The 1,153,433-nt window shown below is 45.5% G+C and overlaps 4 protein-coding genes and 3 pseudogenes across 9 annotated transcripts; 3 read left to right on the plus strand and 4 right to left on the minus strand.

The window, feature by feature from the left end:
• Nucleotides 1-97,704: 97,704 nt before the first annotated feature.
• NPS (neuropeptide S) lies at nt 97,705-101,209 on the minus strand. Its single transcript, XM_060286735.1, is given in 4 exon segments — nt 97,705-97,857; nt 97,860-97,886; nt 100,880-100,960; nt 101,072-101,209. Coding segments are annotated over 4 exon segments (399 nt in total).
• A 78,043-nt stretch (nt 101,210-179,252) lies between these two features.
• On the minus strand, nt 179,253-702,885 carry DOCK1 (dedicator of cytokinesis 1). 3 transcript variants are annotated; one of them, XM_030832075.2, is made up of 52 exons: nt 702,737-702,885; nt 651,857-651,940; nt 644,428-644,468; nt 640,410-640,465; nt 636,803-636,899; nt 633,812-633,960; nt 629,222-629,357; nt 627,850-628,007; nt 626,406-626,487; nt 625,847-625,982; nt 622,039-622,111; nt 618,660-618,739; nt 611,906-612,031; nt 607,072-607,196; nt 605,481-605,579; nt 604,472-604,544; nt 598,969-599,072; nt 598,236-598,419; nt 593,662-593,759; nt 588,108-588,197; nt 587,676-587,776; nt 583,236-583,370; nt 578,092-578,200; nt 527,057-527,127; nt 524,326-524,432; nt 504,817-504,944; nt 502,708-502,803; nt 384,545-384,646; nt 377,259-377,353; nt 296,338-296,416; nt 288,034-288,134; nt 277,638-277,696; nt 266,298-266,446; nt 256,453-256,538; nt 256,110-256,266; nt 249,897-249,937; nt 248,336-248,426; nt 244,652-244,771; nt 229,358-229,447; nt 228,383-228,487; nt 218,681-218,822; nt 218,468-218,546; nt 216,636-216,720; nt 213,505-213,591; nt 210,457-210,633; nt 209,375-209,458; nt 203,779-203,916; nt 195,737-195,882; nt 191,842-192,040; nt 187,856-188,009; nt 184,348-184,499; nt 179,253-180,434 (listed from the first exon to the last, which is right to left on the minus strand). In XM_030832075.2, exons 1-52 carry the CDS (start codon nt 702,780-702,782, stop codon nt 180,339-180,341), a joined length of 5,598 nt encoding a protein of 1,865 aa, XP_030687935.1. In that variant the 5' UTR covers nt 702,783-702,885; the 3' UTR covers nt 179,253-180,338. The 3 variants fall into 3 exon arrangements, with proteins under 3 accessions (XP_030687935.1, XP_030687934.1, XP_060142236.1); XM_030832074.2 differs by having other exon boundaries at nt 618,660-618,802; XM_060286253.1 differs by lacking the exons at nt 618,660-618,739; nt 622,039-622,111.
• On the plus strand, nt 400,719-401,674 carry LOC115839839 (acidic leucine-rich nuclear phosphoprotein 32 family member B-like; annotated as a pseudogene).
• INSYN2A (inhibitory synaptic factor 2A) lies at nt 435,349-495,791 on the plus strand. Of its 2 annotated transcripts, XM_030832077.2 has the most exons (4): nt 435,349-435,531; nt 456,814-457,993; nt 477,948-478,019; nt 493,286-495,791. In XM_030832077.2, exons 2-4 carry the CDS (start codon nt 456,819-456,821, stop codon nt 493,464-493,466), a joined length of 1,428 nt encoding a protein of 475 aa, XP_030687937.1. In that variant the 5' UTR covers nt 435,349-435,531; nt 456,814-456,818; the 3' UTR covers nt 493,467-495,791. The 2 variants fall into 2 exon arrangements, with proteins under 2 accessions (XP_030687937.1, XP_030687936.1); XM_030832076.2 differs by lacking the exons at nt 477,948-478,019; nt 493,286-495,791 and having other exon boundaries at nt 456,814-458,252.
• Nucleotides 633,131-633,286, minus strand: LOC132593657 (large ribosomal subunit protein eL39-like; annotated as a pseudogene).
• Nucleotides 702,886-873,516: 170,631 nt separating the features above from the next.
• On the minus strand, nt 873,517-877,009 carry LOC115839789 (zinc finger matrin-type protein 2 pseudogene; annotated as a pseudogene).
• A 15,583-nt stretch (nt 877,010-892,592) lies between these two features.
• Nucleotides 892,593-1,124,624, plus strand: C16H10orf90 (chromosome 16 C10orf90 homolog). 3 transcript variants are annotated; one of them, XM_060286505.1, is made up of 8 exons: nt 893,244-893,376; nt 1,040,068-1,040,159; nt 1,048,812-1,049,934; nt 1,092,259-1,092,443; nt 1,094,557-1,094,734; nt 1,117,111-1,117,174; nt 1,121,172-1,121,271; nt 1,121,360-1,124,624. In XM_060286505.1, exons 3-8 carry the CDS (start codon nt 1,048,839-1,048,841, stop codon nt 1,121,396-1,121,398), a joined length of 1,662 nt encoding a protein of 553 aa, XP_060142488.1. In that variant the 5' UTR covers nt 893,244-893,376; nt 1,040,068-1,040,159; nt 1,048,812-1,048,838; the 3' UTR covers nt 1,121,399-1,124,624. The 3 variants fall into 3 exon arrangements, with proteins under 3 accessions (XP_060142487.1, XP_060142488.1, XP_030687933.1); XM_060286504.1 differs by lacking the exon at nt 1,040,068-1,040,159 and having other exon boundaries at nt 892,593-893,376; XM_030832073.2 differs by lacking the exons at nt 893,244-893,376; nt 1,040,068-1,040,159 and adding an exon at nt 1,047,587-1,047,718.
• The last annotated feature ends 28,809 nt before the right edge of the window (nt 1,124,625-1,153,433 follow it).

Raw genomic sequence — 1,153,433 nt, forward strand, 5'->3', positions numbered from 1 at the left:
TTCTGCAGCTCCTGACGTCATTGTAACGCTGCCTTTATGCAATTACTTTATCACTTAATTCCCTGTGTTAAATCCTCTCTGTTTGTAATACCTGGAGTAGTGTCTGTTTCCCAATTAGACACTGATACTTGGAGAGTCAATTTGGTGGTTGTTGCTGAATTATTTTGCTGTTGCAGTGTTACTTTTGGTGGTTTGATTCTGAATCAGGGCTACCAGCAAAAATGATAACTCTTCACAGGTACACGTGCTTTGGAATACACTAACACCCTTAGAGACGTTGTCTCATTTGAGATTTTCTGGTAGTCCACAAGACAAGAAAAGTAGATCGCTAGTATCACCTTTATACAGGCAAGGAAACAGAAACCAGGGCTGGTTCAGTAACGTTTCTTAACTGTAAACCTTCTGTTTCAGGTTTAGTTCACCTGTCAGAGGCTGATGTGTGGTACCCAGCACGTATACTCACCGGAAAGCACTCCCAGGAGGAGAAGGTGACTTCTCCACTTTAAACTTCATACGTCTCCTCCACTTTGATTGCACAATACCGTCTGGATGATTTCTTTTTCCTCAAGGCTTGTTCATGGTCATCACTTTAACAAGGTGGCACCTGCATGAAACCTGCAAGGTTATGCCAGTTTCTGTGATTTTTTTTCCTTGGCCACACATCTTAGTTCTCATGAATTACCACAAGGATGTGTGTTAATTCTCAATCAACAAGAATTTACTCAACACCTACTATAGGCCAAGATCTGTGTTAAGTCCTGGAAGGCGTGACACTGTTTAGAAGCCAGCAAGCCAGTGAAGAAGGTCTGAGACAAGTGTCTAACTGCAGTGCAGGGCAGCAAAGGACCAGGCAATGCAAGGGCACATAGTGGTTCACTGTAGAGCCGTGATGTTATCAGGATCAGGAGGTCAAGAACGAGGAAGAGGGGATGGAAAGGGCAAAGGCGCTAAGGGAGAAAAACCTGGGACAAAAATTTGGAGCAGGCGAGGATAGCTAAGCTTGCTATGATAAGATATATATGCACTATTTTCTTCTCTAAGCCAGGAATTTTATAAGGTGCTCAAGGTGAGCTGGAGGCGAACAGACCCAAGAATATATCAAGACTTCTTCCCTGGTTCAGTTCATGGTTTTTTTGTATATGTTATTGCTATTTCTACAGATGAGTCTACAAATCAGGTGCACAGCTTGGCAAACTTTCACAGAGTCAATTCATCTCTGCCACCAGCACCCGGAAGTTTACAGCACTTTAGAGAAGTCCAGAAGGCCCTCCTGCTCCCAGGCGTGGACGCCCCTCTTGAGGAGTAACCTCTGTGCTGACTTTTAACTTGGATGAGTTGTACCTGGTTTTGAACTTCATATAAATGCTAACATTAGTATGTGCTGTTTTGTCTAGTTCCTTCATTCAACATGTTTTGGTGACATTCAGCCATATTGTTGCAAGTACTTACAGTTGATTCTTTGTTGTTGTTCCGTAATATATTCCATTGTGTGACCATATCAAAATTCATTTACCCGTCTCTCCTGCTGGTGGTTATTTGTATTGTTTCCAGTATTTTGGCTACTAGATATAGTGCTCCTATGAACATCTTATACGAATCTTCTGGCGAAGATATATGTGTGAATTTCTAGCGTAGAATTACATACTCAATGAGGTATGAATACGCTCAGATTTATTAGATGTTGACATCTTTCCAAAGTGGTTGTACAAATTTACACACCAGCCCCGTCTGTCTGAAATTTCTAATTGCTCTGGTCCTCAACAACTTTTGATATGTCCGACTTTTCATCGTATTGACTCAATACCATTTGGGTGGATGGTAAAGGTAGGGTTTTGCCTTCAGGATTTGTAATGGTTAAGGTCCATAAATGCCGTATCTTGTCCTGAGCCCTGGTAGTTAGATTGGCAGTGGGCTATGTTTCGCTGGATCACGTCATTGAATTTTCAAACCTCTGACACTTTCTTCCCTGAGAGCTCATATTTCTGAAATGAGAGCTTCTTGTTATAGCCTAACATGGCTAAACACTCTAACATAGACACCAAATCCAGGTTCTGGGGGAATACTGTTTTCAGCATACATGCTTTTGATGTGAACAAGAACTTTAGCAAAAGTGAAATGTAAGACTTGACAATCTAGTCGTAAATGTCTTCAGAACATAATTCGTCGCTGCTGCCATTTTGACAAAGAAAGACTATGAGTCTTTTTTTTTTACAGCTGTCTACCTGCAGGGGAGTAATGCAGTAGAGTGAAAAAAGGCATACGTTTTGAGCTTGGGACCACTTAATTTTGAATTCTCCTCCACCATGACTTGTAACTGAACAAGTTACCTAACCTAAACTTTAATTTCCTTATGAGTTAACTTGGGGTAAATCAGCAGTGACCATCCCATAGCATTTTATTTAAACACCAAACATGGTGGCTCACGTTAGAGCATTTAGTTCAGTAACTGGCACTCAGTAAACACTCAATATTTGTTAGCTAGAACGTTTTCCTTTTGGTGGGTTGCTAGTTATTTTGATATCTATTTTGTAAATTGCTGTAGTAAACTTAAATATGTTCATTTTTAATCCTGTAGTGATTTTGTTTTTATTTGTTATTAGAGTAATATGTACATAATGCTAAAGGTTTAAGGTGAAATATTAAAGTCTCCTTCTCCATCACCAACCCTATTCCCGGAGGTAACCACTTTTAATTCTTTCCGTGTTAGATATTTTGAAGTTTCCTCTCTAACTTTAAATTACATGCTTGTACCTGTTTTCTTTTCTTTTTTTTTTTTTAGTGGTACGAGAGCCTCTCACTGCTGTGGCCTCTCCCGCTGCAGAGCACAGGCTCCGGACACGCAGGCTCAGCGGCCATGGCTCACGGGCGCAGCCGCTCCGCGGCATGTGGGATCCTCCCGGACCGGGGCACGAACCCGTGTCCCCTGCATCGGCAGGCGGACTCCCAACCACTGCGCCACCAGGGAAGCCCTGTTTTCTTTTTTTAATTAACTTTTTAATCAAAGTAATGGAAAATTATAGCAAAAACTTATTTTCTTTCCCTCCCATGTACCCCATTCTTCTCCATAGAAATAATAACTTTTAAGCTCTTTTACTTGATTTTTAAAAGATTTACCTCCACATTTCAAATAATATGCAGATATTGTTATTGCCCGATTCACTAATTTTTCGCTTTACTTATTGGCTTTACTTTAAGGGAGATGAAATTTTGGTTCCCTTATACCTAATCCTCCAACTCATTGTCCCAGTTTAGTATCATAATTTTTATTTAAATACATTTTCAGTGTTTTAGCTATTATAATTATGTAAATATCATTCACTGCTGACCAAGCCAAATATGATTACATTTTCTTTTATGTAAATTTTTTATTTTTCCAAGGGTTAACAATTGCTTCAAGTTTTGAAAGTTACACTGTTTCTCTTGAACAGCTGACTGAGTCTTTCTATACCTCCAATACTCTCTCCAAGGCTTATCAGTACAATTCTTCACATAGCCTAACTTGTGAGATAATAAATTACCTAGCTTTGTGTACGTGTCTGAGAAGTAGTCTTTCTGGAGTCCTTCTTTTAATTTTTCTAAACCAGGCTGCCTACTATTTTCATGGAGACATTTCTCCACCATTATCCAGGGGATTTCTTTTTCCTCTTTCCTTCTTGAACCCCCTGCTTTCTGGGTCTCATACCTTTTCCCTTTCTTGGATTATTCAGTTCTTTTAATGGAGGGCACTTCTTGTTGCTTCTCAAGAAAGGGCGCTTGGGAAGTATTTGTTCTTCAGATTTCATACTTTGAAATTTCTACCTTCATTTTGATTAGTAGTCTGTCTGAGTATAGATTTATATGTTGGAAATTATTTGTACATAGAGTTTTGAAGATGTTTTTCCATTATAGTCCAGCTTCAAAAACTTCTGAGAAGTACACAGTTATTTAAAATTCTTGATCCTTGGGTTGTGGTGTATTTTTCCCCTTGGAAATGTTCAAGGTCTTCCCTTTGTTCTTGGGATTCTGAAGATTCATGATTACGGACTTCTATTTCTCTGATTATTCTGAACACACTTTCTATCCAGAGGCTCATGTCCTTTGATTATAAAAATATTCATATTGACATTGTTTTTAGATCATTTTACCCCATTCTTCTCTCCTCTCTCTTTCTGTAATGCCTACTAGTCAGGTGTTAGACACCCTAGATTGACCAACTATTTTCTTTTCATTTCTGTCCTATTAATTCTCCCTTTTCTTATTATTGTTCTACTTCCTGGGAGAATCCCTTGACTTTATGTTCCAATTCTTTTATTATTTTCTTAAAATTTTCATGGATACTTTTAATAATTTTTTTTTAACCAGAGTACTTTCTTATTTTTTGACTTCCTTTTCACAGCTTCTTGTTCTTGTTTCATGGATGCAAAACTCTCTCTTACCTCTTTTAAGATATTAACTGTAATTGTTTTGAAATTATCTTCTTCATCCTGTGTTTCCTCTGCTTCCTTTGAGTTCATTTAAACTTTTTAATATTTTATTCATTTCCATCTGTATCTTTCATATTGGAGCCTGTCATTAAAAGTCTAGTGATGCTTGGCCGACCAATCATATTTAGGAGTGAGGCAATAAAAAAGTTGGTTGGTAGCTCTGTGTGTATGTGTGTGTGTATGTGTGTGTGTGCACGCACACAGAAATCAGGGCATCTTTTGAGTTGAACCCTGAATGTCAGCTCAGAAAAAAATATGTTGTGGAGCTGGGAAGGGGAAGAAGACCTATGTCTCACTGTTCATTCTGTAGACCCCTACTTAATCTCCGCAATGTGAGTAAGATATTTTACTCCCATTTTCCTTTGTGCGTGGTGCTCTGACTTAAGTCTGAGACCCTCTGGTTTAGTGTTCTTTCTTTTTTTTCTTCTTTTTTTTTTTTTTTACCTTAAATTACATTTATTTAATTAAGCCTTTAAATGCAAATACTAGTGTTGTTTCTTTTATGGGTATAGGGTACTCACAAACATTGGATGGGGGTCTAATTGCTCTATTTTATGGACTTTCAACAAACCATCCCTTTGTCTTTAGTCGTTTACCCATCCCTGCCTTTTTCTGTTCTTAACATGTATTAGCTTGCTCCCACCTACGTGTTGAATCTAAAGTTTTCTAAGGCTTAGCATTTGGGGACCCTATTCTCAGCATTTCCTGCATCCCCACCCCTGCCTTAATCACCAACCCCTCTATCTCCGTTTATCTAAACTTCAAAACCTTTGAGAAGTTAGAGAATTTCTAAAGCAATTGTTGAAACCAGAGCTTCTGACCTATTTCTGTAAAATAGCTGGTCTCTAGGCATTAGACTGAGACCTCCCTGAGTTAAGACTTAAAGATTATTTTACCATGTCAAGTAACAGGAGAATAATTTTGTGTGGGAACCAGAAGTGTATTGAGTTGAGTGTCTGTAACCTTCTATTGGGGGAAGTGTAATTCCCAGACATTGAGTGTCACAGAGGAGGAAATGAATAGAAAGAGAATCCCCCCCTGGTGCTTTAGGGAAGGATTCTTCATCTGATTCTATGCAGGGAACAGCAGGGGTGTAGGTGAAACAACACCCTCTTGTTTCAAGGAAGCAGCTGACACCGACTCCCAAGCACTTAATAGCCCAGCTGGATACTTTTGGGGAGTCATTACAGCATTTGTCCCTAATGGGGAGCCCCCTCAGCAAGGATGAGCCAGCTCAGCTGGTAACTTACTCCTCACGACACCTTCACTGATGACACAGAAGACCTGAGAATGGGAGGCTTGACCACGAACACAGTTTAATTGCTCATAATAAGAACGACTCTTGGCTGGTGAGCTGACATCCCAGGCGGCAGGACTCCTCTAGTCAACAATTAATCACTCAAGGGGGAAAATAATCAAAAGTCCCATCATGTCAAAGCAGGATGGATACACAAATTCTTTCAAGAAGTTACCTGGGGTCTAGAATCTGCCTTGAAGGAATCATGGTTTTAGTTTTCCAAGTACCTTCCTTTAAGTGCAGAGGTGATCAAATTACTGATTGCAAAGGACAGCCCCAAATCACCTTTGAACCTTTGCAGCGTGAACTTCCTATCACGTGCGTGAGGGTAATTTTGCCAGGAGCTACAGCAGATTGACCCTCCCAAAGGGTTCTCCAGCTCTGAAACAAGCACTGACAATGCTTCAGTGGATAACAGGGTCTTTCTAAAAGAGAAGGTCACGGGCTTAGTCTTTGCTTAAGCAAGGCGGATGTGCATTATTCAGCTGTTTACAAAACTGCTGCTTTCTGGAAAAAATCAACAGCCATATCACGTGTCCTGTACAGTAACTGGTTAAATAGCTGTGATTTTATCTGAGGCATAACTGAAAAGCACATATGTTGCCAGGCTTAGTATAGCAGCCCTGAAGCTCGGGGCAGTGTCCCTGCCCTTGAAGAGGACTGGTCCTTCCTGTCCCCCCTGCCTTGTAGGAGACGTGGCAAAACAAAGGGACTTTTTCAAAAGCTCTTTCTTTATTTACCGAGTGTCATTTCTGCACCTGCATTTCAAAGGAGGCTTCATAAATATTGTATAATCCCTTTAAACACAGAAATTTTTTAAACAGAAAAGAAGATTTAAAAAGTGTATCTTATAGTAATTTTCCTGGTGAGTAAATGTACGTGAAATTATTGTGAAGGATGATGTCAGAATGCGCTTTACGGGTTTAAAGACGAGTGTTAAAATATGTTTTATCATGGATTAGTCATATCTTTCGTGTAAGAGATTGTTGCTATTTTTTCTTAGACTAAGGTCATTGGAGGGGAATTTAAATTGAGTTGGTAAAAATTTACTTGTCCCTAAAACTGTGTTTTAAAAAGGGTCCTGTAGGGCTTCCCTGGTGGCGCAGTGGTTGGGAGTCCGCCTGGGGAGTCCGCCTGCCGATGCAGGGGACAAGGGTTCGTGCTCCGGACCGGGAAGATCCCACATGCCGCGGAGCGGCTGGGCCCGTGAGCCATGGCCGATGAGCCTGTGCGTCCGGAGCCTGTGCTCCGTGGCAGGAGAGGCCACAGCGGGGAGAGGCCCGCGTACCGCAAAAAAAAAAAAAAAAAAAAAAGCGTCCTGTAAACTTTCTAAGGCGGAGTGGCTTTTCATTGCTGGTTGATTTAAGTGCCGTTAATGATTCCTTTTGGAAAAAAAAATATTTTTTTTAAGAAATAAAATGTCCCAAACTGTTAATATACACTTTATTCTCTTCACTGAAGGTTCAGAGAGAAATAGGAAGGTGAGACATCTACATGCGTGTGTACATTCAGAATGAACAGACAAGCCTATTTTAGGCCTATCAATCTTGACAGCTCCTTTTTAATCCTTTGGATTTGCACAGATATGCAAACAGAGGAATCAGAAGTGAAGAACTCACAATTTAGAAGTCACATCAGGGCTACAATTGCTTGAGAGCGGCGATGGTTTGTAATTCGTTCATTTCACTCTGAATCCAGAAATCTATGGTTCTATTCAAAACGGAAACCAGAAACCATCGATAACGTACAAATCCATGTGAATGACATGCTTATGTGTAAATGTCAAATCTGAGGAGCCACAGATATGCTCTACACAGAAATGCCTCGACTTGTCTGCGAGTGGGGTGTCTACCCACTGCCCCCCTGGCACTGGGAAAATGAAGGCTGATAAATAAATGAAACCATTAGCATCCTCCTTCACACGTTCTACAGGGGGATACGATGGGTCTTTTAAACACGCTGTAACAGAGCCTTTTAAACTTGAACTTCTCCCAGTCATCTTGTTCCCAAGTCAAAATTGGTCATGTACTTTATACTAGTTGAATATTATAGTTTGACCTCAATGCAGATGGAGGACATAAGAATCCAAAATGTATTTCTTCTAGGGACTGAATGAACCTCAGGATTCTACAGTCGTGTATAACGTGAAAGTAGAAAGCACTTAGCCAGGTGAGCTCTGTGTTTTATCTTCTAGATGGAGCAGGACACTGCATGGCTGGCTGTCGTCCAGAAGCACTTTCATTAAATCACGGGCTCTCTTTGAGCTCTTGGTGCTCGGGGTACGGCGCCACCATAAGTCATCCGTCTTCTGGGCTAGTAAACCACCGTATGATCAATTCCTCTGCAAAGGATGATCATAAAATTTTTCAGAGGTAACCGCGGAATTCTCATTTCATGAAACATCATGAAGTGATGCATTATGATCAACGTTTAGTCAAAGACAGGGATTAAAATATACAGCCAAGGCATGCCATGGTGGAGGAGGTGCTTCTGAAATGTTGATGCTAAGCAGACACAAAGCAGGTCCAGCTGGGTTGCTAATGGGTCTGGCCATGTTCATCCTGTGGCTTCTGGGAAATGACTTTGGGCTTCATCTGACACATCTTCCCCCTCACTACTCCCACCCCACTCCACCCAGCTGGCCCTTGTCCTGTGAAAACTTCACATCAGCACTAACTTATATCTCTGCTGGAATTCTCTGCAATCGGGTTTGAACTCACCAGGCAGGAAGACTAAGCCACCCACACAGGAGCAGAACAGAAAGGATGCTGGATGCTTCAGAGACAGCTGTCCAACAGGATGCTCTGCGCTGGCCCCAAGTTCAGGGCCAAGTAGTGGCATTTCTTTCTCTGTGACCTTTGAACGTAGAAGAGGTGTAGGAGTGGACACTCCATAAGCCCCTTCAAGTTCTACAGTGTTGACATCTCATTGCTACTCAGCTTCGTCATAGAGAACCCTGGAGAGAACGAGAATAGTTTATTACATACGTGGCCCCATAGCAGTGGCACGCGTATCACTCTGTTGGGTGCCAGTTTCTCTTCATGCTTTATGAATAATCCTATAATATGTGGAAAGAAAGAAACAATGGGGCGCAGCAAAGCACTCTGACTTTGGAGGGAATTCAGGGGGAAGGGAGTCTTGCTTTAAAGGCCGGAACTGAAAAATATACAGGGAGCTGACGCACGTTGCAGGGTTCAGAATTCCGAGCTCCTGTGGTGTGAACGGCTCTCTCTGCTCCCACTTCCCAAACTCAGCCAATGGAAGTGATCATTTCTTGATGGGATCATTTCTGGCAGCCAGGAGGCTCCCAAGTCACCTCTCACTGTCAGCTAACACTCATTTTCTCTTTTTCTTTTCCTATTCTTTCTTCTTCCCTCCGAGTGGTGCGCACACGTAGCTGTCCTTGTGACGGGGGCCCTCTTGTGCGACGTATTCTTTTTAGCGTACAATCCACGAGCTTCGCCTACTGTTCCTCCACAGGTAATTCTCAGCATCTTCAGCGTCGTATTTTATGTGGGTGAGCGGGCTGCCGCTGCTACCTGACACCTTTCAGGGACGTTGACTTCCTTTTGTGAACTTGTACAGACACTTGTCTAAATTACTATTTATGGAAGATTTGTGGCCTATTGTTTCAGAAAAGCACTCAAAGCATTTTCTACCCGTATTAGTATCTCAAAGTTGACGAGTCAATAATTTGAATTCCATTCTTGAGGTAAGCTTTTTTAAAAAGGTAAAGAAAACCTATACGTAAGCATTATCTACCAGTGTTAAGTATTTTTTGTGTCTTTAAGTTGTATTCTGGTAGCATCAGCATGCTGATAAAATTATGATAAGTGGTATTTTAAGAAGCTAGGTAATATACCTTTTAGTGAAAACATAAAGTGTGAAGGCTGTTTTTAAAAGTAATTGTAGGTAAAACTAAAAATATATGCACAAACACATCTCTTTATAAACACACATATGTGTATATAAACGCAGACATATGCATAGACACACATTTGCATATACATAAATGTATGCGTGCACATATAGTTTTTTAAAAATTATGTGTATTGCTTGGCATTTTAGTTCCTTAATTTCATAGCATCTCAGTTATCTATCTCCTTTGTACGCCTGCATTGGTTTCTTAATATCCTCTTATGGGTTTATTACATTTTATTTGCTACTATTGAAACCCTGACTCATTTTCTCTTGGGGCTGGGTCGGAGTGTAAATGAAAAATATTAAATATCAACAGGAAAAATGACTCCTCCTCAGATTTCAATATGTGCTTTTATTTACTTTTTTAAATTTTTATTCTGTTTAATCTCTAATTCCCTTTAACTTTCATGTTTTCACTCATCCCACCAAGAAGTAGATTTCATATAAAAATAAAATTCCTGTTGATAACTAATTGAGCTGTGTCTTTCCCACCCTCTCAGTTGTACTCTGTAGCAGGAATGCTTTTGCATCTGAGTAAATGTCAGCAAACAGACATCTTGTGTTGAAATGAAATAAAGGCTCCTAAGTGCATACAAAACTCAGTATTGTTTTTAAGTCTCTAATCTTTAAAAAATGTTTTTCACTCTATGATTCCAATTTTCAGCACATTTTAGTTTGGTTTATAGGTTTGTAGAACATCTGCATATTCATTTACTCAGTGAATGAATTTATTATTGTAACATTAAATTATTTTCAATTGAACTTTGATAAGGATCACTTATTACAACTGAAATATATCTCATAGATCGTATTTTTATAATATATGAATTTATTTTGATATACTTTAAGAAGTGGACTTGGGAGATGTAATTGATGTTATTTATAGGGAAAGGCAATTGCCCGAATACGCCAAAACAGCGCTTTTCTCTCTGAAAAGGCCTCCATCGTTCACCGGGCACAAAGCTCTGGGAGGAATGTCTTCAGCCCATGGCCTGAGAGACGATGGGGCAAACGGAGCTGCCATACGAGCGTTGTCAGCAGGGAGCTGGCACTGGCTGCAACCAGAACACCGTCATGGCCATAATTAAAGTAGGTAAACGGACAATCGTTCACAGAAGTGGACTATTAAAACAGCGGACATTTAGGCCTCCCCGGGCCTCTTTCGCCGCCGCCGCCGCCCGAGACTCGCGCAGAGCAGTCAGGGCGGATCCTGCAGCGCCCGCGCCCGCAGTCCCGGCTCCCGCCCGGATCCCGGACACGCCCCGGCCTCGGCCTCGGCCTCCGGGCCCGAAGCCGGCTCGCAGCGGCCGCGGTTCTCTCCCGACCTGGGTCGGGCCCTCAACGCGGCTCGGTGCACCGCCGGCTGAGGCGCCTCGTCCACGGCGAGGACTCGGCCTCGGCCTCGGAGGGCGAGGAGGAAGCCGCGGGCGCTCGGGCTGCCCCCAGGCGGGGCGCGGGCCAGGAGGAGGGCCGGGCCGCCCGCTGCGCCGCCGCTACGTGCGAGTCCGGTGGTACCCGAGGGCGACCAACAAATGAAGGGATGAACAAATGCATGAATGAAGAACAAATGAATTAATGAACAAATGAATGAATGAAGAACAAATGGATGAATGAACAAATGAATGAACGAACGAATGGATGAATGAACAAATGGATGAATGAATGCATGAGGCAGAGGTAGACCTCTTAGAAAAATTGAAAACCAAGACATCTAGGTTTTAAGAATGGACCAAGACTCAGTGGCACAAAACGGTAGTTTGAGTGTAGACAGAAGCGGGTCTCTCGGCATCACTCTCCCTGCGGATTCCAAACATTCAGCCCCGTTCTCTTATCAATTTAGTGGTTTCTGGTGCTTGATTCCAAGCAAGGTAACACAATTCATGTCACGGCCTTGATGTGTCCTTTCTGAGAGCGCTAGCAATCAGTTTGTCTCCTGATTACCTTTATCCACCATGAATAATTATTAATGTTATTATTAAACTTAAAATGTGACTAACAAACAGCCCTCTTGAAAGGCCTCTTACATTATTATATAAATATCCTCAAGGTGCTGTTGACATTAGGTGAACGAGGCTGGGAGCTCTCCCTAGACTTTCTTTCAGGATCGGATTTAAAGGGGGTTGCTAAGACCTTGCTCCTGCAAGGTTAGTTAGTGATAAACCCTGAAATTCTGCTCAGTACGTGCAGAGCACCATGCCAAGCAGTTTACAGGTGATTCCTCACTGAATCTGTACAGGAACCCAACAGGAGGTAAGGGATACTGTCACGGCCATTTTGTGGGTGAAGGAACAAGCCGAGTGGCATGAGATGACTTGCTCCAGGGCACCCAGAGACTCAGTGGCTGCGCTGGCTGGTCAAGCACAGTCCAGGACTCACCTTCTCAAAAGCAATCTTACTTGTTGGACTTGAGGGGGAATTCTATTCCCTGATACTATGAAAATCCATAAAAAAATCCGGGCATGATCTTAAGACGGCACAGCAAGGCCATGTGCATGACGTTTCTTTAATCACAGTTCACAGTGCGGGTCACTGAAGAAGAGTCTGGACCACACTGACATTTCCCGTCATAGAGACCGCCACGTTTTCCCAGGAGATTCACACACAAGACTCTCACTTTTGGCCCAACAGGGTAAGCGATCGTTTTCATCTTTACTACTCTTCACAAAGTGGTTAAGTTAAATATTTAATACAATTCTTCTTCTAGATTTCTGTAGTTTTATAATCTACTCTTATGGGAAACCATGAAACCTCAGACAAAATAGGTCATGGCTTAAAAGGGAAGAAATGTGAAAATCAAGGATATTAATAAGATTTCTTAATTCAGAGAAGCACAAATAGTGGGGATGGGGCAATTAGTGAAATGCTCAGGAAACGAATTTCAGTATCAGGGAAGGTAGATGAACTCTTTTCAGATTGTGAGGACATGAGGGAAATAACCAGAGTCCAGGAACCTCCAAGCTTGAGTTGACATTGGAGACAATCTCACCCAATATGTTCATTTCACCGACGAAGATCCAAGTGGCATCATTTCCCACTTGCGCACCTGATTGTCTCTTTAACTCAGAGCTCTTCTGCTGAGAGACGATTCTAATTTTTACCAAGTAGCAATGGAATAAAATTGGCAAAACAGGAGAGAATTTCTTGGATTCAGTGTCAGTCAGCTCCTGGCCTGTGTTCAGTTTGGCTTTCCCTTAAAGCCAAAGGACGCCGGGATAGCTATTGGTTTATGATGCGACTCAGGTGTCAGGCTAGATTTTTGTACTGTTTTTGGAGGCAATTTTTTTCCAGAAGCAACCGTGCATCCGTTATCCTGACGATCCAGCGATTTGTTGAAGGCAGATATACAAAGAGAAGCCCAAGCAAGCAGATCTGAAGAGGCACAAAAGGAATAAAACATTTTTAGCTCACATGGTACCGATAACTTCAATAGATAACATTTATACTGCAAGCACTTTTATTTGCAAGGGAGTCACAAAGTAGTTTATATTTTCTTTTCCCAGAAAAAATAACTTCAGGGAAAAAGTTGATCTAATATATTCCATGAGTTGAAGTCAGTATTTAGAAACTTTTAATTTTCTGTACTTGATAACAATTGCCTCACCTACTTTTTATTTAGAGTGATTCTTGGATACAGAAAACAGTTTTTGTTTTGGGTTTTTTGGTATATTATAGTGATCATCACTGTAAAATACAACACTAGGTATATAGAAGTTCAAAAGCTAGATTTCCACCCTTCTCATTAGACTTTTCTTTTTTTTACTGCTGAAAATAAACATGTTCTCATTTGATGCCACATTTAATTGGATGCATTTTTGGCTTCATTTTCAATTCCCTTGTCAGAACCATGAGTTATTTAAAACAGACTTGAGCTGGGCAATGACCAAATAAATCCATTCCAATGGAAGGAGACCTATTCTGCTGTGCGTTTTGGAAATCCAGCTTTTAGCGCATGTGTTACCACATGCTACATAGCTGGTAGCAAGCTGCGAGATGCATTGTACTCTTGGGCATTTTTGGAAGGGAAAGAAGTCGAGGACGTTACTTGCCAGAAAAATGTTTTTACATGAGGCAGAACACATTTGTGAAGTTCCATGGAAACGTCTTTCTTTCTAGCAGCCTCCCCAAAAGCACTGTGCAAGAACGGTGACGTGACCTTCTTTCTGCCTCCCCAAGTGTCTTGAATGAGAGCCAGGGCCATGGGTTCCATGTCAGAGCTCTGGGTGGACTGACTGCCTTACTGAAGGACAGAAGTTACAGGAACTCACACACAAGGGCTTTCAGACTCCATTTCTCCCATGTCAAGCTTCCCCAAACCTGAACACAGAAAATGAATTCCAGTGGAGAGAAGGAAGCTCTATTTGCAGGCCCGTTAAATCCCTGCCCTCTTTATAAGACCCACTGGTCCTTCAGGAGAGCTTCTTGGCGGGCTGGGGACTTTTTTGTGCATACGACAGCCTCCTGTCCAGTGGACAGTGAGTTGGTTCCAGAAGCGTTCCTGGTTGTCTACATGAGCAGTGTTCTGTCACTGACAACTTGGGCCCTCTTTCAAGAAATTAAAAGATTTCAACAAATGCAGGAGAAAGGAGAAGAAATGCAAAGTTAACACTCTTGAATTTTAACAGCGTTGATGTATAAGAACAAGGGGAACTGTGAAGTCGTTGAGTCCATAGACGCTGGAATCAGAAAGGGCTTCAGAAAGTGTCTAGAGCTTCTACCCCACTTCACGGATGAGAAAATTGAGTGTCTGCAAGGGAAGAACTTCAAGGTTACATGGCAAGTTTGCCCTTTTGATCATATATTTTGTTCAACACGGAATATAAAGACTGGATCTTGCTACTAGATGTAGCAAGGAATTCTGGAGGTTGCAAACTCCAAGGCCTAATGGAATCTGGCACATAAAGTAAAGGAATGGGGCTTCTGGCACATAAAGTAAACGAATGGGGCTTCTCTGGTGGCGCTGGATGGGAAGGAGTAGGTTCTACCAATGATCCGGGAGCACCATTTGCCTGATACCACCGTTCTGTTCAACTAGGGAGCCCCTCGCAGACACACTGAAGCATGAAAGGGTAGACCCATGGTTACTTAAGTCAACTCACGTAGACCATTCTTTGTGGTCACCAAGCTAAAGCACCATCCATAGGTCAGACATTCTGGCTTGTTTTCCTTAGATCCCAGCGCACAGCTCAGGGTTCCTCTGGACTCAAGTGTGGTCAAGGGCACTTGTTTCATGTGCACTTGGGAAGCAGAGACTGAGGCTTGAAGAGAAACAGTGAGACCAGCCCCATGTGTGGACGCATTCTGAGACCCACCAGACTGCCAGACTGCTCTCCTCTGCTGCCTGACCTTTTGTGCTGTGTTCCCTTTATGACAGTTACATGCCTAATTCAATGCCAGAAGGAGATGAGCGCCTCCGCCGTTATAAATGTAGCCTAAAGAACTCACCTCTGCCGCGAGAGCAATTATGCCCAGAGCGCACAGTTAGTAGGATGGACATTTTTCCTTACTGTGATGCTTCTATTATTTTTTTACCAAGTGCAGTTATTATCATGTAAATGCTATGTTGTAATTAGTTTTTATACATCTGTTAATCCAATTAGCAGCATTTTTTCCATGAGCAAGACGAGCGGAGCTAAGCTAATGAAGTGTGCATGCGCACACGGGGCGGGGAAAGATGATTGATGGCCCCAGACACGTGGCAAATAAAACATTTGACAAGCAATCTTCTGTTTTTAATAACATGAAACATTTTGAGGGAAGAGAAACCAGGAGGAAAATAAATCTATGTTTACAGAGCAGAAGAAGCAATGAAACATCATATGAGAAGGCCAAGTATGTGTTCAATAAGATTATCATTGTAGGTAATTTCAATTATTCCAAACTAATTGAAAAATCTCTAAGGTATTCTGCACCACAGCCGCCGTAAGGAAGAGACATGCAGCAGAGAGCTTGGCAGAGAGCCTGGCTATCTTCTGATTCCGAAACTGCCCAGAGCAAAATGCCACATTCCTCACCGCGGACCAAGATAGTGCCTGCAAATTAGAATTAGCCAAAGACGCCAAGGTCAAATCGGGCTGCAGACTTATTACAAAGACCACAGGACACTTAATTTAAAAACAGTTATTTCTCTCTGCTCCTTGGAAAGTGCCTTCCATTGTGTGGTGCTTGCTGAGTGATTGCAGACTGGGTGGAAGCCTTCCAATTGCCTTCCAGGGTACCCAGGCTCTTCCTGGAGCCTCACTTCCATAAGTAGGGCCATCTTTTGAGTAATACATCATCGGTGTGTCCTGTGCAGATTATTACACTAATATATCATTAGGCCAACAACTTGCTTTGGTGATGGATGGCATAATTGCACCCTGGGAGGTGCAGTTCACTCCGTGATGGAATGCCCCCTCATTCTGATATATACTCACAATACTGCCCTACGGGTCCTCTGTGAGGGAGAGAGGACAGATTTCAGAGTGGGTTTTGTTTAAAGAAGCACAAATGAAGCTCTTTACAAAGGAGTGTTCCTTGTAGATCAAACCAGAATATGATTTGTATTCTGATCACCAGGTGATAAAATGACAAAAGCATTTGCAGCATTCAGCTAGATTCTAAAAAGCCCATATCTTGGGTAAAAGCCATATTGAAAGTTTCAAAGGGAGTGGCCGCTTTAGGACATGTGTGTCTCAACTACTGGGGCAACAATGCATTCTTTTTGATTTTCAATGAATGTGTTACTCTCGGTGTCCTGTATGTCAGTTTTGAAAGGAGAGCTATAGCAGCCCTATTTTCTGATAGATTGGGTCTACTCTTAGGTAAGTGGGACAGTCCTAAAAGTTAAACTCTATCAGTTATAAGAAGGGTTTGATTTCTGCCTTGCTTAGCTACGGATTACAAGTGGACCCACTTGAGTGCAGGAAGAGGAGAACCATATTCATATATAGGCGTCATTCACACCCCGTCAAGTCTTCTGCTACTTATAATCCTCAGGCTTGTCATTTAGCAAATCAACTAATAAGAGTTCCCAAGTCTCTGGATGATTCTTTTAAAAGAAGCTAATAGCACAGGGGCCAAACCTGGGGAATCTTTTTTTTTTTTTTCTGGGGAATCTTTTAACCAGCTTTGGTTTTTGCTCTAGTTTAAGATTATTTCAGTGAATAGGTGTAATGAAATATAGTAATATATTGATCTGGACAGTTTGTATCACCATGGGAATGATTAAGAACAACAGTAACCTCATATTATTAGAGTCTTTTAAATACTAGAAAGCGTAGCCACATCGCTATCCAATTTCAAGGCTCTCCACACATCAACCCATCATATAGGTTGGGCAAGTATTAAGGCCCCCCTTTACAAAAAGGAAATTGATATGCGAGGGGTTAATGGTTTTACCCAAGGCCATCATGCCCCTTTGGGTCAGAGCCAATGTTGGACACATGCCTAGGCACTGGCAAGTCCCACTTGTTTCCCTTATGTCAGGCATCTGCCATCTTTATCCCATGAATCATTTCAGAATCCCTGAAGTCCTGACCACTCCTTCAAGTTGAAATACCTGGGAAAATCAGTAACAACATTGTAAACTAAAGTCGTGTGTAGAGGTATTTTGCTGGAGTCATCAGAGTTATTTCAGCTGCAACTAACATTTCAAAAGTGAAGTGAACAGGAACCTCAATGGACCTGAAGGACCCCAACGTCCCTGAAACCCCAATTAGCCGGTTTAAAATCATGTCTCCAACTGGAAAGATAATTCTTTTTCACTTCAAAAGAGTCTTGGAACTGGACAGGCTATCATAATCCTATTCTCTGCCCCTTGTGGATAAATAGTGCCCAGCTCTCTGACTTCGACAGGCTCTGCTTCTGTTTAATTAAGGGTGTGTTATGGGCTGACTGTTCTTTCTGTTGGTTGTCTTCCGGGGACAAGATCCTGCCTTGGGTGATCCGCCCCTGCTGGGGGCCACTGCTCATGCTGGCTCAGCACTCAGCTTTCTCAGTTTGTCTGGGACCTTCTACCCACTGGAGGTGAGAATTTTCCCCCCAAGCATGACTGCTTAATGTCACTCCAGCTACCACCTGGTTCCCTCTTCGATGGCAGAGGGCAGACTAGCCACTGTCCTGGAACACGACGCTTCCTCAACACTGACTGTGGAATCCAAATTTTGGTTCAGGTGGTCCTTTAACCAACAATCCAACTCCAGTCCTTTGAACAAAATTAATTTTATACTTTTATCAAAGCATTACACACACACGCATATACATTTATATAGTCCAGAGTTACAGCGTATTCACGAACTTCAAGAAGAAAACCAGCAGTCTCCCCACCTCCTCCACCCCAGTCTCATATCCCAGAGTGAGCTCTTGTGATGGTTTCTGTTCTAGTTCTTTCCAGATTTACCTTCATTACCTGCCTAATACGCATAGACCTTCATTTCTTGACACATCAACTTTAAATATTTTGTCCTCTATTAGGTTTTTAGTTATAAACTCTTCTGTTATTTTATAATGGTTACACTAGAGATCACAATATGTATCATTGGTTTATTACAACCCACCATAATTCAATACTTTTAACACTTTCTGGACAATCAATAACTGTGCAGCATTTGACTTCTACTTCCTCTTGCCCCACATTTGTGTGTTCCTTGTAATCTCTGTTCCTTCTACCTAGGCTCTAAATGCCACGAGACATTGCAGTGAATGCACCTTTAAACAGGTGATGTTAATGGACATTTACCTCACGTTTACCCTTTTGGAAGCTCTCACTTCCTTCCTGCAGTTCGTTGTTTCCATCAACGTCACTTTCCTTCAGCCCGGAGAACTCTCTACAGCATTATTTGTAGTGAAGCTCTACTGGTGATAAAGTCTCTCAGTTTTTTCTTGTCTGAAATGTCTTTATCTTGCCCTCACGTTTTTAATCCATAAAACTTCTTTTGTCTTTTTAAAAATTGAGCATTACAACACACAGTCATGTGCACAGATCTTAAGTGTATAGCAACTAAGATCTAGAAGAAAATATAGAATATTTATACTACCCAAAATTGCCCCCTCAAGCCCCCTTCCAGTTGCTACTCCTCAAAGGAAACTACTATCCTATTATCTCCCTAGACGAGTTTTGCCCGGTTTTGAACTTCATAGAGAAGGAATTTTAGAATATACACTCTTTTACGACTGGTTACTTTCTCTCAAAATTGTATCTGTGAGAGTCTATCCATGTTGTTGCCTGAATCTGTAAATCATCTTTTTCGTTACCGTGTGGTATTCCGTTATGCGGATTTACCACAATTTACCTATTTTACTTTTGATGGACGTTTAGGTTGTTTGTTCCAGTTTTTAGCTATTATGAATAGTGGGGCTATAAACATTTTTATACATGCCTTTTGTTGGACATTTGCACTGATTCTTCTAGCAAAGCAATTGCCAGGTCACAGGGCTTATGTGTCTTTACCTTTAGTAGATACTTGGTATCTCTTCTTGTAGCAACACTAATTGTTTCAGATTAGGGCCCCAACCCTAGGACTTCATATAACCTTAATTACATTCATAAAAGTGTCCAAGGGCAGTCACATTAGTGGTAGGGCTTCAACATAGGAATTTGGGAGAGAAACAGACATTCAGCCTATAACACAAATAATCCCTATGCACTTGAGAAGGAGTATTCCCTATTTTTATGTATAAAGTTAGATATATTTCCACAGGATACACCATTTTATAGCTTTATGTATTTTATCTTCTTGATCTGACTTCTACTGAGAGTACTATTTTATTTTATTATTTATTTATTTATTTATTTTGTGGTATGCGGGCCTCTCACTGTTGCGGCCTCTCCCATTGTGGAGCACAGGCTCCAGACACGCAGGCTCAGTGGCCATGGCTCACGGGCCTAGCCATTCCGCGGCATGTGGGATCTTCCCGGACCAGAGTATGAACCTGTGTCCCCTGCATCGGCAGGCGGACTCTCAACCACTGCGCCACCAGGGAAGCCCTGAGAGTACTATTTTAAAGTCTCTTATTATTAGTGTGTTTCTTTCTATATCTCCTTACATATAGTATATGCTTTATAAAAGTAATTGCTCCATTTTTTTGGGTGTTCATGCATTCATCATTCTATAACTCCATTATTAATTGTGGTTTTTAACACTTGTGAGTATACTTCTTTGTCACATTTAATTTTTTTTATCTTGAATTCTACTCTGTTTTTCTAACATAAGGAATGCAAACCCTATTTCTTATTTCTTCCTTTGCCTAGAATTCTTTTGCCCATTCCTTCATGTTAGCTTCCTGAATCACAGGGCTCCAGGTGTCCTTTTAGCTGGGTTCTTTATATTCCTCATTAGGTTGGGTCTTGCTTTATGAGTGAAATTAAAAATCTGTTCTTTGATAGGTGAATTTCGTCTATTTGTATTTACTGATATGACTGATAAGCTTGATCTCAACTTTGTCATATTATATATTCTAATTTCTGCGGTTACTGTGTAATATTTGCTGTGTTTTCATCTCTATAGAATGTTTTAGTTGCTCTTTTCTTCTGTTATTTAGGAGAGTCTGTATTTTTGTTTGAGTGCTTGCTTTAATGTACTTAGTTCCCTGCTTTTTTTAAATTTAGGTGTTTGCTATCTGGTTGCTCTGTTTTTAATAGTATCTTTTGATTCCCATATAGTGCATATGAAGTTTAAAATGAGCTCATTTTATTTTCTCTTTCCGTCTTCCCTATGCCTTCACTTTTAGTTGCATGATTTTTACTTCATCAAAACATGTAATATCTGAATATTATTTTCCCGCCTTTGTTTTAGTCTTACATCTGTAGTTAAACGTTCACAATCAGTTCTTTTGCTTCTGTTTCCCCAATCTTCTCTTGATAGAATAAAATCCATTCTGTAGGTCAAATCTGTGGCTCATAATTTCTTTCCTTGAGTTTTTTTTTTTTGAAAATTGTGCTTTGCTTTGCATATTACTTTTTAGAAACCTGGTGCTAGTTGAATTTTTTGCCTTTGTAAATAGTTTGATCTTTTTGTTTGGAGAGATTTTGAATATTTTTCTTTACCTTTAAAATCTAATCATTTTACTTAGATATGTCTCAGAGCTCGTCATTCTGGGTCAATCTCCTAGGTACCCATGGAGCTCTTTCATTATGTAGAACCAGGCCTTTTTTCTTTTCAGAAAGTTTAACTGAATTGTAGTTTTAAATATTAGTTCTGTTTCATTATCTGCCATCCATCTTTAGGGGCACCAGTTACACATATGTTAGGTCTTCTTTGCCTGTCTTTCATTTCAACCACTTTCCCTCTAAACATTTCTCCTTCTCCTTCTCTTCTTTTTTTTAACTTCATTTTTTCTTCTGTATTTTCTACTTTTCTTTTCCTGTAAGCCCATTGTTAAATTTTTATTCAAATATATTGTCTTTGGGACACGATGAAACACTGTTGTCATTTGGGGTATGCCAATTGTCTTTGCCTTATATTTATTTTCTAAATTCAGTCTACTCTCGGCTTATGTCTTCCTTTTATAAATTAAAAAAAAATTTTTTTCTGTTTCACAATGGTTTTTCATATCCCTAAATGCTTGTTTAATCATACTTAAGTAATTTAGTATTTTTCTTACCTCTTTCTTCTGCTTTTTGGTTATTTGAAACAGAGAGGAGAAGTGTTATCAGCTAAAATGTTTTGATTTTAATTTTTTGTTTCCTTCTTAGAGGATTTTATAAATGAAGACTTCTTATGTTTCTATCATCCATGCACACAGCAGCTTGGGATGATTACAAGAGCATGCTCTTCTTATGTGTAATACAGCTTCATCAATGGATGGCTTCTTTTCAAAGAGGGTGTGCACAGTTTGATTTTATTTTTATTTATTCTGTCTCACAGAACTCTGAATTTCCTCCATTGCTTCTTTTTCTGTTCATCACCCAATCTCCAGAGTGTCTTCCTTATTATTGTTTTCCTTCAGAAACATAACTTTTCAAATTCTCTCTATGGGTCCCATCCTCACCTTTACATTTATTTCTGTTAGTCAGTGCTCTTATCCACAAGGACTGTTTCTCAGTATTTTCACACTTACAATGAAATGTCTATTTCTGAAGGTAATTTATCTTAGCCCCTTTTATCCTTTCCTTTGTAGCTTTTTCAGAACCTCTACCAGTTCTCCTAGCAAAGGTTTGTGGTAGATGTTTGAAAAACAAGAAGTTCCGCTGGATCTTGATGTTTGTTTTTTACATTAATTAGCAATATTTAGTGTTCTCTGTTTTTTATTTTTGCAGAAAGCTTGGGATTTATATGGTTTTATTTGCTCTGCTTGTTGATTGGTAAAGTTTGTGGTAGATGTGTGGAGATATTTGTATTTAAGTGTGTAGTCTCCATTGCTTTGGCTACCAGGAAATCCCCTTGATGCAGTTTTTTTTAAATTAATTTTTATTGGTATAGTTGCTTTACGATGTGTTAGTTTCTGCTGTATAGCAAAGTGAATCAGCTATACATATACATATATCCCCTCTTTTTTGGATTTCCTTCCCATTTAGGTCACCACAGAGCACTGAGTAGAGTTTCCTGTGCTATGGAGTAGGTTCTCATTAGTTGTCTATTTTATACATAGTAGTGTATATATATCAATCCCAATCTCCCAATTCATCCCACACCCCCTTTCCCCCTTGGTATCCATACTTTTGTTCTCTACATCTGGGTCTCTATTTCTGCTTTGCAAATAAGTTCATCTATCCCATTTTTCTAGATTCCACATATAAGCAATATTATATAATATTTGTTTTTCTCCTTCTGACTTACTTCACTCTGTATGACAGTCTCTAAGTCAATCCATGTCTTTGCAAATAGCACAATTTCATTCTTTTTTATGTCTGAGTAATATTCCATTATATATATCTACCACATCTTCTTTATCCATTCCTCTGTTGATGGACATTTAAATTGCTTCCATGTCCTGGCTATTGTAAGTAATGCCTCAGTGAATATTGGGGTGCATGTATCTTTTTGAATTATTGTTTTCTCTGGGTATATGCCCAGGAATGGGATTGCTGGGTCATATGGTAGTTCTATTTTTAGTTTTTTAAGGAATCTCCATCTGTTCTCCATAGTGGCTGTACCAATTTACATTCCCACCAACAGTGTAGGAGGGTTCCCTTTTCTCCACACCCTCTCCAGCATTTATTGTTTGTAGATTTTTTGATGATGGCCATTCTGACCAGTGTGAGGTGATACCTCATTGTAGTTTTTTTTTTTAATAAATAAATAAACTAATCAATTAATTTATTTTTGGCTACGTTGGGTGTTTGTTGCTGCACGGGCTTCCTCTAGTTGCAGCGAGTGGGGGCTATCTTCGTTGCTGCGCATGGGCTTCTTATTGCAGTGGCTTCTCCAGTTTCAGAGCACGGGCTCTAGGCATGTGGGCTTCAGTACTTGTGGTGCACGTGCTCGTTAGTTGTGGTTTGCGGGCTCTAGAGTGCAGGCTCAGCAGTTGTGGCTCACGGGCCCAGTTTCTCCATGGCATGTGGGCTCTTCCATGACCAGGGCTCAAACCCGTGTCCCCTGCATTGGCAGGCAGATTTTTAACCACTCTTCCACCAGGGAAGTCCTTCGTTGTAGTTTTGATTTATATTTCTCTAAGAATTAGTGATGTTGAGCATCTTTTCTTGTGTCTGTTGGCCATTTGTATGTCTTCTTTGGAGAAATGTCTATTTAGACCTTCCTAAATAATTTAATTTATTCTTTATGCACGCCATTATAGAAGGGAAAAAAGATACTTACAGAATAAGTGGAAACACTTTTCTTTAAAATTTATTTTGTGTAAAACAATTAAATACTTGATAGTAAGACACATTTGTTTGGTAAACCTTCATTAACATACAATATAAATTCAATTGTTAATACAATTGGAATATTAGTCAATATTGTGTATCCTATTGAAAAACTCATAATAACACATTTAGTTTATTTAAAATTTCTGTATTTCATGACATTTGAAATTCTGGACCATGTATGAATCCTCTATGAAGTACTGATAGCTTAACTATGTCTCAACACAAGCTTCTTAAATATAATATTCATCATGCTATCTAGAGATGGGTAACAGCAATGGAACCAAAGATAATTAAATAGGATTAAACTGTACAATCCAGCGGAGTTATCCTTGTTGAAAATTTCTTAGTGTTACCTGTTAATAAATAATTTCTTAACAGTGATTAGAAGTTTGTTTATACATTATAATTGTATTATATAATGAGTCTTCCTGTTATGCAGATAATAAAGACAACTGGGATGTACTTTGGAGAAAATGCTAAAGTTTATTAAAATATAAATTATGGATTCAACAAATGCAAAATAATAAGTTTGAACCATATTGTTTATATACTCAAGTAATCATTCTCTTATTTTCTTCTAATATCCTGTTGTTATTAGAAATTTTATACCCTATTAATCTTCCTTGACTTTTTCCCAGAAGTAACATTACTATTAAACACACATACATTTATATACATACACACAGACATTCACATACAAACAGGCACCTTATGAGTATAATTACTAACATTGATAGTGAGTAGTAGTACCACTGAAATACAGAAGAGGTAACAGACATATCTTCCCAAGAACATAATGGACTATTTTCTAGCTTTATCCTAAAATGTGTGAATTAGGAAAATTTGAACTCAGAGGAAAATATATGACTAGAAGTTGGAGTGATATTTTTTGTGTGAGTCTTTGTTTTTGTTTTGCGGTATGCGGGCCTCTCACTGTTGTGGCCTCTCCCGCTGTGGAGCACAGGCTCCGGACGTGCAGGCTCAGCGGCCATGGCTCACGGGCCCAGCCGCTCTGTGGCATGTGGGATCTTCCCGGACCGGGGCACGAACCTGTGTCCCCTGCATCGGCAGGTGGACTCTCAACCACTGCGCCACCAGGGAAGCCCGTGTGAGTCTTTGAATTTGAGGAATTCAGGTTAAAGTGATTTTGAAAACCATCTGGCAGCCCAAAGGTTTCTGAGGTGTTTCTTTCAAAACCACAGAGGAATCCTGATTAAATCCTCTGTAATTCCTTGTGAGAGACATGATCCAAATTAATTTGATGTCACCTGAGGAAAAAGATTAAACTTATTGACTAAAAGTCCCTATCTATGTGTAACATTTATTCTCTAAGCATGAATAATCAAGTGTTGACTACAGGAGCAGTTCACCTTATATTAAATCACACCTGTTTCTGAAATATTCAGAGTATATATAACAAAGGGGGATGGAGATGGAAAGAGAATGTTTAATTGAAAAAACATTCTGTGATGCTTTAAATTCTTTAAAGTGCATTTATGTGCACTCGAACTAACTATTCAGAGTATATATAACAAAGGGGGATGGAGATGGAAAGAGAATGTTTAATTGAAAAAACATTCTGTGATGCTTTAAATTCTTTAAAGTGCATTTATGTGCACTCGAACTAAATGAGCCACCTAGAACCTGTGGATTATGTAGAATAGGTATTGTCATCCCCCATTTGATACATGGGGAAACGACAGCTACAGTAAGTTGCTAAAATCACTTGGCCAGACTAAGATAACTGGGATTTGGGCAGAAGTCTTCTGTCTCCTCATTCAGTGTTCTCTCAACTATATCCTTCAGCTTAATTGCTTGCAAATTGATCCAATATTCTCTAGTTAGACTGTATTTTGGAAGCCAGCACTAAAGCTTTACTCACAACCAAGGCATCTTTATTGACTCAGCTCCTGAATTGTTTCTACTTCATAGAGAGGTTTAGAGAATGGATGTCGAGAGGGAAACAGGGAGTGGAGGAATGAAAACTGTTATTGATCACTCAATTATGGATGGGATATTTGATCTTCAGCAAACTCAGAATGGCAGGTTAGTGTCCCCTTTTTCTGTTGACTTAGATACTCCATCAAAGAAGCAAAAGTCCTTGATACACTGGGCCTCTAAAACCATGCAGCCGAACCATTTTTCAGTCAGTAGAGGGACTGCAATTTCTGATGAAGCCTTCAGAGTCCGAAGTCTTTGGGTGAATTTCCTTCCAAACTGTTCTCTGGGCCAGATTTCACCTCTGCTCATAAGTCTTGATCAGATCAGTATGAACCCAATGCTCACAATTTCTGACACATCCATCTAAATCATTTTTTTTCTTTTCCCACTATGGAAAATCCGTCCTTAAGACAGGGGTGAAACATATTTTTCCACATCAAAATAGTGCACACAGAAGGTCATATTATTTTTTTGTCATATGTAATACACATATTATTTTCACCCATGGAAGAGTCAGATTTGATTCCTGTAAAGGAAGGGTCAGTAATAAGAACTTGAGGAGTTTCAAGTCCTTACTCTGACTTCTTTAGGAAAGGTCAATGCTCAAATATCTGGTCCTGTGGTCTGAAACCCAGCGTTTGAAAGCACAGACACACACAGGCACACACACAGACACAAGTTAATGAGGATTCTCAGCATAAGATAGAATCAGTATTACTCATCACATTTTTATATTGATTTACACTATAATTTGGGATGTAAAGTCAGTATTTCAGGGAAAGTATTCAGGGAGGTGAAGTTATATGGTATGATTCCTTTTGCACAGTACGAGAAGCTGTGCACTGGAAGTTAAGATCCAATTTCTAGGTTCGTAGCTTACCCATAGGAATATATCTCAGACTGGTCTTTGACACACGATATAACCCTTGATTTACTAGAATACACTTTATGCATTTTGGGGGGATAGCAATTTGGTATTTGAAAATTCAGGGCCAAATATGTTAGGTCACATTCTTCCTTGCTGTGTTATAATGGCAGCTATAATTAATATTTTTAATTGGGCCTCTCCAGGGTGTTTTTAAACAATATTTTGATCTCAGTCTGTAAGTATGAAAATCCTGTTTTTCCCCTGATCTAGAAGTGAGGATAATTCAGGTGCAGAAGTGCGTCTTCTTTCTGTGCAACATGTTCATCACACGAAAGATGTATATGCTTCTTGATATGAATTAAATTTACTTTTCTGGAATAGGAGAACTTTCAGTTTATACATAGGTCATAAAATAGCTTTGCCAGCATTCTAAGTAGTTATTCAGGCTAAAACTGAATCACTGAAAGTTTGGAATTCTGGCTGAAATTCTTCTAATCAAGAAAATTCATTTCCTGGGTGTTGGACCTTGGCATTCTGATGTATGTGATAAACTGCAAATGGTTAGAAAAAAGGAAGTGGATAGAAATATACGCTTGTGTTTCAATAGGTGGGAGAATTTAGACATTTTTTGATGTCCTTTTCTACAACTTGAGGAAACTCTGTATGTGTGTGCTTAATTTTGATAAATATGATACTTTGTTATTTTAATTCTCTTTTCTTAGATGTAAGGTCTAGATATGCCTTTTTCTTCATCTTCCTTTAAATATTATTATAAATTCTGTTGGAATATTTCTAACTTTATTTTTTTATTATTATTAATTTTTCCCCGGTACGCGGGCCTCTCACTGTGGTGGCCTCTCCCGTTGCGGAGCACAGGCTCCGGACGCGCAGGCTCAGCGGCCATGGCTCACGGGCCCAGCCGCTCCGCGGCATGTGGGATCTTCCCGGACCGGGGCACGAACCCGCGTCCCCTGCATCGGCAGGCGGACTCTCAACCACTGTGCCACCAGGGAAGCCCCCTAACTTTATATTTGATATAACTCGATTTATATCACTGCTCTCAAGTTAGGAATTTCAAACTTTCATTATTCTAAAATCATTTTTCATCTTTCCTGAATTCATCATCCAGCTGAATTTATATACCTGGACTCCAGGGTAGATCCGTCTTCTCAAGACAGAAGGACCTGCCTTCAGGTCTCCTGGGTACGTTTCACGCCTCCCACGTGTATTTCCCATACTCCATCCCTAGGTATTCACTGTTATTTCAGCGATTTGAGTTCCACAAGCTGGGAATGCTTAGTGCTCTAAGGCAGTGCTCACCAACTGATTTGGTTTAGTCACCCCAAAAGAAGAACTTGGAGAAACGGCCCACCCCCTAAGATAGTTTAAATTTCACGTCCAAATGCTTTCATCATATGAGTGAAATATGCAAACAGGCATCATTTCCAGAATATCATATGTATTTACATTTAAAAATAAAACAGTCTGTCATTCTTTTTAATGATCTAAAGGAATCTGATACCCTAGTGACTCAATATCTGCTATCATCCATTTAAGAAATACACAAACTATCCTTTAAGAGTTAGAAATTATATATATATATATATATATATATTTTTTTTTTTTCCTATTTGAACTTGCATTTTCATTCCACTTCTGGAACAGAATTTTCTCTGCGTCTAGGATATTTTATGATTGAATGTCTTCTGTTGAGCAGCCTTTAATGCTTCTTTGTAAAAAAAAAAATGATACATACTTAAATCTAAAATTTTTAAACATTTATTGTGATCATAAGGCTTGTTAAAAAATTTACTCTGGCTGAGGTTACTATTAAAAGTACTATTAATATGCAATTGATCAGCATATAGTATAAATTTCAATAAGTAATTATTAAACATATCAAATGTTATTGGAAATACATCTTTTGGTAAAATGGATGGAGAGTTTTATAGTCGATTTGAAATGCATAATGAATATGGCTGAATATGACCTTGTTGGAAATGTGGCAGTCTGCATCTATTTTAAAATAGATGTAAATGCTGAGAGAACTTGTCGACATCAACGAATAGGTAAAAGGAGTTTCATGATAGAAATTCTCTGAAATACTTCTGAGTTATATGTCAAAACTCTTAGTGACCTAAAATTTCAAGAAATGAATTATCTGTCAGCTGCCAGCTCTATTAATTCCTCCTTTAGTTTTGCTAAAAGCAAAGGTTTGGGAAATACCTGAATTGAAAATTGAAAAAGGAGTGGGTACCTATTCATTAGCGTAATTCACATTCTCAGAGTGACCTGGGTATTTCCAGTTACGCTTTGGGCAGGGCTGGGCTTCATACCCCAGAGCAATATGCCAAAGTAAGATATACGTCTTTTTTTTTTTCTGTTAAAGGGAGAAGGTGATTGTGATAGAAAAGGAAAGAAAGGAGAACCTGCATTCTCAGGGTCATTTTTAGGAAAAAGTACATATGGGATGGAGATTCCTTTAAAACAATGGTTGGTTGCATATCCCTTGAAAAGCCCAGAGACCTGAGTCCCCACCTGAAGGTGGTTGAGCTCAGGCAACATGATGGCATATTGTAGTCCATGAACTTCAGTGTGTAAGCAGAAGTCCTGGCTATGGGGTGAGGAGAGGCTGTTAGACAAGTCTGTGGCCAGTCTCTTTCTCCTCGTATTCCTCATTCCCTATTAAAATTCAGTATGCCTGGGAGGTAGCCCAGGGACCTGCATTTTAGACTAGACTCCCTGAAGATTTTGTTGCAAGTCACAGACAAGTCATCCTTTGAGAAACACCGGCTCGCAGGAAAGAGGATGGACCATGACCTTAGCCAAGAATCTTCACCCTCTTACCTACTACCTATGCAGATCCTGGGCCAATAGGTGAACCTCTCTAGGTCTCAGTGTCTTCAGGTAGCTTTTTGGGGAAGTGACCCTATGAAGCAGGAGTAAGGGACGGGGGAGAGGGAGGGCATAAGGATGCTTTATTGAGTTGGCCACTGTGGATGACCAGTGTTGCATTCTACTGGGACTTTCTGAGGAGCCCTATGAGAGGTGTTTCATGACCACCCACCTGAGATCAAAACACAGAAGCATTCTGTCCCCCTTGAGTGTTCACTGCCCACACTTGCAGGGTGTACAGGTGAGAGCACCTGGCAGGCTCCCAGCAGTGATCCACATCATGGGGAAGGATGGAGGAGCCCCAGAGGCAAAAGTAAGTATGATTGCTCAGTAACTTCCCTCCACCCAACATCCCCGTATGTAAATGGTCTGGGGAGGAGATTTGGCATCTTTTAGAGTACTTTAGTGTTCTCACTCTTTTTTTTTTTTTTTTTTTGGCAGTATGCGGGCCTCTCACTGTTGCGGCCTCTCCCGTTGCGGAGCACAGGCTCCGGACGCGCAGACTCAGCGGCCATGGCTCATGGGCCCAGCCGCTCCGCGGCATGTGGGATCTTCCTGGACCGGGACACGAACCCGTGTCCCCTGCATCAGCAGGCGGACTCTCAACCACTGCGCCACCAGGGAAGCCCTAGTGTTCTCTTTATAAAAATAATGTCTATTCCCATCTTGACTTTCAGTTCCCTCTGGCAAATTTTCATTCTACTCTTTACAATCAGAAGATCTTTCTCCCTACAAGAGAAGAGCAATATGGCACCTAAATGGTCCCCATCACACCACGAGCACTGAAGGCTGGTCACTTTACTTCTTGCTTATCTTCTTGTTTTCTTTGTAATTCTAAAAGCTCTTAGTTGACCTTAACATTGATTAGGATCCAGTGCTTCCTTCAATTCTTTGCTGCTCCTTCTAGCCTCAGCTCAGGTATCACCTTCTTATTTTGAACAGCCCTGTCCATTTAAAATTGCAAATCACACCCTCCCTCACTCGTGATTCTCCTTCCTCTCTTCTACTTAAAGAAATAGCACTTAGCGTCTCATAACACGCTGAGATTTGCTTACTATTTATGGTTATATTTAAGTTCCACAGGACAGAGGACTTTAACTTTTGGGTTCACTAATGTATCTCCAGTAACTAGAACAGTGTCTGACACTTAGTAGGTGCTCAATAAACATGTGTTGATTGAATGAATACATTGTGAATAGTTCTGGCACATTCCTTAGTAAATAAAAGCAGGGTTTGACTTTCGACAAGCATGTTGGAATTTTCTATGGATTGAAGCTCAATGAATGTGGTCACTGTAATCAATGCCGAGGCCTTAGTTGAACTGATAACTCGCCTTGAGAAGAAAGGTTTAAAGAGATGCACAGTGAGTATTATTTTTGACTGCTCACCATCAGGAAGAGATAGAGAGCTAACATAGGCAGCTGGCTCCCTTCCCAGTCCAAACTTGAAGATGCCAAAAAGGGAAGAGGAAACTGTACAGTTTTGGAGAAGGAAGATAAATCCCACGAGGACCCCTGGGGACTCAGATGGAGTGGTGACTTGTTTTCGGGAGAAAATAGCAGTAAAGCAGTGAAGGAGCAGATGGTGGGCTGGGCTGGGGGAGGAATAGGTCGGGCAAGAGATATTAATTGCACTCTCGTCCTCGTGGCGCAGCCCTGGGCTGGCCATTGCTCTCCCCGTCACCAACGTGGCACAGAACAACAGCAGTAACACCCCAGCACCCTGGGGGTGAGGGTGGGAGACTGACAGCGGAAGAGCAAAGAGCCCTCCTGTGACCGGTGTGGGCATTCTGCCTCGCCCCTTCACCCTCTGCAGGCTGGGTGATTGAGATAAAGGGGGAAGTCTCTCTGAAGACAGTGAGCATGGGATTTTTGTTTAGGCTATATCGAATCTGAACACGTGGACCACACTGAATTTGGCTGAGATGAGAGAAATATGATTTCCCCTCTGATGTGCTCTGTGAACTCAGCTAATGAGAGCTATCATTTATTGAGCACCTACTCTGTACCTCCTACTTGCTATTCACCACCCAATTTAATCCCACCAAAAGCTTTGCAAAATAGGTGGCAATCTCCCACTTTTCCATGGGCAATCCTGAGGCTTCGAATGGTTGACGACATCGTGAGTGTACCCAGAGGCGCTTAAAAACGGCTAAAAGGGTAAATTTTATGTTGTGTATAATTTTACCACAACTTAAAAACTCATACCTCACATGAAATTAGCCATTTAACTACATTAAAAGAAAATGGTGGTAGGTGTCAGAAAAAGGGCTTGATCCCAGGCCAGTGAGAAAGACCTTGCTTTTCCTCCTGCAAGTAGTTTGCATTTTCCCCTGCCCGACACAGGTTAACTTCTACAGTGCAAAAAAAAAAATCACCTCAAAACTCAATGGCTTATTATCTTTCCATGGAATGCAGGAGCGGGTCAGTGGGTTGCTCTGGCCTGAGGTCTCTTGTGTGGCTCATTTGGATGTTAGCCAGGGCCGCAGTCATCTCAAGGCTTGCCTGGGCTGGAGCATCTATTTCCAGGATGGTACATTCTCCTGGCCAGCAAGTTGGTGTTGGCTGTTGGTGGGACGCCTCCGTTCCTCTCTCTACGGGCCCCTCCGCAGGGCTGCTGAGGACTTTAAACAGCATAATCTCTGTCCCTCAGAAAAAGAGAGCCAGGCAGGGGGTGTACTCTCTTAAAGACTTACCCGTGGAAATGACAGAGCATCACGTTTGCCATGTTAGATGCTAGGCACTACTTTTGGTCCACATTCAAAGGAGGAAGAATTAGTCTCCAGCGTTAGAAGAGAGGAGTGCCAAAGAATTTGTACATTTTTAAAAAATTCAATATGGCTTTCCAGTATTTTTTAAATTGTAGCAAAAAAAGCAGATCTAGCTTCAGACATAAGATGCTGTAGGTCATGACCCTATGTAGAAGCTTAGTATACAACACAGTATTTTTTTGCCATGTTCTATATATTTGCCCCTAAACAAAATGTATATTCAAAGCTGCCGTTTTAAACAACAGCTATATTTTTAAGTGATCAAAACATGAAGCAGATGTCAGTATATATAAATTATTTATATATAATATATATAAATTATATATATATAATATATATAAATTATATATATAATATATATATTATATCTATATAATATATATATATAAATTATATATATATATATATATATATATGTCATGGAGCCTTCGCCTTTTTCTATTTGCTGTGTCCTGTCCTGCTGGGCTCGTTTCCAATTGTCTCTCTGCACATGGAGCAGATGGCTTCTGGCCGGGCCTACCCACCCGCCTCAGCCTTTCCCTCCCGGAGGGCTCTGACTGGCCTGGTCGAGTCACGTGGTCATCTCCCAACCAATCACTGTGGCTCAGAGGGCTTTGGTTTGCCAGCTGGGGTCATGTGCTCACTCCTGGGATCAAGGAGGTGAGTTCAGACTCTTCCAAATCAAAGGGATTAAATGGGATTACAGTGAGATGGGGAGCTCGACTCCCCAGGGAGGGTATGCAGGTCAGATAAAACTGTGCACCCCAAGGTTCTGACTTCTCTCGTATGTGCCCGCCAGCACCTCCTAGAAGAGGAAGAGAGGAGAGAGGACAGTCAGCTTGGCTGCATCTCTCTCAATGAGTTTTTGTCTTTGCTTTGGGGAAAGGGTGACGTCACAGGCTACTAGGTCTCATAAGGGTCCCTTACAAGAGCTCCCAAGGCCTCTTCCCCAGGGCGGTTTTCACCCCATCAGAGGATGAAACACTAAGGACACATTGCCACTCAAAGGCGATCGTTCTTTCAGGTTGCAGATGTTATCAGCTCCCTTTCTTACTAAGCGCTCTTCAAGGACGGAACCGATTGTTTTTATTTTTAAAAAACAAAACCCACAGCTGCCCAGCTGTACTGAATGGGGTCATCTCGGAGGGTTTTGACAGGGGAAACCAGCAGGCTGGCATTCACTTCTCCCGCATTACCCACCAGAGAGGTTGTGTTTGCAGGCATGCTGACCCTAAATCCACACGCGGCAGCTGCTCATCACACAGCTGCCACATCACCAGGGCGGGAAGAACGTCCTTGATGAATTTGCTAACCGCCTCGCCAGACCTTCGGAGAGCAGATTAGACCCTGCAAAGTGCGGCATAATCCAGAGCTGTGATCTGAGCCAGGATCTTGTCACAGTCACATGCAGCTGTTGCATTCAGAAATACATTATGTTTTTCCCTTCTAAACAGGCTCTGTTCATTTCGACTGCTTCATTTACAGCCTTTTTCTACCACTTTGGCGGTTGGGTATAATAACGTAACTGTTGAACTATCTGCTGTTAACAACCTTTTTTTGTGACATTCTTTGGATGTTACAGGCACTTTTGAAGAAATAAATGTTTCCCCTTTCTGTAGTTTTGTCAATCATGATTTTCTTTTTCATAGCATCTCATGTTTCCTCGCGTGGTTTAAAATCCCCAGTATAAACAGAATGAAACTACCTGCTGATACGAAAACCCCTAGATGACTTTATAACATGGCCAGCTCTTTTCGTTATGATGGTGTTTAAAAGAAAAAGGACTTCTGTCTTGAAGTGCTACTGTCTGAGATACTGAGACCACCCTAGCACTGGTGGGGGCTTTTTGTGTTTGTAGCTATGAATTAATTCAATTTTTTTTTCTTGTAATAAAAATAGAGAAGATTTCCAGCGTCTGAACTCTAGAGTGATTGCGATGTTCCATTTATCTTTAGCAAGTTTATCCACACAATGCAGTGAGTGTCTATTAAGCACCTACTGTGTCTAAGTCTTTGTGTCCCATTCAAGGGGGAATTCAAGGATGAATTGCTCACCTTCTGCCCTCTGGGAGCTTGCTACCCAATGAGAGAGTCAGACAGGGTAACAGCTGTCTCTACAGAAGAGCACAACATGAATATATTATACAACACGTTATTAATGGTAACTTTAAATAGGGTATAATCTATAAAAATATTGAATCACTGTGTTGTACACCTGGAACTAATATAATATTATAAATCAACTATATTTTAATTAAAAAGAATAAAGGAAAACAGAACACTTGGAGGGTGATCGAGTAGAGAGATGCCCGCTGCCCCACAGACCAGGACACTGGGGGGGGGCCCACGGAGGGGTAGCATCCCCTGGGCCTTAGAGAGTGAGCGGATTAGATGTCAACGCATGAAATGGGTGGTCAGAGGCCCAGCCACAGCATCAGGCTGTGGGTGTTTTCAGGTAATGATGAGTGGTCAGGAATATGCAGCCAACAGTGGTAGCGAGAAGGCTTGATCGCTGGGGCCAGACTTTGGGAGAACCTGATGCACCAGCCCAGGAGGATGAAGAGTTTTCCGAAGGCGGGGGATTGCCCGGGCTCACCTGAGCTTCGATTTTCTTTTTGGAAAAATCTGATCTAGGATATCCTTCACTTGATGTCCTCCTTCTTAGGAGGTGCACGCCAAGGAATTTGGGAGTGAGTCTCGTGATGTCTGCAATTTATTCTCAAATAGTCCAGCAGAAAAGGTCACACGCGTACACACGCACACAGAGAAAGAAGAAACACATGAACAAATGTCAGGTCTAGAGGAAGAATACATGGGTGTTCACTGCACTGTTCTTTTAACTTTTCTGACAATTTGTAAGTTCTCACAATACAGATTGTGAATAACAAAGAATGGCTCTGTTCTACCAGAGGATGTAGACCAGTTAGTAATACCTGGGTTTTGGAATTTAGTTCTGGTAGCCAACATTCTGCTCTAATAAACAGTCCCAGCTTCACCATCTGCGAGCCACGGGGCCACAGACAAGACACTAAAGCCCCTTGAGCATCAGCTTTGGAGTCTATGCAAAGGTTGCAAGGACAGGACCTGCTGGCCCCCAGGGCTGAGGGAAGATTAAGGGAGAGACTGCAAATCTGAAGTATGGAGCGTGCGGCCTGACGCAGACTGCATGCAGCTCAGGAAACGGAGCTGATTTTTATTATTATTACAACTACTGCTATTAAACATTATGCTGACATCTTCCAAGTCCTATTTCTGCCCAGCATCCATGATTGGTGTTATGGGCTCAGAGCAGCATCCCAACGACTCTGCTGATACCACATCCTCCAGTAAGTGCTGAGTTATAACACTCACCACATCCTGCACTGGAAAAAATGGTCTGTCTGTCCAACCTGATGTACGGAAAGGACCTCCCAAATTGCACTGGTGAGCAGATTGCGAACATTCAGATCAAATGTCAATGTCGTCAGTGGGGTAGTCATTTGGTTTAAATTAAAAAAATATTCAAATAAGGTGAGAAAATGGTACTATTCTTTCAACTGCATCTGCAGCCCCACTGTCCTTTTTACTATTTATTGTTTCTAAACAAATCAAACATTTCGGTGTGACAATAAATCATCATAAACGTGACATGATTGATTTGAAGATGGCCAGAAAAATCTCAAGGATCATCTTTGCCCTGGTGCATTCTGGTCTTTTCCTCGTCCCTCTTGTCCCTATAAAATGGCTTTACTCTGATCCAGGAGGCATTCTGCATTTAAAATAGAACATTTAAGGACTTCCCTGGTGGCGCAGTGGTTGAGAGTCCGCCTGCCGATGCAGGGGACACGGGTTCGTGCCCCAGTCCGGGAAGATCCCACATGCCGCGGAGCGGCTGGTCCCGTGAGCCATGGCCGCTGAGCCTGCGCATCCGGAGCCTGTGCTCTGCAACGGGAGAAGCCATAACAGTGAGAGGCCTACGTACCACAAAAAAAAAAAAAAGAACATTTAAGAGCGCTCGCTCAGCTAATCAAAAATAAGCTCAAGGGACTTTCCTGGTGGCACAGTGGCTAAGAATCTGCCTGCCAATGCAGGGGACACGGGTTTGATCCCTAGTCTGGGAAGATCCCACATGCTGCAGAGCAACTAAGCCCATGCACCACAGCTACTGAGCCTGTGCTCTAGAGCCCACAAGCTACAACTACTGAGCCTGTGAACCTCAACTACTGAAGCTGGCACGCCTAGAGCCTGTGCTCCGCAACAAGAGTAGCCTCCGCTCGCCGCAACTAGAGAAAGCCCGCGTGCAGCAACAAAGATCCAACGCAGCCAAAAAAAATAAATAAAATAAATAAAATAAATTTTTTTAAAAAGTTAAGCTCAAAAATTCTGCATTGAAGCCGTGTGTGTCTTTGTTTTATGTTTGCAAGTGTTCGCAAACATACATGTGTACAGATACCCAAAATACTAAGCAAAATAAAATAAGAGTGACTTAGAGCATATGTTAATACCTGTGTGACTGCAATGCTCCACTAAAATGCAATTTAAGCTATGAAGGTAACGAAATAATATAACTAGCCAAGTAAAACCACTTCAGCACAGCTATACGTGAATTCTAGGCCACCACAAGTCCTTCTCCATTATCTCTACTTTTAAGTAGATTTTATTTTTTAGAGCACTTTCACATTTATAGAAAAATTGGGGGGATGGGATAGACAGTTACCTGGTGCCTCACACCAACTTCCTCTATTATTACATCTTTACATTATTATGTACATTTGTTAGAGTTCACAAACCAATATTGATATGTTATCAACTAAAGCCCGTACTTTATTCAGATCTCCTTTGTTTTTACCTAATGTCCTTTTTCGGCTCCAGAATCCCAACCAGAGTCCTACTTACACTTAGTTGTCATGTCCTCTTAGGTTCCTCTTGGCCGTGGCAGTTTCTCAGATGTCCCTTGTTTTTGGTGACCTCGAGCTTTGAGGTCTCCTCATCTTGCCATTGGCTTCATTTCTCAGCCTTCCTATTTCCAGCCACTTTGCCTTGTAAAACTAGAAGCCTTCAACGTTGCTCACATGCTTTGGACGGCCTTGTATTATCATGTCAGAGCAATTGTGATTGGCTCGTAGTTATACTTTAAAAATGTGCTCATGTTTAATAATAGGTTAGGGCATTTGCATTCAAAATTGTTTTCTGGTAATTAGATAATTTTGAGATGTGTCAGAGACCCCCAATTTTCATTTTATATGAAATTACAGTTTACTGCAATTATAAACATAATCCGTTCCCATTGGCTCAGTCTGGTACTGATTATGCATTATGGGCATAATTACAGCTATCCTGTACTCATGCCCCACCTCACTCTGTAAAAACAGAACAATCGCCAGAAAACTAGAGTTGGAGGGAAATTGTTAGAGGGAGGAGCTGATGGACGGCATCCCATCCTTCCGTCTCCTTGCTTCCAGGTCATAAAATCCTAAATCACAAAAGCCTCTGTCAAGAGCCTTTTGCCCTAAACACAGCTGCCGGGTCTTTGAGAGTCCATGGACCTGCTTCTTCCCTGACTTAAAAAGATACCCAAGCTCTCTGTACCAAGCACTTGGCATGAACAGCGCAAGCACTCATCCTTGCCTCATGGACCAGTCTGTCTAGGGACACAGAGTGGATAAACCACTCAAGGCTTGTTCTACCCTGTGTGTGTGTATAACTACATCACTGTGCTCTACACCTGAAACCAACCCAACACTGTAAATCAGCTATACTCCGATATAAAATCAACGTTAAAAAAAAGACATGGTGTCCCCTTAAGTAGGGAGAGTCCCAAGTCTTGCCGTGTTCCCACTCTTTTTTCGCCTTCTCCAGTCTCTCTGATGCTAACCTGCCATCCATGTGGAGTCTGTCTGTGCGGCTGCATTACTCGGAACCCTGCTTGTGACTCACCCCAGCCTGCCTGGTCACGGGCCAGCCCCCTTCCGTCCATCTCGATGCCCGGTTTGGACTTGCCTGAGATTTCTTAGCTCTGACAGCTGCCCACTTTGTTAGCCAGGCCCTGCTGCCTGGCCTGTGAGACCCTGGATAGTATTCATGGCAGGTTAGACAATGTAGAAGAAAAGAGAGGTTGAACGCATAGTAAACACAACTGCCCCAAATAAAACATAGAGAGAAAAAGACCTAAAATAATTAATAGAAAATTAGTGAGCTGTAGGAAAAATTCAAGTGACCTACTGTATGTGTAATTGAAGTCTGCAAAAGAATAGAAGGAAGGGGAAGACAGAAAAAAATATCTGAAAAAAATAATAGAATTTTCTAAATTTTCATACAAAGTTGATTCCACAGCCAAGAATATTACCAGAGATAAAGAAAGGCATTTCCTAATGCTGTAAGGGTCAATTCATCAAGGATGCATAACAATCCTAATACGACAGTTTCAAAATATATGAAGCAAAAACCTGGTAGAACTGAAAAGAGAAATAGACAAGTTCAAAGCTGTCAGAGACTTCAACCCTCCTTTTCAATAACTGACAGAATGAGTCCACAAAAAACTGGTAAGGAAATCTGAAACTTACTTTGATACTAACGTCGCCAACGCAGATACAGTTTTCTTTTGATCAGTGTAAACATATCTTTTACCATCTTATTAGTTTTAACCTATTTCTGTCTTTATGTTTAAAATGCATATGTTATATGCAGCATAGAGTTAAGTAGAGTCTTCTATAGTCTAATCAAACACATTGACATAATCCACGATTTTTGGATACTCCACCAAACATAAGAGAATACACATTTTTTTAAGTACACACAGAATGTTTACCCAGATTAACCAAATTCTGAGCTTTAAAATATGTCTTAATACTTTTAAAGGGACTTGATTTGTTCAAAGTATGTTATTTGGCTACAGTGGAATTAAATTAGAAATCTAAAACAGAGAGAGTGCAGGTAATTCCCAATTATTTGGAAACTAAATAATATACTTTATAATAATCAGTGGAGTAAAGAAGAAATCAAAAGGGAAAGAGGAAGTATTTTTAAACGGTAGTTCAAAACAGAAACACAGTATTTTGAACATGTATTAATATATCTGAAAACATAATGTGCCAGAGATTGTGTGATGCAACTAGTATAATACTTGAGGGGAATTTATGGCACTAAATATCTACACAAGAAAAGAAGAAAGATTACAGTTTATGACCTCAGATTCCCCCTTAAGAATTTAAGTTTAAGAAGTAGAGCTACTCACACCCAAAGTAAGCAGAAGGAAGTAGATAATAAAAATCAGAGTGGAAAACAATGAAATGTAAAACAGGAAATCAGAAGGGAAAATCAATGAAACCTAAAACTGTTTATTTGAGAAAATCAAAAAAGTTGATAAGCTTCTAGCCAGGCTGAAAGAAAAAAAGAGAGCAGATACAAATTATCTATATCAGGATTGAAATAGATGACAACACAACAGATTTTACAGATATTTAAAAACAAGGGAATATTGGGAATTCCCCGGTGGTCCAGTGTTAGGACTCCGCGTTTCCACGGCAGGGAGCAGAGGTTCAGTCCTTGGTTAGGAAATTAAGATCCCGCATGCCGCGCGGTGAAGCCAAAAAGGAAAAAAAAAATTTAGGGAATATTATGAACAACTTCATGCCAATAAATTCAATAACTTGGATAAAATGGACAAATATCTTGAAAGGCACAAAAACTACCAAAGCTCACTCAAAAAAGAAGTCAAATTTGTAGTTAAAAATCCTTCCAGAGAGAAAACTCCAAATGACATCACTGATGATTTCAGGAAGAAATAATACTAATTATACTAAAACTCTCCCAGAAAATTATATAGGAAAGAATATTCCTCAATTCATTCCATGAAGCTAGCTGTACCCCGATACCAAAACTATACTAAGATATCACAAGAATAGAAATCTACATACCAGTATCCCTCATAAAACTATATGCCAGAAATAATGCATTATGAGGAAATGGGTTTTTTATCCCAGAAATGCAATGTTGATTTAACACTGGAAAATCTGTCAATGTAATTCAACACATTATCAGACTATGAAAGAAAAAATAATACCATATGATCATCTCAACAGATGCAGAAAAAGCATATGACAAAAATGTAACATCTGTTCCTTTTTTTTTTTTTTAATTCTCAGTAATCTAGGAAAAGAAGGAAGTTTATAATCTAGGAAGTTTATCTTCCTCAATCTGCTAAACACTACTTAATATTGAAAGACTGAATTCTTTCTGCCTACGAAGAAAGAACTCAGCACTTTTATTCAACATTTCTCTGGAATGTTGAATAAAACATGTGCGCTAAAGCAAAAATAAATAAAAGTTATCCGGATTGAAAATGAAAGTGTGAAAACTACCTTGATTCATGGACAATATGAGCATCTATGCTATATTATCTACAAAAATCTACTGGAACTAACAAGTGAGTATCAAGTTTCAGGATACAAGATTAATATACAGAAATCAATTGTAATTCTAATCAGTAGCCATGAAAACTTGAAGGTAAAAATAATACCATTTACAATAGCATCAAAAACATGTAACATACTTAGGGGTAAATCTGTCAAAGGGAGTTCAAGACACTGAAAACTGTAAAAGTGAGAGACGTTAAAAGGACCCAAATAGTGGAGAGATAGGCCATGTTCGTGGACTGGAGGACTCAATGTTGTTATGTTGTAACTCACCCCGAATAGATCTATAGATTCAACACAATTCCAGTCAAAATTCAAGCAGGAATTTTTTTTTTGGTATAAATTAACAAGTTTATTCTACAATTCATATGGAAATGCGAAGGTTCTAGAATAGCTATAACAACATTGATGTGAATGTACAAAATTTTCATAGCTGCTTTCTTTATAATACTCCAAAACTTCAAATAACCCAAATGTTCCTCAACAGGTGAATGGATAAGCAAATCAATGGAACTCAGCAATCAAAAGGAATGGAACGCTTACAGCAAAATAGATGAGTCCCAACTTAATTATGCTGAGTGAGGCACACAAAAAAGAAAAGTGCATGCAGTCTGATGTCATTCATACAAAATTCTAGAAAATGCAAACATTCTCTCATGACAGGAAGGAGATCAGAAGTGGCCTGAGGACAAGAGTAGGAGACAAAGGAAGGGGTGGAGGGGCAGAATTACAAGACACTAGAAAACTTGGGGGGTGATGGGTGTGTTCTATTTTGATTGTGTTAATGGCTTCATGGTTGTGCAAGACACATCAAGTTTTATACTTCAAATAGGTACAGTTTATGGTATATAAATTATACTTCAATAAAGCCATTAAAAATATACTACCTACACTTCTACCCAGGAATCCCACTCCTGGGAATCTATGCTTTCAAAACCGTGTCACCTCTGGGTAAGGATCATGTAAAGGGATGTCTCTGCAATGCTTATCCTTAATAAGTAAGTGATTGAATACGTCTGGTACGTATTTGCCTTGGAATACTATGAAGCTCTTTGAAAAGATCGAGCTGGATCTCTAGCAGCTGGTAGCTCATCTACCAGATGCGTTAAGTGAGAAAACGGATACAGAAGAGTGCATGTAAGTTAACTCCCCTTTTGTAAAATGATGAACACATTTCTGTCCCATGAGTGTGTGCGTGTATGGAGTATTGTTAATACTGGTTTAAAGTCAGAGAAAGAGGGAAAGGAAGGGAAGAGAAGAGGTAAAGGAAAAATAAAATTTCATTTTAAAAAGGATGCTCAACGTAGCTTGGATTCTAATTCAAATAAATTTTAAAATATGAGGTGATCAGAAAAATCTGAATGACAATGTTTGATGATATTAGGCAATGACTAGAGGGGTTTTTTTAGCTGTGAAAATGGTATTGGAGATTTTTTCAATGTTCCTTATATTTTATTTTATTTTTCTTAACATCCTTATATTTTAGAAACACTAACAGAAATGTACATTCACGAAATGATATAATTCTGGAATATAATTCTAGGATTTGGAAACAGTGGGAGGGCGTATAGATGAAACAAGCTTGGGTAAGATTTGATGATTACTGAAGCTGGAGTATGGGTTTGGGGGCTTCTCTAGGACTGTATATGTTAAATTTTTTTCACAATAACATGATTGAAAACTGTAGTCTCTGGTCTGATATATAAAGATATTGGAAATTGCCACTGGGGTCCTCACAGCAAGAAAAAAGCTGAACAAACACTTCTTAGATCTGTCAGAGCACTGAGCTCACGGGGATAACAGCTGCCCCCAAACTGGAGAGAAAGACATGTGAATACAGAACATCCCAGCTTCTAGAGCAGACGCCCAGGAGCCGAAGAGGCCACCGGAGCCAGGGCTGGGGTAAGAGACCCTGAGCTGTGGCTGCCGAATTGCTGCAGGCTGCATGTGGACCTTCTAGAAAGTGAAGAACCCCAGGGGGACCCAGTCGCAGTGCCTCCCACATTTGCAAGAGTTTGCCTCCAGGAATCCCCCTAGATTCTCAGGGTGCAGAGAGGAATGGCGCTTCTGGCAGGGATAAGGGCAAAGCACTCTTTTTTTTTTTTAAAACGTCTTTATTGGAGTATAATTGCTCTCCAGTGTTGTGTTAGTTGCTGCTGTATAACAAAGTGAATCAGCTATACATATACATACATCCCCATATCCCCTCCCTCTTGCGTCTCCCTCCCACCCTCCCTATCCCACCCCTCTAGGTGGTCACAGAGCACCGAGCTGATCTCCCTGTGCTATGTGCTAAAGCACTCATTTTGAAATACATCCAGAGTTTTCTGTTCTCCTTCACAGAAGCCTGCCCTTTTGTGAAACTGTTCACTAACCACCTTGGGTTTTATCGCAGGGTAACCTACCTAGGGGGAGGGAAATGTCCAGATCCAGCCCCTTATAGCCTTCCTGTCCCACCTAAGGCGGAAAACAAAACAAACAAAATTGAGCAGCATTTGTGAAGGTCACACGCTGGAGACACAGGGTCCCTGAAAGATGGAGCCCCAATCCTAGGACCATGGAGACTTCTTATCGCCACACCTCACCACTGCCTCTAGAGCTCCTGTGTGACGACAGGGGATTACAATAGAAAGAACCAGGCATCCCAGACCTTACTGAGGAAGAAACGTCTAGAGGATCCCAATGACAAAGAGGGGGGCGACAAAAACAGACACCAAAGTAGCCTCTGACACCAGAGCTACAGCCCACTGTGAGTATAGCCTAGCAGCTAGCGAGATAAACACAAATCCCGCACTGAAGACCTTTTCCCTCGCCTCCTTTCACTCACTACATCGCACCTGTCTTTCAGTAAAAAGATTGAACGGTAACTAAACAACAAACAAAAGCAAAAAGAAGTACGTGGGAAAAAAAAATACACACACGTCATCGGAACCTCACGTGTTACCATCTTCATGGCTCCTACTCTGGTCCCTGGTCCCTGGTCCCAGCCACTATCATCTCTCTCTTCTTTTGGTCATCTTCAAATTCAGTCTCAGCTCTCCTTTACAATTTAGTGTCTCCTCTTTCTTTCCTTGGCCCGGAGGTTAGGACATCCAAACTCGACTTTTATCTCCTGAATACTCTCCCCTAAACCTGGCTTGTGGGGTGAGCAACAAAGGCTGGGCTCACACGACTCTATTTTCTTGTGGCGGGGGCGGGGGGATCTCTGCATCCACCCTTGAAGATTCAGCTTCCTCTCCGACCTGTACATCTTTTCCTATCTCCTCCGTTCTGAGCCATCCCAAGGGGTGAGGCCAGCACGAGGGTGACTTGAGCGAGGGTATCCCGGCTCCCGGCTGTGCCACACCCACACCTGATGTGACCTTGAGCAAAAGCCGTGTGTGAGTTTTAAGTCCCACTTAATTCAGAATGAAAGGAATATCTCCCCTGTATCATTACCTCAGGATTGCTGGATGAGATCTTCTGTGAAGGATTTATGAACTCATATAGTATGGTTATTGAGAAATCGTGGACTGTTACTTTATTTTCCATGCATTTGTCTTTTCTCCCAAGGAATTTGCAAGCTCTCTCCGGCCAGGGTTTCTGCACTCGCCTTCTTTGTATGCACTGAGCAATTTGCCTTGTGCACGTAGCAAGTGCACAGTGAATGCTTTTCTGAACCAACCATGGCTTTGTTGGCTCAAAGGTGATCTTTCTGGCATGCTATACCATCCCCATCTTCAGCAGCAATATTTGACATTGCCAGATACAGAAATCTCTGCAAACACACAAAATCCAACTCAGTAATTGAGTTAACATTTCTTTATTTTCTACAGTGTTTTGTTTTACTTTACAAGCAAAGTAACACCAAGTGGCTTCTTAATTTTTTTAAGCAAAATACGAGTTGAGTAGTCTTTTCTGGTCAGTAATGGCATCACATTTTCCTTATTTATCACTTTATAGCAGGCGTATTTCTGCCAAAATGGTAGTGATCGTGTGGTCGATTCTGAAGCATGATTTCACACAGACCCCTAGCTACAAACCAATCAGAATTTCAAAAGTTACGGATATCCATGGGCGCCTAATAGGATTTTCCTAAAATTACTATATTTGAGGAGGAAAGTCAACTGTACATTTCATATTAACCTGTTACAAAATATATGAAACAGCTATGATTTTTCTTTTCAATCTTAACCTTTATAACCTATGTCTCAGTGGCCTTAACAGCCCAAATTTCATCTCCAACTCCACAGCTTGTTGGCATCAAATCGCCCTTTAACACAAACTTTAAAAAGGATAAATTAACTGTAGTATATCTATATAATGAACCGCTATTCAGCAGTAAAAAGTGAGAGTTTTTGATACACGGAACAATATGGGTGAATCTCAAAAATATTATGTTGCAGAATAAAAAAAAACAAGGAAGAAAATAATTCGTAGGACTTTTTTATATGAATTTCAAAAATAGGCAAAACTAATCTATGGTAGTAAAAGTCAAACTAGTGGTTACCTGAAAGGTTATGAATTGGAAATGTTCAGTATCTTGAAAGGGTGGAGTCACCATGAGTGTATACAAGTATAAAACATTAACTAGCTGCTCACTGAAAATGTGGGGATTTTTCTGTATGTAAACTATATATCAGTAAGTCCTATTAAAAAAGAATTAAGGGGCTTCCCTGGTGGCGCAGTGGTTGAGAGTCCGCCTGCCGATGCAGGGGACGTGGGTTCGTGCCCCGGTCCGGGAAGATACCACATGCCGCGGAGCGGCTGGGCCCGTGAGCCATGGCCGCTGAGCCTGCGCGTCCGGAGCCTGTGCTCCGCAACGGGTGAGGCCACAACAGTGAGAGGCCCGTGTACAGCAAAAAAAAAAAAAAAAAAGAATTAAGTGTAGACTTCCTTCCACTTCTGGAAAGATGAAGTAGACATACTTTCTCCTATTCCTCCAACTAAGTACAGCTAAATACGCTCGACATTGTGTATACAAAACAAATATAAGGAAACCCTAAGATGCGGGAAGAAGAGGGCAAACTAATTAGGGACCTCAGGACCCAGGAACAACAGAGTGCACGTTCTTTGGGTTTTCTTTTTGCCTCATATATCCCAAGCCTTGAGTGAAAGCAGCCCAAACTGGCTCATGCGTTCATCGCTGGTAAGAATACGAAATGGTACAGTCACCATGGAAAACAGCTTGGCACATTCTTCTTCTTTTTCTTTTTTTAATAAATTTATTTATTTATTTTTAGCTGCATTGGGTCTTCATTGCTGCACACGGGCTTTCTCTAGTTGCGGTGAGCGGGGGGCTTCTCACTGTGATGGCTTCTGTTGTTGCAGAGCACGGGCTCTAGGCGTGGCTTCAGTAGTTGTGGCACGTGGGCTCAGTAGCTGTGGCTCTCGGGCTCTAGAGCTCAGGCTCAGTAGTTGTGGTGCACGGGCTTAGTTGCTCCACGGCATGTGGGATCTTCCCGGACCGGGGCTCGAACCTATGTCCCCTACACTGGCAGGCGGATTCTTAACCACCGCGCCACCAGGGAAGTCTGGCAGTTTCTTAAAAAAAAAAGAAACCTCCACATACCACTTGACCCAGCAATGCACAGAGAAATGAAACCTACTGTTCACCTGTACACAACCATTTATAGCAGCTCCATTTACAATAACCAGAACGGGAAGCCACCCAGATGTCCTTCAACAACTGAGTGATTAAAGAGGCTGATGCAACAAACAAACAAACAAACAAACAGACGGGCGTATCCATACTATGGAAGACTACTCAGCTCTAAAAAGGAAACTACTGGTTTATGTGCAACCTGGATTAATCTGCAGAGAATTACACTGGGCTGGGCAAGGAGGAGAGCCAATCCAAAAAGCCTACATATTGTATCATGTTATTTATAGAATATTCTTGAAATGACCAAATTACAGAAATGGAGAACCGATAAGTTGTTACCAAGGGTTACGGACGGTGTGAGGGGGGAGAAGGACGGCTCTACAAGGGCAACGCGAGGGTTCCCTGTGGAGACGGAGATTTCTGTGTCTTGACTGCATCAGTGTCAGTATTCTGGTTGTGAAACTGTGCTGCAGTTTTAAAAGATGCTTCCTTTGGGGAAAACGGTGGAAAAGTTACACGGAATCTCTCTGTGTTGTTTCTTGCAACTGCATGTGAATCTACAATTATCTCAAAATAAAAAGTTTAATGAAAAAATTTAAAACATCGTAACAGAGCATGGTTTGACTGGGGAAGGGCGTGAGGGAACTTTCTGAAGTGATGGTAATGCTTTACACATTGACAGAGATTTGGGTTATACACATGTATGCACTTGTCAAAACTCCGCAAATGGTAAGATTCGTGCATTTATGTGTACATACGTTTTACATTTAAAAAAAGAATTAAGTAAAAGTGTCTGGTCCCCACGTCTCTGCTCTAGGGATGCCGGGAAAGCCACCGATCTTTCAACGCTCTGGGGAAGCTAGTGGAAGAGCTGGGGCTGTGTTTCTCCTGGTTCCTCTGGTTCTAAAATTGTACTTGCATTGATCCTCTGTCCTGACTCCGCTGCTCTCGTCTTCCTTCTGTGTGTTTCTTTCTCCACTGCATTGCTTAGCTGGGGCCCCTACCCTTTCACTCAGCTCTATGGGTGACTGACTCAAAACCAATCAACTTAAAATCAGGTATTAGGCATCCCTGTGCTTAGAAGTCCTTCAGCCATTTCTGACCCTGGGAACCTCCACTGGTGGCTTCCGCTCAGGCTCTGGCCACTTGTCAATTTCTGGATCACACCTGTTCCCTTCTTTTTATCCTCCCCCCTGACTCCCTGACCCTCCCTGCCAGCTCGTTCTTATGAAAAGCTTCCCCACAGCCCAGTCTGACCCCTAGAGAGTTGTATAGGAGATGGCAGCTTGCCAAGAGGTTGTCTTCCTGGAGTGCCCAGATTTTCAGTCAACTGTCTTGCTCCTGGGAGTGTCGAGACAGCACTGGAAGGTCTCTGCTCTGCTCCTTTCCCTGGTGAATCAAGCCAGCCTTGAATTGGGGTGCACAGATGCTCTAAGGACCATCTGGAGGTTCTCTTTCCAGAATCTCAGACCTACGTGACCAGGGGGAATTAAGATTGCAGATGGGATAGAGGTTCGTATTCAGCTGACCTCAAAATGGAGAGACTTCCCTGAATTATCTAGGTTGGTCCAACATCATCAGAAAATTCCTTAAAAGTGGAAGAATGAGGCATAAAAGGAGGATAGGAGGTGGGTGTGTGATAGGGAAGCGGGAGCAGGGAGTGACAAAGCTGCTGGCTTTGAAGACAGAGGAACGGGTCACAAGACAAGGAATACGGTGACCTCTAGAAGCCAGAAAGAGCCCAGGAATTGAACCTTTGGAAGGAACACACCCGTGCCAACCCCTTGATTTTAGTCCAGTGAGACCCATGTCAAATATCCATCCAACAGAACCGTAAAATAAGAAATTTGTGTTGTTTAAGCAGCTAAGATGTGCTGATTAGTTACAGCCACCATGGAGGAGGAACCACGTAGGAATATAGGTCCTGTGATGGGGGAGTGCCCAAAGGCTCTGCAATGGAGCGGTTTACTTTAACACCCTTGTGATAATGTTCAATAGTCATTGCCAGGCTATCTCTGTGAAGCAGATCAACCTCACCAGGGTTTCAATGATTTTTTTAAAAAAGAGTCACATCATTCTAGGGGAGTGAGCTCTACCCTGACCAGGCTTTTCTATTTGAAGGGCCCTGTGAATGAACATATTCACACGGTCATAAAATTTACCAGAGTAAAGTATTTCAACTCCAATCAGCTTAGACTACTGCCCATTTCTGCTGCAATATCTCCTCATTTTGGGTGGAGTGGAATGGCCGTAAGCATTGTGGGGGTTGGCTCAGGAAAGCCGATTGAGGATGCATTTCTTTACATTTGGCGGGAGATGTGATTTCAGTTACTTTCATGTGTATCGTTAGTACAGCCAGTTTCAAGCCCGCAAAACACAGAGTTGGAGCCACACTCAGGTTCAGAGGTCTCGAATTCTAATGGTCTTAACTCTGCACTTACGGCCTTTCATATGCTCCCAAGGTGTCAGGAATTGCTAAGGGTCCAGGATTCTATCCCCCTTGCACATCGACAAGTGAGCCTGCCACAGTTTCACGGATGCTGGCAGAAGACTCGAGAGCCCTGGGTCAGAGACAAACGAGGCTAGTACTCACATACATCAGACCTTTACCTCCACAGGGAGACTATCTTTATTATCTTGGTCAGGAAACAAATCGGCCCTTTGCTGCGAGGTACTCTCTCTGTCTTCCAAGGTCACGTGCAAACATCCTTGGAAAGCTAGCCCTGGGAAAAAGTCATCAGTCACTCTACTGAGAAGATATGCAGAAATCCTAGAGACTGTGGGGGACTGTCTCCAAAACAGAGATTCACGTACAGGACTTGAACCATGACCCCAAGGCAGGGGGGCCACTCCCAACCTCTCGGCAGCAGTAGACAGCTTTTCACCTCCCTCCTTGAATCTCACCCGTGTTCCCCATCTTATCCCCCTCTCCTCCCCTTCGCTACACACCATCCGTCTATAGGAACCTGCCCAAGCACATTTATATAGGTTCTTTTTCAATTTCTTGCTGATTTGTCATGAAATTCTGACATAAAAGGTAAGAAAAAACAATAAGCCGCTGCAATGTGAAAACGGACAGCAAACTGGTTAGTGAGGGTCCTCATTTAGAAGAGTAGTTAAGATTAATTCCTTCAGAAGAAAACTTGAAACGCCCTGAAACTTTACAGCTCACATTTGAGAAACTTGATAGTTTTTCTAAACATGACAATAATTCTAAGTAACTCATAATATTACCGATAATGACTTTGGGAAGCTTAAAATAAAACTTTCTAAGCCATCAGTAACAAAAAAATAAATGTTGGTCCTCCATGACAGAAGAAAGACTGGATTATCTTTCTAGCTTTGATAGAGCTGCCCAGTCCCTATGGTAGCCACTAGCCATGTAGCTACAGAACTCTTCCTGTGTGGCTAATATGATTGACAAAGTGATGTATGTGTAAAACACACACCAGATTTTGAAGACTAAGGAAAAAAATGTAAAGTATGTCATTAATAGTTTTATTAATAATCTATTGATATCATAATATTTGGGCTATATTGGGATAATGAAACATAATTAAAATGACTCTCACTTCTTCCTTTTTAAATGGGACCACTACTAAATTGAAGACCACGCATGTGACACGTTGAAGGGTTTGCATGGTATTTCTATTGGATAGCATTGCTTTCTAGAAAATGATGGCCAGATTGTTTTTGTATGAAGAGATCATCAGAGTATGCAGCCAAATACATAGGAAAATATACTACTTTTTTCTGGATTTTTTAGTGTTTGTGGATTTTTCAGGCCTTCTAAAATTTGTAATGTGTTGTCATTTATCATGTTAAATAAATATTTACTTTCACACCTATTTATGTCTTTATAATTCTGCATTCTTCTTCTTAAAGAAGTACCCCCAAGTTGTATAAGCTTCATGCCCCACCAAACCTGGATCTGCCCTGGGTGTCAGGCTCCATGCTCTGCAGTGGGGCTGGAGTACATTAGTCAGTCCAAGGGTGGGGTCCTGGAAGTTGATGAAGCGATCTTTTAATGTGTTGTTTCCAGTTTGCTTCTCACGTGGTTCAAAGTAGCTGTGAGATGAGAGGACAGGTGAGAGAAGATTGCGGCGGGGTGGACGGATGGATGGATGGATGGATGGAGAGGAGGCAGGGGGAAGAAGAACGGAAAGGTGGACAAACTTCCCACGGAGGGAAATTCCTACTCTTTATTCTGAGGTCATCCCCTGTGGTATAAAGTCCTTCCTTTTCATTAGCACTGATATTAAAGAACAGGAAGGAATGAGTTAATGGAATTCAGTTTATATAAACAGGGCAAGAACAGAGTGCCTCTGGAAGGAAAGGAAAATGTTATCATAAAATAGACCAAGCAAATTTGCAGGTAGGTGTAGTGATGAGGGAAGTCAGGCAGCTCATTGATGAGCCTGCTTTTACACTGCGGAGGGACAGAATTGGAAGTTTTTAGTAATTGAATTTAAGGACAATGCAGAAAGCAGGAATTAAAAGACAGCCAGGTAACCCTGGATCAGAGACTTCCTCAGAATTCACATCTGAGCCCCCTGGAGTCGGAGCTGTGCTTTAGCCCACTGCAGTAGCAGAAAGTGAGAAAATAGCAAAAAGATGTGCAAAAAGGGAGATCAGGCATTCCTGGGATATTAGTTAATCCAGTAAGGTAGTATATAGTATATAGGACTTGGCATCCAAGCCCTTCCTGCTGCCCGTTCCCCTCTTCTCCTGCAGGGCTCTTCCCCTTTCTCTCCAGCAGTCCATCGTGCATGTGCTCACCTCTTCAGACAGCCGCTGGGTTCATCCTCCTCCAATCAGTCGTCACTAGTCCCTGCACCCGCATGGACCTCTGCCTTTGGACATTCCCGTGGCTCCTGCTTTTGGAATCATTCCTATTCTAGCCACCCGGTAGTCCTTGCTACTTCTGGTTCATATCTTACTTTCCCAGCTCTGTAGTGGTGACTCTGGCTTCCCCTTCTTTTTCCTCTCTGGCTGGGAGAGATGCACACTTGGCATACTTTAAAAACATTGGTGGAGTAGGTCTTGATGTATGTTCTAAATCATCAAAGAGGAATTCAATTCAATATATTAAACTGCTTAATATTTTTTATGTTTGTGTTTTCAAAAGTGGGAACCCATGTGAGCTATTTCACGCCATAACACAATCAGTTTCAGTGTTTGAAGTCAGTCCTGGAGGTGTACTCTCTCCATCCATCATTCTGAAGTCTGCTCTCATAAGTCAATAGGGGTCTTGGTTAATAAATGTATTGAACCAATGGATAGACCCCCACTCAGGAAGAGACAGAAATAAGCTGAACCATGGCAAATATGCCTACGAAAATTACAATTCATGATAATCCAAAGTTCCAATTCAGATCAGGTTAAACAATAAATGGGGCAAATTTGCCAACATAATTGGGAAGGACAGGGCGGGAGGGAAGGGTTCAGACGTCACTGCGTCAGTTCAGATAAGGCCTTTAGGATTTTCGATTTCTGTCCATCTTTCCTTGTGGCCTCTGTCCCTTTGTTGCCCTCATCTCTCAGGATCCTCCAGGTAATGGGGATGTAGATTCCGCAGCTATGGTCCCATTCACGCAGCTGGCCAACTTCTCCCCCCAGTGCCCTTATGTAATTGGCCTGACTTGGCAATGTGCTCATCCCTGGACAAATCTCTTTGCCAGCACTTGGAAACCTGCATTGGTCAGGCTAGATCCCATGTCCACCAGTATGGCCAGACAGAGAGAAGGAAAGCAAGCTGTGTGGATGAGGGGCAGTCAGCACAGTTACCATAGGAAGGGGCATGCAAAACACACAGCAAGCAAATAAAAGCAAACGTGCCCCCTGCATTTAAACACTTAACCGGCCCAATGTATTTGTTGGTCATAAACAAAGACATGCCAGAGGGAGCAACAGGAAGAACCCCTCGATGATAACGTGTCGGTTAAATTCTCTCGGATCTTCCTATTATCATTTCATTTGACTTTGGTTTCCTGAATTTTGACCTACAGAGATGTCTTTGTTTTCTTCCTTGTTCACGTGGGATAACAAAAGTCCTGCTCTCACACCATCCGCCCACCTGCCACAGCTCTCGGAACTGCTGCTGCTTCTCCTTTACAGTAAAAGTGCTTTGCTGCGCATCATAATTGCTCAGATTCCCTTCTTTTCAGCTCGAACACAGAAGCTAATGAAGGAACAGAGTAGGTGAACCTGGCTGAAGGCCCTTGGAGGACCTCTGATCATTCCTTCCAAGTAGGATGAGATTCACACCAGAACTTTCTCCTTGTTCAGCATCACGATGCTGTCTTTGCTAAGCCGCTCTCCAGTTTTACCAGCTAAATTTCTTAAAGGAACGATGTTGGTATTTTAAAAATCTCCTTTCTTTGAGCTATTTGAAACTGACTTTGAACCTAAGAGTGGTTTCAAAGCAGTGTTTACACAATGAATATCTTCAACCACACAACTTAACAACTAACAAGAGCCTATTTCCCGACTCCCATTGAAACAGGACATGGTGTTGTAGCCAGATTCTCTCTCTCTCTTATCTTTTGCATTTTTCTTTGTATAAAAAAAGTATCTGAATCACAGAATTTTATCCCTTTGTAAAGAGGGAGTTTTCTCACCAGCGGGTTAGGGAAACACATGGATAAGATCATTTAAATTCACACCTTAATTCATCTCAAGATTACCTGTGGAAAGCACATAACGAGTTGGCAGCCTCAGAGCCAATTTCTGGTCTTGGCTTACAGTTGAGGCCCAGGAAACCTCTTTATAACTTTGCTTTCTGTAACTTGCACACTCTCTGATTGCTTGAATATTTTTATCAGTAGAATTAACCACCATTTATTTAATGCTTGCTCTGGGACTGGCTCCGTACTAAGCAATTTCATTTAAACATTACTGCAGCCCCTAAGTTAGGTGTGAGCTGCTCCCTTTGATAAATGAGGAAAGTGTGGCGTACAGAGGTGAAGTACCTTGCCCCAGGTCAGCCAGCTGGCAGTGGGGCCCTAGGACCAGAACCCACATGCCCCTAACAGCTACTCTGTCCAGTGAAAGATGGTCTGGGTACAGGCAGAGCCTTATTTAGAAAAGTTTTGTTTCTAATCCTCTTCCATTCATTTCAAACTTATCCTTCAGTCTCCAAAATTTCAGTCAGTCTTCACTTTACTGATAACATAGGCTCTTCAACTAGAGGGAAAAAGGTTCCTTAAAAAAATCCCTACATAGCATTCTAATTCTGAAATCATTATTGGAACAAAAGCTTCTTTTCTGATACTGTGGTTCAGCGTGGTCTACAGGAATGTAAGTCAGCTTGCGTACCCTTCTAGGAGATGCAGATTTTGTATGGAGTTTGGTGGAGAAAGTCCCATGGTACCTTGGACCAAAGACCTCAGTGCTTTCCAGTGTTGTGGCTAAACATCACACACACACACACACACACACACACACACACAATAGTAATAACTCCTTTTAACTGTTTATATATATTTATAGCCAGCTGTGTGATGAAGTTACATTTAGAAAATTCACCTTCTATTCTACACAGCAGTGAAAGGAAAACCTTTGATATTTTAAAAATTGTTAATGATGAGTTATAAACAGAAGCACAAGTGAAGTTATTCTGCAAGTCCTGTATAAACAGGACTTTGTTGCCTATGAAACGACAAAAGAGTAATGAATGGATATTGGACTCATTTGTCACCACTAAGGAGATCATACATTTAAAGCAGTTTATCAACTTTGGGCTATTTCCCCTCACACGACTGGAAGTGTCACAAAGCAGGGGTAGGTGGTTTTCATGAACAGCAGTCCCAAGGCAACAGATACCATTATTTATCTGGCATAATAAAAACAACACTTAGTACACAGGAGGGCTCATAAAATGCTACAGAAAGTGAAGTGAGTTCACTCTCCTTGAAGTAAGTAAAGAGATTGACTAGCAGTATGCATTTTTTAAACCTAGTTTAAATGATAAACCTTTTATCTTTCCCAAAGTTATGTTTGTAAGAGCATCTACATTGGAAGTGTCCTTGGTTATAGAGTGTATGATATCTTTCATCAATAAACGGCACATCTGTGTCTTGATGAGCAGACTGGGGTGGGGACGGTAGAGGGGACGGCAGAGAGAAGAGTGGAATAGAGGAGGCTTGGATGGGGCTGGACTGGAGAAAACCCTCGACCTGACATGCTGCCGCCCTGGGGAGTTGTATTCTCACCAGTTTTCACTCACTGATTTCATTCTCAAGAATACATAATCTCTACACCTGAAACTAACATAACATTGTTAATCAACTATACTCCAATATAAAATACAAAGTTAAAAAAAGAAGTGTTTTGCTGAAACCCTTCGAGGAGTTTGGGGGGTTTGGGGCATGAGCCACCTGTCTCTGTGCATAGCCCTGCAATAAACCTTTCTCTGCTCCAAAACAAAAAAGAATATATAATCTCTTGAAACCCCTGTAATCCTGTAATGGGTTCTTGTAAGTATATTACTTTAAAAATATATTTCACGTGTAGAACTTTCATTTCTGATCAGTGTACTAATAATGATTTTATTCAAATTAATTTTTTTATAATCTTGAATGTTATTTATAAATATGTCTGGCTTTCTTTCCGTTTAAAAAAAAAAGATGCAGCAGGGCTTCCCTGGTGGCGCAGTGGTTGAGAGTCCGCCTGCCGATGCAGGGGACGCAGGTTCGTGCCCCGGTCTGGGAAGATCCCACATGCTGCGAAGCGGCTGGGCCCGTGAGCCATGGCCGCTGAGCCTGCGCGCCTGGAACCTGTGCTCCGCACCGGGAGAGGCCACAGCAGTGAGAGGCCCGCGTACGGCAAAACCAAAAATAAATTAAAAACTTAAAATTAAAAAAAAAAGAATGCATACTTTCAATTAATTTTAAAAAGCAAAAGCATAATTTGACAAACATAAAAATTTAAATGGCATATGGTGTCACCACTGGGTTGGGGACCAAAAATGTATCAGTACATTGAAACATGGGCTGATTGCTAAATACATGTGGCAGCCGTACTCCTTGGAGATGCCAGCTGTTCTGACCTTCCCACCTGGAGGGGAAGACTGGGAGCCCCTCCCTCCATCTTTTGCCACAGAAGCTCTCCTCCCAGACCCAGATTCCAACCCCACCTAAAACCTTGACACTAGACATTCCCAACCTCACCCTACTGACAATTTGGCCTGGGTGATCCTTCATTGTGTAGTGCTGTCCTGTGCTCTATAGGATGTTTCAGGGCACCTCTGGTCTTTACCCACAAGATTCCAGGAGCACTTATGACAGCCAGGTTGTCACAACCATAAATGTCTGCAGGCATTGCCAGTGCCCCATGGAGGGCAAGCTCTCCCCAGGTTGACACTGTTTAATAACATCACCTCATCTGCTCTCCAGTTGGCCTCCAAACTGTGGCCCACGTTTATCCCTAGTGTGGGAGAGGAAATTTCATTTTATATAAGCACAAACATGCTAAAATTTTGTTTTAAAAATCCTTTGCTTAAAAGGTTCCCCCCCAAAATATTTTCAAATCTAACAAGTGTTTACTAAATACTCACCTTTTGCAAAGCATTGTGTTGGTCCATTTTTCTCCTTTATTGGTTTTCCAAGCTCTTTTCATGTCTCTTTAGCAAACAATTTCCAAATCCAGAGACAGCCTATGAGAAAAATACCTTATTTTGCCTTTAACACGTCAAGTTTTCCTTTGCAAAAACCATTCTTTTTGTACGAGGAGGGAAGGAACTGAAGCTGCCGATTTATGTTAACTCATGTCTTTGTATTCGCACCGACATCATTACAAAGATTTGATTTTGCAAAATTTGGAGAGATTTTGCTCCAGAAATTTCCACTGAAGGTGAAGAGTCATAAATCTCAGAGAAGAGAGACGTATACAGGAATCTCTCACAGATCCTTCATTTGTTCCCTGTGGTGTCACCGTAGACTGTGAATAAAGGACACGTGCCTTGTGATGCAGAAAATCTCTCCAAACCGCCCTTAGACCAAATTTGCCACATGCAGATAGAACACTAGATGTATTATCTAGCTAATAAGACCAAGAGGGAAATGTCATTTGCTTAAAAGCACGTACACATTCACCTTGCCTTCCTTTATAAAACCATAAGAATTAAAATAAAAGCCTTTACTAACATTTTTCTGAAAATAAGTTAGGAATCTGGGAAGTCAAAACAAAATCTTTTTGTTTTATCCAGTTATTTAAAAATAAGGAAGCATACCTTCATAATTAGATCTGCAGAGTCAGGAAAGAACCAGTTCATAGAAATGCTGCCAATGCCAGTGGGGAAAAAAAAGCTTGAGTTTGTCCAATAAACAAATGGCTCTGTGAATGTCTTCTTTTAACAGGTTACTTATCCAGGCTTTTCTCCTGAGCACACATCCTCTAAGACGTCTCTGGAGTCAGGTTTTTCCTTGGGCTATTTAGAACCAACTTTGCTGTGTAGTGAAAACTCAGTTTTGTTTTTCGTTGGTATGGTTTTTTGTCCATCCACCCACATACCTCGTCCATCCATCTATCCCTCTATTCGCTTATTTATCAGACATTAGTTGAATGATTCTCCTGGCCTTTGTGTGGTTTCTCTATGCCAGGGACCGTAGTAGGCGTAGAGATTCAGAGATGAAATAGATCGTCTGGTTATCACAGACCTTACGGTCCTAGAGGGGAGCTGTGTCTGCATACTCTGGGCTTTTCAAGACTACCAGAGCCACACCTCCATTAGAAGAATTAGGTATGTACCTAGTAAACGTGATTTATGTAGAACTGGGTAATTCAGAATCTTTTTTGATGTTGTATTTGGCAGGGGGCTGTCTATATTTAACAATCATTAACCACCCATCATCCTCTTGACCTAAATAGCAGCAGAGACAGCAACAGGAAGCGATTTCTTCCAGACTTAAACTCTAACCCTCATTTGTTTCTGCAGTCACTTGCCAAGCCCTTTTGACCAACTGTGTGAAGTTCAAGAATCTCTCACTTCAGGATTGCAATAGACGATATCAACCCCAGCACTTTTCTTGACATAGAATTTCTCTGACATCCCAATGGCTTATTCGGTGGAATCAAATTTGGCAAAGGGAAGAAAGTATTAGTATTTAGTTTCAAAATTCAATTTAACTTTCTAGTCTAGAAGTAGCCTGCATCTAACAGAGCAACTAATTGAAAAAAAAATCTTCCTTCTCAAAAAGTTAGCTCACCAGAATTCAGTAAAACCTAACCTAGCAACCCAAATCAATGTGTAGACAATTCATCCCATGAGATTTTGCAAATATTAACCAGCTTCCAAAGCATTTCCTGGATCTCTACCAATTAAAATTTCCTTTAATAGTCCATGAAATTGCCCAGTTAACCACATCTTCACTTGATATTATCATTTAGGCCAATCTGCTTGGAACAGAAATGCATGCCCATTCATGTTTTATAAATATTTTCCTGATGATGAGGGTACTTTTTTTTGGTGTATTGCTCATTTACATTTCGTTTTCAATTAACTGCCTGTTAGAATTCTTTTCCTACTTTTATTTTGAGTTGTTTGGCCTTTCTTGGAATGTGGAGGGCTGTGGGGGTCGTTTTAGATTTTCTAAATTTAAATGAACAGAATTTAAACTTAGAATTTCAATGCTAATCCCCCAACTGGATTCCTGGTCTTCCCCCTCCCTCCAAACGTGTTTACCCATAGTCTGCCCTACCCGGGGGATGACAACTCCATCCTTCCCATTACTTATCGAAAAGCACCCATTTTCCATCCCCTGAAATGTTCCTAGTAGCTTTCGTAAATTTACCCTAATGACAACTTTTACTCATCATAAATAAAAAACAAAAGCAAAGTTGTATCCAAGTTACAGTGCCTCTCTGCCTTCCTCTACACTTTCAAATCAAATATGGGAGACCCTTTGCTCCTCGTTAGAACCCACAAGGTAGAAATTAGAATGACAACCAAACATTGGTGGTTTGAGATCAGGAAGAAATGTGGTGTTCACCAAGACGCAGAAGAACCAGCTGCTGTGTTGTTGTTTAAATTCCACATCTGAACGCACTGTGGAGGAACATTCACTGGGCCTTCCTTCGTGTTACCACAGAGGAACCATCTGTATCCTCATCTGAAGCGGACCTTCCCGCCCCCGCTCAAGAGGGTGCCCCAGCGAGATCATCCTCTCTCTGTTCATCAGTGGCTCTGCCCACTCCTGGGATCACCCCATAAATACACAGACACCAGACACACTGGACTTTCTCCATTAAGAAAACTGACAAACAAAACAACCCAAAGAAAAAGAAAACCCTTTCCTTTTCTAGCACCATCGGACCCATTCCTTGGGCTCTAGAACGCTATCAGCCCTCAAGATGCTAAGAACCCTGGAGTATAAAAAGAAGGACAAGACACAGACCATCTTGAAACCAACCCCCGTGAGGGAGGTTAAGACGCAGGGGAATCTCCTTGGGAATTGGGCCATGGGGGATACGGGCAACCAAGTTTTTTTATTTGTCATAGTTTTAGCAATGGGAATTTTATTGTCTCCTTCACATAAAAAAAAAACATCGCTAAGAAGGCATAGCTCTTTTTTCAGTCTGGATTTGTCCTGAGACACCCAAACTCATTTCAGAGGCCCTCTGAGACCAAGTGGACTGGGGGCTGCGGCTCAGCGGCTGGGAAACACAGGACTGCCCAGTGAGCTCCGAGTGAGGACCATGGAACAGAACAGCAGGCTGCGGCATGAGGAATTCCAAATGTGAAACATTAATTAAAGTGGATTCTAATGGTGTGATTACCTGTAAGGTCCTGATCCGTCATTATTCGTGTCATGGGATGGTTTAGGTTCCCCTAAAACAGATGGGGGAGCACAGACTTCTTTTTCAAGAGTCCTTCAGTTTTCTAAAGTGAGCTCTTCAGTGGCTGGCGTGACCCAGTAGTCCTTTGCCGCGTGTAAATTTGGACAGAGAGCGTCTTGGCGCGTTGACAGTAGTTAAAAGTGTACCCGGCAGATGGCCCGATTGGTTCACGTTAGAAATAGACAGTGTTTGGAGAAGTTCTCACTGTGCATCAGAGGCTTGAAGTCCTGGGGGGGGGGGGGAGAGGTGACACCAAGTTGCTAAATCTGCCCCACCTGCTCTGCAGGGAGCCCTGGAAGGAACCACCTTCTCCTGTCTGCTGGGGCTTAGCATGTGGTTGACACAGAGTAGGTGCTCAGTCAATGTTTAAAACCAGGCTTCTGCTCTGCTGATGACCCAGTTTCATTAAGGTGGAGAGTCTTAGTCTTGCGCCCTGGGGGATATGCGCGTGGCTCATGGGGGAAGCGGGGTCAGCTCCATGCGCGGAGTGTCCTCAGCTAAGCCCCGCACATTTGTACCCCTACTCCTACTCACTCCAGTAATTTCCACCAGTGACCTAGGTGCTGTCCAATGGGAAATAGTGTAGCTGCTTGATTCCAGCTCTCTGGGTGCGTGTTCGAAGGTAGGAACCCTCTAGCTTGGGTCATCCAGGCGGTCTTCAGTCTTTGACCCACCGAATATTTCTGATGGACGTACCCCCGCCAGTAGTCCTCTCCCATGAGCTGAGTGCTTTCCGCTCCGGAGTGGAGGTAAATGTGTTCGGCTCAGGGCTCACCTTCAACCAAGCGCTGAGGTTGGGGAGCAATGGGATTGTCACCAGATGAACCGGTGTTGAATTCAAAGACTGCTCTTGGTTCCTGCCAATCAGGTGAAGAAGTTGTGCTCCATAAACACTTTGTTTACAAAAACTATGACTAAGCTAATGGTCAGGCACAGAGAGTTTCCTGATGGCATAGACACACTAAAAAGTGGAGGGTTTTATGAGTTCCTGTCTTTCTTCATTTGCCATTTTAAGGTGTAATTATTTTTTTTTACAAATTGATTCCCTTCTGTGTTTTTTTAAAAACTGTCATTGGAAGTTTATTTGGAGGAAGTAAAAACGTGTCCTCGGTGCAAAATCTTGAACTGGAAGCCATTTTTCAAGGGAATGTGTCACTTCCTGAGCCAGTGTTTGATTACAGAAAATAAAATTGGCCCACACAAGCCAGTTTAACTTCCTGCCATTGTTGAGTTGGCGCAAACGTTTTGTTTATCAAAATGCAACTATTCCTGGTTCCAGCTGCAATGAATCTTCATGACAAAAAACGACTACAAAGTTAGCTCTTGCTGAGTTAGTGCCATTCTTCATTTCCTCTGTAAACGCATTATAATTTAAGAATTATATTTTAGATTGGGAGCTTGAAACGGATTGTTTTTAAAAAGGGAAGTTAGAAGTCTTAGCTTGAAACAAATGAAAATATATCGGGTAATGAAGACATTCAGAGCCTTCTGGAGTCACTGAGGATTGAGGCAGACTTGCCTTTGACCCTGAAGCTTCAGACATTGAACTTGATGTACCAGAAGGTGCTTCAAGCACAGCCAACACACCAGAAGCCAGCAGTGTCAGCCAATCGAGAAGGCATGGATGTTCTTAGAAAGTTATTTGAAAGATGAATTTTGTAATTGTGGCAAAGCAAATATGCTTAAATCTTATTGTCTCCTGTTTAACAAAACTGAATAATAAATTATACCAAACAAGATCATGATGGGATATTTGAAAACAAACCTGCAAGCTTTAAAGAAAATCTGAGAATTTTTTTTTTTTTTTTTTTTTTTTTTTTTTTTTTTTTTGCGGTACGCGGGCCTCTCACTGTCGCGGCCTCTCCCGTTGCGGAGCACAGGCTCCGGACGCGCAGGCTCAGCGGCCATGGCGTCATGTGGGATCTTCCCGGACTGGGTCACGAACCCGTGTCCCCTGCATCGGCAGGCGGACTCTCAACCACTGCGCCACCAGGGAAGCCCTGAGAATATTTTTGTAGCTAGAAAGGGTAGTCTTTTGCCTAGAAACAATGAATGAAAAGTAAAAGCAATAAAACTTAAGAAGTTGCTTGTCTCTATCATCAAGCTTGGTTTCAGAAATCACTTGAACAGTGAAATTCACCTTACAGGAGAAAAGCTGGTGTAGCCCTACCCAGTCAGTATGACTGATTCTAGTTTGGAACCAAATACAGGCAGCCTTGCTAGAAACATAGCCTTCTCAAATGGCATGATAAGAATGCATTTTATTCTGATTAAAAGTCACACTTTGCTCAAATAAATGGATAAGAGACTGAGTTTAACTCAATTCTTTCCCTTGCAGTTGGTTGACCCCATTACATAGATCAGTATTCACAATGCTTATGATGATGATACCTATAAACATTAATTATGCTGCAAAACACCTGATGGTTAGATGTGGCACAGAAATTTTCAACAATGGGTGAGCATTTTTTTTTTAGTAATTGCAGAATTGACTGGGGGGGAATGACGTATATTTAGATGCACTGATTAGGCTACAGTGATGACAGTTGATGTTTTAGTTTGGGTTCCCGAGAAGCATTCCTGTAGGTGAAGATGTCTGTGAAAGTAGTTTATTAAGAAGTGATCCCAGGGCGCTTCCGCGGTGGCTCAGTTGTTGAGAGTCCACCTGCTGATGCAAGGGACATGGGTTCGTGCCCCGGACCGGGAAGATCCCACATGCCGTGGAGCGGCTGGGTCCGTGAGCCATGGCCGCTGAGCCTGCGCGTCCGGAGACTGTGCTCCGCAACGGGAGAGGCCGCGACAGTGAGAGGCCCAGGTATCGCAAAAAAAAAAAAAAAAAAAAAGAAGTGATCCCAGGAAAATTGATATAGGAATGAGGAGGCAGAACCAGGAAGGCAAGGATGACAAGTGAGGTGAGCATCAGACGAGGCCCCAGAAGTGCAACTTGGCTCAATCCCTGGGGAAAACCGTGGAGATAAGTACAGTTGACCCTTGAAGATGCAGGGGTTAGGGGTGCCCACCCTCGATGTAGTTAAAAATCTGAGTATAACTTATAGTCGGTCCTCCATGCAAGTGGTTCCTCTGTATCCCCGGTTTTGCATCCTCACATTCCACCAACCCACAGGTCCTGTAGTCCTGTAGTACTTACTATTGAAAAGATCTGCATATAAGTGGCCCTGTGAAGTTCAAATCCCTGATGTTCAAGGGTCAACTGTTCACATCTCAGAATCATTCCTATTAGTGTAAAGAGAGATGAAGCACTTATACTATCGTTTAAGGGCTGATCCTGGTGTGGGGGAGGTGTAAATTCTCAAGCACTTCCCTTCCTTTTCTGTATATAAGTAAAGTATGCTTCAGCAGCCTGAGGCAACCCTCCAACGAAGAGACATAGATGCTGCCTATTAGGAGTGAAAGCAGGTGTGCGTGAAAATGATAAAGAATCAGAGGATGCGAGCATTGTTGATACATCTGCTAAGGTCCATTGCACAATCTAAGTATATCAAGCACATCTCCCCTCAAATAGCCTGTCCCCTGATTTCTGTGTTTTATGGCAGAGTTTCTCCTAGTTGCCTGGTCAATATCCAGTCCCCCCTTTTTCCTCATTAACAGGACCTTGGTTTTGTTTCAGGCACCAGGTCCCCAGCTAAACTATGCCCCTTTCCAGACTCCCTTGCAGCTAGAAGTGGCTGAGGCGATGCTTCTTCGCCTCTCTTCCGTCCTTTTCACCTTCCTTGTTGAGGCCGGCCTGCAGGGACGTCTTGTGACAGCAGATGGCAAGCATGCTGATCAGGAGGATTGCCACAAAGGCAGTGCAGTGCAAAGATGGAAACGTGGAATGGCCTCGATCCTGGAGGCACCTGTACCGGCCTTATTTGGTCACCTCCTAAATTTTTATGTTGTGGATGAAATAAATTCCAAGCTAAGCTATTGCTGGTTATTATTTTCAGTGTTATTTGCAACTGGAATTATTCTTGGTAAAAACAATATATTGAATAAAATAAACAGTGCTTTTTTGTTTATTTTTGGTCACATTTTAATAAAATGGGAGGTGGCCTTGAATTTTTGTCCTGATCCGTGAATATTAGCTGACTTGATTGGAAAAAGGCACTGGTCAATATTTTCCTATTCATGGTCAAATTGTTTTCCTTCAAGGAGGAAAAATAACAGACATCACTTGGACAAGGGGAATGAATTCATTATTCATCCAAATGCTAAAGAGTAGCTCACAGAGATGGTTTATTTTAGCAGATGTTTAACACATTTAATCAACAATTTCAAGGGAAAATGGAATACATTTATTGCCGATGACAAGACTGTTGAAATGAAGTTGAGCTTGGGGATTGGATGAAGACAATTGATCATGAAGATGATTCATTGTTGGAGACTGTTGGGTCATTTACATGTGATGAGATTTACTGCATTTGCAGCAAAATAAAGTACATCATCAATCGTCTTTCCTTACTGAGAGATGGTTGTGATGACCACGTGAAAGACTGACCAGGGTGCACTCCCTGGGCTCAGTCCCCAAGCCCCCCATTGTGTGACTTGTAGCGGGTGAAATTGCCAACCTTCCCTACCAGGCTCTGAGCTCCAGGAAAGTAGGATGTGTCCCTTGTTCCTTGTTTTGTCTCTTTCCTTGGCCACATGATGGTCTTGCAAATGTGGAATGAATAATCACAGAGAGGGTCAGAGAACCTTTTAGTCTGCCATATGCACAATTGGCCTCCAATCAGAGTATGTGTTTCCTGAGATCCCCACCAGTGGGAGCCTAGACTCTGCACAGTACAATAACCTGGGCAGCGTTGGGGGCATCTCTCATCAGAATTACTCTGGCTCCAGTGGTGGAAAAGTGTTAAAAACACTGATGCCATTGATATTCATGCATTTATGCTAGCCTGGATTCTCGAGATACTGAGCTAACAAGTCAGAAGGAAAAAGGACCTGGATATAGAACCTGATATGCAGAGACAGCTTTTTTTGCAATTCAGTCCAGGTTTGGGGAAGTTGGCAGAATCACTGCACCAGCATTTCTTCTGTTAAGCAACAAAGCAGAAAGAAAATCTTTTGTTCCTTTATGATATACTTAAACTATTATTTTTCATGGTAAAGCATGCATAAATACCGAACTGGAATACAGGATTTACTTGTGATTGAGTGGCAGCAAGAAATTCCCAATTGGAAAAAAACCCAAAAGGAGTCAAAAATTTTTTCCATCTAATTATCTTTTAAAGGGAATGAACTGGTATGCCCAGGGGTGTATGGTGAAGGGCAAAGAGGCTCTATTGATATAAAATTTTCCTGAAATTCTAATAGTTCTGAAAAATTAACATTTTATGTATTAAATTTCTTTTAATCTATATAAACCAGCATAGTAGCACAAATGTTTTGAAGGAATAAAAGTTATATAAAGGCTTTAAATTTTTTGTTATATAACATTACATTCTAGTACTGAAGGATTGGCAGTTACATGCCTTTTTTATCCTTTCATTTATAAAGGAGAGTAATATAATGGAGAAATAATACTTTTCAAAAACCATGCTGGAATAACTGGACATGTATACCCAAAACAATAAACACTGACTTACATTATGCTATATTCAAAAATTAACTCTGGGTCAATGGTTGTAAATGTAAAACCTAAAATTATAAAACCACGAAAAGAAAACATTTGAGGAAAGCTTTACGACCTTGAGTCAGGCAAAGATTTTGGATACAAGAAAAAAATATTCATTATAGAAAACAAAAAGATATTTGGACTGCTCTTTGAAAATATCATTAAGACAAAAAATGAGAAGACAAGCCATGGACGGGAAAGACATATTTACAAAACACATATCTGATAAAGTACTTGTACCCAGACTATGTGAAAAACTCTCAAAACTCAAAAGTACTGAGAAAAGAAACAACCCCCAAGGGCGAAGGTTTTGACCAGATACTCAGGCATTTTGCCAAAAAAGATAGATGGACAGAAAATAAGAACATGACAAGATGGCCAACGTCATCAGTCATTAGGAAAATGCCAATTAAAACTGCAGTAAGGTCCAGGGCATACATTTCACAGCAGTTTTAAAAACAGAAAACAGAAAATATCAATGCTGGCTGAGATACAGAGCAAGGGAAACTCTCATATACTACTGAGGGGAATTCAAAGTGATACAACACTTTGAAAAGCAGCTTAGTAGTCTTTTATAAAATTCAACATATACTTAGTTTTCGTCCCAGCAATCCCAAGCCTATATATTTACCTAAAAGAAACTAAGTGCACAAAAACCTGCACACAAATGTTTGTAGCAGCTTTGTTACTCATTCCCTGAAACTGGAAAAAACTTAAATGTCCATCAACTGGTAAGTGGATGAACAAATTGTGTTCCATCCATATGATGGAATGCTACTCAGTGATAAAAAGGAACAAACTATTGATATATATAAGGATGTGGATGACTCCCAGAGGCATATGCTAATTTTAAGAAGTCAAACTCAACAGGCTACCTACGGTATTATTTGATTTATATGACATTCTGGAAAAGACAAAATCTTAGAAATTAGATCAGTAGTTTCCAAGGGTGAGAAGAGGCAAGGGACTGGTTATCCAAGGGCTACAGGGAATTTGTGGCATGATGGAAATATCCTGTATCTTGAAACTACCACCAAGGTAGTTTCTTTACTATATAAGTTGTCAACATTTATAGTCATACACTTAAACAGAGTGACTTTTACTCCAGGTAAATTCTCCCACAATAAATCTGTGGGGGTGGGGGAGGAAAGAGACATGATAACCAAGTGCAATGTGTAATTTCAGTTGCATCCTGGGCCAAAAAGAGAAGCATATAAACAAAACAACATTTTAAAAAACCCAACAGCTATAATGACATTATTGGGACTGTTGGGGGGAAAAAAATCAGTGAACTGTATATTGGTTAATATTATTGTACAAATGGTGAATTTCTTGGACATGATAAAGGTAGCATGATTGTATAGGAGAATGTCTTTTCTTTAGAGTTGCAGGCTGCAGTGTTGAGGGGTGAGAAAATATTATGATGTCTGCAAGTTACTTTCCAAAGTCTTAAATTGTTCAGGGAAAAGACTGTGTGTGTGCTGGGGGGAGGGAGGCGGTGGAGAAAAAAATGAGCAAAATGTTTACAGTTGGTCAAACTAAGTGAAATCTTCATTATACTATTCTTTCTATTTTTTTCTGTAGGTTTGAAATTTTTTCAAATAAAAACTTGGCAAAAAAAAAATCTGTTAATCCTTTATAATCCAACAGGGACCTTTGAAAAAGTTTATCCTAATAAAAGAATTAAAGTTGTACACAAAGATGCATGAAAAAAATATACTCAACGCTACAAGGTTCATAAAGCTAAAAATTAAAATGTCGGAGATGTCCAACAACACATGGCCCCTGACACCAAGTGGCACTCGATACCTTTTCACTGAAAAAAATGAGATTGCATTAAAAAATAATGGGTAAGTAAATTATAGCATAATAACACAATGGAATATTATGCAAACATTAACCATGTCTTGCTAAATATTTAAGGAAGTGGGAAATGCTTATGCTATGTTAAATGAGAAAGAAATCAGGACGCAAAACCTGTATTTATGCAGCTATTTTTTCAAAACACACTTAAAAAAACCATGGAGTGAAAAACCCGGGAAGGTTGGCTCTGGTGATAGGGGTTTAGTTTTTGTTTGTAGTTTGCTCTATTTCCAATTTCCTACACTGAGTCTATTACTTTATTTTATTTTATATTTTATTTTTGCAACCTCTGAAAAAGTGTTTGAATTTAGCAATGCAGTGTATTGGAAAGGAAACAAAATGTATCCAGAAGAATCTCTTAAAACAAGCTTTGCAGGTAATGTGATAACGGGGATGAGATGTTAGAAACTTTGTATATGTTCAACACATGCATGGTGGATTAATTGCTTCACAATAATCTACCTCATTGTAGCAAAGCTTCTGGACTTAAATTGCTACCTTCACTGAGAAAACATTTTCAAATACGCTTTAATAAAATGACAGCACTTTCTAATTGTGTATTACTCTTACCATGTAAAAACAGCATGAAATAAAACCTTCCATCGGATGAAGCAGGAAAAATCCAGTTCTATTTTTCCAGAGTTTTCTTGGCAAAGACGCATGACCTTTCAGAAAAGGTCCATTTGTGCAGCTGAGGTTATTGCATCTCCTGGATGGGGAGGGCTGTGCGGGGGCCCCAGGCAGCGTGGGGGGAGAAACCTGGCAGACCTGAAGCACAGTAAGTTGTGCTCAAGCTTTGAGCCTGGAAGCCAAGGTCCTCGGGTGATGAAGCGGAGGTCAAGAGCGTATAATGTGGGGAAACTGGCCTTCAGGGAAGTGTTGGGGATGCGTTGGCTTTGGGGATTTGATCACTAGAGTGGAGGAGAAGCTCCAGCAGCCCAGCCTCAGGCCGAGCAGAACCAGGAAAGCCAAACACATCCTTCTGCAACCGGGAGAATTCACTGTGAGGACTAGAGGCCCGTGGCAGTGAGGACCTGGGATGCGTGTAGAAGAACTGGAACCATTCAATAATCGACCACCATCTCTTGCTAAAACGAATACAGTGAATTCCTTTAGGTCTTGATATTATTACAGTGTCAGGTTGATTGGGTGTTAAGAGAAAAGTTTGGCAGTACCCCAGCAAAGATTTTTCAAGCAAATTATCCTTTAGAAAAATTTCAAGAGTCAATTTTTTGAGAGAAAAATTTTTGAATCAAAAATATTTTTAATGTTTTTTCTGGGGAGCACTATGAAGGCCTGAGGGAAACTCAAAATAGTTGCTTTGCACCTCATTTTAACATTAACTCTACCATGAAATTCAAGTGCTGTCAGTCATTTATAATATCCTGAAATGGACACTTGCACTTAAATAATGTAACAGTAATGCAAAAATACTTTCATGCCTGTGAACTCAATTAAGTATTAAGTGTAAAGAGTTCTATAAATCCATGCAATTAATAAATGATGTTACAGCTTAATGTAGGTGCTTTGGAATCTTTGAGAGTTTTTATCTTCGTATTTTAAATTCGTAATGATTCCTCTCCGTTTCTTATTAAAGCCTTTTGGAGAAATGAATCTTTTTATTCAGGAAATCCTTAATATTTTCCTCATTAGTTGGAAGGAAAGGGATCCCAGTGAATGCCGTCTCCCTCCCTGTCTCTCTCTCTCTCTCTCTCTCTCTCTCTCCGGCTTCTATCTGAGTTCAACTGAAACAACTGGAATTAAGTTTTAGTGTGAAAATTCAGTTGCTATGATTGCGGTGTACGGGTGGGGCATCTACATGCTTTCCCATACTAAACTCTCACTGTAGTGAGAGCCCTATGTGCATGGATGAACACACACGCACACACACACACACACACACACGCACAATCATGGTTGTGGGAAACATTCAAATATGAGTACCACTGAAGTACGCCAGCAATCATCTGAGTCCAACTCTTTCATTTTACACATCAGAAAACTGAGGTTCAGAGAGGGAAAGTAAAGTGCTCGAGTTCACCAATGGGTTTTAGGTGGCCTGAGGTCACTGCCCAGTCTACTTGTCCTTCTGTCCGGCTGTGTGGCGTGGAGAGGGCAGGAACTCACACGTCTGAATATCAGCCCTCCGCTTTGCCCGCTCTGTGGGCTTCTGCACACCACTCATCTTCTCTGAGCTTGTTTCCCACCCCAAAGTGGGGCAGGTGTCCCCTACCTCACAGGCTGGGAGGTGAGAAGGGGTCGTGCATCTCAGAGCTTTTTAGGGGGCTTCACTGGAAGCAGCTTCCTAGAAACGTTCACCGGTCACGTGGCCCTGCTTTTAGCCCCATCGCGCTGACGCTGTGCTGCGTGGATGTGAAGGGGACGCAGCCGGCACAGCCAGCCTCCCCGTGGACATTCCTGGGGCACAAGTCTTGCCCCAGCTCGGTAAAAAGGGGCTTTGCAATGAGATAAATGGGGGGGGGGGCAGCACGTGTTATTCAGCTTTGGTTAATTCAGCAGTTCCCGAAATGACTGGACCCCATTCACCAACATCCTACTGAATTACGGTGGTCAGGAACACACCAGGCTTTGTGACTCCAGCTCGAGGTAGATAAAATCAAACCAAACCTCAAGAAAACAAAGCAAGAACCAGTTCCAGGGCTGAGATTCTCCAAAATGGCCAGCCCTTGGTCACCCCTCTCCCAGTCTAGGGTTGCTGTGGCTGAAGGGCTCCTGCCTCCTGGTCACACTTCCTCTGGTCCCACGAGTGACCCCTACCCACCTTCAGTGCTCACTTGAACTTGGCTTCGGTGGGGCCTCCAGTGCGCTGTTTCTTACTCCCTTGCCTGGAGCCCAGCATTTCCTGCCGTCTCTGAGGAAGAGCCCAGAATGTTCCTGGTGCATGGAACGTGTTCAGCACGAGCTCCACGAGACATGAGCTCCCTCGAGGGCTCCCTGCCCTCCTTGGCAAAGGACATTTCTGAACAAAGTGATGGGCTTCTGCTCCTGGTGTCACGTTTGACCTGGATGAATGCGTGTAAGTATTAAGATGGTGACTCCAATTTTATAAAATTTCATCAGGTCTTGAGTTCTGTTTCATGCTTGTCAGATGTAGCTCTTTGGGTTTTTTCTTCTTCTTCTTCTTTTTCTGTTGTTCTGTGTCTTCATACATAAAAAAATCTCAGGTCACTTAAACATGTTCGAAAGCCAAAATAACTTTTTTGGAGTGTGTCATGTACCAATGCAGAGATAAAGCTGGATCCCATTTCAGTGGGCAAGGAAGGACCACCCTCCAAGTCCTAAGGTATGTAGATGCTGCCGCAGGACATTACTGTGGTAGTCAGGCCCCTAGCCTGGGCTCTCCTTCCTTTTATGGAAGTGAGGGCCACTGTCCCATGAACTGGAGGATGGGCCCTGCGCACAATTCACGAGACTGAAATCATGAAGTTCAAAGATTCCCACTGTGAACCATCACTGCCCTTGAACACATTTGACACTTTGGCCCAGGGGTGGCCAACACAGGCCTTCTTCAGATCGTTTTACTCTTCAAAGGACTGAAGAGCAACTGGCATTACGAGACGCTGGAAATTTTTATGAAAAGAAGAAAAATTACTTTAAACTAGAAATTGTGCTCCTTTTTAAATGAAGGGGAAATGACTAGCTTATGTCACTAAAAAAAAAAAAAAAGTAGTCAAAACCATTTATTAACCAGCTGGTGGCAGTGTTTTCACGAAGAAAAGATAAAGTGATATTATGCACAATTTACTTCTGATCCATTTTTCAAATGTTCAAGAGGAATGATTTTAGGTCTTTCTCGTTAAAATGCTTAAACGCCAACTAAACAATGGGAATCAGAGTTTCTGACAGTTCTCGAGCAGTTTCTACCACCAGGCAATAATATAAATTGTATGAGGCAAGATTAAAATATTTGGCGTCTTTTCTATTGCTAGCCCCTTTGTTAAGGTTTATATAGATGGACAGCAGTACTGATTGGCTAGGGTTATACTTCCACTGAATGGCTTACCAGTTGACTAGAGCTGTATGACTGAGATGCTTTTTTAAAAATTGAAGTATAGTTAATTTACAATGTTGTGTTAGTTTCAAGTGTACAGCAAAGAGATTCATTTATATATGTGTATATAAGTATATACCTTTTCTTTTTCAGATTCTTTTCCATTCAGGTTATTACAAGATACTGAGTACAGTTCCCTGTGCTACATAGTAGGTTAAGATGAATTTTTGATGGCTTAAATGTTCCTCTTCCTATCTTCTGTCAAAAAAGAGAATAGAGTTGTATTCAGCTTTCTTCTCTAAAATTATCCAACGAATCCTTTTCTCACACATCTTCTGCAGACGGCACCACTGAGTCATACGTCACAGACAAGCAAATCACCCTAAGTTTTATTTCTGTAACACAATCAAGTGACAAACAAGCTAGCATCCTTGCCAGTGTTTAAGTTCCATTATGCCAGAAAGGACTGCCAATCAGGTCTGGGAATAACGTTGTCCTCCTACTGAAAGGCACCAAAACTATCCACAGCCTTGACCTCTCCATCTGGAAATAGGATTTTACTCCTTCTCCAAGGGACTGAATCCTCCCACCTGTATGTGCTACTGGTACCTTCTGCCCTGTCTCCATCTGGGAATTGGATCCTAAACCCACGCAGGTACTCAAAGCCAGGGCCTCTACCCAGCAGACAGCCTGACCCCTGGGCCCAGCAGGAAACACTGAGCAGCACAGAGCAACTTGTCTGTCTGTATCTCATCCCTCCTCAACTAGAATCTATGTCTTCCTACTCTCCCTGGGATCAGAATTGGGTTATTTTGTGTTCAGAGTTTGATTTCCAAGGGTATGTTGATCCAGTTGGCGTTGCATTTAGGACCATCTTTATTCATTGTCATTGCAAATCTCCCTTGTTCTCCCTTGCTCCCTATAAGATGCAAAGCCCTCCATATGGATGGAGGATTGCGGTCACCTGCCCAGGATTGCACAGCAAATTACAGGAAGGTGAAACTGACAGACTTGGATTTGCAGTTTTCAGTCCATGAAAACTATTGTGTGTGAGTGAAGGGCACTTTGTTGATTTAAATTCGCAGAAGTATAAAACCTGCTCCAGGAACGGAAGTGGCCTGACCAAGAGCAGATGGGCCTTGAACACTTTTCTGCGGTTACTCCAATCTTCACACTCTTCAATCTCACATAAGCTTGCAAAGTTACTAAGCATAATGCTTGCAACAAAAGCTGTCGTGAAGAGCTTCCAGCAAGGCCACCTGAGGACCTGAGAATCCAGTATCCTGTGGGATTCGCAAAATGGCCATCAGAGAGGAGAAAGCTTCCAAATGCCCTTGAAGGAGACCTTGGCCAATAGTCCAGGACACTTATGTCCTCGCGAGTGCTGGTGCCTGGAAGACACTCAGCATTGACGCAGAAGTGGTCGTAATTTGGTCTTAGCTTCAAACCATTGAGTGGGAGCCCAAGAAGGCATGGGGGCAGAGTAGCTGTCTTCTAATGTTCCTAAGGGTCATCGATCAAAGAAAGGAGTTGACTTAAATAAGTGGCTGATTCCAGCTGAGTGTTTGGAAGGGCTTTCTAACAATTCAAACCACCCTCTAGATAGTACACAAGTGAGAACATTCCTACATGAGGCATTAGAATGATTTGAGTGCCTGGGTTCAACTCTTTACCAGCTGAACGATCTGTTGAAGGTTATTTAACTCCTCTGATCCTCTGTGTTACCTGCTCATCCTACTTTTTAGGACTGCTATGCTGGCCAAATAAGAATACGTGTGATGAGTCCAAATTTGAATTGTAAATGGTATGGCTGGAAGCGGTCATCTTTTCTAAAGGGTGGAGCCAGGGGCTACCAAGGTTATAGATGAGGCAATTCATTGGATAATAATAGTTTCATTCACTGAACCACTAAAATATACCAGACATTGTGCTGTGCTTGTTTACACGCTCTCAGATAATCCTCTCAGGAATCTTTGAAAGAATGTTGGAATCCTCATCTCATAGATAAGGCAATTGGGGCTTAGAGATATGACATCCATTGCCCAAATGAATAGTCACACTGAAATCTGAACCCAGATCCAGGGAAGCATTTAGGTTACCTCCCACTCAGCTTCTCTCAGTCTCTTGACTAAACCCCTTTTAATCAAGAAAGAGGGCTGATATTCAGTGATTCTGACAGGGTCACTTGCAACGCAAAGTAGAAGGAGGATGGTACAAAGGTGTGTACACCTTATTACAAGTCTCCTCCTACTGAAGTCAAATAACATGCAGGAGGAGACCAGCATCAGTTTAAAGGTTGCTTGCCTGTTACTATTCCACAGAGCTGCTCTGTTCCTCTCTCCCACATGGCAGCCAAACCTGCAAGTGTTTAAGGCTTGAGAAGATCAAAAGGCTGTCTTCAAAAATCTGTTCTAAATAGCTGTAAAGTACTCCTTTAATCTGAATTGTAAATTCTGCAAACATAGCCGTGATCTCCCAAGTGTACCACAAATGTGTGAACAGCTGGGCAAAAGCAACACTGGTGTTAATTGACTCACCTCAGACATGTCCGTCTTAGCCCAGCCTAAATTGGGAGAATTTTCCTGTGATATTCATTTGGTTTTTTAATGAATGATTATAGTCAGTTCAAGAGTGAGCTAAAGCTTACAATTACTGCCATGAGGAAAGGAGGGAAAACATGCCAATGCACACATGGTAGACCAAATCGTGCATTCTGAAAACTCTGCAGCCTGAGTTCCAGAGCCTTGGATCCATCAACCAAAGGGTGGTCTGCCGAGAAGCAAACAATCTACGTGGCCTTTCCCTTCATGCCTCATCCTTTCCTTTCATTCCTCATCCTTCTCTTTCATTCTTTTCCTACTCCCTCCTCCCTTCCTCCCTCCCTCCTTCTCTCTCTCTCTCCTCTCTGTCAATCTCTCTCTCTCTGTTAGTTTTTAGTTTTATCAAACTTACACATGTGCATAAAGAGTCAACCAAACAAGCTTCCTTATAAAAACAGCTGAAAATCCTTCATAAAAACCCCCACTTCACACCCACTTTTCCCCTTTCCAGAGGCAACAACTCCCATCACCGACAGCTGATTATTTTGGAGTTCAGCTCCATATCTCCAAGGATAGGCTTGTATTTCTTCGCAATTTTTCAATTTTAGGCATTATACAGTTAAATCATAATTTTGGTGAGATCGGTATGTATTGTTTATGTATTGTGACTTTGTAACACTAGGCACAAGTAAGCCGTATAGAAAGTTAAGGTTACTTTTCTTTTCCTGAACAACTTTCATTTTCCCTTGAGGTCATATTTTATCTCTCTAATTTGCCTCATTTTCTATGCACTTATCATTAATCCAACCACGAAAACATCATTAGTGGCATAGTCTCCTTCCAAGACATTCAGACACATGAGCATTTTTATCAATCAAAACTTCCTGGTGCAGCATCTCCCAGAGTCTTCTGACCAGCTCCAATCTGGAACAATTGCCCTTTATGCTTGGGCACTGCTGTTCCCTGGATCTCCCTTCACCGTCTCTCCCAGGGTTCCCTTCATTTATCTTCCGCCTGGATCACCTGCTCTTTTATCCCTGTGTTCCTATATTTCTTGGTCTATTCTCTATTTGGTGTGAAGCACATTCTTCTATAGTGTCCTGAGAATAAGTGCATTGGAAGAACGTTTCCTAGACTGTACTTCTCTGAAAATATCTTCATTTCACTCTCACAATCTATTAATAACTTGGTTGGGTATACAATTCTCTATTGGAAACCATTTTCTTTGGAATTACAAAGATCTTATTCCACTGGCTCTCAGCTGTTCATTAGTGTTATTGAGAAATCTTTCTGATTCTAGATCCTTTGCATGTGACCTTTTTTCCTTTCTTTCTAGAAGCTTGTAGGAGCTTCCTTTTTTGTCCTAGATATTCTGAAATTTCATGATGTGTGCCTTAGTGAGGTCTAGTTTCAACTATTGTGCTATATGTCTAGTGTAGCCTTAACTGGAAACTTACGTCCTTTAGGTATGGGAAATTTTCTTGAATTATTTCATTGATGGTATCTTTCTCGGTGTGTTCTCTTTTGGGGACACCATTGTTTAAATACTGAACCCATTGAAGTGGTCCTCTAATTATGTTCTTCTATGTTACATTTCCTCATCTTTTTGTTCTGCTTTCAGGGACACTTTCTTAACTTATATTCAAAATTTTCCATTGACTGTGTTTTTTATTCCCAATAATGTTCTTTTTGTTCCTTGAATGTTCTTTTTCTATAACATCCAGTTCTTGTTTTGTGGTTTCATGATATTATCTTATCTCTGTAAGGATATTACTGATGGTTTGTTGTCATTGTTCCTTGGCTTTGCTTTGGTTTTTTTCATGTTTTCCTTTTCTTGCCTAGCTCTATTTTCTCCAAGCTGCTTTTTTTCTATCTGTAAGTGTTGGTATCTATCTTCCCTGCTAGAGGCTTTCTTCAGACTTCTCTCAATCCTTGTTTGTCTGCTTCTTCTAAGTCAAGGGCATTGCAGAGTCAACTGAGTCCTCTAAATGTATATGGAGGTTGTCATCTGTGAGTGCTGCTGCTATGAGAACTGGCTGATTGCTTAGTCGGGGAACTTTCAATGTTAGCAACATTAGGTCTTTCCTTTTAGCCAAATAACCAAGAGAAGAGTCTCCCAGTGTCCCAACTGGAAGATGAAGTTCATCCTTGCAGAAGCTGATGAGAGCAGAGGGTTGAGGTGGGTTCCCAGCATCCAGGACACCCACCTCCACCTGACCCCTAAGTTCTCAGTAGAGTACCCCTGTATTTAATCATGCCTAGTTCCTTTGATCCAGAGACCCCCTTTCATATCCTTGCTGAAGAATAAAATTCCAGTTTTGGACCATGAAAAGGGGGCAAGTTGAGACGTGGTCACAGAGAATGGGAGATGGAATCTGGAGGTCTAATTGCTTCTTAAACAGACTTCTAAAATTCCTCCTTGTTTTAGTCACCCCACTTTAACCTGCTTCCAGAGGCATCCAGTGCCACTAATTACTGGGCCTTCTAAGGATTAGGTAGTATAAATAGACTCAATTCTAAAATTTTCCTGCTGCCAGTTTAGGATTAAGTTTTCTGGGGTCCACTAGGTCATTTATCCTTTTCTATCTTCTTTCTAACTTCCCAAATTTGCTTGCTGTTATTTCCTCTCTCATTCTCCTTAGTCTTGTGGGTTTATGCCTGTTTTTAAAATTCCTTTGTTATGATTTTAGTGTAGTTGCTGGTGGATAGAAACAGACATGTGTTCCTTCTTCCATTTTGAACTGAAAGGCTAACCAGCGTTTTTCTGAAAAAGGTATTAAAAATCAATGTCATCAGCACAAATCAACATATCTATGAAGCAAAAACAAACTCACAGATATAGAGAACAGACTTATGGTTGCCAAGGGCGAGGGAAAGGGTGAGGGAGAGAAGGATTGCGAGTTTGGGATTAGCAGAGGCAAACTATTATATATAGGATGGATAAGCGACAAGGTCCTACTGTGTAGCACAGGGAACTATATTCAATATCCTGTGATAAATCATAGTGGAAAAGAATGTGCATCATTTTGCTGTACAGCAGAAATTAACACAACATTGTAAACCACCAGTACTTCAATAAAATTAAAATTTAAAAAATAAACTAAAATACAAAAGTTAATTAAATAATAAAAAATCAATGTCATCAGAAATCATTTTATGTCTGCTTCAAATATCACATATTAATTTTTAACTCATTTTCTCTTGTCCCATTTTCCATGAAGATGAAAGACAGCTAATCAATATCTTCCATGTTCACATTGTCGAGTATACTATTAGACCACTATGAAATGTGAATGGAAGTGACTCCTCTCTTTCATTAATAATCATCTTAATTTATGCTTACGTGCAGTTTATTATCCATTGTGTTTCCTTAAGTCTTTTTTAGCTCTACTTATTCCTAGCTAGTTATTTCTTAAAAATAAAGCAAGGTATAAGTAAGTAAATAATTTATTCATTTAGTCAGTAAGCATTTATTATTTTCCAGTCACCGTGTTAAGTACAGGGATTGCAAGAGTAAATAAGAAAAATATACTCTGTCCACAAGGGCTTTACACCCTGTTCTAGTGGAGCACAGACTCTATGTTCATTTTCTAAACTGATCATTGAAATTTGGCATGACCTGTGTTCTCCCGACTGGCTATTTCTCAAGAGTTTGTAGTCACTTTGAATTCTCTTCAGAGGTTCTCTCCTGCAGTGTGATGATACCGCTAATGTCTCAAACAAATTCACAAAAAATGGAATAATCATTTTAGAAGCCATTTTGGTGGGGGAAGAACTCAGTTTCCATCAGTTTGCAACAGGAACATCACTGCTCTTCTTGGAACATTAGTTATCTTTTACATGTAACACGGAAGTGCCACTTCACAAATCTTCTTTCCCAAGTTCCAATGATGTATAATGAAAGAAAGAAACATCTTATATTCTTCTGTGATACATAATGACAATTTTAAACATCTTACATAATACATTTAGATTTGCCTTCCATTAAAAACTTTAAAAGTCTTTAAGTGTTTATAAGAACCATGTTTGGAAAGCAATTATACCACAATAAAAAAATATATGTTCAAAAAAAACATGTTCGGGACATGGTTATTCTTAAGGACATAAAATAAAAATTGAGAGTATAGTGTATGAAGCAAATCAATTGCAACTGCTGTGTTTTTGCGTCAGGCTGGAAAACTGGCAAGAAATAAGAGAACCATACTGACTAGGAAATAAGGGTGTACCTATGCGGACTCTGTGGGTATACCTAGTTGTGAAATCCCCTGAGGATTTTCTAATCACCCAATGGAAGTGGCTACTCAGGCCAAATGTGCCCACAGCTATACATGGCCAGGAATCCAGGGCAAGTCATAGTCTCTGAGGCAAGCACCCCTGGGGGCTTCCTCTCCCACGAGGCTTTGGCTCCCATGGTTGTGCAGGCTGGGAAGACTTACAACGTGCTGTCTACAAGCTGGGGACCCAGGAAAGCCAGTGGTATGAGTCAGCCTGAGTCAGAAAGCCTGAGAGCCAGGAGCTCTGCTGTCAGAAGGCCGGAAAGATGGGGGTCCCAGCTCAAGAAGAGAGAAAGAATTTGCCCTTCCTTCACCCTGGGCCCTCAATGGACTGGAAGATGGCCGCCCACATTAGCGAGGACAGAGCTCTACTCAGTCTCCTGACTCAGATGCTAATTTCTCAAGAACCCCTCTCATAGACATGCCCAGAAATATGGTTTTACCAGTTACCTGGGCAACCCTCAGCCCGGTTATGTTGACACATAAAATTAACCATCACACATCCTTTTTCCAATGAAGTGCCCAAGGAAGAGCTATGAAAGGAAGCTGGCCTGGAGGATTATGGAGGTGACACTATCATCCCTTATTGCTCAGGTCACCTGTCCTATTCCAAAAAGCTGAGGGGAGGTGCTTAGATATCAAGAATGACCAACCCTGCTGACCAAGTCCAGTCCATAGCACATCAAAGCAGCTGGCTGCTTAATTGTTTTTCCTAACTGATTCATCCTGGCATTCTCTCTCTGGGAGATTCGGTGAAGGGCTGTTTTGGAATGAAAGACCAATGGACAACCCATCTTCTAGGGCATGTCCGTGAAATTGTCTGTCCTGAGTGGCTCCCTTCTGAGAATGACCCTGCACATCATGGTTTCATGGTTGTAACCCATAAATGAGATTTGTTCATACGTATGTGTGGTTCATACATGAGATTCAATGTGTTACACACCATGTTCGTACAGAAGGGTCTTCACTCCTGGCCCCAGCCAACTGATCCAGAGGAGGGCACCTCTTTCTCAGTGGCTGAAACCGTTAGATGAGCTCAAGGTGGCCCCGTATCTAACTACATGTGGGAAGCTCTTGTATAGAATTTAAAAAGAGTGAAACCAACACAGAGAGAGAATGGAGGACAGCTATCCAGACAGAGAGAACCTGGCAGAGACTGAGCCCTGATCCAGAGGTTCAGCCAGTCTTTACTCCATATCTCTGTAACACACTTATTTATCCTAAAACCTGTTTGAGTTGAGTTCTTGTTACCTGCCAGAAATGGAGTCTTAACCAATGCTCTCCCTGCCCCAGCGAGCACACTTTCGTTTTCCTCAGGAGCAGCTGTTCTGATTTCCTGTGGTTCTTCTGCCTCCAGCACATGAAGCCAAAGCCTCTCGAGAGGCTGGTGTGCCTCTTCCATTGGTGTTGCTCTCTTCCCAGAGCTCACCTGGAGCAGTGTTTCAAATTAAAGTGGAGAAGGGGAGAAAACAGGCAAGGAGAGTCTGCTGGGATCAAAGTTGTATTAAAATACACAGGACCTATCTCTCTGAGCCAGCAGTGATGGGGGAAACCAACCACCATGAGAGGTCCCTCAGAGGGGAAGCTTATTCCTCTGCTTATGAGAAAGTTCCTTTATGGAGCATGGAGCCAACCAAGGGTGATTCATCGCATCTCTTTCTGCACTGATTTACCTGCTCATGCAATATATCAACAAGCCTCCTACTCAAGGGCAGCTGCTTGAGGAACAGGAAGCATCTTCTCTCTCCCCTTCTCCCTCTCCTTCTTCCTTGGATCCTATGATAGATAGTAGAAGAAGGTCACGACAGATCCTAGTATATTAATAGCTTATCAAGTGTCTTCCTTTGACAAGGATCTGATTATCATGCAATAAGACAAATGTTTTTCTTGTGCCCAATAATACAAAACACTTGTCATATGATTATGCTTATATCCCCAAAAACCAGAATTATTATGTTTCAATGTTTGTATTAGTGGCTTCTCCTGTTTCAAATCCCAAAACCAATTATATTACGACCAAAAACAAAAGACCACCACATCGCTCAGAGGGCTGTGTTTGCAGTTTCACAAGGGTTAGAATTTTGGATTTTATTCTCACAAATAATTGCTGTAAGTTAACAGGATTTTGGATTAATAATCATGTAATACACACTCAGTTTTCTATGTGTACATATTTTCTGCAAACTTGAGTGCCATCCTAAAAGTAAATGTGGAAAAAGAAACTTGTGCCCATAATTTAAGCAAAGAAAATTTAGCCCAAATAAATAGACATCTCATACAACCACACTACTATAAGAATTCTAAAACCTTATGATTTTTAAAAGTATGTCATCTAAATTTTATAATTACTTTTCTTCTTTCTAGCAATTTACTATGGAGAAGAGGAGGGAGAGAAGAAGAAAATAGATTTTTTAAATCTATGTTTCTTAATCTTTAGCCTACTTTGTTCCAACATCTGTCTCAGATCATTTCACCAACAGGGCAAGGCTTTCTTTTCTTTCACTAAGTCAGATATTTTGGAGGTTGGAAAGCTTTCAGCAGCACTTTGCACCAGTATTTTCTTAGTGAAAATACCCAGTTGGAGGAGGTCTCCTAATAGCAAGTGATTTTTCCAAGCCATAGCTGTTTTTTGTTTTTGTTCTTTTTAATATATTTGATCATAACGAGGAGGTATGAATCAGCAGGACTGGGGCAAAAGGAAGACGTCAGATTCAGCTCCAAGCAAAATGCAGAGTCCGGAATTTCCTCTTGGGCTGTGCAGTATCAGAGCCCTGTGAGAAGCAGAGTGAAAGAAAAGCAGAGTCATCACTTCAGACAGCCACAGAGGCTGATTTCAAGCCACTTAGGATTAAGGCTATAAAATGGAAAACACCCACATGACCCACTAATTTGCAAGTCCAGGGCTTGTAGAACAACTGAGTCATTTGGCTTGAACGACGAGACAAAAACATTAGTGTAAAAAAATTACGTCTCTTGTCATATTTTATGCCGACTCCTGTGTGCTAGGCTTGAGGTATGGTATGCAAAGTGCACTTCTCCATCGTGGGCAGACAAGCAAGAACATGGACCGCTCGAGTCAGGACACTAAGTTACGGTAGATCACGGGCAGAGAGCCATAGCTAGATTTCCCAAAAGAGAGACCCAGCTTAGTCTGATGACCAGGACCACGATGATGATGTTGATGATGTTGGTGGTGCTGTGCTGGGATGATGCCAAAAGTAACGGCGACACTTGCTGAGCCCTTCTGGTATCAGGCCTCGCACTGAGCTTTTATATGTCTTGCCTCGGTGGGAGGTTGGGGTCAGCAGATGTAAACTTTTTGTACGGAGTGGATAAACAGCAAGGTCCTACTGTAGAGCACAGGGAACTATAGTCACTATCCTGTGATAAACCATCATGGAAAAGAATATGAAATAAGAACTTACATACATATAACTGAGTCACTGTGTTGTACGGCAGAAATTAACACAACCTTGTAAATCAACTAGACTCCAGTAAATGGCCAAGAGGCACATGAAAGGACGCTCAACGTCACTAACTATTAGAGAAACGCAAATCAAAACGACAGTGAAGTATCACCTCATCCTGGTCAGCATGGCCATCACCAAAAGAATTCTACAGGGCTTCCCTGGTGTCGCAGTGGTTGAGGGTCCGCCTGCCGATGCAGAGGACACGGGTTTGTGCCCCGGTCCGGGAGGGTCCCGCATGCCGCAGAGCGGCTGGGCCCGTGACCATGGCCACTGGGCCTGCGCGTCTGGAGCCTGTGCTCCACAATGGAAGAGGCCACAGAGGTGAGAGGCCCGTGTACTGCAAAAAAAAAAAAAAATTCTACAAACAATAAATGCTGGAGAGGGTGTGGAGAAGAGGGAACCCTCCTGCACTGTTGGTGGGAATGTAAATGGATACAGCCACTATGGAGAACAGTATGGAGGTTCCTTAAAAAACTAAAAATAGAGCTACCATGTGATCCAGCAATCTCACTCCTGGGCAAATATCTGGAGGAAACCATAATTTGAAAAGATACATGTACCTCAATGTTCATTGCAGCACTATTTACAATAGGCAGGTCATGGAAGCAACCTAAATGCCCATCAACAGGGGAATGGATAAAGAAGATGTGATACATATGTACAATGGAATATTACTCAGCCATAAAAAAGAATGGAATAATGTCAACTGCAGTGACAGGGATGGACCTAGAGATACTAGTCATACTGAGTGAAGTAAGTCAGACAAAGACAAATATCATATCACATCACTTATATGTGGAATCTAAAAAAATATTACAAATAAAGCTATTTACAAAACAGAAATAGAGTCACAGATGTAGAAAACAAACTTATGGTTACCAAGGCAGAAAGAGGGAGAGGAATAAATTGGGAGATTGGGATTGACATATACACACTATTATATATAAAATAGATAACTGAGAAGAACATACTGTGTAGCACAGGGAACTCTACTCAATGCTCTGTAATGACCTATATGGGAATAGAGTCTAAAAAAAGAGTGGATATACCTATATGTATCAACTATACTCCAATAACAATTATTAAAAAAAACTATACTTCAATGAAATAGACATTGGAAAAAAAACCCCTGAAAAATAGTTATGACATGAGATTGCCCCTGGATCTATGACACAGAGCCCATGATCCTGAGAGAGACTGGATGAATCCAGGGCACCTCAATCCCAATCCCACCTCATTTTGCTCATTGATCTGAGGACAGGAGCCCAGGAGCCCAGGAAGACCTGCCTACGCACATTCTATTCGCAATGACATTGCTGTTTCTATCCCACAATTAAAGTAGAGTTGTACTTCATCTGTCATCTTGCAAATGTCTGTCCCTCCTACCTGATCCAATTTGCTGCCTCTGAAATGATAGCCTTAAAGAGATATGAAATTGGATAATGATTTAAACCTTCCAAAAGTTCTTCTAAAATATTGAATGTAGTCTTTAAAATTAGTTAATTTTAGGAGTTACTAATGAAAGCATAATGGCAGCTATAATGCTGGCCCTTTGCAAAGTCCTTATATCAATGAGAAACTTCTGGGCTCTTGAATAAGAGATTTCGCGTTCTCAGTGGCAAGTTCCTGCACGCTCCCCTTGAATTATAATGTGTTCATATCATCTGAAAGTCTGAAAACAGAGACAGCGCTTATCATGAGAACCCACAGCGTTGGCTACCCAAAAATCATAGATTTGTAATTAGTTATATGTCCTCATCTTGTTCCTATGGACCTCAGTTTCGTCAGCTGTAAAATGGAAATGATAATATCTTTTCTACCTATGTCAGTTTAGATACAGGATGTGAACTCTCTTCGAGAAATAAAAAGATAAATGTTTTATCCAAATGGAAGACATTATTTTTTGTGATTATATCCACAAAATAAAACCAAAAAATGTAAAAGTCTCATCCACCCCTTCCTTCTGCTGCTCCGTTCTGTCACCGCGTTTCATGCTCTCTGGCAGGAGTTTGTAACGGAAGATGCCACCACCTTTATTATTCCTCTCTGCTCCCAATTTATACGAGGCAGACGTTGAGTGCACATTTGAGATGGAGGGTAATTCAGAGCCTTCTCCGACCCACTCTCGTCCTGGGAGTACATTAACGTTCACTTTGAAGCCAAGGGAAGGAAGTCTCCCACTTAAGAAGAGGATAACTTTATATTAATTTTGCGTGTTGAAACCTTTATGTAATACTTCTAGTGAAACAATACCCTAAGGCAGGTCCCCTGGGCAAGTGAAATGCTATGGCCAAGTTATTAGAGAACATCAAAGTTATTTAGTAGAACCCGAGACCTTGGAGGAAGGGCTGACATCTGACTTCAGCAGAAATAGAGAACATCTTGCTCAGGTCCAAGCCACAGAGGTGCCCAGGGTGCGGTAGAAAGTTTGCAAGCGGCAGGAAGCTCAGCTCAAAGCTGTTGAAGTAAAAGGAGATCTTACTGGCTCACATCAAGGGAAGGGTTAGGTGGATATAGCTTTAGGCATCACAGACTCCAGGACCCCTTTTCTTTGGGGCCTGGTAGATCCCCATGTCCCTGTATCATTCACCACCAGTTAAAGACTCCTCCCATCATGGAAGAATGGTTGCCAATAGCACCTCTCCTCATAGCTCCAAGGCCATGGGAGAAAAGGAATTTTCCTTCCAGGCAAGTTTAGCAGAAGTCTGGGCTTCACGTGCTAATCCCTACATCCCGTCCTGTGAAGCGGGACTAAGTATGCAGATCAGAACAGGAGCAGAGCTCCAGGGGGACCATTGGTAGTGAGGGAGTGTGTGTCCAAAGCGAAATCTCTCTATGCAATTACCAGAAGAAGGGGGTGGGGACAAACAACCAAAGAGTTCTCTGGGTCACTATGCGAACCGGAGAAAATGTAAGGACATCGTGACCAAGTCACTTCGTAACACCCCCTTGATTTCTGGAAACGAAGTCCAAATACTGGACATTGTGGTTAAAAGTCAGGCATCTTTCTGTCGCTAGTGGAGAGCCCATTTCACCAGCTCTGTCCCCACCCACGTCCCCAGCATCCTCAAATGTCATCTCTGGAAAACTGGAGGAAACCGCCAATAAAAAGAATTTTAAAGTTTTTATTTTACTCTGCAGGAATGTGCACACCTGCTCCCCCTCCCAGCCCCTGAGACAGGACAGCATCTTATGTTATCCAGAGAGCACTCCACACCCTGGTCTGAAGAGTTTGGATTGGAATTGGCATTTAGCCGGGGTCTGGTGCTGCACTGAGGACACAGAGTAAGTACTTGACCTACACATGGTGGTCAGGAGGGGTCCCTGATGTGGCCCTTCCTAGAACAAAGAAACTGTCTACACCAAAGATTTGTTCCATCCTTCGAATTCTAAGAGGCAAAATTCTGCTTTTTTCCTGCTTCTAGTAATTGGTGGTTCATTGCACTCTGCTACCCAATCAAGAAAAAGTTGTGGGGAAAATGTGGGGCATTTTTGTCTGGTTTTCAAAATTTCTTTTTAGCAGATGCAGAGTTAAGACTGCAGCCTCACTATCTCATCCTGAACAAGTAGCCACCCAAACTGAAAGTCCAGGTTAAGTCTCCAAAACCAGTGCAGTGCAGAGTATGGAGAAAAATAGAGCCAGGATGCTCAGAGCTGGAGAGAATACAACTTAAACTGTGTCACAGGTGAGGAAACTGAGCATGCGTAGTGCAATTGCCCAGGAAAGGTTCTGCAGCTAATTTGATGAATAAAACAAGGTTAAAAAGGCAGAGAGAATGGACTTGAGGACACTGGGAGTGGGAAGCATAAGCTGGGATGAAGTGAGAGAGTAGCATTGACATATATACACTACCAAATGTAAAATAGGGACTTCCCTGGTGGAGTAGTGGTTAAGAATCCGCCTGCCAATGCAGGGGACACTGGTTCGAGCCCTGGTCCGGGAAGATCCCACATGCCGCGGAACAACTAAGCCTGTGTGCCACAACTGCTGAGCCTGCGCTCTAGAGCCTGCGAACCACAACTACTGAGCCCGTGCGCCACAACTACTGAAGCCTGCGCACTTAGAGCCCGTGCTCTGCAACAAGAGAAAGCCCGCAAGCAGCAACGAAGACCCAACCCAGCCAAAAATAAATAAATTTATTTTTAAAAAATGTAAAATAGCTAGCTAGTGGGAAGCAGCTGCATAGCACAGGGAGATCAGCTCGGTGCTTTGTGACCACCTAGAGGTGGGATAGGGAGGGTGGGAGGGAGACACAAGAGGGTGGAGATATGGGGATATAAGTGTATGTATAGCTGATTCACTTTGTTATACAGAAGAAACTAACACAACATTGTAAAGCAATTATATTCCAATAAAGATGTTAAAAAAAAAAAGGCAACACATGGTCTCTTTGAGGAGGCATAGCAAGGACTCACACGTAGAAAGCACTCAGTAAATGAAAACAGGGTTTGGAGTCGGGTACAGCCGATTTAAGCCTTGACTCCTCTATGTTTTAGCTCTGCAACCTTGGACAATTGAACTAATCTCTCTATGCCTCATTGAGATAATACTACGGATGTCACCCTGTGGTTGTAACGGTTAAGAGGTAACTTATGCTAAGTGCTTAACAAAATAGTTGCTGTGGTAAGCGCTCAAAATGCATGATTATTTTATTTAAAATATTATTTAAATATTTTATATTTAAAATATTATTTACATTTTATTTTTGAAAAGAAAAAAGAAAGAGAGAGAGAGTTAATATCCCAAAGCAGCCGTTTTTCGAAATCAAATAAATCAGGGAATTTTCTTCACCTTCTTCAGAGAGTAAAAAGGACAAAAGATGAAAAGTGAAAGAAGATTAAAGAAGGAGATTAACATAGATCTGTTGGCCTAAAGATAAAGACAGTATCATTGCAGAAATTAAAAATATTTTAGAAGCTGCAATTATCAGAATTGACACTACAGAAACCAAGTTAATAACATTCAGGACAGGAATGAAAAGTCCCAGGTAACATAGAGGCAAAGACAAAGAAACAAAAGAAGGACAGAGAAAATGGTTGTCCCGGACCCAACAGATGAGCCTCCCAGTTTCTGGGCTACACGCATCGGGGCCACTTGGGGAGCCCCTGCCAGGGATGCTGCCCTTGCCGGGAGCAGACTGCCCTGATCAGGGGCTGCAGTGGCACCACCGGCTCGGCTCTCAGCTGTGCGGCCAGCACTCGCACCTGGTCCCAGACCCACGCTCGGCCATTTCCCCTGATGTCACCGGCGGTCTGCATCTGCATCCAACTCCACAGGGCCGGGGGCTCCTGCTTTCCCCACTTCCAAGCTTAGGTGAACCTTCACATGCTGGGACCGGGACCTGGTTTCCCTGGCAGCTGCCTGGGGCCGGGATTTGGGGTGGGACCCGGGCAACACAGCCCAGGAGTATGGAGAAGGGAGTACCCCAGGGGAAAAACTTTGATGGAAAGGAGCAAGCGGACCAATTTGACCAAAATCTCGGCAGATAAACGATTTACACCTCCACTCCCTTCTCCAGTGAACTGTCTTAAGACCAGTGGTCCATGTAGTCCCAGAATACCAACTATGATTTTGATGATGGTATGACCAGCTCGTAATGCACAACCTTGTATTTGCTATTCCTCCCTCTTCGTTTCACTTCCATTCTTCTTTCATCCTTGCTGTCCTGGAATTGCACTCCAAACAGAGGGTGGCCACGAGGTGTTGCCCACATTCTGTGTTCTGGGGAATTCAGACTAAGGTAGTGATCAAAATGTGATAGACATTGGATATTGGATATGGATATTGGGTTCCATGAATTAGAAAATAAAAGAGTAGAATTACATGATAATAAAATGTAAGAGAAGAGAGCTTTCAAGGAAGTACCATGACCTGGACAATTAATTAATAGAGAATGATAAATATCCTGATAAGATTTATCCTGATAAGATTACTGAAGTTTAAACTTTTAAACTGAACTTTTAAAAAAACTGAAATAATCTTACAAATATGCAAAAAGAAGAAACAGGTTACTCACAAGCAAAAAAAAAAAAATATTAAAGACAAGCTAGAACTTCTCAGCAGCACAAGATTCCAAAACACAATGAAGCAATCAGATATCTACAAAATTTTGACAGAAAAAAAAATCCCAACCTCAAAATGCTGTAAGCTGTTATTTACATTAGAAGTGTAAAGCAATTATACTCCAATAAAGATGTTAAAAAAAAAAAGAAAATCATTGTCTAAGATGGGGTAAAGGATGAACAGATAAAATCAGGATGGACCTGGAGATTATCATACTGAGTGAAATAAGTCAGCCTGAGAAAGACAAATATCATCTGATATCACTTATATGCAGAATCTAAAAAAAACAAAATGATACAAATGAACTTATTTACAAAACAGAAACAGACTCACAGACTTAGAGAATGAACTTATGGTCACCAGTGGGGAAGGGTAAGAGGGAGGGACAGACTGGAAGTTTGGGATTGACATGTACGCACTGCTATGTTTAAAATAGATAACCAACAAGGACCTACGGTAAAAACAATAAAAATTTTTAAAAAGTCAGCAAGTGCATGCACACACACACACACACACACACACACACACACACACAAAGCGGAGGTTGGGAGAGAGAAAGCTGAGCGATGTGGGACATGGAGATTGTTCAAGGTTCTCAGGGTCTGAGTGTCTGAGTTGAAGGCCATGAGCACAATGAACTCTCCCCCTCACCACCACCATGTCCCTAGTCAGCTCTGAGGCCCTGAGGTGTGGCTCAGCTGGGGTTTTTTTTTTTTTTTTTTTTTGTGGTACACGGGCCTCTCACTGTTGTGGCCTCTCCCGTTGCGGAGCACAGGCTCCGGACGCGCAGGCTCAGCGGCCATGGCTCACGGGCCCAGCCGCTCCGCGGCATGTGGGATCTTCCCGGACCGGGGCACGAACCCGCGTCCCCTGCATCGGCAGGCGGACTCTCAACCACCCGCGCCACCAGGGAAGCCCTCAGCTGGGTTTTTAATGAGCACATTCTCTATCCAACACTTAATTGTTTGAAAGCCCCCATGTAGTTAGAATGTGCTTTGTAAATATTTTTTGTTGCTGCTCTGTCTTATTGTATATGCGCTGAGTATTGACCTACATGTTTTGTTACCTAAATATTAAAGATACTGTTATCTCACAAAAAAAAGAAGTCAACTGAAGGGCATTCTAAACATGCAAAGAGGGCTGATGCACGCTTATGTAAATACACTTGAGGATATAATCTAACTCAGCAAGAGATGATGTCCTGGATCAAAGACGTCAATAAAATCTTAAAACCTTTTATTTTCTTGGAATGGGAGCATTTTCTTTCCCATGACCCAATAGCCAGAAAATGTGAGGGAGAAAAATAAAAGATATTTGCAAGTTAAATACAAATAAAACAAAAATCTAATTACAAAATATGACAAAAATGCTCAATAGCCTATTACATAAGGAAGTTTTAAAATTGATAAGAAAAGATATCTAACTGAAAAATGGGCCAAGTACGTGAGAAGGCAATTCATAAAGGAATTCCAAATGTGTGTGTGTGTGTTGGTGTGTGTGTAGGTATGTAGATAGACAGATAAACAGACAGCTGGATGGATAATAAATGTTTAACCCTACCAGTAATGAAAAAATGAAAAAGTATAAATTTAAATATGTGATACTGCTTTTTACCAACCAAATTGGCCAATTTGAAAAAGACAGGCAATGTCCCGCGTGACCGTTCCACAGGACACTGTAGCAGCATATGATGAAATTTTAAATGTGTATAACCTGTTGACCAGGTTTCCCAGTTCTAGCATTTTACTATTACAAAGCAACTGGCCAAAGGTGCAGAAGTATGAGTTGTAGCATTTTTCCTATTAACACAATATTGAACGATCGAAATGTCCATTGACAGAGGAAGATTTAACTAGTGATACATGCACACAGCTGAATCCTCTGCAGACCTTAAACACGATGGTATATTTCAGCATCGACAGACATAGAAAGCTATCTATGCATATTGTGAATTCATAAAACTGATTTCAGAATTTGAATTGTGTAACCACATTTATATAAAAATGTGCGTGCGTGTGTGCACGTCTCTGCTCCCACGTCACACAGATGGCTGAAGACACTGAGAGAGGTTACCGATGGGTAGTGAGATTAGGGTTACATTTTTCAATTTTTGGGGTTTTTTTGCCTTTTGGGGGTTTTTTTGCCTAGGTTTTCTAAATGTCTGGTTATTAAATTTACAGTAAGATAAGTGAATAAAATGTCTTTATTTAAAGAAAAAAACACTGAAAAAAGTTCAAGCCAACAGATATTGACTTTCAACCAATATTGTAGATTTCCTGGGAAGTTTTTCTTGATGTATGTCACCTTGGTTGTATCTATTCATAGAAACAAATAGACCACCCCAATTGGAACAAACAGGCTATTCGTCCACAGCTTGCCATAGCAAGGGAGTCGGCCACCATCACTTGCGTTTGACAGAGACTCAAAGACAGAGGAGCACAGAAACTTTATAGTGGAGAAACAGGGAGGTTTCAGGTTTGCCCTGACTGGAGACTGTTGGCCTAGAGAAGGTGGAGGCGGGCTGACCAGAAGTGGGGCATCTTATGTGATTGGTTTAAGAGCATATTTGACTTTCTCTGTTGGTTATGAGTTGGATGTGGGGTAAAGAAAATAGAGAAATTGGCAGTCATTGACCAAGTCCTGACCGTTCTGTGCCAGTTGCTGCGGAAATTGGCTTCCTGGCCTGGTGGCTGCAGAGGGGTGGGTCTGCATCGTCCAGTTTGTTCTGGTCCTTGCTGGTCTGTACATTGAATCTCTCAATGTACTTCCATTAATCTACATTATTGGCCACACTGTTTCTAGAGGGCATAGAACATTTCCCTCACAACCAGCCATACGGGCATCTATAATAGCTTAGCAACATACTCAGGATAGCATCCAATCCATAATTCCATCACCAACAAACCGTATCTGCCTCCAGATCTTCACCCACTTAATTTGTAAGTATGAGTGATACACCCCGTTTTCTATGCAATGTTCAACTGGGATGTTCGGCATATTCTTCTGCAGCTGGTCACCATCGACAGAGCACTCAGAGATGGAGCATTGTGTTAGGTGCATAACATGTATTACTTCACTTACTTCTCACTACAACTTTATTGTCGTGTCACCCTGGGTTCCATTTGACAGATGAGGCAACTGAGGCTTCAGTTTCCCGAGAAGCCCAGGATCATGTCCAGCCACCAAGCTTATCAAGTGGAAGGCTGTTGAAGCTCCCGCAGGTCTAAATCAAACCTACGCTTCTAAACCTCAAGCAACACGAGACCCCTCGGAACTGATTGGCCACGCACGGCCTGGGTCACCAAAGCCCAGAGGATCGCGGGCAGAGAATACAGTGCGCTGATTCTGAGCTGCAGAGTTTGTTTCTTAAAGGCTATAAAAGTACCTTAGGGGCTTCCCTGGCGGCGCAGTGGTTGAGAGTCCGCCTGCCGATGCAGGGGACATAGGTTCGTGCCCCGGTCCGGGAGGATCCCACATGCCGCAGAGCGGCTGGGCCCGTGAGCCATGGCCGCTGAGCCTGTGCATCTGGACCCGCGTACCACAAAAAAAAAAAAAAAAAAAAAGCACCTTAACCCGTAGTTCTTCGATATACCTGGAGGGTTTCCACCATGGTGGCAGGAAGCAGGATTTTAGCTAATGTCATCCTTTGGCAGTGACCATAATTCACTTTGATAATTACTAACCTGCTTGCCCAAGGATATGAGAAGGCCCATTATGGACAGGAGAACAAGAGTTACACACCTCCTGGAGGCTGTCTTCTCCAGTATAACTTTTAGCAATTTTACTGCTATAGAAGGAAATACTCTCTCTCTCTGTTATTTATAGAACAGTTACTTCACCATAGCACATTGCTATTTATCAAGTGCAGAGGCAGCTCCTTCATAATTTCCAAATTTTCTAATTGAACTGGATCCAGTCATTTTCTAATTGCTTCTTTGCTCTCTCCCACAAGAACACATTTCACCATGGGGAACATGTCTTGGAAATTTCAAATACACCATTTCCTTTCACTGTGTCCTTTCTGCCTTTTTGTCTTACTCCTAGCCTGTCTTTCCTATACTCCAGCTGCAGCCAGCTTTTCTTCACCAGCCTGTGCCATTCAAATGCCTGAACACTCCCAGGAGACGGCAGCTTTCTTCGTCTAAGGGTTTTAGACGCTGAGTAGGGGGAAAATCCTCCATCTCTGGAGTTAGACCACCTGGGTCCCCATCTTGGCTCTACTGCTCACAAGCTGTGTGACCCTAGGCAGGTTACTTAACCTCTCTGCCTCTGATGCCGTATCCTTAAGATAGTAAGAGCACCTACCTTAGAGATATTTGGCTTCTTGAAGAAGTTATGGGAATTGAATGAGCTCATATATGAAACTCTTTAACCAGTGCCTGGCATTAGTAGGACTTAATTTTCACTCTGCATTTAAGCCTTAAAATCAATCTAAGTCTGACTAACAGACCGCCAGTCTGCCAGACCACCTGTGGTGTGTATCCTACTCCTTCTCAGAGCTCCGGTCTAGAGACAAATGGTTCTCTCCCACAGCCAAGGCCAGTCACCCATAACTCCTCTGTCGACTCTGAAGTGGCGCCCATGACCCTCACTTCCCGGTGTTCACACCCTTGTGTAAACCCTCCCCTTGAGTGTGGGCAGGACCTCTGACTTGCTTTCAGTCCGTAGAATATGGCAAAGGTGGTAGATGTCACTTTCATGACGATGTTACAGAAAATTGCAATGTCCATTTACTGCAAGATTCTCTGTCTCGCTGGCTTTGATGAAGCTGGCAGCCATGGTGGGAGCCCACATGGCAATAACTGATGGCAGACTCTAGAAACTCAGGACGGTCTCCGGCCAACAGCCAGAATGAGGCTGAGACTCTCAGGCCTCCAGCCACAAAGGACTGAATTCTGCCAACAATTACGTGAGCTTGGAAGTGGATCCTTCCCCTGTTGAGCCTTAGGTGTGACTGCAGCGTTGATGACACCTGCACTGCAGTCTTGTGAGTCGCTGAGTTAGAGGACCCAGCCGTGTCTGGACTCCTGACCATCAGAAGCTAACAAATGTGTGTTGTTTAACCCCCTAAGTTTCTGGTAATTTTTAAATGTAGCAACAGAAAACTAATACACTGTGTTAGTCAGGGTTCTCCAGAGAAACAGAATGTATAGGACATATGAAGAGAGAGGGGGAGAAGGGGGGCGGGGGGAAAAGAAGGAGAGATAATACGCAATTGGCTCGTGTAATTATGAAGGTTGAGAAGTCCAGACCCCAGAAAGCCAATAGTATATTTTCAGTCTGAGTCTGAGTCGAGAGCAGAGAAGACCAACGTCCCAGCTCAAACACGGTGAGGCAGGGCTTCCCTGGTGGCGCAGGGGTTGGGAGTCCGCCTGCCGATGCAGGGGACGCGGGTTTGTGCCCCGGTCTGGGAGGATCCTGCGTGCCGCAGAGTGGCTGGGCCCATGGGCCGTGGTCGCTGGGCCTGAGTGTCTGGAGCCTGTGCTCCGCAGTGGGAGAGGCCACAGCAGTGAAAGGCCCGCGTACCGGGAAAAAAAAAACAAAAAAAAAGGTGAGGCAGAGACAGTGAGTTCTTTCCTACTCAGCCTTTCATTCTACTCAGGCCTTCAGGGGACTGGCTAAGTCCCACCCACACCTGGGAGGGCAACCTGCTTTACTGAGTCTGCAAATTCAAATGCTAATCTCATCCAGAAACTCGGACACACTTAGAATAATGTTTAACCAAATATCAAGTCACCCCATGGGCCAGTCAAGTTGACACATCAAATTGACCGTCTTGTACACTTTCTCTGATTTCTCATTTCCTTCTCTTCTCTCCACTGCCTGACACCATACCTGTGGGCAACTGGACATCACAGGTCACAGGGCACCTTCTCTGCAGTCAGGCAGACCTGCCCTTTTCTGGGTATTTCACCTAGATCCTCTAAGAGAAAACCACTGGATCCCCGAGCTTCAGATTCCTTATCTGTCCATGGAGAAAAGAGCATCCCAGGGCCCTCTCCCAGGGCCGGGGCTGTGGAGGGTATAGATGGGATGGAGTATGGAAGGCACTTCAAGCAAAGCCCCCAACCTGGTAAGTGGGAGTTTGGGTGTCACTGCAGAGGAGACAGTTTGCGACCACACCGAGTCCCGCTTAGCAAAGATCTCTTTAGGTTTGATTTTTTTTTTTTTTTTTTTTGCAGGTTTTCTCCATCTAGGGCGTTAGCCTTGATGGGCAGGGGTCAGCCAAGAAGGTGTCAGCCAAAGGCCCGGGTTTAGCCTCAACACCACACCATGGAGGGCAGAGGTCAGGGCAGAAGGCCCAGCAGCTGGGCAATGACTGCAGGGCCTGGTCTGGGTCCCACAGAGAGGGGTGCCTGCACCTGCATGGCTGGACTCACCACGGTTTGTGCTCCAGGAGAGAGGGCTTGCCGGCCATCTCACTTTTTGTAGGTCGAGCAGGGGAATGGATTTGTTAGCTGGAAGAAACAATCTGAGCTGGACTGTCAGCTGCTCGGAAAGTTGCATATCCCAGCCTGGGGGAGTTGAGGGGGGCTCAGCGCTCATGAAGTGGAGGAGGGCTGACGACAGTCACCCCAGGCGGTCCAGCGCCCAGAAGACAATCATCCCTCCATAGAAGAGAATTAAAGCCACAGCCTTCCATCAACAGAGGAACCTGCCTCTACACTTAGCATGTGAGTCCACATGAATATTAGCAGAAAGAAACACCTATGGAGGGAAGGGGCAGAGCAGAGCCTCTTGGTGTTTCCTTTCTGCTGTTATTGTCTGAGGGTCAGAAGGAGATGAGAATATTGAGTGTAGACATGGGACTCTGATGTCAAACTGCTATATTCTGGGTCTTACTATATGAGAGAAATGAAATTCAATTGTTTTTAGATTTTCCTTCCCTAAATTGTTGCTCCTTCTGTGACGGCTCAAAAATGAATGAGGCTGAGTGTTTGGAGTGGAAATTTTGTAGCAGGCATCCTTGTTTGTTTGTTCATGTTTCTGCATTAGAAATAAATCACCACCAGAAGGAAAATGAGAAGAGCGCCTCAAAATTTCAAGTGTGTGAGCTGAAAGCTTAATTCCTGTATTTGTTTGCTCGAGCTTTCTACCCACAGATTTACACACTCATGCATCCCTCTCTCAAAATTTGGGATGTTTCTATGGGAATCTCAGTAAATCTTTGAGAACAAAATGTTCCACATTTGTACGTGAAAGAGAATCCAGCGAAATAGAATTTCACCTTTAAGGTGAGTTTTAATTGATGGGACAGGAATCTGACTCTCAGTCATGTTCTCTCAGCACCTTGGAGAGTGACAGCTCTCCCTTCCCGTGTACTTGCCCAATCAAGGGTTCCCGCTCAGTTTAATTACTTCCCAGGGCAGAACTATGAAACAGGCTAGGAAGAAAAGCAATACGAGTTCCTGGGTGTCAACCGTAGAATTAATTACTGCTACTATTATTGGGATCTACTATGTCTGCACTTTATTTCTCATTCTTACAAATCAATGAAAGCTGAAAGATATATTTAATAATGTCATTTCTCTGCTCAAAACTCTCCAGTGCCATCCCATGTCATTCAGAGGAAAAGCAAAATTTCTGACAAGACCATACAGAAGCCCCCTACCTGTCTGGTCCTGAAACGGAGCAGGACCCTATGGTCCTGGCCCCCATGTCCTCAGCCTGCCTTTTGTCTGTGGAGAAACTTTAGCTGAAGAATAAGTTTAATCAGAGAAGTGAGAAAATGCAGAAGCAAAGAAAAGCAGTCCAACAAGACTAAATAATAATACTTTAGTCATTAAGCAAAGTCAAGGACCTTTAGTTCCTCCTCAAGGGCTGTAGATCGTATTCTGAGCCGTATCCTGCGAGCTGTCTTGTAGACACTGAAACCCTCACCAGGTGGAAGAAGTTAACTCCATGATGACCAGAGTGTAGCCATGACATAAGCTGCCACAGTTCCGAGAACTGGCCTCAAGGCAACGGGAACAAACCAATCCAGGAACTGAAGAACAATCTAGATGATGCTGGTCAGGCCACCACAAGAGCAATTTCAAGATGACTGTCCGAGCTGAATGTGCTGTTTCTGCACGCAGCCCCCTTCCTCTGTCTGCAAAAGCTCTTGCCCCCTGACTGTTGGGGGCTGGCGGGGAGATGGCCTTTGGGCAGGAGTCTGCCCTCCAGCCCCCCCTGGTGGCCAGCCTCCAAAATAAAGCAAACTTTCCTTTCCACCAATTGGCTTTTGAGCAGCGAGCAGCCGGAGCCCACTTTCGGTTACAGCACCATGTCCTCCCACCATGTTCATTCCATTCCTGGAATTTGGGGAGGTTTACTAATCATTCTCAACAACGCCTTCCCTTATGACGGTATCTGAAATTATGCCTCCACGCCTAGACCCTCCGCCCTCCCTCTCCCCCTTCATTGCTGGTTCTCCTTATCACTTACCCCTTATCACCATCTAACATGTATAATCTTCTTTTCTCCAACCCCCCTCCCACTCCACCGAAAGATCAATGAGAGCAGGAATTTGGTCTGTTTTCTTAACTACTGTACTGTATTCCCACTGCCTAGAACACTGTCCCTGGAATACAGTAGGTGTTCAATAAATATTTGTCAAGTAAATGAACTGGCAAATGAATGGACAGTCCTGTAAGGTAAGTAAGTATTAGTCCCATTTCATAGGTGATGACACTTGGGCTCAAAAAATTCTAGAAGCTTGAGCAAGGTCATGCAGCTGCGTAGACACTGGCCCTGGGATCCAAGCGCGGTGTGTGTGGCCAGGGGGTCTTTGGCATCCTGCCTCCCCAGGTCCTGCTTTGTGGTCTCTTTCTCCACACAGCATATTCTCTCTCCCAGGCGCTCATGGCCCTCAGGGCTTTTTTCCTTCCTCTCCAATTATACCTCTCCAGGTAAGAAATGAAACTTAAGTGAGTGAATGTAGAGTTGATCAGAATGAACACACAAAGCTACTCCTCCCTGGGGATGCTTCCATTCTGAGGGCTTCTAACCCCAAGCCTGAGGCAACTGGCTCTAAAGGTGAAACTCAGGCCTCCACTAATATCCCCTGGTGACAAAGGGGCGTCACCAGAGTCGCTAACCTCTGGTGACCCTCTCATCACCATGCCCTCTGACCCCAGGCCATTCTTCAGGCACCCTTGGGAGTAGACAGCCTTGCTCAGGACCCTGCAGAAACTGGTGCCAATGACTGAATATGACCCACTGGCCACTCAGGTGCTACACTGTCTTAGGGTTCACTTTCTCCAAAGGTTTCCATGGTCATCCTTCGGTCACCTCTCTAATGACACTGTCTAAACACGACTTGGAAGTCCTCTTTATCTTAAACACTTTATTCCTAAAACCTTATCAAGAGGTACAATTTTTCCTCAGAGAGCAAATTTCCCTGCCTGCTAGTTTTTCTCTGCTACAATTTTTAGAGTGCAAATACTTTCTCATAGGCCATTTTCCCCCCTGAGGTTAGAATGATAGTTCAGATGCAGAAATGGGAAGAGAATTTTTCCAATTACGTTTTTGATGTTTTATTATTCCAACCAATCCATATAAATGCAAATAGAAAATTAAGAAGATTCCTCTGCAATGAAAACCTTCCCTCTTCCCTACGCAAGATGCCTGATGGACAGCATGCTTGCCATGAGCTTATTAATGCAGCAACCGGTTTTCAGCTTTGCAGGAGTAAATAACGTCTAGTGGGCTATCCAATTAGCTGCCCCACCAACGATGCTAGGCAGATAAAAAAATACCAATTTCCCTGACAATCATCTGAAAGGTTTTCCACAGTTTCTTGGGGGCAATCTACACCTCACCCGTTAAGCCTCCTGGTGCCGCAGAGCCTGTCCACAGGCAGGGTGTAGGTGGATCCCTTCCCGCCACTTCCAGGTGCTCCGAGGGGAGTCCAGGCTTGCGGTGGAGGGTAAGGAGAATGGAGCTGCCAGGGGCCAGCTGGTTAGATTTCTAAAGCTACCCTAATAGGAACAAAGGCCAGGACAGCAGGGACAGAAAGCAGAGGGACATAAAAGGTCCCGAGTCCTAAAATGCATTAGAACTTTTCCGCCTCATCTGTGTCTACACCGATAGAGTGAAATGGAAAACATAATAATTTTATTGGCTAGAATGCCCTTAGTGTGTTGCAGAATTAAACACGCACATACACATTATGAAGAGTATGCTTTTGAAATAATAACACATCAATCAATGTTGCATTATCCTTTTTAAAAAAAAGTAACGTCAGGGGATTTCCCTGGTGGTCTAGTGGTAAGGATTCCGGGCTTTCACTGCTGTGACCCGGGTTCAATCCCTGGTTGACCTGCGGCTAAAAAAAAAAATGTAATATCAGGAGTTTCAGTGGAAGGGGTTTGAGGTCTTTCCTGAAGGGGGAGGGAGTGGGGCTTGAATCAGCACAGTTTTGGGGAGCTGACTCACAAAGGACTCCCTCCACCCCCATACCACTCCTGGGCTACCAGCCATCTCTCTGCTGTCTTTATTGTTACTGGCGATATATCTGTGTTTTAAGATTTAAAAAGAAGACAAATTCCCGAGACAAAACAATAATCCATGTCTAAGTATGTCTGGTGGAAAAGGGTAGCAAGAGTTACATCCAGAGGGCCCTGGTCATGTTTGTTTCTGGTATCAATCGATTGAGGAAATTACACTCGTGTCATGAATCTTAGCTTTGGTTAATTTCACAAGACTCTCTTAGAAGCTGAAATAACACATCCCCAAAGCATTGGCCTTGCTAAAGTCATTCCAGAAAACCATATTTAAAAGAAAAAAATTCAGTATTATGATACGATAGGCAGGGGAAAAACTCATACCACTGTCGTCACAGTAAAAATTCTCATACTTTCTGACCAATTTAAGATCAAACAAATGTGTCCATGCCTATTCCGGAAAGTTACTAACTGATCACATCAATATTTTATTCTCTCACAGTGGAAGTTTGACACGGGTTTACATTTTTTTAAACTTAATTTATTTCGTACCAGCTAGGAGAGGGAAGATATTTGAGAACTGAGAGCATAGCAATACTAAATGATAAAGATATAAGTGACTTTTAACACATTAGCCACACTATACAAAGTCTGAGATTAATTCCCAGAGTCCTTTGCACACTTAGTCATGATTTTGCTCTTTGAAAGGAAGTGTTTCTCATTCCTGTGCCAACTCCATTGCGAAAGGACCTTTTCATAAGTGTCTTCTCCAAAACTGGCTTTAGAAAATCCAGTCCCTCTCTCCTGTCCATCCTCATGGGGCAGCTGTTCAGTAGGATATGACAAAGCAGTCAGATTTTCCAGACACCTGGCAGTTGAGATGGGGCAAGAGGGAGAGAATACAGCTTTAGCGTTCAAAGCTTATCTCAATAGTAACAATTTTCAAAATCTTATGGCAATAAATCCAATATTTAAAAAGGGTTTTGCGAAAACACTTTTTTTTTTTTTTTTTTGCGATACGCGGGCCTCTCACTGCTGTGGCCTCTCCCGTTGCGGAGCACAGGCTCCGGACGCGCAGGCTCAGCGGCCACGGCTCACGGGCCCAGCCGCTCCGCGGCATGTGGGATCCTCCCGGACCGGGGCACGAACCCGTGTCCCCTGCATCGGCAGGCGGACTCTCAACCACTGCGCCACCAGGGAAGCCCTAAAACACCTTTTAAAATATATACTTTATCAAAATACAAAACATTATCTGGAGCTGTGTACCCTCTTTTCTAAATTTACACTACTCATGGGATTGTAGCTCTTCAGTGTTTGCATCCTACACCGTACAGTTATCTTGTTGCTATTACTTTATAAAGAATCTTTCAAGTGGCTCTAATTAGTCTTGGGACTGGTTTTTTAAATTCACTGAGAAAAACAACCCATGATAACCAAGTTTCAGCTGGAACCACTTTCCTTCTGGGGTCTATCCTGGGCCATTTGCCAGGGTTCTCCACGAGGATGTGTGTGAACTTGAGAGTTGACATCTCTGTCTTTTGACTTTGGTTCAGTTCCTCCTCAGGGCCTCAAAGGCCTGGATGATGTAGGATAGTGTAGGGAGTGCTTCATTGTGGAAGAAATAAGTCTGGAATCTTAGACCTCAGATTGGCCGTTGAGAACTTGCAGTTCTTACTAACCCCATACTTTGTAGATGAAGAAACTAAGTACAGGAGCAAAGGGGCATGATCAGTGATCATGTGTGCTACATGTTTTATGCGTATCATCTCACTTTATCCCCTCAAAAAGCTTTATGAAATCGGTACTATTATTTCCTGGTTATAATTTCCTTTAAATGAGGAAATTAATTAAATGGCTTGTAGGTGAAGCGGGATTTGAGCTGAGACATCTGACTCCAAGCCCATGTTTTTCAACTGTATTAGAACTATAAGAGGACAGGGGGGCTGAATGTCCCCTTTACAAATAAAGAAACATACTTCAGTGTCAAAAGCACACATTTTCCTATCCTGATGCAGGAAAACAAGTTTGGTTTGGGGTTACTTTGGAAGTTGAAATGGGGCCAGTGCATAAAATGTTCCCTGGGATTCTTCACCCATCAGTGGGTGGCTCCCTGGAGGGTCCAGCTGTCAGAGCTCCGAGGAAAACCATTCCCACTGTTCTCTGGAAAAAAAGATGGGCATTTCTGAATTTTGGATCTGGGAATTGTCAGAGAATTTCGGAAGTATTGGTCATGGGAAAACCAATCAAAAATTCTTACACTGTGTTTTACCCTGTGTTAGCAGAGGAGATGTAAGTGCGATACAATGCCATCTATTTGAAATTCCCAGCAAGGAGGGGCCTATGAGTCATTTCAGGAAGGGAAGCATTCCAGTTCTTTCCAGAAATTCTCATGATGCACCTTTATATTGCAAAAACAAAACAAAACAAAATGCTTCATTTCTAGTTATGAGATCCCCAAAACATCACTAAACATCCCTAAAAAGATACTGATGAACTTTGCTGATCCATGAAGGGAACCCTTATCAGGCAGACTCGTTAACTGAATAATACGGTAGATTTGCCTGGTTGATAAACTTTATGAAGTTCATAACAAATATTATAAAAGCTTATATGTCCTCTGCATAAACACTCACCCTAAACAGTCGAATTGGCACCATTATTATGTGATTCAGTTATAATGAGAACAAAATTATCACATGAAAAGGTAGAAATACAGAAAATGCAGTGAAGGAAGAAACATTTCATTTATGGACAAGGATATCTCATAAGAACAACAGAAGAAAGAACATTCTTAATTTAAAAAAAACCCTACACACAAGTGCCTATTGCTCAAGAGAAATGTCATGAACAAACCTTCAGGGAAAGAATAGAAAGTAATTAGCAACACACTTGAGAAACTATACCAATTTATGGATTGAGAGTCGTCTCCTTGATCAATGTGGTGTCTTATAGAATCAATGACTAAATTAATGCAGAATGCTCATAGGAGTGTAAACCAGGAAAAAAGAAGCTAGATTAAGTAAACAAGAAATAGAAAAATGACAGATGCAAAGATTAGTGAGAAGACGCATAATATAAATAGCTAGATCATTATGTCTGGACATATATTTATTATTCAGGATTCATGTGGCATCTCATTATCCCAAAAGTGGTTTCATAATTACATCAATTTCAGTAATTACAGTATGCTTTTAGTGAAGCAAAGTTAAAGTACAAAACACTATCAGTGACAAAAGATATTTAAAATTTTTAGACCAAGTATTGACATAAAACCCCTGAAATGTCATGTAGCAATAGCATTAAAAATTCTGAAGAAAGACATTCATTTTCTGAATGTGTGGAACAGATCAATAAATATAGTTAGGAGTTCAATCAATAGGCTTGAATAAATATATGAAGTAATATTTTATATGATATTCATTAAGAACTGGCATATCATCTATATTCTATATCAGAAGAAGTTACCATTTTTGTAAAACTAAGAAAGATGCTGTTTTTGAAAACTAATCCATTGTATTTTTAATACAGTTTCAATGGTTAAATGTTCACTTTGATTATGAGTGGATGCATGTGGAACAAATAAATTGTCATGGGCAAAATAATTTACATTTTACAGTGACATGAATGCAGGGGCCAACTTCTAAATAATTCAACGCAAATTTTAGTATAGTCTGTATCATCTATTGTAAAAATGTTTCTTTTTACCTAATTTTATGACTCTACTTATATTTCTTTCATTGTAAACTCTAGTAACAGGGAAGTACCTTTTCTTTCAGATATTCCCAGAGATTATTTTGAATTTCCATACTCTGCAATTCTAGTCATTTAGTCAAGCATCAAAAATAGAGGCAAATCTCTTACCTTAGAAGATGGAATCGGATGACAGCAAAACACATGCATTGTAGAAATCAACAGAAATAGAATAAGACTGGATTTAATGAGCTGCAGAGTAGGAAAAAAAAAAAACTCAGAAAAGTCTTACTCAGGCAAATATAAATTAAAAAGCATATACAAATTCAACATTTTTCTTTGTGGAAAAATACAATCTTTTACCTGATTATTTTGGACTTCCTGAAATCTCTGTAGGTCAGTGATTTTATTGCCAAATTCCTCACCCTTACTGTCAGATCCTCCGTTGGTGATCCTTTTATACCAGGAAAGTTCAGGAGTAAAAATAGCAACATGTCCCATCATATGTGACTAACTGATCTGGCCATGGCCTTTTGTTCCTGTTAAGTTGGAAAAGGACAGTAACATATAGGCGTTGTCATTGACCTGCCAACCATTGACTTCATTTAAAGTTTGCTGTTAAAAATGTCCTTCAAAAGTGCTGTCTTCTAAACTGTGTCTCTGTGACATAGATGGCCAGAGGTCTCAAAAGGAACCAAAAGTTTGTTTAGCTCAGAGTTTAAACACTCAAGAAGTATGATATTATTTCCTTGAATATCAGACGTCTCTTTTCAGAGAATAACGCACAAGGAGTCCTTGCAGGAATGAAGAGCATCAACCCAAAACACGTGCACACACTGAGTTTTCTATAACAGATTTCCTTCGTTTAGGACTTCTGAGGTTAAAACATGGAAACAAATGTCATCCCCCCACTTTGCCACTAATCATCCAAATAACGGAAGGACGCTGTCTCTACCCCCCTTTCCATGAACATCCCCAAAGTTCTGGGGCCAGAGTTGTAGGCGAGCCTACCTGCAGTGGCCTCGTTTTCTCTACAGGACATGGAATTTCCCCTGGAAGCCTGTTCTGTCCTTGCACACCAATGGGCATCCACATCAATAATGGATTCAGAAGCGCTACGTGTGAATGAACAGATGTTGCCAAGGCTTACGATGGAGGGAAACACCGAGCGAGGTGCTTTCTGCTTGTATAGATAGTATTTCTGAGATGGAGCCAATATTTCTGGAATACAAAGTAGTGGAGGAAAATCGTTGCCTTCTCAAGATCAGCACTTTTGGAGGACAAGGCTGTCCTGTGTCTGGGACCTCCACTACTCATTTGTCAGCACTGCATCCCTTCCTTTCGTAAATTGCCCCTCGGTATGATTCTCATGTAGTTGTCAATCAGTCAATCATATAGTCACACTTAGCCTTCCACAAGGAAAAGCAGGTGACCTGACTTTCAAGAGAATCCAGATCACAGAAATTAGTGCCAAGCTGGGAGCTGGGGCATGTGATCCAATACCTTTGATCACAGTCCTTTAGGAGACACCGGATGGAGTTTGGGAGAAGAGGCTTAAGGGCACCAAGGAACTGAACACACACATATGCTTTTAGTATCTCCTTAAACCCAGCAAAAATACACACATAAGAACAAAAGGAAGGGAGAGAAGATGTGACAACAGCAGCATCTTGCAGAGTGAGAAGCAATTGATGAAGCAGGTCAGAGGAAGGTGCCCATCAAAATGGTGGTTTCGCAACAAACCCCTCAACGGACTCAAGTATTCATGGAACCGGTTACTTTCAGATGTGGTGGAGGTGGCACTAAAACACGGAGGATCAGCTGGAAGTTTAAGGGTCTGTTCAATCCCATATCCCCGCCCCCCTTCCCATGGCCGGACAGCTTCTGCTTTGTCAGAAGCCATAGATTTATTCTAAAAAGAGGGTAAAGCAGGAGGCCTCCTGAGGGAGGGAGTCGGGCACGATGGCATTAGGGAGTCTTCTCCTGAAAACAGAGGGTGAACAAGCGTTTTGCTCAGACTTGAGACCCATGGGATCTCTTCCTTGACACAGGTCCCAGCACACTGTCAGCTCTTTCCCCTCAAGACAGGTGAAAGGAAGACCCGTCTTGGGGGTTCACCCTAACCTGTAAATGTCCGATGCAAGGTTTTTCTTTCAATCAGGATTTGATTGTGAGGAGAAGATAGAAAGCCGATTACTGGATGCCTAAAATGTGGGGTGGATTCCGGGCACATTGTGGAGGGGGAATGGGATGGAGTCAGGAGCCTCCAGAGAACTCTGCCCGACAGTGGCTCACGGTCCTGGGATTGACCATCGCCTTTGGTGACTGTGCCTGTCATGTGATGTCTGTGACAGGTGTTTATGGTGCAATTGGAACCTGCAGAGACTCACCGTCAACACCTAAAGGGCAGGTGAGCGCTCAGCTTGGAATTTAATGGACTTTTCATCGAAAGTTTACCCTCTTATTCGTCACAGTGTAACCGTCTTAGAGTCCCCCAAGCCCTTTTCACATGTTTCCTCATGACATCAGTGTGAAAGCCAGAGGGAGAAGGACTTCTGCTTCTCATTGGTCGACACTGAAGTTGACAGACATGTCCTGAATCACGCCTCAGAAGTTCAAGCACATCAAGTCAGATGTGTTTTGTACCGAAAAGATCAATGAAAGCCTTTTCTTTTCTAATTTCCAGAGCTTCCTGTTACAACACCAAGAAACTTCCCCCAAACGCCAACTCCATCGCTACTGTGTTTGGCTCCTTGCTAAAAACAGGACTTGGAGATGTGTTAAAATGATTTTAACACATGATTTTGCAGGGACAAGCTGGAAAAGGTCATCAGCTCAGAATAATTTAGAATTTTGGTGTCCTAAAAATAATTCTACAATTGATTCCATTGTCCCTAATGATAACACACATTAAACCCTGCATCTTTCAGCATATATGGAAAAATCAATTTAATTTTACTGCTTCTTAATTCATACCACTGTTATATCCTCTGAAAGTTTAAATAAAAGGTAAACTGTGGCTAAGTGCGTTTTCTGGTTTTATACTAGAGTAGGGGAAATAGAGGCTTGAGCAGAGCTTAGGTTAATTTATTGAAATAAATCATCTCTCCAGTTCCTGGTTGCTCCTGAAATGCTCTATTACAGTTTTCACGTGGGCATTCAGAACAGGCTCAGTGTTGAATATCAAGGTTCTATGGAATAAAAGGCAAAGAAAATGCAGAAGGCGAGGGTGGGATGTAAAAAGTGCAAGGAAGTCTCCTTGTTTTAGAGCATCACGTCTCAGTGTTGGCACGGTTGACATTTGAGGCTGATGGCTGTTTGTGATTGGGAGCTGCCCTGTGTGGTGCTGCTTCCCTGGCCTCTACTCAGTAGATTTCAGTAGCTCCACCATCCCAGCTGGGACAACTGAAAATGTCTCTTGACACTATCAAATGTCCCCCGGGTAGGGGCACGAAATCTCCTCCACTGAGAGCTACTGTTTGTAGGTAAACAAGCTCTCTGCTCTCTCTCTCTCCTGTTGGACGTGGAGAGTTAGCACGGACATACAGTTCACAACCATGGCATCACTGTTCATAGGCAGCATGTTTTTGTTTCTTGACCATGCATAAAGTAGTGGTGTAACTTCTAATGGATAAAGTCTTAGGTTCAATGAAGTAATACATACTTTTATAAACCATCAAAGGCAGTATTTGAGGTATAATACATATTACTTATGTATTACATGTTAATTTAAATAATTAGTAATAAAACATGCTCTTAATTTTGTTTTCACTGACATAAGTTCTCAGTTACAAACGTCTGCATATTGTTCTATTTTTCATACACTTTGGTTTTATTTTAACAATACTCTGAATTGTTTTTAAGAAAGCAAATGTTATATTGGACATAGTGTCATCATATCATGAATGGCATTTTGTTTAATAAATTCCATTAATCATTGATGTGATAGGTACAGTATACTACCTATATACCTGGTGAATAGCAGCCTGAAATGGCCTTCCTAAGGAATCAACATGAGAAGAGAAAAACCTGTCATAAAGCACCTTGTTCTGCCAGAGACTGGGCAGAAAGCATTTTCGGGAATGATCTTGGTAGGAGCCAACATTTACTTCATTTATGAATTCATCAAAGAATCAATGAAGGCCCACTCTGTGCCAGGAGCTGTGTGATTTTCTGGGGATGCAGCCATAAAGAAACCCCACAAAGGGTAAACACAGGGGGAAATGACAACTCCAAGGTCAGGGCTGGGGTGGGAACAACACCTAAAAGGACTTGGCCTTGACTATGAGGAAGGGCAGAGCAGCGTGTGCCCCACAGGGATGGGGAAGAAACCCACTGGTCATCTGAGGACACGAAGGTGGCTCAGTCTGGTAACTGCAAAGACTCACTTGGGAGGGCACAGGGGGTCCCCATCGTGCAGGGTGTGCACATCCTGGACTTGATTCTGAGGCCCTCAAACCTCATCACATGCCTTAAGAAGAACGGTCTGGCCGCTAGGAGCAGGCGAAAGGGGAGGGCTGGGGACCAGGACAGAGAGGACCCCCTGTGGGCTGTGGCGTGAGTGTCCAGATGGGACGATGGGGCTGTGCGCCAGGGTGGTGGCCCTGGAGCCGGAGAAAAGGAGATGAAACTGAGACATTTGGGAGACAGAAATTGACACAGTTACTAATGGGAGATGAGGTGATTCAGTGGTTTTTTCACCAGCGCATCGTAGCCACTCAAAAAGGCAGCTCCTCCAAAGGTCAATGGTGACCAAGCTGACCGCATTGTCCCATCCTCCCACCCGCTCCCCCATCCCACTCCTTCTTCTCCAGAGCCTCTGACGCACAAGTGTCCCGCCTCTGTTCCTGCCTCATCCTCAACACCCATCACACTCAGAGGGGTCCCTCCTCCCCCATCACCCAGCTCAGAGCCCGCAGCCCATCGCTATAATGATGCTCCCCGAAAGCACCCCCTCTCTCACAACTGGCCAAACTCCAACCTTGAGTGACCCCATGTGACCCCATCGCTGAACCTCACTCAAGTTATGACCATAAAGAGCCTTACAACAGTGTTTCCTAGTCTCATGTAAAAATTCATGACCATACATCTCCAATGAGCTCCAACCCTGCCCAACGAGTATGACGTACCTGGTAAGGAGGTCCATCCTCTTAGTATGTAAAAGGGGGATTTCATACCTTCTCTCCTCTAATGTTCGTATGGCCCACGGTCCTCCTCCATGCCACCACACTCCCCCCCCACAACTCTGAGTTGATGGCTTTGCCTCTTTCTTTGTTGAGAAAGCAGAAGCAAGGAGTTAGGGACTCTTTCGTCTTCTCACCATAAAAACCATCAACCTACTCATGTCTGTACCCATGCCCTGATTCCGCGGCTATGGATAAAAATCCTTGCTCCTATTGGGGGCCAAATGCCCTGATTTCCCAAGGACTTGTGCCCACAGCTATCTCCTCTCACTCCCCTGCATTTTCTCTCTTTCATATTTTACCACCATCAGCTTCCAAACATGTTGGTATAGTTTGTATCGGACAAAACATCTGGATGTTTTTAAATAGAGCCTACGTGAGCTTCCCCACCAATTCCACCAAGACCCTTCCTGTTAAGGTGACCAAAGATCTTAGCAAACATGAGGCCACCTCTCTGTTCCTGTGTCACTTGATCCTTCAGCTGCTTAGGACCCAGATTGCCAACCTCCTTCCTTCTTGAAACACGTTCTCCTCCAGCCGTCCAGTTTTGGTACCCTGTCTTAATTAACATACAAAGAACAGTAAGGATTCAATCATTACTTGTTTTTTGTGTTTTATGTATGTATGTATGTATGTTTGGCTGCATTGGGTCTTTGTTGCTGCATGCAGGCTTTCTCTAGTTGTGTTGAGCGGGGGCTACTCTTCATTGCAGTGTGCAGGCTTCTCATTGTGGTGGCTTCTGTTGTTGTGGAGCATGAGCTCTAGGCATGCTGGCTTCAGTAGTTGCAGCACACGGGCTCAGTAGTTGTGGCTTGTGGGCTCTAGAGCGCAGGCTCAGTAGTTGTGGTGCACAGGCTTAGTTGCTCCACAGATCTTCTCAGACCAGGGATCAAACCCATGTCCCCTGCATTGGCAGGCAGATTCTTAAGCACTGTGCCACCAGGGAAGTCCAATCATTACTTGTTGAATGAACAAACAAACATAGGAAGTAAGAAATCAAGAGAATGAATGCCTTCTAAGTAACAGATGGATTATAGCAAAGTTTTGTTGTATGAGAAGAATAAACTGTTCAGTTTTACTCTAGAGGAAGATTGTGTTTATACAACAAGTATTTTTTGAGCTCCTGCAGTCACATCCTATTCTATCAATCACAGAGTGGGCTGCAAGGGGAATACAAACTATGAAGTGCCCAGGGGTTGTCTTCTTCCTGCCTTTCCTGCCTGAGGTGCCACTAGCCACCCACCCCCACGGCCCCTTCCAGCCATGATGGGGGAGGGGCGAGGCATGTCCAGTGCTGATGGGGCTGCCGATCAGCTTGGGTGAGACAGGTATGAGATGGGTGTGCAACAATGCAGGACAGTCACAGCACCCAGGTTACATTCTTTCTCCAGCAAAGGGGGGCGCTGGGAGAGCACCATAGATACCACAGGGACCTGGGCTCCTGCCTCTGGGAATTGGCAATGGGTGTCTGAGGGTCTTGAGACATCATCTAGGTGACCCATGAGGATGCCCCTGGGATGGTTGACCAGATGTTGCGGTGCAGGGCATCATGCCAAGTGAAGCCAGGAGGGGTTGACTGATTAAGTGTGACACTGGGTTTGAAGGAGAGGAGTACACCATGCTCTGAAAGAGCAGGGGTGAGCAGGAAGCAGGGAAGGAGGGAAAGGAGACGAGGTCAGAGGAAGAAACTGGAGCTGCCTTGGCCCGCTTGGGTATGGAGACACTGGAGAAACCAAGCAGAGAGCAAATCTGGAGGCTGAGAAGGAGAAGTCAGGTTAACAGATGACTGTGTCTTCTTTTTGAGCACCTCTCTCTTCCCCACCTTCTCCCTTAGGAGACCAGACTGAGGCGGGCTGGGGAATCAAGGACAGTGTGTCCCAGGCATTGAGCTCAGCATTTTACGGGCACCGTCTCCTTTCATCCTCACCACGGCCTCGAAAGGCAGGGGCTCTTCTGGTTCCCATTAACAGGTGTAGACCCAGAGACACCATGTGGGCTCTGGTTTAGACATCCTGAGTCACTCTCCTGAGGCTCCAGCCAGGGCGTGACCCCACACAGCCATGACCAGGGAGAGTCTGCAGAGAGATGTCCATCAGCGCCTGGGGCTCAGCCCTGACTCTCCTTCCTGCTCCCCTCCTTCACCCTTCAGAGGCTGTTTCCCAGATGATCTGAGTACCGTAAGAGGAAAGCAGATGCGAGGAAAGGGAACAGCCCTTGCCCGGCCACTGACACTCCAGCAGCCCCCATCGTGGGACTGGGGCAGAGGAACACAGCCCTGACAGAACTCTGCCTGGGATCCCCAGCTTAAAGGCTCAGAGTGGAAAAATACCCCTCAGAGCCTTAGGACTGCTGAGGGGAGAACCCAGCTGCTAGATTTGCTGAGTGAAGGCTCTTCCCTGCAGGCAGCCGCCCGGGGCTCGGCAATTCCCGTAAACTTTGTCTCTCGGGATGACCCTGCTGAATACAATCTTGCTTTTAACCTCTTTCCTCATCCTTTCCCCCAAGGTTTAGACATCACATCCATAGATTCTGCCATCTAGTTTTTACGAGCACCGTAGTTATTTTCCAATGATGTACCCATTTAAACTTTACAGTATTTTGTTAGGTTTGTATTCATGGACAAATAAATACAAGGCACTTGAAACTTTATCTACTGGAGGCTTCCGTCTCTGCCTACAAGACGATCCTGATCTCCCAACTAATTTCATGAGATTATCTCTGAAAGAGAGAGCTTTCTGAACTTTAGGTGTCTAAACAGGGTGAAGATAAATCTCTATCTAACTGACAATCTTGTTATTTTGTGGATTTTTTTTACTGTTTTGAAAATGATTGTATTAATATTTAGAATTCTGAAGCTATCAATGAATATGAAGTACGTATAATTTCCTGCAAAAAGGAACATTAAGTTGATTACAAGTATGAAATGTACACTACATGCCTTTGAGTTTGACACGGATGGTTGACGGCCGTGTGCCGCAGCTGTTGCACTGCCACATCACATCTTTAGGCTGGTTATTTACGTACAGTTACCCGTGAACATTTCAAAGGCATCCAACTAATACTTTAGCCATACAATTAGCAACAGACACTATAATTCACTCTTGAACAAATGAAAGGTTTCGGAGCCCAGTGGAAGCATCTCATTTGCTTTAAATATGTGTGTCATTTCTCCTGACCTTGACTGATGTTTAGTTGAGAAAGATTTGTAATGCAGGTCAGATGCTGGCCAGAAGGAAAAACGAAAAACCTGAGAAGCGTGGGTGTGGGGGAGGAAGGAAGAGAGAACAGAAAGTTTCAGGCAAGGAGCTGCTTCATCGGGAAAATTAATGCAGCTGGGCAGCAAAGCCAGAGTGCACGCTCACTCCACCCAGGACAGAAGTGCCCCAGCCCCGTGCGCATGGCAAGAAGATTAGGATGGTTGGAATTGGGGGGGCTACTTGTCTTCATTCCCTGCGCTTTCCTTCTGCTGGCTGAGGACTTGTCACTGTGATCGACAGATTCTACACAGCCTCTCTCTTCCCTGAAAGAAGGTGGGAATGATCTGAAGGTGGCATTTCAGGCTGCAAGATGAGCAAGGCGATACATGGCCACGTTGCCTTTGGGGCTCCAGCCCGAAAAGCACTAACAACAGCATGTGTTCGATCTTGCTTTTGGACACTACATTCATTTTTTTCAAATGTACTTTGAAGCATTTGACCCTTAAAACAACTTTGTAGATTTAGGAATGTTTATTTTTATTTTACAAACAGGGTGGCCGAGACACAGAGGTAAATGGAAAAGAATCACTGCCTCTATTTTTGCTTTTTGGTGATTTCTTTCTCTGCAAGATCTATACCAGGATTCTTGGGAGAGGGGAGGGCGAGAAGGGTGTCTGGAAATACACTACACTTGCCACTTAAAGGTCTCTCAGTTGCCAGTAAGGGTCTCCTTCTCTTGAAACAGCTGCCTTCATGTCCACCGGGAGTGTTGGGGTAAGGACTCCATCCCTGGCATTTCCCCTCCTGCTTCTGTCCCAGAGCATCCTGGGAAGTACCTGGTAGGGATTCCTGTTTATGGACTAGTGCTTCCTGGAGCGGGGGTATCCCTAAACATCCAAGACTGGTCTGACTCTCAGCTAGCCTGCCCTGACCACCCCGTCTGCCCTGGCCTGCTCACCCCACAGCCTCGCTAAGGGGCCCGTCCTTCCCATGCCCTGACCTCTCCACGCTGGAATCATGGCTCTTCACCCTCAGTTGTTCTGTACATCTTCCATTAGGAGAGGCAGGAACTTCTGGATGCCTCCCTCTCCACCTGATGGCTGATGGAGCCCTAGGGGGTTATCTTTGCCTTCTTTCTGGCTCAGAAAACAGTCAGCAGCATGGTAGCTCTATTCTTAATTTTCTGAGGCACCTCCATATGATTTTCCAGAGTAGCTGCACCAATTTACACTCCCACCAACAGTGCACAAGGGTTCCGTCTTCTCTACATGCTCACCGACACTCGTTATTTGCGGTCTTTTTGATGACAGCCGTTCTGACAGGTGTGAGGTGAGATCTCACTGTGGTTTGGGTTTGCACTTATCTGATGATTAGTGATGTTGAGCATCTTTTCACGTGACTGTTGGCCATCTCTATGTCTTCTTTGGGAAAATGTCTGTTGAGGACTTCTGTCCATTTTTTAACCTTACCTCTTGCCTCCTTTTTTTTTCCTTAGGGAACACGAAAGGCTTCCTTTTACCTCCATTTTCTGAATTGCAAGGAATTCCCAGAACTATTCTGTGGTTCTTCTTAAGACAGCCGTCTCGCTCCCATGCCCCAGTGGAAGGGCAAAAGAAAACCATGACTGGTAAGTTATACAGGTTACAGTTTCGTTTTCCCTTATTTAACATCCTCCAAATATATACCAGTCGTACGAGGTTGGAAGACCAAGGAACGCCCTCTGAGTGGGGACCTCGCACTATTTCACGTGCACGTGAAGAAACGATGACCACAGGAAAATGTACCGAAGTGGGTTAAACTGGCCAAGTTCTTTACAACTGGCTTCCATTGCTGGGACATCTAGTTTAGGTGGGGAAAAAATATTAGGAAGTATTAGGGCTCTTTGCTGTTGGCAGCAATGAATCCTGGAACTTCTGCTTGATCGAGTCGGCCTCAGAGATTGAATGATTGTAAGAAAACTCCTAGCGGTCAGAGACGATTTGGTTTAGGATTCCTGACTGTGGCCTGGGAAGTCTTCTGCCCGTGTTCTGTCCCAGAGCCCCATCCACCTCTTTCTGGAGCCCTGTTTCTCCTTATTGCCCAGCAGGACCCAGAGGGGACTTGTTGCAGATCAATTGCTGAGCTTCCATTAACTCTTAAACGTCCCTGGGACAGAAACATGCATGCCACCCGCTTCCTCTGAAAGAACTCTTCAGGCCTTGCGCTGGACTCTGCTTCGCCAAGTCACTTTGTCTCCCAGTAGCTGTCGCAGCAGCTCCTGGAGCACGCCGTGGGTGGGAGGGGCCAACTTTCCCTACTGGAGGTCACTGCCCTCCACAGTAGGCTTGCCAATCACTCCTTTCTTTCAATGGAGAGAGCTCTGCTGGCCCACCTCAGAGGCTGCTGGCTCAAGAAATTGTCAATAAAAACCACTGTGGAGACATTGCCAGTGAGAGGGATGAGGTTCAAGCCTGGAGAAGGGAACACCTCAGGGGCCCACTGCTCTGCAGATCCCTCCGGGCGCTGCAGCCGTGAGGCAACGGAGGAGCCTCCTTGGTCCCACCACGTCCCCTCTGCGCCGCGCCCATCCTTGCAGGACTCCCCTCACATTGCAGGAAGCTTTCCTGGCTTCCCGGCACTGCTCCCACCTTTTCTGACTGTATGTGCTGCCCAGGAGATCTACCGGCTCTGAAGTCCTATTAGTAGCTGCATCATTTTTCCTTCTTTTAAATACAGATTCCTGAGTGAATCCCCAAGGATGAGCAGGGCGGAGCAGGGAGGACTATACTCTTGGGATTTCCAACCACGAGATTGAGGCCCCTCCTCCAGGAAGGGGCCCAGCGACGCAGACGCTCCTGCATAGGTCCTGCTCCTTTCCCAGGCTGCCCTGCTCCAGCAGTGGGACCGGCCCTCACTGGTCAGCGAGAGCTGGCAGAACCTTCGAGCAGACAACTTCAACCCCAGATGTGAATAGCACGAATAATCTGGTTTGGAAAGATTTGTGAGGACTTTGCAATGCTACTCCTTTGGGAATTATTTTACTTATTTTCCATGAATGCCCGTTAAGGCTCGCCCCATTCAGCCTAAAGCATCAACACGCATCTACACGGCAGATCCTTCGTTTCCTCTACATCCATATATGTGCTCCCGGAGAAGGGCGGAGGGGATGCAGGCAGAAAATAGGACAACCTTACAAGGTTCGGAATGTGATGTCGGACGCCCAGGCTGCACCACCTCTTCCTGGCAGCAGCTAGAGAACCTGAGGGGCTGTGTCTGTCTGCCAACGTGGATTATGACTGCACAGGCTGTTCAGAGAGATTCTAAAGGAAGTTGCTGCTCGAGAAAGATGTCAGCATTACGAAATAAACCCACCTGTCAAAGATGAAACCTCATTTCACTTTGAATAAAGAGCTCCTTTGGATTCTCAGCTGAGCGTATGATAAACATGTAATTTCTCAGTGCAACCGCAAGAACGGATTTCCAGTCACGCTGTGAAAAAGCAAAGCTGCAGGAATGTGAAGATCATATTATTTAACTTTTAACTTGAATGGCAAACGCCCCCTTTTTCTGAATACCCTCTGTGTGTCAGGTCTGTACCAGGCAGGATGCAAGCATCATTCTGTCACCACACCCCAGTGTGACAGTCAATGTCACCGTGGTACAGAGAAGCACCTGAGGCCCGGTACACTTAGAGTTCTGCGATCGTAAGAGACAGATGTGGGCCCCGGCTAATTCGAACCTGGAGACTGTGGGAGGCTCACAGAATTAAAGGAGGATTTGAACATCTGTGCCTGGGACAGGGCCTGGGCCAACCCAGTATCTCAGGAGCAGGAACTACCAGACCAGCTAAAGTGGGATAACACTTATCAATGCTGCCCTGATGAACAATTCCCAGGAGGGAAAGTCAGATTAACCTGGATGGGTCATGAGACCTCACGGAGTGGGTTCAGAGAAAGCAAGAACCATCGCACCAGAATCATCCAGAAAAGGGGTGGGGCCTTCCCAGGAGGCCAAGCAGAGCGCTGCTACCACAGGAAGCCCAGGGACACTGGGCTGCCAAAGGCACAGACGGACTCAGGGAGAGCGAGCTCCTGCCTGAGAAGCAGCAGAGTGTAGGGCTGTGAGAACACTCTGGACCACGGTCCTCCCATGTCCTATAGCTCAGTGACCTTCGACATGTGGCTTAACCTCTCTGTGCCTCAATGTCCTCATCTGTAAATGCAGCCAATATAAACCCCAACAACTACCTCGTAAGCTCGTGGGGAGATGCTTTAATACAAGCAGGATGCTTAGAACAGGGCCTGGCGCCGCCCGACGGGGTGCCTGCTGTCTCCATGTTCTAGCCCAAGATCCAGGAACTGCTACACCACTTGTGGAGCCCAGTGCAAAATGAAAAGGTGGGCGTCCTTTGTTCAAAAACAGGGGGACTTTCTAGACAGCAACAGCCGATGGTTACACCAGCCCAGGCCCTAGGGAGCGCGGGGTCCCGAGGGTCTGCATGGACCACCGCCCCACACATGTGAAACCAGCCCTGCCTGGATCACACGGTGGGCAGAGGTGGAATTTCAATGTTAGACTGTCTCCTACAAAACCCAAGCATCTTCTGCTTCCCCACATCACCTCCCTATACAACTTACCTTTTTCTAAAGAACCACCTCGGGGAAAGAGCTGGGTTCTCTTGGGGGCTCGGGAATTCGGGAACATGAGAGGCAGAGTATGGTGCTGACGACAGGCCTCTGCTCTCTGGAAGGAGGTGAGCAGTCCGACCCTGAAAGCTGCGGACAGACCGCGAGGCGGGCTTATGACCACCTTGAAATCTCTTAGGCTTGTGGTTCTGCGGGGCAGAGTTAGGTATGAAGTGAAGGAAAGAATGTCGGGTGGAAAGGAGAAAGGCCAGAAGGAGTTCAGCCCCGCACCCTCTCAAGGTGACACGCTTTATTAAGAAGAGACTGGCAACAGAAAAGGGCCGCCGAGACTGTAAATGTCAGCTGGCGCCCAGAGTTGATGCCTATCGTCGTCTGCAAGAAGGTCCCTCTTAGAGAAAGCAGCGGTGTCACAGCCGCGCACTCCCAGCCCGCGTGATGAGCCTTGTCTGGGTCTGAGCCCCTGGCCCGGCTTCCACTCATCCAAGGTTATCAGATGCTCTTGGGGAGGGAGCGTTCCAGTCTTGCCCCCTTTGCACCAAGCCTGAGGCCTCTGCCTTGCAGGCATCGTTTTCTGGATGCTCGATGGCCAGGCCACAGTTTGTATGTGTTAGTGATTTGGGACTACCTGTTGGAAGGCTGGGAAGAACAAATGCATTTCTTTCTTCTCCTAAGCCCCTAAGTTCACCATTTTTTAAGACAAGAATGCAAGTGGCCCCTTCTGAGCCTCAGGGCTGGCGGTCACTGGCTAAGGTCCCTAGTGACCACATCGTCCCTTTTTCTTGCTGTCTTCCGTGCTCCCCACCTAACTTTTCAGGGCTTGTCTTTCTTTCAACCACAAACAAAGATTCAGTGCCCTGCTCAGCAGCTCTCCTGTCCCCGTGGGTGGATCCTGTGCCCCGGCCCTGGGATGGGCTTTTCCACAGCCAGCACCCAGGGCTCCGGGAGCAGAGGGCAGAGCGCGGGGAGCTGACATCCCCTGACAGTCCTTAACCAGGAGCTGTTCCTGCCCAGGGGGGAAGCCTGGTTGTCGCGACCCCATTCAGGACTTATGCTGAGACATCACTTAAGAGGCTCAATCTGGAGCAGGGCCACGTGACGCTTTTCATGGGCCTCTTCCTCCAAAAAGAAATATAAAAATTCCTTTGAAAGAAATAATTAAACTTATATTTTATGATGGCATTAGTAGAAAGACAAATAAAATCCAGGCTGGCTCGTAGTCTTCTGATTTTAAAAGAAATTGAAACATTTTGGGAGGCCCTGAAAATAGCGTGGGTCCCTGCTGTGCCTTGTGGAGAGGCCAGGTGGGCTGGAGGGACTCTGGGCGGGTTGCCAGAGCTCACATCCTTCCTTCTTCCCCGCCGCTGCTCCCCCAAGCCCGTCCTGGACTCTCCCTGGGGCTGGTCCAGCCCCACCCCCTCCGCCGCTGGCCGCCATGCCCGCTGCATACTTCCCACCTTGCTTGTCCACGTGGGGGGAGGGGGTCTCTCTCCCCAAGTCTCAGAACCACAGCTTCCCCAATAACACCTGGCCCGTTTGGGACCCATGATAAAAGGCACACAACAAACGCCAGCCAAGTATTGTTGAATTCATCCATTCATTCCTGAACAATCCTTCATGATAAATTGAAGTCGGCAGACACTTTTTTTTTTTTAACCCAAAAACCATTATGTGGGAAAAAAACGAAACTTAATTCCAAATTTGAGAGAATAAGGAAGACTATTCCTTTGCATTTTCTCACTGCTGCCAACAATTTTAGCCTTGGATGGAGCTGACTTTCAAAAAGAGGAAAAAGTCTTTCAGAACCAGGGCTGAGAATTCAGTGGGGGATGAAACCAAGCACTATTAGGATAAAAAATGAGTCATGGCTGGAAAGCCACGAGAATGATTTTCTGGAGTTTCACATAATGTGGCTCTGAAGAGCAGACCAAACAATCGTTTGAGCAATCACAGAAACACTGGAAAACGTAAGTCGACTCAAAAAGTGATGATTTTGAAAGAGAGTTGTACTCTCCTGTATGCGTTGGTTCAGGATTATATTAAAAAGCATATTCTCATCCCATGGTAATCATAGCTCATTACATCTCTGAAATGTGGCATGTGTTGATAATCCAATAGCTCTTTAAAAATGTCATGTACTTTTCAGAGTTAAATAACCAACAGAATTGCAACTTATCCAAGCACATTGGTAATCACCAATAATGACCTGGGGCCTCTCTAACTCCTTATGTCTGCGATAAAGTGGAAATTGGATCACACACACACTTCATAATGCTTCATTATCACAACACTGATAATGCTGGAAGGCAGGGAATTCTTCTGGTGATGTGGTATCAGGCCATTTTTGATCCAGCAAAGACTAAATGTTCCAATTTGTCAACGACCAAGAGTTTTCAGTCTTTCCTCTGTTGTAGGTCTCTGATATTCTCAAGTCTGATTTTCACGTCGGAGTGCTAGTTTGTGGATTCAGATAACTGCTGTATTATTTTCTTCTTTTAGTAACACTTCACCGCTCAGAGTCAGGACCACATTTTCAGAGCATCTTCATAGCTTAGGTGTGTTTGGCTTCCTTAAGTGGTGCTACCCTGGTGGCTCTGCCCACAAGGGGGTCCCCTCTCCAGACAGCCTGGCCACCTGGGGACACCTAGGCTCCTGCCTCATGGCCACACCTAACTTCCTCTCATGAACACGAGGACGGCTTAAGACAGGAAGCGGCTTTCCAAAATACTCCAAAAAGACAAAAAGAAAGAAGATACCTTCCACACATTTTATCTGGCTTTTTCCTACTGACGTGGATTCTCTTACAGCCATTTCATCTGACACAGGTGAACCAGGAGAAGATATTAAGGACGCTTTGTCCTGTCAGTGGGACCCATCGCCTGATACAGAAACTCTCTGCCTAGCTGCCTCCGGGAGCTCCTTTCTCTTCTGCCCAAGGAAGAGGTGCTTTATTCCACCCCGAGGAAACTTCAGCATTAGCGTTCTTTTGCTCATTTGATGGGACAGTGTTTCTCACTCCTGGATTCTGGCTGTTTCTTTCCTCTCCCTGGGGAACGTTCTGCATTGCCAACCCGTGCTTTTAGGTTTTTGCATCAGGTTGCAGAGCTGGAAAGAGGTGGGGCGGGTCCACAGAGCGGGTGTGGAGATGCATCTAAGGAGAGAGATGCCAGGTTCCCTGGAGCACGTGAGACAGGCAGGTAGAAGAGGAGGGAAAGTCCCCAGGCACTGTGTAAGCCACTCACATGAGTGAAAATGCAAGTAAGGACTTTGGGTTGGTTTGAAATTACTTTCTGTTGGCTGAGCTGATACTTGGTCTTCTGAGCTAGGGCTCTGAGGGTTATGGCTTCAGTAGTGACCCATCTCCAACCCAGTCATCCTTCCCTCCTTCAGTCTTAATTAACTCCAAGCTCTGTCTGAAGCCAAGTTCCGCTGAATCTCTGCACCCATCTTGGCCTCATCTTCTTGGACACATCCCACTGCTAATGGCTGCCATCTTCCATCCGGATGATGAGAGTGGCCTTCTCATTGTTGCCTCTGCTGCCACGCTCTAGGCCAGTGGGTACCACGGATCAAACACAACAGATCTTACTCAGGCATCGTCCACAGGCTGTTCCTGGTCAGTGGGTGGCTCTCCTCCATGTGGTGATCAAGGACCAAAGCTCCTTCCACGTCAGGACTCCAACGTCATCTGGGGCCTGTCGCTGCTCTGAAGTCTTGGTCTTGAGATGGCAGCCATTATGCATTCACTAGAACTCAGTCAGATGGCGGCAAGGGAGGCTGGAAAGGAGACCAGGAGAGGAGGTGGGTGTGGATGAAGAACAGCCTTCTCTGCCACGGAGTAAACAGTGACGTTCCCAAGTCTAGGAGAAGGGCCCACAGGGCAACCTCAGCGTGGCCACTACCCACCTGAAAGGCCCACTCACTTCACTTTGAGGATTTAGTTTATCAGTCATAGGGGAGGGTTTGATGAGGCAATACCTAGGCTCTAAGAAACCCCGGTCAGTGTTCAGTGTGCTTCAGAACCATCCAGAAGTGTTCAGGCAGCTCTTCTTTAAAGTAGAGGCCTTTTGACTCTCCTGTCATGAACTTCCTCTCTCTGGTTGTCTCTTTTTAAAAAATCTGTGATTGAAATTGTTAACGAGTAGCATTAATTATAAAGTTCTTCTGCTGCTAAATACTGCAGTGCTCACTTGATATTGCTTCCCTTATTTTTATACCCATACAGCCATTTCCGGTTAGAATTTTAAATATGGGTAATTGAAAGTGTATCTCGTAGCTGGGTCATAAGTGGAGGGCCTGCCCATCTGCTGGCAAAGAGGCGGGCACAGTTTGCCTCTCCCTTGAACCCGCCTTCTGTAATTTGGGTTGCAGACAGCACCATCTGTTTACAAAGTCCACTTACCAGCAGTCGAGCGAGAGGGCAATAACTTTCCTGGGCTGGATTCAATCCACCCCTCACTTCTGACCAGCCGCCGTCCTCCTGTCCCATCTGTGAGAAAGATTGACAATGGACAGCTGGGATCCCAGGCCAGCTCGGCCAGGACAGCCTGCTTTCCTCCAACAAAGGGGATGCATGATGTTCCCCACAAAACCCTTCAGTCCAGGAGGAAAGAAGCTGGGAAAGCGCCCTGAACTGGTGAATACGAACACATTGCTGTTTCCCGGGAAACGACTCCCTTTGTGTCCTGGGATCCGCACAGAAACATTCTATATATGTTCCTCTCAATGACATCCTCATCTTGCTGCTGTGCAGCATATTGAGAGAACCCTGACATTTAATCAAACTTGGATGGCAATCCACTAAATCCGATTAACCCTTTTTAGCATTAACCGTCACTTCCTGACACCCACAGCGATGCTGAAAGCTTTAAGCATGAATACAACTCAGTTCAAGTGATAATACAACATCTCGGTTACAGGAGAGACTCCCTCACTTTCCAACTTGTAAAGGGGGGAGGTGGCGGGAATAGGGTTTAAGCCATCTGGTATATTCTTAGCAAACCAGAAAGAACTTTGTAAGATAAGACAGCTGGTTTGGTTACTAGTCATGCCAAAGGAAGGTTTGGGGAGAATTAAACTCGGATTCATTTAGCTGAGTCATCTGTGAACAACGGTTAAATATGGGAAGTTCATTAAGAAGAGAATTTCTTCATTGAAATTTGTACGATAGTCAATTCATTCTTAACCACACATGGTTAAAATCTGGAGTCACAGTTGCCACCTTATCAGCATTCTAGTCTACATGCTTATTTCAAAAAAAAATCGGTAATAAAAAAGGGCTATTAGTGTATACAGAAATTTTCAGTGGTTGTTTCCCCAAATTGCTGACTATCTACGTCTCTACCCAACTTAGAGATATTATCCTAGAAAAGTAACCTGTGCAAATACTGCTTTAGTGCCAGAATTAGATCACTGTTATTTGTACCTGTCTTCAACCCTAATAGGAGAGGCTTCAAGCTTCTGGAGGGAAGAATAAAAAGAGTTCACATGGGGCTTCCCTGGTGGCGCAGTGGTTGGGAGCCCGCCTATCGATGCTAGGGGACACGGGTTCGTGCCCGGGTCTGGGAAGATCCCACATGCCGCGCGGAGCGGCTGGGCCCGTGAGCCATGGCCGCTGAGCCTGCGCGTCCGGAGCCTGTGCTCCGCAACGGGAGAGGCCACAGCAGTGAGAGGCCCGCGTACCGCAAAAAAAAAAAAAAAAAAAAGAGCTCACATGGAACTGGGAAAAACTGGCAAAAGGACATAAACGATGGTGACCAAGGCAGGTTCACTGATGGCCCTGGGGCTCCCTGCTGTGAAAGGAGGACAAAAACCAGACAAGACTGCTCTCCAAGGGGGTTGACAACGTGCGTAAGAAATTCTGGTTCTACTTAAGCCAGTATTTCTATTGTAATACTCTGAGAGCAATAAAACAATACTCATCTATAAAAGCCCTACTATGTGCCAAGCACTGTGCCAGGTTCCAGAGACTCAAAGAAGTCTACGTCCTGCTTTCCGTCCTTTTCAAAAGATTTCTAATAGAGCTGGAGAGAGGTATACACAAAGAAAGTGGGCGGTTCAAAGCTGCACGAAGATGCCAGCAGGAAGGCACAGGAATGGGAAATTCCTGATGTCATTTCTCCCTCTCATGTCCCTGCAGGCAGCACTAATCGATCATGACACTCGTTTTGTCTGAACTGAGTTGTAGTTGCTGTATTTTTTTTTCGTAGCATCTATCATTTATTTAAAAATACATGTCTCCTTGGAAGGAACACTGGTAAACGAATCAATGTCATGCTTACATTGCATCTTTGCTATTCTTCCCTGGGAGGGCTGGAAGGTTGAGCGTCATTCAAACTACGTCACTTACTTAACATCAGAGAAATCCACACTCCCTGCTCACCGCCTCCTCAGCAGAGTCGTAAGTGGCCGCCGCTTTACCCCTCTTTGCCTTCAAACCAGGGTCTTGCTCAGGTAAAGCTTCTGCCCTTTCTTTACCCAAATTCTGGGCCCCGAACTTTACAGTTAGCCTCGTCATGCTGGTAGAAGAAAGTTTAACAGATTTCCTAAATTTTGCTGGTAGTGCCCAAAGCATGTTCAACACGTGTTGTTTGCACTGGTCATAACACAGCGGGCTAGGAGTTTTGCCTACGTGGTCCTCCACCCAGGCAGCCACTGATCAGTTGCAGTTGTCACGTACAAGGACACCCACAGGCCATCCCTGGCCTGTACGGTCTGTGCTGGGAGGAGAAGGAGATGCCTCCGTGGGATCATATGCACTGATATTTCAAAGGCCAGTCTGTCTACCTCTTCAGAGCTGAACCAGAAGTGACAGAGAAAGGTTCAAGCTCTTGGGAGCAAAGCACCTGAGCGTGGAAGAGTCACCACGACTCCTCTGGGCAAGCTCAGATTCCTGGTGTTTGGCTGTGGAGGTCTGGGGTGTGATTCCATCCTGGTGAGAGAGGAGGCTACCTGTTCTAAGCCATTTGAGAGGGGGTAGGATGAGGGGGTATGAAGTGAGTCCCCATACACCGTTTCAAAGATGAGCGGAGGGTGTAGTCTTGCCTGGACGGGGCATTGTCAATGTCTTGTCAAGCGTCCCAGTCCTATCATTTGGCTGGGATAAAGCATGTTCCTCGGGACAGAAATGAGACCTGCAGGGGAGGGCTGAGATGGGTGTGTTTTGACCTTAAAAAACAAATAACGTAGCAGGAAGTAAGAGCCTCACATTTTGCAGAGACCAGAGACCAGGAAGTACCAGACTAACACGATAATATGTCCCTGAGATTGACATACATGGTTATCTCAGGAACAGAAGCCGTCTTCAAGAAATGTCCTCAAAAACTTCATTCATTCAACAAATATCTCCTGATCGCCTACCACAGGCAGACCACAACGGCAAGCAAAATACACCTGGATTCCATACTCGTGGGTTAGAGTCCACTAGGAGAGATAGCATTCTTCACCCGAGCCCACAAATGGCGATGCGCCACTGGGTGGTATCTTGATATATTCCTGTACTACTGATCTCAGAGAGGCAGCAGTGAGTGGTGGCGTGAAACGAGATCTTAATTCCCTGCCCAGGAACTGAACCTGGGGAGCCTGGATGGAAACCAGGAATCCCAGCCACCACACCCCCTGGCTCTTGCCCCCGTTGAAAAATGCATTTCTCATGGAGGCAAAACTGTAAAAACAGGTACCAAGTTTATTATTAGAGACATAGCACAACAACAAGTGGGAGAGCACACAGAGAAACAGTTTGTTTAGTTAAGACAGAAGCAGGGCAGAGATGCACACCCAGAGAGCAAGGGTGTGGGCGTCCCCCCAATGAGGGGTGAAGAGGCGGGTAAGTCACTTATATAGGGCAGTTCTTCCGGGTCTCTGTTTACCTCTGGCCAATTGTCTGGTTTATTTTTCCACCTGACCTGCCCTGGGACCCTCCCCAGCATGCGTGTGCAACGTTTTTCCAAGATGGATTACAGCCCAGAGGCCTATGGGACGGCCTTAGCATCATCTATTATGGGGTGGTGCCCCCTCCTTTATGACCCCCGAGGAGCCTTTCTGCGCATGTGCAATGTCTCCCTTGCCCCGAGGATGGGAAATGTATGACCTCTTGATCTTTTAACGGGGTTTAGTCCCACTCTGTCCCTGCCATAAAAATGCCCAATGTCTGGTTATTTACCCTATTTTTGTTGCTGGCTTTTATGTCGAGGTGCAGATCTTGAAATACAGACAGGAGTCCGGTCATAAATATGTAGTCCTGGAGCCCGTTTGTCTCTTGCTTCAGGAAATGTAAACAGGAAGCTGGTAATGAATGTCCGGCCTGGAGCCCATCTTCCTCTCACCCCAGGAAGTGTGAACAGCTGACCAGTTGTAAATGTCTGTCCTGGAGCCCATCTACCTCCTGCTTCACTACTTTCCTATTGCTGCTGTAACAGATTACCACAACTGTAGCGTCTTAAAAGCAATTCAAATCAATTTTCTTAGCGATCAGAAGTCCAGAATGAGACGTACGGGACTAAACTCAAGATGTCAGCAGGATGAGAACGAAGGCGATGCTGCCATTCACCACAGCATGGATGGGCCCCGAGGGCATTACGCTAATAGGTGAGGTAAGTCAGACAACACAAATATCGTATATCACTTATATGTAAAATCTAAAAAGCTGAACTCATTAAAACAGAGTAGACTGGAAGCTACCAGGGTCTGGGGGAATGCAGGTATTGGGGAGACGTTATTTAAGGGTAAAAAGCTTGCAACTGATAGATACATAAGTTTTGGAGATCTAATGCACACACGGTGATTACAGACAACAATACAAAGTTGCTAAGAGACTGGGTCTTGATTGTTTTCGCCACAAAAGAAAAATGATAATTATGGGATGTGATACAGGTGTTAGCTAACTCTAGGGTGGCAATCATAGTGCAATATACAAAGTATCAGATCAATACCTTGTACAGCTGAAACTAACACAATGTTGTATGTCAATTCTATCTCAATAAAAAAATAGTTTTAAAACACATTTGATTCAAAAAAGATGTCAGCAGGGCTGTATTCCTTCTGGAGGGTCCTGGAGAGGATCTGTTTCCTTGCTTTTTCCAGCTTCTAGACGCTGCCCCCAATTTCTTGGCTTGTGGCCCCTTATTCCATCTTCAAACCTCATCTCTCCAAACACAGGTTCTGTTGTCGCATCTCCCTTTTCTGATTCTGACTCTCCTGTCTTACTTTTATAAGGACACTTGTGATTACATTGGGCCCACCTGGATAATCCAGGAAACTCAACCATCTCAAGATACTTACCTTAATCACATCTGCAAAGTCCCTTTTGCCATTTAGGTAACATCAGTGGTTGCAGAGATTAGGTTACAGAGATGGTCATCTTTGGGCGGCCATTTTTCAGCCTATAATAGTAACGATTTGTTTTTCCTTTTAATTCCTTTCACTTCTTCCCTCCTCTCCACCATTCAAGCAGGGAGAAGGGCTTTCTCTATGACACCCTGCCCCCCTGCCTCAAAAAGTAGCAATAAGAAGATAGGAAGAGACCAGAGCATATGATGATCTTGAAAGCTACCGTGTTCAATTCCAAGAGCCAGGCCCTTGAGAGAGGAAAGCTGATGTGAATTCCAAAAACCTTTGTTTGGAAAATCAAAAGCTCAGGTCTGAAGAATGAGGGCATAGCAGTTACTCCATATATAACAGATGAGAAAGAGAACTCGCTTGTTTCTGTTTAAAAGGGGATAAAGCTTTGCCCAGCTGGCCACAGGAGAGAGACTAGAAGCGACTGGCATGAATTTAGGAACAGTGGGTCCCTAAGAAGTTCACAGCCCTGACCCCTGCTAAGGTCAAACCCCAGAAGATGGGTGGGGTTTGTGTGAACCATCAGTCGCCATGTCCCTGGAGCTGCCCTTGGGCCTCTCCGATGCTCAGAGCGGCCAGGCGTGGACACCTCTCCAGGCTCTTATCCTGTGCACCCCACACTTCTGTGCACCCACAGTGGAGCACGAGGGCACTTGAGACATTGTTTCCCTCCAGACGGGAGTGGAAGGACCTAGAAAGGAAATAATGGGTCCCACAGTTTAGGAAGAAGTGGGGCTCAGCCTTCAGGAGCATCTGTTCACACATAAGGATGGGACAGGATGGATAAGCCTCATCCCAGGAGAGGCCAGCAAGGACCGAGGCAGCCCAGACCCCAGGGCCACCCCCAGCTCCAGGGGACACAGGAGCTGTTCCTGCCTGATGGCATCTGGACCACCACCCGAGAGTGAGCGCAGGGATGAAGGGAGGGGAACCTGAGTACTTAAGCCCAGGCCCCACTTTGACCACATTTAAAGCAGAAAGTGACTGGGTTACCTTTAATGGGACTAAGGGGCTATAGAGAACCCCTAAAACTTAGACCTTAAAAACAGGAGACCCTGGTCTAGACGGGTTCAGAGAGGGTTGCGCATGAGGAATGCGTGAGAGGGGTTCGCTCACCGGGAATGATGTTTGAGAAGCTGAGACCAGCAGCTTTTGTGTCATTTGGTCATCACCAGCTCTCTGATCCCCCTGAATACTTTTCGAAGGCGTCAACCCAGTGTCTCGTCGGTGCAATAGTAACCGTAACTCACTGATGGAGAATTGGCTGTGGGACAGTTACCCAGCCAAGCACTCTGTGTTCGTCAGCTCACGGGCTATCACCTTAGGTTTAAGAAGTAGATCCTATTGTTGTGTCTGTTCTGCAGATGAGGAAACTGAGGCTCAGAGAAGTTGTCGCTTACCCGAGGTCCCACAAAGAAAAATTCTCTATCTGGCCAGAGTTTGTGCCCGGAGCCAGTAACAAAAGAGGTCTGTCTTCACACGCTTCTGAAGGGGGCAGCTGGCCAGGACCATGTGGAGAGCCCACGAGGAGGAGGGTTTAATTCCTTCAGTCCCATCTGGATCTCAGCATCTTGCCAACCGTCCCCTGCTTCTGACATTGGTGTGTCAGCCTTGGTGTAGGAAGGCAGTTCTTAAAGTTTCTGAATAAACTTTGAACAATGCCCTACAGCGCCAATATTCCTTCAAGATTTAGGAGAGAGCAATGAGGTATTTAATCAGAAAACAATTTCAATGTTTTCTTAAGAATATAATCAAGCATATAAAAAGTTTGAGCATAATTAACATACAGACAGGTTGAAAGAAGAGTAGCCTGTACTAGTCACCATATAAATCCACACTTGTCAAAATCAATTGACAAAATGGTAAATGGTAAAAATAATCAATTTACCTGTCCAGGTCAGTTGGTGTTGAACCATTAAAAAGTGAGTTGCACGCATCCTGACACTTTGCTACTAAATATTTCAACTTGTATCTCTTAAAAATACGAACGTTGAAAATAGGGCTTGTTATCACAGCTGAGAGTATGAATGATAATTTCCCAATCTTGTCTAATGTCTAGTTCATGTTCATATTTAATCTGTGGTCCCCAAATGTCTTTTATAGCTAGCCTGGTTTCTCACCAGGAGTCCATCAAATTCCATGCACTGCATTTACTTTAGTTGGGTCTCCAAATTCAGATAGTCTGCCACTTATTTTTGACAGCATTGGCTCTTTGAAAAGACAAGCCCCGTTGCCTTGAAGAATGTCCCATATTCTAGGTTCGTTTGATTGTTCCCTTGAAGTGTGGCTTAATTTGTCCTTAATTCACAGACTGCCAAGCTTCTATAATTCATATTTTTAGTATTTATATATTTATAATTTCAATAATTTATAGCTAATTACAAGAGGATAAAAATTTGCTTTGAGCCAAGTAACTGTGTGTTACATGCGTTGTCTCATGGAATCCTCACGGCAACTTACAAGAAAGACATCCTGACACTTTCATGATGTCCAGTTTGCAGTGACAGGTCTTTGAAGTGTTCATTCACTTTCTCAAGGCTACAGAGTGAGTGGTTACACTCGAATTTTAACACTTTTCTGTCTTCAAAGCCCAAGCACCCTCAGCCTCATGCCTGGGGCCCCCACTGGAACACAGTCCCCTTGAGGATGAGGCCACGTTTTAACCTCTCTAGACTCCTGACACGTGGCACAATGCCTCTGCCTTAATACAGACTCAGAACCAGGAACACTGAGTGAAGTTAGTCCTCTGCCATAGTCCATAATGATGAGTGGCACATAAGACACGCCTTTCTTGAATGAATGAATGACCACCATTTTGGGTTTTTAACTCAGCCTTAGATATTTAATGTTAATTAAAATCCTAGACTGGGGAGAGAGTAATGAATGGGACTGGTTTTCACACCTGGCCAGTCCAGGTTGTCCTTAAAGGGGGCTTGTGTACTTCATGAAGGACAGCACTGACCTTACTGTGGTCGTGTAAACCTTTCACAAATATCACAAGTTTTCAAACGGTGTATATTATAAGGAACGAGTAGCTTTGATGCTTAACACCTTGTCACAGTTTCCCATTTACTAAAACATTTTCTCTAAAGGCAGATTTGCCTCCCACGGTCCTTTGCAATCTTGGCACCTAAAAAGCCAACTGGGGAGAATGAGAAGTCAGCCTTTTACACCGCTGGAGCATCTGCAGAACAAGCGTTGATGAGACAACATTCATCTGTAATTCTCAGGAGGCCAGATGTAGGTGGCACCCACACAGAAATCATGAACTTCTTGCTTTCCTGAGGGGATGACCGGAAGCGGGTGCTTTGGAATCCAGCAGGGTGGACGCCCTGCTCATCCTGGTTTAGAGCACTGACTCCACACTGCTCAGAATTAGAGACGTATATATGCATCAAACAGTGTGCATTTTCAGGATGTATTAAAATATTTTACGTGCTTATTTTCTCCTGGGAATACCAAGAAGGAAAGGATTGCAGTAAATGCTCTCCCTGTTCTGTGATCACCGTTTCCCCAGCAGGATGCTAGGAGGAAAAGGCCATGTCCGATTCATTGAGGTTTCCAGAAAGAACCTGCAAGGCGTCTGCCCAGCATAGGTCTCATATGCTTGATAAAGCCATGTTGAATAAGTGAAGTTTCTTGGGAGAAATTGAGACATAAAAGAATGATTTCTCATGGACTCAAATGGCACACTTCATTTCCTCTGCCTTGTTTGGTTTTTCAAAGGAGAAATCTAGACCCGTGTTCAATTTTTTTCCTGATAGGCGATCCCTCCATGAGGAACTAAAGAAGCCTGCTGGCATTCAGATAACCATTTAGGGCTGGGGAGCTTATAAAAGAGACTCTGATTTCTGGTCTTTTCTCCTACAGCTTCCGATTCAGTAGACCTGGGATTTTGCTCAGAAATCTCCACTTTTAAATACCTATTGGGATGAGTCTGAGCAGGCCCTCGTGGGAACCACAAATTTATTACTATTCAAAGCCAGCTGCAAGGTCAGCATACTTTGAAGGATTCATTCATTGAAAGATGAAAGTTAGATCATCTCAGATGGCAGCTGAGCAGCTAAAGCATCTCAGTCCTGGGTGCACATCTCAGTTACTCGGAAGAGTCTTTTTAAAAACAGGATGCTTGGGCTTCCCTGGTGGCGCAGTGGTTGAGAGTCCGCCTGCCGATGCAGGGGACACGGGTTCGTGCCCCGGACCGGGAAGACCCCACATGCCGCGGAGCAGCTAGGCCCATGAGCCGTGGCCGCTGAGCCTGCGCGTCTGGAGCCTGTGCTCCACAACGGGAGAGGCCACAACAGTGAGAGGCCCGCGTACCGCAAAAATAAAAAAATTAAAAAATTAAAAAAATTAAAACAGGATGCTTTGCTCTCTTTGCAAACCACTTGAGTCAGAATCCCTGTGGCAGGGTCTGGGTGTTGTTTATTTTTTTAGAGCTTCCCAAGAAGATTCTAGAACAGCCAAGATTGAGGACACAATTGAGTTAAACAAGCCTGTTCAAATGCACATCAATTCGGTTGCCTTGTGCTGACCTTCCAGGTTATTCAGTCAAAAAAAAAAAAAAGAGTCCTTCTTGCTTGCCGTTTATCTCAATAATGGTCTATACTTTACAAAGTACAGTCTGTAACACTCTGAATTAGGTAGGGCTAATTTTCCCACCTCCATTTTTTACAGACAAAGAAAGTGATGCTAAGAAAGGTAAAAGTGGTACACGAGTCAGCACAGCTCCAAGTGATGGAATTCGCATGAATGGCTACAGCTCCAACCTGCAAGTTACTAAAGGCTTACTGCTGACTTTGATCTCCCTCCAGTTAGAGGTTATGTGATAATTGCTTTTTAAAGGTCCATGTGATTCGTTAAGGTTGCCTTTGAGTGGTGGGTAAATGTCCAGGGCAGAGGGAGAATCCACACGATCATACACCCTCATAGAAGACAGCTGGACAAGGATGGACTGAATTTTCTGTGATGTCCATAACATATGTCTTATTTAGTATGATCCAAAAAGAAAATATCCTCAAAGACAAGCAGCTATAAGTGGATCAAAAGTTTGCAAGGAAAGGAATAAATCACTCAGGCAAAGAGAGAGAAAAAACAAGATAACAGAATGTATATATTTAGGATCAAATTTCTAATTTACTGCTATCTGTAGTACTCTGAATCTGACTACATTGGGTATACTTATTTCTGTCTAAATAACTTTGCAAACTTGCAGCATGATAACTCAGTCTCACAAATAAGAATCAACTCTGCTATGTTCACAACACAGCAATAATGATGTCCTTGAGTTGGTACACCTCCTCACAGCTCGGTGCAAAGTAATTATGTTTTCTTCTTTATGCAAAGCATATTAACCTGTGGAAATTACAAACCATAAAGTCTAAAAAAAAAAAAAAGTCTATTTCTAATGGGAAAATACCAAATTTGGCCTCTACAAAAATTCCCATCTAAGTGAATTAGGTGGCGCTGTGAGACCTTCCTGAAGAAAATTAGTGGTCAGTTTGTCAGCTTCCCACTTGGAAAGAGAACACTTCTCAGTGGAAGAGATGTGAAAACAGCTACCTCCATGCCCAATAAAGATAAAAATGTGCATTTTGTTGTGGAAAGGGCACTGGAGTGTTTCAGATCTATCCAGGTTGATACCTGTGGTTTTAATCATTCATTTGCATGGCTGTATATTCTGTTCTATGAATATACTATAACTTGTTTATCCATTAGTGGTTGCCTCTGGGGTGTGATGAGGGGTGGTGTGGAGTTGAGTGAAATGTGATTAAAGAGAAGTACTCAGTGGGTTTCTGCTATAGTTAGGATGCTTTACTTCTTAAGCTGGGTGGTGATTATGCAATATTCATTGTATTATTTTCCATATTTTTGGTTCATCTGAAATAATTTATAATTTCTATGATGGTTAATTTCATGTGTCAATTTGACTGGGCTAAAGGATACCCAGATAGCGGGTGAAACATTATTTACAGATGTTTCTGGAAAAGATTAGCATTTAATTAATGAACTGAGTAAAGCAACCAGGCCTCCTCAATGGGATGGGCATCATCCAATCTGCTGAGTACTAAAATAGGACAAAAAGGAGGGGCGAGACATCTATCTTCTCCTGTCCTCTGTGCCCCTGGTTCTTGGGCTTTCGGGCTCAGAGCACAACTTACATCATCCGCCCCCCAGTTCTCAGGCCTTTGGACTCAGATGGAATTAAACTACCAGCTTTCCTGCTTCTTCAGCCTGCAGATGGCAGACAGTGGGACTTATTGGCCTCCATAAACACATGAGTCGATTCCTATAATAAACTCCATTTCTCTGAAGAACCCTGACCAATACTATTTCTTCTTACAAAAGAAAAAATGCAATTCAGGGAAGATGGCAGGGGGTATATTTTGGGAATTTTCCAGAATATCTACATAAGAACAGAGAGAGCAACTACATTGCAGGTCAAAACTCATGGACAAAATTTACAACAAAACTAGGCAGTGAGATATTCCTGCAGACTCCACAATACAAGCAAGTAGAGAAAAATCTCCAAAAGCCACTAGACTTTTGGTGTCAGTATGGGAGAAAGTAGAAGAAAGACCTTAGAAAAGAAAGACCTCAAAATAGTTAACAAATATTTACTGGTGAGCATAGCCTGCCAATCTGAGAGCAGCAGCTGAAACAGGGAGACGGTTTTGCCTGTTCCAGTAATGAGAGAGGGCCAGGGACCTAAGTTAAGAAGGTTTGAAAGGTCTGAAGCTGTCCAGCCTGTGAACTCTTGAAACTGACCCTCAGGACTCTCATCTAGCAGAGTTCCAAATTGAGAAGATACGGTTAGAAGTGCTATCAAAATTGAGCAAGAAAGGGATAATAGAAATGAAAAGTAATGTAACAGCATAGGGGCAGAGGAAACAGAGCCAAGAAATAGAAAACAAGCAGCCCTGTTTTGAACATCACATTTAGGTAGCAGGTGAAGGAGCTCTATGAAGTTAGGAAAGCTATATTTGAAAGGAGCCTCCTTCTAAAAGTTAAGAAAAACTAATTTCACTTAAAAAAAAAACCTAGAATACAATCAAATCCCATACAAAGTTACATAAGAAAAAATAGATTATGGAACAGAATAACATCCCTAGAAACAATGAAAGCACTCCCAAAATTCATACTAAAAAGGAAAGAAACCTATTTCAAAATGAGCTGAAAGACATGAAGAAAACAACATGAGACACAAAAGAACAACATATATCAGAATTAGAAAAACTCAGAATGGGGTAACAGAACTCAAGAAACGCTTGGAAATAAAAATTTTTGAATATAATTGGAAATGAGGGTTAAACTAGAAGGAACGCAAGCACAAATAAGCAAACAATTTCTTAGTACAGATAGTAGTGAAAATGAAAAAGAAAGGAAAAAATTTAAAGATTCAAGATAATCTTTAAAATTTGAAGATAGGCAAAGAAAATCCAACATACAGATAATAGTACCTAAAGAAAAAATGAAAGGAAGGATACAGAATAGATTATACAAACTCTAATGAAAGGAAACATTTTTTTTTTTTTTTTTTTTTTTTTTTGTTGCGTTATGTGGGCCTCTCACTGTCGTGGCCTCTCTCGTTGCGGAGCACAGGCTCCGGACATGCTGGCTCAGCGGCCATGGCTTATGGGCCTAGCTGCTCTGCGGCATGTGGGATCTTCCTGGACCAGGGCACGAACCCGTGTCCCCTGCATCGGCAGGTGGACTCTCAACCAGTGCGCCACCAGGGAAGCCCAGGAAACATTCTTGAAATAAAGAAAAAGATATGAAACTATATATTGAAACAGCACACTATTTATGTGAGAACACTGACACAGAACCAATAAGAAGATATTTTCTAGTAAAATTATGAGACTTACTAAAAGAAAAACTGTAAGAAAAAATCCTTTTGATATATAGATAAACATAAAATGTGAGTCATAAGGAAAATAAAATTATATTATTATTAGATGATTTTTCCAGTGTTGTTTTCATGCCAGAAGAAAATGAAGTAGCATATCTAAGATATTTAAGGAAATAAAACGTTAGTCAAGATTTTATATCTGGCAAAGCTGATCTTCAAGCAGAAAGAGCTCATACAAATGGTTACCAAGGTAAAATAACTCAGGGATTACTGTTCGTGTGAGATTTTCCCAAGGACTCAACAAATGTTTTCAACAATCACAGTTGGTAGTAGTGTAAGAATTGTCCTCAGGAAACTCTACTGTGTATAAGTGGAATGAAGGTAATGAGTCACTTTGGAATATTCTACTTTTATCATCCCCTGTGTTCTTTAGAATCAAGACTCAGTGTAAAAGAAAAGAAACTCAGATGTAATATAGTCAAGGTCAAATTAAAACCTTGTAACCTTGAATATAATTTGGAAACATCAATATGAACTCACATGTTATTATATCTGTATTTGGAGGAGAAATACATATATCTCCTAATTCTGTACACTGTAGCTATGCACACCCAGTAGCAACGCTCATTCCAAGAACCCAAATTGTGGTCTTGAAATATCATTTCCCAGTAAAGGAAACTAGGGCTTAGAGAAATCATTGATTCCAGGCCTGGAGCAGGAGATGTATAAGGTGAATTTGGAACATCTTGTAACAAGCAGATAACAAGGAAACTACTACAACTACTTCCACTGATCAAATATGGGATAATTAAAGTGAGCTTCAATAAGAAAAAAAAAATTGCAGTGGATTGAACTCTAACAAATATATTTAAATCCAGGAACGAATGACAGGAATCAAGTCACCATCTTGGAAGCTGGAGAAATAGAGAAAAGAATCAAGCATTTACCTTGCCTCTCCTATGCGAACTATGCCACCGGATGACCAAATAGCAGGTGAAGGAAATATCTCCTTAGAAAATTATTCCAGTGAATCCATGCAAATTAAATCATAGAATCGGAACATCACTATTCTACAACCTCCAGTAAATTAATGGATCAAGGCATCGAGCACCATGGCTCTAACCTTTAAAAGAGCGTAAACCGGATCCTCTTTCCACCCAATGAAAGAACACAACTGTGGCCTTGCCAAAGGGGTCCAGCTGAGTCTCATTCAGCCTCCAGATCCAACTGTCAAATTCTAGGAAATACCAAGGGCCGGGGCATATTGAACCACACCACGATCACGCACTCAGCAAAGTCCAATCTATGGGAGACCAGGGGTCCAAAGGCTACACAGATTGTATGGAAAAGAAAAGGATGTTGCTGACACAAAACTTAAGAAAACGTATTGTTTCACAATATGGGCAAGATTAAACTATCCTGTCTAAAGATGACTTGAGGGACAAAAACATAAAGACTCCCAAGGATGTGGTTACCATAAAAGTCAAGTAGTAGTGACTTTTGGGAAGAGAGAGGTCTATGATTGGAATGGGGCACATGGAGGAATTTATAAGGTGACTGGCAAAATTCTATTTCTTGATTAACTGTTGCAAGATTACTTGCCTTATAATAATTCGCTAAGCTATTTAAGAAATAAGCAAATGAATAGATGGTACAAAGAAGGAAAGATTACTAAATTTGGGATGAGACGCCCCTGGGATTTAAAGTATATCCCCTCTTTTACTAGCTATTTCACTTGGGCAAGTCACTTAGCTTTGCTGAGACTTAGTTTTTCTCCTCATCAAAACTGAGTTGAGCTTGCAGAGTACTGGTAAAAAAAAATGCTCCTACCTCCAAATTTTTGTGAAGATGGAATAAAATATGATAATGTAAGTAAATTTCTCGGAGCCTCGCTAGCACTAAAAAGATCTTGGGAAATGATCTTGGGATAAGAATATGGATCCTAGAGGCAGCTTTGATTTGGAAATAGGAGCTCTGGATTGGCCAGCCCTAGTGACAGGGAAAATCACTCAGAAAATGGGAATGCAAATTATACCTGCGTCCCTGGGTGACTGTGACAATGGAGGGGAAGGATGGGCACGTATACCTGGTGAACTGTCCATTCCTTACAGAGAGCTAGCTACCGTCATTACCCTGCAGCACCTGGCAGGGATGCTCTGTCTAATAACTGGTGGGATGATCAGCTGTGTCCCAGTGATCGCTCCAGTCCACGCAACATTTTCAAGTTCACCTTTTTTTTTTTTAACATAACAGGAAACCTTTTCTGAGTGATTGCTATGATTCAGGTATCAGGCGATTTGCATGGATTAAAGCCTAAGCAACAGTATTATCATTCCCACCTATCAATAGAGAGCTGGACACAGAGTGGCCTTAAGTCACAAGTTCGAGACGCAACTAGAGGAGCAGGGTTCCGTGGGTGGCAACACAGCTCAGCTCATCATCGCTCCAAATACCCTGTGAAGGAGTGCAGATGAAAAAGAAAAAGCATCAAAACCCTCCACAGTGCTTTCCCACCCCGTCCCTCAAGCCACCCTTGCTCCTGGGTCTGAGCACACCTCTCAGAGGTGGAACTTGCTCAGGGAAGCCCCAGACTCAGCTGGACCCCTTGGTCTCATGGCTCCCTGTCATCCCTACCACAGGGTCACTTTGGAACCATAGACTTGTCTCAACTCTCAAGGGGCTTTGCTCACCTTTGAGCCATGTTTCCGGCTCCCCTGGGGCAGGGCCCCTTTGTCATCTATTTTATTATCACTCTCTGCCTTGTTGCTTCAACAAGGCCGCTGCTGTGTTAGAACAGATCGACTCTGCGAATGTTCTTGTTGGAACGTGGACATTCTAATGCACTATTTCCCTTTAAAAGTGGGAGGCAAATAGCCCAGAGGGTAAGGGTTTAGACTTGGGGTTTCAATTAACTTATACTGGTAAGATATATGGTTCAAATTCTGTCTCCTTCTCACACTAGCTAGATGGCCTTGGGCCTATCCCCTAACTTCTCCATGTGCCTCAGTTTCCTCCTTGGCAAAAAGGGAATCATATGGACGACTCCATAGAGTAGGTGCTTAGCACAGCCCTAGGCTCAGAGTAAGCGCTCAGTGACAAAACGTAGCTTTCATCATTATTATTTTATTATTGCAGTGAGGCCCAAGTTGGGAGGGCATGACCTGCCCCGCCTCTCAAACACCCTCTGAAATATTGCAGAGGAAGGTGTGTTCCTTAGCATTGACCCTAAGAGAGAAAGCTTTTATTTCATTTTTTAATTAATTAATTAATTAATTTATGGCTGCGGTGGGTCTTCGTTGTGGTGCACGGGCTGCTCATTGCGGTGGCCTCTCCTGTTGCGGCGCACGGGGCTTAGCTGCTCCGCGGCACGTGGGATCTTCCCGAACCAGGGCTCGAACCCTCTTTTAGTAATTGTAGATCATTGGAACCAATCCAAATGTCATTAACAAGAGACTAGTTGAATAAACAATGGAAAGTCCATACAATAGAGTACTCTGCAGCCATGAAACAGGCAGGAAGATCTCTATGTATTGATTTGGGGTGATCTCAAGCACATGTTGTTACATGAAAAGAAGCAAAGTGCAGAACAGTATATATTGAATGCTGCTTTGGGGGTAAGAAGGTAGGGGAAATACAAAGAAATGTACTATTTGCCTATTTTTGAAAAATAAAAAGAAACCCTGCAAGGATAGCTGGAAGTGAATGAAATGATTGCCCAGAAGAGGCAGGGGAGGGGGAATAAAGTGAGAGCAGAGATTGATGAAAATGTGATTTCTCAGAGATCCTTTTTTATATAATTTTGACTGTTGAATCCTGAAAATTTTTTAGATATTCAAAAAGGAAAATTAAATATAAAAGAACAAAACAAAAAAAAAACCCTGAAAACTAAAAATCAAATGGAATCTATCAAACTAACGACACACCAAGTTGGTGAAGTAATCACACAGAAATGAGTTCTTCCAAGTGACGTTTGAACACAATACGGCAGTCCACACCCAGTGAGATCTGTCACTATCAAATGAACAACAAATAAATGTAAACTTCACTTAGTCTTTTTACTGATAGAAAATATACTGTATAGTCATTTTAAAACATTTTAATGTATCTTTTAGGGTAAAGCAAATAAGTTAATATATTAATATATTGTATTATTAGGAACTCAGATATTTAGTGTAAGAGAAAAGAGGAGGTACAACTGTAAAATCTAAAATACTTTTTCAACGTTAAATTTGAATTTAAATAGCAACATCAAGTCATATTTTTTTTAAAAAAAAACCTAACTTTGCCTACTGAGAGGGCCTAGAGGCAATGAACCTACCTAGCACCCAGATCTTGGTCTGTGCATACGATTTTTCCCTATAAGGAAATAAGATTTCTTAAGGTAGGAAATAATGATTCCAGATACGAGAAAAGATGGTGATCCTGGGACATAATTTTGAGCCAGAAGACACAAAAATACTCAAAGACTAAATAGACTTTGTCAAAATGCACCAGGGGGCTTCCCCGGTGGCGCAGTGGTTGAGAGTCCGCCTGCCGATGCAGGGGACGCGGGTTCGTGTCCCGGTCCGGGAGGATCCCACGTGCCGCGGAGCGGCTGGGCCCGCGAGCCATGGCCGCTGAGCCTGCGCGTCCGGAGCCTGTGCTCCGCAACGGGAGAGGCCACAACAGTGAGAGGCCCGCGTACCGCAAAAAAAAAATTAGCGCCAGGAGTCATTTTGGAGCCCCATTGGCTAAATGAGGGATGGGTGGCAATCTGAACTTCAAAACACATGACGAATTCATAGAGTAACAAAAATCCATGAGTCCATAGTGATACGCTGGGGGGGGGGGGCAGGGATCATTTCCCAGTGTTGGAGGTGAGTTTGTACCAACTTCTTACTCTGAAACTTGGTAAATGAAAGGGGTAAATAACCATAAATTCTGTATTATCTGAGAAACTATAGTTTCATCTCCACTTTATACTGGCAAGCTCTCCTTTCATAAGATTACTGCTACCAAATGTATAAATAATGAGGAAATGAGAAAAATCACCATTCTGCAGTCCTCCAGGAAACAACTGATACAGGCAAGGAGAATCAAATGATGCTAAAACCATTCTGAAGCATTCAGAACAAAATATATTGCCTGGTGCTGGAGTAGCCCCTCCCAGATTTCTGACTTCTCACAAGGGGAAAACCTACCTTCACACGGAGAGATCCCATGGTCGACCCTTAACAAAGGGGTCAGTCTTAGGATCACTAACAGAGACACAGGCCAGCCTCAGAGTCCCCCTGATGTGATGCGTTAAGACCTGCACAGCATCATCTAGAAAACATTCTTTCCAAAAACGTTTAACCTGAATCTAAACAAGCCATAGAACAAACTGTCAGTTTACAGTAAATTGGGGGGATAAGGGAACATATCGAAGAGTTGTCACAGGAGAGAACCATACAAAGCCAACACTGTAGGACTTAGAAGACATTATTCCCTCAGTATGCATGTTTCTGAGTCTGTTCTGAGGTTAAAACATGGGCTCATCCCCAAAGGGCCTGTGTCCTGGTGGAAGATACAAGCCCGCACCTTAGAGTGTTCACGGGCTTCGGAGACAAAGGGGCTAAAATCCTGGTGCGACCACTTCCTCTGCAGGCTTGAGAAAGTGACTGAACTCTTCAAAGACCATGTCCTTATTGTAAAATGGACCTGAAGAAAGCGTCAGGATGTTTTCCCCATAAAGCTTCTGTGAGGACCATGCACGAGGTACACTTAGCACAATTATCTGGCTCAAGGCACATGTTCAATACATTTAGCTTCCTGCTTCTGAGATCCATTCTTCTTTTTATAAAAGCTTGAAAGCCATGAAGTGCTGGAGAATGGCCCGTATCCCCTGGTGATCACAGCTGGGGGACAAGTCTCATCACACTTGCCAACTCCACTAATTGAAGGGTGAGTCCAGGAGTACCGTGTAGGGAAAATTTTTTCTTTTGAGAAAAACACTGGATCTCTCAGAAAAGAAATTTCTTAAGCTGAGTCTGGTGGACCAGAAGGGTTGTTTCCCGAAGTTTCTTCAGAAACTTTCAGATTTTCAAAGTAGATTGTGACAGAAACATATGTCAACCTCTAGAAACTTCCTGCATCAAGGGAAAAATGCTACTTCTCTTTCCTCCCAATTGTAATTCTCCCTTCCTATGGGCTTGATTTGATGGAGACCATGTTAGAGAAGTAGAAACAATAACAAGTTATGTGTATTGAGATCTCCTGTGTCTGAGGTGAAGGATGACTGCACATGCTGAGCTGGTGCAGGAACCACACGGCACCAAAAATCCCGTCCCCGCCCCATCCTCCAGTGGAGCCTTCCTTGACACGGTGGTGGGCACAGGTGATGGGAGCGGCTAGGGAGGTGAGTTTAGCCTTCCAAGACCTGCCTGTGCTTCTCTCTTTGAATCACCCTGAACTGGAATCCATGAAGGGAAGACTCAGAGGAAGCACCTTGGAGTACCAAGTACCTCCTCCCAGTACCCCACTGCCAAATTAAGCAAACACAGGCTGCTCTGTGACCAACGTTCACACACTTCTTTAGCTGGTTCGCTACGTCAGTGACGGCAAAGCATTCAAAGTCAGAGGATCCAAAGTTACACATTTTAAGGGTGTGTTCAAAAGATTCGACTGTGCAAAAAATACTCAATAACAGCTTCCTCCTACCCCAGGCTGCCAGTCCTAGAAGAAGCCATTGTTAACAATTCCTTTTGTATACTTTCAGATATTGTCTATTACATATATATATATATGTATAAAATAAACTTACACTGAGCATCTTTATCTATTGGAAATATTGCTAGTGTTTCCTCCGCTAGCTTTTGGTCTCACACTGTAGAAAGACTTCTATCATTTCCTAGTTCATTAAGAGAAAGTTTTTACAGTGTCAAGATTGGATGTTAACTTTTTTAACATATATATTTTGCCACCCATGGAGAAGGTCATTTGATCATTGCTTTTTGATCAATTAACATCTTGAATTATATTAACGGTTTGCCTAATGTCAAAACATCCATGCATTCCCAGGGTGGGTGGGGGGGAACATATTTGGTAGTATTAGATTCAGGTTTTTGTGATACATTGCTAGAATCTATTGCTAAAATTTTATTTCAAATTATTGCATCAGTACTCATGGCCTTAGTCTTTTTTGTTGTTTTATGCTGTTTGTCAAGTTTTATTTTCTATGTGGTTCTGGTTTCAATAAATAATTTAGATTATGTGTATTTTAAAGTTTTGTCCAAATTTGTCTCTGAAACTTACTGACAATTCTTTTTCTTTCACAGAAGTTTGTACACTTCGATGCTCTGTATTTTGTATTCGCTTTCTGTTGCCGCTGTAACAAATACCCACAAATGTAGCCTCTGAAAAGAGCATCCATTCATTAGCTCACAGTTCTGTAGGTCAAAATTCCATGCAGCCTCAGCCATCCCTTCCATTGAGGGTTGTGTAAAGCGGAAATCAAGGCATCGGCTGGTCTGGGCTCTTAACTGGACGCTCTAGAGGAGAATCTGCTTCCAGGCACATTCAGGTTGTCAGAAGAATCCAATCTCTTGTGGTTGTAGGACTGATGCTCACATTTCCTTGCTGGCTGTCAGTGCAGGACCACTCTGTTCCTAGAGGTCACCTGCATCCCTTGTCATGTGGCCCCTCCATCTCTGCTCCAGCAGTGGAACCATGAGTCCTGCTTACACTTCGAATCTTTCGGTCTTTCTTTTCTACTATCAGCTCGAGAAAGTGCTCTGCTTTAAGGGCTCGTGTGACAAGAAAAAAGTCCATCTACATAATTTCCCTACTTTAAGGTTAGCTGTGCCGAGTCACAGAACACAGTCATGGGAGTGACATTTTACCATATTCACAGATTCCAGGGATCGGAGTGGAATACCTTTGGGAGACGATTTTAGGTATTCTACAACAATCTTATAGGGCCAAAGGCTGATTATTAATGTTCTTCTATAAAGCATCCATTCCATCCAGGGTATTTATGCATAGTATTAATGAAGTATATTCTTATTATAACAATTATTTTAATTACATTTATATTTGCTCTAATTTTTCAATCTCTTTTGTGATTTTTGATATTTATGCTTCTCTCCTTTTCTCTTAATTATGTTAGCTAGAGGTTATCTCCCCCACTGCAAAGAACCACCTCTTGAAGTAATGAATTAGTTCTACTGGGTTTCTATGTCTTATACATTAATTTCTACTTTTATCTTTATTATTTAATTCTAGTTTTATTTGTCTTAAATATTGTTTGTTTTATACTCCTTATTTAAATGACAATTCATTAATCTTCAGTCTTTCTTGTTTCATAACATAGGTATTTAAAGTTAGAAAAAAATTTTAATCCTTTAGCTAGTCATAAGTTTTGATATATAGTTCTTATGTTTTCTAGGTAATTTTGGTTGTTATCTCCTTTTCAACTTGTGTTTGAGAGTTTTTAAATATCCAGGTAATAAGAAATGTTTAGCTATTAATGGATAGTTTTATTTCATTTTGGTCAGAGTATATACTCTGTATAATTTCCACTCTGGGGGAATTTTAATTAGTTATATTGCTTTTCAAATTCTTTTCGGAGTTATATTTACCCTTAACATATTTAAACCTTTAGTTCAGTTATTGTCTTTACTTCACTTATCATCTTTGAAAACATCTATTAAAAAATGAAGAATCCATGCATTTACACTTTTCCCACTTCCTTGACACTCCCTACCTCCTGATATTTACCCTTAGATTATTCTACATTTCAAGGTTTGCAATATTTATTCTGATCTGTACACAATTATCATATTGAAGTAAATTCAGTGCTCACCAGCAATCCTTTCACCCTGATTTTATTTTCATTTTGCTGGATTTTGTTGTCATGTAATATGTTAAAGAAGGGCTCAAATATTCTCTATATACTTACTTTACTGAATAAGTGATTTGAATTTTATTCCTTTTTGTCTGATACCCATACAACTCATTCTTCATCTTTAAATTCCAGACCATCTCTCCAGTTTTCATTCTGTACCAGTTCTTCTTGTTGCTCTTTCCAAGTTCATATTCAGTCATTCCCTTATCACAGGAGTTGTCTTCTGTTATATTTTTGAATATGCTTTCAGTTCCATTTCATCTTTTCTTTTTTCCAAGAACACCAGTTTTCTACACTGTATATGTCCTTTGGCTGCCTTCCATACATAACATTTTCCCTCTAATCTTTTAAACTCCACTTTTTTTCCATTTTATTTCCCCAAATTTCTTCATATCTCTGACTGCAATTTTAGCAGCACCAGTCTCCTTTTTTACTGACTCTAGTTTGGACTTTATTTCTGAAGTTTTTCTGATTTGTCTCGTCCATTTATTTCTTAAACTCTTTCAGTTCTCTTGTCACTACCTTCTGTTGTCTTATCATCTGCTTTGGGGCTTTTATAGCTCAGATATGTGTGCTTATTTCAGGGTGACCATGCTGTCTTTTATTTGTTTGCTAACATAGAGAAGTGCTTATCCACAAATAGCTGCTATCTCATGGCATAATTCTTCTTCAGTTGTGTAATTTGGATCTGCGTTTGATTTAGTATATTCTTTTTATTTTGCAGGATCATTTTATTCTGCAGTTTTACTTCTGAGACCCATGTAGATTCCTTTTTGTTTGCTACTCATCTATAAATGAGTTCTTTCAAAGCCAGCCATTTGCTCAAGAACAGCATGGAGGATGGACCAGGAGAGTGAATTGGGAGAGGACTTAAGAACATTGTCCTACCCACCAGGCAACCTGCCAAGACAGATCTCTGCCTTGGGCAAGTGGGAGCTTTGACTGGCTCACAGAAAAGTATTTACCAGGTTCTTCTGGTGGTAACTTAAAGTTTACATCTTTTCTGTTGACTGAGATCAACAGCTGCACATCTGCTCACCACCAACTGTCTTTCTTACAACACAACATTCAGACAATCATCTTGCAAACACGCTGTGTCGGCACAAGTCCTGCTTCAGCACTGCCTTAACCAGAACTCTGCAATGTCACGACAGGCTCAGGGATGCTCCACCAGAACCCACGATTCCAAGTGGTTTGGCCCCTTGGTCCTACAGAACTTGGTTTACTGCCCAGCATCTGCAGAGCCTGTTCCCTTTCTTGGCACACACACTACATCTTCCTGCTGCTAAACTAGCAGGCACACAGGTGTGCATCCTCCATAAGCAAGGTTTGCATCCTGGCAAAAAGAGAGCCTTCTCACGGGAAGCCCACTCATTTTACAATAAGCCAAGACAACATTTCCAAAAATGTTTCTTGGACGCCCAGAATTAACAGGTGCGGCTCTACGTACTGAGACATAAAATGGCGTCTGCATGTTTGCTGACGTTTATCACTGATGATAAATTGAGTTGGAGTATCAGCATTTTATGTTCTTCCTGAGATTTTCCATTTCTTTTATTTTCTGCTAGCCAGAAAAATTGGGCCATACTATGGAATAAAACATCTGCCGTCTGCCTGTTTTCCTGGGTTGTTACATTGAAACAGGAGTGCCTTGGTGGGACAACTCAGCTGTGATGACAATATGTCTGATTTCAACCTTCCTAGTGTTAATTGGGGAACTTTCCTGACACACCGAATAATAAAGGTGGAAGTGATGGATGTAGTAAATGATTACATGTCAGAGGCATTATCAGGGAGGCTTAATGTCCGGATCCATTTCCAACTAATGACCAAGATGGTATTAGGAAGTCAGTGAGAGCTAGACACCGGGGTCAGGACACGGCACAGTGATGAAATTGGTGTAGTGTGGAAATTAAAAAAAAAGCTATTGGCAAAAATTGAAGTGTCACTCCAGTAGGCAGGAAGGATGCTGGTGGAGCACATACAAGTCAGAAGAGCTCAGATCCTGTGAAGCACTTTCATCTACAGAAATAGAACAAACACAGAAGCCATGGCTTCTCTGAGAGGCCGTGATTTGTTTATTGAAACGGCAATGGAAACACAGTTGTATGAAAATGAAAGGCTGATTACAGAAAAGATTTTGCAAGAAATCAGATAAATACGGTGCAACGTTAAGAAATGGTCGTCTTCACTCTGAAATAGAACCGGGCTTCTGGAGTAAAAGGAAAACCACTTCAGTTTGGGGATATGATTGGAGTGGACTGGATTCCTGACCCCACTCCTTCACTCCTGTTACAGGATTATATACAAACACAGCCATCGCCATGTTACTTTGCATCCCCCTCCCACTGTCGGAAGAACAGTCTTCCCCTGTCCGTTGTTTTCGTCTTGACCATATGGCTTGCTTTGGTCAATGGAATGTTAGTGGATGTGACATGAGCCAGGCCTTAACTGCTAGCACAGTTGGCTTTGGTCCCTTGTGCTCCTGCCGTTGGCTATGAGAAACTCATGCCCCAGGGAGTTGCTGGCTCAAGGGAAAACCCATGAAGAAGACCCAAACCGCCCCCCCCACCACCCGCTCACAGCTTGGAGCCCCAGGCAGCCCACCCGCCACCGACAGAGCTGTTCAACCCAGCCCACTGCTTATTTCAAAAATTTTTTTAATGAAACTCAATAAAACTCAAGCCTCTGACCTCTAGCCTAATGTGGTTTGTCTTTTTCAGTGGCTTTATGTTTTGTGAAAAATCGAATTCCAGTTACATGAAAAAGTTTAGAACTTTTCGTAAGTTATATCCATATTCATAGCACTTTTTCAAAATTGTGGTTAAATATACACAACATAAAATTTACCATTTTAAGCATTTTTAAGTTTGCAGCTCAGTGGCATTACGTATATTCACATTGTTGTGCAACTATCCCCACCATCCAACTCCAGGGCTCTTTTCATTGTGCAGAACTGGAGCTCTCCGCTCATTAGTCATCAGCATCGCAGTCCCTGCTCCCCCAGTTCCTGACAACCACCCACCTGCTTTCTGTCTCTGTAAATTTGACTACTTTGGGTGCCTCGCATAAGTGGAATCACACAGTGATTTTGTAACTGGCTTATTTCACTTAGCACAGTACCCTCAAGGTTCATTCATGTGTTGTAGCATGTGTCAGAATGTTCTTCCTTTTCAAGCGTGAATAATATTCCCAAGTATGGCTATAACTGCATTTTGCTTATCCATTCATCTACAGATGGACACTTGCATTGTTGCCATCTTTTGGCTGCTGTGAGTAATGCAGGTACGAGCGTGAGTGCACAGATATCTCTTGGAGACCCTGCTGTTAATTCTTTGGGGTATAGAACCAGAAGTGGAATTGCTGAATATATGTTAACTCTACCTTTAATTTTTTGAAGAACCACCATACTGTTTTTCACATTTCAAAGGTTTTGAAAACTATCGTCTTTTGGAGGCAGAAACACCCACATAGACCACAGACCAGGCCCTGCATATTTTAAATGAAGAAACTCAGTCTTCAGAGAGTGGGAATTCATACCTGCTCACGCAGCAAATATCTACATTACTGATAGGTAGCTTTGTCAATTCCAGTTTTTGCTAGAAAGCTTTAAAAGTTCAGCTCAAGAGACACTTCCCCTGGGATGTCTCTCTTGATTCCCCCAGAGGGTACCGTCTGCCGTGCCCTCTGGGCCCTCTGCACCCTGTGTGCTCCTCTGTCTTCCTTTCTAAGTCTGTCCCCCACTCCTAACTGTAAGCTCTTGGCAGGCAGGGCCAGCACCTTTTTATCTCCTTTCTTGAATCTGCAATGATTTGCATAATTCCCAAGTGCTTAATTGGCCCTCACTGGAGGCCTCATGCAATACTCACCTCTGAATCCCTGTCTCCCCCTTGGTCCTCAGGCCACCAGGATTTGGACCCCATCATGGCTACTGTGCTCTCACAGCCCCTTGTGAGCTGGTTTCCTGACCCACCGAGGCGCAGGGTATGGTTGGCCCCTCCCTCCAGGGCAGGCTCCCTGGTCTGGCCTCTCCTCCCCAGCTCTGTCCCACTCTCTGGTCATTGCTCCCCTCCTCAGGGTCCTTCATGACTGTGCTCTCACCCATGGCCTTTGCTTGCTAGTCAACAGTCCCTGAGAGGGTCCCACGCCCTCCCACAGTTTCAGTGTGAACTCCATCCCCTCCCCCTTGCACCTGCGTATTGGCCCCTGACATCTGTTCTGAGCTCAGGACCACTTTCCCAAGTGGCCTGGGAGATGTTCCTACATGGAGAGCCTTCAATCCTTCACACCCCTCCTCTCATCCTGAGCAGCTTATTTTTGGTAATGGCCTTGCCATCTTCCCCATTAAACCCAGAAGCCACTCCCACCCCTCTCCCTGACATCTGCTAGTTGACTAGAGTGCTCGGCCTGCCCCCCCACCCCACCCCACCCCATCCCATGGCTCTCAGGGTACTTGTTCCCTCTGCTGGTACCACCACTGTATCACTGAGGCATTTGCCCCTCTGTCTTACTGCCTCCAATTTATCCTGCCCACTACTACCACGGTGGAATTTCTTGTACACCAAACCCTTCCTCCAATGTACCTGATGGCCTTTGACCCTTAGAGCGCTGGCAGGCACCCGGGCACCTGCTGGCCTGGCCCCATCACTCTCTTCTTTGCCTCTTCAGCCCTCGGCCAGGCGCTGCAGGGAACATGAAATGTGTAAGTCCTGGTTCCAGCCCTCACTTAAAATGTCACTGGGGAGAGAGCATAGACACACCCAAGTCACAGCTCCATCTTTGAAACGTGTCACTATTTTCTGGTTTAAAGAGAGAGAGATCTCAGAACACTCCACCTCTGCCCAGACTTGTGTCCTCACCCCTCCTCCTGCAGAGTCCTGTAGAGGCTGCCTCTTGCCTCCTGTATCTCCCTGACAAGCTACTTCTGGCCTGGGTTTGGCACAAAATTTCATCCTAGGAGTGATGAGATGGCAAACCTCCCACTCTTGGACTCCCCTTTTCCTTGCCGCAAATGTGTCCACCTGCGCTTGGGGTGCAGACACGGGCCAGGTCAGGGTCTTCATCGTGGAACGCCTGTCCCCTGACTGTTGGACCTGCTGCTAAACAGCATTCGGAGGCTGCCCCAGCCCCACGGGCATGACGGAGGGACCACAGGAAGAAGATGCTGCTCGGGGCCACGTGGATTAGCGAACGGACAGATGGTCTCCTCTCTGACAGTATGCTCGGGCTCAGCTGGGGCTGATGCCCAGGACTCAGCTAAGTCCGCTCCCCACCTAGCAGCCTGGGTGCTACCAGCCAAGGCCTGCAAAGAGGTCAGGAGCACGCGTTACGTAATTGTGATCCCTGCGTCTGCGCAGGGAAACCGAGCCGCGCTCTGAACCCACCAATTCGCAGGTGCTACAAGGTGGGTGGGGCTAACAATCGTCTTTGATCAGACGAGATGAATTTTCAAGAGGCAAAGACCACTAGGGAAAAGAGGACACATTCCAGGGATGGTGGAGCTCAGAAGAGCTGATCCATTACAGACACAAATCCTTACAAGTGCCAGGACCACTTCCAGGGTTCCCAGTCTGGACCCACAGGTCCAGAGCTGTAGCAGGATGGATTTAAGCTCCACCAGCTGGGAATCAGCTGGCTAAGGGGAACCACAACCAGACATGGCCCGAGTGTGCACTTCAAGAATAAATTCAGGCCCAGCCACTTCCCCGCATCATGAAAAAAAAAAAATTAACCCCCCTCTGCTCTAGAGAGTAGGAGATTGTGTACATCCTTCGACTGCCCGGAAGGGCACGCACGGTTGGCTTGGGAAGCTGAACTAATGTCCTTGAATCTCTGAAGTGGCCTTAAAACACTGTCAGTGACGGCGCATACGAAATCAGCGATTTGCATTCTTCAGAGGAGACACTGATGGACTTCCTCGTGGCAGGCTCCTGAGAAGGAAGTGAGCCCCGGGGGACAGCCAGGGATGTGAAAGTAGAGAAAGTGCCGGTTCATTACATAAAGCAGATGTTACTTCCCCATGCAGGAGCCAAAGGGAGGCTTTGCCACGGCCGTGGACGGAAACCCTGGTAAGGCACAAGCAAGGAATCCAGTGACAGCTCGCAGGCTGTCAGGATGAGCCATCTAGAGCAAGCTATACCCAGAGGAGACTGGTGGGGGTACAGAGGTGCAGGCAGAGGACAAAAGGAATCAGGGTCCTCCCAGAGAAGGAAAGTGTGTCTCTGAGGAATTTAGGGGCCAGTATGTACCATAGCGGGGCACACAAGTGCCCCAAGAGGGACTGGAATGAAGACAGAGCCATTAAGATATTGAGAAAACAAAGAATCTGAGATGGGCAGTCCTTAGAGGACTAGACAGAACTCATAGGGACTCCAGGATCCTAAAAAGCATAGCCCACATGGGATTTTTAGGGCAGTGAAACTGTCCTGTGGTCAATTAATTTGCTAGAGTAGCTCACAGAACTCAAGTAAACAGTGTACCTAACAGATTGTCTGTTTATTAGTAAAGGAGATAACTCAACAACGGCCGGAGGGAAGAGGTGCATAGGGCAAGGGAAGGGGTGTGCAGCTGCCATGCTCTCTCTAGGCTGCGGCTCTCTCAGGACCTCCACGTGTTCACCAGCCTGGAAACCTGTACTTTGGGATTTTCATAAAGGCTTCATCACATAGCCATGATTGATCACTGACTCAATCTCCAGCCCCCTCCCATTTGTGGAGATGCGAGGGGGAATGAAAGTTCCAAGCGTCTAACCAGAGCTTGGTCTTTCTGGTGACCAGCCCTCATCCTGAAGCTATCCACCCAGAGTCACCACATTAGAACAAAGTCACTCCCATGGCCCAGGAAATTCCAAGGGACCTAAGAGCTCTGCATTAGGAACTGGGGTCAAAGACCAAATATTAGAACAAAAGATGCTCCTAGTGCCCTGATTACGTAGGAAATTACAAAGGTTGTAGCAGCTCTGTGCCAGGAGCAGCGGCCGGAGACCGATATATGTATTTCCTACTATTTCACAGACACACAGGAGGTGATCAGAGAAGTTCTCTGTGACAAGAGCTTGACCTGCTGTGGCTGGTTTTGAAGAAAGAGGAAGGGGCCACACATCAAGGAAAGCAGGCACCTGTAGAAGTTGGAAAAGACCAAGAAATGGATTGTCCTCTAGAGTTTCCAGGAGGAACCAGTCCTGCCCACACCTTCACTTTACTCCAGTGAAACCTGTATCATCCGTCTAACCTACCAGGCTATTAGCTAATACATTTGTGTTGCTTTAAGCCAGTAAGTTTGCGGAAACTTGTTACTTCCACAGGAGAAAACTAACCTATAAAAAATGACATTGACTCAACCAACGTTTATGAAGCACTGTCCGTGTGCCAAGTACTTAGCTGTTTTCTTGTTCTATCCTGATGACAATTCAAGAAGGAGAACGCCTTTATTTACCCCCATTTTAGAGCTGAAGGAACTGAGTCATAAGAAGATTATTGTTTAAAGAATAAAAGGTGTCAGGACCAGAATTTGAATGTGGGAAGTCCACCTGCTTCCCACGGAGGGTTTGCAGTTAGAAAGGGAAGGAGGCGGGAAGGCCCACAGGCCATCCCAGAGGGTCTGATGCCTCTCGGCAGAGTTCCTAACAGGTGGGAAAAGAAGCGGGCTGAGAATGAACAGCCCTTGTAGATATAAATCACGCACTTTTAAAAATAGACACCACCTGTTGTTGGATAATGAGGAAGACGAGACATAGTTCTGTGTTTGCAGGACAGTAAGTTAGCACTGCGGGGAAGGGAACCCAGGAGGGGTCGGGGAGAAGACGGGAGGGTTGTAGCAGCAGAGATGATGCTCATGAGGTGGCTGGGAATACGCTTTGCTGAAAACTGGGAAAGGTCATGTCGCCTCCAGTGCGTCATCTGATTTACCTGAGAGAACATGCCCTTGAATTTAGATGAAAATCTATACAACCTATTGCAACAGATCTTAATTGTGAGTCTGCCGTGTGCCAGTACACACATACAGAGGGGTCCACACCCTCAGGGAGCTCATACCTTGCTGGCGACATAAGATGAACTTTCTACAAACAGAAGGAGAACGTCAGCAATCCCATCACTGTAATTTCTCATATTAAGAGGTTAACTGGGAAAACCATATGGCCATTTATATGGTTGCCAAAAAGACATTTACCAAGACTGCACATCTGCTTCTGAGAAAAATTCTAAGTCTCTGGGGAGTAAAAATACATTTTCAAAAATTCAGAGCATCTATTAGAAACATCAGGCCGGCGCCATACTTACCAATCAATCGTCACACGTCCCCATTAGAGTTAGAGTGGCTAACTGCCCAAAATGGCCACGCACCCACCCGCCTGTGGGTGTGCCCTCCTTCGCAGTGCTGCGTTGCCACTCGTCCCGTAAGTGGCAGAGTCTCCAAGGTGGAGTCCCCACTTCATGAATATGGGCTGGTCTCATGACACGCTTTTAGCAATGGGACATAGCGGGAGTGACATCGTGTGAGTCCAGGCCAAGGACCCCGGAGGCCTTGAGTTCCTGCTCGTGCGCCTGGGGAGTACTGCTCTGCGAGCACCCTGGGAGCAAGCCCAGTCTCGCCCACAGGGGATGCAAGGCCACGTGGAGCCGAGAAGGGCTGTCTCAGCTGATGTCCAGCACCAGCTGCTAGACTTGTGAGTGAGGCTGCTCTGGGCCACTCTGCCCTGGTCAAGCTGCAGATGACCGCAGCTGTATGAGGGATCCCAGGGGAGACCAGTGAAGGACAGTCCAGCTACGCCCAGACCAAACTGCTGACCTACCATGTGATGGACAAATGAAACAGTGACTTCTAAGCCACTAAGTGTGGGGTGATTTGTTATAGCATTAGTTTGCTAGGGCTGCCAGAGCTAAGTACCCAAGCTGAGTGGCTTCGACGTAAATAACAGAAATACATTCTCTCACAGTTCTGGAGGCCGAATGTCTGAAATCAAGGTGTCGACAGTTCTGAGGACTGAGAGGGAAGGATTTGTTCCAGGCCTGTCTCCTTGGCTTGGAGATGGCTGTCTTCAGTGTTCACGTAACATTCTCCCTGTGTGCGTGTCTGTGTGACCAGTCTTCCCCTTTTTATAAGGACACTAGTCATATTGGATTACTGTCCACCCTAATGACCTCATTCTAATTTGACTACCTGTGTAAAGATTCTATCTCCAAATGAGGTCACATTCAGGAGGTTAGGACATCAACATATAAATTGGGTGGGGGGCATATAATTCGTGCCTTAACATTATACAACAATATATGACTTATATAGTCAGGAGCAAGAATAATTGCTGTTATTCAACTTTTGGCCTGAAACTTTAACTAAGGTAATAAGGCAAGAGCAAGAGGCAAAACGTTTAAATATTGGAAAGGAAAAGACAAGATTAGAATTCCTGGAAGATTATCCTACTGTCCACACGAAAAATCAAAGAGCATTAACTGAAAAAAGTATTGAAATTAAAAAGAGCATTTCCTAAGATTCTTACATTTAACATTAAAATATATTTCAAAACACTTTCCTTTATATCAGTAATAACCAATTTGAATATATCATTTTAAAGACTATATATACGAAGAGTTGTATCTAAATGTTCATATCAGCTTTATTATTTTTTTTTATTATTTTTTTTTGGCGGTACGCGGGCCTCTCACTGTTGCGGCCTCTCCCGTTGCGGAGCACAGGCTCCGGACGCGCAGGCTCAGCGGCCATGGCTCACGGGCCCAGCCGCTCCGCGGCATGTGGGAACTTCCCGGACCGGGGCACGAACCCACGTCCCCTGCATTGGCAGGCGGACTCTCAACCACTGCGCCACCAGGGAAGCCCCATATCAGCTTTATTAATAATAGCTCCCAAATAGAAAAAAAATCAAACATCCGTCAGCTGTTGGATGCCTACATTGCAGTGTATTCATACAATGATTGTTACTTCTGATAATGTATACATATGTGGTATACACATTTTTAATCAAAAATGTATTCATTGGGAGTATAAAACTCACCAAACGTGTACTTAATATGCATACATTCATTTTATGGTACGTAAATTATACCTCAATAATGTAACTTTTTCGGATTCTAATTTTATTAACGGGATAAATCTAAAAATATTAGAAGACATTAAAATGCCAAAAGAAAATTTAGAAGGATATTTTTTATAACCATATGGTAAAAAATAATTTAATTATCATGCCAGTAAAGCAAAAGCCATAAATTAAAAGATTAAAACTTGATGTTATATCAAACATTTTACACGATTTGTATGTCAAAAGGCATCATCAAAAATGTTTAAAAATAAGCCACAAACTTGGAAGAATTGCAACATAATAGGCAAACGGTGGAGCCTCATGAAAAACCCTGGTCTAGGGTGTGAAGTGAGAAAAGAAAACAACTATTGGAATTTAGGAGATCCAGGAAATGAGAAGATGGGGATTTTAGATCCAGGTGGACCGTCCAGGAAGGAAAACAGGAGGAAGAGCTGGCAGATAGGTCCTGCATGAGGTGTCCACCACAGGGTGGGTGGGAGCAGTAGGGCCACCCTCTCCTTATGTGTTTAGCTCGATGTATAGTGACCTGGCTTAGCAGTTAATGTGATACAATCAATAACCTATGAGATTACCACCTCCCCTCCTTGGATAAGAGTGAGGAATGATGAGACACAGTTCTATGCCAGCAGTTCTCAAACCTTTTGGTCTCAGAAACTCTTTACACTCTAAAAAACTAATGAGGATCCCCCAAAGCATTGTTTATCTATCAATATTTACTGTATTAGAAATTAAAACTAAGAATGCTTCTAAATGTTTATTAATACATTTTAGAAAAGGAATAATGTCATTATGCATTAACATAAATTATTTTATAAAAAGCAGCTAAATTTTTCAAAACAAAAACAAATGATGAGAAGAGTAGCATTTCTGCAAACCTCTTTCATGTCTGGCTTAAGAGAAGACAACTGGATCGCCACATCTGCTTCTACGCGCAATGATTGACGTGTATGATCATCAGACCTCACACAGATGTGTAGCTGGAAGAGACAGCAATGTTTTAATAGCCTCTCAGATCATTGTGAATATTCTTCTTGCATGCTACAAGTTATAGGTTCTAAATGTTCAGTTGCAACGTGGAACCCAAAACCCCATCAATGAACTTTCTCTACTCCAATCCATTAAACACCATTGATCCATCTTGTACTCTGAATGGATTGTTTTCTCACACACAATTCTGTACCATCATGCATTGGTCATTTGGAAAAATGTTGGTTCACTGAGTCTGCAGGTCTTCCAAATGTTGACACATTTCATTATACAATATTAAAAAAAAAATCGTACTTGTTAAAATCACCGCCCATCCTATAAGTAAAGTTCAGAAGTACTGGGAAGCTGTCAAACTCATGGTGGCTGATACAAGGTTACCAAAATTCCAATTTTCACTTGAAATCTCAAATTTTATCACCGGCAAAAATACTGTCAGTTGCTTTCCTTGAAGTGACAGGTTGATTTCGTTCCTTTTTGAGAAAATGTCTAGCAAATACCTCGGTCTGAAGAGCCCCAGCATGTCTGTCAGTCATTCTTTGAAGGCAAAGTGGCGTTTCCAGGAAGAAGCAGCTTGTTCAACTCAAAACAGAAACTACTGCATCAGTGCTTTTCCTCGAGACAATGCACATCCCAGGGTAGATAGCAGAAATGCTTTATGCACAGGTCCCAGGATAGGAAAGAGATGTATACACAGGGTCAAAATTTTTAAAAAGTAATCGTTTTTACTATTTCATCAAGGGCATTTTGGAGCGAACCTATAGCTGTTTTTAACTGTAAGCACATGAAATGGCCATGGGGGCAGTTTGCTGCCCCTGCTTTGATTCCTGCTAAGGCATTGGCTGCTTTACCCACCACTGCTTTTGCACCGTAGTTGCAAAAGTCAACACAGTTATAGAGAGAAATGACATTTTAGTATTATTACTATTAATATTAATAAATAAATCATATAATATAATTATATATAATTATTATTAAATATATATTATTAAATTAATATTATATTATAAATTATTAAATATTATTTATATTATATATAATATTAATTATATATAATATATTATATATAATATATAAATATATATTATATAAAATTTTATATAATATATATAATTATATATTATATATATTTATATATATAATATATATAATATTTTATATTATATATATTATATATATATATATAGTTTTGAGTTTTGACTTCACAGACTCCCTATAAGAGTCTCGGGGACTCTCAGGGTCTACGTTTTCAGACACACTATGTTATGCTACTCCAAGGAAATAATCAGAAGTTTGTTCAAAGACGTATGGTCAAGCAATTCCACTCCCGGCTATTTATCTGAAAAAAAAAATGAAAACACTAATTCGAAAAGATACGTGCGCCCCAATGTTCATAGCAGTATTATTTACGAGGTAGGGATGCAGACTAAGTGTCCATTAACAGATGGATGGATAAAGAAGATGTGATGTACATATATACAAGGGGATGCTACTCAGTCATAAAAAAGAATGAAATAATGCCATCTGCAGCAACGTGGATGGAACTGGAGGGTATCATGCTTAGTGAAATAAGTCAGAGAAAGACAATACCACATGGTCTCACGTATGTGTGGAATCTAAAAAAACAAACTAGTGAATATAACAAAAAGAAACTAGTGAACAAACTAGTTTTATAGAGAACAGATATAGAGAACAAACTAGTGGTTACCAGTGGGGAGAGGGAAGGGGGGAGGGGTAAGAGATTAAGAGGTACAAACTACTATGTATAACATAAATAAGCTACAAGGGTATATTAAACAGCATAGGGAATATAGCCGATATTTTATAGTAACTATAAATGAGCTATAACCTTTAAAAATTGTGAATCACTATGTTGTACACCTGAAGCTTGTATGATATTGTACATCAACAATAAATTTTTTTTAAAGATGTATGGTTAGGGGGCTTCCCTGGTGGCGCAGTGGTTGAGAGTCCGCCTGCCGATGCAGGGGACACAGGTTCGTGCCCTGGTCCGGGAAGACCCCACATGCCGCGGAGCGGCTGGGCCTGTGTGCCATGGCCGCTGAGCCTGCGCATCCGGAGCCTGTGCTCCGCAAAGGGAGAGGCCACAACAGTGAGAGGCCCGTGTAACACACACACACACACAAAAAGATGTATGGTTAAGGATGTCAGTTTCAACATTGCTTGAAACAGTGAAAAATTGAAAAGCATCTGAACGCTCCTAGGTGAACACTGTTTAGCTAAACGTTGGTACATCCATGCAATGAGAAAAGCAGGTTGGATGTCAAGGGAATCAGACAAAGGCAGATTTTTGCACAATGAAGGTTTGTTGGGAAGCACCTGGGAACACCTCTAAGGACTGGCAGGGGGAAGGGTTGAGCTGATGCTCTTCAGAAAGAGGCCTCAGCTCATCACACTTTCCAGAGGTGCCCAAAGCGTAAGACCCTCACATGGGCCAGTCGTCAGAGCGGCTGGGACAGTCACAGGCAGCTCTCCTCCTCCGTGTCAGCGCCCCTCGGATTCTGCTGTGAGCCATGAGTGAAGCGCTCTGTCTGGCGGCTGCCAAGGGAACGAGCGCCCTCTTCCTGAAGGGGGCTCTGGGCAGCATTGTACAGAATCCACTGCAAGCTATTGAAAGAGACAAGGCACTCCTGCAGCTTTTAATGTGAAAAGAAGTTTTCAAGTAAAGTAGAAGTTTCTAGTATAAGTCCATGCTCTGTGCTGAAAAATAAGATCTCAAGAGTTTGCAATACTGATATGGGAAAGGAATCTGGAAAAGAATAGGTATACGACGATGTATAACTGAATCACTCTGCTGTACACCTCATACTAAAACAACATTGTAAATCAATGAGAAGAGTAGAGTCCAATATAAGATAAAAATTAAAAAATAAATAGGGACTTCCCTGGCGGTACAGTGGTTAAGACTCTGCGTTTCCACTGCAGGGGGCACGGGTTCGATCCCTGGTCAGGGAACTAAGATCCCACATGCCACGCGGCACAGCCAAAAATAAAAAAATAAAAAAAAATCTAGAAAAACATTAAAAAAATAGTTTGTAATAGAAAGGCCTTGAAAAATAAACAACAAACTGTTCACATAATTATCTCTGGTGGTAGCAATTAAGGGAAATTTCTTCTTTGAAACCTGGATTCTTCTAAATTTTTAATTGCATCTATACTACTTTTATAACCATAAAGATATTTGCAGTTTAAATAAAAGCATGATGAAAGAAGCATGATGAAAGAATCAGGAGTACAGGTGAAACCCTGCACAGGGTCTGTCCAAACCAGTTCCTTCATATGTAAGCGAACCTCACCCAGAGAGGCAAAGGGACTCATCCACATCGTGCAGAAAGCGTCTGAGCCCCCTCGGTCTAGGACCCTGTCCTCCTGAGGCCCTGTTCAGTTCCCAAAGTGACATAAGGAGCTGAGGAAGAAAGAGCAGAGGTGCTCCGTGGAGGATCTGAATATCAAAAGTGATGGAGACAGTGGAAAGGGGCTTCTAAGCAAGAGGATGAGCCCACACAGAGACTCAGAGGCAGTGAACAGGGAGAAGGTCCCGGGGATGAGACATCCATCCATTTGGCCGTGCCGAAGACTGAGGAGAAAGGCCGGCTTGGTGGCCTGGATGAAACCGCGGGGCCTCCGGGACCCGTCGCAGGGGACCGGCCAAGCAGCGAGGCAGAGGGGCCATCAGAAATGTTTGAGCGGGTGGTCCTTCGATTCTGGGATGGAAGCTGCTCTCCAGGAAAATGAATCTGGCAGCTCAGTGGTCCAAAGAAACATAAGAGAATCAGGAATACCAGTATAGGAAACAAGTGGGAAAACTGGTTGATGGATTTTGAGAAGGAGAATAGAACCCTTAGAAATGAAGGCTCTTGGAACACTTTAAGGGACCTTGGTGTGTCTTTCTGTGTCCCATCACGGCCATAGTGCCAGGGGCCAGCGTCAGATAGCATCCATTCCATCATCAGCTGGTTGCCTTACTCACCCCACCCCTATTTCGTGAGGCTTTCCTCCGAGCCAGCAGGCGTTAGACTGTGTGTGAAATGGGACGAAGTTTCACATTTCAAGTGCGTCTAACCTGCCCACAGCAGTGATCCGAGAAATTTCGAGCAGCATTTGAGGAGACTGAAAAGCACAGTCATGAACTGTGAGAAGCTGCCGTAATTGTGTTATTTAATCCTGGGAACACAGAGGAGTCACCTTTGCAAAATTATTTCGCCAAAAGATTCACTCTAGGAAGTTTAGGACTTAAGTTTATGATTCAGCGAGAACAAGAGCTGCGGTGGTGATGGAGCCATGTGGAGGCCGTGGACTTGGGGGACATAAACAGCGTGGCTCATCACCGAGACCAGCCAGCAGGACACCCGGGGGGCCAAGCCAAGCCAAGCCGGGGACCCTGGACGCAGAGGCACAAGTGCTGGCAGAGGGACGGGCCTGAGCTGCTCCCAGGAGGAGACACAGAGGCAGCTCGCAGGCAGCCTTCTGCGGGTGGTGCCAAGTGAAACGCCGCGGAGGCTTCTCATCCCTGGCTGCAGAGCTCGTGCAGGTCCATAACTATGCGCGGGACCCCACCCTGGGCCGGGCAGGCGTCAGGGACTGAGTGAGAGCAATCTCCACCCTGGAGGAACGCAGAGGGCTTGATCCAGAAGCCTCGCACCTAACAAGCTCCAGCCCAGGTCAGGTGCTGACAGGTGTGTGACGGGAGAGGCTGAGAAGGAAAGTGAAGTCTGATGGCGACGGTGGGTTCCTCGGAAGCCTTGGCATTTCTGCTGCTGAGGGTAATTTTAAGTCAAGGGAGGTGTTGCCATGGGGCTCTCTGAAATATGAGGTGACTTTCCCTATTTCCAAGCGTGCAGTTGTTTGAACGCCGCTCCCTTGCATTTAGATAGTGCCTCTGCCTCCCTTTCTGCTGGAAACGATCCCTCCCAAATTCCAGAGCTGGCTGGAAGAATGTTCCTGATTTGCCATGTCACTCCACACCCCACATCAAAATCCTGCCGTAAGTCTGTAGAATTTTTAAAAATCTACGGAGTTGAGAAACATTCTGAGTAAAACACGGGTGAGCCCTGCTTTAGAAGCAGCTCTCCTAAGAGAGGGCTGGGAATTGAAGAGACTGACTCCATTAGAACCTGGGAGGTGGCCCGTTAGAGGCCAGGCGAGGACTCTTAGAGCCCAGAGCCCGGAGGAGGCGGGACTCCATGAGTTGGGTGTTGCCCAGACCATAGCACCCCATGAGCCTGGAGGGTTTGGTTTCCCTCCACAGAGAGAGAGAGAGAGCCATTTAAGGGGGACATTGGCAAATGGGGAGCCTTGGGGGGGCAGAGAGGATGAAGGAGCGTCTGATCACCATGGAGATGGGAGACGATGAGAAGGGGAGAGGTTTAACCTGGAGAAGAGCCTGTGGGAGCTGGAGCCCTAGAGGTTTCCCACTGGAAGGGAGTTGCGTCTTCTGTCTGCGCCTCCTGAGCAGCGGGAGGACCAGCAGTTAAGAGTCTTATGGTACCATGTGGGCTTGGGCTCAGCGAGGGGGGATTTCTGGGTGCATCAGGCAAACTGAGCCGAGAACGCTGCTTGCTCAGCAGTCACAGATGCCTGGTTCTTTCTCATCATTTGTCCTCCCCCAAACCTCTCCCTGGAGACAGTGGTAAAGCATCACTGTGTGCTGGTCCCCAAGCTGGAGGCGCGCTGGTGAACAGCAGAGACACAGTCCCTGTCTTCATGAGCCACATAGTCTAGTCTAGAGCAGGGCTCAGCAAATGACAGCCTTTGGGTCAAATTCAGCCCGCCACCAGCTTTGTGAAGTGTTTTATTGACACACAGCCAGGCTCATTGATTTTAAGCGTGATTAAGGCTACAGTAGCAGAGTTGAGTAGTTGCAACAGTAGCAGAGTTGAGTAGTTGCAGCAGAGATCGTATGGCCCACAAAGCCTACGATATTTACATTTAGGAAAAGTTTGCCAAGCCCTGCTCTAGATGAGTGAATAGGCTGTTACAGTTTATCGTATAGGTACCACACCACCTCTCAGGGATTCTGTGTGTATTAAGGAAAATAATTCATGTCGAGTGCTCAACACAACTCTTGTTATGTAGTAAGTGTCCAATAAACCATAGCTATTGATGATGAGGATATCCAGGATGCTGTGGAGCAGACATAGCAGCAGTAGGGGACATCACGGAAGGCATCCTGGAAGAAGCAATGTCTGAGATGATATCTGAAGTATTCATTGGAAATACCAGGTGAATTACTACAGTTCCCAGACCCTGGAAACACATGTAAGAGCCAGAGGTGAAAATCATGGTACATTTGAAACAAATTCAGCTTGGCTGGAGCGGCGGGCATGAAAGATGTTGCTGGGTGAGTCTGAGCTGGAAAAGCCAAGGCACACGTGAGGTTTATCTTGAGGCCCATGGGAATCCAATAAAGGCTTAATGGGGGTTGATGTCACCAGGCTTGTATTTTAGAAAGAATTGTTCTGACTGCAACGTGGAGAATGCATTAAAGGGGCAAACGTGGAGGCTGGGAGACCACGTAGCATGTGTTTAGGGTGTCCAGGTGGGAGCTGGTGGTGGTCAACACAAGAGCTGTGGCAGTGGGGATCGAGAGCGGAAGGACTCGGAGTCTAGAGGAGCTTGAATGGAATGGATGTGGGGATGAGGGACAGGAAGAAGCCAAGGAGGTGTCCCAGTGTCCCAGTTGGGCAACCTGAGTGGTGATGAGCCATTCACTGAACTAGGGGATGGGAATGCAGGTTGGTGGACAAGGGCAAGGCTGGCAAGGAAAGGTACAGAGCCAGTGGGGACATCGTATGGGTCAGCAGGGAACAAAAGGCACACCCATCAGGCTAACCAAGGGGAGGATAGCAAAAGCACCAGTGATAAAGGTGTGGGCAGGATTTAAGGGGCAGAGGGATGTGAAGCTGCCAGAAAATGGGGTGGGGAGGCCAGCACCACCTCAACGCCAGAAGGTGAGGGGGAGCATGAATGACCTGAGTCATAAAGAGTAGTTATGTGGAAAGGGCCAGAGTGTCAATCTCTAGCCCCATAGGGAGGGGTCTGGGGAGAAAACCCCTGACCTCAGTCTCTCGAGCCCTGACAGCCTCCTGCAGAAGCAGAGGGTGAGGGAGCCAGCTGGTACCTCCTGGGCACCAAGCAGGGTGGAAGGTGGTGGAGAGGCAGATGGAGAAGAGCCGGCACAAGCACAGTGACTCTGTAGGGCCTACAGGGCGTTCAGGTGAAGCTGTACCCAGATGGTTGAGCACATACACCTGAAGCCCAGGTGATCTGAGCTGAAGACACAGAGTGATAGGAGCCATCAGCCTGCGTCTGGAGCCAGCAGAGGACGATCCCATGGAGGTTCCTGAGGGGGGCCATCAGGGAGGTGGGAAGAGAATCAGGAGATGTTCCTCAAAGGGTGCTGTGTGGAAGGCTGCTCACAGAGGAGCCGAGAAGGGCTAAGTGTTGCCCACCAGTGTAACAGAAGTGGCATTGGTGGTGACCTTAGCCATAGGGATTTTACTGGACTAAGCAGGGAAAATCTTATTTGCACTCAGTTGCTGGGGGAGGTAAGGGAGTGGAGGTGTCAGGGGTGGTTTGGCTGTGAAGGGGGAAAGGGAAGAGCTAAAGGATGATGGTGATGATGATGGTGATGATGGTGATGGTGGTGATGATGATGGTGATGGTGGTGATGATGATGGTGATGGTGGTGATGATGATGATGATGGTGATGATGTTGATGATGTTGATGATGATGATGGTGATGATGGTGGTGATGACGGTGATGATGGTGATGGTGATCATGATGATGATGGTGATGATGGTGATGATGTTGATGATGATGGTGATGATGGTGGTGATGATGGTGATGGTGGTGATGATGATGATGGTGGTGATGGTGATGATGGTGATGTTGATGATGATGATGGTGATGATGGTGGTGATGATGGTGATCATGGTGATCATGATGATGGTGATGGTGATCATGATGATGATGATGATGGTGATGGTGATGGTGATGATGATGATGGTGGTGATGATGATGATGATGGTGATGCTGATGGTGGTGATGGTGATGATGATTATGGTGGTGGTGATGATGATGATGGTGATGGTGATGGTGATGATGATGATGGTGGTGGTGATGGTGATGATGGTGGTGTGATGATGGTGATGATGATGATGATGGTGGTGGTGATGATGATGACGATGGGAGGTTCTGTCTGGTGCTGGAGGATCCAGGGGTGAGTGAGTGCAGAGCCAGGAATAAGGCTCCTTACAGACTCTACTTCCCTAGCCCAGATAATGCCATATTTTCTGTGGATTTGGATCCAGATAGACCACTGGAACCTTAAGTAAAAGATATTGGAACATCTCTTTGTCTGGCCAGTTCCTTTTTTCCATATTGAGGGGAAGTGGGGGTGACAAGAGAATTCCCTTCCTGGACCACAGAAGGAGTGAAAGTGAAGGGGCGATGTAGTGGGCACAGCCTTGTAGAAAACAGTAGAACACTGACTCTGTAAACACCCAAGATTTTCCAGGAGGTGTTGAAAGCCAACTGATGCTAGCCACGGGCAAGGAATATGACCTTGAGAAAATTCCTTGGCCGCTCTGTCCCCCACTGACTTCATCCACTAACTGAAGGTCATAATGTCCCCTCCATAGTGTTATGGTGACAAATGGGAGGATGATTGTCAAGTGCCGGAGAGGGACTGGCACGTAGTAGGTGTACAATCGGTTAATTCTCCAAACTCTCTGAATATTTCTGGAAATGGTAATCTTGCCTCTTCCATCAACAAAGAAGACTTAAAACATATAAAGTCAAAGGAAATAACTTGAGCACCACAATAGGGGGACCAAGGCAGGTGATAACCCAGCCTTCTTCTAAAATAATAACTCACCCTTCTTCTAAGATAATAACTCACCCTTCTTCTAAGACACTTGAGTGTCTCTTTTGGAGGAAGGTTTTAACCTGCAGACATTCTGACGATGGAAATCCTTAATATATTAATGACTTAGGGCAACCAAAGAAAAATGTTTTTCAGATAGCATTTCACCTGGTATTTCAAATACAAACCTTTTTGTCAGGTTGTTCAATCCTTATTTAATGTTGGTTTTAATTAGTTCAAGCTGTAGCTACCTAAATTATCAGAGGAAAAAATTAAACCTAGCCTGCTAAAAAAAAAAAAAAAAAAAGAAAGAAAATATTCCGCTACTAGCAAACAATTGAAGAGGACAGGAAGAGGGCATTCTATTCTTTTCAGCATCTCTTAACTGTTCTTGTTTGACAAGAATTATTTTATTGTCAACAGATTTGTTACAAATTTATGAACCACTTTAACCTTTTTCTATTGCACGGGGAACATTTTCTGGTGAAAGAATTTGAAGAAATTGTTCAAAGCAGACTCTTGGGTGGCAGTTTCTCCCACCCTCCCTGGAGGGTTCCTGGGAGGGTGATGGACTCTGTAGAACAATCACTCGAGTCTGTCGATGGGAGCATAATATTTAGGACGTTTAGAAGTCATCTTTGTAATACAATAAGGAGAATGCAGCGCCAAGAGATTATTCATGCCCATTGACTTATGACATGAAAGAAATGATGTGACCACATTAAAAAAAAAAAGAGGAGGAAATGAAGTTCCCTTTATGGAAACATTTTATAAACACGTTACTTTTCATCATTGGTCAAAATACCCCCAAATCATTATTGGTCAATCTACTTTTCTTAACCAAGACTCACCTCTGATATTCAGGTAGAGGGCATAGCTACATCCATGATAAACTGCTAGAAGGAGAAATATGAATGTCCGATGAGTTGATTACATTGTACCCTTCAGACAGTAATCTTTGTCACAGAGCTCTAAAACAAGAGAAAGGGATTAAAAGTCTCACTATCGCTTTTATTGCACAACGAGGTAAACTTTGTGTAGAAATGTCATCATCTCACTAATGAGCTTTGAGGATGAGCATTAGGATATGACCATTTAGCCAAAGTGCTGCCCTTTCCTTCTGCAGAATGAAAGCTCTCGAGTCAAGTTTTCAAGCAGTGATGAGACTCTTGCTGTGTGCCATTATGCCTTTCAATTAGTGACAGAATCCAACGAGCATTCAGGGAGTCAACAGAATGGCAGCAGCCTTTCAATGTTTTGACCCACGGACCCTATTGCAAATTAAAACAATCTCCAAAGAAAAATCTGCATTTTAAAAATCCTTGAAAATGAGTATCATAAAGAAGAAAGGGAGGCTTCCCTGGTGTTTCAGTGGTTAAGAATCCGCCTGCCAACTCAGGGGACACGGGTTCGAGCCCTGGTCCAGGAAGATCCCACATGCTGCAGAGCAACTAAGCCCCGCGTGCCACAACTATTGAAGCCCGCGCACCTAGAGCCCGTGCTCCGCAACAAGAGAAGCCACCGCAATGAGAAGCCTGTGCACCGCAACAGAGTAGCCCCCGCTCGCCGCAACTAAAGAAAGCCCACACGCAGCAATGAAGCCAAAAATAAATTAAATTAATTAAAAAAAGAAAAAATATTCTCTAAAAGAGGAAAGAGTTACAACCTAAGCTCCTGATAATAAAATAAAATAATATGAAAAGAATTGTGCTCATATAACATTCAAGGTAGTGGTAAACATTCTTTCTTAAAAATATCTTCATAAACCATATGGTATCTTGCATGTGCCACATAGAACAGCCATTAATGCAACTAAGTAAGCATTGGATAAATAGTTAGAAACTGAACATTCCAAGAATCTTAAATCTACCGTGTACATTAGACCTTCACAGGCAGTAGCAATTCACCTAGTTGGCTACCTGTAGGAACCAGGTAATTTGATCAAGGCAGGGGATGTATTTTTAACCTCCAACTGTCAGACTGGATTGAGAATAATGAAGCTTGACGAGACTCAAGTTGAAAAAGGGTTCATCACAATAGATCTGCTACAAGGTCTGAATCTTAACACAAAGGTAATATTGTGCTGTGATTGACGAGTTAGCTAATCTGTGTGTTTTTCTATAAAACACGACACTACACAGAGAAAATGTGCACCCAGCCGACACTAGAGTTATTGGCTTTGGAAATACATTATTCAGTAAACATTTACAGATGTATATATTTGAATAACATTATTTTAAAGAACATTTACTATTCTGTATCAAGTATAGTGCTAACCCCTGAGCATGCAAAGAGGGAGCCCTAGCCTGTCCTCAGAGAGGAAGGAAGGAAGCCATTGACTCAAACTGGCTGGGATCACTCCAGTCACAGTAATATAACTAAGTGCTGTGAGAACCCAGAGGGGATTTGGGGAAATTCTCTCTTGTGCCTGAGGGTCAGGGAAAGCTTTGTAGAGGAGATGATGTTTGCTTTTACCTCTGAAGGAAGACTGAGAGTACGACAGAGTGGGGAGGAGAAATATTTGAGGCAGAAGGGACAAAGTGATCATATATATTTTTAATTGTATTAATATCTTTTATATTTATGCACGCTTACATATATCTGAATATATAATATAATATATAAACATATAAAACTTTATCCACCCTATATCTAGGGTACGCATTATTCCAAAATATACACACATGGGCCATGTATAAAAATTTAAAATATTCTAAAAAGAGAAGAATGTTTAGGTCACCTTCTCAGATCACAATGCAATAAAATTATAAAGGTATGATTTTTTAAAAAAAATTCAACCATTTTGGAAGTAAAACATTTCAGTCCTGTAGTTAATACTTGAGAGAAGAGGAAATCAGAATTGCAATTACAGAATGTTTATATAATAATGACAATGGGAACTTTAAAGGTAAAATCCTTAGTTATCCTCTCATATGCTCTTTATTATTAAATTTTAAAAAATTAAATATGCTTATCATTCAACTAAAGAAGTGAAAGAGAAAAAAACCTGAGAAAAACATGATGAAGAAATTAATCAAGATAAAAAGATAAAATAATGAAACTGGAGTATATTTTTAAAAATGCAAAACATTGGCAGGTCCAAGCAATGTTTCTATAAAAAAACAATAAAATAGACAAGCCTCTTGAAAATCTAATCAAGAAAAATGGTTGACAACAAAAGCACGCTGTTATGAGTGAGGAAACGATATAAGCACAATACAATCATTTCAAAGATAAAGAATAAGTAACTCTATGACAAGACATTTTAAAGTTTGAATGAAATGGATGATTTTTTAGGAAAACATAACTAAACCAACATCACTTTTAAAAGAAGTTGAGGACTTCCCTGGTGGTGCAGTGGTTAAGAATCCGCCTGCCAATGCAGGGGACATGGGTTCGAGCCCTGGTCCGGGAAGATCCCACATGCCGCAGAGCAGCTGAGCCCGTGCACCACAACTACTGAGCCTGCGCTCTAGAGCCCGAGAGCCACAACTACTGAGCCCACGTGCCTAGAGCTCGTGCTCTGCAACAAAGAGAAGCCGCCGCAATGAGAAGCCACGCACTGCAATGAAGAGTAGCCCCCGCTCGCTGCAACTAGAGAAAGCCCGTGCGCAGCAACGAAGACCCAACGCAGCCAAAAATAAATAAAAATTGTTTTTAAAAGTTGAAAACAAATAAGCCAAAAGTAATTTTAAAATCTACCAAGAAGTTATCACAAAATCAAAAACCCAAGTTCTGATGCAATTGAGCAGGTCTGTCCGTCACATTTAAATCCACTGCGTTCTACCATGAATACTGGTGTCCCCCACTTACATAGCCACCCCACCTCTCTCTCTGTCTGTCTCCCTCTCTCTCTGTCTCTGTCTCTGCCTCTCTCTCTCCATCTTTTTCTCTCTTTCCTATGTCTATCTCCATCCCAGCATCCCCACTCCCCTATAATTCTTCTCTCCTACAGTCTTCTCACAGCCCTGTGGGTCCAGTCCCACATACTTAGACAAATGAATGACACTGTACATGTGCATCTTTGTTTCTTATTTGATAGAAATTAGTCTGCGTCCTTCTTTTTTAGATTCTAACTCTTGGTTTATTTTGCAACGAAAGAATCACGGTATGGAAAAGAGATAGGAAAATGTATGCAGTCATGTACATATGTGAGTGTGAGGGATGCCCTCATAATGCTTCATTTACTATTATTTCTTAGGACAAGATTTGCTTTGATTCATCCAGATGCGCTTTATATGCAGATTCCCAGAAACACGTTTGCAGCTGAAAGCTGCTCCTATCTAAAGCCAGTTGCTCCCTGAGGACTCACTATCCTCCAGCCAAACTTGCTGTGCTTTGATGACCTCTTCTCCCTGGCATGTCAGGGGCAGGTGAGACCGGCAGGGAGCACCGCTGGGGCATCCAGTGGTCCATGGACGTGGGGATGGAGTCCCTGAGGCGAGGAGCTGCCTGGGTTGTTTGCATGTGGAGACTGAGGGCAAGAGCTGTGAGTCCAGGTTGGATTAATTCCCAGGACAGAGACAGGCAGCAGGCAGCTCTGCCAGGTGGTCTTCCATGTGGTACTGTAAATGAAGGCTGTACTTCTACCCTGCTTGTTATTTCTATTTCCTGGGGAAGAATTCCTCATCTCCAGCATATACTCCACTTTGGAGGATGCTGTTCAAGCCATTCATCCACTCACCTGCCCATCCATCATCCTGACCAAGCAACCATTAAGGGCAGAAGTCCAGGTGCTGAGGGGCTGGAAAGGCAGACCAGCCCGTGGCCCTGATGATAGGTGGACCACGCCCTGCAGGCTAAAAGCAGGCAACCTCGGGCACTCTCTCTTCTCATAACAGGGCGATACACACTCTGGAGTAACCAAACCCCTTTTTCACTCAGAAATACTATCCTTAGTATCATGTTCAGCTTTCCTGGAGATGAGGTCTATTGATACCATCTGAGGACACAGCTTGCAGACTTGCTAGGAGTGTTGCTTTCATGATGGGTGGACAGTGCACTTCACGATCAGGCAAGTCTCGGGGCTGTGAGGGACGGGGCCAGGCTGAGCTCAGAGACCAGGGATGCTGGGGAGCTCCTCCGCCTGTGGTGTGGTCCAGCTGGTGGATCAGTGTCAGTGTACCCAGGTTATGGAGTGAGTTCTTCCTCTGTGCTGAGCCCACCTGGGGACGGCCTTCCCTGCAGGATTCCAAACCACCTCCAAGGAGCAGGGACCACACCTCACAAAAGCTCGCCGTGTAATCAGAGAAAGGTGGGCCTGCCAGGGGCCCTGCAGAGGACCTTCAAAGGGCAAGCAGTAGTCAGTGCACACAGCTCAACAGTGATGATGTGAATGGACCTGGCTGGCGTTGACCAGGTCGGCTGTCATCATAACAGCCAGGGAGGCACTCCACCCATGGCTCTATTCAGCCTGCTCTGGGTATCCAGTTGTCATTTGGAAACAAGACCCCCTCCAGTAAGCAAGTTCTAGGATGAGCAGAGAGAAGGAACTAGAGGCTGGACCTTGAGTTAATTCATAAGATGAAAGGCTCTAGACCATGAAGCCCAGAGTGTTTCCCTGGACTCATGGAGCAGACCATGGACATGAAAAATCTGAAACAGAAGACTCTCTGTCCAATGAATACTCCTCGGTAAGGCTCACATTGACTCTCATGGCCAGGCAGGGCTCCATCCAGACATATTTTAGATTCTGAAATTCATTACTGAGGAGCTTAACATTTTAATATAAAAAGAAGTTCAGCCAGATAGGCACTTGGATGTTTCCAAAGTTGATATGCTCAGGAGAGAGCCATAGATTAAAGATTATGTGTTTCAGAGGTTTTTTTGTTGTTGTTATTATTGCTTCTGCCATTGGTTTCTGCCGACTTCTTTTATCATTTCCATAAGTTTCTCATCACTTAGTGTGACGGTTTAACTCATTCAGCAACTATTAGTTGTGTATTTAATGTAGAAAGAGCCAGGAATGAGTAGCTAATGGGAGCCTAAGAAAGTTGAAGTAACTGAAAACCAAGCCAACTTTCTATGGGGTGAGCCACGTGGCCAGGGGCAGGTTGGACAGAGGGCCAGGCTCAGTTTGAACTGGGTTTAGAAGGAAGTGATGGGCATGGCCTGATGGACACAAGAGAGGAAGGTGTGCCAGGTGAGGGGGGAGAGTATGAGTCAAGGTGTGAAGGAGGGCTGTGCAGACATGCAGACGATAGAGGGATGGGTGAGGCCCTGAGCCGGGATCCCGTCTTCCCATCCAGCCGTGACCGCCAGGGCCCTCTGCTGGCGGACTGTGTGCACTGCAGTTTGTCATGTGCGACACCTTGCAGGTTTCAGAGGCAGGCTGGCTCCGCCCCTTATAGAATCCGACGGTCTTGCCGCAAGCGGGTCCAGCACGGGGCTGGAGGGGCTCCAGCCTTTTCTTTAGGTCGTCAGTCTGCATGCTGTTATGTCCTGGTCACTGAAGCCTCCGGCCCCGACACTGGCTTGGCCCGCCTTGTTTTCCAGTACTCTGCTCCCTCCTGGTTGGGCAGGGGTTTCCCCCCTGAGGCCTCCCCCAACATCTACTCCCCGATTCATTAGGCCCAGAGCCTCTGTCGTATGTAGCCCACGTTTTCCCAAAGTGTGGAACCTGAGACAGTTTATTTGGGGACGTGAAACGTGCACACATAGGGGATGATGGAGCCGAACTCACCTGCCCACCTCAGGGCCGAGCCTCCGTAAGGCACAGTACACACACGGCGGAGCTTGACCACCTCTTCGCGCGGTTCCTGGGCGCTATCACACACCATGAGGACGCTGGGTCTCTTCTGCACTGGGAGCTGCTGCTGAGAGAAGGCCTCCTCCCGTGCCCCTGTGGCCGGGGTGGGTGGGATGGGGGCAGGCCTTGGGAGGCGGGGGAGGGAGGTTGGAACCCGCACTGGGCCCCAGGTGGGTTTAGCACGTCTGCCTCACCTCCTGCAAACAGCCGGGGGTGGGGTGGAGTGGGGAGTCCAGCTTGAAGCCAGTTCGATCCGGCCTGAAGTGCTGGGTCTCTGGTCAGCTTCCTCTCCTGTCAAGCGGATACAACCCTGTCTAACAAGGCAGAGGAAGTGTCTGGGGCAGCCAGAAGTATACAACAGATGACCTTTCTGTTTCAACAACTATCTGTTAGCAGCAGTTTCTACAGCACCTTGCGTGTGATCGTGTGCACACACGTGCATGCGCGTGCGCGCGCACACACACACACACACGCTCTCAAACACTTCAGGTCACGGGAGATGAGCCACTGCAGCGTTTCCCAGGAGCTAAGCAGGGGTCTACTGAGTCTTCAGCTATTGCTCAAAGAACCTGCCTCTCCCCATCATCTTCACCTACAAAGGGAGAGGAGTGGAGACGGCCGAACGTTCCAGAACCACTCTCCTTACTCTATGCAGGGGGCACAAGCCCCCACGGGCTGCTCCCCAGGGCAGAGGTGTGCTAGGAGGAGCTGGGGCAGTGGGTCTCTCTGGAGCTCAGAAACATTAGCTCATGCCACATTCCTTGTGCTCTTATTTAAAAGAATTCATCTTCTTGAAGTACAGTTGATTTACCATGTTGTGCTAAATTCTGCTGTACAGCAAAGTGACTCGGTTACACATACGTACACATTCTTTTTCATATTCTTTTCCATTATGGTTCATCACAGGACATTGAATAGAGTTCCCGGTGCTCTACAGTAGGACCTTGTTGTTTATCCATTCTATATACGATAGTTTGCATCTGCTAATCCCAAACTCCCGATCCATCCCTCCCCCACCCTCCCTCTTCCGTGTGCTCTCCTGAGGCAGCACGGGGAACGTGTGCGCTGAGCAAAACACTACCTGGCATGTTGGCGTGGAAATGGGGACCTTCCTTTGATGGGAAGGACTTGGCCACAGCCTAAGGGATAATTATGATCAACTGAGAGTCAGAAAAGCCCCCAGTGGTTCCCCACTATTTCATTAATGTGCAATACCAATGCGGTGGGGTGGAGTTATCAAGACCCTTTGGGAAATTCACTGATAGGAGACTCAGTGCTTTTGGGACGCATGGGGCTGGGCTCCATCAGCCCCCAGAGAATGCCGTTATTTACCAGCCTGGGTCAAGCACAGGGTAACGGATGGTCCTGTAAGAGCCTCAGGCCATCCCAGACAACAGAAGACCTGCAGCCCACCCCCAGCATCCTCAAAGACAAGAGTGTTTCCTTGTATCCAAGTGTCTTCTTCCTCAAGAAAGAACACCACACACACACGGCTGCGTGATGACAAGCCACTTTCAGTTACGCTGCCCCACTGCTTAATGCTCTATGTCAGGCAGAAATGAGAGCAGTGGAGGCAAGGCAGTTCTAAGAGGAAAATTGTTTCTTTAGTGCTACTGTGACCTGAAGAACAAGCGACCGCTCCCAGGGAAGCAAAATAATGATGAGTTAGCAGGCACTGTAAGCCGCTCAGCAGCAGTGGGCACTGCCCTTCCATCAGCCTCCTATCCATGCCCATCCACAGTGAAGGCTGTCATCAGCTCGGGGACACTCCTGCCCTGACAAAGGCCAGTGAGGCGTGGGAACAGAGTCTCTGCCCGGATGGCCTAACTTAGGAATTCGATCCAGGTTGGAATCCCAGCTTCTCCCCAGTGAACTCTGAGACGTTGGCAAAGAATCCTCTCAGACACAGCTGCCTCCACCGTAAAATGGAGTTAATCGTGGTGCCTACTCCCCTAGGTGATGATTTCCAAAGTGAGAGAGTCAAGGACAGCTGCTATTCGCTGTGCCCAGCACTGCCTGTACGTCATGTCACTTCACCCTCTCAGCCACACAGGAGGTAGGTGACCAGGGAGCATGCTTGCAGCTGGAAGTAACAAACGCCTGAGAGAGGAGCAGGCTAAACGCAAAGCAAGCAGAATGAAAGGAGTAATGAAGATGAGAGCAGAAATAAATGAAATATAGAGAGAAAACCAATAGAGACAATCACCAAAACTACAAGTTGGTTCTTTGAAAAGAGATCAGCAAAACTGACAAAGCTTTAGTGAGATGGACCACGAATAAAAGAGAGATGACTCAAAGTACAAAAATCAGAAGGGAAAGGGGAGACATTGCTGGACCAACCTTGCAGAAACAAATATGCCGCTCAAAGAAGAAGCAAAAGCATCATTTCACATAGTTGCAGGTCCAGAGGCAGGGCCAGGCATGGGGGGGTGACGGCTTAGCAATGCCATCAGGGACCCAGTTCTCTCTGCTTCTCCACTCTGTTCACCAAACATTTCTATGTCCCCTGCCTTCCCAGGACATGGTAGGATTACACTACCCACGCCTCACCCGCTCTTGACTTGCTTTGGTGAATGAAACGTAAACAGAACGGCCTGGACCACTTCTGGGAGATGGGGTTGAGGCATGTTCTTTCCCCTGTGCAAGCCAGTGCTGAAATGGAGCCTCCGTCTGCCTGGACGACTGCGGGACTACAGTAAGCAGGAACCCCTTCTGCTGTGGGCAGGTCACGTAGCATGAGTGAGAATGACGTGTGTGTTGCTTTAAGCCACTTAGGTTTCAGGACTGTCAGCGCATATGGCTGATACACCGTCTCCTGCACCAGCGCCACGCCGAGGTTGGTTTCCTTCATGATCACTAGAGAGCTATGCAATGGGGCCAAGGCGTCGTCATCATGGACAGCGAAAGCTTTCCCTTTCACATCCATCAGGAGTGAGAGAACCTCCTCCCCAAGCATGAAAAATAAATCTCTTGCTATGGTCTGATTGGGTCAATGTAGGTTTCATGTCCAGCTCTGGATCAATAAAGGTTGCCAGGGGGATGTCCATGCGGACTGGCTGGCGCGATAGTCAGCTGAGGCATCCACCCCAGTCTCCGGTACGTGGATTCATATTATTATTCACATGACTAAGCATGACTGATGATCATGACACGAGGCTTAGGTTATTAACTTGCTCAAGGTCAACAGCAAGCACGCAGCAGAGCTAGAATCGTGCTCTGCTGTCAGGTTCCAGAGCCCCCCGAGGGGAAGGAAGAACTTTACCTGCTCCTTCATTGCTTTATCCCCAGCAACTAGAAAACCAGACGTGTGTTGAATGAATGAATAAGCTACACTCCGTCTACCCCATGGGGTGTTGAGAGGACTGAACGGGACGTTTGTGCTCTAGGGTCCACCGGATGCCTGGCTGGGCTTGGAACAGGCCTGTGGGGAGTCACGGCCACATGTCACTCAACCATCTCACGTGTCAATTCCTCCTCCCTAAAATGGGAAGAGAAATCTGTTACTCCTCTTACCTACTTACAAGGCAGTTTTGAGGATCTGATGAACTAATAAAATGAAAGTACATGAAAGTACTTTGGAGAACAAAGAAGCTAATAACAAAAATTATTATTATTATTTTATCTTCTATCCAATAACAATTCATCAACGTGATCATTTCTTGACCCACTACTAACTGTCCCCAGGAAGCTGACAGCAGGAATTAAAGTTTGGTGAAGATTTTTCTACTTGCCATTTCCCCAAACTCAGGATGGCATTTCCCATCCCGCCAGAGATGTCTGGAGCAAGTGACGGGAAAGGGTGAGTTTTAACCTTGCCGGAGAGGGGCGAGCCGGGGCACCTCGTGGGCGTTGACTGAGACTTGCTGGGGTTTTTTTTTCTTTCTTTGGCTGCTCATTCTATGAGCCTGTGAAATTAATGGCAGGTTCCCCAGTGAGTACACATTAGGTAGCGGGGCAGTTAACCCCCTGAGGCCACCCTAAACCAGCGGGAACCCGAGTCTAAATGCCCCCACGAACTCACTCTTAGGTCAGGTGTGCCTAAGGGCTGGGGCGTGAGGATAAGGCAAATCGTTGGCCACCAAGGGGGCAAGATGACTGTGAATGCTGGTCTTACACAGAGCAGAACGAGGTCAAGGAGGGTTCACCGATTGGGCGAATTTCTACAGTTGACCTGAGCTCCGGCTCTAGAGCATGTGGGAGGCTCCTCCCTGCATCCAATCTGCCCCTTCCCCTGCGGAAAAAGCAAATGGCTTTTGAAGGAATGGTACAAGGGACAAAGGCACACAATGGAAACTGGGTAGCCAGCCATTCTCCATCTGCAGCAGGAGCTGAGGATTTGGAGTGGGTCCCGTGGGTGCTGCCCCGAGTGGAGAGGAGGGATATCCAGGGGGAGAAGGGGTGGTGGCTGGCAGGAAGGAAGCAATGATCCTGGAAGCAGGAGGGATGCCCAAGTCCTTCCTCAGAGGCATCACCCCTTCTCTGTCTTCACATGTGCCTTAATCACACAGCGGGAACTAGTGGGGAGAGCACAGCCTTCTGAGCTCCTCCATCCCCACCGGGAAGAGTCTCTGATAGCCAGATGGCCTCTGTGGCCTTCAGGGAGGCTGACAGAACCCTGGGAACAAAGAGCTGAGACCTAGAAGGAGGAAAGACTTCCAAAAATGGGGAGAAAGACACCTAGAAATGCATGGACACACAAACATTTGGGGATAGGAAGGAGTGAGCTCTCCCAGAGGGTTCTAGAGGGAACTGGGAATATGGGAGAAGAGAGTGCAGGGGCACAGGTGCATTTGTGTTGAGGATAAAGGGTGACAGAGATGGGGAGAGGGTATTTTGAAGCTGCTTTGTGGGGCTTTTCAAAAACATGCCTGCTGGGCTTCCCTGGTGGCGCAGTGGTTGAGAGTCCGCCTGCCAACGCAGGGGACACGGGTTCGTGCCCCGGTCCGGGAAGATCCCACATGCCGCGGAGCGGCTGGGCCCGTGAGCCATGGCCGCTGAGCCTGCGCGTCCGGAGCCTGTGCTCCGCAGCGGGAGAGGCCACGACAGTGAGAGGCCCGCATACCGCGATGAAGAGTGGCCCCCGCTCGCCACAACTAGAGAAAGCCCTCGTGCAGAAACGAAGACCCAACACAGCCATAAATAAATAAATTAAAAAAAAAAAAAAACCCAAAAAACAACATGCCTGCCGCTCCTCCCCTTCCATGAAACTCAGTGGATTTCTGCAAGACCATTGGCTTCAATTCTATTTTTCTATCCAAATGATGTTTCTTTGAATTGACTTTTCCCAACGACTGAGTCACCCAAGGTCCTGGCCACAGTGTGAAGACCAGCCCTGGACGGGGCCCCTTCTGCAGCAAAGGTAAGCACTGTCCAGCCTGATGAAGAATGGTCCACACCTGCACTTAGCCGTCGTCTCTTTCTTTCAATGTGGTTATCTGTGACAGGTGATGTGAAATGACTGCTACCCAAATTATTGGCAGGATAATAACTTTGAGTAATTAACACACACACAATTTGGTAAAGTACTGTAGCATGAAGAGTCATCGGGAACTGCAGGTCTGGCTCGTAATAGCATCCTTGTTAGAAAACTAACCGCAGCCCCATGGGCTACTTTGTCATACTTGTAGAGAGAAAAACAAAGTGCTCAATAAAGCAGCCCGATCTGCTGCTGGCTTTTAGTACTGAGTTATGCTTAACACCAGTTGGGGGAGGCTTGGAGCCTCAAAAAAAATAAAAGACTCGCCAATGAAACTGCCCATTTCTAATCCAAAGTGAGTTCTAAAAATGTCACCATATAGAAGACCAGCTGTGTGACGCTGGTGAATCGTATGACCATTCTGCGCCTTAGACCAGTGCCTTGTGCTTACTGGCTTCACATTACACGTTCTGATGAGTGCGGAATCTTAAAACTGAGGATTCTGAGCCGTATAAGCTCTAAGGGTCTCTCCTAACAACATTCTGGGACTTGTTTTCTCCATTTCTAAAATGTAAGTCTGTGCCAGTCGAGGACGCCCCATGCAGCCAGAAGGATGACTGTGGTGAATTCGTCCTCCCTGGCACCACGGGTTCTGAAAATTCGAGGCTGCCTTGCAGAGAAGGCAGGGGCTCTGGATGCCCCGTTTCCTCTCTGCTGGCACATCGCTGACCCCGAACTGCTGGGAGCTGGGCCTGGAATGATTCCCATATCACTGAACCTTCTCCCTGATTTATTTCATTAGGCTTGTCTCAGCAAGGGGGAACCAAGGCACCCGGGACTGTACAGTTCCGTTCTTCAATCTTTGCATTTAATTCCCAGCATTCCTGCCTTTGGGGAGGCATTATCCAAGGGATGATCAAAGGAAGAAAGGCTGCAGCCACAGGCCCCATCTTCTGCCCACCTTGCCTTCAAGCTGCCAACGGAGCCTCCTTTGAAGGCCATCAAACCAGAGGAAGCAGCCGGCTCTTTACCCCAAGGCTAAAATATCAACAATATGGTCTTTCTTTCTATCGAAGAACCCTCATGTCACTAATGTTTCTGAAAAACTGAGAGATGAGTCTGATGTTGCTTTTCTGTTGTGATGGCTTTGCCCTCCAAAGTTTACTTTTCATGTGAAAACACTTCAGCAAGGCAGTGAAAGCCCACGACGCTGTCTGTGTTCCCTGCAGAGAAATCAAAAATAGGTAGCTTAAAAATAACCCTGCCTTTTCCAGGTAGCTCCTCACTCCATATTAAGTGCCCTTCTCTCCAACGCAAGTGTTCGTGATGCTAAATTAACTGTTACCAAGGACTTTAAAATAGTATAATGTATGCTAATTCAGAAATATTCCCGTTCCCAAAGTGATTATTTTTACCTCCCAAATTGCTGCACTTTTGCATCAGCAGCTGAGGAGTCAGGGCGCTGTGATCAAGCATCTTTCTGAGTGGCTTCTGGGTCCCTGGTCATTTCAAATGTGTGGTTTCCACGGAGGCACACAGCTTGTGTACAGTGTGCTCTGGATATGATCTGTCATGATCATGGAGGAAGGAGGGTGCCCCCAGCACTGCCTGGCGCTGAGTGTCATCCCGCAAGGCAAGGGCAGCACAGGAAAAGCCATTTGCTCCTGCCCAGGCCAGCATCGTGGGAATGGAAGGTCTCAGGCTTGCTTGTTGGCCCCTCCTGGGGGTGCCCATTTCTCCCTGCTCACCCCCGAAAAAGACCATCATGGACTCTGATGGTGAGGACACAAGCGCAAAGCCCACTGCTACTTTGGGGGGGTGGGCTTTTTGCTTTCACTGAGATGTGGCCATGGTGAGGATTCGTCTGATGGAGTAAAGTTTAGGAGACCCCGTGGCCATACCTTCCATTCCCCTCCAGTCCTTTGAGGGAGAGTCCCACCTGCCCCCTACCTGGGCGGACACTGCTCATCTCTCCCTTCTATGGCATTTGGCTGTGACAACCATGGTTCCCCCATCCTCTTCCCCAGCGCCGATGCCTACCCTGCTTTGTCCCAATAATGGCCAAAGACTGAACTGTTCAGGAAAGAAGGGAAGGGGAAAGAAAAGAAGCTTTATTGTGTGAAGCGTGAAATCCCTGAGAAAGTCCTAATGGCAGCAATCAGATGCCCCTGGAATCACCTGTGATGAGACGCAAGCCCACTGGTGAGCTACGGAGGGAACGGGGGAGTCCCCCAGGAAGCAAGATGGTGCGTCCGCTGGTGAGCTATGGAGGGAACGGGGGAGTCCCCCAGGAAGCAAGATGGTGCTGCTGCCTCGTTCGTGACTCCACCACAAGGCTTATCAAAGCCAAAGAGGACGGGGGAGGGATAAATTAGGAGGTGGGGATTAACAGATACACAGTACTATATATAAAATAGATAACCAGCAAGGACCTACTACATAGCACAGGGAACTCTGCTCAATATCTTATAATAACCTATAATGGAAGAGAATGTTAAAAAAGAACATATATATTTATATGTCTGTATAACTGAATCACTTCGCTGTACACCTGAAACTCACACAACATTATAAATCAACTATCCTCCAACAGAAAACTTTTTAAAAAGTCAAGGATAAACGGACTCCATGCTCCACATCCTCCATCATGTTCCATCCTGATCTATTATGGTCCATGATGTTCTATCCTGGTCCATCATGCTCCATCCTGGTCTATCATGGTCCATCATGCTCCATCCTGGTCCATCATGTTCCATCCTGGTCTATCATGTTCCATCATGTTCCATCCTGATCTATCATGGTCCATGAAGTTCCATCCTGGTCTATCATGTTCCATCCTGGTCTATCATGGTCCATCATGCTCCATCCTGGTCCATCATGGTCCATCCTGGTCCATCATGTTCCACCATGCTCCACCATGCTCCAATACGGTTTCTGTGGCTTCATTTAGCAGAGGACATGACATGGAGCCTGTGTGGATCCTCCCACCCTCAACACGGGCCCTGGGGTACACAGGACAAAGCCCAGGGCGCTCACAATAGCTTGGGAGCATAGGAAGCCCCCATCTGGATGCTGCCCAGTTCCTTGGCCTTCCTCAGCCTGCTCCTTCACACTGGACCCGCTCTGCTGGCTTTCTGGAAGTTCTTTCACAGTGTGGGGCTCCCCCTCATGTCTGGGAGGTAGCACACACTGCTTCTTCCCGTCCCTGACCCTCCTCCAAGTCTGCCCAATTCTGCTCATTCTCCAGACGTCCCCGAAAGTTTGTGTGAAAGGCCCCTCTGCTCTGCTCTGCCCTGCCCAGCGCTCACCACGTGTCCTTCAGCAAACCAAATCCTACTTGGCTGTTGGCTCATTCATTCCCTCACCAGATTCTGAGATCCATGAGGACAGGACTGGGTGTCTCTCCTTCCCCGTTGTGCAGTGTACCTGGCATGTAGCTGTAGACACACTCCCAAGATTTTATAAAATGGCACAACCAGTTAAGAGAAAGAACAAAGAACAGATGAAATTCAGCACCCACCAATAGTGAAAATAAACGGGAATTATAAGCAACAGCTGAACAGGTGGCAATAGGTGTACAAAACTAAAGGAGACCAGGGAGGCAAGGAAATGATGCTGTGAAGCTAGAAGAAGGAATGGGATTACTTCCCAGTGGTGGGAAAGGCACCACAATTGCTAGAGGATTGTAGGACAAATTTTGGAATCTTCAAATCTTACAAAGGTCGACAAGAGAAGAAAAGAGCAAGGGAGCACGGCTGCTGCGTGAGGCCATTTCCAGAGCCAATATTAGAGCAGGAGGTGCTGGTGCGACCGGCCGCCCAGGGAGAGGATGCAACTTGACTCGGAGGGGAGCCCAGGCCGAGACTGGATGGACTGAGATGAAGGGCAGCCCACACCCCTGCTGGGTCACGTGGGAGGGTCGCAGCCACAGCCTCACCATAGCTTAGCAGAGAAAATAATTCTGTTCTGAGTTTAAACAGAGAAATTCTTGGCCATGCAAAGTAGCCTCTTACACATGAAACAGTAACGGAGGATGGAAGACAGCCAAAGGGGGAGAGAGGGAGACAGACAGACAGACAGAGACAGGGAGATAAAGACAGAGAGAGAGGGAGACAGAGATAGGGAGACAGAGATAGAGACAGAGACAGACAGACAGACACAGAGAGAAACAAAGACAGAGAGAGGCAGACAGAGACATACACAGAGAGGTAGAAAGAGAAAGACAGACACGAAAAACAGGGACAGAGAGGGAAGGAGACAGAGAGAGATAGAGAAAGACAGAGAAGAAAGATACACAGAGATGGAGACAGAGAGAGTCAGAGAGACAGGACGCTCAGCCAGCCCCAGCGCCAGACCCATGGAGGAAACCATTTGGACATTCCAGCTCCAGGAAAACAAATACCAGCATGGGCAGTTCGTACTGTCAGCATGTGACCGAGGAAGAAACCCGTGCACGGCAGGGCCGAGTGGCTGTCTGGGGGCTCCGGATTCTGGACTTCTACCCGGTAGCTTTCCTCTGAAGCCTCTACCACTTCACTGAAGGAGGTTTGCTGCCCCTTGTCTTCTGCATGAATTATCTTGTTTTGAACCTCTTGTGACACTCTTGGATCGTGGTTCTCCACAGAAACAGAGCCAATAGGAGATACACATACATAAGGAGAGAGACGTATTTTAAGGAATTGGCTCACGTGCTTGTGGGGTCTGGCACGTCCAAAAATTTGTAGGGAAGGATGGAAATGCAGGCGGGGTTGAGGCTGCCCTCTTGAGGCAGAATTTCTTCTTCTCTGGGAATCCTCAGGTCTTGCTCTGAAGGACTTCGACGGATTAGACGAGGCCCACCCGTTACAGAGGGTCACCTCCTCTACTTTAAGTCAGCTGATGGTCGATGTTCACCACACCTACCAGCAACACCTAGATTGACGTTTGACTTACCGGGCGCTAGAGCCTAGCTGAGTTGACCCATAAGACGAACTAACCATTGTAGGCCTTTTGTCCAGGGCTGACACAGTATCATCAACTCAGTTATAACAAATGAGTTGTTATTATAACAACTCAGTATTATCAAAATGAACTCTGCTGTGCCCCCCGTCCCACACAGCTCTTTTTCGCCTCCCCTCACAAGCTTGGGCCACTCACTGCATGCAGGTCTTCACAGGACCTGTGAAGGGTTATTGGCTCACTACGTTTCCTGTTACCATCATCACCAACTAAACAGTAGAGTTTAAATAATTCAGAAAAGGCAGATTGGAAAAAAAAAAAAAAAAAGTAAAAGTCCCCAAATAGACTTTAACAAGTAAGTAAAATACTAAAAAGTAATTAGAACTAAAAAGCAAAAGCCCAAATCCATTACACCAACAAAGACTTTGGTGAACATAAAACATAAAGTCCAATGCCATAAAAAAAAAAAATCCAGAGCTGAAGATAACAAAATCTGCAAAATCTGTAAGGAATTGAAAGAGATCAAATCTTTACGTGAAAGACTAATCTTAACATTGATTAAAAAATAATTTTTTAAAATATAATACTAGGAAGCAATCTTCAAGCACCAAGGGTTGTTTTTCAATAAGAAAAAATTTTTACACTTATAAGACATAGTTTATATACTATCTTCTTTTAATAAAGATTTGGGGAAAGCACATGTTAAACTGAATAGTTAAAGATGGATTTGTAATACACGAGGAAGTATTGTGAAAGACGAAAGAATAAAACCAAATTTAACTGAATGCGTGAGAGCTAAATTTGGCTTTGAGCTTCCTGGCCATCAAAGCAAAAAGAGACAATAAGACCCTCACCATTCCTGTTTTAAAGCAAGTATTCTCAACGAGGCAATATCACCCGAAGGTGATGAAAACTGGTTCTTGGGGAACAAAACAATAATCTTACTTTGTCAGTGTAAAAAGCAGAGATAGTCATAAAGTATGTAAACAGATGTATGGTATATCCCTACTGTTAAAACTTCTGGAGAGAATGATTAGAAAAAAAAATGTCTAAAAAGACCCCTGGGACGCAATTATGAAAAAAGGTTGAGAAACACTGTTTCTGAGTAAAAGGAATACATTAGTGCAGCTAGAGAGGTAAGCTGTCCTCTCGAACCTCCTTCTAGAAGGAATGTCTCCAGAAGACACTTGATGACACAGACGTCAGTTTCCCCTTGACTATAGTTTTGTAGCCCATGTTGATTTAAAAGGTAAAAAAAAAAAAAAAAAATTGTGTCTGCCTAGCTTGAGAAGTTCACTTTTTGTAAATATACTTTCATATTTATATTAGGAGATTTCTGTAACACCTGTAAAAAGTGTCCACTTTTCCTTTCCTAACTGTTGTGTTTGCCACGTACCTGGCAGCTCTGGAGGCCAGCGTGGAATTTCCGGCGGCTGGGGGGATGGGGACATGGTGTGGGGGGGCAGGGGGCGGGGGGGACCCGGACGGAGTGTGCAGTCCAGAGATCATCCCGTGAGACTTCCTGGCGGATGTGGCGGTGCAGGGCGAGAACTAGAACCCAGATGCTGTTCTAGAATAAAAACAACCGTTGCCATAGGGCCAGGAACTATTTTTATAAATTTCGGCTAGAGCTTCCTCGAGAAGTGAAATACTGACTCTCCAAATATCACCCGCGGCCAAAGGCTGGCCCCTCCCAGGTGGGTGTGCCCCTGCAATTATCTTAGGATGGTGGATAATATCTGGTTTCTAACATACTCAATGGAGCATGAATATTCATGTTGGTCAAAGAGTAAAAATTCAAGAAGAAAACCATTCCATATTCACGTGTGTCTAAAATTCCCTGCGGGGGAGGGGGAACCGGATATTTACAAGTTCGAATAAACTGGGGACCAGCCATGGAGCCAGCGAAGGATCCCCCAAGCCTCCTGGGGATTCCGCAGCAGCCTCCTTCGAGGCCTGGTTAGAAGGGGCAGAGGCACACCCTTGTGTTTAACCAGGGACACATTTGGATGGAAAGCAGGACCCCAGCGCCTTCTTTGTTTCTTGCCGCCTAAGATTTAGAGAAAGCTGGGAAGTCTGATGCCCCTCAAGTGCAGTGACACACCCCAGTAAACAAAGCCCTCTCTCAAATTAGCAGCTGAAAAGGCTAAAAGGGGATGTAAGTAAAGTGCAGCCAGAGGGCCCCGGGGTTGGGCTGAGGGGAGAGAGCTCCAGCCTTCCCTGGGCTCAGGTCTGCTCTGTCTGTAAGGACGGGCAGAGACGCATGCAGAGGCGTGTGGGTGCTGTCTATCTGGCCTCCAAGTCAGAGATAATTAAACACAGATGATTAAGACCGGCGTTTGAGGAGGATGTACATAACAGATAAACAGGCATCACAAAGCTCTTTAAGAAAGCAAAATGGAAAACAGCAGCTTTTAGATTTTACATCAAGGGATAAAAACATAGTATGTCAGACACTGCGAGTCGTTTTAAATGACATTTTATTTTTCGTTGTCATGGATTAACTTTCGAGCCTACTAGAAGAATATCATGATTATAGTGAATAAAAAAATATAGATGGTAGAATAAAAATATTAGGTTATACTAAGTTAGTTTTTTTTTTTTAAAACATCCTCCACAATGATTTTTAGGACTTGAGCTTTGGGGAAAAAAACCAAGAAAACTTAATTTGGGTTTTTTTTACACTTCCCTCAGTTAAACGTTAAGAACACATATCGGGAACCATTTGCGGACACGTATTACAATAAACAGAAGGACCACAAAAATTAAAACAAGTTCTAAAGACCCTCATATATACAAACTTCTGTACAGAATGAGCACAAGAAGAATTCACCCAGTTAAAACCATCTCCTGTGGTCTACGTATTGTTTTTCGAAAAAGAGAGAAAATTGATCTGCCTATACTCATTTATTTTTCCACTTGATCCCAGTATTTTAAATGGTGTCTCCACTCCATAAATTAGTAACTGTTCAGTAGCGGAGAAATATCCTATTTTAAAGTATACCAAAGGAAATCAGGGACTTCCCTGAAAGGGCTGACCTTAGTTGCCTGATGTAAGTTGAAGGGACACTCAACCAACAAAAAGTCACATCACCAGGTGCAGCCAGGAGGGTCTGAGAAAACATCCTGCAAGAGTCAGCCGGCGTTTGGCCTCGAGAGATGAGGGTTCCTAAGCTGTTATTACACAGTTCTGCAGTGAAGGCCTAAGCTCTCTTACTGCGCTCCACTCAGGTCAACCGGCCTCTCTGCTAATGTGTCATTTGGCACAAAAAGAAAGGACTTCTGGGCAAGACTTAGGCTTTCTCAAGACGGACACACTCAGAAGCCTCCGACTTTGATAAACATAAAAGCACGTCCCAGGCCCGTATCCACCTCGCTCCCCAGTGCTAAAGCCCTCTCACTCAGTGGCTGGAGACGAACTCCTGTTAAGGAAAAGCAATTGCACTAAACATCAGACATCACAGGCCCAATGAGGTAAACGCCAGACGTGGGAGAAGATGCGGAGGGAGAGGAAGGATACCAGCTGGCTCTCTGGCGGGCGCTGCGCGTTCACTGCACGATCCCCGAGTCCACTGAGGTCTGCTTGCGCGTCGTCTTGGGAGGCGGCGGCGGCGGGGTCTTGCTGGGCAGCGGAGGGGGGAGATGCTGGAAGACAGAAAACGGGGGAGACTCCAGGGGGGTCTGAGCCGGCAGGGGGGGCGCGGTGAGGGAAAGTCGACCTGCAGCCCTGGGCGGGAACTGCCCTCTCCTCGTGACTCGGGGCAGGCAGGTCGGCCACGCTCAGGACTGCGTGGCTGTGGCCCCGGCCACTATTTCACACGTAGTACGTCACACGTCTGACCAGCCCCTGAGACGCGTAACCGCTGCTCTTTGGGTGGTGGTTTTAAATCCACGTGCTGTTGACCTAAGGGCCCCTGGAAATGGACCGGGTTCATAAGTGAGCAGCTGAAATGGTTAAGGACAAGTGAATGTGGGCAAAGCAGGACCCAGGGCCAGCCAGGCAGCCTGTGGCCATGTCACAGCTGAGCCTCCTGGGGTGAGGACCACCCAGAGGCCCCTCCTCATGACCCCTGAAGATGCCCCGAAATGGTTCAGGGACGAAGTCCTTGGAGATGCTCTCCATGGGTGGGTGGCTGCGAGGCCTGCTTTGCTCTCAGAAATGGCAAGACCACACGAGAGAGGGTCAGCAGGTGGGCCATGGTGGCACCTGCGGCCACCATCCAGGTGACCCGTTGACAAGGTAGTTTCTCATCCACAGTCGCTTCCCAAACTGTAAACAGAGGAGGATGAACAAGGCTAGGGGGGTGTTTAAATTCTTCACGAGGGGAGCCCAGTTTATCAAGAAACGGGTGCAGTTGTGCTCTAATAAAAGTTTATTTACGAAGACAGGCGGCGGGCTGGACGTGGCTTATGGGACACTGGTGGCCTTAGGTTCTCAAGAATGGATTTACGGGCTTCCCTGGTGGCGCAGTGGTTGGGAGTCCGCCTGCCGATGCAGGGGACACGGGTTCGTGCCCCGGTCCGGGAAGATCCCACATGCCGCAGAGCGGCTGGGCCCGTGAGCCATGGCCGCTGAGCCTGCGCGTCCAGAGCCTGTGCTCCGCAACGGGAGAGGCCACGACAGTGAGAGGCCCGTATGCCGCAAAAAAAAATGGATTTATAACCGTAACGGCAATAAGAGAAACGGAATGTACCTGTCAGGGTGTGAATGATGAAGGGCAGTTGGTGGCCTTGCTCTTGGTGGGCACGTGACACGCACAAGAGGTCAACGTGTGTTGACCACATGAATAAAGAAATGAGTGAACAAATGAACGAATGAGTGAATGAATGAGCAGAGGAACAAATAAACAGACCAGGATAAGTGGGCACATGCCACAGGTAGAACAAACCAGAAAAAGATCACAAAGCACTGGCCTCTAGCTAAGGCTGAGAGTGCACTGTTAACAGCCTCTCAGGGGAGGTTCACATTCAGCTCAATGTGAGAAAAGAAGTTTCAAGGACAGAACAGTGACGAAGCCGTGTCTTAACTCATTGCCCAGATTTCCTCCTGATTCTGAGACACACAAATACTAAAGTGATCTAGGGCTTAAGAGAGAGAAGAGAAGCAATGTGGAAACACAGAACTGATGTAATGATATTTAGACACTGTAACCAGGCAAGTGAAAGAACAGACTTGTAAATCTTTTTAAGTTGGTAGGAACGGTCAAAAGAAATACCGATTTCTGGCTCTGATGAGGCGTTTGCTTGTTGACACATGGAAGTAAACAGTGCGGGCCGGTGTGAGCGGCGCAGGGCCAGGCCACAGTCGCAACTGCCCTCTGTGCCAAAGACGTGCATGGTGGGCTCATCACCACTGAGCGGCTTGAGAGCTCGGACTACCGGTCGTAACAGGCCTTTCAAAAGAAATGACAGCTTAAAGTGGCAACAACTAGAAAGAGAGTTGACTACAAGCCCGAGGCTGGTCAATGAGAGTGACAGGAGGACATGTATCAGCCCCCAAGGAGGGCGAACCGATCGTTATCCCACAACAGCTCTTGGGGCCTGCAAGGGAGGCACCCCTGGAAACCCAGCTGCTTCCAGAGATGACACCCTAACCCACAGGCATGCCTCCTGAAGGGGTACTCACACTGCAGGTACGTCAAACAAGACACCGGCAGCAAGGCGACTTGGGTAATTAATCTCATGGAACTCACACCCCTTTATAAATGGAGCCGAAGCTTGTGCATGTCTGTCCTTCCTCCAACAGCAGTGGCAGCAGTAACTCAGAGGATGTGTCCCAGAAACCGAGACCATCAAATGTTGCCCCCGAATTGATTTGTAACAAAAATGGACTTGCTTCACACTTCCAAGTTCAGAATTTTCAGTGTAGGGAGACCTGGGGGACATTCTTGCTTTTCCGATAAAATAAAGATATGAAAATCAAGATGGAATCGGTTAACTACGCTGTTAGGAAAACAACACCCCAACCAATCAACGATCTCTCTCAACTCCCTCCGTCTCTTTTTATTCTAACCTGTCGTGAAAATCGCGGGAAGGGTCAGACTTACATTTCCTTAGTTGCTACGAACTGTTCCAGCTTCCTAAAAAGCCATCATGGGGCACCGGGTCCCTTCTCCGGCCGGTCCCCCATCATGGAATCTCGAGGGACAGAGGGCTGACCCGAAAGGCACTGCTGCCTTGGAAGCAGGAACCACCCCTTCAGCACCAAAGAGGAAGCCCCACCGCTTGTCTGGTTTTCTTGCGCAAGAGGAATAATCGAATAAATATACTGTCAATAAATCCCCTCTTTCTTCTGCTCCTCTCACAAGAAGATAATAAACTTGCAGAAAGCTCAGTGAAAAAGTCTCCATTAAAAAAAAAGAAAGAAAGAAAGAAGAAAGAATGCAGGATTTATATTGTTTTAGAAGGGGAAAAACACAGCTTGCTGTTATGGAAAGAATCGTGGCCACATGACTACCTCATGTCTTCGATGTTCTTCTACAGGAGTTCTGTTGCCGTATAATTACGTTAGAGAGGCTGACCAGCTGCACGTGTGATCGGGGATATTCTACTCCTCAGCCTGCATGGCTTTAATTTCATTAGGCTGTGAATAGCGTGGCTGGGGGAGGATGAACCTGGATGCGATCACCCGGCGCTGCTGGGTCATTTCACGTGGGCACGCGGACCTCTGCACGCAGCCGGGCCAGTGAACAAAGGAGAGGCCTGTGTGACAGCAGCCTTAAGAAGCAGGAGAGAATGCGGGGGGATCTCAAAAGAATGTTTCTAGAGCCGTGAGCCGGTAACAGAGGCATGGGTTTAGGTGTTTTTTTCAGGCTTTTAGCTGACGTTTGCATAAGTAGGCAGGCCCAGAGGCCAGAGCAGTGAGCACATCAGACACGATTAATGACGGTCTCCGAGGGGGGACTAGCCTGGGCACCAGTGTTGACGAGGGTTCGAGTTGGCAGACCATGCTTGCGGCAGCCAGCACCCCGAATCTAAACGGGGTGGGGTAGGTTTCAGGGCTAGAGGTGTGGCTAGGGATGGGGGGCCTCGGGGAACAGAGTTTGCCCAACCTTGCTTCTCCTTTGCAGATTCTCTGTGCGGCAAGTGCCCGTCCCCACCCGGGAGTGGCCGGTGCGAGGGCGGCTGCCTGGAGGAACTGCCGGGACCTGGGCTTCTCAAGGGCGAGGCTGGTGTCCAGGAGCACCGGCCCCCGACCATGTGTGGCACTGGCCAGCTTCTTAAAAAGTCAGACAAACCTTTTCATACAAAAGCTACTTCTCAACACCACACTTTCCTAAGAAGTGCAGTGACCTCCAAGGTCACGAGAGTGGCCCTTCGATCCACTGGCTGGAGTTCTTCCCCCTTTGCCTTGTCCTGAGGGCCCCATGGGAAAGTGCGTCCCTGCAGCGAGGACACAGAATGACAGACCACACGCGCCGGCGTTCCAACCACTGTGACCTCTGCTCGGAATCACATCTCGGCTTGCCCAGAGTCAACACGCTAACACGAGGAAGGAGGGGTTTGTACCTGGTGCGGAGAAGGATGTGAGCCACCCACTCCCCGAGTCCTGACTTACCCTCTGCTGAGGAGGAGGGGGCGGGGGGCTCGGCAGGCCTGTCAGGTCCAGGTTCTCGGCCAAGGCCCCATAGTCTGCGCTGGTGCCTTTAAGAGGCAGAGGGGGCGGAACCTCAGCCGCGTCCAGTCCAGTCATGCCATTCAGCTCCAAACCTGGGAAACAGGGTGCATCAGAGTCAAACCCACATCCCCAGCAGGCGTGGACGCACACACAGCGGCTCTGTGCTCTCTCAGGAGTGGCAGGGAAGCGGGAACCCCTTCTCCTCCCAGAAATGCTTGTCAACAGGGCACAGAAGAGAGCAGAGATGGGCAGAGGAGGCCAGGGGTGGCATTGCCTCCGAAGGGCATGCTCTAGAAAGAGAATACCAACTATCACGAGATGCCTAAAACCTGAGCTTAAAGGACAGACCAGACCACTGGAAAAACAGCCGTGTCGACCTGGGACCCTTATTTATTTTATTTACTGTTCATTTATGTACTTACTATTTATCTATTTATTGATTTATTTCTGCATGCTGCACCCTGAGGCCTGCAGTATCCTAGTTCCCCGACCAGGGACCGAACCCGGACCCTCAGCAGTGAAAGCACAGAGTCCCAACCACTGGACCGCCAGGGAATTCCCAACCTGGGACCATTCTGATCCCTCCTAGGCCCCTCTGCCCTGGTGGCATCTACACAGCTTGGGGTCACAAGGACTGTCTACGCCTGCGGTTTTCAGAGCCCAGCCGGGACGCTGCACCAGGCGTCCTGCAGTTATGAGCCGGGGAGCTTCACTAAAGCCAAGTCTAATAACACAGCTTCCAAGCAGCCACCTGCCTTTCAAAACTCTCACACCAGGAAAAGCCAATTGTACGAAACGCAGTTATTAGCAGGAGCAGCCTCTGCGGCGGGTGCTTTAAGTAAGCCGAGGGGAAGTACCGTTTTTAAAGCGAAGCAAAAAGGAGCTGTTTTCAGACAGAGGAGTGATCATTAAGGCAATATACTTTCTCAGCCTTTGTTGAGACTCTTAGAAATAATGTGTCATTTATGTTAAAGAGAGAAAAACTGACATTTTTGCTGTTGGGTCTCTTTCAAAGTTTTCCCCGATGATGCGTCTGACGAAAAACCCTTCACTAGGAAAGTGCCTCCTAGGAAGAGTTGTGTCAATTTATGAGGAAGTCTTGCAGTTGAATCCAGGGGCAAGAAGGCGGTCTCTGATTGAATGACTGCCCTCGTGACTGGTTGTTTTTCTTACGGTATTTATTTCAAAGTTACCATTTTAACCATTTTTAAGTGTACAAATCAGTGGCATCGACCACATTCACACTGTTGCACAACCATCAGCACTATCAATTGTATCACCCCAAACACAAAGGCTCTACCCTGAAAGTGATAATTCCCCCTCCGCTCTCCCCCCGACCCCTGATAACCTCGAATCGACTTTCTGTCTGCATGAACTTGACTATTTCAGCTATTTCATGTAACTGGAATCGTATTTCTGTCCTGGCTTATCTCGCTTAGTGTTCTCCAGTTCATGCGTGTTGCAGCACGTACCAGAACTTGCTTTGTAACGGATGAATCGTATTCTACCGCATGGGGATTTCTCCGGATGTACATTTCAGTTTAACTATTCATCAACTGATGGACCCTTGGGCTGTTTCCACCCGTTGGCTGTTGTGAATGACGCAGCTATGAACATTCACGTGCAAGAATTTGCTTGAGTCCTTGTGTCCAATTCTCTGGGGTAAACGTCTAGGAGTGGGCTTGCTGGAGGTTATGGTGATTCTATGTTTAATCTCAAGGAACCCCTAAAGCGTTCTCCACAGCAGCTGCAATGGTGCCTGTTTTTAGCTATTTATAAAAAAAATTAAAATATTTTTGAAGAAGATCACTGGTTATAGTGCAAGGATGTGAAACTAGGACATACCAGGAGACCATCTCCCTTCCAGAGCCCAGAAACTCGTGGCTCTCTCAGGCTCATTACCGTGGCAGCCCTGACTCCTGACCAGATGGACCACCTCCAGATTCTGCTACTCCCCTTTCAGCAAGAAGAAACCAGATGTTGAGGACAACTGTTTGCTGCCCTGCACAAGCCACTCCTCAGGCTGGTACTCCCCGTCCCCCCGCTTTTTTTTTTAAAGATTTTTTTGATGTGGACCATTTTTAAAGTCTTTATTGAATTTGTTTCAATATTGCTTCTCCTTTTTTTTCTTTTTTGCGGTACGCGGGCCTCTCACTGCTGTGGCCTCTCCCGCTGAGGAGCACAGGCTCCAGACGCGCAGGCTCAGCGGCCATGGCTCACAGGCCCAGCCGCTCCACGGCATGTGGGATCTTCCCGGACCGGGGCACGAACCCGTGTCCCCTGCATCGGCAGGCGGACTCTCAACCACTGCGCCACCAGGGAAGCCCTTGCTTCTTTTTTAAATGCGTTTTGGTTTTTTGGTCACGAGGCATGTGGGATCTCAGCTCCCCAACCAGGGATGGAACCCACACCCCCTGAACTGGAAGGTGAAATCTTAACCACTGGACCACCAGGGAAGTCCCCCCCATCCTCTTTCTCCGGCCGCCCTCATTCTGCTGCTGCCCTAACTCCCTGCCACTTTCTTCCTGCCAGGATGCTGCCTCTCTGGCCGGCCTGATTTGAGTGGTGAAAAGCCGGGTACCACTTGCAGTGGGTTCCACAGCATCTGTCCACAATTCACACCCACCCGGAACCTCAGAATATGACCTTCTTTGGAAATAGTGTCTTTACAGATGTATTAGTTAAGGATCTCGAGAGGAGATCATCCTGGATTTACGATGGGCCCTAAGCCCAATCTCCAGTCTCCTGTACGAAGAGGACAGAGCACAGAAACACGGAGAACAAGGCCTGGGAAGAGAGGGGAGGGATTGGAGTGATGCGTGGACAAGCCAAGGAACGCCAAGGACTGCCGGAATCCACCAGAAGCCGGAAGAGGCACGGGCAGATTCTCCCTGAGACTCTACACGGCGGCAAGGCTGTTGATACCTCGGTTTCAGACTTCGGGCCTCCAGACTGTGAGAGAGTAACTTTCTGATCCTTTAGGCCACCATGTCTGTGGCGATATATCGAGCGGCCCTAGAAATCGGGCAAAACTGCAAAGTAAGTTCTACCCTTAGCCCCTCAGCACAGCCTGGCAGGGCTTCTTTCCTTCCCATTCCTCCTGGACGCAAAAAGGCTCACAACTCCCCCACCCCGCCCCCATGGGCTGCATTATCTGGTGACACGAAATGGAGGACATTCCACATGCGTCTCGAGTTACCCCCAGCACACAGGAGGTCTGCACATCTGAACGGGCCCCATGCTTTCCTCCCAGGGAGCGCAGGAGCCCAGGACTGGGCTTTGGCCTGATTTGCTTTAGTCCCAGGGGACATTCCCAGGAAGTCAGGCGCTTGTCAAAACTCTCACCATCTGCTGGACAGAGAGGGTGGGTCTAACTTTAGAGACTTCGATCAAGGGGGAGGTCACAGAGCAGCGTCAGGAATTCAAATGTGGACAGTGTCCCACTTACTGGACTGCAGGCTGAAGCTGAGCTTGGCCCTCGGTGTGACCGGAGGAGGCGTGTGCTGGGAGGACGGGGAGGACGGTGACACCGAGAAGCGCCTTTCACTGCCCATGACGTTGATCACCTGGCTCTTCGGTCTCTGGGGCCGCAGGGGACTTATCTACATCAGAGGGACGGAAAGAGCACAGTTAGGATCTGTCATGGGCTGAGTTGTCTCACTGCAAAAATCCCTATGTTGAAGCCCTAATCCCTCAGCACCTGCGAATATGACCTTATCTGGAAATAGGGTCTCTGCAGATGGTCAAGTTAAGATGAGGTCGTTACAGTGGCTCCTAATCCAATATGACCGGTGTCCTTATAAAAGGGGGAAATTTGGACCCTGACCCGTGCACACAGGGACAGCGCCACGCGAACACAAAGGCAGAGATCAGGGTGATGCTTGCACAAGCCAAGCGAGGCCAAAGACTGCTGGTCGCCCGCCAGACGCTGGGGAAGAGGCCAGGAGCAGATGCCCCTCACAGCCTCAGAGGGAACCAGCCTGGCTGACACCTTGATCTTGGACGTCCAGCCTCCAGACCGTGAGACGATCAACCTCTGTCGTTTCAACTGCCCAGCCTGTGGTACTTTGTTACGGCAGCCCTGGCAAACTGATACAGCTTCACAATAATCTCCTCACCCACTCTGGGGCTGATGTCACATCACAGGTTTCCTGGACATAAGTGTAATGTGGGCCATTCAGTGGGGGTGAGAGCACACAAGGAGAGCTCCAAAGGGTCACGAGTGGACTCAACGACCAGCTCAGTGACCGGAACGCCTCAGGCACCTAATTTCTTGGTCTTTCTTGGCAGGTACGTGAAAATCTAGAAACTCGCCGAAGGATTTTTTTTATTCATCTCCTGTTTCTTCTCTCATGCTACGCTATTACTGAGTAGGAATTCTTTCCACTTTTCATTGCATTTATCCTCCCCATCTCTGACTTTCGGATGCCCTTGACTTTTCCCACCTAAGCCTTTTCCTGCAACTGTAACATCGGGGTGTTTTATTTATCTATTTCTTACAACCTGCTCTCAGATCATTAGGCCTGGGGGAACACAAGCGGTTCAAAATACTCCCAAGGTAGGAGTCATTAGCAAAGTTATTAACCCAGCTGAGAAGGAGGAATGAAGATTTCTGCTCCGGGACAGGCAGGGCGGGAGGGCAGGGCTCTGGGCCTGGTTCCGGGGGCTTCATTCCTGGGCCTGCTGGTGAGGGTCAGCTGCAGAGCCGGTGGGCGGCAGCGTGTGCCTCTCAGTGGTCTGCAAAGGCAGGGCCTCCCCGGAGGTACTGAGGCTGGAAGGAGGGGGGGAAGGCTTAAGCCCTTTGGTAAACGGGGGACTGAGGGGACACTGGCCAACAGGCCGACCTCCAGAACTATACTACGCCAACGAAGGAGATACCGGAGACCAGGTGTCATCCCTCATCTGCAGAAACTGATGAGTTCCCTGCAGCTCAACTGCTGCGGGAGGTCTGGGACAGCCTGCTGAGCTTGGGCTCCTCCTCGGGTGCGTGTGTATAGGGACTGGAGACGGAGATTCAGGGATTGCATAGGTGCCCCTCCCATCCTTCCCACCCCATCCCATAAGTGCACATTCTGACAATTCGGGGAGCAGAGGACATTTTACTGGTGAGATGCAAACTGCACGTGGAGGCTGCCCCTCTTGCTCCAGGCAGACTCTGAGAGGCTTAGCTAGAGGTCATGAAATTGTCGATGATGCAAATTCAGGCAGGAAGCCTAATCCAGCCCCGTGGAGGGAACAGAGAAAACCTCTGCAGAAGCATGAGGAGGCCAGGTGGACGCACAGAGCAGTGCAAGCCCAGCGCCGCCCCAGGGAATGGGGCTACTGCCGCCACTCAGTAACCCTGCCTCTCACGGACCCCACCAGCCCACCTGCTCTGTCCCGCAGCACCTGGCTGGTTATAGGCACACGGAGGCTTGAATAGGAAACTCCAGGTGCCTAACTGGACTCACAGACCTTGCCAGCAGCTGTAACCCGGAGGACAGACTGCTACCGGGGCTGGACAAGAATAGCCAATCTGCCTCCAGCGAGAAGTCAGGAGGCCCCTGCAGCTACAGCCGTGGTTATTCTGGGACTCCTCAGAGGCCGACAGCAGGGTCAAGGTTCTGTGCTCTGACCTTGGTGGGTTCTTGTGCATTGGCTGAGGGTACCCCAGGACAGCCACGGGGGGCGGGGTGCACTTTGTGCCGGAACTCAGCCCATCTTCACTAGCATCCTCGCGGGAAAGCAGGGCCACATGGGGAGGGACAGGCTTATACCGTGACGATGGCTGAGCCTGGCACGTCCTTTCCCTTCTCTGCACGCAACTTAATTCTGTTCAACTCTGCCACGTGGCTCAAATTCTCTGAGGCCCTCAGTTTTAACATCTTAAAGTGGAGCTTAAATGAAAATGTACGGAAGACTTGCACAGGCTCTGCACTTAGTAAATATTCAAAAAATGTTGCTGTTCGTTCCCCCACCCAGTGATGGTGTCTGGACTCTAGAGAGAGGGGGGTGCCAGCCAGTCCCAGCGGGGTCGCTGGTCTCCCAACTTTCCAGAAGAGCGGACAGAGCACAGGGGGCGGGGGCGGGCTCGTCAGAAACCTCTGGATCCCACTGCACGAGGCTGCATCTGGGCGTTTAGTGCTAAGCCTGTGGCCAGTCCCGCCCCGGGCCCTGCACCCTGGGCCCCTGCACTCTGCAGTGAAGCACCGAAGCCCAGCTGCAGTCCGAGCTGTGTGCAAAGGCCTCGCGAGGGCGTCTGCCTTCATGAGGACCGCGTTGTGGCTCTGGGGTCTCCCTTCCACCTCTAAACACCCAAGCGGCACGTGGCAGCTGGTCTCCACGGCGTGCGGCCTGGATGGAACATAGCCTCTGGTATTCAAGATATAAACAAGCAGTGAAGTATGTCTTATTAAACGGTGGTCCCACCTGAGCCCTTTGATAAGCAACCCTTCAGTAACAGCTGGGACAGGTCATGGACTCCCTGCCCAGGGCAGGCACATTCTTGGTCACCATACAGGCAAACGTCCATCCATTTTGACAGGGAGGCAGCTCTAAGCCTGACTTGACCTTTGACGCTGATGGCCTCGGAGAGCCTCTTCTTTATTTTGTCTCCGGTCTACAAATAGTACGTCCTGAATACAGCTCACCCCAGAAGCTGTCCGTGCCTAATTTTTGCCCCCAGACTCCAAACGCTGCTATGCGCTGCTGGGAGCAGAGGCAGTTCCCATCCCCCCAGGCCCAGCCCTGGGAGGAGAGCACGTGCTGCTTGGGTTTCACTGCCATCACACAACCCCAGACTCTGGAATGAACGAGATTCCCAGGGATCCATCTTTAATGTCAACTCACCAGCACGTGACACGTTAAGTCCCTGAAAATCCTTCTGAAAGACGGCCAAGGGATTTAGGCATGGAGCACACGAGGCTGGGAGGATGACATAGGCCTGTGTACAGCTGCCACAGCCCAGCGGGAAGGGGCTCTGGGACACTAGCGGAGCAGATTATAACATTCGGGCAGAAACGGTGGCTTAGTGATTTCTGGTCAGGAAGGGGCAAGGGAACAGCGTTAGCTGGCCCGGAGTACTGCTCTCTGACAACAACAGCAACCTGTTCATCTCCAGAGACGTCCGGATGTCTAATGGAAGCAAGTCCAACTTTGCTGTGGAGCCTAGAACCATGTGGGGCCTGCTGATGGCTGGGGCCCCTGTGGGATGGAGGATGGACCACGGGGGCAAAGATGAGCATCCTCTGGAGAGATGCAGCTCTCCTCTGTGCCTCTGGATGCCCTACGGCATCAGTTATACAAGGGGAGGGCTGCGAGAGAACCCCGATTTTCAAATGACTATTTCACAGCCAATGCAGTGAAATCCAATTGACAGCCCCCTCGGCTAAATGTGCCGCATAGACAGGTCCCGGCAGCTACCGCGGAGCGAGGGAAAGCTCCCTGGGAAATTACCGTTTCTGAAAGGATCACAGCCTCAGATTGCTGCAGGGGAATGTCGGTGGGTTTAAATTCTTTATCAAATATCTCTTGATGTTTGCTGTTCCTTTTTTCCTTCTTCTTGTCCTTCTTCTCTTTATCTGGGTCGTCCTTGTCTAGCTTGTCCTGGGACCGGGAGTGCATTTTCTTTGGCAGGAGGGGTTCCAGAGCAAACCTAAAGGAAACGGTTCTTTAAATCAATGACGTCTTACTAGGACAGCCACTGCTTTTCGCCCTGCAGCTCCATGTAAAGTCACTCAGAATGAATCAGGTGCTCCCTGGGAAATGCCCACTTTTACAAGGAAAGAAAGGATTTTAAAAGGAAGGTCAAGGGAGACTTAAGATACATATTGCCGACTGCAATGGTTATAGTTTTGAATCTCGATAAAAACGAATTGGAAAAAAAATAGAACACTTACAGGATGATGAGGGAAATGTAAAGTCTTACTGGATATGGGATGACTGTACTCAGGGATTATTGTTGATTTACGACGGGAGGATGGTATTTGGCGTCTATTTCAGAAGGGAAGCCCTCACCTTTGACAGAGTCATACTGAAATATTCACGAATGCAATGAGGAGAAACAGGCAGATGCTAACGCGAAGATATGTCCGTATTGGTACACAGGTGGCTTCCATTTGACAGCCCTTTGATGGCTCAGTGAGAAACAAGCCAATTCCAGCTTGCAAGGATGTGGAGACGCCCTCAGATTTTTAGCTGAGAACTGAGCTTGAGACAGAGATTCTGGGTCTCAGCTCTGCCACCTTCTGGTGAGTCTCCACAACCTCTAAGCACCATGGGCTGGATGTCCCCCTTCACTAAATGAAATGGAATGAAAATGGTATTTAAGAAGACATATGATCTCTTAAAAGAAGCTAGAGTCATACAGTCATATAGGAGAAATAGCCTATATTGTGATTTCTGATAAATGTGTTTTTTAAACTGGTCTACCCATCATTCTCATATGGTTAAGAGAAGCAAAGGGGTCAGCTGAGAGGGTTCACGGAAGCTCCCTGCCCTTGAGCTGCCCAATGTCAGGCAGCCCCTGAGCCCTGTGGGAGGGCAAATCCCACCCCCGTAACGCGGGCTGTCAGGATAAGGGGCCAGGTCCCGAGCCTGCCCCTGGGAGCCCCCAGTTCTCACTGAGACCTTCCAAGCCTGACTTCCTGGGACACCTGGAGACTGAAGTGTCTTCTTCAAGGGGACACTGATTGTAAGAGAAGGAAATCTAGAAAGCCTGTCACATTGCCATCCTAGCTGTGGTTTCTTTCAAACTTTTTTGTGAACGGGACATTGAGAACAAAACCACTGCTCTGAATAAGACCATTCCAGCACCTTGGCTCCCCAACATGGGAGAGGTAACATGGAAGTCAACACGTATTAGATGGGTCATTCACAAAACCACATTTCAAATCCACAGAAGACGCCGACTGCTGAGAGCAAGAATCACATCTGCTACGTTTTGTAAAAAAAAAAAAAGAAAAAACTGGATGGTCAGCAGGTATTGAATGTAGGCATTGATTATCAATAGCTGCTAACATCACTGCAAGGGAGAGAGACACGAATGTCCTTCTGAATGGAAGAACCAATTGAAGTCATCCTGTCTCCAACTCATGCCTGAACGTGCACAAGCCTCTAGATGTGACTACTAATCTGCAGGATATATGAAAGACAGAGAAACACAGTCAGTGACACTGTAGGGGATGCAGTAAGCAAAACCCAGACGACACCAGAAGCAACCTGGAGTTTTCAACAGATAAATTACAAGGAAAAGAAATGAAAAGAAAAAAGTAGAAGGGGAAATCTATTGATCAAAAGAGAACTAAAGAGATACAGCAGCCCAGCTGCAAAGTGGGGCTCTTATCTGGATCAGTTTCAAACGAACTAAAAAGAAAAAAAAAAAAGCCATTTATGCCCCAATTGGAAATTAAAACCAATATCTGACGATAGTATGGAATTACTGTTCACTTTTTACACGTGCTAAAGGTAGTATGATTGTGTTTTTGGTAAATTCTTACCTTTTAGAAATTCACATTGAAATGTTTACGGATGAAATGATATGATGCCTGAGATCTGCTTCGGAATAATATGGAAGAGGGAGAGTGTGGGCTAGGAGTTGATCATTGTTGAGGCTGGCTCATGGCTGGTACAGGGCCTCATTATGCTATTTTGTCTCCTTCGTATATGTCTGAAATTTTTGCATAATAAAAACTTGAAAATGATTAATGAAATACACCAGTGTTGACTTTGATTATTACGGCATTTCTGGGCATCTGGACTTTTGCAGTTGGATACACAATAACTACTAAATCAACAGCCATTAGGTGTTAAATATTATATCTCTTCTACTATAAACAAAAGTTTAAAAATCTTCAGGATTTTATTCTAGGTTTGGCAGAACTTGGGATAATTCATGTAGGGAAACAAAGGATTAGTGGACATCTTACAGCTCCGGGGAGAACCTGTGCTGTGAAATCCAGACGCACATACAAGGAACCAAGAGAAAGGCTGAGCTTTACATTTTTCACATTATGAGAACCAACTGCCGACAGGACGAACTTTATTCTGCACGTAACTGATGCCACTTGAGACCAAAGCCTCATTTTCTCCACATCCCTTAGGTGGTGAAGGGTGGCAACCCCGAGAATGAACAAAAATCTGGACTCTAATAAAGATGCCTTCTAGTTCAAGGTTAAACAAATACGGCTCCAGGGCTGGAGACAACGATTCCCACTCATGTATTCACATGTGCAGGACAGCACTACTCCATCTAAAACCTCTAGATCACTTTCTGCCCTCACCCCTACGTTCCTGGAAATATAAAAACCTTTTCATAACTAGCCTGGGGATTTACCTGCGGAGAAGCTGAATTAAGTTTCTTTAGCAATCTTGCTCTCAGCGACAAGCACACTTGATTTAAATACCGCTAAATTGAGGTTTTCCATATGGACTTGGCCTTAGAAGTAACAGACACTGATAAAAATTACTGTTAGGAAAAAAACGTGGGAGCAGTTTGCCATCCTTCATTGGGTACATTGGTCGTCAGCAACAAAGGGCACTTGGGTTGGAGCTGTCCCTTGGGGCGCTCTGGAAGTCTGTGTCTGCGTGTCACAGGGGTCAGGAGCCTGTGGGTTTGATAGGATGGGATGATGGATTGTAAACCAAATGGGCTTGGACAAACACACAACTGTGCAAACTCGACAGCAAACCAATTAGCAGTTCTTCTCTACTGTTTAAATTGCATGTGACATTTTTTCTTTCTGTATAATCAGAACAAACTTTTCATATATGCTAGTCACAAAACACACAAAAATGTCAGTAACGAGGTTCTCTTTGCAGGAGACACAGTGGGAGCTCAATGAAGTGTTCCCCCGTCCGTTCCGTTCTTGATCCCTTCTTAGTTGCCTTGTGCCATCCGGTGCTCAAGGGCAAAACTGGGTCTCCAAAGAGATCTTGTAGAAAGAAGGTGGCCCTGCCAGCAACCAAGGAAGCCTGCCTGTGTGTGACAGTCCTGCCCTAGCGTGACACCTCGGAAGTGAGCAAGAGATGGAAAGTACAAGCACGCAGCTGGCAAGGAACGCATCACACCGCTTCCGGGACTTGCTGAAAAGCACTGAACACTCACCTGGAGGTTCTACAATTTGATGACAACCTCATCCAAAGTGGTACCCAAAGCGAGAAATTTTTCCTCAAAAATTCACAAGACTCTACAAGTCTTAGCGGCACCATGATTGTAAAAGTCTTGGATGGTCTCCATCTCAAAGAGGATTTTGATTTTTAAAAATCCTCTCAGGTGATGAAACAAACCCAGGGCCCCGGGTGGCTCCTTGAATCCCCTCCCAAACCTCCCCGGCTGCTGAGCCAGACTCACCCGTCGGAGCCCGGCCTGGAAGGGGTGCTGTCTGATGACAGGGACGAGACAGAGGCCACAGACAGAGGCCGGGACGAGGAAGGCATTGTGAAGGATCGGACCATGGACCGGGGACGGCTGCCTCTTCTGTCGTCCAGACTTGAGGGCTGGGTTGGGCAGAGGGGAGAGAAACAGACAGAGAGAGACTCGTTTGATGCTGTGGCAAAAGGCGCCCAGCCTGGCACGGGCAGACACCTCGGACCAGGTGGTCTTAGCAGCCCGGAATCTAGGTCAAAACTGTCCACGCTTTCATGAACAATGCATGTGCTTGTTCAAAGTTGAAGACAAAAACGATGATTATTTGGAGGCTTTTTGAAATCTGATTTGATATCGTGAAAAATACCAGGAGGAACTTTGTTTTTTAAAAAAATTAAAAAGCAGTTTTCTCTACCAAGACCACAAGGCATCAACTTGTTCCAGAGTCACGGTACAATGTACTGATCAGAAAATTTATCTTGTAGAAAAATATCTAGAATGTGGAAGAATTTTACAAGATCTTTAGATGAACTTTGTTTCTCTGAGTGGTGACAAACCAAGAAGATCACTAAAATATATGGATGCATAATGACGGAACTTCTCTAGACTAAAATAAGATGCACCTGCTGCTTAATTAAAGGTGGATTTCCTCCCCTGCCAGCGACTGGATTAGATGGCTCCATGGCTGGCGTTGCTAAAACTCCTCCTCACCAGAAAGTGGACTAGCAATGCATTCTAGAGAAGAACGGTCTCTGGACAGAGTTTTCCATCGTCTCTTTGTCATGTCATACTATTGTACATTAACAAAATAAGTGTCACTGAAATACAGCACATGTCAACACCTAATTAGTTACAAAATGCTAGTGTATCTGCACCCCGAGCCAGATGTTGGTACATCTGGGATGGAGCTGCAGCAGAAGCTCCTTTCTTTAACCTGAGGATGTGGAAACCAAATTTCTGCAGGGCATTCCCTCTCTGTGTGGCTTCAACCTCCCTAAAGCCCATCCCCACTCCACCAAAGCTGGTGTTTCATTCAGCCCCATCACCTATAGAAGACCTGCCCGGGACTACGGGTGGTTACAGATTGTACAACACCATTGAAAAGATGGTCTGTTTCTTAAATATTTGTTTTGCCCATGAAATACTATTTGATCTGTACACTATCTCTTCAATAGTAAAAGGTTCAACAGACTTGTGGTTGCCAAGGGGAAAAGGAGGGATGGACTGTGAGTCTGTGATTAGCAGATGCAATCTATTACATACGGAATGGATAAACAACACGGTCCTACTGTAGAGCACAGGGAACTATATTCAATATCCTGTGATAAGCTATAATGGAAAAGAATATGAAAAAAATGTATTTATATATACATATGTATGACTGAATCATCTTGCTGTACAGCAGAAATTAAGACAACGTTGTAAATCAACTATACTTCAATAAAATAAAATTTTAAAAAACAGTAAAAGGTTCAAAATTGCTGAAGAACAGTGTAAAGCAGAAGCTGGTAACTGTTTTCTGCAAAGGGTCAGATAATAAGTATTTTAGGCTTGTGGGCCATAAGGTCTCTGTCCCAAGCACGAAAAGAGTCATAAACAGTACAGAAATAAGTGAGCACAGCTGTGTTCCAGTAAAACTTTATTTACAAGAACAGGTGTCAGGCCATAGTTTACTGATCACTGGCTCAATATGCAGCTGAAATCTGCCAGCACAGAGGGTCTGGTCGGTCTTGGGTTTAGCACCAATGATGGTGCCATGGCCCATCTCCAGGGAGACAGCCATTGCCATTAATTGGCTTTTATAAGGAAAACTTAAAAGGAAGTGGTGACTTGCAGACAAACCCAAATTGTAAAAATGTTTCTAGAAACTCAGTCTACAATATCCTCTTCTCAGCCATTTCTGTGACAAAGTGAGAGAGTGGCATGGACATATATACACTACCAAATGTAAAATAGCTAGCTAGTGGGAAGCAGCCACATAGCACAGGGAGATCAGCTCAGTGCCTTGTGACCACCTAGAGGGGTGGGATAGGGAGGGTGGGAGGGAGGGAGACGCAAGAGGGAAGAGATATGGGGATATAGGGATACGTATAGCTGATTCACTTTGTTATAAAGCAGAAACTAATACCCCATTGTAAAGCAATTATACTCCAATAAAGATGTTAAAAAAAGGTTATATTCCATTTATAGTTATTATAAAATACTGGCTATATTGCCTGTGTTGTACAATATATCTCTGTAGCTTATTTTATACCTAACAGTTTGTACTTCTTAATCCCCTACCCCTATAGTGTCCCTCCCCTCTCCCTCTCCCCACTGGTAACCACTAGTTTGTTCTCTGTATCTGTAAGTCTGCTTCTTCTCTGTTATATTCATTAGTTTGTTGTATTTTTTAGATTTCACATATACGTGATGTCATACAGTGTTTATCTTTCTCTGACTTATTTCACTGAGCATAATGCCCTCCAAGTCCATCCATTTTGCTGCAAATTGGTAACACTTTATTCTTTTTTTATGTCTGAGTGGTATTCATATATACATATATATCATATCTCCTTAGATTGCTTCCACATCTTGGCAAGTGTAAATAATGCTGCTATGAACACTGGGGTATGAACACTGTGTCTTTTTGAATTACTGTTTTTGGTTTTTCCAGATATATATCCATGAGTGGGACTGCTGGGTCATAGGGTAGTTCTACTTTTAGTTTTTTGAGAAACCTCCATACTGTTTTCCACACTGGCTGCACCGATTTACATTCCCATGAACAGTGCACAAGGCTTCCCTTTTCTCCACACCCTCACCAACATTTGTCATTTGTGTTCGTTGTGATGACAGCCGTGCTGACAGGTGTGAGGTGATATCTCACTGTGGTTTTGATTTGCATTGCCCTGGTGATTAGCGATGTTGAGCATCTTTTTATGTGCCTCTTGGCCATCTGCATGTCCTCTTTGAAAAAATGTCTACTGAGGTCTTCTGGCCATTTTTCTAACCGTGTGGTTTGTTTTTATGATGTGGAGTCACATAGGCTGTTTATATATGTTGGATATTAACCCCTTGGCAGTCCTATCATTTGCAGATACTTTCTCCCATTCAGTAGTTTCCCTTTCTTCAACACGTTCAGACGGCAGTCCAAACCTCTCACCCAGCCTTGCAGCTGAGCCCTGGGAGCCTGTTCTGGGTCCTTCCATTCCTGACCCTCCCAAGGAAGAGTCCTGCCTGCTACTCTAGGTGCGTCCTGACCACCCCATCTGCTACCCCTGGTACCACCGTGCCCAGCTCGGCTACCGCTACTCTCTCTGGCATCTCTGTGGGACTCTGACCCTCTTGATGCTCTGAGTGAGACCTGTTCACGGCCGCTGCCTTTCAAAACCCAGGCTCTCCCCTGCCAGTTCTTCCACAGCAGCAGCTTCTGAGGACGGCTCAGAGGTGGGGATCAGCGTTCTGGAAGCTGGGGACTGTCTTTCTGAGCACCCACCTGCTCAAACCACCTCCTGCCCCGTGAGGGGCTGCCTTCCCACTTCTCCCCGGCAACCTCCTCAGCTTGACTTCAACCCCGTCCTCTCTGGATCCAGGTGACGGGCAGAGAAGACAGCCGTCAACCTCGTGCTCGGCTGATTCTTCTGGCTCGGCAGATGCTGCCTCCGTTGTCCATCATCTTCTGGGTACGTGGAGACGCAGCCTTCCAGGAAATGCAGCTCTGCTTACGGTGGAGAAGAAACACGACCCATCTGATATCTGGGTGCCATGAGCCCCCATTCCTAAGAGCGCCCAGCATGACAATTTCCATTTCTCTGATGAAATGATCTTCATGGCGGCCAGCGCTGAGGGAGGGGGTGCACAGGAGGGAGCCGGCCAGGGACCAAGAGGTGCAAGTGGCCACAGGATGACCTCATCCAGCTCGTGGGAAGGCCCAGGAAGCAGCCGTGAGCGTCCAACCCCCAACCACAGAGGGCTGGTGATTTGCCCTGAGAGGCAGGCTTGCGTCTTGGTCGGGATGCACAAGCACGGATTGGGAAGTACAAAGGAAGGGAGACGGCAGGAGCCGGCTCTGGCAGACGAGGGACAGAAGCCAGTCTGGGTCCCACATCAGCAGGGCAGCCACTGGGTGTGGCCCTGGGTCCTCCCGGGCCATTCACCTCCCAATTCCTTCTTGACCAAGCAGAGCCTCTAGAAATGGAGGATCCAGGGCTTTTGTTTTTTCATCTGAAGCAGCTGGTCTCTCCCAGCCCTGATGGGGTAGCTTCAGCGCTAGGACACTTGGAGAGAGGGGACGTCTCTCTCCCTGCAGCGGGGCGGGCAGTGGCGGGGGAGGGGGGTTAGAGTTAGGCGGGAATGTTGGCTCTGGCATGGACTAGGTGACCTGGCATAAAACACGGAACTGCTCTGGGCCTCAGCTTCCTCCTGAGCATGTAGGGAATAATCATGCCACCTTGAGAGGCCGGCAAGGATGAGCTGAAATGACGCAGGTGACGCGCGTAGGGCGGGCCACGTTCTGAACCGCAGCCTCCGTTGCCCTTGCCGTTGTTACCACGGCCTGAAGCACAGACTCACTCCAGCCCTCTCCCCAGGAGCTGGGGGCCAGTGCTGAACGTGGCTGTGCTCGTGGCCTCTTCTCTGGGGACCCCGGGTCTGCACTCCTCACTATCTAAGTATACGGAGGAGGCTAGGCTCCTGTGCTTTCATCCGGGGAGCGGTGGCACCTTAGAGCCCAGGACTGTCTGAATGAAGGCCAAAGCTGAGCGGGCCGGGGGTGTCCCATGGAGCCGCCGGTGGATTAGGAGTCAGAGGGTGTCCAAGTCTTCCCTTTCTATGGCTTAGGCTGACCCAGAAAAATGGACAAAATGGTTTATGTCCTTTCTATGGGTTTTTATTTTATTTTTTAAAATTTTGTTTATTTTTTGGCTGCGTTGGGTCTTCGTTGCCGTGCGCGGGCTTTCTCTAGTTGTGGCGAGCGGGGGCTGCTCTTCGTTGCGGTGCATGGGCTTCTCACTGCGGTGGCTTCTCTTGTCGTGGAGCACGGGCTCTAGGCGTCCAGGCTTCAGTAGTTGTGGCACGCGGACTCAGCAGTTGTGGTTCGTGGGCTCTAGAGCGCAGGCTCAGTAGCTGTGGTGACGGGCTTAGCTGCTCCGTGGCATGTGGGATCTTCCTGGACCAGGGCTCCAACCCGTGTCCCCCACGTGGGCAGGCGGATTCCCAACCACTGCGCCACCAGGGAAGCCCTGGGGATTTTACTTTTAAATCCATCTTTTTTAAAACGGGATGATACTGTATTGCTTTTGAAAGTATTCTGAGGAGCTTGAAAGTTCTCCAAGTAGGTAAGACGGGAAAGCCTCATTCCAGACGGCATTTTATCACCACATTTTTCAGAGGATGACAGGGTATCTGCCTGACCTTTTGTCTGCTCAAGGGAGGCTGGCCGCAGAGCCTGCCTTCGGGGTCCCAGGATGGAGGTAGACTCAGGGAAGCAGCTCCAGGGGACAAAGCATCCACGGGTGGAAAACACATCCTTAATTCTGTCCCCAACTTCATTCCCAATAAGCCTGGTCAACCCCTGGCTGGGGGGTGGTGGTGGAGATGCCTTGGCTGCCCCTGCCTCGGGGTGGGACCTCGGTGGAGAAGATGCCGTTTCAGACTGCGGTGCAAATGGCTCATCACCGGCCTAGGACGTCCCACTGCCTACACAACCGCCCTGCCCTTCTTCCCTCCTCCCCCGTGTGCAAGCACAGCCGGCAGAGAACTCATGAATCACAGCAGAGAAAGGGATATGAAGGACATCTGGCGAGCCAGACAGATTTCTGTCCTCCTGAAGTATACATGAAATGATTGATCAAAGAGGAAGCTTTTCACTTAGTAAGAAAACCTGGAGATTTCACAAGTGTTTATTTCTCAGAAAGAATTAAAAGTGGCATCAGCCTTTGAAAGAGGTGCACCGTGATGTACTTTGAAACTCTTCTGGCCACTTGACGCTGATTGTAATGAGACGCAGCTCGAGGATTCTGACTTGCAACGAAGGCTCCTCCAGCGTGGTCCTGATTTCTAAGCCTGCTCACCTGTAGCAGCTCCTGCTGGGCTGACGGTCCCAGATTCCTGCCTGCGGAGTCTTCAGACCACAGCCCGGCGGTTGTGTTACTCTTGGCTTGGTCAGGCTCATGCTCTGCTGTGGTCAAGGCCAAAGGCACCTCATTTGATGAGCACCAGGGTCCTGGGCTTGGAGGCTCTGAGGCCCAGGCATGGCCGGCAGGGCTGGGGAGGGTGGGAGAGCATAGAGCATAACCCCTCTCAGGGGTGGTCTGGCTCTCCTACATGTCTCCAACCACAAAGGCAAGAGAAGAGCTCTGCCACTTACTCGTGTAAGCTCGGGCTAGTGAACCTTCCCATGTTCCTGTTGCCCCATGTATAAAATGGGGATGTGCACAGTGTCTCCTTCCTCGTGTTGCAGGAACCTAAGAAGTTCATAATTGTTAAAAACCTCAGAAAGGTCCCTGGCACATGGTAAGCACTAAATTAGTGTTTGCTAAGTGAGATAAATGGGTGAACAAAAAGAAGCCAGCTCAACAGGGAACAGCAGAGAACTTTAGAGAACGGCAGGAAGATGGAGCTGGGTCAGAAAAGAAACCAAAATGGTGCACCTGGTTGGACACCTGATTCTTTAGGAGGTAGAGCGTCTTGTGTTAGGAGAGGTGGAGTAACTCCTGCAGCTGCCTCCCCTTTGCAGGATAACAGAAGACCTGCTCGCATACACCCCCTCCACGCCAGCAGGCATGGGATTCCAGCAGACCTGAAGAGGTCTCGCGGCCTCTTTTTGCGACACTGATGCTCACCCCCGGACAATGGAGAAAGGGGGCCTCAAGCCATCTGCTAGGCCAGATGTTTCCTGAGTCCACAAGCCGTCAAGGCTAGGACTCACCAAGGCTCCCAAAGACCCTGAGTAAGGGTGGAAGTGATGCTCTGAACTGCACCACAGGGGTGCTCTGATGTGAGGTGCCTGGCCCTGCCCCCGGAGCTGCTAAGGCATGGCTCATGAAGACTGCCTCAAGCCCACCGTAAGGCTTGTCAGGTATTTTGCATCCATAAGAATGCCTAGCCACTTTTTTTATCATGCTCCTGATCTCAGCCCTGGCTAGGAGACCTTCCACCAACTCTCGGCAAAAGCCCAGGTCTGATCTCCCTGTGCTATGCGGCTGCTTCCCACTAGCTATCTATTTTACATTTGGTAGTGTATATATGTCCATACCACTCTCACTTCGTCCCAGCTTAAAGTAATTATGCTCCAATAAGGATGTTAAAAAAAAAAAAAAAGCTCAGGTCTGTCCTTCACCCCGGAACATCCTGGCATTCCAGGCTCTGGGGGGCTGGTCACCTTCCCAGCTCCTTCTTACAATCTGTCTTCTGCCCAAGGCATGGCTGTGTCTGCGCCGGCCCCTGGCCTCTGCCATTCAAATCCCTGCCTTCAGCCTTTGTTAAGTGAGTCCTCCCTCCAGCCAGTGTCCCGCCCGCCTCCTGCAACCTACCCTTGGCCTAGATCAGTGACCCCTTCCTCCAACAGGTAACAGCTTCAGACCTCAGCAGTCCACTGCACCCCTCAGTGACTCTGACCTTGGCCTGGGCACAGGCTCTACCTCGGCTCTGGGACATCGTGAGTGCTGTTTCCGTGTGTGTTATTTAACCCTTCGTGCGTGTCGTGTTTCTGGAGGTGTGGTCTCTGTGAACCAGCCTGAGTCGCACGGATCTATGAGATCTTTCTGTCGCTCCACACACGATGGGGAGCTTGTGTTCACAGCCACAAGCGGGGTATCTGGTGATCAAGCAAATTCAGGAACGTTTACACCCTGACATTTCCAGTTGGCAAGAGGTGGTTCCTAGTGTGCTGGCACATGAAATGATGAAGGGGCGGAGGTTCCTTATCTCACTTCCTAAGCAGGTGTCACGTACACAACTCAAGTACAAGGCCCTGTGAGCCTGCCACAGTCGGACAGTGTGACAAAGAGACACGCTCCCTCCCCTCTGCCGCGCCAGCCACTTACCATGGTCCGGACCCCGTACTGCTTCTCCACTTTTTCCTTTAACTGTTTGAAACAGGCTTCCATTCTCTCATGAAACGGCCGTAGTGCTTCTGTGACTTTGTCTCCATGAATCCTGATCCCTTCGGCCAAAAATGGAATCTGAAAGACATACAGGTTGACGTTCCTTATTTCTTGCTTAGTGGTCCAGGGAGAGAAGTGCACACCAGGCAGGAAGTGGCAATGTGCAAAATGCATCTGCTTTGGTTTCCCAGTCAAACCGGCTGATTAAATTCATCCTCAGGCAGGTCACTCCCCCAGACCAAAATGTGTACATGACAAGCATTTGTGTTTTAAGTCGGACACGTCTAGTGCGGGATGCAGCACACCGGCTACTCCGTGACTTTGCCTGACTCCCATTTGACCATCAACCCCAGAATAGACTTCTCTGTGCTTTCCACTTGAATTTGGGAAGGGCTGCGTTTTGGATTTGTTTAGCTGTGACTTGATCTGTTAGCAAAGGGCCAAGTCACGGTACAAAGATTTTTTTCGCTAAGAATATTGCCTCTACAGGCAAGTGAGAACCCTATTCCAAAATGTAAAAATCTAATAATACGTGATCTATAGTCCTGAAGGATGTTCTTACTTGGAAAGGAAAACCAAATTTATTCTTCCTTAAAACTAAAAAGAGTCATGTCTCTGCCAACACTGCTGTCACAAATATCCGTGCCAAGACTTCACATTGGAGCGCGGAGATACAGCTGACCTTTAAAAGCGTCGTAGAGACATTTTTATTCCCCAGCCCCAGAGACCCTCCGGAGCCACAGCCGCTGGGGGTGGGTGTGAGAAAGCCTCCTTTCTTCCCCTGGCTTCTGCCTCCCCTGAGGCTCAGACTGGGAGGTAGATGCTCTTCAACGCAATCAAGCTAAGAGGCTTCCTCTTAATACTTTACAATTAAATCAAAATACTGATTAAAAACAGATTTTCTTAATATGACAGAACACCAATCTAAATGAGCAGATTTATTAGTAAGAAGGATAATAAGTGCACAATTGAATTTCATGTGAACAAATTCAAGAAATCTTATCAAGATGAATCAAGGCATAAAACGTATTTGGTTGCCGTTTATAGCACGCAGCTGGTGCCTCTTGTGGTGCTCCAGGAAAGGACGGAATAAGTGAGCGCTCCCCCGTGTTTACACCACCCAGCCTGCTCTCGAGCTGCCCTGGCACAAAGTGTGTTCGGCTGACAGTTGGGCTTATACCCAAGGTACACGCCAGGCACCCCTTTCCGAACAGCTATCACCGACAGGACAGCATGCGGCTAAGGTTTCAAGCTAGATGGGACGTTTTACTATCCCACACGAATTACTCTTGCCGATGGCAGCCTTCAGGGGCTAGCTGCAGCTTGTTCAGGTTCAACAGAAGAAGATGCTCACAGAAATCCTTTTGCTTCCTGGGGGTCGGCAAAGGCAGGCTGCAGACAACCTTTGGTGGGATGGTAAACGTACTGTGGCTCTCTGGGGGTGAAGACAACGTCGGGGTGCTGTCTCAAGGTTAAAGCACAGCCACTCTAGATCCTGAAAGCATCTTGGAAAACGGCCCTCTCTCAAATGTATAAAAGTGTGGTCCAATCATTTCTGCTTTTTTCTGTTGTTGTTGGTTTGATAAAACTCTTAATTGGCCAGATTCTTGACATCAAAGAAGCTACTTGCTGGACTAAAGTTAAGACCCTTTGGTTCAGGTCTTGGGACTGAAAGAACGGTGACCTGGCAGGTGAAATTTATGGGGTATGAAATGTATCCCCTCAACAGGTCCCTGACATTGGTCAGATATAACCTTCTAAAAGACGGGTGGGACCTGGCCCTTGTTCTATGTCTGCTCGGGGCTGAACTTAAGCTAGGAATAAAAAGATGCTCTGTGCAAACACTCCAACATATGAGGTGCCTAGTACACAAACAGAAGCCATGGACTGAGGCCTGGAACGGTCTTTGGATTCCAACCAAGCTGAGCGCCAAAATCTCTCAGGCAGAGTCCTGAATCCCACCCCCAGAGCCTTGATTTGGTCTAGAGTGGGTCCCAGGAGGCCGCACATCTAAAGAGTTTCCCAGAGCCCAGAGAGGGGGGAGGACGTCCCCAAAGTCACACCTCTAGCTGTTCAAAGACAGCATGCAGCCTGCTCTCAAAAGACACCCTTCTAAATGGCGGTGCTGTATTTGAAGTCTGCTCCTGTGTGTCTCTACATGGATTCATGGCCTGCCGGCGGCAAAGAACGTTTGGAAGCACTGCTAAGTGTTCCAGGAGCGCCACCACTGGCGACATCGGTACGACTGTCATCGGCTGGGGATGATGAATGGGTTTGGTCTTTCATCTCTGTGCATTTCAAAAGAGAAATATGGGGCTTCCCTGGTGGCGCAGTGGTTGAGAATCCGCCTGCCAATGCAGGGGACACGGGTTCGAGCCCTGGTCTGGGAAGATCCCACATGCCGCGAAGCAACTGAGCCCGTGCGCCGCAACTACTGGGCCACCGTGCCACAACTACCGGAGCCCGTGTTCTGCAATTACTGAAGCCCGTATGCCTAGAGACCGTGCTTTGCAACAAGAGACGCCACTGCGATGAGAAGCCAGTGCACCACAACTAAGAGTAGCCCCCGCTTGCCGCAACTAGAGAACGCCCATGTGCAGCAACAAAGGCCCAACATAGCTAGAAATAATAAATAAAATAAATTTAAAAAAAAAAGAAATATGCATGCACCACAGTGGTTTCATATGAGTCTATATGCATTCATCTTGGGACACACAGCAGGGATGCCCAACAAGAGAGCTGCGTGTAAGGAAAGATGGAGCTGTGCCTTTGAGGAAGGGGCTGGCGCTCGCTGCTGACCTGGTGTCAGCCGCCAACCTAGAAGAGGCCCCAGGCAGCCTGCACCCGACCCCAGCTCCTGCCCGCGAGGGGGTCAGCACCCTCTGTTTCAGCAACGGCAACGGCAGAGCCGGGAGCTGCCTGGGACTTAATAACCAGCCTTCACAAATGATTTTAGGCATCAGTGATGGAAACCCTGCCAATGAACCCTTGGGATTCCCAGGAGGAAAACCTCACTTTGCCCTGATGGAGTTTTCAGGAAAAAAACCAAACCAAATAAATTAACACAAAACCAGAAGAAAGCATTCCGATAACCCCAAACTTCTTATTTTTAATGAGCGTATGACTCAATTACTGATATTAAAAGATGAGTCTTCAAAACATTTGCAAATGAAAGCAAGATCACAGGTAATGTTTTGAATATGTATTTTCATCACTCTTTGACTTAATGAAGTGGTTAGAAACCAGATTTTTTTTCCCGACTTTCCTGTGAGGTACTTTAAAATTCATCCTTTAATATACTTATTAGGGGTGATGACATAGTGCTGACATAAAGTTCTCTCTGGGGAACAAATTATTTTCCTCTGTAGGGCTTGAAACTCTTAAAATCCAATTTTCTGTAACAGCTTACAGTAAAAAAAAAAAAAAAAAAAAAAAATCAATAGAACTTTTGCAGACCAAACTAGTTTTTGTGTAGCAATGGTTTTATATAGCCTTCAGTGGAGTTTTGAATTCTGTACCCTTTGGTTTTTACAACATCTAAAATGGAATCATTCAGACCTTTAAGTTCTCTCCCTCTTTTTTAGTAACAGAGGGAGACTGCCTACCTGAGGCTTACATCTTGTGCAAAGAAACCATCATGGCCTAAAAGTTCCCTTAAATTCAGCTCCCAGGGTGTCTTATCACAGAAGAATTCCAAGGCAAATTGATATCAAATGCCTACGGATTTGTGGAAAAGTCACACCCATTAGGATGGCGGCTATAAAACAAACAAACAAAAAGAAAACCAAAAAATAACAAATGTTGACAAGAATGAGGCAAAATTGGAACCATCGTGCATGACTATTGGTGGGAATGGAAAATAGTGCAGCTGCTGTGGAAAACAATATAGTGCTTCCTCAAAAAATTAAAAATAGACTTATATGATCCAACAATCCACTTCTGGGTATATACCCAAAAGAAGTGAAAGCAGGAAAGAGAACAGATATTTGTACACCCACGTTCATTATAACATCATTTACAATAGCAAAAGTGGACGCAACCCAAGTGTCCATCAGCGAATGAACAGATAAGTAAAAAGCGGTCTATGCAGACGATGGAATACTATTCAGTCTTAAAAAGGAATGAAATTCTGACACATGTTACAACACAGATGAACCTTAAAAACATTACGCTACGTGGAATAAGCCTGTCACAAAAGGACAATGTATTATTCCACTTATATGAGGTCCCTAGAATAATCAAATTCATAGAGACAGAAAGTAGGATGGTGGTTTCCAGGGGTGGGGAGGATGGAGAGTTACTGTCTATTGGGCACACAGCGGTTTTGCAAGATGAAAACTGGAGATGGATGGTGGTGATGTGGCTGCACAACGACGGGAACATACTTGATGCCACTGGACTGTGCATGTAAAAATGACTAAGGTGGTAAACTTTATGTTACATAAATTTTATCACAGCAATATCCATATATATTTTATAGATATAAAATAAATACTTGTAATTAGGCTTGAAACCAAAACTCAGCCCCACTCCACCCTAACAGGTCACACAGCCCGTGAGCTGATGACGAAGCCAGGACGGTGAGGCTCCAAGGGAGGCTGGTGAGGCTCCAGGGAGGCCGGGAGCAAAGCGGCCACAGAGCACTGGTCACAGCCTGGGACCCCGGGCTAGGGTGGGATGCCGCCCAGGCACAGGGAGACCCTGGCCTCTGCCTTCCTCAGCCCTCTTCCGCCAGCCTGGCATGTGGGGTGTAGATAGGCAGCATCCTCCTTGCCTCCCATGTGAGAAAAGGAAGCTTAACGAAGCTGTCCAAAGTCCAGAGCAAGCAGGCAGAGCTCCCACGGGAACTGGGTCTGGACGTCCCCTCCACCTCCAGGCTCATGAAAGCTCCAGGAGCCCAGACACATGAAAAGGGAACTTCCAGTGGAGCCCAGGACACCCTCCAGGGCTGCCCAGCCTCTCCAGACCATGTCCCGCTAAGGAAAGACTCAGACGGCCTCAGGAGCACAAGCAGAAAAGCCAAATATGCAGAACTACAGCTGGGGAAACGGAAATGAGGACCCCTTCCCCCAACCCTGACCACCGGCACGGGGAACAGGAGGGTGGGCGCTCGGCGGTTTCCCATCCCCCCACCTCTCACACCGATGGCGTCGGCTCGAGTGCCCTCCCAGGACAGGCTGCAGCCACGCTCTCTAGGGCATCACCGTTTCCTGACCTTGCCTGTGCCGTTCCGTTCTGTCGATACCAGGCAAAGATTTCCCAGCAGGCACTGCACTGACCGAGGGGAGGGAACAGACCAGGCTCATTTGCAAGACAGAACTTTCTAGGTGTTCAAAGGCATGACTACAGCCAGGGGTCGAGTTAATCACGGCAGTGGTGAATGGGTTTATCCGGGACAGACATGGTCACGGGTGCTCTGCCTGAAGTCCAGGGTCCTCCGTGGTGGCTGGCAGGTGTGCCAAGGTGGCCCTGGTGGATCTGGTCCCAGACTCCACTTTCCCCACCTCGGGCCCTGCAGCTGCGGCTGGACATTTACCTGCCATGCAATCAGGTCCTTGAGCTTCTCGATCTTTTCGTGGGCCTCGGGGTGCTCCTGCAGGTACCGCTCTGTAAAGAAGGCCTGGTGGAGACAGGGAGAGACACTTAGTACACCAACACACGTTTTTGTACACCAGGGCTGGGGAGAGAGCTGTGTGTGAAACAGACGCACACCCCGGCCATCACCCAGCTCATTCCCCCCAGGGTTGGATCCTACCCCAGCAAAACATCCAGTAAGGTCAGCACAACAAATGGACTTTGTTCACGCACTGTGGCGGCCCCGTCCATGGAGCCCAGCAAAGCCACAGCTGACCCGGGTCACTCACTTCGCTGGGAGGCAGCTCCCCAGCTGCTCTCGTGTCCCTGACCCCCATCCCGGGTCCGCCCTACAGCTGAAGGGAGCTGGAACAGAGCATCACCTCTCCAAAGTGTCCAGGGCAGTTTCGCCTCACAGCCCACTTTCAGGCAGAGCCCCTTCTGCTTCAGTTTCCGTTTTGTCTAGACCAGGGGGCAGCAAACCTTTTCCGTGAAGGGCCTCAACTCTGTCACTGTTGTATCAGGAAAACAGCCACAGACACCAAGTAAGAGAATGGCCGTGGCCACGTCCCAGACTTGATTTACAAAATCCGGCGGCGGCTGTCGTGCAGACCCCTTGTCTAGAGCACATCCCACGATCTTCAGCTTCTGCCTGATCTCACTGAGATATTTTCCAGGGAGACCAGCTGGTTGTCCCCACTGCACCAGACTCCCATCTATTTTAAATATTCTAAGCCTTTTGTCTTTCACTGAAACTGTCTTTTGGCCTTTAATGATCCCAGGCCTCTGGACTGTCACGAGGGTCACTCTCTAGGGCTCCGTTAGCACAGCCCGCTGCAGGGTGAAGATGAGGGGACAACGCCCAGGCCGGTCGGGCCCGGGGTGGGGCTTTGACCATCGGGAGGCCGCAGAGGCTGCCTCTGGGCGGACCGGCCTGGGCTCGGTCACTGCGGAGCTCGCTCAGTGAGACCACGGTGGTTTCCGGGCTTGGAGACAGTCCGTCCCAGGACAGGGCTGGAAAGAGGAAGCTGGCGTGTCACTTGCCTTTTCGTAATTTGCAAAGCCTCCCATGACGGCGGGGTCCACGATGCCGTTCAGGAGCATGGAGAGGGGGCTGACGGGGAGGCTGGGGTCGTCCAGGTGCTGCTGCACCATGCTGTTTATCTTGTCGTTCGTCAGCTGCATGGTCTCAATGGCGTTCTCCAGGGGGCTGATCTCCACCTGTGGAAGGGGGAGGATGGAACGGCATCGGGCCAGCTGCCGCGGCCCCTGTCCTGCCAGGGCCTCTGCTGATGCCTCTGGCTCCTCGCCAGAGGACACACACTCCGAGTGGGGCAGGCTTCCTACTCTCCATGCACTGTTCTTCCCAGTGGCTTCTTGGGGCAAAGGTCCCTCATCACCCAGCCGAGAGAAGCCGGGCATTTTAGGATCTTTATGTGTTTCCATAGACCTGTCCCCACATGCAAACTCCAAAGGCACAACGCAAGGTCACCTAGTCCTGGGGAATGTGTGTGCACATGCACGTGTGTATGCGTGTGTGTGCGCGCGTGCGTGCGTATGCACACGTACGGTCATCCCAGGAAAACACAGCCCTGAGTGGCACTTGCGCACAGTCTACGTGCCTCACAGAGCAGCCTTTGAACTGTGGCCTTGTTCATTGCTTGTCTTAAGGAATTTTGAGCAATCTCTCCCTGTCCCTGAGGCAGGAGGTCTGGGCGCTTTGTCCCTGGACTTGCTTGGTTAGGGAAGCAGGGGAGGGGCAGAGGGGTCCTGCCGTGGTCTCCGCAGGAGGCCACACACCCTCCTATAGGAAGGAAGAGCCCCCCCTGCCCGGTGGTCACCACTTCAGCTGGACCTCACGGGCCTCCCTTGCAAACCTGCCACTGGTCAGCAGGACCCTCAGAGCAGGAGGCAGGGCGAGCCAGCATGGGCCCACCTCGCCACCGCTCCTGCAGCTCTGCCCACACCCAGTGCCCTTCTTCCTCTGGGGGCCCCTGCAGGGCCTGGCGAGGCCCCGCCCCGCGATCCTCTCTGGCTCAGCCCGCAGGTGCCAGGAGGATGCGTCTGCGTTTAAAACAATAACACCACCTTCCCACCAGGCCTGGCTCTAACAGACCCTAGGCTGGGCCCCGGAGCCACGTCCAAGGGTGACCACAACACATGATAACCTGATCCTTCCCTTCCCCAAGGGAAGTGGGACGGGTCCCCACCTGTGCCGGGGACCCTAGGGTGTCTTTAGCAAATGGCAAAGCAGAGCAGCCTGTTTTCTCCTTCTACAGCTCCTGGGGATTGTCTGAGAGGTAGAGAGATGGGGGTTGGAGGTGCAGAGATGTTGAGAGAACGGAGAGACCCTAGAACGACACCCTCAGTCGTCACCGGCGAGCACCTGCCGGAGAGGTGACCTGATGGAGAGGAGGTAACACGCAAAGAGGTGGCCGACCATGTGCTGGTCGCTGAGGGTGCCCCCTGGTTGCAAGTGCACCCCAAACAACACATACCCTAGGGCCTTTGTTTTCACCCCACACCTGGCTTTATCAGACCCTGGAATGCACCACCCCAGACACAGAACTTCGCCAAATGGACTCTCCAGGGCAGAATTCCATTTTGACTGATGGCTAACTCCCTGTCGCTGATCCCGTTTGCCGCAAGAAAGAGCAGTGTCCTAGCTTCATCAAACCAAGAGGGTCAGCTGCTGGTCTGTTCCAGCGATGGCGGGGCCAGGAGTGCGGGCAGCAGGATTATTACAGTCCTGCCATCCTGGGATTATTCAGCCCCCAGCTTTCTTCGTTCATTAAAAAGGGCAAGCATAGCCCGTGGCAGAGCCACATCCTTACAGAAAATCAGGGCTCAGCCTTCGCCACCTCGAGCTGTTCAGCACCGTCCTCACGCATCCGGGCTGGTTCACGGAGTCCCCGATTACAAACGGCTTATGGGAAGAGGCTCATAGGAGGATAGGAGTGGTGCCTGTTTAGGGAAGGGTCTCCTGTCCTGTGGTCTCCCGCATGTACATCACCAGCTCCGAATGGTGCCAGTGAAGGCTTGCATTTCTGCCACCTGCCACGTCTCCTGAGCCTTCCAGAGGTCAGGGCCTGCCTGGGTGCTAGAGGGGGACAGAGTGGGGTCTCTGGGGACACAGGAAGTAGAGGCGCCCTCCTGGGGTGGGGAGGGGGGCCCAGAGCCCTAGGGCTTCAGAGTAGGAGGAGGGTGCGCTGGAGATGGGGATGGGATGCAGCTGACCACACGCATGCTCAGGGAGAGGTCAACTGAGCTTAGAGGTCAGGGAGAGGTCAGCCAGAGCTCAACTGGCGCGGACGAGGGTCAGGAGTGGAAACAAGGCTGGGAAGACAGGCGCCAGCCACGTCCTAGGGCAGAAGCAGGAGTTTCCAAGGGGACTCATGGTAAACTCAACAGTGGGTACCACCCCTCTGGTTAAGATCCTGCCAGGTGAAAACCAAAGGCATTGAGACACATGACAAAGCACACATATTCCAATCAGACCTCGTTATACTGGCAACTGTCACGCTGCTGCTGCTATACACTCAGTAAGAACCTTCTGCCCAACTCTGGTTCCTGTGACTGGAACTGTCCGATAGCTCATCACCCAGGCAAAGTCTAGCTAATGAGATGCGGGTCATTATTTCTTTAAAAAGGGTGGGTGAGGGGTATATTCTCAAGCTATTTCTACTTGAAAAGGAGCAAGTACTATTAATCAAGTTGTTTGTCATGTAAATGGCAATAAAACCATCAGGAAGAAAGATCTTCAAAAGCGTATGTAAATTGGAATTTGTCAAACTTGTCATTTCGGTAACAGAAAGAACTGTCAAAACAGCACAGTGAAGACTAGATTTAAATATTTTGTAAAAAGAAATGAAATCTTAGCTCTGGTTTCTTTCTACGCTAGAGGAGGTTGTGATTACACGGCATTTCCACCGCAGTATTCGTGGACGGGGAGAGTGATTCTGGGTTAAGCCTGATGTGGGGTCTGAAGCATGCCTGCCGGCCACGGTGACCAGATGACAGGCCCGGGGAAGAGGCTGTGTCAGACCGTAGAAGAGGGGGTGATGGGCAGTTCCTCCTGTGGGGTGTGCTTACCATGAAAACAGATTTGACCTCAAACCACCTTAAAATGCCAGGCAATTTATACGCAGTTGTGTATATGGTCCTTTCAATCCACATATTCTGCAAAGGGAACACACACAGAACACTTGTTAGGAGAAGGACGTTGCAGGTAGATGACAGCTTCTGCCCTCGCGGGGATTTGCAAGGGTCTGGGAGGCAAGGTCACCAGCCGCCCAGGGAACACCTCCCAGGCCACGCTCTGCTGAACTGCCAGACTGTTACACAGGACACCGTGGCCCCCTGTTCCCCGGCCAATGGTGCCCATTTCCCTGGCATTTGGCCAAGAAAATACAGTAGAAGGGGAGAATTACATACATCCACACGAGGGAGGTTCCCTCTGAGCAAACAGGTTTTTGGAAAGGCTCCAACGAGCTTTCCGTTAGCCTTACTTAGTGTTCAAAAGAAACTTGAAGATGCAACTCCACTGAGGAAGACTGCGCTTCATAAAAGTGACCTCTCAACATTCTAATAAAATCAGTCAGTATTTTAATGATGAAGTTTTTTTCTTTTTTTGGCGTAACATATATACTTACATCAGAAAATGAAGATATGGAAATAGAAGGCAGAAAAATCACTCCGTACCTAAAGACGACAGCCTAACCTTTTACTATCTGGGGTTCAAGGCTTCCTGCTAAGCGTTAACAAGTGTGTATATGTGTATTTTCAATGAAAATGTATTCTCCCGAAAATGGTATAGTACATATTGCGGGAAGTTGTTTAAAGCCAGGAAACGTAACTCCACCCCTCTTTAATGGCTGCACGGAACTCCGCTGCAGGGGTGAACCGTACCCCCTTCCTCCCACCTCCTACTGCGGGGTGTCCGGCTGGTAGCAGCCTTTGCCCGGTACACCTCCCAGTAACAGAGGATCACTGAGTGGTCTGAGTCTGTCCATAGCGATCCAGATATAAAAAGATGGCGTAATGGACTGTCAACATTTCCAGAAAACTGGCTGGCATGTAGAAAGCATTTTCTCCAAACCTCAGATTCCAGGCTGGGAGAGGGGAAGGACCTGGCCGAGGCCCCAGGGACACAGGTCAAGGCTCCTGCTGCCCCCGGGGGCTACTGGCTCAGGCACCGGCCTGGAAACAGCAGGCTGCGCTGCTCCCTACCAACCCCAGCATCTCCGGGGGGCGGGGCCTGCGGGTTCCACGTTGACCCTGTCTCTGGCTCCCTCCTCCTTGCCGGCTCTGGGTTTCAGAACTTCACGCGTGGCCAGGTTTGGAGGCACCAAGCTGCTCTGAGCTCCCGGGCTGGCCTGGCAGGGCAGCTTTCCCAGCACCCAGGCCCTGGGAGCCAGGCTCCCTGCAGCAGGCCCCAGCCTGGCCTCCCATTACCACCAAACCCCCTGCGCTTATCTGAAAGCCTGGGGCTTTGTCAAGCACGTGAAGGACTAAATCCCGTGGCTTCTGAAAGCCTCATCTGTGTGTGAGAACCTAACGGGGCCATTAGGGGATTTCTGGGCCATTTAGAAAGAGCCCAGCCTCTAAGGCTTAGCTCCGGAGTTCGGGAGCCATGGTTATTCTTAGCTCTGCCTCGAATGGCTGCGCAACTGTTGGCAATTTGCTCGACCTCCTTGTGTCTCTTCCTACACCGTATAAGAACGTACATCGCCACGAGACGTGAGAGGCCTGAGGGAGATTCCCGCCCATACATCCTGCAGCCAGGGTGCTACAGAAATGACAGAGTTATTGCTGTGATGACCAGAACAGAGACGGCTCAGGAAGCCCAGCCCCGGTGTGGGTGTCTAGGTGGGGCCTTGCCTCTCTCACCACTGCAGACGGTGCCACAGCGAAACGAGTCACCAAACAGGTTCAGGATGCCCCACTAACCAAGAAACAGGGTTTTGGTTTTGAAAGAGCCAGTGATGAAACTGGGGACAGCCTTAGAATTTCCCAACTCCAAGGTCCTAGTTGACACACAGGAAACTGGGCTCGGGAAGGGAAGGGAAGGGCCTTTCAGGGGCTGCGACTGGAGACTCACAGGCATCGCCGTGGGGATCAAAAGATGACAGGAAACAGGGCTTCAAAGGGAGGGTGGGTGGAAGGCAACTTTGCTGAAAGTGCTCTGAGCTTCCCTTTGGGTCAGCAGCATGGTGCTAATTCAACTTTGACCCCCTGCACCCCCAGATACCTGCAGACAAGGTCCCCGCCAGGGGTCCTTGGGACTAACGCCACCTTGAAATATGGGCCTATCTAGGGATTTCCAGAGGTGGTTTTTCAGGGCGGGAGGAGAGAGAAACGTTAACATTAAAAATAAATAAATAAATAAAACTATGCTTTCAACATACAGTTTTGAGGGCATTAGCCCCCTGTGGCCCCCTTTGCCTGGTAAAGCAACAAAGCTATTCTTTTCTACTTCAAAAAAGTTAATTAATTAAAAAATAAAAACGCTCTGCTTTATTTCATGCCTTTGCAAAATGGAATCCATTAAAGCAGTTGTATGTATATCTTTTAAAAGGTTGCAAGAATCTGTGCTAACATTTCTATGACTCTAATGCAGTGTCTTCAACAAGGCACAGATATTTAGCAATGTGTGGAAACACGTGATTCGCTGTTGCCGCCGGGGAGGCTCTAGCTGGCCCCTAGTGGGTAGAGGCCCGGGATGCTTCTCAACATCCAACGAGGCCTGTTATTCAGCTGTGCCCGCGGGGACCCTGTTCCGGCGTATTGTGCCACAGTGAAGTTCAGGTGCGGGCGCTGGGTAGTGAGCCCAGCTCACCTCCTGACTGCTTGTCCCCTGCAGAGAGCCGTGTAAGCACTCGGCACCTCCGAGAGCTTATTTATAGCTGAGACACCAGCACCTGCTCCAGGACCCAGGGCACAGAGGAAGACTCAGATACACGCAGGATGGAAGCAAGTGTGCTCCGAGCACAGAAACACTCCAAAGCACTAGTTACCTTCTTACAGTAACACAAGCACCTTAGTGATACTATCTGTGAAATGGTCGTCATGTCACTAAATCTGAATGGGTAATATGCTAGGATCTCTGCACATAACACACAAAGGCATTCAATCCTGCACTGCGGGAGCCTTCGAGAACACGCTCTTCCACGCGCAGTTTTGTTAGTCGTGGCATGAGTTTGGGGGTGGGTTTTTTTTTTTACCGCAAATTCGTTGTCTGGGTTTTTCTCTCCCTTGCGGATCGGACGAGAATATTCAAATCGCTGGACCTCGTTTACTCTGTAAAAACTGTACAGAGATAGAGGAATCATTAGACATTTAACCAGAAAAGCAGCCGATTTGCTTTTAGACACAGGATCCGGTCTCCCTATAGGTCAGTGCATCCCTTAAAACATCTCCAGCCTTGACCTGGAGCGACAGCTGGGCTTTCTTTCCCCGCCAGCCTCAGAAGAGAGACGTTGGCAGGTGGAAAAATTACCTTGAATTTTTGCCTCTTCTCTGTCCCTGACAATGCTCAAGGGAGAAGAGATGCTGAGTAAGAGTGAAACCAGCAAAAACAGAAAAGGTGAAGCAAAGGAGAGGGGGAAAAGGCCTTCATTCTCCATTTATGCGTTTATTATTTAAAACTTGAATTCATAGTTCAACAATTAAATAATTTAATCTAATAAGTTATTAAAAATTTAAAAATATGTCTTATTTTTTAAAAGGTCTTGTATACTTTAATTTCAGATCTACAAAAGGCAGATTTGGCAACCACCAAGGGTGGCATACATAAGATGGAGACTGTGCCTTCCTCCCCTGGGGAGGGGGTGGGTTTCACGCACATCCCAGAGGCAGGCTGGGAGGCTCACTCACCCCCCTGCGCTGAAACGCAGGTGGGCGCCCCACATCAAAGGGAAATATCTGAGCACACACTACAGTCCACTAGTGTTTACTGCCTCTCTGAGAAAAAAATGTTGCAAAACTTGAAGTCTAAGCCTTATGAAAGCGAGCATCCGTCAATAAACCGAGTCCTGGTTTATTTCCCACGTTTGCTGATGAAAGGTTAAAGAAATGGTAGTGAATTTTGCAGAAGAATCCAATCCACCAAACTTCAGGATATAAAATAAGCAGATCCTGAGCATTATTAGGCCATCAAAGAGGTTAACTGTTTTTCACCAGTACATGGATCAAATAGAAAACTCTTCATATCTAAGAGACATCTAGTGTAGGTGTTTCTACACCACTGCTAAGTCAGGGGCAATTCAATGTAGATGCAGAAAATCTCACTCAAATTTGGACAGTTGGCCTGTGAGTTTTAAAATCCACCTCCAGGGGCTTCCCTGGTGGCGCAGTGGTTGAGAGTCCACCTGCCGATGTAGGGGACACGGGTTCGTGCCCCGGACCGGGAAGATACCACATGCCGTGGAGTGGCTGAGCCCGTGAGCCATGGCCGCTGAGCCTGCGCGTCCGGAGCCTGTGCTCCGCAACGGGAGAGGCCACAACAGTGAGAGGCCCACGTACTGCAAAAAAAAAAAAAAAAAATCCACCTCCAAATCCCATATTATGTAATCACCCTGTTGTACAGGTGAAGGCTTCTTCTCATCCCCCACCTGGTTCTCCATCACGAGCACATGTCTGAATCCCTATTCCTGGCTTCTGGGATCCAAATGCTCTGGCCACACCACAGGCACACAGACAGATCTGTGGGGGTGGGGGGCAGGGCCTGAGCCCTGGAGAAAAGGTCTACAGGGGGGTCTCTCACCTGGTGGCTCAAATGGAGCCCAGAGCACCCCTTTCTCCCCCTGACTTTCCCTGTCTCCCAATCTCGGGTATAAGGAACAGCCTTGCACCCTCCCGGCCACACATATTCACATCTTCCTTCCCCCTTCTTTGATGCTGAACATGACTAATTTCCCTTGCTTTTTGAAGTAAACAGAAAGAGCATCTGAAAAGTTAATCAAAGGCTGACATCCACCCTCTGAGACGTGAAATTATGAAGAAGCGATCTGTGTACGCCTCTCACCACCCTCATGTTGGGTAAGGAAAATGTTACCTTACAATCTGCTCTGACACGGGCCTGTGGAACTTAGGGGGCAAATCGAGTTTGGGCTTTACTGTGAAGCACTGAATATCTGAAGGTCAAGGGGGTTAAGGATCATAAGGCAGCGTGGTCATTAGCCAGGAGCAAGGTCCCACGTACACCCAACCATCCAAACAAACGACATCGCCATTGTTTTATATCCGACATGGCTGTCTGAAAGGATACATTGGCCAGCAGAGTTTTTAATATCGTCGCCTGGTGGAGATGTTGTCTTCATTTTCTCAGCATTTGGAAACTGAGTTAATAGCCGAGCTTCAAAATCTTCCCGGCGTTCATACTCCTTCCCACGGTAAATGAAAACTTTCCCCTGGAAACAATGACATTCATTAAATAACACCCCAGGGGAAGGGCCAGGAAAAGTTCACACATAAAGGCATTGGTCTTCAAGATGGGCTTGACAGTTTTTTTTAAAATGTCACTGAATTGAAGAACAGCTTGTAATTGTGGTGATCTTACTAATCAAGAACACAGGAACAGAAGCCAGGTAAGTTAATACTGTTTAAGAAGCACTAAAGATGATGTTATTGAAAGTACATTTCAGTCTTAACAGTAGCAATCAATTTACAAAACCATGAGAAACCAAGCGAGTGATTGAAGCCCACACACTAGTGGGCATGAAATGGTCAGACAGGGTAAAGGCACCAAGGCAAGTGGAGGAGAATGGTGTCCATATCATCTCCCCCCTAATTAAGTAGTTTCCATCCTACCAGAAAGAATTCAAGGGAGAGATAGCCTCATCCACCAGAGGGCAGACAGCAGAAGCAAGAAGAACTACCATCCTGCAGCCTGTGGAACAAAAACCACATTCACAGAAAGATAGACAAGATGAAAAGGCAGAGGGCTATGTACCAGATGAAGGAGTAAGATAAAACCCCAGAAAAACAACTAAATGAAGTGGAGATAGGCAACCTTCCAGAAAAAGAATTCAGAATACTGATAGTGAAGATGATCCAGGACCTCGGAAAAAGAATGGAGGCGAAGATTGAGAAGATGCAAGAAATGTTTAACAAAGACCTAGAAGAATTACAAACGAGATGAACAATACAATAACTGAAATGAAAAATACATGAGAAGGAATCAATAGCAGAATAACTGAGGCAGAAGAACGGATAAGTGACCTGAAAGACAGAATGGTGGAATTCACTGCTGCGGAACAGAATAAAGAAAAAAGAATGAAAAGAAATAAAGACACCCTAAGAGACCTCTGGGACAACATTAAACACAACAACATTCGCATCATAGGGGTCCCAGAAGGAGAAGAGAGAAAGGACCCGAGAAAATATCTGAAGAGATAATAGTTGAAAACTTCCCTAACATGGGAAAGGAAATAGCCATCCAAGTCCAGGAAGTGCAGAGAGTCCCAGACAGGATAAACCCAAGGAGAAACATGCCGAGACACACAGTAATCAAATTGGCAAAAATTAAAGACAAGGAAAAATTATTGAAAGCAGCAAGGGAAAAATGACAAATAACATACAAGGGAACTCCCAAAAGGTTAACAGCTGATTTCTCAGCAGAAACTCTACAAGTCAGAAGGGAATGCCATGATATACTTAAAGTGATGAAAGGGAAGAACCCACAACCAATATTACTCTACCTGGCAAGGATCTCCTTCAGATTCGATGAAGAAATCGAAAGCTTTACAGACAAGCAAAAGCTAAGAGAATTCAGCACCACTAAACCAGCTCTACAACAAATGCTAAAGGAACTTCTCTAAGTGGGAAACACAAGAGAAGAAAAGAACCTATAAAAACAAACCCAAAACAATTAAGAAAATGGTAACAGGAACATACATATTGATAATTACCTTAAACGTCAATGGATTAAATGCTCCAACCAAAAGACACAGGCTTGCTGAATGGATACAAAAACAAGACCCATATATACGCTGTCTACAAGAGACCCACTTCAGACCTAGGGATATATACAGGCTGAAAGTGAGGGGATGGAAAAAGATATTCCATGCAAATGGAAATCAAAAGAAAGCTGGAGTATTAATACTCATATCAGATAAAATAGACTTTAAAATAAAGAATGTTACAAGAGACAAGGAAGGACACTATGTAATGATCAAGGCATAAATCCAAGAAGAAGATACAACAATTATAAATATATATGCACCCAACATAGCAGCACCTCAATGCATAAGGCAACTGCTAACAGCTCTAACAAGAGGAAATTGACAGTAACATAATAGGAAATCGACAGTAACACAGTAACACAATAATCGACAGTAACACCTCACTTACACCAATGGACAGATCATCCAAACAGAAAATTAATAAGGAAACACAAACTTTAAATGACACAACAGACCAGATAGATTTAATTGATATTTATAGGACATTCCATCCAAAAACAGCAGACTACACTTTCTTCTCAAGTGCGCATGGAACATTCTCCAGGATAGATCACATCTTGGGTCACAAATCAAGCCTCAGTAAATTTAAGAAAATTGAAATCACATCAAGCATCTTTTCTGACCACAACGCTATGAGATTAGAAATCAATTACAGGGAAAAAAACGTAAAAAACACAAACACATGGAGGCTAAACAATACGTTACTAAATAATCAAGAGATCACTGAAAAAATCAAAGAGGAAATCAAAAAATACCTAGAGACAAATGACAATGAAAACACGACGATCCAAAACCTATGGGATGGAGCAAAAGCATTACTAATAGGGAAGTTTATAGCTATACAAGCCTACCTCAAGAAACAAGAAAAATCTTAAATAAACAATCTAACCTTACACCTAAAGGAACTAGAGAAAGAAGGACAAACAAAACCCAAAGTTAGCAAAACAAATATCGTATATTAATGCACGTATGTGGAACCTAGAAAAATGGTACAGATGAACCGGTATGCAGGGCAGAAGGAAAGAAATCATCAAGATCAGCACAGAAATAAATGAAATAGAAACAAAGAAAACAGCAGCAAAGATCAATAAAACTAAAAGCTGGTTCTTTGAGAAGATAAACAAAATTGATAAACGATTAGTCAGACTCAAGAAAAAGAGGGAGAGGACTCAAATCAATAAAATTAGAAATGGAAATGGAGAAGTTACAACAGACACCACAGAAATACAAAGCATCCTAAGAGACTACTACAAGCAACTCTATGCCAATAAAATGGACAACCTGGAAGAAATGGACAAATTCTTAGAAAGGTATTACCTTCCAAGACTGAACCAGGAAGAAATAGAAAATATGAACAGACCAATCACAAGTCATGAAATTGAAACTGTGATTAAAAACCTTCCAACAAACAAAAGTCCAGGACCAGATGGCTTTACAGGTAAATTCTATCAAACATTTAGAGAAGAACTAACACCCATCCTTCTCAAACTCTTCCAAAATATTGCAGAGAAAACTCCCAAACTCATTCTATGAGGCCACCATCACCCTGATACCAAAACCAGACAAAGATACCACAAAAACAGAAACTTACAGACCAATATCACTGATGAATATAGATGCAAAAATCCTCAACAAAACGCTAGCAAACAGAATCCAACAATACAGTAAAAGGATCATACACCATGATCAAATGGGATTTATCCCAGGGATGCAACGTTTCTTCAATATACGCAAATCAATCATTGTGATACACCATGTTAACAAACTGAAGAATAAAAACCATATGATCATGTCAATAGATGCAGAAAAAGCTTTCAACAAAATTCAACACCCATTTATGATAAAAACTCTCCAGAAAGTGGGCATAGAGAGAACCTACCTCAACATAATAAAGGCCATATACGACAAACCCACAGCAAACATCGTTCTCAATGGTGAAAAACTGAAAGCATTTCCTCTAAGATCGGGAATAAGACAAGGATGTCCACTCTCACCATTATTATTCAACATAGTTTTGGAAGTCCTAGCCACAGCAATCAGAGAAGAAAAAGAAATAAAAGGAATCCAAATAGGAAAAGAAGAAGTAAAACTGTCACTGTTTGCAGACGACATGATACTATACATAGAGAATCCTAAAGATGCCACCAGAAAACTACTAGAGCTAATCAATGAATCTGGTAAAGTTGCAGGATACAAAATTAATGCATAGAAATCTCTTGCATTTCTATACACTAATGATGAAAAATCTGAAAGAGAAATTAAGGAAACACTCCCATTTACCCGTGCAACAAAAAGAATAAAATACCTAGGAATAAACCTACCTAGGGAGACTAAAGACCTGTATGCAGAAAATGATAAGACACTGATGAAAGAAATTAAAGATGATACCAACAGATGGAGAGATATACCATGCTCTTGGATTGGAAGTATCAATATTGTGAAAATGACTATACTACCCAAAGCAATCTACAGATACAATGCAACCCCTATCAAATGACCAATGGCATTTTTTACAGAACTAGAACAAAAAAATCTTAAAATTTGTATGCAGACACAAAAGACCCAGAATAGTCAAGGCAGTCTTGAGGGAAAAAAGCGGAGCTGGAGGAATCAGACTCCCTGACTTCAGACTATACTACAAAGCTACAGTAATCAAGACAGTATGGTACTGGCACAAAAACAGAAATATAGATCAATGGAACAAGATAGAAAGCCCAGAGATAAACCCACGCACCTATGGTCAACTGATCTATGACAAAGGAGGGAAGGATATACAATGGAGAAAAGACAGTCTCTTCAATAAGTGGTGCTGGGAAAACTGGACAGCTACATGTAAAAGAATGAAATTAGAACACTCCCTAAGAGCATACACAAAAATAAACTGAAAATGAATTAGAGACCTAAATGTAAGACCAGACACTATAAAACTCTTAGAGGAAAACATAGGAAGAACACTCTGACATAAATCACAGCAAGACCTTTTTTGATCGGGCTTCCCTGGTGGTGCAGTGGTTGAGAGTCCGCCTGCCGATGCAGGGGACATGGGTTCGTGCCCCGGTCCGGGAAGACCCCACATGCCGCGGAGCGGCTGGGCCCGTGACCCATGGCCGCTGAGCCTGTGCATCCGGAGCCTGTGCTCCACAATGGGAGAGGCCACAACAGTGAGAGGCCCGTGTATTGCAAAAAAAAGAAAAGAAAAAAAAAAAGACCTTTTTTGATCCACCTCCTAGAGTAATGGATATAAAAACAAAAATAAACAAATGAGACCTAAAGAAATTTCAATGCTTTTGCACAGCAAAGGAAACCATAAACAAGACAAAAAGACAACCCTCATAATGGGAGGAAATATTTGCAAATGAATCAACAGACAAAGGATTAATCTCCAAAATATATAAACAGCTCATGCAGCTCAGTATTAGAAAAACAAACAACCCAATCCAAAAATGGGCAGAAGAACTAAATAGACATTTCTCCAAAGAAGACATACAGATGGCCAAGAAGCACATGAAAAGCTGCTCAGCATCACTAATTATTAGAGAAATGCAAATCAAAACTAAAATGAGGTATCACCTCACACCAGTTAGAATGGGCATCATCAGAAAATCTACAAACAACAAATGCTGGAGAGGGTGTGGAGAAAAGGGAATCCTCTTGCACTGTTGGTGGGAATGTAAATGGATACAGCCACTATGGAGAACAGTATGGAGGTTCCTTAAAAAACTAAAAATAGAACTACCATACAACCCAGCAATCCCACTACTGGGCATATACCCAGAGAAAACCATAATTCAAAAAGACACATGCACCCCAATGTTCACTGTAGCACTATTTACAATAGGCAGGTCATGGAAGCAACCTAAATGCCCATCAACAGACAAATGGATAAAGAAGATGTGGTACATATATACAATGGAATATTACTCAGCCATAAAGAGAACGAAATTGGGTCATTTTTAGAGACGTGGATGGATCTAGAGACTGTCATACAGAGTGAAGTAAGTCAGAAAGAGAAAAACAAATATCGTATATTAATGCACGTATGTGGAACCTAGAAAAATGGTACAGATGAACCGGTATGCAGGGCAGAAAGTGAGACACAGATGTAGAGAACAAACGTATGGACACCAAGGGGGGAAAGTGACGGGGGTGGTGGTGGTGGGATGAATAGGGAGATTGGGATTGACATATATACACTAATATGTATAAAATGGATAACTAATAAGAACCTGCTGTATAAAAAAAAATTAAATTAAATTAAAATTAAAAAAAAAAAAAGAATTCAAGAGAGCCTGAGATTAAGGTGGGGCCTCAGAGCCTGAGCACGACTTTCCAAGCTGGCTCCTACGGGTCACAGCCAAGAGATGAGCAGAACCAGAGGGGAGAGGGTCCAGACCAAAGCAGAGGCACCCAAGGCTCTGGGCCTCCCCTGGTGCTGAGAGGGTGGAGGTGGTGGCTGGACTCCCCCCCTGGAACGTTTGCAGTTGTCGTGTGCACAATGAGCTGTCAACGGATGACAGGGCAGAGCATGCAGAGTGTTCCTCCTAAAGGCTGGAGTCTGTCCCTCTCAAATGCCACTTCTGTCACCTCCACGAAGTCTGGAGAGTGCACCTGGGGGTTGTTTTGGGTGGCTGGGCTGGGCGACCTCGAGGGAGGATGATACGTAGGTAAGCATTCCTCTCTACTCAGGCTGTCTCACTGAGACCTGTCTCGTGACTCTGTAAATGTGTGTCAGGAACGTTCTGATTCCAAGACGGCACTGGTCTCCATACCTTCAGAGATTCAACAAGTGTGTTCTGAGTGGCAACTGAATCACAGAAAGGTGTCAGTGGGTAGTGTGATGCTGCAGCTGGTTCTTGAAGCCCTCCACCTCCCCCCACCCATCTTCTTGCCCCATCTTAGGGCTGTCTCAACATCAATGAAAACTGCCACAAGGTTTTCCTTGTTGCGAGGAGCAGAACCCACAGAACCCGAGAAACAGGAGGCTGGGGGCTCGTGCTTCTCCTCCTTGGACTTGGTTGCTGTTTCATCAGGGACCCTGGGCAAGAGGGTCCAGGCCAGCTGGTCATGAGTTAGGGGCAGCCCTGTTATCTTCCCTGACCCTGGACGGATGCCAGAGTGCAAGGGTGGGGGGGGGGAGAAAGGGGAAGAGAAGATACACAAACAGATGCGTCCTAGAGCCTCAGCTCAAAGCCAAATTAAAATCTGTCTAATTAATGAATTTTCACAAAAACAGAGCCCCTGTGGCATTCCATTTATCCCCTTCCCTAGTCCAAAGTTATTCTGAGTCCTTGTAAATCACTAAAGAAGGAAGAATTTAAAATGTTTTTTCACTTTGTGCTTAGGTATGTCTTAAAGTACCCATTACAGGAGAAAAATGTACTCTTTCTTTAAAAAAATAATCTGAAGCAGAAACCAAAATACTATGTAGTCTTAATTAGAAATATAAATATAAATACACAGCACGGGCACCTGCAGGGCTATAAAAAGCCAAACATTTCAGAAATTCAGGGCGATTTAATGTATAACAGGCTACTGGGAAACCAGCATGCGTTTATTATGCGTTACCCTAGAAGGAAGACATAATACTAAAAATGTATATAAAGGCTTTAACAGAAAAACACTAGTGAGTTACAGATGAACACACTAATCACATTTTCTAGAAATGTCAATTACTTTGCATTTTGAAGTGGTCCTTTCAAGCCTGAAAACAGGAGGGAAACGTACAAATAGTCAAAGATATTTACTCCTTGTAAGAATCATAAATATTCATACAAATGCAAAAAAGCCCATGCGATCAATGCTTAAAGCAAAACAAAGCAGAGGGGGCAGCGAGTCAGTTCTCAGAGGCTGTGCTCCCGGCACTGAATGAAGTACACAAACATCCCACCCACTTTTTTGTAACTGCTAATGTCATTGTCAGATGGAGCCCCGACAGGTAATCTGTGAAGCGTAATGAATGTATTGCTATAGGCCCACAGAATTATTCGGGGGTGGGGGTCAGTCAGTTCCATATTAATCAAGCCCGTTAAACTCGTTATTCGTACTCTGCATTTTGTCCTTGTGACGGGCAGGTGACCCAGCACGGTCCCTGGAGCATGGATCTCATGTGACCTCCCAGGACAACCCTGGCATCAGTTGGCTTGGGGGCTGCAAAATGCTCACCCCGCCCTGCTGCCAGCTCAGGACACCAGGGCAGAGCCGTAGAGGCCTTAAACGACGGCACCGTCCAAGGAGGGCCACACACACTCTACTCCCAGCACAGCACAGGTCAGCTGTGATTTAGGGCCTGCCCCTCCCTCTCAGTCTTTCTTAGAGACACACACACGGAGACATATGTACAGATTCACATACATTAATTAAAGCCTTGAGCAACAGTAGATGACTTCAACTCCAGGCTCATTATCCCCTTTGGATTGGCTTTTTACTTAAAGTTAATTTCAAAATCCTCCCTAACCTCTATCTTAGATGCCACAGCTGCACGATGAAGGTGTCGGTGTTAAGGAGAGACTGACCAGCAGTGACAGGGACAGGCCAGATGCCCCAGGCACCCAGCCAGGACCCTGCATGAGCATATCAACTAACAGGTCACACCTTCTGGAGCTGGTCAGCCCTGCGAGGGCCACTTGCTGAAGTTCCTATACAGAATGACAGGTCCTCACCAAGTAAGTCCTCCCTGCTGGTGCCAGAGGGAAGGGACGTCTTATACTATCAGGGCCTCCTGTGGGATCAGAAACACCAGGGCCAAAGGAACACACCTCTGGGGCTACAGAAATCTCCCAACTGGATCTAACTGCCCCAGACAGGTGCGCCCTAGGCAGAGAGCTCCTGCTTCTCTAAAACCAGAAGGATCACACATGGTCTCCCAGGATAAGAGAAAACCAGGTGACATTAAAAAAAAAAAAAAGGTCATAAGAAATGACAGGAAATCATGGTCAATGGCATCCAAGAATGCGTTTTTGAGAAACTTTAACAATCCTACTAGCAGGCTGGGCAGCATTTATTTACACAGTTTCTGGCCTCCTGATTATTGGGTGACTTGGATGGTGATCACAGTATTTCTTCCATCATGTGTCAAAGAGCACATGCCTGTCTCAGAAATGGAGTATGATTCTGAGTTTCCAGCACTGGGAATCCATTTCCAGTTTCTCATATAATTAAAAATACTCATGTTCATCGCAGTGTTATTCATAATAGGAAAAAAGAGCCCAAAGTCTATCAAAGGACGGATGGATAAACAAAATGTGGTACATCAGTACGATGGAATATGACTCTTCCATAAAAAGGAATGAAGTTCTGATACACGCTACCACATGGGTAAGCCTTGCAGACATGACGCTCAGGGAAGTGAGCCAGACACAAGAGGACAAGTTTATATTCTTCCACTTAAATGAGGTCCCTGGAACAGGCAAATTCTGAGGCAGAAAGTAAAAGCGTGTTTGCCAGGGTCTGGGGGGGAGGGGAGAAGGGGGAATTATTGTTTAATGGGATAGAAGTTCTAGTTCGGGAAGATGAAAAAGATCAGGAGATGGATGGTGGGAATAGTTGCACAACGAACTAAATAAACTTAATGCCATTGAACGATACACCGAAAGAGGGTAAATTTTATGTTATGCATATAGATCTTACAGAATTTTTTTTTTTTTTTTGGCCGTGCCACGCGGCGTGTGGGATCCTAGTTCCCTGACTAGGGATTGGACCTGGGCCCCTGGCAGTGAAAGTGCGGAGTCCTCACCACTGGACCACCAGGGAAGTCTCCAACCATAATTTTAAAAATACAGATAAATGTCTGAACAGGAGTTCTATTTGGGAAAAATGAGATGGAAAGTTTATATGCAATCAAAAAATATGATCAGCCCCTCTCTGGCACCCTAAGTCAAGCACAGAGCTGTTAAAATAATACAAAGAGTCGGACTTCGGATGCGAAGTCCAAATTCTTCCTCGGAAAGGGAAGAGGCTCGCTGCCCAGGGAGCAATCCTGACCCAATCAAAACAGAATCCAAAGTTACCCGAAGGAACGTGGGGAATCCTTGTCCGTAGTAACCGACAGCAAAATAGTCAGGCTTGGGTCTTATCACCTTGACGATGTTTTCATAAAATTGAGCCTGTTTTTTCTGAAAGGAAGAAAGGAAATGCATTTCAGGTTTGAATGGAGTAGTTGAACATCCATGCATCTGGATTCTTCCAGCTTTGGCAGTTCTAGTGGGTGAGAGGGGGAGAAGGTGGGGGAGTGGTGCTGACGCAGGCATTGAATTTAATCTCACCACGAAGCTTTGACAGTACTCCTCACTCACCCTCCAACATTCAGCAGGGGAATTTGACCAAAAAGCCAAATTCAGCAACCAGTTGTGATGTATAGGTGTTTTCATAACCAAAGAGGCACCAGAGAGATGGTTTTTCTTCTGATTAAATGTCTGATCTTTAGGATTTTTTTAAAAAAGGTATCAGTCAGATAATAGGATACATTTCAAGAGAATTTAAAAGGGCAGAATTCTGTTCCACATTCATAATACACATCACAACATCGTAAGTCGATCTGCTGAATACAAAAACGATACAGCAGAGAAAGCAGTAGTTAGAAACCGATAGCTTCTGTGGCAGGAGAAAGGTCTGGGCTAGCCTCCATCCGTCCCCCTCTTGTGGACAGGCTCACAGTTTTAAACGAGTGGAGACTCCTGGAGACCTTTGGGCCATCAAGACCAACGTACACCTAGACTCAGCAGTTGTTCACATATAAATCGTTCAGAGGCGTCTTAGAGTTTGGTTACAAAAGCTCACTGGGGAATAAAAAGTGGATACTCGTGGGCCAGAAAAAGCTCACTGGGGAATAAAAAGTGAATACTCGTGGGCCAGAATCAACCAGCAAATAAATCAAGTGTCCTCCTGGACAAAATGAAGGAGAATCCCAACGTTCAAAGGAAAAGAAAAATTCCAGAAGAACAAGCTGAGATTGCCTGTTCATTTAAAGAGAAAGAAAGACCTACCAGCAATTCGCTAAGTTGTTCATAATCGAATATCTCGTTTTCATACTGTTCAGCCAGTTCCTTGCCCAGGGCGATGGCCTCTTCCCACATCTGTGAGGGAAAAGAAAGCAACAAGGGAAAGAGAAACTCAAACCTGAATCCTGTGGTCAAAGAGTAATATGCCGCAACACAACTGTTCATGATGAAACAAGCTGGAAATACACTCGCTTAATCTGAAAGCACTGGAAAAATACAGATATTTTCTAGAGGCTCATGGCCTTTGGCTCGGGCATCAGTTGACCGAACTGGTCAGCTACTGGCTCATCAATCATGCTGGCCACTGCCCCTGGTCGGAGCAGTCAGCCGGCCAGTCCTGCCTCGCCTGCTGCTGGCCGCTGACATCCATCTGTCGGAGCAGCCGTGGAGCTCAGAAAGGAAACCACAGGGCGAGGTTGAGAGGAGCGTTTGCGTAGAAACCACAGGCCTGATTTTGCTACTTTCCCAAATCATCCCATTTAATAAGCTCTATGTGTCAGTGGTCAGAGAGACAAGGATCTATTTCAAATCTAAATGAAGGCTTGCAAGGAGTTCGTGTTATGTTTGCAGATACCGTCAGGATGTAAAATCTGCCATCGTTTCGAAAGGGAGAATTTTTTACGGTAATGGTTTAAAAGTGGGTTTCCCAATCAGGTAACGTTTATTAAAATGCTGATAAACTTTTGACACATGTGGATTAATTTACTGATACATGTGGTAGGCCTGAATTTCCCTTGTTTTCCTTGGGAAAAATAAATTACAGTGGTTTACTTGAAAAGAACATGGAAAATATGGAGGAACTATCTCTTCCAGAAAGCTTTCCTGGGTGCCACCCACCCTCCTCCTCTGTGCTCCTACAAGACCCAGGATTCCCCTACTAAAAAAACTTTGGGTAATGTACTGAAAGTGGAATGCTCCTTTGTCATTCCTCCTCAGGGACTATAAGCCCCTTGAGGGCAGGCCCTGAGCATTAACAAAACCTCTGGACCGTATGGAGCCCAGGACCTGCTCAACAATGTTTCTCAAACAGAAATGAAGGTTATTCACTTAGAATCAGGAAAGTGTCACACCACCCCACATACTGGGTCCCCAGACATGAATCGCTCACTTCTCCACTGGAACCGTCCCCACAAAGTGGTAGCACTGTTAGGGCAGTGACTGCAAGCTTATTCTACCTCCAGCGAGATGCCACCTGCATTGTCTTGTTAAAGTCCTTCGCCTTGTCAGGTGGGTATCTTTATTACACCTGGTTGGCAGATAAGGAAGTTGGGGATCAGACAGGTAAGTTACCTGCCCAAGGGCACACAGTGCGGTGTACTCGCCCCAGCTTGGTCTTTTTCTGGAGTTCTTGCTCTCGATGACTTAGCTGGAGGTGCTATAACAAAATCCCATACAACAGGTATTTCCTTCTCACAGTTCTGGAGGCTGGGAAGTCCAAGATCAAGGTGTAGGCAGATTCAGTTCTTGGTAAGCGTTCACCTCCTGACTCATAGACAGGCACCTTCTTACTGTGTGCTCACATGGCCTTAGGAGAGATCTTTCTCTTCCTCTTCTTATAAGGGCACTAATCCCATCATGGGGGCCCCCCACCCTAATCATGACCCAATATAAACATAATTACCTTCTCAAAACCTCACTTCCAAATATCATCACATGGTGGTTAGGGTTTTAACATATGAATTTTGGAGGGATGCAAACATTGAGCCCATAACAATGACCATGTGCCAGCACTTCCAGCTGCCCCACACCCCCTCCTCCTGGAATGGGTTTTAAAGGATGGTAAGCTAGTCCCTAACTCCAGGCTCTCACTGAGAACACAGGGAGCCGGGTCCCATAACTGGCATACCCTTGGCACTGAACCCTCACCTGCCTGCCAGTCTTTGCCTTTTCTTAGTAGAACCACACTATCAAGGACCTTACTTATTACTGAATCACCCAATAGACTTAAAATGCTCTTTACATAGCTGCTACTTAAATAAACCATCTGCTATTTTTGATGAGAAAAAGCTATTCTGAAATTGCATTTTAATACTTTGAAAGTATTAAAAATAAGCCCAGAGTAGAAAAAGATTTCAGAGTTAGGACCAGCAGCCAGGGAAGAGAGAAAGTGGCTGAGATGCTCTTCCTAGAACCACACACTTCGCTTCCCAAGAAACCCTACCTGTCTCCTTCATCCTGCTGAAGCTTTGCATCCTTTGAATATCTTCATCTGTTGCTCCAGCTAGCGCATGCCCTTTGCCAGAGCCGAAGCTCATATTTCTAGGAAGAGGGAGCTTCTCCACTTGGAATGTTTCTTTTAAGCTCCAGTGACCAATTCCTCCCTTAGTACATTTCCATTTCAAAGAAATCATTACCTTTAGTTGTAGTTCTCATTCACTGGATTGATTTTTCTTTAGTTTTCTGCAAGCTAATACACCACTCTCTTTGCTGCCCAGAATCTTAGGGCTTCTAATTCACTGCTTAATCTATTTTTATCCTAAATGACAGACGAGATGCTTTAAACTATCAAGAGTAATTGTTTTTAAAAGAAATATGTCTTGAATAAATATTTTATCCAACTCACCCAGAGGTTACACAGCTGTGTTCTTAATCAGATTTTCTATAAACATACATTCCCCTCTCCACCCCCCTCACCCCGGAATGTTTTAAAGGATTCTGCATTAAGGAGATTTTCATCTACTTTTAATTGGCTAGGGCTCTACAGAGTGTGGGTTGCTCATATTTCCCGTGTGAATACCTTGGAAAATATTTCCGTGCCAGAGAGAAAACAGATTCAATACGATCGAGATTTAGACGATCTCGGTGGAAGAATCGCTTTAGCCTGTGTGATTGAATGCCCTACCCTGGCTCCATTCTTAGACAAGCAGTAGGCAGCCCCAAATGAAAAAGCACCCTAGCAACGCTCCGCTTTACTTTCTGATTTGAAATCCTTAGTCCATCTTACAGCATCCTTGGCCTTGTTCGTTTACTTCCAACACAGAGCACACTCTTCCCACCTCCTCTTTTTATCAGATGATCTCAGCTACATTCTCTTGAGATGATCACCTTTTCTTTCTGAACCTTTCGCTTCCAGGAAGTCCCATTTCTGCAAGTGTCATGAACAGAAAACTTTTTTTTTCTGATGAAATTCCTTCGTTAGTTCCAACACTGAAGTGGCTGCAGAGCACGTATCAGCGATTGCTTTCCTACGGAGAACTGTGAGGTTGACGAGTGACCAGTTGGGTAGAATGACAACGTTGATCTAACAGGATTAGGGAGGCAGCGGATGAAAACCAAGATGGCAGCCTGGACAAACACCCTTTACAAATAATTCAGGCCAGTGATGACTCACCGGGATGTTGGTGTGCAACCGCGGTTTAACCCGCTAACTAGCTAAGTCCCTCACCAGTGAAGATGTTTTATGGGATGCTCTTATTGCAGTCATTCTAAAATTCATCTGGCTTTCCAGGCAGCTGTTGGGAAAAGAGTCATATTCAATCACCCTCTAAATTTCCAGTGCCCTGCACAGGAAATGGATGAAGAGCCAATGCTGTGGAAGATTCCAGAGCACTGTTTCAGGGCCCTCAGCACTGGAGGGGACCCATGTGGCCCAGAACTAGCCTTATGCCCTGGCCAGTGAGTGCTTCATTGCAGGAATGACGTGAGTGAGAATCGCTTTCCAGTCCCTTGATGATGATGGGCTGGATTCCCCAGGAAAGATGTGTGTCATAAGTCTGGATGGCGACTCCAAGGGGTGTGGTCCAGCCGAGAGGAGACCCAGCCAGTCCCGGCGCTGCTGCAACCTCTTCTTACAGAATGGAGACTCCTTATGGGCACCTCCACTCTCTCTAGGCCTCCCCATCTCTCCCTGAGCCAAGCTGCATCCTGGGTCCTCCTGCAGTTCTCAGCTGATCTCCACTAATCTGAGCAAAGGCTGGACACTTTCTGAAGACATTTCTGAGAGTGAGTCAGGCCCCACTCTTCCAGCCCCTGCAATGGAGCATTTGCTCTGTGCTCTGCATCAAAGCTGCCCAACCGTGTAGTAACGACGCCACCCTCTCTCTGAGCGCACACATGACAGAGCCAGAGCCTGAGAAAGGGGGTCAGATGGGCTGGCTGCCCTCTGGTAGGGCAGGAAACCCAGTGGGATCTGGGACTTGGGCTGGACTTAGGAAGCCTTGCTGGAAAGGTTCTTACACCGACTCGAAGACAAATCCTGCCTTGTGGTGCAGTCAGGTACTCAAGAATTACTGACCATTGAAATCATGTTCCTTTTTTCCCCCATAGCAATTCTTTATTAGTCCAAATGGAAAATGGTTTGCTCAGTTTTAATGCCCCGGGGAAAAATGGAGAAGGCATAACTTTTTTTTTTTCCTCCTAAAAAAAAGGATTTTTTTCCTTTTTCTTTAAGCCAGGACATCTGTAGTTCTGCAAGCCCTTAGAAAGCCTAAACCAGACAGCAAAAGATACCGCTGCCTTTTCCTTGGTGGTTTGATTGGAAGGAGAAGGGACACATCCTGTCACTCATCCCCTCATTCTGTAGATAATTACTGGGCACCTGTGATGGGGGTGGGTTCAGGGAGAACAGAGAAGGAACAGAAGTGTACACATAGCTCTTGAAGGAGGGCTGGAGAAAGAAGAGAAACAGGCAGTAGCTGGCGAGGGGAGTCAGAACGAGAGAGAATTTTTTTAAAGATGGGAGAAATCATGGCATGGTTGTAGGCGAGTGTGTATTAGCCAGTGGAGAGGAAAACAGTGCTGCTGGTCAGGGAGAGGGCGGACGGGCCAGAGTGATGTCCTGGATGGGGTGGGGGATCCCGGGCTGAGTGGGGGAAGAGAGGCCTTGGACATGATCACGGAGGGCTGTCCCCGGGGCAGGAGGGTGTGACGGGGTCAAAGCTGCCCCACACAGCCTGGCTATCACTAGCTGGAAAATCAATTACTTTGAAAAAGAATTCACACGTGAGGGAACGGAGCCTAATCACTCCGGAGCTGCTCGAACTGCCTGGAAGGAAGTAACACCTCCCTGGACGGATCAGAAGTCACTTCCCTGCCAGCTTTGCAGCCACGTGAGGCTTGTTCTGCTCCCGGTGTCTGAGCCAGCCTGGTACCCGGCCCCTCTGGGCGTTCACACATCTGACATTGACCCCATTTGAGAGACACTGTGTGATCAGCTGACTTCAAGTCTCTGGAGCTGTCACCCGCCTCTCCTCATCCCCGCTGCCACCACCTTTCCCTGGGCCACCACAGGTCAGGCCTGGACCACTGCTCCAGCCCCCTCCACCCCCAGGGCTTCTGTCACCTTGGAGCCAAAATCACTCCCTGAAAAGAGGAAAATAAAGGCACCCTTGCCTATGTTCATAGAATCTCACTGGCTCTTGTGCCTCATGGGGTAAGTCAAATCTTCCGGAGACACACAAGGCCATGGACAGACTGGCTCCCAAGTTCTCTGCATCTGTGTCTCCCAGGACCCCTTCCTCACCGCCCCCGCCCCCCCGAGAGACAGGCTTCTCGGCTTCTCCAGAAAAGCGAGATGTCTTCGGGAGCCCTGGTCTTGACCAGTGTGATTCCCAGTCTTTGGAATCCCTGCCCTCCCAGCCATCATCTGGCAAGCTTTGTCTCATTCTTCAAGACCCAGTTTATATGTCACCTTCTCAGGGACAAGGAAGTCTCCCCTTTATCCTCAGAAGAGGGAATCATTCCCATACCTGTTAGGTAGGTTGACTCAGCGCCTACCAGTGCAACAGACCAGAGGAGGGTTTTGGTACTTACCTGCTCACGCCTCGAGGTGGGCCTTTGCCCTCCCGCCCCCCCTGCACCCCGTAATTCATGGATGCAGGTGGCACCTGGCACCCAGGAGGCTGGGTGGTGGAAACACGTGTGAGGGGTCCTGCAGGGCGGGGCGTGGGGCAGCAGGGCTGTTACCGACTCTAAACCTTGATTTTTTCATGCTCTGATCATAAATCGCTCTTTTTCGGGGGCGAATCATAATTAACACACGATCTCTGAGCACTGCAGCCAAATTCTTGCTAATTGAACAGATTCTGGCAAATGTCAGGATTTTTGAAAATTCTGGAAATGCTGAGAACAGACCAAGAAGAGGGTGATATGATGCTCGCACCTGTAATTCCTCTCAATGACAGCTGTGTTTTTAAAAGGAAACTCAGAGGATGAGAAAATGTCACCCCCAATACTTAGAAAAGAAATCCAACCATTTCATCAGAAGTGGAAACCTGCTTCCAAACCCCTATTTTTAGTTCGTGAGATGATGCAAGATGCCTCCTCTTTTGACTTGGGCACAAGGCAAAGTGCAATCTTCGTCAAGGCGAGGTTATTTTAAGGGAAAAGAAGACAGAGCTCCAGCTGAAAAGCATCCCAGAGCTTCATACATCACATGGGCTGTCGGCTACGTGCCCCCTTTGCTGACGCTACCAGGCTGCTTCCTGGCTTTCGAGGAGGTTAATGCTCATTAATACTGGCTCCCTCCCTCTGACAGCATTTTCCTGAGAGCAGGGCTTCCACTTTAGACACACCCTCCATAGGGAAGCCTGGTAACTTTCAGTGCAGGGCTTGAACTAAGGGCTTTACTGAAAATTGCTAGGCCTCAACCAAACACAATAAGACAATTCAGAGCATCTTCAGGACAGAACGCTCGACTGCCACGATAAAACCCGACAGTGGGCTTCCGGAGACGCAAAAACAGGTGGCAAAAAGAGAAAGGAAAAGGAGCAAGGAGTACTTATTAGCCCAGGAAGGGAGAAGCGCAGGAGAATGGAAGGGGGAACAGATGGAAATGATGTTTTTTGGAGAGAAAGAAACAGATGAAAAGACCAAAAGTTGGGCTGAAAGACATTCAGAACCCTTTTAAACGGTGGAAAAGCAAAAGTAAAAGAATGATTTTTGTGAAGAAGCAATACAGAAAGATAACAGAACATAATTCAAAAACTGGAGTGTCCAATATGAAGGAGAAGAAAATCCATTCAGCATTGCTGCTTTCAGAGTACAAAGGCAGACAGACTTTTAATACAGTCTGACCCCAGTTTCTGGCGGGCGCCCTGGGGTGTCCCCGCAGGTGCTGGCGTCCAAGGGATGGGGTGGGAACCCGCTCCTTTAAGGGCCTGCGCTCACGGTTTCCAGGACACAAATCTGCCTTGGGTTCTGTTGGGAGTCCAGGCAGGAAAAGCCGGCCCGGGTCTTGGGAGAATCTGTCTTTGTTCCATCCACAACTTCTATAATGAAGGCAGCACGTAAGCCAAGTCAAGCCTGCGGAAAAGGCACCCAAGAGCGGCACCTCTGGAATGAGGACAGGGGTCTGCCCCTGGGGCTGCCGGGCAGGAGTGGGGGGCAGGGGGATGCCCTTCAGACGCTTCTGGGGCTCAGAGTCTGCGTCAGGAGGCCAGACCACACACGTGAGACAAATAAGCCCCATGTGGGCTTCCCTGGTGGCGCAGTGGTTGAGAGTCCGCCTGCCGATGCAGGGGACACTGGTTTGTGCCCCGGTCCGGGAAGATCCCACATGCCGCGGAGCGGCTGGGCCCGTGAGCCATGGCCGCTGAGCCTGCGCGTCCGGAGCCTGTGCTCCGCAACGGGAGAGACCACAACAGTGAGAGGTCCGCGTACCGCAAAAAAAAAAAAAAAAAAAAAAGCCCCATGTTAGGAACTCTGTGGAATGTCTGAGTGATGGTGGCCTTTTCCAGCGTTTGCTCAAGCATTGGCCAGAATGTGCTTAATTCAATAAAAATGACACTGTTAACAGTGGGGGAGGCTGCACATGTCGGGGATGGGGCAGGGGTACATGGGAACTCTCCATATCTGCTGTTCAATTTTGCTGTGAACCTAAAAACTGCTATTAAAAAACAGTCTACTTAAAAAAAGTGACTGAATACCCAGTCTGGGTGCAGCACAGGGCTCCCGAAGAGAGACAAACAGAAGTGTCAGACACAGCCTGCCCTGTCCCCAAGGAGCTCCAGTCAAAGCAGGACCTGGTGACCCAGGGGTGGACCCTGGCCCAGTTGCACTGCCATTACTGGGAGCTGCTTAGAAATGCAGAGCCTCAGGCCCCTCCCAAGACCTAGTGAATCAGAATCTGCATTTTTTTTTCTTTGGACGAACCATGCAGCGTGTGGGATCTTAGCTCCCCGACCAGGGATCAGACCTGCACCCCTGTAGTGGAAGCGCAGAGTATTAACCACTGGACCGCCAAGGAAGTTCCCAGAATCTGCATTTTAACAAGATCCCCAGGGGACTCAGGGGACCATTAAAGTGTGAGATACTCAAAGGAGGGGATACAGGATACATAGAAATAGCTCCTGGCCAGGAAAGGGAGAGCCCAGAGACAGGACTCTCTCTGCATGGGGGGCAGGAAAGGCTCCAAGGTGGAGACAGCAAGAAAATATGCGTAGGAGGTGGGAAGGAGTCACCACAAGAGACAGCAGGTGAGAAGGGGCCGTTCCCATCCGGGGGAGACCACAGAAGGTCCCGGGGCTGGGAATCAAAAAGCATGTTCAGAAAGAGGCAAGATGCTGTGGGTGACGAGAGGGTAGATACATGGGCAGAGCCCTGCTGTAAGGGGCCTCACCTGCCAGGTAGAAGCCTGGATCTGCCTGTAGAGGAGGTTGGGGGACCTTGAGGTTTGGGCATCCTTGGAGCGATTCAAGCTATGATGTCATGGCCACTTTGTTAGAGCCCAGAATGGTGGCCCGGGGAGCAGAATGGCAGGGGTGGATGTGGGCGATGCATCTTGGACTGGGAGTCCAGGGAGGCTGAGAGCTCATGAGGAAAACACGCCGGATGAGCTGACTTCTGCTCAGAGACCCACATTGTTCAGCAGTGTCCCAGGTAGAACCTGGCCAAGAAGGTGCAGACCTTAGAGCTAGTCGGTCGGTGACACTCATCCCTGAAGGCACTTGGACACACAAATCACAGTGAGAAAACGTGACTCATCCTTAAGAGTTTGGGAAACTAATAATAAGATTATAATAGACTTTGGTCAAAGCACAGAAGAAAACAACTGAGAGGCATAATTCTAAATTTTGAAAATAAAATAAATAAGTACCAGAAAACTCCATCTTGCTCCAACAAAGCTATGTTGCTTCTTCCTGATTTCTTATGGTTTATCTTCATAACTGCCTCTGTTTCTACTCTTTCCTTCCCTGCCTACCATGCCTTGTCTGTATTTCATTCAGAGGACCTTCTGTTCATAAAAGAGCCCCTCACATGCCCATCCCTCCAAATCCCCTAATGCTAAGAACAACCATACGCTGGACACTTATTTCAAATTACAGAAATGACACTGGGTCACAAGAAAAAAAATCCAATTTTGGTGCTTATGATCATGCTTCCCCTTGTCATTCTGACATACATTCTATTATCTCCTGGCTTTGGTTCCCATTTCCTAATTCTCTTAGATTTATTTCAGTTTTTCAAAATATTCATTTAGTGTAAGGAATATATCCCAACGAGCACGTAAGCAATGCCGCTGCCTGTGATGACTCCAAAGGACATGCAGTAAAGCTTCGATCTACCAGCAGCCTGTGGATGGATGTGCTAGCAGACACCGTTCTCAACAAAAGCAAAGTCTTTGGCTCAGAGCAGCAGTGTCCAATGGAACCATCAGCCAAGATACATGTACAATTTTTCTAGTAGCCACATTTTAAAAAGTGGAATTAGGGACCTGGTGGCACGGTGGTTAAGAATCCGCCTGCCAATGCAGGGGACTCGGGTTCGATCCCTGGTCTGGGAGGATCCCACATACCGCGGAGCAACTAATAAGCCCGCGTGCCACAACTACTGAAGCCCACACACCTAGAGCCCGTGCTCCGCAACAAGAGAAGCCACCGCAATGAGAAGCCCGCGCACCGCAATGAAGAGTAGCCCCCGCTCGCAGCAACTAGAGAAAGCCCGCGCACAGCAACGAAGACCCAACGCAGCCAAAAATAAATAAATTTATTAAAAAAAAGGAAAAAGCTTTAAAAATGAGCAAACTCTTAAAAAAATGGAATTAATTTTAGTAATATTTAATATACCTGAAGTATTCTTTCAAATGGAATCAATAACACAAAATTAATGAGATGTTTGACAGGCTGCCATAACAAAGTTCCAAAGATTGGACGTCTTAAACAAATTTATTTCCTTACAGTTCTGGCGGCGAGAAGCCAAGGCCGAGTTGCCAGAAGGATGCTTTCCTCTGAGGCCTCTCTCCTTGGCTTGTGAGACAAATCCCCACCCTGTGTCCTCACCTAGTCCTTGCTCAGTGTGTGTCTTTGTCCTAATCTCCTCTTCTTATATGGAGTTCAGTCATATTGGATCAGGCCCTACCTCCAGATAGTCACCTTCCGAGGTACTCGGATTAGGGCATCAACATGAATTTCTGGTGGACACAGTTCAGCTCATAACAGGTCTCTTGTTCAGGCGGAGCCTTAGAAATCCAGTGCTGCTGTGCACTGACGGTGCGTCTCAGTCTGGACTGGCCGTGTTTCAGGTGCTCACGGCTGCATGGGTCTTGTGACTCTTGTAGCAGACAGCTCAGGTCGGAGCCGCCCATCATAGGAGGGCTGGCTCCCTGGGCACCTCTACCCAGAGGACCCCACAGTGAGCAGCCTTCCTTCAAATTCCCATGGGCTGAATCACTTGCCAACTATCACCCATTTCAAGATATTTTTTCCCCCAAGAATCGACAGATGAGTATGGATAAAGGAGATGTGGTATATAAACAATGCAATAGCACGCAGCCAAAAAAAGAATGAAATAATGCCATTTGCAGCAACATGGATGGACCTAGAGATTATCATACTAAGTAAAGTCAGCCAGACAGGGAAAGACAGATATCATATGATATCACTTGTATGTGGAATCTATGAAAATGATACAAATAAACTTATTGACAAAACAGAAATAGACTCACAGACATAGAAAACAAATTTATGGTTACCAAAGGGGAAGGGGGGGAATAAATTAGGAGTTTGGGATTAACGTGTACACACTACTATATATAAAATAGATAACCAACAAGGACCCACTGTATAGTACAGGGAACTCTACTCAGTATCTTATAATAACCTGTAATGGAAGAGAATCTGAAAAAGAATACACATATGTACATATATACACACACACACACACACACACATATAAAACTGAATCACTTTGCTGTACACCTGTAACTAATACAACACTGTAAATCAACTATATTTCAATTAAAAAAACCCAAAAAACAAAACTTCAGTCTGGGCACAGAGCACAGAAATGTGTGCGTCTAGTCCTTCCCAAGGTCAAGTTCTGAATCTGCAGCAACGACCTCAGCCATTGTCTTATTCCAGAGAAGGCACGAAGGATGCTCTTTCCCAGAACACCGCATATACCCAACACCTGGCAGGTATAATAAGACCAGGTCTCGGTCTTGTTTCCTTAATGAATGTGATTCTAAATCTGGCATGAAGAAGCAAACTTTCCTTCTGCTGTGACCTCCTGCCACCCTGACTCCCCACCTGCTGAGACTTCGGGCGTCCTGGCCACAGGGAGCTGGAACCAGTTCTCAGGTGCAGCTGCCCCTGCACTGCCCAGCCCAGTCACGTCGTTCCCAACCCCTCCCTAACCCGAGGAAGAAATTCAACTACGGAGGAGCTGGCCCGGCACCAGGTTCTAGAGACAGCGCTATTCTCACATGTCCAGCTGTGGGAAGCTGTGTAATTGGGGGGTTAGAGGGAATAGTACCTTTTTAGGACACACATATACTTAGGCAATTTCCACGTGCCTTGAGAGCCCTAGGTTAGAACCCCGCCTCACTTGTCCGATTCAACGTCCTGGTAGTTTACCTGGTTTACCTGGTAGATGCAGGCGCTACGTACATTGCCTTCCCTTCCGGGCACGTCCCCATCCACTGAAGCTCGTTGTGGCCGCGTGATCTGCTTTAGTCAATGACACGAGCACAAACGCATGTGTCACTTCTGGGCCGAGTGTGTAGGGGCCGGGCAGTGACTCGCTGTCCCTCTGAGGCTGCATTCCTTTGTGTTGGGACCTGCGCTCACCTGGGTCCCCAGCAGTGAGGAGGGACCGGCAGCAGGAGTGAGAAATCAACCTGGGTTGCGTAGCACCACTGAGACGGTGAGAGGTTGGAACCCCAGCAGATTCCAGCCCGTCCCAGCTAATACAGAAGATGGATACTTACTTCCTTCTGTTAATTTTTCCCCAGGAAATTTAATGCTCGTTGATGTTAAAACGACTTTTTTTTTTTTTTTTTTTGCTTCGCGGCTCATCATCCAGGTACTTGAAATTTTGTTTGATGAAATTTTCTCCCTCGCCCTCATGTTAGCCTCAGAAAGATGCGTGAACTTCCGTTTCTTTTTAACGTCCTCGTGGAGAAGTTATGGGCCTTCAAAAACGGCTTTTCAGTCTCTTTTGCCAGTACGCCTCTAATGGCTGCTGTGGAGACGATTCTCCTCAGTTTTGATTAACAAGTTCAATCAAGTTGAACATTCCTGACTCCAGGTGAGCTAAGTGCTCACTTTACTAGAGCCATCCTTCTGTCTCCTCCAAAACACAGAAACACGTGAGAACATTCCTTCAGCCCCTTTCTCTTTCTGCCTGTAGTGCTTTATCACTTGAATTAGCTTTTTTTCGAAACCAGGATTTCTCAGCCTGGCCACTACTGACATTCTGGGCTGGATAGTTCTGTGTGGTGAGGGCTGTCCGCCGTGTAGGATGTTGAGTGGCATCCCTGACCTTGACCCACTTGACGCCAGTCACATCCACACCCCCAGGCATGATGACCTGAAAGGGTCCTGGTTGAGAACCACCGTGCTAAACCGAACACGTTCATTGTTTTCCCTCCGTATGAGGCTACTCTGGCTAAAAACAAAACCAAACCCACTTGGTTCCTCAATTTATTATTTATTGAAGGCCAGCTGTCCTGCTGTCCATGAGCACCTCTCATCTGTCCGAAATCACCCTTAAACGCTGAGTATTCACTCCTTTGTTCCTGCATTCTTTCACTGATTTCTTTGTTCATCTAACAAACGCCCCTGTGTTACATGCCCGGCTCTGAGAGTTACATGTCTTGTGAGGGATTGCACGTGTGTGGCCTCTATCTTCACAGAGCTCATGGCCTATGGGAGACTCGCTAAAGAAACACACGTGCAAATCTACTGCTGCAAATTGTGGTTAAGTGCTATACGGGAAAAAAAGAGGCCACTGTGGGCATCGGAGCAGAGGTGACATTAAGCTGGATGAGGACAAATGAGCCAAGGTTAGGAGCAGCAGAGGCCTGCCAGGAAGAGGCAGGAAGGGCTGGGGTGCATGAGGACCCAGATGGGGTGGTGTGGCCAGAATTTAAGGAGCGAGGGAGGGAGGAGAGCTGAGATGTGGTGGGAGAGATCTCGGGGCCAGCGCTGTCAGAGGACGTGAGAACCCACAATGACTATCAGCGAAGGCACACACTCTTTCAGCTCCAAGGACCTCTGGCCCTCAGGCTTCCTGGGCCGCTCTGGGGTCCCACCTCCTCTGGCCCCAGACTTCCTGGGCCGCTCTGGGGTCCCACCTCCTGTCCCTTCCGTAACACCTGATTACCCTTCTCAAAAACATGATAAGCCAGAAAGCCACTGGGGGAAGGAACGGCTCCACTTTTCTAGCAGTCTGTCGAGAAACAGAATTCCCCTGGCTAAGCTAATAAAATTTTAGCAGTTGGCCTTAATTGTGAAACCATCTCATTTCTATGAAGAAATATATTCTGCTTTGCTATAGGACCAGGTATAATTCACAGACCATTTCCAAGTGGTCTCTGGCCAATCCTCATGCTATTCTGAACATTTTGATTTTTGTCCCATGTCAAGGACCCCAGGGAATAAATAAAACACACATGATCTCCTCAAAAGGGTTTGATTTATGTCGACAACCACAAAAAGGGTCAGCCACCATCCTTTCCCGATGTGGGTGCTGCTGGGAGTAGAACTGGGTCCCCCCACCAAAAGATATGTTGAAGTCCTAACCCTTGGTATCTGTGCATGTGACCTTATTTAGAAACAGGGTCTTTGAGCATAATCAAGTTAAGATGAGGTCACACTAGATGGCGTGGGCCCTAAATCCAATAATCGGTGCTCTTAGAAGAGGAAGATTTGGACACAGTGACACACAGGGAAAAAGCCACACGAATACGGAGGCAGAAACTGGAGTGATGTATCTACAAGCCAAGGACTGCCGGCATCACCAGACACTGAGAGGCAGGAAGCAGATTCTCCCCTTAAATCATTCTCTCTCAGAGAGCACGGCCCTGCCGACACGCTGACTTTGGTTTTATAGCCTCCAGAACTGTGAGAGAACAGATTCCTGCCCAGTGGGTAGGCCTACGTTACCGTAGCCCTAAGAAACGAATACAGGTACCGTCGTGGAATTCTCTGGTAACTTTTCTCAAGGTAAAAAAGTAAAAAAAAAAAAAAAAAAAAAAATGGCTGGTAACTGGGATGAGTTAAGAATCCCGAGGAAGGCACAGAATGAGCTTAGAAGCCACTTTAGTGGCAGATTTTAAAAACTTCTTAACTGAAGAAGCCCCCCCCTTTTTTTTTTTTTGCGGTATGCGGGCCTGTCACTGTTGTCGCCCCTCCCGTTGCAGAGCACAGGCTCCGGACGCGCAGGCTCAGCGGCCATGGCTCACGGGCCCAGCCGCTCCGTGGCATGTGGGATCTTCCAAGACCGGGGCACGAACCCGCGTCCCCTGCATCGGCAGGCGGACTCTCAACCACTGCGCCAACAGGGAAGGCCCCCCTTTTTTATTAATAGTTACTATTTATCTGAATCACATGAACTACAGTGATGAGACCTATTACTGGCTGATTAAAATGATGGCAGGTTTCCTTTTAGTAGAAGTCAACAGATTAAATTATTTTGTTTGAGCCAGTTAATGGAGATGCCACCAAAATGAGTGATATTGGTCTTGCCATGGGATTAATATTTTGGTGACAACAGAAAAACGCAAACTGTCAAAGGAAAGCATTAGCTCTAATGTAGCCAGAAATTCCCCCAAATCAGCGTCCCAGCCTGGGTTCTCTCTGGCAAGGACTGTGAAAATACTTGTGCTTTTCAGTTCTAACTTTCAGCAGAGCATCTACAAAAGGGCGATTGATTTTTATTCTTGGTAGGATTTCTACTTAGAAGCGCCAGCGGGAGGGTCCTGCATAAAACCTTCAGATACGCAATCTGTAACAAATTTCTGGTACCACAAACACCATGTGTTAAAAAATGTGTTTACAACGCTGCAAGAAGGTGCACACAAAGAGGAAAACACCAGAAAATTTGCATTTTTTTTTTTACCTTGCCTTTGTCGAAGTAGTGGATGATTTCCTGGTAGAGCCGCTCTTTCAGCTGTCCCTGTGTTGTCGCCTGGTACCCGTCCCGCTGGGTGAGGTGGGCCGCACACACGTCCTCCGACCACTGAGGCAAAAGCAAAGCGTAAGCGGTGCCAGGTGAGGGCATGGCCAGGGCTACCGTTTCCCTACCGTCAGGTCAGAATGCACACAGTAAGCCCTGAATTCAGTGTGGGTGCTCGGGCCATGATTCCGGGGGTCGCTGGAGCTGCTGCCAGCAGGCTGCCGGGTCTGGAATTGAGGGCAGAACCTCTGTGCAGAGGCCTCAAGACGAGTGAAAGAAAGAAGGCGGCAAAGCTCAGTCTACATTCACACAGAAGAGAAACCCGGCAGGTTCTGGACAGCACAGAACTGTCAGCTTGCCCATGATGCCTCGGAACCTTCCAGAAGAATGAGGAACCGGGTGATCTATGGCTGCCTCAAGTGGGGCATCCCTGGGCGGCGGCCTCAGTCCTGTGCTGCTCAACATTTTAATCAACAGCAGAAGGCACATGGATTCCACTTACAGGTCGTAAAGAAAGCTGCTTACAGACAGGGAGGCATCTTGGGATCTTCAGCTCTAGGCACGTTGCCTGTCGCAAAGGCAGGGCTCGGCCAGCGTTTGTGGACGTGACAGTGGACTTACGAGATGAAGGAAGGATGCATCAAAGTGAAGCCAAGCTCATTTGACACCTAAACTCCTAAACTTATGCTCAAGAAATCAACGGCACTAAATATAGGGTTTAATAAACTTCAATATTTGGTGGGGACCTACTATGTGCAAGGCACCAGGTCAAAGATGAGTCAGAAGATGCCTGCCCCAGAGAGAGTGCTATTACAAATTAGAGCACAGTGGTATATAATAACTCTGCAGAAAAGATTTCATGGGCAATTTAAGGGCGGGAGGCAGGACGAGGGGTTCTGCAGAGGCTCCTCGGAGGAAAGAATCAGGATGGGCTCACTCGTCAGTTGGACTCAGGAGGTGGGTCTTGACCCTGTTTTAAGACAGGACAGCGAGGATGCTACCAAGAAAGCAGCGGACTTGCAGGCTGCCTGGACCACAGTGGAGTGGGGTGGGGGGGTCCCCCACTGGACTCAGGGCTGGCCAGGCCACATCTGGAGCAATGGGACCAGCTGTGGTGCCACATTTTAGGGGGCAAGACAAATGGACAGGAACCACTGGGGCAGAGGGCAAAGGCCCCGAGGGACAGGCCTGCAAAAGTGCAAGGCTCCCTAAGAGGCGGGCTCTCACAGCACACATCCCCTCCCACCTTCCCGAAGCCAGAGGGGTTTGGAGCACTCCGTGCTGGACCGCAGGGCTCCAAAGAACAGGGTGAAAGGGCTATGGGGCCAGATGGGCTCTCCGGCACCTGGAGTGTCAAGTAAGAGTGAGAAACCTTTACGCTGCTGCAAATTCTTTCACCTTCAAAGGAGAAGTGTGTAGCCCAACCATAACTGGAGTTACAAACTCAATTAATTGTGGCATTTTCACCACATGGCCAGGTTTCTACTTTTACGAAGGGTAAAAGTAAAATTTTACATGATTCTGAAACGTAACTACAATAAGATAAATAAGAATAAGAAGGTTTGGATGCCAAATAACTTCCTTGGAGTTTAAAATCACCTAAAAAAATACTGAATGGAGAAGCAAAATTCCTTTACACCTTCCACTTAAACAATGAGATGAGATGACTTGGTTGCTAGGCGAAAGGCTGATGTTTTTATTGCCCTTGTTTTTTTTTGACAAAATAGCCTTAACCAAAAAAAGAAGACCCTATTTGAGGATTTTTACTCAATGAACAAGAATATATCAATCATGGTGAAGAATTTTCATAAAGATACAAGTAACATTCTTTAGTACGCTGATTAACCAGCATGAATTCACATTTTCTGCAATATCAAAACATATTTAGGACAAACTGCAAAATGTAATGATGTAAAAGATATGGAGAGCAATTATTTGGCATCTAACTGGAAAATTCAAAACCCCAGTGGAAATGATAATGCAATTGGGCCGACTGATTTGGGTTGTGAAACATCCTTGTACCATTTGTGATAACCCCGTCTGTGCTCAGTAAGTGCAATGATTAAACAAATGATGCTTCATACCCATATATCTATTTTACATTCACACGCCCGTAGAAAAGTTTATGTACTGTGAGAGAGAGTAAGGGTGACCAAGCAGCTTGTCAAGCCCATTTTAATTTCCCTGGTGTAAAAGATATATCTTCGTAGTTTCAAAATCACCTTGTTACTAAAATTTGGGTTTCTAACAAATGAAAGCCATTAGAATTCAAAGTGGGAGGGCTGGTGTGAGATGTCCCAACTGATAACTCTATCTTCATAAATGACAGTCCTTAGGAGAGCTTTATATGGTGCAAAGCCAAAAGGGTACCATGGATGACTACGGATGAGGCATTCAGATTGAAACGAGTCTCATTGTGTTTTCTTTATAAAGGACTCTTGTTTTCAGGCAAAGGTCAATCTCCACACTCCAGTGTCCCTAAAGCAGCTTATGAGTATGCATATCACACAAGCTACTGGAGAGTTCAGGACTGGGCCAAGGGCTAGAAGATTCTTGCTGGGGATTCACTGCCTAACACGGGAAATTCCCTCATCTATCCACCTACCTACCCACATATCCATGCACCCACACATCCGTCCATCCATCCACACAACCATCTATCCACCCACACATCCATCCACCTACACATTCATCCACACATCCATCCATCCATGAATCCATCCATCCATCCACCCACACATCCATCCATCCATCTATCCACACATCCATCCATCCATCCATCCACACATCCACCCATCCACCCACACATCCATCTTGCCATCCATCAATACAAACAACCACCCAGTTATTTACTGTGGGTCCACTCTGTATGACTAACTGGGCTGAAAATGGACATGGGGAGAGCATGAATATATTATGGCAACACACACACACACACACACACACACACACACACACACACACACACACACACACACACACACACACACACACACACACACACACACACACACACACACACACACACACACACACACCAATGCCCAAAGCTATCTGAATAACAAAAGGACACTGAGAGCTGAAAGCTGTCATGCCAGACCTATGCTGAGGGGTAACATCCCCCAGGAGAATCAGGCAGGAAGCCCAACATGAACTGATGGACCAACAGGAGATCTCAATGCAACCGCTTAGAACGCACGGAGAGAAAAGTCATGATCTGGTCCCTACACTCTTTGATAAAATAATGAGAGGTGGGCTCATCCTCTCTCTTAGCTATTGTACCACAGAAGTTCCTTCTTATTGAGGTCGCCCTCCGGCATTACTGGGTCTTGTTGGCAGGAATAAGGAATCACAGAATCTCTAACTCACTGCTGACAGACCAATCATGGGTGTTTAAGATGCTCAGTGATAACTTGCTCTGACATCTTGTCCAATTTGCATTCAGGAGAGCCAAATCTATACTCAAAGTACTTCTTAACTATCTTTGTTTATGTCACTGCATTAAGTCAACATCCCTAAAATCTTAAGTTCTAGGTTTACTGAAATTTGTCGTGGAAAAATCAAACGTTAAATGATCTTATAATTTATAACGACAGGATCATGAAAGTATATGGTAAGTTTTACTACCTTCAGAAGCTTCGCATGGAGAAGCAAGGTATAGGCTGCTTCAGTGTAGTTATCACATTCCTTGTGCAGGTCACAGAGCTTGTACAAATACCTGAGACGATAAAACACAGGTACATTCTTAAAGCATCACCAAATAATTTGTGTTGAGAATTGCAAGAGCTAAATTCTACCTTCAACAGTAAGTCATCTCTATACTTTCCTTTTACGATCTTCACAATGAATAATGCCTTGGAAGCTTCTGGTACACGAAGCACTAAGAAAAACCAACCAGAGTAATACACAGTAGATATATTTTTAAAATTTAAGTCCTCTCTTTTCAGGACAAAACTGAAGGTGGCACAAGGAGGTGGAATTATACTTCAAGGTCTCTCATTCTTTCTCATCTTTTCCAGAGTTTTCTTTCTTGCAATTGAAATGAGAGCACACAATGTTTGATTGTGATTTCTTACACTTCTATTGAGTCCAAATACACACACACACAAGATCCATAATAATACAAAACCATAAGAATAAAGAGCTCCAACGATCACAGCGAACGTGATCAAAAGAATGCCTCTGCCATAAAGAAATATAAGTTGCTTTTCTAATATAAAGCAACCTACATTTTTTTTTGTATACACTTTTTTTTAACATCTTTATTGGAGTATAATTGCTTTACAATGGTGTGTTAGTTTCTGCTTTATGACGAACTGAATCAGCTATACATATACATATATCCCCATATCTCTTCCCTCTTGCATCTCTCTCCCTCCCACCACAGCCTACATTTTGGATAAAAGAAACTGATTGTTTTCCTCAAGGTTTATTATAGTCACATGGTACTGTTTTTAAAGGACAAAGTTAAAAAGTCTTAGAAATCAAAAGTTAGAAAATCATGTTTTTGTTTACTCTTTATACAAATAAATACACTAGAGACTTAACAAAAAAAGAAAGAAAATAATGCTTAATGTAACTAAGATTCATCATTAAACTCTAATGCCACGTGGATTATATAATTATTCTGGTCTCGTAAGTGGTAATCTTGCTAAAATTTGACACTGGCCCCTAAGAGTGACCAAGAAGAAGAGGGTACCAATCACAGCCCACCACCCTAGAGAAAAAGGCAAGTGAAGGAGAAAAATCCAGAAGAAAGTATGAAACTTGAGAATTTGGTACCCAGGTAAGAAGAGACTGAAAATTTATACTATTGCCTTATTTCTGATAAGTTAAGACTGGACTTCTCATTTGATCACATGGCTTACTGCGAAACAATAAAATTTGTGGCAGTGCCTTTGATCTAAAGGGCCATAAGGGTCAGTCAAAAGGAATAAAAACCCTGTGAAATAATAATTTTCTTCTGAGCTGGCTAAGGATGCCCCCCCACCCCAAATCTCCGCGTCGGCACGGACAGACTGCACCAGGCCTGACGATGCTTCTGGGAGCTCCACCAAATTCAAACTCGAGCCGTCACGATTTCCTACAAGACCAACCCCTGTGGCTATACAACACTCTTTAGCACGGATGTGACAAACAGCCACCATTAAACAGGCCGAGGGTGCAGACGGGCCAGACGCCCACATACCTGATATACATTTCTTCTCTTTCAATCTCTTTGTAGAAATTCTGAAAAATCAAACCACAACACTGTGTTAAGAAACCTGTTCTATAAAAGGTGTCACATACACGTTAAAAATCCACAGTTCTTCAACGTGTGTCAAACACAGCCAGATGGACCCAGATCTTCGGATATGAACCATAAATTCACATGAAATGCAAAAACACCTTACACTGTTCTTCATTTTTTTTTTTTTGGCTGGCGGGGGGTGATTCTAACGAATAAATTTCCTATACTTTAAACAGTGTAGCGTGTATATGTTAATCCCAAACTCCTATTTTATCCCTGCGCCCCCCCTTCCCGTTTGGTAACCATAAGTTTGTTTTCTAAATCTGTGAGTCTATTTCTGTTTTGTAAAAAAGTTCATCTGTATCATTTTTTTAGATTTCACATATAAATGATATCATATATCTTTCTCCATCTGACTTACTTAGTATGATAATAACTAGGTCCACCCATGTTGCTGCAAATGGCATTATTTCATTCTTTTTTATGGCTGAGTAATATTCCGTTGTGTATATATATATCACATCTAAATAGATAACCAACAAGAACCTACTGTATAACACAGGGAACTATACTCAATATCTTGTCATAAGCTATAATGGAAAAGAATCTATATATTCAGATATATATAGACCTGAATCACTTTGCTGTATACCTGAAACTAACACAACATTGTAAATCAACTCTATTTCAGTAAAACAAAAAGGAAACAAAAAACATGCTTGGCAACCAATTTTTAAAAATTAAAAAATAAAATAAACGCTGTGATGGCTTAAATCTACTTCTGTCATTTGAAAGTCACCTGTTTTCAGTTAAAACAAAGGATTACCGAAAGATATGATATCTTCACCATTCTTAACCATTGTAATCTCATTAGAAGCGAACAAAAAATTTTTGGAATAAGCATCATCAACATGATTTAAAGCATGCTGGGTCTAGCCTCACTCACCAAGAGCCACAAGAAGGCAACGTGGCATTGTAGACCTGATGTCCAACACAGTAGCCACGAGCCACATGTATTCAAATAGAAAGTCAATTTAATTCAAATTGCATGAAGTTAAAAATTCACTTCCTCAGTTGCACTTGCCACACACTTTTGAGTGCTCAATATCCGTATGGAGCCAGTGCTACTGTCTTGAATAGTGTAGATACAGAGCACCTCCATTATCAAGAAATTTCTATCGAAAAGCGCTGATCTAGACAGACCTTCCAAAACACAGTGAGAAAACTGGTTGCTGCTTAAAAAACACCTCGTGTACAGCATTGATAAGAGGAAGGTTACTTAGCAGATTATCAACAATAGGCTAATTCTACATATTGTAAACTATTTTCAGGATGTGCATAAATATTTCTATTACAATTACATTTCTTAATGTGAAATCTCTACAAACACTCTAAAATCTTTTATCGTTCACGAGGCACCAGAAAGGTGCAGAACAGTCACCTAACAGGGCCTAAAGTATGGAAACACCATTGCCGCTTTCAATGTGAAATTTAGCACCTGCGCACCATGTCAGAACTCTAGAACGGGGGCCTGAGATAACTAGTGAATAGCACCATCATAAAGGCATGCCATTACCCAAGAAGATGAAACAGCCTGTTTCATTTCATTAGCCAAAGAAAGACACTGCTTCCACAATTGATCTCTCTGAAAAGAAATCATAAACAAACGCAGAGAGTAAGCGGGGGCGCGTTTAGAAAGACGCGCCGAGATTTTCACATTCTGCAGCACCTGAGATTTGCGTGTCCTCTGGTTCGTGTGCTGTGTCTGGGTAATGAGGATATTTTCAGCTGACGGCTCGGAGCGATGTAACAAAGGGAACCTACATCAAAGGCAGAGGATGAGCCCTTCACTTCCAACTCACCAGTATTTACACGCTACGATTTCACACCACCCTCTTCTGCACTCCTATTTTTAATCCTTTCCTAAGCTTTTGATCATTCTCCTCTACAATTTCACAACGGGGATATCATGCGACTTTCCTCCCTCTCTCCGAGATACGGAAGTGTCTTCTATTCCCTGCCTGCTCTGCGTTCTATTCCCTGCCTAGGACTTCAAAGCCTCCCTAGAACTGAAGGACGTTCATCTCAAATCCCAATTTCTTTATAAAACTTTTTCTTTCTTTATGTAAAAGTTCACACTGCTCGGTGCCCCACTTCTGGCCTCTGCGGGCATCCTCCCACCCCCCGTGGGCCTCTCCGCACCAGGGCTGACACCTGTCCAAGCAACCCTATTGGGACTAGGTCTCCAATTCCAGTCCAGTGCTATGCGTTGATCTTTCAGAGCGCAAGCATTTTCACTGTATTTCAATTTTGTACTCCTTCATAACTAAGACACATCCTAAGAGTTTTAGAATTCTAGTTGGAACCACCTTAATTAGCCTGTAAAGGGGCCATGAAGGACCTAACTTATGTCTGTAGAACAATGGTTCTACCATTCTTGGGTATGAATATGTTGATAATTGCATAGAAGAGCCAGGTGACACACAACAAATCGTGAACCAGTAATTAAAGACTGCATGATTATGAGGTGACGATGAAATGCCACTTAATTACAAATACGCATTTTGCCTAGCGGGAACCATGATCCAGTACACATGCAGACTTGCTTGCAGAGGTACGTCTAAAGGACTAGGCCGCTGGGCAGAATCACAGCCCCTGTCTCTCATTTTTTAATTTTAATTTGTTTTTTACGTGATAGGAAGAGTAGGACATTAACGAGCCCACACAACTTAGAATGTTCCACTAACTCTATTTAAAAAAAAAAATAGCACTGGTCTTAAAGGAAATTTTGCAATGAGCTTACATTTATTTATTGATGAATAAATCTTACGTTCTTCATTTTTTAACCTTAGGATTTCAAGGGGATTTCTGCTTAGTGATCAGTTGAGTACATTTTGTATGTTTCTAGATGTATGTTTATGCATCCACACTCATCTAGAGATGGATAGACATATTCACTTCTATGAAACTCTATTTGTTTCACAAGAAAAGTACCAGGAGAAAAGGTAAAAATGGACCCAGAAGTTAGAAATATATTGATATGATGAAATGTTCTTGGCAGTGAATATTAAGAGACAGAACATCTATCTGTAAAAATCCGTTTTTGTTCTCTGTAATCCATAGATCTCTATTTTTTAAATGAAAGAATTGTGATAGTCTGGGATCCATCTTATCCTCCCCAGGAAACAGTTAAGAATAGAACACTTGACTCTTCCCAGAATGATTCAGGATGTTTCAAGCTGAAGGAAGTGAATGATGTCCGATAATCTCAGGATGAGAGAGGAACACACCATAACGTCAGGAACTGTGATCTCAGGTGTCCTCACAGGACCTTATTTTTCTGACCCTGATTCTGATTCTGATTCTGAGTCTGATTCTGATAAAAGGCCCCCATTCAGAGCCTGTCACCATTTCTCCACTAGGTTTTGCATCCTGGTGAGCATGAAAGATCCTGCTTGAAACAAACGGTAGCCAAGCATCAAAGGTGGAAACCTAATCGACATGATAATAATTCTTCCTTCTGGACACAAATGGGCCTTTTGGGTCCCTTAAAGCTCAGAGGTAGCACTAGAAAAGTATGTCCGTGGTAGGGAATGTTTTTGAAAAGGTTTCTGTTTCTCTCCTGCAGAAAGACACTGATTTCTATTTCGTGTTAACCACACTGGCATCATCAAAATAAATTCCTACGGACAGAGGCAAGAATGCAGGAAGACAACAGAGCAAGAGCCAGGCTCGTTCCTGAGCAAAGGATCGAGGCCCTTACCTGGGGCAGAGCTCGCTGCCGCCCTAGCACAGTCAGGCTACAGGTGGATGGCGAGGCAAACATAGCCAGTGGGCCAGATCTCAGGGATGGACGCCAGTAACTCCTACAGTGGCCCCGGACCCTTATGATGCACATGCAAACATATTTAGATGTTTCAAGCTCACTGATTCTTTCCTCAGCCATGTCCAGTCTACTGTTAAGTCCAAAGGCATTCTTCATTCTGCAAGCGTCTAGCATTTTCTCTTTGATACGTTCTTAGAATTCCCATCTTTCAGCTTACATTACCTGTTCTTCCATAATGTCTACTGTTTCTATTAGTGCCCTTAGCTTCTTTATCATGGTCATGTTAAGTGCCCAGTATGATCATTCTAAGACCTCTAAAGCCATGTCCAAGTCCAGCTGTGATGTCCTGTCTCTTCAAACTGTGTCTTTTTTTTCCTTTAAGACACCTTGTTATTTTATGTTGAAAGTGGCCATGATGTACTGGGTAAAAGGAGTCCAGTACCAGCTCCAGTGCTAGTTTCTGCTCCGGGAGGCTGTGATTCTCCGTATCACAGTTTTGGGAGCAGGCGTTTTCCCTGTGGATCGAAGAAGAGTTGTTGATTTTCAGTTTGCCAGCTTTTTTCTTGTGGTGAGGATAGGAGTAACGACTTCCAAGCCCCTTTTACATACTGGACCAGAAACTAGAAGTGCCCCGTGTTTAGATTTTCAAGGAAAAAAAAAAAACAACAAATAAAACCTGCTCTGGAAGTTTCAGCGGCCGGCTCGTCGTGGCAAAGCTCAGATTCGGTGTTGACAATGAAGTAGATGGAAGGTGAAAAATATTCCTTTTTGTTTATCTTTTTAATCCAAACATCTCTCGTGATTTTCAACAATGAATGATGTGGCCTGCTCCTCCTGGCACAAAAGTCCACTCCCATAAGTTCAAACCGCCTACAAGTCCGTACAAATGGGGGAAGTCAGGGCAGGGCAACCACCCGCTATCCAACAACCAGGTGGTGGAGAGGACACCCCAGAGAAGGAAAGAGAAGAAACCAGGCACAGTGTTTCCTTGCATTCCTGCGTTGGGACAGGCGGGGGAAATTGAGGAAAACCCTACCAGGGCCAGGAGTCTGCTTATCTAGCGTCTAGGAAGCAGCAGGGGAGGAAGATGCAGAGAGATGCAGAGAGCTCTGGAGCCAGACGTTGTGGTCACGTGGTTCCTGAGAGCCACGAGGCCAACCAGCCATGCCCTGCAGCTGAGCTTGTCGTAAAGCTTCCTGGAAGTTCATCGCCCTGAAGCATGCCTGACGTACCACAACTACGTCAAAAACCGATGTCCACAGAGCCTGACCATGGCACAGTGACAGCAGCTGTGCAAGACACCAGTGGATGGCAGTGGTCAAGTTCACCCAAGCCATCACGTGGCCACGCATGAGTTTCTTATGGCTGCCATAACAAATTACCACAACCTCGGGGACTTAAAACAATAGCTCTGCGTTCTCTTTCGGTTTTGGAGGCCTGAGTCTGAAACCCAGGGGTCAGCAGGGCCACGTGCCCTCTGAAGGGACTAGGGGAGCTTCCTTCCTGCCCCTCCAGCGTCCAGCGGCTCCAGGCGTTCCTTGGCTTGTGGCCACGTCACTCCCATCTCTGCCCCTCTCTTCACGTGGTCTTCTGCTCTGGGTCTCTGTCTTCTCCTTTTCTGCCTCTTATAAAAATACTTGTCATGGGCTTCCCTGGTGGCGCAGTTATTGAGAGTCTGCCTGCCGATGCAGGGGACACGGGTTCGTGCCCCGGTCCGGGAAGATCCCACATGCCGCGGAGGGGCTGGACCCGTGAGCCATGGTCACTACGCCTGCGCGTCCGGAGCCTGTGCTCCGCGACGGGAGAGGCCACAACAGTGAGGCCCGCGTACCGCAAAAAAAAAAAAGAAAAAAATACTTGTCATCAGATTTAGGGCCCACCTGGGTAATCCAGGACGGTCTCATCTCAAGATCTCTGACTTAATCACATCTGCTAGGAGCCTGTTTTTCCAAACAAGGTCACGTTCACAGGTTCTGAGGATGAGGATGTGTGACCTTTCAGAGACCACCATTTGACCCACTACGGGACATGTTTACAGTCTCCTAGTAATGAAACATTTAGGATCTGTAATCAGTGAGGGTGCTCCCCTGCTTACAAAATAAGATGGCTCATCATTCTGAACCAGGGGAAGAACAGTGTGAAAACACCCAGAAGGAAGATGATTTTGCTGACGTGCTTAAAGCAGATATGCAAACAGTTCTTCCTTCCTCCTTCCCTCCCACAGCCAAGGAAACAGGCTGTGTCCTGCTCTGCAAAGCTCCGTGGCCACAGCTTTCACAAGGCTTTGAACTTCTGGTTCAATCTCCGGCTTCCTGGGAAGACCGGGTATTTAACTTTTCACTCACCAGCACGTTGACAGTGCAGCTCATGCGATTTTCTTTGTTCTCATCATGCATGATGGTCCTGTAATCCAGAAGTCTTTCCATCAGGTGCACGACGAGCTTTACAAAAGTTTCTCCCGTCTTGGCAAGGTACTTGTGCTTCCTGCAGTGCTCTAAGAGACTGAAAAATAATCACACACACCTTGTTAATCACACTCAGCAAAAGAAATTTGACTTAGGTGCAATTTAAAATATCTTCCATTATTAACACTTTTTAATTATTTCTGGGCTACAGAGTTCATTGTCGTCTAATTACAGTCTCTCTGTCTCTATTCTGACATAAATCCCACTGTTGATCAACACTTACATTTTATCAAATAACACTTTGTACTGCTCATCGCCTCTACCTCCTTCCACTTCATGATCCAGCTTGGTGATGATCTCATTTTCAAACTATAATTAAACAGAGAAAGCGTAAATGATCAGCATGGTGGATATTTCATTTCGTGACTTGAGCGTCAATAATACATAAATCGCCGACAGATCATCATCGGAGAGTTGCCCTACACCTTTGAAGCCTGATCTCATTTAAGAGCTGTCCTTCCTGAACTCCTGGCGGTTTCTGATGAGCCCCTGTCACAGAGGGAATCTTTCATTTCCTTCCCTGGTTAATGAAGCCTCGATGCATATTCTGATCACAGGAGAAAGAGCCAGAGAAAGACAGACAAGGAAACTGTAGGGAAGAAAAATCAAGGAGCAACATGAAAACACATCCCAAACGGCATCTTTATGAACAAGTAACGGTTAAAATAGCTCCTTGGTTCTCGGAAAAGAACAGATGCTGTGTCACTTGCCCACAGAGTTCTCTGCAATCTGAAAACAGGGAAAGGGCCACTTCCCTGCCACTCCTTGATGGGTCCCAGCGAAACATCTCACTCTGGGTGAGAAACAGAATAAAAAGCAAGAGGGGCAATGCCTTTCAGACAGACCAGCAGGCACCTCAAAAAGGTCCAGCCCAGGCCTTTCCTCGAATTCCCCAAAGCTTCTGATGAGACTTCCGGAATATCATGGTGGGAAAGGATCCTCACAACTGATGGTCTCTCTGTCTCATGCTTTCAGGAAAACTCTAAATTCTGGAGAAGAGAGACTCTCTAAAATGTTTTCACAGAGGTCATGGACCCCATGGCTGATCAGGCTGGAAATAACTACCGCAATAATGATGGACATGCATCCCCAACCTCGCTGCCCAGTCCCCCATCCCTGGCAAAATTCAGAGCCACCTCGGTACTGGGACTCTGGCCAGGTGAGTGCCCCTGTTGCAAGGGGGTCCTGCAGTTACTCATGGATGTGGGCCTGGTAGGAAGAAGGGGCTGCAAGAGCTTTAGTTCCCTAGAGATGGAGGGACCCACACTGAACCGAAAGAAGATGGGCAAAGGAGGAACTGAAGGAAACAACAGCTGAATTCAGGGTTCACAAAGCAAGCAGACCATGGCATGTATGCAAGGGTCTCTGGGATCCCTTTTTTTAAAAGATTTTATCGATGCATAGTTGATTTACAATGTTGTGTTAATTTCTGCTGTATGGCAAAGTGACTCAGTCATACATATATATATATATTCTTTTTCATATTCTTTTCCATGATGGTTTATCACAGGATATTGAATATAGTTCCCCGTACTATACAGTAGGACCTTTTCGTTTATCCATTCTCTATATAATAGTTTGCGTTTGCTAATCCCACACTCCCAATCCTTCCCTCCCCCACCCCTCTCAAGTCTGTTCTCTATGTCTATGAGTCTGTTTCTGTTTCGTAGATAGGTTCATTTGTGTCATATTTTAGATTCCACATACAAGTGATATTAGATGGTATTTGTCTTTCTCTTTCTGACTTATTTCACTTTGTATGATCATCTCTAGTGGGATCCCTGTGAAATACATGCTCAGACGTTGCTTCCCCAGGCAACTATTACTCGGATCCCTTAAGGATTTAAGCTGCGTGAGAGAAAGAATTTTCTTCTCTCTTGGTCACTGCTGTATACCCAACCCCTAGGACAGCACCTGAGATGGATGCTCTAATGGGATGAATGTGCTATGTGCACATCAATATATTGGATAGAGTTGGTGTTAAACTGAAGCTGGGGAGGACTGAATAGGGCCCCAAAGGAGTAGGCCAGTAGGTTGCTAAGACACAACCTGTTCTCTTGGCCACACAAGCCAAGTGGTGAACACATTCTTCGAAGTGCTTGTAACAGGTCCACCAGGCACCGTCTACTGCACTGGGGACCCAGGGCACAGCTGCTGCAGTGTCAGCTGGTTGTGGACCCTGGGAAGCAGAAGGCAAGGGGGCTGGTGAGACCCAAGGAGGGGCCTCAGAGCGTGACCTTGATTGGGGCACGCTGCCTGAAGCCACAATTTCATCACGCTACAGATGAAACAGAGGCTTAAAGCAGGACTGGAGAGAAGTATTGATTCTTGCTTGACATCAAGGACTCAGCAACATCACAAAAACTAGGACTTCAGTGAATCCCTGCAATTCTCTGCTCCGTTGCCTCCTCCCCCAAATAAACACCCTCTTTGATTCTGTTGGGCTTAAGTTCAGGGACTTTAGGAACAGAGAAAAAATCATAGTTCTATTGAAGAAGAAAGCATGAGTTGCTTTCTTTTTGTTCACCTGAGGTCTCATGATAAGGACTTTTACTATATAATAACAACCTTTGGATACTAACCCGCTATTACTCTGTTCCTTACAGAAAAAAATTCTGCAAAAGGCGGTTCTTCTTGGAAACTAGCACAAGAGAGATGGCTTGCCACTAGACCAAACGTTGGCAGCCCCATCTTCCATGATGGGAATGCCAAATATTAAGTGGTGAGTGCTGATTCTTCAGAAGAAATAATCGAGAGACAAAATAAGACTAAATTTAATTAAAACATATGATTCCATTCCACACACGTTTAAGGAGCATACAACAAAGAAGGCTTAGAGAATGAAGAAAAAAACATACCTTATCCTAACACTGGCGAGCACACACTGGCGTTTCAAACTGCTCATCTCTAGTTAATCAGACGGTATTTGCATTTGGAGGCTCTACTTTCTGGAAATGGCATGTTTTCTCTGCTTCCACACAAACCTCACTGTCACAAACAAGGGCAATAAAGGAAGCTCCAGCTCCTTAAAGTATACGCTGCTTATCAAATTTTGACTGATGAATTTAACGTTTTCTAAAAAGAGCGGATGAATGATAAGTAAATCAGAAGAACACAGCTGATTCTAATTTTACTAACCTCTAGTCTAAACTCTGTAATTTGCACAAACACCTGGCAACTCTACTCCGTTTATCAGCAAGGATTCAATTCCACAGATCTGCAGCCAGCCTCGAATTCTAGGGCCTTCGGTAATTTCTACAGCATACACTAGAATCAGTTTGCTCCTGTGCTGTGAACTGTTATCATAATCAGGATTAAATGATCCTGTCCAAATAAATTGGAGAAAGTAACTGCTGAGAGAGGAGAGCTGGTTTTATAAAAATTATGCTTATTATCTTACTTGCAAATGCATGGTGTCTGGTAATTTGCAAAAGGATTCTCTATGGTTAGGATAAAATTAGCGAGGGTTTACTGTGTTGCTCAAAAGGTAGCAGAGGCTCAGTCATGTGATAAGCAAAATCATTATCTTTTCCTCTCTTTTCTGAAACACTAATATTGCTTCGAAAAGATCCACAGGGTGTCCAACTTAAAATATTGAGCAGAGCGTCTCTAAGCATCTGATACCAGCAGCCCTCTGAGAATATGAAACACAAGAGGCCACGTAGATAGGGCTTTTCAGAAGGTTGCTATTAAGCTGAACACAGCTGAGGATGTCTGGGTCAGGGGTGGAGGGAGCCATGCTCTCAGGGGTAATGTACTAACATCATCGTTAATTCAATTAACTTAGAACCATTGCTTTCACCACTCAGTGCCACTGCGAACCATGGGTTATTGGCTCCAATTTAGGAGATCATGGGGTGAAGGGTCTCAGCAGTGGATAATCCAAAAGCCAGTTCTCCTTGGTTTGGAATGCATCATTTCTGTTGGGGCTTAGATTTACCATTCTTGCTATAATGCATTTATAAGTGTATAAAAACCAGGCTTGCATTCTCCAGGCATCCAGGGACACATTTACAGTAGAGATCTGGGGTTATGTCAGAGCAAGGGAGGCCCAGGATGGAAAGGTTTGCACAAATAACCCACCACGTGGGTAAAGCGCTTAGAGGTTACCAAGAGCTGGGAGAAAGCTGAGCTCTAGGACCGCGGTCAGCTTAGTGCATTAGCGAAAGGGTTTCTTTCGAAACCCTTTATTAATAACCCTAAATAATAACCTAAATAACCCTAAATTATTCGCAACTAATCCTGGGTGCAGGAATGCTTCTTTTTATTGCGCTTTGCATTACTGTGTCTTTTAGAAATTGAAGGTTTGTGCATTGAGCAAGTCTACTGGTGCCCTTTTTCAAACAGCCTTTGCTCACTTTGTGTCTCTATGTCATATTTTGGTAATTCTTGCAATATTTCAAACCCTCCAGCAGCCTTTACAGCTAGCTGAAGGCTCAGATGATGGTTAGCATTTTTCAGCAATAAAGTAGTTTTTAATTTTTAGCAATGAAGTATTTTTAATTAAAGTATTGCTTTTTTAGACATAATACTATTGCACACTTAAGAGACTACAGCATAGCGTAAACAACTTTTATATGCACTGGGAAACCAAAAACTTCATGTGATTCGCTTTATTGAGATTTCCCTTTATTGCAGCGGTCTGGAAACAAACCTACAATATCTCCTGGGTCTGCCTGTATGGGTGCACTTTGCCCTACTCTCTGTTTTTTAAGAAAAGCTTCTCACAAGGTTCTGGAGGTAGGACCATGGTTTTAGACCACCCCGTAGTATTAGAGAGATTGGGAAATTAGATGCTCTTTGGTTCTGCACCCCCCGTTGGAATTGTCCAATCCAACAGCACTGCAGAACCGTGCCCTTCTCTTTAGCATCACTGGAGGGGCTGCGGGGGAGAAAGGCAATGAACTGTGTCTGTGTGGATCACATGGCCAAGAAGAGGGCACTGGCCTGGCAGAGAGCAGCCTGGTTCTCTGACACCTGTGGGGCTCCGGGCTCACATGCTGACACCCGAAATGTAACTGATCCCCCCAAATCTATCACTCAGCCTTTAATCCTTGTGCTCAGACACACTAGTATTTTGATGTATATTGCATTCCTCTTGCTTAACCACTCTGTAAACTTAATTACACACTTAATTAATCTCTGGCACTCCATATCCCATATTCTAAAATCCCCACATCCTTCTACGTCTAACAAGCGGGCAGCTCAGTGACCTTGAAGCTTTTGTGAAATACTCAGGAGCCTAGAGGTCCCAAGCCCTAGACCTGCAGCAGCCTGGCAGGGGAACTGGCTGCTACACCTGGCAACACCTTGGACAGGTGTAGCTGTGCCCCACTGCTATACAACCCAGACCGAGGATTGACTTCAGGGCTGTATTCACTGACAGTGGACTCCAGGAACAAGTCTGCACAGTAAGTCCTGTTGGTTAGAGATTATGGAAGTCTAGGCATCTCTTTGCTGGAGAGCTTTTCTAATAGGATTCAATGTCATCAGAACTCTGAGTCCAGGGTATTATTTTCCATGATCTCTTGGACCACTTTTGGGTCTGGGGTTCAGTGAAATAAAAGTATAATTCTTGGGCCATATTTCCCCTCTAATCATCCAAAATGACAGAATCAAGTATTATCTTTTAAATGAAAGCAAAAACAAACCAATCAACAAAATCCTAATGAACTGAAGAATAAACGAGATAAGATATGGGGATGTATGTATATGTACAGCTGATTCACTTTGTTATGAAGCAGAAACTAACACACCATTGTAAAGCAATTATACTCCAATAAAGATGTTTAAAAAAAAGAATAAACAAGATAAAATCACCACCAAACTTATTCACATTCATGTTACCGTTCAAAATATATTGGCTTTGCCACCAAGTGGCGGAAGCTGTCAGCATCCACTTGGGTTATTCAATTATTTGCTTAAGGTTACCAGCCTGGGTAGTGGGAAGAGATTATTCAAACAGGAGCTCGGGAACATAGCAGAACAAAGATTACTCACATTCTAATATTTTTACAACTAAATAGGAATTTCTGGAAGTTGAGGAGCATTTTGCTGACCCTCACGAAGATGACAGAAAATAGCTCCATGACTGAAAATATTACTTTGCCGTGGAGCCTTTTCCATCCCATTTTCATGAATGGTCTAAGAGCCCAAATAGTCATTTGCTGCAATTCTCAGCTGTTAGTTCTATATTTTCCAAAGACATAACAAATGCATTTCTTTCAAAAGGTGCTAGGAGAGAATTTAAAGGTATGCTTTTCCTCTGAAGGAAAACCCAGAGAGGCTAAGACTCAGAATGGTACTCATCTGGGGGCAGGGATCTCAGTGAGATGGGGGAAGCGTCAGTTAAGGTCCATCTTGGGGCTCCATGTCCACTGGATGATGTAAGAGGCCCTAAGACAAGGATGATCCCAAACCTCTCCGTGCTAGCTGGGCAGATCCTGAAATCTTCACACATAACGTCTCTCCTTTGGAAAAAAACAAAACAAAACAAAACAAACCCCCCCCCCAAGATTTCCCAAGGTCCTCAGTTTCAGGCTAATCACGCTACTCTGGGATCTCTGGGATTGGGGTAGGGTAGGGTGGGGACGGGGGACAGTGGCTGACAGTGAACACACCTGCAGGGATGACTTGAAGATCGGACGCATGCCAAGGACAGTGAGAAGAGTATGCATCCACTGGGACTAACGCACTGGAGGGAAGCAGTGGGAGAAGCATCTGAACAGCCCCACTCTGAAAGATACAGCAAGCTCTAAAAAAGCAAGGCTACGCCACATGTTCAAAACACTAAAGTTCTGTAAAAATGAAAAACCTTAATCTTCCCCTAACTCCATTAGGTTTGCACATCTGCTATGAAGGCAGAGCCAATTTAAGCCTTGTTCACGTGACTAATAAGGTTAGATAATTGAACTGGTGGCGGATTAAACAGCGGCCAGTCAGCTCCATCCTAGGAGCTCCCTGGATGGAGGCGGGGAAGGCTGTGCCCTGCTGGTCTGTGCACGTGCAGCTGCACACGTTCACCAACATCACGGACGAGGAACAGAGGGCGTGCCTTGTGCTTCAGGAGAGCAGCCGCTGGAGGATGAGAGCTGAACCGAGAACAGAAAGGAGTCAGAAAAGATACAGCAAGTCGAGAGACAAATGCTGTGGTCCAGGAGAGCCCTGGGATAGGGGGTGAGGGGAGCAGACGGACACTGGGGATGAGACAGAGGAAGAACCCACAAGTCATTGCAACCCACCATGGAGGCCAAGAGAGCAAGCCAAGGCCAGGCCAGTGGGACTGGACCCGTGAACCAGATGACAAGGAGCCAGGCAGAAATGGGGATGATGGGGAAGCAGCAGAGCTGGGAAGGATGACGTCACGTGGCATCCACGTGGCCTCCCGCGGGAGGCTGAGATAGGTCAGTAGAAAAATTGAGATGTCCCAACGAAAAGGAAAGTGATCATTTCGCAATTCACCAGAACACATTAATGTGGCAGAGAGATTTTTTTCACAAGTTTTCGTTTTTCTGCCTTGCTTTTTACCTTCGAGGTGTCCTACCACCTGTCTGTGAGGGTACGAGCAGATGACAACACAAGGAACGAACGGCCAAGGATTCTTCACCAAAAACTCGAGCAGCTGTTTACACTTAGCCCGAATGCGTTCTCTTTTTCTGTGGACCTTTGTCTTCATGTTTGTGTTTTTATTTACACATGTCCAAGTGAGGCATGTTTTAGGCTAAGGAAGTTGTGATGGTGGAATTAAATGGGTGTAATTACTTCATGGTACGACTTAAACCATTTGGTTTTCTGGAAAGATGTCTCATGATGTTGGGACAGATTCTGAAGCCACTACTGGGCACACAGTGTTGAGAATGGAGGCAAAAATGCCGTGACTCTTGTCTACTTTGGGCCGTTTACTGATAAACCTGAGAACTCTGTGAACTGGAGAAAATGAAGCACATGCGCAGAAGACGGTTATAAGACATTTTAAAACTATGGTGAAACAGGAGTGAGACAATGAATGGGAGGATGAGAACAATTCAGAAACCAAACTCTCAATTCCAACGGCCCTTATTTTGACCCAAAGACTCCTTGAAAGAATCACAAATGACATAATGTTTTAAAGGTTTTTGATCTTATATTCCCGGGCTAGTAACATTTATCTATATAAATACGTTTTTCTCCTTTACCTGATTCTTTAATTTAATAGCATCTTTCCATAAGGTCCTCCTTTGAGGCTTGATTCATACAAAATTCAAAACATCTGATGCATTTGCAGCCTAGGGAAGAGCATTTTAAATTACAGTTCCTAGTTCTGGTGAGTTGGCAGTGAGACGGGGCCATGATTTCGTGCCGGTGGCAGTAGGGATGGGTCACATCTTGTGGCAATAAGATCAATTGGCAGTAATGTCAAAAGTCACACAAAATATTTTGAATCAGCAATTGCATTTTTGAGACTGTACAACAGGAAAACTTCCAAAAGAAATTCAAGCTACATGCACGATTATGTTCACTGCATTGTTTATTCATAGTAGTGAATACAACCTAAATGCCCCACTAAAGGGGATGGATCAGAAAGGATGAGGTCACTCATTCTATGAAACGTTACACCATCCTCGAAATCATGGTAACTACGCTGCGGTCGAGGGAAATGTCCTTGATATATTGACAAACAAGAAGAACAATGTTAACAAAGAGGGGACAGTGTTTACGACGTGACACCTCACGTGTACAAAGGCTGACGGTGAACCAGACAGAACAAACCAAGCCAGCTGCTCTTTCAAAACAGTCTAATTTTACAAATAAATAAATGTAAGGAAACCTTCCTCACCCAAAAGGAAGAAAGAAAAGAAGGAAGGAAGGAAGGCTGGGCTTTATGGGTTTGATTCTATATCTTACAACAGCTCTTTCGAATAGATTCTATTTCATACCAATTTTACAGCTCTGAGCTGGAGACATACAGATGGTCAGTGATTTGCTCAAGACCCAGGTGGTTCCTGACTGAGCAGGGCTTTAGGATCTACCCAGACTTCAGCGTCTGAATGCCATGCTTACAGACGGGGCTTCTTTGGGCTTTGTATCTGTCTCTTGTTCTGGGAAATAGTATAATTGCTCTTCGTGGCTACTAGCTTCATGCAATAATGACAAAGAATGACCAATTAAAGCCTATAAACTATTCAAAGTCTCTGAAACTGGAAAGTACAAAAGTGAGGAAGGAAAACCTACTCTTGAAATATTAGATCTCACTAAAATCATGTTACCTTGATTGACGCAGTTTTGATTTCCATTCACTATAGGAATTTCTCTCTAAATTCCTCAAAAATTTATGTAAAATGCTTAGTACATTAACTCCCCTGAATCACTATAATATTTTAACAGAGGTAGTTTTCAATTTAGAGGACCTCCTATCTCTGGCTTTTTCTCTTGCCTCCTGCAAAGCATCAGTACACAAAGGAGAAATCCATTGTATGTGCATGTGTGTGGGCTTGTGCGTACCCAGCCAGGAATTCATAAACACCATACTTTTCCAGGGAAGGAGATTTTGTTCCTTTTCACATATCAATTATTCAGATTTTGTCCTTCATGTTGATACAGGATGTTTCTAGCACTGCATCTGGGTTACACTTTCTTTATGGAATTTTCATCAGTTCCATTGCACAGGTAAAAAGACCAAGGCACACACTTAAAATAAAGGCAAAGACTTTACACTTAAAAATAATTAACTCAGTAAGAAGCAGCCAGTGTGACAGAACACAGTAACATCTGATCAAAAGCTCCGGTGCACATACAAAGGAGGGCCAAAGAGAGAGTTTTACCCAGATTTAATGTGTCAGTAAATCCACTTAAAAGTAAGTAAAAGCTAAAAATGGAGAACAACGTTCTGTAAAGATGAGAGTGAGATCCTCCCTAAGAATGACAGGCTTCTTCCACAAGGAAAGTCTAGGACTTTTCTCTCTTAAGCTGTAGGGAATTATGTTTTCCATATTCAGCATGTGTAACTGGAGAACCATCTATAAGTCTCAAGGTACTCAGGCTTGTCCCCCTTTTCTCTCCAAGCCACTTACTGCACACCCACGTCCTTACCATCTGGAAGCTTCGGGTGGAATGGAATTCACACTGCATCATGTCAAAGAAGATGGGGATGGTGGCTTTGCGAAGCTCTGTCTCAGGAATCAGTGTCATTTCTAATATCGGGCCGACCATTTCTGGAATGAACTTTATCTTGTGTTGACCTTGAATAAAAAAGTGCATTATTCAGAAGTGTTTTAAATAAAGGATTCTGAAATGAGCTTCAATGGACAGAAACAAAACTACACAGATCATTGTGATTTTGAATGCTAGGATCTTGGGAATATGTACCCATTTCTCACCTACAGGCAACAATTTTGAGTGTGCCCAGTCTTTAGTATAAGAAGTGAACTGTATTCCAAACAGTGTAAGTGAAGCTGTTAAAAAAAAAAATCTACCCAATATAAGGCCTGCAGTCATGATTTGTCTGTTACCGACGACAAATGCCACTTCACAAACAGACAATTACATCACACACATCGGGGCCTGAGCAGCTAACGGGTACCCAGTTTTGGAAAGAGCAGGGCTGGGAGACGGGACCCTTGGCATCTCATTTTATGAACAATGAACAAGAGTTGATAAAGTGAAGAGGTTAGGGCAGGTGGTCTCTTGGGCCCTTTCTGTCTGCAACATCATATGAAAAAGAGTTTACTATTTGGAACCTCTGTAAATAATGTCAAGGGATCTCTATAACGTTCCGAGTGACTGATCAGAGAAATCAAAACCAGACCTCAGGATGTGAAGCTGTGAAAACAGAAAGGATTCTGCCTTTTTCGACTATTTGATTGGATAACGCACCTATCTTGTCCAGATATGATTTTTAAAGCATAAGACTATAATATTCATTATGATTCACAAGGACAATAGTATATGCTTAAAACAACTTTCGAGAAAACTTTTCAAAAGCTGTTTTAAGCACATACTTCTGCCCCTATGATTAATGATGAATATTATAAAATTAGCTAACACTTACTAAGTACGACTACGTGACCAGCCTCATAGAAAGAGTCTCACTGAATTCTCAACATAATTTTGTGAGACGGCTACCATTCCTCTCCTCTTTTTAAAAACCAGACGGTACTTTATTTTTTAATAGACTTTATTTTTTAGAGCAAAAGTGAGCAGAAGGTACAGAGATTTCTCCTACACCCCTGCCCCCATTATAACATCCTCCCCCAGAGGGAGTGCCATTCTGAACTCTGTTTTACAGATGAGGAAACTGTGAATTTCCCCAAACCAGCGTGCTGTTCAGTGGAAATGGTAGAGCAGGATTGGAACCCGGGTCTGTGATTCTGAAGCATCAGGTGTGTCCCCCGTGCCCGGCCTGCCGGTCACGAGATCTTTCCAGGACACTAGTCCTCTCCATCTCGTGGTAACAGAAACGATGCTGGCTGTCCACACCACTCCCTTCTCCGTGTGCTGCCGTAATAACCCAGATGCAGAGGACACTGACCTGTCATTTTATCTAGCGTTACTGGGGTATCACACTTCTAAACTGGGTGTCCCAGAAAGTAGAGACAGGATTCTTACAGGCTCCAAACCTTTTTATTTTTTTCTTTTCTATTTCAATTATTTTGTTGGAAATCTTGGTATCACACCTCTTGAGGCCTCCGCCTTCGACTCGGACACCGCTAACTCAAAATCTCCATTTTTTCGTTTTTTGCTACCATTGTGCCTCACCCCAGCAGTGGCCTCCACACCCTGCTATGTCTAAATTCCTGAGGGCTGGGAGTGATGTGGGTGAACTTCCAGAGAACTTGAAGGGATAAAAGGCCACCAGAGGGAAGGAGCTGCTGGAAAACTCATTTCTGAAAAAAGGGGGGCGTTGACCTTATGTAAGGTGATATGATTAAATTTAGAGGCAGGTCCCATCACGGAAGGGGTCTTTTATAATTCCTGCCTTCTTATCTTTAATTTCAGAAATCCTGATTTATTTTCATTTCACCCCATTACAATTTATATCTTTTTGTTTCCAACATATAATAGAAGAATGCACAAGAATTAAATGCTTGAATGAGTTATTTGTGACATTTTGTTATTAGCACTCGTAATTTATCCAGAGTTAATCAATGTTACTAACATTTTTACACAATCTGGAAATACAATGGATACACTAAATAATTTCGTTTTCTTTATAACTCAGCTAATGCAGATTTCTGTAAAGAGAACCATTAAACAAATTTGGCTATTATAAATAAAGACCCTTAACAAAATCCATAATCCTCATAAGTGGTCTATATTAAAGTATTCAGAAATTTGTATTGGGTGGACACATACATAAAATGCAACCTTCAAAAAGGAATCTGAATATAATTAAAATCTTATTAACCTTTACTAAATAATACTTTGACTAAGGCCCTAATATAACACGATTCTCATCGCTTCCCCAAATGCTTAATGTTTCTGAAAAGCATGTAAGTGATGCAAAGCATTCTCTTAAAAATGCTATTATATCCAGTCTCTCAGGTGACACTTTTCTTGTATTATGCCTAAAAACTGTCAAAGCCAATGTTTCAGAAAACAGATGCTGGTGACAGAGTTCTTCATCAACCACAACTGCAGCGTCACGAAGGCCTCTGTCTCTCACTGACAGCCTTTATTGCTCCAGGCTGGGAGGATTGCATAAGAGAGAAACAAGGGGTCGCCAACGCAGGGATTGGAAAAATATGTTCCAAAAACGAGGGTGTCCTCAGCGTTGATTATTGCCCCTCCCGTTAACACAGGACACGTTGGCTGGGGGCCAGCACTGGACTTCAGCCACAGTGATATCCCCAGGGTTTAACCTCGGAGAACCAATGAGTAAGCATTGGATACAATTCTCCAATATTCATCGTTTTTCTTTCTTTCTTTCTTTTTTTGGCATTTGCATTATGGATTTCCCCTGGAGCATCTGTTGTTCAAATTTAATGATGAACTCAGGTTTGGAATCAAAGGGAATCAAGGTGACTCCTGAAATGCAGGCTTCAAGAAAAAGAGGATTTACTTTCTTTTTTTCCTTTTGAGACAAAGGAAGAACAAACTAATTATCGGATCACAATGGGAATCGAAGGATCACTCTGGTCACCTTGGCCAAACTCCTGGTTACCACTCCTCAATCCTTAAAAACCCACCGACAGTCTTTCTTCTAGTGACAAAACACGGAGCTTCTTCCCTGGGAACCAGACCGCGCTGTCTCAGGGAAGCTGGCTTCTCCCCCATCAACAGCCTCCCCCTGGGTGCCTGGATGATCTCTTGACAATCATGAGTGTTCAGAAATCCGGGACCTTAAACATCGTCTAATCCCAGGAAAATCTCCATATACACAAGAGTAGACAGAGCAAAAATTTCCATCACCCAGTCAAACGGATTAGGCCCCACTGTATGTGGGTTTTAATGAAAAGCACACAATTTCTTCCAAGTCTCCAAAAATACCCATGAAGGGAATCCCTGCGTGACAAATGTCCCAGACCGAACGTGGAAGATAAAGATCTTCCTGCCAGCACATTTGTTCTGGACAGACGGGAGAGACTGCGGCTCCGGGGCGCTGTATGTAACAAACAAAATGTAAATCGAGGTGAGGAAGGCAAAAGAGAGCTCAGGTGCTCTGCAGGCTGCCGCACAGAGTGCGCTTTGATAAATAACTGAAGAGCTGAGTAAATAAGCACGTCCGCTCCCCCCGCCCCCCGCCTTTATTGGGAGAGAGTCTGCCTTTGATTTCTCCTTTCACACTCAAAATATGACAGGTTTGGGAGGAAAAAAAAAAACCCCATGCTGCTCTGTCCCATGGGGCAGCACTGTGTCTGCACTTGCATTAAACTGAGCAACACAGACCCCGGATCCTTGTTCCAGTGCTGTGCAAGGAGGTGGGTTCTGGGCCGCTCACACCACACGTATGACTGGGAAGACTCAAGAAGGAGACGGTCTCACGGCACATTTGGCTCAGGGCCTGATCCAGTGACAGGTGACTAATTGTAAGAGGATAAATAGATCTGACGTCTATTTTTATTTTCTTGGTGGAGACTGCCAATATGATCTCAAACCTGAGCCCATTTGAAAAAAATGGTTTTTTTTGGTTGTTTAAAAGCTGTGTAGAAAATAGGTTGTATACATCTTAGGAAACTGAGTGTGCTCTCGTTAATTTCTAGAGTGGCATCCTCAGCAATGACGCTGGAGGGCAGGATCCAACACCTGAGATTCAGAGCAGCAAAGAAAGGGCCAGGTGGCCGGAGGTGACCCCATGGAGCTAGCCTTAGCCATTTTGAGGGGAAGCCGGGCCAGATCTTGGGAGCAGCCGACATGTTTATTATTTTTTTTTAACTTTCAAACATAATTTAATTATTCTGTAAGCAAGGAACCCAATCACGTGGGTTAATGATTACTTCTTGCTGTTACCAAATCCCTGCCCTTCACTGACCACAGTCACAGTTTACATTTGCCCTCCTGGCGGCTTCTCATGCCAGAGGCAGAGGTCCTGGTAGAATGCTGCCAAACACAGACCTGCTGCATTCATCACTGTATTCCAGTCAGCAACGGACAGACGGGACATTTGCTCTCTTAACTGTATCCTTTATGTTGCAAATCAAAAGCCTCTGTCACTTGACTCAGACTATTTAGAACGTAATGACATAATGTCGAGAGAACCAACCATCGGAACACTGGAGGCTTCACGAGGGCCCAGAGGTGGCTTCACAGAGAAGCTCATGCTTCCCTGGGCCCATCCCACTGTCTTCCATTGAAATCGTAGACACGGAGCAAATGAGGAGGAATCAGTTTCAAACTGTGCTCGATCTCAGGGATTCCAGAGATGACCTTGAGAACACTTAGAAGAAAAAAGAAAAGAAAGAAAAGAAAACCCGAGTGTCTGGGGCGCCCATGTGTCAGGCCAGCCTGGGCTTGAGCTGGCCTTTGGGGGCTCCCTCTGAGCCAGGAAGTGGTCCTTCAGTTGAAGGTCAGAGAGGAGGGGAGGGTCCCGGGTGAGCTGAGCTGAGACAGCAGCTACTAATCAAACAAGAAGGACGCCTTTTAGTGTGTTAAAAACCAGTGTGAATATCTACCAGGGCGGCTGTCTCTACTTATCCTAAATGATGAGAAAAATATTACCGAGGCGTTTCGGAATGAAGCATTTGAAAACACACCTAAAAGGGTCCTTTTAGGAGAAATAGACTAGCTCACAGTTCGTACTTTAGAGGTGACACTGAACAATGCAGAAGGTGTTGTCACTCTCTCTGGAAGGGCCGGGGTGAAAGATGACCGCAGAGGGCCCTCATGCAGAGGTACATCAGGTCCCCGCTGAAGAGCCTGGCCACAGTGGGTGCAGCCCATCACTCACTGGACTCCAGCACCTAGAAGAGCCCTGGGCTCCCACTTGTCCAGCCGAGAATGACTCCCTCCATGCCATTGCCCTGAATGTTCCTGCTCGCCCTCACCTGCCCCTCCCTCGGAATGGGGCTACAGACAGAACCTTCCTGGCAGGAGTCCCACAGTGTCTGACCTGCCAGGAAACGTGAGAGATGAAGCTGTCAGGGTAGGATCAATTTAAATGAATCATGAACGGTTCTAGGAGGCTCAGCATTTCACTACCGAGATCACCATATATATATAAAAAGCATTATTAAGCACCATATATACAAAAAGCATTACTGAGCACCATATATATAAAAAGCATTACTGAGCACCATATATATAAAAAGCGTTACTGAGCACCATATATATAAAAAGCATTACTGAGCACCATATATGTAAAAAGCATTACTGAGCACCATATATGTAAAAAGCATTACTGAGCACCATATAGATAAAAAGCATTACTGAGCACCATATATGTAAAAAGCATTACTGAGCACCATATATGTAAAAAGCATTACTGAGCACCATATATGTAAAAAGCATTACTGAGCACCATATGTATAAAAAGCATTATTGAGCTTCAGAGTTAGAAGGCTCTTGAAAACTTCCGTCCAGCCTCTGCATCTTACAGCCTAGAAAGCTGAGTGAGGGAAGCCCAGACCGACTGCGTCACGCAGCCAGGCAAGAAGTTCCACTCAAGTGGAACTCATATCCAGTCTCTTCCCTCGGAGCCCAGGGTGCCTGCTCTCTCCCCAGGGACGGCAGGAAGACCAAGGACGGGACAGTGCCAGGAAGGTTCTGTGTTGGAGATGCAGCCAGGCACTCTGACACCGAGAGCCAGTACTTTGATGCTGGACGTTTCAGCTGCTGCAGCAAAGTCCCAGTGGAGAGTTTCCTTAAGGGGTCCCCAGTTGACTCCAGGACTGATGCCCACACAGCAAGTGGGGAGTGGATTCTCCTCCCAGTGAGAGCACAGGCAGAGAAGTCATCTCCACCAGCTCCTTCTCTCCACCTGGGAGCTCTCGCACTGGATTTTTATCCTGGAGAACCCAGCAGGCGCCTCATGTTAAACCAAGTTTCTTAATTTCCATGTTCTTAGTATTATCCACAGAGTATCGATTTCCCCCCCAAAGAGTTCTACATTTATTTTTCTGGATGAAGACCCATTTGAAAAAGACTCCATCCTTCATATAAATGGAAAGACAAAGAATATTTGGAAATTCTCCTAACATTCCCTAGAGATGTGACAGGGCCTTCCTTTACACACTTCTGCTGACCTCCGGGCACTCAAGAAGGATTAGGAGTCAAAGGCCTCTGAGGAAACCTGGCTTCAGTTGAAAAGAAGCCGCTGTGAACGTACTGACCGCTAAGCCAAGTAGCAGGGCTGGCCCTCAAAACCCCGGCCCTGTCTGCTCAAAGGGCCATCAGGAAGGCGGTGGAGTCCAATGCCACGGCCTTCATCGAAAGCCGTGTTTAGTTTTGTCACCTCGTTTCGTTCTGCCCAAGGAATGTAGGTACATCAGGGCACCTTTCCAGCCACGAAGAAAGCTATTCCAGGAGCACACAGATTGGGATACAGCTAAGGCGCCCCAGCCCTGGTGGAACAAACAAAACCCTGATGCAATGGGGTGACTAGAGAGCAAAGTGGGCAGTGGCCTGCCTCCTTCTAGAGAAGAAAAGTCACTGGGGGGTGGGGAGAGTGGAAGCCCTCCCACAACAAACCAAGGTAGGATCTGTGTGCCGATCTGAGAGAAGGAAGGAGAGCCTGGGCAATTCAGAGGCAGAAACTTGCACAGGACCAGGAGTGGTGCTGAAGAAAGGTGCCCGGGGCACCTCAGCACAAAACCAGCGGAGGACAGGTGCCAGGAAGAGCTTCGTCTCAACTAGGAGAGGCCAGGTTCACAGAGGACACATAAAGGTGGTGAGGAGACACCAAATTATAAGCAGTTGTTTATTCCTTTATAAGGAACATAACCAACAGAATGACATGTCATAGTGGCTAACATTTTAATAGAAAATTCCTTGTTATATTAATCAATTCACTTATAAATAAAATTGAATTAATTTCTCATCATTTTTACTTTTTTCTTGCTTATTGTAAGAATACACTTAAGATGAGATCTACCTTCTTACATCTTTACATGTACAATACAGGATCATTAACTTGAGGCACCGCGTGTACAGCAGATCCCTAAAATGTATGCATCTTGCAAAACTTCAACGTTTCATCCTTTGACCAACACCTCCCCACTGCTCCCTCGGCACACCCCTGCCCCTGGCAACCACCATTCTGCTCTCTGCTCTAACGAGTTTGACTCCTTCAGAGATCTCATATGTGAGGATTCATGCAGTAACTGTCCATCTGCGACTGGCTTAGTTCACATCCAACAGTGGTCTTCAGGGTCTTCCATCTTTTTTTTCATATGATGGGATTTCTTTTATTTTAAGGCTGAATAATATTTCATTGTACATATATAATACCACATTTTCTTTACCCAGTCATCTGTTGATGGGCATTTAGGTTGTTTCCATATCTCTGTTATTGTGAATAATGCTGCAACGAACATGGGAATGCAGATATCCAGATTCTGATTTTAATTCGTTAGAATATAGAACCTGGAGTGAGAATGCTGGATCATAGGGTAGTTCTATTTTTATTTTATTGAGGAACCTCCATACACATCATTTTACATTCCCACCAGCTGTGTACATGAGTTCAAATTTCTCTACATCCTTGCAAACACATGATTATCTTTTATTTATTTTCTTCATAACAGCCATCCGAACAGGTGTGAGGCCATAGTTCACTGTGGTTTCTGATTTGCATTTCCCTGATGATTAATGATGTTAAACAACTTTTCATGTACTTACTGGCCATTTGTCTGTCTTCTTTGAAGAAATGTCTATTCAAGTCCTTTGACCACTTTTTAATTGGTTTATTTGTTTTTTTGCTATAGAATTGTAGGAGTTCCTTATATATTCTGGATATTACTCCCTCATCAGACATGGGGTTTGCAACTATATTCTCCCATTACTTTTCATTTTATTGTTTCCTTCCTTTATTGTGCAAAAGCTTTTTAGTTTGATGTAGTCTACTTGTCTTTTTGGTGCCATTTCCAAGAAATCATTGTCCAGGCCAAGGTCAAAAAGCTTTTCTCCTATGGTTTCTTCTAGGAATTTTATGGTTTCAGGTCTTACATTTAAGTCTTTAGTGTGTTATGAGTTGCTTTTTGTATATGGCTTAAGAGTCCAATTTCATTCTTTTGCAGGTGGATATCCAGTATTAACAACACTATTTGTTGTTCACAAACCACTTGTTAAAGTCACTTTCCTTTCTTCACTGTGTATTCTTGGTTTCCTGTCGAAGATCAGTTGACTGCATATGTGTGGGCTTATTTCTGAGCTCTCTCTTCTGTTTCATTGGTCTATGTCTGTCTTTATGCCAGTACCACACTGTTTTGATTTCTATAGCTTTGTAACTTATTTTGAAACCAGGAGGTATAATGCCTCCATCTTTGTTCTTCTTTCTCAGGATTGCTTTGGATATTCAGGGTCTTTTGTGTTTCCACATGATTTTTAGAATTGATTTTTCAATGTCTGTAAAACATTCCACTGGAATTTTGAAAGCGATAACAATATCAAGTCTTCCAATCCATGAACATGAGATGTCTTTACATTTATTTGTGTCTCTTTAAATTTCTGTCATCAGTGTTTTGTAATTTTCAGTGTATACGTCTTTCACCTCCTTGGTTAAGTTTATTCCTAAATATTTTATTCATTTTTATGCTACTGAAAATGGGATTGTTTTCTTAATTTATTTTACAGGTAATGTGTATAGAAATGCAACTTTTTTTTTTCTATGTTGATTTTGTATCCTGCAACTTTTCTGAATTTGTTTGTTAGCTCTAACACTTTTTTGGAAGAGTCTTTAGGGTTCCCTACATATAAGATCATGTCATCTGCCAAGAGAGGTAATTTTACTTCTTCCTTTCTGATCTGGATGCCTTTTATTGCTTTTTCTTACTTAATTGGTCTGTCCAGACTTCCAGTACTATGTTGAATAGGAGGGGTGAGAGTGAGCATCCTGTCTTGTTTCCAATCTTAGAGAAAAACTATCAGTTTTTTACCACTGAGTGAGTATGATATTAGTTGACAATATATGCCCTTAACTATGTTAAGTTACATTCCTTCTATACCTAGTTTGTGGAGTTTTTATCATGAAAGGGTTTTGAATTTTGTCCAATGATTTTTCTATATCTATTGAGATAATCTTATTATCCTTCATTCAATTAATGTAGTCTATCACTTTTATTAATTTGCATATGTTGAATCATCTTTGCATCCCAGAGATAAATCCCACTTGTTCCTGGCATATGACCCTTTTAATGTGCTGTTGAATTCAGTTTGCTAGTATTTGGTTGAGGATTTTTGCATCTGTGTTCATCAGAGATGGTGGCCTATAGATTTCTTTCTCTTTTTTTTTTGGTAGTGTGTTTGACTTTGGCATCATGGTAATGCTCATGTCATTAAATGAGTTTAGAAGTGTTGCCTGCTCTTCAGTGTTTTAGAAAAGTGTGAAAAGGATTGATATTAATTCTTCTTTAAATGTTGGGTAGTATTCACCAGTGCAGGCATCTTGACCTGGACTTTTGTTTGTTGTAAGATGATTCAATCTCTTTACTCATTATTGGTCTGTTCAGACTTTCTATTTATTCATAATTCAGTCTCAGTAGGTTGTATGTTTCTAGGAATGTATCCATTTCTTCTAGGTTGCTGGCACGTTAAGTTTTCACAGTAGTCTCTTATGATCCTTTTTATTTCTACGGCATCAGTTGTAATGTTTCCTCTTTCATTTATGATTTTATTTTTTTGAGTCTCCTCTCCTTTTTTCTTAGTAATTGAGCTAAAGGTTTGTCAATTTTGTTTATCTTCTCAAAAACCCAACTCTTAATTTTATTGACGTTTTCTATCCTCTATTTTGTTTATTTCTTCTCTAATCCTTATTATTTCCTTCCTTTTGCCGACTTTAGGCTTAGGCCTAGTTTTTTTTTTTTGGTTGTTGTTGTTCCTTGAGGTGTAAAGCTGGGTTGTTTATTTGAGATCTTTCTTCACCAGTAAGCCAACACTATAGATCAATGGACCTAACAGACATATACAAAACATTTCCCCTAACGGCAGCAGAATACACATTTCTCTCAAGTGCACAAGGAACATTCTCCAGGATATGTCACACATTAGGTCACAAAACAATTGTTAACAAATTTAAGAATATTGAAATCATACCAAGTATCCTTTCCTACCATGATAGAATAAAGCTAGAAATGAATAACAGAAGGAAAATTGGAAAATTCACAAATACTTGAAAGTTTAAAACTGCACTCCTGAACAATCAATGGGTCAAAGAGGAAATCAAAAATTATCTTGAGACAAATGAAAAATGAAAAGACAACATACCAAAACTTTGCGATGCAGCAAAAGCCACACTAAGAGGGAAGTTTATAGTGATAAATGCCTATGTTAATTTCTTCTCTTAAACACACGTATCCCTTATTGTTTTGATTGCACAAGTACTCAGCCTACCACCACCTGGTGGCAGGATACCTAAATACAGGGTCTAGTTTTGAGTTGGAGAATAAACCCTTTGGAAGGTAAATTATGTGAAACTGAATACAATAAGTGATGGACTACATAACAGGAGGATGAGCTACATGCTTTGATTCATGAGAAACGGAGAGAATGGTAGTTCTGCCCAGGAGCAAGAGTTCCAAGGCAGAGCTCTGCTCACCTGACACAAGAGGGCGCTCTATTGACTTTTCTGTTTTCTCCACCAATCAGATTTCCTTCCCTTTACTTTGGTCTCCCATCTCTTACTCACTGAAAGCACTTACTGCAAAGGTAGCAATTGCTCTCGGAAGGACAGAAGCTGTTCAGATTTTTAAGATGCCCCAAAGCTGACAAACAGGGCCAGTGGCATCGCCCACCACCGAGTCATGACGTTCACCGTGATGCCCTGAAGTCCCAGTTACTCACCAAGGTTGTACCACATGTCCCTGATTTCGAAGCCAATCTGTCTCCTCATATCTCCGTACCTGAAAACCAGGGACAGGAAAAACGCTGAGTCACTCTATGGAGCATTTGAAAATCAGACTTGGATTATTTTTAAGTGCAATGAAACTCTCCCGTCCCTGAGACAAATAAAGAGAGTGTCAAAGCATCAACTTCTTTTGCCACCAAAAGGAACTGAAGGAGGAGGAATCCAGCTAGGGATCTCATTTTCCCATCACCACAGGTTACATAAGATCCTCCCCTCTGTGGAAACATGGGGGAGGTGGTGGAGAGAAATGAAAGTATTTTCCTTTCTTCAGTCTCTAATGGCAGGAGAAAGAGAACCTGGCTCCTTGGCTTGAGGGGGAGTTTGTTTTCCACGCATGTTATAAGCATCCAGGAACCAGACACCAAATGACATCCTACAGCCCGGCACACAATAAGCAGTTCTCATATGTTAAATTAAGCCCCGGAGTCTTAGACAATCAGAGCAGGAAAGGCCTCTTTCATACAGCTCCCAGCTCCTGGCTCTTTATCATTTTCAATGTAAGGAAGGGCTTAACACGAAAAGATGTCAACAAACATTCCCCTGTTTTTATGTACCAGCAAAAATAAATGCTAATTTTCTTCCCAGTGGGTCAGCAGAGGGGGTGTGTGTTTCATGAGTAAACAGAATTTGATGTTTCAGAAGATAAACCTTTATTAGTTTGTGAGCAATTTAACATTTTCCTTTATTGCCTAAGGAAAAGGCTGATTCTATTACAAATAATAATTTGCAAAATTATCCTACAGTGTTACAGTGTAGCAGCTGTGTCGTGGCGCCTGCTCTGTGCGTCCTTATGTCAGCTCATGTGGGAAGAAAAGGTCTGATTACAGATGACCGACTTGTGACTCCACAGGTTGAGATCCGGCTGGTAAATCAACAGCCCCAGCTGGCTGCTACCCTTTATCAAAGCCTCGGGTACCCTAAGCACCCGTCTGTCACTTACAGGAGGAAAGGACAGCAGACCCTGTGAGAACCTCAACCAGGAAAGATGAACGCACCCAGCAGCTCCTCTTTGGAGAATTCAACCTTGGGAGCATCACAGCCGGACAGGTGCCAGGGCATTCACTGTACCCGTGGAGAAACTGAAGTGAGAGGGCAGTGTTGTACCCCTTCCTCCGAGGACAAGCTGGTCCTCTGAGGTGAATGTACTGCCTTCCAGTCCAGCCCGACACCAGGTGAGCGCTGGTGCAGGTAAATTCGGTGAGTGAGAGAGAGGGGATCTCTGCCCAGGAATGCTCCCAGCACCAAGCCACAGGGAGCAGGGACCGGGCCACCCTTCTGCGCCTAGCTGGCACCCAGAAGTGCCCCAGGGGCACAAGATCTGAGCGCCAGCGAGGCGTGCACCCTTTTGAGGCTTGCAGAGCTGTTTTCCAATCCCCATTTTGCTCCTGTAGGAATGACAGAGGGGTCCCAGCACCCAGGCCTGGAGAGGATGTGGGTGGCTGCATGATGACTGGGAAGACCGTTCTCTGGGCATTTACCAGGAGAATAGGATCGGGGACAGGAAAACCACGCTCCATCCAGGGCAGATGCTTCCTCCTCAGGCTGGAGGGGTCTGCGCTGTCCAGGGGGATAAGCTGCCTTTCAGGGGAGCAGGTGTCTGGGGAGGTGAGGAGTGTGGCATCGCAGGGAGGACCCCGAGAACGTAAACACCCCAGCCCCTGCTGCCAGGTGTTCAGACCTCAACACAGTGAGGACGCCAGAGGCCCAGAGGAGGCAAGAACCTGTCCCAGGGGTGGGCCTGTCACTAACTCAAGCTTAAAGACTCTTAACTGCCAAGCAACTCCTTCTCAGCCCGGAACAGTATCTCTTGAAAAGTACGAATGGTTAAAGCCAGGCCGACCTCCATCAGTGTCTGCGCCTTGCTGGCCCCTGACTCAACTTCCTCTCCCAGGTCTTACAATAATTCAAATCAAACCCCAAAGTTCAGAAGGATAAAGCGCAGGGCAGCCTTGGCAGCAGCGGACTCACAGGTTGGGTTTGGATCACCAGGAGTGACCCAATGGATGCCTCAGGCCCTACAGTGACTGCTGTCTGTCCAGTGCTGGACTTGACCCGGGGACCCCAGGAGGCATGTGAGGAGAGGGAAGCCGGCCCCGTCCTGTCTCTCCGCCTAGCGCCTCTGTTCCTGGTGCCGGCGGAGCGTGAGGGGCTCACGGATGCCTGGGTTACATTTTTCAGTGACGCTTCACTGTCTTCTACGTGGGGAATGATGTGTCTTCACAGTATTTCAGAACGGGGGGATTAGCAAAGATCTGAGTGCACGTCGCTCAGGAGAGTACAGCCTCTGGCAGAAAGGTGCTAAAAATGCCATTATAATAGTCAAGTAAGACACAGGTGCTCGAGGCTGGTACAAGATGAGTACAGAGCTGGAAGGTAAAGGGCAGGACCGAATCTCTCCAGCAGTAAGATTGATCTTTTCTCTCATTTTAATAAGAAGGCAGCTTTGACAAATCTATACACTTCTCAGCGTAATCCCCAAATGGAGTCACAGCTGTCACCAGAACTTAAGAGGGATTCCTGAACCATTTGTAATCCTTGCCCCAAGGAGGAGAAAAAAGCAGTAATGGAGTGTATCTGGGATCATGCTCCTACCTGGAGAGAGAATTCCAGAGCTGGTGGCAGCCTTAGAGATCGTTACTAAGTCCATGACTAATGATTTATAGTTGAGGGAACTGAACTAGTCCTGCGGGGGAAGCAAAATGACTTGGCCATGGTCACAGGGCAAGGGGAGAAGAGAGGGCACAAGTCTCCAGACTCCCAAAGAATTCCTGTTCTTCACCCCCAGCATGCATCTCGAGGACCAGAGAGGGCAGACTTCCACGATGTCGCAGCACAGCTCTGCGTCTCACCCCTCAAAGTGCATGTGTGGTGTGTTTCATTTGATTTGATTCTCACAGTAAGACCACAAGGTGAGGAAGAAGACGTTCCCGTAGCTATCTTCCCACTGAGGAAGCAGAGATTCCTGGGGGTGAAATGACGTGCCTGTTTCTGCAAAGCCGGAGTCACCTGGTGCTTCCCACCACCCCCAGGTCGCCTGTGCCCACCCACAAAGTGAGTGGACAACTCCAGATGGCCAGCCCGAGGGAGCCCACAGGAGGCATCCTTTAGACAGCCCAGGTAGATCGCAGATCCCACATCCAGGCCTGTAACTCTGACCCAAAATAGCATGACTCTGGTCTCTGAGACCTTACCTTAGCACCTGCTTTCCTGAATCTTTGCCCCCAGAAGCAGAAATCCCATGTCCACCAGAGATAGCCCAAGCCTGGGGGTAAGACCAACCTGAGACCAAATCTAAGCACACTGGGAAAATTACCTGACCACTCTGACCCTTGGTCTCCCCATGTGTAGTACTGGGATAATGACGGCATGATGCTCATCTATCTCCCAGGCCTTTGGGAGAACGAGGACACGGTGCCCTCATCTGTCCTAACAAGCAACGAAGCCACGCTGGTCCTTCCTTTAAAAGTTCAGAGTGGGCCTCATCACAGCATCCCCTTCATGGTTGCAATGGTCTTTTAGATTAATTTGTTCTGTAAGCATTATTCATTGTTTAATGAATTACTAAATGCTTACTGAAGGCCAGGCACAGAGCTAATATGGGGCCACTAATATAATGTGGGAAAGAGACACAATCCACAGACCTGAGGGACTATTAGCATGCAGCAGAAATGGGCATTAAACAATCATACGAGACTCACACATATATGTATATATAGTAGTTTTTTTGGTTATTATTTATGTTTTTTTGGAGGCCATGGTAACAGTTCTTTAGGAAAAACTGGAGGAGTGGGTCCAGGTTGGCTGTGGGAGAAGCTCTCTTAGAGAGTAATATTTACCCAAGATTTGAAGAAGGAGAGGTGTAATCCAGACAGAGAGGGGAAGAGACCAGCAGGTGCAAAGGCCCTGTGGCAGGGGGGTGGGGGTAGGTGAGTATACGGACCAAAGAAGGCAGTGAGACTGGAGGACAGGGAGCTTGCCTGACTCCTTCCCCTCAAGAGGAGGGGTGTGCTGTGAACCAAGGCTGCAGAGGCAGGTTTATAAGTATTTTTTTTTAAGTTTCAAAAACTCTTTTGCAATAAGAAATATACTTTACTAAGCAGCATGCATAAAAATGTACGTATACAAAAGTTCTATGAAATAAGACTTAACTTTACTACCTGCAATCAACTCTGATGCTTCCTTATATTCTATTTCACTGAAAAAAAAAAAAGGGGGGGAAAAGGTATGTTGGTCTTGGGTCGTGTGGGTTGACTTGTGTACTCCATAAAGATCTGTTAAAGCCCTAACCCCTACTACCTGTGAATGTGACCCCCTAAAGAGGCTCTTTACAAGATGTAATCCTGTTAAGATAAGGTCATGCTGGATGGGGCGGGCCTTAAATCCAAGAACTGGCATCATTATAAGGAGAGGGATACATTTAGAGACACAGACAAACAAGGCTGAAGGCCACGTGAAGAGGGAGGCAGAGACGAGAGTTATACAGCCACGGCCACGGAGCACCAAGGATGGGCGCCACCCACCCCCAGAAGATAAGAGAGAGGCACGAACAAGGTCTTCCCTCTGAGCTTCCAGAGGGAACCAACTCTGCTGATGCCTTGGCTTCAACCTCTGGCCTCTGTAACTGTGAGGCAATAAATTTCTGTTGTTTCCCTTAGTTTGTGTTGTTACATTATGGCAGATGACTCTAAGAAATTAATACAATGGCCCATTAAGTTGCTATCCCAGCCCAGTGAAGGGCTGAGATGCACAATTTAAAAACTGCTGTCTTAAGGAAAGAGAACAGAATAAGAAGGCCCAACACCAAGACTTGAGGAGCTGTTGCACTAATGGGTGGAGGGAGGAGTCTGAGCCTGACAAGGGAGCGGCGGAGAGGCCAAAACGCTAGGAGGGAAACCTACAGAGGGGTTCTGGGAGCCCAGGACAGAGCTGGCCCGCAGCCAGCATCGGGAGTGGGTGTGGGTGTGCAGTGAGAGAGGCACGGAGGGAGCTGGAGGGAGATGATGGGTGGGGTGAGACACTGTTATTTTTATGGGAAAGACTGGTAAGTTCTGGGGAGGTGGGAGGAGATGGGACCCCAAATGTGACAGATGGGAATAAGCCTTACTAGACACAGGGGTCTGATGTGTCCTCCACTGCATGAAGTTATCACGTTCAATAAAATTCAGCAGCACTGGGCAGGGGGATGAGGGGGTGGTGGTGGTGGGATGAACTGGGAGATTGGGATTGACATATATGCACTAATATGTACAAAACAGATAACTCAGGAGAAACTGCTGTATAAAAACATAAAATTAAAAAAGTTTTTTTAAGAAAGAAAATAAAGATGTGCACACAAAAACATTCAGCATCACTAAAAGAAGATGTGGTATATAGTTACAATGGACTATTACTCAGCCATAAAAAGGAATGAAATAATGCCATTTGCAGCAACATGGATGGGCCTAGAGATTGTCATACTGAGTGAAGTAAGTCAGACAGAGAAAGACAAATATCATATAGTATCACTTGTATGTGGAATCTAAAGTATAATACAAATGAATTTATTTATAATACAGAAAGAGACTCAGAAAACAAACTTATGGCTACCAAAGGGGAAAGGGATTGGAGGAGGAATAAATTAGGAGTATGGGATTAACAGATACACACTACTTTATATAAAAGAAGTAAGCAATAATGATTTACTGTATAGCACAGGGAACTATATTCACTATCTTGTAACAAACTATAATGGAAAATAATCTGAAAAAATATATAACTGAATCACTTTGCTGTACACCAGAAACTAACACAATGTTATAAATCAACTATACTTCAACTAAAAAAAAAAAAAAAGAATACAGCATCGCTAATGCATGTGGGACACTTAATTAACTCTTCGAAAAGGACCTTAGCACAGGTTACAGCTTGTTGAGTCCATCTCCTTGGGTCCCCTTCTATTTCTTAGTACATAGTGAATTTATCTGGAATAATTTGAGTCTCTTGGGAAAAAAATTAGCACAAACACAAATAATTTCCTTTTATAATTTGGAACGTTCAACTCCAGCTTCAGATTAGGTCGCACTGCAAAGCAAGGCTTGTCCCTGTGTACTTCTTTCCTTTTGGTTTCCCTAAAAAGTAATGTGTACAGTATGAATTAACACACTGATGTTTCAGAACCCAGTGTTTGGAAACACTGTGATATTTTGGTCCAGTAGTGAAACCTGTCCTCTTAGAAGAGGCAGTGACCTGAGGATAGACTTCTATAAGAAAAATGAAACGAACCAGAAAAGGATGGGAAACATCCCGGGACCAACTGGGGAGAGGGTACCATGAAGAACCCACATTAATCTACTAGGTTCAAATCCACTGACCTGGGCTTGGCCATCACGCTTTACCCTCTCGGGCTGGAATTTTTAAATGGGCATTTTATGCTTAGAGCTGCTGGAGGCCCAGTCATGAACCCCTTTCCTCTTCAAGAAGGCAGTCTGGTCGTGAACACAGAAGGCCAGTTGCAGTCACATCGCCCCACTGCCCCAACGCTAGGACACACGATGTCTTACAAACTAAAATGGTCAAGCTGGCAGCTAATCCAGAGGCAGCTCTTTCACATTTGACTCACGCTTCCGGAGCCCCCGTAACGTACAAGGCGTGGGGGATGGAGGATGGGACATTCAGGAAGGTCAGGGTTAGCATTCTGTCACCTTCTCTGTCTTTGTTAGGAGTCACTAGCGCCAAGGATGTCTGAAGGTGAGTCCGTTAAATGTTCTCATTATGGACTTCGCTTCCTAGAGGTTATTTATTTTGTGGATCATTGCCAAATCTTGTATTCAGTTTGGGTTTGACTTAATCAGTGTTCTGCACACTACATGGCCCATTCTTTGATGTTACTCCCATGTGCTTTGGGGAATGCCTTTGGAATAAATATCCTAATTATCTCCCCAGCCTGGGTCACCAGGAGGACGGGAAGCTTAACAAGAGGGAACGAACAGGCAGATCTTCTGATACTGGGATTTTCTGTTGTTCTGAGCCACAGCGCTGTGGACCAGGCCGGCGGGAGGAGGTGCAGGCCGCGGCGGAGAGGAAGGGCCGCGCTGGGGGCAGAGGGGGTTCACGCCGAAGCCCTGGGTTGGATTCACAAACCCTACAGCAGTAGACGAGCCGACGTGGACAGCCAGAGGCTACTAAACAGGGGGGCATCACTCCACTTTCAGACCCCACGGCCTTTCCCTCTAGAAGAAAATAACCCCCTGAATTACGCTCCACTGTGCCGGAAACCAGCAGCCCGCCATTAGCTCAGACGCCTGGGGTTAGTCCCCGTGTCACCTGGTCCCTCGCACCTTTACCCCAAGTTCCGATCACTCCAGGCCCGGCCACTCGCTTAGGCTTCAGCAACACAGAGCATTTCTGCTTACAGAGTGGGCCCTGCCCCTTAGGACGCGATGACCCCTTTTGGAAATGGCTGTTTGCTGACAAGGGGGTCAGTCAATCAGTCTGGTGAACATCTCAGCCACCTTCGCCACCCAGGCCGAGTCCTACATGCCCACCTCCGGGCTGCCAAGGCGCCTGGGGAGCACTTCCGTTCTACTCCAATCATGTAATTTTGCACAGCTACCTGCCCCCTAGACGGTGAACTTTGTATCTCTGGGCGCCAAGCACCAGGACTCTAGTGCCATGAGTACATGGCACAATGTGAAACCAATTAAAACATTTCTAAGGCACTAGAAAATTTAAGCATTTGGGTAGGAATATCTCCTAGTATTTCTCATGCAGGTTTTGCTATTTAGAAATTAAAACTGCACATGGATGATAAAGTGTTTAAGGTGTAGCAAGAGGCAGGGTGAATACAACAAACAGGTGAACCCACGTTTTGTCTTAGCCACGCGGCCTCATAGGCCGGGAGCGCTTAACACAGATGCTGGAAATTCCTTCTCCTCCGCGGCCTGTCATGGCCACACGCTGAACCTGTGCCCCTGGGAGACGGCCCCTCGGACTGCACAGGAGCTGAGACACTCCTGCAAAGACAATTTCTGAAATGTTTGGGGCTTTTTCCCTCGGGGGATCCATGAGACAATTTCAAAGGGAAAATCTGGAGTCTCTCCTTGCCACGGCTGTGAGAGACAGAATTCTAAAAGCCCGATTCAGAGGCCCTCTGGGAGGGGTGACACCAGCTGGCTGTGTTTAATTTTCCTTGGCTTTGAAGCCTCAGAAGGCACAGCACGATGTGGGAAGCAAACGTTTTCTCTGGTGGACAAGGCCCTGTGTGGTGAATGCATGTATTGGTGTCGCTCTAGCTTAGATTTTAACGCTCTCACACCAACAAGGAAAGGGCCCAGGGAGAGAGACGGGCCCCGCCCTGACCGGAGAATGTTCAAATCAAATGGTTTTATTCTCCAAACCGTGAAGGAGACGTCAGCTCTTTTCAGGCAGATTTCCGGTTTAAACGCAATTCTTCTCCGCAGGCATCTCTAAGGGTAGGATGCGCTACAAGCTTGGCAAGGAATGGGCACCAGTGTCGGCTGGAGCTGGGTCTGGACCCCGGCCTCACCCCACGTGAGCACTGCACACAGGGGGGCAGGACAGGATAACCAGGGCTCTGGAGGGCTCTGGTGGGGAGAGGCTAGGGCCGAGTCCTGTGTGTGCTGGTTACTAGTGTTTCCATTACAAACAGCTTTCGCCATGACAGCCTTTCATCAAGGACAAGCTGGGAGCCACCCCTAACTTCCTGGGAGCACTGAGGGAATGTACATTTCACAAAGCGGTAGCATCCCTGTTGAGCCAATCCCCGGAAGGTGCTGCCTAGAAGAGTCTGTCTCCTGAGCCAAGATGAGGGATAAACTCTGCTGGCTCGGAGCAGGGCCCATCTTCCCTGCCATCGCCGCTGGGCACCCACTGGGCCCACGCCGCCCGGGGTGCATTTCCCTTTCTGAAGAAGGAACACTTGTCTCTATCAACGGCCAACAGACCAGTCATTCAACTGCGGAAGCTTGAAGGAAAGACGGCCCGATGTTTTGTTTTGTTTTTGTTTTCTTTTCGGCTGCTACACGTGGCATGAGGGATCTTAGTTCCCCGACCAGGGATCAAACCTGGGAAGCAGGGAGTCTTAACCACTGGGAAGGGAAGCCAGGGAAGTCCCAAGATGACCCGATGAAAGCTGACTTTTAGATGGCTCAGGGAAGGATTTAAGGTTCTAAAAGCAGCCCAGCTAAACGTCTCGGGCTCTGAACTGCCCGAGTTAGAATGACTCAGTGTGAGACACGGGACCCTGGATCACAACCTGCTTCACTTCCTCGTCTGGAAAATAAAGATGATAAGACAACCTATGGAATAGTTTTGGTTTTTGTTCGAATGATTCTATGTGAAAAATGCATAAAACGTTCTTAGAAAGTCACTGACAGGTCACGCGTGCTCTGTAAATATCAGCTGAACTACTTCTTACTCCCCAGGGATAGTGTGCTTTCCATTTGGTCTGCAAGGGAGACACACTCTCCTGGGTTACTAGGAGGGCTGAGTGGCTGTCCCCTTCTGAGAGGCCCTGGAATCTCTAACCTCAGTGATGGTACCAGGCTGGCAATGCCTTGGGACCGTCAACACGGCTCAGAGGGATTAGGAAGTGATGAACAGGGACAGATGACTTAGCAACGTGATGTACTGATGGAAGGGGCCCCCAGAGAACTGAGATGCTGGTGAAACTGAGGTAGAGAGAGAGGTGGCAAGGCCCTCAGAGTGCCCAAGGGTTGCAAAGAAACCCACATAAGGGTTCTTTTGCTGACCCTGGACCAGGAGCTGTTCGGGATGCAGTGCTGAAGGAGCCAGGCAGGGATCCTGGCTTCCCCGGGGCTTCTCAGACGTTTTCAGGATAATCCAAGGGCTAGTTAAGCACTTTCAGATCTCCTGCCTGGAAGAGGACCGGGGTCATCTCTTGCAAAGAAGGAACCCCAGATGACTCATCACTCTGCGATGAGCTGTTCCACAATCCCAAGACGCCAACAGCTTCCGTCAGAAGCTTCCTTGTTTGAACAGCGTTGGAGAATTAAGCGACACAGCAAACCATACGTGGTGTGACATGAGCACGGTGCACAGCAAAAGCAATTATCTCCCGAAACTCCCATTCTGTTTGGTGCTAATAGTCCTGAATGACACTGACTGACCTGCAACCCACCAGAATGAAGCTGTAGTTTTAGATCTGCATTCATGGGTTACAAAAGGCAATACTCAATTCACGGTGTGAAACCACCCTCTCGTTACACCATGATTACACCTCAACTGGTACTCAGTTGGCTTAGAAGACGCAAGAAGACTGTGCTAATAGAACTGCAGGCTCCTGCCCGTGCATTTGGGGCTACGCGGACTTACTTGTTAAGGATTTTCCCTCTCTTTGCACTTGAAAAATTCTCCAGCTGCAAGGACTCTTGAGTGAGGAAAGCGACAGCCAGGTGAAAATAGTTGTTCCACAGCTGAAACCAAAAAGGGGAGATGCTAAGGTGCCGAACCGATTAATACAGGATCTCAGAAACGCTCCGAGACGTTTAGAATAGCATTTGCCCAGCACACACTTCTGAAAGGTTTGGAAGCCGCACTCTCTACATACACATTGCTAACAGCCACCCACGGTGTGGTTCAGGGCTGAGCATGGGCTCTGACAGTGCATGCAGTCAGATCCCAGCCCAGCCACTTACGTAGGCAGGCACTCTAACCTCTCTGTGCCTCGGTTTCCTCAGGTAAAGTGGGAATTTCAACAGTACCTACCTGAGAGGACTGCTAAAGGACGGAGGGAGTAAAGACATGCAGTGCCCATCCAATGGTGCCGGGAGCATGGTAAGCACGTAATAAATATTAGCTGTTATTAATACTGTATGATGGAGCCCCTTACCTCATGGTACACAGCAAGTCCCCTACATATGAAGGAGTTCCGAGAGTGCGTTCGTAAGTCCAACTTGGTCGTAAGTCCAACCAAGTCAGCCTAGGTACCCAACTAACACAACCAGCTACATACCACTGCTTTTACGCTTGCTTCCGGACGTCCTGGGCTTGACATAAAGATACGGTACTACTGTACTCTATACAGTAAAGTACACAAAAGCACAACCGACTGTAGAGGATACACGCAAGGGACAATGTACGCCAGACGCGTGAACTAACGTACGTGATTGGACATGCGAATGCACATTTGCATTTTTGAAAGTTCACAACGTGAAGGTTCGTAGGTAGGGGACTTACTGTGTAGATTTATATAATTTATCATTTTTATGAGACTAAAAATATATACACGCTAGAAAATTGAGGAAAACGTAAAAAGATCCAACATTTCATATTTCAAGGACTTACAGACTGTACGTGGCTTAAATGACAATTTACTATAAAATCATTTTGTCCTCGTGAAGCTCTTCACTGGAAGCTCTGTGTATCTGGACACAGTATCCCATAAAAGTGTTCTTCAGTAAGAAGTGTTACGATGGGTAGATTCCTGAAGTCATGAAACTAAGACCCCCTGATGAGGTCAATGTTTAAGACCAGGTGAAGAAGATTTAAATGAAGGATGAATTCTTGGATAATGAATGGGGACTTTTCGCCTGAACTCAATACATGACACGGGCACACCCCTCATTGCCCAGGGGAGAAACCTGGGACTTATGCTGGGCTTTGTCCCTCACAGCATCCCACCGTTTCAATCAGCAAGTCCTTCTGCTTCCCCTTATAAATCCCTCCCAGGCCCACCCACTTTGTCTCAGGGCTGGGGTATCACCCACCCCAGGTCAGCATCATCCCTCACAGACCAGAACATCCTGCTTCCTGTTTCCTGTCCTCGCCTCGTCCCACAGGGCAGCCAGAGGGAACTGACACTAATCTGAGGGGCCACACCCCAGCTCAAACCTCTTCAGGAACTTCCCACACGTTTCCGGTCAGAACAGAGTTTGAAGGGGAGTCCCGCTGCCTGGTTCCCTCTGCTTCTGCCTTGCAGCAGCCTTTCCATCCATACTCTGCACCCTTGTCTCCCCATCAGATCCTCGAGCTGATGCTCTCCCCACCCCTGGGCCTTTGCAGATGCCGGGTCCACCCCCCTCTCCTCCCTCACTGGGTCTTAGCATACCAGGACCAGGTGTGTTCTGCCCTCTCCGCGCCCTCGAGCACCTTGGTCTGTCCCTACAGTCCTGCCCTAATCGTCCTCCCTTTGCACTCCACGATACACAGGGTGGGGGCAGGATTCCAGTTCTGGGGCAGAGCCTGGCTCAGAGTAAGTGATTCATCAGGAATAATCAATATTTGAGGGATGAACCCCTGGGGATTTCTCAAATGCAAATGAAAACTCTATGGACACTTCCTCCAGATTGCTTCCATCTGCATCCTCTCTCAGAGGGCGGCACCCGAGGGTGGGGGAGCGCAGGTGAGAGATAAGCGGAGAGACCCTCCCCCTCCCCCCCGGGAACTGCAGCAAGGGGCTCGGAGACTGGCCATCACAGATACTCCTCAGCGGACCATTCCTGTACCACAGGATATTCCAGGGGAACTTTCACCTGCTCTCAGTGGGAAAGAGCTGGACAGAGTTGCCATCACATGTCCAAGCTCCAAGGTGCCTTCAATGATCTTAGGAAGAAATTTGTGGGTATTGGTTTTCTTATTTACAAAACAGGGATAATATTCATTGCATCAAATGAGATGGTTACACAGAGTTACGTAAAAACAAGGTGTTAACAGTAATGACTCTATTTTCAGCGACCAGAGAATTAAGAGGAAACTTCCCAGCATGGATGTAGCTAAGAGTGCAGTGGGCTTCATTTATCCGGTGCTCCTCAGGAACTGGTATTTCTTCTGGAACAGAGCAGCTCATTCCCAGGTAAGGGCTGGTCTTCCCATTTCACAGATGAGGTTCAGAGACTTGCTCCAAACCACAAAAAAAAAAACACGTGAAGCAGAACAAGGGTCTCCAGCGGGCCATCCTGGACCTCACAGGCCACACTCTTTCCTGCCCACAAACGCACTTTCTCTTTTAGGCCTTTTTCTGATAAAAGGGGTGACTCAAGTCAATACAGTACAAGTCGCTTCCTTTGTTTTTGGAACTAACACCTCCCTGCTGTCGCCACCCCCCTCCCAGCAGTGCCCTCCTCTCACAGCGCTGGCAGGGGTCCCTGGCCACGTCTGGGTGAGGGGCACCACGAGAGCAGGACCCAGAACGTATTTTAATGTATGCCTGCTGCCCATAAAAACAACATCGGCAAAAATATGAATGTGTCTTTTTAAATGCCAGTTTCACTAACTCTATATTCCTTCTCTTCACTCACACAGCGGCCAGGACGACAGCTGAGCCGCAAGTCTCCTGAAAACCCTGCCCTGGGAGATATTTAGGGCAACTGCGTAGTCCAACGCCCTGAAGAAGGAGGTTCCCTCGTGGCCCACGTGCCTGGCGACTCAGTTTCCACCTGTAAAGCAAGACTGGGACCCACAGGAGATTTTTACATCCTTAGGAATGAGGAGGCTGCCTATCGTGCACCTCAAAAATCCCCTGGCCGTTGTCAGAGCCTGAACAAGACGAGGGGGCCCCCAGGAGTTGGGAGCATCTGGCATGGGGGGCAGGGGTCATGACTTCTGAGATGCTCCTCCCAAGGGTGCAGCCTGGGTCTAAGCACTGGGGAACCTGAGGCAACCCAAGTGCAGGGCCGTCTGCAAACCCAGACCCGGGCTCTGCAAGAGTGCTGAGGACAGAACAGCCAGGAAGGAGTGAGCAACTGTTGTAGCCTGAAGGAGACGAAAGACACACAGAAACTGAACGCATCGGGGGAGGGAGGGATGAACAGGAGGAGGATGAGGATTTTTAGGGCAATGGAACTGGATGCAAGTCATTCTCCATTTGTCCAAACCCACAGAGTGGACAAAACGTCTACAGTGTACTGTAATGTAAAGTAAGGACTCGGTGATTACGATGCGTGAGTGTAGGTCCATCAGTTGTAACAATGTACCATCTGGTGGGGGATGTTGATAGTGGGGTAGCTTCGTGTGCAGGAGGTGGGGGTCTACGGGAAATCTCTTCACCTCTCTCTCAATTTTGCTCTGAACTTGAAACTGTCATTAATAAAGTCTTTAAAAAATCACATAAAAGTACAAACATTAAAAAAAACAAACCCTGTAAGCTATGCATGATTTCAGATGTGACAACTAACGGCATTTGTGATGCTGACCTCTGAAGGATGGGATTGGGACGACTGAACTTGAATGTGGTCTGAGGACTGGTTAGGGGTGATGAGAAAGTAAGTTTCCTTTGGTATTCTTACTCTAGTTAGGCAGGGGACAGTCTCTGTTTGTATGAAATATATACTACAGATCTGGGGAGGTGACAGGGTGTCAGGCTGGCAGCTCACTAGGATAAGGTTAAGAAAAAAAAGTTCTTCGTACCATACTTGCTGGAAATGAGAAGCAGACTGAGGAGGGACAGAGGGAAGCAGTAGCAGCCCACAGGGATGACTAGTTAAAGGAGAAGGAAGTGTCTGGAGAGAGAACTGTGCAGGGAATGTTAGAACATAAAAATGCACCTTGTGGGAGCGGCCGCTGCCTGGACCACACGCTGAAGGTGGCCTCGGCCACATGGCACCCAAGCCTCCCCCTGGGGGTGGGAGGGTGGGAGCCCCCCAAAGTGGAACAATCAAATGCACTTCACACTTGCCAAGGGACGAAGGCCAAAAGGGCTCATTGCAGCCAAGGTGTTGGGCCTGAAGGGAGCGTCCAGAGGACCGTATGCATGAAACAATGCGCAAGCTCAGCGATAACCAGTAAGCCCACACCCACCGCAGTCACACCTGAAACACAGCCATCTCACGTGACAGGCACGGCCTACACGGATAAAAGAAAACCTAATGAAGGACACAGAAAAAGGCCTAAATATTCCTGTGTGGGTGGGAAAAAATAAATACTGCCACGTATTCCCCGAAATGCTGTTACATTTCCCCTACAATTATTTATGAATTCAACAGAATTCTAGTTAAAATGTAGACGGCATTTTTAAGAAGTTTAACAAGGTGATTTTGAATTTCACACAGAAGAGGAAATGAGCAGAAAGAGTCAAGATAATTTTGCAATAACACACTAACGGGGAAGTCCTGGTTATACTAGCTGGGTATAAAACCCATAGGTGATAACACAGAAAACAGAACTGTACCCACATGCATTTGTAATTAAGAGTTTCCTCAGTGGCAGTTCAAATCACTGGGAAAGAAGAAACTATTTATAATATGAAATAAAATTCATATGTTATTTAAACATAAAAATTCTTCTCTGCCCTTTGGACACCTTTCTCCCCTCACTGTGCATTGTATATCTGCATTAGGCATTGACCAAACCTCCCCCATCAGCAGAAACTAGCTGCTCAACCATAAAGAGAAACATTCTCCTCGTATCAACAAGACAACTCCTTAAAAGACAACATCCCTTCTTGACCTTGTAAGGGGTCACATGACCCAAGTGGATGACTTAGATCTGGATTATGTAAACTGTCAATAATATGTCATTTGATGTACCACCCTCTGTCTCAAAAAAACTTATATAAGTGTGTCTTGATTTCTAACTGACAGAACAGTTCTCAGAGCTTTCTGAGATGTTCTTCCTGGGTTATAATCCTCAAATTCAGCTTGAATTAAATTTTCCAATTCTTAGACTGACTAATTTTTTGTCGACAATAAAATAATGTGGGAAAAAGTGAAGTTAAACTCTGACCCCTAACACTAAGTATAGAAAATGCAGATGCATATAAAGAACAAGGACCAACTGTATAGCACAGAGATCTATATTCAATGTCTTGTAATAACCTATAATGGAAAAGAATCTGAAAAAGAATATAGATATATATATTTTATGTATATATATATGTGTGTATCTGAATCACTTTGCTGTACACTTAAAGCAAACACAACTGTAAATCAACTATACTTCAATTTTTCAAAAATCATTAAAAAAAGAAATCACAGATGGATTAATCATTGGAAAGTTAAAAAAAAGCAGAACTATAAAGGTATTATCAGAGACTATCTACATAAAGAATAGTTAAATTTATAATCAAAGATAGATTTGCCAAGCAAAACATAAAACCCCAAAGCCATAAAAGAACTGACACATTTAACTACAGAAAAATCAAATATTTCTATACGATAAACCTAAACCCATGACTAGGCTATATCAAGAATTCCAACTTACAAAAAAGTATGACAGATAGCCCAAGAGAACAGCGAGCAGAGGAGATGATCAGACAGTTCACACTAGAAATCCTCACAGCCAGTTAGTACTCTCAACCCAACTAGCAATCAGAGAAATACCAATAAAAACAAGAGTCAACAATTTTAAAGAAACTGGTTTGGGAGAAGACTCTAGATGATGACTGCTCTCAGAGAAGGCTGGTGAGATTGCAAATTGCTAGAGCGTTTTAGGTCGGTAATTTATTAGTGTCCATGGAGCTTAAAATATCTTACCAGTCAAGCCTGGCAATTATGCTTCCAGGAACCTGTTCTATAGCAATGCAGCACTGAGATGCGTGTGTCACACTGTTCATGGCGGCACTGCTTGGAAATGGGAGAAACTGAAAATAGCCTGCAGGCTATCAGTGCAGGAATGCCTGCACGGATGTTGGTAACGTTTATGTTGTGGAATATGATAGAAGTGAAAACCACGGCTGGCACGACCCAATTCACGTTCAAAACCAAAAGAAAGCAGGTCTATATATACAATGGAATATTACTCAGCCATAAAAAGAAACGAAATTGAGCTATTTGTAATGAGGTGGATAGACCTAGAGTCTGTCATACAGAGTGAAGTAAGTCAGAAAGAGAGAGACAAATACCGTATGCTAACACATATATATGGAATTTAAGAAAAAAAATGTCATGAAAAACCTAGGGGTGAAACAGGAATAAAGACACAGACTTACTAGAGAATGGACTTGAGGCTATGGGGAGGGGGAAGGGTAAATGGTGACAAAGCGAGAGAGAGGCATGGACATATATACACTACCAAACATAAGGTAGATAGCTAGTGGGAAGCAGCCGCATAGCACAGGGAGATCAGCTCGGTGCTTTGTGACCGCCTGGAGGGGTGGGATAGGGAGGGTGGGAGGGAGGGAGACGCAAGAGGGAGGGGATACGGAGACATATGTATATGTATAGCTGATTCACTTTGTTATAAAGCAGAAACTAACACACCATTGTAAAGTAATTATACTCCAATAAAGATGTTAAAATGAAAAAAAAAAAAAAAAGAAAGCAGGTCTAGGTCCAGATACAGCTGACTCTTGAACAACTCGAGTTTGAACTACTCGGGTCCACTCACAGGTGGATATTTTCCAGTAGTAACTCCTACAGTACTACATAGTGGTTGGTCGAATTATACTCAGATTAATCACCTTCCACCCCGCCCTCCCACATTGCTTAAGGGTCAATTGTAAATGCTTAAAGAAGCCTCAAGGAGAACACACAACAATTATTTAAAAAGTTACCCGGCAGAGGGAGAAAAGGGTGAAAGGGTGGTTAGGGGCCTTTCATATTTTATTCGACGTGTGGATTTACACTGCGTAAATATTTTACGTGCATGTATCTGTACATTAGGACGTGTGAAAACAAACATTAAGCAGAGAAAATAATAAAACATTTAAAATTGTGAAAAATAGTAAGTAACATTTCCAAATACACAGTACCTGATGTACTACTAGGTACTTAAATGACGATAGAACATTTTTAATTTAAAAAAATGATACAAGAAATAGGGCCTAGGCATTTAAGAACTTAATCTAATAAACCGAGTAGCACATTAGCTCTACATTTTCTGAAGACCATGCAAAAGGGAAGGTAGATGGTTGTCTAATTTTTGTTCTCTGGTAACTCAGTTTTGAGCCAGCCCACCCTCTGGGTATACATAAATTCTTCAGGTTCCTTCTCAGTGAAAAATCCCACCCAGGAAACTAATGTGTTTGCATTTGGATGCTTTTATTTGCAAACTTTAGTAAATGAAACTACATAATGGCAAAATCATGATTAGCAGAAATATATCCGAAGTCCAGTAGAAATGAGAGTCACAAATAGTAGATGCATAGTAAGAAATCATGCCAGGGAAAAACCAATCCTTTACACACACACACACACACACACACACACGCGCACTCCACAAGCACTGGCGAAGTAGGGCCAACATGGAAGGATCAGCTGAGCACAGCCCAGGGGTGTTGCAGGGCTGGAACCTTTTGCCTGGTAAAGGCCAACTGGGGCAGCACAAAGCCGGAAGAGAATATATCAGGGGAAAACCTACATCTACAAGCAGGCTGGGCTCAGTGATGCAGACCCACTTCTCCTCCTGGGCTGACCCTCATCACATTAGGATGGTCTGAGACTATCTTGGCAGCCTCACCAATCGAGATGTGGTGGCCTTCCTGCTCAGAGTCCCTACTTGTCACTCTGATTCAAGACTTTCACTCTGAAAGGGCTCCATCTCCTTCCTCGCTAAACTGAGCAAATAGCCCAAAGGCATCATTTTCAATCCTCGGGTTCCAGTATCACACACTGTAAATTCCATTTCCACACCTTAAACGGGAAAACTTAAGTTCAAGGATTAGAAATGTAAGATATGGGCTCAGACCAGCAATTTGTTTTAACATTATTTCTCAACAAAGGTCATGTCTACCTCTTCTCTTACCTGCAGCTCAAAGTTGGCTTGATCCAGAAATTTTTTGTTCAGCATATCTGCATACTGATTAATCGCTCGCAGAAAGACTCTGAAAGATTAAGAGAAAATTACATAATTACACACGTCTGCTCTGGCACCTTTGGAGGTTTGGCATTTCAACTAGCTACAATCCAAGACTGTCTGGCACGGGAACTCTCTAAGTCCTGTGAAAAGCTGTGAGGTTTTGCCAGTGAAAAGCCCAGAGAATTATATGCAGATGTTCTCCAAATTAATCAAGGAAACATGCAGAATAAAAGAAACAGACCAAAATAACAGAGCGTGAAAGTAACATATGAAAAATATCACTAAAAACCTTAATTTTTTTTAAAAAGAAAAGGTGCAAATTAAATATTTTTCTCAAGTCACAATGTATCAGTGTTACCAAATTGGTCTTTGCTTAGCTGGCTTTTTAAAGTGAAGCATTTGAAAGCACTGTTACACACTGTCAGGCTTGGAATGGTTTGGCATGTCGACTGGAAAAAAATGCACAACCTAAAAGGTGCGAATTATGTTTTATTCGGCGGACAAAACTGAGGACTTAAGCCTAGGACACAGCATCTCAGATCGCTCTGAGGGACGGCTCCAAAGAGGTGAGGGTGGGGCCAGGATCCACAGGAGTTTCTGCAACAAAGACCAGGTAGTCAGAACTTCAAAAGATTACTAAGAAATGGACAAATTCTTGGAAAGGTACAACTGTCCAAAACAGAACCAGGAAGAATTAGAAAATATAAACAGACCAATCACAAGTAATGAAATTGAAATTGATTAAAAATCTTCCAACAAATAAAAGTCAAGGATCAGTTGGTTTCACAGGTGAATTCTATCAAACATTTAGAGAAGAGCTAACACGCATCCTTCTCAAACTCTTCCAAAAAATTGCAGAGGGAGGAGCACTCCCAAACTCATTCTATGAGGCCACCATCACTCTGATACCAAAAGTAGACAAAGATATCACAAAAAAAGAAAAGTAAAGACCAATATCACTGATGAATATAGATGCAAAAATCCTCAACAAAACGAAAGAACTCAAAGATAACATAAATAGATGGAGAGATATACCATGTTCTTGGATTGGAAGAATCAATATTGTGAAAATGACGACACTACACAAAGCAATCTACAGATTCAATGCAATCCCTGCCAAACTACCAATGGCATTTTTCACAGAATTAGAACAAAAAATTTTGCAATTTGTATGGAAACAACAAAAGATCCCGAATAGCCAAAGCAATCTTGAGAAAGACAAACGGAGCTGGAGGAATCAGGCTCCCAGACTTCAGACTGTACTACAAAGCTACAGTAATCAAGACAGTATGGTCCTGGCACAAAAACAGACATATAGATCAACGGTACAGGATAGAAAGCCCAGAGATAAACCCACACACCTATGGTCACCTTATCTTTGACAAAGGAGGCAAGAATATACAATGGAGAAAAGACAGCCTCTTCCATAAGTGGTGCTGGGAAAACTGGACAGCTACATGTAAAAGAATGAAATTACAACACTCCCTAACACCATACACAAAAATAAAATGGATTAAAGACCTAAATGTAAGACCGGACACTATAAAACTCTTAGAGGAAAACATAGGAAAAACACTCTTTGACATAAATCACAGCAAGATCTTTTTTGAGCCACCTCCCAGAGTAATGAAAATAAAAACAAAAATAAACAAACGGAGATTGACCCTTTGTCAATTGCTTCATTTGCAAATATTTTCTCCCATTCTGAGGGCTGTCTCACTAGGTCCCATATGTTTATTTTTGTTTTTATTTCCATTTCTCTAGGAGGTGGGTCAAAAAGGACCTTGCTAAAGCAGAAACTAACATACCACTGTAAAGCAATTATACTCCAATAAAGATGTTACAAAAAAAGTAAACAAATGGGACACAATGAAACTTAAAAGCTTTTGCACAGAAAAGGAAACCATAAACAAGACTAAAAGACAGCTCTCAGAATGGGAGAATATATTTGCAAATGAAGCAACTGACAAAGGATTAATCTCCAAAATATACAAGCAGCTCAATATCAAGAAAACAAACAACCCAATCAAAGAGTGGGTGGAAGACCTAAACAGACATTTCTCCAAAGAAGACAGGTGGCCAAGAGGCACATGAAAAGATGCTCAACATCACTAATTATTAGAGAAATGCACGTCAATACTACAAGGAGGTATCACCTCACACCAGTCAGAATGGCCAACATCAAAAAATCTACAAACAATAAATACTGGAGAGGGTGTGGAGAAAAGGGAACCCTCTTGCACTGTTGGTGGGAATGTAAATTGATACAGCCACTATGGAGAACAGTATGAAGTTTCCTTACAAAACTAAAAAGAGAACTACCATATGACCCAGCAATCCCACTACTGGGCATATACCCTGAGAAAACCCTAATTCAAAAAGACACGTGTACCCCAGTGTTCACTGCAGCTCTATTTACAATAGTCAGGACATGGAAACAACCTAAATGTCCATCGACAGATGAATGGATAAAGAAGATGTGGTACATATACACAATGGAATATTACTCAGCCATAAAAAGGAATGAAATTGGGTCATTTGTAGAGATGTGGATGGACCTAGAGTCTGTGATACAGAGTGAAGTAAGTCAGAAAGAGAAAAAAAATATCGTATACTAAAGCATATATGTGGAATCTAGAAAAATGGTACAGATGAACCTATTTGCAGGGCAGGAATAGAGATGCAGATCTAGAGAACGGACATGTGGACACGGAGTGGGGGCAAGGGGAGGGTGGGATGAATTGGGAGATTAAGACTGACATATATACACGACCATGTGTAAAATAGCTAGCTAGTGGGAACCTGCGGTATAGCGCAGGGAGCTCAGCTCGGTGCTCTGTGATGACCTAGATGGGTGGGATGGAGGAGGCGGTGGGAGGGAGGTCCAAGAGGGAGGGGATATATGTATACATACAGCTGATTCACTTCCTTGTACAACGGAAACTAACACAACACTGTAAAGCAACTATACTCCAGTTAAAAAAAAAAGAAAGAAAGAAAAAGAAAAGCAGATATCTCAAGTTAAGGAATTTAGTGTTTTTCATATATGGGAAGATAGGAGTCTGGGCTCACTGAAATCGTTCCTTTGATGTGCACCTCAGCTCTCTGGGGCCAGTATCCTGTGCTTTCTCGTCCTGAGTTCACTCTGGGCTCACCACAGGGGTGGCTATAATGTGATGGCTTGCTGGCTGCAATATCCTTTGTTTACTGATATGGCAGGGGGCATTTTTTTTTTTATCGATAGGTGAAATATCATCAAGCTTGGACGTATGGCTTACTTCAGTATCATTTGTCCTATACGCCAAATGCTAATTTTAGTCACTGTTTACTTGTTTAAATAAAATGAAAAAGCTTTAGCAGATATGACAGTAACTTGACAAGAGTTTTAGAAGGAATTTTAATTCACTGATTCATTGATAAGGTACCATGTTAAGACCACAGGACAAAGTATCACAGCCTTCCATACCCTGACCTTTCCTTTCCTGTGATGGAATATGTTATACAACTCAGGGCTGTCACAAATGACTCCAGAGTACTAAGTGTTTCACAAGGTTGTTTGTTCAGTAGATTTGTTTTATTACTCTGCAGAGTGTTTACAACAACAGAGCTCAGTCCTGATGCTTCTTTTCAAATGACCCTTCTCCCTTTGCACAAAGGCAGGACGCCAGAGGGATGAGCATTAGGTCGCAGATAATAAACTTCATTACACTTCCTCTGTTTAGACAGCAGGAAGCAGCCAGAGTGTAAGAGAAATCTAGGTTACTTACTAGGAAGTGGTGCTCTCTGACGACAGGATCTCTTTAGCTATGCATGCCTGGAGAAGCTCCCCAGCCCTGACAGTCCCAGAGCCACTAAAGGCCAGTTAGCCTGGGAGGAGGGAGAGGGGGAAGGTCCACCTGGGGCTTTAAGGAGGTCTCCATCACCACCTCCCACCATCACCTCCTGTCCAACACCCGCTATCATGCAGCTTTCTCTGGCATAGCTCAAAGAAAGAGGATTTGCAGACATCATTTCATTAAGAGACCTATCAGGGATCCAGGACCAAAACGAGTGTGACAAATGACCTGTGCCGGAGTTTGCTGTCTTAGTGGCTGAAGAAAACCATAGCCGGAGTTATCTGAATTCTTCCCTGAGGATGTTAAGACATAACCAGAAAGGAGGAATCGGTGCTGTAAGTGACTATTAAAGGAGGGGCATGGGCGTGCTGGCTTGTCCACTAACCAGGAGCATGGAGTGGGCAGCAGCACATCCATCAGCCATAGGGTGGCCAGATTCTGCCACTATAAGATGTCTAGTTAAACTGGAAAAATAGCTCTTCTGGCTGAGTTTCATAATTTATTGAAAAAAAAAGCTGAATACAGGGCATTGAGGGCATCCTGACAAATTAATCCAGCACCAGGACAAAATCACTAGATCCAGGACACGACTCCTATATACAGGGCACCTGGCAACCCTAATCAGACCTCCAGCCTTGGGCTGAGGTTGCCCGTGTCATGTCTGGTCCTCAGAAGTACGGGATGCATGGCTCAAGAGAAGATGCTCTACCCGGCCCATGTGACCCTTGGCAATTGTGTTCCGCAGCACCTGGGGAGGTGCACTGCGCTGACCCCAGCAACCGGAGGAATGCCCCAAGTGTCAGTGGAGTAAAACAACTTCCTGTCATGGGGCGGAGAGGGGCTGCCAGACAGCACAAAACCACTAGGCTTCCAGCCGGGGACATTTTCGTTTTCCCCTTAACTTTTCCTTCAGCTTCAGGAATTGGCCGTTCACTGGCGCAGCCCAGAGTCCTTATGAGCTTTAAGGAAGCCACTCTCTTCAGCCCTCTATGACAATAACGACAAGTTCACTTGGACATGCATTATTATTACGGGCTAATTATTGTGCCTCAAGATAGCACCCAAACAGCTGCAAGATGCTACTTCTAATTAAGCTCTGGAACAATTTCAGCTAGTTAAATAAAGATATTGCTCAAAATGACTTTTAAAAAAAGATGCCATTCTGAAATAATATGAAGGCTGAGCAAAAACTTTTTAACGAACTGACAACTGAGAAGGGGCAATGCTGAGAGAGAGTCTATAATTTAGAGTCGCTATAAATTTTTTAAAAAGCCAGGACAAAAAAACAAATAACACAGAATACAAGTTGTAGGGGAAAAACCAAAGAGATGATCAAATAAAAACCATCATCAATGCTGCAACAGAGGTGCGCCACTCAGGCTACAGGTATCAAGGGCCACCTCACTTCTGCAGAGCCACCCAGTACACACATACATTCCATCCTACCTTTCACACTTGATAGGATTAAAATCTTAGCAACGTTCCAAGTCCACCTGAACACAAATCAATTAACTAGGCAAAAAGAAACATAACCAGAGGCTAACTTTTAGGTAAGAATATTTAATAGCTGCTGTGATTCATGAGTTATTTCTAATAACCATCAAACTGCGGGACATAAGTAAGAAAATCGCATTAGAAACGTGTGCGTAACCATCTGCTTTCAGTCAAAGATTATGGGAAGCATCAGAGCTAAGTCAAGCGATGGGACAGCAGGGTGCCTTACTAGTCTGAAATGAAGGGTTTCAGCCCAGCTCAGCAGAGGGGAAGAGCAAGTCTTTTCTGTCGGGAAGCAATGAGAGGGAGGATGGGGTGCAAGTGGGCTCTGCTCTGCGTCCCTGGTGACCCTGTCCACGCTGGGCACCGCTGGAGTTGCACTCAAGGACAGAGAAGCCCTCCAGACTGTTCCCAAATGGACCTGTTTATTCACCCGCGTGTCTGCAATGCCAAATTGGCATCCGGCACATCACATATGTTCACTGTGTATTAGCCACAGGCAAGAATGAATGGATGAATATGGATGGAGGGATGGATGGATGGATGGATGACGGATGGATGAGCTGGCCCAGGAGATCAAGCCCTGACCCACATCCGAGGGCTCAGGGAGGCTAGAATATTTGGTAGCCCCCAGCTCTCCCTGGAGTCCTTGCATTCCAAGTAGATTTTCCACTGTGGGGTTCAGCTCTTTCGAGGTTCTTGATAACCACAATTCTCATTAGGCATTTGGCATTTATGGCTGGGTACTGCTCCCCTCCACTTCTGGAGCTAGTTCCTGAATGGAGGGAAGCTCGTCTTTTACACATCAGGATCCCCCAAAGCACATCTTACCACTATGCATAGTTAGAAATGTTCTGATCTAAGGGATCATCAGTTTATAACTGCACTAACAGATGTCTCAGAGCCAGTGGTATGTCCAGGAACTCCTACCACGCAAACACCCCCCCCCACACACACACCCACACACTCAGAGCCTGCTCTAGAGGGGGGGGGGAATCCACCCTCTGGCAATCTGCATTGGTCTTTATTCTCTCCATCCAACATTACTGTACATAAACGTCAGGACCCAGTGAACAGAGGTCATACCTACTGTTCATAATGTTCCCAGCTCCCAAGAACACGAGAACGAGATGCTTGCAGCGAGGGGACCGAGAACACGGTGGGTAGGAGGCAGGGAGCAGTTGGGACAGGTGTTGCTTTGACTCTGCCAGAACAGGGAGGGAGTGGAAGAGACGCGCACCAAGCAAGTCATGCCTCGTTCTGAGCCACGAGCATGAAGTAATTTCTAGAAAACGAAGCTAACGGTGTGAGAACTAAATGCTTTCATGGATGCTGTCCCACACGGTCAAAATGATTAAGAGAAAGGGCAAGCCCATATTTCACAGAGCTCTTTTCAATCATTTTTAATCTATGAAAGGATTTATTTATAATCTAAACATTTTAAAGGTAAAACCGAACACACGAAATAAATAATGTAGAGAGAGCCACAGGCAAATCCCCCGAAGATTCAGAAGCCCTGAGGTCCAGATGTACTGTCTGCAGACATTCCAATTATTCAAGACCAGTGGCTGCACCTTTTCTTGTTAATGGCTCCATGGAAAGAACTCCATCTCACTCTGCTTGGTAACCGACTCCTTCCTGTGTCCAGAGAGTCAGTCATCACCTTCACCCCTCTCGTCACAACGTTCCCCATTTTAAATAATCTGGGGGCCTGGTGACACAGAGATCACTCATTCCCAAAGCTCATACAATTGAAAACAAACAAACAAAAAAGCCCAGGAAATTCTCCTTGACTTCCTTCTCTTCTACATGGACATTTAACTACAGTGAGCTGCCGCTGGAAACAAAACACTGTGCTGTAATTCCTGACGGTGTCAAATACGAGTTTAATTGGCTACACACACAGGCTTATCCAATTACAGTTTTAATCTAATTATTTCTATCAACTATTATCTATCTATCTACCTACCTACCTATCTATCCATCCATCCACGTACCTATCCATCCATCTACCCATCAATCCATCCATCCATCTATCCATCTATCATCTGTCTACCTACCTACCTATCTATCTATCTATCCATCTATCTAACCATCTAGCTATTATCTATCTACCCATCCATATCTCTCTCTTTACATCCATGTAAACATTTGGCTAGAAGACCTTCAAAAGGTGCCCAAGTTTTTGAGATTCTCCTATTTTCAACCAATACATAAAGGTACTAAACTATGGGGCCTCAAACTATCTTGAACTTTAAATCTCAGGGTTTTTTTTTTTCCTTTACCTTTGAGATTAAAGGTAAGGAAGATGTACTGCCACCTAATTCAAAGTCATTTGAACACTATGGCCTCGGCTGACACTTTACAAAATGCTAAGTAGCATCTGGTGAAAAGGGGACACAAGCCCCGTGACTCGACTTCTGCATGTGTTCGAGAGAAGGCTGGGTGAGGGGGAGCGAGGCTCTGAGGAGGCAGCTGCCCGTTTCCAAGTCTCCCAACCACAGGCGTTTTCCAGAAGCCGTCCCCCGGCCTTGCCTCTCACCCACATCCCCACTGTATCCCTGCACAAAAGGGCCAAGGCTGCCTCGTGAGCTCCAGCAGGGGACCGTCCCCCAAAGCTACCTATTGGAAAGCTATGTGTGCTGAGCGACCAAAGGAGCACAGTCCTAAATAATTATGTGTTAACTGAGAAGAAGGGAACTTAGAAAGTGGAACATAATCAGAAACCAGTTTAACTACTAGAAGCTCCTGGCACAATTACAGTCCCTAAAATGACTTTATTATGACAGGGCCACAGGCATTTCTGTATCTCTGTTACCCAGTGTTTGCTGCCAATGGAAGTGGAAGATGAGAGGCCTTATTACTACAGAGAGAAATACATCTATCGAGAGACGCCCTGAGCTTCCAGTGCAAGGCAAAGCCCCATTTCTCAAATGGTGAAGCTGTGGGGCTTCTCCTATTCCTTCTCTAAACTTACTTTAAGCTGTATAATTAGATTGCACAGTGCAATATGAGGGCATTTAAATACCTCTGGCATTCACATAAGAGTCGTTCTGGGGGGAAACAAGAAATCTGCATCTTTTACCAAAATGTTTTGCCCAAAGTGGTTAGACAAAAGGCAACGAATGCAAAGCGACACAGCCTATCCCTGCAGAACAATAAGTCAAGGGATCGTGGCTGGAAATTCGCCTGAAAATGATTCTTCCGCATCATTCAGGAATGCTGGGAAGGAGGGGCAACTGCAGGTGAAGTGATGGAAGAGGTGCAGAGGCTGTCACTTCAATTCCAAGGGACGGATGCTTTCCTCCAGCTGATCGGTCTCCTGGCATCTCCCACAAGCAGCACGGCGTCAAGTCAGTGTCTAAACAGCATCAGCCACTTCCCTTGGTGGGATCTTGGGTGAGGAACGAAGACCACGTGAGCACAGAGAAGTGACTTCTAGGAAAGACCCTGGTGTGTCTCGAGGTGAAGTGATGCACAAAAGGTGGGGGGCTTTGGTGGGACCCGCCCCAGTCTCTGCAACTTGGGAAACAGTGGGAAGGCCAGTGTCATGAGAACTTTCTGGGAATGAGGCTGGAAGAGTTGGCTGGGGCCGTGAGAGGTTGGAGACACCAAGGTGCAGAATTTGCACCTCTGATGGTAGGCAATGGGGGCCCTGAGGACTTGAAAGCAGGGAAGAGGCCAGAAAGACAAAAGGGTCGCGGCCGCCCTTGTTTCCTGAATGCATGAGACTTCCTCACTTCTTTTTCAAATCAATAAGACTTCGACATCCATCAGACTCCTAACTAAAATGCAAATTGCTCTGAACCTTTCTGCTGGCCAGCTCTGGGAGATCCACAGATCTGGGAGAAGTGGGCTCAGTCCGCGAGGCCCAGGAATACAGAGAATCCCCAGGGAGAGTCTGCTCCAGACTAAGAAGGCCTCATCCCTGCTGGGGGTCTCCTGGAGCAGACAGCTGTGGGCCCTGGTCTGCAGCTCTGACTCATGCTCAACACACTGGTGCTCTAGAGGCACAGTCCGTCTCCTGTCTCAGGTTCCGGCCAAAACAGTGCGTGTCGCGCATGAACCACTGTGGGCTGAAGGCGAGACATCCTGAAAGTGGCGGGACCGAACACCTCTCTCTGCCACTTGACCACCCGCCTAACTTTCTGCTGCTTTGCTGGTAAAGCATCTTCTGAGCACCCTGTATGTTCCAGGCAGTGTTGCTACTTCACAGACATCACCGTGTGTGACGCTCACAAGTCTTGGGGGGTATGAATTACCTAATATTTTACAAATGAGGAAACGAAAGCTCAGAGGAGCAAAAGTCCATGTTCCTTACAGTAGGCTTAGATCAAGGTGACAACTGGTCACAATTATGCCACCTTCCTTAGGAGCGTCAGTCAGTGAGGTCAGCATGATACAAGTATAACCCTGCAACCGTGTTCCTTTTACACTGTATGGAGGAAAATTTCCAACATACGCAAAAGTAGACAGCAAAAGAGACCCCCGTACTCCTCACTCAGCTTCAACAATTACCACCTTCTGCTCCTGGTGGCTTCCACTCTCCCCCATCCTGCCCCCCTCCCACATTATTATTATTGTTGTTAGTTTTAAACAGACGGGATTCCTAAGGGCAGCTTCAGGTTCACAGCAAGATCGAATGGAATGTACAGAGCGTTCCCCGCCCCCGCTGGCTCCCCCACGACTGACATGCTGCACCAGGGCGGTACATGCGTTCTAACTGATGGACTTACATCGGCTCGTCATCGTCACCCAAAGTGCAGAGCGCCGTTAGGGCTCCCTCCTGGGGCTGTACGTTCTACGGCTTTGGACAAATACACAAGAACACATTTCCACAGTTACAGTATCATACAGAATAGTGTCACTGTGCTAAAAACCCTCTGCGCTCTGCCTGTCCACCCTCCCCCTCCCACTGGGCCCCTGCGAGCCACTGATCTTTACTGTCTCCATAGATCTGGTTTTTCCAGGATGTCATTTTGTTGAATCCTACAGTGTGTAGCCTTTTCATAGTGGCCCCTATTGTTTTTAGAATGTTTTCTAATTTTTCCCAGGTTTAAGACCCTTAACAGTTAAGGCACTTTACAGCAAAGACTTGAAGCACATTCTCTTGTCAAACTCTTTTCTAACTCATCTGGGCAGCGAGTGCCTGCCGTACACAGAGTTCATGGGTCATCACGGCCTCCAGGCACATCCTGCTCCACAGCCTGGGCTAATGCTCGGGAAGCACCTCTGCCCCGACGGGCCGGAGGGTTTAGGGTGGGTCGCTCTATGGACAATGGCTTATTAGCACAGACCTCACCAGGCTCTTCTGACGTCTCCATGTCTGTGATGCGGCAGTTGTCTCGTGAACGGCATCAATTACTGTTACGACTAATACACACCCACCCCTGGCTTCTTCCCATGCTGCCTGCAACTATTCCTCCCATCCTTCAAGGCAAGGTTCCCCGCAGCCTAATTTTGTAAAAAAAGATTTTTGATTTCTTTTTTAATAAAGACTTTTAAAAATTGTGGTAAAGTACATGTAACACAAAATTGACCATCTTAACCATTTTTAAATGTACGCACGTTCCGGTGGCATTAAACACGTTCACCTTGTGGTGCAACCATCAGCCCCATCCATTTCCAGAGCTCTTTTCATAAAACAGAAACTCTGTCCTGATTAAACAGTAACTCTCTACTCTCTCCAGCCCCTGGCCCCTGGCAACCACCCTTCTCCTTTCTGTCTCTAGGATTTTGATTACTCTAGGGACCTCATAGAAGTGGAATCCTACAATGTCTGTCATTTCGTGTCTGGCTTACTTAACTCAGCATAATGTCCTCAAGGTTCATCCATGTTGTAGCATGTGTCAGAACGTCCTTCCTATTAAAGGCTGAATAATATTCTATTGTATGGATAATACCACGTTTTATTTATCCACTCATCCATGGATGGGCACTTGGGTTGCTTCCACCTTTCGGCTACAGTGAAGAATGCTACTGTAAACATGGGTGAACAAATATCTCTTCAAGTCCCTGCTTTCAATTCTTTTGGGTCTATACCCAGAAGTGGAATTGCTAGGTCAGGTGGTAATTCTATGTTTAGTTTTCTGAGGAACCTCCATACTGTTTTCCGCAGCGGTCGTACCATTTTACATTCTGGCCAACAGTTCAAGGTTCCAATTCCTCCACATCTTTGCCAACACTTGCGTTTTTCTGTTTTGGGTTTTTATGCTTTTGTTTTTGTTTTTGGATAGTAGCCATTCTAATGGGTGTGAGGTGGTATAAATAAAGTTTTCTTAGAACACAACCACGTCTTTTCAATGAGGGATTTTCTATGGCTGTCTTCGCACGACAAAGGCAGTGTTGAACAGTGATGCCTGCAAAGGTACCTGGCCCTTAACAGAAAGTTTTGCCAACCTCTGCAAAGCTGTGCTTCAGTTCGGATCTGTCCTCTACACAGATTTTTGGAGAGTTCTTCACCTATTTCAGGAGGGAGCCAGGGCTCTCATCGGTTTCTTGGCATCAGAAAATAAAGCTTGTTGATCAAACAGATGTTAAAAAGCCCCCTCCAGAGCTTAGAGAAAACAGCTTCCTTATTTGAGCCTAGGAGTGGTGTTACCAAGAGTTGGGAGAGGAACCTCCCTGGCAGTCCAGTGGTTAAGACTCTGCACTTCCACTGCAGGGGGTGAAGGTTCGACCCCTGATTGGGGAAGATCCCATATGCTGCGAGGTGTGGGCAAAAAAAAAGAGTTGGGAGAAAAACAATTTGGAAACCAAAGTCGGCAGGTTCCCTCCATGTGCACCTCCAGGTGCAACTAACTAACTAACAGTTTTATTTCAGGGTCAAGTTTTTTAAATGTATAAAGCCACCCTCTCCCTCTACTCTCTAATACCTTCTTCTTCTACTTTCCTCTCCATCCCCAATCCTGCCTGCCTCACCTAGTTCAACATCACACAACATCACAAAATAAGTGTTGGCTGATTTAGGGACATCCTGGGTAAAGGGGGAAAATCCCCAAGACAGACACATCAGGAAGGCCCAACAGCAAATGCTAAGAAGTGAGATGTCGCCATTGACGGAGGGGCCATGCAAGGGACAGGCATATCTCCATTCTAGAATCATCCACGTCGAATAAGCGAGGGTCCTGGCTGACCCCAGAGACCCCCGCCACCAGCACCCCAGCATCCATCTGGCAAGCCTCCTCCTTCCTCTCCCACGGTCCACCCGTTGTTCCCGTGATTATAACTAGAGGCGTCAGGACAGCCATGGTGGATCTGCCCAAGGACAGCCACGGGTGGGTAGGCTAGGGGGCAGAGGAAGCGGGAGGGAGGCGTGACCACTGACCCATCCCTTAGCCATACTCCCTGACTGCCCTGGAAGACATGCTTTCCAGGGTGTAAGAGCGTGTGTATCTGTCACCGAAGTATTTTCTGAGTTCCAGATTATGTGGGAGTAGGGGGTGGTGGTAGAAATGAGGACTCAAGAGTCGCTTTTTAGTGACGAAACATTTTGGAAATAAATAGTGGTGACGGTTGCACAACAAGGTGGATGGAATGAATGCCACTGAACTGTACCCATACATACGGTTAAAATGGCAAATTTTACCCCAATAAAAAAAAAAAAGAAAGAAAAACATGAGAAGGGAAGAGAACAGAGTATTTCCAGAAACTGCAGCAGGGGGAATCCTGATTTTTCTGTTCATAACCCCACCATCATCAGTATGACGCAGTGCCATGATTTAAAAACAAACAAACAAAAATAAACCAACAAATGAAGAAGAACCAACTTGGGAATAAGAACTTCTGAATTTTCCTCCCCAGAGAGCCAGGTTGTTCAGATTTATTTTGGGAGGAGGTGGGGCATTAAAAAAAGTGTGAATATAAATAAACAGAAAGCTGATAGTGACAACCACCATCCGCCCAGAGGCCTTTAAGATCCTAGAACATCATTTCTCACTTAACGTCACACATGACAGTGGTCACCTAACAGGGCATGTCTCAAATCTACTGCAAGTCCATTGACACTTCATTCCCTATAGCACTCAGCAGTGTATCTTGTATAAAATACAGTACAATTGAATCCGCTTAGTAAGCCCAAGAAAACATGAAGTGGTCAGAGGCTCTGAGCCAACTGCAGGGCCCAGAGCAAAAAACCTTAAGAGAAACTAGCACAGTTACACAGAGGGGATGATTCTTCCCAGCTATTTCACGCTCAGAATATATCAGCTATGCCCAGAATCTATCCCGGTTCATTTTCATGACTTGCTAATGGGCACTGTCATCATTTAGCAAACGAATGTAATTTGCTTTAGGTTCGTTTGCCAAAGGCTAAAAACTGGGACAAGGTTTTCTGCCCATTCGGGGGGCTGGGTGCTTGCACGTGTGCATGGAGCAGGCACCTGGCAGCTGGCGGTGTTTCCACATTTTCCCTCCTCACTGGTGTTCGGCTTCTTCTACTCACTACTCGTTTAGTTTCCCTCCCACTAGGCTGGTGGGCCTCTCCGTGGCGGGGCGGGGGTACCCCTCAGAGAGCTCTGTGCCTAAATCACGTCCCATCACTCAGGCTGTGCAACCTTGGGCTAGTGAATGAACACCTCTGAACTCCAGTTTTCCTTATCGAGGTCTGTGAGTGGGGGAGATAGAGGGGTCAGTGTCTGCAAAGGGCTTGGGTCATTCTAGCTGCTCAGTAATTGGCAGGTGCTATCGGGAGTGTGATAAAGATACAAAAAATGAAGACCTCTGTCCTCTTCCTTGTTATTTGTTTCCAAAGAGGCCTCTGAGGAGCTCTTCAGCTTGTAGTGAGCAAAGGAGACTTTACAAGATCAGCGCTCCTGAAAGCTCAGGTGCTGTTGAAGCTCTTAGAAAACAATGTCTTGTAACTTCAGGTCTTTGATTTTATTGGGGCTTAGAATTCTCATCACTCAATGGTCGAGTGTATGGAACTTTCTTCCACTATCTTCATCCACGGAGAGCAGCTCAGGCAGTGCCAAAGACTTTCATGGAAGGGGTAACTTCTCAAGACGGAAAAGGGTGGCCTGGTGAGGGTCACGCGCGGGTTTGGAGACTAACAGTGCTGCAGAGACAGGTCCCAGCCCAGGGCCGCAGCTCATCCCCAGCTCCCGGCTGGACAGGCATCACGTGAAGGCCGCCTGCCCTGGGCAGTGCCGCCATCTTGGTAGGTTGTCTGCTGGTGTGTAACGAATTACCACAAATGTAGTGGCTTCAGCAACCGTTATGCCACAGTTTCACAGGTCAGAACTCCCTGCAGGCTAAGTGGGGTCCTTGCTCGAGGTCTCAGAAGGCCTTGGTCCAGGCACTGGCCAGGGTGGGTTCTAACAGGAGGCTCTTGACTTCCAGGCTCACAGGCAGAAGCCAGTTCTCTGCAGTTGTAGGTCTGAGGCCCCCATTTCCTTGCTGCCAGCTGGGGTCCCCTCTCTACTCTTACGAGCCACCTGCATATTCCCTCTCATGTGGCCGTCATCACATCAGCATTTGAGTCCTTCTGATGCTTCAAACTCCCACTTCCTTCTGCCATGAGCCAGAGAAAAGACTCTCCTTTTATAGGACTCCTGGGACGACATGAGGCCCACCCAGATAATCTCCCTGTCTTAAGATCAACTAATTATATCTGCAAAAATCCCTTTTTCCAGGCGATGCACAGTCACAGGAACGATAATGTATCCTATTCATACTCCCATCCACGCCCCAGCAGAGGAGATTCTCCAAGGACCCTCACTGACCACTTGGAACAACGAACCTCTATACCAAACTGCTTTTTCTGGGTCCCACTTTCATTCTTCCGCAAGCGAGGGAGAGAGAGAGAGAGAGAGAGAGAGAGAGAGAGAGAGAGAGAGAGAGAGAGAGAGGGCGGGGGGAAGGCTGCCATCTGGAATTCTCTCTTTTGTTGGCTGCCATGCTGTTCTGAGTATCTGAGACAAGATAAAAGACTCAGCTTAGTGAAGGGGAGGTCGGTGGAAGCTAAAACTCGAAATACCAACCTGAACCAGGTCTTGCAAGAATGAAGTGGCTCTTTCAGAAGCTGTTTGTTTGCAATCCACTGAGTGACACTTTCTATTAACAGGCATAACCTTATTCCAAGCCCAGGATGCCGTCTGATTCCAAGCTCATTTACTTGCTGGATTCAGTGTAGCAACCCAGAACACAAGAGCTCAAGAACTGAATAACGATTTTCTTCCCCATACAGTCCATAAAAATCACCTCAACAGCCATTCTTATTTACATAATTCCTCTGATTTATCCTAAAGAAATGAGGCTTTCTTTTTAGCGAGAGTAGCACGGTCCTGCACATTAAGTACAGAACTAGAATGTCCCATGCCCGTGTTATAACCCTAAGCAAGGAAATATAAAATTGGACAGTATCATATCTCAGAGGTCTGCAAACTACAGCCCATGGGCTAAGTCCACTCGTCTGCCTGTGTGTGTAAATAAAGTTTTCCTGGCACAGAGGCATGCCCATTCATTTACATGTTGCAACAGTGAAGGTAGAGCCCACACAAAGCTGAAAATATGGCCTATTTATTTTATTTTTTATTTCTATAAATTTATTTATTTTATTTATTGTATTTTTGGCTGCGTTGGGTCTTCGTTGCTGCGTGCGGGCTTTTCTCTAGTTGCGGCGAGCCAGGGCTACTCTTTCTTGTGGTGAGTGGGCTTCTCATTGCAGTGGCTTCTCCTGTTGCGGAGCACGGGCTCTAGGCGCACAGGCTTCAGTAGTTGTGGCTCGCGGGCTCTAGAGCACAGGCTCAGTAGCTGTGGCCCACGGGCTTAGTTGCTCCGCGCATGTGGGACCTTCCCGGGCCAGGGCTCGAACCCGTGTCTCCTGCATTGGCAGGCGGATTCTTAACAACTGCGCCACTAGGGAAGTCCTGACCTATTATTTAAACAAATGATTTTCAAGCAGAAAAGATGTAATTACCTATTCCGATCTCTAAAAACAGTTTCCACTACCTTCTCTCTCTGTAAACTAATTATTCCTCCCCTACTTGCTTGTTTAAATCTGTTTACTTTTTACAATTAAGACCGTTTGATCTTGTTTATTCTTTCCTGGATAGAACAGTGAGCATCTCCGCATCCTCAACCACAGCCATCAAGCAACCCTGAGCTTCCCCCTCATCAAGAGCCTCGCCACGAGACTGGAAGACTAGAATCAAGCCTTGGTTAGTGTTGAGAGGCAGGTTAGCACAATGGTTAGAGTAGGGACTCCAATGATAAACAGCCTGAGATGAAATCTGGCTTCTACCACTGACCCACTGTGCAAACTTGAGCTGGTTTCCTCCTCCATGAAATGGGTGTCAAGAGTAATCGACCTGCTAGGTGGTGAAGGTTAAATGAGCTAAAACGTGTACAGTGCCTGGAACAGTTGCTGGAACACAATAAGCTCAAGGTGAGTGTTAGGAGGTCTGAAAATTATGCTCAAGTACTTCATCAGAGAGTGCTGGTTTAAGGGATAAATTCTAAGTGCTACTACAGACAGCTGGTCACCAACCTTTAATCAGAAAACCACATTCCAGAAGACTGCGTGGGCAAGTGCTCTGGCTAAGCTTCTTCTTGATCGAAAGCAGAAGCATGAGAAGAATAATTGTTCGAAATTATTTTCTTTTGGGAAATGTGTGCCTTCTTTTTTTTTTTTTTTTTGCGGTACGCGGCCCTCTCACTGTCGTGGCCTCTCCCATTGCGGAGCACAGGCTCTGGACGCGCAGGCTCAGCAGCCATGGCTCACAGGCCCAGCCGCTTCACCCAGCCGCTCCGTGGCATGTGGGATCTTCCTGGACCGGGGCACGAACCCGTGTTCCCTGCATCGGCAGGCAGACTCTCAACCACTGCGCCACCAGGGAAGCCCTGTGTGCCTTCTTAATGAATATAATGGTTAATAGAAGTGGGTCGTCCTAGTGGAAATCAATGCTATGCAAGGGAAGTGGATCAGCTAAAATATTTTAGGGACTCTGTTCGCTCCTGTGTGAAGTGGGTGCTTGGTTCCAAGGAGCCCGGTGTTGACGGACGGGGGGCCCAGAGCTTGACCCTACGCTCTAGTGTCAAGTCACTGGTCTGGAGGGCTCTGGTTGCCTGATGGTGACTATAGGCTTGTATGAACCTTGCCTCCCAAAGATTTTCTCAACACCTAAACTGACAGAGAAATGGGGCATCTTGAAGTCTCAGAACAAACTGTGTGCGTTGATTGTTGGTGAGAAAGCATTTCTTTTTTTTTTTTTTGCGGTACGCGGGCCTCTCACTGTTGTGGCCTCTCCCATTGCGGAGCACAGGCTCCGGACGCGCAGGCTCAGCGGCCATGGCTCACGGGCCCAGCCGCTCCACGGCATGTGGGATCTTCCCGGACTGGGGCACGAACCCGTGTCCCCTGCATCGGCAGGCGGACTCCCAACCACTGTGCCACCAGGGAAGCCCAGAAAGCGTTTCTTAATAGATGTCTCTGTGTGGCAGACTTCGACCTGACACTTTCACTATAACTTGGTAGCAAAGTGGTGAACAGCTACCTTTCACCCATTTTCACTAATGAACAGCTCACAGTATCTATGAAAAAGAACCTAGAACATGCCTTCGGTCAGTTCCCAATAGTACTGCTCTCCCCCAAACAGAGGCATGATGGGCCCTGGACTGGACTTCAGCTGTCACATCTGCAAAACGGGCTTGGAGACAATGCTGCCTGGGAGATGGTGTACATAGGGGTCCCCGATCCTGCCCTGGAAACTCAGTGGGGGCCAATCAGAGCTGTCTTCTTCAGGTGCCCCCCCTCTGAAATCAACTTTCCAGTCGTTTCTAATTTCTAATATCGACACGTTACTTTAACGAATGCCCAATTAATGGCAAGTCTGAGATGACAGGGGACGACGGTGATGTCTGCTTCGTGTCTCCCAGGAGAGGTGGCTGGTGCCAGGTTGTCAACTGAATTTGAGATGGTTTATTTCTGCTCAGCCCCTCGCCGTCATTTCGGGTCCAGGGGTTGAAGGCATCAGAAGCAGATTTCTCTTCCCATAAAGTGTCCTCTGAGTCAACATCTACAGCACACTTTTGAGGGCCTGGAGAATGTCTCTGTGGACCTGCTGCTTCCTGATCCCGTGACAACACACAGCGAAGCTGGGAGAGCCGAAGGACCCCGCCCACCTCAAGATTCAAGAACCAGCATCCTCCCTGAAATACTTCTTTCCACCTCTGCTGCGACCCCTCACCCTGGAGAGACGGCACAAGACTCAGATGCATGGCGGATTACTCCACAGTTGACCTGAACACCACCCATCAGTGAGAGAAACCCTGGACACCGGCTGAGATGCTGAAATGCAGTCGAAGAAAAGTCGCCTCTTGCTCATCCCATGCAAGGACAAGGGAGGTGACACTGATCAAGCAACCCTTACAAGCACCTACTGTGCCAGGACTCGCCTGTACGCTCATGTGCTCTCTACAGTGCACAGGTGGGAACCATGAAATCAGCCCTCGCCCAGGTTGCCCAGACAGTAGGTGCAGAGCCAGGAAGCCCAATGACGGCCCGTCCTTCTCCCTGCCCCACGGCTCACTGGCCACACGGTGTGCAGAAGGCAGAGGCTGACGCCCAGACACAGGCACCCACATGCAGGAGGCACCCCACATGCAGGAGGCACCCACATGCAGGAGGCACCCACACACGTAACGGAGCTGCCTGGCCTTACCATGGAGGTACCCTTTACAGATAACTCAGATTTGGCCTTTACAAGATACATGAGGGAAACTACAGTTTAAACAGCCTGCCTTCCTTTTCCACAACTGGCTGAAAGGAAATGCACGCACTTGGCTCAAGCCCCAGGAGCATGCATGGTCGAGACGGTCCTGATGGAAGGGGCCATCCCGAGAGGCTGGGGAAGGAGGGCGTGGGGCCACAGGGCATGTGGGAGCAGAGCCTTCCACATATAAAACCTGCTTGGCAGACCAGGTTGCAGGGAAGGTCACGTCTCCAGTTTTCCCAGGAGACGTTAGTTTACACGCTGTGGGAAGCAGCAGTCACAGCCCGGTACTGGGGGGCGCCACGGTCAGTGGGGGGTGGGGTAACCTCGCGGGGGTCACAGAGCTCCAGGTTACGGGGAAAGCAGGGGCGGATGTCGTCATTCTCCACTTTACAAGGGAATGTGGAAAAGGCGTGGGAGGGAAGGACGGGTGGAAGAGGTGGGACTCTGTACCCACGGGAAGTGGCTGAAGTCACCCCTATAACGGCACATGTTGGGCCGGATTATTCTTGAGATTCTTGGGGCTCTAACGTGGAGTGACTCGATAACATCTGAGCACCCAGAATTTGTGAAGGACACAGGGGAAGCCCTCATCCGTGGCCAGACCAGGGGCTCTGCCTCGAGGGTCATCTCTGCCCAGCCTTCCGCTCCCCACGTCCCCACCCCAGGGAGCGGGCAGAACACTGTAAAAGGGGAACCCAGGGTGGAGGGGAACTCGGGAAGGTCCCTGGAGAGGAGGGCGGAGCCTTTTGAAGAGCCGAGGGTGCAAAGGAGAATAAACACCTTTCTCTCTGCTCCAGACTGAGTCACCCCACCTGCCCGAAGTGTGAAGCAGCATCACGAATTTACACTGTAATGCGTCTGATTACGTTTTTACGTTGAGATAAAGAACATCTTTATGAAGCTGCCATTTAGACGGAAATCCACAAATGTCAAGTGAAAACAAGAGGAGGGGACAGCCGTGCTCGGGCTGATTTATTCTCAGGGCCACAAGCAGACGTCACCGGGAGTCCCGGACCCCTACCTGGCCCGGGCTGGAAAGAGGCAAGGCCAAGGGGACAGGGGAAGTCGAGCGATGTCCCTGAGTGCACTACTTTCCTAAGACTGCTGTGACAAATTACCACAACTTCGTGGTTTAAAACGACACCAATGTATTATCTCACACTTCTGGAGGTCAGAGTCCAGAACGGATCTTACTGGGCTAAAATTGAAGTATCAGAAGAGCTGCATTCCTTCTGGAGGCTCTAGGGAAGGTTCCATCTTCTTGCCTCTTCCAGCTTTCCACCTTCCGTCTGTAACCTTAAGATGCCCCAGTCATGTAGCCTAAAGTATTCACAGGATCGGGGGGTTGGGGTATGTGCATCTTAGGGGGACTCGTGCTCTGCCCACCATACTGACAGAATCAAATGACCTGGCAACCATAACGCCTGTATTGGTCCAAAGTACCGATATGGTGCATCTCTCCCTGCTCCAGCTACCTGAGCTACTGCCCAAGGGCTGATATTCTTCCCTATTCCTTTCATGGTAACGACCCTGCCTCCTGCAAGGCAGAGTCCACAGGTAGCCATTTCTGTATCCTACAGACCATCAGTTACATAATAGGTTCCCAGTTAACATAAGAATGATTATCGATTATTAATTATTGATGACAGCATGCAAATAACACGTCCATCATTAACATGGCATTTACCATGCTGAATAGTTAGTCCAGGGAGCAGCAAACTTCTTCCGTAAAAGGCCAGATAGGCTCTGCCGGCCATTTGGTCTCTGTTGTAACTACTCAACTCTGCTGCTGTAGCAAAAAACAAACGAGTGCGGGCTTCCCTGGTGGCGCAGTGGTTGAGAGTCCGCTTGCCGATGCAGGGGACGCGGGTTCGTTCCCCGGTCCGGGAAGATCCCACATGCCGCAGAGCGGCTGGGCCCATGAGCCATGGCCGCTGAGCCTGCGCATCCGGAGCCTGTGCTCCGCAACGGGAGAGGCCGCGACAGTGAGAGGCCCGTGTACCGCAAAAACAAACAAACGAGTGGGTGTGCCAATAAAACTTCTTTTACGAACACTGGGATTTGAATTTCATATAATTCTTGTGTGTCATGAAATGTTATTCTTTTGACTTTTTGCTTTCGACCCTTTACAAACGTAAACACTGTTTTTAGCTCGTAGGCCATAAAAACAGACAAACAAAAATGACCAAACCAAATAAAACAAAACAGGTGGCAAGCCAGATGTGGCCCATAGGTTGCAGTTTGCTGACCTCTGGTTTAAGGAGTTAGGTTTGTGCCCATTTCCCACTGCCCCTCGTTCTTGCCCTCTGGTTCTTGAACGAGACTGAGCACCAACTGTGCACTGGGAACTGCGCTGATCAGGGGTGAGTGAGGGGCGGAAGCTGGGGTGCGGGAGGACCACGAGGTTTCAAAGACGCCGGCCTGTGCCCAGCGCACCAGGATGGAAGGTGTCATTTACGGTGATAACCACTGTGATGGGATCAGAGCGCGGAGAAATCTCCCCTGGGGAGTGAGATCTTGGCTTCAGGCTTGGGGTCCCGCTGCTGTCAGTGAGGTCTGGGATCAGGTGGGAGGTCAAGGGTGGGATGTATACATTTGAAACTAGATCTGAGCCCAGGTACAAACAGATCCTTAGGAACGGATGAGAGAACACGGAAAAGAGATTTTAGAATAAGTGGGACAAAAGGAAGGCCAAGAAACTCCAACCTTTCTGGGCAGAGGAAGTAGAACCTGGAGGCGAGCGGAGGGGAAGGGAGGGGAGGGGGAAGGGTTCCCATGGTCTGGGCTGGGCTGACTCCCTTCCACACCAGCTGCATTGACTACTCCATAAATACTTCTAGAGCAAACCAGTGCCCAAAGGAACAATGTGACACCGGATTTTAAGCTTGGGATCTGCCGCCTGTCACCACTGCTGCTCTAGCCCCTTCCCTCCTCTTCCCACGTCCAGGCTCTGGGCTCATCACCCTCCCCGTACACCTGCTGCTCAGCCCGTCTGCCTTGGGCCCATTTCTCAGCTTGTCTCCGGTTTACAGCCCCGTTGCCCAGCTCTGACCTTATTTTGGACCTTCATCAGGTCCATGGTGCTGGATTTAATGCTATCCAACCCGACGTGCTCCCAGCCACGCGGCTGCGCGCGAAGGAGCCCTGGGCTTCCCGTTCTACTTACACAGCTGCTTGCTGGCTGCACTGGCCCCTGTGTGTCAGCAGCCCCAGCCTTCCCAGCCAGCCTTCTGGAAAGGCTCAAAATAGATTAAAAAAAACAAAACAAACAAACAAAAAAAACCGAACTCCACATCTGCCTCTGCTCTCCCTGCAAGATTCCTTCTTCTTCTTCTTTTTTTTTTTTTAATGACCCCTTTATTTCTTTCATGCCCTCACCCTAGTCGGCTATGTCTGTGCTAAAGAGGGGAGGGGGTGAGGCAAAGCTCGAGAGTCTGCAAAGCCAGGCCCCAGACCTTCTGCCCAGTCGACGGCTACTGGAACGAAGAGAGGGAGAAGAATCCTGAGCACAGACCAGGTGCAGAAGCGCTCTGGGTCCTACCTTTTTACCCCTGAGAAAAAGCCCAAGGGGCAGAGGCCACTGCCTGTAAAATATGAAGGATTAGGGCTCCACCTCATGGGTTGATTTAAGATTAAGTGAGACGCGAGATGAGTGGATAAGGGCTAGCATCCCTTTTGTTTCACATTAAAAACTTGTTTTTAAACTGAAGTATAGTTGATTTACAACTGTTGTGTTAGGGCTAGCATCCTACTTCCCCTTTACCTAGGAGTCCATAAGGTTCTCATGCAGGAAGCAAGTCGTGGAGCAAAGACCAAAGTCTGTCTGCTTCAAAGCCCATGCTCCTTAGCCACAGTTAATAAAACAAAGCAGTTCAGACACATGTGGCCATGCTGTGCTCTGCTTCTGGAAAGCCTGGCAGAGATGATCCAAAGGCCACCTTCTCACATGACTATGATTTTTGGGAACCAGACACGGCTTGGGCTGAAGGAGATGGAATCCAGGATCTCCTTGTTCTGCCTAGTCAATTGCATTCACCAAAAAAATAATTCCGTTTTCCGTGTTACTCCACTTTTCACCATCCGAACGTGGCCATGACCGCGGTAGGCAGTGGCTTTGCTATTAACAGGAGGCAGCTGGGTGATCACGGGCTAATGATCATACTTGCTAATGCTAAGTGACTTACTACCCATAAACCCACGCGTAAAGGGCTCCGGGAAGCCCCCGCCAGCTGAACACATGCAACTTAAGCTTCTTAATTGAAAATATAATCTGTATTGCAGAGATTAAAATATATTGGATTCATTTGGGCTCTATTCTTCCCCATTGTCCCACATACATTTTCTTTATGCTACACAATCAAATTAGTTCCCCTGCTACAGGAATTATTTCCGCACAATAAATCAGTTTTACGGTGAGGCTATGTCTGAATGTCTTATTTAAAGGAAAAGCAAACTGGGGATGGAAACAATTTTCTTCCTGATGCGATCAGTGTTCACACCACATGCTTTTGGCAATCTCTGTTGGTTTTCTCTCTTTTGATTTCTTAGTTTTCTTGTCTTCCCCTTTATCGCCCTTGGGAAGGCTTTGGTTCTGTGCAGTGGGGAAAAGGCAGGTAGGAGCAAGCCTGAGAGGAAAAGCCTTGGTACTCCAGCCTCTCGTCCAGGGACGGCCCATTCCCACCCTCCCCGGAAGCCATCCGGACCCCTGCCAGGGACAGCACAGCCGTCCAGGGGCTCTCCAGCCCCTTGCCATATATTTTTTTTTCATAGCACTTATAGTTGCTGACGTTACCTGATCTAGTTATATATTTGGTGATTACTGTCTGAGGCCACACTGGTTAGAAGGCAAACCCCGTGAAGGCAGGGGCCTGATCCGGGCTATGCAGTGTTAGATACCTGGCGTCTACAGCAGGGCCTGGCACAAATCTAGACCAACAGTCAAACACATTACAAAACGAGACGATGCCACCATATTGGGGCCGACGTGTGGTGAGCTTCGTTCCCGCTGAAAGCGGGTAAGGGAGGGAAAGTGTTCACCAAAGGTGTCCTCGGGGCCCTAACACGTTATGGGGATGTGTTAACTTGTAGGATGAGCCCAGGCCTCACTGACCTTTCAGTGCTTCCCACGTGCAGGACCTTTGCAAGTGCTGTCCCCACTCCCTAGAGGGCTCCTCCTTCCTGCCTGGACACACCCGGCTAACTCCTTCCACTTCCTCAGCTCCCAGCCTTCCCAGGCCCACTCATCCCTCATAACACGCTCCTATAGGACCATGTATCTCTTCACCAGGGTGCCTGGGTCACATGTGCCATTAGACATTCACTTGTTTGGCGGTTTGAGCCAAGTCCAGCTTCCTCCTGTGGACCCTCAGCTGCCTGATGGTAGGCTCCACACCTGTCTTTGCTTACATTTATCCCCAGCATCTAGCACTCTATGTGGCCTTAGCAGGCACTCGATGAACACTTGACTAGAGAAAGAATGAACCAATGTTGCCATGAAAATGATCCCCAAGTTCACTCATCATTTCAAATCTGAATGAGGTTGAATTTAGCAAACCTGTGTCCGTTTGTCTCATGTATGTCTCTACATTAAGATGGGACAAGAGAAGGCTGATAACCGCTGGGTGCCGACTCTGGCCCGGAGAGGCTGCAAGACACCCTGCCTGCCTTCAGAATAGGGGCTGATTATGACCCAAAGGCCACTGTCTTCCTGGCCCATCAGTATCACTAAGGCAGAGCCTATGGGCGCTAGAACGGCAGCAAGTTCCACGGGTGGGACTACAGTGCACCTCACAGCACAGCGGCTGTGTGTGTTCAGACACCCTGGGGTGTCCAAGTAAGAACTCGGGTGTCCATCGGTAACTCACGGAGCTGGACAGGCACCAGCATATTAGTGGAGCACCATGTCAGTGGCGTTCAGAACTTTGAAAGATTGAACGTTGTAAGTTGTTCAAAGCCTGCCGTGTTTATTATCTCAACTAACCAAACCCTATGTGGTGGCTCCAGGACATGTCTGTCTTGAACTGCCATCCAGGACGCTGCAGCCCAGGCTGGGGTTTCAGGGAACTACCTTCTCAATGTCACCAATGAATAAACTGGAACCAGAATCCAGAGCGCCGAACCCTGGTCATTGGACATGGTGTACGTGTTCTCACCAGCCGACTGTCACTTCTATGATTATAAATTAACTCAGGGGATCAGAGGCGCAGTGGCCTGCTTGAGTGGCAAGACCCCTGGACTCCAGGTTAGACATTTGAGAATTACCTGTACGAACAGGGCAGGCAAATGAAGAAAAATGTGTACCATTTCAAGCAAAGGATTTCAATATTATATATCAAGTTTGAGAAAAAAACACCATTTCAGTGCTGCTTTGTAAAAGGCTGTAGTGGACTAAGCCTTCCTCTCTGGGTCCAGCCACACTAAGATGCACAGAGTGCACTAACAGAGCAGGGCTGTTTTAAACTCGGGATCCTGGAATCAGAACAGAGTGCGTGTGTCACTGCACCCGGACCCACAGGCTTATACAAAAATACACCCTTAATGAGGTCACAGAGTTAAGACTGAAATGGCTGAAATGCATAGTGTGGGCCCAGAAAAACTGTCAGCAAAGTCTCAAAATAGCTTTACTAAGGTCTGTCAAATTTGGGGAAATAATTCAGGAAAATGATACAAGTGCATACACGGACGCAGCAGCTCATTGGAGCATAAGGCAGCTCAGGGAACAAGGTTTGGGGTGAGACATCTGATTATTTAAGATTTAGGAATTTCTTTGTTCGATGCTGGCAGTTTTCATCCCCTGATGGTGTGTGGGTCTTCATTCTTGGTGGCAGTGTCTATTTCCAAGTTCATGGGCACAGATGCCTGAAAATGCTCTGGGTGATGGGGGTTGGGGAGTGGGGTGGCCCCAGAGGTGCCAGTTGCCTGGGGAATGTGAGGGATCCCTGTCTCGGGCCCTAGTCTGTGGTTTCCCTGTCCTTTTGCTTTAGTTTTTCTGCAGGATAGTGCTGTTTCATAAACCCACACTCAGTTACCTTGTCAACACTATCCTATTGGGTTAAAGTCATACATCTTTGCTAAAATCACCCACGGTCTGAAAAAATAAACCCAAGAAATACAAAAATAACAACCCAAACACAGTACTTTCAAATACAAAAAAGAAAGAAGAAACAAAGCAAAACGTTTGTTTTTAATGCTCTGTTTAAAATGCATCCAAATAAAAGCTAAACAGCATATGGATGGCTTTTTATACTTTCTTCTAAACGTGATTTCTGATTTCTAAGAAAAAAAAATCAATATTCCCTCCTATCTTTTCACCAATGCTGTGGAGTTTTACTATTGGATAAATATAGTCCATCCGTCTCTTTTCCCCAGAAATTCTAAATAAAAGTACTCAAATGCCTGTTCCCCCGTTGGCTGAGAAGGATGCATGAAACCCTGAAATTCAGCTGATGCGCCTCTGGGGGCGGCACTCATAACAGGTAAGGAAACAGGGTTCCGTGTTCATTTGCTAGGTTTGCCGTAATGAAGTACCACAGACGGGCGGTGTACACACAACAGAAATGTACTTCCTCGCGACGCTGGAGGCTGGGAGTCCGAGATCAAGGTGGCGGCAGGGCTGGTTTCTGGTGAGGTCTCTCTCCTTGGCTTGTAGACGGCCGTCTCCTCCCTGTGTCCTCACATGGTCCTCCCTCTGTGTGGGTCTGTGTCCTGATCTCCTCTTCTTACAAGGACACTAGTCAAATTGGATTAGGTTTCACCCTAATGATCTCGTTTTAACTTTAATTAGGCCCTATCTCCAAATACAGTCACAGTCTGAGGTCCTTGGGTTAGGACTTCAACACATGAATTCTGGTGAGGACACAATTCAGCTCAGAATAGGTTCATTCCTGTGGAATCTTTATCATCTCTCTTTTTTTTTTTTTTTGTGGTATGCGGGCCTCTCACTGTCGTGGCCTCTCCCGTCGCAGAGCACAGGCTCCGGATGTGCAGGCTCAGCAGCCATGGCTCACGGGCCTAGTTGCTTCATGGCATGTGGGATCCTCCCGGACCAGGGCACGAACCCGTGTCCCCTGCATCAGCAGACAGACTCTCAACAACTGTGCCACCAGGGAAGCCCTATCATCTCTTTTTAACAGTCCACAGAACGTGGTTCCCATGAGGTACCTATGGATTTGGTGGTACTTTTCCCCTTTGCCAACTTTCCATGCCACCAAATCCCAAACCTTTGTCATGGGGGAGGGGGCAGGTCTGCACTGTGCCGACTGGATAACCCCCTTGGCATAAGGAAGAATGAGCTGGCCTAGTCTAACCCTAAGACCAGGAAGCACCTCTGGCCAGCACCAGCTGGGCTGGAATGGGGGACTTGCCTCTCCCAGGGCTCTCTGCCCTGGTGGTGCTGCTTATATGCTACAGTCATCACCTTATCACTGTCACTACTGTCTTTACGTGTCCATCTGCCCATCTCCTTGAAAGCAGAGCCCAACTCCTTCATCTCTGAATCTCCAACACACAGAGTAAAGACACAACACACTCTCTGAACAGCAACCCCTACAGTGTGTGGACTCATAAAAAGCCTGTGTTGAGCACCTGTGCCAGTCATAGAAGGGGTGAGCCGGGTCACGGTTCACAGACCTGAATGTCCAGGCGAGACAGACAAGGTTCCTTCCCCTACAGCCATTTTCTAGAGGAATCTGGGGAGACTCAGAAACCAGCTTCCCTCAGATGCACTCCCTCAGATGTGACTGATTTGGTCACATCATGATTCCTAGTTTTCAACAGAAACCTAATGTTGCAGACAAGATACATGTGGCTTTGCCTACATATACACATACATTTGAAATCACTCAGAGAAGCAGCCGCTCTGGGGCCAGAAAGCATGCAAGATAACTTACAACTTAAAGAAACCCACTTATGATGGAAGTTGCTGGAGTTGTTTTGGACTTTCCCCAATACCAGCACGGCGCTCAGCTCAGAAATCAGCAGGTGCAGGTTTCCATGGTTCATCCAGAACACAGCCCAGGAGAAGCATCATTCATTTCCAAGCGGCCTTGGCCTTTGTTATTCCTTTTCCCTTCTCCCATCTTACAGTTGAGAAAAAATGGCTCCCAAATCATACACAAGCACACAATCCCGACCAACTCTAAATACTTCCACTCCCAAGGAGAGCATTTCTATGGTCTGCCCTTCCTTGTTTTCAAGATGCACTAAAAATAGACATCATTACGATAACCCAGGTCCCAGGAGGAATTTCATGTCATGGGCAGGCTCAGGAGCCAAAGCGTAAAAGCAGGTGCGTGTGACACGCTCTGAGTCAAGAGGAATATTTCCAGTCTCAATATTCCCGGGCAGGAAAAGTCATTTTCTCTGAAGGGTGCAAAGCTCTAAAAAACAAGGCATAAAATCTGTTCCATACAAAACATCTTAACAGAACAAATCAATTGTGTGCATTAGAGAGCTGCTATACAAAAATAACACACACACACACAGACCCAGCTCAATGGCAAACATGCCCAAACTCAGAGCCGAGCCAGATAGGAGCCCCTGTGAGCCAGGAGTCCCTGGAGTCCCTGGAATCACAGGCCGGGGGCTTTAGTTCTAGATTGGGTCTCTCTGCCCTTGGGCAAATCCATCCCAAGAAAAGGCACTTGACAATACATCTCCAAAGGGAGGTTCCCAGCAGAGCCATGACGATATCAGAAAATGAGAAATGAACGCGTTGATTTGAGGAGGAACTGTTTCCTTTGACAAGGTCTCTGATAATGTGTGGGGACTTTGGAATATCATTGGCTATTTTGTTGACTTCAAAACACTCGAACTTGAGCAGTCAGTGGACTACTGCCTTTCTAGTCCCCTTTGAAGTCTCCTTAAGTTCACGTCTTAGTGGACTTCGGGGAGCAGGACGGCCAGCAGGCTACAGCGAAAGGAGAAAAGGCAAGAGACCTGCGGTCACTCCACTGCCTTCATCCTGACAAGTGCCTTAGCTCCTTGCAGAGAACTTCTATCTACAGAATGAGGATAGATTGGGGAGTTGTGTGAGGATGATAAGGGGAAGCCAATGTATTGTAATAAAAATGAAGCAAAACACGCCTCATATCCATTAGGATGGGTACTATCAGAAAGAAAGGAAGGAAGGAAGAAAGGAAGGGAGAGAGGGAGGAGGGAAGAAAGGAAGGAAGGAAGGAAGAAAGAAAGAAAGACAGAAAGACAGAAAGAAAGAAAGAAAGAAAGGAAAAAAGAAAGAAAGAAAAAGAGAGAGAAAAGAAGTGTTACTAAGGATTTGGAGAAACTGGAGTCTTTGTTCACCACAGTGGGAATTTAAAATGGAGTAATTACTGCAGAAAACTATAATGGAGGTTCCTCAAAAAACAAAAAATAGAATTATTATCTGATCCAGCAATCCCACTCCTGGGTATATACTCAAAAGAATTAAAGGCAGCGTCTCAAACAGATGCTTATACACTCATATTCATAGCAGCATTATTCACAATAACCAAAAGTGGAAGCAACTCAAGTGACCATCAACAGATGAATGGGTGAACAAAATGTAGTCTAACCCATCCAATGGAATACTATTCAGCCTCAAAAAGGAAGGAAATTCGGGCACATGCTACAACATGGATGAGCCTTGAGGACATTACACTCAGTGAAATAAGGACAAATACGGCATCATTCTACTTATGAGGTATCGAGAAGAGTCAAACTCATAGAAATAGAAAGCAGGGTGGGGGGTGTACCAGGGGCTGGGGGAGAAGAAAACGTAATTAGTGTTTAATGGGTGCAGAGATTCAGTTTTGCAAGATGAAAAAAGTTCCAGCACAATCACGTGAATAGACTTAATACTAATGAATTCTGTACTTTAAATAGTTTAAGTTGGTAAATTGTATATTACAGATATTTTGCCGCAATTAAATTTTTAATTAAAAATTAAAAAAAAAACAACACCCACAGTCAGCATGCTTATGACACAGGAAGGGCTCCATACATTGTTCTGTTAATATCAGCCCATGGATTTGAGTGCGGTACCAAAAAGCCCATTACGCTGCTCATCACTGGCTATCCTCCTCTGTGAGTGGCCCGCAGGCTAACCGGTCTCTTTTCATGTTGTAAGATGGGGAAAGCCTTATCTGCTATGCGTGCCAGCAGCACTGTCCAAGATTAAATAAGATTCATGGATCCTCCAGGCTGCAGAATTGGAGCCCATCCCAGGTTATCAGAGAGAACGTCATGGGCCAGTGTCAGGACCAAGGCTTACAATGATTACAACAAGCCCCGGTATCCTGAGGAAAGCAGCAAGGCTGACTCAGGCCAGAGGAAAGCTGGAAAGGAAACAAGAACTTAAGTAGTTTAAGCAAATCCTGGAACCAACACATGAAGGGAGGGGGGACCTGCCTTCTCTTCACTGGGGTTGAAGCGAGAAGGGAATGAGCCTTGGGGGAGAACCAGGGAAGAACCCCTCCTCCGGGAGGAGTAGCAGAACGGGGTGGGGTGGTAAACATCTGGCTGGCTGGGCGCTCACTCCCCCCATCAGCTCTGGACAGAGCGCGCTCTCTATAAAGGGTGACTTGAAGCTAGCTTGCGGTTCTGCCTGCAATCAACAAGGATGGATGAGAACCTTGCTCCTTGCCGTGTGCCCCATGGAAGAGCTGCCTCGGAAGTACCTGGGAACTTGCTAGAAAATGCAGAGTTCCAGGCTCCTTGCCAGATCCTCTGGATTCGAAGCTGCATTTTAATAAAATCTCCAGATTTGTGTGCACAGTAAAATTTGGGAAGGACTGGGGTAGATGGCCCCCTGGTCCATTCTTACGTCTCATCATATCCAAATATCTGTACATGAAAAAAATAAAATAAAATCCACTGAAGGAGCGTTAGGTCCAAACACGACTGGAACTTAAGAACAACACATGGCTGCCTGCATCACACTCATTTCAGATTAATTTTCTGCCATTGGCTTCAGTTGCCCTTTTTTCTTCTCTCCTTCTAATTGTCATCTAGTAAGACATAAGAGGAGATAAATCAGCCTCCTAGTTTGGGGCATTAAGAGATTGTAGTAATGTGTTCTAGCAGCCCACCGGAGTTTATTTCCTTCTATTTCATGACAACCAAGGCATTAAATAGTCTTAAGTCACCAGGCTGTCCCTTGCCTACTCTGTGACCACTCCTGTGGTTTTGAAAATCCAATATGAGAAATCATTCTTTATGGCAACCTCCGTAGCTGCAAGTGAAGCAATTTAGAGAACACTTTTCCAAGACCAGTTTCTACATACTCTGCTTCTGTTACAAATGACTCCCTTGTTTTGACAATACTTATAAAATACGCAGTTTATTTGGCTTATCAAATTTCCATGATGTAAACAGTCAGCAAAGTTGTTTCCTATCAACAAATCCATAATAAGCAGCCACAAAGCTCAACTACTGACTTGCTACCCAGTCTTTCCAGGTAATTGGGCACCAAGCTGTGGGAAGAGACCTTGAGACCCATTTCCTTCACTTGCCAGAGTAAATCCCCAGGGGCGGTGGGGCCTGGGGTACAACATGCGACAGGCTCCCAGCCATAGGAAATGCCAAGTCCTAGCTCAGATTGGGTTATCACCAGAACCTTAATGCAAAATGCAGAACACAGGATTCCCTTGACCTAGAATATAAGATGTGAAGGGATTTTTTTTTAATGCTGTGGGTCATCTCATTGATTAAAAAACATTAACATTGAAAATTAAGAAGGCCCTCCGGGCTCCCCTGGTGGCGCAGTGGTTGAGAGTCCGCCTGCCGATGCAGGGGACGCGGGTTCGTGCCCCGGTCCGGGAAGATCCTACATGCCGCGGAGCGGCTGGGCCCGTGAGCCATGGCCACTAAGCCTGTGCGTCCGGAGCCTGTGCTCCGCAACGGGAGAGGCCACAACAGTGAGAGGCCCGCGTACCGCAAAAAAAAAAGGTCCTCCATAGGCTGGCTCCGATAAGTCTTGGAAATGGTCAGAGAAACGTGGTCCCAGCTGTGTAATTTCCTAATTACAAGATGTAGATAATCCCAAACTGAGATCAGAGAATGGGCCCTGCATCTCTAGTCCCCTCCACCACGAATGAAGAGCAAGGACACAGGTCCTGTACCAGAGGGGCAGCTGACCAGATGTCTAGCACACAGACCATGTCCAGAGCAGGTACTAAAATACTCACCAGGATTAGCCAAAGAAAGGGTAAGCTCAGATGCAGCCATGCCACGAGAGACAGTCCTGTGGCAAAGCAAGTGGTTTCTAAATTTCCACAAACCATGAAACCAACAGGATGGGATTGAGACACAATCTGAGACTCGTTCTATGGTGCTATGAGAAACAGAGTAACCTCGCCCACCACCTAGTAGACAGGACAACACCAGCCACAGATCTCCTCCTGGTTCAAAAGGCAGTCTTCAATGCAACCAGCCCACCAGGGAGCCACTCCATTACCAAGCCAGCCAGATGGCCACCTGCCCACCAGCCCCACACAGAGTCTCACCTTCTGGGCCGTGACAACTCCAGGGAAACATGAGATAAGGAGCTCCCACAAGAAAGCTGTAGGTGGCAAGAGACAGAAGAGGCCTGGACAGGAGGATGTCCCAGAGATGGCGGCCTTGCCTGGAGATGTGTTCAGACACTGGGGGTGGGGGGGTGCGGGGTGGGGCAGGCAAGCTTTCACATGTGAGACCCAGGAAGTGGGCCAGGAGCTCTGCAGTGAAAAGGACCCAAACAGCACCCAGACTCAGAGTCAAGCCTCCCCAGGGAGAGGACGGGGCCGCAGAGGTGTCTGGATGCCACTTCTGTCCAAGCCATAGCAGTGGAAGGGTCACCGCTACGCACGCCACCCCTCCCAGGACCTGAGAAGGATGCAGACAGCAGACTGGGCACTGTTCACTAGGACAGACAGGGCATCGAACAGGAGAATTTCTTTTGAGGATTTGGCGTCCAGTTTTGGAGACCAGGTTGAGATCTACACCATCTCAGAGGAGATGGGGATGGGTGGGAAAGAGTGCATGGTCCCACAGAGAAAGTGCAGATCCTGGAAAGGTAAAATGTCAAAACACGACAATGCTGCGTTATGTTACCACGCCACCCATGCCAAGGACCTCGCTGCCCGAGTGTGCGCAGAAGGAGGACGGATTCTCATTTGTCTTTCTTAGTGACAAGCTGTCAATCAAAGTGATGAAATGCCAGAAAAATAAGAGATGCCCTCAGTATGATTTGCACGGTTCCAGTGGGTTTTCTCCCCCGCTTTCCGCCACTTTACATTTAAGTTATCAAACTAACATTAAAAAACTAAAATGAAAACATTTTCTTATAAATGGATCTTACTTTTAATCCTAAAATGGTTCCCAAATTATTGTCAGTGTATTGCATCTTTTCAATTATGGCTAATTTAATGGTTATACTTTGCACATAATACATGTAAATATTTTTCTCAATTCTTATCCAGAGAGACATTATGGTAAAATTCTTTTTAAGAAATCGAGATGTTGATTCTCAAACTTCAATTTTAATGCCTCCCATGGCTTTGCTTGTGGTTTAATTTCATAAATAGCTGAAAATCTAACACATAGAGATGTAAAAGGCCCCCAAACAGTTATCCAAGCTTCCCGTAATGTAGTCAGTATAAACGAAACGTATTTCCCTGATAAATTCCTAAGACCATAAAATGCCAAGTCAGAGAAAGTAGGCCTAATGGTGACCTTAGAACAAACTTTTACGTGAAAGAAAAAACATTCTCATTCTCAACAACACAACTATGTTTTCAGGTAATCAGTCTCCTAAATGCCACTAAGATCTCCTATGATACCTAAATTTTTGCTTCTACATGCAATTACAGACCAGGCTTTAAGATGAACTCACATATTCACTGCTCCTTAATTTGTGAGCCATAGGCACTGCAATAGCACAAAATGCCAAGAATTCATTTAGATCAAAAAGTAAATATGTCCCTAATAACAATGATTCTAACAACCCACTTTTTAGGTTTTCACATTGATATACCGACTGAAAATCAAATACATATCTGAAATACACTGGAGCTAACCACATACAACATTCAATTTGTGACTACCTTATTTAGATACATAGATCCCACAGTCCTGGGTTCAAGCCATCTGGTCAACCTAGTACAATGAAGGTCAGGGGCCTGATCTACGAAATGAGCAGGTGAAAAGAACCTGACCCGGAAACAACTACCTCTGAAACCAACCAGAAGAAACAAATCAATAAACTTCTATCTCCGTATAGAAATGGTACAACCAATGGAAATCTCAATTCTGTAACAAAAAATACAGTCCCCCTGGATTCTTTTCTGATTGCGAATAGATTGCCAATCTATCATAAGACTTTGTTCTTGAGGATAAATTTTTGAGGTTGGAGAGCATGTTCCAGCTACTTTTGGCCTTATCTCCCCGAGGGCACGTCACTTTTTTTGCACTGTGTTACCAGACTGCCATCCTGTGTCCTAAACCACGTGCCCTTAGGGCAGGGCCGGGTCGTGTGCATCATGGGTATTCCCCTCGAGACCTAGCACAGAGCTAGGCATGTGTTAGGCACTCAAGTACCTGAAAAAGCCTCTGAAATCATTTCTAGGGAAACACATTCCCGAGTTCACCAATGCTCCGCAGAGCCTCAGTGAATTATACTGACGGGTGTCCTGGGCACGATGACCATTGCAGCCACAGGCTTCTGACTTTCTAGACTTCTGGGCTCTTCTGGCCACACTCTTCAGGGCACATAATCCCAGGGTCAGTTGGGTAATTAAATAAGATATGAAGCAATGAATTGTGAGTGCCCGAAAGGAAGAACCATGTTTTGAAAACTAAATTGAATGCTTTAGAAGGATGATAAAGGTAAATAGTTTAAAAAATTCTGCAAAAGTAGGCATGGGTGAGACAACTGGAAAAACTAGAAAATGTGAAGATCTCCTAACTCCACTTTAAAGAAATCTTAGACAGAATTGATTGACTCTGTATTAGGAAAGTGAATCAGTGGAACCACATTCAAAAACAGTCACTGATTCTACATAAAAATATCAGGAAAAAAAAAGTGAAAAAAGGCACACTTCTGTGTTTTATGTAAAAAGAAAATAATTAAGGGGTGTAATAATCAAAAGGATAGCTTCCACTTTTTCAACTAATCACCTAACTTCTGGTTTAACCACACTGCAAAAGATTCCTTCTGCTCTGGAAGGCCTTAAAATTTAACTGAAAGTCACAAGTGCATAGAAGAAACTTCAGGAAAAGGGCTGACATTTTCCTCTTGTGTATGACTCCTGAAAATGCAAAAATACGCCAGAATTTTGGTCATGATAAAAGAGGAAATTATTTTCTGAAGCCCATGAAGGACCCCTAAGATAATCTCACATCACAGCGAGCTGAATAACAAGTTGCTAGGGTAATACCTCAAAGAATAGCATAGTTTTGAACATTTGATAAGTTTCAACTCCTGTCCCTCTGTGCCCATTGGGCCACATGGAACCCTGCATCCTGAGAGGCAAGAAAGCTCTTATGTTCTTTACACTGCTTTGCACATGCTGTTCCTTCGCCCCCAGGCCCTTTCCACTCTCAAATGCTCTCATCCTAGCAAACTGTTGAAACTCTTTTAAGAACAATCCCCAAAACAGCTTCTCCGCTGAACTCCCCCAGCTGCAGGCTGGCCCGGCTGAATCCTTCCCGTTGATGGGCCTGCACTGTGTCTTGTACATGACCCCATCCTAGCCCATCTCAATGCACTGTGATTACATAATACCCTCTCATCCTTCCTCCACTAAAAAAATATTTTTAAACTCCAGTATCGAACCCAGAAGAGGTCAGTAACTGTTGAGTAATAAGACTAAGTCAAGTGCTGACAAAGACTCCCTTTGACGAACTTGAGTCAGGCTCCTCTGAACCCTCTTCTTGATCAGGCTTTGACTTTAGCCCCCATGGTTGCTGGGCCTTAATAGCCTGGTTGTAGCAAGAATCCTGCTAAGTCAGTTTAGATACAACTCCCTCCTCCTCAATTTCTAATTAAATTTTTCATCCCCCATTTCGGATATACAATCAGCCCTCCATATCCACGAGATCCTCACGCATGGATTCAACCAACCATGGATCAAAACACCACTTTACATCAGGTACTTGAGCCTCCTCGGATTTTGGTACCCGCAGAGGATCCGGGAGCCAATCTCCTGTGGACATCAAGAGACAACTGCCTAAGCTTCAGGCTTTAGCAACAATCCCCCAACCCTTGATCCTCTTAGTAATTCTCCACCCACTGACCCTCCCATCTTGTTCCTTGGCTATAAATCTCCACTTGTTCTTATTGTATTTGGAGTTGAACTCGATCCTTCTCTGCTACTGCAAGTCTTGACACCCATCACAGCAGTCCTGAACAAAGTTTTCCTTACCATTTTAACAAGCGTCGTAATGATTTTCTTAACTGTGCACAGTTTTTGTATTTTATTGCAAACTTAAGCATGAGATTTAATTGTGCAACCTCATGGTAAAACAATGTTAAGATCACACTAGTGATCACACTAGTGATTTTAAGAAGCCAGACATTGAAAGAAAAATGCAGCTTTTCTAGTGACCTCACACTTGTGTTTTCATTGCACACAGAGCTGGCATCCATGTGGATGTTCTCACGACAAGACCCATTTAGAAATGTTTCTTTTCCACCTGTTTGAAGACCCACACACCTACCTCCTTCATGTAAGAGCTGAGAAAAAGCTGTACCTGGGTATAAAACAGTACACCTAGGGGCTTCCCTGGTGGCGCAGTGGTTGAGAATCTGCCTGCTAATGCAGGGGACACAGGTTCGAGCCCTGGTCTGGGAGGATCCCACATGCCACGGAGCAACTAGGCCCGTGAGCCACAACTACTGAGCCTGCGCATCTGGAGCCTGTACTCCGCAATAAGACAGGCCGCGATAGTGAGAGGCCCGCGCACCGCGACGAAGAGTGGCCCCCGCTTGCCACAACTAGACAAAGCCCTTGCACAGAAACGAAGACCCAACACAGCAAAAATAAATAAAAAATTAATAAACGCCTACCCCCAACATCTTCTAAAAAAAAAAAAAGAAAGTGGCTCTTGACACTATAAAAAAACAAACAAACAAAAAAACAGTACACCTACAAACTATCAGCATCGACCACAAGGCTTCAACGGAAGTAATAAAGTTAAAAACCCAAACTGTCGGGATTGTTGCCTTGAGCACTCCATTTTTTAAACCACAATTTCCATGCAATGGCCTAGACTTTAGACACGGTGCTAGGTGAGACTGGATTCTGTGGGGAGATATCTTTGCCATCCTCAAAATGCCTCTAACTATGAAAACGGCCATGGCTTTGATTCAGAGACAGGCAGAGCCAGCAGAGAATTAAAAACAGCCTCAGAATTCCCACCGAGAGTAGCTCTGGCCCCGCAGGAATTGTCTCCTGGTGCCCCCTCCCTCCAAGCTCAGGACCCGTCTTGTCTGTTCAGTGATGCCTGCGCACACAGGTCCCCTCAGCACCTCCCTCACCCACCTGCCTTACAGGTGCGTGTGGAAAGGGCAGGCATCTGGGGCTTCAGGTGCATTGTGGGCTCAGGTGGGCCAAGCAGAGAGGTAAAGGTCTGGCTTGAATTCCTCCAGGGCAGACTGAGGGTGGGAAACACAGGCTGTTGAAAAGAGGTGGGCCAGAAAGGGACCTAGGTCAGCATCCTAGACTCTCACCTTTATGCAGAAGGGACCCTGGATTCTGAGACCTGTCATACTAACTAACCCATGGGGCCACTGGAAGGAAAAAGGCCCATGAGACCATCGCCAAATGAAAACACAGAGGTCTGGGGGCAACGGGCTCACTGTGTGCACTCACGGATCCTTAAGTAGCTGACTTGATGTAAACCCTTGCCTACAACACATTCGACATTTTTTTCGAATACTGAAATCTGAATGTACGTATTCACAGGTGACCACAAAGCCTTGAGAAATTATTATTCCACACAACGAAAGCGAAGCTATTTTGCAAACACCTATCATCCCTCTTACCCCTCCCTCTGCAAAAAGAAGCCACTAGTACAGTACTCATTAAAGTTAGTTTGACAGGTTCATATTCGTTACATCAACCAAATATCTGGGTCATTTTGCTAGGGTCAATACACATGCTAGGTGTTTAAAAAAGGATGCAAAATCTACTTTTCAAAGGTTTTGCTGAATCACGTTGGTGTGTAAAACGGGCTCAAGGAAACGCAACCATTAACCCGCTAATCTAGACGAAACCTGGGCTTCAACCCCTGCATCCAAGTGCTTTGGGAGCCATGGCCCAGCGCGCAGCCAGAAATGGACGTCAGCCTCTCAACTGGAAAAAGCTTCTAAAACACTCCTCTTTGTTGATCTTGGCTTCTCTCATAGAGATACGATCACACAGATGCGCACTGACTCTGCTAAGACAGAAACCTCAGCTGCTCTTCCCAGGGGAGGTGTGATTCTAACATCTCAGCTCCAGTGTTTGAATGAGGCTGGAAGGTTGGGAAAAGCTGCTATCTGTTCTGGAGACTGCAGCGGAGGGGTGCACCCAGGCTTCACACAGCCTGGCTGCAGGGGAGGCCGGAAGTGTCTGTCATCGCCTTCCAAATGGCCAGGAAGAAGTTCTGATAGAACAAGTTCCACTACAAACACAAAACAAAGAAAGTCAGGTGGTGCCCCAGGGAGCACAGGAGGGCCAGCTGGAGAGGAAGGAGGGAAAAGGCCTGGTACAGCCATCCCGGGGGTGGCCAGGGTGCAGACCAAAGGCCCCCTCAAATGAACAACCAGAAAGAATCCAACGGCAGATCTACAAGGAATCCCAGGGCCCGCAAAGGAAAAAGAAAACACACTGTAAAAGGGGAGGGGGCAGCCCTTTTCCCTTTCGTGACCTAACAGTTTTCCTGGAGGGCAGTCCTTGATGGGCCATGGTCTATGCATTTGCATAAGTCCCTGCTATTGTCTCTGGGGTCCTTCATTCTAGTACATACTGACCTTTGCTACTTCGGCTGTCTTTGTCCAAGCTGAGTCTCTCAGTGGCTGTTTTCCTGTTAGGCTTTTTCTAAGTAGCTCAGGAAAGAATCAGAATTATCAGGAAAGCACAAGGAAGATGGGATGGGTGATGGAGAAGAAGGAAGAGGGAATCAGACGCAGGAGAGAGGCCTTCCGTTGTTCAATGTCCCCCTTCACATTGTGGTCTCATCTGGCGATTCCCAAGAGCCCAGGTGGGGACACGTGCTCCCAGGCTGCAGCCCACCAGCACCTGTCATCAGGGGAGGACGCCAGCTCAAGCCCAAGGCTGCCACCAGCCTGTGGGATGTCCCTGAGGGGAAAGGCCACTGAGACCACTGGTCACCTTCCTGTCTGCGCTCCTCCCGGCCTTTCTGCCTGAATCACCTCCTCCGAGCACAGAATTAATGTTGGGTGGGTGGGTAGAGGGCGGCTGGCTTTGGAGAAACAGAGTTGGGTCCCAAAGGCAGGGCTGCTGCAAGAAAGGACACAGAGTCTGGGAGAAGTAACACTGCACAGATATTTTTCTCTCTTAAAACTACATCTCCAGAAAGAGGAGCAATGGATGGGGGTGCGAGGTTTGGTTTCACTGGTTGAGGTGAGTATGCGGTACAAGAACTTAGTTGAACGGAGCAAGTCCTGTCTACCTTTGACCACAGCACGGTGACCTTCCAAAGTAGCCACAGTGGGCCTGGGAGGTCCCATCAGGACTCAACCAGACTGGCCGAGGTGACGTCCTAGTGTCCTAGGACTTTGGCAACAAATGACCAAAAAGTGGTGGAGTAAAACAACAGAAATTTATTCTCTCACAGTCCTGAAGACCGGGAAGTTCAAGGTCAAGGTGCCAGAGAGCCATGGTCCCTATGAAGCCAGTCTGGGAGACCCTACTCCATGCCTTTGTCTTAGTTTGTGGTGTCCCTGGCACCCCTCGGAGATATATCACTCCAATCACTGTCTTCACTGTCACATGGCATTCTCCCTGCAAGCTGTGTCTGAGCCTCTGTTTTCTCCCGTCATAGGATTAGGGCCCACCCTACTCCAGTATGACTTCTTAACTTGATTACATCTGCACAGACACTATTTCCAAATAATGTTTTATTCACAGGTACCAGGGGTTAGGAACTCAATGTATCTTTGCAGGGACGTAATTCATCCCCAACAGATGCTGGCTGCGTCCCACCTCTACATCATCTGTTCCTTTATGAATGAAACCATCACTAGGCTCTTTGCCACCCTTGGGTAGATTTCCTCTTGTCTCTCATGAGCAGGGCCTTCATGTTCCTTCCCCAGGCCAAGAAAATCTCAAGAAATTTCTGACAAGTGTGCCCAGCTGATTTTCCAAAGTGATGTTCTGCTCACTGCGGTCTCTGGACATTGTGATATGAACCCAGAGAAGTTTGCGAGGTGTTTCCCTTGTAATCAACCAATAGCAGTTTTTATACATCTTCAGAAGGTTTAACAAGGCCCAGCTCTGAGCAGATCATCAGCTCCCGTGTCTCAGGAGCAGGTGGTAATCTTGGTTGTGAGATAATTTATGTCCCAGTTGGGGAAGAGGGAGATACTGAAGGGAAACGCTTTCTGGCTGACAATGGTCAAAGCAATTGCTTGGTTCACTCAAGGAGAACTGAAGGATATGCCAGTAAATTAAAAAAGAAAGGAAAACTCCCGATTAACTCAACCATAAGAGATAATTTAATGAAAAGATTTCATTTCAGTTAACGAATGACTTATTGAAAATACAAGCAAATTCACCCTCTGCTACAGTTATCACTAGCATTCCAAAAGAGGGAATTCACTCTCTAATTCGTTACAGACTAAAACTAACCCTAAACAAAGGGATTCATCTGTGAAACATCTGATTGGATGACTGGTGAGTTTTTTTTTTTTAATAAATTTATTTATTTATTTTTGGCTGTGTTGCGTCTTCATTACTGCACGCCGGCTTTCTTTTTAGTTTCAGTGAGCGGGGGCTACTCTTCGTTGCGGTGCGCGGGCTTCTCATTGCGGTGGCTTCTCTTGTTGCGGAGCACGGGCTCTAGGCGCGTGGGCTCAGTAGTTGTGGTGCACGAGCTTAGTGGCTCCGCCGCATCTGGGATTTTCCTGGATCAGGGCTCGAACCCATGTCCCCTGCATTGGTAGGCGGATTTGTCCACCACTGCGGCACCAGGGAAGCCCTGACCTGTGATTTTTTGACACTAATTACCATACAGATATTATTTGTATGGGTGTTAGGTTTTAAGGTCACAGAACACGGTATCACAAAGTATATGCATAAGCAAATACCAAAATGATGGTACTCATAACTAGGAACCAATTTGATCTTAATAGCAGTTTCTAAATGCACACTGATTCACACTTAATGGATTATTTTCCCGACAGATAGGTTATTATACGGAGTGGGAATAATCACTTTTCCAATATGATGTTTGGTGAGATTAATTAAGTAGTGTTTGTTTCCCCTCAAGATAAAATAAACAAAACCTTGAAATGAATAATACGCAGACCAGGAAGTGGAGAAGGCATCCTGATAGGTCACAGTGGTGGACTTGGACTCTTGCTCCAAAAGGATGCTTAGAGCTGTCATCACTTTCTTCTGAAAATGCTTCCTGCATTTCCCTTCTCATGGACTGATTTTCACTGCAAGGGCTTCTCAAGCTAATGCTAGGAGTGTTTGGTTTATGTTTTCAATATTCCAAGATGCTAAAACCTAACTACAGAGAGTTACTAAAATTTATTACTGCAAAATTGGAAGAGGGATAGAGCATGATTGAGAGCTGCTTCGCTTTCTGAGGAATATCATTCTGTTGTTTAATTATGAGAACTTGATGAGAACACGTCACACCTGAGGCCTCCTTCCTTGGCATCAGTTAGTTACACAAGCTGGTTCTTCGCTCTCCTTCACTGCTCAGCGGCCCTCTCTCTTTTCTCTACCTGCTTCCATGAGGATGGTCCCCAGGACAGAGTTCCCCACCCCATGTCTTACCCCTCCCCCCACTCTGGAATCGGGGCTGATGGTTCTCGTGCCCCATCGCCTCTCTACCTTCCACCAGGATAAGCTATTCCTCCAGAGGCTACTCGTTTCTCAGCTCCAGGCCTATACTTGCAGGTTCCTACTGGTCTGCCCATCCTTCCTGTAGGCGTCTCAAACTACGCATGTCCCCAATCAAACTTACAACGGCCTTCTTCCCTTCCAAACCGACATCTGTGACGACAGCATCCTGCCTTGTCTTTTCTAGGCCCCTCCTTGCCTTCCGCAGTCAGCTCACTGGCAAAACGACAGATTCTGGCTCCTAACCACCTCCCTCCTTTGTACTCGCCCAGCTGCTGCTGTCCTATGAGCTGTGAATAGCTCCCCACTCTCTCTGCTGCCATCCCTGTCTCCACAGCATCCTCACCTGAGGCCTCAGCAAGTGGACCAGAACCCCTGACCCAGTCTTCTGGTGGACAGGCGAACGACCCCGCCTCCAGCCGCTGACAGGACAGGGTGCACATCTCACGTGGGGGAGGACGCCCTCTAGGATGTATTGACAGATGGCGCCTCTCCTTCACGTGCTGCCTGAGATCCAGGCGCACGGGGCCACCCGCGTCCACCCATCAATCTCCTCCCTCTTTGGGAATGCCCCCTCCTTCCTCATGCCCACAACACGCAAAGGCCACCTCTGCCAGCCTCTCCCTCCTCGCCCTCGTCACCTTGTCCTGAAACTGGCTGTGCACAGGCCGGCCTCTCCCGGGGACCAGGGTTTTGCAGAAGGTCAGCACTGAGGGAGATGAGCAGAAAATACGCTGGGCAGCAGCTACGTTCCAGCCGCAGTGAGCTCAGCGCCGAGACCAAGCGCACGCAGGGGTAAGGGAAGAGACTCCACCTTCCCTCGGCAGGGCCTGGGTGGCTGGTTTTTGGCCTGCTTGCTTGGCGGGCAGGCAAAGAGAGAAGAGCTAACTGAACTGCTGGATAATCCTCTGTTTTGCCAATTAAACCACAACTAGCCTGGCTCACCCGCTGGGCACTGAGGTGTGACGAACAGGTGGGCGCGCTGGGGCCCCAAGAGGAACACAGGACTTTCCGGGAGAGGCAGGGGCCGAGGGCACCGTGCAGGGGACGGGCTGGCTCCAGGCCCCGCCTCGCCCTCCTCTTCCGCCTTCCCTTGTGAGTACCTTGATGTTTTGGTGTTTTATACGGACCTATGTGAAAACTAATTGGCCCGTCTGCTTCGTAATGAAATCTGGTGCCACCTGGCAGGTAATCCGTCAGGTGGAAAGAGGCAGTCCCGCATCGTTAAAAGTACTGAGGCAGACTTTTTGAGTGAGAAGGGACTTCAAAAATCATACATCAACTATAACACCCACTCATTTCATAGATGAGGAAGGGAAATCCCAGAGAGGTTAAGAAACTTGCCCCAAACTGCACAGCATGCTCTAAGAAAGCCAGAGCCTGTCCACCCAGAATTGACCCCTCCTGTACTTAACTCTGCTTAAAAGCGTAATTATCAGTACCCACTGGAGAAGAGTTAAATACCACAGATCTGATTTTAGGGTTTTCACATGTTGTAGAGGCTCCAGTTACACCTATTGTTTTTAGAAACAAAGATAACATAATATATTCTAGCTATCCAAATGGGTCATCTAGGGGTGAGTCAGGAATCCTGACCTCCATCAGAAGCTATGGGCCATGTTTGTTAAAGCGGCCCCTTTCCCTGGCCCCAAGTCCCCGCCATCATGGCTCTGTCGTCTCTATTTAACAGGAAAGTTCACACACAAAGCGATACTCGGCACAAATACACATCTCTTGGGAAAAGGTTCAACTTCAAAATTGTTCCACTCCGAGCCTATCTGAGTGACAGAGGCCTTAAACTAGGCAGGTGATGACCACCCAAAGGAGCGAGAGGATGGGGGCAGGAGGAATGACACGAGCTGAGTTGGGGGGACAGACGGACCGCAGGAGGCAGGCACCCATACCTGCCCTGGAGGTTGGGGGTAGGTGAGTGAGCACACGCTGCTCCTCTGCGCTGTGCACCCACAGCATGGTCCCCGTGGCTCCCCAGAGACGTGAAGAAGCTCCATGCACGTGCATGCAGGGGGCAGACCAGGTGGTCGGAAGGTTCTAAAACCATGCCAGAGGCAGAGTCCGGGAGCTGGGAAGACGCCGGCAGAGGAGGGCTCCTGGCTGTTCTCACCAGCTTTTTAAAAAAATTAAGAGCCCAGGCTCCCTGGTGGCACAGTGGTTGAGAGCCCACCTGCTGATGCAGGGGATACGGGTTCGTGCCCCGGTCTGGGAAGATCCCACATGCCGCGGAGCGGCTGGGCCCGTGAGCCATGGCCGCTGAGCCTGCGCGTCCGGAGCCTGTGCTCCGCAATGGGAGAGGCCACAGCAGTGAGAGGCCCGCGTACCGCAAAGAAAAAAAAAAAAAAAAAAGAAGAGCCCTCCCATTTTTGCTGCTTTCTTTTTGTCTTGTGTAGTCATTCCACAAATATCTTTTGGGCGCCACTTCTATGCTAGGCTCCGGGTGACCTGGCCACAGATCCTGTTGCCCAGGTTCAGAAGGGCTGATCGTCTGGCTCCCTGGGCAGGCACGTACCTCGGTCCTCAGAGACCCACGGTCCCACACTCACCCCCCGGAAAGCTGCCCAGCAGACTGAAGAGCGTGACCTGCCCACAAGGGGAGAGGGGAGGGAGGGCGTGTGCCTCGGTCAAGGACACATGTCACGTCCACCTCGGCTGCAAAGCCACTGCTCTGTCCCTTGAGAACGGACCATGAACCTAGTCTGGGCGGGATACACCACAGGTGGATGCAAGTGACACAGGAAACTTGGTCCTGGCCCTTCAGGGTCCAGACAAGGCAGCAGTGTTCCTCCACAGCCCGAGCCACAGCGAAGGGAGAGTCACAGCCGCCTGCAGGCCACCAGGGCTCTCTCCGCAGAGGCAGGCATTTGCTTCTCTTCCCACCTAGACTATTGTCCCCTCAGAGATAACAGATTAGATGCCAGCCAGCAGTGCCCCATGTCCCCATGAAGGCCATGCCTCCAAGTCCGTGCTTCCTCGGAAGATCCGGGGCGGCAGTTCAGAGCACCAGGAGCCCCACGTCTCTGAAGCTTCCTGACCCCAATACGCTCCCCCCGCCCGGCAGTGCCATATGGAGGGGGCCCTTGTGGGATGCTGCGCCACTCCCACCACTAACAGCCCCGCTTCCTCTCTTCATCTCGCGGGGCTCCTGGCCGGCAGGGCTGGCAGGGCACTGCCGGGCTTCTGGAGTCCTTCTTTCCCACAGGGCCTTTCACGTTACAAATTGAACCTGTCAAGTTGGGACTTCCCGGCCCTGTTTCTAACGTCCCTAACAACTGCAAAGCGGCAAGCGGGTGGCCAGGAGACAGGGCAAGAAATCTGTCTGCCAATATCAACTCTCGGGGGTCGAGTGTCACTTCACATCATCATCAGGTTTCCTTGGCAAGAGGAGAGCATAAAGCCCGTCGCTGCGGGTGAGACGTGAGAACAGCTTTTATTTCTCCTTAAATAAACGTGGTCAACAGCCTGATGAGTCGGCAGGCTGCACCTTTCAGCAGTCAACAGGAAGGCAAAAGTATCCAATGAACTTATTTACAGAACAGAAACAGGGCTTCCCTGGGGGCGCAGTGGTTGGGAGTCCGCCTGCCGATGCAGGGGGCGCGGGTTCGTGCCCCGGTCCGGGAGGATCCCACATGCCGCGGAGCGGCTGGGCCCGTGAGCCATGGCCGCTGAGCCTGCGCGTCCAGAGTCTGTGCTCCGCAGCGGGAGAGGCCACAGCACTGAGAGGCCCGCGTACCGCAAAAAACAAAACAAAACATAACAAAAAAAACAGAAACAGACTCACAGACATAGAAAACAAACTTATGGTTACCAAAGAGGAAGGAGGAGGGGAAAATGAGGAGTTTGGGATTAACAGAGATATGCTACTATATATAAAATAAATAAATGACAAAGACCTACTGTATAGCACAGGAAACTATATTCAGTATCTTTTAATAACCTATAATGGAAAAGAATCTGAAAAAGAATGTATATATGTAAAACTGAATCATTTTGTTGTACACCCTAAACTAACACAACATTGTAACCCAACCGTACTTCAATTAAAACAAAAAAAGGGTACCCAAAGACGCATGCCATGACGCATGTGAAAATAAGCGTCTCACAGGTAGTAACACCACACCTGGGATTTGTCAGTTACCGATGTCCTTTACTTCACAGCATTATACCCATTGTTCCATGGCCTCAGTTCAGTGTTATTTGGGGCATGTGACCCTGAGGCCCTGTGACAAACGTTGGTGGCCTTTATAAAGGCCCAAGAGCACTGTTTCACACTCGTGATCCATGAAACAGCAGAAGAGAACTCTGTAGCGAGGTGGCCAGTGGACATCGGCCACAGGGGATGTCCCAACCAGCGGAGAGCAGCCCAAGTCCCTCTGGTAATGGGGCTGAGAGAGAACCCTCAGCTTCCTTCCCTGGGCTGGCACACGGGCTCTGGAAAGATTGCATCTTGCACAGACATGGAGGCCCGAGCAAACATTTACAGAGGATTTAAAAGGGGGGAAAAAAAACCAACTGGAGAGACTGGGAGTAGTCCTACTGGAAACGCACATAATGAAAACTGTCCAGAATCAGCGTGGTCTGTTAGCAGCGCTGTCAGAGGCCACCTGTGACTCAGCTCAGGCAAGCTGATGAAACAGACGCAGAGGTGCTTTAGACACGCAGTTTCCAGGGAACCGCTGCTGCTTTGTCCTTGTCAAGCCACAGATATTCACTCCAGAGCAGTGCGGGGCACACACAGAGCCTGACGCCGCCAAGGGTTGGTGAGCTTGGCTACATCCTACACCATCCTGCACCATGTAGGACGGAGACAGCCCGGGGGAGCCCAGTGAAACCCCTTTCCTCACACAGGCGCCCTACTGCCAGACCTCTTGTTTAACAGATTACTTATGGCCTGCAGTTCACTTCACTTGGCTTGTGCCTCGAAATGCTGTCTGTTCCTCCGTGTTCTATCTATTGAGGCTTATGATAAACACTACACACCCACCGTAACAGTGGGGCAGGAGGCTGAGCTCTGCCTAACAAGGTGGAGAAAGAAGCAAAGCCACAGGGTAGGAGGCAACTTCCCGGCAGGGGTGGGTCAGCCACTGAGCCACCGGATGGCTGGATCGAGCCCCGTCCCATCAGGTTCTCCCAGCAAACTGACCAACAGGGGCGTCTCTGATCAACAATCCCACCTCTGCTGCCTGCTTGCTACACAGGGCTGTGTACTAGGTATTGAGCCACAGGAGCATTAGAATTCCACTCGAGGGCTTCTAGAACTCACACGAAGGGGCAGGTACACCCATCTGTCTGAGAATGGGAGCTGCGTGTGGCGAGTAGCCCTTATTCCCCATCTGCCACAAGGGAGGGTGGGTGGGGGGACGGTAGCAGGAAGAAATGAAGCTGGCCCACACTGAAAGCATCGAGGAGAGGTACTCAGCAAGCCATTCCGGCAGGTCACCCCCAGAGGCCCATCAAAGCGGTGCCTGACACGTGCTGGCATAGTCCCTGTCGTGCCTAAGCCCTCCTAGCCTGGGTCCTGACCCTTGTAACCAGGAGTCTCGACTAATTCAAAAGATGTGGATACGAGGGCATGTCACACCTTCCCAACCTCAACCCGCCCCATCAGTACTCAGGCTCCACGTATGTGTCCATGGCTGAAGCAGGGGGAACTGCACATGCCCCCTGCACTTAACACCACACCAAGGGGGTGGGCAGACCACCTAAGCCACAGCTCCCACCTGCCCCCTGGACCTGTCCCTACCCTCACCCCATAGAAGGAACCAGCTCGCCTTGCCTTGAGGGAGTGAGCAAGGGAACCTGTTACTTGTTTTCGCTCCCTCCTGCTACAGCAGGGGGCCCAATAAAGCCTTGCCTGAATTTCTTATCTGGCCTCTTATCAATTTCTATTGATTAAGGGGGCCAAGAACCCTGGTTAGTAACCGATTTACTTATATTAAAAGTTAAGTAATAATGTACAGATGAACAACAAAGTAATAAAAATGGTTTCTTACAGAGAAAGGGAGGTGCCAAAATGAAAGCACTTTGAAGACACCTGTTTAGTGTATTCGAAAGACATAACAATATAAGAAAATAAAAGAGTAAGCACTACATTTTTTTTTAAAAAAAGAAACTATTCTAAATATCAAATTGATGACTTTAACCATACCGGAGGAATCTCCTCAAATGTATGCAAAACACACTAATTTGACTTTGTATTTCTTGTAGAATACATCCTGCCAAAAAATAAACTATTTTCAGTAATCATATTGTTAGTAATAATATTAGCACTGTTATTCTGAAACTATTTTACGTATGTGTGTGAGAAATATATAATATATGCTATATATTATGTATTATAAATTATTGTATATTTTATCATCTATATACATATATTTGGACAAAGCAATAAGTAATTATGCTAGTGTCGTTAGAAACCAAGATTTTTGTTTTCGTTTTTGTTTTTTGCGGTACGCGGGCCTCTCACTGTTGTGGCCTCTCCCGTTGCGGAGCACAGGCTCCGGACGTGCAGGCTCAGTGGCCATGGCTCACAGGCCCAGCTGCTCCGCGGCATGTGGGATCCTCCGAGACCGGGACATGAACCTGCGTCCCCTGCATCGGCAGGCAGACTCTCAACCACTGTGCCACCAGGGAAGCCCAGAAACCAAGATTTTTAGTGTAAGAAAAAAAAATTACAAATAAAAAAAATCAAAGAAGATAAGTTAATAACTCCATAACTCTAAACTGGAATTGGGACTATCAGTATGAATTCCTATTATTGCTTTCTCTATTGAAAATGTATTTCCCAGCACTGCCCACTAAGACCTAGAAACAATGACTAATTCAGGTGCAATGAGCACCCTTATTGCCCAGCTATGGTCTCTAAATACCAATTCTCACTAAAAGCAATTAGGCTTCTTCAACGGCTAACTCCAGATTTGGGGCAGGAAATGTACCAAATCAGCCTGGGACAGCCTGTCACATCAAAAAGCCAAGCCATTCTCCAAGAGGACTTGGGCTGTGTGCAAAAGACCCAGGCACCCACATGAAGAGAGTCCGGCCGGCCTAAGATGGCACAATTGAGCAGCAAAAACAGTAATGATGTCAATAGCCTGAGACACATGATGATTCATGATAATATTAAAGGAAAAAGAAAAAAACAACTCATTGGTCATTGTTGGAGGATACTAGTGATCCAATTCACTATTTGGAAGATAAGCAAATAAAAGAGGCAAGCATTTATCCTTTTGCTCCTTTGAAAACTGCTCTTCGGGGTAACCAAATACTTTGTGAAAAAACTTTCTATTTTGTGAAAGAATTCCAGCTAATGAATGCAGATAGAATAACAGAATATAAATAATAAATGCCCCCCCACCTCAAATAATGGACCTAGTCAATGATCATCATTGGTTGCTATAATCATTGGGTGAAAACTACTACATTTTTAATAAATCCTAAAAAAAAGAAAAAGGATAAGTGCTGACAATACTGGAAGATCCTAATTAGTCTCAGCTTTATAAGATGGACGGACATGACGTGCTTCCCAGTATGAGGGAACAGAAAGGACACCAGACCACCTGAGAGGTATTCTTGCCAAACAGCAAGAAACAAACAGAAGATAAATCTCACTGAGTTTGTAGATATATCAGTTTAGGGTAAACATAGTGGACTGGGAGATCCAATCTGAGAAATCCAGAATATGGAAATTCCTACAGGATAAACATGGCAATATTTTCCATAAATAATTTTTTTAAAGTGAGAGGTTAAACCTCAAGATTATAAAGAAACTCATTAGATATAATAACCAAATGCAATGTTTGTACCTTGTTTAATTACTGACTTGAACAAACTATAGAAAATACATTAAGATGATGTTTTTAAGGTATAATAATACGTTGTGGTGGTATTTTTAAAATTCTTATTTTAAGAGCTATAACTAAAGTATTTATGTACGACCTGATATAATGCCTGGAATTTGCTTAAAAATAATGGTGAGAGAGAAGTTCAGGTGATATCTAGAACAAGCTTAGTCACGGTTTATAACAGTTAAAGTTGAATGATGGTTATAACAGAGAGACATTATACTATTCTATTTTTCCATATATGTATACAAACTTCCATAATAAAAAGTTAAAAAAAAAAAAGAAAAATACATTGGCATTAAAATTCCACTGGAGAAAAAGACACATTACCTTCAGGCAAATAATAAGACTCTGTAGCATAAATAAAAGCCAAAAGATACTGGAATCATTACCTTCAAGAAAATAACTTTTTCAAACTGAAGAAAAGTCACTGCCAGCCTAAAATTATTTTCCCGAAATAGTCTTCAGAAATGAAATGAAAAAGACATTACATAGCAAAGAGAGAATTCGAAGTCAGCAGACCCAGGTGTTCCTCAATCAGAAAAAAAAAAAAAAAAAAGATCCCAGATGGAAAGTAAGAGATACATGATGGTCATCATTTAATTATCATGGAAAGGAAACAAGATGGAAGCCTACACAGGAAGTTACCTGGAGGGAAGGCAGGAAAAGCAGAACTGCAGAAAAGCAGGCTGGCAGCTGAATCTAGGGAAGCATGCCAGATGGCACCTGGGGTCCTCAGCATGGAGGCCCTCTCCAACCTCCACACTGAAGGTGAAGCAGGGCTGGGAGCTGAGCTGGGAGGCTACCCCCCACCACTGCCAAAGCCAGGAGAAGAGAACTATGTGCATACACCCAAGGGTCTACATTAAATCCAGGTCAGCAAGGTCATTTGTGGGCGATGGGCCACTTTATTTTTTATCTTCTAATACCTTCCATAATAAACATGGATTTCTTTCATGAAATAAACAAATACATTAAGCATAAAATTCAGCGCCATAAAATGTGCCTGTTTCACACTCAGATCTAATGCAAGTCCAATCAGAACTTGAAAAAATTTATATTTGGTAGGAGATTTAATAAAATAATTTGAAAGTTCATTTGGTAGAATAATAAATTCGAATATTAAAGAAGAATCAGAGAAAGAGTAATAAAGAAACACTGGTGCTGTTTGATATTAAACCATACCATAAAGCAGTAGTAATTGAAACAATGTGGTCGTGACCCAAGAATAGATTATATCATGGAAGCAACAGATTGCCCAGAAATGACCAATAACATTACCTAAAAAGTTAATTGAAAGAATCACTTTTAAATCATACAGGATTATTTAATAAATGATGTTGTAATAAGTAGTTGAAATTTAAAAATCAATTCAGAAATGCTTAGCATAAAAAATCAAAATCAGATAAAACTAAAATCACAAAATAATAAAATAAAAATAAAACCTAGAATTGAATATCACATTTGTGGATGGAGGATGCCATTATGGAGAAATCATAAAGAAAAAGATGGAGAGATCTGATAAGTTAAAAATTTGGATACAAAATAACAAGAGCAAATTCTTTAAAAAAAAAATAAATAACCAAATGAAGTAGCAAACAACACAGGAAAAATAGTTGTAGAAATATCAAATGGGTTAATATGAGCACTGTATAAAAATGCTAATAAAATTCTTAAAAAAACATTAAAAGACAATAGATAAATAGGCAAAGGTTCTGAACAGTTTACAAAACAAAAAATGCAGTTAGAAAGAAAATGAACGCAAACTATTTTCTCTTGCAAATAACTGAAAAAATGGCAATGTAAACAAAACACGGCCACTTTTTGCCTGCTAAATTAACAAAAAAAAATTTTTTAAGATAATACTGAATTCTGGCAAGTGTGCAATAAAATTGGTAAAAATCCTTTTGGAAAAAAATTCAACAATATGTATCAAACTCCAGCAATCCCATTTCTGGGAATGTATCCTAGGAAATAATCCAAAACACAGAAGCCATATGCATGAAGACACTCATCACAATGTTATCTACAACAGATAAAACTTGATAGTAATCTAAATACAAGAAATGAGAGAACATCCTGGCAAGTTACTGGATAGATTCATGCAGCCAAAAAGAACACTGGTGATGGACTTCCCTGGTGGCGCAGTGGTTGAGAGTCCGCCTGCCGATGCAGGGGACGCGGGTTCGTGCCCCGGTCCGGGAAGATCCCACATGCCGCAGAGCGGCTGGGCCCGTGAGCCATGGCCGCTGAGCCTGCTCGTCCGGAGCCTGTGCTCCGCAATGGGAGAGGCCACAACAGTGAGAGGCCCGCGTACCGCAAAAAAAAAAAAAAAAAGAACAGTGGTGATGACAATTCTGTGCTAACATGGAAAATTGTCTATGATAGACTGGTAAGTGAAAAACGTAGCACACAGATGATATTTATATCAGGATTCTAAGAAAGTAAAACATACATGTAAAAACATCTGCCTAAAGCCAATTGGAGAAAAGGGTCATATGTATCTTTCTTACTCCTTTCGGACTAGGTATAGGATGGTTTCCTTCTTCCTATATTTACTGAATATAATGTATTGAAAGGAAACACTATGCAATTCTCCTGTGCCCTGTGAGGGTGGAAGCAGGCAGCATGCCTTCTGGAGGCTTCTGTAACCTCTAGGGTGATAAATCAGGCCAAGACCACAGAACAGGGCTCGGCCCCTGCTCTGCGCTTTGCTCTGACCTCATTGGCCTGTTTGGCTACAAGCACACTCTTTCCGTCCCCACCCTGACCTGTTCCTTCCAACAGTGACTACCCGTGGCAGACAAGGAACACAGCCGCTCCATCCAAGAGCAGGAGTGTGAAAGCACAGGGCAAAGAAAACCGATGATTCATTATTTAGTGCAGCCGAGCAAAACCCCAGTGCGATGCTCTGTGAGCAGAACTTCCAACTGGCATTCAGTGCCTTCGCGGAGCTAAGCCAAGGGCACCACAGCCCAGCACAGCCCCAGCAAGGCGCCATGTCTCAGCCAGACAGGACCCACAGGAGCACGGCGCTTCCAGCACATTTTCAACTCACGGGACACTTGGCCCCTGGGTGGAGAACTTTCCACATTTATCTGTTCTTACCTGGTGGGAAGAGAAAGGGTAGCAAAGTATTTGGTAAACCCATGAATTACCTGGGTCCCCTCTGGCAGATCCCCAACGCACTCCAAAGATACTGTCTTTTTTTTTTTTTTTCAGTCTGCCACTAAAAAATGACAACTGGTTGTCACCAAAACAGAGCTTGCTCTCAGGACTCAGGGTGATGTCGGAAATAGCTGAGGGAAAAAGAATATGTAGCCGAGAGAATCTTGTTGCTGCTGAAGAAGCAAAGAAAGAAATGGGGGTGTGTGTGGAGAGGAGGGTGGGTAGGGGGTAGGGGAGGAGTGCCGGCTGGAGACATGGAGCATAATGAAAAGGGGGAGGTGTGCTGTCGTCTCCCTCAGGTGACTCCTTAGGCTTCCACTGGCTTTTTAAAATTAATCTTTGCAATGGAATTCTGAACGCTATTCATTCCCGGGCGGACCACCATCTGGTGGCTGAAGCCACAAGGTTTCTGAGCAGCAGTCGGCTGGAAGCCAACTGAGCATGCTCACCTGCCCGGCCCCGTGAGGGGGAAATCGGCCCACGTGTTTCAGGTTTGAGGGAGACCAGCCACATCCAGGGACCATGGAGTTCCGTGCAAGTCACATTCGCCTGTGCCTTTGGCCTCTCTTCCAGAAAGAGGAAAAAATACAGCAGAAGGAAAAAGCCCGGAAGTCATCTGTACTCAACTCAAAGGCCCAGAAGCCCAGAGCCTTCCAGAGGACAGGACATCACTAAAGAGGAAATGACAGCTGCCCTTTCAGGCATATGTGATTTTGCCAAGCAAAGGAATCAGAATCACAGTTAATAAAGATGCTTCTCAGGATTATAAACTCCAAACATTTCCACTCCTTCTCCCAATATGATATCAGAATCAAGTAGGTTCTGAAAACCATCTACACACTTAAAATGGGTAAATTTTATTGAGTAGACATTATACCCCAATAATGTTGATTAAATTAAAAAGTCAAAGAGGAACTAGCTCTAACTCCTTTGAAATGTGAAGCTGCTGTAAAGCAAGAGTTGACTATTTCCTGCCTTGGAAGAAGGATAACTGCTTTCCCTTTTGGTTCCTCCAAGTAACTTGTAAACCTCTCCTCCCCCCTAAACTAAACTAAACTAAACTAAACTAAAATTTTAAAAAAGAACATTTAACAGCATCAACACATGAATTACGCCTATTAATATGCATAAAACTTCACGTTGTCTAACCACCTCTCAAGATAACACTGTCTTTGCTGAATAAAAGACTTGTAACAACCAAAGCAATTGAGTCTTTCCTGATATTTTTTTGGGGTGGGATGAATGTCATGATTTGATAAGATTTAATAGGTGTAGGGCTTCCCTGGTGGTGCAGTGGTTAAGAATCTGCCTGCCAGTGCAGGCGACATGGGTTCGAGCCCTGGTCTGGGAGGATCCCACATGCCGCGGAGCAACTAAGCCCGTGCGCGCCACAACTACTGAGCCTGAGCTCAAGAGTCCGCAAGCCACAACTCCTGAAGCCCGGGCACCTAGAGCCCGTGCTCTGCAACAAGAGAAGCCACCGCAGTGAGAAGCCCGTGCACTGCAACGAAGAGTAGCCCCCGCTCACTGCAACTAGAGAAAGCCCGCGTGCAGCAACAAATACCCAACTCAGCCATAAATAAATAAATAAATAAATAAGATTTAATATGTGTAGAACAGCCTAAAGTTGGTTAAGAATTTAGCTGATTAGAGACTGAGTCAGCTGAGCCGAAGGAGACAGCTCACCTTCCCCTGAGCAGGAGGCTCAGAGGAAGGGAGACCACCTCCACAGAGGATGCAACTGGCATGTCATTTGCATGAAAGGGAAAGTTTTGGTCAGTGCCCCCATGAACCTTGTACCAGAACCTCCTAGAATAAAACAGATGTATAGATACATAGATATATCTCCCAGTGGCAGGAAGGAGACAAGAAAGAGGAAAGCAAACATTCGTGGTATACCTACTATGCATTCCAGGATAATTTGTGAGCACCTAGTAAGTGCCCGGCCCTACTCTAGACATTCACATACTGGGACCAACAAGACAAGTCTTGCCTGCTTCAGTAGGCAGAATAATAGCCTTTCCACGCTACCTTCAGAGATGTCTATGTCCTACTCCACAGAAACTGTGAATGTGTGTTAGGTGACACGGCAGGGGAGGAATAAGCTTGCAGAGGAAATTCAGGCTGCCATTCAGCTGACCTCAGGGCCTGAGTTTGTCATTCAGGACTCCTGCTATCTGGCCTGAGAGCACCTCTCCAGGACCCTATCCTGCTCAATCGTGTGGGTCCCTCTGCTCAGCCGTCCTGGGTCACCAACAGATTCCCTAACCCAGGCCCTGCACAGCACTGGGGCTTTGCACACTATGCTCCTTCACAGGAGCATAGCAGGAGAACCTTCCCCCTGCTTCTGCTGACTGAGTTCTATTCTGCCTTTACAGCCCAGCTCCCAGATCTCCCTCTGCTTGGCACTTTTCCTGAACCCCTGTGAGAGGAAGCCTGCACTGGCGCCCACAGTACATGCGTGCCTCCGCTCTGAGACCATTTCCTCCCTCCTCATCCCAGCAGTGTAGCCTTGGTGGTCTGCACATCCTCCCTAGACAGGACTTCTCTCAGAGAGAAGGAGATGAGAGGAAGGAAGGGTGGGCACCAACCAAGCCGGGAGCTGCAATGTTTTCTGCAGTCTTTTCCTAGAAGTGACACAGCACCTCTGACCTGTAGGGCGGTCGGCGTCTACATCCCGGCAACCTCAGCATCAGGGGTGGGGTCAGGGCCCCCGTGGTGCCAAGTCAGCATCTGCTCATCTGAACCAACTTGGGCCATTTGGTTCTCAAAGCATCCTGTTCAAACAGGCACCCAACTCTCAAGATGAGGCTGCATGAGCACGAGATCGGCCCCAGGTGTCTTCAGCAGGCCTTTGACACTCACAGGCCCTCTGGGTCCCGTCCCCAGCAATGCCAGTGAAGCACAGAGTCAGGAGACAGAAGGAACCCAGTCCTACCTGTGCACCTGCCGGGGATGTGACATGCCTGTGTAGCACCTGTGACTCACTCCCAGGAACATCACGGATCCCTGGCATATAGTGAAGACTTACCTCCTAAGCCCTTCTGGAATGATCTGTCCTTTCATGTTGCTCCCATAGGGTTGAGAGCTGTCCTATTGCAAATTCTCCCAGCAAAGGCGATCTTTATGTCACTGCCAGAGAGCTCACGAACTCTTAAGTTCTGTGTCATTCTCTCAACAAGCCACAAAACTACCTGAGACAATTACAGTTTGCTGTGCCACAGCTCAACAAGCTAATCCCTCTTTCTTGCGAACTTTCTACCAATTATGACTTTGGCAACGTCTTTCAGGAAAGCTGCAGCTTTATGAATTTGCTTCTTGAAGTACATTAAACAAATCGACTTTTCGATTTAAAAATAAAACTGTATCCGTGTGGCAAAGCCCGGGGGCCTCCGTTTCCCGCCACATTGGAAACACAGAGACAAAGTCTCCAGCACAAACCAAACAAGGAAGCCAGGGAAGTTATTTAAAACAAACACTCACTAAATGGAAATATATTAAATAAGGCTTTACTGTAAATTCCAACGGAGCAACTTGCTAAACTAAACAGTGTCAGGGATTCACCAACTCAGGGAATAAAATACGGACCATGGGGCTGACCTGATTTTCATTTCCTTTGGACATTTCATAAATGGAAAAGCTGAAAATATTCCTGATTCTTCCTGGCTTGGGGAGAAAAAAAGTAAAAGGGAGGGAAAACAGACAGACACCTTCAGTTTCAAACCAACACGGATTATCAACGGCCTCCTGAAGGCCTCTCAGTAGATGCTGAAGGACCAGGGCATTTTGCATTTCTCCTATAAGCCCCTGACTCACCTCTACATCAATTTGCCCCCGTAGTCACTGACCTACGCCCTGAATTCTCTGATGTCGAAGTGCCTGGCAAGAGGCTAAGTGCCTGTAAGAACAGCGAACAAAATGCCAACTTTGTCCCCAGGAACGGTCAAGGCTGAGCGAATCCCCTGCATTTTGGCCTTCAATTTTCCAAATGCCTGAAAGCTGTCTGAATGCAAGGCGATGGGAAAGGGTGACGATGATGCTGTGGGGAATGCGTGGTATTTTTGTCTGAGTTAAAAAAAAAAATCTTAAAAAGAAAAAAAAGACAAAAACGCTTCACTGCCAGGGCATTTTACTCAAAGAACAAAGGTTTCTCCCTTTTTAAAAAGTAAAACATATAATATGAAGTTTTTCAACCACAAACATATTTCTTAAAAACATGAATGTGCTCTCAAAGTATGACATTTGACTCGACTTTCAGGTCACGCTTCTACAATTTTACTGATACGGAGATATTATGGAAAAGCCACTGATGGGATGAATGAGAAATGATGGAGCGAAATAAGTATTTTCTTTGCGTGTGACAGTCCCTTTCGGGCGGCCGTGCTCACAAGTGCAAGAACGTGAGCTGCGGTCTCCTAATGCAGCTGCAGCCGGGGGCAAGGGCACCAAGCTGACGGGATCTTCCTTCTGTGCTGTTCCTCCAAAGCGCATTGCAGAACGGCTCTGCAGTGAACACTAGCACAGTTCTTTACTTGAATTCCAGCCATATTTCTGCCCCTGACAAAGATCTTCTCCTTCATCAAACTCAGGCTCCCCTGAACTCTCTTCTCAACTAAGCCCTGACCTGTGGGCTTCTGTGGTTGTCTCTGCGTCAACCAGTTTTAGCAAGAATCCGCCACCCTCCATAGCTGATCACCCCGGATATCTGACCTGGTTCCTCCCCCCCACCTCCACCCAGGTGGTGTGTGATCACCCTGGTCTGCCTTCAGCAAGAAACCCGTTAGGCTGGTTTAGCCAGCATCTTCCCTTACCTCTGATGCTTCCTTTTCATGATTTAACATCCACTGATCCCACCCTGCTCCTCGGCTAAAAGTGCCCACCTTTTGCTTCTTAGGTTCTCAGGGAGTTGAGCCCCATTTCTCTCCACCACTGCAAAACCCCACTGCTGTGGTCCCTACAGCCATCAGGATCGTCCTGAATAAGGTCTGCCTTGCCAATCTCTCACAAGTGTCAAGAGTAATTTTTTTTTTTTTTTGCGGTACGTGGACCTCTCACTGCTGTGGCCTCTCCCGTTGCGGAGCACAGGCTCCGGACGCGCAGGCTCAGAGACCATGGCTCACAGGCCCAGCCGCTCCGCAGCATGTGGGATCTTCCCGGACCGGGGCACGAACCCATGTCCCCTGCATCAGCAGGCGGACTCTCAACCACTGCGCCACCAGGGAAGCCCTAGAGTCATTTTTTTTTAATACCCCAAACATTTATTTAACTGACAAAGGGGCTGGAAGTTCTATATCAAAACAGTAGGGGAAAAAATGTTTATCCAAGCAATTGCATTATTGGATAATCTCATGCCTTCTCCCCCATCCACATTCTAAAGGGTAAAGAAGGTACAAAGGAGGTGAAAAATATAACTGGAGATTAAAAAATTAGAAAGTGAACTATGGTGTCAGGCAAACCGGGGTTTGAATTTGGTCCTCTCTGACTTATTAGTCACATGACCTGGCATGAACTGCCGAAATCAGTATCAACTTCAGCTCCCTCACCTGCAAAATAAGGATCATATGATCAGCCTTCTGTGGCTACAGAGAGGATTGTGTCAAAGGATGCAAGGAAAGTGCAGCCCAGACTAAAGGCTTGATAAATATCAAATGCTTTTATTATGATCTTTATTATCCTTGATGATAATTCCTGTAAAATACACCTACAAGCCTAAGAATATAGTTGGGGCTTTTGAAGCTGTTTCAAAGCATCATGAATGCTATTTTATTGTGAAAAAGCCAAGTGTATTGATTTATACTCCTTTGTAGAAGACACTACATTGGAAAAGCATTAATTAAATATAAAGCAGGATCAACAGATTCATCTAATATTTCTCGGGAACCCAGATGTTCAGGGCACTGAGCAGATGTCCTGGGGGCACAGGAGCTACATTAAGTGGTGGGTCTCACGCTGGTGTCTGTTCGTTCAGACCTTAAGAATCCGATTAGGTACTTATTTTTGCACCCATCATCATATAAGCAGCAGATCTAACCACTTGATCTGATCTCCTGTTTGTCACACAGAAGGAAACTTTTTATTTGGTAAACAATGCTAGAGCACCTCATTAGTTTGCTAACATCAGTGATTACATTTTGTTAAGAAGAAGCACATCTTTTGAAAGGGAAACAATGTAAGGTTTTCTCCTCTCCTCTCTTCACCTCCACCTGCCTCGCCCCCTCCCCTGCCAGTCTCACAGCCTGGGCGATGCTTTATCCTGTGATCAGTTAGCACGTGATCAGGTTCCACCTGCTCTCATCTGTTACCACGTGATCAGGTGGTGCTTTACCACATGAGCAGGTTCAATACTCAGGGTTAGGAAAGAACATAAACCTTTTGAGTTTAATCAACCTTCTTTTATAGTTTTTTTAACTTACTTTCCTGGTACTCCCTAAACCTCGTGTAATCTACCCCCAGACTGGATGAGAGATATTTAGGAGAAAAGTGAGAACAAAACCCTCTGGTCCGTTGAATGCCAGTTCTGCTTCATTTACTACTTTTCTCTCAGATCTTAATACTTGGTCTCATTTTCTGAGAATCTGAGAGCTTACCCACCCGCCATCTTTGAGAGGTCCGCGAAGAGCTAATTAGAAACAGTAAAGGCCAGTGGTTGCATAATTGCCAGGAGTGCACTTAATGCTAATTTAAGTATGTTGATGTCTCTTTTCTTGGGAAGGTCCAACACTATCCAGTTAGGTCTTTTTCTTCTAATGCACAGGGATTTAAGAGACATCTATAGGCAAAATCCCTTACACCCAACACCAATCAAGGAGGACCTAATATTCACTTTAACAGAGATTTTTCTTTTTTTAATCTATAGAACAGTGACACTACGGGTAACATTAAATAGCTCTCCTTCGATGTGATCATGTAACCTCTATAGTTAAGAACAAAGCACATACACACGTATGGTTTGTACATACAGTTGTGTGTGTTCCCTACCTGGTTTATATCCAGGAAACCTGTTATCATAACTGCATAAATTACTTAAAAATTATATGAAATGATAAACTACGACTATGAAAAGAAAGTTGACTTTCATGTGAAAATGAAGTCAAAGCTTTGAAAAGACTAGACGGATGACTTGCTTTAAAAACTGCTGTCAGGGCTTCCCTGGTGGCACAGTGGTTGAGAGTCCGCCTGCTAATGCAGGGGACACGGGTTCGTGCCCCGGTCCGGGAAGATCCCACATGCCGCAGAGCGGCTGGGCCCGTGAGCCATGGCCGCTGAGCCTGCGCGTCCGGAGCCTGTGCTCCGCAACGGGAGAGGCCACAGCAGTGAGAGGCCTGCGTACCGCAAAAAAAAAAAAAACTGCTGTCAAATCAGATGCGCGTGAGAACATTCCAGAAATCCAGGAGAGTTCAAACCGCTATGTTACTGGTCTTGAGTTTTCCAGGTTTTAAAGGCATGAAAACTCACGTATTGCAGATGTTTTATGCCAGAAAGACAATGTGGAGTGCTCATCAGTAGACCCAACTTAAATTAAATAAGGAAGGTAGAACAACGTGGCAAACAAACAGACCTTGTGAAACAAATGTACGTTTACATCTTACAAGTTAAAGTGTGCAATGTATATATGTACTATCTTTTTTTTAGTGATCTACCCCTACACCAAATGCTTTGATTAACAACCAATACTGTTCGTGATTGTACTGTATGAAATGCTTCTACAGTAATGAAAATAGAGAATATTTTTATTGAAGTACAGTTGATTTACAACATTGTGTTAGTTTCAGGTGTACAGCAAAGTGATTCCATGCATACATATATATATTCTTTTTTTGTATTCTTTTCCATTATGGGTTATTACAAGATATTGAATATAGTTCCCTGTGCTATACAGTAGTTTCTTGTTTGTTGTTTATTTTATATACAATAGTGTTTATCTGTTAATCCCATACTCCTAATTTATCCCTCTCCCCAGGAAATTTTTTAAAGTCAAAAGGACATTAGAATCTCTGCTGCTCACAAGATATTTCCACATTAACCTTTTCTAAAAGGGAAACTGATTATGTTCCAATTGAGCTCGCTCTCCACTCTCAACATCAAGGCAGCTGAAATGGGAATCCCTTCATCACGGCTGCCCAACTGGCATTAGCATTTCTAGCTAGACGAGAGGCACTTCTACGTGAATGAGATCAGTGAGATGCATGAAGGCCACTAGCTTTCAGGGCTCTATACACCCTGACCTGCTGCTCGCCGGCAGCAGAGACATGCATGTTATGTCACTGAGGAACTAGGAAAGTGAAGTTAGCAACAGAAAATGGCCCATAATGCTCAGCATGTGATTTCTAAAATCCCTTCATGCATTCTGCAACCGAGCAGTTCAAAAAGCAATGGAGACCAAAGAGCAACTAGGATGATGGAAGAATGTGGTTCTTGGGGCTTCCCTGGTGGCGCAGTGGTTGAGAGTCCGCCTGCCGATGCAGGGGACGTGGGTTCGTGCTCAGGTCCAGGAAGATCCCACATGCCGCAGAGCAGCTGGGCCCGTGAGCCATGGCCGCTGAGCCTGTGCTCCGCAACAGGAGAGGCCACAGCAGTGAGAGGCCCGCGTACCGCAAAAAAAAAAAAAAGAATATGGTTCACAAAATTCTTGCTGCGCCCGAGACTTCCTGGGACTGATCAAGAAGCGCTGAGCAGAGCTGTATATTCTGTACCTCTAAACAAAACAGAGAAAGGATGGCAAGCCACCAGCCTGAAGCGTACCATTGCTGGGACTCTGGACCACTGTGCCAGAGTGTCCTGGGCTCCTGCTTTTCCGTCCTTAAGGACTGGGGGGCGGGGGGGACACAAGATCGTAATCACTGACTTTTCTGAAAACCCCTTCTTGCTTCATACTTTAGCGAGAAAAGAGAAAGAAACACGCTGAAATCTTCTCATCATACAACAGTCACCTCTACACCTGTGATGACATCTGTACCCACTCTGTCTTCTGTCCTGTTACAATGGATCCATCGTGTTCGTTCCTATCAAAGGCCAGCCCGTGCCCTTCCATCCCATCTACTATGGACCCCACAGCTCAAACTGAGCTCCTCCACCCAGCCCACCACTACCCCTCATCTGTTTCTCTCTCCACTGGATGATTCCTACGTCAACAACAAATACATATCAAACCCATCTGGCATCACAGTTTCCCCCACACAACAATGCATCACTACATCCTGACAGAGGTGCCCGCTCAGTGTGTCCACTCTCTCCATGACCCCCGCAGGCTGGTTTCCTCCTTGACAATTACAAGGATACCGCTCTGGTCAACAGCAGCAGTGACCCCTGTGTGGCCGATTCCTCTGTTCACTTCTCTGTGATCTTACACATCCTCTCATCAGAATTCAACCTCGTCTTCCCTCTCCTGGCTTTTCTCCTTTGATGCCATCTCTTCTGCTGTTAACCCCTTCCATGCAAGAGTGTCTTGAGGCTTCAGCCTGGTCCGCTTCACTTTTCCAGCCACACTCACTCCCCAGGTGGCTTCAATTTCATCATCTAAATGCTAGGGACATCCAACTGTATCTCCTAACCTCCCCTTTCGTCTGAACTCCAGTCTGCATTTCCAGTGCTAGCCGAGCTTCTCTACCTGGCTGTCTCCTAGGCATCTCATTATTAACCAGGTTGTTCATTCTCCACAGGTTGATATCTCCCCTAAGGGGGTGAAAATTGGTTCTTGGGGAGGATGTAGAACATTTGAGCCATTACCCTGGCCTGCGGCCCTCCAAGCTCACCCTACCTACAAAATTTTACTTCTTAGCACTTAATGTCTCTTCTTAATTAAACTTAAATCTAATTTAATCCTTCTCCTTACGAGGGTGATAATGAAAAAAAAAAAAAAGGTTGAGAAACACTGAACTAGGCCGGAACAGAGCTCCCCAAAAGCCTGATTTTCCATCTCATTAAAATTTCCACCCATCCCTTTTTTGTGTTTTTTTGGTGTGGTTTTTTTTTTTTTTGGTACTACTGTTATACCTCTTTTATTATAGTTGATTTACAATATTATATTAGTTTCAGTTGTACAACATAGTGATTCAGTATTTTATGGCTCATACCCATTTGAAGTTATTTATAGACTATTGGCTATATTCCCTGTGCTGTACAATATGTCCTTGCATCTTATTTTATCCTTAGGGGTAGGGATTTAAGAGGTAAAGACTATTATTTTGCCCCCCCATCCCTTGCCCCATCGGTAACTACTAGTTTGTTCTCTGTATCTGTGCGTCTGCTTCTGTTTTGGTCTATTCTTTCGTTTTACTTTTCAGATTCCACTTATAAGTGATAACATACAGTATTTGTCTTTCTCTGCCGTGTCCGTCCATGTTGTTGCAAATGGCAAGACTGTGGTCTTTTTTATGGCTGAGTAATATTCCACTGTATCTATATCCACCACATCTTTATTCTAAGAAATCTAAGGCTTCTCCTTGATTCTCCATTTTCCTTCCCTCCCTACACACAGTTTGCAAGAGGTCCATTTGACCCCGCCTCCAAAACATGCCCCAAAGCCCCCATTCCTCTTTCTCTCCCCAGAGACTATCTGAGCCCAGGCCACAGCCATCTCTCGCCTAGATTCTTCCAGCGGCTCCTCATTGGCCCTCCAATGACACAGTTCTCTCTTCTTCTCTACTCTCGGCAAAGCAGCGCAAACAGTCTCAGAAAAACAAACGTCAGTGATACCATTTCTCTGATTTAAAGCTTCCAGCAACTTTCCACCTCAAAATAAATCTCTGATAGAACAGCAAGTCCAGCCTTCTTTCTGCTCCTTGTATCTTGCATACATACCCACCAGACAGCCTGTGTCCACCTGCTCTCTGAACAGGACACTCTTCCATCTATTGGGTTGGCCAAAAAGTTGTTCATTTGGGTTTTTCCATAACACCTTACAGAAATCCTAAACAAACTTTTTGGCCAACCCAATACTTTAGTGAGGATTTTTTTTTTTTTTTTTTTGGCTGCTTCACGCAGTTTGTGGGATCTTAGTTCCCTGATCTGGGATTGAGCCCAGGCCCCTGGCAGTGAGAGCTTGGAGTCCTAACCACTGGACCACTAGGGAGTTCCCTCTTCCATCTGCTTTAGGTCCCAACTTCACTGCCACTACCCTGCAGAGCCCTTCACTGAACCCTTGGTCTAAAGTCAGCCACCTAGCCTTGCCTGTCACAGCCTCCCATTCAAATTCTCTGAATGATCCTCATCACCATCTATATTTTCCAACATGCCTCCTTCATTTTTTTTTTTTAAATAAATAAATTTACTTATTTATTTTTGGCTGCGTTGGGTCTTCGTTGCTGTGCGCGGACTTTCTCAAGTTGTGGCGAGCGGGGGCTACTCTTTGTTGTGGTGCGAGGGCTTCTCACTGCGGTGGCTTCTCTTGTTGCAGACCATGGGCTCTAGGTACACGGGCTTCAGTAGTTGTGGCACACGAGCTCTAGAGAGCAGGCTCAGTAGTTGTGGCGCACGGGCTTAGTTGCTCCGCGGCACGCGGGATCTTCCCGGACCAGGGATCAAACCCATGTCCCCTGCACTGGCAGGCGGATTCTCAACCACTGTGCCACCAGGGAAGCCCACCTCCTTGATTTTTAAAAAATTTTAAGTAAATTTAAATCTGGGAATAGGTTTAGATTTACAAAAAACAGTTGCACAGGGAGTTCTGGTATGTGATTGTCACTCCGTTTCCCTGGATGCTAACATCTTACATCACCATAATGTCTTAAATCACCATGGTACCTTTGTCTCCATCATGGAACCAGTGCTGCATCATTGCTCTTCACTAAACCACACATTATTCAGATTTCACTAGTTTCCTCCCCATATCCTTTTACTGCCCCAGGATCTCAGCTAGGTTACCACATCACTTACAGTCCTCCTGTCCTTTGGGTCCCTCTGGCCTGTGACAGTTTCCCAGACTTTTCTTGATTCTTGATGACCTTGACTGGAGCACCTGTCAGATATTTTGTGGAGTATCCCTCAATTGGAGATTGTCTGAAGCTTTCCTCATGGAGAGACTTAGGTGTATTCATGTGCTGCTCCGTTTGTTTCTTGGCCATCTGTTTCCAATGCACTGGACACCAGATGCCTCTGAACTCTGATGACTGAAACGCCTGCAGCTCCTGGAGGCTGAATCGACTCTGTTTTATTTGTTCTGTGTCCCCAGAGCCAGAACAATGCCTGTCCCACAATAAACTATCAGTACACATGCATTGACACAGGAGCAAGAATACAGATACACACCACGATCTAAGCCACATGAAATTTTCTCATTTTATAGGATCATATGCAAAATCACACATCTGTGTCTGAAGATTTCACACTGGGTTAAAGATGCTCACATGCAATTAAGATGAAACCCCATCTTAAGTCTATTTGCAGCATCTTTCCCTCTCCCTATCTCAGTGGGAACACTGTACTTTTTAGAAAAGTCTTCATTCTTAGAGGCACCAAATTCGTTCGCTATTTCCCGGCTTTGTCGTGTTTTTGTTTTTTCTTATATTACGAGATCCCGTGCATCCGCTGCAGGCCAGTTATTTGCTTTACAATATCTTCTGGAATGCCCACTGCAAGCCACTGTGGTCTCCACTTCAGGAATGCGGAAGCTGCAACTCCAGGAATTAATGGAGTCACCAAGGCTGTGTGGCTACTACGTGAAGGAACTCAGGTCTGAACTGAGAGCCTGAGCCTCAGGCTGGTCCCTCCACAGCTTTGTGGACCACCCACTGCCTCCTGGTTTTGCCTCCTGGAGCATCCGTGTGGCTGAAAGGAGATACAACATCTACCCGAACGGATGTCCATCAGCGCGTCAGATGCAGGAGAGCACAGAAGACACCACATGGGAAGCCAGGGAAGGGATGAAGGCGATGAAAGCTGGAATCTCAGCAAGTGTAAGGACTTGAGGAATGTGAAGGAAAATAGGGCAGAAACGGGGTAAGACATGCAAACAATGGCGAGAAAGAAGGCGACATAGGTAAGAGGCAGGGAGACCGAATGCCCATGGTTCATAGAATGAAAAATAAAGACAGCCCACGTTGCTTATAGAAGGTGTCCTTTTTGCAAATACAGATTGCCAAACTATAAAGTCTGGGAAACAGCAAACTTGAAAGCCCTGTGCTAGTTTCATCCCTTTGTTGAGGATTTCCAGAAGACCAGAGGCATCTTTAGCTACCCATCCCTTCATCTCCACATCCATCCAGTAACAATTCTTTAAATCCCAAATTTGTGTGCAGCTCTCGGCTGCAGAGAGGCTGGGCTGACCCTCTGCGAAGCAGAAGAGCCGTCTTCGAATAGCTCAACTTTGAAGCTGAGGTGGGTATTCCAAAAAGATGAGCTTAGAAATTCAAAGGGAATTAGTTGAAAGAAATAAACACCTGAATGAAGTGAAATGTAGCAATGAGGCGGAACAGGACCCACTTGTCTAGAAGAGACACAGTCATGTGCATATCACCCAAAAATAGGACCTAAAGATGGTCTCCTGCTACCTACGGCGCAGCAGCAAGCCCCCATGCGCTCCCCAAAGCATCTTCGCACAATCAAGAGTGGAAATGACTAAACTGATGAACGTTCCCTTTTGGGATCAGCAGAATCACCGAGGAGCTGATCGACAGTGTGGTGCTTCCTCACGGCCCCTTCATCACAGCGATGCCTCGTGACCGTGAGTGCAGAGTCTGCCGTTGCTTCCTAAACCTCACTCCAGCCTCGGGCATTTCCCAGCCCTGGGAGTACATGATCTTGAATTGTCCCTCAGAGAACAAATCAGAAATCCCAGCAAATAAAAAGAGTTTCCCTTGAATCTAAACTCAAGAATTTTCACTGATCTCAAGACGACCACTACAAAATCTGCCTCTAACTTGGTCACCTGCGGTCTCGGCCAGGTGGTCTTTCACAGTCAGTCCCGCATGTAGCTGACCAGAGGCTGATATGAGGCTACCAGATCCTTCTTCCTCTTCCTCAAGCCCAGAGCCTCCCTACCCCAGCTCTGGAGGACTCACTGGGCTTGACCCTGGGCACAGGGTCAAAGGGTGGGTAGTTAGTGGACCTCAGCACCTTGATGTGGAAGATTATAGCTCCTCCAATAAAGGAGCACTTCTGCGGCCCCAGGGGACCCAGTCACTTTCTTCCAGGAAAGATTTTTGGCTCCAACACCCCACAGATCTCTAAAGTGTAAACAGAAGCCAGCCCTGAGGGCGATTTTCTTTTCAAAGCAGTACAGATTACCCTTGGGCAGCCCCCAGGCCCGCAACACAGAGAGCAAACTCTCTTCCAGGGGGCATGGGTTTAGCATCTTTGCAACTTCCGTCATCTGGAGTGGCAGAGGAGATGGGCTTCATCCCACAGGAAGGCCACACACCTCAAGGGATGCAGAGAACAGCTTCCTGGAATCTAAGGGAGGCCGCAGGGCAGGGATGGACCCTGTCCCCATTGCCCTCACTGCCAGGACCAGAGTCAAGGCCAAAGGAAAGGTTGATCCCCTCTGAGGTCGGGGAAGTGGACATGAACTGCACTTAACACGCAAGGTCATCCCAGCCACACAGGCAGGGTGGGATCGGGACTCTCTCAGGGCAGGAACACACTGAATCACAAAACGTTGCCTCCTGCGGTCCCGCTGTGGATTTATCTCCATCCACTAAGCGGTATCACGGGCACTGCAGCGAGCTCGATGCAGACAGCTCCCGTGTTGCCTCACCCCAGGCCAGCTCAATTGACAAGGGAGAGAAAGGGGGCCAGAGCTGTGTTAGCTGCCGGCTTTCCAGGCTCCCAAAGCCCCACCCCTGCATCTCGCTAATTCAAGAATGATCATCCAATAACACCCATCACTAGGATGGTGAGGACACTCCCTCTGGCACTGGTGGAGGGTGGCTCTTTGCTGGCCACTGGCATAACCATCGTGAATCCTTCCAGATGGCTGTTAATTCACAGGTGGCTGGGGAAGGCAAACCACTGCCCCAAGGCTGTCCGACTAGCAGGGGTGTGTTTGAACCAAAGTCTGTCAAACTCTAAGGCAGGTGTGCTTCTCCATCTACAAAGGGAGCTCCTTACCTGATGCAACCTTAGCAACCTTGATAATAACATTACAGAACTGGGATTCACTTCTCTGTCCTGACTTTCACCCAGGTGATCACGAGTAACATAGAAAGAAGGCTTGTGCCAGCTCTTCGAATCTGACGCTGAGGACATATTCTATGATACAAAACAAAACAAAAGCAATTGCAGCCTCGCCTCTAAGGACCAAGATAAGAAACGTCATAGAAATTAACATCAGAGAAACACGGGCTTCCCCTGAAGAAAGCAGTAGCTCCTTTCACATCAGACCCCAAGGATGACGGGACTCACACTGTCCCTCATTTGTCTGGGTGGAGAGACATATTTATGCCTGGGTCCCACAGGGTTCCCTCTAGCCCCTTCTTATCCCAACAGTCCCAGCTCAATACATGTTCTCTTTCAAGTGTTGTGTTACGTATATGGTTTCTTTAAACTGAAAAACCACGAAAATCTACCTTTGGGGCAGATGATCAATAATTAGCAGGATGTCTGCCTTCTCGCCGTTTTTCTCAGTATGAGAAACTCGCTTCATAATGCACTGGATATTGGGGAGCTAAGTTCTAGGACAGAACACCTAACTATGTGACAAACACTGCTCAGAAATGCCAGGCCCCCCAAAATTACATGCAAACCATGTTTACCTCCAAGCATATCTCATAAAAGAGAAACACTCATTCCCTCTAAATCAAGCTTAATTCGTAGGTTTAATATCAAAAATAAAGAAATCTATCCAATATGCAGCGTCTTTTCATATTCCATTTCCAAATCATCTGCAGGTTAATAGCTAATTAAAAACACCTTGGACACAATACACTGCAGGATCAGATGGGAATGAGATAGCCATTTACTTTAGTGGAGCAATAACATTCAGCTTGAAGAATCAAATCAGATTCCTGACCCCTTAATCCCAGGCATGTTGGGGAAAGCAGAGAGGCAGACGGCTCCCACATGGCAGGGAAGGGGGACTTGCAAGGAAGGGCCAAAGCTGCCCCCGTCAATGCCTCCACCGCTGCCTAGCCCTCCCCAGCTATAGGACAAAGGAGGAATCGTGACAAAGGTGTGAAGGATGAAGGTGTGGAAAGGTCCCTGAAGCAAAGCCACCCTGGGAGGTATTAATGGTTCAGCCTCCGTCAAAGGAGCTCAGCCCTATGAAACACCCCCGTCCCCTTTCAACACATACATCCCATCCCACCGAATCACAGGTGAGGAATTCAACCTGATAACTTCAGACTTTCTGGCTCTTGCATGAAACCTCACTAAGGTTTTCCTCTGAACATAAATGAATCAAGAAAGAGAAAGGAGAGATGGAGGGGGCTCCCCTAACCTCCTCTCCCAAACCTCTGCATCCCGAACAGCCCCATGTTAGGGATGCAATGGCAACAGTTCAGAAAAAAAGGGGGAAAAGATATCTCTGCCTATGCAAAATGGATTGAAAGCTGAAAAAAGTGGTAAGTGCTAAAAAGCTACCCACGGGTCAGACAGCTGGAGTGCTCCAGGGGTGATTAATATTTATATTCACAAATATTAACATTTAGCACTTTCTATCCCTTCCTAAGATCCTGTGCACCCAAGACATGGAGTCGGCGGACACTGGGTCTTGAGCAGAGAGAAGGGCTCATGGCATCTCTGACACAGCAATGCGGGAAAAGGCTTTGGCTACGGGGCTTTTGTTTGGAACCATTAGAAGCTAATGAAATGAAAAGAGCAAAAGCTGTCAGAGTTCATTTTCTTCCTAAATCCACCAAACTGTAGAATAACAAAATATTTCACTTTCCAATATAATTTGTATTTTCAATTTACTTGCAGCTCTGGGAATCTGACAGGTATGGTATTAAGTAAAACCCTCCTCTGAAGTCTCATTGGAAAGGTTAAGAAGAAACAGTCAGCAGCCAGCAGCTTACAGACCTGCAGTCAGAGGCTGGCTCGTACATACAAACACGGGTCTCCCTCATACATTTCTGTGGTACATTTAGAACACCTTCAATTAAGGAAATTCATTAGCTAATAGCTAATCACTAGCTAATCATTTGTTTATTGTATACCTACATCTGGAATTATTTCTTTGTGGACCCCAAAATAACAAGGGTAACTGTGTTTCATTCCTGGAAAAGAACCACTACAAGAGTACGTCATGTGTTTTACCAGCCGACTTTGTAACAAGAACATTCCCTATCGACATTCATTCTTTGCAGTCAGGCAATTACTCAGTCACTGTTTGTTCAGCACCTACTATGCGCTGGACAGCGACACCGAACTCCGAGCATCACTGAGGTGATGAGTGATTTCCCACAATGCAGGGTCCAAGGGTCATGCACAAAAGTACAGAATCCCATGAAAATGTACCACATGACACATAAAAAAAAGCATCTTATATGAGCAAAAACGTATAGAAACCATCACGAACCTAACATTCTGAGTCCATGGAGAAATTATATTAACAGTATTATCATTTCTTTATACACCTGCAAATGTACTACATATGTGAATTTTTTTTAAGTATTCCACTGTCAAGCTGAAGATGGAGATAAAATATTACTCAATTTTATTTCCCATCTTGTGTCTAGAGAAGAACAAGAGCTTGATAAATAATGGCGTAATTCCATGTTCAATCTTCAAGATGATTTCATGTCAAAAACTGCATTTCACGGAGCTTCCATATAGAAAATATGTTAAGCCTCGCTATCTGGATGGTCACCATGCTTGTTAGGACCAACTGACCAGCAGGAAGTCCACTCGCCTTCCTTCTGCAAGAGTCCTCAAAGATTTTTTTAAAATAAAATTTTTCAAATAAAAAATTTTAAGGTCAACCCACAAACACCACTCTTAAGAGGGAGTAAAAAAAAAAAAAGGACTCGGTGAGTAAGAAAAGGTATCAGCAACACACATCCCTGAAACAAGGATGCATGGATAAAAAAGATGTGGTGTATATATACAATAGAATGCTAGCCATGAGAAAGAAGAGAATCCTGTCATTTGTGAAAACATGGATGGACCTTGAAGGCATTATGCGAAGTGAAATAAGTCAGACAGAAAAAGACAGACACTGTATGATCTCACTTGTATGAGGGGTCTAAAACAAAACAAAAACAAAAACCGTAGCTCCCCCATAAGAGACACTTGCTAATATCTTCCACCCATGTCCTATGTGCCAGGCACTGGAAGGGCACCCCCGGGATCTAAATTCTCGTCAGTGTGACTTACTCTCACTGTCACCTGAACCCGAGCCACGCCCACAGGGATCTTCTGTGAAGCTGTAGCCCCTGGCAGGGCATCTTGGGGAAAACTGCCTCCAATCCTCCCCCTCTACAGGAAAGCTCAGCCCTGGCATCGTCAGTGGACGGCTGCTATTATCTATGGTAAAGGCTCCTGTCCTTGCTGGGGTCACGCAACAGAGAAGGGTGGCTGAGAAAAGCGGAAACAAAGAAAAGGGGATCACTGAAATGGATGACATATATTTCTATTAGTTACTTAACGTTACCAAGACTCAGTTTTTTCATCCATAAAATGGGGATATAATTGACATGGGGGGGATGATTCTTTGCAGCAGGTGACTCTCGTGTACATGGAAGGATGTTTAGCAGCACCACTGGATTCTCCCCACAAGGTGCCAGTGGTTCACACTGTGATAACAAATGGTGTCTGGACATTGCCGAATGGCCTCTGGGGGGAAAAGCGCCCCAGGTTGAGAACCACAGAGCAGATACCTAAGCAATGCTGGCAACACAGCGAGCACTCAGTTATCATGGGCTTCCTCCTCCACCCATTCTAGACTTAAGAGCATGACACCAGAGGGTCTCACACTACACACGCTTTCTGCTAAGCCCCAGGAGCACTGGAGGTAAAATTTTAGGGTGGAAAGATCTGGAATACGACCTTAATAAATTATATTTCGTCCATTTTGTTTTGCATTGAGAGCAGTCTCATGCAGCAGTAGAGAGGGCACTTGGCTTCATTCCTCCTGAAGTGAAGTACATCCTCTAGCATTAAGTGCCGGCAGGATGGCGTCGTCAACACCAGCCGGGAGCTCACAGCAAGGTGTGCACTGGCTCGGAGAATTCTTACAGAATTTGCCCTTTCAAAACTTTCCTCTAAAGCAAGCTTCCCTAAGTAAGAGTCCTGGCTAAGAGTGCTTCATCACTGCCATTCCTTGGAGAGTACTTTGATTTTTCATCTCGGAATTAAATAAAGAGGCCATTTGAATAAGACCCAACTGCATAAAATATCTATGCCATGTGCAATGAATTAGTGGTTATCAACAGCCAGGTAAAATCTGGAATTATCTGTGTTAGTTTTAGGCCAAAAGCTTAATTATTAAGCAAAGAGCAGAAGTATCCATGCCAGAGAATAACTGTGTGGAAAATGGTAAAATAACTTATGAAAACGCCATAAAGGATCAACAGAGTTCCAACTAATAGCAAAGCACTGCGCACGTGGGCTCCTCTCCCTGCCGTGGGGTCCCTTCCTAGATGCAAATCAAGAGCTGGCTCAGAATCTCAGTGCTTCACGAGGGCCACCTCTGCCTCGGAAGACGACCTCACGTGTTTCTCCCTGAGACTGGCCAGAAATGTGCTGAGCTGCAGCCCCAGTGGGCCCAATCCGGAAGCAGGCCTGGGCCTCAGTGCCTGCAAACTGGGGTCTGAGCTGCAAAACATCTCCTCTTAGCCCAGTTTCCCTGTAGAGGATTGAGGTTCCAAAAGTGATGTTATGAACTGTATGAGCCAAAGAAAGTGCAGGCGTGCTGAGCACTAGGGAAATTTTCATTCCAGAGTGTTTTCATTATCCTGACTTTGAATTCCTGTTTCTTCACTCAAACACTATATATATATATATATATATATATATATATATATATATATATATATATATATATATTTTCCTTTTGGTCCTTAGCTAGTGGGGTTGTGACAGTGTTTACGTCAGCTACTGTATACCGTTTCAAAGGAAAAAATGATACTTAGGTGTGCTTGAAACCGTCAAGTTATTGGATATGCAATACCTCAAAAGGAACCCAGTTATTTTCAAAAATAAATTAAAAACAACATCAACTAAAACCTCACGCTTCAAAGAAAGGAGAAAAGATGTTGAGAAGAAACAATCCAAGAGTCTCTTGAGCCCCAAATGCTTGACACCCATGCTTTTAACTTGCACAGAGATTTCAACTCCACGCCCTTTCACCGGAGCAGCGTTTCCTGGAAAGGAGGTTGAGTTGGAAACAAAACACGCTGTCCTCCCAGACTCGACCATTAGGTGTCTGTTCTGGCTGTGGCTAGTGCCACAGTACTTAAGGCCGGTCCCCGGAAAGTGGGGACCCCTACCTTCCTCTCTCCCGAAAGCAAATGGTACATTTTCTCTGATCTAAGCCCAAGGCACAGAGCTGGCAAGGATGAAAATTCTTCCACAGCAATGAAACCCAATGGCACTATACCTGCAAACAGCCTACCCTGCAAATCCGCCTTCTGAGCAGCTTCACGACGTCTAAGAAACCGGGCATCTCAAAGATGGAATCCCTTTCTAAGTCTTAAGGACCCTTCCTATCATGACTATATGTCAAATTAATTTTGGCAGGAACAGCCGTGAGCTTGCCTTCCTGGATGCTGATACATCTGATGAATAATACTTACCAGTGGGGAAAATGCCATATTTTACAGGAGAAAAATAGCTAAGTTACAAAAATATGCATGGAAAATTGACCCAATGGAAGGAGCCATACGTGGCTGTTAAGTGTGTAAATATGTGTTGTACGCATTAGGTTGGTGGAAACATAATGCACTGTGTTGATGGATTGAGGAAAACACTCCCTGGTCCAAAAATGCCTGAATGACAGGTGAGGGAAGAGGAGTAGCAATCAGCCAACACTGCCATGCAAAGACAATCGAGAACGCAGACTGTGCTCCCATCACCTGGGGCTGTTTGGCCTTCAAACGGCCATGATCAAAAAACGAGTAACACCCAGACATGTGACATCAATAGCAGTATGATCTCATCAATTCCAGGCTGGGAAGAACTGTCAGGGTTTCAAAGTACACATTTAAGATGAAACCTTGACTTCAGGTAAACAAACCAGACAATAGTTTAGATGGGTTGGTCTCCAATATTTGAATGGTCAACAACTAGACAAGACTAAATTGGGCAGCTCAGCAAAATCCACTACATTCGAGAAGCTGGTCTTTAGGACAGGCCCAATGATGACCAACTGCTCATGGTCAACATGCTGACCAGTAACATCTTAAGCATCTCAAAATCGAAATAAAAATAATGTCTTCCGTTTTCTGTGGGCACAATTTTGAGTTCTCAACTTACTCCTTCAATGTGATATTCTTTTGCTCAATGTCATATATAAGGATCTCTACCATAAGTTGCCAATCTCCCCTGACAAACAGCAAGAATATTTTTTATCACCCAGTGAGAATTTTGCAAAATCCATTATATTTTCCTTCGTGCTCCGTCTCCCAGGCAGCTTCAAGTATTTTGGCTTCTAAAAAACTTCCAGTTTTCTCTATGGCTTTACATGGTCTATTTGATGCTCACAGTCTATGAATCCTTACTTGTAAAATATACCAAGTTCTGTTATGAATGTGTGTAGGATATTAAAAAACAAATTATAAATATAACCTCCTTAGGCCCCAGCTTAACATGGACAAAACCAAGGAGAACGAGACACAAAATCTACACCAAAGAGGACACTGGAAAATACCGATAATCAGAGTTGTAAACAATGAGAGCTCTGAGGAAGTAAAAATGATGGTTTATTTTTCATCCTAAGAGAAGAGGACACAAGCAACAAGACCTAGGGAGAAGCTCAATCAGGGTAACTGAATTTTTAAAATTCTTCTGCAAGTCTGAAGGGTGGACAAATGTAAGAAAGGTTTTATCCCATGTTCTGCAGTTCACATGAATAAGAAAGTCTAATTCTAAAAATCTGAAAATTATACTCAATCCTGCCCCTGTTTTTACCCCATGGCACACAGTAGAAATGCCTTTTGCAAGTAAATAAAAGTAGTTAATAACAAATGCTTCCTTCAAGGTGAAAAAGGAACTCAGTCAAACCAACAGACTCATTTCCTACCAAGTCACTCCTATGCCTTAAAATTCTAGTCAGGATTATGACTAGACACTCTACTGGGATGAATTCAGGATTATGACTAGACACTCTACTGGGATTATGACACTCTACTGGGATGAATTCAAGCCCTACGACCGGAAGAAAGACATAGAAATGCAACTAAGTGGTCACGTTTGTGTTAACAACCAGAACTCTAAGACAGCCACAGCATAACTCTTCAACATTAGACTAGGCTACAGATACCACAAACTGTAAACCTGAACGTTTTAGCTGATAGAAGTTCAAGAATGGCGACCAGCACTTATCCGCCAACAAGTGAAGGTCTATGCTTCCAACGCCACCTGAGATCTTAAATGGAAACATAGCATTTGCTTCCCTCTGGGCAGATTAAATAGCACTTCTGGATGCTAACACACAAGCACACATCTACTATACCCGAACTGTGCTTATCTTTAATGTCACCTTGCCGTCTGACACTAGTACATCCTACAGCAGGCCATTGCCTGCTGTCAGGCCATTGCCAATCACTTACTATCTTTAATATAGCAACCAAGTGACTACTGTCCTTTGAGATATTCATTATATCCTATAAATCTGATTCCTGATTTACAAGTTGTTGCCTCCAAACTAATGTAAAATGTAACTAGAGACAGCATCCAAGCCCCACGAACTGAAGAACAGTCCATCTGCAGAGGCAAGGCTGAACAAGCACACGAATATTTACGGGGCCGTAGAGGCTGATTTTGTCAATTTCTAAGCTGTAGGTGGTAAAACTGCATGTCCAGCTGTGCCATTAAAACTTAGATACAGACTAGGGAAACTTCTGGGAATTACTGCTTATCCCAAGCAGGCAAGGAAACATCGTCTGATGCATGCCGGGAGGAGGAACAGACAACTCTGGCAGCACATAAGATATCAAGCTCTTAAGTCATAGGAGTAAAAAGGGGCAAACAGACAACGACAAAGAAACAGTGTTATATGGTATCTATGTAATTTCTATGGGAAATTATTTTATTAAGATATTAGTGAGATTCTGTCCTAAAAGTTCACAGCAGGACTCCATAAAGCTCAGTAATGGATGCGATCCTCTGTAACAGCATATACTTTGAATGGCTCCAAAAAGCTAAGCAGGGGGCTTCCCTGGTGGCGCAGTGGTTGAGAGTCCGCCTGCCGATGCAGGGGACACGGGTTCGTGCCTCCGTCTGGGAAGATCCCACATGCCGCGGAGCGGCTGGGCCCGTGAACCATGGCCGCTGAGCCTGCGCGTCCGGAGCCTGTGCTCCGCAACGGGAGAGGCCGCAACAGTGAGAGGCCCGCGTACCGGAAAAAAAAAAAAAGCTAAGTAGGAACATCTTGACTTCTGTGCTTAAAATTCACTCAGGTAAGTAGTAAATCTTGCAGAAAAGTTGTGTTTTAAAGACATAAGGATTAAAAACAAAACAAAAGACTCTCTTCGGGAAACAGGAGGCATACTCAAGGTAGCAGCGTGGTTTTAGGCTACGGGACTGGCCCTATAACCTCCCAGCTGTGTGTTTTTTGGCAACTTAAGAAACCTTTGTGCCTCAACTTTCCCATCTGTAAAGTGGGCATAAAAACAACAGCTGTCTCAAAGTGCTGCTGAGGGTATTAAGGACATGATGACTTGTAGTCTCCCCCGAGAAGTGCTTGGCACGTGGGAAGCATATGTTTCAGCTCACCCTTAGCCTGAAGATGAAAACACACAACACATCACAAAGAATGCATGTGTTAAATGAAAAAGGAGATAAACTCTGCACTCTGAAACTGGCATTTAAACAAGGATGTTAAAGAAAACTAAAGGGTCACCAACCAGATGTCTTAAGATAGCTTTAAGTGTTACCTAGCTGGCTGCATGGAGGCAGTATCTTCCTCAGCCACCCAACCGATTCAGCTTCTAAAACTCAATATTGTTTATTCAACAGAGGGGGTAGCGTTTTAAGGCAGTAAGATGTAAGAAAGAAAATTACAATGATCACAGCCCCAACTTTTTATTTATTTATTTATTTATTTATTTATTGACTATTTATTTTTGGTTGCGTCGGGTCTTCATTGCTGCGCACGGGTTTTCTCTAGTTGCAGCAAGCGGGGGCTACCCTTCGTTGCAGTGCACGGGCTTCTCATTGCGGTGGCTTCTCTTGTTGCGGAGCACGGGCTCTAGGCATGTGGGCTCAGCAGCTGTGGCACGCGGGCTCTAGAGCGCAGGCTCAGTAGTCATGGCTTGCGGGCTCTAGAACGCAGGCTCAGTAGTTGTGGCTCGTGGCCTCTAGAGCGCAGGCTCAGTAGTTGTGGCGCACGGGCTTAGTTGCTCTGTGGCATGTGGGATCTACCCCGGACCAGGGATCGAACCCGTGTCCCCTGCATTGGCAAGCGGATTCTTAACCACTGCACCACCAGGGAAGTCCCTCACAGCTCCAACTTTGATCAGAGTCTAAAATGCCTCCTTCATGGCCTGCTCTTCTGTTACTCCCTGTGGCTGGGGACCTTGTGCCTGCAAAGTGTGTCAGCTGTGAGAGGAAGGTGGATTGGCTGCAGCTTCTCAGAGTCAAAATCTCTGCAAATATAAGTGTCTTTAGGGAACTCCCTGGTGGTCCAGTGGTTAGGACTCGGTGCTCTCACTGCAAGGGCCTGGGTTCAATCCCTGGTTGGGGAACTAAAATCCCACAAGCTGCAGTGTAGCAAAAAAAAAAAAAAAAAAAAAAACAAGGTCTTTACTTGGTATCAACAAACCCACACACACGTACACAGACACATACACACGTGTGCGTGCACACACAACCACACACATGCACAAACGTCCATATACATGCGCATGCACACATACCACACACACACACACACACACACACACACACACACACACACAGCTCCTCCTTGGGACGTTCTGATGGAAGAAATGCTGTCAGCTGGAAGACTTGGCCTCAGAGTACTAGAATTCTTGATGAGATGGCTCCGTACATTTTATGTACAACATAAAAGAAACCACAGGGATTTTACATTCTGAGCGTTTCCTCCTTTATGGAGATGTCTTTTAGGGCTGCAGCCTACGAGCATACTGCCCAAGATAATAGGATAGACTTCCGGCTCCAGACCCTAATTCCATCATCATTGACACAAGACTTTATCCTCAGAAGTCTCCGGCATCTGCCTTTAAGAGGACACAACAAACCAGGGCTTCTGCCTTGCAGAGCTGCCTTTCCTTACAAACAAAGAGCTCTCCTCCCTGTGGCTGAGATGCAAAGGCTTGGGTTGGTGGAGATGCCACGGCACACCTGCATCTCTGTCACGTGGCTGCACCCTGCAGAGTGGCACGTGAGGAGGAATGCAGGGAACGCACAATTCCAGCGAGCACGGGTCAAGCGACATCCTCACCCCGGGAACTACAGAACATCCTGGGAGAAGCTGGACAGGGTCTCTGGAGAAGGAAACTCTGAGGGCTGCGCTCCATGCTTTGAGTCACAGAGTACGTGGCTTTCGCCCACGTGCAGGTCCGGGGTGACGATCAGATACCTCAGTGCTGGCAGGAGAAGGCAGAGGATGCAGTCGCAGGAAGAGGCTATGATGCAACCGTAAGGGTATAACTGAAAACAGACTCTCCATCACCATCAAAATAGCATCAGGGGCTTCCCTGGTGGCGCAGTGGTTGAGAGTCCGCCTGCCGATGCAGGGGACACGGGTTCGTGCCCCGGTCCGGGAAGATCCCACATGCCGCAGAGCGGCTGGGCCCATGAGCCATGGCCGCTGAGCCTGCGCGTCCGGAGCCTGTGCTCCGCAACGGGAGAGGCCACAATAGTGAGAGGCCTGCGTACCGCAAAAAAAAAAAAAAAAAAAAAAAAAATAGCATCAAAGTAAAGTGTGGCTGCATCCTCCTCAGTGGGGTGACAGTTTACCTCGGTGGGACCCCTGGGACTGGGGTCACCAAGTCACACAACTTCTGAGGACAGATGGCATCTGACATTGCCACTCTGCAGGGGAGATGCAGCACAGGTGGACAACACTTACTTCGGCTCAGTCCTAGCGGAGGCCTGCTCAGAACCCACAGCTTATGGTACACAGGGCCGATTTCATCTCTGCTGTCCTGGAAAGGAGCATCACCCACAAAAGGCAAAGGGAAAGGCCCTTGCTGCTATGAATTTATCCATAGGGTGGACAAATCATTAAAAAGAGGCTCAGGAAAAACGTAAATGAAAACCACGATGAGACATCGTACACATGTATCAGAAGGGCTAAAATGAAAAACGGTGACAACAGCAAATGCTGACAAGGATGCAGAGAAGCTGGATCTCTCTTACATGGCTCACGGGAACGGAGAATGGCAGAGTCTGGCAGTTTCTTACAAAACTAAACATATGATTACCATGCAATCCAGCATTTGCATCCCAGGTCAGTTGTGTCAGAGAAATGAAGACTTAAGTTCATACAAAAACCTGTACAGGAATGTTCACAGCAGATGTATTTGTAATAGCCCCAAACTGGAAATAGTCTAGACGTCCTTAAACAGTAAAAATGGTTAAACCACCTGTGGCACATCCATACTGGGAACACTAACTCAGCAATGAAAAGGAACAAACCACTCATCCGAGAACCTAAATGAGTCTCCAGGCAATTAGGCAGAGTGAAAGAAAAAAAGTCAATCATCCCAAAAGGTTACAGCCTGTATGATTCCATTTATATAACATTTTTGAAATGACAAAATTTTAGAAATGGAGAACAAATGAGTGGTTGCCAGGGATTAGGGAAGGGGGAGGGTCACAAACGGGGAACCACAGGATCCCCTGTGGTGAAGGCAATGTTCAGTGTTTTCACCGTGAGGGTGGATTTGAGAACACATGCATGTGAAAAAAATTGCAAGACACCAAACACAAACACTAATGAGTACCAGTCAAGCTGGGAAGATCTGAAGAAGATGGGTAAATTGTATCAATGTCAGCTCCCTGGTTGTAGTTTGGGGCTAAGGTTTTACAAAATGTTATCATCAAGGAAAACTGGGTAAATGGTACACAAGATCTCCTGTCTTACTTTTTACCGCAGCACTGACTATGAACCTACAATTATCTCCATAAAAACTGCAAAAAGAAAGAAGCAGAAAAAAGAAGTCAACAGAAATTCCTTCTAGAAACCACATGCGATCGAGAACCCCATGATCTTTGTTGGCGCTTACAGAAATTATAAAACCCAAGTGCTAGAAAATTAACCAACAGCCCTCACGAGAAGATGAGCAAGGCACGTGCTTAATAGTTAATACGTGTGATGAAATGCTCATGATGCTTTCCAGCTGAAATACGTGAAATGCAGACACTTTTCAAAAAACTCCCACAGAGCTGAGAATCGCTTTGGGTAACAAACACACACCGTTCAGATTAGACGGCAAACTGATGCCCTTGCCAAAGGTGAAGGGAAGGCGGGTCATGTTCATATCTGTTTTCTCCGGGGGGCAGAGCCCAAGTTCTCAGCCCCAGAGCCTGTGCTGGCATAGGCAAAGCACCCAATCTCCAGGCCCATTTCTCCAAAGAACCATTTGCATCACAGAAGGGGGAGCACCCCGTACATCGTGGGAGACCCCACGGTATCCAAGCAACGCCTCCATTCCCACCAGACATGAATCAGGCACCTCGTCAAGGAGAGCCTTCCCCCGTACTCACTTATTCTGCATCATGTTCATGATCACCCAGTCGAAAGGGTAGACATTCTTCCCAATGAGGTTCTTAAACATGATGAATGTTTCCATCAGAAAATCCTGAAATAAAAAAGAGAACACTGAAACAACCCACCCAGAAAAAGGTGAAAACCAATGCCCCCTGGAATAATTTTACATTATAAATGACTTTTTTTTTTCTTTTAACTGAATGAGAACATACGAAAAAGTAATGAAGATGTATTTCACAGGAGGTATGTATTACACTTCCGCCTTTCTGTTTGCCTGAGCACCACCTCCTGTCCCGGAGAACTTTCCCAAGGACATATTAAAAGATACTCCTTGGGCATATCTAAGAGTCACAAAGAGTCAGTCCCCAAAGGTTACAAATACATAGTCACACTCTTTCTGCTTAAAGAAACCTTTTTAAACAAACGTAACACGCAGGTCATAACTATGTCTTGTATTTACTCTACAGAGATTTTTCATTATGAACAGGGCCCACTGGGTTGAATATGTGGTATTATTATCCTTTCCTTTTTCTTATGTAATTTAACAGCTGAAAGGCTCAAACAGGAACTCCTGACCATCTGCACCTATTCAGCTCCCAGTAAACCATTTGAGCATGTGGTCGCATTCCAGACTCTTTTATGTGGCATCCTCAAATCCACAAGCTCCTCAGTTATACCTCTGTTGTCTCCTAGATGGTCCCTGAATTTCACGAGTGGTGCCCTGCTGCCCCACCTTGCTTCCTGGCCAATCAGACCGCTCCTGGCATCGGGAAGGGGTTCCCTTTTCCTAGTGGGTCCACTCTGTGCCTGCCAGAATTAGGAAAATTTCTTGAATCTGACAGTTTAGTGCTTATTCTGAGCTAACCTGAACAAAACAAGCGGTTATCCTGAAAAGCACACATCCCGGTAGCCCGGGATGCACGCTCCCTCAAGATCTGGGTGGGAAGGGGACAGGCAACTGAGAATTCATGGAGGAAAATGAGGTTACAGTCAGAGATGGCCAAATAGAGTGGATGTTTCTCATTTATTTAATCTACTGATTCATAATTAGGTACAATGGCTGTGAAGACCAAGGTGGTGAACAGAATTTATGGAGCCAAGAAAGCAATTCCCAGCACAGAGTTCTACCCAAGAACTTCTTGCAAAGAGACACCAGTTCCATCTGACAGCAGCAATAAGCCGATGTTCAGAGATGCTTCCTCTGCAACCGAAACAGCAATGCCAGGTTACAGCGAGTCATCTCTGCCTTGGGAGGGGTCTGTCGAGCCTCCTCCCATGAATAAAAACTCAAGGAGCAATCATGATCACCCTTTATACAACAGAGGCCTCCAGTGCAGGAGAGGTTAGGATCCCGGGCAGAGTCAGGAGGGAAAAGTCAGTTCCATGTCCTCCAAACTCTGCCCACAGGAGCCCTGACCAGCAGGGCTTGTGAGCAGGGGTGTTCTAGGTGCCCCCTGACACAAGGAACAGTTTCTCTCCCCAGTTTAATTACTGAAATTCATACTTCACTCCTTAAGTTTCCCCACTTTGTCGAGAGTTTCACATTTTAATGACCAGGTTGCCTACTTTGCCGGCTGAGTGCCGTAATTTAGTCACATCTCTATTTGCATGAAATTGCTGGCTTTCTTGCTGATCACTCCTCAAAGCCTAATAATTGAGATACAGGGTCTGGTTTTTATTATTCTAGAAGAGAAGCATATTTTCCCAATTCCTTTTTTTTTTTTTCCCTCTAGGAAACACAGTCCCGTACTTCATTAGTATGGCTCAGCTGTTAAATGTTGGTACTTTGCTGATCAAACAAAATGCTGCAGATTGTCGGAGATGAGGTTTTGCAAGGCTTCCCTGTCGGTCTGCATAATTTACTAGCCATGGTGGTGGTCCCAACCATGGCATTGGCCTAGAACGGCTGATGAGGCTGAATGGACTATTACAACTGCTATCTCCAAGTCAAAGAGGGGAGTTGGAAGATTCACATGAGATATTTTGTGAAAAGTTCATTTTTTTGTAATCAGTTCATCCCTGCTACATTTTTAGTTAGATTATTCACAAGATGCTCCATATAATAAGTGGACAGCTCTAACAAGAGCCATCAGTGTATTCCACAGGCAAAATCTTCTTGTAAAACCATCTGCTTCTGTCCATCTCTATACCCACCCACTTGGATAACTGATCATCCTTTTTCACCTGGACTACCAGCGGGGCATCCTAGCCCATCTACCTATGGTCATTCTTGTCTCTCTTGGTCCCCACACTTCACCCAGAGTGACGTTTTCAAATTACAAATCTGATCAGGGCACCAACACTTCCCCCAATCTCCCACTGAACCCACGTCCTCAGGGGCTTCCCAGTGTTCCTAGATTAAAGCCAAAGAGTCTTGATTCTCAGAAGTAGGAAGTCACCATTCTCTTAAGTCAGAGAAATAACTGTTTCAGACAAGGACCATCAATACATGCTAAACTTATCAGATGAAAGACTGCTAGAGGAAGACCTTTGCAATTTTCTGCAGATGCCAAAGTATTACCCAAAGATTACATGATAATCTTCAAGGGGCATGTATCTTCACAACAGAGAGATCTGGTAGTGACTCCCTTTTAACCAAGTGATCAAACCCAGCATCATCAGTAGTGGTCAGCCCAGCATTTCCAGACTCCCAACAGACACACCAGGGAATGCTTAACACCAACTTCTATTCCGCTTGCCAAAAGGGGGAACTTGAATTTTAGATCAAGCTTCCAGTTTGCAGGACATAGGAATTTGCAGAAACAAATCTGCACACGAGGCAGCAATCAAAAATTCCAGGATGGGTGAAAGTCTGCAAAGCTAATGACTTTATCCCTTCAAAACAATAAATAAAAATGAAGTAGAATTTTAAAAAGCAATGCCATGAATGGGAAGGAAAAACAAGGTGATGAACGCATTCTAGAAAAAAGAAGAGATGAATGAGAGAGAACCAAATACAACGTGTGAATCCAGACTAGATGCAGATTTGAGAAAGCCTATAACGAAATACAACAAAGACTGGGGAGAACTGAGGAGAAATCTGAATACAGACGGTATGAAGAGGTGATTGTTATGTTCTGGAAGGTCATTAAGGCCGTTGACTGTTGTCTTCAACCTTGAGAGATATTTGCTGAACCACTTACATGTTTCTCACATACTTACGGGATTTGGCTACATAGAAAGAGGTCCATGGAGATACAGGGAAGGCAAATATGGCAAGGTGCTTGCAACTGATGGATTCAGATGACAGGAAGAATGGTTTCCATTGTACTATTCTTTCAGCTTTTCCGTATGTTTGAAATTTTTCAAGATAAATAGAGCAAAGAGCACAAGCAAAATGGAGAGAATCAACGTGAGATCAGTGAACTGTATCACCGTCAACATTCTGATTTCGACATTGTTCTATAGTTTTGCAAGATGCCACTATTGGGAGAAACTGGATAAAGAATACAGGGGCGCTCTGCATTGTTTTTTCCAGCTGCATGTGACTACAATTTTCTCAAAATAAAAAGTTTACTCAAAAAATAAATGCCTTAAAAACAATTTTAAATAATTAAGGGAAAAACAGTAAATAAATGATACAGAAACGGAAACCAAACAAGCAGAAAAACACAAAGCCTCTTAGCATGACCAATGGGGTCCTGTGCAGTTGGATGCCCCAGCACCTGTCCGGCTGCACCTCACCCCCAGGACTCTTGCTGCTCTACCACCTACAGTGAGTGCCCTTTCTTCTATTCCTCGATATTCCACAATCCTCTCCTTTGCAAAGAAGGCTTCCTGACCACCCGACTCAGTCCAGTCTGGCTGCTTCACAGGGATCATTCTTTTGGAGCATGGATAGCCTGGGTTATCTGAAGGACTCCCTGATTACCTGTGATATTCTCCACTAGACTGGGGGCCACGAGAGCAAAACCCATCTGCATTGCCTGCTGTCACCTCCTCCGCCTGTTAACACAAAGTCAGTCTCCAATAAACAGCTATTGAGTGAATTCACTATAAAAGGATTCTGCACCCCCAAACTCATCACCCAGTGGAGACAGTCTTCGATAAAGCTTCGTCTACGAGGAATGGTCACAAGAAATAAAGAAACGGATGCTCAGAGCAAGGCTCCTCCTGCTCCTCATGACATTCCCTACACAAGCTTGTGGATCACCCTTCGGTGGCCATTTCACACAGAAATCAAGGCTCTTTAAGACCAGGCCTGCCCAATAGCAGAATGTTTCCCAGGCAAGGACAGTCACCTGGCAAATATTCTTGCTTTCATAATCCCCGTGAGCATCCTCACCACTTTCCATTTGTGAGAAGTCACGCTGGACCACCCCAGCACAGGCTGCTGGTTGACTGGGATGGACAAGGTACAAGGGAAGGGGCAGTGGGCGATAGCCACCAGGTGAGGTCAAGGCAGGTGTCGGGTAGGGGTTCCCAGAAGGTGTTGGGATGGAAGCTGAATGGAGGCAGGAGGGTAATCCAGGAGGAGGACGCTAAGAGCTCAGAGCTCTGCCTGACCGGGCTTCCCTACATAACCTACAATTGCACAGGACTGGGAGAGGCCACAGAAAGAGGCGGGGATGCACGGTAGCCTGTGGCTGCCCCTGGGTCCTCCTTGGATATGAGAGGGACCCCACAGCCTGGTTCTTTCAACCTTCGCCGTCCTGTATCCTGCATTCACTCAACCTGTAACCAATAAGCGTTACTTCCACCTGCACTGTTCTTGGATACGTCATTATTCACTCAGTCACTCCACAAACATTCCTTTATGGCCACTTAGTGGGAACTTGGGACAAGTGTCAAGAGAACAGGCTCCCCTGGAAGGTCCAGAGTACTCCTCTTCACCTCTGATCTTACTATGGACACTGAGTAAGTTCTCCACCTGTGGTCCTGCTTAAGTAACTGGGACACAAGACAGCTAGCAGCCCCTTCTTCAGGCCAGCATCTCCACCGCAGAAGAACTTAAAGACCCCACATGGCTCACCATCCTAAAGGGACTGTCTCTGTCATGAGAGACTTTTGAGCCAAACGCGTCCACCCTTTTCCTTTCCTGGATTAGCCTTTCAGTTCCATGCTGTGCTCCATCCTTTCACTGTCTTGGGGTCCAAAGGGTCACTTGAGAGACTGTAAAAGTACCAGTTCTGAGGCCTGTGACTTTGGTGTTGATAATAACTGAGATTTTGTATGCGAATGACTCATCCAACCAAACCAGAGCTGAATGTGAAAACCTGAAGAAGCACTTCTTACAAGGAAGTAGTCTTGAGAAAATGGTCTAGGCTCTTCGTACACTGCATTACTAATTAACTTCCAATTATTTAACACAAAACGACCTTTCATTTTTGTGAGCATTTGTCCAAGTAGGAAAATATAGTCAAATACCCTCTACGTATAGTTAATAGATAGGAACACACTTTACAAAGTTCTGACAGATTAACAACAATAAAAAAGGTTTACGATCCTTGCAGTATGAATTCATGATATCCAAACCACAAATGCCATTTTATAATGGAAATCCAATTGTCTGCAAATAATTGCTGTTCTGAACTACGGTGTCTAAGGAAGCAAAATCCCTTGGGATATCAGTACCACAACATGCAACAAGTATCTGATGATCTACTCTGTGAAGGAGAGAGGGTACACACTTGGAATTCGGCAAATTAGTCATTTTTAAACACTATTTTGTATAATCGCTTTTCACAATACATTGAAGCTTCCCTATCCACAGCAACACTGAATAATTCAGATTAAATATATATATATGTATTTTTTTGCGGTACGCGGGCCTCTCACTGTTGTGGCCTCTCCCGTTGCAGCGCACAAGCTACGGACGCGCAGGCTCAGCAGCCATGGCTCACGGGCCCAGCCGCTCCGCGGCACGTGGGATCCTCCCGGACCGGGGCACGAACCCGTGTCCCCTGCATCGGCAGGCAGACTCTCAACCACTGCGCCACCAGGGAAGCCCCAGATTAAATATTTTTAACAGTCTGCATGAATAGTATGATTTTGATCATGTGACTATTCTGATAAAGGGCAAATAATTAAATGGAGTCCTAAGTTTTCAGCACAGGTAATGCTTCTCATTTTGAAAAGTTTATTATTCAGCCTGAAGTGTTGTCTAGGAAATTGTTCATAAAGGTTCAGCTACAACTATCCTTCCCCTGATCAAACATGAGGCATGAAATGTTTCACATGGCAAATCTGATTTCACTGTGCCGTCACTGCTGAAGAATCGCAGGATATAATCACACGTGCTACATGTTACACGCCTGAGTACAGTCCTACATTCAACTGCTCGTTAATATTTTTAAGGAAGACTAAACACAGAGACACGCAAACACATACACATTCTTGCTCCTTGACTTTTATTTAAGGAAAATTGCTATGATTTTAAGGTATAAATCAATTTTTTAGAAATTTAAATACATATATTATTATCATTATATTAAATATTATATATATATAATTTAAATATACATACGCACGCACACACACATACAGCAGCAACAGTTAATAAGGTTGTTTTTTTAATTAGAATTAATCCTTTGGAAAAAAGCCTTAAATGCATTGTCTCTATCCCCTAATAAGATTGATGGAAAGTGCAACCAACCTTGTTCTGGAAACGCTAGTAGAACTTGCTGCAGTCTATAGGAATCTAGGGGCCTCAGAAATGGAGTCTGTGTCCCCAGACAGGAGAGCCGAGGTGGACATACACTCAGAAACTCTGCAGACACATTGGCTGCGGCTTCGCAGAGGACATCTGCTGTATGGCCCTGCGATGTCAGCTTGTTACGGACAGAGCTCCTAAGTTCCCCTCTGTAAGTCTCCTAATTAAGTCGTATCATACTCTCACTGAGGATGACTAGAGAATTATTTCGAGAAATGCTAACGAGCCTCCGTGACTAAAGCTAATTAATAACGGAGCACAATTAGGGCTGACAATGCTTCCTGGCTTCTGCTATTGAAAGTCAATCAATCAATGAACAGCAGGTAATGACAGACTCTCCATGGGTAACATCTCCAAATTCTCCGTGACCACGAAGCATGGGAGAGAAAAGAAAAGGGGCTTTTCTCGGCTGACACCCTGAATCACTCCCCAGGTCAGTAGAAGGAGAGAGTCTGTATCTTGACCCTTATCTTCTTATAAACACGCCTTTAGTTAGACCATCCCTAGTGGCTTCTGAAATCAAGTGGAGGCAAGTCCAAAATCATACTGAAAATGGAAATACTGACATCAGCATTTTGCCTAAAATGCTGGCCTCAAAACACAGTTATAGAAAGTCAAAGTTACACTCACCACCACGTCGGTCCTCATTTTCCCAAAAGTCTTGATCAAATGGGCATAATGATAATCTTCCATTTGTCGTAAAATAGCTGTCATACAGGCCACGAAGTTTCCCTGTAAACAAATCAAAAGATACAATGAGATGAGGAGACCCACAACACTCATGGGAGAAACTGCTGTAAACTAGGCATCTGGGATCAAAGCCCACCAGGGAGAAGCCCTGTGCCAGGCTGGCCAGCTAGGAGAGTGGTCACTCCAGCCTCACCATCTTTCCTTTTGCTACATTTCCTTCTAACTACATTAAATGTGTCCTGAGACATGACTGTCCAGTCTGGAAAAAACAAGCTTGAAATATTCTCGCATTAAATACGTGCAATGAAAGACAGGCTCGAAACCGCCACCACTGTGCGTTGTGTTCCCTGGAAAGTTGCTGCCCGTTATCAGGCGAAGTGTGTGTGCAGCCCCTGCTCCCGGGCTGTGGCAAAGAGAGGACTTCTATTTCTCAAAATCTGCCTCTATCCCCCTTGGCCAATTTGGAGGCAATAACCACCGACTCCACAATGAGTTATGGCTCACTTCTCCTCCACCAGAAGCATGTGAGGAGGAATGCAGCCTCATCAGAATGTAAAGTGGGAGAGACGGGGAATTTCTCATACCAGACAAGAGCTGGCAGGAAAGGAAAAGAAGGGGAAAAAAGAAACCACCAAACAAAATCAAGACATGGAGAAACTGAGGGGCCAGAGCACTTAGCAACAGAAGTGACCAGCATGCAAGTGGCTGTGCGTGTGGACATGTTTGCGTGTGCAGGTCTGTGCACGTGTGTGTGTGTGTGCAGACACACTAAGGGGGATTTGGTCTAGCCGGGGGGCGGGGGTTAAGCAGTCCCATTGCCATTAACTGCAATGTATCACTTCTGGGGTTCATGGCTAACAATTTCCTAAAAGACTTCTTTGCTTTTAAATATTTTCCCCTAAAGTAATGATATTTCAAGAAACAGAGGACATATATTTTCTCCCATTAAACTAGCACAAGTCTGGTAAAATTATAGGATGAGATATACTTTGAGACATGTCCTTAATTTTGCCTTATTAAATGAGTTTACAAATTGCATTCTTTTACTAACTGTTTTACAAGCAATGTATCTGAATGCCTAAGTATCTCTTGTATTCATTTCAAATGCATGCTCTACAGTGAAATGTTAAAGTCCAAAATTTTTTCGGATCCATTTTATACCTATAATAAACATATATGCTTCCAAATGGGTCCTCAGAGGATGCATTACGTAAGTTGAACAAGTAAAATAATGATAATAAGGTATCTTCCATTTGCCCAGAAATGTAAACTATTTACTAATGATGATAATTGCTGAAATTTAGATTTCAAGGTGGTGTTCAGGGAAAGAGCTAAATAATGCTTGTTTTCCTTTGGAGGAATGATTCGTAAAATGGTAAAATGTCTATTTATGAGTATACACTTTTTTTGTTTGTTTGTTTGCTTGTTTTTTACGGTATGTGGGCCTCTCACTGTTGTGGCCTCTCCTGTTGCAGAGCACAGGCTCCGGACGCTCAGGCTCAGCGGCCATGGCTCACAGGCCCAGCTGCTCTGCGGCATGTGGGATCTTCCCAGACTGGGGCACGAACCCGTGTCCCCTGCATCAGCAGACGGACTCTCAACCGCTGCGCCACCAGGGAAGCCCGTATGAGTATACACTTTTGAAATATGTAAATATTTGGCATCCCGTTGAGCTCAAGAGAAGCCGCCTTTGTATCTTCTTTACTCCTGATGAGATGCCACCTTTGGGATATCAGTCTTCATAATTTTATACACGTTGACCAATTGCAATATGTCAGGCGCTGTGCTGAGGCCATTAGAACCATGGCCTCATTCAATCACACCTCAGATTCTCATCTCGTCCCATTTTATAGGCAGTAAAACTGAGGCTGAGTGGTGTTCCCCTCTTGATGAGAATATGGAAAACCAGCTGTGAACCCAGCACACCAGCTACAAGGTAGGTGCTTAGTAGCTGAGCTAATTTTCCTCTTATCCAGATAGGCACTTTAATTATTTTTCTGAGAAATCTGAGGTCACTGACAATGGCCAACATGAAGTAGAGACTTCATGCACTTCTGTGGTCATCAGAGAAAGTTGGGAAGAGGATGAGGAAATGGAAAGGCGGCCATAGACAGTGTCCCAATTTCTACCCTGACCGAGGTAGCTGTGACCTGGACTCCACCCTACTAGACAGGGAGCTTTTCTAGAGCAAGAAAAGGCCTATATCAGTCAAGGTTCACCTAACAGGGGCTCAGATTAATTCTCTGCAGGTCAAAAGAGTTAAAGAATAGGGACTTACAAATTAGAATCATTGAAATCACAAAGGTAGCTACGTATAATTCAGAGCAATAGACATTATGTACTGTACTTAAGATATCAAGTTGAAAGTGGAAAGAAAAGAAGACCCCAGCCCCAGAGCAGTCTTGAAAATGCGAAGGACATGCACACTGAATAACATTAATGGAAAAAAACCTAGAGCATCAGGAGTCTGGCCAGATACTCGAACACGTGACGTGGACATAATGTAGGGAGCAGAGTGCCATGTAATGCTGAAAATTCATGCAAGGCAAAGGCTAGGGGAACTGACACGATTCATGACATGAAAAACCGAAGAGAACGTAGCAATTTCCATAAAGCAAGGCCTGGGAATACTTAAATGGCCGGTCGGGAAGCCGCCTCTCTGGATGAGAACGTCACAGAGAGGGCAACCAAATGGCCTCCTATTTAACTGCAATGGGGACTAAATGGAGTAGCCCAGAGAAAGGGACAGAGGCAGGTCATCGCCATGAGTTAGAGGTCAAAAGGCCAAGGGAGCTTCCCTGGTGGCGCAGTGGTTGAGAGTCCGCCTGCCGATGCAGGGGATGTGGGTTCGTGCCCCAGTCCGGGAGGATCCCACATGCCGCGGAGCGGATGGGCCCGTGAGCCATGGCCGCTGTGCCTGCGCGTCTGGAGCCCGTGCTCCGCAACGGGAGAGGCCACAACAGTGAGAGAACCGCGCGCTGCAAAAAAAAAAAAAAAAAAAAAAAAAGGCCAGCAGGTGCAAATGTGCTCTTTACTTAACTTAAGGAAATGTTCCAGAAGCAATGTGTACTGTTCAGTCTTTCGGAGAGGAAGCAAATCTTGCTATTTCAGCCCTTTTCTAAGCTGAAGCTTTAGACCCCACTAGGAAAGAGGTAATATTCCTGTCAAATTTCACAGAAAGGCTCCCCCTTTCCTTTGGAATGGAGTCCCATCCATGGGGGCCAGTATCTTTAGAGAAGCAGCATAGCAGACGCTATGGAGCATGAATGCCCACGTGAACTCCGCGGAACCCTCTAGAGCAGAGTGGTGGGTTTTTACGGGTAGATTAAAAGCAGGTATTTATGGAAGCTGTATCTGAAACCAATCGTACACCAGAAACAGAAATGGGGGAGAGCTGTCAAAAGAAACTTATTCTGCAGGCTCAGAATAAAATTACTATTCTATGCTTTGTCATTGATTTATTGGAAATGCATTTAGAAGTCCTAGGAAGCTTTCATGTCAGACAGTGGGTGGGCTGGCAGGTAGGCTGGTGGTGATTGTGCAGAATTCTTCCTGGAACCTGAGCCTGGGGACGGGGTTCCAGCCCCAGTGGCTGAGTAAAAATGAGTAAATAAATAAAAATAAGACATATTCCTTGTGACTTCAAAGCAATGCAAAATAGGGACAGAGAAATCAGGAGGCAGTGGAAGAAAACTTAAAAATCAGGTCATGGAAAGAAAGCCTCATAAACAAAAAATGTGAACTTCATTAGTAATCAAAGATGAAAACGGTATATCATCATTTGCCTGCCAAAGTAGCAGAGGAGTATTTAAGTGATGATAATGTTAGCACGGGCGCAGGGGATGAGCACTCTTAGATGCCACTGGTGGGAGCATAAATTGCTGTAACCTTTTTAAAAAGTGATTTGGCAATAGCTTTGAAAAGTCTTGGGAAAAAAGATACTCATCTCCTCAGGGTAATTCTACTTCTAACAAGCCACCTAAGGAAGTAATTCAGAATTAGAAATTTTATGCCCAAAGATGTCCACTGCATCACTGAAAACATCCCAATGTTCAACAGCTAGGAACTGTGTAAGTAATATGAGATTTTGTAAGGTTGCAAGATAAAATACAGGATGCCCAGTTCCATTTGAATCTCAGATAAATAAGTATGTCCCAAATTTTGTATTGGAAATTTCACATCAGACATTCATATACTAAGAAAATGATCTGTTGTTTACCTGAAGTAGATTTTTATTTGCTAAATCACGTAACCACACCATAGTTTTCTGATGAAATATTATGCCACCATCAAATACTAATCATGAAAATATGAACTATTTTAATAACATAAGAAAATGCTCAACGATGAAAATCAGACATAATTATGGTACATATACTTTTCAGCAAAACAAAGAATATAAATATAGCATAGGAAAAAAATAAAAAAGAAGAAACAATTAGAAGAAAAGACACCAGACAGTCGTGGGATGGGAGGAGGAGCCCAGCTTTTTTTTTTTTTTTTTAGTGGTACGCGGGCCTCTCACTGTTGTGGCCTCTCCTGTTGTGGAGCACGGCTCCAGACACGCAGGCTCAGCGGCCATGGCTCATGGGCCCAGCCGCTCCGCGGCATGTAGGATCTTCCCGGACAGGGGCACGAACCCATGTCCCCTGAATCGGCAGGTGGACGCTCAACCACTGTGCTACCAGGGCAGCCCCCAGATTACTTTTATAATGGAAAATATATTAGTATTTTACTTTTTATATAAATTTTTATTGATTGACTGATTTTTGGCTGTGTAGGGTCTTTGTTGCTGCATGTGGGCTTCCTCTAGTTGTGGCGAGTGGGGAGCTTCTCTTGTTGCAGCGAATGGGCTCTAGGCGCACACTTCAGTAGTTGTGACATGTGGGCTCAGTAGTTGTGGCACGCGGGCTCAGTAGTTGTGGCTCTACAGCGCAGGCTCAGTAGTTGTGGTGCACGGGCTTATTTGCTCCGCGGCATGGGGGATCTTCCCGGACTAGGGTTCAAACCTGTGTCCCCTGCATTCGCAGGTGGATTCTTAACCACTGTGCCACCAGGGAAGTCCCTATATTAGTATTTTAAAAGGTAGTCCCGAGAGAGATAGATAAGATCTCCTCTTTCTCCCTCTGCCCGTGAGTCCCCATTTCCTACTCCCTTATCCTCAAAAATCTCTTTCATGGGGCTCCCCCATCCACGAGGACTAGGTCACTGCTGCTCAAGCCCTGGACTGAACTTGCCTCTGAGCCCTCCCTCCTAGAACTACCCTCAATGCCCCAGTTTTAAATCTGTCTGGCACCCCAGTGCTCTAGGCAGGTGGACAGGTAGAATGAAGGACAGATTGGATGGAGGACAGGCAGGAAGGAGGACAGGTAAGACAGAGGACAGGTAGAATGGAGCACTGCTGGTGGAGCAGGGGACACTGAGTGGCAGGCTAGTGAATGCACAAAGTCCCTACAGGATATAGAGACAGAAGGTTTTTAAGAAAGAACAGATTTTGGAGAATGGGAACTTAGGATGAGTTCTTTTCAATGGTATCTTTGTCATCTTTGGCTAGTCTAAGGTCCAAGACTGAGTACATGAACTAGAAGGAAACATCCCAAGGATCTGAACTCACAGGCCTGAGCTGTGAAGGGGTGCTTCCTTTATGTACTAACATCAGGACTGAGTTATGTGGCTTGAACAATAACGTATGAAATTGCTCTTGGTAATTCCATCCGCCAGTCCAGAATGTTTCATATGACCGCGGGGCTCACATTGTGCGTGGGGCACTCGGCACAGGCAGAAAAGTTAACTCTCGTCCAAGTGTTCTGAACGCCAAGGGATTTGGGGGCAGCTCCAAACCACAGAAGCTACTGGAGATGCGAAGAGAGCCCCAGGAGCATGGAGTCTGGAGGACGGGCACCAGGCTTGAATCAGAGGAGAATCTATTATTTGAATCGGGGATTACACTTCTTGGTGGCCAGTGATGAGATGTTAAAAATTTTAAACGTGGGCTTCCCTGGTGGCGCAGTGGTTGAGAGTCCGCCTGCCGATGCAGGGGACACGGGTTCGTGTCCCGGTCCGGGAAGATCCCACACGCCGCAGAGCGGCTGGGCCCGTGAGCCATGGCCGCTGAGCCTGCGCGTCCGGAGCCTGTGCTCCGCTAAGGGAGAGGCCACAGCAGTGAGAGGCCCGCGTACCGCAAAAAAAAAAAAATTTTAAACGTGTTTCACGAAGGCAAGTGCTTTGAAGAGGAATTCTCATTTATATGTTTCATTTCAAATATATCAATGAAAACAAACCTACTTCATCACCATTAAAAATTAAAGAAAAAGTAATCCCCAATGATACTGCTAAATGACACTGGGCAAGAATTGTAGTAAAGACAGGAAGACGGATGACTTGATGGATTCTGGATGACTTTCATATTGGGGAGCATTCCAGCCAAAGAATCAATACTGTAAAGCAACGTTATGAGGACGAGGATTTGGAGAAGGGAATGTAATTGAGAGCTGAGTGCTCTGTTTCAGAGGCAGGGGTGACGTGAAATAAATCCCCGTACGGATAAGTTCTTGGACAGATGAGGAGAAAGCTCTCGAGAACGCAAAGGCTTCCTGTTTTCAAGAGGGAAAGCCAATGGTGAAACATTTACAGGTTCTATTTGTTACAAGGAAATTTAAGAGAGAAAAATAGGGAGTCCAAAAAGATAACACAAATAATATCCCAAAATGTCATTAACTGCCCCAAAGCGTCCTCCAAAGTCTCTGTAGAGATGATGTTTGTGAAAATATACGTAGGGGGCTTCCACATAACAAATTTAAAACAATGAAAACACAAACTCATCTGTCTCTTCACATTAAACTGACAATAAAAAAGTTTTTACAACTCACAAACCAGATAGCTAGTGGGAAGCAGCCGCATAGCCCAGGGAGATCAGCTCGGTGCTTTGTGACCACCTAGAGGGGTAGGATAGGGAGGGTGGGAGGGAGACGAAAGAGGAAGGGGATATGGCGATATATGTATATGTATAGCTGATTTACCTTGTTATACAGCAGAAACTAACACACCATTGTAAAGCAATTATACTCCAATAAAGATGTTTAAAAACAAAAAACCTCACAAACCCACAAAGACCAAGAGAATAAGAAGAGACACAACTACAGACAAGAGAATTCTGGAAGCTGACAAGTCGATGCAGGAATGGTTACCGGCTGCCCTGGAGGCAGGAAGGGAGTGCATATCTATCAGGAATCCTGTTGATTCTGGCAGAGAACCCTAGGAAGGCTCGGAAACTGGAGGTGCCAGGTACTCAGAAAGCGAGGCTGCATGTCAGGTGGAAACCAAAAGCACTGATGTCTTTAAAACGTGGCCAATATGCCCACCCCAGCACATCCACCAAGGGAACCCCGCTCACTCCCGGCAGGGAACCACGTGTTTATCCTCTGGACAAAGCAAAAGAGACAGGAGCAGGAGCCACCTGGCTGAGACTATCCAATGATAAGCCAATCACTGGGGGCTTCCCTGGTGGCGCAGTGGTTGGAAATCCACCAGCCAATGAAGGGGACATGGGTTTGAGCCCTCATCTGGGAGGATCCCACATGCCACGGAGCAACTAAGCCCGCGCGCCACAACTACTGACACTGTGCTCTAGAGCCTGTGAAACACAACTAGTGAGCCCACGTGCCTAGAGCCCATGCTCCACAACAAGCGAAACCACCGCAATGAGAAGCCCATGCACCGCAACGAAGAGGAGCCCCTGCTCGCCACAACTAGAGAAGGCCCATGCGCAGCAACAAAGACCCAACACAGCCAAAAAGAAATAAATTAAATAAAAGAAAAAAGAAGCCAATCACTGTAAACTCCCCACTCTGCTCGGCTCAGCTCCCAGCAAAGCAGCAAGGCTCAGCCCCTCCACCAGGCTTAGCCCCACAGCAAACTGGAACAGGAGACTGGAAGAATCCTCTTTGGAGAAACTGACCAGCACAAGAGCATACCCACTAACTTCCCATGGAGATTCTGACAGCGTGAGAGCCCAGCCCACAGTGGTTTGCCATGCAGTGAAGCCCAGCAGCCTCCAAGCTCTGTGAGAAAAGTCAACCAAGCGTTAATAAAGGAGACCTGAACAAACAAAAACAGAAGCCAGAGGAATGAAAGAAAATTTAGAAAACATAAGAAAATTCAAAGAACGATCATTATTTTCCTCAGGTAGATAGGAGATTATATCCATAAAACAAGAACATGATGTTATAAAAAGAAAAAAAGGAACAAAGACCAAGAAATGATTCTGGAATATTTCAGCTGTATTAGCAAAAATAAACATTTTAATAGAAGCGTCGGGATAAAAAACTAATGAAATCCTCCAAAAGTAGAACAAGAAGACACAGAGAGAGAGAAAAAAAATTCCACTGACAAAAGTATCGAAAAAATACTTAAGAATAAATTTAACTTGGTCCCTGAAAACTAGAAGGTAGTGTTAAAGGAATAAAAGAGGACCTAAATTAATAGAAAGATATCCCACGTTCATGGATGAGAAGACTTAATATTGTTAACATGGCTATACTCTCTAAATTGAGGTACAGATTCAACCCAATCCCTATCAAAATTCCAGCTGGCTGCTTTGCAGAAATTGACAAACCAATCACAGATGATCATATTTTGCATAATTCTATTTCTAGAAAATGTCCAGGATAGGCAAACCTACAAAAGCAGAAAGTTAGACTTGTGATTGCCAAGGGCTGGAGGTTTGGGCGGAAATGGGGAGTGACTGCTATTGCATACAGATTTCCTTTGAGGATGATGACAGTATTCTAAAATTGATCATGGTGATGGTTAAACAACTCTGTGCGTATAGTTAAAACCCCTAAATCGTTCACATTAAATAGATGAATTTTATGGCATATAAATTAGATCTCAATGAAGCTGTCAAAAATTTTAAATAAAACTTAAATTAATTAAGAGATGTAAGATAATTTTTCTAAAGTGTCATACATACACAAAATGAAAGGGCCCACTGTGTGTCAAGCACGATCCAGACTCATACTTGTGAGATTTTGGAACACTACGGATAGAACAATGAATCTCAAACATTCAAGAACAAATGAAAAGCAAAAAGAGTTGCAGGTGTGGATCGGGAATTGCTCATGGAGGGGCCGGTGAAGGGGCAGCTAATTCTCAGGGCAAGTCAAACGATCTGTCCTTGTAAACCAAGTAATATACTATTCTGATTTAAAACAATAATAACCTACTTGGAAAACTCCTTCCAAATTCTATGATCCTTGTGAAATTGTTCTTTCTCTTTAGATTTGTGAAATAGATACAAGACAGTTTTCTTCACCTTTGCTTTGATTTCTTCACTTATGTGTTTTCCCATCATAGGAAATTACTTAACCCTTTTAGGATGGGGGTTACAAGGAAGAAATGATAATGCAGATAGAACAACGGTGTAAAATGAAGGTAAGAAGACAGTGCCCCACGTGAAAAACATCAGAAGGCAAAAGTCACTGCTGTACTTTGCAGAGTATTTCACGTCTTGTTAAGTAAGTATGTGCTTAAGCATAAGATACAACAAAACGGCTGAATCGGGTACTATTGTTAACACTGAGGTTCTTGGAAAAATAAATATTCACTCACATAATTTGAACTTGGTACATCTTTCCCAGAAATACAATCCATGGCGAAATTGAGGGCTGTCTTTTGTTCCCTTTCTCATTTAAAGATAAATTCAGTCCCATGAATCCTTTATCCAAAGTACAGTTAATTTTCACTTATTTAGTTTCCAAAATATTGCGATCCCTTATTTTATCAATATAAAGGACCACGGAGTGAGGGATGATTGTAAAAAGAAGCTATACAAAATTAAAAATAGTAGAGTTGAGAAACTAATGTCATCTATTAGCTCTTTTACAACTACTAGCAACAAAATTAAACCTGAATCTTAAATTTTAATTGAATCCCAGTATTTCATATCATTGCAGACACTATAAAGAAAGAAATCTAATTTTAAAAACAAAATCATTTTCCATTTTACAGTGGCAGTAATTGTAAGAAGATGTTTATAGGACGAATATACCAAAAGGGACTATCTGGATCTTGTATTAATCATAACAACATTTGCTGCTTATTCAATATAATAAATTAAACACATATTCACATTTGTTATAAGGGATGAAAATGAATCACAGTCAAATTTTATGTATACAATTTATACTTTATGTAATAATGAGGAATATATACTTTGTATACAACTTCTTGATAGAATTCATTTGTTGCTAGCGTAAGTCGGAGTATAGCAGAAAATTTTATATTTATTTTCATAAACTCAGAAAATCAGATAATTTAAAATAATCAGATTTTTCAAATGTTCTCCCATGATATATAGTAACTGTAAATACACTGTAACAGAAACAAGAGTAACTGAGTCTTAATAAAATTTTGCCTCTGAAGGAGGATCAATGCTCTCCGTATTTTTTAAATTGACTTCTGTCCATAAAGGACACTCTTACCATCACAGTTACAGATTAAAGTTGAAACTCTTTACTGGATGAAATGAAATTCCTCTATATGAATCATAAATGGATACTGTCCCTCAATACTATTTATATTGGTTACATGAGTCAGTGAGGAGAAAACTACGTCACATACCAAGGGTTAAAAAAATTAATGAATCTTTAAGGAGAATAAAATATATTTGGGAATATGAGATTATTATATAAAAGAAACAGGGATGATCTCGTTTATAAGCTATTATTTCTTAGGAAATAGTGACTTATACATAAATAAATACATCTATTGTGCACAGATACAGGCTCAAACGCCACACATCACATCACCCATAGCTCGTCTGCTTACGACTGCGTAAGCATCCAAAGTGATTCAGGCTCTAAGTGCCTTGAGGTTTATTTTCAAAATTTCCTACTATGGGGAAGTGGGACTCAATCTGGGGGGTACCCAAGAGAAATTTTGCAGAGCAATGTACCTGTCGAGCAGGTGTGTAAGAAAACACTGTAAGTATGAAGCACACCCCACTGGGGCTTCACGCCCATCTCATCTCCCTTCACCACAGTCCTGAGGAAATCGAAGGTCCCCAAGATTCGGAGGAGATGGAGCCACTTGGAATATACATAAGAAAGTGTGGGGATAAGGCCAAAATGATGAAAAGATTCAAAATGTTGCAGGGTATTAACAGGTGCAACGCTCAACTCACAAAGAGTGGGTGCTGTGTTGAAAGCATGGAGTTCGGGGCTTGGTCAGGTGAGTAGACACAGCACCACCCAGAAGGAGCACACACAGGGGGCCTGGGACCAAGGCAGGATGAGGAGGATGCTGGAAGAGGCTATCCTGGCCACACTGGGACACCTGCGACACCCGAGTGTCACAATGAACAAGGAGAGCAATGGATTACAACACATGGAAAGTCCTTGAGTCTATGTTGATACATGAGCAAGGGGATTGGTGAGGCAGGTGGCCAAGAGAGGCAAAGGTAAGGCTCTTTTCTTACAGACCAAACAATGTAGATGGGACAAAAAAATTAAGAAATCACCAGTTTCAGCTCCTAAAGCAATGGTTGATTCCAGCAAGGATCCTCAATGGGGGTTGAAACTATTAGGTCAAAGGTCCTTGGGGATGAAGATACTCAATCTGAAACTCACCCCCCCCCACATTCTTCCTCACTACGGCTGTGCCCCCCAGTTCGATGGAATGTGAAGGACACATTATCACTGAGGTAGTATTTTATGCCAAAAATGTTAAATCATGAGGAATAACTTTTTGAGGAAAACATCCTTACCCTAGCTTTTTTCAGGGGGTGCATAGAGGATATTAACTCCTTTTTACAGATAAGAGTATAGAGAGAGTTTAAGCCACCTGGCCAATACACAATTAGAAGATGAGAAGAGCAAGAAACAGCCCTCGGACCAAAGTTTTAAAAAAAAAAAGGAAGACGGAGGAGGAGGGGGAAGAAAGGGAAGAAGGGGGAGGGGACGGGAGAGGGAGCAGCAGACAGCTCCAGATTATGGGACACTGGCCAAGACCACTGGCCTGGGCCCAGTGTCTGGGTACATACGCAAATGATGGCTATAATGGTGGTAGTGGTGATGATGACAGATAAAACACACAAAAAACACACAAGAACACTTTACAAGTCACGAAATTTGTACGCTAAAGTCACGAAATGTTCAAAACAGAGTCAAAGAATACCTAAAAAAACTGGAGATACATATTATGTTCATGCTTTGGAAGAATCAATATAGTTAGGATGCCAAGTGATCTACAGTCAGCAGGAGGTTATTGTAGAAATTAACAATCTGATTCTAAACTTTAAGTGGAAAAGCAAATAATGTGAAACAGCCAAAGAAATCTTGAATAATGTAAAAGGACACACACTACCTGCTTTTACGATTGACTATAAAACTACAGATATTAAGACTGTGCGGTACTGGTGAAAAAGGCCTATAGATGAGAAAACCTGACCGCACACATATGGTTAACAGATTTTCAACAAAGGTTTCAAGAAAATTCAATGAAAAAGTATAATCTTTTCAACAAGTTGTATTTTCAAATGGTACAATTAGACACATATGAAAAGTCCCAAACAAAAAGGCAGGGGGTGGGGAGAGAGAATTGATCCTCACCCTGCCTCATATACAAAAATCAACACAAAATGTAACATAGACATAAATGCAAAACCCCCAAAACAGCAGAACTTCTAGAAGAAAACACAAGGAAAACCCTTCTGACCTTGGATTTGGCATATACTTCCTGGGATACAAAAAGCATGAAACATAAAAGAAAAAAATGACCAAAAGAACTTCTTCAAAATCAAAAACTTTGCTCTTTGAAAGACATTGAAAAGAAGGTGAAAAGGCAGACTGCAGAACGGGAGAAAATATTTGCAAAACACACCTTAGACAAAGGGCTTGTATCCAGAATATATAAAGAATTCTGAAAACTCAATTAACAACCAACCAAATCGAAAAATTGGCAGAAAAATTTAAAGAGACATTTCACTTAAAAGGAGATACAAATGGCCGAGACAGACAGGAAACCATGTTGTGTCACTAATAATTAGGAAAATGCAAATTAAAACCACAATGAGATACCACTACACACCTATTAGAATGGCTAAAGTTTAAAAAAAAAAAAAAGCAGGAAATTGCAGAGCAGACATTCTCCTATGTTGCTGGTCTGAAGGCAAAAGGATACAGACATTTTGGAAAAGGTTTGGCAGGACCCAACCTTCCTGCTTCTAGGTATTTACCCAAGAGAAATGAAAACATATATCCACACAAAGACCTCTATACAAATATTTATAGACAGTCTTAGTCTTAATTGCCAAACATGGAGACACCTTACATGTCTATTACCTAGTAAGTGGATCAACAGACCGTGGTAAATCCATGTGACGGAATAGTACTGAGCAATACAATGGACCTACTACTGAATAAATAAATGTGCATCGTTCTCAAACACCAAGGGTTTCTTTTGTTTCAAAGAAAAAAAACCTGTGCTAACTGAAAGACGTCAACACAAAAGGCGACACAGTGTATCAATTCATTTATGTGACATTCTAGAAACCCAAAACTACAGTGACAAAGCGGAGACGGTTGACTTCAGAGGGGAATGATGAGGGACTTTTTTAGGCATATCACAATCCTCTAAATTTGTATTTGGTGGTGATTACACAACTGTATATATCCATCAAAATTCAGAACTAAAGAGGGTGAATTTTACTGTGTGATCATATATATATATATATGATCACACAGTAAAAAGAAGAAGATATATATATATATATATATAAAGAAGAAAATTTGAAAATCCCCGTAAGATGATACGCAACTAATATTGGTATTTTGGTGGACTCATCCTTGCGCTCACATATATAGAAAGAGACGACTTTTAATGAACATTGGATCACACCTCAGTTGCTGCAGCTTTAGCTTTCAAATGGTTTGTTATCTGTAGTACAAGTCCTACAATCACTACCCTTGGTTTTCACATTTCCCTAAGTGTCCATGCCAATCTATTCTTTCACATGAACTTTAGAACCACATTACTGAGCGTGAAACAAGTCCCACTGGAATTGAAATTGAGGTGGCACTGAATTTTTAAATTCATTGAGAAGGCTTATGATAGCAGCCTTCTCAATGACACGCACCCAGTGTCTCTCCATTTGTTCAGGTCTCTTTTGATGCCACTCAGGAATATTTTGTGATTTTCATCATATGGATCTTAAACGGCTCTTGTATTATTGTTCCTAGTGGGAGGAGAGCTTTTTCTCCAAAAAGCTTTAAATTTTTCTCTATATTTTTATTTGTATACTTGGGAAAACCATTGACTGTCAACTTGCAGAAATCTGTCATCACTCCCTGTAGTCTTTGTTATGGGGGGGGGTGTGGAGGGGGGCCTGGGGATAGATGTTAAAACAGACCAAGCCAACATCTGTCAACAATTTTGTGTTGTCCTTTCCAATCGCTATAAACTGTATTTCTGTTTCTGGACCTACTACACAGGTCCTCACCACCAAGACGATGGCAAGTTGTAATAAGAGCCAGCATCTTTGGGGTTTTTTTTAGAGATTTTAATGGGCATGCATGCCTTTAGGGTCTAATGTGTTATTTTTATTTTTTTAATTGAGATTTAATTGACATAGTTGAAGGCGTACAATGTGTTGATTTCATACATTTATATATTGCAATACAATCACAACTTATGGTTAGCTAACACATCTATCATGTCCCATAATTGCCATTTTTATGGGTGGTGAGAATATTTAATATCTAGTCTCCTGGATATTGGCTTAAGATAGACCTTAAGATGTTAAGGAAAATTCCTAACCTAGAGATCATCTCTGACAAAATATGTGAAGCTAAACAAAAAGGATTATGGATATTACTAAAATATAAGAGTTTTATATTGAAGGGCAAAAAGATCCAGCAATAGAATTACGCATCAAAAGAGCACACAGGGGGCTCCCCTGGTGGCGCAGTGGTTGAGACTCCACCTGCCGATGCAGGGGACACGGGTTCATGCCCCGGTCCGGGAAGATCCCACATGCCGCGGAGCGGCTGGGCCCGTGAGCCATGGCCGCTGAGCCTGCGCGTCCGGAGCCTGTGCTCCGCAACGGGAGAGGCCACAACAGTGAGAGGCCTGCATACTGCAAAAAGAAAAAAAAAAAAAAAGAGCACATAGGGATGCTGTTAAATTTTACTAAGGGGGCAAGAAAGGTACCACCCCCCAAAATAAATATGTAAGGCCAAGCTATAATAAAACAAAACTTAGAAGAGGGACATTTCTTCATAAATCCCATTTCCTAGGAAGGGCATCGTCTAACAAACATTTACAGAGGCACACTGTGTTAGGCACTATTCCAGAAGCCCTCATGAAACTCACATTCTATTGGCCAGAGTGTGTTGACAGGGAGCTTACTGTCAGCTAAACTTAAACAAGAGCTTCACTCAACCCTGACAAGTGAAGCTCTTGTTTAAAGCTCCTTAGTATCTTAAGGAGACCCTCTGGTACTTGCTCTGAGGTATCATCACACACCTGGCAAGTACACACTGTAGATACTGTCACATCACATTTTGCAAAAACAAGACAAAACCAAAACCCCTTCCAAGATGTTGAGAAAAATATTCAACGAGATATCAATCAAAATATACAGCGAGTACCCAGAGTTATGTACACATTATTCACATCTATCTATTCCTACACAGACTTAATGAAAATACTAGAAGAAGCCATTCCCCTACTCTTCTCAAAATTTAGAGCTGTGTCTTGTAATTACCAATCATAATGGTGACCACCACAGTTTTAATTAGGGAATATAAAACACTGTTTTCTTAAGATTAATCTCTTTAAACAAAATTCACATATTTTGAAGATTAATGTTTTAACATGACAATCACAGACATTTCAGGTACCTGACTCACGCATAAAAATAAAAAGGATGCACCGGCTCCAGCTCCAGGGGCTCCGCCCACCTGCCGGCACGCCGCACACCACCCACCGCCCGGGACCGCTCAGACCCCTTCCGACAGCCCTCCCTGCGCAGGCTAGGACGCCTCTCCCCCGTCCCCCGACCCCGCCGCGGAAAGTTAAGTTTGAAGACCCGGGGTGGGGGGGTGGGGAGAGAAACATGGACATGAAGAGGACGATCCACCTGGAGCTGAGGAGCTGCACCCCGGCAGCTGTTCAAGAACTTGTCCTGGACGATTGCACATCAAATGACGGGAAAATTGAGGGTTTAACGGCTGAATGTGTGAACTTAGAGTTCCTCAGTTTAATTAATGTAGGCTTGATTTCCGTTTCAAATCTCCCCAACTACCTAAATTGAAAAAGCTTGAGCTCGGTGACAATTGAATCTTGGGAGATCTGGATAGGTTAGCAGAAAAACTTCCAAATCTTACACATCTAAACTTCAGTGGAAATAAACTGAAAGGTATCAGCACCCTGGAACCTTTGAAAAAGTTGGAATGTCTGAAGAGCCTGGATCTGTTTAACCGTGAGGTTACTAACCTGACTGACTTCGGAGTTCCCGCCCCAGCTCACGTACCTGGTTGGCTATGACCGAGAAGACAGTGAAGCCCCTGACTCAGATGCTGAGGTGGATGGTGTGGGTGAAGAAGAGGATGAAGACGAAGACGAAGACGTAGAAGGGGAGGATGAAGACGAAGTCAGTGGGGAGGAAGAATTCGGGTATGATGGAGAAGCTGATGAAGATGAAGACGGGGGCTTCCCTGGTGGCGCAGTGGTTGGGAGTCCGCCTGCCGATGCAGGGTACACGGGTTCGTGCTCCGTCCGGTCCGGGAGGATCCCACATGCCGCGGAGCAGCTGGGCCCGTGAGCCATGGCCGCTGAGCCTGCGCTCCGCAACAAGAGAGGCCGAGACAGCGAGAGGCCCGCGCACTGCGATGAAGAGCGGCCCCCGCTCGCCGCAACTAGAGAAAGTCCTCGCACAGAAACAAAGACCCAACACAGCCAAAAATACATAAATAAATTTATTTTAAAAAGATGAAGATGAAGATGAGGAGGAAGAAATCGGGAAAGGTGAAACGAGGAAGAGAGAAACACGATGAAGGCAAAGATGATTAAGACCCCAAATAACCTGCAAAAAAGAACTGTTCAGTATTGGCTGGACTGCTCACAGGGATTTGGTAGCTGTTTAAGAAAAAAAGAAAAAGGTAGCTGTGATCACAAACCCCAGGACACCAACCCACCCAAAGAGCCAAAGAACAGTTTCTGTGACATTCCACCGTCCTCCATTTAGTCCCTCTTAGAAATCCACCACCAAGCTTGGGGACTTCACCTCAACAAAATTATAAGCGTTGTTAGGTTTTTGTGTAAGACTTGCTGTAGCGTGGACAGCTGTGATTTGTGAGTCGACCGTCCGTGGCTGCCAGTTACACTGAGAATGTAACAGCATTTTTACGTTCTGTACAACAAAGAATCTTTGTAAATAAAATCTGAACGTTTAAAAGAAAGACAGAAAGGAAGCGTCACAAATCACATTGGTTTCCCTTCACCTGAACCCAAACCTCTAATCGCAGGTCACACTGAGACGATCTACATTGGCAGCCACTCTTCAACAGATGTTTAGCCAAGATTTTTTTTTTTATTAATCTTGATCAGACAAGATCTTAACAGCATGTAGTGGAAGGTAAATCCACAGAGTCGTACTATAATGACGAATTTTAATTATTCTCCAGAATCACTCCTTGTTTGCAAAATTGAGTATGTTTTTCACAAGCTAGTTCTCTGGCTACACAGTTAAAAGTGCAAAATGTAGTGATCCTAGCTCCTGTCTCAACAAGAAGTACACGGGATAATGAAGCCCACTAGTTTTGAATTTAAATCAGCTGTTTTGGTGTCATGAAGGGACAAAAAGCAGAATTCTAGACTGATCAGTTAAAAAGAAGCATGGTCAACAGGAGGTATTTGTTTGAAAGAATTGGAAACTTCACACAACTACGTGGGAATTCTGGAAAGGAAAGCACCATTATTGGGGATAAAACCATTATCACAAATAATAATTTCTAATGTCGACCAACGAATGGGCCTACAAGGCCATCCAGGAGCTGCCCCCCTCTCCACAAAATACCCCTGACTCCATCTCTGATATGAGCTGAACTTTGTCCCCCCTCCCCTGCAAATTCATATGTTGAAGTCCTAACCCCCCAGAGCCTCAGAATGTAAATGTATTTGAAGATGGGGTCTTTAAAGAGACAATTAAGGTAAAATAAGGTCATTAAGGTGGCCCTCATTCAATATTACTGGTATTCCTTAACGAAGAGAAGATTAGGACACACACAGAAGAAGGGCCACGTGAAGATGCAATAAGAAGACGGCCATCTACTAGCCAAGGAGAGAGACTTCAGAAGAAACCAACTCAGGAGGACACCTTGATAGTGGACTTCTGGCCTCTAGAACGATAAGGAATGAATTTTGGTTGTTTAAGCCACCCACTCTGTGGCTTTTGTTATGGCAGCCCTAGAACCTAATGTAACCTCATGGCTTCAGTCACAGTCTCCATGGGGCCTCAGAACTTGCCCAGCTTCTCCCCTCAAGAGGCTAGGCTGCCCTGCCTGTGTCCTCTGATGAAGGCTCCTCCCCAAGAAGACCACCTTACGCCCAGCCCCTTCCTCCAGCACGTGGCTCCAAGGCCTGCTTCCCCAGCGCTGCTGCTGCTGCATCCCATTTAGAGTGGGACCCCTGCTCAGGCCCCAGCACACCCCATCCTCTCACACCACCTTCTCCTGCAGGAGTTACCTTCACACACATTCACGTAATCTACCTACTTATTAGAATTGTTGTTGATCAACTCTCCCCACTGGAATATAGACTCCAAGAGGGCAGGGATCACCGTTTCACTCGCCAACCAAGCTCTAATGCCAAGAAAAGAGCAATAAATCCTTTGATGAAGCAGACTGAATGCCCATGATGTTGTCATTAAAAAAAAAAAAAAATTAAAGTGAAAAAAGGCCTGATATAAACAAATAAAAGGGAAATTATTCAGTCCAGCAAAGGCCATAATTGGAAATAAGGACAGATTAATAATATCATTAAAAACAATGTACTTCTAATGAAGTTATCAATTTCTTTAGTCTTTTTAAAGATCCCTAAACCTACTGCTAAGTAACACTTTTCTAAAGAAATTCATGTACCAAAGTATTTTTTACAATCAACTGGAAACGTATGTTCTGAGACGCTGACAATACTACCAGAATTTTTTTGTTATCTAATAGTACTGAATTCACGTTAGTTAGCAAAATGTCTCTGTGGTGGGGTTTGCTGTGAGCGCATCTGAATGTAAGAAACTACCTTGGGGATTCGCCATCTACCTTTTCTCTAAAGAGAGCTCTCTCTCTGGGTTATCATATTCAAAGCAAATTTAAACACTGTGTCCTGGAAAAAAAGAATTGACAGGTGAGTCTTAAAGCAAAGCTGGCCTGGTCATTTAACGGGCGTTGCATTGATAACGACAACCTGATATGCTAGAAAATTTGTGCACTTTTGTACATGGAGTAAAAGCCCAGGGCCCTGTTGTAAGACATGGTCTGTGAGTCTGTTTACTGGGCAGTAATAGGTGTGCACAGGTGCAGCCCGTGGCTTCCATCCCACGCAAAGCTTCACCTGAGTCACATCACGTCATTGTAAGCCTCCATCAAAACACAGGGCAAAGGCAAAAACCAAACAAGAGTGCGATGGTAGCCAGCAAGCGATCACAATGCAGCCACGTAATCCAGCAAAAATGAGGAAGCAGAAAACCTCATTTTGCTCACAGGCTTTGTATAGCGTTTGAGAGAACATTCCGCCAAGTGCACCGTGCTGCTCCCCGCCCCACAGATGAGAGAGAAAGAGTCTTCCAACCACCCGGGGACCCGGGCACATTCCCGAGACTCAGGCACACCTTTCTGGAGGGTCTCCTCATCTACAGCCAGATGATTCAACTCCCCTTCCCTCTACAACCTGTGAGCAAAATCCATTCGTACGAAAAACAGGCGAGGACAAATGTGGCTCGTTTTGAAATATTAAAATTATCGTCATAGAACACAGAATGCAGAGGAGAGTGTGTTGAAGCCCAAAGGACATTATTAACCCAGCATGTGTATATCACCATTTAAAAAAAAGTTTACTTTGAAAGAACAGATAAATTCAATAACATACAAAGAAATATGTGTGATCAAGGAGATCGTTATAATCTGACAGAGAAAAGAACATATTTATTTATTATTTTGAGATGCTAATGGCTTCAATAAAATTCCGAGAAAATTTTGATATAATTAGAGTCTTGTTAGGATAATGAGGTATTTATATGGTTCACATTTCTTGTGTATTTGATAAGTCCTTACTTTGGCATAATTGCTATGAAATAAATTTCTATAAAGTCAAAAAAATAAAAAGAATAAAATCACCTTCAAATTTCTAATACTTTCATGATTTTACCAGATGGAAAATCTACTCGGTTACTAACAAGTATCAGTTATAGGGTAGGCAGTAAAATTCAAGCTGAGGGTTATAAAGGTAATGGGGAAGAGACCAGTCAGAGCTCAGGAACGTCCAATACAGCACGTTTATGCAAGTCTCAAAAAGTCCTACCTTGTCGCATGTAACTCGGAGGGAGCTGAGGGGGATTGCTAGGGACCCATGCTCAGCCCAGCCTGAAAGTCACCCCGAGATTTGGCTTCCAGATCTGACTGTGTCTGAGCCGCAATGAAACCTCACCATCAGCGCCCCAATGGGAGAGTCACAAATCAAAGGAGGCTCATCCTGATTCTGCCAGCATGGAAGGAAGCGTGCGATTCTCACTGCCTGGAACGCTGAGAACAGGAGGAAGGCTTGGGCATCACTACGGCCCCGCCCCTTTCTACACACTACCTGCCCTTCATAACTGGCCATGAAGTAAATAAGCCTTTTCCAACCAGAGGGCAGCATTTCCAGCCCAGGAAGAGCAGGGTAATTTCCGGGGGAACCAGGATTGGGGGAAAGTGTCCAGAGCGTCCGCTGCAGCCAGGCGTTTCAGATAAAGGGCTGCTGGCAGACGGCTCAGGATGAAGCCGGTAGAGGACGAGAGAGCCCACCTCACATCCACTTCTCGTCTGCTTTCTGCCCATCAGGTGGGTGCTCAGGGCATGTCTGAGGATACAGAACGGAGGCCTTAGGAACACCGCTTGTAAAATGCGTTGGTTACAAACGGTCGCCAGCCGTGCTGCAGCTGAGGGAGGCCCACACTGGCAGAGAGTTACAAGTCTCAATCACCTTCCCCCTACCCTGGGAAGCTCTTATGATGGCCAGGTGTCTTCACCTAGCAAGTATATTCGTGCTGCCCTGACCCCGAAGAGAGGGTGTCCAGGACAGCAGCTCTGGAGCAACAAGGACAGACTGAGCCAATTGCAGCAGATAAAGGAGAGGACAGGCAGGGCAACTGATTACAGGTGTGTTCAGAGAGCAATCGAGAGCTACCTGGTGAGTGGGAGGGGTCAAGAATGGCCACATGGGAGAGCTGACTGTACACTAGGACCTCGGAATCATCCACTCACTCATCAACACACACATGTATCACTACTTGCTACAGGTCAGGTCCTGTGCTGGGGCTTGGAATATGAATGGAGATAAGCCACAGGTGCCTGTCCCGGTGTCTGGTGAGAAAAGACCCATTAAAGAGCAGTTGTATTAGCGTGGCAGGGTCAAGATGGGGTGACACGGGTGCTGGGGGGGGGAATGGAACAGGGGCACCCAGCCCGGTGGAACTGGGGAGAGAAGTGGGAGAAATTCAGTCCAGGCAGAGATGCTCCCTAATCACAATGGTGAAGGTCCCAGGAGCCTGGGAGCTGGGAGCCCAACAGGCCCCTTTATGGGAACTGGTCAGAGAGGCAGAAAGTAAGATAGAAGCAAAGACAGGGCAGGGACCTCAATGCTCAACTTTATTTGCCTGCAAGTTTCCTGTGTCTTATACATAGTTATTCTCTTTGCCAATTAGATCCTACTCCAGTCCACAAGTACGATCAACATGATGGGGATAGAAAGTTGCCTATTAGGAAAATTTCAAAACATCAACAACTTTGGTGCTCACTTAGAAAGGAGCATTTTGTATTAACTACTTCTTATGTTTGACAGGTTTTATCTGGCTTTCTCTTTGCATACTCTTGTACAGAAATGCAAATCCTTCCCTGGCAATTACAGAGTGAAATAGTGGAAAAGATACTTTTGTAACAACTTGTAATTTTCTAAGCTATGTCTCCAACAGCTAGAACTCAGAAGGCTAACTTCTCTGCATTCTTCCAAAGCAACCCTCACTCCTTGGAGAGAAATCCTTCAATCTAATTGTAGTTAATTAGACAAAACTGATTAAGCCCTGCATTTGGTTGCCAGCAGTCTGGATCAACATGAGATGGTGAACAGAATAAACAAGGAAAAGGACGGGCTTGGCTGCATCCTATGTTGTGCCCTTTCTCTGGGATCTAAAAGGAAAGAATGGTGATGGGAGAAAATGTCAAGATTCACATAGCGGAGGGCGCACCACGGGCTCACCTGTCCTCTTCAGGGAGGTCTCTGACACACCCCTCTCTTGCCTGTAGCATTGATGCAGCAAGTGGGGCAATTGCTTTGCTTGACTAAAACTTGTTCCGTTCCAATAAAACACTCAATTATAAAAGTTTTTTAAAGTCCGTTCAGTACTTAGAAAATTCAGTTACGAGGGGCCTGCAAACAAATTACAATTCTTGTTCCCATCTAGTACTTTGTGTACTTCTGACACATAACAACATATGAATTCCAAACCTCTCTAATTCAGATTTACTGGCAGAGAGAGAATAGAGTTAATCGGTGGAAAATGTGAATTTCAGGATATATTTTGTAAACACTGATTTTATGTACATAAAGGAACTTACTCAAAAATAGATTACAAAAGTATATATAGTAACTTTTCTGATACTTCTAATTTAATGGTTACATATAACTTTTTCTTATTCCAACAGCACAGTTAACGTATTCAAGTTCATTAAAATGTATTTTAACTTTCTACTAGTTCGAGTTTAAGCAAATTTTTTATCATATACACTCCTTTTTGCCCTTCCACAAAACTCCTGCTTTAAATTCTCGCTTATTATCATTTGAAATTCTTTATTACAAATAACTTAAGCCATGGTAAAAGAAAAATGTAAACACATTTTAAAAGTGTTTCTTAATAGTCCTTCTCCATCCTCAAAAAAATAGTCCAAAGTTATCTTTGGATATAATTAAAACAGGATACTTTTTCTTATTAAATAGTTAATGGGACTTCCCTGGTGGCACAGTGGTTAAGAATCCACCTGCCAATGCAGGGGACACGGGTTTCAGCCCTGGTCCGGGAAGATCCCACATGCCGCGGAGCAACTAGAGCACATGAGCCTGCGCTGTAGAGCCTGAGAGCCACAACTACTGAAGACCGCGTGCCACAACTACTGAAGCCCACGTGCCTAGAGCCTGTGCTCCGCAACAAAAGAAGCCACCGCAATGGGAAGCCCGTGCACCGCAACAAAGAGTAGCCCCCTTTCACTGCAACTAGAGAAAGCCCATGCACAGCAACAAAGACCCAACACAGCCAAAAATAAATAAATAAATTGGAAATAATTTTTTTTAAAAAGACTGCTTTGAAAAAATAGTTAATGGGTTATCAAGAAAACCTGGTTTTCCAGGGACAGAAAGTAAACACATAAATTTTTAAGAAGGCGCATATGAGCCCAAAGCATAGCTATAAACATATACCAAGAAAACATCAGTATCTTATTTTTCTTGCGAGTCTCCAAGTCATTTTGATAAGCTAAGGAGCAGAAAGCAAACCTCAGCTGGTCCGTAGTCCCCACTGATAAAAGCTTATGGTGAAAAAAGGCAAACTGCTGATCCGGGAGTGTGTGTACGGAGATACGGAGAGACCAATGACAGAAAGGTGATTTATTAAGCTAATTACACAATTACTTTCAACAAGCCATTTGTAAGCACAAATCTTGATAAAAAATAAATTCTGGAAACATCAGCGTGTATAAAGTGCGACACCTGTACCCCTCTGTGCTGCTCCTGGAAGCTCAGATACAGCGACTTCCCTCCCTACACCCATGGGTAAAGACGACAAAGACAAAAATACTGACTGATGCTATTAGAACAGCATCTCCCTGATCCAATGTCATTGAATTAAAGAGTGTCTGTCAAACACTCTCACCATAACAGTACTTTGTTGTCCAGCAGGCCGGGCTACACACGGTTCAGCTTTCCACTCTCCTCCGAATGAGGCCTCAAAACAGAAAAGCTGGGCTGCCCTGGTGGCGCAGTGGTTGAGAATTTGCCTGCTAATGCAGGGGACACGGGTTCGAGCCCTGGTCTGGGAAGGTCCCACATGCTGCGGAGCAACTGGGTCTGTGAGCCACAATTACTGAGCCTGCGCTCCGCAACAAGAGAGGCCACCATAGTGAGAGGCCCGCGCACCGCGATGAAGAGTGGCCCCCGCTCGCCGCAACTAGAGAAAGCCCTCACACGGAAACAAAGACGCAACACAGCAAAAATAAATAATAAATTAATTAATAAACTCCTACCCCCAACATCTAAAAAGAAAAAAAAACAGAAAAGCTGAGCTTCACAAGATGTAGACCGTCCTCCCAAAGGTTTAGTTCAAGAGTCTTTAATTGAAAAAGCACTGAGCTCTACATCAAATTAAGGAAATAACTGAAGGAAACTCAGTAAAGATAAGCCATAAGGTGCAAGTCCCACACAAGAGATCATCTTTCTAAGACATTGTGACTCCAAGAGCTGCACATTAAACCACTTGCTGGGTATAGCTTCTCATCACTCCCTCTGGACGAACCTTAAACTACTGTACCTTTAAATCAACTGAGAAAGGCAGCTGCTCGTTCACCCAGGAAGATACAATGAAGATCAATCCAGGACACAGGAGTGGAAGGAACTTTAACCAGATGACATCTTTGAACATTTCTGGTTCTGTAACTTATCCCTAATGCTCCTAGCATTCATTCTGAAACCCATACCCTGGGCCGGAGACTGTGGGAGAGGCTGAGGATACAGAAATATGAAGACACAGTCTCAAGGCTTGAGAAGCTCCAACAGTAAAGGAGGGGACAGTGTGAACAATGAACAGGGCTGCATCAGCGACAGTCAAAACGGTAAGAGTTGGTCTACACCTGCCACTGGTGTAGGCTGGGGACATGGTCAGTATCACAGAGCAGGTTGGGCTGGGACAGAGATGGGACAGAAGGTAAGGAAGACAGGGTCTCACTCAGCACTGGAATCAAGTGGGCTGAGAAGGTGACCAGGGGATTCCACACCAAGGAACGCTTTCAAAGCCAGCCCTGATTGTCTAGAGTAGTAAAATCCACAGAGACAGAAAGGAGAAGGGTGCTAGGGTACCAGGGGCTGGAGGAGGGGAGAAGGGAGCGTTAGTGATTAATGGGTATAAGAGTTTCAGTTTGCAAGGATGAAAAGAGTTCTTCAGATGCATGGTGATGATGGTTGCATAACAGTGTGAATGTACTTAATGCCATTGAACTGTACACTTAGAAAGGTTAGATGGTACCTTTTGAGTTATGTATATTTCATCACAATTAAATTTAAAAAAATTAATTAGCTCCAACAAGACCTAGTACTCCCTCCCCTTTATAGACAAAATGGCCAAGATGTGAGTGAGTAGAATGATGGGAGATAAGGAAGTTAGCCAAAAGCTAAGCACATAACCCCCAAAGAGCAGTGAGTTTAACCAAAACCTTTACTTCTTTAGGGCTGCTTCGAACAGATCATGAATCCACATGTTCACACTTGTCAGGACTTGTAGAGTATATTTCAGCAAGTCCAGTCCAACCACAGTGCACTGACAGTTCCTTCTTTACCCCCAATCTTCTTGAACCTAAAAGGAAAACCTTAGGGCAAATCCACAGACCCAACTCTGAATCTGGAGAATTAAATAAACAATATCTAGAAGTTTGAGCTTAATAACTGATTATCCTTTGATTGGGAAATAAAAGCACAAAATAGGAGGAAAAAATAAGGAAAGGACCGTGAATTTCAACGTGACAGAGACAACGGGCATCAACGGTGCAGAGAGTATAGAGACATGTGAACTTTGCAAAAGCCCTGCTTTGTCTCAGTGCAAACGGTAGGGGATCATTGCCAAGAGCAACCTTGGCTGGTGGAGTGAGAAAAGTTTGATAAGCACAGGTGTGGGCAGGAGATTAGACGGGATAGAGGTCAGAAGCTACCTGTCCGAGTCATTGGCAGCAAGCTAAGTAAGTTACCAGTTTTTCTCATTTAAAGAAGATTCCTCCCCCACCCCCAGCCAAAAAGTAAAAAATAAAAAGGTTCCTCCAGTTCAAAATGTTATGACTTGATGATTCCATTTTGAACCAAAGTTATTTACCTGGCTCTACTATTAGTGAACCAAAAAAAAAAAGCAGATTCTACTTTGACACAACAATATTTTCAATTGTGCGTCTCACATGTACTACTGCACATTAAGTCAAATTATGCGCCTATTTCTATAAAGGAAATCCCTATTCAAATATTTTGATGTTCTTTTAGATTAATGAAAGTAATTATATTCTAAAATTTTTAACATCTCATAAAAATATTTTCCATGTGGCATTTTTCCCACTGACACATGGCACCAACATACAAGAAAACTTTGTTCTTCAACATGCAAAGCATATATGAGCACACTCACATTGCCAGTATGTCGGCATTACCTGTCTGAAGCATGGCTTTGCCATTATTTCCATGAGGATCTCCAAACAGATGAGAAATTGGTAAGTGAACTTAATATTTATTAACTGGAAATCTTTTCAAGATATATCTTTGTTTTTTTTTTATATATATAGTAGAATGAGAAATCCCTAGGAGCTCAGAACCTCCTGGCAAAGCACAGTATGCTCAACAGACACACAGTAGGATTCTCATCCTTTTGGCTTCTGGAAAATTAGCATACTATCAGTTTATGAGAACTATGATCCAAACACAGTGTCACTAATGAAATAACACCCAGCGTGAAACTGCTTAAACCGCTTACACTATCCAGTTCCAAGGAAGTAATGTGCAGAATCCAATTAAAAGACCAGTTTTCATCTCCTTAAAGCTGGAAATCAGGGACAAAGGCAAGTTATATTGAAAGGAGAGGGTCTCAGCAGGTGTCCCATGAGCGGGTTCTTGGTACAATGGCACGAGATGCCTGACTTTGCAATGTGTCTTACTTTTCCCCACCCTCACCTTTTCTCTCCTCCTCCCCCCTCCCTCTGTGTTATAATAAAGCTCCTCTGAGGCCAGGGAACAAGGCTGATGGGTGCAGCACTGAATGCCTAGCACTTAGAACGTGGGAATGTGGTAATCACCTAATAAATATGGCGACAAGTGAATGAGTACCTCCTCCAACTGTCCCCTGTACTACCCTCTGGCCAGACAACAGCTGGAGGGAAGAGGAGAAATGATGGTCAGTGATCACTGCTCTTTGGCCTTGACTGGATCAGAGCTATAGGATGAGCTGTGCAAGAACACCAACCCCTGCCCCTGATACAGACTCAACGATGGAAAGGTGATGGCTGCAACCAGCAACTGGGAGGCCACTTCCCCGACCAATGATTCCTCCCCTTAAAATTCTGCTCAAACCTTCGCCTGACTCCAGCCATTATTCCTAGCAGAGCTTGCCCATCTGACAACCGAAGGCTTCTATAAATTCCTCTGTCTGGCTACAGTTGTGAACACGTTGTTCTGAAGGCCAAAAATTTTCCAGCAGCAGGCAAGAGCATTTAGAAAATTAATGAACCAGAATTCTATTACCAGTAAAATCTTGCTTTAGTATGAGGACCAGTCTGGGTGCTCACTGTGGGACTGGGTATCTCAATAGTTGGCAAAATGGAATATGGAATATTGCCAAGAGGAAAAGTGATGAAATTCAAACATACTCGTAGAAATGTAAGCTCCTGACCATTTACTGAGATCCATGATTGGCTTAGAATCAAGACAACATGTTGCTTACAAACATAATGAACAGTAATACATAAATAGACACTTCAATTTTTTCTGATTAGTAGATAGCATTTCATTTTTAGCTTTTAAGCTTGCGCTTTAAATTTGATTTTCTGTTTTGTTCATCCAATCTCCCAAATTGACACGATTAAGTCCTCCTTTAAAATACTTCTGACTCAGCAACATTGCTTGTGGGAGTTGATCCCAAGGAAATAAACCTAAATAGAGAGATGTTTTGGCAGAAAGATGGTCCATGAAGCATTACTTATCCCTAAAAATAACTTAAATATTTCATAGTTATAAAATAGTAAAGAAAAATAAAGAACACTCATTTGGTTGATAAAATTTATAACTAAAAATGGATGTTAGGAAGACAAAGCAATGACATGGGAGAAGTGCCTGTCGTAGGAGATTAACAACCTCTAGCAAATGATGGGACGTGCAGACGCAGAACACAGAAGTTTGCAGCGAGGTCAAGATTTGTGCAGGGACTATTCACAATAGCCAAAACATGGAAACTATCTAACTGTCCATCAACAGATGAACTGATAAAGAAGATGTGCTGTGTGTGTGTATATATATATATATATATAAAATGTAATACTACTCAGTCATTTAAAAAAAAATGAAATAATGCCACTTACAGCAACATGGATACAACTAGAGGTTATCATACTTAGTGAAGTAAGTCAGAAAGAGAAAGACAAATACCGTAATGATATCACTTATATGTGGTAACTAAAATATGATGCAAATGAACCTATCTACGAAACAGAAACAGACTTGTGGACATAGAGAACAGACTTGTGGTTGCCAAGGGGGAGGGGGCTGGTGTAGGGATGGAGTGGGACGTTGGAGTTAGCAGATGTAAGCTATTATTATATGGAGTGGATAAACAACAAGGTCCTACTGTATAGCACAGAGAACTACATTCAGTATCCTATGATAAACCATAATGGAAAAGAATATTTTAAAAAGAATGTATGTATACATATAACTGAATCACTTTGCTGTACAGAAGAAATTAACACAACATTGTAAATCAACTATACCTCAATAAAAAAGAAAGAAAAAAAGAAAGAAAGAAAGAAAAGGAAAAAAGAAAGAAAAAAAGAAAGAAAGAAAAAGAAAACAAGGTTTGTGCAGGGAGATAATAAGAAGAAACAAAAAAAGTTGAAAGAAAAATATTAGGGTGACAACAGTATGAGGACAGCTGCGCTAAAAGATGTCATAAAAAAACAATGATTAGGACTTCCCTGGTGACGCAGTGGTTAAGTATCCACGTGCCCATGCAGGAGACGAGGGTTCGAGCCCTGGTCCAGGAAGATGCCACATGCCGCAGAGCAACTAAGCCCGTGCGCCACCACTACTGAGCCTGCAATCTAGAGCCCATGAGCCACAACTACTGAGCCCGTGTGCCACAACTACTGAGCTTGTGCTCTGCAACAAGAAAAGCTACCACAACGAGAAGCCCACGCACCACAATGAAGACCCAACGCAGCCAAATATAACTAAATAAATTTATTAAAGAAAAAAACAATGATTAAAAGTGCTGAAGGAGGTAAAATAAATTAAAATTAGGGTCATAAGTGAGGGATCACAGTAGATTTAAATTAAAAAAACAACAACCACGTTGTGAAAGAATTCCAATTTTTTCATAAATAATGTAAACCAGGGAGAGTACTTAATCTTTCTGAGTATCAATTTATTCATGTATAAATTTAGGGTGTTTAATTCTACCCTCAAGTGTTGTTCTGAAACTAATAATGGTTAGGCAAGGTATCCTTTTGGTCTATCCATCAGCAGGAAGAAAGAGGTACTCAAATGCCCAGGAAAGCCTCAGGAGGATGAGGGCTGTCTGATCAGCACGGGATGTGGTTATCAGAGGATGTCAGGGACTCCAGGACAGAACAGTTCCAGAAGGGAGGGGAGAGAAGGCGGGGGCATGGGTAGTTAGAAGTGGTGGTGGCAACAGCCAGATATTCTCTAGGAGTTGCCAAATGGTGAAAAGAACAAGACAGAACAGGCACCAATCTCTCTTCTGCTTGTCCTTGCCATTGTGTCTGTATCATTCACTTTCAGATTGGTTCCAAGGACTTTTTAAATTTTTTGACCAAATATTTACTTCTGTGTGGAGTTTGGTAGAAAAGCTCACAGAAGCTACTTCCAAACTTGGTGCTTAAAGAGTCAATACAACAAACAATATCTTGACCAACAGGTTCCAATAGCCCACAAGTGACTCCAAAGGGGGGTTCTTGTGCTTTGTTTTCCCCAATGCAGCCCAAGGATCTGGTAGACCACACACCTTCTAGAGAACAATTTCGTTCATGAATTCCGCAACTGACCCCCAGGTATCAGGGATTCTATTATGCCCAACCCTGTGAATCAATCCTCCTGTCACAGCCTAGATACAACTACTGGGGAGCTATATCTCCATGAGTTTACATTTCAGATGCAAAGGTGCAGTCAGATAACTCAGCAGCAGAAACACATATGAATATTCAGAGCCACATTTGAATAGAAGAGGCGCAGTTCCTGTAGGCTGAAGGTACAGGGTAATAAAGGGGAAATCTTGCTCTACGCTCATGTTATTTAGATGTTTTTGCTATTGTCTTCTGGGTTTTTTGTTTCTTTGTTTGTGTTTGCTACAAAAAAAAAAAAACCACAAAAAACCCCTGGATTTTGACTATTTTGAAAATGTCCGTAAATCATCCCACGTGTAGGTAGGGTTTTTCTGCCTTTATTTTCTTTAGCTCTGTATAATTTACCTTAAAATCAACCTTGTGGAAGCATATTTTAAGCTTCTGAATGAGATCTGGATACAAAAAGTGCCTATCAGTCAAAGAGGATTATCAAAGCCATCTTGTCTATTTCAGGGTCTAAAAACACAAGGCAGAGCTATTTGTTCACAATCCATCATTATCCGTACCTGCTAGCAGGAACTCAAGATAAACAGGGTAGAGAATTGAGCTGAGGCTTCTGTTCTAAATTGTCTTGGTTCAATGCCCTGAGCTCCCAGGGGAGCTGGAAGCTCAAGAGAGATGAAGGGGAGAATACCCAGCTTCAGGCCACCAATATGTTCCCATCACATAGAAGGGGAACGTGTACATTTAAAAATACGACCCCATAGATATTAGTCTGGATTACGAAAAGAGAATAAAGATTAGCCTGAGAAGGAATCACAGTGTCTATGTCTATGTTTCACGATTACTGCACAGACTTTTAGAGCTTAAGAAGGATGGGGGATTCTCTTTGCCTAAGGGTGTATTTGCCTAAAAGAGATGCTCTACCCCCAGGTACATAACCTAGAGAAGCTTTCACACAGGTGTGCCTGGAGCTAGTGAGATGAATTATCTTAATGGCACCGTTCTCAGCACAAGCCCTGATACCACCCCTATATCCAAGCATGAAGAAGCGACAACTCAGTCGTGAACTACTCCTACCACTGGAATAGTACACAGTAAAGAAAATGAACGAACCACAGCTGCAACCATTGACATGGACAGATTACCAAACCACAATGCTGAAAGTAAAAAGCATGTCACAGAAAAATATGTATTGGATGGTTCAAGGACTAAAGCAAGCAAAACATAAGAAAATACTTTGAAGGGATACATAAATATGTGATGAAACTATTCAGAAGAGCAAGGGGATAACCGAAAAACCTAACTAAAGATCATACCAGAAAACGGTAGAGGGATACACTTGAGGGCCAAGGGAGCATCTAAGGATCCTGAGCTGGAAACGGCACAGTAGCCCATTTTACTATTATTTTAAGCTGTACATACTTATTGTATTTACTCGCTTGTATGCATGATATATTTTGATTCAAAAGAAAAAAGAAAAAACGGACGCCGATGAGCACTACCTGTCGGCTGGAATAAGACAGAAACCTCCACAGTGCGAAAGCTCACGACCGTACATGTAATAGCCACTGCAGCATCATTTCCCAAGGTGTGTTCCCTGGAATACTGGCCACGGCATGCTTCACAAAAATAGAGAGCTCCCTAGAAAGGAAAGCTAGGAAAACATTGCAATGCTAAGCCCTATCTCACCTTCAACGAATTCATAGGATACATTCACATATTAAGGTTTCTGAGAATTTCTATAAGGCAACATTTTCATTTGGTTCAACTCCGTGTTATCCAACCTTACGTGACCAATCCATTACATAGATCATCACTATGACAAAAGGAAACGTTTGACAACACCCCAAAATACAACGCTAAATCAAATAACCTCTAACCTAGCCCCAAAGTAGACAAGAGTACGCGATGAAGAATAAATCAGATTTTTCATAGGAACTTTCTAAATATATGATCTTTCCAAAGCACTAGAAAATATTACTGATTGCTCTAATTAAAAAGAAAAATTATCTCCCGTGTTCTTTCTCTATCTAGAATACGACTAGTTGCCTACAATACTAACCCAAAACGTAACTTCCAAGTCGTGTCTTACAATAACTCTTCCACCATGAAGAACACCACAAACGTATTTGCAGCAAAGATAATTACTACCAATAAATTTGTTCTGAAAAATTAGGGAAGACATTATAGCCTTCAGTTTATAGCAGACGAGGAATGCTTGAAGAATATTCTGGTAAAAATAAAGCCAAACACTTAAGATCTGTATCTATGGACTGCAGGAATGCCCATGTTATACTGTCAAATGAAAAAAAAGCAATCTGACAAAACCACGTACTCTTACCTTAAGATCCTTGGGGCAATTTTGCTCCTTGGTATTTACCAAAGGAGTTGAAAACAGATGTCCACATGAAAACCTACACACAGATGTTAATAGGAGCTTTACTCACAACTGCCAAACTTTTGAAGCAACCAAGGTACCCTTCAGTAGGTGAACGGCTAAAAAACTGTGAAACATTCCGGCAATGGAATGTAATTCAGCAGTTTAAAAAAAAAAAAAAAAAAGAGCTATCACACCATGAAAAGACATTGAGGAATCTTGACTGCATATCACTAAGTGAAAGAAGCCACATAATGTATAATTCCAACCTTCTGGAAATGGTATGGGGCCAGCAAAAAGATCAGTGGTTGTCAGGGGTCGGAGTCTCAGGGAGGGATGAACACCCAAGGACCCACAGGATTTTCAGGGCAGTGAAAGGATTCTGTGCGACGCTATAATGGTGGATACGGGTCATTATACATTTGTCCAAACCCACAGAATGGAAAATACCAAGAGTAAACCCTAAGGTGAATGAGGTACATTGGATGAGTATGAAGAGCCATATGGGTTCATTAAATGTAACAAAGGTACCATTCCTGTGGGGGTGTTGATAGTGGAGGTGCTGTGCATGTGTGGGACCAGGGGGTATATTGGAAATCTCTGCGCCTTCCCCTCAGTGTTAATGTGAACCTAAAACTGCTCTTAAAAAACAGTCTCAGGGCTTCCCTGGTGGCGCAGTAGTTGAGAATCTGCCTGCCAATGCAGGGGACACGGGTTCGAGCCCTGGTCTGGGAAGATCCCACATGCCACAGAGCAACTGGGCCCGTGAGCCACAATTACTGAGCCTGCGCGTCTGGAGCCTGTGCTCCGCAACAAGAGAGACCGTGATAGTGAGAGGCCCGCAGATCGCGATGAAGAGTGGCCCCCACTTGCCGCAACTAGAGAAAGCCCTCGCGCAGAAACGAAGACCCAACACAGCCATAAATTAATTAATTAATTAATTTAAAAAAAAAGTCTCAATTAAAAATTTTTTAAAAAAAGCAATGAAGGGTAATAGGAACATATAAATTCTACTCTGTAAAAACACAAACCCCCCTCCCCCTCCCAATAATAATCTGAGCTTATATGTATAAATAAAATATGTACCTATATTTTCAAATTGCATAAGTACTTCTAAACAAGAGGAAAGCTGTGTAAAGAAACAAGGCAAGATGTCAACGTTGTGAGTGACAGGAGAGGGTGGGAAGGGGGACTGGGGAGAGAGGAGACTAGATTTGCCTTTGTACATCCTTCATTGTATTTTTGCTCATTCCTATATGACTGCTAAAAATGAAAAAATAAGGAATTTGGGGTTTTATTTTTCCCACGTGAAAACACTTCTCCAAATTTAAACTTAATAAGCAGGAAATCATCATGGAAGTGGGATGCAGCCAATCAACCTCAAAGCAAGTGTGATACACATTCCCCATCCTTTTGAGGGGACAGCGTGGGGAGTGGGGAATTAACAAGTGCTGACAACCATACGACCCAGCAGTCCCACTCCTGGGCAGACACCCGGAAAAAAACATAATTCAAAAAGATACATGCATCCCAATGTTCACTGCAGCGCTATTTACAGTAGCCAGGTCATGGAAGCAACCTAAATGCCCGTCGACAGAAGAACGGATAAAGAAGATGTGGTGCATGTATACGATGGAATATTACTCAGCATAAAAAGGAACGAAACTGTGCCATTTGCAGAGATGTGGATGGACCTAGAGATTATTATATTAAGTCAGACAGAGAGAGACAAAGTCGTATAATATCGCTTATGTGTGGAATCTAGAAAAATGGTAGAGATGAACTTATTTGCAAAGCAGAAATAGAGACACGGATATAGAGAACAAACGTGTGGATACTAAGGGGGGAAGGGGGAGGGCGGAATGAATAGGGAGATTGCACTGACATATATACACTACTATGTATAAAACAGGTAACTAATTTTTAAAAAAGTAAAAATTTTAAAAATTAGAAGTATGAAAGGTCAAACAAAAAAAGGGCTCACAAAACAAGTCACCTAACTAACAAGGACTCTCAACGTCCTTCAGAGAGAGCATCCTTCACAGAAGGGCACATAACAGATTTGGTAAAGTCATCCTGAGAAAAACATCCACACAAATACTCCAAATACTCATAAATGGAACGAGCGCTTCTGAATGACTGGGCATCCAGGAAAGCCCACGGGGAAAGGCTTAATGCATGTGGGGGGATCTGAAAGCACAAAAAGAAAATGAAGTAAGGACTCTGGAAGCATGAAGCCCAGTCCTCAAAAGCCAGCAAGTGCCTGGCTTATAATATTAAAGGCTTTTTACCTTTTCCAATTCTGTATGGATGATACCACACGCTTACATATTCCCTTCAAGCACACCTATGTACAAAATAACTTATAAAATGAAGTCTCGCTTTTCTTGAAATGCAGCCAGTGTTGTCACATAGCGGCCACGTGTACATCTGCTTCAAAAAACATTTCTTACGAGTGCAAAGACCAAAAGGATTCTTGAAATAACCTCATAGTCTATCTAAAGCAGACAGACACATAATAGGAGGCCAGCAGGTAGACAACTCAGAAATTGGTGAGCCGGGGTTAATAACCCTTCTTTTCAGGATATTATCCTCTGAGTCCTTGAAAAAAAAATAAAAACCGCACATAACCAAAATGATACACTCACTGGTGATGGGTATTTTTTTTAAATATCAAAGAAATAAAATTGCTTTTTACAAATCTTCACGATAAAACCAGTTTTGAATAATTCTGCAATACATGCTTATTCTCCAAATGGATGACTCCTTCAAGGAGGAAAACATTGTATTCTCAAAAGTAAATTGAATTTGGTTTGCAGATTTAAGTCTTTGTAAACGGTGCTGTTTTCAAACTTTGGAATCACGGCGCGCTCGGCAGTGGTTTGGAACACGCGGCAGACTTGCTGACAAGGACAGGAAATGATTTGCAAAATTCACCATGTGGACAAGGCGAAGGGCCGGAGTCAGGGAAGGGTGAGTGTTCACAGGAACAGCCTGCACCTGGGGGCACGTCCCTGGGAAGACTCAGCCCCACCCAGGGGTGGCTGCAGAGCACAGGTGGACCACCGGTGATGCCATCTTCCTTCTTCACCAACTGCATGTATTACTTCCGAATATGCTTTTATAAAAATGATGGTGCCTGAATTTTTCTTATTTGACCAGTCATCTAACCTATCATTTCGACTAGGGAAAAAACCAAAAAATCAGTGTATAAAAACTCAATAAGAAAAGCTGTTAAAAGTTAGAGGTAAATATCACAATCATAAAAAGCACAGGATTTTTAGGGCAGTAAAATTATTCTGCATGACCCTATAATGATGGATACGTGTCATTTCACCTGTGTCCAAACCCACAGAACATACAACGCCAAGCCTGAACTAATGGCATCTATGGACTCTGGGTGATCATGATGTGTCAGTGTAGGTTCACTGATTGTAACAAACGGTCCCCTCCAGTGGGAGATGTTGATAGTGGGCGGCGGAGGGGGGCTGTGCATGCGGGAGAGCAGAGGGCGAGGGAGAAATCTCTGTCTCTGCCCCTCGATTTTAATGTGAACCTAAAACTGCTCTAAAAAAAAATCTGGAAAGAAAAAAAACTCAGTACTGAAAGCTGTTACATGTCAGAGGCAAACATGCCAATAATGAAAAGCACACAGACAGCTATGCTTCTAAGGGGCACCTGATGCTGGTCAGATCATATCTCAAGACCCCAAATTCACAAATGGGGTCAATCCACACTCCCCTATAAAGGCAGAAAACAGGAAACACAGAGGCTGGCTTGGCAAAGGTCAATACGTGAGTTTTGGGGGTAACCTGAGGGGGAGCCTTTCTCCCCTTAAGGTGTCTGATAGCTTAACCCACTGAGTAAATTAAGAGAAATGCCCTTCCCAAAAAGGAGACAGGCAGACCCCATCTGTCCAGCTACCTGCACTTGGCCTTCCCAGCGGCCCTTCCTGCGATTGGTGTGCAGAGCTGGGCAACCCAGCTGGAGCTCTAAAAAGGATGCCAAGAGCCGCTGGTTGTGACGCCTTAAGTCATTAAGCCTTTGTCACATTTAGAAACCAGCCCCAAGAATATTCTGAGCTTTTATTTCACTCTTCTAAAGAAATGTAGTCATGCCGAAGACAATGCAGCAGAGGGAGAGAATTTGCATTACGTGTTCAATTGCATGTGCTGAGGAATCTCTGGGGAAGGAAAACAAAAAGAGAGAGACCAGTAGAGGTCGTCCTGCTCCCAACGTCGACCAGCAGCCCAGCTCCTGCAGGGGGGGGCAGAGTGGAGAGCTAGGCCTGGTACCCACATATTCATGGCCTATGCCAATCGCATCTAGAGGTGCAATGCCGGATGGACAGGAGAATTAAAGGCCAAGAAAGCAGAGGAGGAGGGACAAAGAAACAGCCTGACGTAGCTCCCGCTCAACTTGCATTTCTGGATTCCTGGGCTCAACTTGAGAGAGCTCCTTCCCAGGAATCCCAGCAAGTCCCCTTCTGACTGCATGAGCGTCCAACGGTACTGAGTCCTGCATCCCTCAGAGTAAATTTTCCAACACGGGCTCCTTTATGGCAGCTCTAATGCCTCACACCACCTCCTTGGCCCTCCAAGGCTTCCGTGGGAGTCCTCTGCAGAGACAAGGAGGGGTCCTTCTTCCCGGGATGAGCACGGGGGCCACATTACGAGCACTGATGGTGCCCACAGCACGTGTCGAAGGGAGCGGAATGGAGTCTTTACGGTAGTTTCTATAGGTAATGGGATGATAACCACCAAATTTAAGATTCCATAAAAACTGTTCATTCTCACTGTGAGGGAACCAAGGGACTGAGATATAAATCTTCTCTTTTTTTCCTGATTTGAAAAAAAAGAAATCCTGGCAGAGCATCGTAATGTGTCGAAGTGACTAATAAAGCGGGAATGATGACTTACACCAGCTGCACAGAAGCCAAGCTTAGGATTTCCTTAAGCCAAGCCTCCACGTCCTTGGAAAACAGCACAGAGGACACTGAAACCCTTGCGGCCCTGCTAGGGTGAACGAACATTAAGATGAGAAGCCTTAGGAAATGGGCCCCAGCTGAATTCATGTGCTCCAGGGTCCTGCATATTTAGGTTCACTGCTAACAGGAGGGGGGCACATCCATGTATAACTGGAGTCACGATCGCTAGGTCTCTCTGAACAGAGTTCCTTCAATAAATTCTACGTGTAACACTTACTTGCCCCAGCTGTGGGATGTATTTATTTTTACAACTTATTGGACGGAGCACTTACTGGTGTGAATCATCTTCTTGCACTTTTACTACTTTTCTCTTTTCCAAATCCACCATTTTAAAATGAAAGGCAGCTCCAACCAAGGGAAGAAAGAAGAATGGCTCGGAGGACTCCCTGTAAGCCTCCCCCCTCCAGCATGACATGACGTATCAGATTCTCGGTTCTGACAAAAAGGATGAGAACTACCCTCCCCTCAAGCCCAGGCAAGTCATGAAAAACACCAGGTCACCAAAGACTCCACGGGCTTGACCCCATCCCGAGCCCCTGCTCTCCCTACAGTTCCAACTTGCCCTTGCTCCTTTCTTCAACCTTCAGAAAATCTTGAATGCGATTTTCCCACACAGGTTGACCTCAGATTTTGCTTTCTTTTACAAAAACCCAAATCAAGCCCTAGAACACACGCAACACACACTTGCTTATGCTTTTCTTCTTCAACTCCAAAGGCAGGGTCAACTTTCTCTTAACTTCTATGTGTTAAACATTCTGATTCATCAAGTGAAACCTTAGTATAAGAATGAAAACTGGAGGGCTTCCCTGGTGGCGCAGTGGTTGAGAGTCCACCTGCCGATGCAGGGGACACGGGTTCGTGCCCCGGTCCGGGAAGTATCCCACATGCCGCGGAGCGGCTGGGCCCGTGAGCCATGGCCGCTGAGCCTGAGCGTCCGGAGCCTGTGCTCCGCAACAGGAGAGGCCACAACAGTGAGAGGCCCGCATACCACACACACACACACACACACACACACAAAAGAATGAAAACTGGTTCTCAGAACTGCCACTCGTTGTCAGCTGAAGGAGAGCATAAAACCGAAGAACTGCCTCTGGGTTTTCCAAGGAATCTCAGTACTTCCAAGAGTTATACAGTGAGAAGATAAATTCAAAGACGCTTCCTTCAGTTAAACACACTTGAGAGAAATGCAATGTATGTAGGTTAAGATCCTCACTGCTAGGTAAACACACGGCCATCGCCAAAGAGACATGACGTTAACTGCAACTTGCTAAATTACAGCACAACGCACAACAAACTAATTTTAGTTAATAAAGGTACACCATAGTCCTAATGACAGGCTACAGAAAAAATGTTGTTATATAAAATTAAATTAAGATGCAAGAGAGAGGAAATATGGGGATACATGTATACGTATAGCTGACTTACTTTGTTATACAGCAAGACTAACATACCATTGTAAAGCAACTATCCTCCAATAAAGATGTTAAAAATAAATAAATACATAAATAAAACCATGGTAAAACGCAAGAAGAAAAAAAGTTTATCTAATGTCTTTAGAGATTATCACAAAGTACTAACAGATGATAGGATACTGACAAATTTTTTTTAACATCTTTATTGGAGTATAATTGCTTTACAATGGTGTGTTCCGTCAAATCTTAAAGTGGGATGACAATACACAATGAAGTTTATTGAATTCAATGATCACTAGGTCACATCTTTGGCATGTTTAAAAAAATGATACAGGGACGTGAAATCTCTGCTCCCTGATAATATTCAAACCTGAAGGATTAAGTATAACATTAGTAAGGATATTTGAGTATTTATTCTTATTTCAGTGAGAAATTCATATGACGCTAATACTTAATCATTTTCTATATGGTTACAAAGACCCGTTATAGAAACTTAACTATTTATCTCAACTGTTTGGAAACTACCAAAACAAAATATATTTCATATCAGTCACCATAATAGCTCCAGTATTAAAAGCCTACAGCAAAGATATTCCATTTGGTTTCCTGAAGCACCTAAATAAATCAGGCATAGATGAAAATCCAGTAACAGCTGTCTAGCATCGTCTCGTCTTGACTTTAGTGTTCTCTCCAAGGGTGTGAAAGTTCAAAGGCCCCAAATACACTCACTTTCCCTTTTACTGCCTTTTAGTTCCAATAACTAGAGTATTCCTATAACCAGCAAAGCAAAATCCTCTGGTACACAATGACAAAGATGTTGCCATTCCCAGTTTTGTCTTTTTGGTTTTTGTTTTTTCCAAGAATGTGAATCTTGATGCATGGAATTATTATCTGTTACTCAAATACTGAGAGATGAACTGCTCCATCACCATATCCCTCACCAGAAGTAACCCTTGCTAGGATACACTGATCTAATTCTGCACAAACCTCAGATGAAGCAGTATTACCTAGAATCCAGTGTATGTGAGAAGCAAAAGGAAAAAACACTGTTTCTTGTGATGAGTCAAATGCTTTATTAATTCATCCTTAAAATGTGGGCTTATATATGGCATCAAAATTCTTCAGAACAACTTATGCTACGTATCAGGGGTCAGCAAATCTGGCCCGCTTCCTGGTTTTATAAATAAAGTTTTACTTGAACTCAGCCATGTTTATTTGTTTACCTATTGTCTGTGGCTGCTTTCCTGCTTTAACAGCACAGATGGGTTTTTACAACACAGATTGTATGACCCCCAAAGTCGAAAATGTATTTATTATGTAACTCTAAGAAAAAGTCTGCCTCCCACTGCTATAAATTCTTCTTTCCATTAACAATTAGGTAATAAAGTCAGCTGCCTATTAAGGCAAAAATTCCCAAATTGCCTTATGATAATCGCCCACGTTCTCAACACGTACGAGAACGAATGATGTTCTGTTTTCCTGGGGAAAAAAGGGACAGCACTTCCAGGTCTCCCAAAAGTTTATTGGTTCGTTCATGTACAAGCTGAAAATTAATACTAACATCTATATTTTGCCTCACTGAAAGTTGAATTGTTCTCTGATATTTCTGGAGAAGATTCCTAATCACCCACAACTTCTTGGTAGTGGTTTCTATGTAAGATTCCAGACCTACTCAGTCACATGTGTAGACCTCTCTGTGCTTCTTTTCTTCACCTGACATGGTGCTGATAACCATGACCTCGGTTGATGGAGCTTTTAGGAAGGTTAAGGTCCTAATTCATAAAAGGTCTAGAACCATGACCAGCGTAGAAGAACCAATGGGCGTAAAATGAGTCAGCTCAATGAAGACTAGAGAATGAGGGGGGTGGTGTTTTCTATTTCCCCATGAAGGTCAAGAATGTAATAACCGTTAATGGAGGAAAGATGGTACCCGAAACTGACTGCACTTTATGGAGAACAGAACCTGGGATGCCAAGGCTTGTCATTTACCCAGAAGAAGTTAGCATATATTTAAATGAAATATTTAATAGGCCAATACATCTATTTATATTAGCGAGAAGTGTTGGCTACCGTAAAAACAGGAATAAACTCAACTAGACAAGGCCTGTAAAGTACTTAGAAAAACACCTTAGTAAATTCCAATTTACTATAACTCTGAAAAGTGGTGTAGGCAAAAAAAAAATCTTCCAAGATGCTACACAACCAGCCCTTCGATTTGCATTTCACACGTTACTACTTCATAACGCTGTGGAGGCGATGAAGTAAGAGAAAACATGCAAAGCGTCTAGCACAGTGCCTGGTCCTTTGGGAGGTAAGTCTACCTCTTTATTTTTTTAGCTCTGGTTTGTACTCGGTAAAGGTCATAGAGAGGGTAGAGGGGAACTTTAGCAAACCGAGAACCCTGATAGTCTGCTCTGACGACCCAAACCATGTCTAGACTATCTTACTCGGGGAATGTGTACAGAAACCCACCGCAGGCAATTTCAGGAGTTTCCAGTGTATACGTGTATTCATATGTGTGTATAAACAACATTGTACAGTAGACGATACTTGATGCAAAAGATGTAGTCCTGCAAAGTCACTTATTAAGTAACTTTTGACAACCGGAATCCCTCTAAGTGCGTGAGAGACAGTGGTTATTCGAAGGTAGCCTTCGCCGAAATGAGCATTTGGTAAAGTTATCAGTTTGCCTGTTGCCAGGCCATCCTTTCATATAAGGAGTTTGCTTAAAGTGGGCTGCACCCACGGATGAATAACGTTTAAAATATTGATTCTGTTCTGTATTCAAATGAAGAGATTACGCATGCTTGTCAAGAAATAAAGAAGAAAGAAATCTGTGGGAGATCTCTGCATTTTACATGGTATACAGACATTATTTCTGCTTCACTGGAGCTTATTTAAATTCCATGGTGAACTCAGCCACGTCTCAACACTCGCCACACGCATGCATCACACCTTAAGCTGACTTCACTACAGCGATGTCTTAAAAATGTCTTTTAAGGACTAACAAAGTACGCTTGAAAAGCAAGAATTCAACAAAGAACTCTACATACGCCCAATGTACAACAGGAACACATTTCTCTGGAAAGCCACATGCTCCATGCTGCGGGCATCTGCCTCGGTTCACTTACGCGACCAGGAGGGGAGTGGTTACCAAACTACGACGTGGCTTTAATCTGCTCATTTGCTTATGAGAGGTTGTCTAAAACGTCAGATCGAATTCATGCAATTCACCCACAACCACAGAGCCCGAACATGGAATCCCCGGGGCTGAGACCCAGAGCTTGACATTCAGAACCCTCATTCCTAATTCCGGATGGAGGAGGGAGCAGAGAAAGCTCCAGAGTGAAAATGTTCATTAACACCCAGGGACCAAAAAGGAAAGAGCCAACAGCTGATGAACTGCAGGTGAAGACGCTGGCGCTTTACTATTTCCATGGTGTGACTGAATCACATCTCTTATTTTAAGGGACTCGGAAGTATCATCAGCAATTTCATGTGACAGGATTTACTCTGCTGGAGAGAGGGGGAAGAAAGTACCATTCAAATAAATTTCTTCACGTTCATATTTGGATTCAGTGAAATAAATAAATCATCAATGAATTTCATCTTCTACTAGAACTTTAGGGCACAATGCTCATAGCCCAAGACATCCTCATAAAATGATAATTTTACATGTGCTCATGCTCATCAAATGTAGCAAGGTGATCCACATTCAAATGGGTAAAGAGATTTGAAGCATGAGATGGGCCAAGAGCGGACAAATCATGATTAATGAGGACACGTTGAACTGAGGCCAAAAGAGTCCATGTAGGGGCTCAGCTGTCAGTGTCAAGAACCCTCACTGATTGCTGCAATGCCAAGGCTCGGTGCACATTTTCAATATTTAACAAATTCTGAAACATTACGTGTTGGGGGTCCATAGTGAGGACAGAATAAAAATGAATTAAGGGGCTTCCCTGGTGGCGCGGTGGTTGAGAGTCCGCCTGCCGATGCAGGGGACGTGGGTTCGTGACCCGGTCCGGGAGGATCCCACATGCCGCAGAGCGGCTGGACCCGTGAGCCATGGCCGCTGAGCCTGCGCGTCCGGAGCCTGTGCTCCGCAACGGGAGAGGCCACAGCAGTGAGAGGCCCGCGTACCGGAAAAAAAAAAAAAAAAAATGAATTAAGATTTCCTTGAAACCTGACACTGAGTAACAGATTTCTCTACTAATGCTATTTCATCTTTTTGGTGACTCAATTTCCAAATTCACACCTCAATTTTTTTTTTTTTTAAACAAATTGATTTCCAAGTTGTTTCCTTTAATCTCCTGAAATAGCCAACCAATGAACACCAATGAGAAAAAGCTTTGTATGATTTGCCTCTGTTCCTGGAATGAAATGCATGTTCTGGGATATAAAGACCCCTCCCTTCTGAGCTCAGAAGCCTGGGGGCAGGGAGAGAACCCACCAGGGAACCGTGATCAACTGTACAGGGACTGTGGTCAACCTTGGCCATCTGCACCACATTCTAACTATACGCGTTTTAACCTACCACACTGGGTTTTGTATTTTAAAAAAAAGGAAAAAGAAAAAAAGAACACTAAGCAACATTTAAAAACAAAACGTCTTGCTTTTCTTTGAATCCTATAAGAAGTTAAATTTGTATAAGAAATGTGTTAAAATATGTTTCCGTTTATTGCTTTAACTTTAGTTAAAGGTGCACTAGTATTAACACATGGGAACCCAGAAGTGAGCTTCTAAGGCCAGGTGCACGTCTAGAGTGTAACACTGCTCCAGAATGTGCCCAAACACACATGAGGCAAATTGGAAACAGGGAGCTCTGCAACGTGACAGCGCAGTGGAATTAAAGTAATGGCCTGTTTACTTCTCCAAGGATTCGGTAATACGAGGAAAAAGAAGAAATATTTATGAAAAACACAGAACTGCAAATCTGTGTGTAACCTTAGAGATCACCAAACAGAACTAGAGACTTTTTAAAATTCTGTACTCTTCCCACTTGGAACTTGGCGTTTAAGAACAAGATGCTTGCTTTCCGATGGATGGCAGCTGGCTACCTCATCACCCAGGGTCCACCTTACTAAGCAAATACATCTAGAAGACCACGGTAACAGAGCGTCATGATACCTGGTCTCGGAAGAAACTGAGATGGTCGCCTGTGGTATACACGGAACGTGTATATTATGATGGCTCCTTTTAATAGCAGGTATTCACCTTAGCAGGTATGCTAAGATCACTGAAATTACACTGGAGAAGCAAAAGGTGCTCTCCAAGTTCGAGATGATTATGGCATATTGCTGTTTAAAAGTATAACTGATACAGTGATCAGATGACGTTTAGGGAATAAAGGAGAAACGACGCCTGGCCAAAGCCACGCCCCAGTCAGCCTAGACACGTGACCTGCTTTATGAGGGCTTGGCATTGGCGTTAACATCACTAGTCAGAATCTGTTCCCTGACAGAGCCGAGGTGGCACCACGAGAGCCTGGAGGGGTGAAGTGCACTCTGGACACGGGTAGCTGGTGTGGCCAGGAATGGACCTCGCTGGGTAAGGCCACTCCTCAAGTAGGACCATGATGTCTGACCAGTGCGTGGTACGAACAGGACAACACTCAATCTGTCCCTGAGCGAAGCTCAGATTGATACAGAAAGCATAAACCTGACTGGGGCAGTGTAGCATTGTGGCAGCTGGCAGTATTGGATTGGAATCTAGGCACCATCACTTCCTAGCTGTGTGACCTTGGAGAAATTACTTAACTTTTTTGTTCTTCCTCTGTGCAAAGAGTATATAGTTTTTGTTTTTGTTTTGTTTTTGCGGTACGCGGGCCTCTCACTGTTGTGGCCTCTCCCGTTGCGGAGCACAGGCTCCGGACGCGCAGGCCCAGCGGCCATGGCTCACGGGCCCAGCCGCTCCACGGCATGTGGGATCTTCCCGGACTGGGGCACGTACCCGTGTCCCCTGCATCGGGAGGCGGACTCCCAACCACTACGTCACCAGGGAAGCCCTTGAAAAGAGTATATAGGAGCATCTATTTCACGGTTGTCTTGTGAGGACAACAGGAGATACTGCGCAGTTCACCAGGTACGTGGCATTCTGCAGAAACAGGACCAAGGAGGACCACCATTATCGTCAAATGGGGTTTGTGGAAGGAAAAGAGTGGAAGAACGAGGGCTCCTTGTTTTTCTCCTTTTGCCCTTGTCCCCATCCCTCCTCCATATCTGTGAATCCCCAGGTGGGAATAGAAGGCAAACCAATTAATACCTCTGTCGGATACCCCACAGCAAGTGCTGCTGCGAGACCGCAGGCCTCCTTGATGCCCCGCCCACACTGACCACAGGCTTTGTGTGCCCCAGGGCAGACGGCTCAAGGAAGGGTCACCAATAGTCTGGACGCCAGCAAAGTGGGTTAGCAGAGCAGACACTGAAATTTGAAAGCAATTTTTATCCCTTCTTGACCTAATTCTGGTCAAAGGTATCATTCCTCAGCCGGCGTCAACTGCCTGCTTGACGAGGGGTTGACTTCGCCATGTCAGAGAGGCAGCCAGCATCACCAGCAGGGGTTAAGCAAAGCCCCTTACCTTCGACCTCACCCAGAAGAGATCTGCTCCGCAGCAGATTAGACTTGGATGATGAGAAATCCCCCATGGGCCCCATCACCCAGACTCACAAAATGAAGGTCAGGTAAATGAGGTGCAGGTGTTTATTTCTCGGCACACCCACCTAAAGGAAAGGGGGCGGTAACGGGCTTGGGGGAGGGGAAAGCCTCTGGGTGTGCAGAGCCCTGCACACGAGGGGTCCTGAGCGGGGAGGGGAGAGTCAAAAGCAAATGCCCACTCTTCACCGTTTCTCACATACCATTGCCTCGGCTGCGTGGTGTGTTTAAGAAAACCTACCACCACTTTTGCTCTCTTTACAAATAAAACCATTCCATTTCCTACAGATAAATGAGATTCACAATGATGTGTTATAGAAAACCAGGAATTTCAACTCATCTGCGTGATGTTCAGTTTTTCGGAACCAAATTGTGTTCCAAGGCAATAACATCATCCCTGGTTGCTCACCGTGGAAGGGAAAGAAACTAGGGATGGGGAGAATGCCCAGTACTCGAGAAACACAGCTCTGATTCCCACCAGAAGGAAACACGGCTTTGTTGCCAGGACAATGGAAGAGCCACGGGCAAGGGACTTTACACAGAAGGAGACTCTTATGCGCAGAAAGTCAGTCCTGAAAGCGGGCAGTAAAGGCTTGAGCAGAATACGACAAAAGGAGGGATTCAGAAGGCTTCTCACTAGCCTCTGACGCAAAAGATGAGGTCTGGCTGGAGCCCCTTTGAGTGCTATATCTTGTTCTTGAAAGAGAAAAGAAAAATGCCCTGATGTATCTGATCTCGCCCCTACAGGCTTAGGTCAACCCGAGTTCCCTCCCCTCCGCAGGGGCTGAGCATGGCTGATCTGTACCCACAGCTTCTGAACTGAAGGGTGAAACCTGCCATCACAGACACAGGCTCACCTCACTCGCTGCAGAACATGAAAGGACGGTAGGAAAATCATCTCCAACATGACCTCTACTGTGGTTGTGTATCCTGAGAGTCGAGCAGATGTCTAGGAGCAGCCTCCCAAAGAAGGATGCTCCAACATGCAGGTAATCAGAGCCTCACCCACAGCACCAGTGAGTCTGTCGACAGCTCTCTTTCTCTGGGCTTGGGTTTTGGAGAGAAAGACACTTCGGAAGATACAAGCTAATTTCACTGATGGATAGATAAGCTGGTTCATTTAAATGAATAGATTATTGGGGGAACTTGTGTGCAAACATTGCCAAGACGCAGGGATAATGCCCAGACAGAATGGAAGCATCCTGAAAAAAGAGAATGTCTCAATGAACTTTTCCATAAGTACACAACTGTGCAACCACCTGGTTCAAGATACACAGAAGGCAGTGTGACCCTGTATGACGCGTGTGCTCAAAGATAACCATCCTTCTGACATTTACCACCATCGGTAAATTTTTTACCCTCCTGGACTTTATTTAAATGGAATCATATGACATTGACAGTTGTGTCTGGCTTCTGCCGTCCAAGGTCTGTGAAGGTCACTCATGTTATCATATGCATCAGCAATAACTTCCTTGCTGTGTAGTATTCCACTGTATGAATAACCCCCCCCCCAATTTTTATCCACTCTACTGTCGACAGAAATTTGCATTATTTCCAGTTTGGAAGTCAGATGTACAAAACTAATGAACGTTCTTGTACAGCTCTGACTATATTCTTGTCTTCTTTAACGTGGAAATTGAGACCTCAAAATTTACTAAGCTGTAGGACTGCAAAGCCAGCAATTCTCTGCACAACACCTGCCCACATCCAAGAAGGAGGCAAACAAAGACACTCGGATATTTTCTTAATCATCTCTCTTGTACTTTCTTGTATTTTTATTCTTAGGTGCTTCTGCTTTCGGGAAATTCCACTTTAAAAGTAGCTTTTTTTTTTTTTTTTTGCCTTTGCCAGTCCATCTTTTCCAGCAAAAATCTGAAGCAAAAGGTAAGCACCCAATTTTTACCAAATTGATTCCTAAAATGAATCTACTTTCATACCAACTTTTAACTCCTCTTCCGAAAGAACTAAACATGATCTATTCTACACCTTAAAACTACACACACTTCCATCCATAAAAAATAATGCCATGGGGATCTGGGAGCAGGAAGATGGCTGAATTCCCTGTGTCCCCAGCCAGCCCCCATCACAGCGTTTGCTTTAAAGGTTAGAGCATGATGTCGCATCAACTTCACCCACGTGGAACACCTCTCCACAGCCTAAGGTAAGGTGCGACAGTGTCTCACCATAATTTACCTTCGTGAAGTTGAAGACTTGCCATTAAGTAATACGACAGACAAATAGTTTTTTACTTCAAACAAGAGGAGGGAGGGGCTTCCTTGGTGGCGCAGTGGTTGAGAGTCCGCCTGCCGATGCAGGGGACACGGGTTCGTGCCCCGGTCCGGGAGGATCCCACATGCCGCGGAGCGGCTAAGCCTGTGAGCCATGGCCACTGAGCCTGTGCGTCCGGAGCCTGTGCTCCGCAACGGGAGAGGCCACAACGGTGAGAGGCCCGCGTACCGCAAAAAAAAAAAAAAAAGGGGGGATACCAAAAATTTTAATAGACTCGTGTCTACTAGATCCATGAACAACTAAAAGTAGTCTTGATGATACGAAAAAGGACAATTAAACCCTCCTCTTCATATTAAGTGGGTTTTCTAACCTGCCAATTACAGCTTTCCATTTTCTTCCCAGAATTATACATCATGTGGATCACAAACCCCACTGTCCCTGGAGCTTGCCAGCTTCACGCTGCCACCTGTGGCTCAGCTCTGTTCCCGGCATGCATTTATGCATTTATGTTTATCTGTTTTCACTCATGGTCCCTAAAAATTTAGTTTTCCATTACCACCAGCACAATTTCAGGATGCCCTGGCAGCTTCATTTACAGTGACACGTTTAAGAGATGGAAGACAGATTCCGATGTTATGCATTAGCAATAAAGCAAGATTTACAGAAAGTTGCCCAGACCACTGGGAGAGATTATTGAACCCCCAGTGGCAACAGCTCATCCCCGGAGGATTACGTTGCAGGCATCCATGGCAACGATCCCTCTCACCTGGCATTGAATGTCCCCAAGTCCTACACATCCCCAATATCGTTTCCCTTCCAGGCAGAACAGGGGTTACAGGTTTCCCAGCTGCTCACACATCACCTGGCAAATCTCTCCAGCCAGCCCCACCAGCGCCACTACCAGCCAGAGAAGAAAACAGGCTGAAAATGAGCCTTGAAGAATCTAGGTTAAGAAAGGATAATAAAGAGCACGGTGAGAGAGTTTGGATCCACAGGTTCTGGAATCCCTTCCTGGGCATATCTGGAGGCCAAGGATTGTAGAGTTGTATCCCAAAGGATGAGAGAAAAGGAGATCTCAGGATGCTTTTCTTGTGTAATGTCTGGAAACATCACCCCAAGCATACATGTACAGACAAATAAAGAATTTCGTATAAAGTGAGTTATAAAGAACTGACACTATATAAAGCACGGAGCTAGGCTCAATTCAACTCAGTGAGCAAGGACCCAGCAATGGCTGAGTCCCAGGCACAGGGCTGGTGCGTCAGGGATGAGCAGGCGGGGTGTGTGCACCAGCAACTGTGTCTGAAGACGTGCTTGAGTGAAAGGACGTCACCAACTGTCCTCCCAATTCATTCCCCAGAACCTGGCACTGCCCTCCGGTCTACCATTTCTCTGACCTTTCTTGGGAAATATTAAGTCTAATGAACGTGGCTACTTTCAGGCATGTTCAAAGAGAATGAACTTCAAGCCCCAAGCCTGAGACAATTTAGGGAGCCAGGTGACCCGCAGCTAGCTGGCTGTCTCATCGCAGGCACGGCACCAGGTCCTGCCAGGAATTAGCAAAGCCCCTGGGGGCCAGGTGCTTTGAGCTCAGAGGACCTACTCATAGGTGGATTTGGGGGGCAGCGGGTGTAGCTCCTTGTGCCTCCCCAAGCGAGCTCCACTCTGGCCTGAAACTAACGCAGCAAGCGCTCTGGCCTGGCAGGTGGGTGGTGAGCGTCAGTGGCGGGGGAGGGTCTCGGTTAGGAGCAGCGGTGGCGCCGGCTCTGGAGTGTTCCTAAAGGTCAGCGGGCAACGGACGCCGCAGGCAGCCCCACTTGGGTCCCCAGGCCAGTCGCAACGACCCTGCCGGTCAGTCTCCACTTAAGGGGGGCTGACCCCGGGTTGGGCCCAAGGCAACGCGCCCCTGACCCTGGCCTTCACTGGGCAGCAATCCGCAGGTGAGGGGGCAGGCGCCTACCCCCCGCGCTCCTGGATTTCAAAGCCCCGCTGGGCTGGGTCGGCCGGCACAGCAGGCGGCCATCGCGCGGGGTCCCCCACCGACCCCTCCCGGTAAAAACCTAGGGGACCCCACCCTCCAGCTGCTCCGGAGGCGGCTCCAGCTCCAGGGTAGGCTCAACAAGTTCCCGGGCCGCGCAGCGCCGCCTGCAGCCCAGAAACCCCGAGGACGCGCCGCGGTAGAGCCCGGCGCGCAGGCGGCAGCCGCCGGCGGCTCCTTCCACCTCCTCCCCGGGCTCGGGCGTCGGCGGGCGGGGGCTCCTGCACTCCCCCCCGCTCCGCTCCCTCGGGTCCCCCCACCCCACGCACGCGGCCCGGTCCGGCCCCGCGCCGCCCCGGCTCCCGCCCCGCGGGGCCCCGGGCTCCGCCCGCCTCAGTGCCAGCCGGGCGCACAGGCGGCGGGCGCGCGGCTCCGGCGCCCTGTCCTCCGGCTGCCCGGCTCGGCGGAGTAGCTGGGACCCGGGGGCGGCGGCAAGGACTTCCCTCCCGCTGCCTCCCCGTCTCCGCCCCCGCCTCCCGGCCTCTGCTCCGAGATCTCGCCGGAGACAATCGCAGTAAATGAGGACATTGGAGGAGCACGGAGCCTGGTGGCTGTGGCTGCCTCCGCCGCGCCGCGAGCCAGCGAGCGCGCGGGCATCCCCGGAGCTGGCCAAGCCGCTGCCTCCCCGCGCGCGTCGCTGAGCCGGGCCGGAGGGACGCGAGCTGCGGCGCGGGGGCCGGCCGGGCCGGGCCGGCGGCCGTGGAGGGGGCGGGCGGCGGGCGCGCAGCCGGCCAAATCTCCGGAGCCGAGCCTTCCTCCGCGCGAGCCCGGCGAGCCTCGCCGCGGATGCCCTGCCCTGAGTGCTGCGTGCCGCTCCAGGCTTGCCCGGGTCCGCGGTGAGACATGCCCGAGCCCAGCGCTGCACCGACCTCGACTTATCTGTAAGCAGCCGAAGGTAAGCGGAGCCCCGCGCGCCCTCTTCCCGCGCCCCGGCGCCCGCTGCACTTGGCCGCGGGCAGAGCACCGCCGGGACGGGCGCCGACCCCGGCTCGGGAGCTCGCACTCGCCCCCGAACGGGCTTCGCCGGGGACTCGGCGGCTCCCGGGGCCGGGACGCGCCGGTGCAGCCGGGAGCGAACCCGGCGGCGGGCGGCGGGCGGCGGGCTGCGGGCGGGGGCGGGAGGTTACGCAACTGCATCTGGCATGGCCGGGTCGCCGAGGGGCGTCAGGCAACTTTGGCGACGGCCGGGGAGAAGCGGGGCTGTGTGTCTGCGATGTCCGTTCTAGACAAACGCCACAGCCTCGTGAGCGCCCGACAGCCCGAGCCAGGCAGAACTGGGGGGATCAGGGGGCGGCCGTGGCCCCGGCAGATTTCGATGTTTTTAAGTCTTTTCCAAACTAAAGCGAACTGGCAAGTACGGCTGATTAACTTCGGGGGCAAAAGTCCGAGTGGAGGGGCCCTGGCGCCGGCCGCGATGGAGAGGCGTGGGCAGAGCGAAGGCAGCTGCCCACGTGAAATGCCCGTCTCCTCCCGTGGCGCCAGGGCTCGCTCGGGTTGGCACCTTCCCGGGGCTGCGGGCCGGGGTCGGCGCCCGCGAGCCTTCCAGGGGCTCGGCATCCCGAGTCAGACCGGGACAGGCGTGGGAAACCAACCAAGGCTGCAGACCGGGCTAAGCAGGCTTGCTGGCGAACCAGGGCAGGAGGGAGGAGGGAGCCCGCGGGCCAGCCCGGGGCCGGGCAGCGCCTGGAGCCCGAAGTCAAGAGCAGAGTCTGCGTCTTGCTGGTTCATGCTCAGGGTTCCCGGCCGGCATCTCCGTCGTCAGGATAAAGAGCCTGTCCCCATGACCTCAGCATTCTCCTAGCCCAAAATATGCCACAGGGAGATGGAGCTAGCGATAAGGGGATGCCAGGAGTGGGGGAGGAGAGGCGCATCTGGTGTAAATCGGGGAGGACCGGGTGCGTCTGGCTCATCTACAGAGCGGGGCCCTGAGCCCTCTCCTGCTGCAGGTCTGTGCCGGAGGGCTGGACGCCCGGTCGGGCCGCTGAACCATGAGCGGCAGTGAAGCCGTTGAATTTGACCTTGTCTGCTTCGGCGCGTAAATTCTGCGGAAGCATCCCGAGGTGAAGTGGCCAAGAGAGGGAAGGAACTTTGGGCCAGCCCTGCCTTGGCTGGGAACCCACGCGATCATTTCACAGGACTACAGCTCAGACTAGGAGGGTCCAGGCCGGCGCGTTTGGAGGTTTTCCCTTGGATGAGCACTAACCAGGAAGTTCCCTTTCCATTTGCCGGGGGACGGGGGTGGGGGGGAGGAAATGTCAAGGTTACCGGACTGGGGATTTGATTGAAAACTACCACCCAAATCACCTGACCTGGGCCATTCCTGACGAGTGGTGCACGTATGAAAACGCTTTACCCTCATTAAGCTTATGCTACGGATCCAGCAGAAAGTATAACCATCATTTCACTCTGCAGAGGCGGAAAGTGCTGGGTTTTACGATTCACATTGTGTGCTATTTATTACATTCATATCCTGTTGAATGTTACTTTTCAAAGAAAAGTTCATATTCATCTTTGCCATTTTTTTTTGCCAGAATGGTTAGCAAATGTGCTGTCAGCTCAAAGGGAAAATGGAAGTCCTGCCATCTGCATGCCTCGCCAGATGTTAATAGTTCACTATCTACGTTTACTACTTACATTAGATGGCACTGCTACTCAGGACGGTTTTATTACAGGAGCATTTGGAGGAAAAAATGTCTAGCGCAGCTATCACTAATTGCATGATTTTGCATAAATTACGTTAGCTACAGAGAGTTTGAGCTTTTCTTCACGAAATTCATCATTTCCTTAAAGACAGGACGATTCAGTTTAATTTCTTAGCTAAAGGAGAGGCCTCTACTTAAAGATGGGTACCCTTGAAAAGCAGAGGTTACCTTTAAACTTACTATAGTTTATTATTGTGATTAAGGCATTAGCTTTTACTTAACTCAGGCCCATTATCCTATTGAGACACACAACCACTGGCGATGACATAGGTTAATCGGGCCAAGGCTGGAAAGCTTTTGAAAGTCTAGGGAAAGTTGGGTTCTCTCTTAGTCTCTTGACTTTGGGGGCTTCTCTGTTCTGCCACATTTGTTTTCCCCACATGTAAGGTATTTCTTTTAGTTCTCCCTCTGTAGAGAAAAATAAAATTAAGTAAATAAGTAAATTAATGAAAAGACTTGGGCGTGAAAAGCACTGGTCTACGGGGAAGATTCCTGCACAAGGAAATAAGAAGTCAGAAAATAAAAATGATTCTCAGAATGAAGAGTTGAATCCAGCAGAGCAGTTGGACAGATGTGTTCACTTAGCTCCACATTTGTATTCTCTTGTCTGCTCTCACCCACGGCTGTCTCATTTAGAGCTACAACAACTGAACTCTTGTATGAGAAGCAGATTACTTATGTGGGGGACAGGCTGCTTCTCCATGATAAAGAAATCACAGCTACACTGCAAAGCGGCAGTCTTAAGGGCCAGCATCAATTTAGGGGGGCAGTGACCGGGTCACCAGGACCAGCCCACCGGACCCCTGAGTAGGTGCACAGCAAGGCTGCCGCTTTAACCAATCAGAAGCTCGGGGAGCCACACCAATTACGCCTGCCTATTTAAGGCCAACCATGGTCATTTAGGGGCTATGGGGTCATGATGATGCCCCAGACAAAACTGGCATTGTTATTTTCAACAGTTCCTTCATCACCAACTCCCTTAGCAACCTCTTCCCCTGAGTCCTTCATTCCCCAGCCAACGAAATGAGCTGACATAATTTATGAAGCAGTTTCTTTTTAGTCTCCTCACATATTTGATTTTAATATTTCATTATGGAGTGACTTCAATACTTTAAAGCAAAATTTAGTATGACTGATATGACATGACAACACTCTTATTACCAGGGTATTTGCATACAAACATTTGGATATGTCTTTAATATTTGGGCTAACCTATAACATAAATGTAGAAAAACCTTATAACTTTTAATCAGTGTATATTTAAAGTCTATTTTTCTTATATATTAAGGACAGAACACAGAGATTTAGTGCCACATGGTGGGGACCCTGCTGGGATTCGTAGGAAGAGGCTGCTTAGTATTAAACAGTAAGCCGTACAAATTACAAGTTTGAACCTTTGGACCGTGTATGATAATGTATCTCTTTCAGGTCCAGAGACCCTGAAGTGTCTCCAAGCACCCAAGAATCTGACCTCTCAGATTGACAAAAAACATAACTGGGAGACATTTCCGGGTTCCAAATTCAATTCCTGATATAAACTCTTTCAGACACCCCCTCTACCATAGGGGTAGGTGCACGGCAATATCACCATAAGCCACTGTGACATTCAGTATGGGTATGAGTCATACGTACTTGAGACATCGTTCACACCACAGTGAATGAGTTGAGGGGCTCTAAGGTAGACAAAGATATTAATTATCAAGTGACAAATCGCTGATGTAAATAAAAACAAAACACTTTAACCCGACGGCTCTGTGTCTTTCTGCTGAGTGCATATTCCCAGCTCTAGTTGGGAGAGAAAGAAAATTAACTCGACTACAGAAAAGCAGATATTAAGGACAAGAAAGACTTAAAAGACTTAGGTTTCTAAATTATAAACGTTTTGGCTAACACCATATTTCCAAGGAATCTGGAAAGAACGGTCTTCAAATATATCATTGCGAACATTGCTTCTGTAGAGTATTGAACTGATTATTTAAAGTATTATACATCCACAGACAAGGTCTCTTTACCATGTCATCTTGCTATTAGGAACTGGAGCAAAAAAGGAGGAAAGCGACTCTCGTTTACACACTGAACCTTCACCCGAGTTACTCTATTATGGCCAAGACACGGGTGAAGAAACTTTTTGAAAAATCACAACAGCATAGCAAAAGGCTAGTCGAAGTTTATATCGCAGTTACTATAAAAAATTCCAATTCAATCCTTAATAATCTAGCCTCGGGCATAAAATGAAATAATTACAGCATATGAAAGACATGAGAAGGAGGATTTGGGATGCCAGAAATATTACAAGCAGCCCTGCAAATAAAAGTTACTCTCTCGCCTCACCAAGACTCCAGAGAGAAAAGGGCAGGAAAAGGAGGCTGATGGTCTGGGGGCCTCGTTTCAGCTGCTCAGTTAAGAAATCACCCTGGAGGTTCAGCATCTCCACTGTCCACGATAATGAAACTGACCAATCTTCGTTTGTGTTTCTAGGTCATCCCACCAGTGATGTGGGTCGCTCCATAGTGGTTGTTCCCTAGGAAGTATCCAGTGTTTGTCTATTGCCTATCTCTTTAGTTTTTCTGTGTGTACTTAGTAGTTAGACTCAGAACACCTCATATGATCTGCATTTTGCTCCCTGGAAGCTGCTTGCTTTTGTAGTAAGTGATTTTAGCATCCTTGGAAATGTAATGGAACTATTAAACCTGGACTTGATAATGGGCAAGCACTGGAAAGTAGATTGATACACAGATGGCTTGGTCCAGAAAGGAAGGCTGGTTTGTGGAAATGTACCTAACAGTAGCAACAGTGGCCATGGCAATGTGTGAGGCGTTGCAAGATGAGTGAGAGGTCCTCAAGAAGTTCAAGGGCAGGAGGGTGAGAGGAGGTGGGAGGCAGGCTCAGGAGAGGACCAGCGGTGTGCTGTGAAGGTTCCCAGGCAGGAAAGGGTAATGTCCTGGCTGAGACAAGGGTTGAGACTGGCCCCGTACACACAAATTCTGCAGCTTAAGCACAGCTGCCACGTACTCAGAGCAAGAGACTTGTGTGGGGAGGGTTAGAAGTGACACTGAGGGGCTTCCCTGGTGGCGCAGTGGTTGAGGGTCCGCCTGCCGATGCAGGGGACACGGGTTCGTGCCCCGGTCCGGGGGGATCCCGCATGCCGCGGAGCGGCTGGGCCCATGGGCCGTGGCCGCTGGGCCTGCACGTCCGGAGCCTGTGCTCCGTGGTGAGAGAGGCCGCGGCGGTGAGAGGCCCGCGTACCACACACACAAAAAAAAGAAGTGACACTGGGCAAAGGTCTCGGGGTGAAGATCAGAGTGAAGAAGCAATTTGAAGTCAGTTAACACAGGAACAGGCAGGAAAGAAAGGTCCTGTGTTCACTGGCGATGGGTAACCACTGAATGTTTTGAACAATCACATACACTTCCAGAAGATTAAGTCTTGACAGCTAGAGATCGGCTGAGAGGGTGTGACAGGTGAGAATTAACTGGTAGCAAAGGTGACTGGTGACAGTGGGAATGGTATATAAGGGGGTGGCTGGGACAGAGACATCCCCGGCAGCAAATCTTTATGACATGGCAACGCGAAGAAGGCATTTAAAGATGCTACTAACCCAGGCAGACATGGTGGTTGGGGAATCAATGCAAATAGAGAAGCCAGGGAGCCAGCAGATTTGGGGGGAAAGATATGATTACTATTAGAAATTTGAACTTGAGTTTCCAACTGGAAATATTATTTTAAAAGATAAGTTCTTCATCATTTCTGACTTCTTACAATGTCCATGAGATATACTCTCAGAGAAGAAAACTGGATCAAAGGATCCTCAACACAGAGAAATTCTTAAAGGACTAAGAATAGCCCTATCAAATAACAGGTGCTTCATGAATATTTAACGAGGCTATTAACAATAAACCTAGTCAGTGATCTTGCTAGAAATTCACAGACTCCAGATTGGACAAATTTTTTTTTTTCTTCCATTTCAAGTTGTTTTGAAGTAGGAATTAAAAGGAAGTCTTGTGAGAAGTTGCTAACAATGAAGACAGCTTCTAGAGACGGACAGTCCTTACATCTGGGCCACACAGTGATCAGGAAAGAAAAGAGCATCAAAGGTCTGGGGTTTTCCACCCCCAAACTCAACCTTATAGAGTTTCCTTTGGTAAAAGTTCACATGAGTAGAGGCTGAGTTTTTAAAGAAAGAATGCCCGCTCTCCCTGGTGGCGCAGTGGTTAAGAAGCCACCTGCCAAGGCAGGGGACACAGGTTCGAGCCCTGGTCCAGGAGGATCCCACATGCCGCGGAGCAACTAAGCCTGTGTGCCACAACTACTGAGCCTCCAAGCCACAACTACTGAGCCCATGCACAACAACTACTGAACCTGCACTCTGGAGCCCGCGAGCTACAACTACTGAGCCCGTGCACCACAACTGCTGAGCCTGCGCTCTAGAGCCACGAGCCACAACTACTGAGCCCGTGAGCCACAACTACTGAGCCTGCACTCTAGAGCCACAAGCCACAACTCCTGAGCCCACGTGCCACAGCTACTGAGCCCGCACTCTAGAGCTGCGAGCCACAACTACTGAGCCTGCAAGCCACAACTACTGAGCCTGTGCTCTAGAGCCACAAGCCACAACTACTGAGCCCATGCACCACAACTACTGAGCCTGCACTCTAGAGCCACGAGCCACAACTACTGAGCCCATGAGCCATAACTACTGAGCCTGTGAGCCACAACTACTGAGCCTGCACCCTAGAGCCACAAGCCACAACTACTGAGCCCGTGTGCCACAACTACTGAGCCTGCACTCTAGAGCCACACGCCACAACTACTGAGCCCACGTTCGAGAGCCACGAGCCACAACTACTGAGCCCGTGAGCCACAATGACTGAGCCCGTGCACCACAACTACTGAGCCTGCGCTCCAGAGCCCGCGAGTCACAACTATCGAGCCGCGTGCCACAACGACTGAAGCCCGCACGCCTAGAGTCCGTGCTCCGCAACAAGAAGGCACCGCAATGAGAAGCCCATGCACCGCAATGAAGAGTAGCCCCCGCTCGCCACAACTAGAGAAAGCCCGCATGCAGCAACGAAGACCCAACACAGCCAAAAATATATAGATAAATAAATAAATAAAATGTAAAGAATAAAGCAAGAAAGAATACGTTTAAGTTTAGTGACCTAGTGTTACAGTGAAAGAAACAAGGGAGAAGAACAGGACAGATGATGACTCTATTTCGCCTCAATCCAAGAGATTAAATGCTCTTTTACCCCAAATGCTGACATTTTGGGGTTGAAAGGAATTTTCACTTTACCAAAATACCGGCGAGTTCACTGGGTCAACCCAAGACCACCAGAAGACGTCTGATCTCTTAGCCTTGACCCCACCTCTCAATATGATATCATGACATGTCCACTCCCTTGGTTTTTGTGCCAGACCCATCAACGTAGCTCTTCTGTTCTAATCAATACCAGAGCGGCTCATAAAGACTTGGGTTTTTTTGTTTGTTTGTTTCTTTTTTCCTTGTTGAAACTGCATGGCACAAACAACTAGACAACTAGTTCCCCATTAGTCATGCACTTAAGACTCGCCTAGCTTGTAGAAGTGTGCCGAGGAATCACTCCCAAGAAAAGTTCATACCACGTGCAAGTGTGGAAAGTTTGAAATTTTAAAAATGTTAAAAAAGATAAGTTGCTCACTTTAAAACCATATTTTTCATTTGACTTCTCAGGCCATTGAAAAACCCCATGATAGCTGATTTTCTCAAGTATTTACTGTCTGTTTTCAAAGTAGTTGTTAGTTCAGTGGCTTCATAGAAGTATTTTCCATTCTTGTTTTGTTTTTGCTATTTCTATTTGTCTCCATGTATACTATTTACTCTCCTCTAAGTATGTCTCTGCTTTATTTATTTTCTATCAGATTTTCTAGTGTGGCAAAAATCCCCAAGGGTTAGGCTAAATGATGGAGTTTATCACATGGTTGGCAACACTGGGTCTATGAAAATACCACCTGCTCTTGTTGGGAGGGGAAGCTCAGGGGAGGCATGGCTTCTCGATGGGGCGTGATCAACTGCTGAGTGAGTGGTAGAGAATGGACTGGAATCCAGGGCCCCTGGCTCTCAATTCATTCCTAGTGACCATTTAAATTCTGTTTACATCAAAGCATCACCTCAATTCTAACTCTAGATCTAAAGATTATGTGAAAATGACCACTGGCATGCCCTGTTTTCAAGTAAAAACCTAGGACAACTATATACTTCTTTTGTTTATATTTTTTACTTATTTATTTTTGGCTGCATTGGGTCTTCATTGCTGCGTGCGGGCTTTCTCTAGTTGCGGCGAGTGGGGGCTACTCTTCATTGTAGTGCACGGGCTTCTCACTGAAGTAGCTTCTCTTGTTGCGGAGCATGGGCTCTAGGCATGCGGGCTTCAGTAGTTGTGGCACACGGGCTCAGCAGTTGTGACTCGCGGGCTCTGGAGCGCAGGCTCAGTAGTTGTGGCGCACGGGCTTAGCTGCTCCGCGGCATGTGGGATCTTCCCAGACCAGGGCTCAAACCCGTGTCCCCTGCATTGGCAGGCGGATTCTTAACCACTGCGCCACCAGGGAAGTCCAACTGTATACTTTTTAATCAGCCAAAGTGGAAACCTAACAAGTGGTTCTCAAACCTGTTTCTCTCAAATAACATATCCAGTGTCATCTACACCCATAACGTATTCGTGAGTGCGTTGTCCTTGTCAACAGCACTTCATCACCAGCAGCAGCATCGCCAGGACCACATACTGAGGGCTTCATAGGCACCAGCCTCCTGAGCCCTCATCACAGGATCAGAGCACTGAGAGCATGTCCAGGGGACACTGTCCACACCTGCATCCCCAGTTCTGCCAGTTTCTATCTGGGTGATGTGGACACAGACTCATTTCTCAGTGCTTCAGTTTCTCCACCTTTTAAAATATGGTAACTCCTCCTTCAGAGAGTATTTGGAAAATGCAATGTAAGAACATGGATAAAGTACAAAATGGTACCTAACCCAGGCCAAGCAGGATAGAAACATCAGCGTTGTATTACCTTGACTTGCCCAGGTCATATAACATGCTCAGGATTCTGGGCTAACGTGTGGAAGTGCCAGAACTCAAAGCCAGGCAGTCAGTCTCTAAAGCCCAGTTCTTAAGCGCCGTGTGATACGACATATCCAGGAATGACCAGGACAAGAAAAGACTAGAATGAGTCTAGTCTACAGGGATGACCTTGTGTACCCCCTTGCTAACTTATAAAATCCTACATCTAAATCATTCACTGAAAAGCACTGGCACTAATAACTGATCTCCAACCCCAGATCCCTGGTGAGAAGAGCTGTCCCCACCCACGGAATTCCTAGGAAGGGGCAGAATCCTAGATGTGCTGCACCCCCAACCAGAATCATCCAAAGAAACAAAGATGTGAATGTGTCATATTCCTGCTATGGACCTGCCAGGTGACTGTTTACCTGGAATTCGCCACTTGATAATTAATCCACATTGCAAAAGACCTGTATTTTAAACGATGACAATGACAGGTCACTAATTGTCCCTCTCTGTGGAAAGGGCATCCACGCCCACTGCTGCTCCATGAACAGAGCCATGGAAAGCCCACTCTGCTGGCCTCGACCTGGGCTGTTTGGTGATCGGCAACCCTTGGCTGAGTCCCAGGTTCATTCTAGAAAAACTAGAAGGGGACGGCTCTGCTTGCTCCCCTGAGACATCACTCATTCATCCCTTCATTCGTTAAATATTTATGGGTACCTTTTATGTGTCACATGTAGCTCCAAGCTTCAGGGATACAGCAGGAAATACAAGAAAATGAGGGGAACAAAACAAAACAAAACACGGAGACCAGTGGTTCTTCATCCTGCATGCATTATCAAAATGATCTCGGCCACCCTGTCACCAGTTTCCCCAGAAATTCTGACTACCTGGACTGGGCTGGGGACCAGTATATGTATTCTAGAGAGTCAGGCCCAAGGATGGAGGCCTTGAGGAAGATGCATGTTCTCCTACTTCCTCTGGGATGAGCACAGCCTCCCTTCGGATTCTTTTCCCCTACGTGGCCAGAAAGGCTGTCTTTAAAAACAACAACAACAAAACTTGTAAAAGGTACCAGCTTCTTCAATGCTGTGCTCTCCTCCAAAGTTTCAAGAAAGCCAAGTACAGAGGGGTCGTTTGAGGTTTTAGGAAGACTTATGTTTTCCTTTAAAACGGTATTTTTAGGATTCTGATGGGCGCAGAGAATCATTTCAGGATCAGCAGTACTGCTTACGCACAATGACGCTAACTTCTTGAACCTCCACAGTCTTACCCCTCTGTTCTCTCTCCCTTTACCACAATCCCTGTGAAGGAAGAGAGCATCAGTTCCAGCAAGGTGCCAGAGAGATTAAAAGACAGAAGCAGAACACAGAAACGTCAGCTTAAAATGTGATTATTCGTTCAGTTTAACACTTGTGTTCGTTGTGTGTTGGGTGCTTCATAAAATGTGAAACTGTACGATGGTCCCGCCTCAGTTACCTGTCCTTGGCTTGATTTTTGTTTTGCCCTGGGAGGAACTGTCCAGCTCCATTCTGGACAGGAGGAGAAGGGTTGCTGCAGCTGCCTGAGACAGAGCAGTGGGAAAGCTGACGGTAGTGGCTCTGGTCCATCAGAACGATCTGTACCTCCATCCCCAGTTAATAGCACTCAGGATGTAATGCCCTCTGCCTGGACTGGCTTCCCTGAGCACCTCCCCTTCCTCTCCTGTGTCTGTCTGTGCGGTTCTAGCATTCACTGTTCCCCTCACATTCTCCCTCTCATTTTATTTCCCCATTTCCCTTTTCCTTCCTCCCCATGTTCATCACGAACAGTAGCGTAGAATTATATTTCTAACCACTGATTTTATTTATTGAGTGGAATTTTATACTTTATGTTCTCATTTCAAAGAAAGGAAAAATGAAAAGCTATTTATTTCATTCAACACCTTTGGGCCAAAACACACATGCTGTGAAGTAACTCAATGCAAAGGTGCGATTCCCAACCCTCTACTGAGTCCCACCCCCACCCCCACCCTTAAAGGTCAGGGGTTCCTCCTCTATAGCAAAATCTAGAGTCCAATTAGTAGGCTGAGATTACACCGATTCCACGCTCTCTAACATGTTTATGTTATCCCAAGCTATTGAGATTTTTGAATTAAATTCTTAATTTATTCTGCCATGACCACATCCCACTCCGAAGGAGGAAGCCGGGCAGTGTAAGAACAAGCCTGCTGGTCACATTTACTATACCAAATATGTTGTAAGGGCCCCAGTAAACTTTATGATTAAATAGAAAACATACACCACTTCTGAACCATCTACTCATTTTTGTGAGTGTGTGTGTCATCTCGTTTCCCTCCACCTGCACAGAAAAAAATTAAAAGTAATACCGTGTAACAAACTCAAGATAGTTACGCCAAGGTTCAGAAGATAAAAATCTGTGGACATGGTTTTACTCAAACTAATGAAACTCTGTCCCATTCCCTTTCCACTCATCCGATCCCTACCCAGGTTGCAGAACACAGCCAGGTCTGTTCACCAGATCTGAGGATCCAGGTTATGCAGAAAGACTCCATGAAAGCCAGTAACACTGAGTACCCACTCTACACCTTCTTAAAATGTCATGGGTAAGGCCCCTGCTGTGAGGATCCTGGGATGTGTATCATTATATTCTTAAACTAATTAGCAAGAATCAAAGGCTGATTGAGCTCGAGAGAGAGGAGCTGCTTAGCGGAACCTAGTCTACAAACACTTATATACGTGTAAGAAGAGAGAACTGGCACATCAAGAAGAGTGACTCAGGCTTTAGGCCAGCTTTCCATGTCTCCCAGGGGAGGCCTGCCTTGACCCCCAGGGAACCGTCTCTCCGCACTTTCTGCTTCCTGACGCCAGGGTGGTCCTGAGCACGGTGGGCTGGTGCCATCCACAGAGGAATGTCTTTCCCATGCTGAGCTGCACACTGCCGAGGACTGTTCCCCGATGCCCTGCGTGCCCAGCACACGTCACCCTCCATGTGCAGGTGCCGTTCGCTGAGTCAGTGGAAGCAGCCATGAAGACTGGAGTAGCCAGAGAAGGCAAGGCTCGACCCGGACCATTAAAAAGGAGGGTGGGGCACAGCCCCAGAACATGAACCACCGGAAGCAAAGACACAAAGTAGGGAGTGACCAGGGTGTACTCCAGAGACAGTACAGGAACTGACTTAACTTGAACAGACAGAGTTTTTGAGTACCATGAGAAGTCCAGGGAGATTAGCAGGATGGGAAAGATTATAGAGGACCCTTAAAAAATTGCTTTTTGGAAGCACCAAACTGGGACTCAGGTAGGTACCCACAGAGAGGAGAGATGTTTGCACTTCAAGCCTGGGCTAAGAGGACATGCAGGATGGAGGGGTAGAGAGCTGAGGGCAGGGGATGTAGAAACACCAAGGTCAAGGTGGGAAGGATGGGAACAAAATGGAAGAAATCAATAGGTGAAGCAAGAGGAAGGAAAAACAAAAATCAGTGGGAGCTGGTGATTGCTGGGTTGGGGGCATTAAACTAGGGAGTCAGTCAGGCAAAGCACTGTCAGCAGCTGTTAAGGCACCCTCAGAATAAAAGGACTCAGAGACTCACACGAGCCTATGGTGGATGGGCTGGGATCTCTTGACCCCCCGGTAAGACAAGTTCAGTCCTGCATTTAACACCTTTGCTCCATGCTCGGCTGAGGTGAGCACAGTAGCTTTGTTACTGCGTTGAGTACAGACCACCAGGGTCTCAGGCCATTGCCCTGTGCCAGCCCTCCTCCCGGGAGGGCACAGAGTCCTCCAGGCTGCCCGAGATGCTGCTGAGGTTTTCGTGGGGGGGAGCGGTGGAGCTTCATAGTTTTTAAAAGTAGCTACGTATTGTTACGCACGGAGAAGACAGAAGTTCACAACAGCCGTTAGTCAAGGACAGAGTTAACAAACCAACTGGCCTGGCAGAGGAGAAAATCCCACCAGGATCAATGAGAAGTCGAATTTATGTTAAGGAGTTAAATGTGACAGCTATTTGGATGCTAAAGTATGGGACACACAGACACTTTTTGTTTTCTCTTTTTCATCTCCCACCCCTAACCATGACATTTGGGGTCCTGCACACTGAAAGTTCACCCTTAGTGCACCTGCCGTTGGGAACTATCACTTGCTACTAGTAACGTGCCCTCAGGTTCCCTGTCCTCAATGAAAGTGTACACTCTCTCCCTGCCGAGCCTAAGTTGGTCTACACTGACGACGTCGCTCTTGAGGGTAATGAACTACTTCTGAGGTTCCCCCTCACTGTTCATCAGCTGCGTGGAAGGAAAGGAAAGGGGTCTTAATTCATGTCCTTTCGGTCCTCTCAGATTAAATAATTCCTGCATCATTTTTAGCCCAAGAATCAAAGGAAAGACTCAAGTGTTCAGACCAAGCAACCTTTCCACCCTGGACCCCAGCTGATAAAGCATGAGCCATACGTGGGAAGACCACACACCCTGACTCTGACTGTGGCTTTTTGTTAAGATTCTGACCTGGGCGGTTGTCTCTCTACATTTTGCCATCCACTTATAAACAGAAGCCGATGACAAGAAATGCTCATTTCTCCCTTTCTTTCTTGGCTTGCTACCGCTGCAGTACACCCAAGACCTTGCAGAGTCTACAGTTTGGCCAGACCGTGGAAACACGGGAGACACTACAAATGAAAAGCACACCGGGGATCCGTTTTGATGGTAATAGATGGACACTCCCATGGCCTTGCCAGAGAGATGGATTACATCTTCAACTCTAATTGATTTCAATTGTAGTGAATGGTAACCTCCAAGCAGAAACCCTGCCGGGGTGTTCCAATATGGTATCCTGAGATTCAGCTGGTAGAAGCAGCAGGGAAAACATACTCTTTTGACGGTCATTTCTTGGGGAAATTACTGTTCTAATTTTAGCTTCAGATATATCATGAGTCAAAACGTGCCATTTAGTAAAAAAAAAAAAAAAAAAAAAAGTATGGATTCACCATAGTTCATCAATAAGGCAAAACAAGCCCAAAGCCCATCCCAGTACGCACATGTTCTCAAAGGACTGAGATTCCCATAAACAGTCTAAGAAAGGGAAGCCACCTCATTTGCATCCTACTAATTCCAGCCTCTTGGGGTTGGGCCCCAAACTACCAGCTGATTGTTGCTTAATTACTTGGAACCATCAGGGAATAGAGCAGGTGAGCTATTTGCTACAGTAATCTCAATGCACTCATAAGCTATGCTCAAAACTAAAGCCCTTAGAGTTAACATTTTCTGTAATTGTCATACTGATGGGGGACAGAAGAGGAGCTGGGAAATCAGTTCCTCTGCCTTATCTTACACGTGATTCTGGTGGAGCTATTGGAACCAGGTTTACTGAATTCTTTTTGGACACTGTTAGTTAGCAGAGCTAACTGCGTCACATAAAATTTCTTACAGTGACGTAACATCTCATTTGGAGGAGGTATTTTTTCCAGTTGGTTTTTGCCACCATCATAAACTTTTGCTAATTCATTTCTAGTAATTTAGATTCTGTTTGGACAGAGGATGAACAAAGGTTAATGTCAGTATAAGCTGAACGTCGAAGAACTAAGTAAACGGTGAAACACAAATGAAGAGGAAAGTCTGGTCCAATAGGCATCATCTGGTTCGTCTAAAACCTCAACACCAAACCCAAGCATCCACGTAGAAAATGGATGGTTCACTCCCTCTGTTCCCACTCATTAGAAACAGGCCAGTGAGCATCCATTTATGTTACACGGCTGAAGTAACTGAGTAAAGGTTTTCAGTAGGTTAAAATGGGTTTTCTGAAATCAAAGATATACATGAGCCGGGGCCCCACCTGCCATGCTGTTTCTTCTGCCCAAGGCCTGCCGTGAAGCTCCCTGAGTGCCCTTTGCCCTGCTTCCGACTGGATGGTCCTCACTTCTTAATGATGGAGGCCTCACCGCAACAGTCCACAAATCCAGGGAGTGGGGCGTGACTTGGGCCACCGCATCGGAGGCTGAGACGGGAGCAGCCTCCCCACAGGGCTCAATCCCAGGGGGGTGTCGGCATTCACTCTTTTACCCCATTTCAGCCCTCTTAATCAATGACCTCTGAAGAAGGCAAGAAATGTCTGGGAAAATATCATTTCAGTGTATTAAAGGAAATTAAACTGGATAATGAATCTAACTAAGACACAGTCCAAACTCTATAGCAGTTAGCTTTGCCCTGAGGAGAGGAGGGCTCCCATTTTGGAAGAATCAATCAGTGGCTATAAAACAGGTCTTAATGTTAACTATTTCAGAAGGCAGATGAATTCATTAACAGGTGAGGCTCCGTCTCACTTCCCTTTCCCTCCGGGAAGCAGCGTGTGAAGGCAAAGAATATTCTTTTTCACCACTCCCCCACTCTGAGTAGCCTAATGTTCAGGCATTCCCTCCGCATACAGAAGAAAATGCTGACCCAATTAATCTTGAATCCCAGCCAGCATCTTCAACACCAAGGTGTCTCAACAGTGGGAAAGCAACGAGAACAACCAATAATGTCACGCAGTCCCTTTCCAAACTCATCGGGTTGCTTGCCTTGCTTTTTTGCTGTATCCACTGACGGATGGGACCCTGGGAGGCATCTTAGCAAGGCCGTCCCATTCCCCAGTCCCCACTGTCAGTCAACTGCATTATGCCATTTATATCACAGCTCAGGGCCAGACTGGAAACCTCTCAGGTCCCTTCAGACACTAAGAACAGAACTAACCCAGTGGAGATGCTCTCTCGTGCTGAAATCCCACAGTTTCCTTCAGATGGTAACTGCAGATTATAGGTCAAAACTGCTTGATTCCTAATTAAAACAGATGGCAAATTCCAGCCGACAGTGAGTTTTCACACACATGGATATATCTTCTACTAAACGCTCCCCGGATCTCCCAGCCAGTCCACACACACCTATATACAGAGGCATGTACGCAGATGTCTACACCCTGCAGATACACACACACACACGAACACTGTTAGGATTTTGAAATTCATTTTCTTTCTTTATCCAAGGTTTCCTCAAAACAATAAAAGATGACCTTTGGGAGACTGCTTGTACCCAAATCTAATCATTTCTAGGTTTTTCTTCTTTTGATCCAAGTGTTTCTACTTTCCAGAGGCCTGACCCTGTCATGCTGCCCTAAGGTGTGGACTAACTTTGCCCTGTGTCTTTTTCATTGGCAAACAACATAACAACACTGCAACTCCCCCTACCCAAACTGGAAAACAGAAGGGAAAATACACCTCCCCAAAAGCACTATCTCAACACCACAACGATGACCAGTTTTGTTCATGTTCTTCCAGTACAATTTGGTAGATTGCTTTCTTTCACTTAACATTATCTCATAAGCGTTTTTTTCCGATACTAAATAATACTTTTTAAATTAATTAATTTATTTATTTATTTTTGGCTGTGCTGGGTCTTCGTTGCCGTGCGCAGGCTTTCTCTAGTTGCGGCGAGCGGGGGCTACTCTTTCGTTGAAGTGCGCGGGCTTCTCGTTGCAGTGGCTTCTCTTGTTGTGGAGCACGGGCTCTAGGCGCACGGGCTTCAGTAGTTGTGGCACGTGGGCTCAGTAGTTGTGGCTCGCGGGCTCTAGAGCACAGGCTCAGTAGTTGTGGCACACGGGCTTAGTTGCTCCGCGACACGTGGGATCTTCCCGGACCAGGGCTCGAACCCTTGTCCCCTGCATTGGCAGGCGGATTCTTAACCACTGCGCCATCAGGGAAGTCCTAAATAATCTTTATAATTATCATTTTAATGGCCTCACTGAGTGAATATACACCATAATTTACTTAACCGTTTACCTATTGTTAGGCGTTTAGTTGCTTCCATTTTTTCACTCCTTTAAGCTGGAATGAACATCTTTATATAAGCTATTAATTTAAAGCAGCATGCAGAGATGACTCTCCATCACTAATCTAAAAATACAGGGTTTATATATTTACAACTCACATCTGATTATGAAATTTAATTTGAGGGTAATTAAGACATTTATATTCCAAACAGCTCCTTGACATCAAGCTCTCCCCGAGCTAGCCAGGCGCAACCATGACTTGCCATTTTCACCTCAAGACAGCACAGTCCAGTGAATTCTAAAACACAATTTTCTTATGAAAAATAAACTTTCTGAACTCTTGCTGCTTTAGAGCCAAGAGATTAACTCCAAGAGTCCATGGTTCTCTGCGGTGACACAGCCGAGGCAAGCCATCGCTGAAAATGCCAGTTTGGTGTCATGCTCGATCCAAAATTCAAGGCAGCCCTTGTTGAGTCTGTGCTCTAGGACCAGGTACGTTCCTGGGACCTACCTGGAGGTTCTCTGCATAACCTGCACCCACTCTGCGGCAACAGGCCGAGGAAATGGCTTACGTGAGTTCCAGCTGTTTGATTCTTTATGAGGTTTATCATGGGTCGCTTCCAGTTACAGATTTCCCCAGGCAGGGGTAGTTGCCTAATGCATGGGGCTTAAAGGGACGCACTGGCTGTGTGATTCTGAGCAGGTTTCGAAAAAATCTTGTGCCTCAGTTTCTCGATCTGCAGCTTGAGGATAACAGTAGCACCGCCCCTGTGAGGCTGTCATGAGCGTCAAGGAGAAGGTGCACGTGAAGTGCCTAGGACAGTGCTGGCATTCGGTTAGGACACAGAAACAGGGAACATATGGACTGAATGTTGAGGTTACACTGAAACGTGTACATGAACGAATGCGTGAAGGGACGATGAAAAACGAGTGTGCCAGGCAGTTCCACTTGTCTCAGACTCTCATCTAGAGAATGTCCAATTTTCTTTTGTGACACAATCTTTTTTTATTTGTTTTTTAAATTTTATTGAAGCATAGTTGATTTACAATGTTGTGTTAATTTCTTCTGTCCAGCAAAGTGACTCAGTTATACATATGTATAATTCTTTTCCATTATGGTTTGTCACAGGATACTGAATATAGTTCCCTGTGCTATGCAGTAGGACCCCGTTGTTTATCCATCCTATGTATAATAGTTTGCCTCCGCTACTCCCAAACTTCCATACAAAATCATCTTCTTAATGGTAATCACTTCGAGCCCAACCCCCCCTATAAACAGTGAATGAATACCCTGGAAAGATGTGCCCAACTTAATATAAAAGTGATTCTTAATGTCCAGGAAAATTCCATTGTGAAGCTTTAGAGAATACCATCCAGTCATCAGTAGAGCTCATAAACTCATCTGAAGGCAGAATAAGTCATCTGCAAAACTCCTTGGTGTCTTTACTATCAGTGAAATTAGGACGACATCATTACTATACGCGAATTCAGCAACAGCAAGCTACACTGATAAAAAAATCTTATTTAGCACCATCATTTCTACTAATAAGGAAATGATTTTCATATACTTTGCAACCCCCTGTGAGACAGAGAGGTGCTTAGGAATTGTTTATTATTATTATTTTGCCACTGGCAACTAATTCTTCTGATTTGTTTTATTAGTTTGATGATTGGCTCCAAGACTCAGAATATCTTTCCAAACCAGCAGACTGATGTAAAAAAAATTACTTCAGTTCAGTTTTTGGCAAATCGTGAGGATGAATATAGCATGGTAGGACAAACTTATTCAGACAGTCATTTTTCTGTAGTGGCAGGGAAAAGGCTGAAAAATTACTGTAAATTGCTTTTTGTAAAAATGCTCTCTCTTTCAAATTTTCCCTAGTATGAAGGTCTTCTGTAGAATGATGGCACAATACATTCTGACAAACCTGGACAACAAAGGCATTAAAGAATGAATATGAGATCGAGTGAGGGTTAAGATTTCATTTCCTTATTATCCCAACCGCCCCCCCCATAATCTCCCCAACACAAGGTCCCTTGTGTGCATCTTTTTAACCTCATGGAATAAGTAAGTGTCTCTTAACCATATACATTATCTACCCTTAGCAGGCATGCTCTGTCCCCACCACCCATAATCTAGTTCAGTCTGTACCTCTCCCTTTCCTTCTCTCCAAAACTGCCTAGTTTTTCGAGTTTCAGATGACAAAGGTCTCCAGATATCCTCAGTACCCAGTAGAGCACCAAAGACCAAAGAAGGCTTGTTCTCTGTCTTCTCCAAACTACCCTCGGATTGTGATTGTTCCGGATTAATTCTTTTGTCGGAGGGCACACAGGCGGCAATGGAGTGAGGCCTTGCCTCGGTGCTGGCTCAGCACAGAGCTGGATCCTTCCCAGACTGGAGCGTCAGAGCTGGTACTTTGCAGACACCCTGCCCCCTGGGAGGTGGGACACTGCCATCCCTTCTTGGTCTTTTGCGTGGCTTTCCACCCCAGCCTTACCTTCAGGACACACTCTAGCCACCCAAGGTTACAGGTCTAATGCAGTGGTTCTCAACTGGGAATGGTTAGCCACGCCCCCGCCCCCCCCCCAGGGCCATTTGTCTGGAACCACTTCTTGCTGTCACTTTGGGGTGGAGGTGCTACTGATATCTAGTGGAGAGAAGCCAAGATGCCAATAAACATTCTATACTGTGTAGGAGAGCCCGCCCAACAAAGAATCACCCAGCCTATAATGCCAGGAGTGCCAAGGCTGGGACACCCCGGTGTGATCGAAACCAAGCTCTGCAGGGATTATTTTTGATGTCCTCTAACGTGATTCCCAGCTTACTGTTCAAGGCAGAATTGATGAAGTACCTGCATTTTCTCTAAGCCTTTCGTTCAGTAACACTAGTGAAGTGCTGGACCGCGCCAGTGCCATGCTGGCATGAGATGTCAACTTAACGGAGTCCCCGGACTCCGAGGGGGCGCAGTTCCATTAACTCACTCTCAGACAGGGGCTCCGGCTTCTCCTCTCTTCCCCTTCTCTGAACCACCACCCCCATTAGCCTGCAGTCCTAAGTCAGTAAGGACTCGGGACGTGGGGAAGTGTCCTGCCTCTCTGTTCACTGGACACCTGAGGGACAAGAAACAGCATGGACTCGGGAGTCAGGTAGATCAGCAGCCTGCCAGTATGTCTTACTTGCTGTGTGACGATGACTAAGTATCATAACCTCTCTGAACCCCAGTTTCCTCCTTGAAAAGGGACGTGTGGCACTGAAGGTGCTAGGTGTGGGCCTCCTCTATCAGCAGAGCTCCTGGGGGCCCACACACCCACTGGGTCCCAGAGCAGCAGCCACGCGATCGCAGTGCCTCTAGCATTTCATGGAAGTGCTCTGGAGGGACAGGGTGGCCTGACCCTGTTCTAGTTTCCCTCTCACCGGCTCCTGTCAGTGACCTTGCCTCTCTGGGCACCTTGCTTGGACGCCAGTGCCCTGTACAGCCTAGCTTCCTCCCATCTGACTGTATTCTTCTCGAACACAGGGGGAAAAAAATGAATGCTAACTCACAAACAGCATACTTAACTGTATTTTCTCGCTTTCACTTCAACCCTCAAGAAAGTTCTTCCATGTGCAATACACAGCTGTGAATCTGCCTAATAAAGTGAAGGCATTCTACCCACTGGTATTCCCCCGGAGCAGTCACTGGCCACCTGCATCTTTTTAGTTGCATTTAATAATTCAGCCCAAGATGAATTTGCATGATTAACATAAAGCCTTGTGATTGTATTTTCTTTCAGGATTTAAATCCTGAAACAACCACCATTGTGTTCATTTTCAGAGGTTGTGATCAAAACACAAAACTTGATTTTAGAATGAATCATTTCTTAAAAAAAAAAAAAAAAAAAAAAAAAAAAACAGTATTTTCAAATACCGCTCTCCACAGAATCAAAGAACAGAGTTGCTAACACAGACTTTGTAGATGTAGGGAAACCCAGGTCCTTTCTATGGTTCCTGTTAACCCATTAGAAGCAAGCCATACTGCAGAGATTTTGTTTTCCTTTATGCTTTTCCCATAAAGCAGCACGGCCCCCTATCCCACGGCATCCAGAGTGGCCACCATAAATAGATTTAGCTCAGTTCCTCATCGGAGGGCTCTCCACATTTATCCGATCAGGAGCTAGAATCCCCGAGAAGTCTTTAAGAAAAAATAGCAATTCTCTCGGATTCCAGTAATAGATTAATCACGTCATCTTCGAAAAAGTAATAAAAACCCAAACCAAGTAAGTTGCATTTGGAAAACCATCTGCCTGTGAAGTGGAGATGTGCGTGAAGTGGCAATTTGCAAAGCAGAAGAGGCAGCGCCGTCGGGTTTCTTCATGAATATAGTAAAACAGGTTTGTCTAATAGGGAAACATGCCTTACTATCAAAAGAAAAACGAGGGTATCCCACATGGAGAAGGAAGCAAGCTCTAATATCTGAGAAGCATTTCACACTGTGCCTGCCAGCGATTCTCCGCCTGTCTCATTTTCCTTAACATAAAAGCCGACCTCACCTGTTTAAAAATAATTAGGGAGCAGGCAGCAGTCATTCCGGCCAAAAGTTTGCGCTGCCTGCGTTTGCGTGTGTGTTTCTGTTCCACTGACACGTCTGTTGCTGTCTCCGACTGCAGGAACCATGGTCAGTAAGGAACCCAGCAAATGCGCACTCACGACCTCGGCGAGTGAAGTGGAGCCTGCCGCGTGCCTGGCCCTGGAGATGAAATACGCCCTGGACCCCAACCGGCAGATTAAGAAGCGTAATAAAGCCCTGCAGGTGCGGTTCAAGGATATCTGCGAGGCGCAGAACGAGCAGAGGGACACGCAGCTCTCCTCGGGACAGCTGGGCGACAAGCCGGCGTCCTACAGGGCCACCTACCGCAAATACATGACCGTGCCCGCTCGAAGGTCCATCCCCAACGTCACCAAGAGCACAGGTGTGCAGACCTCACCGGACCTTAAGAAGTGTTACCAAACTTTCCCCCTGGACCGCAAGAAGGGGAATCTCAAAGGCATCCCAGCCGCAGATGCCTTTAAAAGTCAAAACAATGGGTTTGTAATTGATGCGAAAGAGAAGACCGAGGAAGGGCCCGGGGAGGAGTCCCGGCCGTGGGGCGCGGACGGGGTTCAGAAGGCGGCGGCATTGGTTTTCCACTCCGATGAGCACGTGAACGCGCTGGGCCAGCCCGCCGGGGTCAACGGCGCAGAGCCATGCAGAACCCCCGACCTGCACCGCTGCCCAGATGCTCCTCTCCAGAACTCCACTCGTCCTCCCTCCCAAGAGCCCGATTACCAGCTGCACGGGAAAGCAAAGCACGACCGGGCGACCCCAGACGCCGAGGAACCCGCCCCATCAGCCCACGGGACGGTGTTTAAGACGGAGGTGGCCACCGTTTACGCACCTGCCCCCGGCGCTAGGGCCCCCGAGCTGGCCTTGTCGAACTCCGCCCCCTCGAGCGAGTGGTCCCTCTGCCCCGTGGCCGACCAGGAGCAGAGGAAGGCCTCACAGGCCAATGGGCTCCAGGCCCCGCCCGGCGCTGCCCTGGCCTGCTCGCCCCCGACGCAGTGCCTGTCCCCCGAATGTAGTGAAGCGTCCCTGCAGACTCAGGCCCCCCCGGCGCACGAGCACCAGCCTTGTCCGACAGCGCTCGCCGTGGGTGAAGAATGCCAACAAATCGTGCCTCGTGCGGAAGTGGTCGATCTGAAAGCACAGCTTCAGATGATGGAGAACTTAATCAGTTCAAGCCAAGAAACCATCAAAGTGCTCTTGGGGGTCATTCAGGAGTTGGAGAAAGGAGAGGCCCATCGGGAAGGGTATGTATGTTCACGCCTTTTTTATGATGCTCTCTGCAGGCTTATCACCCTCAGGGGCCAGCAGCAGCCCCCAAAGCCCAAATCCTTAATGAGACTAAAGCCTGCGTTTCTGAGAACAGGCTGTAGTCTGAGGACAGAGCAAGGTCAAAGCAGTCCCAGGTTATTTTATGATGCTAGACCTCATTCATCCTCACCTGCAGGACTGACTTGCTGGTTAGCATTCCTGTGCCTGGCCTGGAATTTAATGCCTATTTTTTGAATGAACTGACGGAGCTTTCGTTTTTCTCTCCCAGGGCTAAAGGTTTATGATACTGATGAAGTATAATAGGTATGCCAGTCCAGAATATCTAATCTAAATAAGAAGCTACCTGCCTCTTAGGAAACATATTATGGAAAAGAAATTCGGATGGCATTTTGAAAAGTAAACGCTGACTCACTTATGCTAAATAATTGGAATAACATTGATATTCAGGACTGTAAGAGGTTTTATATTTTATACAACAGACAGTATTTTCTTTTTCTTACTTGGAACGCATAGAGGCAATGCCCATCCTTAGACAGATCCTATGTGTATACCATTAGCAGCAAGATGCCTTTCTCCACGAGTTGCCCTGTGTGCACAGATGGGCAGGAGGGAGAATGAAAACAGCCAGGACTGTCTGCCATTGATAACAGATCGCTGAACTTTGTTTCCCTTCTTTTGTACTTGAAATTGTGCTAGGACAGCCAGGCAGTGTGCTAGGCTGATACGGAACAGCCAGCACTGCTCTGCTTCCGTGTTTCTTGAAACAGTGTCATGGCTCACTGGTTTTGTCTAGACGGCCAGACCCATTCCCTTTCCCATTCCCCCATGAAGCTGTCTGGATTCCACCAGCCCATGTTTTGGAGGTGGCATCTGAGGCAGTGCCCTGCTGCCTCACGTGATTAGCACGCTTCACCCCGTGGGCTCCTACCCCTGGGTTAAGTGAGCTGGCAGCCAGCATGAAGATAAGGCAAGAAATGCACTGTCAGGGCAGCAAACCACCCTTGCACAGGATTGTTGTGGTTGAGTTACATTGTGTTTGCATGTTGCAAACAAAGGCGAGGAAGCAACCTCTATGATCTTAAGCCCTGGCCCCAGAGGCAAGGTGCCTGGTGCAGATGTTGCCCTTGGTGTCTGGCTTCTCCAACTTCGTGTAGGTGGTCCCTCTACAAAAGGAGTTAACCCTCAATAACCCCCACCTCCCACGACCCAGCGTTGTCTGCAGCCTACAGTATTAAGCAAAACAAGTTGCTAGCCAATCGTAAACTAATCTAACAGTAGATTAATAGTAACCTACCATTATCAAATGGTTCTCAAAGGCTTTCTTGAATTTTGGGTTTACATCTCCATTTTCATCCCACTTCAATCATTTAGCCTTGAATAAATACATAACCAAAAGCAACACACTAAGGTGGGTCTGTAAGGGATCTGTGATCAGTAGACCGCTCCCATGGAAACATGAAAAGCCCAAACAGGGACCGATCACTGACTTCGATATAGCTGGTAGTGACTTAAACCAGACAGCAAACTAGAAAGATACCAACATCACCAAATGGGAAATAAAATTCAACAAATGGTATAAAACCAAGTGCATATACTAAGTCGCGTGCATCTCACCGGGGTGTGTCCCAAAATAAACACCTGCGTGGGTTGAACATCAACAAACACCCCATGCAAGGAGAACTGTGTTCTACACAGAGGTTCCTTCTATTAGAACAGGCCGGAAGGTTGTTTTAAATGGGATCCTCTGAGTTCTCTGAGACTACATCAGTCCTCAAAGTGGTTTTGAGTTTGTTAAGACATGTCTAGGTGGGAATTCTGGCTCTGAGGACTTGGGCGAGGGCTGCACCTCTCTGTGCCTCATTGCTTCACCTGTAAGTTGGAGCTCATCCCCCATCCTGCAGACCGAGGGTGAGGAAGACAGGGAGTGACCTTTGAATGCACGGAGCCCAGCACCAGGTGCATCTGAATGGGTTGGTGTCTGCTGGTGGCGTGAGGGTTGCCTTGCTGGTCAGCGGTGTTGGGGTCTGGGGAACACTGAGTGGCCCCATGTCTGAGTCCAGAGTGACGGATGCACCCCACACACTCTCAGTACACAGGCTGCCACCAAGTGCCGTTCCTGCACGCCCTGACCTGCTTTGTCCACATGTGGCTATTGAAATTCAAACTCGAATTAATTACAATTGATAATTCCGTTCTTTAATCACATCGGAAACATCACAGGTGCCCAAGAGCCACCTGTGGAGACTGACTCCTACACAAGACAGAGGACACTGCCATCATCACAAAAAGGCCTTCGCCCCAGTATCCCCAAAACAAGGGACAGTGCCTGGCTCCTAACCATTTGAGGAGTGGGCACCTTCGATCAAGGCAAAGGATGACTTGACTTAGAAATCAATCTCTAGGTCAGTTGTTGTCTGCACAGGCCAAGTTCACGGTAGAAAAGCAGGACCACAGCCAGGTGAACCCCCACATCTGTTCCTAATAATCTGCATTTCCACCTCCCTCCCTGAGCTCTCTGGATTACAGTGAGTCAAGTGGTTTCAAATCCCAAAGCCACCTTGAAGGTGACCTCTCTTGCTTAACTGCCCAGGGTCATTGATTTGCCCAGAATTCAGATTCCCACCACTGTTTTCCACGTCAGAATATGGACAAGGAGACAGCGGCCTCGGAGGCGGGCAGATAAGAAGCAAAGCTCCTTCTCCATCCCTTTCTCAGGGGTCTGGGCCAGCAAGGGGGGAGAGTCTGCTGGTACATTTTTAACAACTGGCTCTCAAAGAAGGGGGAGTAGCATTTGCTGATTTCCACGGTGTAAATACTGCTATTGTGGCCAGTATCAGCCAGCTCATTAAATCCCGAAAATGTAACCTTCGGCTGCTCTGAGCACTGGACCAATCCCCTGAAGGACATGCACCAGGACAGTCACTTTAAAGGAGGAATTCACACGACTTATTTTATGCGCTCAATCTAAGCCAGGAAATGTTATCCTATCGTTGCATCTCATGGTAGAAAATAGGAAAGCTCACTCTACGTTACGTAGATTATTATTAGAGTCATTATGTAACATGACAAGGAATTTCATGACCACATTAAAATATTGGAAAACACTCCACGTCATCACCTGTGAAGAATGCTCAGAACCTGTGTACAATCCACTTCTCTCCTCACCCTTCACCCCCAAATTAGCTTGCAAGGGCCTTTGTACAGAAATTAACCTTCAGTAAGAGGAGTCTCAGTGAGGGAAGGAATTCCGTGTGCACTTGACTTAGAAATCAATCTAAGAGCTCACGACTTTGAAACCAAGTGACACATTTTGGCCCCAGATCCCCACTGCACTGCAGGCTTGAGCCAGGGCTGGCGAGGCCTCAGGCGTGCTCTAGCGCAGACCAAAGGAAGACAATGCTCGTTGAACTTGGCTAGCATGGCCATGGGCAAATTACATTGAATGTACAACTTGAATAGAACTTCTTTTCATTGTTGAGTTTGTTTATGCATTACCAAGTCTGCCAGGCAAGTTCCTGCAATAGTTCTTACTCTGTGCGTAGAAATTTCTGTGTCACCAACCAGGACCATTTTCAGTAGCTTCCAAATTATTTTTCAGAAGAGACTCTTTCTTTACTCTCGTTTGCTTATATAGATTCCCGAAAGGCCTCAGCAGAGAAAGTTTTCAGTTTAGGCAAGTTACTTAAACTCAGCGAGCTTCAGTTTCATCTTCTATTGAACAGGGATGCTAGAAGCTTAACAATGCTGTCCACAAAGGTCTCAGCAATAACCGACACACCGCGGGCACTGAAAAAGGACCTATCCTAATATGAGCATTTCAGCGGGAGGCATTCTTTAAGCGAGTGGATGTGCACAAAGTGTCCAGGAACATGCCTTCTTATTCTTAGTCCCTTGTAAAACGTCTGGGCAATTCACTAAAACCGCTCACTTTAAACAATTCAGGCAGCCTTTGATCCCTCTGTTTGCGTGAATGCCAAGAATGATCCTGCTTATTTCAAAGCTCTCAGCGTTATTCTTGTCTCTTCCCAGGAAGTTCAGGGTGACACAGGATATCTAAACGAGCCACAAATGTAATCGCTGAAGGCTGAGACCGGGCAAACGGGGCACTGAGTTTAGAAACCCAACCAATTCTTGTTAACAGTCGTAATTCCCCAGAGCAGCTGTGGGTTGCTGGGCAGGTGACCCTCCGACCCAAGGCTGTGGGGCTGCAGCACTCAGCTCAGGGGCTGCACCCTTACCGGCCACCTCGGCAGGGAGACGGCTGCTTACTTCTAAGGTGCTGGCAGCCCCACATGTGAGGTGTCTCGAGGGGTTCACTAGCTGATGCCAACCCAGCGACCCTCGGTTCTTCAGAGAAGACCTACAGATGACATGAGAAGCTTTACTCCACCCATTAAGCGAGAGGGCAGTACCTGCCATTGCCCAGGGTGAGAAAGGTTCTTTCACTGGTCGGGTCTCTCCCAGTATCAGCCAAGTGCTACCTGAAGGCTTGGGTGTGTGGGAAGGAGGAAGGAGCAGCTAAACCCAGGCCACTCCTAGCCCTTAAATGTGACCAGCAGGCAGACAGGAGATCATGAAGCTCCGGGGGCTTTGTACTGAGTCAGAGCACGTGTGAGGCCATCACATAAGACACGAAAATCCTAAGTAACCAACCAGCCCGAGGAGCCTGGTAGCTTGCAGTGAGCGTTATAAATCCAGTGATTCAATCTCCCGGCCATGGGGTCCTATTCAACCTCACTGAGAAACGGGTTTCTCCACGGCAGGATGTCCCGTTCTCCCGAGTCCACGTCACACAGCGACAGGAAAGGGAAGAACTAGCCAGGGGGACCGCCCTGAGGTCAGGGGCCCTTTGCGGGCACAGTCTCAGGGGCTCTGCAGGCAAAGGCGATAGGAATCAAGGTCTGGGGACGGCCACGAGCTAAGACAAACCCAGTGTGGAATCCTGTAGTCAGGTTTGCTCAACTTTGTTTTTCCTTTTAATCACTGACAACAGAGGCAGCCACAGAATGGGTGAGGGTGTGTGTGTGGTACGTACAGGTAGAAATAAGGACCTAGGCCTGCAGGATCTATTTTTACTGAAAGACCTCAGGATCAGCTTCCAATGTAGCAGATGTCAGCGAACTTTTTCTGCAAAGGGCCAGACAGTAACTCTTTTAGGCTTTGAGGGCCGTGCAGTCTCTGTTCAAGTGGTTCAGCCACTACATCGTAAACACAGTCGTACACGACACACGTACGAGTGAGTACTGCCATGGTCCTAGGAAACTTCATAAAAACAGGCGCTAGCCAGACTTGGGCCGGTTTGCCAGCTCCTGCGACATGGTCTTGTAAGCGTAGTAACCATAGTTCCTCGACCTGAAACCAGGTCACAATATGGGCGCAGGGCAATCCCAGATGTGACTGCCCCACAGACGAGCGTACCGTTCATTCACAGGTTCAAATGGCTTCTGCCAGGAGTCTCCTAAGTGTTGCGCGCTGTGTCAGGCAAGGTGGAGGGGGGAGGGTACAAGGCAAAGAACTCAGGCCCTCTCTGAAGCGTTCACAGGTCGCTGACACTGTGTCTGTACAAGCCTACGCTTATCTGTTCATCAGCCCGTCAAACCTGCAGGATTCTGCTGGGGAAGTGTGCATGTGCGTGTGTATTATACACAAACCTGTAATTTACATGCATATACATAACATGATGTGGAAAAGGTCTCACTCTCCCACCAGCAGCAGTAAGAGGTCATCACAACACCTATTTATGTGATGTGACTTGCTTTCACCTAGATATTAACGCTGGATGGACAGAAATTACGCACTTGCTTTACCTTCTGCCTTATATTGACAGATCACTGAGCAGCAGGCACTCTTCAGGGGGACCTGTCAGGGGATGAGAAATCTCTCCAAATTTTCTCTAATTATCCGTGCCCAAACAGAATAAATACTGCATCGCAATTACAGAGGAAGCGTAAAGGGACAAGTTAATTTGTTTAAGTCACAGAGCAGAAAGAACCTACAGCAAAATCGAGTATCACTGCAGCAGCCAGGGAGTCGCCCGGAGTCACAGAGGTCCCAGCAGGAGGCGTGCAGCCTCCCACCCACCCGGAGCCCAGGGGGGAACCAGGCACAGTTAGGCAAAGCCATCTCAGGTCGGCTGTACACCCTCCAGAAGGAGACCGGGTTACTCCTGCCCGAACCCACCCAATTAACTGAGATCAAAGGTTTCCACCGGGTTAGCTGGAATGGCCAGATGTCAAGGAGGGGAGGTGGGCGCTTCGGAGGTCTTGACAAGCGTCCTTGCGGATGTCTCTGGAATGTGAGCACTGCCTTCCTGGGTGTCTGGCCCGACAGCGCATCACAGGAAAGAGGCTGTGTGAGCCGAGAAGGGAGAGCAGCACACAGAGTCAAGCTCGGAAACAAAAAGGTTCTCCTCCTGCCAGCCGCACCCCTGTCCTCTCATGCTCCCTATTTGAAAGGGATGGAAATGTCAGCACTTCGTTGTCTAAAGTTCTTGAGAAATCAGTTTTGGTGTCTCTGCCCATTTGTTGCAACCCAAAACATTTTTTAAAACGTGCCAGCCAGCGGACTGAGGTTCCCTCCTGTTCACATGGTTTTTCCGTTTTCCGAGAATGATCGGGGCTCTGCAGCCAACTGGTCCTGAGCTGGCCACGTTGCCCCCGTCCCTCCCTGTCTGTCCTACATGTGCTTGGGAATGGTAATTAACCTCTCCAGTGCCTTTCTCCAGAGGCTTCTGACTCTGTGAAAGAGACCTAAGAACACCCGCCCCTCCTGGGCTTCCCTGGGAGATTAAATAAAATACCGAGGACCAGGCTCTTTTTGCACAGTGTGTGTGCAAAGTTAACTCCTTTCAAGTTACTTTGTTACTGAGAAGCAACCTTCCAGGTGCTAAAATGCACGATGCAAGGGTGCAGGCGTGAACACCTTCAGAGAGACGTTCTTGCTTTACTCAAAAGGCAGGTTTATTTCCAAGGATTAGGAGGGGCTGAGGATTACAGGATGCAGACCTCCAGCTTTGTGCTTGTTCTCAGAGAAGCGTACGGGGCAAGGTTATTTGGTGTTACGGCCAAGGCAGCTGACGTTCAGTCAGGAAACGTGGTTTTGTCGCAAGCTCATCCTAGCTTCACCCCTCTGAGCCCCACGCTCCCACATGAGAGGAGGACAGTCCACACGAGACAAGGGACCTCAAGGGTCCTTTCTGATCTAAGAACCAATCCTCCAGAGATGTCCAAGAACTTCATAATTTCAGCCACTGCTGTAAATACATACAGAAGTCGAGAGAGAGACAGAGAAAGCAACACAGCCCTTTCTACGGATGTCGGTTAATAAACGCACACAGTGGTCCCACTATTAGGTTTTCTTTCTCCTCCTGATGCCTCAGCCACCCCTCATCTCTTCCACTGCTACACATGCTGCAACTGGCCTCTGTCCTTCTAGCTTGCAATCCTTTGAATAGTCTTCAGGGAACCCCCCTTTTTTTCTTTTTCTTTTATAACTAATGGCTTTTATATATTTGATAAAATATTCAAGTTCTAAAGTACAAGTTACCGTGTTTTATGATTTTGAAATAGAAGCATACATGATATTCTCTTCTAGCATCTTCTTCATTTAATACACAGGGCTGCACTGGGTCTTTCCTATAGCTTAAATGTATATAACGTTGTAAATACTATTTTTAAGTTTTTAGGCAATAATAAGCCTTTCCGTCCTTAATATGAAAAATGAGGCACATATATTTATGAGAATATAAAACGGGTTCCAAATTCTTGCTTTGGGCTTCATGTAGGTATCACACATACTTGAAAATGTAATTTAAATAATCTTCCTGTGCAGAATGCCAAAAGAAGATTTCAAATACCTCCCCAGCCTTTTAAGTTGGTAGGTGAATAAAAGCCTCACTACTGAGCCACGAGGCAATTCAGACACCCCATTCGTAGATAAAATGAGCACTTCAAGGCTTGGCATGAACGTTTATGGAGTTTATGGAGTTGTGTCCCAGAACTCGGGTTTAAAAAAAGAGAGAAATGAAATGCAAGCTCTACTTTTCAAATACTTTTTTTTTCTTTTTGAAACCCCATGCAACTTCTGCTAAGCTACGCAAAAACTGGTTTGAGCTCGATTTCCCATTGGCTCTGGGGCAGAGTTCCGGTGAAGTGTGGGTCTCTGGGCGGAGCACCAACAGAGCTCATCCATTCTGAGCACCTACAATATGGTGGCCATCCTGCATTGTCTCATTTAATCCCCAAATAACACTGTAAGGTAGGAATATGCTTCCACCGGGAAACTAAAGCTTAGATATATTAAGTAACATCCCCAAGGTCAAGACTGGTGAGAAATAGTAAAGACAAAACTCACAGCTAGACCCATCAGGCCCCAGCAGTATCCTCTCCCTCCTCTGAAAATGGGAGACCTAGATGTCTGCGCAGGTTTGCAAAGCAGACACTTCTGCTGCTCCTGCCAGTTCTGGGTTCTTCCTTTTACTGGATGGGATCAAGAGGCTCCCGCACCCGGACCTGGTAAAGGTCCACGTGAATTTATGTTCTGGAGAAAGCACCCTTTTAACGCTGGGGGGAGCAGAAAGCACCTTGGAAGGGGTCCCAGTAATAAATTATGTTTTTAAGGATTCCTAATCAGTAAGAGGAATCCCCCCTGTGAGGTAGTTTCAGAGAAATCAAAGCCGCTGATATGGAAGTCCAGGGACCAGCAGCCGTCCATGAGCAACCCTCCCGGGGAAACCACTTCAAAGCTTTCACGTACCGCCTGTCACCTAAGTGGCTCGTCCAGCGACCACCAAGCGCCACCCGGGCTCTACCTTAATCAAATGTATGTCCACATTCATGGGAGCAAACGCTGAAGCAAAGTTTTTAATGCACCATAAAAACAAGCAAACTTGTGTTTTAAAAGCCAGATCTGAACGGACAATTATGAAAAATGAGTTCCTCTATGTAAAGAAGGTGTAAAACTGGGCCTATTTTGACCCAAAATGGAGCCAGATTTTTTTGTCAGTATCTCATTGGTTACAGCACTGGACTGGCTCCCCAGATAAAAGTCTCATAATTGGACATCAAGAATTTTACACTTGCTGACACCAAAATTTGAAGATTTTCATCTTCAGCTGCAAGAGCTCTGAAGCATTTGTTTAAAAAACGAGTGCAATGTCAAGCTTCTGAAACAAAGCACAGAAGCTTCACAGGGAGGAAGTCTGATTTGAAACTGTGAACTAACGTGCTCTATAAAAAATACATCAAAAGAAATTATACATCAAAGGTAAAGGCTCTGTGGTTATTTACCATCGGAACCACTGCCCAACGCACATCACTAATGCTTTCAAATTAAAACCTCTGTGAGATGGTAAGCGGCAACACTACAGCTGAAGGAAGTGGCAGCCCAGAAGAAGATTCGTTTTCGCACAATGTACTCACATTCCTATTTTCCTTCCAGTTTGGCAGCAAGGCCACCAAAACTCATTTTCATTAATTTTCAATAAACTACAGCTTTAGCTTTATGTCTCCTTCAGGAAACAAGTTAATCAACTCAGCTTCAGCTCAGCCCCAAAAAGTTGTTTCCTTTATTAATAGCTACTCCTGGTGCCCTCTGGGGCCAGTGTCTTTTTTGTCATTATCGTCATCATTTTGCAACTTAGCATCTCCTTGATTTCAGGAATATATGAAGGAAACTGGAAGCTCTGCCCTATTTGTAATATAACCGGGCAGTTCTACATGCCAAATAATAATCAATATCTGTCCCTATTTTTACATATGATGGTTTTATATTATGGAAATAGGATTAGAAAACACTAAAGAAAAAGTCCTGCCCTAACAATAGTGTTCATCTCCGTGTCTGTCTCTGTTCAAATCTCCACGTATTTCTGATAGGAGTAATAATGACTGTGCAATAATAAGAAGACAGTCCCTCTTCTTCATCACGCATGGCTCTGTGTAAAGGCAAGGAAGGAGAGAGCCGGGGCAGGGCCCAGGGAGAGGCACAGACGATGAGACACCATTGCTGGAGGAGAGGCAGGTAGCTGCTGCCAGCCCCGGGGGACGAGACGCTGCATGGCCTCGACTCCCCATGCTGGCGGCCATGCTGCACCACTCACCACCATTATAGTTTCCCTTTAATTCTTTGTAATGAAAACAAGCATTAAAAGCTTCCCTAACAGCCAGAGCCTCCCCAGAATAACAGAGTCACTGCATTTGTTGGGGGGCTGGGCTAATAAGAGTTAATTTGTCAACAGCGTCTAAAGAAAGCCACCGAGTTCATTATATATGGTGTTTGCCACTGAAACGTGTTCACCAGGATTCCTTCTGGGATAAAGAAATGACATTTCCTGGGGTGAGGAGGGAGCTGGTTTAGGCGCAGACTAAGCCATTTATTTTAATAACTGGGTGCGGGAAGCAGAGGATGACTGACCCTTCCCACTTGTGTGGGGAGATTTAAGATGGTACCAGGGTAATACTTTCAGACAGATGTTTTCACCTGACCCAGCTGGGAACATCACAGAACTGACCACCCTGTGGGTGGGTATCAGTTAATCCAGCAGAACACTCAGGCAGATTCTTCATTCATTCATTCACTCGTTCACTCACTCGTTCATTATTCAAAACTATTTCTTGAGTACTCGCTACACTTCAGACCCCAATGTGAGCACTAAATGCCCATCAGGGAATAAACAGACAAAATCTCTGCCCTCGGGGTGCTGACATTCTAGCAGAAGAGACAGACTAAAAAGCAAAATCATAACTCAAATTTATGGCATGTTCCACGGTGGTAAGTTTAAAGCAGAGAAGAGAGGCAGGTACTGACTTTCTATCAGTCACGACAGAAGCCCGCGTTTACGAAGCACAGCTCCAGCCCTGCTCTCCAGGAGGTACCAGACCACGTGCTGGGATTGGGGAGATGGCTGAAGCTGTGTCCACAGCCACCAGTGTGCTCTCAGCCACACAGGAGAAAGACACCTCTACTGGACATCATCAGCATTCGCTGTGGAATGATCTGGAAAAGAGCCACAACAGGGTGCTGGGAATTTGCCAGAAGCCATGCTGGGCAGCCTATGAGGGAACAGAGGAGCTGGTCCAGACCAAGGATGCTGGTGTGAATGAGCACAGAAACCGCCCCACGGAAGGAGTGCTACTTTTTGAAGTTACACAACTTACTCCGTTAACTTGGAAGCAATTCCTTCATCTTGGAAACAAATGTCCTCTAGATTTTAAGTGTCATGAGGGCAAGGTCTGTGTTTTATTCATCCAAGCAACTGCTCCCCAGCAAAGGGCCGCGCACAGAGCTGGCGAACAAGAACCATCCCATGGACGGAACACGCGAACGCAGTGAAAGCCAGTTGGTTACTTTGGCTAATCTATAGCAAAGTGCTTGAAAGTCTATAATCAGAGCACTGCACAGAAATAACTAGGATTACTGAAAACCATCCTGATGTGTTTAATCAGCTCACACGGGGTTACATAGAGAGCTCGTTCTTCAAGGGTCCACATCTCAATTCTTGGCTCTGGGAGAATGGTACAGGTACAATTTTGAGAACTTCACCCTCTAGTGGAAAAAATTAAGTAAGGGTAACACTAATGGGAAGAAGAAAGATCCAGCTCAAGCTATGATTGGGCTGTGCTCTAAAACATCACTTCTAAGTAACTTGTTGGACCTCTGCACGATTTCCAACAAGCCAAAATCATAGGTGGTGTTGGAGTTCCCAGGCTAGCCCTCAAGTTTCTTCAGCTGTACTGAGACTCAACAGAGAACGCTGTGAAATCTAACAGTCAAGTTTGTAGAGCGATTATTTCTTCTAACACAGGACTCCAAAAATGGATCTCCCTTAAAGGTTCCAACCAGAACAACTCTTATTTTATGCAAGCGACATCTGGAACATACACATTCAAATTCAGGAGGATCGCATGAGTGTGTGTGGAAAGAAGTCTTTGATGTCCTTCAATCTCAATGAGAGCCCTTTCCTCCAAAAAGAAGTCCAGAAGACGAAACTAAAAACAGAGGAAACCAGTAGTTAATGAGAATGGCCTTACTGCCTGACCTCACATCTACAGGCAAAGGAGCAGGAGAAGAGAGAAACCAGGGTCCTAGAATAAATGCTTGCTGGCTAAAATTCTCTAAATACAAACAATGCAGCGATTATAACCAAGAAACTAGTGCAGGCACTGCTCTACCATATTCAGGGCAATAAACAGAAAACATGGAAGTGAGTCTTTTAAAGCTTTCTTTAAATGTCAGGAGCTGTCAAATTCCACTGAAACAGATCAAACCAACCCTCATGGATCGACTGAGACAACGTTACCTTCCCAAACAACTTTATTTTTCATTTGCTCTTTCATTCATCATTCCATGCATCCAAAGCCTTTCCACCTCTCCTGTGACCAGCAAGCCAGATGTTGGCTGGGCAAACAAAGAAAAAGGCAAAGCACGCCATGACGATACCAAATGCTGGGAGTGCTCGTGGAGGAAAAGTCATTGAGAGCTGGCCAAAGGGCACCTGAAGAGCAAGTGACGGTGCAGAATTCTAAAAGGGCTTCACAACAGCCAGCCCACTTAGACATCCCTAAGGCAGGGGAAAGCAGGGGTGGTGAAAAGATCTGGGGTCAGTGTTGGTCTGTGTTCTTCAAACTGCAACCTCAGTTTTTAAAACAAACACACTGCTTTGTCAGCTTGGGGATTCCAGGCCACTAACGAACAAAGAATTGCCCAGCCTAACATAGCAGGTCTGCCACTGGCTACAAAACGACTTCCCTCAGCTACTGGGAAAAAGGGACCTGGTCAGACCATCACCAGTGAAAGCCAGTACTGCCTTTAATTGACCAATGGATGTTCTTGGCGTTTGTTAAGAAAACTGGCGTCATATTTTTTTAACGAACTTAAATTGGATGTCCCCCAAATCCTGGCATTCAATAGCTCAAGTTAATAAAACAGATACAGTTGAGTTTCCACGGTTATATGGGGAAAGTCTACATTCACTTTAGCCACTAAACAGCTGATATAGTAGGAACTAAACTACAGTTGCAGGGCATAATCTGGCAAATTCCTAGTGAGAAATTAGACTTAGGAACAAGCCAAAACTACTGCCAGAGGTGGGCTTAAAACATAGGAGACGGTCACTGAAAACAGCTGAGTTTGACTAGTTTTGAAATTTAATTTCCCCTAACAAAAGTAGTGGTATCGGGCTTCCCTGGTGGCGCAGTGGTTAAGAGTCCGCCTGCCGATGCAGGGGACGCGGGTTCGTGCCCCGGTCCGGGAAGATCCCACATGCCGTGGAGCGGCTGGGCCCGTGAGCCATGGCCGCTGAGCCTGTGCTCCGCAACGGGAGAGGCCACAGCGGTGAGAGGCCCGCGTACTGCAAAAAAAAAAAAAAAAAAAAAAAAGTAGTGGTATCACTTTATGCCTCTAATTAATGTCATTTTGAGACTATTAAGTAGAAAAGCCCTTTAAGATGCCGCCACAAATGATGGCTCAGTTATCAAGAAGGCACAGCTGGAGCACAAACCTGGCCTAGAACACGGACGGAAAAAAAAAAAAGTGAGAAGATGAAGTGAAAAGGCTGAAAGAACAAGAGAGATCAAAATTAGGAGAATAAATTGAACAATGGCATAGAATGATCACTGGGAGCAGAGACCGTGCCATTTTCTTTGTTGCAGCAAACAACGTCTGAGCAGAGGGCCTAACACATACCTTTGAGTTAATTCAAAGTGACTCAATACCCTATGTAACGAGTGTTCTGAAGACCCCAATTAAAGGATCACGCCCTGATTTGCACATTACCCAAACACGTCTTTTGCTTACATGCTAAGAGCTCTAAACTTGCTGAAAATCACCATGTCATTTAAAAGACCCACAAATTAGCAATGGGGTCACTTGCGCTGTGTGTCCTGTGCCATGCGCCCTGCTCTATGTCCCAAAGTGGAAGTGGAGGAGGGGCCCCTCCAGGTGCATGCTTACACACTGGTGATGCTAGCTGAGAGGAGAATGCTTTTCTGAAATCTAAAACCAAACACTCCATTCACAGTTCCCCAGGGAATGTGAGAAGAGATTTTTCCACGGGCAATTAAAGATCTTCTGGCGAAAACAGTGTTGTGAGATGTGGCAGGAGAAACAGCACATTAAAGCCAATCCAGTAATCTAGTACCAGTGATTACAATTCAATACCATAGAATTATTTCCACTTGCCAACCACTCTTCTCTGAGCTGCTTATAACTTTGTCAGACTTTGCTTTTGAGAGCAGGCACAGTAAGAGACATTTTTTTCCCCTTCCTTACCTTTCCACCAAACAATTTTTCTCTGCTGGGGCTGGACTGGAGACACAGAGCTGTCAGTCTCCACTCTCAGGCCCCATCTTCAAGGTCTCAGAGACACTGAGCCACTTGGACGTGGAGCCAGGAAGAAAGCTTCCGGTGACCTTTCTGTGATATTTTGCAGCGCCCTCTCCTACCACCCAGGGCCCTGCTACCTTAGATCTCCCTGTGATGCGTTCATGAAAAAGCAGATGCCGCCTTGTCCCCCCTGTCCCCGGCTCTCCATCCCTGCCTCCTGGGACACACCTGTGGTCCAGCTCAGGCTGAAGCTGGCAGACATCCTCCTTCGCTGATCATTCCTAAGGCTTTGTGACAAGAACCGCCACACGAGCTCTGCCCTTTGCCTTCCCTTCTTTGTTTCTGTTTTTAAAATCCCATCCCTCATTGCCTCTTTTGTTGCTGATCTGCAACAGGACTAACTGAAGACTTGCAGACCCAAAATTGTCACCAATGCTGTCTATTTTATACAAGTGGACAAAAGTATATTTTTACCTTCAGGATTTTTTGATAATGACAACTAAAGAATTGGAGCAGATGGCCTCAGAAGCCAAAGGTAGCTAGAGAAACTGGTGAACCACATTCTGAGTTAAACTTGAAAATTCTAGGCCACTAAGAAAGGAGGATCTGATGTTTTCTTTGAATGGGGGTGCCCCAACTAGAGTTCCATGCTGTCTTCAACAAAGGACACTCATTCTACTTTCTTTAAAGTACAGCAAGGTCTTCTGAAGAAATCTGTTTCACTACAAAGCGGAAATGGCAATGACTCTCATACTGGACTCCACCAAAACTACCTTGTAAAATTAGCTTGAGCAAAACCTTCTGCTTTAACAAATCAAGAACAACCACCCCTCCATGTGCTTCCCACAAAGTCCATCCTCTTTACATCCCTATTAATTTCATAACTGAAGTCTAGTCTCCTTTACCTTTCAATAAAGCCCACCCTGACCAATGAGTGTCCAAAGGGCATCAAGGAAGGAGAGGGTCAGGATTCCAGAAATGGTCCCTGGGTTAGAACCGTGATCTGGGGGGATGGAAGTCAAGAGGGTCAATGGAACAGGAAAAACACCTTGGCCTCTTGGCGCTGTCCTTGGTGCTGAATGTTATGCTTTCCACTGCCCCACCTCCCCCCACCACAGTAATATACGCTGTTGAGTCCAGAACATTGACAAATGGCAACTCACTGTAGTGAGATGATAAACGGCAAGCGCTGCAAAGATCAGTGCATTAAAAAATCCATGTTTGCAGTGAGCATGCCTGTCGCTGGGATCCAAGGAGGTTCACACTAGAAAGTGAGAATCAGAACTTTTCATAATTTATACTTTTCATATGCTTTTTGCACTCAGAATTTTTTTCATTAGATTTGTCTGTTACTGGACTTCAATATGAGAACACAGAGACTGACTGTATTATTTGGTTAATAAATTAATATTAACCAGACACCCAGCGCGTACCAGGCATCGTGACAGGCGTGGGGTTATAAACCTATATAAGGTATAGGTTCCCCAAAACGAAAGAGAAGAGTGTTTTATAAAGGTAGCAATTCATGTGCAAGACAGAAAATTTATAATTTTGGACCAAGATGTTCTCCTTCTGTGGCTTTGACATCAATAATCTAAGCTCTCTCTTCTCCAAACTTCTAATCACAAAAGACCTCTAGCCCTACTGTCACTGGAGAAGCATCTGCTCCAGCAGTTCAGAGTTTTTGGATTGCTTCTCTTTTTGGCAATGGCAATCCAGAAAGATAATCATTCCAAGTATGGGTTTTATGACTTGTTTCCAAGTGAAGGGAAATTAGGGACATTCCATAATGGCACTTTGTGTGTCCTGTAGAAAGGACTTACCTGTTTTGTCTGTATTTGGAGAACACATTTATTCAGATTCTGCAACACAATTATTAATATGACCATAAAATCATCAGCGAAGCCAAACCCTACATTTTGTAAGCCCCAAGGACAATTAGATGGACTATCAAAGCAATAAGCACAATGGGTTACACAGTTTAAGACCTCTACTAAGAACACCCTCACGCTTAATAAAATTGTAGTGGACATACCTCGATTAACAATAGCTCCTGGAGGCAGCCTGTGACTTAACCATATGACACAAGGACAACACTTTAACTTTTATCCACAAATTAATCTCTCACTGACATCCGTTTTTATGAACTACCTTTCTGGACTCCAAAGATTTGAATCCTTTCAAAAAGAAAGGTCCTTAACAAAACCATGGAAACATCCTGAAGGGTCTTCCCAAGAATAGTTCGTGGCAATGATATCTCGAAAACACTTCTCACACATGGTGGCAATATGCCGGACCACCCAATTTTCATTTAAATTAGCTAAAAAAGTGGGGACCGCACACAGATATGTCACTCTATAAAGCAGATATTACGACTCACTTGATTCTAATCAACAGACATCAGCCAAACCATACTGTATCTCAGGATTGTGTGAGTTAGGTTGGGCTACAAATAAAAGGGAGAAAAAAGAAACTGAATGCAAATGATGTGATAGAAAGGGAGGAGTGAGAGTAAAGGTTAGGAGGAAGTAGGTTCCATGTCATTGTCATCCACGTATAAATAAACCTCTACAGTGGCTTCCCATTAAATTTATAACAATGTCCAGAGAGCTTCCTATTTTATAGGATCTGTTCTCACCTCCCGCCTCTCTCATGTGCCCCAGCTATTCTAGCCACACTGGCCCTTTTATCTGTCCTGCAAACATGCCAACATCATTCCCATTACGACGTTCACAAGTGATGGCCCTTTTGTTTGCAAAACTCATCTCTAGATCTGGAGATGACTAACTGCTCTTTCATTATCATCCAGGTCTCATTCCAAATGCAGGGTCCTCGGGGGGGGGGGGGTTAGCCAAAGCCACCCGTACAACATTTCCTCAACAACGAAACGTATCCAAAGCCATTCATTCATTCGTTCATGTGTTCATGTGTTGCCTGTCTGGCTCTCCCACTCTGCTGTAAGCTTCGAGGACAAGGACACAATCTTATTCCAAAATGTCTCCTCAGTAGCCAAAATGATGTCTGACACCTAATGGCACTTAATCATTATTTGCTTTCTGATTATAACAGGGGGAAAATGCGTGCTTTTTACCAAGTGATAAGAATAGTCTGTTCAGAAAGGGCTTTAAAAAGAGCAGTTTATAACTGAAGAACCCCAAGGTCCTGGAAGAGAGTTCTCTTGTGCGTTTTAGGTGCCTGAAGTCTTTGTCCCGTCAGTGCTGGACTCATTGACTATCCCAAGGTGGCAATTATACAAAGTGCAGAACACAGGTCCCAAGGTTCGAGCAGGGCATCCCGGAGCATCAGAAGCCTGGGGTCTAAGAATAATGAGATCCCAGACCTGAAGTGTTGCTATATTCTCCTCTGTAAAATGAGGTAGCGTAATTAATTCGAAGACTTGAGGCTCTAATGTAAGTAAGACACTTGGGAACTCCATGCTCCTGGGCAAGGAAGGGGTGTTGGTGTCGATGAGAACTGATGCAGATTCTTCCTGAGGTCTCGAGCAGGAAAGTTCTGCAAGCATGGAAGTCGGATTTTCCTTAGAGCCCAGTAAGCGTGCCCCTCAGATAAAGGATAGGAAATGCCCTTGATTTCGTCTGTTTTCTCTTAAAAGCCTAAACTTTAGAATGTGACTAGGGCATACAGAAAACTATTACATATCCCCTTCCCTGGCTGCTGCTTAATACACACCAATGCAACACACAGAGGAGCTGTCCCTCGTCTGCAGCCCAGCCTAACAGCGGGACAGACACGTCCTGCAGCAAACATGTCATTGCCAGGACTTGTGCTCAAGCACCATGCTTATTTTACCCTACAAAATGACCACGGTCAGACATGAGCTTAGGACAGAGCTCCAGTAAAATCAGTGGGATGGAGAAAGGCCTTTTATATATAATAAGGCATGGGAGAATGGAGGTCAATGTCTAACACAGAGGACCCTTGGTATGGGTTCGACAAATCTGGAGCCAGGGAGGAAGGTTCAGGAGGAATGTACCCTTGGGGCTTGTCATCAGGAGGAAAGGGCTAAGGAAAAGAGGAAGGTGTGATGCACAAGCTCTTCCTGACAAAGCTCAGGGGAGAGGAAAAGACCCCAAGTGGGCATCCAAAGGCGTCCGAAATGGGGGACAGAGGTCAACACAAACGCAGCCACAGTGATTCCAACTCTGGCTCGAATATCACGGGCCACAGGCACTGACTGGCGACACTTTAGGACAGAATATTGTCACTTGATTAATAAATGAAATGCACAGAGCTCAAAGGTCAGGTCCGAGTTCACCAAAGCTCACTGCGACAACGTGGCATGGATAGGAAAATCCTTTTGTCAAATGTTTATGCAACACCAAATATAATGAGGAAAACAAAAGTTAATTTCAATTCAAAATCCATGATGCGTGCAAGAGAAGTTTACATAGGGAAGGTGACAAAATATCGACTGTCCATGTTGACAGAAAACCTTCTGAGCACTATTATTATGTTGAGTCACTCTCCAAAGGTAAATCTGCCCCCGAAGTATGTATAAGGCAATTCAGATGGAAGCTCTTCTTCTGCCACTGATTTAACAGATTCTGGTTAGCATGTTTGTCCCTTAGCACAAAGTAATATTCAGAATAAAATACGCCTGCACGTTAAAAATATCAGAGAGGGAAGGCCGGCCAAAGTGGTAGGAAAAACATTATGAAAGCTCCCCAAAACGAGCTTCTTGGGGTGACTGGGCTGAGAAAGATTCAAGAAAATCCTTTCATCAAACCCTTAAGTCTATACAACCTTCCAGAATATACTCCAAAAAATACTCTAAGGTTATTTCTGTTAATGGGAAGAGAATCAGCACCCCTACCTCTCCTCCTAAAAATGTCTAGTCTCATAGGGCTGACAGAACTCACCAGAGAATGTAGCGAGGGACGGTGTCAGAAGGCATTGACAATGCAGCACGACACTCTACCACATAGGTCAGCAAATTTTTTTCTCTAAAGAGCTAGAGAGTGAGTATCCTGGGATTTGCAGACCAAGGGTATTGTAGCTACTAACGTGAAAATGTTCACTATTCTTTATTATCAAAACTTAAAACTTTATTTATGGACACTGAAAATTTAATTTCATTAGTTTTCACGTGTTCCAAATATTATTATTCTTTCAATCTTTTTCAACCATTTATGAATGTGAAATTCACTCTTAGCTTGCTGGCTCACAGTGGGATTCGCCTGAGGGCCCCAGTCTGCAGACCCCTCCTCTCGCAGGCCGAGGGGTGGTGGGGCAGAAACAAGTCAGAAGATCTGGGGTTGGTTTCCCATCGAAGTTTCTTTCAAACACCATAAAGACCAAGCTGCACTGAAACATCCCAAACTCCCTTTGCTTAGAACAAAATCAGGTTATTTACTTCATCCAGTAGTTTATGTTCGCATCCTAGGTTTAATTTAAGTATCAGCTATAGAGGTTGCGTTGGTCGTATACAATAAATGCAGAGACAGGAGCAAAATGGGAAACACACTGATCGATTTCTATTACCATAACGAGCAATGGCGTTGGGAAAGAATCTGATTGGAGCTGTGTGCTCGAGAGAAGCCAGCAGCCAGCAGCCACCACGTGTAATGCTCTCCTGTTCTTATCTTGTAGGCTTTCATATCGGACTGGGCAAGACACAGCTAATTGTGACACATGCAGGAACAGTGCATGTATTATCTATAGGTATGTCAACGTTCTCCTCTTCCCACTTTGTTATTATGAGTGACAAATGATGTTTACCCACGAATGCAAGAATCATCTGGGATCATGCTGGGGTGATTATATCAGACAAAAAGTAAAGAACCTTTCCTGACCAGAATTCTAGGCTGCTTCTGAATACTCAACCTCACGTACAGAATCACGGGATGAGGGAGAGCTTGAACCCATGGGTCTGGCAAATGGATCTCAGCAGTGTTTCCAAAATCGGTGTAAGTTTGATGGCTTGCTCCCTCAGAATCGACAGCCATGAACACTGTACTGTGTGTTCCGTAATGGCTGTGAAATGTAAGACCTTCAGATGGTATAGATCAAAGGCTGCAAACCACACTGTATGTGCTAGGAATACCACAGAAAAACCCAGTGTGCAGTTTATGTCCTGGGGAATCACCAGGGTTGTGGCACTTATGTCCCTTGGGGCATAAGCCCCTGTCTAGAGCCCTATGGCTGGTCTTCCTGTTTTTCAATGTGAAGTGCATTTAGATTACTCACGTTGACAAGAATACAGCAGAAACTTTCAACAAGCAAAAAGCACGTTAGGCTTTTGGCAATAATTTAGGATTTTAAGACATGGTCATGACCTTCAGAGAGGTTACTGTCTTTTTTATTTTTTCTTTTTGGAAATGTAATTTTCGTAAGCAAAAGATGAGAGCAGTAAGAGATGTTATGATTTAGTTCATTTTTTTAAATTAAGCCTGAAGAACAATTTTACTTGATTTGCCAAATTATCAACAACAAGAAAAAGCTGCACAGTTTTATATCTAAAACTGTATAAAGGAACGCCAATCTCAACCAAAAAACACCTTCTAAAGAGATCTTCAAAGTTACCACCCTCTTATCAAGAAGGTAGAGACAGGGAGAGGGTATAAATGTCTTAACAATGGCAAAAAGCTTGAGTCCACACAGTCTTGGGTCCATCCCATCTCCAATCCAGACGGAGCATCCCAGACTGGGCCCCAGGTTCTTTAAAAGTAGAGTTGGGTCACCTGGCGACTGGTGTGGTTGCAGCAGAAGAAACCACAGGGCAGACACGAGCTCCGGTACCACCGTAGCAAAAGTCCGTCCTGCAGAGGTTCTCGACCCAGGGAGATTCTGCCTCCCAGGGCACATCTGGCAAGAATGGAGGGAGGTGCTTTCAGCTGTCACCACTGGAGAGGTGCTACTGCATCTACTAGGTAGAGGCCAGCGATGCTGCTAACATCCTATAATGCCTAGGACAGCCCTCCATGACACAGAGTCAGCCCATCCAAACTGTCAACTGTGCCAAGACTGAGAAAGCCTGCCTTGCAGGAACCATGGCCTGGTTACAATCTACTAAAAGGCACACAAACTGCTAAGGCCTCCTGGCTACCCAGAGGGACCCGGGTCCCCTGCAGCAGCCCTGGCCCAGCAGGCCGAGATGCCCGATTGCTCTCCACTATTAACAAGGAGGTGAAAATCAAACGCCCAGGCAAGAAACGTCAAGCGCTCCAAATACAGACTTAGAGAAGTTTGGTCAGTGGGAATCTTTTTACTACACCCATATTATGCGAAACAATTTTGAATCAACAGTGAAGGGATGTAAGTGACATAAAATAAAATGCTTTCAAAGAAAAAAAATGCTTTCGTTAAACCAGTCAATTAGGAAAAGAAATGAAGAACTGAGAGCTCCTGGCATAAGTATCCTCACCATTTAGCTTCTGCTCCTCTGGGAGCTAAAACGCCTCCAGTCTCCAATGCTATACAGAGTCGAAGTGAACCCAGATTTCCAAAGAAGTTGCGAAGAGTGAGCCTGATGATGTAAACCCACTTAACATTTTGTGGGTGACTGAAAGAAGAATTTATTAGGACACTCTCCAATGTAAATTGAAGTAATTTACATAAATTTAGCTCTAAATCCAGAAGTAACTTACATTAAAAAAAAAAAAGTCATGTTTAAAGTGATTTAACAGTCTGTGAAGGACAGGAATTAGCCTTGAGTGGTTACTGTTTAGACATGGCTCACCCAGCGATCTGTGTGAATCCCAGTACACAGGCCACTGGCCCATTTATCGTAAGAACTGGGAGTTCCAGCACCACAAGAATTTGACAAAATTTCGTAAGACTCACTCACCAGGTAGAGGGATTGAGTCACTGCGACCACTTTGCTCATCTCCCGCAAACTGGGGAAATGCGTCTCTTCACAGAGACCTTGTCATCAAAGATGTGACTGCAGGGACTGTGCATCCTCAGGAACTGTGTACAGTGGGGGCCTCTACAGCCATGCCACCCTACAGTGAGTAAGCCCCCTCTCTAAGCGCACAGAGCATCCCGGGAGAGGGGGTACTAGAGAAGAGGTGGAATTTTAGATAGCTTTTTCGGGAAAGTGTTTTAAAATCCCCCCATGAGAGTGATAACAACAATAAAAATTTCCCAACACTCCAACTTCTGCTGCAAAGAGAAGGAAGGCTTACTAGTAACATTTCAGCCAGACTCCCACTGCCCCAAAAAGCAGTCTTCCTGCTAAGAATTCAAACAGAGGTCTCTATATTACTACCAAGTTGAACAAACATCTTCGTTAAATTCTGTTTCCCAGTTTTCCTGTCACTTTATATAGGATATAATTTAAAATTATAACTGTTTAAATTTAACAGTTACTCTTGACACTGGTTTGGTTCTTGACATTAGCAAGAGTTTTCTGAGCACTACAGATGAGAGGAAAGAAAGCTCACTTCTGGTTCACTAACTGGAACACCAGTCAAAAGAGAAATCCTAAACGTAAACATGTTATTTGAATTTGAATCATATAATTGTCTTACAATGTACGTGATGTTAAGTTATGCCAATCTTTTGAGGTGAAGCCCAGATGTCTTCTGTGCCCGTGGTCACCCCCACTGGACTTCCAAGGTACCTGCCACGAACCACACCCATTTTCCTGAGGTAGAACACCGTCTCGTGACAGAACCTGATTTCAGGGTCCTTCTGGGCGCCGATGTGCCCCTCCCTTTGTCACACTCAGTACTTTGTAGCAAGCTCCTCTGTCCAAAACATCTAACCCACAGAAATAATTCTCTCTTGCCTCCAGTGTATCTCATTGGTTTATGTAACACTCAAATAAATCACATCATTTCAATGGTGAGTACAAACGGCATAAACAGATCCAAACCCAGCATCCCCTTGGTGAGCACACAGCTGGAGAAGTGAGGACAGAGGGTCAGGGAGCAACAACAGAGGAGCCTGTTTGCCAGGAGCATCCAGCCCCGCGTGGGCGGCAGTTCCATCGTGGGGGGCACAGTGGTGGTGACTAACCCAGCACCTCGGTGAAGGGGGCTCTCATGATCCCATCAGGAAACCAAAGACTGGTACAAGAGAGTGGTGGCTGGCAGCTGTTCATACCTCCAGATAGGTGATTTCCCTTGGTGTTCCCTTCTGCCAAAAAAGAATGGGGGGCGTAGAGCAAGGGAGAATTCGCCCAGATGACTTCTCAGTGTACAGCCAGCCCTGTGATTCAATCCTCGAATGTCAAATGCTTCATGAAGGATAGAGGTTTCTCTGATAGAAAAGCATCCAGAACACAACAGGCCTTGGGCAGAAGAAACCACCTGTCCAGGTGACCCTGGAGCAGTGCCAGCGGGCAGCCAGAACATCTCAGAGGTGAGCCAGCGGGAGTGTCCAAATTGCAAAGGCTTTATGATTCAAGTGCATCTCCTTTCACGGAGGACGTTGCAACAAATCCTCCATCAATTCCTGCAAACACACCTCTGTAGAGACGATCCCATCAGGAGGGGATGAGTTCAAGCTCAGAGTCCCTGCAGTTGGTTCTATGCCTGGCTCTGCACCCAGGCTCTCAGGTACCAGGGCCTGCACCCTAGACTTCAGGAATGTTCTAAGAGTCCCTGTACCACCATCTCTGCCACTCTTCTGGGTCTTTCCCAGAGGATGCCCGCAGCACCTCAGAACTGAATAGGTTGAAGGAGTTTCAAAATAAAGACATTTTAAAATGCCAAAGACCTGTGGTTGTCCCAGAGCCTGGGCGAACATGAGGGGCCATCAGAGCTGCCAGTTTCCACATGTTGTCACTTGTCATACCTGTTTGCTGGCAGGCAGAGAGCCCTGGAGGTCAATGAATTTGATCCCGCCCATCTTGCATCTACACACTGCTTTTCACCCAAAACCCAAGTACCCTCTCCGAGCATGTAAGAATCCACCATGTTGCCAGTAACACTGGCCTAGGGACATGCAAAGGGGGCCGTGTGCAAGACACGGCTGCCTGTGGTTCTAGCAACGCAAGCCCTTGAATAAATGTGTGCCTTTGCCTTGGGTGGCATATTTCTCTGTAAAAAAAAAGTCCGTCATGGAAAGAAAATATCAAAGGGACAAACGATCCTGAAGCAATTTCATGGAAAAAGGGCCTCCAGGGCCACAAACGAAAGGTTGTGAGAATCAGCCTGCCTGGGACTGATGCTCAGAGAGGGGCGCCCCAGAGGTCAGGGCTGAGCTGCCATCCTCTGTCTTTGGAGGGGTGTCCATTAGATCTCCAAGTCCTGCATGATTGAAGGAAGGGATCAGGTAGGTCCTTTCTAGCTCTGAAATGCCGTGAGTCAGTGATCTGCAATCATGAGAGGAATGGATCTGAGAACTTCAGAAGAAAGTCTACTTGGAGATGAAAGTTTGGGCATTCACAGGGCATTTCTCAACCAAACAGCATCCATTCCCGTACTGGCAAATCGATTTACAAAGAGCCGAAGCAACCATCCTTGGGCAGTGGATTGCCCTGCTTCCTAGACACTGAAACCCAAGCACCAAAAGTGGTATCGTCCATCAGTGGGAACTTGGAGGTGGTTGACTTGACTACAGTTTTTGTTGCCTAAAATGACATTCTTTCCATTTTGATCTGGACCAATTGTGAAATTCTAATTTAAGACCATCTCAGCATGAAACAAGATAACAAGGGATACAAGTTTTAGTTTTCTGTAGTAAAACTTTTCTGGCTATCATCCATATTTCCTGTCAAAATAGGCTATAATTATTTCAGAAAATATTCGACGGATAAAGTACTAATATAATCTTTGCTCATCAGCAGTTGAAATCCTTTGTATCCACCCCGTCTCAGTAGGTCTCTTGTCAAACTAATCCGATGAGTCACGCTAACTGATGATTCATCCTTTGTTCAGATTTTGTTTCAAAAAGGAACAATGCAACATACCATTTCCCTGCTTTACTGAAGTGGTTAATTCGTAAAATAATACCACAACAAAATGGCTTGAATTCAAATTTGTGCATTTTTATGAGGAGAGCCTGTGCTAACCTCAGTTCAAAGGCTTTGGGGAATGAAAGCGAGCTTTGAAAGATAATGATAATGATGATTCAGACTAATTAAGTAGAATCTTTACCAGAATTTAAATCTTCCTGTAAAGTATTAGAATTCCTACCATTAGTTCCAAGTCCTACAACACCTGTCCCCTTCAGGAGGACACTGCCCGCACCTGCGTCCTTTCTGTATCATCAGGGCCACCCATAGCCAGCCTCAAGTGACACTAATAATTATGCAGTGAATCCATGAGTGGACTTGGCCCCCGAAGGGAAGGGAAACACTGCCCGGCTGCCTATCACTTTGTTGTCAACACCCCAGAGGGAGGGAGTTTGCAGGATGCCCTGTTGTCTACGTTGTATTTCCATCTTTTGATATGATCCATGGATGGTCAAGTAGAGGTGAAATTTCAAACACCTGTTCTGATAAAGCACCCGGGTCCCTTCCATTTGGTGCTTCTGTGCGTTTCCTCAGCATTTTTCATGGAACTCCTAGGAGATGAGGGGCATGATGGCCCCACACACCGGGAGGCGGGAGGAACTGGTGATCTGGCTGAAGACAACCCCGTAGAACCCCTACCGTAAGACCTCGTAACAACACAGTGACAACAACAGGGAACCTTCTGCACCGGAGGTGTGGGGGCCACAGACACAGTGAAGAAAGGCAGAGGACAGGGAGATGAAGGCGACCAGGGTGTTCCGCCCGGGGACAGCTGACGCAGAGGACAGAGGACCATCTTGGAGGGGTAGCATATTGGGGAGGGTTTAGATGTGTTCTGTAGAATACCTCTCCCACCCCCCAGGCTAGAGGGTTGGAAACAACCGGAAGGATTAGGGGGAGAAAGAGCCCGAGGATTTCCAAGGATGAAAGGGGATGCCTTGCTGCTGGCACTCAAGCATGTAGCCTTACAGCAGCTGGGGAACCTTCCAGTGCATCGAAGTCTTTAACTGTTTATCAAGGAAGCTCCCAAATTCTGCAAGGTCCTTTCCAAAATGATTGGAGGGTTTCAGGAAAGACGAGAAATATACCCTAATATTATGAGATGGAAAAGGAATTCACAGAAGTAATGGTTTGCATTTTCTCAAATCATCAATAGAAATTCATTGCATCACCAATAAGAACACAAAACAGAAGGCTGCAAAGATTCCAGACAAAAATGTGCACGGAAATGCCACTGATTCCAGAGTATCGCAAAAAAGGAGCTGCAATCAGGACAGCCAGTACTGGACGCCTAGAAACTAATGAAGTCTTATTGTTAAGAGAGGTAAATTGCATTTGTATGCAGAACCGGGGCCAGGTCTAGCCTGTCCAGAGCCCACTTGGAGTGGAATCTTTGCTGCCTTTGTCATTTAGTGATTATCTCTAAGTGGAAGTGGCCTTTGCAGGCCTGCTTTCGATCACCACCACTTGTGCATATTAAGTTCTTTACCAACATGAACTGATGTGGAGGAAATTAGCTTTTGTCTAATACTTAGTGCTCTGTTCCTAGTATTTATAGTGACTGAGGGGGTGGGAGGAAGAGGACAGAAAGGATTTCCTTGGATAATACTTTAGGCGATGTCATTCTGATGTAAGGAAACATGTTTTAATAAAGTAAACTAAACGTTAGAAAAAAACAAAAAAGAATGACTTAACAGACCTCAAAATTCTCCTTGAGGGGCTTCCCTGGTGGCGCAGTGGTTGAGAATCTGCCTGCTAATGCAGGGGACACGGGTTCGAGCCCTGGTCTGGGAAGATCCCACATGCCACGGAGCAACTAGGCCCGTGAGCCACAACTACTGAGCCTGTGCTCCGCAACAAGGGAGGCCGCCATAGTGAGAGGCCCGCGCACCGCGATGAAGAGTGGTCCTCGCCTGCCACAACTAGAGAAAGTCCTCGCACGGAAACGAAGACCCAACACAGCAAAAATAAATAAATTAATAAACTCCTACCCCCAACATCTTAAAAAAAAAAATTCCCCAAACCAATAACCCAAGTTTTGTCTATTCCGTTAGAATTATAAAAATATATTCTTTCTTTTTCCCCAATATGTAAGGATCAGGTTTTAGTCATCTTCAGTGACCTTTTACTAACCTTTAGTATCAAAAATTCTATGTGCAACTGATTACAGCTGTAAAAGTGAAAACTGATTACTCATTTCAACATATTCCTTGTAAAGCAATTAGTTAAAAATTATTCAGCAGAGAAAGGTTAATTATACTGATAGCCCTCCTCTTAAGACCCTCAAAAGTCAAAATTAATGAGGTAGTCACCTATGTCCAAAACAGTGTGAAGGAGTGACATTGTCAGTGTCACGAGCAAATCAGCGTAATTCACTTTTAGACAACCATGTAGATTTTTCTACGAGCTAGATACAGCATCCAGTCCTCACCTGAGTGCCCTAAGTTAGCATGTAAAATTCCTTGGGGACTCAATGACAAAAGAAACCACCTAGGGTTTGCTGCTGTCACTCATCTGACTCTTCTGCCCCATCAGCCGCCTTGAAGGCACTGATCCCACAGACAACACATCCCTGGAGGTGTGGTAGGGAACCCGGGGGTTTAGACAGGTCACCAGTGACACCATAAGACATGCACAAGAAGCTAATGGTTTTCTGGCCTACGCACTGAGAACTGTCACTGCTCCATATTCTCTCTCTCTCTGCTCATGTCAGAAGAGGGGAAGCTCCTGAGAGCGTCAGCAACTCAGCGTTCTGGGCTGGTGGCTCAGAGGGGCCGGGCTGCTCTGCACTTCAGCTCAAGCACTGTGACTGCAAGTCATTCCTCTCTGGGCAACAGACTGTCCGTCCTCAAGATGAGAACAGAAGACAAGGTCACGGCCAAGATCTCAGCCGACCCGACTCAGGTCACCTGGCTGGGTGTTCCAGCCCTGGCACCTGAAGGACCCACTACAAACAATTTTAGAGAGTCCTGTGTTTTCTCCTTTTAACTGCAGTTACAATGCACTTCCTGCTCAAAGATTAAAAAAAATAATTGTGTGCTCTTTGTTGAGGCCAGGGACAGCAGTGAATTGGCAGTCCACATTTAATAATTATCCATCCCTTCTAAATATAATGTCTGATCTTGATGGCTTGCTAGAAGTGTGACATCAGATATGCTTAATACACATGTGACACTGTTAGTGATCTGGTCCCTTTCTTACTCGAGAAATGATTATGGTTGGAGGTTATAAACAGCGCTTGAGTCTTTCTGCCTCGACCTCTCTGTGGCGCAAAATTATAGGAGGCTCAAACGCAGTTCCTTGATCCCTGTGCATCTGGCCAGCCCTCAAATTTGGGCACTCAGATGAAGCGCGGGTGCCAGACCACTCTTTGCATTCCAGTGGAGTCACAGATAAGAAAGATACCGAGGATGGAGCTTCAGTCAAGCTTAAAAGGAAGGACTGTCCTCCTGCGTGGTCAGGCTATGTACCACGATGTATTCAGAAAGGTCACTGTCTATAACTTTGGATACTTTGGAATATACTTTATAGCTAGGATAACTGGCTAATGTTTTGCTTTTTATAACCATAACCGTAATTTCCTTGCCACAGGCCATCACGAAAAGGGAATAGATCTTATAGTTCAGGTATCAGTACTATTGAATATCCATCTATTTCTAGTATTTTAAATCTTACAGTGACTCTGTAAACTTTGATTAGGCACCTACTGTGTGAAAAAGTGGCGGAAGAAGGATTCAGAGTTATGATGAATCATTTCTATGTTCAAATTATTAATACTGGAAACTACTGGAACAAGCTCCATACATATACACAACAGGTACATAACAAATGGACATATTGTCTGTACATATGTTCATTTTGATGAGTAAGTTATAATTAGAAAACAGAGGCAGCATTCTGCTAAGACTGGAAGTGAGGGGATTCGGGTTCAGTTCATCAGTTTATTTCAATTCAGTAAACAGAGAGGTCACGTGCTGAGTCTGTCACTGTATTAAAGGCATCACAGATGCAGTTGAATTCAACATGGTCTATCCCTCGATGCGTTTCACAGAACTGAGAAAAAGTAGCTATGAGCCAGAACTGCTCTGATAAAAATGTGCAGAGGCCCTGAGCAGTGTGGACCAGAGGAGTTTGGACGGGACGGAGGGGCGGGCACATGTGGTTAGTCTAGAAAATCCACGGAAGGAGGCAGCAACAAGTGCCCTCGGTTTAAAGGACGAGCGGAAGTTTGTCAAGGAGTTTCAGGTTTTCCTAAGGTGACTCTGGTACTTGGAAAACGCGTTAGGGCAAGAGAGAGACGGAGAGAGAAGCACTGAACGGCTGTTTCAGTGGCCGAAGTGAAAACTGCCTAAGTTCTTTGGGGGCAGAGGAAGGCGCTGGAGATTGCTGAGGGTGGCTGCACGGTACCCAGCTGATGGAAGCAGGTGGGAAGGGCGAGTCCAGCTAGACGCCAAGGTGCCTGCATGGCAGCTGAGTTTGGGAAGACCGAGCAGCAGGCTGGGGAAACGCTCTGATTCTGGACATGCCAGATGGATGGGGCCCCTCAGTAGTCACACGGAGATGCGTCCAGGGAAGTATGATGGCTATTTTGGGTCCTGGTTCTCCCACTGCCTAAAGGCACAGCCGGGACCACATATGTAAACTGAGGCTGAGGAGTAAATAAAAAGAGATGTGCCTGGTTCACCAGGCTTGCAAGGGAGACAACCCAGCCTGTGACTTGGAGCCTGACTTTCAGCTTCTTCTGAACAACACTGTGTGATCCAAGGTGCTGACGTGAAGCCAGCCGGACATAAAGCACTGCATTTTGAGGACACTGTGAGAGCCATCACACGCGCCAGCGAGCTGGCTGCCCCCAGTTTGCCTGAGTTTCCGTGTGGGCGTGGTGGCTCCATGGGGCCCCCTGGCGGTGGGCGTGTGCATCTCCACTGTCGTTTCACAGCCCGGGAAGCTCAGGTCCCTGAAGGTGGGATGATGTATCCACGGTGGCAGAGCGTGGGTCAGTCGGAGCCACACCGAGCACCGGGGACTCTGCGATCTGATTCAAAGAAAATTAAAAACGGAGGCCTCCGCTCTGCAGTCCACTGAGCCCCGCCAACACTGTCAAGGTTGGAGAAATCAGAGATTTCGGGTTTTCTTCCAGTCCAGGAAACACACAATGCCTGGGAGCCGAACTCACCTGCTTTTAACTCTTCACTGCTACACCCAGGGGACTGGAGAAAGGAATGTTCTAAATCCATTTCCCCTTCAATGAACTCAAGGAGCTGGCGACATCTTGCTAAGGAAACTGTGGCAGGGCCCGGGTATTTATAGGAGCAGCAGACAAGCACAGCATCCGCTGGAGATGCTGGGACCACGCTCTTCTGCAAAACTGCATGAAGCCGTGGGGAGAAGTGTTACTACAAAGCCCAGCAGAGACGCCGGGAAGCAAATAAAGCTGGTGCCAGCTGACAGAGTAGCCTGAGCTTCAGCGCAGGTTTTTATTTCTTTGGAAATGTAGAGTAATAATTCTGTAAGCCAAGTCCCTACACATAAAACTTCTATTTTCAAGAGAAAAAGACTAACCAAAAAATGCAGTCTGCAGCCCGTGGCTTTAATCCTTCATCACCGCAAGCCACACAGATGTGGCCAGTGGCTTTCGGTGGCACGCCTGGCAGCACGGCTTCAGTTACCACGGAGCTCTCAACGCAAGCATTTTGTTGGATGGACGCAGGCAGGGGAAGGAGAGAGATAAAACGTAAACAATGATAGCTCCCGGGGATTTATATCTTGTAAACAGCCCAGCAGTCCTGGGGCCGTTCTGGATCACCCGGCACAGTCTGCAGTCTGCGCTGTACCTCAGGCACTAAAGGAGAGAACAGCCAGCTTAGCGGAGGCTGGCCTGGCTCCAGTCCCTTCACACTCAGGCTCGGACTCTCTAGAGTCAGGACTTTTTCCAGGCTGCTTCTCCTCAGAGGTGCAAGTGTTCCGCATGATGCGTGTGTCCCCTCGACGGTGCGCTACAGACGCCAGATCTGGCCTGCAGGAGGCGGACGGTACCACCAGCAGCCTCCAGCCTCGTGTGCGGCTGGACGCTGAGACCCTGGGCATTGCAGGAAGCTGTGCCAAGCCCCAGCCGAGCCCTAACAGATGAGGACAAGGTCTAGAGGCCAGACTTGGAACACACACGCTCCTGTCTGCCTGTTCAATGAGGGCTAAGTCTCTGAGCTGGAACTGCTCTGGGAAGGCAGGTCCAAACCGCAGAGGGCAGGTGCACTGCCCTCGACTGAGCTTAGAAGCAGCATCATGCAGAAAACCACAGCAGGGCCTGCAGCCCACAGGAAAAGTGGGAAGGGAATCACAAGACTCCCGGGTTCGAAGAGCACAACTGGCCGCACCCTGCTGACCCCACCCATCTTGCAGACTCTTCCAGAAAAGGGGAAGCCAGGAGTAGAAGCGGGGGAGGCAGGCTGCAAACAGATCCTGGTGTGTGTTTTACGACAAAAGTTTCAGCATCTTCTTCGATTAAGTTCTGAGAGAAGGGAGCCGGGCCACAGACTCCACCGAGAGTGGGTCCCATAGCGCTGCCTGCGGGAGAAGCCCTGTTTACCGGCAGTAAGGAGGGGGCTCGATGGGAGGGAAGAGCAAGGGGGCACAGCCAACATCACCGACCAAGACACAGCAGCCCAGGGCAATGGGGACGAAAGCCAAGACGGGACTTGTCTTTTACGGCTCACGCGTTAATTCTGTAAGTATTACGTAGGCAACTGCCACGACTCAGGCCGTGCTGTAGGTGCTGGGAGCAGAGACGGGACAAGAGTCACCCCGTCACAGCAGCTGCATTCGGGGGACGGAGGCAAAATGACACAGAGACAAATGCAATCATCTGTAGTGAGTGCCAAGAATGGAGAAAGGAGCCGAGTGGGGGAGCTTGCAGAAGGTGCTAGAGAGTAAGGAGGTCATGTGGGCCTGGGGACAGAGGGGCAAGGAGTGGCCAGGACACGTGCTCCAGACAGGGGAGAAAGCGACAGCCCTGAAGACGGTGACGGTGCCCACAGGCACCGTCTGCCGGGCAGCTGCAGCCAACCCCGCCAACACGCCCCCCATGTCCCTCCGATCAGTGTGGAAGCCCAAATCGAGGGCCATCGCTTCTCCACGAGGCAGCACCCACCCCCCATCCCCCGCTCCCAGGCCCTATCTGGACAGCTCGCTGTGTTAAACAGGGAGGGGCTCTGGGCACAGAGTCCAAGTGCCCTAGACTGTCCACCGCTGGCTTCTGTCCAAGTCCTCTGTGCGGACCAGGGCAGCAGGTGCTGCTTTATTCTGGCCATTTGGCTGCTAAGACTGAAGGGACCTTTGCTCTGTGTCAGCTAGAGTCGGCCAGACTATTAACCTTCGGACACTGCCCTCTCCAGCCGGCTGTCTGCTTCACATTGACCCGGTGACTTGGTGTGCTCCGCCCTAAAGGAGAAAAGTCCCCCAGTGGAAAACACTGGACAGAGCCACGTTATTCCTACCTGATAGCAGGGCACAGCATCCCCTGGTACCCGGACATCACCTGACAAGCAGGTGCACTGCAACTTGGGGTTACAGACCGGGAGGGAGGTGCAGGGCTCAAGGTCACCTCACTGCAGGCATCTCCCAGCAGGTGCTCACGGCCACTCACACTCCCTCCACGAAGAAACCAGCTCCTGGTGGCAGCTTCTCAGTCGTGAGGGAGTGCAGATAGGAATCAACAGACAGATGAAGTCGAGTCATTTTGTTAAACAAGAACTCAGATTAGAGTACGCTGTGATTACGGTGGTGGTTCTGCGGTGTGATAAATTGGTTAATAACAGGATTCCCAATGTAGGAGCTTAATGGGAATTCAATAATTACAGGTACCCAGAATTGTACTGTTAGCCCAGGAAATGCTAGCACCCACCCTCTGACCTAATAACACAAAACCTATCTGGGCCTACTGAGATGGTTATGATCTGGAGAACATGCTTTCAATACTAACCAAGCACCTTGACAAAATTACTCTTTTGTACCTAAAATACCATATTGGATGCTATACTATCTTACAGACTCAATGGCAAGGTTCTTATTTTCCTTGTTAAATGTCCAAGTTGAAGAATTCTTGAATAGGTATTTCTTAATCATTGTTAGCTCTTGTCCCCATTATACAATTAGTGATCAACAAATGATAAGGAGAAAATAATATCTGAATTGCATCTTATAGTTTAAGAAACTCTTTCTTTCAGGACAGGGGGAGTGGGGAGGATCCTTACCATTTTTCAGTAAGATACCAGGACAGTAATTATTATACCCCTTCAAGTGAAGGAAACCGAACCTTAAAGAGGTTAAGGGATTTATCTGAGCCCCCACTCACCCCCTCCCCACTCCGCAGCATCAGATGAAAAAGCCAGGAGGGAAATCCCTGTTCTTCCCACTGAAACGATAACTGAGGCTCGTGTTTCACAAAGGCAGCATGTCTTGAGATGTGCACTTTTCGCAACTGTCCCCATGAGGAAGCATGACTACATTATCCCGTTCTAGATTAGCAAGTTATGAGTTCACGGGGTTTTGTTCTATTTCCTATAAACTGCAGCATAACTCAGAGGACCTTTGAAATGAGGGGGGGGAATAGTTTTTGTTTTGGGAACAGGGGGAGAACTAGCCATAAACTTCTCTGACAATATTTTTAATTTTTTCACTAATACAGTCTCTGATGATACGAAAAATGGAACAGTGGCTTTAAAGCATGACACGGTCCATTAGATGGGTCTTGAACTTGTTTTTAAAACTCCAGATAATACAGCTTTGCTGTTTTTGTCTTTTCAAAATGTCAAAATGTAGCTAGGATTAATGGTTCTCTAAATCAATAGGATATCATGTTTGTAAATGGTTTACGGTTCCACCGGACGTAAAATGTTGAGCTCAAGTATTAGCATCACTGCTGAGCCTTTAGTGAAATCTACTGACATTTCGACTGGCACCCAGCGCAGAAATGGAGGCAGCACAGAGTGGACATCTCCGGAGGCCTGGCGTGATGCAGCGCCCAGGTTCAAATCCTAGGGGTACAGGCAAGGGAACCAAAAGGGAGGCGAGGCCCATTGCCCCTGGGCTGATCACAGAAGAGTGACACTGGAGCAGGGGGGTCCTACCCAAAGTTAGGGGGTCAACAATGGTCCCTTCCAAAGCCATGAATGGATGGGAGGACTCTAGGCCAAATGCAGCATTGTCAGGAGAAATTTCATAAGACACAAGAAAACCAGCTTTATCCCAGTCGTTCTAACACAAACCCTATCACTACTGGCAAATGTCCTTCCCCATGGCTGCATGTTTGCATATTATGGCGTCAGCCACGTAACTACAGTTTTGTTATTTTCACCGAACACTATCTATCTTTTTGCCTGGAAAACTATCTTTGAGAACAACTGAGTGATATTCAATGGTGTTGACTTGATAAAACACACTCTCTTCCCCAATGTTGGATATTTGGGCTCTTACCAGTTTTTTAGGCAGATGAGATTTTGCAAAGGAGACCAGAAGCCAAGGTCACTTCACTTTACAACTGTTTCAGGTGAGATAAATGGTTTTCTCTGACCTTGTGAAAAGTTGCACAGAGCTTCCAAATACCTGGTGTATATGCACTAAGACGACCCCTGAACACACATATCTTCGGTTACCTCTCTGTCCCATGAAGCACATGTGTGCAGTCTATGGACAAGCAAAAGGGTTACTCACATGGCACATTTCTCATTTCAACAAACACAGTCTATGCTTTCACACCACCTGTGTACATTAATAAAACTTCAAAAGTTGGCAATGAATGCAAATAAGTTATTTTTCAAAGAAAATGAAACTTTTTGAGATAGTTCACAGTGACCGAGCACTAAAACATATTATAGCCAATTGCTTAATATTGAACCGTCAAACGGCATTAAACACCATCCGAATGATCATTACCCTGCTGGGATGGCACCAAATTCTGCTGTCTCTAAGGGAGCTCTTTACATAGGAAAGACCAAGCACTAAATTCTTCCCTCTCTCTTCTTTCTAGTGTGGAGCTAGATTTTAAGCAGCAAGAAGACAAACTCCAGCCAGTTCTGAGGAAACTCCATCCTTTCGAGGAAACTCAGGTCGCACACTCGCCTTACTCTCAGGAGACTTACTCAACTCCCAAGCAAAAACCCAAAACTGAATCTAAAAAGCACGGACGATGGAAACTCTGGTTCCTTTAAAACTCATGGTGTTTGGAGTCCAAAGGCCGTCTTTAAAACCCACTGGAGTTCAAAGTAAATCCTTTCCCAAAACGAATAGGACGGAGTGAACGGTGGCTGACTCGGACCCCACCTGTTCTCACCCTGCTTACCAAAAAGGCCTTTGTAACAGATCAACTCACAGAAGCGAAGTAGTACATGTCACACCTTGCCTGCTGTTCCTTGCAGTTCGTGGATGTGGGATGTAAAACCGGAAACAAAACTTAACATAGTCAAAGATGATAAGTAAACATTCTATGCCCGCACCCCAGATCAGCAAGGATTACATTATCAACCTGCAGAACGGCAGGCTGTCACTCTGTAACACAGCTAAAACTCATAATTATTTTCAAGCCTTTATTTTTTTTTTAATACTGAGAAGAAAAAGTAGCCCTTACATTTGCAAAGGACTTCATTTTTATGTTTAATTTTGCAAATAAGCGGGGGGCGAGTGCAATTTTCAGCACATCAAATTCCGGAGAAAGCACAATTTTTTTCAAGTGGTCGGAGACCATGAATAATCTCTAAAATGTGACTATATGTATATTTGCCTCATGTGCTGTAGCGCTAAGCCAAGTGACATCTCAGCGTCACGCTGACACCTCAAATTCAGCGTTTGTTTCAACTCCAGACCGGTGACGTGCTTACTGCTCACCCTGCAGATGCCCGGCAGCCAGGAGTCCCCCAAAGTCAGGACATGCCTTTAATCACTGCAAGCTGACAGGGTCAGAGCTATCGGACACTAAGCTTTCGCAGATCTCATTTTTAATCTTTTGGTACCCAAAGGCCAAATGATAAATCCTGGCAAGAATTTGAAAACACACGTAGAGAGATACACAGCAGATAATACAGTCACCAATAAATCACAGGCGTTCTCTGCCACCGGAAAGTGTTTCTGTGGATCAATCTCTGAGACACTGTTCATCACGAAAGCGCAGCCAGACATTTTATACGATTCGTTACGCTTTGTAACAACTGTAGAAGATCTGACCATCTCAAAGAGAAACCGCGTGCTTAGTTTAGCTGCTACCAACAAACCAACTAACGTCACCTACATTTAACCTATTAGTGAGTTGTACTAAATGACATACCTAGGGGAAAGCTGTGAATCAAATGTTTTTAGGTCTTTTTTAAATAAATCGTGACACTTCGAGTTCTCTTTTGATTACACATTGCAATATAAATCTTAGTTCCTTTATTTTTTCACTCATTCCTTTGCACCTTTGCAAGTATCTTTTTATAGAAATCAAAAGCCCCTAGTCTATTAAGGACTCTTGTCTATGAAGTTTTGGCTTTTCACAGTAGGACGTAGGGATCTTCTTTTGACTTTTTTTGGTTCAACTTTAATTTTGAGTCGTTTGTGAATGTACAATGAAACCGAGTCTTCTGGTCTCTGTCCAACCGTTTCTTATCTAATCTCGTGCTCACACGCACACCTCACTGACCAGATGCCAATAAGGTGGTCGGCCTTAGTGAAAGGATCTACCTGCGTTTCTCAGATTGGAGCTATTTCTTGCCACGCATTTTCCTCCTGACTCAATAGCAAATCTATTTTCGTTCTAAGTGTTTTGATTCTAGAAAGACCTTAGTGGACTTGAAAAAAAAGTGACAGGAGTATCTCATGTAAGCATTCTTTGGGGATTACTCAAGCTATATCACAGATGTGTGCTTTAATTAAAAGAAAAACACGCATCTTTTGTGGACATGATACATGAGGATCCAAATCCTTGAATATCAGTTAACAGAATTGAGAAATATTTTTGTGCAAGAGGAAGGCTAAGTTGATCCTGTACCATGAAGGAAGTGCAATTGTTTCATGTAGAGATAAAGTTTAAAAAAATGTGTTTCATGTATTTTCTACTCTTTTTAACTAAAGTTATAAAAAATGTTTGCAACAAGCTATCTCTCCTTGTGTTTTCAAAATCCCGACTATCTCAGTGAATTGAAATAAGGGTGTTAGCAGCTCTCTGCTTAGTACCATAATTCCGTCTAAACAAGAGGACATCTAGTAAACAAAGTAACATCACTGTTTGAAAGCAGTCTAGACAAAAAAAAAAGTTAATATTTTCAGGATCAAAAAGGAAACTGAAGATAAATTCCTATTTAAAAATGAAACTGTCTTCAGAATAGAAAAAAAAATATTTTCAAACTCATTTCACAGTTTAACTGCAATGTGTCCTAACAGATGATGACTCTTCTCTTAGAAAGATTTAAGTAAAATCTTTGATACAAAACCAAGGTAAAAAGTACCGTGTTCCCTCATATGTAGATGTACACATGGCATTACGTATAGAGATTAAATTATTATACTTGTCACTAAGTTCTTTATTAATTTTTAAATAAAAAAAAAATCAAAGGTCATGTTTTGTGTGGCTATTAATCTTATTTCATGGTTTCAATAATTTGGTAAAAAATAAGTAATCTGAGGAAATAATAATAAAGGAAAGATGTTCAGGCTGAAGAGAACTCCATTGGGTCTTTGGGAGAGGAGAAGGGCCGTGGGCACTGCCTACTGGCCTGGTCTGGCTGGGGAGGGGGCAGGGCTGAAATCCAGCTCAGACTCAGTTGACCAGACCACGCACCCTGGCATGGGCTTCAGCTGCCAGGAGAACAGGATGGCTTTTAAGGGCGAAGGGCACAGTACACAGCAGGATCTGGCTGAGGTCTAATTTTTGTTTTTATTTTTTATTTTTATTTTTTTTGCGGCACGCGGGCCTCTCACTGTTGTGGCCTCTCCCGTTGCGGAGCACAGGCTCCGGACGCGCAGGCTCAGCGGCCACGGCTCACGGGCCCAGCCGCTCCGCGGCATGTGGGATCCTCCCGGACTGCGGCACGCCCTGCATCGGCAGGCGGACTCTCAACCACTGCGCCACCAGGGAAGCCCAGGTCTAATTTTTAAAGAACCTCCGGGGGACAACTGAACTCATCAGTGTTTCCAGGGCAAACCCTGCCATGCCCCCCTGGAGACAGATTCTCTCTAGATCATCCATCAGGCAGGTCCGCAGCCCCAGGGGGTCGGCCAACTCCTTCCTTTCTTCTTCCCTCCCCGGGGTAGGGGACCAGTGCCCCAGTGGGACTGAGCACTGGGGTGCTCAGTCTGGGTCTCCCACAGAGACCAGCGCAAACCAACCTCCTCTCCCAAGGGAGAGGGCCCCCTGGAAACTCAGGAGAGGAGAGGTCACCACCCCCTTTCCTGAGCTCTGCAATAGCAGAGTCCACTTGCAAGGTGCGGGAGCAAGGATTCGGCTGAGATGGAAGGCTCCCACTGCCTCACAAGTTCCTCTGGGGCAAGAAGTGGGTGAGTGCAGCTCAAGTATAGGATAGAGAGGAAGACCCAATGCCCGGAGCACTGGGGGAAAAAACTCCAAGTCACATTCTACAATTATCTGTGAGCCGAATACTGGTGCGGCCTCAGGGGTCCTCTCTTATCGATAACTAGATCCAACAAAGGGCATTCTGCCACACAGGTGCCCACCAGTCATTCTGAAAGTGTGCGACTAGCCTCCAAGGAGAGGTCCCAGGCCTCTGCATCTGGTCCTTCCATCTCAGACTCCCCCCCAAAGCAGAGTAAAACTGGGGAGAAAATCAAGGTGTGGGGAAACCTTGCTATCTTGGAAAGGGCACATGAAGTTGGCAGAAGTTTCCCACATCCTATGAGGTTGCCAAGGTGTCCGCTGCCATGGAGACCTGAGGTGTGGCAGAAACGGCATCATCATTCACGGACCCACGCCAGGCCGACTCCAATCTCAAACCGCAACAACGAGCACGCCTTGCAAAGCCATTCTCCTTAGGGTGCCGTCATAGGCGAGGCAGATACACAATCCTCAATTCCAACTCAGAAGACACACCATTAAATTCAAGCGCTTGCTCTGTGCTCTTCTCGAAGAGAGCAAGGACAAAATACAAGAAACGGGCCGTGAACGCCTCCATTCCACCCTGTCTGTGAGGGCACAACACGTTTACAAAGCCCACCACAGCTGGAATGATTCTTTGGGAGCATTTTTATCAGCGAATAAAATTTGACGTGACTAGTAAGGAAGACAAGAGTCACTGGGGCAGCGTCACCTAAAGATAACAGCAGCTGACTCGACATTGATATATCTCCTTTTATCTAGAAAAGCTCTACCACTGGCACATGTGGCATGGGTAAGTGCGCAACCAACTTATTTACAGGAAGAGAAGAACTACATGATTCAGAAACAATGTTCTGATTTGTGAACTAGGGATAACTCATCGTGCTACAACGTGCAGCATACGCTTTGGCAGATGAGAAGGTCATATGCAAGCAGCATAATGCCTTTTAAGGAGCTCAATAATTAAGTTAAGATACGGCTTGGGATGAACATGCAGGAACTGCACAGCGTATTTCACCCAGGTAATGATATGGTTTTCATTTCCTCTGCAGTAAATCCAGTCAGTGACCAACCTTGAAAAAATACTACGGCCACAGACACACGTGAAAGGCAGGAGAAACTGCTATACCGATACGATACGGAAATGAATTTATAAAGTCATCACAACTCACACGTGTACCTGTGATAGGATGATTTTCTGGAAGACAGATGTTTCCTAAGTAGGTTTATTAACAAACATACAAGTTAGAGACACTTTTTGCAACACTCATAGAGAAAAACCAGATACTGTCCGCTTGAAACTTTTATAATGCATTGCTTTCCTTTGCAAGGCAAGATTAAGAATAGCATTTTGTTAAAAGCACATTCATACATAAAGTCCATTAGAATAAATATCGCAAAACAAATGTTCGCGCATGGGGAAATAACATATCTGGTGTAAATATCTGGTGATGAGTCTCGGTAAAAGGGAGTCTTTTGCAGTATCTTTTAAATGAAGAAGTATGTCAGGTCATTATAAATCACGCAGGTTCAAAGAAGTCAGCGGACTTTTCACTAGCAGCATCTCTTCCCCACCAATAGTGCCACTGTCACGATGAAACACACCGCACCCGTCTACGTCCCCTACAGCTGGTGTTCGGAGTAGAAACAAAAGAACTTCCATCACTTGAGTCTAGGGAATCAGGAGGTCTGGTGGTCACAAGAACAAGTGGAGAACGCAGGAAGAATGTTTCCCTTTCCTAAGCCTACTTCTGTGGATTTTCCAAGGGAACCTTTCTTTTGAAGAAGGCCACATTTTCATTTTCGTGAGTTAGTAATTTTCAGTCTTCTTAAAAGTCCTTCTCACTCAATTACATTTTTAAAGGACCCATTAACAGAATGTAAATATTATCTGAAAGAGGCAGCAGAGGCTAACATCACAAGAGAAAGAAGGGTCACGCGTGCTACTCATCCTGTCTGCTCTCAACCCAGCTTTGTTACAGCACTTACTCCAGCAAAGACACAGGCATGTGTGTGTTGGGGGGGGGGGGGTCAAGGGAGGGGGAAACCATGTCACCTGCCCACCAGACAAGAGCACCTAAGCCACCATGGCCCCCTGCTCAGAACCATACACAATGACCAAGAAGGTGCCCAACGCTGATGGCCTAGAAATCTTTTCAAAGAGGAAGAGAAAAATAAAATCTGAAATGAGACCATGTAAAGCTCAGCACCCCACTCAATTATTCTATAGCATTAGACGATCCTGGGATAAAGATAAAATGGCATCTTAATTCTGTGGCAGGGTTACTGCAAGCCTTCTGTGTTAGGGCCTGCTGTAGGCAACCACGGAATCTACAGTCCTACACTTGCCAAATGGAGTTTTATTTGTTAAAAAAACTATAATACTTAGGATCATGGCGTATTTTTATCCTCTGCCTGAGATGCATTCCAATAGCCCATTTCAAATATAAAGTTGAAAGGTATAAAATGAACTAAAACAAATGATATATAACCAACTGCATGGTGTTTATAAGGTACCATGGATACAGTTAAAAGATGACGCTTATACAGTACATCACAGCTTAGCCAATGGCGTGTGAAGCTCCCCACTTCTTAATTCCATATATAAACACATGGGGCAACTGCCAGGCCACAACTCATCCCCAACGAATAACTTGTTTTGATGGAAAGAGACGTCACGCTTCTACTACTGTTGACAATATCATGAAATAAATCATTAAGTGAAGCACAGCTATTCAAAACCTTTTTAATCACTTAAATTGTTAAAGTCCATTTTCAGCGATTCTTTAGAATTTGTGAGCTGATTCACAGTTATACCATTTCCATTCCACTGATGCAAAAAAGAGGAGCAAACACATAAGGGCTGGGATCTCTGTGGTGTAACGGGATGTTACAGCTGAGCCCAAACAGGCCTAAAACGATTTTCTGCTCTCTTTCCACTCTAAAAGGGCCACTGATTACGTTTTTTGGCCACCTTGCCAGGGATATTTTCTTCCCCAGATCTTCCTCTCGTCTAAATTCACGGAGCTGCAACAGTGACGTTAAGAAGCTAATGCATAAATCTGCATGGGAGCCCATGTGGACAGCAAGGCTGAGCTCAGCAGGGCAACATTTCAGTCTCACTGCTCTGTGGACGCCACAGAGGGGACTCGTGGTTCCTTGACGACTGAAAGAGTCTCTGAACATCTCCAATGTGAAATGGAGAATGTCCTTCCTGGAAACATCTTAATGCTGTCATCGTTCATTAAATAATTATAGTTATATTCAGTTGTTTTCTTTGAGATTCCTTCCCTGATGTCGTAGTTCATTTTAGGAAGGAATTTCTGGCCTCCTTGTATACACATTAGAGATGCTGGCACTGGGAGGAGTTAGCTTAGGACCGAAATCCTGTTCCTGCTTCTGGAGACTTCTGCTGGAGAAGGACAGGGCGGTGGGGGGATGCGCCTGGATGCAGGCAGCTTGCTCTAGTGCCCCGTGGCCCCTGACGGTGCCCTGGACCCCGTCACCTATGCAGTAGGAGCAGGGCCACAGCTAGGTAAGACTGAGCCTGGGTCCTCACTTCATGCCGCCTTGGTAAAGGTGCAAGGGCTCTTCCCAGGCACCCCTAAGGGTTCCTTAGGACACATGGCTTCCTCCAAGCCCTTCAGGAAAGGGGCAACCGATCCGTGGTCTGGCCCGTCTTCCTCCAGGACATCCTGACATTTGGTCCACGAAAACGACTGAAGGTGGCAAAGGACAAAAGGTGCTTATTGCCCTGCGCGGCTGCCGCACTAACTACGATGCCGAACCAGGAGGAATTCCGAGCCCTCCTCTGGGCCTCCTGGACCAGCACTGAGATCAGCACCGTGAGTCTCAGTCTCACAGAAGACACCAAGGAAAGCCAGCTCTGGCGCCAGCCCGGGCTCCCCGCAAGCGCCGCCACGCTAGCTGTGGGTCTGGGACCATTTCCCATCTCTCTGCAAGGCATTTCTGCAGCGGCCTATGCACGATGAAGCGGAGGGTTAAGTGAGGACCCTCCGTTCATTACACAGTGCCCAGCACGTCCACAAGTGCTCGGTGAGAGCAGCTATTACTTGCGCCGCTATTATCACTATGTCTGAGATGTGAGAAATTTCCCAAAGGCCTCCAGGACCACGTGGTCTGAGAGAAGTCACCACGCTCCATTCTAGAAACTATGACTGAGCTGCAAGCATGTCTTACAATCTGGCCCCAGGCTAAGGTCCCATCCAAACCGTTATGGGCTTCCTCCCCGCCCTCCTCTCCCCAGTTCAACTGCTGGCCAGGGTGGGCTTATAACCCAAGTGAACACACCGCTAACCAGAGACAGAAACATCTCACCAGTTCACTGGCCTCCACGTCGGCCATGTTCTCCATCTGCCCATCGTGAGTGCCCAACACGCTCACTGTGACTCCGTGACAGCCAGAACGTCACCTCAGCCCCGCTGCTCCAGCCTGTTCCAACAGGGGCTTAGCAGAATGACACCAAACTTGGTTCAACTTGAAGGCACATTCATTCTTTCTACTTAAAGCCCTCTTGAGTTCCACAACGAGAGTGTTCCAGGGGCACCCAGGGCACAACCCCAAGAAGACGGGAACACCGGACCCCGGGGATGCCCCTGGAGTCACCCCAATTCTTCCTCCACAGGGCTCAGTCTCCACCCACGTATACAAAAGCATTTCCAGATTACAGAAAAGAATCGTTATGATGAAGAGCATGATTACAGAATAATGGAAAATCCACTGCAAGCAACGCCAATTTACAAGGAAATATTTTATTTCCTAATTTATACATGTTATAATCCAAACCTAAAAGAGATACACCTTAAAAAGGAAACTCTGCACATAACACATGCTAAAACCCTGAGACATAAACTAGACGATTTGACTGGATGGAAACATACAAAGGCAGCAATTATTCTCCTGTGATTCACCCAAAACCACAGACCGCAGCCTTTACGGTGATGCAGCCACAGAAACCGACACAAGCCCAGTGCTCCAGTCTTGCTTTGCTGCCTGACGGAGACAGACGGGTCACTGTACTTGATCCGTTCCCAGGCTACGCAGACACAACTAAAATCACCCAAGGAAGACCGATGTGCCTAGTCTGACTTCCAGCGAAGACTCCAACTGGATTTTCTGTTCTGTGGTTAGGAAAGCTATTTTTTTGAAATGCGAACCACCAAACTCAGTTACACGGTAACATGTACTAGAAACGAAAGAAATTAAATGGGACCTACGAATGCATCTTTTGCCCACGAAACCATATTTAAGAATAATGATGGTGAGGAGGAGAGTGGCAGACTCTGGAAAATATCACCATAATATGAAAATGCTGCAGTCTTGCTTTAGCAATAAGCTTGCTAAATTATTGTTAAAACTCTGAGAAAAAGAACAGATACCACTCCTTGTCTCGACAATCTGAACAGGACAGACATCTACAATACTTTAGAGTAGACACAAAACAGCGAAGTCGGAGGGCCTCAATTCCTTTTTAAGGCCCTTCATAAAATTTTATTAATGGCATCTTAAATGTAAATACGTCGAAAGAATCTGCCAGAAGAATGAGGACTTAGAAGAACATATACATCCTTTGCTAGAAGTAAGCAATGAGAAAACTAGAACCAAATGTTGGTTTGTTACTCTTCAACTTTGACACTGACTTATGGAGTCGTGGCAATGAGTACCTTTAACCTACTAGACTGTAAATAAATGCATCCCCACTGCTTGCTGTATCGTTGTACAACATGGTTAGTTTCAAAAGGCAGGTGGGAAAGAACCACATGGAATTTCGGGCTTGAGAGTGAATGACTTTCCCGGGAAAGATGCTGTCAGGCACAATGAAACCCACAAGCGTGTCACCGAGCACTTACGATGAGTTCAGAATCCCGTCCCATGGAAATGACGGTTCGGTTCACTGTCCGGAGAAGCTTCTCCATGATAATCTGGACATGCCTCTGAGTTGGTCCCTGCAGGAGGACACACCAGTGTAAATATACCACCACCTAAGACAGTCATTAACATGCCCGTCCCGCGGCTGTCACTGAATTCATTTATCCTGTAAAGAGTAAATCAATTACAACCCTTAACGAGATGAAAAATGGCCCCTGTCAGAGGCAAAAGCCTTCACGAAGAAAACTCAAGGCATTTTATTAATTATAGTCCATTAATGATAATGTGTTATATAATCATAGTAATTTAATTGAAGCAAACCTTAAAAATAAAAGCAACTCTGTTTAAACAATATAATGTTTATGATCCCTGATCAGCTCACCAGTGAGTTTTCTAAAGACACTTGGCCACTTGTAAATGGAAGGCTGACAGATAACAACCATAGATGGCTCTGCATGTCAGGTCCCAATAATGTGGGAACAATCACGTGGAATCGAACGTTTAAATATCGTTTTAGCACACTACTTAAAATTCAGAGTGCCAGAGAACCTTCTATCAGTAAGAATTTGCTCGTTTATTTTGTGTGTGATGGGACTGCCGATTCTTCTTCATGAACTTTGAACGTGTTTAAATGGGCTTTCTAGATGCTTCCGCACAGGCCAGGCAGGCACCACCTCCTCTGTGAGGCTTGGCCACACAACCTCTTTACTCCTAACCTTTCATCTGATAAGAAAAGGAAAAGGCCTGGCATGGGACCCCTGGAGGCTGGCCTTTGGGTTAAGGCTTCCAACACCTTTCAAAGGCAAAGCCCGGGAAGAGCGGATGCAGCCACCATCCCAATGAATTACTTTACCTCATCTCCTTCTTCAAGGGCAACACCCAGGCTCTGAGAGAATGAGCAGGTGCAGCAAGGAAGTGGGCAGGACAGGTGCGTGCATGCGCGTGCACGCGCACGTGTGTGTGTGTGTGTGTGTGTGTGTGTGTGTGTGTGTGTGTGGACTGGGGAGGTGGCAGGAGGTCACGTGGGGAAGAGCTAAGAGCAAGTCCTGCCGACTTAAAATCCTGGCCCATCTGGCCACTGCTAGAGGCAGACACACTGCTAGAGGCAGAGACAGACATGGCCCTGTACACCTGTCCAGACACACCTGGAGAACCAATGTCTTTACATGTTTGTGCACACGTGTGCCCAAATGAATGTGCTGGGTACAATGGGGTCGCGGAAGCATAGGGTCAGATGTTTCCATATGTGCTTGCACCAGCTTTTGATTAAGACAGAAGGTCAGTGGAATAAGCATACAATTGAGAAATGCAAAAGGAAATACCATTTTAAAAAAAAACTGCCAAGAAAGCACAGGAAAAAACTGCCTGTGGGGGGAGGAACCCAGGAAAAGGGGCAGAGAACTGCTCTTCTCAAAACTCTCAGACACACTTAAAACAACCAACAACTACTACGTGCATGTATAAAATAATATTATCTATTTATTAAATATAAAATAATAATTGAAAGAAAGTAGGCAATTAGCCTCCTGTTGTTTATTTCTAATTTTTAATATCAAAGCCTTTGACCTTAAATATCAAATCTAAGTCTTGGGAGTCACTTAGCTGAGAAGTCATAGGAAACAAACATAAAACAGTATCTTCAGTGCTGAAAAGCACACGTGGTAATATAATCATCATGCTTTTTACACATAAACAAAAAATAATTTGAGGATGCAACTCTAGAGAGAGAAAAAGAAAGGATAACCCTTAAAATTCAGGCCATACTTTTTTTTTTTTTTTTGCTGTACGCGGACCTCTCACTGCTGTGGCCTCCCCCGTTGTGGAGCACAGGCTCCGGACACGCAGGCTCAGCGGCCATGGCTCACGGGCCCAGCCGCTCCACGGCACGTGGGATCCTCCCATACCGGGGCACGAACCCGTGTCCCCTGCATCGGCAGGCGGACTCCCAACCACTGCGCCACCAGGGAAGCCCCCGGCCATACGTTTTTAACTGAATCAAATATGACTTGGTCCTGGGAGGCTGGGGCCCCTGGGGATCGCAGGCCCACACTTGCTGCAGGGTCCACAGAGGTAGCCCCGCCATTACTCACCACGTCCTTCCTGTACAGAACCTCCAGGATGTTGCTGAGCAGCTGGCAGCAGGCCTCCAGATCTTCCTGTCTCTCCAGATGGTACTTGAGCTGATCCGTCATCATGGGAAGCAGGATCTCTCTGCAGTCTGCAGGGGACACCGGGTTGCCAGTCAGCAGGAGACCCACCAAGATGCAACTCTGCTTGCTAGAAGCTTGTTCTCCTAGCTTGTGACACTGCATGTTACATTTACATTGCAATGTGAAACTGACATCTGGAGGGGGTCAGACTACTTGACTGGGAGGAAATCACTTGTTTTCTTATAAAATAATTCACTCACGTGTGCACGCATATGTGTGTGTGTCACCATGTAAATATACAACGATAGTTCACAAACAAACATATAAATACATATTCACATATATCCAACAGTACGTACATAGACACAAATGCCAACAAGCATGCTGGGGTTTTAACTAATTTCTGTGCTGAACTGTAAATTTACTGAGTTACAACTTTAGAAGAAATACTTGTTACAACAAAAATGATTTGAATTGCAGCTCTTCTTATTATTTCCTAGGAAGACCAGAGCATGGTTCCTTCCTGCTCCCATATACCTCCCGAAGTTTCCTGAGCTTGGCCGGTTCATAGCTTACTAAATTCCCCACTTAATGTTTACCCACTCAGGGACAACTTTCTGCTGGGCTCACATCTGCAGAGGGACAGTCTGCAGGGGGCTGAGAGCTCAGGCTCTGGAGTGAGGTTGCCTGGGTTTAAATTCCATTGGCTTCCTTGCACGGTTATCTCGGGCAGAGCTAGTTACCTCTCTGAGCCTCGGTTTCCGCATTGCTAACATGGGCACAGTGGCACTAGCTACTCACAGGTTTGAGGTACAATGTACTCCTGCAAGGTGAGGCAAGAAGGCCTGGGCCTGGCACAGGTGAGATGCTCAGGACAGGGTACTTGCTCTTATGATGTGATACAGATAGTGGTGAAGAGCCCCAGCCCCTCTTTGGTCTCCCAGACCCCTGGGCTAATGAGGGAGGGGGCGCTGGGAGCAGGTATTGACCTTGGAGGTGAAAGTTAAGGAGGTAATACGTTCACCTGCTGGGAAGAGGAATCAGAATTTCCCACAAAGTGGGGGCGCCATCCAGGAAAAGGAACCCTATTCACAAAGTCAAGTAGACAGGAGGGTGGGGAGAGGAGAAGCAGAATAAAAGACCAGACGGGCAGCTGGATTTCATCCTGAACGTGATGGATGAGACAGAAAGAGGTGGAGAACTGGAAGATGCTGACAGGGAAGGGACATGATCAGATCAAAAGGCCAGAGACAGCAGCCGTGACAGCGCCAGGTAGGGCAGTGGAGATGGGAGGCTCATTACTGGACAGGTTAGCTAATGCAATAGTCCAGGCAAGACACAGTAAAGGCCTGATCTCCTGCTTCAGTGGCAAGTTTGAAAGAAGAGGCCTTGAACAAAAGCAAACGGGAGGCAGGCTGACCACAGTGGCAGGTGATGAAGTGGAGAGGAGGGTGGGGGCTCAAGGAGAGTCAAACACAGCACCCAGCGTTTGCGTGACAAGTTCATCCAAGGCACCGTGTGATGCCATCCAAGGAGAGGAAACTGGGGACAGAAGGGTGCTTAAGGGCAGAAAAAAGGACCAGGTTCTGGACACGTTGAATCTGAGTTGCTGCTGGACCTCCAAGCGGCCTCATCTAGTAGGCACATGGAGAGAGGGTTCTAGACCTTAGAGATTTCCAGCCTTACAGACTGAAGAAGCAACAGCCCTAGACCATAATAAATGCCAAGTATGTGAATAAGACCATCAAAGAGGAATGTGTAGAATGAGAAGGGAAAACTGTGAACAGCAGTCAGGATGTTGGTATTAGAACAGAAGACGGAGCGAGGAAAGATGTGGGCTGACGCAGAGATGAATGACATCACCCAAACCAAGGGAGGGCAGGTGGCCAGCGTGGCCAAATATGGTGGCAAGAACGGGGAGAAAAGCACAGCCCTGGGATGTGACAATAAAAAGCACACCGAGGAGAATTCCCTGGCGGTCCAGTGGTTAAGAGTCCACGCTGCCAATGCAGGGGCGCAGGTTCGATCTCTGGTCAGGGAACTAACTATTCCACGTGCCGTGCAGTGCAGCCCAAAGATCGAAAAAAAATAAAATTAAAGAAGAAATAAATAAAAGCAGATGGAGTCCTTCTCAAGGCAGCTTCCTGGAGTGGGATGAGAAGACGAAAATAGGAGCACAGACACGGCTCCGGAAAGCACGGCTGTGAAATAAAGGCACACTGGGGTCTAAGGATCAAAGATCACTTGGGTTTTCATTTGTTTTTTAGAATAGACAATAGAAAGAATGTTCAGAAAAATCAAAGAAAAATAATGAACCAGACACAAATAAGATTCGAGATGAAATGCAGTTACTAATTGTCTCTTCCTGTTGGGAAATCCTGTTTAACTCCAGCACCATCCATCCCCCAACGTGAACTGTCTGCTGACAACACCAGTTCTGGATGGTGAAACCAGCCCAGCCGCTGTAGGTCCCTTTAAAATGCAGTGCACGAGAGAAAAGACAGCAGAGCTCGGGAACTTTAAATATCCTGTGCTTGTTTTTAGAATTTTACACTTTAGGACTTCCAAAGTTAATGATACCTAAAAGCAAGTTGTGCATTAATGTTTCCTGAGTTTTCTGAATATAAGGAAAGAATAAGCATGCAACATCGGAATCGTTCCTGAACGTATGCAGAGACTTGCTTAGAAGACTTTCCCAAGAAGTACAAGATAAAGAAGGCATGGGGCTGGAGGCGCGAGGCAGCTCAGGGGGAGGTGCAGAAACCGCACACGCCCTTCCGCTCCTCTGCCCTCCAGGGGACCGCATGTAGGAAGCTCACGCTAAGGCTTTTTCAAGCTCCATCTTGATTTAATCCCTAGAAAAGGAACTGATAGCAACTCCATTTTTCCAGATTGAGTTTTGTCCAATGAATATATGAGTATATGCATTTACTTGTTGATGTCACCATTACAGTAACCAATACATAGGCAGGGGTAACGCAGACATGCTGAAGTGCTGCATATCTTCCGGACAGGGGCCAGCCGGGCTTGGATGACTATGTTGTCAGGGGTTGCCGAAGGTGAGGGAGTGAGAGCACAGCGCAAGGAGGCGGCGCTGTCCCATGGGGACCAGGCAGTCTCTCCACATTGGTGCTCCTGGATGTCACGGGCCATCACATGATTCCCTTATCTTCCCACCCAACCCTTCCTGTGACGCCAAGGGTGAACACAGGACCCCATGGAGAGCATCTCTCTGAATGCCACAGCCCCTTGAACTTGTGATGGAACGATTAAAAGAGTAAACTAGACGGAAGAGGAGGAAAAGTTATCTACTGACTGAGTTGTATCGATGGTATGGGATGGGGGAGCCCAGGCACAAAGAGCCGCCCAGGGACAAAGCCAGTCCAAGGGACATGCCACAGGAAAATGACCACGTGCAGTGAACCCAGCCTGAAAATGCAGTTGCCCAAAATGCTGACCCACTGCATACACGAACTCCACAAGCATCCCAAATCCAATGTCTTTCCTACACAATCCTGACGTTCGCAAGTTACATCCGCCCCAGTAGCTCTGTTGACCTTCCACACCACAGCACAACATCCACAGTAGGGGCTACACTCCCAGCTCCCAGCACCCAAGGGGCAGGAGAGGTCCCCTGGCAGAGCTGGCTGCGTGCAGCCCCGCCTGTGTTCAGCCTCAAGGTCCCAGGCAGGACATCTCCAGGATGAGTCCTCTTTCCCTCCCACCTGAAACACATCACCCAGTGTGACCTCAACGGGGGGTGAGCCCTGGGCCACCCTGTCCGCGCAGTCATGCCTATCACTGCCACCACCGTTCTGGAGATAAGTCTAGTTTCCAAGACATGTCAGTGGGAGAAGTAAGAGCCACGAAGAGCTGAGCAGGTAAAAACAGACCCTGACCACATGACCAAGGAAAACATGACAACGGAGGCTTAGCAAAGCCTTGTCTGAAGCAAGCCTGGGAGGGACCCAACAGCGGCAGAAGGCCAAGTGGGCTTGCTAGGCCAGCGCGGGAGCAGGCGTGTGTCCACAAACAGCCCTAGAGGATCAGGGAACGCAGCTCTGGACTCAGAGCTTGCAGAAATGGCTCTGTAGGCCCTGGCAACCCATATGCCCTGGCCAAAGTCCATTCCATATGGCCTCATTTATCTGTCACGCTGGACAGGCAGGTGTGGACTTCACCGTTCTCAGAAGTAACCGAGTGTGTTGGTGTCATCTGTCAGAATTACTCCAGGGAGAGGGAAGTGATGGCCGCCCTGTCCATCCTCCCCGGGGAGGGATGCTGTCAGCCATCCTCGGCTGCCTGGTGCGAGCGCCCACCCCCCACCCAGCCCAGGGCTCTGCGATCACTCTGTGCATTTGCTACCCAGCCTCCTCTGAGGCTCTGGACACCAAACTTTTGGACACTTCACTACCATTTTGTCACGTTTAGAGACATTTCATTCTCCTAGCCTGAGAACATAAAAAACCCATTTGTTATAATCCTTCAGATGAACCCATAGTATTTACACGTGGGATGTTTTCAACATCCACAGGACAACTGTAGCTCTAACGCCATAACCCACCCCATCTCTGGCTGGTCACGATAAAGGCGGGTCATGGGGATAAGGCTACTTCATCGAGAGGATGAAACAAGACAACACGAGCAGGACTTTGTGAGGGTCCAACGTTCCTGTGTGGAGGACCACACCGCCGGCCCCAGGACAGGGCCCCATCCCCGACCACACGCCCATCATGGGACCAGGTCACCAGGCAGGAGCAGCCTCTTGCCTGGGCTTTTCTTACAGGCACAAGGACCACCCCAGGCATCTCACGCAGGCCTCCAGAGACAGAGGGACACAGAGCAGCAGCACCTTCAGAAATACGTCCCAGGTCCCCACAGGAAGAATGGCAACGCCCCAGAGTCCTGCAGCGGCCGCAGGGACCAAAGCTGGAAGCAGTCCAAGCTGACACACCCACCTTCTTGGTGAGCCGTGATCAGCAGGCCCCAGCTCAGCCCCCCCGACGGACCTGGGGACAGGCAGGCCTCAGGTGCCAGCTCTGGGACTGCTGGAAATTACGACTAGCTCTGTGACCTGTTTCTCCTTCCTGGGACACAGTCTCCGTGAGAGCAGAGGTCTTGTTCTCATCCATGGGAGTAGCCCTCACACATACACTAAGACCTGACAGTGGAAGTGTGTGTGTCCATGCGTGCACACATGTGTGCAGTGACTTCAAGCACGTGTGCAACCGTGTGTGTGTGTGCATGCATGCATGCATGTGCTCGTGTGGAGAAGCGCGCTCTTCCCAGCAGGACAGCTGCTGCATAGGACTTTTGTCCATAGGACTTTCTGTCCTTTTTCATGCGTAAACCTAGCACTTTGCTCCTATCCGTCGAGGAAGGACCTGCAGCCGAGGGCTGCCCCGTCGCACCCTAGGAAGACACCAGAGGGACAAAGCAATCATAGCAAGATCGCTCCTGCCTTTCTGGTGGCTCAGTTTCACTGGATGGTGTCCAAGCCGATCCGGACAGCAGCGTTCAGGCGCACGGGCACACGTGTGTGTGAGCGTGTGTGTGCTCGCACCCACATGTGAGCGGTGGTCTGGGGTCACTGTGATTACAGGTGCGGGTTATCACAAGAGAGTCTGCAGTGAGAAGCAGGTCCACCTCCTGGTGCCGTCCCAGCCACCCAGCAGCCCGCAACCAAAGCAGAACAAACCTCACTCTACAAAGGACGTCCCCACTCTGCATTTCAGCTCCTTCCAGTTTGTTTTTCAAGAGGTAGTGGGACACAAGTTCGGAATAACACTAAAGATCCCAAAATTTTATTGTAAGTCAAGACAAAAAATTAAGAGCACAGAGGAACCTACTACCCCCCCACACTCACACACACACACACACACACACACACACACACACTCTCACACCACACACACTCACACACACCACACACACACACCATACACATTCACACAAACACCACACACTCTCACACACTCACACCACACACACACACACCACACACACCATACACACTCACACCACACACTCACACACACACACTCACGCCTGCAATGAGCTGTTTTAAAGCATCCAAGGAAGAGGAATCTCCTGTCATATTCTGAGTGTCCCAACTCAGCGTCCTGAATACCCTTCTCCATGAACAGAATGTCATTTCTCTAGCATGATTTGTGCCAATTGTCCCATTTTGTTCAAAACAGATGGCCCAGGAACCTGACAATCCCCCCACCCAAGGAAAAAAAAGAGAAAAGAAAAAAAAAGAAAGAAAAACAATCAAACAAACAAACCCTTATATTTTAAAAAGAAAACACATTTCAAATAAACTACCCATAGATAAACACATGGAAAACAGCTGCAACAAATACCTGACTGGAAGTCCAGGAACCTGGGTCTATTCGATTTTGTTTGTTGGCTTTTTAATTGGAGTAGAGCTGATTTACAATGATGTGTTAGTTTCCGGTATACAGCACAGTGATTCAGTTATACACATATCTAACCTTTTTCAGACTGCTTTCCATTATAGGTTATTACAAGATATTGCTTATCACAAGGTCCTTGCTGTTTACCTATTTTATACATAGTAGTGTACTTTTTGTTAATCCCAAGACTCACAGACATAGAAAACAAACTTATGGTTGCCAAAGGGGAGGGAGAGGGGAGGGACAAAGTGGGAGTTTGGGACTAACAGTCTTTTTGATTTTGGAACAGCCTTTTGGCCTCACTAAAGTTCAGTTTACCCGTGCACACAGGAAATCATAAAACCCACCTTGCTCACTCTTTGCCTTGAATCTCAGGCGAGTGACTTAAATTCTCTAAAATCCTTAATTGTCCTTCTTTGCAAAATAGGCCTGATATTGTTAACCCCTCGGGTGTACTGTGAGAATTAGATGATATAATGTGTGTGTCTGGCAAGTAGTAAGCATTCAGTAACTAGCAGCTGTCAGTAACACTATTATGCAAAGTCAGCCTTTTCAACAAAGTACACACAGAAAACTAATGCCTTAGAGTTTGCTATCCAGTAGGGTAGCCAGTGAACCCCTGAAATGTAGCTAGCAGTTGAGGAGTAGAATTTCCCATTTCAGTTAATTTTATGCACTATTTTAACTTAAATGGAAAAAAAAGACATCTGATTCAGTTATTGTTAACCACTGTTTGGAACAACGGGAACAACTTGGGTACGTAGGTCTACTTTTCACTGGTAAATTATATTAAATGTTAAGATCAAGCATCTGTGATGAAAATATAGCATCCAAATTGAGATGGGGATAAATGTGAAAAACACATGGATTTCAGAGACTTCGTATGAATCAAGAATGTAAAACATGCCAGTTGTCCTATTTAGATCAAAGTCATGTTGACATGATATTTCAGATAAAATATATTATTAAAATTAATGTCACCAACTGCTTTGTACTTTTTTTTCTTACTGTGGACTGTATAAAATTATCAATTACATACGTAGCTGGCATTCTAACTCGGTTGGACAGCGCAGTCTCGGAGTATGCTAGGAAGCAGATGTTACAGACCTCTTGTGCGATTTCTCATTTTAATAAACCAGTGTTCATCTCTGGAAGGAGAATCAAGGCCACAGCTTCCTCCTGTCAGATCCTCTTCACACGTACAGGACTGCAGGCCTCATCAGTGCCTGGTAGTCTGAGTCAAGGCACAGGCCTGACCCCACAAGGAAGCGAAAACCAGCCAGCACGGTTGGGTTGTCCTGGTTTTCGCTGCCGTGCACAGAAGGGAATGCTGACAGCCCGGAGCAGGCAGCCCATGGGCTCAGACTCCACGCAAATCAGCCGTGGGGATCAGAGGTCCTGCAACACACCAGCCAGCCTTCCGCACCCCCTTTCCCAGTGTGATCCACTATGATTACAGACAGCAATGATTGCACATCTGTTCATCCTCAGCTGTGCAGGCTGAAGCCATTATGATTAATGCTCTGGTAATGGGCACAGAGTAAAAAATATTAATCTTTATAAAAGGTATTCAACAGGCATTATCAGCTTATACATGTCCAAGCAGAATATCCGTCTATAACTCCATTACAGCTCTACATCAAAGCAAGAATGAATCTGTCCATTTAAAACTTTCATTTTATGAACACTAAATAATGTGCTTCGTAGTTTTTAGTTTGGTTACATTAAACAAATGATCCATAAAGTGCATTTAATAACCTTGAGCCTGTTACACAGAACTGAGACCCAGATGAACGCTTTCAATGCGAGTTAAACAGTACGAGCCCCGCAAATGGGGGAGGTTTGCTATTCGTCTTATACAGTCGTCTTACTTTTCAACGATCTAAGAACTCGGCACCCACATGATTCGATTTGTTCAAATAATTCTCTCCTTCCATGCAAATCTTTAAACACCAGAAATAAAGAAAACAGAGCCAGCAATGGAAGGGATCACGGGAGCAATCTACTCGTGTCCAACTTTTACAGATGTGGGAGCCAGGAGCCAGAATAGGGACCAGGAAGCAGCTGAGACAGAGTCAGATGCCTGATCCTGAAGCCAGAGCTCCTCTGACCCACGCATGTGCACCTGTGTGTCAACATGTATGACTCAGGTATCTTTACAGGTCTAATGCAGATTAAACTTTTCCAAGAATTACTTTCATTCACTTTAAGTAAGCTGTGATCATGAGCAGAACCAGGAGGATCAATTCACATCAAGTAACCCTAAGTATGTCAGTTCTCCTTTCTGAACTTCAGTTTCTTTGTCTGTAAAATGGAGTCAATACAACTGCCCAGCACTGTGTTTCGATTCCTACCTCCAGGTAGTACCTCTGTAAGTATTCTGGTAAGAAGATTCTCAGCACCACTTGGCTCAGTGCTGAAATGATCAGAAATAAGATAATCTGCCTGTCAGCTCTGAGGTACCCAATGTCACAAAATTTTAACTGAGTGACAGAGCAATTAAAAGTTTCCTGGAAATTGGAAGTGAACATGGCAAGATACAGATTGTGGAACAATAGGAAAAAGAAGCTGGTCAAAGACACATCTTCTGGATGAAGCCACCGGGCCTCGTAAAAAGTGTGTCATCTGTTGAAAGAACGGAGTGGGGCAGCAGATAGTTTGTATCCTGTAGTTTGGAGAAGTATAATCATAGAGGTGAACCAGCCACTAGTATCATAATAATAAATACTTTGTCAGAAAAAAGAAATGGAAGAAGAACCAATGGAGAAAAGTTTAAAATGAGTCCCATTTAAAAGCAGATGAAAATATTAGAAAGACTCAAACAAAATGCCAGGGAAGATAGTGTGGAAAGTACTGGTCAGACCAGGAATCTATCCTCTGGATGGAAATGCATTTAAGGAGGTGGCTTGGTACATTTGAGAGGAATTCGACGGGTCTGCCTATCCTTGGGCAGAATCTTACCACGTGGAGGATGAGAAAACAAAGAGAGGAAAACAGAGCTGGGGAGTCGTGTGCATGCTTTTACCCAAGAGCGTGAAGCTAACCAAGAACACAGGTTTTGGCCAGTGTGGCCCAGCACACACTCCTCTACTGCTTGCCCCCATACTGAGCTCTACAGTTTAAAAAACAACGTCAAAATCATATGGTCTGTCCGCTTCACCTTGAGGGAAGGACTGGGCCCTCAGGGAGGGGTTTACGCAACAGAAAAAAGTAGGGTCTAGAAGGAGAACATAGGAGACTGCAGGCTGACCTGGGGCTCCTCCAACTGTCCCAGGCAAGTTTCTGTACGCAACACGGTGCACATACAGAGCTAAGCTTGGGGCCGGGAAGGAACCATGAACTGGGGAGACTCAGAGACCTGCCGTCCCAGTGCCAATGTGAGCATGACTGGGTATGGGACAACCAAGGCAGCCTCTTCTAAGACTGCTCTCATGTCCCCAGTATCAAGCGACAGGGACAGGAGTCCACTCAGAGGTGGGTGCAGAACAGAGGGCCTATGATAAAGGCTAACCTATGATAAAGGTTAGAGCAACTACTCTCATGTCCCCAGTATCAAGCGACAGGGACAGGAGTCCACTCAGAGGTGGGTGCAGAACAGAGGGCCTATGATAAAGGCTAACCTATGATAAAGGTTAGACCAACTACAGCCTGAGGAACTTAGCACTGCCAATATGATCACACAGAAAGAGAAGAGAAGACTATGAAAACTCCATAAGCACATGAACACAACACTACATGGTTTATTTATGTTTAATCTATTTATGTGTTTATTTATTCACATACTTGTACTTTATCGTGTTCCATACGGCACTTGAAGTGAATTCAGTTTTCAGAATGCATAACTCTTATGCTGGATGTGAAACAGCTTATGAAAAGAGTAGGGGGTGGATTTGTAACAAGACAACTCCCTAATCAGCACCACGGTGGTGGTGGACAGCTCCCTGCCTGGGATTTTACTTGCAGACTAGGACCTGCTACTTAACTCCTGGGTCGTTATCTGTAAATTAAGAAAATTACTCTTTTCCAATTATGTATTTTTAAACTGATGGCTCTGAAGCCATTCTCAGAGGAATCAAACTTGCTAACCAACAGTCCTGAGCACATGGTAGGTACTCAACAAATTACAATGGAATTGGAATGGATATAATTAAGAAACTGAAATTGAGTTCACCCTCCTAGATTCATTAGGCCATTTCTAAAAAGGCTGCACTGTTTTAACAAATGATCTTTTCAAAAACACATATAATGAAAGCTACAGAGTGATATACAGAATGAGGGATGAAAAAGGTACAGTACTTTTCAGATAAAGATTAAAATTTTCTCAGGGCACGAAAAAAAGAGGAGAAAATTGTATTCATACTCCATCATTACTTAAAGAATTAAGCAACTTTGGGGTTCACAGCTGGTAACGTTCATTAGAAGTCTTCAGCACAACTCTCTAATTAAAGTATTCCAGAATGCTATACGAGTGGTACATTAAGTAATTACGGCATATGAGGGTCCCAACCCCAATTTTTCTTTCTGTGAAAAGCATCCATCAAGTTAACAAACTACTACAGAGTACGTCTGGGTTTAAGAACCCTTTTAGTAAGAGAAATACCTCTCCATTCTCCACAGTGGAGAAGCTCAGGAGATTTTATTTTGATTTATTCATCGATCCAAAGCATTAAGAAGGTATATTTTACTATAGGTCTGTATTAAACACACAGCTTTTCTTTCTACAATTTAAAGCACAACAGATTGATTGACAGGGTAATTATTTTAGAGATATAAAATCTTGGATCGAATCACAGTGAAAACGGTCTAGAAATCTGACTTTGCTAATTCCTACTAGCTAGCCCCAATAGGCATCTGGGCCTTTGCCCTCAGGTTTTAAAGAGCGGCTGTAACTAATGTTTCCACCATTAAAAAGGAGCATTTTACTCTGCTTGACAACTGGAAGAATCATTCACCTTGAAAATAAGAATGAGGAAAATTATTTGAGCTCTCCAGGCCTACATTTTTAAGGAGCTCTGTATTGTTCAAAAATGGAACACAGGGCTTCCCTGGTGGTGCAGTGGTTGAGAGTCCGCCTGCCGAGGCAGAGGACGCGGGTTCGTGCCCCGGTCCGGGAAGATCCCACATGCCGCGGAGCAGCTGGGCCCGTGAGCCATGGCCGCTTGGTCTGCACGTCCAGAGCCTGTGCTCCGCAACGGGAGAGGCCACAACAGTGAGAGGCCTGCGTACTGCAAAAAAAAAAAAAAATGGAACACAAATGGTTCTCATGAACCTAGGGGTAGGACAGGAATAAAGACACAGATGTAGAGAATGAACTTGAGGACACGGGGAGGGGGAAGGGTAAGCTGGGACAAAGTGAGAGAATGGCACTGACATATATACACTACCAAATGTAAAACAGATAGCTAGTGGGAAGCAGCTGCATAGCACAGGGAGATCAGCTCCATGCTTTGGGACCACCTAGAGGGATGGGATAAGGAGGCTGGGAGGGAACCATAAGAGGGAGGGGATATGGGGATATACATACGCAAATAGCTGATTCACTTTGTTATACAGCAGAAACTAACACAACATTGTAGAGCAGATATATTCCAATAAAGATGTTAAAGGAAAAAAGAAAAAAAATGGAACACAAATGAAGTTTATGAGGTTGATGAACACTGTAAAAGGAGCCTACTTGTTATATTGAAGGAAAGAGCTACAGGAATGGCCCGAGAATGAAGGAATGGCACATTTTCCATTCCTACTCACTGCTAGATTCCAAACACCAGAGAAAAAATAAAAAACAAGGTGGCCCCAATGAACAGTAAGCTTAAACCAAAGTAATCCACCAAGAGTATTAAACTAAACTACTATCAAGACTACAAAGGGATTGTCTTACCACTAAATCTTCAAATCTTTATTCTCCAAATCTTACACTATTCTGCAAAAACAAACTTATGACACAAGGTAAGTAGACAGTAAGCTCTAAAGGAAATCTGTCAATTGCTTTGGTCACTTTGAATATGAGAATACGGAAAGGCTAGATCTTGAAAGGCAAGGGAATTCAGCGTTAACTGGAATGAGCTTTCCCAAGGTCTCAGGTTAAGGACTGCAGCAGAAAGCAGCCCATGTGGGTAAGAGCACAACTCCCATCTCAGCTGAAAGTCTTCTTGCAAGGATGTCCAATGCTCTTGACTAATTTAAAAGTTAATGGTATCTAAGGTTGATTTCTTTTATTCCAATTCCTATAACATTAATGTAAAATATCTGTGTGGGCATAAATCCCAAACCTTGGTGTCCTAGTGCCTATTTTAATTTAATTATATTGAAAATTTTCATTTCTATAATAGGATTTAAGCTTTAATTTTCACAGCTTTTGTTAGATACGTGGGCAACAATATAATCACATGGGAACAAAGCTACAAATGTACAAATTAGGAAGCTCTGACCTTTCTGTCTCTTCGTAACTTGCTTTGAAAATCTGCTCACTCCATGCTGCAGATTACATGCAAGAGTCATCTTTTTTGAGAAGCACATAATCTATTTAACCAGCTTTCAAGTAGTCAAGTCACATCTCCAAACAGTGCTTGGAGCCATTACCGCCCATTCATTGGCTGTCCGCACACAGCATGATAATGAGCCCAAGTCCTTCACCTCAGCTGGAGAGGAGGAGCCAGGACAGCCAAGGTGGGTCCCGGCTCCAACGTGGGGATCCACCCTCTGCACATCCTCCATTTCCTGAAACAATGCCAGTTACTCTGACTACAAACTTACATTTGAAAAGACAACCTCATGAAATGCTGTGAAGGCTGGGATTTGCCTCCAAATATCTGGGGCAGGGGGAGGGATGGACTGGGAGTTTGGGATTAGTGGATGCAAGCTATGATATAAAGCATGGATAAACGACGAGTCCCACCGTGTAGGACAGGGAACTATGCTAAAAATCCTGTGATAAACCATAATAGAAAAGAATATGAAAAAGAATGTAGGGGCTTCCCTGGTGGCACAGTAGTTGAGAATCCGCCTGCCGATGCAGGGGACACGGTTTCGAGCCCTGGTCTGGGAAGACCCCACATGCCGCGGAGCAACTGGGCCCGTGCGCCACAACTACTAAGCCTGCGCGTCTGGAGCCTGTGCTCTGCAACAAGAGAGGCCGCGATAGTGAGAGGCCCGCGCACCGCGATGAAGACGGGCCCCCGCTTGCCACAACTAGAGAAAGCCCTCGCACAGAAATGAAGACCCAACACAGCAAAAATAAATTAATTAATAAACTCCTACCCCCAACATCTTCTTTAAAAAAAAAAAAAAAAATGTATGTGTGTGTGTGTGTGTGTGTGTGTGTTTAAGTGAATCACTTTGCTGTACAGCAGAAACTAACACAACCATGTAAAGCAACTATACTTCAATAAAATAAATTTTAAAAAAATATCCGGGGTGGGGGAGGAATGGACTGGGAGTTTGGAATTAGCAGATGCAAACTATGACATACAGGATGAATAAGCAACAAGGTCCCACTGTGTAGGACAGGGAACTATATTCAATATCCTGTGATAAACCATAATGGAAAAGAATATGAAAAAGAATATATATATGTACACACACACATATATGTGTATGTATAAGTGAATCACTTTGCTGTACAGCAGAAACTAACACAACCGTGTAAAGCAACTATACTTCAATAAAATAAATGTAAAGAAAAGTATCCGGAGGAGGAGCATCGAGATAAAAACAAGACCATGACTTGATAGTTCTGAAGCCCAGCGAGGCGTTCATTACACTCTTCTCCTCATTTTCCTATATGTTTAAAATTTTCCGTAATTTTAACAAAGAGCTATCTTGAGTCCAGAGGTAGAGTTGAGCTGTCCCCTCTGCCACTTCATCTTTCCACAAAACAGAGGAATAATAAAATCAGAGGCAAAAAGAAGACAATCTTAAAAAAAAAAAAAAAAAAAGCCCCATAACATTGTAAAGCAACTATACCCCAATGAAAATTTAACATAGATAGATGAGGGCTTACCATGGCCCCTGGCACACAGTAAGAGCTCAGCACTATTTAACTATCATAATTATCATCTGCATCCAGACCTCAGCACAGTGGATGGGACACCAGAGACCCCAAAGCAGTTGCCTGGGAGGCCAGAGATGGTTTCCTGGGTAGATGCAATCATATAAAAAAAAAAAAAAGAGAAGACGACAATCTTAATTTTATAAAACTGCTCACAGATGACCCTCCGTATCTTAACTCTCTCACTTATCTCTTTCTGTTACTCCTCCTCAAAGACACCTCCTTCCTGCTCCATGATCCATCCATTCAGAGCCCAGACGGAGAGAGACAGCCAGCTTCCCCGTGTGAACACAAGGCCTCTCCTCCCTCAGATCAAGGGAACTACATATGCATGTCACGCTTCCTTCTCTGCACCGCTCCCTGGGGAAAGAAGTGCTGCATTTGAACATGAGATAAATATGCACTGTGAGCCAGGCACTGTTCTAGGCACCAGCGATGGAGGAACAGCAAGATGAACAAGAAGGCCATGCTCCAAGGCCTCTCATTTTAAGGAAGGACCAGAGAAAACAAGCAAGCCAAGAAGTAAAACCAGGCAATGATTGCACGCTGTGGGGAGTGGCAGAAGGAGCCCAGGGGCAGTGTGTCTGGGGACATTTTATTTATGCAGGGTGATCAGAGCACCTCTCGGAGGAAGCTCGCTATGTAATCCCTTCCAGTATTTGGTCCAGGTCTATTTTCTTTTGCCCCATATTTGACATGATAGCCCCGCACCCGCCACGAGGGCAGGGTCTCACCGGCCATTCTTCTAATGAATCCTCAACAAAAATGAAAAGACATGGCTAACGTTTCTTGAATGTTCACGAAACACTCAATGTAAATCTCAGTACCACATACGTATTAATCTTCAAGATACGTAACGGAGGCAAGAAGAAAAGGGCAGCTGGAGAAATTGAAGCCTGGAGGGTAACTTACCCGAGGTCACTGAGTTAGCAGGTAACAGAGGCAGGATCTGAACCCAGGCAATGTGATCACAGAGCCCACACACACTCTCAATCCTCTCGTGAGCTGCCTGCCCTCATCCCAGCAAGGGCTTCAGACATGCGTAGTTCTTTAGTAATGAGGCAGTAAAATCATTTACAGGAGAAATGATGCAAATCAGTCATTCATTTTATTTTTTAAGCAAAGCAAAGGGAGAGAGACATGTCCTCAGAGCAGAGGCTAATGTGACTGGCAACCAACCATGCACTCTGAGTCGCTGGACACCTGCCGAGGGGCTGGACCACTGGCATGGTCAGTAATCTACTGTGGCAGACGTGCAGGAGGGCCAGGTCCACACACATCTTCTGAACAGGCTTCTTAAATTTGGGGGGGGGGCGGGGGTTCTACATTTTGAGCTCTCTTTCCCCAGTACAGAAGCCAGAACTCGAATCCACAGCCACCCTTGCAGCTACAACTGTGTTCCAGGTTCTGCCAAGGAGGCACGACTTCTCAGGATGGCAACTGGAAATGAGCAGCGGGAGGACAGCTCTGTAAAGAACTCTCATTTCCTTCGGACCAGGGTGGAGGCTGCAGAGGCAGCGGGAGTTGCAAGGTCCTGATTCAGAAGGAGCCTTACAGCTGGCACGGCTGGGAACAGATGGCAGTGACAGCAGCTGTGGTGTCCACACTAGCTGGGGCCAAACACAACCCGATTTGCCAAAAGACACATCTCCTGTTGTAGCCTAACAAACCCAGCAGGATGCACCCTCGGTCTTCTGGTCCTTAAAGAGGACAGAAGAGGAGCCAGGCTGAGCCAACCAGGGCCCTGGAAGCCTTGACCTGCTGGGACCCAAACCTGCCACAGGAAGGCTTTCCTGCAGAGGAGCAATGGCAGCTTCAGAATTCACTGCCAGCCTCACTGCACCCAGATCAGCTTCCCACTTCCATCAAAGTAAGACTCTCAAAACGACGCAATAATTTTGATATTGGAGGGAGATAGAAAGAAACATTTCAGAGCAAAGCAACAAAGTGAGTCTCTTCTATGAGTGAAGCAACACACATGCTGATGAGCAAAGACGTGCCCTGGAGCCCAACAGAGGAACCGGAGGAGCCAGACAGGGATGCGCTCTGGCCACATCCCCCAGAGAACACTGACGACGGTCTGGCACACCCAGTAGCTTGTGCAGCTAAACCTAGTTACAGCACGTTCCAAAAATCTAGACACGAAGGGAGTTAGTTTGACTGATTCCACGTGGATATTCCAGAAATCTAGACACGAAGGGAGCTAGCTTGACCGATTCCACTTGGATCAGGAAAGAGGACACGGACAACTGCATTTTTTTACAAGTTAACAAGAAATGGAACGAGGCAAGAAAATCACAGCCATCATATCTCACCAGAAAATGGTTTGGCTTTAAATATTGATACCAAATGTGGCACAGAATATTTTGCACAAGTAATGACATCTTCGTAAGAACAGACCAACTGGATGATTTCCAGTGATAAACCTTTCCTGACAAGGAGGTAAGATGGCTCTGGGTAACTTTGAAGAAGCAGAGAGCCTAAAGATGAGAAAAATCTGGGCTGTCCTTGCTGTCTTCACCCAGAAACATTCTTAAAACTCAAGCCTGTAAGCGCGGCCATTTTCACATTGGACAACGCATCCTGAAATGCTTCCACGCAGCCAGTGAGCGTCCGGAAGTACATTTGCACTGAAGATTATGGCTTAGACAATGTCGACTGATTGGACAATTCTAGAACTGCTTGTAAGACATGAAGCTTCAGGCTAATTTTGGCTCACTTTGCCCGTGATAATTGTGGACTCATATATTTCCTACAATCTCCTTTACTACGTTGGGTGTAACTGACTATTAAGATTAAATTCCTACCTTTGCAGTATCTAGAAAGATACTAAGTTAATAATTCCAAAATGTTACACATCCTGACAAGACCCCGTCAAACAAAGCTAAATATTTATTTGCATGCTGCATTATTTCCAAAACAAGACTTAAGGCAGTCTATGATAAAAGACTTACAGAACAGGAGTGAAAATAGAAATGGAGCACAGTAAAGAGAATCACAACTGCCAAATACAACGGCTGATATAATTTGCAAAAATAAATACTAAGTTTGCCTTCAAGCTATCTACTAGCTAAAGAAATAAAGTGTCCATAGAAGAAAACATTTCCTTGAAATACACTCCTTAAGAAGATCTATTTTAAAGATTTTTGGTTGAACCATTTAAGCCTTAGGTCCTTATGCAAAGGACGTGGAACAAAGTTTTGCAACAGAAATTTTGAAATGTACGTAATATGTCCTCAAGAAGGTCATCCCTGTACCAACACTCAATAAAAGCCAAGCACAGTCAATCCGTGATAACTGTTATTTTTTTGATAACTGTTAGCTCAGTGAAGGCACCGGTGGTGGCAGCGATGGTGATGGTGACGGTGGTGGTCGTGGTGGTGTGTGTTTTTGCGTGTCTTGGGGTTGGATGGTTGGAAGGAGAGATATTAGTAAGCTACCTAATAAGACCCAGATATAAAAGTTTCAGGGGACTTCACCTACTGTGGTATAAAGTTTAGTCAATATGGAAAGAAACAACGAAGCAGCATCTCCACCTATCGCCTCATGCCTCCCTGGAGTCTCACAAAGTCCCAAGCTTTAGAAGACACCTGAAGAATAAGCAATTCAATATCCAGCCTTCCAAGAAGAGCCTGAAATACTGACAGCTGGGATTACTGGCTTAAGGCGATTCATGGGCTTTGAGTCCCAAATAACGGCGACACAGTTGACTTTCTTTTATGCAAGTGAGAAAGAGATGTCTGTTTGGAAGGGCTGCAAAAAGCTACTCCCTTCTTGGTTTGATGTGTTTTCTCCAGAAGAACACTCCCACCCAAATGAAGTCTTAACATTTCCTCTTGACATAAGCCTTAGCTGTAAGTGCAGACTCCAGTGAATTGTATAAAGTTAAATCAAGAAATAAGATTAAAAACATAGGGTCCAGTAGTCTAGATGGTACAAAGGACTAATCCAGACACACACTGAGTTCTCAACCGGGACATCTCAGGACTGAGCTGCTCCAGCCCTGAAACAACACCACACGTGAGGACAAAAGAAGATGAACAGAACAGCCAAACGTCCAGACACAAATGGAATAGAATAAATGTATGCCTCTCCATCAGAATGTCACTCAACAGTCTTCACATTTGTCTCCAGTAAGTGAGGAAGGTTGTGGAATTATGCAAAGGTCTTAAGCTTTCAATAAAACTTCTTGACAAGTGTAAAATATTAATCCAATCTGTCCAAACAGAAAGAAAGTGATTAATTAAAAGGGTAGGGAGATAACGTGTGGAAATGTGAGGTGTTCCTTGGGATAAATGAGTTGAGGAATCATTGAAATTCTTTTTCCTTTGAGCAGGGTTTGAAGAAACCCTGTCACAGAATGCAAAGTTCAGGCTAAGACATAACCATGACTTCTACATTTAAAGAAAATTTGAAATTTTTTGTTGCAATCATCTCAATGGAGGACGGTGATTGCCTCCCCAGGACAGATAATCGCACATCTTACAGGCTACAATGTATGCTGATTACCCTAGGGCTCTGGTGTGCACCTAAATTCCAAACTACAAGGTTTGTGCCTTCATTCTTCAATGATCTATTACCTACAGTATATGCCAATTACCATTCTCTGGTAAGGGCTAAATCTTCCTGTCTTGTAATGGAGCTGTTTTAATTGGCTGCAACCTCCCCACTCCTTTCTTTTTTTTTTTGGGGGGTACGCAGACCTCCCACTGCCGCAGCCTCTCCCATCACGGAGCACAGGCTCCGGACGCACAGGCTCAGCGGCCACGGCTCATGAGCCCAGCCGCTCTGCGGCATGTGGGATCCTCCCGGACCGGGGCACAAACCCGTGTCCCCTGCATCGGCAGGTGGACTCTCAACCACTGCGCCACCAGGGAAGCCCCTCCCCACTCCTTTCGACAAAAAAAGAGAGAATTCAGACGGGGCGAGGTCTACAGACAATGACAAATGTGACAATTTAAGGATTCTCAGGGTTTCACTCACCATGCTGTGTGAAGAGGTCACTGTGAATTATTTCAATCAAGCAATATAGCTTCTGAATGGTCAGCAAACCCACGGGAACATTTAGGATGAAATCAGTAAACATTTTGCTATAAAAGGAAAAACACAAGTGAAAAGAGACGCTGGAAATACTGCAAAATGACCCAGTGGGACACAAGACAGTACCGAGACGCAGGTTCAGTGAACGGTCATTAGATGCCACCAGAACGTTGGAATAGGCCCATTATACAATATGGGCCGAAATCTCTTCCAAAAGAATGATGCTTTAGAATGTTATTTTTCACTTCACACCCACTAAAATGGCTATAATCCGAAAGAGAGCCAGTAACAAGTGTTGACTAGGATGTGAAGAAACTGGTACCCTCATACCATGCTGGTGGGAATGCAAGACGGGGCAGCCACTTTGGAATAATGCTTGGCAGTTCCCGAAAATGTTAAACATAGATACCATACGACCCAGCATTTCAACTTCTAGGTATATACCCAAAAGAAATGAAAATATTTATCCACACAAGACCCTGTGTATGAATCATAGCAACGTTATTCATAACGCTTGAAAAGTGGAAAAACCCAGACGTCCATCAACTGATGACTGGATAAACATAATGCAGCAGATCCACACAATCCACCCATAAAAGGGAATGAAATCCTGACATGAACAGACCTTGAAAACATTATGCTAAGTGAAAAGAAGCTAGTCACAAAAGGTCACGTATATCATACGATTCCATTTATAGGAGATGCCCAGAAAAGGTAAATCTATGCACACAGTAAGTAGGTCAGTAGTTGCCTAGAGCTGGGGTGGGAGTGGGCAATGACTCTTACTGGGCACGAGGAATCTTACTGGGGTGACAAAACTGTTCTAACAGTAGATGATGGTGATGGGGTAGAAGTCTCCTTCCTGATGTGGGAAAACAAGATGTCTTCAGCACAGGGGTCGACTGTAAAATAAAAACTGTAATGCTGAATTCTTTTAGGGGTGTATGGACGTGTGTGTTAGTGTGTGTGCACACACGCTGGCACACGAAAGATAACTAGGAAGATCCAGATCCTCGTGGAATTAACTTTGAGTTATTCTCCTCTGTGATCTCTTCTGTTTCATCAAAACATGACTCAATTTTCTAAACAGGGAAAAATACATCCATGATTTTCAATGTCATTTTTTAAAAAAATCAGTAGGTAAGGTGTTGAAGAGGAACCCACGCACGCAGAGTCAAGGGCCCAAGAGCAGATGGGACCGGTCCTGGGGAAGGGAGTCTTCCCCGGATCTCCAAGCACAAGGCACAAGCGCCCGTTGTGAACATGGACGTCACCCCTCTAGTGAGCAAAGGCCTGGTCCCCATGCCCCAGGAGGACAGGCCCAGAGTATGGCCATGGCCCACCCAACTGCAGCTCCCCCCTCGTCCTCTGTTTCTCCAGACCTGAGGTTCTCAAACAGCAGCATTCATTGAAAGTGTCTGGAGGCATCATTAAAACCAAAGAGCTGGGCCCCGCCCCCAATTCCTAATTCAGAAGATCTGGGAAGGAACCCAAGATGCAGCAAATTCCCAGGGGCTGCGGATATCGCCATTGTCTGGACCACTGCCTGAGAGCCGGGCTGCAGGCACAGAGCACACGGAGACCCGGGAGGGCAGACCTGTTGCCCGTGGGCCCATCTGTGCCTCCTTTTCTCATTTAGAACCTGCTAAACTATAACCAGTATTGCCAGTGCCTGGGAGCAAAAATAAATGTGTCCACGCAGGACACTAAATCCTCAGGCACATCAGACACGTGATGATTCGTGGGGAGAGCAGCTTCCCAAAAGCCCCTCACCCTTCACTTCCAGGGCATGAGTGACCTATGGTGGACATAAAGTACAGAAAGGTGACTGTTTTTCATTCCGCTTAACCACCCGACGGACAGGTGACCCTTTACTAATATTTAGGTGGACTTTTCTGGCTGGTCAAGAGATGCCACCACCTGCAGGTAAGTTTATTGTGTCAAACGTTAAATCAAAACCCAAACAAGGAGCAGACGAGGGTTGTGCTGCGGATGTCTGGGGTCACAGAGGCTGTGCACCCACGTGCTCGTGACACCTCTTTCCCAAATGCAGTGACATCTGCACAGTAGACAACTGAGACCGAGCTTGGATGGGGACGGTGGCAAAATCGGAAGGTGAAACGAAGGATTCGGTCCCCAGCCTGACTCCTCCACCTGAAAGCCAGTGTCCAGCTTGCCCAGAGTTTGTTTTGGTTTGGTTTTCATTTTACTATAACCTGAGCTGACAACTTGCGGCTCCTGTCTGAGGCTCACAGCCCTTGGGCAGGAGCCCCCAGAAAGAAGCTGTATGGTAATGAGGTAGAGGAGGTGAGACACCAATATTAAAGCTCCCGAGTCAAAACGTTTAGGTGCTGAAACCCAAACCCAAACCCAAGAACCACTTATGGAATTTTAAAGTCTAAAGGATGCAAAATGCCCAATTTGTATTATGTATGCATGAGGCCATAAATAATCTTCTAAAGAAAATATTGTGACTGTTGATAGAAGACACCTTTTCCACATAAAGACATAATGAGCAAAGTGTCACAGACACCATCACTAGAACATGTTCCAGAAAGAGTCAGGGCACTGAACTATGTGGACATGAGACAACCCAAGCATCCCGTGAACTAACGCCCTCAAAAGGAGGCCAAGCGTGGCACACGGGAAGCCTTCGCCTTGGGTGCTTCCTTACCTGAGCTCTTTGGGATCAAATACCAATTTCACATCGTTGACAATGGTTGGCAAGTATTTCAGCGCTGCACCCTGCAAACCAAGAACAAAGAAGAACGTTGAGCCTAAGGCAGTTGGCAAATCTTCACACGAAGTTGTAATTACTTTGAAAAACCACACACATACCAAAAAAACAAAGATCACTTTCCTGATGAGAAGCTGATGGTTAAACACAACAAAAATTGAGGGGAAAAAACACAGCCTCTGATCCACAAACAGTGGAGATGTGTTGACATGGATATCCTGACACATAATAGAAGTGATATGAGCAGAAGCCAACATTCAATGCTCGCTCACGAACGCCTATACTGTACCAAGCTTTTATGTGATTTTCCCCTTTACCCAAAGGAAATCCTAGCAAATGAAGACCTGTGCCCCCAGAAGAACCCCCCACCCACAAATTCACTGTAGCTCTGCCACACTCAACAATGAGAATGACTGCCTTTGCTCCATTCCAGAAATGACTGCCTGTATATCTAGGTCCCTGAACTTGGAATCACTTTCTTCTTTAGTAACTTTATCTCCTATATTCACATTCTGTATCTTCTAGAAAACCCACACTTGCAGAAAATAAGAGTGATGGTAATAATGATAGATGCTAATACATGCTCTGCCGCTGTGCTACACCAGTGTATATTTTATCTTTAATTCCAACAGACCTCCTACAGGGAGTTAGCTGTGCAGGAAGGCAAGGAAACTGACAACGGAGATGTTAATTACTTTGCCCCTGATCACACAGGTAGCACTGAACTGAGCTAGAATTAAAATTCAGTTTGGTGGGAAGCCAGGGCCTCAGCCCACCCTCATCTATATGCGATTGGGAAAAGGTCCTGGATTTTAAATGTTCTGACCCTGGCTGGGACGCCCCCCTCTGCCTCTGACTCTAAGTGACTCCTTCTACCAGGGGGGGCTCCCCCTTCCTGAATGAAATGGAGGAAATAATACCCATGTCAAACACCTCCAGGGGCTGCAATAAAGCTCAAAATCTAATTGAAAAGAGAACTGGATAACACTTTGAACACTGGAAAATGCCACACCTATTACCTAAACAGCTGTTAGCATTGTTTTCCAAAAGCAAGTAGGCAGAAACCCACCTTAAACGGATTACCCTGAATATATATGGTCAACCAATTTGCAACAAGGGACAAAGGTGCCCCCTTGGCCAGCACCAAATAAAATTCCTTCCATACCTCACATCCTATATAAAAATTCACTTGAAATGGATCATAGATCTTATATTCTTAAAACTATAAAACGTCTAGAAGAAGATACTTGTGACTTCGGGCTAAGCAAAGATTTCTTTCACATGATACCAAAAGCAAAATCTGTAAAAGAAAAAAACTGGATCCATTGTACATCATCAAAATGAAGAATTCCTGCTCTTCAAAAGAACTTCTGCTGAGACAACAAAGACAAGCCACACACGGGGAGAAAATAATCGCAAAGCGAGTAAAGTCACAAGCGAAGTGAAGCTATTTTGCCAGGATTTGAAGCCAGTCCACCTCCAAGCCCCTCATGCCTTAACGCGCCACAGTCAAGATGATCAAGGACAGGTAAGCCAAGTTTACCTCTAAATCTGCACTACAGAATTAGTGGTGTTTTTCCCCAGGTGTTAACCCTGTCCTTCAATGCCGGCCAGATCAAGGAATTCCAACTCTCTGCTTTGAGATGCAACTTTTTTTTTTTTTTTTAAGCGGTACGAGAGCCTCTCACTGCTGTGGCCTCTCCCGCTGCAGAGCACAGGCTCTGGACGCGCGGGCTCAGCGGCCATGGCTCACAGGCCCAGTCGCTCCGCGGCATGTGGGATCTTCCCGGACCGGGGCACGAACCCGCGTCCCCTGCATCGGCAGGCGGACTCTCAACCACTGCGCCACCAGGGAAGCCCGAGATGCAACTTTTGAAAAGAACCTTAAATAGAAATAATTTCATTCTGGCTTCCAAAGTTCTGCTTCAAATACCTTAGAGTTGCTTTGAAAAAATAAAAAAATATTTACTGTGACGTTTAATAATAAGTGTTTGCACAGCTGAGTGCTCGGACCAGAAAGTGTCTTGTCTAGTTTGTGAGGGTCCCGCAGGCGAGGATGCATCAGCATAATGCGTTTTAGCCTGTACCCCACGAAGCACCATCTGCCTGGAGCAGCGTGATAAATACCATCTTACCAGGACAAACAGCGGCAAACAAGACAGACCTTCGTGGCCCACCCTCTGCTCGCTGCCCGGGGGCCGCCGGGCGCTGAAGGCTCCCCGACCCGAGGTCAGGCGACACCCACAGAGGGAGGGCTGTACCCGCGGAGACTCCCAAATGCTGCTTAACAGGGAACTCTGCCGAACTGAGCCAGAGCCTAGGGACGTCGCGCTTTACAGTTTATGAGGGTCACAGAGAACAGAGAGCAACCGCGAGCCCACGTCAGTCCTGGATAACATAACAAGGACAGACAGACAGAATGAAGCGAAGGCGAGGGCGTGCCCCCACACCCCATTTCCAGCTCTGTTCTCTCTGTACTCCGGCGGTCGTGGGCTCTTTTCCACCTTCTGCCCTCCCCCAGTGACCGTCTCAGCCTCTCTTCGCTCTCCTCCAGCCCAGGATCCCACCCCCTTTTCGCTCAGCTCACCTCCTGCTTCAGGGAAAACCAAAACCATCAAAACAGGCTGGGCAGTTCTGCCCACCACTCAAGCCAAAACGAGCCGGATGCCCGGCCTCTGCCTGTCCCTCCAGGCAGATGGAGGGAGCACCTCCCTCCACGGGGTGGGGGTGGCGGGATCCTGCCCGCTGGGCACGGCCCCTGCCCCACCGTCTGATCGAGCACCTCCTGCATTTTCCTCCACACTCCAGCCCATGCCAGCCTCTCCCCTTGAAGGCACCCAGAGCCCCAGGCTCCCCACCGCCCAGCCCGGCACAGACGGCTCCCAAGCTGTGCACTCACCCCGGTGTCTAGTAACCAACGCACTCCCCAGACCTCTCCAGCCGCCATCAAGTCTCCATTCCTGCCGAGGCCACAGTGACTCCAGGCCTTCGCTTAGGTGACCTTCCCGTGACACTGCTGTGACCCCTCATATTCCGGAGCATCCACAGCCCTCACTGCCAGGGCGATCACCTTCCTCTGTCCCCTGCCCCTCCCTTAAAGGTGGGTGTCCTTGCAGTCCCATTCTAGACTTTTCTCCCCCCTCTCCATACCCCTCAGGAAGCCCCCTTCGGCCAGCTTCAGACGCCTAATGCCTGTCTCCCAGGTCACCTCTCTCCTGAGCTTCACACTCACACACCCGACGGCCACTGGACTCGTGGCTGCCCCACAGATGCTGCAAACTCCCCCTGCCTTAGAGGGGGCCCTACCCTTCATCCCGGTGCTCCAGGCTCAGGGCGCTGCACCCGGGAGCCTCCAGGTCACATGCTCAGGATGCTGTGTCTTTGGCACAGCCCACTTCTGACCAATCACAGAGCCTGGTGGATCCTCACTCTTCCACACGCCCTGCCTCTACGGCCTTCTCCATTTCTATAGTGTCCACCACCTGGCCCCCGCCTCTTGTGTCTCCCTCCGGCAGGAAGGCACGGCCTCCTAAGGGGCCTCCCGCCTCTGCTCTGACCTCCTCAAGGTCACGTCCCACGCGCAGCCAGAGGAGCTTTCCTAAGATGCAAATCTAACTGAGATGCTTGGGTGGCAATGCCCTGCTCCTGGGATACAGGCCTGACCACCCAGCATCCTCAGAGGCCCGGGCCCCACCTCCCCCATGTCCCAGTCAGGGGCCTCCACCTCCACCTGCAGGACCGTTTCCAACAATGTGGAGCCTCTTTCCGTCTCCCCCATGCTACGGACATCTCTGCCAGCTCCGAGGCTGTGCCCATGCTGTTCCCTCCTCCTGGGTCACTGTTCCCCCCACTCCTGCCCCGGTCCTAAACACGCAGAGGTAACCTCGTGACTCCTCAGCCCTTAGCCATTGTTTTCCTCAAGACACACGGATTCCGGGTCAGCCATCGAGGACTATTACCGCGCTGGGCCGTGTGTCTGTAGCCCCCCGACCAGGGTCTCACGGCTGTGGCCCGGCCAAGGACCCTAGACACAGCAGAGCCTCCATGACTCCCGGACCCACAGAGCTTTGCCCAAAAGCACCTCTTTAACCTCCAGAGACTCTGCACCTCTTTGCACCCACTGAAATCGGCCTCGTCAGCTGAGAGACCCAGCTGTATCCCCTCCAGGAAGATGAGCAGCCAGAAGAGGCCGAGGGAACCCTGAGGTCCCCCCAGTGCAGCCCAAGCCTCCTGAGAAAGCGCGTGCCATCCGCCACTCTCGTTAAGGGCGCAGCCCGCTTTGCCCATTTCTAACACTGGCTACTGGACGAGAGACTTGAGTGTTCTGGTTTCTGCTCGTGCTTGCAGGAAAAGACCCCCGTTTCCTCCGTGGAGTCAGGCTGCTTCACTGAATTCAGGTCTCTTTCAAGGGCAGGGCTGCTTCGAGAGCTTCTCAAGGTGTGCGGCACGGGCCAGACAAGGCGGGCTCCGGCTCGGTGAGGGACAGCGATGGGTCGAACCTCATCTGCAGAAGACGCCTCCAGAAACAGAAGGCCCGAACGCAGACGAGGGAGGGTAGATGGCATGACGCCCAGGAGCGGGTGCCCCCCCGGACAAGCACCCGGGCTCCGGGCCAGGCTGCCACCTCCGCCACCTACTATGTGAACTCAGGAAGGGAGCCTTTCCTCTGGGTGCCTCTCAGTGGGAAAAGATGGAGGTTAGTAGCGGTGAATGGGGCGGCCTCCAGCGGCAGTCGGGAGAATGGAAGGGTGCCGTGGAGGCGACGAGACACCCCCAACCCATCACTGCTGCCCACGGACGGTGCTCACCACTCGTTGTGGCGGCAGGAGAGTGTGGATGTGTGCAGATGTGAACACACACACCTTCTTCAACGTGCAAAACTCTCCATTCAGTGAAAACTTCCATTTATCAAGTCCTGATTAAAGTGGTAAGTAGTGAGTAGCATCATTTGCCAAGTCTCAGAAACAGTCGGGTAGCAGGAATGGAGGGCACCGGAGGCGCCTCTTTGTCTGTTGTTGTTTTCTATTACTTTTTGTAAACCAGTTATTTATTTACACAAAATCTTGCTCAGAACATGCCAGCCTCTTTCGAATGGTAGGGGAGAGGCCAGGATGCCCGCATGGCATGTCAGCAGCCACCAGGGTGCCTCCCAGGCCTTGGCTAGGCTCCCGGCAGGCGGGGGGCACGCATCGGTTCACTGGGCGAGTGAGGTGGGCAGGAGGTGAGGCCTGTGGGATGTGCCCCAGAGACAGGGCTCAGCTTGGAGTGGGAGCTCCTCGGCACCCCTCCCGGGGCTGTGAGCCGGCGCCACATAACCTGTGTGAACACACCCACCGGACAGGGTCTAGCCAGGAACAGCGACCAGCACAACAGAGGAACGTAAATGAATTCAACGTTTGAGCTTTGCTTATCCGTCTCCTGTGTCTTAAGTCATAACTGAACTTATCAAATCAGTGTTTGCTTTTTAAGAAAGTTATTCTTTCAGAGTTGACTTTAAATTTACCTGAATTAACAAAACGGCAGCTTAAGTCCAGGCTGCCACTTCTCCTTGAACGTGGAAAAGCTTTTCCCACGTGAGGACGGACGGGTCCAACCCTAAAGGCCTTTGGGCCTCAAATACGTGTGCAATGACCCACTGACATGCTGAGAACACGCACTTCAGTCCCCCACACACTCAGGCACGTGAAGGATTCAGGTACAACTGAAACTACCACCAAAAACAATAGGGCTCCCTGCCATTGAGCACTGATTGAGAGGCAGCAATCCACAGAAAGATACAAGAAACAAAATCAGGAGCCAGTGGTAAAGCTATTTCTACTAATATTAAAAGACAAGTGGGCTTCCCTGGTGGCGCAGTGGTTAAGAATCTGCCTGCCAATGCAGGGGACACGGGTTCGAGCCCTGGTCCAGGAAGATCTCACATGCCGCAGAGCGACTAAGCCCGTGCGCCACAACTACTGAGCCTGCGCGCTACAGCCCACGAGCCACAACTACTGAAGCCCGCGCACCTAGAGCCCAAGCTCCGCAACAAGAGAAGCCACCGCAGTGAGAAGCCCACACACCACAACGAAGAGTAACCCCCGCTCGCCGCAACTAGAGAAGGTCACGTGCAAAAACAAAGACCCAATGCAGCCAAAAATGAATAAATAATTAATTAATTTTAAAAAACAATAAGGACCTACTGTATAGAACAGAGAACTATACTCAATATCTTGTAATAACCTATAACGGAAAAGAATCTGAAAAATATATATATGTGTGTGTATGTGTATAACTGAATCACTTTGCTGTACACTTGAATCTAACACAACATTGTAAATTAATTATACTTCATTTTTTAAAAAGAGAGAAACATCTCTGAAGAGGGCAATAATGAAGTATGATTTAAAGGTTAAAACAAAAAACTCATGGTATCACAACTCTGAGGAAGGAAAGTACGGTCAGAACTGAATCAAATGGACAAAAAACACATTGAAACCAAAATTCTAGAGAGAAAGAAATGAAATGCATAAAAGAATTATGAAATGGCAGAAAATTCCAAAAGTTTTCTAATTGCTCAAACAGTTCAGGTTAAAGAAATTAAATAAATTTTATACTCTTCCCTAAGCAAATTTGTCATGCATCTCATGAGAATGCCAACTTAATCCAAACTGTAGAACAAAACAAAACATGCACTTTCCATCCAGTATCGATTTAACGTTGTAAGTATCTCTCTGGATAAAAATATTACTACTGATGATGATTAATAGACACTATTTTAGGGTAAAGTTCAGGCTACATTTTTCAGCATGATTAGTTTAATTAAATCCATTAGCATATCTTTATATAAGACTACAAGAGCTATCTGTGATACAAAATAAGTTTTTCTTGAATAATGTATGAAGCAATTATTAATTACATATTTCTCCAGAAAACACATATTAAAATGATTCCATTTGGAGGTTTTGAGCTGAAATATATATGGTCCACAAATTCTCCTTTCAGACTTGGCTCAGAAGAACCAGAGCATCCTGATACAGGAAAGCATCCTGATACAGGAACATGTAGCAAGAACAGTTCAGTCAATAGGTACCCCTGGACCAGAGCTTGTGTATTTCATAGGGCACAAATGAAATGGAGCAGATGGCAGGACATAAAGGTTTCATGCAGTTAAAATGGAAACACACGGCACTTTGGAGAGATTCAAGGATGAGCCACACTGTTCTTAGACACAGAAGAATCCAGAACAAAAGAAAGATAATGACAGTGACTGCTTCTGCTCCTTACACCCTATTCAATCAAGACTACCTACATCTTCTGTATCTTAAATCTAAAATCACCTCTCCTCTTTATACCAAGCTCCCTTGAAGCAGATTCTGGTCTTTAACATAACATTCCCCATCTCTACGGCCAACGTTTAGGTTCATTCAATCCTGAGTGACAAGTGAGCAGCTGGAGGAAATCACTCCTCTGAGTAGTTTTATGTATAACTATCACAAAATCCAAAGGAAAAAGGTAGTGAGAAAAGTACAAACAGTATACTAAGATTAAGATTCTTCGGCGAGGACTTCTCTGTTGGCACAGTGGTTAAGAATTCACCTGCCAATGCAGGGGACACAAGTTCGAGCCCTGGTCTGGGAAGATGCCGTGGAGCAACTAAGCCCGTGTGCCACAACTACCGAGCCGGTGCTCTAGAGCCCGCGAGCCACAACTACTGAGCCCGCGAGCCTAGAGCCCGTGCTCCGCAACAAGAAAATCCACTGCAATGAGAAGCCCACACACCGCAACGAAGAGTAGCCCCCGCTCGCCGCAACTAGAGAAAGCCCGCACACAGGAGCGAAGACCCAACGCAGCCAGAAAATTAATAAATTAATAAATAAATTTATTTTTTAAAAAACACACAGAACAACAGAAAATAGCGGGTGTGGGCAAAGACACTGAAACCTCCGTGCACTGTTGATGGGAATGTTAATGGTACAGCCACTGAGGTAAACAGTATGGAGGCTCCTCAAAACATTAAAAATAGAGCGACCATATGACCCAGCAATCCCACTTCCGGGTATTTACTCAAAAGAAATGGAAGCAGGATACAGAAGATACATTTACACACTCCTATTCACTGCAGCATTATAAACAACTGCCAAGAGGTGGAAGCAACGCAAACGTCCATCAACAGATGAATGAATAAAGATGTGGTCGACAGGAGCTTCAAGATGGCGGAAGAGTAGGACGAGGAGATCACCTTCCTCCCCACAGACACATCACAAATACATCTACACATGGAACAACTCCTACAGAACACATACTGAACGCTGGCAGAAGACCTCAGAGCACCCAAAAGGCAAGAAAGTCCCCACGTACCTGGGTAGGGGAAAAAAAAAAGAAAAAACACAGAAAAAAGGATAGGGACGGGCCCTGCACCAGTGGGAGGGAGCCGTAAAGGAGGAAAGGTTTCTACACACTAGAAGCCCCTTCGCGGGCGGAGACTGCGGATGGCGGAGCGGGGAGCTTCGGCGCCGCGGAGGAGAGCACAGCCACAAGGGTGCGGAGGGCAAAGCAGAGAGATTCCCGCACATAGGATCAGGGCCGACCGGCACTCACCAGCCCGAGAGGCTTGTCTGCTCCCCCGCCGGGGCGGGCGGGGCTGCGAGCTGAGGCTCGGGCTTCAGTCGGAACGCAGGGAGAGGCCTGGGGTTGGCGGCGTGAACACAGCCTGAAGGGGGTTAGTGCGCCACGGCTGGCCGGGAGGGAGTGCGGAGAAAAGTTTTCTTGCCTCCTTGTTTCCTGGTGCTCGAGGAGAGGGGATTCAGAGCGCCGCTTAAAGGAGCTCCAGAGACGGGCGCGATCCGCGGCTAACAGTGCGGACCCCAGAGACGGGCAGGAGACGCTAAGGCTGCTGCTGCCGCCACCAAGGAGCCTGTGTGCGAGCACAGGTCACTCTCCACACCCCCCTTCCGGGGAGCCTGTGCAGCCCGCCACTGCCAGGGTCCCGGGATCCAGGGTCAACTCCCCCGGAAGAATGCACGGTGCGCCTCAGGCTGGTGCAACGTCACGCCGGCCTCTGCCGCCGCAGGCCCGCCCCGCACTCCGTGCCCCTCCCTCCCCCGGCCTCAGTGAGCCAGAGCCCCCGAATCAGCGGCTCCTTTAACCCCATCCTGTCTGAGCGAAGAACAGACGCCCTCCGGCGACCTACACGCAGAGGCGGGTCCAAACCCAAAGCTGAACCCCTGGGAGCTGTGCGAACAAAGAAGAGAAAGGGAAATCTCTCCCAGCAGCCTCACAAGCAGCGGTTTAAAGCTCCACAATCAACTTGATGTACCTGCATCTGTGGAATACATGAATAGACAACAAGTCATCCCAAATTGAGGAGGTGGACTTTCGGGGCAAGGATATATTTTTTTTTCCCCTTTTTCTCTTTTTGTGAGTGTGTATGTGTATGCTTCTGTGTGTGATTTTGTCTGTACAGCTTTGCTTTTACCAGTTGTCCTAGGGTTCTGTCTCTCCTTTTTTTTACTTAAAAAAATTATTTTTTCTTAATAATTATTTTTTATTTTGATAATGTTATTCTATTTTATTCTACTTTATTTTATTCTATTTTATCTTCTTTCTTTCTTTTTTCTCTCCCTTTTATTCTAAGCCGTGTGGAGGACAGGCTCTAGGTGCTGCAGCCAGGTGCCAGGGCTGTGCCACTGAGGTGGGAGAGGCAAGTTAAGGACACTGGTCCACGAGAGACCTCCCAGCTACACATAATATCAAATGGCGAAAATCTCCCAGAGGTCTCCATCTCAACGCAAAAACCCAGCTCCACTCAATGACCAGCAAGCTACAGTGCAGGACACCCCATACCAAACAACTAGCAACAGAGGAATACAACCCCATCCATTAGCACAGTTGCTGCCTAAAGTCATAATAAGGCCACAGACACCCCAAAACAAACCACCAGACGTGGACCTGCCCACCAGAAAGACAAGATCCAGCCTCATCCACCAGAACATAGGCACCAGTCCCCTCCACCAGGAAGCCTACACAACCCACTGAACCAACCTTAGCCACTGGAGACAGACACCAAAAACAACGGTAACTACGAACATCCAGCCTCCAAAAAGGAGACCCCAAACACAGTAAGTTAAGCAAAATGAGAAGACAGAGAAACACACAGCAAATGAAGGAGCAAGCCAAAAACCCATGAGACGTAACAAATGAAGAGGAAATAGTCAGTCTACCTGAAAAAGAATTCAGAATAATGACAGTAAACACGATCCAAAATCATGGAAATAGAATGGAGAAAATACAAGAAACGTTTAACAAGGACCTAGAAGAACTAAAGAGCAAACAAACAGTGATGAACAACATAATAAATGAAATTTAAAATTCTCTAGAAGGGATCAATAGCAGAATAACTGAGGCAGAAGAACAGATAAGTGACCTGGAAGATAAAATAGTGGAAATAACTACCACAGAGCAGAATAAGAAAAAAGAATGAAAAGAATTGAGTGAGGACACTCTCAGAGACCTCTGGGACAACATTAAACGCACCAACATTCGAACTATAGGGGTCCCGGGAGAAGAAGAGAAAAAGAAAGGGACTGAGAAAATATTTGAAGAGATTATAGTTGAAAACTTCCCTAATCTGGGAAAGGAAATAGTTAATCAAGTCCAGGAAGAACAGAGAGTCATATACAGGATAAAGCCAAGGAGAAACACGCCAAGACACATATTAATCAAACTATCAAAAATTAAATACAAAGAACAAATATTAAAATCAGCAAGACAAAAACAACAAATAACACGTAAGGGAATCCCCAGAAGGTTAACAGCTGATCTTTCAGCAGAAACTCTGCAGTTTCTGCAGAAGGGAGCGGCAGGACATATTTAAAGTGATGAAGGAGAAAAACCTACAACCAAGATTAAACTACCCAGCAAGGATCTCATTCAGATTTGATGGAGAAATTAAAACCTGTACAGACAAGCAAAAGCTAAGACAATTCAGCACCACCAAACCAGCTTTACAGCAAATGCTAAAGGAACTTCTCTAGGCAGGAAACACAAGAGAAGGAAAAGACCTACAATAATAAACCCAAAACAATTAAGAAAATGGTAATAGGAACATACATATCAATAATTCCCTTCAATGTAAATGGATTAAATGCTCCAACCAAAAGACACAGACTGGCTGAATGGATAAAAAACCAAGACCCGTCTATATGCTGTCTACAAGAGACCCACTTCAGACCTAGGGACACATACAGACTGAAAGTGAGGGGATGGAAAAAGATATTGCATGCAAATGGAAATCAAAAGAAAGCTGGAGTAGCAATTCTCATATCAGACAAAATAGACTTTAAAATAAAAACTCTTACAAGAGACAAAGAAGGAAAGTACCTAATGATCAAGGCAGCAATCCAAGAAGAAGATATAACAATTGTAAATAATTATGCACTCAACATAGGAGCACCTCAGTACGTAAGGCAAATGCTAACAGCCATAAAAGGGGAAATTGACAGTAACACAATCATAGTAGGGGACTTTAACACCCCACTTTCACCAACGGACAGATCATCCAGAATGAAAATAAATAAGGAAACACAAACTTTAAATGACACATTAAACAAGATGGACTGAATTGATATTTATAGGACGTTCCATCCAAAACAACAGAATACACATTCTTCTCAAGTGCTCATGGAACATTCTCCAGGATAGATCATATCTTGGGTCACAAATCAAGCCTTGGTAAATTTAAGAATATTGAAATTGTATCAAGTATCTTTTCTGACCACAATGCTATGAGACTAGATATCCATTACAGGAAAAAATCTGTAAGAAATCCAAACACATGGAGGCTAAACAACACACTACTTAATAACCAAGAGATCACTGAAGAAACCAAAGAGGAAATCAAAAAATACCTAGAAACAAATGACAATGAAAACCCAAAACCTATGGGATGCAGCAAAAGCAGTTCTAAGAGGGAAGTTTATAGCTATACAAGCCTACCTTAAGAAACAAGAAACGTCTCAAATAAACAACCTAACCTTACACCTAAAGCAGTTAGAGAAAGAAGAACAAAAAAGCCCCAAAGTTAGCAGAAGGAAAGAAATCATAAAGATCAGATCAGAAATAAATGAAAAAGAAATGAAGGAAACGATAGCAAAGATCAATAAAACTAAAAGCTGGTTCTTTGAGAACATAAACAAAATTGATAAACCATTAGCCACACTTATCAAGAAAAAAGGGAAGACTCAAATCAATAGAATTAGAAATAAAAAAGAAGTAACAACTGACACTGCAGAAATACAAAGGATCATGAGAGATTACTACAAGCAACTATATGCCAAGAAAATGGACAACCTGGAAGAAATGGACAAATTCTTAGAAATGCACAACCTTCTGAGACTGAAACAGCAAGAAACAGAAAATATGAACACACCAATCACAAGCACTGAAATTGAAACTGTGATTAAAAATCTTCCAACAAGGGCTTCCCTGGTGGCGCAGTGGTTGAGAGTCCGCCTGCCGATGCACGGGACATGGGTTTGTGCCCCAGTCCAGGAAGATCCCACATTCCACAGAGCGGCTAGGCTCCAGGAAGATCCCACCTGCCGTGGAGCAGCTAGGCTCATGAGCCATGGCCGCTGAGCCTGCGTGTCCGGAGCCTGTGCTCCGCAACAGGAGAGGCCACAACAGTGAGAGGCCCGCGTACAGCAAAAAAAAAATCTTCCAACAAACAAAAGCCCAGGACCAGATGGCTTCACAGGTGAATTCTATCAAACATTTAGTGAAGAGCTAACACCTATCCTTCTCAAACTCTTCCAAAATATAGCAGAGGGAGGAACACTCCCAAACTCATTTTACGAGGCCACCCTCACTCTGATACCAAAACCAGACAAAGATGTCACAAAAATAGAAAACTACAGGCCAATATCACTGATGAACATAGATGCAAAACTTCTCCACAAAATGCTAGCAAACAGAATCCAACAGCACATTAAAAGCATCATACACTATGATCAAGTGGGGTCTATCCCAGGAATGCAAGGATTCTTCAATATATGCAAATCAACCAACGTGATACACCACGTTAACATATTGAAGGAGAAAAGCCATATGATTATCTCAATCGATGCAGAGAAAGCTTTCGACAAAATTCAACACCCATTTACGATAAAAACCCTCCAGAAAGTAGGCATAGAGGGAACTTTCCTGAACATAATAAAGGTGTTATATGACAAACCCACAGCCAACATCATCTTCAATGGTGAAAACCTGAAACCATGTCCACTAACATCAGGAACAAGACAAGGTTGCCCACTCTCACCACTATTATTCAACATAGTTTTGGAAGTTTTAGCCACAGCAATCAGAGAAGAAAAAGAAATAAAAGGAATACAAATTGGAAAAGAAGAAGTAAAGCTGTCACTGTTTGCAGATGCCATGATACTATACATAGAGAATCCTAAAGATGCTACCAGAAAACTACTAGAGCTAATCAAGGAATTTGGTAAAGCAGCAGGATACAGAATTAATGCACAGAAATCTCTTGCATTCCTATACATGAGGAAAAATCTGAAAGTGAAATTAAGAAAACATTCACTTTTACCATTGCAACAAAAAGAATAAAATATCTAAGAATAAACCTACCTAAGGATACCAGAGACCTGTATGCAGAAAATTATAAGACACTGATGAAAGAAATTAAGATGATACAAATGGATGGAGGCATATACCATGTCCTTGGATTGGAAGAATCCACATTGTAAAAATGACTCTACTACCCAAAGCAATCTACAGATTCAATGCAATCCCTATGAAACTACCATTGGCATTTTTCACAGAACTAGAACAAAAACTTTCACAATTTGTATGGCAACACAAAAGACCCCGAATAGCCAAAGCAATCTTGAGAAAGAAAAACAGAGCTGGAGGAATCAGGCTCCCTGACTGCAGACTATACTACAAAGCTACAGTAATCAAGACAGTACGGTGCTGGCACAAAAACAGAAATATAGATCAATGGAACAGGATAGACAGCCCAGAGATAAACCCATGCACATATAGTCACCTTATCTTTGATAAAGGAGGCAAGAATATACAATGGAGAAAAGACAGCCTCTTCAATACGTGGTGCTGGGAAAACTGGACAACTACATGTAAAAGGATGAAATTAGAACACACCCTAACACCATACACAAAAATAAACTCAAAATGGATTAAAGACTTAAATGTAAGGCCAGACACTATCAAACTCTTAGAGGAAAACATAGGCAGAACACTCTATGACATAAATCACAGCAAGATCTTTTTTTGACCCACCTCCTAGAATAATGGAAATAAAAACAAAAATAAACAAATGGGACCTAATGAAACTTAAAAGCTTTTGCACAGCAAAGGAAACCGTAAACAAGATGAAAAGACAACCCTCAGAATTGGAGAAAATATTTGCAAATGAAGCAACTGACAAAGGATTAATCTCCAAAACATACAAGCAACTCATGCAGCTCAGTATCAAAAAAACAAACAACCCAATCCAAAAATGGGTAGAAGACCTAGATAGACATTTCTCCAAAGAAGATATACAGATTGCCAACAAACACATGAAGGAATGCTCAACATCATTAATCATTAGAGAAATGCAAATCAAAACTACAATGAGGTAGCACCTCACACCAGTTAGAATGGGCATCATCAGAAAATCTACAAACAACAAATGCTGGAGAGGGTGTGGAGAAAAGGGAACCCTCTTGCACTGTTGGTGGGAATGTAAATTGATACAGCCACTATGGAGAACAGGAATGGAGGTTCCTTAAAACACTAAAAATAGGGGGGTGCAGGGGTTGAGAATCCGCCTGCCAATGCAGGGGACACGGGTTCAAGCCCTCGTTCGGGAAGATCCCACATGCCACGGAGCAACTAAGCCCGTGTGCCACAACTACTGAGCCTGCACTCTAGGGCCCGTGAGCCACAACTACTGAGCCCACGTGCCTAAAGCCCGTGCTCTGCAGCAAGAGAAGCCACGGCAATGAGAAGCCCGCACACTGCAAAGAAAGAGTAGCCCCCACTCGCCACAACTAGAGAAAGCCAACGCACAGCAAAGACCCAATGCAGCCAAAAATAAATATATAAAATACATAAACTTACAGAAAAGAAAAAAAAAACTAAAAACAGAACTACCATATGACCCAGTAATCCCACTACCGGGCATATACCCTGAGAAAACCATAATTCAAAAAGAGTCATGTACCACAATGTTCACTGCAGCTCTATTTACAATAGCCAGGACACGGAAGCAACCTAAGTGTCCACAGACAGATGAATGGATAAAGAAGATGTGGCACATATATACAATGGAATATTACTCAGCCATAAAAAGAAATGAAATTGAGTTATTTGTAATGAGGTGGATGGACCTAGAGTCTGTCATACAGAGTGAAGTAAGTCAGAAAGAGAAAAACAAATACCGTATGCTAACACATATATATGGAATCTAGAAGAAAATCATTCTGATAAACGTAGGGGCAGGACAGGAATAAAGATGCAGACGTATCGAATGGACCTGAGGACATGTGGAGGGAGAAGGGTAAGCTGGGACAAAGTGAGAGAGTGGCATGGACATATACACACTACCAAATGTAAAACAGATAGCTAGTGGGAAGCAGCCGCATAGCACAGGGAGATCAGCTTGGTGCTCTGTGACCACCTAGAGGGGTGGGATAGGGAGGGTGGGAGGGAGATGCAAGAGGGAGGGGATATGGGGATATATGCATATGTATAACTGATTCACTTTGGTATAAAGCAGCAACTAACACAACATTGTAAAGCAATTATACTCCAATAAAGATGCTAAGAAAAAAAGTAGATGAACATTTGTTATGCCTCCCTTGGAGAATATCCACAATGGGGGAAGGTCTCCCTGTTTCTCATGGGAGAGATGTCATTTCCATTGGGCAGGACAGTTTTTACCACCTCTCTGACTCCTGCCCATTAAATGCACGTAACCCCCTGCACATAACACACACACACAGAGTCACTATCACAATCAAATGATGTCCCTGACATTCCCAAACAGCCCCTGGCTAAGAACCACCAGGTTAGACCAGAGCTTCCCCTTCTGTGTCACGAATGGGTCCCCAGCGGGCAGAAGCCCTCAGCCTTTGGGTCAGCCTGGCCAGACCCAGGCCTCTGGATCGATGGGCTAGTCCCCTCTGGCCACGAGTAGCTGTGCTATACAAGGATGTGCCCATGTATGGAAACGGCGGGGACGCGCAGGCTCAGGTGTGGCTCTGCTCTCCCTCGTTTAGCTCCTCTCAGTGGTTAAGACTCACTCTTGGAACTAGCTCCTGCACCTGTTTCATCCTGGTTCCCCGAGGCTGGGCACATGGGACACCAGAAGGGAGTTCGCTCAAGGACGGAATGAACTATAGGACAAGGGGCCAGGGGAACCGCCATGACTCAGGAAATGAGGCCAGGCTGAGATGCTCAGCAGAGCACAGGGGCCCTGCAGGTAGCACCGGGCTCTAGGTAGCAGGACCACGGTGCAAAACGCACAAGGCCAGAGACAGAGAAGGGGACGAATTAGCACATTCAAGAACAAAACCTTCGGGCCTCCCTGGTGGCGCAGTGGTTGAGAGTCCGCCTGCCGATGCAGGGGACGTGGGTTCGTGCCCCAGTCCGGGAAGATCCCACATGCCGCGGAGCGGCTGGGCCCGTGAGCCGTGGCCACTGAGCCTGCGCTCCACAACGGGAGAGGCCACAGCGGGGAGAGGCCCGCGTACCAAAAAAAAAAAAAAAAAAAAAAAAAAAGCACAAAACCTTCTTCTCTGGAGCCACTGTGATCTCCCTAGCCTTCTAAAATCCATTTGCCAAGAATTAAGTCATGCAAAATAGTGGTATTACCGTAATGTCGGCAGGAACAAATTTGAAACAAACTATGAACTTTTCTTTTTTACTTTTTATTGGCACAGCCGTGCAGCAAGGAGGCCCAGTGAGAAGGGGACGATCCTTTAGAACAGGCCTCCACTGCCTCCAAATTGGCGAAAGTTAGTCACCTGTCTAGACAGCTTCCAGGAGGCAAAGCATGCTTCCAATGATGGTGATTTTCTAAAACACACTTGAAACTCCGAAGTCGACAGATAAGAAGATGGTCCATTCAAAGCATGTTAAGGGGCTGCGTTTCAGTGAAGGAGTTTTGAAAACAGCGACTGAAGGAAACAACACGTCACACTTGTGTTTTACTCACGGGCTGAATAATCTCACAGAACGCAGCCTTTGAGGAACAGGAATGGGTGGACGAAGGGGCTCCAGCAGACAAGGGAGGACGGAAGATGCAGGAGGGAGGCTGGTCTCCTCCACCCTCCCAGCACCTCCCGCTGCCCGCTTGCCCCAGCCCACCTGACCCCCCCTCAGGAAAACCATTAGAGATGACGCTCTAGGGTGCGGAGACACTCAACAGGCAGATGTAGCCAAACAGGGTGAATAAAAGGCCCCTCAAGAGAGTAAACAGTGAAAACAAGCAGGGCCCAACACTCGGACCCAGGCTCTCCCTCCCACTCCTACCCCAACCCCAAGTCCTGTGCACACTGGCTGCCCTGCATCCAATGCAAAAAACAGCCCACTGTGGGTGGAACTGTGCCCCGCCCCCCGCAAAATATGTTCCACTTCTAACCCCTGGGACCCATGAAAGTAAACTTATTTGGAAATAGGTACTTTGCAGATGAAATCATATTAAGATGTGGGCACACTAGAAAGGGTGGGCCTTAAATCCAATGCCTGTGTCTCTGCTTTGTTTATTTACTCATTTACTGTGACTTACTTATATTTATTTATTTTCATTGAAGTATAGTTGACTAACAATATCATTAGTTTCAGGTGTATAATATGGTGATTCGATAATTTTATATATTATGAAATGATCACCCTGATAGGTCTGGGTACCGTCTGTCACTACACCAAGTTATTGCAATTGAGAATTGATTATATTCTCTAGGCTGCACATTACATCCCTGTGACTGACTTAATTTACAACTGGAAGTTTGTACCTCTTCATCACCTTCACCTATTCCCATCTCCCTACAGGTCCCTCCACTCTGGTGATCACCAGTATGTTCTCTGTATCTATGAGCTTGTTTCTGTTTTGTTACATCTGTTGATTTGTCTTGTTTTTTAGATTCCACATGTAAGTGAAATCACACTGTATTTGTCTTTCTCTGTCTGACTCATTTCACTTAACACCCGCCAGGCTATCCATATTGTCACAAATGGCAAGATTTCATGTTTTTACGGCTAACGTTCCTGTGCATGCGTGCGTGTGTGTGTGTGTACACACACAATATCTTCTTTATCCACTCATCTATCGATGGGCGTTTAGGTTGCTTCCAAGAGAGGGGGCTGTGCACAGGGGCACAGGCAAGGGAAAAGGCAGAGGCTGGGTGGAAAATGAACACGCAAGCCAAGGAAAGCCAAGGATTGCCAGCAGCCGCCACAAGCTGGAGGAGACAAAGAGAGAAAGATGCTCCCCTAGAGTCTTCAGAGGTAACATGACCCTGCAGACACCTCCAGAACCACGAGAGAACAAACTTCTGTTGCTTTAAGCCATCCAGATCGCGTTCATTTCTCAAAGCAGCCCTGGGAAACTAACGCACTTCCCAACCCAAGACCAGAAGGAAAGGCTTCTCCCACTACCTGTAGTGAAAGAAGACGAAAGTTTACTTTTATTTTCAGTCCGTTTCCAACCAACAGCTTTGTAAAATAAAATTAAAATGATTTTCTAGTAACTGGAAATGCCACTTGGGTGACACAGCTGTGTCAAATTACTGGGTAAGTTCCTAAGCATTTACTGTCAATGCTTGTGCTGATCTCACTAGGGAGAAGTAATAAACACCCGTGCACAGGCAAGGGTCTGAGACCACCCGCTTTCAGTGACACTAAGAGCAGCAGGTCCAAGTTCCCTGGGGGTGGGGATATGCCTTGGTCAGGGATGACGGAGCCGGGATTAGAGTTCCACCTTTCCAGGTTCAAATCCTGACACCTCCTCCCACACCCTCCTCTCCAGCACATCAACATCACTGCTGTGGTCACTCCAGTGTTGTCTCGCCAGCCCTGTCCAGGAGAACGTCCTGCAGTGATGGAAGATATCCTACAGTTGCTCTGTCCAATGTAATAGCCACTAGGTACATGTGTCTATGGAGCACTTGAGATATGCCTAGGGTGACTGAGGAGGAGAAATCCCAGCTTTATTTAATTTGAAAGGATTTAAATTTAAATAGGGCAATGCAGATCCAGGAGACACCCACAGCAGCATTCCTCAGTCTGCTCCTTTTCTCCCAAAGTTGGTCCCTGAACCCTGGGGTAGGTTGGTATCGATTTCTCCCAGAGGACGAATCTTGTGAGAATTACACGGGAACCTGCAGGGAAGACGTCTGATGCACGGTCAGTGCTCAATCATTTCCTTGAGGACAGGATTCGAGTCTTCTTCGCCCTGAGGCTCTTCCATGTCATAGGTTCTAAGGTTTAGGAGGTCGTAAATAATACTGATGTTGCTGTCTCTGATTAGGAATGGTGGGTTTTGACAGGATGTACTCCTGGAAAAATATATCTGTTGTGATTTCTAAATTCTCGAGATCGATTTGCTGTCCCATGACTCTGACCTTACGTCTCCTCCCTCTCTTCTTTCTGGATGCCCCGTCTCCTGCTCAGGGAAAAACACTGCGTGAACTTGAATTCTTTGGGTCTTGAATCTCAGTGAAGATCCTAGATATCTGAAAACATAAAATACAGCCCTGCATTTGCCCTACAGAGAAAGGTTTAATAAAATAAAGAAGGGGGGACTTTTCCATATCGACTTTCATGTGTAATCCAGGAGTTCATACGATACAATACATTAAAGAGAATCACCATATGACCCAGAAGTTCCACTCTTAGGTCTATTCCCAAAGAACAAAAACAGGTCTTGAAAGAAAACCTTGTACAAGAATGTTCACGGTGTCATGATTCACAATAGTCAAAAAAGTGAAAACAACTCAAATGTCCATCAGCTGATGAATGGATACACAAAATGTGGTCTATCCATACAATGGAATTTGATTCTGCCGTGAAACGGAAAGAAGTACTGACACAGGCTACAACACGGATGAACCTTGAAGATATGCTAAGTAGAAGAAGCCAGACACGGAGGCCACATATTTCATTGTTATTTACATGATATATCCAACATAGGCACATTCAGAGAGACAGAAAACATATTAGTGGTTGCCAGGGGCTGAGGGAGGGAGTAACAGGGAGTCACCATGGGAACAGGGTTTCCTTCCGGGGCGGTGAAAATGTTTTCGAACTAGGCAGTGGTGATGGTTTCACAACACTGGGATTGCACTAAGTGGTTGCTTTACAATGGCTAACGTGGTAAATTTTACGTACGTACATTTCACCACCAAAAACGTAATTTAAAAAAAAAGGAATGTGCTGTCCCCCCGACTATAAATGACACCCACAAGACTGCTCTTCATTTAGTCATTCAGAGTCACTCTCTGTCACTCGAGCTGTGACACACAGGACTGACCCTCACGATGGTTTCCAGCAGAGACAGACCAGCACCTTGGAAACAGCAGGGTGCCTCAAACTTCCTCTAAAATGAGACGTGAAATTAGTCATCATCATAACGATTCCAATGTCACTGCCTGGTTCACTGGGAAAGCTACGTCTCCCCCGAAGCCACAATCCACGCTTTAATTAAGCAAAATGTGAGACAATCCAGCAAAGTGGAAATCCAAGGAAACCAGAAGAAGAGCCGCCCGGATGCCCCCAACACCGATCACTGCCCCGAAATACCACCCCTGAGGCCCCCCCTTTCCCACTTGTCTATAGCTGTGTCTCAGCAAACATTTACCATGTAGGTCAAAGGATTCAAACCATGAATATCCAAATTGATAACTTGGTAAAAAGGCACTCAGAGACGTGGAACGGGGAATTTTTATAAATGTTGCCAAAATAATGAAAAGCTTGGGGTTAGGTAATTAAAAATATTTCCGCAGGTCAGTCTCTGCTCCTCCATAGGAAAAGCTGGTTGGGAAGACTAATTATCGCCGTACCAGACACAGCTTGGGGCAACGTCTCTCCTGGAGACCCGAGTGTCAGGCCCTCTGCCGCCCCGCGTGCCCCCCAACCCCTCGGCAGCCCTGGCCTGGTGCCAGGACTCGGGAAGCCTGCTCCCCTGGCTGGGGTTTTCTCTCCTAGAATCTTAGATGCAGAGACCTGAATCCTCAGTTATCCTGAGGTCTCCCAGAGGGGGAAGCACGATGTCACAGGGGGACTGAGATGAGAACAAAGGAGTGGAAGGAAATAAAGTGGGTGCACAGAGGGTGTGAAGGCAGAAAATGAGGAGGGCGGGCTGTGACCCTCCAGCAAGGCAAGGGAAGGCTGCGGTCACCATCTGTCCATCTGTCCTTCTCTCTGAACGGAGCAGGTGGGCCTGCTCGGAATGCAGATGCTAAGAAGGCAAGGGGCCCCAGGTCAGGGCTCCATGGACACAGAGGGGACAGGGGAGGAGAAGGTCACAGAGAGACCAAAATAGGGGGACCGGGGAGGACAAAGGAAACCCCAGCAGGGCTGAGTCACCGGGGAGGCCGAGCGCATGGGCCTGGATCACCCTCTAGCTGCCCTGGCAAGATCCCCTGCCCTGGGCGGCAGGGTGATGACGATGGGGCGCTAGGAAGTCAAACCTAAGTTTAGGCAACTCACTGGGATTCGCTGTTACGGGCTGTGTGGGTCAGCAAGGGGTGTCCTAACACGCACGGATGAGGTGACTCCTAGAAGCCCCAGATCGAGGTGTCGCCAGGCTGGGCTCCTGGTGGGCTTGCAGAGGACCTCCTTCTCCCTGGGTCCAGCCCGGGTCCTCCCTGTGTCTCTCCTCTTTCCTATGTGTCCATGTCGTAACTTCCTCTTCTCATAAGGACTGGAACAGGGCCCACCTTAAGGGGCCTTGCTGTCCCTTAATTATCTCCTAAAAGCTTTGTCTCCAAAGTACAGTCACACTTGGAGGTACTCAGAATACAGCTTAAATGTGCTGGGGACACAATGCAGCCCATAACATATTGTTCCCCTCTTCTCCCTCCTTTGTGCAAACGTATTTATTAATAAAAAAGACTTTTTTCTTCTACCTAATGGCATTCTCATTATTTTACGTTCTTCAACACAGAGCACTGACAAAGGCTCTTTTGAAGGAAAGGCAGCCCCAAGCGGGGAAAGTTCAAAGTCTGCCAACAAACATGTTCTCTCAAAAGTACCCTTCTGCAAACGGCCCCACCTCCAGCCATGCAGGCACGAGCTCCCGTCGGGACCACAGGCCGACGACTCCTGCTGCCCTGGCCGCAGACAGCTGCTCCTCTGCAGGTCCCTGGGGCACTAGCGCCAGGGATTAGAGCCCACGGGTTAAGAAATGCCAGACGGTCAGCGTCCTGAGGCCAGAGACTAGCACCTGGCACCCAGGAAAGGTCAAGGCACATTTTTGGAAAGAACTGTAACAGATGATCATGTGGGGTGTTTTGTCTAGCTCCCAGTGGCTGCTGGAGAAGAGAGAGAACGAAGCCCAGAACGTGCTGCCGGCAAGCTAAGGCTCACGGGAGCAACGCCAGCCCCACGCGTGAGCAGCAGCTCAGGTCAGCTGGATGCGAGGAGTTACAGAAATGGCTCTGATCCTGTAACAGCACACACCGCAGGCACACAGGGGTGCTCTGTGCAGAACCACAGGGTGACCAGAAAAGACGGCGTCTACACACACAGGGACTCTCCCAAGCGCCGCTCAGCCCACTGGGTCTGCCCTCCATGACGGCTCATGAGTCCCCAAGAGCTAGGACTGGCTGTGCGCAGAGCCCACGTCCTCTTGTGCCCAGGCCGCCTCCCAACACGTGGGCACGACTTCCAGCTGGAAGGGCCCTCCCCCTCCGCCATCTCCACCCACTTTCCAGCTGGAAGGTCCTCCCCCCTCCGCCATCTCCACCCCCTTTCCAGCTGGAAGGTCCTCCCCCCTCCGCCATCTCCACCCGCTTTGCTCAGTGCTTCCTCCACTGGGACGGGTCACCATGGCCCCGCACCGCTCCTCAAGGATGCCGAGGTGGGTGCTTTTCGCGGGAGAGCAGGGAGCTGATGCTCCCCTCCCTCCAGAGCCCCGCAGAGCCTGCAGTGGATCCGGCTTCAACCGCCGCAGAGACATCCAGTGTGCCAGGCTGGCTCAGCATCTTCCTTGCTGAGCACCTGCAGGGATCTGGAGCCCCAAGAGGCCCAGGTCCCAGCTTCTTTCCCTAACACACAAGACAGCCATAGCCTGGCCACTCCCCACTGACTTTTCCATCCCCCAAAGCTAAGCCCCAGTCACCTTTACTTCTTTCCAGATTCCTGAGAAAGCCAGGTGGTCCTGCATCCTCCCCTTTGCCTCTGCCACCCTCTGCCCTCTAACCCATTCACTGAGCCCTTGACCAGGTAGCCGAGATGCCCCGGCACCGGCCATCCATTCATCCCTTCCTCAGATACACATACAGACACGACCCGAGACTAAGACCAGGGCGAACTTGACCATAGCCTGCTGTGAATGCCACCATTTTGTATCAACCTGGCCAGGCTATAGCAGCCATCTGTTCAGTCCAACATTAGCCCAGCTGTCGCGTGAAGGAAATTTGCGGATGTGATTAGTAACTCCAATCAGGTGACTTTAGGTAAAGGAGACCATCCTGGACAAGCTGGGTGAGCCTGAGCCAATCAACTGAAAGATGTTAAGAACAGAACTGGGGTTTCCCAGAGTCTCCAGCCCGCCCTATAGACTTCATTCAGCCTTGCCTAGGCAACCCCACGATCACGTAAGCCAATTCCTTGCAATTAGTAAACACATACCCTACTAATTCTGTTTTCTAGTGGATGCCAGACTGACACACCTCCCACGCACATCTCCATCAGAGCCCTGCGTGAGCTCGCCTAGACCCACTGAACCAAGCACACCTGGAGGGGAAGGGCCTTGCCTAGTTCTGCTAGATCTCCCAACCTCTGCCCCGCCCTGACAAGACACTCAAGAAAGAACTGTAGAACAGGGGAGAATGGTGCTCAGTAATCACACACTAAATTAATAAAAGGGAAAAAACCACAAATGCTCAGCCAATTTACAAAGGCAAGAAACACTGCTCCACGTGATTTAGCCATTTACTCGTTCACTCGTTAAAACAAAATGCACTGATGAGCAAAGATGTGTTAAAATTCCAAAGAGGATGCTCAGCAAAGCTGTTGAACCTCTAGAAAGAAACCTTCCAAGTACAGGGTTTTCCTTTCTTAATAGCTTTGACCCCTGAGGAAGGTGCCGTCTTTGACCGTTCAGCAGACATGCGATCCTCAGTCCCTTTCGGGCCTGAAGGCCTCCGAAGTGGATGCAATTAAACATGAGAGCAATGGAAAAGGCAACATAAATTCATTTAAAGTGACTTCCCCAGAACCTGGCTTCAAATCCATTTTTCCAGGTAATGCTAAAAGAAATAAGATGGACCTCTCGTGTTTTCTTTCCTCGATACAGTTCAAATAAACTGCAAGCACCATGATCATTGTTACTTCCAGATGCAGTAACAGGAAGGATAGATTAATTTGAACCAAAACAAGAGTTCACAGAAAGACATAAAACCAGGGCAAAATCAAAAAACAATGTTGAGGCTTCTACTGCAAAAATAAACACTAGTCAAGTTAATAGCTTTCAATGATTTCTGAAGGGTATTTTTAACACAGACAGGGGAGGAACGTCCCTGTTTGCAATCTGGAAAAAAATGGTATTTTGCTCCAGAAGAAGACAGCGCCGGCTTCCAAAACTGACTGAAGGATAGAAAAAATGTCAGAGAAAATGACAGTAAACAGTGCAATAGTAAGTGAAAAGGACAAAAGCCCCAACTTCCAATTTATAAAAGGTTTGCTATTTGAAGACTCCACAGTGTGTCTGAACATATAATTTAAAAAAAAAAAAAAAATCTGAGGCACTTGATGGCAGCCAACTGGTTATCAAGTTAAATAAAATTTGGAATGAATTTTACAATTACACTCATAATTGCCACCATCAAAACAGAAAACCTGCTGGCGTTCACTTGGCATTTGTAAATGATGATTTACAGTGAACTAGAGAAAACTCTGAAATTAAATACAAAAGCAACTGCAGGAAAAGAATTACATTTATTGGAAAATGAAATGACATGATTATCAGAGAAAATGCAATAATTCAGCTCTCGATCTTGGAAGGTCTAGAATTTGACAAACAACAGAGTATATCAAAATAAAGCTGTGAAGAAGAAAGTTCAGGATGAGATGCCCCGTTATGTCTAAGATTTGTATTTATAAACAAAAGTCATGTATCTCTTTTAATGACCAATGACTACCAAAATTATTCTGGGTCTACTTAACATAGATGGCCCTAAACGATGCAAATCTTTAGCTCCCCAGCGCCACTTACATTTCATCGGACTAATCTCACAAAGGCTTGGTTGCAATCCCAAACCCCACAGAACCCTTGAGGAGGGGAGGGGCAATGTTCCTTGTGAATGAAGTCTGCAAACTAATGTTCCTTCACTGCCCTCACATTCAATAAGCCTCCCCAGCCCACCCCGGTGGGCTTCTGGAAGAGTGAGCACTCATGATTTCTCAGGGACCCCACCCCCCGAACCGTGATCCATCCTTAACAGCTCCTGGGACCAACCCCACTCAGTATTCTCCCCAAGATGGGTCCACGGAGCGGCCCTCTCCCTTCCCCCACCCCCGTGAGCATCACGAACTGAATCCCAGCATGAACTTCTGGGACTTGGTCAACGCCAGGATGAATGTTACAAAGCAGTGATCCATCTTATTGGATGCTCTAAACATCGCAGAGCTTCTCAGGATCCACCCAAGGTGTTCTGTGTGCAGCTGGGAAAATGACAAGCCCATCCTCTGAAAACTCTTCCCACTTTGGCAAGCATCGTGTGAATCTAACACACACATTACATGAACAAAGGCTCTGTTTAATGGCTAGTGCTCTACGGACAAGCTGCAGAGTGGACTTCCTTCCATCCAAACCGGACCATGTTCCTTCACATTCTGGAGCCTTCTGGAGCCCACCGTGAACGTCTCTTGCTATATCCACTCCCACCTACCCAGCTGTATGGAACTTCCTATCAATCAGCTGACCCTGGATGTAAGACAATCCCTCATTTTTCCAGTGAGAGATTTTGGCCACTTCAAATATATATACTTTTATGGATATAGGGAAAAGCCAAGTGTCTAGTTGTAATATTTACACTTCATTAATTTAACTATGTAACATCTTAGTATATGGATATTAATTTAGAAATATTCTTGTCCACTCTCAGATTTCACCAAAACTATTCTATATTAACTTTCTACTTGCACCTTTGATATCTAAGTACATATTCGTGATCTTTCATGATCTCCACAATGTGACCAATTATTCTATTTTATAAATGACCTTTAAAAGGCTTATTATAATGACAACACTTGAGTTCATGCTAGCAGGAAATCGCAAAATGTGTTAACTTTCTTTGCTCCCCTTTTATCCATTCTACCAGGTAACCTGTAAAATCATGGCAAACCAGCATCAAGATTTCAGGCTAATGTGTTTTAGTATTTTTTTAACAAAATAATGAGAAAGATGTTCTAAGACCAGAGAGAATGTTACTTAGCTTCGAGAGCTAGGAGGCAACTGTGGGGTGCACAGACCCAGGCCATGACACTGAGAAGGGCAAGCCGGGCTCCTCCTCCTGCATGTGGGCGCTTCTCCAGATCTGATTTGTAGCAATTTCCTACAACTCCCACACGTCCCAGGACTGAGGGGGCCCTGGTCCCTCTCACTGGGGTCCTCTCGCACCCCATCACTCACTCAGGACCTCCCCAAGAGCTGAGACTCTCTTATCTTTCTGCATCTCCAGCACCTTCCGTAGTATCTGGCCTTGAGTTAGTGCTGGCAAACGTTTGATACATGAACACACGTATGAATAACATCACCAAAATGCTTTAGAAAGTGAAAAAGGAGGGGCACGGGATCCAGAGGTGAGATCTGGGGAACAGAAGGAAGGCCTTTGGTTCAAAGAGTTCTGCCGTCAGAAGTCTTAAGTACCTGTGGGCAACCTAGGGTGACCCGCCACCGTCCCCCCACGGGACTGTGATAAAATAAGAAACACGGACACCAAGAAATAGTTTCATTACGGCCGAAATTTTTTAAAATTTAGACCTGTTTCCTATTATGAGATTGGGGCCCTGCTTCTTTAGGAAGGTTAGGAGGGCCTGTCTTAAATAAAAAGACAGTGATCATAACCAGCAGTTGATTTTTATCGTTGTTTATCCCTAAGTGACAGACGACTCCGCTCTCTGCCACCTCTTTCCCCTGATTAGAATGCAATGCCGGCTTTGTATACAGCCCCTCCGCAAGTCCCAGACCACGGACAGGGCTCCACGCCTAGAATACTGCCTGGCAAATATACAGGGGCTCGGGAACAGCTGGCGAATACGGCTTTTTCGTCGGTGGCCACTTCTCGTTAGCGGCCCATCAAAATCCCGCTAACTGTGCAAAACCACCCAGGAAGCCCACGCCATAAAGAAGGTCAAGGGTAAGAAGGATTCTTAACCTCCCTCTCTTCTACCAAGTCTTCCCCAAATTCCAGGCCCAAGGCTGCTCCGCGCCACAGAGGCCAGAGGTTGATGGGATGGGTCAAGAAGCAGGGCTGGGGTAGACCATGGGCTAAAAGGCAGAGATGGGATCAGAGGATGATGAACAAGCCAGGAATCAAAAGGCAGAGAACTCCTAGCTTCCCTCCCACTTGGGGTGAGACAGTCTCAGTGCCCTGTAGCTGTCCCGGCCTCCCACCTCACCATGTCTTCATGAGGTCAAAGGCCTCCTCCGGCCAACCGTCTTTTGCAGAAGCCACCCCCTACCCTCCTCCTCACTTTTGCAAAATTCTGCGTCCCCCTGGTGGGTACGGCAGGGGTCACCAGGGAGCAGCCTGGGGGCGGATGTACTTTGCAGAGAATCTACTGTTGTTTGAGTTCTATCCCTTGAACAAGGAAATCCTCATGGAAACTCACTGAAAGACAGGGCAAACTAATATTCTGTTGAGATAGTAATTTGTGTTTTGTTCTCACAGACGTATGACACAGGAAACAACAAGTGGTCTCTCTGCATCCCCATCCCAGGAAGACTGTCCTGCTGTGCTGAACAGAACACTGCAGCCACAGGTTCAGCAGCAGCATCTGTATGTTTCCATTTAGGTTCCCAAAGAGAAGCTGCTGCACACTGTGAGGAAAGCCCTGACCCCGTTATGCTCGCTGGCCCCTCTGGGGAGAGGGTCTTTGACACTATGATTAGATTTAACGTTTCGACATGCTGGTGAGAGAGGGGCTTTGAACCAGAAGTCTGCTTAACAAAAATAAACGAGGAGGGCTTCTCTGGTGGCGCAGTGGTTGAGAGTCTGCCTGCCGATGCAGGGGACACGGGTTCGTGCCCCGGTCCGGGAAGATCCCACATGCCGCGGAGCGGCTGGGCCCGTGAGCCATGGCCGCTGGGCCTGCATGTCCGGAGCCTGTGCTCCGCAATGGGAGAGGCCACAGCGGTGAGAGGCCCGCGTACCACAAAATAAATAAATAAATAAATTAAATAAACGAGGAGATCAGTGATTATAAGGAGGTCACCAGATGCCTCCCAAACCCAAGTGCTGTAGCAGAGAACATACAAAGTTAGCTCAAAATGGCTTTAGACATTATCTTCCTAACTGCAGTGTATAACAATCACTCACCAATGAAGAATTAATTAGTTATAAGTGATGAAACACCCACAATAGGCGAGATTACTCGGTGAAGAACTTAGGATAAAGAGGATTAAAGGAGGTTAAAACAATAGCATTATTTAGTCATCAAACAACAGGACAGTATTAAGTACAGTCAGCCCTCTATACCCGCAGGTTCCTCATCCGCAGACTCAACCAACCTCAGAGTGAAAATACGCACCCCCCCCAAAAAAAAAATCCCAACAGTTCCAAAAAGCAGAACTTGAATTTGCAGCACTTTGGCAAATATTTACACAGCGTTTACATTGTATTTACAACTACGTACATGGCATTTACTTTGTACTTATTACTATTTACGTAGCATTTACATTGTATTAGGCATTATCAGTAATCTAAAGATGATTTAAAGTATACAGGAGGATGCGCCTAGGTTTATGTAAATAAGGAACTTGAGCATCCACGGATTCTGATATCCAAGGGGGGATCCTGGAACCAATGTCCTGCAGCTACGGAGGATGGACTATAAAGGGATTTGGAACGATTCAGATTCATTAAGAATACTAATATTTTGGTGGCAATACAGCAAAAGAGGGAAAATATATTTTATGTCTAAAAACTCATGATTCTGCTTATGACAAGCGTCAGAAACCTGATATTGTGATCAGTAAAACATCTAGGAACTTTGTCCCCAGGTTAACAAAGCACAGCGGAATGGACGTCTCTAATTTATTTTCTCTCCTGTGTCACAACATAATAAAGCGACAGATAAATAACTCAGTTCTCAAGCTTTAAACAGCTTCTTAAACATTTTAAGCAACTATTAATGGGCTTATTCTTTTTCTTCTGTGTATCAGAGGAATTTGTTTGGAAGATTAAGAAATCACCTTAGGAAAAACAGAAAAGAGGACTCACTAATCATCTTCCATTTAGCCTTCTATATGAGTAAATAGGGAAATCATTTATAACCATATCCATTATAAAGAATTCAAATTACTCTACTCTGTTTTATTACCTATCAACAGGAAGCAGACTTCCTCACTATGAAGTTCAGTTAGCGTGTTAATCGTATGATGAGCTCCTTCGGTAATAGCCAAAGGGTTTCTCATATCAAAGCAGTCAGGTCAGGAATCGACACCAAAGGAGACAGCAAGAGGTGAGATGCAGGAACAGGGCACACTCCCCAGCCACGCGACAAGGAGGTACCACCGCAGAACCAGGGATGCTCAGCCCGCCTGGAGGTTTCCTGGAAAGCAACGGCACCAGGTGTTTTACAGCTCCTTGGATGCCAACAGCAGGTGTGTTTTCAGAGTAATTTTCTAATCTCCAGTTCATGCGTTTGTAAGGTGCCAGGCCAGGTGCTCAACGGAAGAGAGTCTTGATCTGTGGGAGAAGCAGAATATGCAAGCGACAATCGCCAACACACCTGCTTGCCGTCATTTAATAAAAATGTGGAGTCCTGCAGAGGACGCTGGGAGGCACCTGCTCGAAGCACAGGAGGCCAGGACAAACTGATACCAGCAGCTTCAGCACTGGGTTTCAGAAGCTGACTGGCAGGTCCCAGGGGAGAGATGAGGGGAGCCTGCATTCCAGGGAGAGAGATCTCCGCATGCAAAGACTCAGAGACAGGCAAAAGCACCAGCATGGCCAGGAAGTGAGCAGTCCTGTTTGGGGTCACTAGACGAAGAGGGAGCAGCAAGGAGTAAGGCTGACAAGGGCTTGGAGCCCGTCAGGAGCGGACTGCAGGGGCTGGGGGGGGGACAGATGCCCAGGGCATGTTCCGGCTCCTTCCACACAGCCGCTGTCACCTTTTGTTCTCCCACTTAAGCCTCTATCTGCCCCATCCACTGCACGCCAGACCTGGGCAGACACCAACTCCCTGGGCCTAGAGGGACTGGGCATGGCTTAACATTTCCACGTACCGAAGAAGCAAAAAATGACTGGAAGAAAGAAGACTCTTGTGTCCAAGGTGAGGAAATGATACCTGGTGGGGAAACTTCTCCTCATTACTACAATTATCCTTCATGGCCTGAGGTGTCAGCAGCCTCTCACAGTGACAAAGGGAAAAGAGGAATTAAAATATTTTTAAAAACTGTAGCTTAGAGAAAAATAACAGTAGAAGCCAAAGGAAAAGAGATCAGGGCTCTTCTTCTCAGTCTTTGGGTGCAACTGCTCTCCTGTGAAGAACCAGCATACGTATAAGCGTCGAGGGGCTGGCAAAAGAAGCTCACAGAGGTGATGAAATATTCTATCTCTGGATTGTAACAGGATGAGATGGTGGGTACATTTTCAGAACTCTTCAAGCCATACATTCAAAAGGATTGCATTTGTAAGATGTAAATTATACCTCAATAAAAGTGATTTTAAAAAGAACTCTCAGGACTTCCCAGTGGTTAAGAATCCACCTGCCAATGCAGGGTACACGGGTTAGAGCCCTGGTCCGGGAAGATCCCACATGCCATGGAGCAACTAAGCCTGTGCGCCACAACTTCTAAGCCTGCGCTCTAGAGGCCGCGAGCCACAACTACTGCAGCCCATGCACCGAGAGCCTGTGTCCCGCAACAAAGAGAAGACACCACAATGAGAAGCCCGCGCACCGCATCGAAGAGTAGCTCCCAGTCGCTGCAACTAAAGAAAGCCCGCACGTAGCAACGAAGACCCAGTGCAGCCATAATTGAATAAATAAACTTATAACTGTTTTTTTAAATAAAATAAAATAAAAAGAACTCGCAAGGGTCCACGATTCTGCTTGTCCAGGGCAGGAGAACCACAGAGATGGCCTGAAATTCTGAGCCAGGACACAGGGATTTCCTTCCAGCCTTAGACTCAGGCCACATGGCTATTGGAGGTGCTCTCCCTGGAGAGGTAGCGACCATGGAACAGCACAGAGAGCACCGGAAAAGAGACAGAAGCAGACGAAAGAAGAGTGAAGACAGGAAAGACAAGAACCATGCTGACCCTTGGGTTTGGTCTGTTGTAGGGAGAGCGTTCAGGGGACACATCCCTTCTCAGACCTGGGGCCACAGAAGCAGTGTGAAAGGTCATTAACTGCCCATCAAGGCAGGAAGTCTCAAAATGAACAACAATGCCCACGCTTAGGGTCTGCGCAAGTGCACATCAGTGAGCAGGAACTGTCACATATACAGACTGCAGAATGCCAGCAGCCACTTCTTCCAAGAAGGTGAACATCAGTTGACAGTTACATGACTCATAAGATCATTATATCTCCTAATAAACGGAAATATAAATGGATGGGTTTTAAATTCTCTGCAAGTAGTATTTATTTTGCCAAACTATAGCATCATGGGTTCAGGAACATTTCAAATAGAGATGACATGTATAATTCATAGAGAGAGCAAAATCCCACTTAACTACCTTGGGGGCGGGGGGGTCACAAAGGGTTGAGAGTGAGATCACACCAGACTCCGAGAAGGTTATGAAAACAATTATGAGCTAATGAGTAGACGCTGGGAGGGCGAGAGAGGAGAGTGGCAAATTGCAGGCTGGCTAACTCTATCCTCACTCATGACAAATAAGAGACCAAAGTTGTCATTTTTTAAAATATTAAATTATTGGGTAGGAAAGTCCAAATTCAAACACAGAATAAATAAAACCAATTTGTAATAGCCTAGCATTGAAGACAGGTTGGTAGACACAGACTCAGTGTGAACCATGACACAGAATCTACTCAGGGCTCCTTCCAGCAAAGATACGCATGTTCAACCCTGTGAGACGCATGGGCCAGCGGGCCCAGAAGACCCGGAGGACCGTGACCACCCAACCCCCGGCACGCCAGATGATGCGATTTTCCACATCCAGTGGAATGGAACTGCAGGGAAGGAAACCTCAGGATGGTTAGACATTAACTAGCCCTTACAATACAAAAGCAAATATCAGTCAAACCCTGGACTGGAGGGCAGTGGGGGTAAGGGTGGGAAGCAGGGGGCACAGAGATTAGTAAAAGGTCTGAGGTAAGAAGGATAACTTTTCAAAAAAACGAAATGCTATTACTTTCAAGTTTTCAAAGGAAATTAACAACCCAGGTCAGCATGATATCGGCAAGAACTCAGAATTTCAGAGCTGGAGGGGGACCTGGAATTCATCACTTCTCAGCTCCTTGGTAGAAATCTGGTGGAAAGAAGGGCTGAGGAGTACTGATGCATAATGCGGTACCTAAAAAGATTCCACTCTCTGAGGAGGTATACGCACGCCATCAATGACTTCATCCTGCTCACAGCATGGATTCATCTGGCAAAGCTTCACTTTCCTAGCTGGAAGACGTGAATGGCAGCCCAGCCACTACATTAATTATCCCAAATTATGCATAAGCGGGGTGTGAATGAGACTGTGCTCCACTGAATTTCACATAGGGTCAAAAAGAAAAAAAAATGAGCTGGTAAAAGATTTTAAATATCACACAACTGGCACAGCAATTCGGGGAGTTACGACTTGTTTAAAATATAAAGATGAAGCACTGCTAAAGGACTGACTACTGCATTACACACTCAACCGGCTTCTTTTAAACGTTCCATCTCTGTACACACGTAAAAGAAATGACTTCCCAATGCAAGCCAATGACGGCATTTTGACCTTTTCAGCCTGTGCAAAGTCTTCTTTGATGTTCATTGTTTATTTTAAAGAGGAGTTTATTTTAAAGAGGTGACCGTTTCTAGAGAGAGGATCACAGTGTGTAAATGCAGGGGCAACCTCAGAACACAGTCTAAACCATTTCCTTTATTTTACTGATGGGAACAAGAAAACCCAGTGGAATTAAAAGTTTCATTTTGAAGGAACCAGAGCTGCTGAGGCAACTGGGATTGAGAGGCTCAGATTCCAGAGAGGAAAACAGAAGAAATGCACCCAATATCACCAGTCAATACACCCAATGTACAAAACTGGTGATGGGAATGTTCTTTATTTTGATGGAGGTGTGAGTTACATGATGCAATCATTTCTCAAAACAGAGTATAAGCTGGACATATCACATTTGTGCATTTCAATGTATATGAATTATACCTCAATTTAAAATTCAGTTTTTTGATATAGGTATTGTAGACAAAACCAAAAAAAAAGAATCAGTAGATTAAATATCCCAAATAAAAGACAAAGGTTTCAGGCTGAGGAAAAACAATACCAGTCGCCGTCCTTCAATATAAGAGCAAAGAAAGGTTGAAAATAAAAGGGTAAAAGGAGCTATTTTATGTACACGCTCACACACAGAAAGTGGATGCAGCTGTAATACATGAGAAATAATCTAAATCTTCCTGCCCCAATAACACAGCTTCTGCCCGCTTTCTGGGTGAGATAGTGCCTCTCAGCCCCTAACGCAGTGTTCTTTCAGCCCCACAGAGGAAAAGGCTTGCTGGCGTGGAAGCTGCTGGCACAGGAGGTGACCGAAAAGCCCACAGGGCAGCCTGAAAAGCTTCAAGGGTTCCAGACGTGAAGGAGAGCCATGAAGCACAGAAGGCGGGGCCCGGGGCCACCGTCACGTCAGATGACGACTCAGGACACGTCCCATCCTCTAGCAAATATGACTGACACACTTGCAAAATGGTCATGATTTTCTATAAATATATTCCACATACGCAAGACATCACCTCTCCAGCTGAGCGAAGCTCGAGGAGGACAGACAGGGGCCACTCCCCCATACCCCCAGCGGCTTCCCTGGATGGAAGGTCACCATCCCTGGGAGAGCTCCCAATGGCAGCCACAAAGCTCGGAGAGGGGACTTGCAAGATTCCAGGAAAACTTTTTTTCCACTAAAAACATGTTTTACTTAAAAATACAAATGAGAAAAGGTATCCCGTGACACAAATAAAAGAACTAACAAAGAATTCTCTAATGTAATTTTCGTACTGAGAGACCCCTGGGGGGAAAGTCCATTTTTTACTCCCTTGGGAGATCCTGTCCTTTTCTAAAAATGTAATTTTAGATCAAAAACCAAACGTATATGCCAATTTTCAGGGGGTCAGTTCAGAATCTCAGAGATTACTACTACCTGATGAACAGAACAGGACCGCATTCCTCTTCTCAGCTCTGAGGCCCTGGGGTCGGACCAAGGCTGCCTGCCTCCCTGTTCCTGACGCATCTGGCCACTCCAGCCCCTGAGATGCAGTCTTCTCACAAAACCAACCCATTCCCGCCATCTCCACTCTCTCCTTCTTTTCCTTCTCCGTCCCATCCCCAACCTTCTGCCCCTTCCCTGGAATGTTTGCTTATCTCTACTCCCACCAACCCTTAAAGCTCAGAGCCAGCCCTATCTGCTCCCACCATGCCTTATCTGGTGATCTCTGCCCACCTCCACTTTCTCTGGGTCCTTGTTTGGCCTGCAGTCTCCCATCTGGATGCCCAACGATGCAATAATGCACCACCTCATCTGTTACCTATTTTGCGGACTAAATACCTGCTTTCCTCTCCTGCAGACAGAAGGCTGCGCCTTCCTCTGTGTATTCCTCATGTCCTTGGGCCAGGACGAGTCCACAGCTGGCACCCAATGAGCATTTAACAAGCTATAAGGCCAAGTGATCGCATCCACACCACCTCTGCATACGTGTTAAAAGTGCATATATCTTAAACTACTGAACCTGACAGTAACATCATGAAGATCCCAACATCTAAAGCAGACCTGGAGACGCGCTTAAGGTTGTTTCCTCAGTAAGAATTTAATAAACGTCAGGCAAACACCACACAGATGTTTAAGTTACCGCAACATTTTTTCCCCCAAGAATAATCCACCTGGCCACTCGCACAGAGGCACCAGGTCCCTCCTCACTGTGGACACACAGGCTACTGGCACCTACCCTCCTCCACCCGTGGAAGCCTGCAAAACGCGGCGAAACTCCAGGCAAGGTGGGGAGGAAGATGTCGGAGTCACTGAAGAAGTCCCGTGCCCACAGAGAAACAAGCAGGCGCGATCCCAACATGGACATGGCCCCCGGGAAGAACGAAGGAAGGGGCGGGCCCTGGAGGAAGGCTGCTCAGGGGCAGTGGGCGGCGCGGCGTGGCTGTGGGCAGGGCCGAGGCCCACCGGGATAGGCCAGCGCAGGTGGAACAGGCACAAGAGGCAGGCCCGTCCCTCGCAGCAAGAAGAGAACCAGGAGGAACGGAAAGGACGTCAGAGGCCTCAGGTGCATTATGGAGAACCAGGGCTGCCCCAGGGCCACAGAAGCACACCTGCAGACCCTCCCCAGACCATCAGCACTGACGCTGCCTGAGGCCTTGAACTCCAAGGTTCCCACTGAGGTTTACACTGAGACCCCTGCTTTCTGGTTCTTTGCTTTTCCTTAATTATGACTGCTACTCTTTTTCTCTTTTTTTTTTTTTTTTTTTTTGCGGTACTTGGGCCTCTCGCTGTTGCGGCCTCTCCCATTGCGGAGCACAGGCTCCGGACACGCAGGCTCAGCGGCCATGGCTCACGGGCCCAGCCGCTCCGCGGCATGTGGGATCTTCCCGGACCGGGGCACGAACCCGTGTCCCCTGCATCGGCAGGCGGACCCTCAACCGCTGCGCCACCAGGGAAGCCCTCTGACTGCTGATCATTTTGACTGAGCTTTTTTGGCTCATGTACTGTCAAGTAGTTCTGAATTTATCAGCATTTCATTGGATCCTGATTTGTTCCAAGCAGCAAGTCTCTCTGTGTCAACAGGAAGGTATCTATTCTGTAGAAAGAAGTTCATACATGCTTTGCGGGAAAACAAAGCAGGGGACAGCGCTGGCCAAATATTTATCACCGGCTTATTGGAAATCACATGTATAATCCATACAGAAACAGAAAGAATTCAGACACAATCGTGACCAAAGGGCTGACAGTGAGTACTCTCTCAGTGGTAGATTGAGGTGCTATTTTATGGTACTTTACTCTTTTTTGTTACCGTCTTTGAGAAGCAATCAAAACAAAGAAATGAAAATTTCATTTAAAAATAGTCCTATAGCTTCTGTTAGCTCAAGATTCTGCGCTAGACAAAGTTTTAATAATGAAGCACAAAGAACACTCAGCTCCCACCCCAGCTCGCTGCCACACAGAGCTGCCCGCTGCCCCAGGGGTACCTCTGGCTGCAGAGGAAATTGTAGGAAGCTGGGAAACTAGAAGGGGTAAGTGCCTGACACACATCCGAAACACACCCAGAGGGCAAATTACAGTCAATAAATCATATAACTGGGGCCCTCCGACATACTGCAACCAGTGGTTCATCTTCAGGTCCAGGAAAAATAAGGCAGGAGAAGGGGCCAACTGGTAGACCACGCAAACCAGCAAGGTGATTGCCAAGGGTAATGGATCCACGAAGCTGCTCCCCTTAAGGATGCATTGATGGGAACCCATCAGCAGAGTCATGACCTACCAGGAACTAACAAGATGATCAGCCTGACAAATGGCAGCAGGAATAGTACTTTTTTTCCATCTTAAAATGAATCGTTTAAAAGAAAAACAAAGGACAGACTTGGCGGTCACCTAATTTCTCAGTCATATCACCTTTGTACTTAATCTTGAGTGGTGACCATATAAAATGTGTAACGTCACAACGTGTATTTCCTGAGATTTTCTATGAAAATCTCGTTTTCAAAAATTAATTACACTTTAGTTACGTTTATTTAAACCAGACAGTGAGGGCTGTTGTTCTTCCCTAATCATTAAACTAGAGAGGAGACAATTTACGTTTCAAAAACAATATGAGTAACTCTAAGAATCAATCACTGTGTCTAAAGATTACACAGGCAAGAATAAAAGCTGCTTTATTTTAACAAGATATGCCTTTTATGGCCTTTTCTTTCCATTACCTTTCCCCTAATTCAATGTACCATATTGAATGCATAGGATTTCCCAAGGGGAAAATAATTCTACTTGAATTATAAAAGTGTCACATTCACAGCTCATGGAGAATAATGCTGCTCAGATTCTCATCAAAACTCTTCTGCCTGGCCCAGGATTCTCAGGTTTTCAGTGTAAGGTATAAGCTTAACGTCTGATTCGGGATATCGTGGGGAAAGCAAGGGCTGACCCTCCCTCACAGAACCATTCTGTCCCCTCATAAAGTCCTGGAAAAACTCAGGTATGACTTTTTCACTCCCCAGTTCCCTGATTTCCCGTGTCAACTACGTGAGCACTTTTAAAATTCAACGTAAAGTCCAAGATTGCGTCCACACACACACAAAAGTAATTTATTCCATCATGAAGTTCTGAAAAATAGCTTTCATGAAATTTTGTAATTATTTGATGTAAGTATAATGGAGCTGATGATTTTTTAAGCTCAAGTATGATTTTTTTTTTTCACACTTGCTAATGCTCTGGCACTAGCCAACTCGTTTCTCAATAAAATTCTTCCTGGGCATTTTTAAGGGTATATTCTCCTCTCGGGCCTCAGCTTGGGCTACTCGGTATGCCAGCCAGGACACCAAGCCTAAATGAAGGCTTTAACTACCCTTTCCATCAGCCCAGCAGACAGTCCGGAAAATAGCTACAGAAGCCATTTCACAAGGTCACTAATTTGCACTGGCTTCAGCTACACTCACAAATGTCATGTCAGCCCCCCTACCGGCCGCCTTTAACCCTCTCTCTCTCCTCTGCAGCAGGAAGCCCCCATTGCTCTTTTCAACTTCCTTGTCTTTTCCTTTCAGGGATGGTCCCTTCCTTTACAGGAGGAAGGTTAATGAGGGCTCTTTCTGCGGATGGTTTTGGCCTTGAAAAGCTAGACAGTCATTCTGGGTCCTCTAGGATTACAAATAGTAAGAAAACTACAGGCCTCTGACTAGTGGTGGCCATTCTTCCCTCAAGCAGAGAGAAGAAAGTACTGAGCCGAGAGCAAGGATCTCTTTCAACCCCTGGGCACAGTCATGACTAACGCCTTGGCCTCCCCAGTGACAAGAATCAGTTACTTTCCTTCTTTCGGAAGTGAATGTGCGTTGGGTTTATGCATTTAGATTACTGGAGCTTTGCAGAGAGCCCAGAAGTCGAGGAGTGTCGGTCCTCTGATGCTGTTCTCCTTCAGTATGGGGTGGAATATTCTGGGTCTTCTGCCCTCTTCATGTCACTTTTGTCAACAGTGACACAGTAACTTGCTAGGACTTTGACTTGGGATGGCATTGCACCTATAGATCAAGTTGGAAAGATCTGACATCTTAACAGTAGTGAGTATTCTTACCCATACACTGGAATATCTTGCCATTTGTTTAGCTCTTGTTTGAGGTTTACGTCACTTGCAATCAAAAGAAGCCTCAATCCACAGAAACTCACAATACAAAAAGAACCTACAGGCACATGCGCTTATAAGGAGCATTCCACAAGCAAAGTGCACATGACCTTTGCAGACCCTGTGCCTTCAGTTCACCTGGGAGACCCTGCATTAGATGGGTCAGACTGCTTTAGACTCTGTTCTAAACCCCCTCATCTTTCCTAGAACAAAATCTTGGAAGGTGCTCCAAGGGGCAGCTGCAATTTGAAGATTGCAGAGAAGAGCCAGTGGATGTGGGTTCTAAATGTCTCCATCGATGACTCTGCTATTAAACTCACCGACTTTACATGATCGTGTTTCCTGCCCCTCCCTTCTGCATGCTTTCTCATTAGTACTTTGAACGGGGTGCCGTGGCAGCGCTGGGAGGATCACAGGAAGGTGCACTGAAAGGTTTTGATGAGTGAGAGAGCTGCACAAATAGAAGGCCTTAGGGTGATCTCAGGCTCCCTAATCCACCTGGACAAAAGCAGCGGATAAGCTCTCTCCAAACCATATAGGAGTCTGGGTTGGGTACTTTCCTCCACTGTATTATGTAACGTAACCAAGCATCCAACAGCAACAAGCACTGTATCTGTGTAGACACCTCCAGCCACCCAGCCAGCAGCACCACTGAGTAGACACCAGACAAGGGGTGGAAACTGGACGCTGTCTAAAGGGAACCGGAAAATGAGAGCCCAGTCCTAAACGGTGGTCATGTAGTTAGAAATGTCAGGTAGATACCCAAAATGCATGTAAATAAGGACGTTTTCAGCACACTACAGCTGCACAAGAACATGTTTCCCGTGATGGAGTGAAGCAGAGTTACTAGCACAGCAGTTCTCAGAAAGAGATAACTTTTAATCAGGGTCTCAGGAGAAACCCACCCTCAATGTCCAAATATTCTAGAATCATCAGCCGCTTCTTTATTTTTTTTAATAATTTAATTAATTTATTTATTTTTGGCTGCATTGGGTATTTGTTGCTGCGTGCAGGCTTTCTCTAGTTACGGCGAGCGGGGGCTACTCTTTGTTGCGGTGCGCAGGCTTCTCATTGCGGTGGCTTCTCCTGTTGCTGAGCACGGCCTCTAGGCGTGCGGGCTCAGTAGTTGTGGTACACGGGCTCAGTAGTTGTAGCTCGCGGGCTCTAGAGCGCAGGCTCAGTAGTTGTGGCACATGGGCTTAGTTGCTCTGCCGCATGTGGGATCTTCCCGGACCAGGGACTGAACCCATGTCCTCTGCATTGGCAGGTGGATTCTTAATCACTGCGCCAGCAGGGAAGTCCCTTCACCGGCTTCTTAAGATGTCTCTCCATCATGCAGTGGCTTAAGCCAACGTCTTGGGAGGTGATGAAACCACCCTGCCTCTTCCTCATCTCCCACATGGGAGCCACCACCGCAGTCCGTAAATTATACCAGCAAGTCTCTTCCTCCTTCTCAAAACTCATCACCAATACTGGAGCCCAATGTCTCAACCAGGGGCAATTCTGCCCCCACCTCAATCCCAGGAGACACTGAGCAACATCTGGACACATTATTGGTTGTCACGCTAGGGAATGCATCTAGCGTGTAGAGGCCAGGGATTCTGCTAAACATCTGTAGTGCACAAGACAGCCCCACAACCAAGAAGGATGCGCCCCAAATGTCAGTAGTGCTAAAGGAAAGAAGCCTGCTCTAGCCCCAGCCCCATGGTCTCTTACCTGGGCTTCATGACAGCCTCTCACCCCACCGCATCCTCTCTTAACTGCTCCAGCCCATTGTGCAGACAGCAGCCAGATGACCCTCTGAGAAGCCACGTCTGACGTGACCATGCCCGTTTCAGGGGCGTCCACGGATCCTGAGCAGGACCACAGGGCTCTGCCCCAAGCGCCCCTCCGCCTCTCCATCCTCTCCCCCCAGCCCTCGCTGGCTCACTGCCCACCCCATCCAGCCACAACCACCGATCTTGTGGCCAGTCCTTGAAAGCAGCAAATACCCTCCTGTCTACTGGCCTCTACCTGGAACCTGCCCCGCCTCATGCTTTCTTCACCCAACTCCTCCTTGAAACCTTCCTTGAACCCCCCAACTCTTTCCCATCCCCTGATATCCCTGGTCATCCTATCCCTTACTTTCCTCCAAAGGACCTTTTACAATCTAAAATTAGAGATTTATATCTATGGTTTGCTTGAAATCGTACAACTATACATGTGTGGGTATGGTGATTTGATTAATACCTGTCTCGCTGACTTAAATGTAATCACCATGAGAACAGAGCCCACATCTGTATTATACGTGTGTGACCAGCACCTGCACAGTGCCTGGCTCACAGAATGAACATATTAGTAAATGAATTTTTAAAACAAATGAGCCAATAAATGAACAATGAGGGGCTAGGCATAAAGCCATCCAGGAGACCTGCTCAGTTTCACAGAGCACTGAATAAATCCTGACTGTGATGGAGGAAGGAGAAAAGGGCTGGGGGGCACCTTGCCTGGTGGAAGAGGTGGGCAGAAGGCTTGGATAAGGAAGGGGAGCTGGGGGAGAGACCCCTGAAGGCCAAGGTCAGGGGCCAGGAAAAGGCAATCCCTCCAGGTGCCTGAGAGGAGTGCTTTTCCACTAGAGAGCATCACTGCAGGGGGCAGGACAGGCAAGGTGGCTAGGAAAGGCCTGACATCCTGCAGTCCCAAATTCAAGCCTTGTCCTCCAACACAAACAGGCACATGAGGGTAAAGAACACGGAGGAGGGCCTCCCTGGTGGCGCAGTGGTTGAGAGTCCGCCTGCCGATGCAGGGGACGCGGGTTCGTGCCCCGGTCCGGGAAGATCCCACATGCCGCAGAGCGGCTGGGCCCGTGAGCCATGGCTGCTGGGCCTGCTCGTCCGGAGCCTGTGCTCCGCAACGGGAGAGGCCGCAACAGTGAGAGGCCCGCGTACTGCCAAAAAAAAAAAAGAACATGGAGGAAACCCACCACAAAATTAAAGGAAAGATCAATGCCACCAACTACTTCTCAATGAAATCATTCACTGCAGGCTTAAAATGCTAAAAGCAAAAATCCTAGTACTCAACCATGGAAAAATTAATGATGAAAAATCATTTGATTGAGCAAACGAACGCACATCAATGCAGGCACGTGCTCTGAACTGGCACAGAGCCGTTACAACTACAACTACTCATTAATGTGGAAAGGCACTCATGATATAATGATAAAAAGGGAGCAAAGCGAACCTTATCTAGGTTGTAACTATAAAAATTCTCACGCACGTGCACCATAACTTGGGTAGAAAACCAACACAAACGGTTGGCTTGCTGAAGGAGAGTGGAGAACAGAAATGATTTTGCTTTCCGCTAAGGCTGCATTTCTGCTGCTGTTGCAAAGTCCTGTCCACTACAAATGGGGGCAGGGAGGTGGTCAGGAAACAAGTGTCTCCATCCAGACAGCTCCAGACAAAGTCTGCCCACACGGGTGGTATCTCAAATGTCCTGGGGCTACAGCTGAGAAGACTGTGCAACTCCCCTGCAAGGAACTCTGGCCAGAAGAGAGGTTCCAGAAATCCAACACTGGGCGAATGCTCTCCACATTACACAGTGGGGGAAGCTGGAAGCCCCAGTGTTGGGTGAGTTCAAATTGGAAGCATTTTGAGCCAAAGGTTTACCAAGCAAACGACCTAGAATGTTTTCTTCAACTTTTTTTTTTTTTTTTTTTTGTGGTACGCAGGCCTCTCACTGTTGTGGCCTCTCCCGTTGAGGAGCACAGGCTCCGGAAGCGCAGGCTCAGCGGCCATGGCTCACGGGCCCAGCCGCTCCGCAGCATGTGGGATCTTCCCGGACTGGGGCACGACCCCGTGTCCCCTGCATCGGCAGGCGGACTCTCAACCACTGCACCACCAGGGAAGTCCTGCTTCTTCTTTTTTGATGCGAGTCATGACTTCACTTGCAAGTGTCTTATCATCTACGCATAAGGAAAACTTGTGAAATCAGAATAGTCCAGAACATCGGGCAGCGGAGCGCTGGGGGCGCAGGTGAAGCCAGCCCCGAGGGGAACACCTGCACCTGCCTGGAATCCTAACGTCCCCCACCCTCCAGGGCAGCCAGGACACTCACTGCACAGGTGAGATCCAACCACACCCACCTCAAAGTGTGACCAGGGACCAACATCAGCTGCGCTCACTGGGTGATGACTGGAAATGAAAACCCTCGGCCCCTCCCTGGAATTACCGAGGGGGAATCTGCAGTTCCACAAGACCCCCAGGTGAGTCGCATTAGGTGAGGTCAGAAGGGTAGGGTCCTCATCATGTGATCAGTGCCCTTATAAGGGTCACAAGAGAGCTTGCTTCATGTCTCTGTTATCCACCACGTAAGGATGAAAGAAGTCAGCTGTGGGCAATGCAGAGGAAGGCTCTCACCCGAACTGCCCTGACGGCGCCCTCATCTTGGACTTCCAGGCCCCAGAAACGTGAGGAATAAATTTCTGTTGTTCATAAGCCACCCAGTCTACGATACTCTGTGACAGCAGCCCAAACTAAGACAAGCACCCAGAAGGAAGAAATCTCTGTTTCAAGCTGCCATGTGTGTGGTATTTAGTTGCAGCAGTCCGAGGAGACTGGTGTCACTTCCAAGCACAGCTCGTTCCCCTCGGCCCCTGGAGTCTGGGACCACCCTCTCCTCCCTGTTAGTAGGAGAACTCTCCAGAAGGCCTGGCCCGTTGCTGGTTCTCAATCCAATGTGGCCGTTCCCTTCATGGCTGTCTTCTCCTGAGCTGCCAGCCTTCAGCTGCTGAGTATCCTGGTTCAGAAAGTCTTCCCCCCAAATGGACAAGTGACCTGGAAAGTCACCATCCAAGCCATCTCGGACGAATGATGACAGACTTTGCAAGCAAAGCCCTGACTCGCATCTGCGGCATCCTGGATCAATCAACACAATCAACAACCACCAGCCCCAGCCTCAAAAAAAAGTGAGGAAAATATTTTATTGTTTGCTCTGAGTGTACCTTCCTGGCTCTGATGCTACCCATGTCTTTAAAATACATACAAGTCTATGATGGTTCCCACGTCTCGCTGGCCTGCTTCCTCAGAGCCCAGAATCATCTGAGCTGAAGGAACTGGACTCAGCAGAGCTCTTGTCTCCTTACTTGATTCACCCACTGATCCTGTACCAAGAGACGCCAAGGTTACGTAAGCAGGTGACTTCTGAGGATCAAACAGCTCCCTAGGCGTCCAGCGCTGTGGTCAAGTCGCTCAGTCCCACAAGGAATAGGATGAAGTGGAATCACAGACTGGACCAGGGCTCTAGTGAAAACCAGGCCATCACGTGGGACACAACAGCCCAAATGGGAGGTGCACAGATTCCTCAGGCAGGGAGCAAGTCCTGATAGCTCTGCTCACAACTTCCACAGACCTTCAGAGCATTTGGAAATCTGTATGCACCCAGCTAACCAGACAGAACCAGGTCTTCGCCATAGAGAAAGGGTTGGCCAGGGAGGTTACTGAAGCACTGTTTACGGAAAGGAAAACTACAAACAATCTTGGTGCCCAAACATAGAAAACTGGTTAAATAAGCTACGACACAACCATGAAGCGATATAACCTTAAAAAAGGTGTTCTTCAAGAGTACTGAAGGATGTAGGGAAATGTATGTGGAAAAAAGGAAAGTTGTATAAACAGGTATGTATAAACACACATACATACATATGGAAATATCTGTACGTATATATCATATACATAATCTCATGCATCATCATAGCCTAAGGAGGAAAAGCCTACGATTATAAAGACAAACATACTAACACTGTAATTTATGGGGGGGGAGATGACAAGTGAGACTTATTTTTCTGAAGTTGACTTTTTGGCATTTTCCACTTTTCTAAAAAGATCACATATTACATTTAAACTGAGGGCCAGGACACAATAAATCCCTGCTTTGTTTAAGGGAGCTGATAAGACTTCACATCCTTATGGGAATCTTGAAAGCAGCACATGAAGTGGAGAACACTGGGGCCCAGGATGAAGGGGTCAAGTGGGAGCTGCTATTACTAGAGCCAAGGCCCCGGGCAGGTCAGCAGTCACCTGTGCAACCTGATTTTCTCATCTGCAAGGAAATCATAGTATTTCCGATCCTTGTTTTGTCATCATCCCTAAAACATTCAGAGTTTTTCCAGAGGACAAAAATATTCGAAACTTACAAATTTGTTAGAAGCAGTGAGGACCCTGGAAGCTAGCTGAGAAATGGACAAAAAGCAGCCAAAGCTTCTGATAAGGAAGAATTTTAGATAAAATAGAAGAGAAGTAAGTATAGTTCAAGTCCAGGTATTATTTTCTGTTGTTGTTGTTGTTGTTTTTTAACATCTTTATTGGAGTATCATTGCTTTACCATGGTCTGTTAGTTTCTGCTTTATAACAAAGTGAATCAGCTATACATATACATATGTCCCCATATCCCCTCCCTCTTGCGTCTCCCTCCCTCCCACCCTCCCTATCCCACCCCTCTAGGTGGTCACAAAGCACCGAGCTGATCTCCCTGTGCTATGCGGCTGCTTCCCACTAGCTATCTATTTTACATTTAAGGAAATGAAAACCATGCTTCTTGGAGGGCAAAACTCACCCAACAACTGCATTTACTGTGATTACCATATAGCTTATTTCCAACACAGTTCTCCCCGGGGAAGGCCAGACAGACGTGGCACCACCAGGGGTCAGAAAGGCAAGCAACAGGGAAGCTGGCACCCAAGGGGCAGCCCCCTGGAAGGAAGGCAAAGCCTCACGCATCTGTGTGCCCATCGCAGCTCAGGAGCCTCGAATTCAATTAATCTTCACCCCAGTGCAATCCACATTCTGGTAGAGGAATTCACTGAGCACCAGGGACCTGTGTCTTTACAATGGAAGACACACAGAACACTAATAATATTTCATACTAAACCGAACAAGAGGGTGGAAGAAATAGAAAGAACGGTAAAGAGCAGTGGTTTTCAAATGTGGGTTGAGATACGTTCGCTGTTCAGGAAATAAATTTAGTGCCTGTCAACCAGCAATTTTTTTTTTAGTGAAATACATTAGTTCAGAATAGACCAAAGGATACCAGAATAGAACAGAAAATGCCAGAGTACATCCCATGGAATAAAGGGTTAGAACGTTTTCATGAAAGACTTTTCAGCTTCACACACACACACACACACACACACACACACACACACACACACACACACAGACACGCCCAACAATGCATTTTTTATTGTGGATCAGGGTCAATGTTTCCCTCAACAGAAAGTTCTAGAAATTTCTAGGGAGGTTATGCCTAGTTCACAGGGTAGTCTTTTCCAGGATCATCCCACAGAGTTGTAAGATTTGTGGAACAGAGTGAAAATGTCAACGCCTGTGTTAATTCTGATGGCAAAACCCCACGTGCCCCAAATCTAGCACTACAGTCCACGAGTGGTGAAGAAACAGAAGCCTCTGTGGCCAATGCAGGGGGCCCATCACCGAGACCCGTCCTCCAAGAAGCCTCAGGACCAGCCCCACGGAACCGCCTTTACCTCCTCTAGACACAGCCAATTTCTGCTGGCATAGCGTCAAAGTTTTTTAATTGCTTTATGCCAAAAAACACAGGACATATCCACTCCGATGAAAAGCTCCACAGGGAATGAAGGTGATGTCTTTACAGCCCCAAAGCATCTGATCCAGAGCTGCTGTCCGTCGACGTGGACAACCACTTTAGGCCCTGTTTCTGAGCCATCGGATCGCTGGTGCCCAGTGACCCTCTCTGGGGGGAACTGAATGGAAGGATGTGGCTCTGGATCTGGGCAACGTGGGCTTAAATTATCCCTCTGCCTGGTCCCATGGCCTTGGGCAAGTTCGTTAACAGCTCTAGGTGTCTTCACCTACAATCAACGATCACACCTATGGAACGGGAGTACTGTGAGGGTCACAGAAGATGCTAAATATAAACACTCAGAACGGCAAGTGAGCGATGCATGGCAGCCCCTGGAGCTCATGCTTCTTCCCATCAGCCTTTGGCATTAACCCTCCGGGTGGCTTCCGAGCGTCCAGAGGGGCTCCACTCGTGTCTCTAAGAATCAAAGGCTATAGGAGAGTTGGCTGGATTGACTGAAGATTCTGAACGGCAGAACCTGGAATCTGACCCATTTCTCCAAGGCAGCTGGAGAACGTCACAGCTTCCTGAGAAAAACAAGTCTACTGCCAGATGTGAGTTTTAGGGAACAAGAAGGGCAGGTATAGCACTGAGGGTGTAGCGAGTAAAGAGAGGTTCTGCCATAATCTCATCAAGAGTAACTGCGCACCAGACACACAGTGGCTCGTGATAGGCATGGCCACGGGGAGCAAAGGAAGAGAAGGCAATGGAAGAGGATGATCGCGTCTGGCTTGGAGATGCTGCAGGCGAAGTGCCGCTGGGTCATGCGTGGGGGAGAGGCAGACGGTGACCACACAGGGTAGAGCAGAGAACAGGACCAGACGGCGCTGGCCACAGGTACAAGGACCTGCTCATGGTGGGGCAGGACACGGAGAAGTGTGATGGCCAAGAAGGTTCCCCGAAGCACCTGCTGAATGCTTAGGATGTCTGAGGGTGGCTGTAGGCATGTCAAAGGGGCAGTGGCTGTAGGCATGTCAAAGGGGCAATCTACTGTGCAGACAGAATATTCCAGACTGAGAGGAAAGGGTGAGGGATCCATCAGGACCCCAAAGGAAGGGGCAGGTAGGGGAGAACTCAACACAGGTGGAGGGTTAGTTTCAGGTAGTAGAATGGACTCGTCTTCTTCGGAAGGAAGTGAGAAAGGAAAGGTGATGTTGGACAGGTATTAGAGGATCTTTTCAGTACAGCAGACAAACCGGCATCATTTGCTAAAGGTGGAAGGGGGTGGGTAATGAGTCTCAAGCTTGAGAAGCTGCCAGAAATACTATTAAGATAAATGGAACAAGAAATCTTTTTTCTTTAATTTTTATAAAAAATAAAATGGTATGGGTGCTGTGGAAAATGACATGGTAATTCCTCAAAAAATTACACATACAGTCCAGCAACTCCACATCTGGTACAGACCCAAAAGAAGTGAAAGCAGGGCTTGAACAGCTCGTTACTTGTACTTACTTTCACAGCAGCATCATTCACAAAGGCCAAAAGGTGTAAAGAACCCAAGTGTCCATCAAACGGTGCACGAATAACAAAATTTGTTAGATACATGCAATGGGATACAATTCTGTCTCAGCAAGGAAGGAAATGCTGACACCCGCTACAACATGGATGAACTGTGAGGACCTTATGCTAAGTAAAAGAAGCCAGACACGGGCTTCCCTGGTGGCGCAGTGGCTAAGAGTCCGCCTGCCGATGCAGGGGACATGGGTTCGTGCCCCGGTCCGGGAGGATCCCACATGCCGCCAAGCGGCTGGGCCCGTGAGCCATGGCCGCTGAGCCTGCACGTCCGGAGCCTGTGCTCCTCAATGGGAGAGGCCTGCGTACCGCAAAAAAAAAAAAAAAAAAAAAAAAGAAGGCAGTCACAAAAGGACATGTACGGTATGATTCCACTTACACGAGGAACTTGGAATACTCAAGTTCATAGAGACAGACAGCAGCACGGTGGCTCTCAGGGGCTGGGAGGAGGGGAGGACGGGGCAGCTACGGTGTAACAGGTACCGAGTTTCCGTCTGGGGCGATGAAAAGGGTTCTGGAGACGGATGTGGTGATGGTTTCACACCCACGTGAATGCCTTTCATGTCACAGAACTATACTCTTACAAGTGGTTAAAGTGGTAATTTTTCATGTTCTTTACCATATGAAGAATTTTTTTAAGGACGTGTCAGCAGCTCTGAGGTTGGGGGTCACTAACTGAGGGATCTTGAAGCAGCACAGTGGTGAGTGTGTCTCTAGAACCGCATGGGGGCCCCAGGGCAGGATCTAGAAGTGGAGGAGACCTGAGGCCACCTGGCAGAGCATCGCCCACACATTCACCATGGTTCCCTCTCCCATGTAACAAAGACGTACCCAAGTACGCTCCTGCTTAAGTTAGATGACGCTGCTGCAAACTCCAAGTCCAGTGGAAGGCAGCGCTGCTGAAAATTCTAATTGGATGCCGTGTCTATCCTGCAATTAATGATTATCAGAAACTCCGCTTGCCTCTCCCTTCCTTGAGGCATAAAATGCTGACTTGGATCCACAAGGTGGGTGTAAGTGGTTCTTGCAAGTCTGAGAAGGGTGACGGCGGGGTGCTCAGAACGGCCACTCCCACCCCACAAGTCTATCAGGTCACACTGAACATCACCAAGAACGCATGGAGCGCGCTGACCCCCTGCTCACGAATGACATCATCTCCAAGATCAAAACAGCCAACAAGGGCCACCCTTGGGAAACAACGTTAACCCCTAAGAAATGCCAGTCTTTTTCATATTTCCTCTACGTAAGATGACTCACAATTGTATTTCCATTTCCACAGAGCAAAACGTAAAGAGTTAAAACAACACAAAAACAGGATCCCGTGATGGGAATTCTTAAATTTCAGAAGTCGAGGCAGCACCTATTGTGCAAGAACAAAATACGAAATCAGCAGCAAGGAGGCAACATTTCAAATAAAACTCAGTCATCTGTGCTGCAGATGTAAGGTCTGCACCAATGCACAAACGTCACTGAACTCACCCGTGTCTCATAATAAAACACCCACTGAAGGAAGGACTTTCAAGTCTGCAGTTACTAAATGCCTTGACATCCAGGGAGGTGGGCAGACACAAGTCAAGCCCAATCAAATTTAATAATCTAACAGTATATTTAGAAACCAAAAAGGACTTCTGGGCTCAAAACTTCCTGTCATTTGTATCTATTCTTAGACTCCCTGTGTCTGTTTTCCAGAAATGCCAGAGGATTTCGTAGTAAATGTACCAAACACATTGTTAATTTTAACCTCAAAACAATAAGGCAGCTTTAGGCAATAAGTTGCCAAAATAATTAAGCCCAAACTTGAAAATACATGCCACACAGCTTTCTCCGTGGATCACCAGCTCCACATGAAGACTGAGAAGTGATACTGAGGACGGCACGGCTCTGCCAGACAGCAGCTTCACCTCCGAGATGTAAGGGCCATCATGACTGTTCACGTTTAGTGACACTGCTCCCCTGGTCACAGCAACCGTGACACACATCTGAGCACACGTACATCTCTGTCCCAGACTTAAAAGCTGGGAAATCACTTTCCCACAATATTTTTAATAGCCATAAAGATGTTTCCTGGGAAATGCTACAGTAAAAGAACATTCAAAGAGGAAAGTACAGAGGCTGCTACAAGGAGCAGCAGAGTGAAAGCTGCAAGTTAATCATTTGGAAGATTCTTGTCCTTTGAAGGAATCAGCACGGGCAGCACACACTACTCGCACGGCTTCTTCTCCAGTACGTCGGCCACACTGAAACTGCCAGACAGGGATGCTGGCAAGGGTGCGGGTCCTGGGCCACTCCCTGGGCCCGTCCCCCACGCCCCACCTCCTGGCACCTCCACGCCGGCGTGTCCTGAAGACCACACAGACCCCACCTGAGACGCAGGCATCTGTTCTCCCAAAGGACCACAGGGCGAGAACAGATAATAAGGTGGCGAGAACAGCAGGACCACGGGAAGGTTGGATCCCTCGCTCACTCTTCCAGACTCGCTGGAGGGACCAAGATATATCACTATCAGCACAGCTCAGCCTGAGGTCTGATGGGTGCCTGGGGCACCTACAGCCTCAGCCTCCCACACCTGCTCAGATACTGAGACGCCCTGACAAGTGACGTGAAAACATCCTCCTCATCCACTTCCCCATCCTTCCATGATGGAAACTGAGAACCTCTCCTTGCAGAGAAGCAAAGACCAAGGACAGCATTGAAGAGCCCCTCCAGAGGAAGCAAAAAGAATCCCATTACAGGGACCGCGACCATGGTCACTGCAAAGCCGCTCCTGAACCTTCCGCTCACGTCCAGGCTTCGAAGGACACGCAGACCCTGCTTTTCCCGGCCTGCAGGGAGTCCTGCCTCTAAGAGCGGGGCCCTGAGTGTGGTCGACGCTGCCCCGAGGACCTACCTTCACCCGGACGGTCTGGTCTGACACGCCGCTCATCATGTCGCTGATGGATCGGAACAGCTGCACCAAGGACTCCACGAAGTCGGCCTCTCCTTTGTTTTCGTACAGCCTGCAAAGGAACACACAGACCTGTGGGCCTGGCGCACGGCACATCGCCACTTTGTGCTCCTGCATCTACAGACATTAGAGTTGCTGTGAGGGAACGTCCTCGATATCCAGGGAACATGGGAGCTGACCTGGGTTATAACCTGGACCCTCAGCGAGGGAGACAGGCCTTCACGCTGAGGAAGCTGATTTTAATCATTGTATTCATTGCCTTTTGGCTTGTAACACAACACATTCTACAAATCTGAAAAACGCAGAAATGTATAAAAAGGGAGGGAAGGAGGGAGAGGGTAAGGAAGGGAGAGAGGAAGGAAGGATGGAGAAATCCAGCTTGAATTCTACCCCGCAGAGATCACATCATTAATATTTCAGTGTATATCCTGCCAGTGTTTCTTAAACCCATGTCACATAATTGACAATCACAAAGATAACTAAGTTTAACATGATCTTAGAACCTTTTGAAAATGATACTATACTCATAAACTCAAAATTACTTGATTTCAGAGTAATGACACTATACAAATTCTCCCATCACAGAATTGGTGGTTCCGGGAAAACATTCAAATGTGGATCATATTCAGTAAATGGATAATAAGGAAGTGGCACACTGGTTACATGTACGCAAATACGTGCTGCTAATTGTAAGTAAGTTTCATCTATGAATTATTTATTAGCAGTTACTTCAAGCTGCTGTGTTACTGACAAGCAATACATTTGCATTTTAAAATGATGCAGCGCAGATGTTTTATTAATACAGACTAGTTTTCTGCCTAATTAAAAGTATACCATACCTGAAAACTTGTGTACAATGGAAAATTTTGTAAACTAAGTGATAATTAATTGCCCTAGAAGTAGTCTTAAATGAGTTCCACTGTAAAGCAGCAAATTCTGTCTAAAATGGGACATTGCAACCTAGTGTATCTGTTTTGTAAAGGGTTTTCAAATAGGGGTTTGTATAAACAGTGTGCCAAACAATGACCATTATGCAGTCATGAACTCCTGCTTGCAGGTGAAAAGGAGCAAGGGTGGCAGACTGGTGCAGATACCTGGGGAGGCTTCTAGCATGTACTCATTCATTCTCCCCCATTCCCCCCCACCCCGCTCCCAGTGTATCTGCCAGTTCCTAAGGCTCCACGGCGCAGGGGACTGAAAACCAAAATGAAAACATCTATAAAGCAGAGTGGAGTGTCTGTCTGTCTCCAGCGATAAAGAATAGAGTCTGAAAAATGCCAGGGAGAGGGGCTCCAGGTAACACAGCAGACTCAGCTGAAAACCCTGGGCAACCAGAGGAAAACCATACAAGACTGAGGCTCACGAAGGCTCCTTACAGCCTCTGTCGTGTAAAGGTTCAGTCTCGCTCCCTCTGCCTAGAAAAGAAAAGGATGAATCATCTCTTGAAGAAGATCACATCATCTGGAGCTTTGACAGTTTTATATATTCACAGTCCTGTATTCAAACAAAGTTATTAAACACGGAAGAACACCAGACCACATGTGGCCCAATCAAAACAGAGACGACAGAAACAGACCCACAAGTGATCAAGATACTGTAGCTAGCGAGCAGTTACATTCTGTATCAAGACTGTCAAAATAAATGTATTATATTCTAAAACAAAAAGATGGAAAAAATAGAAAACTGGAAATATGAAAATAGAGAGATGAAGAAAATAGAAGGTAAGATTAAAAAATTCTAGTAGAGAAATGAATGTATAAAAAAAGATGAAAATTCTAAAACAAAAATATAATATCTAAAATTAAGAATTCAGGGACTGCCCTGGTGGCACAGTGGTTAAGAATCCACCTGCCAATGCAGGGGACACGGGTTTGATCCCTGGTCCAGGAAGATCCCACATGCCACGGAGCAACTAAGCCCATGTGCCACAACTAATAAAGCCCACACACCTAGAGCCCATGCTCTGCAACAAGAGAAGCCACCACAACGAGAACCCTGCACACTGCAACAAAGAGGAGCTCCCACTCGCTGCAATTAGAGAAAAGCCCACACGCAGCAACGAAGACCCAACGAAGCCAAAAAAAAAAGTTTTTTTTAAATGATAAAATAAAATTAAGAATTCACTATATGGGTTAACTTGAGATTAAACAGAGTTAAAGACAGAATCAGTGAAATGGAAGACAATCAACAGAAAAATAAACAGAAGAGACAGAAAATATAGAAAAGTGTGCTAGAGATATGTAGGACACAATGAAGAGATCTAACATACATGTAATTGAAGTTACAGAAGAAAATGAGAGCTACAATGTGACAAATGCAACATTAGAATAGATAATGGCCATGAATTTGCTAAAACTAATAAAGAATTAATCCAAAATTCAAGAAGCAGGCTTCCCTGGTGGCGCAATGGTTAAGAATCTGCCTGCCAATGCAGGGGACACGGGTTCAGTCCCTGGTCTGGGAAGATCCCACAGCCAGCGGAGCAACTAAGCCTGTGCGCCACAACTACTGAGCCTGCGCTCTAGAGCCCGAGAGCCACAACTACTGAGCCCACATGCCACAACTACTGAAGCCCGCACACCTAGAGCCTATGCTCCACAACAAGAGAAGCCACCACAATGAGAAGCCCGTGCACCACAACGAAGAACAGCCCCCGCTCGCCACGACTAGAGAAAGCCCGTGCGCAACAACAAAGACCCAAAGCAGCCCAAAATAATTAATTAATTAATTTTGAAAAATTCAAGAAGGTCTCAAAATCCAATGTAGGATAAATAAAAGGCTAACCATTCCTATGTAATCCATAGTAAAACTGCTAATAACCACAGAGAAAGAGAAAAATTGTAAACATAGGTAGAGAAAAAATTTTAAAGACACCTTTACCTTCAAAGATGTAACAGTAAGTCTGAAAGCTGACTTCTCACCAGAAATGATGGAAACCAAAAGAGAAAAGAATAACATCTGGAAGAAGAAAATAACTGCCAATCTGGAATTCTAAATTAAAAGAAAACACCCTTCAAAAACAAAGATGAAGTCAACGATTCTCATACAAACAAAACCTGCAGCAGACTTATACCCAAAGAAATTCTACATAAAGTTCTTTGCACCAAAGGAAGATTATCCTATAGAGAAACATAAAATTAAAAGAAAGATGGAGGGCTTCCCTGGTGGCACAGTGGTTGAGAGTCCGCCTGCCGATGCAGGGGACGCGGGTTCGTGCCCCGGTCCGGGAAGATCCCACAGGCCACGGAGCGGCTGGGTCCATGAGCCATGGCCGCTGAGCCTGCACGTCCGGAGCCTGTGCTCCGCAACGGGAGAGGCCACAGCAGTGAGAGGCCCGTGTACCGCAAAAAAAATAATAATAATAATAAGATAAAACACAGGAAAACAAAACCTCGTTTACTTGGTCATCTTTCATACCGTGACAGTGAGAAAATCATCAACAGCTTTGACCTTGAAGAGAAGAAAAAGATTCGACCCACATCAAGAGTCACCCTTATCCACAATAAGAAAAATAGAAGAGTGTGCCTTTGATATCTCAGTCACGGATAAGAGCACGATGGCCTCAAACCGTGGGTCCTAGATCACGGAATGTCAGAGTGAACAAAGCACAAACAATCCTTGACCAGTAACACAGGGGCCATGACCACTGATTAATGGTGGGTACTACCCCGTCTGTGACTCTTTTTTCTTTTTTTAAAGATTTTTTTTGATGTGGACCATTTTTAAAGGCTTTATTGAATTTGTTACAATATTGCTTCTCTTTTATGTTTTTTGGTTTTTTGGCCTTGAGGCATGTGGGATCTTAGCTCCGCAACCAGGGATCGAACCCGCACCCCCTGCACTGGAAGGCAAAGTCTTAACCACTGGACCGCCAGGGAAGTCCCTCCCATCTGCGACTCTTACAGTTGTACACACAGTCAGTAACTTGCTCCTTTGGCTTACATGTACCATGGTGTGCACAGGCTGGATTTTGAATACCTTCCCTTTCTCCCCAGCCCTTCTGGAGAAGCTGACTTCAGGCCAACAAAGATAAAGAGTCAATAAGGAGGGACCAATCTGGGTCCACACTCGCTCCATCCCGAAGGATTCACTGATACGTTTCAAGACGGCTGTGCTTTTAGAAGTCGCATGTATTCTCTAACTCAGAGGGACACTGATTCTTAAACTCCGTCTCTGTGTTTAGAACTCACCACAAGAACACCAACCTCCAATAACCAACAGCAACCAACACCATCCACTGTAGGTCACCCAGAGCAGCTACAGCTCCAAAAGCAGGAGCAGAGTGAGTCAACTTCAACACCCCATCTACCCACTGCACACCTCTTCATTCATACAGTTAAATACTGTGGACCAACTGAAAGCTCATTTATTTTAGCACGTCTTTCATCTAAAGATATATAGGAAAAAATACTAATGTTCTCTATAAAATAATGAAGTCATTATTTTAAAGTGGATTGGGAATATCCCAATCCACTTTAAAGTTCAAACACAACTCATAAATTCACTTACATAGTGTATGAAACACATCACTAGGTGAAAACACTGAGCGTCCATTTGCACGGCAATCTTGTATGTGGGAATCTCTCTCTAGGAACAAAACATGATTCTAGTTGAAGGAAAGAGGGAGGAAGCCCCCAGTCTTCCCAAGTGAGGTAGTTTAACTTGGTTTTGGCTTTTTGCTGTTGTTGCTTGTTTGTTTTAATTTTGGTTTTCAAGGGCTTTTTTCTCTATAAGATATACTGAAAAGAACTTCAGAACCCTTGGTGTTCAGTCTGCACTACCTCTGAAGAATTATCAGTGCTTTCAGGAGACGACGTTTGACTCACAGGCACACATTTCAGACTCAGGGCTCAAGACTCAAATTCATGCTTGCCTTTCACTACATGTGGGAGCAGATACAGTGAGTGTGGGCAAACCCAGCCCGGGACTGTTATCTGTTACTGCTGTGTCATGCTCGACAGCAGGGAAAGGAAGGAGAAAGACGAGAGGAAGGGGAAGAAGCAAGAGGAAGGGGGATGGAGAAGGAAAAGGAAGGAAGGAAAGGATTTCCTGTAAGTCCACCGGAGAGCCAGCACGGTGATACACACTGATTGAACAGGATCCGGGAGCGCACGATGAACTTGAAGATGTACTCTAAAGCTTTCATGGCTTTATACAGCTGGTCGCTGATTCCTGGCCTCTCGGCATTGTCCACGTAGTTCCTTAAAACTTTCGTCAGCTTCCTGTTCATAATGGAAACACAAGTTAACAAGTCCAGAAGATTACAATATCTCAGTTCTTAACTGGGACAAAAATACACAAGTGGGTTCTTTTTATTTGGGTACACACTTATCAGTATATGCATATTTGTGAAACATATCTCAAGCAGATTAAAAGCAACCCATATAATAACTCTCAGAGGAGCGAGATCTGAGCATTTAACAAGAACTTTCTAAGTTTTAGATGTTTTTGGAAGCATTTAAATGTATTCTACAATTTATTCTTCACAGCAACACTATAAGGCAAGTGATGAGTTTTATCCCTAATTTACAGATGGAGAAGCCCAGGATTAGGTAGGTAAACTAGCTTTCCCAATGCTAAATAACAAAAATCAAAGGGATTTCTACAGACATATCTATTTTCATAATGCTCATTTTTTTCTACTGAGCATATGGTATTTTCAAATGATAGAGGCAGTAATGGTAATAATCAGTTTTTGATTCTGTCCAAACGTCTACATTTTCTACCACTACTGGCCCATAAACTAATAATCACTGTTCACAAGGATGACCCTCAAGCTATGCTTTCTAAATCATAAAAGAAGAATTAAATTAACTGCAGTATACTGTCAGCTTTTAGTGTACTGGGCTACACCGTAACTCTCCAAAAACTAGCAGCATATGTAAAACCTGTATGACAACAACCAACAAGACTACTCCCTAAACCAAACTTCTCCACTCCCCAAGTTTTTATGTAATCAACAGAACTTCCCTGTAGCTTTTAAATATTCATCAGAGTCATAAAAATAACCTGTCAGGGCACTCACAGCATTTCCCATTAAGCTGGGAGCCAGCATGCACTAGCTTGTTATTCGAGATTATTACAAGACACTCATAAGAGCAACGGTAACTTGGATTCTGGATGACCTCGGAACGGTTCTAAGAGTCACAATTCTACTGATAAATCACAATAAAAAGGCTTTGGGGTGACTGAGTGGATACAAAGTCATTTCTAACACTGATCAGGCTGCAGAACTCAAGAAATGAGAGACTACCATAGAAGGCTTCCTGCCAGTATGTCCTAAGGAAGGGAAGCCAGAGAGATCCCCCTCCCACAGGCTCCCCTGGCCCTGACGTCAGAAAGGTATTGTCCCATACATGTTTCCTGATGGTTCCTGAGGCACGGCAGAACATCTCAAGTCCTGGCATAAAACCTGTTTCACTCGGTTTAACTTATTGTCCCAAACTGAGTGGACCACACACACCTTTTACTCTTAGACCTTATTAATATCCCAAGAAATATACATTCCATAGAAATACATTTTGGAAATCCTTCCAATAGATTAATCAAAGAAAAGAATACAAAGAAGGAATGATTTGCAAAGAGAATGACCCAGAACCAGAAAATAAATCTGGAAGTCAAAAGACCCGAGTCCACGCGAGCCACGCCACCTGTAACGGCAGAAAGACCAACCTCCTCGGCACCAGCTCAGAGGGGCGGACCACACGGCACGTCGATTCAGTGGGAGGAAGGTCTGACCCAGCTCTGGGCAAGGCAGCTCTGTGGACAGAAGGAGCCTGTCCTGCTGGTCTTCTGGAAGAACCGTCCCCAAAGCTGGCACCTCCCTCCCTCCTCGCTTGGACCAGAGCCGGTCACTCTGATCCGTTAACTGCCCAGGCAGGGGAGCTCCTGCTTTGCGAGAGTCGGAGGGCTAAGAAGTAATGCCCATCGCCTCCAGTCATCTTTAATTTCTTCTCTTGGAGTTCTTTGCAAAGAAAGGCTACAGATCTCAACGTTTATCAAAGGAAAGACAGAAAGAAACTACCTGGACCAGACTCTAGCCTAACCAAGGCTCCTAGAAGAGGCGGAGGAGAGACTGGCTGTGATGACACTTAGAACCCGAATGTCCCCTGGGCGGGAGAAGGCTGAAAGTACTTCGTTAGTGCAGACACAACCTTCCATGATTGGGTTAGAACTGCGTGAACCACAATTATCTCCTCTGGTATTTCAAGGCAAAAATACTCAGATTCCAATGGCTGAAGAACCACTTGGGGTTGCTAGTTTACCAAAACACGACAAGAATATTTATTTTCCGAAATTAAAATTTCCTTTTTGGCAGAGGACAGACTGAATGAGAGGATACCAATTCTCAACTCCGTCCCATCATAACTTAACAATAAAATGGTACTTTTTGTGTCTCCCACTGAGTAACTTGCCCAAAGCTCCCCAATGTTCGTTTTCCACCTTTGAGAATAAGGGCACCGTTCTCCCCAAAGTCACAGGCAGGGGGACGCCAGCTAGGCGACCTGGAATGCAGCACGGTGACCTTACCACTGTTCCGATTTTCTGAAATGAAAGTGCAAAATCTGATCTGAGCAAAGCTGTTTGGCCCCCTTTCAATAAAGAAGGAGAATGGTGAAAGTGACACATATGGAGGTCACATGGCACCCAGAGCAGCACGGAGGCCACGCCCATAAACCCCGGGCTCCCTCTGGTTGCTATAGAGAGATGGTGTCACATGATCAGCCCTCCCACGGTCTGCAGGGAACTGTCCAAAGTGTGGCAAACTGGGCTTCTCCACTGAGAGAAGAGAATGTTTTAAACAAACGCTTCTTAGTCAGCAAGCACAAAGCTGGTCACAGCTTTTGCCCTGTGTGGTGAGGACACGCTGCTCCCCGCCCTCTGGGGGCTCCACCCACTGCCTGCAAAAAACATGCACTCAAGCCGACACGGAAGAACCTAAGAATCAGGGACAGAGCTGCTGACCTTGAGTCCCACAGCCAAGGACAACAGGTTCTGACCTAAGTATGGTCAAGACACAGATGGGAGCTTTGACTCAACTTCCTGGCCCTGAAAGAGAATCATTTCGAATGATTCGAATGATTCTAAGTTGAATGTTCTTAAAGAAATTAAACCTTTCTTTTTCACTGCAACTCACACAATAAAAAGTCTGAATAAATGCCAATAAATCCCATGGTGAGAGAATGAGGAACTCGCCCTAATAATTCTAATCATAACAAAACCTAACTACTGCTTGGTGCTTTCTGAGTGGCAGGGATTATTCCAAATACTTGACGTGTAATAACTCATTAAAATTCTCAAGAAAACCTACAACCGTGCTGTTGCACAGATGAGAAGGCTGAAGCTCACAGAGTTTAAGCAACTTAAGCTTGAAAGTGGCAGAGTGGTAACATAAGCCCAGGTGGCCGGGTCCCAGGGCTGTGGCACCAGCACCAGGCTTCACACCGTCCCCTTGGTGTCTAGTAGACCCCAAAGGGACCCATGTGGGGATGTAGGGCAGGCGGAGAGCAGCTGGGTGAGCAGTAAGAATCCTAGTTAGTTAGAGCCGAAGCTTCTGGAACAAAAGGAAAGGCACTCTTTAAAAGGCAAAAAGAATCTGGAAACAATATATATGTGCATATATATATTACAAACACACATATTTATATATGTATATCACTTGGCTGTACACCTGAAACTAACACAACGTTGTAAATCAACTAGACTTTAATAAAAAAATTAAATTTAAAGAAAAAATTAAAAAAGAAAGAGATGCAAGAGTATTAAAAGCCAATATCCAGATGAAGTCTAGAAACAATTGTCAAACCCGCAGATGTTTTATCTGCACAACATGAACATTCTGGCTCTCTGAACATCACTAACCAGCCAATTTAAAAGAAAAAATAATTTTTTTTAGATCCTTTTTTTGTTTTTGGCCATGCTGTGTGGCTTGCGGGATCTTAGTTCCCCAACCAGGGATCGAATTCGGGCCATGGCAGTGAAAACACCGAGTCCTAACCACTGGACTTCCAGGGAATTCCCGAAAAAAAACAATTTTATCCAGCTTTGTCCAGCAGAACAAAAATAAACAAATCACCTGCAACCTTAAAAATGGTAATAAATAAATAAAGAGCAAAAAGATAGACTGAAAAGTACAAAATTGAATTTTATTCATACTAAATAACCAATAACCTCAATAGAGGACCACAACCATTTATTCATTCATCAAACAGTCATCAGGAAGCTGCAGTGCGGCGGGCACTCTGCATTCATGTATCCGTTTCATCAACCACAAATTGAACATTTCAAAGACAGACAAAAGGTGTGGAGAAGAACAAGAACTTATTCCGGAATCTTATAATATATCACCTATCTCTTTCAACAAGATTTTTAGGTCTGTTAAGAGAGAAACAATAATAAAAATGATCCCAGTAAATTCACAGTTGGGGAAGGGAAACATAGAATCACAGGCAAAAGTATATGGAAAAGACTCTTACAAAAATATACAAAAAGTAGTACTGGTTTTAAAACAACAAAACAGAACTTACGTGTAGGCTAATGTTGCACTGAAGTGTTTCTTAATGTAGGTTTCCAAAACAGGATTAAAATGCTGAAATTTTCTATCAGCAATTAGTCCAATGATAAATACCTGTTAAATTAATACTTTCATTAGCAAAAGAAATGCAAACCATTTTAGAATCTTCAGCTGAATCACTTGCACTTCTGTGTGAGTCAACGAGCTCTAACACTTTCGGACACAGGCTGGTCAGCTACTTTACTTCTTCCCTTACAATTTACATTTGCCCAACTACAGTGTTACAGTGGGAGAAACTTTCTCCCTCTCAATTCATCTGCTTTGATTGGGTTTACAACTGAAAGCGCTTTCAGGGTTACTGTGATGGATCCCGCCCCAGCTTCAAAGGCTGCAATCTGAAAGCGTCCCGTAATAGCTGAGCAGATGCAAAGTCGAGGCCTCTTACCAGAGCATCAAACACTAATGTATCAAAGGTCTCGCTCTCCGAATTCTCCATCATGATGTTGAAGAGGGCATCCAAGGTGTCCTGGAGGAACTAGAGAGACACAAAAGGTCAGCAGACGAGGTAAATTCACCCCACTCTCCCCAGCTTAGAAGAACTATCATCCTTGGCAATACTGCAAACACCCACCTTTCTCAAATGGCACCTACCAAGCTACAGACTTTGAGGATTTTTATCAGTCATTAGATTCACAAGACAAAAATCTGAGATGAGTGAATTCAGAACAAAGACAGGCCACCCTGAGCCAAGCAGAGGATGGGCAGCGGGGAGATGCCCTATAGCCCACCGCCTACCCACCCATGAGACCTCTCCAACGTTTCTCCTGACTTTCATCAGGACAAAAAGCTCAACAGCAACCCTGGGAAGTCCGAATCTGACTCATTCCGTACACGCTGGAGTGTGGGACCTGAGCTAGCAACTGGGCAGAAGCCACAGGGACAAATTTCTAGTATAATAAAGGATCTTCTACAGACACAGATGGCCAAGGACAGAAGAGGTGTGTGATTCTGAAACTGGGGTACAGAGCAGAGAGCCATGAGCTTAACTTATTCAACAGTAATTGAGAAATTCCTTTTATGCCTACTATAATTCACCAAAGAAATATTACAGCATAGTATGACAAAACACTATGAATTTAATTTAGAAAAAATTAGGAGACTTCAAAGTTATGTCACACTAGAACCTGGCTTTGAACCCTGACCCCATTCTCCCCTGAAAGAAGTATTATAAGATGAACTAAAAAAGACTACATTGGAAGTAATGAGTTCCCTGTTGATGGGGTAGTTCAAGACTAGGCAGAATGACATACAATGGACTACTGACCGTAAAAGGGAATGAAGTATGGCTATATCATCATTAGTCACTGGGATTAGTACATCGAAATCACAGTGAGATATCACTTCACCCAGACTGAGGTGACTGTCATCAAAACGATGTACAATAGTTAAGTGTGGGGAAGGACGGAGAGAAATTAGAGCCCTTATACGGTGCTGGTAGAAATGTAAAATGACGCCATGGCTTTGGAAAACAGACTGACAATCCCTTAATGGGTTAAACGTACATTTACCACGTAACGCAAACATTTCATTCCTGGGTATGTAACCCAAAGAATGGAAAACATACATCCACACAAAAACCTGTATGAAAATACCCATAGCAGCTTTATTCATCATTGCCAAAATGTGTCCATCAGCTGATGAATGGATAAAAAAAACTGTGGCATATGCATACAGTGCAGTATTTATTATTCAGCCATAGAAAGGAATGAAGTTCTGATACATGGCACCACAGGCCTTGAAAGCATTACACTAAGCAAAAGAAAGCCAATCAAAAAAGGTCATATATTGTCTGATTCAATTTACATAAAATATCCGGATAGTCAAATCCATAGAGAAAGCCGGTTGCAGGGAGAGTGGAAGTGATGGCCTACGGGTATGGGGCTTCTTTTTCCAGTGGTGGAACTGTTCTGAAGTGAGATAGTGTGGACAGCTGCACAATTCTGTGAATACACTGAAAACCACTGAACTGTACAAACGGAAAGGTGCTTTCAGGTATGTGAATTACATCTCAATCAAGTGGTTATTAAAAACGAAAGGAGTAAGTGAGACGGGCCCACAGCCGGGACAAAGGTGTAACTGAGTGAGATCCCTAGACCAGATCTTCCTGGGCGGCTCAGCCCATGCACAGAACCTCAGGGGCCTTCATGTCTCCAGCAGAGGACCTCAAACAGTTCGACCCGCAGACACAGAAACTAAACACAGAGACCTGCTCCCCAACCACTGCTCGCTCCCCACCCCCCGTGAGCCGTGGAACCTTGCAAATCCAGCACCCCACAGCTCTTCTTCCTGAGGGAGGACGTGTTCCCAGACCTAGGAAGTGATCTGAGACGCGTCAGGCATAAAATCCTCATTCTATTCCACTGTGCCACCTACCACCTAGTCTGTGCCAAGAATCGTCACATATAAATGACACGGGAATGAAACCAGCCGGACCAGGAGGCATTCTGGCCTGGACATCAAGGGCTCCGTCCACTCCGTAATTGTTTAAGCCTGTACCACCTCTCGTTACTTTTGTATCATTTCCCATCATTTCAGATTGTAAAAGCTTTGCAAAGGTCAAAACTTGACGCTGGGGCTTCCCTGGTGGCGCAGTGGTTGAGAGTCCGCCTGCCGATGCAGGGGACACGGGTTCATGCCCTGGTCTGGGAGGATCCCACATGCCGCGGAGCAGCTGGGCCCGTGAGCCATGGCCGCTGAGCCTGCGCGTCCGGAGCCTGTGCTCCGCAACGGGAGAGGCCACAGCGGTGAGAGGCCCGCGTACCGCAAAAAAAAAAAAAAACTTGACGCTGCCATCTGCTAACAGCCCAATGTTACTGCCAACAGACACACCAGCGTCCAGTGCCAAGCCCTGGCTTGTCACAGTTCAGGGAAAGAGGTCTACCAGCCCCACCCAGACAAATGACACAGAAACAGGACAGCAGACAGCGGGGACCTTGTGTATCTGGCCGTAGAGCCGCAGCAGTGCAGGGACACGAATGTCCTGAAGGCGATCCCTCACACAAGGCCATGAAAGACTTCTTCTGACACCCACCCTCTCTCCAAGACCATCCGCTGGAAGAGCACAATCACCATTTTCATTTCCCACTAAAATGGGAAACTATACTTTTTACTAAATGAGCAAATACTTTTCTCAAGCAATGTCACTTTTACTAAACAAGCAAATACTTTGCTCAGTCTATCAAGCAATGTCATCTCTCCACTAAAAGTTATAAAGACACAGAAGGGAGGTCTCGAATAAATGGAATAAAACCCACAATCTATCAGTGTCCTTCAACAGAACAAAAGCAGCCCCACGCAGGCTGGGATTCCCTCTGCTCCTGGCTCTGTTAACAGCCTGGTGGCCTTAGACGAGTCTATTCCCTGCTCCAGGCCTACAGGGTATTAGGATACACTGTCAATGGGAAGGAATAAACAGGCAAAACAAGTAAGGGCCGGACAGGTCATCCAACCCTGGGGAGTACCACAGTGAACACAGGAAGGAGAGGGAGAGAGGTGAGAAAACCATCTCCAGGGATGCACAACAAGATGTGATAATAGATTAGATAAGAGGAACTGGGGGGGGGCAATAAAACCAGACAGTTCTAGAACTTTCCTGGTCAGTGTGTCAACAGTTCAACATAAATACAATTCCTGATGTGATACAGGGACCGAAAAATGAAAGAGGACACAATTTCATTAACTGTGGGTCTTTTAAAGTGATGTTAACTTAATTCACCCAGTTTTCATCTGAATTAGGGAATTCATAGAACCCAGGGAAGTTTAAAATGCAGTTAACATTGTCCAAGCCAGCAGAAGAAGACAAGGGCCAGGAAAAGGTGATTAAAATTTGAAGATCAGTGAGGATATGTTTGAACGGTTATACAATGAATTTAGGAGAGCGATGCCAGCAAATTAATTTCTCCTGAAGTTAACCACACTGCCGCTTAATTAAGGCCATTTTAAGTAATTAATTTTCACAGAGATAAGGTCGTCTCCCTCCGCAAGCACCTCTCCCGGAGGATAAAGAACTGAGGCGGCGACACGGACCTGGCCGTGGGGACCTTGCTCTCGGGCAGCCACGAGTGGTGGCCCGGCTTGTTGCACACGCCAGCCAAGGTGGAGCCCAGTGGCCACAGAAATGCATTTCCTTACATACAAGGAGAAGTCACTGGGCACAGGAGTGGCAAGGAGAGCCTTTCACTGAAGAAAATATTGGAACCACCAACGATGACCAAATCTGAGCGCTCAAAGGGACCTCCGATCACTCTAGTCTGACTGTCCTATCGCAGATGAAGATTCAAGGGCACTGCTCCAGGGCCTGCTCTGTGTGAGGCTAAGCAATTAATCCAAGACCCCATGGGAGGAAAACGGCCAAGACAGGACTGAGTGCTGTGATCTTTCTGACACACCGCGAAGCTCTCCACATCGATGACAGGGCTCCTAGGTGAGTCGAGAGCCAGGGTTATCGATCACGGCGATCATGACAGCGATACTGATATATCCTGATACTACCCGACCGCCTCCCAGGGGCCAGTACCTCATTTAACCTCCACAGGGACCCTGTGAACAAGGCACTCTGCTTATGTCCATTTTACAGCAGGGGAAAGCAAGGTTTAAAGACGTTATTTAACCTGTGTCAGCCCCACAGTGAGGATCCGCTGGAAGAGGAAGCAGAACCCTAGACCTGGTTGATTCCAAAGCCTGTTTCTACCACAGTGAAGCCAGGCCGCGCTCCCCGGACCAGAGTCCAAGAAGGATTCTGTTGCCTTAGAGGCGTATGTCAACATCCCGGAGACACTAGGTGTTAAAAGGCTTAGGACCAGGCGGACCTCGTTTTACTGCACTTGGCAGACACTGTGGTTCTTACCCATCAAAGATCTGTGGCAACCCTGGGTCCAGCGCGTCCCCTGGAGCCGTTTTTCCAACAGCATTTGCTTACTTTGTGCCTTTGCGTCACATGTGGATAATTCTTGCAGTATCTCCAACCTCATTATCATTACGTTTGTGCTGGTGATCTGCGGTCAGTGATCTTTGATGTGACTGTCGATTATCACTCACTGAAGGCTCAGGTGATGGCTTGGCATTTTTTAGCAATAAAGTTATTTTTTAATTGTTTTTTTAATGGACATGGTTTTTATTTTTGAGGGTTTTTTGTTTCTTTTGTTTAAACTTTTTTCTTCTTTTGTTTTTTTCCACTCACTGTGAGGCATGTGGGACCTTGGTTCCCCAACCAGAACCCGTGTCCCGTGCAATGGAAGCGCAAAGTCCTAATCACTGGGCCGCCAGGGAATTCCCTTGTTGTTTGTTTGTCTGTTTGTTTGTTTGTTTTTAATTGAAGTATAGCTGATTTACAATGTTGTGTTAGTTTCAGGTGTATGGCAAAGTGATTCAGTTGTACATATATATATATATTCTTTTTCAGATTCTTTTCTTTTTAATTGTGAATAATATTTTATTTAGTCATTTTTGTTTACAACTAAAACTCTTGCAAGGAATTTGAGGACATCCTCCTCCGACATTTGCAGGACATGAAGGGCTCTGGACATTGTGAAAGTTTCCCTTTAAGTTACGATGGGAACCCAGAACAATGCGGTAGGGACCCCTGTCAGGGGTCTAGCTCAGAAAGCCAGATCCTTCTCCATTATAGGTTATGGCAAGATATTGAGTATGGTCCCCTGTGCTATGCAGTAGGTCCTTGTTGGCTACCTATTTTATATTGTACTTATTTTTTTTCACGTGATGCTACTGCACACTCAGCAGACTACAGTAGAGTGTAAATGTAACTTTGATACTCACTGGGGAACCAAATAATTCGTGTGACTTGCTTTCCTGTGGTGGTCTGGAACCAAACCCGCAGTGTCTCGGAGGCGTGCCTGTACCATCTTGGGAGGCGGAGCCTACACCTCCTCATATCCATAAGGACAACAAAACAACCAGAACGAGCATGGGAGCCACGTTACCTTCACCACTTCGCCACCATCCACCTTCATCAGCTGCCTCAGGTTCTGCTGCAGCAGGTTGGTGTTGGATCGCCACTTCAGCAGCCCCAGCAGGTCCACTGGAAACAGTAAACGAACATCAGTTCCTCACAGCAAGGACTCTGTCTCCCTCGTTCACCCATCGTGTGAGGTCCTCTAAATCATTTTTTGAACAGATGAACCAAGCCTATTTGGAAACGTGCGCCACGTAAATATTTCATTACTTTCTAGCAACATCCTTGACACCCAGTGTGACTGGATTCATTATTTCCAACTACATTTACCATGAAATGATTTCCACATGGAAGCTTTCAAAAGGCATCTGGGGAGGGCTCCCCTGGTGGCGCAGTGGTTGAGAGTCCGCCTGCCGATGCAGGGGACACAGGTTTGTGCCCCGGTCCGGGAGGATCCCACATGCCGCGGAGCGGCTGGGCCCGTGAGCCATGGCTGCTGAGCCTGCGCGTCCGGAGCCTGTGCTCCGCAACGGGAGAGGCCACAACAGTGAGAGGCCCGCGTACCGCCAGGAAAAAAAAAAAAAAAAGGCATCTGGGGAGCCTACGGAAGAGGGACCGGCCTCTTGAACCCACAAGAAGGCAGATCAGAGCATGGAAGAGGGACCGGCCTTTCCAACCCACAAGTAGGCAGATGAGAAGAGCAGCAGGCCTGCAAGGCTGCTGGCCATTCAGTGCTGTCCTGGCAGCTCCTGCCAAGGGGTTTTCTCCTGTTCAGGAATAAGATTCTTAGGTTTTTAAGATAAAATAAATAACCAACATAAATTCAAGTACTGAGAATGCAAGGGGACAGTCCCCAAAGGAGACAGGAACCCTGGCCCTGGAGACCCCTGCTGCACTGAGCTTGCCACCTTTACCAAGTCCTGGCCCTTCCAAAAGTTTCTGTATGTTTCTTTTCTAATAGAAAAATTGCAAGTTGAACGTATTGGTTTTTGCAGACTAAATGTGGAAGACAATGTTGAGAAATGATTTTGTTTAAGGCATGAAAACAGAATCCAAAACATCTCTGGGAAAGGACGTCTTCATCTGAAGTCATATTAATATCCCACTACGTGAAAAAACACAGTTAGCAAAGCACATCTAATTTACTGTTTATGCTCATCGGGAATGAACTTCTGCTACAGAAACTGTCTCCATAAAAAAAACCCTAGTTAATACTGAAAAAAATATATATAATTTTGGCAATAGGTAGAATTTCAGTGAACACAAGACACCAGTTATAATTCAAGGATCAGACCACACAAAAGGCATACGGGGGATGAGCGCCAAACACACATTCTCATTTACATCACCTCACCCCCAAGTACAGCTGATGAAGGGAAGAGTTACAAACAGGAAAGTGTGAAGGGGACAGCATCCTAGTGTCTTTAGAATGCCAAGAGAGTAGACTCAAACACCAGCCGGGCCACGCCACCAAGATGTGACCTTGGACACGTACCTTCACCTCAGTTTTTCTATCTGAACAATGGGCACAGTGTTACCTGGGTCACAGGGTTGGTGCAAGACTTAAATGGCAAGATGTGGAGAAAGCACTTAGTGTGATGCCAGGCAGGAAGACCAACAGCAGCCACCCATCAAAGAGGTGAACATTTTAGCCATTCATCATGAAGGTTAACGTGTTTTAATTTCTAATTGAAAGTGAAGTCGTGAGAAGGGCTACATCCTGCCCAGACACGCTCTCAGTCCCAGGGTTAATGGAGATCTCCACCTCATAAGAGTTACCAGCGGTTTTTTTTGTGGGTTTTTTTTGTTTTGTTTTATTTTTAAACAGCTTTTGCGAATGCTAGAAGGGACCGCTTATCTTTGGTTTTTTGTTTGTTTGTTTGTTTATTTTTGGCTGCACTGGGTCTTCATTGCTGCACAAGGGCTTTCTCTAGTTGCAGCAAGCAGGGGCTACTCATCGTTGCGGTGCACAGGCTTCTCATTGCAGTGGCTGCTCTTGTTGTGGAGCACGGGCTCTAGGCACGCAGCTTCAGTAGTTGTGGCATGTGGGCTCAGCAGTTGTGGGTCTCGGGCTCTAGAGCACAGGCTCAGTAGTTGTGGCACACGGGCTTAGTTGCTCCGCTGCATGTGGAATCTTCCCGGACCAGGGACTGAACCCGTGTCCCCTGCATTGGCAGATGGATTCTTAACCACTGCACCACTAGGGAAGTCCACCAGCATTTTTTTTAATGGAGGTGAGTTAATACTCTGGATCCCATTCATGCAAAGTTAGTGGCACTTTGGATTAGAGGGAGGCTGAGGTTCACCTCTGTGTTGTACTTTTGAGAAAAGATACAGCTGGGCAAATTAGCAGTGGACAAACACCTTTGAGGAGGGGTAGCTTGCTCAGCCCCACACCCTCTCTGTCCCCTCTCATTCCCAGGGAACCACCACAGTTTGGCTCGTAATAATTCTCTGCCTCATGGCTTCTCTCTCTCTAATTACATAGTAAGCTGATGGAGGAGAGGAACCACGTCCCCTACTTCTTTTTCTATCCCCCAAAGCATCCAGCATAACGCTGAGAACAGAGATGTTTAATACAAACCTCGATGAATAATTCAGCCGCACTTTTCCCTAAGAAATGGAACTTCGCAGTAACAAGTCATGGTTTCAGAAAAATGACTCCCTCAAATGAGAATCTGGGACTCAATGCCAGAGGCCAATTGGGGCAGCCCCATCTTGCACACACCTGACACGCCACCATCCAGAAAAGAGGCATTGTTGGCTGGTGTGAAATGAACAACAAAAGATGTGTCCCCCTCACGCTTAGTGAGCTGCATCACATCGGAATTTCCTAGTTGCCTGGCAACAGCCACTGGAGAGACCAGCATGCTGTGCCCCTCAGTCCCAAAGAGGGGATTACCCTGTGTCTGGTGAGATTCAAAGAGCTTAAGGGCGACAGGAGGTGGGACACATCTCCCCGGGAAATTACTGTGACTTAATACCTTGAGAATGTCCTAGTTCACAGTTGTCTTCCCCAGGGATATGTGGGTTAAGAAGGATTCTGTGTGTGGGCCTCACAACCTAACCGCTATTCAACACACTGTTTTAATGGGGAAAATATATTCAAGTTCCAAATAATAACTTCCGAACGTGCTTTTGGAACATGACCCATTTCTAAGAAGGTGGCTTCCCACACAGCGAAGATGGCAAGACAAAGCAGAAGCTTAAGTGCCCCATTGGACAGGCTGCCCTGAGTTAAATGAAGCCCTAGAAGGAGTAGCCAGCTGTCAGCCTAGTTGACTATCAGGGCCATATCCAGAGGGTAACATCTGACCTACGGGGTCATCATTCCTATAACCCAGTCTCAAGCCAGCACCCGCCTTGCTGAGAGCATGTTCCCTGGGCACTAAACTTGCAAACTCCCTACCCCTCCCCGTGCGTTCACGGAACACAGTGACCCAGGGAAGGGTTTCCGTCTGCTCATGGAGGTTACTAGAGCAGGCAGTGAAAGTCTGATCAGGACCCGCACTCTCCACTACCACGCAGGGCCTTCCAGATGACAGGTTCCTTCTGTCCTGTGATCAGCCTGTTAAAGTCCACACGATGACTGTCCCTTGAGCCCATCCGAGACTACTGCCAAGCTTTACGGACAACCCCCGGGAACACGATTCACGACAGCAACCGACATTAATAATCAAAATCCGTATCAGTGGCTGAGAGGAAAACATATTGGATTTTCAAGCTGACTTTCAAGAGAACGTGAAGCTACTCTGCACGGCTGTGAGACCATCACACTTGGTGAACTCGATTTTTCAATGTAAGATCTGTGCAGAGGACCCTCTGCCTCGACCAGACAGCGTGGTCTGAATCAGGAGTGCCCTGGCCGCACGGCCATGCCTTGCAGAGGCTGCAAGCCCGAGGGAACAATGTCGAGCACCCGGGCCGCAGCGTGGGGACACTGGGCACCATCTGATGCTGCATTAAGGTCGCACTTTGGTGTGAGTGCATCACCAAGGGGTGCCTTATCTCGCTGTCAGGGGGACTGGAAATGTCGTCAACACCAACTTGTAAAACTAAAGGTAACTGGTAATTATCTCAATGAGTAGCTGAGAGAGGGGAAGATCCAAGGAGGGTAGGGGCCTCACCCCCTAGAGCTCCCGTAGCCCTCAGACAGCCCTCTGAGGCAGGCATTATAGCCAGGGTATAGATGAGGAAAATGAGCTCAGAGACTCTAGTTCGAGGTCATTCCCAGGGTTATTAGCACAGGGCCAAGGCTCAAGTTCAGGGCTTTGGTCTGACTCCAAATTGTGTGGATTTCTCCCTTCCCTTGGCCAGAAAGCTTTTTTTTTTTTTAAAGTAAATTCATTGCTTTCTCTCTCTTTGAGGTTCATCCTTAGCATAAAATCAGAACGTGAGTTTCAAAGCAGAACAATGTCACCCTCTCCCTCTCTCCTTGTCCAACAGCATCCACACGGGCCATTACGGAGGGAAGGTGTGAATGACTCGCCGGCAGGCTTCAGGGACCTAAGGAAGCCTCCTCCATTCAGCAGGGAGCACGAGAAAGATGGGGTTGAAGGAGAAAAACTCCAGGGGCGAACCCGTTTCTGGCCCCAAACTCACCATTCTGGGTCAGTTTGGTGGAGCACACGAGAGTTGAGATCTGGAAGGAATCTTTGCTGATGGTGCAGCTCCCAAGACTCTGCATGCTCTTCCCCGTCGCCGAGTGGCCCTTCTCTTCCAACTCGGCTTTGGTGGACGGCAGGCTCAAGTACGTGCCGGCGTCTTCCAGCTTCTTCGCTTCGGCCTGTGGGTTTAATGATGCAACAGGTCAAATACAACTGACAATCCCGTGCAATATTTTCTACCCCTTAGGATCCTTAATCCTTTTAACCATCATGATATTTGCTCTTTATCATTTGCTAAACCACTTATTTTTTTTAACTTTTTATTTTATATTGGAGTATCGTTGATTAACAGTGTTGTGTTAGTTTCAGGTGTACAGCAGAGTGATTCAGTTATACATATACATGTGTCTATTCTTTTTCAAATTCTTTTCCCAACTAGGCTGTTACATAATATTGAGCAGAGTTCCCTGTGCTAAACTGCTTATTTTAATGATTTCCCTTATTCCTGTAGATGGACAGAGGATTTTTTTAAACAGCACTTAATGTGTTATTGTGTATCAGCTTCTCTCCTCAGGGACAGCTGGTCATCTGAAATGTTCATTTACATAATTAAATGTTGCTAGATAGCAGTGTTCTCACAAAGATGGGAAATGTCAGCTCAGGCCAGGAAGCCCAGGAAGACTTGAAACAGTCAATATTAGCAACACTGCACCAACAGAAGAGAGTACCTTATAGACAATAAGATCATGTTCCCCGTCTCTTAGGGTAGTCCCATCGTAACGCATCAGCTTTACAAAAGCGAGTGCGAATATCTTCTCGGATTTATCCTTAGCTGCAACGGAAATTAATAATCATTTTCTACTGCCATCACGACAAAAAAGAACATCATAAAATGCGACAAGGGCTGCCTTTCTGAAAAAAATTACAAAACTGTTCTGACAGATGTTAAAGTAAACATAAACGGAGATATAGACAACGTTCACTTATCATAAAAGGATCAGCTGTGCTCAAACTAATCTGTAAATTCAAAGCAATTACAATCAAAATCTCATGGGAGAGCTTCCTTGTGAAACTTGAAAACTGATTCTACAGTAAAGGACCAACAGTAGGAGGATGGTTTTGAAAAGGAACGTGGAGGAAAGCCTGCAGTACTAAAACCCAACAGGAACTGGAAAGTGGTAACAATGAAGATGGTGGGTTTTTAACACAGGGATTCACAGACCAGTGGGAACAAACAGGGCATGAAAACACAGGCCATTGCAAGTGACCACTGGAAGGGGCAGACCCGTCAGAGTGTCAACAGGGACAAACAAAACAGATGGACGCTCACCTCACACCCTCCACAAATATAAGTCCCAAGTGGACTAAACACCCTACTGTGAAATGTTCTCTTTGGCAACAAAGTCCTTCCCCCAGAATTAGCATGTGAGACTCATTCTCTCACTTCATTCAAGTTTCTGCCAAAGTATCACCTGCTCTGAAGTGACCAGCCTGCCTAGAAGAGCAAATGCCTACCCTGGTCAGTTCTTCATAGTCGCTATGGGCTGAACTGTTATGTTTTGTTTTGTTCAACAAAATTCTTATGCTGAAGCCTAACCGCCCCCACCATGTGGCTGTATTGGAGAAAAGGCCTAGAAGGAGGTTCTTAAGGTTAAAAGGTCATAAGGGTGAGGCTCTGACGCTATACAACGGGTGCCCTTATAAGAAGGGGAACAGACACCAGAGTGGTCCCTCTCCGTGTGAGCTCACAGAGAGAAGGCGGCCGTCTGCAACCTGGGAGAGGGTCCTCACCAGAACCTGACCATGCTGGTACCCTGATCTCGGACTTGCAGCCTCCAGAACTGTGAGAAAGTAAATCTCTGTTGCTTAAGGCACGCAGTCTATGGTATTTTGTTATGGCTGCCCAAGCAGATTAAGACAACAGGTTACCAAGAGATTACTACCAGATTACCAAGAGATTACCCAGCCTGTAGGGTGTCTGTGCATGAGAAAGGGCCAGGGGAGGGGGGAGACGACGTTTATTGTTAGTTTCATCCACTGGGCTTTCCCATGCAAAAGACATTGTGTATTTTTTCACTGCTATTTCCCCAGTGCATGAAATAGTGCCTCTGCTATATAAGTTAGGTACTCAAATATTTGTTCTAGATGGGGAGACGCCAACAAACAAGTCCTTTCAGGGACTTCCGTGGCGGTCCAGTGGGTAAGACTCCGTGCTCCTAATGGGGGGCCCAGGTTCAATCCCTGGTCGGAGAACTAGATCCCGCATGCATGCCGCAACTAAGAGTTTGCATGCCACATCTAAGGAGCTGGTGAGCCACAACTAAGACCTGGTGCAGCCAAAATAAATAAATAATTTTTTATTTTTTTAAAGTCCTTTCGGATAACAAATAAAACAAAAATTGGTGGCTTGTTAAAGCGCGCTGATGGGAACAGGGACCACCCAGCTGGATGGCTGGAAAAGGTCTCTCTGAGAAGACCTTCCTGATGACGTATGAGCCAAGATGTAAACCCTCCAGGAAAAGAGATGGCCAAATACGGAAGCCCTAAAGTGGGACCAGCCTGCCTTGCTTGGGGACTAGAAGCCCGTGTGGCTGGTGAGTGGTAGGCAGTGAGAGCTCCAAGGTGGGCAGGTGCCAGATCAGGTAGAGATAGATGAGGAGTCTGGACTGAAGAAATGGATTTGTGATGAATTTTTCAAGATGTAAGCTGAACACAGCACGGAAACACTGAGTTTCAGGGCTAGAAAAGACCTTTAAAATTATAGATCCCATGGGCTCCCCTGGTGGCGCAGTGGTTGAGAGTCCGCCTGCCAATGCAGGGGACACGGGTTCGTGCCCCGGTCTGGGAAGATTCCCACATGCCGTGGAGCAGCTGGGCCCGTGAGCCACGGCTGCTGGGACGCAAAAAAAAAAAAAAAAAAAAAAAAATTATAGATCCCAGATTCTCTTTTTGGAGATGAAAGGACAGAGGTTGAAGAGCATACATCTGCCCACCTTGAGTCAGGGGCTCAAAATATTTGCTATAGGACATCACTGCCTGAGATACCACGTCTCATTAGTCTTTGCGTTCCTGGTGTCCATCGGGTCTGGCACACATTAGGTGCTCAATAAATGCTAGCTAATTAGCTGGATGAACGACTGACCAACCAAAGCTAAAGGGAGGGATAAAAGCAAAAAATATGTACTTCTAGAAATTGAAAGAACTTTGTGAAAGGGTTCTTAGAAACGTAAAACTCAGTGTTCAGGTGAGAAGGAAGAGATCCTTTTAAGTTTGGGCTGACATGAAAAAAATTAAAAACACATCTCTCTGAAAGCAGCTGCAGTTCAGGACACGTGAGCATATCTGCCAGCAGAAGGCTTCCCCTGGCCCTACTCTTCAGTAGCACACAATTGAAAAGTGCACCTTTTATTAATATTCTGCATCTTCACACAGGGGATGGACTGCATTTGTGACATCCTCATTAGCAGCCATTATGAGGCAGACAAGAAATTTACAAAACGTCAGAGGCCACAGAAGAAGGCCACATGCCCCAGAGGGCGGGCAGCGCTGGCGGACCCAACCAGCCCCCTGCAAACAAGGGAAACTCGGCTCCTGGCAGGCCGGCCCCAGAAGCCACTCATCTGCCCGCATCCACACAGAACACCAGCTGATGCGTTCGGAACGGCTAACAAGCGGCAGCAGAGTGTTAGACGGTCACACCAGCGCCAAATGTCCCAGCCCCAAGGACAGCTCCCGGTAGGAGAAATCCCCTCACTTTCTTCCACTTGGGGTAAAGAGCGCGCATTTTGCCTGGGGCGGCGGGGAGGGCATGCAGCGTGGCCTTCCTCCCATTTCTGACCCAGAGCATCTGCAGACGAGGCCGCGGCACGGGCCCCACTGGCCCCCACCCCGCCGGCAGCGGACAGCTCGGGGCGTCGTCAGCATCCCACTTGCAATGCTCGACACGTTCCCCAAACCCCACCAGCTGTGGCCGGGGAGACTTCATTAATTATGCAAATGTGTCGTGGGAGACCGGGTGATAGCATCTTGTCTATAATGAGTACTTAAAACTGACAAGAAAAACAAGGATTTTGAAAATTAAAATGCTACCAAAGAGATCCCTCTGCCCTGGTGTAATCTATTAATTAGAGAGAATGAGCTTGTTCTAAAGAGGGAGCGTGCTTCTGAGACAAGTCCCCTGTGCATTCTAGAACTCTGTCCTTGCCCTGCAACAGGGCTCCCCACCCTCTCCTCCCCTGCAGCCCATTCCCACCCCCGGCAGCTTCCGCTGTGCAGGGCGCTGGGCCCACCACACCTTCTGGGACTTGGCTGAAGACATACCTGCCCCAATTCCCCCAATCACCACCTGACCCTGCTCACCCTGCACCTCTGCCTAATGCATGCGACGCTCCCAGGCCGCTGCTCCGCACGTGGCTCTCGCGAGCCGATCTCACGCCTCAACCCAACCTAAGTCTGGCAAGAGGAGAACTCTCTGTGTGAGCTGTGTATACAGCAGGTGCTCAACACAGACCAAATGACAGCAGTGGCCTCGGTGCTCCCCAAAGGCAGGGGAGACACAAGGACTGGGGTAGGAACCAGAGGTCTTCCACTGACCATCAGGTGACTCTGGGCCACTGAGGTGGGGTCTCTGAGGCTCAGTTTCCTCATCTGTGATGTAGGAAGCGCCAATGATCTACCACATGGCATCGTGGTGAGGACTCATCTAAATAACGTGGTAAAAATACTTGCGCCAGGAGAGAGTAAAAGCACGATGAACACGTACAAAGAGGTGTCCGCATCCGTCCGAACATCTTATCCATCCACGTTTCAGCCGTCCAGGAGTGCCCACAGTTAGCAGACCCCAGCCCGCTGCCTGGTGGCCTGGATTTGGCCCGAAATGGGGCGGGCCCGGCTTTCCAAGCTGCCCAGACTTCACACCCTGCGCCTCCCACACTGCTTGGGCCCCGACCCCTTCTCAGCTGGCCCCTTAAGCACTGGGACAAGAGGAGGGGTGGAATGATGCTCTATCGCGCTCCCACCCACCCCGGCATCCTCCACACGCCCACTCACCACGAGGGCCCCGTGCTGTTCCAGACCCCTTGGCCCAGCCGCCTACTGGTCTCGCCCCGCGCAGGCACAGCCTCGGGCTGCCAGCCACACTTTCCACGCACCAGCCCTGCAGTCCTCGCGCCTCTTCAACCTCACAGAGCTTCTCACTGGTCCCACACGGGGGTCTACGTACCCCCAACTTCACGCCTCTGCTCACGTGTTCACCCTCCCGGCTGCTCTCCTGCACCCTTGCCTCTGCGGGCTCCACGCTCTGGGGAGGGCACAGGTCAGGCAGGCCCCCAGAAACAGTAAGGAGGGTAGACACACCGTCACAGCAGCGGTGGTCCTGTGGAGCCCTATCCTACGGCCGGCATCCTGCTGAGGGATCGGCAGCCCCCATGCATTCCCCTCCTCAGGCTGAAACATCTGTGAAGATACACAGAGCCAGGGCTGAGGTCCCCCAACCGCAGGGCTCTGGCCCCCACAGGCTGGTGGGTGACAAATGCGCCCACCCAGACCACCGTTCCCTCGATGCCGCTGCACACATGACCAAGCATCACTTATTTTCTCAAACCTTAGCCCACTGCCAGATGGATAGAGACCATGAAGGGCAGGGGGCGTATCTTCCTCTTGTGGTATCTTACTTAGTGTCTAGCACAGGGTGATGTCCTTAACAGACAGCGAATTCAACACAGGTAATGAGACAAACTTCAATCATCGATAATAAATCCTCCTGGAAGCTGACTGATTCAAACTTCTTTCCTCCCAAAGTCTCAGCCTCATGGCCAAGGCTACACCAACGTGGACGAGAAAAGGCAAAGCCAGAGCTCCAGGCACCAGCACCTGCCAGCAAAGCCAGAGGTTTTCAACACCGACGCAAGAGCATCAAGAGTAATTTTTGAAATCTAGGTATTAGATCTCAGTGACTTTTCTGATGGACGGGGCAGTATTACAAGCCAAAGGGGAAAGAGGAAACCCAAGGGGTGAGCAGGAAGGAGCGGCACCTCATCAGACAAATTTGAGAAGAAACTGAAGATCTCCTGGGATCAACTCAATCAGAGTGGACAGCACTCCACGGGAGCAGGTTCGCGTGGGCGCGGAGCTGAAGTGTCAAGACCTCACTGTGTTACAGTAGCCACGTTCTAGAACCATCCAGAGTAAGTGCATGATAAACACGGGATAACGAAGCGTGTGGTTACTCACAGTCCTGGGACGATCTATGTCGGAAGGTAAACCGGAGGTGACTGCGGTTCACGTCCTCAATGGGGATGGCCACCTGCGGAATAGAGAGAGAAGCTGAGCACCTTTAGGAAATCTTCTCGCTCCATCAGCGTTGTTCCCCTGGAGACATCCTGGACCACTCTACGCTCTTCTGCGCTGCAGGGAGAAGACACCATACGCCTCATCCCCGGTATGACTGTCCCAGAAGCAAATGCCCTTTGAAAATTTATACCAGATAATACTGTCCGGGATGCCAGGCACACTGGACAAGGCAGCCGAATTTGTTTTTAAATGTGACCCTCAGTGTGAAGAGTCTATGTTTAAAAGTTACCATTTTCGATTTTGGCCCCGATTCGGAGGTGTCTGTATTCCCTCTACGGTTGTAGGGACCCGCCCTCGGCTGCAGCGAGAAGGCGGTCCCTTTGTGACTTACAGTAAAAGGAAAAAGACTTAATACCTGCTGCCTTTAAGCCGACTGTCCCTAATAGCTAACATCTGTATTCCAAAGCCAGCCGCTGGCCTGGTGTCCCAGTACCCAAGCCCGTGCGTGGTGTGTGGGCTGCGTGCGGGTATCCGCGGGCTGCGTTAGGAGCCGCAGAGCACTGAGGCCAAGGGAACAGGACGCATCTCTCCAGCGATGCCCTCCGTGTATTATCATCTCTATTTTCTTCCATTTGGTGTAAAGACAGCATGCCACACATAAAACAGACCCGAAAGAGAAAGACAATTGCTATCTTTAAAGGACTCTGTATTTGTCTCCAGGAAAGTCCTGGTTTTAGGTCCCAAAGGAGATGAGAGTAGATGTAAATTCCAAGAAACACCAGCATGGTTCCTTAGCAACCCTAAAGGACTTTGTTGAACGTGCCTTGGGGGCTGGCGGAGGGTGTCCACGGTGGGCAGCCCTGGGCTGGGCAGGAGGCGGGAACTTCCTCAGGGTAGAAATGAGCATTTCATAATCAACCCCATGGGAAAAGGACCATGCAAATGATACCTTAACCGTCTCAAACCAGCGCGGCTGTTTCACTTGGTAATAAATCACGGACTTGTATTCTGAAATAGCTTCATCACCAGCGCCCGGGAAAATCACATGCTTTAAAAGAAGAGGCATAAAGAGATCGCATCAGCCCTCACAGAGTCTGAGGCTGCATCCATGTCCCCCAACCCCCCACCCGGTTTGATGATCCAGAAGGAGCGAGGGCCCTCGGGGAACACCAAAAACCCCATGGCCCATGGAACACCTCCCAGCAATGGAAGAACAGATCTGGCTGGAGCCAGCAGCCAGCAGAAAACCTTGCTCACAGATATCTAAGATCTTCATGGTTATGCGGTATATGGGGACGCTACTGTCCTCCATCCTTCGTACCCTTACCCCTAATAACTTTCACCCTGGACCCGCAGCAAGTTGCCTGACTCGGCGGCTGGAGTAAAGGGCTACAGACCAAAAAGGAGGTGGCAGCACTCTGTCCCTTCTTTAGCCACAGACACTGACCACTCGCCTCTACGGAGAGCGAGACCGGTAAAGCCCAGGGGAAAAGGGCAGGGACACTGGACACAGGCCACCCAGAGAGAAAGGATGCCACCCACCTCCTGGCGCAGCTGGGCCTCAGGAGCACCCACAGGGCACTGCTCTCGGCCACGTGGGCCCAGGGGAGCCCAGGCTGCAGCCACGGGCCAGAGAAGCAGCTGGCGGAGGGCCCCAGCTTGGGCTCAGCCTCCAGTCCTCAGAGAAGCCCGCAGCCTCTGAGCACTTCCCAGGGCACCCGCAGGCTGCTGTGACCACGCAGGAGGAGGTCTTGGTAACCACCACCGAGCAAAGCACAAGGCTCAGAGGCCCCGATTCACAACCCAGTTCCACCTCTCATGAGCTCTCTGACCTTGAGCAAGGTGACTGATTTCTCTGGGGCTCAGTTTCCATCTGTCTCAAAAGATGCTAATAACAGTATCTGAACTTCTAACGTGATCATTCGCCCTCTGAGCCGCGGGTTTACACCGGCAAGTGGGACCCCAGGATAGAGTTTGGAAAAGAAGGTGGTCAGTTGGACTTCCCTGGTGGCGCAGTGGTTAAGAATCCGCCTGCCAATGCAGGGGACACAGGTTCAAGCCCTGGTCCAGGAAGATCCCACATGCCGCGGAGCAACTAAGCCCGTGCGCCACAACTACTGAGCCTGCGCTCTAGAGCCCAAGAGCCACAGCTACTGAAGCCCATGCGCCTAGAGCCCGTGCTCCGCAACAAGAGAAGCCACCGCAACGAGAAGCCCGTGCACCACGGCGAAGAGTAGCCCCCGCTCACCGCAACTAGAGAAAGCCCGCGCGCAGCAACGAACACCCAACGCAGCCAAAAATAAACAAATAAATAAAAATAAAAAGAAGGTGGTCAGGGCCCCAGGGTCGTCCTGAGACAGGCCGGCTGCTGGGACCCGGTAGAAACCAGCCCTCTTAGGCAAGGGAAGAAAAGGAAGAAAAAGCAAACGCTCTTCCCCAGAAATGAGATTGTGGCTTTTGGCATCCTGCAGCAGAGCCAAGGCGCACACTTGGGAAGTAAAACTTAAACACTACAGGTTCAACTTTGCAACAATCAATACCTCCAGTCGTTTTCCATCTTCATCGTAAACAGACACTGTAACCTCAACATTCTTTGCCGTCGTTTTGCTTCCTTTATCAAAATCTCCTTGAACTAATGTTACGTAGATATCGTTTCGGACATCACCTGGGGGGAAAAAATTACACCTTTAAAACCAATCCATAGGGCTTCCCTGGTGGCACAGTGGTTGAGAGTCTGCCTGCCGATGCAGGGGACACGGGTTCGTGCCCCGGTCCGGGAAGATCCCACGTGCCGCGGAGCGGCTGGGCCCGTTGAGCCATGGCCGCCGAGCCTGTGCGTCCGGAGCCTGTGCTCCGCAGCGGGAGAGGCCACGACAGTGAGAGGCCCACGTACCGCAAAAATAGAAAAAAAAAAAAAAAAAAACCAATCCATTATTCACAGTGTAACTGTGATTTCTGCCATTCCTAGCAGAGTATCATAAATACTGTATTAGATGATTATGAAATATTTTCTACAAAATAGCGTCCGCATTTAACAGCATGACAAAGGCAATTTTCATCACTATAAGACTTGCAAGAAAGAGGAAAACGTCAGGGCCCCTAATTATCTGCTTGGTGCTTCACGTGGGCAGAGGAGCTCTTACACTTCATGGGCAGCCCATGCCCAGGGCAGCTCGAATGCTGTCAGTGGGTTTGCGCAGACGCTAGCCCCCCCCCAACCCCCAGCATCCGTGGCCCACTGCAACCCACATCGCCACCCCTTGTTAGGGCATGGCTGCAGTCATCTGAGGCTCAGTAGCCAAGGAATATCCCAACACCCACTGGCACACCAAGGATAACCAGCAATACTGGCCTCCTTTTCGTTCCACTGAGGAGTTGAACAAAAACAGTATCTGAACCCCAAGCCAATGTCCTGAGTTGACACTTAGGATCAGGGACTAGGGATGGGTCAAGAGAGAAACTTTCTGCAAAGAATCCTCTCTCTTCCTGGCAGGCAGTTGTCAAGATCCTGAACGGGGACACAGGGAGCAAAGCCTCATACATTTTTTAAGTGAGATGGGCCTTAAACTGTGCCCCCAAAAATACCACCACACACACACGCAACAAGTGAGCTCGAGACGCTTCCCCCTCCTGAGAATACACAAAGCCCCTGGTAATGGTCCGACTGGGAGAACTCTGCAAGCTTCATCAGCAACATGATTTAGAGGAAGCATCGCTACGCTCTGACGGCTGCTCTGCTGTCTGTCTGGCTGCCTCAACAGTGTGGCCAGGAGCAGCAAATGACCTGCTCTGGGCAAAGAACAAGGATCCCCGAAGAGAAAAAATCCCCTTGCTTTCTTGTTTTTCTTTTGCTTTCTAGACTGCTCTATTCTGGCTTTTAATGTATCCAACTATTAGATTAAGCTTTCATTTAAAAGTCATTATTGTAATAATCCCAGCGGGTTGCTACCACTGCCACAGTAGCTGCTGGAAAAGAAGTAGGGCTGTGATCGCCGATAGCGACCACGGAGAAGTTAAGAAGGATGGCGTACAGGGCTGGGGGCAGGAGGCAAGGCTGCCGGTCCAGGACCTGCCGCTAATTAGCTGTGTGACCTCAGACCAGTCACTTAACCCCCAGGCCACTCACCACTAAACGGCCTGATGGATAAGGCAGGGTAGTCTGTACAAGGGCTCCGCCTGAAAATTCTATCAAAGCACCAACGCCATAATCAAAAAGGGCCACAGCAGCGTCACACGGGCCTCGTCAGCCAGAGAGGCAGCATGCGCTGGGCAGGGAGGCGGCCGAACCTCAGGGTCCCCTCCTCCTATGGGCCTAGGGATGCTGACTCCAGCCCAAGAGTAAGACCCAATTTATAGGAGGTCGATACCCCCGATGGGCACTCACTCACAAAGGGGTCTCAGCAAATGCCTCCCGGGCTACAAGGTTCTCATTCTGGGGAGGAAGGAGGCTGGAAGCAGATACAGGTGGCCCATCCAAGCCTCCAGCCGCCTTCCCAGCTCCGGCGACAACTCTGCTTCCCCACCAGGATCCTTCAGAAGGACCTAGGGATTCCCAGCGGGTCATGAGAAGGTGGGAGAACCAGCAACAGTGACACGGCCGGCTCTCCCACCGCGCAAAGGAGATGCACGTCTCCATAAACACGCGTATACGAGAAGGCACAGGTTCTGCGAGGCTGAAGGCGGGGGTCTGAGAGAGCCCCCCCAAAGGGTAAGGTGCGGTGCTCACAGCCTCTCAGTGGTCACTCAGCCACTGAGGATGTGGGGGACTCACTCAAGCCGTGCTTGCTCGCTATGGGAAGCCCAACCCCAGACTCAGGAGATGGAACAAGCCAGCTGCACAGTTTTCCCATGCATCTATCATGAGATTACCTTAGAGGTTTAGACTTACTTTTTAAGTCTATCAATTGTAAGGGAGGCACAGGCAGTGTGAACCAGAAGTTTCCCAGGTTTCCCTTTGCACACGAGGGCCTCCTCAGGTCATCCAAGATAAATGCATGATGTCAATGACGTTATCCTCATCTACAAATTTGCACCTCGAATCCAAATGCAAACAGTATGTCCACTCGGAAGTCCAAGTTAATTAGCTGCATATAGAACAGCCTTGACTCATACAAGCAATAGGTGTTCCATCGTTTCTTAACTTGCCGAGTGTCATGCTTACCTCCTCTACAGGTGAGACTGGCAAACATTCAATCTAGCTGATGTTAGATGTCTTTCCTATCGTTTTAACAGACAGAGTAGACAATGACCCACAACAGCCCTGAAAGGCAGAGGGAGCAGAAAGAACATGTCCCTAAAATGCCCTAAAATCAGCGAAGCAATAATGCTGAGGCACACTGAGTGCCCAGCTCTCCCTGTGAACCTACAGCGAAGCCCTGTACCAGGAGGCTGCAGGGAAGCACCGACCACGGGGTGCTTTGGCCCCGTTTCCACTGCTCGTTACCCGTGTGTCTTCAGGCTGTGGCTTAATCTTGATGGGAATTAGTTCAACACCAATTTGTAGGCTTCCAAGATCCTTATATGGAATCAAGCTAGATTAATGGGAGCAGTATTTGCAAACCAAAAGGTATCCCACGGTTATCAAGGATAAAGATTCATGCTTCCCAAGATCTCGTTGAGAATCAAATCAGATGATTAATATGAATGTCACTTGGAAACTGAAGGCATATGTAAATATCAGAGGTTAACCTTAACATGGGCTCTCATTACCAGTTTAATAAGCGTAAAACCCATGGTTGGGTTGGGGCGATACTAGTGTGATCCCTAAAACACACTGAGCGGGTAACAGGTGTAAACGTTCACAGGCTTCATGCGTGGAACCTGCGCATCCGCCCTGCGGCAGCCTTTGTGTTGGGCCGTCACTTTCTGCTCCCCCTTCCTTCTTTTGATCAGATGTCTATCCAGACATGTGTAGTGTGTCCCTGTCTCCCTCATACAGCCCTGGCAGCTGGGAGGAGCTGACCCCTTCCAGAGGTCCCTGTGGCCGATGTGCATACGTAACCACCATCGCCGTCCGGGGTCCCCAGGGGACCTGAGCAGTCCAGGCCAGATGACGCTCGGCCTGCTTGTTTGGAAACGCTGGGTGGAAAGCATGTCGTCTTCTTCAGGACACTGGGATTTGGGAAGAAGATGGGCGCCAGCAGGACCTGTCCCCAGAGGATAAAGTCAACACGCAAAGGAGACAGCTCAGCAGAGGGGGCTGCAGAGAACCGGAGCCAGTGGTCCAGGCTGACCTGGCAGCAGGCTCTGTCCCTTTTCCTCATTCACATGACCGACAAGTATCCTCAGGGTGTGGCCATTTGAGCTGGCCTTGTGTTTTCTGTTACTTACACCCCAAAGCATCCTAACTCCAACCAGATCTGTAGGTAGGAATTATTATTATTCTTGTTCTTCAGAGGAGGAAACCACAGCTAAGGGAGATCGGCTAACTTGCCCAGGGCCAGGGAGGGGCAGAAATGATATTCATACCAGAGGGTGGGATGCCTGCACTCTCGTTTCTGGGGCCAACGGATGGGGTTCAAGGCTGTGGACCACTGTGGTGAAGAGACATTTAACCCATAACCTACCAAAGAGGGTTATTTTCAAAGCTTGGAACATAAGAGGGTATATTTACCCAAATTGTGCTCCCTTCATTTTGAACACATTCTGGATAATTCAAATGCTCTTATAGGATCGTAAGACGGGCCCAGGACTATCATCGTGAACGTACGTTATTATCGTAAAGGAGTCGCCTTAGTCCTACCCAACCATCATAATCAATCCGTTCCTCAGAGCCTAAAAGTGAATTCTGCACAGCTCTCCAAACGGTCCCCTGTCTGATCACCCCCTATCACATTATTAAGTATCACCCGACCAAACGCATTCAGTCCTTCAGCCAGGGTGAGCGAGACGTCAAACGTCCATTCTTCCGTTCCAGACACTGTGGGCAGAAGACAAATTGCAGGCGTCCTGATTAAGGGCAACAGCAGAGCACGGAACAGCGGTGCGTTTGATTATGATCATGATGGCGTTTTGCCCAGCTGGCGGCAGAAACCCTCTCAAGGTCTCAGGGCTGGGTCTCTGGCCGATGCTGTTTCATTTGCTTATCCCTGTTACTGTATCACCAGGAGTCGCTCCACACCATCCCTCCAGGGTTATTATAACCAAGAGAAACCTCCTCCCCTCGGCCTGACCCCGGGTGCTCGGCTGTCACGCTGGCCGCAGCTCCTGCCTGCAGGAATGACCCAGCGCCACGCAGGGCTTTACACCCTCGACCCTCTGCTTCCCTGAGCTCCTACCTAAATGTTGCTCTTTGCGGCCAGCTACATAAACCCTCCCAATGCCAGCCGCATGCACCCCACGCTCAGAGGGGATAAAGGATTCATCCGTTCTTACCAGGCATGATTATCTCCGGAAACCCCGTTTTCCGAGCCACTGCTGTGGTCCTGTCCACCAAATGAGGAAATTCTTTTCTTATCTGATGGATATCTCCAGGAAGTAATTTCAATGTTACCCACAAACCTAGAAAAGCAATGGATGCATGAGTCGCATTTTATCATGTACATCTTTATATCTTGTACATTTTTAGAAGTTTTCATGAAATCAATATCAATAAATGAGCAGCTTTTAATTCACAACGCAATGCCTTAAGAGGAAGTGTGGGTGGATGAGAAAGACAGGAGCGGGACCAGGGAAAAGGTGCCTGGCACAGATGCCCGCATCTGATTAGCTGGGATGCAAATCCCACACTGGAGGAGCCTAAGGACATAACAGCAGTTACGTGCTACCTCTGCCTGGGACTGATGACTCTTTTGAGTTGATATACATTGAAGACAAATCAGAAGGTAGCATTCTTCTGGAAGGGGATTGAGAAGGCTATCATTTTCCATTCTCCCAAGAAGAATGACAGCGGGAGAGGATTCAGGGGGTAAATTCGCAGCTTCACAAACCCACAAAAGTATCCAGTTGCTCAGCGGCACCCGTGCTCCCGGGAAGGGGAGCCGCAGAACACAGGGCTGGGGACCACCAGCGGGCCAGCCACACGACTGGGACAGCGGCAGTCAGGGCAGCCCCGTCCCTCTGTTTCACAATGTCACAGCAAAGTAGCAACTAATGCTCTGGCCACCACTCAGCTCCTTTCTCCAAGGGGGAAAATGAAGGCTTTCAAACCCTCTAAAAGAGGTGCAAGGATGCCCGAGAGAGAGCACGGTGTACCTGGGAGGCGTGTGTGCCCTGCCCTCTGTCCCCCGCTCCACAAAAGCTGACGCATTTTGTATAAAATGCTCCAGGAGCAGCAATCAAACAATAAGAGGGTAGAAAGCCAACACTTAACAAAGTCAAAGGCAGGACACAAAGCAGTCGCTTGGCTCCGTCAGTGTTTGCAAGGACGTGCTCCCCTAGGGAGGGAGGGGCGTCACTATCAGTCGGCAGGTCGGGGTCTCCATCCTTGAGATTCTGGGGGCCTGGCCTGCTTGCTCTCCTCTCACTCAGCTCTGCGGAACCCCACCTGCCCATCAGAACATAACAGTACCTGTCCTCACTTACGTGACTATTGTGTGTGTGCCCACGTGTGTATGTGTCTGTCTGTCCAGCTGTCCCTCCTCTAGATGCACGCTTCTGGGGACCACTCACCACTGTTTAGCTCAGCACCCTGCACTCAGTAGAAGAAAATGGGAAAACTACAGACCTTGTTCACAAACAACTTTCATTCTAACTGGACCTGGAAGACAGCTGATGTGGACACACAAGGAACACACCTGAGGCTGCTCCTGCTGCGAGCGGCTCTGCTGAATTAAACCTCACGCCTCACTTCCTCCCCCTCCCCCCTCCAGCCCCCTCATCTCCCAGCAGCTGGCCTGTCCTCTGCAAAGACTTACACAACTTGTCGTTGAGAAAGTCCACGGTCACTGATGACATTTTCTTCTTTACCAGCCGGTGAAAGCCCTCTCCTATTGCCAACTAGACTGTCCCTCTGATTTATTCAAAAGTACCTAATGTGCACCCACTGTGTGCCAGACACACACAGGGCACTGCAGACACAGGGCAAAGACTCACCACACCACTGCCAGGGGCTCAATTCTATTCCATGAGCCAAACACCAAGGGTGTCTCTGTGAAATACGTGCCTACAAAGAGCTTTCTAAAGCACACGTGGAGACCGCGCTCCTGGGCGTCACAGAGGCTCCCCTGAGGAAGGAACATTGTGCTGAGATCTGAGGGGTGATGAGATGCTAAATAAGGGGGTTCCAGGCTGCAGCCCCAAGATGCAGACAGAAGAGGCGTGGGATGCGGCTGGGAAAGCAGCACAGACCTGACCCCAGGGCCTGTCGGCCGTGGCAGGAGCTCTGGTCCCCACCAAGGGGCCCGGGGGAGGAGTCCGACCAGAGTCTGACCTGACAGGGCTCAGGTGGCTGCATGGGACTGGGTAGCTGGGAATTTAGAGTGAAGTGAGGACCCCAGTGGAGAGACCACTGCAGGAGCCCAGGCGGACCCTGGCAGGACCTCAGCACCGGGGGCGGGGGTGCTGTGAGCAGCATCGGGGTCATATCAGAAGTGAAGGAAGGAGGGATGGAGGGGGAGTGGCTCTCAGAGATGGCGACAGTCCCGGGCATGACCAAGAGCAGGTGCTGGCACACCCTGCATCCCAGTGGAGACGTCCTGAAGGGTCAGAGCACAGAGGGAGGAGAGCAAGAAGACGCCCGTCCTGTGCCCAGGAGAGCTGCTGACATTGAGAGTCCACACGAGGAAAGAGAAGTAGGCGAGAGTCAGGGGTAGGCAGAGGGCAGAGAAAAAAGAAAACCAGGTGCGGGTGGCATCAATGTGGCCGACGGCACAAAATGCAGCCCGAGGAAAGGGGAGTGTCTGCAGCACGGGGCAACCAGGGTGGGCCTCAGCAGGAGCCCTCCTGGGGGAGGAGAGGGGCAAACGCTGCTGGGAGAAGGACAGAGAAGTTACAGGAGATGAAGGGCGGACAGCAGGCGAAAGATTCCACTGAGAAATCAACAGTGGAGTCAAGAGCTAGTCAGTACAGAGACAGAGGGAGAATTTTTTGTTTGTTTCCTTTTCTTTTCTTTCTTTCTATATTTTTCCCCTTTCTTTTTAAGATATAAAATTCCCGACCATGAGAGGGACAGTTGAAGAATTAGGAGAGAAGCATAACCAATAAAAACAGGTCTCTAAAGAGTCGTCGGGGGTAGCACCCCAGCAGGGACATGTGTATCATTGCTCAGGATGTGCACTGCACAAGGCAACTAGCAAAGAAAGGCAAGTGGGAGCTAAATCCAGCCTGCACTCTGCTCACCAAGCTGTGTATCCTGGCAGCGATACGTCTCCCCACTCACCCAGAGGACAGACCATCTCTTTCTAATTCACACAAAAGCACCACAAGCGGGACTTCCCTGGTGGTGCAGTGGTTAAGAACCCTCCTGCCAATGCAGGGGACATGGGTTCGATCCCTGATCCGGGAAGATCCCACATGCCGCGGAGCAACTAAGCCCGTGCACCACAACTACCGAGCCTGCACTGCAAAGCCTGAGAGTCACAACTACTGAAGCCCGTGCACCTAGAGCCCATGCTCCGCAACAGGAGAAGCCACAGCAATGAGGAGCCCACAACGAAGAATAGCCCCCACTCGCCACAACTAGAGAAAGCCTGCGCGCAGCAACAAAGACCCAACACAGCCATAAACAGATAAATAAATAAATTTACATTAAAAAGAAGCACCACAAGCTGGCACAGCTCCAGGCCTGTAGGATGAGTGAACAGACGGACCCTTGGAGTGCCGGGCACCTAACCCCTGGCTCTGTCCTCCAGTGGAGCAGACCAGGGAAAAGGGACGCTCACAGAAGTACAAGGGGAATTATCACTGCACGTGACACTTGACATGAACCTGTTCCCTGCTGGGGACACCAGGACGCAGCTAAATCTTAGGAGTCTGAGTCCCGAAACCTCCCAAAGGAAGGAATATCTCCAGAATAAATCTAACTCGAAGACACTTTTCAAGGACTTGCAGGACGTGCTGAGATAATTATTTAAGAGCGTAAAAGTAAAGATGTCTTTCCAACACCTTTGCTTTCTCACAAGTACCAGCTTGCTCAACTAGCTGATGAACCAGTAACTTGGTGACACAACTTGTTATAACACAATTTAAACACAGAGATTAAATTTGCCCAGTTACGTTGGGTTTCCAACACTTTCCTCAGAGGAGGAAATGAGGCCAATTTTCAAGGGAAAAGTGTATTTAAGTTGACTTTTGCTAAACCAGAGTAACTAAACACAAAAGGGAGTATTAGCATATGCTATATTTCAAACAACAGGAGCAGACGTCTGGGGGTGGAGGAGGACTCACCGTCCACATAAAATACCCAGCGCCTCTGGGTTCAGAATAATTTGGGCTAAATATAAAAGATGTCCATTGCAACAAGTAAACATGTAGATGTTAACCTAAACTAGGCCAAAGCCTGGAGACCAGTTCAGAAGGGACAGGCCATGTCCCTCCAAGTCCCTTCCACAGCTCTGTGCACTTGACTGTGTGAACTGATGGGTCACCATGGATGGAAACATGGGGCTCCACTGGGCAAAACTCCGCAAACCTAGCAGCTCGCTCCGTGCTGCATTCACTGGGCCCCGGGCCTCTCAGCTCTCCCTGTAATGCACTGAAATAGGCCTGAGAGTGAGCCCTGGCGAAAGGTCACTCCATCACTTCCGGTTCAAGGTCAACCTGAGCCAGTGATGTGGCCCAAGGGCATTTTGGTTCAGGAAGGCACCAACGGTCCCTCTGAAAACAATCAATGTTCTTGTCACTTAGCTCTCACTGTGACCTGAAAGCACCCCTCCTCCCCCCAGAGTTCAAGGAATCGGGGTCCCCTGGCAACAGTCCATCTCTGCGACACAGATTTTGGCCACAATACCAGTGAGACTGACAGAGGAGGGCCACGGGTCCTCTCTGTGAGCAAGTTCCTGCTGGCCGGCCACCAGTCTCCACTTTCCCTGCGTGACTCTGTAATAAAAGTGTATCAAAACTCTGATGACTTTGCAAGAGGAGCCGGGGGCCTGGGGCCTGGGGCCACTGCCTCAGAGCGCTCTCATCAAACAGCTTTAATTGGATCTCCCTGCGGTTTTCAGTTAAAGTGCAAATTGGGAGGGCTGGTAATTTATGGGAAGACGGGTCCTGGGTCAGCTGAAAATTCTGTCTAGAGAGGCCACGATTCATTCACATTTTGGGTTGGGGTTTTTGTTTTGTTGTTTTCCAGGGAAGGGGGGTGGTTCATATCAAAAGAAAGCCAAAAAAGCCCCTGCAGAGGGATGGGGGCTGTTAATTCCTCCAGGACATTCTTTAGGTTTGATTCACGCTCTCCCTTAGAACAGTGGGAAATGAATCAAGATAATTGTTTCTTAAAAGTCTGGTGACATAAGGTAACTAGACAATGAAGCAGGTCTGTTCACCTCAGCTCTACTGAGTTTATGGTTAAGTCTGCATCTAATCAAGGACTGAGGAATGGATATTCCCACGGGTGCTAAAAGCAGCCTCAGGTCGGAGCAACTCAGAAGGTGACTCCCCCAACTTCCCTTCCAGCTGGAAGCGGGGCCTCAGTAAACACTTGTTTTCCGGCAGCCCTCCTGGCCAGCCGAGTGCCAGCTGTCACCAGCCCGTGGTGACTGATTCATCGCCTCTGCCAACAGAGGGTCAGCCGCTGGGAAACTTGTCAGCGTGGGATTAAAAACGATGACTGCAGGCTGGGGAGCAGGGGAGGAGAAATCCCCTCGATTACAAAACTGAAGGGGAGCCAGTCTGCGAAATGGAGCCACTATCTCAGGGGTACGGGGTGCGAGAGCCCCGGAAAACAAGGTGGCAGTGATTAGTTCACAACACGAGTGAGAGAGAAAAAACCAGCGAGAAGAGCACGTGGGGAGGTGGGTGATGTTGAATGTCTCTGTGTCTCTAAACAGCAAGGTGAAATCACAGGCAGTGGACAGTTATTTTCTTCTCTTGTGAAGTCATTCAACTGTTCTGAACAGAGGAGGTGACTGGAGAAGTCTGAGGAAAGCAAACAGAGGAGCTGCTTCCAGTCCTATCAACCCCGGGCTCTTTCCAAACATTTCATCGTATCCTAGTCAGTTTTCTCCTCTCATCCAGGAGCTTGGCTCTCAGCAATGTTTACAAAGATGATCGGCAAGATAGCCCGGAGATGGAAACAACCCAAGTGCCCATCACCGGATGAAGGGATAAAGAAGATGTGGCACATATACACAATGGAATATTACTCAGCCATAAAAAGAAACGAAATTGAGCTATTTGTAATGAGGTGGATAGACCTAGAGTCTGTCATACAGAGTGAAGTAAGTCAGAAAGAAAAAGACAAATACCGTATGCTAACACATATATATGGAATTTAAGAAAAAAAATGTCATGAAGAACCTAGGGGTAAGATAGGAATAAAGACGCAGACCTACTGGAGAACGGACTTGAGGATATGGGGAGGGGGAAGGCTGAGCTGTGACACGGCGAGAGAGAGGCATGGATATATATACACTAACAAACGTAAGGTAGGTAGCTAGTGGGAAGCAGCCGCATGGCACAGGGATATCGGCTCGGTGCTTTGTGACCGCCTGGAGGGGTGGGATAGGGAGGGTGGGAGAAAGGGAGACGCAAGAGGGAACAGATATGGGAACATATGTATATGTATAACTGATTCACTTTGTTATAAAGCAGAAACTAACACACCATTGTAAAGCAATTATACTCCAATAAAGATGTTAAAAAAAAAAAAAAGATGATCGGCAAGAAAACCCTCACAGGCCGTACATCAGGGACAGCGAGTACATCATTACCCAACCCTGCCACCATCATCATCAGCGTCAGCAGCACCACCACCATCAGTATCACTGTTATCATCATCATCATCATCATCGTCATCAACATCATCATCACCATCATTGTCATTATCATCGTATCAATATCACCATCATTATCATCACCATTATCATCATCATGTCATTATCAGCATCAATCACTGTTGTCATTTTCATCATCATCATCAATATCATCGTCATCATCGTCATCATCATCATCAAACTAAAATTCAAACCACAGCACGTTCCCAAGTTCATGCAAATGGACTCTTATAGAAACAAAACCATAGAATACATACCCTGGCCCTTGTGGTTGACTTCTTTGGCAGCAATGACTTTGTTTATAACAGTCTGAAGGAAGTCATTCTCCCCCGCCACCCTGGGTGAAAAACGGGATGACATGTTCAGCGGCTTGTGTCGAATGGCGTCGTCCAACGCGAGCCTGGAGGGCACGGGACGACCAAGACCACAGGAGACAAAGGGGCACAGGGACCCAGAGGTCACGGTAACAAGGGAACACAAGAGATCATCATCACCGAGTGCGAGAGAGAGTCATCACAAGTCAATGCACGACAAAGGACAGGATAGGTGACAAGAGAGACAGGGAAGAGCATTGATCAGGAAAATGCTGAACCGCACAAGAGGAGTAAAGCGAACGAGGTCGGCCCCACCCCCGGGAAATAAAGGTGAACCAGGGCACCACTCCACGTCTATCAGACAACTTACTAAAAGGGAACTTATCTGAAAATAACATGGCCGAACAGCATTTAATCCCAAGGAATGTTTAGGACCATTTCTTCTTTTTCATTAATTCTTGACCATATAGCATAGGTCAAGGGGTGGGTGCTTTGAAGGCAAAAGCAAAACCAAGACAAAAAAAAACAAAAGATCCCTCGGACCTAACTGCTTGGGAAGCTTGGGTAGCAACCACTCTGCTCCATCAGACTGTGTACTCAACGTAGCCTAAAATAATTAAATGTGAAAAGAGTGGCATAATCCTCAGAGAACACAACTACCATGCCTGAAGAGTAAAACTGTGACACAATTATGAATGTAAATCATCAATGTTTTGGGGACTCATGGATCAGGAGCTTTTAATAGAAGCTGCACTAGGACTGAGAAAACAGAAACAAACGGGCGACATGGGCAAAGGGAGATACTGTGTAGCACAGCAAAGCACAATATGCAACAAGCGAGAAAATGTACATCAGGTACATAATGTCTACAAGTATTCCTAGAAACTAGGACAAGCGCTATTCATCACTTGAGCCCACGTTACTCAAGAAAGCTGAGTCCTGTTTTCATTTACTTCACCAAGTTAAGAAAGACAGAGAGAGGGCTTCCCTGGTGGCACAGTGGTTGAGAGTCCGCCTGCCGATGCAGGGGACGTGGGTTCGTGCCCCGGTCCGGGAAGATCCCATATGCCGCGGAGCGGCTGGGCCCGTGAGCCATGGCCGCTGAGCCTGCGCGTCCGGAGCCTGTGCTCCGCAACGGGAGAGGCCACAGCGGTGAGAGGCCCGCGTACCGCAAAAAAAAAAAAAAACAGAGAGAGAGAAATGTACTCTATGCTTCCTTCCCTAAAATGTATCCTGTGGTATAACAGATCAGTTTTAATGGAGCAAAAAATGGGTTTCATTAGCATGGCATTTCCCAAAGAACTACTTCCATTGCTTATTTTGCTATTAAAATCATGCTTCTCTTTTGTTTCTAACACTGACCATATGAATCTGTATATCAGTCTTCCTTTAATGGAGCAGGAAGTGACAAATTACAGTAAGAAGTGAACATGTAATTAAAGTGGACATTTCACTACGAGAGACAAAAAGGTGGCAGCAGGATGCCACCTCAAATAGGTCATAACAAGTCCCGGTGAAACTGAGATTAGTGAGTCTAAAACTAACCCCCCTCACTTTTCAAACCGTAACCCAAGTTTTCTTCTTCCCTTGACTTTTCCCAGAAGACACTAGTAGGCAACAGGTAATTTCAATGCACTGGTGCATTTGGGCATCAAGAAACTCTGAGGTCTAATGAATAAAACGGCATTCAAAACATCACTGGGCTGCATTGTTTTTCTCATGGGCAACTTAATAGTATCGTTTTATAATGGTGTGTTTTAGTTATTACCTCAATATCTGCCCATGTTCCAAGATTATGTTCTCCTTGTTTACTAAAGAAACTTCCAGATTCTGCAGAATGGAGTTCCCTTTGTAACTCTCTTCACCAGGTATGATTCCAAAGTATCACGTTCCAACAGAACGTTCTATGATGACGGGAATGGTCTCTACCTGCACTGACCAATCTGGTAGCCACTGGCCACCTGTGGTACTGAAGACTTTAAATGGAACTAGTGTGATGGACGCACTAAATATTTAATTTTAGTTAATTTTCATGAACTGAAATGGCCACATGTGGCTAGTGGTTACAGTGTTGGACAGAAGAATAAATCTAAAGCAATGAAGCCACAAAAAACCTTCGCCTCCAGTTGTGTGGTGAGATACGTAAAAGCGAACCTCAATTTCAAGCACATTAATGCAATGTTTTCTGTTATTCTAAATGCCTACTGAGCCATGCTTCAAGATGCTGTCTGACAAGATCACCTGCCTGTAAAGGAAAACACTCTGTTCCACCTTGAACAAGTGGGTCTCAAGCCCGGGGCTGAAGGCGCGGTCCGTCGTGCAAAGACAGGGGTGCGAAGGGAGACCACCTCCTGCTCCCCCATCCCCCCAGGACAGGACTCCCCGCACCACCCGCCAACCTCCAAGCCCCCTCAGCCAACACCTGAAAACAACCAGAACTGGCTAAAATAAAATTTCTTTCAAGCCTGGAATCACTTAAGTAGAAAGAGAAATGAGGAGAAAAGACAGAATGCAGGGCACTATGACAGGTCATTCTAACTCAATTTATCCTTTACTCTGTCTTCTAAGATTTCACACCGCCAGGAGGAAGCCCCCTCTTGTAGTTAACCTAAACCCCTCTAATTCCTCCTCCTTTCTCTCTGTCTAAGGTGGAGAAGTGCCCTTGAAGGGACTACAGACCATTATCCAGGCGCCCTCTGGCTTTAATCTCCAGGGAAATAACACCAATTCTTTCAACCTTTTCCACGGGAACTACCTTCAAATCGGAGACTCAATTTAATGAATCTCCTCCAAGTGCTTTCCCAGCACACCTCTCTATAGACTTCAGGCCAGAACTAGACAAACCCTAAAAATGGCAAAGCACAGACAACGTCCACTCGAGGCAGCCCCAGAGACAGAAAAATCACAAGTTACAAAAGAATTCGTTCTTCTTGTGTGCGGTTTTTTTATTTTGAAGACAGCAACTTCCCATGAGGAATATGAAACTACTGTACTTTGAAACTGTGAACAGCTACCAGAATAAATGAATTATGTGAACAAACATGCATGCTCAGACTGGACTGTAATTCTGAGCGTCCCACAGGATAAGGCACGTCAGGGATCACACGTAAAATCTTCTACTCGCAAGACCATAAACTGTAACCCAGGTTTCTTGCGACTACAAAAATGCCCTTCACTAGAGCAGCGACTAAACAGATGTTTCATTATTATTCAATAATCAATTCCTGTTTGTGCTGAATGTATAAACTGAATTATAAAGATAATTATTACAAACATACATTTTCCATATTCTATCTGGTTAAGTACTTTGCCCCATACTTACGGCTGAAAGGGAATGAAATGCTGTTTGTCTTCATCATCTACTTTTCCATTTATTATATCTGTTACATCCATCACTGGGGACAAGAAAAGAACAGAGGCGGTTTTGCTTAAATGCTATCATCATGGAAGACAAACAAACAAAAGAACATCGGAATGTCCTCTGACCAACAACAAGCATAAACTGGTGGAATTTTCTTATATTCAAGTTTAAAGTATTTCCACGTTTGAAAGACCAATCAAGTTATCAGAAAACACCAGCCCAAATGGGGTTGGGGCTTAAACAGCAGAGTTCCACTTAATAAATTCCTTTGTCTATTACCCAACTGGCACCGACTGAGTTGCATTTTCCAATAGAACCTTGTGTGTTGATGAAATGTTCTATCCCAAGGAGCATCTGAAATGTGGCCGGTGGAATGGAGGAACTGAATTTTTACTCTGATTTCATTCTTATGCCAAAATAGCCGCACGTGGCAGGGCGACCACACTGGACAGCACCGCTCTGGAGCCTCACATCAGCCACTGCACGGCCCCAACAAGGAAACAGTACATCAAGTGGCTACGGTTTACCCACCCCACGCTGGCATCCGTGGACACCATTTCAAGAAACACTGGACAGCTAATCCCCTCACTCACCTACTCTATGGTTGAGGAAACTAGGCTCAAAGACCTGAATGAATTTGCCCCAAATCTGGCAGCTGGAACATCACCGATGCCCAGCTCAGACCAACACAGCGAGAAACCCCGAGAAGAGCCCTAGGGGCACCGGACACGTGCTCTGCCTCTGCTCGGCAACAACTGACTGCAGGTAAGTGAGCAACACGCCTCACTTAATTCCTTCTGCACGGTGCCCTCTTTAACAACATACAATCATATATTAAAAATGGGGACCATTTCTACCACCTCCCTCCACCCTAAAAAGGGGCAAGGGATTTGCAGGACCAGAACAGAAGCATCCCTCCTGTTGTTAAGATGCTCATATGGCCAAGACTACATCTTTACCACCAGTTCTGAACCAACAAATAGAGCTCATTTTTCAGCCCAAGTCCAATCAGCCTTCGGTATTTGCAGCAGCAGCTCAGACAACTGGCTCTATATGGGTCAGAACAAGTGAGTCTGAACCCAGGAGACTACCTCCTGCAGCCCAGGCCGCAGTGAGCAGCTCTCCTGTGTCCGCAGACCTCTCTCCTCTGGGACTCATCCCACCAGCTGACTATGAGTCTCTCTGATAATCCAGCTCCCTTGTCAAAGCCCTGTCTCTAGCCCTGGACACATCCAGGAGCCCAGCAACTACTGGCAGGAAGGCAGCATGTGAGCAAGAAACACAACCTAGGTCTGAGCACCAGTAAGTTGAAAGCAGCCTTAGCTCTGCTACTTCCTGGGAGTGACAGCCCCTTTGGGCCCCCAGCCCAGTCTCAGAGGGAAAGGCGTTGAAATCGCCCATCACCATGTCTTTCCCTCACTGGTCTTCAGCACACAGGCCCTGGTGAAGAAAGTTCTCGCTGTGATTGGGACTTTGGGCATCAAAGGGCCCCGTCGCCCAGGGAAGAATGAAGGACTTGGGGGCGTCACCCCCAAAGTAAGAGCCCAAGCGTTTCTATGTTCAGGTATGAGGGTCCATCTTAAGAAAGCCAAGAGTCCACTACTGGGCAGATACCCTGAGAAAACCATAATTCAAAAAAGAGACACGTACCCCAATGTTCACTGCAGCACCGTTTACAACAGCCAGGACGTGGAAGCAACCACAGTGTCCATCGACAGAGGAATGGATAAAGAAGATGTGGCGCATATATACAATGGAATATTACTCAGCCATAAAAGGGAGTTATTTGCAATGAGCTGGATGGACCTAGAGTCTGTCATACAGAGTGAAGTCAGTCAGAAAGACAAAAACAAATACTGTATGCTAACACATATATATGGAATCTAAAAAAAAAAAGGTTCCAAAGAACCTAGGGGCAGGTCAGGAATAAAGACACAGACGTAGAAAATGGACTTGAGGACAGGGCGGGGGGAGCTGGAGCAAAGTGAGAGTAGCGTGGACATATACACACTACCAAATGTAAAACAGATAGCTAGTGGGAAGCAGCCGCATAGCACAGGGAGATGAGCTCGGTGCTCTGTGACCACCTAGAGGGGTGGGATAGCGAGGGTGGGAGGGAGATGCAAGCGAGAGGGGATATGGGGACATATGTATGCATATGGCTGATTCACTTTGTTGTACAACAGAAACTAACACAGTGTTGTGAAGCAATTACACTCCAATAAAGATCTATTAAAAAAAAAAAAGAAAGCCAAGAGTCCAGCTGTATGTAGTCACCAAAGGTGTGTGACAGAGGAGGATCTAAATGGCCCACAAACATGACATCACACGATGCAGGGGGTAGACGGAAGGTGGCGTCAGGATGCTGGTGATGGAGGAGGGACAGCACAGGTAGAAAGCCAGCACAGGCAGGGATGAGAAGCAGGCTCGAGTGACAACCCCCACAGCCTGCTCATAGCCACTGGGCACCACACATCCACGTGGCCAAGATACACAGCATCCGCTTCTAGGCGTTCGTCCTCTCCCAACAGTCAGAAGAGACACAAAGATCCAAGTTCAAGGATGTGCACCGCATACCTGGGCAAGAATATGTTTTAATAGCTCCCCAGGCTGTGTATGTGATTGTATAAGTGCAAATGAGAAATACACTTAGGGCTGAGAATCGTTGCCTTAAAAGATTTACCTTTTGTGCCCAAAGTGTACATGGCCACATCGCACGATGAAATGTCCTCCCTCCGTCTCAGAGCAGACAGGAGTAGGAAGTTGGGAAACACATAAGCAGAAGGCTCAGGTCCTTACGTAGCATCTATAGAAACACACCAGCTCAACAGCTCAGGAAAGCCAGCCCTCTGGGATGAACGTGGACGGTAAGAGATCGCTTGCCTCCTCCCTACCTCACCCCACTGCTCCCTTTTGCTCTGAACCTAAAACTGCTCTAAAAATAAAATCTGTTTAAAATGGGCCAAAACAAAACGAAACGAAACTAAGCCCTGAGTTTCCTGGTAGCCCAGGTAAAGAGTCCTTCCATCTCTGCTCATACAAGAAATCCAGTGATGTATCGGAAAGGAAGAATTTTCTCACATACCTATTGATATAAATCCCAAGAACCACAGAAAGGACAGGAAGAAATAGAGGACTGCGCAATGAAACTCCACTGCAGCCGCCAAATCGCGAGAGAAAATCACTTCCCAAACGGTGAAAACTGAGAGTGACCCTGCAAGAGGTCAACTAATCAGGACGTCCTGGGGACACTTTCCTCTCCCCTCCACAGAGATAACTCATCACTCCCTTTACTTGTGCTGTCACCAAAAACAGAACAAAACCAGAGCACACGTCCGCAGGATAAAAGGCCCCTATTTGAAGAGAACTCTGTCCTCTCCGGGCTTTCTGCTCCTTCTACCTTTTCATCCCTTCGACCATTCTGTGTAAATTCATTCCTAAATCTATCAATCGCCAAGTCCAGAAAGCCTGCAACCCTCCAGTGACCGGTTTCCCTCCAGGATGAGCATGTGGGTCAGGGTCTCCTCCAGGAGACAGGATCCACTTTCAAACCAAATATACAATTTGCACCTGAAGCTTGTGGAGCAAAGACCCTGAGCTGAATGGGGACCTGAACCCATGCAGAGAAGAACGAATACATTTTTTTTTTCTCTCCAACAGAAAAGCTTATAAAGCAAGCAGCCCGCTGTCCAATATTCAACGGCAGCTCGTATTCACGGCAAAGGTGATGATCTTGAAACTCTTAAGAAAAAGGAAAGAAGTGGATTACCGGCCACCCCGAAAGGCCGCCGCAAGCCGGAGGTCAGCTTCCTTGTGTTATTGTCTCTCAGTTCCATGCGACCCACTCGAACAATCTGACACACAAAACTGATTTTCTCCCTTTTCAGGTCTTTGCTTCCGAGATCCTAGAAATATTAATTTCCGTAAGTTATTTTGGAGAACCATTATTCAATGCAGGTTCAATTGAAACAGACAGTAGAAAGATGGATTGCGACTCTTTTCTCCAACCAGTTTTTAGCATTTTAATAAGTCATTCACAAGACAAAAAGGAGCTGAATCACAAAAGTCAACTAGCATTAAATGAACTTAAGATCCAAGTTTAAGAGACATACTCAACGTAATGAAGTACACATCTTTGTCATGGGGATTCTAAGGGTAGCTAGAGACCCAGAAGATCCCTGGGCAGTTATGTTATTATAGTAAATTAACAAGTATTAAAGGCATCCCAAGAACCCATGCTCTAGTGTGGTGAAAAGTCAGACCGCGGTCATTAAAAATAGTCATTAGAATGGTGAGCAATTCAAATGAACATCTTTGGATGCACTTACAGTGAAAACAGCTCTCAAGTTATGTAATCTGTCTATATCTTTAGGCAATCCTGAACTTGACCAGCGAACCAGGTAGTTTTCACTTGAAAAAAAGAAATAAAAGCAAATTAATTTCCCAAATAGAACAGGGTACCAAATGTACATCCACACTGACTTTTAATTAATACCACGGAGGTCCACTACGCAGACAACTAAATGGGTTCAGAAATATCAACCACATCAGATACAGCTGCTCTGCCATTAACATATAAGCAATTTCCATACAGGATAGTATGCAAGGACGGCCTATACAAAATCCTTGAGGTTTTAATTTTGGATGCTCAGGGTTATAATTCCAAAGGAACTATATGCAAATGGCATTTCAAAGTTTTTATTACTTTTTTAACCACTTTTTTAAATTGAAGTATAGTTAATTTACAATGTTGTGTTAGTTTCAGGTGCACAGTACAGTGATTCAGTTATATACATATGTATTCTTCTTCAGATTCTCTTCCATTATAGGTTATTACAAGACACTGAATATAGTTCCCTGTGCTATACAGTAGGTCGCTGTTGTTTATTTTACACAGTTGTGTGTATATGTTAAAAGTTTATTATGAAAAGCATATCTGTTCATTTGGAACAATTATAGTCTCACATTCACCATTCATTCATTTATAGTATAAAGTAAAACTGCCTGATTATTTCAGAGCCTGACACAAACCAAATATGACCTAAAAATACATATTGAATCCTACAACAAGAAGAAATAAAGTCCTTATCAGAAGTGGCAATGAAATTTGTTCTGTTTTCTGTCATATACTAAGTTTTTAAATTTTCAAAAATACGAGTGAAGATTCTAGACTTTTAAAACACACACACACACACACACACACACACACAGTTTAAACCATACTTTTTCCCTCTGGACAAAGAGAAAGTTATACTGAGGAACAAAAACAAGAACTGAGAAAGAGAGCACATGAGAAAGGACAGACATGGCAGAGATGGGATTTACAATATTTTATTGAACATTCTTTGAGAGCCTTTACATAGCAGGCACCGTTCTAGACACTGTATTCCACCAACCATCTCAGAGAAATAACAGTAGGTCAAAGGTCCAGAAATGACATTCACAGAGAACCAAAGCTCGAAAAAGCAAGATTAAGACAAGAGCAATACATTGGGTGGGGCTTGGGGGGGGCGGGGGCAACAAACAAAACATCCTCTAAAGACAACATAGGAAGCATGACTTCAAGCTGCAGTTGCGAGGTCCTTATAACATTACAAGACTCAGCTTTACCGTCAAATATCCACGTACGTGCAGGAAAGCTACCTGGGGGAAGTCTGGCCAGCTGATCACCCCTAGGGCTCCCTGCAAGAGCAAGACTTTGTGGGGGGTCCTGAGGCCATCTTCCCCACAGTAACCAAAGAGGAAAGACAGCAGCCAGGGAATGTCACTGACCTGATGAACTTGGACTCCACGGGGTCATACAGAGACATGAGCACTTCGGCATCTTCTCCGATTTTACACACCACGTTTTTGAGGTTAACAAACAAGGCCAGAGAAGGGGTGGCAGCAAACTTGGCTTGTCTGTTAATGTCTATGTTCTGCTTTTGAGACTGTCAAGTGGAAATAAAACAATACAACAGAAAGTCGACAAGAGCAACACTCTTGGCTACCCCTTGCTTTGTTCATTCCCTACAGAACAGAAAACCATGTGAAACTAGCTGCAGTAACACAGCAAAGCCCTCCATGCAGCGTCTTCCTTGTCTTCACCTGATACTCTCATCACAGGCACGCACCCAACTGAAAATAACAGTGCCCTGTGCAATGGTCCCAGTCGCATAACAGCTTATACTGAGTATTTTCAGATACAAAACACTTAGGGGCCCAGTCAATGAATCAGAACGGAGACTACATGTGGAGTTGCTTGTCTACTTTTTGGTTCTCCCATTAGATCAAACCCTCCGAGGACATCTCTGTTATTCCTCATTATGGCCTCAGTACCTGGCACAGAGTAGGTGCTCAACAGCTGCTGAATGAATGGACGGCTCGATCAGGCAATCGAGTTCTCAGTGTCAACTACATACAAGATACCATTAAAGGCCATGGAAGATGGAAAAGATCAATAAGATACGTGTCCCCGCCCTCACTGAGCTTATTTTGTTTAATTAATTCTTATTGGAGCATAGTTGCTTCACAATGTTGTGTTCGTTTCTACTGTACAGCAAAATGAGTCATTCTTACATATACATATATCCCCACTTTTTTGGATTTCCTTCCCATTTAGGTCACCACAATGCATTGAGTAGAGTTCCCTGTGCTATACAGTATGCCCTCATTAGTTGTCTATTTTATACGTAGCATCAATAGTGTATATGTGTCAATCCCAATCTCCCAGTTCTTCCCACCCCCCATTCCTCCTCGGTATCCATACATTTGTTCTCTACGTCTGTGTCTCTATTTCTGCTTTGCAAATAAGATCGTTGAGCTTAGATATGTCACTCTCCTCCTCCTATCAGAGGAAACACAGAATCGAGTATTGTTTCCCACGAGCTAAGACCACAAAGCCAATGTCATTAAAACCCTGCCCCCTGAGCTGAAGCACACCCCTCTCAAGAGCTGAAATGCTTTCAGGTCATCAGCAGCATGTTTTGATGCTGGGCTCCATTCCACCCCTCGTCGTATGAAATATACTGTGCAGCTGTGCCTTTTCAGGTCCTTTTCAGTGCACGTAATGGGCATCAGTGGTGATGTTTTACTAATGTAGTAAACCGCTGCTGAGAAACTGTGTTCCATGTGTAAATGGCATGTTGCAGAGAGGTGAACTTACCTTCTCTTCTTGTAATCTCTCCTCCACTTGTTTAGAAGCTACTTCGTGAGCTCTGAAAAGACTAATCGTGCTAGTTAGTTCCGGATCCAGAATGTTCCCATCTTCATCTCTCACCACCAAGTCCAAATCAAGGATCCTAGAACAACAAGAATTCAGAACTGCACAACCCAAGGGCTCTGAATTCTCTAACAAACTTCAGTCCCAGCAACTGAGCAGAAAACATCACCGAAAGTCGGGGCACCCACACAATATTAGGAAACACAATTCTGCAAGGTCACCGCCTTTAACTTAAAATGTATACCCTTGGAATTTAAAAAAAAAAAAACTTATTCAGTTTTTACTTCCATTGCCGTAGTGGCTTTGTCTTACAGATCTACAAAGTCCAAATGAAATGTACTTTGCTAATTACCATGTGAACTGTATGGACAATTTTGTTTTGTTTTGTTTTGTTTTTTTGCGGTACGCAGGCCTCTCACTGTTGCGGCCTCTCCTGTTGCAGAGAACAGGCTCCGGACGGGCAGGCTCAGCGGCCGTGGCTCACGGGCCCAGCCGCTCCGCGGCATGTGGGATCTTCCCGGACCGAGGCACGAACCCGCGTCCCCTGCGTCGGCAGGCAGACTCTCAACCGCTGCGCCACCAGGGAAGCCCTGTATGGACAGTTTAAAGTACACACATGCCATGTATATGCCGTGGCACATGTGTGTATATAAATTTGTGTGTATGTGCACGTATATACAGTCACATGCCCACCAATATGCCCAAATATATACAGCTGGTGGTTGGGGAGAGGTGGGCGGAAGGAAAAGCTGGAGCAGAGGCACACCCACCACTCCATTTCCTCACCACGGTCTCTGGCAGCTTCTACTGCACTACTTTCCTTCTACCTAGAGTCAGTTCTAATCCCTTAATTAGCCCAACAGAAGATTTTCGATAAAGGCGTTCCACTGTTTCAACACGGAACATATGGAAGTCATCCACAGTGATGTTAAGCCACTTTCTGGCCAGGTGGCTAAATGTAGTAGCCACCTTACAACACAGGCAGCATCTGACTAATAAACCTGTCCGTCTACATCTGGAAATGTTTTTTGGCAACATTCTCTCCATTTCCCCAAATCCAACGAAATAGGTGATTTTTACCACAATTTTTATTTAAAGAATAAACAAAGGCAATTATATAAAGAAAGAAACCAAGAGCTGTGCTACGGTGTTGTGTTCTGGTTTTCTTTTAGTAAGACGTGAGGATCTTAACCACAGATGCCTTACACTCTGCCTTTCGGATTTTTCTTCCTGCTATCAACAAGTCTACAGAAGTGGGGCGTTTTTAGTTTTTTTAACCATACAACAAAGGAAAACATCTTTTGAAATGAAGATAAATTTCAGTTGGAGAATATCTTTAACAGTTACGAGTTGAAGAGGAAAGTTGACTTGGCAGTAAAACCTCCATTTAGATGAACGAATCTCTGACTTCTCCGAAGGTCACACACCTTAAAGCTATAGGCGAATGAGTCTAATAACGTGTCAAGCAGGTTCAGTTTTGTCAGTTGTGCTGGACCACTGCACTATTTGTGCAAGGAAATCACAAAAACCTCATTTTGTCCTGTTAATATATCTACTGAGCAAATTCGCGGATGGTGAAACAAGACCAACTGGGCCTGTTGGCAGCCCAGGGTAAACGGGCTTTTAAAGGAACAGAGGCTTTTCCCTTTGCATGAAAAGAACCTTAGTGGTTGTAATGATTGTGAGGAATTTCAAGAGGTAATATGCTCTTATTAGCTGTCTTTGTAACAAGATTCACCAATTTGGGAAAGCCCCTCCCTCTTAAATATTACTGCTCGTCCCCTGGGAGGAGCCAGTGCTGGTGTGGGTGGAGCCAATGCTAATGAAGTGGGATCTGTTCTTATGTGGGCAGGGCCAGTGCTGGCGTGGGCAGAGTCAATGCTGTTTAGGGTGGGTAGGGGTTCCTGTTCTGGTGTGGGCAGGGCCAGTGCTGGCGTGGGCAGAACTACAAAGCATCTGGCTTTAGGAAGACTCACCAGAAGGTCCTGCAGGCCACACAGAATCAGGCTGAGAAGCAGAGGTTCTGGCCATGCTCCAGCCTGCTGTGTACACCCTGCCATGTACCTCAGGCCCGCCAGTACAGCTGGTCAGACCCATTTCACAAAGGAGGAAACCTAAGCTCAGAGAAACATCTAAAAGACCCCAGGGCCTGGATTCTGAGCCAGAGCCCTCTCACAGCAGAGCCCATGCTCTTTCCGGAATGCCAGGTGGAAACTGCCACAGGAAGTGGTCTCTCAGGGATCTCCACACCAACCATTCCATGCGCTGTTCTCAGCAGCTGGTGCTCGGGTGGTTCTGAATCCAGACTGAGCCTCCACTGTGAAGGTACACTGCAGCAGAGCAAGGGACTCTAACACCATCAGAAACTAAATCCGTGGACGCCCAAAGCACCTCTGGCGGGGGAGGGGGGAGGGAACGCCCTGAAATTACGTGCAAAATTCTGTGTGTATGTGTTATGTATGTGCATTTTCCTAGAGAGATGGTCCATGACCTTAATCACATTCTCAAAGGTCTCCCAGAAACCATTTTAAAATCCGACTTTGAACACAGTGATTTTATTTTTCACTATTTTGTTTTCTGAAGAAGGAACTAGAAAGATATGCACAGAGTACTGGGCTTTAGAGAAGTTATGGAGTAGATCTGAGTTCCTTGGGCAAAAACCTATCTTGTTAAGGACTGCATTTCCTATCAAAGTAGTAAATTACGTTTGGAAATACTTCCCTTTCTTAACTAGATTGTTCCACGACATAATGTACTTTGGCTTCCCACGGCCAAATGAAGCAGGTGGTTTCTGGACATAAGTTCAAAATATGATACTCCAAGAGAAAATAGAAGCAAAGCTCCAAAAGTTTGGGTTTTTAGGCAGGTGGTCTTGAAGAGGGTTTCACTGCAACAATATCTCATATCCTATACCCAGAAATCTCTGGCTTCCTGGGGGAAAAAAACATTAAAAAGCCTTCTCCTGTAGGCTTTTCTAATCCAAACATTACATCTTACTAATAATGCAGCTTTTAAAACCTTTTCACACTTGAAAGTCTGAATTACCAGAAAACAAAACTGTTATAATTCTGATTTTACAAAACACTTTTTTAGTTTTTCCACGGCTCCCTTCAGCTGAATGGAGCTATTTTCTGAGCTTTACATCCTAATGTGTAAAATGAGGAGGCTGGACTAAACCGGTAGTTTCCCAATCTGCTGTCCGTCACAGTCCAAGTCTATTCTGAAAGACTGGGATTTCTAGCCCGCATTCCAGACGCCAGCAATCAGGATCTTAAGGAGTGGTTCCCAGGATGCTATATTTTGAAAGCTTTCCAAGTGATTCTGATACAGACCAGCATTTGGGGGTCCTGTGACCAGATACTTTTTAAGGCTTCTTGCAGCTCTGACATTATATGAACAGTCAAATAGTTACCCGGTAGAAAAGGCATGGCCTCATTCTGGTTACAGAACCTGGGAGAGCTGGGATGACTGTGCATCAGAAATGCATGCCCACACCAGGACACGCATCTCTGTGGGAGAGTGAGTGCACCATTGTTAAAGGCATTCAAGCAGAGCTGGGCGGCACCCCGCTGTAAATGGGAACTTCTGCATGAGACATACTCCTGTAAAACAATTATGTGTTGTTCATATCGAAAATGCAAATTTAGCTGGCTGTATACTTTTTCCAACAAAAGGTCTCATATATTTATTATTAAGCCAATAATAATAGTTTCTGCACTAGTGCAGAAATACTGACACAAAAATAAAACACATCCGGCTGTTCAGATACTAGTGATGGCCTCAGAGAGATACGGTAACATGCAAGTGACCTTGACACAGCATAAATATGTGTGCCACCTCACGCGAGGCTCCTTACAGACCCAGCCTGGTTCTTCTCCAATGTCTTCTCTTGGAATTGTACCCGATTTTATTACCAGTTTTCTTTCAAATCCGTTGGGGAACAGGACAATTCTCCTCTTGTTCCTTGGCCAGGAATCGCTTGATCCTGAAAGTCTTGTGAGAAGACATGGCAAGGAGCAAATTCAACCGCACATAGGATGACGGAGAAGAGACCAGCTGGCTGTATTTTTGTTCGCCAAATCTGGCGTCCCTACACTGGTGCCAAGTTTTAAGGTGCCCTTCGATGTCCCTTCCAACTTTCAGAACGCAGGACTGCACAGAAAGAAACCTGGTGCTTTTGTTACTACACAAAGTACCCCCATGTCTGGAATCAAGGTCAAATACTGTCAGCAGGAAGGAAAAGTTCCCCATCAGGGGAATCAATGCACGGTCCCCTCTGAAAGAGTGACGATGACAGGTTATCCCAGGCCCATCTTCTTGAAAAGAACACTTTTCAACAGTGACTCAGAAAACCCCTGATCTTCAGGATCCAAGAGAAAACAGCTCATCCTTTTAAAAATGAAACCCGTGCCATTATTTTGATGTTAGAAATTTTGTTTTATCGTAAGATAGGATTCTATTCTCCTCAAGGTTTATGGGGATGCTATTATATTGGATAATGTAAACATGAAATCATCTTTCGAATAAACGAACCTGTTTCCATAATCAATCTTGGCAGTGACTTTCTTCTTCAGTTCTTTGAGCTCATCCTGCGGCAGAGTTCCAGAAAGAATCTGCGATCGCCACTCAATAAGGTCGTAGATCATGTGCCGAACGTTTCGAAACATCTCCCTGTTATCTTGCTAGACGAGGGGGGAAAAGCCAGATGTTAAGTTCTTGATTTAAAAGAGCACTGTGGATTTCTTTTTTTCTCAAATAGACATGTCTGTGCTTTATATGATGGTGTTCAATTAATGTCAAATTAAAGATGTTTTTAGCATGGAACTGAACACATTAGATAGAATTTGGTTCCCATCACACACGAAAAGATGAAAAGAATAAAAGACAATGCGCGATCTTGCATATTCCAGCCAAGCAGAGTAGACCAGGGCACGATCTGGACTTGGAGCCTCAAAGCCAGCACGGGAGCTTCTAGAATCTGGCCTATGAACGGGCAACCCTTGTAGCTCCCTGAGGAAGTGCCCAGCCTACAGATCTTGCCTACTGAGACTTCAGAATACCTTCTCCCCCAATAATTCTCAGCACACAGAGAAACTCAACCCCGAGGCCTGTCGGCTGAGCTACAAGAGAACGTGCCTCTGGGCTCTTCTGGTGACTGTGGTGCATTTGGCACATGCAGAGAGGCTTCTGCAAAAGGCAAAATCTGAGTCTACAAAAGCTCTCGGTGCGTTTAGGCCAAAAGGGAAGCACAAACAAGATACAAAATTCGTACCGCTTATCACTTTCTACATATTCCAAGGGGGTTGATGGCACAAAGAAAAGCAACAGTTTTGCAACAGCAAGAGTACAATTCATCAAGAGGTACTTCCCTGGTAGCGCAGTGGTTAAGAATCCCCCTGCCAAGGCAGCGGACACGGGTTCGAGCCCCGTTCCAGGAAGATCCCACATGCCACTGGGCAACTAAGCCCGTGCGCCACAACTACTGAGCCTACGCTCTGGAGCCAATGAGCCACAACTACTGAGCCTGCGCCCGAGAGCCGGCGAGCCACAACTACTGAAGCCCGCGCACCTGGAGCCCGTGCTCTGCAACAAGAGAAGCCACCGCAACGAGAAGCCCGCGCACCGCAAAGAGTACAATTCATCAAGAAAATGAGGAATCACCCAAAGGAAAAAGAACCCTGTGGTTCTTTCCATGAAAAAAAATCTAGGTGAAACCTAACTTGATAAAATTCTACATGGCATGGTGCCTATAAAAAATTAAAATGTGGTCACTGCTACATGTTAGAATAACTTCTCCTCTACACAGCTGAATCTCTCACCCCCACTATTTCTATATTTGACATCCTTTCTAGGAATTTCTAAGACCCCCACCACTTACCCATCCTATCATGCCCCAACAGATTATCTTCCATCCCATGAGCTTTTTTCCTTAGTATGATCCTAATCTTAATTTCTTTCTTTTTTTTTTTTTTTTTTTTTTTTTGACCACGCCACAAGGTTTGCAGAATCTTAGTTCCCCAACCAGGGATCGGACCTGGGCCCACGGCAGTGAAAGCACTGAGTCCTAACCAACCACTGGACCACCAAGGAATTCCCATAATCTGAATTCCTTAAATGAAAACTAAATAATCAAAATCACTGGTTTATTCTAAAATTAAGTTTGTTTCCATCTTATTAATTCTCCTTGTCCAGTTTTATAAAGCATTACCAAATACCTAAAATCCTCAATATCTTCCTAACTTGTCTACAGCCACAGAGCAGAGGGGGAAAAAATATTTATGAGCAATATATATGTGTGTGTGTATATATATATATATATATATATATATATACACACACACACACAATAAGCACCGTTGTTTAGCTTTGCACTAATCTAGCAATGTAAGTCCTAAGAGGCAAACGTAAATTTTTCAAAAGGAAACCAAGGTGCCAGTTAGGAATGCCCGTTCCGGGACTGTATGGCTAAAACCGTGTCCACTAACATATTTGTCAGCATCGACTCCTGTTTGTTTTGCTGCTGCATTTTTGTTTAAAAATTGCTAACATGAAACACCGACTCTGAAATTGCTCAGATTTACACAAAACATTCACGGCTAACTTTACGCTTTTAGGTTTGGAGAACATTTGATGAACAATTACTGCAACTGCTTATTACTGTGCATTTATAGGAAACCACTGTATAATCAAAAGCAACAAGGCTGCCTGGAGAGCAGCTGTGGGATGCTGGGAAGTTTTCTATGTTCCCGAGAAATCGAAGCACGGCCTTCCCTCCAGAGTCCTAGCTTTGGGCCGACAACATTAGCAGATGAGAAGTCAAGACTCTGAAGAGAAATACAGGCTTAACAAAAGGTATGCTTCCATAAATGTGAATTTATGTGCAAAGAAATGCCCCGGGGAATACGAAATGGAAGATGTCAGGGCTCCAAACTCGCTGCATTAATAAGGCTTCTTCCGAGATGAGGAGAACTGGACACCACACACGAAGCCAGAAAGTAAACTATTTCCGTCCCTCTGCAACAGACACGCTTAGGTCTAGAAGACTATGTCATTTTTCTCAAATGAAAAGAAGCATTACCTACGTGCAAACAATGGCAAAGATAGCCATCCCTCTCTACTGCACCCATAACGAAGCACCTACGACAGTTTCAAAGCAGATTTTCGCTTTCACACTCACATACAAACTTTGAGGGAACCCCAGCGCAGGGTGCCTCAGCCTGTCTTCCAAAGCCTGAAAGCAGCCCATTTCCCTTTTCAACTCAAGGAAAGGTGAAACCCACGGCCCCTTCCTTGACAGCCACTTCACTGCAGTCAGCACGGCTACACCCCAACACAAAGCAGGTGGAAGGGCACATGGTCCCTGAGGGTGGCCAGAGTACTGGGCCAGGCTGCTAAGTATGACCTGCTCCCACAAGTTCTGCTTTTGAGGTTCCCGGAAAAAGGCAAACTACCCTGTTGGTTCAGCGGGGTCCACAAAGACCATTCTCTATTGCTAAGCGCTGATTCAAAATCCCATTTTCTCACCACATAGAGCTGCCTCCAGATGGTGGACCACTCTCTCAGTGTTGTGGTGACTTCCTGTATGAGCGGGAGGTCGCCTGGGATGACCGTTTCATGTTGCCTGGGAAGGATGCAGGAAAGGAGAGAGATGGTCACGGCTTCGTTAAACCAGGGGTACCTTGTAAATTCCAAATCTAGGCCACAGTGTGCAATATTTAAGCAAATGGAGAGACAGTATACAAATAAGACTGTGCCCACAAAGGAATACATACATCTCTACGAATGACAAGTAATTTCTGTACAGAGTCTGAGAACGTTCGTACATCATCCTCCGTGTAAGCCATCTACCTCATATGTCAAGGTAAGATGAAGGAGGCAAGTAATATCCCGTCAGAACATCAAGGTCTGAGAAGTGGAAAGTGTATTCATAATGTGCGTACCCATCTATTTTACAGATGCCATAAATTACCACCAGTCTGTGTGGCATTAAAATGCAGGTTTGGGATAAGATGATTTTTTACGTTTCCATCAGGCCTAAAACTCATTCTATGATAACATACATGAAGCAGTTATCCTTGCGAAATATGAGCGAGGTTACAGCTTTCAAGTGTCCACAGGTGCCCTGATCCCCAAATTCTGCTTATCCTCTTTCCCTTTTCTCTCCACCCCAGAAGGTTAGCCCTTGACTTATTCTTTACTCATGATCTACCAATATTTGTGCGCTGGTTTTTATTAAATCAACCACTGTTTTCTGGTCACGTGCTCTGCGTCCGGCATTGCGCTGAGTAGGACTCATAATATTGGTATCTGGGACTGGGTCAGAGACTGAATTTGGTGGCTTGTGAAGTCAGACCACCTGGGCCTACAGGTCCTGAACAGACAAGACTCCCATCAACATGAAGTGTCCAGGGGGCATTGAAATAGGTCCCACCTACATATCTTCAACTGCCTGGAGCCCAGACCTGTGGGCAGGACCCTGACTGCAGCTCACAATCGGGGTTCAGGGCTGCAATGACTCACTGATGGCGGGGTGCTCCCCAAGGAAGAAACACTGGAGTCCCTGAGAGAGGGCCAGTCCCTCCAGAGAGGTCTGGCCACGTGCACCAGCGGGATAGCAGGGACCAGACGTCCAGGGAGGGCTGCCCGCGGGACCACCCCACACGAAAGTGCTGTTAGGAATTACCCTTTGCTGGGACATCATCAGTGTCCATTACAGGACGTGATGGTTACAGCAGCCCTACCAACTCTGTCACCGAGTTTCCCAGTAGGGATGTTGATGAAAATGTGGTTGACATCATATGACTCTGTGATGTCATCCTTGCAAAGCCTCCAGGGAGAGCTCCTCTACGCACAGTGCGAGGACGCTCGTCAGTGACTGGGCTGCACTCATGTCACAGAGCCTGAGTTTCACGCTGGGTCCACTGGGCTCTTCCCACTGGCTAGGAGACACCTGGAACTCAATGAGACCCCGCTTTCCCCATGGGGGGAGGGCCTCACTGCACACGGTGGACCCCGGTCTCAGCTCTGGATCCTTCTCACCTTCTTTCCTGCATTGGCCTGATCTGTCCCCTGGACTGAGTGCCAGCTGGCTCTAAGGTATCTGACGCGGCTGTGCTGTTACCTCTGTAACCACCCTGCTACCTGCTGGGGGCCAGCAGTAAACACACCCGACAGTGCCTGTCACAGGTGGTGACTCATATGAGCTCCCTGGCTCTGCATGACTGAAGCAGATGTCATGGGACAAGTCAGGGCCGGAGGTCCCCATCCAAGCGTTTCCCACAGAGAGGGGACAGCTGAGATGCAAGAACAGAAGCCACCTCAAGGGGGGAGGGGCAACAGAGAACCAGGAGAAGGTAAGGAGGGCGCCCTGGGAGGGGCAGGCAGGGGTGATGCAGGGCAGGGAAGCACCAGAAGCCACAGGAGCCGAGTGCAGCGGACGCCCGCCAGTGTCAGATGCGACAGACAAGCTCCAGAGAGGAGGGCTAAGAAGACACTGGCGATTAGGAGGTGTGGTAACCATGTCGGTGTCAGGCGAGGGGACAAACGGGAATTGCCTTGGTCACGAGGCTAAAGGCACAGGATCGGTGGCAGCCGCAACACAGCCACGATCTGGGGTGTCTGAGCCTGAAGGAAGGCCGGTGTACAGAGAGGAGAGAGAGCCTGCAGGAGAGACGGGATGATGAACTTGGACAGCAAGGAGACAGGCAGGGGCAGGATGAAGAGTGGCCGGCACTGGAAAGGAGGAAGGACCAGGAGAAGAAAGGGAAGGTGATGCCCACGGTATCCGGAGGAAAAGGACGGAGTGAGACCACCGGTCAAGTCTGAAGGCAGGAGGTTCTCTGCCAGGAGGGAGGCGGGAAGCAGCCAGGTTTGGGTGGGAAGAGCCGAGGGAGGGTCAGGGCAGGTATCAGTAAGAGCAATCACAGGAGCCCTGGAGCATCGGCAGAGAACTTTCTAGACTGCTGGTTTCACCGGTGCCCCGTTCGTTTGCTCACGCTGGGGCATGTGACACTAACCCAGTGACAGGAACAGAAGTGTCTGTCTGCCTGTCCATCTGGCTGCCAGGGGGTGACTCTACTTACGAAGAATCCACACAGTCCCTTGTGCCCTTCACTATTATGCTTCGTAATTACATTTTACATATACTCATTTGTATACATCAAAGTGCTTTTTAAAAAATAATTCCTATACAGTCTGATGTCCAGACTGATCCTGCTACAGACTGATGTAAAATACATGAAAAGCACACTTTATGCAACTATTTCCACAGAAGGATGAAAGTTTCAAAACTTTCCTCTTTTTACTTCCCTTTGAAACTGTACATACAAAACATTTTATCTGTAGAAAAAAGGACCCTATTACAGGTCATCACGTTTATGCCTCTAAATTATTTTCTTCGTTTTAATCGGAACTACAGAGCCCGACCTAGTCCTTTCCGTATGTTAAAAGTACACTGCTTGGAAAGGCAATTTTGTAATCAGCCGCAGAGATGTCATTATGCAGTAATCATATGGTTAGTAATTTTATCATTTACATATTTAACTGAGTGTGAAGATGTAGCAGGGACAAAAAAGGAAAACATTCTAATGCTCCTTCCTCCAAGTTCGCACCTGGCTATTCATTTGCCATTCCCGCCTAATGGGTTCCTGTTCTACAAATGCCCTTTTAAAGATCTTATACATCAGTTTTATGACCTCTAGGAAACATACGTCAGCATTAAGCAACGTGTAAATTCACACACACCCCAATTTAACAACTGTTGCTTCACCCTCAACCCCATTTGCGTCACAGCCTGCAAAGTCTTCCGGAAAAATGGATTCAGAGCTGGGGGCGCCGTGCAGGCTTTGCCTAATAGGTGGCTCACAGAGGAAGAACTACGAAGCTTTCCAAACCCGCATCAGGTTCAAGGAGGTTGGCTGCAGTTCCGACGCTGACTTAACTTAAGACTGTGTGAAGGCTCAAAGCCATGCTGTGGACAGCCCTAGATCAGCAGTTTCCCTTCTCTCCCCAAACTCCTGTCACATCAGGGTCAATGTCACCCATCGTCCAACCCCCAACATCGCCCTGCAAAGAGCCTCAGGCCAAATACAATCACTGCACGACTTCATTTAAATATCAAGACAAGACTCACCCTTTTCCTTCAACTATGGCTTCTTTAAGATGAATATATGAAGCAGGAAATATACCCTTTGGGAGGAAAAAAGACAGTAGGTTTTATTATTAATGTGAGCACTGACTGCAAATCGAACGACTGCCCCCCCAAAACGGAGGTGGGGATGTGGCTGGATCACTATTAAATCTGCAAGCCTAATGCTAAGTAAGTCTCATACACAACACAGCACAGAAAACAAAGAGGTGTAAAAGACGGCAACTCCTTCCGCTTGTGTTTCAAAGAGGCTGTGGATGTCTTAGAAGAAAACAGACGCAATCTGTTTGCAAAGAAAAAATCCCACAGGGACTTAGCTGTGTCTTCTCCACGGGCCACACCTCGTTTTTACTGCTGACCTCAACACAGGAAGACCCGCAGCCAGAGGATGCCTAAGAACAAGTTCTGACAATGGCTTCTGACAGCTCTTCCTTTCGAAATACTAAAATTGTCATCAAAAGTTAGTTTATACCGTTGATCATCACATAGGCACTGACTGCTTACCTGACCCAAGGAGACTTTCTCAACCATCTCCAGAGGGGCCGTCAGATAAAATAGAGAAACTGGGTGCATGTCGCCCAACCTGCCAGACTCCTAGGGGGAGCACACCACGTTACACGGAGACAGGGCTTGGCACCCCCAAGCATACGGCACACAAGGGCCCAACAGACAGTTCCGAGGGAGACAGCTCCTCAAGAGGACGGTCAGTGTCAGGCGCCGTGCGTGAAGCGCCAGGAGCTTTACCAAGAGTCCTGGTCCTGCTTCCTGAGCGAGGACACTACCTCCCTTCCTGGAGGGCAAGCAATGGGGCACCAGGCCCCGGGATCTTGCAACGATGCAACGCTAACAGGTTGCGGCTTCCCACGTGAGATGTCATGCACGCAGCAAAAAGCCAATCAGTGGCCCTGGTGGCTTCGGGCACCTGCCGTGGGAACAGGAGCTTCCGACTAGGTTTCCCTGGCATCTGGCCCCAAAGGATTTCCACAGGAAATCCAGAAACCACCCTACTAATCCTGCTTGGGAAGGGGGCATGGGCACCACTGGTTCAGGTTCCTCCTGCCTGCAAGGGAAGTGGCCGCACTTCATGTGAAGAAGAATTATCACAGAGAGGGAAGGAGTCAGGCAGAAAGACAGAGGCTGAGCACCACAGAGGACTGCGGGGGCCCGATGCTAGGACACCTCCAGATCCCAGGACGGTCTCCAGGTGCACATTTGATGTCAACAGGTGAGCACGGGGCGGGGAGGGACGACGGGACGGACACACATACAAATAGGCCAGTCTCGCCCCCTGCCCATGTCCAGAGATGTCCCTCAGTCTCGGTAAACCTGCTCTCGAGAATCATGGAGCCACAGAAGGGACAGTAAAAGAAATGAGGCTGGACACATCTGGAGGCTTGAAATAAGCGACTTTTTTTTTTTTAATTCATTTTATTTTTGGCTGCATTGGGTCTTCGTTGCTGCGCACGGGCTTTCTCTAGTTGCGGCGAGCGGGGGCTACTCTTTGTAGCGGTGCACGGGCTTCTCATTACAGTGGCTTCTCTTGTTGCTAGCACAGGCTCTAGGCACGTGGGCTTCAGTAGCTGTGGCACGCGGGCTCAGTAGTTGTGACTCACAGGCTCTAGAGCACAGGCTTAGTAGTTGTGGCGCACGGGCTTTGTTGCTCCGCGGCATGTGGGATCTTCCCAGACCAGGGATTGAACCCGTATTCCCTGCATTGGCAGGTGGAATTCTTAACCACTGTGCCACCAGGGAAGGCTGAAATGAGCAACTTCTCCAGCTGGGGCGGCCGGGACCAGCCCAGATCTATTGCTCATTTGTGAATACCAATAAAAGGATGCTTCCGGAACACAGAGTCAGGTTACTAGGAGCCAAGTCCCTTCTCTGCTACTGCCTGGGGCAGGGGTGCTGATGCAAAATCACGACCTTCTTAAGGCTTCAATTTCCTCATCTGCTAATGAAGATTTTAGGTGGAAAAATAAATATGCCCCTACCCAGCTCTGTGAGCTGTAAAGTCAGGGCCCTGTGGTGCAGGGTAGGAAGGGTTAGGGCTCATGGAGGCATGGGGAGTTGGGAGAGATCCCCAACTGGGAAGGTGGTACCAGACACCAAATGCCAAATATCAAAGAAAAGTGAACAGCTTCCCCGGGATGCACATGAAGTTGCAGCTTTGTCACTGGGGAGAGGGGATGGTTCATAACCCTAATCTCTTTATTAATAAAGTCCTCAATTGTGGCTTTCTCACATGAACCTCAGGTTTTCATCTGCAGGAATACATTCTTTTTTTTTTTTTAATTGAAGTATAGCTGATTTACAATGTTGTGTTAATTTCTGCTGTATAGCAAAGTGACTCAGTTAAATACACACACACACACACACACACACACACACACACACACATACATTCTTTTTCATATTCTTTTCCATGATGGTTTAATCACAGGATGAATACAGTTCCCTGTCTTATACAATAGGACCTTGTAGTTTATCCATCTTATATGTAATAGCTTGCATCTGCTAATCCCAAATTATGGAAGAGATAATCAATGTGAAAATAGAACTTTCCCTGGAGAAATCTATTCCAGCAGCCGCCTGGTTGGAATCTACCTTGTTCAAAGCTCAAGGCTCCAGGTCATTGGATGTGTAGAGACTCATAGCCCAGTCTGAGCTCGGCAGGGCGGAGGTGGGAGGTCCTGGCTCCCATTTGCAGATCTGACTCACCAGGTATCCCTCACAGCATCTCTCACATTAGGAAAGACTATGCCAGAGAAAGGCTGCCGTGAAGCTCCGCCTGGAGGCCTCCGAGGTGACTGAGACCAGAGGATGGACAGCTCCCACCTGTCTGGCACAGCCTGAGAGCAGGGCGTCTGGGGAAAGCAGATGAAGAAGGCCCTGTGCTTGCACAGCTGGACTCCAGCAGCCTTAGCTACAGGCTCCGGACCACAAGAGGAGCCCAGCCCAGTAACTAGATAATGAGAGGCCAAGCTAAGAAACAGATAAAATGAACCATCTGTCAAGTATAATGAGATTTTATAAGGTAACGTGGACAGCCAAACCACAGCTTTGAATAGACAGTACTTCAGAATCATAGAATGAAGTGGAAGAGCCATCGTTAGATTTTGTGAAGCTGAGAATGGAAAAGCCACAACAGAACTGTGTACGGGACTGTCCACCGCAATGTAACTGCACATCTTAGCTTCAGAAATTCAAACAACCACGCATGCAAACTGCCCTGGAAGGCAGAACCTCTTTCTTTTGCCAGCGACGTAAGCAGTATAAAAATAGTTATAAGCAAGAGGGGAAAAAGCAAGCGTGAGTGCTGCAAAACTGCTAATTTATCGTCAAGGATAATGCAGGATTGAAGATCGTGAGCAGTGCTTTCTTCCCAAGTCATTATACCCAGACCATTCTCCTACACATCCTGTGCTTAAACAGGATGCAGAATTCTACCAGGAAAAGAAGAGTCCACCTCTCAGGACAACAGGTCAGTATCACGCCACAGCCCAGCCATTCACTCACAGAAATGAAATTGCAATTTCTACGTACATATGTTGTTCAGAAGAAAACAATTCGGGAAGGGAAGTGATAAATTAGAAGTTTGGGGTTAACATATACACACTACTATATATAGAATAGATAACCAGCAAGGACCTGCTGTACAGCACAGGGAACTCTGCTCAGTATTTTGTAACAACCTGTATGGGAGAAGAATCTGAAAAAAAATGGATATATGTGTATGTATAACTGAACCACTTTGCTGTACACCTGAAACTAACACAACACTGATTATCAATTATACTTCAATTAACAAAATAAAATTTTTTTAATTAAAAAAATTTTTTAAAGGAAACAATTCAGGGTAGCCTATATTTCAACCCATGTATTTTTTTAATTCAGAGAAAGAGATATATAAGGACAACTCTTAGGCACCATGAGACAGAATTTATTTCCTCGCCTATTGTGATTTATGAAGGGACACGCACTGTGTTTAATAACAAAGACTTACCTTCTTAGACTTTTTCCTTAAGGTGTAGCCTCTGTACCACCCTAAACAAACACAAAAGCGAAACAGTTAGTACAAGGAGACATCACAGAGTCCTAACAGCACCTTCCCGCTGTCAAGAACTCATTGTTTGCAGAACCAGGGAAGTCAGCCCGTAACAGAACTCAGTAATCCTAAGGCTTTGGAGAGATGCTATGGGGTCTCCTAAACAGCATCTCAAAACCACGCTTGAAGCCTGGCCAGGGGCCTCTTCACACAGACCTCCAGCTCCTTCACCTACACCTGCCGCACGCGGCCTTGAAGGCGCCAATGAGAACTGAAGAAGCACAGTTCCAGGAGGAGGAGTGGTCCTTTTGACCACCCGGCCCTAGGCAGGCTCCTGGAGTGTGCATTTTCGTATCTGTTCCTCCGCCGGATGGAGCGGGGTCACTGCCAAGTGCACATACCAGCATCCTCAGATCATCAAGAGCTGCCGCAGAACAGAAATCCTATTGAGAGCCGACTTCCTCCCTCTAAGGGATGGAGGGGGGCTTTGCCCTGGAGCAGCCACGATCGCACAAAGTGCTTCTGTGGCAAAGGCTGGACCCCCAACAGGAAGCACCGGGCCCAGGAATACGGGCCCGCCTACCCCCTTGGGGTCTGGCCTAGATTCAAGTTCCCATTCCCTCACGTGGGGAGGACAAGCAAACAGAGCAGAAGACAGACGTGCTAGCACTGCTGGCAGGAATTAAATGCCAAATGGAAGAGACATTCAGTGCCGGACTGGACCGGACCACTCCCTTGTCCCCTCCACTTCAACTGAGGGCAGAAATCGCCCCTGCCAGCGCCCAGGGGTCCACGGCAGGTCACTCGCCTCCCAACAACTACGCCGCGGCAGGACGTCGGTGGATGTTTCCCTATCCCAAACACTCTGAAGCTGCTGTAGGCCACCTCACTCCAGAAAAGGAAATCAGAAGCTCGGACAAATTCCAACTCAGCCCCCTAGGAGCAAAAGGACGGAGATACTGGGAAAGCGCCCGTCGAGTCAACTCCCAGAGAACATCCAAGTGTTGGGCTTTTATACAGTGAAACAGTCAAACCTCGGAAACCTGGGATACATGAATGAAGGTGCCCAGAAACTGAAAACGGGCCTATATTGCACCACTGACCACACACCTCTAACAGAGCAATAATTTAACAACCAGAGGTGGAGAGGAACCAGAAAGTGACGGGGTTAAGATCCTCCAGGCACTATGAAGAGATGCTTTCTGAGCATTCAGAACAGAAGCTGGAAATTGCTAGGAGCCTCGCAAAGGGTTTGCTAAGACCTGGATACAAACAACGAACCCATTTCATTTCCTGACAAGGGACCTGCACGATTGATTCGGGGGCACCGCAGACACAAAATGCCTGGATTTTCCTGCACGTTTGGAGGATGACCTCCTGAGAGCCCTGCACTGTCTCCTTCGCGGGTTCTACCTGCCAAGGCCAGAATCAGCATCCACCCGGGACAGCGTTCACAGACAGTGAAAGGGAAAAAGGCTGTATTCAATGTAAAGGACGGTCCACTATCCTGTTATTTTATCCTTCCCGTATTTTCAGTATTACTTGGCCCTTTCTTTTTCTGAAACTGACATGGGATGAATGTCCTAGAACATCTAAGGAAATACTTCAAAGTGACAAGAAGAAGACAGAAACCAAGTCAAAAATAAGCAATGTTTATAAACAATGTATAGAAGAAGGAACCTAAAAGACTTACACATGAATGAAGAGATGCTCACACTAATAATCAGATAAATGAAAATTTTAAACATAATGTTACTGCACGGTTATTATAGGGAGAGAAATCTCAACACTGCAGGATTCCGGCAGCCCCTGGCACTGAGGATGGGAGTGGAGACCACACAACCAGTGTGAGCGTGACCCTACTTATCCAGAGTATATAACCCCACACCCCGTGAGCAGCCGTGCACCCCAAAGACATCCCACATACCCATCCACACGCAGCGGGGCAGACACAGGAGGCCCATGGCAGCGTGATCTAGGGGGGCAGAATGAGTGCCCAGAACTGGAGGGTGGCTAGCAACACGTGCAGGTGCACACAGAGCAGTGAGGGTCACGGACTAAATATATACACACGACAGGACTGCGTCTTGGAGCACAGTGCTGAGTAAAAAGGGAAGAAACAGAATGAGGGTCTTCCCTGGTGGCGCAGCAGTTACGAATCTGCCTGCCAATGCACGGGACATGGGTTCGAGCCCTGGTCCAGGGGGATCTCACATACTGCGGAGCAGCTAAGCCCGTGCGCCACAACTACTCTAGAGCCCGCGAGCCACAAATACTGAGTCCATGTGCCGCAACTACTGAGCCTGCGCTCTAGAGCCCACGAGCCACTACTACTGAGCCCACGTGCCACAACTACCGAAGCCTGTGCACCTAGAGCCTGTGCTCCACAACAAGAGAAGCCACCGCAATGAGAAGCCTGCGCACCGCAACAAAGAGTAGCCCCCACTCGCCACAAGTAGAGAAAGCCCGCACACAGCAACGAAGACCCAACGCAGCCAAAAATAAATAAATAATGTTTTTAAAAAAGGAAACAGAATGAGACCTACAACCACATTTATATACATGACCTAGAGGGGTGGGATAGGGAGGGTGGGAGAGAGGCTCAAGAGGGAGGGGATATGGGGACATGTGTATGCAGATGGCTGATTCGCTCTGTCGTGCAACAGAAACTAACACGGTATTGTGAAGCAATTACACTCCAATAAATATCTATTAAAAATATTTTTATATATATATATATATATATATGTGTGTGTGTGTACCAACCAGTACAGGCCAAGAGAAAAATTCACTTCAAACACAGCAGAAGGGTTTTTCCAGAAGAAGGGAGAGAAGAAAGAGTTGAGCTACTGGGATAAAAAGATAAGAGGTCCTTTGATTTTACTTTATGATAACAGACGGTGGTTTCTTTTTTAATGGCCTCTTCCTAAGCAAAAGGAACACCTAGGCTTTCCCTTCTCAAGAATTTCTGCGTCTGTTATTCCTTCCACCAACTGAGAACCCAGACTATGTGCCCGAGGCCACACTAGACAGAGCAAATGTAGAAATATCAGTAGATTAGACCCAATTTCTGCCCTCCAAGGGCTCACACACCAGAAGATTCCCCTACGACAAGCAGGGCTCAAACCACCAACAAGGGCAGAGATTTGAGCATGAAAGCGAGAGGACATCCCTGCAGAGGTTTCATGCAGGGAAGTGGGGGGACATAGAAGGATGATGAGTGGCTGCTGCTTTGGAGGGGCAGGCCAGTGGGAATGCAGCTATAGGAGCAGGAAGGTGCATGGCTCATTGAATTAACAGGCTGATTCACTCCTCCCAGGCAGGGCTCAACCAACCTGCTCCAAACAAGAGACACCCGCCCCCCAACGGCAAGTATAGGTCAGACGTAGTCCTGAAACACAGGGAGGGCCCCGTCCAGCCCAGGAAAACGGCAGCCAAGTCAGTGGGTACACTGGAGCGTTCCCAACAGGACAGGAGCACACACACTCAAGTCCAGGACTGCAACCAACTGAGGACAGGACCAGGCAGAACAAAGCAGGCGCAAGGGAGTCGGAAAGGAGCTTCTGCCCAGGGAGGTATGCTTAGGCGGAGTCTTCAAGGATGGCTAGTCAGATGGAGGAAGGAGGAGGGAGGCCCGGCAGAGCACAGGTGCAGAGGGGCGCTCACCAAGCATCTGAGAAGCCACCGGCAGCAAAGCTAGGACACGTGTGAGAAGAAGGCTGGGGGGACTTCCCCGGTGGCGCAGCGGGTAAGACTCCACGCTCCCAATGCAGGGGGACCAGGTTCGATCCCTGGTCAGGGAACTAGATCCCACATGCATGCCGCAACTAAGGAGCCGGCGCAACCAAATAAGTAAATAAATTATAAATATTAAAAAATAAAAGGCTGGGGCTCAGGTAGGACAGGAGGAAACTAGATCACTAAGGTCCTGGGTCCTGCCTACCTCACAAGTACCTGCCTGGATGAACAGCACAGTCACCTGTGTCAGGTGTACTGTGTCCTGCTCTGAGTACTGAACTACAAGACAGCCAAAGGCCGGATCTGACCAAACCATGCCCTAATGGACAGCATCTGTGTGCACACTGGGCGTTCTGGAGCTGTCCTGGGTACGATATTTTGCAGGCCAGAGGATGGAGGTTCCGGAAGCAACACAGGATGAGAAGCACAGCTGCGGTGCTCTTCCACTAGGCTGGGGCCAGGTGGCCAGTCACCTGGGACAAGGTGCAAAGGAGGCCTGCTGGGTGGAGGCTGCACTGGAGGGCCTGGTGTTCTTCTGTGAAATGACAGCCTTATCAACATGACTACTTTTTCCAGTTTGTTGTGGGTTGAACTGTGTTCTGCCCACCCCAAACAGATGTTGAAGTCCTAACCCCCTCCACCTGTGGGTGCACCCTCATCTAGAAATAGGGTCTTGGCATATAATCAAGTTAAGATGAGGTCATTACAGTGGACCTAATCCAATACAGTGTCCTTATAAAAAGGAGGAATAGACGGTCAAAGTCAAGCGCAGGGAGGACGCCATGTGATCACACAGGCAGAATCCAGGGCGTTGCATCTACAAGGCAAGGAATGCCAGCGATGTCAGCAAACCACCAGAAGCCTGGGGAGACCCGTGGAGCAGCTTCTGCCCCCTCAGCCCTGAGAAGCGACCAACCCTGCCGACACCTTGATCCTGCACTTATAGCCTCCAGAACTGTGAGGGAACACGTTTCTGTTGTTTAAACTCCCCCCTGTGTGGTACTTGGTTACCGTCGCCCCAGGAAACCCAGAGGCAGTCCTCTCAAGACCTTCAGTTGACAGATGCTGGTGGCAGGAAAAGGGATTAAGGTGCGTTTTGGAAGAAAATAGATCATTATCACTTTGAAAATTTTGAACAAATTAAGTTCCAGTGTTGTGGTTTCATCAAAAGAATGCCTTCCTAATCTGGGTGCAGTGCTGTCCTCTCACACAGGCACAGCATCCAGCCCGTGGAGATCCTTCTGGAAATGAGCAGGTGACAGGATTGGCATCTCCTTGGCTGAAGAGTCACTTAATCAACATCGGTGACCTGGGCTCACCTCTCCTGTCTGGTTGACCCTGGACACTGCTTAAAGGCAGAGGCATACCCCGAATGAGCCCTCAAAGCTCAGTCCACCTCCCTGGTGACCGGAAAAGTTCTTTTCTTTGTTCTGTGCCCCAAGCCTCCATGAGCCTGAGACAGAAAAATGAACCATAACTTGCAGGTAAGTGTGTTCTTTGAACCTTAATATAAGGAATAATCATCTAGAAATTATATTCTCTGGAGCAATCCCAGTAGTACCCTACCCTGAACAGGATCACATAGAAAGGGAAAGTTAAATTTGACAACCATAAATAAATTTTCTTAGGGGAAAAGTGGAAAGGGTGAGGAGAAAAGAAGAAGAGAATGCCAAACGCTAATATAATCCATAAAATTTAAACAGAACAAGAGGAAAGAGCAGAAAAACAATTATTCCATTGTTATTTGATGATAATAAAGTCACCAAGTTTCCCAAAATCAAAACTACTTCCCCAAATGCATTTCTCTGATCGGATTCTGACTAAAACCAAAAAAGACAGCAGTTAAAGAAGGGGAAGTCGTTTTATGTTACAGGGTCTTTACAAAGACTGGAATATTTTTATCAGGACTTAGAAGATTGATGAGCCCAGAAACTAAGTGCTCACTGAAGAATCCTTTATCACGATGCTGGCCAGTCAAATGCCTGCCACCAATTATTTTTTTTAGTTAAATGTACAGGGATCATCGACTCACCTAAGGATTCCCCTGTTTAAAGAGTGCATTCTTCTTACAAAGCAAAAAACAAGAAGTCGCAGCCCCTGCTACCCCGGGCTGCACAGGAAATTGTTATCTATTCAGGAATGACATCATTGCCCAGTGTTTATTAACCAGGATTTCAAATGCAACTGACGGGGGCAGAAATAAAAAAAGATGTAAGAGCACTCTTCCTTCAGATCTGAAAAGTGTCTGAGATGAGAGCTTTGATCCTTAACCTCTAGTTAATTTCTCTATTTCCTCTCAGCCACTGGCCATATATATACTGGGAGCAGATAAGGCAATCCAACTGTCAGCTGTAAAAACTGAAACCAGGCAGAAGGTGCCCATTGCGGCTACTCATTCACATAAAGACCGTTTTTGCAGTATTACATCTGCTTCCAGGCATATGACACAAAAGCCAATTTTTTTCCCCCCAGTAGGACATTTCTTAGGGTAAAAGGTGCAAATGGAATGGAATTCCAAGCCAGCATGAGTCAGATGCGGAAGTGAGGGACGTGGACGTGGACATGGGTATTTTAATGGGTTTGCGCTTCTCCAGGAACACGGGAGCAAGCTGCAGCTTGCCTGGTGCACAGAAGCTGAACGCTGCGTCACTCACGTGCAGAGAGGATTCCAAAGACCGAGTCTGAAGATCAATTTGTGATTACTACGGGATGTGTGCAATTTCCTCTCCCCGTCACCCAACCTCCTACTTGGAAGGGTCTGGCTAACCCCAATCTGAAAGCAATTTTGCTGTTGGAATTATCAATTTTAATCAGTTCTCTTTTTTTCTATGTTATATGGAAGTCACCCCCTTTGAACAAGAAACAAAGCCACCAACACTCCTCTCACACATGTGAGGAGTCTAAAACTCAAGCCCGTCATTGCTCCTTTTCTGTGCAACTATAAACCACAGCATAAAACGAAAGGTGTCCCGTTTTAATGATTTGCAAAACCCTAAATATGAAAACCAATTGTCTGAAAACCCAAGGACATCAGGAAACCACTGTCACGGACAGTATATTTATTGGATGATTACAACAATTGCTTTACTGGACCACATCCCACAAAGCTGTGACAATCTCTGTTCACCATTCAGAAAATGGGGTCATAGATTTTTTAAAAAGGAAATAAGAAATGACAATTTTGGTTCCTCTCAGGAAGTTGTTAACAAATCTACGTGAGAGCATAAAAAGTCTCACCATTCACATAAAACACCTCAAAACAATGAGCCTAATGAGCCTAAAATATCTTCAATGTATTTAAAAATTTTTTTTCAAGGGGTCAGTTATTAACAGTCAAGATGGACATACATGTGCAAAAGAGGAAACAATGGGGGGTTTTTTCTTAACAATAAAACAACTATTTCAACAGAAAACTTGAGAGGTTAAAAGTTTAGGAGTTTAGTTTTAAGTTCACCTTAAATTAAAAAAAGAAAAACTGATTTAAATAACAGATAATCTCACCACTGCCCTTTCCCGACACAGCATCTATCGTGCAAGAAAACCAACCATACACGCTTTCCTAACAGGGTAATGCTTTGCCCATTACGCACTGCAAAATGTACTAACTGCACAAAACTACAAACAGAAAGACGCCAAAATAAATACGCACCTTCATACGTTTCCAGGATGTGCACGGTATCTCCTATTTGTAAAGAAAGTTCATCCGCTCCCCTGGCATCATAGTTATAAAAAGCTGTTCAGAGGAAAAAGAGGTAAGAAGATATTAGTAAAGGTAACTATGCTGGATTGTTTCTGCCATTTTTAAGATTGAAATATTCAGTCTTTGCCTGGATCATCCTCTCTGATACCCACAAAAGGAGGCTTTTTTTTCAAGGGTCCTCAGTTTAAGAAGAAGAAATTCATAACTACTCGTAACGCCAGAAAACCACAAGTGGTTTATTGTGGTAAAATACGTATGATGTGAAATTTGCCTTTTTAACTATTTTTAAGTGTACAATTCAGTGATGTTAGTTACATTCCCAGTGTTGCTCTCCCATCACCACCATCAAGTTCCAGAACTTTTTCATCACTCCAAACAGAAACCCCATAACCATTAAGCCATCACTCCCTATCACTCCCTCCGCCAGCCCCTGATAACCTGTAACTCACTTTCTGTCTCTATGAATTTGACTACTCCAGCCACCCCGTTAATCATACAGTATTATCCTTTTGTGTCTGCTTCTTCCACTTAGCATAATGTTTTCAAGGTGTACGCACATCGTACCATGTATCAGAACCTCATTTCTTTTTATGGTGGAATAATGTTTATAATAGAAAGAAGACTAAAGCTCTTGTCAACAACATTTCGATTATCACTTCATATACTATCTTATATTTCCATTAACAGACTTTTTTCATTAGATGACTTTTTCCTATCTGTAAATCAATGACACATGGACTGAATATTTTTTGAAAATCAAACTGATTCTTTAAATTACTACATAGCCAATGCTGCTATTAAGCAAGGCAAAAAAAAATGTCTAATATTAGGAAGCAATCCTTCCAACTGACAATATGCAACAAACGTCTGAAATCCCTGGGACCTCCCTGGTGGTCCAGTGGGCAAGACTCCACGCTCCCACTGCAGGGGGCCGGGGGCCGATCCCTGGTCGGGGAACTAGATCCTACATGCCGCAACTGAGAGTTTGCATGCCACAACTAAGAAGTCTGCATGCCGCAACAAAGATTCCGCACGCTGCAACTAAGACCCGGCGCAGCCAAAAATAAATAATTAATAAATTAATAAATAATTTTTTTAAAAAAGCAGTTCTGTTCCTCCTAGCTAAGAACGTAAAAGTGATTCCATTAAATTCAGGTCATACTTTTGCTCAAGCATGGAGATAAAGGCAACAATCACACTGCTTATGACTCCCAAATATTCAATTAGCTTACTCTCAATAAAAATAAATAAATACAGTGATGTTTTTCCTTCCTACTGGATTCTCCCTAAAAAGATGTCAGACTTGAGGCAAAATTCATCGTAAACCTTTCATCAATCAGGATCAAACTCTCATCCATCCATCCTGAACACCTTGTTGGACTAGGCTGTCTTTTACAGGCGCCATTACTGTGTCCATTTCTGGAGTTCTCCCTGGTCACATCATGTGCAAACTTCTCCAACAAGCATGGGGGGCCTCCATCATCTGAATGACTGCCTGGCCCTCCTTCCAACCACACACTCCTGGCCCCTGTCACTGCTTCTCCTTGAAAGAAAGAAGTCACACCTGTGTGTCACTCCTTATTCCTCCCCTGCCAAAGGGGTCTTCCCACCCGTGCACCTCTTCCAGAGAGCCAAGTCCAAGCATGTTCAAACCCCTTCTACAAAAATACCCAGCAACACAGCACGCTTCCTGTCGCCAGCTCCATAACCAAGCTACATTTGCGGTCTCTGGAAGCAGACAGAGTGGGCAGGGTACCACCTCTCCCCAGGGAGACCTGGGTGACCTCCAGCAAACACCCTATCCTCCACATCTTCAGCTTCCCCATCTGTATGATGAGGAGACTGATATCTACCTCATAGGATGGTGTGTGTACTCTGTGTCTTAAAGAAAATAATGCTGGGACTTCCCTGGCGGTCCAGTGGTTAAGACTCTGCACTCACAATGCAGGGGGCACCGGTTCGATCCCTGGTCAGGGAACTAGATCCCACATGCCGCAACTAAGATCCCGCATGTTGCAACCAAGACCCGGCGCCGCCAAATTAAAAAAAAAAGAAATGGATCTGTTAACTTGATGCAATGTGTTTGCCTGCAGTGAACGCTTATTAAATTGTAAACGCTCTTACTGTGTTTGAGGGTATTTTGTTTTTACTGCCACAAAGACTTAGCAGACTATCACATGTTCACAAAGGTGCTTTGTGTCCACCTAGAGGGGTGGGATACGGAGGGTGGGAGGGAGACACAAGAGGGAGGAGATATGGGGATATATGTTTATGTATAACTGATTCACTTTGTTACACAGCAGAAACGAACACACCACTGTAAAGCAATTATACTCCAATAAAGATGTTAAAAAAATAAAATAAAATAAAACATCAATAACCATATACACATAGAAAATTCTATTTTCACAGTTATTTTCCTATATTTTCACCCATACTCATAAAATTTAAATGTCCTCAACTGACATAAATGGTTATTAGTAGTTATTAAGTTTATTTAGCATTTTATGGTGAATCTTTAACAAGAAATAACAGCATTAGATAAAGAAAGCTCAAAACATATGCCAGCCTCTCCCAGCCCAGCACAACCGCTTTCAAAGCCTTCAGGAACCATAAATGCATTTATCATCGTTCTTAACAGCATCCTTGCCAGCATGCCTGTTCTATTACAGATGTGGAAAAAATAAACACATCAAAAACAATACAAATAAAATAAAATGGACAAGTCCACTGTAAATACATTCAGGTCCATGCGAATTTGTAAGGCATACACGCAAAAACCTTTAAGTAGTGGCCCCTCCACCTCTGAAGCAGGCAGAGAAAAGCAGTTGTGAAAATCTCATACAAGAATAGAGACATTTCAAATTTAACTATGAAATGAGGCTTTAAAGACCGATGATTTCACAGATGAAGGGAAAGGGAGCCTCGTTTATGCACGTGGCCCGAAATGACACAGCAGAGCCTGGACCACAACAATGGCTGCCCAGCCCCCAGCCTTAAGGATCCCACATTGAAATGCAAATTAAAAGACTCAACTATACAAATTACTGGACAAGGAAGTGGGAGGGAGGAGGAAGTGTGGTAGATAGAAAAATGGCCCACAGAGACGTTCACATCCAAATCCCAGAACCTGTGAGGATGCTCCCTTACACAGCAAAGGGGGCCAGTGCAGATGTGACTAGGTTAAAGATCCTGACATGGGGGTGCTAATCCCGGGTTATCCAGGAGGGTCCAATGTAATCACAAGGTTCCAAAAGAGACAACAGGAGCGTCAGAGTCAGCCAGAGATGTGACCATGGGAGCAAGGAAGGGGCCACAAGCCAAGGAGAACTGGCAGCCTCTAGAAACTGGAAAAGGCAAGGAAAGGACTCTCCCCAGGAGCCTCCAGAAGGAACAGAGCCCTGCCGAAACGCTGACTTTAGGACTTCTGACATCCAGGACTGTAAGATTATAAATTTGTGTTGTTGTAAACCCCTAAGTTTGTAGTTTGTTATGGCAGCAATAGGAAACACGTGCAGGAAGGAATGTGGAAAACAATTTAAAAGTGGTATTTTGTGGTTGATTTATTCACTGCTGAGCAGGGTTGCAAGCATCTGAACAAGTCTGAGGCTGAGGTTCCCCGATTCTTGGGTGATAGAAAAATGAGAACAATGCAGTGAACTTTTCTTAAATAAGCCCAAAAGTATTCAATGTAAAAGGCTATGCCTTATTCTGATTATGTGACCTTTCGAAGCTGCCCCTTTTTGGGGGTGGGGGGGTGAAAAAGCAGAGACGAGAAAGACCAGAGGCATCTTCTCCTTTACGAAGGATGATGATGACAGATGGCATCTGGTTTTTAAAAAGTCTTTACTTGACAGAAGCACAGAGATGGCGGCCTTTCTGCAGTTTGTCTTCTTTATCTCTCTGGTCTGTTAAGATGTGGGAACACCTCTGCAAGAGAACATGGTCATCGCGCCTTCATTCACATCTTTGGAGAGAGCAGCCTTCACCTCCCTCTGGCTGGTGGGTGAACCCTTCATGGATTCCTGCCCCTCAAAGCCATTTACCTTTCTTAATAGCCTGGCTTGAAACGGCGTCACTGGGTATAAATGCACCTGCAACATGAATTTCTCAATCCTGGACCGCAGAGTCCAGCATACAAGCTTGACGTGTTATTCACGTGAAAAGTGAAATGGGAGCTTCTTTCCCAGGATGGCGTGTTGGGGGGAGTGGGGGGGCGGGGGTAGGTTTTTTCTGGCAGAGCCGGCAGCAGCACAGAGGAAGGAAGCACATGGATCGTTTTTTCCCAAAATAAAAAATAAACACTCTGGTCTGTGCTTCACACAGCTTAGATGCATCAGAGATGTTGAAAAGCCAAAGTCATCTCCTCTGCTCAGCCTCCTGATCACCCTAAAAACGGCTGCCCAGGAACGTAAGGAAAGAAGGGTGGCTCGTAAGTCATACAGGAGGGCTTCCATTTATACCAAGATCATTAATAACACTGATGGTGACGATACTACAGACGAAGATGATGATGGTGGTGGTGGTGAGGGTGATGGTGATAGCGATGATGATGAGGGTGATGACGCTGGTAATGACAGTGGCTGACATTTACTGAGTATATTCCCTGGGCTAGCCAGTGGGCTAAAAGCTTCACACGTTCAGCTAATTCAACACTCACGACAGTCCTAGGAGGTGAAGATAAAATTTTTCCCACTGCCCTCATCAGGGTTTATAGCAGCTCAGAGTCGGCTCATACATGAGCAGCCAGTGGAGGGGCTATACAGGGCCAGAGGCCAGCCTGGATGAGAGGCCAGAATGCCACAGCCCTGCAGGGTCTCTTCCTCAAACTCTGCCCTCTCTGGGCCTCACGCTGCCCTCCTGATGGCTCCCACAAATCACAGCGTCCAGCCTGGATCCCTGACAGGCAAACGTGCCTGTGCACTCCTGAAGTCCACCAGGGTCCACAACATCATGGTAATGGATCTCTCATTCCTTACACAGAAGAACCCAAATTGAGGTAATTCCAGAAATGCAAGGTTGGTTTAACATCCAGAAAACAGATTAATGTAATTCACCAGTTTAATGGAGTAAATGATAAAAAAAGCGTATGATCATCCCAATCGGTGCAGAAAAAGAATTCAATGAAATGTAACTCCTATTCAGGGAAAAACAAAAAAACCTACTTGACTACTCTGACATTGGGGGGTGGGGGGGACACTACAGTCCCTCAGCCCATTTAAAAGATGGAAACACAGAGGCCTCCAGAGGAGTCATGGCTTGCTCAAGGAGGCACAGCAAATGACGGCAGCCCTGGGACCCTGGGGTGTCCCTTCCAGACTGTCAACACCACACCACTCTTCCTGACCCAAGCCTTCACCATCTCTCATTGAGATGAAAAATAATACTTCAGCTGGTTTCCTATACAAAATCTTCTCTCCATCACCAAAGTTACCTTCCTTAAATCTTACTCCAAAACACTACGTGGTTTCTCTTGGCTTCAAAGCCCTGTGGGATCTGACTTCGGTCCACCTTTCCGATCTCGTCTCCGCCCCCCACGCCCCCTCTTCAGCTCCCCTTCCCCCCACCCCAGGCCTATCACAAGCTGCTCCTGCCACTAGGAATGCCCCTCCCCCCACTCCCTCTGAAGACCCCACTTGTCTACAAGGGCTGCCTTTAACTTCACATCCTTTTCCAGATCCTTACTGAACTCTGACGTCTTCCCCAGGACCAAAAAATGGTACACGCACACCTGAATTAATTGCTTGCTTCCCAACCTTCCTATGAGCTCTGTGGCACCGCAGGGCCTTGGAGGGTTACTTATCTGTATCTGTCTCTTCCTCCAGACCCAACTCCTTGGGGAAAGTAAACACTTGGTAATCACTGGATTTCCCACAGTGGCTAACACCATGACTTGCAGGCACTCAACAAAAATTCACTGCATTTAACCAGACCACAAAGTATTCCTTCTTGTGAGGTTTGCAACAGCGTGAAAGCAAACACTGTATCATGTGTTCCTTTTCAAAATGATCTTGACCTCCACAGACAGATCCAGGAGCCCGAGACTTATTCAATCAATAAGAAAGAGAGACACAATATTAGCTTTCCCAGCTCTGCTATGGGTTTCTTCCATCTAATGAGATAATCCACCATCAGCGCGCGGGTTCAAAGCCTCCTTAAGGCACCAAAGGCATGGGCTTGACCACACATCACTTCTCAAAATCTGCTCAGCTCCCAGCTTCTCTCCCTATTCCACACACTGTCCCCCTGAAACATGACTTCAGGATTTCAAGTAGCAATTTAAAAGTTAATTAATTCTTTTAGAAAGTCAATTTGTGAAAATTAATGGCTCTGTGATCTCATTCCCTTTGTCTTGCCATCAGTGGGGAAAAAAATGTTCAACAGCAGGCATCTTCGCAGGGCTGGGGAAAATGCAGACCCTGTCCTTAAGGGGACGGAGCATGGACCCTGGCTGTGCCCCCCACAGGGCCTGCTTCTGAGGGGCTGTCTGTCTTGCTCTCCTTGAGTTTCACAAGCCCAACACATGTTTATCTAGTCCATGCCAAGCACAGACATACAGCGTTTCCCAAGCCTCTATCTGGCGTCTGCTCTGGTCCAGCAGTGAGCTGGTGCTGCAGAGAAGAGCTGAGCACAATGCAGCCCCAGGGAGTAAAGTCACCCCGCAGCCTGGTCTCTAAGGAGCAACCTTTTCACATATTGGACCCATTCAGGAAAAACAGTGTAGAAAGAATCAGAAAACACTTATGCACAACCTTTGAACTTGACTCTGGGCAGGGGGCAGCTCCCACCCTACATCAGAGCTAGGGGCTGGGCTTCCTAAATTTTATTGTAAAAAAGAGACTGGCACCCACTCAATTACCAGCTTCTATGACCCACAGCCCAGTCCTTCCACTTCTCTGATTTGGGGGCAGGCGACTCAGGCAGGGTTAGAGCCTCCCAGAGGCCTGAGCCATGGTGACCCTCAGCACTGCTTTCACCATCAGCCTTACTTTTGCCCAGCACCTAACAGTACCTGGCACACAGCAGGAACTCTAACGTGGATGGAAGCAAGGAAAAGGAACAGGATAGGGAAGGGAAAGGAAGGAAGATCCTCAGAGCCTGGTTCTAAGGATGCTGCTACAAGTGTTGTCTCTAATATTTTTTAAAGATAAAACAAATAAAAAGTAAAATACTTAGGAACAAACTTAACTAAGGAGGTCAAAGACTTGCATACTGAAAACAACAGACCAATGCAGAAAGAAATTAAAAGATACAAATACATGGAAAGTCATCTCATGTTCATGGACTGGAAGACTTAATATTGTTAAGATGTCAATGCTACCCAAAGAGATCTACAGATTCAATGCAATTCCTATTAAAATCCCAATGACAGGGACTTCCCTGGTGGTCCAGTGGTTAAGACTCCAAGCTTCCACTAAAGGGAGCATGGGTTCGATCCCTGGTCAGGGAGCTAAGATCCCACAGGCCACATGGTGTGGCCAAAAAATAAATAAATAAAAGAAACCCTTCTCTAGAGCGAGCACTCGCCCATTTAAAAAAAAAAAAAAAAAATCCCAATGACATTTTTGCAGAAATAGAAAAATCCATCCCACAGGAGCCCAAATAGTCAAAACAATATTGAAAATGAACAAAGTTGGAGGCCTCACACTTTCTGATTTCAACACATACTACAAAGCTCTGGTAATCAAAACTGTGTGGCATATACAGACATACAGACTAATGGGATAGAATAAAGAGCCCAGAAATAAACTCTCACATATATGGTTAAATTATTCTGACATGGGTGCCAAGACCTGGAGAAAAGACAATCTTTTCAACAAATGGGGTGTTGGAAAAAACTGGTATCTGTATGCAAAAGAAGGAAGAATCATTCACAAAAAGTAACTCAAAACGGATAGAAGACGTAAACATAAAAGCTAATAAAACTGCAAAGCTCTTAGAAGAAAACACACAAGAAAAACTTCATGGCACTGGATTAGGCAGAAATTTCTTGGCTATGACACCAAAAGCACTGGCAGCAACAACAATGACAAAAAATAGATGTGGACTTCATCAAAATTAAAACCTTTTGTGCATCCAAAGGAAACTATCAAAAGAATGAAAAAGCAACCCACAGAATGGGAGAAAATATTTACAAATCCTGTATCTGATAAAGAATTGATAACCAAAATATATAAGGAATTCCTACAATTCGATAATAAAAAACAACGTAATTCAAAAATGGACAAAGGTCTTGAATAGACGTTTCTCCAAAGAAGATACACAAATGGCCAATAAGCACATGAAAAAATGTGCTTAATTAAAGAAATGGTGCAGGGGCATAGCAAGATACAGGAACCGTCTTTGGTTATTCATTATTTCTTTTTGCCTTTTGTATGGAAACAGGTGTGAGGGATAGCAAAGATAACATCACTAGTCAAATCAAAAACTACGAGATAGCAACGAAGACCCAATGCGGCCAAAAATAAATAAAGTAAATAAATCAATTTTTAAAAACTACGAGATATCACTGCACATTCACTAGGATGGCATTTTTTTTTTAATAGAAAAGAAAAAGTATTGGCCAAGATGTGGAAAAATTGGAAACTTTATAATATTGCTGGTGGGAATGTAAAATGGTACAACCACTGTGGAAAACAGTTTAATATTTCCTCAAAACGTTAAACTTAGAATTACCATATGATCCAGCAATTACACTACTGGGTATATAGCCAAAAGAAGTGAAAGCAAGGACCTGAACAGATATCTGTACGGCCATGCTCACAGCAGCATTATTCACAATGGCTAAAATGTGGAAACAACCCAAGAGTCCACCAACAGATCAAATGTGGTCTATACATACAATGGAATATTATTCAGTCTTAAGAAGGAGGGAAATGCTGACACAGGATACCTTGAAGACACTATGCTAAGTGAAGGAAGCCACACACAGAAGACCAGATATTCTATAATTCTTCTTACATGATGTGCCTAGAATTCTTAACATTCATAGAGACAGAAGGTAGGATGGTGGTTGCCAAGGGCTGAGGAGGAGGGCAATGGGGGTTAGTGTGTAATGGGTGGAGAGTTTCAGTTGCGGAAGATGACAAAGTTCTGAAGATGGAAGGGGGTGATGGATGCAAAACAATGTGAATGTGCTTAATGCCACAGAACCGTACACCCAAAAATGGTAAATTTATGCTATGTCTATTTTACCATAATAATAAAAAAAGACGCAATGAATAAAAAGAAAGATTGCTAAAGTAAATGAGGAAAATTCCCAGTGGACCCAGCATCCCCCATTTCTGTGAGCTGTGCAATATACAAACTCCCCAGTGGGTGTAGCAGCTTCCCTTACCTGGTTCAAAACATCAGGTTCAAACTAGAAGGAGAAATATAGGAAAACTAGAGGTGATGGGCTCAAGGTCAGAAAATGCCTCCAGCTGCATGCATGAGTGGGGGTCTGACAGAATACCCACATTTCTGAAAAGGGCACCACTTTCAAAGTCACAAAGTTACTTCTCTGGGGTTCATCTCTTTCTTTCCTAGGAATGGAGAGATTGCTTTCTCTGCCAATAAAATTCCCTGTGGCAAGATTTCATGCAATGTTGGATATCAGAATCACTGAACTCATGCAAATAATTAAAGAAATGGTGCAGGGGCATAGCAAGATACAGGAACCGTCTTTGGTTATTCATTATTTCTTTTTGCCTTTTGTATGGAAACAGGTGTGAGGGATAGCAAAGATAAGATAGTGAAAAGAAATACATAAAAGAGTCTTCTGTCAAATTCTCACTGAACTGACAGACACAATTCAAAGATATTTTAATACCTTGCTTTAGAATAAAGTATCATTGAAGCCTTATCCACAACGAGGCAGAAACTATCTCATTTCTGTCTGGTCCAAAGGGTCGCAGTGCCCCAAATACGCAGGTTTCTTAGGAAATATACTGGTCGTGGATGAGTCTGGGCTTTATTGCTTTTCCGTGACACGAAAAATGAGTCCACCTTTCCACACTTTTGTCTTTCATAACGTCAGTGCCAGGGGAGAAGACCACTGACTTCATTATTGATGGTCTTTGCAAATCCACCCACAAATCAGAAAAGATTTAGCTGACCTGAATATTATCTCTTTTTGCATTTCATTTTGCTCAGCGGCAAAGAGATGCAGAGGAGAGATGGGGGAGAGATCTAAACTCTTTAATCATCCTTCTTCAGGCAGAAAGGTTACTGCAATTTGGGAAAATATATGCCAGTGAAACAACCCGGCTCTTACCCACCCCATGCCCCCTCCACCACCCACTCCCACCCCAGCCGTGGAGACCTTACAGTGACCTCACCCCACAGGGCTGGGCAAACACCATGAGGCTCCCTGCAGACGGCACTGCAGACCCACCAGCCACGTGGGATGTGAGCCCAGGGCACTGGACAACCAGGGGCTGGTCTAGCGAGGTTCCCGATGGGGAAGACAGGAGCTTGGAGCCCTCCGACGCACGTCTTATTTCTCTGCTACAGACCTGGCCAGGACTTGCAACTTCCTCCCACTGGTCAAACTGGTTCTACCTAAAGGGCACAGTGAAAACACACACAGGCCTGGGGGCCTGGGGAGACAGAAATGAGCCAGGTCCCCTCCACCGGGGACACACCATAAACAAGGAGAGGAGAATCGAGCTTAGTCCTGTTCACCTGTGATTCTCAACGATAAGGTCTCTTTGACACAAGCCCCAATTCCTCTTACTGGGCTTAAGCTTTGATTGGTTTTGCAGAATGAGGCCATGCCTTCTCCTCTCGTTTTTTCAAATCTAATATTAGCAGTGATGAATAAAGGGGAAAGACAAAAGGAACATTCCAGAAGGCTAATTTGTTTTTCTTCATGGCCCAAAATAATAATATCACAAATAAAGCTAGCAGTCAACCTGGGGGAAGCCTTTGTCATTGTGCAAATGTAAGCAGAGGGGTTCCCAGGCCACCGTACCACAGGGTCACCACAGCCCTCACCCCACCCCAGGACTCTGTCCCAAAGCCTACTTCTGTCTGGAACGCCCTTTCTTCCCCCTCTTCACCTGGCTTGGCCCTCCACTTCATCCATCACACGTAAGGAAAGCTTCCCCATCACTTCTCACCCAATGAGGGAGTTACTGGGTGAGAAGCACCCTCACAGGAGCTCAACAGTGCCCTCTGCCCACCCTGACGAAGCGCCCACTTGCCACTCACTGCAGGAAGCACGTATCACTTAACAGGTATCCAATAAAGGCTTGTCACGGGGAGCCTGAAGAAGGGCCCCTCCTCTGGCTTCCCATTCCACGAGGAGTTCTTCTAAAACACCACAGGACGGTTTACCCCTTCACCTCTCCGCTCTCCAACTCCTGCCACACCCGCCCTCCATCAGTTCCATCACTGCATCCTCGCTTCACACTGCCTGGCGCCCAGAGTGACACCAATGTTGATCGAGTGAATCATTTAACAAATCAGCACAGGTTTTCAAGGCGGCAAAACTACTACTTGAATCCCAAATCCGCTGGAAAACACTGCAGCTTCGTTTGCATTTATCTCACATTAGAAACTAAGGACCAGACTGGGGTCTTAGCCGGCAGAGACAGCTTCTAACACCTCCGTTCTAACAGCCTCACCCGGGAGGCGTGTCCTGGAGGTCTGACCACACGCTCAGAATAAGCATAGTTTCACTTGGGCAAATGGCGCCAATGATCCTGCCCAGGGCACCTGCACACTCAGGCCCATTAGCAAACCACACGCCCTGGACGGGCTGTGAGGGGCAGCGAGACTGAGCAGGTCTCTCTTGGCTCTGAGTGTGGAAAAGATGCTGCCCGGCGACCCAGCCCCTCACTGGTCACCCTTGTGCGAACCTCGTCGAGAAGAAGAGGCCTGAGTGGAGAGTGTCCGTCCCAGCACTGCCTTGAAGGAGGGAGCTGAGGGTCCTGACTTGGCCAGACCTGGGCCACCTGCCTCTCGTGTCTGTCTTCTCAGGTGTGTAGATGAATCTGATGCAAAGGCCCTGCTCCAGCCGAAGCCATCAAGTGTGAGGTTCAAGTTCCCTAAGGACACAGGACCAACCGTCCCTTAATCTCTTGACCGATTTGCCCTCCATGGACAGTGCACAGATGGGGAGAAGGCAGCATGTTCACTGAGGGGGTGTTTACAGGTGGGCTGCCTTTCACAAAGCAGACCCCAGCACGTGCTCACAGACCTTATGTGACGTGGACCCGCAGACAGGACTGCAGATCGAAGACGAGGAGTTAAACAAACCAGGGCCCAAGGGGAGGGTCCCCCCTGCCCACCCACTCACTGCTCAGAGCTCTCCTCTGCCCCAGACCCGCCAGCCAGGAGCTGCTCTAGGCCCAGATGGCACGAGCCTCTGTCCTCCCCATCAGGTTGCTAAGCCCACACCTGGCCAGACCTTCATGCTCTTGAACGTGGCTGTAAGTCCACAGAACCCCCAGCAAGGCCGAGGCAGGGTGCCTTCCCAGCAGAACTGACTACATACTTTTCCGAGCCCAATGCAAAGAAAAGCGTGAAGTCCCTTATTCAAAAAGGATTAAAAATTTTAAGACAATTAGGATGGCTATTATCTTTAAAAAAAAAAAAAAAGGCAAGTGTTGGTAAGGAGAGACTGGGCCCCCTGTGCACTGCTGGTGGGAATATAAAATGGTGCAGCTGCCGTGGAAAAGTTTTGTGGTCCCTTGAAAAATGAAACATGTGATTAACACCTGACCCAGCAATTCCACTTCTGGGAATATATGTAGAAGAACTGAAAGCAGGGACTTGAACAGGTATCTGTATAGCCATATTCACAGCAGCAGTATTCACGATAGCCAAGAGGTGAAGAAGCCCAAGTGCCCATCAGTGGGCGAGCAGATACGCAAAACGTGGCCCATCCGTACAATGGCACATGATTCAGCCTCAAAAAGGAAGGGAATTCTGACACATGAGACAGCATGCATGACCCTTGAGGACATTATGCTAAGTGAAGTAAACCAGTCACAAAAGGACAAACATTGTATGATCCCACTTACATGGCGTGTTCCGGAGTAGTCAAACTCACAGAGACAGTAGGTGGTTTCCAGGGGCTGGGGAGCAGGGTACAGTGCTTAATGGGTACAGAGTTTCAATTTGGGAAGATGGAAAAGTTCTGGAGATAGATGGGGATGACGGTTGCACAGCAGTGTGGATGTACTTAATGCCACTAAACTAGACACCTACAAATGGCTAAATTCATCAGTTTTACGGTATGCACCTTTTTACCATAATTTTTTTAAAAAAGAAAGAAAAAGAAGTAAGTGCAAGGTCTTGTGTCACTGCACAGGTTTCGGGCCTATGGGTCTGGCTCTGGCTCCCAAGGAGGGTTCTTTTTCCAGGACGAAGCTGCCCCATTTCGCAAAGGCAGTGCCTCTCCAGCAGAACTCCTGCGACCCTGACTGCGATGTTATATTTTAATAGTCATTTCAATTGACTACAAAAATACTGCCTCACATAACAAAATTGCTTTTGCACCATGGTAGAAATACTTAGCAAGGGATGAGCAATACTTAGCAAGAGGCTATAAAAACCTATTTGCTTGCTTATAGAGTTGCTGGACAAAAGCAGAAGATAAAGGGAAGACAGGAGAGAATCCACCCCAGGATACGCATGCAACAGTGTGTCCGCCACCACGCCCAGCAGACAGGATCCACTCAGTATTTTCTTATAATGCACTGAACAAAAAACTGAACATCTCCCCACCATTTCTACTTGTTTCATTTTTAACTTTTACAGCTCCATCACATCTGACATCAGAAAACACTCATTTCCCTGCAATTCCCTGTTGTTCCCTGTCACTCACCACAGCAGGCTCTAGATAATACCACACCTGACCCCTGAGAAACGACAACACCCACCAACCCCAAAATATTTCCTCCACCAAAGCAGTTTCCCAGGAAAAATCCCAACTGCAAATGAGGTATATCCTAGCACACTGCTCCCATGAGGGCTTTGCTGCAAAGGCTTCCAGTGAGAAAGGTGGGGGCTCACCAGCCCCACGATCATCACCACTAACAATACCGACACCAACACACCAGCACCACCAACAATATCACCAGCACCACCTCCACCACCATCATGGTGACCACCATAGCTAAGTTTCACTCTGCACTTACTAACACCAGACACTCCATTTAAGACTCCACATACTGGACCTCCCTCGTGGTGCAGTGGTTAAGAATCCGCCTGCTGATGCAGGGGACACGGTTCGAACCCTGGTCCGGGAAGATCCCACATGCCGTGGAGCAACTAAGCCCGTGCGCCACAACTACTGAGCCTGTGCTCTAGAGCCCGCGAGCCGCAACTACTGAAGCCCGCGCGCCTAGAGCCCGTGCTCCGCAACAAGAGAAGCCACCGCAATGAGAAGCCCGCGCACCGCAACGAAGACCCAACACAGCCAAAAATAAATTAATTAATTAATTAATTTTAAAAAGACTCCACGTACTTCCTCACTTCACCCCACACTAAGATGTCGGTACTAACTGCGTCCCCATTTCTTCGTATAAAGCTCTGAGCAAAGAACTGGGAAGGAGGGTGTGCTGCGTAACTGACCACCACGGGCATCATGTGACCTCTGGCTGGGAGAACGCCCTCCCTGGCTGTTCAAACAAAGAGCAACTGTGCTGCCGCCTCACAAACAAGGGCTGGGGAGCGCCTGCTCTATCGGTGGCCGCACTGTGCTTCAAAGGGACAGGGACAACCGGGGACGGCATCAAAGGCCCCACATCCCTTACTCCAGAGTGCTTTTGAGACATCATGAAATAACAATGTCATTAATCCCACGAACAGAACCCTAGAGGAGAAACTTCCTCCCCATGTCACACCTGGCTAGGCTCCCCCTGCAAGCAAGCACTCACTGGAACCCCAAAGACTACCAGCCCGTCCAGCAAACGAGGAATGTTTACCGCCCAAGGTACCAGGTGAGCACCACGGGGCAGGTGGAGACCCACAAGGCGAGCAAGACAAGATTCATCCACCCTGAAGAACTCCGCATCTCAAACAATCTCCCTGCAGCCAGAAACAGAGCCGTGACTGATACACACCCTGCCATAGACCTGTGATGGGAAGCCAGGTCTCCAAACGACACAACCAGCAAAAACTGTAATGAGAGCTACAGTTACCTCAAGACTTGACAAGGGAGGTATTACTACTACCATTCCCATTTCACAGGTAAAGAAGCAGAGGCACAGAGGTGTTCAGCTGCCTGCTCAAAGTCACAGAGCTAGAAGGAGGGGAACATCGCGTTTTGGAGCCAGGAGTCAGACGCTGGCGTGTGTGTTGCTACGAAACATCCGGGTGACATTCTAAAGGAGCACCACCCACACGGGCAACCGAACACGGCTCTTCCTCCCTGGCTGCTCTCCCTCTGGTGCTGCCTGAATAGCTCTCATAAAACCAGGCGGAGAGATGTCAAAACAAAAGTCACACAAAGTATCATCTAATATCACACAAAGACTGTCACAAGCAAACCTTGTCACCAAGTCCTTATTAGGTGAAATATTCTCTAGTAATATTTTTCCCTCCAGATCCTTCCCGCATCCGTCAAACTGCTACATTTTCCTAACATGAATTTATGGTCATTGCACAAAAAAGACATTCAATACCCCACGCTCTCATCACACAAAGAGATTCATCCGTGTCCCAGTTCTGCCCTGCTCCTCTGAAGTAAAACAGGGGAGCACCGATGGTCTGGGGAGAGGAGGGGTTTACAAGGATGGATCCCATCCATCATAGGAACATTCCTCACCCACCTACCTATTCAGGACCGCCTTGTGCAGTTGCTAGGTTGTTGACTGCACAAGGGTCAGGGCCGAAGGGCATATGTGGGAGGGAGGCCTGGGTGAGGGTCAGGGGTTCTGGCGAGCACACCCGCTGCGTGTGCTTCCCGCCGGCACCAGCAATGCCTCAGCCGCTCTGACGACCAGGTGCGGAGACACAAGCCACACAGGCACACAGCCTCCACCTCAGGACGGCGGACAGGGGCAAGGGTCCCTTGTGAGGGAGAGGATGGAATATCAAAGGACCAGAAGAGCTGATACACTTGCAGGGCCAGCAAGTTTGGGGTTAATCGTAGCTGAATAGCTGGATGCAGGGATCACGGGTTGCGTAAGAGGCTAAGACTCCGGGGAAACGGGGCCTCTGGTCCAGTGTGCTGGCCCTCAGACCCAGGCACTGGAACCTTCTTGCTCCATCTCTGGTACTGGAGGGCCCTCTCCCAGTCTCCAGGGCATCATCCTTGATCCTGCGGCAGGTAGGAAAGGTTTAACATGTATATATAGTTTATACACACTTTTTAGTTTTTAATACTAGATATAATAAATCTATACTAAAGATAAAATTTATATATTTTTTTTTAGTTTTTACGCTAGGGAAGGTTGGAGACCGTTTCATCTTTAATAAGCAGCAGTGCTACCCTAGATAAATAGACGTACAAGTCTCCTCTTTTTTTAAGAGTTTAATTATGCCAAGGAAGGGAGCATGTCTGTGGCAAACTATTTTCCACTCAAATCCTGAGTTATGCTGGATGCTTTCACTTCTTCCTCCCTTCCAGTATTATAAGAATCTTAGAGTCAACGCTTGCAATCTTTCTTTGGATAGTTATACTTTTCGATAGGCGGCACCCCGTTTTTATTTGAAGTGCTCTTATTTATTTATTTATCTTTTTTTTTTTTTTGGCTGCATCGGGTCTTTGTCGCGGCAGGCGGGATCTTTGGTCGTGGCGCGTGGGCTTCTCTCTAGTTGTGGTGTGGGAGCTCCAGAGTGCGTGGGCTCTGTAGTTGTGGCACGCAGGCTCTCTAGTTGAGGCGCTAGGGCTCAGTAGTTGTGGCCGCGCAGGCTTAGTTGCCCCGTGGCATGTGGGATCTTAGTTCCCCAGCCAGGGATCAAACCGGCGTCCCCTGCATTGCGGGGAGGATTCTTTACCACTGGACCGCCAGGGAAGTCCCAATGGCGCCACCTTTAGGCCGCTGCGTGGGATGGGCGTGTAAATGAACGTCTTGCCTAATGTCCACTGTCACCTTGTGTGCATTTGTCACTCTTCTACATCTAACCCATGCAAAACATGTATGCTTTTTAAAATCTGTAAATAAAAATAACCTTAGCAAATACATAACGTGTGTAGGGACCTGGGCTCCTGCCTCACCTTCTCGTGAAGCACAGTGGGTTCCCCTGCACTATGCGCAAGAGTACAGGGCCATCCCGTGTCCAGGTGGTCCCCACCCTGGAGCCTGGCGGGATGCACACCGGGCAGAGGCACAGGGTCGGGGAGGGGAGGGGAGGGGAGGTTACAGAGACCCAGGTACCTCAGGTACCACATCCCTGGCCACTCAGGTGGGGGCTATCAGTGCTCAGGATGCAGGGCGCCCCTCCCAAAGGCTGCCTGCTCCTCTGCGGGGCACCCTGCCGGAAAACACCTGGGACGTTCCACCCAGGCTGACCGCAACCAGTGACAGGCTGACGCTAGAACACAGTAGGCCAGGCCGGGGGCCTCAGGAGGATCAGGTCCCGGGATTCTTCGCACTGGGAGTTTCTTCACCTGTCCTGTCTGCTTTCCGGTTGACCTTCAGGCCTCTCCTGAGAGCACCCTCACTCAACCACTTGACCAGAATCCTGTCCTCAGGCTCTGCTCCTAAGGTACCAGCTTAGAAACGGGAGTACCCCTGACCAAGAGTCACCAAGGGAATTCTAACTTCTACAGATTCCCAAGGCAAGAGAAAGTCCAAGCATGGGCCAAGAGGAAGTGAGAGAGAAGGAGAGAGGAGAGGAGAGGAGAAGGAGGGAGGGGGAGGAGAGAGAGAGAGAACTGAGCTCAATTTTTTTTTTTTTTTGATGTTGGGGGTAGGAGTTTATTAATTAATTTATTTATTTTGCTGTGTTGGGTCTGCATTTCTGTGCGAGGGCTTTCTCTAGTTATGGCAAGCGGGGGCCACTCTTCATCGCGGTGCACGGGCCTCCCACTATCGTGGCCTCTCCCGCTGCGGGGCACAGGCTCCAGACACGCAGGCTCAGTAGTTGTGGCTCACGGGCCCATTCGCTCCACGGCACGTGGGATCCTCCCAGACCGGGGCCCGAACCCGTGTTCCCTGTATTAAAAGGCAGACTCCCAACCACTGCGCCACCAGGGAAGCCTGAACTGAGCTCAATTTTTAAAACAAACCCAGAGAGGTTAAGTAACTTGTCTGCAGTCCCACAGCTTAGAAACGGCAGTGTCAGGAAAGCAAAGCCCTAACCACCACTCCCCAGAGCCTCTCAAAAGTGTCCATGTGATCTCCACCAACCCGGAGTGCAAATTTTAACAAGGATAATAAAACACAACATAAATCTTGAAATGAGTATTGATAACCAACAGTGAAAAGCACTTGAGGCATTTTATTTCCTCATTCCATAGATCAGGAGTCAGCAACCCTAACCCACAGGCCAGTCTGGCCTGGTGCCTGTTTTTGCAACTCAAGTTTTATTTACTGGCAGTATAATGATAGAGTTGAGTAGAGTTGCCCCAAAGCACCCACACCAGGGTTTGGAGAATATGCTCAAGGACTCCGGGCCCAGGGAACATCTCACCCCGCCATCCTCAGGCGACAAGGACCCAGGAGGCACCGCCCCCCTCCCAGCGCACCCTGCAGGTTCCTTCCCACAGGACAGGACAGCTGACCTGCTCCGATAAAACACACCCAACAGCAAGGACAGCCTTCCCCTGTGCCTCACGAAGACGAGGAGTACCCCTCCCCTGGCTCCAAATATAACCGCACTCGACGTATGGTATCTTATAAAACAATTTTTTTCTACGATGTAGTCTTTTCTGTTTCCAAGGGGGCACCTCCCTTCAACCTTCAGGTCCTCCCTACAAGGACCCCGACAGGGAGCTAACGCTTCCTGCACAGCCATCACCGCGTGTGCAGGGCATGTGCTGGGCACCACGACAGCCTGAGGGGGGCAGGTCGCCAGGACCCACAAAGGGGAGGACACAAACCTCAGAGACTGGGACGAACAGACTTCCGAGATGGCCACCACGATCCCGCCTCCTGCGGGCCCCACCCGCGTGGTCCCCTCCCTGTCAGTGTCATGCTGGACCTAGCGACTGACTTCCAGCCAATAAAACACAGCAGGCGATGGACGTTACTTCTGTGCTTAGGTTACAAAAGGACTCGGGCTTCCGTCTCTCTAGCTGGGTGTGTGTGTGTCTGTCTGTCTGTCTCACTGCTCACTCATTCTGATAAAACCAACTGCCATGTCTGAGCTGCCCTAAGGAGAAGCCCACGTGACAAGGGCCTCCAGCTAAAAGCCGCTGAGAGACCCCGCCCACAACAACTGTGGGCGCCTGGAAGCAGGTCCCACCCCGGCTAAACCCTGAGAGGCCCTGGACCTGACCTGCAGCCTCACGAGACAGCCTGAGCTGGAGGACCCTGCAAAGCCACATTCCTGACCCACAGAAACTGAGATAACAAACAGTATCTAAAGCCACCAAGTTTTGGTATAGTTTGTTATGCAGCTGTTGATACCTAGCACACAGGAGCGCTGGCAGAGCTGGCTCAGTCCTCTGCTGAGGCTCAACAGCCTCCAGCCCCAAAGCTCTCCAGACACGCATACCTCTCTCCAGCCACGTCCTTGGCTCTCGCACCCACTCAGGCTCCAGCCACGGTGCCCCTGGACCTTGCCCGTCAGGGTCACAGACATCCCAGCCACTGACACTCTCCACCTCTGTCTTCCCGCCCACTTCCTCCTGGGCCTCTACTCTCCAGGTACCCCCCCTCTTCAGTCCTTACACCTGATGCTCCTGGGGTCCTGTGACCTGAGCCACTGCTTCTCCTCTTCCTGTGCCTAAGTCACCTCCCGCTTCCGTCACCATCTCACTGTCCATGCGATGACTCCCAACTCCATCAACGGTGCCCGCTGACTCCGGCAGAGTTTGGGTGTCCCAGAGATACTTGGCGCTCAGCCCTTCCAAACTGAGCTGATGCTCACCGTAGGAGTCAGCAGAGACCTCCTGAATGTCCGTCACCGAGTCTGTCCTTCCCCAGGACCACCCACCCAGTCACCAGCAGAGCCACCCATCCTGACCCCGCCCCCAACCAATCAGGCACAACCTCGCATTACTTATCCTCCTCACATTCCTCCAATGCATCCACTTCTCCCAACTTCTGCTGCATCATCGCCCTTGTCCAGGCCACCATCATCTGTCACCCGGTTGGCTGCCTCAGCCTCCTCATTCCCCACCTCCTCTCCTCCCTTTTTCCTGCTCTTCAAACCACTGCTTACAGGATCTTTCTAGAACAAAATCTGATGACATTACCCTCTGGGTTTAAACCCCTTAATAACTACTCACTGATCTGGGGATAAAGTCAATTCCTCAGTGAGGTTTGCAAAGACCCAGCTTAGTTATCCAACCTCAACCTGGACATCAATCCATCCTCCACCCACCCTCAAAAGGTTTCAGACTGAACGTCAACGTCCCATGCACTCTCGTGCCGCTGGGCCTTCAGATATATTGATGCTACTCCTGCCTGCCCTTCTTCATCTCATTAATTCATACCTATTCTTCAAATCACCCACGAAGATGTCACCTCTTTCAGGAAGCCTTCCTTGATAGTCCCTTCTCCCTCCCACCGTTCACCACTCTGTCCCGTGAATGCCGACTTACTTGCCACCCCCCGTGTCTATCTCGGTCCACATTGTATCCCAGGGCCCAGCCCAGTGACTGACATTTTGTAAGCACTTGGTAATTATTTACTGAATATATGAATTTAGCTAACTCATCTGCAGAGAAAAAAACTGAGGCATGCAGAGGTTGACTGGCCTAAGGTCACCCAGCCAGCAGTGGCAGAGCTGGGGTGTGACCCCGGGGAGTCTGGCTCCAGAGTCTGTGCTTCCAACCACAGAAAAACTAGCCCTTTAAAGAAAGTAAGAAGGTCAGGTTCAAAGAAGGTCTTAAACCCTTTGCTTGTCCATTTTTAATGATGATTTCTAGTTGAAAAAGGAAAGGAAGTGAGTATTTTTTAGGATAGTAATTAAAATCACAAGTGCTCACGAAAACTGAAAAAATCCATATTGAGGTTGTAAAACACATAATCTATTTAAGTATTTTCTGGAAAGAAACACCTTGTAAATAAACACCCAGAACTTCCCCAGTGGCGCGGTGGTTAAGAATCCACCTGCCAATGCACGGGACACGGGTTCAGTCCCTGGTCCGGGAAGATCCCACATGCTGTGAAGCAACTAAGCCCGTGCGCCACAACTACTGAGCCTGCGCCCTAGAGCCCGCAAGCCACAACAACTACTGAGCCCGCGCACCCAGAGCCCATGCTCCACAACAAGAGTAGCCACCGCAATGAGCAGCCTGCACACCGCAACGAAGAGTAGCCCCCGCTCGCCGCAACCAGAGAAAGCCCGCGTGCAATAACAAAGACCCAACACAGCCATAAATAAATAAATAAATACATACATACATACATACATATACACCCAGCCAGAGGAATCATCAGCTATCCCTTGCTTTCTATTACAAGCTTCCCCAAAGGACAGATCGTGGTTATCTTTTAATGAATTTTTGTAATGCTGAGTGTATTTACAGGAAGAATAAGCAGGATGTTATGTCTCTGCTTCATCGTAGGTCCCAGGTTCCCAGAGATGGCTGATCCCTGGAGGCCAGCTCATTCCATTAAGGCAACTTCCCGCAAATCAGAAATAAGGTGCAGATTCGTCCATTACTCTCAGATTCCAATGCTTGTAGGTCTTCCAAGATTGATTTCCACTGTAACAGCAAGCAACCCGCGTACCACTTCAACCGGAAATGAAAAGTGAGCTTCACGCCACTGGAAACAAACTAAGGAGAGAGACAGGGCCCACCAATCCTTGTGCCCATTGCTGGGACTCAGGAGGTCCCGGACGATGCGTGAGCTTAGCACTCACGTCTAAACACTCAAACAAAGCAGCTTACAAGACATGCAGAGAAGCACCAGAAGCATCTTCACGCGAGAGTTTGAACTCTTAGCACCCCACCTGCAAAGGCACTGAGAAAGGAGAGAGTTTTCCAGGAAAGGCAATTATACTCAGGTAAAATCCACACATTCTGTTTGACTCTGATTTTGCCAGAGTTCTTTATTGCTGTTGATTTGACTGATTTTGTTTTCTGTTTGTGTTTTAAAGGATGACTAGAGTTCAAACTAGCACCATAAAGTGAAATATGTCATCAGGATTTAGGTATGTGCAATCCATCCACAAAAGGTAATCTCTTTCGTATTCTGTTCAGGGCTTCTTTATACAGTGCAGGCAGCATCCTTTCATAACCACAGTACACACACCATCAAACTTTCTCGTCCTCTCTGGTACCAATAAAAACATGAAGCTCCAAACAGTTTCTAGGAGGTTAAGCTGCTGAAACACCCTCTGGTCAGATCTCAGGGCAGATAAACCATCAAACAACATTATGAAGAATATCCTTTCAGACAAAGATCTAAGAGATGACTCTGGACCAGCAGGTCCTTGAAATATTGTGATGGAAAAATGTAAATGCACAGCTGATAATCACTTTGGTTGTTTATCCATCTGTTTGCTTTCTCATATATATGGTTTCGTGATTACATTTAATCACCCCCAAAAGAATTACCTTGGTGAGTTCACAGAGCAACATAATAGAGTCACTATAATTCAACAGACACTTTTGATTTCCTTGATAAAGAGTCAGCAATTACTGTTTGTTATCACAACTCCAGATCTTGTCAATACGATTCAAATTTTACTTGATAAACTAATTACATAAACCCTGGCCAACTACAAAAGTCCGAACGCTGAGTTACTTGCAGTGAAGCTTGTACAGGTACTTTGAAAAATTACATTGAGTGTAAAATGCCCCAGATTCCCTGTGTTTACCTAACTTGGAAAATCACCCGGCTTTGCAAGAATAAGCCGAATGGTGGCACGGATCTCCCCCTTCCTAGGGCCAGTTTATTGCACATCATTCTCAATCAGCTCCCAACAAATTAATCTACATTATGAAGCAAAATAAGTCCCTGAGTCCTCAAATGCCCCATGGTCTGCCACCATTCCTACCGACCATGCTAATTCACTGGGTCAATTTCTTGTCAGTTAAGGAAACAACAAGGAAATGTCCAAATCAGAGGCAACAACGTCACACATGTAGGACTTTCAAAGGGTTAGAAAGGCATTTGGGAGGAAGCAAAAACTGTGCCCACTTTCTTCTCCTTCTTGCCTCTCCTCCCATCTGTCTTCTCCTAGACCTACTGCCATACTAGCCCTGACCAAAGGCGAGGACCAGCCTCCAGCTCACCCAGGCTGCTGTGAGGGCCAGCCTCTGGGCGGGACCCCCAGAGGACAAAGGGCCCAAATAAGGCAGCCTTCTTCACTCAGGAGCATGTGCTACACTTACAGCCACCAAGAGAGGGACCCAAGTACAGAAGGGACCTCATATTATGACCTGTAGGATTATCAAACACCAAACCAAAGCATCCAGGAAGCATGGACGCAGCTACCCCAAATCCAGATCTCTGAACTCATCTATCAGAGGACACTCACCTGGTAGGTTACGGGTACATGACTACCGAATCAAGCCATTGCCAGTCGGGGGAAAATTAAAAGACAAATACATTTAAATTAAAATAAATAAAAACTCTGACATCCTTTAAACTATCAGCCAAGAAATACACCGAAAGTAAACAGGTACATGCAAGGAATCCCCAAACAAGCTTGAAAACGAACAAAAGCTGCAAGACTCACACTTTCTGATTTCAAAACTTACTACAGAGCTACAGTCACCAAAACAGTGTGGTAGCAGCATAAAGAGCCACACATAGGCCAATGGGATAGAACAGAAAGCCCAGCAATAAACCCTCACGTATGTGAACAAGTGATGTTTAGCAAGGGAGCCAAAACCAGCCAACAGAGAAAGGACAGTCTTCAACAATACTGCTGGGGACACTGACATCCACACACCAAGGAATGCAGCTGGACCTGGATCTAACACCGCACACAAAAACCAACTCAAAAGAGATCAAAAATCCATTGACTGGGGTAAAATACACATAACATGTAAAAAAAAAGGTAAACAGGTAGTACACCAGGGGAATCTACTTCTCCTGACAGGTTCGATCATTTGTCTTTGATTTTACACTAATGTTTTTTATTCTTTTTAAGTGGGAATTCTGCCCTTTTCGGTCACGATTTTGAACACGATCCTAATCAACAGTAACTACTTAGACCAGAAGTCTGCAAACTGTAGCCACCACCCAAATCTGGTCGGCCACCAGTTTTTGTATGGCCGTGAGCTCAAGAATGGTTTTTACATTTTTAAATAGTTGGGGGAAAAGATCAAAATAAGAATATGTCAAGGGCTTCCCTGGTGGCGCAGTGGTTGAGATTCCGCCTGCCAATGCAGGGGACATGGGTTCCAGTCCTGGCCCGGGAAGATCCCACATGCCGCAGAGCAACGAAGCCCGTGCGCCACAACTACTGAGCCTGCGCTCTGGAGCCTGCGAGCCACAACTACGGAGCCCAACACGCCGCAACGACTGAAGACCACGCACCTAGAGCCTGTACTCCGCAACAAGAGAAGCCACCGCGATGAGAAGCCCGCGCACCACAACAAAGAGTAGCCCCTGCTCACCGCACTAGAGAACGCCCACGCCCAGCAACTTAGACCCAACACAGCCAAAAATAAATTAATTAATTAAAAAAAAAATGCTGGAGAAGGTGTGGAGAAAAGGGAACCCCCTCTTACACTGTTGATGGGAATGTAAATGGGTGCAGCCACTATGGAAAACAGTACGGAGGTTCCTCGAAAAACTAAAAATAGAGTTACCATATGATCCAGCAATCCCACTCCTGGGCGTATACCCAGACAAAACTCTAATTCAAAACGATACCTGCACCCCTATGTTCACAGCAGCACTATTCACAATAGCCAAGGCATGGAAACAACCTAAATGTCCATGACAGATGAATGGACAAAGAAGATGTGGTACATATGTACAATGGAATATTACTTAGCCATAAAAAAGAATGAAATAATGCCATTTGCAGCAACACGGATGGCCCTAGAGATTATCATACTAAGTGAAGTCAGACAGAGAAAGACAAGTATCATATGATATCACTTATATGTGGAATCTTTCAAAATGATACAAATGAACTTACTGACAAAACAGAAACAGACTCACAGACACAGAGAACAAACTAGTGGTTACCAAAGGGGAAAGGTGGTGGGGGAAGGGATAAATTAGGAGTTTGGGATGAACAGATACACACTGCTATGTATAAAACAGGTAAACAACAAGGACCTACTGTATAGCACAGGGAACTATATTCAATATCTTGTAACAAACCATAATGGAAAGAATGTGAAAAGAATATATACACATATAACTGAATCACTTTGCCGTACACCAGAACATGACATTGTAAATCAACTATATTTCAGTTAAAAATTTTTTAAAAGAAGAACATGTCATGACATGCGAAAATTATCCAGAATTCAAGTTCCAGTGTCCATAAATAAAGCTGTATTGGAACACAGCACACTTGTGCCTTGACGCCTCTTCTGTGGCTGCTTTGGGGCTACAACAGCAAAAACGAGTAGACGCCAACAGAGGCGTTATAGTGCATAAAGCCTAAAATATTTACTTTCTGGCCTTCAGCAGAAAAAGTTTACCAACTCTTTTCTAGGACGGCCCCAATTTCAAATGTTCTGCAATGCCACTCCCACAGATCATCAAAAGATTTCCGGAACTTTAAGATTTCAGCCTCATTTGTTCAAAGATTGATGAAACACCAGCTGGGCCAAGGTCAGCATCAGACACCAGGGGTACAGAGAAGACAGGCCGGGCAGACGCCACCCCTCCCTCACGGAGCTTCCAGTCTGAGGACCAAGATGGCCGGTAACCAGGCGGTCACAACACAGCCCGTGACCTTGGCCTCTACTATGCCGGACATTGTGGGCCGCATGTAGTAGGGGCACCTTAACCAGCGGAAGGCAAGTGTCCAAGGGGGCTTCCAAACCTGGAAGGAGATCAGAGAGGAGCAAGGCAAACAGCAGAGAGGAGAGGGCAGGGGGAGTAGGAGCGCAGGGCAAGGAACGTGCACTCAGCTAAGAGAAAGGACACCTTCACGGACCAACAGCCGTAAGCACATGGCTCAGCCTGGCTGTCCCTCGAGAGCAGTGGTGAGATGAGCCGGCGCAGCAGCAGAGGCAGGCCAGGCCCGGACGAGCCCTGCTGGCCCTTTAAAGAACCGGCCTCCAGTCCGCATGTCCTGGGCAGAGCCTCTCATCTGCGAGGCAGCCAGGATCCCTCTGGGGGCCACCAGTGAAGTCTGTGGTAGAGCCCTAATGGGCTGCACAAACCCACCACATACGAGGATTTTCTAGATAAAAACCACAAGCTCAGGACTTCCCTAGTGGTCCAGTGGTTAAGACTCCCCGCTTCCCAGCCACATAGCACAGGGAGATGAGCTCGGTGCTCTGTGACCACCTAGAGGGGTGGGATAGGGAGGGTGGGAGGGAGGGAGACACAGAGGGAAGAGATATGGGAACATATGTATATGTGTAACTGATTCACTTTGTTATAAAGCAGAAACTAACACACGATTGTAAAGCAATTATACTCCAATAAAAAAAAAAACATTAATAGACTCACAGTCTATTAATATCACATAGAAAACAAACTTATGGTTACCAAAGGGGTGAGGGAGGGAGGGAAAAATTAGGAGTATGGGATTAACAGATACAAACTACTATATATAAAATAGATAAGCAACAAGTATTTACTGTATAGCACAGAACTATATTCAATATCTTGTAATAAACTATAATGGAAAATAATCTGAAACAACATATATATACAAAAATGAAACACTTCGCTGTATACCTGAAACTAACACAATATTGTAAATGAACTATACTTCAATAAAAATTTTTTTTAATTAAAAAAAAAAAAGACTCCCCGCTTCCACTGCAGGCGGCACAGGTTCAATCCCTGGTTGGGGAACTAAGATCCTGCGCGCCGCAAGGCGCAGCCAGAAAAAAAAAAGCACACACTCAACCATCAGAAACCAATGAAATGTGTTAATATCACGACTACTCTTCAAACATCATGACGTTCTCAACAGAAAATTCTCGATGAAAATCGGTAACGTCCCAGTGAAGGGTTTTCACATAACCACAATGTAAGACTCCACATTTCAGAAGAAAAGTTCCATATACCTTTGCTGAGCCCAATCCTCGTGCCACGGCTGTGAGGGCTCCACCAAGTAGACAAGCCAAAAATAAAAACGAAGACCCCACAAATGCCCAATAGGCTCTGGCTAGCCGTGACACTGCGCCACATCCAAAGTCAACTCACAGCAGGTGGGAAAACAGATAAAGTCGACACCCATCTGTTAAGCAGGAATAAAACCCTAAAGAGCTTCGATGTGGATTTAAAGCACCTGCCCAGTCTTGCTACGATCTCCACGTCAGGTAACTGTGATTGTTTTCAGATAAAGTTAAAACTCATCTTCCAGTATTTGCAGAATTTACCAGGCTTGGATCCTAAACACCGAGCGCTGTGATTAGGAAACACCAGATCACTGATGCACAGCATCTCACAGAAGGTGAGGGTCTGCCACACAGCCACCATAGTAGTGTGCGTGTCACACTCAAGGTCACGACCAAGATCTGTACTGTCACACAAAGGCATCCCTCTGACTTCCAACTTGGACGATGGAAGGGCAAACGGTAAGGCAAGTACCACACTGTTTGGTTTTGAGTTTGGGGGCAATGAGAAACTAAATTTTGGGAGTTCCCTGGTGGCCAAGTGGTTAGGATTCCGGGCTTTCACTACTATGGTTCAATCCCTGGTCAGAGAACTGAGATCCACAAGCCATGCGGTGCGGCCACTAAAAAAACACTACATTTTATTTTGACTAAAAGATCATGGATCGTGCTGTATATACAATCTGGGCTTATATGTAATTAATGCCACAGTGTTAAGAGTAAATAAAATGACTTCAGATTCACGCATCTGAAGACTTCCGGAGAACCCACATCCTGGGTGGGAGTTCAAGTTGCTTCACAAAAAACGTCCGCCCCCTTTGACAGAATATTGACGACCTCCAAGGGAAACACGATGATGAGCACGTCATCATTTATAGCTGGATTAAAATCACCACATTTCCCTGCACGCCTGCCCTGGTCTCCCGGGATGCAAAGCATCCCGGGAGCGAGGGCTGCCTCTTCCATCCCTTTGATCCCCAGCCCTAGGCCAGCGCCAGGATGTGCAGCCCTCAGCTAATGCCAGGGAAGCTAATGCAATCCCAGAAGTTCAAAGATCTTCACAGAATCATCACATATTCTTCAATCACTGAAATATTTCACTTAAAAGAGGCAGGAAGCAACACTGCTCCACAGGGCCCCGAGATACCAGGCGGGTGGTGGCCTGGGCCCCCCACCTTCCCTGCCCGTCCGACAAGGCAAAAGATAAATGTTTAAAGGAGGACACCATCACCCCGGAGGCTTGGCACTCCTTACGGGAACCGCTTCACCCAGCATTATCACATCAGCCATGAGATGCTGCAGGTGCCGGCCTCTATCACATCACAGCACCCACCTGGACCACTTTTATCACCTACATGTTTCCCTCCAAATAAAGTCACATTTCCATCTCAACATACCTGCAAGAGCCACAGATCGCAACACCTGCCCCCTCCCCGACCCAGAATCTGTCCCAACTGTGGGAAGTGGACACCAGCAGACCAGTGCCTCGCACACGGGTAGCCCCGTGGAGGTCGGCCCATCCATCAGTGCCCCTGGCACCTGAGCGGGCCACCACTCCTCCAGCTGTCCAAAGCCAATGTCCTTGCTGTCCTCCACCAGCCACCCCATGCCTGCAGGCTCCCTCGATACCTACCCAATCAACCCATGGCAAATGGTCCGAAGGACAGATGTTAGATACACCAGGGGAGAAAGCGGGCGCCCTCCATGAATCAGCAATGACATTGTGAGTCGACCTCTGTGTGACCTCGCTCTGGGTCACCTGCTGTTAAAAACCCTCCCCCAGGACCAGCAGTAACTGAAGCGAATCTCAGAAGGAAGGGACCCAGGGCTCTTCTAGTTCAATCCCGCTGGGCCTTCCTGAGTCACCAAGGTGTGCACACGCCCATGGGTGGTTCGTGGTCCTCCAGGGGACATTCTGCCCCTTATCCCCGCTCTGGGCCCTTCAACCTGCATCGCCGGGCCTTGCATTTCCCCGGTGCCACCAGACCAGGTCCCACCCACTCCGCTGCAGGACGGGCTTGCATCCACCACACATCCCCACATCTTCCCTCCTACAAACCTCCAGCTGCGCTTGTCCAGGACAGCCTGGAACGCTGTGCGTTTTGCTTTTCTAGCAGTCCTGACATGCTGCTGGCTGAGATGCTTGAACAAGTCTCTGGGTCTCCGCAGGAGGCCGCTTTTGAAGGCCTCACTCTGCCCTCTTGCAGCTCGTCCGCCAATTTGTGTCCCTGAGCCTAAGACTCCACAGTTAGCCTGGCAGAGGCTCCCTTGATGTCCTTGGGCCTGTGATCCGAAACAATCAAGACCTCTCTGAATATGGATTCTGCCGTTCAGCTCTGACTATCTGCAACCTTCTAGAATCCAACGGGCAGGAGCTCCAGAGGATTACCTTCTACCCATCACTACTCTAAAATGATCATTCCAGCCCTAAGAATATGCCCACACTTCCACTCCATCCTGTTAACAAAAGATTTAATGCTGCGACTTCACTGGTGGCGCAGCGGTTAAGAATCCGCCTGCCAATGCAGGGGACACGGGTTCGAGCCCTGGTCCGGAAAGATCCCACATGCCGCGGAGCAACTAAGCCCGTGCGCCACAACCACTGAGCTTGTGCTCTAGAGCCTGTGAGCCACAACTACTGAAGCCCGTGTGCCTAGAGCCCACGCCCCACAACAAAAGAAGCCACCACAATGAGAAGCCCACACACCGCAATGAAGAGTAGCCCCCGCTCGCCGCAACTAGAGGAAGCCTGCGCGCAGCAACGAAGACCCAACACAGCCAAAAATAAATAAAATAATTAGTTTAAAAAAGAAATACCGTTTTAAAAAAAGAAAAGAAAAGACTTAATGCCTTTTTAACATCTGACTATCTCTTGTTGCCTTTCTAATGCCTTCCAGAAAGGCGCCTGGAGCCCACACCAGGCACCACTTAAAGCGCTTTCCATCCTTCTTTCCCTGAATCCCACACCAGGAAAAAGACAGGGTCCAGGTGCACCAACTGCTCATAGATGAAAACACTGCAGCTCTTGCAGATGCGAGCTGTGTCCTACACCAGCCTGGATGCAGGCGCTCTGCGCTGTAGCCCCGCCCCCTCCAGGCTGGCTTCCATAAAGAACCAGAGAAAACCCGGAAAGCTGACCGCCCCATCCAACACGTGAGGTCCTCCGGAGATGGAAGACCCCCTCACCCCCAAGGTCAGGGGCTTGTCCTTCCAGCTCCATCCATGTCTCTCCAAGTCGGAGCCCATGAGAGGCTTCCCATGAAAAAACACTGCTGTCCTTCCCGTCCACGGTCATCTGGGAATAGACTGTCCAGACCGTATTCCTGAGGAGCTCCAATCCTCAGAAAGGGACTGGACATATCAGAGACTTTATCAGTTCATGCCTGGCTCCCCTTGGAAGCTGTAGAAATCCCTTTCCTAGAAGCCCTGGCTGGCTTTTCAAGGGGGTCTGATCTCTGAGATAGAGGGCAATGATCTGCCCACCTCCCCAGGCTGTTTGAAGCTCCCCAGTCTCACCTAAGTGAGATCCAAACAGTGTTCCCCACCATGGGTTCCCCAAACTTCTAGGAGCTGTAACTGTCAGCCCAGCAAGGCAAGAGTTAGAGAAGCTCAGCTTTAGCAGATGGAAGCTTCCAGCAGGTATCCAGATGGAGGAACTCTGTCCACACTCTATCGCCCAGGCCTGTCCCGAGACAGCATTAGGAAAGCGCGGCATGGGCGTGTCCTCCCAGGGCGTCAGCACTCACCCAGGTTTGTGGTCTTCTGTTACCTCCCTAATAACCTTCTGGAAATGGGGTTTCTACTAACCTGGAAACCGATCTGATCAAGGTTATTATATCTGTTTGATCGGTTTATTTTGAAACATTCATAATTAGTAGCTGTGGTGGGTTAAATTTTGTCCCCCCAAAAGTTATATTCAAATATCGAATCCCCAGTCCCTAGGAAAATGACCTTCTTTGGAAATAGGATCTTTGCAGATGTAATTAATTTGAGATGAGGTCAGACTGAATTAGGGTTTTCTACTGTGCTTACAAGAAAAGGGAATTGTGGACAGAGACTCAGGGAAACACAGACAGAGCACCATGTGAAGACAGAGGCAGAGACTGGAGTGACGCTGCCACAGGCCAAGGACACCAAGGACTGCCAGACGCTAGCAGAGAAGCAAAAGGCCGATTCCCCCTCTGCGCCTCCAGAAGGAACCCACCCTGCCAACCCCTTGATTTGAGACTTCTGGCCTCCAGAACTGTGAGAAAATATATTCAGTTATTTTAAGCTACCCAGCTTGTTACAGCACCTTATGATGGCAGCCCTACGGAACCAATACGATAGCTGTCATCCATCACTCATGCTCACCGCCTGGCAGGCACTGTCCGTGTACTTCACACCCCTTAGCTCACAACATCCTCACCATGGCCCTAGGATGCAGATTCCTAACCACACCGTGTGGAGAGATGAAGAAACGGAGGCGTGTAACTCACCCATGGTTACTCAGCTGGAACGCGGTAAAGATGGGCGAGGACCCAAGTCCAACTTCCCTGCACGGGCACTATCCCCTGTCCCTCTGCCAGTCCTCCTCCTAACACCCGGCCCTGCTGTACCTGAGAGACACCTGCTTCTTATCAGAAGTGCACACAGGTCAGTGACACACCCAACCAGTCTAAGCGTGGGTCTGCAGGCTGAGATCCCGTACTGCCCTCGCCCTTCTTCCAAGTAATCTTCCCCCATGAAATGTTGGGAGCCACCTCCAACCCCACCTTGCCCTGGATGTCAGAGCTGCTGCCTCCTGAAGTACCAGACAGAGCAGGGGGTCCCGGGCGACCCTACACATTACGGCTCCAGCAAAACACAGGGACCTCGCTCAGCAGGCTGTGTGTGTGGTTAACACGCCCAAGAGAACCCCTCACTCCAAAGCTGACCCCTGACCCTGTCCAGGACTCCGTGCTGCCGGCATCTTTACTGCTCAGCCAGCGTTTGCCATTATGTCCAAGAATCTTGCAACTAATTTAAACACAGAATTACCATATGGTCCAGCAATTCCACTCGTAGGTCGGTACCGAAAAGAACTGAAAACAGGCGTTCCAACAAATACTCATCCCTGAGTGTTCATGGCATCATTATTCACAATACCCAAAAGGTGGAAATTACCCAGATATCCCTCAACAGATGAGTGGAGAAACAAATCATGGTAATAGATACGTATAATGAGATACTCTTCAGCCACAGAACGCAATGAAGCCTTGACACACGCTACAATGTGGATGACCCTCGAAAGCATTATGTCAAGCCCAAAAAGCCAGACAAACGAGGTCACATGTTGTATGATCCGGAACAGGTAAATCCACAGAGACAGAACACAGATTGAGTGGCTGCCAGGGCCTCAGAGGAGGAGGGAAGCGGGAGAAACAGCTTAATGGGTGCGGGCTTTTTCTCTGGAAAGATGTAAATGTTTTGAACCTAGATGCAGGACGTTGCACAAGGCTGTCAGTGTAGTAATGCCACTGAACTGTTCACCATATCATGCCTAATGGTTCGTTATGTGGATCTCACCCCCAGCACATCACTTTTCTTGTAAATCCTGCCACTGATTCATAACCTGACAACTGTGCCATACGTGCTGCCCTGCCTGCCTCCCCACTCCGCCCGCCCCCGCGGCTTTCAGGACCAAGTTCCCACCCCCTAACCTGGCTTGCAAGCCCTTGGCCCGGCCCCTGTCCTCTCCCCCCCGCACCCCATGCTGCAGCCCAGGCAGAACCTCCCACGGGCTCCCCGCCAGCGGGTGCTCCCTCTGTGCTTCCCTTCCCAAGCTCAGCATCCCCGAGGCGCACCAGGAGTCCTCAGTGAAGCTTCGCAGACAGGGTACCGCCCACAACCAAGCACCAGACCCCTTCAAGGCCAAGGGCAAACACTTTGCATCCCCATCGCTGTAACCGTCACCCTAGACTCTTGAGAGCAACTCCAATAAATAACAGCATGACCTGGGTGTCGACTTTTAATCCATGCCAACACTAGGGTAGCAACTGCTATTACCCCCAGTTTATAGGGGAGCAAATTCACCCTCCACGGCACGGAAGGTAAGGTAAATTCTAAAAATTACCCAATCAGCAAGGCGGATAGCCAGAATTCACCCCCAGCTCGGTCCAACTGCAAAGGGTCCCTTACCCCTCTGGGATTCAGCCCAACAAGCATCCAGCCCATAATAGGACCTGACAACGAGCTGCAGAATCAATTCTGACGCAAATAAACTTGCAAGGATTTTCATCTGTGCCTGACAGACCTACACATGGCTGCAAACCTAGTTCCTTCCGCCTTCCCTGTGGTCCTTCCGGACAGAGACGCCACCCTCAAACGAGACATATGAAAATGCTTCCAGAGATTAAATGCTTACAGCCAAGTTCTGAAGGTGACCTGATTAAATACTTAACCATAACACCAGTCTAGACTCAACAGATCAAACCCTCTGGCTCAGGGCAATCGTGGCTCTGCGGCAACTGTGCAAAATAATGCTTATAAACGGAAGAAAGGAAGCCCGTTTCTCCTGAGTTTCTAGTAAACTGGGGGTTGGAGACTTAATAATGCCAGACAAATTTACAAGTCAGGCAGCAGGTTCTGCGGAGGCCCCTGGGGGCAGAGCCCGGCCATCCGCCCAGGACACAGCTCTGGCAATGGATCACGGCTGAAAGCCAGGGAAAGGGGTCCAATGCTCCCCCTCCCTTCCTTAGCCTCCTTCCTTCCACCTGGGGCTTGGAGACCATCACCTCACTCTGTTTTAAATTCTGAATCCAGGCAATGTCCTCACTCTGTTCATGTTTTATTCTTTCAGCCTCTCCAAGAAGCCACTCAGCCCAACTCCAAAGCTCGGACATGTAGTTCCCTCTGCTGAGACCACGTGTCCCGTCTCTTCCCCTGGGTACCTGCTGGAGGCCCTGGGTCTCTAGAAATGATACTTGCTCCTGCCAGCGTTCCCAGGCTGTCCGGCCCCTGGGTAGGGGTCCCCCACCTGCAGAGTAGGCGCCCTCACCCTTAGAGAGCGCTCACTCCGAGCATTGTAACCACCCGGTCCCATGTCCGCCTTTCCCACTAGTTGGTGGGCAACCCGAGGGTGGGCAACCCGAGGGCACACACTACGTTTGCCTTGTACTTCAATGAGTCCCCAGCACCTAGAAGGGTGTCTTCCATGGAAGCTCTGACTCAGTGTCTACTTATAATGATGAAGCAATGAATGAAGGAATTCAGATGGTCTCTCTGGAGGGAAAGAAAGAGATCACCTCTCAGATGCCAACTAAAGAGCCAGCTGCCAACCAGAAGAAACTTCCATGCACATTTCAGTGCCTTCACCCTTGGGAGGGATGGTAGTTTATTAAGCATTTTCTATCGGCCTCAAGTTCTGCCCAAGAAACTCCACATCACATCCAAATTGAAAGAAAAAAGCAAATGAAAGAGAGAGCAAAAACCTACAAACAGTATCACATATTTGCACATCAGTCACCACCTTAGTCTCCTGACAATCTTCTAAAAAGATGATGCAAAATATACCGGGACACAAGGTCTCTGACCATCAGCTTCCTCACTGAATGGAGACCAGAAACTCCCTTTCACCTGTTTCTCAAATGCATCTCTGCCCTAATCCTCTGTATTAGGGCCACCATAACAAAGTACTGCAAACCTCGTGGCTTATGACAATAGAAATTTATTCTTTCACTGTTTTGGAGTGCAAGAGTCCAAAATCAAGGAATGGGGAGGGCCGTGCTCCCCTCCGAAGCCTTGATGGGAGGGTGCTCCCTTGCAGCCTCTAGCTCCTGGTAGCCCCAGGCGTTCCGTGGTGTCCCTTGGCTACTGGCAGCTTAACTCCAATTTCTGCCTCTGTCCTCACGTCGTCTCTCCCGGGTCTCCCTCTTCTTCTAAGGACCAGTCATCTTGAATAAAAGGCCAACTCTAATCCAGGATGACCTCATCTTACCTAATAAGATAATTGTTTCTCCAACGACCCTATTTCCAAATAAAATCACGGTCTGAGGCAACAGGGGTTGGTGTGGGAGGACACAATTTAACCCACAACATCCTCCACCTTCCATCCTAGAATGTGGATTAAAGGATCCAAGCACGATATTGCAAGTATCAGGAACTGTGTTTTCCTCAAGTTAATATGTAAATATATGCAAATACTTCTGTGAAAATGTTGGTTTTCAAAGTTTAATTTTTTTTCTTTTGTCTACTTTTCCTGGATATCTAAATTCAGACTGAAGCTTGCAAATAGTTTAGAACCGAGAACAAACATCAAGTAATATACGTGGAAATCCGATGCTTCTACTTAATAGCTCTGTAATCTTTAATCTTTTCCTTTTTCTTTTTTTTAAACAGAAGACTAAAGTACACTAAACAGAGGTGGCTTTGTCACCAGGGGTCCATTTTCAGGCTTATGTGGTGCTGAGGATGGTGTTCCCAAGTACTAAGTGATTAGCGGGTGCTAAGCATTTGACACTTAGCCTGTCACTCCTCTCCACAATCATCGGAAGTGGGTACTATTATTATCCCCACTTTATAGATGTGCAAACTGAGGCTCAGAGAGGTTAAGTAACCGGCCCAAACTCAAACAGGAATCCGGGGGTCTGAATACATGCCAAGTGCCTCCCCCATGGGCTCGATTTCGGGGATGGAAGAATCTCATTGTTACCTAGTTCAACCGCCACACACACACACACACACACACACACACACACACACACACACACACACACACACACACACACACACACACACACACACACACACACACACACACACACACACACACACACACACACACACACACACACACACACCTGCCAAGAGAGAGCCCCTCTGGGAGGTTTTCCATTTTCCTAGTCCTGCGTCGTAGGAGTCTAACAGCTACAGGCACAGGGCCTCCCTGACGGCTCCCCCAGAGGGCGCCCAGCCTGGTCAGACACAGAGCAGTCACATCAGCACTGGCCAGGCCCCCAATCCTCGGAAGGCCTTCACGCTCCCAGGGCTGCCACTGGTCACCAATGACTTTTTAACCTTTGACTTAAAATTGCCACAGAGGTGGAGGGGTGCAGGAGGGGGACTGGAGGAAGGCGGTCCAAAGGTACAGACTTCCAGCTATAAGATAAATAAGTACCAGGGATGGAATGTACAACGTGGGGAATATAATTCGCACTGTGTATGTGATACCTGAAAGTGGCTGAGAGTAACTCCTAAGAGTTCTCATCACCAGGAAATTTTATTTTTTATTTTCTTTAATGTTGTATCTATACGACATGTCGGGTGTTCACTAAACTTACTGTGATAATCATTTCATGATGTCTGTAAGTCAGATCATTACGCTGTACACCTGACACTTATACAGCGCTGCATGTCAGCTATATCTTAATAAAGCTTGAAAAATAACTAAATGAATAAACAGATAGACTGATTAATTAAATAACTAATTAAACTGCCACAGTATTGATTCCAGTCACGGAGCTCCCCGCTGATGTCACGGGACAGCTCCTCTGATAAGGCCGGTACTCCAGAGCAAGGTCAGCCATCCCTTCCAGCTCCTGGGCTCTCCACGACTTCTGTGATAAAGATGGTGCTCGTTTCAATCACCAGAAGTGGCAGTTTAAGAAAATCTCATTCCATTGTTAAGACTGATCTGTACTAAGGGGTAGTGTGTGGGAGGCGGGGGGGGGGGGGGGGGGGATAAATTAGGAATTTGGAATTAACAGATACACGATACTACATATAAAATAAATGATAAGGACCTACTGTATAGCACAGGGAACTATACTCAATATCTTGTAATAACCTATAATGGAAAAGAATCTGAAAAAGAATAAATATATTCTTTTATATATTCTTTGTTTTTTAAGAATCAATTTTATTGGGCTTCCCTGGTGGCGCAGTGGTTAAGAATCCGCCCGCCAATGCAGGAGACACGGGTTCGAGCCCTGGTCTGGGAAGATCCCACATGCCGCGGTGCAACTAAGCCCGTGCGCCACAACTACTGAGCCTGTGCTCTAGAGCCCGCGAGCCACAACTACTGAAGCCTGCGCAGCTAGAGCCCGTGCTCTGCAACAAGAGAAGTCACCGCAATGAGAAGCCTGTGCACCACAATGAAGAGTAGCCCCTGCTCACCGCATCCAGAGAAAAGCCCGTGTGCAGCAACGAAGACACAACACAGCCAAAAATAAAATAAATTTTAAAAAAAAGAAAAGCCAAGTGATTCAAAAAAAAAAAGAATCAATTTTATTTACTTATTTATTTTTCGTTGCCTTGGGTCTTCACTGCTGCATGTGGGTTTTCTCTAGTTGCAGCAAGCAGGGGCTACTCTTCGTTGCGGCGCACAGGCTTCTCATCACGGTGGCTTCCCTTGTTGCGGAGCACGGGCTCCAGGAATGCAGGCTCAGTAGTTGTGACTCGCGGGCTCTAGAGCGCAGGCTCAGTAGTTGTGGCGCACAGGCTTAGTTGTTCCATGGCATGTGGGATCTTCCCGGACCAGGGCTCGAACCCGTGTCCCCTGCACTGGCAGGAGGATTCTTAACCACTGCGCCACCAGGGAAGTCCCATGTATATTCTATATATATATTTATATATATTATATATATATACTTTATATATTATATATATATAAACTAAATCACTGTGCTGTACACCTGAAACTAACACAACATTTTAAATCAACTATACTTCAATTAAAAAAAAAGTCATCTCTACTTGAACTTTTGGGTATTCCCTCCACTTGTCATCTCAGAAAAGGAAGAAATTGGAAGCATCCCTGCTCTAGAAGGGTCCCTGAAAGGTTTTCTAATAACATCACTTCGTTTGGTCTCTCCTGCCCTTCGAGGTTTTCGGTTGTCCATATGGGTGCAGCTATGACACACATACTCTGCCACGTGTTTATGTTCAGAAATGTACCCATGAATCCCCTGAGTGGTAAGAAAAGGTAAGAAGAAGAGTAAAGTGGAGAAGCTGGACCAGGTAATGCCAGGATTTCAGCCAGGTTTGTGTGTGTGTGTGTGTGTGTGTGTGTGTGTGTGTGTGTGGTTGTGTGCGCGCACACATAATTAAAAGTATTTTAGAGCATAAGCTGAGGGCAGATGGCCCACTGCCCAGCAAGGTGGGCTGTATGAAACAAGAAGTGTTCATAAAAAAATGAAAACAAGATTCAACAGCACCATTCCATTTCTTCCAGCTGTGATGCAATGCCAGCCACGAGAGGAATCATTATTAAGTCAGTGACAAAGGCGGGAAGCCCAATGAAAATTTTATAAGCTGGTCCAAAACTTGTTGTAGGCTGACACATTTAAAGCACGTTTGCAAAGCCGCTGCACGTATTTGCAGGTAAGCGGCAGACTTTGTTAGGTGAATAAAAATATCGACTTCAAAAATGTAAGTAACTACTGCTATACTATTTATGCCATGATTATTAAAACTCTGTCCTTAAGAAACACTTTTATCCACTACTTTATTCCCAGGCACTTAGATTCTTCACTCTGAAGGCTCATTCCACGTTAATCCCACCTTGAAGTGCCTGCCTATAAATCACAGCGGTCGAAGGGGGAAACTGTACAAATGTTTTCGAGCCCTTGACCACACGTGGTCCCCACTGGTAACTACTGGTCAGGTGAAAACTGTAAAATGGAGGTTTTATTTTCTGTTCAACTGGAGGCAACACACGGTTGAAGAGGCAGGAATCCTACAGAATTGGATTTCTGTTGCATCACTGGTTTTAACCTTTCCCTCAAGGTTCCCTGCCCCTCCCCTACTCCCAGCACTTCCGAGGCCTCTTGTGTTCATTAAAGCTCTAAGGGGGCCTGCCACAGAGGGTCCCAGCCGAGCTCTACCCTCACAGCCCTGGTCCTTCAATTAGAAAACCAAGACAATGTTGCCCTTTTGGCTTTAAGAGTCTAGCAATTACTATATATAACACAGATATAATCAGGACTTCCCTGGCGGTCCAGTGGTTAAGACTCCACGCTCCCACTGCAGGGGGCGCAGGTTCGATCCTGGGTTGGGGAACTAAGATCCCGCGTGCGGGGCAGGGAGGCCAAAATAAATTAATCAATGAATTAACTAATTAAATAAAAATAAAATAGAGAACCAACAAGGACCTAATGCATGGCACAGGGAACTACACTCAATATTTTGTAATAACCTAGATACACACACTCACAGCTTTCAAATTAGCTCCTGATACTTTGCCGAGATGAACTCTAGCTGTCCCTTCACCTTCACTCAACAAGATGTGCGAGGGACCACACAGGTGCAGGGAACAGAGGAAGGAACACAACTCAGCCCTTGTCCCCAGGGGCCCTCTGTCCAGCAGGGGACATGAAGGAGGAATCCACCAACGGCGCCCACAGACAGAAGCATGTTGTGGAACTGCGGAGAGCAGCCTGCAGAAGGGCCCCTCGTGCAGCCCAAGTGAATCAAGGAAGACTGGCCAGTTGACTTCCTACACCGTTGGTGGGGATGTAAATGGAAAAGAGTATGGAGGTTCCTCAAAAAACTGAAAAGAGAGTTGCCATATAATCCAGGAATCCCACTTCCGGGCACGTATCCGAAGAAAATTCTAACTTTAAAAGATCCATGCACCCCAATGTTCACAGCAGCATGATTTACAATAGCCAAGACATGGAAACAACCTAAGTGTCCACTGACAGACGAATGAATAAAGAAGATGTGGTCTGTATATACGATGGAATACTACTCAGCCGTAAAAAGGAATGAAATAGTGCCATTTGCAGCAACACAGATGGAGATTATCATATTAAGGGAAGTCAGTCAGATAGAGAAAGACAGTATCATATGATATCACCTACATGTGGACTCCAAAATATGACGCAAATGAACTTATTGACAAAACAGAAACAGACTCACGGGCACAGAGAACAGGCTTGTGGTTGCCAAGGGGGAGGGGAGGTGGGGAAGGGATGGACTGGCTGTTCGGGATTATCATATATAGAATGGATAAACAACAAGGTCCTACTGTATAGCAGTATACGGTATACTGAACTATATTCAATATCCTAGGATAAACTATAATGGAAAAGAATATGAAGAAGAATGTATATAGGTATAACTGAATCACTTTGATGTACAGCAGAAGTTAACACAACGCTGTAAATCAACTACACTGTGGGACTTGCCTGGCGGTCCACTGCAGGGGGCACGGGTTCGATCCCTGGTCAGGGAACTAAAATCCCACACGCCTCGTGGTGTGGCCAAACCAAAACAAAACAAAACAACTACACTTCAATAAAATAAATAAAAAAAAAAAAAAGAAAGGTTTACAAGTTGAGCTGAGCCTGGAAAAGCTTGACAGATGGAAGATAAACGAAGGGCATTTCCAGGCAGGCAGAAGAGCATGCACAAAGGCACTGTGGCACCGCCAGAACACACAGGGGAGGATGTGCCAGAACTTCAGTATGGAAACACCACCAGACGTCGGTGAGGTCAACCAAAGGAAGCTCTCTTCCCTGTTATACGTGGGAGTCCCCAGTAGGGGTTCCCGTCCCAACCTCTCCCTCGCCCTGGCCTCTCCAGGCTGCCTCAAAGCAATACCCCCCAAGAACCATCTGAAGAAACTTGGCAGCCTGGTCACAGCGCCTGGAGGACCAAAACGCATTCTTGCCTTTGAAAAATGGGCAGTAGAACACACATGATGTTAGAAGGACTTGAAAATTAATCTTGTGAAGTTAATAGAAGCACATCAATTTGGAAGAAAAATAACCACATTTCTCTCCTGCTAAATCATTATTTGCCCCTGGTTAAGCCAATTATGTTCAAGAAAATAAGTTATTATTTGGGGGGGGGCGGGAAATGGAGTCTTGATAAGTGCCTTTATTCCAGCAAATAAAACTCCAAGAGCGAATGCCGGACCTCCCGTATTTATGAAGGTCTGTGGGCAGCCTGAATGATATTTCTTAGACAGAATGTTGGGGATGGACCATAATTCCCCTGGTAATCTGTGCATTTTTCCCAGGACATGACCTCAAAACTGCTGTTTGTCTCTCAGAAAGAAGAAACATAGCTGTCTCCCGAACATCCTTAGACAGCCCAGGTGCCCCGCTAACCCCTCCACCAACCCCCTTAGGCTTCCTCCTCCAAGCCCCCTTGCCCAAAGCACACCCCTCAGGAAACAAGTCCTGCAGGTTTCTAACTTTTCCTCCCAAATATGCGGCAAAGACTTTGCTTCTAACAACACAGCCACAATACTACAGCAAACAACTACAGAGTGCTGACTAGGAGGTGGGGGTGACGCCCAGCACTTTACTGACACCAGTGGGAGCCACCTGGCCCCCAGGGGGACAGGTGGCAATGTCTGGACCTATTTTGGGTTGTCACCGCTGAAGGGAGGGGATTGCTAGTGGGATCTAGTGGATGGAGGGCAGGGACGCTGCCAAGCACCCCGCAGTACACAGGGCTGCCCCCCAAGACCAAAATACATCCAACCCAGAACGCCGCTAGTACACAGGTCGAGAAAACCTGCTTTACATGAATTCGCCCATTTAGCCCTTGAGCAACTCTGTGAGGCAGAAACTACTGTCATCCATGGTCGACAAGTGAGTAAACTGGGGCAGACGGGCTTCAGAGCCCCAGGGGCATCCCGACCCAGCACTATGGTCCTAGACCGGGCAGCCTCCACTCAAAGGACCTTCTTTGCAGGGATGTCGCTGAATATTGGAGGGACGAGGCACTGAGCCTTAGACAGGTTCCCTCCCCCATATTCAGGCCAGCTGCTCCGGACCCCTTGCTGGGCACCACCGCTCTATCAGCCAAATCTGAACGGGACTCTGGCTGGTGAAATTAAGAAGGGAAACCAGAGTGCTGTGAGATCTGGGGGAGGCTGGCCTCTGGTCTCCTCAATTCTGACTCCCTGACCCCGGGGCCCGCTTGCCCCCTCCCCACGCTCTCTCCACCACTCCCCTCCCTTGTCCCTCAAGACTCCCAGGCCCTGGGGACTGAGGACCATTCTCCCTGGGGCCTCAGCCCTCACACAACCCTGTCCCGCAGCCCGAGGTTGGCAACACGGGGACGGTCAATTCCGGAAGGGCTCGGCAGCCCAGCAATGCCGGGGGGGGGGGGGGGGGGAGAATGAGCCGGATGTGGCACAGATCCTATGGAGCTGAGGCAGGAAATTGCAGACCGTGACCTGGGACCAGCCAGTCAGCCGGTGGGACAGGAGTGCAGTAGGAAAGGAGGCCAAGAAGGCCGGGAGGGGCGTTTTCAAGGATGCCCTTGCCAAGGAGGCGGCAGCACCACGGTCTCCGGAGTCTGATCAGAGACCTCGAGCGCTGGGATGGAGGACACACTCTCAGAAGACAAACTGAACGTGAAAAAGGAACCGAACAGATCCACATGCCTGCAAACCCCAAAGTTCCGAATGCCGCAGAGTTCTGAGTAATTCACTGAATGGCAAAAATCCAGCGGAGATGAGACATGGGGTGTCTCTGGATCCTCGAGGTCTAGGAACAAAGCTGTCAAGTAAACAGGAAGGTGGGGGGGCGAGGGAGGGAGGGAGGAAGGGGTTGTCTGAAGGCACCATTTTCTTCTATGGCTAATTCCCTGTGGTTGAGGACCACTGTGCTCATCCCTGAAGCTGGGACACAATTACGCCATCACTCCATCGCTCCTCCTCTCTACCTACACGCAGGTTCAACTGCCCAGGTGAGCAGCTCACTCAGAATGCTCATCTGCCCACGATGCCAGTCCATCACCAGACAACTTGTCTGTAACAAATAAAATACAAATTAGCAAACTTTAGGAAAAGGAAAGCTCACGAGGCCACAATGCCCTCTTCCAATTAAAAGTCAAGAAAACCATCACCAGAAATTGCGTATTTTCTCTATAGGAAGTTAACACCCACACAGTAAGCGAATCCGAGCGGTACTTTTTCTGGCGGCAAGCTCTCCCGCACACGTGATCCCTGTAGCTCCTCGCGGGCAGCTGAGAGGTGAGCACAGGCTCTGGGACTCTCCCAGGGCCCCGTGCAGGTCCTGAGGTTGGGGAGGTCAGTAAGGTGGCACTAAGTGCTGCACCCAGGCCTGGACTCCAGGCCTTCTGACTCCTGGTCCAGCGCTCATTAAAATCCCACACCATCAAATCCCCGCACATCACTTGAAGTTACTGCAGTTCTGACTGATTTACCCTTACAGCCTTTTTCAGTGCCTGCTTGGTCATAAAGACAAGCGCTATTTCAGAAAATGAAGGTTCGTTCATTGCAGCGCTAGCCACAATAGCCAAGACATGGAAGCAACCTAAAGGTCTGTCGACAGATGAATGGATAAAGAAGGGGTGGTACATATATGCAATGGAATACTACTCAGCCATAAAAAAGAATGAAATAATGCCATTTGCAGCAACATGGATGGACCTAGAGATTATCATACTAAGTGAAATAAGTCAGACAGAAAAAGACACATATGTTATCACTTATATATGGAATCCAAAAAATGATACAAATGAACTTCTTTACAAAACAGAAACAGACTCACAGACATAGGAAACAAACTTATGTTTGCCAAAGGGGAAAAGGGGGCAGGGGGTGGATAAACTAGGAGCTTGGGATTAGCAGATTCAAACTATTATATATATATAACAGGTAAGTAGCAAGTACCTACTGTAGAGCACAGGGAACTATATTCAACACCTTGTAATAAACTATAATGGAAAAGAATCTGAAAAAGAATATATCTTTATTTCTATAAATATATTATATATATTAACTGAATCACTTTGCTGTACACCTGAAACTAACACAACATTGTAAATCAACTGTACTTCAATTATTAAAAAGAAAAAGGAAATGAAGACTCCATTCTAACAAAGGCTAACGCTTAGAAGCAGACACAGTTCTCACTAGCAGGCTTTAGTAACCATCTTCTGAGGTCAAAAGAATTCAACAGACCCAGGAACGGGGTCTGGGGTGCTGCACACATTTTAGGGTGGTGAGAATAGGAACTGCCCACAAATATGAAGGTGACCGATTTAGAGAGCTCTCCTTATGCTCAACGGTCCACTCCCCTGACCCCAGCAGCCGTCCGGATTAAGTACACAGCAAAGAACACCCTGAAATCTACGGGACATAAGTAGTGGAATACACCTCAAAGAAAAAGGCGGCATCTGTCCCCATTCACATCTCTTCACATCTCTGTAGGGGTCTGGCCATCTGTTCCGCCAAAGGATTCTCAGGGACTAAAAGGTATGAGATCTTACAACCCCCTTGCTCAATGCCCATGTTGCTAACCGCTCCATCACAGCTCTTGCTGATCAACGGAAAACACTCGGAGGAGCTCCACATCAGCCTCCTGCAGGGCACACAGCAAGACTACATTTCTGGGTCCCACACGCTGGCCAGGGACGGAGCTCTAAACAAAAGAATGCGACCAGAAGGATGGTACCACCTCCAGCCCTGGCAGGGAAGAAATCTCCTGTGAACCAGCCTTCATCTCTTTCTTCCCCCACCCCCAAATTAAAAGGCAAGGAGCCCAAGATCCTGCCAGGGGGCAGAGCCACAGGATAGAAGACACCCTGGTCCCTGAATGACCTGATGGAACAGAGCTCCCGGCCCGCTCCCCACCAGCCACGTGGTCTGCGACGTGAAGGAAAAAGGAACGTTCGTTGTATGAAGCCAGCGAAACGGTGGGCTGTTTGTTTACAGCAGCTAGGCAACCCTAATTCAGGACGGAAATCACAACAGTTACATTTATACCTGAAAGTATACCTAGTAGCCACGTAAGTTAAACAAAATCAGCAAGATGGCATAGAAATTGTGCATCACACTCTTGAGGAAAGGCAGCAGCAACTGTAAACAGCAAACAGGCCAGGATAAAGGCTGAATAGTTTTTGATGAGGGCCTCCCTGGTGGCGCAGTGGCTGGGAGTTCGCCTGCCGATGCAGGGGACAAGAGCAAATGTCGACTAGGATGCGGAGAAACTGGATCTCTCTCTCTCTCTCTCTCTCTCTCTCTCTCTCTCTCTCTCTCACACACACACACACACACACACACACACACACACACACACACACACACACACACACACACACACACACACACACACACACGGCTGGTGGGAACATAAAATGGCACAGCCGCTCGGGAAAAGTTTGGGAGTTTCTTAAAAAGCCAAACTACCTTTCCATTCAACAACCGCATTCCTAGGCAGTTATCCCGGAAGATGAAGACTTCCATTCACACAAAGACCTGTGCGTCAATGTTCACAGCAGCTTTACTAGTAACAGCCAAAACCCAGACATCCTTCAAACCATGGATACGCACAGCAACCTGATGACTCTCCCGAGAATTATGTTCAGCAAGAAAAGGCAATCCAACAAGGTTACATACCGCAAGATCCCATTCATGGAACGTTCTTGAAATTACAAAATGACAGAAACAGAGAACAGATTCATGGTTGCCAGGGAGGATGCGGAAGGGCAGAGGGAGGTGGGTTTGGCAACAAAAGGGCAGGAGGGGTCCTTGGGATGATGGAAATGCTCTGGATCTTCTTCAATGTCAATATCCGGGTTCTGATACCGTGTGTTGCAGTTTTGCAAGATATAACCTTGGGGAAAAATTGTAGTGGGTACACAGGGTCTCTCTGTACTATTTCTTACAACTGTTGGGTCTGTAATTATCTGAAAACCCAAAGTGAATGAAGAAAAAAAGGGAGAGTAAGGAGGGAACGAAGGAAAGAACAAGGGGGAAAGGGAAGAAGGAAGAAGGGAAGAAAGAGAAAAAGAGAGGAGAGACAGAGAGATGGCAGGTGCCCTCGGGCACTGTGGCTCCTCAGCTGTACCCAGCACAGGACTCACAACTGCCTGTTTCTTTCTCCGTGTCTGCACCACCTGCATCCTCAGAGGTCACAAGAGAACAAGAGAAAGAACTATTCACACCCGCTAAGACAATCCTGATAAGACGTCTGATATTCTGGGCCAACACTGGCACTACAATAAATTTAAAATTTTTATAGTGTTTCCAAAGTAAAATCAGGTTTGTAGAAATATAATATGCCTTAATTTCATTTTTCTGCAACTCCAGTGAATGAAAATGTCTGCATTTCTATTTACTTGCAAGCAAATCAAATTTTTCTTCCCCCAAAGTAGCAGCTTGCTTGCTACTCTAAGCAACAAAGAGCATCTCTCAGCAACTCTCACGCTCCCAAATTTACTGGATATTACACCATTCCTAGCAATTATCATCGCGCAGGGCTAATCTGAATACACACGTCACAATCCCTAACACCAAGCAAAATGTCACATCCCCCTAATATGGGGGCAAAACACACCATTAAGACAACAAGTTTGGAAGAGAAGCATCCCTCCAGCCACCATGACTGTCAAATCCAAACAGGAAATCACTTGTCACTACATTTCTAAACTGCACTTTATTAAATAAAAAATTACTAAAAGCACCGCTCCATGGCGTACCTGGCTTATCGCAAACGCTGATCTCAGGGCTTTGCGCTCTGAGGACATTATCTCAGTGAATCCCCACCGGTCTTTGCAGTAGGCAGGCTTGGGTCCACTTTCCAGATGAGGAAACTGAGGCTAAGAAAGCAGGAATAACTTGCTCAAGGACCACATAACAATTAAGAGCCAGAAGTTAAAGATGTCTCGGTGCCAGTGCCCACATCCCCTTTTTGAGGTTTGCCTGGAGTGGAGAGTGAAGGGCACGCTGAAGTCACTGGTGTTCGTTCAATCTGCCTCTAGCAAAGCTAAAGGGTGGAAAGAGAACCGTAGTCTTGCCCAGCTGCTCTCCACACCACCTCCATTCCTGTTCTATTGCTGCCATAACAAATCATCACACCCTTGGCAGTGGAAAACCACCTGCATTCATTATCTTACTGTGCTCCATGTCAGACACCCAGTGGCTATGGGTCTCAAAGTAAAGGTGCTGGCCGGCTGCGCTCCACGGGATAATCTAGGATGAATGTTTCCAGGCTTATTCAGGGGTGCTGGCAGAATCCAGCTATAATTGCAGGATTGAGGTCCCCATTTCCCTGCTGGCTGTCAGCTGGGGCCAACCTCAGCTCCCTGAGGCCTCTGCCTGGTAGCAAGTGGACCTCGACATCTTCCAGCCAGCATCCGGGCATGGAACCCTCCCAGGCTCGGAATCGCTCTGACTCCACTTCTGCCGAATCTCTCTTGTGCGAGCAAACAGAGAAAGTCCGCTGCTTTGGGGGCCCACGTGGCTAACCCGGGACCAGCTCTGCACCTCAGGGTTCACAGCCATGATCTCATCTGTCAAGTCCCTTCTGCCGTGTCACACACCACATTCACGCATCCTGGACACTTGGGGGGCCGTTATTCTGCCTTCCATGCCGTCACTGAGACGTGAGCACGCCAGCCTCGGATGTGACGGCTGCATCTTTTCACCTCATCTGAAGAACAGGAGCCCCATGAACACAGTTTTACTGGTGTTGGGACGTTTTGACTCTGCCTAGTTGGGGGATGATGGGAAAGTTCATCTGGTCCAACCCCTCAGTGTGACAGCTAGGTCAAAGTTCACGTCCATGTTAATAAGCCAGGTCTGTAAAAACTGACCCACCAAACTCAAGCCCAAGGGGAGAAATTAACAGGCTGGTCCCCATGAATGTGGAGGGGGGGGGCCACCAGGGTTTCCTGCCCTTGCTGAGCAAGCAACAGATCAGCTGTTTACTCCTTTCCCGATTCCACAAAGTAAATAAATAACTGAAGTGTCTCATTTACAAACAACGCTTCTAACAGATTCTAAGTACTTGCAAACAATGAGCTGTGATTCATGTTTCCAAATGAGATGGAGTTTTACCATTTTCTCTCCCCTCGTGATTCATTCAGGGGCCAAGTCACTGGCCGGGTGGAAGCCTGGCCGCCCACAGACCCACCAGGGCCCATCTACGGAAACACAGTCCTGTTGTGAGGCTCCCCCCAAAAAACGCTGTGGTTGGTAAAGGGGATTTCCAGTAATTTTCCCTTCGGCAGAAAGAGGAATTAAACTCGTGGAAATGAATCTCTACATCCAACACTTACATCTTCCTAGCCAGCCCACTCCCTGAGAACCAGCGGGATCCTCCCCAGGCAAACTCCCAGACACGAGGGCAGCCTGACTCAAGTGTCCTCGGCCTCCCCTGCCCCAAATCGGGAACTCTAGGAGCTCTATGCCTGCGCGCCCTCCCCGACAGGGGGTCCAGTTATTTAAAGTTCCTCCTGCCGCTGAAAGAGTTGTGCAGTCTCGTCCTCTCCACCTGGTGAAACAAGGCAGGATGACCCCCTCCCATCTCCCCTGCCTGACCGCCACTCACATCCTTCCCAGAACTGGTTCCAAAACCTCCAGGATACTCTTCTTCTCTGGAAACTTTTCAACTTGGAGTTTTCCTAAAACCAAAGTATTAGCCAAAGGTGTGATGTTAGAAGGCACTGCCGTGAGTGCTAGCAAAGCTTCTGGAAGGCATGTGACTTACCGTGGGAAGGACACAACCACGTTCGTCCCCACAGCTGCCTCCCCAGTGGGGAGACCCTGCTTGTGGGTCTCTACTTGTGAATGTTCCCTTTGCTCATGAGACACAAGTCACTTCACAGGTATGGACACCTCCAGGGTTCTCACTGACACCATCCAGGTCACCCTGGGAGCCAAGGGTATCAAAGCGACCTTAAAGAGAGGTCCCTCACCCATCTCCTGGTGAGCACAGAGGGGTGACCATGAACTCTAGAGCCACCACCAGGGTTCACTTTCAGGATGGAGCACTTACTAGTGGCGCTAGTCTGTCCTTTGCCTCTGAGAAGTGGGAGGGACAGCAGTCCCCACCACACAGGACTGAGAGGGCAAGTCCTGAGCAGGAGTCTGGGCTCTGCTGCCCCCGCCTGGCCCCCTCCTCTCCCCAGGGCTCCAGCTTCTCTTCCATCTCTAAGCACTGCGTTCCCTGAGGGCCTGCCCTCAGCCCTCCCCTCACACACAGCATCCCAGCAGGCTCACTGCAGCCCAGACCCCCCCCAATGCTACCCCACACCCGAAGTTGATCCAGCAGGAATCTCCACACCCAAACCTCCCTCATCCAATGTGGATCGATGAGGACCTTTCTATCGGGGCTGAAACCACCTGAATGGGCACAGGACGCTGCTTACAAACTCAGCTGCACTCGGAAGCCCAGCTCTGCTGCTGGCCTTTGTAGATGTGCCTGAGCCCCGGAGGCTGCATCTCTAAAACAGGGGAGGGAAGGGGATTCAGCCACGGTGGTTTTGAAGTAGCGCCACCTGTGCAACAAGCCCCTGCGGGCCCAGAGGGGACCTAGAACCGTCCCAATGTCCAGGCCAGCTCCACTCTATGTCCCTGGCATCTAGCAGAAGCATCACAGAAAGAAAAGAGAGAGCCCTGGGACCAGAACCGCCCAGGCTTCCCCAAAGTGGGAGGGCCGAACCACACCAGCAGCGGGAGTGGGCTGCTCCCCGCAAAGGCTCAGGGTCGGGAGGGGAGGGCGGGGAGGGCGGGACGGGCCGCAGGGTCTGGAACCCCAGGAGGGCACCACCTGGCTTCGGAGGGGAGGCCAAGGCTACAAAAGGCCTTCCAAGTCAGGCAGAGTGCAGCCTGGCTGAAGAGGTGGTCAAGGACGCCTCTGGATCGCAGAGCAGGAGGAAAGAGGGACTGAAGCCAACTGGGAAGCCGTGCGGAGGGGGAGACCAGCCGCGGGCCCAGACAGAGCCTCCGGTGCGCAAGTTAAGAGAAGGCAAGCACCCACAGGCCTCCGCAGTCCAGGCTACCAACCCCCGCCAGGAGGGCGGCAGGGCGCACGGGGCCTGGGGGGCTGCTTGCTTTGCCATTAAGGAGAGCCTCCGACTCTGGAATGTGTACTTGGTCCGAAACGTCAACTTGCAGCCGACCCTCCCTACTCCCCCCAGGAAGCGACAAAGAACAGCGGAGCCAAAACAGGTCCCGCCCTTCGCAACCCGCTCCCGGCCCCGGGGACCCCGGAGCGCTCGGCCGCTGGTCTCCAAGGGTCCCGCGCCGTCCAGGGCAGGACCACCGAGCGGCAGGCGGCGCGATCGCCCAGCCCCGGTCGCACACGCCACCTCCCACCGGGAGAGAGCACAGTTCTTCGCTCTGGCCGCTGCAACTTGAAACTGTCCGCCCGGAGCCGCAGACACTGAGCACAACTTCATCCGAAAAGCAAAAAGGCGCGGCCGAACAATGCCGCCGGGGCCTCCCGGCCCGGCCCGGCCCAGCTGGGGTCGAGGCGTCGGGGGCAGCCCCGGGGGCTGGAAGGCTCCGCCGCCTGGGTGCCCGCCCGAGAGCTGGATGTCGGAGGGGACACCCTCGGGAAGTGACACAAGCCTCCCCCCACCCCCGCGTGTCCCCGGCCCGGCTCGCGCGGGCTCCGGAGCGGGCGCGGGAACAGCGTGCGCCCGGGGTCCGAGTGCGCAGTGCCCGCAGACGGACCCTCAGGCGGGCAGGGCGGGGACGCGGGTTTCCGGCCTCCGCGGCCCCTCCGCGTCCCGCCCGCGCCGCCCGGGCCGCCGGCAACAGGCTCCCGGGCGCCCCCGCCCCGCCCCGCCGGCCCGGAGCGCGGCGCGCGGGAGGTGCTCACCCACGCCGTATTTCTCCTCCCGCTTGGTGGGCACCCAGCGCGTCATGCCGCCGCCCGCGTCCCGGCGCCCAGGCCGCCGCCGCCGCTCCGCCAGGAAACTCCGCGCCTAGGCCGCCATTTTCCATTCCTTTCGAGCCGCGACAGGATGGGGTGGAAAAAGTTTGCGGCGGAGGCGGTGTCATGTGGGGCGGGGCGGGCGGAGCGTCGCGGGCCGGATGGGAAAGGCCGGGAGCGCCGGCGGGAGGCGGGACGGCGGCGGGCCGGGGTCCGTGGCCCACGACCCCACCCCCCGAGGAGCAGCCCCGCAGGGGCGTCGTCTCCCCCTTGTCCACGGAGCCCTCCCGGGGGCTGGATCTCATACACCCCTCTCAGAGGGGTGCGCCCTGGCCGGCAGGTGGGCAGGGGGATTCTTGGCAATTTGTGAGGCTTGTGGCTTGCAACAGCCCCTGGTTAGACTGGCGCGCGGTGATGTGATGTCCCCAACTCAGTTTCCGCCTTGGGGGGAGAGGCCTGGAGCTGAGCAAACCCGCAGGTTCCCTGGGAGGAGCCTTTCCAGAGCACGTGGTTCATTCATTCATTTGACAACCATTAACTGAGCACCTACTCAGTGCCCGGGTGAGCTAGGAGCACCACACTAGCCAAGCCAGGGGTGGGGAGGTGATGAGCAGAATAACAAGAGGTGGGTCGGCTCCCAGTGCTTGAGCAGGGACACCCAAGGCTGGTGGGAGGAGATGGTGCAGTCCTGGGCAGGGAGTGCTTACAGGGGAGGTGACCTCTTGCTGGAGTGTGGAATGAGTGCATTTACCCGGAGAGGCCAGGAAGGAAAGGCAGGCAAGGCCCCGCTGGGGCCCAGAGACCTCAGCCTCTTCGGGCCCCCAGAAACTTCCGCTAGCTGAGTAGGACTCAAGGTCTGTGAAGTGGGGAAAGAGGGGAAGAGATGCTGGCCTGGAGAGGAGCCCCCAGGCCTGGCCTGGAGCAGACACACTGGCCTCTTAGGAACGTGCTCTTCACCCTGTGTTCTCAGACTGTTGTGTTTTCCACAGCAGTAGAAGATGGGGTTTCAGATTTCTCCAAGGAAAAACTTATAACAACACACACACACACAGTTATTTTTACCATAATTTCAGAAAAGAATAGGTCAAAACCAAGAAAAGGAGGAATGAGACAGCTTCAGAATGAAGACAGCCCATAAAATTGAGTAAATTTGGTGTCATGGAATATTAACTGGCTGGTCGCCTCCTCATGACCCCAAGAGCCAGTGACAAGGCAGTAGGCCTGAAAGCCTTCAAGGATTGGACGAAGGAAGGTAGAAAAGATTGGAAAGCCCCATGGGGTAGGGACAGCGCTGGATGGCAGAGCTGGGGAAGGGGCTGGTAGGGCCTAGGAAAGGCCGGGAAGGCCACCATTCTGCTGTAGAGAATGCCCATCGCCTGTCCTTGGGACCACTTTGAGACAGGGAAATCTCAACATTCCACCCAGAATATAAATTAAATAAACACTTGAGAATGCCCTAAGAGCTTGTCAGTTTGGGTGGCTGAGAGGCAACCTCCTACGTACAGAGGATAATATATGACTTGAGAGTTCACGGACATCAACCACTGATTTATAGAAAGTTGCAGGCCCTGTTTTACTGATAAGGAACTTAAGTCCCACAGAAGGAAGGAGACTGAGCTCCAATCACACACAACCTCATGTACACACTTAAAACCTCCTGTAGAAATTAGAAACCTCAGGAGCTCAGGCCCTGAACATGTGGCCTGGTGACTCGGAGCCTTGAAGGAGAAGCACAGTGAAAGTGTTGTACAGGAGAAGTAGGGCACTCTGAGACAAATGACATGTCAGCCTGACCGACTCCAAATCAGGACGGGCTTCCCTGAGAAAACAGAGAAAGCCAAGACTTTAAGGAAAAGCAGAGACTAGCAGAGGGAACAGCATGTGCAAAGGCCCTGGGGTGGGAAGGAGCACAAATCCTTCAATGAACTTCTAGGACACTGTGGCTGAAGCACAGGGAGCCAGGGGAAAAGGGCCAAGAAATGGGCCTGCAGTAGAAGGGCCTTCTAGGTCTTGTTAGGAACTTGGAATTCTGCAAGGAAAACCTGGAAAACATTTTAGTGATACTGATCTCTCTTGTGCCCAATTTTACTTTTGCTTGTGTGGCTACATGTTGGGGAAGATGGCGTATTGTAGCGAAAGACCAGGGGCTTGAGAGCCGCGCACATCTCAGAGTCCTGGCCTTGCCACGGCCAGCTGTGTGACCGTTCTTCCATCTCTAGGCTTTTCTGCTTGTCAGCCTTAGGGTTCTGAGAGCCCTACCTATAAACTAGGGAGAATGATACCAACCTCACGCAGCTCTTCTGAGGATCAAAGGTGAAGATATTGCTGAACAGGTAAGACCTTCTCTAGCTGTGCTTGGTTTCCTCATCTGATGCTGCCCCCAGGTTTTTTGCTTAATAACATCATGGTTAACATTTTCTAGAGCAGTTTCCCCTTTCACCCTGATAAAGGTGACCCACTGAATAGATAAATAAATGTGGAGTAGGATTTGTATACTTTTGTAAGACACTCATAAAAATAAATCTCTAAATCAGAATTTTAAAACTCCAGATGGACCACAGACCATGTGTTGGAGACAATGAAGTTTTGGTCCCATTATTGCGATGTTTGGCCACTGTCCCTGAAGCACTGAGAGGTTTGTCGGCGTTCCCTGGCTGACTCTGACAGTGGTCTCATCTTGCAGCTCTAAATCGAGTCTGGGCCCTGGCTCCTTGCCCTGTGGTTGCTTGAGCTCCAGACTGGCACCATCTCCAATTCCACGAGCCATGGGTGGTTATGGTGAGTTGGCATTTTTAACTCCTGAGTTGACGTGGCTGGGCCACGGAGCTCAGCCATACCTCCCAGGCATCACGCAGGACTTGGATCTCTGCCGTGCTTGCAGGTGTGACCCGCCCAAGAGCACTGTGGCTCTGAGTACCCCAGTCCTAGGCATCAGTGGGAGTTCAGACTAGTGACCCCCTCCCAAGATAAGGCAGAATCTTGCGATGGAGCCATGAAAAAGCATAACTGATATTACAGTTTTAATTTTTGAAAACTAAAATTGGGACTTCCCAGGTGGTCCAGTGGCTAAGACTCTGCTCTCCCAATGCAGGGGGCCCAGGTTCCATCCCTGGTCAGGGAACTAGATCCCACATGCCTCAACTAAAGATCCTGTGCAGAGACTTCCCTGGTGGTGCAATGGTTGGGAATCTGCCTGCCAATTCAGGGGACATGGGGTTCAATCCCTGGTCCGGGAAGATCCCACATGCCGCGGAGCAGCTAAGCCCGTGCGCCACAACTACTGAGCCTGCGCTCTAGAGCTCGCGAGCCTCAACTACTGAAGCGCGCCCGCCTAGAGCCCGTGCTCCACAGCAAGAGATGCCACCGCAGTGAGAAACCTGGGAAGCCACCGCAATGAGAAGACCGCGCTCCTGGTGCAGCCAAATAAATAATAAATATTTTTTAAAAAAGAAAATTTAGGGCTTCCCTGGTGGCGCAGTGGTTGAGAGTCCGCCTGCCGATGCAGGGGACGCGGGTTCGTGCCCCGGTCCGGGAGGATCCCACATGCCGCGGAGCGGCTGGGCCCGTGAGCCATGGCCGCTGAGCCTGCGCATCCAGAGCCTGTGCTCTGCAACAGGAGAGGACACAGCAGTGAGAGGCCCGCGTACAGCAAAAAAAAAAAAAAAAAAGGAAAAGAAAAGAAAGAATATTTAAATTAATTTTTTTAATTTGAAAAAATTTTCCATATTCACAATGCAAACTCAAGAGATAATTCAGCAAAATCTTGCCTGGTGGAGGCACCAGAGGCACAGTGAATGGGGGAGGGGGACACGTTTATCTGGCGAGGAAGGGTGGTGAGCAGATGAGAGTAGGACGGGGTGCAGGGATTTTACACGCTTCATCAAGCGGCTTAACACAGACTGTTTGCCACCTGAAAGGGGAGGTACGGGGTCTGCAGTGAGGCATCTAGTTGCTGCCCCTTTGATCCAGTAGCAGATGTTAGCATCATATTACATGACCAAGCATATGGTCACAGTACATAATGTCACGCAGAACTAAAAAGTATAATCAAAAAAAAAAAGTATATTCGAGACTTTAGACCTAAATTCCAGTTTACAGAAAATAGAGGAGATTGAGCTAAAGGTTAAATGACATCACAAGAACCCCCGACAGTCCTCAACTTAGGATGGTTCGACTTAAGATTTTTCAACTTTAGGATGGTACAAAAGTGATGTGCGTTCAGTATAAAACTTACCTCGAATTCTGAATTTTGATATTTTCCTGGGCTACTGACACACAGTCCAATTCTATCTCTTGATACAGGACAGCAGCTGGGAGCTACAGCTCGCAGTCAGCCCTGCAATCAGGAGGAGAAATGACCAAGACACGTACAATCATTCTGTATCCAGACAACCAAGCATTCTGCTTTTCACTTTCAGTACAGTATCCAATCAATGACGTGAAATATAATACTTTCTTATAAAACAGGCTTTGTGTTAGATGATTTTGCCCCACTGTAGGATAACTTAAGTATTCTAGGCACGTTTAAGGTAGGCTCGGCTAAGCGATGAGTTTTGTTAAGTTAGGTGTGTTAAATACATCTTCAACTTACGATATTTTCAACTTACAATGGATTTATTGGGACCTAACCCCACTGTAAGTTGAGGAATATCTGTACAGTCAGATGAAGATAGAAGGTAGTCTCTTCTGTAGGACACTGGTCTGGTGTCATCAACAAGTCAGTATTATTGGGAAAAAATGGGTGGGTGGGAAAGAACTGTCCTAGATTTTAAAGACAATAAATATAAGAGGACTTCCCTGGTAGAGCCCGTGCTCTACAATGAGAGAAGCTACTGCAGTGAGAAGCCCTCACACTGCAACGAAGTGTAGCCCCTGCTCGCCACAACTAGAGAAAGCCCGTACACAGCAACGAAGACCCAATGCAGCCAAAAATAAATAAACAAACAATAAATAAATTTTAAAAAAGAAAGAAATATAAGAAATTCAGTCCTTGACTGGGTACTGCTTTAACAAACCAACTCTAAAAGTTGTTAAGGACAAGAGAGGATTTTAACTATGAACCAAGAGTAGATAATATTTTAAAATTATTTATTTTGCTAAGTGTAATAATAGAATTATCGTGGTTATATCAAAAAAGTCCTTATATTTTAGAGATACATGCTGCAGTGTTTAGAAGTTTGTCATTTACTTTAAAATACTGCAGCAAAAACAAAGAAAGGTGAAACAAAATTCTTCAGTCTAGGTGAAAGGTTTATGAGTGTTTCATCCCTCTACTTTTTTTATATGTTTGAATTTTTTTTGAGGGGGGGCCATGCCACACAGCATGTGGGATCTTAGTTCCCCAACCACGGATCGAACCCATGCACCCTGCAGTGGAAGTGTGGAGTCTTAACCACTGGACCACCAGGGAAGTCCCTGAAATTTTTTAATAAATAAAGTGAGGGAAGGGAAGTGCTTGAGACTTGAAAAGCCGCTTGTGAAACAGTAGCCTGGGCTGGCCTCACTCCAGTCACTCGGGCTCTACTTCATTTCCCAGGTGCACCGCTCTGCCTTCTCCGTGAAGATCATGAAGGCAGACCCTTGGTGTTAAACTTCAACCAGCTCCATAGAGCAAATAGGTTGTTCAGTAGAGGATGCTGCCTGCTGACCCAATGTGCCTTGTGGGCAGATGTGACTGTGAATATAAATGCAGACCAAACAGTCCTTCCCACACTGAGTACACACAGAAATGAGCTCTGGGGCTGGGGGCCAGGACACCTGCAGGAGGGGGAGTGTCCTGAAGTAGAAGGAGCCTGGATCCAGGTGGCAAGGCCTGAGACGGTCAAGGCCTTGCCCCTGGAAGCTGGATGCCCTCAGGGTCCAGACAGTGCATGGCAGCATTCTCAGAGTCAGGCGGACACGTGACCAACACCTTGGCAGCCGTCTGACTCAGGGAGAATTACCTGGGTGCTCTAAGTTTCCTCGTTTTTATTATTTATTTCGTTTTTAAAAATAAATTTATTTATTTTATGTATTTATTTTTGGCTGCATTGGGTCTTCGTTGCTGTATGCAGGCTTTCCCTGGTTGTGGCGAGCAGGGGCTACTCTTCGTTGCGGTGCACAGGCTCCTCATTGCGGTGACTTCTCTTGTTGCGCAGCACGGGCTCTAGGCGTGCAGGCTTCAGTAGTTGTGGCGTGTAGGCTCAGTAGCTGTGGCTCACAGGAACTAGAGCACCGGCACAGTAGTTGTGGCTAGGGTTTAGTTGTTCCGCAGCATGTGGGATCTTCCCGGACCAGGGCTTGAACCCGTGTCGCCTGCATTAGGACTTCAACGTATGACAAAATTCAGTGCATAACAGTGGGTCCCCAAAGGACAGCCAGAATGGCACTGTCCAAAGATGGAGGAGTAGGGGGGACAGATACTCACCATAATTCCTCACTCCCTCTTCACTCAGGCCCCATGCCGAAAGCAGTGAGCACTTTCAGAACCAGAGACAGGAAGGGTCTCATCTAGATAAGTTTAAAAGGAAGAGGCTGCCTCCCTGCATTGGCAGGCAGATTCTTAACCACTGTGCCACCAGGGAAGCCCCGCCTTGTTTTTAAAATAATCTGACTTCTAGAGTGTCTTGAAGACTTAATGAGATGATGGTAGCAGAGCTTTCACTCGTAGGGCCTCCAGATGAAACACTGGTTTTCAGGTATCAGACTCCAGGTGACACAGGGCTGTGATCCCTGAAGAAGGGAAATGAATGAGGTGAGTTCTATGGCTTCCCAGGTGGCTTCCTGGAGCCAGTTTCTGGGCCACAGCACAGGAAGGGGAGCTAAAGCAAGCCAGGGGTCTCACTCACAGGAGACAGACCTGAGTTCAGGAGACCCTAGGCTGCTAGGAGTCACAGGTCAGAGGACCCAAGAGGAGGGAACTGTCCACACCGAGAGAGAATTCCAGAGATCTGCAGAAGCGCTGCATTGAATCTCTGAGTACTCTGCATGGGTGGATTGAAATGCTAGGAAGCTGGCTGTGGAAAGAACACCAGGAAGTAGCAGGCCCTGAATAATTTCCAGAGCTCACACAGGAGTTAGTATTCCCTCCAGCCAGGGTGGAAAGACCTCATGATATAGAGTGGAGTCGAGTCCTCCAAAGGATCACACCTTCGTAGTGGGACGACATTAGCCCTAAACTAAAGGCTGCTCTAGTAAATAATAAAACCTAGAAGCAAGGTCAAAAGAACGAAACTGAGCCCAAGGAACATAACAGCCAGAGCAAAATCCAGCGCTGTTTAAAAGAATACAGTAAAATCCAGCGCCCAACAATACCAAGCGCACAATGTCTGGCGTCCAACCAAAAATGACCAGACGTGCAAAGATTCAGGAAGACATGACCCGTAACCAGGGAAAAAACACATCAGGAGAAACAAACACAGAAGTGACAGGGATGATGTAATTAGCAGACAAAGACCTTAAAACAGAGTTACCGACATGCTCCAAGTCCCACAAAATGTAGAGGAAAACATAAAAATGGTGTGAAAGGATGGCAACCATAGAGTCGGAGTCAGTGCTCCTAAGTGGGAGCTGTTATTGTCATGGTGGGGTTGGTGGTAGATACTTCTAAGGATAAGAACAAGGTACCTTATTCTTTTTTGGGGGGCTGCACCACATGGCATGCAGGATCTTAGTTCCCCGACCAGGGATTGAACCCATGCCCCCTGCAGTGGAAGCACAGGGTCTTAACCACTGGACCGCCAGGGAAGTCCGTGGGGTATCTTATTCTATCTGGGAAATTCTGGGATTCTCCCAGCCTCTTCCTTTTAAACTTATCTAGATGAGACCCTTTCTGTCTCTGGTTCTCAAAGTGCTCACTGCTTTCGGCATGGGGCCTGAGTGAAGAGGGAGTGAGGAATTATGGTGAGTATCTGTCCCCCCTACTCCTCCATCTTTGGACAGTGCCATTCTGGCTGTCCTTTGGGGACCCATGGTTATGTACTGAATTTTGTCGTGTGTTGAAGTCCTAATCCCAGTACCTCAGAATGTGACTGTATTTGGAAATAGGGCCTTTAAAGAGATGATTAAGTTAAAACGAGGCCATTAGGGTGGGTCCTGATCCAATCTGACTGGTGTCCATATAAAAGGAAGAAATGTGGACACACAAAGAGACATCAGGAGTGCACCCACAGAGAAGAAAGGCCATGTGAGGACACTACCTGAAAGTGACCACGGAGAGAGGCTTCAAGGAGAAACCAACCTGCTGACACCTTGATCTCAGATTGCAACCTCCAGATCTATAAGAAATACATTTCTCCTCCCTGGCTTCTTGCAGTCTCCTGCACAGGAGCTGCCCAGGTTTCCCGCTGTCATACATCCTCACCCAGGCCACGAAAGCCAGGGACAGGATGTGGGCCGCAGCGCGGGAGGCTGGCACGGCTCCAGGGCCTGGCCGTTGCCTTCTGATGGTTCAGACAGCAGAGGCAGCGTTACCTCTCCTGAGTCTCGCAGCCTGACCCTTGGCCAGAGGCTCCTTCTCAGCCACCACAGAGGAGTCCAGGTGAGCGCGAACTTACTAAAGGCCAACGGTGGGCAGGCCCCGGGTCTGTCAGTCACGGGGCCCAGATACACATGCAAACCCACACCCCTGCCTCTGGAGGCTTAGGGGTGTTTGGAGGAAAGAGAAGTTCGTACCACCTGGAGGAATCAGGGAAAGCAGACAATGTGGTGGCCATAATGGGGAGAAGGTGAGACACAAGGTATCATTCCAGGAAGAAGGAGCAGCGTGAGGAATGGCCGAGGTCCGGAAAGCGCTCAGTGCCTGAGATGGAGCGCGTGCGTGGGATGAAGAGTAGTGGTGGGTGCGGTGGGTTTGCGGCCAGAGGAGAAGGGCTGTGACCACCAAGCCAGAGCGACAGCACAAGGCCAATCTGTGCTTTAGGAAGCTCACCCTGGTGGCAGAAGGGAAGATGGACTGAGAAAAGAGAAATGGTTCTAGAAAGTGAGTTAAGGGGAAACGGGGGATGAATTTGGGAAGTCCTTTGTTTAGAGTTTTGACATTCACAAATGAAACAGGTGCACAATACCAGCTAATTTACTGAGAACACACCCACTAATGCACTAGGAGCGTGTCATCCTCACAATAACCTGGGAGTTCGGAGCTATGGTTAGCCCCATCTTACAGATGACGAAACTGAGGCTCCTGAAGGTTCTCTGTAACTTGCTCAGAGTTCACAGCTGAAAAGCAGTAGAATCCAGATTGAACCCAATCGCTGTAACGTCCGACCCCAGACTCTGAACCACCTACGTGAATTTGGTCTTGACGGCAAATCCATAGGGTGGATATGGTGGGGGCTATTCTTATGAAGACTTCTCGTCTTCAGCGACCAATGCTCCTTGGATCTCCCTGTCTCTGGGACTTGGCAGTCCAAAGGCACGTGTCAAAGCTGAATAATTCTCATCATCCAGACCACACAACGGCCACCTTAACCACTAGTGTCCCAAGACCATGACTGGATGGAGATCCAGGCCCAGCAGGGCAGCCAGGTGGCTCCTCCCTAGGTGTGGCCTGAGCCCAGGGCAGCCCTGCCGGGAGCGGCCTCCACACCAAGACTACTCCTCCCAGCCAGTTCACCTCGAGCTCCACAGGCACACACCCAGCCCGCCAACTTAAACTGTGGTGCTTAAGCCCTACTAGCCAGGTGCCCCAGGGGCCTGCGCCCCTCCCCACCAGCCTCCATCCGTACAACTTCCTGCCAGGCCCCGGACATACACCACTTGCTCAGGCCCTGGAGGGCACCTAAGCCAAAGCCTTCCTAGACCGGTACAGTACCTGACCCTCCTCTCTCCCTCTGGCCAAGGCTAATGCTATCCCAGCCTGGGTCAGCCAGGTGAGGTGTTTTCACCCTGCAGACAGTTAGTCCCTCCCTCTGTAGCACTCACAGAAGCCCTTCCCCCTCAGAGGGCATCTAACTGGACTGACTTCTCCGGTCCTGTAATTATCTGTGACCGCTCCACAGGCTGGGAGGGAGGCTTTATGCATCTTATCTGCGGAGCCTGGCGCTTGGGGCTAATAATAGCGAGATGAAAGCAGTAATAATACAAAGAGGCAGGCTTTATTGAGCTCGTGTATTATCTCATTTAATTACAGCCTATCATTTGCAGACAACCACGTGGGAGCATTTCATGCGCTGCCTGGAGCACAGCGAGTGTGTAATACATGTCAGCTACTGCTGTCAGTAGAGTAGGAGCTCAGCAGATGTTTGTTGAGTGAATGAGTGAGTACCTGGGGTGACTCGGGCTCCCTTCTGGGTGCTGCAGGGACCCCACACGGCATGGGCTATCAGTGATACAAGCTCACATCTTTGGCCTGCGGGCCAGCTGATCCACCTGTGCAAGGGTGCAGATGAGTGACAGTGGGGACAGAGCTCACCCCAATTAACCTTTTCTTGAACCTGCACAAAAGAACCTGCTCAGCGTCGTGGAAGGCCCACTCCCAGGCCTTTTCCCCAGAAGAGGACAAGCCTGGCCTCGCCAACACGTTCACCAACAAGCCCTCTCCACTCCTGGGCCCCGAGGCAGGGCCCCAGCCAGATGCAAGCAGGCACACACACCCTGTGCCTGCTTGGCTGTCACCCAAGGACCAGGACCACAGACAATGAGGAAGTGGCTTCTGGCCTGAGCCAGACACACACCCAGGCCCAGCGGAGGAACTCAAGCATGTGGGGCTCAGCTCAGGGCAGGAAGTGTGCACAGCACACCACTGGACGAGGGCACCATGGGGGTCCTGGAGACACAGTGATGACTACCCCCCAGGAGCTCCCAGTCTGGAGGGCCACAAGCTAAGGAACAGCTGAGATGGTTGTAAGTGCAGGTGAGGACTGAAACAGCGAGGGCCACGGGCTCTAAAAACCCATCCCTCTCTTTCCACCCTGAGGACTTTTGCTTGCCCAGCACCACTTGTGCTACGATTTGCTTAATATTTTTCTTAAAAATCATAAAAAGTAAGTTGATTTTAAAAAGGAGAACCAGTATTACTTGCCGTAAATAGAAAGGAACTAAAAATAAAGGCCTGACTGCCTGAAGAAGGAAGTGTTCATTCACCTGCCTACTTCAGACCCTCTCCTGTCCCACCCCCGGGGGCACTCTGCTCTCTCCAGGGCCCCTCACCCCCGAGGGGAGGTGGGGCTGAGGGGCGGAGGGGGGGGGCTGGACAGGGTTTCCAGGAGAGGGTGGTTCTGCAGAAGGGGCCCTGCAGCAGTCATGGGGCTGCGGGGAGGTGGAGGGGAGTAAATGAGGGCAAGAGTGGGTGAGGAAGAAGGGCTCCACCAGCAAGGGCACAGCGCAGAGCCGCTTGGGGCCGGGTGTGTGTGTGTGTGCATCCCTAGAGGGGAAACTGTCTCGGTCTCTCCAGGTGGCTATAACAGAATATGATAGACTAGGGGGCTCACAAGCAACAGACATCTGTTTCTCACAGTTCTGGAGGCTGGAAGCCCAAGATCCAGGCCCCAGCAGACCTGTCGGGTGAGGCCCCACTTCGTGGTTCACAGCACCATCTTGCTGTGTCCTCACAGGGCAGAAGGGACTCAGGAGCTCTGCAGGGTCCCTTTTATAAGGGCACTAATCCCATTTATGAGGCCTCCACCCTCATGACCTAATCACCTCTTCAAGGTTGCACCCCCTAATCCCATCACATTCGGGGTTAGGATTTAACATATGAATTCTGGGGGGACATAAACAATCAGACATGGGGATTCTGTCTTACCAGCATGGAAAGTTTTCTGCAGGGAGCAGCATAGGTGATAAGACATGAGTTAGAAACCCATTCTGCTGGGTTGGAGGGGACAGGACCCTGCAGCTGGAGAAGCAGAGGCTGTGGGGCTGCCAGCTGCTGGGTTGTCTGGGTTGAGCCCTTCAGTACGATTTCAGAACTCTGGATAAAGGAAGGTAAAACCCTGAAGAAATAGGGTGTCTGGGCTTCCTGTCCCCTCTCTTCCCCTCTGACCCAACTGCTGGTGAGAGACCAGGTAAAGGCATGCTCAGCAGGCATTTGGGAAGAATTCTTTCTGCATCTACCACGCTCCACTTTAACTCTGAGACACAAAAGACCCCACCCCCATCCAACCCCAGGTAGACACATGAATGACTTCCAGGGTTGACCCGCATGGTTTTTATCACGTTAGAAAACAAATAAAACTGCAAACATTTTGAGTGTGTCATAATTGCAATATGCATTGAATCACTATTTTAGATGAATGCAGATTTCAAGGAGATCTTTGTTCTCTGAAGTTCAATTTTTTTTTTTTTGGCCACACTGCGTGGCTTGCAGGACCTTAGTTCCCCAACTAGGGATTGAACCCAGGCCACAGCAGTGAAAGCGCTGAGTCCTAACCACTGGACCGCTGGGGAACTCCCACAGTTTTTTTTTAAAATCAGTGAACTAAAACAGTTTTAAGAAACAGGTTCTCCAAATGTATGGACACCAAGGGGGGAAAGTGGCGGGGGGGCTGGGTGGGGGGGTGTGATGAATTGGGAGATTGGGATTGACATGTATACACTAATATGTATAAAATGGATAACTAATAAGAACCTGCTGTATAAACAGATAAATAAAGTTTACAAAAAGAAAGAAAGAAAGAAACAGGTCTTCTTGCTGTATTCTAGGCATCCTTGATTTTCTTCTTTTCTTTCTGCCAGTAAAAATAGTAGTAGAGGAATTCTGCGAGAACAGCATCACTTGAATGGGATTTCCTAAGGCTATAAAATCTATAGCTTGAGGCTCTCCCGCTGCTTGTAAAGGAAATGAGTGACGGAGAGGACTCGGGTCAGGGGAGCTGCAGGGAAAGAGGATCCCCGCCATCGCGCTTTCCCTGCCGCCAGTGGACAAGCCTTCGGAGTCTGCGTGGCTGGCCACCTCGGGAGCTGCAGTGCTCCTCGGGAGGGCAGGAGGGTGGCCAGGCCTCCTTTATTCCCCGCTGCCCCCGGCACACCTGTAGCTGAGAGCTAACATTACTGAGCGCTTGCTTGGATGGCAGGACGTTTGAGATGTGGGTTTGGGTTCCTCTTCCTCTCCTTTTGGGGCAGAGGCCCTGCAGGCTGTGGTCTCTCCCTCCTGCAGGCAGGGCTCTCGCAGGCAGGAAGCTGAGGCTGCCTGAAGTCATGAGTGCCGCCCAGGTAACTTGACCTGCAGAGTCCTGGTGAGGGTGGCTGTCCCCTTGGGAGCATCGCCCCACTGGGCTGGATGAGAGCTCAGGAACCCCACAGTCACCCTGCCTGAGGCCAGTGACTGATTGGCCAGAGGCACAAAACAGGACTTCATACCTCCAAGTGGGACAGCTCCTGCCCTGCCCTCCTGCCCTGCCCCTCACCTCCTGCCTCAGGGCCAGGCTGAAGCTAGTCTTCGGCGGCTGACTGCCTCCCTGTTCTGCTCCCTCTCTTTCCTTTTCCTGAGAGCACTGCCTTAGCAGAGCATCACGGATCAAGACTTCCCATCTTGGGCCTAATTCTAGAGAAACTGCCCTAAAAAGGTTTGTTAAAGAAAGAGGCTGGGACTTCCCTGGTGGCGCAGTGGTTAAGCATCCGCCTGCCAATGCAAGGGACACGGGTTCGAGCCCTGGTCCGGGAAGATGCCACATGCCGCGGAGCAACTAAGCGCGCGCACCACAACTACTGAGCCTGCCCTCAAGCCCGTGAGCCACAACTACTGAGCCCGTGCACCAAAACTACTGGAGCCCGTGTCCCTAGAGCCCAAGCTCCGCAACAAGAGGAGCCACCGCAATGAGCAGCCCGCGCACCACAACGAAGAGTAGCCCCCGCTCGTCGCAACTAGAGAAAAGCCCGCGCGCAGCAGCGAAGACCCAACGCAGCCAAAAATAAATAAATTTATTTTTTTAAAAAAGAAAGAGGCTGGTGTCCTGGATAGGAGGGAGAAAGGAGGACGTTTGTAGAGTCATGGAGAGAAGGGGGGGTCCCCCAGATTGAGAAGGGGACCTAGGGACTCCCAGCGCCTAGGCTGCCTGCTTCAGCACACAGCCCAGGCCCAGGTGAGTTGTGTTGAACTCAACACCTGGTGGGCAGGGATGCTCTTGGTGACAGTGAAGGCCAGGGGCCAGCCCTCGACTTCCAGTCCTCCAGACACGCATGGAGTCTGGGGGTGTCCTAGAGGTTCAGGATACGGAAATGACAAGGATTCCTTCTCTGATGGGGCTTATAGTCCAGCAAGGGTCAGGAAATAAACAGGTAAACAAGTAAATCAGGTAGATAATGGGAGAGGATCACATCTGAGCTGACCTGAATGAAGAGAAGGAGGAGGTTTGCAAAAATCTGGGGGCAGAGTGTTCAGAATTGAGGGAACAGCAAGTGCAATGGTCCTGAGGCAGGAATGCACCTGCTGGATGCTGGGATCAGAAAGGAGACCTCGGAGTCTGAGATGGCGGGGAGAGGGGAGGAGGTGCAGGGGTAAATGGCGGAGGAAAAGCCATGCCTTGGAATTACTCGGCATTAGGTATTTATATTATATTTATTTATATGGGTATATTAGTGAACACTTCTAATACATACATAATATAGTATATGTACTTATTATTATGTGTGTTATTATTATGTGTTATCATTCACAAGACCTCTGCTATGCCAGGCTTGTGCTGCAGGCCGGGAGCTCTGAGACTGCAGGAAGCCTGGGTTCCTCCCACTGTCAGGGAGCTCCTAGGACCTGGAAGCCCAGCCTTTTTTTGAGGTTCATTATAATGGTATCATAATGGTATAGTTCCACTGTTGTTTTGGCCGTACCACGAGGCATGCAGGATCCTAGAATATCCCCAACCTCTCTGTAGGGCCCCGGTGGCTGGGTTTGCTAAATCACTGGTTTTAAGAGCTCAGAAGCGAGGTGCCAATGCAAGGATGCAGTTATGGCGCATGGGATGAAGGTGCAGCAGAGCCAGAGCAAGTCTGCCGTGTGGTCTGCTCCCATCTATTACACTTGGACCCATTCATTAGTCTGAGGCGGGGAGCCCTTGGCTAGCTCACATCCAAACAAGCGTGGGTGACCTTAAGTGACCGCACTGGGCTCTACTTTTCTAAAGAAATCACTAAATCTCAGATTGTCTCTCTGTTCGTCTCAAGCAGATAATAGAGAAGTACATTTTTGTTCTGCTGAAGAAACATGACTTAATCCTGTCCTGAAAGCAGGAGTTGTGTGGGTGAATTTCTCCATTTTTCTGCAGAGCAGAAAAGCCATACGGAGCCTCGTGAAACAAAGCAAGATGACAACTTTTTTATGCATTCTGATTCCTCGAGAGGTTTTAAACGCATCTTTGCTTATAGACATAGTTATTTGATAATGTATAGAAAAGAACAGGAGACAAATGAGGTTCTAGCTTTCAAAAGGAAAATTGTCTTCATGGGACAGACCTTTGTTTTCACTTAAAAAAAAAGTTTTATTACAAAATAAATCAGAAATTCAGAAAACTTCCTAAATCAAATATATGGCTTAGCAAATTCATTCTTTTGCCCCTTTTGGGGCGGGTGGCTGTGCCCTGTGGCATGTGGGACCTTAGTTCCCCGACCAGGGATTGAACCCGTGCCCCCTGCAGTAGAAGTGTGGAACCCTAACCACTGGACCGCTAGGGAATTCCCAGTGAATTCTTTCAAGGCAAACACTGTCAGGTTGAGAAACAGAACTTTGCCAGCCACCCTGATAGCTCCTTCCGATGCCTGTCCCAATCACAACCCCTTCTTTTGCCCCAGATGCAATGTTATCCTGACTTTTAATTTCTTGTGCTTTTTGAAACTGATTGTTTTTGGCCACTCATAACACTTCTGGAAGCAACTGTATGGATTTTCCACAACAAGCAATTCCCCAATTCTCCCACACCACCTGGGCGTCCTAAAGTTTAATTCAATTCTGACACTAACCACAGTAGTTAACGCCGGACCTCACAGGTTAGGGGCTCAGTCCCCCAACCTCAGCCTCCTAACTTCAGATGCCAATTGCCAGTAGTGGGTGCCCAGGTTACCCACACTTCTGTATGACTTGGCTACAATTCAGGGGTTCTTACAACCCCCTTCTCACGTTTAATAATTTGCTATATTGACTCACAGAACTCAGGGACACACTTTACTTTCTATTACCTGTTTATTATAAAGGTTACAAATGAACAGCCAGATGATGAGATACAGAAGCTGAGGTCCAGAGGCATCCCAAGCACAGGAGCTTCTGTCTCCATGGAGTTTGGGGTGCACTACCCCAAACTTCTGTCTCCATGGAGTTTGGGGTGCACTACCCTCCCGGCACGTGGATGTGTTCACCAACCGGGACTCTCTCCAAACCCCTTCATTTGGGGTTTTTATGGACGGTCCATTATGTAGGCACAATTAATTAAATCTTTGGCCACTAGTAATCACCAAGGTTTTGGGGTGGTGCTGAAAGATGCAACCCTCTAATCACAGGGCAGGTTCCTCTGGCCTGGAACCAGCCCAAATCGCCCAGCCCTCCATGCCAGAGGGACCAGCCCAGATCCTGACAACCTACACCCTACCTAGAGACCCCTCAGCTAAGAGCCATCTCATTAGCACTGTGGAGAACAGCATGGAGGTTCCTTAAAAAACAAAAAGTAGAGTTACTATATGATGCAGCAATCCCACTCCTGGGCATATATCCAGAGAAAATCATGATTTGAAAAGATACATGCACACCAATGTTCATAGCAGCACTATTTACAGTAGCCAAGACATGGAAGCAACCTAAGTGTCCACTGACGAATGACTGGATAAAGAAGATGTGGTATATATACACAATGGAGTATTACTCAGCGATAAAAAAGAATGAAATAATGCCATTGGCAGCAACATGGATGGTCCTAGAGATTATCATACTAAGTAAAGTAAGTCAGACAAAGATCATATGATATCAGTTGTATGTGGAATCTAAAACAAATATGATACAAACGAACTTATTTACAAAATAGAAATAGACTCACAGACATAGAAAACAAACTTATGGTTACCAAAGGGGAAAGGCAGGAGAGGCATAAATTAGGAGTTTGGGATTAAAATAAACACACTGCTATATATAAAATAGATAACCAACAAGGACCTACTGTGTAACACAGGGACCTACTCAATATGTTGTAATAAGCTACAATGGAAAAGAATCTAAAAAAGAATATATATATATATATATATATAGTATGTATAACTGAATCACTTTGCTGTACACCTGAAAATAACACAACATTGTAAATCAGCTATATTTCAATAAAAATTTTTAAAAAAGAATCATTTCTTTAGCATGCCAAAGACACTCAGAGCACTTAAGAGATTTCTAGGCTCTGAGAAGCTCTGTGCCAGGAATTGGTGGAGTAAGGGTGTGGGTAGAGCCTGAATATATATTTCTTATTATATGAAAACTATAGTCTTATGTTAAAAAAATTTTTGGTTTATCTTTCAAGTCTCTTTTAACCTCTAGGTTTCTCTTTACTCCCTTTTGTTTCCATACAGTATCTGTTGGAGGACCATTGATCTGTAAAATTTCTCACAGTCTGGGCTTTGCGGATTGCACATTTATGGTACAGGTTTTTGTTTTTTTAAAAAATATTTATTTATTTATTTGGTTTTGCCGGGTCTTAGTTGCGGCATGCATGTGGGATCTAGTTCCCTGACCAGGGATCGAACCCTGGACCCCTGCATTGGGAGATTGGAGTCTTCACCGCTGTGCCACCAGGGAAGTCCCTATGGTACAGTTTAACATGTTCCTCTGTCCCTGTATTTCCTGAAAATTTACAGCTGGATCCAGAAACTGGATCAGATTCAGGTCAGGTCCCTTTGGCCAGACTATAGGATGCACTTAATAACTAGTTGTCTCTCCCTTTGTAATGTTAGCGGGCTTTGGTGCTCAATGCCTTTATCTGTTAAGTTATTAGAGATTGCTAAGTGGTGGTATTCTAATTCCACATTTTTAAAGAGACACTCCTCCTTATCTACTACTTGGTTCCACAGGGGGCTTGTCAGATAATGTTTAATTCTTCTTTAGTTACCAGTTTTCAGGATGATGAACTCTTTTTCTGTAATCTTCCAAATGCAGTCCCCTTTTTTTTGGCCTTAACTTTATGAAGTTATGGATTTAAACATATTGGGTGGGTTTCAATCCATTGCAGTTATTATCGTTATTGAAGGTATGGTCCCACCTTTGGTCTGAAGGTGGCATTTCACATTGGCTCCTGGGTCCTTTTGACATGACCCTAGGAGTTGTTGATAGCTTTTGTGCTATATGGTATTAAAAGATATTTCAGGCCATTTATATGTTTTCTGCCCCAGGACTATATAATCAGTCATTTCTCCAAAAAGTGCTGGTTTCTTTCAGTGAGAAAGAATGCTCTAGAAATGCTCATTGTTACTGGATTAATTATTGTTTCTCAGCCTTTTCAGCAATGTTATATACACATATGAAAAAATACATATATAAAAATCATATGTATATGAAAAAATTTTTCCTGAGTTCATATTGATCTTCCAGTTCAACCTTAAGATTCTAGAGCTGTGACATAAACTCTACAGTTTTCTCCTACTATATCTGTAGCTCCTAGTTTTTTGTTTGTTTGTTTTTATTTAATAAATTTATTTATTTATTTATTTTTGGCTGCATTGGTTCCATTGCTGCACACGGGCTTTCTCTAGTTGCAGCGAGCGGGGGTTACTCTTCGTTGTGGTGCATGAGTTCTCACTGCGGTGGCTTCTCTTGTTGCGGAGCACGGGCTCCAGGCGTGTGGGCTTCAGTAGTTGTGGCTTGCAGGCTCTAGAGCGCAGGCTCAGTAGTTGTGGCACGTGGGCTTAGATGCTCTGTGGCGTGCGAGATCTTCCTGGACCAGGGCTCAAACCTGTGTCCCCTGCATTGGCAGGGAGATTCTTAAGCACTGCGCCACCAGGGAAGCCCATAACTCCTAGTTTTTAAGGACACAGGGGATGATAGAATTAATACGGCCCCAAATTTTGCATTTCCTTTATCCCCTATCAAGCACACAGCGGCCACAGAATAATAGTGCTAATCCTACCACGAATATATTTAAATATTTTTTGAGCATACGTTCTCCACAATCTCTAATCCCCCTTAAAAAAAAACCAGTTGTCTCTACCTACATTGTCAGGGCACATCCTCATGACTTACTATGACCTCTACATTTCAACCCTCACTTACTTTTAGTTCTACAAATAATGGTATATTTAGTGTTCACCATCTGTCCTTATGCCCATGAGTGTCTGATCATTTGGGGATCTGAAAGTCATTCTCTATTAAATTCCTCAGGAATAGCTGATTGGACCAGTATTCCTTGCTTTCTTGAAAGTTCATAGTAATTTGTGTTTATGTTGAAAAGTCAGTTTTGCTGGGTATAAAATCCTGGGCTTAACGGAGTGGCTGGGCCCGTGAGCCGTGGCCACTGAGCCTGCGCTTCCGGAGCCTGCGCTCCGCAGTGGGAGGGGCCACAGCAGTGAGAGGCCAGCGTACCGAAAAAAAAAAAAATCCTTGGCTCACCCTCCCTTTCCTTGAGTTTCTTAAATAGGCGCTCCACTTTCTTCTGGCAGGAAGTATTGCAGTTAAAGAGTCTAAAGATGGTCTAATTATCTTTCCCTTACAATTCCCATGTTCTTTTTTTCTAGATGCCCAAAGTTTTTTGGGCTTTTTTTATTTTTTAAACTTAGTAATTTTACTAGACCATGTCTCGGTGTTGGTTTTCTGGGTCAGTAGTCTCAGGTGTGTACTATGCTCTTCCAATATGTAGTTTCATATCCTTTTTTTATTTCAGGGAATCTTTCTTGAATTATGTTTTTAATATTTGTTTTCTTCCCTTGCCTTGATCACATTCTTAAGGGACTCCTATTATCTGCATGTTTAATCTTCTTTGCCTACTTCAACATTGGCTACTTTTTCTCAAATCTTTTTTTAAATTTCTTTTTTTTTTCCTTTTTTTTGTTGCAGTATGCGGGCCTCTCACTGTTGTGGCCTCTCCCATTGCGGAGCACAGGCTCCGGACGCGCAGGCCCAGCGGCCATGGCTCACAGGCCCAGCCGCCCCGCGGCATGTGGGATCTTCCCAGACCGGGGCACGAACCCGTGTCCCCTGCATCGGCAGGCGGACTCTTAACCACTGCGCCACCAGGGAAGCCCTAAATTTCTTTTTGATTTAAAATGCTTTTTAAAAATTCTGCTATTACTCTTCAGGCATTATTTCTGTCTATTCATCACTGTGTTCCTTCTAAATTAGTCTTCAATTTTTTTTGTCTTTTTGTTTTTTTGGCTGTGCCACGTGGCATGTGGGATCTTAGTTCCCCGACCAGGGATCGAACCCCCACCCTTGAATCGGAAGCATGGAGTCTTAGTCACTGGACCACCAGGTAAGTCCCAAGTCTTCAATTTCTATATAAAGTTTTTTTTGACTTCTTTTGTAAGTTCTGTTATCTCATTCCTGAATTTTCCTAAATGTTGTTTACTCATATATTTTAGCTTATCTTGAAATAATAGGTTACTTTTGATCTGTCTGTTGTCTCATCTCTCTGGCATGCTTTGATCATCTATTGGGATGTTTATTCTGCCTCTTCTGTTCTTTTTCTTATAGTCACTTTGTATGGAATTTAACTTCATTCCTTGTCCATTGCTCATTTTTAAGTGGAATTAGTTCTCCTTAACTTTCCAATTAAGGCAGTGTTCAAGAAGGTTTGTCTAACTCCCCAGAGTTCTTCTAACTCCTCCTCTGTTGCTTTTGTGTCTTGTTAAAAGATCTGGCAACTTGCTTTCCGAGCAAGGTTTCTGGGATCCATTCCCCTTAACCACTGTGACCTGGATCTTACCTTCCTCTCTGTTGTCTCTGTCCTGATCAAAACTATTCCATCCCCTGCAGTTTCTCCTCTGTGTGTGCCCTGTTCTAGAAGAAATCCCTGGCAGGCCCTGAGCTGCCCCCGTCCCTTTGTCTTTCTTCCCACGGGCCTGTGGTAGTCACTTGCTATTGGAAGGGGCAAAACCCCTCTTGGTTTCAACCGTTGTTCTCAGAATCCACCTATATCTTTGCTTTCGGATGGCTTTTAATTATGGTCCCCTCTTTCTATAATTGCACTCCAGCTAGAGGTAGCAGATGCGAGAAACTTTGTCACTGTCATTTGCTGTTGTAGTGGGAGGAAGAACAAAGAATATACTCCAGGAGCTTGAGCTTGGCAACTGAACTATTCCTAAAAATTAATGGTTTATAATGTGGTTGAATGGATACTTTAAATAAATAGTAGGTTGACTGACTTCCTAATTATATCATAGCTGAAAGGAGTGATAAGTGTTTGTTTTAGTCTCACATCTTAATTTGGAAAATTTTGACTTGATTGTCATTTAGGCCCAATTAATAATTTTTAAAGTTTTCATGAATACCAATAATAAACACTTAATTCTAAGATATTAATTGAATAAAAAGATAACATCTTAAATCTTGAGTAGGTCTGTTAATCTCTGTATTAAAATAGAAAGGAACTGCAAGTTTATTTGAAAGATCACTCTACTTTTTAAGGGCCTAATTTAAGCCTAAAATTTAATCTTGAACATGAAATGAAAATTCGTATTTTGTGACAAGTGGGGAAAATCAAGTTATGAATCATTTATAGTCTATAGTGAATAAAAACATTATGAAGAGAAGAATCATCTTTTCATGGAATATCACTTTTATTCTTGGGGTTGAATGCCTTGACTGAGTGGGGTGGGACCATGAAGCCAGGGTGGTGGCTCGAGCAGAGCTTTTTGGAAGGTTACACTTCAAGGGGAAGGAAAAAGGCTTGAGTATCAGCCAATTACCCATTTATGGAGCAGTTTAGCTGACTGTAAATGTATGACCCGTGGGACCTGAGGATAACTAGCTGTAGCATCACCTGTGGGCCCATGTGAATTTTTCTGCACCTGCAGACAACTCCCAGCACCCTGACAACACCCCACCTTGAACTCTGGTTTCTCTCTCTTCCCGTCTGCTTGGAGGGCTTTCTTTGGCACTTGAAGCATGCCTAGAGGCACACAGGTGCAGCTTGGAAGTGAGTGGAGAGTGATTGCCTCCAGGGATAAACTTCAACCAGTAGGAGAGGGATCGGTGGGTAAATGCTCTACTGGGCATTTTCCACCTGGTATCTCAGGTGACCCCCAGGGGCGACCAAGGAGCATCCTGACCATCGACTTTTCTCCCTTCCTTGTTCACTTTCCTCACTTCTTTCCTTGTGTTTCCTGGGATCACCTTCCAAAAAGCTATCTTCATGCAAATCTTTGTCACAGTATTTCCTTTTGGGAGCAACCAAACTGTGACACTTATTTGGGTATTATTTCCAAAAAGTCTTCAACCTAGTCCCCTATATCCAGTCTGAGGAAGGGAGAAGGGCTAGAAAAGGTGCAGACAGAAAGGAAGAATTTGTCAGTTCAAATCCAAGTTTCTGATGGTAGCTTAGAGCCCACCTTACAATAAAGATGGGGCATTGGCCGGCAGAGTCCCTTGGCCTTAGCCTTCAGGTCCTCCAAGCAGCAGCCTTTGCTGGACTCTGTGCTTCCAATGCCCTTCAATTGACGGTGTGACTTCCCTTGAGGTCTCCCTCCAAGAGAGCATGACAGATCCACAGACATGAGTCTTGCAGGCAACTCAGCATTTTATTTTTGGATATCAGTGATCATGTGGCCTGTATTATTATATACATTCACCTCTTGGAAATTTTGTTAACCTGAATTTGTTCCTATGTCTGGTCAACCCCAGATTCGGTTTCGGCTGCTGCAATGTTGATGTCCTGCACCTGGCACACGGGGACATCAACTAGGACACATCTAGCTGGCGCCCCCTGTGAGGCCCAGCGCGCACACTGAGTGGCCTCCTAGGGGACAGTCATTGCCTGCTTTTCCTATTGTAGCAGGAACTCTGAGATGTCAGTTGTTTGTTGATGCCAAGACAGGCACTGAAGCAAACTCGATGGGTGGAGATTCCTGCCGTGGCCCCTCCAGAGGGAAGCCCCAACTCCCAGCTCTCAGGTGGTTGTCTGTGGGTGTCCTCCCATCAGTCCTGTGTTGAATGAGTGGGTTGTTCATATACCTCACGGCCTCTCCTTTATTCAGTTATTATTTTTAAATACCACCTTTCTTTACATCTTCGCTTTCAGATTCCTTTCCCAATCTCTTTCTTCTTTTGTTTCTGTCCATGGCCCCTTCGAGCCAACGTACATAGGTCAGGACCGTTGTCTTCTTCCCTGAAATGCTACTTAGAGCCCCCATGTTTGGCACCACAGAGACAGCTTCTCCCTTCGATTCCTGTGCCACCTCCACGGTGGCCCGACAAGTGAACTTACCTTCCCTCGAAGGCTCTGCCCCAGTGTGGACACTGGCTGCTTGTCTGGCTCCTGTTGGTCCAGACGACAGGAGCTAGCATTTTCTTACAAAAGCTTTTAGCATCACAGTAGTAACAGGCCCATCCATTCAACCTTCATTTGGTTAACCTTTGTGGAGTGTCTGCTCTGTGCCAGAAAGCACCCTGACCCTGCCCTCAAGGAGATCACTGTCCAGTGGGGTAAGTGGACCAGAAGAGTTTATTGGGAACGCGTTGTGTGCACTGGGGATGATGGGCACTCAGGAGAGCGGCCTGGAGCCAGGTCTGAGGACCCAGAAGACTCGCCAGCAGAGGTGAAGCTATGCTTCAGGAGATGAGTAGATGTGAGCTGGGCAGGGAGGTGGGCAGGGGAGAAAAACCCTTCAAGAAGAGACAACAGGGGTGTGAGTAAAGCTGAGAAGACATGAAGTCACCTGTGGTCTAGTAGAGTCCAGACAGAAGGGTGAGGAACAATGAAGGGCAACTGGAAAGGTGGGAAGGGGGAAGGTCAAGGAGGCAAGAATGAAGGTCAGGATGGGAAGGGGGAAGGTCATGGCTGCTCGGGTTCAAAGACTTCTCCCGTAGGCATCCCTCCATGTCGAGTGCGTCTCAACCTGGTGATTGCATTTGTCCTGTAGATCAAATGCAGGGGCTGCATGCCGAAGGCTGGGCTCCAGACATCTGTCCGGAGGGTGAAGCGTCTGGGCAGTGAAACAGTGTTGCCAGGGAGAAGTGATGCGGGCCTGGCCCCGGGTAGAGAGTTAGGATAGGAGTTGATAGAAAAGATGGGAGATAAGATAAGAGACCACAAAGAGCTAAGATCTCAATAGGACTCTGGTTGTTGGTACAATGAATGACCTCATCCTCAATCATTCAGGAGTGGCATGTCCTCAGATAAGATGTCACATGGCAGTAATGGGATGGTGGTTCCATTAAACCCACATCCTTAAGTCACAGAATCCACATCAGGAATACAATGATATTGGGAAGTTGATTATTAGTATTTATTACAACACAGATAACGCTATCTTCATCAGGCTTTAAGACAACACATATTATAAACTGAATTAAGGTTTTAAAATATGAATTTTAAGGAGAAAGTCTCTGGCTCTAGGTCAAATGGGGTCTGAGAGTTCCAACTGTTATCAAAGAGCAAATCCTATCTCTAGGGAGAAGTCCTGCTTAGTTTTCATTTAACAAGCCCAGCCCATCTTGCTTATTCTACTGTGCTCTTTACACATCCAAAGAGTTTCCCTCTTTGAACAATAACAACACTAAGTTTTGACTTTGCACAGCTGTGGGCCAATCTGACCTCTAGATTATTGTATGATAGAGGTTCACAAAACCTTGCTTGTTCGGTGCATTTTTTTTTAATGTCTAAATTTAAGACCTATACTTCTGATTTCAGATAGGTTTTCTTACTGAAATATCATCCTGACATAGAATTATAGAAAAATGATAGAGCAAAATCCGAATCTCAATGAAAGAAAACCTAGGCAGTTGATCAATGACACAATTGTAAAGTTGTCACTCATTGTACGTCATTGAGTGGCCAGCACAAGGGTTAAGGGTTAGAGAGGAAACACACACACATTTCTTTGAAGTTTGAGCCTGAGGAGTGTAAGATGGGCCCACTTATTCTCCGTCGAGATGTCATTGATTTACCATCGGGCTCAGGTTGACTCTGTAATGTGAAAGGAGCTAATTGCAATGATGAGATTGACTTAGAAGAGGAGTCAGAAGGCAATGTCCTTTTTGGTTTTTGTTTGTTTGTTTGGGTTTTTTTTTTCGGTACGCGGGCCTCTCACTGTTGTGGCCTCTCCCTTCGCGGAGCATAGGCTCCGGACGCGCAGGCTCAGCGGCCATGGCTCACGGGCCCAGCCACTCCGCGGCATGTGGGATCTTCCCGGACCGGGGCACGAACCCGTGTCCCCTGCATCGGCAGGCGGACTCTCAACCACTGCGCCACCAGGGAAGCCCCCAGAAGGCAATGTCCTTGACGGGACTTCTGGGCATGCGCTTTCTTTTATCATTGGTCTTTGGGGACAGAAGAATGGTAATCTCACTGTTCTTGTAGGCGGCTTAGTTCTCAGAAGACTCTTGGAGATGCCCGTTTTTGAAAGAGACTTCACAGCTTGATTGCTCTTGGTTTGGGTCAGTTTAAACATTTGTCCATTCTGAGTTCATTCAAGTGCTTCTCGGTGGCAACAATGTTCACCCACTCCTCCAAGCGCTGGTGTGACCATGGTGAGCAAGTCTGGGAAGACAGACAGTAAACCAACAAATCTCTAAACAGGAGAACGAAGGAGGCGGGCTCTGCAGAGAATGAAAGGGGGAGGGGGTCACAGAGGGCGGAGACGGGGAGAGGACCTTTAAGATGGGACTCTGTGATGCTCAGGTGAGGGGTGTACATTTTGAGGAGAGGAACTAGGGGTGGCCAAGGCCCGACGTGAAGGATGAACTTGGCGTGTTTAAGGAACAGACACAGCTGCATGGCTGGCAAAGCATGAACCATGTGAGAGAGGCACAGGTCAGGGTTAAGAAGTGGACAACCTAGAGGCCTGGCAGGCCATGAGAAGGGCTGGGTTTTATTCTAGATGTGGTGGTAACCTTTGGATTTTAGGCTGAGAGAAGGAACACATCTAATGTTTTTAAAGTTCTGACTCTAAGAGTCGAGGCAGGATACCCATTACGAGGTGCTGAAGATCTCTGGAGATCAAGGTGTAGAGGTCCACCCTCACGTGGGGGCTATGACAGGACCCAGTAACGGGCTGCAAGTGGGGAGTGAGGAGAAGAGGGGGTGCCAGAAAGACTCCAAGATTTTTGGTTTGGAAATCTGGGTGAGTGATGGGGTGGTGATTACAGAGATGGAGGGGATGCAGGAAGGATGCAGGCTGCGGGCAAGGGAGGGAAATAAAGAATTCTGTTCGGCCTCTTGAGTCTGAGATCATTCTTAGACATGTGAGGAGCCATGTAAAAAAGCAGTTGGATCTAGAAATCTGGAATTCCAGGAGGAGATGAGAGCAGGAGATATGGATTCAGGGGTCAAATACAAGGCGTTTAGAGCCTGGAGACAGGATGAGATACCCGGGAAGAATGTGCAGAGAGAAAGAGGAGGGGACCCAGAGCAGACCCTGGATATGCCCTCAGTGAGGGTCAGAAGCAGAGGAGGGGCTGGAAAGGAGCATCAGAGACCAGGAGGGAAGCCCAGAAAGCGTGGGGTCCAGCAGGCAGGAGAGGCCCCCTGCGAAGGTCACTGAGATGCTGGGATGAGGACAGAGGAGGGATCACTTGACTGGCCAGGTGGAGCGCATGCATGACCTTGACACGCGTACCTAGAGCCCGTGCTCTGCAACAAGAGAAGCCACCGCAATGAGAAGCCTACGCGCCGCAACGAAGAGTAGCCCCCGCTCGCTGCAACTAGAGAAAGCCCGCACGCAGCAATGAGGACCCAATGCAGCCAAAAATAAATCAATAAATTTATTTTTAAAAGTTCTGAGTTCTTTGGAAATGCTGTGCGGTTCCTTAGTCTAAGTCTCCCTCATTTCTCCTGCTGCCCATTTGCCTCTTAAACCTGCTTCATTGTCGTCTTCCAAAGACCTCTGCTTTTTCTGCTCACTTCCGCCTCTCTGATTCTTGTTTCTGATTCTTGCCTGTTGCCTATCATGACTCATGTCACCCCCTGGCCTGGGCTGAATACTTGAGCAAATCCTTTAAGCCTTGGAGGTGCATGACTCAGCAGCAGCCCGAGGGACTGAAAGAGTTAAGATGGGTTTTGTTTATGAAGTGCTGTCTTCCAGGGCTGTGGAGGGAAAGAAGCAGGGTCTAGGAGTCGGGGCTTTGGAGCCGACAGGTGCCCACACTGCCACTTCCTAGCAGAGGGATGCTTGGCAATGTATCACCCTTTCTCACCTGGGGCCCCCGGACACGGTTGCCCAGGCTTCGCACTGAACAATGCTAGGAGGCTCCATTCATGTAGAAGTCTGCACAGAGTAGCTCCCGCATGGGCGTGCTGTGAGCGACACCCACGGCCCATACGCCCCAGCCCTGACCCTCTGAGTCTGTTTCCTTCTCTATGAAACACGCTTGATGATTTCATAGCACAGAGTCCTTGGGGAGCATGGTTCATGGAACCCTCCCGGTCTGACACTGGGCACAGGGTATTGGTCAAATATGTGGCAATACATGTGACCGGATGCCGGGAGGTGTAGGAGGGGCCTTTGTCCTTGGACGGGTTAATATTCCAATGTGTGAGGCAAGACAAACCCCTTAAAAATAACCACTTGGAGGTGTGTGGCCCTCGGGGGGACACTAGGAGTGTCTTGGCCACGTCCCCTCGCCTTTACCATTCCAGTGCAGATGGGCCAGAGTCCCAGCACCAGCATAGCCTCCCACCCTCCCCTCGAGGGATTCTGCTTGCCCCTGGAGCCGGCTGTCACCTGTGTGGCAGGTCAGAATTAGAGGCTTCTGGAGTAGGCTTAGCTCATGACTGGTGGGAGTTGGTGCATAAATGCCCCCAGCTTCCTCGTCCTCCGGTGGGGTAGCTCAGAGGCAGGTGTCCTACACTGGCTCCCAGCTTCCCCAGCAGGATGAAGCTCCTTCACCCCATGGGGATGCTGGCTCGATAACGCATCCTTTATTGGCTGCTTTCCTCCCTGGTCTTATTCTCCGCCCCCTACTAGCATCGCTGGCACCTGCTGAGTAGCTCCCGGCGTTCCAATTCTCACCTCAAGGTCTGGGTGTCCCCAAACCCAGACAGTGACCCGCCAGTGTGTTCCTGCAGAGTCCACGTCATTCCTGACCCATTACCCCCATATGTGAGCATCTTGAGGGCTGAACCCAGGTCTTCTTTTTTTTTTTTTTTTTTTTTTTTTTTGCCTTACGCGGGCCTCTCACTGTTGTGGCCTCTCCCGTTGCGGAGCAACAGGCTCCGGACGCTCAGGCTCAGCGGCCATGGCTCACAGGCCCAGCCGCTCCGCGGCATGTGGGATCTTCCCGGACCGGGGCACGAACCCGTGTCCCCTGCATCGGCAGGCGGACTCTCAACCACTGCGCCACCAGGGAAGCCCCCCAGGTCTTCTTTGACCTTATAGGCCCAGGACACAGCACAGCCCATGGCACACGGAGGAACCCACTAAACGTGTGCTGAGTGTGAGATGCAGTGTGAGTTTCTGTCATGCAGCACAGCTCCAGGGCTAAGATAATCTGAGTTAGTGTATTTCCCCCAGTATCTGCTGGGGAATGCACTTCATCATTGTCATCGCATGTTCTACTGAGTGATCCTTAAAACTTAAGCCTGTAATTTCAGGCAGACTTCATTACAGATTCTGGAGAAGGGGCAGGTTGAAGGTTCTTGAAATGTAGTGCAGAGTCCCCAGAAGATGTTTGCCAAGGGACTGCCCTCTCCTTTCCCCTGAGGACGTGGGTGTCTGTGAACTGCCAGACCCGGACACACCCTGCCTGTGGCCGAGGTCTTGCTGGAGTATGTGGGAGGAGACACTGGGGTGGCAGCCTGCCTTCCCTTGAGAGCAGCAGCTGCTCTGTGTCCCTCGGCTTCCAGTGTGCAGCCCGCATGGACTCCCTGCCCATAGCTCGCCGTCCCCAGGTAGAAGCGGGCCGTACATCTCACCCCCACTTCCTCTACTGCCCCTTTTATTGAGGTACCAATCTACCCTCTGATTAACGTGAATGCTGAATACCTAGGTGGTATTTTATTCCCAGCTCCGACCCTCTGCCTGTTGGTGATGACTGCAGCTGATGTCACATCTCCAGCGTGTGTTTCCTCGGCGGCCCCGAGGTCGCAGCTCTTTATCTTGATTTATGATGGCTCCCTTCCTGCCTCTCCACATTTGTTCTGACATCACGCAGATCCTTGAGCAGGTCACTTGACTTCTCAGGGCCTCAATTTTCTTGATAGAAACGTGGGGATAATGGCATATCCCCTGTAGAGATCTTGAAGGATGAAATGAGATAGCGCACTTAAAAATGCTGGGCACAGTGCGTGGCCTTGAGCGCGTGTCCAGTCAGTGTAAGTTATCGTTGCTGTTATTAGCCGAGCCATTTAGCTGGGTCCATGCATCGCTGTTTGCTTTCGGATTGTTTGCCCTGAAGGTCTCGTATGCGTCGTGCTAGCCCCCCAGGTGACCTCGGCTCTGAGATAATCATTTACATCACCTGCAACCTCTTCACCCAGCTCCCACTGATGAAGCCTCTCCTCTCACACCTCTGGGTTGACTACTCACCCTCTTTGGGGCACTTGCCCCATCTAGCTGTTTCTTCTTCACCTCTGAAGCCCAGGTCGGAGGCTGACCATAGGAGGATAGGGAGGGGCTCTATGAAAGCACGCGGGGACTTGTGTTAGGACCCAATTAACGACTCATCACTGGGCCCAATGCACAAGCACTGAGAGCAGGAAACAGTTCAGGAGGAAGAGAGGCCCGGGAATGGCTCCTGGCCTCGGGAGCTCTTCGGCCCTGTCCTTCCTTCCACTCTCCAAGGCTGCCTTTGCCCCTGGATCCCAAACCCCAGCCTTGTAATTAACACTTGCATCTCCCGTCTCCAGTCCATCCTTCACTGTGATGTACCCTCAAGCTTCTTCAACAGACACTTTTACCACCTTGGCTGACATCCCTGACACTCCTGGTCCTATGTTACTGTGATATTTATAGGCTTGTAGATTGCAGACCCCCGTAAGGGGAGGCAGGCTGCCAGGTGAATGAGAAGCCAACAAGGCAGAGCTGAGCTGGGCGGGGCTGGGCTCTCGTTAATGTCTCTGTAAATCTTCCCATGCCTTCAGGATGCTCAATATCTTCTTATTCATCTCCATTTTTCAAGGGGAAAGTGTTCAATCTGTCAAGCCTGTTCTTTACAAATGGCTTGTCAGTTGTAGCGGCATCATGGACCTATGATTCTACCAAGGAGCTAGGGAAGGCTTGACGCCTCGTGATAACATCCTACCTAGGGTCCTAACTGAGCAGCAATTATTGTCCAGCATGTACCAGCAACGGCGTAGGGGCTGTGGCTACGGAGACCAACAAGAATCATGCCATTCTCCACTCAAGAGTCCCCTCATTCGTTGAAGGAAGCACCTCGGTTAGTAGTTCCATGGTGGCCGTGGTCAGTGTGTCAATACCAATGTGTCCAGAAGACCTGAAGCAGACCTGGGGGTGTGGAGTCGATCACCCCACGTGGGGACGCAAGAAAGCCTTTGCAGAGGATGGACTTTTTAAAAACGTTTTTTTCCACATTGTGGTAAAATGCACTTGACAAAATTTACCATTTTAACCATTTCTAAGTGGACGATTCAGCAGTGTTAAGTGTATTCACCCTGTTGTGCAATCAGTTTCCAGAAGTTTTTCATCTTCCCGAACTGAAACTTTGTACCCATTACACAATAACTCCCCCCAGCTTCTCTCCTCCCCCCTCCCCGCACCCCCCACCACCACCCCCGCCGGGCAGCCACCATTCTCCCTTCCGTCTCTGTGAAGCTGGCTGCTCTAGGAACCTCATATAAGTGGAATCATACAGTATTTGTTTTCGGGTCTGGCTTATTTCACTTTGCATAATGTCTTCAAGGTTCATCCACGTTGTAGCATGCATCAGACTTTCCTTCCTTTTCAAGGCTGACTAATATTCCATTGTGTGTATATACCAAATGCTGTTTATCCATTCATCCTTTGATGGGCATTTGGGTTGTCTCCACCTCTTGGCTATTGTGAATACTGCTGCTATAAATATAGGTGTAGAATTTTTTTTTTTTTTAAGTTGAGTCTTGAACACATAGGATTTCCCGGGCAGAGCAGAGGAAAGCAGAGGCCAAGAAACACACAGTGCAAAGGCACTGGATCATGACAGCATGGTGGCCTGGGGATGGCTCGGGCTTCCGTGTTGCTGGGGCCCACACAGGTGGTACAGAACAGGGGGAGATGAGCCTGGACAGCTGAGCGATCTGGGATCGTGATGGGCTCATGTGCTATAGAGAGGGCTCCAAGTCACAAGACATCATGATGCGAAGGTTGTAATTTGATGCAACCTGTCACTCAAGAGTGGACCACATTAAGCATTTTCTGGATCTCAATGGAGCGCACTAAAGAAAACAATTTCTACATTTCCCGCTCACCAGTCATGGGGGACCGAGCCAGGGCATGGTCTACTGGGCTGCTTATAAAACTGGTCTAAACCCAAAGGAGGATTCAATTCCAAATCCCACTATGTGGCTGACAGAACTTTCCATAGCTGCTTGGTCCTGAGAATGGGAACCCCGTCTAATTCTAAAGCTCTGTGATCTCGGGTGAGCTACTTAACCCTTCTGAATCTCAGACTTTGGCTTGTTACATGAAGGACTTGGATAACTTCTAAAAATTCGTAAAAAATCCTCTTATGTACTTATGAATTCTATCAATGTCACTGTTAAATATGCTGCTATGTGCCCCTCTTGCCCCGCAGGAATATAAATCTGCAAATGGTTGACCTTAGACAAATTGCTTAACCTCACTGCATGTCTTCGTCTGAATCATCATCTGTGAAAAGGGATGTTAGATATAATGCCTCCCCATTTCTTCCTGCAGGTCACTGCACGTACCCATATGGAACTTATAAAAGAAAGCATTTAGGGTAAGATGTTGCTGTGTCTTTAACAGTTTAACAATTTATCATCAGGTAATTTTCTCCACCTCTCAGACCTCCACACTGAATACACATAATCTTTCCCAGCTCTCTTCTCCAAAGTTCCTGGTTTTCCTCAGGTCCTAACATCCTACTTCACTTACTCGCAGGATAATGTCTGTAGCGGCCTCCCCACTGCCTTTGGGACACCCCAGGCCCTGCCCCCCCACCCCTTCTCGTCTGTGTCAGGCCTGCCCCTTCTGGTACAACGCCCTCCCGCCTGTGGCCAGGAGAAGTCTTTTCTGTTCTTCATGTTTCAGATAAAATCAGCCTGGCCTCCAGAAAACAAGGCCACCCAGGAAGACAGTTTCTCGCTCCTCCTGGTGGGGATCGCTCAGAGTTGTCTTATCATTGTTTATGAATTTGTGTTGCTGTCCCTTTGTCTTAGGTCGAGTTACCCAAGAATCAGATTCTGTGAAGGAGATCTGTGTGCAGGAAGGTACTGGGAAGAATCCTTAAGATCAGCCCCATGGGGAGCAGGGGACGTGGGGTGGGAAAGCAAGATCGGGTGAAGGGAGAAGGTGTGTGTGATGCAGTTTAACTCAGGCCTCGGCTCATCCCCTGGGGGCCCTGGAGCCGGAGCGCCTTCTTGGGGATGACCTCCTTGGCCAGGCCTTTATACCCCATCATGGACAGGTCATTGTGGGCTGCCCCCAGGTGGGATGCATGACCTCAGGCTTGGCGACGGCTTTGTGAGGCTCGGAGGGAGACTCAGCTGAGCGCATCCTCTGCCAGCGCTCCCAGCAGTTGGGAGAAACAGTGGCTCAGTTCTGACGGGGCCCCCGGTGGCACAACCCCACGTCCAGCCTCTGGACTCGAAGCCCAGGGAGGGATGAGAGGAAACAGGTCTTGTGCATGTGTTCTGCCCATCGTATCTCACACTATCCTGACACGTGGTAGGTCCTTAGTAAACAGTCATTAAATGAATGAAGAAATCAACAAATGAGTAGCCCGTAACATTGACAGCTTCAGTCCGATCATTTTTCGTTTTTGTTTCCAAAAAGTTATTTTTAGTCCCATCGATTTTGTTCTCTCTCTCTTTTTTTTACATTCCATTTTAATGTTGACTGTTATTCTAGGCCTTTCCTAGACTCTGCACCTGGGGTTCCCCGGGACACTCCCTGGGGAGGAGTAATAATTCTTTCTTTTTTTGATGGTGGTAAATTATCCACAACATATAATCCTCCTTTAACTATTTTTTTTTCCTCAACTATTTCAAGTGTATCACCCAGTGCTGCTTTAAGCACATTTACGTTGTTGTGCGACCATCACCGCTATACACATCCAGAATTTTTTCATCATCCCAGATTAAAACTGTATCCATTGAACACTAACTCTCCATTCCATCTTTCCCCCAGGCCCTGAGAACCTCTATTCTATTTTCTGTCTCTATAAATTTGCCTATATATTAGGCACCTCATATAAGGGGGATCATACAATATTTGTTCTTCTGTGTCTGGCTTATTTTAAGGTAATGTCAGAACTTCATTCCTTTTTAAGGCTGAACGATACTGTATGGATGGACCACATTCTGTTTGTCCGTTCATCCATCAGTGGACACTTCAGATATTCCCACATTTTGGCGCTCATGAATGATGCTGCTATGAGCATTGCTGTACATATATCTGAGTCCCTGCTTTCAGCTGTTTTGGGTATATACCTAGGTTCATTTTTAAAAATATATTTATATGTTTATTTATTTATTCATTTGGCTGCATCAGGTCTTAGTTGTGGCACGAGGGATCTTCGTTGCGGCACATGGGCTTCTCTGTAGTTGTTGCGCATAGGCTCCAGAGTATGCGGGTTCAGTAGCTGTGGCACGTGGGATCAGTGACTGTGGCTCACGGGCTCTAGAGTGCAGGCTCAGTAGTTGTGGTGCACGGGCTTAGTTGCTCTGCAGCATGTGGGATCCTCCCGGACCAGGGCTCGAACCCGTGTCCCCTGCATTGGCAGGTGGATTCTTAACCACCGCGCCACCAGGGAAGCCCCCTAGGTTTACATTTAAAAGAAATTTTTTTACCTTCTTTTTCTAGAGGTGAAAACTTTGGCCTAAGGGAATAAAAGCCTTTTGTTTGATATTTGAAACTTTTGTTTATGTGACATGTTAGTGGGACAAGAAAGCCTTTTTGAAATAAGCCCTCTGCTCCATGCTGTAAACCAAAAGAAACTGCAGCAAGATTGAGAATGTTCTTGATCATCTCAAATTTTTCCGTGTATATGTTTGTGTTCTTTGGCATCTATAGTTTTCATCAGATTCTCAAAGGATCTGCAACCAGAAAAAATTGGTTAAAAGCTACTGGATTATAAAATTAAATATAAAAATTCAAATCATGAAAAGCTGTAAGAGGATAAAAGGAGTACATATCCCACCTCTACGGAGAGGAGCTCTAGGTATCGTACGAAAAGATAAAAACATAAAGGAAATTATACAAGAGAATTTGCTCGGTAAAAAATGTTAATTTCTTATATAAAAAGTGGCAAAGTTAAAACTGACTGGGGGAGAATGTATAGAAAAAGGTAAAAATTATTTTTTGCTATTATATTAGTTTTCTGTTGCTGCTGTAACAAATTACCGCAAAGTCAGTGGGTTGAAACAATGCAAAGTTACTACCTTCCCGTTCTGGGGTCCGAGGTCCTAAGTGAGTCTCCCTGGGTTAAAACCAAAGTGTCAGTCAGCAAGGTTGTGTTCCTTTCCTGAAGCCCTAGGGAGAGAATTGGTGTTCTTGCCTTTTTCAGCTTCTAGAGGTTGCCCATTTCTTGGCTTGTAGCCTCTTCCTCCATCTTGGAAGTTGGCAATGACCCGCTGAGTCCTGAGTCTTTCCAACATCACATCCCAATATCATATCCCTCGGACACTGAATCTTCCGCCTTCCTCTTCACTTCTAAGGACACTTGTGACTACAATGGGCCCGCCTGTATAATCCAGGAGAAGCTCCCTATTTTAAAGGCAGCTGATTAGCAACCTTAATTCCCCCTTGCCATATAACATATGCACTTATAGGATCTGGGAAGTAGGATGTGAACATCTCTGGGTATGTTAATTTCCTAGGGCTGCTATGGCAAAGTGCCGTAAACCGGGTGGCTTACAACAACAGAATTTTATTCTCTCTCAGTTCTGGAGACTAGAAGTTGTCCTGATGGCTCTGCTCCCTCTGAAGTTTCTAGGGAAGAGTCCTTCTTTGCTTCTTCCAGCTTTTGATGGCTCTGACAATTCTTGTCATTCTTTCCCTTGTAGCTGTGTCATCTCCATCTCTGCCAGTGTCTTTACACGACCTCTTTCTTTCCTGTGTATCTCTACGTGTCCTTTCTTCTTATAAGGACACCAGTCATTGGATTTAGGGACCATCCTAATCCAGTATGATCTCATGTTAACGTAATTCCATCTGCAAAGACCCTACTTCCAAATAAAATCTTATTCTGACTGTTAGGGTGGACATGGATTTGGGGGGACGCCATTCAGCCCATTCCAGGTGGGCATTGTTCTGTCTGCCACGGACACAAAAGAGGTCCCTGAGCTTAGAATGTTCCTACTTGCATAACCCCACTCCCGGGCCTCAGCACTGCCCTCGGAAGAACTTGAGGGAGCTCTTCAGAGGCCCATGTGCCCTGGGAGGACCTCTGTCCCAGCTCCCACCACAAATTGCCCGTCTTATCTCAACAAGATGCCCAGAAGATCAGTCCAGGAAAGCGTCTCCAATCAGAGCTGGATTTCTCTGCTCTGCAGCTCACGGAGGCTTCAGCACCCGCATAAATGACCGTCAGACACCCTGGCCTCTCAGCTGCTTCATCTTCTCATTTTCAGCCTCCTTTTCCTTCTTCTCACCTTATCTCCGTGCTCCCATGTTCATACCCTCCACAGTGGCTTTCAGTCCTCAAAGCAGAATTGTGTGGAGAGCTTTTAAAATGTACTGGTGCTGGGACCTCATGCCCAGAGGTTCTGATTGATGTCATCTGGGGAAGGCCCAGACAGCAATATTGTCAAAATTCTTTTGAGCTGCCTCTAACGCACAGCCAGGCTTCAGAGCTTCTGCCTGGCCCAGTTGTTGGAGCGCTTTGAAATCTTTTTTTTTAATTTTGTTTTTAAATCCCTGGTCAGTTGTAGATTTGCAAACATCTCCCAGTCTGTCACGTTTCTGTTAATTTTACCAATGGGTACACTGCTTATCAGAAATTCTTAATTCTGATGCACAGCTCTTCTAAATCTTGATCGCACCCTTTTGCTACCCATTTTCTAGCTAACTTCCTGCAATACCGCCAACAGTCAACAGGACTTACGATGCCCTGATTCTTCTACCTGTTCATTGGTCATCAGCAAAGTCCTTAATCCTCTTGTTATGTGTCTGAGATCCTTGCGCCATGGTTACCATCCTGATCTTGTATATAGTCTGATTGGAGGATCTGAGCCCAAGAATGACAGGATTTGATGTACATTTTAAGGATTGTGCCAACTTCTGCACTGAAAACAGACTATAAGTCAGGACTAGAAGCAGTGAGACTGGTGATTCAGGGAACTTGGAGGTCCCTGCAGTGACCCAGCAGAGAGGGGACAGTGCACGGGGTATTGCAGGGATGGAGGATCGTCCAAGGATGTGTGGTAAAGGTGGCACCTTCGAGACTTGCTGATGCATCAGATGCTGGTTTTGAGGGAAAGAGCAGAACCAAGATGAATTCATGCTTTTCGTCTGAGTATCTTGGTGCCCTGCGTCATTTGCTGAGATGGGAATACAGGTGGAGGTGGAGGGACCTTGAGTTCAGCCTTGCACATGCCAAGTGGGAGAGGCCTGTGAGAACCCAAGAGGACTGCTCTGGGTCTGGAAGCTCAGAGGAGAGGTTGGCACTGGGAACGTAGATTTGGGTTTCATCAGTACACGTAATGTTTTATGCCATAGGACCAAAGGAGGTCACCCAGGGAGTCAGTGCAGATAAAGAAGTGAGTCCTAGGGTTACACAGTGGTCAAGGGGAGGGGCAGGATTTAATAAGAGATGGAGGGGGAGGAGCCAATGAAATAAGGGGAAAACCAAGAAATTCTGGCGTCCTAAAAGGATGAAGGGAATAGTGATCTCTTGTCAAATGTAGCGAAGACATCAGGGCACCGCAAGGCTGAGACCTGACCACAGATGCGGCGCCGGGGAGATCATGGGGGACTTGGCAGAAGCAGGATGCTAGTGGTACAAAGGTCCAGCTGGAGTGGTTTCTGAGAGAAAAGATGGAAGATGTGGTTGGCAGGATAACCATCTCCTGAAGATGTCCATGGTAGAACCCCCGGAGCCTGTGAGCATGTTAGCTTACTCGACAAGAGGTGCCGTTGAAGATGTGATTAAGGGTTTTGAGATGGGCATAGTACCCTGGATTATCTAGATGGCAGTGTAATCACACGGTCTTTATAAGAGAGAGGCTGGAAAAGGGAAGGAAGTGGATTCTCCCCTAGAGCCTCCAGAAGGAATGCAGCCCTGCTGACGCCTTGATTTTAGCCCAGTAAAACCCATTTTGGACTTCTGACCTCCAGAACTGTAAGATTATACATTTATGTTGCTTGGAGCCACTAAGTTTGCGGTCATTTGTGATAGTAGTCATAGAAAACAAATACAGGAGGTAAATCCATGTGTGTTTGCAAAGTGTTGGGGGTGATGCAGATGCGCTAAAGCTCTCTGAAGATGCAGGAGAGGAAGGGGAGGGGTCTAGGAGCATCATCCTTGAGCCAGCAACAGAGGCTGGGACCCAGGACCCAGGACCCAAGTGGGTGGAGGGGCTGAACTTCATCTGTACAGGAGGGAGGCCGGATACTGTGATGGTCCAGAAGAAGGTAGGTGGCTGGACTTGGTCAAGGGAAGATAAGAAAGTTCTCTTTGATGGCTTCTGTCTTCTCAGTGAAATCAAGAGGGAAGGTTATCAGCTGAGACGAAAAGGCGGAGGGAAAGATGGAAGCAGGAAGGAGAAGTTATGAAATGGTCCTTTAGAGAGTGGATTTGCCGTGCCGTGTAGCGCGGGGGATCTTAGGTCCCTGACCAGAGATTGAACCTGGGCCCATGGCAGTGAAAGCACTGAGTCCTAACCACTGGACTGCCAGGAAATTCTCCCCTGATAACTTTTTTAAAGGGAATAATTGGAGAGATGCACAGTGTTTTATACATAAGAACGTTTCTAGCAATCTTGTTTGAAAAAGTAAAAAATTGGGAACAGCCGAAAGGGCTGACAGAAGGTTATTAGTTGAAATATGTTATACCCATGATGGATCACTCTGCAGCCATTATAAACCGTGTTTTAGAGGACCGTTTAATTAAATATGAAAATGTACTGTCTTGTTAAGTGAGAGCAGTTCCAAACAAACATGCACAGAATGAAACCAATTTTGCAGAGATACTGTATTAAATATATGCATGAAAAAAGATGGTGAGGAAATACTTAAAAATTTAAATAACGATTATCCCTGGGTGAGGGAATTACAAATCATTTACCTTTTACATTTTTCTGCATTTTATATTAAATAGAAATTATTTTTATAGTATAAGGCTCTATGTGTATGGAGAAATGAAAGGAAAATAGTCCAAAAGGGAAGGACTTGGAAAACTACACATCCATTAGCTAAGTACCCAATAGATCTATTATTTCATGATCAAAACAACCCAAGAAGTAAGCATGACAGTCATACGTGACTAGTGAGGAAATTAAGGCTCAAAAAGTAAAGTAACTGGGATTTCCCTGGCGGTCCAGTGGTAAGACTTCGCGCCTTCATTGCTGAGGTTGTGGATTCGATCCCTGGTCAGGGGATTAAGATCCCGCACGCCACGTTGTGCCGCCAAAAAAAAAGTAAAGTAAGTCCTTCTGTGTCACCTGTAATAAGAGGCTTTAGCGTCAAATCCAGCTCCTCTTGTCCTATGGCCTCCCTGCCCCTGTGCCCAGAGTTCTGCCAACCAGCTCAAGGGCCACTGATCTGGGAGAGGCCACATCTCTGCCTCAGGGCCTGCCCTTCCATTAATGAAGGGAAGTTTTTCCTGAATGGCAAGGACCCGGTAAAGGAGGGTACTGGCCAGGCATCACTCCCTTTGCCACGGACAGGACACTCATGTCATGGTAAAAATGCTGAGATGGAAAACACACACACACAGATACATACACACAAATGAAATTAAAGATAAGTCCAAGGTGAAGCTATACTTGGTCTGGAATGCTCTATACTGGGAAAAGGATTCTGTCCCAACAATGACTTTAGGCTTTTATGGGTTGAATTGTGTCCCCTGAAAAGATACATTCAAGTCCTGGTACCCGTGAATATGACCTTTTTTGGGAAATAGGATCTGTGCAGATGTGATTACATTAAGATGAGGTCATACTGAGTTAGGGTGGGCCAAATCCAATTTCTAGTGTCCATATGAGGAGAGGGAAATTTGTGCACAGAGACTCAGAGAGACACAGATGGGAGAATGCTCTGCGAAGGTGGAAGGTGGAGATGGAGATGGGAGTGATGCTACCACAAGCCAAGGCGTGCAAGGACGTCCAGAAGCCCCCAGAAGCTAGAAGGGAGACATAGACTGGATTCTCCCTCTGAGCAGTCAGGAAGACACCGGTCTTGCCAACACCTGGATTTCAGACTTCTGGTCTGCCGGAGAGAATCAATTTCTGCTGTTCTCAGCTACCAGTTTGCTGTACTTTGTTAGGGCAGCCTTAGGAAACTGATAAACAGTCAAAAGGGAAAAAATTGGAGTTGTGTTTGAAAGGGTTTCCATGAGCACGTGAGTTTGAGATTGCTTCTGAGTAAAATGTCTACTGTCAGTGGAACTTACCAAGGCTAAGGCCGTATGTTCAGGTCACCGTGGCTGTTCTGTCAGTCAGGAAAGTCCAGTTACATCATTGGTGATGCCTACACACGTAGGTCTTTTAAAGTGATGGTCTAGAGCTGCACAACCGATATGGTAGCCACGAGCCACATGTAAGCAATTACATCTTTTAAAATTTTATTTTCAATCTGCATGTAATAACTCACTATATATGCATATGCTGTACCACACGGCTTGTGGGATCTTAGTTCCCCGAACAGGAATCAAACCCGTGCCCCTTGCAGTGGAAGCACGAAGTCCTAACCGCCAGGGGATTCCCAATAAATCATTAGTTTTGATGTAGGGTTCCGTGAGCTTTGACAAATGCATAGAGTCAAGTACTGCCACCCCAATCAAAATGCAGAAGAGTTCCATCACTCCAAATGATTCCATCAGGCTGCTCTTTTGTGGTCAACCTTCTCCCAACCCCTAGCCCCTGGTAACCACTGATCTGTTTTTTAACCCCTACAATTCTGCTTTTCCAAATTTAAATTTAAATTAATTAAAATTAAATAAAGTTAAAAATTCAGTTTGTCAGTTGCACTAGCCACATTTCATGCACTCAGGAGCCATGAGTGGCTAATGGCTAACATTTTGGATAATGCAGATATAAAATAGTTCCATCATTCCAGAAAGTTCTATTGGGCCGCACTGGTAAAAGTACATGTATTCAGTGATTCTTAAAAGTCTGGGGGGGTCGTATCCTCTCTATGGATCCTCTTCCTAGAAAAAAGGCACATAATACAGACATGCAGAAAAGTCTGGTACACATTTTCAGGGCATCTGTTGATCCCTCCAAGCCCCACCCTAAGGGTTAAGATTCCCAAATTTCATGTAAACTCGAAAAGTCTAAAAGCTTTTTCCTCAAGTCTATTTTTCCACTTTGTGTCGTCAAGTTAGACAGCAGACCAAAGCATTACCTTGTAACCTTGATGTTTCCCTTTAATATGCCATGCTGACAGGCAATTATACATGCAGATTACTCCATGCACAGCAACAGCCTGCTGGGCTGCCCATTCTGGGTTGCAGGAATGAGAGTTTGGAAATCATCATTATTAGTAAATATGAATCGGGGGTGTTTGAAACGACTGAATGGAAGTTTAGCTTCTCGCCCATTAAATCTTCTTGTTAAAACCTAATGGTAAAGTCACTTCAGAATAAGCTTAGATGGTAAAAAATAAAAGGTAGCTTGTTCCTCAAAACAGTGCTCTCGGCAATTTTTGCCCAGATCAATTTCATTCTGAAAGCTGCTTTTTTCCATTCTGCAATTTAGGGCAATAATTGTGTTGGCTTACTGATGCTGTCCTGTCCACAATTTCTGTTTGATTCTGGGTCCTGCTCGGCTCCCCTGGAGACGTGGGGAAACCTTCCTCTGTTGCTGAGTGTCCTTTGTTTACAAGATGCCCCATGCCAGATGGGAAAGGGCCTGGCTTAACTGTCGTGAATGGATGCTCATGTGTGGGTCCTGGATCACCTGTGCAACGTGATTCCATCAAAGGAGAACATTTTAGTGACTTGCGTACACACACACTTCCTTAGAGCAGAATAAACCATAACACTTAAAGAGGTTACCTGGTCCCCATTTTAATGTCTCCTCTGATAACAAGGCCTGTTCCTTTGTGACCAGGTGTCTTCTGGGATCTCCAGGTCCCATGCCATCTAGGATAACAGTGACTCAACTACCCATTCTGGGCCTCTGGAAATCGAAAAGGCTATCTGTCAGTGACTGCAAACAGCCCATGGCTTAGCTTCCCAGGAGAGGATCAGACCAGGATTCTTGATTTCCTGCTTGAAAGACTCTCCTTCTGTGCTCTGCCTCTTGTGATCATTCCTTATGTCTACATTATGTTGAGCCCAGCTCTGACCCTACACCTCCCTTCCAACTGCCATGAATATAGGCTGCTTCCACGTGGAAGAACTTTTCCTGAAATCGACGGCCATAGGAGTAGTCCCTTTGTGCAGCTAGCGTTCGAAAACCCCACGTTATGTACTGCTGTTCTTAAGGGCACGTCAGAGCCTCCGCAGATACAGCCAGGCTGTGCCCTGCCTTCTGCCGGGTTCCTGGCTCCAATCTTCTGCCCCCTCCCTCTTCCCCTTTCTCTCTTCTCTCCCCTGAGGTGTGACTAGATCTTGCTGAAAGATATTCCGAATTTAGAGCAGCTTGTGCCCTCTCTTCTGTGCCCTATGCTCTTGCTAGCTCCCACGTCCTCGGGACCTCCTGTTTATTCCATATTCACCAGAACGTTTGGGTTGCAAATGACAGAAACTGAACTCAAATTAGCTTATGGGGGGAAAAAAGTATTCTATCGACTCACAAAACCCCAGGGGAAATAGCGGAGTGAGGGCCATCTTCTGGGCTGACTTGAGGGCCTGAAGTGTTTTCTCACTGTCCTTTCAGCCTCTCACAGTTTGGGGGATTTTTTATACAAACAGCTTTCTCCAGGCAGTGGAGACATGGCTTCAGGCTGTCATGGACTCCCATTGGGCCAGCTTGCCTCCAGCAAGGAAACCAAGACCTTTCCCCAGTACCTTCAGGTGAAACACTGAAGGGAAAACACTGAATGGAAAACCTACAGGTAAAACACTGATTGGCCCACCTTGGGTTACACACACCCACCCCTGGACCAATCACAGTGGACAGAGGACAGGGGATTGCCACCTCGGTTGAGTTCCCTCCCCTGCAATTAGGGAAGTAGATTCCAGATCCAGATCCAGGGGACGGGAAGCCAGCAGGATAAAAACAGCAGCAGGTGCACATAGCAAGCCGTTCATCAACATGTTTACCTCCGCGAGAGCAGCTCCAGACGAGGAAACTAGGGCTGGATATCCCAACACGTTGCAGATCTCATGACTCACCGACAGGAGAGGCGAGGCCAGAACTAGGTAACTCACCTTTTCTGCCTCTAGGAAGGGTCTACGTAAGCGAGACAGTAAGAGTATTTTGAAAGCCTAGAAATTATGTATGCTTCTCTAAGAGGTGCTTTTAGAACAACAACTAGGGCAGCAAGGCTTTTCAAAGAGATCATTGCACTCATCCTATGTCCCCCACTCAGACTGCTCCTAAAACAGCCTGGATGGACAGAATTTGTCATACCCTGAATCATTTCCAAAAAGTGATGCTGTGGCCTCTCAGAAGTCAGTATTTAATAAACTTAAGCATCTGGAAACTCCTCCTTATTTTCCAACCTAAATCCTTCCCGATGCAATTGAAAATCATTTCCCTTTCTGTGCTCAGGAAGGGGAAACCAGATGGTCAGTATTCAATCAACTTGCCGGAATTAGTGACCCATCAGACGGTCGTTTTTGCCTCTGGGTTAAAAAGTCCTAATTCCAACAATTTATTTTTCTCTCTTAGGTCTTGTTTTCTACCTCCTAAATTATCTGATTTTCTTTTCTCTAGAAGAGACTTAAGTTCTTGTAATTATTCAATGTGTGTTGATGTGTGTGATGGTGTTAAATACTAGTTAGGCAGGGAAGAATCAGCAAAGAAAATTCCAGCTCCAGAGTGGCGATCCCTTGAGGATGCTTTAACTACGACAAAGGCAGGTAGCCCCGCAATCTATCCATACCAATCTGGACATTTTCAAAAGTCATAACAGATGTCAACTCACTGCTTTTTTGTGTCTATTTTATTTGTGAGATATTTTTTGTCAGCTCTAAATCATTTGTTGGCATGGAATTGTTTTTGCTGGACCTAAAATGAGAGCACGTTTCATGGAGTAGTTGTAGGTCATTAGCATGAGCAGCTTTTGAGAAACCATTTAACGTTCTGCCAGGTAGCATTAGGAACCCATCATGTAAGACAGGAGGATGTAGCTGAGCCTTTTCTCAGATGCAAATCCAAAAATGACAAAAGCAACCATCCCAGTTGTTAGTCAGAAGGCGGCACGCGTTCCAACCCACATACACTGGGGTCAAAGAAAGATGCCCCCAGGAGCAGGAATATGGGAGGAAATGCATCTGGCTTGCTGGTGAGATCATGGATCCCAGGTGAGAGTGCACCCAGCAGTTGAGTTCTCTCCCTGATGTAGGAATCCACTGGCAGCCCCTGTGATGGTTCTAAGGGGGAATTCACAACTTCAAGAGCTGAATGAATGAATGAGTGAATGAATGAATTGAAGGTAGCTATGATTGCTAGGGAAGCTTTTTTTTTTAATACCTGAAAGTTTGTACCTTTTGATTCCCTTTAGCCATTTCACCCCTCCCCCCACCCTCTACTTCTGGCAACCACGAATCTTTTCTCTGTAACTATACTTTTTTTTTTTTGCTGTACGCGGGCCTCTCACCGCTGTGGCCTCTCCTGCCACGGAGCACGGGCTCCGGACGCGCAGGCTCAGCGGCCATGGCTCACGGGCCCAGCCGCTCCGCGGCATGTGGGATCTTCCCGGACCGGGGCACGAACCCGTGTCCCCTGCATCGGCAGGCGGACTCTCAACCACTGCGCCACCAGGGAAGCCCTTTTTTTTTTTTAAAGATTCCACATATAAATGAGATCATATGGTATTTATCTTTGTCTGACTTATTTCACTTAACCTAATGCCTTCAAGGCCCATCTATTTTTTCACAAATGGCAAGATTTTATTCTTTTTTTAGGGTGGAATAATACTTCATTGTGTATATATACCACATTTTCTTTACCCATTCACCCGTTGATGGACACATAGGCTGTTTCTGTGTCTTGGTTATTGAAACTAATGCTGCCATGGCAGACATTTCTTCAAGATAGTAATTTTTTATTCCTTTGGATATGGAGCCAGAAGAGATATTGCTAGATCATGTGGTAGTTCTACTTTTAATTTTTTGAGGAACCTCCATACTGTTTTACATAGTGGCTGCACCAATCTGCCTTCCCATCAACAGTGCACAAGGCTTTAGGTTTTCCTTCTCAGCTGTATTATTTGGGGGATTACAGGTGGATTCTGCTTCCCCATCAAGGTGATGGCTCAAGAAGAACTCCTTACTGCTGTACGGGTCTTGTACTGTGAACTCCAGCAGGGGCCTTTCACATCATTCTCTATGGCAAAGGGGTGCCCTGCAGTTGTTCAGTGCGCAACCTGCATGGCTGTACATGGCCATCCCATCAGTCTCAAACCCCATTAGACCTTCTCATCAAATCACTATACCCATCTGCGAATGGGCTGAGCACCTCCCACTACAGGAACAGTGGATACACGCAGGGGAGCTTCTGAGTGTAACAGACCAAACACAAAATTTTACGCAGTTCTGTTAAATTTCTGTTGATGTTTGTAGACATCTACCGCCTCATAAACTTTGTTTTCAATTATATACGCTCACAAGCTGTTCCTTTTTTGATATATTTAGGAAAAGTTCAGTCACATTTTCAGAATTGTAGTGATTTCCCATAAAATATCTGATTCTGAACTTTTGTATCTATACAGCACAAATAACATAATGGCAAACTAATCATGCTACATATTACCTTCCTTTATGCTGTAGTTAAAGCTATTACAGCTTTCCAAACAGTTTCTCTTCAATATCATAAATAAAGACCCTGGGGTACAGGCTATTGTCAAATATATACGTAGCCTGGAGGCCCAGTATTTACTTATCTTTCTAAAACACATCATATTTCTGCTCAGCCCAGTTTCTTCAATAATATTAGTACAGAGGTGGAATCTTTAAAAATGCTCTCTTGCCCAGGGGTCCAGTACAATTGGAAAAGGTACAGTAGGTAGAACAAAACTCCCCAGGTACTGGATCTGGGGTAGGTCGCGATATGGACATTTAGCTGGAAAAGAACCATGCATCTCGGCAGACCACAGTTTAATCACCTTAAACAAGGAGGGTTTCTATTTTTCTAAAGGAGAGGCCGGGGATGTGCGGTTTGGCATGACCAGGGCGTAACCCTTCTGCTCTAATGATCTTCACAAAGCTAGCAATGAAGAAAGTCTCTATCCTTTAGGAATGTGGTGAGAAGGATGAAGAGGGCGTCCAGGGATCAGTGGGGGTACCCGGAACCTGGATACGTGAGGCAGGGCCGCTTGGTGCCAGGTGACAAGTGAACAGGACTCTGGGAGTCTCCCCCTCATTCAGGCTTTCATGCCCAGAGGTTTCCAGAGGCACTGCCAGCTCTGGGCAGAGTGGGCTGCAGGAGAGGCAGGGGCCTCTGGGACTATGAAAGCTGGCATTCCCTCAAGCACTCATCTGTTCCTTCATTCATCCACACATCCATCTGATTTCTTAATCACCCACAATTGGCCCTAAATCTCTTTCGAAATAAGGCAGGTTTGAAATCAGGCAGCAAGGCAGGCAGCATGGGTGGCCCGGATTCCTGCCACACACGCTGGTCAGGGAGGTACATCAGACACAAACCTGCCTGCAAGATGCTGCCAGGCCAGCGAGAAAGTGAGACACGTGAGGACAGAGAAGCCACATCAAAGGGGAGAAAGAAGTCTTCATGAATAGAAAGAGAATGGAAGGAACGAGGAGGGGTCTCAAACGGGGCGGTCTGACTTCCAGCTGCAGGGTGGGTTGCTTTTATCCAGCTATAATTTTCTTGCAGGACCTTCCAAGACCACATCTCTGATCACCTCACTCCTGTGCTTGGAAACCATCAATGGCTCCCTTTTACCTGCAGAATGAATGACAACAGCACTGGCATTGCATTCAAGGGTGTTCCAAAGTGACCCCCTTCTACGTTTCTGGAACGATCTCACATGCTCTCCCTCCTACCTTTCATGCCCCGACCTGATGATCTCACAGTCTATTTCCGTTGTCCTTCCCTTCCTCTCCTCTTCCCTGAAAGTGGCGTGGGGATGCCTCCTTTCCCCCACCCCCATAGCGCCAGGAGAGGGGTGATGATGTGGTGGGTTTGCCTGGAAGCCTGGGGAGAGCCAGAGAGTTGGGGAAGAGAGAGACCAAGACCTTCAGAGGGCATGGCACCTGACGCCATCTGGGGCCTGAGAGTAGGCACTGTTGGAGTCTCGTGTGCAGGATTGGTGGGAATTAAGGAGACCCTAAATGGGGACCCAGGCTGAGAACACCATTTGCCTGGCTACCTTTCTAAGCAGGTTTAATTGCTGGATTTCAGAAATGCTAACAAGTCAAGGGAAACGCGCACTGGAAGCTCTGGTGGAGATGGAATCCAGTGCTTTCACCGCTAAATGACCCTATCTTTGTGAACTCAAATGACTAACGCTTCAATAAGTGATTTAAAAAGCGACTTTGGTCCCCGTGACAGCAATGTTTTAGACATTGTTAAATAAAACCTTCAAGATTTTTCTTTAGAAATGAAACATTGTAGGAAATATATGAATATAGGTCGGCTTCCTTGGGCATGCCATCCAGAAGGTGTTTGCACGTGGGGGGCATGTTAGCAGTAACAACCACAACCATCGGGGCTTCCTGGCTATCACAGGACTTCCAAGGACCCTTGGAAAATCCTTCCTACACACGCCGGTTACTAGAATCCCTAGAGTGGTTTCACACCATGTACACTGAGAAATTTCCTTGGGGGAACTCAGAATGGTCCCTCCCTTCCAACCACAGTAGCTTTGCTCGGGGGCAGCATTTAGGAGTCCCCGCCCCTCTGCCTTCCTCTGCCCTCTGCACCAGGAGAATCTATAAACCCTCCTTAGCCTCCCACCCTAACCTTCTCATCCCAGGGGCCCCAACCAGAGCTGAATCCCCATGTCAGTCATGGGTGGAGCTCAAGCCGCATTTTAATGAGATGGAAAATGACACCTATTTCTTAGAGGATCATAAATACATTAGTTATTGATTGTAAAACGCCTTGGAAATGTAACGGGGAGGCCGTGCAGTCCACGGGCCTGAATCATTAACAGGAAAAGCAGAGGGAGGGGCTCTGGTCTCATTCTTCCACTGGCCCTGGGTATCTGGACACTAACTCAGTCCTTGATCACTAGAAAGGGGCAGCTGCCACGGGGCTTGGGGCCCGCACCCCTCTGCAGCACACACCCCAAAGCCCTCCGGGTGTGGGAAAACCTCCTGGACACGCAGGTGTCACCAGGACCCCCTCTTCAGGAAAACCAGAAACAGCAATCTCAGCTGGCTGGGGGCAGAGAGGTGACTATAGATCACCTCCTCTTAGAAAACAAAAAAGCTTTATGATTTTTTAATATAGAACCAGTAGTAGATGCTAGCTATAGAAAATCTGGCAAGCACCGAGAAGCACAAAGGAGAATCAAGTAACATAAACTCATCACCCAGAGACAGTTGACATTCTTGCTGCTTTCTTCCGGTCTTGTATTCGAATTCTTTGATTTTTTAAAAATGCCTTTACCGTAATAGTTTTCATATGTCTTTATATGGCGTAGACGATTTTGTTTCCCATTAATATTAGATCATAAGCATTTCTAATGTTATTATAAGTGCTGGACAAACATCATTTTAAATAGCAACTTAGTGCATTGCAATTCTATTATTTCCTCAACCATTTCTTGATTGTCAGACGTTTAAGCTCCAGATCATTTGTTTTCGGCAATGATAAGCTAGTGAATAAATGGAACCTCCAGATGGTGGGCTTAGAAATTAACATATAACCCCACAGCGGGAGGGGCCCTTCTCTTCCCAGCCTCCAGGGGGAGCAGTTATGGGAGCCGCAGTGGTTTCCATGGGGCCTATTAATGCTTGGCTTTGGAGATCAAATGTTAGTCCACATGCCATGTGATGCCACAGAGGAGGGCTCACAAGCACTTGTTAAATTGTCATTCATTCATTCAGTCAGTCATTCAACAATTATTGTGCACATCCGTGCGCCAAGCATCGTACAGCTCCGAGGATACACTGGCTGAGCACACTGATGGAGGCTGGTCACTTAGGGCCATGTGGGTTTCAAGCCGGTGATGGGGAAGAGGCTCCTGGAGCTTCCTGGGGGGCCCGACGTCCTTCCAGCAACAGGCAGTGTCGGGGGGGCAGGTGGTCAGGACACCCCCTCCCATCCTGTGTGTGTGGCTGGTCCATGAGGCTGTAGCAGCAGGTGTAATTAAAGAGATGTATGCTAATTTCCAACTCGGTTAGGGGATATTAACTTAGACAGATGACCCTCTCCTTTCCCAATAATTAGGTATCTAAACAAACACACGCTTTTCTCCCCAGTTAAATGAACGGAAACTTTAAACTCTGGAGCTCGATTTCAACATGCCCTATTTGTTACTGGTCTCCACTTCACTGCTTCCTTTAACTTCACGAAAGCAAACGACACTATAAAGAAGCATAATAAAATCCTAACAGTAGAAATATCCTTCTGATTTTTAGAGGACAGAAAACGCTCATTTACAATGGGGAAAAAAGACCCCATGCTCACCTTACATGTCACATTCTTTCCAAGAGAATATAGTTTAAAGGGCTCAGGGGATGATGGCATCCAGGTGGCACATTTCAAAATTATATTTAACCTAAAGCAGTAATGCCCATGCCTTCTGTATATAACAGATGGACCATATCAAGCAAAATTGTTTTTTATTAAATGACAAAATTAGTGGAAGAAGGAAGTATACTTGATGACTTTATTTATACACTCTTCGGTATAGGCCAGTGATTCCCAAAGCGTGGCACCTGTACTGCATGGACTAAGAGCATGATGCCTTCAGTGCCATGAAGGCAAAGGCCTTTTATTTTCATGTCTGTGGCTGCAGCTGTGTATGCACGCAGCTGGCTGGCCCTGGTGCGGCAGACCGGGAGCGGGTGAGGATGGGGCCCAGGAAACAAGGCTTGGTTGCCTCCCGCATCCACTGGTTTGGACTTGAGGGACATTTCCAAAATGAGGGTCACTGGGCTTGGTACAGACCACCTCTCTGCTGTCCAGGACATGGCATGGTATTGATGGGACTGCAGTGGGCCACGCAGTGTAGACCAGTGAGCCTCCTTAAGCGAACACAAAGCGAGAAGTTAAAAACATAGGTAGGTAGGGCTTCCCTGGTGGCGCAGTGGTTGAGAGTCCGCCTGCCGATGCAGGGGACGCGGGTTCGTGCCCCGGTCCGGGAAGATCCCACATGCCGCGGAGCGGCTGGGCCCGTGAGCCGTGGCCGCTGAGCCTGCGCGTCCGGAGCCTGTGCTCCGAAACGGGAGAGGCCACAGCAGTGAGAGGCCCGCGTACCACAAAAAAAAAAAAAAAGGTAGGTTTACCCTCAGCATATGTGACATTGTAATGGTGTCTACGTATGCAGGTGGGACTCCTGTTCAAAGACAGAATGAGAAACCATGGTCATGGGCAGAACCCCATCTGTAAGCAGACCCCCAGCAGAGAACAAGCCTGGTGACCCTCATGCCTTGGTCTAAAATTCCACTGATAGCTATTGTTTGAATTAAGACTCCAAGTCCTCCTTGCCCCCCAAATCATGGGCGTGCCCCCGGGAGGCTGTCTCAGTAAACGCAGGGCTTCACATAAGCATACTTGGGCTTCAACAGGCCGTGAAGCATTGGCACACACACAGGAAGGACGTGATGGGGATGGTACAGGTCATCTGGCCCGGAGAGAGTGGAGGCCCGCCTGGAGGAGACCTGGATCAAGACGGAGAGTTCCACAGAAGGAGAAACCCCGAGTGGCCCGGGGGGTCGGTGCCGGAACCCCTGATGGGCTCCAGCTCTCTCGACCCCAAGGGCCCCGCCCCATGGTGGGATCACCACAGCCCAGGCAACTCAGGTGGGTCTGATGATGAGTCCCCAGGGGGAGGGGACATCCCCTGGTGTGGGTCACACCGTAGACTCAGAGCCCGGCCCCATGAGGTGGTTACGGCTGTGGTCGGGAGTCAGGGCTTCCTTCCCCGGCGACAACGCAGGTGGGAAACTGCACGGGCTACCGCCCCAACAATGACAACAAAACCCAGCCCAACAGATGCACGGAACGTCTTTGATGGAGGCCTTCCATACTGTCAATCACACAGCCTTTCATGAGGAAACTTTCAAGACAGCAACTGCTATCATTATTCCCATTTCACAGATGAGGAAACTGAGAGGTTAAAAGACAGAAGACATAGCAGATGAAGGTGGGAAACTGGGCTTCAGCCGCATGGTCAGGCTCCAGGTCCACTATCCACTGTGTCCCCAGCATCCCCTCAGCAAACAGTGTGATGAGGAAGGATGGAGAATGTGTGGGACGTGTTCTTTCACACAGCAGCGGTTGTGCTGTCCTTTTCCACTTTTAGGTACGCTTGGGGGACAAGGCACAGTGCCTCTCTTCTCCAGACAGTGTTGGGCTGCGAGAACACATCAACACAACAAAATCACACTTTGTGGGGTCATCAGACAGACCTGGGTAGGATTTGGATGTACTCTTTTCTGTGTGATTTTGGACATATTATCCCATTGTCTGCTCCTTGCTTTCTTTGTGGGTAAATGAGAGTAATCTGTCCCCCGCTCCCAGTGCTGTGAGGTTGTCCATTTCCTCAGCAGCCCCCTTGAGGGGCCAGGCTTTGCCCTCCTCTGTTTAACCTGCCATAGGCTGGGGGACCCTGGCCTTTCAGACTTCAATGGACCCCAGCCTCCTCTTTCACTCCCAGGCTGTTTTTGTGATCCCGAGGGGCTTTACTTCTTGCGGTAGGTCCTGCGGCTCCTGGGGTCCTGCCCTTGCTGGCCACCACCCTCCCACTGCCACCCTGCTCCAGAGGTGGTATTCAGCCCCTCGTCTGTCCCCTCATCTCTCCTGTACCACTCACTGAAGGCAGATAGGCCCGAGTCTGGCCGGGGATGAGGGAGTTGGTGTCACAACAATGCAGTGTTGACGTGAGACATCCTTGTCCTTCAGAGCCCAGTGGGCACAGTGCCCCGGACGCGCGCCATTAGCCTCCCACCCCCGTGTCCCCCACGGTCTGTTCTGCTTTCTGCTTCTCTCCTACAGGGTGAGTTAGCGATTTCTTTGTTTTGCTGCCTCCTTTTCTAAGTCAGAGATCACAAACCGGCAGCCTACGGGCCAATACTTTCAGCTCACGGGTGTGTTTTGTTTGTTCCATAGCCTTTGGGAGTTTTTGAACTAGAGACCAATATTTAACATTGGGTGCACTGCGGAAGTTTGAGTTTCTTTGGAAAATGTGGACAATCTGGCAAAACCAGCACCCCTTCCCGCGTCAGTCTGTCCCTTGAAGGGGGTCCGTGTTGTCCATTTGGCCAGAGTCCTGTCACTCCTGCCACCTGACAGCAGGCAGCTGGGGAATCCTCCTGCGGGCTGACCTGTGGCCTTTGGTCTCGCTGTGCACAACACAAAAGGCTGATCCAATTATTCTCGTAAGCCAAGGCAGGTGCTGATGGCAGCTGTTAATATTTGTCCGTCTATTTATCCATTCATCCATCATCTATCATTTATCTATCGATCCATCATTTGTCTTATTTATTTATTTTCGGCTGCGTTGGGTCTTCGTTGCTGCGTGCGGGCTTTCTCTAGTTGTGGCGAGCGGGGGCTACTCTTCTTTGCGGTGTGCAGGCTTCTCACTGCGGTGGCTTCTCTTGTTGTGGAGCACGGGCTGTAGAGCGCAGGCTCAGTAGTTGTGGCACGTGGGCTCAGTAGTTGTGGTTCACGGGCTCTAAAGCGCAGGCTCGGTAGCTGTGGCGCACCGGCTTAGTTGCTCCGTGGCATGTGGGATCTTCCCGGACCAGGGCTCGAACCCGTGTCCCATGCATTGGTAGGCGGATTCTCAACCACTGTGCCACCAGGGAAGTCCATCATTTGTCTTTTTTGACTCCATTACCCATATGCATCTGCAGCACTTAGCACAGTGCCTGGCACACAGTAGGTATTCAGTAAATACCTGCCAAAGAAATCGACAGGTATGTTGTAGACGATGAAGCCAAGGCTCAAACAGGCTGAATTAGCAGCTTGCCCTGGGGGCCCGCAGACGGGGGAGCCAGACCCTGACTCCAACGTTCTTAGGGAACCCTTGGCGCCCTCTCTTCTCTGGGTCACATTGGTTGGGGCTTGTTCCGGCCACCGTAGCTCCTCTATCTGCAGTTACCTCACCCCGCCTGTCCCGGTGCTGCCTTTGCTCACATAACTGTCAAATGCTTAATTGCATCTTCCTGGTGACCACTGGGTAGGCAGCTCAGTGTCCACAGAGCCTTCCAGGTTGGGGCTCCATGGAGAGACGCCCCCTTTCCTCTAAAGAGTCCATATTTCCACGGAGGTTTATCAAACAAGGCCTAGCCCTGACCGAGGTGTCTTGGTCTTTCCCGCCTGCCTCCACTGGCTTTTTCTGGAGCTCAACCATGACAACAGGCACAACGGCCACTACTCACTGCTCACTCCCTGCAGGCCACAGACCGTGTGTCATCTCATGTCACTGGGACAGCAGCCCTCGGTTGGTTAAGGCCACACATCTAGTCAGACACACTGCCAGGACTTGACCTTAACCTTGCACTTGACCTCTAGATGAGGTCCGACTATGGCCCATGGGCCAAATCCAGCCGCTGCCCATTTCCTGTTTTTTGTGTGGTTCTTGAGATAAGAAATTTTACATTTTTAAGTGGTTAAAAAAAAAAGCAAAAGAGGAATCATATTTTGTAACACATAAAAATTACATGAAATTCAGATGTCAGTGTCCATAAGGTTTTGTCTGAACGTAGCCTATGGCTTAGGTACTGTCTCCGGCTGATTTCAAGCAGCATCAGCTGAGATGAGTGGCTGCCCACCTGAGCTTGTGTGACTCACAGAGTCTAAGGTGTTAACCATCTGGCCCTTGGCGGGAAAAGCTTGTCCGTTCCTGCTCTAGTCTGAGACCCAGCATCCGGGTTCTGGGGGCTGAGGCTCAGAACGCAGGCGTTTCCGGAAAGGAGCTGTGAGCATGGAGAATGCGGGTGAGCGGTGCTGTGGACAGCACGGGCCCTGGGGCTGAGGGGATGTCGAGGTGGGGAGGGGGCTGCGGAGGGCCTCAGGGGTGTGACAGCGCAATCAGGTGCTGTGCGTCTCCCCACTGTCCTCACCCGGCAGCCCTCGGTCAGCCCGCAAACATCTGTTGGCCCAGACCATGCTGTGGCGAGAATGGGGGCTCTCCGGACAGTGCCACCTTGCTCTCAGGGTGACCCTCAAGGATGGGCAGGTCATTACAGTGTTATGATGGGCATAGCCAGTTCAGGGCTAATGTATGTGCTTTGCACGTGTACCGACTGGTTATCCAGGAGGGTAGATGCAAAACCTTACTTTCCTCAGTACGTTTTTGAGGGGAGAGGGAGTGGGAGAAAGTTAGTCAAGGGTTAAAAGCGAACCACACCCTCCTTTCCCACCCCAAACACGCGCGTGCTCGTGCACCCCTATGCCCCCAACAGGCATCCACATTGGAACCATGTGGACACAGAACTAGTTGAATCCCAGGGGCCGAAAGGGCCTTCAATAGCATGCACTATGCTGCTTTTCAGGTTTTAACGTGTGCACGAACCACGTGGAGAATCTCGTTAAGCTGTGGGTTCTGAATCGATAGGTCCGGGGAGGGTCTGAGATTCTGTGTTTCTAACAGGTGCCGGGTGTTGCTCTGGGTCTGGGTAGAGCATGAGACTCTTGCGCTGTGGTTTTCCCCATGCGATTTCTGGACCAGTAAGTAACAGAAGCTGGAGACCTGCTAGCACCGTAGTTACTCAGACCCCATCCCAAGCCCTCAGATAGGAATTTCGGGGTCTAGCCTGGCCCTCTGTGATTAATGTGTCTGGCAATGATTGGGACACTTACTCAGGTCTGAGAACTGCCTCTCTAGTCCCTTCTTCCAGGTCCCCCTCCTCTGCCCTGAATGTCCTCCCATCTGTTCTGAAGCCAGCTGGGCTTCCTGCCATGACTTGAGAGAATCATTAACCAGCCTCTGATACCTAAATCTCGGAGGCCTCTCCCCTGGAGCAGGTGATGCGGCGTTGCCCTTGGGAGAAGCAGCTCAATTATAAGCCAATGCCGGCAATTGTTAGCCTCGGCCTGGGTAATTTTCCATTTGGGGGCTTGTTTTTGAACCTACTGCTTGCTTCCTCTGTCCACAGTGTCTTAGTATGCAGGCACTGTCGGTCTCTTGGAAGGGAGTCACGTGGGGTGGGCAGGGGTGCCAGTCTCAGCTGTTCTGGGATGCCTGCCAGGCTCTGTGAAATGCACCCACCAGGGCCACCCCCCCCAGGCATTTCCTAAGCGGACACCTTATATTTTAAATCACGACATCCCAAACCTACCCTCCCAATGTTGTGTTAATCTGTTCAAGCATTTTTGTGTGATGCAGCAATAAGAGAGAGAACCATAATTTTATCTTTAATAAAAGCATAAATTACACGTTTCAGAGAGTAGAAAATTATTGCAGAGATGAAGCGTTAGTTTCCTAGGAACCTAGCTAAAGCCTCTTTCTAGAGAGTGAGAAAGTTAACCTAAAACCTATTGGAGAGTTTATGTTTGTACTGCTGTTAATTCCTATTATGAAAATATTAAATTTTTATTTTCATGGTAGGTTTTAATCTGTAAAATTGCCCTTGTGTTAGCAGGTGGAGCTCTGGGATTCTGGAGCCCTTATTTTGACTTTTGGTTCTTAAGTAAATGAAGCTTTAAAAAGATGTCGGGCGTAATACTAAAATAGAAGGTAGTTAGATTTCAGAGTGACTATAATTGTGATTACAATTAGATGACTGTAACGATACAAAAGACACATTATCTTTATAATTTATGATCCTCCTGGACCGAACTCAACATCTTAAAAATGCAACATTTCAGTACCATCTGGGAGATTTGCCCAACAAAATTATGTATAAACAAAGTTCTTTATTGACTCGCTGAGATCCAAGTGGAATCAATTACATATTATTGTTGCCTTTGTTGGCGCTGCAAAGTGTAGGCAGCTGAAGACCCGCATTCCGTAAACCATCCAAGCGTAATTTCCCCAGGGGCTAAGTTTGGTGGAAACAAAGCATTGTTGGTATTTTCTGCTTAGATGTTTTGATCCCATTCAGAGAGTGAGTCTATCCATTTTCCTTGAGATCCCCAGTGAAACTTGCCAGGTTCACCAAATTGGGCATCAAGTCTTGCCCTGGAGGCTTCAGATCCCTGGAGTGTGTGGTGGGCGTGTGTGAGGGGGAGGTGGATTCCGGTGATTGCATGTCAGGCTACGGCCTTTCAGTTCCATGATTTTCACTTGTGCACCCACAGCGTCAAAATTCAGAGTATTTTGCCACGTAAGTGAAAGATTGTACTGAGCTCTATGTCACTGAAGGAGAAATCACTTGATTTCAGAAATGTGGCCACAAAACCCCCCTCAGACCCTGTGGACCTAGAATTTATATTCTGTTATTCTGCGGAAGGTTATCTCAGAGCTCACGAGGGAAGATACTCTGAAATAGTCCACCGACAGTTAAAATACGGTGATAGTACTCATCTCGAAGAAAGCGATGGTACCACAGAGGAGACTGACGTTCGTTTCATGCTGACTCGGTCAGAGAGGAACATCACGGTGAGCGGCCCCAAGAGAACTGGCCAGGGCTTTCCCATCTTGCACTGTCACTGAAGCCGTGTCTGTAGTTAGCTGGCCCCCAGGCAGAGGTGACGAACTGGTGGACCTGGGATGGCTCTACACCTGCTCTGGTGTTGGTCTAGCCTGGGTCAGGAGCGGCTTCTTAGGTGGCCCTCTACCTCTCGTCTTTAATATATTCATTCTGCCAACATTCCCGAGCCTCCATTGGGAGCCCACCATGGGGCTGTTATTGTCAACGCCAGCCGGGCAGGGCGTGAGACAGCAGTTGAGAAACGATAGTTAGTGTGGCCAGTTCCTGGTGGGGGAACCCCATAGGGATGGAGCTGCTCCATGAATGCGACCCAGAGGCTAAAGGGATGAGAGGTGAGATGGGTGAAACGGGAGGAGGGGACTGGATGAGGCTCATGCTGGGCCAGGAGGTGAGGGTCCAGAGGGAACCTCTGAGGACTGAGTGGGTCTGAGGGTGATGAGGGAAGCAGAACCTGGGGAGGTTGGTGGGAACAGACTTGTGAAGAGCCCACCTCTATCCTGAGGGCACTGGGGACACACCACGGGTTTATCTCAAGTGGGGGCAGTGACGAGTCAGACTTGCAATCCAGGACGCTCTCTGGCTGCTTGCAGAGCACAAGGGGAGGGGCATCTAGGAAGCAGATGACGATTTGGACCCAGTAGGGGCAGGTCAGTTAGAAGATTCCAGACGTGCAGGTGCATGTTTGCAACAGTTGATTTGAAGGAGAAACACTCAGCTGTGGACTTGCTCTTTGCGAGCACGTGGGGTTGGTACTGGAATCTCCACTTTCCCAGGACGAGTCATCCTCACCTTTCGTTCTCGAATGTCTTCACCTCTCCTGTGGTGGTTTTTGATCTTGCAGACGGGGCCATACTACCCTTTAATAAGAGATGCACTTTCATATCTTCCTAGCCTTCAGTGCTCTCCTGGCTCTCTCCCCAGGAGGGACACCAGGACCCCTGCTCCCTAAATTCTGGTAGGGGGAAGAGGAAAGGCTTCACTTCTCCAGGGCGGTGGCCAAGACTGTATTGTTTTGACCATGAATGTCCAGAATTTTCCCTTGGCTCATGGAAAGCACTCAGTAAATGCCTGCTATTATTTTTATTATATGCTTTTATCAATAATAATATCCTCAGGCCTATAATAGATGCCCAATAAATATTTGCTGAATATTGAGCAACAGATAAATGAGGGTTGTGCTAACTGATAAAAAATTGTGGCTTAATAATTAACTTTGGAACAAGGAAGTATTGGGTCAGCCAAAAAGTTCGTTCAGGTTTTTCCATAACAGCTTACAAAAGCCCGAAGGAACTTTTTGGCCAGCCCAATATTTTTAGTTCAGCATTTTTCTCTTGGTGAGCTACCACACTCTAGTAAAGATTTTCATCTCTTTCTGGCTTGTAAGATGAGACAGTTTGGGGAAATCAAGGATCTGGGATTCTTTGATCTTTGTGTAGGTGAAGCTGATATTTTAAATGTCCTTTCTCTTTCTCTCTTCCTCTCTTGCTTTTTCCCTCTCTCTCTCTCTCTCTCTCTTTCCTGCCTTGTGGAGGGTCTACAGACAATGAAGCCATTTTATCATTTTGAGACCTTCTCAAGCCCCAAAAAAGGGCTTTGCAAGGAGCAGTAAATCTGGCTGCCTGGGAACCTGGGCGACAATCCTGCCTGATGTCCTCAGCTGTCATCAGACCTTCCTGGGATAAATAGTCCCAGGAAGAAGGTCTCTGTTCCTTCCCAAACAGCCCCAAACACATCATTCATTAGGAAATTGCTGGTCTCCTGTGTGTGTCAAGATGCCACATTCCCCTCAGCAGAGCCTTAGAGTTTCTTTTTGAAAGAACTGTTCAGCTTCCTCTTACTAAACATCGAAAAACCATGTAAACTATGGTCATCCCTTGAGACTCGATAGCCAGGAAGCTCAGAGCTATGTTTGGTGAATAGCCCCAGTATCGCATTGTCAGTAATTCTTAGTAACATTGCATTTCTTACCTGTTAGCAAACACGTTTGCATTTTTTTTTCTTTTTTGGCGGTACGCGGGCCCCTCCCCGCTGTGGCCTCTCCCGTTGCGGAGCACAGGCTCCGGACGCGCAGGCTCAGCGGCCATGGCTCACGGGCCCAGCCGCTCCGCGGCACGTGGGATCCTCCCGGACCGGGGCACGAGCCCGTGTCCCCTGCAACGGCAGGCGGACTCTCAACCACTGCGCCACCAGGAAAGCCCTGCATATGGTTTTTAATTGGATTCTTACAACATTGCTTGAGGGCAATGCCCAAATCATCCCCATTTTACAGATGGGATTGTTGGACCCGTCCGTGGCTGGTGAGTGGTAATGGTGACCAAGGATCCTGGAATCACGCTCTTCTCCTTTCTTTACTTGCTTCTATTTGCCGGTGGCTCCAGAGATACCCGGTCAGGGTGATGTATCCTTAATAACTAAGAACAGAATATGAATGATTAAATTCGGTCTCTCCTGAGCAATAATAAGAACTATGCCTGGCAGTGTTGTTTACAATATACACTGAAAGCCTTAAACTCAATAAATATTTATGTAAACATGGCTCTTACTAAAGATTTAGAAGTTCGTTGCAAAGACTGTTTCTGAATGTGGACAACTCTGAATAATTCTTGTTGTATTAAAAATGTATGTTATGAGATCCAGACTGAATAAACGAGGGCGAGGCGACTGTTCTTCCGTGTTCTGGGGGAGATGTGCATTTCATCCAGTTACACAGGCAATTACAGAGGCCCTGATATGTATTGGGCTGAGCAGGAAAGGCATGATGAGTAACCTATGATCTGTCCATGTGTGTCATACAGCTTAACCAGGTAGCAAGAGAAATACCAACTCAGCACCAGACGAGGCAGTTGTAGGAGGGCTGTCCGTGGGGAGGCAGAAGGAAGCAGGGCTCACGGAGCCTCTAGGCTGCTTGGTTCGTCCCACTAAACCCTCACGGGAACCCTTCTGAGTGGGAGGGGCTGCATCTGTTTTACAGATGGGATTCTGAGGCGTTTACTCAACATCACATAGTGAACGAGAAGCAGAGCTGGCTTCCAGCTCTGGTGGGAAAGCCCAGGCATTTTCCAGGACCCCATGAAACCCCATATACCCTTTTGGTTTCCTTAAGAGAGGTGGCAGGTGTATCAGGTGTAGAAAAACAGATGTGGGCACAGTCAGGGAGAACGGGTGGGGGGAGGTGGGATGGGAGTGCAGAAATCTCTGGAGGGGATAAGTAGCCTGTGAGGGTTAGTTTGAAGGAAGAATGGCTTTCAACAGACTTGCTGGGGTAGCGTTGATTTTCTTCCAGTTTATTGAGCTACAGCTGACATAGAGCACTGTATAGGCATAATGATTTGGCTTATATACATCATGAAATGATCATCACAATAAGCTGAGTAAACATCCATCATCCCACTGGAGGGGGGCATTTCTGCAGAGAGAACAACAGAAGCAAAACAAAAGAGGGAGAAAGGTACAGGTGCTTCTGGGGGCTGAGCTGTTGTAATAACAGAAGTGAGACTAAGGGGCAGGTGTAGCTCTGGGGTCTGGGTAAGGACACCCATGTTGGAATCAGACCAGCGTGAGTCTGAATCCTGGCCCCAACGTTAGTTATCACTGCGACTGTGTGATAAGAAACTTGTCAGAGAAGAACTTAGCACAGTGCCTGCCCAGCACAGAGGAGATGCTTCGTGAGTAGGGGCCTTGTGGTACCACACACTTGTCAAGAAATGGGAAGCATTTCAGGGTTTTGAGGACGCAAAAAGATGTGGTCTATGCCATTGGGTTCCTAGGTCTCAGGATCTATTGGTTCTGACCCTTAAGAGAGCTAAACTTTTTTTTTTTAATTATTAATCCATTTTTTTTCCTTACAAGGCTTCATTCTTGCTTATTGTTAATGAGAGCTGGCCAGAGCTACTCAGTGAAAACATGGGAAACGATGTTTAATTCTTTATTATTATTGCCTGTCTCCAAACTGGCACATTTCTCAAACTTTCAAGAAAAAGTGGGCAGCGATTGTTGTTGTTTTAAATGCTTTGTATGTTAACTTACCTAGAGAGGGGTCACCTGTTAGAATCGTGATGATTGTGGACTTGAACCAAATACCTGTATTTCCCCTTAGCTTTCTTTTGGGCACCACAGTGCTTGCTTTTTTTTTTTTTTTTTAATTGAAGTATAGTTGATTTACAGTGTTGTGTTAATTTCTGCTGTACAGCAAAGTGACTCCGTTATACATATATATATATATTCTTTTTCATATTCATTTCCATGATGGTTTATCACAGGATATTGAATATTCCCTGTGCTCTACAGTAGGATCTTGTTGTTTATCCATTCTCTACATAATAGTTTGCACCTGCTAATCCCACACTCCTAATCCATCCCTCCCTCCCCCGACCCTGGGCAACCACAAGTCTGTTCTCTATGTCTGTGAGTCTGTTTCGTAGATAAATTCATTTGTGTCATATTTTAGATTCCACATTTAAGTCATATTGTATGGTATTTGTCTTTCTGACTTACTTCACTTAATATGATAATCTCTAGGTCCATCCATGTTGCTACAAATGGCAGTATTTCATTCCTTGGTATATATGTACCACATCTTCTTTATCCATTCCTCTATCAATGGACATTTAGGCTGCTATGAACATACGGGTGCAGGTATCATTTTGTTTGTTTTTGTTTTTGTTTTTGCGGTACGCGGACCTCTTGCTGTTGTGGCCTCTCCCATTGCGGAGCACAGGCTCCGGACGCGCAGGCTCAGCGGCCATGGCTCACGGGCCCAGCCGCTCCGCGCGGCATGTGGGATATTCCCGGACCGGGGCACGAACCCGTGTCCCCTGCATCGGCAGGCGGACTCTCAACCACTGCGCCACCAAGGAAGCCCCTCATTTTGAATTTTAGTTCTGTCCAGATATATTGGGTGTCACAGTTCTGTCACTGTCTCTGGGGATGCTCCTGCCCCCTCCCAGAATCCCTGTATCTCATTCCACTTACACTGTTTATAACCTGTAACTACAAATGTTTGTTTTTCCTCCAAAGTGTTCATTTATTTAGTTTCATAAAATTAAGGGAAAAGAGAAGGAAAGAGCCATAATTCATTATTCTAAAACTTTTTTTTCATTTTGCAGTCTTCGTGCATCTGCATATTTATTTAGGTACAGTTGTAAACCTCTGCTAGTGTAGAACCTGGTTCAGAACCACAGTTACTACGATTTATTGTGTTTCCCGAGTGCTAGGTGTAGGACAGAGGGCTTTACATCTACAGAAAGTGTAACAAGTCTCTGAGCACTGGTCGTAGGTTCAAATCCCTGCTCTCTCCCGCGCTAACCCTGTGAATAGAGATAAACCTGAAACGACAGCTAGCTTTTACTGATTCCTTTGAGCCAGCCATGGGCTAAATACTCCCATACATTCTTTATTTGTCAAACACCTCTATCAAGTATGTGACATTATTATTCCCATTTTATAGAAGAAATAGAAACTTACAGCAGGTAAGTATATCGCTTGTCCAGGGTCACAGAGCTAAGTTCATAATTAGCGTTTGTCTTGTAGCGTTTTGAATCAATCTCCTGTGAACAGAGCACAGACATTTGAATTAATGAATGAGTGAAGTTTGTCCCAGAAAAATGTATTTTTCTGATTCTTAAGAGTGAAGCCATGTAGACACATTTAAAAGTCATCAGAGATGCTGGATTTCAGAAAGCTCTAAAATGCCTTTCTCCAGTTTGTACTCATCACGGAAAAAGGCCTTGAAGATAGAGTGTTACAATTCATGGAGAGATCCCCAGCTGACTGGTACGTAATGGGAAGGATGTGTATGTGGAAGAAAAAATCAATCTTGGCAAACCTCCAGCGGAGGAGTGGCCCCATCCATTGTGCAACGTATTTGTCATGACTGGGGCTCACACGTGTCACCAGGAAACGATGTCCCTTGCACCTTAAACACACGTAAAGTCATCTCTGGCTCTGCCCTTGCCAAGGATTCAGGCTGCATCTTAGGATTTGGCACTGAGGCCCCAAAGGGGGATGGTGTCTTGTCAGAAGGGAAGATCCAAGTGAAAGCTTAGAGCTGAAAAGAACCAGCTGGAAGAAACCCAGCAACCAACACAGGGCCCGGCACAGGGGCTACTCAACAAATCCTGGAAAGAGGATAAGCCCCGTGGCTGAGTTTCAGAGAATGGAGAGCAAGACAGCATCAGAGAGAAGCAAAGCCCGGGAGAAGCATCGTGGGAAAGAAGGTTCTGGAATGGGGGGGGCTCCTCCGTGCACCTGGACCCTCCTGTGACACAAGCCTCGGCAGGTGGACACTCACAGGGACCCTGGCTGTATGTCCATCTTCTGGCCTGGTCTCGGCTTTGTCCTTTGACCCTGGCAGCTGGAATGCGATGACCTGGACCGTGAGCCCTCCGGTCCAGCTTCCCAGTGCCATTGGGTGGGATGTGGACTTGCCTCTGGGCTGGCCTTTCTGGGGCTTCATTAGAAACCTGGGTGATTACCCAGTGCCTTTAACTTGGTCACTGAAATGCCAAACTGTTTCCTGGTGGGAACAGAAATCCCTGCTCAGCACTCAGCTTTCCTGCTGTCCCCCCTCTACTTGGAGTCGCATTGGTCACATATACAGTTCAGGGCCAGCCAGTGATTTGGAGGTAAGATTATTCAGTCATGGAGCTCCCCTTTCTGTGCCTCCCTCCTTTATTGGATTTCCTCCTTAATTTCTTACATCCTGGCAGCCCCGAATTTCTCCCTATTCCTCTCGCCAGCAGGTTGTGACTTTCTTGAGAGCTAAGGGACCCCCACCATGCGGGGCAGAGTGTTCTGGAAGGAAAAGCAATTAAACGTGGATCACACCCCCTGTGACTCCTTTCTTTCAAGGGTTGAACTACCTCCAGTTTCTGCCTAATTTTGGTTGCTCTCCAGTGCCTCCAAAAGTTATATTTTAAAGATTTTTGTCCAGAGTTTATAATTATTATAACCAACATGAAGCTTAGTCTGTATGACCAAAAGGCAGAACTCTGATAAGTTTATAACTTTATTTTTCGCATTTTGTTTTGCCCCAGCTATATTTCTGAGCACTAATTTTGGTTGTTTCCAATATGATTTAAATTCTTCTTTTTCCCCATGTGGGGGGCTGAATAACCTCTGACCCTATAACACTGGGCTCCCAAACTACTTAAAAACTTCTTTTAATTAAAAACTTTTTTACATTGGAAACTTTTTAGATGTTTTATTTCTGTTATGAGGTTTTGTGAGCATTTTATGAATTGTGAAAGCAATAGTGCCTTCTTTTTTAATTTAGTTTTTATTTTATATTGGGGTAGAATTGATTTACAATGCTGTGTTAGTTTCAGGTGTACAGCAAAGTGAATCAGTTAGACATATACGTATATCCATTCTTTTTCAGATTCTTTTCCCATATAGGTTATTACGGAGGATTGAGTAGAGTTCCCTGTGCTATACAGTAGGTCCTTGTTGATTATCTATTTTATATATAGTCATATGTATATGTTAATCCCAAACTCCTAATTTATCCCTCCCCTCCAAACCACGTATTTTTAAGATTTTTAAAAATTGAAGTATAGTTGATGTACTGATTTGAATTTGTAAATGTTTTTATTTTTCTTAGATCTTCCAACCTGCTTGTCTTCTTCTGGTGCCTTATAGTATCTGTTTGAATCTTCTTTCTTTGATCTCTTATCAGAGAATCAGGTTGCATCTGTCTTAGTCCACTTTGGCTGCTGTAATAAAAATACCATAAACGGGGCAGCTTATAAACAGCAAACATTTATCTCTCGCAATTCTGGAGGCTGGGAATCCAAGGTCACAGTGCCTGCAGATGCGACGTCTGGCAAAAGCCCACCTTCCGGCTCAGAGGTGGCGCTTCTCCCTGTGTCCTCACAGGGTGGAAGAGGCAGGGGATCTTTCATAAGGACACTAATCCCGTTCATGAGGGCTTCACCCTCATGACCTAAACAGTTCCCAAAGACTCCATCACCTAATACCATCACCTTGGGGATGAGATTTCAGCACATGAATTTTGGGGGGACATAAACATTCAGTCCATTGCACCTGTGATCTTTGAGATAAAAGAGAAGTACTCTCAATTTTCAGCAACCATAAAGTCAGTGGACTTTTATAAAGTCCTTAGCTATAGCCTCTCTGTTTCATAATCTGGTCAGACTGCCTCCCCTTCCTCTTTTTCTCAGGCAATCTCTCCCTCAGGTCAGATACCATGTCCTTCATAAATGAAAGTGGTGTCTCTTCGTGGTTTCTCCTTTACATTGACCTCTTCTGACCATCAGTTAATTGGTTTGCTTCTAGCATGATCTACCCTATTCACAGATCTAATCAAAGGCTGATGAAGAGATCAGCCTTTCAGGACCTTGACGAACTTTTATGGGCATTGGTGAGTAGCTTAAAATCTGAAGATGTGCCTTATCTCTCGGCGTCTTCCCCAATTTTGACTGTGTTTTACAGCACCCTGTAGGCATGCATCCTTTTGTGCTTTGGAGTTGTGGCTCTTTCCCTGTCCATTTTAAGAAGAGGCTTTCCCTTCATTTTCAGGTTGTTTGGGGTGACCTTGAAAGGGATGGGAGAAGTAGGTTTACTCCCCTGTCTTTAATCAAAAAGTTCCCTTTGCTACCAATTTTAAGGGATCGTAAATTACTAAGTAAGGGTACGGGCAGTCCTTGATTTTGCATGGTCCCAACGTGCACCACCACGCAAGGTGAGGACCATCTACACTCATACTGTTCCAGGAAGTTTTAAAAAAGGAAATGGTCATGTATTTCATGTTTTTCCTTCATATTTTCATGAATGTTTATATACATATTTTTTGAGGTTTGAAGGGGTGCATGATACAAATGTTTCTTTCTTTCTCTTGGTATGATTTTTGTTGTTTCCTAAAGCTGAGCATAGACTGAAGATGACCCGTGGGGTCAGGGTGTTCTCCAAGCTTGTTTGGAAAGGGTTGATGTGTGAGTCTCTGTTTCAGAAGTGAGCGTGATCAATATTTTATGTTCCAATGTGGAAGATTTCATATTATCAAAATAGAAATGGAGATTTTAAACTGCTTTAACCAAAGCTTAGCTGCTACAGAAAAGAAAAAGGGAGAAACTCTGAGATGGGAAGGCAAGAAGGAGCAGAGGTCAGAGGTGTGTCTTGCTTGCCTCTTGCCATGTGGGTCACTTTTCCTGCTCGTCTCTCCCTCAAACCTGTGCCACGAGGGTGGACACAGACCTGGCTCCTCCCCTCCCTAGCTGGGGTGGGAGTCTTTTACTACAGTGTTAAGGCTAACCTAGGGGTAGACAGGAGATTTCTGTTCCTACTTAACTTCCTATTTTGTGACCTACTCTCTCCGGCCTAGGTTTAGAGAGCCATCTTTGTCTAAGGGAAGAGTTCACCAATGTGTTTGCCAAAACAAAATGGCTGCTTTCTACCCAGAATGTGGAGATTCTGACAATTTTTATAGTTTGTGTCCATTTTTGGAACTATGAGGTTTAATGAAGGAAAGTTAGCCATACTGGACGATAAGTGTTGAATGCCAGGTGAGTGTCATGGAAAGTTCTGGGCAACATCTTCACATGGTGAAGTAGGATGAGTAGGTAGAGAAGTCCTCAGGGGAAGTGGAGTTGAGTGTGACGAGGCGGACTTTCGCCCTTTGGAGAGGAGGAGGAGTTTGGGGGAATGGTATGAATAATCTTACGGATGCTGAGGGCATGTGGTGTGCCTGGAGGGTGGGGAGACCTAAGGAGACAAAGGGAACAGGCAAGGGAGCAGGCTTGTGCCACTGTTCACGCCACATTTGGTTCCTGAGGTTCTACCATCAGAGTCAGCGTGCCTTTGCGTGTGTACAAAGTTTAAAAGTCTTCTGCTAAGGTGCGAACTGTTATATACAGAATGGATAAACAACAAGGCTCTAGGGTATAGCACAGGGAACTATATTCAATATCCTATGATAAACCATAATGGAAAAGAAAAAAATCATCTGCTAAAGGCCATGTATTCTGACCTAAACTTAATTTTTAGCTTTTACTACACAAAATTTCAATCATATACAGAGTAAACAGAATCATACATGTGCACCAATGTACCCATCACCTAGTTTCAACAATTATGAACATTCATCCATAATTTTTTTCATTAGTAATTATACCCATTCTCCTCCACACTTACTTTTCTTTTTTTGGTAAAATGCTCAAACTTTGCAGCACACTTCTTAAATATGTGTTCTGTAAATGTCTATTAGGTCAGAGGTTTTAGAGTGCCCTTCAGATCTTGTGTATCATTGCTGATTTTTCTAATTGTTCTATCAATTACTTAGAGGCATTAAAATCCCCATCTCTGATTATGGCTTTGCCTATTTCTCTTTTTTTAAAAAAAATTTATGTTAACTTATTTTTTTTTATTAAAGTATAGTTGATTTACAATATTATATTAGTTTCAGGTACACAGCATGGTGATTCAGTACTTTTACAGATTATACTCCATTAAAAGTTATTATAAGATTATGGCTATAATTCCCTGTGCTATACAGTATATCCTTGTTGCTTATGTAGTTTATACACAGTTTGTATCTCTTAATCCCATACCCCTAACTTGCCCTTTCCCCCTTCCCTCTCCCCTTTGGTAACCACTAGTTTGTTTTCTACACCTGTGAATCTGTTTCTATGTTGCTATATACATTTGTTTATATTATTTCTTTAGATTCCACATGTAAGTGATGTCATGCATTATTTGTTTTTCTCTGTCTGACTTACTTATTTTACTAAGCATAATATTCTTTAGGTCTATCCATGTTGCTGCAAATGGCAGAATTTCATTATTTTTTATGACTGAGTAATATTCCAACATATATATATATATATATCTCCCATATCTTCTTTATCCATTCATCTGTTGACGGACATCTCCTTTTTTTTATTATCAGCTTTTGCTTCATGTATTTTGAAGCTCCATTATTAGGGATACAGTTATGCCTCTCTGCTATGTTAACATTTTTTATCATTATAAAATGCTCTGCTTTATCTCTGGTAATGCTTCTTGTCGTGAAATCTGTTTTGTTGGATACTAATGTAGCCACTCTAGTTTTGTTAGGATTAGTGTTTGCATGGTATATGCTTTCTTCATGTTTTTACTTTCAACTTATTTGTGTCTTTTAAAAAACTATTAAATAACTCCTTTGTAGACAGCATATACTTGGGTCTTAGGTTTTTTTTTTTTTTTTTTTTTTTGCGGTACGTGAGCCTCTCACTGCTGTGGCCTCTCCCGTTGCGGAGTACAGGCTCCGTGGCATGTGGGATCTTCCCAAACCGGGGCACGAACCCGTGTCCCCTGCATCAGCAGGCGGACTCTCAACCACTGTGCCACCAGGGAAGCCCGGATCTTAGTTTTTTATCCAGCTGGAGAATCTCTATTTTATGATTAGAGTTTTTAGTTCACTTACATTTAATATACTTATTGATACAGGTGGATTTAGGTGAGTTATTTTGCCATTTGTTCTCTATTTGTCTCATTTGCTTTTTGTTTCTCTGTTTCTCCTTTCTTGACATCTTGTGAGTTAATACAATATTTCTTTTGTTTCTTCTTTAGGCATTTTTGCTATTTTAATTTTATTTTTTAATAGTTGCTGTAGGGATTACATTAATTCATCACAATCAACTTAGATTTAACAATTCACTACTTTATATATAATATAGGAACATTGTAACAGTGTCTTAGTTTTACCAAACTACTCCACTAGTACTGGAAGCTGGAACTCACCATTCTTTAAAAAAAATTATTAAAAAATAATTTAAAAATATACACTAAATTAAAAATTGTTTTCTTTTGGTACAGTTCTATGAGTTTTGACACATGTATATCTTCATGTAACCACTACCATAATCAGGATAGAGAACAGTTCCATTACCCTCCCAAAATGTCCTCATGTTTTCCTTCTGTAGTGATACCTTCCCTTTACCTGTCATTCCTGGCAACCACTGATCTGTTTTCCGTAACTATAGTTTTGTCTTTTTGAGAATGTCAAATAAATGGGCTTGTACAATATGTAGACCTTTGAGCCTGCTTCTCTCATGCAGTATGTCTTCGCAGTTCATCCAAGTTGTCCCATGTATCAATAGTTTGTCTCTTTTTTCTTTTTTACTGCTGAGTGATAGTCCATTGTACAGATGTGCCACACTTTATCAATTAGCCTAGTGAACAATATTTGGAATATTTCTAGCTTCTGGCTTTCACGAATAAAGCAGCTGTGAATACAGGTTTTTGTGTGAGCATAAGTTTTCATTTTTTTCTAGGGCAAATACTCAGGGATGGGATTGTTGGGTCAAATGATAAAATTTAACTTCATTATTTGTCTGCCAAGCTGTTTTCCAGGGTGACTGTACATTCTGTATTCCTATCATCGATGTATGAGAGTTGTCATTGCTCCACATCCTTGCCAGCATTTCTTATTGTCATTATTTTTAAACATTTTAGTCCTTCTAGTAGGTGTATAGGTATTTCACTATGGTTTTAATTTGCATTTCTCTAATGGCTAATGATGGTAAACATCTTTTATGTGCTTATTTACCATCTGCAAATAGTCTCTGGTAAAGTGTCTGTTCAGGTCCGTTTCCCATTTTAAAAATTGGGTCGTTTGCTTTCTAATTGTTGAGTTTTCAGGGTTCTTTTATGTTCTGGATATAAGTACTTTGTTGAGCATGTGATCTGTACATATTTTCTTCCAGTCTATAGCTTGTCTCTTTATTCTCTTGACGGTAACTTTGAATAAGGACAAATCTTAGATCTTAATAAAATTCAGTTTATCAATTTTTTAAATGTTTTGTCTGTGGATGCCTGTCAAATTATTATTGATGAGTGGGAATAAAAGCCAAATACCTCCTCTTCCAACACCTGCGGAAGTTCTATCTATTTTTAACGTAATGATTTTGGTGTCATTTCTGTGAACTCTTCATCTTACCCAGGTTTTGATGGTTTCCCTCTAAAAAATTTTTTTTTTTTTAAATCTTTTGGCCACGCCACATGGCTTGTGGGGTCTTATTCCCTGACCAGGGGTCAAACCCACGCCCCCTGCATTAGAAGTGTGGAGTCTTAACCACTAGACCACCGGGGAAGTCCCCTCCTCTAACAAGTTTTATCATTTGTATTTTATATTTAGATCTCTGATTCACTTTGAATTAGTCTTTATATAGGTCAAGTTTTATTTTTTGTGTATGGCTGACAACTGTTCTAACATCATTTGTAGAAATAACCTTTTTTAAAATTGTATCTCTTTCTAGTCATTTGCTGCAAATGGACCTAGAGATTATCACACTAAGTGAAATAAGCCAGACAGAGAAAGACAAATGTCATATGATATGGCTTATATGTGGCATCTAAAAAACATGATACCAAAAAATGTATCTCTCTCTCTCTCTCTTTCTCTCAATTGAATACTAGAGCTCAGTAAAAATAAATGAAATATACAGTAGAAAAGTATATGTCTCTTTCTCCACAGTCCACTAGTTCTCTGGTTACCTCCCCAGAGACAGAAACTGTTATAAATTTCTATTGGATTTTTGCAGTAAAGTTGTGTGTATGGGTAAATATAAGGGTCTATCTCTCCTTTGAAAATACCCCCGCCAATTGTAGCCTACTCTTTCCACTGTTTATGGCCTTGCTTTCTTCATAATATGTTGTATTGGAGAATATCCCATATTAATACAAGAACTGCCTCATTCTTTGCAATTGCTTTATAATACTCCATTGCGTGAGTGCCATCATTCACTTAACCAGCTCGTGCTGATGCACCCTTAGGATGCTTCAATTCACTTGCTATTCAGGTATATCCTTCTAATTATCTTATTCACAGGAATATCAGGTTCCTATGAAAGTCCAAGCAATAGGTAACATCCCTCCTATTTAAAAAAAAATAGCATAATACAACAGGGCTGATTTCCCTTCAACGAAGATAAAATAAACTTTCTACAAGTGCAAAAGAATTATCTTCAAATAAAATTTAGACAGAAATGCATCAAGAATGTCTCTCACAATGAAACTTCCCTCTTCAAGAACAGGAAGGCAGGGATTCTTATAGGCACTTATAGTACTGCTTAACAATGGAGTCAAATGGTCTCATTTCTTTTTTTTTTTTAATAAATTTATTTATTTGCTTTTATTTTTGGCTGTATTGGGTCTTCGTTGTGGTGCATGGGCTTCTTATTGCAGTGGCTTCTCTTGTTGGGGAGCACGGGCTCTAGGCACGTGGGCTCAGTAGTTGTGGCTCATGGGCTCTAGAGTGCAGGCTCAGTAGTTTGGGCGCACGGGCTTAGTTGCTCCACGGCACGTGGGTTCTTCCCAGACCAGGGCTCGTGTTCCCATGTTCCCTGCATTGGCAGGCGCGGATTCTTAACCACTGCACCACTAGGGAAGCCCCAAATGGTCTCATTTCTTTTCACAAAATGCCCTGCTAAAGAAGCTATGTCTGAGAAGGACTTCTGTTTCTGTCTCATAAGTGCTTCTCACGTGTCAAGCAGACCTATAAACCTGGACGCAAAGACCTTCTTACAGACATGGATTTACCTGTTCTGTCAAAGCTGATGCAAAGAGCAGGAAAGGGCAGGATGGTGGTGGTCTGTGAGGTCCCCCTGAGCTGCCGAGACCCCTGTTGCTGTTGACGGGGCTGGGTAGTTAGACTATTTGCCCAAATGTAGGAAATACAATAAAGATGAGAAAATGTGATAAAATGTGGGCACCTTGTCATTATCCCACAGGCCACAGGAATCTGAGACTAGGACTTCCCTGGTGGCGCAGTGGTTAAGAATCCGTCTGCCAATGCAGGCAACACAGGTTCGAGCCCTGGTCCGGGAAGATCCCACATGCCGCGGAGTAACTAAGCCCGTGCGCCAAAACTACTGAGCCCGTGAGTCACAACTACTGAGTCCGAGAGCCACAACTACTGAAGCCCGCACACCTAGAGCCGGTGCTCCGCAACAAGAGAAGCCACCGCAATGAGAAGCCTGTGCGCCGCAACGAAGAGTAGCTCCCTGTCGCTGCATAGAGAAAGCCCATGCACAGCAATGAAGACCCAGCACAGCCAAAAATAAAATTAATTAAATTAATTAATTAATTAAAAAAAGACAGCAGCTCTACTATTAAAAAAAAAGGAATCTGAGACTAACATTTAAAATCAGAGGAAAGAAAGCTTATGTGGAGGGTGGAACGCAAAATCCTCTTTCATCATCTCTGAAATGTGGTTCTAGGGCAGGAAAGGTTAATAATGCCTCATAACTCTTAACACTCCCATTACTTAACTTGAGGAAACATTTCTTCCCTGAATTCAAAGTACTTGGTTCAGTATATTTTAAATCTTCAGAGCTAAGAGCTTCATAAAGGTGAACGAATACTGCCTTGTGTTTGAGCTGTGCCATGATCTTAAGTTTAGATCACGCAGTGTAAGTGACAGAAGCGTCTGGAAAGAAGATTCCTTGCTTTGATTAAACTGGCTGGGTCATTAGGCATCCACTACACTCATAGCAGTCGGCTATGGTAGAACGCAAACCACTGTGTTTATGACCTGAGAACTCTTTCAGCTAAATGGAAACGATGATATTAGTTCAGTGACATAATTACACTATTTGGTCCTGGGAGCACATCTGGAATTGGTCCCTAATGTGTTTTAATTGCTCATGCAACTTTATGGAATTTTTAAGAGTCTGTAGTAGTTATGTTCATTTCTTCCTGCACAGATAGCTTTCCTACCACTTCCCCTCGAGGGGTGCAGTTTCCTTAGTCTATTCTGTATTCTTTGTTCTTCTGATCATTTGAAATGTTCTATTCTGAAGTGTAGTCGCAGACAGTGACAAAGATTCTAGATGCCAAAGGAACTAATAGCAGTTACCATTTATTAGACACTGTATGTCAGGCTTTATTCAAGGCACAATAATAAGAAACTAATAATTCTGTTTTTGGTAACATCTATTGAACACTCGCTATGTGCTAAGCACTGTTCTAAGTGCTTTACGTAACATCATCCGTTTTATCCTCATAGAGTACGTTTGGGCAGAGATAGTTTATTTTCATCCTCATTTGACAGACAAGGAGGGCAGATAAATAAATGCCTAAATAACCCAGCCAGTGAGTGATGGAGAAAGGATGTGAACCCAGGCTCTGAGGCTTATGACCCTAACCACTATGATCACTGACTTCCTAGAGGACAGGTGTAAGTTCACGCACACTGTTCTCTGGGCCCCAGGCCCCGGTGAGCGGGCACATTGCATCATGGAACGTGAAGCCAGATGTGTCCTGCTGTGTCAGCCAACACAGAGCTTGGATTTATTTATTCAACAAATGCTTGCTGACCTCCGTGCCCATCTGGGGAAATTAAACACACACTCAGCTGCTGAAGAAAGCTAAGCATTAAAGAGTGCTAAAAACGGGATGTTACGGGAGTTAAAAGAAGATAACTGGCTTCCAGTGGCTTCGAGGGTGCAAGAAAGACCACAAGGGGGTGGGTGGGTTGAGAAGAGCCTTGTAGGATGCATTGCACCAGGACGTTCTGAAGAGGGGAACGAGGGGCTTTCGACATAGAGGGAGAGATGATCATAAGCCAGCCACCAGAACATTCTGGGTCTTTGTTTCTTTTTATGAAAACACAGCAAAATGAGAAAGTTAAATCTGATGACCTCTAAGGTCACTCCCACCTTTGAAATTCTGTGATTCTCTCAATCTAAGCCTTATGGGCATTGAGTAATGAACCTGACAGCGTACTCAAGACTTCAACAAGAAATGTATTTAATTGTATCTTAGCTATATGCACCCCAGAAAGTCATCTGCCAACTCTTATTTTCTAGGAGAAGGCTCTCCAACTTTTTCTTTCCCTGGATCCTTCCCTGAATCCCTAACTCATTTGTTTCCCTTGCAGCCACAAAACATACCCTAGATTATAGAGTACGTTTGACTGGGCAGATAATTTAATGTCTTAAAATGTCCATTAAATATTTCATGTATTAAACCCTTAGTGTGATTAATTAATTAATGGACATTAAAAATATTTAGTCCTGTTAATGAATTAATCAATTAACAATAAACCTTTGTTGAGTATCTATTTGGTATCAGGAACTGTGCTAATAACAGGGAATATAGAAGTGAGCAAATTAATCTCAGTTCTTGGTGTCTGGGAGTTTATACTCTAGTGAATCACATTATTACCATAGAATCAGAATGCAGATGCCCATCCTGGTTCTACCACTTATGAGCTGTGTGACCCTGGGCAAGTTACCTAACCTCTCTGTGTGTCAGTTTCCTCCTATGTAAATGGAGGTTAATATTAATACTAATCTCATAGGATTGTTAAAAGGATTAAAGAAGTTATTTTAAAAGTTATTTGTAAAGGGTTTGGAACAATATATGACACACAGTGGGTTCTAAGAAGAGATTAAGTAAATTATTTAAATCAATTGATAGTTACATGTTTTCTCTGCATATTGATACACCATAGTTGACTGTCCTTCTAAATATCACTGAAGTTTTATCTTTAACTCAATGTGTAATTTTTGTAGCAATAGGACTGCTTGTCGAGTTAACTCCTGAACTGCTTTTCCAGAAAGAGACTAATATGTAACAGGCATAGATACGAAAGGCTGCCACATTTGATATTTCACTCTGTAATCTCTCCTACACTTCCATTTTCTGGTTAAGAACCATCATTTCTTAGGTGCTTTACTTCCATCACTAGTACGGATTTTCTTTCTGGCATTATTTTGCCCAAAGAAACAATGTTTCAAAGAGAATTCCTTCATGAGAGTTGCGGCCTGAGACATGGCCTTCAAGGAAGAAGAAGGCTTTGTGGGTATAAGAATCTGAGGCTTCGGGAGCAGAACCTCAGTGTGTCCGAGCGTGAGGTGACGTTAGCCAGATGCTCAGGGCAGAGGAAATAGACCACGCAAGGGCCTGGAGGCGAGAGAGAGCAGTGCTTGCAACAGACCAGGATGGAAGGAGAGCATGTGTGGTTGGGAGGGATGCACATGCGTGGAGAGATACGCAGTGGATGGATCTTAAAGGGTCTGCAAAGATCTGACTCTACCATGGAGGCACTGGAGGACCACTGAGCTAAAATTTTACAGGGGATGAGCACCAGAGAATTTATCCCTGCCCAGAACGAGATCTGGCCTTTGCCCTCAGCTTCCGGGAGGTGAGCTCTAAGCCCTTGGAATGTTCTGCCTGGTAAGAGCATTTTTATTTTCCTGGGGCCTTGGGCCAAGCAGGATAGCAACAATGTGATGTAGGGTGGGGACTTCGGGTCAGGGGTCCAGAGGGGCTGTAGACAGACCAGCTCCACAGGCAATCAGTGATGCCTATGTGATGGAACCCCAGTGCAAGTCTGGACACCAAGACTTGGGTGAGCATCCCTGGTTGGCAGTATTCTGTGCGTGTTGTCACATGTTGATGTCGGGAAGTAAGCGCTGTTCCTGACTCCGCAGGGAGACAACAATGGAAGCTCTGCACTAGGGGCTTTTCCTGGACTCTGTCCATGAGCCCCTCCCCTTGGCTGATTTTAATTGAAGTATCGTTGATTTACAATGTCGTGTTAGTTTCAGGTATCCAGCAAAGTGATTCAGTTATACATACATACATACATATATATCTCATCTCCATCTCTGTATCTATCTCTTTATCTATCTATATATTCTTTTTCAGATTCTTTTCTCTTATAGGTTATTACAAGATATCCAGTATAGTTCCCTGTGCTATACAGTAAGTCTTTGTTGGTTATCTGTTTTATATATAGTATTGTGTGTGTGTTAATCCCCCAACTCCTAATTTATCCCTCCGCCCACGCTTGGCTGATTTTAATTTTATCCTTTCCCTGTAATAAACCATAACCACAAGCATAACAGTTTTCAGTGAGTTCTGTGAGTCCTTCTAGCCAGTGATCAAATCTACAGGGGGTTTCGGGGATCCTCCAGACTAGCAATTAGTGTCAGCAGTGACCTTGTGGACTGTGCTTCCTCTAATTTTGCAGTTTTCTAACCTTTACAGGGACGGTTAGAATATTCAGTGGTTGACACTCTCAAAAAAATAAACTTTAAAGATTATAAATGTAATAATAGTCATAATTGAAATGATACAAAAATTTACAATTTAAAAGTGAACATCACCTGAAACCACAGTTCTCTCTCTCTCATACACAGGCTCACATGCATGTGTGTGAACACACACACACACACACACACACACACACGCAGACACACAGAGTATCTTTTAGATTTTTTTTTGTTTTAGCCCAGGTACCTAGCTTATTTGCTAAGGCTTTCCTGGGAGGTGCAATCCCATGGCAACAACAGTGAGGGAAAAGGGGAAGGAGGCAGAAGAGGTAAAAAAAAAAGCAAACTATAATGTGGTACGTTATTGGGCTATCGAGAGCCTCACAAGAAGACGCAGTGGGCTATCTTCCAACAGCCTGTGTGGGACCTCCATGTCTCAGAACACTCTTAGGGGCTGGAAGGGAGAGGTTCTTACCTGAGGGCTCCTTCTAATTCCTTCCCTCTCATTGGTCAAATTTTGCCCCATGGACGTCAAATATCTGGCCTTTCTGTGCTTTCTTGCCGGCCTCTCCAGGCAGCCATTGGAGAAAGCAGGTCCTACCCAGCAGCTCAAGTGCTTCACTTGGATCTGGAAGTGGTGGGAGCCGCCATACATGGGGTTTTTGATTTAGACCTGCCTGTTGGAGGCACGGGCTTGCACCTGAGCCCAGCCCTTGTCTGGGGAGACTGAGGCACCAGGCAGGGTCAGGAGACTAAATAGGTCTTGGTGGCAGCAGTGGGATTCTCACTGAGCAAACAGCCAAGGCTCTAGGGGTGGCGGGATCAGGGGACCAAGCAAACTGGGTTCGCTACAAGAGAAGGCATAATTTTCCCACTTAACTCTCTGCCATGAATATGTTATTAAACAAATATCTGATTATAGCACGTATATCTTACATGGCTGTATAATCTCTCAGTGGGTGTAAATTGTGGATTAGTGCTACATTGCTAAACATTTAAATGATTGCCAATTTTTTAGTATTCAATCAGTGCTCTGATAACTATCATTACACGTATATTTTTGGGATCATACTTCCTGGGGATATGTTTCTAGAAGTAGAAAAGCTAGGTCAGAAAGGAAAATTGTGCTTTCTAGGTTAAATCAATGAGATTTTTGAGTCTCGGACTTTTGTATGTGTCCCTTGAGAACCTAAAGGACTCTCTTGGCCTTTGAGGCTGACTTGGGGTTAAGACTCCTTGAGAAGCAGCTGAAGTTCACAGCTGGCCACAGGACACTATGGAAAAGTCACTGGTCAAGGAGGCAGGAGACCCAACTGAAGTCACAGGACCAAATGTCCATAGTATCCCAGCAGAGGTGACAACTGTGGGATCTGGTGGGAATGGGTCACTGAGTGGTGAGGGCGACAGTGGGAAAATGGAAAGCACACATTTGAATGGGCAGCACCGTGGAACTGAAAATATTCAAATGTATAAGAAAACAAACAAAAGAAAACCAAGATTCACGTGCTGGCCAAGTAAAACTTACTTTAGAAGCAAACCTGCCTATTGTAACCTAAACTCGGCACTCCCAGCTTCGCAGGGCTTTAGCTGTAGGATTAGGGGGTCACCTTTTATGTCATGGGATATTTTACAGAACGTTTCCTCTCTATGGAGCTCACTTTGGGAAAGACCTTGCATACAAAGTGTATTTCTTATTTTTTAAAAAAAATTTGTATTGAAGTATAGTTGAGCTACAATGTTGTTTTAATTTCTGGTGTACAGCAAAGTGATCCAATTATATATATATATATGTGAGTGTGTGTGTGTGTGTGTTCTTTTTCATGTTCTTTTCGATTATGGTTTATTACAGGATATTGAATATAGTTCCCTGTGCTATACAGTAGGACCTTGTTCTTTATCTATTCTATATATAACAGTTAGCATCCCAAACTTCTAATTTATTCCTCTCCCACCCCTTCCCCCATTGGTAACCATAAGTTTGTTTTCCACATCCATGAGTCTGTTTTTGTTTTGTAAATAAGTTCATTTGTATCGTATTTTAGATTCCACATATAAGCAATATCATATGGTATTTTCCTCCTCTGTCTGACTTACTTCACTTAGTATGATAATCACTAGGTCCATCCATGTTGTTGCAAATGGCATTATTTCATTCCTTTCTATGGCTGAGTAATATTCCATTGTGTATATATATATATATATATATATACACACATATACACACATATATGTATATATATATACATGCTACTCAGCTTTTATATATATATAAAATCTGAGTAGTTTTCCTTTATATATTATATAAATATATATTTCATTATATATATATATTTTTTTATATATATATTGGGTGGGCCAAAAAGTTCGTTCAGTTTTTTCCACAAGATGGCTTTAGTAGCTCTTAGTTGTCTTTAACTTCATTCTAATCAATTTTGTTAGATTGTATGTGGCAGCTGTTATATCAGTGTGCATTTAAAAAAGACATCAAAACTGGTGAATTTTTGTGTAGCCATTTTAATATTGAAGATGGAAGGTAAAAAAGCAACATTTTCAGCATACTAGGCTTTATTATTTCAAGAAAGGTAAAAACACAACTGAAAAGCAAAATAGATTTGTGCAGTGTATGGAGAAAGTGCTGTGACTGATCGAACATGTCAAAAGTGGTTTGCGGGGCTTCCCTGGTGGCGCAGTGGTTGAGAGTCCACCTGCCGATGCAGGGGATGCAGGTTCGTGCCCCGGTCCGGGAGGATCCCACATGCTGCAGAGCGGCTGGGCCCGTGAGCCATGGCCGCTGAGCCTGCGCGTCCGGAGCCTGTGCTCCGCAACGGGAGAGGCCACAAAAGTGAGAGGCCCGTGTACCGCAAAAAAAAAAAAAAAGTGGTTTGCGAAGTTCCGTGCTGGAGATTTCTCGCTGGACCATGCTCCACGGTTGGGTAGACCAGTTGAAGTTGATAGCGATCAAATCGAAATGATAATTGAGAACAATCAATATTACACAACGCGGGAGAGAGCTGACATACTCAAAATATCCAAATCAAGTGCTGAAAATCATTTGCACCAGCTTGGTTTACGTGAATCGCTTTGACGTTTGGGTTCCACATAAGTTAAGCAAGAAAAAACCTTCTTGACCGTATTTCCACATGCGATTCTCTACTGAAATGTAATGAAAACGTTCCATTTTTAAAACAAATTGTGACGGGCAATGAAAAGTGGATACTGTACAATAATGTGGAATGGAAGAGACTGTGGGGCAAGTGAAATGAGCCACCACCAACCACTCCAAAGACTGGTCTTCATCCAAAGAAGGTGATGTTGTGTATATGGTGAGTTTAGAAGGGAGTCCTCTATGATGAGCTCCGTCTGGAAAACCAAATGATTAATTCAAACAAGTACTGCTCTCAATTAGACCAACTGAAAGTGGCGCTCGACGAAAAGCATGCAGAATTCGTCAACAGAAAACGCATAATCTTCCACCAGTGTTAACGCAAGACCGCATGTTTCTTTGCTGACCAGGCAAACACTGCTACAGCCCGGCTGGGAACTTCTGACTCATCTGTCATATTTGCCAGACACTGCACCTTCGGATTTCCATTTATTTTGGTCTTTACAAAATTCTATTAATGGAAAAAATGTCAGTTCCCTGGAAGACTGTAAAAGGCACCTGGAACAGTTCTTTGTCAAAAAGATAAAAAGTTTTGGGAAGATGGAATTATGAAGTTCCCTGAAAAATGGCAGGAGGTAGTGGAACAAAAGGGTGAATATGTAGTTCAATAAAGTTCTTGGTGAACATGAAAAATGTGTTTTTTATTTTTACTTAAAAAAACGGAAGGCACTTTTTGCCCCCCCCCCCAATATATACATAACACATCCTTTTCCATTCAGCGGTTGATATTTAGGTTGTTTCCACATCTTGGCTATTGTAGATAGTGCTGCAATGAACATTAGGGTGCATTGATCTTTTTGAATTATGGTTTTCTCTGGATATATGCCCAGGAGTGGGATTGCTGGATCATATATCAGCTCTATTTTTAGTTTTCTGAGGGACCTCCATACTGTTTTTCCATAGTGGCTGTACCAATTTACATTCCCACCAACAGTGTAGGAGGGTTCCCTTTTCTCCATACCCTCTCCAGCATTTATTATTTGTAGACTTTTTAACGATGGTTATTCTGACCACTGTGAGGTGGTACCTCATTGTAGTTTTGATTTGCATTTCTCTAATAATTAGCGACATTGAGCATGTTTTCAGATACCTATTAGCCATCTGTATGCCTTCCTTGGAGAAATGTCTATTTAGGGCTTCTGCCCATTTTTTGATTGGGTTGTTTGTTTTTTTGTTATTGAGTTGTATGAGCTGTTTGTATATTTTGGAAATTAAGCCCTTGTCAGTTGCATCCTTTCAAAGGCGTTTCTTATATAGCCGTTCATAGCCAGTGCTACCACCATGAACTGTTATGATGCCAACTAAGAGCAATTTTGAAAATGGATATTTTAATGAGCTTTTGCAGCCTCAACTCAGATAAGCACATAGGAAACAGAGACAATAAAGCCCCATTATTACCTTGTTTGAACTCCAGCTGTGTGGGAACCACTAGGTGGGAAGGAAGCATTGAGATACCTGAAGGCGTCTGCGCTGTGTTCCGATGCTAGAAACTCAGCTTCTCGGAGCAGCCCTGGCCGGTTTCCTTTCTGTATCAGTTCCTGGGCTCTCCCAGGTGGTTCTGCATCTGTCCTCTCCTTGGCAGGGCAAGAGGGCTGTGCCCGACTGGTGATGTTTGTCTTGGGGGCTGGAGCGGTCTTGGCACGCGTGCTCTGTGTTTGCTGCTGTGGCTTCTGGAGACTTGAGTGCTTTACGTATGCCCACATCCCCTATCTCCCACACCCCGATTTATTCCTCCTGCGAGGAAAGCGTCTTTAATGGCATTGTGCAGAGGAGCAGACTTGGCTCTAAGGGATGAAGGAACTTGTTGAGGTCATGTGCCCATCATAACAACGCAGCGATCTGGAGCCAAGCTGGTCAGACACCATCTGCTTTCCAGTGGGCTAAGCCTCCTGTCAGGTGGTACTTTGTGGAGGAGACAAGTCACAAAAGGTACCTGGGCTTCCAGGTAATCAAGGAGAAAGTGGGGGAGACTGAGAGGGCTTCTGGAGGACTGGAGGTGCTGGTGTCAGATAAAAGGAATCTGGACTGAAGTACAGAGAAACTTTGTTTAAAAGGATTATTGCAGTAGGGGGAGGGGACTACTATTTTAATAAGGACACTTGACCATGAAACTGCAAGCTCTTCAAGGTCAGGCAGAAAAGGCATTTTCTTTCTTTTCTTTTCTTTTTCTTTTTTAAATTGAAGTATAGCTGATTTACACTGTTTTAGGTATAGAGTAAAGTGATTCAGTTATATATGTATATATACATATACATGTGTATATATATATATATTCTTTTCCATTATAGGTTTTACAAGATATTGAATATAGTTCCCTGTGCTCTACAGTAGGTGCTTGTTTATTTTATATATAGTAGTGTGTACCTGTTAATCCCAAATTCCTGATTTACCCCTCCCCATCTTTCCCCTTTGGTAACCATAAATTTGTTTTCTAGTCTGTGAGTCTGTTTCTATTTTGTAAATAAGTTCATTTGTACCACATTTTTAGATTCCACATACAAGTGATATCATAGGAGATTTGTCTTTCTCTGACTTACTCCACTTAGTATGATAATTTCTAGGTCCATCCACGTTGCAAGGGCTTTTCCCTTATAGGGTGGAGTCAGCGGGCTAGAAAGCACCAGGGATGGGGCAGCGGGAGGAGTGCGTGATCAGACAGCGGACGGGGCGTGCTTGGCTCTGAGGTCAGCTGATTCTGTTAGGAAAGTTTCGCTCATTGTTCCAGTGCCCGAGGACCAGTTCAGGGGCTCTGGGGAAGGGGCTCCGAGCCTGATGAAACTTTGGCCAAGTTAGCAGGCATTTTGTCCAGATTGGTCAGTGGACACAGCCAGTTCAGCCAATCATTTATGAGACATAAATGGGAATTGGGGGTCTGTGTCCGGCTTTCTTATGGGTAAACAAGGGCGGGGCGGGGGCACCTGTGATTCTGACCTAAGCCCTATGGCGAAGGGCAGTTCTCTGCAGTTGGCTGTTCGCTGGAACAAAAAAGGCAGGGACAGGGTTTGACCATCGCTGTTTTCCAGAGCAGGGGGCTTGGGCAAGTTCGACATCACCAGCAGAAACAGGAGCAGGCAGCAGAGGGCAGTCGGCGGCAGAGGGGAGGGTCGCTTATGAGCCAGGCCCGGAGGCCAGCAAACCAGGCCCCAGGCCGGGGGCAGGGCGGCGGTGGGTGCAGTGGCCGGGCAGCCGTCCTTGCACGCACACGTGGTGTGGTTGCACGCACGTGGTGTCACCCTTGCACGCACGCGTGGCGTCGTTGGCCGGGCCCCTGACTTTCAGGAGCTCTTCCCTCCAGGACAGTCAGTCCCAGCAGGAGGAAGGACCTTACCAGACAGACTCCTCGCGGGGCCTTTGGCTTGGCGCTAATCCAGGCAAGAAGCTTTGGGCTTTGAAGCTGGATGGCTTTGAGGCACCGACCCTTGAAAGTGAGGACCCAGAAGAAAGCCAGAAAGGTTTGGTGGGTGAGATCACATTCCGGGCCTGCTCAGGATTCTTCACCTCTCTTGTTACCGCACCTGAGGGTGGAGATCAATGTTTGGCACTAACAAGGCAGAAGGTGCTGGGTCTCTTTGCTAAGTTGCATGTTTCAGTTAGAAGCATGTGCGGAACTATAATTTTCTATCACACCGGTTGGTCTTTGCCTTGCAAGATCTATTTAATTATCTTTGCTTAAAACCTACAGGGTGTAAATGGAAGCATCTGTAGAGGAAGACGCCTAAGAATATCACAGGTTTTGAGCAAAAAACCAATTTCCATTGTTTTGGTCGACAAAGATTTCCGGGGCTCCTTTTGAGTGCAAGCTGGCTGGGGACGTGGGTGTGGCGTTCGTGGGGCGCCTTGGTGGTGGGGGGGCCTCCTGCACTGTGGAGCTGCTGGTTTTAGGCGCTCCAGCAAGGAGGCAAAGCCGGAGATCTTCCTGCTTCCAGCCTCATGGGCGTCTGGTCTGGGCAGTGGGGACATCCTGGGACGTGGCAGGGAGGGTCCAACCTCCGGCTTCCCTATTTGTCGAGTCCCAGCTCCATGGATTCTGTGCTGGCCTTGGAATTTGTTTCTTTCACCATTGAACAGTCATTGCATCGAAGACAGAACTTGATTTTAACTGTGATAATTCCATAGGGAGGCACTACTATGATCTGCCATTTGTAGATGCCCCCAAAATGCAGACTCTGTGAGGGCAGGGATTTTTGTCTGTTTTAGTCACTTTTCTATCCCCAGCACCCCTAAAATACCTGGCGCTGTGTAGGTGACGTGTCTAAGCGCAGAGTTTAGACCCGGCGCCGCTTTCTCTTTCTGTCTGTCACGTTGGATGACTCTGTCATGTTCACTCCCACTTTCTGTAAGAGTAGTTGAGCGGCTCTCTGGATCAGATGTGTTTTATGAGCCCCTCCAGGTGGATTCTGTGACTCTGAAGAATCACATCTAAAGTGGGGAGCCCACCGGGAATTATTTTCCTCTGATCTTTGGGTAGAACTTTTTGCACAGTTGGCCTCGGAGGTTGGGCAGGGAACTTCCTAGCTTTCCTCAGAGTGACCAGACAGTTCTGGCCCATCCTGGCTGCCCACACACTCCTCAAAGGCTGCCCAGGGGCCGAGGTCCTCTGTCAGTGGGGAGCGGATGGGTGTTCGCAGCGGTCCTGGCCCTGGCCTTTCCCAGCTTGCCTGATGCTCCTTGGGCGTGGGCAGTGCCCTCTGTGCCCACTCATGCCCTGGGCTGAGACCTGGGCCTCCTCTGATTTCTGCTCGCCACGTTCATTCCCCACATGAAACCCCATTTGCGCGTTGAGCCATGCCTACCTGGAGCCCAGATGCCCTTCAAAACCCAAGTCAAGTCTTGCTGCTTCTTGAAGCCTTCTCCTTGACCTTCTACTGACCTCTTATTTCTTCTTTTTTTCTCTTTACTTATTGCCTGGACCCAATCATTTTCACCTCCTTCCATTGTATCTTATTTTCTCTTATTCCCTATTGTGCTTTAGCTGTGTATTCTAACACCATGTGTAGGTGGACATAAAATCCTCTTGGCTTGGTGAGGTCACTGCCCACTCCCTGGGAGATGCCAAGGCTTCTGCTGTGCAGAGACCCAACTCTTTCTTCTTGGCTTGTGGACATGATGGTGGCCTCCACCAGACTGGTTTCCTTAAAGTGGGCACAGTTTATAATTTTTCCTGATTGCACCAGTGTCAGACAGGTGTCTGGCACGTAACAGATGCTTAAATCAACATTTCTTTTGTTGTTTTTTTTTTTTTTAACGTTACGCGGGCCTCTCACTGTTGTGGCCTCTCCTGTTGCGGAGCACAGGCTCCGGACGCGCAGGCTCAGCGGCCATGGCTCACGGGCCCAGCCTCTCCGCGGCATGTGGGAACCTCCCAGACCGGGGCACGAACCCGCGTCCCCTGCATCGGCAGGCGGACTCTCAACCACTGTGCCACCAGAGAAGCCCCTTAAATCAACATTTCTGGTGTGAAACGAGAAGTTCCCACCTAAAGTGGACACTCTTTAAGCAAGGGGGCTATTCCCAAGACCCCTTTGAGCTTGGACTGATGCCCAGGAGAGATGATTTGAACTGGCCTCTGGCTGGTAGGCGGGGGGTTGGGGGGGAGTGTAAGGCTCAAGGAAAGGGTGGGCCACGTGTTTGGGGCAGAGCCCTGCGGTGTGTTGGGAGTGTCCCCCTGACTGGTGGGGCCCTGAGGCCTTGGCACTGCCCATCTCTATGGAGCAGAAAGAGTTCACAGGGAGGGGACTGCATTATTCACTTGTCAGTGTTGAGATTGACGGGCTAATGGGTGCCAATCCCGTTACCTGCCTGAGTTCAGAAGAGAGAGGGAAAGACAGAGAGGACAGGGAGAGACAGAGACAGGGAGAGACAGGGAGGGAGAGAGACCCTTCATGAGAGGAATCAAGCAAACGGCAATGAACACATCCCATTTCCAGATGAAGAGTCAGTAAGAGGACAGACCCAGGTGTGTGGCCACACAGGGCTCCCCACATCCATAGTATGGACATCCTCTGGCCCTCGCCCCACCCCAGGGCTATAGCTGCCCTGTGAAACTCACTTTCTCAGAAAGCAAAGCATACAAGACAGCAGGTGGCCCAGTGCCTCCTCTGTCTGCAGTGGCTGGGGACTCAGACCTTTCAGCCACTCCAGCAGGACTACCTGGGCTGCTTGCCCAGCAGGGGGCCACCTCTTTGAGGGACTAGGGGCATACACTTGGGCACTGTGAAGCTCTGGTGACCATCCTGGCCTTGCCATCAACTGCCTGGAGGCCTCAGGAAAGTGCCTCAACTTTTCTGGGCCTCACCTTCCTCATCTGTAAAATGGGGATGCAGGTATCCCCCACTTTTGGAAAGTTCACTTAATGCTTTGCTTTTATGAAAGAGCTTTACTAGTACTTGTTTTTGCCAACTGAAAGAAACTGGAAGAAGATTTTCACTTTTACAAAAAAAGGTGAAAAGCAAAAATTGTGAAAGTTGTGTTCAGAGTTTGTTTTGCAGCAGTCACTTTAGGGGCAGTGGACCCGCCAAGTTCCTTCCCCAGGACTACACTCAGCATCTCAGCTTCAGGTCACCAGAGCTTTGAACTGTGTTTGTGAGCACCTGTGCTTTATCTCAGTTTATTTTGTACACCTGTTAGCAAGATGTGTCCTAAGGTAATTGTTTCTTCCCTTTATGCTGCTTCAGTTACAGAAGCTTTCATAGGAATGCTCTGCTGTTGGACAGCGGGGGAAACCTGTAGCTCCATTTCCTCCTTTAGAGGCTGTTGTGAGGATTAGATGAGACAATGCACATAAGATGCTTAGCCCAGGGCTGGCATGAGGTAAGCGCTCAGCAAACACTATTGACTACTTCTATTTTTTGAAAATAATGGTGTTAAGCTTTGTCACCTCTCAGTGATGCCCAAGGCTCCCATTATCATGTTTTTTAGACATTGGATTTCAAAAGTCCTTTCCAATTCTCATATTCTGTGGCTTGCTTTGACTCTGTTCAGCTATGAACACTTAGCAGAAATGAAGAACAACCTTCTCATTTGGCATGAATTTGAAGAGCATGGAATCTCTTAGCTCTCTGCTCTCTGGGACAAGCCAGCTCCACACTCAGCCCTCCCCCAGCTTCCCGGAGGACCAGAGGTCCTTACCCAGGAGAGGTTCACTGGCTTGTTTGTACCATCTCTGAAGCCCACATCCTGTTCCCACCGTGGTTCACTGCCCGCGCCTTACTGCGTACAAACTAACATCTAATCTGCTTTCATTGCTTGATTTCTTTGGCAATTTTAAGCATCTCATTCCCTGTGACTTTATCTGTTTGGGATTATTTTTCCTATAGGTATTAACTGGCATTTATCCAGCAGGAATCTCATTTTCTTATTTTCTAGCTCTGTTTATAATCTCCTTAGGTCCATTCTTATTATTTGTCTTTCTTCTGTGATGTTCCTCAAACTGCCCAATTGAGTTATAAGGATGCCACAAATTAGCAGCACAATGTTTGAGATTCTATTTGCCCACCTCTGTGTGGGTAGCCAGCATGCATGCTTGGATCTTCATGTTCTGATGTAGCATTTTAAGAAACAAACCACTCATTCTATTAAGATATTGTCTCCAGCCCATCTGATTCTTGAAGAGTTCGGTATGTGTCTGCATCTTGCCTATAATTAGATATAATGAAATCAGTTTATTTCAGAATCAAGTTAGATTAACCAATGATGTTATTATGATGGACATGTTGGTAGATTAAAACAAGCTTTTTAATGTTTATTTTTGCAGATGTGTTGCCTGAATTTCAGAGTTCTGTGAGTTTTTTCAATTTTGACCTCTGCTTTCTATCTCTTTGATTTACAAAAAATGAACTTTTAAAAAACAGTTTTAAATTTACAGAATTATTGCCAAAATAGTACAGGGAGTTTTCATGTACCCCACATCAGTTCCCCTGTTATTGACATCTTATGTTAATATATTTGTCACAATTCCTGCAACTAAGTTGATACATTATTACTGATTAAAGACCATAGTTTTTTTTTTAATTTTTTATTTTTTGGCCACGCCTTGCTGCTTGTGGGATCTTAGTTCCCCTACCAGGGATTGAACCCACGTCCTCGGCAGTGAAAGCGTGGAGTCCTAACCACTGGACTGCCAGGGAATTCCCAAGATCATAGTTTATTTAGATTTCCTTACTTTTTACCTAATGCCCTTTTTCTGTTTCTTAATTCCACCCAGGATCCCACATTACACTTGGTCATTTTGTCTCCTAAAAGCCCCCTTGTCTGTGGCAGTTTCTCAGACTTTCCCTGTTGTTTTTTTTTTTTTTTTTTTTTTTTTGCGGTACACGGGGCTCTCACTGTTGTGGCCTCTACCGTTGCGGAGCACAGGCTCTGGATGTGCAGGCCCAGCGGCCATGGCCCACGGGCCCAGCCACTCCACGGCATGTGGGATCTTCCCGGACCGGGGCACAAACCCGCGTCCCCTGCATCGGCAGGCGGACTCTCAACCACTGCACCACCAGGGAAGCCCAGACTTTCCCTGTTTTTGATGACTTAAACAGTTTTGAAGATTACCAGTCAGATATTTTCTAGAATGTCCTTCAATCAGGATTTGTCTGATGTTTTTCTCATGAGTGAATTGGATTCAAGGGGTCCTGGGGAGGAGGACCACAGAGGTAAGGTGCTATTCTCATCACATCATACCAAGGGTACCTCCTATTAATATGACTCATCACTTCCGGTGTTGACCTTGATCACCGGGCTGAGGCTGTGTTTGTCAGATCCCTCCACTATAAAGTTGTACTTCTGTTTCTCCCTTTCCCTACGGGTACTCTTTGGAAGAAAGTCACCAAAGAAAGCCCACACTTAAGGAGCAAGGAGTATGCCCCCCTTCCTTAAAGGTAGAGTGTATACATAAATCATGTGGAATTCTTCTGCATAGAAGATTTGCCTAATCTTTCTTATTTATTTACTTATTTAATCATTTACATCAGCACGGACCCTACATATTCATTATATGCTTTGAGTTATAATCCAATACTACTTTATTTATTTTATTCCACTGCTCAGAATTTTCCAGTTTGGCCATGGGGAGCTCTTTCAGTACTCCTTCAGTACTGCTTCTGTACTCCTTTAAAATATCCTCAGCTTTCTTTTTCTTTTTATACTTCCTTGCATTACAGGATGCTCCAGGCTCATCTTGTGTATTTCTTGTCCCAGTCTATAATCTCACCATTTGTCTAACTAGCCTGGATTTCTTTCACTGGAGAATGTCATTAGAAACCAAGATCTAATGCTTGTTGTGCTTGTTGCTACTAGGGTGTCATTTCTTTTTTAAATTTAAATTTATTTATTTATTTATTTTTGGCTGCGTTGGGTCTTCGTTGCTGCACGCGGGCTTTCTCTAGTTGTGGCGAGCAGGGGCTACTCTTCGTTGTGGTGCTTGGGCCTCTCATTGCGGTGGCTTCTCTTGTTGCGGAGCACGGGCTCTAGGCACGTGGACTTCAATAGTTGCAGCACATGAGCTCAGTAGTTTTGGCTCGCGGGCTCTAGAGTGCAGGCTCAGTAGCTGTGGTGCACGGGCTTAGTTGCTCTGTGGCATGTGGGATCTTCCCCGACCAGGGCTCAAACCTGTGTCCCCTGCATTGGCAGGCAGATTCTTAACCACTGAGCCACCAGGGAAGTCCTAGGCTGTAATTCCTTTTAGGTCCTCTCAGCTGACAGAGCAGTCATATATGCATGTACTAGTCCATGTGTATGTACATATCTATAAATATTGCTACGTGTAGCCATCTGTATCTATAGCAAGCTGAACATGAGTTTAGCATACACCTACCTCTAACTCTAATCCATTCCCATTCTAACAGTGAGAAACCGGACTCCAGCCATTTATTAACTGCTTACTTTCATTATATTTGTATAACGGTTTCAGAATTGCTAATGCATATCCCCACGGGAACAAGTTTATCAACTAAGGTGCTTATGTATAGGTTACGTGTATAGCCGCTACTCATTTCCAAAGTTTCTTAGGTCAGCACCTTATTCCCCATCCTAGTCAGATTGTTGCATATATTTTTACTGCATTTAGAGTCTTCTGTCACATTCTGACTTCCATCCTGGGACCCCCAACATCCTCAGTGATTTTTTATAAATTTGCCTAATTTGCGTACTTTAAGGTTTCCTCTTTGGGCTGTCAAGTTCTACAGGTTTTGGTAAACAGTAAATGTTCCTGTTTTGTATTCATCATTATAGTATCATACAGAATAGGTTTGTTGTCCTAAAAATCCTGTGTGCTTCACCTAATCAACCAGCACACCCTGACTTGGATCTCCTGTCAACCATAGATCTGTTTATTGTCTCTATTGTTGGCCTTTTCCCCAACATCATATAATTGTACAGATATACCATAGTTTGTTTATCCCTTCACCTACTGATGGACTTTTTGGTTGCTTCCCGTTTTGGGCAAATATGAATGAAGCTGCTATAAACGTGTAGGTGCAGTTTTTTGTGTGAACATGAGTTTTCAAATCATTTGGGTAAATACCTATGAAGGTAATTGCTAGATCTTATGGTAAGACTGTGTTTAGTTGTGTAAGAAACTGACAAACTGTCTTCCAAAGGAGCTATACCGTTTTGCATTTCCTACAGCAATGATTGAGAATTCCTGTTTTTCTGCATTCTTTCCAGCAGTTGGTACTGTCAGTCTTTTGGATTCTAACCATTCAAATAGGTGTGCAGTGGTGTCTCATTGTTGCTTTAGCTTGCAATTCCCTAAGGACAAATGTCGAGCACCTTTTCATATACTTATTCGCCATATGTTTATCTTCTTTGTAGAGACGTCATTTCAGATCTTTTGCCCATCTTTAACTTGGGTTTTCTGTTTCCTTATTGTTGAGTTTTAAGAATTCTTTGCCTATTTTGGATACAAATCCTTTATCAAATAAGTATTTTGAAAATATTTCCTCCCCATCTGTGGCTTATCTTTGCATTCTCTTATCAGTGTCTTGTGCAGAGCATGTTTTAACTATAATAAAGTCCAACTTACCAATTTTTTTCTTTCAGGAATCATTCCATTGATGTTGTAGTTAAAAACTCATCCCCAAACCCAAGGTCATATAGATTTTCTTCAAGGTTAATAGTTGGGCATTTTACATTTAGGTCTATGATCCATCTGGAGTTAATTTTTGTGTAAGGTGTAAGGTCTGTGTCTAGGTTATTATTTTTGGATACAGTACTGTTTTTTTTTAAACCATTTTTTAAATACAGTACTGTTTTTGAAAAAACTACCTTTTTCCATTTAATTGTCTTTGCTTCTTTGTCAAAGATCAGTTGACTAGATTTTTGTGGGTGTATTTTTGGACTTTTAATTTTGTCCCATTGATCTATGTGCCTGTTCTTTTACCAATATTGTGCTGTCTTGATTACTGTAGCCTTACAGTAACTCGTGAAATTAGGAGGTGTGAGTCTTCCAATTTAGTTCTTCAGTATTGTGTATGCTATTCTAGGTCTTTTGCCTTTTCCCATAAACTTTAAAATTATTTTGTAAATATCTACAAAATAGCATGCTCATGTTTTGACTGGGATTAAGTTGAATCTTTAGATCGCATTGGGAAGAAGTTACATCTTACCAATATTGAGTCTTCCATTCCATAAACATGGAACATCTCTCTATATAGATTCTCTTGATTTTCGTCAGTGTCTTACAGTTCTCTGCATATAGATCATACACGTTTTTGGTTAGATTTGTACGTAAGCATTTTACTTTTTGGATGCTACTGTCAATTATTTTCTTTATTATTTCAAATGGCAATTGTTCATTGCTGGCAAAAGAGAGCAATTGACTTTTGTCTATTAACTGTGTATCTTATAATCTTGCTATCCTCTTTTATTAGTTCCAGGAGGTTTTTTTCTTTTCTTTTTTTTGGTTGTAGTTTCTTTTTTGGTTGATTGGAATTTTTATACATAACCATGTCATCTTAAAACAAAGAAGTTTTATTTCTTCCTTTCCACTCTGTAGACCGTTTACTTTCTTTTCTTACCTCATTTTACCAACTTGCACTTCCTGTGTGATGTTGAATAGGAGTGGTGAGAGAGAACATCCTTGTCTTATTCCTGGTTTTAGGGAGACAGTGTTCAGTTTCTCACCATTAATTATAATATTAGCTGTTACACTTAATAGTTACCTATAAAAACTAAATAGATTTTTAAATTTTTATTTTTTTGAAGTGTAGTTGATTTGCAATGTTGTGTTAGTTTCAGGTGTACAGTACAGTGATTCAGTTATACATACACACACACACATATATATATACATATATATATATATATCTTAAATAGGTTTTTATAGATGTTCTTTATCAGACTGAGGAAGTTACCCTTCATTCCTAGTTTGCTGGGAATTAAAAAAAAAAATCATGAATGTGTGTAGATTTTGTCAGATGCTTTTTCCGTGCCAATAGATATGACAATATGATTTTTCTTCTTTAGTCTGTTGATATGGTGGATTACATTGGTTGATTTTCAAATGTTCAACCAACCTTGCATTCCTGGAATAATAATCCCACTTGGTTGTAGAATAGAATACATTATACATTGTTGGATCAGATTTTCTAATATTTTTTGAGGATTTTTGAGTATGTGTTCATGTGAGATATTGGTCTGTAATTTTCCTTTCTTTTAATTTTTTTTTAAATTTTGTTTTAGGGTAATGCTGGCTTCATAGAATGAATTAGGAAATGTTCCCTCTGCTTTTATTCTCTTGGAGACATTGTGGAGAATTGGCCTTATGTCTTACTTAAATGTTTGGTAAAATTCACCCATGAAACTATCTGGATCTGGTGCTTCTTTTTTGGAAGGATATTAATTATTAATTCAATTTCTTTAAAAGTCATAAGGCTATTCAGGTTATCTGCATCTCCTTTTTATTAGTTTTATTAGTTTGAGTTTTATTAGTTTGCCTCTTTCAAGGAATTGGTCCATTTCATCTAAAATATTAAATTTGTGGGCATAGAGTTGTTTGTAGACTTTCATTGTTATCTATTTAATGTCCACTGTATCAGTAGTGATGAACCTTCCAGATTTATGATATTGATAATTTGTGCCTTCTCTTTTTGCCTTAGTTAGCTTGGCTAGATCTTTATCAATATTATTAATCTTGCCAAAGAACCAGCTTTGGGTTTTATAGATTTTTCTCACTTATTTTCCTGTTTTCAATTTTATTGATTTTTGCTCTAATTTTCATTGTTTCTTTTCCTTTCTTGCTTTAGGATTCTCTTGATTTTCCTTCTCTAGTTTTCTAAGATGAAAGTTTAGATTATTGATATTCTAGTTTTCTTCTTTTCCAGTGAGTACATTTTAATGCTGTGCATTTTTCTCTAAGCACTGATTTTACTATCTCCCACACATTTTGATAGGTTTGATCTCATTTTAATTTAGTTCATAATATTTTTACATTTCTCTTGATACTTCCTCTTGGAGCCACGTATTATTTAGACATGTGTTGCTCAATTGCCAAATATTTGGGGGCTTCCAGCTATTTCTCTGTTACCGATTACTAGCTTAATCCCTTTGTGGCCCAAGAACACACTTTGCGTGATTTCTATTCCTTTTAAGTTATTCAGATGTATTTCCTGGCCCAGAACATGGTCCATTTTGCTGAATATTCCATGAGAGCTTAGAAGAAGGTATATTCTACTGTTGTTGGATAGAGTATTCCATAAATGGCAATTAGATCAAGTTGATTGATAGTATTATTCAGGTCCATTGTGTCCTTACTTATTTTCTGTCTGCTTGGGCTATCAGTTACTGACAAGAAGGTATTGAATTCCAACTTTAACAGTGGATTTGACTATTTCTTCATTCAGTTGTGTCAAATTTTGCTTCATGTATTTCAATGCCTTCTTCGTAAGTGCATACATCTTTAGAACTGTTACATGTCTTCTTTGAGAAATAGCCCCTGTATCATTATGTAGTGCCCCTGATAATTTTCCTTGTTTTAAAATCTGCATTGAAATTAATATAGCTACTCCAGCTTTCTTTAGAATAGTATTAGCATGGTCTATCTTTTCCAATCTTTTACATTAAACTTTATGTTTATAGTCACTTTCATGTAGATAACATATACTGTGGTCTTTTTTTCTCTGACAGTCTATTTTAATCATATTTAATGTGATTACTGATATATTTGGATTAATGTATCGACCATGGTTGTAACCATTTTCTATATATCGTCAGAGACTTCTTTCCTGCCTTCTCCGATTTTATTTGAGCATTTCATACGATTAAATTTTATCTGCTCTCTTAGCATAGCAAGTATGTTTCTTAAAAAATTGTTGCTCTAGGGGCTTCCCTGGTGGCGCAGTGGTTGAGAATCTGCCTGCTAATGCAGGGGACACGGGTTCGAGCCCTGGTCTGGGAGGATCCCACATGCCGCGGAGCAACTGGGCCCGTGAGCCACAACTACTGAGCCTGCGGGTCTGGAGCCTGTGCTCCTCAACAAGAGAGGCCGCGACAGTGAGAGGCCTGCGCACCGCGATGAAGAGTGGTCCCCGCTCACCGCAACCAGAGAAAGCCCTCGCACAGAAACGAAGACCCAACACAGCCGAAACTAAATAAATAAATAAATTTATAAAAAAAAAAAAATTTAAAAATTGTTGCTCTAAGAGTTTACAAAACTCCCTTTTAAACTAATTTAAGTCTACCTACAAATAACATTATTCTACTTTATATGTAGTGAGGTTATCTTGTAAAAGAGAATTCCCAACTTCTCCCTTCCATCCTTATGACCTTGCTGCCATTCATTTCATTTACTTATTTGCTGTAATCACCTAATACGTTTTTATTATTACTACTTCAAACAAATAGTTATCTCTTAGATCAATTAAGAATAAAACATATTTTCTTTACCTTCATTTATTCCTTCTCCGATGCTCTTCCTTTTTTTTTTTAAATGTAGATACAAGTCTTGGACCTACATCATTTTCCTTCTGCGTGAGAAAATCTTTTAATGTTTCTTGCAGAACAGGTGATGGATTTCCTCAGTTTATGTTTATATGAGTAAATCTTTCTTTTTCTTTCACTTTTGAAGAGTGATTTCTCTGAACATAGAATTCTAGATTGACATTTTTGTTATTTCAGCAGAAAAGCTTTGACTCCATTCTCTCTTGTGTGGTTTATGGTGGAATGGCTGCTAAAATTCTGTTTCATCTGATAAAGTGTCTTTTTTCCCTCCTGCTGCCTTCATTCAATAATTTGTCTTTGTCATTGGTTTTCTGCCGTTTGAATATGTTATGCCTGCATGTAGATATTTTTTGACATTTATTCTGCTTAATGTTCTCTGTTGTTCTGGATCTGGGATTTGGAGCAATTATTAATTTTGGAAAGTTCTTTGCCATTATTATTCAACTATTTCTTCTGTTCCACTCTCTTTCTTCCTTCAGGTATTCCAATTATGCATTTATTATACCTGTTGAAATTGTCCCATCACTCTATTTTTTTTTTTCTTTTTGGCCACACAGCAGGTTATGTGGGATCTCAGTTCCCCAACCAGGGATTGAACCCAGGCCATGGCAGTGAAAGCCCAGAATCCTAACCAGGAAACTCCCCTTTCCCATCACTCTAGAATGTTCTGGGGATTTTGTTTTTCATTCTTTGAATTTTAGTTTGTAAAGCTTCGATTGACCTATTTCCTTCTTTAAGTATAATTGATTTACAATGTTATATTAATTACAGGTGTACATCTATTGACTTTTGTTTTTGAACATCTTTATTGGAGTATAATTGCTTTACAATGTTGTGTTAGTTGCTGCTGTATAACAAAGTGAATCAGCTATACATATACATATATCCCCATATACCCTCCCTCTTGCGTCTCCCTCCCATCCTCCCTATCCCACCGCTCTAGGTGGTCACAAAGCACTGAGCTGATCTCCCTGTGCTATATGGCTGCTTCTCACTAGCTAGCTATTTTACATTTGGTAGTGTATGTATGTCAATGCTACTCTCTCACTTCATCCCAGCTTACCCTTCCCCCTTCCCGTGTCCTCAAGTCTATTGTCTACATCTGTGTCTTTATTCCTGTCCTGCCCCTAGGTTCATCAGAACAATTTTTTTTTTTTAGATTTCATATATATGTGTTTAGCATATGGTATGTGTTTTTCTCTTTCTGACTTACTTCACTCTGTAGGACAGACTCTAGGTCCATCCACCTCACTACAAATAACTCAGTTTTGTTTCTTTTTATGGCTGAGTAATATTCCACTGTATATATGTGCCACATCTCCTCTGTCGACAGAGGAGATGCCACATCTCCTCTGTGCGACATCTTCTCTGTCGATGAACACTTAGGTTGCTTCCATGTCCTGGCTATTGTAAATATTGCTGCAACGAACATTGTGATGATGCATGACTCTTTTTAAATTATGGTTTTCTCAGGGTACATGCCCAGTAGTGGGATTGCTGGGTCATATGGTAATTCTATGTTTAGATTTTTAAGGAACCTCCATACTGTTCCCCATAATGGCTGTATCAATTTACATTCCCTCCAACAGTACAAGAGGGTTCCCTTTTCTCCACACCCTCTCCAGCATTTATTGTTTGCAGATTTTTTTGGTGATGGCCATTCTGACCAGTGTGAGGTGATACCGCATTGTAGTTTTGATTTGCATTTCTCTAATGATTAGTGATGTTGAGAATCCTTTAATGTGTTTGTTGGCAATCTGTATATCTTCTTTGTAGAAATGTCTATTTAGGTCTTCTGCCCATTTTTGGATTGGGTTGTTTGTTTTTTTGATATTGAGCAGCATGTGCTGCTTGTTCATTTTGGAGATTAATCCTTTGTCAGTTGCTTCATTTGCAAATATTTTCTCCCATTCTGAGGGTTGTCTTTTTGTCTTGTTTATGGTTTCCTTTGCTGTGCAAAAGCTTTTAAGTTTCATTAGGTCCCATTTGTTTATTTTTGTTTTTATTTCCATTTCTCTAGGAGGTGGGTCAAAAAGGATCTTGCTGTGATTTATGTCATAGAGTGTTCTGCCTATGTTTTCCTATAAGAGTTTTACAGTGTCTGGCCTTACATTTAGGTCTTTAATCCATTTTGAGTTTATTTTTGTGTATGGTGTTAGGGAGTGTTCTAATTTCATTCTTTTAATGCAGCTGTCCAGTTTTCCTAGCACCACTTATTGAAGAGGCTGTCTTTTCTCCATTGTATATTCTTGCCTCCTTTATCAAAGATAAGGTGATGATCTGTGCATGGGTTTATCTCTGGGCTTTCTATGCTGTTCCATTGATCTATATTTCTGTTTTAGTGCCAGTACCATATTGTCTTGATTACTGTAGTTTTGAAGTATAGTCTGAAGTCAGGGAGTCTGATTCTGCCTGCTCCATTTTTTTCCCTCAAGACTGCTTTGGCTATTCCGGGTCTTTTGTGTCTCCATACAAATTTTAAGATTTTTTGTTCTAGTTCCGTAAAAAATGCCATTGGTAATTTGATAGGGATTGCATTGAATCTGTAGATTCCTTTGGGTAGTATAGTCATATTCACAGTGTTGATTCTTCCAATCCAAGAACATGGTATATCTCTCCATCTGTTGGTATCATCTTTAATTTCTTTCATCAGTGTCTTATAGTTTTCTGCATACAGGTCTTTTGTATCCCTAGGTAGGTTTATTCCTAGGTATTTTATTCTTTTTGTTGCAATGGTAAATGGGAGTGTTTCTTTAATTTCTCTTTCAGATTTTTCATCATTAGTGTATAGGAATGCAAGAGATTTCTGTGCATTAATTTTGTATCCTGCAACTTTACCAGATTCATTGATGAGCTCTAGTAGTTTTCTGGTGGCATCTTTAGGATTCTCTATGTATAGTATCATGTCATCTGCAAACAGTGACAGTTTTACTTCTTCTTTTCCAATTTGTATTCCTTTTATTTCTTTTTATTCTCTGATTGCCGTGGCTAGGACTTCCAAAACTATGTTGAATAATAGTGGTAAGAGTGGACATCCTTGTCTTGTTCCTGATCTTAGAGGAAATGCTTTCAGTTTTTTACCATTGAGAATGCTGTTTGCTGTGGGTTTGTCATATATGACCTTTATTATGTTGAGGTAGGTTCCCTCTATGCCCACTTTCTGGAGAGTTTTTATCATAAATGAGTGTTGAATTTTGTCAAAAGGTTTTTCTGCATCTCTTGAGATGATCCTATGGTTTTTATTCCTCAGTTTGTTAATATAGTGTATCACATTGATTGATTTGCATATATTGAAGAAGCCTTGTGTCCCTGGGATAAATCCCACTTGATTACAATGTATGATCCTTTTAATGTGTTCTTGGATTCTGTTTTCTAGTATTTTGTTGAGGATTTTTGCATCTATATTCATCAGTGATATTGGTCTGTAATTTTCTTTTTTTGTAGTATCTTTGTCTGGTTTTGGTATCAGGGTGATGGTGGCCTCATAGAATGAGTTTGGGAGTGTTCCTTCCTCTGCTATTTTCTGGAAGAGTTTGAGAAGGATGGGTGTTAGCTCGTCTCTAAATGTTTGATAGAGTTCACCTGTGAAGCCATCTGGTCCTGGACTTTTGTTTGTTGGAAGATTTTTCATCACAGTTTCAATTTCATGACTTGGGATTGGTCTGTTCATATTTTCTGTTTCTTCCTGGTTCAATCTCGGAAGGTTATGCCTTTCTAAGAATTTGTCCATTTCTTCCAGGTTGTCCATTTTATTGGCATAGAGTTGCTTGTAGTAGTCTCTTAGGATGCTTTGTATTTCTGCAGTGTCTGTTGTAACTTCTCCTTTTTCATTTCTAATTTTATTGATTTTAGTCCTCTCCCTCTTTTTCTTGATGAGTCTGGCTAATGGTTTATCAATTTTGTTTATCTTCTCAAAGAACCAGCTTTTAGTTTTGTTGATCTTTGCTATTGTTTTCTTTGTTTCTATTTCATTTATTTCTGTTCCGATCTTTATGATTTTTTCCTTCTGCTAACTTTGGGTTTTGTTTGTTTTTCTTTCTCTAGTTCCTTTAGGTGTAAGGTTAGATTGTTTATTTGAGATTTTTCTTGTTTCTTAAGGTAGGCTTGTAAAGCTATAAACTTCCCTCTTAGAACTGCTTTTGCTGCATCCCATAGGTTTTAGATCGTCTTGTTTTCATTGTCATTTGTCTCTAGGTATTTTTTGATTTCTTCAGTGATCTCTTGGTTATTTAGTTATGTATTGTTTAGCCTCCACGTGATTGTGTTTTTTACGTTTTTTTCCCTGTAATTCATTTCTGATCTCATAGCGTTGTGGTCAGAAAAGATGCTTGGTATGATTTCAATTTTCTTAAATTTACTGAGGCTTGATTTGTGACCCAAGATGTGATCTATCTTGGAGAATGTTCTGTGTGCCCTTGAGAAGAAAGTGTAATCTGCTGTTTTTGGATGGAATGTCAATTAAATCTATCTGGTCTACTGTGTCATTTAAAACTTGTGTTTCCTTATTAATTTTCTGTTTGGATGATCTGTCCATTGGTGTAAGTGAGGTCTAATGTCCCACACTATTATTGTGTTACTGCCCATTTCCTCTTTTATAGCTGTTAGTGTTTGCCTTATGTATTGAGGTGCTCCTATGTTGGGTGCATATATATTTATGATTGTTGTACCTTCTTTTTGGATTGATCCCCTGGTCATCATGTAGTGTCCTTCCTTGTCTCTTGTAACATTCTTTATTTTAAAGTCTATTTTATCTGATATGAGTATTGTTACTCCAGCTTTCTTTTTATTTCCATTGGCATGGAATATCTTTTTCCATCCCCTCAGTTTCAGTTTGTATGTGTCCCTAGGTCTGAAGTGGGTCTCTTATAGACAGCATATATATGGGTCTTGTTTTTGTATCCATTCAGCAAGCCTGTGTCTTTTAGTTGGAGCATTTAATCCATTCACGTTTAAGGTAATTTTTTTTTTTTTTTTTTTTTTTTTGCAGTACGCGGACCTCTCACTGTTGTGGCCTCTCCCGTCATGTAGCACAGGCTCTGGATGCGCAGGCTCAGTGGCCATGGCTCACGGGCCCAGCAGCTCCGCGGCATGTGGGATCTTCCCGGACTGGGGCACGAACCCATGTCCCCTGAATCAGCAGGCGGACTCTCAACCACTGCGTCACCAGGGAAGCCCTAAGGTAATTACTGATATGTATGTTCCTATGACTATTTTCTTAATTGTTTTGGGTTTGTTTTTGTAGATCCTTTTCTTCTCTTGTGTTTCCCACTTAGAGAAGTTCCTTTAGCATTTGTTGTAGAGCTGGTTTGGTGGTGCTGAATTCTCTTAGCTTTTGCTTGTCTGTAAAGCTTTTGATTTCTCCATTGAATCTGAATGAAATCCTTGCTGGGTAGAGTAATCTTGGTTGTACGTTCTTCCCTTTCATCACTTTAAGTATATCATGCCACTCCTTTCTGGCTTGTAGAGTTTCCACTGAGAAATCAGCTCTTAATCTTATGGGAGTTCCGTTGTATATTATTTGTCGTTTTTCCCTTTCTGCTTTCAATAATTTTTCTTTGTCTTTAATTTTTGCCAATTTGATTACTATGTGTCTTGGTGTGTCTCTCCTTGGGTTTATCCTGTATGGGACTCTGCACTTCCTCGGCCTGGTTGGCTATTTCCTTTCTCATGTTAGGGAAGTTTTCGACTGTAATGTCTTCAAATATTTTCTCAGGTCCTCTCTCTCTCTGTTCTCCTTCTGGGACCCCTATGATGCGAATGTTGTTGCATTTAATGTTGTCCCAGAGGTCTCTTAGGATGTCTTCATTTCTTTTCATTCTTTTTTCTTTATTCTGTTCCACAGCAGTGAATTCCACCATTCTGTCTTCCAGGTCACTTATCCGTTCTTCTGCCCCAGTTATTCTGCTATTGATTCCTTCTACTGTATTTTTCATTTCAGTTATTGTATTGTTCATCTCCATTTATTTGTTCTTTAATTCTTCTACATCTTTGTTAAACATTTCTTACATCTTCTTGATCTTTGCCTCCATTCTTTTTCCGAGGTCCTGGATCATCTTCACTTGTTCCTTCATCTGGTACATAGCCCTCTGCCTTTTTATCTTGTCTATCTTTCTGTGAATGTGGTTTTTGTTCTACAGGCTGCAGGACTGTAGTTCTTCTTGCTTCTGCTGTCTGCCCTCCAAGGATATACACTCTTTAAAAAGGATGTCAAATCATCCTGGGGCTTTTTCACACTTCTGACTGCTGACGGCTTAGGAGGTCTTCCATGACATAGAAATTTACTTGAGACCCTTTTCAATGCCCAGGCTATGATGCCTTTTGAAGACTCATACCATTTCACATGAGATCTCTGAGAATTTTCTGATGTACAAGAAATATAACTGGTTGTCAACTTTAGCTTGATCATCTTGAAGTCCAAGAAGAACTTTGACAGTCAGTGGCCCAATTATGACTTTCACTGTTTGAGCCACACTCTGTTTATTGTAGGCAGCAGGTGATGTCTTTGCTTTATGAAAATAAAATGCTCAGTTCGATACATTGGTTGGAATGACATTTTTGAAACGTATATTTAGTACCTGGATAAAACTAGCCAAGTTTTAAAAATGCAGAAAACCTAACATTAGAAAAGACAATAAAATTAAGATCAGAGAAATATTAATGTGGAAATAAGAAAGTGTTAAGGGAACCATGACTGTAATTTTTAAAATCAATCAGTACAATGTGTGATGTAATAACACCAGCAAACCTCTCTAATGGCCTCATTGTAGGACACTAGCTCCCTTTAAGTAGTTTCCTTCCAGATGCCTCGGAACTATTTCTGTGAGCTCCTCCAGGGTTTCTGGATTTAGCAAATGAAAATACAGGACAACCAGTTAAATGTGAATGTCAGATAAACACTGAATAATTTTTAGTACAAGTATGTCCTGTGTAATATTTGGGTTTTGTTTATACTAAAACTGATTTGTTGTTAATATGAAATGAAGAGTGTTGAGGACCCGCCCCCTCCCCTGCCGTGGTTTCCCACCTTGGCCTCCTGCACCTTGTGGATCCCCTCTGTGGCCTCTGCCACCAGTGTCTCTTGGGTGGGCTCCTTTGCTGGGTGCATCTGTCAGTGCTCATTTGGGCTGGGGCTAGAAGGCTGTGGAAGGCTAATAATGGCTTCTCAAGGTGTCCAGGTCCCAATCTCTGGAGCCTGTGAACATGTTACTTTACATGGTAAAAGGGATTTTGCAGGATGTGACTAAATTGCGAATGTTGCCATGGGGAGATCCCCTGATTCAACAAGTGGGCCTGATATCTTCACAAGGGTCCTTTTAAGAGGGAGGCAAGATGGTCAGGGTCAGAGAAGCAGGTGCAAGGATGGAAGTGAAGGTTGGAGTGATGCAGCCATGAGCTGAGGAATCCAGGAGCTCTCTAGATGATAGAAAAGGCAAGGGACTGATGCTCCCCTAAAGCCTCCAGAAGAAACACCGGCTTGATTTTAGTTCCTTGAGACCCATTGTAGACTTCTGACCTCCAGGAATGTAGGAATGACTGTGTTATTTTAAGCCACTGAGTTTGTGGTAATTTAGTACAGCAGCAACAGGAAACTAACACAAAGGCTGAGCGTGGCCTTTCCCTTGGCTCCTCTGGGTCCTGCACCGCAGCAAAGAGCAGGTTCCAACTTCCAGAAAAATATTAAAGATGGATCCATGATCACAGGAGACGAGCAGAATCACATACAACCACTGCAGGGCATCTTCTCCCAGCCCGCTCCTTACCTCGGTTCACAGCCCGCTTCTGTCTCCCCACTGGTGCACTCCCAAGATGACCCCAGACCCCAAGCCTCACTGGACACTTTCCCCTTAACTCTAATAAGAAGTCCATCTGGCTTTGATCTCTTTAGAATCATTGGTTTGCCCCACTACTAGCCACAGAACATGAGTACATTTCTCCAAGCTGGATTACCTGATCTTAAATCCCACCTGCAGTGTAGGCTGGGCTGGGCCAAGGGGAGCTGGTGTCCTTTTGAGTCTCTCCTCTTGGCCTATGGGGCTAGATGGGCCTGCATGTCCTTCCTGTCCATCCATGCCACCCAAAACTGCTGAGAACACGCCCACAGCTCTGTAAGGATGCACAAGAAAATAGGCTAAGGGCAGGCTCAGTCCTCACTTAGGAAAGAAGCACTTTTCCATCACTAATACGCTGCAGAGTAGGCAGCTCTGTCCACGAAAATAGCAGCATCTCGGAGGACGACGCAAAGGAGCATGGTTCCCAGCACCATGTTTTCTCAAGGCCCTCCTTTCCAGTAAAGTCCCTTTGCTTTGCAGATACTGAAGGACTTTGGCAGGTTTCCCCAGAACTGAGGAGCAGACAACATCAAATGCAAATCCAAGCATCTCCTGCTCAGGAAAAAAACTGCTCACAAGTATACCTGAATTTTCCCAGTTTCTCTTCATCTGGATTCAAAAAAAACCCCATGACCCATCTCACCTTGGGCTAGCACATTTTATACTTTCTGTGCGAAATGGACTTGGTCACCATCTCCTAGACCCTAGAGTGAGGAAGCATCCAGAAACTTAGAGGAAACAGTTTTAGAATCTACAAGTCAGGGGGTAAATCATGAGTTTACAGAGCAGGGGATCTTAGCCTGAGTTGCCAGTTACAACTGTGTATTACTGGTGGTTAGTTACACAGTATATCTACTCTAGTGGGCGAATTTTCCTAATATTTTCTTCTTCTTTCAACCATTTCTAATTTCTTGCTCAGTAGAAAAATATTCCTTTCTAGCAAGGCTGCCTATATGTTGTATGTTATGCAGAGTTGGTGCTCGGAAAATATATTTTATTTTATTTTTTACTTATTATTATTTTTATTGATGAAATAGTCTGTAATTTTTCTCCTTGCTGCGGTAAACTTGATTTTAATTACTGTAAACAACATAAGAGAATATCTAATTAAATTTTTGTGTATGTTTTCCTCCATATAAAGTATAAAACTGAAAATTAAGTGAAACTGATGTATTCCCATTGTTTAATTGTGTCACGTTTGCATCTTTTTTTTTGAAGTAAGTCAGAAAGAGAAAAACAAATACCATATGCTAACACATATATGTAGATTCTAAAAAAAAACGGTTCTGATGAACGTAGGGGCAGGACAGGAATAAAGACACAGACGTAGAGAATGGACTTGAGGACACGGGGAGGGGGAAGGGTAAGCTGGGACGAAGTGAGTGAGTAGCATTGACATATATACACTACCAAATGTAAAACAGATAGCTAGTGGGAAGCAGCCGCGTGGCTCAGGGAGATCAGCTCGGTGCTTTGTGACCACCTAGAGGGGTGGGATAGGGAGGGTGGGAGGGAGACGCAATAGGGAGGGGATATGGGGATATATGTATATGTATAGCTGATTCACTTTGTTGTACAGCAGGAACTAACACACCATTGTAAAGCAATTATACTTCAATAAAGATGTAAAAAAAAAAAGGGAAAAATATTTTAAATGGATGACAGTTGAGAATGAAAAGGAAGAAGAGGACTTGGTGTGTATATATATATATATATATATATATATAACTTTAAATACATACAATTTTTATTTGTCAATTATATATAAATAAAACTGAATGGATGAATTAATTAATTAATTAGTACAAGCCAGATCACAGGTTTAATAAAACAAACAAAAACACATGTATTACCTTCTTTAAAACTTGTAAAAACTAAGCTAAATAGTAATATTATTATGTCAGTTTTATAGAAGGGTAAATTGAAACAGATACATTGAAAGCATTGTATATGTTCCCACCATTGTTGAGGCAGAGCTGGGAGTTGAAGGTGCCTGACTGCAAAACCCACATTACTAGAGTAACCCGTCCTAGAACCTGAAACTTCTACAATACTGATTCCTTTGAGTTCTGTTGAGGAAGGTCGATATTGATAAACTTATTTTTGCCTTAGAATAGAAGTTTTAGTTCTTCTACCATGCCATGGATTCTGTACAGTTTCAGTTCAGAGTACCTAGTCTGAGCCATTCTGTGAGTGGGTAACTTTAGAGTGTACAAGTTTGACAACAGTAATGTCTTCACTATCAAGGAGTGTACAATCCTCACAGCAAATTTGCTAGTGATGCTTGAGAGAACGGGACACAGATTGGGAGATTTAAATTGTCAGCAAGAGAAATACTATCATTTTATAAGAGATCTGCAAAAATGACAGCTAACTAGCTGCAGTGTCGGTGTAGAATCCTAGGCTTCCAACCTATCAGCTCTTAATACAGTTTTTTTTCTCTAAAATTTTCATTTGCTAGAAAATTTAGTGGTTATGTATTTTGGGTTACCTGCTTCTTTGGAATTTCATTATAAAACAAAACAAATTTATTTCCCTCAAAAGTAGACAAATATGCAAAGTTCTACATATAATATAAGTATGTTTCCTGACCCCAAGTTAAGAGCAAATATTTTAGAAACAGGTATGGCAAGATGAGTAATAAGGATGCATGTGATAATTAAGAAACATTTCTAATGTCCTATAAACTGGAATAATGATAATATACTCACTGCCTATTACATATTATCAGTCAGCATTTTTTTTTAACATCTTTTTTGGAGTATAATTGCTTTACAATGGTGTGTTAGTTTCTGCTTTACAACAAAGTGAATCAGTTATACATATACATACGTTCCCATATCTCTTCCCTCTGGCGTCTCCCTCCCTCCCACCCTCCCTATCCCACCCCTCTAGGTGGTCACAAAGCACCGAGCTGATCTCCCTGTGCTATGCGTCTGCTTCCCACTAGCTATCTACCTTACGTTTGGTAGTGTATATATGTCCATGCCACTCTCTCACTTCGTCACAGCTTACCCTTCCCCCTCCCCTCCCCTTCCCCCTCCCCATATCCTCAAGTCCATTCTCTAGTAGGTCTGTGTCTTTATTCCTGTCTTACCCCTAGGTTCTTCATGACCTTTTTTTTTTTTCTTAGATTCCATATCTATGTGTTAGCATACGGTATTTGTTTTTCTCTTTCTGACGTATATACGTATTTTTAATTTATTTATTTTAGGCTGCGTTGGGTCTTTGTTGTTGCACGTGGGCTTTCTCTAGTTGCAATGAGCGGGGGCTACTGTTCATTGCAGTGCACGCCTTCTCATTGTTGTGGCTTCTCTTGTTGTGGAGCATAGGCTCTAGGCGCACGGGATTCAGTAGTTGTGGCGCACAGGCTTCGTTGCTCTGCAGCATGTGGGATCTTCCTGGACCAGGGCTCGAACCCATGTCCCCTGCATTGGCGGGCGAATTCTTAACCACTGCGCCACCAGGGAAGTCCTGACTTGGTACATTTTAAGACTCCAGTTTGTGGTTGAGGACGAAGGGAGAAGGGGACACAGAGCCTTGAGGATTTTCATCCCCGAGCAAAGATGCCAGAAGTTGCTATCACCTCAGTTTCCTGCAGAGATTTTCCATCAGTTTTGGGCATATAGGAAATCTGACCATCTCTGAGTCCATACTGAGAAAGTGAGAGGAGGAAACACCCAACTGAAGAGTCGTAGGCTACTTCATCCTTAATCCTTTATGTGCTTTGCTGAAGGTATATCTTCTCCTGGTGTGGGGAGGGGAAAGCTCTGTTGCGAGTCACAGATCTCTCGAGTCAGAAAAAAAATATGGAAAAAGACTTCCAGGGGCAAATGTTTTCTTTTCAAAAATTAGCGGTAATATCAAAAAAAGAGACTCGAAGGCAGGGCATCCCCAAGTGCCATGCAGAGGTCCACCCATGTCCCCTCATCCAGGCCCCCCAGATTCAGGTAAATCCCTGGGCGCATTCAGTTTTTGTTTCTGTGGGACCCACAGTCTCTCTGGTCCACGCCATCCTGAGTGCATGACTCTGTCCGTCCGCTTGATTCCACACACAAGGCAGTTGTGCGGGCGGTGGACTTGGAGGAATGTTGGCGATGGTGGAGCGGCTTTGTAACTCACACTTAATAAGCTATTCTGTCCTTTGAAGCCCCTGGGGACCCTCCGCTTCAGCCCTCCCTTCCTCTCCCCCCTCCTCTCTTCTCTCCTTGACCTCTACAAGCAGAGCATCTGAAGCCCATCTTTTATAGACTTGCTTCAAGCCAACTTGAGTGGGGCAGCCACTCAAGTTGAGGAGCCACTTTAAGCCCCGTGAACGGATGACTGAGGTATTTTCCAACATAGTGACTGCACCCTCCCTGAAAGAATGTTGGTCTTTCCATTAAGATGATATTTTTAAACCTTACTCCATAAAGATAGTGTATATGCCCTTTAAAATTACGTACCATAATGTACATTTTTGCAACATATCTGAAAATTCAGCCTTGTGTTAGCTTAATAACAAATTCACATTTTTCCTATCATTAAAATAATGAATGAAAACGATTCCATGAGAAAGTGCAGTCATGCACAGGATTACCTTATTATCTTCATTAAATATTTCCTGAGAAAGTGATAATTATGGTAGTCAAACTGTCAAAGCCAAAATGAGTCACAAGACAAATATTGTAGGTAAACCTTCTAGTCCTCCAGTGTAGGAATTTGCCGACAAAATAGAGTTCTTAGTTCTTCTAATTTCTTAGTTCTTCTAATTAACAGAGGAGAGCTTTCTCAGAGGTGATAGAAATATGATCCCTTACCAAGATATTCCATTTAAGAAAATTTGCAAATTGTGAATATAAACTATTTATGGTCATGTGATGTCATTTTCAAAAAGGGAGCTAGAGACTTACTTCAGGCGGGTCTAGCAGCGTGTAATTTGCAGTCAAGACATGCCACTCGAGAATTTGTAAACATATTTATGAACATATATGCCAGAGCCATTTGCATATTGTAATTTTTAATTGGTCGGTGATTCCGCATGGAAATCTTTAGTTGAAGATCTTCATGGGAGATTCTACTCAACCTTTTTCTAAATAGGAAAAAGTTTCTAAAGAAGCCTTCAGAAGCTGCCTTAACAAAAGAGAAAATAACTTGTATCATCTTTCCTAGCAAATATGCGACTTTTTCCAATAGAGCAAGCGTTCCCCTCACTGCCGAATCCACTTTACTCTCAGTCATCTTCTATTTTGACTTTGGAAATGCAACTGTCTCCTCTCCTGGCCACGGAAAGAGTACGCTCCCAAGCTTTCAGGGAATTGAGAAATCAGAAGGCGTGGCTTTACTTGTACTTTCTTCAGTTTCTTTAGATCACTGTTGATTAAATATTCAAGCAGCATTTCTTTCTTCTTGGGCATTTTGTAGTTTACATACATAAACCCTTATTTAGCATTGTTCTGTTATTCCATAGGAGTTGGATTATTCTTCTTTCATGAAATTTCAAGATTAGTGTTGTAGTTGCCAGCTAAGCGCATCTATCTAGGTGATTCAAAAGGGAAAGCTCAAGTTTAAGGAAAATGTCTGAAAATTTCAAGAGGATGCAAACATCAGAAGGCAACAAGGTTCATTTCAAAGGAGGAATTGAATCCACCCCAGGGGAATTTATTTGAACCAATGGATTTCTCACAGCAAATAAGAATTGCATGCTACAATGAGATATTGCTGTGTGGCATCCACCAGTGAACAAGACCCAGACTGCTCTCTCACGGCATTTATAACCTAGTGAAGAGAACGGGCATGTATGCTCATGGTGCTAATAAAGGCAGCAGAAAAGCAGGGATCCAGGATGTTTTCCTGGCGGGTGGACCAGAGCTGGGCCTCAGATGATTTTGCTAAGTAGGGATGGGAGGTAAGGAAAGGCGCTCCAGGAAGAGGAACCCATGTGAGCAAAGGCCCTGGGCATGCACTTGTGTAGTGTCCATACTCTGGTTACGAGGACGTAAGCAGTGCATGTGAAGAAGGGGCTGGCTGGGGCGAGACCCGAAAGAAACTTGAATGCCAAGCTGAGGGGATTGAATTATACAGAAAGCAGTGTGAGAGGTGGACGTGGGGGCTGAGCGTTTTTAGATTCTGGAACTGTGTGCTGTAACTTAGGAAGATCTTCTGGGCAGTTGTATAGAAAGAAGAGATACTTGGGACCAGGCAGTTGGAAGGCTAGTGTCCAGGAGAAATGCAGTGACTTGAGCAAAGGGTGGCAGCAAAAAGAATGGAGAGAATTGACAGGGCAAGTAGGGAATAAGAGGGAGCATTCAAAGATGACTTTGAGTTTGTTTTCTTAGGTTGGATGATTTGAATCATGTTGGCCCAACTGGGTGAAATAAAAGAGTTTAGCGTAGAAGGCAGTCTGAGAAAGGAGATGAAAATTTAGTTGAGCATGAGATGAGGGTCTGCTGAGACATTCAGGGAAGGATATCCCATAGACAGGTGGCAGTGGGGGCCAGGAGCCCAGGGAGAGTTTGGCTCAAGGGTCCTCAGCGGGTCATTGGCTGCAGCCCAGGTGGGTTGAGAAGGTCCAGGAAAGAGGATGTGAAGAGAGTGGGAGAGAATTGGGCCAAGAGATGGATCCTCACTTAGGAGGCCTGTGGGAGAGAAGAGAATCCTTTATCCTGGAAGGGAGCACAGTAGTAGGAAGTATTTCCTTTTTGGGAAGGTCTACATGTGTTTGCTTGGAGCTAGTAGAAAAGAAAAAAAGGGAGAGCGGGAGAGTCATGAAGGGGCAGAGGGGAAGAGCAGGTGAGCAAAGATGATGGAGAGGAGGGCCACTTCTTTCTAGATGGGGAGAGAAATGGGGAAGCCACAGGACTATTTTGAGAGACACTCTTCTCTTTGTCACATCAAATACCACCAAATAGCACAGACGTGATCTCTTCAAGATGTGAGTTACATTAATGTACGCTGAAGTCATAAGACTTTACATCGTATAGTGCTTCCAACAATCAGACCTTACTGGTCAGCTGTCAGCCCAGGGTCCGGTGGACGGCCAGCATCACCGGAGGGGAAGTCAGGCGCTTCATCCCATTTGGAGCTTGGACCCAATTCCCTTAATCCACTCTACCTTCTTTTTGCTTGGATGCCTCATGTCTCTGTAACTACTGCCTTAACATCTAAATATTGACCATAATTTGTGCGTATTGGGAAGAGCTTTATTTTTATAGTGCTTTCCTGTACATTCGAGCCTCACTATGACTGGATGAAGAAGTTAAGGCAATTTTTACTATATCTACTTGTCTGACCAGTAGCCTGAGACCCTGGGACGAAGGGTGATTTATCAAAGTCATACAGGGGTAATGTTGGGGCCAGGAGTGAGCTCTTTTAAATTGATGGAATTCTCTTCCCATAACGCGAGACATGGGGTTAGATTTCCCAACTGGACACGACATCTTTCTGGTGGTCCCTTTGGAGAGAGGAGTTAGCGTCCATGCGTTCTATGTGAAGTGAGGCTTTGGGGTCAGGCCTGCAGCAGCCAGGCTGAGTATGGTCTCTTACTAAGTACCCCAAGGAGTGGGATTTTTGTTTTCTGAGCCATGATGCTCATGAGGGTGCTGGGCAGGCTTCATGACTGTACGCAGGGTTGCACTCATTTGTAGTGCCGTGTGCAAACTGACAGTCTGGTGCAAGAACTGCCAGCAGGTGAGGGGAAGGCAAAGCAGAGGGAGGTCGGGAGGGAGGCCGCAAGTCTTGCCAAATGTGTGCTTGGCATTATAATAGGAGTGATGCCACGAGCCGAGTAAATCCATTTAAATTTCTGGTAAATAACTGCTGCTGTTGTCATCGTGCAGTGATGTCAGGTTCCCTTCATGCATCCATCCTTTCCACAAAGAATCCATTAGTCTTGCATGAATCTTCGCTTATCTCATTACACGGTCTACAGAAAGCAAAGTTATTTCAGTTGGAAAATCTCCTTTTTATTCTCCTATTTAAACAGGAATCAGACCTTAGAACATTAATAATCTTTCCTTACATCACATAAAATATCAAAGGAAAGGTTCCATGGATTTTCTGCTTTGATGCCTGTGTGTAGGATCCACCCCTGTTCACTCACTCACTCAAAAACTTCTGTAGAGTACCTACTATGTGCCAGAAACTGGGATAAATCCTGGAGACTTTTGCCCGTTTGACAAGGGGCCCATCTACCTTGTTCAGGGGATGTGACACATTACAGCTATTGCAAGTCAACCCCAACAGGAAGAATATTAATAATACTGTTGTGAAGTTGCCTCTACTGATGACGAGCCCATCAGAGAGGTTAGACTTCTTTATGTTTAATTTTTTAAATTTTAAAAGAATTACAAAGTTATAGAAAAGTTGCAATTGGAATATAAAGAATGGTTTTCTGGACCATTTGAGAATAAGTTGCTGAGCTGATGCTTCATCTTCCCTGAACACTTCAAGGAATTCTTTATAGAGAAGGTAGCATTTTACTTAAATCCTAAAAAATTAGAAGAATTTGGATCTATGGGGATAGGCAAAGGGCATCCCAGATAGAAAGAATAGTTTTAACAAAGCCAAGTAGGTGGAAAGTTACGGAGTACACATGGATGACAGTAAAATCAGGAAAAGCAAGATCAGGTCATGTGTCACTTAAGTCTCTTTGGGTTGGAAATGACAAAATCCAATACCAGTCAGCTAAAGAGAAAAGGAATCTATTGTTTCACTTAAGAGAAAAGTCAGGGATAGCCTTAGGAATGACTCAAAAATGTCCCTACCCTGTTTCCCCCCACCTTGTCACCTGGCTTTAGTGATGGGCTTCATCCCAGAGAGGCTTTCTTTTCATGACCACAAAAGAGATGCCATAGCTCCAGTCCTCATATTTCTTAGCAGAAAATAATGTGTATTTCCCAGGACACCTGGGCAAAGTCTTATTGCTTCTCAGTGCCTCTGATTGGTCACGTGCATAACATTGAACTCACCAGTGTGTCAAAGGAAATGTGATTTATTCACTGATTGGCTTAGATCTTGCTGGTGTGCTTCACTTTTGGAGCGTGTCCTCTGGATGAGGCCAGGTTTCCTCCAAGAACCAGGAGTGAGAGTTTTGAAGAGGTGGTTTCTCAGAGGGAAATAAGGATGTGGTTAGAAAGGAAAGTGGAATAGATGCCAGGAGGTCATGAAAAAAAGCCTGAATGTTCATAACAGGCAAAGGGTTTGGGGTCAGATCCCAAAAGGCCTTGAATGCCAGGATATGCTTACTCAGGACATTCAATGCCCAGGGGTCAGCTCTGATGTCTTTTCAGAGTGATGGTGATGATGATGATGATGATATTGATGATGGTGATGGTGATGTTGATGATGATGGTGATGGTGATGTTGAAAATGATGGTGCTGATGATTACTTACTCTGTGCTAGACATTGTCCCCTGGGCTTCACTCACCTGAATTAAAATTTTATATGTACCTAGAACAGTACTGGGTACACATTTGTCACTCAGTAAATATCCACTAACTATTTGAAAATGCCCAAAGACATAGCACTGAGGGCAGTGTGGTCATTAGGGTTATAGAGAATCAGACATTTCTGGAGTGTATTGTGCTTGTTTAAAATGTTTAAACTACGGAAATTGAAATTATTAACTTTGATGACCTTAGAGTAGATAATTCCAAGGATAAGTTTACTGATTACCTCATTTGTGTGAACTGGGAGTAAAATAATATTATTTCAAACTAGATGCTGAGGAGGAGCAGGCAGATGCAAAGAAGAGGCAGCTGGTTAATCTTGACATTTTTTATAGCGGAGGGTCAATAGGTGAAAAGTTAAGTGAGCAGGAAGTAAAGTATTATAAAGAGGTGTTTGTGTAGAGGTGATTACTTGCACAAAAATGCAAACCTCATTAAGACAGAAAGATAAAAAACCGAAATGACTACATACTGAAAGATCATTGTATGTATTTCCATATACATGTATATGTGTGTATAGGTATGTATATATATATATGTCTATATACATAAAATATATAATATTATGAAACTGAGGCAAAATATATTGATTGTGATAAATGCAAATCGGCTTAGACTGTTAAAGGAAGGATTTACAGTTTTGGTTACTTAAGAAAAATCCAACACTATGCCGTATATAAGAGACATTTCTAAAATAAAGAGATCTAGAAAGATTAACAGTTAAAGAATGGACAAACTTATGCTATATGAGATAATGAATAAGTAAAATAAAAAGAAGGATAAAAATGCAAGAAAGAAAACTTGATATCTGGCAAGGTATGTCAGATCAGAAAGCATTATAAAAGACCGGGAAAGCAGTTTATAATGTCAAGGCTACGATCACAGAAGATACTGCAGTTGCTAGCATGTAGGCACCGGTGACGTGGCAACAATTGCAGTGCAGAATCTATAAAAGATTCAAGGAGAATTAGTCAAGCACATAACGTTAGACTTAACCCACTCCTCTCAACTGAAACAATAACACGTGGACAGAAAATTAGTAAGAATATAGAAGACATAATAGCATATTCAATGAGTAAATTTTATAGATATGTATAGAAATCTAAACTATATATGAGAAGACACCTTCTCTTAAAGTACAAATGAAACATTAAGACAATTGACCAAATCTTACCTCACAAAGAAGATCTCAATGAATTTAAAGGAATAGAAATAATACAAGCAGGATTCTCAAACCACAATGAACCAGAAATTGACAACATTAAAAAACAAAAACACCCTTCCACTCTTAAATATAAAACAATGACAGCAAATACAGGCAACAAAAGCTAAAATCAACAAGTGGGAATGCATCAAACTAAAGAACTTCTGCAGAGCAAATTGAAAAATAATCAATAATTTGAAAACAATACACTGAAAAGGCAACATACAGAGTGAGAGGAACTATTTGCAAACCATATATCTGATAAGGGATTAATAAACAAAATATATAAAGAACTAAAACCTAAAACCACTACCACCAGCAAAACAACAACAACAAAACACCCTCTATTAAACAGCTCTTGGTTAAAGGGAAAAGGCAAAATGAAATTGTGGAAGTTCTGAAAAGTAAGTATAGGTTAAAAATATGATCTATCGGAATCTGAGGGATACAGCTAAAAGAGTTATTAGCAGAAAACTTGTAGCACTAAATACATATAGCAATAATGATGAAAAAGAAGGGAAGAGTTAATAAACGTAAAGAAGTTAATATATTAGGCAGCAGAAAAACAGTAGAGATCTTAAAAAAATGCAAAGGTGGATTTCTTTAAGTGAAAAAACAACAAAATAGACAAACCAATAGCTAATCAAATTAAAAATGGAGAAAGCAGAAATTCACAGCATTAAAAGTGACAAAGGGTGAAACAAAAAATAAAAAATCTTAAAAAGTCAAGAGAGTACTTTTCACAACTTTAGGCAAATAAATATGAAAACCTAGATGAAATGGATGGTTTTCTAGAAAAATACAACTTACCAAAATGGAACCTAGTAAAGACATTAAGTCTAAACGGACTTATTACCACAGAAGAAGTAAGAAACTATTAAAGAACTATCCTCCCCAAGAAGCACCAGGCCTAAAATGCATCTTTCAAGTTCATGTAATCTCAATACCTCCCAAACTATTCCAGAGTGTAAAAAAATCAAGGAAAACTTTGCTATAAAGTGAGTATTTTATTAATCTTCAAATTTGAAAAGATTTCATTGGAAAATAAAACTTCTGATTGATCTTACTGATAAATATTTATGGTAATTATTATTTTTGACTGCATTGAGTCTTTGTTGCTGCACGAGGGTTTTCTCTAGTTATGGTGAGCAGGGGTTTCTCTTGTTGCGGAGCATGGGCTCTAGGCGCACAGGCTTCAATAGTTGCAGTGCACGGGCTCAGTAGTTGTGGCACGCAGGCATAGCTGCTCCTCGGCATGTGAGATCTTCACCGGCCAGGGATCGAACCTGTGTCCTCTGCACTGAAGGGCGGATTCTTGACCACTGTGCCACCAGGGAAGTCCCTATGTTCAATTTTTAAATAAAAAGTTATCCAGGGCTTCCCTGGTGGCACAGTGGTTGAGAGTCCGTCTGCCGATGCAGGGGACATGGGTTCGTGCCCCAGTCCGGGAAGATCCCACATGCCGTGGAGCGGCTGGGCCTGTGAGCCGTGGCCGCTGAGCCTGCGCGTCCAGAGCCTGTGCTCCGCAATGGGAGAGGCCACAGCAGTGAGAGGCCTGCGTACCGCAAAAAAAAAAAAAAAAGTTATCCAAAAGAATGCAATAGCACATGAAAAGAAAGCTACATTAAGAGCAAGTGAGATTGAGGAATTCCCTGGCGGTCCAGTGGTTAAGACTGGGCGCCTTCTTAGCTGTGTCCTGGGTTCAATCTCAATCCAGGAGCTAAGATCCCACAAGCTGTTCAGTGCAGCCAAAAACAAAACAAACAAACAAACAAAAAACAGTGAGATTAATTCCAGAATGCAAGGATGGTCCAATATTAGGAAATATATTGATATACCATACTATTAATAGAGCTAAGGGGATGAATCATGATCATCTCCATAGATACAGAAGAGGTACTTGACATAATTCTGTCTATATTAGACTGCTAACAGTGTTATAACAAAGTGCCACAGACTGGGTGGCATGAACAACAGAAATGTATCTTCTCATAGCTCTGGAGGCTGGAAGTCCAAGATCGAGGTATTGGCACGGGTGGTTTCTTCTGAGGCTTCTCTCCTTGGGTTGCACGTGGTCTCCTTCTCGCTGCCTCACCTGGTCTTTCCTATGTGTGCATGTGCTCCTGGTGCCTCTTGGTGTGTCCAAATTCCCTCTTACAAGGACACGAGTCAGAATGGATTAAGGCCCACCCTAATGGCTTCATTTTAACTTAATCACCCCTTTAACAGCCTTTTCCCCAAATACAGTCACATTCTGAGGTACTGGAGTTAGGGCTTCTACATATGAATCTTTTTTTCGAGTGGGGGACACAATTCAGCCCATAACAATACCCATTCATTTTATAAACACTTAGTAATATATGAATTGATGGATACTTTCAAAACATGATAGATATATACGCTTCAGACCAAAGTTAGCTTTTGACTTAATAGGAAAGCACTTGGGGCTTTGCTACGAAGGTCTGGAACAAGAACTAATGCCTGCTGTCTCTACAACTGCTAAACATGGTTATTAGCCAATGTAATCAGACAAAATAAAACATTTACAGAGTATAGATTAGAAAGGAATATAGATGTATTTCTATTTACAGATAATATGATTATGTAGCAACCCAAAGAATCAATGGGAAACTACTATAAAATAGTAAGAAAATTTAGTAAATTAAGTTATAAAATCAACACAGAAATCAATAGTTGTCACATATATAAATAAAAGCCAGTCAGAAAACGTAGTGGAAGAGAAGACTGCACTTATAACAGCAAGAAAGAAAATGAAATCTTTAGGCATAAACTTACATAGAAATGTCCAAAACCTTATGGAAAACTTAAACATCCTGGAAGACACAAGAAGGGCCACGAAGAAGTGGAAAAACATGCTATGTTTTGGATAGAAAAACTCATTTTCACAAATGTATCAATTCTTCACAGGTCGATTTGTAAATTAAAGTTTATTTCGAAGAACAAATAAGGAAGGTTCACAAGGGAAACCTGGAGGAAGCTGAGGCACAGGTGTGGGGAGCACAGGTTAAACATACTATAGAACGTCTAGAATTAGAATATTACAACATGCCAGAAAGGCTCTGTAACTACAGTACTATGGAACTGGTGCTTGCACAGACAGACCGATGGAACAGAAGTGGGAAAATCTGGAAATAGACCCAACCACAGATGGAAATTTAGTACTTCATAAAGATGGGTCTCAGACCCGTGAGGAGACAGCAAGGGCATGCTCATCCTTTGCTCAAAGGAGGTGACAGTTACAGGGTGTCCTGGGCTGGAGACTGTTCCCCCCCAAACTGATGTCCTTCTCAGAACCTCCGAATGTGATGTGATTTGGAAATAGGGTCATTGCAGATGCCATTGGTTCCAATGGGGCCATGCCGGTGTACGGTGGGCCCTTAATCCAACACGACTATGTCCTTATAAGAAGAGACACAGCGACACAGGGGAAGACGAGTGACAATGGAGCCAGAGAGACTTGAGTGTTGTACCTACAAGCCAAAGACAGCCTGGAATAGTGGCAACAGCAGAAGTTAAGAGCAAAGCGTGGGACAGGTTCTCCCCTAGAAGCTTCAAAGGGAACACAGCTCTGTCAACTCTTCAATCTCACATTTACAGTCTCTTGTGAGAGAAGAGCGTCTGTTGTTTTAAGCTATCCAGTTTGCAGTACTTTGTTGCAGCAGCCTTGGGACACTAGTACTTTGGGTGTCGAGACAGAGAGGATGCTTGACAGGAGGTGGGACCCTCCAGCCTGTGAAGACCCCGTGGTGGGGGAGTTAGGGACATAAATACTCCGCTCTTACTCCCTTCCCGCCCTCTGATCTCCCGGTCTGAGCTCTCCAGGGTGGTGGGCGCTCATCAGACGCAGCAATGGTGCCCTTGAAACGTGGCTAATCTGAATCAGCACGTGCTGTAAGTATAACATACACGCTGGATTGCGAAGGCTTGGTGAGAAAAAAGATTGTGAAATATTTCACAAATAAGTATTTTTTTTCATATTGATCACACGTTGACATGGTAGTGTTTCAGATACACTGAGTCAAATAAAATACATTATTAAAACGAACTTCACCTATTTCTTTTTACTTTTAAAATGTGGCTACTGGAAAGTTTTGAATGATACCCGTGGCTCATGCCAGGGGCTTGAATTTTCTTTTTGTTGAACAGCACTGCTGAAAAAGTCAGAGGGCAAGACATCCTGCCGAGATGGTCCATCAGGTCAGCCTCCTGGGCCCAGAACAGGGGCAGAAGGGAGGAGAGTGGATCCAAAGAGGTAAACAAAAGATATCACACAAACACCTACTATGTGCTATGAATGATTCTGCGCAAGCACCTACCATGTGCTACAAATCATTCTAGAGGCTGGGAATAAAGCAGTGAAACATCCAGGTGAGAGATGGCAATGCCTTGGTGTGAAAGCAGAAGGAATGGGGAGAAAAGGAGGGATTCAAGAAGTATCTAGGAGGCAGAGTTAACAGAACTTAGGGACTGGACTGGGAAAGAGAGAGGAACCTCGTTTGTAGATGGAGTGAACATGTGAACAGTGATTTCGTTTCCTGAGATAGGAACAGCTATAAGGTGCAAGTCTGGTGTGGGAGAGGAGAGATGCTTTCCATTTCGGAAATAATGAGTTTATTTGTGAAACCTGGTTGCATATATGGAACCAGAGATGAGGAAAAATCATAGACCAGAGATTATGATTTGGGAATTATCAGCATATGCTACAAATCATTGCCTCTTAAATATTTTCAACATTAATTATTGGAGACGCAGACACTCTGGCCCCAAACTGCCCTGTTCGCCTTCCCAGTTGAAGAAACACTTTCAATAATCACAAAATTTCACTGTCCAAAGACATTCTGAGGGAATGACTTCTATAACAACAAACTAATATATATAATATATTTATCATTATATAGTTATCTAAAATAACACCTCACCACTCTTAGCAACAGGAGTCTGAAGGGTTCATATTTGTACTGTTACACATTGTCCTAAATCTGGGCACTGGAAAATTATGGGCCAAAAATGCAATGGATGCTAATAGGCATCTCATTATACAGCTGACCAAATAACTCACAAGAAATTAAAGTGGTAACGAGGAAGTCAAACTAATAAAGATTTCTAATTGAAATGGAATAATAGTTGCAAGCCCAAACCACGGCAACTCAAGGCAACATTGACGACGCATTAATGACCAAGCATTATCCCTGAAGATTCCAAATGCTTATTTGCACAGGAAGTAGGAGAGAAGTAGTACTGTTTGGCAGAATTCTCAGTAAATTCTTATATGGGGCTGATTTAAGTTTAAGAACTCCAAATTTAGAAACACATTTCACGGGTAACGCGTAGTCCCGTAAAAATAGAAGCCCTTGTCACTGCATGCCATTTGTCTGTTAGAAAAGAAAGCAATTTGTACAAAAGTATTTGCACATAAGTATTTTCAACCTGTCTTATTCCTCTTCCCGGGGGGTCAGGTTTTTTTTTTGGGGGGGGGTTGTTGTGTTGATCTGTATAGAGCATGGAGAAAAGAAGGGAAGAAAGCTAGATAATCATATGAGAAAACGGGAGACGTAGTTGTAGAGAAAAGATGGATCCTGAAAGCCAAGATAGGCTGGAGGGTTTTTTTAGGAGGGGGGAAGTGGGAAGAAGGATGCTCAGGAAGAACTTGACGAGGAGATTTTTGGAGAAGGCGGCTGCCCGGAGTGGGACTTTGACACAATTTGCACCATCTCATGCAGTACCAGGCAATGTCATCCCCTCTTTGGCACTCACGATCTAAACGGCTTTTCGAGTTGTGGGTGTCGGTCTTGTTTTTCTATTGCATTTTTACTGGGGAAGCAGGAGGAGATTTCACAGCCTCTCAGGGACAGGTGGAGAAATCCGGCTGCAGATGGTAGTTGGAAGTCCGTGAGTTGAAGAGGTTGCTCAGGGTGGGGACATAGCACAGGAATCCTCTGGTCAGCAAATCCTCCATTCATTGACCTTTGAGGACTGCTGTCCAAGAGGGCTGCTCTTGAGATCTTTCCTCTTCACAGAGATCATCTCTCTCTCCATGGAATGATCAAAGTCCTTCCATACGTAACGAGTGTCCTGCACTGACTCAGAAAAGCAAAGCCCACTTGTCATGAGATCTGCAGGGCTGGGAATTTGTCTGCAGGGACTCCCGTTCTCCAGGTACCCAGCTTCTTCCTGCTCTCCTTCGCTGTTGGGGAGTGACGTCTAGAACCGTGGGCCTGTAACCTCTGTAAGAGTCAGCATGTGTGCAGATAGGGTGCTGCCGCTGTTGATTAGGTAGCATGTGGCATGGGCAACTCATACGCTCTTTTTTTTTTTTTTTTTGCGGTACGCGGGCCTCTCACTGCCGTGGCCTCTCCCGTTGCGGAGCACAGGCTCCGGACGCACAGGCTCAGCGGCCATGGCTCACGGGCCCAGCCACTCCACGGCACGTGGGATCTTCCCGGACCAGGGCACGAGCCCGTGTCCCCTGCATCGGCAGGCGGACTCTCAACCACTGCGCCACCAGGGAAGCCCCCTTCTCATACACTCTTGAAATGATTGAGAACCCTGGAGAACTCTTGTTCATGTGGGTTTTTATTTAATGAGATTTCCCACATTGGAACTTAACTGAGGCATTAAAAATTATTTATTAATTTAAAAAGAACAATAACAGACCTATTACATGTTAACATAAATAGCGTATTAATTTTTAAATTGAAGTATAGCTGATTTACAATGTTGTGTTAATTTCTGCTGTACAGCAAAGTTATTCATACACACACACACACATACATATACATACATTCTTTTTTATGTTCTTTTCCTTTATGGTTTATCACAGGATATTGAATATAGTTCCCTGTGCTATACAGTAGGACCTTGTTGTTTATCCATTCTCTATATACTAGTTTGCATCTACCAACCCCAAACTCCCACTCCATCCCTACCCCATTCCTCCTCCCCCTTGGCAACCACAAGTCTGTTCTCTATGTCTGTGAGTATGTTTCTGTTCCATAGATAAGTTCATTTGTGTCATATTTTATTTTATTTATTTATTTGTTTATTTATTAATTTTTTTGGCCATGCCGAGTGGCTTGCTGGATCTCAGCTCCCCAACCAGGGATCAGACCCAGGCCCCGGCAGTAAAAGCACTGAGTCCTAACCACTGGGCCACCGGGGAATTCTCTGTGTCATATTTTAGATTTCACGTATAAGTGATATCATGCAGTATTTGTCTTTCTCTGTCTGACTCACTTCACTTAGTATGATAATCTCTAGGTCCATCCATGTTGCTGCAAATGGCATTATTTCATTCTTTTTTATGACTGAGTAGTATTCCATTGTATATACATACCACATCTTCTTTATCCATTCATCTGTTGATGGACAGGTTATTCCATGTCTTGGCTTAAATAACACATTAATTTAAAAAAACCTATATTTTCCAAGGAAAAGACAGTGAGAAGAGTGGTATTGTTTTACATTTTTACATATCTCTTTAATGTCTGGCTTACTAGAAGACAGCTACATTTTCTTATCTACTTCTTTATGTAATGTGATGTGTTTGGTTGAGGTATATAAGAAACACCTGGCCTCTCACAGGTATATAGTTGGAGAAAGGAGGGCGATTCTGATAGTCTTTTCAGGTAATGGTGGCTATTCTGCTTTTATACCATATCAAACCTTGAATGTAGTAGTCCCCAAAGTTAATTGCTACGTGGAATATGGAATGCTATCAATGAACTTTTCATTCTCTGTTATATTAAAATCCATTTTTCTATCACTTTGGATGGATCTTCTACCCATGCATGATTTTGTAACATCATGCACTGGCCACTTGGAAAATACTGGTTCACTAAGTGAGGCAGCTCTTCCAAATGTTGATACATTTCATTAGACACTATCAAAAATTACTTTGGTTAATATCAATCACATCAGAAAAGGGTTTACATATTGGAAGGCTTTCCAGCTCGTGGGGGCATATGTAAGTTTTCCAACATCTAATTTTCACCTGAAAGCTTGAAATTTTATCACTGGCAACAAATAACAGTTGTTTTCCTTGAAGTGACAGACTTACTTCATTCACTCCTGAGAAAACGTCTGTTAGTTATCCAAGTCTGAATAACCATAGTTTGTCAGAGGTTCATTCGAGTAGAAACAGAATTCCGTGAAAAAATACCTAGTTCAGTGCACAACTCAGTAACTGCACAAGAACTTTTCTTCAGGACAGTATCGTCCTGTGGAGTGCAGCGGAAGTATTTTGTGTGTATTTCCCAACTTTGTCACAGGGATATATAGAGACATGTTCTCATAGGTGAAGACAAAATAAAATGAATAATTTTTACTGCTTCATCAAGAACATTCTTGAGTGAAACTAGCTTTTTTTTTCCTTCCAATGAGCACAGGGCAGTAAAGAACATGATGGTTACTGGTGCGATTTAGTGGCACGCCTTCGTTGGTTATTAAGGCACCTGCAGTTTGATCCATCATTGTTTGCACCATCTGTGCAAATGTCCATACAGAGAAAAGGGCGCATATCATCTTGGTGGTATTGTGTAAACTGTTTTACTTTCACAGACTCTCCGAAAGGGCGTTAGCAAACTCCGGGGTCCACGGGCCCTAGTTGGTGAACTGCTGGTATAGTTGATCCTCATTATTCATGGATTCAGTATTTGTGAATTCACCTACTCACTAAGATCTTTTTGTCACCTCCAGTCAATACTCACTGCACACTTGTGGCCAGTTGTGGACAAGCGTGTGCACAGAGTGGCTTGAATTCTGTGGCTCAGTGTGCACGTTCCCAGCTGAGGTCAAACAAGGGGACCCTCTGCCCTCCTTGTCCGGCTCTCAGACCATAAGCCAGGGTCCTTGATGCAGTTTATTTAGTGCCACACTTTTAGCTTTAATTCTGTGCTTTTGTCTGATGATTTTACTGTTTAAAGTGACCCCCACATATCATACAGAAGTGCTATCCAGTGTTTCTGAGCACAAGAAGGCTGGGACGTGCCTCATGGAGAAAATACACGTGTTAGATAAGTTTTATTTTAGCATGAGTTATGGTGTTGTTGGCCCTGAGTTCAATGTTAAAGAGTTAACAGTACATATTACATAAGGTGTCTTTAAACAGAGACACACATAAACGAAGGTTCTATATTGATCAGTAGATGAAAATGTGACCAGAGGCTCATAGGAACCTAACCTTGTATTTCCTTTAGGGGCAACGACTCAGTATTCTCTAGTTCAGTGTTCACGACAACTTTATAGAACATAACTACTGCAAACAATGAAAACTGACTGTATAAGACAGCGTGGCCCACACTGACCATCACACCGTTAGTTAGGATCAGCTAAGTTATGCTGTAGTAACAACATCTCCTACATCTTTGTGGCTTAGGATGATAAAGATTTAGTTTTTACCTCATGCTTCATGTTTATTGTCGGTACCTGGGCTCTTCTGCATACTTCCTTCCTTCCGGGACACAGGCTGACAAAGACCCCAGCAACTAGAACATTCGCGGTCATAGTGGCAGCAAAAGGACATGTGGCTCACAGGCACATAAAGAATTTCTTCTGGAAGGGGCATCATTTCTGCTCACATTTTATTGGCCAAAGTCAATCCCACAGCCGCACCGACTTTTCAGAGGGCAGATAAGCGCAATCCTACCATGTGTCCTGGAGGAGAGCAGGTGATATTCGGTAAATAGCACAAATGACTGTCTTCTTCATGACATTTCATCAACGCTCGGGTGCCAATGGTTGAAAGTGCACCATTATTTTATCTACCAATAAGAAAGAAAAAATGCTGCTAATTAAGCTATGACATGCTATCCATTATAAGACTCATCCTGATCTTAAGGAGGTTAAAATATAAAAACACAGAAACTTAAAATTGAGGAAATTTGGTAGATGCTGGAGGAAAACTAAATATTATACTTGAATATGAAAAAGTAGCGTAAGTGATCATAATTTTTTTTCATGGCCTACTCTTAATGTCTTATTGCCTCGAAGTATAATGCTTACTATGCCTACCAGTAATTGTGGGTTAGAGCAAACTCATTGGTATGTTATTATTTTGACTTTTTATTCTTAAATAATTATAGGTTCAAAGTTAATTGCAAAAAAAGGTACAAGGAAGCCTCACGTACTCTTCGCCCAGTCTCTCCCAAGGGTAACATCTCGTACAACTAGAGTACAATATCACAACCAGGAAATTGATATTAGCGCAACCCACAGAATTAGTCAGACTTCACTCATTTGTGTGTGTAGTTCTATGCATTTATCATTGTGTAGATTCGTATAACTACCACCCAATCAAGATACAGACCATTGGCATGTTTCCTGTGATATTAGCAGAACATTTTATACACATAAGCTCAGTGGTCAGGGGATGACTCAGAACACTTGCCTGTTTGCAACTTAAAGTTAGTGGGCGCATTGTTGATGACCTTGATTCCTTGAAATACTTTCGATCAACTTGAGCAAGAAGGGTTGTCTAACACAGGAATTCTTTGACTTGAGAGTAATTTGTGGGAGGTTTTTAAAAAGGGCTATCGAGGCCTGTTCATTTTAGAGTGAGATCCAACAGCAGTGGAGGAATTGAGAAGGGAAAAGTAAAGAACACGCAAGATGGTTTGTATCAGATTCTTCATATTTTCAGACCTCATCTTTAGAGGAAAGGGGGCTGACTTTATTACACACATGTGTGATTTTAAGATGTCTATTGTCATGTCGGCGAGGAGGTGGAGAGAAGGGAAGCCTCGTGCACTGCTGGTGGGAGTGTAAATTGGTGCAGCCAGTATGGAAAGCAGTACGGATGTTCCTCAGAAAACTAAATATAGAACTACCGTATGACCCAGCAATTCTACTCCTGGGTACATATCTGAAAAAAATGAAAACACTAATTGGAAAAGATACATGCATCCCAATGTTCATAGCAGCATTATGTACAGTTGCCAAGATATGGCAGCATCCTAAGTGTCCATCAACAGATGAATAGGTAAAGAAGATGTGGCACATACTGGAATACTGCTCAGCAATATAAGAATGAAATTTTGCCACTCGTAACAACACGGATGACCTGGAGGGTATTATGCTAAGTGAAACAGGTTAGACAGAGAAAGACAAATACTGTATGATATCACTTACATGTGGAATCTGAAAAATATAACAAACTAGTGAATATAACAAAAAAGAAACGGACTCACAGATATAGAGAACAAACTAGTGGTTACCAGTGGGGAGAGGGAAGTGGGGAGGGGCAAGATAGGGGTAGAGGATTAAGAGGTACAAACTGTTAGGTATAAAATAAGCTGCAGAGATATATTGTACAACACAGGGAATATGGCCGGTATTTTATAATAACTATAAATGGAGTATAACCTTTAAAACTTGTGACTCACTAGTTTGTACACCAAGAATTTACATAATATTACACATCAACTATATGTCAATAACATAAAATTAAAATGTCCATTATCTCCCCTAGTTTCATTAAGTTACGTAAAGAACCTAAAACAAGGTGTGGGGTGGCAACACTTTTGTGACAGTTGCCACCGAGGGACTGCCTACCCTCTACTAAGCCGTCATGCATACTGTCTTGTTTGTTTGGACAGTGACTCAGGGGGTAGGGCTTCTTTCTCCCATTTCACAGATGAACAAACTATGGAAGACAAATGACTTGCCCTGTGTCCCCTAACCAGCACGTGGCTGAACGGGCCCCGCAGTTTCTTTGACAGCCAGGTCTGTGTTCTTCCACCGGGCAGTGCTGCTTTTCTCCACCGCTGGGCATTTCACCCTATTTTTCAGCAGATCTGGAGAGGGTCCACCAGAGCTTCAAAGCACCTTTTGCCTCTTCTGTCAGGTGCCAACTCTCAGCGTGACACCGGGGAACCAGACCTGCACCCAGCAGTCATTCTTCTCATAGTTCTAAGTGTCTCCTTGTTCTAAGTGTCGATTGCTTTCCTTTCAATTTCAGATTCTCTCTTCCTCTGCTCCTCCCATTCCCGCACGCCATCCGCTGATGGCGTCGCCTTGGCCTTCCGTGGGGCAAATCAGAAACATGCAATGGCGCAATGCAGAAGAAAACAACCACCACCAGAGGGCACTGCAACTCTTACGTGGTTGGTACCTCCAGGACAAATGGCCCGTCCACTTTCGCGACAGAGAAACGTGATTTCTCTGAGATTTACTTTCTCTTTTGGCTCAGGCATTGCCTTCATTGCCTTGCGCGCATAAATCACAGTGGTTGCAGCACGTTACAGAATCCTTATGTGCTTCGCTGGCATATCGCCGTTGAAAAAAAACGACCCCCTTTTAAGGCATTTCCCCTTCCATCTAACCTTGATGAATGAGGACGGCTGAGGCTGCTTTCTCCCAAAGATGGATTCGGTTGCACTCTTTAGAGAGCATCATTTAATTGATTCTGACACTAAAATATAAGAAGTGGTGCTGGAGAAAGGTCAGCAGATTGCTTGGGATCTCGAGCAAAATCCTAGGCCCCCCAGCCCTTGTTGATCTCAGTAAAAGGCAGTGTTTTGCTGTCAGTCAGCTCCTAAATCATCTAGAAGGGGAGCTATAGCTCGGGATGGGGAATGCCAAAGATTTCATGTCATGGGAACTACTGTTATCTCTGTATCAAACTGCCCAAATGTGACTGGTTTATGTATTTATTTCTAATTTATTTATTTTTTTAAACTTTTTATTTTATATTGGAGGATAGTTGATTAACAACGTTGTGTTCGTTTAGGGTGTACGGCAAAGTGATTCGGTTATACGTGTATCTATTCCAAATGGGACCGGTTTTAAATTCTTCTGACCAAGTAGAGATGCTGCTATTTAAAGATATAAAGTGATCTGGAACGTTAGGGAAGGGAGAACGTGAGATGGATAACAGGCCAGTCCATTTATAATTTAGTCCGTCGGTCTTCATGTGCACGGGCGGCATCTTTGCGAAAGGAAATCCTGTGGTGGAAACAGTTTGCAGGACTGGAGCTGCCAGTGGGGCGTCATTATCCATCCAGGAAAGGGCAGCGCTCCACAAATCCCTCTTTTGACACATATCTTTGGTCTGTAGATGGGGAATTGCCATGGACAGGGCATCTCCACCATGTGCATTCTGTCTGGGCTCTGACAGCCCCTTTCCTGTGGAAATCCTTGGGCCAGTTCTCAGCAGACTGTAACATAAATGCTCCCTCCCATAACCCACCCAGGTTCCAACCAAGCTACTGGACCTCAGCACGGAACGACCCTTCCAGTAGAGATCTCTATTTTAATAAGGGACTGAGGATTTTTTAAAAAATTACAAAATCAGCCCATTCTAAACAAACAAACAAAAAAAATGAGAATCACCTTCTTTATCACTCCCTCCCTACCCATTACATTCTCCGGGGTAACCATTGTTCTTAGTTTAGTGTGTATCCTTCCAGAACTTTTTCTGTGCACATAGAAACATATACCCATGTATTATATATTGGTAGACATCTTAATTTTTTAACAAAGTTGTGTATATATTCTGTCTTTAGTGGTCTTCCCCTAATAATCCAGCATGGGTGCCTTTCCAAGTAAGTAGAGACAGCAGGTACCTCATTCATTTTAACTGCTGTGCAGAGTTCCATAGCTTGGGGGTATCATAGTTTATTGGCCAATTTTTATTGCGGGACTTTTAGGAGGTCTGCAATTTTTTGCCGTTACAAACAAGACTGTAATGAACACCTTCTCACAAATATCCTTGACTGCGTGGAGTCGCTGTGCATTTTAACTTTTAACTTAGTAGGGATTGCCTCAATAGCCCCAGTTTATTTTCAGTAGAGAGATTTTGAAGAGGAACAATTTTAATGCTGAGAAGGATGGCTATGAAAGAGTGGGTCTGGGGTTGTGGAGCTCCTGGCGAGGGAGGGCTGGTCCTCCTCACAACAGAGGCAGCCAGTAACCTTCCAGCCTGTGTGGTCCTAGAGTTGGGGCATCTGGGCAACCGTGGTGATGGACACAGAAGTGCGCTCCCCGCTTCATGATAACAACGTGACACATCCGGAGACTCATCATCCACCCTCTCGACTGAAAAAGATTCGATCGTAACCAAAGCAGCTTCTAAGATCCCCCTTCCCATGTTTATAGCGCTCAAATTCTAGACAAGGAGTGACAGCAAACGTGGAGAGGCTCGTTCACCCCAGTCCTATTAAAGGAGTCAATTCATCTAGAGAAGGATATGTTTTCTGTCTTTCCTCCTTGATGCAATCTCTTTCTCTTGTACACACACATACACACACTTGTGTTCTATTATTTCAAGTCAACCTCGACACTTTCCAAATCACACTTTGCTCTTGTGAATTTCTGCGGAACATACATTCCACTTCTTTAAAAAGCAACCTGTGTTTTTCTTGTTCTTCCCATAAACACTCAGCCTCAAATATCGTCTCACACCTAATAAAAGACGTAATTAACCTCCCGTTTCTGCATTTTTGTGGCTGCAAGGCCTGTTGATGGCATATTTCCTATGATCTGAAATGGCCTCCCAACAGGGCACCTCTGATGGCATCGAGTCAAGGGGAAAAGCTGAACGGAGAGCAGCCAGTTTAAGTCATATCTGGCGAAGAATAATTAATTAAAGTGTCAGTAAAGCCATTTACAGAGCACTTATGAAGGGCCACACAGTGGCAAGTGCTGCATACAAGAGATGATGAAGACAGTCTGGAGAAAAGACAGTTGCCCTTGGAAGGATAGCTGAGTGCAGACCTGTGGAGGCGCACAGACACTTCAGTAGATGGTGAGACACCGTTTAATAGACGAGGAGACTGAATCACAGAGGGGGGAAGGCATTGGTTCTTCTAGAGCCAACCTACTGGTCTGTGCTTATTCCTTCAGGCCGTGCTGGGGTCCTATAGGAATGTTAGCTGACGACACAGCAGGACTTCTCGGGACAACCTGAGAAGCCTCTCTGGTCCTCAGGTCTGCACGTCCAAAGGGGTGTTGCAGGCACCCGCCAACCCAAGGAGATGGGGCAGCAGCCAGGGTCCCCTGCCACGTGATGCTGAGTCTTCCCTTTGGCAGTCCTTCTCTGCTGCTTCTCCTTTCAATCCCCCTCCCTAGGTCCCAGCCTCTTGGAGGTCCTAAGCCAACTCTGAGCTTCTTTTGTGACCTGATGCATTTGCCTTACATCAGAGAGCACATCTTCCATCTTCCACTTTTCACTGCAGCCCTCTTCTTTTGGAAATGAGAACTCAATGTCATGTTCCCGAGGGAGTGCTCTGTCGAGTGGCACAGCCCATTCCTCTAGCTGTGTGGTCTTCAACAGGACCCCCTTCACATATGCACTGGTCCATGCATTCACCTGCGCAAAGGGAGCCATTGCAAACGGAGTTTACCTTTGCTCCTACCAAAACGTGCTCCCGGGGCAGGGTCAAGCAGAACATCGACTAGACCCCGCTGCCTGCCCCGATGAGATCAGTGCATCTCTGGGCGCTGCCTTACAGATCACAATGCAGGAGAAACACCCAGTGAGGCCAGTGTCAAGTGCACATGCAGTACATACTTGCTGAGTGGCCAGAGACTAGCAGCGACTCACCAGGAGGCCGAGCTGTGCCTCCAGGGAAGCAGACGTGGCTCCCAGTTGGTTCTTCTCGGAGTGGTGTCCATCCGTGTGTGACAAACACCAGGCCACCTGCATCCAAACCTCCCAGGAGCACCTTGTTAAGCATGCAGATTCCTGGGCCCCACCCACAGGGCTTCTGGTTTGGTGGGTCTGAGGTTGGATAGGAATCTGGGGGTTTTTTTATTTTTTATTTTTTTGCGGTACGCCGGCCTCTCACTGTTGTGGCCTCTCCCGTCGTGGAGCACAGGCTCCGGACGCGCAGGCTCAGCAGCCATGGCTCACGGGCCCAGCCGCTCCGCGGCATGTGGGATCTTCCCGGACCGGGGCACGAGCCCGTGTACCCTGCATCGGCAGGCGGACTCTCAACCACTGCGCCACCAGGGAAGCCCAGGAATCTGGGTTTTTAACAACATCGCAGGTCATTCTTATTATACGTGGGCTGAAGTAGGGGTAGCCTAGGTTAACGACTGGCCAAAGGGCTGCTTATAACTCCTGCATGCATCTTTTGCCTCCTAACGTGTCCTAATGAATAGAGTAAAATTGGAATTAGTTACCTTTAAAAGTCAGAATTCTTTCCCCTGGAGTCAGAAGGAGTGGAAACTGACTCCTCGATGCTGGGCAGAAGCAGCTAAAGTGCCTGGCAGGGCCAGGAGACCCCAGGCTGTGAGGACGGCAGGGTGGACAGTGGGACCGATAGAAAGTCTGTACCAGAGCAGCTGGCCTCATATGCATCTAGGAAATTCATTCTCTAAAGAAACTGAGATGGGGAGTATCTGGGCTGCAGAAGGCGGGGGTGAAGTGCAGGGCTAAATATAGAGGATTTCGTGGAAAAAATGCACTGCACGTGGACTTTCTCTAGCTGTGGTGAGCAGGATTTCCTGAGCCTGGACACCCGGCTCTTGCCCCCACCCTGTCTGGAATGCTGCAGCCAGACACTGTCCCCAGGTGGGACTGGAGGATTCCACTCTAGGGATGTGGGCAGAGCTATGGAGAAAAGACCCTGGATCCCATGGGGTGAAGGTCACCAGTCCACAAGCACAACCCACAGGCACAGCCTTTTTAGGTCTCCCTCCTAGGTACGGATGGCCAAGGATGGCCAGAACTTTGAGGAGGAAATCCTGCGCTTGAAAGTGAGAGAACAAAGCAAACACGTGCAAGGGGAAGAAATCCTAGGAAACGCCATCGTGGGACTCAGAAAGCAATTTCAACGTTTACTTATTATTCCCAGAGAGATAAGAAGACACATTGCATCCAGAAACCAAGATCAGAATGCCAACGGGGAAGGAACCATCAGGGACATAGAATGAGCTCTTGGAAACTGACATATGGTAGCCATCAGTAAACTCAACAGAATTGGGCAACAAAGGTCCAGGAAATATCTCAGAAAATAGAATCATAATTAAAAAGAAAGAGAAATGGGAAGTAGGAAAGAATGGGAGCAGGAGAGGATGAGTCTAGGAATCCAATGTCTGACTGATGGGATTTCCAAGACAGAAGACAGAAGATGGAGGGAGGAAATTACCAAGATGCAGTGCAAGTAACATGATGGAAGGACACAAACCACTGCAAGAAAATGCCAAACTAGAAGAAAGAAATGTAGTATCAAGAGTCAAAACCCCCAATATTCAGTGGTTGCTCACTACATGCCAAGAACTGTGGTTTTTGTTTGTTTGTTTGTTTGTTTTTTATTTTTGGCTGTGTTGGGTCTTCGCTGCTGCACGTGGACTTTCTCTAGCTGTGGTGAGCAGGGGCTAATCTTCGTTGCGGTGCACGTGCTTCTCATTGTGGTGGCTTCTCTTGCTGTGGAGCACGGGCTCTAGGTGCGCGGGCTTCAGTAGTTGCAGCACGCAGGCTCCATAGTTGTGGCACGCAGGCCCTAGAGTGCGTGGGCTTCAGTAGTTGTGGTGCTCGGGCTCAGTAGTTGTGGCTCGTGGGCTTAGTCGCTCCACGGCACGTGGGGTCTTCCCAGACCAGGGATCAAACCCATGTCCCCTACATTGGCAGGCGGATTCTTAACCACTGCACCACCAGGGAAGTCCCTGTTTGAAGGGTTTTGATGTATTATCTCATTACTCGGCACATGCACTCTACATGAAGGGCACTCATCCCGGTTTTACAGAGGCACAGTGAGGTCAAGTCACATGTCCAAGATCACCCAGTTTATGAGCGACATTGCAGGGTTTGAGGCCCAGGAGGTCTACCTGACACCTCCGTTTGTTGCCATGAAATGTCCGAACACCATGCATGAAAAGGAGAGCCTAACATCGCGGAGAGAGAAGCAGGACGCAGCCTGCTTCAGAGGAACATGAATCAGAGTGTCAGATTTATCCAGCGCAACTCTGGAAATGGGAAGACATGAAGAGATGCCTTCAAAATCTGAAGGAAAACAGTTTTCCAGGCAGAAATCTATACCAGCCAAATTCCAGTCAGATGTGAGTAGAATAAAGACCTTTCAAATGTGTGAAGTCTCCAAAAATTTACTTCCCAAGCAGCCTTTTTAGGAAACTACCAGAAATATATCTCAACAAAATGACAACTGAGAAAACTATGGAATCCAGAAAACAGGGGTCCCAACTCAGAAGAGGGGCACAGGGACGCCCCAGGGTGAGAGCAGGACTAGGAAGCTGGTGAGACCGAGGTCACTGAACAGGGGCTGTGACTGTGTTGGGAGGGTCGGTGCAGTAAGAGCTAAAAATTATCAGCCTCAGTGAATGCAGGAAATAAATAGGCAATGCTTAGAATAAGCTAACGAAGAGCAGAATAACCATACTTTTTAGTAATAGTGAAGAAATAAAAAGCATTTGAAAGTGGTGACTGAGGATGGTGACTGGACAGAGATGGGGCAGGGGCCACTGGTACTATAAGCCTTTGATTTTTTCCCCCAGTTTTTCTTTGCTCTTTAGCTTGGATCTTTAGAACCCTTAGGTTCACAGCAAAATTGTGAACAAGGGGAAGGTACAGAGATTTCCCATATAGCTCCTGCCCCACATGTGCACAGCCTCCCTCACTATTAACGCCCCCACCAGGTGGTACATTTGTTACAACTGATGAGGCTACACTGACACATTGTTATCACCCAGAGTCCGTAATTTACATTAGGGTTCACTCTTGGTGTTGTGCATTTGGACAAATGTATCATAATGACGTATGTCCCCCATTATAATATCATCCAGAGTATTTTCACTCCCTAAAAATCCTCGGAGGCTATTCATCCCCTCCCCCTCCCTCCAACCCCTGGCAACGAGTCTTTTTACCATCTCCATAGTTTCTAAGCCTTTGATTCTTAAATTACATGCGTTCATGAAGTTAATTAAGAAAAATATTCCGTGGCTTTCACCTAAAAAAACAAATATCTGGCTTCTTTTGAAAAACCAGAAAATCTGGCAGCTCAGGGCTGCCACTGTGCCGGTAGCATTGGATGCAGCTCTCTAGCTGCAGATCCTTCTGGACGAGCTGCCCTTCGGAGTTTGCTACCATCCCAAACAGTCCAGCTTTCTGCATCTCCTTACCCCTTTTCCTTATAACCTTGGAGTGTGTGCCCCGAAACCAAGTGAATCGCCTGTGTATGCTGCGTACCTGTCAACCTGGCTGAGCACAGGTGTGTGGAAGATCCATTAGCTGCAGGAGGAGGCTCTTGGGTGCCAAGGCTGAGGTTGACATCAGTGGTACTGGGGTCACATTCAATACCCAGAACCGTTTCTTGCTAAATCACACTGTCTCTAGAAAGCCTCAAGCAATAGATGATGTAAGTGGGATTAACAGTGGTGTAGTGAAATCCCACTTGGAGAGGTTCAGCTTGCAGGCAAATGCACTCAAGCCCTATGCCTTTCATGGGGGTTGTTTCTGTTGAGCAGATGGCATACGGCCCCTCCGTTATGCTTCCAGGAGCTTCTCATCTAGCCTATCTACCAGGATCGCAGGATAAAATCATCTAGTCAGAGTGTTGTCAGTAGGAATCACGAAAAGTGTATTTCATGCCCCCAGGAGTCGGCACTTTGATTTTAGTGAAGTACTACACAGATGTTTGATCTCTTGGCATGTTCTTTAAAGAATGATTGTCATCCTCATAAGAGGAACAAGAACTCATGGAACCCCAGATCAAGGTGGTCCTGGCATTCAAAAAGAGCAGCAGGGATTCCTTCTTGTTAAGAGAGAAGGAGTGTGTGCATAAAGGAGCAGCTGTAGCAGAAGCCAATTCAGTGTCTGTGTATCTTCATTTGGAGATATAGCTGGTTAAGAGCCAAGATGTTAATTTCTCCTCCTTTTAGATCCTTTGTCAACAATACCAGGGAAGTTTCAGACAAGAGGCAACTCTGATGGGCTTTTCAAAACTGCACAACCTTCCTGTATTGTAACCAACCATCCCACGTGGACACTCACTTCCTTTTAGGAAACGTCAAGAGCAGGAGCCACTTTGGGAAACAAATGTAAAGACTCCTGATTGGAATCCACAGCCTCGGGCATCCCAACAGTGAGTCAGGGACAAAGCAAAGATTTGAGCGCAAGTCCCTCTGGGTTCCTGACAGGAACGTATTCCATTAATATCATGCTCAAGGAACACTAACAAAGGTAAAGCACAGACAACGTTTTGTTAAATTCAATGTATTTCAAGTGACCTTTTCTGCAACGATCAATTGTGTCACTGGTTTAATGTTTGAGTTAGTGGCGATCATATCCACTTGGGAAACTTTCCAGCCCCTAAGCAAGAAGTTTCCCCATTTTTGAGCCATGAACCCTCAGGATTTTAGCAGTGGTTGTTCCCAAAATTCTGCTTCACCTAGACTGCGTTGTGGAGCTGCTGATCATCGCCCTTCCCCAGACTTTCTGAAACAGCCCACAAGTCCCCTAAATTCACCACGAAAAATGTACTAAAATTAGTTCACTTCTGTTCTGAAGTGCTGGCAGGGAATTTGTGTGTGGGTGAAATAAATAGAAGTGTGTGATATTAATCTAATATGTCAAGTCCTATGTAATGAGATATGAGGCAAGGAAGATCACAGTCACGTGTAAGACCTGGAAGGGGCCGATACTATTGAGTTCCCTTTCTGGTGGGTTTGTTTTCTTTACAAATCTATCACAAGTGTGGAGTGTTTCTAAGGCACTGATCACGTCGAAGCCTGCAGGGTGGGTGAAGAGCACCCTAAGTGGAAAATGGCACCCTACTATTAAGTATTTTTAAAGTGTTTTCCATGGGCTACTTGTATCAGCATCACATGTGGAACCTGTTAAATATTTGAATTCAGATGCCTGCCTCCTGTCCCCAGACCTCATGAAGGTCTAATGAAGGAGACTTTCTGAGGGAGCAGCCTGGGAAGGTGCATGTGTCGCAGATAACCCAGATTATTCTCGAGCTGTGAAAGTTTGGGAATTTGTGGATATTTCCAAAGGTCCCACATCCTGGGTTTCTGTATATTCTGGGAATGATGGAAGAAGTAACAGCAGGTCTGAGACATTCAGCTTCCAGTCTGTGGGACAGAGTCCCAGGGACAATGTGTCACCAAATGCTAAGTGATTTGAACGCTTAAGACATTTAAATGGTGAAACACGCGTATTTACTTCTAGTGATGCCTCATGTTTCAGCTTCACCTCGAGTGACATCAAATGAGTTTTTTAATCTACTTCAGACCCAATTTTGTTTTTCTCATTAAAGAAAGCGCTGACAGAAAGAGTTGAATTTTAATCCTGACCTTCATTTAGTATGAAGGCCACGGACAAGAGGGTCACTTTTAAAGACAAATGTTTTGCTAAAGTGTAGGTAATTTAAACACCTTAAAACACAAATGCCCTGCAACCTCTTCAGAAGAGAAACTCGGGTGCAAACTGAGATCTCAGTGGGAAGATGGATGAAATCTGAAAATAACCACAACAATGAAATGGAGATGTCAGAATGATGGGAACAACCCAAGATTCATCAGCACCTGCCCCTCCTCCCCATGGCTTCCTCCATACCAGCCTCCAATTCTTCTCTGAACCACTGGGATGTTGGAGGATAAACATTCTGGAGGGAGGAGAGCAGGAAATGGAAGGAAGGCAAGTGTGGGGGAAATTAATAAGGAAGAAAAAGAAGCCAGTGTTTGTGTGGAGCTCAACGCTCATTCTTTCAAAAAACTGAGTGAGAATTAAGTTACCAGAAGGACCAAAGCCTCACCATCCTTCCGCCATCATCCCCACGTCCCCCAGTACTGATGACATGATATGGCCCAAAGCCTCTTCACTCTACTTTACTGCCTGCTTTACCAGCGTTGGGCTCCTCTGCTTTAAGACAAAACTGGATGAGTGGAACTCTTTGGCACAGGGTGAGAAAAAAACCTGTTTCTGTGGAATCCAAGTTCTTAAACCAGCTTCAATTACTCACCAAGTAACCCATGGAGACGTGGTTCATGAGGAGACTTCTGTGCTTTTGTTTGATAAGTTCTTGCCTTTCTCTTTTATTTATGCAGTCGTTTCCCTAAAGAACACCAAATATCTGAAAATTGACCATACTTGTGGGAAATATGAGGGTCGTGTTAGGGATGTTCCCACAATGGAAGGAGGGACTTTTATATTTGGGGAGCAGAAGTGATCATGAGGGTTAAGGCCATTTGGGAAAATAAATGTGATTTGCATGTTGGATTTTTTTAAAAAGCTGGTTATTTAGCAGGAGTTGCAGGAAAATGTACATAATTAGTAGTTACACAAGCTTAAGACACAATTATTTTTAACAATATGTCTGAACAACTAAAGCTCTTTTACTTAACAAATGAATACAAGTAATAATTGCTCTTGCTGGAATATGTCATAATGATTTTGTAAAGTACATTATTAACCTTCATGACAGCATTGTGAAGTGATTATCATTCTAACCATTTTTACAGATGAGGAAATAAGCAGTAGAGGTCAAATGACCTGCTGAGTTGCAAAAGCAAGCTTGTTATACCAATCTTAAGAATTTTTCTATCGTGCCCATCACATTTCTAGAAAGAAAATCATTAAAAACAGTAGAGGGAAGTTATTTATTTTTATCAAGTAATTATGGCTGAAGCGGTTGGCTTGGGAAAACTTTAAAATGCAGTTATGCATGTGTTTGTTTACCATATACCGTTAACTTTACCTTGATATTCACTACGTGCTATTGAGAAACCCCAGTGAAAATCCAGGTCAGAGGAAAGACCTGTATCTTTTTGAATACTAATCCACTGAGATCTCTGCCTAATCGAGGGAAAACATATAATGAAGTGTGCCTGATCTTTTTTTTTCTTTCCATAACGAGTTATCACAATTCCTTAAAATAGAAGAGAAATGTCTCTTAGATTGAACGTGTAGATAATGGTGTGTATAATAGGGTATCATCACAGATACAGGTCAAGTTGATTTCCGAAGAAGAAAGGCATCATCTTCTAGGTCTAATTCTGTCCATTTCTCATGGCACATTACTAGGCTGGTAAGAGAGGCATTTCCAAGTTAATGGTCTTGCACCCCAAATTGGGATTCAGTATGGTGGTTGGTTTGTCAATGTTAAGTCTAAGCAGTAAGTCCTGGTGAGTAAGGGCCCAAGAGTGGGGAGGTCACCTGAGGCCAAACACATAGAGTCCAGCTCTGAGTGCTGGCTGCCTTCCTGGGTTTGTGGCTTGGGACTTCTTTGCAGGTGCAACACTTCTTCAGGGGGCTCCTTGCTTTCCTTCCCAAGCCCGGTTCTCCTCCCAGGTTCTATGCTTCAGCTCGTGATGCTGAAACACTTAGGGTCTGGTAGACCATGCATTGTTCATCACTTTGTCCCCAGATACAGCATGGTGCCTGGCACGAAGGTGGCACTCAGGCAGTATGTGCGAATAAGTGACCACATCTCTGCCTCTCCCTGTTCCCTGGCTCCCAGAGCTCTATGTGTTCGTTCACATACTCCTGATGCTGCCGGTTTAGACATCACACTGCCCCCCACCCCCATGCTTCTGAGTTCAGGCTTGTGTTAGCTCTCTCTTGAACTCAACGATTCCTTAGCGTTTTCGAGCACCCACTGTTTGCCAGGAAGTTTCTAGACACTAAAGATGTCCAATGAATATGACTCCGATCTCTCCTCATGAAGCTACAACACAGAGACTTTTTGCTCTTCTAGATTTGAAATGTATCAAAAGTGATGCATGCTCACTGTTTTATTTTTTATATTTAAAGTGTTATTGAAGTATAGTTGATTTACAAATACTACTTGTTTAGAAAATCTCAAAGTACATAAAGTGTGGAAGACTTCTACATTCTTTGAGGTATTTTTGTAAGTATATACATATGTTCATACCCATACGTACATTATTTTATAACACGTTTAACAGCTTGCTCTTTAAATTTAAATCTTAGATGTCTTTTTATGTCCGTATAATAGATGCATCTATTTTATTCTTTCTTCTACTGTGTAATATTTCAATGTATTGAATAATTGCTGAGAAGTCCACAGGTGCGTGGAATAATTCATAAAATGAGTTTATTCATTCATTCAATAAATACTTTTTGAGTGCCTTCCACATGCCAGGCACTGTTCTTGGTGCTGGAGATAAAGGACAAACAAAACAAAGTCCTTGTCGTTATAGAGCTGATGTTCTAGAAGAAAAAACAAATTGTTAAATACATAGCATGTCAGATGGAGAACCTAACATAGGGTGTGGAGGAGAGGAGTGAGTGTCTGGGGTTACTCTATCTCCTATAGTGTGGTCAGGGAGGACCCCCTGGAAAGGATGCATTTGAGCACAGACCTGAAGGAAGCAAAGGTTTGAGACAAAGCAGGACAGGTTGTTCTAGGCACAGCAGTGCTGTGCTGTAAGTAACTAACAATCAGCTCTCCGAAATGAGATTTTACTTGCAACAGTGGCTGATTTCCACCGTATAAACATACCCACCATAGCTGATTTTATGTCACCAACATGATGTCACTGGATGTGGAGTCAGCAAGGGATACTCATAATTGTCCCCTGTGAGCCAGATCCAGGGGGCATGAGCTGGCCTCAGCACACCACAGAGGCAGAAGGTGTCCCTGGTGTGGTCCCAGGGCAGCTAGAAGGACCATGTGGTTGGAATGGACTAAGCAAGGGGGAGAGAAGTAGATACAGAGGTGGGCTGGGGCAGGTCACATAGGGCCAATGTAAGGACTCTGGTTTTGCCCCGTGTAAATAGAAAGACTTTGGAAGGTTTTGACTGGAAGGATGACCTGATCTGACTTACAGTTTTGAAGAGTTGCTAAGAGATTACAGGAAGGTCAAGGACAGAAGCAAGTGGGGAGGAGGAAGCTATTACAATAATCCAGGAGGACGATGCTGGTGACTTGGACCCAGATGTGAGCGAGTAGTGATTGGGTCATGGGTGACTTTTGAAGGAAGATCTGATGGGATCTGCTGACTCATTGGACAAGGGTTGGTAGAGAAAGAGAAGAGACAGGAATGACTCCAAAGCTTTGGTTCCAGTAGCAGGAGGCACAGTGTTGCCATTTCCTAGGGTTGGGAACATTTCAGGAAGAAAAGGTTTAGGGGAAGAAATCAGGAGTTCCGTTTTGGCTATTTTGAGTTCAAGAGGCACATGACACAAGCAAGTGGAGAGGATGAACAGGCCGTTGGAAATGCAAATCTGGAGTCCCAGGCAGAAGTCTGGACTAGAGTTATAAGTGTGGGAGCTAACAGCCTATGATGGATGTTCTCATCCAGGGAGTGAATACCGATGGAGAAGAGGTGCCCGAGGACGGAGTGCTCCAAGGTTTAGAGATCAAGAAGATGCAGAGGGGCCAGCAGTGTTCCTCGGAAGGAGCAGCAGTGAGAAAGGAGGAGGAGAAACAGGATGCAGCAGGTAGGTGGGGAAAGCACGCCTGGAGGAGGGATAATCAATCAAGTAAAAAGCTGCTGATGGTCAAACAGGATAAGGACTGAGACAGAGCACGGGATTGAGTGACCTGGAAGTCACTGGTGACCTTGAGGAAAGCCTGGCAGTGAAAGCTCCATTGGAACGAACGGCACAGAAAATGGGAGGTGGAGAGCTGGACCGTGCTGTTCAGACATCTCTGGCCGTGGGTTTCTTGTAAAGTACAATAGTGGGATGGAGCGGAGGGACAGATGCAGAGGTTGTAGGATCAAGGCGGAGCTTGATGACCTAACACTTCTTTATCATCATCACACCACATATATACCAATGTAGAAAGAGGTATCAAGTTCTATGGTGATAGCTCTTCTACAACTCTAAAACCCAACCAAGTGATTCATTAAATAAAAACAAAATTACAATAACATTCAAATCACAAGAGCATTAGGACAATTGACACTGTTTTCTTGAAACTGAATCATTGATGTTAGGTTTCCCAGTAGAAAGGTGCATCTTCATGTTTTTAAAAAATTCATTTGTTGCCTAATTGATCTTTTAAAGTGTTTTCTATTGAGCCCACTGGGCCTCCCCCTACTGCCACCTGCCAAGGTTGGAAATTCTAGTATGTTTGAAAGCTGCTGGGAATGATCTGGTAGACAGAGGAACAACTGATTAGGATTTATTTAACCAGCCCCCCTCTAATCATGCATCCTTGAGCACCCCTGTGAGGCCACACCTGGTCTCCCTGCTTCCAGACTTTTCCTTTCTCACCTGTCCTTCATACTGCTGCCAGATTACCCTTCCTGGAGCCCAGCGCTGGTTACATCACTGCCCTCCTCTGCTGAAATGTGATCAGCAGCCCCGTTTCCCACCAAATCAAGTCCTCAGGTCTTGGTGGGCGTTCATGGTGCTTCCCTCCCTGGTCTCAATCTATCTTTCCATGGAAAGGGGCAGCATCTGTGGACGTGGCCAAAACAGTGCCTGGTCATGTGTCAAAACCATGAATTCCCTTCCACGAATCCCTGTCCCACACCAGAAGTTCTTCCTGCTCCCCAGAAGCCTCCAGTGGGTCTTCTAGGATCTCAGTTCTTGGCGTTTCTTCTCTCCACACTGTGCATGCCTGGCTGCTGAGATTTCCAAATGCCAGTCTACATTCTGAACTCCTTCTCTGCAGACTCTCGTGGTTTTATCGCATTTTACATGTGTCTGGGCCCCAGGGTGTGGGTGCGGGTGTGTCCTCCTTCATCTTGGCACCTCCGCTGGGCTTTGCCCAGACCCTGCACACAGCTCAGAGCGTGAATAGCAGTGCGCGGCATTCGTTGACCCTTCTTTGTGCCTGGCGGTGTGTTCAGTGCTTCTGTGCATTATGTAATTCATCTTTTTTTTCTTGTACTTTGAATATCTGACTTCCTCTTCTTTTTTTTAAGTTGAAGTATAGTTGATTTACAATATTGTGTTAGTAATTAATCTTTAAACAGCATCAGAAGAAGGTGCTTTAAAAAAAATCCCTGTTTTGCTGTAGGTGGAGGAGAGCCTTGTCCAAGGTCAAATATTTGGTGAGCAGCAGTGCTGTGGTTGAACCTGGGTGGAGAGCTCTTCACCCTCCATGCCCTACTATCAACTGTCAGCTAATAGCTCTCCTGAATGAATGAATGGATGGATGGATGCATGATTGCATGGATAAATGAATTGTACAAAGGGTACCTGAGTGTTTCATGAAAATCATCGTTCTTCCTAGGAAACAAGAAAAGATGTGTCTTCTAATTGAAGGAGCAGCCAGCTCCCTGGCACATTTTGTTGGCATGATGGAAATGCTGTAGTGGGGTGAAGGGAGTGCTGCAATGGGACGGCAAGGTCACAAGGCTGGGTTCTAAGATGCTAACATCTCACATTACAAATGTGCATCCTTGCCCACTTGCCTAGATCACCCAGCATTCACTCTAACCCAATTATTCTGTGGAATAAGAAGCTATTCAGAAGTTATTTCTTTATCTCTCAGATAGAGCATCTTCACTGAAAGAATCAATAGCTGAAAAATGAATTTTTAAAGAGATTTCTTTTTTTAAAAAATTAATTAATTTATTTATATATTTTTGGCTGCACTGGGTCTCCATTGCTGCACGCGGGCTTTCTCTAGTTGCAGTGAGCGGGTGCTACTCTTCGTTGCGGTTGCGTTGGGTGGCTTCTCTTGCTGCGGAGCACGGGCTCTATGCGTGTGGAATTCAGTTGTTGTGGCGCACGGGCTTAGTTGCTCTGCGACATGTGGGATCTTCCCGGACCAGGGCTCGAACCGATGTCCCCTGCATTGGCAGGTGGATTCTTAACCACTGTGCCACCGGAGAAGTCCTAAAGAGAATTCTTTAAAAATCAGTGTTATTGCAAGAGGAGAAGGTGTCCTGTATCTTACCTGTAGATAAATAAATACAGTCTACAGCTCTCTCAGTGTTTCATCCTTCCAGACTACAAGTTATCAAACACTCGAATATTTAAAGCCTCAAATTAACTTCAAGATAACACTAAAGTGCACCAGTGTCTTCTACCCTGATAAGAAGAGCAATGGATGGTTTTAAATTAATGCCGAGTGTACATGCTCTGAATATATTAAGGAAGCCGTGCAATTTGTATGCCTGGCAGAGCCGTGCTTGTTCTCTCTGCAATTGAGGAGGTTTGGTGCTCATTAAACAATGCCAGTGACAAACAGCGCCGTGATTTCCAAGAGACAGCAGTGGACCTGGCTCAGACAGCAGTGGACCAGCGGGCTGCCGCTCCTGCCTGCCTGGCTCAGACAGCAGTGGACCAGCTGCCTTTGAAGCACTTGTTGTGTTGTCAACAACATTTGCACATTTCATAGTGTGGACACACACTGGGTCTGATGTGGTCCTCACAGGCGCCCTGGGAGGTAGGCAGAGGACAGATTACTAATTGCCTTTTTACAAGTCAGGAAACTGAGGCATAGGAAGTTTGGCTTATCAGAGCTGGGCACTACTTTGTTCCTTCAGTGCTTTGGGATTTTTGGAGGTCACGCTGACATTGTCTTTTAGAATTAAAATGTGCACAGCTTTTGACCATGCAGTTGCACTTAGAACATAGCGTAGAAAAACTGACATGGGAAGGTCTCCTAGTCATGTTGTCAAGAGGAAAAAAAAAGGCAAGTTGCAGACAAATAATATAGTATTTATGTAAAGAAGAATCCTGTGCATTTCTATGTGTAGAGATATATGTTTGTAAATGCTTCGTAGAAAGATGCACAGCAATTGTTACCAGTGGTCACACCTAGGGCATCACTGCATCGTTAGTGTTTCTACTCTTAGTAGATGTAGCGGCAGCGGTTTTAATGGTAGGAACAGCATTGCAGGAATTCTTGTGTTTTTGATAGATATTTCGCAGCATAAGATACAAAGAATTTAGAATCCGTACTTTTTGCTACTCACCCATGATTCAGAAATGGCTTTAAAGGAAGTACATCGGTGGGGCTGGAGCTCCCCACAGCAGCCTGAGGGCCACCTGATGCCTGGTATTTAACATGAATGTCAGCAAATATCTGAGGTGTCCTCTGTTCACAGCTCTGTGGCATCTTGTACTTTTTTTTTTCTAGTACTCATTACAGTTGAAATTAACTGGACTTCCTAGCATGTCATTATTTCCTAAATGCTTGTTTATCCTCAGGGCAGTAAGCTTCTTGGAAGTAAGGATTGTGACTAACTGAATGAATGAATGAATGAACGAATGAATGAAGCAGACCTTGTGTCTGTGTGGATCTCTTCTGATGGCCTCACACAGCACCGTGGGCAAACCAGTATTGTCAAATGCATTTTAATGAAAATATGATTTGCTTAAAGACTTCATGAATTATAAAAAACCTGGAAAAAAATCCAAATTTTGTTTCTTTCTCTGTCTTCTTCTATACGTGACATGGGAGGTAGTAAGAGCCAGCGCTCCTTGAATAGCGATGAACAGAAATCCATGTCAAAGTAACTTAAGCAAGAGCAAGGAGTTTATTGGGTCGTGTGAAACTGGCCTGGGGACCGGGACCTCAGTAACATTGGCTGGTCTCTTCTGGTCTTTCCCCGTAGCTTCTCCCTGTGCTGTTTCACATTTCATGCCGCTCATGAACTTCCTCGATGGGATCATGGTGCTGTCAGGGTGTGGGGACACAGGGGTGACCAGAGACCTATGGCTTTCCTGATTAGAGACCCCAGGGGACAGAGGGAAAGGACAGCTCCTCTGTCACAGCCTGTGTATAAAATCCCAGGGAAGGAATGGACTGACCCGTGTGTCCATCCCTAGGCCCAGCCCTGCGGCCATGGCATAAGCTTAGGTGACCAGCCAGCCTGGGAGTGATGCTCTCATAGGAGGGGGAGTGGGAATTGTGGGTCCCCAAAGAAAGGTAGCGACATTCTCAGAATAAAGAGACGAAACCCACTGGGGCTGGCACCCCAGTGCCTGTGCAGTGAGTTGAAGAGAACTTCCATTACTAGTTTTTATCTTTGGGGTGACTGTGCAATTACAGCTCAAGCAGGGAGCCCTTTCCCATCACCATCTGACCCAGTGTTGTTGCCCCATCCCAAGGCCCGAGGTCCTCTCTCCTCTCAAGTCCGTATCCATAGACCAGACGCCAGCCTGCAACAACCAATATGTGTATGACATACACACTCCCTGCCCCCCATGAATTCAAATCCCAGCCCAAAATCTACCAAAGGAACTGTGTTTGTTGGGGCTGCCTAACCAATTGCCACAATCTGGGGGGCTTAAAGCAACAGAAATTTATTCTCTCACAGCTCCAGAAGTCGAAAGTGCAAAATCAGGGGCTCTCAGAAAGCTCTATGTAAGAATCCTTCCTTACCTCCTCCGGCTTCTGGGGGTTGCTGGCAACCCTTGGGGTTCCTTGGTTTGTAGACTCATCCCTCCAATTTCTGCCTCCCTCTTCACAGGCCTTCTTACCTGTGTGTTTGTCTCTGTGACTCTTCTCTTCTTATAAGCATGCCAATCACATTGGATTAAGGGCCCACCCTCCTCCATTGTGACCTCACCCTAACTAATTACATCCGCAATGACCCTATTTCCAAATAAGGTCACATTCTGAGGTTCCAGGAAAAACATGAATTTTGGGGAGAACGCTATTCAACCCAGTACAGTAGCTACAAAGAAAAAAAGAAAACAAAATTAGATAACTCAGAGGATGTTGAGGCCAAATATTTCATCTTTGGAAAAGTGGAGAAAATAGAAAGAAGGGCTATAGAGAAAAGTGGGAAGGAAAGGACACGGGCAGGGAGAGGGCAGGTGACATTGCTCTAATGAGAAGCATCCCGTAAAGCAGTTAAAGTCTATGCGGTGCTGAGGGAGCCCTGATTTCTGGCTCAAGCACGTGGGGCCTCACCGTTCTCTCAGCTCTGTTGCCACGTGACACCTTCCTGATGCTGAGACTAAGGGCTAAAGTGTGGCCGGTGACATCACCCTCTCTGCCCCGACTGCTGTGAGAAGCATATAAAAGACTCTTTATAGAGTAAGTTATTGTGCCAAGAAATTGACTTTCCTTACCCCTTTCTTTCACTCTGGAGAGGGCTTCGACTGCATCCGCAGTGAGAGGAGGTCCTCCACTTCACAGGTGAGAAATGAGTGTGAAAATGTTTCCCAGGTGTTCGCTGGCTCTGCGGGTACAGAAGCTGCAAAGCCTTTAAAAGCTCACCACGAGTTCACTGCACCGTATTCTCCAGGGTACTTCTTGATATAGGTCCCTCGGAAAAATAACAGGACCCCAGCTGAGGAGGCAGGACCACCGTGGAAATTGTAATCACTTGGCAAAAGGTCAAATGAATGGTGGGTGTGGAATCCTTTCCTTCAGTCAATGAGCCTGGCATGTGCTTGGTGCTGGTGATACAGGATGTGAAGGACAGAGCTCCTCTTTCTAAAAAGCACAGTCTTTTTCAAGGGTTTGTAAGCTGGGACCCATAGGTCTGGTGATCTGGGCTTCAAGGTCTATGAAACTTCTGAAACTTCTCACAGAAGTTTTTGTGTGTCTATGTGGGTATGTGGCCGTAGTCACTAATACTTACTCAGTGCCCATCACATGCTGAGGATTCCAGTCTGCACGGCATTGATGATAATAAAATCCATGTCTTTCAACTTTTATGCTCCGTTTAGCATCTTTATAGTTTAGCTGAATCTACTGAAATATTTACATAAAAATTTGACTGTTTGACTTTTATCTCGTCACTCAAACTGCCAATCTCTGAGTTGAATGAGCATCTTTATTTCAATTTCCTCCTGAAACATTCTGTTTGCCTGGCAGTGATTCTGCCTGCTTTTCAGGGTGTGTTTAGAACTCGGCAACTCAAAGGCCGAGTTACAATAATGTCCAAGTGAGTCTCAGCTCTAACTGTTCATGAGAACCACCCAGGAAAGCATTTAAACTATACCATGGGTGGCCAGGTCCCATTCCCCAGCGGCTGAGATTCAGGTTCATCCCAGAAATGACCAAGGCATCAGCGTGTTCTAAAAGTTCTCTAGGCGATTCTAACGTAGAGCTGGGAGGGAGGACTCTGAGCTGAGAGGCTGTAGGTGAGACCTCACGCAGGCACACCTGGGTTGCTGGGACATTCTGAGGTGGGAGCAGCAACAGGACCACCTGCACTGGGGACCAGGAACAGGGAGGGTCTCCAGCGGACCCTGCAGAGGGCTGGAAGCCTGGGGGCAAGAGGAAGAGGCCTGAGCTTTGAATTACGAGGCAAAGAAGTCTGCCCCAATATGAAGAGGGACTGGCAAAGGTTGCAGGTACCAGTGGGCGATGCCCTCCAGGGGTGGCCAGAGAGCCTGTCTTCCTGCTCCCTAGGGACCCAAGTGAGAAAGCAACCTTGCCTCAATGGGCAGATGGGTTTGCCAAGCCGCTGGGAGTGGGGTCAGTGGCATGGATAGACCGGGGCTGAGAATGGGGGGCACTGGGAAGGGACTGGAGATTCCCAGCTGCTCTGCCAGCCCAAGAACCTATAGTAAGTTCCCAGCTTGGCTGTAATAAAAAGAAATAATAATTATTATGAACAACAATAATAGCACATTAAGTGTTCATACAGCAGCCATTCTGCTAAGTGCCTTTTGTGCATTATTTTATTTAAATATCAGAAAATGCTGTGGTTCTTCTTCCATTTGCTTAAGTCAAATACGTAATTAAGGCATTCTCTTTTTTTTAATTCAGATATAATCGACATACGACATTGTGTAAGTTTAAGGTGCACAATGTATTGATTTGACACATTTTTTTTTTTTATATGTTGCAATATGATTCCCACGGTAGGGTTAGCTAACGCCTCTGTCACCTCACATAATTATCATGTCTTTTTAGTGGTGAGAATATTTCAGATCCAGTCTCTTAGCACCTTTGAAGTTTATAATACAGTAGTGTCTGCAATCACCAAGCTGTGCTTTAGATCCTCAGAACTTATTTATCTGCGAGTTGTAAGTCTGTACCCTTAAATAACATTCCCCCATGTCCTCACTGCCAGACCCCTGGTAACCACCGTTCTACTCTCTGTTTCTCTGAGTTTGGCTTTTTAAGATTCCGCATATAAATGATCTCATACAATATTTGCCTTTCTCTGTCTGGCTTACCTCAGCACAACGTCCTCAAGATCCAACCATGTTGTCACAAACGGCAGGATTTCCTTCTTTCTCACGGCTGAATAATATTCCATTAGATATATTTATATCATTATATATGATAAATATGTATCACATCTTCTTTATCCATTCATCCATTGATGAACACTCTGGTTGTACTGCAATAAATATTGGGGTACAGTAGCTCTTTGATATTTTCACTTCTTTTGGATATATACCCAGAAGTGGAATTGATAGATTATATGGTGGTTCTATTTTTAATTTTTAGAAGACCCTCCATACTGTTTTCCACAGTGGCAGAACCAATTTACATTCCCACTAACAGTGCATCAGGGTTCCCTTTTTTCCAAATCCTCTCCAACATTTGTTATTTCTTGTCTTCTTGATGATAATCATTCTTACCGGTGGGAGGTGGTATCTTAGTGTGCTTTGAATTTGCATTTCTCTGATGATTAGTGATGCTGAGCACCTTTTCATGTACCTGTTGGCCATTTGGATTCATTCTTTCTTTTCGCTTCAGAATACTCACCTGATCCTTTAGCACAGCCCATCAGCTTTACCTTCAGAATACATTTCCCCTCAGATTTTTTTTTTTTTTGTGGCTGCACCACGTGGCTTGTGGGATTTTAGTTCCCTGACCACGGATTGAACCTGGACCCTCGGCAGTGCAACCCCGGACCAGGGTAATATTTTTATGACCTTAGAGTAGGAAAATATGTTTAAAAGGATACAAAAAACACTAAAAATCAAGGAGGAAATTGGTAAATTGGGTTATATCAAAATGTACAATCCATCTGGAAATGTTTTTTGTTTATGGCGTGAGGCAAGGGTTACAATTTTTTTTTATATACATATCCAATTGACCCTGCACCGTTTATTGAAAAGACTATTTTTTCCTACTGCCCAATAAATTAATAAATTAGGTATCCCCCTTTGTGAACCTGTTTCTAGGCCCTTTGCTTTCCCACTGGCCTATTTGTCTCTCTTTGTGACTATACCACACTGTCTTAATTACTATAACTTTAATACGAGTTGGTATCTGGCAATGTAAATTCTCCCACCACTGTCCGCCTTCCAGATTTGCTTTGGTTATTCTTGACCCTTTGTATTTTCATTTCCATTTTAGATTCAGCATGTCAGTGTTCTCAAAAAGCCTGCTGGGATTTTGACTGAAACTGCATTAAGCACATAAATAAATTTGAGAGAACTGATATCTTTATAATATCGAGTCTTCCAAATTATGAAATTGACATAGCCCTCCATGTATTTAGTTCTCATTCCATGTATTGAAATATGTGTAAATTTTTCAGTGCACAGATTTTCTACATTTCTCTCATATTTATTCATAGCATTTGAAGTTTTGTGATGATATGATAAATGGTAATTAAAAAGTTTTCATTTTCTATTACTTTGTTTCTCATATATGGAAATATAATTGGTGTGTATATATTTACCTCGTATCTAAAAAACTTGCTAAATCTATTAATTAATTGTAATCGTTTTTCTGTAGGTTCATTTATACATTCTCCATAGGCATATTTCTTCATTTCCAATCCTCAAGCAGTTTACTTTTTTCTTGCCTTATTTTACTGGCTAAAAACTGGTTCGAGGTAAATGGAAGTAGCGATAGTAGGTATCTTCTCACTTACAATCTCAAGGGAAATGTTTTAATAATTCAATTTGACAATTCAATTTGATGTTTGTTGTTGTGGGGTTTTTTTGGTAGGAAATATAAGACTAGGAAGGTATCCTCATATTCCTAGTTTGCAATGAATGCCGGAGTGCATGTATCTTTTTGAATTAGTGTTTTGGTTTTCTTTGGATAAATATCCAGAAGTGGAATTGTTGGATCATATGTAGTTCTATTTTTAAGTTTTTAAAGAACCTCCATACTCTTTTCCATAGTGGCTGCACCAATGTACAATTCCACCAACAATGCACAAGGGTTCCTTTTTCTCCACATCCTCACCAACACTTGTTATTTGTTGTCCTTTTGTTGAAAATCATTCTGACAGGTGTGAGGTGGTATTTCATTATGGTTCTGTTTTTCATTTTCCTGATTTTTAGTGGTGTTGAGCTCCTTTTCATACGTCTGTTGGCAATCTGTATGTCTTCTTTGGAAAAATGTCTATTCAGGTCCTCTGCCCATTTTTTAATTGAGTTGTTTGTTTTTTTTGATGTTGAGTTGTATGAATTCTTTGTATATTTTGAAAATTATCCCCTAATCAGATATATCATTTGCTAATATCTTCTTCCATTCAGTAGGCTGCCTTTTAGTTTTGTTGATAGTTTCCTTCATTGTGCAAAAGCTTTTTAGTTTGATGCAGTCCCATTTGTTAATTTTTGCTTTTTTCCCCCTTGCCTGAGGAGACGGATCTAAAAAAATACTGCTAAAACTAATGTTAAGAGTGTACTGCCTATGTTTTTGTCTAGGAATTTTATGGTTTCAGGTTTTACACTTAAGTCTTTAATCCATTTTAAGTTTGTTTTTGTATATGGTGTGAGAAAGTAGTCCAGTTTAATTCTTTTGCATGTAGCTGTCTAGTGTTTCCAACACCATTTATTGAAGAGGCAGTCTTTCTTCATTGTATTATTCTTGCCTCCTCTGTCATGACTGTATAAGTGTGAGTTTATTTCTGGGTACTCTATTGTGTTCCATTGATTTATGTGTCTGTTTTGTGCCAGTACCATACTGTTTTGATTACTATAGCTTTGCAGTATAGTTTGAAATCAAGGCATGTGATATCTTCAGCTTTGTTCTTCTTTCTCTAGTTTTGGCTATTCAGGGTCTGTTGTGTTTCCATACAAATTAAAATTTTTTTTGTTCTAGTTCTGTGAAAGACTTTAATAGGGATTGCATTGAATTTGTACATTGCCTTGGGTAATATGGTCATTTTTTTAAAAATTTAATTTAATTTATTTTTTTATACAGCAGGTTCTTATTAGTTACCCATTTTATACATATGTCAATCCCAATCTCCCAATTCATCACACCACACCCCCTCTGCCACTTCCCCCCTTGGTGTCCATATGTTTGTTCTCTACATCTGTGTTAGTATGGTCATTTTAACAATATTAATTATTCCAATCCATGAGCATGGTATATCTTTCCATTTGTTTGTGTCCACTTCAATTTCTTTTATCAGCATCTTATGGTTTTCCAAGTACAGTTCTTTTACTTCCATGGTTAGATTTATTCCTAGGTATTTCACTCTTTTGATGCAATTGTAAATGGGATTGTTTTCTTAACTTCTCTGACAGTTCATTTTCAGTGTATAGAAATGCAACAGATTTCTGTGTATTAATTTTGTATCCTGCAACTTAACTGAATTCATTTATGTCTAATAGTTTCTTGGTGACATCTTTAGGATTTTCTATATGTAGTTTGTCATCTGGAACCAGTGACAATTTTACTTCTTTTCCAGTTTGGATTCCTTTTATTTCCTTTTCTTGTCTGACTACTGTGGCTAGGACTTCCAAGAAATCTCTTTAATGTTGCTTTAAATGAAGTTTGGCAACAAATTTTCTTGGGTTTTATTTGTCTAAAATGTATTTATTTCACCTTTATCTTTGAAGGATTTTTTTTTTTTTTTGGCTGATATTTAAATTCCATGTTGGCAGTATTTTCTTGAAGAACATTAAAGGTTTTTTCCCCCCTTGGCACTAGAATCCATAGTTTCTGTTGACAGCTCAGCTGTTAGCTTTTCTGTTAGTCCTTTGAAGGCAATTTCTTTCCTCTCAACTGCTTGAATGATTTTCTCTACATTTTTGATTCTTTTTAGTGTTAACATGATAGACCTTATTATGGCTTCCTTTATACTTATGTAGAACATCTTGGATATGTGAGTTGATCTTTCACCAGTTTTAGAAAATTCTGTGCCATCATGAGTTCAAATGTTGCTTCTGTCCCATTCTTTTTCTCTTGTCCTTCCAGACCACCAATTATACACATCTTAGATATTTTGACTGTGACCCACATAAATGTTAATTGTTCTTTTCTGCTTTTATTCCATCCTTTTTTCCTTTCCATGCTTCTGTTGGATATTTACTATTAAACTGTCTTCCAGTAGAGGTCAACAATCTTGTTTTTACTATGTTAAATCCAATTAATGAGTTCCTAATTTCAAGCATTATCTACTTCAGTTGGAGACTGTCTATTTAATTTTTTATAGATAATAGTTCTATGTTAAAATGATCTACCTTATATCTATTATCCATTTTAAAAATGATCAGAAACATGTTAATTATGGTTATTTTATAGTTTGTCAGCTAATTTCAATATTTGGATCCTTGTGGGTATGTTTGTGTTGTTTGGGTTTTTTTCCCCCTCTTGTTATTTGGTCATGTGATTTTGTCTCTTGGTGTACCTAGTAATTTGTTAATTTAGAGGCCCCAAATCGTTTTGTTTTCCTCTAGATAGGACTAAACCCTTTTCTCTGCTGGGATCAGGGAGCAATGGCTGATTACCCCAATGCAATCAGGGTTTGAGCTGCTGCTGGTCTGCAGCCTTAGGAAGGCTCAGGTTACTCTGATCATCTCTGACCCTAGAGGGTTTTTCTGCTGTGATCCGAGTTAAGTCTACAAGGCTTCTCTTCTTGGAAGGTCCTGAATGCAAATCTTTGTCTCCTGAGACTGTGCTTTTCAGAGGTTTACACCTAAATTTTTAGCTTACATTGTGTGTAGCCTCAGAAGTCAGCTAATATTGAGAGGAAACAGGTCATCGTTCTTGAGGACTCCCAAAAGTGTACCAGAATTCTGCTGGGGTTTTTTGTCCCCCTGCAGTGGCCTTCCGCCTAGTTTTTCACTGAGCTTTACGACGTTTTCAGTCTTTCTTCCACACTTAGAATTGGAAAATGTCCTGAGACTAACAGCCGCCAGTGACGGCCAGCTTTCCTCTCTAATATTCTTCCTTCTCTGGAATCTTGGTCCCTCTAATTCTCATCGCTTCAGCAGCTTTCTACTGCTTCTGAACAGTCGCTCCTCACAAACCTCCAGTTATGGGAAGGACAAGTGACCCAGATCTCCAGCTGCTGGGCTCTGAAATCCATCCCTGCCTTTGTACTGAGCCCACACTTTTCATGAGTTGCTCTCAGCTGGTGATTGAAGGTGCCACAGATACTAAGGCAGACCCACTCCTGGGAGACACAGGACTCCTCTACCAGATGACTTTGGCTTGAGGGCCTCCTGTGGGCTTTTCCCAACCTCCTCAGACTGCACCGCAGCCTGGACCATCTCCTTCCCTCCTTTCCTCCTTCACTTGCCATCAGACTTGCATCACGGTCTGATGACTTTTCCCAGCTCCCTCTCAGTTTTTTCTCACAAGGTATTTTTCTTTTTTCCCTTAGAAAGTCACTACACAGTCAATCTCTTCTTGATGTCTTCTTCTTGGAGGACCTGGAGTAACACAGGCTATTTCTGTATTTTATAATGCTGCTGCCGCCATCTTAGGTGGGAGCACTTGTCAGCCATCAGTGACCCCAGCCCATTTGGAAGTGAATGTCTCAATCATATTTTGAACTGTTAATCTATGTTTTCCCCTGGTATTTTCCTATTCCCCCTACACACATTGCCTCTAGGGCAGGGTTGGTAAGGTCAGTTTAGTCAAATTAAAAAAAAAAAATGAAGAGAGGCAATTTTCAGCTTTTATTTCAGAAGTTGAGGTGTAGGTATAAGAAAGTAAGACTTAGAAGAAGACTTAAGGAACCGATTTTCTTGCTCTAGAGAAGAAAAATTTTCTTGGGTTCTTGCTGGGGAGGGTCAGAGGGAGAACCCAGGAGTTAGATGCTAGCATGGGATTCTGAAAAGGGACTTGTTCTGTGCCTCACTCCCTACCCCATGGAGTTTGGTAAATATCCCCAAGGAGGAGAGATAATGAAACCTCTAAAGCAAAGGAGGGCTGAACCTCGCTGCCTGGCTGGGCCCAGGGAAGCAGCGAAGGCTCATCCCCCACCACGTGTAGCGCAGCAGCGGGGGAGGGGGTGGGTAGATGTGGTGGGGCAGGGGATCTAGTCAGAGCGGATCTTAGAGACTCAGGGGCTTATGCAGCCCCAGAGCGTTGGGCAAGGGCATCGGGAATATCCTGTGTCTCAAAGAAACAGTTGCCTGTATTTTTATTTGCTAAACCTGGCAAAGTGGCAGGGGAGATGCAGAAGTAGGCAGAGATGGCTGTTAAACTCAGGGGTCCTGGAGGCTGGGGTGAGAGGGCTTCACATCGACCTTGTTGACTTTGCTGGTAGACCAGCTGGCGCTGAGGCTGTCTCATAGAGGCTAGCAGACGTTGACGCCGACGACCGGTGACTAGAGGGAATGAGGGCTCCCTAGCAGCTGTCGCTTCGACAGATGACACCAAGGCCCCCCTCCCCCTTTCTCTTCTCTGCTTGACACAATATAAACCCCCCTCCCTGAATTTAGAGGCCAATCCAGTAAAAAGGCGGGGAAGAAGAGCCTGAACTGCCTGGGCTTAACCTGAACGATCTAAAGTTACGTTCCTGCCACGGGTGGATGAAATTTAAGATAGAAATTAAGTTCAAGTAAGAAAAAATAAAATTACCTTTGCATATGCCTGAGCTTGTGGCTGGAAAATGTGGGATCTGGGGATTATGTAATTCTTTGTAAAATTGGTTTAGATGATAATTTCTGTCAGGGGGAGGAGGTTGTTATCACTCTTCTATCTCCAGGTCTCCGTACAGCACTTGACACGCAGTCAGTGTTTTGCTCTCTTCCAGAAGCTCTTATATACTTATTTTACTGCCTGTCTGCCTGCTCCCCGCTAAATGCAAACTCCCTGAAGGCAGGATACCTGCTTTACATCCTGTTTAGCTGGACCCACGTGGCTTCATCAGTTTTCCTTCATCCATCAGGTCTGGCCATTCTGCATGGGGTTTTCAAGCCAAACTTTGAAACAGAATCACACATTTATCCTCAGTGTCTGGCTCCCTCACTGCCTCCTTAGGAGCTAGAAGGTCTGTACCCTCTTCTTCAGAAACCCTGGCTTTTTGACTCCAGTGATCTTGGTGGGGGGGCCCTTTCTGCATGCCAGACTGTGCCTTGGCCCGGAAGAAGTGCAGATGAGCTAGCTGGTCTCTATTTCAAAAGGGTTTACTCTCACGGGAAGCCAGAGAGGGAAATGCCAATAAGACAGTTCCATAAGCACCATAATGGGATGTCTTCACCCTTCTGAGGTTGCTCAGGGGAGGAAGCCATGCTTTCAACCAGGGGAAACCCAGGTAGACTTCCTAGAGGAGGGGCCACTTGAGCTGGGCCTTGATGATTGAGTAGAATTTCCCTAGCTGGACATGGGGCAGTGGAGATGGAGGGCTGGATGAGAGAACAGCACGAGGAAGGATACAGAGGCGTGCCTTATTTCAGGAGCAGCAATCAGCGTGGCTGAAGCCTCAGATCCACGGGTGGGGAATCTGCGTTGCCTAATATTGGAGATGCATTTCTGACTTGTGTTTTGAAGTGTTGGATAAAGGTTCTTACCTTTTGTTTTTCCTAATTAAATAATTATTTTATTGCTGCTTTCATTATTTGAGATCTCTGCAGATTCACAATACCCTCGTATTTTATAAAGATAACGTGTCTGCCCTTAGCAGAGAGCATCTCTCTCTGGGAAAGCACAGGAAGTCAGGAAAGACAGAAGTTCTTTGCGCCCTTAGGAAGCTCTGTTAACACTTCGAGGTCATCCGGATGTGAAGGCCGGGAGCAGCTATTCATGCTAAACAGCTAAAACATGCCCTGTTTTCAGGCTCTCAAGAGCAGTGGATGCTTCCAAGCCTGAGTAGTTTGGCTGCTTTTACGTAACCAGATCGTGCCCAGGGCAGCGGGAAATCAGGTGGATGCTGGGAAATTCCTGATCTCAGAAGCAGGGTCCCTTCACTGCAGTGCCCCAGAGGCCCAGTGGGAGAATGAACTCCCTTGACAGGAGTGTACGGGGGACAGATCCGCCAGCAGGTACAGGGGCTGGTGAGCCTGGAGAGGAGCTTGGAGGAGAGTAGCTTTTTAGGGGAAAAGACATCCCTAGGCCCGGGTCCTACAGGAAGCTGAATGTTGGCTGGGCTGGTTGAGGCAGATGGCAGTCGGCAGAGGGGAAGCTGAGACTTGAACTGGTTGGTACAGGAGGGAGGTTCCAGCCACACTGGCACCCAGGGCTGTTTTCTGGAGAGGTGGGATCAAAGCGGGGTATCTATTCCCCTCGCTCCGTGAGCCAGGGGAGGCGGCAGCAGGGACAGACAAGGCACAGAGCGGAACGGAAGAACGTGCAGGGGGCCGGGGCTCCTCTCTGCCCTGGACCCCGTCCTCATTCTGAAGGCTGTCTTCTTGTCTTGCCCCTCCCCCTTCCTCTCTTCCCCCATGGCCTTGGAGTTAGGCACACAGGACCGAGCCCAGGATGTCTGGGTTTGTCCCTGTTCCATCACTCATTACCACTGTAACCCTGAGAAAACATTGTAATATCCCCGAGCCTCAGTTTCCCCATCTGTAAAGTGGAGATGTGGTATCTGATCCTAGAGTCAGCACTCAGTCAAAGTTTGAGTCTTTATCACTTGCTCCTTTGAGAGTTCTCCACTACTCCTGTTTCTACTGTCTGTTCCCTCAGACAAGGGTCCAAACAGGGAGGAGGGGAAGGAATGGGATACGAAGAAGTGCTGGGAGGTTGAGAACCTTCTCCTGGCTTCCGCACACCTTTCTCAGACGGTTTTACTTGGGACGTTGCTGAAGATGGAACCAGCAGACTTCCCCGTCTATTCTCCTCTGCTCCGAGCTCAGCTAGGACTGGAAGGCCAGTGTGAATGGGGAGACCTGCCATCCGGAGGGTATTTGCAGCCAGAGAGCCATGCCCTGCCTGGTTCCTGCACCCCAGACTCATTCCTCACCTTTCCCCACCTCATGTTCCGCTTCTCCAAATCCCCTCAGAGATGCCAAGACTCTTGTGGCCCTGGGCCTCTGCACTGCCAGCTCTCCACATCTTCTCCTCTTCCAACCCCTCTCCACGCCCCCGCCCCTCTTTCCCAGGTGCCAGTCTGGAAACTCTAAGATTTCCTTTCCCAGTTTGGATGGCACTGCCTCCAGGAAGTCTTCCTTTCTGACACCCTCCCCTCATCCAAGTTATAAAGCCCTTTTCTGTGCCCTTAGTATCCCGCCTTTCCCTGTTGATGCCTTTGTCACACAGTCATTGCCAGCTTCTTTTTTGTCTCTCTCTTTAAACTGTAAGCTGTGGCTGGTAGGGCTCTTTTTTTTTTTTTATTGTGATAAACTACACAAAACATTTACTGCTTTAACCATTTTAAGGCATGCACTTAATTGGCATTTAATACCTTCCTAATGTTGTACAACCATCTCTTCTATCTAGTTGCAGAACATTTTCATCACTCCCAAAGGAAAAGATCTGTACACATTAAGCTGTCATCCCTCACTTCTCCCATCCCCCCCAGTCCTTGGCAACCACTGATCTACTTTCTGTCTCATGGACTTGCCTATTCTGGACATTTCGTTTACATGGAATTATACACTATGTGGCCTTTTGTGTCTGGCTTCTTTATTTAGCATGTTATCAAGGTTCATGCATGTTGTAGCATGTGTCAGTACTTTATTCCTTTTTATGACCAAATACTATTCCATTGTATGAATAGACCACGTTTCATTTATCTATTCATCAGTTAATGGGCATCTGGGTTGTTTCCACATTTTGGCTATTGTGACTAGTGCTGCTATGAACCTTCGTGTGTAAGTTTTCGTTTAAACACCCATTTCAGGATGGACCTAGAAATTATCACACTAAGTGAAGTCAGACAGAGAAAGACAAATATCATATGTTACATGTGGAATCTAAAAAATGATACAAGTGAACTTATTTACAAAACAGAAACAGACTCAGAGTCATAGAAAACAAACTTATGGTTACCAAAGGGGAAATGGACAGGGATAAATTAGGAGTTTGAGATTAGCAGATACAAACTACTATATATAATATAGATAATCAAGGACCTACTGCATAGTACAGGGAACCATATTCAACATCTTGTAATAACCTATAGTGGAAAAGAATCTGAAAAAGAATATATATATGCATGAGGATTCCTGCTTCTCCACATCCTCATAAGAAATATATATAAGAAAACAGTCTGGGGGAATCCCTCAGAAAGTTAAACATAGAATCACCCTGTGATCCAGCAGTTTTACTCCTAGGTTTACACCCAAAAGGCCTGAAATAGATGTTTTACTTTTTTTATTGAAGTATAGCTGATTTACAATGTTGTGTTAGTTTCTGGTGTACAGCAAAGTGATTCAGATATATATATATATATACATTCTTTTTTATATTATATTCTTTTCCATTCTGATTTATCACAGGATATTGAATATAGTTCCCTGTGCTACACAGTAGGACTTCGTCGTTTATCCATTCTCTATATAATAGTTTGCATCTGCTAATCCCAAACTCGCAATCCATCCCTTCCTCAAACCCCTCCCCCTTGGCAACCACAGGTCTGTTCTCTATGTCTGTGAGTCTGTTTCTGTTTCATAGATAAGTTCATTTGTGTCCTATTTTAGATGCCACATATATGTGATATCATATGGTATTTGTTTTTCTCTTTCTGACTTCACTTAGTATGATAATCTCTAGGTCCATCCATGTTGCTGCAAATGGCATTATTTCGTTCTTTTTAATGGCTAAGTAACATTCTATTGTATATATGTACCACATCTTCTTTAGCCATTTGTCTGTCGATGGACATTTAGGTTGTTTCCATGTCTTGGCTATTGTGAATAGTGCTGCTATGAACGTAAGGGTGCACGTATCGTTTTGAATTATAGTTTTCCCCAAATATATGCCTTGGAGTAGGATTGGGGGGTTATATGGCAGCTCTATTTTTATCCCACAGAGTCCTTATTCCCCCCCGCCCCCAGCTGCCCAGTTCCCATGGGCGGGGATAACTGCTACTGGGGTCTCCAGCCCTGGATGTCACCTCCGTGTGGGTCCTGTAGTCACCAAGCAAGTATTGACCTGCTGGACACAAAACCTAAAGCCTGGAGAGGTTGCTGGGTCTCCAATATGCCTGCTGCCTATGGGGGACCTGGCCCAAGGCAGCACAGAAAACCACTTCCTGCTTTTCATCTTCCCTACGTTTCTCTCGTTGCCACTCGAGTGGCACGGCACAGTGCTCTCGCCGTCACTCAGGCTCCCTAGCTGCTTTTCATCCCCTTAAAACGCTGCTCACAGGAGGCAGGGCTTTGCCTTCGAGGGCTGCTCTTTCATGTTAAATCACCTGGAAGCAGCTGGAATATTGATAGCTGTTATTGCAGAAACCTAGAGGATGACACAGGTTTTTTTCACTCCTAATTTGGAGGCAGCCCTCACTAGGAAACCCCCTTGGCAAACACCTGTCACATCCCTGCCCGTGGGGCCTCAGCTTGGGACCAGGTTACAGACGGAGCAGGGGTTCAGGTGCTTGTTTGCAAGCAACAGAGACAAATGTCAGCTGGCATGCAACCCAGAGAGGCATTTTCTGGAAGGGTGTGGGGCAGAGCACAGACAGGTGGCAAGCTGAAGACCCCGGCCTCAGAGGGGCTGCTGTGCAGAACTGGGGAGCAGCAGTGAATGGGTGGCCTCTGCCAGGAGCAGCGCCAGCTGGGAGGTGTGATGGGAGAGAAGAGGACCTAAAAAGGGTGGATGCACTTGAGCCAGCAATCAACGGCCCTTCATGGTGGCCAAAGCATTCTTCTCCATTAGTAGCAAAAGCTGAACTCCTGTGTCATTTTTGAACTTGTGTAAAGATGGAGACTTGTTTTTTGTTTTGTTTTGTTTTTTTTTTTTTTTTGCGGTACGCGGGCCTCTCACTGTTGTGGCCTCTCCCATTGCGGAGCACAGGCTCCGGACGCGCAGGCTCAGCGGCCATGGCTCACGGGCCCAGCCGCTCGGCGGCATGTGGGATCTTCCCGGACCGGGGCACGAACCCGCGTCCCCTGCATCGGCAGGAGGACTCTCAACCACTGCGCCACCAGGGAAGCCCTGGAGACTTCTTTTAAAGGGTGATAAATAAATAATGACATAGTGTTTATTGAGGGCTTCATCCTTGCATTTTGTCCTGGCAGCTTTGAACTGTGGAGGCGTTCTACTCTGCTCCTAGTTTTATAGGTCAGGAAAGGGATGCACAGAGACGTCCAGAAACTTGCCCACGGCCATGCGGCGGGTGGCAGCGAGGCCGGGGGGAGACCAGGTGACCTGCTGGCAGGGCAGCCTCCCGACCCCATGCTGCCTCCAACTTGCTGACACAGGGTTTTTACAGATGGTGAAAGATCTGCCCGTGCAGGCAATGCGGTTGTGTCCTTGTGGTTTTGTCCGATTCTATTCTATTAGGATGGCATTTACTAAGAGCCAGGCACCGAGGAAGCAAAGGTGACTGAAGCATTGTCTTTGTCTTCCAAGTGTTGGTTCTGGGCAGGGTTACAGAAAAACAAACCCACAATGCTGATGTAACAGCCTAATGCACGCGTGTTCTCAGCCAGCGGCCCCATCTGTATGGTGTGGAGCAGTGGGTGGGACACAGGCAGAATCAAGGAGGGCTCCAGGGAGAAGGTGACCATTGAGCTGGGCCTTGATGGGTGAATAGGAGTTCAGCAGGTGGACAGGTTGGGAGAAGTGGGAACGGGACAGGGCATGGCCGCGGGGGCGGGCATGTGTGCCAGTGCCTGAAGCATGAGGACTCCAGGCCAAATTGTCCAGGGGGGATTGAATGGGGAGAGGTAGGAGGAAAACGGGGTAGTGAAGGGGTTAGAGATGGAAGAATGGCTGGAATGAGATTGGAAAGTGAACCCAGGTTATAGAGTCCTGGACACATTCCTAGGCATTGTCCATTATCCTGTGTGTTAGTTTTCTATGGCTGCTGTAACATCACCGCACCCTAGCGGCTTAGACAATGCAGTTTTATAGCTTACAGTTCTGGATGTCAGAAGCCTGAAATGGGTTTCCCCAGGCTGAAATCCAAGGTGTAGGCAGGGCCACATTCCTTCTGGGGGCTCTAGGGGAGAATCTGCTTTTTTGCCTTTTCCATCTTCTAGAGGCGCCCACATTCCTCCTGGCCCCTTCCTCCATCTTCAAAGTCAGCGACAGAGGGTAGCAACCTCAACCTGCATCTCTCTGGTTCTCTTTTCTACTTTTAAGGTCTTTTGTGATTATATTGGGCTCATGCAAGCAATCCAGAATGGCTTCCCTATTTTAACATCAGATAATTAGCAACATTATTTCCATCTGCCACCTTAATTCCCTTTGCAATGTAACCTAACATATTCAGAGGTGCTGAGGATCTGGAGGCGACCATCCTTGGGGGCCATCATTCTGTCCAATGCACCTTGTATCACTGAAGGTTCGTAACTTGTGGAGTGACATATCAGAGTTTGAGAATGATGATCTTGGCAGCAAGTTTACAAACAGGATCATAGAATTCCTTTTTCTGCCCCTCATGCTGGACAAGACTTAATTCATTTTCTGTATCCTTATGTTAATGTCACTTTGTGACATTTACAGAAAAAAGGGGAATGGCAAATTTGGAAGTTTACATCGTGATGTTTATTTACCTGTGTTTTCTCCATATTTTATGTATATTTTGCCGCAGACAGCAAAGAATTTGATGTAACTTCCCAAAATGTAAGTAATACACGATGTTGGAATAAGTAGTTGTAAACAGGAAAAAGAAAATTTTAGGTAGGAAAAAATGAAGCCAGAGGGTTAGTTCGTTGCTGACTGAGGTGGTTCACAAACTCAGCTCGAGCTTCCTAGCTCACAAAGCAAAGAGAGAAACAGGGTCAGTGACAAAATTCACACTCGCAGTAAGATAAATACAGGTGAGTTGTTTAGCAGATGCTCAGACACCTGTGGCTGACACTTGAGAATTTCTGCTCTGGGTCCTCACAGCAATAGTGTTGGTTGATGCAAACTTTGTCCTCGGAAGAGCTCTAGTGGAGACAGTAATGACCTTTGTATGAACGCCAGTTTCATACCGAGTCCCTCAATGCAAGCAGATGAGCCAAAACTAAAGTGCATTTCAGTGAAAGATACCACAAAAGGTGTGTGGGTGTGGGAAGTGTTTCAGGTATTTATTGCTGCATTAAAACACCCCAAACTTAGTGACTTGACACAACAACCACAATTTCTCTCGCCTGAGTCTGCCGGTTGATTGGGTTCCGCTGGGCAGTGGTGATGTAGCGTCTGCTGGGGCTGCATCCTCCACGAGCTTGGCTGCGGTGAGCATCCGACAAGACTCCCTCGCACGGCTGCTGGTGGTGCTGGCTGTCAGCTGGGAGCTCAGCTGGGCTGTCAACTGCGATGCCGCGGTTCTCACAGCAAGGCTGCTGGGTGCCAGGAGAACCATTCTAACGGTGACGGGGAAGCTGTGGACATCTTTAGATATGTAGACATTCCAAGGTCCAGCCTTGGAAGTTTCACAGGGCTACTTTCTCCGCATTCTATTGGTCAAACCAGATCACCGGGCTAGCCCAGGTTCAAGGGAATGGGAAATTGACTCCACTGCTTGATGGGAGAAATAGCAAGGAATGGGTAGCCATTTTTAACCCATCACAGTGGCCAAAACAATGACCAGGTGTGCAAGTCCCTGATAAGTTGACTTGATGCAGGGGTGAAGCTTGGAAGAGCTCAAGAGGAATGGATGGGCTGCCTGAACATCTCTTTCTAGCAAATTCCCTTAAACATCAGCTACTTAAAATGGTGTTCTTGATAAAGAGCAAAGTTTACAAAGATTTTTCACCCCTGATATCTCAGTATGTCACAGGCTAAGTGCCCAGAGTATGGACAAGTGATGTGGGTGACCAGGAAGTGGAACTTTCCTGCTCACAGGGTCAATGTGCAGGATTTGGGGAGAGAATGTTAGCATTCACTCGCCCTTGATTACTCACCTGGGCTCGTTCACTGGGTATATCATGTCCAGCGAGTGTTTAATTCCATATTGGATCATCCCAAGCAACTGGCCGTCTGTGGGCACCATGTCCCACCGGTGGAAGTGAGACATGGCTTAGAGGGCGAGACTGGTGGGCTGAAATCATGCTTATGAGGGAAGCTCCTGTTCCCTTCAGTGACAAGTTCTTTTGTAACTTTGTGTTTTGTGTGGTTTCAAACTTAGAGAAAAGTTGCAGAAATTTTTATAAAAAATCCCAATATCTCTCTACCAAGATTCACCCACTGTTTACATTTTGTTCCCATTTGTTTATGGTTATCTTTGTTTTTTTAATGATATATTTTTAATTGAAGTATGGTTGCTTTACAATGCTGTTAGTTTCAGGTGTAGAGCACAGTGATTCAGTTATATATATATATATATACATCTATTCTTTTTCAGATTTTTTTCCCATACAGGTCATTACAAATATTGAGTCGAATTCCCTGTGCCATACGGTAGGTGCTTGTTGGTTATCTGTTTTATGTACACTGTATAGTGGTGTACACTAATCTCATCATAGAGGCTCCATTCTCACGACTTCCTCTAAACCTAGTTACCTCCCAAAGGCCCCACCTCCAAACACCATCACTTTGGGGCGGCTTCGACATCTGAATTTTGGGGGGACACAAGCATTCAGCCCATAACAGCTCTTTCGGCAAGAGGAGAAATCTGAAACCAGTTCCTCTGTCATGACTAGACATGGACGTCTCCATTTAGTTTTGATTTAATACTCCAACACACTGGATTCAAATCGTGTATTTTAACGATCGCATCCACAGCCTGCCAACATGCTGGTAGAATAGATTCAAAACAGCGTAATTTGAGACTTTGGAAAACTGTGGAAAACAAACTCATTTCTTTTAGCATCCTGTTGTGATTTGAGGCATTCGTATTTACACACCTTATCAATTTGTGATACCTTTCAGAGAAGAGTCGCATCAGAAATTCCAAGCCAGCAGTGGTGATTTGCTTTCTATGAGTCTTGAAAACACTGATATTTCTGTATTTGTTTGTGTGTTTGTTTTAGTTCATTTCCCCCTAATTTCTAAAAGCACGACATATCACTTTTTGCAAAACTGGGAAAATAACATGAAATTATAAAGAAGGAACTGAAATCACCAATAAAGTTATTTAAAGACAATTCTGGATGTTCCTTCAAATTTCCCAGTGTTTGACATAGACGTGACTTGCTTTCAAAAAAAAGATGGTTATTCAAAAATCCCTATATACATGTGAATTGTTGAACAGGACAGTGGGACGGGCGTTCAAGCATACCTTGTCTCAGTCCCTCATTTCATAGCTGGGTAAACTGAGGCTGGGTGAGGCCTCAGAAATACATGACTCTTTGCATCCTGTCTGCGTTTCACAAATTGTGCCACTTCTGTATTTCTCCCCCGTATTATCTTAGTCATGTATTGGAGTAATCATTTTTCCTAATAACCAGTACACTAGGACTAAAGTTAAGACATTTGCCCATGTCCTGCCTCAGATTCTATCAGGCACCCTACCTTGTCCTTGTCAACAACAGCCAATGGGAATTGAGTTAGAGAATGGTGGTGTCTCTATAATTATCTGCATCACTTCCGTGGATCTTTTTGGAAATTCCAAATTATGAAAGGAGTTGAGAAAAATCTTACAGTCCCAGGATTCTCACGTTTTAGATTTTTTATCTTAAATAATTTTAAATACACAGAGCGTTGTGAAGATAGCAGGGGGCTCCCTTCACCCTGCTTCGCCTAGTGTTAGTAGCTTATGTAACCACGTGCATTCATCAAAACTGAGGAATCAGCGTTGGTGCAATGCTGTGAATGAAACTACAGACTTATCTGGATTTCTCCAGGGTTTCTACCGATGTCCTCTTTCTGTCCCTGGAGCTAATCCAGGATCCCACGAGGCACTTAGTCCTCAGGGCTTCTTAGCCTCCTCCTGTCTGTGACACTTCCTCAGTCTTTCCTTGACCCTCATACTCTTCACCCTTTTGAAGAGGAATGATCAGTCATGTTGTACAATGTCCCTCAGCTTGAGGTTCTCTGATGTTTTCTCATTATTAGGCTGAAGTTACGGATTTGGGGGATGAACACCGTAGGGGTCACGTGCCCTCCTTGTCACGTCATATTAGGGGGCGCGTGATACAATGTCACTCAGTACCAGTGCTGTTAACCTTGATCTTTGGTTGAGGGCGTGTCTCTCTACGGTTACCATTTTCCCCTTCCCATTCTCTCTTCGTTAAGGGAGTCTCCCTTTCAGCACTGCGCTGACGGGGTAAAGCAGAGAGGCACAAAAGACCCACGTAAGTGTTTCTCCTCCCTGCTTCCCTCCGTGAGGTCGGTCCCTGAGCAGTGATTCTCAACGCTGGCTGCACACCTGGGGATACCTGGGTCCCTTCCTAAGAGCAGTGGTTCTCCAAGTGTGGTCCGCAGGCCAGCAGCTCAGTGTCCCTGGGGAACTTGTTACAAACGCAAATTCCTAGCCTCTATCTCTGACCTACAGATTGAAAGCTCTGGGGGTGGGGCAAGCAAACTGAATTTTTTTTTAACGTCTTTATTGGCGTATAATTGCTTTACAATGGTGTGTTAATTTCTGCTGTATAACAAAGTGAATCAGCTATACATATACATACATCCCCATATCCCCTCCCTCTTGAGTCTCCCTCCCACCCTCCCTATCCCTCCCGGGGAGGCGGAAGGGTAAGCTGGGATGAAGTGAGAGAGTGGCGTGGACATATAAGCAAACTGAATTTTAATGAGCCCTCCAGGTGATTCTGAGGCACAGGTTTGAGAACCATCTCCGAGCTTCTGTTGGCCTGATCACTGGGAGTTCCAAAGCTTCTCAGGTGATTGTAATGCGAGCTGAGGTTGAGAATATGACCCCTGGAGCCGTATGCCAATTTCAGGGCTTGCTTCTCCGGCCAAACTGGCCTCCTGCGGGCTGCTCTTCATCTGAATAATGGCTTTTTCTACTGTTTATGGCAGATTTTTTTCATCTCTCTAATCTGTATTTTAAAAGAGTAGAAATGTAATTTCCTGGTTAGCTTATGTTTTACGTGAAAAATGGCCAGTTTGAATCAGACAAAAGGGAAGACATCCTTCATCAAAGGGTAATGACCCCTGTTTAGTCGAATGGCAGCTTCCCCGTTTCACTGCGAGAGAAGGGAACAATTCAGTTCTCCTAAATTGCTTTTCTTCAGGGCATCTTCCCCCCTACAGAGGAACTCTTCTTAGAAAACCAAGAGTGGGTAAAAGGGAGGCAGCCTTCCAGCCTCAGGACCCTCTGCTTTCGGGTCACTTTGGGGCGGGGTCTGGGATCTGAAGTAGAAACTCTCGGAAGGTGGGGACCTCCCACGCGCGGCACCGCCTTGCATTTGAAACTTGGAGTGTCTTCCACGCTGGTCTGATGGAGGCTTTCTCAGCCTCAGCACTGTGGAGGTTTGGGGCAGGATAACCTCATTCATGGGGGGTGTCCTGTGCACTGTAGGGTGCTTGGCTGTATCCCTGGCCTCTGCCCACCAGCTGCCACAGCACGTCCTCCCCATTTGCGATAAGCACAGATGTCTCAACATACTGCCCTGTTCCCCAGGGCGGGGGCAGGGAGGGCAGCAGGGTCCCCAGTCATGAGCCACCGGTCTTAGGAGGTAGAAGTCACAGGGGTCTTAACCAAATGCCCTCCCAGCGGGTTCAGCAGCCGTGCAGTAAGCTCTCCTGCGTCCCCGGCCTCCTCCCTGCCCGGCGCTGCTGCCGCTGCCCTGGGAGCGGCCCCCAGCTCCCGGTTTCTAAGCCCACCTGGCTCCGACTCTGCATCCCCGCTCGTTTGACTTCATCTATGGTCTCCGAGGCAGCTCCCGGTGCTTTGCCTGGCGATGCACTCCAACCAGGTCACCTCTGGCCGTGAGGGACAGCCAGGTGGCCTCAACAATCTGTGAGCAGACTTCAATCCTCAGGCTTCCAGAACTTAGAGGACACGGGAGACCCAGGCATGGGGGCCTGGAGGAGCCCACCTGCCGTCTGTGTGTCATTCTTGGTTTTGTAGTATGGCTGGCTGAGTGTGGTGCAGTGGCTTTTATGTCTACTTATTGCATTTTCACATGTGTTTAGTGCTGGCTTCCAGAGGGATATATTTTCCCCCTTCATGTAAATATGAGTTGCTTCTTTCTGAAGAGGTTTTCCTTTCATTAGACTTAGCAGGTTAATAGACTCAAATCGTCAGTGCCAAAACGATTCCAAAAAGCATATCCTTCTTTTGGCCCAGTCTTTACCTTTCCGGGTGACTCTGATCCTGTTGGACCAATGGCCTCTGGCCTCTGCCGGTTTATTCGGTACAGACAGCCTGCATCTGTCAGGGGATTGAGAATAGCATTGCACCGATGCCCATCCTGGGAGAAGCACACTTTCTCTTTCAGATGTTTCACATCCAGAAGGAAGTGGGGAATTCCCATTCACTATATAGTCCAGGGCTTCCCCAGATGAAGGAATCCTTACAGGTGTAGGTGGGCAGAACATCAGGTACTGCTGAGACTTTGAAAGTCTCTGGTTTTACCCTCTAGAATAAGTAAGAGCTCCCCGCCCCTATTCCCACCCACATCTGAAGTTTCCCGGGGACCATAACTCTGTAGGATCGGATGTCTGCAAAGGGTAGGATTCTGGCAGGAGCCTCCCCAAAGCTGACCACATTGACCAGTTGATGGGAGTGGCTGGTGGGGCATCCATGCTCTCTTATGAGAGCAGTTCCTCACGTCACGCAGGGAGGAAGTGAGGGAGAAGTGAGGGGCGTGTGGGCCCCTTAAGATCCGTCCACATTCTCTCTTCTTACAAATGTTAGGACTCACGAAGTAGGGCCTTGCCGAGCTCCGTTTGCTTTTGGTGAGAGGGTCCGACTTGTTTTATGTGAGTGATTTGAGAACCTAAAGCAAATTAAGCCCCGAAACTATTCAATCCAGCTCCAGAGGGAGAAACCAGGGGCAATAGGAGGCTGGCCCACCCTCCCTGTCTAGACTCAAAATGGCAACAAATCGACTTACTTCTGATGCCAGTTCTACCCCCCCTGCAGTGTGTGCCTGGGAGGGTGACTGACGACTGCGAGGCCGCATCCGGGGTGAGTAGAAGCTTTGCCTTGATTGACTCAAGAGGTCTCCACGGGTCCTCAGAGGAAGTGGTGGAATGTGGTGGGTGAGACAGAAATAACCACAGGACAAAACTGTAAAATGTGCTTGGAAGAAAACTCGCAGAATATCAGAGGGTTGAGAGACAGAGAGTTTGCATTGAGTTTGGGGAATCATGGAAGACTTCGTTTGAAATAAGACCTTACTTCCTCCTCCTTGTTTTTGTAAGGGTAGCTGGTGACGGCTGTTGGTGCATCCAAGGTCAATGGCAATTTTGAATTCCCCAGCGACACCCGAACAGGCAGTTCCGTATCTATAGGTGTTCGCTTTGAGAAGGTAGAGGATAGAAGCCCCGAGGTAAAGAAAACGTGTGGCTTATTGGGCAGAGGAAGAATGGTCCAGGTCTCAGGCGTTCACATCTGCGTGGTCTATACTGTGTTGTGTAGGACTGTTGAACCAAACGGTCTTCCCTTGGTCAGGTTTCATTTGCTTCCCTGAATCCTCGGTTCTGGGTCTTCTAAGTTCATCTGCTGATATACTTCTGGGCACACGGCAGAACTCTCTAGAGGCATAAAAGTGCGTGTAAATGCAGCACGGCAGGAGAAGCCACCCACCTGGCCGGGGGACCCTTTTCCTGGCAATGTCTTAAAATCTGTGAAGCAAATGTAAGCCCCCTCCTAAAATCCTGGCAGATATTAAATAGCAGTCTCTAAAAGCATTAGAAAGACTTGATATATGATGAGAACGTTCCTCTCTGAGTTGTTTCTTGGATACTTTTGTTTTCCCCCAGGCTGGAAGTACAGGATTGACTAGCACAGCCCTTTGTGCCACATCCCAGCTGTGCAGTGGGAACCATCCCAAGAGTCTCACAGGCTGCTGGCTGGGCCCATCACTCAGATGCCTGATAGGTCCAGCCCCCAGACGTCCATGGACTGCTTGGCCATTAGCTATGATGGTAGTGAAAAAAGATTAGCCAGATGGTCATAACATCATTGGCTCCTGGACTCTTTGTTTCTCAGAGTTTCCAGAGCCTGAAGATTGTGTTTTTGGTTGGATTAGAGTTGAAATGCCAACTGTGTGGGGTTTTTTTTATCAGCTATTAAACACAAATTATTTCTAAGTAATTTTCATAGCCAATGTCTGTAAGGGATAGAGACAAAAAAAAAAGTTATGTAAATTGTTTGTTACAGTTTTCGAACATGCAGGTTACAGAGTATCTTTTTTGATTCTGTGGCTTGACAGACACTTTGTCCTGGACCTAACTTTACCCTCCTCTGAGACATCTTTTCCTCTAGGTCTTGACTTTGGCCCTTGTCCTATCTTTGGTCTGCCCAGCCCATCATAGCAATAACCCCCTACTTTTGATATCTGATCAAACTTCTCATCTCCCATTTTTGATATCTGATCACCTCGGCTTGCCTTTAGCAAGAATCCCTCTGACTCTTTATGTTTGCTATTTTTTTGGCTGTACCACATGGCATGCAGGATCTTAGTTCCCCGACCAGGGATCGAACCCATGCCACCTGCAGTGGAAGCATGGAATCTTAACCACTGGACCACCAAGGAAGTCCCAAGAATCCCCCTGACTCTTGATGTCTCCTGTTAGGAATTTTCCATCCATTGAGCCTCTCACTCTGTTCCTTGGCTATAAATCCTCAACTTGCCCTTGAGCTTGGTCTCTCTCCTATTGCAATAGTCTTGAATAAATCTTCCCTACCATTGTAACAAGTGTCAGAATCATTATTATGTTTTTATTAATTAATTAATTTTATTTTTGGCTGCACGTGGGCTTTCGCTAGTTGTGGGGAGCGGGGGTTACTCTTCGTCGTGGCGCACGGGGTTCTCATTGTGGTGGCTTCTCTTGTTGCAGAACATGGGCTCTAGGCACACAGGCTTCAGTAGTTGTGGCTCACAGGCTCTAGAGCACAGGCTGAGTAATTGTGGCACACGGGCTTCGTTGTTCCGCAGCATGTGGGATTCTCCCAGACCAGGGCTCGAACCCGTGTCCCCTGCATTGGCAGGTGGATTCTTAACCATTAACCAAGTCTCATTATTATTTTTTTGTCCCATTATTTTTTAATAATTATTTTTAATGGGCTACTATCTAAGGTGAGTAAGGCAAACATTGCCTCTGTTTTACTAAAAAAGACACTGAAGTTCCAATTGTTCAGTCCACAGAACAAATGGCCGTGTTGGGACTAGAGCTGCAGGACCCTGACCTCTGGTTGGTGGGTCTGGCTTTGCAGATGACACACTCTGTGCTCATCCCATCAAGCCAGACATCTGAGTTTCTTTATTTGGTTTTACTCCGTGTGGACAGAAAACTCCATTCAAGATGTGCAGCGGGAAGGGACCCACCCCACAAAGGGTGCAGAGGGGAGAGAAGGGAGGAGGAGGGTACCACTTTGACCTCTGGGTCCCCCAGAGACCAGGCTTTCTAAAGCTGCTGGTTTAACCAGTTTTCACCAGTTTCTGCTTCTGCTCCTGGAAATAACCTTCAGGGGAGAGTCTTTTTTTTGCGTTATGTGGGCCTCTCACTGTTGTGGCCTCTCCCGTTGTGGAGCACAGGCTCCGGACGCGCAGGCTCAGCGGCCATGGCTCACGGGCCCAGCCGCTCCGGGGCACGTGGGATCTTCCCAGACCGGGGCACGAACCCGTGTCCCCTGCATCGGCAGGCGGACTCTCAACCACTGCGCCACCAGGGAAGCCCAGGGTAGAGTCTTTAGTTCCTATTTAAGATTATCCCCAAACGGCTTCCATTTTGAATAAATGGGCAGGACACCTCGAGCTGGCTGTGTGGTGTCAAGAGAGTTCTTAACTCCTTTATGCTTTCCTTTTTCTTGTGTTCAACCTAGAAGGCAGCCAGCATGAAAGCTAATTACAGTTACAGAACTCGGCGAGTCTAGTGTGCAAGAGCATTGATTGTGGAAAAGAGGGTGAAAGATACAGGGAGGGGAGAGAATCCAATTAGTGACAGAATTTGGAATCAGGGGTTCGGCTCCCTTTCTCACTGCTCTTTCCTCTCTACCGTCCGAGTCAGCTCACTGTGTGCTGTCGCTAAATCTGACCCAGTGGGTGGAGTGATGGCCGCAGTTGGCCCTTCTGGGATACGGGCTCAGGACTGGGAGTTTAATGTCCCCAGGAAGCTTGGCTCCTGAGCTGGTGCCTCCGCTTAGCATCATACATGATATGTGGCCTGTAGTGCATTTGCTGATGAAAGACGTTCAGATCAATAGGGTGCTAAGCCCATTTCAGGGGAGGATGGCAGGTAAATCAAGGGAGGATGCTTCTCTGGACTCTGTGTTAAGCTGAATCTCTCAGGAGTGCCCCAGTCTGATTCGCGGGCCACAGGCCTCAAATTCAACAGGAGAATCGATGACCATATGCAGACCTGCAACAGACACTAACTGGCTTCTTTCCTTCTTTCCTGGGCCACTAGGGCACCCTCCTGGGTCTTCCATGGAAGATCTTTAATCTCATACCTATCACCGTAACCGTCATGTCGCATGCTGTGATTGTGCGCACACCCACATCCCAGGGGATCTGTGCTCCTTCAGGCACGGATATTGTCTTTGGGGCCCTGGTGATTAGCCCCTGGGAAGTACCTGATAATCCCCTGCTGAATGTGCTACTGCATTTCCTGGGAAAACCCCTGGACCGAGGTGGGCCGAGCAGAGTTGGAATCTCAGCCATGGGATGGGAATCGGGAAGGAAGGACCGCACCTGTGCTCTGCCCCTTCCCAGCTGTGCACCTGTGGTCTGGTTGCTTGACTTCTCTGAGACTTGGTTTCTGCCCCTGCCCCAGGACCCTTATGAGGCTAAATGAGCAACTTCTGTGTTAGTTTTAATGGAGCGTCTTACTAAGCGGGCTGAGCTTTGACGGGGTGACTTTCTCCCCTAGAGGTCTAGAGGGTGGGCTCTGAGTCAGACCCAGCCCACCTCCACGTTGTGTCTTTAACCCAGGGACTCACACGTTTCATGCTTCACCTCACCCTTCACACCCACCCCTTGTGGGGGTGTTGTGAGGATTAGATGAGCACCTTCTCTCCATTAAGCCCCCTGCTTGGCGCCTGGAATACCGATACCCAGTAAGTGTCAGTTATGCACCTAATTTATGCTCCAGGTACTTCTCATCAAATATCTGTTTGATCTCCCAGGTACCACTCTTCAGCAGTAAGAGAAATCATTTTTAAACATTTCCCTAAAATTTTTTTTAATGAAGAGTACTGCAGATTCATTGCTGAAAAGAAATTCAGCAAGAACAAGTGGCACCCCGCACAAGCAGACCACTGGTAAGACTTTATCACGTTCCCTTTGTACCACACAAGCTGACGACTGGTAAGACTTTATCACGCTCCCTTTGTATCGCTTTCTGTGTGTGTACAGTTTTATGTTATATGATTGGTATTGAAATAATTTGCTTTCTTACCTGGAAATTTCAGTTGTTTCTTTTTTATATTATAATCAGCACCTTTGCCATTTAAAAAATATCTTTTTCCTCATTTCTGATTATTTCCTTCGGATCTCTCCTCATCAGGGCACTGGTGACACCTCAGCTAGCGATGGTGAGAGCAGTTTTGTCCTGGGTATTTTAGTCTCCTTGAATTTGTCTATGTCTAATCTGCTAACCAGTATCAGCCCATGGCAGTTGCTCTAAGAATGCTCACTTATTTTTATTTAATTTTATTTTTTAATAAATTTATTTGTATATTTTTGGCTTCATTGGGTCTTCCCTGTTATGCCTGGGCTTTCTCTAGTTGCAGCGAGCGGGAGCTACTCTTCGTTGTGGTGCACGGCTTCTCATTGTGGTGGCTTCTCTTGTTGTGGAGCATGGGCTCCAGTAGTTGTGGTGCGTGGGCTCAGTAGTTGTGGCGTGTGGGCTCAGTATTTGTGGCGCACGGGCTTAGTTGCTCTGTGGCATGTGGGATCCTCCCGGACCAGGGCTCGAACCTGTGTCCCCTGCATTGGCAGGCAGATTCTTAACCACTGAGCCACCAGGGAAGTCCTCACTTATTGTTTTTTGAAATAGGCCCAGTCAATGCCATTTATTATACATGTTGAACAGCCTCTGAGACCCAAGAGCTCTCATATGAGGTTTTCTCCTTTTTCATTTTTGCATCAAACAGGTTCTTCCAAGAGCCTGCTTACAAAGAAGACAAAAACAGAGTGATCCTCAGTCAAATGAAACAAATAGGAAAAGCTGAACAGTTTACATACGAAGAACAAAGGTTAAAAAACTCACCAGACAAAAACCACACCGAACACTCATCCCATTTAATTTCCTGTTACATGCTCTGAGGAAGCTGAGAACACCAGGCCCCAAGGCAGCAATGCTCTTGAGGCTGCAGTTCAGGCTCCCTCTATGTGACAGTTTCATGCACACACACCCACACATACCAATGACCCAGGCAGAAGTACATACGTGTGCACAGGTGGCCAGAGAACCACGGGGCAGGGTTGGGGGAGAATGGGGAAAGGAGGGGCCAGTCAAGGAGATGCTGTCAGCTGGAAACTGGGGACCTAGAGAACCCTTCTGCTGTAGGCTAAGCAAGAGTAAAACTTAAAACAAAGGCAGAACACAGGATACATGTATGATGCTCAGAGGAGATGGACAGATGAAAAGGAAAAGATGCAGGGGGAGTTTCGGGAAAGCAGCCTCAGAAGCAGAAGTTTTTCTTCATTGGGAACTCAGATGATCAGAGGTCCTCTGTCTCCAGTGAAATACTGAGGCTGAAGGAACATGCCACAGCACGTCCCTTTGCATCCTGTGCTCTCTCTGAAGGCAGAGGGAAACCACAAGCACCCATCCTCTAGCCCTCTCCATTGCCACTCTTAAGGACTTTCCCCAGTACCTCCCCAAAAATGACATCCACGTACACAAAGTTAGGCCTGGCAAAAAGCCAAGCATAGAAAGCCTCAGTAACTCTTCTTGGTGGAAGCAAAGCCAGAGAAGCCCATCACAGCTGCCACCTCGCCTTCCTCCTCCAACGTCAAGTCCTCCTCTGCCCTTCTTTTCTTCTTCTGTTTCTCTTTCTCGTAGGCTTTGGCCTTTTCCTCCTCTTCTCTGAGTTCCTTTATCCTTCCCTCCAAATCATAATCCTTCTTCTTCTTTTCCATTTTCTTCTCGTTGACTTCAAAACATTTCTTCACCTGATCCAAAGTGGAATGTTCCACACGCGTAGACATGCCCAGGTTTCACTGATGTTTCTTTCCGCTAATGTGATCCAGGAAGTTGATGGAGTCTTTCAGCACACCGTCACAGACATTGCAGTAGTATCCTCCCGTCTCAGACTGTGGGGTGGTCTTGGTAATGGCAGTTGTCCTCCCGGGTTTGGATTCCAGGTCCACCTTGGAGTCCCTATGCCGGAGAAGCTCTCGCTTCCCTGGCCGCACTGGTTTTCCATCCTTCTTTTCTCTCTCTTCCGTGAGCCTCTTCTCGGCGAGCTGTTCATATTCATCTTTGTCCCACTTTCAGCAAAAATCCAAGTTTTTTGTCCCACTGCCGACGCCATCTTCACTGCCCCTCACTTATTTTTAAATCAATACTTATATCCTAATTTCAGGGTGTTTTCAGTCTCTCTGAGTCCAAGTTCATTCTTGAATCTACAGCGATTTTCTGACTCAGTTCCACAAACGCTGTAAATACATTTCTATTTTTCTAGCTCTAGATGTTCCATTTTACTTATCTGTGCATTATTTAGGAGGGGTGGTTTCTTTTGTGATAAGGCTTTCTTCGAGACAATTTCTGCAACTATCCTGGCAGGCAGAGAGGTTGAATACGCCTCTCTGGTTTTTGTGAGGAGAGGGTATCTCTGTTGGACTCAGAAATGCCTGCAAGATTCTCTCCAGTGACTCCAAAGTTCCGTTATCTCTTCTTTTCCTCCCTTTTCTCCCATTGTCCATTTTCCATGACACCCCACACAAAGCATGTCGGGTAACACATTGTATGTCCTTGGGCTCCATTACCGTGAGACACCTATAAGGGGAAATAGGGAAATTTATCAAGCTCCTACTAGGGGCATCCTCCTAGGCACTTCTCTGAGGTGTTTAAAATTTAAGATTTATTCTAATCCTGTACGTGAGACAATCTCCTCCCACCCATTACTAAGTAAACTAAGCCTCCATGGTAGAGGCAGAGGGAGAGGCCAGATGGAGAATCCAGTTGTTCCTGATTCCCAGTAAGTCCTTGCCCTTCTGGCACTGTGATTCTTTGATCCATCCATGGATTCCTTGAGCCAGTGGGTTCCTCTCTTTGTCCAGCCTGGTGCAGGTGGGTTTCTGTCACTGGCAACCCCCAGAATCCTAACACACTGTATATATTTGACCTTCCACAAGACTTCCACTGTATATGTTTGACCTTCTCAAGAGCTCCTTGAGATTAGCTACTGGGTCCATTCTTATGCTCTGATCCCCAGCAGAAGAAGGAAGAACATCTTCTGAAACCAAAATGATCGATTGATTGAAAATTGAACAGAATCTTTGAAATCAGGATTATTTTGCAAATTTGGTCAAAATTTGGGCCACTTGGTCTTTTAATATAAAGTTCCTTTCAACATGAAAATTCCGTTAGTTATAACCAAGGCGTGAGTGTGTAAAAACTTGGAAATTCCCATCATGAGGACTTGAGCGTCTTCGAAGATCATTGACAGTGTTTCCCTGAAGCCCTCTCCAGAAGCCATTCATGAGTGAGCAGCTGGTGAATTCGAAAGGAAGAAGAAAGGAAGGCAGGGCAAGGGAAGCCGATGGCCTGGGAGAAGCCTCTGGTGTTGAGAAAGGGGGGTAGATGAGAGCCTCCCTGTGCCCATCCTGCAGAACCAAGTGAATCCTAGTCGGTATGACTGCTTGACTGCAAGGTACAAACGTCTGCTCGTGTAGGTGCAAGTAATGTGGGATTTGTGGTCAGAATAAAAGTGTATTCCTTGGATCCCAAATACAGTGAGGACCGGCCAGCCAGACCAGGGTGCCCTGGCAGCTCTCTCTCCCCTTTCATCTTTAGTGCCAGTCTGCTTTTTTTTGCTCTCTGCAGCCCAGCTTCTCTGGTCATCCCCTTGCACACGGTCCTGGCATGGTCAGCCTTAAACAGCAGAGTCCTCAGCTAGTTGGCTCATTCTCTTGTTCCCGATGACAAAGCTTCTCTGAGGAAATTTGATTGGCTAAGCTTGAATCGAGCTTCCACCTCTTAGCCAATCATCTGCAGTCAATGGGGTCATGTGATTTAAGGAGCTCTCTGATGGAGAGAGAAGCTCTCAGTCAGTACAGCCTGCTCAAGAAAACATTGCAGCGACTTAAACTTGGAGCAACATTTGCAAATAATTAATAGTTTAATAAGCATTGTTAACTGTAGAAAATGACTCACCACCAGTTCACTAAAAAAGGAAACAAATCTGGATCCTTTTGTGTATTTCAAGAATGACCCAATTACAGTATTCTTGACATACACTGGGTTTTCCTGGCAGACATCTGCTGTGTGTGGCGAGGTAGCCTTGAACTTCACGTTTAAGCCCTGTCATGTCTACAGTGGCTTGCTTACAAGGCTGTCAGGTGGCAGTATTTTATGCAAATGATAGCTCCCTCTTACAAGGTTGTATATTTTTTTAACTTAACACACGTGCATGTTCACGTAATCCTCGAAAGAAATAAGGTGAAAGAGCCACAGCAAGATAGATGTGGGGGGCTTCCCCGGTGGCGCGGAAGTTGGGAGTCCGCCTGCCGATGCAGGGGACGGGGGTTCGTGCCCCGGTCCGGGAGGATCCCCCATGCCATGGAGCGGCTGGGCCCGTGAGCCATGGCCGTTGAGCCTGCGCGTCTGGACCCTGTGCTCCACAGCGGGAGAGGCCACAACGGTGAGAGGCCCGCGTACCGCAAAAAAAAAAAAAAAAAAGATAAATGTGGGATACATGAATCGGGGGATACATGAATCGGGGGATACATGAATCGGGGAAGAATAGCTACTGTTATGCCACTTTGATTACTTTTTACATTGTGACATGATGGATAGAACAAAAGCAGGACAAGACAAGATAAAATAAAGATGGGACTTAAGCCTATTAATCAGATTAAAAATCACAGTGCAGGAAGCATCCTGTGAACACAATTGGCTGAGATATAAGAAAACATAAACATGTCCCTCTTTCCCCCAGTAGACAGGTAAGATATGAAGAAAATGAGGCAACTATAGGGAATTGAGTGAGAGTAACAGAGATGCTTGAAATCATGGCGCTCGGCCCTCCCCTTTGCTCCAAGTCAATACACAGGGTATAGTCTCTCCCTTCTGTGATTTGTCTTTTGTGGGTGGGCTTGGGTCCATGTGTGGAGAGAAGTGGTGTTGAAGTCAAAAGGATGAACAGAGACCTCAGGATGAAGGGTGGAACTCACTGGCTCCTGAGAGTGCATGGAGCACAGAAGCCATCATCCGTGTCCTACCAGAAATAGCTCCAGGTTGAGTGAAGTCCAAGGAGAATCTCTTGGTCTATCAAAGTCAGCAATAAAAATGAGGTAGGACCACATGAACAGATGAATGGATAAAGATGATGTGATATATGTATATATGCACATTCACACATACATACATACATGCACACAATGGAATATTACTCAGCCATAAAAAAGAATGAAATAATGCCAATTTACAGCAACATGGATGGACCTAGAGATTATCATACTAAGTAAGTCAGACAGAGAAAGATAAATATCATATGATATTGCTTACATGTGTAATCTAAAAAAAGATACAAACGAACTTATTTACAAAAGAGTAATAGGCTCACAGACATAAAAAACAAAATTATGGTTACCAGTTTTCTAATTTAACACAGTGAATGTGTGTGGGGGAGAGATAAATTAGAAATTTGGGATGAACAGATGCACACTACTATATATAAAATAGGTGAACAACAAGGACCTACCGTATAGCACAGGGAACTCTACTCAATATCTTGTAATAAACTATAATGGAAAAGGATCTGAAAAAGAATGTATGTATATGTACAGCTGAATCACTTTGCTCTTCACCTGAAACTAATACAACATTGTGAATTAACTATACTTCATTTAAAAAAATGATTAACTAAAATGAAATAGGACCAAATCAGAGAGCCATTGTATAATTAGGATACATTGGGTCATGAACTCAAACCGAGTTTAAACAGCGTTTGGGATGAATTTGCATGTGCAGCTGGTCAGTCTAGAGCAGGGTGGACTTCAGGGATGCTTCGATTTGGCTACTCCGTGTCATCAGGGGCCTGATGACTTTCTGGGCATCCACTCTGGCTTCCCTGCTGTCAGGCTCTGTCCTCAGGGGAGAGATGGCTGTAGAAATTCCAGACTTCACAGCCCCCTCCTCCTCCAAGGCACAAGGAGCCAGTGTCTCCCAGCCTGCCCAGACCAGGGATGAGCATCTTCCTTGGAAACCTCAGCAAATTCTCCTCCCTCCAGAGTGGAACTGGAATTTACCCAAGACAGAGGGTGGTCAGTGGCGGGGCTGCCGTAGGACACTTCTGAGGACTAGTGGGAAGAAGTCCACCCTGGACAGTGCCATCCACCCAGTCCTGGAGAAGTCTGTCACAAGTTCCTTGAGAGTGGGGCTGTAAGAAGACCAACCACAGTGGGACCTCTAATGGCAGGCTCTTATTCTGTCAGGGAGAGCCCCCCAACCCTCTCATTTTGGGGCAAGTGGGTGAGCTCGGCCCCAAGATCAGAGGTGGAGGTGACGCAGCAATGGTTTTGCAAGGCTCAGCCATTCACAGTTTTGAACAGTGACAGGCAGTTCCCAGAGCAGCAGAAAAAGGTCCCCAAGGAGGGTAACACCTGAGCTCTCCTTGACCCCACTGGAGAAAGGGGAGAGGAACAGGGTCATTGTTTCTGGACCCTCAACTGCCCTTCCCAATACAAGTTTGGTGGCCTGGTGGACACAGGCCACATCCCCACTGCCACTTGTCATCGCCAACGCAACTTGATTTATGATGCTTCCCAACCCGCCGCCACCTCTACCCCACACCGAGGAGGAAATAATTCCAGTTCTGTGAAGTTTCCTCCAGGATGGGGGTTCCAGACGACTTTCCATCATTCATCCCCACTAGGGAAGAATTTTTAGGGCACTCCTAATATAGGACCAATTTTTGCCTCTGAAGTATGACCACGAGCTATTGTATTAACATGTTCTATACAGATATTGAAAACAGATGAGATAAAAGTATGTACAAATAAAAGATGTAATCTTTCCCCACCCCTGTGGACACCAGCATGTGTGTGCAAGTGCCCAGACCAGGTTTGGAGGCCATTGTCCCAGGGCCACCAGACTTCAGGAGCCTTGAGAGCAGGCACCATGCTCGGTTTCTTTCTTAAATTATTTTTAACTGTGGTGAAATATACATAACATAAAAGTTACCATCTTAACCATTTTATGTGTACACTTCAGTGACATTAAGTGCACTAACATTGTTGTGCAGCCATCACCACCATCCATCTGCAGAACGCTTTCATCTTGCACAACTGAAACCCCATGACCATTAACCAATAGCTCCCCGTCCCCCCTCCCCCAGCCCCTGACAACTCTCATTCTACTTTCCACCTCTGTGAATCTGACCACTCCAGGTACTGCGTATAAGTGGAGTCGTAGAGTCGTCCTTTTGTATTTGGCTTATTTCACTTAGCATAATGTCTGCAAGATTCGTCCATGTTGTAGCACGCGTCAGAACATTTTTTTTGTGTGGCTGAGTAATATTCCATCATATAGATAGACCACATTTTGTTTATGTGTTCATCCATTAATGGACACTTGGGTTGCTTCCACTTGGCTGTTGTGAATAAGGCTGCAATGAACATAGGTGTACAAATATCTCTTTGGGACCTTGCTTTCTGTTCTTTTGGGTATGTACCCAGAAGTGGAATTGCTGGGTCACATGATAATCCCACGTTTAATCATTTAAGGATGCGCCATATTGTTTTCCACAGTGTCTGCACCGTTCTGCCTTCCCACCAAGGGTGCGCAGTTCAGGGACCGTGTTTCACTGAACCTTGTGTTCCTCCTGCTTAGAACTGTGCCTGTTCATCAGAAAGTGTCCATGATGGAGTGAACGCCTGAGCAAGAGGCAGCCTAGTTTCACTGAAATTCTGGGAGCGTTGGCGGGGGGAGGTAAGAGCTTCAGCTCCAGCAGGGACCAGGTGGGCTGGCAGCAGGGAAGTCTGGACACCAGGCAACAGAAGGCCCCACCTAGTGGGACCTGCACTTGACTCCGAATTATTCATTTTCTAGCTAAGACGCCAAAGGGGCTGCCACTCCTTTCTTCAGAGGACTCAGGTTGTACCTTTGAAAACTATTTTAGCCTTTGCCATTGGCTGGCAGGGTGTATGCTTCATGTAAAGCTCCCCCTTCCCCAAACCAAACCCTCAGACTTTCTGTTTTCTTCTTTTCGAAAAGGGCACTGGATGGTCTGGCTCTATATTCCTGGTTCATTTCATTTCTCCAAAACAAGGCTGTTTTCTTGTTTATGAAACAGTGAATCTGGTGTTATGGTCAGTAAGCACTTTAGAACTCTCATTGCCCCGTTAACTTAGGCTAGTATCGCATAGTATTATAATTTGTGTCTAAATTCAGATTGGGATAGAAATTACTTAAATCGTGGAGTTGCTTCTTATTTCACATTGTAATAGGAAATGTTTCTATGAATTCAGCTACCTAAGATAAAATGAATAGTTTTCTTTGTTTTTTTTTTTTTCTTTCCCTTTTTTGGTCATTGTTAGTGTACTCAAAATTCTGATCAATGAGTTTGCGTGTGATGCTGAATGACAAGCTGTTTGAACGATCCTGTTGAAAACCAGTCCCTCTTCTTTCTTCAGCCCTTTTTTGGAGAGGTTTTTTTTCCCTTAGTGTCCTGTGTTATACTGACCTAAGGGAAGAACGGGTAACAGGGAGAAATAAATGTCTGTCTAGTGAAAAAAAAATAGGGCCGTCAACCAATTTGAATGTTAACTGTAGGATGAGAAGCACAGAGAAACCTTAGCAAAGGCAGAAGGCAGGAGCAAGGAAACCGAAGATGGGGAGAAGAAAGCATGCAGGAAACCCGAGGAGGCGCCCTTTGTGATCAGCTCCAGGGAGGAGGGATGGAATCCGAGGTCCATCCCCTCGGATGATGGGCTGGCCGGGGACACAGGCTGGGCAATGCGGCCAAGGGTGAAGAGCCCCAAGACTGAGAACCTGGGGACATGAGAAAGGGGAGAGAGCGAATTTGCACCTTGAGGTAGCCTCGCCCCACACCTGGGGCCCGGGCGCAGGAAGTTGGCACGGTGGACAGTGCATGCTGGACATAGACACTGGCCAGACTGGTCCAGCAGGCTTCATCTCCTGTCAGCGAGGATGCTACAGTTTGTTTGTCACCCTTGGCCTGTGGAGGCCTCTCAGACAGGTGCTGAGGAGGGCAGGGGGAGGGGAGTCCACCAGGTGATCAAGATGGAACACACCTGGATAAACAACAAGGTCCTACTGTGTAGCACTGGGAACTATATTCAATATATCTTGTAAACTAGAATGGAAAAGAAAAAATAAAAAGGCTATTAAAGCTGAGTGTTAGAAAAAAAGAAAAAGAGGGAACACACCTGAGGAGATCGGGCAGGTGTGGGCTTCCTAACGGGCGTGAGATCACTTCAAATGCAGCTTAGAAAGGAAATCCTGTTCTAAAGAGGTGTGCAAGGGCTTCCCTGGTGGCGCAGTGGTTGAGAGTCCGCCTGCCGATGTAGGGGACGCGGGTTCGTGCCCCGGTCCGGGAAGATCCCATATGCCGCGGAGCGTCTGGGCCCGTGAGCCATGGCCGCTGAGCCTGCGCGTCCGGAGCCTGTGCTCCGCAACGGGAGAGGCCACAGCAATGAGAGGCCCGCGTACCGCAAAAAGAAAAAAAAAAAAAAAAAAAGAGGTGTGCACTTTGCTGAATTATATTCAAACCTCTTAATAGAAAGCTATTGCCGCAAGAGGGAGACGCCTATAACAGGGTGAGGGAGTTACACATTCACGGACACAGATGGAGTTCGGACAAAGGCTGGAGATACCCATGCTGGCAAACTCTGGAGAAGTGGCGGGAAGAGCAGCTTTGCTGTTACGGAGTCTGTTCCTTTTGCTGGTGCCCTGACAGGGATGCCCCCGTAGGGATGCCCACTGGGGCAAAATCGGCTAGGCCTACACTTCCCTTTACTCGTTCTGAGTCAATAAGAGATAGCCTTATACTCTCTCGGCATGGGTTTCAGAATAACACCTCGGTGATACTTCCTCAGGCTTACACCCCCTTGAACACAGGTTGGAATCAGAGAAAAACCTATAGTGAGGCATTTGGCCTCTCTGTGACCTGCCTGAGTGTTTGACAATCCTTCACCCTGCTTCCTCCAGGAGAAGGTTGCTGACCCTCAAGCAGGACCATGGAAAGAGTTCCTGGGCCTCTGAGTCACACCAGGTACTCTGAATGGTGATTAACTCAGCATTCCGTGAGGAAGGCTGATTCGTGGCCTCTGGCAGTCTCCCTACTCACAGGCTTCATTCCCTATTTGTCTGTGCGGATGCATTTGTGACCACACTATCACACGTAACCAATGGTTACTGGGCTTCTGTTCTGAGCAGGGCACTGAGCTAGCTGGACCTTAGGAGGACCCAGCAGAGATTCTGATACTCATCCCATTGAGAGCAGAATGGGCACCACCAAAGTGCCGGGGAGACGGATTTCAAGGTCAAAGATGAGACAGGAGAGGTCCCTGAGGGACCTAGAGTTTAGGTGTCAAGGGGACACCATAGGCGATTTGGAATTGGGTCCAGCCCGGGTTCTCCTGAGAGCAGAGCCTGCAGAAGCTGACCTGGGATGTGTACCCAGGAGCGGGCATGAGTGAGGAACCAGGGAGGGAAACTGAGAAGATGGGAAGGCCGGGGAGAGGGTCTGTGGGGCAGGCACCCTGGGCAGCTGGTGCCCCGTCACCAGCCCTGTGGATGAGCGTTAGGAAGCACATCTCAGGCCTGGCCCTGGGCATTCGCCAGCCCCTGATCCCACTGACCCAGCTGGCCCTGCTGGTGGCCCTGCACAAAGCCGGCCAGAGCTGCACAGAAAGAGGAAGACGGGGTGGAGGGGACTGGATGGTGCCACAAGAGATGTGCGCTTCAGCGTCCGAGGGCTCCAAGCGTGGCCTCAGGTGCAAGGTCTGCATGTAACTCCAAGCCACGCCTTTCCAGATATTGCTGAGAATGTCTAATCCCTGTAAGTCCTTCTCTTAGGGCAAACCCCCCAACATCCACATTCATAACAGCCTGCATAACCCTATCGTTCATCCGAGCTTCAGGCAGTGGAAAAGGGGGCAGGGAAGGACGCGCATGGAGGAGGGAAGGCAGGGAGGAGGAAGCAACCTTGAGAACCACCGCCAGTGGCACCGCGCCGTGCTCTCCTGGGCTTCACGTTCTTGGGGGTGAGGCAGAGACTATGGAAAACAGTCACAAATATATATGTTGGGATAAGAAGTAACATGAAGAAGAACCGAGTAGGGCAAGGGAGGTGTTTGGCCTGGGAGGGTCCATTCCAAAGTCGGAATCTGAGTTGGGGGCAGAGTAAAGTGAGGAGAAGCTGAGCAGATGTACAGGGACGGGGGACCAGGTGGGAGTGTGATTAGCAAGTCACAGTGGCAAGTAACTCTTCATAGAATCATCTGGGTCAGGCTCCCCTCCCCTCCCCTCTAACTCTTCCAGCACATTCCATGGGGGCAGGGGCTGTGCTGCCTTGTTCTCAGCCGTAGTCTTAGCCACAGTCAAAGCCAGAGTCTTAGGCTGGTCCGAGCCTGGTGCCCAGCACTTGGGACCGTTCACTGCAAGGTGCACACACCTGGCGGGCATACCGCTTTCCTGGGGCGCCCCAAGCCCGAGCATGTACAGCAGCTGGGTTACAGGCTAGAGAAGCGGGTTTGGTCTTTGGGGCTGACTTTCCTGTTTCACTGGGGACTTCCTAGGATTGCGGATCTTAGAGGTCACGGAGAGTGGTCAGGGCCAATGGAAGAGGTTCTGCACTTCATCTCAGTCCTGGCTCTACCACTTACCAGCAGGGGCCTCACCTGCTCATCTGTAAAAGGGGAATCAAGATCATCCTCTCGCACTCACAGTGCCGTGAGAACTAAACAGGGCAATGAGTGGGACGATGCTTGGGAAAGAGCAGAGAGTGATGGAAAATGTCATCATTGGGGGTGCCGGAGAGCTGAGCCCTGTTTCTTGGACCCCCCGCTCCATCCAATTTGAATCCGGAGATTCTGAGCCAGGGGCTGGGCGGGGCCTGAGGGTACATGGTTTCACAAGCACCCAGTGCTTCTGTAGCACAGGGAGGTTCGGTAACCCTGGGCTAGTCTACCTGCCACAGTCAAAGCAGGGGTCTCCTCTCTGGCTCACGGTTACAGAGTGAGCTCACTGCCTCACCAGAAGCTCTCATTTCAGGGGGCTGCAAGCCTTTTCTGTCAAGGGCCAAATAGCAAATCTTTTTGGCTTTGGAGGCCATACAGTCTGTGCTGCATTCACTCAACTCGGCCAATCTGCGAAGAGCAAAGGCACCGCAGATAACACGTACACAAATGGGAGTGGCTAGGTGCCAATAAAACTTTATTTACAAAACAGGCTGTGGGCCACATTTGGCCCACAGGCCATAGTTTACAGGCCTCTGGTCTTATTCACTGATGGACAGCTGAGGTGGCTAGAAAATTCTTATATTTATATGAAATGACCTAAAAGGTAACTTGTACCAGGCCTATTTTATTTTCAGAAAACACACATGGACTATTACACACCTTCTGTGGATGTGTTTGTATGCGTGTTTGTGTGTGTGTGTGTGTGTGCATGCACAAATACAATCATTACACGGAACTGGTTTTTATGATGTCTGGGAAACCAGGAAACTGCCCACACTGGTTGCTGGTCTTACTGTGTGAGGATGACCCAATTGGCCACCTGTGTTTCCTCCATAAAGTGGGAGAGAACCTTGGAGTTACCACTTTGGTACCCAGCAAGGGGATCCTCTGGGGGCTCAAGGAAAGCCCACCCTCTGACCAGGACAGGACAGGGGCCTGACTGCCAGTGGGTGCATGTGGAAGGCCATTCCCTGTCAGTAAGTGTCAGCTGTGGCCTGGGATGAGGCCTCACCCGCACAGGTGCCTGCCACTCTGCACTGAGGGTGGGGTCTGGTTGCCTCCCAAGCAGCTGCCCGCCTGCTGTCCCCATGGGAGGGAAGGTCAGGGTTGGGAGTCCCAGAGGTTGGCAGTGGCCACACTATCTGCTGGTGCTAGGCCTGTGGTTTCCCCTGGGGCTTGGGTGTTTTCCTGATAAATATTGGATTTCAGGAATTTGTTCAACACACTCATTAATTCATACAAGCAAGGAGACATGGCAAAGAGGGACAGTCAGTGTATCTGGGAGAGGAAATCTGGGCAGAGGGGAGTCCTCTCTCGGGGCAAGGCCATAACCCCCCCCCCCCCACGTTGTTCGTTGCCCTCAGCCCGGCCTGGCATCCGTTTCTCGTGGCAGAACAGTGACAAGTGGCTGACACTAAAGGTTTTCCTTTTGGGTAAAATTGACCGTGGATGTAAATACCAAATTGATTTTTTTATTTCCTTAAAGTTTCAACCACAGTCTTCACCACCCCCTCATGCTTGCCAAAATATATACTTAAAAATCAAACACAGTTTCTAACAAAGTCATAGGTTTTCTTTATTCAAAATCTATTCAGGGGCTTCCCTGGTGGCGCAGTGGTTAAGAGTCCGCCTGCCGATGCAGGGGACACGGGTTCGTGCCCCGGTCCGGGAAGATCCCACATGCCGCGGAGCGGCTGGGCCCGTGAGCTATGGCCACTGAGCCTGCGTGTCCGGAGCCTGTGCTCCGCAACGGGAGAGGCCACAACGGTGAGAGGCCCGCGTACCGCCAAAAAAAAAAAAAAAATCTATTCAGACATTGGAGAGAAAATATGAAGATACCATTCGTTGTCTTCAAATAACTCATTCCTCCGATGAGTTTGAAGGAGGGCTGTGTGATCTCTCCCTTGTGGGTTGCTTTGGTTTTTACCAGTATTAGAAGTGGCTTTGAACGGGGAATTGGAGTAGTTGGCCTAGAGCTGAACACCCAGCAGGTGCAAAGTCAATGATTTTTGAAGTCTTGCAAAGGGGGAGAAAATGAATCTGGTGGATGAATATGGCAATGTGGTTGGTGCCCCTGCTCCAGTTTTCTCCTTGGTTTTGCCACTTCCACTTGGAAAGTTAGGAGAAACAGCAAATTATTGTAGTTTCCAAACATTGTACAGTGAAGCGGAAAAAAAGTTTTTTCCATTTACAGAAGAGAAAAAGTATACAGTTTTAGTGAGTAACTCCAGGGACCAATTTGGGGAAATTAAACGGGATCTGATGCTTCATGACAGAATGTGTGCATGGAAAGTGAAAAGTGAAGGTCTTCCGTTGACTTTTGTGCATGTAAGGCCAGCCATGGGAGAAAAAGTATACCATACGAGAAAAGACAGTTGATACCTTTTCATTTTATTCATCCATTGAACAAATAACTATTGAGAACCTGTCACTGATCACTGAAATGATCACCCCTTTTCCATGCATCGATGCTAAAACCCAGCACAGCTGAATGATTTGCAAGGGAATGGGGTTCATCAGGCAAACTTACATTCTCTTCCTACCTTAAAAGGTGCAGGACCCCATAATCAGCCAGATTATTCCCAATTCTTTTGTTTTGTTTTAGAACCCCAGTGGGTAGGGATTAAGAGGAGGAGAAATACATTGCGTCATTTCTAATGCAGCCCTTGTGAATTTCACACTTTTTTTTTTTTTTTTGCGGTACGCGGCCTCTCACTGTTGCGGCCTCTCCCGGTGCGGAGCACAGGCTCCGGACGCGCAGGCTCAGCGGCCATGGCTCACGGGCCCAGCCGCTCCGCGGCATGTGGGATCTTCCCGGACCGAGACACGAACCCGTGTCCCCTGCATCGGCAAGCGGACTCTCAACCACTGCGCCACCAGGGAAGCCCCACACATCTGTTTTAAAAGGATGATTGTTTAGATGCTCTCACAGCAAGCACTGTGCCTCTGAGAGAAAACTTCAGCTCCCACCTGATGAGTAAAGCACCCGTAAATAAAAATGTCATTTTCCCCAAAAGGGAAATCAAATTATGAATTCAGAAATTCATAGTCATCTGTTTTTATTGTCGCCTAATGCTTTTAGCTCTGCACAGGCCCTGCAGAAAATCAGCTCTGAAACTGCATAATTAGGATGTCTTCCATAGTCGTAAATGCTAAGCTTATTGGAGAAGAGATTAAGAATTCATAGGCATAAATTCCTGGCATCAGGTACCTGTAGTTCCTTTTCTTTTTGAATAATTCATTATTTAAATACTTCATTGGATACCCTATACAACCCTACATGTTGTATCAGGGGCAAGGGAGAAAGAAGAGATTAATTTCACATATATTTCAGCACTAAGCTCAAGGCTTATCTATGTTGATTTGGTGTCACTGAATTGCAATTGCTAACACTGGTGCAGCTTTAGTTAGTTGCCTCAGGGACCGATTTGGGGAAATTAAGTAGGATCTTCTGCAGGACATTAATAAGGTCAGGGACCTAACTTTTATAGATGACTGAGTATTGGTTTAAGAAAAAAACAGCAAAAGATTCAGGTAGTTGTTTTCCAGAAAGAGTGATGATTATTTGCAGTAAATATGGCTTCAGTTAAGGCCTCCCCTTCTTGGCTGTGACACTTTATGGCAAAATGTATGCACAGAGAGTGAAAAGTGAAGGCCTACGGTTCACTTTTGTCCATGCAAGTTCAGCCATGGGGGTTTGGCAGTCCATCAGGCATCCTTCAAGACTGCAATGTCCTTTCTTCTTGAGGGTTTCTCAGGGTCTCCATCAGCCGATGCAAACCTCCCTCGTTGGGAGCACTCCCTGTGCTCTTGCTCTGGGGACCTGCTTGTCAGGCGTCTGTCCCACTGCTGGACGGTGAGCCCTTTGTGGAAGCAAAGTGTCCCTTTCATCTGCGTGTCTCTGCTGCCTGTACAGCGCCTGGCACCGAGAAGCACGTCACGTGTGTTTGTTTAATAAAATAATGGATTTTCAAGGACGAGCCCAGACTCTGTTGGTTGCAAGTGACAGAAACTCAAATAGTTTAAGCCAAAGGAGAAAGTAGTAGAAAGATACTAAGAGAAAGTATAATTTTCTAAATATATGGTTTATTTATTCAGGTGCACAGTAAATGGATTCAGGTATACATACACATGTATCCATTCTTTTCCAAATTCTTTTCCCATATAGGTCATTACAGAATACTGAGCAGAGTTCCCTGTGCTACACAGCAGGTCCTTGTTGGTTATCTACTTTAAATATAGTGGCGTGTATATGTCAGTCCCGAAGTTTCACATACACTGACTACCTGACACAATGTTCACACCGAACTGCTCAGCGGGGAGGCTATCTCTGTTTTGCATTTGGGGAAGTCGTCAAGGCTGTCCTGCCCTGGTTCCGGTCACCACTGCATGGTGGAGGGAGTCCTAGAATTGGGCTCTTATGATGTCCCGTTCAGTCCATTTCTCCTTAACCATCTTCCTTACTTATTATTCAAATAATATGTCTGGCAATTTACCACTTTGAAAATCTTTGCCTTTTGAGAGTGACTACAGCTGGGGTCTGTGGAGCACACGCCCAGTGCCAGGCTGCCCCAAGCCCTTTACCCGTGCCAGCCCTCCATCTCTGCAGAAGCACAAGGAGGGAGGCACTACGGTGACCCTATAAAACAGATGGGGAGACCGAGGCAACGGTAGTTTGCAGTTCACCCGAGGTTGCAGGGCCAGTGCTGGGAGCCCCAGAGAGAGCTGAGTCTTCTGACTCAGAGACTGTGCTTCCCGATGGGGCAGTGATGGGGCTGAGATGGTGGCCCCGCTGGGAGTGAGAGTGCTAGTTCCAGGGCTGTTGGAAGGACCTGAGCCCCTTCCTCAGCCGCCCAGCCAGGAGGAGGCTCTCTCTGCAGGGGGCCTGCTGCCTCCCCTGGGGTGGGGGACGGCCCTGGGCGGGAAGCCGCTCTCTGCTGTGTCCACGCACGGCCTGGATAGACCCACTCTTACATTCAGGGGTGTCAGAGCCGCTAGGGGCTTGTTGATAACTGAACTGAAGTGCAGGGGAGGGGCTTGTCTGTAAGTCATCACACGCTACTGTGTTTGGGGCCCCATCCCCTGACTCTGCCCTTTCCATCCCGCTGACTCTCCACCAAGCGTCGCCCCCTCCGGGCCTCTGTCCTCTTCCTATGATGAGGGACCAAGTCCGACAGTCCTGAGGTTTCCGACCAGTCTTACTGACCAAGAATTCCCGAGACCTGCTGAAGGTCACACTGACACCGAGGCCCCCTAGAACGCAGTTCCTCTGCCGGGTTTCCGATTAACCTCTCTACCCAAAACATACCCACGTGTTCTCCTCAAACGTGATGTGTATCCGAGGAAAGCGGGGGGATTGTACTGGGCGGAGCGGGCGCGCAGCTGCCAGCGCTCAGCTGTTACCTGGAGACCCTGAGCTTGGGACCAGAGCCGGGGGTCAGAGGTCGCGCTCCGCCATCAGGGTCGGACAGTGACCGCGGTCTTCGCGGCACAGAGTGAGGCAAGAGGTGGTGGCGGCCTTCTCCCCAGGGCCCTCCAGGCCCTCCGGCCTCGGGCTGGCGGGTGAGCTGGGGGCCCAGGGACTGGCAAGGGGCCGGGCCGAGCCCTTGAGGCGGCCGCGAAACTCTCCCCATCCCCGCCTCCGAGACCTCATGGGGGCGGCCGTGGTCTCCACGGGTCGTGGTTCTTGGGGCCCGGCCCCCTGTTTGGGCGGCCTGAGGGCCGGCGGGGTCCTGGGCGCCTGGCTCCCTCGGTGATGATGGCGGGGCAGGGTCTGGGGACCTGGCCCCGAGGGCGCCGCCAGCTGGGAGCGGCCTCTTCAGCCGGGCCTGGGCATTGGCGGGAGGACCCGGACTGGGTGCTGGACGAGGGCTCCCGGGGAGGAGGGGGTGTAACCGGCCCCCGCAGGCACCCCTTCCCCTTAGCCAGGCCTGGCCCTCAGAGTGTGAAAGTCGAGCCTTGGGACCTTCCCTCTCTTGTCAGGACAGAGAATCACATTTGTTTTGGCGGAGATTTACAGGAGCATCCTGACGGACCTCAAGAACAAAGGATCTGACCCCAAGCAGTTTGCAGCTAACCACGCCCCTCCCTCACCTCTCCTCTAAAAGGACTTTGCTGAAAGCTTTCCAGGAGCTTTGGGTTTTAAAGGCATGAGCCACCCGTCTCCTTCTGGGGCCCTGCAACAAAACTTTCTCTGCTCCACACTCCGACGCTTTGGTATCCTTTGGCTTCACTGTGCATCGGGCACACGGACTTGCATTTGGTAACAACGTGACTGCTTTCTCTGGTGGCCGCAAAGGCTGGTTAAAGCCCAGCCCTGTCTGTGGTCAAGGGAAGAGAAAGTCAGCCGTGACGATCTTAGGAGCCTCCGTAGCCACTGCTGGCTGACACGGCCTATGACAGGCGGCTCTCACCAGCGGCCAGCACCCCTCAGCCAACCTCTCATTGCTAGTCAAAGCAGTTGGATGGGCAGTGCACTGGCCTCTATGTTGCCCAGGGTCCTTTGGTGTGCTGTGGTGACAGGAGAGACTTGGCCTTTTTTTCTTTTCTTTTTTTAACCAGGTTTGCAGGAGCTCCTGGTTGGGAACAGATGGGTACCAGCAAAAGCTTGTTCAGATGGTCACTGTGGGGTCTCAGGAATGGCCTTCACAGCCCCCAAAGAGCCAAGTGGTACCCTCTTCCTTTGCTGTCCTTGTTTAATTTTAATTGTTTATTGATTGAATGTCTTCCCTGGCTTTTTCTGGAAGCTTCCAAATCTAAGATGGCACCCCCATGCAGCTCCCTGGGGCATGTCCAGCCTGCCTCCTGGGCATCAATCTCGGTTGTGCTGTGTTTTCATTGGAAACATGACTGCCATCAGTTGGTCTTGACCTTCTCATTGACCTCCTTGGGAGAACCACAGGCAGATCCGGACAGTATTCTGTTTAAGGAATAGGGAACTCCACTGTGGGGTCTTGGGTTGGCATTTAATCTCTCGGGGTCTGTTGTCTTAACACTCAAATGAGAACGTTGGCCTAAATTACCTCTGAAGTCTTCTCTATCTCCTACTCTGTTTTCGTTCTCGGCTTCAACATTCCCATTGCCTCCAAAGGGGCAAGTTTAACATTCCACCCTCCAAGTCCCAGCACCGCTGAGTGTGATTGGCTGAGCTCCCGCCTGCCGCAGGAAGGGTTCGGTTCTGGGCCAGGGACTGATGCTCTGTTTTCAGGAAAGTCATTTGGAATCATGTCTTCATTCAGTCTACCCCACGGCTTTCCGTGTGGAGAGGGAGAACTCTTCAAGGCGCGTATTTGCCAAAAGCTGAGAGGAGGCTGCCTGCAGAAGAGAGTCCTATGTGGGCTCAGAGCACAGCCCAGGTGCTTGTCACCTGCCCTCTCCTGGCCCAGACCCCTGATCCAAGGCTTGTAATTCCCACTTCTCAATGACCGCGTTAACAGAAATAGTACCAAAACGTGAAATGAAGTGAAAAGGAGTATATCATCGGCATTTCTGAATGATCTGAAATTCAGAATCCAATAATTTTCAGCATCCTTTAAATCTCCACTATAGTAAGTCCTCTACATATGAATGAGTTCCGTTCCGAGAGCACGTTCATAAGTCCAATCTGTTTGTAAGTCCAACACAGTTAGCCTAGGTACCCAACTAACACAATCAGCTATATAGTACTGTATTATAATAGGTTTATAATACTTTTCACACGAATAATACATAAAAAACAAAAAATAAAGAAAACATTTTAAATATTACAGTACAGTACCTTGAAAAGCACAGTACAGTACCAGCTACATCCTTGCTGTTTTACACTTGCTTCCGGACATCCTGAGCTTGAAATAAAGATACTGTACTATTGGACTCTATACAGTACTGTACAGTAAAGTACACAAAAGCACAACCACTTGTTGAGGATGCATGCACGTGACAATGAACGCCAGGCATGTGAACTAACTTACGTGATTGGACATGCGAACGCACGTGTGCATTTTTGAAAGTTTGCAACTTGAAGGGTTGTATGTAGGGGACTTACCGTATATTATATGTGTAGAGAGAATGTTACTGAGTCCAAGCTCCTACTGCTTGCTGCAGGACAGGCTGATAAATTGAGAGAGGAGTTGTTTCAGCAACAAATAGCAACTTTATTCCAAAGAACCACCTTCCTCAAGGTAGAATTCAGGCTTCTTTTATACCAGAAGGGGAGGGGGTGTGGTTGGTTGCTGCAGATTTCTTGGTGTCAGAATCCTTTGTTCTTACAGCTGTCCAGGGAGGTCTGGTCACAATGTTCCTATAAACCTCGAAGACAAACGTTAGTCTCTGTTCTGCAACATTTTGCAACTTTTTATCTCTATATGAATGGAAAAGTGTTACACCCATAAAGGTCAGAGCCTTGAGAATGGGCTCTCTGTATATTTCAGGCTCTAGGCAACATTCTTAACTTGTAGCAAAAACAATAGAATTCAAAGGTTAGTGTAAAAGAAACAGAGCTGATTCAGAGGCGGATTTGTTCTTCCCTATGAGGAGAACTGTGTTCAGCCTAATTTGGGCAGAAAAAAGGAAATGTTCTTTGGAAATGATGCCTTATGCGACTCTATTACATGCTATTTGCTCACCACTTCGCTCACCTGATCCTCCTAACAATGCTGTGAGTGGCAGGCATTATTATTCCAAGTTTCCTCATGGGGAAACTGAGGCTCTGGGTGGTGAGGGGATTCCCAGGGTTGGCTGGGGACCAGAGCCCTCAGCTAAGCCAGGCCACTCCCCCAAGTGGCAACCAGGACATCCTATCCGAGCTCTGTGTCTCTGATGCCAGCTTGTACCCATCACTGCCTCTGTGCTCGACTTTTCTTTTTCACTTGAATGTGTTTCTTATCTTCTCCAGGGCTGAGGTCACCCTTTGTGTCAGTAGCAGTCTGTTCTTGTTCCTTTCAGTCCTGGCAAGAAAAAGCAGGAATTCTAAAAAGCGGCAATTATCACTCCTGGTTCCTTTGTACAGCACCCCGTGAATAATTTATTTGGATTCGAGGGGCTGGAGACTGAAAAACATATTGGACCTCGCGGTAACCAGGTGGATCTTGTGTTCAGAACTTGAATGCAGCGGGAAAGAGAAATGTGCCTTTGAAATCAGAGAAGATTTTGAGCACCTGAGAACACAGGTGGAAGTGCTGGAGCCGGGCAGACAGCAACCAGAAGGAGTATTTTTATAGCACATAAAGGTCACCCTCGAGGTTCCCACGTGCAAATCCTATATTCTTTGCAGCTGGGGTTTGAGAACAACTAGGTCTGGAGCTGGAAAACTCCGGGAGAGGTCGAGCCCAGGCACTTCCCAAGTGCCTCCTGCTGCACTCGATACCTGGATTAAACAAAGAAAATTGTGTTTGCCAGGCGCGCTCGCTGAAGTCACAGGATTCCCGTATCATGCAGCAGTCTGGAATTTCTACAAAAACTCTTCAGAAGGGGTATGCTGCCCGCCACGCGGAAACAGCCGTCCACCGGACTTTTCAGATCAAAACGTTTAGTACAGAGTTGAAAAACCATGTGATGGTCATGGATTTTGTGAAGAGGAACTGGTTTCCCTCCCAGAGAAGAGCCAAAGTTTGTATCATCCATATGTATCAAGGCCTGAAGACAGCTGAGCAGACAGCCAGCAGATACGAGGTAAGGTTGGATTTGGGCACACACCTCACTCAGAGAAACGGAGCGTTGCGTTATCAAACGGACAGGTCAGATGTTCTGTCTGGTCTGATAAATCGTCGGTTTGTAGTTTTTCCTGAGGTGTTTGGAAAAGACTTTCTCATCTCTTAATTTACTTCAGTTTTTGAAATATGAGGGGGCGGGAGCATAGTGGATAACTAATTTACACGTGATACACGTCTGCATCTACAACATTTAATAGTGCGCCAAACAGTTGGATAATTTGTATCCACCTTTAGAAACTGTGGTACATTTCTGGGAGTTAAATATTCTTAGCTCTGTAAATTTGCAGTCATCTCTTTTTAAAAACAAATTCCTGTTTGTTTCCTGATGGGTTTTGCAGGAGAATATCTATGCCTTGCCTCGATGAAGTTAAAGCAGAATGATTTAAGTTACACCAGTAAGAAAGGGCTTTTATTTCCTTGAGGGTGAGCTCTTATTTTCAAGCAGAAATGACTTTTTCTGGGAGAAAAAGGAGAACTTGGGAGATTTAGAATGTCAAAGTGAGATAAACACATTGCTCTGAAACATTCTTGTATTCTGAAACTAGAAGAAGCCACAGGCAGTTATCCTTCAGAAGGTAAACACACATGAAATCTGATCAGTGCTTTATAGTACATGTACTAAATTATGAATGACATTGTAATTGATTCCCATAGAGCTCACTTGCCCATCCCTTTTGATAAATGTAACATGTGAATTGCTAATGTTTTATGGAAAGGCAACCTTTCTGAATACTTATGCTGTTATTAGGAAAGGCTTCCCATGAATATGCTGGCAAAAATTCCAGGTCTTTCGTTCCCCACACTGGGCTTCCTTATTCCAGAGCAATGTCAGAACCTGTTCTGCAGGGTTCAAGGCTGGCTTCTCCCAGTGCCAGCCCTGGGATTGTGAATTTCCACGTTCGCCACAGAGATATAAAGGCCATGGAAATAATGGTGTTAATTAAATTCAGTAATAGTTGTTCATTGGTTCATTGCTTAATCGACCAGAGCAAGAGGTGTGCAATTAGAATATAATTGAAGGAAACCAGAGATGTTATTATTCACAAGGAATTAATCAGATGGGGCAGAATTTTATCATTGTATCATTTTCACTGAGGTTAGTTTTCAGTCCTCCAGAGAGAGAGAAAAACTTGTTGAATTATATCAGCTTGCATTTTTTTTTTTTTTTTTGCGGTTACGCGGGCCTTTCACTGTTGTGGCCTCTCCCGTTGCGGAGCACAGGCTCCAGACGCGCAGGCTCAGCGGCCATGGCTCACGGGCCCAGCCGCTCCGCGGCGTGTGGGATCTTCCCGGACCGGGACACGAACCCGTGTCCCCTGCATCGGCAGGCGGACTCTCAACCGCTGCGCCACCAGGGAAGCCCTCAGCTTGCATTTTAAAAAAAGTGTTCATGGCTCCATTTTATACCCTCAATGGCAAAGAGCGGCTCTTGTGTTCCTTTTTTTTTTTCTTTGGTATGCATAAAGCTTTGTTTATTCCTATAGCAACACTGAAGGTAACAGTGTGGAAAAGTGCACCTTTGTAGGAGATTGTAAAAAACATCTATTATACTGACAGTTGCAGCTACAGCATTTTTTTGTGTGACTCAACTCCCCCCCAAGCCACATTTCCAAATACAGCCAACAATTGAGGCTGTGTGCCTGCTGCTTGAGCGTAACCTGGAGTCTAAAGTCTTATGTTCAGGTGAGTCTGAGACCCACAGCAATCAGGCTGGTCAGCTGGACAGTCCTCACTATGTCTGTGATTTGAAAGGCGGTCCAGGCAGGGCCTGCTTCCTCCACTCAAGGGCAGGCCAAGTTTGAAAGCTCAGATAGGATCTGTGCCTCTGATCCCTCTGAATTCCGAGCTCTGTTCTTTTAGTTAGCAAAAACATTTCACTTTAAAATATTCCACGTCCATTGAATTGTTCATGTTATTCCCACTGGGGCATGTCAGCCATTTAGGTTAGGAAACCCAGCAAGAAGGCAGCTTTCTTGCTCAGTTTCCAAGCTGAACTGACGAGAGCCCAATTAACAGCCTCTGGGTCCTGTTACACTTGGCCCAGTGACCCCTTCTCTCTCTCTCTCGAAGACTCCAAGGCCATTGGTTCATCTGCCAGGGCTTTAACCATAAAGTACCTGATGGGGTGAAAAATGAGCACGGTCACCGGGGTGAACTCTCAACGCACAAAGGTGCTGGATTAAAGGAACTGGCTGGTTCTCCAGGAAGAGTGAGTTTGAGAGATTTTGTTTCTGTAAAAACCTTATGGATTTCAAGTCCTCCTCAGGAAGACATACAGATGTATTTGAGTTGAGTTTAAAGTCTAAAACTGTGACCTGACTCCTGAGCTGTGTTAATGCTTGGAGATGCTGCCTCTCATCTGGGACGGACCTAACTCTGGCCCAGGGATGGTCCAGCCATACTCATTCCCTTGCTTAAACTACCTTGTAATAGGGATGACAAGCGTATGTACTGTCACGTCTGAAAGGCAGCGGGGATTGGAAGCAGGTGGCGGTGAGGGGGCTAAAGGTCATGCTCTGCATGTTTGCAAAGCGTTGATCCCTGCTGACTCCAACATGCCCCAAACTATTAAAGCCACAGTATGTTCAGAGCCTTTCTCCTCCTGCAGACATACCTGATAAATTTCGGACATCAAAATAACCATAACTGGGCAAGGAGATGGATTTTTATTTGAGCTCTGGTCGCTGTCAACATTGCAAGCCTGGCCACCTTCTGAGATTCCCTGTGAAGCAGCATGTGGACAGTTTCCCTGATGTTAGAAGGGAAGCCACGCAGAATTCAGAGACGTGCTCACATCTCCCAGAGTTGGAATGTGAGTGGGCATCTGTTAATTGATCGAGGAGACCATTCTGATGATAGGCGTGGGCTGGGGCACGCCAGCCAAGTCTCACCCATCTGTCTTCATGTAGATGACAGTTTCTAATACATTTAATCATTAGACGGACCAGGGAAAGTTTCTGTATTTGGTGATCACCATTTAGCCATGCTTCTCAACATTTCCCCAAACCTCTATCATTTCCATCTCCCCTTCCTACTCATCCATTTTTTTTTTTTTTTTGGACTTGGCTGTGGTGCTCAATTCTGGCTGAATAGAAGAATCATGGAAAACTTTTGTTTTTTTATATTTATCTATCTTTTTGATAATGTCTACCCTCTGAGGAGTTTAGACATATGCACGCACCCATAGTACCATCACCACAATCAAGGTACTAAACATACCCATCACTGCTAAAAATTTCCTTGTGTTCTTTTGCGTGTTGCTTTTTTGTTTGTTTTTTGGTGGTGAAAACACCATGAGATCTGTCTTCTTAACATATTCTGAAGTAACAGTACCACATTGTTAAGCGTAGGCTCTATGTGGTATAGGAAAGCTCTAGGGCTTATTCCTCTCGCATAACTGAAGACTTACACCCATCGAGTAGCAACTCCACCCTCCCCCTCTCCCTCCCCCAGCCCCTGCAACCACCATTTTATCTTCTGCTTCGATGAATTTGCTTAGTTGTTATACTTCACATAAGTGGAGTCATGTAGGACAAATCATGCCATTTGTCCTTCTGTAACTGGTTAATTTCACTTAGCATAATGTCCTCTAGTTTCATTCGTGTTGTCACAGATGGTAGGGTTTCCTTCTTTTTTAAGGCTGAATGATATTCCAGTATGTGTATATTACATTCTCTTTATCCGTTCATCTGCAGGTGGACATTTGGGTTGTTTTCTCACGGTGACCTTTACAAACTACATATGCCTGTGGCCCAGAGCGGGTGTTTGCTTTTGCTGTGTTCCTTTAAAGAGCATTGAACTTGGTTCTGGCATGAGGTTACGTTCCTTGAAAACACTTCGATCCTTTCGAGCCTGACTTCTCGGCGGATTTTAGTCAAGGGCAGTGCCTCTCAATCATGGGGGATTTCGCCCTCCACCCACACCCCACGGGATGTTTGGTAATGTCTGCGGACATTTTGGGTCGTGACAACTCAGGAAAGATGCTACTGGTACCTACTGGGTAGAGGCCAGGGATGCTTCTAAATATCCGCAGTGCCCGGGACAGTCCCCTGCGCCCAGAACAAAGATCTGCTCAGCCTGAGATGTCCACAGTGTGGAGGCTGAGGAAGCCTGATCTCGTGCTCATTCAGGCCCACTAATTCTAAAAATTTATTTTATTCAATTATAGTTGATCTACAATCTTGTGTTAATTTCTGCTGTACAAAAAAGTGATTCAGTTATACATATATATACATCCTTTTTCATATTCTTTTCCATCATGGTTTATCACAGAATATTGAGTATAGGTGCCTGTGCTCTACAGCAGGACCTTGTTGTTTATCCATTCTACATATAATAGTTTCCATCTGCTAACCCCAAACTCCCCTTCCATCCCTTCCCCAGCCTCCTTCCCCCTTAGCAGCCACAAGTCTGTTCTCTATGTCTGTGAGTCTGTTTCTGTTTCGTAGGTAGGTTCACTTGTCTCATATTTTAGATTCCACATATAAGTGATATCATATGGTATTTGTATTTCTTTTTCTGACTTCCTTCACTTAGTATGGTAATCTCTAGGTCCATCCATGTTGCTGCAGATGGCGTTATTTCATTCTTTTTTTATGGCTGAGTAGTATTCCATTGTATATATGTACCACATATATATATTCATCTGTCGATGGACGTTTAGGTTGCTTCCGTGTCTTGGCTATCGTGAATAGTGCTGCTGTGAACATAGGGCTGCATATATCTTTTCGAATTATAGTTTTGTCTGGATATATGCTCAGGAGTGGAATTGCTGAATCCTATGGTAGCTCTATTTTTAGTTTTTTGAGGAACCTCCATACTGTTTTCCATAGTTCAGCCCCACTATTAAGGCATGATCCTTGTGAGGACTCAACTTAATGTCCCATGTACGTGAGATCTTTCCACCAGGGCCAGTGGAAACACAAACGGTTTCCAGCTCTGGGTGAGGCCCTGGGAGTGTCCAGCTTACTACTGTCTGGCAGTTCTTTTCCTGGATTCAGGCACTTTTCCCTTAAGCTTGTGCAAGTGAGTATTTGCCCGAAGACTGGTGGGCCCCCTGGCAGCTTGCTAGAAACTCTCTTTCCTTGCTGTTCCTTGGTACGTGGCTGCACAAATTCTAGCTACCTCAGCCTCTCTGAATCCGCACCCCTGCCCTGTCCACTCAGTGAGACCCCAGGGTCTCTCGAGCGTCCCCTTCCCAATACACAGCCTGGAAACTGCTTCTAGGTGGGGACGATTGTAGGGCTCACCTCTCTGGTTACCCCTCGTAGCCCCGCATTTCTTGTGCCCAGTGTCTGGAAACAGTTGCTTCACAGCTTTTGTCTGGTTCCTCCATCATGGCCGGAAGTAGGTGTGTCTGCCCGGGTGGTTCTGATGCCCCACTGGAGTTGAGAAATGCCACTCTGGGCTTTGATGGATGTTTTCCGGTGGTTGAAGTGAAGCCTTAGGTAGTATGAAATAAAAGCACTCAAGTTTTAAGTGCTTGGGCTTCAAGATTACTTTATTCAGGGAATAAAGAAGTCACTGAGGCCAAACAGAAGGTGACACAAACATTCCCTTTCTTCTCACAATGATCAGAAGGTGCAAAACAATTTACCTATTTCCCAACCAAGCTGAAGAGACTTAGCGAGATCAGAGTCTTCTGAGTTTCACTTTTCTTTCTGAAGACTTGGCCTCCGAGTGGGATTTTCCCTGGGATATGCTGGTGGCTCTGGCTACACAGAAGGCACGGAGCCCTCCAGAGTCAGGACTGAGAAAACGACATTTCGCAAAGGACAATAAATATTTCAATTAGCTTTGCCACCCAATGACCAGGTCAGAAACCTCTGCCTCGTGTGCAAGACCTGAGAGTGTACTTGGTGATCCTCCTAGAATCTCCTAGAAGCTGCAACACTCATCCATTGACAATGGCTGGTAGCCTCTGTCCAGATGCAGGAGGAGGGAATCCAAGAGGCAAAAGATGGAGCGACCACCCTTGGGAATCAGTGCTGCCCATTTGCCACACCAGCCCCTCCCTGCTCCTGCCAATGGGAGGCTGGCCGTCAGGGGGCAAGGTCCTGAAGAGGCACGAGAGATCAGAGGTCTGAGATGAGTTTTGATGTGTCAGGAAGCACACCTGGTGACTGAGGTCTCCAGATTAACTGCACTGTGAATGTCTGTGAAAGATGAAGTGCAAGTTGATCTGGAATATTTACAGCCAAGCCTCCTAAGACCTATCTGACATCATTTTGGCCAACTTCCATCAGGAAATTGTGCATGGGTGGGGGGACTACATCCACATTTCCGCCAAACCAAGGCAGGAGAGATGGTAGATGAAAGGGGGGTGTGACCAAGACCCAGGGCATTGGATGGAGTCTTTCTGGGGTCTTTTTTTTTTTTTTTTTTTTTTGCAGTACGCAGGCCTCTCCCCGCTGTGGCCTCTCCCGTTGCGGAGCACAGGCTCCGGACGCGCAGGCTCAGCGGCCATGGCTCACGGGCCCAGCCGCTCCGCGGCATGTGGGATCTTCCCGGACCGGGGCACGAACCCGTGTCCCCTGCATCGGCAGTCGGACTCTCAACCACTGCGCCACCAGGGAAGCCCTCTTTCTGGGGTCTTGATAGCTGAGTGACCTTGGCAAGTTTCCTGACCTCTTTGAGCCTTAGTTTCCTCATCTGTGTTCATGGGAACCATGGTGACATCTGCCGTATAGGATTGCTGGGAGGAATAAGGGAGATGCTTATATAAAGGCTGAGCCTTGGGCCTGGCACGGAGGCAGCATTCTGTAAAAGTGAGTCGTTGTTGGCGTTCAAGTTCCAATGTGCCTTTTTCTGCCATCCCCAACTTTGAAGCAAAGCCATGGCATGAAGACATGGCCCCTGGACCCAAGCTAATTGTGACCAGTGCTTTGAGGATGCTGCCCCTGTGCCAGAAGTCCTGTTTCAACTGGGTGAACATCCCCTTCCTAGCTTCTCCTCACTGAAAGTGCCAGGTGACAGGGACTTGTGACCTCCTCTACCCTTGACTCTGTTCCCCGAGCAATTCAGAGATTAGTCACTAATTTGTCCTTGAGCTGAATGCACAGTTTCTACTCAGAACCCACCCAGTCCTGTGGTCAGCTGCAAATTCCATCTGACAACAGATTATTGAGAATGTGTGTTCACACACATCTGATTCCTGCCTGGTAAAGCCAGAGTTAAGTCAGGGCATTTTTTCATGTAAGTTATACCCTCTCTTGAAGACCTACCAGGATCTGAATGGGGTTTGTCACCTCATAAAGCATTGAATTGCCCTCATACTTTAGTGTCCTTCAGAATCCTCAAGAGACCTTTCTAAGAATGTAGACCCCTGGGCTCTGGGAAAGGGTGGGGTCCAGAAATCTCTGGTTCTTTTTTTTTTTCTTTGAAGCTTTTAGATTTTATTTTAAGTACATTGGGAAATCATTGGAGAGTTTTAAGCAGAGGAGTGACATGTTCTCATTTTTAAAATTGAATTATAGTTGATTTACAATGTTGTGTTAGCTTCAGGTATACAGTGAAGTGATTCAGTTATGCATATATATATATACTTTTTTGTATCCTTTTCCATTATAGGTTATTATAAGATATTGAATATGGTTCCCTATATTCAATATATAGCTATGCAGTAAGACCTTATTGTTTATCTATTTTATATATAATAGTTTGTATCTGCTAATCCCAAACTCCTAATTTATCCCTACCCTCCCTTCCCCTTTGATAACCATAAATTTGTTTTCTATGTCTGTGAGTCTGTTTCTGTTTTGCAAATAAGTTCATTTGTATCATTTTTTTAAGATTCAGCATATAAGTGATATCATATGATACTTGTCTTTGTCTGACTTGCTTACTTAGTATGACAATCTCTAAGTCCATCCATATTACTGCAAGTGACATTATGTCATCTTTTTTATGGCTGAGTACAAAAATCTCTGTTTTTAACATAAAAACCAGGTGATTCTGATACAGGTCTGAAACCTTGATCTGGAAGTTTCAGACCGATATTTTCCAACCGCATGAACCAAAGAGAAAATGAAAAAGAAACCTGTGCCAATTGCCTGTGTTGAGAAAGCTGGTGTGAAGGGGCATGGAGGGGGGGGTGGGGGAAGATATGATCAGAGAGCGGAGTGGCTGGACCACTCTGTGCAAGGAGAGTTGAGATGGGGATGGAACAAAGGGGACTGTGTTGGTTGGTCCCTGAATTGCCTCATTGATCCTCACCACAGCTGTGCGAGGCACATGAGCCCTGTTTTTCCAAAGAGAAAATTCTGCGAGGCCCAGATAGATGATGCAGGCTGCACAGAGACACGGTTAGGAGCGGCAGAAGGGAGCTTCTACCTTAGTGACATCCTCCTCTGCGGTTGTGTTTCTTGCAAGGTGTTGGGGGAGAAGAGAGGGAAGCAGCCTTTGTCCTGACAGCAATAGCTGGGGACCTAGGGGACTTCAGAGTTGGTCCTAGAGAAAGTAAACCATGCCAGAATCAGGTGGGAAGAGGCAGTAGAGAGCCCACTGACTCTCTCCTTCTGCTTCAGGCATCTTTCCTTCCTGTGGCTTTTTCATTAAGCACCTTCTTCTGGTTTATAAGTCCCACATGGGTTCTCAGTGCCCTCTGTTTTTGCTGTCCCAGGTTCTCTTCCCTTTCTAGTGGAGCATATGGACAAAAGAGGAAAGATTGGGCTGGATCATTTTTTAAAAAGTATCAAGGACCTACTATGTGCCAGGAACTGAGCTTGGTGCCGGGGACACAGAGTTGCAAAAGGCAGGGTTCCGGCCCCTTCTCATCATCTGGTCAGGGAAGCAGCCAATGAATGCCAAGTCAGGGGGTCTACAGAGAGCTGTAGACCCAGAGGACTCAGCGAGACTGCACAGGGGAGGAGACCTCTGGGCATGTGCTTCGTGGGAGATTGGGAGTTTCCCAGGACCAGCAGGGAGGGTGAGAATGTGGGGTAAGAATGGAGAAGGGGAAGACATTTCAGACAGCTGGAATGGCAACTTCTCGGTGGTGCACAGGCAGGCAGAACCTAAACAGAACTCAGTAATCTCTAGAACTGCGGCTAGAATTCACAGGTTGTAGTTCCTGAGAGGAGGGAGCCAGGCAGAGAAAGAGCTCCAGACATTTCCTTCACGCTCCCTTGAGGCTGCAGATGAAGACCAACCTGTGCCACGAAACTTCACGAGGCCAAAGAACAACTAGCAAGGGAAGAACGGTTACTGGGAAGCTCTCAGATGAACAATTCTCAGTGCTCACTTAGGGCCACGGATCATTGAAGTTCCCCACCATCCAAAATGTAGAGGCCTCATTGAATGTATGGTAACTTCAGTAGAGATTCTAGAAGGGTTCTGCCTTGGGAGTCTGCTAAACCAGCCCTAGATTAAAGGCTGCCTTAGGTCCATCCTATAGCAATTTAAAACACAATTCTTGAAGAACCAGGCCGTTTCACAAGTAGTTTAACTGCCGGACAGAACAAAGTTGAACATTCCTTAAAAGATTACGACAAAATCCATCAAAAGCAATAATAAAAAATTTAAAATATCTGGCATCCAGGTAAAGCTTGCTAGGTATTTGACAAAACAGGAAAGTATGATTTTAACCGGGAGGAATTACGATTAATAGAAGCAGATCCTTAAATAGGAGAGATGATGGAATAGCAAGCAAGGGCTTTTTAAAAAGCTCTTATAAATATTATAAATATATTGCTTTCCCCTTACAGTCGAGGATTTAAGGGAAGATATTACCACAATGGGAAGAGAAGAAATTGATAGAAAAATAAACCAAATAGAACTTATAGAGAAGAAAACAATGATTCTTTAATACTCTCTGAAATGGAGATTTCACTAGATGGGATTAACAGGAAATTGAATGCTATAGAAGAAAAGATCAGTGAAATTTCTAACTGAAGAGAGAAAAAAAGAGAGGGAGCGATCTCAAGACATCCAAGACACATATAGTTAGAATCTCTGAAAGAGTGGGGATGGGGTGAGGGCAGAAAAAATATTTGAAGAAATAATGGCTAAAATTTTTCCTAATTTAGTGGAACTTATGTCAAAGCATTGCTTGTCAAGTATATTTTATAATTTATATACCAAGTATGCTTGGCAGAGGCCAGATCATCAAGATTGGGCCACGTCACATTGAACAGTATATATTTCAGTGTTTCCCAACATGGTGGTCCACAGCATGATCAATCAGCATCCTGCAGTCCAAGGAATATGTTTGTTTCCTTGTGCTCCCTCTGTATAAATTAACTGAGGCAACTTGTTTATTTACTTATGACTGAGATAATATCAGTTTAGTGCAGCATCATACATAGTTTCAGCTCTGATTGGCTATTAGAAAAAAACAAAACAGTCTGGCAGATACTATCTGTGTTATTCTGCTACTGCTGCAAAACAAATGATCATATACTTAGTAGCTTAAAACAAGACCTATTTATTATTTCACAGTTTTGGCCTCTCTGCTTAGGGTCTTTCCAGGCTGAATCAAGGTGTCAGATGTGGCTGTGATCTCATCTGCAGCTCAGAGTCCTCTTCCAAGATCCCGGGTCATCGTCAGCGTTCAGTTCCTCGTGGCTGTAGGACTGAAGTCCCCATTGTCATGGTGGCTCTTGACTGACATGCTCAGCTCCTAGAGGCTGTCCTCAGGTTCTTGTCATGTGGCTCCGGCCGTAGGCAGTTCACAGCATGTTTGTTTGCTTCCTCAAGGCCAGCAGGACAATCTCTGCTGCTTTGAATCCCTCTGATTGCTTTACAAAACACACCTGATTAGGCCAGCCCCCGCTGGTATGATCTACCTTGGATTAACTCCACATCAACTGATTAACAACCTTAACTGAATCTGCAAAACCCTTTGGCGTGTAACACGAGTTAATTGTAGAAGTGATAGCCCATTGTATTCACAGGTTCTGCTCACACTGAAAGGAAAGAGGACATAGGATACATGTGAGTATTCTGCTTACGATACTGTATTTAAAATTCTGTATCTGTGCAAAAAGGGAAATAATAGGAGCCCTTGGAATTGAAGGCACATAAGTGTGAACCTCTGTCTAGCAGCTTCATAAGGAAAGGGGCCCCTAATCTGTTCTAGCTCACGACTGTGTCCCTAGCACCAGGTCAGCCTTCAAGAAACATTGTGGGGTACGTGTATGAATGAACGAATGAACAAAAGGGCGTGAAGTGTGTTTTGGGTGAAAACCTGAGGCCGGAGTGAGTGACGGTTGATGACTTTGGGCATGGAAGAGAGCGTCCTCTGATTTGATACGTTAGGCTCGCTTCCAGATTCACTCATTTCTTAGTGATTGACAGACAGACATCAGCTCTAGATTGCCAAAATGAAGCTCCAAAATAGAGGTCATTCCATTTGCTCCCCTTTTCATTAATCAAATTCCTAATAGAGACATTGTTTAATTTCCTCCCTGTGAGGCTAATTTATATCCTTTCTCCATCCAGAAAAGACTTGGAGACAGCTCCAAAAAGGAGTATCTTGGAAAACATCCAGGATTTAGGAATAATCATGTTTCAGAGAAACAAACAAGGCTGAAGGCAAAATGGGGGCATGATCTTCTTAAAGCACACAGCAACTTGCTTGCCATTTTGTATCGAGAGCAAGAAGCCTCTTCCCAGCAAAGCCACTGCAACCAGGGCCGAGAGGGTGGGCCCTCAAGCGGCTACCCTGTGGAGGGCTCAGAGCCTCTGATCCAGCCCTGCGTTTACAGAAACTTCACAAAACTCATTATTTTAGCTACAAGTGTGCCCAGCTCCTCACTAATGAGTTCTGAACACTACTGGCTTCTCCAGCTTAGCTGCTTTCAGTGGCGCTGGGTTAGGCCAGGTGTGTGAAAGGGACTGGGTCTCGGTTGATGGACATGCAGAGGGCCCCGCGGTGCATGGGAGATGCGGAGGGCTCAGATCCACACTGTTTGCTCCTCGCTGTTGATGTAATATCCAGGGACAAATGCCTGGATATTTGTTCCAAATGCTCCAAATGCCTGTGTGCCGCTGTGTGAGCTCTCAGACACAGGGAGCAAGAATGCGATGACTTTCCATGCAGCAGTTCTGCAGTAAATGGCCACTCACTCAGGCTTGGCTGTGTCATTTGCGGGGACCAGAACAAAATGAACATGTGGTCCCCATGTTAAAAAACACAGGAATAATAGTCATTTAAGGTTCTAACGTATAAGCCTTTTTCCTTTCCTCCATGGTCTTCCTCTTGATTTGTCATGATGGTTTTTATTTGCTATTTAGTTGGTGTAAGTAAAGGAAAACTAAAAATTTAAATTATGACCATGAATTTTACTGTTCATCTTTATATTGTGTGATCTCAGTTTTAACACAAATATTAAAACATTTAACTCATCTGTGGAATTATTGAAATGATACAATTTTTAATCTCATCCATGCATACATTTTCCTTTTTAAAAAATTTTTTTGAAGTAAATTTACAATGTTGTGTTAGTTTCAAGTGTACATCAAAGTGATTCAGTTATATACATATATATATTCTTTTTCAGATTTTTTTCCATTATAGGTTACTACAAGATGTTGAGTAGTTTCCTGTGCTCTACAGTAGGTCCTTTTCATTTACCTATTTTATATATAGTAGTGTGGATATGTTAATCCCAAACTCTTAATTTATCTTACCCCGCTTTGGTAACCATAAATTTGTTTTCTATATTTGTGAGTCCATTTCTGTTTTGTAAATAAGTTCATTTGTATCTTTTCTTTGATTCCACATATAAGCGATATCATATGATATTTGTCTTTCTCTGACTCATTTCACTTGATATGATAATCTCTTGGTCCATCCATGTTGCTGCAAATGGCATTATTTCATTCTTTTTTATGGCTAAGGAATATTCTATTATATATGTATATACCACATCTTCTTTATCCATTCATCTGTTGATGGACATTTAATTTGCTTCCATGTCTTGGCTATTGTAAATAGTGCAGCTATGAACATCAGGCTGTATGTATCTTTTTGAATTAGAGTTTTCTCCGGATATATGCCACGAGTGGTATTGCTGGATCATATGGTAGCTCTATTTTTAGTTTTAATTAATTAATTAATTTATGGCTGCGTTGGGTCTTTGTTGTTGCGCACCGGCTTTCTCTAGTTGTGGCGAGCGGGGCTACTGTTTGTTGCAGTGCGTGGGCTTCTCATTGTGGTGGCTTCTCTTGATGCAGAGCACGGGCTCTAGAGCACAGGCTCAGTAGTTGTGGCGCACGGGCTTAGTTGCTCCGCGGCATGTGGGATCTTCCTGGACTAGGGCTCGAACCCGTGTCCCCTGCATCGGCAGGCGGATTCTTAACCACTGCGGCACCAGGGAAGCCCCTATTTTTAGTTTTTTAAGGAGTCTCCGTACTGTTCTCCATAGTGGCTGCACCAATTTACATTCCCACCCACAGTGTAGGAGGGTTTATTATTTGTAGACTTTTAAATGATGGCCATTCTGACCAGTGTGAGATGATACCTCATCGTAATTTTGGTTTGCATTTCTCTTAGTGATGTTGAGCATCTTTTCATGTGCCTGCTGGCCATCTGTATGTCTTCTTTGGAGAAATGTCTCATATATCTATTCTTATTAGAACAACGGAAACACTGCAAAAACCAATTCAGATTTTAATTTCATTCCTTGGTATAATCATATTTTACCAACACTCTCTACCTTTAGTTTACTGATGAGTAAGGAAGAACCAAAAGGAAAGGGGACTGTGGTTGCCCATCTCTCCTTTCCTTCTATGCTATTATTTTCAGCGTAAGCGGTTGGCTAACACAGGGATGTAAGAGGAGTAAGAACAGATATGATGGGGTTACCAACCAGGGTTCTTAGCCTCCGTAATCAGTTGAAATTGATAAGAGGCCAGACAAGAAATTCAGGCAAGGCTTTATTGGGGCCCCTGCTTCAGCAGGAGGGTAGTGAGAACAAGTAACAGGTTCCCTTGCTCGGTCCCTAAGGGGGGTCGAGCTGGTTCCTTATGTGGAGTGAGGGAAGGGGTGTGTCCAGAGGTCAGGCTGGAGCAGTGGCGTAGGTGGTCTGCCCCCCCCCTTTGGTGGTGTTGAGTGCAGCGGGCATGCGCAGAACCCTGCTTTTGCCCCCAACACCCTGCTTTTGCTCCCGGCTCTTCAGAAATGGCCGTTGGGTTTTTGGTCTTTTTGTATCTTGTCCATAATTTGCCCCAACTGTGCATGCATGCAGTTATTTTTAGTCCCTTATGGTTTCTTTGTATTTTGTTGCTTGAGAAGGTGTCTGTTCAGGTGCAAGCACTGCAGCAAAGGGTCCCAGATCCCAGGCCCCAGTCTGTCTCAGTAGAGTTACTCAGGCATTTGTGTTTTTCAGAAATCTATAGCCTTCTTCCTACATTTGAAGCAAATCTGGTTCCAGTGGAAAGCATGGCCTCTCGGCGCTGTCATCCTTCTGTTTAGTTGATCTTGGGGTAATTTGCTTAACTTTTATTCACTTTGAATCTCTCTAAACTCCCATGCATTGTAGGTTCACCCGAATTCTGTGATCAGGGATCACCAGAGCACCTTCTGTGAACGGGGCAGCAAGGAAATCAACAAACACACACATGGCACACGTCCTTCTGCCCACATGCATGCTCATCCCATGGGTTTATACACAAAACACAAGTTCACAGATAAAATTATTAAAAAATCTAAGATGGCAATACCAAAAGCACAGGCCATGAAAGAAAAGATGGATAAGTTGGGCTGCATCAGCGTGAAAAACTGTGTGTGTCCAAGGACCCTGTCAACAGAGGAAAAGGCAGCCCACCTGCACTGTGGCTGAACCTCGAGGACCTTGTGCTGACTGAGACAAGCCAAGCACAGAAGGACATTATGTTGTTTGACTTCATTCTTCTGAGGTGCCTGGAATAGTTAAATTTCACAGAGACGGAAAGTGGAATGGTGGCTGCCAGGGGCTGGGTGGAGGAGGGGAATGGAGAACCATGGTTTAATGGGGACAGAGTTTCAGTTTGGGAAGATGAAAAAGCTCTGGAGATGGAGAATGGTGATGGCGGCTCAACATGGTGGATGTACGTAATCTCATGGAATTGGACACTTGCAATGGTAAATTTTATTGACTTTGTAACAGGCATATAATTAACATGCCTATTAATATGGTGTTATTTTCCCCCCACCCCTGACGTTGGCATAAAAGTCTCCAGTCAAGTGTTTCGTCATTGCTGCTCCCATTTATGCCTGTAGACAGACAGGGGCTGAAGTCACTGGTGGGGAAATGAAGCGTGAACTCTCCCAAGATCAATCCTCATTAGGCAGCCAGGGGAGGCCTTCCTCTGTGAGTCTCACAAGAGGAGGAATGATTGAAATGATCTATCCTCTTTACATCCTGATTTGTCTCATTTTCAAACCAGAACCCCAGCAGACACCACCCTTGAAAACCAAAGTGACGGAGAAGCAGGGAGAGACACAGAGATTGAACTGTAGCATCTTTTTTCAGATCCTAACAAGGGAACAGTCCCACCATTTGCAGTCAGATAAGGGATATTATCTTGGTAATAAAAGGCAATTGGGAATCTAAATGGAAAATATAATGCTTTTCATGCTGATCTATTTTAGATTAGAAAAAGCTAAATCAGATGTAAACATGAAGAGATGAAGCATGAAGATGGAATTGCGGCAGAGTGATGAATCTCAGCTTTGAATTATTATAGGTGCAGGGCTGCATTAACCAGAAAATGCACTGTTGATCCATAAACTGCTCTGACATGAATTATTGTTGCAGAAGGGAGTTCAGAAGATTGAGTACAAACATGGAACACTGGCAGAGGTCAATCATGCTTCTAGATTAGCCATGGAGAGTGCATTCCAGACCCCAAAGAGGCTGTGTTAACCCATCGGCGGTCCAGTCTGGAACCATCCACACCTTGTGCTTGTTATTTGCCCTTTAGTGGTACCTCTAGCATCCCCAGGAGGAGGCACTGGGATGCTGAGAAAAAATGGCCCTCTTTCCTGTTTTTCTGTTGGCAGACTCCAAGCAGTGTCTGCCATTACCCTAAAAAGAAGACCCTGCCAGCCAAAATCCACTCTTGGTCGTTGACAACTTGGGATATAAGTAGTTTCAGAATCTCTCCTCTGTTTTCTCTGCCAACCAGACAGGTGTCCAGAAGAGGCAAAGTGGAGGTAGGGTTCTATGTAGGCCTGGAAATTCCTGTTTTCTCCTCTCTCTTATTTCCTGGGGTATATGAAGTTTCAGTCTCTGTTTTTTTTGTTTTTTTTTTCTTTGCGGTATGCAGGCCTCTCACTGCTGTGGCCTCTCCTGTTACGGAGCACAGGCTCTGGACGCGCAGGCTCAGCGGCCCAGCCACTCTGCGGCATGTGGGATCTTCGCGGACCGGGGCACAAACCCGTGTCCCCTGCATCATTAGGCGGACTCTCAACCACTGCGCCACCAGGGAAGCCCTCAGTCTCTGTTTTACTTACTTATGCTTTACAAATCCCATAAGCCATCTCTAACTACCTCCCCCTCCCCCCAACACACACACACACACACACACACGCACGCGCGCACACACACACACACACACACTCTAGTATGGGGAATGCTGAGAACATGATGTTCTAGTTGTTCTGGCTCTGGCATTAAGTAGCTCTGTGAGACAGAAGAAATTAGAGAATCTCTCCACGCCCCAGTGTTTGTATCTATAAGCAGAGATAACGTCTGTCTTGTGGGGACTGCATGAGGGGTATTTGGAAAACACTAACCCAGGGGCTGGTAAGTTCATTAAATATCTGTGGTATCCATCCACAGTTCTCCATCCAGAACTCTTGGGGCCAAATGTAATTCAACGGTGACTTTTAAATTTTATTTCAGAAAGGTGATCCTGCGTAACATTCCCAGGGGGGATCTGAGTAGCACCCTGTAATTAATCTCACTGATGTTTTGGCAATAAAATGTATGAATATTCACATTAAATGGAATAAATTAATGTTATAAATAGCCCCAGGTTAGTTCAGGTAAGGTTTTGCTGTCAGATTAGTTTTCTACAAGCTCAGAGAGAAAACTCTCATATTTCAGAGCTTCATGAAGTTTAGAATTGTACATAAGGGATTATGGGTCCATAGCGAGCACTCAGATATCTTGAAGGGAGAGTCAGTAAACAAAAAATCCAGCAAAAGACAATAAGACATTTGCTCATTAGAGCACAGCTGTTATGGCAGGACTTGGGAGGACCGAGTGAGAAAATGTGGAAGTTGTTTTGTAGAGTATTTAGTCTTATACACATGGAAGGTTCCAGTATTATTGTACCCACAGTGTTCAAATTGGCTTCTGGCTCCTGATGGAATTCATAGCTCAACGTGTCAGTGTGATCAATATCCTAGCTGGTGTCATGTTTGACCCCAGAATTTCTGCTGGTAGGTTGCACTCTGTAAGGAGGCAGGAGGTAAGGTGATGTGGAAGAACCCCAGACCAGGCTCAGGAGGGCTGGTGTAGGTGCCAGAGCCACCGTTGTATTGTTCTTGGGCATTTATGTCTCTTACCCTCTGTGGGTCTTGTTTTCTTTGCATAAAAAACCTCTGTGTTTTCTTGGCCACCTCTCAGGGACTTCGGAGAATCCAAATGAGGTGCTGTATAATAAAGAACTCAGCAAACTGGAGCATTTCTTACGATTGTTGGGTGTCATGATTCTTTAAATGTGCTTCATCCTAGTCATAGTGTTTACTCCCAAGGAGTCATCTGAATTGCCTGGGTTCCAGTCTGGGCTACTTCACTTTCTTACTAGGTGTGTGTGACTTTGGGCAATTTACTTACCCTTTCTGTGCCTTCATTTCCACCTCTGTAAAATGGAAATAATAAATATATTTCTCTCCCTGAGCTGTCTTAGGATTCAATGAGGTAATTGCCTGGCATGCGATGAGCCCTCAGTGCTATAGCTCCTGGTGTGGCCCCAGGCTTGAAGCAGGCCCAGGCTCAGCAGCCTCTGGGAACACATGTGGCAAAGAGATCTTGAATCTTTCCTCCTGTTGTGTGGCTTTGGTAAATTACTGTTGCTGTTCACTAAATAACACGCGTCAGAGACCTAAGGGAGATAAAGTCTCGAATGGGCTGAATGAGGAGTCACTTAATGATCACTTTTGTTGGATCCTTATCTGACACCATGTACAAAAATTAACTCAAGGGCTTCCCTGGTGGCGCAGTGGTTGAGAGTCCGCCTGCCGATGCAGGGGACGCGGGTTCGTGCCCCGGTCCGGGAAGATCCCACATGCCGCGGAGCGGCTGGGCCTGTGAGCCATGGCCACTGAGCCTGCACGTCCGGAGCCTGTGCTCCGCAATGGGAGAGGCCGCAACAGTGAGAGGCCCGCGTACCGCAAAAAACAACAACAACAACAACAACAACAAAAATTAACTCAAAATAGATCAAAGACCTAAAACTACAAAACTCTTAGAAGAAAATGTAGCGTAAAACCTTCAAGACATGGGATTTGGCAATGATTTCTCAGACATGACTCAAAAAGCACAGGCAGCAAAAGAGAAAAATAGGCAAATTGGGTTTTATGAAGAGTTTAAAATTTTGTGCATCAAAAGACGATATCAGCAGAGTAAAAGGGCACAGAATGGGAGAAAATATTTGCGAGTCGTATGTCTGATAAGAGAATAATATCCAGAATATGTAGAAAACTCCTAAAACTCAAGAACAAATAAACAAGTCAATTCGAAAACGGGCAAAGGACTTGAATAAACCTTTCTCCGAAGAAGAAATACAAATGGCCAATAAGCACATGAAAAGATGCTCAGCATCACTGATAGTTAGGGAAAATGCAAATGAAAACTACAGTGAGATAACTACCCCACACCTATTAGAATGGTTACTATGAAGAAAAACCACCCCAGAATATAACAAGTGTTGGTGAGGGGGTGGGAAACAGAACACTTGTGCACGGTTGGTGGGAATGCAAATGGTACAGCCTCTGTGAATAACAGTATGTTGGTTCCTCAAAAAATTAAAAATAGAATTGTCGTATGATTCAGCAATTCCACTCCTGGGTACATATCCAAAAAGATTGAAAGCAAGATCTCAAAGAGATGTTTGTACAGCGTTATTCACAATAGGTTAAAACATGGAAGCAACTTAAGCGTGTCTGTAGACAGATGAATGAATAAGCAAAATGTGGTGTATACGTATGATGGCGTATTATTCAGTCTTAAAAAAGGACAAACTTATGGTTACCAAGTGGGAAAGGAGGGGAGGGATAAATTGGGAGCTAGGGATTGACATATACACATTACTATATATAAAATAGATAACTAACAAGAACCTACTGTATAGCACAGGGAACTCTACTCAATACTCTGTAATGACCTATATGGGAAAAGAATGTAAAAAAGAGTGGATATATGTATATGTATAACTGATTCACTTTGCTGTACAGCAGAAACTAACACGACATTGTAAATCAACTATACTCCAATAAAAATTAATTAAAAAAAGGAAATTCTGACATAGGGTACAACGTGGATGAACCTTAAGGACATTATGCTAAGTGAGATGAGTTACCAAAAGACAAACACTGTATGATTCCACTTGTGTGAGGTACTTAGACTAGTCAGAATCACAGAGACAGCAAGTAGAATGGTGGTTGCCACAGGCTGGGGAGTGGGGGAAGGGAGAGCTATTGTTTAATGGGTATAGAGTTTCAGCTTTACAAGATTAAAAGAATTATGGACATGGATGTTGGTGATGGTTGTATAATCATGTGAATGTATTTAACACCAGTGAACCATACACTTAAAAATGGTTACGGTGCTAAATTTTATGTGAAGTATATTTAACCACAATAAAGAGAATTAAAATTTAAAAAGTAAACATATCACACGTTAGGCTTTGTAAAATATAGTTGCAAAACGTTGCATCTTACACAGGCAGCAGCTAATTTCAGCTCATGAGTCAAGGCTCCAGAGACAAGGCTGTGATCTAATGTGTACATAGGACTAAGCTTTAACACATAACTGAACATCAGGCACTGACTTGCCTTGTTCGGAAATCACCAGAGCTTCCCCGTCACTTAGGAAATAATATCACATTGGCGTAGCGTTCAAGGCTGCCGTGGTACGCCGTTATGTCCGCAGATGTGGAGGCTCTCGAGTGGACCATGGGCATTGTTACCATGTTAATGGACGCATAACACATGTGCTCTGACCTACAGAGCCAGTCCCTGCTGCAGGGTATTTTGGACACGTCCAGTGTCTTGTCATAATGAATCAGACTGCAGAAATGTCTTTTGTGCGTATGACTTTAGCGATAGATACATATTTTTAAATTTTTATTGAAATATAGTTGATTTACAATGTTGTGTTAGTTTCAGGTGTACAGCGAAGTGACTCAGTTATACATACACATATAAGTATATATATTCTTTTTTTGTATTCTCTTCCATTATAGGTTATTATAAGATACTGAGTATAGTTGCCTGTGCTGTACAGTAGGTCCTTGTTGGTTTTCTATTTTACATATAGTGGTGTGTATCTGTTAATCCCAAACTCCTTATTTATCCCTCTCCCACCCCCGCTTAACTATATTTTGAATTAGTTAGAAATCCAAGGGTTTTAAGCTGGGGAGGGACACAATCAGATTTGCTTTAGAGAAACATGACTGGTGATGCTGTGGAGGGGGGAGGCTGCTGGAATGTGTGGTCTTGGCAGGAATTCTGAGGCCCTCCATGGAAGCCGTGGGGAGAAGGAGGCGGAGATGCAATGCGGAGATATTTAGGGAACGAAACCCACCGGCGCTGTTGGTACAGCACATCCAATGGAGCCGGCTGGTGGGTGGGGCCGGGAGAGCACAGCCAGAATAGCGAGAAGAATTTCCGCGTCGTAGGTCAGAGTGGCTCAGTCGAGGCTGTGCTAAACTGAGGCCTGGTGGGGCACGAGGCAGAGGGACAGAGAGTGGCCAACAAGGGTTGGGGCCAGTGGGAAGGTGAAAGGTGGAAGGCACCGTGTGTTTGTGGAGGGATTTTTTTGGTTTCGTTTTTAAGCTAAGAAAGATTTTGGTGGCATCTGAAATATGATTCAAATGAACTAATTTACAAAACAGAAACAGACTCCCAGACATAGAAAATGAACTTACGGTCACCAAAGGGGAAGGGAGTGGGGAGGGATAAATTAGGAGTGTGGGATTCGCAGATACACACTACTGTACATAAAAGAGATAAACAACAAGGCCCTACTGTAGAGCACAGGGAACTATATCCAATATCCTGTAATAAACCATAATGCAAAAGAATATGATGAAAGAATATATATACACACACATACCTACACACACACGTATAACTGAATCACTTTGCTGTACACCTGAAACTAACACAACCTTGTAAATCAACTATACTTCAATTAAAAAAAATAAAATAGAAAAGAAAGGTTTGGACACAGAAACATTGAGGAGGGCAAAGTTGAAGACGGAGAGGAGCGGGAGACCCTTGATGGTGCACGGCCTCCGAGGAGATGGGATAGTGGATTCTAAAGGCCCCTGTGCAACTTAACTTGGGGAGGAAGCTTTGCTTTTGTTAATTAATTGCTTGGTTAATTCTTCCATCCTTTTTTAAACAAATATTTATTGAAAGCCTACTATGCATCTAGCCCTATTAGGAGCCAGGATACATTGGCAAGTGAGGCAAACATAATTTTATTCTCAGAGGGGTTAGAGTGTAGGGGAGAAGCAGACATCGGTCGTAGATTCACACAAGTCAATACGTGCTTACAAGTGAGTGCTCTGAAGGGAAAAAGTGCTCCTGTAAGAGCTTATAAATCAGAAACCGAGTTTTGAGAGTGGTGTATGGAGGGACACACGAGCAGGTCATGTGAGCGGGGTCAGAGGAGGACCGGGGAAAGAACACGCTGTGCAGATGAAACAGCAGGTGCAAAGGCCCTGTGGTAGGGGGTGGAATTCGATTCAAGGGGATGAGGGAAGCTCACACAGCACATGTGGCCAAGAGAGGGGTGCCCAGTGATGCACAGAGATCAGCGGGGGCAGACTACACAGGGCTCTTCTGATGCTCTGTCCTAAGGGCAATGGAAAGTATTGTCTTCTGCATGAAGGGATTTCAGTTAGCAACCCACAGAAAGTAGAGCCAAAGCCACGTGTCTCCAGGACATCGCTGGTGGACTGAGATCCGGGGTCAGATGATGTCTGAGGTTCCTGAATCGCCCTGTTGTTGGGAATTCTGGGTTTCTGTAACACCCAGAACCTGTACCAGACGGTTCCAGGCTTCGGAGAAGCCTGGCATTTATAGAGGGCTGCGGGGCTGAGTCAGCTTGTTATCTACTGGGACCCGAGAGAGAGAAAAATTGTCCTCGGTTGGAACCAGTACACTTTAGTGCTTGTAACCTCACACACTCTGGGGCTGGGCTCTCTCTCAGCGTTGTTGCATGTTGCACAGGGGAATTGCTGGGCAGACCTGATTCTGAGTCAGGTCCCAGGTCACCTGACTTGTGAGGCTTGACGGAGTTCCTTTAAAATTCACTGTGAGGTCTCAGAGGCCAGGCTCCTGCTGGGAACAGAAGAATTGTTTGCTTGTAGCTTCCTCTCTGCTACCCCTAAACTGGTTGCCCAGATGCTGGGGATGTGAAGGGGCCAAAAACGAGATGTGAGCAACGAAAAGCTTAACTCCGCCCTGGGACTAAGCAGTTTCCTGGGGTTCAGAGTTAGAGGCTGGCTCCAGCTCCATGGCTGTGTAGCCTCTTCAAATCAGGATAAGATCACTACTAGGGGGTCCAAAGAGTTCTTCTTCAGCTTTGGGGAAAGGTCATGGGATATTCAGAGGGACGATGGGCATGCAGGGAGACCCCATGAGGAATGGGTTCTCCGGAGTCTGATTAGAAGTTGATAAATCAGAACCGAAAGACTCTCCCACAGCGAACTGCTTTTAGAATAAACTTATAAACCTTTGTTGTTTGGCAGAGAAAGTCAGTATCCTGATCACGCTCGCAGACGGCAGAACACGTTTGTATACATCAGTCTCATTTTCATTGGACCTTGAAGGTTAATTTTTGAAATTTGATGGCTCATGATTAATCAATTTATCAATATTTATCGAATGTCCAATTTTAGCTCAACACCCATTCAGCACTTTGCTGGGAGAGAAAAGAAATATGAGATGTGGTTCTTTGATCTACTAGCAAAATTCATGGCAAAATCCATGTTCACTGATTAGTTTTTCTCCCTCCCTGCTTCCTTCTTGTGCATTTTGCAGGCATCAGAAAGAGACCCTTTACAAATGAACTTATTCACAAAACAGAAAGAGACTCACAGACATAGAAAACAAGCTTATGCTTACCAAAGGGGGAAGGGCGGGGAGGGGTAAATGAGGAGGTTGGGATTAACACATACGCACTACTGTATATAAAATAGATAACCAGCAAGGACCTACTGTATAGCACAGGGAATTCTACTCGGTATTTTGTAATAACCTGTAAGGGAAAAGAATCTGAAAAAAGAATAGATATGAGTGTGTGTGTGTGTATATATATATACATATATACACACACACACACACACACACACACACACACACACACACAGCTGAATCACTGTGCTGTGCACCTGAAACTAACACGATATTGTAAATCAACTAGACTTCTATAAAAATAATAATACTTTTCTTCAATACCCAGAAAAGCCACAAGCAGAAAAAAAAAAAAAGAGGAAAAAGATAACCACCTTTTATTCATTGGCAGAGTTAACACAGGAGAAATGGAAATAAATATATTCATTACAATCTGCAGTCCTTTCTCAGGAGAAAGGAGAGATTCTAGGGACATTTCTTGATTTTTTTTTAAAGCCAGTAACACACATTACTGAAGATTATATATCTGGCAAATAAGAATATAAAACTGGGAAGGTTTCTATTTATCTTCCAGATCCACAGTCGCCTTTTCTCATCCCCCAAAGATCACTCTGCCTGGGAAAGAAATGAGGGTCTTTCAAATGCAGGTGAAGAACTCATCGCTGACCGGGTGGCACTCCCTCCAAGCCTTTATTTAGTCTCTCTCTCCTTTATTTTTATTAACAGTGAAAATGTGCTTTGGAGACTAGTCTTCCCCCAAACGTGAAATGAGAGCTCAGTGACTCCGACAAGATTTGAAGCTGATTTGAATTTCCAAACACACAGGCCTTTAGGCTGGTAGTCTCTGAAAAAACAAACAACGCAGAAGAAATATTGGTTGCCTTAGGTAATGCCTGCAGAAGCCAAGATTACCCCAGATCGCCGAGCACGTGGGGGTTAGGCCAGCGTGGAGCAGGGACAAATGTGGAATCTTCTCAGAGCTGGAGCCAGTGCAATTGAAATGTAGGCACGGTATCTGTGCGTTCATAAATCACTTTTTATGAAGCTTCAATTCATAGGCGCTCAACTGTAGAAACGCTAGGTGAAATGGTTCCAGTCCCTAACTTTGTTAAGTTTGTTAACGTAAATGGCGTGAAGCTAAGCTTTTTTACCCCCTTTCATGAGCGAAATCACATGGGTGTAGGTCAGATTTCTGACGGTCTTGTAATAAGATTGCTGGGTTAATAGAATATTTCTATTCAGAGACTGTAGCAAAAATTCTGAAAGAATTGTTTTTCACATAGCAAATTCGATTTTTTAATCTCCATTTGAATTTAAGTGTGTAAATGTGACTGATGCGTTGGTATCAATGTGTGTGTGTATGTGATTACACACACACACACACACACACACATTTGTAGCCTCTCTTTTCATTACCCCTCACCACCTGCCTGCCTATATCAAAGGTATCAGGGATCTGAAATCCTTTCCTTAACTCACACAGTCAACTCAAGACAAAAATATGATTTGAAAGGAGCTTTCCTAGTTAATCCTTTCCTAGTTAATCCTTTCCTAGCTAATCCTTTGTGGGACCACCACAGCATGGTTTATAAGCTTATTCTTTAGTAGTGGCAGCTTTTCAACGTGGATCCTTTAAAAACCTAGCCCAGAAATTGCTTGTAGTAAGAATATGAATCCACAGATAGAAGTTTCTGGTAGTGTGGGCAGCCAGCTCAGGAAGCACACTGGCCACCGGCACCCCACGGGGAGTTTGGGGACATTGGGATGAATGCCACGTTTCCTTGGGGCACTCGGAGGTGCCTGGGAGAACCGTCAGGCCCAGGTGACCTCATGTGGATGTGTCTGTCTTCTTTCCCTGAGGGCTAGGTCAGCTAAGATGGGCCTCCTCCAGCTCTTCCGACAGGGGTGCCTGCTCACGTGGTAGTTAGCAGTTTAATGGTGGCCCTGAGACCAGAGGTTAAAGGTCAGGCTGCCGGGAATGTGTCCAGGCAACCCTGGCTGAACGGGAAGACACATATCCCCTGGATTTCTTTCCTTCCTTTGAGATCTATCTATATTTTCAAAGTTCTCATTCTGGAAGAACACTTTTGAGGCAGTCTTAAAACTTGGGTATTCAGGCTGAAGGCAAGGATTTGCTGAAGAACCATTCACGACACTTGTTACGGAGGGTAAAAGGCAGATTTGATTCAGAGGGACTGCAACGGTGGGGTCTTACAGGAGGGGAGAGAGATTGGACTCAACTCCAAATACAAGGAAAAACGGGAGTTTATAGCCTAGGAGCAGGAGAAGGGGTCAGTGGATGGAAGATTTCTAAGGGGAAACATCAGGGGTAAGGGGAATTTTGGCTAAAGTGACTTGACAGGTGGGGGATGAGGAATTTGATCAGATATCAAGGACGGGGGATTTCCTCTAAATTGACCCAGCAGGATTCTTGCTAAAATCGGGCTAAACGGGCCAGGGACAGAACCCAAGAGCGTGGCCTTGTCGAAAAGCGTTCTCAGAGGAGACTGACTCAGGTCAAGAATGGTCTCTGTTGGAGTCAGTGCGTGCGTGGGCACCATGCTTCCGTGGGGGGCTGACTCCTTGAGGAGACATTTATGGCCTCTGCATCTTCCCACAAGGTCATCCCCACCTGTTAAAGGGAAATTGCACTGGACACTGGTTGAAAGCTGCAAGACAGATTTTATTTGAGCTGCTGCAGTAGGGGAGAGATTCCAGTGCAGCACCGAGCTCAGCTCTGAGTACGGCAGGCATCTGGGGACCTACAGCTGATGGGGGGAGTGAACGACGCAGCGGACGGAGAGTTACTGAGAAGAACCTGATTATATATCACAGGTCAGGGAGATTCTTGTGAAACCAGCTTAGCAGGATTTGAATAAAACTGGACTCAGTGGGATTCTTGGGCCTGACAGGCCAAGGCAGCAGGCCTAGACGAAGTCTGGTCAGGAAGAGAGCTCAGAGGAGTCTGACTAAAGCTTGGTCCAGGAGGGAGACCTGTCACACCTCTTCTATGAAAACTGGCCTGAGCTGTCACCTGTGTCCTTTGAACTCTCTATGGTCCAACTTGCTCCCTCAGGAAAGAACAAGGAAGTTTGGTTCAGGAATTAGACTTCCTGTACCCACACTCCTGAGGAGGGCTCAGTGCAAGAATGAGATCTCTCTCAGCCCCCTGGGCTTTGGGAAACCCAGAGAGCAGAGTTTTAGGTCAGGCTTGGGGTTGCAAGGACCAGAAACACACTATTGACGACAAAAGAAAAACGGTTGTAAGGAAACCAGTGAACTTTGTAGGAGAACAGGCCACCGAGTTGCACAAAGTACAGGAACCATGGAGACTCCGTGGGACCCAGTAGCAAGTGTGGTCCTTCACTTAGAGCCGCGGTAACAGGATCTGTGCCTGACTCTTGCAGCCCATGTCTGTCAGTTAACCTTCTCAGGCTCCATCCTGAGTCAATCATCCCGGGTTAGGAGGCAAGGTCAGAAGTTAGAAACCTGGCTTCTGGGCATCCAACCTTATGGGTGCCTGGCTAACAGGGCAGTTCTCCCAGAAGGAGTCCACAGGCCAAGCTGATGTCCCAAAGGCATAAGTAGGCCCATGGAATCTCAAGTTTGAGAGGGGCCATGGAGGTCGCTTTGTCCAGTTTCTTCCTGATGCCTGACATCTGAAACCCCTCCACCTCCTGCCCTCGCAGGAGTGAGGAAGCCTCTGTAAGCCCCAAGGCCAGGGGACTCACTCCATCTGAAGGCAGCTCATCACTTGCTCACACAGCTGCAGTCGTTAGAAAGCTTTTCTATTGTGTTGAGCTGAAATGAATAACCTTCTTTATTTTTAATCTGTACTGAGTAGGCAGAGAGACCCATTAAATATTTTTAAGTTGCTGGAATATGTGGTCTGATCTATGTTCTAGGAAGACAACTGTATTGTGATTTTCTAGGAAGGCGATGACATAGGGTTTAGCCCAGGGCAGGGGCAGGGGATGCTGGGACCGTTGGAGCACTGGGAAATGGCAAAATTATTTACAAGCGGTTGCATAAGGGAGGAGTTAAAGATGTTTCTGGGCGAATAGCGCTACCATCCATGGGGAAGGAAATTGGGGATTCAAGGGCTGGTGCTGGTGGGGGCATCCTGAATTTGTGGGGTTTGGATGCTCTGCATCTGAGGGACCGTCTGTCCTAGATGTCTGTGAAGCCGCTGGAAATTTGGTGTCGAGATCCAGGGAAAGGTCAGGGTTGTCGATCTCGATGTGAGCATCATTTGCAGGTGGGTGATGTGAGAAACGAGGAGAACAGGTGAGATGAGTGCAGGAGCCAGTGTGTGAAGTGGGAAGAGAGTGGGCTACAAAGCCTAAGGTACCCACGGGCATGGGGTGGGAAGAGCTGTAACTTGAGGTCCGGTGCCAGTGTTGACCTTGCCCTCAGTTTGTCCTTTATTTTTGGAAAAGTCTCTCCACTTCCTCAGGTCTCAGACAACGGTGGTTTAGGCTTCACCCGTGTCCGGGGGCGGCTCTAAAACTCAGTGATGTGGGTGGCAGTCTCTGTTACAGAAGCTACATCGGAGATATTTGGTCCAGTTGGAGTTCCGAGTGCTCATGCAGGGAATCTGAAGTGAACGTCAGCTCTGAATTTTCATTTTTGTTTCCTTCATTTGCCCAATGCAACTATTCACTGCCTCGGTCATTGGAAATTCCAGAACTGGGAAGGGCAGAGAGTTGATTTCTTATGGTAAAATTGTACTCTTGTCCAGACCTTTGAAACCTCTTGGCCAGCGTAAAATTTCAGTTTACTATGATTAATAGGCTCCTAACACTTAGGGAGAAAAAACTGTAGGAAGGATGACTATTTTTTTTTATGTTTATTATTTATTTATTTATTTATTCTTATTAGTCATCCATTTTATACACATCAGTGTATACATGTCAATCCCAATCTCCCAATTCATCACACCCCCGCCCCCACCCCACTGCCGCTTTCCCCACTTGGTGTCCATACATTTTTTTCTCTACTTCTGTGTCTCAATTTCTGCTCTGCAAACCGGTTCATCTGTACCATTTTCTAGGTTCCACATATATGCGTTAATATACGATATTTGTTTTTCTCTTTCTGACTTACTTCACTCTGTATGACAGTCTCTAGATGAATCCACATCTCTACAAATGACCCAATTTCGTTCCTTTTTATGGCTGAGTAATATTCCATTGTATATATGTACCACATCTTCTTTATCCATTCGTCTGTCAGTGGGCATTTAGGTTGCTTCCATGACCTGGCTATTGTAAATAGCGCTGCAATGAACATCGAGGTGCATGTGTCTTTTTGAATTATGGTTTTCTCTGAGTATATGCCCAGTAGTGGGATTGCTGGATCATATGGTAATTCTATTTTTCGTTTTTTAAGGAACCTCCATACTGTTCTCCATAGTGGCTGTATCAATTTACATTCCCACCAACAGTGCAAGAGGGTTCCCTTTTCTCCACACCCTCTCCAGCATTTGTTGTTTGTAGATTTTCTGATGATGCCCATTCTAACTGGTGTGAGGTGATACCTCATTGTAGTTTTGATTTGCATTTATCTAATAATTAGTGATGTTGAGCAGCTTTTCATGTGCTTCTTGGCCATCTGTATGTCTTCTTTGGAGAAATGTCTATTTAGGTCTTCTGCCCATTTTTGGATTGGGTTGTTTGTTTCTTTAATATTGAGCTGCATGAGCTGTTTATATACTTTGGAGATTAATCCTTTCTCCGATGATTCTTTTGCAAATATTTTCTCCCATTCTGATGGTTGTCTTTTTGTCTTGTTTATGGTTTCCTTTGCTGTGCAAAAGCTTTTAAGTTTCATTAGGTCCCATTTGTTTATTTTTGTTTTTATTTCCATTACTCTAGGAGGTGGATCAAAAAAGATCTTGCTGTGATTTATGTCAAAGAGTGTTCTTCCTATGTTTTCCTCTAAGAGTTTTACAGTGCCCGGTCTTATATTTAGGTCTCGAATCCATTTTGAGTTTATTTTTGTGTATGGTGTTAGGGAGTGTTCTAATTTCATTCTTTTACATGTAGCTCTCCGGTTTTCCCAGCACCACTTATTGAAGAGGCTGTCTTTTCTCCATTGTATATCCTTGCCTCCTTTGTCATAGATTAGTTGACCATAGATGCGTGGGTTTATCTCTGGGCTTTCTATCCTGTTCCATTGATCTGTATTTCTGTTTTTGTGCCAGTACCATACTGTCTTGATTACTGTAGCTTTGTAGTATAGTCTGAAGACAGGGAGTCTGATTCCTCCAGCTCCATTTTTTTCCCTCAAGACTGCTTTGGCTATTTGGGGTCTTTTGTGTCTCCATACAAATTTTAAGATTCTTTGTTCTAGTTCTGTAAAAAATGCCATTGGTAATTTGATAGGGATTGCATTGAATCTGTAGATTGCTTTGGGCAGTATAATCATTTTCACAATATTGATTCTTCCAATCCAAGAACATGGTATATCTCTCCATCTGTTGGTATCATCTTTAATTTCTTTCATCAGTGTCTTATAGTTTTCTGCATACAGGTCTTTTGTATCCCTAGGTAGGTTTATTCCTAGGTATTTTATTCTTTTTGTTGCAGTGGTAAATGGGAGTGTTTCTTTAATTTCTCTTTCAGATTTTTCATCATTAGTGTATAGGAATGCAAGAGATTTCTGTGCATTAATTTTGGATCCTGCAACTTTACCAGACTCATTGATTAGCTCTCGTAGTTTTCTGGTGGCATCTTTAGGATTCCCTATGTATAGTATCATGCCATCTGCAAACAGTAACAGTTTTACTTCTTCTTTTCCAGTTTGTATTCCTTTTATTTCTTTTTCTTCTCTGACTGCCATGGCTAGGACTTCCATAGCTATGTTGAATAATAATGGTGAGAGAGGAAATCCTTGTCTTGTTCCTGATCTTAGAGGCAATGCTTTCAGTTTTTCAATGTGAGAATGATGTTTGCTGTGGGTTTGTCGTATATGGCCTTTATTATGTTGAAGTAGGTTCCCTCTATGCCCACTTTTTGGAGAGTTGTTATCATAAATGGGTGTTGAATTTTGTCGAAAGCTTTTTCTGCATCTATTGAGATGATCATTTGGTTTTCATTCTTCAGTTTGTTAATATGGTATATCACATTGATTTATGTATATTGAAGAATCCTTGCATCCCTGGGATAAATCCCACTTGATCATGGTGTATGATCCTTTTAATGTGTTGTTGGATTCTGTTTGCTAGTATTTTATTGAGGATTTTTGCATCTGTATTCATCATTAATATTGGTCTGTAATTTTTTTTTTTGTAGTCTTTTTGTCTGGTTTTGGTATCAGGGTGATGGTGGCCTCATAGAATGAGTTTGGGAGTTTTCTCTGCAATATTTTGTAAGAGTTTGAGAAGGATGGGTGTTAGCTCTTTTCTAAATGTTTGATAGAATTTACCTGTGAAGCCATCTGGTCCTGGACTTTTGTTTGTTGGAAGGTTTTTAATTACAGTTTCAACTTCATTACTTGTGATTGGTCTGTTCATATTTTCTATTTCTTCCTGGTTCTGTCTTGGAAGGTTATACCTTTCTAAGAATCTGTCCATTTCTTCCAGGTTGTCCATTTTATTGGCATAGAGTTGCTTGTAGTAGTCTCTTAGGATGTTTTGTATTTCTGCGGTGTGTGTTGTAACTTCTCCATTTTCATTTCTAATTTTATTGATTTGAGTCCTCTCCCTCTTTTTCTTGATGAGTCTGGCTAATGGTTTATCAATTTTGTTTATCTTCTCAAAGAACCAGCGTTTCATTTTATTGATCTTTGCTATTGTTTTCTTTGTTTCTATTTCATTTATTTCTGCTGTGATCTTTATGATTTCTTTCCTTCTGCTAACTTTGGGTTTTGTTTGTCCTTTCTCTGGTTGCTTTAGGTGTAAGGTTAGATTGTTTATTTGAGATTTTTCTTGTTTCTTGAGATAGGCTGTATGGCTATAAACTTCCCTCTTAGAAATGCTTTTGCTGCATCCCATAGGTTTTAGATCATCTTGTTTTCATTGTCATTTGTCTCTAGGTATTTTTTGATTTCCTCTTTGATTTCTTCAGTGATCTCTTGGTTATTTAGTAACATATTATTTAGCCTCCATGTGTTTTGTATTTTTTACGTTTTTTTCCCTGTAATTGATTTCTAATCTCATAGCGTTGTGGTCAGAAAAGATGCTTGATATGATTTCAATTTTCTTAAATTTACTGAGGCTTGATTTGTGACCCAAGATGTGATCTATCCTGGAGAATGTTCCATGCGCACTTGAGAAGAAAGTGTAGTCTGCTCTTTTTGGATGGAATGTCCTATAAATATCAATTAAATCTATCTGGTCTGTTGTGTCATTTAAAGTTTGTGTTTCATTATTAATTTTCTGTTTGGATGATCTGTCCATTGGTGTAAGTGAGGTGTTAAAGTCCCCCCTATTATTGTGTTACTGTGGATTTCCTCTTTTAGAGCTGTTAGCAGTTGCGTTATATATTGAGGTGCTGCTGTGTTGGGTGCATATATATTTATAATTGTATCTTCTTCTTGGATTGATGCCTTGATCGTTACGTAGTGTCCTTCCTTGTCTCTTGTAACATTCTTTATTTTAAAGTCTATTTTATCTGATATGAGTATTAATACTCCAGCTTTCTTTTGATTTCCATTTGCCTGGAATATCTTTTTCCATCCCCTCACTTTCAGTCTGTATGTATCCCTAGGTCTGAAGTGGGTCTCTTGTAGACAGCATATATATGGGTCTTGTTTTTGTATCCATTTAGGAAGCCTGTGTCTTTTGGTTGGAGCATTTAATCGGTTCACATTTAAGGTAATTATTGATGTGTATGTTCCTATGACCAGTTTCTTAATTGTTTTGGGTTTGTTTTTGTAGGTCCTTTTCTTCTCTTGTGTTTCCCACTTAGAGAAGTTCCTTTAGCATTTGCTATAGAGCTGGTTTGGTGGTGCTGAATTCTCTTAGCTTTTGCTTGTCTGTAAGGGTTTTGATTTCTCCATTGAATCTGAATGAGATCCTTGCTGGGTAGAGTAATCTTGGTTGTACGTTTTTCCCTTTCATCACTTTAAGTATATCATGCCACTCCTTTCTGGCTTGTGGAGTTTCTGCTGAGAAATCAGCTGTTAACCTTATGGGAGTTCCCTTGTATGTTATTTGTTGTTTTTCCCTTGCTGCTTTAAATAGTTTTTCATTGTCATAATTTTTGCCAATTTGATTACTATGTCTCAGCGTGTTTCTCCTTGGGTTTGTCCTGTATAGGACTCTGCGCTTCCTGGACTTGGGTGGCTATTTCCTTTCCCATGTTATGGAAGTTTTTGACTATAATCTCTTCAAATATTTTCTTGGGTCCTTTCTCTGTTCTCCTTCTGGGACCCCTGTGATGCGAATGTTGTTCTGTTTAATGTTGTCCCAGAGGTCTTTTAGGGTGTCTTCATTTCTTTTCATTCTTTTTTCTTAATTCTGTTCCACAGCAGTGAATTCCACCATTCTGTCTTCCAGGTCACTTATCATAAGTTCTTCTGCCTCAGTTATTCTGCTATTGATTCTTTCTAGTGTATTTTTCATTTCAGTTATTGTGTTGTTCATCTCTGTTTGTTTGTTCTTTAATTCTTCTAGGTCTTTGTTAAACATTTCTTGCATCTTCTCTGTCTTTGCCTCCATTCTTTTTCGAGGTCCTGGATCATCTTCACTATCATTGTTCTGAATTCTTTTTTTGTAAGATTGCCAACCTCCATTTCATTTAGTTGTTTTTCTGGGGTTTTATCTTGTTCCTTCATCTGGTACATGGCCCTCTGCCTTTTCATCTTGTCTGTCTTTCTGTGAATGTGGTTTTTGTTCCACAGGCTGCAGGACTGTCGTTCTTCTTGCTTCTGCTGTCTGCCCTTTAGGATGACTATTTCTGCCCAGACTTACATCTGTTTTCAAAATCAGTGAGAAGTAGGAAGTCTCTTTCAAATTTCCATTCTCCGTGTTATAAAACGATTCCGTTTACAGTTTCCCCATCACTGTGCTACCTGTCTGCCTATGCGACTGCTTGCTCTAAGGATTTAGAAAGGATTGGGAGAATCAGGCACACATTTAAGCCATTTCTGGGGAAATCACTTGTAGGAAATGTATGTAAAAGGGATTGACGGAGGTCACTGTTTCAATTAGTAATTCACTTAGGTAAAGAAGAAGGTGGGACAGCATGAAATTGTCTCCCTCCTGATCAATTAAGCCTGACCTTTACAAATGGCAGTTCTTGAAGGGTGGGTCTTTGATTGATGAGTGGGATGAAGTGATTGTATTTCCACTTAAAACTTGAGGATAATTGTGCCTTTATACCAGCTTTTATAAGAACAGTGATTTGCTTCTGTCATAATCATAGTTTCAATTTTATTTCATAGAGTCAGACAGTCAGTTGCCCCAATAAAACACGGACCGTTGACCACACTTTGAGGAAGGGTTGTTCTGTTATATCTTAAAAACCACCCTGGATCTGATGTGAATTGTGTTTCTTTTCTCTTCTGGAAGTTATTTGTAATGCAGTTTCTCTATGAATGAGGTATAGAAGGGACACCAAACTTTTATTTATTTATTTATTTAAATCGAACTATAGTTGATTTACACTGTTGCCTTAGTTTCAGGTGTACAGTAAAGTGATGCAGTTATACATATATATAAATATATATACTCTTTTTTTATATTCTCTTCCATTATAGGTTATTACAAGGTATTGAGTATAGTTCCCTGTGCTATACAGTAGGTTCTTGTTGGTTATCTATTTTTTTTTTAATATAAATTTATTTATTTTTGGCTGTGTTGGGTCTTCGTTTCTGTGCGAGGGCTTTCTCTAGTTGTGGCAAGCGGGGCCCAGTCTTCATCGTGGTGCGCGGGCCTCTGACTATCGCGGCCTCTCTTGTTGGGGAGCACAGGCTCCAGACGCGCAGGCTCAGTAGTTGTGGCTCACGGGCCTAGTTGCTCCGTGGCATGTGGGATCTTCCCAGACCAGGGCTCGAACCCATGTCCCCAGCATTAGCAGGCAGACTCTCAACCACTGCACCACCAGGGAAGCCCCGGTTATCTATTTTATACATAGTAATGTGTATCTGTTAATCCCAAACTCTTAATTTATCCCTCCTCCATCCCCTTTACCCCTTTGGTAACCATAAGTTTGTTTTCTATGTCTGTGAATCTGTTTCTGTTTCATAAATAAGTCTACTTGAGGGACACCAAGTTTATGTTTGTTTTCCCTGAAAAAACTGTTTTTTAAATTAAGGCTCTAATTGTTGGAGTAGAACGATGTGGATACTTTTTGTACAGAGCTGTTTTGATCACACTGTGCTTATCTGCCTTATTATAGATTCCTCCCTGCCCATGGGGAGGATTCCTCTCTTGAGCAATGTTTAAGAGTGTCTTTTTAAAAAATTATTATTATTAGTTAATTAATTAACATATTTACTTTTGGCTGTCTTGGGTTTTCGTTGCTGCACGCAGGCTTTCTCTAGTTGTGGCGAGTGGGGGCTACTCTTCAGTGTGGTGCGTGGGTTTCTCATTGCGGTGGCTTCTCTTGTTGCGGAGCACATGGGCTCTAGGCACGTGGGCTTCAGTAGTTGTGGCACGCAGACTCACTAGTTGTGGCTCGCGGGCTCTAAAGCGCAGGCTCAATAGTTGTGGCGCACAGGCTTAGTTGCTCCACGGCATGTGGGATCTTCCCAGGCCAGGGCTCGAACCCGTGTCCCCTGCATTGGCAGGCGGATTCTTAACCACTGTGCCACCAGGGAAGCCCATTATTATTATATTTTAAGACTGTCTTTAATCAAAACAATTTATTTGGTCAGAAATCACATCAGTCCTCAGAGAGCAAAGTATAAACTCCTTGGCCCAGCATTCCTTTCCCCCCTGACTATAGTCCATTCTTCTAGATTTTTCTCCAGTTGGGTAGCCTTGCAACACCTGTGCTCAACACTTGCTTATGTCTCTCCTTGGCCATGGTGAGACTCTCCTGAAACTGACTTCTATGTATTTCTGTTGAGAAAATCCTTCCTTTTTCAGATTAATTCCCTGAATCAACCTGCCCCACCCCTAGTCTCCCAAGAGCATTTTGTTTTTTCAGCAATCAGTTCTTCCAGTGTTTTCTTGTTTCCTTTGTAGATTTGTCCGTTTTTTCCCCTTAAAGACTGTGGGCTCGGAGAGCAGGGACCTTGTCCCACTCATCTCCATGATCCCAAGTTCAGGGACTGGCCCATGAACTTGGGCCAGTTGTTCACTAGATTGAATGGCATTATTAGTATGAAGGATTGACGTGGAGCCTACTGCATCCAGGAATCCAACCTGCTCCTCCCAGGAAGCCCACAGAGCAGGGTGGGAATTGGATCCTGTGACGGCCGCTGAGACCCTGACAGGGAAAGCATTTGTCTTTGGATTTTTTTTTTTTTTTTGCGGTACGCGGGCCTCTCACTGTTGCGGCCTCTCCCGTTGCGGAGCACAGGCTCCGGATGCACAGGCTCGGTGACCATGGCTCACGGGCCCAGCTGCTCTGCGGCATGTGGGATCTTCCCGGACCGGGGCACGAACTCGCGTCCCCTGCATCGGCAGGCGGACTCGCAACCACTGTGCCACCAGGGAAGTCCTGGATTTTTTTTAAATTAATTAATTTATTTTTGGCTGCATTGGGTCTTTGTTGCTGCACGTGGGCTTTTCTCTAGTTGCATCGAGCGGGAACTACTTTTTGTTGCGGTGTGTGGGCTTCTCATTTTGGTGGTTCTCTTGTTGCGGAGCACAGGCTCTAGGTGCGTGGGCTTCAGTTGTTGTGGCACACGGGCTCAGTAGTTGTGGCTCACGGGCTCTAGAGTGCAGGCTCAGCAGTTGTGGCGCACAGGCTAAGTTGCTCCGCGGCATGTGGAATCTTCCCGGACCAGGGCTTGAACCCATGTCCCCCGCACTGGCGGGCAGATTCTTAACCACTGCTCCACCAGGGATGTCCTCGTCTTTGGATTTTCCCAAGATTCTTTCAAGGGCTTTATATGACAGGCACCTGTCCTCTGACTCAGCTTCCTTTGTTGAGAGGGACAGCCTTCCACTGAGTGTCTCCTTTCTGCTTTATCCACCCAGCCTCCACCCTGTTCTGCAAGAGGGAGGTGGGAAAAAGCAGCCCAACTCCTGGTCCCCGGAGAAGAAAGGACATTTATTCCTGCTTTCTGAGCAAGACATAAAGAGACATGTTTGGGTCAGTTATGCCAACTTGTATAGGACATTATTGGAAAGAAAATAGACCAAGTTGCTTTTGTCACAGGGACATGTGATGGTCCCTGTTTGCTCTCTGATGAATAACCGTTCTGCTCACATCCTCTCCTGAATTCTGCTTAGAGGCTGCCTGGGTCTTGACCCTCAGTGTTGCTGCAATCACCAATCAATAGTGCAATAAGCAATTTTCCCCCTTATACGAGTTTCTGCCTCTAGCTTCATCTTTGCCCATCACCTGGTGCATAATCTAATTTTAAAAATAATTGGTGAAATAATGTACTAAACAAAGAGCTCAGCTGAAGATTACCCAGTTGTGTAGCTTTGTGTTAGAGAGAACTGCATCCAGGCGGATTTAACTGCTTCCTCTCAGAGGCATGGACACTTAGTTACCGCCTCCTGTGTACTGAGGAGCAACACCGCCTCATCCAGATCTGAGGGAGTCGGATGCTGGGGTGGACACGACAGGGACAGTCCCTGAGGGCCACTGTGTCCTATTCTTAGAAAGGGGGAATGAGTTTCAGTTCATTTCTCCCCAGAGGGTATGAGCCCTTCATCCACTGTGCAGTCTCTCTAAGCTCAGGATTGCTGTCCCGTCTCAGAGATGGTGCCACCATCCATCTGGTCGGCCAAGCTGGAACCCAAGGAGTCTTTCTGTGTCTCTCACACTCCCACATCCAATCCCTGACTACATTCTTGTGATTTGCCTCCTAATCATCTCTGAGATCCACCCTCTTCTCTCCATCCCTGCTGCCGTGTTGGTTGGACTCCTGCACTAGTCCATGCTTTCTGCCTAGTCTCCACCTATAGACAGAATGAGCTGTTGAGGCCATGTTGCTCCCCACTTAAAAATCTTTCCATTCCTTTCAGTTGCTCTTAGAATAAAGAAAGTTCTTAGTTTCTTTCATCATCGGCATCTTATAGTTGTCAAAGTACAGGTGTTTTGCCTCCTTAGGTAGGTTCATTCGTAGGTATTTTATTCTTTCTGATGCGATGATAAATGGGATTATTTCCTTAATTTTGCTTTCTGATTGTTCATTGTTAGTGTATAGACATGCAACAGACTTCTGTGTATTAATTTCGTATCCTGTGAATTTACCAAATTCATTGATGAGCTCTAGTAGTTTTCTGATAGCATTTTTAGGATTCTCTATGTATAGTATCACGTCATCTGCGAACAGTGACAGTTTTACTTCTTCTTTTCCAATTTGGATACCTTTTCTTTCTTTTTCTTCTCTTACTGCTGTGGCCAGGACTTCCAATACTATGTTGAATAAAAGTGGCAAGAGTGGGCATCCTTGTTTTTTCCTGATCTTAGAGGAAATGCTTTCAGTCTTTCACCATTGAGTATGATGTTAGCTGTGGGTTTGTCATATATGGCCTTTATAATGTTGAGGTATGTTCCCTCTATGCCCACTTTCTGGAGAGTTTTGATCATAAATGGATGTTGAATTTTATTAAAAAAAAAAAAAAGAAAGTTCTTGCTGTGGTCTGAAAGGCCCTGGGGGCCCTGGCCCCTGAGCTCCACCACCTCCACCTCCCTCTCTCTAATCCACTCGTGCTCTCCATGAGCCTTCTGCTGTGGGATCCTTGTATTAATAATGTACGAGCTGGTCCTCCGGCTTGAGCTCTGCCACTCATTCCCTTCTCACTAAGTGACCTTGACTCATCCTATAGATCCTCGCCCGTGTGTCCTAGGGAAGCCATCCCTGATCTCAAGACCAACCCCACCTCAGGTACCTGGAGTCCACCTTCCTCTCCTTTGCTGCCCTTGTCACAGTCATGTGATGTTTATTTGTATTTGATGAATATCTGTCCCCTCATCCAGACTGTAAGCTGCACAAGAGCTTAGATTTTGCTTGCCAGCCCCCGTGCCAAGCCCAGGTGCTCCGTAAACACCTGTTTGGGGGATGAGCTGGCTGGCTTCAGGAAGGAGAGCCTGGAGAGCTGTGCAGACAGGGAATCAGACACATCACCGTGGCTGACATCGGAAGGACTCTGAGGTGCCATGCTGAGACGTTATGTCTAGTTCCCTTCCTGCTTTCTCTTCTTCCACGCTTTGAATTGATCCCACCCTCTCTCCTGACCCCCATCTTCTCAATCTCCTTCCTCTGACGTCATCACCCTCTCTCCTCCCAGTGTTGCCTGGCCCCAGAGCCACGAACCCCAGCCTGTGCAGACACTTGTATGGGGCTCAGACATTGTTATTGGTGCGACTTCAGGCTGCTTTAAATTAGAAAGGTTTATTGGTTTCTACTTCCTTATTAATTGTTAGTTGTAGATCAAGAGCCCCCCAAGAGAAAAATAACGCTTACGAATAATTGTCGGAAGTCACACACTCCTTCCGAGGGTTGTATATTATTGGGGAAAGACTGCATATAGAAGGCACTTTCCCAAACGCTTGTGGGCCCCGCTGTGCGGAATGCTGCTTGTTTCGGTGAAATATTGTTAATAGGGCGTGGAGAGAATAGACTTGGTCAAAAGCTAAAGTGGTATTTTTTTTTTTTTTGGAGTAGCTTTTGCAATTGAAAGCGACACATGGAATTAAATGTATTTTTGAAGCTTATTGTGTTTTTAATATCATGATGGTGTTAGTGTCGAGCTTTCCAGCACAAAAGGAATTTTTATCTGGCAGCTGTTATGTGATGGAGGCAGAGGGTCCGAGGATCTGACGAAAGCATCTTCCCAACAAAACAGAACTGTCTACCCTCATCGCTTATTTTATGTCTTGGTAAAAATACCAGTGCTGGCCATAAGCTCACTGTTTTTTTTATTTTTATTTTTTTTATTTTTTTTTAGTAATCAACAAAATTTAATTCACATCTATGGAATATTTCATTCAATAACAACAGAATATATTCTTCTCAAGCTCACATGAAACATTCACCAAATTAGACAACATTCTGGGCAATAAAACATACCTTAACATATTAAAAAGAATAGAAATTATACAATGTCTGCTTTCAGACCACAAAGGAATTAAACTAGTAATCAATAACAGAAAGATAGCTGGAAAATCCCCCACTACTTTACTGGAGTGTAATTGCTTTGCAGGGGTGTGTTAGTTTCTGCTTTATAACAAAGTGAATCAGTTATACATATACATATGTTCCCATATCTCTTCCCTCTTGCGTCTCCCTCCCTCCCACCCTCCCTATCCCACCCCTCTAGGTGGTCACAAAGCACCGAGCTGATCTCCCTGTGCTATGCGGCTGCTTCCCACTAGCTATCTGTTTTACGTTTGGTAGTGTATATATGTCCATGCCACTCTCTCACTTCGTCCCAGCTTACCCTTCCCCCTCCCCGTGTCCTCAAGTCGATTCTCTAGTAGGTCTGTGTCTTTATTCCCGTCTTACCCCTAGTTTCTTCATAATTCAAAAAGAGTCATGTTCCAAAATGTTCATTGCAGCTCTATTTACAATAGCAAGGACATGGAAGCAGCCTAAGTGTCCATCATCAGATGAATGGATAAAGAAGATGTGGCACATGTATACAATGGAATATTACTCAGCCATAAAACGAAAAGAAATTGAGATATTTGTAGTGAGGTGGATGGACCTAGAGTCTGTCATACAGAGTGAAGTAAGTCAGAGAGAGAAAAACAAATACCATATGCTAATACATATATATGGAACATAAGCTCATTCTTGTAAAGCGTTGATTTGTGAACAGATGACTGAAACTGCTTCCTTCTCTCTCTCTCTCTGGGTGGGGTCGCTGGCTGACAGCTTGCCCTTAGCTCAGGTGGTGAAATGCAGTAGGCAGGGAGGACCTGCCTGGCTGAGAGAGAGCTCGTTATGAGTGGGCATCATCACCAGGAAAGTAAATTAGGGTCGACACCCCTTTCCAGCTTCAGAGGGAAGGCAGACTCTCATCTCCTGGTGCAAACCATATTCCTGGGTTCAAGCAGGAGGCAGGTGAGATCTGCTCCTCGTTCGAAGGTGCCATTGTTCTTTGAAGGGCCTTGGCTTCATGTCACGAGCCTGCGTTGGCACCGGAGGAGCCCTTCTGTTTATAAAAGTTTCCAGAACATTCTCCCCTTAGGCTGGTATTTGACAACGCTGCTGTCTGACCTCTGTGCCGAGGGCAGAGCTCCTGTATCTTATTTGAAGAGCTTGAGCTGTGAAGTTTCTGTTCTTCACAAACTACCTGGACCACGGGGGGCTGAGTTTCCTTCAAGTGGTGTATGTGTTTTTTTTAAAATGGAACTCTTTCTGAAAATGGAATCTTACGGGAAGCCAGTTTGTCAAACAGAAACACAGGAGCTCTGGCTGAAGGCGGGCAGTGGGCACACATGCCCAGGTGGGCCCTCTCCCCTGAGATGTTCTGGAAGTCTGCTGGTGTGTGGGAGCCTGATTCGAAAGCGATCGTCGGCAGAGGACTGGGAGGAGAGCACAGACCGTTTCTATAAGAAGCGGATTGTTTCCTCTTTGAATGTTGAGACGTCACACAGTTAACCTGCAGCCCTGTGGGATGAGCAGGTTTATCCCTGCGGGCAGTCCGTTTTAACCTGCTTTCCTCATTGATCTGCACTGGAGTTCTTAAATCCCTCTTCACTTAATGGCTCTCATCATGGTGATTATCTTAGTGCCTTAGGGCTGGACCTGATGCTGTAGGTGCTTCCGGGCGGAGGGCTGGCGCTTGTGGCATCCCGGGAAGGGAGAAGAGGTGGAAATGTGCTCTGGGTTTTAACTGGAAGATGGGATGAGCAAGAGTCTATAATAGGACGGTGCTTTTAAAATTCCCTTCCTTTTCCGGTATTAAGTAGCTTCCCTTTAATGACCCTCAGCTCAGAGTTTCTCTTAGATCCTTCATACCAGCCCTGGCAGGCCCCCAGCTACTTACTCAACTCCAAACGGAGCTTTCTCTAAGGCCTGGCGTGTGCTTAAGTTTGATTTGTCCTTTTTATGGGACTGAGGAACCCTGTATGAGGGCGATGGAACATCGAGACAGGCAGCCCGGGGAAGATGGCCAAGCCTGGTTCCTGGGCGGCTTTGAGAGCCAGCCATGCGGTGGGGCGGGACTCCCTTCCAGAAAGCTGTGCACATGCGCGGGTGGGGGAACGTGGATTCTGAGCTGGGGATGGCCTGAGCATGAATTAAAATTGGGGTCAAAGGATAATGTTTCTGCCTTCAGAGATGACAAGCTTGGAATCCAAGTTCTGGGGTGAAACTAAGAGGCTTTGGAAAATGCCAGCTCTTTTACTGTTCATTCTTGGACATGGGATGAGTGAGTGACCTCAGCTTCACAACTGGTAAAGTGGGAATGATAAGACCTCCCTTGGACTGTTGTGCTGAGGAGTAGTTATAATACGTATAAAACACTAATCCTGAAGATTAAAACAATTTTATTGTGGTAAAAACACTTAACATGAGATCTACCCTCCTAACAAATGTTTTAAAGTGTTCAGTGCAGTGTTGTTGACTTTTGATACAATGTTGTTCAGTAGATCTCTAGGGCATATTCATCCTGCTTAACTGAAGTTTTATGCCGTTGATTAGAAATTCCCCAGCTCCCCTCCCTCAGCCCATGGCCATCACCCTTCCAGACTCTGATTCTATGAATTTGACCGTTTTAGAAACTTCATATTAGTGGACTCATGCAGTATTTGTCTTTCTGTGATTGGTTTATTTCACTTAGCATAATGACCTCAAGGTTCTTCCATGTTGTCATATATTGCAGGATTTCTTTCTTTTTTAGGGCTGAATAATATTCCATTGGATGTACAGACCACCTTTTTCTTTATCCATTCATCTGTTGACGGACATGTAGATAGTTTCCCCATATTGGCTCTTATGAATAATGCTGAAATGAACGCAGGAGCACTGATATCTCTTCGGGATCCTGATTTCAGTTCTTTGGATCATACCCAGAAGTGGGATTGCTGGATCATAGGGTAGTTTTAGTTTTAATTTTCCGAGGAACGTGCACATTTTTGCCCATAGCGGCTACACCATTTTGCATTCTCAGTAACAGTTCAAGAGTTTCAGTTTCTCTACATCCTTGCCAATACTTGTTGTCTTTTCCTTTTTTAAAAAAAAAAATAAGAGCCATCCTAACAGATGTGAGGCGATACCCCATTGTGGTTTTGATTTGCGTTTCTCTGATGACTAGTGATTGATCCTAATCATTGATTTAAAAATTAGCTTTCAGGATATCAACCTTCTGTATAGATGCTCACAGGCTATATTTCTTTTGCTGAAGCATCCTGTTTGAGCTGTGTGTTGGGGGAAGGAGAGAGATGGTGAGTTGACGTGGGGCACGTGGACAGAAGGACCGCCTGTGATCTGTGGATTCCACGTCAGCCACACCAGGAAACCATGGGCACATCCAGTGGGTCACCAAGCTCAGCCCATCCCCATGCCTGCCTTCCTTCTTATCCCTGCAGCTTTGTCCCATCCTGTCCCAGGATGGATCAGACCTGTGCCCCTGGCCTGGGCTTCCTAAGCGCTTCAGTGGGTGTCTGGGGACCTCCTTGCCCTGTGTGCTGCCCCATCTCAGGCAGACACTGCCATGCCCTCTCCTGGCCCTGGAACATCCTACATCTCTCTTCACACCACTTCTTGCCTATTGGCAAAATTTCTGCCTTGTGGGTCTCTGGGAAATCAGCAGAGAGATGATGAAAAATGCCCCAGGAGCCTGGACGCTGCAACCTCGCAGGCAGGGTGGTAGCAAGTGGGTGGCGGCAGGCAGGGGCAACGTCTGAATGGTGGCAGCAGACCGCAGAGTCAGATGGGGCTCCACGTAGATCCAGAAGTGCCACTTTGTCAGAGGACTCAGAGGGGGACGAGGGATGAACAACAGTAATGGAATTCATGTATCTGTTGCCATGGTAATGCTGAAAACCTCACCATCCCCAAGACTCAGTGGCTCATAGAATGAGAATTTCTTCATCTCTGGAGCCTCAAGTTGGTGAATTTGGCTGATGGTTCTGGTCTCTTCTGGGCCTGCTTGTGTGTTTGGGGTTGGCAGGCCGTCAGCTGGGGCAACGGTTCCACTCAGGCAGGTCACCTGGGGTGAAGGCTGGGGGCAAGAGCAGAAACAGGAAGCAGAAGTGCAGAAACACATGCTCAGGCTGAAGTAAGTCACGTGGCAGAACTCGGAATCTAGACGTGGAAAAAACAGACCCCACTCCTGACAGAGGGAGCGGCAAAGCCCATTGAAAAGGGTGGGGTCTGAGGGGGTGGAGAACTGGGCAGCTCCTAATGCTGTCCACCTACCAGTCTGCTGGGCGTGAGCAGCGTTTGTGTGGCTTTTCACAACCACTCCAAGAGGAAGGGACACATGTGTCCATTTGATACATAAGAATATTGAGCTTCAGAAACGGTCCCTAACTTATGCGGTTGCTGGGTTGCTCGTCTCTAAGATGAGGGTCATGTTTTCTACCCCGAGTTCTGGGGGTGAACACACTGGGGCCGTATCTTCGGCATCTGTGCCTGGCACACAGTGAATCCTCATAGATGCCAGCTGCCCATGGACCTGAAACCACACACGCCCAGGGACCACATGTGTCCCCGAGTCAATGCAGCCCCAGTGCCTGGCTCAGAGAACAGGACCCGATAAATAACTGTTCAATGGCTGCATGACAACGCAGAGGGTCTTGGAAAGGCAACACCTCAAGGTCAGGCGGATCTGGGTCTGAGTCTGATTAGTCATTCATTAGCTGTGAGGTCTCTGGGTTTTGGAGTCACGGTATCCTTTAAGGTTACTCTTAAAGGCTTCCAATCTCATCTCTTCCGTATGAATGTTGCCAGTTGATATGTCTTGGAATTCTGTTCCCTGGGGCCACTGTTTTCCAGCTCTCCTGGGGCACCCATGGCTCCATAAATGCGGACAGTGTCTCATCCCCCTTTAACGCCTGCCCCGTCTGTTTTTGCCACTTCTGCAGTGGCTTGGTCCTTGACCGGTCAAGTTGGGAAGCTGCACCATGGCTCCTAAGGATGGTTTCTCATCCAAGGATCTGCTCCTTAGGTCTTGCTGTTTACATTGCCAGTCCTCGATTTTGATCATCCACTCTTCAAGTCCCTGCCATCAAGGAAGTTTGGAGATCTCAAAGGCCTGGGAGGTAGAGGTTGTGAATCAGAATGGCAGCCCCCCTTTTACTGAGCACTTACTGTGTGCCAGCAACTGTGATGGGTGCTGAGTATGCAGTGTTGAACTTGACATCAGTGGAACTTGCCCTCCTGAAATTTATATTCTAGAGGTTCAAGATGGACAAAAATCAAGGAAACAGGCAAACAAGCAACATTAGTGAGACCAGGAGATGAGAGATAAAAGGAGGAACACCTACTTCAGGTCAGGACGATTAAAAAGGAGTGTGTGCTATGCCAGGCGCCAGGGTCGGGGATGCTTCAGGAAGAGGAAGCAGGATGTACAAAGGTTCTGAGGAAGGGAAGGGCCTGGTGCATTCAGGGAGCTGAAAGGAGACCCGGTGTGGCTTGATCGTACGGAGGAAGGGAGAAGTGATAGGATGGGTCTTCGGAGGGGTGAACAGGAGGTGGATCAGGCAGTCTGGAGGGCTGTGCTAACAGGGGTGAGCTTTCTGTTTAATGCAGAAGCAACTAAAGCATTTGAAAAGAGGGAGCTTTGGGACTCATTCTGCTTTGTGACAAGACCACTTATGCAAGCTGGAGCAGATTCAGGTGTTTTGTTTGTTTGTGTTTTTTTTTTTTTTTTCTTTCTGTGGTACGCAGGCCTCTCACTGTTGTGGCCTCTCCCACTGCAGAGCACAGGCTCCGGACGCGCAGGCTCAGCGGCCATGGCTTACGGGCCCAGCCACTCCGCGGCATGTGGGATCTTCCTGGACCGGGGCACGAACCCGTGTCCCCTGCATTGGCAGGCGGACTCTCAACCACTGCGCCACCAGGGAAGCCCAGATTCAGGTGTTTTGAGGCCTAAAGCCTATATAATTTGGGCAAACTTGTTTAAGAAATAGCATACAAAATGGCAAGTACAAAAGTGCAGGGCCCTGATAGAGGCTGGGAAAGGCGTCCATGTGGGTGAGGGTCCGGAAGCTCCCTCTGGATCGCACTGGGTCCCCCTTGATGTATGAATGAAGGGGGGCAGGAGTGAATGCAGGAGGATGAGTTCAAAGCATGTAGCAGCCGTCCAGACAAGAGAGAGTGGTGACCAGGGTGCTGGCCTTGGAGAGCTAGATGCACTCAGACAGGTGTTGGGAATAGAATCCAAAGATTTTGCTCCAGGCTTGGATGTGGGCAGCAGGGGAATGGAGGAATTGAAGATGACATCACACGAAGCATCTCCTCTCCTTTAATCCTCTCCGTGCGTGCAGGACGTGCTGGTGATGACATTTTTTTTAAATTATTTTTTATCGCCTTATAGTTGATATGCAATATTATATAAGTTATAGGCATACAATATAGTGACTCACAAGTTTTAAAGGTTATACTCCAAGCGTAGCTCTTGTAAAATCTGGCTGTATTCCCCGTGTTGTACGGTATATCCTCGTAGCTTATTTTACACATAACAATTTGTACCTTTAGTCCCCTCCCCCTATATGGCCCCTCCCCCTTCCCTCTCCCCACTGGGAACCACTAGTTTGTTCTCTATCTGGTGATTGTCTTAAGTCCAGAAGTAAGGAGGCTTCGTAACCTGCACAGGGCTCAGAACTGCCCAGTGTCAGGTTGAACCCTGGCAGGGCTGCCCTGACACAGCTGCCTGTAAGCCCCTGTCACCATGTGCTCGGGGGGGGGGGGTGGACTGCAGAGCTGCGGCGGGTGGTCACTCATGGGGGCACTTGACTTCAGACTAGACGTGCGCAGACCGTGTCAGAAGGACTTGAAAAGACTCCTTTTCCTTCTCCTGTTTGTTCTTGCTCTGCGTTCTTCTCCCACTGCGGACCCTCACCTGACTTCTCAGAGCCCGCCTGGGCCACATCTCATCTAGGTGGTCCCTTCTCCCTCCTCTTCTGCCTCCCACCCCCAACCCCATTAGCTTGTTCACAGAGTGGCCACACTGGGACCACACTGTGGGGACTCCTTCATCCTAGCATTTCTGGGACTCAGCACCCAGTAGGCATCCAGTCAGGTTTTGCCGAGTGAAGGTCTTTGACATAAAGGTGGAGCAGCAAAAGCTCATGCCGTGCAAGGGCTCCAGGGATTAAAGCTCCTCCAGCCTGTTTTCTGCTTATTAAAAATGGGACAGTGGGAGTCCCTGCATTGCGGGGTCATTGAGAGGATTAATCAGAGTCATGCTGGCACCATGCCCAGTGCAGAGTGCACACGTGGGCGATGGCTCTTTTTATTATCTGTATTTTAAGAGGAAAGAAAGATGAACAGTATCATATAGTTAATGCCAGATAAAACTCTAAGGTATATTTGCAAGTTAAAAGAGAGATTGGTGAATGCAAAAATGAGGCTGTCGAGCAGCGAAGTTCACAGACAAGTCTTTGGGGTCTGAGACCCCTCCCCCCACTCACCTTTCCTTGCAGCTGGCATTCATCAAACCCTGCATGGCCTGGCCCCCGCCCTGGACAGAGCTTTGCAGAGCTGGTGGCTCCTGTCCTTACTGAATACAAAGTATGTGGGTTTACTAATGGGAAACGATGTCATATCCACACAGAATGCAAAGCGTGCATAGCCCTATTATTTGTAAGTTCATTTTTCTACAAATGGCCTCTCTTCCCTGGCGAGCATCCGTTTTTCTGATAAGTTGGACTCAAATTTTAAATATGTGGAATTTTAAATGACTTTGAAAACTTTCCCCCTTTCAAGCCATTGTAGAAAGAATAGATCCCTTCAGATGTTTGCATCTGTCGGGCAGCTGGAAGCTGCACCTCCTGCTGTTGTCTTTAACACCTGTCATTTGTCTCCGCACCGGGTTTTCCTGATAATTGAGATGTGCTGTGCGTGAAGCAGGGGTCTGATTTGAGGGTGCCAAAGCTGATCTTCGACCAGATGTTCCCCCTTCATTAGAATGTGTCCGTCAGACGTGGCTCGTCAGAAATCTTGCCGGAGGGTGTCTGCCTCTGTGCTCCTCACGTGGGATAAGCTGGGCTTCTTGTTCCCTCGCCAAAGAGACGGAATTAGCATTTAAGGAGCTATCGTCATAAAAGGTTTCCCCCTTCACAATTAATGCAGGGAGAGGTCAATGATGGAAAATTAGTGCTGCAGAAATCGGCTTTCATCATCCCCGAGCCGTTGGCGCCCTACGTGCCACATCTGAAGGCTGCGTCCGCCTTCCAGTCCCACTGAGGATGTGACTATATGGTACCCTGGCTCGTGGCTGGAATCTTGATTTCTGGACTGGCAGTGTTGCAGGGAGGCCTATTTAGACCCCATCTTCTTACACAAAGGCCATTCAGAGGTCTTCTCAGAGGCCAGGGTATGCCACCCAGTAGAGGAAATGGCAAATGGGGGTGCTGCTATGTGCGGTGGGGGACACACGGCAGCAGCTCGGTGTCTGGAAGGAGCAGGGCAGTCACAGCCCAGGCCCTCTGGAACGAACTGGGATCACCAGTCGCACTCCCACCTGGAAGGAGAACAGAGAGTGAGGGGTAGGTGGGGAGGGCTGGTCTCGGAGAGGCTGCAGGGACCAGATGGTGGACAGGAAGGTGACGTTACATGGCCAAGGAGACACCCGACTGAGGGGCAGTGACTGCCAAGTACTCAGAATGGTCCACTCAGCAAAACCAGCCCCAAATTACTTATTACTGAGCTGTTCTCGATGCTGAGAGGCAGGAGCCAATGAAACTCATCTGGGAGGCTGACCTCTAACATGATCAGCACCCCTCCTTCTGGCTCAGCATTCTCAGAGACACTGGGAGCTCAGGCAGAGGGCTCATCATGAATGCTGGAATTCTCCACAAATAAGGAACCCATGAAATAGTGACAAACACAGCATTCAATCACCCAACTCCATCCTTTCCTTCATTCCTTCCCTCCCTCCTTCCTTCCATCCATCCATCCATCCATCCATCCATCCATCCATCCATCCTTCCTTCCAAACATTCATCCATCCACCCAACATCTAATGGGTGCCAACTTTGAGAAAGGCCCTGAAAATACCTAAATAAATAAGACACAGACCTGGAAAACTTGAATTTATTACAACAAACGGACATTGGGAGACCCCAAGAATGTGGACGCCAAAGACTTCTGTAGAGACCTCCTCGCCCCATTTGACCAATAAGAGAACTGAGTCACAGAACAGACGAGGGACCCAATCCGCTTGGGCTGGAAGCCGGGCCTCCTAACTGGAGGGTGAAGGAGTTTTCATGCAGCCCATCTTCACGATGGGAGCAAATGTGTACGTCATAGCTTGGGTGTAATTCCACGCCTTTTTCCAAGAGACACCTGCTAGTTTCGATAAGGAGAATAAGCAGGCCTCTGATTCAGGGAAACCTGGCCAGGGATGTTCAGAAGTCAACCAGATATATTCACGTTGACATGAAAAGACAGTGTGCCAAGCAGCTGGGGTCCTGGTTTTCTCTTTGCTGGGGGAGCCAAGAGACATGAGAATGTGTCACCTTAGTCCATTAGACCGCCCCTTCTTACCTGTAACTACCGAGATGCAGAAATGAACTACATGTGATATTTCTCTAACAGTGGATCGCCCTCTATCCCATGCCTGGCCTTCTGTTGTTGTTGTTGTTTTTTTAACTTGGAGCGGCCAAACCTCTGGAGTTTCAGGATGGCTTCAGGACCGGAGGCACAAAGCACATAGAGACAAGAGACAAGGGGACCTTGTAGGTTTCCTTCTGGGTGTGCTGCTCCCCTAAATCAGACGCTATTGCGTTGCTATTTCACCAACATGGACCGCACTGAGGTTTTCCTAATCGTCCACGAGGCACGTTAAAGTGGAACCATTCCTTAGAAATGGAAATAAGCAGTTATTCTGCATTATTAAAAAGCAAATCATCTCTCTTACATGCCCTTACCTGGTTTCACTGAGCTCTGTTTCAGTTTAGCAAGATGGCCTTTGTCACAGCAGCCGAGGTAGCTGCTGGATGGAAATGTCCTTGCAAACAGCCAAAGAAGAATCGAGGCATGTTGACAACCCCAAGGACAGTTGCACTTTCACTCAGAAATCAAGGTTCCACGTTCCTGGTGAAGTGGTCTTTATGTCGACCCTGTTCCTTTCGCCGCCAGCGCCAGCCTCCCTGGGCAGCCTGCAGCAGTGGCACCGACAGAGCTCAGTTACTGATCCCCATGATTCGGTGTTTCTGCTCGAGGCGTGTTTTAGCACTTTTAACAGATCAGCACCGTAGTTCAAGGATCAATCGATACTTCTCCCTGCTGATCCATTTGAATTGTGATATCAAAGATGCAGTAATCCTTTCGTCAGTTGGAAGAACATACCTAAAGCCAGGGTAAGATTTTATTATCACAGTAATGAGCCTTTCACAGGCAGGCGGGGTAGGAGACACATCAGTTCCTGAACTGACCCGAAGCACCCACCCCCGTGAACTTGACTGAAGTTGCTGCATCAGCAGTCCAGCCAGCCAGGTGTCCGCTTTCCCTGCCTCCTCAGCCAGGACCGCTGTGGGTTCTGAGGGGCAGAGGGTCTCTGGAGGATGGTGAGATGCAGGATTGGCCTGGCCTAAGGGGGACGGACAGGAAGGAGGAGGTAGTAGCCTACTTTCTGTGATTACCTGTCCTTAGTTCAGAGGAGGGTGGGTGACTGACCAGGAAAACGAAGCGGTCTGAGGCCTTCCCGCATTTTGAGAGGGAATCCAGCATTCTGTGAAAGTCTCTAGTCTCAAAACCATCCACTGTAGGAATTAAAGATGGTGATAGAATTCTGGTGAACAGTGTAAAGAGATGAAGTGATTGAATTTCAGTCCTCAGTTAAATTTCTATGATGCCCACTCTTCACTTCACGTGAGTCTCTGACAGCTTTAGAGAAGGTGAAGAAATCGCCAAAGGGGGTTAGTCAACTCTTTGAAGAACGTGTGCTGGTTTATCCAGCGCCGCTTCCTCCTCACTTCCGTCCTCCCAGCTCCTCTTCTTTCCCAGGATATGTCAGAACCAGTCAGGTGTGAGATGGGGGGGGGGACACACCCTGCAAGAACATTCTCTTCTGGGTCAATTTCCCTGAGGACACTCCACTGAGCGCCAGTTGAGCAGGATGCTAAATTCTTATCGTATTTTATGAAAACATCGCTTGGTCAAGTCGGTTTGGGAAACACTGGGTTAGTGAAGTGAGCTGCCTTCTTCACTGAGAGGCTCTTAGAACCCTCGTTATGCTAATGGACATATTTGTGCACTTTCTGCAGACCTGCCTGGCCTTTGCATGACGAACATCTTGCAGGACAAGTGTCATGAGGAACCCACATTAGGAAGGGCTGTTCTGGCCCAAGGGCTCCGGAGACATTTACTGGATACTTTAGGTGTTTTCCAGTGGGAAAGGACAGACTGCTTAGATATAACCTCCTACTTCCAGTAAGGAAGAGTAGGGGAGGGGATTCTAGGGTCCCACTGGACACCTTGCTCAGAAGCCCTGCAGCTCCCTGCGTTGGCATGGCCATTGGCCCCTAGACCTGATGCATCCTTCACTTGTGATTTAACACTAAACAGCTGACAGCTCCGTGAAGGAAAGGGAAGAGTGGGTATTTGTCTATTGTTGTCTGCCCAGGGTCTCTTTCCATTTCCTACCAGCATGCCAAGGTCTTTCTAGGGGTGACTTGACTCACTGTGGCCAGCCTTGTGGGGATAAATATGGACGCCTGCTCCCACCAGGGGAGGTAATGTGGTCCCCGGGCAGATTTCGTGCCAGACCCTTCCTCTTCCTGTTCTGTACATTTACCATGTATCCCCAGGTGACCCATCGGATGCTCTCTTCTAGAACTTTGACCCTGGAATGAGTATCAAGGAGAAAAGAAATAATCACAGGTCACATGGCTCAATGTTCTTATTCTGACTGTGCAGCAGCTATAAAATCATTCTCTTTTAAATTATTATTTTTTATTTTTAATTAAAAAAAATTGAAGTATAGTTGATAAAACCATTCTTGACTCTCTTGGCCGTTTAGTTCCCAGGAGCCCACTTGGTTCCTGCAGGGTCCACATTCTCAGTCTTCTCAGCAATTCTGTGAGCTCCCCAAGTCTCATTGGCTTAGGTTAGCCAGAGGCAGTTCTCGATGCAGACTCTGAACGGAAAACAAACAAGAAAAGGACCAGGTTTTATATCTTGTCATTATCCTCCAGTGCTAGCACTTGCAAACACCTAGGAAGATTTTAATACCTACTTGCTGAGTTGGCCAATGAAGCTCCTCATCTCTTTGCATCATGGGGGTGGACCCCAAATTGCAGTGGTGGAGTCATTCATTCAACAAATATTTATGAAGTCAACACTGTGTTCTAGAAACCATTCCAAGGGCTGGGACTATAGCCAGGAACAATCAGAGACCCCGCCACATAAGTTCTCCTTCTATCTGGGGAGAATGAGATATAGGTAAAGACATGAAAAAAGAGATATAAATTGTCAAGTGGCGGTAGTCTATGCAAAGAAAAAGAAACAAAGGAGGGTGGTAGAGAGGATTGGGGGTGCCCTGCCTTGTACAGGTGGTCGGAGAAGACCTTGTGGATAAAGGGACACTGGAGACACACGAGTGAAGAAAGTGAGCTATGTAGAAATTTGGGGGAGGACAAAATCCTGAGGCTGGGACAAGCATAAAGTATTTGAGAAGAGCACGAGGCCAGTCTGGAGCTGATGAACAGGGGGTGTGGGGATGACATCACAGATGGGGGGTCCCTGAGGCCATGGTAAGGCTTTTGGCTTTTACTCAAGTTGAAGTCTGGAGCCCAGGGAAGGCTTTGAGCAGGGGAAGACGTGCTCTTACTTGTATTTTAAGAAGATTCCTCTGTGGTCTACAGATCTTATCCAGTAGTTCTCGGAGAGCACTGGTGGGGCAGGGACGGGGCCTGAGGCTGTGGGCTGTGCCGTTTGTTCTAGCTTCCGTGTCTCCTCTGGAGGGCAATTGCATAGAGCATTTTGAAACCAGATTACACAGTTAATATTTCATGTGAGGCTTTCCAGTACTGCTACTTAATTTGTGGCAATGATAGGTATGTAGGAAAATGTGGATTTAAAAATTAAATGATTTTATGTCAAGTAGATATCTGAAGGGTTGTTGAGTTTCTTTGTATAATAGGAGTATGGGCACCTTTCTGACTAAGCTGGGTTGGCCCTGTCAGAGCCAGGGACTGTGGCCGTGTGCAGGGGCATTCTGCATGCTTCTAGTGGTTTCTGGGGAAATGGAGACCGCTGAGTGATGGCAGGGGGGCTTCTGAAGGAATGGGGAAGGATTTTGTAGAGCAGGGTTCCGCAGCACTCCTGACGTTGGGCAGGTAATTCTGCGTGGTGGGGTCCGTCCTGGGCACTGCAGGATGTTAGCAGCATCCCTGGCTTCTACCAACCACCTCCTCCCCTTGGTTATGAAAACCACAAATGTCCCCAGACACCAACAACTATCCCCTAGAAGGTAAAATCGCCCCAGCTGAGAACTACTAACCTAGAGTGTCCAGACTTAAAAACAACACTAAATAGAAAGAAAAATCAGATCTTTTTTCTTATTCACAGGGAGGAGAGGGTAGCACCTGCCAATGGACAGGTGATAAAGAGTGTAAAGTTGGGTCTGGGTCTCCTTTCTAAGCCTGAAAACATTATTCATCGGTTGAGCTAGACAAGGTTGATCTACATGGAGTTTCTTTCTTTTTTTTTTAATTCTATTGAAGTACAGTTGATCTACAATGTTGTGTTAATTTCTGCTGTGCAGCAAGGTGACTCAGTTATGCACATACATACATTCTTTTTCCTATTCTTTGCCATCGTGGCTTATTACAGGGTATTGAATATAGTCCCCTGTGCTCTACAGTAGGACCTTCTTGTTTCTCCATTCTATATATACTAGTTTACATCTACTAACTCCAAGTTCCCTATCTATCCTTCTGCACCCCCCTCCCCCTTGGCAACCACACGTCTGTTTTACATGAATTTTATTTTAATTATTTTCATTCACCCAACAGTAAAGTTTTGATGGCTGCCATGTCCCAGGGCAAAGGGTGGGAGTTAGAACGAGATTGAGCCAGACGCAAGCCCTGCAGACAGTTCTTCTGCTTGCTGCAGAGGGCTGTGGTAAGGGAAAAGTTGGGGTGCTAGGAAGGCAGAGGGGAGGAACACCCCAACCTGCCCAGGAGGATGTTTGCTAAACTGGGCATCAGAAGGCACTGAGTATAAGCCAGTTAGGGGTGGAGATGGGGCAGGGGTGGTAGAAATGGCAGAGGACAGTACATTCAAAGGCCAAGAAGCAAGAGAGAGTGCGGTGCCTTCACATTCAGAGGACTTCAGGTAGTTTAGCATCACTGAAATGCAAAATAATTGTAGAGTATGAAAAATGGGTATTGGGACTTCCCTGGCGGTCCAGTGGTTACGACTTCACCTTCCAATGCAGGGGGTGCCGGTTCGATCGCTGGTCAGGGAGCTAAAACCCCACATGCCTCGCGGCCAAAAAATCAAAGCATAAAACAGAAGCAATATTGTAACAAATTCAATAAAGACTTTAAAAACAGTCCACGTCAAAAAAATCTAAAAAAAAAAAAAAAAGAAAAATGGGTATTGATGTGTTAAGAAAGGCAGCGGAATTCTCTCTAAATTTTCCTATTTATACTAAATTAATCACATAGAGGAATTCTGATTAATATCAAGAATGAGTGGAATGGCTCAGCAAAACAATCTGTAAGATTGTCAGACTGAAATAACTAAATTGGGGACTCTTTTTCATGACAGATGCCACTAAAAATAAATATACCATATGTCATCATAATAAACAATCAACATTTATTAATTCCTTCCATGCACGAAGCACAGATGGCAACAATAGATGGGGAGGAACACTCGAAACAAATATGACTTCGTTCACTCAGCAAAGATTGATTGAGCATATGCTGTGTGCCTGTTGTGTGTCAAGCAGCCACTCAAGACACGTAGATAAATTCACATTGGCCCTGACCTGAAGGAGCACAAGGTCTAACAAAGACAAACAATGACTATTTTTGTCATCTAAAGGTGTGTCATGCAAATTGAAAAGAAACATATTAAGACCTTGCTATATCAATGTGCAAAGGACAAAAAAGATGTAACTAGAAAACACATAGAAAAATATTTAACCTCATCTTAAAAATTTAAATTCACAATATGTATTTTGAAATTGAACGTTACCAGTGGTCATATTAACTAATCAAACCTACTGGGAAGAAATAATTCAACAGGAGGAAAACAACCATATACTTGAAGATGTTCATTGCAGTATTATCTATTAAGAAAAATCAGAAGCAACCTAGAAGCTTAAGAGTAGGGAAAAGATGATGTAAATTTTGGTAATACACTTAATCAAATGTTGTGTTCATGTACAATAGAAGTTATGAATAAGTTGCAGTAATACAAGACATGCTGTAATGCTTATGTCAAATTAAAAAGCAATGACTAATTGAACACATGAAATAAATACCAGGCAGAGATGCATTAAATTTGTAATTGTTGAGTTAGTTTGGAATATAAATTATTCTTCTCCTTCCATTTACTGAAATTTATAAAATGTCTGTATGGCTTCTATAAGTTTAAAACCAAACAAATTTAAACAGGTGATTAACAGTCTCTCTAGCCTTTTCCTCCTCTCTGACCAGTCCGGATTTGCTGAATTTTCCTTCCCTCTGCCCCTTCCACTCTCCAAGGAGGGTCTTGTATTTTTTTTCTGACTTCTGTGATGAAAAACAGGAGAGTGGACTAAATTGGGGTGGAGAAAGATGCTCAGGAAATGATGCTCAAGAAATACAAATAAAGTTGTATTATTTTAAAATTCCTTTAGTTTCAATGGACTATATTCTTTTGCTCAAGACACTGTTCTGCAAGTGAATCACATGGGTGACAATTTGTTAACAAATTTTTATTATGGTTTAATTTTTTGTTAGCATGTTTATTTTTAAATTGAAGTATAGCTGATTTACAGTATTATATTAGTTTCAGGTATACAGCATTGTGATTCAATATTTTTACAGATTATACTCCATTAAAAGTTATTACAAGATAGTGGCTATAATTCCCTGTGCTATGCCATATATCCTTATTGCTTAGCTATTTTATACATAGTAGTTTGTATCTGTTAATCCCATACCCCAAATTTGCCCCTACCCATTCCCTCTCCACTTTGACTAGTTTATTTTCTATATCTGTGAGTCTGTTTCTGTTTCTCATATACCTTCATTTGTAGTATTATTTTTTTACATTCCACATATAAGTGACATCATATAGTATTTGTCTTTCTCTGTCTGACTTATTTCAGTAAGCATACTATTCTCTAGGTCCATCCACATTGCTGCAAATGGCAGAATTTCATTCTTTTTTATGGCTGAGTAATATTCCAATGTGTATACACATACACACACACCACATCTTCTTTATCCATTTGTCTGTTGATGGACACTTTGGTTGCTTCCATATCTTGTAAATAATGCTGCTATGAACATTGGGGTGCATGTATCTTTTCAAATTAGTGGTTTTATATTTTTTTGGATATACCCCCAGGAGTGGAATTGCTGGATCATATGGTAGCTGTATATTTAGTTTTCTGGGAAACCTCCATACTGTTTTCCATAGTGGCTGCACCAGTTTACATTCCCACCAGCTGTGCTCCCTCTTTTCCACATCCTCGCCAACATTTGTTATTTATAGAGACTTTTTGATGATGGCCATTCTGAGGGGTGTGAGGTAATTTTTTCTCATTGTTGTTTTGACTTGTATTTCTCTAATAATTAGCGATGTTGAGCATCTTTTCATGTGCCTATTAGCCATCTGTATGTCTTCTTTGGAAAAATGTTTATTTGGGTCATCTGCCTTTTTTTAAAAAATTAGGTTGTTTTTTATTAATGAAGGCATAAAAGCTAAAGTAGTCAAGATAGTGAGGAATTTGAGCAGGGATAGAATAGAGAGCCCAACTGCCACCCACATTTACAGAATCACCTGATGTGTGACAAAGGGGCACCAGCGATGATGTGGGGAAAAGTCATCCTGAATCAGTTGGAACTATATAAAAAAAAAAAATCAGTTCCAGGGGGATTGTAAAATGTTTTACCTAAATGTAAAAGCTAAAATAACTAGGTTTTAGAAGTTAACATGGGAAAATATTTTCATGATTGTGGGGTCAGTAAAACATAAAACACCAACTGTAAAGGAAAATATTGTTCAACTGAATTATTTTAAAATTAAAATTGAGAACTCTTGAGCATCAAAAGACACCATGTAAGATAATGAAAAGGCAAGCCATCAGGACTTCCCTGGTGGTCCACCAGTTAAGACTCCATGCTTACATTGCAGGGGGCGTGGGTTCAATCCCTGGTTGGGGAACTAAGATCCCACATGCCATGAGGCATGGCCAAAAAATAAAAAAAAAGCAAGTCATAGAGTGGCAGATGATAATGGTGATTGATAAGTAGATAGATCTAACAAAGGATTTGTAACCCGTATTGAATATATAAAGAATTTCTATAAATCAATAAGAAAAAACAACCCAGTTTTTAAAGGGCCAAAGACTTGAACAGGTCCTTCATAAAAGAGGATATCCAATGGCCAACAAATATATGAAAAGGTTCTTAAGACCATTAATCATCAGGAAAATTCAAATTAAAACTGCAGTGAGATATCATGCACTAATGGCTAAAACGAAGTAGACACCATCAAATGTTGGTGAGGATCTGGAGCAGTTGGAATGCTCGTATATTGCTTGTGGGAGTATGAACTAGCACGACGACTTTGGAAAACTCTTGACTGTCGATACTAAAGCTGTACATATGCGTGTCCTATGACCAAGTGATTCAACTATTATGTATATTCCCAGCAGGAATGTATGCCTCTGTGTCCTGGGAGACATTTATGACAATATCCATGACATGATCTTGTCCCTACAGGCATCAGTGGGAAACAACCCAGATGTCCATAAAGAGTGAAATGGATAAGTATATTGTAGAAATAAAAAGGAGCAAACCTCTGGCACACCTTGCAAGATGGTGAGCAAAAGGCTGAGCAAGAGAAACCCGGTGCAAAGGTGTATACACTGTATGCTTCCATCATATACAGTTCAAAACAGGCACAATGAACCTCTGGTTCTGCGTGAGGTCGGAATGATCAACGTGGGGTGGAGAACGAAGCGGGGAAGATGTGAGGGGGTCAGTGTGGTGATTGTCCAGATGTGTTCACTTTGTAAAAGTTATCAAGCTACACACTTGTGATTCGTCCTTTTCTGTGTGAATGTGTCACCCTTCAGTAAAAAGGGATCGACGTCGTTTGACTCTTAGGAGAAAAGACTGGGATGCTTGATGCTTGTCTTTAAGCAAATACAGGGTTTTATTTAAAATAAGGAAAGAGACATCTAGCGTACATCCAGGTAAGTGGAAAGTCAAACAAGTATTCATTAAAGTAATAGAGAATTAGGCCAGGCAGGCAGAAGGACTTTCTGAGAAAAAGGATGATTCAAATACGACAGTGGTTTGTGGGGAGGTGGGAGGCCTCTGTCTTAGAATTTTCAAGAAGGAAACAAATAGTGTCCCAGGACTAAAAAGCTTCCATATCAAAGTCGGGGGCAAAGCTGGATAAAATAACATAATGCATTGATTCTAAGATGCACATCTTGGCACACTTTAACGTTTCTGAAACCTAGATGCATCGTATAGACCATAGCACTTTGCAATTAATTGTAGTGTCTTTCTTCTTAGGTCCAGAAAATAATGGTGCATCAATATGAGATTGTAAGATTGAAAGGCACCTTCAGTTTGATTAAATATGGTGATAAAACCCCTTCTAGCTTCAAGATTCCCTTCTGAGCCTCACAGTGAGGGAGCTTTATTCCCTTAGGAAAGCATTTTCTATCCCTCCTGAGGATTGTTCCACAAGGAAATCGGAAAGCACATCATCCATTATGAACATTCAATAAATATTAAGCATCAACCGTGGCGCACAGCCAGCTCTGAATAAAAGCTGGCATACGTTAACATTTACTGCTCGTGGGTTTTGTGACTGATGCTCTCCCTCCCTCCCTCCCTCCCTCTCACTATATAATCCACATTCTTAATGGCACATCCAAAGTAGGACAGAGAGTCCATGGTAGATGATGCTTTTCTCTGTAGAGAGAAAGAGGAGGATGAGGGGGCAGATCAGCCTGACAGAAAGAGAGGATCCCAGGACACAGACAAGGACAAAGGCCTTGATATCAAGGCTCCTTGCCCTGGCAAAGACCACAGAAGATACTCAAGCAAATGAGACACAGCATTGGGAAATGCTTCTCTTGCAGAGAACGACTCAAGGGGCTTGTGTATCAGTGTGTGTTGACACCCAAAGACTGAATGTTCAACCATGAAATATACGCCTGCTAGGAAGACTGGCCCTGGGCTGGAGGAGTGTCAGAGACTGAGCTATGATGGCTTGACCCAATGGCTTAGAAGAATCCAAACCAGCCGTTATGGGTGGAAGGCATAGAATCTCTGTGTGGGTATTTAGGTCGGTGGTGTTGTTTTGCAGTGGTGCTTGTTCTTGCCAATCTGGAAGTAGAACGTTCTTTTCATCGGCACCCTGGGGAGAGGAGTGGGGATTGAGCGCTTGTCTTGTAACACTCTCTAGTTGGAGATCAAATTGGAAGAAACGCCCCAGATTTTCTCATTTGGGGTGGGTGTAAGTGTATAATTTAGGGAAGTTAAAGAGAAGGCAGCTCAAAGGAAATCAGTCTGGCATATAGAGAGAAATTTGTGCAATTCATTGTGCACAGTGTGTGTTTCACTTTGCCCCTCTTTGGGTCATGAGAATCAGGAGGACGTTTCTCTGGGCAGGAATTAAGTCAGTTTGGTTTTTTGACAGCAGATGGTGCCCAACAGGTTTAGCAGAAACACAGTCCAGGGATTTAAGTCTCCTGTTGTCTTTCAAGTTAGATGAAGTAGCTCTGGTTAGGAGGGGGAGGGGCAGGAAGCAAGAAGCCAGGTCACATATCAATGCTGCGGCCCCACTTTGCGGGGGCACTAAAGGTCCCTGGATCAAGGAGGGAGGACTTGATGTTATTTTTCTTTCTGCCTGAGATTCGGTTAGGAGGAGACAAGCAAAGAGCAAGGATCAAAGGTTTTGTTCTTCAAGTGACATGAATGGCCACAAGCTTGACCTTCATCATGAACGGCTGTTAATTAAGGAGATGGATTGGACAGACCAGAAGGATGAGGTTCAAATAACCCAAAGCCTTGCCCTGCCCTTCAAAGTTAAGTTAGCGGACAAAGAGCCACCAGGTTGCTGAGCAACGGATGCCGGAAGTTGCTAGAAGGTCCATGCTGCAGGACAGCCTTTCTACCTTTGCCCGCGTCTACAAGGCCTTCCTGTCTCTTGAACTCCTCCAAGCCCCAGCTTGTGTTCCACCTCCCGTCTGGACAAATGCCCGCTGGATGCATGGCTCTCTGGGAGACTCAGTGGGATGGATGCAGTCATATCTGAGTGCTTTCTTGGTGTGCCTCACCTGCCACCCAGGTGAGCTCTGCGAACCTTTCCCCTAGGACAGCTAGACGTGGGCCACCTACTGCTTGATGGGGGGAGAAATAGAAGCACAGATGGTGGCAAATGCAAGTTTAACGGCCATTGGTTTAAGTGTGAGGCAGACAGATTTGAATGCATATTTACAGAGCTCGTTTATTCCAGCCCCAGAACAGATAAAACGCTCACAGGCTTGGGAGGAGGATTCAGTCAGACAAGAATGGCAGAGGGTCAAGAGATGAGCGGCTTCAGGCTGACCGCAAGCGCCAGCAGTGCGGGGGCTCGTGTATCAATTATCCAGCAGAAACGTGCTCATTGACGCCCTGAGACATTGCTCAGCCCCACATCTAGCCATCCCGGAGGATAATCCCCTGTCCAATGGTCCGGGTCACTCAGAAGTCCCCTATCACTGATGCTAAGGTCTCAGACACCAATAAAGGCGGTGGTGCCCTGATGGGAGGTGCCAGAAACAGATGAAAACTGGGGATTCCATGAAGCTACAGCAGGACATACATGGGATACACCTAAAGTTCAATCTTGACATTATTTGGACTTCCCTCTGCTTCTCTACTCTCATGATGCCTTTCCCTTCTCTTATGGCAAATACAGTGATCTGAGTAGCGACTGTATCTCTCCCAGTGGGGAGAGATCATATCTTATTCATCTCTGAGTCTTCACAATGCCTTATAATCATAGGTACTGAAAAAAGATGTTTGCTGAATAACTGAAAGAAATCTTAAGGAGATTTCATTAGAGAATAAAATGTAAGGAAATTAAAAGTACGAGTCATATCAGATCATCTTATTTAGACTTATACTTTAATAGTTTTGCTTCAAATGTGTCTTCTTTCAGTAATAGTTACTGAAGTCGTATTATGAAATATTACTAATAAGTATAATAACTTGTCTTAGATATGATTTCAGGTCTACGTTTCATCTAACAGAAGAGATGTACTTTGCTGGTTTAGGGTCCTCCCGTTACATCTAAGGTAATTTGTGATAGATTGCTGCAGAAATTGCCTCCAATGAGTCATGCCTTCTAATAGCCATGCCCTTAGGTAGCTCCTCCCAGCTGACTCTGGGCTGGGCCATGTGACTTGCTTTGGCCGAAGGGGTATCAGGGGCTGCAATGCAAGCAGAAACTAGAAAAGTCCTTGGGAGGCAGGGCTGATACCCTCCAGTTTCTGGGAACCTTTGTGCCTCCATGTGGATAAACTCAGGCTAGCTTCCTGGAGGATGAGAGAGCACACGGAGGGAGCCCCAGGGTCCCAGGTGAGAACCCAGACATGTCAGCGACGCCCTTCTAGACAGTCTAGCCTCAGCCAGCTGGACTGGAACAGAATCAGCATCCAGCCAGTGCACAAAATCATGAGAAATAATAAATACATATTGCTTTAGGCGTTCGTTATGTTCTAAGTGCCAACTGATACACAACTGAGCCCAGAAGCTGGTGTAGAAAAAAGTATTTCCGCTGCTATATTTCACAGATGATCTCAGATATTATCAAAGTACGTAAATCTATTCAACAGAAGCTAATGCCACTCCTCTTTCTGGTCCTATGTTATGTTCTGAGGAATGAGGCCCTTTGGGGCCAACACTCCTCTCTTGACTGCAGGTCCTGAGCCTTCGCTGGTGTTAAAAGGCTGACCTGAGGATAGAAAACCATGGAAGGGTCTTAGCCCTGGCCTGGGACCCACCTTCAGAATGGGATAACTGGCTTTGTCATCTAAATTCCCAGTATCCCACACCCACACGACCCCCTCAGTCCACAGACATGGGAAGGGCAGGGGTTATCTGGAACCGACAGCTCAGTTTAAGGATTGAGCAGAAGGTGTTACAGGCCCTACAGACTTCCGCTGCCTCTCTGTAGCCCTGAGTCCTGTGCTTATTCTTGACCTTGTGATATTCTTTGGAGGTGGTCACCGCATTTTATGAATGTTTTTATTTGCTTTATACATGGTGACCAGACACCTCAATTCTTGTCCTATCCCAATGACCTTGAGTAAGTAGTTCAATTTCTGTGAACTTCTCTGTAAAGTGGGGACAATAAGACCTTACTTCCTCGAATGTGGGCAGGTAGAGTCAGGAGCTCAGAGCAGCGACCTCTATGGTCTTACTCAGCTTTCTCTCTGTCCCTAAAAACTTCAGATTGTACCCACTCTTTTTTTTTTTTTTTTTTTTTTTGGCGGTACGCGGGCCTCTCACTGCTGTGGCCTCTCCCGTTGCAGAGCACAGGCTCCGGATGCGCAGGCTAAGCGGCCATGGCTCACGGGCCCAGCCGCTCCACAGCATGTGGGATCTTCCCAGACCGGGGCACGAACCCGCGTCCCCTGCATCGGCAGGCGGACTCTCAACCACTGCGCCACCAGGGAAGCCCTGTACCCACTCTTGAACCTGCTTCACAACTACGTTGACTTTTCTCCGTATCCTGCTGCTGCTTTGGGGACCCACCACACAAGGAGATTACATGTGTGAAGAGACCACATAATCCGCTCTTACAGCAAACAGAACCTAGGCCTCTAGGGAGGGAGAATGGTGCTAGCTGCAGGAGTTCACGTTGTCTCGACCGCCTTTTGCGGGGGAGCACGGGGCGAGGCTGTTCTTACTGAACAAGTGGTAGATGTCAGGTCATCACAATCAGAAGCTTCTCATGGGGTCTCTCATGCTCTGTTCAGATGTAAGACGCTGAACACCTGGGTTCATGCACAGACTAGAAGTTCATATTCAGGCAGATGCGTTCGCTGGCCGCCCTTCAACCTTTACTTGAAGGTCACGTACTTGTGAATTTGATTTGCCCTGATGGAGAAGTTACTGGTTTCTTCTTTAAAACAAGACCTGGCCAGAGTTAGTTTGTCTACAGTGATTTAAAGCGGGGGAAAGCTCTGTGGGGAACTTGACTTTTAAGTTGCTTTATATAATTTTTCAGATTTGAATTAGTCATTGCAAACTTTTGTATAAGTGGATTGAAATGTCCACCTGTAGCTTTGGCCTTTGGACATCATATAACTTGCGGCAAAGTATAGATAAGGCCGGTACCCACTGATACCTCCTGTACAAATAGTAAGGAGTATTTGCCTCCCTTTCAGGGTATAAAGAATGTACTCTTTGAATGTTAATAACAAAGATACGTGAAGTCCAGTATTTGGTGTTCCCCATCAGATACCAGTCCCAGAATTCAAGGCTAATCTGCTTTACTATGTGATATGCTATTGCTGCTTCAAGGATGACTTTTTTCTCCTAAAAAATGTTGGTTAACATTTCTAGCATGCTGGAAGCTGCAAAGTGTTAATTGACTGCTAATTATGAATAGCACATAAGCAGCACATTCTTTCTTTTGGAAATGCATAAATGTTGGCAATCCTTCATAGAGGAGTTTCCAGAAAGAGATCATTTTATATTTTAAGTATTTCTCATCCCAGACACTGAGGTTTGGGTAGTTGGACCCGAGGAGTGAAAAGAATAGTTTAAATGTTCTTGAATTGATTGGAAAACGTGGTTGTCCACCTGCAAGGTCTTGAGATCTAATTTTTGGCATTTCTACATCAAAATACACACCCATCCAGCTTTTCTCTGGCATCCCTAAGAACTCTGAGCTTTTTTGGATGACTGGAAAAATGGGCTCTGGGCGTGTGTGTCGTGGGGTTCTTAAATGGAGGCGTCTGGAGACAAAGCCCCTCTGATGGGTGTTTCTCACAGGTGGTGATGTGTCTGGCCCTTTGTCTTTCCTCTTCCATGCTGTCCATTGGAACTTTCTACAGTGATGGAAAAGTGTTACATCTGCTCTGTCCAATGTGGTAGCCACTAGTCACAGGTAGCTATTGAGCACTTGAAGTGGGACTGGTGTGACAGATTTCATTTCACTTTAATTAATTTAAACTTGAATAGCCATCTAAGGTTAGTGGTTAACCTATTGGACAGGATGGCTCTGTGCTCTAGAGCTTGTAGAATTCATGCCTTTGTGGAATATAACTGGACTCTTGATTTCCTACATCTGCTCAGCACCCTTGGAGCTTGGACAGAACTCCAGAAATTGTGAGGTACCGGGGAATCAGTTCTAGAATAATCCCTTATATATGTGGTCACTTCAGTGGGGAACCCAGATAGCTGATTGAAGCCACCTTCAACAAACATCCCATCTCCTGGAAATATTTAAGTGTGAGTATAGGGCTACCATAAAAAAGACAGGTAATAATATGTGTTGATGAAGGTGTAGAGGAATTGGAATCCTTGTACATTGGTGGTGGGAATGTAAAATGGTTTAGTTGCTTTAGAAAACAGTCTGGCATTTCCTCCAAAGGTTAAACATAGAGTTACTGTATGACCCAGCAATCCCACCCAAGAGAAATGGAAACGTATGTCCACATAAAGCTTGTACACTAATGTTCACAGCAGCGTTATTCATAATAGCCAGAAAGTGGACACAACACAAATGTCCATCAACTGATGAATGAATCAATAAACTGTGGTGTATCCATACGGTGGAATATTATCTCGCAGTAAAAAGAAATGAAGGACTGAGACAGGCTACAGCCTGGATGAGTCTTGAAAATATTATGCTTAATGAAAGACGCCATCACAAAGTACCACATATTGTATTATTTCATTTATATGAAATTTCCAGAATTGGCAAATTTATAGACAGTGGTTGCCTAGGGCTGGGGTGTTGGAGGGAAAGAGGGAATGACTGCTAATGGGTGTGGAGTTTCTTTTCTTTTTTAAAAATTAATTAATTCTTTTGGCTGCGTTGGGTCTTCATTGCTGCACGGGCTTTATCTAGTTGTGGCGAGCTGGGGCTATTCTTTGTTGCAGTGCACTGCGGTGGCTTCTCTTATTGCGGAGCATGGGCTCTAGGCGCACGGGCTTCGGTAGTTGTGGCGCACGGGCTTAGTTGCTCTGCAGCATGTGGGATCTTCCTGGACCAGGGCTTGAACCTGTGTCCCCTGCACTGGCAGTCGGATTCTTAACCACTGCACCACCAGGGAAGTCCTGGGTATGGAGTTTCTTTCTGGGGTAATGAAAACGTTCTAAAATTGATCATGGATATGGGTGAACAACTCTGTAAATATACTACAGAAACATTGTATACTTTCAGTGGGTAATTTTACTGTATGTGAATTATATTCTTCCGCAAGTTATGTTAAAATAACCGTAAATGAAATTAAAAGGCAAATAGGAAAAAGAAAGACAGAGAAACACCCAGAACAGATACAGAGGATTCCACCCCTTCCCCAGCCACAGGCACATGTGTGGGGCGTGGAGCCCTACGGGAAATTTCCAGATGACGCTTCCTTTGAGCTCTTCTCTCTGCTAACTTGTTATGAGTCTGTTTTTCATTTATTAACTGTGGGTGGGTAGAGGTTTGATTATCGGATTCAAATCATGACTACGAGAGTCAATTAAAGCATTCTAAAGTGTTTTTGTTCGTTGGTTTTGTTTTATACAAGTACTGACATATAGTGGTGTATAGTGAAGAATACAATGGCTGCTAGTAGAGTTTGGTGCCCCTGCTTTGGTTCTTGTTAAGGCGTTAGCTGTTTTACCCATCATTACTTTTGTACCTTCTGTGCAAATGTCAGCTCAGTGGGGAAGGCAAATAATACCTTGGTAATATTATAGAAATAATTTTGACCCAGTGGAGCTCTGAAAGGATCACGGGGGTCCCCATACTTTAAGAATCGCAATTTTAAGAGATGCTCACTTTTAAAAGCTTCCCCTTTAAGCCTTCTAGGTCATTGCCTTGACTATTCCGATGGCTATTGTCCCTGGTCGTTTTCTTCATCGTAAAATTGAACGTGGGGTTTGGCAATGAAATCCGGGAGCTATATTGCTTCCTCCACGTCCAGCAGGTTCATCACGGAAATGCAGGGATATTCTGCATTTGTGCACATCGTCCAGAAATACCCCAACCAAGACAGCTACATGACTGAAATGATCGAAACTGATTCAATCAAGAGCTGAGCAGTTCCTGGTTCTGCTTCCATCCACGTCCTACTCCTGAATCCTAGAAGGATTGTATCCTAACAGCAATCATTAGAACCCCTCAGTGTTTCTTGGAATCAGACTACAGCAGATGGAATGCTAGACCTTCTTTGTTTTTCTGGCTGTAAAGTTCCTGATTTTACTTACCAGGAGAGTTGATATTGGGCAGTTCCCTCCAGAATATCCTTCACAAATAGCGTGGATGACCTGTAGCATCTTCATGTTATTCAAAGAGAAAGAAAGATGGGATGGTCACCAACCAACTTGAGGCAGCCCAGCAGCCACTGGTAGAACCAGACTGACTCATGGTGTCATGGGAATGGGCCAAGCTTGTTTTCTCCCCCAAGTGTTTTAAAACCAAAATCGTTTCTCACACTGATTATAACCTACAAGAGTGAGATTATCCATCTTTTTAATATCATTTCATGTCTCAAAGGACATTCTTTTTTTAAAAAAAATTGAAGTATAGTTGATTTACAATGCTTTGTTAGTTTCAGGTGTACAGAAAGATGATTCAGTTATATGTATATATATATTCTTTTTCAGATTCTTTTCCCTTATGGGTTATTACAAAATACCGAGTATAGTTCTCTATGCTATACAGTAGTCAAAGGACATTCTTTTAATCATAACAGTAATACAATCCCTGATGGGCACTCTCCTGTCTTTAAAGTTGTTTTCCGTACTGCGGGCAGAACTCTTGGGAATCCCTGGGCCCCCAGGGTGTGGTGGGATAGTGTTGATATACTCTAACCCCAAAGTGCATTGCCTCTGAATTGCTGCTCTGTAGTTTGAATTATTTCTTCCATTTAATTTCAAGGCTACTATTCAGGTCTCAACAGTGGCCACCCTCTACTTCAATTCATAGATGGAATTTTAAAATTTAGTTAGAGAAAGTGATTTTAAAAATCCTGTAATTGAATTTCATTATTATTATTAGTAGTAGCAGTAGTAGCAGTAGTAATAGTAGTGCTTTTTAAAGATTTTCCTTTGTTTCCTCTAGTCGTTCTGTTTCATCAGGGGCCACCTTTTCGGGGTTTCTGGTGGTTCTTCCACTGTTGGGCTGTCAGGTCCCCTAATCCCAGGCCCTAGTCCTTTTTAGGCTCTGGGTCCAGTTCCAGAGGCAGCGATGTCACACCTGGCGGGATGCTCAGCCTCCATCTTTAAGAGCAGGTGTAGTCAAGGCATCTGCAGGAAACCAGGAGACCTCGGGGCCTTTCTCCTTGGCTACGAAGGCTCTGGGACCAGGGGTTGGGGAGATACAGCCCATCTTTACCCCCCTCCTGTATGTTCTCCCAGGACCACTTACACAGCCTCTTCCCACCAGGGGCCCAGAGGTCACCTAGGGGTGGCTATTTTGCAGGACCAGTGGGACTTCTCCGGGGTCCTCTACAACCAGCCCCCAGAGGCAAGCAAGTCCCCCACGGAACCCCTCAGGGCCAGCCCTGCCCACTCCCCACTGGCCCAGTGGCTGCGCCTCTCAGAAGAGGGACCTGGGCTGACACTGAGGGTGGGAGAGGAGAGCACAGGAGTCACGGAGCTGCACCCCCACCTCCTCATTGCCTCTGGTTTGGCTGTCGGACGTGCGTGCTCCTTGGAGGCGTTTACAGTCATCCATATTCATGACTTGTTGGCCCGCATCCTGTCTCTACTTAGAATAAATATGAAGCCATTTTTCAGAGTGAAGTTTCATGGTTTTATTTTTCCCCGTCTTAGTTATAAGGTTAAAACTGGCCGTTAAGTGATCAGCGTGACTGAAGACACCAAGTAACATTCATTTGAAGAGCGAGTTCTTTTTAATCTGTGCCATCCATTTTATTATAATACCTTTTCCAGCCAGTTTGCCTTTTTTTCTGTGCTTTACTGGTGTGGCAGCAGATCAGAAGGTACGCTGGGGTGAAATGTCTACATTTTATGCGGGAGCTACGTGACCAAGTCCCAAGATCCGATACTGGGAAAATATGCGTCCCTCTTGTGCCCTATTATGAAAATGAGCCTTATCTCACCTGATGAAGCTGTCAGCTCTTATTAAAATGAATCCATGTAGCTAAAGAAATTCAAGCTTGGTGGACCTTGCAGAGAAGCATAGATAAATTGTTACTGCAGTAAAATCTGTGTCTATTATCAGAACTTCAGCCTTTCCGACCCTTGGGGTGTCGAGCAATGTGGTAAAAAACCAGTGGCCTTACTCTGTGGCTTCTGGGGGAAAAAAAGAGTCCTAAGATGAACGTTGTTAGTTATTTGGGGAGAGGGGAAGATGCCACATCTGCCTTTGCATTTCTGTGTTTTGTAGATTATCTTCCCAGACTTGAATAGTAGAGATGGTGTTCTCCCTGAAGGCAAAAGACTTTTTTGCTTAAGCAATTTTCTCTCTTTTTTAAAAAAATGTATATATATGGGTTTGTACTTTTTTTCCTTCAATCAAAGATCAAGTCTGAGAAAGGAAATGAAGGATCAAGACAGCCAAACAATTCAAGCAAAAATATTGGATAAATTACCTGAAGGCTTTTTATTTCTTTATAAAAATGCGACACAGGCGAGGGCTCCCAGCTGACCCCGGGGTTTGCGTTTTCCCCCGTGGCACAGTTTTACTTAGGAATTGAGGGACAGGCAGGCAGAAGGTCAGGGCCAGCTGGGCTGCCACCGGGGTTGCTGAGAGGGGCCAGAGGGATTCTCCCAATCAGCATTTCAGGAAGGAGCCTAGCTGGCTCTGGGAGGGGTCCTGTCAAGGTGGGACGAAATAAAAGCATCCTCGTGGAACTGAACACCGTGGAGAGCCGGGTTCAGGGAAAATGAACGCAAGGGTCCCTTCTCGAGCTCATCTGATGGAGTTCGTCTCAGCCTTTGTACTGCCGAGCGTGTGTCTTGCCTCGTCTCTGAATCCAGTGGTGAGGGTGGCTACCAGGCAGCCCCTGACGTTGCCTTCCTTGTCTTTCCCTCGCCATCCTGTGCTCACTGTTCTTTTTTTTTTCAAAGATTTGTTTGATGTGGACCATTTTTAAAGTCTTTATTGAATTTGTTACAATATTGCTTCTGTTTTATGTTTTGCTTTTTTGGCCATGAGGCATGTGGGATCTTAGCTCCCGGACCAGCGATCGAACCTGCACCCGCTGCAGTGGAAGGCTAAGTCGTAACCACTGGACCGCCAGGGAAGTGCCGCTTACAGTTCTTTTCATCACTCAGCAGAAGCTTTCCCCAAATCCAAATATCTGTGTGGATTCAACCACGCTTCTGTGACTGCCTTTTGGGCCTGGAAGTGGTATAAGAATCCTTTCATAGGTAAAATGTAGATCTAGAAATAATTACCAGGGGCTGTTTTCAGCACTTTAAAGGTATGAGCAGACCTCCACTTTGCACTAACCTAGCAGCTAGGTGCAACTCTCAGCCCCTTTTACAGATAAGGAAACTGAGGCATGGAGGGCTGCAGCGGCCCTCCCAAGGTCACACAGCTAGCAGGTGGGGCAGCCAGGTGTCAAACCCAGGATGCTGTCTTGTCTAAGACATCAGATGACACGGAGGACGCCCGGATCTGTACCTCCAGGCTGGAGCTCTCCTCTGGTTTCTCAGATGTGATTGATGCAAAGTGTTGTCACCTCCTCCACAGCCTGCCCGTGTTCTAGTGTCTGTCTGTCTCTGCACCTCCTCCCTCCACTTTGTCCGTCTCCCCGGTGGCTACTCTGCAGGATCTGCCTTATCCATTTTACCAATTGTTTGTTATTCTGAAGTTTGAAAACTGCCCATTTGGAATAGATTTCAATAGCGGGCTGGATAAACATCACCGTATTTCATCAAATCCAAGATCCACCGACTGTGAGATTCACCGTTGTTTTATGTGCCCCTAAGGACGACCAAAAGAGAAACCCCCAAACCTGCCAGTTATACTCTGACACACCATCACTTGTGGGCCCTGACTTTGGAGAAGTTAACCTGCTCCCAGCAGCCAGGCTTACAAATCGTATCCCAAGCGCTTGTACTGACGTGGGCTCTGACCAAACTGGGACAGCAGTGCTTGGCGCTGCTCCCACCCGTAAGGGGCTGTGTGCTCCTGGGATCCCACTGTGTGTTGGAGGGAAGCATCTCGGAGCAGGGCATCTGCAGCTGGACTACCCGAGTTGAGATGCAGGCGAGCCCCCTCGTGGCCGGGTGACCTACAGGTCTCTTGCCCTTGCTTCGCCTCCCCATGTGGGTCCAAGATGAGACATTCCAGGTAAAGCACGGGACTGGGGGTGCGGCACCTGCTGACTGAGTATTAGCTTTGTTACTGTTGCCATTATTATTATGCTCACGGTGGGTCTGTTTACCAAAGTGGATGCTCAGGGGTTAAGGGAAGAACATACTGGCACCGTAGCTGTAGCTCTGAGCCTAGGAAACGGTGACGCGCATCACAACTAATGCCTGGGTTTAGTGATGTGATTCATCAAAAGGGCTCATCCTGGAAGGTGAGCAGACAATTCAGGGACCATTCTTCCTGCAGCCAGGTCTGGGGGCCTCACCTGGAGGAGGTGGGAGGAGGCTGGCTGTAGAGAGGACTTTTGCATAGCCACAAGAAGGATGGCTGTCTGCCTAGCCCCACTTTTGCCTAATGCCGGGTACTTGCTTGGTGTTTATTCATCCTACGGGGTACTTTGTGGCATTTAGAATTGAGACTACTTACATGTGACAGAGTTGGTGTGTGAGAGAGTCTTAGGGTGTTTGCCTGCTCCCTGAAAGCACGTGGGCAGGCATAGTGCGGGCCACGCTCCCTGCATGGTGAGAGGTGCACTGCCCTGGTCTCTTGGGACGCTCTTGTGGCTCCTTAGGGGGAGGCTTGCTGGTTATTCTGGTCCCAGAAGAATGTCTGTGTGGTAGGAGCCTTAGAGCATGGAACTTGATCCAGCCTCTGAATTATAGGACATAACTAGGAAAATCACCTTATTCTATTAAAATTTTTTTAAAAAGTCATTTTGATCAAATGAGATAATTGGCTCATAAATACACCAAAATGGCAAGAAACCAGAAAAGCTGGCTGATTGAGGTCAGGCATCATTTACAGTGCTTTGGGAGAAAAAAAAAGAAGACAGACCCTGTCTTCTGTGTCCCTTAATTAAGGGAAGATACTGCAGTTAAACACAGACATTCAGAAACACACACACACAGTCTTTTAGTGTGTAGCTGGGCCTGCAGTACATCTTGTAAACGTTCTGCTTTGAGCAGAAAGGAGAATTTAGATATTTTTTTTTTTTCTGTTTTGAAATTCAGAGCATTAATGAGATGCGTTTTCCCTAGATGGGATGTAGGGGTGTTTCTCACTCTCCCCGGTGCCTCCGGAGTCTACACGTGGTTGGCTTTTACTTATTTGCGTTTGTTTTGCTCTGGTTGCCATGTGGACGCTCGTGAGCTTCTCACTATGTCCATCTTTTGTTCCTGAGTATCCCCTCCTTGCACACAGCGCGGGGTTCTGCACACGCCAGGGCTCAGTGGGTGTTTTTGTTGGACTGGCCGTGAGAGATTTTCCATAGCATCTCTCCAGGGAAGATGGGACCCACTCAGCTCAGAATCCCTGCACTCAGCACACCAGCTTAGTGGGGAACCGGCCACCTGCTGGCCCTCTTGGCCACAAGGAAAGTCACCCACCTGCACCCCACCCCCCATGAAAGCCTGGTTCCCATTAACTGAGCCCTCTGTGTGATTTAATCTAAATAATTTGCTCGCAGTGGCCAGTAAGAAAATTCTTGGGGAAAATGAGAGGCATTATGTCTTAGAACTTAAGAAATGTCTCACCAATGAAATGGTGGAAAGTGAATGGGCTTCTCTTCCTCCTCCTGTGTTTCCCATCCATCACAAAGCTTTGTTCCAAGAATGGAAACAAACACACAATGCTTTCCTGGTTGGAAAAAACAAGCCAAGTGCTACCCTAACCGAATGGCATTCTCCATTTCCTCCTTTAAAAGGAGTAGTTAGTGTTTGTTGCATACGGAAAGGAAACAGCACTTTAATTAATATTAACAATTGGAAGGGGATTAGGGCCCCAATCCCCTATTAGCAGCTTTTCTAATCCGTCGCTAATTGTGCACGCGGCTATGTGTGAAGCACCTAAGACACTACAAAGCAGAGGAGCCGCCAGAGGGTGGCCGTTCTGCCCTGTGTCTCGGGGGAGCGACTTGGGCCCCGTCCAGCCTCCGTCTCCTGGTGTTTCCCATGGGTCTGCCTATCCACCCACCGATGGCTCCGTGAGCTGCTTCCAGCCTAGCTTTCTCATGAGTAGAACTCCAACGGGACCCAGCACCTTACCTCTGTAGTGCACAGAGAGTCCCGCTTCCCGTGCAGGGGAGACCTTACCAGAAAGAGCAGAGACTGGGGAAACGTGAAACAGGCTGAAGCTGAGGCCCACTGACCCCCAACAGTATCGTCTTTGAGTTTCTAAGTTATTGTCAACAAAATAGCAACTAGAAGGTTGCCAGCAGGTCCATGTGCAGGTCTGTTTAGAAGATAGAGCAAGGCTGAGTTGTAGACGATGACAAGCCAGTGAATCAATCCTTCATCATTTAGTGGGGTGGGGGGGGAGAGGGAGAGGGAGGGAGAGAGGGGAGGAGCGAAGGAAGGAAGGAAGGGAGGAAGGAAGGAGGGAAGGAAGGAAGGAAAGATGGAAGGGAGGAGGGAAGGAAGGGAGGAAGGAAGGAAGGAAGGGAGGGAGGAAGGAAGGGAGGGAAAACAGTAGGTCTGTTTTCATTTCTTCTCTCCTTACCCCAGTGCCAGAGATGAGCACACTCCCTTGTAAGCTCATTACCACTTTCACTCAGTTTCGACAGCCTGCTTAAATCAGCTCAGAAGTGCTGCCACTGAATAAGCCCATCCACGAGTTGATGATTGCTTCCCCGCTAAAGACCAGCTCACATGCCAAATGCAAATGAAACGGTACACCAAAAGAGCAGCTTAATTACAGGTCTGGACGAGGAAGACACAGAAAATGTGTAAGACTGAGGAGCCTGCAGGCAAGGGGTGTGAAGCCAGCCATACAGGTGTGATGGATGCTTAAGTCATAACCTGTTGGACGGCACAGCGGGAGGACCAGGCACGCTTTGTTCTAACTATCTGCTTCCAGTGGATTTGCTGTTCAAAGATGTTAATGCCCTGATGGTCAGATTATAGGATGTTCAAAAAAGGAAAGATGTCAAGGTGATATTTGCTGTTTCTTTCTCCCTTCTAAGAAAAGCACATCAGATGCAATTATTCGCCTGGGTGTATAGCACACTGCACAGGAGGGTCAAGGGCTAGCTCTGATAGATCTGTCGTCTCAGTGCTGGAGCTGCTGGAGGAGGGGTCGGGGAGCAAGTGATGCTCGGCATTGTGTGTGTAGGACCATCTCTGCCACTGGTTGCTGAGGATGCAGGAGGGCCATGAGGCCTCCAGGGGGCCAGGACCGTTTACAAAAGAGTGGGTCATGTAACTCTCCTTCTTCTTCTCATGCTGTGTCTGTCCTGCTGTAAAGCACCTGATCTTGTTTTGACATTTGCAGCAGTGACTCAGGTGACACATACAAACGCTGATCAGATTTGCGAGGAGTTGCTTCTGTGCCGGATGACAGAATCCAAAATGAAGGGTAGAAGTTGAGAAGACAACATTTAATAGGGATAAGTAGAATCATTTCCCTAAGTCCAGCCCGTCATTAGGTTCTGTTGATGTAATCACGTGAGGCTCTCCCAACTGCACGCATCTTCCTCCGTCATCACCATCCCGGTCCCAGCCGTGGTCGTCTCGGGTCTCCTTGTCGGTCTCTCGGCCTTTACTCTTTTTGCTCCTTTCCCGTTTACTCTCTTTCCAGCCACCAGCTGTCTTTTAAAAATGCAGATCTGATCAAGTTCGTCAGCTGCACCACTCTTGCTGCCCTCAGAACAAATCCAGGCCGACTGGCATGCTTCCCAAGCCGCGAGGCATCTGGCGCCCTGCCTCCTCCCAGCCTCCGTGTTCCTCCCCACTCTCTCTGCCCCAGCCAGACAGTTCCTCAGACACACTGTGTTCTCTCACCTCCAGGCCCAGGAACATGCTGATCCGCCAGCCTAGAACATCCACTGGTTCCTTTTGATTGCTGAGTAATATCCCATTGCACCGACGCACCACTGGAGTGATGAACGCAGTTATGAGCATTCTCACGCAGATCTTTGTGACGATAGATGGTTTTCTTTCTTTCTGGGTAAATCCCTAGGATTGGAATTGCTGGGTTGTGTAGTAAACCTATGTTTAACCTTATAAGAAATTCCCAAACTCTTTTCCAAAGTGAACGGTACTATTCACGTTCCCCCAGCAATGTAGCCCTGGACATTGTCAGCATTTTTAGCTTAAGCTATTTTTGTAGGTGTCTAATGGTATCTCATTGTGGGTTTAATTTGCATTTTCCTGATGACTAAAGATGTTAAATATCTTTCATGCACTTATTTGTCATTTCTGTATCTTTCTTTATAAAGTATGTGTTTAAACCTTTTGCTCATTTCTTAAAATTGAGTTGTTTGCCTCCTTATTGAGTTATAAAACTCTCTTTATATAATGTGGGCACAAGTTCTTTGCCAGATGACTGTAATGTGCATATTTTCTTCCAATCAGTCCTCGCTTTTTCATTTTCTTAATGGTATTTTCCAAAGAGCAGGAGATTTTAATTTTGATGAAGACCAGTTATCAATTTTTCCTTTATGGTCAGTGTTTTTGGCATTTTTGACGACAAAATATTTGCTACTCCAAGGCACAAAGGTTTTCTCTTATGTTTTATTCTGTAAGTTTTATAGTTTTAGCTTTTACCTTCAGGCCTATGATCCACTTCTAATTAATTTCTGTGTGTGGTGTGAGATAAGGGTTGAGGCTTGCGTTTTTCCTAAATGAATAGTCCAGTAAGCTTGAGGATTTCCGGCGACCAAGATTGGGAGGGATGCTGGGATATGCATGCGTCCATGGAAAGGGGTACTTAGCGAGGGCTGGGGGATCCCGGATCCTTACCTAAACCCAGCCACACACTCCACATTTATCTCTGCCTTCATGGGTCTTCTGCAGAGGGTTTCACTTGAACAAAGGGTCCCACATCTAACAACGTTAGGATTCTGTCTAAACCCTAAGTTACAGGAAAGGCTATAGTTTGCCCAGGCGAATCCTGCTAGAACTGGAGCTGGAGCAGGTGTCCTGCCACCTGTACCGAGCTTTCTCCACGTCTTGCCCCTCCCCCAGCCCCCCATGCTGCTTCTGGTTGACAGCTGCTGGAGATTCCACAAAATCCCTTATTTGCACTTGGCCTTTTCAGCATTTTAAACATTGAAAACGGGCAACCCATACAGCAAGTAATTTAGATACTTTTTTTCTGATGCTGTCACTTGCAAGGGAGATAAAAGATGGCTTTGTCGGGAGTGGTGGCAGTTGTCCAAAAGCTACACAAGCACATTCTGAATCTCAGTGGAAGAGCTCAATCTACCAGCCAATGTGGAGCAGAGGTCAGCTTCCTGGGTATCAATTAGGAAGTTTTTCCCCCACTTCCTGAAATGCAGCCTGACATTCTAATGATCCACTTGGGTTTCCAAAGACTCTGCATTCTTGCCACCTAACTAATAACCGTGAGTGCAGGTGGGGGCACAATAAGGGCTGAATCCCCTAGCTCACAAGGCCAGAGAGTTCCCGAGTCCTTAATGAGGGCTTTTCAATGGCAGATTAGAACATGAACATACTCTTTTTGCAACCCGCTCCATCCAGTTCCTCTCCCTCCTGCCCCTGAAACCAATGATGTCCAGGTCATCAGTGACGGTCGTGTGGTCGTATCTCCGCCCACCGTGCCCCCCACTCAGGAGTGGCTGAGACAGTGGGTCACCTTCCTCTTTTTGAACCTTTTCTGCTCTAGCTTTCAAGCCACTCAGTCACCTGCTGCTCCTTTTCCTTCTCTGTCTTCCTTGATGGCTCCGCCCCCTTCCCCAGACCCTACATCTGGGTGTGGCCCTGAGCGCCATTCTCTCCTCCACCGGCTTATCTCTGGAGTTACATCACCTTTGCCCCGTGGTGTTAAGCACCATCCAGGTGCTGCTGATTTTTCCGTGTCTACACCTGCCCAGAGGGCTGTCCACTTGTATCTCCTCTTGGGTGGCAATGCACACTGTCACCTCTGTTGATTTCCCCTCCAAATATTGCCACACTCCTTCCCCTCCCCAGTCTGACCAATTGTAAGCAGCTCTTTGCAGGAAAGAACTCTTTGCTGGAGCCCTCTTGTCACTTTGGCAAAGCTATATTGTAACTAACCTTAAAGGCCCCCATACCCTACCCATCTCTGGCCTGAGCACACCTTTTAAATCTTTCAATCACACAAAGCCTTGCCTAACCTGTTGGTTCCTTCTGTAGATCAAAGAAGTAGAAATGAAGAATAAGTAATTAACAGATGACCAGACCTCTTTCCTAGCTTCCCCTTCGGTCATCTCACAAACGAACTATCTGTGTGAACAAGACAGCATCTAAAGAAAGGTCACAAGGAGTCAGCAAGCCTGCACACACGCCTGCGTGCAGTGGGGGATGGTGAAAGTCTGCCCCCCATCTCCATGATTAACTGAGATTACTTCCCCTTTTCCCTTTATTTTATTTTATTTTTAAAAAATCTTTTGGCCACGCCACACGGCATGTGGGATCTTAGTTCCCCGACCAGGAATTGAACCCACACCCACTGCATTGGAAGCAGGGAGTCTTAACCACTGGACCACCAGGGAAGTCCCCCCTTTTCCCTTTAAAAGCTTTCATGGCCGAGCAGAATCTTGGGACTTGGTTTTGGGATGCAAGTCTGCCTTCTTCCCAGACTGCCAACTTTCTGATGAAGAGCAACGTTTTCCATTTCTACTAACACTTGCTTCTTGAGTACTGATTTTCTAGCGGCAAGCAACTGGACCCGAGTTCGTAACAGAATTTCAACAGTGAAACCATCTTCCATCAAGTTACTCAGGTCTTCATTCACCCACAGATTGTAGTTGATCCTTCTCTTCCGCCGCATCCCACAATGAATGCGTCTGTAAGTCCTGCCAAATCCTCCTTCAAAAATAGATCTTGAAAACCACCGCTTTATACCATTCCTACTGACACCGCCCTTGTCAAACATGCCCCCCCCCCCCCCCCGCCGCCACTGCCCCACCCTGGCGACTGGAATATTCTCCTCGTGAGCCTGTCGCCCTGCCCTTGCACAGCCAGAGTGGTCTTCCTCGGCACAAAGCTGACGTCTACCCTCCCCACCCACCTTAGAACTCCCCAGGCTTCCCATTTTGTTCTGCATACAATCCAAACCGCTGGCCATGCTCGTGGAGCCCGCCTTCCACCGTCTCTGTTCACTGCTCCCTGGCCCTGTTGGTCTCCTTCCTGCCTCTTGAACTTGGTGAGTTCTTCTTCTCTTGGGACCTTTGCTCCGGATGACCCTCTTCCCTGTGCTCTTACTCTGAACCTGCCGTGTTTTGTCCTCGCTGTCATTCAGCTGCGGCGCCCCAGCCTGCATTCTCTATCACGTACTCCATTCACTCCTCTCCATAGCATGGGTCTGTCCCTGGTTTACCTCTCTCCGTGTTTATTCTCTCCTTCCACCAGAATGTAACCACCTGGTGGCGCCATTCACCCCTGTGTAGCATCAAGAATGGTATCCAGGACAGGTGAGATGTTGATACCTGCTGAGGTCTGTAGAGGAATCCCACAATTCAGGAGGACATTCACCCTCAGCCCTCATCTTCCCCATCCAAACTGCCTCCCCGGAGGTGACCACTGTCCACATTTTCATGTATTTCCTTCCAATCCTTTTCTGGACACTTACATTTCTATATACGTACTTATACTGGACACACAGGTGATGTGTCTGTTTTTGGCTCCTCTTTTGTGTTTTACGTAAAGGAGATCTTTCTGTTCCTACTGTCCTGGGGCTCGCATTTATCACCCAGGAGTGTGCCTGGAGGGAATCTTACCACTTCAGCGCAGAGAGATCTACCTCATTCTTGGCAAAGTCCGCCTGGTCTTCTCCAAATAGGTAACTATCCAACCATCAATGGATGTCCACGTTGTCTCTGCTCCCGTAGTTCTAGAACTCACCGGCCACTCTCTCCCTGGGCTAGTCCTGCTTTACGGAGCTCATCTTATCTTTTCCACATGGCCCTCCCTGCGTCTCCCCCACCCACCCCGTGCAGAATTAAATGCAGAATTAAGGTAGACAGTATCTTGTCCAGAATGCCAAGAAAGCTATTCCTGGAGCACAGATAGTCTAACACTCACCCCCGCCCCCAAACACAATGTTTGAAAACAAACAAACGAGAAAGATTTTTAAAGACTACAAGGTAGCAGAGCACATAATGTGTGACAGGAAATAAATAATTTAAAAATACTATACATCTTAGAAACCATGTTCCTGATGATTCTGAGCTAGGCTCACCCTATGATTTCTCACCATCCTTTCAGCATCTGTAGACAGCAAGCTCAATGCTCTTTCTCTTGTTCCCACTGCCCCCCCCCCCGGAATCCTCTGTAGTTTCCTCTTGGCAACTCATTTTCTGATGTGGATTAAGGACTGGGATGCAGATTACATGCCTCACACTTGCAATTCACAAGGGCTTTTTAACTTTAGTTAAAGTCAGGCCTCAGCCTGACTGCGTTCCAAAGATCTGTGATCTGGTTGGGACCTAAAAAATCAATTTAATGGCTCCAAAATGTGAAAAGAAAAAGTATAAAATTAATAACTGCTTAATTAAATGCCTACAAAATATCACATTATGTCAACTAATCAACCATCTCTCCACTCACCTCTTAAAGTTCTATGGGGGCATTTTAATATGTTTCATAAAATGTGACTCACAAAAGCCTTAAGATGCTCTGGATCCCATCTATGCTTTCAAACGTTAATCATCCAATACAATATAAAAGTGGCCAAGAACAGTGAGGCCTCCTTGATGCCGCTGCTATGACATCACTGGGCTGTGACATCATTGGTGGCCATAGATTGATGGATTCCATTATCCCTAGGCATGAAATCGCATAGCTAACATTTCTTCAACTATTACAGTGGTGTGACTGTAAAAATGGATAATTATGAATCACCTTGGGATCGGTCCCGTTGTCCCGATGCTACTGTAAGCTGGTTGCCTCCTTTGTCGATGGAGAAGAGGCCGTGGAGGGTCCTTTCTGCGCTGGCCTCTGAGAACCTCTTCATCTTGGAATTTGGTCCAGAGTCGGATTCCCGAGGTTTGTGGGTGGGTGCGGGGGAGTGGAGAGTCACCTGGCGCAGAATCTGCGGTGGCAGGACAAAACACGTACTTCAGCGTTGAAGCGCCACCTCATTAAACCGCTGTCTTGATCTCCCTCTGGATATATCCCCCTCTCCACCTTATCCAGGAACTTAGAAACTCTCTGGAGTCTCCCACCCTCCACGTCTGACTCTTCTTTCTCTTAACTCTTAGGGATTAAGGGACCCAATTAAGACAATGTTCCGTAGGCAGATTTCCAGCCGCTGTGGGAAATGTAAGACCTTCAGCACAGAAACAGAAGCAAATGGCCGTTTGAAAGGTGCTGGGGCAGCGATTACTGACCTGGTTTTTTCATCTGTTATTGTTTTGAATACAGTGAGGCAAAAAAAAAAAACCAAAGACATATCCTGGCAGCCACACATACTGTGAATTTACTCACCAGGGGGCGCCATGTTTGCTCAGACTACCTTCCGATGTTCTCATCGACCTCTCGAGTGAACGCTTTGAGGGGCCACCTCCGTCAGGGCTCCACAGATGCTCTTTTGCTTCGTTAAAGCAAAGGTTTTACAGGCTACAGCTGTTGAGGATGCTAAATGCTTTGGTTTCAAGACAGCGTCCTCACATCCCTTTTTCCTTGAACAGATTTCCCGTGGCTCCTGTTCATCACAGCTGGATATTGGTCCAGGAAGGTGTTTCTACGTTGTAAATATTATAGTAGCAAAACCATTCCTCAGATTATTAAGGCTGAATATTAGAAAATGTGCCAAAGGCGAAGATGCGGAATTAGGACATGAAAACAAATTAAACTTTGAGTTTACCATTCCTATTTTGAGAGGTTGGAAAAAATGTTGCTTCAGTTTTAGGACAGAGTTACGTTACTTCTCTGCTTAATAATCTTCAACGATTTCCTTTTGCTTACCGCAGTAGGTTTCAAATTTTAGCAAGCATCCTGGAGGGCTTTCTTTTTTTAAAATTTATCTTATTGAAGTATAGTTGATTTACAATGTTGTGTTAATTTCTGATGTACAGTAAAGTGACTCAGTTATACATATATAAGTTCTTTTACATATTCTTTTCCATTCTGGTTTATCACAGGATATTGAATATAGTTCCCTGTGCTACACAGTAGGACCTTGTTGGTTATCCATCCTATATATAGTAGTTTGCATCTGCTAACTCTAAACTCCCAATCCATCCCTCCCCTCGCCCCACTTGGCAACCACAAGTCTGTTCTCTATGTGTGTGAGTCTGTTTCTGTTTCCTAGATAAGTTCATTTGTGTCATATTTTAGATTCCACATATAAGTGATATCATATGGTATTTGTCTTTCTTTTTCTTTTTCTGACTTACTTCACTTTGTATGATAATCTCTAGGTCCATCCATGTTGCTGCAAATGGCATTATTTCATTCTTTTTCGTGGCTGACTAGTGTTCCACTGTGTGTGTGTGTGTGTGTGTGTGTGTGCCACATCTTCTATATCCATTCATCTGTCAATGGACATTTAGGTTGTTTCCATGTCTTGGCTATTGTAAATAGTGCTGCAGTGAACACAAGTGTGCATGTATCTTTTCAAATTTCAGTTTTCTCTGGATGTACACCCATAAGTGGGATTGCAGGATCATATGGCAACTCTGTTTTTAGGGTTTTTTGAGGAGTTTTTTTGTTTTTTTTTTAAAATAAATTTATTTATTTATTTTTATTTTTATTGTTGGCTGTGTTGGGTCTTCGTTGCTGTGCATGGGCTTTCTCTAGTTGCGGTGAGCGGGGGCTACTCTTCGTTGCACTGCACAGGCTGCTTATTGCAGTGGCTTCTCTTGTTGCTGAGCACGGGCTTCAGTAGTTGTGGCTTGCGGGCTCAGTAGTTGTGGCTTGCGGACTCTAGAGCTCAGGCTCAGTAGTTGTGGCACACGGGCTTAGTTGCTCCGCAGCATGTGGGATCTTCTGGGCCAGGGCTCAAACCCGTGTCCCTTGCATTGGCAGGCAGATTCTTAACCATTGCACCACGAGGAAAGCCCTTGAGGAGTTTTTTTAAAGTTTACTTTTGTTTTGCATAGTGGCTGCCCCAATTTACATTACTACCAACAGTGTTGGAGGGTTCTACCCAGACAGCTTTCTTAAAACTCAAATTGCTGGTCCTCATGGTAAAGGTGTCTGATTCTTTAGGTCTGGGGGAAGGAGGAGGTCACTTGAGAATCTGAGTTTCTGATTAGTTCCTGGGTAATGCTGCTGAAGCTAAGGCTGGTGCTGTGGTCTGGGGACCCCACTCAGAAAACCCCCAGCTTATGGCATAAGGTCGGAGTGCTATAACCTGGCACTGAACATTCTCTGTTATCGAGCCCTGATTTACTTTTCCAATCTGGTTTCCAATTCACACATCCTTTGCTTGAGTCAAATAGAATGCTCTCTGTTCTTTGTATTGATACTTGCCCCATACACGCTGGATCTGACCATTCCTTTCTTCCCTCCTCCCTCCTCCCTCCCTCCTTTCCTCCGTCCCTCCTTCCTTCCCTCCTTCCCTCCCTTTCTTCTTCCAATGCCCAAATCCCATCTTTGAGAATTCAAACATCACCTTAATTCCTACCTTTATTATCTTTTCCCTGAACAGTTGGAGACAAGCATCCCAGAAGGAATCCCGTCTCCAGCCTCGTCCCCCTCCATCCATCCTCCGTTCTGCTGGGAGGCATCTCCCAGATAGAAATCTGATTCCATGTCTGCTCTTCTGCTTGGATTCCTCCCGGGGCTCTGTGTTGGCCACAGCCAAAGCTTGCCAGGCTGGTGTGTGTGTGTGTGTGTGTGTGTGTGTGTGTGTGTATGCACACACATGCATGTACTTGTAGGGGAAGCGAGGGTTTGTTTGACCCACCCATGGAACTCTTCTAAACACACACAAACATCATACAGTGTCTCTCAGGGATTGGGAGTGAAAGGGTATAAGAATTGTGAAAAATTCTTAAAAAAGTAATAATAATCTAAAATTCCAAAATAAATTAAAATTCTAAAAAGTGGTAATATTCCTCAACCCTCACCTCCAGGTTCTATGCTGGAATGAATGAATGTCAGCCACTCTCAAGTCTGCTGGATTCTGGGAGGGAGCAGGGGTGGGAGCTGTCTCTTGGGCTGTTACCACAAGGAGAGGGATAAATTGTGGGGCAAACAAAAATGATGGAGGTCTCCTATGGGTGGGGAGGTCCCAGCTGGCTTTATTGGTGCTGCCCACCCCGCACAGAGCACGCCCACAGCCCGCATGAGGCTGCATGCATGGTCCTAGACCCCTTGTGCCAGATGGAGGTGTCCTTTGGGCGTGTTGGATGGATCTACAGATGAGCTGTTGTTGTTTTGAGGGGGGTTCCCTTCCAGGTCAGAGCCCTGAATTTTTATCCAGTTTTGTTTGTCATTCCCACTGGCCTGTTGGGCACTGGGGAGCTGGGGAGCTGGACATCTTTCCTGAGACAGTGTAGCCGGTGGCCCCAAATGCTGGAAGAGCCAAGAGAGCTGAGTGCGGGAACACTTGGCAGCTGTGGCCGGCTGGGATGCAGGGCCAGCTCCTGTCATCTGTCCTTACAGAGTTCGAGCTTCGACAGGGCACAGCTCCTTCCAAATGCTGAGAGGAACTGCCCACCGTTGCCAGGCTGAAATCTGAGCAGAATAATGCCAAGACATGATTATTTAAAAGAACAGAAACGGTAATGCTCACCCTCATACATACGTAGGAAACAGAGTGAAATTTAAAAATATAAATTCAGCACCTTTAAGCCCAAAATATAAACCTGGATAAGGGATCTTTTAGACAACCTAGGATCTGTTTTCAATATAAAATCTCAAATAGAGGGAAATGACTTTTGAGGATGAGAGATTTTTGAGCTCTTTGTATTAGAATTTGTAATGATTTTCCCTCTCCAAACGTTTCAGAGATAAAAGAAAATAACCTTGAGATTTAATGTACAGTTCTTGAGTGTGTGACTGAAAAGCATTATTCCTTAAGCTAAAACACTTGTGTAAGTGCACGCACAGACACACATGTGAGCACACAAAGTGTTTCCTGCCCTTTGGTTGGACAAAGTGGTCTGCTTTTGACAAAATCACAGATTTTGAGCAATAGTTCTGAACTAGGGGTGATTTTGTCCCTCAGGGATCAGGTGGCAGTGGGAGGCAGCTTTGGTTTTTACAACTGGGGAAAGGGGTTCTACTGGCATCTAATGAGTAGAGGCCAGGGATACTGCTACATGTCCTACAATGCCCAGGACAGATCCCACAACTGACGATTATCCAGCCCCAAATGTCAAAAGTGTCAACCAAGTTTGAGAGACCCTCCTTAGAATGACTTTGGACTTGAGGGAACAGTCTCTTGAGCTGTGATTTGGGGACCCCATCCCCTCTTCCTAAGAGTGATGCATGCTACTTATTTTTAAACTTTTCAGTAGTCCAGTACACCTTTCATCGCAAGACTTTGGCTCACTCCTTGAGATCATTGGAGTGATCACTGGACCACATCTTGTTTAGGATGTTTAGGAAACAGGAAAGAAATATAATCATGAGAAGACAATAAAAAGAACCAAAGAGGAAGATACGAATCTCCTCATTCATTTCCACAATTGTTTTGTTATATACGTACCCTCCACCCCTCTCAAATAAATTGAGGGCCTTCGTCTCACATTTAACTATGGAAATTAATATGGAATCTGGAGATACCAGACCTCTTTCCCTGTTCTGTGGGTTAATACCCTGATCACAGCAGATACGTCCAGAGCGAATGCTGGTGATTTGCAGCAGGGTTCCAACGTGCACATCCACACCCCTGTGTTTTCCACACCTTCCGTCCAGGCTTAATAACTGTCTTAGGTTTCATCTGAATTGTGGAAAAGGAAAAAGGAAATCAAAAGACATAACCAGGGACGCAGAGTAAGGTAGGCAACCCCACACTCTGAATAAAAATTGTAGAAGCTACTGAAGACGGGGAGCAGGGAGAAGAAGCCCTAATCTTTCAAAGTGCTCTTAATACAGGCTCAGCACAGACCTGGGGAATTGGCCTGGGTTCTTAGTTGCAAACCACAAAGTCTCCTGCTGCTGGTTCAGGGGATTTATTTATTTTTTCTTGGAGGGGCCTTGGGAGCAGGCTACAATCAGAAGCTGGTACCACAGCCACCAACCTCAGAATCACATTGCCCTCTGAGACTGGGATGCTGCCACTGTCCCCAGTAAGAGGGTCTTGCAAGTGTCCTTCTGTGACTGTTCTCTGAACCAGTCTGTAATGGGGTGTCTGATCGGTGGCCTCTGAGTCACATGGCTGCATCCTAGCAGCAAAGTATGCTGGGAAATGTAGTTTTTCTGGTTGGTTGTAAGAGTCTACGCTATGAGTGTAGGATTCACAACGTGGGGAATTTGCAAGACATGGGGAAGGTGTTCGCCATATTTTACATGTGAGAGTTGTCCACAAGCCCACATTTAACACTGGCAAATGTGAGCTGGACGACGCTATGGCAGGCTGGCCAGCAAGGAACTCCACACCACTGGGTGGCCCTCTAACAGCCTTCTCCTGGCTGTCCCACCTCAAGGATGTGCTCCTAGGGAAAAGGCTCTGTCCTGCTGCACACCTGCAGGTCAAAGTCTGGGGCTGGAATTCTCCTGATAATGTGATTTTTTTTTCCTTCTAATTCCTGTGAGTTCTTCTGAACAAAATTCCCAGCATGAATATTCCTTAGTCCCATTTGGCCAAAGGGGCTAAGTGAGGCCAAGGAGTGAGAAAGCGTATCTAGCAGAAGGTGCGGCAAGTATTCCCAGGGCTCCCACTCTGCCAGTGCAGCCAGTCTAAGCAGGTTATTTCTCAGCCAAGCTGTGAGTGAGTTCTTTGGTTGGACACCTGCAGTTTTGTCTTGTTAGTGTAAATTAATGCCTCCTGTAACAACTGGAAATGTCAGTCAGGACTGTTGGAAAAATAGGGTAGAGAATGTGAGAGAAAACTGACAATGTGGCTCTGTGACATTGGCAGAAGGACGGTGGAAATCTGTCCAGAAACACACAGGTGTGTGCGCACACACACTTCTTGTTTATGCTGTGGACAAGTAGAGGATTAGCATCTGGTCCTGGTGGTCTTTTTCTTTCTTTCTTTTTTTTTTCATTTCAGTGAGAGAAACCAACTCAAATTAGCTTTTGGAAAAATAGATTTATTAGAAAAGAGACATTTGTGACAACATAGATGGACCTTGATGGTATTATGCTAAGTGAAATAAGTCAGACAGAGAAAATAAAATACTGTATGATCTCACTAACATGTGGAATCTTTAAAAAAAAACCTAACTCATAGAAAAAGAGATCAGACTTGTGGTTAGCAAAAGTGGGGGGTAGGGGAAGGGAAAATTGGAGGAAGGTGGTCAAAAGGTACAGATATCCAGTTATAAGGTACATAAGTACTAGGGATGTAATGTACAACATGATGAATACAGCTAACGCTGCTGTGTTATTTATAGAAATTTGTTAAGAAAGTAAATCCTATGAGTTCTCATCACAGAGAATTTTTTCCATTTTCTTTCTTTCCTTTTTATTGTATTTATATCAGAAAATGGATGGTAACTGAACCTATTATGGTAATCAGTTCACAATATATGTAAATCAAACCATCATGCTTAAACTTATATAGTGATGGATGTCAGTTATTTCTAAATGAAACCAGAAAAATTTAAGTTAAAGAAAGAAGTCAAAAGCTAAAAAGAAAAGAAAAGAGACAGATCTTGCAGGATCCAAAAAGATATTTATAGGACATTCCACCCAAAAGTGGAAGAATACACTTTCTTCTCAAGTGCACACAGAACATTCCCTAGGATAGATCACATCTTGGGTCACAAATCATGCCTTGGAAAATTTAAGAAAATTGAAATCGTATCAAGCATTTTTCTGACCACAACACTATGAGATGGGAAATCAATTACAGGAAACAAACTGTAAAAAAACACAGATACATGGAGGCTAAACAGTGCACTACTAAATTATCAAGAGATCACTGAAGAAATCAAAGAAGAAATAAAAGAATACATAGAAACAAATGACAATGAAAACACGGTGACCCAAAACCTATGGGACACAGCAAAAGCAGTTCTAAGAGGGAAGTTTATAGCAATTCAATCTCACCTCAAGAAACAAGAAAAAGTACAAATAAACAATCTAACCTTACACCTAAAGCAACTAGAGAAAGAAGAACAAAGAAAACCCAAAGTCAGTAGAAGGAAAGAAATCATAAAGATCAGAGCAGAAATAAATGAAATAGAAATGAAGAAAACAATAGCAAAGATCAATAAAACGAAAAGTTGGTTCCTTGAGAAGATAAACAAAATTGATAAACCTTTAGCCAGCCTCATCAAGAAAAAAGGGAGAGGACTCAAATCAATAAAATTAGAAATGAAAAAGGAGAAATCACAACTGACGCTGCAGAAATACAAAAAATTATAAGAGACTATGCCAATAAAATGGACAACCACGAAGAAATGGACAATTCTTGGAAATGTACAATTTAATACTGAACCAGGAAGAATTAGAAAATATAAACAGATCTATCACAAATAATGAAATTTAAACTGTAACTAAAAATCTTCCAACAAACAAAAGTCTAGGACCAGGTGGCTTCACAGGCGAATTCTATCAAACATTTAGAGAAGAGCTAACACCCATCCTTCTCAAACTCTGCCAAAAAACTGCAGAGAGAGGAACACTCCCAAATTTGTTCTATGAAGCCACCATCACCCTGATACCAAAACCAGACAAAAATATCACAAAAAAAGAAAATTACAGACCAATATCACTGATGAACATAGATGCAAAATTCCTAAACAAAATACTAGCAAACAGAATCCAACAACACATTAAAAGGCTCATACACCATGATCAAGTGGGATTTATCCCAGGAATGCAAGGATTCTTCAATATATGCAAATCAATCAATGTGATACACCATATTAATAAATTAAGGAATAAAAGCCATATGATCATCTCAATTGATGCAGAAAAAGCTTTTGACAAAATTCAACACCAATTTATGATAAAAACTCTCCAGAAAATGGGTATAGAGGGAACCTACCTCAATATAATAAAGGCCATATATGACAAACCCATGCAAACATCATACTCAATGATGAAAAACTGAAAGCATTTCCTCTAAAATCAGGAACAAGACAAGGATGTCCACTCTCACCACTATTACTCAACATAGTTTTGGAAGTCCTAGCCATGGCAATCAGAGAAGAAAAAAGAAATAAAAGGAATAAAAATTGGAAAAGAAGAAATAAAACTGTCACTGTTGGCAGATGACATGATACTATACATAGAGAATCCTAAAGATACCTCTAGAAAACTACTAGAACTAATCAGTGAATTTGGTAAGGTTGCAGGGTACAAAATTAATGTACAGAAATCTCTGTCATTCCTATACACTAACAACAAAAAATCAGAAAGAGAAATTAAGGAAACAATCCCATTTACCACTGTAACAAAAAGAATAAAATACCTAGGAATAAACCTACCTAAGGCGATGAAAGACTTGTACTCAGAAAACTATAAAACACTGATAAAAGAAATCAAAGGTGACATGAAAAGATGGAGAAATATACCATGTTCTTGGATTGGAGGAGTCAATATTGTGAAAATGACTCTACTACCCAAAGCTATCTACAGATTCAGTGCAATCCCTATCAAACTACCAATGGCATTCTTCACAGAATTAGAACAAAAAATTTTACAATTCGTATGGAAACACAAAAGACCCCAAATAGCCAAAACAATCTTGAGAAAGAAAAACAGAGCTGGAGGTATCAGGCTCCCTGACTTCAAACTATACTACAAAGCTACCGTAATCAAGACAGTATGGTAGTGGCACAAAAACAGAAATATAGATCAATGGAACAGGATAGAAAGCCCAGAGATAAACCCAGGCACATATGGTCACCTAATTTATGACAAAGGAGGCAAGAACATACAATGGAGAAAAGACAGCCTCTTCAATAAGTGGTGCTGGGAAAACTGGACAGCTACTAGTAAAGGAATGAAATTAGAACACTCCCTAACACCATACACAAAAATAAACTCAAAATGGATTAAAGACCTAAATGTAAGGCTAGACACTATAAAACTCTTAGAGGAAAACATAGGAAAAACACTCTTTGACATAAACCACAGCAAGATCTTTTTTGACTCACCTCCTAGAGTAACGAAAATAAAAACAAAAAATAAACAAATGGGACCTAATTAAACTTAAAAGATTTTACACAGCAAAGGAAATCATAGACGAGATGAAAAGACAACCCTCAGAATGGGAGAAAATATTTACAAATGAAGCAACGGACAAAAGATTAATCTTCAAAATATACAAACAGCTCATGGAGCTCAATATCAAAAAAACAAACAACACAATTAAAACATGAGCAGAAGACCTAAATAGATATTTCACTAAAGAAGACATAGATGGGTGGGAGGCAGGCAGGTGGGAGGGAAGTCCAAGAGGGAGGGGATATAGGTATACATATAGCTGATTCAAGAGACACATGGAAAGGTGCTCAAGATCACTAATTATTAGAGAAATACAAATCAAAACTACAATACAAATTATTAGAGAAATACAGATCAAAACTACAATACAAATCAAAACTACCTCACACGGGTCAGAATGGCCATCAAAAAATCTACAAACAATAAATGCTGGAGACGGTGTGGAGAAAAGGGAACCCTCTTGCACTGTTGGTGGGAATGTAAATTGATACAGCCACTATGGAGAACAGTATGGAGGTTCCTTAAAAAACTAAAAATAGAACTACCATGTGACCCAGCAATCCCACTACTGGTCATATACCTTGAGAAAACCATAATTCAAAAGGACACATGTACCCCAGTGTTCATTGCAGCACTGTTTACAATAGCCAGGACATGGAAAAAACCTAAATGTCCAACTATAGATGAATGGATAAAGAAGATGTGGCACATGTATACAATGGAATATTACTCAGCCATGAAAAGGAATGAAGTTGGGTCATTTGTAGAGATGTGGATAGACCTAGAGTTTGTCATGCAGAGTGGGGTGGGCTGGAGGCAGAAAGATAAGTATCATATATTAATGCATATGTGTGGTGTCTGGAAAGATGGTACAGATGAACCTATTTGTAGGACAGGAATAGAGACGTGGACGTGGAGAATGGACATGTGGACATGGGACAGGGGGAAGGGGAGGGTTGGATGAATTGGGAGATTAGGATTGACATATATGCACTACCACGTGTAAAATAGGTAGCTAGTGGGAACATGCTGCATAGCACAGGGAGCTTAGCTCAGTGCTCTGTGTTGACTTAGATGGGTGGGATGGGGGCGGGTGGGAGGGAAGTCCAAGAGGGAGGGAATATAGGTGTACATATAGCTGATTCACTTCCTTGTACAGCAGAAACTAACACAACATTGTGAAGCAATTTTACTCCAATAAAAAAATAAAGTTAGGTTATTTTACATTTAATAGTCCACTTGCACACTCAACAGACAGGGCAAGAGGAATTCCCAGGTGGAGGAACATCATTCTAATAGAAATTTACGGATAATAGTAACGGTGGTCCTCTTACAATGGGAAAGCTTTGATCCAATGAGAGACATGTGAGTAATGATAAAGACATATTTATAGCCATAAGATATAGGGAGTTAATAAAATCTAATTGCCAATGGAGAAAGAGTCCTGCCCAGGGTGGCTGTCTTCCTTGCCCTTCTTTACCATCTGCTTTTGACAGGTCAGGCAAAAAGATACCATTTGCTCCAGGGAAGGAGTAAAAACTTCTCACTGATGCCAACTGAAGGGCTGATTAGTTTTTCCTTCCCATTTTGTGAAAAGCCATTGAGTAAATTTCAGGCAAGGGATGGAGGAGAGACAGAACGGCCATCTGGGGGGCTCTAAAGTTTAGCTGGGTGAATCAAACATCCAGGTGTTTCCAATTAGCGTTTTAACCTTAGGAGCTTTGAACCGGGAGACTTTCTTTTTTTTCCAATTTACTGTATTGAAGTGCAGTTGATTTACATTGTTGTGTTGGTTTCTGCTGAACTGGAAAGTGATTCAGATATGTATACATATATATATGTATTCTTTTTCATATTCTTTTCCATTATGGTTTGTCATAGGATGTTTAGTACAGTTCCCTGTGCTGTACAGTGGGACCCTGTTTTTTGTCCATTCTGTATATAGTGGTTTGCATCTGCTAACCCCAAACTTCCAATCCTCCCCTCCCCCACCCCCGTCTCCCTTAGCAACCACGGGTCTATTATCCTTGTCTGTGGGTCTGTTTCTGTTTCATAAATGGGTTCCTTTGTGTCATGTTTTAGATTCCACATACAAGTGATATCATGGTATTTGTCTTTGTCTGACTTGCTTTACTTAGTGTGATAGTTTCTAGGTCCATCCATGTTGATGCAAATGGTATTATTTCATTCTTTTAAAACATGTGAACATTTAAAAATTTTATGACATCATACAAAGAAAGACCCCCTCAAAGCTGGGATTAATTTAAAAAAATACTCTTCCATACTCATAGTATTTCAGGGTTTCTTTGTCTTATGCTTAGGTCTTTGTATTGTTTGGAATGGATCCTGATTTGCTATGATGGCTCTGTATGTCTTATCTTCTTCTGTAGCATCATTTCCTAAGACAGTGCCTGAAACGTAGTAGACACTCAATAAATATTTGTTGAATGGATGAAGAAATTAGCACTCAGGTCCACCAACACATCCTCCCCCGAAACCATTATTTTCTGTTGCCTGTGGTGTTTTATTGCATCTCAGGGACGTACGTGCTGCATGCTTCCCTTATTTCTTAAGGGGAAACTCACTCAGAGTATTTCCCTGTAGAGCAACAGGCATTGACACTTCTCAGAGGATGAGGCAACTGCCAGCATCCTCTCTCTTCCGGGAGGAGGCTCTACCAGAGGAGACCACCCTGGCTCTGATTGCAGCTGTCTGCAATACTGGTATCTGTGTGGTGGTTACCTAACTAGTCCTGCTGAATCCTTTTTCATAATGTGGAATGGTAACTAGGTGGTAACTAGAGTATGCCTAGCTCCAGAATGTAGAAAACAGCCTCTTCTATGTTTGGTCCCGAAAACCATTGCAGATGTAAACCAAAATGCCCTGGGAAAATGCTCTTTCCTCTAGTATTTGAGAACCAAAGCAGATCTGTTTTTCTTGGTCTGCAGTGCTTGGTTCTGGTTTACAGAATGTAAATTGAAAATGTAATGCGTGAAGAAAAAAGGAAAGATCGAGGGTAGGAAGGTAAGGAAAACAATTTATGTTGTCACATGATATAAGCAGGTAGATGTGGGACCAGAGACCAGGCGGAAATACACAGTGGCCCCAGCTTTCCCTGTTTTGCTTCAAATTGTTCTTCTTCCAATAAAACTCAGCCCAGAAATCCACTTCTGCCCCTCCTGCCCTCTGGCCTGCTCCAATCAGGAATTCTGCAGTCAGGAACTTCCCTGGTGGTCCAGTGGTTAGGACTCCGAGCTTCCACGGCAGGGGGCACGGGTTCGATCCCTGGTCAGGGAACTAGGATCCCGCATGCTGCATGGCCAAAAAAGAAAAAAAAAAATTCCTCAATCAGGGGGAGTGATAAATTGGGAGGTTGGGATTGGCACATGCACACTGCTGTATATGGGATGGATGATCAACGGGGACCTGCTGTGTGGCGCAGAGAGTGCTATTCAGTGTTCTGTGGCAACCTATGTGGGAAAGGAATCTGAAAAAGAATGGTTATATGTACATATATGTATAGCTGAATCACTTTGCTTACACCTGAAACCTGACACAACATTGTAAATCAACTATACTCCAATATAAAATAAAATTTAAAAAAAAAAAAGAAAAAAGGAAGAGTTGGAAATCCAGGTCTCAGAAAGAGAGAGTCAGGGCATTCGGACGCTCTAGCAATAAGATTTCAGGTGCTCCTGGGTTTCCCTCACCTGTTTATCTTTCATGCACCTCCATCCCACCCCTCTTACTTGGTAGCTTTTAGATCAGATTCTGGATTCCGGTCAGCAGATGGATCAGTTCCCAGCCATCAGGTGTCTACCCCTAAGAAATCCACTGTGGCCCAGGAGAGGCACGCGGATACGGCGCCGAGACCCGTAGGCTCACACTCATGGGCGAAAATCATTCCCAGACAGAATCGCAAGTGCAGGAAACAGGCACCTGGATTTGTGTCCCTTCAGCTTCATATAAGAGATCTGTGATTGTGAAGCAACTGTTTATCCACTCAGCTTCTCCATCTGTAAAATGGAGCTAATAGTAACCCTACACTGTGGGTTGTCCTGCGGATGGCTGTGGGTTAATACATGCCAGTACCTGCATGAACGCCTTCCAAAGGGGTGCCAAGGTAACAATCGGCTCTCTTCTGTTACTTCACCAACATATAAATATGAAATATTATATAATATATTATGAAATACAATAGGAAATATTTTGCGATGAAATGATGGTAGATTTCAATAAGAGATTGCTCCGGGAAAATGTTACTTCTGTTGTTTTTGTCTGAATAGTATACACGCTAACCTTTTTTCCAAGTTTCAAACAGTTCTTGATTTGAACAGAGTTCAATGAAATTTGCTTAGGGTAAAATTGCATCAAGAAATATGGATTTGTGAAACTCTTTCACAATGAAATCTCGCTGAAACACCTGTATGCAAGTGGTTGGTATGTTCGACCTGTTGGCCCTGCTTCCCGAGAGAAGAGGATACGGGCTGTGCCGTTGCTACCTGGGCAGCTGGCACTAAACACCTGCCCGTAAAAGCAGAACTGACTTAAAAAAAAAAACCTTTTAATTGAGGTACACTGTACGTAAACATGTACATATCTTAAGCGTACAGTTCCACGAATTTTCACAAAGCGAACACACCTATGTGACCAGGACCCAGATCAAGACAGAGGACGTGTCTCCCTTACTGTCACTCCCGGGATTGATATACTGGCCACGTGGTTGGCCTGTTTTGCACCTTGTGTCAGTGGAACCTCGCAGTAGGTACTCCTCTTGTCTGGCCTCCTTCAGACGTTGTGAAGATTCATCCGTATTACTGCATGTTGCTGTGGTTGACTGAGTAGAATTTCTTTGTGCCAAAGTACAGTGTGTTCAGCCGTTCCATTGTTGCTGGGCGTTGGAATAACTTCCAGTTTGGGGCTATCATGAAAAGAGCTGCTAGGAACGTTCTTGTATATGTCTTTGGGTAAACATAGGAAGCATTTCTGTTGAGCACATGCCCAGGAGTGACCCAGGTGGGTCATAGGGCGCGCCAGACAATTTTGCAAAGTAATTTTACTCAGACACGCCAGCAGCAGCACGTATGGGAATTCCAGTGGTTCCACACCTTCACCAACACCTGCCACGTTCCAACTGTTTCACTTTGGCCATTCTGATAGTCGTCTAGTGATTTCTCATAGCGGTGGTTTGTTTTTTTCTTTTTTGCTATAAACAAAAATCAGGGCAAAAGTAGTATTTAGCACAGTGCTGGCACAAACCAAGATGTCCCGTAGTGGTTCCAACTTCTCCCTGGTAACTGATGACGTTGAACACACTTCCCTTCGTTCATTAGCCATTAGGGGATTCTCTTTTGTGAAAAGCCTAAGTCCTTTGCTCATTGTAAATTGCATTCATTGTCTTTTTCTTACTAATTTGTAGGAATTCTTTATATTCTCTCGATATGAATTCTTTGTTGGATATGTGTATTATCAATACCTTTTCCCGCCCTGTGGGTTGTATTTTCACTCTCTTAAATGGCGTATTTTCATGAATAGTTCTTAGTTTAATATTCTTACTGTATTATGCATTATGAATGCATTATGAATAATGGAATTATTTTCTGTTTGTGACTTTTTTTTTGCTTATTTTAAGGTTATCAAGAGGTTGTTTAAGTTTTCCTCTAAAATCTTTATTTATTTATTTTTTACCGTTAAGACCCTATCCATCTGGGATTGATTCCTGTGTATTGTGTGAGATAAGGGGTCCAGAAATGTTTTCCCCACCATGGATATCCATGTTACCCAATCCCTTTGATTGAAAGACCATCCTTTCCCCCACTACATTGCTGGACCACATTCATCATACATGAGGTGATGCTCTGTTTCTGGACGCTATTCATTTCCACTGGTTAGTTTGCCCATCCTTTCATGAGTTATCACACTGTCTTAATTTTTTAACTTAGGATGAGTATTGATGTCTGGTAGTGTAATTCCTCCAGCTTTATCCTTTAAGATTGCCTTGAATTTCCGTATGAATTTTAGAATCAACTTGTCAGTTTCCACAAAAAGTCTTCCTGAAGTTTTTCTGGAATACTGATGGGATGGTGATGAATATGTGGGTCAATTTGGGGAGAATTACATCTTTACAATATAAGGTTCTACTCCACGAACATAGTATATCTTTCCATTTATTTGCCTCCACTTTAAAAAAAATTTTTTTTAATATTTTTATTGGACTATAATTGCTTTACAATGTTGTGTTAGTTTCTGCTGTATAACAAACTGAATCAGCTATATGTATACATATATCCCCATATCCCCTCCCTCTTGCTACTTAAAAAAATTTTTTTAAATGTCTTTTTTGGAGTATAATTGCTTTACAATGGTGTGTTAGTTTCTGCTGTATAACAAGGTGAATCAGCTATGTGTATATGTATATCCCCATATCTCCTCCCTCTTGGGCCTCCTCCCACCTTCCCTATCCCACCCCTCTAGGTGGTCACAAAGCACAGAGCTGATCTCCCTGTGCTATGCAGCTGCTTCCCACTAGCTATCTATTTTACATTTGGTAGTGTATATATGTCAATGCTACTCTCTCACTTCGTCCAACTTACCCTTCCACCTCCCCATGTCCTCAAGTCCATTCTCTACATCTGCGTCTTTATTCCTCTTCTGACCCTAGGTTCTTCAGAACCACTTTTTTTAAAAAAAATAATTAATTTACTTTTGGCTGCATTGGGCCTATTGCTGTGCGTGGGCTTTCTCTAGTTGTGGCGAGCGGGGGCTACTCTTTGTTGTGGTGTGTGGGCTTCTCATTGCGGTGGCTACTCTTGTTGTGGAGCACGGGCTCTAGGCACGTGGGCTTCAGTAGTTGCAGCATGCAGGTTCAGTAGCTGTGGCTCATGGGCTCTAGAGCGCAGGCTCAGTAGTTGTGGAGCACGGGCTTAGTTGCTCTGTGGCATGTGGGATCTTCCTGGACCAGGGCTCAAACCAGTGTCTCCTGCGATGGCAAGTGGATTCTTAACCACTGTGCCACCAGGGAAGTCCAGAACCTTTTTTTTTTTTTTTTTAGATTCCATATATATGCGTTAGCATACGGTATTTGTTTTTCTCTTTCTGATTTACTTCACTCTGTATGACAGACTCTAGGTCCATCCACCTCACTACAAATAACTCAATTTCGTTTCTTTTTATGGCTGAGTAATATTCCATTGTATATATGTGCCACATCTTCTTTATCCATTCATCTGTCGATGGACACTTAGGTTGCTTCCATGTCCTGGCTATTGTAAACAGTGCTGCAGTGAGCATTGTGGAGCACGATTCTTTTTGAATTATGGTTTTCTCAGTGCCTCTCCTCTTATTTCAATAATATTAAAGTTTTTAGCCCAGAGGTCTAGCAGGCTTTTGTTAGATTTATTCCTAGGGTTTTTTGGGGGTGCTGTTATAAGTAAACAGAATTTTTAAAATTATTGTTTCCTATTTGTTTGTTGCTAGTAAATAGAAATACAATTAAATGTTGTATCCTGCTCTCTTAACACCCAGACACCTTGCTCTTTCAACTTATTAATTTTAATAGTTGTTAGATTCTTTGGGGTTTTCTATCTACATAATCATGTTACCTCTGTGTAATTAGGGATTTCTGTCTGTTTAATACTTCTGTGTGTTATTTCTTTTCCTCGCCTTCTTTTATTGAGTTGGGCCTCTAGTATCATGTTGGATAAAAGTGAATCAACTTGTGAATCACATTCCCCTCATTCCTGATTCTCAGAGGGAAAGCTTTTACTGTTATACCATTGAGAATGAAATTTGCTCTGGATTTCTTTTATAGCACTTGTCAGATTATTTTTGTATCTTTCAAGATGTTTGTGTTATTTTTTTCTTTTTCCCTGTTAATGTTGTATATTACATAGATTGGTGTACTACATGTTAAACCACCCTTGAATTCCTGCAGTAAACTTCACTTGATCTTGATGTATCATTCTTTTTACATATCAGTGGCTTTAATTTGCTAATATTTTATTTAGGATTTTTGCATATATGTTAAAGAGAGAGACTTGCCTCTAACTTTCCTGTCTTATAATATTCTTTTCAGGTTGTCATAATTTGTGTTTCTTTCTTCATAATGCAGTAAACGTATTTTCATATGTTTAAGAGCCATTGCTAACTTTTTCCATGTGAACTACTCATTTATGTCCCCTATTATTCTCTTCTGTTGTTTTTCCTTTTCTTGAGTATAGAGGCTCTTTATGCATTAAGGAAATTCATCTTTTGTCTAACATATGAGTGTTCAATCTTTCTTCCAGTTTCTCATCTATCTTTGAATTTTGCTTATGGTATATTTTTTTGTCACCATGCAGAACATTCTAATTCTTCCAGTTGTCAAAGTTTTCAGTTTTTCATCACTTCTGGACTTGGGGTCTTGCTTTGAAAAATGTTCTGGCTTAGTTTATTAAAATATTCCCCTTTTCATAATTCTGAGACTTCAGTTTTTACTGTTTAAGTCTTTATTTACTAGAATTTGTTTTGGAACAAGGAACATAATACATTTCTGCTAAATCAAAGTGAACTACAATAAACTTAGACCTATAAGTTTCCCCAGAGCAGGACTGAGCCTATCTTCTTCATGGTCCTATCCACATGCATGCTCTGTGCAGGAGATAGAATTTGAACAGATCTCTCAAATGGCAATCAACATTTATTAAGGGTTAAAAAGGCAAAGTTTATATATCTTTCCTCTGCTTGTGAGATACTTTCTAGCTGCTCCTTGCGCAGATGTCCTGATGGGTGCAGGGGGGAAGCGGCAGAGGTTACTGGGCAGAGCTATGGGCTCTCTTGGGAATTTTGGAGGGTGTGGTGCTCTCCCTGAGGCTTCTCAGAAGTGGGAAGGGGGAGCAGGGGTCTGCACAGCAGGGAAGGGCCATCAAAGCAGGGGCAAAGTAAGATTATGGAGGGCCCTGGTGTGTTCCAGGGTGAGCAATACACGTAGTATAAATATAGGTTGCTATAGTGTTATTTCTGGAGCTGAGGCTACTGAGAACGGAGGCCAGATCAGAGTACTGCTCGGAAGGCCATCTGAAGTTGTCCTGGCCGCCAGCGCCATCGGGATGTCCCTCTGTAGGGGCGCAGATTCACCATGCTGACATCTCATTTTTAACTTTCATGCCTCTTTTGAAAACTCTTTGCCAAGGATACACACTTGGCTTCCGCCCCCTTTGTGGTCCATCTGAGTCTGTGTGGTGACGACCTTCTGGTCAGTTTGCATGAGGCTGTGGAATCCTCTAAGGAATGACCAGCGATCCAAGGAAGGATGTGTCCCCATCCCCCCTGTACTTGATGCAGAGCCTGGCATGGGTGGGGTGAGTGGTCTTTCAGGTTTTAGGGAACAGAGACCCGCTCAAGTTCCTTCCAGTTTATTGTAAGTATTCGTGTTGCCGTCAAGAAGGCGGGAGTCTCCCTGGATCCGGGAAGGGCTGCTGCTTTTGCGTCAAGCGCTGAGAACAGGTTCTCCGGTTACGCCAGAGCCCTCAGGGTTCGTGCACCTGTGCCTGCCCATGGCTTCCCTCTGGCTCGTACCTCCCTGCAGCTGCACTATTGCTGGGAATTATAGGAGGTGTCTTTGGGCCCCTCTTACCCCCACTACTGCTCCCGGAATGTCTTTTCCTGCCTTTTGGCAAAGCCCGGCTGGAGTGAAGCGCTGCCCGCCGACTGCCATGCTCCCCTCTCCCTGGTTGCCGGTGCCCACTCACGCCCCCATCACACACTCCAACTCAGCAGCAACTCCAGCCTCCTCCTTCCGTCCTGGCCTTTCGGTTCCTTCACCTCCTGTCTTCATTCTTCAAGCCTCCCATGCTCTCTCCTCCAACTCTCTCAGCAGATGAACTTGCCTTATCTTGCACTGAGAAATAAACACTGCAAGCTGCAAAATCTCTTGTCTTCCCCGCTCTGCGCCCGCAACGTGCCTCTGCCCTTCTCCATCTTTTCCCTCTTTCCCCGATGGGCAGAATTCCAAGGTTCCTGGCCCTGGTGTACATGCCCTATACAATCCCCTTAAGTGTGGACGAAGCCTGTGGATAGGATGGATGGCACTCCCATGATTAGGCTACTGAGCAGTTGAATTTGAGTCAGTCAAAAGGAAGATTATCTCCATGGGTCTGACCCAATCAGGGGACCCCTTCAAAGGGACAGGTCCTGGCTGAGGTCAGAGACATTCCTACATGAGGGACATTCCTTGTGCTGACTCTGAAGTTAAAGGGGCCATGTGGTGAGTGGCTCTTAGGAGCTGAGAGCAACCCCAGGCCAACAGCCAGTAAGAAAATGGTGACCTCAGTCCTACAACCGCAAGAAACAGTGTCTCCTTTCTCTTCCAACCTGAATGAGTCTGGAAGAGCACATCAAGCTCCCCATGAGAGCACAGCCCTTGCTGACAGCTTGGTCTCAGCCTTGGGAGACCTTGAACAGAGAGCCCAGGTGACTCCTGCCCAATTTCCAGCCTAGAGAACCATGAGATAATGACTTGTGTGGTTTTAAGGGCTTACTTTGTGGCTATCTGTCCACAGCAACAGAAAACTAAGATGTTCTCTCTATGGCCATGAGAGTTGCCCATCTTTTGGTCTGTGGCCTAAGCCTCTACTCCGCTTCTGCTCCCACCCCCTCTGCCTTCTCACGAGCATCTCTCCTAGAATTCCCCATATGACAGCATTCATCTGTTCTCTCCTGGACTATTTCCATCACCGTACAAACCTGTCCCATTTAAAAGATATCCTTTCTCAAGGAACCCTCCTATGCTGTTGGTGGGAATGTAAATTGGTGTAGCTACTATGGAGAACAGTGTGGTAAAATACTTAAAAAACTAAAAAACTAAAAATAGAGTTGCCATATGAAATCCCACTCCTGGGCATATATCTGGAGAAAACTCTAATTCGAAAAGATACGTGCACCCGTTGTTCATAGCAGCACTATTCACAATAGCCAAGACATGGAAGCCACCTAAATGTCCATCGATAGATGAATGGATAAAGAAGATGTGACATATATATATACAATGGAATACTACTCAGCCATAAAAAAGAATGAAATAATGCCATTTGCAGCAATGTGGGTGGACCTAGAGATGATCATACTAAGTGAAGTATGTCACACAGAGACAAACATCATATGATATCATTTGTATGTGGAATCTAAAAAAGTGATACAAATGAACAAAACAGAAACAGACTTACAAACATAGAAAACAAACTAATGGTTACCTAAGAGGAAAGTGGGGGGGAGGGATAAGTTAGGAGTTTGGGATTAACATATATACACTACTATGTATAAAATAGATAATCGGGCTTCCCTGGTGGCGCAGTGGTTGAGAGTCCGCCTGCCGATGCAGGGGACACAGGTTCGTGCCCCGGTCCGGGAAGATCCCACATGCTGCGGAGCGGCTGGGCCTGTGAGCCATGGCCGCTGGGCCTGCATGTCAGGAGCCTGTGCTCCGCAACGGGAGAGGCCACAACAGTGAGAGGCCCGCGTACCGCAGGAAAAAAAAAAAAAAAAAAGATACTCAACAAGGACCTACTGTGTAGCACAGGGAACTGTATTCAATATCTTGTAATAAACCGTAATGGAAAATAAATGAAAAAGAATACATATAATGGAATCATTTTTCTGTACACCTGAAACTAACACAGCATTCTAAATTAACTATACTTCAATTTAAAAAAAAAGCAAAAAAGAAAAGATACCCTTCCTGGAGCGTGCGTCTGTCTCAAGGCACCACTCTAGTTCCCTGCCTCTCTTCAGGGGAGCTTCTCCCAAGCGTCCCCAGTCCTCCTACACCTGCCGCTCTGGCCTTTGTTCTTACCAAGGCCAACGATGGCAACACCCTCTGTCCCAGAATGACTTGACCTTCTAGCAGCAGAAGACAGCGAGCTACCCTCTTCTCTTGACTCGAAGACAGAACCTTCTCCTGGCTGGTCTCCTTCACCTCCCTGGTCATGTCTTCTGGGTCTGCTTTGCCGTTCAGCCTTCTTTACCCAACCCAGCCCTGACCCTGCTCCTCCCCGTCTCTGCTCGGACATCCCTACGGATGTAAATATCTCCTTTATCCCGAGACTCCATGCCACCTTAGGACGGTAATCTGCATCTCAGTCTGGACGCGTCTAAATGAAATGTCCCACTTCCTTCCATCCTGCCCCCCTGCATCTCCTCCCCAGTCTTCCTGCCTCAGTAGGGAAGCTAGGTCATGTTTAATCCCTTCCCATCTTCCCTGTGTGTGCTTCATCACCAGGTTCCGCACATCCTGCCTTGAAGTGTATTCCTACCTGGTCTCCCTGCCTCCACTTTTGCCCTTCTCGGCGCGTTCCCTGCACATCAGCCAAAGTGCTTTTCTGAAAGTGTCGACACCTCTGGCCGTCTACGCCGCTGCCCCTAGCTCACCAGCCCCAGTCCCTGTACTCCCTCAGATCCTCTGTCTGCCCACGGTCCTTCCTGCTTCTACCCAGGTCACGGCTTCCTGCTCGGAAAACCCTTCTCCCTTTCCCTGCCGGCTGCATCCTCCTCGTTCATCTGGCTCTGCAGAGAGGCCAGCCCTGTCCACTCAACCAGCGCGCTGCCCTTTATCTCACCCCTCGTGTTTCCAGCGTAGAACTTCCTGAAACTCAGAAGTAATGCTTCATGTTTTTGCCTGTTTTCCCCCCTTATCTCTTGAAAGGCAAGGGTTCAGTCCAGTTTCTTTGCTGTTCTGTCTCCAGCACTTAACATGATGCCTGACACATGGGGGTCCTCAAATAATATTAGTTGAATCAAAAATAAAAAGAGCGACCTCGGACTTCCCTAGTGGCACAGTGGTTAAGAATCTGCCTGCCAGTGCAGGGGACACGGGTTCAATCCCTAGTCTGGGAAGATCCCACATGCCGCGGAGCAACTAAGCCCGTACACCACAACTCCTGAGCCTGCCCTCTAGAGCCCGCGAGCCATAACTACTGAGCCCGTGAGCCACAACTACTGAAGCCCGTGTGCACCTAGGGCCCGTGCTCTGCAACAAGAGAAGCCACCGCAATGAGAAGCCCGCGCACCGCAATGAAGAGTAGCCCCCGCTCGCCACAGCTAGAGAAGGGCCACGTGCAGCAACAAAGACCCAATGCAGCCAAAAATAAATAAATAAATAAATTTATTTTTTTAAAAAAAGAGCAACCTGAATTGTTGCACGTTATCTTTCGAGCACAGATATTCTATTTGATCCGCTCAATAACCCCATCACCTCAGTACTGGGATCATGAATATTTAAAAGGTAAAGAAACCAAATCAGAATGAAGTGAAATAATCCACCCGAGGTCATCCTTTTACTAGTGCCAGAGCCAGGGCTTGAAGGCAGGCATCCTGGCTCCGGGGCCTGCCTCTCCGTCCCGCACCTGGCTGGGTGACGAGTCCACTCACAGGATCTACTCCTGAGGGGAATGAGTAATAATGACCACAGAGTAGTTTGAAAATACGCAGAGAGGAAACAAGGGAAATGGCCTTCGATGTGGACGTTGAAATGGGACGGAAACATGGAGCAGCAAAAGTGAGTTTAACCATCGTCTGCCTCACGGCCAGCAACATCATATGAGGTGCTGCACTCTGTCTGGAGAGCTGGATTAGCTCAGTTTCAGAACAGCAGCAGGAGGGATGCTGGGACCAGCGTCTGGAGCTTCGAGAGAGGAATGTGGCCACAGGGCCACATCAAAGGCCGACGGGACTTTGGATAGAGGGTGCTTGCACGGACATAGCTTCTTTCTCATCCCTCTGTTTTCTGTTTCCAATTTGTTCAAATGACGGGGAGCTTTGAAGTGCCTGAAACCAGCCCAGTGCAGGGCCCAGGAGCAATGAGTGGTGAGACGTTTCCCTTTTCACTGGAAACAGGCCAATTTCCCAGATGCTAATTCAGAAGGATATTTTTACAGGCAGAGCTTGGGGCTCCTATACATGCCTTGTTTTTACAGAGAGTGGCAGCCAATGGATTGATGTACCAGTCTGAAAGTTATACATAAACATATATTTTAAGCCTCGGGTCAGAGTCTCGTTCCTAAACTTACAATTGAATCAACCCAAAGATGTCTACATTATAATATTTAATTGGATGGGGAGGGAGTAGCTTAGGGAAGGCACTTAGCAGTCACACCACACACGGTGGGAGGCAGGGAAAGGGAGGAACAAAGCCACTCTTCCTGCCAGACTGGACATGAGGCAAGGCTGGCCGCTCCCACGTGAGCGGAGGAGTTTGCTTTGGTTTCAATCAGCCGACTTCTCCGACTGCAACAGGCAGGTCCTTTCTTTCCTGTCGGGGACAAGTGCTCTGAGTGTGTGCCGAGGTCCTTTCAAGCAGAATTGGGGGTGAGGGGTGGCTGGGAAAATACGCCTGATTTGGTGGCTTTCTGTATAATGACCACCCTGCTGTCGGCCCTACCTGTCCATCACCTGTCTCCTTAGGGCGAAGTTATGCCACTTGGGATCAGGAGTGTTGCCTCTGCTTAAGTCTCATTTCCAGATCTGCCCCTTTCTGGCTGTGGGAACTTGACAGTCACTTACACCCTGTAGAATGCTGGGAATAATCCCCTCCCTCACTCACAGAGGGCCTTGGAGACCAGCTACTATCCCATCTTCAGTACCCTTAGCCTGGGCCTTGGTGAGCACTTGGCGGGGCTAGCCATCAGCTGTCATCATTGTTTTTCCTCACTGCTTACCCTAGTTTGCTACTAACATGCTCTGAGGCCTTGGGAAAGTCACTTTGGGACCAGTGTCCTTGCTTGCTAATCAAGAGGGGGTTGGTCCCATAAACACTGCAGGAGCTCAGGCAGTGAGCCAGACGTTGGTGGACGCCTGGGACACAGAACCTGATGGGACCCAGCTCCCCAGCTGCGGGGACAAGCCTGTGTCCCTCTGAGAGCCAGGCCCCTTGCTCACTGATGGTTTTTAGGTTTGATTGTTGGCCTGGAGGGAGAAAGACAGCACCCGTGGCGGGGGGAGGGAACTGCGTCCCTGCTGCTGCCCTGGTGGAGCTGCCCTTGCTGCCTCTTAGACCCTGGCCTTCAGCTCTCAGGTTTGGTCACTGCCTCTAGACCCCCTTCCTAGGCTCACGGCAACTAGGGGCGGGGTTTCACCTTGTTATTCACAAGGATGTTTACAAAGGCCAAACAATACCAAAATTGCTCGCTTTGGAAAGTCACTGCCAACACTTTGGTGATGCATTTCCAGATTCCTCCTGAGCACAGAGATCGGCAGAGCCTGGCAGTTCAGTCTCCCAGCCCTCGCAGCCCCTGGAGCCGACGCCACGGTTCTCAACCAGGACGAGTTTGTCCCCCAAGAGACATTTCAGCACGTCTGGGGACAGTTTTGGTTGTCACAACTGGGCTGAAGGGGGCGCTACTGGCATCTAGGGGGTAGAGGCCAGGGAGGCTTCCCAGGCTGGCCCCCGACACAGAATGCCCTGGCCGGAATGTCCCCAGGGCTAAGGTGGAGAAAGCCTGTCCTCAGCTCTCCTGCTCTGGCCTCTGCGCCTCTTACCCCTGCCCTGGACTGAGTCCCTTGAAGGCGGGGACTGCCTCCGGTTGATGCTTGGTGAGCGCTGGAGGAAGGGAGGGGGGAAGGTGTGCATCTCGGCACACTGGCCACAGCTGCCTCCTTCTCTGGTCTAAGGACCAGGCTGCTTCCCTGGAGGCAGAAAGGCGCGAGCTTTTTAGATGTGGGACGCCAGGGCTGTGTTCCTTCTGCTCTGAGCTCGCGGGTCCCTCAGCTGTGCAGGCCGGCCGGGTGCCTCTCGCACATCTCCCTCTGCCACGCCAGCAGCATGGCCTGGGCGCAGTGCCACGTGGGGGCCTGCATGTTTTCCCGGGAGCGACCTCATCCATTCCTCACAGCAGCTCTCTAAGGAACAGGCCATGATTGTCCCCCTCTCATAAGTGGAGGAATGGGCTCCGGAAGCCAGAGCTCTTCTCGCCCACGTGGTCCATCCGGGGAGCATGGGGGCCTTGCCTTGGGGCCATGTGGCTTCTGGTGCCACCCTGGTAAAGCCAAGGTGGAACTCTACTTGTGCTGCCCTGGATCCATTTCACTGTGCGTTCGGGGCAAAAGCTGGGGCCTCAGGCCGCACTGTGTCACCTGGTACATGGTGGCTGTGGGCTCTGTGGCAGGCGTGCTGTGGGCCAAGGTCCCCTGTGTTTGGCCACACGCAGCTGTGCTGCTGGATGAGCGCTTTCCACCCAGCACACAGCGGTGCCTGGACGCGCCCAGCCATGTGCCGGGCTTGGGGGCGGGGTGGGGGTGGGTGCAGTTGCCCTGAGTTGTAGTATTTGCCACTTTCTGTGACGTGAATCCTGCTCTCCTGGCTGGTTTCAGAGGATCCGTGTGATGCCTGAACACGGAAGCCCTACACAGGCTAGTCCCTCACAGCCGTGCCAGCCGCTCCAGCCGCTGTAGGGATGGAGCTGGATCAAACACCCCACTCCCTGGGAGTCTCAGTTTCAACAGTGTGAGGATGCAGCCTCACATTGGCAGACGTGTAATGTGCATTTGATAAATTATAAAGAAGGGACCCTCCTAACAGCTTGCCTGCCCCGATGGGGGAGCCCTTGCTCCCTAGATGTTACTGACCCTCAGATGGGGTATAGGGCCCTTAGCGGCTGTAGGAGTGTCCGCTATAACCATGCAATTGATGTTCATTACTGAGGTGAGGACGCAGGCACCAGTAGCCGAGCATCTTTGCCTTGGTCCCACATGACAGATGGGGCCAGTCTGCGTATCAGCAAGGTCACCTGGGCCTCCCAGGGTGGGCGAGGTAGCAGTTAACAGAGCCAGACTTCCCCTCTTGTGTCTGGAACTGTTCTGTCCCATGGACTATGCAGAAACTGGAGGATTCAGCTCAGAAGAATGTCTCCCGTGCTCCAGTCCTGGGCCTTTCTGTTGGTCTTGCTGGAGGATGTATGCCTGGAGCATCAGATGTCTGTCCTGCGCAGAGGCCTGGCCTGTGTGCTTGGCGTCCGCCTGCTTGAGGGAGGGGAGGGGTGGGCTGGCAAGTCCACTTGGATCTAAGGACGGTGACGGGCGGGGCCTCCTCCCCCTCCCTCTGCCAGGGCGCCTCTGAGCTCTGCCAACACAGACTCCGGATAAACCAGGACAGGCGGGAAGCTGCTGGGCCTGCAACTCTCCCAGGCAGCCCGTCCTGCTGGGACAGAGGGGAGGGAAGCCAGCCAGCACCTCCGCTGGTGGGCGGGGCCCCTGGCTCTTCAGCTCCATCCCAGGCCCCGGGCTCTGTCAGGGCTCAGTCCTACTTTCATTTTTGTTTTTTTTTGTTAACGTCTTTATTGGAGTACAATTGCTTTACAATGGTGTGTTAGTTTCTGCTGTATAACAAAGTGAATCAGCTATACATATACATATGTCTCCATATCCCCTCCCTCTTGCGTCTGCCTCCCTCCCACTCTCCCTATCCCACCCCTCCAGGCGATCACAAAGCACCGAGCTTATCTCCCTGTGCTATGCGGCTGCTTCCCACTAGCTATCTATTTTACGTTTGGTAGTGTATATATGGTCATGCCACTCTCTCACTTTGTCACAGCTTACCCTTCCCCCTCCCCATATCTTCAGGTCCATGCTCTAGTAGGTCTGTGTCTTTACTCCCGTCTTACCCCTAGGTTCTTCGTGACCTTTTTTTTATTATTATTTATTCCATATATATGTGTTAGCGTACGGTATTTGTTTTTCTCTTTCTGACTTACTTCGCTCTGTATGACGGCTCATTCCTAATTGCGGGGACCTTCCTAGTCACAGCTCTTACCCTCCGCATTCAGCTGCCAGTCGGGGGTTCTCTCTCACTTAGCTTCCAAATGTACACCTCCCCGCTCTCCCTGCAGTCCTATCTGGAGGTGTTGATGGGCGCTGAGCGTCCAGTGGGGACCCAGAGCCCTCTGGGGGGAGGGGCTGCTTCCCACCGCCTCTGGCCCGTGTCTCCTCCGCCTGCCTGCTATCTGCCTGGCCTCTGTCTCTGCCCTTCGTTTGTTTAATTGGCAGCTGCAGTTCCAGGAGGTAACGTGCATCCGTCGCATCCGAGCCTCACTGCAGTGTGGACATCCTGCCGTTGCCCGCGGCACGGAGAAGGAACATTGGCTTTGAATGTTGTCATTAGGACTACCGAAATTCTAGTCCCCCAACCCCATCCTGAGAGCAAATTGTAATGAATTCAGCAGAAGCTTGTGTAGCAGGGGTAACATGTAATTGCCCGCAATCTCACACCCACATTCCCTGTGCTCCTGCAGAATTCCAGCGAGGGCCAGGCTCCCGGGCTGCAATTTCATTACCACGGAGTCGTCGGTTCCTAAGACATTCAAGCCTCACAGATGCTTGAATGCAAGGTGTGCTGAATTTTCATCATGATATCATGAGCAGAAGCAGGCAGCACTGCCATTAAGATTAATTAGGGGGTGAGGGCCCACACTTTAGAACTGGCGGCGGGCTGGGAATGATAATCTCAGTGCACTTTTCAAGGATTCTTTCTTCCAGAACGTCTCCCAATTTTTTGTCCACTGTGAACACGTCTGTGAGAGAAGCCAGGGCAAAAAGCAACGCATCATGCTAGCATCTCAAATCACCCGCTGGAGTTTGGTCTGAGTTTACTCCACAGGCCTTAAGGGATGCACTTTCTACTTGGGCTTTGCAGGACCCGTAGATGCTGTCCTAGAAAATCATGTTGCCTGTTTTGGTAAGATCTCTGGGCTACAAATATATATATCTTTTACCCTCTTAAGTCGTTGGAAAAATAAAAGAAAAATCTTTAGTGACGTGTGAAAATGATATGAAATTCACATGTTAGTGCCCATAAGTATAGTTTGAGTGGAATGCAGCCAGGCCCATCGTTTCGTGTTGTCCACGGCTGCTTCTGTGCTGCGGTGGCAGATGAATAGTTGTGACAGAGACCATGCACCCTGCAAAGTCTAGTATATTTACTCTTTGGCCCTTTGCAGAAATATTTGCTGAGCCCTGGTATGGAGGAGCGGGTGCGTAGATAGGGATGACTTCGGTCCCTCGCTATCACTCGAGGACCTCTGTGCAGGTGTCTCTCTCGCAGTGAAGAGCTGTATTTGGGGCGAGGTCCGTGAGGTCACTCTGGTTTGAGACCTTTGCCCTCCAGTGGCATTGAAGGCCATTGTGAATCAGGGCCAGACCCACAGCCAGACTTCCTCTCAGAGCGGGGACCACGCAACTGTGTCCATTCAGATGAAGTTGAGGGGCCTCCAGCCCTGCGCTGAGAGCACTGGTGGCTTATTATTTGCCATTTATTACCGTGCTGTGAACATTCAACGAAGTAAAAAATAGTTTGCCAATGAAGTAAAGCGGAAAATTAATTTCAGTTTTCCGCTTGTTGCAGAAATTGAAAATGAAGGCTCTAATCACCGATGGGTTTTCATCTCAGACTGAGTCTCACCCACTTAAAAATTGTGGGGAGGCCCTTGCTTACTTTATTCTGAAGATAATTCTTCCTGGCCCATGAGCGCTGTCCAGTGAAAAGGGAAAATCTCTCTCTTACATGTGGCTTTGCGCAAAGAACAAGCTTAAGATTATTGGGGGAAATGTATGGAGTGTTTGTGTCCAAATGTGGCATTTATTATTAGGAACAAATACAGTAAAATCAGCAGTGCAACCGTCAGACAACGTGACATCATAGAAGCTGCTGTTGTGAAGGGAAAATCCAAATATCATGCAGTTCTCTCAGGTGTCTAATTTCACACTGTTGTCAGTAATAGAAAAATAATCTAATGTGTACTTGCTCTGAAACTGTTGACGGTCTAATTTCAGTAGAGTTCCCACCAAATATTTGAGCATGGCCAAGGGCTGTTAATAAACTCCAAGAAAAATATTCCTGACTTGCTTACTCAAGAAAGCCAATTCTAGGTTAAGCTGTTATACAAAATATCCTAACTTTGCCAGCTGGCATCATATAAGAACAAGGTAAGACTGGTTGGCTGTTTGGTTGGTTGGTTTTTTAAGCCACTGGGCTGCTGCTTAGATACAGCAGAGATGATCCAGCTTCTGTGGTACCCATCTTCTGACCAATGACAACCGCACTGACTCAGTTGTGACAGTTGCAGGATACCCTGCCAGGCTCTGGGGCAGAAGGAGGAAGGAGAGAGAGAGGGTCAGGCTAGTGGCCTGGACCCGCCGCTGCACTGAGGTGTGGCTTTTCCTGGCCTCCTTCAGTTTGCTCCCAGTGGCAGCTCTGAAAAGCAGTCAAAGATACCTGATGCAAACACAGGACTCTCCCTTGTTGACTGAGAAGTGACCGATGACAGAGAAGGTCATTGACAGACGGGATATTAGCGATACATATAAAAGCTCAGCCGTGTGGGACCCATGATGTAGGGACCAAGCCTGCTGTGGATTCTGCCACTGAAGGATGAATGCTCATAGTATTGGGGCATGAGATGTTGGAAACATCTCATTGCTTACTTTAAAAATTCGAGAAAGCAAATAATCGAGTGATTTTCAAAATGTTTAACAACTGTAGGGCATAGGCACTGACTATCAATGAGAAATAAATAAATGTGGCTGGAGACAATGGTCCAGGCACACCAGAGAATATTGGCCAAATATCAGTGGCATATACTATTTGTAGAAAAATTTCTCAATAAATTACTAAATAAAGGTATTTCTGGCTCAAAGGGATGAATTTTGTTTATGTAGAAAATCTACCTTTTCAGAGGGCCACATTTCTCAATAATCCCAGTAGTGAGATGATTGCACCTTAGGGTCTCCAAAGGCTTGTGGCCATCACTTTCCCCCCAGACAGACTGATGTAGCTCATCCAACCTTTCCCCCCGCACCTGCCAGGTGTGGGCGCTGACCTGGGTCTTCTCTTATCCAGAGCCTTCACAGAGATAGCCTGGGCCCTATAGCCCTACCCATCCCTCTGAAGGTCAGGGTTTCTGGCTGGTACCCAAGTTCCTTGTCTGGGGTCACACTTGGGGGTGCAGAGATGTGACCCTGGGGTCTAGCCCTCTTGGCTTCTGTGAGGTCTCTCTACGCCCTTCTTTTCAGAGATCACGAAACAGATTGAAGAAGTAGAGTGTCTGAGTTGCCACTATTGATTAAGCATCCAAAATCCATGATTCAACCCACTGGAAATAAACCTGAAGACCGTCTTGCCCTTAAAGGGTTATTTGTTCTCACCCAGAAACCGAGTCCTGCAGCGAACAATACACTGCTGGTGGGGTGCGCTCAGCTGGAGAGTTCCACACGCTGGCTCATAAATTGAATTTCATTTTCAGAACCAGGATGAAATGAAGAAATAATTTCCACATACTGTACATTTATTGAAATTATATCAAAATAAGCAATGAAGGAAAATTTCTCTGGGTAATATAATTTCAAGGATCATTTCATGAGTTTGCAGCTAGAAAAGCATATAGGTGCTCTGTTTTGCGCATGAAAGAAGATGGTGTCGCTTTGGTTCCCTTTTCTGGGTCCACTCTTGTCCCTGCTTCTTACATTTTAGTCTTTCCTTAGTACCTGCTCTTGATGTTTTGCAGTCTTCTGTATCACAGGCCGGGTATCCTTTCTTCATCATGATAGATGATCTGAAATGATTACAGGACATAGCGTTCAACCAATGGTCATTTTGTCCCAGGCATTGGCACTACTTGGCTAAGTGCCTCGCACCAGCTGCTTTTGATATCAGAAAGTAAAGATTCTGAAAACCAGCCTTCTTTGAGTTCAGCAGCCTATGAAGGTGTAGCTGGGTGCCGCCCTTGTGGAGAGAACACCCAGATACGGGACCATCTATCCCATCCTTCCCGATTTGCCAGGAGGATCTCCTTTGACGGAGCATGCCGGGTTCCATTGCAGTTGTGTTTCCTTGAGTTTTGTGGACAGAGGTTCTGGACCAATGTGGAGATGTCAGGGTGGAGGTTTCTGTCCTGGGACTGGATTTAACAAAGACAAAGGCAGACCACATTTCGTGCTACCATCGGTACCCCGAGGCACTTGGGGGTAACAAAGGCGGACCCTTCATCCATTCAACAAGTATTTACTGAGTGCAGACACTTGCAAAATGGCAGTGAACAAAACAGATGGAGACCCCTGCTCTCAAGGAGCTGATAATCAGAGAAGAATCTTGCTATAAAGGTACTTTCAAGCTGGTGAACCTGAAACCTGTTTCATTTAAAGATCAGCTGAACCATAACAACCTCCCTCCCTTCTCCCCCAAGCTTCTCCGCCCTCACTGGCATTTTGACAACCCAGTTCTACTAGGCTGTAACCCTAAATAGTCTCCCAGTTTGTTAACTATTTTCTAGTGATTTCTGCTTTATCTCTAAAGATTGAAAAATGGAAGGAGCACCTTGAAATGCCTTGGAAAGACAGTGGATCCTAGCTTGTTCTAGTGGGTGAATTCAATTGTAGGCATTCCTGTTCGTTGTTGTGCCAACAATACGTGACACATTGCTGTTCTCTTCTTTATTCTGCAGACCTTTTCAAGGTTGCCTTTAGCAAGAGTACAAGGCCTGCCTTATCAATACGGAAGCCATCTTTGGACTTAATCCTGCAAACCACTGGTTTCTCTTCTCCAGGTCCTTTTTCCTTAAGACATTATATAAAATGACCTCAACTGGAGCTTGGGACCTAAGACACGAATTTGGAGAAATTGTGTCCTGTATAGAAATCTTATGCTCCTTGGATCTGCTGAGATACAGCCGGTTTCATTTAACAAGATTGTTTCCACTCTCCTTATTCATCTTTAGTTTGTCTGCCTCAGTTTTTTTCCCCCAGTTCCTCCCTGTATGATACTTTATTCCATGAGTTCAATGCAGTATGCACCTATGAGGTATTTCCCATATGAAAGACTATGATAGGCACCATATAAAAAAGCTAATGAATGGGACCGAATACTTTGTGCAAGGAGTTTCCAGTCTAGTGGGGAGGAACCCATATACCATCAACCACTGTACCAAACAAGTTGACTGAATCCACACAGAGGTGGTAGTAGCAGTGGAAAGAGTTACTAGTTATTGAGTATTTATTATGTGCTGGGCACCCCATGCACACGTTGCAAATGTTCTCTCTAACCTCCGGTCAACCCTTCAAAGTAGCTTTTTTTTTTTCCCCCGGTACATGGGCCTCTCACTGCCGTGGCCTCTCCCGCTGCGGAGCACAGGCTCCGGACGCGCAGGCCCAGCGGCCATGGCTCCCGGGCCCAGCCGCTCCGCGGCACGTGGAATCCTCCCAGACCGGGGCACGAACCCGCGTCCCCTGCATCGGCAGGCGGACTCTCAACCACTGCGCCACCAGGGAAGCCCCAAAGTAGCTTTAATTATCTTTTCACAGCATTGAGGCCTGAAGGAGATGAAAGCCATACTCAAGGTTTTGCAACTTGCATAGGAAGAGCAAAGACTTATGTGCAGGGCCACCTGTGGATCCAAGACTGGCTCTCCCGTCCCACTCCCCACCCTTTACCCCAAGAGGGAGAAAACCCAGAAAGGGCCAGATAAAAAGCAGTGCCATTGGTAATGATTTTTTAAATTGAAGTGTAGTTGATTTACAATGTCTCAGGTGTACAGCAAAGTGATTCAATTCATATATATATACATATGGATCTGAAAAAATATATATATATATATTCCTTTTCAGATTCTTTTCCATTATAAGTTATTACAGGATATTGAGTATAGTTCCCTATGCTGTGCAGTAGGTTCTTGTTGTTTGGAGATGATTTTAATTAAATTGAAAAAAAATTTTGGAAACAATTGTAGGTTCACAGGTTGCCTTAAGAAGTAACACAGAGACATGCCATATACCCTTTACTCTATTCTCCCTTAATGGTAACATCTTACAGAACTTACAGCACAATATCACAACTAGTATATTAACATTGATACCGTCAAAATATTTCCAAAACCACAAGGATCTCTCCTGTTGATCTTTTGTAGCCACACCCACCTCCCTCTTGCTCCCATTCCCTCCTCAACCCATGGCAACCCCTTCCCTGTTCTCCATTTCTACCATCTTGTAATGCCAAGCATGTTATATAAATGGAATTATGCAGCCTGCAGCCTTTTGAGATTGGCTTTGCTCTCAGCACGATTCCTTAGAGATTCATTTTCATGTTGTTGCATGTATAAACAGCCCATTCCTATTCATTGCTGAGCAGTATCCCATGACACGGATGTACCAAGTGTCCTTAACCATGCCCCCAGTGAAGGTCATCTGCGTTTTATTTTCCCCCAGTTTTTGGCTATTATGAATAAAGCTTCTAGAAACATTCATATATAGGGGTTTTTTCTGTGGAACACAAGTCTTCATTTTTGGGGGGAGAAGTGCCCAGGAGTGCATTTGGTGTGTTGTATGGTAGTTGCATGTTTAGCTCTCAAGAAACTGCCCGAGTGTTTTCCGGAGTGGCTGTGTCATTTTACATTCGCACCAGCAACGTCTGAGTGAGGCACTTTTTCGGCTTCCTTGCCAGCATTTGATGTTGTCATTTTTTTAACAACCATTTCTTAATTGGAGTAAAGTTAATTTACAAGGTTGTGTTAGTTTCAGGTGTACAGCAAAATGATTCAGTTATACAGACGTGTGTGTGTGTGTGTGTATGTATGTACCGTTCCATTATATGTTATTACAAGATATTGAATATAGTTCCCTGTGCTATACAGTAGGTCCTTGTTTATCTATTTTATATATAGTAGTGTATGTTTTAATCCTAAACTCCTAATTTATCTCCCGTACCCCCGTCTATCCCCTTTGGTAACTGTAAGTTTGTTTTCTATGTTTGTGAGTCTATTTCTGTTTTGTAAATAAGTTCACTTGTATCATTTTTTAAGATTCCACATGTAAGTGATATATGATATTTGTCTTTCTCTGCTGACTTACTTCACTCACTATGACAAGCTCTAGGTCCATGCATGTTGCTGGCATTATTTCATTCTTTTTTATGCTGAGTAATGTTCCGTTTTATATATATATATGTCGTTATTTTATTTTATCCATTCTGATGCATATGTAATGCTATCTCATTGTGGTTTTAATTTGCATCTCCCTCATGGATAATGATGTTGACATCTTTTCACACACTTACTTGCCACTTGTATATGTTCCTTGGTGAAACGTATCGTCATGCCTTTTGACCATTTTGTAACTGGATTGTTTGTTTTTCTTACTGTTGATTTTTCTTTAATTAATTAATTTATTTGTTTTTTATTTTTGGCTGTGTTGGGTCTTCGTTGTTGTGCGCAGGCTTTCTCTAGTTGTGGCGAGCGGGGGCTACTCTTTGTTGCAATGTGTGGTTTCTCATTGTCGTGGCTTCTCTTGTTGCAGAGCACGGGCTCTAGGCACATGGGCTTTAGTAGTTGTGGCATGTGGGCTCTAGAGCACAGGCTCAGTAGTTGTGGTGTACGGGCTTAGTTGCTCTGTGGCTTGCTGTTGAGTTTTGAGAGTTCTTTATATATGCTAGATAATAGCCCTCTGTTGGATATGTGGTTTGCCAATATTTCCTCTCATTCTGTAGCTTGTCTTTTCATCCTCTGAACAAGCGTTTCACAGATCAAAGTATTTAAATTTTGATGGAGTTCAGTTTATCAATTTTTCCTTTTTATGGCTCATTCTTTTAGTGTCAAGTCTAAGAACACCTTGACTAGCCCTAGACCCTGAAGCTTTTCTCCTATTTTTTCCTAAAATATTTATAGTTTTACATTTCACATTTAAGTTCATCATCCATTTTAAGCTAATTTTTGTATAAGGTGTGAGACTTATGTCAAGGATAATTTTTTGGCCAATGGATGTCCAATTGTTTCAGCACCATTTGTTAAAAAGACCATCTTTCCTCCACTGAATTGTTATTGCACCTATGTCAAAAATCAGTTGAACACATTTGTGTGGATATATCTATGGGCTCTTCATTCTGTTCCATAGGCTTATGTGTCTATCCATCTGCCAATGCCACATAGTCTTGAATGCTAAAGCTCTATAATAAGTCTTGAAATCAGGTAGGCTGGTTTCTACCACTTTATTCTTCTTTTGCAACATTGTTTTAGCTAGTCTAAATTCTTTGTATTTCCATATAAACTTTAGAATCATCTTGTCTCTATCTACAAAAAAAGTTTACTGGGTGGAATTTATGTTAAACCTGTATGTCAATTTGGGGAGAATTGACATCTTTACCATGTTGACTATTTCAATCCATAAACATGGAATGTCTCTTCATTTATTTATATCTTCTTTGATTTCTTTCATCAGTATTGTGTCATTTTTAGCATGCTCTGTATGTGATTTCTTAGAGTTAAACCTAAGAATTTCATTTTTTTAACAATTATACATGGTATTTTAATTGAGCATTTGGTATCCATGTGTTCATTGTTAATATATAAAAATACAATTGATTTTTGTGTGTTTATATTGTATCGTGCAACCTTGTCATGTGCAACCTCACTTAGTTCTAGGAACTTTTTTATAGATTCTTGGGATATTCTATGTAGACAATCATGTCATCTGCACATAGAGACCGTTTTCTTTCTGGTCTGAATGCGTTTTATTTCCTTTTCTTGCCTTATTGCACTGGCTAGAATTTCCAGAATTATGTTGAATAAGAATGGTGAAAGCAGACATACTTGCCTTGTTACTGATCTTAGAGGAAAACATTCAGTCTTTCACCATTAAGTATAATGTTAGTTTTAGGCTTTTTATAGATTTTGAAGATTTTTCTTAAAGTTTTGATCATGAATGGGTGTTGGATTTTGTCAAATGCTTTTTCTCCATTGATGTGAATATGTGCTTTTTCTTTTTAGCCTATTGATATGGTAGATTACATTGATTTTTGAATATTGAACTAGACATATTTCTGAAATAAACCCCATTTGGTCATAATGTGTAATTTTTTTATGTATTGCTTAATTATATTTATTAATATTTTGTTAAGGAATTTTGCATCCATATTCATGTGGGATATTGGTTTTTAGTTTTTTTTTTTTCTTTTTTTGCTGTCCTTGTCTGGTTTTGTAGCAGGGTAGTACTAGCTTCATAAAATAAACTGGGAAGTGTTCTTCTTTCTGAAAGGAATTGTGTAGACTTGGAGTTAATTCTTTAAATGTTTGGTAGAATTCTTGCCTGAAACCATCTGTGCCAGGAAACTTTGTGGGGGAGAGGTTTGACTTTTGAATTCAGTTTCTTTCATAGCTAGCTATAGAGCTACTCAAATTATATATTTCATATTGAGTGAGTTGTGGTAGTTTGTATTTTCAAGAAATTGGTCCCATTTCATCTCAGTTGTCAAATTTATATGTATAGAGGTTTTTGTAGTATTCTTTCATTATCCTTTTTATGTCTATCAAATTTGCAGTGATATCCCCCTGTTTCATTCCTGATGAAATTGATAATCTGGTTTTTTTGGGGGGGGTAATCTGTTGGTAATTACCAGTTTACCAGTTGGTAATCTGTTTTTTTTATTTCCTTGATGGAAGTTTGTCAACTATATTGGTCTTAATCAAAACACCAGCTCTTTGTTTCATTGATTTTCTCTATTGTTTTTCTGAGTTTTTTTTTTTTTCCATTGCTTTCTCTTAAGTTTTATTATTTCCTTCCTCCTGCTTGCTTTGGGATTAATTTGCTCTTCTTTTTCTAGTTTCTTGAAGTGAGAGCTCATATTATTGATTTAAAACTTTTCCTCTTTTCTATTGTATGCATTTAGTGCTATAAATTTTGCTCTCAGCAGTGCTGTAGCTGTGTCCTCCAAATTTTGCTACGTTGTATTTTCATTTTCAAACAGTTCATTTTATTTTTCTTATTTCCCTTGAGACTTCCTCTTTATCTCACTGATTATTTAGAAGTGTGTTGTTTAGTTTCCAAGTGTTCAGAGATTTTCCTGTTGTCGATTTCTAGTTTGATTTTCCTGTAGCCAGAAAACGTACTCGTTATGATTTCAGTTTTTAAAAATTTGTTGATATTTGATTTATGGCCCAGTATATGGTGTATTCTGGTATATATTCCATGGGCACTTGGAAATAATAGGCATTCTGCTGTTGTTGGGCTCAGTATTCTGTAAATGTTGGTTAGATCTTGTTGGTTCTCGGTGATGTTGAGTTCTTCTGTATCCTTACTGATTTTCTGTCTAGTTGTCCTATCAACAGTTGAGAAAAGAATGTTAAAATCTCCAAGTATAATTTCAGATTTGTCTATTAATCCTTTCAGTTCTGTCAGCTTTTGCTTCACATATTTTGCAGCTCTGTTGTTTGAAACACACACATTTATGATTTCTATGTCTTCTTGATAGATTGACTCTTTTATCATGAAATATTGTTCCTCTTATTCTGGTGAATTTCCTTTGCTCTGCAGAGTCTACTTCATCTAATATTAATATAACTTCTCCTGCTTTCCTTCAATTAATATTTGCATGATATATCTGCTTTCATCCTTTTACTTTCAACATGTCTATATATCTCTGTTTGAAGTGAGTTTCCTGTAGATAGCAAATGGTTAGGTCGTGCTTTCTAGTCCACTCCACGAGCTTTTGCTTTTCAATTTGTGTATTTAGACCATTTGCATTTAATGTAATTTAGATTTGTTAGTGCTTAAGTCAGCCGTTTTATTTATTGTTTTCTGCTGCTTTTCCCTGTTTTTCATTTCTGTAGGGGTTTTTTCCCCTGCCTTCCTGTGGCAGGAATTTCATCATGATTTAACTATAGTGTTTTTTCAGCATGTCTTGTATAGTTTTTTTAATGATTAGTCAAAGGTATTAGGTGTGATACTCTAGGTATCATATTTTATATATATACGTATATATATATGATATATATACACATATATATTATAAATATATAATGTATGCATTTAAATTATGTATATGTAATGTATCAATATGTATATAATGCAAATATACACAATCTAAATACACAAGGTAAAAGAGATTTACAGAGTGGATTATAAAACATGACCTAACCATTGGTTATCTACAAGAAACTCATTTCAAATAGAGCAGTATAGGCAGATTAAAAGTAAAAGGATGAAAACAGGTATATCATATAAAAATTAATCAAAGGAAAGCAGGAGTAGCTATATTATATACACACACACAGACATATAAATATATAAAATTACTGTCTCTTAACGTCATCATTTGTCAGTTCAAGTACAGAAATTTTACCTAAAATACTTCCTTTACATATATTTAGAACCACATCGGACCGTGTTATAATTTTTGATTCAGCCATCAAACATAATTTACAAAACCCAAAAGGATAAGAAAGCCTAATTTATTTACCCATCCTTTTGCTCACTGTGTTCTTTCTTCCTGACATTCCAAGTTCCTTTCTCTCATCTTTTTCTTCCTGTTTAGAGAACTACCTTTAGCCATTCTCTTAGGGTAAGTCTGCTGGCCACACATTCTCTTCGTTTTTTTTTTTTTTTTTTCTTCTATCTGAGAATGTCTTGATTTTCCCTTCATTCCTGAATGATATTCTCACTAAGTATAGGATTCTAGGTTGAAAGTTCTTTTTCAGCACTTGAAAAATATTGTCACTTCCTTCTGGATGCTGTGGTTTCAGGAATTCCAGATTCCAGTAAATGGATTTGCCAAAGGGAGAAAAAGGGAGAGAGGAAGGGCTATTTAAATATTATGAGAAATGCTTGCCTCCAGGTTCCTCATCTATTCTGTAATCACAGGAAATGAGTAGAAACAACCCGAAACAGCCATAGCATTTTGGTAAAAACAAAGTGGATAATTTTAAAGGATTCTTAATCACTGAACAACAAAAAAAAAATCAAAGTATTTGTGCCATTAACTTGGCCAGAAATGCAGGACACGATGCTTCCTTAACATAAAGAAAGGGGAAGGACAAGGAACTGATTAAGGCCACAGAGACACCTTGACCAAGAGGGCTTAGGATATTGGAAAACCAACCATGGCTTATACATCTTGTGCCCGGAGAGTAGTTTATGGGGAGATTTTTACTGTGCTCAGTCTCATCCCATGTCCCACGGGTCCCTGGGGACAGGGGACCTGGCTCTGGATGGGAGAGGTCAGAGGAGGGCTGGATGAAGGAGGGTGTTCAGGGTGCAGTCACACCCTCTGTGAGGTGGCGCAGGGGTGGGGGTGGGATGATTATGTATGACATTGGCTGGTGTCTAAGTCACCTTCACTCACAGGATAACACTCACCACATCTTTTAAATAATGGCTCAGCATTTATCTCTTCTAAAAATGACTGTGGTGTTTAAAAATCACTTTGCCTACACCAGGGATGGGAAAACCTAGCCTAGAAATTGGCCTGAACATTAGTCACCCTGCCAGTGCTAATGAGGAGGGAGGAAAAGATAGTAAAAATCACCAGAGGGTCAAAGGTCCTCCACCCTTTGGACAGCACATGTGGTGGGATCGACAGGGCAGGGCAGGCACATCACACCATCTGGGAAAGAGTGGCTTTCAGAGTTTCTCTCCAGGCCATTCATTATGTGATTACTCACTCACCTCACCTAAGAAAAATCAGTTCTGCTTGAGCACTGCCTGGTGGCTGTGTAGTTTCCCCCCCTGATTCCATCATTCTTCTGTGTATTCATTTAAGATAATGTTTCTAAAAGCTCTTCTGACAAAGGGGAAATGCCGAATATCACAAATTCTGTTGACTGTTTAAGTAGAAAGGAAAACAAAACTCTCATGTGCTTTCTCGGTGGGGAAACCATCTTGTGATTTATTTTTGTGCAGTGAGGTGTATGTGGAGCGCTGTACGGAGCTACAGATGTTATTTCAAATGATGATCCCCCAGCAAGGGAGCATGGTGTGGAGGGGAGGATAGAGCCGAGTCCCAGGGGCAGATGATTGACAGGCTGGGGATGGGAAATCAACTCACATGCAAGGATGGGCTTGCTGGACCCGAAGAACGGAGCAGGTTGTTTTCTTGTGACATCCACAGCCATGGTCTGTGACACCTTTGGATGCACGGTTTCCAACCTGTAAGGCCAAACGTGTCACAGAAGTTACCAACTGGGGCCCTGGGGCGGGGTTCATCCCGCAGAATTACTTTGTCAGGCTCTAAGAGTGTTGTTTTATTATTTACTTCGAATTTGTTGACAATATTAAAAAATTGGGAATTTTCAAATGAAAATTCAGGCTTAGAGTTTCTCTTAAAAAACTAGGTCTGGCAACACCAGACCTGTGCTTCCATCAGCTGAACTGAGGACACCCACCCTCCTGGGAGGCTCTCTGCTTCACCCCAGCCCCACCCACCTGCTGCTGCTGCCTGAGCATCACTGTGTGCCCCTGGTGTCCAGCTGGGGCGAGATGACAGCCTTGAAGCTGAGTCAGTAACACATTCAATCCTGCAGGGAAGGTCAGATTGATACCAGCTTTCGAGTGTCCTCTACCACTTTTCCTTGAGAAAGGATTTTCTTGAAAGTAATGGCCTTGAAGCTGAGTCAGTAACACATTCAGTCCTGCAGGGAAGGTCAGATTGATACCAGCTTTCGAGTGTCCTCTACCACTTTTCCTTGAGAAAGGATTTTCTTGAAAGTAATGGCTCTGCTAATGAACATTGATTTTTCTTTCTAACAGTTTATTTTCTAGAGAACAAACACAGAGAATTCTTAAACATATGTGCTGACGGTAGCTAGCACAGGCATGGAAAAATGATATCTGTGACCGTGGAGAGCAGCATATTAGCGTTGGTCTCAGGGAAGGGGTTGATGACCAGCTTCATTTGGCCTGAGGTGATGGGAAGGGTCCTCTGGGTGGTCAGCCTGCCCTCGGTGCTCCTTGTCTGTTCTCCACAGGACCTGTGCCCACAGCCGCCAGAGCCCTCATCATGTCACATCACCTAAAATTATCTGTCAATTATCAACCTCCTCTTCCAGAATGTCAACCCTTTGAATGGCTAGTAATATACCATGTTTACTGGAAGACTTAAGATGCACCCAATAGAGTGCCAGGCCTTCTCTGAATTAACTCACCGTGTCCTCTTTGTGCCCCTTTGGGGCAGGGGTGTTGCCCCAAAGGGGCACAGAGAAGACACGGTGAGTTAATTCAGATGAAGGAACCAAAGTACGGGGACATTTATCCGTCAATGGGCAAAGCTGGCAAGTTTGAATATTTATAAATTTGTTGAAGGGTATCTAAGCAGTATAGCACTGGAGTGATTTAATTTTTATTACAACCACTTTATAGAATTATGTATTATATGTTGTAGTGTAAATTCTATGTTTTTACATTGTTATTGCTGAACCAAGTTGTTTGCACAAATCATATGTACGTAATTTATGGGTGATTTAAGGGATGTTCAAGGGCGGTTAGAGACCAAATGGCCTTTTGGGTTTTCTTTGAGGTGCTCAACAAAATCAACACCAGCCATTGCCAGATATTAATTTTGTTTCTTTTTTTTTTTTAAACAAAGAAAGCACCCGTGAACATATACATCTTGGGGCATGTGTGGAATTGAATCCTGTAATTGAAACTGATGGCTCACAAGACATGTGCATCTTAAATATTGATAGATTTTGCCAAATTTACCTCCCCCAAATGCTCTGCCCATTTATATTTGAGCCAATAGTGTGGAAAGAACCCACCTTCCAACACCCTAACACTGGATTTTTATAGGGGTGCGTGTGTTCGCCAAACTAACAGAAAGATATGGTATCTCATTGTTGATTTTAATTGAAGGGAAATTCACAAGGACCAAAAATCTAACCATTTTAAAGTGTACAATTCAGTGGCATTTTGTACATTCATGATGTTTGCTCCCATCATCTCTATCTAGTCCTGAATATTTTCACTATCCCAAAAGAAAACCCGGTACTCATTAAGCAGCCATGTCCTCTTCTCCCCTCCCCCCAGTCCCTAGCAACCACTAATCTGTGTTCATCTTTGTGGATTTACCTATTACGGATATTTCATATAAAGGGAGTCATACAATATGTGACTTTTAGTGTCTGATGTCGTCAAGGTTCACTCATGTTGCAACAGGTACCAGTACGTCATCCCTCTTTATAGCTGAGTAGTATTCCATCATATAGATGTGCGACAGTTTGTTTATCCATTCATCCCATGAGGGACAATTGGGTTGTTTCCATCTTTTGGCTGTTGTGATTAGTGCTGATATGAATATTGTGTACAAGTATTTGTCTGAGTACCTGTTTTCAATTCTTTTGAGTATGTATGTCAGGTAATAACGGTCACATGGCAATTATATGTTTAACTTTTCAACGAACTGTGAAACTGTTTTCCACAGCAGCTGTACCATTTTACATTCCCACCTGTGCTGTAAGGGAGTGTTCATTTCTCCATATCCTCACCAACACTTGTTATTTTCTGTTTTTTGTTTTGCTTTCTTTTAGATTTAATTATACTCATCCTGGTGGATATGACGTAGTATCTTATTGTGGTTTTGATTTGCATTGCTTTAATGACTGATAATATGACGCATCTTTTCACGTACTTTTTGGCTATTTGTACAGCTTCTTTGGAGAAATGTCTGTTCTAGTTCTTTGCCCGTTTTTAAATTGGGTTGCTCGTCTTTTTGTTGTTGAGTTGTAAGTGTTCTTTATATATTCTGGACTCTAAGTCTTTATCCAATATGATTTGCAAATATTTTCTCCCATTGTGTAGATTTCACTTTCTTGATAATATTCTTTGCTGCCCAAGGTATTAATTTATTTTATTTAAATGTTGTTTTTTTAGTTTATAGTTTCCCCATTGTTAAAGAGCCCTATCATTTTTTCAATGTATGTTATCCTATTGTATTTATTTTTCTATAGAATCCATGTTCAAATCATTTACTCACTTTTCTAAAGTGTTTTCTTCTAATATAATCGTAAGAGTTACTTTTATAGACTGGGTATTAATCCTTTTAATATTTTCTTTCAGTCTATTGCTTGTCTTTTCATTTTGTATGTAATAACATTTGTCATATAAAACTTACGCATTATTTTATAGTTCAATTGTTAATCTTTTATGGCCTCTAGATATTTTGTCTTCTTTAAGAAGACTTCCACTGTTACAAAAAATATTCTTCTATTATTGTTTTTTAATTTCGCTTTTTGATGTTTACACCTGTAATCCATTTTAAATTTAGTTTTGTGTATGGCTTTAAATATGGACCATAACGTTATTAACATTATTTTATCCTCAAATGGATTACTAATTTTATATGCTGTCCTATTCCCTTTGATTTGGAATGTCCTCTTCATAGAGTAAATTCCCAAATGTACGTGGATGTCTTACTCTCTGTTTCATCTAATTGACGTATCTATTTTTTCCTTTCCTGAGACCACACGGTTTTAAGTAATACAGCATTAGAGTGAGTTTTAATAGGTAGTATGACAATATCCCATGCTCACTGTACATTATTAGAGCTGTCTTGGTATTCTTATGCATTCTCTCTCTTCCACATACATTTATGAATCAGATCGTCTATTATTTAGTTATTTATTGCCAGTTTTTAGATAAATGTGGAATTTATAAACTAATTTGGGCAGAATTGACTTTACCCTTTGACCTTTTCATCCAGAAACATGTCATGTCTCCCCATTCACTTAGGTTTTCTTTTATTTCCTCCAGTACAGTTTTACGATTTTCTCGATATGGGTATTTCATATTTCATGTTAGATGTGTTCCTGGCTGTACTAGGGTCTTCTTGCCATTGTTAGTTGTTTTCTCCTGATGTTTTATAATTAATTAGTTCCCCTCTTTATGAAGTTATTGATTCTTGGAGGTTGCTTTTGATTGTGGTTAAATCACTCAGCTCTCCTAGCAGTTGTCAAAGTTTTCAGCTGAAATCCTTGGGTTTACAAGCAGGTAGTGCTATCATCTGAAATAATGAGAGCTTTGTCTCTTCCGTTTCAACATCATGCCTCTTCCTTCTTTATCTTCCGGTGTTGGCAGCACCCCGGTGACCTTGGGAATGTGTGCTTGGTTCCCCAGGTCCTAAAGTTTCATTATTTGCTATTTCATGTTTTGTCACAACGAGTATCATTATTTGTATGATATCCAGAAGTCAAGTAGCGTGTTTAATGACTGCATGCTGGGAAAAAAATTTAGCTTACAAGCTCTTCCAAATACATTGGTCTTAGAAATTTTGCCTGTTTTATAAAAATCACAAAATAAGCATTATATTTATTTTGTTTCATTAAGTGTTTCAATCAGATTTTTATATTTCCTTTATACTATATTTATATAATAGAGTTATTTACACAGCAGTTTGGCTGAAGGTCTGTGTGGATAGAAGAATCACAAAAATGCATTTCTTTATCCGATCTCACCTTTTAAATAATGTAGAAGATGGAGGTAGCTTCCTTGATATGAAACCTTTGCCCCTGTCATAAAATGCTACCACAGAGACTCCCATTAACAATAAAGAATTCTTCCACACCCTCCCCTCTCTGCTTATGTTTCCAAATGCGGTGACCTTGTTTGTAGTATACATTCACCTGCACCTGCTCATGGTAATTTCAGCCTTTTTCCGTTGTGGAGCAGAACCCTAGCGTGGATTTTTGCCTGTGTTCCCAGCAGTTTTGCTTTTCCTGCTAAATGCACGAATCCGAATTCCAGTAGAGTTGCTGAGTATTCCAAATGTGAAAAATATATCCAGAATGCCCTACTCTGCCAGTGGGGTAGAAAGGCCCCTCCAGGCCGCCTTGCGCAGCTCAGGACTGCAGGAGCCACCCCCTGGCTCTTTCTCCCCATGGCCCGAGAGACACAAAGATTTAATAAACTTCAAAGCTAATTGCGCTCCAGGCTCAGCTTTCTGCAGCAGAAATCTCTTGCCCATCAGCCAAGGAGCAGTTCCTGGCCCCCACTCAGCTGGCAATGTGCCTCCTGTCAACATGTTGAATATTTCATAGTGCCTTGGCTTTGTGGGTTTCCCTACCCTGTTAGCAGCTGGCTGTTCTGTTAGCGACTTTGGGAGGAAACCCCTCACTGTGGGATGACGTGGAAAGCTACATCTAGTCAGCAGAGGGGGAACACCATGGCGGTTAAGAGCATGGGTTTCCGTGGGGTTTCAACTTGAATTTGAATTCCAGCTCCTTCACTTAGGAACTGTGGGTTGTTGGACAAGTAAGTTCACTTCCCTAAGCCACAGCTTCCTTACGTGCTAAAGACAGTTCATCCTACGTGGGTCGCTGTGAGAGTTCAATGAGAAAGAAGAATAATACGCCTGTAGCAGTACACAGTCCATGGGAAACATGAGTATCAGTTTCCGAGGGCTGCCAAAACAAAGTGTGGCAAATTGGGTGACTTAAACAATAGAAATTTACTCTCATAGTTCCAGAGGCTGAAAGTCCAAAATCAGTGTGTTGGAAAGGTGGGTTCCTTCTGAGGCCGTGAGGGGGAGTCTGTTCCAGGCCCCTCTCCCAGCTGCTGGTGGTTTCCTGGCACATCTGTGACTTTCCTCGGCTTGTAGAAGCATGACCCCGATCTCTGCCTTCACCTTCCCATGGTACTCTCCCTTGTGTGTCAGTGTGTCTAAATTTTCTCTTTATCAGGACACCAATCATATTGATTAGGGGCCCACCCTAAGGACTTATTTCGACCTGATTACTTCTGCAAAGACCCTGTCTCCAAAGAAGGTCACATTCAGAGGTCCTGGTGGTTAGGACTTCATTATATAAATTGGGGTGGGCAGGGAACATAATTCAACCCGAGACAATATACAGTACATATTATCCATTTCAAAATTTTCCATAATAAATCAAAGCCTGGAGAATTGTCACCAGATGAAAGATGCACTTTCTCCGCTGGGCCGTAGACATTCTTGAGCAGCCAGAGAACGTTTAGACAGAAGAGTCAATTTCTGTTGAGCCGAGTCACAGGGAAAGCTTGAAAGTGGTGAGAAATCCAAGGATCTTCATCTTAAAGGAAAGCAGCCAGTGAAGCTCAGACAGGAGACTTCGGTGCTCACCCGCTGTCACCGGGAAAGCACGAGGGAGGAGAGAAAGGAAGGCTCCCCTGCAAAGCCTTTGCTCAGGCAGCTGCAGGCAATAGCTGTGTCTATTAAAGATGTTCCATTTTAACGAGCCAGGTAACAGGCTGGAGTCTTGTGGGGGGGCTGGGTTGCTAGGCAACAGCTTTATCATTTCCTGGGAAATCCACAAACCATCTCATTCCCCTTGTGAACGTCTCTTCTTTGGTAAAGGTTACGTTTAGAGAATTGCTGATAGTTTAGAACTTTTGCGGGGGAGGGGTGCAGGGCGGGAAGGGAATGTATATATGTAATCAGTTCACAAAACCTAAATATAAGTCCCTCCTGTTGGAAATGACATGGTGACAGGTCCTTTGTTGCTTTTTGGCCCTTTTTTGTATTGGGTTGTGTGAGCACCAGGGCAGTCTGACTATTGGTCCATAGCAGACGTGGAAGTTAAGGATCTATGGGCTGCAAAGTTTAGGTGTGATGTCGAGCCTCTCTCCTTCTTTACTTTCAGATTTCAAGTGCTAGTGATAAAAAAGCAATTACCTGTTATCTTTTGTTGGAAAAGAAGATAAGCACCAAACCCACTTGCATTACCCTTTATTTTTACGTCCCCACGTTTGTTTAATCTCAGGCATTCCTATTCCAGCTTCTGAGGACTTGGCAGTATAATGGACTTGTCAAATCCAGCCCTTGGAAGCTTTCTGTTTTAGGGGAAATACAAAAGCTGCCTGATGGAGGACCCCGAGTCTCCTCACAGGCCAGGCTTCCTGCTGCGGGATCTTCAGGGCTGCCTTTGATTGGCAGATGTTTTATCAGACTCGGGCTCTGAAAGAATTCAAGGGCAATCTCGTCTGGAAGAACACAAATGCAGCTTTACGCATGGTTTGCGGGGGACGGTCTCGGTGTCGAGACCACAGGCTGAAACGATTTTTCTTGAGGCCAGTGTAGCTTGGTGGGGAAGTTTGGTTAGAGTCGAGCCAGGGCTGGGTTTGAATCCCAGCTGCACTCAGGAAAGCGGAGCAACCTTTACTCGTTCCTGAAGTCCAGGACAGAATCGAGACTAGGGATGACTGTTGGCAGAGTGTTTGCTAAGGCAAGGCGTGTTCACTGCCCACCGCCTCTTACTGCCACCGCCCTGACCTCAGCCCTCTCCCAAGTTCAAAGTTGTATCAAGGCCAAGTTCAAAGTTGTATCATGGCCCCACATTGACAGAGAGAGGATGTTCTGTGACAAACACTGGGTCTGGGTGTCCCAGACTGAAGACCTGGTTTCTGATCTCAGTGCCCCCTGATCCCAGTGTAGGACCACCGCAGAGACCCCTTCCAGAACCGGTAACATGCAATTGGGGGCTTGCCTGCTCTCCTGGTCGCCACCCTCTTGTAGGATTCTGCTCTACCTGTCACCTAATCGTGGGCTCTGCAGTGACAGCTCAGATTGTTCTTGGAGATGAGGAACCCCTGGCAGGAATTTTAGCACTCATGCCTAATGTGGGCCTGAGCCAGCAGGCGTTAGAAGTTCAAGGGCAGCCGTGCTTCATATGGGGGTTTTATGGCTCATCACTATTCATCCGGTGTTGCCTAATGGCGGATGCTCAGAAGGGAAAGTCCTGACTGAGGAAGGCGAAGAAGGAGACTGCGTCTCTGTCACCTGCAAAAGAAATAGCCCTATTTTCTCCTCATTTATTTCTGATGGGAAGATGCAAGACAGACTAAAGAAAAATGAATTTTTAGAAAAAACTCTCTATTGAATCAGCATTCCTGTAGCCATGGTTTAAATTGTGAATACTTTCCTCAGTATTTGCTTTCCATCCAGTCAACTCGAACAGTGCACTTGATTGATAGAGGTGTGAGCACAAGTTCGTGTTTTACAGTCTTGTAGCAGGAGTCTGTTAAGATGGTGGGGATCTGTTTACAGATTTCCTGAGACCGAAATGAAAATAGGTAGCTTTTCACGAGCGGGAGCTTGGTTGCCCTGCGCAGGCTACCTGGGTACCATTTTCTTCTCAGTGAGGTGGAAGTGGCCTGTTTCTGCTCCTGGGGGATTGGAGGGGGCATGGGGGGAAGGTGCTAAAGGGGTGGCTGTGACTTCCACATAGACTCACCGAAGGAAACAGCCATGTGCAGACCCCTGGGTATGGAAAGGCAGTGCTCTGTTCCCACTGTGTGGGTGCATGACGAACGGCAGCTTGCTGGAAGTTTCCAAATCCACCAGAGACTCCCCATTTCTGTCCATTAGCGGGGTGGCTGGGAAGCAGAAGGAAAACAACAGCAACAAAGAAACCTGGAGTTCATTCTAGAAATTTCTATATTCTTATGAGAAAAATGAAAGTCATGTGGACCCAATGGCACTATTATCTTTTCTCCCTTTGGGAGTGAAAGAGAGCTGGAGGGAAGCTGTCTCTACGGATGTCATAAAACAGCTGTCTGTGTCTATTGGATCTTGGTTACACCAGCAATACTCCTGTGAAATGAGGGACCGGGTATCCCAAACACAGCAGTAGCCACTGTTTGGCAGAACAGCTTCCAGCCATATCCAAAGAACTGAGAGATTTGGAAGCAGACATGCCCAGTTACAATGTTAAGAGCAGGCGTGGTGGAGAATGGCAGATGTGATGCCAAAGAAAATGAAATGGCAGAGAAGATGCCCAGAAATTCTCAAGGGATAAACCAGAGAAGTAGTTAGGGCACAAGAGGTGGGCGTGCTGAGGCCTATATTGGAAGCACAGAATATGAAACGCCAAACAGACTGGGTTTGCACAAGCAGGTGGCCCCTGATGTCTCAGGGGTCGGGGTGGGGCCTTGGTGGGACGGGACTTGTACCCTGGATGTGAAAAGCCGAGGTCTTCTCCAGGGAGGCTGATCTGGTGAGCAAGGGGGAGGTTCCTCAGCAGGAGGGCGTAGCTGTGTCTGGAGCTCCAAGGAAGGGGAGGGGAGGGAGAGAGAGCAGGGGCCTCCTCGCGCTCACAATAGGTCACTGTATTTCCTCCTTCCTCCGCTTTATATGTAGATAACATCCTGGGGGCTCTGGTCCAGTCTGGCCCCAGCTCTTACCGGGGATCCTGGCCTCAAGAGATGCCAGGTGAACACCGTGGTTTGGGTCCCACCCCTGGAGAAGCAGCACATGTCATTCAGCCCAGTTCAGCAAACATGTCATCAGCTCTTAAATTGACAGGCAGCTGCCACTTCTCAGCTTCTGCCGTGTGCCAGGCGCTTGTGCTGAGAGTTTCCCGTGCAGGAAGCAATTCCGTCAATTCTCATTTCACAGATGGAAAATGGGCTCTGAGAGGTTAAGTTTGCTAAAGTCAGAGTTGGGGTCAGGTCCTCCAATGTCAGAGTCCATTGCTCATTGCTTTATCTCCCCAAGCACAAGATTTGGGGTTGGGGGGGATACAAAGATGGAGGCTCTTGCCCCCAGGAGGTTACGGTACACTGAGGACCACAGCGCAATGTGGAAGAGTGCCCTGGAAACACAGAAGAACAACTGGTTTGTTTTTTTCTGGGGGTGAAAGCTTCTAGAGGGAAATAGTTTGAGCCGAGCCTTAAATGATAAGACAGATTTCCACTGAGTTGAAAGGGACTTACTTCTATGTTTAGAGAACTTAAGAAAGATATTACCACCTTGACATGGGTATGATATGGTTGGGAAGAGATTTAAGCATAAGCATATGTGAGTATTATCTGTGAAGCCGAGAGAGGATCCCAGAACGCCGCTGTCGGGAGTCCTGCTGGCTTTATATGGGGCTTAGCGATATAGTAGCAAGATATATATTTTTTAAGAACACTTGCTTTGTGCTCACTCTGCATATGAGTCCTGACTCCACTTATTGGGGTTGATCTGGGGTGACCCCGCTTTGATCAAGCCCACTAAAGACACCAGGCTCGAGCTCAGAGAGCGTGAGGGAATTGTCTTCTCTGAGTTTCTGGGGCCAAGGAAGCGCTGGGAATGAGAAAAAGTTGCAGTGGTGATGCCAGCCACCGGGAGGGGGCCGCAGAGCTCAGGCTCCATGGCCTCTTGGAAGGTGAAACTGGCAAGGAGGCAGCGGCTCACCCACTGAGCATCACGACCACCCAAGAGAATCATCATAAAGTTACCCACCAAAGGCAGATAGAGCCAGAGGTCAGGTTAGAGACAAGGAGGCTGGGATGGAATGACAACATACAATATATGTGTTTTTAAATATTTTCTTGATTGATTTTGTTGATTTTCCCTTCCCCCCAAAACCAACTTTTGATTTTGTTGTTTTTTTCTGTTATTGTGCTTTTTTCTGTTCTTTCATTGATTTCTACTCTTATTTTAATTTGTTTTTTGTCATCCATATTAATATATGTACCTGTAGTTTATATATTTTCACTGATGGATAGTTAACTATCGCACAATTGATTTATAAATTCTCCTGTCAAAGAACATTTTCGTTGTTTCCAGTTTTTTTTTTTTTGCCATTAAAAACAATGATGCTGGGGCTTCCCTGGTGGCGCAGTAGTTGAGAGTCCGCCTGCCGATGCAGGGGACGCGGGTTTGTGCCCCGGTCCGGGGGGATCCCACGTGCCGCGGAGCGGCTGGGCCTGTGAGCCATGGCCGCTGAGCCACGGGAGAGGCCACAGCGGTGAGAGGCCCGCGTACGGTGGAAAAAAAAAAAAAATGATGCTACGGACAGTCTTATAGACCCCAGTGCAGATGAGGAAGAGTTTCTTTTACTTACATACCATATTTCACTAATTCTAAGATGTATTTTTATATTTTAATATATCTGAAATCAGAATGTGTATTAAAATTAGTGGCATCTTAGGATATAAATTAGCAGTTTTTTTCCGTTTCTTGGTGATGCATAAAGTAATTGTACATCTTATAATCAACGAACTGTTAGATGTTGATGAAATACTGTAAATAAGAGCAAAATTGTTCATCCGCACCTTTACTGGGTTATTTTTCAAGTATCAGTTTATGCTCAGCAGCCGTGCACGGGAATTGCTGTTACCTCACAGCTTTACTGATATCTAATATTGTTGATTTTTGGCCAGTCAGATAGATGTGACATGGTCTCTTGCTGTGATCTTCTCTTCCTTCCTCTATTTGCTAATGAGGTTGAATATCTTTTCAGCTGCCCAGTGACCATTTCTTTTCTGAGAAGTGTCTGTTCTGTCCTGGCCTGTTTCTTCCATTGGGTTACTAGTATTTCTCAAATTAATTTACAGGAGTTTTTAAAATTAGTTTTGATGCTAATAACCCTTTCATTGTCTGTTATCTGGGTTCCCAATACCCTTTTCTGATTTGTCGTCTGTTTTCTCTCTTTATCACATCTATTGATGGTCAGAAATTCTGGAATGACAAAGACTTGAATTTATTTAGTAGTGTTTGCTTTGGGAACATTTTAAAGATGTCCTTTCCTACCCAGGATCATAAGGATATGAACTATTTTATCCCTTAAAGGTCTTTAAGTTTCATCATTCATATTTAGGTTTTTAGATGCTCTGGAGTTGATTTGTGGGTGTGGTAAGAAGTATGGAACTGATTTGGTTTTTGAAGTAATAACTAATTCTCCCAGCATCAGTTTTTATATTTTGTTTTTATCCAAACCACCTCATTATTTTTCACATTTTCATATATGTAAGGGTCTCCTTCTGGGTTCTTTATTATTTTCCATTAGTCTGTTTCTACTTATTCCTATAGCAGTGCACTATCATTTTTCTACATCTTTAAAGTAACTTGATATCTGACAGGGCAAATACCTCTCCCCTGCCTATTTGTGTATCTTTCTCCAAATAGTAGCCTTATTGATTTTCCTCTCTAACTAGGTTTGACATATTGCCTCACACTCACAAAGAGACTGCCGTCATCCGGACGTCTCAGAAAACCCCACAGTAAGCTGGGAATCAACCACTGGGTCATGCTAGAGGCCTTACTTCCCAGGTGGTGGGAATGTTCTTTAGAAGGACTCGAGAGTCTAACCTGCTTGATGAGGTCAGAATTGCTGAACCTGTTTTGCAGATGAGCAAACAAAGAGAAGGTCAGTGACTCGTTAGTTGACACGGCTAGTCCATGGCGGAGCCGGCCTTGAGTGCAGGTCAGCTTCCTGTGTTTCCAACGCAGAACTGCTGACCTGCAAACACAGCAGCGTCTCCCGTGATTCCTCAACCTCATGGGCCGCAGTGGATTTTGCTCCCACTCCCCAGAAGAGTTCTCAAGGCCAGCAGTTTGACTCTTCATTCAATTTCATGTTCAGTCCCACCCAGCCCCACTGGACCGGCTTTTCTAGCTGCAAGAGCGGCTCTGCTCACTCTTTCTTCCCAAGCACACTTCTCATTTGCTTCTTTATCCTATTTTTGGTTTTAATGATCTGTTCCTAGGTTTCTAACTCCCTCCCCCAGATTGGTAAGTGTGTATTATCCCTCCTTTTCCCTGGACACCTGGAAGCGCTACATCTTGGTGTTCGCACCTTTTTTCACCTTCTTGAGCCACTGCCGGTGGCTTCTGCCCTTTCATGTCTCTGTGCAAGTATAGAAGAAAGGCCACGCTGGGGCACTGGCAGAAGAGCTGTAATTACTGAAGCTAATGCCGAGTCTCTCCAAAGTTCAAGTTCATTAGTGAAACTTCTTTTATCTTGTCATTCTAGTTTCTGATGAGCATGCACTTATTTTGCAATCAAGAGTAAAAATGTTGAATTATAATAATAACAGCATCATTAACTTTTGCCAGAATGTTAAGCTGCATATAATCTCCATGAAGGCAGAAATTTTCTCTCTATTTTGCCTGTTGCTGTGACTTTGGGGCCTAGACCAGTGCCTGGCCCATGGTGATGCTATAAAAATATTCGCTGGATACATAAAGAAATGAATTTTATTGGGTATTTTCCACGTGACAAGTCACATGCTGAGGGCTTTCAGTATGTCTCCTCTCTTAGCTCTCACGCCAGTCCAGTGAATTGATATCGTGATCCCTGTTTGGGAGATGGGGAAGCTGAGAAGTTAGGTGGATCGTCTAACTCACAAACTTTGTAAGTGTTCAAGCTAGATTCAAGCCATATCTGTGGAACCCCAAGAACGTTCTCTTAAGCCTTCATGCAGTAATGCTGCTATCATTGAAGGTACATAGAAATGAGATGCTGCCTTAGGGGGGTCTGGGAATCACTGTTGTTCCTTTCACTCATTTGAGGGGAAGGTGAATGGAGACCATGATAGTCTTCCTTTTCCTAGAGCTGCTTTTGTAAAAAGACAAATAACCCAACTTAAAATTTGAGCAAAGGACCTGAATAGACATTTCTCCAAAGAAGATTGCAAATGGGCAGGAAGCACATGAAAAGATGCATAACATTATTAGTTTTCAGGGACATGCAAATCAAACCCACAATGAGATACTACCTCATAGCCACTAGGAGGCTGTAATTAAAAAAATGGATAATAACAAGTGTTGGCAAAGATGGGGAAAATGGAACCCTCATACTTTGCTAGTGGGGATGTAAAATGGTGCAAACAGATTGACATTTCCTCAAAAAGTTAAACATGTAGTTACCATATGACCCAGCAATTCCACCCTTAGGTATATATCCCATGAGAAAGAAAACCTGTGTCCACATAAAACCTTGTACACACATGTTCATGGTAGCATTGTTTATTATAACCAAAAAGTGGAAACAGCCCAAGTGTTCATCAGTTAATAAACAGATGCACAATATGTGCTCTATCCACACAGTATGAATCTTGAAGCAAAATGACTATTATTTGGCCATAGAGAGGAATGAAATTCTGACACATGCTACAACACGGATGAACCTTGAATCCATGTTACTCAGTGAAAGAAGCCAGACACAAAAGCCCACAGACTCATGATTTTATTTATATGAAATGTCCAGAATAGGCAAATCTGGAAAACATGTGTTAGTGGTTTCCAAGGATGGGGAGTAATGGGTATGGGGTTTCTTTTGTGGACGATGAAAATGTCCTGGAATTAGATCGTGGTGATAGTTGCACAACTTTGTGAATATACAGAAACCATTGAATTTTACACTTTAAAGGATAAGTTTTATGGTATGTGAATTATATTTTTTAAAGAATCAACGCCAGGGAGAGAGCAGCTCAGCCCAGCTAGACAGGGTGTGGTTAGAAGGTGACTTGACGGACAGCCAGCAATCCGGGGTCTTTATAGACTCAACTGAGCAAGCCTGACTCTGCCACTTCCCAGCTGAGAGCTTCTCTGGCAAGCCGTGCCCCTCTTTGAGCCTCTGTTTCCTTTTTTTGTAAAGCGGCAGGTGAGGACATGGCTATACATATAAGGGGACAGTTGTTCTTGCCCAAGTTTTGGATCTGTTACAGCAGGAGGGGCTAGTAGGGGACACAGAGTGCTAATAGGATCTTTTCTCCATTAAACAACAACAGCTCAAAACAAAAATCACAGCCAGAGAGAATAACAGCCTTCTTCTAACTGTTCAGCACAGCTGATGAGCTGTTGGCGAATTCAGTAGAGAGGCCACTTTGGCTTTCCAGGTAGGAATACAGGATAATGGCAGTAGGGTGTGAGCATCTCCAAGCACGGGTATTTTCCTTGAATGCTGGGCTCTTGGGTATGGTCCTGTGACAGCATCTCTCTCCCCAGACCCCCGATGTGCAGTGCGTGGCCAATGGCTCCTATAATGGGAGATTTACAACTCGGAGCTTCAGACACCGCACGGACCTCCTTTGTCCAGCTCATGGCAGAACGTGTAATCATCTCTGTGGGCTCCTGCCCCAGGCTCCAGACAGGCTCTGGCCGAGGCAGCTGAAAGCACAAGAAGCAAGAAGCTCTACAACCCCACCAACAAGAGTTACGTCGCCCTCCCGGAGGAGAGGAAATCCATTCTGACACCTTATGAAAATGTTTCGGTGGCTTGTTTATAGAATGAACCCTGAGCTGACAGCTTCTCCTGGTCTGTCTGGAGCATGTGGCTTTGCAGCTGGGCCAGATGTGGCTCCAGGTTCTTCTGCAGGAGGTTCCAACGACGTCCCATTTTTCTTCTTCACGTGTCGCTTGTGATCCAGCGCTGGGCTAAAGGCACACAGTCCGCCCCTGCTCCTCCTGCCGAAAGCTGCCTGTATAACCAGCAGGTGATCGGGACCCCACTGCAGCCTGGATCTCAACTGGGGGGACGGGGCGGCAGAAGCGGTCACCTCTGAAATCAACCCACTCCATGACGTTCAATACAACGTAGTGATGATGCTTGTTCAGTGAGCTCGATGTTCCTTGAAGAAGAGAGGGTGTCACGATGCCATTTTCCAGTTTATGAAAGAAGCAAGCTGAAGTGGAGATGCCGCTCCCACACCCCCTCCCTCAAATGTACCCGGCGCCTCACGGCCCAGCCACCATGGACAAGACTCCTGGCAGAGCCAGGTGGTGTCCTGGAAGCCACGCGTGTGACATGACTCCTCGTGTCACAGATGGGGAAGCTGAGCCCAAGAGGTGCTGAGTGGCTCAAGAACAGTGTCTCAGCTGCTTGTCTGGACTTGTCCTGCTGAATCGTGCTGTGTTAGGACCAAAAGAAAGGAAAAATCCTCCTCTCTCCGCCTCTCCCACTGCTGCCACGTGCTGCCCACACACAGGCTTCTGCTTAGGTGAGGCTGCACGTTCCCAGAACGTTCAGCAGCCCCCTCGCCCCCCCGCGCAGGCCCTGGGCCGCTCTGACCTGGGCTGCCTCCCAGCTCACAGGGTCCTTTCTGGGGGTGGGGGGGTGGGGTGGGGAGGGGGCACCTTCTTTCCTTTTCAGGTTGGAGCCCATGTTGAAGACGTTTGGGTTACATGTCAGAGACAACCTGTGCTTAACTGCTTCCCCCTGTCAAGGGCTTAAAACAAGACCTACTCCTTCTCCCTGTGCATGTGGGTAGAAGGGAGGAAAGGATAGTTTTTTGAAGATGACTACTAAACTTATCTACCCACGTGGCTATCTCTTTGCCATATGTACCCCTCAAAAAAAGACTCTAGTGATTGCTAAGAAAATGTTGGGTTATATGACCAAGGCAGGACCACAGAATGAAGGGCAGAAGACAACCTGTAGGAAGAACTGAAAGCAGGGACTTGAAGTGATATTGGTACAGCCACGTTCACGGCAGCATTATTCATAATAGCCTAAAGGTGCAAGCAACCCAAGTGTCCATCGACAGATGAATGGCTAAACAAAGTATGGCCCATCCATACAATGGAATATTATTTACCTCTTTAAATTTTTATTAAAAAAAATTTTTTTTGGCTGTGCTGTGCAGCATACAGGATCTTAGTTCCCTGACCAGGGATCGAACCCGCATACCCTGCAGTGGAATCATGGAATCTGAACCACTGGGCTGCCAGGGAAGTTCCTATTCACCTTTAAAAGGAAGGAGATTCTGACACATGAAACAACATGGATGAAACTTGAAGACATTAGGCTGAGTAAATTAAGCCAGGCACAACAAGACAGACACTGTATAATTTCACTCATCTGAGGTCCCTATAGTAGTCAGATTCATAGAGACAGAAAGTAGAATGGCCGTGGTCAGGGGCTGGGGGAGGGGGAACCGGTTATGACTTAAGGTGGACAGAGTTCCAGTTTGGGAAAATGAAGAAGTTCTGTGGATGGATGGGGGTGACAGTTGCCCAACACGGTGTAGATGCATGTGCTTAATGCCACAGGACTGGACACTTAAAAATAGCTAAGATGGTAAATTTTGTGTTTTGTGTATTTTACCACAAGTAAGGGGAGGGGGGACGCCCGTAAGAGGAAATAATCAAATCCGTGTTGCATTGAAAAAGGTCTCGTGATGCGTCTCATTCCTTCATCGGACTCTGAGCTCTTTAAAGATGGGAACTCCTGTGCTCTATTCATCTTTGTTAGCCCAGCACCTGACCTAGGTCCTCAAAGACGTCAGATTCCCAGTAACTGTTGGCAGAACTGAGGTTGTGGCGTGACCCCGCCAGTGCCGCGCATGTGAGCGGGGCCTCGCGGTTTAGAGGAGTGACGCATGCGCGCGAGTTGCGCCCGGTGGTCTCACTCGGTCCTCCAGGGGTGACCCTGCTCCTGCCACAGAAAGGCAGACCCCAGAGCCATGCCCGGGCACCAAGGGCAGAGGCACGGTGCCTCCAGTTCCGGGTGTCTCAGAAATCAGCTAGAGCCCAAGTAGACAGAATTAGTGAGCAGGTTTTTATTCGTTATTGGGCAGGTCTTATTATACTCCGTCATTTTCTGGAAGAGATGAAAATTATGTAAAACTGCAGCTAATAACACATTCCGTTCTGGGGGGTCCCGATGTTGACAGGCAGTGTGCTGGGCCCGTGAAAACTTTTCATATTTCTCAGCCCTTCAGCTTGCCCCTTTAACTGAGGAGCAAACAGCGATAGTGAGGGAGCTCCTCTGACACCCAAACCCAGTCTGTTCCGTCCACTTTCTCAAGCTTCATAGGAGAGGTTATCAGATCCTACAGATTCTGCTCCATTTCTACCTTTTCTACCTGTGCAGTGATCATTAATATTGCAAACTCTCAGCTTGAAGCTTATTGGACAGGTGATGATTGGCAGGTTACTTCAGCTAGGCCCAGCTTTCTCATCTGTAAAATGGGGATAATAATTGTGCCCTCCTCCAAAGGTCATTCTGAGTGTTAAAGGAGATAACCTTTGTATCCAATATCTGTCTTGCTGTGATCGCACAATAAATTTTAGCCATGATGGCGTAATAGTGACACTGACCCGACTCAAAGCACCTTGGGGTTGTCCAGTGAAATTTACATTGTCCTGGTGTTTATGAACCAGCTTACAAAGGTGCTGTCCATTTATATAAAGACCCATGCTATCGATGCCTTGTCCCAGGGGATAACGCCACTCTCCCTATGAAACGGTGTATTTCATTTGAAAGGCAATGAGTTACGCAATTTATCACGTCCCCCCCCTTTGCCCTTGGCTGCTGCAAACGCACCCTTAGTTTGTGATTCTTCTGTGCCAGGGTCATCTTTAGCCCAGGCTTTATGGTCCAATGAGTTCTCCAGCTCATTATTTGCTTCTTTTATCACAGTTTGGCTGGTTTTTATCTGTGTTATTAATTATAAGCTACCTCAAACGTGATTGGGTATACATTAGAAAACAATATTCATTCTAATTTAGTGTCAAAGGTGTTCTATTAAATTGTAGGAATTGATCATTCTTTTAATAGCTTGCACGGTAAACAGACTGCTGTGTTGCCCAATTTTCTAGATAAACCGGTTTGCAAACATTGGTAACACATATTACAAGCAGGGTAAACAAATTAACATTGTGGTGTTATCTGAATGTATTTTAATACTAAGGGAACATTTCCACAGTAAAAATGCTGCCTGGCAAGAGAACCAGCATCATCAAAACAAGGTGAAAAATAAAAAAGTAAAAGTGAGAAGTTGAGGGGAAACGTGTATCTGACTGTAGGCAGTAGTTCTTTGTGTATCTGACTGTAGGTAGCAGTTCTTTGTCTCACATCTAACAGTGCTCTGCAGAAAACTTTAATTGTTGTGCAAACGTGTTTTACTTGCTAACAAAGCCTCAGATATAAATGTCAGAGTGATGATTGCTATTCCTGCTCAGGAGAAGTAGCACAGGGTGGACTCCCCACCCCCTTCCCAGTTGCCATGGAAACATTCTGGTGACTTCATCACAGGTAGAGCGTTTGGAGGTTCTTCAGGCCAGCATGGAAGGTGGGAGCCTGACTCATTCTGAGAGGAATTACAGATGTCAACTGTGGCCGACTTTTCTTTCCTTTAGCCGAGCGCATCCTTGTCATTAAAAGACCTTTGAATCTAAGTAAAATGTCTTTGAAACGTCAGTGGAATATGATCAAACTGTCAGAGGAAGGTATGTTCTGATTTTTTCCCATAGATGAAACTCTTATCAAAATATAATTTGGGGCTTCCCTGGTGGCGCAGTGGTTGAGAGTCCGCCTGCCGAGGCAGGGGACGCGGGTTCGTGCCCCGGTCCGGGAGGATCCCACGTGCCGCGGAGCGGCTGGGCCCATGAGCCATGGCCGCTGAGCCTGCGCGTCCGGAGCCTGTGCTCCGCAACGGGAGAGGCCACAACAGTGAGAGGCCCGCGTACCGCCAAATATATATATATATATATATATATATATACACATATATATATATATAAAATTTGTTCGTTCAGTCAACACTCAGCAAATGTCTTCAACTGGCAGGCACGGTACTGAGCACAAGGCGAGGGTGATGATGAGACGTCCTCCAAAGGCCTCTGTCAACTTGGGGGACAGACTCAGAGCAGACAGGACAGTGTAGCAGGGACACACAGTGATGCCAGCCTGTCAGGGAGCACTGTGCTGGGTTGAATTGTGGCCCCCCAGAGACGTGTTCAAGTCCTAACCCCCAGACCTGTGAATGGGACCTTATCTGGAAATGGGGTCTTTGCAGATGAGGTCATACTGGGTTAGGATGGGCCTTCAATCCAGTGACTGGGGTCATTATAAAGACAGAGGGACTTGGAGACACAGAGACACAGGCCGTGTGAGAATGGAGGTAGGCCAGTGAGGCTGCCACAAGCCAAGGAGTGCTAAGCGCGGCCCCAGCCACAGGAGCTAGGAAGAGGCGAGGATGGATTCTCCCCTGGATTCTTCAGAGAGAGCACGGCCCTACCAGCACCTTGGCGTCAGACGTCTCACCTCCAGAACGTGAGACCACAAGTTGCCATTGTTTTAAGCTGCCTTGTTTGTGGTGATTTGTTATGGCAACTCTAGGAAATGAATACAGGTGGCAATACAGGTTGGAAGGCATGTGGGGTGGGGGCAGGCCTAGGATCCCTTCTGAGAGGAGGTGATCTTGAGCTGTGCAGGGGAGTTAGCCCCCTGGGAAAGTTGGGCAGGTGTCATCCAAGGCCAAAGTCACAGAGACGATGAAGCAGCCATATCCAGGAAGGAGAAGGAGGCTTATTTTAAGGATTTCTATCCTGATCTCCTTTTTTAAATTCTTTTTGGAACTTGGGAGAGATTTTATTAGGGAATAATTAGAGAATTCTTTCATGGAAATAATTTTACTTAATAGACTTTTAAACTTCAAAGTCTTTGGATGATTTCTTTTTTTGAATTTATTTATTGAAGTATAGTTGATTTACAATATTGTGTTAATTTCTGCTGTACAGCAAAGTGACTCAGTTATACATAAACATACATTCTTTTCCATTATGGTTTTCCACAGGGTACTGAATATAGTTCCCTGTGCTCTACAGTAGGACCTTGTTGTTTATATATTTTATATACAATAGTCTGCATCCGCCAATCCCAAACCCCCAGTCCATCCGTCCCCTACCACCCTCCCCCTTGGCAACCTTCGCTATGTCTGTGAATCTATTTCTGTTTTGTAGATGAGTTCGTCTGTGTCATATTGTAGATTCCACATATAAGTGATATCGTAAGGTATTTGTCTTTCTCTGTCTGAATTACTTGGTATGATAATCTCTAGGTCCACCCATGTTGATACAAATGGCATTATTTCATTCTTTTTTGTGGCTGAGTAATATTCCACTGTATATATATACCACATCTTCTTCATCCATTCATCTGTGGGTGAACATTTAGGTTGTTTCGATGTCCTGGCTATTGTGAATAGTGCTGCTATGAACATAGGGGTGCATGTATCTTTTTGAATTATAGTTTTGTCCAGATATATGCCTATATCCTGGTCTCCTTGAGCCCCAGCACCCCATGCACATGGGCTCAGATTGTTATGTGTATATACAACGTATACACAATGGGGTCTTCTTACTAGCTTCTCCCTCTTGCCTACTGTGTCTTCCTTTCTTTAGTGGATTCTCTCCACTAAATGTATCCCTTTCATTAGAGTTTTCAAAGGAGCATGTGACCTTCACAAGGCCACAGACTGGCAATGTCAAGGGGATTTGGGAGTACCTGACGGGAGATGAGGCTGGTGGGGTCCCCACTTGATTGTGACCTTGCTGAGACCAGGCAGTTCAGGGAAGATTAAGCTGATGAGATGTAGCACAGCCTTTTTCATGAGATAAATCAGGACTTGGGTGTTAGCTGGACATGGGCAGTGAAGGAAAGGGTGGGTGTGGAGGGGCACCTCAATTTCTATTGTGCGTGATGGGAGGATGCTGGCCACTTGCCAAGAAAATGGATATGGGAGAGGAATGGGAGGGGAAGGAAGGGGAGGGGAAGGAGGAGACTGCAGTGGTAGCAGCTTGAGGGGAGTTGATTGGTTCCTTTTTTGGAAAAGCTGAGTTTGAGGGGCCTTGAAGGCAGCTGGTTCTAAGGGCTGGTGCCCACAGGTGAGGTCTGGGTCCTTCCTTGGCACTGATCTGAGATTTGGTAGGAGGACCCAGAGGGAGTCAAGGAGAGAATCCACTAAAGAAAGGAAGACACAGTAGCCAAGAGGGAGAAGCTAGTAAGAAGACCCCGTTGTTCCAAAAGTCAACCATGAAAAGATGGTCCAGAGGCACCGTGTGGTTAACAGGGTCAGATCTCACAGAGGTGATTAGCTTAATTCAAATCTGAAAAGCGATTGTCTCTGAGAAACATCTACTTAGAATATTAAGAAAGGGGTATCGTTGAGGGCAGGTGAAAATACCGAGGAAACCTTGCCTCCTATCAGACTAGAAATGAGGGAAGCGTTTACAGTCTATGAAGCGGGAATGTGACTGTCCCATCTCTGTCCCTGATACACATGATAGAGATATGAAAACAAGCAAGCTCTGTGTACCAGCGAAAGGCTGGGGCGTTCGTTATTTGCACACGACTTTGATGGGTGTGTTCATTAGTCAACGCGTGATGTGGCCCGTCGGCTATTTTTGTATAGACAGCTCAAGCCATGCTAGGTGCCGCGTGGGAATTGTATGCAATGCCTTCCCCGTATCCCAGGCTTCACGCAACATGCTGCTTGCCATTTCCCAGATTGGCTGGATTTCTCTGCTCTTACACTTTCCCTTAAGCCCTTTCCGCTTTTCTCTTTTGCCTCTGCTTGGGCTGCGCCGCCTTCTCCCACCCCACGTCCACTTTTGTCTAAATCCACCCCATCCCATACCTTTCCTGGGTCCCTTGGCTGGCAGGGCTCTCCCGGTGGCTTACTGGGGCCAGAAGTAGCCAGACTGTGACTTTCTCTTAGAGCTGTGGGAGGGGACAGCCTCTCACTGCCTTTGCCGCTATGTCCAGCCCGGGGCCTCCATCACCCTGAGTGCGGCATAAACTCCCGCTCAGGTGGGTCCCGTCCCTGAAGCACTCTTCCCTCCAGGGAGCACATTGGATGCCAGGAGAACCTGGGTCAGGACCTCATGCTCAGTTCATGTTGTTCTGCGCTTGGCCTCCGGGAAGGCCTCCAGGGCAGGAGTGGCTGTGGAGAAATGTCTCAGGCTGGTGGAGACAGAAGGAGTTCCATCTTTCCAACCATCACGGGAGAGAAACCCTCATCATATGTGCCCGTGCACTGACACTCCCCAGACACAGAGGGCCCTGAACACCGCACACAATCAATTCTTTAACCAGCCATGGGTGGGTGGCTCACCAGGCTGAGTTTTAGTTTGCTTCAAACTAACAGCCTGCTGCCATTCCTGACGGCTTCATTCTAATTGGAAGCGTTGATAAGAAGCCCCATTTTGATCCCCTGGGTGTGGTTTTCTAAAAGCCGTGGGATGATGGTGAATCAGAAGCACTGCCATCACCTTCTAGGGCCTAAAGTCACCATCCGTACAGGAGCTTGTTAGTCTAAGACCAGCAGTGTTCTTGGACTTGAGCTGCATGGAGTGTCCTAGAAGGCTTAGTAAAGCCCAGAAGGCTGAGTCCTGCGCCAGAGTTTCTGAATCAGTAGGTCTGCAGGTCAGTGGGTGGGACCTGAGAATGTGCATTTCTTTCCTTTTTTTTTTTTTTTTTGGCCGCCCCAGGAGGCATTTGGGATCCTAGTTCCGTGACCAGGGCTCGAACCCACGCCCCCTGCAGTGGAAGCACGGTGTCCCAACCACTGGGCTGCCAGGGAAGTCCCTGCATTTCTTTTTATAAACATTTTTATTTTTTAATGTTTTTATTGAAGTATAGTTGATTTGAATGTTTTGGGTATACATTTTATATATATATATATATATAAATATATATATAAAATATATGTTCTTTTTTGGATTCTTTTCCATTGTAGGTTATTACAAGATATTGACTATATTCCCTGTGCTATATAGTAGGACCTTGTTGTTTATTTTATATATAGTAGTGTGTATATGTTAATCCCAAATTCCTAATTTATCCCTTTCCCCCCGTTCCCCTTTGGTAACCATAAGTTTGTTTTCTAGGTCTGTGAGTCTATTTCTGTTTTGTAAATAAGTTCATTTGTGTCATTTTTTAGATTCCACATATACGTGATATCATATATTTGTCTTTCTCTGCCTGACTTATTTTACTTAATATGATAATCTCTAGGTCCATCCATGTTGCTGCAAATAGCATTATTTCAGAGAATGTGCATTTCTAACAAGTCACCCCGTGACGCTGAGGCTGCTGGCATGGGGACCCACGTTGAGAGCCCCCACTACTAGCCAGCACCGTGAGCTGGAACTATGTTGAGCTTCCAAGAAGCAGAGCCTGAGGCAGGGATTAGGGGGCATGAGGGAGGGGGTGCTCTTCAGGACAGAACCATGAGAGAGAGTGAGGGAGGCCTGATGGGGAAGGTGCTGAGGAAGGACGGGTCTCAGGTGCAGTCTGGTTTACGCTCTGGAACAAACAAGAGAGTTACCCTGGCCTTTGTACCCCTCAGAGTCACCACTGGCTGTGGCCAAGGTGCAGAAAAGTATAGCCTTTGTCGAGGACGGTTCTCAGAGACGAGCAAAGCCGTGAGCCTCTGACTTCTACTCTCCCAGCAGCCGGGGGCAGCAAGGCAACGGGGCAGGGCAGGAATAGGGTCAGCTCAGTGTCCTAGATCCATAGCAGGGGAACTGGAGGCCCTGAAGTTACATAAACTACACAGAGGCACACAACTAGTATTTGGACATGGACTGCCCGACACCTGTGACGAAGCCCTGTCTGTCCTACAGGTGCGCAGGGCCCACCCACCCTCTGCCAGTTTCCTTTTAACCGGAACCATTTCCCAATGCAGAGTGAAATTGACCTGCTGGCCCTGGGACAGGCACCTGCCCCTGAGAGCTCTGGGAAAGACCAGCTCGCACTGTGGAGAGAGGGAGCAGACTGACTTGGCCACCTCCTGCCCTCGCAGCAGGATCTCTTCCAGAAACCAAGGCCAGGTGCCATGTGTCCTGGCTTCTGCAAATTTCTGTACTGGGGACACCAATCCCAGGTGCTGGAAAATGCCCAAACTCCTGTCAGTCTTGTTCTCGGTAACCTGCCCCAAATGTCCACTGGCTTTGCCTTACTCAGAGATGCCAGGGTAGGGCCACCCAATAGAGGGGGGCTCTATCAGTAGTGACAGTTATGTGGTCAGGTGGGAAGGGACGGGGAGGCGTTACCACGTGACAGGCACTCTGCTAAGTTCTTGATATTTGTCATCACATGATTCCTTGTAACCCCGCTAGGAGACAGGTCTTGTGTTTCCTCTGACACATGGGAGAATGAGACTCTGACAATTTAAGGAACTTGCCCCAAATGACTTAAACTGCCCAAATGGTTAGTGTCAGAGAAGGACTTGAATCAGGGTCTTTCTTTCCCCAAAGTCTGTACTTTTAACCATTCTGGTAGTCCCCCTCCTGAGGCCTTTGGGGTCATCATTAATTGATCAGGTGCCCGTATGCATGGCTGTAGTCACACCTCAGTTTTACTCAAAAACACGCTCATAACTCTCAGTTACAACTTTGCCATTTGTGTGAATTCCCACACACATTAAAAAAATTTTTGAATGTTGCAATCATGGGGTTCGTAAGCCTTTGACTCCTTTCTTTCAGTTAATGTTGCATTGTAAGTACTTTCCCATAGTGTCATCATTTTAAAGGCCCTACGTTCCAACCAATACATCTACCTCAGGTTCCCCAACCAGGCTGTGATGGGCGTAATAATGGCCCCCCGAAATATGTCCACGTCCTCGTTCCCAGAACCTGTGAATATGTTACCTTGCATGGCAAAAGGGACTCTGCAGGTGGCATTAAGAACCTTGAGATGGGAAGATTATTCTGGATTATCTGGTTGGCCCAATCTAATCACAAGGGATGTGATGATGGAAACAAAGTTTGGAGTGATGAGGGGCCATGAGCCAAGGAACGTGGCAGCCTCTAGAAGGTGGGAAGGCAAGGAAGTAGGGTCTCCCCAGCCCCTCCCACAGGAGTGCAGCCCTGTCGACACCTTGATTTTAGCCCAGGGAGACCCATATTGGACTCTGACCTCCAGAACTGTAACATAATATGTTTGTGTTGTTTAAGCCCCTAAGTTTGTGGCCATTTGTTACAACAGCGATCAGACACTCATACACAGCCCCTGCTTGTCTGATGGTGGCAGTCTCCCTCCTCCCTGCTAGAGATGATTTCACTTCTCCACAGCTAATGCTTGTTGCGTGTTGTTATAATCTGGGCATTGTGCTACGGGCTAGCGATTTAGGTCACTTACCCTTTTTTAAGGAACTCTGTGAAGTAAGCACCACGATCTCCATTTCATAGCAAGGAACCAAGGGATGCTGAGTCACTTGCCCAGAGTCTCACAGGTAGCTAGAGACGCTGGGACTTTGTGGCCTGATTCCAGTGCGCACGGATGCCTTGGTCCTGCTCATTAACAGTCATAACCAGGGTCATTTATCGAGCATAACCCCGCATCCCACCCCAGCCTGAGTACTTTACATACGTTACCCTTAGTGCACAGATGGCAAGGCTGGGCAGGAGGTGTTATTATCTGCACTTTATGGATAAAGAAACTCAGAGAGGGTGAGCAACTCCCCTCCTGCAGGTAAGCCGAGCTGGGATGCAGACCCAGGCCGGTCTGGCCCCAGGCCTGTGCTGACTGTGGAGCTCTTAAACGTGGTGCCACAGGACCAGAGCCAGGAGGTTTCCGTCTTCATCAGCTTTATTGTCAGTTCATCATGATGTATCGACTCTGCACAGAAATCCATGACATCTTTCAGGTCTTATATTTGCGCTTCACAGGAAGTAGTCTGTGCACATCATCTTGGATGACTGTCTCTGTCACTCAGTAACAGGGATAGATGGAGACAAGCCACAAGTCGAGGTCAAGCTGACGGGGGTTCTTTTGTCCCCCAAGGACAAGACGAGACATAGGCTTCGGACGGGTCCGTGGTAGCCCTTGAAATTGCCATGTCCTGACCCCTTTGCAAACTTGAAAATACTATAGCGTATCATTTTTCCCATAAAATGCTTTAAATTCTATCTGAATTCTTTAATAAACCCTTCTCATGAGTTGATAAAGACAATATGCTAATTTAGAGAGGGGCTTTCTCAGATCTCTTCTTTCTCATCACCAGCACCACCCGCTGGGAAAGCATTCTTTGTAGTCTTTTGGAAAATCACTTTCCCCGGAATATCTGCATTTGTGGAAGTGACACTGTGACCCTGGGCTGTGGGGATGGGGCCACACAGACTCTCATCATTACCCCACCTTCTTGTGTTTGACTCACATTACTGCAATAGCAGCGAGACGTCCTCATACCGCTGGTTTGCCTCACAGACTGCTTTGTTCCTCTACCCAGCTTTCCGCGAGGTGTGCGGGGCAGGCTGGCTGGATGAGGAAGTTCCGTAGAGCGATTCCGTAGACTCGTCCATTGTTTTCAAGCTGGTGGATGGTAGCCAGGACCAGAGCCCAGGTTCTACAGTTCTTGGCCCACTGCCTTGTGCTTTTGGATCTGATGATGTTCTCGGCTATCGCTGTGGCCGATATTTATGTGGAGGGTGGTCTGCGGGGTCTCATTTATCCTCACGGATATCATCACAAAATTATCCTCAGATATTCCAAAGCAGTTTCAATACCAGTGTCTGAGTCGCTCAAGACTCCTTCTAAAATGATTGTGTTAAGAGGATGGATGAAAGTCGATCTTGCAAGTTCAGGCTTTCTTAACTCCAGGGCTGTTGGGAAATCCATAGAAGTGATCCTTCTGCTGGGTGTAAACTCAGGACATGGGCGAATGTGTGAGGGCTGAACTTGTTCAATTATTCCTGAGTCTGGGAACATAAACAATGGTATGGAAGAAGGAATCTTGCAGCCTGATAAACTAAGTAATAAGGAACTCAGAGCCTCCATGGAGGGGTGGAGTGAATGAGGGAAACAGACAAGGTTTTATCAAGGGTCAGAGTACACTGGATTCACTATTGGTTCATATAATACTTGAGTAGATGACATTAAATTTTATAGTAAAGTTATATACTCCATTTTATCCTTTTGTATACTAAAAAATAGCAATATTATCTCCCTTTGCCTAGGATTACGGGACAACCAGTACAGTCCCCTCGATCACTTTGCCCTTAGAAATCTCCAGTCTGATGTTCCAGAGAAGAAATCTGACTTCGCTGAGGTAACATATGTTTCTAACTTCTAGAGTGGCCAGCAAAACGCAGCTAATTGTAAAACATGGTCACCGGACTACTTGTTATGTGTTCGCATTTTATTTTGTTTAGTCAAAAAGGGAATCAACGCAGCAGAAAATCTCACCATCAATGACTAAGGCTTTACGTTAAAGTATGCAGTGTGTATTCAATCAGTCCTTTATAATCTTGACCTGTAATTTGTAGATTTGCAGTATCAAAAGAGAGTATGGTGATTGAATCTCAATTTTAAACCAAAACTAATCTGCTGGAGAGAGAGGATGATGCCATTTGGCATTGTGAAGGTGGAGAAGAGGTAATTTGAAATCTAAGTTACCACAGGCCGTTATAACTGCAAAAAGTGTCAGTAGTCTCATTGGGGGAAGAAAATTAGAGATCATATTTACAAAATGAAATGTTTCTGATTCTAGACAATAAAAAACTCTGTACACAGTGGTAGTATTGACAATGTATCACATGCCAGGCTCTGTCTAACTGACTCATTTCGTCCTTCCCATGATCCTGGGAGGGAGGTACCATGGGCTCTCCATATCCACAGGTTCTTCATCTGTGGGTTCACTCAACTGCCGATTGAAATTATTTGGAAAAAAACTTCCAGAAAGTTCCGAAGAGCAAAACTTGAATTTGCCACACGCCAGCAACTATTTGCATAATATTTATATTGTATTTGGTGTTATGAGTAATTTAGAGATGATTTAAAGTATGCAAGAGGATGTGCATAAGTTATATGCAAACACTCTGCCATTTTATATAAAGGATTTGAGCATCCCTGGATCTTGGTATCTGAGGGGGTTCCTGGAACAAATCCCCCTTGGATACCGAGGGACAACTGTACTGTCATTATACCTATTTTGCAGATGAGAAAATTAAAGCTTCAATAGCTCCAGTAGTTGACTTGACCCAAATCTCGCAGCTCACAAGCTGTCTGGCTCCAGAGCTTCTGTTCTCATCCTGCCCTAAAGGGCTGGCATAGACAAAGGCTCACTCCAGTGAACAGAACTGAAAACATGGACTTTCCTGCCTGAAAGAATTGTCTGAAGTGTTACCGTTTACAAGGCATCTCTTGTCTTTCACAAATGAAATTCTGCCTCCAACTTTTGTAATTATAAGAGAGGGTGGAATTGTAAGAATTGATCCTTCATAACATTAAAGTAGCGAGGGTATCTGTAAAAAATAATTTGCCCCCTAAATGCTTATCTTAGGTATTATCCTTTGATTTAGCTTTGCGTTTAAGAAAGTTCAACATTTTCTCAGAGACCCCAGGCCTGAAATCTCACATGATGGAGAAAAGACACTATTCTGGGACCTGAGACTTAGTCATCAATATTTAAAGCCATTTCTATGTGGAACACGGAGCTCCCTGTCTGAAGATGCAGAGATGGGTGGCACTAATTAATGTGTTCCCTGAGAACAGGAGCAGAAAGCCCAGGTTGCAGGGAGGGAATGAGTTGCAGGAGCCGTGGACCATCGAGAACCACCCCTGGCAGGAGATGCCCCGTTAAGAAGGGGAGGATAATGTGAAGGTCAACTGCTCCTTTTTTTTTTTTAAAGAAAGATACCATCTGAAGATCTTTCCCATCTGTTTTTCACATTGAGCTGGTAAAGCTCAGCATTTTCCTGTTGATGTTAAAATTAATCAGTTTGGTCATTAATGATATAGATCTCTGGGGCCATGTGGCTGGGTCTCTGTAACGCGCCCACGCACACATTCACATATTCACACTTGGTTATTATCTATGACTGAGTTAACGCCCAGAAACCATACCTTCTAAGCATCTGCTCTGTAGTGATCTGGCTCGTCTACTCTGATCAAAGCAGCAGTGTGACTTTCACATTTCCCTCCTAACTTTGAGCTTCTAAAGCTTGTCCCTGTGTGTTTGTTATAAGGATGCTGTAAGATGATGAAACACTCCAGCCGGATGCCCTTCCTTTGTAACTGCCGTGAGTCTCTGCCTCTCCTCCAGAGCCTGCACAAGACTGATCGCTTTTCCTTTCAAATTCATCGAAGCCATAGAAGTGGTATTCAGCCACTTCTCCAGCCAAGTGATTACTTAAAAGGAATGAAATATGGAACAGAGTTTTCTTTCTTAAAAAACAATGTTTAAATTTTCCCTATAACAAAAATAATGGCAACTTCATACAGACACTTAGGAAAATACAGGAATATAGAAATAAGAAAATATGTATATATTTCTTTCCCTTATTTTTCCCATGCATTTTTAGACATAAGACTGTAATGTATATCAACATTTATAGCTTTCTTTTATTACATAACATCACTGGCAACTTCCCGTATCATTTAAATTCTTTGTAATCTTTATTTATTTTTCTTTTTCTTTCTTTTTTTTTTTTTTTTGCGGTACGCGGGCCTCTCACTGTTGTGGCCTCTCCCGTTGCGGAGCACAGGCTCCGGACGCGCAGGCTCAGCGGCCATGGCTCACGGGCCCAGCCGCTCCGCGGCATGTGGGATCTTCCTGGACCAGGGCACGAACCCATGTCCCCTGCATTAGCAGGCAGACTCTCAACCACTGCGCCACAAGGGAAGCCCTGTAATCTTTATTTTTAATTTCAACAGAATATGATGCAGTCACGCATGCCATGATTTACTTGCCCAGTCCCCTTTTAAAGTTCATTTAGATTCTTGCCAGGTTTTCACTGTAATACATTACACTGCATTGAATCCTTTGGATTCTAGTAAAGGTGTGGAAAGATAAAAGTTGCAGGATGGAGAGGGGGAAAATCTCCAATTTTTCTTTTTTTAAAAATTTTAATTTATTTGTAAATTTTTATTGGGATATAGTTGATTTACAATGTTGTATTAGTTTCAGGTGCACAGCAAAGTGAATCTGTTATCCATATACATATATCCACTCTTTTTTAGATTCTATTCCTATATAGGTCATTACAGAGTATTGAGTAGACTTCCCCGTATGATACAGTAGGTCCTTATTAGTTATCTATTTTATATGTATTAGTGTGTATGTGTCAATCCCCATCTTCCAATTTCCAATTTTTCCATTTTGTCTTAAAACCATCTTTCCCTATTGTTACATACCAGAGTGAACCCATACATTTGAAAACACTCTAACATTCAGGATGAAATACCACTACGTTGGCAGATTACCTAGTGATGATGATACTAGATCAACCAAGTGGGAGTAAGCATGCTTGCAGCTAATGCAAAGGTAACTTCAGTTTGTATCTGTGGAGAGACAGGACCAAAGGCTCCACTGGCAAATACAGTTGTACGCTGCAGAACAGCTATGGAAAAGGAAAGAACTGTCTCATGGAGAAAAATACAGGTTTCAAAGCTATAGATTGGATTCGGTGCTTATCCTTTAGAGAAATAAATTGCTACAGGAATGAAAGCATCCTAACTCCTGTGGTTCAGGATATGATTTCCCTGATCATCTGCTGTTTATCTCTCTCTTACTTCAATTTATGAAAGGGAGTCCTTCTTAGTAATATGCCTTAAAGCATAAATATAAAGTTAAAAACAGTCAATAAAATGAATAGAGCTATGAAAGCAGTTACCAGCACTACAAAATCATGCTTGAAACATTTAAAAGAAATCAATATCTTAAAGCAACATTTATGAAAGAGAGAGTGTACAAAGGTAGTGTTGTGTGGTGTTGGTCAGGACATGGATGGTTGACTACAAAAGCCAGACACAAACCCCAACTCTTTTCATCTGACCTCTCTCTGACCTTGAATGTTCTAAATACAAGATTATTTATCTAATCTTAAATACAAGAGTATTTTCTTCCTTTCAAATCAAATCTTACATCAATTAATTTTATTTTAGATAAAAGACATCTTTTTTTCAAAGCCATGTTCAGTTATCAAAGGACAGATGGAGTGACACCTTGAAATAGCTTAATTGGGGAAGGTATTTGATATAAAAGATGTGCTTACTTTTTAAGAAAATTTGTCCTCTTTTAAAAGTAGTTGGTGGATAGGAATATCAAGTGGCCCCTCTGCCTCATCTCTTTCTTGGTTTCCCAGCTCCAGAAGAAGGGCAGGACCCAAAGTGATGTCGTATAGTCTGTTACGGACAGAATCGTGGCCCCTCAAATTTATATGTTGGAGTCCTGACTCCAGAACTTCAGAATGCATATTTGGAGTCAGGGTCTTTAAAGAGGTGATTAAGGTTAAGTGAGGTAGTTAGGTAGGATGGGCCATAATCCAATACAACTGGCGTCCTTATAGGAAGAGATTAGGACATAGACACACGCAGAAGGAAGAAAATGTGAAGACCCAGGGAGAAGGCTTGGAGGGAACCAACCCTGCTGACACCTTGATCTTGGACTTCTATCCTCCAGAACTGTGAGAAAATAAAATTTCTGTTGTGTAAGCCACCCAGACCGTGGTACTCTGTTATAGCAGCCCTGGCAAACTGATACTGATTTTTAAGAGGTTAGACCTTATCTTTAGTTATTTAATAGATCTCAACGAGAAAATAAAATTTCGTAAATAGAACTTCCCATACAAGTGTATGATATAGATTGAAGGGCAAAGAGTGCAGTGTTTCCTTTTTAATTTCTCTCAGTTTATTGGTGGGGGCTTTTGTCAAAGCTGAGTCTAAACACCTGAAAAAACTCAGTAGAATTTAACCTAATAATCCCTGGCCTGGCAATCTGATGACCTGCTTGATGTTATGTCCGGTCTGTTAATTCCACGAGTCCAGGAAGTTCCCTCAGCACCCAGCACAGAGCCTGGCACATAGTAGGTGCTCAATAAATATTTGTCTGATGAGTGAATAAATAAATGGTTTGACCATGACTCTATGTTATGAATAACAGAATTTGCATCTAAAATACTTTCATTCTACATTCACATTCACAAAATTTCACTGTATTGGGTATGTAGTGGGTTATGCAACTCAAATAAACACAAATGCATTCATTATAAACTCCTGTGAAATATGTATAATTTTGATATAAATACCCCCTCATTCCTCCATAGGTTTGCTTATATCAGATATCCACTGATTTCTGCTAACTCACAGGACAAGTCATACCCTGGAGTTACATAACATGTTCATATCCTGAGAGGTACTTTCACACCCATCATTGGTTTTGATTTCCACAACTTCCGTATGAGGTAGAGAAGGCAAACAGATATTTCTTTGGAACTGGGCTTCCTTCAGCATTGATCCCCCAGGAACGGTGTCACCCTGACATCCTGAGCAATGACGGAGCTTCAGCAATAAGTTCAGATTCACATCATTCATTATGTCTCTTCCCTTATCTGTTTGCGTTGGATGGGATCAAAGTCACAGTAGCACCTGCCAGCCCTAAGGTAATGAAATGGTGGTTGATTCTCTGCCCATCCTTCTGGGCCTCTAGGACCTCCTACTGTAACGCCCACAGCCCCAGCACAGCCCTGAGGGCGTCTGTCCAGTGTGGGTGGCCCCAGGCTCCAGGTCGTGGCTCCCCGACTCAGCTCAGGTGTGCAGTAAGGTTGATGTAGCCCGAGTCAGCGCCCTGTCTGCCCTTGTTCCAGGCTGAGATGGCCTTAACTCGTTCCCAGACACACACCCCCTGTTTCTGACACTCATTGTTTATATCAAGGCCAAGGCCATGGGATCTTGAGCCTAAAGGGTGGGGTACCCTCTTAATGTTGGAGACCAGAGTACGAGGAAGCCTGGCGTCCCCAAAAGAATTACTGTTTGCTCCTTGCGGTATAGCTGTGGAATCCAAAGCCGCCTCCAAGGTCCTGTGGCCAGTCTGGGAGCCCCAGGCTCAGGAGGGACTCCAGGAGGTCCAGGTTCTGGCCCAGCATCCTTTCTGTCTTATCTGTGCAGAAGAATCACCTGGCAGATCCTTAAACATACGACTTCTGGGCCTTATGCCCCGAGATCCTGATTCACCTTAGGGCTTCAGAGGGGAGGGTTTAGAAATCTGCATAAAATGCTGACTTAAATCCTAGGTGTTTTCTGTGCACGTGATCACTGGCCCAAACTTCGGGAAACAATGCTCTCTAAGACCAGTGCTGCCCAGTTTCCAAGATGGGTATTTGTTTTCAAAGACCAGTGTCAAAGGAGTTCCTTCTGGGTGTGACTACGCACTTTGCAGATTGCGCGGGAACAACTATTATCAGAACGGAATTTAACTAAAACGGGAGCGGTAGTGTTCAAGTCAAACAGCCTGGGGTTGGTACCAGGTGAACTTCAGTTTTCTTGTGGGTAAACAACAGCCATGGAACGTGCTAGGTGGAGGGTGGGGAGAGAGACAGAGGGGGAGGGGAGAGGGAGGTGCCTCAGGCATCCAGGTGGCTCTCAGCATTGCTGGCCTATGCAATCAACTGGAAGCTTTTAAAAGCCCCGATGCCTGGGGCCCCACCCCCAAGGATTCTAGTGTAATTGTTGGCGATGAGGCCTGCGCGTTGGGGTTTTTACAAGCTCGCGGGTGGCTCACGTGTGTAACCTGGGCTGAGAACCGCTGAAGAGGAGGCCCTGTCTTGAAAGAGGAGGTTTCAAGCAGAGCCCGGCTTACATTGGTCATCTGGAAAAAGGTAGCCATGGTGGGGTTTTTTGTTTTCTTTTCTTTTCTTTTTTTTTTTTTTGCGGTACGCGGGCCACTCACCGCTGCGGCCCCTCCCGCTGCAGAGCACAGGCTCCGGACGCGCAGGCCCAGCGGCCATGGCTCACGGGCCCAGCCGCTCCGCGGCACGCGGTATCCTCCCGTACCGGGGCTCGAACCCGCGTCCCCTGCATCGGCAGGCGGACTCCCAACCACTGCGCCACCAGGGAAGCCCCAGCCATGGTGTTTTGACTTTTTAAAAAATGATTTTCAAAATGATGCTCCTATCCATTTCTTCTTCTTCTTCACCTATCTCTCGTCATCTTTTGAATTTGTAACTTACCACGTATCTTTATTATTTATTTTTATTTTATATTGGAGTATAGTTGATGTACAATGTTACCATGTATCTTTCAAATATAACAACGTGTCGGGTGATGAAGAATGCCAGGAAAGCAAGAAAACAAAGCACAAAACAGGAAGGACCAGCTGCCCCTCTTCCCCTGTCTAATAGTAAGGACCACTGAGTAATAGTAAGGACGCAGTGAGTAAGGACTGGTGGGCTAACATCACATGAGTGAGGGTCTTCCCATCAGAAGCCCAGCTGGAGGAGAGCATTCCCCTAGTTGAGTAAATGAATATTCATCCTGCTCTAAAGACAAGGCCACTGTGCTTTCTTATCCCATCTTAGGAAACGATAATAATCTGCTCTCATGAAACGCAGGCCCTCCCCCTTTTTGAAAAGACCGGCAGTCCCATGACTCTGTCAGCATTTCTCAAAGTGTGTTCCCTGGATCCCCTATAGCAGGGTCCCAGGGATGTTGGTTAAAATGCAGATGCCTGGACCCTACCCACAGACCTACAGAATCAAAGTCTCTGCAGCCTGAGGAACCTGCAAGTGTAACATCTCAGGTGCTTCTCAGATACCTTTGAGAACTGCTGCTTACGTGCTAAGCAGTTACGCCTTCGGGCTCCTGAGGTGAAGACTCTGCAGGCAGCGTGCGGTGAGCAGTTCCCAGGGTTCTTTTGGGTGCTGTGCGGTTCACGCGAGGGTTCATTTTAAGCACGTAGATCAATGAATGTCAACATAGAGGCTCAGGATCCTGCATTCACCAGTGCTGGAGGCACTCAGGCTCCCGGGTCGCTTTCTGCGCTGCTTCGTGCACCCACGTAATGAAAACAAAATGAGGGCAGCCTTCCTCCTGGTCTCAGCCTGGTTAGATGCCTTATTAAAAATCACAGCACATTGTTTTGGACACACTAGTGATTTACTGTCAGGGCCATAGGATCTGCTGATTAGGAAGCAGGGTCTGTTGATTAGGAGGCATGCGACACCTTGATCATTATACTGGACAAAAACTCCTGCTTATGCAACTGAGCATTGAAATGCAGGAACATCGCATCTGTCTTGTTCCAAATCCCCACCCCCATCCCATTCTGTTATGAGATGGTCATCAGTGTGTTAGTCTGGGCAGTTGTCAAGCTTGGGCATTTGATTTCCATTGTTTTGAGTTCTGGACTTTGACCCCTGTGATGCCAAGCCTGAGTGAGTGACTGAATTCCAGTCTAGACCAGCAAAGGTGGAAGGTTGTGCTGGGGAGTTGGGGACTGAGGGTTGGGCGGGGCTCCTTGGAATCACAGGTACTGTTTGCATGGAGGAGCATGGACTCATCTCCCATGTACCTGTGCCCCCAAATCCCAGGCCTCCTCCAGAATCCTGTCTTCCCGCCTCTGTGAGGCTGTGAACCTGTATTCAGGTGCTCCTGGGCCTGGTGAAGGTGATTATCGAAATTTGGCGATCCCCATGGACACAAACACCGTTAAATAAACTAAGAACAGACGGCCAGCAGAGAAAAACTAATTCCCCAGTCAGAGGAATTTTCCCAGAATGTTTAATCATTTCACAAACAGATCTGGGTTTCCTGCCCTTCAGATGCTCAGAGGTGTTGGGTGTCAGGTGCGTGTTGAAAGGCCTGAGATGAGAAACACTTGAGTGTTAGGAACAAAGATCTCCAGCATCTTCCTGGCCCTTGAACGAGTTCCCTGCCTGCATTACAATGAACTGCTTGAATAATTGCCGTCTTTTTCCATTTGCAGGGGACTCTGGCATCTCAGAACACAAAAATGATTTCATCCATAGTCATTTCACAGCTGATTGATGAGAATAAATCAAAAGAAAATGGGGCCGAGTTGCCTGTGCCGTGTGCGTATCCCATGAAGCTATCGCTGGCTAATCGCAGCGGAGTCACTATTAACAGGGCCTTCGAGTTCCTTCCCGGTAGACTAGGAATTCAGACGCCGGCGGGGGAGCGAGGACCTGCGACAGAGCCGCCGCGCAAAGAGGAGAAGCCATGCGGTGGCTCCCAGAAGGGATTTGCTTCCATCACCATCACGGCCAGGCGCGTGGGGCCCCCTGCCAGCACCCTGGTGTGGGAGGCTGTCGGGGACCCGCTCTGCATCAAGTGCAGGGCCCAGGATGCTCTGCTTGGGGACCCCTCTGCTCTGGCTGGTGGTGCCGATCCAAGTCGGCACCATGGACCTTTCACCTGTACAGAATTCTCCAGAAACAGCTCTGTGATGGGGCTGAAGGTCCCTGAAGCCCACGCACGGCTGTGTGAGGGACACGAGTACTGGATCACCAATGTGGACAGCAGGGAGGACCATTTTTCTCCAAGCACCCCACGGTCACAGGAGGGAAAGAGCCCGCTGGTGTTCAGCTCCTGTGTCCATCTCAGAGTGTCTCAGCCGTGTCCAAATTCCGTCTACTATCTGGACAGGTCCCTGTCTGTCCCCATTGAGCCACCTCGACTCGCTGGCCCTAAGATGCACAGATCCGTTCTGTCCCTCAACCTAAATTGCAGTTCACACAGACTGACACCAGATGGCGTAGATGGCACAGCTAACGGAGAGCCAATAAGCAGCGCCTTGAAGCTGGAGCTCACGGAGGGAAACCAGAACCTCCTAGGCCCTCGCTGGAACCTAGGTTTGCAAGAAAGTTTCTTGAAGGAAAACCCATCGTTGGGGCGGGTACATTTGGGGACCGCGGGAACCGGCATGTGTCCTTGGAGAGGCTCTCCTTCACTGGAAAATACAGCTGCGGGAAGTAACCAGGTCACTGTGAGAAAAGGGAAGGAGGACCACGCAGCTCGTTGTCACACCGGTGGTCATGGTCACGCCAAGCAACTGTCCATTCACATTCCGGGCTGGAGCTACACGGCAGGTGAGTGACACTCCCATCCTCCCCGCCGCCAAGTGCAGACCCCTCCCCACTTCAGGTAATTGGTGTGATTGCCAAGGTGCGTAGTGAGTGAGTTTCTTCTACGTGACTTATTCCAAGAAGCAGTTCTCAGTAATTGCTTCATCTGCTCCACTCAGAGTTGACCGCTGATAGCTCCGTGTTGATGTCTGGTTTGGATAGATTTTCTTAGATAATGCTTTTGTAGATCGTGAAAGGCCTTCCCTCAAACTTTTGTTTCCATCAGTAGCTCCAGACCATATATAATGAGTAGGGGACTCTACCCCAAGTGAAGTTCATTTAGGCCCTTGTCATTCCAAAACAGGATGAGAAGAGCCAGGGGCCGTCCACTCCCAGATGTTTTGTCCCTCTGGTATGAACGTCTGCACATCTGGAAGTCTCCAGAGTTCTGCACTTTTAACTTTTCAATCGGGTAGTTGATGCTGATGGGTTGGCCTTAGAAACCTAGACCACAAAGCTCAATAATGGAGTGTTTGTGTGTGAGAGTGTGTATAGTAATTATGGGACATCTTCAAAAAGAGGCAAACCTGGGACTCTCCACACCAAACAGCAGAAGCGGTAGTTTTCTGATTCTTGAATTGTGTTTTCTGGGGCAACTCGGCTGGGATTTGATACCTTTCCGCCACGGCCAGGGCCAGGCAGAATTCCCAAGGTCAGCTGTCCTGGGCACCCTTTACCTTTCTTGGGAGATCGGGGGTAGAGGGGGGAACAGGCCTTAGCCAGAGGCCAGACTTCTCTCCTTCCCCGCGTACACTTCCGCAAGAGATTCTGGGTTACGAATCAGTGACTTTCCACTTGGGGGAAATATTCAAATATAATAGTGGCAAAATTGAAAATGTGGCATATGCATAATAATTTTACAGCGCAATTTTTGTCCATTAAAAGCTTTATTAATTAATAAAAATGACTGTAAAACATTTTAAAGCTGTCATGTGCGTAGAAATGTTAAATGATGCAATGAATTTTAACAAGTGTATATATATTGAATGCTCAGAGATTTTTAAGGCAATTTGACACGGCTTTCAGACTGATTAGGCTGTTGAATGCGCCTGAGTCTGGCAGACTTATTGCAAGAGGGGAAGCATAAGCAGCCGTCAGTGCTGCAAAGCTGGGCTTCACTCTGGGTTTTAAAGACATTTCTCAAGCCAACCGTTTCTTCTTCCTCGTTGATGAAGAGTCTGGAAATATACAACCTACACTGTTGTATGCTCCCCCATTGAAGCATACCCTAGTCTTTGTGCTATGAAATGGTAACTTGGATTTATAGCACTTTCACCAAAGGAGCCTTAAAAGTCACCAGCGCCAGATCTCAAACATTCATCTCAGAGGAGGGGAGCGGACGAGCAGAGAAAATCCCTGCGTCTTATTTTTGGCTTTGGTGCAGACAAGATTTTTGATTGTGACTTTGTGAGATGACTACTCCTATAATTGATTTTCTTAGGCAAAGAGTGCACGTTAATTTTTACTTCCCATGGGCCGACTTCCCCCAGAATAGGTCTGATCCCAAAGATTCATCTGTGGAGCATTTGAGTGGCCCTAAAGCACGTGACCTCATTCTACCATTTGAGGAAGGAGGATATGTATGGCAGCCAGGTCACCTTTCTTAGAGCTGCTGATCTATTATTTTGCAGCACGTGGAACGTGGACATGCCACACTAACTCTGATTCTGTTTCCTCATCTGGGTAACTAGAGAAGGGGTTGGATTTGGTGTTCAATTTTTCAAGCTTAAGTTCCCCTTAAGCTTGAAAAAATTTCTGCTCTATTTTTCTGAGATGAAATCTATAAGGAAAAGAGGTTCCAGGTGACTCTGGGTCATGAAGTTCAAAGCTATACAACCTTGGGCTCACTGTTTAGGACACACGTGTCCATGTGTACAAATGCACACTCACACACACACACACACACGCACGCATGCACACACACATCCCTGTACGGTTGTGCTCTCTCATTTAGAAACTAATTTGCGATGGAATGCATTTCTTCCCGGGTGATAAGAAAGCACTTCTTGTCCATGCTGTAGAATTCTTGCCTGAAATTTATAAGCACAACTCACAGATTCTAAGTACCACAGTCTGTCCTAGTATAATCTACACAAAGCTTCAAGGGTGAGCTCTCTGACCTTCAGTCTTGACAAAGCTTTTAAACCTTAATGCGAGTGCTTTTCGACAGTGGCGATGCTCATTAAAACTCCAATGAACTGTTTGTATTTTCTCATCTGAAACTGGAATCTTGTCTGAGACATTCTTGACAGCCTCCTGTGGCTACATGTGCTGTTAGTGGTCATCACACTTTATAGTTCCTGAATCTGATTCTTTGTATCTGAAAGATTCCAAAATGCAGAATGAGCGGTATCCTTGCTAGCCAACTTACATTCAGCTACAAGGTAGGTGCAGCCTGGGAGATTCTACAAATGGAGGCAAAGCAATTTTAGCTCTAGTCATTGGGTCCTCAGGCAGACAGTCCTATAAATTGTGTTGTTGAATGAGCCTCCAGGACACGCACCCAGAAAGATTGCTAAGATTAGGGAAAACGGGATGCCATCGAATGCTTTGTGCAGCGCAGACTGGCCGTGTCTGCTGGGAAGTAACATTTTTAACAGACCCAGGGGTACCTGTTCTCTTTTCAGAGGCTGAGGGCTTGTGAATTGGTTCCCTCTTTGTTCCTTTCCTTGGTCCTTGTAAGTTTGTTACTTACATCTCCACTGTTAGAAGCATCCTGCTAGCACCTGCTAGATGGACATTGTACAAATCCCTGCATCTGTTGTGAGGAAGAATGTCACCATCACCACCATCACCACCACCACCATCATCATCATCATCCTATCAATACCCACAACATTTACTGTGGAAATCCTAGATGCCAAGCCCTGGGCTACTTCCACTGTATTTATTACTTTGAATCACTCAAATCATTCTGTAAAGAGAACGCCATTATTCCTATTTTGCAGACAAGACAAACGGGGCTTGAAGATTAAATAACTTGCCAAGGCCGCCTGGCCATGGAGTGCCAGAGCTGAGAACAGTCGTGTGTGTTTGGCTCGCACTGTGCCACCCTCAGTGACAGCCCAAAGTAGAGCAGGTAGGATGGTGGGGACTCTCTCAGCGGTGGGCCCCATCTCCACTATCACCGTCAAAGGTGATGTTCAGAGACTGCTCACGGGCATATAAATAATATCAGCACTTGGTGCCCAGGTACCGTGGGTAAAATCTATTAGGAGAGTAAGCTACACAGTTAATTTCTAACTAAATGTAACAAGCCATGCCATTTGAGAGTTAAAACGTATTGGCTCAGAAATCCCTCCCAGCCTGAAATCTGTTCTCCTGGTGTTCTATGGGATGTACAGTGTTGATCTGAACGTTTCTCTCCTCACTGGGTGTTCCATGCCTAAACCAGTATTTTTTTTTTAAATAAATTTATTTATTTATTTTTGGCTGCGTTGGGTCTTCGTTGCTGCACAGGCCTTCTCTAGTTGCGGTGAGCGGTGGCTTCTCTTTGTTGCGGAGCACGGGCTCTGGGCATGCAGGCTTCAATAGTTGAGGCACACGGCCTCAGTAGTTGTGGATTGTGGACTCTAGAGTGCAGGCTCAGTAGTTGTGGCGCATGGCCTTAGTTGCTCCGTGGCATGTGGGATCTTCCCGGACCAGGGCTCGAATCAGTGTCCCCTGCATTGGCAGGCAGATTCTTAACCACTGCATCACCAGGGAAGTCCTGCTAAACCAGTATTGACTTCGATACGTTACTTACTGCCAGTTTCATTTCCTATTTGTGGCCAAGATCTGAAGCTTTCCCCTGTTCCTAAGACAACCAAGTAGATAGAGCAAAACCACCTGATTTTGTTAGATGCTTTTGGAGAAGACACTGCTGAATGCACTGTTTGCCCACATCTGCCCCAGACACCAATGTTCTATGTGGACCCTCTGTCTTAGAATTGCTCTGGTGGCGTTGGTCTGGGAAGACCCCAGTGGAGTTTAGTATCGCTAGTGGCCAAAGACGGGAATGACTGGAGAGGAAGATATCTCTGCCAGTTCACGGAAGGAATGCCGTGTTTACTAGTGTTCTGACGCGATAATCTAGCACATTAGTAGTGAGTGAGGTTTAGTTCATGAAGAAAGCACGTACACCGCTCAAGGGAAGCCTACGGGACGCTGCACGTACACAGGCGAAGTCTACCAGAGAAGCGGGCGCTACACTCAGTTCCCCAAGCCCGTGAAGACTTCCTGCTAGAGATGCCAGAAGACATTTGAGGAGGAACCCTTGTTTTACAGCTGTGCTTTTTCTTTAATGATTAAGAACTGGGGTTGGCAAACTTTTTTTTTTGGAAAGGGCCAGGTAGCAATTAAGTTAGGCTTTGCAGGCCGTGTGGTCTGTCTAGCAGCTACTCAGCTCTGCCATTGTAGAAGGAAAGCAGCCAAAGACAATGCATAAATAAATGAACATGGCTCTATTCCAATAAAACTTTATTTACAAAACAGGCAGTGGGCTGTAATTTACCTGCTCCTTGTTGTCTATCCTCCAAGGCAAAGTTTACCCTGTTTGCCTATGTTCCACGTTGGAGTCTCTGGAAGTCCAGCTCTGAGGTGGAGATGAATGGGCATTTATTGTGCAGATGAATGGGCATTTAATGGGCATCTGTTATGCAGTGGGAATGGCACTTGTGGATGGGAAGGGAGGTAGGTATGGGCAGAGAACATGAGTGTTCTGTGATGCAGTCATAATGAAGGGCTTAGAGGGTTCTGAATTTAGGGTGGCCCTTCAGAGTTATTCTGATTGGGGGTGAGGAGGCTGGGCCTTTATAACCCTAGGAAGGGGATCTAAAGGGTGAGCCTTCCGGTTGCCAGAGTTGGGCTGGACTTCTGAGGACCGTCTTCCTGCAGGACTTCAAGCAACTGGGGGCAGGGTGGGGGGGCGGCTACCTCCTTTATTCCCAAGGGGGATCTGCGTGCATCACAGCTCTTCTGCCGTTTAATCTACTCTCTCCACTCTGTGGCCTCAGAGATCTCTAAAACAAGTCAAGGATCTTGCAAGGCTGAACCTGGGGTAGTGGGGTGTGGACCTTAGCGCCTGTGTGCAGAGAATTCTGCTCTCCCACCCCGGGTGATTTTCGGGTTGGTTTGTTGGTGTTTTAACAGGCACTCCACACATCTAAGCTCTTTGGATTCCTCTGGCTTGTGCACTCTTCGCTGCCCCACTCCCCAAAGGCACCCGTTTCTCTTTCTGCCCTCTCCGCCTTCGCGCTGCTGTTCCCTTTGCCTAGGAAAGCCCCCTTCTCTCTTCAGCAGGTGCTGATTCTTCTGAAGCCTTTGATGTTTTCTTGGCCTTCTGGGAAGGCTCTCACACTTCCTGACTGGTCCTACCCTTGATGTTTAATCATTCACTCAACAAATGTCTACTGAGCAATGGCGCAGGAGCAGTGACTTGGAACAGGCTGGCAGTGGTGCTGAGAAGCGGTCAGACTGGAGGGTAAAACCCGCCTGGTTGCCAATGATCATATGGGTTGGCAGTGCCCGTGGTGACCATAAGTGCCCGCAGGGTATATCTAACCCTCTGCAGGTTCCTGAGGCCACTCGCCTCGCAGTGATTCCCAACCAGAGGGGGACGTTTCCATCCCCTGCCAGTGCCTGGCCAGCACTCACACCAGGACTGCGTGCTCTTCTGCTGTGGGGGAGGTTTTGAGGACGAGGCGAACGATCTCAGGACGGTGCCTTCTTATTGGGAGTTTGTTAACAAGAGAATTGGGCAGAATGAGTGTGTGTGTTTTGTTTTATCATTAATAGCAAGAGAGGCTAGGGAGTGTTAGAATCAGCTGACAAATGGACAGTGAAACGGGACCCCTGGCATGCAGCAACAGCTGGAGCAGGGATGAGCAAACCTCAGCCCAGGGATTTACCGCCTGTTCTTGTAAATCCAGCTTCATCGGGACACAGCCGTGCTCGTTCATCCACACGCTGTTCTGTGGCTGCTTTTGCGCTGCGCAGCGAGTTGAGGGGTTGGGACAGAGACCATGTGACCCACAAAGCCTGCAGTATTTACTACCTGAGCCTTTACAGGACAGGTGTGCCAGCCCTGCTCAAGGGCGAGCTCCGGGTGACTTTGGGCAGGTCTCTTCCCCCCATGGTCTCCACTTCTTCCTCTGTGGAACGAGAGATGTAAACCAGATTCTCCCTTGAACTCTCCTCTCATAGTCCATTAGTGTATTCACTTTTCTGCCTCTGGTTTTCTGTCACAATGGCTGTTTAGACAAGTCCAATTTTCAGGTAGGAGAGATGCTCAGAGTCTAGGGGCAAAGCTCTCTCCCCCTCGACCCCCATCACACTGTTTACTCTGGGTTCTCCTCTGCCTTTTCTCACCACTCCCTTCCTGGCTTCCTCTCATTCTTTCTTCCCCCTCCCCAGATGCAGGTGCTCACTAAGGTTCATCCTTGGCACGTGGCTCTCCTGCCTCTTTTCATGTCAGCAGAAAGATCAGGCCTTTCTGCGTCATCCACCATCCTCAGTAAGTGGTTGGGGCATGTGCCAACCCTGGAACCTCCTGCTTGTGTCAGACCAGAGTCCCATCTAGAGAGCCTTCCCTCACTCACGTGACATTCATTGTGGCAGCCATGCTTACCAGACCCTGGGTGAGCCTTTGGTTCCACGGAGCTGAAACGAAACCCAAGTGTGTTCTCCCCGCCATGCAGGTTACAGTCTGGTGGGGACACGGACATCCAACTGAGACCCCTAAAAACGTATGTCATTACAGATCGTGCTCAGTGCTCTAAGGGTCGGAGACGACCGTGAGAGAGCTTAACAAGGGAGGCTTCATTTAGAAGAGGGAGTTTGTCAAGAAAATATTTCTGAGGGAAGAACTTTCATTTTATTTTTAAAATTTTCATTGCAGTATAGTTGATTTACAATGTTGTGTTTCTGGCGTACAGCAAAGTGATTCAGTTATATTAATACATATATTCATGCTTTTTCAGATTCTTTTCCTGTATGGGTTATTACAAAATATTGAGTAGAGTTCCCTGTGCTGTACAACTGGTCCTTGTTGGTTATCTGGTTTATATGTAGGAGTGTGTGTATGTGATTCTCAAAGCATAGAAGCACAGGGACCAGCCTGTGTCAAGGTTTTGAGGCAGAGATGAGCTTGGCATTTTGGAGGAGCTGAGAAGGCCAGTGTGGCTGCAACATAGCAAGTAGTGCCATGGGGCTGAAGCTCGAAGCTGGAGAGATGAGCTCGGGACACGGTTTGCGTTGGGGCTTTGAGACCAGAGTAAGGATTTACAGTTTTCTCCTAACAGCAGTGAGATGCTATGATATAGTGTACGCTTTAAGAAGATCACTCTTACTCATTGGAAGGTGAGGGATGGAAAGGGGGGAGATTATTGCCATGGAGTAGATGAGAACCATATTGGAGGCTTGAGAGGAGGGAAAAAGCCTGATGGTGGAATTCACAAGTCTTGAGTGTCAGCGAGGTCATGGGGGAAGTGGGGGGACGGCAAGGTTGACATCTGACCTTCCGGCTTGGGCACTGGGAGATTGGGGGGCTTCTAAAAAAGACTTCGTGTTTTTAGAGCAGTTTTAGGTTCGCAGCAAAGTTGAGGGGAAGGTGTAGAGGTTTCCCATATACCCCACCTGCACACGTTTACAGCCTCTCCTGCTATCAGCATCCCCAGCAGAGTGGCGTATGTTACAACTGATGAACCTACACTGACACATCATTATCACCCAAAGTCCATAGTTTTCATTAGGGCTCACTCTTGGTGTTGTACCTTCTATGGGTTTAGGAAAATGTATAATGACACGTATCCACAATGACAGTATCACATAGAGTCTCTCGCTGCCTAAAAATCCCCTGTGCTCCCTCTGTTCGTCCCTCCCCACCCAAACCCTGGCAACCACTGATCCGTTCACTGACTCCATAATTTCACCTTTTCCAGAATGTCATATACTTGGAATCATACAATATGTAGACTTTTCAAACGCTTTTTTCACTTACTACTATGCATTTAAATTTAAATTTCACTTACTAATATGCATTTAAATTTCTTCCATGTCTTTCCATTGTGTACCAGCTCATTTCAAGCACTGAATAATATTCCATTGTCTGGATGTACCACATTTTATTAATCCATTGACCTAAACGAGGATGTCTGGATTGCTTCCAAGTTTTGGCAAGTGTCAATAAAGCTGCTATAAACATCCATGTGCAGTTTTTTGTGTGGACATAAGTTTTCAGCTCCTTTGGGTAAATACCAAGGAATGTGATTGCTGGATCATAAGGTAAGAGTGCGTTTGGTTTAGTAAGAACCTGACAAACTGTCTTCCAGAGTGGCTGCACCATTCTGCATTCCCACCAGCAGTGAATGAGAGTTCCTGTTGCTCCACATCCTTGCCAGCATTTGGTAGTGTCCGCGTTCTGGAGTTTGGCTAGTCTAATAGTTCCATAGTGTACCTTGTTGTTTTAACTTGCATTTCCCTGATGACATATGGTGAGAAGCATCTGTTCATTTGCTTACTTGCCATCTGTATGTCTTCTTTGGTGGGATATCTGTCAAGGGCTTTGGTCTATTTTTTATTTGAGTTATTTATTTTCTTACTGTTGAATTTTAAGAGTTCTTCATATATTGTGAATAACAGGGGAGAAGGTTTATATCCAGGTGGGGAAGATGTGAGGAGGGGTGGAGAAGATCCCAGGTGTCATGAGGACAGGTTATGTTTGAAGCGTCAATGGGACAAGCAGGTGCAGATGGCAAGCTGGGAGTTGGACCCATGAATCTGGAGCCCCAAACAAAGCTCTAGGATAGAGTTATGGTTTGGGGAATGTTATTCCTAGAGCTGGTGTTTCATGCCACGGAAGTATTTGAGAACACCTAGGAAATGAGAAGGACAGGAAGCGACAAGGGTCTGGGAATGCTGGCATTTAGAGGTCCGGCAGGAGCAAATGTGTTTCAACTCAATACCAGTGCTGCAACCACCACGGCCCCTGCTCTCGTTCCTAACGTTTTACTGTGTGTCCTGCGCTGTTCCATATACTCCATGGGTTTTAATTCATTTACTCCTCCCTAAAAGTCCATAGCAAATGTACCGTTATTTACGTTCGTCTTCCAGGCATACACAGCTAGTTGGGTGGGGGTGGGGCAGACCCCAGGCTCACTCATCTGGCTGTGTTCCGCGGCCTTCCAATGGTACCTCCCAGGCCACTGTTGTCACTTTTCTGCTCAGCTTTTCTCCTGCTCTTAGTAACGGTTCCCTTACCTCCTGGATCCCAGGCTCCCAAGTTGGAGTCATCTTTGAACGCTTCCTTCCTCTCCCTTGCTGCCTCATCGGATCATTGGCAAGGTGGAAAGTCTCTCATGCCCATCCCTTCTTTCCCATGTCTACAGCCTCTGTCCTCACTCAAGCCTTTATTATCTTCATGAAACTTCAGTGCCCAAGTAGATTTATTTTCCTGACTATAAAATTAATACATTATAGGCAACCGAGAACGACAAAAAAACAAAATAAAAAGTTCAGTCCCTTTCAATAATCACGGTTTATATTTTGGTATATTTTCTTCCATTCCCTTTCTATGCATGTCTATGTTCTTACAAGTAGCTGAGATCCTGCTGCACATGTAAGTTCCCTCTGGGTCTCTGCCACTTAGTGCCATATCATAAATTTTTCCTGATATTAACAGTAATTTACAAAGATAACTTTTGTTGACTATGAAATGGTGTGTTTTATGGATGTATCGTAGTTTAACTGTTTCTTCATTGTTGGTCCTTAAAGTAGTTATTTGTTTTTCACTTTTTGGAATCATATCAATGTGAACACTGGGCATAGGAGGCTTTTCTGTATACTGGATTATTTCCTTCTGAAAAAACAAAAACCCTTGAAATGGAATGTAGCGAAAATGGAATGTATCTAAATCAGAAAGCATCAGCCTTTTTAAAGTTCTTGACACACATGCCAAATTGGACTTCAGGAGAAATCTAGGTGAAGGGCCTTTCTGTATGTGCTTGGCCAAGATTAGGTATTAGTTTGTAAATGTTCCCAAATTTCCGGATGAAAAACACTGCTCTGTTGTAGTTTGAGCTGGCATCTCTTTGGTTGCTAGTAGAAGGGAACATTTTGCCTCATGGTTCCTGCCCCTCACCTTGACCTTGGCCCCCTCGCCCCAGTGTTGCCTTCCCTCTCTAGGTCTTGGCAGGATCGACATTTGGAGCCAGACGATTCTCTGTGTGAGGGCTCTCTCTGCACCATAGGATGTTTAACAGCATCCCTAGCCTCTGCCCATGAGATGCCAATAGCCCTCCCTCCCAGTTGTGACAAACACCGACCTCTCCAGACATTATCCGGATTGGGGGAGAGATGACAAAATCATCTTGGTTGAGAACCACTGGCCTGCACTGTGCCCTAACCTCCCTATAGCCCACTGTTACTGTGGACCACCTGCTTGGCAATTCTCATCACTCACCAGACTGTGACGTACGTAGCCTCAGTGCATCTTCCCAGTTCCATCTCTCAAGCACTTGACTCCCAAGAATATTATTGCCTTTCAATTTGACATACTTGCCATGTCATGGGGGGCATTTTTCTTCTTCTAGACTGCACTGACCTGGAGGTCAGAATCCAAGTCTGAGGCAATGGCAATGAGCTCTCCATGCCCGGCAGTGCGCCATGGAGCACAGCACACTTGCTCAGGACCTGGGTGCTGGGCAGAGGACAGGTCATTCTGATGACCCAACAAAGCCTTGCTGATGTCAGGTCACTTAAAAGGTCACTCCCTTTCCTTCTTCAAACCACCTCTCCCCATGGTCATATCCAAAACCTCTCTGGCCAGGAAAGGGTGGGGAGCCACGTCCAGAGGTAGGTTGTGAAAAGTAAAGTGAAGTCTATAGCACCCCCACTTCTTTTTAAAATGGAGGGAAGAAAGTCTCAAAATATTGTTTCTCTCCAAGAACTTAGTAAGAATAATCAAGTTTTGTCAAGGAAGAATTTTATTATCCTGCAGATGGTCAAATTTAATGTAAAAGACAGAAAATGCATGAACAATGTTACAAAAATATTTTGAAGGGTTTTTTTGGGAGGGGAGATTTTTTTCTAGTCACTAGTTTTCCATGTTAGGTTGGAGCCACGTGAAGGCATTACTGTGGATGAAGTACCACAGTTCACATAAGGGGCATTCTAGCGATCCTGCACTGTTCATGGCTGTTATCAGAGAGTGTGAAAAGGTGTTCTTAACCAGGGGAGGGCGTCAGACACATTAGGGATGCTTTTTCAAACTGTCTCTGTTAGACCCTATTCTGGAATCTGAGTCAGTGCCTCCCTGCTTAAAAGCTCTGTTCTGGAGAGTGTAAGGAAGGGAAAATAATTTTCCCTCCACCCTTCCAGGTTCTCTCTGGGGCACCTATAACAAAAGACAGATTAGCAAGAGAAAAACAAAGAGAAGTTTATTAACATGTATCCCTCATATGTACATGGGAGATAATCAGGAGAAAGTGAGTAACTCAGAGCAGTGGTTTAGAGCTCTGGCTTATATAGCATCTTCAACAAAGAACAGTAGTTTTGTGGAGAAGTGAAAAGACAAAGGAGAGCAGTTTTAGGCTTTCAAGGTTGTCAAAGTGGGAGGGTAGATATATGGGAGGAAACTAATGGTAGATAAAGCCTAGTTAGTAAAGTTTGTTATGTTGATTCCTCTGGTGTCATCTTCCTCAGTTGCCTTCAGCTCAAAATAATCCTTACGCCAAGTGGCATATTTTGGGGGTGGCATGTTCTGCTACTCTTCAAGGATAGCTCTTCCCTGCAGGTCAGCATGTCCTCTTTACTGTGCATCCTAATTCTCGCTGCTTAGGGGTAATGGTCAGGCTGTTCAAAGTTGAAGTCACCAAGAGGTCCTGAGGGCAGGAGCACAGCACAGGTATTCTCTCTGCAGGGAACACAGCCTTTGTCACGCCACTTGCGGTTAGAACCTGCTCCCCCAATTGCCTGCTCTTTCCCACTCTGATTTTTGTGACAAGTGCCCCGAAGGGACACTCAAACACATAGTCTAGGTGAGGAGTGTATAAATTGGCCCAGTAGGTGGTGGTTGTCTGTAGAATCAGAAGTTAAAGACAAACGCTACCCAAATTCAGATTTTTAAAAATCAGTTTCTCAATTAGTTGAAGCATTTGCATACAAGGACTGCGCCATTTTGGTCTTCTGTAGAACTACCCTTGTTTTCATTGTGTTTTGGTCTTGTGTCGTAAGCCTACATTAAGGATGGGGTCATTCGTATTATACAGACCATTGACCTGGGCCCCACAGGGACAAAAATCTCCACTCTCCCTCTTCGAGAGTTGTGCATCTCCTGAGCAACTCTGAGTTTTAACCTCTCAGAGCATTTAACCCTTGCAGCTCCTAATGTTTCTCCTTCTACATTATCTGTTAGACAATTCAGAGACAACTTTGGGGCCCACCTCTTGGAAATACGCAGAATGTTATGGTGATATTTGGTGCTCTGGCCTTGTCTTGTCTTTCCCATGTATAAATTTATAAGTTGGCTGAAATGAAGGGAAAAAGTATAGAGTTTTACTTAAAATCTGCTCCCTCCTTGGGCAGGGGGCTGAAGTGAAGGGCCAGCCTTGCGGTTGAATGAGGTGATATGGAATCTCTGGTGTCTATTCAGCAGAAAAATGGCTCTGGTGTTTTAAGAAGATAGAGGCTTATCCATTTTTGAGTATAGGTGGACAATATTTAGGTGATTTTGTTCAGATGGCCTATGTAGATAGTGAACAAATGACTTTGAGGTCCTGTGGCATCCTGTCTCGCGCCCTTACAAATACACGTGTGTGTGCAAGACCAAGTGACCCACTTCAGTTCAGAAACGGTAGCAAAGGAGCTGTGAAGAATGGAGCATCAGAGCCCAGGCAGCAGACTTTGGGGGGGGGGGTCCATAAAACGCACTGAACATCACAGTGTTGTGCATTTGGGAGACAGAGCTGAGGGAGACATCGGGGAGAATTTGTGATGATGTGATTGGTTGTCGCAAAGCTTGTCGTGATTCTCTCCACCCCAAGGTCTACCTTGGCTGTTGGCACTGCCGGTTGCACTGTGTGGTTTCTCTCCACGTCTAAAATCATACATGAAGATGCTCCTTAGAATAGGGAGTAAATGTAATCAGTTTCTTCTTCAATTCCATTGCTTTTGTAATGTTTTTTCCCTCTCTTATTGGAAAAGTAAAACACGTGCATGGTAAAAATTAAAATGTAGATAAGCAAAAAGAGGAAAGTTAAAACCAACCATAATCCTACTGTCCACAGATAACATCACTGTTAATGTTTCAGGGCATCTTCCCAAGTAGATTCCTTGGATCCTCTCATGTATGAAACACAATTTTATTTTTTAATTTCTCTTTCCTTCTCTTAACAAACAGAGGATCATGTAAAAGCATCATTAGAGGTTGCTTTTTCTTAACAGTAGATTGTCAAGTTCCTTTCATGTCCTACATATTCGCCTATTAATCATTTAACAGCTCTATAGGCTTCTGTTATAAAGATTTACCTAAGCTATGTTTTGAAAATCTTGTTAAATAGATTGTTTCCATTTTTGCATTTTTATAACAACGTGTTGATAAATGTCCTCACAGAGAAATCTCTGTGGGCATTTCATGTGATTTATTTAAGCCACATTCCTAGAATTTCTGGGTCAAAGGAGAGGCACAATTTTAAGGCTTTTTAGTATAGGTTTCCAAATGATACTCTGTAACAGTTGTATCAGGCTAGACTATCAGTACCTAAATAGTGGCTGCCCTAAGCATGCATTGGGTATTGACATGACAAAAACTTCCATGTGATTCTGATACGTGAAAACTATAATATATATGAGATATTAATTTGTATTTTTTTGATGGAGAAGTTGAACTTTCTCATGTGTTTGTTGTACAGCTATACTTCTTCTTTTCTCAGTTTCCTCTATTCTTCTTTTGGCCTTTTTTCTTTAGTCTTTTTCCTTTTGAATTTTTATTTATGTTAAAAATATCCCTTTGTATTTATATTTTAATGTTTATCGTACTTTTTTAAACTTTGGATTTTGAAATAATTTTAGATGAACAGAAGAGTTACAAAGGTGGTACAGAGAGTTCCTGAGTATCCTGTATATATAGCTTCTCCTTGTCGTCGCAGGACTTCTATCTAAGCCAGAGTTTCTCAACCTTGGCACTGCCGACGTTGCGGGCTGGGTGACTCCTGGTTGTGGAGGGCTGTCTTGTGTATTGTAGGATGCTTAGCAGAATCCTTGGCCTCTACCCATGAAATGCTAGTAGCACCTCCCCCTTTCTCCCTTTATAAACAAAAATGTCTCTAGACATTGCCAAACGTTCCCTGGGGAGCAAAATCACTCACATTTTGAGAATCACTGGTCTGAACTAAGCAATTGATACTTTGCTACAGTATTATTAACTAAACTACAGACTTCATTCCCATTTCAACAATTTTTCCACTAATGTCCTTTTTCTGTTCCAGAATCCCATCCAAGGATACCACGTGGCATTTAGTCATCATGTCTGTTTATGGTAATTTTTGACATTCAGATGTTTTTATTACCTTCTTTGTCCTTTTCCTTTTATTTTCACTGACAGGTTTAGAATGGCCTTTTCTAGCCTACCTTCCTCTCTTGCTCCTTTATTTAAATCTGTAATCCCTCTGGATATATTTCCTCAGATGGTGTAAGGTTGGGATCTATTTTACATAAATGGTTTGCCAGTTGTCTGTGGACTATTGATGGGGTAATCCATTATTTCTTTACTGGTCGGAAATGCCAATCATATATAGAAGTTGTGTTTATACAAGGATTTCCTGACTTATGCAGTTGTTTTCTTCTAGAAATTTTCATGCCACTTGAATATTATATGACTTACAAAAGCTATCCTGTTACTCTCTATCGATTTAAAAGATGGGGAATCTTTCAGGTACTCCGAAGTGTAAAATGTTGGCATTTGATATATTGCATTACTGCACGATTCAGGTGGTGAGAGACTCTGGCTACCATTACACATTTTTCAAATTTTAATTTTATATTTCAACAAGGCCTCTCAGTCTGATCCTACACTCTGCTTTTCGGTTTTGATTAGCTATATTGAGGTATAATTTACTCACATTTACTGTATATAAGCCCATGGAACCAATACCACAGTGATATACAGAGTATTTCTATCGCCTCAGAGAAACATTTGACTCCTTTTCCGTCAATTTACTCCCTCCTCCAGCCTCAGGAAATCACTGATTTTTTTTCTGTTGTTATTCTAGAATTTATACATATTAAGGCAACTTGGGCTTTCTTTGTATAAGGTTTCTTTCACTCAGACAAATGCCTTTGAAATTCTTCCATGTCACTGCATCTATCTCTAATTTCCACAATGTTTTGTAGTTTTCATTATAAAGATCTTTCACATGTTTTGTTAAATGTATCCTTATTTATTTCATATTCTGAATGCTGCTGTAAATGCATGACACTGATTTTTGCAAATTTCATTTCCAACTTTTTTTAGTTACACGTAGAAATACAGATAATTGATATCTGTATAGTGACCTTGAATCCTACAACCTTGCTAAAAGCACGTAATTGTAGTAGTGGTTTTTTGTTTGTAGATTCCTTAGGATTTTCTATATACTCGACAATATTATGTACGAACAAAGTTTTACTTATTCTTTTTCCATCTTGATTCCTTTAATTTGTTTTTTTCTTGCCTTATTGCACCAGGTAAGACACAGTAAAATGTTGAATAGAAGTGATGAAAGTGGGCATCTTTGACTTATTCCCTGGTTAGCTCTAAGGACTTAACAGAGATAGATAGACACATACATACATACATAGGTTTCATCTACCAGGTTCCTTCTACTCCTAATTTATTCTCTTTCTTTTTTCATTCTGATAAAACATACATAACATGGCATTTGCCACCTTAATCATCTTTCTGTGCTCAGTTCTGTGGCATTAAGTATATTCACTTTGTTTTGCAACCATCACAACCATTCATCCACAGAAATGTTTTCATCTTGCAAAAATGAAACTCCATACCCGTTAACCATTAATTACATCCCCCTACTCCGCAGTCCTTGGTAACCACCATTCTACTTTGCTTCTATGAATTTGCCTATTCTAGGCACCATATATAAGAATCATACGGTATTTGTCCTTTTATGATGGCTTATTTCACTTAGCATAAAGTCCTCAGGGTTTATCCATGTTGTCTCATGTGTCAGAATTTCTGTCTTTGTTAAGGCTGAATAATATTCTGTTGTACGGATAATGCCACACTGTGTTTATCCCATTCATCTGTTGATGGACACTTGGATTGCTTCCACCTTTTGGCCGTTGTGAATAATGCTGCTATGAACATAGGTGTAAAAATGTTTGTTTCTGATTTTAATTCTTTTGGGTATCTACCCAGAAGTAGAATTGCTGGATAATGTATAATTCTATGCTTAATTTTCTGAGGGACCTCCATACTGTTTTCCACAACAGTTGCACCATTTCACATTCTCACAAGGCTGCCAGTTTCTCCACATCCTTGCCAACACTTGTTATTTTCTGGTTTCTTTTTTCTATAATAGCCATCCTAATGGGTGTAAAGTGGTATCTCATTGTGGTTTTGATTTGCATTTCCCTAATGATTCCCTAATGATGTTGAACATCTTTTTATGTGCATATTGACCATGTGTATATCTTCTTTGGAGAAGTGTCTGTTCAAATCCTTTGCCAATTTATGTTCAGATTCTTTTGTTGTTTGTTTCTATTCCTAACGTGGTGAAAGCTTTTATCATGCACGGATGTTGAATACTGAAATACTTTTAATGCACCTATTGGGATAATAATAGAGTTTTTCTCCTTCATTATATAAGTATGGGGAATTACATGGATTTTCATATGTTAAATTAACTATTTCTAGGTTAAAATCTATTTAGTCATGATGCATTATACTTTTAAAAAATAAACATATTGCTGGATTCTATTTGCTAATCTTTTTAGAGATTTTTTTTTCATCTGTGTTCTTTAGGAATGTTGGCATGTCATTTTCCTTTTGAAATGTTTTTGGTTTTGATATCAGGAAAATACCAGCTTTATATAATAAACTGGGAAGTGTTCTCTTTCTGAAAAAGATTTTGGAAGATTAACATTATTTCTTGAGTGTTTTATAGAAATCACCAGTGAAGTCATGTTGGCTTGAAGTTTTCCTTGAGGGAAAGCTTTAATTATGAATTCAATTTTTTTAAATTGTTATATGACTAGTCAGGGTTGCTACAACTTCTTGAGTCTGGTAATTTGTAAATTTACCTTCTTTCAAGGCATTTCATCACAGTTGTTGAAATTACTGCCGTAAAGTTGTTCATAATATTTTCTTACTATCCTGGGATGTGTAGTGATGTCCCCACTTTTATTCCTGATACTGGTAATTTGTGTTTTCTCTTTTTATCAGTCTAGCTAGAGCTTTATCCATTTTATTGATTTTTTTCCCCAAAGATCTAGGTTTTGTTCCACTGATTTTTCTCTATTGTTTGTTGATTTTCTATTACATTGATTCTGCTTTTAGCTTTATTATTTCCGTGTTTCTATTTACTCTCTCCTAAATTTCCTCCTCTTCTTCTTCTTTTTAATTTTTTTAGCTTAAGGGGGAAGCTTAGACCAAATGCTCATGTCAAATGCTTTTGTATAATCAGTTCAAGATATAAATTTCCTCCTAATTTTGAAATGTACTTTTTCATTTTCATTCAGTTCCAGATATTTTCTGTGTATGCTACAATATCACTTTTTTAAAATTATAGCTTCATAGTAAGCTTTAATATCTGACAGGGAAAGATTAGATTACAACCATTCTTCTTTTTTGGTTTGTTTGTTTTTGCAAAATTTTATTAGCTATCTTATGTATTTATTTTAACTAGGAAATCTAAACCATTTATACTCATTTTTATTATTGATATATATGGATTTACTTCTATCATATTATTTAGGTTCTCTTTTTGTCCTACCTTTCTATCTTTTTAATAGCCTTGTATTCAATTAATTTTTTTCTCCTTCTATTTTTTCCTCTGCTAGTTGGAAGTTATACTATTTATTTTTATCATTTCAGTCACTGCTTGACATGTGAACTTAACAAAGCCCAAAGGTGATCAGTATTTTTAGTCATGTCTCAAACAACTTATTAACTTAGAGCTCTTTAGCTGCGATCACTCAAGATACATTACTGCTATTATATGTTTTGGTTCTATCTTGTTTTGTTTTTCTGATTCCTCCAAATTGACTGTTACTTTTATAAAATCAGTGTTTAGATTTACCTTATGTTTTCCATTTTCGTGCTCTCCATTTCTTTCTGAATGTTAGATCTTCACTGTTGATAGCAGTTTTCGTCTTTCTAAAGTACATGTTTTAGATGTTCCTTTTGGTGATGCGTCAAGTGAAGGGACTTTTGGTGGTGAACTCTCCCAGGTTTGTTTGGGAGTTGGGAAAGGTGGGAATTCTAAAAACACCTTCATTTCACTGTGTTCTTGAAGGAAGACTGCAAGGTATACAATTCTATGTTTACAATTATTTCCCCTCAGTCCTTTGAAAATATTATCCCAGTGCCTTAGGCATCTGCTGTTGCTATAGAGAAGGCAACTATAAGTCTAATCATCACACCTGCCTACCTTTTCTTTGAGCTGTTTTTAAGGTCTCCTTGTGTTTGGTGTTATGCTTCATTATGGTGTTTCTAGATATGGGTTTCTTTTTGGTTATTTTCAGAATTGTGTTTCATGAATCTGATGGTTCTTTCTCATAGTTCTGGAAATTTCCCAGCCATTTCTTTATTTCCTCTCCTTCATTTGTTCTATTATCTCCTTTCAATTCTGATCAGGTGTATTTCCTACTGTCCCATTCCATCCTCCTTTCTCCTTGCCTGTCTTTCACACTTTCTGTCTGACTCTCTGTGACACATTCAGTAAACTTTTTTAGGTTTGTATTCTACTTCACTCATTCTACTTTCAGCTGTACCTACATTCATCAGAGTTTTAAGTCTCAATTGCTGTATTTTTTTAAGTTTATTTTTAGGAGTGTGTTTTATTCTTTTTGAAATCACTCTGGTGAGTTTTGTAGTCTCCTGTTCTTCATAATTTTGGTTAATTCTTTTATTCCTTGAAACATAGCATTATTTTATGTCCTGTAGCTGGTATTTCTGATATCTAGGGTATCTGTGGGTCTGATTCTACAGTCTTGCTTATATGGTGGTTTTCCCTTGGATGAGTTGTGATTTCTGTTTCATACATATGGCTGCTCTAATTCTGAACTCATGCTCATTGGAACTCTATCTGTGGAAATTCTCTGAGTCCTAGATAGAGGACAAGTTCCTTCAGAGACTTCCATGCTCTCAAGTGGGCTCACATGACGCTACCTTTTCAGCTCGTAGTTGCTCACATTAGGCAAGTTGTGTGAATTTGTCCCTGAGCCTGTGATTATGAATTGAGCATCTATGCAGTGGTGTCCAGTCCCACATTCTCAGGGGCCAGGTTTTGTCTCCTTCCCTCTATTTGTCCTCAAATCCAAAGCTCCAGATGACCGTAAATCAGCAGTTGCCTTTAGGGCAACTGGATTTGTTCTCCACTTGAGTTCTTCTTAAGAACTTAAGTTCTGAAGGGTTTCTTTACTTTTCTACAAGCTGAGCTATACAGGTAAAATATATATTTATATTTATGCCCAAGGCTTTTAGTTGTTTTGTAGCATAAGGGTTTTTGGCTATCTATCTAATGTACCATATTACACGAAATAGAAGATCTCATTCATTTATGTTTTTTCTAGTAGAATTTTGTTAAGTTGGCCATCCATAAAAAAAATAATTTTAGGATTTTGGGGGGGGGTTTCAAAAATTAAATCTGTAGATTAATTCAATGGTCATCATTACAATACTAATTTTCCTGTATTGAATGCCTCTTCATTCATACAAGTAGACAAATGATGTCTGTTCTTTAAGTTTTATTGTTGTTGATATTATTAAGCTTTTTCTAACATCATTATAGTTTTTATCAAGGTATGAATTACTAAAATTTCTCTGCAAACGTATGAGATAACTGTCTAACATGTAGATAATGTGGCGATATAAATTTTTAAACCATTGATGTTGGGCATTTAGCTTGTTTCCTAATTTTCACCACTATAAATAATACTTAATGTATATCTCTGTGTGTACAGTTTTGACCACACTCTGATTGTGTTCTTAAGCTGTATTCCTGGAAGGAGAATTGTTGGGTAAATGATTTGAAATTTTTTAAGACCTTTGATTCTATATTGCCAATTGCTTTACAAAAATGTTGCAGCAGTGTGTGCCACCAGCGGCATCGTAGGAGAGTTTCTGTCTCCTTATATTCTCTCTAGAATTGAGTACATATATCTTTACCCTTTGCTAATTTGATAGGTGAAATTATCTTCTTCTTGTTTAATTTCAAATTGCAAGTAAGACAGAATTCCAGTAGACCCTTAAACAACACGGGTCTGAACTGCGCGGGTCCACTTATACGCAGATTTTTTCCATAGTAAATACCACGGTACCACACGGTCTGTAGTTGGTTGAATCTGTGTATGTGGAACGGCATATATGGAGAGCTGACTGTAAAGTTATTTGCAGATTTTTGAAGTCAGTGCTCCTAACCCCCGTATTACAGGGTCAACTGTATTTGTTTGTTTATTGGCCGTGTATATTTCCTGCTTTGGAAATTATCTTCTATCTTCCCTTCAGCTCTTTGAGTGTTAGGGTTTTTCCTAGGAGTCTTTAATGTACTATTTTATGTCACTAGGGACCTCAATGATTAGCCTGCCCCTTTTGGGCCACTTCATCCTGAGCCCTAAGTCATTTTGAGCTTCATCTGACATTCCCACTACCGAGTTCTGACTTCTTTGTCTCTAGAGAATTGGAACTGTTGTGACAACAGAAAATAATGATGGATCTAGAGGGAACTGGCAGGTACGTGGAGAGACCTGGAATGTAACTTTAACACATTTTAAAGTTTTGTTGAAAACAGAACTACTGTGCTCTGCACTACTGGTAACACAGGGAAGAGAAAAAGAACATTCTCTGTCCCAAGTTACACACAGGCTAATGAGAAAGATAGAAATGCACAGTGAGTCAAAGTCAGGCTGATGGGATAAAATCCAAGCTCTATGCTGAGCCTGCAGAGCGAGGGGGACTGGTTTCCAATGAGCGAACGGGTGAATTCCAGGGAGAAGGTGCCATTCGTGCGATGGAGCCCATGGCAGTTACAGACATGCAGGACATCTTGGAGAATGACAAATAGAATGTATATTTGGATCCCTGGAGGCTTGAAGCACTGCAAACAGGATACGGTAATAGAGAGGTTCAGGACCCAGCATGGAGTGTGACGCACAGCAAAGATTTCAGGCCTCCTTCAGGGGCATCGTGGTGCTCTCCAGGGCTCCAAGAAACGAAGTGATTGGTATGAAAGCCATGTTCTTGGAGCTAATGTGAAAACCTCATTCTGAAGATATAGTCCTATATTCTTAGGCTTTCCTTACAGAAAGGCATCTGGTGGTCTCAAATCACAAGCTGAAAGCAGGCATGTATTTTCAGACAACTTGGACTAGACTGAAATATCAACGATCACGGCAGGCTCAGCTCTGTGCTTGCCAATGAGCTTTCTGCTTTTCTCCTGAGCATTGATCCAGTCAGCACACAGGCACCGCGCCCAGGATTAGTAGAGAAAAGATTGGAAAAGGATTTTTAACATGATGTAATTGGATGTGAATCGTTAATTACATTACAGAACTTAAAGCACAAAACCTGGTCTTTACAGCTGAGTTGAATTAGTTACTCAACCAAAAGAGATCAGACTACAAGTCAAAAGACTAGCAAAGACCAGAATGCTAAGTGTTCAAGAGCAGATTTCACTGAGGCTCCACCTGCCAAGCATGAAGTGCTCTTAATTTAATACCGTGCAACTCCCAGCTGTCCTGGCCTTGTGCAAAACCTGCCGGCCACATGCCTATCAACAGGGTGAACGCTCTTGCTTTTTAAAAGATTTACTTAATAACAGCTTCATTGGGGTATAAACCATTTAAGTGTCTTGCATTGTGTTGCTTCGGCCAGCAATGTCTTCCAGATGGTAATCTTAAGATGCATTGAATTTCCGAACGTTGCCTCTCGCCTATTATTCAGCAAGAGTGCCTAATGTCACAGGTGCAGGAAACTTAAAATTAAGGGTCGCCCAAACCAAACTTGTTCCTTAACTCCTTTTCCAGCAGAGAAACTTCCCTTTAAAATTTGGATCCGTTTTTCTTGCGAGGAAATGCACCTCCCGACCTTCTAATCTCAGACAAAGTCTGACCATCTTTGTCTCCCCAGTGACACATCAGGGTTTGCTGTCTGGTCTGCGTGGCCTGGAAAGCTGACCTGCTGCTTCCTTCCTGAAAATTGCCCTCACATGGCTAGTCTGGTGGTCGTGTCGGAAATGAAAAATGTGTAATTTCAAATCCAGGGAAAAGTCATAGCGACAACCAATAGCTGTTTAGGAAGTAAGTGATTTCAGTCAAAGTGTAATTGAGCTCTTTGCTTCTCTATCTCCCCTCTTCTCTCCACCTGGCTTTTGTCTAATTTTCTATCCATCTGTGCTTTTGCTAAGATAGCATGCAAGGAGAGAATGTGAAGTTGGAATTGGTCAGGTTTGCCACTCAATTATGAAAGTTTTGGAAAAGAAAAGGGCATGAACTGATGTCCAGGGTGAAATGGTTATAATGGGATCTGTACCTCTGAATTTTTGCTAATGTCCAGTCTCCATTTGGCGGGGATGCCCACAACCCAACATTCTCCCCTCCCGCCTTGTCCTTTTTGCTAAATGGATGTGCAGGCCCTGACAATATGGTAGCCCAGTTAAGACAAGCAGGGTTTCCAAACCCTCCTGGGCAGTGTGAATGATTTAGAAAAACAAAGGGCCGGAAGAGTACTGAAATGGCTGTGCTATTCAGGAATTAGGCTTGGTCTCAATGTTTCCTTTCCTTGAGGCCATTGAAATTGAGAGAACTCAGCCTCCTCTAAAATAATGTTTTTGTTATAAGAATGAGGATGGAATTATCCCCAAATTTAAGGCATTTATCCTTCTGTCACCAATTCTCCATCTTGCCCACTCTGTGGGCCCCGTAGCCACGTCTCTTTGCTCAGATCATACCCCTAGCTCATAATAGGGTGCCTGACCATAGGAGGTACCTAAGAAAGACTTGTGAATTATCAAGTTCATATTCACCCCTAAGAAACCGTCAAAATGCCCCTGATGATACTTTTGGGTGGGAATTCTGTATCTCTTCATTATCTCCTATTACCTGCTAAAAGCTTGCGAAGACAGGAGCCATCAGTTAAATGATGATGTGTCACCTGAGAAGTGTTTACTGAGTTTGCCAGGTGTCATCTGGGTACTGCGGTAAGCAAAGCAAGGTCCCTGCTCTCATGGAGCTTACTGTTGAGTGGCTAGAGATGGGCCACAAATAGAAGCATTAACGTGAGAAGTTTCAGGTGGGGACACAGCGTTTGCAGAGCATTAGAATCAGGTGATATGATTGAGTTGGCTACTTGCTGGCCTTTTAGGGCGGCCGGGGAAGGCGTCTCTGAGTAAGTGACATTTCAGCCGAGATCTACTTGACGAGGAGTCCACCTTGTGAAGGTAGAGAGGATGAGCATTTTAGACAAGAGGAATGACTGGTGAGAAGCCCTTGATGGGATAAAGAATGGAGATGGTACATTCAAGGGACAAGACGAAAGCCAGTGGGGCTGCGGTGGGGGGGTGGGAAGCAGAGGGCAGAGGGGCCAGGGGAGGAGCCACGTGAGCTCAGGGAGGTGAGCAGATCACTGTGGGGAAGAGTTTGTGATTTATTTTAGGTGTGATGGAAAAGCCATGGAAGGGATTTGAGCAGAGGATTGCCATGGTTTGACTTACAGTTTCTCAAGGTCTCAGGTGGAAGCAGGACAGTCAGCAGAGCAGGAAAGCCAGCCAGGTGAGTGGTGTGAGTGGAGATGGAGAAGTGGGAGTGGTCCAGGTACGTTCTAGGTGGGTAGACTTAGCAGGACTTGCTGATGGATTCCATGCGGAGAGGAAGGAGGGAGGGAATCAAGGTAATGCCTAGATTTGGGCATAAATAAGACACTGAATTAAGGGACAGGGTGCTTAGCTCAGGTCCTCCTTAGTCATTTTCAAATGTATGAGGTGGTGAGTAGACTGCCGTATGTTCACAGGTCCCTGGGAGAAACCTTCATTGCCAGACAGACTGGATGTGTCTATAGGTTCTAAGCGCTGGACCAAATTCTGCACTGAGGGGTGGCCATGCTTAAAGATGCCCATAAATTCAAGTGATGGAAAAAGTAAAACAAACAGTGAAATGCTTCTAGATGGAAATTAGAACTGTTAATGCCAATAGAAGATTGCGAAAATTTACCCAATTTTTAGAAAATACTATGCTTATGTGACACAAGGCGGACCAGAAGTTCATTCTCAGTGTTGCTAAGTTTTGAGTTTGGCCCAGGGTGCTGTTGGTATTTTGAATGCTATTGACATTTTTATCACCACCTTTTCCTTAACCGCGTAACTACAAAAGGATGTTGGTGTTTTTAACTGTGATTTTTTATTTCATATCCAAGAGGTAATTTTAAAATCCTTACTATACATAATTATGAGCAAATCATGAAAGTCATTAGGAAAATAAAATTCCCTTTTTAGTCATTTTCTTTACAGTAAACTTTTCTGGAATACACCTTTTATTTTGAACCATAACATATGACCATTCCATAGTCTACTAAAAAAAACCTTTTGGTATCCTGGTCATCAAAGAAAAGACGGGATGTATTTTTCACGGGATAAAAGAAAAAAAAGCATTACTTAAACTGTGCTCATATAACAAATTGAGCCAGGACTTCAGATCGCCCCACACCTAAACCTACTTAATGATGAGTAACCTTATCTGCTGTGATAATCGAGAAGGATTGGGCCATGAATCTCCCTGGTTCCTTTGGTTTGTGTTTTTACAATCCCAAATAGAAACAATACATATGTTTTCCATCACCACATTTTACTTTTAGAAAATCTGGAAAATGAAATGCCTTCATTTCAGCCACATGACTCCTATTAATCTTAATGGGAGAAAGGCCTCTTCATGGAGGAAAGGAATCATCCCTGAGTGTGTAAAGAACAGCCGGCTGGTGGCCACAGTGAGGACTATCTGTGCTGCCCATCGTCAGCTGTGTCCTTGGGGGAGGGTCCTCCCAAGTCAGACCCCGCCGGGGATGTGTCGGAATTGAACTGCCCAGGGTCTCTTGGGAGCTCAGCACCCAGAGAGTCTCCTCTGGCCCACCTGAAGCCCTCCAGCTCTGGGCAGGGTGGGATCTGCTGTGCTTATTGGGAAACCTATCCGTTGCTGGTTGAACCCCCTTCTCACTACATTCTTCTCCCCGATTCTGGAGCTTACGTATGTGACCCTAGAGCTTAAGACGGGACTTGGCCCAGAAATTCTGTTTCTATGCAGGGTTGACTGTGTTGGTTGCTGTCAGGGGCCTGGGGCTCGGCAGAGGTCTGTCATGAATCTCACTGTGTGTTCCTCTCCACTTCCCCCACCCCGGTGCAGATATTTGCATCCCTTTAAATCTGACTGAAGTGGTCAGGGCATCTTCGGAGGTGAGAAGCGTTAAAGGAAAAATGCGGAAGAGGCCGGGGCTGGTGTTCCCCGCCTCAGGCTCATTTTCGCATTTGAAGTTCACCCGAGGGCCTCTGATCTCCCTGCAGGTGGCTCCACGTCCTTCCCTCTTCCTTGCTCCCCAGCAGAAAAGCCGCTGCATGACACAAGGAGGGGCCCGGGCACAGTCAAGGGACAGACCAAGGCCTCTGGGGCTGGAGAGCAGAGACCCCTCCCCCAGCGCTCCTGCAGGGCCAGGAGGATGGCTCGGTTTGTCCCACTCAAAGGACAGCTGTCATCCCACTATATAAGATGGCCCCAAAGCTAACCCACATTGACCTTCACTGGCCTTCATCCAGTAAGTTGGCAGAATGGGCAGGAAGTAGACTTCGGGCATGGGGGGAGGACATAGGTCAACGACGGAACAGACTGTCTTCCTGCCTATCTATGCCTCCTTGTGTGTATATTGTTCCTAAATTAGAAAGAAAGGATAAAGTCTATCTGTATCCCTTATGGATCATGTTTTTAAGGCTGTGCCTTAGACATGGAGCACCTTAGGGCTGCGTAAACTATGATGAAGGCTCACCTTTGCCCAATGCATTATTCTTTCTGAGTTTTCACATTGTCCTGTGTTCTCACAGAGCAGGATGGTTATTATCCCATTGTATAGATGAGTAACTTGAGGCCAGATGGACGGGCTGACCTGTGCACCATCACTGGTTAGGGGGAGGCAGAACCAGGAGGGAGTAGAGCTCCAGGTTTCTGGTGTGTATTCTGAATTCTTTCCATCATTTGCGTTCCAAATGTCTTCCATCTTTCTGAGATGACATCTCGGTACAAACTTGACATCCTGGGCAGATTGGTGACCCTCCCTTGCTGAGGGATCACGCAGATACCAGGTAAAGGGACCCGACCTTGGTGGGATTCCAGGCAGCTGATGACCCATCTCTGCTCACCAGCAAATTGACGGAAACTGTAAACCCTGCTGAGATGCACCAGGTTGTTTTAATAAGCATGGCGCAGGATTTTACAAACGTGTCTGTGCCGTTTTTGGTGAATCAGCAAATACAGAGATAGCGAGTCATAGGACAGAGTAACTGAGAAGTGACTTTCAACTATCTGAAAACTGTTACTCTGTGAAGTTTTTTTTTTTTTAACGTATCACAAATGACTTTTTTAAAAGTTTAAGTTTGAGGTAATTTTCAACTTACAGTGCAAAGGTAGCACAGAGTTTCCGTGTACCCGTCACCCTGCTTCCCCTAATGCTAAGATGTACGATGTTAACAATGACCATTTAAAAAAACATTTTCTTAAATCAGCAAGATGCAATGCAGCCTAAAGACCAACTGCCTGGAAGGTCACTTTTAAGGGATGCTGTACTTAGCGCACAGCTTGACCCCAAAGAGTCCTTTGAAAAACACCAGGAGAAACAGAGTGGCTCCAAGGACAGGAGGGAACTGGACAGAACCAGAGAGTGTGAAATGCAGTGACCCACCCTCCTAAGAGAAGTTGTGGAGATCTTGTTTGGGGTGTTCAGAAGTTTTAAAGCCCGTGAAAACCAATCCACTACCCTTTTTTCTTACTGCTTTGAGATCAAGAATAAGTTAGGTATTCTGACCAAAAAAAATGGGAGGGAGTTTTGGTATGGGAAAAAAAGTGCACATCCTACCATCATTCTGTATAATTCACTGCCAGAGGTGCCAGTTCATATAAAACAACACTCAGCTGTATTAACTGAACATTTAAAAATGTCACAAGAAGGTGATTTCCTATTCTAGCCAATATGAGACAGCTAGAAAGAATAAAAATACATGGGGCCTCTCTCCGTTCCCCAGGCTCGTGTATTAGATACTGGTTCAGAAGGAGCTTGTAATTTTTTGTGATTTTTGCCTCCTCCACTTTGCTCCAAAATAATGATTTTTCAGTAAGGTGACAAGTTTATTTTTGCAAAGAAATCCCTCCCCTCTTTCGGATGTAAGGGAGATGCTTCTGCCAGACACACATACTCACTGTAGCAATGAGAAACAATTCAATATCTTCCCGTTTCTCCGTACCTAAGTGGCTTCTTGGGACAAGCCCATAAACTAAATATGTTTTGTTCCTTCTGACAAGAAGTAAATAAGTGAGGAAGTCCACGTGAAACCCGAGGGATTGGAGAGTGAGCACTTGTTGGGTGCAACGCCACCTGTTTATTTCATAGGGAGATGATGGCCTTTGGGGGGAGAGGGTGGGGAGTGAAAGAACATGTGCTGTACACGCCTCATAGTCTTGGGAGATGGAGACGGAGAAAACCAGCTGGCCTCAGGGTCTCATCCTCTGCGTATAGACTGCGTCCTGGCAGGCTCTGATTCAGGCTCTCTTGGCTGCTGGATTTATTCTTTGTTACTATTTTCACGTGGCCTGTGCTTCTCTGCAGAGGCCTTGGGGAGTCTCTCCAATTCTGATTTTCAAAAATAGTTCTTCAAAGGGTGCAGCATTCTTAGAAGAAGATGCACACAGGGCCACATGTTTCCAGCTGAGTTTGGGTTGACATGATTGAGGTTTGTAAAAAACATCTGAGAAAACCAGAAGAATGCCGTCAGCCCGGCAAGGAAGTGCTTCCAGCGGGTGGCAATAGCGCTGAGAAGGAGAACCCAGAGCCTTTTCCACGGGAATCCCGCAGCCTTGGAATTCACTTCCTTTTCTGACATGGAACCCTCGGAGGTATTTATATCTTCTCCAAATGGGGTTTCCAGATCCTGGAGTGGAAATGAGGGTCTGGCTGGGGTTGGAGGGAGGAACCCGCCTGACCTGGGAAGGCGGGAAGTGGAAGTATCGTATGTCAGGCGATCGCCTCTCCTCCTGGCCCAGCACCACAAAGCAAAGAAATAGGGGATTCTTTACAGCCAGAGTCCTGAAACCACACGTGGAAATTGACTGTGTACAGGAAAACACTTTTGAGAAAGGGAATTCTGGGATCAGAGCCCTCAAGAGTATTCTAAAATCCCTGATTTTGTAGCTCACTCTCTGGGCCCAGACTTTGATCATTTTAAGCACTTCAAATTGGCTCATTAATTTTGTTCATTTCCTTCACAACTCAGCACGGAATCAACCAGTTTCTGGCTTACGTCCAGTGACCGCTGAGTTAAGGTTAAAGATTTGCTTCTTCTAACACCTGATGATTTCTATCTTCATCTTAATTATATTAAATGAGTCCCAAGCAGATTCATAGGCCCATTTTCTCCTCATTTTTGAAAAGAAGGGGAAACGCAGTGTATATTCAAATGATGGCCGGAGAACAGGCAGTCCAAACAAGGATGACAGCCGTGCCGTTGCTGGGGGCTGCATTGTGATACGGCAACATTTAGCCTCTGAGCGTGGAAGCCGTCGGGGGCTGTTGCTCTAAAACGTGCGAATGTCAGGATGTGCCTGTGTGCGGACCACCCGGGGGCTCACGTCAGATCAGCCCAAGGGGATCACGGCTTTCATCTGGCCGTAAGCTACTGTGGATGAGCCCCCAGCTGCTGGTTTAGCCAGAGGCCTCCCTGAACTGCCTGGAAGTGTTAGTCTCATTACAGATACTAACACATTCTGTGTTTTGCCGCCCTTTGGCTTTCAAATCAGCCTTTTCTACATCACTTTGACATGCTCATGAGCTAGAAGACCCCTCTGGGCTCCATTAGTCAGCTCCCACACAGCGGTTTCATTCATCGTTCGGTCATTTGGACTTCTCAGAACAGGCGACAACACCCTCAGTTCGGTGCGGGAGCCAGAATGAGCTGTTTGGCGGTTCTAGGCCTGGTCTGTCCGAGTGATGTCTGTTGATTCTGTGGTAGGGCCTTTATTCCCCAGGGGACTGAGCCCTCGTCCTTAGATCTGTGCCTTTTGCCCTTGGCTTGTTTGCCGACAGAGGACCAGAGCAAACTGGCCACCAGTGCAGGCCAGGTCTGTGGACCATCTTGGGAGCCCACTAGAGTGGATTCCTAGTGGAGGCATTTCTGGGCTGAAAAGTAAGTTCACATGGGATTCTGCTGGGCATTGCCAAAGTTCCCTGCCCTGCACACTGTAATGAAAGGCTTTTTCTTTTAATAAGCGAGTTAAGTCCATTTGTATTCATGGAAAGACTGATGTCTGGTGCCAACTTTGTCATAAATGCATAATTTGTTTGGTTATATTTGCTATATCTCTTCATCTCTAACATATGTGTTCATTGCTTTTTATTTATAATTTTTTCCTAGTTTTTAAGAAGGTTTGGATCTTCGTTCCAGTCATTACGTTTCCACTGGTACCTTTTTAAAATTGTAGTTAGTTTACAATGTTGTGTTAGTTTCAAGTGTACAGCAAAGCAGTTCAGTTATATATATATTCTTTTCCATGATCGGTTATTACAAGATATTGAGCATAGTTCCCTGTGCTATACAGTAGGTCCCTGTTGTTTACCTATTTTGTATATGGTAGTGTGTATCTATTCATCCCGAACTCCTAATTTCTCTCTCCCTTTGTACTTGTACTTTTTTTTCTTTTTTTTTTTTTTTTTTGCGGTACGCGGGCCTCTCACTGTTGTGGCCTCTCCCGTTGCGGAGCACAGGCTCCGGACGCGCAGGCTCAGCGGCCATGGCTCACGGGCCCAGCCGCTCCGCGGCATGTGGGATCTTCCCGGACCAGGGCACGAACCCGTGTCCCCTGCATCGGCAGGCGGACTCTCAACCACTGCGCCACCAGGGAAGCCCTGTACTTGTACCTTTTTGAATGTCCTTCGTCCCTAGTCTGAGAGCAGCTGAAGGGATGAGAGAGGCTGGGAAGTTGGAGGGCTGGTCTGGAGTCTTTAAGACTGTTCTTCCACATTCGTGCTCTCCTTGTGGTGCGTGGCAGGACTGCACATCCCTCCACTTTGACAGTCTGCTGTGGCCAGTGAAACTGAGCTATCGGTGGACTTGGGAGTAGAAGCCCTGATGGGCCAGTGCAGACAGTCTGTGCCGTTTCTCTCAGGGGTCACAGGAGCAGAGGCCCAGGTGGGGCCTCCATGAGCCTCTGTGATGAGCAGAGCCCCTTGGGCTGGCTCTGGGGGTGTAACTTGTGCTGAGCCCACCTGGGAAGGGGCTCCAGGGAAGATTCTGATTCAGTAGGTCAGAGGTGAGGGCTGAGGCTCTGCGTCTCTAACAAGGTCCCAGGTGTGGTTGGTGGTGACGTTCATAGACCGCATTTTTAGTAGCCAGGTACTGAGCCACAATAATGTGTTTTTGTTCTTTGTTTCTTCACCGCATTGTAACCTAACTTAGCAGTTCTCACAGTGTGGCTCCTGGAATAGCAGCCTCAGGACCACCACCTGGGAACTCAGAAATGCCCATTGCTGGGCTCTACTTCATGTCTACTGAGCTGGAAGCGCTGGAGCTGGGCTGCCCTGGATAGTGGATTTCAGCAAGGCCTCCCTGTGATTCTGATGCGTGCTACCGCTAACCTGGCCGATCCAGACCCGTACCTTGACAGGTGGGGTCAGATCAGTTACGACTTGCATTTCGTTTTGAGTAACAACACATCCAAAAAGCAGTGGCTTGAAAATGTAAGGGTTTATTTTTGTTATAAAAGAAATCCAGGGGTGGGCAAACAAGGACCTGCTATATAGCACAGGGAACTATACTAAATATTTTGTAATAACCTATAAGGGAAAAGACTCTGAAAAAGAGTATATATATATATATATATATATATATATATATATGAATATATATATGTATACATATGTATAACTGAATCACTGTGTTGTACACCTGAAACTAATACAACATTGTAAATCAACTGTACTTCAGTTTTTTTTTTTTTTTTTTTTGGCTGTACGTGGGCCTCTCACTGTTGTGGCCTCTCCCGTTGCGGAGCACAGGCTCTGGATGCGCAGGCTCAGCGGCCATGGCTCACGGGCCCAGCCGCTCCGCGGCATGTGGGATCCTCCCAGACCGGGGCACGAACCCGTGTCCCCTGCATCGGCAGGCGGACTCTCAACCACTGCGCCACCAGGGAAGCCCTGTACTTCAGTTTTTAAAAAAAGATATCTAGGGGTGGGCAATCTGGGGCAGGTATGGCAGGCCCACAGTGTCCTCAGGAGCTCACGCCTCTGCTTTCTGCTCCACTTTCCTTCAGGTGTGACCCTCATCATTATGCTTGTAGAATAGTTGCCAGGACTCCAGCCATCACGTCCACATCCACAGTGAATACCAGCTGAACATCCCCTCTTGAGACCCTCCCGGAAGTTCTCCCAAAGGACTTCTGCTTTTATCTCACTGGTTGGAGCAGTAGCACACCACAGCAAAGTGTGATTTTTTAGCTGGGCCCATTATCATCTTGAACAAAACGAGGATTCTCTAAGTTAAGAAAAAAGATAAGAATGGATATTGAGTAGGCAACCAGCCGAGTCTACCAGAGGTGGTGGGGACTTAAGGTCTTCAGTGATGATGTTAAAGGCATGGAGAGAGCATTCTGTGAGCTGAAAGAGTTGTTGGATCTCGTCAGAGAGTAGGAGGTTTTAATTTACTGGTTCAGGGGAGAGGCAGCTCTGGGTATGGGTATATTTTGGGTATGGAATGTGGCTGTAGGAGTGGGGACTGGAGTGGAGGTGATGGTACTGGTTATAGGAGTGGAGGTGATGTCATTGGTTGGGAGGGGAGTAGGAGTGGAGGTGATGGTCACTGGCCGTAGGAGTGGAGGTGATGTCATTGGTTGGGAGCTGGATGGAAATGATGGTCATTGGCTGTAGGAGGGGCTGGAGCAAGCAGTCCTTGATGTGAGGTCGGGAATTTTACTGTTTTTCCTGCTGCATCCCAAGCATTCTGTATCAGTACCTGGTATATAGTAGGTACTCAGTGGATAGCTGTTGAATTGAAGATAAAGAGGTCAAGCAGTTTCTTTGAAAGAGTAGGTAATACACACACACACACGCACACATGCGCGCGCACACACACACACACACACACACACGATTCTGGGATGAGACCTGGCTCTGAGCGGGCATTTCACTCTGCAGGAGCCTTAACTAAGATTCTTCTCTGCTGCTCCCTTTGACCCCTGGCAGGTCGGTTTGATTTTTTTTATCAGTTTTTACCGTGCAGCATAACCTGCTTGGTTATTCTCAGAGCACCCAGGAAAAGCCAGAGGAGGAGGAGAGATGAAAGCCTGACAGAATTATTAAACAGAATGGAAAGGTGGCCATCAACAGCAATAAATTTCCCAAATAACAGTGTGATAATGAACCCGTGCTTTTGTGCACCACTGGTATGGCACAGGGTGGTCCTGTCTAGTTATCAGCTGTACCCAAAATGGAAACGAAAGGGGGAAACAGCCGTGCATTACTCGACTAGAAATGTGCTATACCTCCCAAAGAAAACCACTGTGAACATTTTTATGAGTGACAGATTGTCAATGATTTTTATTTTTTTAATATTTCAAATTTGACAGTGATAATTAATTGCTTTTATAATTTACAAAATGATTTTTAAAAGGAAATACGCCTTACTGAAAAAAATTATCACCTCAAATAGTCACTTTTGGAAACTTAGCAGCAAGTTTTGAGAAAAGCTTAAAATGTGTTTTCTGTGCTTCAGGAATCTGAGTCATGCTTTGGGATAAAGGATTATGGGACAACTGATACTTTGGGACTGTTTCCTTGGTGTCAGGTAGAAAGGTGTGATCTAATCATTGACTGGGACTTGTGTCTCTCATCACCTGCAAGAAAGTCCAGGTAATTCATTTATTAGAAAACAGGCAGGTTTGTGTGTGTTTTCATGTGTGCATGTGTGTATGTATGTGTGGGTTTTATTTTTGCCTTCCAAATATTTGTTTGTATGTTTTGAGATTTTTGTTCTACAGTCTTAAAACTGTAGGATAATAACATAATTGGAAAAAGAGCTCCGTCCAGTTTCTCAGTGTCCATTCTAGATACTCTCAATGCATGAATGACCCTTTACTGTACATGAAAGCTGTGTGCAAACTCCCCACGTATTATCTTTTTTTTAAGTTGAAGTATAGTTGATTTACAATGCTGTGTTAGTTTCAGGTGTACAGTGCAGTGATTCAGATATAGATATATATATATCTCAGATTCTTTTCCTTTACAGGTTATTACAAAATATCGAGTAGAGTTCCCTGTACTATACAGTAGGTCCTTGTTAGTTATCTGTTTTATGTATAGTAGTGTGTATGTGTTAATCCCAAACTCCTAATTCATACCTTTCCCCCTTTCCCTTTTGGTAACCATAAGTTTGTTTTCTATGTCTGTGGGTCTCTTTCTGTTTTGTCAGTAAGTTCATTTGTATCTTTCTTTTTAGATTCCACATATAAGCAATATTATATAATATTTTTCTTTCTCTGATTCACTTAGTATGATAATCTCCAGGTCCACCCATGTTGCTGCAAATGGCTTTTCCTTCTTTTTTCATGGCTGAGTAGTATTCCATTTTCTGTGTGTGTGTGTGTGTGTGTGTGTGTGTGTGTGTTGCAGGATCATATGGTAACTATTTTTAGTTTTTTAAGGAACCTCCATACAGTTCTCCACAGTGGCTTTAACCCACATGGTATCTTGAAACTTGACCCTAGAACAATAACAATGAACATACTGCATCTTCCCCCTTTTCCCTCTGAATACAGGGTTCTTCCAATGGCAGGGCTTGCCTATTTTGTCCTAACACCGTACTGACATCTTAACAACAGTTGTCGGCACCCCCCACCGCCCCTATCTGCTCCAGGTTCCAAAAAGGGAAGGCTCCTTTTAGAGGTCTGGAGCTACTGCCACCACTTTTCCCAAGTCGGTTTTATTTCTTGGCCGTCGCCCCTCCCCACTTAGGTCTCCTTCTTTAGGGAGAAATATTTACCGCTTACAGCAGAAGAAACCTGTTTACTGTCTAGGAAGGGCTCATATGGACAGGAAGTCTCGTTTCCTGGAAAGGAAAGGACTCGCTCGTGTGTTTCCGCTGGCCCCGCTGCCTTTGGACGCCCCTTCGTCCTTGCTGTCTGATCTTCAAGCTGCTGTCTGTTCCCCTGATTTTCTTCTCTTCCTGAAGGCGCCAGCTCCAGCTCTGCTCCGGCCGAGTGGATGGGCTTTGGGACGTGCAGGTTCCCAAACACAGCTTCTCTTCCCGATCCTCTCCTCTCCTCTCAGGAGCCGTTTATCTCATTTGCTGCTGCCCCCGCTCTTTCCCCCCTTTCTGACTCCCTGCCTGGGCTGCAACATCTCTGTGTAGAAATTTAACAGAAATATGCTGAAACAATTATTGGCTGATTTTAAACAGAAGTCTAGATCGGGTGGGAGGCAGGGTACCAAGTGGACACCTCTTTCCATGAGGAAATCAAGTTTTCATCTGCTGCCAGAAGATGAAGCCTTGACCAGTTAAAAAGCAGAGAAGGTACCCACCAGCCTCGTCCATTGTAAAAGCTTGTCGTTTGCTTTCTCTGTTGGTTATTTCTCTATGGGTCATCAACAGACTCTTTTATGTCATCTTCTGTGTACTGTAATTGCAGGTAGTTTGAGGATTTCTCTCCTGTTAAAAGGGGAGAGAATTTCACCTGCTGAAGAAATTGTGTGTGTTTTGAGTACCCAGGGTTACCGCCTTTTCCTTCCTCTTTAGCGATATCTGTGTCCACGAATTAGCATGTATTGAGCAGAGAATATCTTGCCTTTCCCCTCAGCAGCAGCCTCCCATGTCCCTCCTGTGTCCTCCTGTGTCAAAATTGGGGACAGCAAAATCCTGCCTAAAGTGAGGGGGTCCGCGATTCACCCCCGGGCGCTGTTCAGAGTGGCTTTCCACTTGATGGATACACAGTCCTCTCCAGCTCACTTCTTTGATTTCCAGTGAGATGCACAGTTATGGGGTTTGCTGGAGGAAAGCGCACAGGTGAGGCAGGAAGATCAGGTAGGTAAGCTATACATAAAAGGTAGATGCAGGAGCTTTAAAAAGGTGGTGATGGGTGGAGGGCAGTCTGGGGCCACTCAGGGTAGTGGCAAGTAACATGAGATTTTTAGGAGAGCCTGAGACCCACCGTAGTTGCATTTAGAAACTGGTATTTTTATCGATGACCCAGAAGTATCAACACAAGCTTCAGTTACTGTTATTTCTAAGACAGTCTGTTGTAAGATGGTCTAGCGTTTGAGGGGAGAAAATATAACTTCCCGAAACATTAAAATGTGGGAGAAGATGTGGCCTTGGATTCAAGGAAGCCCACTGGGCTTGGAAACATCTCTTTGGTTGATTGGCTGGTGTTAGAAGGCAGGAAGGTGTACGGAGCTGAGACCCAAACCCTAAGAGAAGATCTTTCTAGAGAGCTGGTTTCAGTTTTGACACCAAAACACCTGTAACAACTCTAAGCTAACTTGGAGATAAATGACTCTAAGATGTGTTGCCTATGTTATCTACCTGCCTTGGGCTGTTCAGGGTCCCCACACAGCTATGCTCTCTGGGACTGTGCGTGGGTTTCATGGTTTTCTCGCTCATCCTCTGCGATTCCACTGACAGAGTCTGGCGACTGTGCTGGTCCGCTGCTTAGCAACCGCCCTCCACTTGCGCGTTTCCTATCGTGAGCCCGAATTGCCACAGTTTTAGAATTGTGTGACAGGGTGGGGCTCGTCTGAGAACACGAAAGATTATGTATCACCTCAGTACTTGGAAAGAAGCAGTAAAGGGTCTTTTTCTATCAAATGGGCTCATTGTGACACTTCTGGCCCGTGGAGGCACCTTGTCTTGAGGCTCGGGCAGCTTTTCCTCATTTTGTGCTAAGGGTCTGCATGTGCTGGGGGTGCCCTTGCCTGGCCCCAGATTCAAGTCTCTTCTTGGCTGGTCTTGATGCTGTGTCGGTGAGGTCTCCATTCTCCCCTCCCTGCCCTGCACTTGGGGCAGCTCAGGGCCCACATTTCAGCGCAGAGAAGCGCCCTGCTGGAACTTCGCCCTGAGGTCTGCAGTTGGACGTGGTGAGGTCAGGAACAGAAAATCCAGCACGGCCCGCTGCCCTGACTGTACTGCTGCCCGCCGGCCCTGCCTGACGCCCTGACTGTGGTCAGCCCCTCATTTTCAGGACTCATTCACGGCTCATCACTACCTTCCCCAGAATCACACCCCATCAAGTCTCAGGGAAGCAATGGCCCTGAGATGCTGAACTCTCTTCTCCTGAAAGCTTTTTTCCTAATGGATACAGTGATGTCTTTACCTTAAAACAGCTGGCTTTGTGCTCGCTATTCAGATTTTTGGTATTGAAAGTATATTGTTTATGGATACTTACATAGGTGGGAACATTATAGACAAAAGCAGTGAGTCAGGCAACACGAAATTTAGGCAAGTGGTTCTGTCTGGGTGAGTATGATCCAGAAGGGGCTCAGATAGGAAAGCTGAAGCCCAGGGAAAGTTCTGCTTCTTAATCTAGGAGGCTCACAGGTGCTCTAATATCTTTAATTACAAATATAATACATTTCACAACAAAAAATGAGCTTTGGAGGAGCACAGAGAAGCACCGTGTAATGGTCCGAGGAGCTCGTCTCTGAGTCAAAGATGAGAGTTTAATAGAGGGAATTCATGGCTGTTGGGCAGATCTTTTGGTTGGTTTTGGTTTACGTCCTAGAGCCTAGCTCAGCTCTGAGTAGGTGAGTTTGCTGGAGCTAGTTGACTAGCTTAGCTAGTGAGTAGTTGAGCTATAGAATATCAACCCAGTGGGTATCGCGTTTTAGAGAAGGGAATGGAGGTTGTGGCTGTTGAAAGGAAACCTGTGGGACCCCAGCCCCTCCAAGCATCAGCCTCACCATGCTCAGCCTATCCTCACTGGCTGGGATGCCAGGACTCAGGGACAGAGAGGCTGGAAGGAATTGCAGACAACTGGCATTTTAAGAGAAGTCACCACTCTCATCAGTGCCTGGTAGTCATGGGCTCGTTTCCTTTTTGTGTACAAGACATCTCAGAAAATATGATGAGAATCTTCCAAGAATCTCGATTATTCCAGTGGTTCCCAGGACCCTTTTTCTGCCCCCCGTACGCAGGAGGTCTGGATGTGTCCCACCCCCACTGGCAGCCGTGCCTGTCTCCCCTTAGGTGGCCTCAGCATAGGGAAGAGATGACACCTGGTCAAGAGTCACTGCCTTGTTTAAAGTGAATAACTTTTAAAACTTTATAGAGTATTCCAAAAGAAAAAGAAAGAAAGCAAAAGCAAAGAGTACCACACAGGCAAAGTGTGAAAAGCAAGTCTCTCTCCCGCCCCCAGTTCCTGGTCCTGAGTTGCCCTCTCCCAAGACAATCCAGTTCCCAGGGTCTTTGGGGTCCTTCCAGAGATGTTCTGAGCAGATAAGCACTGACTGGGGAAGCGGATCTGGCACACTGTCCACACTCTGTTCACTTGATAATGAATCTTAGAGATGATTCCCCCTCTACCCAGGAGCGTGTGTCTTATTCTTTTTCGCTGCTGCGAAGCAGGGAAGTGCTGTAATTTATTTAACGGTCTCCTGCTGATGAGCACAAGGTGGTTTCCAGACCTTTGATATTACAATGTGGCAACAAGCAACACGTTGTACACCTTTTAGACCCACTGCGTTATTAGAGCTGAGCACAGACAGCTGATAAATTACATCCTGCATCTGCACTTGCCATAGGACGTAACCCAGCATCATTGTTTCTGGAATAATAATGATAATGGACATTTATTAAATGTTTACTGTGTATCAGGTACTGTGCTAAACACCTTAGCTGGATCATTATTTTGTTATAGTATTACCTTGATTTTAACATTTAGTACTTATATTAATAATATGCTTACATTGTTTATCATATAAAATACAATTATATACATTCCATAAATATATTACTTATTATTTAAATAGGTAAATTTATTATAAAAATAAATATATTAAAATTAAACATAATATTTAACATTATTACCTTGTTATAGTATTATCTCAATTTTATAGATGAGGCCAGATAGCATATAAGTGGTGGAGGGGGGATTTGAACCCAAGGTATCTTCCTCCAGAGTCAAGGTGCTAAACCACCCAGTCAATTATCTACCGTCTGGAAGGTCTTTTGAGCTCCTAAGGGTACCAGGGAGCACGGTCTCTTCAGAGCCACGTGCATGAGAGCAGTGCATGTAGAGGGGCTCCCGAGTGAACCCCGGGGACATCTGGCCAGAACTGGTGACCACATGTCGTTGCTGGGTGAGCACATGCACGTCGGCATCGATGACGCCTGTCCTCTCGAGGCAGCACTGCAGCCCATCTGCCTGTCTCTGGGAGAGCGTGGCGTGCAGAAGTCAGCACGTTAGACGCGGGCTCATCAGATGTTTTGAGCACAATTCTCATTTTATTTTTAGTAGAACCAAAAGTATTTTCTGGAAGCCGCGAGAAGCAACAAGAGGGAGCACACGTGACTGTGTCTGCTTCCCCAGTGGAACAGAAGCTGGTTAAAGATCCCCTTCCTGATGGGTCTAGCTCTCCAAGCAACAGCTGTCAGTCTAGTGACCTCTCTGAACCCGCAAAGAGTCAACAGCAAAGCGTCCCGAAACTCAGCTTCCCTTTACCTGGGTCCCTTTGCCCCTTCCAAGATTTATGCACATCTCTGCAGGAAGACCGCAGTGTTCAGACAGAAAGAGAGTTCCTGGAAGGTAAGGAGCGAGGGAGGTATAAGGTTGAGATGATTCTTCCTTAATCTTCATAGGGAACATGGTGCAGGGTCTTCCTGGGCCCTGGTTCACTTGAGCTTCCTTTAGGAATCTGCCTTTTCTCCAACTGTACAAGCAGAGAAGAAGCAGGACCAGCAGGTTTAAATAGTGGGCAAGTTCTACCTCCCAAGCAGCGAGAAGACAGCACTGCATGGGTCAGGAAATCCCAGCCCTACTGTGCACGAGGCCAGCATTGCCTGAAGCTGAGAAGAAGGCCACTCCCAGGTGCCCGGCAGGTTCTCGGGCCTCGTTAGGGAAGAGTTGAGACCCGGGGTGGCTGCCCTGAAGGCAGCGGGTGCGCCAGACTGAGGGTGGTCCTCAGTAACTGACTGGCCAGGATAATGGCCGGGGCGTGGAGACCCCACATGTGCCAGGCTCTCAACAAACAGAGTGCACTGACCTCACAGTGCCTTGAAGATAGGTCCCCGTCTCAGCCTCTCACAGAAGTCAAACCAGGCCATCATTTCTCTAAAGGCCAAGTGGCTGACCCCTACGAATATTGCAGCGACCATTGATATATAAAAAAACATAGGAATAAAATAGAAAAAAGATCTGTGGTGCCCAGTTATAACAGAGGAAAATTTAGATTTCCTACCACTCTAAAGATTTTCCCGAAGAGCTGTGGATAAGGACAGAAAGGAAAAGATTATAGAGCTTTGGATTATAAAAGTTAACATATTTATGGTAATTGATAAAAACGTTTTTTCCTGAAACCCAAGTGAATCTCTAGCTCATTATTCATCAGTACATTAAAGGAGTATGTATTGAATACCCACTGTATACCATCAAAGAAGCATTTATTAAACACCTACTGTGTGCCAGGCACTGTGCACAGTGCTTCCTCCCCTCCAGGTGCTCTCAGTCCGGTACCGGAGACATCGGGGTTGTAACTGTGCCTGTGATGAGCCATCAGGAAGCGGAGGACGGCTCCAGATGCTGCAAGGAGGGGCTGGACAGAGACACCTTCCTCAAGGAAATGATTTTGAGAAAGAACTTGAAAGCTGATTAGAGGTTTAAAAATCAGACCGTAAGGTGAAGAGCATTGCAGGCTGAGGGAAAAGCACACACAAAACAAAGAATGGATGGAAAGAGCATGGCTCATTAGGGGTCCAGGGGACCGGAGTGCAGGGGTGGAGGGGGGGCTAGTGTGAATCCAGGGTCCCGTGGGTCGAGTTGGAAAGTCCGTATAAATCCACTAAAAGAGTCTGGACTGAAGCCTGGGCCAAGTCCTTGAAGGGGAAGAGACCTAATTAGATTTGCTCTGAAGGTGATTGTCTCCTGGACAATGTGGAGGCCGGATGGGAGAGGGCCAGGCAGGGAGGCTGAGACTGGCTAGAGATGAGTACAGACCATGCCGCTGGGGAGGACTGGCCACAGTAGTAGAGACTTTGAAGATAATGGACAAAGCTTTGTCATGAGTAATGGAGAAGATGAGTGTGTCCAGGACTGCCCTTGCGTCACTGGATCTGTGGAGGGGAAGGATGGGAGGAAACCGTGGCTTCCCCGAGTATAGGGTGAGCTGGAATAAAGGTTCACAAGAGATGGAAACAGTACCACAGAAAGTGTAATTAGCTCTAGCCGTAGGGGGTTGGTAGACAGATATCTGGGTTAGTGGTTAGGCCTGAAGCAGGGATGGGGGAGCAACAGGGAAATCTCCAGAAAAAAACTGGAGCAAATGCTTAGAAGAACAAGGAGAAGGATTTGCGAACCTGTAAGCAGCATGTTGTTGGTAGAGCATCAAAATTGGTGGCTGGAGGGCAACACCCACCATGAACAAGCCATGCGAAGTCTGCTTTCCTTGTAGGGCTTGTAGGTAGTAGGGAACATTGATGGATTTGGGGTGGAGACAGGACAGCTGGTCCAGACCACAGAGGATCTGGGTGTGAATGGCAGAGGTTATGATGGGGGGGTCAGTTAGGACATTCATGGGACCGTGGAGATGCGTCCTGTGGCCACCTCTCCACGCCCAACAGAACTAGCTGCTTCTGGGCACCTGGGCTGGCAGTGTGGAGAGAGGCATGGTGAGCATGACATGGTCCAGCCCTCAAGGGGTTAAAGCATCCTGTGACGGGCCCACTGATGCCGCTGAGTGTGTGAAGTGTGCTCCACGGCAGGTACACAGAGGAGGCAGGAGGGGGCGTTTTCCTGAAAAACTCAGCCTAGAGGTAGGAGGTCACTGGGTGGGCACCAAAGGGGCTTCGTGGAGATGGGAAGGCATGTGTACGAGGAGTGAGGGCACCACCAGTGAGTCTCAGAACCGGAGAGGGTTGGTAAGGCTGTGATTAGGGCTCGTGTGGTGAGGGGAGTCAGGGAGCCCAGATGGGAAGAGTGGGCTGGGACAGACCCTGTGTTCCAAGTGGAGCAGTGGGTCAGTGAGGGCTAAGTGAATACGTATGAATCGCCCACTTTCACCACCCCAAAGGCAACCCTGCCCGAAATGCTGTGGCATGAACTCATCCTCTGATCTTTTCCACCAAAGGAATGTCAAAATGGCTTCAGGATGGAGCCCAGTCCCGCGCTGAGACAGAGAGAGTTCCAATTATGAATGTAAAGCCAGGGCTAGTCTCTGGTAGATTAAGGGGAGGGATAGATAATTGAACACCGTTCCTCTGTCTTACATCATTAGCGTAGCAAAGATAAGGTAAATTAATACATGGTCCCCAAACAACCCAACTGAAATAATTGTACAGGACACACGTAATAGGAAGCGCAGAATAGAAAAAGTTTCTTTGCATCGGGAGCAAAGGCATTTTGAACGTCAGAAGCCAAGGGAATACCTCCACAGCATCACTAGCCAGTCTCAAGGTCTGGCTGCCTACGAACATGCCTCCCCGTGACCAGGGCAGCTGGGCATCTGTGATGAGGCGTGATCTCGTGGGCTTAACGAGGCCCATTAATAACCCACTGGTGTTTCTATTTTCAAAATTGTCTTCTGTGTCTCATGGCCTTGAGGAACCAGGAGAAAATCACTGGGCGCTCTCTAAATGGAATTCTAATCTTCTCTCCCAGGAGATTACACGTGCTGTGACTTGGTTGTTAAAATAAAGGAATGCAAGAAGAGTGAGCAGCCCACCACGCCCGAGCCCGAGCTAGCACCCACTGAGCCAGAAACCCCCCAGGGACCAGAGACCCACGACCTGCCGGAAGACTGTTCCAAGAGCCTGCAAATGCCCACAAGCTCCTTGACCTTGCAGGTAAGGCCTTCCGTGCATCCCGGCGTGATTCCCGCCCAGGGGAGACTTCTCCCGGGGAGCCTGTGGGCACATGACCTCACTTCTGCTTCTGAGGCTGGAGACCTGACTCAGCTTCCTGGTGGCTGTGTGACTCTGGGCAGGTCCCCTAACCTCTCTGGGCCTCTGTTCCACCATGTGAGTCAGGAGATGATGATGTCTACTCCCCCGGGCTAGGATGGGGATCGCATAACATCAGTAGTGACCGTGATTGGAGCAATGACAGCATTTGTTGAGAACTTTCTGGTACCCAGACACGGAGAGGGTCACTTCATGGGCGTCAGGGCCTTGCATCATCATGGCACCCCCGTGAGGCTGGAGTCCCTACAGCCCTATCTTCAGATAAGAACATAAGCCTTTGAAAGACTAAGGAAGTCCCAGAGTCATGGCCTTGAGTTCAAGGGTATGGAACCTCTCATTTTGTGTCTTTCCCCAATTGTAAAAGTAATATGTACACATTTTTTAAAGTTCAAAAAACACGTAGGTATAAAGATCAGAAGGACAGACCATCCGGAGCAAGCCAGCTACGCCTTCTGGGGGACACACGATGCGTGTCAGCAGCCCTGCTGGTGTGCAGCAGGCCCCACCTGCCGGCCCTGCGCCCCTGTCCCCCAGGTGGTCCCACCGTAAGAGACTCACGTGCTCCCAAAGCAGCTTAAGCCTCCATCCTCAGGGCGGGCAGCCGGCGCAGCAGCCACGCCTGGGCCCACAGGCCGTCCCCAGGGGCCATCTCTCCAGGCCCCAGTGACTCGTGCCTGGGACCTGGGGCTGGCACCTTGGAGGCCAACTGGCCAAGAGACTCCTTTCCGGGCACAGCAGCTAGGGGCGCGAACACGACACGGATGGAGCCCGCGTCGCCCTTTCCCTGGAAACCCTGAGCTCCCCGAGGGCTGGGAGAGGAATGAGGCAGAGGACGTTTACGCTGTGGCAGCACCTCCAGAGGGCCTGTGCCGAGCACCTGCTATTTGCAGAGCTGGGCAGTGGCTGTAAGGGATGCGATGTGGAGGAGACAGGGCACCTGCCATCCGGGAGCTCACAGCCTAGCATGACAATACATGTGCATGAATCACTCGCGCGGGGTGGTCCGTGAAGGACCAGTAAGCTCAGGCTGAACAGGGAGACCTGGAAGTTTACTGGGAGAACCGAGACTTGAGCCGATGGGTGTAGCTGGGGGTGGTACTCCAGGCAGGGGATCAACTTGGACAGCGGTTTGTAAGGAATATAGGTTAAGACAGTGAAAGGCAGGGTGGGAAAAGCATGGGACACCCCCAGCTGAGGGTCGCCAGGCCATCTACCAAATGGTGACGAGCCTCAGGTTTTGCCTCTGTCAAATGGGGATAAATGTATCTGCCTTCCAGAATCAGTGCGGGGATTCTCAGCCAACAAATACACATGAAGCATTGAGCTTAGTGTCTAGCACAGAGCAGAGTGCGTCAGCGGTGGTTATTCCTTTTCAGTAAATCTGTGTTAGGGGCTTCGTCCATGCACGGAGTGGTGGATGCGGTGAGAGCTGAGGCCGAAGAGGAAATACGGGAATTCTGACCTCCCCTATGGAGCTTACAGAACCATTCTGCAAAGGCAGAGCTCTCCTGCCGGCTCTTTCTTCCTGGGAGGAGAAGCTGTTTCCGTTAGCTATGATTACTGTTTCTCCTGAAAAGACACATGCTTCATGCTGGGAGGAGGATCTGGTTCTGTGCTTCTTAAGGCATCTAGCTCCCTGCAGAAGCAGCTGACTCGGAACGCCTCCATTCCTCTCCCACCTGTGTCGCTTTGGAATATGGAATTTAGGGCATTCAGATTTTGGAAATGGATTAATTGACAGGGAGGAGAAGGAACGGGCGGAGGTGTGCCTTTGCACTCACAATTTGCTGCTGGTGACTGTCAGTCGTGCTGCAGTTGGGGCCCCTGGTGCTGACTGAGACCTATGTTACCAGCGTGTCTGTTGCCATCTTTCCATGAGGTGTTGGGAGAAAATTGGGATGTGCTCATGCATCAGCCTCTCGACCCAGTCAGACAGGTGTGTTGCCTTTCTGCGTCATCTCTCTTAAAAAGAAAATGCTTTCCTGGCTCCTCTTAGGAGGCCCTGGAAGTCCGCAAACCTCAGTTCATTTCTCGCTCGCAAGAACGTCTGAAGAAGCTAGAACACATGGTACAGCAGAGAAAAGCCCAGCAGAAGGAGAGCCTGGGCCAGAAGCAGAGTCTCCTTCCTGTCCGCGCCAATAAGAAGCAGTTCACCGTTCCCCACCCTCTTAGCGGTAAGCTACAGGTGGCTCGGGAGGGCTGGCGAGACTGCCGGATCCTGGGGCCGCGACCTTCACCCAGGCCGGTGGTCCAGATGGTGCCCCTGCCCTGTGCAGGACTCATGTTCGCCCAAGTACCCAAACCTCAGGGTCGTACAGCCTGCCCCGGAAGCCAGCCCGTCCTGAGAGATTGTGTACGGGCACTGGACTCAGCAGAGATAACTTGGGACCCAAATTTACCCTTTTAGCTGGGAAAGCAGCAGCCCAGGGCAGCCGGCTCCGGTTCTTGGCTACTTAACAGATATTTGCAAGAGGTGCCCTTTGCCCCTGATAGATTGCAGAACAGGTCTCGGGGTGAGAGGTTGACTCCAGCTTGTCTATATCAACATTCATCATCTTGAAACCCCTTTCCTGCCGTGAGCTCAGAGAAGGGATGGCCAGCTTTCCAAGCGCCAGGGGGCCGGTGTCGCACTGACCCTGCAAGGGCAGCGCTCATTGACTCACTGGAGAAGTCGTGGCCAGACCCCTTCTCTGGGCCGGGCTCCGTGCTGGGAGCTGGAGAGCGTGCAGTAAAAGCAAGGCTGGCCTCCGTCCTTCCTTCGTGGAGCTTATAAACAGACTATTAAACCGGCGAGAATAAGAAGAGACAAGGGCACAGGTGGGGACGTGGGAGCACATTCTGATGGCCTGCCAGCTCAAATCTTAAAATCTGGAGGCCTGGGGAAACCTCCGTTTTATTTCTTTGGAGAGACGAACAAGATCTTTCTTCCTAGGAAAATGTTCCGGCCCCCAGGAGGTGAAATCATGGGTCTAATTCTGAATAAAAGTCCTCTGGGGAAATAACCATATTCAATAAAATGCAGCTTAGCAAATATTACCAAGATCTTACAGGGGGGATGGGGGGGACAGAGGACAGAGGGGTTGGAATAGGATTCCTGTTAACCACGGGCAGGCTAGGTCCCCCTCCGCCCCCCGCAGTTCTGCTGGGGGAGTCGTCCGAGACCCCAGAAAGGGCAAACTTGAATGCATCCTTCTCACGGTGAAGGATTTAGTAGCACACCTGCTCCTCAGCCCCAGTAACACTTCCCAGGATGCTAAGAAAAGGAAATCAACAAAATACACGTGCAAAGACTTTCCCTGCTTGAAAATGTGTCTCTCATCGGCTTTGGAAGCCGATTGGCAGCTATAGACTATTTGGGTGTGTTCTCTGGCGGCTCCTTAGTTTCTGGCTCAACAGAGCGCAATCTGGGTTCGGGTACAGATTTCTCAGGTTGCCGTGAGGCACCAAGCGTCAGTTACAACCGGGCTTCCCCCCAGGGCCTTCAGTGTCCAGGCTTGTTCTGGGGAGGGCTGCCAGGGTGCCCGTGGTGTGTGGGCCACTTGGCCTCCACGTTTTTGAAGATCCTGCTTGATGAAAATGGTTAGATAAACAGATGTGTTGTCAACAAATATAAAACAGTGTCACGTTAGAGCTCAACATACGTATACACAAAAAATGGCGTCTAAGAGTCTTCCTCTTCGGTCAGCTCCCGTCACTTTGTGTAGAAAAAAATGGAGACGCGTGGACATTTGGGAACTTGTTATGCGTGGGGCCATTCCTGCTCGTCCTCTGGGCCAGCTGCCTTCCGGCCGTGCCACACCGTGGGCCTCAGTGTCCTGGAATATCATCATCTCAAATATCAGAGGGAAGCTGCCTCGGTCATCTGTATCCATTTCCTAGGGCTGCTGGAAGAAATGACCCTAGACTGGGTGGGTGGCTAAGGTAACAGAACTTGATTCTCTCGCAGTCTGGAGGCCAGAAATCCAAAATCCAGGTGTCCACAGGACCGATTCCTTCCTGAAGCTCAGAGGGAGAATCCATCCTATGCCCCTCTACTCGCTCCGGTAGCTTCTGGCAGCTTCTAGCATTCCTTGGCATTGGTTGGCTTATAGATGCGTCATTCTAATCCCCGCCTTTGTCTCCCTTGTGTCTGTGTGTCTTTGTGTCCAAATTTCCTCTTATAAGGGCACCAGTCATTGGAGTAGGGTCCACCCTCATCCAGTATGACCTCATTTTAACTTGCATACAACTGCAAAGACCCTATTTCCAAATCAAGTCACAGATACAAGGGAGGGGTCTTGAACATATCTTTTTGGGGAGACAGTTCTATCCACTCCATCAGCCTGTGGTGATGTTTTGCCCCAAACAGATATTATCCTTACATGTTCACATTCCTTTGAATGAAAATCTTAATATCATGTATATAATAAAAGGTGATCAGACCCAGTCTTAAATAACCGAGGCACCTTTTTATTACCCAAATTCCGAGACGGTCCTGATGACTAGAATGCTCTGGGCAGGCTTCAGCGCACGATTTTATGGCCGCTCTTCCGATCCCCGCGGTATTTATGGTTGATGAGAGGTTTACTCTCGTGTTTGTTTGTGTTAGGTCGGCTCAATCAGACAACTTCTGAAACGAGAGCCTTGTGCGAGCTCTGGACAAGCGCAGGGAGTGCTTAAGGCTCCATTAATCGAGTCTGCAGTACACATCTTGTCTTCAGCCTGTCTGCTGGCAAGATGATAAAAGCAAGATGCAGATGTTTTTCTTACACGCTAAATTAGTTAATAAATCATATTCGTGAACGAGCTCCGGCTACAGTGTCAAGACATCTGTTAGAGGGGAGACTCGGATTGCTTTCCGAGCTGAGATAGCTGCCTCTGATCAGGGCCCGCCTGGCACAGACCTGAGAGGTTCGGGTGGGACCTCCGGCAGCTGACAAACACCCACTTGTGGAGGGCCTGCCGGGAAAGTGCGCACCTGATATCCAGGACAATTACAGTGAGGGCCAGAGGGCCGGCTCGGCTTCCTGTTGGCTCATGAATCCTGAGCAGCCTCTAACGCACAGGGGCAGTGACACACGTGTGCGGACATGCGTGTGCATGCTCACGTGTGTGAGTTTTCAGTTGGCTCCCTGTGTGGAGATGGGGGATTTTCAGGACCAGCTGGGACCAGAGCGAGTCTGGGAAGCAGCGTTATAAAGGTCCTGCCTACAGCCCCAGCCTGTCCTAATACCTCATCTTCTGTAGCTTGAGTTCCCAAAGCCAACACATGCCTGGCCTCTTTCCTTGTCCAGGAGCCACCTGGGCCACCTGGGCTTGGCTCCAGCAGTGACACGAGGAACATCTTCACCCATCTCTTAGCAAACCCTTCTTGAGAACCCACTGTGTGCCAGCCACAGTCCCTGGTCTCAGGGACCTCCCCACCTCTTGGGGAAAACACACAGGTAAAGAGGCAATGACCTTGGAATTTGCTAAGTGCCATGAAAGGGGGTTGCCATGGCAAACCACGGGTGGTGGACTCGCTCCCACCTTGGGATACGGTCCTGACGGAGGAGACCTCGTACTGCATTAGGATGAGGAGAGACTATGAGGGTGCGTCGTGGGGCAGGGTGGGGAGGGCAGGATGTGCTGGGGGAGGGTGTGGAAGCACTGTAGGGAGAGGTCGCTGGGTGCTCAGATCAGCTATGGCTGGACCGTACAATGGGGGTGGGGAGCAGAGGGGGAGACAGAAGCGCCGAAGGGGAGTCCAGGGGGCTACCAGGCACTGTATATGCTGCTTCTGGGTTTCTCCTTGTTCTGCCGTCAAAGCTGAGGCTATGTAGCTCCAGGCAAGACGTGAGGAAGGCAGTCTAGGGCAAGGCAGTGGAGTGCCGAAGGGCGACGGACGCAGCGGTTCCTAGGTGATGGGGTCGGTGGGACTGGTGACTGCCGAGTCATGGGGAGAAGATGAGCCTCGAGGAGTCTGGGGGAAGGGCGGGAGGCCGGCCTGTGTTCTCAGCGTCTGAGGTACTGACTCTCTAACCTGTGGGCCTCTCTCTCCTTCCCCAGTCAGGGCTCCACCTGCCCATGTCCCCTGAGTTACCTGGGACATAGGTGGGGCTTCCCCATAGTCTCTGCACAGCTCCTGGGGTCCCGGGGGGAGGGATTGGTCATGTTGAAAGGCTGACCATAACCTGGAATTAGAGAGTTCCAGAGTCAGTCATTGCTTCTGCCCGGCAGGATGCATTTGAGGGAGGATGGGCTGAAAGCCCATCAGCATCAGGTACAGCACCCCCAGGTAGTAGGCAGTTTCGCACCTGCAGTTAGTAGGTGGTACAGCACCCGTAGGTAGGGGCTCAGTCAGTATCTCCTGGTGACCAGTCTGTGGCGTGATCCTGCCCTCACTGCGACTCCCCCAGCCGGGGCCGCACCACCTTCAGCTTTTGAGCCTCCCTGGATTCCATGCTCACCCTGCAGCCCAGACCCCTCCCAGCCTAGCTTGCCCACCTGCCTACCTGTCCCAGTTGGTCTCATTGGCTGTCCTTCTTTATCTCCGGGAACATTCACCATCAGTGCCCCCAAACCACCTGACAGAAGCCCTGTCTGTCCCGCTTCCTCTCTGCCCTGCAACATGCTGCCTAACCCCCCCAGTCCATCTCAAGTCTAGCTTCTGTCTTACTATCTTACCCCCAAGGCTCTTTCCCGTGACTCCTGTAATGCATGACCTGGGCTGTGTGCTGACTTTCACTTCTCAGTTGAGCACTTTGCTCACTGGGAATCACTGCTGCTCGCTGCTCTGTACTCAATGCTGCAGCCACTAGGAAAGCTGGGCAGTGCTCAAACGCAGCTCGGGTTGGCTTGCCTCCATCTCAGTTTATGTCCCCTCTAATGTTTGGCGTGGTCCTCCTGGCTCTTCCAGATTGTCGTCTTAACCTGTGAGTGTGTAGGAAACCCATCAGGAAGATGGCTTCAGGAAAACCTTTCTTCCAGGAAGCCCTCCCTGACTGCTCCCACCCAGTCTCCACCTCCCTACCTCTTCCACGGGAGCACTCCTGTCTCTTGTATCTCTCTACACGGTCTACCTTCTTACCTTTTCACTTTGGATTATAGCCATGTGAGTGTGCCGGAAGAACCTCCCTGGATTCTAAGTGCCAGTGGGCACACACCACACCAGGTCACTCTGGGAAGCTCTGCCGCGTGTAGCAAAGCAGACTAACTTAATCTGAATTGCATTATCCGTACTTCCCAAGGTGAGCCAAGCACAGCCATTTAACTCACAGACCAGCAGAGGAGCGGAATTCTCCTGAAGGCACTGCAGAATTCCTTCTCCGGCTGATCTGCTTTCGCTGATGATTTTTGGCTGGAGCAGGTATTAAAATTAATTTGCATTCTCTGAGCATGTAGCTAGAAAAGTGACCCAGCAGATATGAGATGGCTGGGGAAGTCATTGCAGTAATAAAAATGTGCTGTTCATCACGCAGCTAGCACTGGCCACACCGCCCCTGTTAGTGCTGATCTGATCTCATGAATGTTTTTCCATCAATCTTCTGAATAAATATTTGGGCCTAGTTCTCCCAATATTACTCACAAAGGAATTTTAAATGCGCTTATCAGATAAAAGTCAATTGTTACTTCATCAGTCTGCAAAGAAAACAAGAAGCATGATTTAGCTAAAAGACTGTTTCCCTAATTCAGAGATATTTGCACGTACACTATTACTGGTGTCCTTCTCGGACCAATGATAAAGGTTTCGTGTTGTGTCTTTTTCTAAGAAACGAGGGAAAAAAAGATCACTCTATGTCTGTTGATTAGAAGTAGACCTATTTTATTCTAATTAAAATAATTAAACACAGAATTGTAGAATGTTAAGGGAAAATGTCTTTATGGGAACTCTCCCAATTGCCTGGATTTTATTTTCCAAATGATTTCCCTTTTATCCCACAGTGCAGTTCAGTAATAAACCTTGCAGTGACACTAAGGATATAAATCTACTTGGCAAGCAGAATGAAAGTTTATTCATCATCTATAAATCACGGTATTTTGTGGTTCTCTAAATCAGCGGTCCCCAACCTTTCTGGCACCAGGGACTGGTTTCGTGGAAGGCAATTTTTCCACAGACTGGGGGGTGGGGGGATGGTTTCGGGATGACTCAAGCACATTACATTTATTGTGCACTTTATTTCTATTATTATTACATTGTAATATATAATGAAATAATTATACAATCCACGATAATGCAGAATCAGTGGGAGCCCTGAGCTTGTTTTCCTGCAACTAGGTGGTCCCATCTAGGGGTGATGGGAGACAGTGACACCCGAAGTGTGTTGCTTGTGTCCCGTCTTAATTGTCACTTGCCAATTGTCACTTGTCACTGATGGGTTTGTTTTTTTTTTACATCTTTATTGGAGTATAATTGCTTTACAGTGGTGTGCTATTTTCTGCTTTATATCAAAGTGAATCAGTTATACATATACATATGTTCCCATATCTCTTCCCTCTTGCGTCTCCCTCCCTCCCACCCTCCCTATCCCACTGCTCTAGGTGGTCACAAAGCACCGAGCCGATCTCCCTGTGCTATGCGGCTGCTTCCCACTAGCTATCTGTTTTACTTTTGGTAGTGTATATATGTCCATGCCACTCTCTCGCTTTGTCACAGCTTACCCTTCCCCCTCCCCATATCCTCAAGTCCATTCTCTAGTAGGTCTGCGTCTTTATTCCTGTCTTACCCCGAGGTTCTTCATGATATTTTTTTTTCTTAAATTCCATATATATGTGTTAGCATACGATATTTGTCTTTTTCTTTCTGACTTACTTCACTCTGTATGACAGACTCTAGGTCCATCCACCTCATTACAAATAGCTCAATTTCGTTTCTTTTATGGCTGAGTAATATTCCATTGTATATATGTGCCACATCTTCCCTATCCATTCATCCGATGATGGACACTTAGGTTGTTTCCATCTCCTGGCTATTGTAAATAGCGCCACAATGAACATTTTGGTACATGACTCTTTTTGAATTATGGTTTTCTCAGGGTATATGCCCAGTAGTGGGATTGCTGGGTCAAATGGTAGTTCTATTTGTAGTTTTTTAAGGAACCTCCATACTGTTCTCCATAGTGGCTGTACCAATTCACATTCCCACCAGCAGTGCAAGAGGGTTCCCTTTTCTCCACACCCTCTCCAGCATTTATTGTTGGCAGATTTTTTGATGATGGCCATTCTGACTGGTGTGAGATGATATCTCATTGTAGTTTTGATTTGCATTTCTCTAATGATTAGTGATGTTGAGCATCCTTTCATGTGTTTGCTGGCAATATGTATATCTCCTTTGGAGAAATGTCTATTTAGGTCTTCTGCCCATTTTTGGATTGGGTTGTTTGTTTTTTTGTTACTGAGCTGCATGAGCTGCTTGTAAATTTTGGAGATTAATCCTTTGTCAGTTGCTTCATTTGCAAATATTTTCTCCCATTCTGAGGGTTGTCTTTTGGTCTTGTTTATGGTTTCCTTTGCTGTGCAAAAGCTTTGAAGTTTCATTAGGTCCCATTTGTTTATTTTTATTTCCATTTCTCTGGGAGGTGGGTCAAAAAGGATCTTGCTGTGTCGGGTTTTGATATGAGTCTGCAAGCAATTGATTTATTATGGTCTCTGTGCAGTCAAACCTCTCAGCTAATGATAATCTGTGCCTGCAGCCGCTCCCCAGCGCTAGCATCACTGCCTCAGCTCTACCTCAGATCATCAGACATTAGATTCTCATAAGAAGCGCGCAACCTAGATCTCTCGCACGCGCAGTTCACAGCAGGGTTCGCGCTCCTATGAGAATCTAATGCCGCCGCTGATCTGACAGGAGGCGGAGCTCAGGCCATAATGCGAGCGATGGGGAGCGGCTGTAATTACAGATGAAGCTTTGCTCGCTCGCCCACCACTCACCTCCTGCTGTGCAGCCCGGTTCCTAACAGGCCATGGACCGGTATCAGTCTGTAGCCTGGGGGTTGGGGACCCCTGCTCTAGATAATGCTGGGAAACCCTGAAATTGGAGCAGTGAATCTCACATCAACAGCTAGCCTTTCAGACATGTTCTAGATGTTGCTCTTTTATGGTGAAGTGCGATTTGAGCCATTGTCACGCTTCCTTTATATGGGTAATTTAAACTTGCTGTTCAAACACACACATTCTTAAGAAAATGTGGCGAAAGTGCACCAGGTTTTATATATCCATATATATAAAGTCCTATTCTGTAGCCACAAATACTAACTTTGAAAACTGAGAACGAATCATAACCGTTAACATTCTGCAGTTGTCACTTCTCTCCCCAGCATCCTTAAGCCTAGACTATCCAAAATGCGTTCCCGAGGGAGACCAATCCCTTCAGACTGTTTTGTATGCTGTGTTCTCTGGGAGGTTTACAATGCTCATGTATGTCAAGGGCACTGATAAGTTCTCTAAACTTCTTTGACCTTGGAATGCTTTTACCTGACTCTCGAGACTCCACTTTGGAAATATAGCTCTAGGAATGTCTGCTTATAAAAATATCTACCATGTTTTGCCAAAGAAACCCCAACTGGAGTTTCAATCTGCCATTTCCCACAGGAATCTGGGACTGTGAGAAGGAGGTCTTACTCTCCTTATCTGAATCCCTTTGGTCCAGCAATTCCAGAAGGTGATGACTGAGGACCCTGGGAACCTCTGGGCAGTGGGCTTGTGGTGCCGATTTCACAGTCTGTGGCCAGCTTGCCTCACTGGAAGCTTGTCCATTGACAGGCCCTGGACCTGTCTCCACGTGGGCTCCCCTGGCATCTGTAACAGTGCCATCATGCTGTCACCCAGCACAGAGTCCAACAGAGAAAGAGGAACCAGTCAAAATCCCTTTGGAAAGCACTTCACAAATGTCATAATGTGAAATAACCAGGGAGGGTGGCGTTGTCCATACCAAGAGCTGAGAAAATGGCTAGAGGAAGCTGCCGGAGGGCTAACTGTGCAACTAGGACAGTGACACAGGCAGCTGAATCAGACTATGCCACTGGGGTCTCTGGGGCTGGGGATCTGATTGTCTGTTGCCATGGCAAAGAGAGGTTCTCCATTCCCTCAGAATAGGGTTGCCAGATGCATTGAATGAAAGTATAGGAGGCTCAGTTAAACTTGCATTTCAGAGCATCAAAACACCTTTCAGCCTAAGTATGTCCCAAATATTGCACGGGATACAACTTACGCTAAAAAAAAATGTTTCATTGTTGATCTGAAATGCAAATTTAACTGGGCATCCTTATTTGGCGATCCTTCCTCAAATCCTGGAAACCCACCTAGGGACTTGGCTTTTTTCCTTATCACTCTTACCTTCTCTCAGTGTTCCGCAAACGTGAGCAAGCATCAGAATCACTTAAAGGGCTTGTGAACTCACAGACCACTGGTCCAGCCCCAGAATTTCCGGTCCAGCTAACCTGGGGCGGGGCCAAGGACTTGCATTTGTACCAAGTTCCCAAGTGATGCTGAGGCTGCCGGTTCAGGGGAGGAAAGGGAAGCAGAAGCCACACAGATGTTATTAGCATTTACGTGAAAATATTAGCCTCACTTTGAGAACCACAACCATCTGTCTTGTGCAGAGAATAAACAGTCCATTGATTCCATCAGTGACTCCATTCTCAGGCCTCTTACCTATTTACTCTGAGACCTAGGCTAAGCTACTGAACGGCAAGGCCTCAGTTTGCTCATCTATAAAGACGGAAGACCTGCTTTCACGGAGAGTGGTGCCAGTTACCATTGCTGCTGTCACTGGCATCTCCACGGTTAAAGTGCACTTTCATACGAACCATCCCATGAGACCTGCCAAGGACCTTTAAAGCAGATACTGTCCCCGTACCAAGCAGAGGAGGTACAGAAGGTCAGCGAGCTTGAGTGGCCTGTCCCAGGGCACAGAGCACCGAGCTGAGGCCTAGACTGACCCAGACCTGCAGACTCGGATCCCAAATGGACACTTTTTTCATGGTATGGAGGGTCAGGCGGGCCAAAGGAAGCATCATCAAATGTACATCATAGGGACTTCCCTGGTGGCGCAGTGGTTGAGAATCCGCCTGCCAATGCAGGGGACACAGGTTTGAGCCCTGGTCCGGGAAGATCCCACATGCAACAGAGCAACTAAGCCCATGTGCCACAACTGCTGAGCCTGCGCTCTAGAGCCCGTGAGCCACAACTACTGAGCCTGCGTGCCACAACTACTGAAGCCCCCGTGCTCTAGGGCCCGTGCTCCGCAGCAAGAGAAGCCACCACAATGAGAAGCCCGCGCACCGCAACGAAGGGTAGCCCCCGCAACTAGAGAAAGCCTGCACACAGCAACGAAGACCCAATGCAGCCAAAAAATTAATTAATTTAAAAAAGTACATCATAGAAGCATGATGTTTAATGTACTAATGCTCGTATTATTTTCATGAAGCAGAAACAGTGAATTTCCTGCCGTGTGTAGTGAGGTCACTAAGAACAGGGGTCATTACGTCTTACAGTCTAGGTGGAGTTGTCCAGCTCCTTTGGTTTGCCTTTAAATTCACCAGTGTGCTCATTGTGGGAAATGCTGTGCATCGCTTTGCTGGCCCCAGAAAAATGCACGTTTTAGGCAACTGATGGGAGCCCTTGACGAGGGTTCAGTTTGTGAGTGTCTGGTCTTGAGTAGGGATCTGGGTTAGTTTGTGAATCTCTGATGCTGTAGACAGTGGGGTAAGCTGAATATTCATGCTATCAGCTTGTTCGGTGGCTCCTTGGGAACAGAGTTGGCCAGGCTGACAGCCAAGTAAAGTGAATCTAGAACCATAAAGGAGAAGACCCTGGGGGGCAGGGGGGAAAGCAGCTTGCGATGGAGCTCTTGGGTCCGAGAGAGAGAGTAGGATGGCACCGGGGATTGTATTAAGTCTCCTTTGAAGCAGAGATGTTTCACTTGGGGATCTGGTTCCTCTAGGTGGAGGAGCTGAAGCCACGGTCCCTGGGCCTCATCTGCCTGTGTTGCATCAAGGATTCTATTACGAGGACCTGCAGGGAGGCTCGTGGGCTGCCAGTGCGCTTGGCAGACTGGCAAGCCCGCGATCCTTCTCATCACCGGCCCCGTCAGCCAAGGGCAGACCCTTCCTCAAATCCATCCTTTAGCTCCCAGCGCCCTATCTGTTCATGGAAGCCCTGAAACGGGCTTCAGTCCTGCTCTAGACTCAAGGATAAGTCTGTCTGTGCAGGAGCCAAGCTCTCTGCAGAGAGCACTATTCACTCATCTTAACCAGGAGCCTGTGGTCCATCTCATTTCTTGACCTGAGCATGAAAAGAGGAGTAGATCTCCCCACAGACCTCTGGTTGATTTTTCATTTCTTAATTCTGTATGCCTTTACCTGAAGGATCGGAGAGGCTCGTTGCCTCTCTGAACTGTGACGTTAGTATCTCTCTTTTGTGTCCGAATGGGAATTGAGCATTATCTTTATATAAATGAAACGTGCAGCCTCCGCCGGCCTTCCAGGCCCCTGGAATGGGTTGCTCATCCACAAACTGTCATTCAGGATCCCACAGAAGGATAGAAGGGATTTCAGAAGAACGAGGATGTTTACAAGACTTTATCATCACAAGAGCATTTTGAAGGCAAACAACCTATGAGTCTTCAACTCGCTTTTCTACAGTGTAATGCACACCGTTTAGTTTCTGGAGGGTTAATTGGTCCAAGGCAGGCCACTCGGCTGCTACCCACGTCAGCAAATTGGAGGTCCCAGCGAGGTGAGCTGAATGGAAATGATGTGCAAGTAACTGGATGTAACTCCTGAAGGCCATGATGTAATTATTCCAGAGGCAGGAGGGCCAGCTGCTCCCTGGCTTGGAAACTGACATAATGAACAGCCCCGTGACCTTCGAATACACGTGTATTGGAGCCCCTTTTCAGGAGAAGAATCCTCTAGAGATCTTCTTCCCTAAAACATATCCCATTTCCATTCGTTTTGGGAGGCCCTGTCTTTCCTAGAAGATGCCGGCCAGTGTAGACTTGGCATCTACCCTCCAAACTGGCTTGTTGGCTCCCGGCTGGATTCTCTCCCACAGGCATCTCTTGGGTTTGGTGTTTTTAAGCTAGGGGAAGCAAATTCTAAAAGACGCTTCAAAGTGCTCAGGGTGACTGCAGAACATCAGCTTCTGCGAGGGCACTGCACTAATAAATCCAGTGTGAACCTGATTATCATTTAGATGACTTGTTCAATAGGGAAAATGAAGCTTTGCCATCAGCTGTAGATAAGGACTCTGTGTGGAGGAAAATGAGCTCTGGCCTCATAAACAACCAGTCATGCTGGTGTCTGGGGGATCCCTGCTGCCTCCTGCTGACACTGTCAGCTAGCTGCCTGGATGTTGAGGCCACCTGTCCCCATCTGTGCATGCATGTTTGCACGTGTGTGACGTGAGGGTTGTAATAAACACCCGCGTGTGTTTATAGAGATTAATGGGATGTCAGGACTTGGCTTTGACTCAGCTGCTCCCCAAGAACAGCCTCGGGAGCACCAGACTCTCGGTAGCTCGTTGTTTGCTGACCTGAATCGGGCTCAGTGTGTCTGGCCTTTGCCACGCGAAGTTAGCAACAGGCCAGTAGTTTGGATACGATGATAAGCCAGACACAAGAGATTCAAGTTTAAAAAAAAAAAAAAAAGAAGAAGAAGAGTTTTCCAGGAAGGCAGAAATAGGCAATTTACCTTAGTAATTTGCTTGGGGGGTGGGGAAAACCCCTGCTGTGTTTGAATGATAAAACAGGAGGTAAAAATACAAGGGCCGTTCTTTCCTCTGTGTTAGTGAATTAAAACACGTACAGCTTCAAGGAAAATCCAGAAAAGACCCATAAGCTAGCAGAAAATTGTTCTCACCAGGCACTTTAATTTTATAAAGGTAGAATTTCCATGAAAAGGGAATTGATAGATGAGCTTTCACTGTATTTTTGAGCAAAGTGCGTGCAGGATGGTTTCCATCTTATGAAATGAGGTCCTGCTGTATGATTCCCTGAAGAGCTGTCTCTTGCTGCAGGCTGGTCCCCATGGTCCTGCTGTGTTTCCACCTGGGCCACCCTCCTAGCAGCCTTCCTCCCACTGTTGGGACGCCTCTTTCTTTTTCAAGATTCAGCTCAGCTGTCTCCTGCTGTGAAGTCTCCCCAGTCCCACCCCTTCCTTGGTGGACTGCTCACCCCCCATGAGCCCTCTCCCTGTGTAGACATCAGTCCTGACACCTGAAGGCCTCGTGTATCTGGCTCTCACCCTGGGCTGTGAGCCCTTTGTCTTATTGATCTTTGAGTCTGCCGAGCCCCAAAGAGGTGGAAACTTAACAGTCAAATGAAGGGTTGCTCCAACACAAAGCCTGGTTTTCTTTCTTCCTCCCTCCCTCCCTCCCTCTCTTCCTTCCTCTCTCTCTCTCTCTCTTTCTTTCTCTTTTTAAAATTTATTTTATTCAAGTATAGGTAATTTACAATGTTGTGTTAATTTCTGCTGTACAGCAAAGTGAGAGATATATATGTGTGTGTGTGTATATATATATATATACACACACACACACACATACATACACATTCTTTTTCATATTCTTTTCCATTAAGGATTATCATAGGGTATTGAATATAGTTCCCTGTGCTATACAGTAGGACCTTGTTGTTTATTCATTCTATATATAATAGTCTGCATCTGCTAACCCCAAACTCTCAATCCATCCCTCCCGCGTAAAGCCTGGTTTTCTCTTCCACCTTCATAACTCTCATGGCTCATGTTCGGTGAGTGTAGGTGAGTCCTGAGTCCTCCCACTTCCCAGCTGTGCTGAGCGCTGCTGTCATCTTTTGCTTACCTGGCTGCAATAGTCTGACCTATCTCCCTGCTGCCACGTTTGAATTTTCTCCACCCAGTTGGCGCGTGTTCTGAACAGCTGCTGGAGTCGGCCTTTAAGAATTCAAATCAGATCCCCTGCTTAAAACCCCACGTGGTGACTCCCTCTTGTGAGAGCACTGGAATCACAACTAACTGCGGAACAATTATTGACAGGAAGACGCTGGAACTCACCAAAAAGATACCCCACATGCAAAGACAAAGGAGAAGCCACAGTGAGATGGTAGGAGGGGCGCAATCACAATAAAATCAAATCCCATAACTGCTGGGTGGGTGACTCACAAACTGGAGAACACTTATACCACAGAAGTCCACCTACTAGAGTGAAGGTTCTGAGCCCCACGTCAGGCTTCCCAACCTGGGGGTCTGACAACGGGAGGAGGAATTCCTAGAGAATCAGACTTTGAAGGCTAGTGGGATTTGATTGCAGGACTTCAACAGGACTGGGGGAAACAGAGACTCCACTCTTGGAGGGCACACACAAAGTAGTGTGCGCATCGGGACCCAGGGGAAGGAGCAGTGACCCCATGGGAGACTGAACCAGACCTACCTGCTAGTGTTGGAGAGTCTCCTGCAGAGGCGGGGGGTGGCTCACCGTGAGGACAGGAAACTGGCAGCAGAAGTTCTGGGAAGTACTCCTTGGCATGAGACCTACAAGAGTCCGCCATTAGCCCCACCAAAGAGCCTGGTAGGCTCCAGTGTTGGGTCGCCTCAGGCCAAACAACCAACAGGGAGGGAACCCAGCCCCTCCCACGAGCAGACAAGTAGATTAATGTTTTACTGACCTCTGTCCACCACCAATCCCTCCTATCAGGAAACTTGCACAAGCCTCTTAGATAGCCTTATCCACCAAAGGGCAGACAGCAGAAGCAAGAAGAACTACAATTCTGCAGCCTGTGGAAGGAAGACCACATTCACAGAAACATAGGCAAAATGAAAAGGCAGAGGGCTATGTACCAGATGAAGGAACAAGTTAAACCCCAGACAAACAACTAAATGAAGTGGAGATAGGAAACCTTCCAGAAAAAGATTTCAGAATAATGATAGTGAAGATGATCCAGGACCTCAGAAAAAGAATGGAGGCAAAGATTGAGAAGATGCAAGAAATGTTTAACAAAGACCTAGAAGAATTAAAGAACAAACACCTAGAAGAATTAAACAAACAAACAGAGATGAACAATACAATAACTGAAATGAAAAATACACTAAAAGGAATCAATAGTAGTATAACTGAGGCAGAAGAACAGATAACTGACCTGAAAGACAGAATGGTGGAATTCACTGCTATGGAACAGAATAAAGAAAAAAGAATGAAAAGAAATGAAGACAGCCTAAGAGACCTCTGGGGCAATATTAAACCCAACAACATTCACATTATAGGGGTCCCAGAAGGAGAAGAGAGAAAGAAAGGACCCGAAAAAATATTTGAAGAGATTATAGTCGAAAACTTCGCTAACATGGGAAAGGAAATAGCCACCCAAGTCCAGGAAGCACAGAGAGTCTCAGGCAGGATAAACCCAAGGAGAAACACGCCGAGATACATAGTAATCAAATTGACAAGAATTAAAGGCAAAGAAAAATTATTGAAAGCAACAAGGGGAAAACGACAAATAACGTAGAAGAGAACTCCCATGAGGTTAACAGCTGAATTCTCAGCAGAAACTCTACAAGCCAGAAGGGAGTGGCATGATATATTTAAAGTGATGAAAGGGCAGAACGTACAACCAAGATTACCCAGCAAGGATCTCATTCAGATTTGATGGAGAAATCAAAAGCTTTACAGACAAGCAAAAGCTAAGAGAATTCAGCACCACCAAACCAGCTCTACAACAAATGCTAAAGGAACTTCTCTAAGTGGGAAACACAAGAGAAGAAAAGGACCTACAAAAACAAACCCAAAACAATTAAGAAAATGGTCATAGGGACATACATATCGATAATAACCTTAAACGTGAACACATTAAATGCTCCAACCAAAAGACACAAGCTTGCTGAATGGATACAAAAACAAGACCCATATATATGCCATCTACAAGAGACCCACTTCAGACCTAGGGACACATACAGACTGAAAGTTAGGGGATGGAAAAAGATATTCCATGAAAATGGAAATCAAAAGAAAGCTTGAGAAGATAAACAAAATTGATTAACCATTAGCCAGACTCATCAAGAAAAAGAGGGAGAGGACTCAAATGAATAAAATTAGAAATGAAAAAGGAGAAGTTACCACAGACACCGCAGAAATACAAAGCATCCTAAGCGACTACTACAAGCAACTCTATGCCAAAAAAATGGACAACGTGGAAGAAATGGACAAATCCTTAGAAAGGTATAAACTTCCAAGACTGAACCAGGGAGAAATAGAAAATATGAACAGACCAATCACAAGTAATGAAATTGAAACTGTGGTAAAAAATCTTCCAACAAACAAAAGTTCAGGACCAGATGACTTCACAGCTGAATGCTATCAAACATTAGAGAAGAGCTCACACCCATTCTTCTCAAACTCTTCCCAAAAATTGCAGAGGAAGGAAAACTCCCAGACTCATTCTATGAGGCCGCCATCACCCTGATACCAAAACCAGACAAACATAGTACAAAAAAAGAAAATTATAGACCAGTATTACTGATGAGTATAGATGCAAAAATCCTCAACAAAATACTAGCAAACAGAATCCAACAACACGTTAAAAGGATCATACACCATGATCAAGTGGGATTTATCCCAGGGATGCAAGGATTCTTCAGTATATGCAAATCAATCAATGTGATACACCATATTAACAAATTTTAGAATAAAAACCATATGATCATCTCAATAGATGCAGAAAAAGCTTATGACAAAATTCCACACCCATTTATGATAAAAAACTCTCTGGAAAGTGGGCATAGAGGGGACCTCCCTCAACATAATGAAGGCCATATACAACAACCCACAGCAAACATCGTTCTCAATGGTGAAAACCTGAAACCATTTCCTCTAAGATCAGGAATAAGAAAAGGATGTCCACTCTCACCACTGTTATTCAACACAGTTTTGGTAGTCCTAGCCACGGCAATCAGAGAAGAAAAAGAAATAAAAGGAATACAAATTGGAAAAGAAGAAGTAAAACTGTCCCTGTTTGCAGATGACATGATACTATACATACAGAATCCTAAAGATGCCACCAGAAAACTACTAGAGCTAATCAATGAATTTGGTAAAGTTGCAGGATACAAAATTAATGCACAGAAATCTCTTGCATTCCTGTACACTAATGATGAAAAATCAGAAAGAGAAATTAAAGAAACACTCCCATTTACCATTGCAAGAAAGAGAAAAAAATACCTAGGAATAAACCTACCTAAGGAGAAAAAAGACCTGTATGCAGAAAACTGTAAGACACTGATGAAAGAAATTAAAGATGATATGAACAGATGGAGAGATATACCATGTTCTTAGATTGCAAGAATCAATATTGTGAAAATGACTATACTACCCAAAGCAATCTACAGATTCAGTGCAATCCCTATCAAACTACCAATGGCATTTTTCACAGAACTAGAACAAAAAAATTCACAATTTGTATGGAAACACAAAAGATCCCATAGCCAAAGCAATCTTGAGAAAGACAAACGGAGCTGGAGGAATCAGGCTCCCAGACTTCAGACTGTACTACAAAGCTACAGTAATCAAGACAGTATGGTCCTGGCACAAAAACAGAAATGTAGATAAATGGAACAGGATAGAAAGCCCAGAGATAAACCCACGCACATATGGTCACCTTATTTTTGATAAAGGAGGCAAAAATATACAATGGAGAAAAGACACCCTCTTAAATAAGTGGTGCTGGGAAAACTGGACAGCTACATGTAAAAGAATGAAATTAGAACACTCCCTAACAGCATACACAAAAATAAACTCAAAATGGATTAAAGACCTAAGGATAAGGCCAGACACTATCAAACTCTTAGAGGACAACATAGGCAGAACACTCCATGACATAAATCACATCAAGATCCTTTTCAACCCACCTCCTAGAGAAATGGAAATAAAAACAAAAATAAACAAATGGGACCTAATGAAACTTAAAAGCTTTTGCACAGCAAAGGAAACCATAAACAAGACGAAAAGACAGTCCTCAGAATGGGAGAAAATATTTGCAAATGAAGCAACTGACAAAGGATTAATCTCCAAAATATACAAGCAGCTCATGCAGCTCAATATCAAAAAAACAAACAACCCAATCCAAAAATGGTCAGAAGGCCTAAATAGACATTTCTCCGAAGAAGACATACAGATGGCCAACAAACACATGAAAGAGTGCCCAACATCACTAATCATTAGAGAAATGGAAATCAATACTACAATGAGGTATCACCTCACACCAGTTAGAATGGGCATCATCAGAAAATTTTCAAACACCAAATGCTGGAAAGGGTGTGGACACAAGGGAGCCCTCTTGCACTGTTGGTGGGAATGTAAATTGATACAGCCACTATGGAGAACAGTATGAAGGTTCCGTAAAAAAACTAAAAATAGAGCTACCATACGACCCAGCAATCCCACTACTGGGCATATACCCAGAGAAAACCATAATTCAAAGAGACACATGCACCCCAATGTTCATTGCAGCACTATTTACAATAGCCAGGCCATGGAATCAACCTAAATGCCCATCGACAGACAAACGGATAAAGAAGTGGTACGTATATACAGTGGAATATTACTCAGCCATAAAAAGGAATGAAATTGGGTCACTTGTAGAGACGTGGATGGATCTAGAGACTGTCATACAGAGTGAAGTAAGTCAGAAAGAGAAAAATATCGTATACTAACACATATATGTGGAACCTAGAAAAATGGTACAGATGAACCGGTTTGCAGGGCAGAATTAGAGACACTGATGTAGAGAACAAACGTTTGGACACCAAGGGGGGAAAGTGGCAGTGGGGGGTGGTGGTGGGATGAATTGGGAGATTGGGATTGACATGTATACACTAATATTTATAAAACAGATAACTAATAAGAACGTGCTTATAAAAATAAATAAAATTCCAAAAAAAAAAAAACCCCACCTGGCTCTCCATCTCTTACTCTGGAGGAGAACTCAACAGACTTGCAAATCTCCTTAGTAGGCTTGTAAAACCCAACACTGATGCTTCCTGTCGCCTGCTGTTACAGAATGCAAGTTCGTGTGCCTGACCCACAGGCCAAACAATACCGAAACATAGAGATTCAGTGCAGAGAAAGGTTTATTGCAGGGTTATGCAAGGAGACGGTGGCTCATGCCCCCAAAAAGCCCAGACTCCCCAAAGGGTTTCAGCAAAGCCTTTTTAAAGGCAACCTGAGGGAGGGGTGTGGTTGGTTGTTGCAGATTTCCTGGTGTTGGAATCCTTTGTTCTTGCAGCTGTCGGTGTAGGTCAGGTCACGATGTTCCTGTAAACCTCCAACAAGACAAATGTTAGTCTCTGTTCTGCAACTTTTCATCTCTATATGAACAGAAAAGTAATATACCCTTAAAGGTCAGAGCCTTGAGAATGGGTTTTCGTGTGTATTTCAGGCTATAGGCAACATTCTTAACTCAGAGCAAAAGCAATGGAATACAAAGGTTAAAGTAAAAGAAACATTGCTGATATGGAGTCAGATTCGTTCTTCCCTATTACACGGCGCCCACTAGAATCATCGGAGATTCTGGTTCAGGTTCCAGTGCCCACGTGTGGGAATCGTGGTTAGACTCTGCAGGCGGTGGTAAGGTGTATAACCTGGGTGGAGAACCACAGTGTCTTTGCTTTACCTGTACTCCCGGCCTGCCTTCTCATGCCCTCATGCCCCCTCCCTCACACTGTATGCACTGTGTCCCGGATCCTTCCGCACTCTTCCCTCTACTGGCCCGCATGGCTGGCTCCTGTGGTCATTTGGGTCATGGTTTAAATAACTGCTCCCTGAGGAGCCTTCCTGACCACCCCGGTCCTCCTTGACCATGTGGCCATGATTCTTTTTCATCACAGCACCTACCTGATACTTTGTAGCTGGTTTGTTAATTATCTGACTCCTTCTTCAATAATAAAGTCTCATGGTGGCAGGATCTTATCATTTTTATTTTCTTCTGAGCATTTCCTGGAGGCATAGTAGTTGCTCATTAAATGTAGGAGGCAGGAAGAAGGAAGAAGAGAAAGGGATTTTGGATTGGTCTCCTGGGAAATGGACCAACACGTGTCAGGGCGACCAAAAGATGAAATCTGCAACCACGGGTTGGTGGCCGTGTTCTGAGGTTGAGGGCATGTGTGGACAGGGCTGGACTGATCTGGACTGAAATCCAGCTCTGCCACTCACTCATTCACTGCATAAACCTGAGCAGGAAACCCTTGGCCCTTTGAACTTTGATTTTCCAACCCTAAAATCAAAAGAAATATGAGTATGTCACAGGGTTGGTGTGAAGATCTATGGCGATCCAATAAACACTAGCTGTTTATTATAAGTAGTAATGCTGACCCTCAGGTGTCACCCTGCCCCCTCCCCTCTTCCTGCCGCTTTCCCTCTCAAAGTGCCAAACAGGGTTCTTTTTACTCTAGCGAGGCTGGGAGCCATTAGCGACACACTTGATTATTTCAAACAACTTCCTCCAGGAAGGTAGAGCCTCGCTTTCTTCCTCTCTTCCATCCCATCCAGACAGCATCCCCACTATCTGTCACGTGGGCCTGGTGCTGTTTTGAAAACTCAGAATCAACAGCAACCAGCGAGGTGCGGGGTGGAGCCCACCAGCTGGGGTGGGCCGTCTTGGATACAGACATGCTTGTTTTGCACCTAACATGGGCTGCTGGGCCCAGAATTTAAACTTGTGCTGAGGCAGAGCGGGCGGAGAAGAGTTCAGAAAACAAAACAGTGGAGGTGCCAGATAGCTCACGTTTGCTTTTGTTTCCTCTTGGAAGTAAGACCAGAGCTTCATTGTGGTATCAGGTGCTCAAAAGAAACAAACCGAACCAAAACAAAAACAGAACTAACTTCTGAGGGGAGACCACATACGATTGAACTGAGATTATAGAAATATTGTAAATGCACTTTGTAACGTTTCTGTTCCCTTGGGGTACCGTGCATCTGTTCACGTCACCCTTCCCCTAATCCTGAGTGGCTCCTGAGGAATGCTGGTGCAGACCCAGGGGGGAGTCTCTGTCGGAGGCTCCTTCTCCCTGCCTCAGTGGGGGTCTTCAGGCGGACGCGTGTTTGCTTGTCCAAGACGCTGACTGCCTTAAGGTGACAGCCCATTTCTTTGGAATGCTGCTGGGATTTTCCTGAGGTCCTGGGCTCTGGCCGGGCCCTGTCTGGAGGGTGAGCAGAGGGCGGGCGCTGGGAGGCGTCTCTGCAGATCAGTCTTCATGGAGACATTGACTCTCCTGGTTCACACGGCCCAGTGCCTTTCCAAACACTGGGGACGTTTTCCCTTCCCTGGGAAAACTCTTCTGATTTCTTTCTCTTTTCTTCTATTTTTCCTTTGAATCTTGTCTCTGAAGTTGAATAATGGCGCCACCTTTTTCTTTTATGTTTTTAACCAGACAGAATTCAAGTTCAGCCACTGTGTTGTTTCCATCTTGTAAATCGGTAGCTGTGTTACAGTTCCCCCGAGGGGAAGAGATGTCTTCGCATCCACGCCTCTATCCCACCTTCTTGTATATTCCTGGAAAAGTCGGTATATTCTCAAGCCTGAGAAATCTTCGGTGGCTCCGCTGGAGTATTGAGCGAGGGGGGACAGGCCCAGGTGGGGGAGACTCATAGAAACATGGTGGAGTCTTGGCTGGGGGCCACAGGGGGCCCACTCTGCAACTCCCTGATTGAAGGACATCGAGTCACCTGTCTGCTTGTGCTGAATGAAGGCAGGGGAGCTGGTTACCATCCAGGGGTTCCAGACAGTATGTGTGGCAGCTGCTCAGATGCATCCCCATGCAACAAGCACCCCCATGCAATATTTCTGGGTGCCAGCCTCTTGGCTAACCCGTAGGGCTGAGTCTCATGGGGATTTCCGAGTTATCGCAGAAAGGTATACACTGTTTTTGAAAAAGCACAGACCATTTTCAAGCGTGCCATCTGTAAACATCTTGTGATGAGCAGTATGTACTTTCATTAAAAAAAATTCCAGACTCACAGTCATCTTTAGCCACCGTGTACTTTCTTAAAGGGCACTAGGCAGACATCACTCTTATGTTGTCCATTACATTTTCTGAGCTTGGAAAGGGCTAATCCCTCCATTAGAAAGGATGCAGAGGCCGGGCATCCCTGATGGAGACTACAATTGTGAGTGAAAGTCCCTGCTCTGAAAGTGTTCTAGCAATTGTGGGAGATTTCCTTGTCCTCAGAGGCACCAAACACCTAGTGTGGAGGTATTTTGTGGATGGGATGACCTCACGCCCAGGGCCCTGCACCCAGAGCGACACTGAAACACACTTTCGTGCCGCAGTGGCACTGCCCCAGTAAACTCTGACTATTGCTAAATGCAGCATGCAAAGGAGTCACTGACCATAAGGTCGATTAGATGTTAACCTTGAACTTCATGCCCATGTTTAACTGTTCGTTGATTTCAATACAACTGTGCGTGGTGTGGGTGTCTACTGAGTCCTGCTGTGTTTGTAACAGACTGGGCTTAGATTAAGGATGGATAACAGAGAGTGAACTAAGCCCACCACGATGTTTCTCTAGAAATGTGCAACATCTGTACCTTCCGAAATTAATCCCCTGTCCACTTTTTTTTTTTTTCCAGATAACTTGTTCAAACCGAAAGAAAGGTACATTTCAGAGAAGGAGATGCATATGCGATCTAAAAGGTACTCGATTATATTGTGTGCGGTCAAAAAAAGTGGGGGAGGAGGGAGGAGGGATGGCTTGATGGATCCAGGCACTGTCCAGCTGGGCCACTATTTCTAGGTCCACGTTTAAGCTCTGAGGTCTTCTTGGCCGTGGATTTGAAAAGCTGTGGCTGAAAGAAGTGGAGTTGTTGAATCGCGCCTCTGAATGCTAATGTCGTTCTTGGAAAAACCTTAGGAACGTGGTGGGTCTTGGATTCTGAGCCAGTCCTGTAATTGGTCTCTAAGAGATCCCCAGACTCATAACAGGAATGCTTCTGCACTTTCCCATCGTTGCTCTGGGCAGGTGCTGTTTGTCACTGTGCACCTTTGCAGGTAATTTTATGAGGAGGAGAGAAGCTAGGTCTCCTGAGGGCCTTGACAGTGGCAGAGCCTGGAGAAAAGCATCCAGGCTTGGAGGCCGATGGCGCGTGGGGCCAGCGAAGCCACAGAGGGCCACGAGCCGGCCTTTTTGGCACCGCATCGCCGGCGGGCTTGGCGGCCCTGCTGCCCGCAAACTCTCCCTGTCCTGCTTGGCTGGTTGCTATTCTAGACGCCCACTCGTTCTCACCAACACACAAAGGCTGCCATTCTTTCTGAGACCTGGCCTCCCAACCCAAATGTAATAACTTGACAGAGTTTGCCAAGTTCATCCAAGTAAAATGCCATTAGTTTATAATAAAGTATCTAGCACTGGGAGGACCTATAACAATTTAACCAAATTGATAGCACAGCTTAGAGAAGCCGTTAAAATAGGAAGAATACATTTCTCCCCACTCCAGGCGCAAAATCTCTGCTTTCCCATGATTGTATTGTTTCCATGACGATTAGCCAACTTTGATTATCTGTAGGGAACCTCTTTGTAAATAAAAAAGTAAAAGTGAGGAGAAAGGGGACCATCCCATTAATGACCCACTGCGCAGCTTTCTAACTGGGTTTTTAAAGGGCCACTGGGTTTCAAGACCTGCCGTTGCGGAAGTGCAAAGTTGTGTATACGTCATGCCCAAAGTATTCCTTTTTCCATTTGGTGGAAAATGCAGCCACGTCTTCCCCTCCTGGTCCCTAAGTCCAGAGCTGCTCTTATGGAGACCTGAAATTAAAATGTAGATCTCAAAGCAGCCTTCGTGGACAGAGCATCACCATATCATTCTACTGAGAGGAGACTGAGGCTCTGAGAGGACCGATGGGCAGAGTGATGCTGTTCCCCACATCATGGCTTCCCTGGCTGGAAGCCAGGTCTCCTCAGATGCGGTCAGTAACGGGACTTCCACTCTGCTCTGTGGGCTGTGCCCTGGGTGGGCTCAGACCCCGGTTCTCAGACCTCATGCACCCACAGAATCACACTGGAGCTTCCTTTTCTTTTGTATTCTTTGTTATCAGTTATATTATTAAATTACATTTTCATTAAAAAAAATTCAAACAGAAGAGAGAGAGCTGAAGTCCCTCGTGACTGACTGGCCCCCCTCCTGCCCCACCTCCCAGCCTTGTACTTTCTCCAGGGACACCGCAGTTATCAGCATCCTATATATCATTCCAGGCCTTTCTCTCTGCCTGAAAATAGACGTTTATTTGTACGTCTATTTAGACGTACAAATTAGAGAACTATTTAGTATCTAATTAGATAACTATTACTAGTTATCTAATTCTTAACCATAAATGGGATCATGCTATATGCAATATTATCTTTCTGTAGCTTCTTTTACTTTGTGTCTGTGAGGTCTTTTTCTATGTCAGAAGACATGGGTGATTCTCCTCATTGATGCAGAGTGGTCCATTGTACAGACGTGCCATAATTTATTGAGGATGTTAAGAAAATACTGCAGCAGAAGCTCCAGGGCTGAGGCCTGGGAATTTTTATCCTAAACTCCCCACAAGATCAGATGGTCAAGATCGGGAAGGTGCGTGTCTGTGGATCCAGAAGGAGTTCCACTGTGGGGCTTTGGGATATGTCAGATTTCCTGCTGACCCTGACAGACTTCTCCTGGTCCCCTCTAGCATTGCTCTTCGATGTGGCAATCGTGTGTTCATTTAGATCATGTCGATGCCCTCAGTGTGCCAGGCACTGTGCCATGTGCCAGCAATTCCCAGGTCACTCTACACTACATGATTGGGGAACAGTGTTGCATGAAGTCAGACAGACCGAGGCTGGACTCCCAGCCCCTCATTCACCAGCCGAGGGACGCCACTGGCCTCCTGACCTCGCTGGGGATGGGTTCCTCACTCCCATAACAGCAGGACACTGGACGGTGTCTCTTCCAACTGTCGTGAGGGCTACCCGGGAAATTCATGTCAGATGGTTAGCCTAGTAAGGAACCCTCTTGCACTGTTGGTGGGAATGTAAATTGGTGCAGCCGCTATGGAGAACAGTATGGAGGTTCCTTTAAAAACTAAAAGCAGAACTACCATATGACCCAACAATCCCACTTCTGAGCATATATTGAGAGAACACCATAATTCGAAAAGACACATGTACCCCAGTGTTCACAGCAGCACTATTCACAGTAGCCAGGATATGGAAGCAACCTCAGTGTCCATTGACAGATGAATGGATAAAGAAGACGTGGTCTACATATGCAATGGAATATTACTCGGCCATAAAAAAGAATGAAATAATGCCATTTGCAGCAACATGGATGGACCCAGAGATGATCATACTAAGTGAAGTAGGTCAGACAGAGAAAGACAGATATCATATGATATCAATTATATGTGGAATCTAAAAAATAATGATAGAAATGAACTTATTTGCAAAACAGAAAGACCCACAGACATAGAAATCAAACTTAGGGTTACCAAAGGGGGAAGGACGGGAAGGGTAAATTAGGAGTTTGGGATTAACACATACACACTACTATATATAAAATAGATAACCAACAAGGACCTACTATATAGCACAGGGAACTAGAATCAATACTTTGTAATAATCTATAAAGGAAAAGAATCTGAAAAATAATATATATGTATAACTGAATCACTGCTGTACACCTGAAACTAACATAACATTGTAAATCAGCTATATTTCAATAAAAAATAAATAGATAAAAATTTTTAAAAGGTAAATTCATAAAAAGATTATTAGCCTAGTGCCCTATAACCAAGACAGTGTCACCTGCTAATATTGTCATCATCAATACTTGTATAGTTTGTAATTATTATTTTAAGAGGGCAACATGTTAAACAAATTTTGTCTGGCTTTCAAACATGAGAGAAAATAAAACAAGAGATGTTAATCCAAGTGCCACGTGTACAGCACCCCAAAAGCTCAGGCTACAGTGTCTCCTCTGTGTCTGTGGATTCCAGCAGAAATCTTGTTTGGCATCAGTACATAAACAATTTCTGTAGGGAAGTAAGAAGAAAGGGCCCAGAAGAAGGGTCCCTCAGGCCCTGCTTGTGTCTTGGAAGCTGCTAATTTTACACCAGGACAAGAACATAATATCAATACATATGCCTGAGAGGTATTTGGAAACAGCTTAATTAGGAATGCAGTAGGTAAAGAGGCAGACACACACATATTTTATGTGTGTGTCATTCCAGTACAATTCCTGCTACTTCCATTGATTCGCTGCTCTTTTTCTAAGTCATAGGGAGACAAAAATTGAGTGGCAAAAAGGTATTTGGTAAAAGGTAAGTTTACGCTCAGAGTGGCAAAGCGTAGGTCTAGAATCTCTCATTTTACAAGCAAGTGGTTAATTATCGTAGAAGATGGAGAGACAAGAAAAGTGACTTCTGATTAAACACCCGGCCTCTCCAGCTTTGCCCTGGGTGGGGCTCCATCTGCTGCGTGGCCCCTGCCTGGGCAGTCCCATCTGGAGATGGTCAGGGGAGCCCCGGGTCTTGGGGTCTCACAGATGCGAGGTGGCCCATATGCAGCTGATCGTCCCTTTGAAATGGAAGAGCCTGCTGACAAGAGAGGACACAGATCCACAGCAGACACACGCTATCTCGCTACCATTCAGAATGTTTTCTGAATCTGTTTCAGAATCTATAATAACTTGCCGGAAGTTAGAAAGAAAAAAGAAGAACAAAAGAAAAGGGTGATCTTACAGAGTAACAGACTCCGGGCCGAAGTCTTCAAAAAGGTAATGGCCCGGCCGCCAGCAGGTGTGACGTGTGTGTGGTGCCCAGATGCTGACTCTGAACTTGACTTCTTTGTCTCTAATTCCCTAGCAATTACTGGACCAGCTCCTTCAAAGGAATGCAGTCTAACCACAGGCTGCCCTGCTGACCCTCTACCTGGACCTGGGACGACTTCAAACGCTGGATAAGCCATTAAACTTAGCATTATCTTCATGACGTGAAATACTTATTTTACTTTTGATTTTTTTTTTTTCATAAAGGAAAGCATAGCTTCCCGAATTGCTGACCCAAACCGAGCAGAAACAAAAACCCTTGAGGAAATGGATCATCAGACCGCAGTGGGGTAATCAACTCAACTGAACCCACTCGATACGGTCCCTTCATTTTTTTTTTTACTTCTGAATTTTATCTTTTGCTTCTGGTTTTTCCCCCTACCATTTCCACTCAGGCAGAAAGGTCTTCTGTGCTCAAGCGGGCTTAGATCCCTGGGAGCTGGGGGTTTTTTTTTCATCGAATTTCTAGGACCTAAAATACATCACTTTCAAAATACCAATCTCAACTTCTGCCAGTTCTGCAAACTCCAAATTTGGGAATATCACACAGTATGTTTGCAACCTCTCTGGGTGTGTGTGTCATGTAATACTGAAGGCAAACTTTGGAACTAGGCGGGCGCTCTGCCAGGGGCTGGGGACAAGTGACCTGTTTCTTTGTGACCTGGGGTGATCAGAGCAGCCCTCACTACTCCCACCCTACTCCCAGGACCTGCCTTCGTTTAGCAGAAGAGCCTATTTCCATGGAAGCCATGAGGGCAGAATTGGCTGAAAAAAGTTGTAGGTAACTTCAGTGTTTTCCGTAAACCGTCCAGCCCCCAGAAAGAGCTGTGTTGCTGAAAATGGCCTGATGGCTCCAACTCTAACGTTTGTTCCTCCAAACAATTACAATGTCCATTATTTATAAATGTGCATTTGGGGAGTGAAGAGCAATAGCTTTATCAAAAATGGAAATAAATGCAATTATTACAAAAATTAAAGTATTGCTCTTTTCCGTGTTCTGTGTTATGAACCAAGCAGCCAGTACAGATGGTGCTCAGAGAGAAATGTCACCAAGGTCCAGTGGGGACCTCTGACCTGCGCCTGTGCCACCGCCTTCTGACCATCACAGCCCCCAGGTCAGGGCCCTTGTTCTTCCCGAGGCCTGGGGAGAAGGTTTTCCCCAGAGAGCTGGCCTGAGAGGTGTCGGGATGTTGTTGAGAGCAAGGTTAGGATCCTGAGGTCCCCACATCTCACCAGGAATCTCCCCGGGAATGAGAAGGCGGTTTAGGGGATTAGGCAGGAGCCCTGGTGACACTTCTGTCCCTTTCCCTCCTCCCACGGCTGCATACACCATCCCCTCTTCCTGGAATGCCTTTCCTCTGCGTATCTGCTGGAAAACTATTTGAAAGCTCAGCCTGAGTTCTCTCCTGTCGCGTCTCCTCTGCCCTGCCCTCGGTATGGATGGGCACTTCACTCTGGGTGCACGTGGCATCAGAACCTGTGCCGTGTTGCCCAGCAAGATGATCTGACCACATGCCAACTGTGAGTGGAGACTCCGGATTCATGTCCTGGCTGCACTGCGGCCTGCTCTGTGGCTGTAGGCAAGGGTATCAGTCTGGACCCCTTCAGGAGAGCGGAACCTCACAGCGACATGAACAGGGAAGTTTAATGTACATGGTTATAAACCATAAGAGAGGATTGGAGCGATGCGGGATTGGCTACTGAGCAGTAAAGAGAACAGGTGGGAATAGCAGTTAAAGGAGCAGGGCTGCCCTGAGGACAGGTACTCCCCGGGCTCCTGGGCCAAGATCTAGATATTGTTGGAAACTGTCTCCTCGGAGGCACTCTGCTACAGCACCACCTGAGGGAGGTGCTGGCGTAGGCAGCTGGCCACCGAGTGCCGCCGGTAGCTTGACCTGCAGGAACCGCGTGGGTGGATGGGGGGGTGCACGTTTGCAGGGACCTTGAGCCACTGTCCCTGGTGTGGGAACCGTGCCCTTCTCCTCCTGCAGTGTCTCCCCCGCTCCCTCTACTGGCAAAGCATGGCAGTGTGCCAGCAGGTAGAGGGGAAACATGGCAAGGGCCTGGATCCATTTTAACAGAGAAGGCAAAAAGGCTGCCTTTGGAGGTGTGGGATGATAAACTGACTGGTGTGGCCAGTTATTTAACCTTGCCTCAGTTTGCTTATCTATCAAATGGAGATAGGTTTGTTATAGGAATGGAATAAGTGTGAGCTGAGTGCTTAGAAGGGTACCTGGCCCAAAGCAAATAGCCTGAGTGTGTCCTGTCATAGGTACATAGACGTGGAAGTAGAGTGTCCTGATAAACCCTGAGCACAGAGCCAGCAGTTGTTCATTCTCATAACCCCTCAGCTTGGCACTGAGAAGGTGCACCAAAAAGACCGTTGAATTTGTAGACGTTGCTACAGCAAAAATCAGTCGTACAAACCGGACGCTTTGCAAAGTGTTGTCTCTCAAGCTCTTCTCACTCTTAGAGACAATTTCAACAGCATGGTTAGGCTTGCCCTTAAGCTTAATTCGGCTTTTGTGAAGTTACTAGGCCTCTTCCGGATTTTTTTTTTTCACCGAATCTGATATTAGTTTAGGGCAGTCTTTCTTGGGTAGCTGTCCTGCCACACCTTTTTCTTATTTTTCTTTAATATCTTCAGAGAGTTTCCAAAGCTTTCCCTAACCAATAATTTAAATTCAGGGCCCACCACTTCTAGACAGTTCTGTGACACTTTCTAAAAAGTGGATTTATGTGAGCTAACATCTGAATATCTCAGAATGCCTCAACGGAGCCAGCTTTCAACAGTGTCCACGAAGGGCTTCCCCCTCTTTGCAGACCTGATGCCAAGTGTTTAAATCAAAAAGCCCACCTGAGATTAAATGCCACTGAATAATGTATTTCTTAGGCCGGTCTTAGCTAAGGTGCCTGAAGTAAATAGTGGGTAGGAATCTACGCTGTCTGGCTTGAGCCAGGCTTCCCTCTGGACAGCCAGCTCAGGACAAGGCTGAACATTAAAGTTTTGGTTTCCGCTCGACTGATTTCTTCTCTATTACTGTAGTTGTTGTTTTTTTTGTTTTTGAATGCTGATGAGTGAATTTCAGGTATCCAGCATTTCTTTTCTGTTATAATGAGGTTGTAACAGAAATATAATAATGTTATAATAAATATGGAAGTAAAGGTTTGAATCATAATAGCTGTCCCTCTAGTTCTGTCAGGAATTGGTCACCCACGTGCTGGATTCTCGTATTAAAATCAGCCTTCGGGAAAGACTAGGGTTTTGAAATTCTAAGTAGAATTTATCATTGTAACTTCAATAATCAAATTCTGTCCTAGAGCTGATTTCTTTTTTTTTTTTTTTTTTTTGTGGTACGCGGGCCTCTCACTGTTGTGGCCTCTCCCATTGCGGAGCACAGGCTCCGGACGCGCAGGCTCAGCGGCCATGGCTCACAGGCCCAGCTGCTCCGCGGCATGTGGGATCTTCCCGGACCGGGGCACGAACCCACGTCCCCTGCATCGGCAGGCGGACTCTCAACCGCTGCGCCACCAGGGAAGCCCATAGAGCTGATTTCTTTACCACTAAGTTTGTTTGGGTTCTGGCATGGAGCAATCCTTCAATGATAATGCAAGTAGCAGGACGTAAGTTTTGTAGCTGGTATTTGTGAGCTCGGACCAGGCAACATTTGAGATGGACAGACCGGACGGTCCCAGCACCAGCCTGCCTTCCTGTGGTCTCCATGACTTCACGTCGAAGGAGAAATGCCTCTTTTGGTGATTTGTCCTCTCTGCCAGCTGGTAATGGAATAATGGAAAAACAATTGCCTGGGTTTTTTTTAGCCAGCGTCTATTGCCAATCCAACTTCCTGGAAGCTGTGTGCTCCCTGGGTGAGTCAGCAAATGCTTGCTCAGATGAAACAAGGCTCATTGAAAGAACTATTTGCGAAACAACCAATTGTTGAAGAGCGTTTGAAAATCCTATTCCCTCAGAAGTCCTCCCACGTCAGCACTTGTCGGTATAAAAGTTGCAGGCCATGGACCTGGTCTCCAACCACATCAAGTGGCCGACGGTCTGAGCATGAGGCAGAACAAGAGGAAGGGGATGTGCGGCCACCTCGCCCCACTGGAGGGACTCTGACAGCAGGGACAGGCGGGTTCTGGGTTAAGGAAGTAAGAACGTGATGGCAAAAACAAAAAGGATTCACTGTGGGTTTGTGTGAGAGTGTGGGCATGTGCATTAAAAGCAAAGGAGATGACCTGTGAAGTGATTAAAATGAGTCTATCAGCAGATGGTTCTCCGTTACAGAGTTCACTGTATTTGTACTTTCATCAGTACTTGGTAATGACCCACGAATGTCTAGCTAAATAGAAACCTTTTGGAATCGGCTGTCCCTGAGCTGCACGAGCCACCCCAAGGGCTGAAACACTTTGGAAGTCGCTCCAGCCTCCTCTGTCCCCCGTGGACACGATGTCCCCCACTTCTCTGGAGAGCAGGCTGTCAGAAGGTTCCCTGAGAATCCACGGCCCGTCTCCCCACCGTCGGGCTGCTGGTCTGGGAGAGGAGGGCTCCTCCACGCAGATGTTTTCTCCACATGGAGCATAGTGACGATATTGGCACGTTGCCCCCCCAAATGGAGGGTTTCTTTCAAGTCCGTCGGCTGCCTCAGGCAGAGTTTTGATGCTGGGACCCCAAGAGACTGTCTGAGGTAGTTGTCTGGGGTGTGCGTAGCGGGGCAGGCGTTGAAATCCTTCCCGTTTCTCTTGCTTCTCTAAGAAGGTTTTCACATCCGCTTCAGGGCGGCTGCTGTCACCTGCCAGACTGCAGCTGGAAACGTGACTTCAAGCAGTGGTCTTTCTCTCAGATCTTCACACATCAGGACCTTGACAAAGGGGTCGGGGGTGGGGAGACTTGCCTTGCCTCTAGGACCTTCAAAAAGGCTGGCTTGTTCTTATCAAAGCTTAAAAGGGAAGAGAAAGAAGTTTTGGGGTCTGACTTGCAGCTGGGGAAAAACAATTAAGGATTTCTTTAAATCTTTTGGATGAGACAACGCCAAGCGTGAAAGACATAGGAAAAATGTCCTGTGGATGACTTTCAGAACATCCTCCCTTTGTGCAAATAGCTGAACTTTGCTGACATGCCTGAAATGGGGCAACAGCTGTAACTGACATCAGAGGAAAGATATTACAACCGTTACCCATGTTAACTGGATACGACGTGTGATATCTTTTCATCAGAGCCGACGGGGCCGCCTGCCTTACTTGCCCACTGATGTCAGCAAGAGGGAAATTATAAATCTTTTCACTGCTGCCTGTTTATAAAGAAATAAACCCACACTGTGTGTTAAATCCACTGTGGTTCCTCGTGACTGTTGTTATTACACGGATACTGAAGGAATTAGCAATGATCCACTTAACGGTTATGTGTTGCCAAGTGTGTGCTTACCATTAAAAGCTCACGTACAGAAGTTTTGTGTTTGTTTTTGTTTAAAAATATACCTGGAGGCTGCTTAGGCCAGATTTAATTATTACATGCTGACATAATTGCAAGTCCAAGTCTTTCTCTCTCAGTTGAAACGTTTATTAAATCAAAATGACAAAATAATCCAGGATATTTTTCTGGGTTTTTGGTAGCCCGTGACATTTCATTAGCAAGGCTAAGCCTGCGTCTCTGCGATGGATAAGAAAGATTTGTGCATGGATTAAACTGGGGTGTGTAGACATCAGTATTTCTAGATGGTGAAATTGATTCTAATTGGTGATATATGCTTTTGCGGAACTTGTTTCAGATTGGGGTGTTTCAACCCTAACTCTCAATTAGCAGTCAAGCAAGATTCCTCTACCTCCCAGCCCCCGCCCCTCACGAAGTGGTCTTGGATTGGTCGACAGTGAGCATCCTCCGAACAGAAAAGAGGAGAGCTTGAACAGAAAACTGCTGAACCCAGGATCCCATCCAAGTGTTTCTAAAAATGATAGCTTAGAATTTTTTTTTTTTTTTGAGTGTTAACCACGTGTCACACAGGGAGACATTTTCCCTCTATCCATCTTAGGTTCTCAGGGCTCTGTAACAAAAAACAGACTAAGAAGACCAAGACAAACAAGTTTATTAACATGTAGTCTCATATACACACGGGAAGAACTCAGAGATGAGTCAAACAGAGTCTCAGATGTGCTTTCAGGTCCTCAGATAGCAATGGACCCGTTACTGACTGAATGTTCATAACTCCACACACTCACTCTGTGAAGCCTTCACTCCCTGTGGCTGTATTTGGAGATGGAGCATCTATAGAAATAATTAAGGCTAAGTGAGGTCACGCGAGGGTGGGGCCCTGATCCGGCAGGACTAGTGTCCTTATAAGAAGAGATGGCAGAGGGCTGGCACTCTGTGTCTCCGAGGGCACAAGGAAGAGGTCGTGTGAGCACACAACAAGAGAGCAGCCGCCTGCAGGCCAAGGGAAGAGACCCTGAAGTGAAACATACCTTGCCAGCACCTTGATCTTGGACTTCTCAGCCTCCAGAAATGTGACAGATTTACGTTAGAAAAGCCCCTCGGTATGCGGTATCTCATATGGCAGCCCGAGTAGACTAAGACAGGACCCTTGCTGTCCTCTGCATCCACGCTGTTCCTTGCCTGTTCTACCGGCATCTGCTATCCAGGTCCATAGCAGGTGAGCTCTCTGAGCTTGAGCCGCGGGTTTGCCTCTTGGTGGGTGTCAAGCCAATAGGCACAACCGAGCCAAAGACTGGGAGAAGGAAGGATTTATTATTACTTGCGGCAAGTAAGGAGAACACTGGGGATCCTTCCTAAAGCAGAGTCTCCCAGAACAGCAGAATTGGGGAAGTTTTAAGCTAAAAGTATGTGCATGAGGGGGCTTGCGCAGAGGAGAATCCAGCCTAGAATTGGGGCAAAGGTCCACAGGTCCAAGCTTTAGTTGACTGAAGTCAGGAGGGTCAACGTCATCATTCTGTCCTGGGGGCCTTTGTTCCCGCAGAACTCAAAGGTATATTGTCATGTATATCCCTTGAGGAGGCCCAAGGACTCTGTTTTATCACTGCAATCTTATTTGACTGACTTTTCTCCTGTTCAAGGGCAAGCCTTGCGGCCAGGCTGAGATCAAAAAGTGGCTTAGGCCAAAATGAGTTCTTTTATGTCAAGAAAGCCATTCCTGCTTCTCTTTCTCCGGGGACCCCTAACGTATCTGCTTACACGGAGACTCCCCTAGACCCCCAGTCCCGGTGCTTGCATCCCTTGTCTACAAGGGCACTTTGCTCTCACTGGCATAACTCCCTTGCTAGTTTGCCAATCAGTACCATTAGCTTCCCTGTCTACCCATGGAGCATACAGGAACTTCCCAACACCTTCCTGCATGCCCCATGGAAAGGTCTGGAAACACGCTGGAGAAACAAAGCCCTTCTTCTGTCCAAACTAGAGGAAGTGGATTTCTCCTCTATGTCGTATTCTAGATTTCCTCTGCCTCTGACATATAGATAGATAATCTCCAAGATCAAGTCTCTTAGGTGGAGCCCTTGCCATGCTAATGAAACCCAAGGAATTCTGAAAATTACCTTCTCCTCCCCCACAGAGCTTGGCTTTCAAGACTGTTGTCTCATGAAATATATTGAGAGAGTGGGTTTCAGGGCTCAAGTTGCTCCAGGGTCTCTTTTTGTTTTCTGAGATGTCACCATTCCTTTCTTTCCTGGGGGAAAAAAAGTCTCAAGGCTAATGAACAGACACATTGACAAATCATTAACATTTCACATGGGCGGGTAGGTGGGTAGGCTTCTGACTGGACTGGCTTCCTTTTAATAGGAGGTGGAGTGGTGGTCTGTGTGTGCATGAGTGTGGGCTAGGGGGCGGAGACAGTTTCTAAGTCAGATAAGAATGGACTGTTATGGTGTTAAAATCACCCTTAAAAATCCCTAAGTGCTATCTGGAAGGCAGACTAACTTCTCTCCATGCTCTGAAACAGATCGATTGAGCAACTAAAGAAACCGGCATGTTTAGGGGATGTGATACACACAAAAAGTTTCTTTTAAAATTACTAGAATCCCACTCAGCACAGTGAGGCGAGACCAGAGATTCCCACCTCCCATCTGGTCCCCCAGCAGGGCAGAGGCCTGGGGCATCACCCCTTGCTGTTTAAATTGTTCCCCTCCCTCCTCTGAGCTGGTCTCTGAATTAAGAAAAGCCCACGAGTGTGGTGTGACCCCCGGAATAATCTCCATTTTACATGAGGAAGTGGAGTAAGCGGGGGAGGACGGTGTAAGTGGCCCAGGTAATTTCATGTGGGTGGGTTGGGCTGAGTCCTGAACCATGCCAACTTCCCTCCAGAATGTTCGAGCTCTTCATGCTGACACCATGCTGCACGTGTGCACATGTGTCTAAGAATGAAAGGTGCAGACGTACTTTGGCATTTCACTAACATTTTAAGTAACATTACTGACAATGAAGAGACCAGGAGGAATAGATTATCCTTGACGATTTTAGGGTCCCTGGCTGGGCCGGAAAATTAAACTGACAAAGACAGATTAATAGGAGAAAGCAAATTTATTTCAGTTTTCCATGCCATGGGAGCCTTCATTAGGAAATGAACAATTGGGAGTACCTTCAAGATGACAGAGGGGTAAGACATGGAGATCACCTTCCTCCCCATAGATACATCAGAAATACATCTACATGTGGAACAACTCCTACAGAACTCCTACTGAACACTGGCAGAAGACCTCAGAGGTCCCATAAGGCAAGAAACTCCACATGTACCTGGGTAGGGCAAAAGAAAAAAGAAAACACAGAGACAAAAGAATAGGGATGGGACCTGCACCAGTGGGAGGGAGCTGTGAAGGAGGAAAAGTTTCCACACACTAGGAAGCCCCTTTGTGGGCGGAGACAGGGGGTGGGATGGGGGGAAACTTTGGAGCCACAGAGGAGAGCACAGCCACAGGGGTGCAGAGGGCAAAGTGGAGAGATTCCTGCACAGAGGATCAGTGCCAACCAGCACTCACCAGCCCCAGAGGCTTGTCTGCTCACCCGCCAGGGCGGGCAGTGGCTGGGAGCTGAGGCTCGGGCTTCAGAGGTCGGACCCCAGGGAGAGGACTGGGGTTGGCTGCGTGAACACAGCCTGAAGGGACTAGTGCGCCACGGCTAGCTGGGAGGGAGTCTGAGCGAAAGTCTGGACCTGCCTGAGGCAAGAGACCATTGTTTTGGGGTGGGCGAGGAGAGGGGATTCAGAGCACCGCCTAAATGAACTCCGGAGACAGGTGCGAGCCGCGGCTAACAGCGTGGACCCCAGAGACGGGCGTGAGACGCTAAGGCTGCTGCTGCTGCCACCAAGAAGCCTGTGTGCGAGCACAGGTCACTGTCCACACCTCCCCTCTGGGGAGACTGTGCAGCCCGCCACTGCCAGGGTCCCGTGATCCAGGGACAACTTCCCCGGGAGAACGCACGGTGCGCCTCAGGCTGGTGCAACATCATGACAGCCTCTGCCGCCGCAGGCTCGCCCCGCATCTGTACCCCTCCCTTCCCCAGGCCCGAGTGAGCGAGAGTCCCCGAATCAGCTGCTCCTATAACCCCGTCCTGTCTGAGTGAAGAACAGACGCCCTCAGGCAACCTACGTGCAGAGGCGGGTCCAAACCCAAAGCTGAACCCCAGAAGCTGTGCGAACAAAGAAGAGAAAGGGAAATCCCTCCCAGCAGCCTCAGGAGCAGTGGATTAAACCTCCACAATCAACCTGATGCACCTGCATCTGTGGAATACCTGAATAGATAACAAATCATCCCAAAACTGAGGCGGTGGACTTTGGGAGCAACTGTAGACTTGGGGTTTAGTTTCTGCATCTAATTTATTTCTGTTTTACGTTTATCTTCGTTTAGTGTTTAGAGTTTATTATCACTGGTAGAGTTGTTTATGGATTTGGTTGCTCTCTTCCTTTTTTTATATATATAGATATATATATTTTTTTTTTCTTTTTCTCTTTTTGTGAATGTGTATGTGTATCCTTTGTGTGATTTTGTCTGTATAGCTTTGCTTTTACCATTTGTCCTATGGTTCTGTCTGGATTTTTTTTTTTAGTATAGTTTTTAGCACTTAATATCGTTGGTGGATTTGTTTTTTGGCTTGCTTGCTCCCTTCTTTCATTCTTTTTCTAAATTTTTAATATTTTTTTATTTTAACATTATTTTAACATTATTTTATTTTATTTTTTTCTTTCATTCTTTCATTTTTCTCCCTTTTCTTCTAAGCCGGGTGGCTGACAGGGTCTTGGTGCTCCGGCCAGGTGTCAGACCTGTGCCTCTGAGGTGGGAGAGCCAAGTTCAGGACATAGGTCCACCAGAAACCTCCCAACTCCACGTAATATCAAAGGGCAAAAGCTCTCCCAGAGATCTCCACCTCAATGCTAAGACCCAGCTCCACTCAACAATCAGCAAGCTACAGTGCTGCACACCCTATGCCAAACAACTAGCAAGACAGGAACACAACCACACCCATTAGCAGAGAGGCTGCCTAAAATCATAATAAGATCGCAGACACGCCAAAACACACCACCATATGCGTTCCTGCCCACCAGACAGACAAGATCCAGCCTCATCCACCAGAACACAGGCAACAGTCCCCTCCACGAGGAAGCCTACACAACCCACTAAACCAAACCTAGCCACTGGGGGCAGACACCAAGAACAATGGGAACTACGAACCTACAGCCAGTGAAAAGGAGACCCCAAACACAGTAAGTTAAGACAAATGAAGAGACAGAGAAACACACAGCAGATGAAAGAGCAAGGTAAAAACCCACCAGACCAAACAAATGAGGAAATAGGCAGTCTACCTGAAAAAGAATTCAGAGTAATGATAGTAAAGATGATCCAAAATCTTGCAAATAGAATGGAGAAAATACAAGAAACATTTAACAAGGAACCAAAAGAACTAAAGAGCAAACAAACAATGATGAACAACACAATAAATGAAATTAAAACTTCTCTAGAAGGAATCAATAGCAGAATAACTGAGACAGAGGAATGGATAAGTGGCCTGGAAGATAAAATAGTGGAAATAACTACCGCAGAGCAGAATAAAGAAAAAAGAATGAAAAGAATTGAGGACAGTTTCAAAGACCTCTGGGACAACATTAAATGCACCAACATTCAAATTATAGGTGTCCCAGAAGAAGAAGAGAAAAAGAAAGGGACTGAGAAAATATTTGAAGAGATTATAGTTGAAAACTTCCCTAATACGGGAAAGGAAATAGTTAATCAAGTGCAGGAAGGACAGAGAGTCCCATACAGGATAAATCCAAGGAAAACAGACCAAGACACATATTAATCAAACTAACAAATATTAAATGCAAAGAAAAATATTAAAAGCAGCAAGGGAAAAACAACAAATAACATACAAGGGAATCCCCATAAGGTTAACAGCTAATCTTTCAGCAGAAACTCTGCAAGTCAGAAGGGAGTGGCAGGACATATTTAAAGTGATGAAAGGGAAAAACCTACAACCAAGATTACTCTACCCAGGAAAGATCTCATTCAGATTCAATGGAGAAATTAAAATCTTTACAGACAAGCAAAAGCTAAGAGAATTCAGCACCACCAAACCAGCTTTACAACAAAGGCTAAAGGAACTTCTCTAGGCAGGAAACACAAGAGAAGGAAAAGACGTACAGTAACAAACCCAAAACAATTAAGAAAATGGTAATAGGAACATACATATCGATAACTACCTTAAATGTAAATGGATTAAATGCTCCAACCAAAAGACGTAGACCAGCCGAATGGATACAAAAAAAAAGATGCATATATATGCTGTCTACAAGAGACCCACTTCAGGCCTAGGGACACAAACAGACTGAAAGTGAGGGGATGGGAAAGGATATTCCATGCAAATTGGAAATCAAAAGAAAGCTGGAGTAGCAATTCTCATATCAGACAAAATAGTCTTTAAAATAAAGACTATTACAAGAGACAAAGAAGGACACTACATAATGATCAAGGCAGCAATCCAAGAAGAAGATATAACAGTTGTAAATATTTATGCACCCAACATAGGAGCACCTCAATACATAAGGCAAATACTAACAGCCATAAAAAGGGAAATCGACAGTAACACAATCATGGTAGGGGACTTTAACACTCCACTCTCACCAATGGACAGATCATCCAAAATGAAAATAAATAAGGAAACACAAGCTTTAAATGATACATTAAACAAGATGGACTGAATTGATATTTATAGGACATTCCATCCAAAAACAACAGAATACACTTTCTTCTCAAGTGCTCATGGAACATTCTCCAGGATAGATCATATCTTGGGTCACAAAACAAGACTTGGTAAATTTAAGAAATTTGAAATCATATCAAATGTCTTTTCCAACCACAATGCTCTGAAACTATATATCAATTACAGGAAAAAATCTGTAAAATATACAAACACATGGAGGAAAACAGTACACTGCTAAATAACCAAGAGATCACTGAATAAATCAAAGAGGAAATAAAAAATAGCTAGAAACAAATGACAATGAAAACACGATGTTCCAAAACCTATGGGATGCAGCAAAAGCAGTTCTAAGGGGGAAGTTTATAATCCCTCTTACAAGATGTATAAGAAGTTGTATAATCCTACCTCAAGAAACAAGAAACATCTCAAATAAACAACCTAACCTTACACCTAAAGCAATTAGCGAAAGAAGAACAAAAGAACCCCAAAGTTAGCAGAAGGAAAGAAATCATAAAGATCAGAACAGAAATAAATGAAAGAAACAAAACAATAGCAAAGATCAATAAAACTGAAAGCTAGTTCTTTGAGAAAGTAAACAAAATTGATAAACCACTAGCCATCAAGGATAAAAGGGAGAAGACTCCAATCAATAGAATTAGAAATGAAAAAAGGAGAAGTAACGGGCTTCCCTGATGGTGCAGTGGTTAAGAATCACCTGCTGGGCTTCCCTGGTGGCGCAGTGGTTGAGAGTCCGCCTGCCGATGTAGGGAGCACGGGTTCGTGCCCCAGTCCGGGAAGATCCCACATGCCGCGGAGCGGCTGGGCCCGTGAGCCATGGCCGCTGAGCCTGCAGGTCTGGAGCCTGTGCTCCACAACCGGAGAGACCACAGCAGTGAGAGGCCCAAGTACTGCAAAAAAAAAAAAAAAAAAAAAGAATCACCTGCCAATGCAGGCAGGGGACATGGGTTCGAGCCCTGGTCCAGGAAGATCCCACATGCCGTGGAGCAGCTAAGCCCGTGCACCACAACTACTGAGCCTGCGCTCTAGAGCCCACATGCCACAACTATTGAGCGCATGTGCCACAACTACTGAAGCCTGTGTGCCTAGAGTCCGTGCTCCACAAGAGACACCACCGCAATGAGAAGTCTGCGCACTGCAATGAAGAGTAGCCCCCGTTTACCGCAACTAGAGAAAGCCTGTGCGCAACCAAAAAGACCTGATGCAGCCAAAAGTAATAAATTAATAAAATAAATAATTTTTTTTAAAAAAGAAAGAAAAACGAAGTAACAACTGACACTGCAGAAATAAAAAGGATCATGAGAGATTACTGCAAGCAACTCTATGCCAATAAAATGGACAACCTGGAAGAAATGGACAAATTCTTAGAAAAGCACAAACTTCTCAGACTGAACCGGGAAGAAATACGAAGTATAAACAGAGCAATCACAAGCACTGAAATTGAGACTGTGATTAAAAATCTTCCAACAAACAAAAGTCCACGACCAGATGACCTCACAGGTGAATTCTATCAAACATTTAGAAAAGAGCTAACACCTTTCCTTCTCAAACTCTTCCAAAATAGAGCAGAGAAAGGAACACTCCCAAACTCATTCTATGAGGCCACCATCACCTTAATACCAAAACCAGACAAGTATGTCACAAAGAAAGAAAACTACAGGCCAATATCACTGATGAACATAGATGCAAAAATCCTCTACAAAATACTAGCAAACAGAATCCAACAGTACATTAAAATGATCATACACCATGATCAACTGGGGTTTAACCCAGGAATGCAAGGATTCTTCAATATATGCAAATCAAACAATGTGATACACCGTATCAACAAATTGAAGGAGAAAAACCATTTGATCATCTCAATAGATACAGACAAAGCTTTTGACAAAATTCAATGCCCATTTATGATAAAAACCCTCCAGAGGATAGGCATAGAGGGAACTTACCTCCACATAATAAAGGCCATATATGACAAACCCCAGCCAACATCATTCTCAATGGTGAAAAACTAAAACCATTTCCTCTAAGATCAGGAAGAAGACATGGTTGTCCACTCCCACCACTATTATTCAACATAGTTATGGAAGTTTTAGCCACAGCAATCAGAGAGAAAAAAGAAATAAATGGAATCCAAATAGGAACAGAAGAAGTAAAGCTGTCACTGTTTGCAGATGACATGATACTATACATAGAGACTCCTAAAGACTCTTCCAGAAAACTACTAGAGCTAATCAACGAATTTGGTAAAGTAGCAGGATACAAAATTAATGCACAGAAAGCTCTTGCATTCCTATATGGAAATGATGAAAAATCTGAAAGAGAAATTAAGGAAGCACTCCCATTTACCACAGCAACAAAAAGAATAAAATTCCTCGGAATAAACCTATCTGAGGAGACAAAAGGCCTGTATGCAGAAAACTATAAGACGCTGATGAAAGAAATTAAAGATGATGCAAACAGATGGAGAGATACACCATGTTCTTGGGTTGGAAGAATCAACATTGTGAAAATGACTCTACTACCCAAAGCAATCTACAGATTCAGTGCAATCCCTATCAAACTACCAATGGCATTTTTCACAGAACTAGAACAAAAAAAATTCACAATTTATATGGAAACACAAAAGATCCCAAATAGCCAAAGCAATCTTGAGAAGGAAAAATGGAACTGCAGGAATCAGGCTCCCAGACTTCAGACTGTACTACAAAGCTACAGTAATCAAGACAGTATGGTACTGGCACAAAAACAGAAATATAGATCAATGGAACAGGATAGAAAGCCCAGAGATAAACCCACGCATATATGGTCACCTTACTTTTGATAAAGGAGACAAAAATATACAATGGAGAAAAGACAGCCTCTTCAATAAGTGGTGCTGGGAAAACTGGACAGCTACATGTGAAAGAATGACATTAGAACACTCCCTAACAGCATACACAAAAATAAACTCAAAATGGATTAAAGACCTAAATGTAAGGCCAGACTATTTACAATAGCCAGGACATGGAAGCAACCTAAGTGTCCATCGACAGATGAATGGATAAAGAAGATGTGGCACATATATACAGTGGAATATTACTCGCCATAAGAAGAAACGAAAATGAGTTATTTGTAGTGAGGTGGTTGGACCTAGAGTCTCTCATACAGAGTGAAGTAAGTCAGAAAGAGAAAAACAAGTACCGTATGCTAATGCATATATATGGAATGTAAAAAAACAAACAAACAAAATGGTTCTGAAGAACCAAGGGGCTGAAGAAGAAAAAAGACACAGACGTAGAGAATGGACTTGAGGACACAGGGAGCGGGAAGGGTAAGCTGGAATGAAGTGTGAGAGTGGCATGGACATATATACACTACCAAATGTAAAATAGATAGCTAGTGGGAAGCAGCTGCATAGCACAGGGGGATCAGCTCGGTGCTTTGTGACCACCTGGAGGGGTGGGATAGGGAGGGTGAGAGGGAGAATGCAAGAGGGAGGAGATGTGGGGATATATGTATGTGTATAGCTGATTCACTTTATTATAAAGCAGAAACTAACACACCATTGTAAAGCAATTAGACTCCAATAAAGATGTTTTTTAAAAAAAAAGGGAACAGTTAATGAAATGGTTAACCCTGAGCCTTTTATTAGCTTTGATGAAGAGTGAAAGTCATGGGAAAATGTAGTAGGACGGAGGATCTGAGCTAAGGGTGGGAAGCTGTGGGGAACTTAGTGAGGCCTGTTCATTCGGATTCCCCTTGGTGTCCGTCTCTGAGATAAGGATGCTCCTTTCCTCTGGGTACAGAGAGGGCATCTCTCCCATGAGGTTCTTATGACGCTTCAGGGAGGAAGCACCTGCACCCGCCATGTCTCAAATTCTTTCCACTTAAAATATTCAGTTTGCCGTATTTTGGGAGAGCACATTCTGAACTCCAGCAGACTTTAATTATGGCATAAGATTCCTCACAGCGTCGGGGAAATAAAATTAGAAAATATTTGCCTTGGAAATTTGCATCCTTAGCAGTGAGATGTTAGGTGTGGCAGAGTAAGGAAGAATTAAGTCGTTTTCTCATGACCTGGGAAAAAATGTGATGTTTCAGACAGACTGAAAGCACCCCAGGGGCGGGGGTATGTCTTGCTTCTCCTCCCCAGTACCTGGCTGAGAGCTGGGCACCCATGGGTGTCAGGATGTTCTCATTTCAAAGTTATCAGCCATCTGGGCTTACTTTTTTCCATTACATCTGGACCTCACCAGCTGTTCCTCACTTTTCTTCCTTCTGTGTCTTGCTCCATCTGGGAAAGTGAACACTGCACGAAGTCTCTCTTCAAAGTCGAAGGTAATAGGACAGACAGACCCTTTTCAAGTTCTAAACAGAAATTGCCAAGTTTAAATCACATTCTGAGAAGTGAGAGAGACTTCCTCTATATACACGTAGAAAAGTGACATTCACATGCCCTGGCTTGATTCTTCAAAGCCGACGTTTTGGCATTGACGGTGCTCAGAGCCGTGAGTGACGTGCACGATGGGTAAGGCAGTGAGGAGGTACCGTCAGCACAGTCTTGACCAGAAGTGGAAACAAACTCCTGGATTCTGAAACCTCCAGCTTACATCAGTGAAGGAACTTAATTCTCAATAAAAAGTAACAGCAACCTTTCATCAAATATAGGTCACAACTGCACTGTTACAAAGATGTGAGATTCAAGGTTTATAACTTTCCCTTCTTTCTGTAGAAATATATATTTCCCTAAATCCATATATTATTAATAACCCATAAAATGTTAACTTCACCGAAAAATGCATTATTAACAACATAATCTGTGCAATACACACATTGGTTTTCTCCAGACACTTTATTTAGAAAACCCAAGCTCCCTTTTTCCTGATGTTGGTGAAAGAGACCGTTCTACAGTTGTTGATTTGTAATGATTCATGAACTTGTAGTCAAGGAGTCAAGACAGAATCAATAATTCTGTCAAAAAAGCAAGATTTCAAACCAAAGATTGCTCCCCAAAGTTGAGAAAGCAGAGGACAGTGTAGGAGTAGTATGTCTTTAGAAATGCACTACATGGTTTCTGGTTTTGTTTTTGTTTTCCGTGGGCACTTTTAAAAATAGGATCTAAGGTCCTGGAACCACTGTAAGGCCCACCACGGGGATGCTATTGTGGTCTCCCATGTATGCGCTCAAAGACATCGTGAAAAGATCAGTAGTAACAGTCGACCCGTTGCCTTGAGCGTGTGGACCATTTTCCACTTTAAAACAATGAGCTGGCTTTGCTCTTTGCTGACAGCGCCGCGTGTTATCAACTCTATGAATTTTCAGAAATGGTTGCTGTTAGAAGATGCACAACGTAATCCAAATCTCTGAAGGGAAAGAAGGAAGCTGTTGCCTTCCAGATTCACTTGCTCCTCTTGTGGGGCTCCCAGGATCTGGAAAAATCTCATTCCCACTGCCTCTGAGCACGTCGCCCTGGGAAGGGCAGCTCCCACATATGGTTTGAATTCAATTAGCCAGATCCTCTGAGAGGCACTAGGGTATCGCTGAGGACATGACTTCTTGAATTCTCATTTGCAGCCTCGCAAATAATGTTCAAAAGTCATTAGACCAGAGAGACTTTTCATTACCCTTCATTCGAGTCAACAGCCATCACTCATGGATCGAGTGCCTCCTTGGGGTACCATGGGGGTAAACCAGAGGGGATGCAGGGCGGAAAACCAAAGTGGCTGGAAGAAAACATATATATACATAATGTATAAGCATGTGGAAGGCAAAACCTCTCAGATGAAGGCAAAGGAAGAAGCATTTCTATAAATGTTGAGCTGTAGTAAAAAAAAAAAAAGACAGATTTGATTGTACAAAATGAGAAACTGTTGAATGTCAAAAGACACTGTAAGCAAAATATAAACGGTGAATAGCAAAGTGGGACAAATATTTGAGCTACATGACAAAGGGTAATAGCCTTTACGAAGGCTTCATGCAGGTCAATGAAGGAAAAAACACTCTAATAGGAATATGATGAAAGGACACCGACGGGCCCTTTACAGAAGAAAGGGAAATGGTCACGAAACTTGCACAAATGCTAAACATCACGAGTATTCGAAGAAATGCCATTAAAACTGTTAGCTGAAAACCGGGTTTACCTCTTGTTGGGTGTCGAGCCAAAAGACACAACCACAATTAGGAGAAGGAAGGATTTCTTATTTGCAGCCAGTAAGGAGAACACCAGGGGTCTTTCCCAAAGCAGTGTCTCCCCCAAACAGCAAGCTGGGGAACTTTTAAGCTAAGGGTTCGTGCATGTTCGTGAAGGGGCTTGAGCAGGGGAGAACTCAGCCTAGAATTGGGGCGAAGGTCAACAGAGTCCAATCTTTGGTTGAGTGAAGTCTGGAGGGTCAGCACCATCGTTCCGTCCTCCCCCTGAGTGGGGGCCTGAGTTCCTGCAGAACTCAGAGACTGGGTCAGATGTCACGTACGTCCCTTGAGGAGGAGCTAGGACTGTTTTATCTCTGACCTCTTGTTTCTTGACTACTTTTCCTTTGTTCCGGCTTTCCCTGACTTCCCTTGAGATCACTGATTACCGCGAGCTGTTCAAGGGCAAGCACTGTGGCCAGGCTTAGATCACAAAGTGGCTTAGGCCAAAAACAGCTTCTCGTATGTCAAGAAATCCATGCCTGCTTCTCTTTCTTGGGGGACCCCTACCCTATCTGCTTATAAAACGATGAAACAGCTAAACCTGTCAACATTTCCTTCTTTTTTTTCAAGATTGAACAAAAACTGTAGTGAACTCACAGGGAACAATGTGACTCCAAGGTGTGGGTCACCCCCTCCCTGCTCCTGCCCAGATCGAAGACATCTGTCCCCTGCCCAGCCCCCTGCCCACCTGCCCTCACACGAGGAGCAGCTAAACTACAAGGCCCGGAGTGCGGGCCAAAGACTCCCTTGGAGCGGCAGTGGAGGGAATCAAAACTCAGAGCTTTGCAACGGAGCTGCCAGGCTGCCGAGAGGCGGGTGGGGGGAGACGGCTGCAGAAGGTCACACTCAGATGGCAGCTCCGGGCCCTCCGGGTCGGAAATGCCAGGCTGCACTCCCTGCAGTTGGAGCCCCTGAGGGTCCCCCTCCCCCCAGCACCAGCGGAGACCCTGCTTCCGTCTTGGGCTGCTTTAAGCAGCTTCTGTTTCTGGCAATTGACGAAGCGATTCTTCTGCATTTCGAGTGGTGAAGTTAATTAGCAGAAACCTGTCCGGGGCATTTGCCAATTTGTGTTAGCAACCTTTCTCAGTAAGGGAATTTACCAAAGATGTGACTATAGATTTCTTCCAGGGACACTTAATGAAATATTTTTAATCGTGAAAAATTGGAGACAACTTGAAAGTTCCACAGGAAAGAAATTGCTTACATTCATAAGATGATCTATAAAGGTCATGGCAACATATTGATGGTAGATGGGATGTTACGCAGCCTGCTGCTAAAAACACTAAATCATGTGAATTCCAAATTGGCAGAAAATGGAGTTTTTATGCAAAGAAAAAAAACCTCTGAAAGTATATTACCCAAAATCTATTAATGTTTTATTTTGAAATAACATCACATTTATAGGTAAATTGCAAGAATAGTATAAAGAATTCTCACATCACTTCACCCAGGCTCACCAGCTGTTCCCATTTTGCCAATGGTTGCTTTATTGTGCTCTCTTTCTCTCTCTCTCTCTCTCTCTCTCTCACACACACACACACACACACACACACACACACACACATTATAACTCTCTATAAAATAATATATAACTTTATATTGTATAAAATTTCATGTGTGTATAATAGGTACATTGTGTAATTTGTATATAATTTTAAATGAATGTATGTTTCAGATGTACACAATTTATATTTTATATGAATGACGTGTGTATAATGTATGTTATTATATACATAATATTACACGTTATTTAAAACTGTGTACTTTTTTCTGAACTGTTTGATAGGAGGTTAAAGAAATCATGCCCTTCTCCCCCTAGTGACCTTCATATGTTGTTTTTATTTTTTATGATTATTTTTTACTTTTTAAAATATTTATTTAATTAATTTGGTTGCGTGAGGTCTTAGTTGCGGCTTGCAGGCTCCTTGGTTGTGGCTCGCTGGATCCTTAGTTGTGGCTCGTGGGCTCCTTAGTTGTGGCTTGCCAGCTCCTTAGTTGTGGCATGCGAACTCTTTTTAAAAAATTTTTTTTAACATCTTTATTGGAGTCTAATTGCTTTACAATGGTGTGTTAGTTTCTGTTTTATAAAAAAGTGAACCAGCTATACATATACATATATCCCCATATCTCCTCCCTCTTGCATCTCCCTCCCACCCTCCCTATCCCACCCCTCTAGGTGGTCACAAAGCACAGAGCTGATCTCCCTGTGCTGTGTGACTGCTTCCCACTAGCTGTCTATTTACATTTGGTAGTGTATATATATCAATGCTACTCTCTCACTTCATCCCAGCTTACCCTTCCCCCTTCCCCTCTCCTCAAGTCCATATTCTACATCTGCGTCTTTATTCCTGTCCTTCCCCTAGGTTCTTCAGAAACTTTTTTTTTTTTAAGATTCTATATATATGTGTTAGCATACACTATTTGTTTTTCTCTTTCTGACTTACTTCACTCTGTATGACAGACTCTAGGTCCATCCACCTCACTACAAATAACTCAATATCATTTCTTTTATGGCTAAGTAATATTCCATTGTATATATGTGCCACATCTTCTTTACCCATTCATCTGTCGATGGACACTTAGATTGCTCCCATGTCCTGGCTATTGTAAGTAGAGCTGCAAAGAACATTGTGGTACATGACTCTTTTCAAATTATGGTTTTCTCCAGGTATATGCCCAGTAGTGGGATTGCTGGGTCGTATGGTAGTTCTATTTTTAGTTTTTTAAGAAACCTCCATACTGTTCTCCATAGTGTCTGTATCAATTTACATTGCCACCAACAGTGCAAGAGGGTCCCCTTTTCTCCACACCCTCTCCAGCATTTACTGTTTGTAGATTTTTTGATGATGGCCATTCTGACCAGTGTGAGGTGATACCTCATTGTAGTTTTGATTTGCATTTCTCTAATGATTAGTGATGTTGAGCATTCTTTCATGTGTTTGTTGGCAATCTGTATGTATTCTTTAAAGAAATGTCTATTTAGGTCTTCTGCCCATTTTTGGATTGGGTGTTTGTTTTTTTGATATTGAGCTGCATGAGCTGCTTGTATATTTTGGAGATTAATCCTTTGTCAGTTGCTTCATTTGCAAATATTTTCTCCCATTCTGAGGGTTGTCTTTTCATCTTGTTTATGGTTTCCTTTGCTGTGCAAAAGCTTTTAAGTTTCATTAGGTCCCATTTGTTTATTTTTGTTTTTATTTCCATTTCTCTAGGAGGTGGGTCGAAAAGGATCTTGATGTGATTTATGTCATGGAGTGTTCTGCCTATGTTGTCCTCTAAGAGTTTGATAGTGTCTGGCCTTATCCTTAGGTCTTTAATCCATTTTGAGTTTATTTTTGTGTATGCTGTTAGGGAGTGTTCTAATTTCATTCTTTTACATGTAGCTGTCCAGTTTTCCCAGCACCACTTATTTAAGAGGGTGTCTTTTCTCCATTGTATATTTTTGCCTCCTTTATCAACAATAAGGTGACCATATGTGCGTGGGTTTATCTCTGGGCTTTCTGTCCTGTTCCATTGATCTATATTTCTGTTTTTGTGCCAGGACCATACTGTCTTGATTACTGTAGCTTTGTAGTATAGTTTGAAGTCAGGGAGCCTGATTCCTCCAGCTCCGTTTGTCTTTCTCAAGATTGCTTTGGCTATTTGGGATCTTTTGTGTTTCCATACAAATTGTGAATTTTTTTGTTCTAGTTCTGTGAAAAATGCCATTGGTAGTTTGATAGGGATTGCACTGAATCATTAGATTGCTTTGGGTAGTATAGTCATTTTCACAATATTGATTCTTGCAATCTAAGAACATGGTATATCTCTCCATCTGTTCGTATCATCTTTAATTTCTTTCATCAGTGTCTTATAGTTCTCTGCATACAGGTCTTTTGTCTCCTCAGATAGGTTTATTCCTAGGTATTTTATTTTTTCTGTTGCAATGGTAAATGGGAGTGTTTCCTTAATTTCTCTTTCAGATTTTTCATCATTAGTGTGTAGGAATGCAAGAGATTTCTGTGCATTAATTTTGTATCCTGCTACTTTACCAGATTCATTGATTAGCTCTAGTAGTTTTCTGGAAGAGTCTTTAGGAGTCTCTATGTATAGTATCATGTCATCTGCAAACAGTGACAACTTTACTTCTTCCTTTCCATTTTGGAATCCTCTTATCTCTTTTTCTTCTCTGATTGCTGTGGCTAAAACTTCCATAACTATGTTGAATAATAGTGGTGAGAGTGGGCAACCTTGTCTTCTTCATGATCTTAGTGGAAATGGTTTCAGTTTTTCACCATTGAGAATGATGTTGGCTGTGGGTTTGTCATATAACACCTTTATTATGTTGAGGTAAGTTCCCTCTATGAGTACTCTCTGGAGGGTTTTTATCATAAATCGGTGTTGAATTTTGTTGAAAGCTTTGTCTGCATCTATTGAAATGATCAAATGGTTTTTCTCCTTCAGTTTGTTGATACGGTGTATAACATTGATTGATTTGCGGATACTGAAGAGTCCTTGCATTCCTGAGATAAACCCCAGTTGATCATGGTTTATGATCCTTTTAATGTGCTGTTGGATTCTGTTTGCTAGTATTTTGTTGAGGATTTTTGCATCTGTGTTCATCAGTGATATTAGCCTGTAGTTTTCTTTCTTGTGACATCTTTGTCTGGTTTTGGTATCAGGTTGTTGGTGGCCTCATAGAATGAGTTTGGGAGTGTTCCTTTCTCTGCTCTATTTTGGAAGAGTTTGAGAAGGATAGGTGTTAGCTCTTGTCTAAATGTTTGAATTCACCTGTGAAGCCATCTGGTCCTGGGCTTATGTTTGTTGGAAGATTTTTTTTTTTTTGCAGTACGCGGGCCTCTCTGTGTTGTGGCCTCTCCCGTTGCAGAGCACAGGTTCCAGATGCGCAGGCTCAGGGGCCATGGCCCATGGGCCCAGCCACTCCGGGTCATGTGGGATCTTCCCAGACCGGGGCACGAACCCGTGTCCCCTGCATCGGCAGGCAGACTCGCAACCACTGCGCCACCAGGGAAGCCGGTTGGAAGATTTTTAATCACAGTCTCAATTTCAGTGCTTGTGATTGGTCTGTTTATATTTTCTGTTTCTTCCTGGTTCAGTGTGGGAAGGTTGTGCGTTTCTAAGAATTTGTCCATTTCTCCCAGGTTGTCCATTTTATTGGCATAGAGTTGCTTGTAGTAATCTCTCATGATCCTTTGTACTTCTGCAGTATCAGTTGTTACTTCTCCTTTTTCATTTCTAATTCTGTTGATTTGAATCTTCTCTCTTTTTTTCTTGATGAGTCTGGCTAATGGTTTATCAATTTAGTTTATCTTCTCAAGAATCCAGCTTTTAGTTTTATTGATCTTTGCTATTGTTTCCTTCATTTCTTTTTCATTTATTTCTTATTGATCTTTATGGTTTCTTTCCTTCTGCTAACTTTGGGGGTTTTTTGTTCTTCTTTCTCTAATTGCTTTAGGTGTAAGGTTAGTTTGTTTATTTGAGATGTTTCTTGTTTCTTGAGGTAGGACTGTATTGCTATAAACTTCCCTCTTAGCACTGCTTTTGTTGCATCCCATAGGTTTTGGGTCGTCGTGTTTTCATTGTCATTTGTTTCTAGGTAGTTTTTGATTTGCTCTTTGATTTCTTCAGTGTTCTCTTGGTTATATGGTAGTGTATTGTTTAGCCTCCAAGTATTTGTAGTTTTACAGATTTTTTTCCTGTAATTAATATCTAGTCTCATAATGTTGTGGTTGGAAAAGGTACTTGATACGATTTCAGTATTCTTAAATTTACCAAGGCTTGATTTGTGACCCAAGATATGATCTATCCTGGAGAATGTTCCATGAGCACTTGGGAAGAAAGTGTATTCTGTTGTTTTGGATGCAATGTCCTATAAATATCAATTCAGTCCATCTTGTTTATCATTTAAAGCTTGTGTTTCCTTATTTATTTTCATTTTGGATGATCTGTCCATTGGTGAGAGTGGAGTGTTAAAGTCCCCTACTATGATTGTGTTACTGTAGATTTCCCCTTTTATGGCTGTTAGTATTTGCCTTATGTATTGAGGTGCTCCTATATTGGGTGCACAAATATTTACAATTGTTATATCTTCTTCTTGGATCGATCCCTTGATCATTATGTAGTGTCCTTCTTTGTCTCTTGTAATAGTCTTTATTTTAAACACTAGTTTGTCTGATATGAGAATTGCTACTCCAGCTTTCTTTGGATTTCCATTTGCATGCAATATCTTTTTCCATCCCCTCACTTTCAGTCTGTATGTGTCCCTAGGTCTGAAGTAGGGACAGCATATATATGGGTCTTGTTTTGTATCCTTTCAGCCAGTCTACGTCTTTTGGTGGGAGCATTTAAACCATTTACATTTAAGGTAGTTATTGATATGTATATTCCTATTACCATTTTCATAATTGTTTTGGGTGTGTTATTGTAGGTCTTTTCTTTCTCTTGTGTTTCCTGCCCAGAGAAGTTCCTTTAGCCTTTGTTGTAAAGCTGGTTTGGTGGTGCTGAATCCTCTTAGCTTTTGCTTGTCTGTAAAGATTTTAATTTCTCTGTCGAATGTGAATGAGATCCTTGCTGGGTAGAGTATTCTTGGTTGTAGGTTTTTCCTTTCATCACTTTAAATATGTCCTGCCACTCCCTTCTGGCTTGCAGAGTTTCTGCTGAAAGATCAGCTGTTAACCTTATGGGGATTCCCTTGTGTGTTATTTGTTGTTTTTCCCTTGCTGCTTTTAATATTTTTTCTTTGTATTTAATTTTTGATACTTTGATTATTATGTATCTTGGCGTGTTTCTCCTTGGATTTATCTTGTATGGGACTTTGCGCTTCCTGGAATTGATTGACTATTTCCTTTCCCATATTAGGGAATTTTTCAACATAATCTCTTCAAATATTTTCTCAGTCCCTTTCTTTTTCTCTTCTTCTTCTGGGACCCCTATAATTCGAATGTTGGTGCATTTAATGTTGCCCTAGAGGTCACTAAGTCTGTCCTCAATTGTTTTCATTCTTTTTTCTTTATTCTGCTCTGCAGTAGTTATTCCACTATTTTATCTTCCAGGTCACTTATCCATTCTTCTGCCTCAGTTATTCTGCTCTTGATTCCTTCTAGAGAATTTTTAATTTCATTTATTGTGTTGTTCATCATTGTTTGTTTCGTCTTTAGTTCTTCTAGGTCCTTGTTAAACATTTCTTGTTTTTTCTCCATTCTATTTCCACGATTTTGGATCATCTTTGCTATGATTATTCTGAATTCTTTTTCAGGTAGACTGCCTATTTCCTCTTCATTTGTTTGGTCTGGTGGGTTTTTACCTTGCTCTTTCATCGGCTGTGTGTTTCTCTGTCTTCTCGTTTTGCTGCCCTAACTGTGTTTGGGGTCTTCTTTTCGCAGGCTGTAAGTTCGTAGGTCCCCTTGTTTTTGGTGTCTGTCCCCAGTGGCTTTGGTTGGTTTAGTGGGCTGTGTAGGCTTTCTGGTGGAGGGGACTAGTACCTGTGTTCCGGTGGATGAGGGTGGATCTTGGCTTTCTGGTGGGCAGGACCGCGTCCGGTGGTGTGTTTTGGGGTGTCTGTGGACTTATTATAATTTTAGGCAGCCTCTCTGCTAATGGGTGTGGTTGTGTTCCTGTCTTGCTCGTTGCTTGGCATAGGTGGTCTAGCACTGTAGCTTGCTGGTCGTTGAGTGGAGCTGGGTCTTAGCATTGAGATGGAGATCTCTGGGAGACCTTTCACCGTTTGCTATTACATGGAGCTGGGAGGTCTCTGGTGGACCAATGTCCTGAACTTGGCTCTCCCACCTCAGAGGCACAGGCCTGACACCCGGCCGGAGCACCAAGACCCTGTCAGCCACATGGCTCAGAAGAAAAGGGAAAAAAAGGAAAGAAAGAAGTATAAAATAAAGTTATTTAAAAAAATAAAGAATAATTAAAAAGTAATAAAAAAACAGAAAAAAAGAAAGAAGAGACCAACCAAACCAAAAAACAAATCCACCAATGACAACAAGTGCTAACAACAAAAAAACTGGACAGACAGAACCCTAGGACAAATGGTAAAAGCAAAGCTATACAGAAAAAAATCACACACAGAATCATACACATACAGACTCCTAAAAAGAGAAAAAGTTAAAAAATATATATATCCTTGCTCCCAAAGTCCACCTCCTCAATTTGGAATGACTTGTTGTCTATTCAGGTATTCCACAGATGCAGGTACATCAAGTTGATTGTGGAGCTTTAAACCGCTGCTCCTGAGGCTGCTGGGGGAGATTGCCCTTTCTCTTCTTTGTTCTCACAGCTCCCGGGGCTCAGCTTTGGATTTGGCCCCGCCTCTGCGTGTAGGTGGCCAGAGGGCGTCTGTTCTTCGCTCAGACAGGACGGGGTTAAAGGAGCCGCTGATTCGGGGGCTCTGGCTCACTCAGGCCGGGGGGAGGGAGGGGTGCGAATGAGGGGCGAGCCTGCGGCGGCAGAGGCCGGCGTGACGTTGCAGCAGCCTGAGGCGCACCGTGCGTTCTCCTGGGAGGTTGTCCCTGGATCCCGGGACCCTGGCAGTGGCGGGCTGCACAGGCTCCCCGGAATGGGGGTGTGGATGGTGACCTGTGCTCGCACACAGGCTTCTTGGTGGCGGCAGCAGCAGCCTTAGTGTCTCATGCCCGTCTCTGGGATCCGCACTGTTAACCGCGGCTCGCGCCCGTCTCTGGAGCTCCTTTAAGCTGCGCTCTGAATCCTCTCTCCTCGCGCACCAGGAAACAATAGTCTTTTGCCTCTTTGACAGGTCCAGACTTTTCCCCGGACTTCCTCCCGGCTAGCCGTGGCGCACTAACCCCCTGCAGACTGTGTTCATGCCGGAACCCCAGTCCTCTCCCTGCGCTCTGACCGAAGCCCGAGCCTCAGCTCCCAGCCCCGCCTGCCCCGGCGGGTGAGCAAAGCCTCTCGGGCTGGTGAGTGCCGGTCGTCCCTGATCCTCTGTGCGGGAATCTCTCTGCTTTGCCCTCCGCACCCGTTGCTGTGCTCTCCTCCGCGGCCCCGAAGCTTCCCCCCTCCACCACCCGCAGTCTCCGCCCGCGAAGGGGCTTCTAGTGTGTGGAAAACTTTCCTCCTTCACGGCTCCCTCCCACTGGTGCAGGTCCCATCCCTATCCTTTTGTCTCTGTTTATTCTTTTTTTTCCCTACCCAGGTACGTGGGGAGTTTCTTGCCTTTTGGGAGGTCTGAGGTCTTCTGCCAGCGTTCAGTAGGTGTTCTGTAGGAGCTGTTCCACGTGTAGCTGTATTTCTGATGTATCTGTGGGGACGAAGGTGATCTCCGCGTCTCATTCCTCCGCCACGTTGAAGGTCTTGGCATCTGTTGTTTTTATTTTCTCCCTCTTTTTTGTTCTATATTTTCCAAACTTTCTACCATTGTAATTAGATAAAAATAACTTATTGTTGGGGCTTCCCTGGTGGCGCAGTGGTTGAGAATCCGCCTGCCGATGCAAGGGACACGGGCTCGCGCCCCGGTCCGGGAAGATCCCACATGCTGCGGAGCGGCTGGACCCGTGAGCCATGGCCGCTGAGCCTGTGTGTCCGGAGCCTGTGCTCCGCAACGGGAGAGGCCACAGCGGGGAGAGGCCCGAGTACCGCAAACAAACAAACAAAAAAAAGATAAAAAATAACTTATTGTTGTGTCCTAAGACATAACTCACAACTGTTTACCTCTCAAATTTTTAAAATAATTGAATAACTACTGGCTAGACAATAAGATGTTAAGTTGATTCTTTTGAAATCAGCTTAGAAATACATATCTAAACTTTAAAATATACATTTAGTTTGAACTAATAATCCTACTTCTGGGATTCTATTCTAAGAAACTCCTTTAAATTTCTAAAGGGCGTTATTTTAAAAATTTAATTACAGTATTCTTTTTTAAGAGAAAAAAATCTGAATAAGCCAAATGTTCAACAAGAGAGAAGTGAAAACTAGTCTATCCATGTGAAGAAACCTTATATATGTGTCAAAATCACACGTGTGAAGAACTTATTACCACGGGGAAGTAAGTGGCAACACGTGACTGATGGTTCGGCTGGGTGGGGTGTGTGTAGGGGGATCATCCTGAAAAGGCTCGGGGGCCCCCAGAAAGAGCCCCCCCTAAATGGGGAGGCCACCTGGTCTGCAGGCCAGGCTCAGCGGTCCTGTTGGGAAGGAGAGGCCAGAGAGAACCGTTGAGTCCCAAGCCACGCTTGCCGGGAGACCCGTCTGCCAGGGCCAGCGAGCAGGGAGGGGCTCCCACCCCCCAGGAGCACAGCAGAGAGGACTTGCCTTTCTCCTCATTCCCTGCCCAAGGCCCTTCCATAACCAACGGCTGCCTCCTCTCCCACTAAATCCACCTGCAGCCTCAGAAGCATTCTCCATACAGCATTCTGGAAGGTACTGCGCCCCCTGGAAGTGACCCTATGAAATAAACCTGCGAGCCAAGCCTTGGAGGTAAAAGTGCACGTGGAGACTCATGGGCCATTAATCCTGGCGGAGCGTGTTGGTGGCGGGGCAAGTTCACCATAACCAGGGCCATCAGTACCCCGATAGGAAAGGCCCACCTACAAAAAGGTCAGTTTTCAGAAACAGTGGTCACTGACCTGGGGAAAATGTTTCTTTAAGAATCATGTGCATGGTCATGATTTCATTTTCATTTCACTCTAGGCTACGTAGGCCTCTTTGGTTGCGCCCACCCTTCTTCTCAAGGGTACTTTAATGACCTGATTTAGTGTCCTTGGGAGGGGCCGCTGTCTCCCAAGGTCCTGAGCCTAGCCCTTTGGTTTGCTCAGTGGATGTTCAGCTGTATGTGAACATGGCCTGATGCAGCCGTGACTTTGAAATCGGAATGCTATTCTTTGCTATCCTTCTTGCCGGGGTCCAGGATAAACACGGGGATGCAGGCTCTCACTCCTGAGCCGACCACAGGTAGCCAATGGCCCCGCGCAGAACAGAAAGACCTGCTGACACAAATTTGGTGGATGCCAGGCCAGGATGTGAAGAAATTGGTCATTCTCTAATATGATTCGTCCAATCTTACAAAAAACAATCATTTCTAAAATGAACAGAACCATAACAGTTGCTTGAAAAGAAAATCATGAAACATAGATATTCTCAATGCCAAACACAAGATCCCAGCAGTTGAATGTCCTCAGGGATGCCTCTTTAAGTTCAGATTGGAAAGATTTAGAAACTGCAGGAGTCTCAAGGATTTGCAAGCAAGCCCTCTACATCTGTGTCAGGATGTTGGATCCAAGGGGTGAGCCCTCTGAAAGGCAAAAAAAGACACAATCCCCAGGAATAAATTTCCAAGTGCAAGTTTAAACTTTAAAATCAGTTTCATTTATACCGAATGAGATCTGCAAGGAAGTGACATTTTAAAGTTTCGAGCCATTCAGGAGTAGCAAAAACAACCGTCATGTGGGCCAGAGCCGCTGTTCTTTGATGTTTGAAAGGGCAGCAGACAGAGTGCCCAGGTGGAATTACGGCTGGATTTGGAGAGTTGAGGAAAGAGGATGAGAGGAAGCATTTGACACTTGCAGACTTTGTCTGCAAACAGTGTGACACGCGGACACGCCCCAGAGAAAGCGAGGGCCACGGGCAGCTGTCTGCTATCTCCCCTGCCTGGGAAGATGCGAAACGTCCCAGAAGGACAGTGATGTCCAGCATGACCCACCCCCACCCGCGCCCCGCCCCCCGAGTCTGGAGACCAGAGTAGGAATTGGTTCATTACTCCAGGATAGAAAGTCTTCCAACTACGATGAACAGAGACGCTGAAGTTCCCATCCTCTCCTGGAGAGAGAGCGAGGAAAAGTGGCCTCTAGGGCTGAAGCTCTTGGCAAAGATACGCAAACCTGGCCTGGAAGGGAGCCCTGGCAGAGAGTTCCCCGACTCTCTTCCGGTGGCTCAGAGGAGGAAAACAAACTCCCCACCCAACCGTCTGCTGCCCGTTTAAGCAGCTGTTTGGAAGTCAAGTTTTTATAAGAAAATGCAGACCAGAAAACGCTCTGTGGCTCATGGCTCGAGAACCTGTAAGACTGGCAGATCGTACCTGATGACGGCTGTCTTTCTGCCGAGACGTGCGTGTGAGCTGGTAGTAATTAAACGCGCGTATTTCTGTGTCAGCGAATTTCACTTCCGCAGCGGGTTGTTGTCACAGATTAGAATGATCTCCATCTTTCAAAAAAGCCTTCAAGGTCGTGACTGTATGGATGCCGCTGTCATTGGACTGTGGTTTTCTGGTGTCGGGGTGTTGTTCTAGGAAAATCTGGTTGACGCAGTTCTTTTCCGGAATAGCGACGGGGGCTCTTTTTCAGAGGGAAGTCATAAGTCAGTTTTCAAAAAGGCATCTCCTGAAGGAGAGTGATCAGACCCAGATAAGAGGATAGCCTTTCAGAGGTGCTTTCCCAGCGCTTCAGTGCAGCCCTGTCTACTTAGCTAAATGTATAAAAATATCTCTGGACTAAAATGTGATTATCTAGAGATAATAGAAGTCGAGGTGGTTTTTGCTTTTTTTTCTTTGTACTTTCATCTAGTTTAAGAATTTTTATCGTGAACGTTGTGTTCGCTTTCTGTTGCCACTGTAACTAATAACCAAAAACTTAAAACAACATAAATATTTGACTTTACAGTTCTGTAGGTCAGACGTCTGGTAGGGGTCTCCCCCGGGCAAAGTCAAGGTGTTACAGGACTGCATTCCTTTCTGGGGGCTCTGGGGATGAATCCGCTCGTGATCTCGTTCAGGTGGATGGCAGAATCCAGTGTCCTGTGGTGGGGGTCCCTTGGGGTCCCTGTTTCCTTACTGGCCGTCAGCTGAGGGCCATTCTCAGCTTCTAGAAGCCGGTCACGCTCCTCGGCTCCCAGCCCCCTTTCTCATCTTCAAAGCCACTTCGAATCTCTCCTGCCTCTTTGTCCCTCTCATCTCTCAGAACAAATCCACTGCCTTTACAGACACTGGGCCCACCAACAAATCCAAGACAATCTCCCTGTTTTAAAGTCTGTTGATTAGCAAACTTAATCCGTCTGCAAGCTTAATCCTCCTCTGCCTTGTAACCTCTTCGCAGGCAATGAAGATCATGGGACTGAGTCCTGCCTCCCGCAAATGTTTATTTTTAATTAATGAAAATAAGTCCTTGAAAAGGGAGCCAAGTTCAATGAGGTGAAGGAGTGGCCACCATCTCTTAGACTTTGTAAAATCAATAATAGTCTAGTTTGGCTACAGAGGGCCCATCACTTCTGTGAATATCTAATTTTCTTAGAAACCTCTGGCTTCTTGAACTCTCAAGCAAAATTCCAAATCTCTTGGCCAAACTTTCTTCCGCTTTTTCCTTTAAGAAGGAACGCCTTTGATCTCGGTGACAGGCATGTTTTCCCACATGGCCACCCCCAACTCCCACCCCACGTGCCAGTCCTTCAGAAGTCTCACCTGCCCTGCTGGTTTGGTGTGTGACTTTCTTTGGCCAATGGACAGGAGCAGAGGTGATGCAGGCGGAGGTCTGAGAAGAGTTTGCACAGTAGGACCTTTCCTCCTACTCTTTGGACCCCCAAGACCCCCATGTGATGAGCCTGGGCCCACAGGAGAATGAAAGATGACTCTATGTAGAGACGCCCAGCCCAGCTCAAGCCCCGAGACCAAGCAATCTGCTAGCTGCCAGAAATTCAAATGTGGCCATGCTAGGCTATCCTGACCCACCCTACCTACCAGCCAGCCATAGAGACCCAGCAAGCCAGCCTGCACCCA

Source organism: Globicephala melas, chromosome 16, assembly GCF_963455315.2.
Source record: "Globicephala melas chromosome 16, mGloMel1.2, whole genome shotgun sequence".
Lineage (NCBI taxonomy): Eukaryota > Metazoa > Chordata > Mammalia > Artiodactyla > Delphinidae > Globicephala > Globicephala melas.

Bases quoted from the DNA above. Each gene is read 5' to 3' on its own strand.
- C16H10orf90 (XM_060286504.1), top strand. From the start codon at position 893,137: ATGCAGCAGTCTGGAATTTCTACAAAAACTCTTCAGAAGGGGTATGCT. The intron at 1,092,444-1,094,556 runs GTAAGGCCTTCC...GGCTCCTCTTAG, and splicing joins CAAGCTCCTTGACCTTGCAG to GAGGCCCTGGAAGTCCGCAA. The intron at 1,121,272-1,121,359 runs GTAATGGCCCGG...CTAATTCCCTAG, and splicing joins GGGCCGAAGTCTTCAAAAAG to CAATTACTGGACCAGCTCCT.
- DOCK1 (XM_030832074.2), bottom strand. From the start codon at position 702,782: ATGACGCGCTGGGTGCCCACCAAGCGGGAGGAGAAATACGGCGTGG. The intron at 622,112-625,846 runs GTAATCCACTTC...TCTTGTCCCCAG, and splicing joins GCGGCCTTTCGGGGTGGCCG to TGATGGATGTAACAGATATA. The intron at 605,580-607,071 runs GTATTGATTGTT...CTTCTTTTAAAG, and splicing joins AAGATGGAAAACGACTGGAG to CATGTGATTTTCCCGGGCGC.
- INSYN2A (XM_030832076.2), top strand. From the start codon at position 456,819: ATGGTCAGTAAGGAACCCAGCAAATGCGCACTCACGACCTCGGCGAGT.